This window comes from Ranitomeya imitator, chromosome 1 (assembly GCF_032444005.1).
Source record: "Ranitomeya imitator isolate aRanImi1 chromosome 1, aRanImi1.pri, whole genome shotgun sequence".
NCBI lineage: Eukaryota > Metazoa > Chordata > Amphibia > Anura > Dendrobatidae > Ranitomeya > Ranitomeya imitator.
Genome location: NC_091282.1, coordinates 887,752,538 through 888,848,267, shown reverse-complemented (window position 1 = coordinate 888,848,267; position 1,095,730 = coordinate 887,752,538). Strand labels below are relative to the sequence as shown.

At 43.9% G+C, this 1,095,730-nt stretch overlaps 11 protein-coding genes across 24 annotated transcripts; 5 read left to right on the top strand and 6 right to left on the bottom strand.

Annotated features, from left to right (window-relative positions):
- Window positions 1-150,463: 150,463 nt before the first annotated feature.
- CHRNA6 (cholinergic receptor nicotinic alpha 6 subunit) lies at window positions 150,464-202,310 on the bottom strand. The gene is made up of 6 exons (XM_069743157.1): window positions 201,965-202,310; window positions 188,178-188,317; window positions 169,180-169,224; window positions 156,661-156,770; window positions 155,599-156,577; window positions 150,464-151,906 (listed from the first exon to the last, which is right to left on the bottom strand). The coding sequence occupies exons 1-6, from the start codon at window positions 202,038-202,040 to the stop codon at window positions 151,778-151,780; spliced, it is 1,479 nt and encodes a 492-aa protein (XP_069599258.1). The 5' UTR covers window positions 202,041-202,310; the 3' UTR covers window positions 150,464-151,777.
- A 78,330-nt stretch (window positions 202,311-280,640) lies between these two features.
- Window positions 280,641-392,118, top strand: CHRNB3 (cholinergic receptor nicotinic beta 3 subunit). Of its 3 annotated transcripts, none has more exons than XM_069743156.1 (7): window positions 280,641-280,873; window positions 305,325-305,476; window positions 359,285-359,329; window positions 364,889-364,998; window positions 378,967-379,849; window positions 387,571-387,617; window positions 391,804-392,118. In XM_069743156.1, the coding sequence occupies exons 1-6, from the start codon at window positions 280,816-280,818 to the stop codon at window positions 387,586-387,588; spliced, it is 1,266 nt and encodes a 421-aa protein (XP_069599257.1). In that variant the 5' UTR covers window positions 280,641-280,815; the 3' UTR covers window positions 387,589-387,617; window positions 391,804-392,118. The 3 variants fall into 3 exon arrangements, with proteins under 3 accessions (XP_069599257.1, XP_069599255.1, XP_069599256.1); XM_069743155.1 differs by lacking the exon at window positions 387,571-387,617 and having other exon boundaries at window positions 280,654-280,672; window positions 280,736-280,873; XM_069743154.1 differs by lacking the exon at window positions 387,571-387,617.
- Window positions 392,119-402,741: 10,623 nt separating this feature from the next.
- On the bottom strand, window positions 402,742-414,571 carry LEPROTL1 (leptin receptor overlapping transcript like 1). 2 transcript variants are annotated; one of them, XM_069743153.1, is made up of 4 exons: window positions 414,440-414,571; window positions 408,990-409,065; window positions 408,441-408,627; window positions 402,742-403,382 (listed from the first exon to the last, which is right to left on the bottom strand). In XM_069743153.1, the coding sequence occupies exons 1-4, from the start codon at window positions 414,453-414,455 to the stop codon at window positions 403,266-403,268; spliced, it is 396 nt and encodes a 131-aa protein (XP_069599254.1). In that variant the 5' UTR covers window positions 414,456-414,571; the 3' UTR covers window positions 402,742-403,265. The 2 variants fall into 2 exon arrangements, with proteins under 2 accessions (XP_069599254.1, XP_069599253.1); XM_069743152.1 differs by lacking the exon at window positions 414,440-414,571 and adding an exon at window positions 409,263-409,387 and having other exon boundaries at window positions 403,129-403,382.
- SARAF (store-operated calcium entry associated regulatory factor) lies at window positions 414,430-439,349 on the top strand. 2 transcript variants are annotated; one of them, XM_069743150.1, is made up of 6 exons: window positions 414,430-414,854; window positions 415,562-415,740; window positions 420,253-420,676; window positions 421,640-421,766; window positions 430,552-430,667; window positions 436,898-439,349. In XM_069743150.1, exons 1-6 carry the CDS (start codon window positions 414,776-414,778, stop codon window positions 436,921-436,923), a joined length of 951 nt encoding a protein of 316 aa, XP_069599251.1. In that variant the 5' UTR covers window positions 414,430-414,775; the 3' UTR covers window positions 436,924-439,349. The 2 variants fall into 2 exon arrangements, with proteins under 2 accessions (XP_069599251.1, XP_069599252.1); XM_069743151.1 differs by having other exon boundaries at window positions 414,695-414,854; window positions 420,253-420,655.
- A 12,411-nt stretch (window positions 439,350-451,760) lies between these two features.
- GSR (glutathione-disulfide reductase) lies at window positions 451,761-492,411 on the top strand. Its single transcript, XM_069743149.1, has 13 exons — window positions 451,761-452,278; window positions 456,378-456,404; window positions 456,763-456,851; window positions 458,841-458,910; window positions 462,370-462,517; window positions 466,221-466,275; window positions 469,192-469,291; window positions 470,030-470,116; window positions 471,710-471,868; window positions 480,692-480,803; window positions 482,373-482,504; window positions 491,027-491,160; window positions 492,012-492,411. The coding sequence occupies exons 1-13, from the start codon at window positions 451,883-451,885 to the stop codon at window positions 492,159-492,161; spliced, it is 1,659 nt and encodes a 552-aa protein (XP_069599250.1). The 5' UTR covers window positions 451,761-451,882; the 3' UTR covers window positions 492,162-492,411.
- Window positions 492,412-492,801: 390 nt separating this feature from the next.
- On the bottom strand, window positions 492,802-607,274 carry LOC138652748 (putative nuclease HARBI1). 5 transcript variants are annotated; one of them, XM_069743145.1, is made up of 5 exons: window positions 607,173-607,274; window positions 570,854-570,925; window positions 516,228-516,937; window positions 512,425-512,793; window positions 494,358-495,474 (listed from the first exon to the last, which is right to left on the bottom strand). In XM_069743145.1, coding segments are annotated over exons 3-5 (1,074 nt in total). In that variant the 5' UTR covers window positions 516,931-516,937; window positions 570,854-570,925; window positions 607,173-607,274; the 3' UTR covers window positions 494,358-495,472. The 5 variants fall into 5 exon arrangements, with proteins under 5 accessions (XP_069599247.1, XP_069599246.1, XP_069599245.1 ...); XM_069743144.1 differs by lacking the exons at window positions 494,358-495,474; window positions 512,425-512,793; window positions 516,228-516,937; window positions 570,854-570,925 and adding exons at window positions 578,314-579,806; window positions 586,016-586,166; window positions 586,251-586,392; window positions 586,569-586,657 and having other exon boundaries at window positions 607,173-607,259; XM_069743146.1 differs by lacking the exons at window positions 570,854-570,925; window positions 607,173-607,274 and adding an exon at window positions 526,183-526,240 and having other exon boundaries at window positions 492,802-495,474.
- A 67-nt stretch (window positions 607,275-607,341) lies between these two features.
- Window positions 607,342-690,198, top strand: GTF2E2 (general transcription factor IIE subunit 2). 2 transcript variants are annotated; one of them, XM_069743138.1, is made up of 8 exons: window positions 607,342-607,473; window positions 608,295-608,452; window positions 659,984-660,075; window positions 660,612-660,719; window positions 670,493-670,675; window positions 674,009-674,102; window positions 677,889-678,004; window positions 678,119-678,664. In XM_069743138.1, exons 2-8 carry the CDS (start codon window positions 608,299-608,301, stop codon window positions 678,236-678,238), a joined length of 867 nt encoding a protein of 288 aa, XP_069599239.1. In that variant the 5' UTR covers window positions 607,342-607,473; window positions 608,295-608,298; the 3' UTR covers window positions 678,239-678,664. The 2 variants fall into 2 exon arrangements, with proteins under 2 accessions (XP_069599239.1, XP_069599240.1); XM_069743139.1 differs by lacking the exons at window positions 677,889-678,004; window positions 678,119-678,664 and adding an exon at window positions 689,687-690,198.
- On the bottom strand, window positions 646,815-657,396 carry SMIM18 (small integral membrane protein 18). 3 transcript variants are annotated; one of them, XM_069743140.1, is made up of 2 exons: window positions 657,311-657,396; window positions 646,815-647,483 (listed from the first exon to the last, which is right to left on the bottom strand). In XM_069743140.1, exon 2 carries the CDS (start codon window positions 647,455-647,457, stop codon window positions 647,167-647,169), a length of 291 nt encoding a protein of 96 aa, XP_069599241.1. In that variant the 5' UTR covers window positions 647,458-647,483; window positions 657,311-657,396; the 3' UTR covers window positions 646,815-647,166. The 3 variants fall into 3 exon arrangements, with proteins under 3 accessions (XP_069599241.1, XP_069599242.1, XP_069599243.1); XM_069743141.1 differs by lacking the exon at window positions 657,311-657,396 and adding an exon at window positions 654,150-654,194; XM_069743142.1 differs by lacking the exon at window positions 657,311-657,396 and adding an exon at window positions 654,006-654,059.
- Window positions 690,199-703,368: 13,170 nt separating the features above from the next.
- RBPMS (RNA binding protein, mRNA processing factor) lies at window positions 703,369-1,024,914 on the bottom strand. 3 transcript variants are annotated; one of them, XM_069743135.1, is made up of 9 exons: window positions 1,024,557-1,024,912; window positions 886,655-886,732; window positions 883,301-883,339; window positions 875,867-875,929; window positions 812,481-812,631; window positions 774,656-774,786; window positions 741,888-741,957; window positions 735,096-735,201; window positions 703,369-703,911 (listed from the first exon to the last, which is right to left on the bottom strand). In XM_069743135.1, exons 1-7 carry the CDS (start codon window positions 1,024,617-1,024,619, stop codon window positions 741,895-741,897), a joined length of 588 nt encoding a protein of 195 aa, XP_069599236.1. In that variant the 5' UTR covers window positions 1,024,620-1,024,912; the 3' UTR covers window positions 703,369-703,911; window positions 735,096-735,201; window positions 741,888-741,894. The 3 variants fall into 3 exon arrangements, with proteins under 3 accessions (XP_069599236.1, XP_069599237.1, XP_069599238.1); XM_069743136.1 differs by lacking the exon at window positions 1,024,557-1,024,912 and adding an exon at window positions 954,441-954,514; XM_069743137.1 differs by lacking the exon at window positions 774,656-774,786 and having other exon boundaries at window positions 1,024,557-1,024,914.
- Window positions 720,364-924,610, top strand: LOC138652634 (endogenous retrovirus group PABLB member 1 Env polyprotein-like). The gene is made up of 3 exons (XM_069743133.1): window positions 720,364-720,620; window positions 873,405-873,749; window positions 922,521-924,610. Exon 3 carries the CDS (start codon window positions 922,675-922,677, stop codon window positions 924,244-924,246), a length of 1,572 nt encoding a protein of 523 aa, XP_069599234.1. The 5' UTR covers window positions 720,364-720,620; window positions 873,405-873,749; window positions 922,521-922,674; the 3' UTR covers window positions 924,247-924,610.
- Window positions 857,399-859,278, bottom strand: LOC138652618 (uncharacterized). The gene is made up of 2 exons (XM_069743132.1): window positions 859,218-859,278; window positions 857,399-859,062 (listed from the first exon to the last, which is right to left on the bottom strand). Exon 2 carries the CDS (start codon window positions 858,765-858,767, stop codon window positions 858,177-858,179), a length of 591 nt encoding a protein of 196 aa, XP_069599233.1. The 5' UTR covers window positions 858,768-859,062; window positions 859,218-859,278; the 3' UTR covers window positions 857,399-858,176.
- Window positions 1,024,915-1,095,730: the final 70,816 nt, after the last annotated feature.

Genomic DNA, 1,095,730 nt, shown 5'->3' with positions numbered 1-1,095,730 from the left:
CACGGGGTCCTGCAGGTTTGGTGGCTTGAGAGCACAGGCGCTGACATGCCTCCATCCCTGACTGTCAGATGCTGATGTGATGGAGTGCAGAAGCATTGCCAAGTATCACATCAGCGATCTGACACTATGCAGTGATGTCCCAGGATGGGACAATGTAAAAAAGTAGAAAATATTTTTAAGTGTAAAAATATATATATTTTTTTAAATCTCCAAATAAAGAAAAATAGAAATAAATTTATTGGAAATACTTATGTAAATAAAAAAAAAAATGCACACATTTGGTGTTGCCACCTCCAGAGTGATCCACTTTATAATCTGTCCCACTAATTAAACCCTTCAGTGAATGCCGTTAAAAAAAAAAAAAGCAAAGAACAGTGCTTTCATACCGAAGAACAAAGTGCAATAAAATGTCATCAAAAAGACAGATCTAAATAAAAATGGTACCATTCAAACATCATCTTGTCCCGCAAAAAAAGAACTGTATGGTGGCTTATCAGCAGAAAAATAAGTGTTAGCTCTCGGATTAAAGCTATAAAAAAAAATATTTTTTTCCATAAAATAATTTTTATTGTGAAAAAGTGCCCAAACATAAAAGATATTAATTGGGTATCGCTGTAATCGTACTGACCTGAAGAATAAAGCTGCCTTACCAATTTTACCACATGCAGAACAGTATAAAGCAAAAACCAATTCTGAATTGCTGGTGTTTGTTCATTCGGTCTCCCAAAAATCTAAATAAAGTGATCAAAATGTCATTTCATGAGCACGTAAAAAATATTTTTAGAATAAATTTAATTTTGAATTTGCAAGTGTAATATTGTTACTCTGGAACACCACCTGGGGTTTATTCCAGAATCAAGGTCTTTTTGGGATTCCAACTACTAGAGGGAAGCGCCTCCAAAAAAGCTTTTTCCACTGTAATGGCCCGGTTTTTGGAACAAAATTGTCACATTCCTATAATCCTGAACAACTCCTTTAAAGGGAAAGCTACAATTTTGTTTTGAATTTAAATTTTATAGGTGAAAGAGAAAAAAAATTTGCACCATTTTCTTTGTCATGAGTAGTGCTGAGCAAACCTTTCAAGGCTTGGCGAGTGTCCCTGAACCCAATTGAATTCAATGGGAGGCATAACCAAAATTCACAGACAACAGGTCTTCCCAAACAGCTCAAATTAGGGGCAGACACCAGGAAAAGTGGCATTAATTGACCCAGAGTACACATAGTATAATGTGACAGGGCTTGGACCAGCATTTCTAGCTGAAACATTGATCAGTAACAGGTGGATGAGTGAAAAGTGTAGGCCTGGTGCATGGAGAGCCATGCCAACTTGAAGCTACACACATGAAAGAGACCCAATTTGGAGTCCAAACATTTCCAAAACTTAGGGGGCAAACACCAGGAGAAGTGGCATCAATTGACCTACAGTAGAAATTTGATAATGGCACAGCAGCAGTCGGCCATGAGGCATCATGGGTTTTTTTTTACCAACCACACTCAAGTGGCACAAATATCAGCTTGGTAGAGCACTAATGTTAGAAAAATCTAAGGATAGTAACATGTATGTCACGGTTCACACTGTACTGCCAACAATATGTTACGGATCCCTACAATAGGTCAGGGATCCCGGGGACTATGTCTTTATCGTCCTCACTACTCACACCAATTTGTCACGAACTGGGTTTGCTTTGGTTGCCCCTGGTTCCTTCTGACGGGGATATATCTATATCCCAGTTCCGGTTTGGAACTTACAGCTCTCTGGCGCCCCCTTTACCCTCACATCAGATTAAGTATTGCACCTAGGGTAATTGGTCGCCAGAAAGGCTGCCTGCTATGTACTGGCAATTGGGCACGCTGCAGTGAGGGCAATATAACTACTCCCACACAGGAGGGAACAATAATTATCAATGCCACCATCGCTAGAAAGATTCCCAATCGCACAGAAAAAAGTATGCTGCCACCAGCTCTGATTCTACCAAAGATTTACGGGGCAGGAGCCAGCCCAAATCAGTAGCGTAATTCACTTCAGAGGAAGCAACAGTTTGTTCATAGAGCAGGAAGAGACAGCTAGTAAATTACATATTTTACGCCATTAAAAATTAGGCAGTGTTAACAAAGTATGAGGCTGCCGTCACACTAGCAGTATTTGGTCAGTATTTTGCATCAGTATTTGTAAGCCAAAACCAGGAGTGGGTGATAGAAACATATGCACCACATCTGTATTTATTATACTTTTCCTCTAATTGTTCCACTCTTGGTTTTGGCTTACAAATACTGACCAAATACTGCTAGTGTGACGGCAGCCTAAAAGATATTACAAAGAAGACAATCGTGTACAATACAAATTACAAAATTAAAATGGAATGGAGAACACTTGCAGGTCGTTCAGATCATTGCATATCAGCATGGCAGCCGTGTGCTCAGGAGATACATCCAGGTGCATTAGAAAAGCTGTGCTGAGCTGTTAGCTCGCTTCCTGGGCCAAGACTAAAACACAACTCAGCAGGCGTAAGATATGCCCTCTTGTCGTGTCACCACTAAGTGAGCTGAACAATGATATTATATTTATTTTATTTTTTTAGAGTTCCCCAGACAAAGGCATTCCTGGAAGGAGGGAGGGGCTGCTTCACCTTAGTCTCCCATTACACTATATAGCAGGGGAGAGGGAGGGTGAGTGGCTTTACAGGATTGGTCGCCTGCAGTTTAAAAGCCACACCCTGCTCACACATTAGTATCAAGTTGCACAGGGAACTACAATACCCAGATAGATTAGCGAAATTAGGATTATTTAGTCTAGAAAAAAGACGACTGAGGGGCGATCTAATAACCATGTATAAGTATATACGGGGACAATACAAATATCTCGCTGAGGATCTGTTTATACCAAGGAAGGTGACGGGCACAAGGGGGCATTCTTTGCGTCTGGAGGATAGAAGGTTTTTCCACCAACATAGAAGAGGATTCTTTACTGTTAGGGCAGTGAGAATCTGGAATTGCTTGCCTGAGGAGGTGGTGATGGGGAACTCAGTCGAGGGGTTCAAGAGAGGCCTGGATGTCTTCCTGGAGCAGAACAATATTGTATCATACAATTATTAGGTTCTGTAGAAGGACGTAGATCTGGGGATTTATTATGAAGGAATATAGGCTGAACTGGGTGGACAAATGTCTTTTTTCGGCCTCACTAACTATGTTACTATGTATGTTACTATGTATGTTACTATGTAGGGTCTCTGCCATAGGGCCTTGTTTGTGGTATGAGCTCCTGCAGGGGGTGAGAAAAAGGGTGTCGAAGCTGCAGTGTGACATGGTACTTTCTAGAACTAATCTCACATTATGACATTTCTTACTTTCAGTCAACTACCTTGTCACGATAATGTAAGTGCGGACCTGCTTGTCTGGGAGTCCTACTGCTACAGGCAACATACAAGAAGGAGACCAAACTTGGAGTACAAACATTTCAAAAAATTGCCACACACCACTAAAGTGGCATCAATTTCCACAGAGTAGAAACCATATAATGGGCCTCTGACACCCTTTCTACAACAGGCAACCCAAAAGATGGGTTCAAAACCCACCAAGGAAAACATCTGCAAAGAGTTTTTATGTTCTCTCTGTGTTTACGTGGGTTTCCTCTGGGTACTCCAGTTTCCTCCCACATTCCAAAGACATACTGATGGGGAATTTAGATTGTGAGCCCCAACGGGGACAGCGATGATAATGTGTGCAACCTGTAAAGCGCTGCGGAATATGTTGGCGCTAAATAAAAATAAAGATTATTATGGAAACCTAACTTGAGTCTGCACAATTAAAAAAAAAAAAAAAAAATGTTTATAACATCAGTAGCAACAGCAGGCACAGAAGCCACAAAAAAGGTGTCACAGACTGCAATAACACAAGAGCAATGCATTACACTAGTCTGCCCAATGTGTGACTGTGGTGCAAAAGTCATAGGAGATGTCTCAGGATGCAGTGCTTGTGGTTGCATCACTCCGCGTCTGTGTGGCAAGCTGCAACATAACCTCCTAATCTTCCTCCACCTCCTCTGCTGAGCTACTCAGCTGCATGCCTCTGGGTTCACACCAAGTGGGATCTACAAACTCATCGTCATCCTCTGTTCTCACTGTTCTCCTCTCCCTGCCCTGACAGCACAGTACTGACCACGTGTGCCTCAGGAATGTGAGTCTCATCAGTATCCCCTCCACCCCTGGAGGTTAACGTCTAGTGGCAAAGGTTTGGATTCTGCTCAGATCCTACTTCATCTGACCCTGGATCCAACATGAAAATATTTTGGGCATCTGTGCAGATGCTTTCCTTTTCTGGATTCTATGCATCTTTGCAGCAGGAGCAGCCACTCTGCGCTGTTGCACTGAGTAAATGGCACCAGCAAAACATGTCTGCTTTTTATAATGGAGAGACATGTGACTTTGGTAGCCAATGACAGAAGCCCTTGTGTCATGACATTGTGTATGGTTTCTGCTCCCCGATTGGCTGCCGGAATGTACACGCATTATTAAAAAAAAAAATTAAAATTACACTCCACCGCTCTTCTGACCTATACACCCTTACTCCCCTTATAAAACACGTCTCCCCGCTCATCATACAAGTCCGCTATCCTAGCCAAAGCCATTAACCCCCAAGGGTGGTTTGCACGTTATTGACCGGGCCAATTTTTACAATTCTGACCACTGTCCCTTTATGAGGTTATAACTCTGGAACGCTTCAACGGATCCTGATGATTCTGACATTTTCTTGTGACATATTTAACTTCATGATAGTGGTAAAATTTCTTTGATATTACCTGCGTTTATTTGTGAAAAAAACGGAAATTTGGTGAAAATGTCGCAATTTCCCAACTTTTACATTTTATGCCCTTAAATCAGAGATGTCACACAAAATACTAAATAATTGACGTTTGGTGGAGCGGCTTAGTATACATTTTTTGCAAAAAACGTATCAACCAAATACCCTGTTTTTTACATCTTTTTACTTGCACTTGCGGATTACTGTGATTTTTTTTTAAACTGAGTGTTTTTGGTTCTACTATGCTCTTTTGTGTCTTCAAGTTTCTTGGTGGTGTGTGAGCATGTTCCTACAGACTTGTTCACTGTGCAAGTAGCCCATGTGTTCCTGTTTCCATAATTGTTCTCTTGTGTCTACAAGACTAGGGAGTTACCCACCACTCCTCTTGGGCTATCTGCACAAAAGCTGTTCCACTCAGCATGTCCACATGGACTTTTCCTCTCTGAACCCTGTTCACACAGGTAATATACAGATGATCAGGTTTTTAAATACATCAGATAGGGATTGCATACATCAGTTAGGACTGCTTTGATATGGGTATACCTTGACGTTTGGTGGAGCAGCTTAGTATACATTTTTTGCAAAAAACGTATCAACCAAATACCCTGTTTTTTTACATCTTTTTACTAGCACTTGCGGATTACTGTGATTTTTTTTTTTTAAACTGAGTGTTTTTGGTTCTACTATGCTCTTTTGTGTCTTCAAAATCTACTATATAATTGTCTAAGGGTCACTTTCGTCTGTGCTTCTGTCTTTGTCACAGTTATTCATTCGCTGATTGGTCTCGCCAGCTGCCTGTCATGGCTGCCGCGACCAATCAGCGACTGGCACAGTCCGGAAGATAATGGCCGCTCCTTACTCCCAGTCAGTGCCTGTTGCCCGCATACTCCCCTCCGGTCACCGCTAACACAGGGTTAATCCCGGCGGTAATGGACAGCATTATGCCGCGGGTAACGCACTCCGTTACCGCCGCTATTAACCCTGTGTGTCCCCAACTTTTTACTATTGACGCTGCCTATGCGGCATCAATAGTAAAAAATGTAATGTTAAAAATAATTTAAAAAACAAACCTGCTATACTCACCCTCTGTAGTCCGCTGAGCTGCTCGCGCCGGCCGCCATCTTCCGTTGCAGGTTCCGGTGGCAAAGATGGTATGGAGAAGGACCTGCCATGTGACCGCGACGTCATCACAGGCCCTGCGCTAGAAAGACCTGCCATGATGTCACAGTCATGTGACCGCAACGTCCTCACAGGTCCTGCGCTCATACAAACCCTGGGACCGGAAGCTGCCATGGGCTATAACGGGCCCTCGGAAAGGTGAGTATATGTTTTTGTTTTTTTAACCTGTGACAAATGTGGCTGGGTAATATACTACGTAGTTGGGCAATATACTATGTGACTGGCCAATATACTACGTGGCTCTGTGCTGTATACTACTTGGCTGTGCAATATACTACGTGGCTCTGTGCTGTATACTACGTCGCTGTGCAATATACTACGTAACTGGACAATATACTATGTGACTGGTCAATATACTACGTGGCTCTGTGCTGTATACTACTTCGCTGTGCAATATACTATGTGGCTCTGCAATATTCTACGTGGCTCTGTGCTGTATACTACGTCACTGGGCAATATACTACGTGGCTCTGTGCTGTGTACTACGTGGCTGCGCAATATACTATGTAACTGGGCAATATGCCATGAGGCTGCGCAATATACAACATAACTGGGCAATATACTACGTAACTAGGCAATATACTACGTGGCTGCGCAATATACTATGTAACTGGACAATATACTACGTGGCTGGGCAATATACTACGTGACTGGGCAATATACTACGTGGTTGGCCAATATACTACGTCACTGGGCAATATACTACGTGGCTGGGCAATATACTACGTGGACATGCATATTCTAGAATACTCGATGTGTTAGAATCGGGCTACCATCTAGTACTTAATAAGTAACATTTCCCACATGTCTACTTTACATCAGCACAATTTTGGAACCAACATTTTTTTTTTTGTTAGGGAGTTATAAGGGTTAAAAGTTGACCAGCAATTTCTCATTTTTACAGCACCGTTTTTTTTTTTTATGGACCACATCACATTTGAAGTCATTTTGAGGGGTCTATATGATAGAAAATAGCCAAGTGTGACACCATTCTAAAAACTGCAACCCTCAAGGTGCTCAAAATCACATTCAAGAAGTTTATTAACCCTTCAGGTGTTTCACAGGAATTTTTGGAATGTTAAAAAAAAGCGAACATTTAACTTTTTTTCACACAAAATTTACTTCAGCTCCAATTTGTATTATTTTACCAAGGGTAACAGGAGAAATTGGACCCCAAAAGTTGTTGTACAATTTGTCCTGAGTACGCCGATACCCCATATGTGGTGGTAAACCACTGTTTTGGCGCATGGCAGAGCTCGGAAGAGAAGGAGAGCAGTTTGACTTTTCAATGCAAAATTGACTGGAATTGAGATGGGACACCATGTTGCGTTTGGAGAGCCCCTGATGTGCCTAAACATTGAAACCCCCCACAAGTGACACCATTTTGAAAAGTAGACCCCTTAAAGAACTTATCTAGATGTGTGGTGAGCACTTTGACCCACCAAGTGCTTCACAGAAGTTTATAATGCAGAGCCGTGAAAATAAAAACTTTTTTTTCTTCACAAAATTATTTTTTAGCCCCCAGTTTTGTATTTTCCCAAGGGTAACAGGAGAAATTGGACCCCAAAAGTTGTCCAATTTGTCCTGAGTACGCTGATACCCCATATGTGGAGGGGAACCACCGTTTTGGCGCATGGAGCGCCGTTTGAAATGCAGATTTAGATGGAATGTTCTGCAAGCGTCACATTGCGTTTGCAGAGCCCCTAATGTACCAAAACAGTAGAAACCCCCACAAGTGACCCTATATTGGAAACTAGACCCCCCCAAGGAACTTGTCTAGATGTGTTGTGAAAACTTTGAACCCCCAAGTGTTTCACTACAGTTTATAACGCAGAGCCGTGAAAATAAAAAATAATTTTTTCCCTCAAAAATGGTTTTTTAGCCCCCCAAATCTTTATTTCCCAAGGGTAACAGGAGAAATTGGACCCCAAAAGTTGTTGTCCAATTTGTCCCGAGTACGCTGATACCCCATATGTTAGGGTAAACCCCTGTTTGGGCGCACGGGAGAGCTCGGAAGGGAAAGAACACTGTTTTACTTTTTCAACGCAGAAATGGCTAGAATTGAGATCGAACGCCATGTCGCGTTTGGAGTGCCCCTGATGTGCCTAAACAATGGAAACCCCCAATTCTAACTGAAACCCTAACCCAAACACCCCTAATCCCAACCACACCCCTAACCCCAACCCTAACCACACCCCTAACCCTTACATGCCCCTAACCCCAACACACCCCTAATCCCAACCATAATCCGAACCACACTCCTAACCCTGACACACCCCTAACCCTAATCCCAACCTTAAATGTAATCCAACCCCTAACTTAAGCCCCAACCCGAACTGTAGCCCTACACTAACCCCAGCCCCAACCCTAGCACCAACCCTAACCCTAATGGGAAAATGGAAATAAATATTTTTTTTATTTTATTGTTTTTCCCTACCTAGGAGGGTGATGAAGGGGGGTTTGATTTTACTTTTCTAGCGGGTTTTTTTTAGCGGATTTTTATGATTGGCAGCTGTCACACACTTTTATTGCAAAAAAAATTTTTTGCGTCTCCACATTTTGAGAGCTATAATTTTTCCATATTTTGGTCCACAGAGTGATGTGAGTTCTTACGTTTTGCGGGACGAGTTGACGTTTTTATTGGTAACATTTTTGGGCATGTGACATTTTTTGATCGCTTTTTATTCTGATTTTTGTGAGACAGAATGACCAAAAACCAGCTATTCATGAATTTCTTTTGGGGGGGGGGGGGCGTTTATACTGTTCTACGTTTGGTAAAATGGATAAAGCAGTTTTATTCTTCGGGATAGTACGATTACAGCGATACCTCATTTATATATTTTTTGTTTTGGCGCTTTTATAAAAATTATTTTTGCATCGCTTTAATCTGAGGACTGTAACTTTTTTATTTTTTCGCTGATGCTGTATGGCAGCTTGATTTTTGCGGGACAAGATGACGTTTTTAGCGGTACCATGGTTATTTATATCCGGTTTTTTTTATTGCGTGTTATTCTACTTTTTGTTCGGCGGTATGATAAAGCGTTGTTCTGGTTTTTTGCCTCTTTTTTTTTTTTTTTTTTTACGGTGATCACTGAAGGGGCTAACTAGTGGGAAAGTTTTATAGGTCGGGTCATTACGGACGTGGCGATACTAAATATGTGTACTTTTATTGGTTTCTTTTTTTAGATAAAGAAATGTATGGGAAATAAAATATATATAGATAGATAGATAGATAGATAGATATCATCTGTTATCGCAGTGTGTCGGGGGTTAATGTGCAGGAGCGGTCCGTGACCGCTACTGGCACATAGTGCCAGATGTAAGCTGCGATAGCTGATCCCCGGCCGCGATCGGCTGCGCTCCCTCCGCATGGAGGAGGTGTGGGGGTGCTTTGCTGGTGACACTGTGGGGGATTTATTCAAAATTGAAGGTATACTGAACCAGCATGGCTACCACAGCATCTTGCAGCGGCATGCTATTCCATCCGGTTTGCATTTAGTTGGACCATCATTTATCTTTCAATAGGACAATGACCCCAAACACACCTCCAGGCTGTGTAAGGGTTATTTGACCAAGAAGGAGAGTGATGGGGTGCTGCGCCAGATGACCTGGTCTCCACAGTCACCAGACCTGAACCCAATCGAGATGGTTTGGGGTGAGCTTGTCCGCACAGTGAAGGCAAAAGGACCAACAAGTGCTAAGCATCTCTGGGAACTCCTTCAAGATTGTTGGAAGACCATTCCCGGTGACTACCTCTTGAAGCCCATCAAGAGAATGCCAAGAGTGTGCAAATCAGTCATCAAAGCAAAAGGTGGCTACTTTGAAGCCTAGAATATAAGACATATTTTCAGTTGTTTCACACTTTTTTGTTAAGTATATAATTCCACATGTGTTAATTCATAGTTTTGATGCCTTCAGTGTGAATTTACAATTTTCATAGTCATGAAAATACGGGAAAATCTTTAAATGAGGGTGTGTCCAAACTTTGGTCTGTACTGTACATATGCAACAAAAAAAATCCTAAATAAAGAAAAATAAAAATATTGTTCCAATAAATACACTTCTTTATCTAAATAAAAAAACAATGAAAGTACACATATTTAGTACAGCCGCATCCGTAACAACCCGACCTATAAAACTGTCCCACTAGTTAACCCCTTCAGTGAACACCGTAAAAAGGCAAAAATGACGCTTTATTATCATACCGCCAAAGAAAAAGTGGAGTAACACGCGATCAAAAAGACGGAGATAAATAACCATGGTACCCCTGAAAACGTCATCTTGTCCCGCAAAAAACGAGCCGCCATGCAGCGTCATCAACGAAAAAATAAAGTTATAGTCCTCACAATAAAGCAATGCAAAAATAATTATTTTTTATATAAAATAGTTTTTATCGTATAAAAGCGCCAAAACATAAAATAATGATCTAAATGAGGTATCGCTGTAATCGTACTGACCCAGAGAACAAAATTGCTTTATCAATTTTACCAAACGTGGAACGGTATAAGCGCCCCCCAAAAGGAATTCATGAATAGCTGGTTTTTGTTCATTCTACCTCACAAAAATCGGAATAAAAAGCGATCGGAAAATTTCACGTGCCCGAAAATGGTACCAATAAAAATGTCAACTCGTCTGGCAAAAATCAAGACCTCACATGACTCTGAACCACAATATGGAAAAAATATAGCTCTCAAAAGGTGGAGACGCAAAAACAATTTTTTGCAATAAAAAGCGTCTTTTAGTGTGTGACGGCTGCCAATCATAAAAATCCGCCAAAAACGCTATAAAAGTAAATCAAACCCCCCTTCATCACCGCCTTAGTTAAGGAAAAATACTAAAATTTTAAAAATTGTAAGTATTTCCATTTTCCCATTAGGGTTAGGGTTGGGGCTATAGTTAGGTTTGGGGCTAAAGTTAGGGTTGGGGCTAAAGTTAGGGATAGGGTTGGGACTAAAGTTAGGGTTTGGATTACATTTACGGTTGGGATTAGGGTTAGGGGTGTGGTTAGGTTATGGTTGGGGTTAGGGGTGTGTTTGGGTTAGGGTTTCAGTTATAATTGGGGGGTTTCCACTGTTTAGGCACATCAGGGGCTCTCCAAACGCGACATGGCATCCAATCTCAATTCTAGCCAATTCTGCATTAAAAAAGTAAAACAGTGCTCCTTCCCTTCTGAGCTCTCCCCTGCGCCCAAACAGGGGTTTACCCCAACATATGGGGTATCAGTGTACTCAAGACTAATTGGACAGCTTTTGGGGTACAATTTCTTCTGTTACCCTTGGGAAAATACAAAACCGGGGGCTAAAAAATAATTTTTGTGGATAAAGATTTTTTATTTTAACGGCTCTGTGTTATAAACTGTAGTGAACCACTTGGGGGTTCAAAGTTCTCACAACACATCTAGATAAGTTCTTTGGGGGTGTAGTTTCCAATATGGGGTCACTTGTGGGGGGTTTCTACTGTTTAGGTACATCAGGGGCTCTGCAAATGCAATGTGATGCCTGCAGACCAATCCATCTAAGTCTGCATTATAAACGTCGTGCCTTCCCTTCCAGGCTCTGCCATGCGCCCAAACGGAGGTTCCCCCCCCCACATATGGGGTATCAGCGTACTCAAGACACATTGGACAACAACTTTTGGGGTCCAATTTCTCCTGTTACCCATGGGAAAATACAAATTTGGGGGCTTAAAGATAATTTTTGTGGAAAAAAAAGATTTTTTTATTTTCACGGCTCTGTGTTATGAACTGTAGTGAAAGACTTGGAGGTTTAAAGTTTTCACAACACCTTTAGATAAGTTCCTTAGGGGTCTACTTTCCAAAATGGTGTCACTTGTGGTTGGTTTCAATGTTTTGGCACACCAGGGGCCTCCAAACGCCACATAGTGTCCCATCTTAATTCCAGTCAATTTTCCATTGAAAAGTCAAATGGCGCTCCTTCCTTTCCGAGCTCTGCCATGCGCCCAAACGGTGGTTTACCCCCACATATGGGGTATCAGTGTACTCAGGACAAATTGGACAACTTTTGGGGTCCAGTTTCTTCTGTTACCCTTGGGAAAATAAAAAGATGGGGGTGAAAAGATCATTTTTGTGAAGAAATATGATTTTTTATTTCCACAGCTCTACATTATAAACTTTTGTGAAGCACTTGGTGGGTCAAAGTGCTCACCACACATCTAGATAAGTTCCTTAGGGGTCTACTTTCCAAAATGGTGCCACTTGTGGGGGGTTTCAATGTTTAGGCACATCAGGGGCTCTCCAAACGCGACATGGCGTTCCATCTCAATTCCAGTCAATTTTGCATTGAAAAGTCAAATGGCGCTCTTTCCCTTCCGAGCTCTGCCATGCGCCCAAACTGTGGTTTACCCCCACATATTTCTCCTGTTACCCTTGGTAAAATAAAACAAATTGGAGCTGAAGTAAATTTTTTGTGACAAAAAGTTAATGTTCATTTTTTTAAAACATTCCAAAAATTCCTATGAAAGACCTGAAGGGTTAATAAACTTCTTGAATGTGGTTTTGAGTACCTTGAGATGTGCAGTTTTTAGAATGGTGTTACACTTGGGTATTTTCTATCATATAGACCCCTTAAAGTGACTTCAAATGTGATGTGGTCCCTAAACAAAAATGGTGCTGTAAAAATGAGAAATTGCTGGTCAACTTTTAACCCTTATAACTCCCTAACAAAAAAATGTGGGTTCCAAAATTGTGCTGATGTAAAGTAGACATGTGGGAAATGTTACTTAAGTATTTTGTGTGACATATCTCTGTGATTTAATTGCATAAAAATTCAAAGTTGGAAAATTGCGAAATTTTCAAAATTTTCGGCAAATTTCCGTTTTTTTCACAAGTAAACGCAGGTAATATCAAAGAAATTTTACCACTATCATGAAGTACCATGTCACGAGAAAACAATGTCAGAATCATCAGGATAAGTTGAAGCGTTTATAACCTTATAAAGGGACAGTGGTCAGAATTGTAAAAATTGGCCCGGTCATTAATGTGCAAACCACCCTTGGGGGTAAAGGGGTTAAAGTACTGAAAATGCTCATTTATGGAATTTGTAGCATTAGGAAGTCACATTCACTGAAAAAAAAAGCTATTTAACTCCAACACATCCTAACAGGCCAAGTTACATGTTAACATAGGACCCCTTCTTTGATATCACCTTCACAATTCTTGCATCCATTGAACTTGTGAGTTTTTGGAGAGTTTCTGCTTGTATTTGTTTGCATGAAGTTAGAATAGCCTCCCAGAGCTGCTATTTTGATGTGAACTGCCTCCGACCCTCATAGATCTTTTGCTTGATGATACTCCAAAGGTTCTCTATAGGGTTGAGGTCAGGCCCATAGCAGCCAATGACTCACAGGTATTCTGAGGTACTCTATATACTTTGCAGAGGTCATTTTCACACCTTCAGGAACCTTTAAAGGGCCTGACCAGCTGTTTTTCCATGATTCCGGCCCAAAACATGACTTCACCTCCTTGCTGACGTTGCAGCCTTGATGGGACATGGTGGCCATCTACTAACCATCCACTACTCCATCCATATGAACCACCCAGGGTTGCTCGACACTGATCAGTAAACAAGACTGTTTGAAAATTAGTCGTCTTTTGGGGCGTGGCCTATCTGCCGATGGAGTAGGTCGCACAGAGCGGGAGCTCCGCGTCCGGGAACCTTAAAGCAGCTCATATCTTCCTCGCTCACCTCCACGATATCGGTACCGGTCCCCGGTGCGGTGGTGAGTGTATGTGGAAATCCAAAGCTGGCGCCCGTGATCCCTCCAGGAGAATTCCTGATTTCTATGCGGCCTCCCAACAGCCACCGCTGAAATCCAAGATGGCGCCGTCCTCCCCCAGGCCTTCCCGCTCTTCACAACGCAACGCTCAAGCGTCGCAATTAGGCGGTGCAGCATTCAGGCGGAGCAGCGTCGCATTCAGGCGGTACAGCGTCGGATTCGGCTGATGGTCCGGTGACTGCCGCTCTTCTCAAGGGCTTACTTGGAGACGTCAGGGCCTCCATTCAAGAGGATATGCGCACCATGCTGGCTGAATTAAGAAGGGAGGTGGTGGAGCTGGGTAATCGCACTGATCGCTTGGAATGCAAGATGGCGGAGCTGGTCTCTTCTCATAACGAACTCTGGGACGCTCATGAGACCCTACAAACCCTGGCCACCAAAACCCACTCTAAAGCCCTGGACCTGGAAGATAGGTCCAGGAGAAATAACGTTAAACTCAGAAGCATCGAGGAATCTATCCTGGCAGGGGATTTGAAGCTATTTTTACAGGATTTTATGGCTGCAGCTCTCCCTCAGTTTGCTCCAAAGGATATTATAATTGACCGTGTGCATAGGATCCCTAAACCGACTGGCCTGGGGCCCTCCGTCCCAAGAGACGTGCTGGCACACATACATTTCTATGAAATGAAGGAAGATTTTCTCCAGGCTCTAAGGAAGAATCCAGCTCTACCTGAAAGATTCGCACGCATCTCTGTCTTTTCAGATCTCTCCCCGGGTACTTTGGCCCTTCGGAGGGCCTTTGGCCCCTATACTGCTATCCTCAGAGAGAAGGGCATCCTGTATCGCTGGGGGTTTCCTACCAAGCTCCTCAAACGTAAAGATGGATCGATCACCACCTGCCTGACTCCGTCCCACGCAGCTACCGCTCTCTCCAAATGGGGACTCTCAACTCCTGACTCTCCGGTCTCTGTGACCCTTCCAAAGCCTGGGGCTGGCGGAGGCCTCAGGGCCCGCATTACACCGGACTGGGAGGTGGCCTGAGCCCACTGCATCTATGGTTCCTGGCTATTTTCCCGTACAGATTTACTTTGTTTTCCTTTTTCTTTTTCTCAAGCTGCGCTGGTTCCTCTTTTGAGAGTATCCGCAGCGTTTGTTTGCCCCATAGGTGAACTGTTTTTTTGATTCTCACCTTTAGGACTCAGGGTATTCCTGAATGGACCTCGGTCCACTGGTTTATTTGTTGTCTGTCTTGTTTGTTTCCTCCCCTTTTTTTTCTCCCCTTCCTCCCGGTCTCCCCCTACTTATGCTCTAGTTTACTGGCCACATGTCTTCTACTCTTTTACACAGGTTATCGGTGCTCAGAGGATTGTAAAACTGTTTACATGCCTTCTCTATGAGTATTTCATTGTATTCAATTAATGTTAATGGTCTCAACTCTCCGGGCAAGAGGTCTATTGTATGGCGTCAGTTGGGCAAATCCCGTCATGATATTTTGTGTCTTCAGGAAACACACTTGCTGGAATGTGATAATCCCAGAATGCACTCAGGGTTATACCCGCATCAATTTTTTGCCAATGGTCCGTCAAAAAAGGCGGGAGTAGCCATTTTCTTTAGTAGGGCCAATTCTTTTCAGCTGGTTCGTTCCATAGCGGATCCGCTGGGTATGTTCATTGTGGTTCTATGCCTTATTAATAATGCCCCCTACACCATTGCTTCGATCTATGCCCCTAACGTAGGGCAGCTTAAATTTCTGGAGCTGGTTTTCAAAATTCTACACGACATCCAATACGGTCACAAACTGATTGCTGGTGATTCATTAAGTTGGCGGCAACGGCAAAAAGGAAGTATAATGCAGCTCTTCAATCTGCCCTAGATGAAATAGCTCATCTCGAGTCTGCTCACAAACTATCCCCTACTCCAGCGCTTTTCTCTGATCTTTCTAGAGCTCGCATGCATGTTCGCAACTTACTCCTCCATAAAGCTGAGAAGGCCCTGAGGAAAACTAGAGCCAAATTTTATACAATGGGGGATCGAGCGGGTGCTGTTCTGGCTAGACGTGTTAGGACGAGAGAGGCTCAATCCAAGATCCCATTCCTGCTCAGGCCTGACGGTTCCCAGGTGTGTAACCCTATTCATATTGCTGAGGAGTTTGCATCTTATTATTCCTCTCTCTATGACCTTGGGTCTGACCCAGGGATTCCCCAGCCTTCGCAGGAGTCAATTTTGGCATTCTTGGAGAGGGCTAATCTCCCCTCGGTCACCCCGGAGCAGCTCTCTTATCTGAACTCTCCCATTGTCGAGTCTGAGCTCTCTCAGATTGTCAGAGAAGCCAATAAAGGTTCCTCCCCTGGGCCAGATGGCTTTTCTTTTCTTTATTATGCCCAGTTTTTTTCTGCCCTCTCCCCTTATCTTCTGCGCCTTTTTAATAATTGGTTGTCGGTAGGCAGTATTAGGGCTGAGGGGTTGGAAGCTTCCATAGCGACTCTTCCCAAACAAGGGAAACCCCCAACATCTCCGGGGAACTTTCGCCCGATAGCACTCTTAAACTGCGACGTTAAGATTTATGCAAAAATCTGGGCCAACAGATTATTCTCGGTTCTCCCTAGCCTCATTCACCCCGACCAAGTTGGGTTTGTTCCTGGCAGACAGACCAGGGATGGTACCAGGCGCCTGATAGACCTTTTGGATGTGGTGGAGAGGGGGGCCTCCCCAGTGTATTTCTGTTGCTTGATGCCGAAAAAGCGTTCGACAGGGTGCATTGGGGATATATTGAACTCACGCTGGAGAAATTTGGGCTCACTGGGCAAATCGGTAAAGCGGTTATGGCATTATATTCCAACCCCTGTGCGTCGGTTCGATCGGCGGGATTTGGGTCTCGGACATTTCCCATTCGGAATGGTACGCGTCAGGGCTGCCCCCTCTCCCCTATCATTTTTGCTCTGGTCATGGAGCCTTTGGCTGCGATAGTCAGGCAAAGTGCGGACAGAAGGGGAGTTGGGGTGGGGGGAACTGAACACAAAATTGGTCTCTATGCCAACGATGTGGTCCTGACCTGCACCTCACCTTTAGCTTCGCTGAATGCGATCACCTCCATTTTAACTGAGTTTTCTGCGGTTTCATATTACAAACTCAATTTGACTAAATCCACAATTTTTCCCCTTTTTCTCCCAACCCCCCTTCAAATCCAAATTCAATCTCAATATGCGTTCATTTGGGCTCCCCTGGGCTTTACGTACCTAGGTATCAGGATAACTAGGTTAGACAATATAGTTCGTGCAAATTGTGAGGAAACCCTTGCGGAGGTCAGGAAGGGCATGGATCACTTATCGAGTGCGTCGCTCTCATGGATGGCCCGCATACAAACTGCTAAAATGCTATTCCTACCCAAAATTATGTACCTTTTCCGGTGCCTCCCCCTTTTTATCCCCTCGAAATTTATTTTAGCTTTTCAATCGCTTATAGATCGGTTTATTTGGAACAAGAAACCTCACAGGATCAGGCGTCGGATTATGTCCCTACCGTATTCTGTGGGTGGGCTGGGCGCTCCTGCGGTGCAGTCTTACTATAGGGCGGCGATCCTTGAGCCCCTTAAAATATGGTGGGAGGGGAACTCATGTTTGCCCTGGTTTCTTATTGAATCTCACTTTGCCCCCAAAAATTCGCTTAAATTGCTCTTAGAGCTTCAGCTGCTTTGGGTTCCTCTTGTGGGCCCTTGTCTCCGTTCTATCAGGAATGCTTCTAAGCTTTGGGCGCTGCTTAGCTCCTCCCATCTGGTGTTTATGTATGATTATGTCTCTTTGCAGGCTTTGGAGTATGCTATCGGCACATTTCTCTTTCCTCCTGGAGAAGTCGCGGGGTGCTTCGGGTGGCTGACCTATTCGGCTCAGATGGCCTTCTGTCGTTTGAGGACCTCTCAGGGAGATTCTCCCTTACTAATACTGACTTTTTCCAATACCTTCAGCTCCGTATCTTCCTCAGGTCACGTCGGTCGTTCGGGGCACCCCCGCCTTTGACAGAAGACCCGGCTCATAGGTTCTTCAGACCAGCCACTATATTGCCCCATGGCATCTCCATTATCTATAAAGCCCTCATATCCTATGGTACTACTGACAAGTTTCCTTTTATGACTTCCTGGGAGTCGTCGCTGGGCTTTGAGGCCTCCCTGGAAGATTGGCAGTTTGCAATGGTACATCCCTCCAAGTTCTCCTCATGTCTTGGCCACTTGGAACAAGTGAAAAAGATTCAGCTGCATTGGTATCTTACCCCTGTCCACTTGGCGAAGTTCTCCCCGTCTTCCTCTCCTCTTTGCTGGAAGGGGTGTGGCGCCATGGGGTCCTCCTCTCATGTCTGGTGGTCGTGCCCGCAGGTTCAGGCTTTTTGGCGCTGGGTGGAGGCATTGATTGCTGATCTGACTCGTCTCCCCCTTGCGCTGAGTGGTCAGCTCGCTGTCCTGGGCATTTCCCTTATTGATCTCCCCTCCCCTCTCCGGCCCATAGTCTCTAATGTCCTAGTTTCTGCCAGACAATGTATTGCGAAGTACTGGAAGTCCTCGGATCTCCCTTCCAGAGCCGAACTGATCTCCAAGATTGATCTACACTTCTGCTATGAGGTTATTATGGCTTAGGGTTTACCAAGAAAAACTAAGGTCCTCTCATGGTGGGACCCCTGGGTGTCCTCGACCTACATCTCTCAGTCTGCTCTTACCCTCATTTAAAACGCATGTTTCTTTGACTTTTTGTTGTATCTGGCACTGTAATTGTGTATTTTGTACTGATTATGCTGTGGTCTTCAATATTATGTACTGGGTTTTTCCTTTTGTCCCCCTTCCCTCCCCTATTTCCCTTCTCTCCCTTCCTCCCCTTCCTCTTTCTGAAGTTTTCTGATGTGTTGTTTGACATGCAATATCTCAATAAAAATTTATTGGTTTAAAAAAAAATTAGTCGTCTTTTATGTCTGGGCCCACTGCAACCGTTTCTGCTTGTGAACACTGTTTAGGGGAGGCCGAATAGTAGGTTTATGCACCACAGCAAGTCTTTGAAGGATCCTACACCTTGAGGTTCGAGGGACTCCAGAGGCACCAGCAGCTTCAAATAACTGTTTGCTGCTTTGTAATGGTGTTTTGGCAGCTGGTCTATTAATCCAATGAATTTGTCTGGCTGAAACCTTCCTCATTATGCCTTTATCTGCATGAACTCTGTCTGTACTCTGTTTCAGTGACAAATCTCTTCACAGTATGATGACCACTCTTAAGTTTTTGTGAAATATCTAATGTTTTCATATCTTGTCCAAGGCATTGCACTATTTAACGCTTTTCAGCAGCAGAGAGATCCTTTTTATTTCCTATATTGCTTGAAACCTGTGCCCTTCTTAATAATGTGGAACATAATTTTTAAGTAGTTTTCCTTTAATTAGAATCACCTGGAAAACTAATTATCACATGTGTTTAAGATTGATTTCAGTGATCCGTTGAGCCCAGAGACACAATACCATCCACGAGTTTATTTGAAAAACAAAACAATTAAATATTTATGACACTTAAATCCAATTTGCATAATAATTTGAAACGCGGTGTATCTTCACCCTTCTCTGGCACTATAAAGCCAGAACTGTCAATCAAAGAGGTGGTAAAGATAGAGGAGAAAACAAGCAGATGGGAGATTGTATTTAATTGATTGGCTGCGCCTTGTAACATCGAGCACCTGTACTGGATTTAGACAGTCATTCTGTAATGACAGTGTTCCTTTAACAGATTAACAGCTGTGGACGGAGCTTCGATCCATTGCAGGTGTTAGAGGCAGATGATGGCAGAATAACAGCCACCATCTGCCGGCAGAGATGCAGAAACAGCTTCTGGCCAGTCAATTTCTCTGCTACTGAGAAATAAACATTTGGATTGATGTCCAAATGAATAACTAAAGCCAGTGTCACTCCAGCTCTAATCCCCGCCCAGTGCCGCTGCCGCCTTTTGCTTCACTGACTGCCTTTATGTTGTGTGACACCTGGCTAAGGATCCGTCAGTCAAACAGCAGAAGGAGGTGGAGGCGCTGGGCAAAGAATAATAGAGCTGGAGTGACTGAGGCTTTAGATCTACAAATAATTCTACAGCCTCATTTGCATGTCAATTCAAATGCTGATTTATCCGTAAAAGAGGAATGGACAGGCCATATAAAGGTATTGATGGACTTGTCTTTGAAAGGGCTACATGTAGATATAAATAGTTTGGGTGGGTGAAATCCTGCTTACAGATCCCCTTTAAATGTAAAAATGTATGTGCAGCAGACCATACTTAGATGTTGGCATGCATTAATGACATCCATGTGTTTGAGTTGATGTCTTGCCCTCATAACAAACATGAACGTAGCATATGCCAGTTGGTAGGGATTTCTTGTGATGTCTGGTGTGTAAAAGTATAAGAACCTGAAGACTTACTTCTTCTGACAAGCCTACAACCTGCAGTGACCACTGATCCACCAAACCGCTGCATGACCAGCTCTACCCTCACCTACTGTATGCTCACTCATCCCTTGTAGATTGTGAGCCCTCGCGGGCAGGGTCCTCTCTCCATCTGTACCAATCGTGACTTGTATTGTTTAAGATTATTGTACCTGTTCTTACTATGTGTACCCCTCCTCCCATGTAAAGCGCCATGGAATAAATAGCGCTATAATAATAAATAATAATAATAATAATTTGGGCCATGTGTACCATAAATGCTTATACATGTAGTGCTTGTTTCTCCATGTCACATGTAAGATTTCATGTGTCTGACTGCACAGCTGAACAGACAATTCGTACACCACAGTGGATTCTAATGTGGCAAGATTTGCTTATGGCAATGCACATGAATCTCTCATTTCTTCATACTTGCTGAACATGGGTTATCTGCATCTCCTGCCCTTTAGCTAAGCAGTAATGAATCTCTCCCCTTCTGCCCAAATAAATCTGACTTCAGGAAGAATAATCTTTTAATTTCATATTTTCTAGTGATGACAAAATTCATATTCTGCTCTTGTAGCTTGAAGTCAATTGTGACTGCTAACTTAAAAAAAAAAAAGAATTGATTGATGGCAATTTAAATTGTTTCAAGCGAACCATAAAACTGTCAAATAAATTAAGCTCTGTCCAGCTGCAATCGCTAAGCGTTCATGAAAGGATCTGGGCAGCCAAGAATAGTCAGAAGGATGTGGTGTAGTTAAAAGCTGGAGAGATCTGATATATCTTAGCATAGGCCAATCTCTTGTAAATGTTTCTTATATCCAAATCCACAATGCTGGTGCCTAGTGCAAAAAGCTGGTAAAAACACGGATCTCGACTTTACTCCCTTTTGTCCCTTAGGCTTAGGAGTTTTGACATTTTCGAAGCTTAAAATAGCGAAAGCAATTTGGACACAGCACTTAAGGACTGAATTATTAACAAGAGAAGCTTTTGATGTGGTGCCTTCCAAGGTCATGTTGTGGCCAACGATCTCTCAGACTAAAAATAAAAGTCAATTTCAATCTGCTGCTCCAGTAAAGTAATCTCGCATTCCTTTGAAATGACAACTGGTTTACTGTAAAGATTTCTGCCCAAATCCACCTTCCATGACTAAATCTGATTATTTTTTAAATACTAGACCGAGAACAGGGGCACCATTAGTTAAATCAGCCTTTTATTTCTGCTATGTTGTCGACGGTAAGCTCATATGTTTGAACTCCAGTCCAAATGCTTTCGCTGGAAAATGTGAAAAGCTCCGTGTAATGTTACTGATCAGAAAAACTGGGGTAGCCACTGCTGCAACTCGATACAGAAGCGTCAGGTGATGGCCATAAAATATTTAACAGTGGTTAGTGATTTGTAAATGGCTTCATTCTTTACCAACTAGCCATTTGTAAGAAATCCGAGAATGGAAGCTTGGATCGCCTTCGATCATCTGATCCAGGGTTCCCTAGTCACTAGACATCAGCCAGGAGTTAAAGGACGATCATGTGCTCTGCCGCTCCATTAAAACAACTATGGCACTGTAAGAAGATAAATGAGCTCCGCATCTTCATTAGTTCCATGGACTTTACTAATGGTCCTAATTAGGGTTGAGCGAAACGGGTCGAAATTGTTCAAAAGTCGCCGACTTTTGGCAAGGTCGGGTTTCATGAAACCCGACCCGACCCCAGTGGGGGGTCGGCCATGAAGTCGGCGATCTTTTGAATCTGGAATCGGAATTCCGATCCCGATTCCCGATATGTTTAAGATATCGGGAATTGGTATCGGAATTCAGATTAAAGTGTAAAATATAGAATTAAAATAAAAAATATTGCAATACTTACCCTCTGACGCGCCCTGGTACTAACCGGCAGCCTTCCTCCTTCGAATCCGCGCTTCTAGGACCTTGCCGTGACGTCGCGGCTTGTGATTGGCCGCGCGGCCAATCACAAGCCGCGACGTCACCCGCGACGTCACCGAAGGTCCTGGAAGGGCTGATTCTTAGGAAGGAAGGCTGTCGGAAGGAAGCAGGGCGCTTCCGAGGGTGAGTATATACCTAATAGGAATATACTCACCCTCGGAAGCGCCCTGCTTCCTTCCGACAGCCTTCCTTCCTAAGAATCAGCCCTTCCAGGACCTTTGGTGACGTCGCGGCTTGTGATTGGCCGCGCGAGCGGTCACATGGGCGGCCGCGCGGCCAATCACAAGCCGCGACGTCACCCGCGACGTCACCGAAGGTCCTGGAAGGCTGATTCTAAGGAAGGAAGGTTCCCGGTTAGTACCAGGGCGCGTCAGAGGGTAAGTATAAGGATATTTTTTATTTTAATTCTATATTTTACACTTAAATATGGATCCCAGGGCCTGAAGGAGAGTTTCCGCTCCTTCAGACCCTGGGAACCATGGAAACCCAATGCACTGCATTGGGTTTCGAGTTTCGGCCGACCCCGACCCCGACTTTTTTATAGGATCGGCCGATTTCACTCGACCCGACTTTTCCAAAAGTCGGGTTTCGTGAAACCCGACCCGATCCTATAAAAGTGAAGGTCGCTCAACCCTAGTCCTAATATAAACTACAACTTGTCCCGTAAAAAAACATGCCCTAGTACCTACCACTCACTTGAAGTTTATTGATCTCAGACAACTAGATAACATGCATGTATTTCAGACTGATTACTACAATTGAGAAGTTAATTTTCTTTATTTCCTGAGACAGTAGCACTTAAGGCCAGTGTCACACTAGAGAGGAATATGGACAAGGGAGAGGCGCAAAAACAACGCATTGCACACGGACCAATGTTTCTCTATGGGGCAGCTTCCATCAGCCGTATTTTATGGGCTGAGAAAATCGCAGCACGCTGCGTTTGTCAGTGCATTGCGCAAAAATTCCGCCAATGAAAGTCTGTGGGGCGAGAAAAATACAGATTACACACGGACCATGCGTGTGACTTGCGAGAAATACGCACCGATGTTCTATAGAAAAGCCAGTAATTCAGTGCGGTGTATAGTAAAATCACACTGACAGGTTAGAATAGATAAAATAAATGTCTACACATACATATATACAGTTAGGGCCAGAAATATTTGGACAGTGACACAAGTTTTGTTATTTTAGCTGTTTACAAAAACATGTTCAGAAATACAATTATATATATAATATGGGCTGAAAGTGCACACTCCCAGCTGCAATATGATAGTTTCCACATCCAAATCGGAGAAAGGGTTTAGGAATCATAGCTCTGTAATGCATAGCGTCCTCTTTTTCAAGGGACCAAAAGTAATTGGACAATGGACTCTAAGGGCTGCAATTAACTCTGAAGGCGTCTCCCTCGTTAACCTGTAATCAATGAAGTAGTTAAAAGGTCAGGGGTGGATTCCAGGTGTGTGGTTTTGCATTTGGAAGCTGTTGCTGTGAGCAGACAACATGCGGTCAAAGGAACTCTCAATTGAGGTGAAGCAGAACATCCTGAGGCTGAAAAAAAAGAAAAAATCCATCAGAGAGATAGCAGACATGCTTGGAGTAGCAAAATCAACAGTTGGGTACATTCTGAGAAAAAAGGAATTGACTGGTGAGCTTGGGAACTCAAAAAGGCCTGGGCGTCCACGGATGACAACAGTGGTGGATGATCGCCGCATACTTAATTTGGTGAAGAAGAACCCGTTCACAACATCAACTGAAGTCCAGAACACTCTCAGTGAAGTAGGTGTATCTGTCTCTAAGTCAACAGTAAAGAGAAGACTCCATGACAGTAAATACAAAGGGTTCACATCTAGATGCAAACCATTCATCAATACCAAAAATAGACAGGCCAGAGTTAAATTTGCAGAAAAACACCTCAAGAAGCCAGCTCAGTTCTGGAAAAGTATTCTATGGACAGATGAGACAAAGATCAACCTGTACCAGAATGATGGGAAGAAAAAAGTTTGGAGAAGAAAGGGAACGGCACATGATCCAAGGCACACCACATCCCCTGTAAAACATGGTGGAGGCAACGTGATGGCATGGGCATGCATGGTTTTCAATGGCACTGGGTCACTTGTGTTTATTGATGACATAAGAGCAGACAAGAGTAGCCGGATGAATTCTGAAGTGTACCAGGATATACTTTCAGCCCAGATTCAGCCAAATGCTGCAAAGTTGATTGGACGGCGCTTCATAGTACAGATGGACAATGACCCCAAGCATACAGCCAAAGCTACCCAGGAGTTCATGAGTGCCAAAAAGTGGAACATTCTGCAATGGCCAAGTCAATCTCCAGATCTAAACCCAATTGAGCATGCATTTCACTTGCTCAAATCCAGACTTAAGACGGAAAGACCCACAAACAAGCAAGACCTGAAGGCTGCGGCTGTAAAGGCCTGGCAAAGCATTAAGAAGGAGGAAACCCAGCGTTTGGTGATGTCCATGGGTTCCAGACTTAAGGCAGTGATTGCCTCCAAAGGATTTGCAACAAAATATTGAAAATAAAAATATTTTGTTTGGGTTATGTTTATTTGTCCAATTACTTTTGACCTCCTAAAATGTGGAGTGTTTGTAAAGAAATGTGTACAATTCCTACATTTTCTATCAGATTTTTTTGTTCAACCCTTCAAATTAAACGTTACAACCTGCACTTGAATTCTGTTGTAGAGGTTTCATTTCAAATCCAATGTGGTGGCATGCAGAGCCCAACTCGCGAAAATTGTGTCACTGTCCAAACATTTCTGGCCCTAACTGTATTTATACACCGCTCAAAAAAATAAAGGGAACACTTAAGCAACAGAATATAACTCCAAGTGAATCAAACTGCTGTGAAATCAAACTGTCCACTTAGGAAGCAACACTGATGGACAATCAATTTCACATGCTGTTGTGCAAATGGAATAGACAACAGATGTAAATTATTGGCAATTATCAAGACACCCCCTATAAAGGAGTATTTCTGCAGGTGGGGACCACAGACCACATCTCAGTACCAATGCTTTCTGGCTGATGTTTTGGTCACTTTTGAATGCTGGTTGTGCTTTCACACTCGTGGTAGCATGAGATGGACTCTACAACCCACACAAGTGGCTCAAGTAGTGCAGCTTTTCCAGGATGGCACATCAATGCGAGCTGTGGCAAGAAGGTTTGCTGTGTCTGTCAGTGTAGTGTCTAGAGGCTGGAGGTGCTACCAGGAGACAGGCCAGTACACCAGGAGACGTGTAGAGGGCCGTAGGAGGGCAACAACCAAGCAGCAGGACCACTACCTCAGCCTTTGTGCAAGAAGGAGCACTGCCAGAGCCCTGAAAAATGACCTCCAGCAGGCCACAAATGTGCATGTGTCTGCACAAACGGTTAGAAACCGACTCTATGAGGATGATCTGAGTGCCCGACATCCACAGATGGGGGTTGTGCTCACAGCCCAACACCATGCAGGATGCTTGGCATTTGCAACAGAACACCAGGATTGGCAAATTCTCCACTCGTGCCCTATGCTCTTCACAGATGAAAGCAGGTTCACACTGAGCACATATGACAGACGTCACAGAGTCTGGAGATGCCGTGGAGAGCGATGTGCTGCCTGCAACATCCTTCAGCATGACCAGTTTGGCAGTGGGTCAGTAATGGTTTAGGGTGGCATTTCTTTGGAGGGCCGCACAGCCCTCCATGTGCTCGCCAGAGGTAGCCTGACTGCCATTAGGTACTGAGATGAGATCCTCAGACCTCTTGTGAGAGCATATGCTGGTGCGAGTGGTCCTGGGTTCCTCCTAATGCAGGACAATGCCAGACCTCATGTGGCTGGAGTGTGTCAGCAGTTCCTGCAAGATGAAGGCATTGAAGCTATGGACTGGCCCACCCGCTCCCCAGACCTGAATCCGATTGAATACATCTGGGACATCATGTCTCACACCATCCACCAATGTCACATTGCACCACAGACTGTCTCAGGAGTTGGCGGATGCTTTAGTCTAGGTCTGGGAGGAGATCCCTCAGGAGACTATCCACCGCCTCATCAGGAGCATGCCCAGGCATTGTATGGAGGTCATACAGGCACGTGGAGGCCACACACACACTACTGAGAATCATTTCCTTGTTTTGAGGCATTTCCACGGAAGTTGGACCAGCCTGTAATTTGATTTTCCACTTTGATTTTGAGTATCGTTCCAAATCCAGGCCTCCATTGGTTAATAAATTTGATTTCCATTAATGATTTTTGTGTGATTTTGCTGTCAGCACATTCAACTTTGTACAGAACAAAGTATTCAATGAGAATATTTCATTCATTCAGATCTAGGATGTCTTATTTGAGTGTTCCCTTTATTTTTTTGAGCAGTGTGTGTGTGTGTGTGTATATATATATATATATATATATATATATATAATATGTCATTGACACACACACACACACACATATACATAGTAACATAGTAACATAGTTAGTAAGGCCGAAAAAAGACATTTGTCCATCCAGTTCAGCCTATATTCCATCATAATAAATCCCCAGATCTACGTCCTTCTACAGAACCTAATAATTGTATGATACAATATTGTTCTGCTCCAGGAAGACATCCAGGCCTCTCTTGAACCCCTCGACTGAGTTCGCCATCACCACCTCCTCAGGCAAGCAATTCTCGATTCTCACTGCCCTAACAGTAAAGAATCCTCTTTATTCAAGCTTGAGGAGGCTAATTTGCATATTCCAGGTGCCTTCTGGGAAAAGCGAAGTCTCCCTAAGTTAGAAGATCGTTGGGTACAGCCGGGACCAGCTGCTTGGAAAGCATCACCAAACCTGTTTTTGCCTGTAAGATATTATTGCAAGAGAGCTTGGCTGAGTAGATTACACAAGAAGGAAAACACACAGCAAGTCAGCAGGATCTAGGAGCAACATGGCAGATGTGACAACCTACATGGTGAGCTGCAGCATGTGCTACATGTTCACAGATCGACCAGAAGAAGAATCAAATTTCACCTGTCAGAAGTGTAGACTAGTGGCCCTTTTAGAAGAAAAGGTGCGGGGTCTGGAAGAAAGAATAGCAACTTTGAAACTCATCAAAGAGAATGAAGACTTTCTAGACAGAACAGAAGCATCTCTACTGGTCACAGAAGGTGAAAAAAGTGTCCGAGAACCTCCAAAAGCAGATGAGTGGAAGCATGTGACCAAAAGAAGCAAGAAGACCATGGAGAAATCACCAACCACACAACTGAAGAACCGATATCAAATCTTTGTAGAGGATGAAGAAGGCACACCTAAGGATGAAGCAATACCAGCAAGCAAAAAAGAAAAGGGCACACAGCAAAAAGTACAGCCAAGAAGCAACGAAGAGTGGTGGTGGTGGGAGACTCACTACTGAGAGGCACAGAATCAGCCATCTGCAGACCGGACATAACTGCAATAGAAGTATGCTGCCTTCCAGGTGCGATGATCAAGGATGCGACCGATAGGATACCAAAGCTCTTCAGCTCCAAGGACGTCCACCCATTTCTTCTGATACATGTTGGCACCAATGACACGGCAAGGAAGGACCTACCGACAATCTGCAAAGACTTTGAAGAGTTGGGGAAGAAAGTAAAGGAACTGGATGCACAGGTAGTTTTTTCTTCTATCCTTCCAGTAGACGGGCATGGCACCAGGAGATGGAACAGGATCCTTGATGCAAACAACTGGCTAAGACGATTGTCATGATCCCAATGGCAGGGGATCACAAAAGGACAAGCACACAAAAAACAGAACAAGCTCTAGGGTGATGGAAACTGAGCTGACCGCGATCCTGAACCTAATTCACAACACTAGCAGTAGCCGGGGAACGTGCCTACGATGATTCTAGACGTCTCGCGCCAGCCGAAGGACTAGCTTCCCCTATTAGAAGAAACAAAGACCTCTCTTGCCTCCAGAGAAACACCCCACAGAAATAGCAGCCCCCCACATGTAATGACGGTGAAATGAGAGGAAAGCACATACGTAGTAATGAAAACAGATTCAGCAAAATGAGGCCCGCTAAAACTAGATAGCAGAGGATACAAAAGTGAACTGCGCGGTCAGCGAAAAACCCTACAAAAAAACATCCTGAAATTACCTGAACTCATGTGCCAACTCATGGAACATGAGGAGTAATATCAGCCCACTAGAGCAACCAGCAACAAGGAATCACATAACTGCATGCTGGACTAAAACAAAAATAAAGCAAAACGTGGAACAGGAAAATCAAAAACTTAGCTTGTCCTGATGATTACAGAAGCGGAAAGCAGAGGTAACAAGACACACTGATTACATTGATCGCCGGCGAGGAAATGACAAGAAAGCCAGGTTAAATAGGAAACTCCCATATCCTGATAGAACAGGTGGACACCAGAGACCGCAGAGAACACAAGTCACCCAGTACCATCTGTAACCACCAGAGGGAGCCCAAAAACAGAATCCACAACAGACGATGGTGCAGACAACAAGGATTCGGATTCCTGGACCACGGTGTGAATTACTGGTACGATGGACTCCTCGCCAGAGACGGACTACACCTCAACAAACCTGGGAAACACACATTCGCCAGAAGACTCGCTACACTCATCAGGAGGGCGTTAAACTAGAAGAAGAGGGGACGGGAAGAAAAACATTAGACTTGAACAAAGAAGACCCAGGAAAACATACTCAGATGGGAGGTAAGAACATTTCTAAAACAATCCACAGCGAGGAGATTGGAACAAAACAAAATCCTCTAAACTGCATGCTCGCAAACGCCAGAAGCCTGACAAACAAGATGGAAGAACTAGAAGCAGAAATATCTACAGGTAACTTTGACATAGTGGGAATAACCGAGACATGGTTGGATGAAAGCTATGACTGGGCAGTTAACTTACAGGGTTACAGTCTGTTTAGAAAGGATCGTAAAAATTGGAGAGGAGGAGGGGTTTGTCTCTATGTAAAGTCTTGTCTAAAGTCCACTTTAAGGGAGGATATTAGCGAAGGAAATGAGGATGTCGAGTCCATATGGGTCAAAATTCATGGAGGGAAAAATGGTAACAAAATTCTCATTGGGGTCTGTTACAAACCCCCAAATATAACAGAAACCATGGAAAGTCTACTTCTAAAGCAGATAGATGAAGCTGCAACCCATAATGAGGTCCTGGTTATGGGGGACTTTAACTACCCGGATATTTACTGGGAAACAGAAACCTGTGAAACCCATAAAGGCAACAGGTTTCTGCTAATAACCAAGAAAAATTATCTTTCACAATTGGTGCAGAATCCAACCAGAGGAGCAGCACTTTTAGACCTAATGCTATCTAATAGACCTGACAGAATAACAAATCTGCAGGTGGTTGGGCATCTAGGAAATAGCGACCACAATATTGTGCAGTTTCACCTGTCTTTAACTAGGGGGACTTGTCAGGGAGTCACAAAAACACTGAACTTTAGGAAGGCAAAGTTTGACCAGCTTAGAGATGCCCTTAATCTGGTAGACTGGGACAGTATCCTCAGAAATAAGAATACAGATAATAAATGGGAAATGTTTAGGAACATCCTAAATAGGCAGTGTAAGCGGTTTATACCTGGTGGGAATAAAAGGACCAGAAATAGGAAAAACCCAATGTGGCTAAACAAAGAAGTAAGACAGGCAATTAACAGTAAAAAGAAAGCATTTGCACTACTAAAGCAGGATGGCACCATTGAAGCTCTAAAAAACTATAGGGAGAAAAATACGTTATCTAAAAAACTAATTAAAGCTGCCAAAAAGGAAACAGAGAAGCACATTGCTAAGGAGAGTAAAACTAATCCCAAACTGTTCTTCAACTATATCAATAGTAAAAGAATAAAAACTGAAAATGTAGGCCTCTTAAAAAATAGTGAGGAAAGAATGGTTGTAGATGACGAGGAAAAAGCTAACATGTTAAACACCTTCTTCTCCACGGTATTCACCGTGGAAAATGAAATGCTAGGTTAAATCCCAAGAAACAATGAAAACCCTATATTAAGGGTCACCAATCTAACCCAAGAAGAGGTGCGAAACCGGCTAAATAAGATTAAAATAGATAAATCTCCGGGTCCGGATGGCATACACCCACGAGTACTAAGAGAACTAAGTAATGTAATAGATAAACCATTATTTCTTATTTTTAGGGACTCTATAGCGACAGAGTCTGTTCCGCAGGACTGGCGCATAGCAAATGTGGTGCCAATATTCAAAAAGGGCTCTAAAAGTGAACCTGGAAATTATAGGCCAGTAAGTCTAACCTCTATTGTTGGTAAAATATTTGAAGGGTTTCTGAGGGATGTTATTCTGGATTATCTCAATGAGAATAACTGTTTAACTCCATATCAGCATGGGTTTATGAGAAATCACTCCTGTCAAACCAATCTAATCAGATTTTATGAAGAGGTAAGCTATAGGCTAGACAACGGTGAGTCATTGGACGTGGTATATCTCGATTTTTCCAAAGCGTTTGATACCGTGCCGCACAAGAGGTTGGTACACAAAATGAGAATGCTTGGTCTGGGGGAAAATGTGTGTAAATGGGTTAGTAACTGGCTTAGTGATAGAAAGCAGAGGGTGGTTATAAATGGTATAGTCTCTAACTGGGTCGCTGTGACCAGTGGGGTACCGCAGGGGTCAGTATTGGGACCTGTTCTCTTCAACATATTCATTAATGATCTGGTAGAAGGTTTACACAGTAAAATATCGATATTTGCAGATGATACAAAACTATGTAAAGCAGTTAATACAAGAGAAGATAGTATTCTGCTACAGATGGATCTGGATAAGTTGGAAACTTGGGCTGAAAGGTGGCAGATGAGGTTTAACAATGATAAATGTAAGGTTATACACATGGGAAGAAGGAATCAATATCACCATTACACACTGAATGGGAAACCACTGGGTAAATCTGACAGGGAGAAGGACTTGGGGATCCTAGTTAATGATAAACTTACCTGGAGCAGCCAGTGCCAGGCAGCAGCTGCGAAGGCAAACAGGATCATGGGGTGCATTAAAAGAGGTCTGGATACACATGATGAGAGCATTATACTGCCTCTGTACAAATCCCTAGTTAGACCGCACATGGAGTACTGTGTCCAGTTTTGGGCACCGGTGCTCAGGAAGGATATAATGGAACTAGAGAGAGTACAAAGGAGGGCAACAAAATTAATAAAGGGGATGGGAGAACTACAATACCCAGATAGATTAGCGAAATTAGGATTATTTAGTCTAGAAAAAAGACGACTGAGGGGCGATCTAATAACCATGTATAAGTATATAAGGGGACAATACAAATATCTCGCTGAGGATCTGTTTATACCAAGGAAGGTGACGGGCACAAGGGGGCATTCTTTGCGTCTGGAGGAGAGAAGGTTTTTCCACCAACATAGAAGAGGATTCTTTACTGTTAGGGCAGTGAGAATCTGGAATTGCTTGCCTGAGGAGGTGGTGATGGCGAACTCAGTCGAGGGGTTCAAGAGAGGCCTGGATGTCTTCCTGGAGCAGAACAATATTGTATCATACAATTATTAGGTTCTGTAGAAGGACGTAGATCTGGGGATTTATTATGATGGAATATAGGCTGAACTGGATGGACAAATGTCTTTTTTCGGCCTTATTAACTATGTTACTATGTTGGTGGAAAAACCTTCTCTCCTCCAGACGCAAAGAATGCCCCCTTGTGCCCATCACCTTCCTTGGTATAAACAGATCCTCAGCTAGATATTTGTATTGTCCCCTTATATACTTATACATGGTTATTAGATCGCCCCTCAGTCGTCTTTTTTCTAGACTAAATAATCCTAATTTCGCTAATCTATCTGGGTATTGTAGTTCTCCCATCCCCTTTATTAATTTTGTTGCCCTCCTTTGTACTCTCTAGTTCCATTATATCCTTCCTGAGCACCGGTGCCCAAAACTGGACTCAGTACTCCATGTGCGGTCTAACTAGGGATTTGTACAGAGGCAGTATAATTCTCTCATCATGTGTATCCAGACCTCTTTTAATGCACCCCATGATCCTGTTTGCCTTGGCAGCTGCTGCCTGGCAGTGGCTGCTCCAGGTAAGTTTATCATTAACTAGGATCCCCAAGTCCTTCTCCCTGTCAGATTTACCCAAGGGTTTCCCGTATATATATATTTATATTTAATACAGAGCTAGATTGCATAAAAGCCGGTAATTCAATTGCTGGCTTTTGCTATCTCCTTACCAAACCCGACAGGATATGAGACATGGTTTACATACAGTAAACCATTTCATATCCGTTATATTTTTACATATTCCTCATTAATACTGTTAGTAGTGTGCGTGTGTGCAAAATTTGGGAGTTCTAGGTGTTAAAATAAAGGGTTAAATCACAGAAAAAACTGCGGCATAAACTCATATGAACTCTAGCGTGAGAAAATATTCAGAAAAATTCCCACGCTACAGTTCATATGAGTTTATGCCACCATGGGGCACAGCACCGCAAGTCAACGAAGCTGCATTCCATTCATTCCCCAGTTTTTACAGCCAGGGGCGGCTGCATTAGCAGGCTCCTGGTTGTAAATTTATTTAACCCCTTCAGATGGATTTACATCATGGGACATGACTGTATGGCGGAAAGGTATGGGATATTGTTGCTTTTTTATTTTCCTTTTTTTCAGAAGACAAGGGTCATCACTTGGATTGAGAGTACAATAAAGATATTAAAACCCCATGCGTTTATTTATTTAATTACAATACTTTATTCTTAATGTGTGTGTTTTTTTAACCCTTTTTTAACATTAGATTAATAATGGATAGGTGTCTTATTGACATCTCTCCATTATTAACCTGGCTTAATGTCATCTTACATTTGGAAGGTGACATTAACCCCTTATTACCCCATATCCCATCGCTACTCGAGAGTAGGAAGACAGTGGCTAAGTGCCAGAATAGGCGCATCTTACAGTTGTGCCTTTTCTGGGGTAGCTGGGGCAGATGTTTTTAGCCAGGGGGGGCAATAACTGTGGACCCCCTCTAGACTATTATTATCTGCCCTCAGTCACTAGCTTTCCCACTCTGGTGGAAAAAATTGCGCGGGAGCCCACGCCAGTTTTTACTGTGATTTACCCCTTTATTTTAACACCTAGAGCTCCCAAATTTTGCACACACACACTACTAACATTATTAGTGAGGAATATGTAAAAATATAATGGATATGAAATGGTTTACTGTATGTAAACCATGTCGCATATCCTGTCGGGTTTGATAAGGAGATAGCAAAAGCCGGCAATTGAATAACTGAATTACCGGATTTTCTGCTATCTACCGTAGCTCTGTATGAAAAAAAAATATATATATATATATATATATATATATATATATATGTCTCACTGACATATAAACATATATATATATATATATGTTTTCACGAATATTTGAGCCCATGGATCCATTCTATGTCCATTTTGCAAGCCGGCAAGAAAATCTTGCCATACGGATGACACATGGATAATTTTTGGAGAAAAAAAATTGCATCCTTGCATTGAATACGGATCACTGTTCAGGAACTTTTCTGCGTATTTCGGCTGTAAAAAACGGACCGTATTTTGATAGGTCTGACCCCGGCCTTACAGTGAATATAAAAAGTCTTTAAAGATTTTGTCATTTAAATAATCATACCAAGAAGAATCACTTCAGAACGTTTTCCACCTATTATATCACCTGTAACCTGTACAATTCAATTGAAAAGTAACCTGAAATCTTTTCAGGTGGAAAAAGAAAAATAAAGGACTAAAATAATGTGGTTACATATACTGTATATGCACACCCTTAAACTATTACTTTGTTGAAGTACCGTATATACTCGAGTATAAGCCGACCCGAGTATAAGCCGACCCCCCTAATTTTGCCACAAAAAACTGGGAAAACTTATTGACTCGAGTATAAGCCTAGGGTGGAAATGCAGCATTTACCGGTGAATTTCAAAAATAAAAATAGGTCATTATTTCCCCATAGCTGTGCCATATAGTGCTCTGCACCATTCATTATTTCCCCATAGCTGTGCCATATAGTGCTCTGCACTGTTCATTATTTCCCCATAGCTGTGCCATATAGTGCTCTGCACCGTTCATTATTTCCCCATAGCTGTGCCATATAGTGCTCTGCACCATTCATTATTTCCCCATAGCTGTGCCATATAGTGCTCTGCACCGTTCATTATTGCCCCATAGCTGTGCCATATAGTGCTCTGCACCGTTCATTATTGCCCCATAGCTGTGCTATATAGTGCTCTGCACCGTTCATTATTTCCCCATAGCTGTGCCATATAGTGCTCTGCACCGTTCATACTGCCCCATAGCTGTACCATATACTGCTCTGCACCGTTCATACTGCCCCATAGCTGTGCCATATAGTGCTCTGCACCGTTCATTATTTCCCCATAGCTGTGCCATATAGTGCTCTGCACCGTTGTTCATACTGCCCCATAGCTGTACCATATAGTGCTCTGCACCGTTCATACTGCCCCATAGCTGTGCCATATAGTGCTCTGCAGCGTTCATACTGTCCCACAGCTGTGCCATATAGTGCTCTGCACCGTTCATACTGCCCCATAGCTGTGCCATATAGTGCTCTGCACCGTTCATATTGCCCCATAGCTGTGCCATATAGTGCTCTGCACCGTTCATACTGCCCCATAACTGTGCCATATAGTGCTCTGCACCGTTCATACTGCCCCATAGCTGTGCCATATAGTGCTCTGCACCGTTCATACTGCCCCATAGCTGTGCCATATAGTGCACTGCACCTTTCATACTGCCCCATAGCTGTGCCATATAGTGCTCTGCACCGTTCATACTGCCCCATAACTGTGCCATATAGTGCTCTGCACCGTTCATACTGCCCCATAGCTGTGCCATATAGTGCTCTGCACCGTTCATACTGCCCCATAGCTGTGCCATACTGTATATGCTCTGCACCGTTCATATTTCCCCATAGATGCTCCACATAAATCTGTGCCGCTGCTGCCGCTGCAATAAAAAATGCCATACTCACCTCTCTTGCTTGCAGCTCCCAGCATCCGGTCCCGGCGTCTCTGCGCACTGACTGATCAGGCAGAGGGCGCCACGCACACTATATGCGTCATCACGCCCTCTGACCTGAACAGTCAGAGCGGAGCGATGCCGGGAAGATTGAGCAGCGCCGGGAAGATGGAGTGGCGCCCGGCGGCTGGAACGGGGACAGGTAAATATGACATACTTACCTGGTCCCGGCGTCCCGCTCCTTCCCCCGGACAGCTGTCTTCGGCCACAGCTTCTTCCTCTATCAGCGGTCACCGGCACCGCTGATTAGAGAAATGAATAGGCGGCTCCACCCCTATGGGAGGTGGAGCCGCCTATTCATTTCTCTAATGAGCGGTCCCACATGACCGCTGAAGAGGGGAAGAGCTGCAGCACAGAAGACCGTGTGACGGGCATGGAGAGCGCCAGGATCGCCGGGACTAGGTGAGTATGCCTCAGCGCCCTCACCCGCCGACCCTGCCGCCCACCTTGACTCGAGTATAAGCCGAGAGGGGCACTTTCAGCCCAAAAATTTGGGCTGAAAATCTCGGCTTATACTCGAGTATATACGGTACCCTAATGATTTATGACAGCATTCAGTCTTTCTGGATAGAATTAATATCAATATACACATTTAAAGAACCAAATAAAGGGCATAACTCACATAGTATAACAAAGAAAAAGGAGTAGGAAAAAAACTACAAAGCCTATATACCCATAGAATAGACTTTATTAATAAAGACCCAAATAAATACAAAAACATAAATCAGAGGCTGCTAGGCACACATGCAGAGGGATACTAACTGATACAAGTAGTAATTATAGATGCATACTTGGTCAAAATTGTTGGTACCCCTCGTTTAACAACAGAAAAACCCACAATGGTCACAGAAATAACTTGAATCTGACAAAAGTAATAATAAATAAAAGATCTATTAAAATGAACAAATGAAAGCCAGACACTGCTTTTCAACCTTGCTTCCACAGAATTTAAAAAAAAAAATGAAACTCATGAAATAGGCCTGGACAGAAATGATGGTACCCTTAACTTAATATTTTGTTGCAGAACCTTTTGAGGCAATCACTGCAATCAAACGATTCCTTTAACTGTCAATGAGACTTCTGTACCTCTCGACAGGTATTTTGGCCCGCTCCTCAAGAGCAAACTGCTCCAGTTGTCTCGTGTTTGAAGGTTGCCTTTTCCAGACAGCATGTTTCAGCTCTTTCCAAATATGCTCAATAGAATTTAGGTCAGGGCTCATAGAAGGCTCTGCATTCCTTGTGTGAACATTGCCACATACAGAGTATATTTTTTTGCATTGGTGTGCCACACGGCCAATCCCTGATTGAAGGCTGGCTGTCTCATTTGGTATTATTGCACCTGTGCAGTTGCCATTTTACTTGGGTCCTCTACACCCAGTTAGTGCAATTGTATTGAGGCCCAGTTAGACAGGTAAGCATCTCTGTCTTTTTTTGTTTTTTTCTTGAATATTGGAGGATTTTTTCCTCTTTTTCTGGTTTTCATGTTAGAGTAGGACTGGCAAACGTAAGGACCCTTGACGCTTGTTGCCAGCTTACATACTATGGCCAGAATATCAACCAGTACCTTACATATATTGATATGTTTTTTGCACGTTATATTTTTTTCAGGGTGCATTTGGGCCCAAATGGTTCTGTAAACTGTGGCCTCTGTTCACACAGGATGCACTATAGTTACCAATGGGCCGCCCGCCATAGGGCATCATTAACAGGCTGAGAACCAGATGCTCTGCATTTCTTGTGTGAACATTGGCATATACAGAGTATATTTTTTTTGCATTGGTCTGCCACACGGCCAATCTCTGCTTGAAGGCTGGCTGTTCCATTTGGTATTATTGCACCTGTGCAGTTGCCGTTTTACTTGGTTCCTCTGCACCTGTTTGTATTGAGGCCCAGTTAGACAGGTAAACATCGCTGCCTGTTTTTTTGTTTTTTTTTCTTGAATATTGGAGGATTTTTTTCTCTTTTTGTTGTTTTCAACTTCAGAATAGTCCAATGTTTTCCTCTTGGCCATTCTTCGGTGTTTTTAGCTGTGTGTTTTGGGTCATTATCCTGTTGCAAGACTCATGACCTGCGACTGAGACCAAGCTTTCTGACACTGGGCAGCACATTTCTCTCTAGAATCCCTTGAATGTCTTGAAAAATATTTAGAATTGAGAGTCCTCAGTGGTTGATACCTTTTAATGGCTAACTGAAAAGATGGTAACAAATTGCAAGCTTTCGAGACTACTCAGGTCTCTTCATCAGGCATAGACTAATAGAAATTCTGAAGAATCACATATTTATACACAGCACAGAAATAATGCCATAGATAAGACAGGTGACATGAAGCAGAACTACCATTATGTGAGTGATAAACAGTTATGTCCATAAATATTGAAATAGTTCATAGATAAGGAGTGTGAATGTTTTATTGTCCTCCTTGTCTATGAACTGTTCCGATATTTAAGAACTTTACCATCACTCAGCACATTACGTGCAACACCATTGGTGTTGTATATTATGCGGTGTGCTCATGCCAAATAATTTATGTGGGTTTGACATCTAGGCCACTGAAAAATCATGCAAGAGAACCTAACAAAAACATCATGAATGCTCTGGACATAGAAGAAATTTCATCATTAAATCTGATACCAAGACACTTCAAATTAATACATGATTGTAATGCCAAATTACTAAAAGTGATGGGTATCGACAAAGTATGCATCGACAAATGGGGTGACAACTGGAGGAAAAACCTGGCACAACTGGAGGCCAAGTGGATTCTAAGAGTGTGGTCTGTCCAACTGAATGGCCTTAAGTCATTAGTTTTGCCCCTTTCCTTTAATTATTTTAACCCCTTCTGTGTGAAAGCTGACAGCCCGCAGCACCGATTATGGGCATTTCACCCATCTGATGCTGCTGTTAGTAGTGACAGCAGCATAGATGAGCATTGCGCAGGGAATGAGTTCCATGCACGCTTCCATCAGGACAAGGTGATGTGATTGCGTTGTCCTAATAATCTCCATGGAGACCACTGGCTGCAAGATGGTCGCAGGGTCCTTCAGGGTCCTGCAGGTAAAGTGGCTTGTGAGCGCCTGCTGAGAGCAGGTTCTGAGACTCTTCCTTCCCTGCCTGTCAGATGCCGATATCATAATCTGCAGTGCAGAGTATCAGATCAACTATCTGACACCATACAGTGATATCCCAGGATGGGACAATGTAAAAAAGTTTAAAAAAAATATTACAAAGTATGAATAAATATTTAAAAAAAAAATCCCCAAATAAAGAAAAAAAAGAAACCAATATGTTTCCAATAAATACATTTAGTTATGTAAATAAACAATAAAAGTACACATATTTGGTATCGCCGCATCTGTAAAGACCCACTCTATAAAACTTTCCTTCTAGTTCACCCCTTCTGTCAAAACCTTAAAAATAGTAAATAAAAAAGGAAGCAAAAAACAAAGCTTTATCATACTGCTGAGATAAAAGTGCAATCAAAAAAATGAATGTAAATAAAAATGGTACCACTGAAAATGTCATCTTGTTCCACAAAAAACAAGCCACCATTCAGCAGAAAAAAAGTTATAGATCTCAGAATAAAGCAATTCAAAAGTAATTTTTTCTATAAAATAGTTTTTATTGTGTAAAAGTGCCAGTATATTAAAAATAATATGAATCACTGTAATTGTACAGACGCAAAGAATAAAGGTGCCTTACCAATTTTACCACATGCGGAACAGTATAAAAAAAAAGCAATTCCTGAATTGCTGTTTTTTGTACATTGTATGTCCAAAAAAATCAGAATAGAAAGTGATCAAAAAATGTCATGTGCCTGAAAATGGTACCAATAAAAACGTCAGCCTGTCCTGCAAAAATCAAGTTCTCACCTGACTCTGTCAGCCAAAATATGGAAAAATTATAGCTCTCAATATGTGGAGATGCAAAAACTAGTTTTCGCAATAAAAAGCAATTTTAAGTGTGTGACAGAAGCCAAACATAAAAACCAGATATTAATCTGGTATCACCGTAATCACACCGACCCGAAGAATAAAGTCACCTAATCACTTAGTCATGGCCAAAAGTATTGACACCCCTGCAATTCTGTCAGATAATACTCATTTTCTTTCTGAAAATGATTGCAATCACAAATTATTTGGTGTTATTATCTTCATTTAATTTATCTTAAATGAAAAAACACAAAAAGAATTGTCCTAAAGCCAAATTGGATATAATTCCACGCCAAACATAAAAAAGGGGGTGGACAAAAGTATTGGCACTGTTCAAAAAGTCATGTGATGCTTCTCTAATTTGTGTAATTAACAGCACCTGTAACTTACCTGTGGCACCTAACAGGTGTTGGCAATAACTAAATCACACTTGTAGCCAGTTGACATGGATTAAAGTTGACTCAACCTCTGTCCTGTGTCATTGTGTGTACCACATTGAGCATGGAGAAAAGAAAAAAGACCAAAGAACTATCTGAGGACTTGAGAAACCAAATTGTGAGGAAGCATGAGCAATCTCAAGGCTACAAGTCCATCTCCAAAGACCTGAATGTTCCTGTGTCTACCGTGCGCAGTGTCATCAAGAAGTTTAAAGCCCATGGCACTGTGGCTGACCTCCCTAGATGTGGACGGAAAAGAAAAATTGACAAGAGATTTCAACGCAAGATCGTACGGATGTTGGATAATGAACCTCGACTAACATCCAAACAAGTTCAAGCTGCCCTGCAGTCCAAGGGTACAACAGTGTCAACCCGTACTATCCGTCGGCATCTGAATGAAAAGGGACTGTATGGTAGGAGACCCAGGAAGACCCCACTTCTTACCCTGAGACATAAAAAAGCCAGGCTGGAGTTTGCCAAAACTTACCTGAAAAAGCCTAAAACGTTTTAGAAGAATGTTCTCTGGTCAGATGAGACAAAAGTAGGGCTTTTTGGGCAAAGGCATCAACATAGAGTTTACAGGAGAAAAAAAGAGGCATTCAAAGAAAAGAACACGGTCCCTACAGTCAAACATGGCGGAGGTTCCCTGATGTTTTGGGGTTGCTTTGCTGTCTCTGGCACTGGACTGCTTGACCGTGTGCATGGCATTATGAAGTCTGAAGACTACCAACAAATTTTGCAGCATAATGTATGGCCCAGTGTGAGAAAGCTGGGTATCCCTTAGAGGTCATGGGTCTTCCAGCAGGACAATGACCCAAAACACACTTCAAAAAGCACTAGAAAATGGTTTGAGAGAAAGCACTGGAGACTTCTAAGGTGGCCAGCAATTAGTCCAGACCTGAATCCCATAGAACACCTGTGGAGAGATCTAAAACTGGCAGTTTGGAGAAGGCACACTTCAAATATCAGGGACCTGGAGCAGTTTGCCAAAGAAGAATGTTAAATAAATAAGGCAGCACACTGCAGCGCTAGAACATACAAACTTGAAATACAAAATTTGAACTGCATTACTGCACTAGAAATATGAAAAATGAGAGCATTTAGCGCATAAAAATGGCCAATTTTATGTGTACCTGGTAGCCACTTTACGGCATCTCTCTTATACCAGGTCCTACGCTTGCCTTACCTCGCTGAGAATAAACGTCTACATCTGAATGGGTACATGTGAAACCTCTTCCTAGACTAAAATTCTCTCTCTCTATGGAGGGGTATTGGACCTGCTGTAATTAAAACACCTGTGGCTAGAAGGCGGAGTGCACGATCAGAAGGCTAGAGAATACATTTCAAAAACCTGACCTGCACATCCAAACATAGACTAAGTGTGAACAGGTGCTGAACCTAGAGTCGCCAACTCGTATATAGTTAAATAAATAAGGCAGCACACTGCAGCGCTAGAACATACAAACTTGAAATACAAAATTTGAACTGCATTACTGCACTAGAAATATGAAAAATGAGAGCATTTAGCGCATAAAAATGGCCAATTTTATGTGTACCTAGTAGCCACTTTACGGCATCTCTCTTATACCAGGTCCTACGCTTGCCTTACCTCGCTGAGAATAAACGTCTACATCTGAATGGGTACATGTGAAACCTCTTCCTAGACTAAGATTCTCTCTCTCTATGGAGGGGTATTGGACCTGCTGTAATTAAAACACCTGTGGCTAGAAGGCGGAGTGCACGATCAGAAGGCTAGAGAATACATTTCAAAAACCTGACCTGCACATCCAAACATAGACTAAGTGTGAACAGGTGCTGAACCTAGAGTCGCCAACTCGTATATAGTTAAATAAATAAGGCAGCACACTGCAGCGCTAGAACATACAAACTTGAAATACAAAATTTGAACTGCATTACTGCACTAGAAATATGAAAAATGAGAGCATTTAGCGCATAAAAATGGCCAATTTTATGTGTACCTGGTAGCCACTTTACGGCATCTCTCTTATACCAGGTCCTACGCTTGCCTTACCTCGCTGAGAATAAACGTCTACATCTGAATGGGTACATGTGAAACCTCTTCCTAGACTAAAATTCTCTCTCTCTATGGAGGGGTATTGGACCTGCTGTAATTAAAACACCTGTGGCTAGAAGGCGGAGTGCACGATCAGAAGGCTAGAGAATACATTTCAAAAACCTGACCTGCACATCCAAACATAGACTAAGTGTGAACAGGTGCTGAACCTAGAGTCGCCAACTCGTATATAGTTAAATAAATAAGGCAGCACACTGCAGCGCTAGAACATACAAACTTGAAATACAAAATTTGAACTGCATTACTGCACTAGAAATATGAGAAATGAGAGCATTTAGCGCATAAAAATGGCCAATTTTATGTGTACCTGGTAGCCACTTTACGGCATCTCTCTTATACCAGGTCCTACGCTTGCCTTACCTCGCTGAGAATAAACGTCTACATCTGAATGGGTACATGTGAAACCTCTTCCTAGACTAAAATTCTCTCTCTCTATGGAGGGGTATTGGACCTGCTGTAATTAAAACACCTGTGGCTAGAAGGCGGAGTGCACGATCAGAAGGCTAGAGAATACATTTCAAAAACCTGACCTGCACATCCAAACATAGACTAAGTGTGAACAGGTGCTGAACCTAGAGTCGCCAACTCGTATATAGTTAAATAAATAAGGCAGCACACTGCAGCGCTAGAACATACAAACTTGAAATACAAAATTTGAACTGCATTACTGCACTAGAAATATGAAAAATGAGAGCATTTAGCGCATAAAAATGGCCAATTTTATGTGTACCTGGTAGCCACTTTACGGCATCTCTCTTATACCAGGTCCTACGCTTGCCTTACCTCGCTGAGAATAAACGTCTACATCTGAATGGGTACATGTGAAACCTCTTCCTAGACTAAAATTCTCTCTCTCTATGGAGGGGTATTGGACCTGCTGTAATTAAAACACCTGTGGCTAGAAGGCGGAGTGCACGATCAGAAGGCTAGAGAATACATTTCAAAAACCTGACCTGCACATCCAAACATAGACTAAGTGTGAACAGGTGCTGAACCTAGAGTCGCCAACTCGTATACAGTTAAATAAATAAGGCAGCACACTGCAGCGCTAGAACATACAAACTTGAAATACAAAATTTGAACTGCATTACTGCACTAGAAATATGAAAAATGAGAGCATTTAGCGCATAAAAATGGCCAATTTTATGTGTACCTGGTAGCCACTTTACGGCATCTCTCTTATACCAGGTCCTACGCTTGCCTTACCTCGCTGAGAATAAACGTCTACATCTGAATGGGTACATGTGAAACCTCTTCCTAGACTAAAATTCTCTCTCTCTATGGAGGGGTATTGGACCTGCTGTAATTAAAACACCTGTGGCTAGAAGGCGGAGTGCACGATCAGAAGGCTAGAGAATACATTTCAAAAACCTGACCTGCACATCCAAACATAGACTAAGTGTGAACAGGTGCTGAACCTAGAGTCGCCAACTCGTATATAGTTAAATAAATAAGGCAGCACACTGCAGCGCTAGAACATACAAACTTGAAATACAAAATTTGAACTGCATTACTGCACTAGAAATATGAAAAATGAGAGCATTTAGCGCATAAAAATGGCCAATTTTATGTGTACCTGGTAGCCACTTTACGGCATCTCTCTTATACCAGGTCCTACGCTTGCCTTACCTCGCTGAGAATAAACGTCTACATCTGAATGGGTACATGTGAAACCTCTTCCTAGACTAAAATTCTCTCTCTCTATGGAGGGGTATTGGACCTGCTGTAATTAAAACACCTGTGGCTAGAAGGCGGAGTGCACGATCAGAAGGCTAGAGAATACATTTCAAAAACCTGACCTGCACATCCAAACATAGACTAAGTGTGAACAGGTGCTGAACCTAGAGTCGCCAACTCGTATATAGTTAAATAAATAAGGCAGCACACTGCAGCGCTAGAACATACAAACTTGAAATACAAAATTTGAACTGCATTACTGCACTAGAAATATGAAAAATGAGAGCATTTAGCGCATAAAAATGGCCAATTTTATGTGTACCTGGTAGCCACTTTACGGCATCTCTCTTATACCAGGTCCTACGCTTGCCTTACCTCGCTGAGAATAAACGTCTACATCTGAATGGGTACATGTGAAACCTCTTCCTAGACTAAAATTCTCTCTCTCTATGGAGGGGTATTGGACCTGCTGTAATTAAAACACCTGTGGCTAGAAGGCGGAGTGCACGATCAGAAGGCTAGAGAATACATTTCAAAAACCTGACCTGCACATCCAAACATAGACTAAGTGTGAACAGGTGCTGAACCTAGAGTCGCCAACTCGTATATAGTTAAATAAGGCAGCACACTGCAGCGCTAGAACATACAAACTTGAAATACAAAATTTGAACTGCATTACTGCACTAGAAATATGAAAAATGAGAGCATTTAGCGCATAAAAATGGCCAATTTTATGTGTACCTGGTAGCCACTTTACGGCATCTCTCTTATACCAGGTCCTACGCTTGCCTTACCTCGCTGAGAATAAACGTCTACATCTGAATGGGTACATGTGAAACCTCTTCCTAGACTAAAATTCTCTCTCTCTATGGAGGGGTATTGGACCTGCTGTAATTAAAACACCTGTGGCTAGAAGGCGGAGTGCACGATCAGAAGGCTAGAGAATACATTTCAAAAACCTGACCTGCACATCCAAACATAGACTAAGTGTTTTAGTCTAGGAAGAGGTTTCACATGTACCCATTCAGATGTAGACGTTTATTCTCAGCGAGGTAAGGCAAGCGTAGGACCTGGTATAAGAGAGATGCCGTAAAGTGGCTACCAGGTACACATAAAATTGGCCATTTTTATGCGCTAAATGCTCTCATTTTTCATATTTCTAGTGCAGTAATGCAGTTCAAATTTTGTATTTCAAGTTTGTATGTTCTAGCGCTGCAGTGTGCTGCCTTATTTATTTAACTATATACGAGTTGGCGACTCTAGGTTCAGCACCTGTTCACACTTAGTCTATGTTTGGATGTGCAGGTCAGGTTTTTGAAATGTATTCTCTAGCCTTCTGATCGTGCACTCCGCCTTCTAGCCACAGGTGTTTTAATTACAGCAGGTCCAATACCCCTCCATAGAGAGAGAGAATTTTAGTCTAGGAAGAGGTTTCACATGTACCCATTCAGATGTAGACGTTTATTCTCAGCGAGGTAAGGCAAGCGTAGGACCTGGTATAAGTGAGATGCCGTAAAGTGGCTACCAGGTACACATAAAATTGGCCATTTTTATGCGCTAAATGCTCTCATTTTTCATATTTCTAGTGCAGTAATGCAGTTCAAATTTTGTATTTCAAGTTTGTATGTTCTAGCGCTGCAGTGTGCTGCCTTATTTATTTAACTATATACGAGTTGGCGACTCTAGGTTCAGCACCTGTTCACACTTAGTCTATGTTTGGATGTGCAGGTCAGGTTTTTGAAATGTATTCTCTAGCCTTCTGATCGTGCACTCCGCCTTCTAGCCACAGGTGTTTTAATTACAGCAGGTCTAATACCCCTCCATAGAGAGAGAGAATTTTAGTCTAGGAAGAGGTTTCACATGTACCCATTCAGATGTAGACGTTTATTCTCAGCGAGGTAAGGCAAGCGTAGGACCTGGTATAAGAGAGATGCCGTAAAGTGGCTACCAGGTACACATAAAATTAGCCATTTTTATGCGCTAAATGCTCTCATTTTTCATATTTCTAGTGCAGTAATGCAGTTCAAATTTTGTATTTCAAGTTTGTATGTTCTAGCGCTGCAGTGTGCTGCCTTATTTATTTAACTATATACGAGTTGGCGACTCTAGGTTCAGCACCTGTTCACACTTAGTCTATGTTTGGATGTGCAGGTCAGGTTTTTGAAATGTATTCTCTAGCCTTCTGATCGTGCACTCCGCCTTCTAGCCACAGGTGTTTTAATTACAGCAGGTCCAATACCCCTCCATAGAGAGAGAGAATTTTAGTCTAGGAAGAGGTTTCACATGTACCCATTCAGATGTAGACGTTTATTCTCAGCGAGGTAAGGCAAGCGTAGGACCTGGTATAAGAGAGATGCCGTAAAGTGGCTACCAGGTACACATAAAATTGGCCATTTTTATGCGCTAAATGCTCTCATTTTTCATATTTCTAGTGCAGTAATGCAGTTCAAATTTTGTATTTCAAGTTTGTATGTTCTAGCGCTGCAGTGTGCTGCCTTATTTATTTAACTATATACGAGTTGGTGACTCTAGGTTCAGCACCTGTTCACACTTAGTCTATGTTTGGATGTGCAGGTCAGGTTTTTGAAATGTATTCTCTAGCCTTCTGATCGTGCACTCCGCCTTCTAGCCACAGGTGTTTTAATTACAGCAGGTCCAATACCCCTCCATAGAGAGAGAGAATTTTAGTCTAGGAAGAGGTTTCACATGTACCCATTCAGATGTAGACGTTTATTCTCAGCGAGGTAAGGCAAGCGTAGGACCTGGTATAAGAGAGATGCCGTAAAGTGGCTACCAGGTACACATAAAATTGGCCATTTTTATGCGCTAAATGCTCTCATTTTTCATATTTCTAGTGCAGTAATGCAGTTCAAATTTTGTATTTCAAGTTTGTATGTTCTAGCGCTGCAGTGTGCTGCCTTATTTATTTAACTATATACGAGTTGGCGACTCTAGGTTCAGCACCTGTTCACACTTAGTCTATGTTTGGATGTGCAGGTCAGGTTTTTGAAATGTATTCTCTAGCCTTCTGATCGTGCACTCCGCCTTCTAGCCACAGGTGTTTTAATTACAGCAGGTCCAATACCCCTCCATAGAGAGAGAGAATTTTAGTCTAGGAAGAGGTTTCACATGTACCCATTCAGATGTAGACGTTTATTCTCAGCGAGGTAAGGCAAGCGTAGGACCTGGTATAAGAGAGATGCCGTAAAGTGGCTACCAGGTACACATAAAATTGGCCATTTTTATGCGCTAAATGCTCTCATTTTTCATATTTCTAGTGCAGTAATGCAGTTCAAATTTTGTATTTCAAGTTTGTATGTTCTAGCGCTGCAGTGTGCTGCCTTATTTATTTAACTATATACGAGTTGGCGACTCTAGGTTCAGCACCTGTTCACACTTAGTCTATGTTTGGATGTGCAGGTCAGGTTTTTGAAATGTATTCTCTAGCCTTCTGATCGTGCACTCCGCCTTCTAGCCACAGGTGTTTTAATTACAGCAGGTCTAATACCCCTCCATAGAGAGAGAGAATTTTAGTCTAGGAAGAGGTTTCACATGTACCCATTCAGATGTAGACGTTTATTCTCAGCGAGGTAAGGCAAGCGTAGGACCTGGTATAAGAGAGATGCCGTAAAGTGGCTACCAGGTACACATAAAATTGGCCATTTTTATGCGCTAAATGCTCTCATTTTTCATATTTCTAGTGCAGTAATGCAGTTCAAATTTTGTATTTCAAGTTTGTATGTTCTAGCGCTGCAGTGTGCTGCCTTATTTATTTAACTATATACGAGTTGGCGACTCTAGGTTCAGCACCTGTTCACACTTAGTCTATGTTTGGATGTGCAGGTCAGGTTTTTGAAATGTATTCTCTAGCCTTCTGATCGTGCACTCCGCCTTCTAGCCACAGGTGTTTTAATTACAGCAGGTCCAATACCCCTCCATAGAGAGAGAGAATTTTAGTCTAGGAAGAGGTTTCACATGTACCCATTCAGATGTAGACGTTTATTCTCAGCGAGGTAAGGCAAGCGTAGGACCTGGTATAAGAGAGATGCCGTAAAGTGGCTACCAGGTACACATAAAATTGGCCATTTTTATGCGCTAAATGCTCTCATTTTTCATATTTCTAGTGCAGTAATGCAGTTCAAATTTTGTATTTCAAGTTTGTATGTTCTAGCGCTGCAGTGTGCTGCCTTATTTATTTAACTATATACGAGTTGGCGACTCTAGGTTCAGCACCTGTTCACACTTAGTCTATGTTTGGATGTGCAGGTCAGGTTTTTGAAATGTATTCTCTAGCCTTCTGATCGTGCACTCCGCCTTCTAGCCACAGGTGTTTTAATTACAGCAGGTCCAATACCCCTCCATAGAGAGAGAGAATTTTAGTCTAGGAAGAGGTTTCACATGTACCCATTCAGATGTAGACGTTTATTCTCAGCGAGGTAAGGCAAGCGTAGGACCTGGTATAAGAGAGATGCCGTAAAGTGGCTACCAGGTACACATAAAATTGGCCATTTTTATGTGCTAAATGCTCTCATTTTTCATATTTCTAGTGCAGTAATGCAGTTCAAATTTTGTATTTCAAGTTTGTATGTTCTAGCGCTGCAGTGTGCTGCCTTATTTATTTAACTATATACGAGTTGGCGACTCTAGGTTCAGCACCTGTTCACACTTAGTCTATGTTTGGATGTGCAGGTCAGGTTTTTGAAATGTATTCTCTAGCCTTCTGATCGTGCACTCCGCCTTCTAGCCACAGGTGTTTTAATTACAGCAGGTCTAATACCCCTCCATAGAGAGAGAGAATTTTAGTCTAGGAAGAGGTTTCACATGTACCCATTCAGATGTAGACGTTTATTCTCAGCGAGGTAAGGCAAGCGTAGGACCTGGTATAAGAGAGATGCCGTAAAGTGGCTACCAGGTACACATAAAATTGGCCATTTTTATGCGCTAAATGCTCTCATTTTTCATATTTCTAGTGCAGTAATGCAGTTCAAATTTTGTATTTCAAGTTTGTATGTTCTAGCGCTGCAGTGTGCTGCCTTATTTATTTAACTATATACGAGTTGGCGACTCTAGGTTCAGCACCTGTTCACACTTAGTCTATGTTTGGATGTGCAGGTCAGGTTTTTGAAATGTATTCTCTAGCCTTCTGATCGTGCACTCCGCCTTCTAGCCACAGGTGTTTTAATTACAGCAGGTCCAATACCCCTCCATAGAGAGAGAGAATTTTAGTCTAGGAAGAGGTTTCACATGTACCCATTCAGATGTAGACGTTTATTCTCAGCGAGGTAAGGCAAGCGTAGGACCTGGTATAAGAGAGATGCCGTAAAGTGGCTACCAGGTACACATAAAATTGGCCATTTTTATGCGCTAAATGCTCTCATTTTTCATATTTCTAGTGCAGTAATGCAGTTCAAATTTTGTATTTCAAGTTTGTATGTTCTAGCGCTGCAGTGTGCTGCCTTATTTATTTAACTATATACGAGTTGGCGACTCTAGGTTCAGCACCTGTTCACACTTAGTCTATGTTTGGATGTGCAGGTCAGGTTTTTGAAATGTATTCTCTAGCCTTCTGATCGTGCACTCCGCCTTCTAGCCACAGGTGTTTTAATTACAGCAGGTCCAATACCCCTCCATAGAGAGAGAGAATTTTAGTCTAGGAAGAGGTTTCACATGTACCCATTCAGATGTAGACGTTTATTCTCAGCGAGGTAAGGCAAGCGTAGGACCTGGTATAAGAGAGATGCCGTAAAGTGGCTACCAGGTACACATAAAATTGGCCATTTTTATGCGCTAAATGCTCTCATTTTTCATATTTCTAGTGCAGTAATGCAGTTCAAATTTTGTATTTCAAGTTTGTATGTTCTAGTGCTGCAGTGTGCTGCCTTATTTATTTAACTATATACGAGTTGGCGACTCTAGGTTCAGCACCTGTTCACACTTAGTCTATGTTTGGATGTGCAGGTCAGGTTTTTGAAATGCCAAAGAAGAATGGTCTAAAATTCCAGCAGAGCATTGTAAGAAACTCATTGATGGTTACCGGAAGTGGTTGGTCGCAGTTATTTTGGCTAAAGGTTGTGCAACCAAATATTAGGCTGAGGGTGCCAATACTTTTGTCTGGCCCATTTTTGGAGTTTTGTGTGAAATGATCAATGTTTTGCTTTTTGCTTCATTCTCTTTTGTGTTTTTTCATTTAAGACAAATTAAATGAAGATAATAATACCAAAGAATTTGTGTTTGCAATCATTTTCAGGAAGAAAATGAGTATTATCTGACAGAATTGCAGGGGTGTCAATACTTTTGGCCATGACTGTATATGGTATCCCACAAAGTGCCCATTTCTATGGGATAATGCCATATATATATATAGTGTGTTTTCATATAAATGCTGTGAATTTTTATGTGGACTGTGCATTTTAAATACATTGTGAGACCTGCTGACAGGCAGCACAATAATTCTCCTCACAGGCTCGATCAGGTGACCCAGCTCTGTTTTTCTATGCAGAAGGTTTTGGAAAGATCCCTCAGGGCAGTCAGCCAATGACTGCAGCTGTACAGTCACATAGAAGGGGGAGGAGCCAAGTCCTGTGAGATAGTTTTTATTTTGAGGTGGCAGTTTATGGTCGGACATCTTGAGAAGAGAAAGCCATTTTGTAGGTGAAGAAATTACCTACCTTCACCCTGCCTGCTTTGCTTAAAAAGGGGACTGACACCATAAGGGGAGTTAATAGTCTTCATAAGAGGAAGACTACCATTGCACCTTTAGGAGGAAAAATTACCACAGGGCAGAAACAGAGCACAGTGCTGAAGAAGAAATACACAGACTTAATAAAACCAGAGGTTACTAAAATCTGCCTGTCTGCAGGTGTACACACAGCAATCCTCAACCCTGAGTGTAATCCTGTACCTCAGTTTCCTGCTGTTTGTAAATAATAATTTGCCCCATTACCTTCAGTAAAAAGACTTCTGTTTTAAATTCTCACGGCTGCTTCATGTCTGAGGCTCAATTGCAGGCAGGCATTTTTTAGGCCGAGTCAAACACACGCATCTGTTACACTGATCTTCTGATGGGCATGAAACACATTCTGGTAATTGGTGGTGGATAAACAAATAATCATTGTAGGCTGTATCCTGGATCTCATACCTCCCATAGCCACCGCTGTTATAAATCATGTACTTTCCCATTCCTGTCATCACTATGCCCCTTTTCCTGATCACTTCTTCCAAGGATTCGTCCGCCATTTTTTTAACAAAAAAAAGCGCCTTCCCAGCAGCAACTGTGTAGGAAACTACTTTACAGTTTTTATGCCCGTAAATCTTTTTTTTTTTTTTTAAATAACCCCTCCCTGGGTAAATGTTTGACAACCCATGCACTTAGTGTATCGGCATTACAAGTGAAGGAGACCCGCTCATTGACATTGGGCCTACTTTTTAATGAGGCCTTCCTCGACCTCTCATCATTTTCCACCACTAGATCACCAGGGTTCATGTGTTCCATGCTGCTACAGACAGTCAATTTTTGGGCAAGGGTGTCTAGGATGGCCATACTATGTTTTTAATAAATGTATCCCCCTTGGGGAAATGTTTGTCAGCCTATACACTTACTGTATGGGCATTACAAGTGTAGGAGACACAATCCTTTACATTGGGCCTAGGTAGGTTTTAATTCGTCCTTCATCAATTTCTCCTCATTCTCCACTACTAGATCACCAGGGTTCACGTGTTCTGTGCTGCTACAGACAGTCAATTTTTTGGAAATGGTGTCTATGTTCCACATAAAATATTTTGAAAAAATGTAACCCCCATGAGCAAATGCCCTACTTCTTAACTCTGTCTCCTGCAATGTGTCGTTTAACTACCACTAGATCACCAGGGTGAACGTGCTCTGTACGGTGCATTTTGGGCAAGGGGGCTGTGGTGGCACTATTTTATTTAGTATAAAAAGGACCATACATTGGGGAATTGGGCATGACATTACATTGGGGCTACTTCTTAACTCCGTCTCTGGCAATGTGTCCTTTAACTGCCACTAGATCACCAGGGTGAACGGGCTCTGTACAGTGCATTTTGGGCAAAGGAGCTGTGATGGCACTATGTTATTTAGTAAAGAAAGGACCCCACATTGGGGAATTGGGTATGACATTTCATTGGGCCTACTTCTTAACTCTGTCTCCTACAATGTGTCCTTTAACTACCACTAGGTCACCAGGGTGAACGTGCTATGTACGGTGCATTTTGGGCAAGGGGGCTGTGATGGCGCTATTTTATTTAGTAAAAAAAAGGACCTCACATTGAGGAATTGGGTATGACATTACATTGGGCCTACTTCTTAACTCTGTCTCCTACAATGTATCCTTTAACTGCCATTAGATCACCAGGGTGAACGTGCTCTGTACGGTGCATTTTGGCAAGGGGGCTGTGATGGCACTATCTTATTTAGTAAAAAAAAGGACCCCACATTGGGGAATTGGGCTTGACATTACATTGGGCCTACTTCTTAACTCTGTCCTGCAATGTGTCCTTTACTGCCACTAGATCACCAGGGTGAATGTGCTCTGTAAGGTGCATTTTGGGCAAGGGGGCTGTGATGGCACTATTTTATTTAGTAAAGAAAGGACCCCACATTGGGGAATTGGGCATGACATTACATTGGGCCTACTTCTTAACTCTGTCCTGCAATGTGTCCTTTACTGCCACTAGATAACCAGGGTGAACGTGCTCTGTACAGTGCATTTTGGGCAAGGGGGCTGTGATGGCACTATTTTATTTAGTAAAGAAAGGACCCCACATTGGGGAATTATTTGTCAGCTTATGCCCTCCATTACAAGTCTCAGACACCCACACCCCTACATTGGGCCTACTTCTTAACTCTGTTTCCTGCAATGTCTCTTCCTTATCTCCGACGACATGACCTGGTGAACGTGTTCTGTACTTTTATAGGCCCCAGAATTTTGAGCAAGGGGGGCTGTGATGGCAATAGTATATTTTTAAAAAAGGTACCCCCCATTGGTGAAACCACATCCTTGTTGGCAAAGACTTCATAACATTTTTGTCCCTTAAAGAGCTCACTTGAAAAGCTTCTTTTTGTGTTGCCTGGTTGCTCACATTGGACACAATACACTTCATATAAATTTGATAAAGCAATGCTGTTAGTTGGGCTCAGTAGTTCATTACAAATATTTCTTTGTCGACTATATTAGCTTCTCTCCTTGAGAGCCATAGCTTTGGCTGCCTCAAATGTACAAATTAAAGATTAAAATATTGTATACCGAATGCATTCAGACAATCACATAGCTGCATTTCTTGTAAAACATTTACAGATGTGACAGACAATGCTCATAGTGACACAATCTTGAGAAATGTTTATTTATTCACTTCACAAACCATTCTAAGCCTCTATATGTTTGCTGTTTGTCATTGTAAAATATTAAAGTTTACTGAAACTCTGCCTGTGGTGGTTTGATCTAAATCCTTGTGGCTTTTATATTCTAGGGGTTTATGGCCTCTTGTCCGATGATTCCATGATATCTCAGCTTCATACAACCTTGAAAGCTGGCCACTTGAAGGTCTGGGTGAAACTAGAGTTACTACATAGTGTAAATCACTATACAAGACCAGAGAAACATGACTAAGACAGATGCCAAAACTGGGGTAACTGTACATGTATAGTGTGCTGATACCTGCATAATTGGGGACGCCCATGCAGTGTAGGTAATCTCCCAGGGGTTCTCTGTCTTGATGTTGCTTCTCTGATATTCCAGATGGATGATGTTTAAAAGCCTCTTGTGGATGATGTAAGTATACTGTATGTAGTTAATCTTCATATATACGTAATCACTATATGTATTTAATCCTTATATGTACTTATTAACCTTTGTATGTTAACATATACAAAAGTGTCCAGCACTCACAGGACACAGCTACGCATCCTGGCCTTGCAAAACCCTGACCTGGACTTTAATTTAACACAATTTAAAGACATGGCCATCTGGGTGCTGCACGAACCTCAGCCCAGCCACGCAATGCCCCCTAGGCGTCCAGCCCTCACGCACCACCAGGAGGTGGCATCATATCCTCAGGTCCCCGTTGAGACCGACGCACAGATCCTGGATGATGACCCCTCCACATGACTGCGCCTCCAGGTCCAGGAACTGATTAAAAGCATAGCGGCACTCGCCAGGACAGGAAACCCCAAAGGGGAAGCTCAAGCTGGCTTCCAAACAGGAGGATGTCCCCTGGCGACGACAGAAAAGGATCCTGCCGACCAGACAAAGAGATGACGACCGCTATAATCCGGATGGACGACCCATCTGCCATCGCTGTAACCAGGCAGGACACATTGCAAGGTACTGTCATTTAAATGAGTGACCCCTGGGGAAGAGGGTCAACCCCCAGGAGTAGGAAGACCAGGCCCACAAAACTGGCGAGCCAAGTATGTCGGAGGACGACTTGTCCTCCCCATTGTGATTGACAGCATCCTGATGAACGCTTTGTTGGACACCAGCTCTCAGGTTACAACTATGCCTTACATTCTCTATAAACGTTATTGTTATTGGGCAGACACAGACATTAGCCGTGGCCCAGATAGTGATTTACAGTTACGTCTATATATATATTGGACAGAGACAACATTTTTCTAATTTTGGTTATAGACATTACCACAATGAATTAAAAAAAAGCAATTCAGATGCAGTTGAAGTTCAGACTTTCAGCTTTCATTTGAGGGTATCCACATTAAAATTGGTTGAAGGGTTTAGGAGTTTCAGCTCCTTAACATGTGCCACTCTGTTTTTAAAGGGACCAAAAGTAATTGGACAATTGACTCCAAGGCTATTTCATAGACAGGTGTGGGCAATCCCTTCGTTATGTCATTCTCAATTAAGCAGATAAAAGGCCTGGAGTTGATTTGAGGTCTGGTGCTTGCATTTGGAAGGTTTTGCTGTGAAGTAAACATGCTGTCAAAGGAGCTCTCCATGCAGGTGAAACAAGCCATCCTTAAGCTGCGAAAACAGAGAAACAACCCATCCGAGAAATTGCTACAATATTAGGAGTGGCAAAATCTACAGTTTGGTATATCTTGAAAAAGAAAGAAAGCACTGGTGAACTCATCAATGCAAAAAGACCTGAGCGCCCACGGAAGACAACAGTGGTGGATGATCGCAGAATAATCTCCATGGTGAAGAGAATCCCCTTCACAACAGTTAACCAAGTGAACAACACTCTCCAGGAGGTAGGCGTATCAATATCCAAATCTACCATAAAGAGAAGACTGCATGAAAGTAATTACAGAGGGTTCACTGCAAGGTGCAAGCCACTCATAAGCATCAAGAATAAAAAGGCTAGACTGGACTTTGCTTAAAAAAACATCTAAAAAAGCCAGCACAGTTCTGGAAGAACATTCTTTGGACAGATGAAACCAAGATCAACCTCTACCAGAATGATAGAAAGAGAAAAGTATGGCGAAGTCATGGTACAAAGTCCAGAATAAAGAGAAAAAAATGCAATCGCACAGCCGCTATACGCTAGACCCTTACTGCTCCAGGGGCAGAAAAATGCACTATTAAAGCCTTTTGTCAGAAAACAAACTAAACAAAAAAACCGCTAAAAAGATTATACCTTGGTGCTGCTTCAGAAAAACAGATCCAACATGATACATAAGAAGAGACTGAAAGCGCACTCACCGGTATATGAACAATCAAAGCGGTTTATTCACATGAGATCATGCGGTGCAAGGAGGGTATGTGAATACAAAAGAGGATGACAGCTGTTTCGTGCTAGGTGAGCACCTAGCACGAAACAGCTGTCATCCTCTTTTGTATTCACATACCCTCCTTGCACCGCATGATCTCATGTGAATAAACCGCTTTGATTGTTCATATACCGGTGAGTGCGCTTTCAGTCTCTTCTTATGTATCACGAAGTCATGGTACAGCTCATGATCCAAAGCATACCACATCATCTGTAAAACACAGAGGAGGCAGTGTGATGGCTTGGGCATGCATGGCTGCCAGTGGCACTGGGTCACCAGTGTTTATTGATGATGTGACACAGGACAGAAGCAGCTGAATGAATTCCGAGGTCTTCAGAGACATACTGTATGCTCAGATCCAGCCAAATGCAGCCAAACTGATTGGTCGTCGTTTCATACTACAGATGGACAATGACCCAAAACATAAAGCCAAGGCAACCCAGGAGTTTATTAAAGCAAAGAAGTGGAATATTCTTGAATGGCCAAGTCAGTCACCTTATCTCAACCCAATTGAGCGTGCATTTCACTTCTTAAAGACTAAACTTCAGGCAGAAAGGCCCACAAACAAACAGCAACTGAAAACCACCGCAGTGAAGGCCTAGCAGAGCATCAAAAAGGAGGAAGGACAGCGTCTGGTGATGTCCATGAGTTCAAGACTTCAGGCAGTCATTGTCAACAAAGGGTTTTCAACCAAGTACTAGAAATGAACATTTTATTCAAAATTGTTTAATCTGTCCTATTACTTTTGGTCCCTTTAACCCCTATCTGACCTCGAACGGGATAGTACGTCCGAGGTCAGATCCCCTGCTTTGATGCAGGGCTCCGCGGTGAGCCCGCATCAAAGCCGGGACATGTCAGCTGTTTTGAACAGCTGACATGTGCCCGTAATAGGCGCGGGCAGAATCGCGATCTGCCCGCACCTATTAACTAGTTAAATGCCGCTGTCAAACGCAGACAGTGGCATTTAACTACCGCTTCCAGCCGGGCGGCCGGAAATGACGTCATCGCCGACCACCGTCACATGATCGGGGGTCGGCGATGCGTCAGGATCGTAACCATAGAGGTCCCAGAGACCTCTATGGTTACTGATGACCGGTGGCTGTGAGCGCCACCCTGTGGTCGGCGCTCACAGCACACCTCCATTTCTGCTACATAGCAGCGATCAGCAGATCGCTGCTATGTAGCAGAGCCGATCGTGCTGTGCCTGCTTCTAGCCTCCCATGGAGGCTATTGAAGCATGGCAAAAGTTAAAAAAAAAGTTAAAAAAATGTGAAAAAAATATAAAAGTTTAAATCACCCCCCCTTTCGCCCCAATCAAAATAAATCAATAAAAAAAAAATCAAATCTACACATATTTGGTATCGCCGCGCTCAGAATCGCCCGATCTATCAATTAAAAAAAGTATTAACCTGATCGCTAAACGGCGTAGCGAGAAAAAAATTCGAAACGCCAGAATTACGTTTTTTAGGTCGCCGCGACATTACATTAAAATGCAATAACAGGCAATCAAAAGAACGTATCTGCACCAAAATAGTATCATTAAAAACGCCAGCTCGGCACGCAAAAAATAAGCCCTCAACCGACCCCAGATCACGAAAAATGGAGACGCTACGAGTATTGGAAAATGGCGCAATTTTTTTTTTTTTTTTTTTATAGCAAAGTTTGGAATTTTTTTTCACCACTTAGATAAAAAATAACCTAGTCATGTTAGGTGTCTATGAACTTGTACTGACCTGGAGAATCATAATGGCAGGTCAGTTTTAGCATTTAGTGAACCTAGCAAAAAAGCCAAACAAAAAACAAGTGTGGGATTGCACTTTTTTTGCATTTTCACCGCACTTGGAATTTTTTTCCCGTTTTCTAGTACACGACATGCTAAAACCAATGATGTTGTTCAAAACTACAACTCGTCCTGCAAAAAATAAGCCCTCATATGGCCAAATTGACGGAAAAATAAAAAAAGTTATGGCTCTGGGAAGGAGGGGAGTGAAAAACGAACACGGAAAAACGAAAAATCCCAAGGTCATGAAGGGGTTAAAAACAGGGTGGCACATGTTACGGAGCTGAAACTCCTAAACCCTATATCCAATTTTAATGTGGATACCCTCAAATGAAAGCTGAAAATCTGAACTTCAACTGCATCTGAATTGTTTTGTTTAAAATTCATTGTGGTAAGGTCTATAACCAAAATTAGAAAAATGTTGTCTCTGTCCAAATGTATATGGACGTAACTGTAACGATAGTAGCCAGTAATGGTCAGCCTTTGCCACAGGTGGGGTACAAGGAGGTCTCCACTAAGGTGGGGCGGGTAGAATTGAAGGCCCAAGGAATGGTGATTGTTGATATCGACCAACGTGAATGTAACCCCATGATGAACATTGGTACTAATGTCATTGAAAATTGTCTTGCAGAGGTTATTGTCTTGTTACAACAGGTGGCTGAAACTGCTGGTTCCAGTGAGCAATGTGTCCTGTAGAAAGAAATCAGAGCTCTGGTGCAGAGACAGCAGGTAGAATTATCTGGTGGAGAAATTGGCCGCGTCACAGTGAGTGATCCGATCCCCATTGCAATGCCCCCCAGGAGTGAAATGTTAATATGGTGTCGGGCAGCAATAGGCCTCAGAGGTAAAGACTACCATGCCCTAGTAGAACCTGTGTATTCACATAGCAGGCCCACAATCCTGACAGCCAGAGAGGTGGTTGAAGTCCTCAAGGGGAGGTTACCAGTTCGTGTTCTTAACTGTAGAGAGAAGGAAGTTCACCCTTGGTCCCGTCCAACCAGGCAGAGGACAATGGCTCTGCAGGACAAATGGAGGTTTGGTGTCAGAAATTACACGTGGGCACTGACTCTACCACATCACGCGAAAATCAAGGGGCTTACCGGTTGGTCCATGAGTATGAGCGGGTATTCAGCAAGCACCCACTAGATTTTGGGCAGGTAAAAGGGGTTCAACATCATATCCCCACGGGAAGTCATCCACACATTAAGGAGAGGTAACGGCCTGTACCTCCAGCTCAGTATCAGTGTGCCAAAAGTATGTTGTGAGAGATGAAGGAGGCTGGGGTATTCAGAGATAGTTGTAGCCCCTGGGCAGCTCCATTAGTCCTCGTCAGGAAAAAGGATGGCACAATGAGAATGTGTGTTGATTACAGGCAGATAAACTGCAAAACACACAAGGATGCATACCCATTGCCCAGGATCAAAGAATCCTTGGCTGCTTTAAAGTCTGCTAACTACTCTTCCACCTTGGATCTCACCAGTGGGTACTGGCAGGTTCCCGTGGCAGAGGCGGATAAGGAAAAGACAGCCTTCACAACACCGATGGGTCTCTCTGAATTCAACTACATGCCGTTTGGACTGTGCAACGCACCAGGAACATTCCAGAGGATGATGGAGTGCTGTCTCGGGCACAAGAATTTCGAAACCATCTTGTTGTACCTGGACGATGTCATTGTCTTCTCCAAGACATACGAAGACCAAATGAAACACCTAGCTGAGGTGTTTGAAGCTTTGTTCAACTTTGGCCTAAAGGTAAAACCATCTAAATGTCACCTGTTGAAATCCAAAGTACAGTACCTGGGCCATGTGGTAAGCGCCAAAGGAGTGGCACCAGACCCTGACAAGGTCACCGTGATCAGAAACTGGCCGATGCCCAGTAACATCCATGAAGTCTGACAGTTCCTTGGGTTGGTAGGCTACTACAGAAGATTTATTAAAGACTTCACCGAGATAGCTGCACCACTAGAAGACCTGTTAGTGGGCCAATCTAAGAAAACCAAGGGTAAGAAAACCCCGTTTGACTGGAACGACAGGCTGGAGGGATCCTTCACTCGGTTGAAGTTGGCTCTCACGGGAGATGAGGTACTGGCCTACCCAGAATATGACCACCCATTTGTGCTGTATACGGATGCCAGCAACGTGGGACTGGGAGCAGTGTTGTCCCCGGTGCAGAAAGGCAAAGAAAGAGTAATTGCCTACACCAGCAGGAAGCTTAGTCCCCCTGAGAGGAACCCCGAAAACTACAGTTCCTTCAAGCAGGAGTTCCTCGCCATAGTCTGGGTGGTAACAGAGCGCTTCAAACACTACCTGGCCTCAGCAAGATTCATAGTTTTCACGGATAACAATCCGCTGACACACCTGGAGACGGCAAAATTAGGTGCCTTGGAGGAGCAATGGATGGCCCGGTTGTCCAACTATGAATTCACCATCAAATACCATGCAGGGCACAAGAATGCCAATGCTGATGCGCTGTCCAGGATGCCCAACTTACCAGAGGTGGAAGAAGATCCAGAAGCACTTGAAGAGATAGAGTTACCAGCTTTCCATCGCCCCGGGGCGACTCAATATTCCCATTATGTGAGAAACAGGCGTAATGACAAACAAGAAGCTATGTTCAACCCATTTCCCCACTATGGATGGGCAGAGACGCGGGACAGTGTGACTTTTCCCAGTCCAGGAGTACTGGATTTAATGGGGGGGAATGTGGCACCCCAGGAGTTCGGGTACCACAGTAGTGCTGCCTTCCTCTCGGGGAAGGTAGTGCTATACCTGGAGACAAGAGAGATCCCTTTGGCAGGTAATCTCACACACAATGCCTTCTGAATCCAGGCCAGGAGGGGGAGCTCAAAACCCAGTTTTAGGGCAGCTTCCCTGAATAAAGATCCTGGTCTGAAGGAGGAGCTCGTTTAGTCTGGAGCAGACAGTGAAGGGAAAGGAGCACAGAGGATAGAATAGGGCTCAAGGAGGCTGCGAGTGGGCCTCTGAGGAGCCGGAGTGCAGAGACCAGGTAACGGGAGCCTGAGGCTGTGGTGAGCTGCAAGCCCCATAGCAGAACCGGAGGGCACAGAACTACATGGATATTTCCCAAATTAAGCCTGCGGTACCACAGCATTCTGTAGCCTGGAGTCACCGTGCAGAGACCCCAGAAGGAATGGCTCAAGCTGCCTACCATACAGGTACAAGTCCCAGGACAGGGGAAAGAACCAGGACCTTGTTAGGACACTTCAGGCAGCAAGTTACTTATAGCGAGCACAAAGTGGAAGGCTCCCAACCTGACTTGCCAAGGGGATTTCACTTGTTTCCGGGCTACCTGGACACCTAATGTACCTGTTGCCGGTACCCTGGACCGAGGCCTGTTACATCTTCAGTAAACCAGGTAAACCAGGTTTGTGTTGCTTACACTGGGCAACGCAATTTTTCTGGCAAAAGGTTTTAAAACATATTTTAAGTCAATTTTGGCTGCTGATTACATATATGAACTCCGTTTTTGGCTATCAAATCAGGATTTCAAGGTATTTTCAATTTTTGATGAAAATTACTCCTATCTAATGTTTTATGATAAAAACATGATTTTCGGTACTACATTTTGTATATTTTTAATCAAGGAATAACAAAGATTACAAAGTCTATGTACAGCAAATCAAATATACTTACAGAATTAAACTACAAAATATAAAAACACATATACATGCAGTGGCGTATCCGGGGGGGGGGGGGTTTAGGGGGCAGCCGGGGCATGTGCCCCGGGCGCAGCTGACAGGGGGTGATGATGCGGCGGTCCAAGGAGGCTCCTCGTCTATATGGCATTCTGCTGCCCCCACACTGAGATAGTCCCATTCTCTGAGCCGCTGGGATTCGACACGCAGCACTTTCTCTGAGCTGGCTGTCAATTTGACAGCCGGCTCAGAGAAAGTGCTGTGCGTCAAATCCCAGCGGCGTAACTACCCCACAACAGAGCCCCTCCGCTGCAGAGAGCCGCACACCACAGCTGTTGCTGCCGCTGCTCTGTGTGCACAGGACCTGTGATGAGGTCACAGGAGGGGAGGAGTCAGGAGTCACATGAACAAGGGCCTCCTTGTAGTGCAGGACTCTGCTGGTTGTCATGGTGCTGGAGGAGGGTAAGCTTATGTGTGGGGTTAGGAGTGGTTTGTGTGGATGTAGCAGAGCCGTGTGTGTATGAGGTGTACAGAGCGGAAGCCATGTGTGCAAGGTGTATGGAGCGGAGCTGGGTGTGTACGGAGCGGAGCCGTGTGTGTACTAGGTGTACAGAGCGGAACTGGGTGTGTGCAAGGTATATGGAGCAGAGCTGGGTGTGTACAGAGCGGAGCCGTGTGTGTGCGAGGTGTACAGAGCGGAGCCGTGTGTGTACGAGGTGTACAAAGCGGAGCCGTGTGCATACGGGGTGTACAGAGCGGAGCCATGTGTGTATGAGGTGTACGGAGTGGAGCTGGGTGTGCACAAGGTGTACGGAGTGGAGCCGTGTGTGCAAGGTTTATGGAGCGGAGTCGTGTGTGTCTATGAGGTGTACAACGTGTATGGAGCAGAGCCGCGTCTGTACGAGGTGTACGGAGCAGAGCCACATGTGTACAAGCTGTACGGAGTAGAGCCGCATGTGTACAAGCTGTACGGAGCAGAGCCGTGTGTGTACAAGGTGTATGGAGTGGAGCCACGTTTGTACGAGGTGTACGGAGCGGAGCCGTGTGTGCAAGGTGTTCGGAGCTCAGCTGCATGTGTAGGAGTAACTAGTTGTGGCCATTATACTGTACGCAATGTGTGTGTGTGTGCATGCATAGCGCTGCGGGTGAATGTGCAGAGACGTAAATGGTTTTGTGTGTGTGGAGAGTGCAATAATTGGGATGGAGGGGGAGGAGGAAATGATGGATGTGGTGGAATGGGCAATGATGGAGGTGGAATGGGCAATGATGGGGGTGGGGGAGGCAATGATGGAGGTGGTGGGATGGGCAATGATAGGGGTGGGGGGAGGCAATAATGGAGGTGGAAATTGGAATGGGCAATGATGGTGGTAGGGGGAGAATGCAATGATGGTGGGGAGGAGGAAATCATGGAGGTGGAGGAAAGGGCAATAATGAAGGGAGGAAGATATGATGGAGGTGGTAGAATGGACAAGGATGGTGGTGGTGGAAAGCACATTGATATTGGAGGGGGAGAAAATGATGGGGGTGGTGGAATGGGCAAGTATGGTGATGGCGGCGGAAAGGACAATGATGATGGTGGTGGAAAGGGCAATGATGGGGATGGTGGGGGAAGAGAAAATGATGGATATGGTGGAAAAGGCAATTATGGGGTGGTGGGTGAGAAAGCAATGATAGTGGTCATGGAGAAGGCAAAGATGGAGGTGGTGAAGAGGGCAATGATGGGGTGGTGTAGAGGAAAATAATGGGCATACATGAAGAAACAGTACAGGAGAATGGGGGGCATATCTGAGGAAACAGTATGGGGGATGGGTGCAGGAGGTATGAGGAGCAAACGGGGGAATGTATGTGGACACAGTATGAGTAGCGATGGGAAAAATGTATGTGGACAGAGTATGAGGAGTGAAGGTGATGGGATGTGTGCAGACACAGTATGGGGAGTCAGGTGAGCAGGCAGTATAGAAAGTGAGGGGGTAAATATATGAGGAGACAGTATGGTGAACAGGAGGGATGTGAGAGGAGACAGTATGAGGAAGGAGGGGAATAGTGTGAGGAGACAGTATGGGGGAGAAAAGTGAGTGTGCACAGAATAGAAACTGAGTAGTGGGGGCGTAGCATGGGGGACAGTGTAAAGGAAAAGCCAGGAGGGGACAGTATACCAAGGATGGGGAGTGTGATGAGAGAGTACAGTATAAATACTGGGCCCTATAGGGGGGACACAGTGTGAGAGGACAGTGTGAAGAGGGGGGCCGGTGTTGTGAATTCTGTGGCCAAGCTCCCTCCTGTGGTCGTGAGTGGTACTTCGGCTGGTTCTGTCTATGAGCTTCCTTTGGTGGATGAGAGTGGTACTGCGGCTTCTGAGTTTCTTTCCTCAGGTGATGAGGTTAAGTCGTTAGGTGCTGCTCTATTTAACTCCACCTAGTGCTTTGATCCTGGCCTCCAGTCAATGTTCTAGTATTGGTCTTGCTTTCTCCTGGATCGTTCCTGTGGCCTGTCTATCCTGCATAAGCTAAGTTTTGCTTGTGGTATTTTTGTTTGCTATTTTTTCTGTCCAGCTTGCTATATTGGTTTTTCTTGCTTGCTGGAAGCTCTGGGACGCAGAGGGAGCACCTCCGTACTGTTAGTCGGTGCGGAGGGTCTTATTGCCCCCTCTGCGTGGTTGTTTGTAGGGTTTTGTGTTGACCGCAAAGCAATCTTTTCTATTTTCGGTCTGTTCAGTAAGTTGGGCCTCACTTTGCTAAATCTATTTCATCTCTGCGTTTGTATTTTCATCTCAACTCACAGTCATTATATGTGGGGGCTGCCTTTTCCTTTGGGGCATTTCTCTGAGGCAAGGTAGGCTTATTTTTCTTTCTTAGGGCTAGTTAGTTTCTCAGGCTGTGCTCGAGGCGCATAGGACTGTCAGGAGCGCTCCACGGCTACCTTTAGTGTGGTTGGATAGGATTAGGAATTGCGGTCAGCAGAGTTCCCACGTCTCAGAGCTCGTCCTATGTTTTTGGTAATTGTCAGGTCACTTTGTGTGCTCTAAACTTCAAGGTCCATTGTGGTTCTGTTGTGAATTCTGTGGCAGAGCTCCCTCTTGTGGTCACAAGTGGTACTTCGGCTGATTCTCTCTGTGAGCTTCCGTTGGTGGAGGAAAGTGGTACTGCGGCTTCTGAGTTTCCTTCCTCAGGTGATATGGTGAAGTCGTTAGGTGCTACCTTATTTAACTCCACCTAGTGCTTTGATCCTGGCTTCCAGTCAATGTTCTAGTATTGGACCTGTTTCCTCCTGGATCGTTCCTGTGGCCTGCTGCTCTGCATAGCTAAGTTCCTCTTTGCTATTTGTTTGCTGTTTTTTTTCTGTCCAGCTTGTCTATTTGTTTTTTCTGCTTGCTGGAAGCTCTGGGACGCAGAGGGTGTACCTCCGTGCCGTTAGTTCGGTACGGAGGGTCTTTTTGCCCCCTTTGCGTGGTTTTTGTAGCGTTTTGTGTTGACCGCAAAGTTACCTTTCCTGTTGTGAATTCTGTGGCTGAATTCACTCCTGTGGTCACAAGTGGTACTGCAGCTTCTGAGCTTCCTCCCTCAGGTGTTCTGGTGAGCTCGTTAACTGCTTCATTACTTAACTCCGCCTGATGCTGCTATCCTTGCTCCTTGTCAATGTTTCAGTGTTGGATCTGAGCTTCTCCTGATTGTTCCTGTGACCTGCTGCTCTGTATAGCTAAGTGCTTTTTGCTTTTTTGTTGCTTTTTTTCTGTCCAGCTTGTCTTTTGTTTTGCTGGAAGCTCTGAGACGCAAAGGGTGTACCGCCGTGCCGTTAGTTCGGCACGGTGGGTTTTTTTTGCCCCCTTTGCGTGGTTTTGCTTTAGGGTTTTTTGTAGACTGCAAAGTTCGCTTTACTGTCCTCGCTCTGTCCTAGAATATCGGGCCCCACTTTGCTGAATCTATTTCATCCCTACGTTTTGTCTTTTCATCTTACTCACAGTCATTATATGTGGGGGTCTGCCTTTTCCTTTGGGGAATTTCTCTGGGGCAAGTCAGGCCTATTTTTCTATCTTCAGGCTAGCTAGTTTCTTAGGCTGTGCCGAGTTGCCTAGGTAGTTGTTAGGCGCAATCCACAGCCGCTTTTAGTTGTGTTTAGGATAGGATCAGGTGTGCAGTCTACAGAGTTTCCACGTCTCAGAGCTCGTTCTTGTATTTTTGGGTATTTGTCAGATCACTAAGCACACTGTGTTTCTGGATTGCCTTCATAACACCTGTCATTAGCATACATAACAGTACAAGGAGCCGGCTAATGATTCTCAATAGAGGGAAAGAAAAAGTTCTGACATCATTTTTTTTTTTTTTCTGCTCTGTGTTCACTTTTTTTTTTTCCCCTAGACATTTGGGTGATTCTGGACACAGGTGTGGACATGGATATTCAGGGTCTGTGCTCTTCAATGGATAATCTCGTTATAAATGTACAAAAAATTCAAGATACTATTGATCAGAAATCTATGTTAGAACCAAGAATTCCTATTCCTGATTTGTTTTTTGGAGATAGAACTAAGTTTCTAAGTTTCAAAAATAATTGTAAGCTATTTCTGGCCTTGAAACCTCATTCTTCTGGTAATCCTATTCAACAGGTTTTGATTATTATTTCTTTTTTGCGCGGCGACCCTCAAGACTGGGCATTTTCTCTTGCGCCAGGAGACCCTGCATTGAGTAGTGTCGATGCGTTTTTCCTGGCGCTCGGATTGCTGTACGATGAGCCTAATTCAGTGGATCAGGCTGAGAAAAATTTGCTGGCTTTGTGCCAGGGTCAGGATGATATAGAAGTATATTGTCAGAAATTTAGGAAATGGTCAGTACTCACTCAGTGGAATGAATCTGTGCTGGCAGCTTTGTTCAGAAAGGGTCTCTCTGAGGCTCTTAAGGATGTCATGGTGGGATTTCCTATGCCTGCTGGTTTGAATGAGTCTTTGTCTTTGGCCATTCAGATCGGTCGACGCTTGCGCGAGCGTAAATCTGTGCACCATTTGGCGGTACTGCCTGAGGTTAAACCTGAGCCTATGCAGTGCGATAGGACTATGACTAGAGTTGAACGGCAGGAATACAGACGTCTGAATGGTCTGTGTTTCTACTGTGGTGATTCCACTCATGCTATTTCTGATTGTCCTAAGCGCACTAAGCGGTCCGCTAGGTCTGCCGTCATTGGTACTGTACAGTCCAAATTCCTTCTGTCCATTACCTTGATATGCTCTTTGTCGTCGTTTTCTGTCATGGCGTTTGTGGATTCGGGCGCTGCCCTGAATCTGATGGATTTGGATTATGCTAAACGTTGTGGGTTTTTCTTGGAGCCTTTGCGGTGTCCTATTCCATTGAGAGGAATTGATGCTACACCTTTGGCCAAGAATAAACCTCAATACTGGGCCCAGCTGACAATGTGCATGGCTCCTGCACATCAGGAAGTTATTCGCTTTCTGGTGTTGCATAATCTGCATGATGTGGTCGTGTTGGGGTTGCCATGGCTACAAACCCATAATCCAGTATTGGATTGGAATTCCATGTCGGTATCCAGCTGGGGTTGTCAGGGGGTACATGGTGATGTTCCATTTTTGTCGATTTCGTCATCCACCCCTTCTGAGGTCCCAGAGTTCTTGTCTGATTATCAGGATGTATTTGAAGAGCCCAAGTCCGATGCTCTACCTCCGCATAGGGATTGTGATTGTGCTATCAATTTGATTCCTGGTAGTAAATTCCCTAAAGGTCGATTATTTAATTTATCCGTGCCCGAACACGCCGCTATGCGCAGTTATGTGAAGGAATCCCTGGAGAAGGGACATATTCGCCCATCGTCATCACCACTGGGAGCAGGGTTCTTCTTTGTAGCCAAGAAGGATGGTTCGCTGAGACCGTGTATTGATTACCGCCTTCTTAATAAGATCACTGTTAAATTTCAGTATCCCTTGCCATTGTTATCTGACTTGTTTGCTCGGATTAAGGGGGCTAGTTGGTTCACTAAGATAGATCTTCGTGGTGCGTATAATCTGGTGAGAATCAGGCAAGGAGATGAATGGAAAACTGCATTCAATACGCCCGAGGGTCATTTTGAGTATCAAGTGATGCCGTTCGGACTTGCCAATGCTCCATCTGTGTTTCAGTCTTTTATGCATGACATCTTCCGTGAGTATCTGGATAAATTCCTGATTATTTACTTGGATGACATTTTGATCTTCTCAGATGATTGGGAGTCTCATGTGAAGCAGGTCAGAATGGTTTTTCAGGTCCTGCGTGCTATCTCTTTGTTTGTGAAGGGATCAAAGTGTCTCTTCGGTGTGCAGAAAGTTTCATTTTTGGGGTTCATCTTTACCCCTTCTACTATCGAGATGGATCCAGTTAAGGTCCAAGCCATCCAGGATTGGATTCAGCCGACATCTCTGAAAAGTCTGCAAAAGTTCCTGGGCTTTGCTAATTTTTATCGTCGCTTCATCTGTAATTTTTCTAGCATTGCCAAACCATTGACCGATTTGACCAAGAAGGGTGCTGATTTGGTTAATTGGTCTTCTGCTTCTGTGGAAGCTTTTCAGGAGTTGAAGCGTCGTTTTTGTTCTGCCCCTGTGTTGTGTCAGCCAGATGTTTCTCTTCCGTTCCAGGTCGAGGTTGATGCTTCTGAGATTGGAGCAGGGGCGGTTTTGTCACAGAGAGGTTCTGATTGCTCAGTGATGAAACCATGTGCTTTCTTTTCCAGGAAGTTTTCGCCCGCTGAGCGTAATTATGATGTGGGCAATCGAGAGTTGCTGGCCATGAAGTGGGCATTCGAGGAGTGGCGTCATTGGCTTGAAGGAGCTAAGCATCACGTGGTGGTATTGACTGATCATAAGAACTTGACTTATCTCGAGTCTGCCAAGCGCTTGAATCCTAGACAGGCCCGTTGGTCGTTATTTTTTGCCCGCTTCGACTTTGTGATTTCGTACCTTCCGGGCTCTAAAAATGTGAAGGCGGATGCTCTGTCTAGGAGTTTTGTGCCCGACTCTCCGGGTTTATCTGAGCCAGCGGGTATCCTCAAGGAAGGAGTCATTGTGTCTGCCATCTCCCCTGATTTGCGGCGGGTGCTGCAAAAATTTCAGGCGAATAAACCTGATCGTTGTCCAGCAGAGAAACTGTTCGTCCCTGATAGGTGGACTAATAAACTTATCTCTGAACTTCATTGTTCGGTGTTGGCTGGTCATCCTGGAATCTTTGGTACCAGAGAGTTAGTGGCTAGATCCTTCTGGTGGCCATCTCTGTCACGGGATGTACGTACTTTTGTGCAGTCCTGTGGGATTTGTGCTAGGGCTAAGCCCTGCTGTTCTCGTGCCAGTGGGTTGCTTTTGCCCTTGCCGGTCCCAAAGAGGCCTTGGACACATATTTCGATGGATTTCATTTCTGACCTTCCCGTTTCTCAAAAGATGTCAGTCATTTGGGTGGTCTGTGATCGCTTTTCTAAAATGGTCCATCTGGTGCCCTTGGCTAAATTGCCTTCCTCCTCTGATTTGGTACCTTTGTTCTTTCAGCATGTGGTTCGGTTGCATGGCATTCCTGAGAATATTGTTTCTGATAGAGGTTCCCAGTTTGTTTCAAGGTTTTGGCGAGCCTTTTGTGGTAGGATGGGCATTGACCTATCCTTTTCCTCGGCTTTCCATCCTCAGACTAATGGCCAGACCGAACGAACCAATCAGACCTTGGAAACATATCTTAGATGTTTTGTTTCTGCAGACCAGGATGATTGGGTGTCCTTTTTGCCGTTGGCTGAGTTCGCCCTTAATAATCGGGCCAGCTCGGCTACCTTGGTTTCTCCATTTTTTTGCAATTCTGGGTTCCATCCTCGTTTCTCTTCAGGACAGGTTGAGTCTTCGGACTGTCCTGGTGTGGATTCTGTGGTGGATAGGTTGCAGCAGATCTGGACTCAGGTAGTGGACAATTTGATCTTGTCCCAGGAGAAAGCTCAACTTTTCGCTAATCGCAGACGCCGTGTGGGTCCCCGACTTCGTGTTGGGGATCTGGTTTGGTTATCTTCTCGTCATATTCCTATGAAGGTTTCCTCTCCTAAATTTAAACCTCGTTTTATTGGTCCGTATAGGATTTCTGAGGTTCTCAATCCTGTGTCTTTTCGTTTGACCCTCCCAGACTCCTTTTCCATACATAATGTATTCCATAGGTCGTTGTTGCGGAGATACGTGGCACCTATGGTTCCATCTGTTGAGCCTCCTGCCCCGGTTTTGGTGGAGGGGGAATTGGAGTATATTGTGGAGAAGATTTTGGATTCTCGTGTTTCTAGACGGAAACTCCAGTATCTGGTTAAATGGAAGGGTTATACTCAGGAAGATAATTCCTGGGTTTTTGCCTCTGATGTTCATGCTTCCGATCTTGTTCGTGCCTTTCATGCGGCTCATCCTGGTCGGCCTGGGGGCTCTGGTGAGGGTTCGGTGACCCCTCCTCAAGAGGGGGTACTGTTGTGAATTCTGTGGCTGAATTCACTCCTGTGGTCACAAGTGGTACTGCAGCTTCTGAGCTTCCTCCCTCAGGTGTTCTGGTGAGCTCGTTAACTGCTTCATTACTTAACTCCGCCTGATGCTGCTATCCTTGCTCCTTGTCAATGTTTCAGTGTTGGATCTGAGCTTCTCCTGATTGTTCCTGTGACCTGCTGCTCTGTATAGCTAAGTGCTTTTTGCTTTTTTGTTGCTTTTTTTCTGTCCAGCTTGTCTTTTGTTTTGCTGGAAGCCCTGAGACGCAAAGGGTGTACCGCCGTGCCGTTAGTTCGGCACGGTGGGTTTTTTTTGCCCCCTTTGCGTGGTTTTGCTTTAGGGTTTTTTGTAGACTGCAAAGTTCGCTTTACTGTCCTCGCTCTGTCCTAGAATATCGGGCCCCACTTTGCTGAATCTATTTCATCCCTACGTTTTGTCTTTTCATCTTACTCACAGTCATTATATGTGGGGGGCTGCCTTTTCCTTTGGGGAATTTCTCTGGGGCAAGTCAGGCCTATTTTTCTATCTTCAGGCTAGCTAGTTTCTTAGGCTGTGCCGAGTTGCCTAGGTAGTTGTTAGGCGCAATCCACAGCCGCTTTTAGTTGTGTTTAGGATAGGATCAGGTGTGCAGTCTACAGAGTTTCCACGTCTCAGAGCTCGTTCTTGTATTTTTGGGTATTTGTCAGATCACTGTGTGCGCTCTGATCGCTAAGCACACTGTGTTTCTGGATTGCCTTCATAACACCTGTAATTAGCATACATAACACTTTCCTATCCTCGCTCTGTTCAGAAAGTTGGGCCTCACTTTGCTAAGTCTATTTCATCTCTACGTTTGTCTTTTCATCTTTACTCACAGTGATTATATGTGGGGGCTGCCGTTTCGTTTTGGGGTATTTCTCTGAGGCAAGGTAGGCTTATTTTCTATCTTCAGGCTAGCCAGTTTCTCAGGCCGTGCCGAGTTGCATAGGTAGCGTTAGGCGCAATCCACGGCTGCCTCTTGTGTGGTTGGTTAGGATTAGGGATTGCGGTCAACAGAGTTCCCACGTCTCAGAGCTCATTCTTGTTTTTTGGGTTATTGCCAGGTCACTGTATGTGCACTGACCTCTATGTCCATTGTGGTACTGAATTACCTTTTATAACAGGTTCTGAATCACCTGTTCATAACAGTACTGGAGGCCAAAAGTACTAATGCTTCTCAATAGAGGGAAAAGAGAAGTTCTGAGACCATTTTTTTTCTTTGCACTGTGTTCTGTCTTTCTTTTCCCCTTTACATCAGGGTGGTTCAGAACACAGGTGTGGACATGGACATTCAGGGTCTGTTCTCTTTGATGGATAATCTCGCTATAAATGTCCACAACATTCAAGATTTAGTGGTTCAGAATCCTATGTTAGAACCTAAAATTCCTATTCCTGAGTTATACTCTGGAGATAGAGCTAAGTTTTTGAATTTTAAAAATAATTGTAAACTATTTCTGGCTTTGAAACCCCGCTCCTCTGGTGACCCAGTTCAACAAGTTAAGATCATTATTTCTTTATTACGTGGCGACCCTCAAGACTGGGCATTTTCCCTTGCGCCAGGAGATCCTGCATTATGTAATATTGATGCGTTTTTTCTGGCGCTCGGATTGCTGTACGATGAACCTAATTCAGTGGATCAGGCAGAGGAAAATTTGCTGGCTCTATGTCAGGGTCAGGATGAGGTAGAGATTTATTGTCAGAAGTTTAGAAAGTGGTCCGTGCTCACTCAATGGAATGAATGTGCGCTGGCAGCTATTTTCAGAAAGGGTCTCTCCGAAGCCCTTAAGGATGTCATGGTGGGATTTCCTATGCCTGCTGGTCTGAATGAGTCTATGTCTTTGGCCATTCAGATCGGTCGACGCTTAGGTGAGCGTAAATCTGTGCACCATTTGGCGGTATTATCTGAGCATAAACCTGAGCCTATGCAGTGCGATAGGACTTTGACCAGAGCTGAAAGGCAAGAACACAGACGTCAGAATGGGCTGCGTTTCTACTGTGGTGATTCCACTCATGCTATCTCCGATTGTCCTAAGCGCACTAAGCGGTTCGCTAGGTCTGCCACCATTGGTACGGTACAGTCGAAATTTCTTTTGTCCGTTACTTTGATCTGCTCTTTGTCTTCCTATTCTGTCATGGCATTTGTGGATTCAGGCGCTGCCCTGAATTTGATGGACTTGGAGTTTGCTAGGCGCTGTGGGTTTGTCTTGGAGCCCTTGCAGTGTCCTATTCCATTGAGAGGAATTGATGCTACGCCTTTGACCAAGAATAAGCCTCAGTATTGGACCCAGCTGACCATGTGCATGGCTCCTGCGCACCAGGAGGATATTCGCTTTCTGGTGTTGCATAATCTGCATGATGTGGTCGTGTTGGGGTTGCCATGGCTACAAGTCCATAACCCAGTATTAGATTGGAAATCTATGTCTGTGTCCAGCTGGGGTTGTCAGGGGGTACATGGTGATGTTCCATTTCTGTCTATCTCATCATCCACCCCTTCTGAGGTCCCAGAGTTCTTGTCTGATTACCGGGATGTATTCGATGAGCCCAAGTCCAGTGCCCTACCTCCGCATAGGGATTGTGATTGTGCTATCGATTTGATTCCTGGTAGTAAGTTTCCTAAGGGTCGACTGTTTAATTTATCTGTACCTGAGCACGCCGCTATGCGGAGTTACGTGAAGGAGTCTTTGGAGAAGGGTCATATTCGCCCGTCATCGTCGCCATTGGGAGCGGGGTTCATTTTTGTGGCCAAGAAGGATGGTTCGCTGAGACCTTGTATTGATTACCGCCTTCTAAATAAAATTACGGTCAAATTTCAGTACCCCTTGCCGCTGCTGTCTGATTTGTTTGCTCGGATTAAGGGGGCTAGTTGGTTCACCAAGATAGATCTTCGTGGTGCATATAATCTTGTGCGTATTAAACGGGGCGATGAATGGAAAACAGCATTTAATACGCCCGAAGGCCATTTTGAGTACCTGGTTATGCCATTCGGGCTTTCTAATGCTCCATCAGTGTTTCAGTCCTTTATGCATGACATCTTCCGAGAGTACCTGGATAAATTCCTGATTGTATACTTGGATGATATTTTGGTCTTCTCGGATGATTGGGAGTCTCATGTGAAGCAGGTCAGAATGGTGTTCCAGGTCCTGCGTGCTAATTCTTTGTTTGTGAAGGGGTCAAAGTGTCTCTTTGGTGTTCAGAAGGTTTCATTTTTGGGGTTCATTTTTTCTCCTTCTACTATTGAGATGGACCCTGTTAAAGTTCAGGCCATTTATGATTGGACTCAGCCAACATCTCTGAAGAGTCTGCAGAAGTTCCTGGGCTTTGCTAATTTTTATCGTCGCTTCATCAATAATTTTTCTAGTATTGCTAAACCGTTGACTGATTTAACCAAGAAGGGTGTTGATGTGGTCAATTGGTCTTCTGCTGCTGTGGAAGCTTTTCAGGAGTTGAAGCGTCGTTTTTCTTCTGCCCCTGTGTTGTGCCAACCAGATGTTTCGCTTCTGTTCCAGGTCGAGGTTGATGCTTCTGAAATTGGAGCAGGGGCTGTTTTGTCGCAGAGAAGTTCTGATTGCTCGGTGATGAAACCATGCGCCTTCTTTTCCAGGAAATTTTCGCCTGCTGAGCGAAATTATGATGTTGGCAATCGAGAGTTGCTGGCCATGAAGTGGGCATTCGAGGAGTGGCGTCATTGGCTTGAAGGAGCTAAGCATCGCGTGGTGGTCTTGACTGATCACAAGAACTTGACTTATCTCGAGTCTGCCAAACGGTTGAATCGTAGACAGGCTCGTTGGTCGCTGTTTTTCTCCCGTTTTGACTTTGTGGTTTCGTACCTTCCGGGCTCTAAAAATGTGAAGGCGGATGCCCTGTCTAGGAGTTTTGTGCCCGATTCTCCGGGTTTGCCTGAGCCGGCGGGTATTCTCAAAGAGGGGGTAATTTTATCTGACATCTCCCCTGATTTGCGGCGGGTGCTGCAAAAATTTCAGGCTAATAGACCTGACCTTTGCCCAGCGGAGAAACTGTTTGTCCCTGATAGGTGGACGAATAAAGTTATCTCTGAGGTTCATTGTTCGGTGTTGGCTGGTCATCCTGGAATCTTTGGTACCAGAGATTTGGTGGCTAGATCCTTTTGGTGGCCGTCTCTGTTGCGGGATGTGCGTTCTTTTGTGCAGTCCTGTGGGATTTGTGCTCGGGCTAAGCCCTGCTGTTCTCGTGCCAGTGGGTTGCTTTTGCCCTTGCCGGTCCCGAAGAGGCCTTGGACACATATCTCTATGGATTTTATTTCGGATCTCCCCGTCTCTCAAAGAATGTCGGTCATTTGGGTGGTTTGTGATCGCTTCTCTAAGATGGTCCATTTGGTGCCCTTGTCTAAATTGCCTTCCTCCTCTGATTTGGTGCCATTGTTTTTCCAGCATGTGGTTCGTTTACATGGCATTCCAGAGAACATCGTTTCTGACAGAGGTTCCCAGTTTGTTTCGAGGTTTTGGCGAGCCTTTTGTGCTAGGATGGGCATTGATTTGTCTTTTTCCTCGGCTTTCCATCCTCAGACAAATGGCCAAACTGAACGAACCAATCAGACCTTGGAAACATATCTGAGATGCTTTGTTTCTGCTGATCAGGATGATTGGGTGTCCTTTTTGCCTTTGGCTGAGTTCGCCCTTAATAATCGGGCCAGCTCGGCTACTTTGGTTTCGCTGTTTTTCTGCAATTCTGGGTTCCACCCTCGTTTCTCTTAAGGGCAGGTTGAGTCTTCGGACTGTCCTGGTGTGGATACTGTGGTGGATAGGTTGCAGCAGATTTGGACTCATGTAGTGGACAATTTGACTTTGTCCCAGGAGAAGGCTCAACGTTTCGCTAACCGCAGGCGCTGTGTGGGTCCCCGACTTCGTGTTGGGGATTTGGTTTGGTTGTCGTCTCGTTATATTCCTATGAAGGTTTCCTCTCCTAAGTTTAAGCCTTGTTTCATTGGTCCGTATAGGATTTCTGAGGTTCTTTAATCCTGTGTCTTTTCGTTTGACTCTTCCAGCTTCTTTTTCCATCCATAACGTGTTCCATAGGTCATTGTTGCGGAGATACGTGGCACCTGTGGTTCCATCTGTTGATCCTCCTGCTCCGGTTTTGGTTGAAGGGGAGTTGGAGTATATAGTGGAGAAGATTTTGGATTCTCGTGTTTCGAGACGGAAACTCCAGTATCTGGTTAAGTGGAAAGGTTATGGTCAGGAAGATAATTCCTGGGTCTTTGCCTCTGATTTCCATGCGGCCGATCTGGTTCGTGCCTTTCATGTGGCTCATCCTGGTCGGCCTGGGGGCTCTGATGAGGGTTCGGTGACCCCTCCTCAAGGGGGGGGTACGGTTGTGAATTCTGTGGCCAAGCTCCCTCCTGTGGTCGTGAGTGGTACTTCGGCTGGTTCTGTCTATGAGCTTCCTTTGGTGGATGAGAGTGGTACTGCGGCTTCTGAGTTTCTTTCCTCAGGTGATGAGGTTAAGTCGTTAGGTGCTGCTCTATTTAACTCCACCTAGTGCTTTGATCCTGGCCTCCAGTCAATGTTCTAGTATTGGTCTTGCTTTCTCCTGGATCGTTCCTGTGGCCTGTCTATCCTGCATAAGCTAAGTTTTGCTTGTGGTATTTTTGTTTGCTATTTTTTCTGTCCAGCTTGCTATATTGGTTTTTCTTGCTTGCTGGAAGCTCTGTGACGCAGAGGGAGCACCTCCGTACCGTTAGTCGGTGCGGAGGGTCTTTTTGCCCCCTCTGCGTGGTTGTTTGTAGGGTTTTGTGTTGACCGCAAAGTAATCTTTCCTATCTTCGGTCTGTTCATCTCTGCGTTTGTATTTTCATCTCAACTCACAGTCATTATATGTGGGGGGCTGCCTTTTCCTTTGGGGTATTTCTCTGAGGCAAGGTAGGCTTATTTTTCTTTCTTAGGGCTAGCTAGTTTCTCAGGCTGTGCTCGAGGCGCATAGGACTGTCAGGAGCGCTCCACGGCTACCTTTAGTGTGGTTGGATAGGATTAGGAATTGCGGTCAGCAGAGTTCCCACGTCTCAGAGCTCGTCCTATGTTTTTGGTAATTGTCAGGTCACTTTGTGTGCTCTGAACTTCAAGGTCCATTGTGGTTCTGAATCACCTGTTCATAAGAGGCCGGTATAGAAAGGAGAGGTCAGTGTGAAGAGCATGTACTATAAGAGGGACAGTGTGGGGGTCATATTTTGTGCAGACAATATAGTGAGGGGCAGTTTTTTATTCAGGAGCATTATATTGACACTTGTATCTTTAAGGGCATCATGTGGAGATTTTCTGCAAAAGAGCGGAGAAGATGGAAGTCTGCAGAGACAGCTGTTGATGAGAAAACTCATCATGGAGTCTGGACAAGATGAAGAAAAGGAGAACGACTCCAGAGACGACGTCATCTATAAGGTACCTGGATGTAAATGTTATTTGTGATACTGACTAACTCTCATGTTTTTATTTATGTTAGGAGCATTAAAGGGGATGTCCAGGTTTGTAATGGACATGAATGGACGTGAATAGTCTATATACCAGCATTCGACATTCTGATGGGATTGAGTCTGTCATGTCTTTTCTATCGCGTCACACAACTTTTTCTGATTTACAACTTAAATTCTGTAAAGACCTTCTCACCATGGTATTGACTCGTAATTTTTTTATCTTTGAAGACCAATTCTTTATTCAGAAGAGAGGGACTGCCATGGGGTCCAACATGGCACCCCCTTACGCGAATATTTTTATGGATCAGTTTGAGATAACATATGTTTACCCACATTCTAACTTTGTGTCGAATATAGCCTATTGGCGGCGATATATAGATGACGTTTTTCTCATTTGGACAGGGGACGTTGATTCTCTTTTACAGTTTCATACAGATCTTAACTCGAGTGTACCAGGCCTGACTTTCTCATTGTTATATGATCATAATTCCATGAATTTTTTGGATACTAGAGTCAATATTGATGATAACAGGAATATTGAAACAGATTTATATGTAAAATCCACAGACAAGAATAGTCTTTTGAAATTTGAGAGCTGTCACCCCCATCACATCAAAAGAGCCCTTCCCAAGTCCCAACACGATAGGGTCAATAGGATTGTGTCCAATCCTGAGGTCAGTCATCTCAGACATCAAGAGATGGATGCCAAATTTCGAGCTAGAGGTTACCCAGATCATGTGCTTATACCTACTAGAGAGATGTTTAGACCCGACTTACCATCTAAGGTGCCTAGGTTGGCCTTTGTGAGCACGTTTCATCCATTTAATTCTTTCATTAATAAGTGCATCCTTCAACATTGGGATATTCTAAAAAATGCTTATCCTCAGGTGAAAGAATTTAATGTTAATCCAATTATCTGTAATAAACGTTGCTCCAATATTAAAGATTACGTAGTTAGAGCAGACGTGGGACCTAGCAGTAAGGGATCTATACAGAGGGTCCTGTCTTCACCACGGAATGGTACCTTCCCATGTCTGGGTTGCCACCAATGTTCAAATATAACCAAGGGTGATTCTTTTACACATCCTCGTTCTGGTAAACGTTTTCCTATCAGAGGCCATTTCACCTGCAATTCTTCATTTGTAGTGTATTTGATAAAGTGTCCTTGCGGTCTCGGATATGTTGGGGAGACCACCCAGCATGTCCGAGACCGTATTTCTAAGCATAAATCCACTATTCGTTGTGGTAGAACTCTCTTACCCATTCCGTCCCATTTTTTGCATAATAATCATACGGTAGCTCAATTAAGGTATCAAGTTATTGACCATGTGCCTTTATCTAGGAGGGGGGGTGACAGGATCAAAAAGTTGAAAGAGCGTGAATCCTTCTGGATTTACACGTTGCAGACATTATTTCCAAATGGTTTAAATAGAGAATATGAGGTTTCGTATTAGTGGAATTAACTTGGACATAAAGTTTCTATATTCCGATTTGAATATGTGATTAATTGTAGTACTTTCACCATTCTGTATGGATTCCGTTTCTGTGCTTAATTTTCTAAAAGTTGAAGTTCCTCTGTGTTGTATAAACAGTTATATACTTTTCTATATGTAACAATGTAAACCTGGATAAAAATGTATATACATTTCATTTTATTTTACTAAGTCCTGTGATTGTTTTCTTACAGGTGCCCATATAGTATTTCTCTAATTAAGATTTTAGAGCGCTCAATTGTGTATTTATCCCCTTTCTTCTTTCTTTTTTTCTTTCAGCATACCAGCGGCATGTAGTTTCTGGGCGGGGTCTCCCCAGCGCGTGCGCACTATTTCGGCAATTTCCGGCACTACTCGGTCCCCTCGGCTTTCACCCGATCTCACGGCGCATGTCTGTGCTCGGACCTTTAAACCGGAAGTTACTACACCGGATAAGGTAAAAGCCGTTCGCACGCCGGTTCTTTCACACTCGTGCCTCTCACATAGCGGTCACGGTTCCTCGGTCATCCGCATCAGGTGTGATATTCATTGGTGACACGCTGACAAGGTAATTATCCTGGGGTTTTCCCTGTGGCGCTTCTCTCTGGCGCCCCTCCACAGATTGGATATAGGTGCCCGTTGTAGATTATCTTTTTGTTTGTTTGTTTTCTACAGTGGATTTCCCTGCCTAGTTCTGCGTATTAGCAAGTATGGTTTTTTATTTGATATTCACTTATGGTGGTGATGGATTATTAGTGGGGATGTATCTAGAATATCGGTTCACTTATACGGTCATGTGGTGATATGACGCATGTTTCGTTTTTAGAATGGGATTTAGTCTCTTTTTCTTGATCCTTTTTCGTTTTTTCATTGTTTACATATGTTGGTGGCTTTTTCTGAGCGTCCCGGTATATCCATATAAGAAGGATTTCTTATACTGAAGTCGGTAGCCTCTTCCTAATTTCCAATCGGTCGGATGACGTTTTTGTTTTTTGTTTTTTGATCTCATATATATAAGATTATGCTATACTCCATAGGATGTGTGAATGGGGTTATTTTCCTGTTTCTTTGGTAATATTATTGTTTCTGTATTGATTGATTCTTTTTTTTTATATATATGTGTGTTTCAGACGGACATCTCTTGAGAAAGGCTTGTTAGCCGAAACGTTGAAAAATTGTATATGTCCTATTCAAGTGTACAGAACGATCTTCTTTACTTTTGGAAATCCCATTTTGAATAATAAAAAATATATGAAATAGTTAAATTCTTTTTGGACTCTTAGTGTGCCGGAGTTTTTTGTATATTGAATTGTTTCTTCTCCAGAGCACCTCCTATTAGTGAGGCACCTTCCTCATCGTGATAATACAGGTTTGTAATGAGTCTGCAGTCATTCTTTGTGACTGCAGACTTCTGAGTTCTCACAGTGCGCCCTGCACACTGTCAGGATTCTCTTGTGCTGGTGATTTACATACATGCGGTCACGTGCTGACTAGATATGTGTGGCCTCACTCAATGAAATTATCTGAGAGAGTCTAGTTGGAATGTGGTCAGAAGTATACAAATCACATGCTTGTGCTGACATGACTGTCCACCGGCAAGGGAGAATCCTAAAAGTGTGCAGTCAATTAGTTGTGAGAATTCAGAAGCTGCGATGTCAGGATTCAGCTCTGCAGGTTCCAGTAGTCGTCACATGGACACTTCACTCATATGCTATTTTCACACTTATGGTCCTGTGACAATGAGCTTCTCTTCTGCTTCTCTCAGTTTTTCACTGAATATTGAGAGCATTAGGGAGAGCGGCTCGTGGGTACATGACTAAGTGTGCAAATCGCATATGTCCTGGGGGGTGGGGTGGGGCGCCAAAATGTATTCTTGCCCCGGGTGCCAGAAACCCTAGATACGCCTCTGTATACATGGCACACAGATGAACGGCAAATGGCAGTTATTTGAACTTTCTTTTCTTGGCTGATCTGTGATGTACAGCTCCTGGGTTGTCTCTCATCAAGCTCCAGCAATAGTCAGCCATCATATGTGAGTCCCACCGGCCTTGATACCGTTCTTCCATTGTTTTAATATCCTGATGAAAACACTTCCCTTGTTCCTCGCTCACATCCCCAAGGTTCTCTGGAAAAAACTCCAAATGGCTGTGTAAATAGTGAATCTTGATACTCATTCTACATCCAAGATTTCGCAGACTCATTAGTAGCTCTTCCACAATCTCTTCATAGTTGTCTGCTTTCTTATTCCCTAGAAAATTCTGCACCACATTACAAAATGCATTCCAAGCTCTTTCTTCTGTCTCATTCATTGATGTGATAAAATTTGGGTCTCTCATAAGTGTTCTTATTTGAGGTCCATCAAATATTCTAGCCTTTTTCTTCTCTTCACTAAGACGAGGAAAAGTTGAACATATATAGTTAAAGCATTCTCCACTGTGATTGAGAGCTTTGACAAACTGCTTCATCAATCCAAGTTTTATGTGTAAGGGAGGAAAGACAATGTCCTTCCTATCCACTAGAGGATTATGGATGACATTCTTATCGCCAGATGCCAAACTCTGTCGCTGAGGCCATTCAGTTTTCACCCAATGCTCTGCTGTAGCTCTACTGTCCCAGTAGCATAGAAAACAAGGGTGTTTTGTGTACCCTCCTTGCAGACCCAAAAGAAAGTTAACATTTTCAAATCAACACAAATTAACCACCCATGAACATTATATTGTAACCTCTCTAGAACAATCTTGATGTTTTTATATTCTTCTTTAAGTTTTACAGAATGACCTATTGGTACAGAGCCATACTTATTTCCATTCTGTAACAGAACACATTTTAAACGTCTTTTGGAACTATCAATAAAAAGCCTCCAATCCCTTGAATCATATGCTGGAAGTCCCATAAAGAGAAGTAGCCCTTCAAGATCAGTACAATAGACATGCTGGCCATCTGAATGGAAGTACTTGCGCAGTTCTGCTTTCCTGTTACGATAAAATGAGACACTTGTACCGGGTTTCAACATTCGATTCTCTTGTAGTCTTGAAGCCAATAGTTCAGCAGACTCTTTTGGTAGATAAAGATCTCTAACCAGATTATTCAAAGCAGACTGAGTAAACAGAATTGGTTTGTCACAATCTTCATCACATGGCTGAAAAATATCTGGACTGTCTTCTTCATCAGTATAACAATGTAAGGAGAGTTCTGTGTTAACGTTTTCTGGAAGCACAGTAAATTTTGGAACAGGTATTTCTTCACTATGGGCAACTGGTCGAATAGCTGAAGGGATACTCAGGTATTGCAAATATTGCTTGTTTTTCTTATTGAAACCTTTTACATCGACAAGGCAGAAATAGCAGTCTTCTAAATGATTGCTTGGTTCTCTCCAAACCATAGGAACTCCAAACTGAAGTTTAGCATTCTTTCCTTGAGACCATGATCTCAAGCTCTCAATACAGGTTTTGCACACTTTGTGAGGAGCCGAATGCTTGTCTTGGTCTCCAAGTTTTACTTTGAAGTACGCAAAATACACCCTCTTAACAAAGTCAGTAATTTTGCACCTCTGAGTCTTCACAGTAAAGTTTCCACAGATGTAGCAAAAAATATTTGGATCATTTGAGCACTATCTTCTGCGAGATGTAGTGGCCATTGTTAGATCAGCAAAACATCCTGCAGAGAAATACAACATAAAAGTTGTTAGCTACCTGAGTTGTTCATTGAATTTCTGTCCAAACCCCCTCCACCCCACACCTTAGGTATTGATTCACAAAAAAAAAAACAGAAAAACGGCAGGATAAAAACAATAAATATCAAAATTCATTGAAAATTTCAATAAATAAAACAGTATCTGCACACGACTGTTGTGCACGTTGAAAACTGTTTGTTTACTTTCTTATAACAAATGGGAATTATGCATGTTCAAAGAAAACAAAGATATTCTCACATTTATTGGGAGACTAAATGAAAACTAAATTTACCTTAGTGAATAAGTGTATAAACAGGCACTTTTCATACACTACTTATATTTATAATGGAATTCACGAAAATGGGCTATATACCTATAGCGCAAAAACGTGATGTGATACAAAAATGATAAGATCAGATTTGAATTCAGCACCCTCAAATTAGTCTAAAACTGTCTTAAAGTCCATGCCAGAATTTTTGTTGTTGTAGACCAGTGTTATCTCAAACTTAACAACATTACCCACAAGATGCATAACCCCTGCCCAGAATAGAAGAATCATTGACTGCCATTAAATCAGCAACCTATTTCTCCACCCTAGATCTCACCAGCGGATACTAACAAGTACCAATGGCCCCAGAGGACCAAGAGAAGACCCCCATGGGTTTGTTTGAATTTAACTGCATGCCCTTCAGCCTGTGCAATGCTCCAGGAACCTTCCAGAGACTTATGGTATGCTGCTTGGGTCACAAGAATTTTTAAACTGTGCTACTGTATTTAGATGATGTAATTGTCTATTCCAAAACCTACGAGGAACATCTCCAGCATCTTGCTGAGGTCTTTGAATTTCTAGCCGAGCATGACCTGAAAGTCAAACCGTCCAAGTGCCATCTTCTAAAATCCAAGGTCCAATATCTAGGGCATGTAGTTAGTGCAGAAGGAGTTATTCCAGATCCTGAGACGATTGCTGTGGTAAAAAAGTGGCCTATCACAACTTCCATTAAAGAGGTTTACAGATTCCTCGGATTTGCTAGCTACTACAGAAGTGCTGAAATCTCATCTCCCGAGATCTCGGTGCCAAATCTCCATCTGCGCATGCGCCGCTCCCCCAGCGGCCATTTTCTCAGAGTCCACCTCACAGAAAATCATGGGACTGCTGGGATGGGCCCCGGCAGCACCGGAGACCGCCGCAGCAGCATCAGGCAGTGCTGCCCATGCACCCGCAGCAGCAGAGACACCGGCAGAGCACCGGGCAGCAGCGCCAGACTTTCCCCGGGGAAGGGAAAGTGCGTCTTATAATCTGAAAAATATGGTATAGTATATACTGAATCAAGTGTGTAATGTCACTGGTGATCACTGTATTACCTGTATACTATATACAGAGCTCCTTTATGTAATGTCACTGGTGATCCCTGTATTGCCTGTACACTATATATAGTATATACAGAGCTTCTGTGTATATTGACATTGGTGAGTCACTGTACACTTAAGGTACCTTCACACTCAGAGACGCTGCAGCGATACCGACAACGATGTCGATCGCTGCAGCGTCGCTGTTTGGTCGCTGGAGAGCTGTCACACAGACAGCTCTCCAGCGACCAATGATGCCGGTAACCAGGGTAAACATCGGGTTACTAAGCGCAGGGCCGCGCTTAGTAACCCGATGTTTACCCTGGTTACCAGCGTAAAAGTAAAAAAAAAACACTACATACTTATCTTCCGCTGTCTGTCCCCCGGCGCTGTGCTTCCTGCACTGACTGTGAGCACAGCGGCTGGAAAGCAGAGCGGTGACGTCACCGCTGTGCTTTACGGCTGGCCGGCGCTCACAGCCAGTGCAGAGAAGCAGAGCGCCGGGGACAGACAGCGAAGGTAAGTATGTAGTGTTTGTTTTTTTTAACTTTTACGCTGGTAACCAGGGTAAACATCGGGTTACTAAGTGCGGCCCTGCGCTTAGTAACCCGATGTTTACCCTCGTTACCAGTGAAGACATCGCTGAATCGGCGTCACACACGCCGATTCAGCGATTTCTGCAGGAGGTCCAGTGACGAAATAAAGTTCTGGACTTCCTGCAGCGACCAACGACATCACAGCAGGATCCTGATCGCTGCTGCATGTCAAACTGAACGATATCGCTAGCCAGGATGCTGCAACGTAACGGATTGCTAGCGATATCGTTCAGTGTGAAGGTACCTTTACACTATACACTGTATACTATATAAGTAACTAAGAAGGCGACATGAGGCAACATGGTTTAGGACAATTGTAAAGATATAGAGGTATCGTAAATTAGTAGATAATTGCCCAAAGGAATTCCTTAGCCATGGATATCAAAAATAATGATACACTGGCTATCAAAAAATACATAACAGGGGGAGGAGAACAAACTCCAAAGGATAGCCAAAGTCCATAAAAATGCTTTATTATACAGGGCATGAAGTTGGTGTCAGGCGCTCCCTAGCAACCAAAACACAGAGTGATACAGGCTGTGTGTGCGGTGAGCGATGTACAGGAAGTGCTTAATCAATGAGCGCAGGAAGCACTCGGACGTCCCCTAGCAACCAGGCAAAGCGCCCTCCAGGCTGTGCGTGCGGGAGTCACGTGGGGCCCCACGTGATCCGCACACGACAGAGCTCCAGACGGCGCCATCAGCCAGGGCTGACAGGTGAGGGCATGCACACCAGTATAGAAACGGTACAATCCGCCATAGAGTCTAAGGGCAGCAATATAATAGAATGCCAGAAAGCAGCGCCCACAAAGACATATATAGCGCAACAAAGAAATGAATATCTGGGAGGAGGGGACACACAAAGATATATGAGAACATATGGAAACAGGGTAAAAACCCATGTATTCCAGCAATTTAAAGGAAAATAGATCCAGAATAATCAAGTGACATACCCATAATAGGTCACAAAAATATAAGTATAATACAATAATAAATACTATAGATATGCCACATGAATCTGGAAAGCATAGTAATGCATAATGAGTACACAATTGCTCAAGAATATAAATATAAATAAATCTAGAAGTATATAATAGTGCAAAGTAAATAGGTCTCACTTCCAGGGTATACATACACATATGCCTCATAAATCAAAAAATAATACAATAGTAATACAGAGTAAATAGATCTTGCTCCAGAATGTATGGTCCCAACTGGTGAATAGATTCCAGAGTTCATATTCCATGATCCACAGGCAGAGCAACACTCCATTCACACGGACAAAAAGTAGAAATATAAAAATATAAAAAAGGATTAAAACACGTCCAGCGAAAACCCGCAGCCAGAAGAGCCCCACAGCCAGACGATCACAAGAAGGGGGCAAAACTAAGGTTCTCGTTTAGTCCAAGGGGGTGTACAGTCCGCAGTGTCCAAATCCACCTTGACTCGAGACGAGCCAATTTGGAAGTCAATTTACCACCCCGTATACCTACATTCAAAGCATCGATCCCACGAAAACGGATAAGTCTCCCATTACTCCCATGGAAAGACTTGAAGTGTCTAGGGAGCGTTTTTAAAGTAGAGGGGTCCGTACATCCCTCCGCAGATTCAATTCCGAGTACGTGTTCGCGTATACGTACTTTAAATTGGCGCGTCGTAAGGCCAACATAAATAAGGCCACAAGGGCAGGTAGCGTAATAGATTACAAAGCGTGTGTTACAAGTAATCTCTTTTTTGATCTTAAAGGTCTTACTACCAGCAGAATCAGAGAACTTGTTCGTTTGCTATGATGAAACTATAGATTGGTTTTAATTCTACCAATATTAGTGAACTTGATACATTAATTGACACTGCCCAAAACGAACTATGGTCCAATTGTTCATCTGAAAAAATACAGACTTTTGACTCCAACTTCGAGAAAGTACTTGATTCTCTAGTTAAGAAGATCCATGAATCACAAACTAGTAAATTTAATAGGGACCAGAGGGATTATCAACAGTATGCAGTATATCAGTGGAGAAAGAGCAGACCGACATATCAACACCTTAAACATGCTACATCAGTGACATCTATCTCTTCCCTGAGTGGACAATCTGACATTTCTAATCTATCAATGACAACTAGATCTGGCGCAACTATCAATAGAACACGTGGCTACCATCCATATAAGAGGTGCCCTTCACGTTCACCAGACCACCCAGGGAAAGACAATAAGGTGATCAATTTAAGTAATCATGCTCTTTCTCCAGCAGATGTTTCTCTTTTGAGCAGAGGCTTGTCTTTTTCCCCTATGGCGGGTTTTGATGCCTTCTCAGCCATCAAAGATTTACATCTGTTTGCACGATCTCTACTGTTTAAACGTCATTTTTTTGACAATAGCCTCTACCAATTATTTCCTACAGAGGAAGAGCAGGATGCGCTGAGGACCCTTGAGGAGCTCTCCAGTGAAAATGTCCCTGATGAAGGTAAGATTCCACCTTCCATCAGACCACGTTCGAGAAAGTTTCCTCCCCTTTCTACCAACACAAACATTGATTTGTTTGTCCAGGTGGTTACCCAGGATATCCTTAAAATACCACAAAACTTTGGGAGGGATAACCTCATTTGTGAGGAAAGGTCGAGGCTCCAGCATTTGAAAAACATCCAAGATATCGTTCTGAAGCCAGCCGACAAAGGAGGTAATGTGGTCATTTGGCCCAAAGTAATGTACGAGAAAGAGACCTATCTGCAATTAAACAACGCCGTTTGTTACAGAAAATTGACCTTTAATCCCTTGTCGGCCTTCAGTGCTGAATTGGATGATATTCTTGATTCTGCTGTTGAGGGTGGTGTTATCACCAAGGAACTTGCCTTGGCCCTCCGTGTTACAGACCTTTTATCTCCTTCCCAAGATACATAAGGATGCCAGGGTGCCACCTGGCAGACCTATCATCTCTGGGAATGGAAACTTTCTCGAAAACGTTAATCAGTGGATAGATTTCCATCTACAACCCCTTGTTGAGGATTTACCTTCCTTTCTGAGGGACACTGGAGAGCTTCTCAAGAAGGTTGACTCTGTTCACTTGGACTGAGATGCCATCCTGACTACGGCTGATGTTGAATCACTGTACACTAACATTAGACATCAGGATGGCTTGAATGCAGTGCGTTTTTTCATCAGCATGTCCAGCCCTTCCTGTGAATTTTGTAACCTTATACTTACCTTGTTGGAGTTTGCGTTAACGCATAATTTTTTTGTTTTTAAGGGGTCCTTTTTCCTGCAGCTCCAGGAAACAGCCATGGGGGCGGCCTTTGCGCCCTCCTATGCTAATCTGTTCCTGGAGTTGTGGGAGAGGGACCTCTTCTTGTCAGATCAATGGGCGTCGATGGACCGGGTCCCTCTCTGGACCCGGTACATCGACGACTAATTCTTGATCTGGCAAGGTTCCCCGGAGGAGCTTTCCACATTCATGGCTTTTCTGAATGATAACAGCTTGAACATCCATTTAACTTTTAAGTGGGATTCTGTTAGTGTTGAATTTTTGGATGTCATGGTGAGGAAGGACTCCTCTGGTCTTATACAAACTGATCTATTCCGTAAACCTACCTCTACAAACACTCTATTACATGCATCCTCCTGCCATCCCTCCCATATTATTAGAGCAGTACCAACAGGTCAAATTCTCCGTTTACGTAAGATATGTTCATCTGAGTCAGATTTTGAACGACAGGCGAAGGAGTTACAGACACGATTTCTCAACCGTGGCTACAGTAGGCGGTCCATCAAAAAGGCCTATAATCGGGCTAGGACCACTACATGTGCATCTCTACTTTATAACCACGTAGATAATAGAAATTCAAGTCAGCAACTGCGGTTTGTCACCAACTTTAACTCCCAGTCTGCCAAAATCCGTGAGGCATTACGGAAATCCTGGCTCATCCTGAAGGTCAATAAGACCATCTCTAAAATCCTACCGGAGCGTCCCCTTATATCTTTCAGAAGGGCGAGAAATCTAAAGGATCATCTAACGCGGAGCCACTACGAGGGAATACCGAGAACTACATTCTTAGATGGCTTCCCTTCTCGTTGTGGCTCCTTTCCATGCGGCCACTGTGTGGCATGCCCCAACGTAGATCGGATAGGCACGTTCTCTGATTCTGCTGGTAGTAAGACCTTTAAGATCAAAAAAGAGATTACTTGTAACACACGCTTTGTAATCTATTACGCTACCTGCCCTTGTGGCCTTATTTATGTTGGCCTTACGACGCGCCAATTTAAAGTACGTATACGCGAACACATACTGGGAATTGAATCTGCGGCGGGATGTACGGGCCCCTCTACTTTAAAAACGCTCCCTAGACACTTCAAGTCTTTGCATGGGAGTAATGGGAGACTTATCCGTTTTCGTGGGATCGATGCTTTGAATGTAGGTATACGGGGTGGTAAATTGACTTCCAAATTGGCTCGTCTCGAGTCAAGGTGGATTTGGACACTGCGGACTGTACACCCCCTTGGACTAAACGAGAACCTTAGTTTTGCCCCCTTCTTGTGATCGTCTGGCTGTGGGGCTCTTCTGGCTGCGGGTTTTCGCTGGACGTGTTTTAATCCTTTTTTATCTTTTTAGATTTCTACTTTTTGTCCGTGTGAATGGAGTGTTGCTCTGCCTGTGGATCATGGAATATGAACTCTGGAATCTATTCACCAGTTGGGACCATACATTCTGGAGCAAGATCTATTTACTCTGTATTACTATTGTATTATTTTTTGATGTATGAGGCATATGTGTATGTATACCCTGGAAGTGAGACCTATTTACTTTGCACTATTATATACTTCTAGATTTATTTATATTTATATTCTTGAGCAATTGTGTATTCATTATGCATTACTATGCTTTCCAGATTCATGTGGCATATCTATAGTATTTATTATTGTATTATACTTATATTTTTGTGACCTATTATGGGTATGTCACTTGATTATTCTGGATCTATTTTCCTTTAAATTGCTGGAATACATGGGTTTTTACCCTGTTTCCATATGTTCTCATATATCTTTGTGTGTCCCCTCCTCCCAGATATTCATTTCTTTGTTGCGCTATATATGTCTTTGTGGGCGCTGCTTTCTGGCATTTATATTATAGCTATATATTGCTGCCCGTAGACTCTATGGTGGATTGTACCGTTTCTATACTGGTGCACATGCCCTCACCTGTCAGCCCTGGCTGATGGCGCCGTCTGGAGCTCTGTCGTGTGCGGATCACGTGGGGCCCCACGTGACTCCCGCACGCACAGCCTAGAGGGCGCTTTGCCTGGTTGCTAGGGGACGTCTGAGTGCTTGCTGCGGTCATTGATTAAGCACTTCCTGTACATCGCTCACCGCACACACAGCCTGTATCACTCTGTATTTTGGTTGCTAGGGAGTGCCTGAGTATTTCCGGCTCCCACAGCCTAAGCACTTCCGGTACGCGGCCTTTTTAAACCCCTGCCTCATTATCGTTTAGCGTGCCCCCTGACGAAGGTTTCCCGAAACGCTCCTTGGGGCGGGCGCTGGGATCCCCTACTTGCCTGCACTTGCTAACACTGCCTGGGTGATGTATTTACTATTTTTTGATGTACTGTATGTCATACTGATTGTACCTGGTTATACATCCAGCTCCTATCTAGTCGAGCTGGGATGATTTACATCTATATGCCTACCTTTCATGATATTTACCTATGTTGTATCTTATAGTAGCTGCCATGTACTCCTTTCACCCGGTAATATTTATTATGATTATGTCTTATGTGTCTTACATTTCTTAATTGCATTTGTGGGTTTCCCAGTACCCCTGCTTTTTACTCCGTCTGGTGATTTCTTGTAGCTGTCACCACCTTCATGCCCTGTATAATAAAGCATTTTTATGGACTTTGGCTATCCTTTGGAGTTTGTTCTCCTCCCCCTGTTACTGTATACTATATAAAGAGCTGTTGTGTATAATGTAATTGGTGGTAATAACGGTATTGTTAGTATTGTTGTTTTTAATTAATAATCAGCATTGTAGTACTTGGTCACTATGTTGCAATATGTGGTCCATTCGGTCACGGTGTGGCGGAGATTGTCCCTTGTCTATGGTATTATTCAGTCACAATGTGGCCTGACCATGGTGTGTTGGTATTTCTCCCTTGTAGGTGGAATTATGTGGTCACTATATGCTGGTAATATGTGGTCTGGTCATGGTGTGATGGTATTTCTCCCTTGTACAGTATGTGGTATTAGTCGGTCACCACTTCAGCCACTATATGCTGATGTGGTCTGGTCATGGTGTGATCGTATTTCTCCCTTGTATAGTTTGTGGAATTATTTAGTCACTGGTGGTAATATGTGGTCTGTTCAAGGTGTGTTGATGTTTGTCCCTTGTATATGGTATTATTTGGTCAATATGTGGTGGTAATATGTGGTATTTTTCGGACATTGTGGTTCCTTGTTGATAGTGAGGTGTGTTTGTTCCTTGTATGTGGTATTATTCAGTCACTACGTGGTCTGGTCATGGTATGGTGGTATTTCTGCCCTGTATGTGCTGTTATTCATTTTTGTATAGTGAACTATGTTGTGTATTGCGATCATTTGTTCTCTCTGATATTAAGTAGAAGATTCTTTATTTCCATTCGTGATTAAATACAAGACGCACATACAGAGGTTCTCCGGTGAAAACAAGTAATCACCTCTCCACAGAATAATTGATAACTTATTGACTGCTGGGCGTGTGACTGGTGGGCTCCGCACCGATCAGCCGATCAGTCACAATCAACTTCTTTAACGAGTCGTGCAATATGACTTAGGATAAAAGCCAAATTAGTATCTCAATTTGCAGACACGGTGTTTCGGGCTGTTGGCCCTCGTCAGTGCGAAGCATGAGAACTAATTTGGCTAGGTGAGAGGCTCTGGACTGGGGTCTAAGGGGTATTGTTTCTCCTTATGGAGAGTGACATACCATCTCTGGTTTGTCAAGGTAAGGAGGCTTATTCGCCGTGCAATGCTCCTCTGGGAAATATAATATGCAAATTGCCTCTTCTGAGACAAAGAGGACTTAAACTCTATAGCGCCACCTGTTGGAAGTAGCGATGCTACAAGTCACAATCAACAATTTAACGAGTATGCTTCGCACTGACGAGGGCCAACAGCCCGAATCACCGTGTCTGCGAATTGAGATACTAATTTGGCTTTTATCCTAAGTCATATTGCACGACTCGTTAAAGAGTTGATTGTGACTTGTAGGATCGCTACTTCCAACAGGTGGCGCTATAGAGTTTAAGTCCTCTTTTTCTCAGAAGAGGCAATTTGCATATTATATTTCCCAGAGGAGCATTGCACGGCGAATAAGCCTCCTTACCTTGACAAGCCAGAGATGGTATGTCACTCTCCACAAGGAGAAATGATACCCCTTATATGTAATGAAACACCGTGTGAATTGAGATACTGATTTGGCTTTTATCCTAAGTCATATTGCATGACTCGTTAAAGGGTTGATTGTGACTTGTAGGATCGCTACTTCCAACAGGTGGCGCTATAGAGCCCGGCGCCTGAGCACTGCAGTACTTTGCTTTGCCCTCAATAGGGCAGACAAAGTACGCCTGCCCCAGAGCCACGGCAAGAAGTAAAGAAGAGGACTTCATCGAATGAAGATAGGAGGCGCTGGACCCGGATCGCGACGCCCATCGGACCGGACCGCAGCGGGACCGCCCCTGGGTGAGTATAATATAACCTTTATTTCTCATCTTTCAGGTTACATCGGGGGCTTATCTACAGCATTACAGAATGCTGTACATAAGCCCCTGATGCCGGTGGGCTTAGCTCAGATACAATTTTTGGGGTGACAGGTTCCCTTTAATGACAAAAATATGTACATAAAAAATCATGGCTGATATATTTTTTATTTTTTTCTTCTTTCCTTTTTCTCTTTCTTTCCTTTTTTGCCCTTTTCTATCTTTTCTTTCCTTCTCTTTCCTTAGTAGAGACCTGAAGCAGATGAAGACCAAGAAATCTGATATTCATAGCAATTTAACAATACAGTTGTGCTCAAAAGTTTACATACAACGGCAGAATTTTTGCTTTCTTGGCCTTTGTTTCAGAGAATATGACTGATAACACCAAATTTTTTTTCTCCACTCATGGTTAGTGGTTGGGTGAAACCATTTATTCTCAAACTACTGTGTTTTCTCTTTTTAAATCATAACGACCCAAAACATCCAAATAACCCTGATCACAAGTTTACATACCCCGATTCTTAATACCGTGTATTGCCCCCTCCAACATCAATGACAGCTTGAATTATTTTGGGGTAGTTGTGGATGAGGTTCTTTATTTTCTCAGACGGTAAAGCTGCCCACTTTTCTTGGTAAAAAGCCTACAGTTCCTGTAAATTCCTGGGCTGTCTAGCACAGGAGTGTCAAACTGCATTCCTCGATGGCCTCAAACCATGCGTGTTTTCAAGATTTCCTTAGTATTGCACAAGGTACTGGAATCATTCTCTGCAGGTGATTAAATTATCACCTGTGCAATGCAAGGAAATCCTGAAAACATGACCTGTTTGCAGCCCTCGAGGAATGCAGTTTGACACCCCTGGTCTAGCATGAACCTCAACCCTGGAGGCCCCTTCCAACTCTAACATTCTATGATTATATGCCCCTACATTTAGACTCTCATGCACGGTACCACTCTCAATCAATCCCAAAATGTAACAGCACATATTTATTTTAGGATTTGGGGCCCCAATTTTAATTTTACCCTTCTTATGTGCATGTTTGCATCATGCTGTTAATTCTTATTTAGCCTACTTGATAAAAATAATGTTCAATACAATTACTCAGAGCAAGAATTGTAATGCTGCATATAAGTATGCATCTTATATTAAATTAATAATGATCATAACGCACTTAACATAAAAAACAATGTGCCTCTATGCAAATGTAAAAGTTAGAAAAGGCTTTCATTATATGCTAAATAATGTGAGTTTGAAACTACAGCACATTGACGCATCTGAAGGAAATTATATCTGTCCTTTATTTTGCTGACTGTGCTGGCATAGAAGTTAAAATGTAGAGAATATACATAATGCCGCATTTAATTTTACAGAATGCACTCCAAGGGAAAAAATTATTGCATTATATATCTTTTCCTTAAATACAACCAAAGCAGTCATTTTGCCATTGGCCAAAGCAGCTTAGTAAACGAGTGTCCCAGATATGTCTACATTTATTCATCACACGTTACACTTCCCTTTCTATTCTCCATTATCTCTTTGCCAGTAACTGTAATGTGGTGGGAAATATAGACCCTATATCCTCCTGACTTTACTGCCTTAATAGACAGGAAAGGCCAATTTAACAAAAAGATTTAGATGAAGTAAACATATGTTTTATGTCTTTGTTTATGAATATTAGTTGAAGTGTGATAGGTTATAACTAGTGATGAGCGAGTATACTCGTTGCTCGGGTTTTCCAGAGCACTCTCGGGTGATCTCCGAGTATTTGTTGGTGTTTTGAGATTTAGTTTTTGTTGCCGCAGCTGCATGATTTGCGGCTACTAGACAGCTTGATTACATGTGGGGGTTCCCTAGCAACCAGGCAACCCCCACATGTTCTCAGGCTGGCTAGTAGCTGTACATCATGCAGCTGAGTCAACAAAAACTAAATCTCCAAACACTCACAAATACTCGGAGACCACCCGAGAGTGCTCGGGAAAACCCGAGCAATGAGTATACTCACTCATCACTAGTTATAACATCTATGTACTAAGGCGCGAAAATGCAGTTTCCACTGTGCACTGTCCTAACCTACAGGAAAAGTTTTCTGTATTGCTATTTTACTGTACATCTGCATCCATACTTTTTTTTAGATTTAATATATATGGTATGCTGTATGTAGTTTTGCTAAATTATTGACATTAGTTTTAGTCTTTAAGGGCTTGTGCACATGTTGCAGATTTGGTGCATTTTTGGTACATTTTTGCCATGCAGATTTGTTAGCAAAACCTGAATCAATCCTGATGCCAGCAAAGTGAATGAGAAACCTGAAGTGTCATGCACACGTTGAGTATTTTTGACTTGCAGACTTGGTGCAGAAAATAATGTGCAGCATGTCAATTCTCTGTGCGTTTTTGCCAGTGTTTTTCACCATTGACCTCACATAAGTCAAAAAATACTGGGCAAAAACGCAGGGCAAAAATGCAGGTAAAAAACTCTGAAAAAAGAGTGTTTCTGCAGCTGCGTTTTTCCTGCCAAGAGATGCAGAAATGGTGCAGACATTTCTGGATCTATTTACTCAACATGTGCACATAGCCTAAGAGTTTATCTAATTTTCTTAAATAGGTAAAGTTTCATATTAAAAATCCTCTAAAAAACAGAGGAATTTTTATTTCTATTGTAGACTGCTCGTTGCCTAGTTTACTGTCCACCAGTTCAGTCTACCAGAGGTGGCCGGACTTATAGGCAGCTATCTGAACTGCTAATTATCAGGAGTTCCCTGTTCCCTGGCAGACATGAAGCCAAAAAGCAGGGAGGCAGTTCCCTCTTGCAGATAGAAGACGTGACAACCCCTTTAACCTCCTTCACCCCCCAAGTCTGTTTTCAGTTTCCTTACCAAGCCAAATTTTACAATTCTGACCAGTGTCATTTTAGGTGGTAATAACTCTGGAAGTTATAGTTTTATGTTTACCATATGTCTGCTTTACATCTGCATAATTTTTTAAACAAATTTTACAAAACCAATAATTGTAGGAACCACATGAAGTGACTTTGAGGGCCTACTGTATATGACAGAAAATAATGGAATGTGAAACCATTTTAAAAACTGCACTCCTGAAAGTGCTGAAAATCACATTCAAGAAGTTAATTAACCCTTCGGGTGCTTCACAAAAATTAAAGCAATGTGGAAAAAATAATGAAAACTTTACTTTTTCTGAAAAAATGTTGATTTCCCCGATACCCCATACAGTTAGGACCATATATATTTGGACAGAGACAGCATTTTTCTAAATTTGGTTATAGACATTACAACAATGAATTTTAAACAAAACAATTCAGATGCAGTTGAAGTTCAGACTTTCAGCTTTCATTTGAGGGTATCCACATTAAAATTGGATGAAGGGTTTAGGAGTTTCAGCTCCTTAACATGTGCCACTCTGAAATTAAAGGGACCAAAAGTAATTGTACAGATTCAATAATTTTAAATAAAATGTTCATTTTTAGTACTTGGTTGAAAACCCTTTGTTGGCATTGACTGCCTGAAGTCTTGAACTCATGGACATCACCAGACACTGTGTTTCCTCCTTTTTGACACTCTGCCAGGCCTTCACTGCAGTGGTTGCAGTTGATGTTTGTTTGTGGGCCTTTCTGACTGAAGTTTAGTCTTTAACAAGTGAAATACATGTTCAATTGGGTTGAGATCAGGTGACTGATCTCAGTGACTTTCAGCTTTCATTTGAGGGTATCCACATTAAAATTGGATTTAGGGTTTAGGAGTTTCAGCTCCTTAACATGTGCCACCCTGTTTTTAAAGGGACCGAAAGTAATTGGACAATTGACTCCAAGGCTATTTCATGGACAGGTGTGGGAAATCCCTTTGTTATGTCATTCTCAATTAAGCAGATAAAAGGCCTGGAGATGATTTGAGGTGTGGTGCTTGCATTTGGAAGGTTTTGCTGTGAAGTAAACATGTAGTCAAAGGAGCTCTCCATGCAGGTGAAACAAGCCATCCTTAAGCTGTGAAAACAGAAAAAACCCATCAGAGAAATTGCTACAACATTAGGAGTGGCAAAATTTACAGTTTAGTACATCCTGAGAAAGAAAGAAAGCACTGGTGAACTCATCAATGCAAAAATACCTGGGCGCCCACGGAAGACAACAGGGGTGGATGATCGCAGAATAATCTCCATGGTGAAGAGAAACCCCTTCACAACAGCCAACCAAGTGAGCAACACTCTCCAGGAGGTAGGCGTATCAATACCCAAATCTACCATAAAGAGAAGACTGCATGAAAGTAAATACAGAGGGTTCACTGCATGGTGCAAGCCACTCATAAGCATCACGAATAAAAAGGCTAGACTGGACTTTGCTAAAAAAAATCTAAAAAAGCCAGCACAGTTCTGGAAGAACATTCTTTGGACAGATGAAACCAAGATCAACCTCTACCAGAATGATAGAAAGAGAAAAGTATGGCGAAGGCGTGGTACAGCTCATGATCCAAAGCATACCACATCATCTGTAAAACACAGAGGAGGCAGTGTGATGGCTTGGGCATGCATGGCTGCCAGTGGCACGGGGTCACTAGTGTTTATTGATGATGTGACACAGGACAGAAGCAGCTGAATGAATTCCGAGGTCTTCAGAGACATACTGTATGCTCAGATCCAGCCAAATGCAGCCAAACTGATTGGTCGTCGTTTCATACTACAGATGGACAATGACCCAAAACATAAAGCCAAAGCAACCCAGGAGTTTATTAAAGCAAAGAAGTGGAATTATCTTGAATGGCCAAGTCAGTCACCTGATCTCAACCCAACTGAGCATACATTACACTTGTTAAAGACTAAACTTCAGACAGAAAGGCCCACAAACAAACAGCAACTGAAAACCACCGCAGTGAAGGCCTGGCAGAGCATCAAAAAGGAGGAAACACAGCGTCTGGTGATGTCCATGAGTTCATGACTTCAGGCAGTCATTGCCAACAGAGGGTTTTCAACCATGTACTAAAAATGAACATTTTATTTAAAATTATTGAATCTGCCCAATTACTTTTGGTCCCTTTAATTTCTGGGTGGCACATGTTAAGGAGCTGAAACTCCTAAACCCTTCATCCAATTTTAATGTGGATACCCTCAAATGAAAGCTGAAAGTCTGAACTTCAACTGCATCTGAATTGTTTTGTTTAAAATTCATTGTGGTAATGTCTATAACCAAAATTAGAAAAATGTTGTCTCTGTCCAAATATATATGGACCTAACTGTATGTGGTGGAAAACTACTGCTGGGACGCACTGCAGGGTTTGGAAAGGAAACTGGCACCATTTGACTTTTTGAATTTAAAATTCACTGGAATCAATGCAGAGCCCCTAATGTGTCTAATCAATGGAAACCCCGACAAATAACCCCTTTTTTTAACTACATCCCTTAAGGAACTTAGCTAGAGGTGTGATGAGCCCCTGGAACCTGCAGGTGCTTTGCAGAATTTTATAATGTCATGAAAATAAAAATCTAATTTTTTCCCACAAAAATGTTACTTTAGCCAAACATTTTTTATTTTCACAAGGGTAACAGGAGAAAATGAAGATAAAATTTGTTGTGAAATTTCTCATGAGTACACTGATACCCCATATGTTGTGGGAAACTACTGTTTGGCAAACAGCAGGTCTTAGAAGGGAAAGACCGCCAATTGAATTCTGGAGTCCAATTCTGGCTGGAATAGATTGCGGAAGCCATGTCACATTTGAAGGGCCCCTGACATGCCAAGATAGCAGAAACCCCCCAAAGTGAATCTATTTTGGAAGCTGCACTTCTTCAGGAATTCATCTAGTCATGTAGTGACCAATTTTAACGGTCAGTCGATACACAGCATTGTATAATATTAGGATGAGTAAATGGAAAATTAACATTTTTTCCCATGAAATGGTGCTTTACCCCCATGTTTTTAATTTTCAAAAAGAATAATAGGAGAAAATGAACAGTACAATTTGTTTTCCAAAAACAAACAGCAATGAATGTTGCTAAGTGAAAATTGCAAATCTGTCATTGAATTGCCTGTACATTTCAGTGCCCAGTACGTTATGCCCAGCTCGTGCTTCTGGAGACATGCACCCCGTAAATTACACAGGCTCTCATCGCTACAGAAATTCCAAAAAATGTGGTTTAGGCCAACAGGGACTCAGAAGGGAGGGGAGTGCAAAATTCACTGGATTTTTTTTGGGGGGGTGGGGAGGCGAGGAGCCATAGTGCTTTTCCAGAGCCTTTGCACTACCAGTAACATGGAAGCCCACTATATTTCCATTGAGAAATGATGGACCTGAGTAGTGACTTGTTTTTTTGTGGATTAAGTTGACTTTACTTTTTGGATCACATTTATTCTTTGCTCTATGCTCAACACTTACATTGGGGTTTCCATATAAATCTAGGAATGACATGATTCAAATGAAAACCTTGAGGGATCCAATCACTGTAATGAGGCTGCAGAGTTACTCTGGACTCCGTCTGGCCTCTGTTCAGTGGTGTCCTTCTTTTCAGAGGTGCAGAAACTTGTGGCCTACCATGCTTTTATGCATGCTTGAAAAGACATAAGACAGACAGAGTCCATAGTGTCTCCATCTGCCTAATTATAGGAAATCTTCAGCTGGGATCATGCCGGGATTTCCACCTGAATCATGTATTTCAGAGAATTACACTGAAAGCCAGGTTGAATGTGAGCCGAGCCTTATTGCAACCCAGGACCCCAGCGCTGCAAGGCTGAAGTGCTAACCACTGCGCCACCGTGCTGCCCTATTTTTCACGCTGTTCTTCACTTGGTATGAGTGTTTAGACAACTTTATTCTTTAAGTTGGTGCGATTAAAGCGATAACACACTAATTAACACCTTTTTTTCAATAACAAGTTTTTGCATCACCATAGTTTGACAGCTATAATTTTTTCATATTTCAGCTGACAGAGTCATGTGAGGGCTTGTTTTTTGGGGGACAAATTGATACTATTTTCTGGTGCATATCATTTTTAAATCCCTTTCAATTCTGATTTTTGGGAAGCAGAAGGAACAAAAACCAGCAATTCAGGATTTTTTTTATTTATTGTTTTTCACTGTGTGGTAAAAGTGATTAAGGCAGCTTAATTCTTCGGGTCAGTGCGATTACAGCAATACCACATTTACATCTTTTTTTATGTTTTGGTGCTTTTACATAATGACAACTATTTGATGGAAAAAATAATTACTTTGCATTAATTTGTTCTGAGAGCTATAACATTTTTATTTGTCCACAGACGGTGCTATAGAGTAACTTGTTTTTTTGCTGGATAAGATGACATTTTCAGCTATACCATTTTTACTTATATTCGACTTTTTGATTGTGCTTTATTCCACTTTTTTGGTGGTATGATGAAAATCTATATTTTTTTGCCATGTTTTTCACTTATTTTTTTCCGCTGTTCACGGAAGGTGTTGTTAACTAGTGTGACAGATTTATCGGTTGGATCTCTCCTCAAGCGTTGATACTCCTATGGGCGCCATACCTTTAGTGGTATTGCCACTCTCTTGTCTCTCTGTATCCTGTATATAGTTTCAGTATTGAGTCCTATATACTTCTATGGCAATCTGGATATCTGAAGAAGGTCTTAGCTGAGACCAAACGTCATATATGTTCACTGTGGATTACAAATAAATCATCTTGGTTATACATCATCTGAGTGCCAAGTTCTTCACAGATATTATACTACGTATTGGGCTCCTACTTGTACACCTGCTTTCAGGAGTGCCATGTTCTACTACTACAAGTAGAATATATTCCCAAGAACATTCCTACAGTCAGGAATTTGGTTAGTCTCATTCTCCACATCAGAATTAGCAGCATTAATAGAACCTGACTACATAGAAGAGGAGAATATATTGAGAGCCAAAGGCTGAAGCAAGGACACATGAAAGTCATTGTGGATTTTCAAAACCGAAGACAGTATCAAACTGAAAATGACCAGATGAGTTTGCTTAATAATTTGAATGGACCAATGAATTGAGGAGTCTTTTTCTTGGAGTGAGTCTTTAAATGAATATTTTTCCTGGAAAGCCAATAGTTATCACCATGTAGAAGCTTGCGAAAAAGTGCTGGTAAATCCAACAGTATGAAATGTAGAGAGGGAACGTAGAAATTCAAATGTGGTTTATATAAATGTGTAATAATAATAATAATAATAATAATATACAACGCATTTTGAAGAACACCTGCTTCTTCCTCAGGACAAACCACAGTGATCTCGGATTTACCCCCACTTTTTCTCCAACTTTTACATGATATACCATTGTGGATCTGTAGCAGTCTATACAGTAACTTTCAAAACTAACACAGGGGTTGTGACTTTCACAACCCCGCCAGGTGAACATTTCCTCTGCCTTTGATATTCTTTTTAACCCGGATAAGACTCTATTGCGCTCTTTATCCTTCCAGGTTCCTTTATAATGCCAATCCTTATCACCATGGCAGATGTCGGGAACTGGTTGATGCTGTTCATCAGCACTCTTCTTCATGTTAACCATGACTGTGGCCAAACTGGATTGCACCTCAGTCCAGATGTCAGGAATGTTCACAACATCAAGTTTACTCTTAGATACAATTGGCAGAGTAAGATTCAACCTCTTCTCTATGAACTGTGACAAATGAAGATTTCCCAGAACATTCAGAAACTTAATTGTTGTGGGAAAATTTGGACCAAGATAGCAAATACTGACAATTATCTTGAAAATCCATAGGTATTTCTCCTTGGACTAAATGAATCAGTTTCTCTCAGTTTGCCCATTACTTTGGATTTCATTGGCAGAAAAAAAATCTAAAGAATTGTACAGTCTTGCAAAGTGCCATCCATAACCTGGAAACAAATTGCACACTATAGTCAGACACTATATGAGTTGGAAGGAACCAAAAAAATTCTTTGAAGAACATATGGCCTAGCTGTGAAATAGCACCAATCCCACACACTGCTGCCTTTGTCGCAGTCTCTATACAAAACAATTTGCGATGCGAAAGTGGGATGCGGCCATACCCAGCAACTGCTAACCCTTCCTAAATACCGTGGTAAATTGGTATTAAGACAAGGAAAGACCTGTCTGTGTGACACAGCAAGGGATTCCCATGACTGGGCTGAAAAACATGAAAACACTGAAAACACCTTATCGAACACATCAAAGAATCCTTAACTGCACCTAAAATAACCTGCTTACCCTTGCCCTCCTGGTCATATTTGGGCTATCAGATCCAAAACTCTAAACCAATCGATATAACCACAACATCCCTAGTTAGGAACCCTTCTAATTTACTTTTGTTGGCGATACCACTTCTCTAAGGGTACCGTCACACAGTGGCATTTTGATCGCTACGACGGCACGATTTGTGACGTTCCTGCGATATATCCGTGACGTTCCAGCGATCTCGCTGTGTCTGACACGCTCCTGCGATCAGGGACCCTGCTGAGAATCGTATGTCGTAGCAGATCGTTTGAAACTTTCTTTCGTCGTCTAGTGTCCCACTGTGGCGGCATGATCGCATGGTGTAACAAAGGTGTGCACGATATTGTATACGATGTGCGCATAGTAACCAACGGCTTCTACATCGCACATACGTCATGAAATTATTGCTCCAGCGTCGTACATTGCAAAGTGTGACCGCAGTCTACGACGCTGGAGTGATATTGTTACGATGCTGGAGCGTCACGGATCGTGCCGTCGTAGCGATCAAAATGCCACTGTGTGACGGTACCCTAACCCTCAACGCCCCAAAGAAAGCAAGTTAAAATGCTAACCGAAAAAGACAAACTTCAAACTCCGCACTACATATTGATCCTCAAACCACCCAATCTCTCGAATACTCTGAAACAGGCCGACTACAGTCTGCACGACTATTTTCCCTCCTAAAACCCCTTACTGCCTGCTTTGCCAAAAACATTTTATTCAAATCCTGCTGACCCAGTAATTTAAAACCAAATGCTAAAGCTGCGATAATCCGTGAGACCTTCGCCGACGACCAGCCTTCCACTGCCCCACGACTTATCCATAAAAGTAACACTCCTAACTGATCCTCAACAGTTGATCGATCCACATTCACTGCCAAAAAACCCTCCCATATATACTATACTGAATGGTAGGCTGCCCAAGTGCTGGGAGCCAAAGAGGATCAAATCAAGGTTTCTGCGGCCTGGAGACTACACTCCAAAGCTCCACCGAGCACTCCATGCCCTTGTACTCCACCTCTGGGGCCAATGACCGAAAACCTTCCCACAGTAAATGACAAAGCGAATCAGCAATGGAATTCTGTAGCCCCAGCAGGAACAACTGCTGAAGTACACAAATCACTGGATGTGACGATGCAGTGAGACAATTGATTGCACACACCACCCCCATGTTGTCACAATTAAAACGCATCCTCCTGTCCTGAAACTCATGCCTCCATAAATGAACCGCCACTAAAATGGGAAAAATCTCCAACAATGCAAAATTTTTCACCAAGTCTGATAAAATCCAATCCTCTGGCCATTTTGATGCACACTACTTCCCCCTAAAGTATGCTCCAAAACCTATCCCACCTGCCGCCTGCCGTATCCGTAAACAAATCCAACATACAGTTATCCACTGTCTCCTCCATGAGACCTTAACGGCAGTTAAATTGCTCCAAAAATGTACCCCAAACCACTAAATCCTCTCTATGCTCAGCAGACAATCGAACACAGTGATGAGGAGACAGAACTCATGCTGTACCACTGGCAAGCTAACAAGAAAAGACTCCTCCCATCCGGCAAGCAAAGTTAAGCTTTCTGAAAAGCAACTGAACTTCCCGCAAGAACAATTTCTTTAAGGGCTGTGCCCTAGCCATCTCCTCTCTCAGTGCTACCACCTTCTCTTCTGGTAATCTGAATTCCCAATTAACGAAATCAATCACAATGCCCAGAAAACAAAGACACATACTTGGACCTTTTTCTCAAAGCTAATGCACCTTAAGCTCTCAGCCACCCACTCCACTGCCCTCAAAATGCTTTTGCAACAAGCTGAATCACCAGGACCAATGCATAAAAAATCATCCAAATAATGTGTCAGAGCATCAAAACCTGACACCTCACAGACATCCCATTCAAATGAACTGAAAACCTCAAAGAAAGTACGAGATAGAGCACAGCCCATTGGCAAACACCTATCAACAAAAAACTCCCCCTTCCAATAACAGCCCAAGAACCTAACACTCTCCAGATGAACTGGTAACAACCGAAACGCCGATTCAATATCCGTCCTTGCCACAAGTGCCCCCCCTTCCACAACTCTTAACCCAACGTGTCGCTTCATAAAAATGATGTGTAGACCATGGAGCAAAGCTCCGGATCAATCCTGTCATTCACGGACATGCCCCAAGGAAAAGATAGATGGTAAATGAGCTGAAACGTATTTGGCTCCTTCTTAGGCACCACCCCCAGGGGGGAAACCATCAAATTCTCAAATGGAGGGTCACTAAAAGATCCCAACATCCAACCTAAAGCAACTTCCTTACCCAACTTTTCCGAAACAACCTCCCCATATTGCCCTGCCAACCACAGATTTTTAAGGACCCGGGAGATATCAAACGGCGCGGGAATTATGAAACCGTCCGCAAAACCTGACAACAACAATTCCGCTTTGCCTCTGTCCAGATATCTATTTAGATAGGGGACCATCTCTACTAGCCTCACTGGCATCTCCCCTTGAGTATTATTGCTCCCTTATTTTGACTCGTTTTTCTGCAAACATCTGGCGGCCCCATGGGAGGAACCACTGCAATGTGAGCAGAGATGCTTGAATTTATAGTTGGCTCCAAACTTACTTGTCATTGAACTGCCAGCAGAAGCCCGGCTTTTGCATACTCGATTGACCTGATTGACCCCCAGTCCCTGCAGTAGTGGCCTGACTATTGACCTGGCCAGTACCCCGCCACCCCCGTGAAAGGAATGATCGAACGTAGTGGGAGACATAATCCATAACCAAAGGCCTATGTCTTTTTGATCCTACCAAATCACAGGACAAACCCCTTTCTTTGGACGGAACTGCTCATCATAGCGGAGCCATGCTTGTTCCCCATAAATCCTATGGGCCTCACCAATAGAATTCATGTAACACAATAGGGGAGAGCAGTTCTCAGCACCTTTTCACCTATTACACTTGCCAAAATGGTTAAAGCGTGACGCCAATTGACAAATGTTTGAGGGATCAGGCACCACCTATGCTTCTCATCATCCTCCTTCTTACAATCATCCATCTTGCTTTTATCCAAATTGAATTTTTCAAGCAGAAGCAGGGAAACAATCTCAACATATTCATCCTTCCAGAATTTTTCCCTAACTTCCTTTTTAAGATGATCCCCAATGGATCCTCAAAACACACATACACCTCCCCATATGCCCTGTCATCCAATTGAATCCTACACTCCTTCTCTTTTTCCATCTGCACCCCTACAGAAACGGAATCAGAAAACCTACCTGACATCTCTGACGCCCTACCCGCCAAACCATACCCACTAATTTGAGGGCCAACCCATGCCACTAAATGCCCAGGAGCTGCCCCTCCCCCTTCCAAATGGGTGAGCAAATCTCTTACACTTACCAGGATATCCCTAACTCCCTCACTAGCCAAATCAGACCAAACACTACGTGACTTCCACCCAACCCAGAAAACTTCAGAATCAGGGAAAATGGTCAAGTCATGGAGTTATACTCACCAGGCTGCGAGGGAGCTGTGACTCCTCCAGACAGAAATCCAGAATCTCGATATCCTGAGAAACTGCACCATGCTGGGAAGGGTTGATTTGGATACTCGTCCTGAACACCAAGCTGTGACTGCGCTGGGGACCCTGCAGCCCACAGCCCACTGTCCGATCTTGATGATGTCACTCCTCCCATGATGCCTGGCGTGCACAGGTCCTGCCCCCAACACATGCTGAGGGGGAGGTCTGCTAACTGCTGCTGAACCCAGCCTGGTAGTTGGAGTCCTCCCAGACTGGGGCCTACTGACACACTTTTAACCCGGCGCCTGGTCTGGAGGGTCCCCGGAGGGGCTCCTGTGCCTGTGCTGGGTCCAGGGAGCTGCATCCAGTGATAGCCGCTCTGCAGGCCTCACCCAACAGAGACGCCACTCGTGTGGGGGGATCCTCTGCCATTGTCTCTGCTCCCCCACCGATGATGCTGGCAACTTGCCTCTCCAACTAGCCAGGAGGCTGCGACAGCGCTGCAACCCTGAGGCTCTCTAGGACCTGCTCCACAGCTGACATGATATGGTATTTTTTGTGGGGGGGCCATATGATGCTTTTACTGATACCATTTTGGGATAGATATGGCTTTTTGAGCACTCCTTACAACATTTTTTTGCAGTATTGCAACAACCAAAAAAACTAAAATGTTGACATTTTGATTTTTTTTTCTATTCACGGTGTTTACCAATCGGGTTCATTATTTTTATACTGTGATAAATCAGACTTTTCTGGATGCAGCTATACAACATACCATATGTCTAGTTTTTCTATTTTCTTTATTTTTGTATGGGGGTGATTCAAACTTTATTTATTTTTTCATATTTTTTTAAACTTTTATTTACTGTATTTATTAACACCCAGAGGAGACTTGAATCTGCGATCATCTGATCACTTATTCTATATACAGCAATACTAGATTTCAAAGGAGCTCTGTGATGACAGGCATGCAGGTCTTGACATTTTCAGCCTGCGATCGCATCACGGGCGCCAATGAGTGCAGAGAATAATGCACCCCCATGCTGGCACACTATTAATACCACTGTCAGAGTTTGTCAGCGGCATTTAACAGGTCAACTGTCATGGGCGGAGCACCGCTCCTCCTGCAACTGTTATGGACAGGCCCTGGCTGTATGTCCCAGCCAATATCTGCTGGCAATGGGTCATGTTCACCTCATGAGCCCACTGTCCGCTTCTTACACCCACTACTTACTTGCCCTCTACCTGTGTGGCAAATGTCCGTAAGGGGTTAAAAGGAAGGTACCTCGTTTGTAGATCATTAATAAATCAGTGTAATGTAGCATAAAATGCTGTTATAACCAAGTTTTGATTGCATTTGAAACATATTTTGAGTGTTACATGAGTTTAAAGAAAGTACTGGGGGCTGACATCTTGCTTTCACAGTAGTAGCAGGCCACTTTCAGTGTCATAATACGGCACCCCATGGTCATAGGAGATAACAGATGGACACTGACCCTATCTATTGTAATAGAACTGTCACTGCTGTGAACTGGGCACACCTCTGTGGGCTGCACAATTCACAGTAGTGGGAATGTTCTGCTGCCATATTCATGGAGCTCTCAGATCTGCTAACATAAGCAATTCTGCTTCCAGCAGAACATATCTCCTAGATTGATGGCTGATGGGAGTAAAATACAGGAGAAAAATACAGGCAGAATAGCAGACATCGAGGTGGAACAGTGTAACATTAGCATTATCAGAACAGGAGCTGTCAGCTGCTCAGCAGGAGTTGTGACTCATCCCTCAGTAAAATAAGATAAGGAGATGCAGGTCTGCAGTGAATGACCAGACATTGTGGAGGGGGGTGAGAGAATCATTTAATCTGGATGAGAGAGACTCATGGGAGAGAGAGAGACAGTAACTGCTGGTCATAGCAGATCACAGGGCAGTCACTCACAAAGTGGTGCTGCCCTGTGATGCCACTCTGCATTCTGCCCCAGGGATACTAAACCACCCAAAAGGGGATGGAAATAGTGATGTCAGCATTTACTGCCTCAATTTTGCTGCTTACAGTAAAGCTGGTAAGTCTTACTATAGCTGCTTGAGGTCTAAAATTTAAAATGCTCCCCCTAGTGGAAAATATATATATATTTGTAAGAAAATATATAATATTTTTCATATAGAAATGTTTGCAAATAGTACAAACACTGCATTAATACATTTGAATTACTTTTTTAAGCTTGGTTTCACAAAAAAACAAACTACAAGAAAGCTGGTGGCACCTTCCCTTTAAACCCCGATAATCAATGCATTGTCTAAACGTCCCATCTTTCTTCTTTACGAAGAAGAAACCTGCACCCAGAGACTTAGACCTATGGATTAATCTCTACTCCAAATTCTGTCTAATGTAAGCAAACATTTCATAAGTCTCAGAAACAGATATAGGATAAAATTGTCCTCCGATTGGTTCAGTAGCAGAAAACGATATATGGCACAAACAGCTGCTGTAGCAGTATAGTGTCTTGGGCCTTCTGTTTGGAAAAGATGTCACCAAAGTCCTGATAACGAGAAGGTAAAGTACAGAGGTAATGTAAGCAGAGAAGAGTTTTGGAGAGTGGTTGAGGTAGAGCATTAACAATCAATAACCATAGCCTTAGCTACAGAAGTCCCAGGAACAATGGTGCATCAGGAAATTCCAAAGCAAAAAAAGAAATGTCCTCGACATATAGTGCTCCAAGTTGGAGAGTTACCTTTTCAGTCCGAAACTGGATACAATCACTAGGAAATGAGGAACCATTCGCTGAGATCTGCACAGCAAAAAAAGTCATTTTCCGGCTTCTGGTGGTGGAGTGAAGTCTGAAACTCAAAGTAATCCCTAATCTTTCACCTAGGATCTGAATTTTCTTTCTTCCTTGACCCCTCCTTTATACATAAGTCCACTTGTTATGTGGCTGGAGAAATGAGATCATCAAGGGAAAATATCAAATCTCTACTTGAAAGTTCATCCTTTATCCATTTAGACAGAATTGCACAGAACATTGCCAGAAGACCATCATTGTTACAGGCCAATATCGATGACAAGGGTTGAAACTGAATGGGACATTCCATAGTGTTAGTACCCTGTCTAAGCCAGTGTATAACATCAGGAAGGAAGGTAGGGAATACATCATAGCTTCATTTTGTTCCCATAAAAATTAGGGAATGCCAAAGCATTCTCTTACAAAAAAAAAGCCATTTTAGACCAGTCAGAAAAAATAGTTGGTAACAAAGTTCAATGTGTACAGTGCATTGATTAACAAAACCCCTAGGTTCTCTATCACAGCAAGCAAGTGTAGGCAAAAGTGAAGATTCCCAGGAAGAATCTCCCAGATGAGAGGGAGGTTGTGGCTCATGTTGAGGACCAGCACATGCCTGGGCCACCTACCTCTCACTCACTGATAGTTGAATAACCAGTCCAGATAAGTTCTCCCGTATCCAGCTGCAACTGTGTTAAAGCTTCTTCGCCTTTGGAAACGGTGGCCTGAGTATTCTGTTTTGCACGTATCTTGTGAGGTACATTTTCTAAGCTGTAGGTCAGGGTGAGCAGCAAAGAAAAGAGGTGATAATACAGTGGAGAAATATTTTCCACAAGGCATGTAGAACTGCGAGAACCAGTACAGCTGGCTATGCAGGATGGCAGATGTAAAAGCAACCAGGTAGCACTAGATGCAGCAAAGCCACAAGTGTGGACTGCAGTAGAACAGCATCTATAAAAGAGTTGGCAGTACTGGAATAGCTAAGATAAGTTAGGTATCAGGCCTTTGACTCAGCAGAGTTGTAGATGCAGCATGAGATTGCTTTGATGTCAGCAACCATGTGCCTGTCAGGATTTTGTGATGGCTGCAAGTATTTGACTCTGCCATAAACCATCTGTCTGCTACAAACATACTTTTGTGTCGTTAACTATCTGTCTGCTGCAAGCTTATAGCTATGCTGTTAGCCATATATCAGCCGGCAATTCAGTGCGGTGTACAGCGTGGGAAAATATTCTGAAAAGTTCCCAGGCTCGAGTTCATATGAGGACATACAGCAGAGGGCGCTTCACCGCGACTGAAGGTAAATACAGGTCATTCACCTACATTCCATTCATTCCCCGGGTGTTTTACAGGCAGGAGCACAGCTGCATTAGCAGAGCTTCTGCTTGTAAAATTAGTTAACCCCTTCAGATGGATTTACATCGTGGGATCTGACAGAACGATGGAAGGTATTGTTGTTTTTTTATTTTACCTTTTTTACAGAACGAGGGTCTTTAGGTGGATTACCAGTATAATAAAATATTACAACAATCTGTGTATTTATTTCATTAAAATACTTTGTAATAATGTGTGTGTGTTTTTTAACCATTTCATACTATTGGATTAATAATGAATAGGTGTCATAATTGACGCCTCTCCATTATTAACCTGGCTTAATGTCACCTTACAATAGCAAGGTGACATTAACCCTTCATTACCCCATATCCCACTGCTACACGGGAATGGGAAGAGAGTGGCCAAGTGCCAGAATAGGCGCATCTTCCAGATGTGCCTTTTCTGGGGTGGCTGGGGGCAGATGTTTTTAGCCAGGGAAGGGCAATAACCATGGACCCTCTCCAGGCTATTAATATCTGCCTTCAGTCACTGGCTTTACCATTCTGGCAGAGAAAATTGCGCGGGAGCCCACGCCAATTTTTTCAGCGATTTAACCCTTGCATTTAATAGCTAGAGCGCCCAAATTTTGCACATACACACTACTAACATTAGTAGTGTGGAATATGCAAAAAAACAAGGGATATGAGATGGTTTACTGTATGTAAACCATGTCTCATATCATGTCGGGTTTGAGAAGGAGATAGAAAAAGCCGGCAATTGAATTACCGGCTTTTAAGCTATCTAGCGCTGTATGATATATTAATATATATATACAGTGGGGAGGCAAAAAAGTATTTAGTCAGTCAGCAATAGTGCAAGTTCCACCACTTAAAAAGATGAGAGGCGTCTGTAATTTACATCATAGGTAGACCTCAACTATGGGAGACAAACTGAGAAAAAAAAATCCAGAAAATCACATTGTCTGTTTTTTTAACATTTTATTTGCATATTATGGTGGAAAATAAGTATTTGGTCAGAAACAAAATTTCATCTCAATACTTTGTAATATATCCTTTGTTGGCAATGACAGAGGTCAAACGTTTTCTGTAAGTCTTCACAAGGTTGCCACACACTGTTGTTGGTATGTTGGCCCATTCCTCCATGCAGATCTCCTCTAGAGCAGTGATATTTTTGGCTTTTCGCTTGGCAACACGGACTTTCAACTCCCTCCAAAGGTTTTCTATAGGGTTGAGATCTGGAGACTGGCTAGGCCACTCCAGGACCTTGAAATGCTTCTTACGAAGCCACTCCTTCGTTGCCCTGGCGGTGTGCTTTGGATCATTGTCATGTTGAAAGACCCAGCCACGTTTCATCTTCAATGCCCTTGCTGATGCAAGGAGGTTTGCACTCAAAATCTCACGATACATGGCCCCATTCATTCTTTCATGTACCCGGATCAGTCGTCCTGGCCCCTTTGCAGAGAAACAGCCCCAAAGCATGATGTTTCCACCACCATGCTTTACAGTAGGTATGGTGTTTGATGGATGCAACTCAGTATTCTTTTTCCTCCAAACACGACAAGTTGTGTTTCTACCAAACAGTTCCAGTTTGGTTTCATCAGACCATAGGACATTCTCCCAAAACTCCTCTGGATCATCCAAATGCTCTCTAGCAAACTTCAGACGGGCCCGGACATGTACTGGCTTAAGCAGTGGGACACGTCTGGCACTGCAGGATCTGAGTCCATGGTGGCGTAGTGTGTTACTTATGGTAGGCCTTGTTACATTGGCCCCAGCTCTCTGCAGTTCATTCACTAGGTCCCCCCGCGTGGTTCTGGGATTTTTGCTCACCGTTCTTGTGATCATTCTGACCCCACGGGGTGGGATTTTGCGTGGAGCCCCAGATCGAGGGAGATTATCAGTGGTCTTGTATGTCTTCCATTTTCTAATTATTGCTCCCACTGTTGATTTCTTCACTCCAAGCTGGTTGGCTATTGCAGATTCAGTCTTCCCAGCCTGGTGCAGGGCTACAATTTTGTTTCTGGTGTCCTTTGACAGCTCTTTGGTCTTCACCATAGTGGAGTTTGGAGTCAGACTGTTTGAGGGTGTGCACAGGTGTCTTTTTATACTGATAACAAGTTTAAACAGGTGCCATTACTACAGGTAATGAGTGGAGGAAAGAGGAGACTCTTAAAGAAGAAGTTACAGGTCTGTGAGAGCCAGAAATCTTGATTGTTTGTTTCTGACCAAATACTTATTTTCCACCATAATATGCAAATAAAATGTTAAAAAAACAGACAATGTGATTTTCTGGATTTTTTTTTCTCAGTTTGTCTCCCATAGTTGAGGTCTACCTATGATGTAAATTACAGACGCCTCTCATCTTTTTAAGTGGTGGAACTTGCACTATTGCTGAAAGACTAAATACTTTTTTGCCCCACTGTATATATATATATATATCTATAATATAACGCTGGGAGCGTCACTCTGTCCGAAGCCTTTATAGACTGCGTAGGCGCAAGGGCCGGCGCAGTCTGGCCACCACAGAGTGACGCTCCCAGGAGATCGCGGTATGCGTAAGCACTGAACGCATACCGCGATCTCCACCGGAGAGTCAGGGACCGTGGACGCGCCAGGAGGGAGGGTAAGTATATTCACCTGTCCTCCGTTCCAGCGCTGCGTGCGGCTCCGTCTTCCGGCTCCTCTGCTGTGACAGAGTCCAGTCACAGGCAGAGGAGCCGGAGTGTTTGTTCAAGAAAATGGCGCCAGAAAGCGCGGACTGCGCAGGCGCCGATTCCTGCTGCCGGAATCGGCGCCTGCGCAGTCCGCGCTTTCCGGCGCCATTTTCTTGAAGACACACCTGCAGTGGAGCAGGACGATAGGTGAGTATGGTATTTTTTTTTTTTTATATGGCAGCAGCATACGGGGGCATAGAATACAATAGTGGCGCAGGATGGGAGCAGCACATGACAGAAAGGGCGCAGGATGGCAGCAGCACATGACAGAATGGGCGCAGGATGGCAGCAGCGCATGACAGAACGGGCGCAGGATGGCAGCAGCGCATGACAGAACGGGCGCAGGATGGCAGCAGCACATGACAGAATGGGCGCAGGATGGCAGCAGCACATGACAAAACGGGCGCAGGATGGCAGCAGCACATGACAGAACGGGCGCAGGATGGCAGCAGCACATGACATAACGGGCGCAGGATGGCAGCAGCACATGACAGAACGGGCGCAGGATGGCAGCAGCACACGACAGAACGGGCGCAGGATGGCAGCAGCACATGACATAACGGGCGCAGGATGGCAGCAGGATGGGAGCAGCACATGACAGAACGGGCGCAGGATGGCAGCAGCACATGACAGAACGGGCGCAGGATGGCAGCAGCACATGACAGAATGGGCGCAGGATGGCAACAGGATGGGAGCAGCACATGACAGAACGGGCGCAGGATGGCAGCAGCACATGACAGAACGGGCGCAGGATGGCAGCAGCACATGACAGAACGGGCGCAGGATGGCAGCAGCACATGACAGAACGGGGGCGCAGGATGGCAGCAGCACATGACATAACGGGCGCAGGATGGCAGCAGCACATGACAGAACGGGCGCAGGATGGCAGCAGCACATGACAGAACGGGCGCAGGATGGCAGCAGCACATGGCATAACGGGCGCAGGATGGCAGCAGGATGGGAGCAGCACATGACAGAACGGGCGCAGGATGGCAGCAGCACATGACAGAACGGGCGCAGGATGGCAGCAGCGGATGACAGAACGGGCGCAGGATGGCAGCAGTGCATGACATAACGGGCGCAGGATGGGAGCAGCACATGACAGAACGGGCGCAGGATGGCAGCAGCGCATGACAGAACGGGCGCAGGATGGCAGCAGCACATGACAGAACGGGCGCAGGATGGCAGCAGCACATGACAGAACGGGCGCAGGATGGGAGCAGCACATGACAGAACGGGCGCAGGATGGCAGCAGCACATGACAGAACGGGCGCAAGATGGCAGCAGCACATGACAGAACGGGTGCAGGATGGCAGCAGCACATGACAGAACGGGCGCAGGATGGCAGCAGCGCATGACATAACGGGTGCAGGATGGCAGCAGGATAGGAGCAGCACATGACAGAACGGGCGCAGGATGGCAGCAGCGCATGACAGAACGGGCGCAGGATGGGAGCAGCACATGACAGAACGGGCGCAGGATGGCAGCAGCGCATGACAGAACGGGCGCAGGATGGCAGCAGCACATGACAGAACGGGGGCGCAGGATGGCAGCAGCACATGACAGAACGGGCGCAGGATGGCAGCAGCGCATGGCAGAACGGGGGCGCAGGATGGGAGTAGCACATGACAGAACGGGCGCAGGATGGGAGCAGCACATGACAGAACGGGCGCAGGATGGCAGCAGCGCATGACAGAACGGGCGCAGGATGGCAGCAGCACATGACAGAACGGGCGCAGGATGGCAGCAGCACATGACAGAACGGGCGCAGGATGGCAGCAGCACATGACAGAACGGGCGCAGGATGGCAGCAGCACATGATGGAGACCATATACCAATATAAATGCTCGCCACTCGGGCATAGAACGGGTTCAATAGCTAGTATATATATATATGTATCCCACAGACATATATATATATATATATATATATAGGCAGTATATATGTTTTTATGATTTTTTGAGCACATAGATCCATTGTATGTCCGTATGTCGGTTTTGCAAGCCTGCGAGAAAAATCTCGCAGTACGGATGCCATACGGATTACATACGGAAGATACCATGCGCAAAATACGCTGACACACACTGCCTACGGAGTACTTACGGATCACCATTTTTTGAATTTTGTGGCGCATTACGGCCGTAAAATACGGACCGTATTTTTATACGCTGAGTGTGAGGCCGGCCTTAGAATGGTAGATATAAGTTCATTATCAGGTGCATTGTTGCAGCAGAGTTTTAAGTGGAAGCATAGCTTGTTTTCTTGAAATTGTGTGGTAGGAGAGTGCATTACTACCTCAATATTCAGGCAGTGCATAGCTGCCTGAGCTGATGTTAAAAGGCCTTATGTGATGACATCAGTGTTGTTTGTCAGGTTACCACAGTAATCCGGCACAGACTAGCACAGAGGTAGCTGGTTATGTGATAAAAAAAAGTTCAGCACTGAAGCCAGGACAGGTAACAGAGTTAATGAAAATGATCTGTCAACCTCTTACAGAAAAGTTCTAGCATATCATGTACCTCACTGTCATGACATGATGATGCATTGTCATTAGGGATGAGTGAGCATATTCGTTAGGATTCGGTTCTCCCGTGAGTAATGCGGTACTTGCCGTACTCAAATCCTAGCGAGTATTTCACTACTCACCTTGCAATATTCGTATCTTCTGCCCTGCATTAGCCAATCACAGTAATGCTGCAGCCTTCTTGGTTGTGGGCGGCAGTACTGTGATTGGCTGGCTGCGCAGCGTCATAGATGAGTCATCATAGTAGGCTATGACTTCTCATAAGCTGTATACATGCCCTGCTGGCAGTGCTGTAGAGTCGGAGTCGTGGAGTCGGAGTTAGTTTTGGTTGGAGTCGGAGTCGGTAGAAATGTACCAACTCCGACTCCAGCTTTAAAAAAAATGTATCAATATTTCATAATTGAACTTTCATATGAATTTTATAAATATTACTCAAATACATATGTTCTATCAAACTATGAACAACAGTGATAAGCAATTCTGCTGGAGATAGAGACATTTCTTTCTTCTTGTGTGTCACTGTTCTCCACTGCCCTTATCTAATCTTATACTTGGTTAACCTCATGCTGCCCCAAACCCCCCACCTTACAATGTATGAAACTGAAAGTGAAAATGTGTTGCAAATTCTTAGTACTAAAGCTCCTCTTCTAGACTAGAATGTTTGGTGTGCGTCTTCCAAGCATCTCACAGCTGCTACTCAGAAGAGGAAGACTGTAAGAAGTATTATCCTTTCAACAAACTTTGCATCAGTTAACTGTGAGTACATGAGGAATAACAGTATTACTGACCACTATATCAGCAACATGATAATTTAGATGATCTTGTTGAAACTGTGTCAATACGTTCTTTCATTGATCACATGCGCTGTGTTGTGCATACGCTACAGCTGGCTATAAGAGACAGTCTGCAAGAAGGACATGCTGCTGCACTGATTGGCAAGGTGAGAAAATTAGCTACTGTTGCCAGAACCCCTAAAGTTGACTCAATTTTGAAGAGACGTGCTGAAAAAGGGGCAATTATTGATCAAGTCACACGATGGGGCAGTACTTAATGATTCATAGCTTGGTTGAACGGAAAACCTTTTTTGTAGACATGGCTAACCCTCAACTGACGCTAAATGAAAGTCAGTGGAATCAGGTGACTGAGCTGGAAAAATTGCTAGAGCACCCATTTACAGTGACTAAAAAATTACAAGCAGAGGACTTAACTCCAGGTATTTTCTTAAAGGAGTGGAAAAACCTGATGTTTCGCCTGTCCCAAAGAGGAGGGTTAATTGCAAGTGGCATTGCTACATCAATGAAACGGAGAGAGGAGCTACTATTACAAAATAACATTCTTTTGGCAGCTGTTTATGTAGACCCAATGCATCGGATTTTTCTAGATGATCAACAGCTAACTAAAGGAAAAGACGCTCTGTTTGAAATATCAGTAAGGATGAAAGGGTTGCAGAACAGTCAGGAGGAACAAGAAGAATTTGGTCGTCCTGCCACATCTTCACCTTCATCAACTGATGAAGAATTTAATTTCTAAAAATATTTGGATCACAAGGACCGTGCAAAGCGTTCCCGCATAGAAGAGTCAACCCCATCAAAGAACACAGCCAGTACATTTCAGCAGAATTTTTCATGTGCACTAAAAGAAATTGGGAAATTTGACCGTTCATCAAAAATAGTGCAACAAGCGATTCCTCTGTATCCTGACATTGTCAGAGATGTTGCCTGAGTGGTTACTGCTTTGCCACTAACCCAAGTTAGTGTAGAGAGGTTGTTCTCTGCTCTCAAAATAATTAGATCAGATTTGAGGGCATCCATGAAGGAGGATCTGACAGAGGAAATACTTTTTCTGAGGACAAATGTATAGATTTCTTCTTATTGACTGCATAACAGTGTTTATTGCATATTTACTTACAAGAGTTTAGAAAAGTTTATAAAAGTTATTTGCTATATTCTAATTGTATTCTAATAAATATAGTTTTTGCTCTAAGTGGTCTGATTACTTATATGATGGTGAGAAACTGAATAAGCACGATGTTAATATTTGACAACAGTAAATTTATTGTTACGAATTGGCCATTTATGATGGAGTCGGAGTCAGAGCCGGAGTCGGAGTCGGAACCTGATAAAATCCAGGAGTCTGAGTCGCAACTGTGGCTTACCGACTCCACAGCCCTGCCTGCCGACGTCATTTTCTGTGCAAAGCATCCAGAACACTGCTAGCGTAGTGAGAATGTGAGCAGCTGTTAGGGAGAGTTGTGCTTTTGGAAATCGTCCAGAAATCATCTAAAAAAAACCCAAAAGCTCTTGTAAGAGCTACTCTAGTAGGTGACTGTAGTAGTACAGGGAGACAGGCAGGAGAGTTACAGTACATTCATAGTACCTCAATATCTATGCTCTGGCTGAAAGAAGGTCAAAGTGTAGTGACAGTTTTCCCAGCTATTTTTGGGATCACATTTACCCCTGCAGGCCAATTTCTGCTCTTCCAGTGCTGTTTGCACACCAAATAGCACGCACGTTACTGCACAACTGACACGCAGCCAGCTCCATTGTCTTCTGTGGTGACTGGCGAGCAAAATATTCGGTCTTAAACTGATTTCAATTTTTTTTGCCTTTACGGTGCTGTTTGCACATCGAGTAGCACGCATGTTACTGCACAACTGACACGCAGCCAACTCCGTTGTCTTCTGTAATGGCTGGGGAGCAAAATTTTCGGCGTTAAACTCAGTTAAATAGTGATGAGCGAGCACTAAAATGCTCGGGTGCTCGTTTCTCGGGTCGAGCAAATTGGAATACTCGGGTACTCGACACGAGCAACGAGCCCAATGTAAGTCTATGGGAAACCCGAGTATTTTTACCGCTATCCCCCCGGGGGTCCTTTTAAGGTCTAATAATGTCTGAAAATGATGGAAACACTGCTCAAATAACACGGGAACATCATGGGGATCGCCCCTGGAAGCATTTCCGTCTCCCAGATCACAGCTGTAAGCAATGCTGTCAGAGTTTCTCGCCATTTTTACAGGTGCACCCAAAAACATAAAAAAAAGAAACCAAAATGCTGGGAAATATGTTAAGCTACATCCTTTCAAGGGTAATGACTTGTTTATAAGGCAAAATAAATAACTCCAGACCAAAATGTTCCTTCACCACTTGTGCTATGTTCACACGCAGCGTTTTTGATGCGTTTTTCAACTTTAACATTGCTTTCGACCAATACAAATGCATTCACTGGGAAATGTCATTGTAAAATTTAACAACCCTAGCTGGCCATGTGGTATATGACACATAAGGAGACACATCTTGTTTAATTTATGAAGGTATGGTCTCTTAAAGTCTCAAAGCCTATTTTTAGAGGGGCACCAGGCGGCATTATATTCTTAAAGGGACATTATTAAACAGTGGGTCTCCTATGCTGTTATTGCCAATAAAGTGAGTGGCTGGGCTGCCAACAATTTCAATGCACCCCAATACCCCTTTCACGAGAGGTACAGGAGGGCTTGCTGAAAAAATGTATTGAATGCAAGGCCTGCCCTGCTATCAAGTCATATGCACCCTAATAAGCCTTTGAGCCCAGGTACTGGATGGCCACAGGAGAACCCACTTCACATTTTTCAGCTGGTCTTGCCATACTGTTTTCTTATGTATTAACTGCAAGGCCTGCCCTGCTACCAAGTCATATGCACCCCAATAAGCCTTTGAACCCAGGTACTGGATGGCCACAGGAAAACCCACTTCACATTCTTCAGTTGGTCCTGCCATACTGTTTTCTTGTGTATTAAGTGCAAGGCCTGCCCTGTTACCAAGTCATATGCATGTCAATAAGCCTTTGAACCCAGGTACTGGATGGCCACAGGAAAACCCACTTCACATTATTCAGTTGGTCCTGCCATACTGTTTCCTTATGAATTGAATGCAAGGGCCGCCTTGACCCAAATTTGCACGCACCCCAATCCCCCCTTGGAAGAAACATGGAGGAGGGCCTCATAAAAAAAACCGTCCCATTACAATACATACACTAAATGTATTGGCTGACAAACATGTGAACCCTGGTGATCTAGTGGTGGAAAATGATGAAAGGTGGAGGAAGGCCTCATCAAAAACTAGGCCTAATTTAAAGGAGTAGGTCTCCTAGACTTGTAATGCCCATACACTAAGTGTATTGGCTGGCAAACATTTCCCCATGGTGGATACATTTTTAATTAATATTTAATGGGGATCACAGACACCCTTGCCAAAAAATTTACTGTAGCAGCATGGAACAAGTGAACCCTGATGATCTAGTGGTGGAAAATGATGAGAGGTGGAGGAAGGTCTCATTAAAAACTAGGCCCAATTTAAAGGAGTGGGTCTCCTAGACTTGTAATGCCCATACACTACGTGCATGGGCTGACAAACATTTTTTAAAAATATACTATGGGCATCATAGACACCCTTGCCAAAAATTGGACTGCTTGTAGCGGCACAGAAGACATTAAGCGTTGTGATCTAGTGGTAGAGAATGAGGAGACATTGCTGAAGGCCTCATGAAAAAATAGGCCCAATGAAAAGGAGTGTGTCTCCTAGACTTGTAATGCCCATACACGCAGTGCATGGTCTGACAAACATTTCCCCAAGGGGGATACATTTTTTAAAAATATACTATGGGCATCATAGACACCCTTGCCAAAAATTGGACTGCCTGTAGCGACACAGAAGATGTTAAGCCTGGTGTTCTAGTGGTGGAGAATGAGTAGACATAAAGATAAATCATACTGAAATAAAAAAAAATAAATAAAGGATGTGAATCCACCAATGAAAGTAAATAACATAAGGGTGGGGCGAACACAGGTTCATATATATGATGCCAGATTTTGTCCAACGAGATATGTTTGTCCCTAGCAACAGCTCAGAGACAGGGATATAAAAAAATATATTATAGTATTTCAATATTTTCATATTGCAGAGGTATACACTAGGTCATAGAAGGACGGTACAGAAATATTAAAACTGGAATATATAATAATAAATGGTAAAAATATATGTACGTCTCATTTTGATGACAGTTCCCCTGGGGGAGTTTATTTTGGTTTCTAATTACTAACAGGCATCAGAAAAACACCCTTGCACAAAAATTGAGTGACTTTTGCATCACAGAATACGTTCACCCTGGTGTTGTACTGGTTGTGGATGATGAGGATGAGGATAAATAAGAGGATAACACCAAACAGACAAAATCAGGAAGCGGATACCCATGTGTGGTTGGGGAGAGGTGCATGACAATACACCTCCACAAAAAAGACAATTTATTAGAGGTTATGTTTTACTGTTTTCACTTGGTGGTGTACAGAAATCTTGCCTAATCCAGCCCTTGTTCATTTTTATAAGAGTCAGCCTGTCAGCATTTTCAGTTGACAGACTGATGCACTTATCTTTTATAATTCCACCAGCGGCACTAAAAACCCGCTTTGACAGAATGTTAGCAGCAGGGCAGGCCAGAACCTCCAAGGCACAGAGAGCCAGTTCATGCCACGTGCCCAGCTTGGATACCCAATAATTAAAAGGTACAGAGGAATCACGGAGGATATTTGTATGATCTGCAAGATCCTCCCTCAGCATCTTCCCAAACATTGCACTTCTTGTGACAGCACCCCTTGCCTCTGTGCCGGCACGATGGGAGGGTCTGAGAAAACTGTCCCAGAACTTTGCCATTGTTCCCCTGCTTGAGCTGGATTGTATTTATGTCTTTTTCACTTGGACTCCTTGGTTGTACAACAAACTCTGACGTCTGCTGCCAGCGTTCTCATATGGGAATTTTCTGAGTAATTCCGCTACAAGGGCCCTCTGGTACTGAAACATTTTTGTACACCTCTCTGCCTCTGGCAGAAGAGATTAAAAGTTCTCCTTGTAGTGTGGTTCTAGAAGTGTCACCAACCAGTAATGAGTGTCAGCAAAAAATTTTATAATGCGAGGGTCACGTGAAACGCAGCGCAACATAAAGTCAGCCATGCGTGCCAGACTGCTAACAGACAAGACTTCCATGACCTCACCAACAGGACGACTGACCATGCTTTCCTCCTCCTCCTCATCCTCATACTCCTCCTCCCTGTCCTCAGGCCATCCCCACTGAACAGACAGTATGAAAGCTGTGCTTGTAGTACCAGCTATAGCGCATGAAAGTAGTTCCTGTTCTTCCTCTTCCTCCTCATTGCCTACCAATCCACGTTGGGAAGACATAAGGCTCGGCTGAGTGTAATCCCCCTGTATGGTTCCTTGCTGCATGCCCTCATGCACTTCCTGCAATGCATCCTCTTTAATTGTGAGCAGAGAGGTTTTCAGAATGCTGAGAAGTGGGATGGTGACGCTAATTATGGCGTCATCGCCGCTCACCATCTTGGTGCAGTCCTCAAAGTTTTGCAGGATGGTACATATTTCTGACATCCATGTCCACTCCTGAGGTCTTATATGTGGCGTCTGAACTGAATAGTTGTGGACAGCGCTGGTGGTGGCCTCAGAGCCACCACCAGGTTCTGGCCTTTGTCACACACGACCATGCCTGGCTGTAGATTCAACGGTGTCATCCAAATATCTGACTGCTTTTTCAGCGCTGTCCACAACTCTTCTGCATTGTGCGGTTTGTCACCTATGCAGATTAGCTTCAGCACAGCCTGTTGTCGCTTGGATGAGGCAGTGCTGCAGTGCTTCCAGCTTCTGACTGATGTGTTGATTTCAGAGATGGAGGCTGAAGAGGAGGAGGAGGTGCAGGAGCTGTAGACTGTGGGGGCAACCCTGATTAACGTAGGGCCCGCAATCCTCGGTGTGGGGAGGATGTGTTCCATCCCAAGGTATTACTGGGTCCCAGCTTCCACTATGTTCACCCAGTGTGCCATCAGTGAGATGTACCGTCCCTGCCCACAAGCACTTGTCCACGTGTCCGTGGTTAGGTGGACTTTCCCAGTGATAGCATTGTTGAGAGCATGGGTAATGTTGTGGGAAACATGCTGGTGTAATGCCGGTACAGTACATCGGGAGAAATACTGGCGACTGGGGACCGAGTACCTTGGGACGGCCACCGCCATCAGGTAGCGGAAAGCTTCTGTCTCAACGAGCGTAAAAGGCAACATTTCGACCACAAGCAGAAGAGAAATCTTAGAATTTAGAACTGTGGCCTGTGGGGCGTTGCCTGGGTATTTCCACTTGTGTTCCAATGACTGGGGTATAGAAAACTGAAGGCTGTGATGAGACAAGGATGTGGACGGGTGTAACAACTCTGCTGGCATCACGGCATGGCCTCGCATCTCTCACACAATCTTACCCACTGCTCCAGGTCATGATGTGGTTTCTGTTTCATGCCAGCTCCATGTTCTGTGTCTCTGCTCTGTGCATGCTTCATGGCTTTGTGTATAGGGGGCCGGCGCCTGAACTCTCTGGTTCTTATAGGAAACAGGTGCATCTGTCTAATCAGTTCCTGACCAATTATAAAGAGGCCTCCTGTATATAGTGCAGCTCCACCCTGTGGTCTGGGCCTGTGCAATGTGTTAGCTCAGTTAGTGTTTAGCTGCTGAGTTTGCCTGGCCTTGCTCTGAGTTACTCCCTCTCTGGAGGCTTTTCTCTGTGCTATTGCCTTGATCTTGTAGTCCGCCCTCCAGGAGGCAGAATATCCTGGTCCCTGTGTCTTTGTCCCTGTGTCTTGTTCCATTGCCTTGTCTGTACTTTGTCATACCTCTGTCTCCTTGTCTGTGGCTTCCTTCCCTGCTGTGTCTTTTCTTGTGTTCTCAGTCTGCTTACACTTCGCACTCTTGCGGCTCTGCCTGCCCTGTATCTTGGTAGCTTTACCGCTGCTCCGCACTCCTGCGGTTCTGCTCCATTCTACTCTGCTCCGCTCCCGTTGCTGCAGAAACCTCTTGCTGCAGTTCCTCTCTGCAATCCTTGCGGTTCCACTCTGCTTAGCTTCTGCAGTATCTCTTGCTGCAGCTTCTCTCCACATTCTTTGTGGCTCTGCTCAGCTTTTGTTGCTACGCTATCTCTTGCTGCTTTTCCACTCCTATCTGCAGTCTTGCACTCCTCTCCTGTGTGAACAGGTCCCAACCTGTTTCTTCATACCTCATTCCTTTCTGCTTGTTTCCTTTCCTGCACCTCCTGTGTGAACAGGTCCCTACCTGTTCCTTCATATTTCATATCTGTTTCTGCACCTCCAGTGTGAACAGGTCCCTACCTGTTCCTCCAAACTATATATCTGGACCTGCACCTCCAGTGTGAACAGGTCCCTACCTGTTCCTCCAAACTATATATCTGTACCTGCACCTCCAGTGTGAACAGGTCCCTACCTGTTCCTCCAAAATACATATCTGTACCTGCACCTCCAGTGTGAACAGGCCCCTACCTGTTCCTTCATATACCACATCAACCAGTCCTGTGTTCTCTGCCGTGCCTCCCAATCCTGTGTTCCTGACAGTCCTGCCGTTCCTGCCCGGCCTTCCAGTCCTGTGTTCCTGCTGTCCTAGCCAGTCCTGTTTCCTGCCGTGTCTCTGCCAGCCCTGTGTTCTCTGCCGTGTCTCTGCCAGCTCTGTCTCAGCCGTGCCAGCCTACTCGTCTGAGTTCCAGCCGTGCTCTTCTGCCAGTCCTGCCTAATGCCCGCACCAATCCTGGTGTTCCTGTCTCCCAAGTGGGATCAGCAGCCACAGCCAGACACCACCCTGGAGTAGCACCTGGCAGCTGCCTGCTGCACAAGCCTGACCTCACCATCAGAGGCTCCAGTGAAAACCCAGGTAGCTGTCATAGTTACGCCCCTTCCAGGGTAGTCTGGTTTGTGGCACAGTGGGGCCACAAATCCCCGAGCTCACGCCCACCAGTCAAGGCGTGAGCGTAACAACGGGCTTGATGATGGTGCTGCTTGACTGTGGGCAACAACAGGTGCAGGGCCCGAGGCATCTTCACATGCACGGTGGACTGGGGATTGGCTTGTACGCAAAACAGTGGAAGAAGCAGTGGTGTCACCTGCAGACAGTGTTCCTGGAGCCTGGGGTTTGGCCCACAAAGTCGGTTGCTTTGCTGCCATGTGCCTGATCATGCTGGGTGGTCAGGCTGGTAGTTTTGCTACCCCTGCTGATGCGGGCATGGCAGGTGCTGCAAATGGCCTTTTTGGTGTTATCGGCAGAGTCTTTAAAAAAATAGCCAGACTCGGGAAGATCTAACAGTTTGAATGGCAACTTCCCTCATGCTGGTGTTACGGGGAACGGATGCACGCCTTCTGTCTGTGACCACCACACTGCTTCTTCCTGCCTGTTGGGATGATATGCCTCCTTCCCCGTGTGTGCTGCTGTCCTTGCTCTGCATGTCCTCCTGCCAGTTTGGGTCAGTCACTATGTCATCTACCACCTCGTCTTCCACATCCGCACCCTGCACCTCCTTCTGACTTTATAGCAATTGTGTCTCATAATCGTCCACCTCTTGTGACACTTTCCCACCATCGCCTTCGTGTGACCGTGGCTGTTCAAATGTTTGGGCATCGCTACATGCGATCTCATCTGGCCCCACTTCAAGATGGCCAAGAATCCTGAATCTTGACAGGGAAAATTGAACAGCTCTTCAGAGTGTCCAAGTGTGGGATCAGTTGTCTCAGGGCACTTGGCATGGTGGGAGGAAGGAATATCAGGATGAGGAATATCCGGTCCACACTCATGGCTACTCAGACTTGACCGTGTGGAAGACATGGTGGTGAGGGTGGCGGTGGCTAAGTGACTGGAAGCATTATCCGCTATCCAACCAACAACTGTTTCTCACTGCTCTGGCTTCAATAATGGTGTGCTGTGATCCCCTAGAGACTGGGACAGGAAGGTCGAGAGAGAAGATATGGGTCTTTGTTGTCGCCCTCTTTCAGCTTGGCCACAGCCTCATCCTCTGCATGCACCATCAGCATCACGTCCACTTCCCCGTCCCTTGCCCCTTGCCTTGCCCATTTTAAATGGACTTCTGAACTATTTCAAAAGCTCACCACAAATGTATTTATTTGGAGCAAAATTATATCTGATCAGTATGCATTCAAAGCTACGGTTTTTCCACCACAGATACAACAGGCCGCAGCCACAGATAACAGACTGTATAATTTTTTTTTCTCTTATATGTGAAATTTGGTAAAAAAAAGAGTAGAACAAGGCTAGAACACAGAACTATTCTATGTATGCCTGCTAGACTGCGAATTTTCCTCCGCAGATACACCAGGCCTCATCCTGACATAACCGACTGTATAACATTTTTGGGGGGGTTTTGGTGAATTTTAGAAAAAAATAAAAAAAGAGTAGAACAAGGCTAGCACAAAGAACTATGCTACGTGTGCCTGCAAGACTATGATTTTTCCACCACAGATACACCAGGCAGCAGCCACAGATAACACGCTGTATAAAATATTTTTTGTTTTTTGATGACTTTTTAAAGAAAAAAAATTGAGAACGAGGCTAGCACACAGAACTATGATACATATGCCTGCAAAACTATAATTTTTCCACCACAGATATACCAGGCCACAGACACAGATAACAGACTGTATAATTTTTTTTCACTTGTATGTGAAATTTGCCAAAAAATTAAAAATGAGTACAACAAGGCTAGCAGACAGAACTATGCAACTTATGCCTGCAAAGCTATGATTTTTCCAACACAGATACATCAGGCCTCAAACTGACATTACAGACTGTATACATTTTTTGTTGTTTTTTTGGTGAATTTTAGAAAAAAATAAAAAAAGAGTAGAACAAGGCTAGCAGACAGAACTATGCAACTTATGCCTGCAAGGCTATGATTTTTCCAACACAGATACACCAGGCCGAAGCCTGACATAACAGACTGTATAAAAAATGTTTTTTGTTGTTTGGTGAATTAAAAAAAAAAAAAAAGTAGAACAAGGCTAGCACACAGAACTATGGTACGTATGCCTGCGAAACTACGATTTTTACACCACATTTTTACACCAGGCCGAAGCCACAGATAACAGACTAGATTTGCACGTTCTTCGATTACAATAACCTGGCTATAGTAGGCAGCGTGACCAAGCAAATAAATGTTGAAATAAGGAGGCTATGGATTGCTTTAGAATAAAAGGAGCAGGTATAACGTGAAGAAAAATAAAGCCACAGAAAACTGCAGCTAGGTATATATTACATAAGCAGCAACAGCAGACAGTAATGGAGCTTTTGGAGGTATGCATTGAGAGCTATGTACTCACATACAGTGCCTGCAGGCCTTGCACTGATGTGGATGTGCGCACATAGACTCCCCTGCCTACCTAGCGCTGCAATCTCTGGACCCCCGAATTAGCCCTAAAAAGGACTGTTGGTTTCTCAGGAGTTGTGGACTGAACAGTTGCAGACCTACACTAACTATTAAAAGGACGATTCTGACTCTATCTCGGCAGCAGCTCTCCCTACACTCGCTAAGTCCGGAGCAGAATGCGGCGAGCAGGGCGGCGCCAGGTCTCTTATACACCTGATGATGCTGTGCAGCCAGCCAATCACTGTAATACCACAACAAAGATGTCTGCGGCATTACAGTGCATGGCTGACAATCCCTGCATTGTCACTGGTGCTCTAAAGAGCACCAGAATTGCAGGGCAGAGACCCGAGCTTCCTCCGAATAATCCCGGAAATACTCGGTGCTTGCTGAGTACACAGAACATAGTGATACTCAGGCGAGTACCGAGTAGTTGCAAGCACGTTCGCTCATCACTAGTGTTGAACTCATTTCAATTTTTTTGCCTTTACGGTGCTGTTTGCACACCGAATAGCACGCACGTTAGTGCACAACTGACATGCAGCCAACTCCGTTGTCTTCTGTGATGGCTGGGAAGCAAAATTTTCGGCGTTAAACTCAGATCAATTTTTTTTAAATTGCAGACAGTCCTCCTATTTGTAAAACACAAAGCAGTACTAGGCTGTAGTGCTACCTTCCACAAAGCACGAACTGCTCCTTGTTCCCCAATATCTGGATCTGAACTTCTGCATCTATGTCACAAAAACTCCAAATTCCCAAAAATGTAGCATCTGTAAGTAAGTGCAAAGTAGCCTGTAAAATATTGTTTTCACTCTTTCGCATAATAGCACTTGATAATGCATTCATTTTATGAAGATCAATACTGTAAGTTCTTGGTCATGGGAGATAGAATATGTTTATACGGGCCGATGTGTAGCACTAAATGACCTCCTATCAGCGAAAATTTAATAGCCTGTTTACACAAGTAGACTGCACTCTCGATATATACACTTAATGATCTGCAGTATATCCAGGGCCGCCATCAGGGCATTACAACCCTTACTGCTGTATGGGGTCCGGTCAGCAGCAGTACACAGAGGGGCCCGCAGATCCGGGGCCCCACTGTTGTGCTTCTACTGATCGGGCCCCATCATGCACTAAAATACTGTGCACTGCGGCGCACACGTCGGCGCTGGGGCCCGGGAGCCTTCTTGGAGCTGTGCACGGCGTCTCACCAAGTCGGCTGCGCAGCTCCTGCTCGGCTGTAGCTAGAATGTATGGGCTCCCTGCAGGTCCTGACTACAGCCCATACATTCTAGCAGTCTCAGTACTGAATGTGCTAGAATGTAGGGGCTTCTGTCAGGTCCTCTCAGCAGCCCGTACATTCTAGCTGCTGTTTCACTGCTGACAACACTAGCCAGCCCGGGAACGACTGAGGTAAGTATAAAAAACATTTTTGTTTTTTTAAATGGGTGAGGTGGGGGGGAGTGAGACTGCAGATGATGGAGTGTGTTTGAGGGGGGTACTGCACATGATGAAATAATAGGGGGCTGCAGATGATGAAATGATAGAGGGCTGCAGATGATGAAGTGTGTTTGAGGGGGTACTGCACATGATGAAATGATAGGGGGCTGCAGATGATGAAATGATAGAGGGCTGCAGATGATGAAGTGTGTTTGAGGGGGTACTGCACATGATGAAATGATAGGGGGCTGCAGATGATGAAGTGTGTTTGAGGGGGTACTGCACATGATGAAATGATAGGGGGCTGCAGATGATGAAGTGTGTTTGAGGGGGTACTGCACATGATGAATGATAGGGGGCTGCAGATGATGAAGTGTGTTTGAGGGGGTACTGCACATGATGAAATGATAGGGGGCTGCAGATGATAAAGTGTGCTTGAGGGGGTACTGCACATGATGAAATGTTAGGGGGCTGCAAATGATGAAGTGTGTTTGAGGGGGTACTGCACATGATGAAATGATAGGGGGCTGCAGATGATGAAGTGTGTTTGAGGGGGTACTGCACATGATGAAATGATAGGGGGCTGCAGATGATGAAGTGTGTTTGAGGGGGTACTGCACATGATGAATGATAGGGGGCTGCAGATGATGAAGTGTGTTTGAGGGGGTACTGCACATGACGAAATGATAGGGGGCTGCAGATGATGAAGTGTGTTTGAGGGGGTACTGGACATGATGAAATGGTAGGGGGCTGCAGATGATATAGTGTGTTTGAGGGGGTACTGCACATGATGAAATGATAGGGGGCTGCAGATGATGAAGTGTGTTTGAGGGGGTACTGCACATGATGAATGATAGGGGGCTGCAGATGATGAAGTGTGTTTGAGGGGGTACTGCACATGATGAAATGATAGGGGGCTGCAGATGATGAAGTGTGTTTGAGGGGGTACTGCACATGATGAAATGTTAGGGGGCTGCAAATGATGAAGTGTGTTTGAGGGGGTACTGCACATGATGAAATGATAGGGGGCTGCAGATGATGAAGTGTGTTTGAGGGGGTACTGCACATGATGAATGATAGGGGGCTGCAGATGATGAAGTGTGTTTGAGGGGGTACTGCACATGATGAAATGGTAGTGGGCTGCAAATGATGAAGTAAGGGGGACTGCAGATGAAGTGAAGGTGGGCTAGGGGACTGCAAATGATGAAGTGGGGGTGATGGGGACTGCAAATGATGATGTGGGGGTGATGGGGACTGCAAATGATGATGTGGGGGTGATGGGGACTGCAAATAATGATATGGGGGTGATGGGGACGGCAAATGATGATGTGGGGGTGATGGGGATTGCAAATGATGATGTGGGGGTGATGGGGACTACAAATGATGATGTGGGGGTGATGGGGACTGCAAATGATGATGTGGGGATGATGGGGACTGCAAATGATGAAGTGGGGTGATGTCAATTGCAAATGATGATGTAGGGGTGATGGGGATTGCAAATGATGATGGGGACTGCAAATGATGAAGTGGAGGTGATGGGGACTGCAAATGATGATGTGGGGGTGATGGGGACTGCAAATGATGTGGGGGTGATGGGGACTGCAAATGATGCAGGGGTGATGGGGACTGGAAAAGAGGTGGGGGTGATGGGGATTGCAAATGATGGGGACTGCAAATGATGATGTGGGAGCGATGGAGACTGCAGATGATGAATTGTGTTTGAGGGGGTACTGCACATGATGAAATGATAGGGGGCTGCAAATGATGAAGTAAGGGGGACTGCAGATAAACTGAAGGGGGATAGGGGAATAAATGATGAAGTAAGGTGGACTGCAAATGATGAAGTGGGGGTGATGGGGACTGCACATCAAGTGAATGTGAGGGACGGGGGACGGCAATTGAATTGAAGGTGGGGGTGGGAAGAGCAAATGGTGTATTGAAGGTGGGGGAGAGCAAATAATGAATTTTGAGGGTGGGGAAGAGCAGTTTATAATGAATAGAAAGTGGGATAGAGAGAAGACATGACAATGAATTGAGGCAGAAGGGGCATGTAACTATAATGAATCGGGGTAAGGGTTAGAGCGGGAGGTACATAGTGGGGTCGTTGAGGATAAAGTGACTGGCAATAAATTGGGGGAAAGAGTACAGGTGCTAATTAATTTATATATTAAATAGGGAAAGCGTTTATGTACAGATAGTTGGGGCACAGTGGCGGATTATAATTTATATTTGGAATGGTGGGTTGCATAATAACCAATTATATATTAATGGTGGGTGAACTTCTGTATTCAGATGTGTAGGAGAAAGGGAAAAAGTGGGTAATGTGCTCTGGAAGCGGTGCTCTAGATAACTGTGTTATTTTATGCAGAGACGAGTCCTGGCTGAAAGAAGTGATGGCGGTCTGCGCTGGATTAAAAAGAAACGTAAAGATGAAGGACTTCAGCTAGAGACGTCACTGGTGAGTCAGTGTGTTACCTGTACACTGATACCATACACTGTATACTGTATACAGAGCTCCTGTGTATAATGTCACTGGTGATCACGATATTATCTGTACACTATACACTATATACAGAGCTCCTGTGTATAATGTCACTAGTGATCACTGTATTACATGTACACTGTACCCTATGCACAGAGCTCCTGTGTATAATGTCACTGGTGATTCCTGTATTACCTGTACACTGACACTATATATAGAGCTCCTGTGTATAATGGCACCTGTGACCACTGTATTACCTGTACACAGGCACTGCATACTAAGTACAGATCTCCTATGTATAATGGCACTTATGGTAATAGTATTTTTTTTTTATTAATGATCATTATTGTACTATTCAGTCACAATGTGGTATTATTATTATTATTATTTATATACTGTAGCACCATTAATTCCATGGTGCTGTACATGAGAAAGGGGTTACATACAGAGTTATAGATATCGTTTACAGTAAACAAATTTACAGTGACAGACTGGTTCAGAGGGGAGAGGACCCTGTCCTGTTGTCTAGTCATGGTGTGGCTGTATTTGTTCCTTGTATGTGTAACATAGTAACATACATAGTAACATAGTTAGTAAGGCCGAAAAAAGACATTTGTCCATCCAGTTCAGCCTATATTCCATCATAATAAATCCCCAGATTTACGTCCTTCTACAGAACCTAATAATTGTATGATACAATATTGTTCTGCTCCAGGAAGACATCCAAGCCTCTCTTGAACCCCTCGACTGAGTTCGCCATCACCACCTCCTCAGGCAAGCAATTCCAGATTCTCACTGCCCTAACAGTAAAGAATCCTCTTCTATGTTGGTGGAAAAACCTTCTCTCCTCCAGACGCAAAGAATGCCCCCTTGTGCCCGTCACCTTCCTTGGTTTAAACAAATCCTCAGCGAGATATTTGTATTGTCCCCTTATATACTTATACATGGTTATTAGATCGCCCCTCAGTCGTCTTTTTTCTAGACTAAATAATCCTAATTTCGCTAATCTATCTAGGTATTGTAGTTCTCCCATCCCCTTTATTAATTTTGTTGCCCTCCTTTGCACTCTCTCTAGTTCCATTATATCCTTCCTGAGCACCAGGGCCCAAAACTGGACACAGTACTCCATGTGCGGTCTAACTAGGGATTTGTACAGAGGCAGTATAATGCTCTCATCATGTGTATCCAGACCTCTTTTAATGCACCCCATGATCCTGTTTGCCTTAGCAGCTGCTGCCTGGCACTGGCTGCTCCAGGTAAGATTATCATTAACGAGGATCCCCAAGTCCTTCTCCCTGTCAGATTTACTCAGTGGTTTCCCGTTCAGTGTGTAATGGTGATATTGATTCCTTCTTCCCATGTGTATAACCTTACATTTATCATTGTTAAACCTCATCTGCCACCTTTCAGCCCAAGTTTCCAACCTATCCAGATCCATCTATAGCAGAATACTATCTTCTCTTGTATTAACTGCTTTACATAGTTTTGTATCATCTGCAAATGTCGATATTTTACTGTGTAAACCTTCTACCAGATCATTAATGAATATGTTGAAGAGAACAGGTCCCAATACCGACCCCTGCGGTACCCCACTGGTCACAGCGACCCAGTTAGAGACTATACCATTTATAACCACCCTCTGCTTTCTATCACTAAGCCAGTTACTAACCCATTTACACACATTTTCCCCCAGACCAAGCATTCTCATTTTGTGTACCAACCTCTTGTGCGGCACGGTATCAAATGCTTTGGAAAAATCGAGATATACCACGTCCAATGACTCACCGTTGTCCAGCCTATAGCTTACCTCTTCATAAAAACTGATTAGATTGGTTTGACAGGAGCGATTTCTCATAAACCCATGCTGATATGGAGTTAAACAGTTATTCTCATTGAGATAATCCAGAATAACATCCCTCAGAAACCCTTCAATTATTTTACCAACAATAGAGGTTAGACTTACTGGCCTATAATTTCCAGGTTCACTTTTAGAGCCCTTTTTGAATATTGGCACCACATTTGCTATGCGCCAGTCCTGCGGAACAGACCCCGTCGCTATAGAGTCCCTAAAAATAAGAAATAATGGTTTATCTATTACACTACTTAGTTCTCTTAGTACTCGTGGGTGTATGCCATCTGGACCCGGAGATTTATCTATTTTGATCTTATTTAGCCGGTTTCGCACCTCTTCTTGGGTTAGATTGGTGACCCTTAATATAGGGTTTTCATTGTTTCTTGGGATTTCACCTAGCATTTTATTTTCCGCCGTGAATACCGTGGAGAAGAAGGTGTTTAATATGTTAGCTTTTTCCTCGTCATCTACAACCATTCTTTCCTCACTATTTTTTAAGGGGCCTACATTTTCAGTTTTTATTCTTTTACTATTGATATAGTTGAAGAACAGTTTGGGATTAGTTTTACTCTCCTTAGCAATGTGCTTCTCTGTTTCCTTTTTGGCAGCTTTAATTAGTTTTTTAGATAAAGTATTTTTCTCCCTATAGTTTTTTAGAGCTTCAATGGTGCCATCCTGCTTTAGTAGTGCAAATGCTTTCTTTTTACTGTTAATTGCCTGTCTTACTTCTTTGTTTAGCCACATTGGGTTTTTCCTATTTCTAGTCCTTTTATTCCCACAAGGTATAAACCGCTTACAGTGCCTATTTAGGATGTTCTTAAACATTTTCCATTTAATATCTGTATTCTTATTTCTGAGGATATTGTCCCAGTCTACCAGATTAAGGGCATCTCTAAGCTGGTCAAACTTTGCCTTCCTAAAGTTCAGTGTTTTTGTGACTCCCTGACAAGTCCCCCTAGTGAAAGACAGGTGAAACTGTACAATATTGTGGTCGCTATTTCCTAGATGCCCCACCACCTGCAGATTTGTTATTCTGTCAGGTCTATTAGATAGTATTAGGTCTAAAAGTGCTGCTCCTCTGGTTGGATTCTGCACCAATTGTGAAAGATAATTTTTCTTGGTTATTAGCAGAAACCTGTTGCCTTTATGGGTTTCACAGGTTTCTGTTTCCCAGTTAATATCTGGGTAGTTAAAGTCCCCCATAACCAGGACCTCATTATGGGTTGCAGCTTCATCTATCTGCTTTAGAAGTAGACTTTCCATGATTTCTGTTATATTTGGGGGTTTGTAACAGACCCCAATGAGAATTTTGTTACCATTTTTCCCTCCATGAATTTCGACCCATATGGACTCGACATCCTCATTCCCTTCGCTAATATCCTCCCTTAAAGTGGACTCTAGACAAGACTTTACATAGAGACAAACCCCTCCTCCTCTCCGATTTTTACGATCCTTTCTAAACAGACTGTAACCCTGTAAGTTAACTGCCCAGTCATAGCTTTCATCTAACCATGTCTCGGTTATTCCCACTATGTCAAAGTTACCTGTAGATATTTCTGCTTCTAGTTCTTCCATCTTGTTTGTCAGGCTTCTGGCGTTTGCGAGCATGCAGTTTAGAGGATTTTGTTTTGTTCCAATCTCCTCGCTGTGGATTGTTTTAGAAATGTTCTTACCTCCCTTCTGAGAATGTTTTCCTGGGTCTTCTTTGTTCGAGTCTAATGTTTTTCTTCCCGTCCCCTCTTCTTCTAGTTTAACGCTATTATTTTGTCACTATGTGGTGGTAATATGTGGTCTGGTCTTGGTGTGGTGGTATTTGTTCCTTGTATATGCTATCATTCAATCACTGGGGTGGTAATATGTGGTCTGTACATGCTGCGGTGGTATTTGTCCCTTGTATGTGATATTTTTCAGTCATCTTGGTGGTAATATGTGGTCTGTACATGGTGTGGCTATATTTGTTCCTTCAAAATACAGATTCAAAAAGCAGAAATAGCTAATCTTAGCCAGAAGCATTCTTGTACTTGCTTCTCTATCAATAGTAACCAACCTAATACAGATTAGTGGACAAGTCCATATAGCTACCACAAGATGAGTACCAAGTACCCACAGACCACTATATCACAATACTATAAAATCAATAAAGTTTATTGACAACAACACCATGTGAGTTTTATCAAAGAGAATCAGTCAAAATTCCATGAGCAGCGGAAATACCGCATCCAGCCATGTCATGTCAAGCATTTAAGATACACTGAGATCAATATTACTCTCATTTAAATATAAGATCCCCAGAAACATCCTTTAAGGTAATTTCAACATTTATTGTTCCCGGATGATGAGAATTCAATATATAATATGAGTGGATTCATGCTTACCCATAGTCAGTGCACCGCTGCCCAGGAACGCCCCGACGCGCGTTTCGCCAGTGCTTTTTCAAGGGGAGTGTGTTCCTACCCCTACCTTACCTCATTAAATACCCCTTGAAAAATAAGGCCAGCCAGTAAGGTGTTCGCATGCCGAGACGCTGCCGCCAAATTCCCAGCTGCATAGACTCCGGTACTCATTTCCGGCGCGCGCTAGAGGAAATCCCTCTCTGACGTCATATGGCGCGCACCGGAAGTTAATTGAGGCGTCTAGGTTATCTATATGTTGACTTTTGAATTTATGTGTTTCTTTCTGGTTGGTCAAGAAAGCAGACTTTTGTTCATGTAGGCCTGTAATATTGACTTGTAAGTTGACTATTTGTTGTAACATATTGTAGTCTTATACTTGATGACTAGTGATACAGGGTCATGGAACAATGATGTTTCCTGATATGTTGATTAAACATTGTCCAGGCCAGCCAGTTTTTGACTTGCAAAATAGAGGAGGAAAAACTATGCAAATAGATTACATCATCAAACAGTGCGAGTTGGTCTTATCACCATTCTTCCCTTTAAATGTGAATACTCGATGAAGGATTTGGACCCACTGGTCACCCTGCCCATGGATACATTTGTGGGGGCCAGGAATGGGACCCGCCGGTCACCTGGCTTCATGTAGAAGTTCGGAGAAGTCAGGTTGTGACCCTCCAGTCAACTGGCCTTGTACCTCAATGGACTGTCAGCTTACTGAGCTTGTCGTTCCCTCCTCTCTGTGTATGCCACAGGTGGGGTAATCAGCCCTGGAAGCTCTGAAGTAACAGCTACTCTTATCCCGGTGAGTCAGCAGAAGGGTGATATGCACCATCTTGTGACTGTTCTATGTGTTATCCGCCTTTTTTTTGCTTCAACAAAGTACTGCCACACTGTTTTACCCTCACCCTGTGTTGTCTGAGTAGTATTATGCCCACGGTGAAAGGAGAGCGGGCATTCGATGGGATGATCCCTGATCCAGGTGGTTCCGACTAGCGGACCAGAACACCCGCTGACCCACCGTGTCTTCAGACTGTGCATCGCTGCTGTGATGGAGGTAATAAAGTGGCATCTTTACTCTGTGGCTGGCACTAAAGGAGGCATTATCACTGGGTGGAGACTGTATTACTATATGCCACAAGAAAAAGTTCTAGCAAAGTGTGCAGGATTATAGGTATGCACTATTGCTGTATGAGGCCCTCTATCTGTTTGTCCTATGGTAAGGGGCTATTATTACAGGGTATGTCACTATTTGTCTGCAACATCTAAAATTGGAGGAATGACCCATTAGATGATATGATCAATTGCATCAACAGTATCTACTAGCAGTTAGGAAGAGGGGCTTTGTCACTCAAATGGCACTCTGCAATGTGATCATGGGGTACCGATGAGCTGTCATGGCTAAAGAAGGCACCTCAGTGATGCTGTTATGTTAGTAATCCTATTAGGCTCCAGAGGCTTAATAGGGTAACTCTGACAGAACAAAACATTGCAATACAGAAGTATTGCAGTGTAATACAAAAGATGAAACAATGGCATATTCAACTCACACAATGGGTTTTAAAACAAAATAAAAACTGTTAATACAATATTAAAAAATCTCAAACATTAAAATCCTTAAAACCTTGTTCAGACTGATTGTAAGAAACTATAAACAAAAAAAAAGAATTGGTGTCTACATGAAATGACTTCTGCTTGAAATCTTTGTGGGTTTGCCTGAGTTTAAGGCCGGGGTCACACTAGACTGTAATACGGACGAGTGCAGTGCGCTAAAAAATCGCATAGCACTCGCCCCAATGTTAATCTATGGGGCAGCTCCCATCATCCGATATTTTCTCAGCCGTATTCAGGATCCGAGTGAAATCGCAGCATGCTGCGATTGTCAGCGTATCTCGGGCGAGAATCGCCAATGAAAGTCTATGGGTGCGAGAAAACATCGGATTACATACGGACCATGCGGGTGCATTGCGAGAAATACGGAAGACTTCTCCAGGTGACAGGAAATTGAATCATCCATTATCAGGAAGCTTTGGCATGCTAATTTCTGGCCCACGCTGGATTGCAAACCAGGAAGCACGCCTCCACGGAGTGTTCTGTTGTAGCAGCATGGCCAGGCATATTAATGTGGAGATGCTCATTGCTCTGGTCCATGATAGGCCCGAATTATGGGACCAACGCGACGCACATTATGCGGACCGTGCACGTAAAGACGCAGCATGGAGGGCAATATGTCGCCACATGTTCCCCGATTTTGATGAGCGACCTCAAGAGGTTCAGCAAGAAATATGTAAGTACCATTCTTCACCAAAAAATGATGTTTATTATTTGATTTTTCCTGATAAAAAAATAAGCCTGAAAGCATCATATGTGTTTTGTTTATGATGTGAGTAAATCATCCATGCTCTTGGTTGAAGATTGAAAACTGTGTCCAGTTTTGGGCACAGGTGCTCAGGAAGGATATAATGGAACTAGAGAGAGTACAAAGGAGGGCAACAAAATTAATAAAGGGGATGGGAGAACTACAATACCCAGATAGATTAGTGAAATTAGGATTATTTAGTCTAGAAAAAAGACGACTGAGGGGCGATCTAATAACCATGTATAAGTATATAAGGGGACAATACAAATATCTCGCTGAGGATCTGTTTATACCAAGGAAGGTGACGGGCACAAGGGGGCATTCTTTACGTCTGGAGGAGAGAAGGTTTTTCCACCAACATAGAAGAGGATTCTTTACTGTTAGGGCAGTGAGAATCTGGAATTGCTTGCCTGAGGAGGTGGTGATGGCGAACTCAGTCGAGGGGTTCAAGAGAGGCCTGGATGTCTTCCTGGAGCAGAACAATATTGTATCATACAATTATTAGGTTCTGTAGAAGGACGTAGATCTGGGGATTTATTATGATGGAATATAGGCTGAACTGGATGGACAAATGTCTTTTTTCGGCCTTACTAACTATGTTACTATGTTACTATGTAAGATGCAAAAACATTACCAAGAGACACAAATATGGATTTAAATTATTTTATAAATGTTAAAAAATGTTAAAAAATGAGGCAGCACTCCATAGGATCAGTATTCAACTTTGCAGGATTTAATCAACCCACTGTGCAGGGCGACGTTTCGGCTCAGACTGAGCCTTTCTCAGCTATAGTCCGTTAATATAGGGCCAAAGGAATTTTATGTCCCCCTAGCCTCCTGGGCCCATGTGTTTTTGCAAAGCCTGTAACTGTTTGTGTGTGATATTTATATCAAATATTTTGTATATTTGCAGTCAATGATGTAAATAGACGCTGGCGGAGTTGCCGGGACCAATACCGCCGTGAACGACAACTTTCTGGTCGGAGTGGTGATGCAGCCTCTGAGACAGCCCAGCTGTCATTAGGCACGCTGTCTCAGACAGAAAGCTGCCAGCGAGGAAGAGGCTGCTGGGATGTTTTGCTGCTCCGGGGAGGTGAGCTGTGCTGTGTGCCTGCATGTGTGTATGTGTGTGTGAGTGTGAGAGAGTGATGCGGTGCTGTGTGTGTGTGTTGGTTGTGGTGGGGAAGGACAATGATATTGTTGGGGGAGGCAATGATGGCGGTGGGGGAGACAATGATGGAGGTGATGGGCAATGATGAAGGTGATGGGCAATGATGGTGAGGGGAGGCAATGATGGAAGTGATGGGCAATGATGGTGAGGGGAGGCAATGATGGAAGTGATGAGCAATGATGTTGGGGAGGCAATGATGGAGGTGATAGGCAATGATGGTGGGGGAGGCAATGATGGCGGTGATAGGCAATGATGATAGGGGAGGCAATGATGGCAGTGATAGGCAATGATGGTGGGGGAGGCAATGATGGAGGTGATGGGCAATGATGGTGGGGGAGGCAATAATGGGGGTGATGGGCAATGATGGTGGGGATGCAATGATGGATGTGATTAGGCAATGATGGTGGGGGAGGTAATGATGGAAGTGATGGGCAATGATGTGGGAGAGGCAATGATGGAGGTGATGGGCAATGATGGTGAGGGGAGGCAATGATGGAGGTGATGGGCAATGATGGTGGGGGAGACAATGATGGTGGGGGAAGCAATGATGGCGGTGATAAGCAATGATGGTGGGGGGAGGCAATGATGGAGGTGATAGGCAATGATGGTGAGGAGGCAATGATGGAGGTGATGGGCAATGATGGTGGGGGAGGCAATAATGGGGGTGATGGGCAATGATGGTGGGGATGCAATGATAGATGTGATTAGGCAATGATGGTGGGGGAGGCAATGATGGAGGTGATGGGCAATGATGGTGGGGGAGGTAATAATGGGAGTGATGGGCAATGATGTGGGAGAGGCAATGATGGAGGTGATGGGCAATGATGGTGAGGGGAGGCAATGATGGAGGTGATGGGCAATGATGGTGGGGGAGACAATGATGGTGGGGGAAGCAATGATGGCGGTGATAAGCAATGATGGTGGGGGGAGGCAATGATGGAGGTGATAGGCAATGATGGTGAGGAGGCAATGATGGAGGTGATGGGCAATGATGGTGGGGGAGGCAATGATGGAGGTGATTAGGCAATGATGGTGGGGGAGGCAATGATGGAGGTGATGGGCAATGATGTGGGAGAGGCAATGATGGAGGTGATGGGCAATGATGGTGAGGGGAGGCAATGATGGAGGTGATGGGCAATGATGGTGGGGGAGACAATGATGGTGGGGGAAGCAATGATGGATGTGATTAGGCAATGATGGTGGGGGAGGTAATGATGGAAGTGATGGGCAATGATGTGGGAGAGGCAATGATGGAGGTGATGGGCAATGATGGTGAGGGGAGGCAATGATGGAGGTGATGGGCAATGATGGTGGGGGAGACAATGATGGTGGGGGAAGCAATGATGGCGGTGATAAGCAATGATGGTGGGGGGAGGCAATGATGGAGGTGATAGGCAATGATGGTGAGGAGGCAATGATGGAGGTGATGGGCAATGATGGTGGGGGAGGCAATGATGGAGGTGATTAGGCAATGATGGTGGGGGAGGCAATGATGGAGGTGATGGGCAATGATAGCAGTGGGGGAGGCAATAATGGAGGTGCTGGGCAATGGTGGTGGGGGAGGCAATGGAGGTGATGAAGTGGGCAATGATGGTGGTGGGGGAGGCAATAGTGGAGGTGATGAAATGGACAATGATGGTGGTGGGGGAGGAGGCAGTGATGGAGGAGGTGGAATGGGCAGTGATGGGGTGGTGGGGGAGAATGATGGTGGTGGAGGAGAAGGCAATGATGGAGGTGGTGATGAGGACAATGATGGGGTGGAGAGGGGCTACATTATATTTTATGAGGGGGCAACATCATATTCTGTGGGGGGACTGCATTATTCTCAGGGGACTACATTATATTCTGGGGGGCTACATCATACTATATGAGGGGGCTACATTATATTCTATGGTGGGGACTGCGTCATACCTGAGGGGGTTGCATTATATTTTGTAGGTTGCTGCATCATGTTTTATGAGAGGGGACTGCAATATATTTTATGAGGGGGGCTACAATATTCTATGATGGAGTCTACATTATATTCTATGAGGGGGCTACTCCTCTATGATTCTACCCCAATCCCTGCTATATCATTAAGACGTGTACTACTTTATATTATACCCTGATATTAGCACGTTTTACCACACAATTGGTGGCCTTGTATTTATTTCTATGTAGCTACATAGTTGGCCCCAAGAACAATTTTCTCTGGTGGGCCCAAGGTGCTCCAGTCCGACACTGAGGACATCTATTAGTTGTATGCTCCACAAATCTATCCTTTATGGAAAAGTGGCAGGAAAAAGTCTCATTTGTAGTTTTGCAAAATGTCATATAGGAGACGCAGGATGTTGAAGAAGGAGCTTTATTCATATGGGGCCAAAGTAGGGTTTTTTTTTAGGCTAAATGCAAAACACTATGAGTCTTGTGGAAAAATAACACTGAATATCTCCCTGAAAACACCATATCCATGATGAAACATGGTGGTAGCAGCATCATGTTGTGGAAAGCTTTTCTTCAACAGGGACAGTGAAGAAATGACAAAGTTGATGGGAAGATGGATGGCACTAAACACAGGGCAATCCGGGAGGAAAACCTGTTTAGAGGTTGTGGGTGTAATATGAAAAATCTTTGAAAAGTTCACATGGTATGAATACTTTTTTCAAGGCACTGTAGATGCCAGCCGAATGATTGGCCTAACCATCGTTGCTATCTTAATTGAATGGAGAGCTTAAAGGGATTTTTACATTAACATAAGTTCATTTTATGCACTTGATTTTGCTATAATAATAATTTCCGCAATTAGATGTAATTAAAACAAATGTTCCTGTGCTGAGAAAATCTTATAAATGTGTCCCTGCTGTGTACTGTGTAATGGCTGTGTCTGACAGTACAGGAACATGGTCTGATCATATCACAGCTCCAGTGCAGGGGTGGAAGCAAAAGAATATACAGACAGTGGAACAGCATGAGATCACAGCTAATTCTTTCTTGAGGTAAAACATTGCTTAAAAACAGGCAGGCAGTGAAATGTTTTACCTCAGAGAAAGAAGTAGCTGTGATCCCCTTCTTTCCTGTCTGTATACCCTCTTCAACTTCCTCCCCTGCCCAGGAGATGTGGTATGATCAGATCATGTTTCTGCACGGTGCACGGTTAATGGCTGTGTCTGACCGTGCAGAAACATGATCTGATCATACCACATCTCCTGGGCAGGGGAGGAAGTTGAAGAGGGTATACAGACAGGAAAGAAGGGGATCACAGCTACTTCTTTCTCTGAGGTAAAACTTTTCACTGCCTACCTGTTTTTAAGCAATGTTTTACCTCAAGAAAGAATTAGCTGTGATCTCATGCTGTTCCACTGTCTGTATATTCTTTTGCTTCCACCCCTGCACTGGAGCTGTGATATGATCAGACCATGTTCCTGTACTGTCAGACACAGCCATTACACAGTACATAGCAGGGACACATTTATAAGATTGTCTCAGCACAGGAACACTTTTTTAAATAATTTGCTATTGTGGACCTTTATTATACCAAGATCTAGTGAATACAATTAACTTTTGTTCTTGGGAAAACACCTTTAAGGCTGCTAGAGACAGACCCATTATTAATATTGATGTATTTCTTGATTGGAGAGGTGGCAACTAGTAGGCAACTATACATTCAGCACTTCTTTGTATTCAGACCTAGCACTTCCTTGGAGTATTTCAGTAAATATGTTTTTTTATTATGTATATATTTTACTCACTTATATAGTGCTATTAATTCCACAGCACTTTACAGACATTATTGGCACTGTCCCCATTGTGGCTCGCAACCAAAGTTACCACATTTTTCGGACTATAAGACGCACCTTTCCCCCAAAAAAATTGTGAGGAAAGTGGAGGGTGCTTCTTATAGTTCAAAGGCAAGCTTACCGGTTGGTTGCAGCAGTGGTGTGGAGTGGCGGCGGCAGAGGTGCGGTGATGCTGAGGTGCAGTGGGCAGTACAGCATGCACCTGAGCATGGTCCCTTCCTCAGGTGAGCTGACGCCATGGCCCAGTGTCCACTGAGAGTAGAGCCGGGTGAATCACGGGTTTCTCAGTTGCAGCGGCCATCTTCCTAAGGCCGTGAAGCAATGGCCTGGGAGCCACTACGGTGCAGGGAGACTACCGTACACAAGACGAAGTGTAAATAACAAAGGGTAAATTTATTGGATGAATGAAGTGGAAGAGGAAGGCGGAAACAGAGATATGCAATGGCAAAAGTTAATTTACAAGAGTTGTATTCTTTAGCTGGGCCATCAAATAGCACGGTGCTCCAACTATTACAGAATCATTATACGTCACACAAGCAAATGCAAACAATAAACAAAGAATGATGCTACTCTATGTATAGCCTCTCTGGCCTCTACTAAGCAGGCCACACGGCTGTCGTGTTCTGTCTATTGAAGCCTACACTAGGCCCTGACATGTGCACAAAACAGGAACAAGCACACGGTGATGTTGGGGAATCAGATCCAGTCCTGGGGGGCCCCCAACAGTCTAGTACAGTGGTGCGCACGACCCTCTGCCAGCTCTGTGAAATGTGGTCTTCTCCTTGCTTCTGGGTCCGGGAGGTGTTCCTGGAAACTGTAAATCCCTTTCTCATTATCTTCGTGGCTTCTCAAACTAGCACAGGACAGCCACCTTTGCTACATCTGAAGAGTCTGTCCAATTTCACGAGTCCGCTCCGTCCCAGGCTGTGGATCCTCTTTCTCAGCTACCAGTACAGACATTCCCTGCAGCAGCTTTAGCTCACACGCTCTAAATGCTCAATCCCTCCCCTCAGCACAGGGCAGTTCATTCACACAGTCTATTGCAAGGGGAGTAGAACATTCCATCACACCAGACAAGGGGGTGCTGTCTCTTAAAGTGGCAGCATGTTCCTTACTGTCCATAACAGCACCACCCCTCCTACAGCCACGCATGCGCAGATTGAGTTCTCTGCTTCCCAAGGCTTCAGGAAAATGGCCGTGGGAGGCCGCACGTGTTCAGATTGAGATCACTGTTATGATAAGGTAATTCAGTACCACAATGGACATGGAGGTCAGAGCACATACAGTGACCTGACAATAACCCAAAAACATAAAACGAGCTCTGAGACGTGGGAACTCTGCTGACCGCAATCCCTAATCCTCTCCAACCACACTAGAGGCAGCCGTGGATTGCGCCTAACGCTCCCTATGCAACTCGGCACAGCCTGAGAAACTAGCTAGCCTGAAGATAGAAAATAAGTCTGCCTTGCCTCAGAGAAATACCCCAAAGGAAAAGGCAGCCCCCACATATAATGACTGTGAGTTAAGATGAAAAGACAAACGTAGAGATGAAATAGATTTAGCAAAGTGAGGCCCGACTTTCTTAACAGAGCGAGGATAGGAAAGGTAACTTTGCAGTCAACACAAAACCCTACAAAAAACCACGCAAAGGGGGCAAAAAGACCCTCCGTACCGAACTAACGGCACGGAGGTACACCCTCTGCGTCCCAGAGCTTCCAGCAAGCAAGAAAAAACAAATTGACAAGCTGGACAGAAAAAAACAGCAAACAAAATAGCAAAGCAGAACTTAGCTATGCAGAGCAGCAGGCTACAGGAACGATCCAGGAGGAAACAGGTCCAATACTAGAACATTGACTGGAGGCCAGGATCAAAGCACTAGGTGGAGTTAAATAGAGCAGCACCTAACAACTTCACCACATCACCTGAGGAAGGAAACTCAGAAGCCGCAGTACCACTCTCCTCCACCAACGGAAGCTCACAGAGAGAATCAGCCGAAGTACCACTTGTGACCACAGGAGGGAGCTCTGCCACAGAATTCACATCAGTACCCCCCCTTGAGGAGGGGTCACCGAACCCTCACCAGAGCCCCCAGGACGACCAGGATGAGCCACATGAAAGGCACGAACATGATCGGGAGCATGGACATCAGAGGCAAAGACCCAGGAATTATCTTCCTGAGCATAACCCTTCCACTTAACCAGATACTGGAGTTTCCGTCTTGAAAGACTTGAATCCAAAATCTTCTCCACAATATTCTCCAACTCCCCCTCCACCAAAACCGGGGCAGGAGGATCAACAGATGGAACCATAGGTGCCACGTATCTCCGCAACAATGACCTATGGAATACGTTATGTATGGAAAAAGAATCTGGAAGGGTCAGACGAAAAGACACAGGATTAAGACCCTCAGAAATCCTATACGGACCAATGAAACGAGGTTTAAACTTAGGAGAGAAAACCTTCATAGGAATATGACGAGAAGATAACCAAACCAAATCCCCAACACGAAGTCGGGGACCCACACAGCGTCTGCGATTAGCGAAACGTTGAGCCTTCTCCTGGGACAAGGTCAAATTGTCCACTACATGAGTCCAAATCTGCTGCAACCTGTTCACCACAGTATCCACACCAGGACAGTCCGAAGACTCCACCTGCCCTGAAGAGAAACGAGGATGGAACCCAGAGTTGCAGAAAAACGGCGAAACCAAGGTAGCCGAGCTGGCCCGATTATTAAGGGCGAACTCAGCCAAAGGCAAAAAGGACACCCAGTCATCCTGATCAGCAGAAACAAAGCATCTCAGATATGTTTCCAAGGTCTGATTGGTTCGTTCGGTCTGGCCATTAGTCTGAGGATGGAAAGCCGAGGAAAAAGACAAATCAATGCCCATCCTACCACAAAAGGCTCGCCAAAACCTCGAAACAAACTGGGAACCTCTGTCAGAAACGATATTCTCTGGAATGCCATGTAAACGAACCACATGCTGGAAGAACAATGGCACCAAATCAGAGGAGGAAGGTAATTTAGACAAGGGTACCAAATGGACCATCTTAGAGAAGCGATCACAGACCACCCAAATGACTGACATCTTTTGAGAGACGGGAAGATCTGAAATAAAATCCATAGAGAAATGTGTCCAAGGCCTCTTCGGGACCGGCAAGGGCAAAAGCAACCCACTGGCACGAGAACAGCAGGGCTTAGCCCGAGCACAAATCCCACAGGACTGCACAAAAGAACGCACATCCCGCGACAGAGATGGCCACCAAAAGGATCTAGCCACTAACTCTCTGGTACCAAAGATTCCAGGATGACCAGCCAACACCGAACAATGAACCTCAGAGATAACTTTATTCGTCCACCTATCAGGGACAAACAGTTTCTCCGCTGGGCAACGATCAGGTTTATTAGCCTGAAATTTTTGCAGCACCCGCCGCAAATCAGGGGAGATGGCAGACACAATTAATCCCTCTTTGAGGATACCCGCCGACTCAGATAAACCTGGAGAGTCGGGCACAAAACTCCTAGACAGAGCATCCGCCTTCACATTTTTAGAGCCCGAAAGGTACGAAATCACAAAGTCAAAACGGGCAAAAAACAGCGACCAACGAGCCTGTCTAGGATTCAACCGCTTGGCAGACTCGAGATAAGTCAAGTTCTTATGATCAGTCAAGACCACCACGCGATGCTTAGCTCCTTCAAGCCAATGACGCCACTCCTCAAATGCCCACTTCATGGCCAGCAACTCTCGATTGCCCACATCATAATTTCGCTCAGCAGGCGAAAACTTCCTGGAAAAGAAGGCGCATGGTTTCATCACCGAGCAATCAGAACTTCTCTGCGACAAAACAGCCCCTGCTCCAATCTCAGAAGCATCAACCTCGACCTGGAATGGAAGCGAAACATCTGGTTGACACAACACAGGGGCAGAAGAAAAACGATGCTTCAACTCTTGAAAAGCTTCCACAGCAGCAGAAGACCAATTGACCACATCAGCACCCTTCTTGGTCAAATCGGTCAATGGTTTAGCAATACTAGAAAAATTGCAGATGAAGCGACGATAAAAATTAGAAAGCCCAGAAACTTCTGCAGACTTTTCAGAGATGTCGGCTGAGTCCAATCATGGATGGTCTGGACCTTAACAGGGTCCATCTCGATAGCAGAAGGGGAAAAGATGAACCCCAAAAATGAAACCTTCTGAACACCAAAGAGACACTTTGATCCTTTCACAAACAAAGAATTAGCATGCAGGACCTGAAACACCGCTCTGACCTGCTTCACATGAGACTCCCAATCATCCGAGAAGATCAAAATGTCATCCAAGTACACAATCAGGAATTTATCCAGGTACTCTCGGAAGATGTCATGCATAAAGGACTGAAACACTGATGGAGCATTGGCAAGTCCGAATGGCATTACTAGATGCTCAAAATGGCCCTCGGGCGTATTAAATGCAGTTTTCCATTCATCGCCTCGCTTAATACGCACAAGATTATATGCACCACGAAGATCTATCTTGGTGAACCAACTGGCCCCCTTAATCCGAGCAAACAAATCAGATAACAACGGCAAGGGGTACTGAAATTTAACCGTGATCTTATTAAGAAGGCGGTAATCTATACAAGGTCTCAGCGAACCATCCTTCTTGGCTACAAAAAAGAACCCTGCTCCTAATGGCGACGATGATGGGCGAATATGCCCCTTCTCCAAGGACTCCTTCACATAACTCCGCATAGCGGCGTGCTCAGGCACAGATAAATTAAACAGTCGACCTTTTGGGAATTTACTACCAGGAATCAAATCGGTAGCACAATCACAATCCCTATGCGGAGGTAGAGTATCGGACTTGGGCTCATCACATACATCCCGGTAATCAGACAAGAACTATGGAACCTCAGAAGGGGTGGATGACGAAATAGTCAGAAATGGGACATCACCATGTACCCCCTGACAACCCCAGCTGGACACAGACATGGATTTCCAATCTAATACTGGATTATGGACTTGTAGCCATGGCAACCCCAACACGACCACATCATGCAGATTATGCAACACCCGGAAGCGAATAACCTCCTGATGTGCAGGAGCCATGCACATGGTCAGCTGGGTCCAGTACTGAGGCTTATTCTTGGCCAAAGGCGTAGCATCAATTCCTCTCAATGGAATGGGACACTGCAAGGGCTCCAAGAAAAACCCACAACGCCTAGCATACTCCAAGTCCATCAAATTCAGGGCAGTGCCTGAATCCACAAATGCCATGACAGAATACGATGACAAAGAGCAGATCAAGGTAACGGACAAAAGAAATTTTGACTGTACCGTACCAATGGTGGCAGACCTAGCGAACCGCTTAGTGCGCTTAGGACAATCAGAGATAGCATGAGTGGAATCACCACAGTAGAAACACAGCCCATTCAGACGTCTGTGTTCTTGCCGTTCAACTCTGGTCAAAGTCCTATCGCACTGCATAGGCTCAGGTTTAAGCTCAGGTAATACCGCCAAATGGTGCACAGATTTACGCTCACGCAAGCGTCGACCGATCTGAATGGCCAAAGACATAGACTCATTCAGACCAGCAGGCATAGGAAATGCCACCATGACATCCTTAAGGGCTTCAGAGAGACCCTTTCTGAAAATAGCTGCGAGCGCACCTTCATTCCATTGAGTGAGTACGGACCACTTTCTAAATTTCTGACAATATACCTCTATCTCATCCTGACCCTGACACAGAGCCAGCAAATTCTTCTCTGCCTGATCCACTGAATTAGGTTCATCGTACAGCAATCCGAGCGCCAGGAAAAACGCATCGATATTACTTAATGCAGGATCTCCTGACGCAAGAGAAAATGCCCAGTCCTGAGGGTCGCCACGTAAAAAAGAAATAATGATCCTAACTTGTTGAACTGGGTCACCAGAGGAGCGAGGTTTCAAAGCCAGAAATAGTTTACAATTATTTTTGAAACTCAGAAATTTAGTTCTATCTCCAAAAAACAAATCAGGAATAGGAATTCTCGGTTCTAACATAGAATTCTGAACCACAAAGTCTTGAATATTTTGTACTCTTGCTGTGAGCTGATCCACACATGAAGACAGACCTTTAATGTCCATCGCTACACCTGTGTCCTGAACCACCCAAATGTCTAGGGGAAAAAAAAGGCAAAACACAGTGCAGAGAAAAAAAAATGGTCTCAGAACTTCTTTTTTCCCTCTATTGAGAGTCATTAGTACTTTTGGAGAAGGGGCCTCCAGTACTGTTATGATAAGGTAATTCAGTACCACAATGGACATAGAGGTCAGAGCACATACAGTGACCTGACAATAACCCGAAAACATAGAACGAGCTCTGAGACGTGGGAACTCTGCTGACCGCAATCCCTAATCCTCTCCAACCACACTAGAAGCAGCCGTGGATTGCGCCTAACGCTCCCTATGCAACTCGGCACAGCCTGAGAAACTAGCTAGCCTGAAGATAGAAAATAAGCCTACCTTGCCTCAGAGAAATACCCCAAAGGAAAAGGCAGCCCCCACATATAATGACTGTGAGTTAAGATGAAAAGACAAACATAGAGATGAAATAGATTTAGCAAAGTGAGGCCCGACTTTCTGAACAGAGCGAGGATAGGAAAGGTAACTTTGCGGTCAACACAAAACCCTACAAAAAAACACGCAAAGGGGGCAAAAAGACCCTCCGTACCGAACTAACGGCACGGAGGTACGCCCTCTGCGTCCCAGAGCTTCCAGCAAGCAAGAAAAAACAAATTGACAAGCTGGACAGAAAAAAACAGCAAACAAAATAGCAAAGCAGAACTTAGCTATGCAGAGCAGCAGGCCACAGGAACGATCCAGGAGGAAACAGGTCCAATACTAGAACATTGACTGGAGGCCAGGATCAAAGCACTAGGTGGAGTTAAATAGAGCAGCACCTAACGACTTCGCCACATCACCTGAGGAAGGAAACTCAGAAGCCGCAGAACCACTCTCCTCCACCAACGGAAGCTCATAGAGAGAATCAGCCGAAGTACCACTTATGACCACAGGAGGGAGCTCTGCCACAGAATTCACAACAGATCACGGCGGCCATTTTCCTGAAGCCGAGTTTGTAGATTGAGATCTCGGCTTCAGGAAAATGTCCCCCACGATCTCCATCTGTGCACGCGCTGCCTCCCGTGGCCATTTTCCTGAAGCCCCGGGAAGCAGAGTACTAAATCTCTGCTCAGAAGGTGGCCGCTGCCACCGATAAACCCGTGGTTAACCTGGCTCTGCTGCTCACCTTGGATACCGGGCCGTGGCGTCACCTCACCTGAGGAAGGGACCATGCTCAGGTGCATGCCGTACTGCTCTCTATGCCTCACTGCTGCAACCCCCTGTGGACACCAGGCCGCGGCATCGCCCACCTTAGCAGGAAGGGACCCTGCTAAGGTGCCCTCCCCACAGCTCACACCAAACTTCAGCACCACCAACACCGGACCAGACCTATCCTGAGGAAGGGACCATGCCTCCTGTGACCCTGCTGTACCACCGCCATCCCTCAGGTAAGATACCTTAAATTTGGACAATAAGACGGACCCCATCTTATAAAAATCTTTTTTTCTGCTATTTTCACCCCAAAATTTATAAATAATTGTAAACTATTATAGTAGATTACGCTGTGTTATACTATACATATTGTTATTTCCCAGTCCTAGTAATGAAATTACTTAATCTAAACTAAATGAGAACTTGCCAGAGAATCTAGGTTTTGGATTCTTTATTTTATATGTTTTATTTTATTTACGTTTTTTCCTTAAATATTATTATAGTGCTGATTTCAAAGACAAGCTACACCTAACTTAAGTAGAATGAGGGCAATGTACATGCTGGATTATCTAATATATAAAGCTGAATGTGTGTGTGTGTGTGTGTGTGTGTGTGTGTGTGTCCGGGATTGGCATCTGCACCGTCGCAGCTACAGCCACAAAATTTTGCACACTCACACGTCTGGACCCCGAAATTTTAACCCCGCGCGTTCCAATTCACCAAACAATTTTGCCCCTATCTACATAATGGGGAATAAAGTGAAAGGAAAAGTGTTGGAGGCGTCGCAGCTACAGCCACAAAATTTTGCACAGTCACACGTCTGGACCCTGAGAGCGTCATAGGCTATGTTGTGAGGCGAAATTTTAACCCCGCGCTTTCCAATTCACCAAACAATTTTGCCCCTATCTACATACTGGGGAAAAGTGAAAGGAAAAGTGTTGGAGGCAAATTGACAGCTGCCAGATGTGAACAAGGGGGACTTAAAGAGTGAGAGCGATGGCGCCAAAGAGTATATACTGTACAGTTGCTATGGTGGGGTCCCGACATGGGATACTCACCACACACGGGGATATGAACACACACACAAAATGCGCCACACACTACCACGTGCTTGAACACATATTACCCTCAGCACACATTTCACCACACATACACCAACCTCGCCACATAAAAGTCAAAACACAAAAGTCGGCGCGCAAAACTCGCCACATGCAAAAACTAGGCTCACGCAAAACTCGCCACAAGTGCAAAACTCACCTCATGGAAAACTCGCCACATGCAAAACTTGCACACGCGGAAAAATTGCCACATGCACAAAAGTTGCAACACATGCAAAAGTTGCCTCACACAAAACTTGCACATACTCAAAAGGCACCACACATAAAACTCGCTACGTGCAAAACTCGCCATGCGCAAAACTTGCTGCACACAATTTGCTACACTTACCTGTCACATGCAACTCGACACACAAAAAGTTGCTACACGCATGTCGCCACACAAAACTCATCTCACAAAAGTCGCTACATGCATGTCGCCACACGCAACTCAACACACAACTTGACAAACGAAACTAGCCCTAAAACACACAAGAGTCTGGTATTATCCTTCAGAAATAAAAATCTGATTAATAAGCATACAAACTACAAGAGCAACAAATGTACCATATAGGAAATACGGCAGCTGTCAGTCACATGACCTGTCTATTATGTGTATGTGTGAGCTAATATATACTGCCAGGGGGAGGGCTTCCTGTTGGCTGGGGATTTATCATGCTGCCAATTTAGCTTACAAATACTGAGGTAAAAATACTGAGCAAATAACGTGTGAACGAGGTCTAATACAGGAGGAGATGACACACAGGTATATACTATATACAGGGGAGATGACACACAGATATATACTATATACAGGAGAGATGACACACAGGTATATACTATATAGAGGAGGAGATGACATACAGGTACATACTATATACAGGAGGAGATGACATACAGGTATATACTATATACAGGAGGAGATGACACACAGGTATATACCATATACAGGAGCAGATGACCTACAGGTATATAGTATATACAGGAGATGACATACAGGTATATGCTATATATAGAAGATGACATACAGGTATATACTATATACAGGGGAGATGACACAGGTATATACTATATACAGGAGATGACATACAGGTATATACTATATACAGGAGATGACATGCAGGTGTATACTATATATAAGGGAGATGACAAACATGTATATACTGAGGTGAAAATGAGAGGTGTGAGGTGAAAATGAAAAGGTGTGAGTGCAAAATGAGAGGAGTGAGGGAAAATAGTGGAGTGATCAGAAAATGACAGATGTGAGGTCGAAATGACAAGTGTTAGGGGGGAATGAGAGGAGTGAGGGAGAAAATGAGAGGTGTGAGGGAGAAAATGAGAGATGTGAGGGGGAAAAAGTGAGGTGCTATAACTAACCACAGATATTTACTATGCCCAGGCAACACCGGGCTCTTCAGCTAGTCAAAATATAAAAAAGAAAGCCAATATATAGGAAAAGAGACAAAAATGTATGCAATTATGCCAACCATATCACCAATAGCTACAGGCCTACTGAATAAGTGAAATTCATCATTCTGTTGCCCACATGATTTATGACTTATTATTGTCCTCTGCCTTGGGTAGTACTGATTCATTACCTTGTATAGCTAAGGCTATATATATATATATAGATAATCAAAGTTGTACTCATTTCCAAGTCCATTACTCGCATGACACAGTAATGTGTTAAAAAATGCTGTAAAGTAAGAATGCATTCAGAAATAACAATGTTAATAAGTTTATTTTTTATCAGTTAAAATGTGAAGTGAATTGACAAAAGAAAAAATTATATGAAATCAATACTTGGTGTAACAGACCTCTGTGTTCAAGACAGCATCAAAGCATTAGTTCTTATAGGCACATTTTTATATAGGTTTTGGTAAGACTCAGCATGAGGGTTTTTTCAAACATCTTCGAGAACTAGCCACAGATCTTCTGTGAATGTAAGCTTTCATAAATGCCTATATCTCTTCATGCAATCCCAGACAAACTCACATCAGTCACTAAGAATGAAGTAGGACCTAAGGGGTAACGTTTTTCCTTGTGGAAAGTGAGGAGACTCATGCGCCATGCATGGGAAATTGACTATGCAAATTGCCTCTTCATAGAGGAAGAGGACTTGAACTTTGGTAGCAATCCTAAAAGTCAATATCGGTATTTTAATGATCTTTGCCATATGGATTTTATCCTAAGCTAAGGCTCGTTAAAGGGTCGATATTGACTTTTAGAATTGCTGCTTCCAATACGTGGCACTAGAGTTCAAGTCCACTACCTCTCTGAAGAGGCAATTTGCATAAGAATGAAGCAGACTGACAAGCCAGCAGTTCAGCATGCTATTAAAGATAGAAGGAGGCAAAATAAAGTAATGGTGTACAGACAAAGATTCTTAACTTTGAAAGGCTGATCAATAATAATTATTTTTTTTAAATATAATTAACACTTTAAATATTTAACCAAGACTGTTGTAATAAGAACACTGTGAAAAAAAAGATGTTATTAAAAATAGGTGTTATTTATTTTATTTCTTCTATTTTCATGTTTTGGCACATGCTTACAATTACAGGAAAACTTGAAACCCTAAATCCCCAAACTCACTCAAAATTATTTAAAGGGAATCTGTCACACCCCAAGACGTATATGACCTATTAATATGGGCATACAGGTAATATAAATGATACACTGGTCCTACCTGTATGCCTTATATTAATGGCCTTGTTGCTGAGAAATTTTATATTCTGTCTTCATTTTAACGATTTCTTCCAGGCTCCGGGGCGTGCAGTGCCTGGAAGAAATCCCTTTCCCCTGTCCTCATTGTTTTACTTAACCTCACTCCATCAGCTTTATGGAGACTCTTCACATTAAGTCTCCATAATGGCAAAGTGCCGTCCCCGCAAGGAATAAATATATGAAAGAGACAAAGTGCCACTAGTTGATAATATCTCTTTGAGAAAGCCTACGCGAAATGCACGTTAGGGGGTGGACTGGGGTCCCAGGCATCAAGTCACTCTGATCATGGGTAAGCAACTTTGCAACTGGTGACACTTTGTCTCTTTCATGTATTTATTCCTTGCGGGGATGGCACTTTGCCATTATGGAGACTTAATATGAAGAGTGCAGATTTGTGTGGTGCTTTACATTATGGGATTTAATTTAAGGCCTGTTACTAATACATAGGGCTGACACCATATTTAACTGCACAAATCAGTAGTGCTTTTGCATTAGTACCATGATGATATTTATGATGAATATATTTGTCTATGCCTCGGACCTATGTGTGGTTTACTAGGGTCTTTTTTCCTTGTTGCATTCTATTTATATAATTTTGAACTATTTTGTATTTTTTTCATGCACAATAAAGTATTTTTCTATTGATTTTACTATAATGTATGGAACTCCATTTTATGGCTATTTGTTAACTCTATTCAATTATGTAGCCCTTGTAAGATGCTAAAACTAGTGAAAAGTCCTATTTAAACAGTTAAACATTTTTTACACCTTTTCCAGTTAACAAATCCTAAATAGTGGTCTTCAAAGACTTAAATAGTAACCGTCTTTACATTTTTGCTTCATAAATCAATCTATTGTTCACATGAAAATAAGCAACTTTGTAATGTATATTATCAGAGAAAGTCTGCTTCTCTCTCTCACTGGACTGGTCTTTCACTCTCAATACATAGGTAAAATATGAAATAACTTTATTTGGTGAACACGGATTTTCCCATTACAGAGATAAGAGATGACAGTCAGTTCTTTTAAAATTCTTTGGAAAGTGGATGAGGAGGAAGAAGTTAGAGACAGAGAGAAAAATGTTGCTGATAGTTCTCTTGAAACAACATTTACAGTTCTCCATAGAAATATACAAGCACCAACTGCCATCTCCTATCTCAGTAATGGGAAAAAATGTCCTCATTGATTACAGAGATTACCCTTGATTGAGATTTTTGAGAATTAATGATCAGCCCAGGAGGGGAAAGAATCGGATTTTTTCTGATAAGATATACATTATTACAAAGTTTTTTATTTCCAAGTGCACCATTGATATCTGAGAATAAATGAAAACGATGCTTATGTATCTAGGTCAATGAATATGGAGATTGCATAGCTCTTTTTACGAGTTATTGCTTACTAATTATTAGCTTTTATTTCACAGGTCTTGTGCGTGTTACCTACTGAGCCGTGCACAGCTACTACTTTACATGATGTAATTTTAAATTGATGATCTACACCAGGGACTTGTGCACAGATGGTCTCACTTTTGCCATTATAATATGGTCCTTGACAATGTTGACGACCAACGTCCTTTACGATGCTTCCTTCTATTAGGTTTTTCTTGTGATGCAGGTTTACTCCAATAGAACTTGGCGTGACTGTACAAACACTACTTATGTTTTTATGGCATCCATATAAAAACTTTTATGTTTTGTTCCCATCTATCATTGGCTGCAAAAATAACCCAGTGGTTCCAAAAACGCACAGGATAATGAACACCCAGAGGAAGACTCTGTCAATGACCATAGCAACATATTTCCAGTCATCTTCTTCCTGAAACCAAGACATAGAGGAATGGTAAGTGTGTTTGCCACATAATCAAGCTGGAGGTAAAACATATTCATTTTTTTCAGAAATTATGTAAATAGTTAAGTGTAGTGTATTATATGTCACATTTTATATTATAAATTATACCAGGAGCGCAGACTTAACAAAAGATGACATGTTTGAATCTACATTCTGGAAAGGCCCCGGGAATGTTAATGAAAGCTCATAACAAGACTATGATACAGGAAAGATATATATCTTGGTACCGTGTTAGCCAGTGGATAGAAAAATATTTAGAATTGAGAGTCCTCAGTGGTTGATACCTTTTAATGGCTAACCATCTTTTCAGTTAGTCATTAGAAGGTGTCAACCACTGAGGACTCTCAATTCTAAATATTTTTCTAACAAGACTATGAAATCTATTACCGGGATAATCAAAGCAGGCTAGATAGTTCTCACTACTGACAAATGTTATTGGCCCAAGTTTTTAAAGATGGATTATCATAGATTATTATTTATTAATATGCAAAAACAAGTGTAAGAATCAATAGCTAAAATTGACCATATATTTTAGATTGTTATTTGCCACCAGTGTAGTTGTAACCAATATTAGCCAACCATTTCATGTACAGTATATGTGAACAGATGTGAGTAGAGAGAAGGGCATTGAGATAGTAACATGTCTGACCTTTTTGTGTCAGGGAGATAAGTCACTAGCAGAAGTATCTGGAAGCCCCTTACTCCTCTTTCCCCATACACAATACATATATGCCCAGACAAGCATGTGTATGTGTTACATTGGGACCGCTTTCTGTTTTGGCTGCTAGGCTGCTCTGAGTCAATAATATTTTATTCCTGAGACTTGTGCCAGTCTAGGAGCTATGGAGTTCATTCTGTTGGCTTGGGTTTCTTCCTGCTGTCGCACTGGGTGGGACTGTTCACTATATAAACCCCTGAGAGTCAGTTCCCACTGCCAGTCAGGTGAAGCTAGGTAGCACAAACATTGTGTTAACTGCATCTGTCTTTTTATCTTGATTTATCCTGTTCTCTGACTTCAGCTAGTTGACGTTTCTCTTGCCTAACTATTTGGTTCCTCCTATACCTCCTGGATTTAACCCAGCTATCTAACTATCCTTCTTACCAGCTTGCTTCACTGAACAGCAGCTAACTCTGTGGCCCAGCCCAGGGACCTCTGTGTAAGTCCAGGGTTAAAGGGTGAAGGCCAGGCCAACCTCTGGATTCTGGAAAGCAGAGAAGTTGGTGCAACGCCTGTTAATGGCAGCCATTTTGAGGCAGCTAGTAGACCATGAACAGTGCCCACATGAGTGTGGTTGTGCTGGAAGAGTAACCTGACAGATGTCTAATGTCTTAGGCCGTGGATTTAGGCATTTGGCAAAAATTAATGTCTTTAAGGAATCTAGTGAAAAAACATGATGTTATCAACAGAATTGTCTGCACTAATCAATCCCTTTGCATAACCCATGTTAGGGCAGTTGACTGTAAAGGAAGGTGGTTAATTCCTTGCTTGCTGTGAATAACATTCATTGAAACCTGAGGAATATCTATAGCCTCCTTCACCTAAGTATTCTAAAATGCTGGAAGGAGGTACTTGAAGAGGACATTTTATCAAATTCTTCATCTTAAACTTGACACAGGATGCTATATTGGCTGCAGAGCTTATAAAACTTTTTTTTTTTAATTTTGCCTCTTTATTGCGGAGATATTGGCAGTCAACATATTTGGCACCTAATTAGTTAACTTTTTAAAGTCCAAATGGTTGTTATCAGAGTTAAATTTTCATTGGGAGTGTGAACTTTTTCTCCCTGTATGATGCTGACCAATCATAACCAGGCAGCAATACTCAAAGGAACAAAGAACACGCCCCATCATAGTATAGAGAAGGTTTCTCAGTGTGTGAGATGTATGACAGACAGACTGTTCTCCTAGTCTAACCTCCTGCATGATTACAAAGCACAAATGACTAAAGGTACCATCACACATAACGATATCGTAAACGATATCGTTGCTTTTTGTGACGTAGCAACGATATCGTTAAGGAAATCGTTATGTGTGACAGCGACCAACGATCAGTCCAGCACTTTATTTCGTCGCTGGATCTCCCGCTGACATCGCTGGATCGGGGTGTGTGACGCCGATCCAGCGATGTCTTCACAGGTAACCAGGGTAAATATCGGGTTACTAAGTGCAGGGCCGCGCTTAGTAACCCGATGTTTACCCTGGTTACCAGTGTAAATGTAAAAAAAACAAACACTACATACTTACCTTCCGTGTCTGTACCCTGGTTACCAGTGAAGACATCGCTGGATCGGCGTCACACTCGCCGATTCAGCGATGTCAGCGGGTGATCAGGTACCAAAAAAAAGGTCCTGATCATTCCCAGCGACCAACGATCTCCCAGCAGGGGCCTGATCGTTGGTCGCTGTCACGCATAATGATTTCGTTAACGATATCGTTGCTATGTCACAAAAAGCAACTATATCGTTAACGAAATCGTTATGTGTGAAGGAACCTTTATGCTTCTTTCTACATTGTTGGAGCTACAGGGGAATTAAACATTTACTGCCACTTCTGCAAATTACAGCTAATTACATTACTAACTATGATCAGTTTATCATCAAGAGACCTTCTATCAAAATAGGATTGCTAAAAGGGAACACTCTGTTTAATGAGATGCGCAAAAATCATTCTAAGCATCCTGTGACAAAATGACCAACTTCTACAACACTTTGGTCTCGATTCACCATTACAACTGTCTTTTTATTAGTTTTTGCTGTTTTGTACCTTTTTTGTTATCACCAAATTCATCTTACCATTTGCATCTTTTTTTAAAGGGACACTGTCACCTGAATTTGGAGGGAACAATCTTCAGCCATGGAGGCGGGGTTTTGGGGTTTTTGATTCACCCTTTCCTTACCCGCTGGCTGCATGCTGGCTGCAATATTGGATTGAAGTTCATTCTCTGTCCTCCGTAGTACACGCCTGCACAAGGCAATCTTGCCTTGCCCAGGCGTGTACTAGGGAGGACAGAGAATGAACTTCAATCCAATATTGCAGCCAGCATGCAGCCAGCGGGTAAGGAAAGGGTGAATCAAAAACCCAAAAACCCCGCCTCCATGGCTGAAGATTGTTCCCTCCAAATTCAGGTGACAGTGTCCCTTTAAGTCTATTTTATAAGTTTTTTTTAGTTTCCACTGTAGATGGGGTTGATGGTTTCGAGATGTTTCCTCCTGATTCATCAGTTGTGACTTTTCAAACAGTCACAAACATATGTCGCAAATGTACTCCAGTACCCCTCTGGAGTGATTTTATGTACACCAGATTTTTTTTTTGCAAAACAAGCGACTTTTTGTGGTGAGAGGTTGGAAAAATATTTAAAGACCGATAAAAAGACAATTTTTTTTACTTTGCACAAAATTCAAGACTTTTGTGTGCCATTTTGGTGAATGCTTCAGTAAACATAAGATAACAAAAGTAACAAAAAAAATAAGTAATGGGCCCTATATACTATACAGCTGGTAACTACGTAACAAGAGCAGGAATTATTATATAGGCTTAAATTACTATATTAGTATCAATGTTGACTGAAAAGCCGACACTACCATGTATTGTGGATCATTTACATAACTACATATATTAATTTTCAAATAAATTGCTATTGACTAATTGATCAAAAATACCTCTTTTCTTTCATTATGATCTTTGATGTTTTCTGCCATGAATTGAATGCTCTCAACAACGCCTCTGATTTCTGCAGGAGACTGCTGAATTGCATTGCAGGATTCTTGGTGTTGTTGCCGACGGCTTCTGGCACTTTGTTCTTTTGATTTCATACAATGATAACATGTCTCATCTTCAAACACTTCTACATCTCTGCACTGGGAGTCTACAGGTTTTCCTGTCTTGCCATATGTTCTCTTCTTGGTTCTTTTAGAGCATGGTCGATCTTTTTTCTCCATAGTTTTCCTCATCATGAGTAGTTTAGGTAGACGTTTTAGAAATACATCTCTTACCCATTTGGGCATTTTGTGTGTTGTTGGGGTCCGATAATGAATGTTGAGCACAAATACTGTTACCACAATAGATAAGGTTACAAATATCATGGTAAATAAGAGGTACTCTCCAACCAGAGGGATTACAAGAGAGGTTGATGGGATTGTTTCAGTGATTACCAATAGGAATACAGTCAAGGAAAGCAATACTGAGATGCAAAGAGTGACCTTCTCCCCACAGTCTGATGGAAGATAGAAGACTAACACCGTCAAAAATGAAAGAAAGAGGCATGGCATAATGAGGTTGATGGTGTAGAACATAGGCAGCCTTCTGATGTAAAAAGAGTAGGTTATATCTGTGTAGATCTCTACACAGCAGTTATACTTTATATCATGCTTGTAGCCAGAGGCATCTACTATTTCCCATTCACTGTTCTCCCAAAAATCTTTCATGTCAACCTTTGACCCAACAATGGAAAGATCAATTTTGGCCTTATCATATGACCAGGACCCAAATTTCATTGAACAGTTCTGATGGTCAAATGGAAAAAATGTTATATCCATTGGGCATGAGCTCTTGAATATTGCTGGTGGAGACCAATTTATCAAACCATTGTATTTAAGTAAAGCCTTAGTCTTCCCTTCAACTTGAAAGTCTCCAACGGCGCTGTAGAAGGAGAAAAACAGATAAATTCATAAACTGTCACTTCACAGTGAGCAACAATCGAAAGGTTAGTACGGATTACATACTTATTGTACAAAACAATGTCAGGTTTCCAAATCTTGTCTGCAGGCACACGCATAAATTCAATCCCATCATAATCCACAGGATTCCACTTCAGCTTGTAGTCATTCCAGATCTACACAATGGATAAACATACTTTATTCATTTTTAATTAAGGGAAGGAATAAAACAGAAAATCCTATAATAATTGAAATCAGAAGTAAGCCAAAGGTTTTGTTTATTTTTGTAGACTGGATAGCAAATACATAATATGAATCAGAGATGAATGCATGTAGTTTCTTCAAAGAGGAAGAGGATAGGAAGTTTAGAACAACCTCTTGAAAGTATCAATTCTAAAACTTAATTTTGAAGAGATACTATACTGATTGCCCTGCTGTGGAGGTAATTATAGTAATAGTAGTTTGAGTTGATGACAGCTCTGATTTTTCAAAAATCACAGATGCCATCAACCCCTGGGGTTAGTAATGGAGAGGTGTCTATTAGACACTCTCATTACTAATTCGGTAATAAAAAAAATAAAACACACTGTTAGGACTGGCGGAACGCACCAAGACAGATGATATAGATGCGTTCGCAGTCCGGGGTCCACCGTGCAGGTGAAAACCTGCTGCTAGCAATTAGCAGACTATATGGCGGTACACTAAAGTATACACGCGTGGGTTAACCTCACCCAGCGTGAAAGAAGCAATCCTGTTAAGGCACAGGACCGCGGTACCGCACCTAAAGCGCGAGCAAGTAGTCAGCGAACTCAACCCCAACTAGGATTGAAGTCCGATTAGACCCTTGCTGGCACAACACTGCAACTGGGTGTGTAAGGAAACTGAAGAGCAATATTAAGGCACAAGAGTGCATGCAGTGCCGCACTGACGAACGCCACTAACCACCCAGGCTTGGGTAAGGAAAGCACAGAGGAAGTGCACGGCGTCGTACTGGCGGTCACAGCAACTGGACGCTATAATGTGTGACTAGTGCTGTAGGATAAGTCGGGCGCTAGGTAGCAGCCATACACCTTCCGCGAACAGTCATTCAATAGGGTAGGGGTATCCAAGGACGACTTGCACTCACAACATACACACATTAGCGATTGAAAGACAATACTAGCGCATGGCCGTGCGGTCATGCGCAGTTTATATAGCAGCAGCACAGGAAGTGGCCACAGCACCTTTGCCCCTCCAAGACCTGCCAAGAGGACCAATGGAATGCGCTGCAGAGCCTGAGCACATGACCCTCGATCTCCAACGGGAGATCCTACCCTGGGCATGCTCAGTACGTGCAGACAAGGACTTAGTCCCAGAGAAGTCCGCTCGCTGCTGACCAGCACTGACTTTAATGGCAGAGACTGGAGAAGCAGCAGTAACTCTCAGAACAGAGTGAGAATGAGCAAGACGCTGGGACCGACGTCCTTGCTGAGCAGACTCCACTGCGGCTGGACAAGAATGGGAGACCGCAGCGGAGGTGGCTTGAGATTCCCCCTGTGCAGAAGCGAGAACTCGACCCCTAACACACACAGAAAAAATAGTTTATTTGAAAAAACACTTTCCCACTTTCACCAATTTATTACAAAAAATGTTGACATGCAGGTCCAAAGTAATCCACTTTCCTTGATGTGTCAGGCAAATGTGAATAGCAGTAAAGTGACCACTATTCACAGGGGCCAGGTAGTGACTCACTTTACTATGTAATGCAGCGGTAGTGGAATACCTGCCAGGGCCGTGGGGTACTCAGTACCAGGTCCAGTACTTAAAAGGATGTGTCACGGTGGCAGTGACCCAGTCCGTGGCCCTGGGCGCCCAAGTTAAGGGAAAAGTCTTTAAAGGGGTTTGTAAAATAATAAATGTTCGTGACGCCACCTGTTGTATTCGGTCAGAGATGACCAACGCTGCTTAAATGGGTCCTCTGGGGTGATATTATGGCAGCAGGGATGGTATGGATTCCCACAGGTGAAGCTGGGTGTAATAGATAAAGATGGTAGGTGGTGTACAAAGAAACAGAGGACATAAGTTGCAGTCTCTTTACCGCTTTACTGTAGAGTTCAGGCAACCGCAGTCCAGGGTACCGGATCAGAGGTACTGGTGTGGTCCAGCCGGCTTGGAAGTGAAACTGAAATCCCCTAACCAGGTGGGGTTAGAAGCCTTCCTTCTAGTGCTGTGTTATAGTCCCTTGCTGCGTTAAGCCTCTCACAAGGTCCTCACATTCTCTCTGTCCTGGGACAGTTCCTGCATGGTAGGCAACGCGAGCCATTTCATTGGGGTCTCTATCCACGGTGACTCCGGGCTCTGGATGTTGTTGTACCTCAGGGTGTAATGTGGGCAAGTCACTTTCAATTTCCTGCCCTCCAGTTCTGCCGTGGGACATGTAGTTCCGCACAGCCTCGAGCTCCCGGTGCCCGGTTTCTGTGCTTCAGCTTAGAAGGAGCTCTATCACAGCTCTCCTCTAGCTCCTGACTTCTCATGTGCACCTTCACTGTTCCTTGTCTGCTACAGACTACATAACTCCTCCTCCAGACCAGAATGCATATAGGGAAGTTCCCCTGAAACCGGGTTTAGAGCTCCCCTTTCTGGCCTGGAGTCAGAACATGTTGCATGTACAGATTACCTGCCAAAGGGATCCCCCTCATTTCCAGGCATAGCATTACCCTCCCCGAGAGGAAGGCAGTACCACTGTGGTACCTGAACTCCTGGGGTGCCACATCCCTCCCCCATTAAATCCAGTACTCCCAGACTGGGAAAAGAAAACATAAACAATACAGGTTAGGAAATATGCAAACTTTTTCTTCCCTTACAGGAATTTATATAAGTATGACTGGTCTTATACCAGGATGTCCTTGTTCACCAGTTCTAAACCCCCAACGTAGGTCTTATGCGGGCTACAAGGCATAACATCCAGACCTTGTCTTCGGCCACGCCAAACGGTTTTTCTTTGGTCTGAGGAAGCAACAGGGTTCTACTCACACTACCAGGGCATGGTAAAACCATCAGATGCACCTTAAGAGGTGCCAACTATTTACAGTAAAGTTTTTAGGTAATTCACCTTTCTTTACTCTATTGTCCATCTAAGATTTTCAATAAATATGAGCAAATATTTTTAAACAGGTAACACCAATTATTGACATTTTTACATTTTTAGTCCCTGTAATGGGCTGGGATCTGACCTCTGGTACTATGGGTAGATCTATGCAGCACAGGCATTGAGGGTGATTTGACCAGATTCACTAGGCTTGCTATCACTGGTGCTATGCGCTCTCTTATGGCTACACTACTGGGGATTCTAGGTACTTCTGCTCACTGTGGGCATGACAGATTCACCGATAGCAGGGGGTGGATTCTCTTGCGCCACTGCTGGTGTGACATCTGCTGCTTGAGCCCGCTGGTGTGGAGTCTCTTCTGGTTCAGATTGATTTTGAGTCACATCTCCCTCTGGTATTTCCAACTGGGGAAAGGTCAAAACAGGCATCACTATGTCTTGATTTACTTGAGTCCATGACTGGGGAAAATCTCCAAGAATGGTATGCATTTTCTTTTCCTCTTCCTCCATGGGTTGATAAGTACCTGAGTCTTTCTCTCTGTCTCTCAGTTGGTCAGGGCATACCTTAAAATGATCTCTAGATACCGCAGTTGAGGTTTCTCCTCCATCTTTGCTTATGAGACACACTTTAGTATTTTTAAAGTTTGACTGTAAGATGGTGTATGGTTCTGCTTCCCACTGATCATCAAGTTTGTGCATTCTTCTTTTCCATTTTAGAGCTTGTTCACCTGGTGACAAGGGAATTGCAGGGGCACGCTGGTTATAGTTTCTCTCCTGCCTTTGACTTGCCTGGGACAGACTTCTTTCCACACATTCTTGTACTTGGCAGTATTTCTGCTGTCGCTCAGTATCCCAATCTGCACCTGGTGATGTTGTTTCTGGTGTTAGGACTCCCATATCAAGGTCAACAGGTAATTTGCTAGGTCTTCCTCTCATTAGGTAGGCTGGAGTGCAGTTGGTGGAATTCACCGGGATATGATTGTACAGATCTAGCAAGTCCGGCAACTTCTCTGGCCACAAGTTTCTTTCTTCCAAAGGCAAGGTTTTCAACAGGTCAATTACCACCTGGTTCATCTTCTCACACATGCCATTTGTCTGCGGATGGTACAGCGTTGTTCTAATTTTCTTGCATCCATACAGGTTTCAGAACCCTTGGAAAATTTCTGCCTGAAAGGCTGGGCCTTGGTTGGTGAGCACCTTTTCAGGGTATCTGTGTGGTCAACAAAAGTGTTGTTGGAAGGTCTTGGCTGCCGTCTTCGCTGTTTGGTCTTTGACAGGCACGACTACCAGGAATCTGGAGTAATGGTCCACTATGGTCAAAACATAGACATACTTTTAGTCGGACATACAAAGTAGCGGCAGGGAAGGATGTGGAAACAAACGAACGACGGATGTTTCGTGCACACAGCACTTCAACGGATCCTGATGAGGAGAAGAAGATCTCATTTGTGGGTATTGGCAGGTTCCCATGGCAGAGGCGGATAAAGAAAAGACTGCCATAATTGCGAAGGGAAAAGTCTTTAAAGGGGTTAGTACAATAATAAATGTTCGTGACGCCAGCTGTGGTATTCGGTCAGGGATGACCGACGCTGCTTAAAGGGGTCCTCTGGGGTGATGTTATGGCAGCAGGGATGGCATGGCTTCCCACAGGTGAAGCTGGGTCCCCAGGGCTCCTGGTGTAGTAGATAAAGATGGTAGGTGGTGTACAAAGAAACAGAGGACACATGTTGCAGTCTCTTTACCTCTTTACTGTAGAGTTCAGGCAACCGCAGTCCAGAGTGCCGGATCACAGGTACTGGTGTGGTCCAGCCAGCTTGGAAGTGAACCTGGAATCCCCCTAACCAGGTGGGGTTGGAAGCCTTCCTTCTAGTGCTGTGTTGTAGTCCCTTGCTGCCTTAAGCCTCTCACAAGGTCCTCATGTTCTCTATGTCCTGGGACAGTTCCTGCATGATACGCAAAGCGAGCCGTTTAATGTGGGGTCTCTATCCACAGTGACTCCGGGCTCTGGATGTTGCTGTACCTCAGGGTGTAATGTGGGCAAGTCACTTTCAATTTCCTGTCTTCCGGTTCTGTTCCTTGTCTGCTACAAACTACCTAACTCCTCCTCCAGACCAGAATGTATAGAGGGAAGTTCCCCTGAAATCGGGTTTAGAGCTCCCCCTTCTGGCCTGGAGTCAGAATGTGTTGCATGTACAGGTTACCTACCAAAGGGATCCTCGTTTCCAGGCATGACATTATCCTCCCCGAGAGGAAGGCAGTACCACTGTGGTACCTGAACTCCTGGAGTGCCACATTAGCATCATATGCAGTGAAGAGGCAGTAAGCCACAAAGTTCAAACACAAAAGTCTCTTTACTGTGTTACTTCACACTTAAAGGCTCATAGCATTTTACAGTACACGACATCAAAGTTAAATACACACACTTGCATCTCGTCTCAGTGCCCGTCTCATAGCACTACACATCATACGGCTTTAGATTGCAGTCACTAAACATGCCGGACCTCTCCTTGTACAGTATCCATGGGGCGACCGCATGCCATTTTACAGTCTCCAAACACAGCTTCACATGTTGCAGACTCTACACACGCCAGTCCTCCTCTGGCTAGTTCCCGTGGGTGTCCTGCATCGCTGCATCACAGACTCTTTATTCATACAGCCGTACACAGCCCAGGATATCCTTCGGATAGCAGCCGGCCATCATATCCACCTGTTTGCAATCGTTACACATGCCAGTTCTCTTTCGGGCACAGGACATCCACCTCTGGTGCACCTCCGGGCACATGACTGTCCACATTCGACTCTTTCAGGCACAGGACATCCACCTCCGGCACCTCCGGGCATAGGACTGTCCACATTCGAGACCAGTTACCATGGACAACTTGCATCGCTGTATATGCTGTGGGTGTCAGGCTTTTCAGCTGCCATAACTGCTGGCTCCACTGTCCTGTGCCTTCATGCACTCAGCCAGCGCTCTGCAGGCCTCCACTCTGCACACCAGCACACACCAGACTGACATGACGTTGCACCTGACACCTGACACACCCATACCCCTTACTGCAGGCTTTTTAACAAACAAACCTGTGGCTTTCAGCCATATGGAAAACTTGGACCAGAAATCCATGTCTGCCATGCACACCTATGGTCTTCATCCGTCTGCATGCACAACCTGAGGAGAACACACAGCGACCCCTACCTGTGACACCAGTCACTGCCTTACAACTGCTATTCAAATTTGCCTGACACATTAAGGAAATTGGATTTCTTTGGACCTGCGTGTCAACATTTTTTGTAATAAATTGGTGAAAGAGGGAAGTGTGGGGGAGTGTTTTTCAAATAAACTGTTCTCTGTGTGTGTGTTTATTCAAAATTAAGTATTTTTTCTGTGTGTGTGTTTTTTTCTCTATTTACTAACTAGGTTAGTAATGGAAGAGTCTGATAGATGCCTCTCCATTACTAACTTTTGGGGTTGGTGCCAGCTGACATTACATAGCTGACTTCAACCCAAAAAAATATTACCCCAATTGCCACCGCACCGTGGCAACCTGGAAGAGCTGGGCAAAGCACCACAATTGGCGCATCTAATGGATGAGAATGGTTGAGAAGGAGCCAATATCCATGCAACTTCCCAGCCTGATAACATCAGCCCCTAGCTGTCTGTTTTACCTGTGCTGGTTATCAAAAATAGGGAGGATTCCATGTTGTTGTTTTTTTCATTTATTTACTTAACAAATATATTTAAAAAAACAATGTGGAATCCCCCCTATTTTTGATAACCAGCCAAATTAAAGCAGACAGTTGGGGGCTGATTTTATCAGACTGGGAAGGTCCATGCATATTGGTCTTTCCCAGGCTAAAAATACCAGCCCATAGCAACCCCAGAATTGGCGCATTTGTTAGATGCACCAATTCTGACGCTTGGCCCAGCTCTTCCCGGGTTGCCCTGGTGCGGTGGCATTCAGGGTAATGTTTTTTGCAGTCAATGTCAGCTGTGTAACGTCAGCTGGAATCAATCTCAAAAGTTAGTAATGGAGAGGCACCCCCTTACTAGCCCAGTAATTACAAAGAGAAAAATACACACGCGCAGAAAAAAATACTTTATTTAAATAAAAGCGCACACACACACAATTTATTTAAAAAAAATGTTCCCACGACGCTCCTCCAACGTAATCCAAATTTCTCGCTGTCTCCTGTGTCTCTGAAGAGCAGTAAATGCTACTATTTATAAGCAATGTAGTGACGAAAGCTCTCAGCAGAGCAGCTGGCTCTCATTACGAGAAGCATTGAGCCAGCGGCACTGATGAGAGTTGTTCTCACTACCCAATGCCTGTGATTAACAGTACTTTACTGCTATTCAAAGATGCCGGGACATCAGAGGAAACAATTTAAAATAAATTAGAGAATGAGTGATAGTGTGGGGGAGTCTTTCTTAACATAAAGTGTTTTTTTTCTGTGTGTTTTTTTTCAAATAAAGAATTTTTTCTGTCTGTCTGTTTTTATTTTTAACTAGCTGAAGAGCCCGGCGTTGCCTGGGCATAGTAAATATCTGTGGTTAGTTATAGCACGTCACTTCTCTTATTTTCCCATCACGCCTCTCATTTTCCCAATCACATCTTTAATTTTCCCCCTCACATCTCTCATTTTCTCCCTCACACCTCTCATTTTCTCCCTCACTCCTCTCATTCCCCCCTAACACTTGTCATTTCGACCTCACATCTGTCATTTTCCGATCACTACACTATTTTCCCTCACTCCTCTCATTTTGCACTCACACCTTTTCATTTTCACCTCACACCTCTCATTTTCACCTCAGTATATACAGTACATGTTTGCCATCTCCCTTATATATAGTATACACCTGTATGTCATCTCCTGTATTTAGTATATACCTGTATGTCATCTCCCCTGTATATAGTATATACCTGCTGTGTGTCATCTCCCGTGTATATAGTATATACCTGTATGTCATCTCCTCCTATATATAGTATATACCTGTAAGTCATCTCCTCCTATATATAGTATATACCTGTATGTCATCTCCTCCTATATATAGTATATACCTGTATGTCATCTTCTATATATATAGTATATACGTGTGTCATCTCCCCTGTATATAGTATATATCTGTGTGTCATCTCCTCCTGTATATAGTATATACCTGTATGTCATCTTCTATATATAGCATATACCTGTATGTCATCTCCTCCTGTATATAGTATATACCTGTAGGTAATCTGCTCCTGTATATAGTATATACCTGTGTGTCTTCTCCTCCTGTATATAGTATATACCTGTATGTCATCTCCTCCTGTATATAGTATGTACCTGTATGTCATCTCCTCCTCTATATAGTATATACCTGTGTGTCATCTCTCCTGTATATAGTATATATCTGTGTGTCATCTCCCCTGTATATAGTATATACCTGTGTGTCATCTCCTCCTGTATATAGTATATACCTGTATGTCATCTCCTCCTGTATATAGTATATACCAGTGTGATCTCCTGTATTAGACCTCGTTAACACGTTATTTGCTCAGTATTTTTACCTCAGTATTTGTAAGATAAATTGGCAGCCTGATAAATCCCCAGCCAACAGGAAGCCCTCCCCCTGGCAGTATATATTAGCTCACACATACACATAATAGACAGGTCATGTGACTGACAGCTGCTGTATTTCCTATATGGTACATTTGTTGCTCTTGTAGTTTGTCTGCTTATTAATCAGATTTTTATTTTTGAAGGCTAATACCAGACTTGTGTGTGTTTTAGGGCGAGTTTCGTTTGTCAAGTTGTGTGTGTTGAGTTGTGTGTGGCGACATGCATGTAGCGACTTTTGTGAGATGAGTTTTGTGTGGCAACATGCGTGTAGCAACTTTTTGTGTGTCAAGTTGCATGTGACAGGTTAGTGTAGCAAGTTGTGTGCAGCAAGTTTTGGGCATGGCGAGTTTTGCGCGTGGTGAGTTTTATGTCTGGTGCCTTTTGAGTATGTGCAAGTTTTGTGTGAGGCAACTTTTGCATGTGTTGCAAATTTTGTGCATGTGGCAATTTTTCCGCGTGTGCAAGTTTTGCGTGTGGCGAGTTTTCCATGAGGTGAGTTTTGCACTTGTGGCGAGTTTTGCGTGAGCCTAGTTTTTGCATGTGGTGAGTTTTGCGCGTGGCGAGTTTTGAGCGGCGACTTTTGTGTTTCGACTTTTATGTGGCGAGGTTGGTGTATGTGTGGTGAAATGTGTGCTGAGGGTAATATGTGTTCAAGCACGTGGTAGTGTGTGTTGCATTTTGTGTGTGTGTTCATATCCCCATGTGTGGTGAGTATCTAATGTCGGGGCCCCACCTTAGCAACTGTACGGTATATACTCTTTTGCGCCATCGCTCTCATTCTTTAAGTCCCCCTTGTTCACATCTGGCAGCTGTCAATTTGCCTCCTACACTTTTCCTTTCACTTTTCCCCATTATGTAGATAGGGGAAAAATAGTTTGTTGAATTGGAAAGCGCGGAGTTAAAATTTCACCTCACAACATAGCCTATGACGCTCTCGGGGTCCAGACGTGTCACTGTGCAAAATTTTGTGGCTGTAGCTGCGACGCCTCCAACACTTTTCATTTCACTTTTTCCCCATTATGTAGATAGGGGCAAAATTGTTTGGTGAATTGGAAAGCGCGGGGTTAAAATTTCGCCTCACAATATAGCCTATGACGCTCTCAGGGTCCAGACGTGTGACTGTGCAAAATTTTGTTTCTGTAGCTGCGACGCCTCCAACACTTTTCCTTTCACTTTTTTCGCCATTATGTAGATAGGGGCAAAATTGTTTGGTGAATTGGAAAACGCGGGGTTAAAATTTCACCTCACAACGTAGCCTATGACGCTCTCAGGGTCCAGACGTGTGACTGTGCAAAATTTTGTTTCTGTAGCTGCGACGCTTCCAACACTTTTCCTTTCACTTTTTTCCCCATTATGTAGATAGGGGCAAAATTGTTTGGTGAATTGGAACGCGCGGGGTTAAAATTTCGCCTCACAATATAGCCTGTGACGCTCTCGGGGTCCAGACGTGTGACTGTGCAAAATTTTGTGGCTGTAGCTGCGACGGTGCAGATGCCAATCCCGGACATACACACACACACACACACACACACACACATACACACACACATACACACATTCAGCTTTATATAGTAGATTACTGGGTTAATAATGAGGCTGTCTGTTAGATACCTCTCCATTACTAACCCCAGAGATTGATGTCAGATGTGATTCTTGACAAATCCAGCTGTCATCAACCCCAATTATTACCCTGATTTCACCAGGGCAATCGGGAAGACCCAGGCAAAGCAACAGAATTGGCGAATGTAATGTGATGTGCCAATTCTGGGGCAGCTGCGGGCTTGTATTTTTAAACTGGGTCGAACGCAACAACCAGGAACCTTCCCAACCTGATAATATAAGCCTGAAGCTCGTTACCAAAAATAGATGGCACCCCACATCTTTTTAAAATTATTCTTTATGTTTAGATGCATTTTGGATGTGCAGTCATTGACTTTTTGGATTGCTTCCTCCAATATGTGTCTCTAGAGTTCCTGTCCTGTTCCTCTCTGAAGAAGTTAGTTGCATATTTAAATTTCCAGAGGAACATTGCATGGCCTATTAGGCTCCCTACTCCAACTTGGTACTCTCCACAAGGAGAAATTTTAAGACCCTGAGGGATAAATGGCAAGTCAAGAACTTATATCAAGTAAACACATGATAGCAAATATGTATACAGGAGATCATGTGCAGAGTCATTTAGTTATTTTTAATGTTATTAGGGCCTGTTAGATATGTGTTGCTTTAGCTCACGTTAATTGCTACGCAAAATTTGGAACTTATAAACTAGTGGAGAAAGTGACCCATTTCCAGTGGAATGAGAAAGAATCCAATTCACAAGATCAGGTCAGGTGCAGGTCCTAGGTCTGGGACTCGCATCAGTCAGATGTTTATGGCATACACTGGGGATATGCCGTACAATTAAGTATTGTAAAAAAATGTTTTTAAGGGTACGTTCACATTCGCGTCTTTGGACGCAGCGTCGTCGCCGCAAAACAACGCATGCGTCATGCGTCCCTATCTTTAACATTGGGGACGCATGGGCATGCGTTGTCATGCGTTTTGCGACGCATGCGTCGTTTCGACGCACCTGCCAGGGCGCGGCAAACACAACATGTTGCATTTTTTCTGCATCCCAAATTTAAAAAAAATGCATGCGTCGCACTTGCGTTGCATTTGCGTCGTCGATGCGTCAAAAACCCCATTGAAGTGTATTGGCAACGCAGAAGACGCAAGTACTTGCGTTGTTGTGCGTTGTATGACGCATGCGTTCTTGTATAGACGGTGTCTAGACACTGAAAAGACCCTATATATATAAAAAGAGGTTGAACGCATGCGTCAAAAAAGCCTGCGTTTTACATGCGTCTTTCGTGCGTCGTGCGTTGCGTCCGCGACGCTGCGTCCAATGTAAAATATCCTAGTATTAATAACAAAAAATATGATTTACTTGTGAAAAAACAAACGTCCCCACCATGGAAAAACAAAACGTATTTGTTATTGTTTATAAGGATCCATACGATAACATTATATTAGTACTTATTCCGTAATTAAAAAGATCTGAAAAAACATGCCAGAATTGCTGTTTTTGTTAATATTTGCTTGACAATAAAATTAAATAAAAAGTGTTCAAAAAGTTGCATATATCCCAAAATCATATTAATAAAACTACAGCTCATTCCACAAAATACAACAGCACCACCTTAATCATATTAACCTGCAGGAACAAAATTAACATGTTAATTATACTGTAAAGTGAACTCTATAAAAAATAAACAAAAAACTATTTTAGATGTATTGTTTTTTTTACCAATAAATTAATTAATAAATTATCAAAAACCTATAGGTACTCAAAAATGGTATCAGCACTCATACAGCTCCATTTACAGAAAATAAAATTTCAGAATACGGTCACCCTAATAATGTCGTTGTTTTTTTTTGCTGTTGTTTTTTTCTGCAAAAGTAACAAAATCTTAAAAAATCAAATACAGTATATAAACTAAATATTGTTGTGACTGTATTAATCTGCATAATAAAGATAGCATGTCAATTGTACTTAAAGAGGTTGTCAACTACTTTTACATTGATGACCTATCCTTGGGATAGGCACCCTCGCAGATCAGCTGCTATTGGTGACGGCTGTGGCTGCGGATCAGAAATACTCACTTGCCGAGCTGCTCCGTCTACTTGTTGTTAACTGCATATCTGCCTGGTGGAATATCACTATGTAATGTTGTGATTTACTGAGTACTGGTTATACGAGAAAACAGCCCCATTCATTTGAACGGGGCTGAGCTGCAGTTCAAGAATCATCAATATCAAAGTGGTGGAAAATCCCTTTAAATATGCCAGTCTATAGGGTGAACCCTCAAGATGAGTTAGTATGAGGATTTAACAGTTTCAAGCTTAACACTACTAATACTTACATGCCGAAGCCATAGGTTTGTCTCCAGAATTTGGTTAACTTCATCCTTATTTAAAAAAAAAAATAAGAAAAAGGAATTTCACATTTCGAAGTGTTAATAACCTGTTTTACAAGATAACACAAAAAAATTAAATATGTCACTATTTTCAATGCTAGAGTCCAATCTCACAATTAAGTAAATTGTGAAAATATTGTTTAAAGGGAACCTAGATTTTGCCGCTATAAGATGTGGCCACTGCCTTTCAGGGCTAATCTGCGGCATTCTATAATGCTGTAGATAAGCCCTCAGACCGACCTGCAAGTGAGCAAAAATAAGTTGTATTATACACACCCAGGGGGGCGGTCCTGTGCGGTCCGGTCCAATGAGTGTCGCAGGTCCGGGTCCGGCGCCTCTCATCTTCTTGCGATGCCACCCTCCAGCTTCTTCATTGTTCCACGGCATCAGCGCTCCTGCAAAGGCGTACTTCTCTGCCCTGTTGAGTGGAGCTGGGTTGGAATGAGGGTGGGATAGGTCATGGCAATGCCAGCTCGGCTAATTTTTTGATTACCTGTATCTTTTGCCAAAAACCTTACTAGAGTCATAGCACAGCAAGGTGCATGCAACCAATAGTATTTTGGCGGGATTAACTGAAGGTTAAGAGGCTTACTCACTCGAGCTCATTAAGACCAGCATAAACAATGCCAGTCTGGATGAAGTGGGTCCTTTCTTTTTCTTCCAGAGGGCCAAACGCTGGGAAACAGTGGACACTGCCGACTAAATAATGTCTCCGCTGACATGGAGGAAGCAGTGCACCCCTACAGTCTCTTCCGACCAACCACACCTCCCAAAAAATCAATGCTTTCTCTAACCCATCTAGCAGAAATGTCAAAAATGCGGGGAACTTTTATTCTGCCAAGGCCATTTGTAAACTTCTAACATCAGTCATGGGTCATAAAAAATTATCACCTTGGAAACGATCCTGCTGTATACAAATAATTAAGTCACCCCTAATGTGATGGCTGGAAATGCTTCTTTTTGGTGAGATGTGTGATGCTAGGTAGTATTAATTATGCTGCAATTCACAGCTGCTTTTCCATGTTTTTGTCGGTCTGGAGAGCAGTCGATTCTTTGCGATAAGTTTTGTAATGAACTGATCACAGCAGGAAGGTGTTCTGAACACTGAACTAAATTATAATGGATGTCTCCTCACAGTAGGAAATGCATATCTGCTCACTTTACATTTATAGGAACTCACGCAGTGGGACGTCTGCGGTATTTATATCACGTATGATACACTGAGACTGCCGCACACATCACATAAAAGACACTGAGCCGAAACTGATGTATGCATTACATAGGAGTCACCGGGACTGGTGTATATACCGTATATCGCATAGGAGACACTAGGTCTGGTGTATATACATCACATAGGAAACACTAGGGCTGGTGTATATACAGCACATAGGAGACACTTGGGCTGGTGTACATACAGTACAGACCAAAATTTTGGACACACCTTTTCATTTAAAGATTTTTCTGTATTTTCATGACTATGAAAATTGTACATTCACACTGAAGGCATCAAAACTATGAATTAACACATGTGGAATTATATACTTAACAAAAAAGTGTGAAACAACTGAAATTATGTCTTATATTCTAGGTTCTTCAAAATAGCCACCTTTAGCTTTGATGACTGCTTTGCACACTCTTGGCATTCTCTTGATGAGCTTCAAGAGGTAGTCACAGGAAATGGTCTTCCAACAATCTTGAAGGAGTTCCCAGAGATGCTTAGCACTTGTTGGCCCTTATGCCTTCACTCTGAGGTCCAGCTCACCCCAAACCATCTCGATTGGGTTCAGGTCTGGTGACTGTGGAGGCCAGGTCATCTGGCGTAGCACCCCATCACTCTCCTTCTTGGTCAAATAGCTCTTACACAGCCTGGAGGTGTGTTTGGGGTCATTGTCCTGTTGAAAAATAAATGATGGTCCAACTAAACGCAAACTGGATGGAATAGCATGCCGCTGCAAGATGCTGTGGTAGCCATGCTGGTTCAGCATGCCTTCAATTTGGAATAAATCCCCAACAGTGTTACCAGCAAAGCACCCCTACACATCACACCTCCTCCTCCTTGCTTCACATTGGGAACCAGGCATGTAGAGTCCATCCATTTCTGCGTCACACAAAGACACGGTGGTTGGATCCAAAGATCTCAAATTTGGACTCATCAGACCAAAGCACAGATTTCCACTGGTCTAATGTCCATTCCATGTGTTCTTTAGCCCAAACAAGTCTCTTCTGCTTGTTGCCTGTCCTTAGCAGTGGTTTCCTAGCAGCTATTTTACCATGAAGGCCTGCTGCACAAAGTCTCCTCTTAACTGTTGTTGTAGAGATGTGTCTGCTGCTAGAACTCTGTGTGGCATTGACCTGGTCTCTAATCTGAGCTGCTGTTAACCTGCGATTTCTGAGGCTGGTGACTCAGATAAACTTATCCTCAGAAGCAGAGGTGACTCTTGGTCTTCCTTTCCTGGGGCGGTCCTCATGTGAGCCAGTTTCTTTGTAGCGCTTGATGGTTTTTGCAATTGCACTTGGCGATACTTTCAAAGTTTTCCCAATTTTTCGGACTGACTGACCTTCAATTCTTAATGTAATGATGTCCACACATTTTTCTTTACTTAGAATGTGTTTTATGGCAAGAAGAAAGCAGCTAACAGTCTATTCAGTAGGACTATCAGCTGTGTATCCACCAGACTTCTGCACAACACAACTGAAGGTCCCAACCCCATTTATAAGGCAAGAAATCCCACTTATTAAACCTGACAGGGCACACCTGTGAAGTCACTATTCCCGGTGACTACCTCTTGAAGCTCATCAAGAGAATGCCAAGAGTGTGCAAAGCAGTCATCAAAGCAAAAGGTGGCTACTTTCAAGAACCTAGAATATAAGACATATTTTCGGTTGTTTCACACTTTTTTTGTTAAGTATATAATTCCACATGCATTAATTCATAGTTTTGATGCCTTCAGTGTGAATTAACAATTTTCATAGTCATGAAAATACAGAAAAGTCTTTAACCTCTTTCTGACCTCGGACGGGATAGTACGTCCGAGGTCAGATACCGCGCTTTGATGCAGGGCTCCGGCGGTGAGTTCGCTTCAAAGCCGGGACATGTCAGCTGTTTTGAACAGCTGACATGTGCCCGCAATAGTGGCGGTTGAAATCGCGATTCACCCGCCGCTATTAACTAGTTAAATGCCGCTGTCAAACATTGACAGCGGCATTTAACCGGCGCTTCCAGCCGGGCGGCCGGAAATGAACGCATCGCCGACCCGGTCACATGATCGGGGGTCAGCGATGCATCAGAATGGTAACCATAGAGGTCCTTGAGACCTCTATGGTTATTGATGCCGGCCTGCTGTGAGCGCCCCCTGTGGTCGGCACTCATAGCACACCTGCATTTCTGCTGCACAGCAGAGATCTAATGATCGCTGCTATGTAGCAGAGCCGATCGAGTGGTGCCAGCTTCTAGCCTCCCATGGAGGCTATTGAAGCATGGCAAAAGTTAAAAAAGAGTTTAAAAAAAATGTGAAAAAAATAAAAAAAATATAAAAGTTTAACCCCTTTCTGCCATTAGACGTACTATTGCGTCCATGTGGGGTGGGCTTTACTTCCCAAGGACGCAATAGTACGTCATATGCGATCGGCAGCGCTCACGGGGGGAGCGCCGCCGATCGCGGCCGGGTGTCAGCTGTTTATCGCAGCTGACATCCGGCACTATGTGCCAGGAGCGGTCACGGACCGCCCCCGGCACATTAACCCCCGGCACACCGCGATCAAAGATGATCGCGATGTGCCGGCGGTACAGGGAAGCTTCCCGCAGGGAGGGGGCTCCCTGCGGGCTTCCCTGAGCCCCCCGCAGCAACGCGATGTGATCGCGTTGCTGCGAGGGTCTCACCTCCCTCCCTGCTCCCTCCAGCCCCGGATCCAAGATGGCCACGGATCCGGGTCCTGCAGGGAGGGAGGTGGCTTCACAGAGCCTGCTCAGAGCAGGCACTGTGAAGCCTGCAGTGCTGCAAGTCAGATCAGTGATCTGACAGAGTGCTGTGCAAACTGTCAGATCACTGATCTGTGATGTCCCCCCCTGGGACAAAGTAAAAAAAAAAAATTTCAAATGTGTAAAAAAAAATAAAAAAAAATATTCCAAAATAATGAAAAAAAAAATAAAAATATTATTCCCATAAATACATTTCTTTATCTAAATAATAAAAAAAAAACAATAAAAGTACACATATTTAGTATCGCCGCGTCCGTAACGGCCCGACCTATAAAACTGGCCCACTAGTTAACCCCTTCAGTAAACACCGTAAGAAAAAAAAAAAAAAAACGAGGCAAAAAACAACGCTTTATTATCATACCGCCGAACAAAAAGTGGAATAACACGCGATCAAAAAGACAGATATAACTAACCATGGTACCGCTGAAAACGTCATCTTGTCCCGCAAAAAACGAGCCACCATACATCATCATCAGCAAAAAAATAAAAAAGTTATAGTCCTGAGAATAAAGCGATGCAAAAATAATTATTTTTTCTATAAAATAGTTTTTATCGTATAAAAGCGCCAAAACATAAAAAAATGATATAAATGAGGTGTCGCTGTAATCGTACTGACCCGAAGAATAAAACTGCTTCATCAATTTTACAAAACGCGGAACGGTATAAACGCCTCCCCCAAAAGAAATTCATGAATAGCTGGTTTTTGGTCATTCTGCCTCACAAAAATCGGAATAAAAAGCGATCAAAAAATGTCACGTGCCCGAAAATGTTATCAATAAAAACATCAACTCGTCCCGCAAAAAACAAGACCTCACATGACTCTGTGGACCAAAATATAGAAAAATTATAGCTCTCAAAATGTGGTAACGCAAAAAATATTTTTTGCAATAAAAAGCGTCTTTCAGTGTGTGACGGCTGCCAATCATAAAAATCCGCTAAAAAACCCGCTATAAAAGTAAATCAAACCCCCCTTCATCACCCCCTTAGTTAGGGAAAAATTAAAAAAATGTATTTATTTCCATTTTCCCATTAGGGCTAGGGTTAGAGTTAGGGCTAGGGTTAGGGCTAGGGTTAGGGCTAGGGTTAGGGTTAGGGTTAGGGCTAGGGTTAGGGCTAGGGTTAGGGCTAGGGTTAGGGTTAGGGCTAGGGTTAGGGTTAGGGCTAGGGTTAGGGTTAGAGTTAGGGCTAGGGTTAGGGTTAGGGCTAGGGTTAGGGCTAGGGTTAGGATTAGGGTTAGGGCTAGGGTTAGGGCTAGGGCTACAGTTTGGGTTGGGGCTAAAGTTACAGTTAGGGTTTAGATTACATTTACGGTTGGGAATAGAGTTGGGATTAGGGTTAGGGGTGTGTCAGGGTTAGAGGTGTGGTTAGGGTTACTGTTGGGATTAGGGTTAGGGGTGTGTTTGGATTAGGGTTTCAGTTATAATTGGGGGTTTCCACTGTTTAGGCACATCAGGCGCTCTCCAATCGCGACATGGCGTCCGATCTCAATTCCAGCCAATTCTGCGTTGAAAAAGTAAAACAGTGCTTCTTCCCTTCCGAGCTCTCCCGTGTGCCCAAACAGGGGTTTACCCCAACATATGGGGTATCAGCGTACTCAGGACAAATAGGACAACAACTTTTGGGGTCCAATTTCTCCTGCTACCCTTGGGAAAATACAAAACTCGGGGCTAAAACATATTTTTTGTGGGAAAAAAAAAGATTTTTTATTTTCACGGCTCTGCGTTATAAACTGTAGTGAAACACTTGGGGGTTCAAAGTTCTCACAACACATCTAGATTAGTTCCCTGGGGGGTCTAGTTTCCAATATGGGGTCACTTGTGGGGGGTTTCTACTGTTTAGGTACATTAGGGGTTCTGCAAACGCAATGTGACGTCTGCAGACCATTCCATCTAAGTCTGCATTCCAAATGGCGCTCCTTCCCTTCCGAGCTCTGCCATGCGCTCAAACGTTGGTTTCCCCCAACATACGGGGTATCAGCGTACTCAGGACAAATTGGACAACAACTTTTGGGGTCGAATTTCTCCTCTTACCCTCGGGAAAATACAAAACTGGGGGCTAAAAAATAATTTTGGGGGGAAAGATTTTTTTTTTTAATTTTCACGGCTCTGCGTTACAAACTGTAGTGAAACACTTGGGGGTTCAAAGCTATCACAACACATCTAGATGAGTTCCTTAGGGGGTCTAGTTTCCAAAATGGTGTCACATGTGGGAGGTTTCTACTGTTTAGGTACATTAGGGGCTCTGCAAATGCAATGTGACACCTGCAGACCATTCCATCTAAGTCCTCATTCCAAATGGAGCTCCTTCCCTTCCGAGCCCTCCCATGCGCCCAAACAGTGGTTCCCCCCCACATATGGGGTATCAGCGCACTCAGGACAAATTGGACAACAAATTGTGGGGTCGAATTTCTCCTGTTACCCTCGGGAAAATACAAAACTGGGGGCTAAAAAATAATTTTTGTGGGAAAAAATTTTTGTTTTATTTTTACGGCTCTCCATTATAAACTTCTGTGAAGCCCTTGGTGGGTCAAAGCGCTCAGCACACATCTAGATAAGTTCCTAAGGGGGTCTACTTTCCAAAATGGTGTCACTTGTGGGGGGTTTCTACTGTTTAGGTACATTAGGGGCTCTGCAAACGCAATGTGACACCTGCAGACCATTCCATCTAAGTCTGCATTCAAATGGCACTCCTTCCCTTCTGAGCCCTCCCATGTGCCCAAACAGTGGTTCCCCCACATATGGTGTATCATCGCACTCAGGACAAATTGGGCAACAAATTTTGGGGTCCAATTTCTCCTGTTACCCTCAGGAAAATACAAAACTGGGGGCTAAAAAAATAATTTTTGTGGGAAAAAAATTTTGTTTTATTTTTACGGCTCTGCATTATAAACTTCTGTGAAGCACTTGGTGGGTCAAAGTGCTCACCACACCTCTAGATAAGTTCCTTAGGGGGTCTACTTTCCAAAATGGTGTCATTTGTGGGGGGTTTCAATGTTTAGGCACATTAGTGGCTCTTCAAACGCAACATGGCGTCCCATCTCAATTCCTGTCAATTTTGCTTTGAAAAGTCAAACGGCGCTCCTTCCCTTCCGAGCTCTCCCATCCACCCAAACAGTGGTTTACCCCCACATATGGGCTATCAGCGTACTCAGGACAAATTGTACAACAACTTTTGGGGTCCAATTTCTTCTCTTACCCTTGGGAAAATAAAAAATTGGGGGCAAAAAGATAATTTTTGTGAAAAAATATGATTTTTTATTTTTACGGTTCTACATTATAAACTTCTGTGAAGCACTTGTTGGGTCAAAGTGCTCACCACACCTCTAGATAAGTTCCTTAGGGGGTCTACTTTCCAAAATGGTGTCACTTGTGGGGGGTTTCAATGTTTAGCCACATCAGGGGCTCTCCAAACGAAACATGGCGTCCCATCTCAATTCCAGTCAATTTTGCATTGAAAAGTCAAATGGCACTCCTTCGCTTCCGAGCTCTGCCATGCGCCCAAACAGTGGTTTACCCCCACATGTGGGGTATTGGCATACTCAGGACAAATTGTACAACAATGTTTGGGGTCCATTTTCTCCTGTTACCCTTGGTAAAATAAAACAAATTGGAGCTGAATTACATTTTTTGTGAAAAAAAGTTAAATGTTCATTTTTATTTAAACATTCAAAAAATTCCTGTGAAGCACCAGAAGGGTTAATAAACTTCTTGAATATGGTTTTGAGCACCTTGAGGGGTGTAGTTTTTAGAATGGTGTCACACTTGGGTATTTTCTATCATATAGACCCCTCAAAATGACTTCAAATGAGATGTGGTCCCTAAAATAAAATGGTGTTGTAGAAATGAGAAATTGCTGGTCAACTTTTAACCCTTATAACTCCCTAACAAAAAAAAATTTTGGTTCCAAAATTGTGCTGATGTAAAGTAGACATGTGGGAAATGTTACTTATTAAGTATTTTGTGTGACATATCTCTGTGATTTAATTGCATAAAAATTCAAAGTTGGAAAATTGCAAAATTTTCATAATTTTCGCCAAATTTCCGTTTTTTTCACAAATAAACGCAGGTACTATCAAATAATTTTTACCATTGTCATGAAGTACAATATGTCACGAGAAAACAATGTCAGAATCACCAGGATCCATTGAAGCGTTCCAGAGTTATAACCTCATAAAGGGACAGTGGTCAGAATTGTAAAAATTGGCCCGGTCATTAACGTGCAAACCACCCTTGGGGGTAAAGGGGTTAAATCACCCCCCTTTCGCCCCATTCAAAATAAATCAGTAAAAAAAAATCAAACCTACACATATTTGGTATCGCCGCATTCAGAATTGCCCGATCTATCAATAAAAAAAGGATTAACCTGATCGCTAAACGGCGTAGCAAGAAAAAAATTGAAAACGCCAAAATTACGTTTTTTGGTCACCGCGATATTGAATTAAAATGCAATAACGGGCGATCAAAAGAAGATATCTGCACCAAAATGCTATCATTAAAAACACCAGCTCGGAATGCAAAAAATAAGCCCTCAACCAACCCCAGATCATGAAAAATGGAGATGCTACGGGTATCGGAAAATGGCGCAATTTTTTTTAGCAAAGTTTGGAATTATTTTTCACCACTTAGATAAAAGAGAACCTAGACATGTTTGGTGTCTATGAACTCTTAATGACCTGGAGAATCATAATGGCTGGTCAGTTTTAGCATTTAGTGAACCTAGTAAAAAAGCCAATCAAAAAACAAGTGTTGTATTGCACTTTTTTTGCAGTTTCACCGCACTTGGAATTTTTTTCCTGTTTTCTAGTACAAGACATGCTAAAACCAATGATGTCGTTCAAAAGTACAACTCGTTTCACAAAAAATAAGCTTTCACATGGCCATATTGACGGTAAAATAAAAAAGTTATGGCTCTGGGAAAAAGGGGAGCAAAAAACAAATACGGAAAAACGGAAAATCCCAAGGTCATGAAGCGGTTAAATGAGAAGGTGTGTCCAAACTTTTGGTCTGTACTGTACATTGCATAGGAGACAGTGGGGCTGATGCACACATTACATAGGAAACAGGAAGAATTAAAGAGCAGGCATATATCAAGAGAAAATGACATTTACCGTCAAGTGGCTGGAGGTTTCCCATCCCTGCCCTATAGGGTTGAGATGAATCTAGTCCAACAAAAGCAAATCTGCATTAACCCCTTATAGTTTTCTATGCCTTACAACTATGCTATTTAGTGAGACCACAGACCACATTTTGAGATCTGTACATTTAAAAGATGTCTTTTTAATTTTGATGGTTATTATTTTTTTTGACCCACGCCAGTATTTCCTTGGAATCACTTCTGACCATACCAATGTAACTTTTTGGAAACTATTTCCACTCTTCCCTTCTCTCCTTCCACCCCAAAACTAAAAATTATGTTTTATTAACAAAATAAGTTCACCCATTTTGATTTTAAACAAGTCATTACCACCTGCACGTTACCTGCAAACTGCCTGGTGCACTCCACTTCTTTCCAGTTTCTGAAGCATCCAGATGGCCATCTATAGGCCACTCATCCTGATGTCAGCTCTTTTCTCAGGCTCAGTAAATAAAAGAATGACCAATGACAAAAACAATATTTTTAAAAGCTGAACCTGAAAGACAACTATATGCAGGATGCTAAAATGAAACTAAGAATGCGTACAACCAGCAAAACCAATGGTAAACTAGTATAATAAAACTGGAAACATTCTGATTTCATTCTACCCAGCTGAACTCTGAAGCTTTTAAACACAATTTTCTTAGCCCAGCCTTGAAAACAGCACTAAAATAATATCTAGTAAGCAGAGACTATCCTTCTAAAGCAACTTAAACATAGCCACTTTCACGAATGGCATCACATTCCCTCACTAGACAAAACCAGGGAACCTGGAATTCGATGCCCTAGCAGGCAGCCATGGTCCCCATCAAAAAAATATTTGCTTTGGATATCCTAACACAAATTTTATTTCTATGGTTTGTGCCAATAACACATCATTAGCGATCAACCCTCACTTCTTGGATTTACTAGGTGTAACCAACTCCCTATTATGTAATTCACCAAAGTAAGCAAATGAGAAAGCAGAACAAGACCACCTTCCAACAATCCCTACAAATCACTTCCAAGACAGCTAACAGCTGTCCAATCCTAAGGAAACTGGTCACTAGCTATCCATTATTATTTTTACCATACCTCCATTCCCTTCATTCCTGTATCATCTATTTAATCATGAAGAGCTTTATAATATTTGTGACCATACATAATTTCAAGAAAAATCCTATACCGAAAAGAGATTTCTGTACATATGAAGCCGATGCACTTAAGTCCCGCAAATAAAATAAGAATTGTAATCCCTTGAAGAGCAGCACCCTTTGCGCAATAAAAGCACACATATCAGGCTTTTTCTATGACAAATCCGAAATGTCTCCAACACTGAACGAAACAAGCTGACAAAGTCCTTTTTACCACAAGAATGGTGGGCAATATACTCCCTCAAAGTCTTAAAGGACTGGAGCTCTGAACGGAATGAATCTGAATCTACTCGTTCATCCCACTATCTTTTCCACAGAGAGTGAGAATGCATGCCTCAAACTTTACTATCTACTTCAAAATGTAGCTAGAAGCCTCAAGCCTCAAGCACCTTTTTGTACTACACGTTTTCCTTCCACTCAACTGTCCATTAATATGCTTGGATACAGCACTCTGTGAGCAGCCAGCTTCTTTAGCAATGAGCTTTTGTGGCTTACCTTCCTTATGGAGTATGTCAATGTCTGCGTTCTAGACATCTGTCAAGTCAGAAGTCTTCCCCATGATTGTAGAGCCTACTGAAACAGACTAAGGGACCTTTTTAACTGCTTAGGAAGCCTTTGCAGGTGTTTTTTGTTAATTATTCTAATTTACTGAGATAATGATTTTTGGGTTTTCATTGGCTGTAAGCCATAACCATCAACATTAATGAAAAAAACACTTGAAATAGATCACTCTGTTTGTAATGACTCTATATAATATATGAGTTTCACTTTTTTGTATTGAAGAACTGAAAGCAAATTAAATTTTTGATGAAATTCTAATTTTGTGAGAATCACCTATATGTCTGCTCCTTATCTTTCAATGTCAGTGCTATATAATATCAGATATTTTATGTTGAGGATTTGTTAATAACCTATATAACAAAGCAAAGAATTGCTAAATCCTTGGAAAATTAGATTTAAGCAGGAATATTTATCAAATGAGGCTGAAACACTGATCTCACAATTATATGCATACACAAGAAAGGATTAGCTTGACCTTGGGCTGAAAATCTCTGAAACAAAATAGACACGCACAGAAGCTGAATCACAGCCAACGTTATCACACACTGGACTCACATATAGTACACACACAGCTCACATATAAGGAATCTTTTCCACTTGTGAGAAAAAAAAAACGGTCCGATTTATGGACTGAAAAAACAGATGTAACGTATGCGATTGTCGTGAGAGTGTCATGCAATTTTTTTATCGCAACATCCGTATGACATCCGTATTGCTGTCCGATTTTAACGCACCGCTGTCCTTTGAAAAGCCGGTAATTCAGCGCAGTGTACAGTAAAATCACACTGACAGGTTAGATTAGAGTAGATATATACACATAGAATAGGTATATATACATATATATATGTCAGGGAGACACCTATATATATATATTTATATTTAATGCAGCGCTAGATAGCTTAAAAGCCGGTAATTCAATTGCCAGCTTTTGTTATCTCCTTCACAAACCCGACATGATATGAGACATGGTTTACATACAGTAAACCATCTCATATCCCCTTTTTTTTGCATATTCCACACTACTAATGTTAGTAGTGTGTATGTGCAAAATTTGGGCGCTCTAGCTATTATATTTAAGGGTTAAATCACGGAAAAAAATTGGCGTGGGCTCCCGCGCAATTTTCTCCGCCAGAGTGGTAAAGCCAGTGACTGAGGGCAGACATTAATAGCCTAGAGAGGGTCCATGGTTATTGGCCCCCCCTGGCTAAAAACATCTGCCCCCAGCCACCCTAGAAAAGGCACATCTGGAAGATGCGCCTATTCTGGCACTTGGCCGCTCTCTTCCCATTCCCGTGTAGCGGTGGGATATGGGGTAATGAAGGGTTAATGTCACCTTGCTATTGTAAATTGACATTAAGCCAAATTAATAATGGAGAGGCGTCAGTTATGACACCTATCCATTATTAATCCAATTGTCTGAAATGGTTAAAAAACACACACATTATTACAAAGTATTTTAATGAAATAAAGACACAGGTTTTTGTAATATTTTATTATCCTGGTAATCCACCTGAATACCCTCGTTCTGTAAAAAAGGAAAAATAAAAAATAAACAATATACCATACCTTCCGATGATCAGTCTCGTCCCACGCTGTAAATCCATCTGAAGGGGTTAACTAATTTTACACCCAGGAGCTCTGCTAATACAGCTGTGCTCGTGGCTGTAAAACCCCGGGGAATGAATGGAATGTAGGTCAATGATCTGTAGTTACCTTCAGTTGTGGTGATGCGCCCTCTGCTGGATGTCCTCCTGAAATGCTGCCTTACAGTTCACACACTAGATACAAACCGCACACACTGCTCACATATTTGATGCAAACCGTACACGCCACTCACTTATTAGATGCAAACCGTACACACACACTGTTAGGTGTGGAGTTCCCGTCACTGCACAGGGGGAATCTTGAACCATGTCCTCTGTGGTCTCCCATTCTTCCCCAGCTGCAGCGGAACCTGCTCAGCAGAGATGTCGGTGCCAGCGTCTTGCTCAAGCTGATGCTGAGCATCTGGTTACTGCTGCCGTCCCATGTCCAGCTATTGTAACCAGCATTAATCAGCGGCGAGCAGATGCTTCAGGGACCAAGTCCTGCTTTTTGTCTACTGAGCATGCCCGTGGGATGACCTATCATTGGAGGTCGCAGGCCACATGCTCATGTCCCGAAGCAGATCTGATTGGATCACTGGGAAGGTACCGGAAGGCTGCAACTATAAAAGGTTTGCATGGCCGCTCAGCCATGCTCTAGTCTAGTATAAACTAAAATTGTGTGTGTGTGTGTGTATGTGTGTTTGATATCTGGTGAAAGCTCCTAATTATCCCGCTCCCTAGCATTGTTGCATGTGGCGGGGTGTTTGAGCTGACTAGCGCCAGATTGTACCATCCAGCACTAGGCATGAGAATACTGCGTCAAATAGCAGCGTCCATTAGTGCGGTGCCATGTGCAATAAGTGCACTTTCCAGGCCCTAGTTAGGGTGGTTAGTGGCATTTGTCAGAGTGGCGCTGTGTGCACCTAGTGTGCTAAATCTATTAGTTTAGTTTCTCCCTGGCACCGCAGTTGCGGCGCCGAGCGCTAGTGGGTCTGGGGGGACTCTACCCTGTATCCTTGGGGCAGAGTCCTGTGACCTTACACTAGCGTTCACTCAGCAGTGTTGCAGTCCTGTGAAGCAACAGGGTTCGCCTCCTTACATACCGAGTGAAGTTAACCCATGCGTGTTCACATTATACCGCCATATAGTCCTCCATAACCGAGCAGTAGGTGTCACCTCTGCACAATGGACCCCAGGCTGCGAACGCACAATATACTTTCCTGTATATTATTTGGTGCGTTCCGCCAGCCCTAACACACACCGCTCACATACTGTATTAGATACATGCCGTACACACACTGCTCACATATTAGATGCAAACCGCACACACACCGTTCACAAGTTAGATGCAAACCACACACACACCGTTCACATCTTAGATGCAAACAGCACACACACCGCTCCCATGTTAGATGCAAACTGCACACACACCATTCACATGTTAGATGCAAACCGCACACACACCGTTCACATGTTAGATGCAAACCGCACACACACCGTTCACATGTTAGATGCAAACTGCACACACACCGTTCACATGTTAGATGCAAACTTCACACACACCATTCACATGTTAGATGCAAACCGCACACCCACCATTCACATGTTAGATGCAAACTGCACACACACCGTTCACATGTTAGATGCAAACTGCACACACACCGTTCACATGTTAGATGCAAACTGCACACACACCGTTCACATGTTAGATGCCAACTGCACACAGAATGCTCACATATTCATTGCAAACTGCACACACACGTTCACATGTTAGATGCAAACTGTACACATAATGCTCACATATTCGTCGCAAAACATACACACACCGCTCACATGTTAGATGCAAACCGCACATATACTGCTCACATGTTAGATGCAAACCGCACACACACCGCTCACATGTTAGATGCAAACCGCACACACACTGCTCACATGTTAGATGCAAACCGCACACACACCGCTCACATGTTAGATGCAAACCGCACACACACCGCTCCCATGTTAGATGCAAACTGCACACACACCATTCACATGTTAGATGCAAACCGCACACACACCGTTCACATGTTAGATGCAAACCGCACACACACTGTTCACATGTTAGATGCAAACTGCACACACACCGTTCACATGTTAGATGCAAACTGCACACACACCGTTCACATGTTAGATGCAAACCGCACACCCACCATTCACATGTTAGATGCAAACTGCACACACACCATTCACATGTTAGATGCAAACCGCACACCCACCATTCACATGTTAGATGCAAACTGCACACACACCGTTCACATGTTAGATGCAAACCGCACACACACCGTTCACATGTTAGATGCAAACCGCACACACACCCAGCGTCGGACTGGAGCACCTTGGGCCCACCAGAGAAAATCATTCTTGGGGCCCACTATGTAGCTACATAGAAATAGATACAAGACCAACAATTGTGCGGTAAAAAGCGCTAATATCAGGGTATAATATAAGGTACTTCACGTCTTAATAATGTAGCAAGGGTTGGGGTAGCCCCCTCACAGAATATAATGTAGCCCCCTCAAAGTATAATGCAGTCCCCTCTAATAGAATATAATGCAGCACCCCACAAAATATAATGCAACCCTCTCAGGTATGACGCAGTCCCCACCATAGAATATAATGTAGCACCCCATAGGGTATAATGCAGCCCCCCCCCATATAGTGTAATGCCACCCACCACAGAATATAATGTAGTCCACTGAGAGAATGCAGTTCCACCACAGAATATAATGCAGCCCCCCCATAGAGTATACTGTAGCCCCCTCATATAGTATGATGTAGCCCCCATAATATTATGTAGTCCCCTGAGAGAATAATGCAGCCCCACCACAGAATATAATGCAGCCCCCCATAGAGTATACTGTAACCCCTCATATAGTATGATGTAGCCCCCCATAATATAATGTAGTACCTTGAGTATAATGCAGTCCCCCCACAGAATATAATGTAGCCCCCCAGGGCCGTATTTAGAGTTTCTGCTGCCCTAGGCACTTTTAGCGCTGCCTCCCCTTTTGGTGAGTATGACACAATCGGCAGTGACTTTGGCAAGAATCGCTTATGTGAAAGTCGCCTTTTGCAGGAGATCGGGCAGTTTTTCTGCATCTGCCGCGTAACGGATCACTTATGGCAACACTGCGTTCGGCCTCATTCATTCCCTATGGGATTTGCGGCACTTGCTGTGATCTGGCAGATGCGGTACCATACCTCCCAACTTTTGAAGGGAAGGAGGTATTAAGTTTGCGGCGCGCGTAGTGCGCCGTGGCAAATTTTAGGCCACGCCTCTGACCAGACCCATTTCACAACTAGTCACACCCATATCCACGTCCCAACCGCAGCCATTTAGCACTGCTGATCACACTGTTTTATATACAATAATTATAAGCAAACAAAAATATGGCCACACATGATGCTCAATACTGTATAACGGCCACCACACATGATGTTCCATACTGTATAATGGCCACACATGATGCTGCATACTGTATAATGACCCCACATGATGCTCCATACTGTATAACGGCCACACATGATGCTCCATACTGTACAATGGCCACACATGATGCTCCATACTGTATAATGACTGCACATGATGCTCCATACTGTATAATGGCCGCACATGATGCTCCATACAGTATAATGACTGCACATGATGCTCCATACTGTATAATGGCCGCACATGATGCTCCATACTGTATAATGACTGCACATGATGCTCCATACTGTATAATGGCCGCACATGATGCTCCATACTGTATAATGACTGCACATGATGCTCCATACTGTATAATGGCCACACATGATGCTCCATACTGTATAATGACCGCACATGATGCTCCATATTGTATAATGACCCCCCTCCTGTATGCATGGCTCATCTCCCTCCTACCCCATATACATAGCTCATATTACCCCCTCCTGTATGCATGACTCATATCTCCCCATGTATGCATGGCTCATATTCCCCCCCCCTGTATGCATGGCTCATAGTCCGCCCCTGTATATTCCACCCCTGTACGCATGGCTTATATTCCCCCCCCCCCCCGTATGCATGGCTCATATCCCCCCCCTGTATGCATGGCTTATATTCCCCCCTGTATGCATGGCTTATATTCCCCCCCTGTATGCATGGCTCATATCCCCCCCCTGTATGCATGGCTCATATTCCCCCCCCCCTGTATGCATGGCTCATATCCCCCCCCCCCTGTATGCATGGCTTATATTCCCCCCTGTATGCATGGCTTATATTCCCCCCTGTATGCATGGATCATATTCCCCCCTGTATGCATGGCTCATATTCCCCCCCTGCATGGATCATATTCCCCCCTGCATGGCTCATATTCCCCCCTGCATGGCTCATATTCCCCCCTGCATGGCTCATATTCCCCCCTGCATGGCTCATATTCCCCCCTGCATGGCTCATATTCCCCCCTGCATGGCTCATATTCCCCCCTGCATGGCTCATATTCCCCCCTGCATGGCTCATATTCCCCCCTGCATGGCTTATATTCTCCCTGCATGGCTCATATTCCCCCCTGTATGCAGGCTTATCTCTCCGCTCCTGCTCCTGCTTGGCGCGCCGGCTTATGTCCTCCTTCATCCCCCCCGTCCCTCATACTCACCTGCTGTCCCACTGCACGGCCGTGCCGACATCCCTTGCGCTCTGTCCCGACACCAGGTGGCGGCGCCGGCGCAGCACCTTCTTCCTGCTTGAGCGGTCATGTGACACCGTTCATTAAGATCATGAATATGCGCATATTCATGATCTTAATGAGCGGTGTCACGTGACAGCTCGTTCAGGACGAGCTGCAGTGCAGACGCCGAGACCATCGCTGGAGCAGGCAGGGTGAGTATTCAAGGCGGGCGGGCGACAGCGGGGGAGGGGGCCCTGGAGCGGGGGGAGGCCCTGCCAGCAGGTGTCAGTGCCAGGGCCCACCAGAGGATCCTCCGGTACCCCGGTGGGCCAGTCTGAGCCTGCACACACCATTCACATATTCATTGCAAACTGCACACACACCATTCACATATTCATTGCAAACTGCACACACACCATTCACATATTCATTGCAAACTGCACACACACCATTCACATATTCATTGCAAACCGCACACACACCGCTCCCATGTTAGATGCAAACCGCACACACACCGCTCCCATGTTAGATGCAAACTGCACACACACCATTCACATGTTAGATGCAAACTGCACACACACCGTTCACATGTTAGATGCAAACCGCACACATAATGCTCACATATTCATTGCAAACTGCACACACATCGCTCACATGTTAGATGCAAACTGCACACATAATGCTCACATATTCGTCGCAAACCATACACACACCGCTCACATGTTAGATGCAAACCATACACACACCGCTCACTTGTTAGATGCAATCCGCACAGACACCGCTAGCATATTAGATGCAAACAGTGCACTCACATTAGACTCATACCACACGCATCATCATATATTACAGTACACACTCCGCTCACATACTGCATAAAACATACAGCACCCAATTTATTAAGACTGACGCTGTGCACATCAATCTTAATTCCTTAGTGAATTGGGTGCATTTTAAAACTACCAAGTGGCTTTGCCATATCCCATCCTAAACTGAACTACACCCGCATAGGTGGAACTGATCAGAATTGCGGCAAAACTGGCAAAAGTAACAAAATGTTTGTGCAACTTTAGGTTTGAACAATAAATTTTCAACATTTCAAGTTGTTTTATGCATGTATTTGGTGTCAGTATTAGGAATATTTGGTTAAGGACAGTTTCACACATCTGTGTTTCATGGTCCGAGTTCTGATCACGATATAGAAACTGACTGCAGGTCTCCTATAATAATAATAATTTATAATAATTTTTATTTATATAGCGCCAACATATTCCGCAGCGCTTTACAAATTATAGAGGGGACTTGTACAGACAATAGACATTACAGCATAACAGAAATACATTTCAAAACAGATACCAGGAGGAATGAGGGCCCTGCTCGCAAGCTTACAAACTATGAGGAAAAGGGGAGACAAAATGCAAACTCGACGGCCTCCTATATGCCTATAAAGCTGTAACGCTCACATCAGGAACGGCGGACAGTCCAAGCATTTTAGTGTCAAAGGAGTTGTCCCCTTTCAAAAACACTTTTGCCCAAATGTTGTTACCTTAAAAAAAACTACCACTGAGATCAGGGATGGGCTGCAGTGCTGTTGTGTTACATCACCACTGCAGCCAAACAACAGAAACCATAGCAGCAGTAAAGTCATAAGGAAAGACCAGGTGAGGGGAACTAGAGCTCAGTTCGCTTTTTTTAAAAGGTAACTGAGCTTATGGGCCAAAGTTTTTTTGAAAGGGAACAGCCTTGTTAAGTCCCCGATGTTCATCAGAGTGGGCCAAAACAGATAAATATAATTATGTATATTATAGAAACCTTACCATTCAAGTTTATAGCAATATATTAGGCAAATATACAAGGTGTGCAAAGAAAATATAGGGGCTTGACTTACCACATTAACAAGTTGAGTTATTGCTACTTCAAAGTGCACCATAACAGGATCAGACACATTTTCAACTGGCCTTATATACTGATTGTAATGCGAGAAGAGCTTATGGAAAAGCCTCTCTTCAATGTTGCTTTGTAAAGAACCTGCAAAAAAAGTGTGGATTTCCATATGAAAACAATGGAGCTTTATTCCTGCAGTCATCCTAGATGCACGCCACTGGCAGCAGATCGTCATTAATAAGGCTTCTTGTCCTATGTGATGGACTGAATGACTTTGTGCAGCAACTAGCGCTACTGTCAGGCTCTGGCATATCTAAAAGGATTACTGGGGAAGGTTTGAGCAGCTACTTTATACATGGTTGAAATCAGAGCCATGTGCAATAATATTATTATGTTGCGGAAAATAATTCTATACAAGTTTTATTACATCCACATTTCATAATTATTCATTACAGACAATACTGATTATCCCCTTCAGTTAATAACGTACCATTGTCACAGTGTTACTAAGCTGCAGCTCTTTGTGGTCAGTGCCTTGGGTTCTTATTGCCTAACAGCTGGCAGGATACTGTCTGTGTGATGGAGGTTAGCACTAATATCATCCATATAATTGTAGTAAGTGTGACCATTTCTGATAAGCGCTGCCTACAGTCATCACATTTCACATATGGGTCACATATAATTACTTCCTGGTACATAAAATTAACCCCTTCACCACCAAGCCTGTTTTCATCTTAATGACAAGTCCAAATTTTACAATTCTGACCATTACCACTTTATGTGGTAATAACTCTGGAACGCTTCAGTGGATCCCACCGACATATTGTACTTCATGATAGTGGTAACATTTCTTTGCTATGACTTGCTGTTATTTGTGAACAAATTGGAAATTTGGTGAAAATTTGGAAAATGTTGCAATTTTCAAACTTTTAATTTTTATGCCCGTAAATCAGAGACTTATGTCACACAAAATAGTTAATAAATAACATTTCCCACATGTCTACTTTACATCAGCACAATTTTTGAAACATAATTTTTTTTGTTAGGAAGTTAAAAGGGTTAAAAGCTGACCAGCGATTTCTCATTTTTCAAAGAAGATTTGCAAAACCAATTTTTTAGGGACCACATCACATCTGAAGTGACTTTGAGTGGCCTAAATGACAGAATATATCCAAAAATGAAGAAGCTTATTAACGCTTCAGGTGCTTCACAGGAATTTATGGAATGTGGAAAAAAATGAACATTTAGCTTTGCCACAAAAATTTTATTTTAGACCCACAATGTTTTTATTTTTTTCGCAAGGATAACAGAAAAAAATGGACCCTAAAATTGGGTGCATAATTTCTCCAGAGTACGCTGACACCACTTATGTGGGAGAAAACTACTGTTTGGAAGCATGGCTTGGAAGGGTAGGAGAGCCATTTGACTTTTTGAATGCAAAATTTGCTGAAATAATTAGCAGATGCCATGTAGTGCTTGGAGAGCCCATGTTGTGCCTAAACAGTGGAAACCACCACTACTGACACCATTTTGGAAACTAGACCCCTTAGGGAATTTATCTGGATGTGTGGTGAGCACCTTGAACCCTCTGGGTGCTTCACAGAAGTTTATAGCATTGAACCATGAAACTTAAGGCCCCTTCACATTAAGCGACGCTGCAGCGATACGGACAACGATCCGGATCGCTGCAGCGTCGCTGTTTGGTCGCTGGAGAGCTGTCACACAGACAGCTCTCCAGCGACCAACGATGCCGGTAACCAGGGTAAACATCGGGTTACTAAGCGCAGGGCCGCGCTTAGTAACCCGATGTTTACCCTGGTTACCAGCATAAAAGTAAAAAAAACAAACAGTACATACTTACCTACCGCTGTCTGTCCCCAGCGCTCTGCTTCTCTGCACTCCTCCTGTACTGGCTGTGAGCACAGCGGCCGGAAAGCAGAGCGGTGACGTCACCGCTCTGCTTTCCGGCTGACCGGCGCTCACAGCCAGTACAGGAGGAGTGCAGAGCACAGCACCGGGGACAGACAGCGGTAGGTAAGTATGTACTGTTTGTTTTTTTTACTTTTACGCTGGTAACCAGGGTAAACATCGGGTTACTAAGCACGGCCCTGCGCTTAGTAACCCGATGTTTACCCTGGTTACCAGTGAAGACATCGCTGGATCGGTGTCACACACGCCGATCCAGCGATGTCAGCTGGAGATCCAGCAACGAAATAAAGTTCTGGACTTTGTTCAGCGACAAACGATCTCCCAGCAGGGGCCTGATCATTGGTCGCTGTCACACATAACGATTTCCTTAACGATATCGTTGCTACGTCACAAAAAGCAACGATATCGTTAACGATATCGTTATGTGTGAAGGTACCTTAAAAAGTAACAACGATTTTTATCCCAAATTTTGCATTTATACAAGGGTAATAGGAGAAATTGCACCATACAATTTGTTGTGCAATTTCTCCTGAGTTTGCAGACACCCCATATGTGGGGGTAAAATACTGACTAGGCTCCCGGCATGGCTCAGAAAAATAAGAGTGATGTTTTGGAATACATACTTTGATGGAATGGTCTGCCAGTGTCATGTTTAATTTCGAGAGACCCTGATGTGCCTAAAAAGTGGAAAACTCCCACAAGTGACACCATTTTGGAAGCTAGACCCCCTCAAAGAATGTATCTGGATATGTGGTGAGCACGTTGAACCCCCAGCTGCTTCACAGAGATTAATAAAGTAGAGCAGTGAAAATAAAAAAGTCACGTTTTTCCAAGAAAAATGTTATTTTAGACCCAATTTCTTTATTTTTACAAAGATAGCAGGATAAAATAGACCCCAAAATGTATTGTGCAATTTCTGCTGAGTACGCCGATATAGCATATCTGGTCAAAAACTACTTTTGAGGCACAGTGTAAAGCTCAGAAGGGATGAAGCGCCATATTGAAGTTCACATTTTGCTGAACTGGTATGAGGGTGCCATTTGGCACAGCATCTGAAGTGCCAGAACAGCAGAACCCACCATAAGAGACCCCATTTTACAAACTACACCTATCAATTAATTCATCTAGGGGTGCAGTGATAATATTGACACCATAGATGGGTCACAGACTTTTATACTATTGGGCAATGAAGAAAAAATAATTATATTTTTACCACCAAAAAAATCTTAGTTACTTACCGGTAACGGGATTTTACAGAGCACATGACTGCACCACCTGAGAGAGGTTATCCGCCCATCAAGTACAGGAAACCTACTGAATAAAAGGGCAGTACCTTTTCTCTGCATCAGCTGGATTTCAGAGCATGAAAAGACCTCCAGACACTTAGCAACACAACCACCACCAATAAACATTCTTTCTTAAACACCCTTAAAGTGCACACCAACTAGTGATAAGAAGGGAGGGAGAAGAAGAGTGTTGTCTGTAAAATCCCTTTACTGGTAAGTAACTAAGATTTTTTTCCCCTTCTCCCATGATAGCACCACCTGAGAAATTTATATAGACCAAGGCACCTTAGGGAGGGATCACCTCTTGTAACACCTTTCTCCCAAAGGAAAGGTCATCAGAGGAAGACAGATTAAGATGGTAATGCTTATAAAAAGTCAAAGGGGAAGACCATATCACCACCTTACATATCTTGTTGATTGACACCTCCACTTTCTCTGCCCAGGAGCTTGCCATGACCCTGGTGGATGGAGCTTTCAGGTTCTCAGGAACTGGTATATTACTAGAGGAGTACGCTAAGCTAATGGCGTCCATAATCCATCTAGCTATGGTACCCCTTGTTACTTTGAGACCTTTCCCAATCCCCTGAAATGACACAAATAAGGACTCACTCCTCCATTGCTTTGACATGACTAAATATTGTACCAGGACCCTTCTTACATCTAACGTGTGAAGTTTCTGTTCCTCTGCATTTTTTTTGGCTGCTAAAAAAGGAGGGGGGGGAATGATTTCTTTGCTCCTATGAAATTTTGAGGCTACTTTAGGAACATATACTGGGTCTGGTCTCAAAATAACTCTATCTTCGGTGATCTGTATAAACGGGTGGTATTAATAGTGACCTCTCAAACTCCAGGCCTTCAAATGCAGGCCTGACCTCTGAGGATGAAACACGGCAGGGCTCTGCAGGGAAGGAGTAACTTTAGACTTTTTGAATGCAAAATTGACTGGAATTGAGAGCGGACACCATGTCGCGTTTGAAGAGCCCCTGATAGTTTGTGGGGCATCTATTGTGATTAACAGCAATTTGTTATCGCTTTTTATCAAGCACTCCTACAAGGGTTTTATAGGTCTTTATAGGCGTTGTGTTTGATTTTTTTCATCTCTTTCCTATTTATCATTACTTTCTCACCGTCATGGCAGGGTTTGGTAGGGGAGAGAGGGATAGGTTGTAACAGCGTGTCCCTCCCCCGGCCTGTGTCAGTGGACTGCAATGTAATCAGGCTTGAGTCAACAATCAGTGGGGGAAGTTTGTCTTTGTTCTCCTCAGCATAGGACTTAAGGTACCGTCACATTAACCGACGCTGCAGCGATACAGACAACGATGCCGATCGCTGCAGTGTCGCTGTTTCGTCGTTGTGTGGTCGCTGGAGAGCTGTCACACAGACAGCTCTCCAGCGACCAACGATGCCGAAGTCCCCTGGTAACGAGGGTAAATATCGGGATACTAAGCGCAGGGCCGCGCTTAGTAACCCGATGTTTACCCTGGTAACCATTGTAAATGTAAAAAAAAAAAAACACTACATACTTACATTCCGGTGTCTGTCGCGTCCCCCGCCTTCAGCTTCCCTGCATTGTGTAAGCGCCGGCCGTAAAGCAGAGCAGTGATGTCACCGCTGTGCTCTGCTTTACGGCCGGCCGGCGCTGACACAGTGCAGGGAAGCTGACGGCGAGGGACGCGACAGACACCGGAATGTAAGTATGTAGTGTTCTTTTTTTTACATTTACAATGGTAACCAGGGTAAATATCGGGTTACTAAGCGCGGCCCTGCGCTTAGTAACCCGATGTTTACACCGGTTACAAGTCAGCGATGTCAGTGGTTGATCCAGCGACGAAATAAAGTTCTGGCCTTCTATCTTCGACCAGCGATCTCACAGCAGGATCCTGATTGCTGCTGCGTGTCAAACACAACGATATCGCTATCCAGGACGCTGCAACATCACGGATCGCTATCGTTATCGTTCTAAAGTCGCTCAGTGTGAAGGGGTACCTTTAAGGTACCTTCACACATAACGATTTCGTTAACGATATCGTTGCAATGTCACGCTTTTTGTGACGTAGCAACGATCCTGCTAACGATCTCGTTATGTGTGACAGCGACCAACGATCAGGCCCCTGCTGGGAGATCGTTGGTCGCTGGGGAATGATCAGGACCTTTTTTGGTCGCTGATCACAGGGCCGCGCTTAGTAACCCGATATTTACCCTGGTTACCATTGTAAAAGTAAAAAAAAAAACAGTACATACTCACATTCCGATGTCTGTCACGTCCCCCGCCGTCAGCTTCCCTGCACTGACTGTCAGCGCCGGCCGTAAAGCAGAGCACAGCGGTGACGTCACAGTCAGTCAGACACAGTCAGTGCGGGAAGCTGACGGCGGGGGACGTGACAGACATCGGAATGTGAGTATGTACTGTTTTTTTTTTTTTTAAAAAAAAAGCTGCTGATTAAAAGCTGCTGATTAAAAGCTGCCATGTGGAATTATGTTATGTCCCTCATCGGTTGGGTCCATTGAACTTATCCCAGGATTTTTTCTGTTTGTCCCTGGCGTCGGATTACCTGGTGGCACCCCCAGAACTGTTCCCCTCTTTGTGTAGACTCATTGTGGGAACTCTTTGTGGACTACTTACTGATGCTGCAGAATTACTTTCACTTCAGTTGTCTTAGTTGCCCGTTCCAATAAATCTTGTTGGATTTTTTATTGGCCTGGTGTCTCTTCCTACTCTGTCGCATACCTCGTCACATAGACTACGCTGAGTGGGGGCACCAAAATCATGCTTTTTAGGGTGCCAACCTCCACAACAAGGCAGGTATCCAGACAGGCCTATTGCAGGGGCATGTGTTAAGGTAGACCTTAACCAGTAAAAGCATGCTACGATGGTCACATCGTGCTATAGTGGCTGAAGAGCTAAATAGAATATAGTTTGTATAATTTAGGCTAGTTTTACACTAGCGTTTGGCAAGGCTGCATACATCCGCATGGCCTGCATACCCAATGTTAAAGATAGGGTACACAGGATGCATGCAGATGTAGGCGGAGCAGAAGGAAGAGGCGCAGCAGTGGGCGGGGCTTAACGCAGGAAGAAGGATTTCATCTGCAACCCTGCCAAACGCTAGTGTGAAACTAGCCTAAGCTAATCAGTGTGGAGGTAAGCAGTGTAGAGCAGAGCTGACAGTGCCCTCAGATGAAAGTTGCAAGAGATGTTTGTAATGACACATAGTTCTGCTACGCTCTGCATAATAGATGCTGGCATTTGCATCACAGAGTAGAAAAGGGGTGTGTGTCATTGCATGTTTCACAGAAGAAAGCCTATTCTGACCTACTTTGGTGGTGTGTTATTTTTTGCTTTATACAGCCTTCTAATGGTTGGGTAATATCATGCAGGTACACCTCCAGAGAAGAATCTCTGGTAATGCCACCCTTAAAGTGAACCTGTCACCCTTAAAGTGAACCTGAGCAGTGCTCAGTAAACTACACAGTGTCAGGTCGGCGCCGTTATACTGATTATAATGATACCTTGGTTGAAGAAATCCGTCTTGTGCCATTTTGGTAGAGAAAGAAATAGTTTAGGCTTCATCACTAGTCTCATGCTTCAGGTCATGCCTGTGGGGGCATTCATCAGAACGATGCTACTGCGCAGGCACCGCCGGCATCATCTTGATGGAGCCTAATTTTTTTTCTCTACCAAAATGGTGCCAGCGGCAAGTAAAGATTAAACAACAACCAGAAGACGGATTTCATCAACCCAGGTATCATTTTAATCATGGCGCCAACCTGGCAGTGTCTGTAGTTTACTGAGCACAATCCTGCTTCCTGGTGACAGGTTCACTTTAAGAGCTTGTAAATTTCCACTACAGATTGTGACAAAGTCACTGGTAAAGTGCTGGAGGGGAGATACGCTTCATGGAGGCTATTAATTTCAGTGATTTGAAACCCAGAAGTTTTCTCCAGCACACTATGTGTTGAGAAGTGTTAATGGATCATTTTAAGGGCTGGGTTGTGGATAACCATAGAGTGGGTTGGAGGTTATCCACCTTATCTCCACCCCAGGGTGGGGTCTAGGGGTGTAAATAGTCGGTCTCCTGAGGCATTCAGTGTTCAGTATGTCTGGAGAGGCTAACTCCAGAGAAGTTTTCATAGATTTACTACAAACTTATTAAAAGGCCTCTGCCTTGTATGGCTACAGAGGGGAAAAAAGTATTTTCTCAGACACCAATTGTGTAAGTTCTCCCACTTAAAAAGATGAAAGAGGCCTATAATTGACATCATAGGTAGACCACAACAATGAGTGTCAAAATGAGAAAAGAAATCCAGAAAATCACCTTGTCTGATTTGGCAAGATTTATTTTGCAAATTATGGTGGAAAATACCTTAAGTATTTTAATATTAAAAATAATTTGCGCTCAAAACATCTTGTTGGTAAAAATGGGTTGATAGTAATCAAAATGATAATAAAAACTTGTCCCTACACCATAAAGGTTTTAGGTAAAGGTACTTGTCTAATGGTGTTGGTGCAATAAAATATTAGTACTGAGTATTAGTAAGTCTCAATTAGTCCAAACAAACATTAGTGGTTACTGATGTGAATAACAGACTGTATAATTTTTTGGGTGGGTTTTGGAGAATTTTTAAAATAACAAAAAAAGAGTGGAAAAAGGTTAGCAGACAGAACTATGAAACTTGTGCCTGGGAAACTACGATTTTTCCAACACAGATACAACAGGCCTCAGCCTGACATAATAGACAGTATAATTTTTTTTGGGGGGTGGGAGGGTTGGAGAAGCAGACAGAACTTATGCCTGCGAAGCTACGATTTTCCCACTACCAATACACCAGGCCGCAGCCACAGATAACAGACTGTCTAAATTTTTTTTCTCTTGTATGTGAAATTTGGCAAAAAATTAAAAATGAGTACAACAACGCTAGCATATAGAACTATGAAACTTATGCTTGCTAAGCTACGATTTTTCCACCACAGATACACCAGGCCTCAGCGTGACATAACAGACTGTATAATTTTTGGTGTGGGTTTTGGAGAATTTTTAAAATAAAAAAAGAGTGGAACAAGGACAGCAGACAGAACTATGAAACTTGTTTCGGCGATGCTACGATTTTTCCACCACAGATACACCAGGCCTCAGTGTGACATGACAGACTGTATAATTTTTTTTTGTTTTTTGGATAACTTTTTATTTTATTTTTTTTAAAATTGGAACAAGGCTAGCAGACAGAACTATGAAACTTATCCCAGCGAAGCTACGATTTTTCCACCACAGATACACCAGGCCTCAGTGTGACATAACAGACTGTATAATTTTTTTTTGTTTTTTTGGATAACTTTTTATTTTATTTTTTAAAAATTGGAACAAGGCTAGCAGACAGAACTATGAAACTTATCCCAGCGAAGCTACGATTTTTCCACCACAGATACACCAGGCCTCAGTGTGACATAACAGACTGTATAATTTTTTTTTGTTTTTTTGGATAACTTTTTATTTTATTTTTTTAAAATTGGAACAAGGCTAGCAGACAGAACTATGAAACTTATGCCTGCGAAGCTACGATTTTTCCACCACAGATACAACAGGCCTCAGCCTGACATAACAGACTGTATAATTTTTTTTTTTGGGGGGGTGGGTTGGAGAATTTTTAAAATAAAAAAAAGAGTGGAACAAGGCTAGCAGACAGAACTATGAAACTTGTGCCTGCGAAGCTACGATTTTTCCACCACAGATACACCAGCCGTCAGCCTCAGATAAAAGACTGATGTAAATGTGGCCTTGATTTTTTTGGGCACAACTAAATTGTGTCAAGAAGTTGGCTATGACACAAAAAAAATATATATTTTTTGGCGCACTCACATCTTGTGTCTGGGACAAAAAAAGGGTAGATTTGCACGTTCTTAGATTTCAATAACCTGGCTGTAGTAGGCAGCGTGAACAAGCAATTAAATGTTAAAATAAGGGGGCTATGGATTGCTTTAGAATAAAAGAAGCAGGTATCAGGTGAAGAAAAAAAAGCCACAGAAAACTGCAGCTAGATATATGTTGAATAAGCAGCAGCAGCAGACAGTAATGGAGCTTTTGGAGATATGCAGTGAGAGCTATGTACTCACATACAGTGCCTGCAGGCCTTGCACTGATGTGGATGTACGCACATAGACTCCCGTGCCTATCTAGCGCTGCAATCTCGGGACCCCCGAATTAGCCCTAAAAAGGACTTTTGGTTTCTCAGGAGTTGTGGACTGAACAGTTGCAGACCTATACTAACTATTAAAAGGATGATTCTGACCCTATCTCAGCAGCAGCTCTTCCTCCATTCGCTAAGTCCGGAGCAGAATGCAGCGAGCAGTGCGGCGCCAGGTCTCTTATAGACCTGATGACGTAGTGCGACCAGCCAATCACTGTAATTCCACAACAAAGATAGCTGAGGCATTACAGTGCACGGCAGACAATCCCTGCACTGTCATTGGCGCTCTAAAGAGCACCAGAATTGCAGGGCTGAGACCCAAGCTCCTGCCGAATAATCCCGGAAATACTCGGTGCTCGCCGAGTATACCGAGCATATTGATACTCGGGCGAGTTATGAGTAGTGACGAGCACGTTCGCACATCACTAGTCTTTAGTTATTTAAAGGTTTTCATGGGTGGCTTTGGACTTTTACATGCCTTGATCTTAGAGCGATTTTTGTTGCTCAACCACTCCTGGGAAGGGTAAAAATGGTCTTGAATTTCCTCGATACACTGTTTCTGTCTGATAGAGTCCAAACTTTTAAAACATGATTTTGAAATCTTTCTCAGTCAGATGAGCATCAACAACCCTTATTCTGAAGTCCTTAGCAATCTTCTTTGTTCATACATTAATGTGATATACAGTAAAGATCTGACTTTGATACATAGCTGTTGTATAAATAAAACAGGTTGACCAATCTCACCTGATTGTCATCCCATTGATTGAAATTACTAGACTCTAATTTTATCTTCAAGTTATCTACAAATCCCAAAGGTTTAAATAATTTTGCAACTCACAAACGTGATATTGGAACACTTTCCTAATTTAATAAATTAAAAAGTCTAATACTATTTACTTCCCTTTATCGACTTTTAGCACTTGTGTAAAAATCTGATGTAGTTTTATGTCAAATTTAACCAGAAATATGGGAAATTCTTTTCACAAACTTTCATGCATTACTGCTGTATAACTCTTAATTTCTTGATCCCCTTGACTGCTGCATGCTAATTACTGCCTTAGCAGAATTCTTTCTTTTATCACATTAAATCACAGAGAACCATTTTAATGTGAAAGGCTCAAGGGTTATGAGAGAAAATTACTGCATACTTTCAATTCATAGCTCAACTCAACTCATACCTTGCCAGTCCTTGGCAGTCCCGATCAGCCACGGATTCTTTCTTCCTCATCCCTTCTACTCTCCTACCACCATGTATGTCAGTATTCCTTCTGTGTGCTCTTTTGGCCTTAATCTATGTTTATTTTTTCCAAGTCATACAGCCATGCAACTTTCGACACCTCTAATGGCCAGTACTACGAATTACTTTTATCAGCTCCCCAATGGCCAAATGACCTGGGTTTTAAATGGAACCCTATCCCATTGCTCTGGACCTGAACAATAATGTCTTACATGTTCCTAATCTGTGCAGAAGTGTTCATTTTTTCAGTACCGTTTGGCATTGACGCAGTATGGTGCTAACTCACTTCTCATGGACAAGCCGTGATTTGAGATAGTCAAGGAGTCATAAACAAAGGAAAGTGACAAAAGTATAGTTAGGTAACAGTCAGAGGTCAAAATACCAGTTCAAAGCAAAATGATAAGCCAAAGACCGGTCCTAGGTCAGGCAGCGATAGATCAACAAGGAAGGCACTATGTAGCTGATGCTATGACTGGCAGGTATCTGGGATTGCCAGCCCAGTTAAATAGATGAGTAATCAAGGAAAGAGGCAGCATCTTGCAAGAGCTCAGCACGTCCCAGTCTCAGACTGAAAGACTGAGCTGTAAATCACTGGGTCCTTAGACACAACGGACTAGACTTACTAGAATTGTTTCCTGACTATGTCTCTGCTGTTAAAAATCTCTACTTTGAAATAACCCCTCCTGCACCTCTGTGTTGGTGGCCCAAACGTTAAACGGGTAAAAAACAGAATTCCATTAGACCCCCTTCATCGTTTACCAAACACCAAATCGATATCAACTCAGTGGGTCCACATCTTTTCATATTGGCCTCATGCCACAGTGTCAGCTAAGATCTATCAGGCCTTATTCAGACTTCCAATTTTTACTTACGTGTTCTACCTGTGGTCTTTAAAAATATCATGGAGACATGACCATATTTGATTAGAGTCAAGAATCAAAATTACCCATACAAGTCTATGGGTCCATTAAAAAAAATCATAGCATGCAGATGCCATGTGCTGTGTTGTGAATTCTGTGGCAGAGCTCCCTCCTGTGGTCACAAGTGGTACTTCGGCTGATTCTCTCTATGAGCTTCCGTTGGTGGAGGAGAGTGGTACTGTGGCTTCTGAGTTTCCTTCCTCAGGTGATGTGGTGAAGTCGTTAGGTGCTGCTCTATTTAACTCCACCTAGTGCTTTGATCCTGGCCTCCAGTCAATGTTCTAGTATTGGACCTGTTTCCTCCTGGATCGTTCCTGTGGCCTGCTGCTCTGCATATCTAAGTTCCGCTTTTGCTATTTGTTTGCTGTTTTTTTCTGTCCAGCTTGTTTATTTGTTTTTTCTTGTTTGCTGGAAGCTCTGGGACGCAGAGGGTGTACCTCCGTGCCGTTAGTTCGGTACGGAGGGTCTTTTTGCCCCCTTTGCGTGGTTTTTGTAGGGTTTTGTATTGACCGCAAAGTTACCTTTCCTATCCTCGCTCTGTTCAGAAAGTCGGGCCTCACTTTGCTAAATCTATTTCATCTCTACGTTTGTCTTTTCATCTTAACTCACAGTCATTATATGTGGGGGCTGCCTTTTCCTTTGGGGTATTTCTCTGAGGCAATGTAGGCTTATTTTCTATCTTCAGGCTAGCTAGTTTCTCAGGCTGTGCCGAGTTGCATAGGGAGCATTAGGCGCAATCCACGGCTGCCTCTAGTGTGGTTGGAGAGGATTAGGGATTGCGGTCAGCAGAGTTCCCACGTCTCAGAGCTCGTTATATGTTTTTGGGTTATTGTCTGGTCACTGTATGTGCTCTGACTTCTATGTCCATTGTGGTACTGAATTACCAGATCATAACAGTGCTGTCCATGATTAGCAATGCAATTATTAGGAGAAGCTTTGTAATTTTATTGTTTTTAGATGTGAAAAAACTGGTAAAACACTGATGGAAAAACCATAAAAAACTGACCAAACACTGATAAAAATGGGATCTAAAACACTGATGACACTCAGACCGTTATTTGGGTACGTAAAAAAATCATTGATGTCTGAACGAGGGCTTACGGTGACCATTTAGGCATGCGCCGATGGCCCTACATAGATACTAAGCCCTCAGGCAGTGTCTGATTTCCTGATCACTCAGTCTGTCAGGCTCATATGTATAGGTGCTACAATTAGGATTAAAGAAGCTCGACTACATTTGTCTTTACAGTGATCAAATCAACCAGAAAATTAGGTTAAAAGCCTTGTAATGTCAAGGCAAGACTTTAAAAAATTTTATTGTGCAAAAACACTGAAAGAAACCAGAAATGGGTTTCAGAAGGCATTTCTGCCAAACCCATTTAAACTTAATATGACAAGTGAAGCAGATGTTATGCAAGGTACTTGTGATTGCATCTCTCCCCGAAGTCCTCGTTTAATGCATGGCTAAACCATATTAAATTTTTATTGACTAAATTGTCTTGGTCTTTCAACCCTTTTCATGCCAGAGGGCATTTATTTCTCCAGCAATCAAAGCAACATTTAAACAGTTAACATACCCATTTAAAAAAAATTCCAAATATTAACATTTAACTTTAACATTAGCTGAAAAAAATAGATTTACAATATAAATTAAAAACAGTGTTAAAATGTCAAACTATACACCATTTCTTTAAAAAAATAGTAACATTTGCAGTAGATTAATTAATAAAAATAGATTTTAAATATATTACATTATTAGGGTGTATATTCAGATAAAGGTTGCCATAAATGTACCTAATAACCCTTGATGCTAGCAAATATCCAGTAGTAGAGATATTAATACATAATTGTGCACAAAAAAAATAGCCGTAGCAAAGCTCCATTTGTGACTTCTCTAATTTTTGGGCGCATTGTGACAATGAAGTAGATTTACCTTCACAGACATGTACATGTAGCTATATAGATAGATATATATATATATATATATATATATATATATATATATATATGTAAAACATATTTCTTTTTGTGCATATGTATATACAATTGTGTATGTATATACTGTATAAATAAATATATGTATGTACATATGGGTAGTATGCGGATGTTTGGATTTAAATGTCTAACCAAAAATATTACAATAATTACTTTGTGTAGATTTGCTATAATAAAGTAAAAAAATCTTAAATATACTCTAATAGTTCATACTTATAGTATTTATTATAAAATGTCTTACCTTTCAAGCCCGTCAAGAGAATAATTGAAAAGTAGTAGAAAAATATTTCAGTTTTCTTTATACTATGAAAAATCATTTCTTCTGCAGCAGCAACCAAATTGGGGGCGAACAAACACAAACAAGAGTGATTTCAGGAACCACACAAGAGCGTGAATCCAATAGAGAATGAAAATCAAGGTCGTCTTAAGACATCAGACGCAGGTAAAATGATAATTTTGAAATGTGTCTCAAACCAAACAGGTGAATGGAAAAAAAATCAATCTGCTCTGCTTTCACAGAGACTGCATGTGTGTTTCTTCCATGAGCAGAAGATTCAGAGGGAAAAGTACCCGTTCATGTGATACAGAGAATGCAGCCCCAGGGGATATACATGGGAAACAGTAAGAGGATAGTTCTAAAGAGATTGAGGCAGGACAATGGCGTGTAACCTGCATTCTTTACACGCCAGCCAGAATTTCCCATAGGGAGATGTCCAGATGTTTATAAGCAATCCACCTAGACCACGTATGATCGTGACTGACTGTAACTAGAAGATCTGCATTTATTGAAAATAGTCCAGCTACATTAGAACTTGCCTCCTGTCCTTGATTTACTAGAGGTAATTAGTAAGTCCACGATTATAGGCCCCTTGAGCATTTTTACTGATCTATATACTCTGTACCACAGGGTATATGAACATTTTTATGGAGCTTAAATTAAGAGTTTAATTATGAAATGTTGTTGAGTTCTCTCATGAAGACAGTTACAAAAACTGGAATACTTTCTTCCAGAAACAGCAGCACTTCAGATTGGTATTGCAGCTCCATTCACATGAATAAGACTAAGCTGCAATACCACACACAGCCTATAGATGATAGTGGCGCTTTTCTTGGGTTAAGAAAACCCAACACAACTCCTATAAAGTTTTGCTAACATACTGAACAGCACATCTGCCCAACAAGCAGAAGCGATATGGAATTTATCCATTGTTTTAGATATGATTGATCAGCTCTCCATAGAATCCCAAACTCCCAAGGCCCATTCTACAGCGATACAACATTGTGTACAGCAGTGTCACCTTCACAATGTTCTACTTATTCGTCACAGATAAGTTTCTAGTGAAGGCATCGTCAATATAGTTAAAAAGAAGATCTCAGAAGAGAGAAGCTTATAGGAAAAGTCAGAAGAAGGTTATCCCTTCAATAGGGCTTATGCTGAAACAGCTGAAATACTAAATTGCTTGTCTGACCTGTCGAATGAATGTCTTCTAAAACATGGCTCCATCAAAAGATCTAATTAAAAGGTTAAGTCTGCAATTTACAAAACTATGTCTGCAATGGTAGATTCCAGAAAATTACAGTTTTACTTGGGATGAGGCAGTTGCTCTGGTTTGTCTTAAAGAGAGCCTGTCACCAGGTTTGACCGTTATGAGATACAGGCACCACCTCTCAGGGCTAATATACAGCATTCTATAATGCTGTATATTTGCCCCCAACCCGATCTGAAAGACAAAAAAAAAAGACTTTACTATACTCACCTAAGGGGGGATCTGGTCCGATGGGTGTCGCTGGTCTTGTTCAGGAGCCTCCCTTCTTCTTGCATTGCCATCCTCCTTTTTGCTTAGTGTGGATGGCGTGTCTCTATTTCATTCAGGGCAGTCCCACACGTCCAGATAATTCCGGTACCGGAAAAAATCGGTACCAGAATTATCCGTGTCCGTGTGCCCCTGCGTTTATGTGGCACATCAGTGTGGCACACGTGTGCCGCCCATGTGCCCACTGGGTACCACACGGAGAGTGCAGGAGACAGCGCTAAAGTTTAGCGCTGTCCCCTGCATCATGCTGAAACCGCGATTCATATCTTCTGTGCAGCAGCGTTTGCTGCAGAGAAGATATGAATCATCCATTTTTTTGTGGTTTTTCGTGTATAAAATAAAGGTCCATGTCCCCACCCCCTGTGCGCCAGCACCCCCCCCCCCCCGCTGTTCTGAAAATACTCACCCGGCTCCCTCGTTGGCTGTTGCTGCTTCCTGTCCTGGCCACATCTTCTACTGTATGCGGTCACGTGGGGCCGCTCATTTACAGTAATGAATATGCGGCTCCACCCCTATGGACGGTGGAGCCGCATATTCATGACTGTAATCGGCGGCCCCACGTGACCGCATACAGTAGACGGTGCGGCCAGGAGAGGAAGCAGCGACAGCCAACGAGGGAGCTGAGTGAGTATTTTCAGAACAGCGGGGGGGCGCACAGGGGGTGGGGACATGGACCTTTATTTTATACACGAAAAACCACAAAAAAAATGGATTATTCATATCTTCTCTGCAGCAAACGCTGCTGCACAGAAGATATGAATCGCGGTTTCAGCACCATGTGGGGGGGACAGCGCTTACTGGAGCGCTGTCTCCTGCACGGCACACGGACTGCACACGGACAACGTCCGTGTGCGGTACATGTTTTACACGGACCCATTGACTTTAATGGGTCCGTGTAATACGTGCGCTCCCACGAACTCTGACATGTCTCCGTGTTTGGCACACGGAGACATGGTCCGCAAAAAATCAATGACATCTGCACAGATGCGTCTACGTGTGTCAGTGGCTCCGGTACGTGAGGAAACTGTCACCTCACGTACCGGAGCCACTGACATGTGAAACCGGCCTCACACAGTGTTTCCCAGCATCGCGCTCCTGCGCAGGCATACTTCTCTGCCCCGACTAGGGTAAAGTACTGCAGTGTGCTTGTGCCTGGGCCTCTTTGACCTTTCCCGGGTCTTGCACACTGCAGTACTAGACTCTGCCCTCAATAGGTGAGTATAATAAGAGCTCTTTTTATTGTCTTTCAGGCCAAGATGGGGGCATATATACAGCACTCTAGAATGCTGTGTATCAGGTCTGAAATGTGGCAGTCTTATATTGGTCAAACAGGTGACAAGTTCCCTTTAAAAGTGTGTTCTAATCTTCTGTCTTTGCGAGCACTCCGCTCCCATGCCTCCCGATTTTTTTTCGTCAACAAAGCCATATATTAAGGTGTGGGGGTTTTGTGGGACAAATTGTAATTTTGAATGACACAGTTCATTTTCCAATACAATGTACTGAAAAATTGAAACAAAATTCCATGTGGAATGAAATGATGAAAAACATGCAATTCCACCATTGTTCTTTCGGGTATATTATTATCGTGTTTTTTGTATGATAAAAATTACCTGGCAGCATGATTGCCTAGGTGAGTACCATTATGGTGATAATAAACTTAGATTAGGTTTTTATTTAATATGCAAATTGCCTCTTCTGAGAAAAAGAGGACTTAAACTCTATAGCGCCACCTATTGGAAGTAGCAATCCTACAAGTCACAATCAACTCTTTAACGAGTTGTGCAATATGACTTAGGATTAAAGCCAAATCAGTATCTCAATTCGCAGACACGGTGTTTCGGGCTGTTGGTCCTCGTCAGTGCGAAGCATGAGAACTGATTTGGCTAGGTGAGAGGCTCTGGACTGGGGTCTAAGGGGTATTGTTTCTCCTTGTGGAGAGTGACATCCCATCTCTGGCTTGTCAAGGTAAGGAGGCTTATTCGCCATGCAACGCTCCTCTGGGAAATTAAATATGCAAATTGCCTCTTCTGAGATGGCGAATAAGCCTCCTAAAGGTACCTTCACACTCAGCGACGCTGCAGCGATACCGACAACGATGTCGATCACTGCAGCGTCGCTGTTTGGTCGCTGGAGAGCTGTCACAGACAGCTCTCCAGCGACCAACGATCCCGAGGTCCCCGGGTAACCAGGGTAAACATCGGGTTACTAAGCGTAGGGCCGCGCTTAGTAACCCGATGTTTACCCTGGTTACCAGCGTAAAAGTAAAAAAAACAAACACTACATACTTACCTACCGCTGTCTGTCCCCGGCGCTCTGCTTCTCTGCACTCCTCCTGCACTGACTGTGACGTCACCGCTCTGCTTTCCGGCTGACCGACGCTCACAGCCAGTGCAGGAGGAGTGCAGAGAAGCAGAGCGCCGGGGACAGACAGCGGTAGGTAAGTATGTAGTGTTTGTTTTTTTTACTTTTACGCTGGTAACCAGGGTAAACATCGGGTTACTAAGCGCGACCCTGCGCTTAGTAACCCGATGTTTACCCTGGTTACCAGTGAAGACATCGCTGGATCGGTGTCACACACGCCGATCCAGCGATGTCTGCAGGGAGTCCAGCGACGAAATAAAGTTCTGGACTTTCCTCAGCGACCAACGATCTCCCAGCAGGGGCCTGACCGTTGGTCGCTGTCACACATAACGATTTCCTTAATGATATCGTTGCTACGTCACAAAAAGCAACGATATCGTTAACGATATCGTTATGTGTGAAGGTACCTTTACCTTGACAAGCCAGAGATTTTAAGTGGTTGAAAAAAAAAATTAAAAATTTTGTAAAAAACATTTTGCTTTCTATCAACGCCGGTAAGTTTTTTATTTCACCGTCTGTGTGAGAGTTTCTTTTTTTCTATGACGATATGACATTTTCATTTATATCAATTTGTGGAACATATGTGGTTATCAATACCATACTGGTTAATTAATATTATGCTTTGCTAGACCAGACTTTTACAGATGCCGCAATACCAAATATCTTTTTTTACTTCTGTATTGTTTTGGTTTATTTTTAACAAGAGATTCTTTGATCACTTGTTCTATATACTACACAATCCATAGCATTGCAGTATATGGAAAAAGTCATGGTCTCCTTATAGTCTTTGCCTGATCTTAACAGGAGGACCAAAATGGTAACGACAGGGGCCTTCTTCTTGAAAAACTCAGCTGAAAAATGTGTTGTGTGCCCATATCCCTTGGGACAAATGCTTACTATGTAACATAGTCAGCATTTACCATGTGTGCAGAGAGCTCAGCTCCTGAGCTCCTGTATGAAGGTGTATAAAAATAGTTGACAATCACTGATTAATACCGCCCACTGGACTCCATGTCCTAAGACTAAAGCAAGCAAAGATTTTGATGAACAGCATGAAAATTATGCAGAATGTTTTACAAATTAATCTTCTCAGCTCTATAACATGATAATGGCAAATTAGAATATTTGTCCAATATGATAACATTCCATCAAAGTGGATCTTTCATCAAATTCACAATACAAGCTGCATACATTAATATTTTTGATGAGGCTGGTGTGCTTCGAAAGTTCATGTCAGAATGGAGCTTGCTTGATTGACAGCTCCTCAGTGTCCCTCCTCCTTGCTAATGGAGCGCCCCCAGACACAGGGCCACAGGTTACTAGGTACCGGTCCTCTCTGTCTCAGTTCTGGGGTTTTCACGGTAGCTGGACCCGGTCCGTGACCCTGCTAAGGGGCGTCCAATGAAAGGGTTGATGATAGTTTGTCAAGGGTTCGTGACGCCACCTATGGTGTTCGGTCAGGGTGACCTACGCTGCTTAGAGGTCCGCTGGGGTGTTGGAATGGCAGCTAGATGGTATACCTTCCCACAGGCGAAGTGTGTCCCCAGGGCTTCCTGATAATGTAGATGGTGATGGTGTGAGGTGCAGTCAATAACGAGGACACGAGGTTGCAGTCTCTTTACCTCTTTACTGAAGACTTCAGGATCCTCAATCCAGAGCACGGTTAACAGGGCTGTCTGAGACCGGCCGGTCCGAAGGCACATCCAGAGTTCCCTTTGCAGGTGGACATCGTGGCCTACCACTAGCGCCTGTTTGTTGTAGTGCTTCCCTACTGAGCATTCGGGATAATCCTCACAACTTCTGTTCTCGTTCGTTCCAGTTCTTTCTAGTTCTTTCTATTCTCCTTCCCACAGGTTTGTTATGGCTAGGACGCACCCGTTTGACGGGAAGGCTCGGAGCTCTTCCGGGACCCTAGAGATGCCCCTCTCCACGCGTTGCCCCCTATGTCTGCTTAGGTGATGTAAGGTAGACAGCCAACCTATAATTAACTGTCCTGCGGTATTTGAAGTAAGGCATAAAGTCAGTTACTTCCTCGGTGTTCCGGGCACCGGCTACGTGCCTCAGTAGGATGTTGCCGTTCTCCGGGCACAACTCCTACTGGCTCTCCTTTGTATTTTGATCTCGTTTCTCACTGTCCACAATATCCTTCGCTTCGTGTCCTTTCTTTGGATGCCGCCGCAGATAGCGCAGGTGCGGCTCCGTAACGTTCTATCCTTGTCACTAGGTGCCTGCCAGGTTCCCACGCCTGACAGGGACCCCCCTGAATCTTCCCCCGCAACACCCCCTGCCACGGGATGTTGCCTGAACAAAACCCAGTCAGCTTCTGACTAACTTCCTATCCAACCCCTAGTTTTACCAGTGTGAGGAGTGGCCTAATAAATAAAACCTTTTGCTCCCCCTAGTGGCCGGAGTGTGAAGTGTAATGTGTGCTGGTGATACCTGGTCAGATGAACTCCTTTAGTGCCATCAGACGTACCATCACTCCCCTTAGCGGCAGAGCGACATTACTGCAACAACCAGGTCTCTGGGGCGCTGCACTGATATTTTTCACTGCTCAGAACAAGCTGCTGTTATCAGTCAGGCTGGGTAAGTGGGGGAGATTGAACACATTAGCTTTCATATCCTTCATCTGGACTTATGAAAAGCTCATTTTAATATAACTGATTATACAGACTTTCTGACCCAAATTCAAAAGATTTTCAAAATAAAAACACTGACCTCATCAGGTTTAATAGATCTACAGTTGAAACTAGAAGTTGCATACAACAGAATAAACTTTCCTGTTTTAGGCCAATTAGGATTACAATGATTATTAATATTTGCCAAATGCCAGAATCATGACAGAGAGTGTACCGGTATGTTTTAAGGCATTTTTATTACTTCCTATAAAGTTTACATACACTAAGATTACTATGCCTATTAACAATTCTGGACTGCCCATATGATGATGTCATATGTTTGGAAGCTTCTGGTAGTTTTTTGGTAACAGCTGAGTTAATTTGAGACACACCTGTGGATGTAGTTTAATGCACACCTGAAACACACTGCTTCTTTGTGTAGCATCATGGGAAAGTCTCAAGAAATCAGCCAAGATATCAAGAAGAGAACTGTGGACTTGCACAAGTCTGGCTCATCCTTGGTACAATTTCAGGATACCTGAAGGTGTCTCATTTATCCTTACCAACAATTATACGCAAGTACAAACAAGATGGGAATGTCCATCCATCATACCGCTCAGGAAGGAGACAGGTTCGGTGTCCCAGAGATGAACGTGCTTTGGTCCGACATGTGCATATTAACTCAAGGACAAAAGCAAAGACCTTGTGAAGATGATTTCGGAAGCTGGTAAGATTTTGTCAATATCCACAGTGAAACAAGTACGGTATCAACATGGGCTGAAAGGCCATTCTGCCAGGATGTAGTCTTTACTCCAAAAAGAAACATAAAAAAGCCAGATTAATGTTTGCAAATGCACATGTAAGGGGTATTCCGAGACTGTGCGATACTCCATTCCCTTCTTTAACCCCTTCATGACCCAGCCTATTTTGACCTTAAAGACCTTGCCGTTTTTTGCAATTCTGACCAGTGTCCCTTTATGATGTAATAACTCAGGAACGCTTCAACGGATCCTAGCGGTTCTGAGATTGTTTTTTCGTGACATATTGGGCTTCATGTTAGTGGTAAATTTAGGTCAATAAATTCTGCGTTTATTTGTGATAAAAACGGAAATTTGGCGAAAATTTTGAAAATTTCGCAATTTTCACATTTTTAATTTTTATTCTGTTAAACCAGAGATATATGTGACACAAAATAGTTAATAAATAACATTTCCCAGATGTTTACTTTACATCAGCACAATTTTGGAAACAAAATTTTTTTTTTGTTAGGAAGTTATAAGGGTTAAAATTTGACCAGCGATTTGTCATTTTTACAACGAAATTTACAAAACCATTTTTTTTAGGGACCACCTCACATTTGAAGTCAGTTTGAGGGGTCTATATGGCTGAAAATACCCAAAAGTGACACCATTCTAAAAACTGCACCCCTCAAGGTACTCAAAACCACATTCAAGAAGTTTATTAACCCTTCAGGTGCTTCACAGCAGCAGAAGCAACATGGAAGGAAAAAATGAACATTTAACTTTTTAGTCACAAAAATTATATTTTAGCAACAATTTTTTTATTTTCCCAATGGTAAAAGGAGAAACTGAACCACGAAAGTTGTTGTCCAATTTGTCCTGAGTACGCTGATACCTCATATGTGGGGGTAAACCACTGTTTGGGCGCACGGCAGGGCTTGGAAGGGAAGGAGCGCCATTTGACTTTTTGAATCAAAAATTGGCTCCACTCTTTAGCGGACACCATGTCACGTTTGGAAAGCCCCCGTGTGCCTAAAAATTGGAGCTCCCCCACAAGTGACCCCATTTTGGAAACTAGACATCCCAAGGAACTTATCTAGATGCATAGTGAGCACTTTGAACCCCCAGGTGCTTCACAAATTGATCCGTAAAAATGAAAAAGTACTTTTTTTTCACAAAAAAAATTTTTAGCCTCAATTTTTTCATTTTCACATAGGCAACAGGATAAAATGGATCCTAAAATGTGTTGGGCAATTTCTCCTGAGTACACCAATACCTCACATGTGGGGGTAAACCACTGTTTGGGCACATGGTAAGGCTCGGAAGGGAAGGAGCGCCATTTGACTTTTTGAATGAAAAATTATTTCCATCGTTAGCGGACACCATGTCGCGTTTGGATAGCTCCTGTGTGCCTAAACATTGGCGCTCCCCCACAAGTGACCCCATTTTGGAAACTAGACCCCCCAAGGAACTTATTTAGATGCCTAGTGAGCACTTTAAACCCTCAGGTGCTTCACAAATTGATCTGTAAAAATGAAAAAGTACTTTTTTTTCACAAAAAAATTATTTTCGCCTCAATTTTTTCATTTTCACATGGGCAGCAGGATAAAATGGATCATAAAATTTGTTGGGCAATTTCTCCCGAGTACGCCGATACCTCATATGTGGGGGTAAACCACTGTTTGGGCACTCGGCAGGGCTCGGAAGGGAAGGCGCGCCATTTGACTTTTTGAATGGAAAATTAGCTCCAATTGTTAGCGGACACCATGTCGCGTTTGGAGAGCCCCTGTGTGCCTAAACATTGGAGCTCCCCCACAAGTGACCCCATTTTGGAAACTAGACCCCCCAAGGAACTTATCTAGATGCATATTGAGCACTTTATACCCCCAGGTGCTTCACACAAGTTTATAACGCAGAGCCATGAAAATAAAAAATAATTTTTCTTTCCTCAAAAATCATTTTTTAGCCTGGAATTTCCTATTTTGCCAAGGATAATAGGAGAAATTGGACCCCAAATATTGTTGTCCAGTTTGTCCTGAGTATGCTGATACCCCATATGAGGGGGTAAACCACTGTTTGGGCGCACGGCAGGGCTCGGAAGGGATGGCACGCCATTTGGCTTTTTAAATGGAAAATTAGCTCCAATCATTAGCGGACACCATGTCACGTTTGGAGAGCCCCTGTGTGCCTAAACATTGGAGATCCCCCAGAAATGACACCATTTTGGAAACTAGACCCCCAAAGGAACTAATCTAGATGTGTGGTGAGGACTTTGAACCCCCAAGTGCGTCACAGAAGTTTATAACGCAGAGCCATGAAAATAAAATATAAAAATTATTTTCTCAAAAATGATCTTTTAGCCTGCAATTTTTTATTTTCCCAAGGGTAACAGGAGAAATTTGACCCCAAAAGTTGTTGTCCAGTTTCTCCTGAGTACGCTGATACCCCATATGTGGGGGTAAATCACTGTTTGGGCACATGCCGGGGCTCGGAAGTGAAGTAGTGACGTTTTGAAATGCAGACTTTGATGGAATGCTCTGTGGGCGTCACGTTGCGTTTGCAGAGCCCTTGATGTGGCTTAACAGTAGAAACCCCCCACAAGTGACCCCATTTTGGAAACTAGACCCCCAAAGGAACTTATCTAGATGTGTGGTGAGCACTTTGAACCCCCAAGTGCTTCATAGAAGTTTATAATGCAGAGCCGTGAAAATAATAAATACGTTTTCTTTCCACAAAAATAATTATTTATCCCAGAATTTTTTATTTTCCCAAGGGTTACAGAAGAAATTGGACCCCAAAAGTTGTTGTCCAGTTTCTCCTGAGTACGCTGATACCCCATATGTGGGGGTAAACCACTGTTTGGGCACATGCCGAGGCTCGGAAGTGAAGTAGTGACGTTTTGAAATGCAGACTTTGATGGAATGCTCTGTGGGCGTCACGTTGCGTTTGCAGAGCCCCTGATGTGGCTTAACAGTAGAAACCCCCCACAAGTGACCCCATTTTGGAAACTAGACCCCGAAAGGAACTTATCTAGATGTGTGGTGAGCACTTTGAACCCCCAAGCGCTTCATAGAAGTTTATAATGCAGAGCCGTGAAAATAATAAATACGTTTTCTTTCCTCAAAAATAATTATTTAGCCCAGAATTTTTTATTTTCCCAAGGGTTACAGGAGAAATTGGACCACAAAAGTTGTTGTCCAGTTTCTCCTGAATACGCTGATACCCCATGAGTGGGGGTAAACCACTGTTTGGGCACACGTCGGGGCTCAGAAGGGAAGTAGTGACTTTTGAAATGCAAACTTTGATGGAATGGTCTACGGGTGTCACGTTGCGTTTGCAGAGCCCCTGGTGTGCCTAAACAGTAGAAACCCCCACAAGTGACCCCATTTTAGAAACTAGACCCCCCAAGGAACTTATCTAGATATGTGGTGAGCACTTTGAACCCCCAAGTGCTTCACAGACGTTTACAACGCAGAGCCGTGAAAATAAAAAATCATTTTTCTTTCCTCAAAAATGATGTTTTAGCAAGCATTTTTTTAGATTCACAAGGGTAACAGGAGAAATTGGACCCCAGTAATTGTTGCGCAGTTTGTCCTGAGTATGCTGGTACCCCATATGTGGAGGTAAACCACTGTTTGGGCACACGTCGGGGCTCAGAAGTGAGGGAGCACCATTTGACTTTTTGAATACGAGATTGGCTGGAATCAATGGTGGCGCCATGTTGCGTTTGGAGACCCCTGATGTGCCTAAACAGTGGTAACCCCTCAATTCTACCTCCAACACTAACCCCCCCACACCCCTAACCCTAATCCCAACTGTAGCCATAACCCTAATCACAACCCTAACCGCAACACACCCCTAACCACAACCCTAACCCCAACACACCCCTAACCCTAACCACAACCCTAATTCCAACCCTAACCCTAAGGCTATGTACCCACGTTGCGGATTCGTGTGAGATATTTCCGCACCATTTTTGAAAAATCCGCGGGTAAAAGGCACTGCGTTTTACCTGCGGATTTTCCGCGGATTTCCAGTGTTTTTTTGTGCGGATTTCACCTGCGGATTCCTATTGAGGAACAGGTGTAAAACGCTGCGGAATCCGCACAAAGAATTGACATGCTGCGGAAAATACAACGCAGCGTTTCCGCGCGGTATTTTCCGCACCATGGGCACAGCGGATTTGGTTTTTCATATGTTTACATGGTACTGTAAACCTGATGGAACACTGCTGCGAATCCGCAGCCAAATCCGCACCGTGTGCACATAGCCTAATTCTAAAGGTATGTGCACACGCTGCGGAAAACGCTGCGGATCCGCAGCAGTTTCCCATGAGTTTACAGTTCAATGTAAACCTACGGGAAACAAAAATCGCTGTACACATGCTGCGGAAAAACTGCACGGAAACGCAGCGGTTTACATTCCGCAGCATGTCACTTCTTTTGTGCGGATTCCGCAGCGGTTTTACAACTGCTCCAATAGAAAATCGCAGTTGTAAAACCGCAGTGAAATGCGCAGAAAAAAACGCGGTAAATCCGCCATAAATCCGCAGCGGTTTAGCACTGCGGATTTATCAAATCCGCAGCGGAAAAATCCGCAGAGGACCAGAATACGTGTGCACATACCGAAACCCTAACCCTAGCCCTAACCCTAGCCCTAACCCTAGCCCTAACCCTACCCCTACCCCTAGCCCTAACCCTACCCCTAACCCTACCCCTAACCCTACCCCTAACCCTACCCCTAACCCTACCCCTAGCCCTAACCCTATTCTAACATTAGTGGAAAAAAAAAATTTCTTTATTTTTTTATTGTCCCTACCTATGGGGGTGACAAAGGGGGGGTGGGGGTCATTTATTATTTTTTTTATTTTGATCACTGAGATAGATTATATCTCAGTGATCAAAATGCACTTTGGAACGAATCTGCCGGCCGGCAGATTCGGCGGGCGCACTGCACATGCGCCCGCCATTTTGGAAGATGGCGGCGCCCAGGGAGAAGACGGACGGGACCCCGGCTGGATCGGTAAGTATGATGGGGTGGGGGGGGGACCACAGGGGGGGGGATCGGAGCACGGGGGGGGGATCTGAGCACGGGGGGGGGGAATCGGAGCGCGGGAGGGGTGGAACGGAGCACGGGGGGGCTGGAATGGAGCACGGGGGGGAGCGGAGCACTGGACGGAGGGGAGCCGGAGCAGTGTACCGGCCAGATCGGGGGGGCTGCGGGGGCGATCGGTGGGGTGGGGTGGGGGCACATTAGTATTTCCAGCCATGGCCGATGATATTTCAGCATCGGCCATGGCTGGATTGTAATATTTCACCGTTATAATAGGTGAAATATTACAAATCGCTCTGATTGGCAGTTTCACTTTCAACAGCCAATCAGAGCGATCGTAGCCACGAGGGGGTGAAGCCACCCCCCCTGGGCTAAACTACCACTCCCCCTGTCCCTGCAGATCGGGTGAAATGGGAGTTAACCCTTTCAACCGGCCTGCAGGGACGCGATCTTTCCATGACGCCGCATAGGCGTCATGGGTCGGAATGGCACCGACTTTCATGACGCCTACGTGGCGTCATGGGTCGGGAAGGGGTTAATGTTAATATTCCTCTTTGTCTATATTTGTATAAATGTACATACTTTTCTTGCTATGTATAATAGTTTTGACATAGGGAAAGTGCAGTGCCCATGTAGTTCACAAGATGGAGTGCTGACAGTCTCTAGTTAGTACATACACTGCACATAGTTCACTATAGGAGGGGTCAGCTGCAGTTAAGAGAGGGAGGACTTCCTCTAGGTCCTAGAGTCTAGGAGTTAGTCGCACCAGGGTGCCCAAACCATCTGGATGGGCTACAGAGCCCGGGATAGAAGCAGTGACCACGTAACGTTCTAAGTTGGAGCCCAGCCATCCAGTACTGTTAGGCGACCAAAACTACAACACACAAGATTAACAAAAATATAAAATAGTAAAATCAATTAATATCTATATGTATAAATGAACGCATATATGAAATGAATCAAGTGTGTAGCAGAAACAAGAAAGTGGTTAACCACTCAGTGAAAATTGAAGCCAAAACCAAGGCACAGATTAAAAGGGAGAACTACCAGACAAGAAATCAATATAATGGAAGAATTTTATTGATAAAAAAAAATTTCATATGGCAATGAGGCAAATCACAATAACAAAAGGGTTAAAACCACAATGTGCACACAGCAGGGTACATGGAAAAGATAATATTTAAAATATAAAATAAATAAGAGTCCTCTAGGTAAATTGGTATAAAATCATACAAATCTGATAAAAACAATGTTAGTGCATAAAGTGTCAGAATAGCTAATTATATAGGTACATATGTACTCAATGTGCATAAGTTGCAATAAAGTGTCAAGTGAGCAAATCAAAAAATACATCAATACTGAATATGCAAACCTCCCCCTTACGAAGGAAGTCAAACCAAAAGGCGCATCGGGGCGCGTGTGCACACGGGACTGTAACCCCTCGAGGTATTTTGTATACTACAATATATATTCTGGCACATTTCTCTGGCACTCGTTTCTCAGCACTTTTTGGATCTATGTAATTTTTTTATCACCTACGGAGACGGACAGGTGGCGCAACATTCCAGATCACAGCATGTCAATTTATCTTGCAGAGACGTTCAGTGTCTGCAAGATAAATATCACCGTCCAATGTATAGGACACAGTGATTTTGTATGGTTCAATTAACACATGTGGAATCAACTGCATTCAAAAGCCAGAAGCACTTTGGACGCAGCGGACATGTGCTGCGTCCAAAGTGCTGCCGATTACTGACGGTGGAAACATACCCTTAATGTCCCAAAAACTGAACGCATGGGAGATGTTGTAAATAAGTAATGGAGCTTTCAAGAGATAGATTGTACAGAGAAACTACAAAGGATCATAGGTGATTAGGGCCGAGATGCAATACATAGCTTGTGGGCACCAGTGGTACTGTCTCTTGAAGAAAATTGTAAAACCCATATGAGTTTATAACTTGCCCATGTTCAGACTAGTTCACAGTGGCACAGATGAATCTCCCTGTGGGGTCCTGTGCAAGAGTGGACCCCACTCACTGAAATGAGAAGTAGTTGGCACAATAAACTTTTCACTATGCACAGACAAGAGCAGCATCCTGTCATTCATTTACAAACCAAGCAGTTTACTATTATATAGAAGCATCATGAAAAAATTGTGAATGAGGGTAATGTAGTATTTAGGTGTAGCTGAACAGGGTCAAAGTCACTGGTGGGCCCTTGGCTTCCCAGTCTGACACTGAAGCTGGTGGTTTCCAGGCAGTGCTGCATTTAATAAAGAAGAGACCTACTTAAACGGAACTTGTCCCCTTGAAAAATGGGATTTATTTGTAGATATAAGGATACACAATAAATGTTGCCCAGCCACTTTACTGGAAGTGCAGCTATCAGGAGAACATGAACTTATTTAATACCTCCAGAAAGCTGCCATCTTACAGTCATAAGGACATGCACAAAACTGTTACACTCACTGCTCATGGAATCAATTACTATACTGTTAGCTGTGGCTGTAAGCACACACTTAAATGTAAACGTAGGCACTACTAGAAGAGTGCTGCTCAAGTAGGGGCCCAAGTCGTCATAAATATAGCGATAAACTTGGCACACACCAATATGTAGATGCAGTGAAAAGGGGGTTTAATGAGGTAGAGTACATACAGTAGTAGACATTTAGGTCTATGCAATAGACCTTCATCAATGTACCTCTCTCAATTTATTATATAGGGTACCCCGGGTCAAGTGGAGGACAAGGAGTTCCTGTTGTAGTCAGATAGCTCCTGCTGTAAAGAGGGAGCAGACCGCAGTGTGACCCCATTTTGGAAACTAGACATCCCAAGGAACTTATCTAGATGCATAGTGAGCACTTTGAACCCCCAGGTGCATCACAAATTGATCTGTAAAAATGAAAAAGTACTTTTTTTTCACAAAAAAATTATTTTTGCCTCAATTTTTTCATTTTCACATGGGCAGTAGGATAAAATGGATCATAAAATTTGTTGGGCAATTTCTCCCGAGTACGCCGATACCTCATATGTGGGGGTAAACCACTGTTTGGGCACTCGGCAGGGCTCGGAAGGGAAGGCGCGCCATTTGACTTTTTGAATGGAAAATTAGCTCCAATTGTTAGCGGACACCATGTCGCGTTTGGAGAGCCCCTGTGTGCCTAAACATTGGAGCTCCCCCACAAGTGACCCCATTTTGGAAACTAGACCCCCCAAGGAACTTATCTAGATGCATATTGAGCACTTTAAACCCCCAGGTGCTTCACAGAAGTTTATAACGCAGAGCCATGAAAATAAAAAATAATTTTTCTTTCCTCAAAAATGATTTTTTAGCCTGGAATTTCCTATTTTGCCAAGGATAATAGGAGAAATTGGACCCCAAATATTGTTGTCCAGTTTGTCCTGAGTATGCTGATACCCCATATGTGGGGGTAAACCACTGTTTGGGCGCACGGCAGGGCTCGGAACGGATGGCACGCCATTTGGCTTTTTAAATGGAAAATTAGCTCCAATCATTAGCGGACACCATGTCACGTTTGGAGAGCCCCTGTGTGCCTAAACATTGGAGATCCCCCAGAAATGACACCATTTTGGAAACTAGACCCCCAAAGGAACTAATCTAGATGTGTGGTGAGGACTTTGAACCCCCAAGTGCTTCACAGAAGTTTATAACGCAGAGCCATGAAAATTAAAAAAAAAAATTATTTTCTCAAAAATGATCTTTTAGCCTGCAATTTTTTATTTTCCCAAGGGTTACAGAAGAAATTGGACCCCAAAAGTTGTTGTCCAGTTTCTCCTGAGTACGCTGATACCCCATATGTGGGGGTAAACCACTGTTTGGGCACATGCCGAGGCTCGGAAGTGAAGTAGTGACGTTTTGAAATGCAGACTTTGATGGAATGCTCTGTGGGCGTCACGTTGCGTTTGCAGAGCCCCTGATGTGGCTTAACAGTAGAAACCCCCCACAAGTGACCCCATTTTGGAAACTAGACCCCGAAAGGAACTTATCTAGATGTGTGGTGAGCACTTTGAACCCCCAAGCGCTTCATAGAAGTTTATAATGCAGAGCCGTGAAAATAATAAATACGTTTTCTTTCCTCAAAAATAATTATTTAGCCCAGAATTTTTTATTTTCCCAAGGGTTACAGGAGAAATTGGACCCCAAAAGTTGTTGTCCAGTTTCTCCTGAATACGCTGATACCCCATGAGTGGGGGTAAACCACTGTTTGGGCACACGTCGGGGCTCAGAAGGGAAGTAGTGACTTTTGAAATGCAGACTTTGATGGAATGGTCTACGGGTGTCACGTTGCGTTTGCAGAGCCCCTGGTGTGCCTAAACAGTAGAAACCCCCACAAGTGACCCCATTTTAGAAACTAGACCCCCCAAGGAACTTATCTAGATATGTGGTGAGCACTTTGAACCCCCAAGTGCTTCACAGACGTTTACAACGCAGAGCCGTGAAAATAAAAAATCATTTTTCTTTCCTCAAAAATGATGTTTTAGCAAGCATTTTTTTAGATTCACAAGGGTAACAGGAGAAATTGGACCCCAGTAAGTGTTGCGCAGTTTGTCCTGAGTATGCTGGTACCCCATATGTGGGGGTAAACCACTGTTTGGGCACACGTCGGGGCTCGGAAGTGAGGGAGCACCATTTGACTTTTTGAATACGAGATTGGCTGGAATCAATGGTGGCGCCATGTTGCGTTTGGAGACCCCTGATGTGCCTAAACAGTGGTAACCCCTCAATTCTACCTCCAACACTAACCCCAACACACCCCTAACTCTAATCCCAACTGTAGCCATAACCCTAATCACACCCCTAACCACAACCCTTACCCCTACACACCCCTAACCCTAACCACAACCCTAATTCCAACCCTAACCCTAAGGCTATGTGCCCACGTTGCGGATTCGTGTGAGATATTTCCGCACCATTTTTGAAAAATCCGCGGGTAAAAGGCACTGCGTTTTACCTGCGGATTTTCCGCGGATTTCCAGTGTTTTTTTGTGCGGATTTCACCTGCGGATTCCTATTGAGGAACAGGTGTAAAACGCTGCGGAATCCGCACAAAGAATTGACATGCTGCGGAAAATACAACGCAGCGTTTCCGCGCGGTATTTTCCGCACCATGGGCACAGCGGATTTGGTTTTTCATATGTTTACATGGTACTGTAAACCTGATGGAACACTGCTGCGAATCCGCAGCCAAATCCGCACCGTGTGCACATAGCCTAATTCTAAAGGTATGTGCACACGCTGCGGAAAACGCTGCGGATCCGCAGCAGTTTCCCATGAGTTTACAGTTCAATGTAAACCTATGGGAAACAAAAATCGCTGTACACATGCTGCGGAAAAACTGCACGGAAACGCAGCGGTTTACATTCCGCAGCATGTCACTTCTTTTGTGCGGATTCCGCAGCGGTTTTACAACTGCTCCAATAGAAAATCGCAGTTGTAAAACCGCAGTGAAATGCGCAGAAAAAAACGCGGTAAATCCGCCATAAATCCGCAGCGGTTTAGCACTGCGGATTTATCAAATCCGCAGCGGAAAAATCCGCAGAGGACCAGAATACGTGTGCACATACCGAAACCCTAACCCTAGCCCTAACCCTACCCCTAACCCTAACCCTAGCCCTAACCCTAACCCTACCCCTAACCCTACCCCTAACCCTAGCCCTAACCCTAGCCCTAACCCTAGCCCTAACCCTACCCCTAACCCTACCCCTAACCCTAACCCTATTCTAACATTAGTGGGGAAAAAAAAATTTCTTTATTTTTTTATTGTCCCTACCTATGGGGGTGACAAAGGGGGGGGGTCATTTATTATTTTTTTTATTTTGATCACTGAGATAGATTATATCTCAGTGATCAAAATGCACTTTGGAACGAATCTGCCGGACGGCAGATTCGGCGGGCGCACTGCACATGCGCCCGCCATTTTGGAAGATGGCGGCGCCCAGGGAGAAGACGGATGGGACCCCGGCTGGATCGGTAAGTATGATGGGGTGGGGGGGACCACTGGGGGGGGATCGGAGCACGAGGGGGGGATCGGAGCACGGGGGGGGGATCGGAGCACGGGGGGGGATCAGAGCACGGGGGGGGGAATCGGAGCGCGGGAGGGGTGGAACGAAGCATGGGGGGGCTTTAATGGAGCACGGGGGGGCTGGAATGGAGCACGGGGGGGTGGATCGGAGTGCAGGGGGGGTGATTGGAGCACGGGGGGGTGATTGGAGCACGGGGGGAGCGGACAAGAGCACGGGGGGGGTGCGGAGCACTGGACGGAGGGGAGCCGGAGCAGTGTACCGGCCAGATCGGGGGGCTGCGGGGGCGATCGGTGGGGTGGGGTGGGGGCACATTAGTATTTCCAGCCATGGCCGATGATATTTCAGCATCGGCCATGGCTGGATTGTAATATTTCACCCGTTATAATAGGTGAAATATTACAAATCGCTCTGATTGGCAGTTTCACTTTCAATAGCCAATCAGAGCGATCGTAGCCACGAGGGGGTGAAGCCACCCCCCCTGGGCTAAACTACCACTCCCCCTGTCCCTGCAGATCGGGTGAAATGGGAGTTAACCCTTTCACCCGGCCTGCAGGGACGCGATCTTTCCATGACGCCGCATAGGCGTCATGGGTCGGAATGGCACCGACTTTCATGACGCCTACGTGGCGTCATGGGTCGGGAAGGGGTTAATTGAGAGCTCACTCTGCACAGATGGGCTGCAGAGCCAGCTGTCAATCGAGGTGCAAGGGCATGATTACAGCTGCCACTTATAATATAGTGAGCAATGCGGTGACTGTAGCTGGTCCATTCACACCCTTATGACTGAAAACTGGAGGTTCATAGGAGGAAATAAGTTAATTTTCTCCCTGTGCCCACACTTTCACTAAAACTTCATTCTCACTTGCGTATGGGGGCTTTGCGAACTTGTTGCATTCCTGTGCAGTCGGCGGGCACGTCAAAATGACGTATATCGCATATAATCCGCATGTCCTGTGTACCCAATGTTAAAGATAGGCTTTGTAACGGGAGCCAGGGTGGTAGCTGTACCAAGGGATTGCTGCTGCTTTCTCATCACACCCTGACGCTCCGCTACAGAAATATCATGTCCATTTTGTGGTGTGATGTGTGTGTCAAGTAGTTCACCCACCTGTGAGTCAGAATCATTGACAGCATACAGGGCTCCAATCCGTCGCAGACACACACAAATGTTATCAAAGTCCCGATTCATTTTCAATAAAACTTTACTTAACTCGTGCATCTTCATAACAGTTACAACCATCCATTTTCCCAATACATGAGTAATCCATCTCCTGCATTTTCCCTGGTCTGCTCCCTCAGCTTTTCTTCCTGCACCATGGCTCCCAGGCCATCAGCTTCCTGAGCCATCCAGCTAGCTGATACTGAGTGCTCCCCGTCCACTTTCTCCATCTTGGGTGAAAATTCAGGTTGCCTCCGCAATTTCTGTTCGGACCGTAAGTCCCGGACGTCACGGGAGGTAACCCAAAGACTAGCCACTGATTCTTCCAGGCTGCCTCACTCTCTTAACTCTACACTGTTGCTCTGTTCAGCTTTCTGACACAACTCCTTGTAGAACAATTCTCCTCACACAGCTTTAGCTCCTCCCACTAACTGAAAATTACCTCAGGAAGGCCCTCTCCCTGCCACTACACTGGCTCCGCCTCTTTCTCAACTGTCACTACTCTGACTGAAACCAGTTCTCAACACAATCTAATCTCCTACTCTACAGCGCCCCCTTAACACTAACCTGTAACTACACTGCCATAACCCTTACCAATGCTGACCTACCACTGCCACTGACTGTCCCTAACACAGAGATATCAGAACAGTGTCAGCCATTATCATATCAATCAGTGTCAACTATCATAAACTACACAGGGCACACAGCAAACACAAAACATACCCAGTTTCATTAGGTAGGCATGCACAGGAATGCAGGGCTCAAACCAGCCACTTGCACACCCCCTTAACCCCTTCCCGACCTTTGATGCCACGTAGGCGTCATGAAAGTCGGTGCCAATCCGACATGTGACGCCTATGTGGCGTCATGGAAAGATCGCGTCCCTGCAGATCGGGTGAAAGGGTTAACTCCCATTTCACCCGATCTGCAGGGACAGGGGGAGTGGTAGTACAGCCCAGGGGGGGTGGCTTCACCCCCCCCCCCGTGGCTACGATCGCTCTGATTGGCAGTTTCACTTTCAACAGCCAATCAGAGCGATTTGTAATATTTCACCTAAAAAACTGGTGAAATATTACAATCCAGCCATGGCCGATGCTGCAATATCATCGGCCATGGCTGGAAACACTGATGTGCCCCCACCACACCCCACCGATCGCCCCCCCAGCCCTCCGATCTGTGGTCCGCTCCCCTCCGTCCTGTGCTCCGCTCCCCTGTCCTCCTGTCCGTTCACCCCATGCTCCAATCCCACCCCCCGTGCTCCAATCCAAACCCCCTGCACTCCAATCCACCACCCCCCGCACTCCAATCCACCCCCCCGTGCTCCAATCCACCCCCCCCATGCTCTGATCCACCCCCCCGTGTTCTGATCCACCCCCCATGCTCCGATCCACCCCCCCGTGCTCCCCCCACGCCATCATACTTACCGAGCCTCCCGGGGTCCGTCCGTCTTCTTTCCTGGGTGCTGCCATCTTCCAAAATGGCGGGGGCATGCGCAGTGCACCCGCCGAATCTGCCGGCCAGCAGATTCGTTCCAGAGTGAATTTTGATCACTGTGATAAAACCTATCACAGTGGTCAAAATAAAAAAACAGTAAATGACCCCCCTCCCTTTGTCACCCCCATAGGTAGGGACAATAATAAAATAAAGAAATTTTTTTTTTCACTAAGGTTCTAGTTAGGGTTAGGGTTAGGGTACAGTATGTGCACACGTATTCTGATCCTCTGCGGATTTTTCCGCAGCGGATTGGATAAATCCGCAGTGCTAAACCGCTGTGGATTTATGGCGGATTTATCGCAGTTTTTCTGCGCATTTCACTCCGGTTTTACAACTGCGATTTTCTATTGGAGCAGTTGTAAAACCGCTGCGGAATCCGAAGAAAGAAGTGACATGCTGCGGAATGTAAACCGCTGCGTTTCCGTGCAGTTTTTCTGCAGCATGTGTGCAGCGATTTCTGTTTCCCATAGGTTTACATTGAACTGTAAACTCATGGGAAACTGCTGCGGATCCGCAGCGTTTTCCGCAGCGTGTGCACATACCTTTAAAATTAGGCTATGTGCACACGGTGCGGATTTGGCTGCGGATCCGCAGCAGTGTTCCATCAGGTTTACAGTACCATGTAAACATATGGAAAACCAAATCCGCTGTGCCCATGGTGCGGAAAATACCGCTCGGAAACGCTGCGTTGTATTTTCCGCAGCATGTCAATTCTTTGTGCGGATTCCGCAGCGTTTTATACCTGTTCCTCAATAGGAATCCGCAGGTGAAATCCGCACAAAAAACACTGGAAATCCACGGTAAATCCGCAGGTAAAACGCAGTGCATTTTACCCGCGGATTTTTCTAAAATGGTGCTGAAAAATCTCACACGAATCCGCAACATGGGCACATAGCCTTAGGGTTAGGGTTGGGTTGGAATTAGGGTTGTGGTTAGGGGTGTGTTGGGATTAGGGTTGTGGTGAGGGGTGTGTTGGGGTTAGGGTTGGGGTTAGGGGTGTGTTGGGGTTAGGGTTGTGATTAGGGTTATGGCTACAGTTGGGATAAGGGTTAGGGGTGTGTTGGGGTTAGTGTTGGAGGTAGAATTGAGGGGTTTCCACTGTTTAGGCACATCAGGGGGTCTCCAAACGCAACATGGCGCCACCATTGATTCCAGCCAATCTTGTATTCAAAAAGTCAAATGGTGCTCCCTCACTTCCGAGCCCCGACATGTGCCCAAACAGTGGTTTACCCCCACATATGGGGTACCAGCATACTCAGGACAAACTGCGTAACAATTACTGGGGTCCAATTTCTCTTGTTACCCTTGAGAAAATAAAAAATTGTTTGCTAAAACATCATTTTTGAGGAAAGAAAAATGATTTTTTATTTTCACGGCTCTGCGTTGTAAACGTCTGTGAAGCATTTGGGGGTTCAAAGTGCTCACCACATATCTAGATAAGTTCCTTGGGGGGTCTAGTTTACAAAATGGGGTCACTTGTGGGGGGTTTCTACTGTTTAGGCACACCAGGGGCTCTACAAACGCAACGTGACGTCCGCACACCATTCCATCAAAGTCTGCATTTCAAAAGTCACTACTTCCCTTCTGAGCCCCAACGTGTGCCCAAACAGTGGTTTACCCCCACACATGGGGTATCAGCGTACTCAGGAGAAACTGGACAACAACTTTTGGGGTCCAATTTCTCCTGTAACCCTTGGGAAAATAAAAAATTCTGGGCTAAAAAATTATTTTTGAGGAAAGAAAATGTATTTATTATTTTCACGGCTCTGCGTTATAAACTTCTGTGAAGCACTTGGGGGTTTAAAGTGCTCAACACATATCTAGATAAGTTCCTTTTGGGGTCTAGTTTCCAAAATGGGGTCACTTGTGGGGGGTTTCTACTGTTTAGCCACATCAGGGGCTCTGCACACGCAACGTGACGCCCGTAGAGCATTCCATCAAAGTCTGCATTTCAAAACGTCACTACTTCACTTCCGAGCCACGGCAAGTGCCCAAACAGTAGTTAACCCCCACATATGGGGTATCACCGTACTCAGGAGAAACTGGAAAACAAATATTGGGGTCAAATTTCTCCTGTTACCCTTGGGAAAATAAAAAATTGCGGGCTAAAATATCATTTTTGAGAAAAGAAATTTTTTTTTTTCATGGCTCTACGTTATAAACTTCTGTGAAGCACTTGAGGGTTCAAAGTGCTCACCACACATCTATATTAGTTCCTTTGGGAGTCTAGTTTCCAAAATGGGGTCATTTGTGGGGGATCTCCAATGTTTAGGCAAACAGGGGCTCTCCAAACGCGACATGGTGTCCGCTAATGATTGGAGCTAATTTTCCATTTAAAAAGCCAAATGGCGTGCCTTCCCTTGCAAGCCCTGCCGTGTGCCCAAACAGTGGTTTACCCCCACATATGGGGTATCCGCGTACTCAGGACAAACTGGAAAACAACATTTGTGGTCCAATTTCTCCTATTACCCTTGGCAAAATAGGAAATTCCAGGCTAAAAAATCATTTTTGAGGAAAGAAAAATTATTTTTTATTTTCATGGCTCTGCGTTATAAACTTCTGTGAAGCACCTAGGGGTTTAAAGTGCTCAATATGCATCTAGATAACTTCGTTGGGGGGTCTAGTTTCCAAAATGGGGTCACTTGTGGGGGAGCTCCAATGTTTAGGCACACAGGGTCTCTCCAAACGCGACATTTTGTCCGCTAACAATTGGAGCTAATTTTCCATTCAAAAAGTCAAAAGGTGCGCCTTCCCTTCCGAGCTCTGCCATGTGCCCAAACAGTGGTTTACCCCCACATATGAGATATCGGCGTACTCGGGAGAAATTGCCCAACAAATTGTAGGATCTATTTTATCCTATTGCCCATGTGAAAATGAAAAAATTGAGGCGAAAAAAAATTTTTTGTGAAAAAAAAAGTACTTTTTCATTTTTACGGATCAATTTGTGAAGCACCTGAGGGTTTAAAGTGCTTACTATGCATGTAGATAAGTTCCTTGGGGGGTCCAGTTTCCAAAATGGGGTCACTTGTGGGGGAGCTCCAATGATTAGGCACACAGGGTCTCTCCAAACGCGACATGGTGTCCGCTAACGATGGAGATAATTTTTCACTCAAAAAGTCAAATGGCGCTCCTTCCCTTCCGAGCCTTACCATGTGCCCAAACAGTGGTTTACCCCCACATGTGAGGTATCAGTGTACTCAGGAGAAATTGCCCAACAAATTATAGGATCCATTTTGTCCTGTTGCCCATGTGAAAATGAAAAAAATGAGGCTAAAAGAATTTTTGTGTGAAAAAAAAAGTACTTTTTCATTTTTACGGATCAATTTGTGAAGCAACTGGGGGTGTAAAGTGCTCACTATGCATCTAGATAAGTTCCTTGGGGCGTCTAGTTTCCAAAATGGGGTCACTTGTGGGGGAGCTCCAATTTATAGGCACACGGGGGCTCTCCAAACGTGACATGGTGTCTGCTAAAGAGTGCAGCCAATTTTTCATTCAAAAAGTCAAATGGCGCTCCTTCCCTTCCAAGCCCTGCCGTGTGCCCAAACAGTGGTTTACCCCCACATATGAGGTATCATCGTACTCAGGACAAATTGGACAACAACTTTTGTGGTACAGTTTCTCCTTTTACCATTGGGAAAATAAAAAAATTGTTGCTGAAAGATAATTTTTGTGACTAAAAAGTTAAATGTTCATTTTTTCCTTCCAAGTTGCTTCTGCTGCTGTGAAGCACCTGAAGGGTTAATAATCTTCTCAAATGTGGTTTTGTGCACCTCAAGGGGTGCAGTTTTTAGAATGGTGTCACTTTTGGGTATTTTCAGCCATATACACCCCTCAAATTGACTTCAAATGTGAGGTGGTCCCTAAAAAAATGGTTTTGTAAATTTCGTTGCAAAAATGAGAAATCGCTGGTCAAATTTTAACCCTTATAACTTCCTAGCAAAAAAAAATTTTGTTTCCAAAATTGTGCTGATGTAAAGTAGACGTGTGGGAAATGTTATTTAGTAACTATTTTGTGTCACATAACTCTCTGGTTTAACAGAATAAAAATTCAAAAATGTGAAAATTGCGAAATTTTCAAAATTTTCGCCAAATTTCCGTTTTTATCACAAATAAACACAGAATTTATTGACCTAAATTTACCACTAACATGAAGCCCCATATGTCACGAAAGAACGATCTCAGATCCGCTAGGATCCATTGAAGCGTTCCTGAGTTATTACCTCATAAAGGGACACTGGTCAGAATTGCAAAAAACGGCCAGGTCATTAAGGTCAAAATAGGCTGGGTCATGAAGGGGTTAAATACGTCCCTCCTAAAACCATAGTCGTCCCCGACCATACGGTACCGGTAGGATATACACATCACAATAAGTACAGTGTAATGGCATCTTATTAAAACATCAATAACTTCAACAATTATTATACATTACAACAAAAGAACTTTGCTCCAGTCCACCACGTTTGACCAATTTCTGGTCAGGACTGGTACCGGTCCCACTTGGTTGGGATCCTGGAACAAACAGTTCAGTTCTTTTCTCACCAGCTCACCATTACGTGAGCACAATCCTGACATAACCCAACACGACCCTCGAGTTATCCAGACACCAATACAGATCCATTTGATCCCAGTCTCCTCTTCCTGAGACCCGGACAGACAGACAGTTCTCCATAGGACTTTCCAGGTCCACTGACCATTCCTAAACTGACTTGAATGTCCACACTCTTTTTCATGGCCCACATGGCCAAATTACTATAGCTCCAACCATTCAGGAGCATGCAGTCCATTCTCTTCTGACCCGCCTCACTCAACAGGTCATCCTGCATATGTTTCCCCCCCTCCCCCCTATTTACAGACTATGGTCCCTTGAAAACATGTGTGCTGCTCAGTTTACCTCCTGCAAACAAAATTCAGGGTAAACAACGACATTTCACAGATCTTATCACAGTCTCCAGAGCAGCTACACACAGTTCTGCAACAGTCCATAGGGCACCGTCTCTTCATAAGGTCTGTGTCCTGCAATCCAGCAGAAGGGGCGCAACAGGCGCAACAAAACTTGGAGTGGGGAAAACAGTTCAAAACAATTCTTTAACTGTGGCCATTCTCACCGCACTGATTTCTGGGCTCCTGCCTACGGGACCCAGAACAGTCCCTCACAGCATTACAGGGCTCTTGCCCTCAGGGACGCTGAACAGTCCCACTTTTTCACATCTGGTGCAACTAGAACAACTTTCTGATCTGGGGTGCAGTTACAGTCACTTTCCCCACTTATCATCAAAGGGGGTACCGGAGGAGCGTCCACTAGCCTCTGCTCCACTTCCCCTCCAGTCCCGTACATCATCTAAAGGGCTCCATGCCCGTGCTCCAGCGGTCATCGGTGACCCCAGAGCTGCTGCTGATGGATCAACCTTCCATTCTCCAGGAATCTGCTGCTGAAGATGAGGTTTCTTTTTCCTTCGCTGCACTCACCGCGGGCGGGCACCGCTCACAGGGGGATCTACCCTGGCCTCAAACCACAGTTTCTGCACGACAGATTTTCGCGCCATTTTCAGTTTAGAATGCTCACGATGGACGGAACTATCTCCTGCTTCTGCACCATCATCCGCCATTTTAAAGTCTTTAACAGCCTCCATCTTTGCCGTTTCAGGGGTTTCTCCATTTTCCAAATGCAAGGCATCAGGATCCTGCCGACTACGCCACTTTGTAACGGGGGCCAGGGTGGTAGCCGTACCGAGGGATTGCTGCTGCTTCCTCATCATACCCTGACGCTCCACTACAGAAATATCATGCCCATTTTGTGGTGTGATGTGTGTGTCAAGTAGTTCACCCACCTGTGAGTCAGAATCATTGACAGCATACAGGGCTCCAATCCGTCGCAGACACACACAAATGTTATCAAAGTCCCAATTCATTTTCAATAAAACTTTACTTAACTCGTGCATCTTCATAACAGTTACAATTCATCCATTTTCCCAATACATGAGTAATCCATCTCCTGCGTTTTCCCTGGTCGGCTTCCTCAGCTTTTCTTCTTTCACCATGGCTCCCAGGCCATCAGCTTCCTGAGCCATCCAGCTAGCTGATACTGAGTGCTCCCTGTCCACTTTCTCCATCTTGGGTGAAAATTCAGGTTGCCTCCGCAATTCCTGTTCGGACCGTAAGTCCCGGACGTCACGGGAGGTAACCCATAGACTAGCCACTGATTCTTCCAGGCTGCCTCACTCTCTTAACTCTACACTGTTGCTCTGTTCAGCTTTCTGACACAACTCCTTGTAGAACAATTCTCCTCACACAGCTTTAGCTCCTCCCACTAACTGAAAATTACCTCAGGAAGGCCCTCTCCCTGCCACTACACTGGCTCCGCCTCTTTCTCAACTGTCACTACTCTGACTGAAACCAGTTCTCAACACAATCTAATCTCCTACTCTACAGTGTAACTACACTGCCATAACCCTTACCAATGCTGACCTACCACTGCCACTGACTGTCCCTAACACAGAGATATCAGAACAGTGTCAGCCATTATCATATCAATCAGTGTCAACTATCATAAACTACACAGGGCACACAGCAAACACAAAACATACCCAGTTTCATTAGGTAGGCATGCACAGGAATGCAGGGCTCAAACCAGCCGCTTGCACACCCCCTTACAATATGCAGGATGCATGCAGAAGTAGGTGGACCTAAAAGGAAGAAATGTGGAAATGGCCGGAGCTTCAAGGAGGAAGTACACAGCCGTCCACAAAGCCTGGTTATGCAAGTGTGAACATAGACTAGGCAGCCGAGCATAATTTTAACCCTATTTATTTGCAGATTAGCCCCCTATCTGCAAGTCAATAGTGTTTTCCATGATGACAAGTTCCCTTTACAGAGGTTGGCATGATTTTGCAGTGGAATTAAGCACTTTGATTAAAATGTAAACTAAGAATCTCATGATTATTTGAACTTTTTGCCAAATCTTCTCCCATCCTAATGATGATGCACCCATGGCCCCATTTTGTCTTTGTGTGGCACCCCTGAGGGTCCATTCACCACAGACGTACTGCACCTCAGCCAGAGGTGTGGTACTCCGCTCTCGGATAAGGAGGGGACACTACCCAGTACCCACATGCTAGCATCCAACTCTAGACCTCTATAGGCCTGGAGGGAACTAGGTAGAGGGTGTGGGTGGAGAGAGTGGAGTTGTTATGGAAACAAGAGGGAGGAGTTAGAGAGTTAGACAGTTGGAGCTGGGGACTTGAGCAGTGAGGAGCTTGTCCCAGCACCAGAGAACAGAGAGAGAGAGAACAAGGAGGATAGAGAAAAGTTCCAGAGAGTGAGAGAGGAAGAAGGGGTCATAGAGGCATGGGTAGTGAGGAATCCACACGTGGGGCCCGAATCCATGCCGACCGTAGTTGGGTGGAGGGACCAGGTCGCAGTGGGTGAACCGGCCTCCAGACTAGTGGAGAACTACAAGGCTCAGCTAGCAAGCCGAAGGTTGTGGTAACTGTTATGGACCTGGTGGTTAGGAGCACCAGGCACGACCTGATAGTTAAACTGACACAGGACAAGCTCTGGGATGTGGGAGCTCTGCTGACCGCAACCCCTAATCCTATCACACACGCTAGAAATAGCCGTGGAGCGTTCCTGACTCTCCCTAGACGCCTCTTCACAGCCTAAGAGCTAGCTAGCCCTAGAGAAAGAAAATAAAGCCTACCTTGCCTCAGAGAAATTCCCCAAAGGTAAAGGAAGTCCCCCACATATATTGACTGTGAGTTAAGAGGAAGTCACAAACACAGAAATGAAACAGACTTTAGCAAAGGGAGGCCAGACTTACTAAACAGACAGAGGATAGGAAAGGTACCTTTGCGGTCAGCACAAAAAAACTACAAAAGACCACGCAGAGTGTGCAAAAAGACCTCCGCACCGACTAACGGTGCGGAGATGCCACTCTGCATCCCAGAGCTTCCAGCTAGCACGGCAAAATCATGATATCCAGCTGGACAAGGAAACAATGAACAAATAATAACTATTAGGGACTTAGCTTCTGCTGGAGCAGACAGGTCACCAGAAAGATCCAAGAGCGAGCTGAACCAATGCAGGAACATTGACAGCTGGCATGGAGTAACGATCTGAGTGGAGTTAAATAGAGCAGCCAACCAAAGGATAAACCACGTCACCTGTGTAAGGAACCTCAGAAGCAGCAGCTCCACTCACAGCCACCAGAGGGAGTCCATAGACAGAACTCGCCGAAGTACCATTCACGACCACAGGAGGGAGTTCGACAACAGAATTCACAACAGTACCCCCCCCCCCTTGAGGAGGGGTCACTGAACCCTCACCAGAGCCCCGAGGCCGATCAGGATGAGCCAAATGAAAGGCACGAACTAGATCAACAGCATGAACATCAGAGGCAAAAACCCAGGAATTATCTTCCTGACCATAACCCTTCCACTTGACCAGGTACTGGAGTTTCCGTCTCGAAACATGAAAATCCAAAATCTGCTCCACCACATACTCCAACTCCCCCTCGACCAACACCGGGGCAGGAGGATCAACGGAGGGAACCATAGGCGCCACGTATCTCCGCAACAACGACCTATGGAACACATTATGGATGGCAAAAGAAGCTGGAAGGTCCAAACGAAATGACACAGGATTAAGAACTTCAGAAATCTTATATAGCCCAATGAAACAAGGCTTAAACTTAGGAGAGGAAACCTTCATAGGAACATGACGAGATGACAACCAAACCAAATCCCCAACACGAAGTCGGGAACCCACACAGCGCCGGTGGTTAGCGAAACGTTGAGCCTTCTCCTGGGACAATGTCAAATTGTCCACCACATGAGTCCAAATCTGCTGCAACCTGTCCACCACAGTATCCACACCAGGACAGTCCGAAGGCTCAACCTGCCCTGAAGAGAAACGAGGATGAAAACCAGAATTACAGAAAAACGGTGAAACCAAAGTAGCCGAGCTGGCCCGATTATTAAGGGCGAACTCAGCCAAAGGCAAGAAGGACACCCAATCATCCTGATCAGCAGAAACAAAGCATCTCAGATATGTTTCCAAAGTCTGATTAGTTCGTTCGGTTTGGCCATTTGTCTGAGGATGGAAAGCCGAAGAAAGACAAATCAATGCCCATCTTAGCACAAAACGACCGAAACAAACTGGGAACCTCTGTCCGAGACGATGTTCTCCGGATTGCCATGCTGGAAAAACAATGGCACCAAATCAGAGGAGGAAGGCAATTTAGACAAGGGTACCAAATGGACCATCTTAGAGAAGCGATCACTAACCACCCAAATGACCGACATCCTTTGAGAAACAGGGAGATCAGAAATAAAATCCATGGAAATATGCGTCCAGGGCCTCTTCGGGACCGGCAAGGGCAAAAGCAACCCACTGGCATGAGAACAGCAGGGCTTAGCCCGAGCACAAGTCCCACAGGACTGCACAAAAGAACGCACATCCCGTGACAAAGAAGGCCACCAAAAGGATCTAGCCACCAAATCTCTGGTACCAAAGATTCCAGGATGACCGTCCAACACCGAACAATGAACCTCAGAGATAACTCTACTAGTCCATCTATCAGGGACAAACAGTTTCTCCGTTGGACAACGGTCAGGTCTATCAGCCTGAAACTTCTGCAGCACGCGCCGCAAATCAGGGGAGATGGCAGACAAAATTACCCCCTCTTTAAGAATACCCGCCGGCTCCGAAACACCCGGAGAGTCAGGCACAAAACTCCTTGACAGGGCATCAGCCTTCACATTCTTAGATCCCGGAAGGTATGAAACCACAAAATCAAAACGGGAGAAAAAGAGCGACCATCGAGCCTGTCTAGGATTCAAGCGTTTGGCAGACTCGAGATAAGTCAAATTCTTGTGATCCGTCAAGACCACCACGCGATGTTTAGCTCCTTCAAGCCAATGTCGCCACTCCTCGAATGCCCACTTCATGGCCAACAACTCTCGATTGCCAACATCATAATTGCGCTCAGCAGGCGAGAATTTTCTAGAAAAAAAGGCACATGGTTTCATCACCGAACCATCAGAACTTCTTTGCGACAAAACAGCCCCTGCTCCAATCTCAGAAGCATCAACCTCGACCTGAAAAGGGAGCGAAACATCTGGCTGGCACAACACAGGGGCAGAAGAAAAACGACGCTTCAACTCCTGAAAAGCCTCTACAGCCGCAGAGGACCAATTGACCACATCAGCACCTTTCTTGGTCAAATCAGTCAACGGTTTAGCAATACTAGAAAAATTAGCGATGAAGCGACGGTAAAAATTAGCAAAGCCCAGGAACTTCTGCAGGCTCTTCACAGATGTCGGCTGAGTCCAATCATAAATGGCCTGAACTTTAACAGGGTCCATCTCGATAGTAGAAGGGGAAAAAATGAAACCTTCTGAACTCCAAAGAGACACTTAGACCCCTTCACAAACAAGGAATTCGCACGAAGGACCTGGAACACCATTCTGACCTGCCTCACATGAGACTCCCAATCATCCGAAAAGACCAAAATGTCATCCAAATATACAATCATGAATCTATCCAGGTACTCTCGGAAGATGTCATGCATAAAGGACTGAAACACAGATGGAGCATTAGAAAGTCCGAATGGCATAACCAGGTACTCAAAATGGCCCTTGGGCGTATTAAATGCTGTTTTCCATTCATCGCCCTGTTTAATTCGCACAAGATTATACGCCCCTCGAAGATCTATCTTGGTGAACCAACTAGCCCCCTTAATCCGAGCAAACAAATCAGACAGCAGCGGCAAAGGATACTGAAACTTGACTGTGATCTTATTAAGAAGGCGGTAATCAATACAAAGAACCCTGCTCCCAATGGTGACGACGACGGGCGAATATGACCCTTCTCCAAGGACTCCTTTATATAACTCCGCATAGCGGCGTGCTCTGGCACAGATAAATTAAACAGTCGGCCCTTAGGAAACTTACTACCAGGAATCAAATTAATAGCACAATCGCAATCCCTATGAGGAGGTAGGGCACCGGATTTGGGCTCTTCAAATACATCCCGGTAATCTGATAAAAACTCAGGGACTTCAGAAGGAGTGGAAGGTGAAATTGACAACAATGGAACATTACCATGTACCCCCTGACAACCCCAGCCGGACACAGATATAGATTTCCAATCCAACACTGGATTATGGACCTGTAGCCATGGCAACCCCAAAGCGACCACATCATGCAGATTATGCAACACCAAAAAGCGAATATCCTCCTGATGTGCAGGAGCCATGCACATGGTCAATTGAGTCCAGTACTGAGGCTTATTCTTGGCCAAAGGCGTAGCATCAATTCCTCTCAATTGAATAGGATACTGCAAGGGCTCCAAGAAAAAACCACAGCACCTGGCAAACTCCAAGTCCATCAAATTCAGGGCAGCGCCTGAATCCACAAATGCCATAAGAGAATAGGACAGTTAAGTAAATAAGGCAGCACACTGCAGCGCTAAAACATGTAAACTTGAAAACACGAAATTTGAACTGCATTACTGCACTAGAAATATGAAAAATGAGAGCTTTTAGCGCATAAAAATGGCCAATTTTATGTGTACCTGGTAGCCCCTTTACGGCATCTCTCTTATACCAGGTCCTAAACTTGCCTTACCTCGCTGAGAATAAACGTCTCCATCTGAATGGGTACATGTGAAACCTCTTCCTAGACTAAAATTCTCTCTCTCTATGGAGGGGTATTGGACCTGCTGTAATTAAAACACCTGAAGCTAGGAGGCGGAGTGCACGATCAGAAGGCTAGAGAATGGGGGGGCGTGGCCAGCAGCTAAAGGAGCAAGACGCGTTCTCCATGAGCTCCTCTGCTGGTTTTTACAATCCAGCCTAATCATCAATTTAGACGACCCATCCTTTAACCCAAAGGTCACTGATTGACAGCATATCATCCAGGGAATGCTCCCTGTTCGTTTAAAGCGAAGACTCCCGTGCTGAGCCACAGTGATCAGCGGATTTACACAGGCGGTCTTGGGGCCTATCGAGAGATTGCTCCCCCCACCGGCTGGCTGTCAGGTCTGGAGACCGGACTGAGGTGGCCTAAGGTGGCGATCTCCCCCCCCATATCGCGGGGACACCGGGGACTGTCCGGAGTGTGCTGCGATACCTGAGGAGCAGCTTTTCTCCTGTGCCCCGGCGGTCGTAAGAGGTGAGCGGGGTGAAGAGGCGCCATCTTTGATTCGCCGTGCTGTGAGGGGAGCCGCTGAGAAGAGGCGCCGCATCAAAGATATCCCTGCGGTCTGGTGAGGGAGCCGGCGGGAACGGTGGCCACTATCTTAAGACAGCAAGGGGAGGGATCCGAAGAAGCGGGGGTCAGATCAGCTTGATCCCCCACTCCATACCTGTCCTCGGCGGCCGCTGTCGGGATCCGTCTACCCGCCTGCCGGTGACTTGAAGAAATCGCGCGGCGCCGGGGAGGCGGGCCGGCGCGTCCCGGTGTGAGGCGCTAAGATAAGCCGCTGGATCGCGAGACGGCACCTGAAGAGAAGGTGCACGCTCAGCCTGGCGAGTGCAGAGACCAGCTCCAGGGGAACGCCCGCTAGCTGCGGGATTACCGGATGTTGCACCGGCGTAGTGACCCCCTTTCAGCCACCGGCGCCGTTTAGCTGGCGGCTCCTGCGCCGCGCCATTCAGAAGATTGCTGCGACCTCTGGTACCCGCTGCGGCTGCAGAGCCGACGGAGGTGAGAACGAGCAGAACATCTATAACCCTGAGGTGGGTCCTTCCACACTAGGAGGCTGGGTGCTGGGTTTTGGTTAGAGACTGTGGGCATCGCTTGGTTCTAGACTTCGGGCGAGACCAGCCACGGATAATTGTAGCTGCCGCTATTTGACACCCAGCGGTTCCGCCCAAATTAACCCCCATCTTTGGGGTCACTGAAGCTCTCTACACCCCTCCACAGTCGCTATCCGCGGATATCAGAACTGACCCCCACCCCACCACCACCACCTAACTTCCTGAAAACCCCACTGCGACACGCTTTTCTGACAACATCTAAAATATCCCTCCCCCCATCGGGACTTTACTACAATACCCTACCTTCTCCCACTCCTGCCTGTACAACGTAGGATGTAGCTATCATTAAGAGGAGTCGGAGGAGATTTGGGAGTTCCCTGTTTTTCACTGACTTGCAGCAACTTACCTACAATGGTCAAATCTACACAAAAATCAACTAGATCGAACTCTAGATCCGTTATCTCTACTCCCCAAGCAGATATGGAAAAATTCCTAAAAAAACAAAACAACCCAGCTATTACTGCCAATCCTCCCCAATCACAGGAGAGATATGGAGACTCATACAGAATCTGAATGTGAAAGCGACAGAGATACAGATGATCAAGCTGGAGGAGATCAAGTCACCAGATGATTTATCAAGAGAATCCTAAGTAAAGCCCTGGGCCCTATAGGCAAAGACCTTTCAACTATTAAACAAGATCTTAACCAACTGGGCCATAGAATAGAAGCGGTAGAAACCTCTCAAGCAGAATTAATTCATAATACTAACTCCTCCCTGAGCTGCCACGTGCAGCAAGAAGAGCATATAAATCGAATTTATAACATACTAGAGGACCACGAAAATAGGGAGAGGAGAAATGATCTCAGACTAAAAGGTGTCCCGGAATCGACCCTCTCGGAAGCACTGATTCCTACTGCCATTGAAATCTTCCACTCAATTCTCAACCCATCAGACCCTCTTGAGATTGACCTAGTAAGAGTTCATAGAGCTTTAAGACCCAAACCGAAACCTGACGAAGCTCCACGAGATGTTCTATGCCGCTTTCTCGACTATAGAACCAAAGACCTGTTGCTAAAAAGAGCCCGGGAGGCGGAGTCAATCACGCACGATGGGTCTCCAATCCAAATCTTTCAGGATCTCTCAGCCTCCACTTTATATAAAAGACGTCTCCTGAAACCCCTCACTTCTGTTCTTCAGTAGAGACACTACCCATACCGCTGGCTATTCCCCTTTGGTATTTCCATATCGGCTAAGGACCGGAAATTTGTGATCAAATCTACGGCTGATATTAAAAAGGTCTGCAAGGAACTGGAGATCCAACTTGATCAACCGCCTATCTTGGAGACTGTTCATGAAACCCATAGACTGGGGCCCCTGCCTGTACCTGCTCCCTGGCAGGATTCCTCGGCCTCAAAATCTGCACGTTCAAAACGCCGCTCCTCCAAGAATACATCACCAAGAGACAAAGACCATGACCCTGACTGAGTAAGATTAGGAGCAAAGAGTAGAAAATTCAAAAGAAAGAAGATTTTCCTGTTACCTTCTTGTTACACTACATATGTTCTCTTCTTTGAATTCATACAACTTTTGCTCTCGAGCTTATTGAGCTTACTGTTTTCTTTGCTGTTCCCCTCGGTCGGCAAAGACTTATATTCACATATTGTTCTTGCTGCATTTTTTTTGGAGTATGAAAACTCCATCATGTTGTTGTTTATATGACTCCCTTCTCTGACCTCCTTCTCCATGTCCCCTACCTAAGATATGAAAAGTTTCATATCGCCTAACGTTATCTCTTCCTATCTACCATGTTCTGACCATTTTGTTTTCTTATGTTCTCACGATTTTAACTGTTTTTCCTTTTCATCCACCCTCATCCCTAGATATTCCTTCTCTCCTCATGATCCGCGGGACGAGCCATCCCTCTGCTTGATCTGTTCTAAACTACACACATCATGGCGGTGAACCGTAAGTCCTTCCAAATTATTTCACACAACGTACACGGACTGAACTCACCAATCCCCAGGTCGCAAACTCTAAATTCCTTCAAAAAATCTAATTATGACATCCTACTCCTACAAGAGACCCATTTTACTAAAGACAAAACCCCTACATTTGAAAAATGCTTTTTTGACAGGTGGTACCACGCCACATCCCCTCAAAAGGGATCAAGGGGAGTATCTATAGCATTTGCTAGAGATGTTCCTTTCCTCCTTGTGGAATTCCTATCTGATCCTGAGGGCCGGTATATTTTTATCAAAGGCCTCATAGCTGGCAATATGGTCACTGTAGGCAACATATACGCCCCTAATAAACATCACCTAAAATGGTTGCGCAAAACCCTAACTAAATTACGGACTTTCCAAGAAGGCGCAGTAATACTAGGAGGCGACCTTAATGTAGCACTAGAACCCACTCTAGACACCTCAACCAAGAAAAGCTCCATCTCGTTAAAAGATCTAGCCCGTCTCAAATCACTATTACATTCACTTGAACTGATCGATGCATGGCGCTATTTACACCCAACAGATATTGACTACACTTTTTACTCACACCCTCACAACTCCTATCATCGCCTGGATTACATTTTAATCTCTGGACCCCTCCTCCATTCTACCATAAGCACGAATATAATTCCCGCCATCCACTCTGACCACTCTATAGTTCTAATCAATCTAGAATTCCATAAACCATACTCTAACTCTAGGACATGGAGGCTTAATGAATCACTACTACAACGTGAAGACATTAAAAAACGTATCCGTGAATCGCTTCAAGAATATTTTAAACTTAACACTACCCCTGACATTGACCCTCCACTACTGTGGGAAGCCCATAAGGCCACGATTCGTGGTGTATTCATTTCAATTGCTTCGTTCTTAAATAGACAGAAAAAAGCAGAAATCCTAGCCCTATATAATGACATTGTGGCCTTGGATGCTTGCCATAAGAAAGAACTATCAAGTGATGTACTTTCACAACTCACGAAAAAACGTCAATCTTTAAAAGATCTATTAAACACTCGCACTTCCAAATATTACCTTTCTTGGAAGAACAAAATTTTTGCCCATGGAGATAAAGCATCCAAGCTCATGATCTCGTTGATCAAAAAACGCCAAGCTCGAACCTTTATTCACAAAATTAAATCCATTGAAGGTCAAACTACGCAACAGTATAACCAGATCACCGATACATTCTTGACCTTCTTTAAAGATCTCTATCAACTCCGCAAGAGTGACTCAACAGAAGACAAAAATCAAAGGCAAACCAAAACCCGAACTTTTCTATCCTCCTTACACCTTCCCCAACTATCTGCTCTTCAACAGGAGTGCCTGCTCAGACCCTTTGACCTCTCTGAGCTTCAGTCCACCCTGTCTGGTGGGGCAAAAGGGAAGCCCCCGGGCCCGGACGGTCTCCCCAAAATATATTACAAATCCTTCTTTGACATTTTGGGCCCCCACCTAATAAATGTATGCAATGCAGTTCTGGATGGCAAATCTTTCCCCTCCCAATCGCTTGAAGCCCATATTTCCCTTCTTCATAAAGAAGGGAAAGACCCAGAAAGCTGTGGAAGCTACAGACCTATCTCCTTGCTTAATGTTGACCTAAAAATGTATGCCAGTCTTATTGCAAGGAGATTAGCGGAACTACTACCACAACTCATCTCACCCAACCAAACGGGTTTTGTGACAGGCCGGGAGGGGAGGGACAACACCTCCAGAATTCTACACCTAATACAATACGCAAAAATGCACAAGATTCCTCTTGTTCTATTGGGGACAGATGCCGAAAAGGCCTTCGACAGGGTGGATTGGACATTCTTACGTGAAACTCTCCTCACCTTTCACTTCCCCCCCCGGTTAGTAGATGCAATTTTCCAGATGTATACCACCCCCTCAGCTCGACTGAGAATTAATAACTTACTATCAGACCCCTTCTATATTCAAAATGGCACGAGGCAGGGGTGCCCTCTCTCTCCGATTCTATATGTGCTGGTCATGGAGCCTCTAATCCAAAGCATTCAACAAAACGTAGATATCAAGGGAATCCAAATTAGCGGCTTCCATCACAAGTCTGCAGCATTTGCGGATGACCTTCTGGTGATACTGTCTGATCCTGGAAGGGGCATCCCTGCCTTTGTCCATACAATAGAACGTTATGGGGAATTATCCAATTACAAAATCAACATCACAAAGTCAGAAGCGTTAAACCTTAATATTCCCAAACCCGGAATCGATAGACTGAAAAAACTTTACCCCTTCAAATGGCCCCCCAAGTTCATAACAAATCTGGGTATCAAAATTGGGAGGTCAATGGGAGAGCTCTTGGAGCTCAATATTGCACCCTTACTAAAGCAGGCTACCTCCATGGTCAACTCTTGGAAAGCCCCCTTCCTATCTTGAATGGGAAGAAAAAATCTGCTGAAAAGCATTATACTACCTAAATTCTTATATCTCTTCCAGATGCTCCCTATCTATATTCCCAAACACTACCTATCCAAAATTAACTCCTTCCTCATCAACTTTGTCTGGAATAATAAACGTCCTCGAATTAATGCCATTACACTAGCTTTACCGAGATCGGAGGGAGGCATGGGTGCACCTGATATTTTCCAATACTATAAAGCCGCTATGATCTCCAGAGTGGTTGATTGGATCAGAAAACCCACCGAAAAACTTTGGCTCCCCATTGAAGAGCACCTCGCTCCTATCCCCTTACGAACCATAACACTACTACATGATTACTCCAATTTAAATCAACCTCTTTCCAACGAATTAACTACAGCTGTACTTAAAATTTGGAGAACTGTGTTCCCCAAACTAACCCCACCTATCTCTCCAATATTGACAATACAGGACGTCATTGGACCCATCCCCCCTAAATTACCACATAAGGACCTGCCCAGACCACCGTTACCAATTGACGCCTTTTTCATTGAAGGCTCAGTAATGAATTTCTCCGAGTTTCAGACGTTTAATCCTCATTTAAACATTACTTTTCTTCACTACAAAACACTAAGGGACTATTGCTATAAAAAGAAAGACCAGCTTAATTTATTTCGCCCCATCACACCCTTTGAACAACTCTGCGCTCAACATAACCCACCAAAAAAGGTCCTATCTAAACTTTACAAAATTCTGGTTGCCGAGAAAGCCGTTGCCAAGAGAGCATTTATAGGATTCTGGGAGCGGGATCTCAACATCTCGTTCACCCAAGACCAAATCACTTCCATCTACAATAATTTACACGGACCTTCCCAATGTGTGAAGTTGCAAGAAACCTCCTATAAAGTGATATCACGATGGTATCGGTCCCCCTCCCAGATACACCTATGGCACCCATCCACTCCCGAGACATGCTGGAGATGCTGCTCCGATGTGGGCTCTTATCTACATATCTGGTGGACTTGTCCAAAAATTATGCGCTACTGGCAACTGGTAGCAGACATTATATTTTCAGTACTAGGCCAAACCCCAAACCTAGACCCCCAATCTGTACTACTCAACTTTCCCCTTTGGCCCAAAGATCCATTAATGTCCAAGCTAGCTAGTAATATCATAGCAGCTGGAAAATACCTAATCCCCACCCTGTGGAAATCTACTCTTATCCCCACAAAAAAACAAACCCTAGACAAAATAGATTTACTGTATTACACAGCTGAATTAGTAGCCAATAATGTTGAGCATTCCGATACCACAAGTATCGGGTATCGGCCGATACTTGCGGTATCGGAATTCCGATACCGAGATCCGATACTTTTGTGGTATCGGGTATCGGTATCGGATACATAGAGATGTGTAAAATAAAGAATTAAAATAAAAAATATTGATATATTTACCTCTCCGGCGGCCCCTGGACTCAGCGCGGGTAACCGGCAGGCTTCGTTGTTCAAAATCAGCGCTTTTAGGACCTGAGAATCACGTCCCGGCTTCTGATTGGTCGCGGGCCGCCCATGTGACCGCCACGCGACCAATCACAAGCCGCGACGTCACCGCAAGCTATTAACACGCTCATTTTTAAAAATGAGCGCGTTAATGGCTTTCAAAGACGTAGCGGCTTGTGATTGGTCGCGGCCACGCGACCAATCACAAGCCGCTACGTCTTTGAAAGTCATTAACGCGCTCATTTTTAAAAATGAGCGCGTTAATAGCTTGCGGTGACGTCGCGGCTTGTGATTGGTCGCGTGGCCGCGACCAATCACAAGCCGCTACGTCTTTGAAAGTCATTAACGCGCTCATTTTTAAAAATGAGCGCGTTAATAGCTTGCGGTGACGTCGCGGCTTGTGATTGGTCGCGTGGCGGTCACATGGGCGGCCCGCGACCAATCAGAAGCCGGGACGTGATTCTCAGGTCCTAAAAGCGCTGATTTTGAACAACGAAGCCTGCCGGTTACCCGCGCTGAGTTCAGGGGCCGCCGGAGAGGTAAATATATCAATATTTTTTATTTTAATTCTTTATTTTACACATCCCTATGGATCCCAGGGCCTGAAGGAGAGTTTCCTCTCCTTCAGACCCTGGGAACCATGAGAATACCTTCCGATACTTGATGTCCCATTGACTTGTATTGGTATCGGATATCGGTATCGGCGATAGCCGATATTTTTCGGGTATCGGCCGATACTATCCGATACCGATACTTTCAAGTATCGGACGGTATCGCTCAACACTAGTAGCCAATTCTCAGGAGTCTCTCACCTCCTTCCGGAATATTTGGGGACCCTGGTCCGTGTACCGCTCCAGCCCTGATTTTTTCTCAAGTACTTCTATAAACATAGGAAACTAAATGATTTCAAGCTATATCATATATGGGATGGCTCACCCTGAAGTCTCTGCCTGAATTCCCGCCTTGCCTTGGATCAACAACCCCCCCCGCCTTCTCACCCCTCTTCTCTCGCCCTCCTTTAATCCTACCCTCCCCTTTTATTTCTCCTCATCTTCTTTTCTCCTTTCATTATTCTTAAGTTGATGAAGCACTTATCAACAGTGCTATCTTGGATCACCATGTCCTACTCTTTGTTGCAAGGAGCTAGCCCACTGATTAAAGGTTAAATTTGGGCGCTTCATCTTAGTTCCATGTAAATTACGTGATTATACATGATTGTTCCTTCTTCTTTTTAAGATTTATCATATTATAATGTGTTTCGTTTCAACCTGCTCCTTTTTTTTCTTTTCCTGTAATATGTATATCTCTTTTCAATAAAAAGAAAGTTGAAAGAAAGAAAGAAAGAAAGAAGGCTAGAGAATACATTTCAAAAACCTGACCGGCACATCCAAACATAGACTGAGTGTGAACAGGTGCTGAACCTAGAGTCGCCAACTCGTACATAGTTAAGTAAATAAGGCAGCACACTGCAGCGCTAAAACATGTAAACTTGAAAACACGAAATTTGAACTGCATTACTGCACTAGAAATATGAAAAATGAGAGCTTTTAGCGCATAAAAATGGCCAATTTTATGTGTACCTGGTAGCCCCTTTACGGCATCTCTCTTATACCAGGTCCTAAACTTGCCTTACCTGGCTGAGAATAAACGTCTCCATCTGAATGGGTACATGTGAAACCTCTTCCTAGACTAAAATTCTCTCTCTCTATGGAGGGGTATTGGACCTGCTGTAATTAAAACACCTGAAGCTAGGAGGCGGAGTGCACGATCAGAAGGCTAGAGAATACATTTCAAAAACCTGACCGGCACATCCAAACATAGACTGAGTGTGAACAGGTGCTGAACCTAGAGTCGCCAACTCGTACATAGTTAAGTAAATAAGGCAGCACACTGCAGCGCTAAAACATGTAAACTTGAAAACACGAAATTTGAACTGCATTACTGCACTAGAAATATGAAAAATGAGAGCTTTTAGCATATAAAAATGGCCAATTTTATGTGTACCTGGTAGCCCCTTTTACGGCATCTCTCTTATACCAGGTCCTAAACTTGCCTTACCTCGCTGAGAATAAACGTCTCCATCTGAATGGGTACATGTGAAACCTCTTCCTAGACTAAAATTCTCTCTCTCTATGGAGGGGTATTTGACCTGCTGTAATTAAAACACCTGAAGCTAGGAGGCGGAGTGCACGATCAGAAGGCTAGAGAATACATTTCAAAAACCTGACCGGCACATCCAAACATAGACTGAGTGTGAACAGGTGCTGAACCTAGAGTCGCCAACTCGTACATAGTTAAGTAAATAAGGCAGCACACTGCAGCGCTAAAACATGTAAACTTGAAAACACGAAATTTGAACTGCATTACTGCACTAGAAATATGAAAAATGAGAGCTTTTAGCGCATAGAAATGGCCAATTTTATGTGTACCTGGTAGCCCCTTTACGGCATCTCTCTTATACCAGGTCCTAAACTTGCCTTACCTCGCTGAGAATAAATGTCTCCATCTGAATGGGTACATGTGAAACCTCTTCCTAGACTAAAATTCTCTCTCTCTATGGAGGGGTATTGGACCTGCTGTAATTAAAATAACAGAATAGGACGACAGAGAGCAAATCAGAGTAACGGACAAAAGAAATTTAGACTGTACCGTACCAATGGTGGCAGACCTAGCGAACCGCTTAGTGCGCTTAGGACAATCGGAGATAGCATGAGTGGATTCACCACAGTAAAAACACAGCCCATTCCGACGTCTGTGTTCTTGCCGTTCAGCTCTGGTCAAAGTCCTATCACACTGCTTAGGCTCAGGCCTATGCTCAGAGAATACCGCCAAATGGTGCACAGCTTTGCGCTCACGCAAGCGCCGATCGATCTGAATGGCCAAGGACATAGACTCATTCAGACCAGCAGGCGTGGGAAATCCCACCATGACATCCTTAAGGGCTTCAGAAAGACCCTTTCTGAAAATTGCCGCCAGGGCACATTCATTCCACTGAGTAAGCACAGACCACTTTCTAAACTTCTGACAGTACACCTCCGCTTCATCCTGACCCTGACAGAAAGCCAGCAAGATTTTCTCTGCCTGATCCACTGAATTTGGTTCATCATAAAGCAATCCAAGCGCCAGAAAAAACGCATCAACATCACGCAATGCAGGATCTCCTGGCGCAAGGGAAAATGCCCAGTCCTGAGGGTCACCACGCAACAAAGAAATAATGATTCTTACTTGTTGGACGGGGTCACCAGAGGAGCGGGGTTTCAAAGCTAGAAACAGTTTGCCATTATTTTTGAAATTCAAGAACCTAGATCTATCCCCAGAAAACAAATCAGGAATAGGAATTCTAGGCTCTAACATCGGATTCTGAACCACAAAATCTTGAATGTTTTGTACCCTTGCAGTGAGATGATCCACACAAGAGGACAGACCTTGAATGTCCATATCTACACCTGTGTCCTGAACCACCCAAAGGTTTAGGGGAAAAGAAAGACAAAACACAGTGCAAAGAAAAAAAAAAAGGTCTCAGAACTTCTCTTATCCCTCTATTGAGATGCATTAATACTTTGGGCCAGCTGTACTGTTATGGACCTGGTGGTTAGGAGCACCAGGCACGACCTGATAGTTAAACTGACACAGGACAAGCTCTGGGATGTGGGAGCTCTGCTGACCGCAACCCCTAATCCTATCACACACACTAGAAATAGCCGTGGAGCGTTCCTGACTCTCCCTAGACGCCTCTTCACAGCCTAAGAGCTAGCTAGCCCTAGAGAAAGAAAATAAAGCCTACCTTGCCTCAGAGAAATTCCCCAAAGGTAAAGGAAGCCCCCCACATATATTGACTGTGAGTTAAGAGGAAGTCACAAACACAGAAATGAAACAGACTTTAGCAAAGGGAGGCCAGACTTACTAAACAGACAGATGATAGGAAAGGTATCTTTGCGGTCAGCACAAAAAAACTACAAAAGACCACGCAGAGTGTGCAAAAAGACCTCCGCACCGACTAACGGTGCGGAGATGCCACTCTGCATCCCAGAGCTTCCAGCTAGCACAGCAAAATCATGATATCCAGCTGGACAAGGAAACAATGAATAAATAATAACTATCAGGGACTTAGCTTCTGCTGGAGCAGACAGGTCACCAGAAAGATCCAAGAGCGAACTGAACCAATGCAGGAACATTGACAGCTGGCATGGAGTCACAATCTGAGTGGAGTTAAATAGAGCAGCCAACCAAAGGATAAACCACGTCACCTGTGTAAGGAACCTCAGAAGCAGCAGCTCCACTCACAGCCACCAGAGGGAGTCCATAGACAGAACTCGCCGAAGTACCATTCACGACCACAGGAGGGAGTTTGACAACAGAATTCACAACAGGTAACTGTACGTGCCACAGCCACACACATTCGCCGAAAAGGCGGCCACATAGGATCAAGGGGACCAGGAGGACGTCGCCTGACAAGGTCCGGGGCTGCTGGCTTGAAACACTGTGTGTGAAGACGTAGAGTAGGAGAGGCGGGAGCCAGCACAGTGAGACTGCCAGGAAAGGAACATAAGAAGAGGGTCCTGGCAAAGGGTACTCCAAATTACTTGAGAGATGGCTGGACCACAAACACAGAGGACACAACACCCGGCTGGGGACTGCCTAAAAGAACTGTGAGTAAAGTGTGGAATCTGCACCCTGCTGTGCCCTCTGATTTACTGCTGTGCCACCTGCCCTGCACTACGACCATCACCATCACATTTAACACCATAACTGCCCTGGGGCCTAGCTCTACCCATGGAGAGCTGTACCAACTCTGCTGCGTCACCAACTGCCCCAGTGGACCTGAACCGCAGCGTCGGCCATCCATTGCCGAACACCACGGGTGGCATCATGAACAATCTCCCCATAAACTTTATTCCCCATTAATTTCATTTGACTTTTATTGGATGCCCAGGGCCACGGACCGGGTCACTGCTGCCGTGACAACCCCCTTATGAACCGTCGGACCCAGCCCGAGTACCCCATGACACTGGCAGGCACTCCATTTGCATGCCTGCAGCATTGGCACACCAGTATATGACCAATGTGGCCAATAAAATGTGCTACACCTAACGGGCCCATAGAAAAGAGTGATATGTTTTTAATACAGTATCTTATTTCATACTCACCCTTGATCAGCCTCCTTAAAGCCATATACAGTATTTCTTGAAAATAATGCATCATACATTGACAATGTCCGTGTCGGAGGGACATTACATTCAATAATCCAAGAATGGCTTTCAGAATGTTATCAATATATTATTATTATTATTTATTTATTTATATAGCACCATTAATTCCATGGTGCTGGACATTAGAAAGGGGTTACATACAGGGTTATAGATATCATTTACAGTATACAAATTTATGATGACAGACTGGTACAGAGGGGAGAGGACCCTGCCCTTGTGGACTTACATTCTACAGTATTCTGTTTATTCAGTAGGACATCAAAGTTCTGAAAGAAGCTATTATTTCCAGCAATGACAATGAATGCATATTGCTATCTTTTCCTTCCCACATGGCTGTAGATAATTACGTCTGGGTTGTGGTATTTTGAAATTCTTGATTGAGAGTAGTCCCAAGATAGACAGCATCATCTGGCTAATGAGATGTCAAGAAGGTGTTGTATCCCACCACTCAGAAAGTGTGGACTGGTTCCAGACAGATAATGGACAATGCTGATCATCAGCTCCTGTAATGTCATACTTAATCCTGGGAATTTCACACTGGTCCATTTGGCTTTGAGCTTAAAGATAGGATTCAGGTGTGTTTGAACATAAAAGGAAAGTTCTAGATCTAACAAGTCCGCTGCCCAGGAGAGAATGAAGCAGACAATGTGCAACTTTCAATTACACGGTCTGTTCAACGTATAACTTTTCCTCCTCCTTCTGTGTCTTTTCAAGCTTTATAAATTAATGCATGGCTACCTGTTCTATTTCTCCACTTTATGAAATGTTACAGATTAAGGCGGTTTCCTATCATCAAATCATTTTAGCCTACTGGTTATTGTGCATTATCCTGCAATTACATCAGCTATCCATGATTACACAAGTTAACAAGTTAACAAGTTCTATCAAATTAGAAAAAAAAGGAAGAAAAGCACTAATGTAACTATAGCTTGCCCTTTGGCTTCATTTTTCCTGAATTTTCCTTAAGTCCAACATACAGTAAAATTTCAAAAATAAAAAGTTATACATGGTTATAATTTTTTATTACATTTTTTTCATGGAACTATTTTTTTTACTTTAGCAATTGACATAAACTTAGCCTTAGTTAGGGTTCGAAGAGGCATTTCAAAACGTGTATTAATTCAACACAATAGTAAAGAGTTTTTGTCCTTTTTGTTTCCATTTTTTTTCTATACAAATCTGAGACAACTCTCCCAGCAAGTCTCTGTCTCTCCTCTAACAAAACCACAATTGAGATGACAGGTATGTAGATGCAAGAAAGCACAGTGCAGTGCCAGTGATTTAAAATAATAATAATACATAATAATAATTTTATTTATATAGCGCCAACATATTCCGCAGCACTTTACATTATAGAGGGGATTTGTACAGACAATAGACATTACAGCGTAACAAAATCACAGTTCAAAATTGATACCAAGAGGAGTGAGATTTAAAGGGACTCTGTCAGCAGGTTTTTCCTATGTAATCTGAAGACAGCAGGAGACAGAGGCTGAAACACAGAGTTCATCCATGATTAAGACCGTGTAGGTTGAAACATGTAGGATTCATTCCTTGCACTGGGATTGCTCATATCTGCATATCTGTGCTTTTTAATATGATGATACATAAACGTCAAGTTTTAAGAATCATATCTCCTGTGATCAGTGGAGACATCTTTTCTTGCACATTGGATTTCTATACTGCCGGGACCAGGGTGGCTCCGTGCGCCGATGACCAGCCAAGGAGCCTGGGCATAACGGGGTGAGCTGAACATTTTTCTTTTTATCAACACAGAATTCAGGGTTATCTCCCTTGTCAAAGTGTGTGCTGTTATTTACTAACTGTAAATGATTTATGATTTATATATTACCATTACTCTAGTCCGACAACTCCTCCTCTTCCTGTGATAGGCCCCTCACTGTCTACGGAATTTTTACATGGCAAGCCTGGTGTGGGCGGGTTTGCTTTCTCATCTCTGTTTCATTCTAAATCTAATTGGCACAAATGGACACTGGTATGTTCGACAGGGGATGCACCATATATGTACAATGGGATGATAAAGGGAGAGGAAGGCCTTAATGGAAGGGAGAGGGGGATGAGACACCTCCTGACACCATCCTGTGTCTGTCCCTAACCTCTCCTAATGCCCTTTGTGGGTCCTTCCCCTCACTGCCATCACGTGCCTAGTCCCTTGCTGTCACCTCTACTAACCCTGGCTAGTGCAGTGGCCAGTAAGGACACTAGCCTCACCACTGCATGTAATAATACACAGGAAAAGAGACAAACAAAGGACAAGCAAAGAATACAACTTACCTCAGAATCTGCAGCTATGGTTTTAATATTTCATCATTCACATTTACGGTAGATGTTTTCTTCCTTCCTTTTTGCCTGTACATAAAAGTCTTTGAATAAATGCCATGATAACACTAACTACTACTTTCAAAGATGGTCGCTCCTCTCGTCTTTCTGCCTTTAGAAACAGATTTCATGACGGTCATTAAGGTCAAAGTGAATAACAATGAATAATTGAAATCCTGTGTCTGCAATCCCTGTACCAGTGAACCTAACACTGAACCTTTTCATTATAGAAAGCTGAGTGACTGCCAGGAACCACATCAGTCAGCAGCTGGGATTCCCGGCAATAAGGATTTATTTTCTACTTTCATAGCCTGATACATAAGTGTATTTGCAGTAGAAGCAGCAATAGGGCGACCTTAAAGTTTAAAGTGGGCTTCATACTATTTGCTAACATTCAGAAAAACATATGGGTATAAATGATTCTGCCCTGCAACGCTACATGACCTGCATATTTTAACTTTTTATTCTGCATGAATGGCTCTAAATATGAACCATGGCATTATTGAGATAAAATAGAGCCATGTGCAAAAATTACATAATATTGTTTATATTTGCAAAACCTTCTAATATCTATCTAGCTAATCTATTCTCTATCTACCTATCTGCTGCAAATGGCAGGCTAATAAACAGTCCGCTATTTTTACAAGAACCTCTTGGATTGTTGATTCTGCTCTTAGATTTAAGAAAAAACTAAGACGGCTATCTGGGGTCTTGCATCCACTACATTTGCAAACTAGTGCTGCTTCAATCTATTTTATCTATCTATATATTTTATCTATCTATCCATCTATATATCAAAAAAGATGGAAGCAGCACTCCTTGTTGTGTATAAAAGTATGCTATTTGATAGCCCATGAGGTGATGTTTTGTATCAGGAAGAATCACTTCAGACATTTTTCCACATATAATGTCACATATAATCTGTGACTTTGATTTCCTTGTGAAGCCATTCATTTGCTGATTTTGTTATATGTTTAGAGTCGTTGTTGAGCAGAAAGGTTACATTTCTCTTAATCTTCAGCTTTTTAGCTTTTTTGATGCAAAATTAATTGATATTCGGTACTGTTCATAATTCCCTCTACCTTGACTAAAACCCTAGTTCCAGCTGCTGATAAACAGCTCCAAAGCATAATGCTGCTTCCACCCTACTTTACTGTGGGCATGGTGTTCTTTTGCTCAGTATTGGCTTTGTGTCAAACATACCTTTTGGAATTATGGATAGAAAATTAAATTCAGACCATAACACATTTCCCACATGCTTTTGGCAGACTTGTTATATGTTTTAGTAAAACATAGCCGATCTTGATGTTTTTCTTTGTATCAAAATTCTTTTTTCTTGCCACGCTACCCCATAGGCCACACATATGAAAAATATGAAAAATTGTTGTCACATGCAGTACACAGCCAGTACTTGCCAGAAATCCCTCATTTCATGTTGCTGTAGGCCTCTTGTCAGCCTCAAAGACCAAATTTATTCTTGTCTTTTCAGTTATAGGTAGTAATGGAAATTAGTGGTGGCACCTGTTAGATATGGATTGTAGAAGTATTAGTCTGAGTGTAACACCACTCACCTTTATAGGTGGACTGTTGCACCTTCCTCCTTTCTGATCAGTCCAGTGATCACTTTTTAGAATACACTGTATAGCTGGATGACGGAGGGATGAAGCAGTGCACTGTCCACGTCACAAGTGAACTGAATTCAAATGCCTGTATAGTTGCTAGGCATTTCTTTAGATCTTTAAGATAAAAGTTACAGAACAAACTGGTGTTCTCCTTTGGACCTGAGCCTGTGTCGGGTGAGTTTTAGGTAATTTCACTACTGTGCTAAATTTAAGCCACTTCTTCATGACAGTCTTCACAATATTCCATGGCATACCTAATGACTTGGATTTTTTAGTGGCACTTTTCTCCTGACTGATAATTTTCAACAATGAGATTCCTTTGCTGTGTTGCAAGCTGTTTATGGACCATGGCTTTTGCTGTAAAATACAACTATGAAAATGTCAGTAAAATCCTACTAGAACAGCTAAACTTGATATGGGGTTAATCAGAATCACTGTAAATGATGGCGGCTGTGTACTGACTACTGTTTGTATGAGTTTAAATCTGATTAGCAAAGGCAAATGACTTTTCGGTTTTCATTGGCTGTAAGCCATAATCATCAACATTAACAGAAATAAATACGTGAAATAGATCACTCTGTTTGTAATGACTCTGTATAATATATGAGGTTCACTTTTTATATTGAAGAATTGAAATAAATTAACTTTTTGCTGATATTCTAAATTTGTGAGAAGCACTTGTATCTACAGAAAAAAACAAAAACACAAGGATCCCTAAAATATAACTTTTAATAAATAAAGCCAAAAACTATTTGTTCCAAATTTGAAGACATTAATACACATAAATACCACAGGAATATACAAAATGTGGACTATCTGACCCTGTCAGGTGCCCTAATACTGGTCCATACGTCATACACACTGGCTGGAACGCATTTGCGTTCCAGCGATGTGCATTCTGGGTGCATGCTGGTGGGTGGAGACTGGCCCCACGTGGTATTGAATCCGGAAGGGAGGACGGTATATATTTTGTATGGGTGAGTGGGGCTCCTTTACCCTCTCATTATCTAGACGGTCCATATCCCCTGATGAACCCCCGTTATTCCCACGGGGGGAAACGCGTCAGGTATAATTAGGGATGACATCCCTACCGGAGGTCTCTTAGGTTACGTGGCTGAATGGATGCCCCCAGCGCTTGAGATGGAACATTGGGAATCAGATGAGTAAAAGCGCTTTATATATTGCACAGATTGATTGATCAAAATGGGGTGTCGCCACTTAAGCGGCTGTAAATGGAAATATACCTATTGATCTCTGTAGGATGTTTTTGTTTTTTTTCTCTTTGGGGTTACCTCTCCGTCAGTAATATCCAGGTATTAAGGGGTCATTTGACCATCTGACTGCTGGATATAGTTATCCGCAGGGCTGACGTGAATATTATGTGAGTCAGTTGGAGTGGCCCTTCATCATTGAGTATCTTGGATAAACGAGACATTGATATTTTTTGCCCAATGATTTGCTGTATACTTATATTAATGCCCTATTAAAGGTTTTTTCTGGGGCAAAAAAACAAATTTATTTTTTTTTGCTGTGTTTTGTTTTTTTGATTTTTTCTTCTTTAATTTTTTCATTTTGTTGATTTTTTATCTTTTTTTCATTTTTTTGGGTAATGAATATATTGGGACACTATTTTTTAGTGATCACAGGGAGTGTATAGGGCTATCAGGGCTAGCCACCGTGGAGCGGGGGCGCCTATCGCTGAAACTTAGGGTGCCAACCTCCGCAGTCAGGTAGGGACCAGTATGTAATAAGATTATGCTAATGTTCTATGGAGACCGATGACGTGAGTCAGAATGACGACAAACACGGTATATCACAGTTCAAGATATATATACATATTGTAGGAAGATGAACTTCAGATAACTGATGCAAACTGCAGCTTTACAGATAAGCAAGTAATAAACAGTCTCAAGAATATGTAGATGTTAGTAGTACAGACCGAGGGTGCGAGTCCAAGTCCAGCAATGCAGAATCCAGAGGTCAGCGCCCGTGCTGGTTCCTAGTAGGGGGCAGACTGTAGCAAAGGTGGGTGCAGTGTTGTGAATTCTGTGGCTGAATTCACTCCTGTGGTTACAAGTGGTATTGCAGCCTCTGGGCTTCCTCCCTCAGGTGTTTTGGTGAGCTCGTTGGCTGCCTTGCTATTTAACTCCACCTGAGTCTGTCTTCCTTGCTCCTTGTCAATGTTCCAGTGTTGGATCTGAGCTACTGCATCTTTCCTGTGGCCTGCTGCTCTGCTAGATAAGTGTTACTTTGTTTTTGTTTCCGTTTTTTCTGTCCAGCTGTGCTATTCTCTTTTGCTGGAAGCTCTGAGACGCAAAGGGTGCACCGCCGTGCCGTTAGTTCGGCACGGTGGGTCTTTTTGCTCCCCTTTGTGTGGTTCTGCTTTAGGGTTTTTTGTAGACTGCATAGTTCTTTTTGCTATCCTCGCTCTGTCTAGAATATCGGGCCTCACTTTGCTGAATCTATTTCATTCCTACGTTTTGTCTTTTCATCTTGCTAACAGTCATTATATGTGGGGGGCTGCCTATTCCTTTGGGGTATTTCTCTGAGGCAAGTCAGGCTTGTATTTCTATCTTCAGGCTAGTCAGCTCCTCAGGCAGTGCCGAGTTGCATAGGTAGTGTTAGGCGCAATCCACTGCTGCTTTTAGTTGTGTGAGGATAGGTTCAGGTATTGCAGTCTGCAGAGATTCCACGTCTCAGAGCTTGTTCTATTGTTTTTTGGGTTATTGCCATATCACTGTATGTGCGCTGATTACTGCACACTGTGTTGCCTGATAGCACAGCATAACAGTGCAGAGCATGTGTAGAGTAACAGAGTCTTTCCGGTGGTACGTAGATCCTGAAGCTTGCGGGGTATCCCGAGGAATAGAAGAAACAAGCAGGTTGCAAGTCCTTGAGCTTGGTAGCAAGTGAGGTACAAGATACACAAGCAAGGTATAGTGTGCAGAGTTCCTTTATATATACAGCTGACAGGAAACAAGGAGTATCAGACAGGAAACAAGATGGCCCCCATGAAGCCAGCCACTCCATTTTGGGTAAGGGCAGAATCCAACAGAACTAAGGGCAAGAACAAACAAAAACAGGTATGCAGTCTCAGTCCTTACACAGTATTAGGGCACCTGACAGGGTCAGATAATCCACATTTTTTATATTCCTGTGGTATTTATGTGTATTAATGTCTTCAAATTTGGAACAAATAGTTTTTAGCTTTACTTATTAAAAGTTATATTTTAGGGATGCTTGTGTTTTTGTTTTTTTCTGTGGTCTAGGATTCCGTTCTGTACTTGCTTTGGCGGTTTAAGCACTTGTATCTACCATTCTATCTATCCTTGTATTTCACCCACTACCTGGATCATTTTTTATTGCTTTCTTTTCCTGATATCACATTTCCCCATCGTTCCTTAATTCCTTACATAAATGCAGCTGCAGTTATTTAGTGTACTCCATGACAGACAGTTTTCATTATTATCTATTATCATGCAGAAATGCCTCCTGAGGACATGTTCTGATGTTGGGAAGATTTTCATCATAGAGGATTCACATAGAAAAGAATCTAGTACAATGCAAAGAAATAAGGTCTTACTAACGCACTTTCTTATGGCATGTGCTGGGTTTTCCTATACCTACATGCCTACAGTGATTTCATATAGCTTTCATCATTAAAGAGGGCCTGTCATCACTGCAAAAAAATGGCTATTTTTGACTTTCATTTTATTACTGTTGCTAAACTACTATTGTTTTTTTTATTGTTTGTTTGTTTTTGAAATCTGCCATGCAGCTTCAGATATATGGTCTTTTTTACTTTGTGCTAATTATTGTTCTTTGCGAAGGGGGCGTGGCTCACATAATTCTCTGGGGCGTGTCTCTAGGTTGCTCTGCATAATAACTCTGTGATCAATTCCCCCTTGGTAAAGACATATAAATTTTAACGAAATAAAAAAGCCCATATCTCGTTAAGGGTGTACGCACACAATATCTTTGTTCTAAAGGCACAGCCGCTGAGTTTTTGTTGGTGAAGGTGCTTCAGGCAGTCGCTTTCCTGATGTGTCTTCACTGGCGGCTTTGCTGTCGTTTATGTTTTTTCTCTGCATTTTACACAATAGTGACTAGCGGCTTCCTGGATGAAGAATAGGCATGTTACTTCTTATAACCACTTCATGGTTTCCGAAACCTGGAGCAACTGAAATAAGTAACAAAAGACAACATGTGCACAGCAATGTCGTTTCTACATTACTGTGCATTAAGTTCTTTTTATGTGGTGGTTCTTTGGCACTTTTTCTTGGCGGATTACAGGTAGAATAGACACATATCCTAACCATACAGCAGATTTAAAAAAAAAACAATTGAGCTTCTCAAGAGGAAGAAAACTGTTCACTTTTCACCTGAGGGCAGGTCCTTTATAGGGCTTAAAATTTTCAGCAATTATCTGGGGCAAAAATATATAATAATACAATGGGGAAAATAAGTATCAACTCCACTTGCTGAGTTAGTAGGAAGGAGAAGGATGAGTACAACCCCAAGAACACTATCCCAACCATGATGCATGTTGTGGGAAACATCATACTGTAATGTATATACTGCAACACTGTCACAAAATACTGGGTATCTTATATATTAATCAAAACCACATCATCACCATAGCCATGGCCCTATGTAGAAATACCCAGATCTTCAAATAGTATATATCAAATACAAAACGTCATATCTCACCCAAATATGTCCATGCATTGGTCAAACTATGCAGCCCCAACGCGCGTTTTGCATGGGCTTCCTCAGGGGGCCATGCATAAACTCGTGTGTCATGATTCTTATATATACCCCACACACCTGCTCCCACATGTACTTATGCTGGCTAACAGATGTAAATCATTCAGCTGCGGGGCTAAAAACTAAAACTCCGAGCACTAAAAAATACTCGGAGGACCCCCGAGCATGCTCAGGAAATTTCGAGTAATGAGTATATTTGCTCATCACTACTAAATAATTATTTAAAAATTATACCATGTGATTTTCTGTTTTTTTTTTTATTTTTAGATTATGTCTCTCACAGTGGAAGTGTACAGTACCTACGATAAAAAATTACAGACCTCTCCATTCTTTGTAGGTGGGAAAACTTGCAAAAGCGGAAGTGCATCAAATACTTATTTCCTCTGCTGTATAGGCGTGCTGCATATTTGAATTTTTTTTGATGATAGTTTTGCAATCCATGGTTTCTATATATAACACATTCACTCACAATTATACTAACATTATTGTCACCTAAAATCTGCAATAATTCCACCCTATCTGACTGTGGCTGAAGAACTGCAGTGTAACTGCCCTAATAACAATGTCTCATGTCTTTTCTTTTATTTATGTAGCGGTAGGTGAAAAAATATGCATTTAGTGCACACACACACATATGCTCCATGGGTCAAATTATCTGCAGTGTCCAGTTGTTCTCTTAATAAATTACCCAGCTGGAAGGCTAATTTAATTCAATGCCAAGGCTGTCTCTGGTAACAGGTCCTGGGCTACAAACACTGTACTGATACATGTTTTACGTTAGATAATGGAAGAATTGAAAAGAAATGCACCAAGCATGTGAACATTGAGCTCTTTATAGATACACAACCCTTTATCTATTAGAACATCTGCTGTAACAGAGGTTTGCCAATTGTGAGGATGGGAATAATACTTACATTTACTAAGTCTCTACATCATTTTGCTTTCTCAATGTAATGGGTTGGGGCGCTCAGACAACCAGCTGTGGCAGGGACTTGGTCTTATCATCTAAGCCTGATGAAGTCAAACAACCGGTACATCAGGAAAATGGAATTGTTGGTGGGTGGCATAAAATGTTATGCACCAATGTGATTATTAAGGTATTAATCATGATCCCTTCTATTTTTGCAGATCACTAGCCAAACTAGATATGCCTACTACTAATATCATTTATTTCTTTTCATATATACATGTTTTCAATATCTTTCTAATCCTAAAAGATAATTCTTCATTTTAACAATAATGCAGCAAAATGGATAGAAAATATTACGCATAAAGCACAACATACACTGATCAATCATATCATTAAAACCACTGATAACAGAAAGGCACCTTTAATTTTCAGTATGACTACATGGTCTGGCTGCTGCATACAGTCTAAGGGCAGTCCCACACGTCCAGATAATTCCGGTACTGGAAAAAATCGGTACCGGAATTATCCGTGTCCGTATGCCCCTGCGTTTCTGTGGCACATCAGTGTGGCATACGTGCGGCACACGTGTGCCGCCCGTGTGCCCACTGGGTACCACATGGAGCGTGCAGGAGACAGCGCTAAAGTTTAGCGCTGTCCCCTGCATCGTGCTGAAACCGCGATTCATATCTTCTGTGCAGCAGCGTTTGCTGCAGAGAAGATATGAATAATCCATTTTTTTGTGGTTTTTCGTGTATAAAATAAAGGTCCATGTCCCCACCCCCTGTGCGCCCCCCACCCCCCGCTGTTCTGAAAATACTCACCCAGCACCCTCGTTGGCTGTCACTGCTTCCTCTCCTGGCCGCACCTTCTACTGTATGCGGTCACGTGGGGACGCTCATTTACAGTAATGAATATGCGGCTCCACCCCTATGGGAGGTGGAGCCGCATATTCATGACTGTAATCGGCGGCCCCACGTGACCGCATACAGTAGAAGGTGCGGCCAGGAGAGGAAGCAGTGTCAGCCAACGAGGGAGCTGGGTGAGTATTTTCAGAACAGCGGGCGGGGGGCGCACAGGGGGTGGGGACATGGACCTTTATTTTTTACGGCTCTGAGAAATAAGGAAAAAGTGCCCCCGGGAAAGGTCAGAGTGGCCCAGTGCCTCTCAACTGCAGTACTTTGCTGTGCCCTCAACAGGGCAGAGAAGTAAGCCTGCGCAGGAGCATGATGACAGGGAGCCACGAAGCAAGCAGGAGGGCGGTATCGCAAGAAGATGGAAGGCACTGGGCCAGAACCTGTGACACGCATCGGACCAGACCGCCCCACAGGTTGGATCGGTAGCTTATCTACAGCATTATGGAATGCTGTAGATAAGCCCTGAAAGGTGATGCCTGTGTCTTATCTCATCCAAACCTGGTGACAGGTTCGCTTTAAGGGCACAAAAATTAAAACTTTGAAAATTGCTAAATTTTCAAAATTTTTGCCAAATTTCCATTTTTTCATAAATAAACGCAAGTCATATTAAAGAAATTTTACCACTAACATGAAGTACAGTATGTCACGAAAAAGCAGAATCAGTGGAATCCATTGAAGTCTTCCAGAGCTATAAACTCATAAAGTGACAGTGGTCAGAATTGTAAAAATTGGCTTTGCCATTAAAGGGATCCCTTTGTTGACCCGGGATCCCTATTGTTTTACGTTTTTTCTTTTGCACAAGTTCATCAGTGTTTCAAGAGACTGCCGAATCATGGATGGTGAATGATTCACAAACTGGCTTTGTAAATAGTTTGCACCTTCTTAAAGGTGCTTCCTACTGGTTTTACAAGGAAAGAAGACTTTGCGAAGAAACTGTTCCTGATGACGACGTGAAAGTTTCTCTTGTCTTTAAGTTTATTAGTGACTTGTTGATTGATTGCACTTCCTCAGAAAAGACTGATTTTTCCTCTTAAAGGGAATGTTTACTTGTTGCACTTTGATAATGTTGCCTTAAGTAGTAAGATAGCAATAATGTTTACATAGTAGATAACATGTAGCTAGAGAGCTAGTAAGTGAACCTGTAGGGGTTAGTGAGTCCTCTTGAAAACCATAGAGAGATGGTTGCTGTGAACCTAGAAGAAGAGATGCAGTAGGCCCAGACAAGTAGCTAGGCGGTCCTGCATATGTGAAGTCGAAGAAGTAAAGAAAATGTTAACTTTGTACCATAGTGTTTTATAGTAAGCCTTTAGTGGGTTCAGCCTATATGCCCTTAAATGAAAAGTTAAATTATTGTTCAAAGATTTGCACTTAGTAGAATACCCGGCTGGGTAAAGGAAATTATTTATAGTCAGTAAGTTAGAATGTTATTTAAACTGTTTCAATATGTTTCTGTTTGTAACGTTCAAGCGACCTCACCTCCCATAAAGGGTAGCATTGTTATATTTACCTATTCATAGCATTTCAAAATTTTGTATGTCTTTTTCTAACATGTATTGTTGTTCTTCCTTTCCCAGTCCGGCAGTACTGGATTTAACCGGGGAGGGGGGGAGGGGGGGGGGGTCGTTGCAGTAATGTCGCTCTGCCACTAAGGGGAGTGATGTTATGTCTGATTGCACTAAAGGAGTTCACCTGACCAGGTATCACAGTCACACATTACACTTCATTTCAAAAAAATGCATGTTTTGGCGCTGCAGTGTGCTGCCCTATTTACTTAAATATATACGAGTTGGCGACTCTGGGTTCAGCACCTGTTCACACTGTGTCTATGTTTGGATGTGCAGATCAGGTTTTTTGAAATGTATTCTCTAGCCTTCTGATCGTGCACTCCCCGCCTCCTAGCTTCAGGTGTTTTAATTATAATAGGTCCAATACCCCTCCACAGTGAGAGAGAATTTGAGTCCAAGGAGAGGTTTCACATGTACCCATTCAGATGGAGACGTTTATTCTCAGAGAGGTAGGTCAAGCGTAGGGCCTCGTATAAGAGAGATGCCTTATCGTGGCTACGAGGTACACATAAAATTGGCCATTTTTATGCGCTAAAAGCTCTCATTTTTCATATTTTCAGTGCAGTAATGCAGTTCAAATTTTGTGTTTTCAAGTTTGCATGTTTTGGCGCTGCAGTGTGCTGCCCTATTTACTTAAATATATACGAGTTGGCGACTCTGGGTTCAGCACCTGTTCACACTGTGTCTATGTTTGGATGTGCAGATCAGGTTTTTTGAAATGTATTCTCTAGCCTTCTGATCGTGCACTCCCCGCCTCCTAGCTTCAGGTGTTTTAATTATAATAGGTCCAATACCCCTCCACAGTGAGAGAGAATTTGAGTCCAAGGAGAGGTTTCACATGTACCCATTCAGATGGAGACGTTTATTCTCAGAGAGGTAGGTCAAGCGTAGGGCCTCGTATAAGAGAGATGCCTTATCGTGGCTACGAGGTACACATAAAATTGGCCATTTTTATGCGCTAAAAGCTCTCATTTTTCATATTTTCAGTGCAGTAATGCAGTTCAAATTTTGTGTTTTCAAGTTTGCATGTTTTGGCGCTGCAGTGTGCTGCCCTATTTACTTACACATTACACTTCACACTCCGGCCACCAGGGGGAGCAAAAGGCTCTATGTATTAGGCCACTCCTCACACTCTGGTAAAACTGGGGGTTGGATAGGAAGCTAGAGAGAACGCAGCCTGGGAGAGCTCCAGGGAGGACCTGTCAGGGGTGGGTTCCTGGCAGGTACCTAGCAGAAAGGACAAAACATTACGGAGCCGCGCCTGCACTAGCTTGCAGCGACATCCTAAGGAAGGACACGAAGCGAAGGATATTGTGGAGAAGTGAGAAACGAAATCACAGCACAAGGAGATAAACCAGTAGGAGTCGTGCCCCGAGATCGGCAACATCCTACTGAGGCGCGTAGCCGGTGGCCAGAATGCAGAGGAAGTAACGGACTTCAAGCATTACTTCAAACAGCGGCAGGACAGTTGATTATAGGTTGGCTGTCTTCCTTACATCACCTAAGCAGACATAGGGGGCTCCACATGCGCCGCACCCCATCTTTCGTCTAACGTCCGGCCACAAAACCCACCTGGTCTGGTGAAATTATAGTTGGGATTATAAACTTTAGTCTGGACGCTATAATTTTAGTGAATATTTTGACATCCGAATTGAGCAGAGCGATGGGTCTAAAGTCACCAGGGTGTGTGAGGGGTTTCCCAGGCCTGGGTATGGTAGATATGGTAGCTTCCAAACCAGGAGCCGTCACAGTACCCGAGTCCCTCCAGACCGAGAATAATCTCTGCAAATATGGAGTCAGCAACAGATAAAAGGATTTATAATAGTCATTCGTCAGCTCGTCTGGGCCTGGGGCCTTATGAGATTTAGTTTGTTTAATCGTCGAGTTAATTTCAACATCTGTGAAGGGAGAATTAAGGTAGTTTAGCTGCTCAGATGTAATATGGGGTAATTTTATAGAATCTAGATATTTATAAATAGATTGGTGATTCGTTTGGGGAGTAGAAGGGTCATCTTTTAAATTATACAAGCCGGCATAATATTCTACAAAAACTTGGACCATGTCCTGAGGGTTCCTGAGGGCCCTCCCATTTTTATCTAAGATATGGTCCACTCTTGATTTAGATTCCCCCTTACGTACTCTGTGCGCCAGGAGTGCACCTGCCCTATCACCTGCGGCATATAGATTAGTCTTGAATTTCTTCATGTTATGTGCATATCTGGCCAGAAGATTTTCTCTCAATTTAAACCTAGTCTGATAGATCTCCTCGGAGATAGAAGGCGTGGGAGCATTTGATATTGTCTAAATATTGCAGGTGGGAAAGTAAAGCTTCTCTGCCACTCTCCCTCTTCCTTTTCAGGTATGAAGCTTGTTGAAGAAGCACACCTCTAATCACTATGCACCAACCATAAGGACTCATCAGAAACCTTTCCATTATCGTTTATCTGAAAGTAATGTTTCAACTCTGAAGAGACTCTATCTAACACCTCCCCATTCAGCAGCAATGCGTCATTTAATCGCCATCTAAAGGCTGGGTTAGCTTGGTGTGCTAAAGTAAGAGTTAGTGTGATGGGAGCGTGATCAGACCACGTTATTAAGCCTATAGTTGCAGATCTACATCTGGACAAGGTTGCACTGTCTGTTAGAAAATAATCAATACGGGAGTATGTGGAATGCCTGGGAGAGTAAAAGGTGTAATCCCTTTCAGATGCATGTGAATATCTCCAATAATCATGCAGGTGAAATTCGCCTGTGAGAAGAGTCAAGTCCCCTCTAGGTCGCCTGCTACCAGAAGAGCAATCAAGGTTCACCAGCATGGGGAGATTAAAGTCACCACATATTATATTGCTACCCTTCACATTCGCAAAGACTTCGTGAAGAGTTGTTCTCAGGAATTTGTGTTGTCCCTCATTGGGAGCATAAAGATTTGTCAACGTGTGTAGTTCACCATTCAATAGGCACGTGATAGTTAAGCACCTACCCGTGGGGGTCATTATTTTGCGCTATCAATTTAAAAGCGATTGTATTTTTCATCATGATGCACACACCAGCCTTTTTGGTTGGGCCATTAGCAAATAGAATGTGTTGGAAGAGGGGATGACGGAGCCTAAAATTATCCTCGACCAACAAATGAGTCTCCTGCAAGCAGACAATATCTGCCCTCGACCGCTTCACCTCCCTCCACATCATAGATCTCTTCTCAGGGGAGTTTAGACCCCCGACATTCAAAGAAAGAATTTGTAAACGCATGGTACCGTTATACTAAAATCTATACTGCTGGTATTACCCAGTGACCCCACTGGCGGTGTACCGAAACTTATATACAAATAACTGCCAGTTCCATAATAACAACAATCAAACCTCAATATAAACAGAGAATGCCCGGGGATTTGGAGAGAAAAAACCTGGGGGGAAGAAAGGGGAAGGGCAAGTATGTAGTAAAAATAACCAAAAAATAAAAAAAGAAGTAAAAACAAAAGAAAAAACAGAAAAAGACCAAAACATAGGTCACTATTCGAGGAATCCTCATAAGAACGTCTGGAACAGTCCAGACAGTCCGCAGAACAAAATCTGCGTAAAGGGGTGGAAGTGAGAGGTTCACAGTCCAAAGGGCCACTGAAGGGTGCAGTAGGAGAGCTCAGCAATCCAGACACCGTCCGTGTGGCACTGTCAATCCATAGACCAGTCTGAGGCTATTTTCCTTCCTGTATCCGCAGGTCTGGGAGCAAAGGGTATTTTCCAGGCCGTAAGCCTCTCCTCTGCCTGTTTAGGCGAGGAGCAGGCAACTGTGCGTCCTTCATAAGTGATAATCAAACGCACAGGATTAAACCCCCATCGGTAACGTATATTGATGTCCCTCAATGCTTTACAGACATGGGCGTATTCTCTCCTTTTGGCAGCTGACAAATCCGGGAAGACCTGGAGATCCCGGAATTCAGGGGGTAGGTCAGGGGGGCTCCTTATCTGCCGCAGGAATGTCTCTTTAGTAGTGTACAGATGAATCCATGCAAGGACGTCTCTAGGAAGAGATGGATCTAGATGCTTGGGCTTGGGTGTTCTATGAACCCTGTCCGCCAGTAGATCTCTCGAGGAAAGTGAGGGCAGAACCGCCTGCATAAATTTCTGGAGGAAAGCAGCTAAATCTTTATCTGCAACATTCTCAGGGATTCCTCTCACACGAATATTGTTCCTCCTGGATCTGTCCTCTAAGTCGTGCAATTTATTAAACGCCCCTGCTAACTTGCTTTTTATAACTTGGTTTTCATTCACCAGAGCGTTAATTACAGAGACATATTCGGACATTTTGTTTTCCAAATGATCCGTGCGGGCCCCTAAGGAGTTAATATCACCTCTTATCTCCTTCAACATGTCCTGCATATCCTCTTTTAATGAGGCATGTATAGATGTGAGGAATTCTTTCATATCCCCCCTGGTCATACGTGCAGAGCTGCTATATTGTGCTCTCGCTGAGGTCTCACCTCTTTCTGAAATCTCGGGAGCCGCGGGAGGAGTGTGATGATCTGGAGGGAGAAGCCGCCGCCATTTTCCCTACGGCATGGGCAGTTTGAGACCGCGGAAAGAAGTCAGGCAGGCGAGGAGGAGAGGCCTTCTTATGAGATCTGCCTCGGGTCATCATGTGCCCAGTCGTGCTGCGGTGCTAGCGGTAAGCAGGGCCGGACTGGCCATTTGACAATTCTGGCAAATGCCAGAAGGGCTGGTCTGGTTGTGGGCTGCCTTGTGTGCTACGTTGTTAACAGAATCAATGTTCTCAAGACACTCATACTGTTAACAGTTGTGACCGAGCACAAAGCTGGTCACTCCATCACGTACCCCAGCAGGCCATGGGTATAATTAGAAATATTGGTGTTGTAGTAAAACTTCCTTTCCTCCATCCAGGGTAATAGTATTAATATATTTCCATCTGGTACTTGGGGACGGGGACAACATGGGCCTGTGTGATTTCAAATGCCAGGGCTGAATTTCATCCCCAGTCCGTACCTGGCGGTAAGCGCCTCAGCGGTCAGAAGAGTCAGTGAAAGCCGGTATGAGCCGCGTTATGTCTGGTGGTGCCAATGCTCGTCACCTCATTTTAGGTCCAGCTTGACAAGGTTAGGTGTGGGACAAGCCCAGGACAGTGTACTTGAGGATACAACTCAGTGAAGGATTAAGGAAACCTCTGGAAAATGATAAAAGCGCTGGTGCTTCTGTTGTTAGATGTTTGGGAAGTGAGAGGTGCAGAGAGCAAATCACAGGCCCTCCTCCACAGGGGAAGCACAGGCCCGTTACACTCACCAGGCCTCGAGGCTCAGGCTCCAGAGATTCCTTCACAGTCTGTAAAAGCTATTTTCTTGTGGTCCACCAGGTGCAGCACACTCTCATGGAGGCTTAGATGGTAAGATGAGATGATTTACAGCAGCAGTGTGGCCGATGGATGTTGATTTCCAGGCTGGAGATCAGGAGTTCCTGGAAGAAGCTTCCTCTCTTGATGGTGCCTAAGCCCCCCTCACCCCTACCCCCCGGCTCCAGGTTTTTGAGGGCCCCGGGTGAAAGAGTCTCAGTGGGTCCCCCCTTTAACACACACCACGATTCATGATCGCATATAACACAGCCACGTAGTATATAGAACAGTCCACGTAGCATATAACAGCCCATATAGTATATAGCACAGCCACATATTATATAACACAGCCCACTTAGTATATAGAACAGCCATGTAGTATATAGCACAGCTCATGTAGCATATAACAGCCCATATAGTATATAGCACAGCCACATATTATATAACACAGCCCACGTAGTATATAGCACAGCAATGTAGTATATAGCACAGCCCATGTAGCATATAACAGCCCATATAGTATATAGCACAGCCACATAGTATATAACACGGCCCACGTAGTTTACAGAACAGCCATGTAGTATATAGCACAACCCACGTAGCATATAACAGCCCATATAGTATATAGCACAGCCACATATTACATAACACAGCCCACGTAGTATATAGAACAGCCATGTAGTATATAGCACAGCCCACGTAGCTTATAACAGCCCATGTAGTATATAACACGGCCCACGTAGTATATAGCACAGCCATGTAGTATATAGAACAGCTATATAGTATATAGAACAGCCATGTAGTATATAGCACAAACATGTAGTATACAGCACAGCCCCCCTCCCCCCAAGAATGGCTCCATAGTCCAGTACTCACTGTTATAGTTTAAAAAAAAAACACTCCTCACCTCTCAACGTTCCCGCGCCGTACTGCTCCCTCCCTGCTCCGGTCTTGGTGGCTGCCGCTGCACTTCCTGACACACAGCGAGTGTGCGATGACATCATCACGCACCCGCAGAGGCAGTGTCAGAGTGGGGAATGATGGGAGAGGGAGTGTCAGGTGACGCTCTCTCCTCCATCATTTGCTTTGAACTTTACCGGAAGACGCCGGTAAAGTTCAAAGCGGCGGCAGGGGAGTTGGGTCTTGCGACAGGCGGGCCCCCCTGCCTCACAGGGGCCCCATAGCAGCTGCGTGATGTGACGCTAGCTGAAGGCCCCTGGGGGAGCGGGGGCCCTAGGCACTGGCAGCTGCCTTCCCCTAACGCCGGCCCTGAATGGGCCCCCCTGTCTTGCCAGGGCCCCGGCACTTGCCCGGGTACGCAGGGTGCTGACGCCGGCCCTGGTCGTCATGACAACACCTGGGTCACCAGAACTAGGAAAGTTGCTTAATCATGCAGTGCATGATCAGCCACTATCTCTATCAGTGCAGAGCTGACAGTTTGCATAGCATAGGGATGCTGCTGCTTCCCCATGCTATACAAGTGATTAGCCTGCAAAATGTGATAGTCCCATGGTCCAACAAAGTAAAAAAGTGAAAAAAAGTAAAAACATTTTTTTTAAATCATTTTAAAAATATTTTTTAAAAATAATAATAATAATTGAAAAAATCAAAATATACTGTATCCATAAATAAATATTTGTATGAAAAAAATAACGCCGCTTCCTATAAAATTGTCCATCTTGTTCCGCAAAAAACAAAAAAACATACAGCTCCATCAGAATAAAGCAATTCAAAAATAATTATTGTTTCTATAAAATATTTTTTATTGTGTAAAAGTGCCAAAACATAAAAAACTATATTAATGTGGTATCGCTGCAATCGTAATGACCTGAAGAGCAAAACTGCTTTATCAATTTTACTACACACAAAATGACAAAACCCCCCCCCCCCAAATATATTCCTGAATTTTTGTTCAGTCTGCCTGTAGGGAGGCTAATGGCTGCATAATCAATGGGAGGTATGTGTCGCAGGGATGGCTGCTCCCTGTGATGTAACCAGGAGTATTTCTCTTTAGTGGACGTACGCACTAAGATGTCGTTTGTTGCACCTGGGTCCGGGTTGCGGGTAGCTGTGAGAGATGGGCGGGTCTGGCTACCCACATACCTTACCTGTGGGTGTGGTTACAGCCTACATAGTGGAAGTCATTGTTTGGCACATGGTCTGTGTCTTGGGAGGTAGAAGGCCTTCTGTGTGTGTGGCTCCAGACTGAGCCTGTGTGCTGGACATTGCCCGAGGGAGCAGAGAGCCTCGGCTAAGGACATTGATTGTTGTTTTGCCTGCTCCGAAGGCGGTTTACTTTTTGTTGTTGCAGCTGGGTTATGAAGCAAATAAACCCACACAGACTTCCTTAAAGAGACATGCCTCCTGTCTTCCTCCTGCCGCACGTGAGTGAGTACGATCTCTACAATTGGTGCTAGACTGTGGGCATCTGTCCAGGAGGTAACTGGAAGAGTACAGCAAGTGATTGCTGTGGATCGGCGGGTCCACGAACTCTGGACGGATTCCTGTGGATCGGCGAGTCCATGAACTCCGGGCGGCTTGCTATGGATCGGTGGGTCACAAAATCTGCAGAATGGAGCCTTGCGGAGCCGTGTAGAGCCGTGCAGAGTGGTGCGGAGCCATGCAGAGCCTTGCGGACCATGCAGAGCCTGGCAGAGTAGTGTGCAGAGCCTTGTGGAGCCGGACAGAGACTTGCAGAGCAGTGCGGAGCCTCACTGTGAGGAACTGAAAGGGGGGATAGACTGCCATGCACAGGCGATGAGGGGCCTGAGAGGACATGGGGGGTCCACAGCGTGGACCCCAAGAAGGGATGGTTGCCCGAACGGGGGTGGAGTCCCAAAAGGGGCAGTGAACCAAACAGGGATGGTTGCCCAGAAAGGGGTGGAATCCCAAAGGGGGGTGGTTACCCAAATAGGGGTGGTGGCCCAAAATGGGGTAGCGGCAAAAGCGCCGAGGAACTGTTGCCATGATCAGTGTTCGAACAGCGCATGTCCGGGATTATGTAGTTACTTTCTATCTGACAAGATGTCACAGAGCTGTTCTGTAGAAGTAAATGGAGAGTGCGTGACTGGACTTATAGACTCAGGGAGCCCGGTAACCCTGGTGAGCACCACACTCCCTGTCTGTCTGATCCCCGGAAAGAAGATGGACGTCCACTGCATCAATGATGTCCCTAAGGGATTATCCGCTGTCCAGGATAATCATTGAGACACCCACTATTATTAGCAGCCATGACGTCCCTGTAGTCCTCGACTTGCCTTACCCAATTGTAATAGACCTGGACTTTAAATGGTTTTGGGTCTTGTTGGAGGAAAGTCGAGTGTCTAATTGCTCAGAGGGGAACCAGGATGGCCCTAAGGGAGCCCCACCCGCAGTAGGCGGCTGTAGGGGTTCCTGGTGGTGTGATGCATAAAGAGGAGGTAGCGCCCCCTAAGGTCGATAACCCAGAGTTATGGGTGAGCTGGGAACTCGGAGACTTAACAGAGGTAACCAACAGTGTGACCGTCAAAAACAGGGTAGCTCCAGGAAAGGGGTCCAACACCTGTTAAAGTGGGGATTGTTGTTCCAGGGTGACAGGGTGAGGAGCAGTGACTCCCATTCAGACTGTGATGCAAGGGAAAAAGAGTGCGGTAAGGTGGACCCGAGTACAGATGGCAAGTCTTCCTCTTGTTGCCGGGGACACAGAAAGGTAGGACAGGCTACACCCTCTGAGAAGAGGGGTGAAGAAAAGACAGGGTGAGGGGCAAACAAGGTTAATCTCCTTGATAAGGAGGTCACTTTACCACTGATAAACCTCAGCACAGAGATAGTCGATTAGGTGGGGAAAATAAAACTGACCCAGGGTGGTGGTAGGGATCGAACAGCTAAAATCACAGTTGGAGAAGAACTCAGAGAAAAACAGAGAACCTACAGGAGAAGCTGTCCAAATCGACCGCTGCCACCCGACAACAAGAGTATCAACTTGACAAACTGACCAAGGAAATGTGCACATGGAAAGAGCGAGCCGACAGCTCCCGCAATATGGAAGTGCATGTCCAAAGCTTGGAAAAAGAGCACAACGAGGTCAGTCAGCAGCTGGCGAACGAGAGGTTGAAGATGTTGGGTATCGAAGCCGCCAACTCCGCGCAACAGGATCAGGTGTCTCACCTGGAGTCCGAGCTCTTGACAGCCAAGGCTCAGCTCGGAGAGAAGGAAGCACAGGAGCAGAAGCTGCTTTATACCATCTGCTATACCGAGGAGAAGCTGCGATCTACTCCCACAGCTCCCGCCATGTGGAAGCGCACGTCCAAAGCTTGGAAAAAGAGCATGAAGAGATCTGTCAGCAGCTGGCGAACGAGAGGTTGAAGATGTTGGGTATGGAAGATGCCAACTCCGCACAGCATGATCAAGTGCCTCACCTGAAGTCTGAGCTCTCGGCAGCCAAGGCTCAGCTTGGAGAGAAGGAAGCGCAGAAGCTGCTTTATACCATCTGCTATACCAAGGAGCAGCTGCGATCTACTCGGCAGGAGGACGCAGAACACGTTTCTCAGCTGGGAATGACCTGCTGCATCAAAGTGTAGGAGTTTCAGGACCTTGCCAAAGAGTTTTTTCGTGAGAAGCAAAAAGTGGCAGATTTACAGGCTGAATTAAAGAATCTGAAAGAACAGAAATCGGAGAAAATCGCGGCCTTGGAGTAAGAAATAAGGTCAATGTGAAATTTAGGACACAAAGTGAACAAGCCCTCTAGGTACTGTCCGCAGACTTCGAGGAGAAGAACGCATGCATCAGAGAGGCCCATGAGAATCATCAGCAGGAGCTTCTCCGGAGAGAGGATGAGCTTTGCTGCCTGGCAGGGGAGAATGATAAAGTTCTTTGAGAGCTCAAGATAAGGCCCAGCTCCAGAAACACATGGACGATCAAAAAAACGATTTCCCCGCTATACAGAGAAAACTGTCACGCTTTCTCGATCTGATCGCAAAGAAGGAGAGTGAGCTGGAGAGACTGACCAAAGAAGTGGCTTCCAGGAAGGAAGAAATCCAGAATGGGAAGGGCCATGCAGATAGCCTCACAAGGGAGGTCAACTTCTTGAAAAATCGCTTTGACTCTCAGGACGAGGAAGTCAAACATGATGTCCAAGAAGGTGAGACTTCACTTTTCCAGTGCATGGTAGAGGTACCTGAGGATGTGCAAGAAGCTTGTGCCAGTGAGGCTGTGCATGAGGAATTTTGAAAGGCGGTGGAAGCGTATAGTGTAAACTGTGCGCAAGACTCTAAGCAGTTTGTTATACTGTCGACTAGGGAAGTCACAGTAAAGTGGGTGGCTATCCTAAGTGACATGCACCTATGCTGTTTTCGCACAAAACAGATGTTCCTATTAAGGAATAAGGAAGCCGCTCGACGTCTGGAGCATGCAAGGAAGACTCAAAGTCGGCCGGGGTGGGTGGAAGACATCTTTCAAGTGCCCAGAAATCTAGTGAGGAAACTCATTGGGAGACTGGGAAAAGTGATGCAGGAAATTGTGAATAAGTCTGGTGTGGTGAGTGTGAGGGCTCCAGCTGATGCTGAAGCCCAGATAGCTGGTGAAGGTGGGATGGTTCCATTCTTCGTGGTCAGATCAAGGGAGAGCCAAAAAATTTTTCAAATACTCCTGGAATATCGCGTGGCGTACCTAAGGGAGGTAGAACAGCCAAGACTTGAGAGGGTGCAGATCAATAAACAGCTGCAGGAAATGCAAAGAAGTGGATGGCCACTTTCAACCTGAGGTCTGGAGAGACTAAGGGGTCCCCTAAAGGTTGGAAGAGTTAGAAATAGTGACTCTTGTGCTAGCTCACTGCTGAGTGGCCTAGGTGGGAGACCCTGCAGCAGATGTGGTGACAGAGAGTAAGACCAAACAGAAGGTATGGGGCCTAGGAAATCACAGAACCGCCGGAGATGGGGGTGGTCTGACAAAGGGGTCAGAGTAAGTGACGGAGTCAGATAACATACTGTTCCAAAAGGGCTCAGTGACAGGGCCTGATTTTCACAGACGGGTTTATTTCCAAAGGCGACTGAGAAGATGTCTGGTCGGGTAAGAGATGCTGCCAAGCCCAATGGCTTTAGGCAGAGGGGAAAGGTATGTAAGGAGGCTAATGGCCACATAATCAATGGGAGGTATGTGTCCCATTGGGAGCAGAGAGCCTCAGCTAAGGACATTGTGTGTTGTTTTTCCTGCTCCGAAGGACATTTACTTTTTGTTCTTGCTGCTGGGTTATGAAGCAAGTAAACCCGCACGGACTTCCTTAAAGAAGCATGCCTCCTCTCTTCCTCCTGCCGCACCTGAGTGAGCGATCAAAAAATATCATGTGTCTGAAAATGGTACCAATAAAAATGTCAACTCGTCCATCAAAAAACAAACCATCACATGACTCTGTGGGCCAAAATATGGAAAAATTATAGCTCTCAAAATATGGCGATACAAAAACTATGTTTTCAATAAAAAAAAGCGTCTTTTAGTGTGTGACAGCTGCCAAACATAAAAACCCAATATAAATCTGGTATCGCTGTAATGGTACCGACCCAAAGAATAAAGTCAGCTAATCAATTATACCGCACGATGAACAGAGTAAAAAAAATAAGTAAAATCAATTCTTCACCTGCTGTTGATTTTTTCATTCTGCCTCCCAAAGATCACAATAAGGCTTGGCAACATTTATTCTGCGCTATGCTCTGAGTGCTTGCACCAGGGTTTCCGTGTAAATCTTTGAAATACGTGATTCAGATAGAACCTCTGGCAGAAGATTCCCTATAATAAAGCAGATGGAGGCACTGTGGATGCCGTCTGACCTGTAATCTGGCAGTGTCCGTCTTTTTAGGATTGCACAAAAGTGCCATCAGCCAAAGATTTGAGCATTTCTAAAAAGAAGGACAACGCTGAACAGAGGCCAGACTATAATGTTCCAGAGTAACATTATAGTGAATGGATCCCTCGGGAGTTTCATCTGAATCATGTCATTTAGAGATTTAGATTGAAACTCCAAAGTAAGTGCTCAGCGTAGAGCACCGGATAAATGTGATCCCAAAAGTTAAGTAAAATGTTCCCAATAAAAGCTTCAAATTAATCCACAAAAAAGCAAGTGCCTACTCAGGTCTGTCATCTATTGGAAATATAAAGGGCTTCCACATTACTGGTAGTACAAAAGCTCTGGAAAAGCAAAATGGCTCCTCACCCGCCAAAAGAAATTCAGCAATTTCTCCACTCCCAAATCCATGTCCCCTCCCTTCTGAGCCCCACAGTGTACCTACCCCACATAGTGTGTCCACATGTTTTGCATTTTTGAAGCGATGAGAGCCTGCCTAACTTACGGGTCCATGTCTCTAGAAGCACGGGCTGGGCTTATTATACTGGTGATTGCAACGTACTGGTCACTACAACGGCAGTTTGCAATTTTCACTCGGCAACATTCATTGCTGCTTGTTTCTGGAAAATACCCACAAAGTCAAAATCGTCACTATACCTGTAGATAAATTCCCAAAGGGGTATAATTTCCAAAGTGCAGTCACTTGTGGGGGATTTTGCTCGTCTAGCAATTAGCGGCTCTGTATATGGAGTCTGCAAACTGTTCTAGGAGAATCTGTGCTCCAAGAGGCAAATAGCGCTCCGTTCCTCTCAAATCTCTCCGTATGGCTAAATGGTACTGTACAGCCACATACGGGGTATTGCCACATTCAGTAGAAATTGTGGGGCAACTTATGGTGCTATTTTTACCCACTTCTTGTGTGAAAATGTAATATCTGGGGCTAAAACAACATTTTGGTGGTAAAAATGTAGCTATTTTTTCTTCACTGCCCAATGGTAAAAAAAACTCTGTGACACACCCATGGTGTTAATATGATCACTGCACCCCTAGATGAATTCATTGAAAGGTGTAGTTTGTAAAATGGGGTCACTTATGGGGGGTTATGCTGTTCTGGCACCTCATGAGCTCTCCCAGCGAGTCATGGCATCAGCAAATCATAAAAGTAAAATCTGGCGCTCCTTGCCTTCTGAGCTTTACACTGTGCCTGAAAAATATTTCCCGATTACATGTAGGGTATTGGCGTACTCGGGGTAAAAATGGACCTCCGTTGTAAAAAAAAATCCTATTATCCCTTAAAAAAAATTAAAAACTTGGAGCTAAAACAACATTTTAGTGGTAAAAATGTAATTTATTCTTTCTTCACCGCTCAATGGTATAAAATTTTGTGAGGCACTGGTCGTGTCAATATAATCACTGCACCCCAAGATGAATTCATTGGGAAGTGTAGTTTGTAAAATGAGGTCACATATAGGGGGTTTCTGTAGTTTTGGCACCTCAAGGGCTCTGTCAATGTGACATAGTACCCTCAAACCATTCCAGCAAAATCTGAACTCCAATATGGCACCTCTTCTCTTCTTAGCTGTGCACTGTGCCTCGAAAGTAGTATTCCCACACTCAGGAAAAATTGTACAGCAAATAGTATGGTGCAATTTCTCCTGTTACCATTAAGAAAATGTAAAATTTGGGGCCAAAATAACATTTTCCTGGGGAAAATGTGATTTTATTATTTTCACGGCTCAACATTATAAACTTCTGTGCTCACCCCTCATCTAAATACTTTTCTTGAGTGGTCTAGTTTCCAAAATGGGGTCACTTGTGGGGGGTTCTTACTGCTTAGGTACATGAGGGGTTCTCCAAATGGGACATGATGTCCGCTAATGATTCCAGGAAATTTTACATTTAAAAAGTCAAATGACACTCCTTCACTTCCGAGCCGTGCCGTGCACTCAAACAGTAGTTTTCTCCCTCATATGGGGTAGAAACTGCACAAGAAATTGTATGGTGCAATTTTTCCTGTTACCCTTATGAAATTGCAAAATTTGGGGCTAAAATAACATTTTTGTTGGGAAAATGTGATTTTTTTTTTTTTTTTCATGGCTCAATGTTATAAACTTCTGTGAAGCACCTGAGGGTTCAATGTGCTCACCACACACCTAGATAAGTTCCCTAAATGGTCTAGTTTCCAGAATGTTGTCAGTTGTTAGGGATTTTCACTGTTTAGGCACATCAGAGGCTCTGCAAATGCAACATGGTGTCCGCCAATTGTTCCAGCAAATTTTTCATTCAAATAGTCAAATGGCGTTCCTTCCCTTCTGTGCACTGCTGTGTGCCCAAACAGTGATTTTCTCCCTTATATGGGGTATTTACATGCTCTGGAGAAATTACACAACAAATTTTGGGGTCCATTTTTCCCTCAAAATTTAAAAAAATTGGATCTGAAGTAAACTTTTTGTGAAAAAAAGTGAAATGTTATTTTTTTTTCCACATTTCAAAAATTTCTGTGAAGCACCTGAAGGGTTTAGAAACTTCTTTAATGTGGTTTTGAGCACCTTGAGGGGTGCAGTTTTTAGAATGGTGTCACTTTTGGGAATTTTTTATTATATAGACCCCTCAAAGTGACTTCAAATATGATGTGGCCCCTAAAAAAATTGTTTTGAAAATTTTGTTGGCAAAATTAAAAATCGCTTGTCAACTTTTAACCCTTAGAACTTCCCAACAAAAAAAAATTTGTTCCAAAATTTTGCTGATGTAAAGTAGACATGCTGGAAATGTTATTTATTAACTACACTGTGTGCAGAATTATTAGACAAGTTGTATTTTAGAGGATTCTTTTTATTATTGATCAACAACTATGTTCTCAATCAACCCAAAAGAGTCATAAATATCAAAGCTTAATATTTTTGGAAGTTGGAGGTTTTTTTTTTTTAGATTTGGCTATCTTAGGAGGATATCTGTTTGTGCAGGTAACTATTACTGTGCTGAATTATTAGGCAACTTAATAAAAACCAAATATATTCCCATCTCACTTGTTTATTTTCACCAGGTAAACCAATATCACTGCACAAAATTTAGAAATAAACATTTCTGACAATCAAAAACAAAACCCCAAAAAATTAGTGACCAATATAGCCACCTTTCTTTATGATGACACTCAACAGCCTTCCATCCATAGATTCCGTCAGTTGCTTGATCTGTTTACGATCAACATTGCGTGCAGCAGCCACCACAGCCTCCCAGACACTGTTCCGAGAGGTGTACTGTTTTCCCTCCCTGTAGATCTCACATTTTATGAGGGACAACAGTTTCTCGGGTAGCCGAGACCCCAGAGAACATGATTCGGGGGGGTTTTAACCCACCCCGCATTTGCGATTGCCGGTAATTAACCGTTTACCGGCGATCGCAAAAAAAAAAACAAAAAAACGCGATCTCTTTTTAATTTCTCTGTCCTCCGATGTGATCGCACATCGGAGGACAGAGAAAAGGGGTCCCAGGTGGCCCCCCAATACTCACCTAGCTCCCCCGATGCTCCTCGTGTCTCCCGGTGGGCGCCACCATCTACCGGCACCGGGAGAATCTTTGGGGTCTCGGCTGCCGGGGGTAGCCGAGACCCCAAAGAGCATGATCGGGGTCGGTTTTACCGACCCCTGTTTTGCGATCGCCGGTAATTAACTGTTTACCGGCGACCGCAAAAAAAAAAAAAAAAGTAAAGTGTAATTCTCTGTCCTCTGATGTGATCGCACATCAGAGGACAGAGAAATAGGGGGATTCGGGGACCCTACAATACTCACCTGTGTCCCTGGATCCTCTTGCTGCTCCTCCTGGCCGCCGGCAGAAGAAAATGGCGGGCGCATGCCCAGTGCGCCCGCCATCTGTCTCCATCTGCCGGCCGGCAGGAGAACAGCAGTTGGGGCTAAAATTAGGGTTAGGGGTAGGGTTAGGGGTAGGGGTTGGGTTAGGGGTAGGGTTAGGGTTAGGGGTAGGGTTAGGGGTAGGGTTAGGGGTAGGGTTAGGGGTAGGGTTAGGTTAGGGGTAGGGTTAGGGCTAGGGTTAGGGTTAGGGCTAGGGTTGGGGCTAAATTTAGGGTTAGGGTTGGGGCTAAATTTAGGGTTAGGGTTGGGGCTAAATTTAGGGTTAGGCTTCTTTCACACTTACGTCGGTACGGGGCCGTCGCAATGCGTCGGCCCGACATACCGACGCACGTTGTGAAAATTGTGCACAACGTGGGCAGCAGCTGTAGTTTTTCAACGCATCCGCTGCCCAATCTATGTCCTGGGGAGGAGGGGGCGGAGTTACGGCCACGCATGCGCGGTCAGAAATGGCGGATGCGACGTACAAAAAAACGTTTCATTGAACTTTTTTTGTGCCGACGCTCTGCCAAAACACAACTGATCCAGTGCACGACGGACGCGACGTGTGGCCATCCGTCACGATCCGTCGGCAATACAAGTCTATGGGCAAAAAACGCATCCTGCGGGCACATTTGCAGGATCCGTTTCTTGTCCAAAACGACGGATTGCGACGGAATGCCAAACGACGCAAGTGTGAAAGTAGCCTTAGGGCTAGGGTTAGGGTTGGGGCTAAAGTTAGGGCTAGGGTTGGGGCTAAAGTTAGGGTTAGAGCTGGGATTAGGGTTAGGGTTTGAATTAGGGTTGGTATTAGGGTTAGGGTTGGCATTAGGGTTACGCTTGGGATTAGGGTTAGGTTTGGGATTAGGGTTAAGGTTAGGGTTGTGATTAGGGGTGTATTGGGATTAGGGTTAGGTTTGAGGTTAGGGTTGAGATTAGGATTAGGGGTGTGTTGGATTTAGGGTTTTGATTAGGGTTATGGTTAGGGTTGACATTAGGGTTGTTTTGGGGTAAGGGTTGTGATTATGGTTAGGGTTAGTGATTAGGATTATGGATCAGGTTGTGATTAGGGTTAGGGGTGTGTTGGGGTTAGGGTTGGAGCTAGAATTGGGGGGTTTCCACTGTTTAGGTACATCAGGGGGTCTCCAAACACGACAGCCAATTTTGCGCTCAAAAAGTCAAATGGTGCTCCCTCCCTTCTGAGCTCTGCCGTGCGCCCAAACAGTGGGTTACCCCCACATATGGGGCATCAGCGTACTCGGAATAAATTGGACAACAACTTCTGGGGTCCAATTTCTCTTGTTACCCTTGTGAAAATAAAAACTTGGGGGCTACAATATCTTTTTTGTGAAAAAAAAAATATTTTTTATTTTCACGACTCTGCATTCTAAACTTCTGTGAAGCACTTGGGCATTCAAAGTTCTCACCACACATCTAGATAAGTTCCTTGGGGGGTCTAGTTTCCAAAATGGGGTCACTTGTGGGGGATTACTACAGTTTAGGTATATCAGGGGCTCTGCAATCGCAACATAATGCCCACAGACCATTCTATCAAAGTCTGCATTCCAAAAAGGCGCTCCTTCCCTTCCGAGCTCTGCCGTGCGCCCAAACAGTGGTTTACCCCCACATATGGCGCATCAGCATACTCGGGATAAATTGGACAACAACTATTGCAGTCCAATTTCTCCTGTTACCCTTGTGAAAATAAAAACTTGTGGGCTACAATATCTTTTTTGTGGAAAAAAAAGTAAAATTTTATTTTCACGACTCTGCATTCTAAACTTCTGTGAAGCACTTGGGCATTCAAAGTTCTCACCACACATCTAGATAAGTTCCTTGGGGGGTCTATTTTCCAAAATGGGGTCACTTGTGGGGGGTTACTACAGTTTAGGTACATCAGGGGCTCTGCAATCGCAACATAATGCCCACAGACCATTCTATCAAAGTCTGCATTCCAAAAAGGCGCTCCTTCCCTTCCGAGCTCTGCCGTGCGCCCAAACAGTGGTTTACCCCCACATATGGCGCATCACCGTACTCGGGATAAATTGGACAACAACTATTGCAGTCCAATATCTCCTGTTACCCTTGTGAAAATAAAAACTTGTGGGCTACAATGTCTTTTTTGTGGAAAAAAAAAATATTTTTTATTTTCACGACTCTGCATTCTAAACTTCTGTGAAGCACTTGGGCATTCAAAGTTCTCACCACACATCTAGATAAGTTCCTTGGGGGGTCTAGTTTCCAAAATGGGGTCACTTGTGGGGGGTTACTACAGTTTAGGTACATCAGGGGCTCTGCAATCGCAACATAATGCCCACAGACCATTCTATCAAAGTCTGCATTCCAAAAAGGCGCTCCTTCCCTTCCGAGCTCTGCCGTGCGCCCAAACAGTGGTTTACCCCCACATATGGCGCATCAGCGTACTCGGGATAAATTGGACAACAACTATTGCAGTCCAATTTCTCCTGTTACCCTTGTGAAAATAAAAACTTGGGGGCTACAATATCTTTTTTGTGGAAAAAAAAAATATTTTTTATTTTCACGGCTCTGCATTATAAACTTCTGTGAAGCACTTGGGCATTCAAGTTTCTCACCACACATCTAGATAAGTTCCATGGGGGGTCTAGTTTCCAAAATGGGGTCACTTGTGGGGGATTTCTACTGTTTAGGCACATCATGGGCTCTCCAAACGCGACATGGCGTCCGATCTCAATTCCAGCCAATTCTACATTGAAAAAGTAAAACGGCACTCTTTCTCTTCCAAGCTCTGCGGTGCGCCCAAACAGTGGTTTACCCCCACATATTGGGTATCGACGTACTCAGGAGAAATTGCACAACAACTTTTGTGGTCTAATTTCTCCTGTTACCCTTGTGAAAATAAAAATTTGTGGGCAAAAAGATCATTTTTGTAGAAAAAATGCAATTTTTTTTTTTCACGGCTCTACGTTATAAACTTCTGTGAAGCACATGGGGGTTCAAAGTGCTCGAAACACATCTAGATAAGTTCCTTAAGGGGTCTAGTTTCCAAAATGGTGTCACTTGTGGGGGGTTTCCACTGTTTAGGCACATCAGGGGCTCTCCAAACGCGACATGGCGTCCAATCTCAATTCCAGCCAATTCTACATTGAAAAAGTAAAATGGCACTCTTTCTCTTCCAAGCTCTGCGGTGCGCCCAAACAGTGGTTTACCCCCACATATTGGGTATCAACGTACTCAGGAGAAATTGCACAACAACTTTTGTGGTCTAATTTCTCCTGTTACCCTTGTGAAAATAAGAATTTGTGGGCAAAAAGATCATTTTTGTAGAAAAAATGCAATTTTTTTTTTCACGGCTCTACGTTATAAACTTCTGTGAAGCACATGGGGGTTCAAAGTGCTCGCCACACATCTAGATAAGTTCCTTAAGGGGTCTAGTTTCCAAAATGGTGTCACTTGTGGGGGGTTTCCACTGTTTAGGCACATCAGGGGCTCTCCAAACGCGACATGGCGTCCAATCTCAATTCCAGCCAAATCTACATTGAAAAAGTAAAACGGCACTCCTTCTCTTCCAAGCTCTGCGGTGCGCCCTAACAGTGGTTTACCCCCACATATTGGGTATCAGCGTACTCAGGAGAAATTGCAAAACAACTTTTGTGGTCTAATTTCTCCTGTTACCCTTGTGAAAATAAAAATTTGTGGGCAAAAAGATAATTTTTGTAGAAAAAATGTGATTTTTTTTTTTCACGGCTCTACATTATAAACTTCTGTGAAGCACATGGGGGTTCAAAGTGCTCACCACACATCTAGATATGTTCCTTAAGGGGTCTAGTTTCCAAAATGGGGTCACTTGTGGGGGTTTCCACTGTTTAGGCACATCAGAGGCTCTCCAAATGCGACATGGCATCCAATCTCAATTCCAGCCAATTCTACATTGAAAAAGTAAAACGGCGCTCCTTCACTTCCAAGCTCTGCGGTGCGCCCAAACAGTGGTTTACCCTCACATATGGGGTATCGACGTATTCAGGAGAAATCGCACAACAACTTTTGTGGTCTAATTTCTCCTGTTACCCTTGTGAAAATAAGAATTTGTGGGCGAAAAGATCATTTTTGTGTAAACAAAAGCGATTTTTTATTTTCACGGCTCTACGTTATAAACTTCTGTGAAGCACATGGGGGTTGAAAGTGCTCGCCACACATCTAGATAAGTTCCTTAAGGGGTCTAGTTTCCAAAATGGTGTCACTTGTGGGGAGTTTCCACTGTTTAGGCACATCAGGGGCTCTCTAAACGTGACATGGTGTCCGATATCAATTCCAGCCAATTCTGCATTGAAAAAGTCAAACGGCGCTCCTTCACTTCTAAGTTCTGCGGTGCGCCCAAAAAGTGGTTTACCCCCACATATGGGGTATTGGCGTATTCAGGAGAAATTGCATAACAAAATTTATGGTTACATTTCTGTTTTTACACTTGTGAAAATAAAAAAAATGGTTCTGAATTAAGATGTTTGCAAAAAAAAGTTAAATGTTCATTTTTTCCTTCCACATTGTTTCAGTTCCTGTGAAGCACATACAGGGTTAATAAACTTCTTGAATGTGGTTTTGAGAACCTTGAGGGGTGTAGTTTTCAGAATGGTGTCACACTTCATTATTTTCTATCATATAGACCCCTCAAAATGACTTCAAATGTGATGTGGTCCCTAAAAAAAAAATGGTGTTGTAAAAATGAGAAATTGCTAGTCAACTTTTAACCCTTATAACTCCCTAACAAAAAAAAATTTTGTTTCCAAAATTGTGCTGATGTAAAGTAGACATGTGGGAAATGTTATTTATTAACTATTTTTCATGACATATCTCTCTGATTTAAGGGCATAAAAATACAAAGTTTGAAAATTGCAAAATTGTAAAAATTTTCGCCATATTTCTGTTTTTTTCATAAATAATCGCAAGTAATATCCAAGAAATGTTACAACTATCATGAAGTACAATATGTCACGAAAAAACAATCTCAGAATCAGCGGGATCCGTTGAAGCGTTCCAGAGTTATAACCTCATAAAGTGACGGTGGTCAGAATTGCAAAAATTGGCCTGGTCATTAAGTACCAAATTGGCTCTGTCACTAAGGGGTTAAAGGGAACCTATCAGGCCCAAACTATGGACAGGAATTGCTGCCTGGACGCATGCGTGCAGCCATGTATATTATTGTCTGAACAATCAGGGGTTTCAGAGAGAATTTACTTTGATGAAACGGCCAGGTCTTCCATGTGCCCCTGCAGGCGATTGACATAAGCAGAGACCTGTCAATCACCTGTAGTGGGGCTCAGTAGAGCTAGCCAGGTGCGCTGACGGCCTGGGCGTCTGCTTGGCTATGGTCCTGAATCTTCAAAGTATATTTTCTGGAATTGTATATAACCTTAGTAGTGGTTAATTATTCATTTTTTCTGCTAAATATTGAACGGTTTCTTGTGTTACCAATGTGCAGTTTAATTTCTAACAATAAAAAGGTTAAGTAATTTCCAATTAAATATAAGTATATATTCCAGTATATTAGTGATCAGTTTTCTATATGTGCCAAGCTCTCGGCTGCATAGAAGCCTCCTGAATTCATACTTTTGCTGTGATATTATAATATCTCAAAAGGCAGTAGGCATTGGTGAGGTTAAATGAGGCAGGGCTTAGGATCTGGGGATAGGATCCGAGCACAGACAAGGAGGCAGCTGAAACAGTAAAGTACGCTCTGATGATTTCTCATGCTGATGGAACTGCATTAAACCCTTCCTCTATCTTTTCCAGGATTAATTTGTGGTGTCACATAAATCCGCTCTATGACAGCACATCACTGGGACTGGCTCTGAAAGGGACTCTTGGTGAATATGATCCTGCGGGCTCATTGCCTTGTTCTACTCATTACGGTGTCTTCTCTCAACTCTGGTGAGTGATCTGTCATTGTTACACTTGTTTCTTGTATTGTACTGTCAATATGGCTTTTATCGGGCAGTCATGAGCATTTAACAGAAACTTTAATACAGCACAGGCACAATTACAATCTCATTATCTACATGGGCAACGGTGAGAACAAAGCTGGTAGAATTGCCCATAATTTGACCAGCCTTCCTTATGTTTTTAGGAAGCTTTTCATTAAAGAAACATACATTTATGAGATTCCCCCTATAATGGGATTACTATTACAAATTGTAAATTCTCAGCTTTTTGGCTTGCTGCTTCTTTTATGGCACTCCCATATTCAGTAGCACTGTACGCAAGTACATCCATCCCCAGTTTCATAGTCTCCTATGTCTGATGCACCCCCCAAAAATTAAACACATTTCATTCCAATAACAACCTTTAATCATTTCATTATCATCAACACTGATATTTTTACTGATGATTGTCTTTATGGTTACATGGTTAAAAATATATTACTACTACACCATGGAAGTGTCTCAGGTAATGTGTCAAAGGATAATTGAAATATTGATGTCGAAATTCCCTTGACATACCAAGGTATAATTACATTTCCCTACTTTGTGTACTGCGTATAAATGAAACTAATGCACAATTACTGGAGGATGGCAGTCCATACGGAGGATGGCTACAGGACACATTCATCAGACTCCAACGCCTGACTAATTCCTTCTAAAGGAAAATAACATCTGTGCCATCCAACTAGCACAACTTCTATTCTGTCATATTATATCGGAGAGTTACAGTACAAAGTGGGATCCACATAGATCTCTTTGTCTATCGTAACATTGCCCTGGGATGCCAAACGTTGTGCTTCACAACAAATGCATTGCTTTTCACACCAGTTGTGAACGTAAAACTTTCATCGTTACATTTGTTAAAAATATTATTTTATTTAGAGTCTTTCCACATCGTACAGAAGCAATATAAGCTTCTAAGCTGTTAACCTATAACACGATTGTGTATTTGTGTATCATGGGTAAGGAGTGAGATTACAGTGACCATTGATGTCCCTGAACTACATACGAGGAAGAGTTTAGACATCAAGGGGAAATTCCTTGATTGAAAACTTGGATGTGATTTACAGTCAAAGGGACAGAAAGCAGCTCAAGATAGAGAATGGATGGAGTAATTTTTAGGCATTGTCCCCATAGAGGGATGTCCCCAGAAAAAAAAAAAATAATAATCTTGATGTGAATCTAGGTTTTCCTACACCCAAGGCAAAAACTCAGTTTGGCACCCCCTACTATACACAGCCTAAGTAGTTTCAGTAGTCGTCATTTGACCGCTCATATGCGTTTTGCATACTTACAGTCACGTGCCAAGTAGCTGCTCTTCTTAATTCTCTTAATGTTCAGTGAAATACTACAGATCCTGCTTCCTGAGAAAAGCAGGCAGAGAAGCTAGCCGGTACGTGATCACAAGTATGAAAATCGCATGAGTGGTCATGTGATCAGGTTATCTGACAAGTTATGGATTGCTACATGTGTACAGGTTTAAAACCAAAAACAGTATATGAATACATCACCAGAACCACCAACAGTACAGACGTACATCACTAGAACCACTATCAGTACAGGAATACATATACAAAACCACCATCAGTGCAGAAATACATGACCAGAACACAGAATAACCAACAGTACAGGAGCACATTACCAGATCCACCATCTTACAGACGTACAGTATCACAACTACCCTCAAAACAAAAATGCAGCATCACAACCACCATCAGTACATAAATGCATAACCAGAACCACCATCAGTCCATAAAAATATGATCAGAACCACCATCAGTACAAGAATAAATCACCAGAACCATCATCAGTACATGAATATAGCACCAAGCTTAGCATAGCAATCAATTCCAGTGTCAGGTCAGCACCATATACAATTTGTATCACATGAACCTACTGTACAATTCCAAGCATGTCCTTAACAATGGTAAGGTGATACTGGAAGTTGTTGACAGGCAGAGCTGCCACCAAGAATTTCAGGACCCCATACAGACAAAATTTTCAGAACCCCATGAGACTCTGCCCAGGCTCCACCCCAACTCCGCCTCCATCCATCAAACCTTCTACCGTCCCACCGACCACTCTAGGAAAAACTCCCCTTCTGCACCACGTAAATGACCAGTAATATTACATACAAGGAACAAATACCATCACACCATTTATTTATTATGCTTTGCTTATATAGCGCTATCATATTCTGCAGCACTTTAAACACATTGTCATCGCTGTCCCTAATGGGGCTCACAATCTAAATTCCCTATCAGTATGTCTTTGGAATTTGAGAGGAAACCGGAGCAACCGGCGGAAACCCATGCACACATGGGGAGAACACACAATCTCCTTATAGTGCTAACCACTAAGCCACCATTCTGCCGATGACCAGATCCCAGATTACCACAACATAGTGACCAATAATACCAAATACAAGGAACAAATACAGCCACATCATGACCAGACCACATACTACTACAACATAGTGATTGAATAATACCACCTACAAGGAACAAATACCATCACACCATGACCAGATCACATATTACCCCCACATAGAGACCGAATAATACCACATACAAAAAACAAATACCATCACACCATTGCCAGACTAAATATTACCACCACATAGTGACTGAATAATACCACATACAAGGAAGAAATACCATTACACCATTTATTTATTTCTTTATATGCTTTGCTTATATAGCGCTATCATATTCTACAGCGCTTTACATACATTGTCATTGCTGTTCCCAATGGGGCTCACAATCTAAATTCCCTATCATTAAGTCTTTGGAATGTGGGATGAAACCGGAGTACGCGGAGGAAACCTACGCACATACGAGGAGAACATACAGGTCCTTCTCAAAAAATTAGCATATAGTGTTAAATTTCATTATTTACCATAATGTAATGATTACAATTAAACTTTCATATATTATAGATTCATTATCCACCAACTGAAATTTGTCAGGTCTTTTATTGTTTTAATACTGATGATTTTGGCATACAACTCCTGATAACCCAAAAAACCTGTCTCAATAAATTAGCATATTTCACCCATCCAATCAAATAAAAGTGTTTTTTAATAACAAACAAAAAAACCAACAAATAATAATGTTCAGTTATGCACTCAATACTTGGTCGGGAATCCTTTGGCAGAAATGACTGCTTCAATGCGGCGTGGCATGGAGGCAATCAGCCTGTGACACTGCTGAGATGTTATGGAGGCCCAGGATGCTTCAATAGCGGCCTTAAGCTCATCCAGAGTGTTGGGTCTTGCGTCTCTCAACTTTCTCTTCACAATATCCCACAGATTCTCTATGGGGTTCAGGTCAGGAGAGTTGGCAGGCCAATTGAGCACAGTAATACCATGGTCAGTAAACCATTTACCAGTGGTTTTGGCACTGTGAGCAGGTACCAGGTCGTGCTGAAAAATGAAATCTTCATCTCCATAAAGCATTTCAGCCGATGGAAGCATGAAGTGCTCCAAAATCTCCTGATAGCTAGCTGCATTGACCCTGCCCTTGATGAAACACAGTGGACCAACACCAGCAGCTGACATGGCACCCCACACCATCACTGACTGTGGGTACTTGACACTGGACTTCAGGCATTTTGGCATTTCCTTCTCCCCAGTCTTCCTCCAGACTCTGGCACCTTGATTTCCGAATGACATGCAAAATTTGCTTTCATCAGAAAAAAGTACTTGGGACCACTTAGCAACAGTCCAGTGCTGCTTCTCAGTAGCTCAAAAGTGGCTTTACCTGGGGAATGCGGCACCTGTAGCCCATTTCCTGCACACGCCTGTGCACGGTGGCTCTGGATGTTTCCACACCAGACTCAGTCCACTGCTTCCTCAGGTTCCCCAAGGTCTGGAATCGGTCCTTCTCCACAATCTTCCTCAGGGTCCGGTCTCCTCTTCTCGTTGTACAGCGTTTTCTGCCACATTGTTTCCTTCCAACAGACTTACCATTGAGGTGCCTTGATACAGCACTCTGGGAACAGCCTATTTGTTGAGAAATTTCTTTCTGGGTCTTACCCTCTTGCTTGAGGGTGTCAATGATGGCCTTCTTGACATCTGTCAGGTCGCTAGTCTTACCCATGATGGGGGTTTTGAGTAATGAACCAGGCAGGGAGTTTATAAAAGCCTCAGGTATCTTTTGCATGTGTTTAGAGTTAATTAGTTGATTCAGAAGATCAGGGTAATAGGTCGTTTAGAGAACCTTTTCTTGATATGCTAATTTATTGAGACAGGTTTTTTGGGTTATCAGGAGTTGTATGCCAAAATCATCAGTATTAAAACAATAAAAGACCTGACAAATTTCAGTTGGTGGACAATGAATCTATAATATATGAAAGTTTAATTGTAATCATTACATTATGGTAAATAATGAAATTTAACACTATATGCTATTTTTTTGAGAAGGACCTGTACAATCTTCTTGTGGCTGATATTAATAGGTTGGGAAGGTCCATTGATATTGGACCCTTCCCAACATAATAATGCCAGCTCACAGCTGTCTGCTTTACCTTGGCTAGTTATTAAAAAAAGGGGGGACCCCATGTCATTTTTTTCATTAGTTTATTTATTAACAAGTACAGTAAAGTACACATGCAAAGGAACTACTCCACTCCTCCACATGGACCTCCGCCTCAAGATTATTATCTTTTATATTTTTTTATTCTATGCTATTTTAAGTAATTTCCCTATCCACATTTGTTTGCAAGGCAATTGTCTTTTGCACCAAAGTTCGGGTCACCATCGGCGTCTATGAGATGCGGGTTTGGGTCAAATTCGGGTCAAGTTCTGGCACCCGAACCGAACTTTTGACTGAAATTCGGCCAAACTCGACAAACCCGGACATCCATGGGTCAGCTCATCGATACAGGTGCTTCTCACAAAATTAGAATATCACCAAAAGTTAATCTATTTCAGTTCTTCAATACAAAAAGTGAAACTCATATATTATATAGAGTCAATACAAACAGAGTGATCTATTTCAAGTGATTATTTCTGTTAATGTTGAAGATTATGGCTTATAGCCAAAGAAAACCCAAAAGTCATTATCTCAGTAAATTAGAGACAAGTTATACTTTTGAACAACACCATTGGTTTTACTATATTGAGTACTCAAAGATGGGAAAATATTCCATGTTTGGTGAAATTGCCAAAAAAGTGCAATTCCACAACTGTTTTTTTTTTTTTTTACCATGTTTACCAAATGCTAAAACTGACCTGCCATTATGATTCTCCAGATCATTACGAGTTCTTAGACACCAGAGATGTATAGGTTCCTTTTTATTTAAGTGTTGAAAAAAAATCCAAAGTTTGTTGAAGAAAGAAAATTGGGAAATTTTCCGATACCCATAGCGACTCCATTTTTCGTGATCTTGGGTTGGGTGAGGGCTTATTTTTTGTGTGACCACTGACGTTTTTAATTATACCATTCTGGTGCAGATATGATCTTTTGATCGCCCGTTATTGCATTTTAATGCAATGTTGCCGCCACCAAAAAAAGGAATTCTGGCGTTTTGATTTTTTTTCTCGTTACACCGTTTAGCAATCAGGTTAATTCTTTTTTTATATTTTTTATATTGATATATCAGGCGATTCTGAATGCGGCGATATCAAATATGTGTGTGTTTTTTAATTGTTTTATTTTGAATGGGGCGAAAGGGGGGTGATTTGAACTTTCATATTTTTCATTTTTTAAACATTTTTAAAAACATTATTTTTTACTTTTGGCATGCTTCAATAGTGTCCATGGGAGACTAGAAGCCGCCGCAACCTAATCGGCTCTGCTATATACAGGCGATGATCAGACAGTGATGATCATGGCAGTGACACACATAGAGGTCTGCTGGAGACCTCTGGTTGTCATGCCGACCCATCGGTGATCCGCGATCACGTGACTGGGTCTCCGATGTGCAGGATTTCTGGCGTGATTGCCGTAAGCACGCGTTAAATTCCGCTATCAGAGTTTGACAGCGGCATTTAACGGGTTAACAGCCATGAGTGGATCGCAATTCCACCCACGGCTGTTCCAGGCACATGTCAGCTGTTCAAAACCACCTAACAGTAACTATAGGGGTTGCTCAGGCACTTCCCTTTTGGTAAGGGTGCCTTTTAAACTAGATGCCACCCAGCTATTGGCTGGGAATCATCAAGCAGATTTACACATTAACTAAATGCCTCCCAGCTGTCAGCTGGGGGTATTTTACCATGTGTGTGCACTGCCACTTTAAAAGTAGGGGACTGCACACACAGACCAGGAAGCAGGAGCACGCTGAGGACCATGCCGGGGCCGTGGCTGTGAGTAAGACATTGTCCCTGCATAGAGAGAGAAGGGGATACCATACAGGGGTGCAGGCAGCAGCTCTACAATAAGCCATGTCCGAAAGTGGTCCTTCCATAGAGAACATAGGAGCGCTCTTGTGTATGGGAGAGATGGTTGAGAAAGGTGCCAGCCAAACGATCATCTGAACCATTGTTTGGCTAACAGCTATCTTGGAGGGGCAAATAGTAGGCACAGAGGTTCTCAATCTAGTTTTGCCAAAGCACCTGTCCAGGTTTGCCTGGCATTACAGACAGCCATAATATGCTTCCATTGTACTCTTCAAAATGACTGAGGGATCACTGAGTATGAATGGAGTAGCGTTTTTTAGCCTCTTGATGGACTATTGGACAACATCACTTTGGTGGCATCTCTATGGAGGATGTACATTCAAAACAAATAGACAATGTACTTCCGATAACTAAAAAACACATAGACGAGTTATGAAAAATAGCTACCAATTGTTAAACGATTGTCCAGGAGTAATTTGTGCATTACTGCTTAAAGGATCCCTTTTTTCAGTTTGTTTGGTATGTTTTTTTGGCAAGGCTCAAGTAGTAGACAGTTTGATTTATCACATTGTTTTTTGAGGACTTATACATAATATAACACATCCTACAACAACAGGTCTGGGATATTTCCTTGCACTTGGGCACGAATCACAATTAAATACGGTACTTGTGTTCTCTGTCCGATAATGTGGTTGCTGCACTGTTTAGCATGCTCCAGTAATTCAATTACATTTTGGAGCAGGAAAGACTTAGTATGACAGCACTCAATGTTCATTCAGTTTTCATCTGTTGCTAAATACCATGAATAAATAATGCTACTTTCAGCAGTGTTCAAGTGTCTTATCCCTACAGAAGGGAAGCAATTTGCTGTCTGCGGATTTTGCTAGAGGTATTACATAAACAGTAGACATGCACAGAATCAAACATATATAGGTCAAGTGTTCTAAAAATAGATATTTACATCCGAATTTTTTTTTACAGATCTTTAATACATTTTTATGTTGTTGAGAAACAAAGTCCTACCTTGTGTATAATTAAGTAATTGTAAAATATGAAAGTACAAGCGGCAATCTATATTATTAGGGGAGTGAATTATGTGCAGATCTCTAAAGGCCCCTTCACATTAAGCGACGCTGCAGCGATACCGACAATGATCCGGATCGCTGCAGCGTCGCTGTTTGGTCGCTGGAGAGCTGTCACACAGACAGCTCTCCAGCGACCAATGATGCCGGTAACCAGGGTAAACATCGGGTTACTAAGCGCAGGGCCGCGCTTAGTAACCGGATGTTTACCCTGGTTACCAGCGTAAAAGTAAAAAAAAACAAACACTACATACTTACCTACCGCTGTCTGTCCCCGGCACTCTGCTTCTCTGCACTCCTCCTGTACTGGCTGTGAGCACAGCGGCCGGAAAGCAGAGCGGTGATGTCACTGCTCTGCTTTCCGGCTGACCGACGCTCACAGCCAGTACAGGAGGAGAGCAGAGCACAGCGCCGGGGACAGACAGCGGTAGGTAAGTATGTAGTGTTTGTTTTTTTTTACTTTTACGCTGGTAACCAGGGTAAACATCGGGTTACTAAGCGCGGCCCTGCGCTTAGTAACCCGATGTTTACCCTGGTTACCAGTGAAGACATCGCTGGATCGATGTCACACACGCCGATCCAGCGATGTCCACGGGAGATCCAGCGACGAAATAAAGTTCTGGACTTTGTTCAGCGACCAACGATCTCCCAGCAGGGGCCTGATCGTTGGTTGCTGTCACACATAACGATTTCCTTAACGATATCGTTGCTACGTCACAAAAAGCAACAATATCGTTAACGATATCGTTATGTGTGAAGGTACCTTTAATACAATCTCATTAACCTAATTAAATGGCTTTCTAATAGCAACACTTTTAAAGCTCTGTTGTACTTTGTTAGTTAAAATAACACTCAGCTCTGCAGAGTGATCAAGAGATCAGTCTTTCAGTCATTACATGTCTAACGCCTCCTCAATTCAAAGAAGGTCTGGAGGCAGATTCTTGGCAAGATCTGTGTCCTGCCCAGATATCTTAACAGCTCATTTATATGTTAAGAAAAATGTGGATTTTGCTGGAATAAGACATTTAAATAACGCTTGTTATGACCTGCATTACCATATAGAAAAACACTGACCAGCACATCCCTACTAGTGTGAATAGGTGCCAGCTACCATAACAATTCTAAGAAAATATAAAGCTGCACATTGGATTGTTTAGAATGGTACATCTAGAAACTTGGAACTGCATTACTGCATAGAACATTGGTTAAGTGCTATATTAAGTACATGTGAAATTTTGAAAAATTGGAAATGCAAAATTTGCTGTAGTAAAATTAACAGTAAAAAGAAGGTACTTAGCACATAGATTGGCCAATGTATATGAGCAAATTTTGCATTTCCAATTTTTTAAAATTTGTACGTAATATAGCACTTAACCAGTGTTCTATGGCAGTAATGCAGTTTCAATTCTCTAGATGTACCATTCTATCAAAGAAAACTGGGCTTCTATAACACCTCAGCTGTGCCACACTCTGATCGCCTCCATGCCACTCTGCATTGATGCAGTAATTGATGCAAGAAGAGCCCCAACCAAGCATTGAGTGCATTTACTGAACATACATTTCAGTAGGCCAACATTTCAGATTTTAAAATCATTTTTCAAGCTGGTGTTATAAAGTATTCTAATTTACTGAGATAATGACTTTTGGATTTTCATTGGTTGTAAGCCATAATCATCAACAATAACAGAAATAAACACTTGAAATAGATCACTCTGTTTGCAATGACTCTATATAATATATGAGTTTCACTTTTTGTATTGAAGAACTGAAATAAACTTTTTGATAATATTCTAATTTAGTGAGAAGCGCTTGAATAGTTACACAGATTCTAGCCATTTTCTTCCTGTGCATTTTATCCATGTCCACTCAGTTGAGTGACATCTAAGGATCTGTGCATACAAAGTTTTTTGATGAGAATTTAGGAGTATATCTGATCAAAAAGAATGGCTGAAATATCTCTTAAAAAATGCTTTTGTAAAATTACTTTCTTGTTCATATGTTCAGTGTTTAGAGCATTTTGTTGCATTTGAGGTTTTGAAAAATGCTTGAAAAAAAATTAAGTCACTGTTCAAGTCACTTTATTAATGTGGCTCAGAATGGTATCCACTACAAACAATTTGCTGTCAAATCAAAACACTGCAAAAACTTTTTAGGAATATTCTTCAAAAATGCTTAAAAAATACTTTAGGAAAAACTCTTACACAATGCTTCAAAAACTCAATAAGGGTATGTTCACACGTTCAGGATTTCCATCCTTTTTTTTTCCTGACTGTTTTTTAAAAAACTGCAGCTCTTGGCAGAAAACGCAGGTCCTTTTTTTGGTCCTTTTTTGGTCCGTTTTTGATGCGTTTTTTTGATGCAGTTTTCTAGCCAGAGTCTGTGTGTTTTCTAGGAATTTTTTTAGGGTTAAAATGGCTGAAAATACCCTAACCCTACCCCTAACCCTACCCCTAACCCTACCCCTACCCCTACCCCTAACCCTAACCCTACCCCTAACCCTAACCCTACCCCTAACCCTACCCCTAACCCTAACCCTACCCCTAACCCTACCCCTAACCCTAACCCTAACCCTACCCCTAACCCTACCCCTACCACTATTCTAACCTTAGTGAAAAAAAAAAAAAAAAATTCTTTATTTTTTTTATTGTCCCTACCTATGGGGGTGACAAAGGGGGGGGGGGTGTCATTTACTATTTTTTTATTTTGATCACTGAGATAGGTTATATCTCAGTGATCAAAATGCACTTTGGAACGAATCTGCCGGCCGGCAGATTCGGCGGGCGCACTGCGCATGCGCCCGCCATTTTGCAAGATGGCGGCGCCCAGGGAGAAGACGGCCGGACGGACTCCGGGACGCCGGGTGAGTATAAGGGGGGGAGATTAGGGCACGGGGGGGGGCATCAGAGCACTGGGGGGGGGCATCGGAGCACTGGGGGGGGCATCGGAGCACGGGGGGGCGGGATCGGAACACGGGGGGGGCAGCCACACTCCGCCCACGCACTTCCGCCCGCTCCCCGCACTTCCTGCTGCAGCGGTTCTGCACATCAAACCGCAGTAAGACCCGCAGATATATTTTTGATCTGCGGGTTTTACTGCGGTTTGGATCTCACAATGGAGGTCTATGGGTGCAGAACCGCTGCGGCTCCGGAAAAAGAATTGACATGCTCCTTCTTTTTTCCGGGAGCTATTCAGCGCGTCTTTTTTTTTACAATTTCCGGACCATGTGCACAGTGTGTCCTGTTTTCCATAGGGTACAGTGTACTGTACCCTGCATGGAAAACAGCTGCGGAACCGCAGCGGCAAAACCGCCGCGGTTCCGCGGTAAAAAACGCACTGTGTGAACATGGCCTAAAAGCTTCAGGCAAAAAAAATCCAGCGTGAACATACTGCAAAAAAACTTGGCTTTGACCACTTCAAAAAAGTATTTGAGTATGAAAAAAAAATAAAATATGTTTTCAAGCAGAAACCACTTCAAAAAATGTTCCTTTTGTTGTAGTTTTTGGAGGAGTTTTTTCTTTTCCTGAACTGCATGCTGAACTCCACAAAGCAGAAACCACTCCATGAAGTTATGCTTTCTGGATGAAACTTTGGAGAAGGTTATCATTTCTTGAGGTGTTTGCTGAAGTGGTTTTGAAGACTTTTGGAATGGTTCTTTTCCTACAGCATTATTCTCATCCTTATTGTTTTTTTTTTTACTTTTTCCTGAAGGGATTGTGAAAAACACATGATGGAAAAAAAAAAGTGCATGTCACTTCTTTGTAATGGATCCTGATGAAAATGTAACACCCCAGGTTCCTGGTTGTTACAGTGGTAAATGGGAGTGATGCCATGCTTGGAAGCGAGGGAGGATCCCTTTAGCAGATATTCACATATATGCAACATGTTCTGACTCCAGGCCAGAAAGGGGAGCTCTGAACCTGGTTTCAGGGGAGCTTCCCTAGATAATATATATTCTGGCTTGGAGGAGGAGTTTGAGTAGTCTGTCGGAGGGAGACAGAGAGGAGTCTGTCAGAGGAAAAGAACAGAGTGGAGGCAGACAGAAAGAGAAGTAAGAAAGAGTGGGGCCGTGCAGTCATGTGAGGTGCTGCAGCTCCTGAAAAGAAAGAAAAAACAGAACAGTTGTAGAGAGAGTGAAGGAGCAAGAGGAGCACAGGAGAAGTAAGGAGTTGGAGGAGCGCTGCGACTGGGCTCCCTCCACGTTGAAGCGCAGGAACCGGTGGCCAGAAGACCGAGGCTGTTTGGGACTTTATGCCCCACAACAGAAACTGGCAGACAACCGATTGCAAGTCGCCTGTCCACCATTAACACCCGAAGGCACAGTAACAGATAGAGCCCGGCGTCATCTGAGAGACCCTGTAAAAAGGTTTGCATTACCTGTCATGCGGGTGGTGTCCTACCAACAAAGGGGACAAAGAGAACGTGAGTCCTATGGCAGCAAGGGACTACAATACAGTGCGTAGTGGAAGGCTTCCAATCCCACCTGGCTAGGGGGAATCCTGAGTTGCTTCCAAGCTGGCCAGCCCATACCAGTACTTGTCATCCGGTACCCTGGACTGTGGCTGCCTTACACCAGTAAAGTGGTAAAGAGACTGCAACCCTGTGTCCTCTGTTTCTTTCTACACCATCCCTATCTACTACTCCGGGAGCCCTGGGGACCCAGCTTACCTGTGGGAAGCCATACCATCCCTGCTGCCATATCATCACCCCAGTGGACCCCTTTAAGCAGCATCGGTCATCCCTGACCGAATACCACAGGTGGCATCACGAGCAACCTTTATTCTTTATTCAACAATCCCTTAAAAGACTTTCCCTTTTACTTGGACACTCAGGGCCATGGAACGGGTCACTGCCACCGTGACATATCCCTTTAAGTACCGGCCCGGTACCGAGTACCCCACGGCCCTGGCGGGTGCTCCAAACTCCACTCCAACTGGGCATTGTACAATAACTATGTGCACACAAAGGTTTACAAGACGTTTTAGGAGCAGAAACTCCAATTTTTTCCACTCCAAAAAGACTGACTGTTTCCATCTTTGTTTATATGGCACTGTTTTTATTTATTTTTTGTTTTTCTGGCATTTTAAGGATGGTTTTTGATTTCCATTAAACAACAAAAGTGGAAATGTTAAAAAATCCATGAAAAATAGCCACACATGTTCCACAAGTCTTACTGGTGTTTCCATTGACTTACGTGGTAAGTATTAAGCATCTTCATAGCGCAAAATGCTGGAAAAATGTACATGTCTTGTCTTTACATGTCTTGTAAACGCTTGGCATCTTCTGAAAGCCTCAGTGTTTAAAAGAAGTTAAAAAAGCCTGAACATATAAGATATTATGAACAGCAACACGTTTTACATAGAAATTAATATGTTCATTCTTTAGTGTTTTTTTTAGCCAATACTTACTGTACAAGTCGCATTGAAGGATGCACTAAAATGCTAGTCTTTTCTTCATTGCTTATTAGAGCTCACAAAACTTCTGGAAAAAGCCCCAAAATGCTAGCTTTAAAAAAAAAAAAGAATATGATGAAAAAACGCTTACGAAAAAAAAAATAAGCTAACAAAATTTGCTTCAGTATAACCAAATGCAAGATGAAAGAAGAGTTTCCTAAAGAGTGTTCTGATTGAAAAACAATCGATTTTAAATGGCAGAAAAAGACTCTGTTTGAACACAGTCTTAGGCCTGTCCCACACGTCCAGATAATTCCGGTACCGGAAAAATCGGTACCGGAATTATCCGTGTCCGTGTGTCCATCTGCTTACCGTGAACATCAGTGTGGCACATGTGCGGCAGCCGTGTGCTGCCCGTGTGCCAACTGGGTACCACACGGACCGTGCAGGAGACAGCGCTACAAGTAAGCGCTGTCCCCTGCATCTGGTGCTGAAGCCGCCATTCATATCTTCTTTCCAGCAGCGTTCACTGGAGAGAAGATATGAAAAATCCTTTTTTTTTTTTCGTGTTTAAAATTAAGATCCCTGTCCCCACCCCCCTCCCACCCCCTGTGCGCCAGGCCGCTGATACTAAAATACTCACCTGGCTCCCTCGAAGCGTCCTCTCCGCACCGCACCTTCTCCTGTATGAGCGGTCACATGGTGCCGCCCATTACAGTCATGAATATGCGGCTCCACCCCTATGGGGGGTGGAGCCGCATATTCATGACTGTAATCGGCGGCACCACGTGACCGCTCATACAGGAGAAGCTGGCGCTGAGAGGACGGTGAGAGAGAGCCGGGAGAGTATTTTATTAACAGCGGACAGGGGGTGGGAGGGGACAGGGATCTTTATTTTAAACAAAAAAAAAAAAAGGATTTTTCATATCTTCTCTCCAGCGAATGCTGCTGGAAAGAAGATATGAATGGCGGCTTCAGCACCACGCTGGGGGGACAGAGCTTACTGTAGCGCTGTCTCCTGCACGGCACACGGACTGCACACGGACAGCGTCCGTGTGCGGTACGTGTTTTACACGGACCCATTGACTTTAATGGGTCCGTGTAATCCGTGCGCTCCCACGAATACTGACATGTCTCCGTGTTTTGCACACACACACAATCCGTGAACACACGCTGACATGTGCAGAGACACATTGATTTCAATGTGTCTACGTGAGTCAGTGTCTCCGGTACGTGAGGAAACTGTCACCTCACGTACCAGAGCCACTGACATGTGAAACCGGCCTTATGTTACTTTCAACAAGCCATTGAGTTAGTGATTCTGAGGCATTTTAGATGCCATTGGCATTGGATATAATGGTTTTCAGAATTCTCTAATATGTAGTCAATATAGGATATTTTGTTCAACCCCTTTAATTAAACCTGAAAGTCTACACTTCAAATGCATCTCTGTTGTTTCATTTTAAATAATATTGTACAGAGCCTAAATCACGAGGATACGGTCACTGTCCAAATATTTCTGGACCTAACTTTAAGAGTAAACAACTAAGGGCATGTTTCCACGTTCAGGAAACGCTGCGTGTTTGACGCTGCGTTGAGCCGCAGCGTCAAAAATGCAGCGTCCAGATGTTACAGCATAGTGGAGGGGATTTCATGAAATCCCATCTCCACTATGCATTAAAATACGCATGCGGCATACCTGTGGAAACGCACACGCGGCGCGTCTTTTAAGAACGCAGCATGTCCTTACATTGCAGAAACAACGCAAGAACAACGCAGGTGACCTGCCAGTGACCTCAGGTGCAGATTTGGTCAGGATTTTACCTGCATAAAATCCTGACCAAATCCTGATGCAATCCTGAACGTGGACACATACCCTAAAGGTACACACAGGGGAAAACATATGCTCACCTAGAAGAAATACACCCAACGCATGTTTCGCAATTAGCTTCATCAGGGAATGATTTTGATTTAGACATCGTTGTATATTGCAAATAAATGCACATGTATACCAGCATATATGCTCATCGCACCATGCCAAGGATGGAATAAAATAGCATATGCAGTCAAACATTGCCACATGGGCTGCCTGGTGGCTCAGTGGTTAGCACTGTTGCATTGCAGCTCTGAGTACCTTTGTTCAAATCCCACCAAGGACAACATCTGCAAAGGATTTTGTATGTTCCCCTTATTTTTGCATGGGTTTCCTCTATGTACTCCAGTTTCCTGCCACACTCCAAAGATATACTAATAGGGAATTCAGTTTGGGAGCCCCAATGGGGAGGGTAATAAAAATGTCTATAAAGTGCTGCGGAATTAATGGCGCAATATAATTAAGCATAATAATAACAGAAAATAATGACAATAATAATATTGAAAGCAATTATACTAGGAGAGAAAGTACTGAGGAAAGGTGAGAAGAAATATATAAAATTATAAAAGCAGCAGCAATTAATCTACTATATAATTGTCTAAGAGTCACTTCCGTCTTTCTGTCTTTCTGTCACGGATATTCATTGGTCGCGGCCTCTGTCTGTCAAGGAAATCCAAGTCGCTGATTGGTCGCGGCAAAACAGCCACGACCAATCAGCGACAGACACAATCCGGAAGAAAATGGCAGCTCCTTACTCCCCGCAGGCACAGCCCGGCACCCGCATACTCCCCTCCAGCCACCGCTAACACAGGGTTAATGCCGGCGGTAACGGACCGCGTTATGCCTATGCGGCATCAATAGTAAAAAAATGTAATGTTAAAAATACAAAAAACCTGCTATACTCACCCTCCGTTGTCCGCCGAGCCACTCGCGCCTGCCGCCATCTTCCGTTCCCAGCGATGCATTGCGAAATTACCCAGAAGACTTAGCGGTCTCGCGAGACCGCTAAGTCATCTGGGTAATTTCGCAATGCATCCTGGGAACGGAAGATGGTGGCAGCCACGCGTGTATCGCCGGAGCTTCGCTGGATCCCATGGGTGAGTATATAACTATTTTTTATTTTAATTCTTTTTTTAACAGGGATATGGTGCCCACACTGCTATATACTACATGGGCTGTGTTAGATACCGCGTGGCTCTGTGCTGTGTACTACATAGGCAGTGTTATATACTATGTGGGCTGTGTGATATACTCCGTGGGCTGTGCTAGATATTACGTGGCCACTGTTATATACTGTGTGGGCAATGTTATATGCTACGTGACTGGACAATATACTACGTGACTGGGCAATATACTACGTGGCTCTGTGCTGTATACTACGTGGCTCTGTGCTGCAAATTACATGGCTCTGTGCTGTATACTATGTCGCTGGGCAATATACTACGTGACTGGGCAATATACTACGTGACTGGGCAATATACTATGTACCTGGGCAATATATGCTATGTGGCTGGGCAATATACTACGTGTGTGTGCTGTATACTACGTGGCTCTGTGCTGTATACTACGTCGCTGTGCAATATACTACATAGCTGGGCAATATACTACATGACTGGGCAATATACTACGTGGCTGGGCAATATACTACGTGACTGGGCAATATACTACGTGGCTGGGCAATATACTATGTAGCTGGGCAATATACTACCTGGCTGGGCAATATACTACGTAGCTGGGCAATATACTACGTGGCTGGGCAATATACTACGTGGCTGGGCAATATACTATGTGGCTGGGCAATATACTACGTGACTGGGCAATATACTACGTGACTGGGCAATATACTACGTGGCTGGGCAATATACTACGTGGCTGGGCAATATACTACGTGACTGGGCAATATACTACGTGACTGGGCAATATACTACGTGGCTGGGCAATATACTGCGTGGCTGGGCAATATACTACGTAGCTGGGCAATATACTACGTGACTGGGCAATATACTACATCACTGGGCAATATACTACGTGACTGGGCAATATACTATGTGGCTGGACAATATACTATGTAGCTGGGCAATATACTACGTGACTGGGCAATATACTACGTGGACATGCATATTTTAGAATACCCGATGCGTTAGAATCGGGCCACCATCTAGTATAGATATATATTTATAAATATAATATCACATAAAAGTGCATTTAATTGTACAACAATAATTTTGAAAGAAAAATGACATAGATGTATGAAAAACAAACATGAAGACCACAAGTGAATGAAAGATAAGTGAGTAAAGTACATGCAAGTGCATAGAAATGCACACCCTAAAACTAATACTAAGTTGTATTAACCTTTAATCCAAATACCCCTAAGCCTGTTTTCACCTTCCTGACCAGGCCAAATTTTACACTTCTGACCAGTGTCACTTTATGTGGTTGTAAGCAGGTAAACGGATGCAGTAATGCGGAGATACAGAGCAAGGTTTAACAAGAGTGCGGTTTAATTTACAGTAATAAACTCCTCTCAGGGAGATAACAGGAAGATAACAGAGAGATAACAGGGAGCGGGAAAGCAGGTGAACACAGTGTAATTGCGATACAACGCAACAGTCTTGATATCAAATTTAACTTATCGTGATGCCGTTGTCCTTTAGTCGCTTGCGGTCTGATGGATGATGGAATGCCGGCGGAGGCCGACACTGAGTCTTCGGGCTTCCCTGCCCAACACACGGTCCCACTTCTGGTGGCAACAGGCGCCCGTTGATCCCCATGTCCAATAAACTGCAGAACCGAAGCGTGGAGCTCTGCATAAGTATCTGCTCAGCCTGTGCTCCGCTGAGCACCCACTGATAGCTGGATACACACCTCAAGGTATTTATCCTGGTGCTCGTTACTCATTGCACCCGCGGATACCTGGACGCCGGCACAACGGTGCTTCTTTTGGGGCTCGCCTCTCTGCACGTTCACTGGTACCCGGGAGCCCTCACTGAACATTGGATGCAGACTCGGCAGTTCTGGACTCGATATTGCACAGGTACCCACAGCCCTGTCTTCCTCCTTACACCCCCGTTCTCCTTTAATTCATCATTCTACGGGAGAGAGCTCCTTCACCAGGCGTTCACATTCTTCCTCTCCCTGAATGATTCATTGCCAGATCGATTGATCTTGTTCATAACAGGTGGGAGGTGCCCCAGCTTTCATCCGCTCCAATCGGCATAATCCAGGTTGACTGATGAAGGCGAGGGAATATTTTGGTTTGATGAGTCTGCCGTTTCTGTTGCTTCAGGCATTGGCTCTCTTCCCTGGGGGTGGTAGACAGTGAATTATTAAGGTCTGGGGGCGAGACTGGCATCTCTTCTTCGTCACAGTCGAGATCTGTTGAAGTAGGTGCAATAGTGATGGTTGGCATTTCTAACCCTTCTTCAGGTCCTTCGGACAGGCAGTGCCGCAACATGCTTTGGTGAACTATCGGGTAGGTGCCCCTTCCACTCGTTCGGGCTGAACCTCATATACTGGCCCATCAGAATCGACTCAAAGCTTCACTCGATGCTGGGTCTTCTCCCATCTGTGTTCTAGTTTTTCCCAGGGCTATTTGTTCCGGATCAACACCCGATCTCCTGCTCTCAGAGCTGTTCCTCGAGTAGGCGTCTGTAGTCAATGTTGGTGTTCCCGAACCCAGGAAGACACCCCCATCCTTGGGTAGTCTTCTTCTGGGTCCAACTCCAGAACAGAACTTTCGCCCGAACAGCAAGGTATATGGGGTGTATCCTGTTGTACTGTGCACTCGGTTGTACACCCACACCAGTTCAGCCATGAACTCAGGCCACCGTATCTTCCTCCAATGTTCGGTGAATCTGGATCAACGTTCAATTGAAGCGCTCACAAGCTCCATTTCCCTGAGGATGATAGGGCATAGTCCTTAACTTCTCAATATGGTACAAATGATGTAACCCCTCCATCACTCAACATTGGTAGCCACAAAAACCTCACTGACATATTCCCGTCAGTAGAGAGGGCACAAAATAGCCCAAAAAGCACCAAGAGTATACCCACTCAAAGTCACATACTCAAACAGGAGAAAGATACGAGCTCTACTGGGTATATATATAAAATATAACAAAGTTTATTTGGAAATACACAAAATATACATATAATAATGTAGGAAGAGCATATAAAAACAACACATGTGCAAAGGATAACACACCAGGGTCAACAGGACTGGAAAAAGCCTCACACTTTTTCCACACACCAAGCCCAGGACCCGTCCACCCCAGCCAGCGGTAAGCATCTGCCAACCCCCTGACATCATTACTACCCCATTATGGGGATTTACCTATAGTTTCTTTGGGGAGGGTTGCTCCATACTTTACCCGGCAGGTATACTTACTAGTGTCCCATTATCCTTTTGCACATGCACCTTAGGAGCTGATTACTGTGGGGCACATATGGACTAGGGTTTTGACGGGTCCTGTTGACCCTGGTGTGTTATCCTTTGCACATGTGTTGTTTTTATATGCTCTTCCTACATTATTATATGTATATTTTGTGTATTTCCAAATAAACTTTGTTATATTTTATATATATACCCAGTAGAGCTCGTATCACTTGACATTGGAAGCAAGCGCCTTGGTGAGAATGGATCCTCTTCGGGCAACCGTACACCCGGATTAAGTCTCGGCAAATGGCCTGTGCAGCTGAATCAGCAGTCTGGGCCCGGGTCAGTGAAGTGGTCAGTCATCACAAAACAATGTTCAAACCCGAGATGTGCCGGGCCTACAGCTCAGTAGTCAATCATTAATAGCTCTAAGGGGACAGAAGTCACGATGGTCTGCGTCAGAGTTCTCTGTTCTGGAGGTTTAGCTATTTCACAGCTCCGACATCGTTGACAGGCCTCCTCTACTGCAGTCCTCAATCAGGGGGTGATACACCAGCTTCTGTAACCACTGGAACATTTTCTCCGGACCGAAGGGAGCCCCTCTCTCATGGGCCTCCGTAGCCACCACACGGATCAACTTTTCTGGGACCACTACTTGCCAAGTGACTGCCCCAACTCCCGTACTAGCTGTACTCTTCTGTATAGCAATCCATCTTCCAACTGGAGCCTCTCCCACTGTCTCAGAATCTGCAGAGCCCCTGGGGATAGAGCGTCTCTGTCTTGCCGGCTGGAAAGTTGCTTACACAGTAATAACTGGAATGCTTGAAAGGATCGTAATGATTCCGAGATTATTTTCTCGTGACATATTGTACATCATGATAGTGGTAAAAAATGTTGATATGACTTCCATTTATTTGCGAAAATATCAGGCATTTGGTGAAAATTTGGAAAATGTAGCAATTTTCAAACTTTTAATTTTTATGCCCTTTAACCAGAGTTATGTCACACAAAACAGTTAATAAAGTGACCTCATTTTAGAAACTAGACTCCTCAAGGAACTTATCTAGATGTGTGGTGACCACCTTGAACCGCCAGGTGCTTCGCAGAATTTTATTATGTTGAGTCGTAAAAATAAAAAATCACGTTTCCCACAAAAATGTTCTTTGAGCCCCAATTTTTTTATTTTCACAAGGGTAACAGGAGAAAATGCACCATACAATTTGTTATGCAATTTCTCCAGAGTACGCAGATACCTCATATGTGGAGGAATATGTGGGGACTTGTCGCTTTCGGACAGCTCTTGATGTGCCTAAAGAGTGAAAACCATCATAAATGACCACATTTTAGAAACTAGACCCCCTCAAGAAACTTATCTAGATGTGTGGTGAGTACCTTGAACCCCCCAGGAACTGCATAGAAGTTTACAACTTTGAGTGGTAAAAATAAAAGAAAAATCACATTTTCTTCACAAAAATGTTTTTTAACCTCAATTTTTTTTTCACAAAGATAACAAGAGAGCGTGGACCGCAAACTTTGTTGCAAAACTTCTCCTGAGTACGCTGACAATCCATATGTTAGGGGAAACTACTGTTTGGGCACGCGGCAGGGCTCAGGAAGGATGGTGTGACGTTTTGGAAAGCAGATCTTGATGGAATATTCTGCGGAAGTCATGTTGTGTTTGGTGAGCCCCTGATGTGCCTAAACAGTGGAAACTCCCACAAGTGACCCCATTTTGGAAACTAGACCCCTCAAGAAATGTATCTAGATGTGTGGTGAGCACCTTGAACACCCAGGTGCTTCATAGAAGTTTATAATGTTGAGCCATGAAGATAACAAAATTATAATGCACTCCTCATAGGCCTCCATACAGTACAATGCACTCCCCATAGGCAGACTCTATAAAAAATAATGCACTCTCTATAAGCAGACTCTATATTGTATAATGCACTTCCTATAGGCAGGCTCTATCGTAAAATGCACTCCCCCATAGGCAGACTATATATAGTATAATGCATTCCCCATAGGCCTTTTTACAGTATAATGCACACTCCATAGGCAGACTCAATATAGTATAATGCACCCCATAGGCCTCTATAGTATAAAGTACTCCCATAGGCAGACTCCAAATAGTGTAATGCACCCCCATAGTCAGACTCTATATAGTAAAATGCACTCTTCTTAAAAAATAAATACAATACACACCTGTCCTCCTTGTTTTCCCGCTTCTCCGAGCACCCGCTCATCTCAGGACAGCAGGCGCCAAGTAATGATGTCATCGCACCCTCTGTCAGTGTCTGTGTCAGGGATGTCAGACGCTGAGAGGGGGAATGATGGGAGAGGGAGCGTGACACTTCCCTTCTCATCAGTGCTTTCAACTGTATCAGCCTCCAGCCAATACAGTTGAACTTGCAATGATGGGCAGAGGGCACAGGATCAGGGTCGTAGCCACCACGGTCACAGCGGTCAACACTGTGACCGGGCCCGGTGGGTCAGGGGCCTGGCGGGTCAGAGGCACGCCAACGTCAGCAAAAGCTTCAGCTGTATGTGCTTCCGCAGGTGAGCACTTCACAATACATGCTGCTGGCCAGCTCTGGGCAACTTACTCCTCCCCCTCCCAACTGTACCAGCTACAACTGGTATAGAAGTCCTCCAAAATCCATGAGGGTCTTTGTTCTAATATGATAAGATTCTGGGCTACCAACTTGGGCTAGGAAAATAATAAATATATATTGCTAACGTCCATCGGCGGGTCTGTCAGCCCCTGTAAGCATGAGCCTCTAACTCCATCAGGTAAAAAGAACAGATTTCTCCAGAACCGGGCATCACAACGAGCCTGAAGTTGGTACTAATAGAAAGCCAATGGTAAAAGAAAATGAATGAGGGAGTGCTGGGATTCTGACATGTTCGGGAGCGGAGATATGTGCCTTATACAAATTTGTGTTAAATTTGGTAAGGGTGAGGAGAGAGGAGGGTCTGAGTAAACCAGCCCTGTTGGTGATGTCATGGGCTGTGGTTTATAAGTTTCTGCCAGGCCCCCAGCAGTTAGTTTTACCTGAGGAGCCCTGACTGCTAGCCCTGATGAACTGGGACATATGGGAGCTCCGCCCACTAGCCTGGTTTTGCCTGCAATGTCCTGAACACATGTAAGTGTTAAATCCTCATTTAACCCCTGTTATTTTTATAATTACCTTGTACATATTTTTTCAATTGTCTCATATTGTAACATCTTTATATGCCTTTTAAAAACACTGCCTTCTTTCGGAGTAAAATATATAAATTACTAGTCTTCGTTCCTCCTGCTCTAAAATGTACCCTAAGCCTTCTGAAGGGAATTACGCTACTGTTTTGGGTTAGCTTCGGACCCGTTTAATCGAAGCTGGTGGCAGCATACCTTTGGGAGTCGTTGTAGCGACTGCGGCGTTAATAATTATTGTTCCTGCTTGAGTGGGAGTAGTTATATCGCCTCGCTACAGCGTGCCTGATAGCCAGTACATAGCAGGCAGCCTTTCTGACGACTAATTACCCTAGGTGAAGTACCTAATCTGACCTGAGAGTAAGGGGGGTGCCAGAGAGCTGCAAGTTTCAAGTGGAACTGCAAGCGGGATATAAATAAATCCCTGCAGTTTGTGGTATATTGAAGAGCAGTGGGATACCTAAAATAAGCCCCTGCTGTAAACTAAGAGGTCAATAGCCTTGTGTGTGTTTTTCATCACATTGTGGAGTGAAGGGATAACTAAGATAAGCCCCCCTGCACACGTGATAGCCGTCTGTTGGCCTAAAGTCACCCCGATCCGTGACTTGGGGGTGACGGTCACAGTGTGAATCGTGACAATGGGCTGTGCATTATACTTTATGGATGACTATGGAGGCATTTGTGTACATTTTTGTACCCTTCTCCTGAATAATAACTATTAACAATAAGATCCTTTTGCTGCGTTGCAAGCTGTTTACGGAGCTTGTTTTTTTTTAATGCCACTAAGAAAATGTCTAGTGATGAGCGAATATACTCGTTACTCAACATTTCTTGAGCATGCTCGGGTGTCCTCCGAGCATTTTTTAGTGCTCGGAGTTTTAGTTTTTCTTGCCGCAGCTGAATAATTTACATCTGTTAGCCAGCATAAGTACATGTGGGGGTTGCCTGGTTGCTAGGGAATCCCCACATGTACGTATGCTGGCTAAATCATTCGGCTGTGGCAAGAAAAACTAAATCTCCGAGCACTAAAAAATACTCGGAGGACCCCCTGAGCATGCTCAAGAAATCTCGAGTAACGAGTATATTCGCTCATCATCACTAAAAATTTCAGGAAAATCCTACTAGAAGTAACATGAGTTTAAATGTGATTGGCTAATTCTGAACACACCCACATCCCCAATTAGAAGAGGGTGTTCATATTTATGCAAACACAATATTTTAGTTTTGCTATTATTTTCCCTCTCAAAATTATTTCAGTTTGTTTCTTATTGGATTTGTGCAGATCATGGTGAGGATACAGAAGAGGTTTTCTACTGATGACTCTTCCATGAAGACCATATTTGTGCAGGTGTCTCTGAACAGTAGACCAATGTACCACAACTCCAGAGTCTGCTAAGTCATTCTGAAGGTCTTTTGCAGTCAAGCGGGGGTTCTGATTTGCCTCTCCAGCAATTCTACGAGCAGCTCTCACTGAAATGTTGCTTAGTCTTCCAGACCTTATCTTGACTTCCTCTGTCCCTGTTAACTGCCATTTCTTAGTTATATTAGTTATATTTTGAACTGGGGTAAGGGCAAGTTGAAAACTCTTTACTATCTTCTTACAGCCTTCCCCTGCTTTGTGGGCCTCCACCATTTTCATTTTCAAAGTGCTAGGCAGCTGCTTAGAAGAACCTATGGCTGTTGTTTTTTGGCACGAGTTTAGAGGAGGCTGGGTTTTTATAAAGCTGGGAAATTTGCATCACATGGCATTTCCTAACGATGATAGACAACAAGCCATATCCCTAACAGGCTAATTAAGGTCTAAAACCTTGGCAAAGTTATCTGAACACACAAATCGCCAAGGGTGCTAAAACATTTGAATCTGCTCATTTTCCTTTGTCATTTTTAAAATGTAAAAAATGATTTTTTTTTGTGCCTAAAATGCAAAGGAAATGTGTCATTTTTCACTTTACACCTTTTAGAGATCATTTCACCTTCAATGTGCTTAACTGTTCACAATAGCAGTCATTTTGACCAGGGGTGCCCAAACTTTTACATACCACTTTATATGCAAAAAAAATGTAGTCATATGGCCATATAACCATAAGAACATCTGTTAAAAACAACTATTTATTGACTTTATGTGTTCTTCCTTGTGTTTAGTATTTTGCAGCATCCATCCTCAGGCAGAAATAGAAGATGCTCTCCTGCGAAATCTTTTCTTGGGTTACCAAAAATGGGTGAGGCCTGTACAGAACCCTAATAAAACAATAAAAGTAAATTTTGGCCTGAAAATATCACAGCTCGTGGATGTGGTAAGACAGCATTATATAAAGTTCTGTTTTGTGATAAAGTATATTTTATTAGTGCCTTATTATTTTAAAGGCGTTTCCACTACTTGGGTGGCTGTTAACTAGTTAAATGCATTTAACTCGCACTTACAGGAAGTGCATCACTAATCCTGCCCATTGGTATCCCCGTCACATGATCGCGGGTCACCGATGTGTCATCATGACAACCAGAGGTCTGCAGCAGACCTCTGTGGTTGTCATTGCCAGATTGCAATGAGTGCCGCCCGGTGATCAGCGCTCATAGCAAGGGAGCATTTCTGCTACACACAGGCGATCTGATCATCACCTGTGTGTAGCAGAGGCGATCAAAGTACTGCTTCTAGTCTCCCATAGAGACTATTGAAGCATTGAAAAAGTAAAAATGTTTTTATAAATATTAAAAAAATAAAAAAATTAAAGTTCAAATCACTCGCCTTATTCAAAATAAAACAATAAAAAAAATCTAATATACAAATATTTAGTATCACCGTGTTCAGAATTGCCCGCTTTATCAATATAAAAAATAATTAACCCGATTGCTGAACAGAGTAACAAGAAAAAAATTTGAAACACCAGAATTAGGTTTTTTTGGTCGCTGCTACATTGCAATGTAATGCAATAACAGGCGATCAAAACATAGTACCTGCATCAAAATTGTATGAATAAAAACGTCAGCTCGGCGCACAAAAAAGAAGCCCTTAATATTAGAGGTTATTATTATTATTATAGCGCCATTTATTCCATGGCGCTTTACATGTGAGGAGGGGTATACATAATAAACAAGTACAATAATCTTGAACAATACAAGTCACAACTGGTACAGGAGGAGAGAGGACCCTGCCCGCGAGGGCTCACAATCTACAAGGGATGGGTGAGGATACAGTAGGTGAGGGTAGAGCTGGCCGTGCAGCCGTGCAGAGGTTAAGGATTGACGCTGGTGGGATGGCTTTTACACTTTTTTGCTTAAAAACGGTGTGTACTATAAGGCTCTGCAGTGGCAGATGTATCTACTAAGAGGTTATTTGGCAGCTGAGGTGTCATGTTTGAGGTTCTGCAGCAGCTGAGGTGAGTACTGAAAGGTTTTGAAGCAGCTGAGATGTCTATTATTCTGTTCTGCAGCAGCTGAGATGTATATGATGTTCTGCAGCAGCTGAGGTGTGTAGTATGGTATAAGGTTCTGCAGCAGCTGAGGTTTGTATTATGAGGTTCTGCAACTGCTGAGGATTGTATAATGAGGTTCTTCAGAAGTTGAGTTGTATTATGAAGTTAAGCAGAAACTGAGTTGTGTATTAATTACTGAAAAAGAAATCAAGGAAAGGGAAAGGGGAGAAGGTTATGTCAGCTCACCAAATGTAGAAATTGCCTCAATATGGGTGCGGTGCACGGAGACTCCAGACCAGCTTCTGGGCAACAACAGCAATAGAGATCGAACATGTGGCTTGACGTATTAAAACATGACTTGTATTGCAAAATTAAAACAAGGGACAATTGCAAAATCACATAGAACAAAAAAAGTGGTGTGTGAGGGGGAGACCGGGAGTACAGGTCTATGCGATTCGAGCTGTGTATTGGAGCACATACCCTTATACAGGGCCACCATCAGGGCATTACTGCCCTGACTGTTGTATGGGACCCGATGAGCAGAGGGGGCCCGCATCGGGCCCCAGCGGCAGGCTTCTGCCGGTGCAGTAACTGAACCTACGTCCGAGTCGCAGGTTTAGTTAAACTCCATTGCCGTGCAGGCCCGCACGGCAATAGTTAAAAGCCACCAGCCAAACGGAGGCTGACAGCTGACGTCAGCGCGCACATCGCCAGCGTTTGATGTCATTGCCATTCGCCGGTGAGTACGTGCTTGAAATGCCTGGGGTGGATGTTGGAGCTGGAGCATCGTCAAGTAAGGAGAAAGGGTTTTTTATTATTTTTATTGAAAGCGGTAAGCCGCAATATGTTTCAACGGCAGGATGGAGACACATGGACCATGTGTCTCCATTCTGCCAGGGGCAGAATGGAGACACAGGGGGCTTGATGGAGACGCAGGGGGCTTGATGGAGACGCAGGGGGCTTGATGGAGACGCAGGGGGCTTGATGGAGACACAGGGGGCTTGATGGAGACACAGGGGGCTTGATGGAGACACAGGGGGCTTGATGGACACGCAGGGGGCTTGATGGAGACACAGGGGGCTTGATGGAGACACAGGGGGCTTGATGGAGACACAGGGGGCTTGATGGAGACACAGGGGGCTTGATGGAGACACAGGGGGCTTGATGGAGACACAGGGGGCAGGGTGGAAACACAGAGGGCAGGATGGAAACACAGGGGGGCAGGATGGAAACACAGGGGGGCAGGATGGAAATAAAGGGGGCAGGATGGAGACAGATGGGGCAGGATGGAGATACATGGTGCAGGATCATGGGGCAGGATGGAGGCATGGGCATGATGGAGACACATGGTGCAGGATCATGGGGCAGGATGGATACGATGGAGACAGATGGGGCAGGATCATAGGACAGATGGGGCAGGATCATGGGACAGATGGAGCAAGATTGAACATCATGTGGGGGCAGAATGGATATCATGAGTGCAGGATGGGAGAACATATGGCTGGAGCCAGGAATGAGACACATGGGAGCCAGGATGGGAGATATTATTATCATAGGTGCTAATTAAGGGATATTATTACAGCAGTGATGTATGACAGATAATTAAATCCCATAATGAACAACACTAGTTCCCCTATATTAGGTCGTCTCCATGTGGAGAAACCCCATATATAGGGACCATAAGAATTTACATAGGACACTCCACTATCAAGATACCATAAACCCCGGAGGAAACAGAGTACACGTCCCAAATTAAATAAAGGTAAAAGTCAATTTTATTTAACATATATAAATTTGTTATTTACAAAATATTGCCACAAATGTAAAACATGCTCAGCAAAAGAAACATTTGGCACCAGACCTGTGATCGCACACTCTGTTTCCTCCGGGGTTTATGGTATAGTGATGTATGACACTATATACAGAGCTGCTGTGTATAATGTCATTGATCACTGTATAACTTGTGCATTGATACTGTATACAGAGCTACTGTGTATAATGTCACTGGTGATCACTGTATTAGGCTACGTTCACACTAGCGTTCGGCTAGTGTGCGTCGCGCAACGCAGCGGCGACGCACGTGTCATGCGCCCCTATGTTTAACATGGGGGACGCATGCGTTTTTGCTTGTTGCGTTTTCCGACACGTGCGTCTTTTTTGACACTAGCGTCGGACCAAGAAAACGCAACAAGTTGCATTTTTCTTGCGTCCGATTTTCGTCAAAAAACGACGCACGCGTCGAAAAACGCAGCGTTTTTGCGTGCATTTGCACGCGTTTTTCGGTGCGTTGCGTCGCCGATGCAGCGGCGCACAACGCTAGTGTGAACGTAGCCTTACCTGTACCAGGACACTGCATACAAAGTACAGATCTCCTGTGTATAATGTCACTTATGGTGATATTAGTAATGTGTTTTTTTTATTAATGATCAATTTTGTAGTATTCAATCACTATATGGTGGTAATGTTCTCTGGCCATGGTGTGGCGGTATTTGTTCCTTGTATGTGCTGTTAATTGGTCACTATGTGGTGGTAATATGTTGTCGGGTCATGGTGTGGCGGTATGTTATAAACTTAGTGCTAAGTGCAGTGGAGATCAGTATCACGGGTCAGAAAAGAGGCCGAGAGACAACAGGTAAGAGTTCAATAATATTTATGATGGTATGCAGGTAAACAGCTATGACACAGCAAGTTAGTAGCAGACAGAGCTGGATAAGCAGTAAGCACGTGTACAGACCGTGGAAGTCCAAATATGTCAGATCCAGAGACCTGGAGACCAGGCCAGGCCTCCTAGCAGGGAACAGTCCAGCAGCAGAGATCAGTGCAGAGCAGATCCAGGGAAACAAGTCTTACGATGAAGAGATGTAGATCTGGAGACAGATGGGGTATCCCAAGGTAACGAAGAAACCAGCAAGATAGCAGTTCTTCCAGCTTGATCACAAGTCCAGGAACAAGATACTCAAGCAATGAGTAATATACAGAGCTCCCTTATATACACCACAGACAGGAACAAGGAAAGTCTGACAGGAAGCAAGATGGCCCCCGTGAGGCCAGTGACTCCATCTTAGATAAGGGCAAAAGTAACCGAACTGAGGGCAACAGCAGACAGGAACAGATGTACAGTCCAAATCCTTACATTACTCCCTTCTTAAAAGACGTCCTCTGGACGATCTTAAGTCTGGCTTATTGGGGTATCTGCTGTGAAACAGTCTGATCAGATGGGGAGCATGGATGTTCTCCAGAGGTTCCCAGGAATTTTCTTCAGAGTATCCCTGCCATTTCACCAGATACTGAAGACGTCCCCTATGAATACGTGAATCCAAGATTTTCTCCACGACGAATTCCTCTTGCCCATCAATGTGGACTGGATCAGGAAGAGCAGAGGTGCGTCCGGGAAAAGAATTAGGCACTGCTGGTTTAAGCAGGGAAACATGGAAAACAGGATGAATTTTTAAAGAGTTAGGCAACTTAAGTCGACAGGCTACAGGACTCACAATACCGCTGATCTTATATGGGCCAACATATTTTTGCCCCAGCTTGGAAGTTGGAATTCTGAGTTTTAAGATTTTTGTTGAGAGCCAGACCATGTCTCCTACCTTGTACGTTGGTGCTGGCTTACGGAATCTGTCTGCTGCCTTCTTGAATGTTTCCTGTGCTGAAACTAAGGTGTTTTTTAGAACGTCCAAATTTTGCTGTAAAGATGCAATGCGGTCAGCAACCGCAGGCACAGACATGTCTATGGGGAGTCGAGGGAGAATACTGGGATGATATCCCTTGTTAGCAAAGAGCGGAGATAATTTGGTGGAAGCATTCTGAGAGTTGTTATACGTGAACTCAGCCAACGGCAGTAGACTCACCCAATCGTCTTGCAGATGACACACGTAGCAACGCAGATACTGCTCCAAGGTTTGATTGGTTCGCTCTGTTTGGCCGTTAGACTGTGGATGAAAAGCAGATGATAATTTTACTTTGATGTCCAGAGCAGCACAGAAGCTTTGCCAGAACCGTGAGGTGAATTGAACTCCACGATCAGATATGACTTCATCCGGAGCTCCGTGTAAACGAAAAACATTTTGCACAACAAGATCCGCTGTTTGCTTAGCTGTTGGGACACCAGCACAGGGAATAAAATGAGCAGCTTTAGTCAACCGGTCAACTACTACAAGAATCGTGGTTTTTCCCTGTGACAAAGGCAACTCCACAATAAAATCCATTGAAATAGACCCCCAGGGACGAGATGGAACAGGCAGAGGTTGCAACAGTCCGGTAGGTGAAGAACGAGGGACTTTTGACCTGGCACATACCTCACACGATGACACGTACCGAAGAACATCTTTCCGAAAAGTCGGCCACCAGAAAAAACGAGACAGAAATTCCTGAGTCTTCTGAACTCCCCTATGACCGGCAAACTTGGAGTCATGCATTAATTTCAACACACTCAGTTTTACTGTTTCTGGGATATACAGACGCTGTCCTTGAAACCAAAGTCCATTCTTGAAAGTCAGATTTACCCGAGTGGGTGGTTGACTCAAAAGTGAATCCGCAGCATAAGCCTCCTTAATCTCAGTTAGAAGATCCTGATTATGCAAGACGCTTACAAAGTTTTTCTCAGATAGAATGGTCCTTGAAGACGAAGCCGAAGTTGCTTCATCTGAATGAATCCTGGATAGTGCATCAGCCTTCTTATTACGAGAGCCCGGCCTATAGGAAATGACAAAATCAAATTGATTAAGAATAGGATTCCATCGAGCCTGTCTAGGTTTCAGACATCTTGCCGACCTCATAAATTCGAGATTCCGATGATCTGTGAGTATAACAATCTGTTGGGATGCTCCTTGTAACAGATGTCTCCATTCCTTAAATGCAGTTATGATGGCTAACAGTTCCTTGTTGCCAACGTCGTAATTCCTTTCTGCAGGTGACAATTTTTGCGAGAGAAAGGCACATGGATGCAAGAGATCTTTCTCACCTGTTCTTTGCGAGAGTATGGCCCCTACAGCACAGTCCGAGGCATCCACTTCCACTATGAAGGCTTTGTCTGGATCAGGGTGGATAAGAATGGGAGCTGTCGTCAATTTAGATTTCAATGTAGAAAATGCTGTTTGAGCTTGGGGAGACCAGACAAATGGCGTCTTCTTCTGGGTTAACTGAGTGATGGGTGCAACGATCGCTGAAAAATTTTTAATAAAGCGTCTGTAAAAATTGGCGAATCCGATGAATCGCTGTACTTCCTTCACTGACTTGGGAGTCGGCCACTCCTGAATGGCTTGTGTCTTGCTTGCGTCCATGCTGAGACCCTGGGGAGAAATAACATATCCCAAGAATTGAATTTCTGTTTTGTGAAACTCACATTTCTCCAGTTTGATGTATAACTGATTCTGCCGTAGACGATCCAAAACTATTTTTACGTGTCGCTGATGGTCCTCGATATTGCTGGAAAAAAATCAAGATATCATCCAAATAAATCACAACAAAAATATCGAGTATATCCCGGAAAACATCATTCGCCAAGTGCTGGAATGTAGCCGGTGCGTTACGGAGACCGAAAGACATAACGAGGTACTCGAAATGTCCATAACGTGACCGAAAAGCCGTTTTCCCACTCATCGCCAGGACGAATCCGTACTAAATTGTACGCTCCACGAAGATCCAATTTTGTGAAGATTTTGGCGTGTCGCACTCTCTCAAGTAATTCGGGAATTAGTGGGAGTGGATAAGAGTTCCTGATTGTGACTTTGTTGAGCTCCCGGTAGTCAATGCATGGTCGGAGTGAGCCATCTTTTTATTTGACAAAAAAGATTGGAGCACCTGCTGGGGAGGAAGATGGTCGTATAAACCCCTTAGCTAGGTTTTCATCTATGTACTCCTTGAGAGCTTTTAATTCTGGCCCAGACAATGGATAAATACTCCCGAAAGGAATCGCGGCACCAGGCAATAATGCCACGGGACAGTCATATGGCCGATGTGGCGGTAATTTATTCGCATTTTTTTTGTCACACACATCACTGAAGTCCCGATACTCTACCGGCAATGTCGAGTCGACCGTGACTGCTGTCTTCACTGGAGCCAGCTCTCCGGACAACGCTGATTCATTTGGAAACTGTAATTCCTTCGGTCCAATTGATAGTCGGATTTCGCAGCCGCAACCAGGGCAAACCTAAAATAATAGGAAAATTAGGAGAAGAAATCAACAAAAAGGACATATTTTCAGAATGATCCGCGCCCATACGGATCTTTAATGGGACTGTTTCGAGTTTCACAGGCCCAGATATTAGTGGAGACCCGTCCACGGTCTCCATAAACACCGGAGACTCTCTTTTTCGTGAGCGTATGCCATGTTTTTCAGCATAGGAGATGTCCATGAGATTGCTGCAAGCTCCAGAGTCTATCATGGCGGAGCAGGTGATCCAGCAGGAACGCACCCAAATTTTGATGGAAACGCAGCAGAGCGAATCCCTCCTCGCCGTGGTAGAACTTACGGAAAGTAAGGCTATGTCCACAGGTGATGATGTTAATGATGAATCATCAGGAAAATCAAAGTTTTCAGCGGATATTTCCTGTCTGTGCGGAAGAGAACACACTGAAGATACATCCGAAAAGTCAAGTCCAGTTACTGCAGCTGCGGACTTGCGATTTTTCCCAGGGCACTCTGAAATATAGTGACCCGATTTACCGCAGTAAAAACATAGATTCTCCTTGAAACGATATTCCTTACGTGCATCGATGGGTTTTCTCCGTACTGCGTCAACCTGCATAGGTTCCAGCTCTGTCTGAGATAAAGTCTTAGTCAGCGCCTCCTTGGTGGGGGATGGAAAAGGCAGAAAGTTATTACTATTAGCATCAGCCCATTTTTCTTGACGACGTTCGGTGAGACGAATATCAATCCGAATACAATGATGTATAAAGTCAGCCAAGTTAGTAGGTGATTCACCTCGAGCTAGTTCATCTTTGATGGAAGTAGATAAGCCTCTCCTGAACACTGCATATTTTGCTGAATCGCACCATGTAGAATCCAGCACCCATTTCCGAAACTCCATTGCGTATTCCACAACAGGACGCTTCCCTTGACGTAGTGTCAGTAGTGCGGTTTCAGCTGTGATACTCCGATTAGGGTCATCAAACATTTGACACATTGCTGCAGTAAAGTCTTTCAGGGAATTCAAGCACACATCATTAGTCTCAATCAGAGGATTAGCCCAGGCTAACGCTTTGTTTGTTAGCAACATAATTATAGTCAACACTTTATCCCGATCAGTTGCAAACTGGGCCGCACGTGCAGAGAAATACAGCTGACATTGATTCAAAAAACCCCGAAATTTCTCTCTTTCACCACCAAACCTGAATGGTGGGAGTTTAGGAAAAGCCGGACCAGGAGCCGGGATTGGAGCAGATACCATGTTTGCAGCTGTAGTCTCCACATTTGAAAGTCGAGATGCTAAGGCCTGAATAGACGTATCGGCCACATTCGCATTATGATTAGTTTGCGATTCTAATGTCCCCAGTTTTGTTTTTATAGCCTGCAGCTCCCCATGAAGTCCAGAGACAAAAGAGCAAAGTTTTTTCATTCGCACCTCCATAGAATCTGACCCAGAGATCTCCATTTTTTTGGGCTTGAGTATTCTGTTATAAACTTAGTGCTAAGTGCAGTGGAGATCAGTATCACGGGTCAGAAAAGAGGCCGAGAGACAACAGGTAAGAGTTCAATAATATTTATGATGGTATGCAGGTAAACAGCTATGACACAGCAAGTTAGTAGCAGACAGAGTTGGATAAGCAGTAAGCACGTGTACAGACCGTGGAAGTCCAAATATGTCAGATCCAGAGACCTGGAGACCAGGCCAGGCCTCCTAGCAGGGAACAGTCCAGCAGCAGAGATCAGTGCAGAGCAGATCCAGGGAAACAAGTCTTACGATGAAGAGATGTAGATCCGGAGACAGATGGGGTATCCCAAGGTAACGAAGAAACCAGCAAGATAGCAGTTCTTCCAGCTTGATCACAAGTCCAGGAACAAGATACTCAAGCAATGAGTAATATACAGAGCTCCCTTATATACACCACAGACAGGAACAAGGAAAGTCTGACAGGAAGCAAGATGGCCCCCGTGAGGCCAGTGACTCCATCTTAGGTAAGGGCAAAAGTAACCGAACTGAGGGCAACAGCAGACAGGAACAGATGTACAGTCCAAATCCTTACATGGTATTTCTTCCTTGTATTTGCTGTTATTATGTCACTATGTGGTGGTAATATGTGATCTGGTCATGGTGTGGTGGTATTTGTTCCTTGTATGTGGTATTATTGGTCACCATGTGGTGGTAATATGTGGTCTGGACATGGTGCAGTGGTATTTGTCCCTTGTATGTGATATTATCCGGTCACTGTGGTGGTGATATGTGATCTGGTCATGGTGCGATGGTATTTGTCCCTTGTATGTGATATTATTGGTCATTTTAAAAATTGAAAAATAAATAAAAATATAACTAAATTGTATTGCATATTTTAACAAATGTTTAATAGGTTAGAGTAGATTAGGGCCCAGCCAAAAGAGTCTACCTTGTTGTGGTGGCGGCTAAAAAAATCTTTTGGCCAAAACAAAAGCTGCTGGCTATGTATGTGATCTGGTGATGGGAACTGTTAATGTGTGATTGGTGAGGATGTGGTGCAGATGTGGAGTTTCTCTATGAGTGGGCGGTGTGACTGTGGAAATTTCAAAGGGTGGAGCCTGGGCAGAGTCTCAAGGGGGCCCCCAAAATTTTGCCAGTATTGGGCCCCGAAATTCCTAGTGGTAGCCCTGGATCATTGTATGGTGAGTTGAGCACCACTGTGTGAGGGTATTATGTTGGCAGTGGATGTACATGTTACATTTCAGTGCTTGGCAGATGCTTTCCTGGCTAAAAAAGTAGGAAATGTAGCTAACCTCTGAAAACCATACGCTATCAAAGTCCATAAGATAGAGGTCCCACATGCAGATAGGGATTTGAACATAACACACAATTGTATTATTCTCAATTCTCATAATTGCTTTGTGGTTGTGGATGGTAGCACTTTCTTCTGGATGAAGCCTGGCTCTGGTCCTGCTTTCCTTCAGACAATCATACATCCTTTAGCCTTGACAGGGAGGTTCTGGGTTCACCTGTTGGCTCACCAGATTGATGTCTTTGTTGAATGGAGGGTCTCTTGTTGAACTGTTGCTTTCTGTGACCTGTAGTACAAGTAGGCATGTAGTTGTAGACCGTGTACCGAGATAGCTCTCAAAGATCTCTAGGGCACAATGGTGCATTCACACCCAACACCTCACTTTCTTTCCTTCAAAATCAGCTTCTAGCACCGGACTGCGTGAATACAAATCGTGTTCTCCCTATTGTGGGCTTTGTAAATCAGTTACTGCAGTAGCTGGTAGTTTAAAGCTGTGCCATTACCTCAAGGTGAATCCCTGCATCGGTATCCCTGGCAAGGTGTCCAAATTGTGGACAATTCCCGCAGAAGGGCCTCCTGAGCCTCTGAGCACCAGATGCGTTTCCTCCATTTCACCTCCGCATCTGAGTCAGGACAGATGAAGTAGCTCGGTGAGTCAGAGCTGTCTCCTTCGCATCTGGGACATTCCCAGTTGAAGATATTTTAGTTGTCCTCGCAGAGCCTGAACCACATCCTTCAAAGTCTCACGGTCTTTGGACTCCGCCCAGCTTCCCGTCACCTGAGCGCTACTCATTACTTCCTCAACCGCAGGCATGGAATCCTCCTTCCTGTTTTCATACACCCGCCTGCATACCAGTTCCTACCAGAGTATCAGCCCTGTCCATCTGACCTTCCAGAGTGCCAGCCGTGCCCGCCTGCCTGCATCTCCGTCAAGCTCGTCTGCCCGTCAGGGCCTCTGCCATACCCGTCCGCCAGCCAGTGTCACAGCCGTGCCTGCCTGTGTCCTGTCCCCCCGGTGGGATCAGCATGCACAGCCAGACACCACCCTGGATTGGTACCCGGTAAATACCTGCCGCACAAGTCTGACCTCACCATCAGAGGCTCCAGCGAACACCTAGGAAGCTATTTAGTTATGCCCCTTCCAGGGTAGTCTGGTCGGTGGTCCAGTGGGCCCACACCCCCGGACGCCCAGGCCAACCAGTCTGGATGCGAGTGTTACAAATAGAGCTCCAACCAAAAGGTACTCTGCTGGTACCGAGACAGTGTCAGGCGGGTCTGGCACCTGAACAGGGGCTACTGGCAATAAGGGATCATTCCCTTCCATGGCAATCACTGTATCCTGTGGACGAAGTTAAGTTGTAGACCGTGTACTGGGGTGGCCCCCAAAGATACAGCGGGCTATGGACAAAGAAGACAAGATGACTTGTGAAGGAACTATTATTTACTGCAAATGGAGACTGAATTCCTCAAACAACACAAAGGCAAACACAGTAGTTTCACACACCCAGTCAAAGTCGACTAGGACCCCTGTGCTGCACAATCTATAAGCCCAGATTGCTGTACCAAATACACTAAAATCTGCCTGACCTGCGCCTCATGCGGGAGCTGAGGAGTTAACCCAGGATAACAATGAAATTGGATGAGTGTACAGAGCCAACCAAGCAGTAGTGCAGCACAATGGTTCACAAACTTAAAGCGACTCTGTCACCCCCTCCAGCCGTTAGAAACTAAAAGAGCCACCTTGTGCAGCAGTAATGCTGCATTCTGACAAGGTGGCTCTTTTAGTTATTGGTGCAGTCAAAGCAGAAATAAAGTGTTTTATAATTTTGCAAAAATAGCTGTCTTTAGTCCTGGAGGCAGGCCTTAACCCCCCTGCTGCACACGCCACACTGCCGTCACTCAAGGCTTCTTCGGCGCCGGGCGCCGCCCCCTCCGCGCTGTTTTTAAGTCAAATCCGGCGCCTGCGCCGTTTTGTTCTGCCTGGGGCAGGCGCAGTGAGCGCTGCCCATCTGACCTCAGATGCAGTCTCGCAGACTGCGCCTGTGTGGCCACCCACCTTGTGAATCCCAGCCCCGCACTGTGCATGATGCATAACACACTGCGGGGCTGGGATTCACAAGGTGGGTGGCCGCACAGGCGCAGTCTGTGAGACTGCATCTGAGGTCAGATGGGCAGCGCTCACAGCGCCTGCCCCAGGGAGAACAAAACAGCGCAGGCACCGGATTTGACTTGAAAACAGCACGGAGGGGGCGGCGCCCGGCGCCGAAGAAGCCTTGAGTGACGGCAGTGTGGCGTGTGCCGCAGGGGGCTTAAGACCTGCCTCCGCGACTAAAGACAGGTATTTTTGTGAAATTATAAAACGCTTTATTTATGCTTTGACTGCACCAATAACTAAAAGAGCCACCTTGTCAGAATGCAGCATTACTGCTGCACAAGGTGGCTCTTTTAGTTTCTAACGGCTGGAGGGGGTGACAGAGTCGCTTTAACAATTTTGTAAACTCATCCTTTTCTCCCACCCACAGGTGATTCTCTGCTAGGAAGGTTTTGTCTAAAGCATGTATATATGAGTCTCTCTAACACTGTGAGCAATCAGCTTGAGTTCATACAGTTCTGCTAGCAAACAATCTCTCTACCTGAGAATCTATGTTTGGCACCAAACTCTCACTCAAGGTCTGCGTGCATGCTCCCACTGTGTTCCCAGTGGTGAAGCCGAAGTTCAGGACTTACCAACCTTAACATGGTCGTGAAGGAGTGTTACGCACTCCATTAACGCTGCTATTAACCCTGTGTGACCAAGTTTTTACTATTGATGCTGCCTATGCAGCATCAATAGTAAAAAGATCTAATGTTAAAAATAATTTAAAAAAAATAAAAAATCGTTATATACTCACCGTCCGTCGGCCCCTCGGATCCACAACAGGCCTTTCCCGCTCCTCGCGACCTGCTGGTGACTGCTCCATGCATTGCGATCTTGCGAGATGATGACGTTCAGACTCGTGAGACCGCTACGTCATCATCTCGCGTGACTGCAATGCATTCTTGAGACTGGAGCGCGCGAGGAGCGTCGGTAAACGCTTCCTGGATCCGGGGGCCAACGGAAGGTGAGTATATAACTATTTTTTATTTTAATTCTTTTTTTAACAGGGATATGATGCCCACATTGCTATATACTATGTGGGCTGTGCAATATACTACTTGGCTGTGCAATGTACTACGCGGGATGTGCAATGTACTACGCGGGCTGTGCAATGTACTACATGGGCTGTGCAATGTACTACGCGGGCTGGGCAATATACTACGTGGGCTGTGCAATATACTCCGCGCGCTGGGCAATATACTACGCGGGCTGTGCAATGTACTACGCGGACTGTGCAATGTACTACGCGGGCTGTGCCATATACTACGTGGGATGTGCAATATACTGCGTGGGCTGTGCAATATACTGCGTGGGCTGTGCAATATACTGCATGGGCTGTGCAATATACTGCATGGGCTGTGCAATATACTGCGTGGGCTGTGCTATATACTACATGGCTGTGCAACATACTGCGTGGGCTGTGCAATATACTGCGTGGGCTGTGCAATGTACTACGTGGGCTGTGCAATATGCTACGCGAGCTGTGCAATATGCTACGTGGGCTGTGCTATACACTACGTGGCCTGTGCTATACACTATGTGGCCTGTGCTATACACTACGTAGTCTGTGTTAAACACTATGTGGCCTATGTTATACACTACATGGCCTGTGTTATACACTACGTGGCCTGTGTTATCCACTATGTGCATGGGCTGTTATATACTACGTGAGCTGTGTTATATGCTATGTGGGCTGTTATACACTCCGTGGGCTGTGCTCTATACTACGTGGCTGTGTTATATACTCTGTGGGCTGTGTTATATACTACGTGGCTGTGCAATATACTACATGGCTCTGCTATATACTCTGTGGGCTGTGCAATATACTGCGTGGGCTGTGCAATATACTGTGTGGGCTGTGCAATATACTACGCGGGCTGTGCAATATACTGTGTGGGCTGTGCAATATACTGCGTGGGCTGTGCAATATACTACGTGGGCTGTGCAATATACTGCGTGGGCTGTGCAATATACTGCGTGGGCTGCGCGATATACTGCGTGGGCTGTGCAATATACTACGCGGGCTGTGCAATATACTGTGTGGGCTGTGCAATATACTATGTGGGCTGTGCAATATACTGCGTGGGCTGTGCAATATACTACGCGGGCAGTGCAATATACTGCGTGGGCTGTGCAATATACTGCGTGGGCTGTGTTATATACTGCGTGGGCTGTGCAATATACTATGTGGGCTGTGCGGTATACTGCGTGGGCTGTGCAATATACTGCGTGGGCTGTGCAATATACTGCGTGGGCTGTGCAATATACACTACGTGGCCTATGTTATAAACTACATGGCCTGTGTTATACACTACGTGGCCTGTGTTATACACTACGTGCGTGGGCTGTTATATACTACGTGAGCTGTGTTATATGCTATGTGGGCTGTTATACACTCCATGGGCTGTGCTCTATACTACGTGGCTGTGTTATATACTCCGTGGGCTGTGTTATATACTACGTAGCTGTGCTATATACTAGGTTGCACTGCTATAAACTCTGTGGGCTAGGCTATATACTACGTGGGCTGTGCTATATACTACATGGCTGTGCTATTTACTACGTGGGCTGTTATATACTACGTGGCTGTGCTATATACTACATGGCCGGCCACGAACAATCAGCGACAGGCGTAGTCCGCCCGCGAACTGGCACGGGAGTTGCACCACGCTTCGCTAATTGGTCGCGGCCAGCCAAATCCTGTGTATTCAATGTATTATTCTAAAATCTTCATAAATTAACTACATACATATTCTAGAACAGGGGTCCCCAACTCCAGTCCTCAAGGCCCACCAACATGTCATGTTTTCAGGATTTCCTTAGTCTTGCCCAGGTAATAATTGCATCACCTGTGCAATGCAAAGGAAATCCTGAAAACATGACCTGTTGGTGGGCCTTGAGGACTGGAGTTGGGGACCCCTGTTCTAGAATACCCGATGCATTAGAATCGGGCTACCATCTAGTGTATAATAAATAGAAAAGAAAAAAAAAGCTCAAAAAGGAAGTGGCCTCCAATGTGCAGGACCATAAAATAAGTGTAGAGTGATATTAGACTAGTTAACAAGACAATAGTAAAGCTATCATTTATAGGTCCTGGACCAGGGAGCACACTCCTAAGAGCCAAAAAATATACAAACGTATCAAAACAGCTTCATCAGGGGCAGCGACACGCGTTGGGCAAAGCAGGCAGACCTAGGGCATGTTGATTTAGTAAGTATGACATGACACAATACTAGCACAGTCCACATTTACTACTCTTTGATAATGGTGCGGTTTTTCATGGCCTATTCTTGCATGTGATTAGATTTAGCCTATTTTTGCCTTGCTATTCTGTGATACACATAATTGATATGTTTACCTGCATGTTTTATATTTATAAGTGCCATTCTTGTAACTGCATATGTATATTGGTATTAACTTCGTACATGGCATTTTTTTGATTAGTAATTTATATATTTGTATATTTTTTGGCTCTTAGGAGTGTGCTCCCTGGTCCAGGACCTATAAATGATAGCTTTACTATTGTCTTATTTACTAGTCTAATATCACTCTACACTTATTTTATGGTCCTGCACATTGGAGGCCACTTCCTTTTTGAGCTTTTTTTTTCTATTTATTATACATATTGTTTCTGCCATGTATGTAGTATGTGGACTGTCTCTGTGAACATTCAATATTTTTTGTATTGTTTGCACATTTCTTACTCACCTGCCCTGCATTGTCTTGCATGTCGCTCCATCACAATTTTAAATGTTTTTAATTGTATTTTGCTGTCTAACTTGGCATTGTTGTTAATAAAGCCGCTTTTTGATATATCATTGCCTTGTGTGCACTATACTTTGCGCTCTTTCTCATCTTTTTATGTTGTAGAAGAAAACATGCATGGCCGATTTTAAGGCAAAGTGATTAACTTGTACAAAGACTATACAAATCGCTTGTGACTCGTTTACTGAACTGTTGACACAGTCTGACAACAAAGATGTGGACAGAAGGATGGCTAATATGGTAGTCTTGTCCCCATACTGCTTCATATTAACAGCAGCACATCACTGGTTTACAAAGGATGATGTGCAGACGAAATCGTATACTTTTATGCTGGCATAATTAAGGCAATTACCTGAAAAACGAGAATTTTTTTTAACATAGATTGGATATTGCAACACAATCTATGCTATATGTAATCTATAATGTACACATAGGCCCCAATTCACCAAGCAATTTTCACCAGTTTTCTGGTCTACAACTGTTTGTAATGTCGCCAAATTTTTGGAGCAATTCATAACTATGCAGACGTTTTGCGAGTTTTAGCATTCTTTTTTACCAGTGTTGGCCAGCACCTCTGAGTTTTGGAACAAAGGGCAGAGCTTAGTGGGGAAGAGCCATGGCTGTGCGTAACCGACAAATTAATTATAATTTAATTATGTCTTTGTGGTGATGCATATCAGCTAAAAGATGTGCCAAATTTACGTCTCTTAAAGGTTTTGGCGCCTCTTACAACAGTACACTCTCCATCAAGAGTGGCGTACAAAATGCCAGTCTTGATTACCGGTAGTCAGGCTCACAGTTTATATATAATTCAGTATTGATACACAATATAGGCTATATGCACAGTCTATAATATAATGTATATATACACAATCTATGATCTATGCTATACGCATATGCACATGTCATATATTATTTTATAGATACTCTGGTGGGCCCAGGCACTGACATCTGCTGGCATACAGGGCCGCCAGCTGCCTAGGGCTCCCACTGCTCCAGGGGACCCTAGTCAGTGGCCTGTTGCTAATAGCGGCACACCACGCAGCTGCTATAGGGCCCGTGAGTTAGGATGGCCTGGCTGGCGCTGGCGAAGCAGCAGGTCACAGGAGGCAGAAAACAGCAAAAGCCTGTGCCCGCTGCTAAAGAGATGAATATTCACAGTGAATATTAATTTCACCTTAATAGCGGGCAGCAGGGCCAGCGTCAGCACCCGGGCCAGTGCTGGGGCCCTGAGCAGTCGGGAACACAGGCACACTATGGTTCTCCCCTTCCCCGCTTGCCCAGGCCACCGTTACGGTATTTGCCGCGTCTTCTGAATGTGACGTTCAGGTCAGAGTCACGTCACGTCTGTGCGCCCTCTGCCTGAACAGTCACAGTGCAGAGAGCCGGAAGACACTGACAATGAGAAATCTGGAGCAGAGCAGCGGCCAGCGACGAGAGGTGAGTATTTAATTTTTTTATGTTCGGACCATCATATATGGGGCCCATTATACACTGGAACATGATATATGGGCCCAGTATACACTGGAGCATCATATATGGGGCCCATTATACATGCAGCACCATATGTGGGCCCATCATACACTAGAGCATCATATGAGGCCCATTATACACTGGAGCATCATATACGGGGCCCATTATACACTGGAGTATCATATATAGACCCATCATACACTGGAGGGAGCATCATAAATAGGCCGATCATACACTGGAACATGATATATGCGCCCATTATACACTGGAGCATCATATATAGACCCATCATACACTGGAGGGAGCATCATATATAGGCCAATCATACACTGACACATGATATATGGGCCCATTATAAACTGGAACATCATATGTGGGGCCCATTATACACTGGAACATGATATACGGACCCATTATACCCCGGAGCATCATATATGGGGCCCATTATACATGCAGCATCATATATGGGTCCATCCAGAGGCGTAGCTAGAGCTTTTGCCGCCCGGGGCTGTTCCCGAGTTTGGCGCCCCCCCCCCCCCCCCCCGGCTCAATACACACAAAGGTTACCAAAAACGGTTTTCCTGTTTTGTAGAACTTAAACTGGGCCTAATGGTGTCACCCCCACATGCCACACCTGTGACTTAATACCACCACACCATGACCAGGCCACATAGTGACCGAATAATACTACATACAAGGGACAAATACCACAACACCATTTCCAGACCACATATTACCACCACATAGTGACTGAATACTACAATACTGATCAGTAATAAAAAAAAACCACAATACTATCACCATAAGTGCCAGTATTCACAGGAGATCTGTACTTAGTATGCAGTGTCTGTGTAGAGGTAATACAGAGATCACTGGTGACATTATACACAGGACCTCTATATAGTATACAGTGTATAGTGTCAGTGTATAGGTAACACACTGACTCACCAGTGACGTCTCTAGGTGAAGTCCTTCATCTTTCATCCAGCACAGACTGCCATCATTCCTTCCAGCCAGGACTCGTTTCTGCAGGAAATAACACAGTTATCTCGAGCTCCGCTTGCAGAACACATTACTTAATTTTTCACAACTTCTACATTACATCACATGAAGAAAAAAAGGTGATATAGTGTCACTCTGCACAGTAACAGGACCGCCCCCCCCATTTAAAACAGTATACTCAAAAAATAAAATAAATACATCACTGCAGTAATAATATCCCTTAATTAGCCCCTATGGTAATAATATTCCCCACCCTGGCCCCGTTTCTCATTCCTGGCTCCAGCCATATGTTCTCGCATCCTGCCCTCATGAGTATCCATTCTACCCCATATGATCTCCACATCCTGCCCCACCAGCCTCCATCGTATCCGTCCTGCCCCATGATCCAATCCTGCCCCGTGTCTCCAATCATGTCCCGTATCTACATTCTGCCCATGCCTCAAGTCCTGCCCCCAGTGTGTCCAGCATATTACCCCCATGTTGTCCAGCAATCTGCCCCAGTGTGTCCAGCATATTACCCCCATGTTGTCCAGCAATCTGCCCCAGTGTGTCCAGCATATTACCCCCAGTGTGTCCAGCAATCTGCCCCAGTATGTCCAGCACTGCCCCCAGTGTGTCCAGCAATCTGCCCCAGTGTCCAGCCTTTCCCCAGTGTGTCCAGCAGTCTGCCCCAGTGTGTCCAGCATATTACCCCCAGTGTCCAGCATTGCCCCAGTGTGTCCAGCATATTACCCCCAGTGTGTCCAGCAATCTGCTCCAGTGTCCAGCATTGCCCCAGTGTGTCCAGAAGTCTGCCCCAGGGTCTCCAGCATTGCCTCAGTGTCCAGAAATCTGCCCCAGGGTCTCCAGTATTGCCCCAGTGTGTCCAGCAATCTGCCCCATGGTCTCCTGTATTGCCCCAGTGTGTCCAGCATTCTGCCCCATGGTCTCCAGTATTGCCCCGTTGTATCCAGCAATCTGCCCCATGGTCTCCTGTATTGCCCCAGTGTGTCCAGCATTCTGCCCCATGGTCTCCAGTATTGCCCCGGTGTGTCCAGCAATCTGCCCCATGGTCTCCAGTATTGCCCCAGTATGTCCAGAAGTCTACCCAGGGTCTCCAGCATTGCCTCAATGTGTCCTGAAATCTGCCCCATGGTCTCCAGTATTCAGTGTGTCCAGCAATCTGCCCCATAGTCTCCTGTATTGCCCCAGTGTGTCCAGCATTCTGCCCCATGGTCTCCAGTATTTCCCCAGTGTGTCCAGCATTCTGCCCCATGGTCTCCAGTATTGCCCCAGTGTGTCCAGCAATCTGCCCCATGGTCTCCTGTATTGCCCCAGTGTGTCCAGCATTCTGCCACATGGTCTCCTGTATTGCCCCAGTGTGTCCAGCATTCTGCCCCATGGTCTCCAGTATTGCCCCAGTGTGTCCAGCAATCTGCCCCATGGTCTCCTGTATTGCCCCAGTGTGTCCAGCAATCTGCCCCATGGTCTCCTGTATTGCCCCAGTGTGTCCAGCATTCTGCCCCATGGTCTCCTGTATTGCCCCAGTGTGTCCAGCAATCTGCCCCATGGTCTCCTGTATTGCCCCAGTGTGTCCAGCATTCTGCCACATGGTCTCCTGTATTGCCCCAGTGTGTCCAGCATTCTACCCCATGGTCTCCAGTATTGCCCCATTGTGTCCAGCAATCTGCCCCATGGTCTCCTGTATTGCCCCAGTGTGTCCAGCAATCTGCCCCATGGTCTCCTGTATTGCCCCAGTGTGTCCAGCATTCTGCCACATGGTCTCCTGTATTGCCCCAGTGTGTCCAGCAATCTGCCCCATGGTCTCCAGTATTGCCCCAGTGTGTCCAGCAATCTGCCCCATAGTCTCCTGTATTGCCCCAGTGTGTCCAGCAATCTGCCCCATGGTCTCATGTATTGCCCCAGTGTGTCCAGCAATCTGCCCCATGGTCTCATGTATTGCCCCAGTGTGTCCAGCAATCTGCCCCATGGTCTCCAGTATTGCCCCAGTGTGTCCAGCATTGCCCCAGCCCCAGACAGTCAGACATAAAGAAAAAAAAAAAAAAGTAAAATCCTCACCTCTCCCGTTCCTAGCGCAGGTCCGGTGCAGTCAGCGTCTCTCCGGCTCTGCGACGCTCAGGACAGAGAGGCAGAGCGGCGCGCACAGTAGTGACGTCATCGCGCCCTCTGCTCTGAGACGTCGCAGAGTCAGAGGACACTGCAGCTGCCGGCGCCGCAGGAACCAGGAGAGGTGAGTATAGAGCGGGGGGCGGGGTCCGGTGGTGGGGGGAGCTGGCCCTGGTCGTGGCGGCGGACGGCGCTGCCCGAAGATTTAAAGGGGCGTCTTTTTTTTTTTTTTTCTTCTCCTGCAGCGCCGGCCGCCCCCCGCATTGTGCCGCCCGGGGCGGACCGCCCCCCCCGCACCCCTCTTCCTACGCCACTGGGTCCATCATACACTAGAGCATCATATATTAGGCCCATTAAACACTGGTGCATCATATATAACGCCCTTTATATACTGGATCATCATATATGGGTCCCATTATACACTGGTGCATCATATATAGACCCATCATACACTGGAGGGAGCATCATAAATAGGCCGATCATACACTGGAACATGATATATGGGCCCATTATAAACTGGAGCATCATATACGTATATATATATATGTATATATATATATATATATATATATATATATATAGTACAGACCAAAAGTTTGGACACACCTTCTCATTCAAAGATTTTTCTGTAGTTTCATGACTAAGAAAATTGTACATTCACACTGAAGGCATCAAAACTATGAAATAACACATGTGGAATTATATACTTAACAAAAAAGTGTGAAACAACTGAAAATATGTCTTATATTCTAGGTTCTTCAAAGTAGCCACCTTTAGCTTTGATGACTGCTTTGCATACTCTTGGCATTCTCTTGATGAGCTTAAAGAGGTATAAAAAGAAAAAAGAGCAGCGTCCATACCAGGTGAAGTCGTGTCCAAAGAGGTCTTTATTCAGCCATACAAAGAGATACAACGTTTCGGCCGGGTTGGCCTTTGTCAAGTATACAAAACATCCACAGTGGCCATCTTAAATAGTGTGGAACCAATGAAGGAACCAATCACTATCAAGGGGCGGCCTTTATTAAATCCCAATAAAATCGCATATGAGACATGCATATTATATATAACATTATAAAATCAAGCAGTTAATAACCAATCACCGCCTTATCATATAGAAATCTATAATAATTCTAGAAGGAACACACAGGGAACATAATAACAAATCGAACGTCCAATCCTGGCTGTAGCTATTTCGTTGTCATGACGATGGTTCACCCAATCGCACGGTCCCATATAAGTCCATATGTCGATCATCAAATCACCATCTGTTAAACAAAAGGGGCACAGGTGCTGCTCACCAATAGTCGACACCTACCCATGTAAAGGTATCCATCCACCGTCGGACGCCGGCGCCTGCGCAGAGCGCACACCAGGAGAGCGGTCATGTGATCGCAACCTGGTGTGACACACAACGCCTGCGCCCAGCGCCGCAGGAGGAACGTCATCACCCAGACCATCAGGCGGAGGGCGCAACCACATGATCGGCAGGGAGGAGCAAGGCGCATCAGCGCCAACACCCCCCGCACGCCCATATGCCGCACCACATCAGCACTGATAGGGATGATATACACTTAGCCAAATCCATGGCAACCGTCTTATACTCACATAGGATGCCTTGTTAGTAAGGTGATTTGGCAGACAAGGATCAAAAGGAGGAGAAACTGAAAATCAGCCAGAATAAAGACAAGGGAAAAGAAGAAAAAAAAAAAAAAGAAAAAAAACCCTAATGTCCTCCGTATGTTCCTTGGATATCAAATCCTAAATATAAAAAGACAAAAAAGAAAAAAAGGGGGGAAGAAAAGAAAAAAACACTTAAAAGCATGTACAACACAAAATTAAAAATACACGGGGGATGCCACATGAGGATTAAGGTACATGATATACATCTTGATACTTTTAATAATATGGACCATCCAGTCCTCACATATAGTAGCTATATTAAACCATACATATTTGTAGATTATAATCTACATTTAGCCCTCTTGGCTGTAATGTCTCTAGTATTGAGATCCACCTTAGCTCCTTTTGTTTAAGTTTCAATGTCCTATCACCACCTCTCCTCAAGGCCGGAACCCCATCAATAACCCTAAAACGCAGCTGGTTAATAGAATGTCTACACTCACTAAAGTGTTTGGGAATAGGTAACTCATGTAAATTAGTTCTTATTGTGCTCTTATGTTTACTTATTCGTGCTTTGACTTCCATCGTTGTCTCACCAACGTACATGAGTCCACATGGACATACTATTAGGTAGATGACAAATTTCGAAGAACATGTGTACCGATCTCTAATCATAAATTTTTTACCAGTTCGAGGGTGATAGAAGCTATCGCCCTTAAGCATATTGCCGCAGCAGGCACAATTGAGACAGGGAAAACTGCCCATCCGAGGAGGACATAAAGTCTTCTGGATGGCAATCTTGCCTGTCCCCACATCTGACTTAACCAATTGATCCTTTAGATTACGTCCCCGTCTATAGGAGAGGATAGGGCGAGAACAAAAATCCTGAATATGAGGCAAACCCTTCTGTAATAGCCCCCAATGTCTATTCAAAATATTAGAAATACCATTACTTGCTGGACAATAGGTGGAAACAAATGGTATGCGTTTTTGTTTAATTTTTGTTCTATTGGTATGTAAATCATCCTCAGATAGTCTAATTAACCTATCCTTGTGCCCCAGTACTCTCTCCTTCGGATACCCTCTCCGCATAAATTTCTCACACATTTCGTCCAATCTTTTATCACAAACCTCATTGTCCGTGACTATCCTCCGTACACGGACTAACTGACTCCAAGGTAGTGAATCCATCATTCTTTTCGGATGGTAACTGTCATAATTTAAGAGGCTGTTCCTATCTGTTGCCTTTATGGACAAATCAGTCCACAGGGTATCACCTTGCTTATAAACCATGGTATCTAAAAATTGTGTCTTATCAAGTGAGTATGTCATGGTAAATTTCAACTCTGGGTGTATACCATTAATTTCGGCCAGAAAATCAAAAAGGTCCTCCTGGGTCCCTTCCCACACACAAAAGATGTCATCAATGTAGCGCCACCAGGCCCGGACATGACGCCAGAAGATGGATCTGTACACGTGTTGGTCCTCGAGTACCGCCATGTAGATGTTAGCATAAGTAGGGGCCACATTGGACCCCATGGCGGTACCCCTCAGCTGCTGGTAGTAGTCATCCCCGAAGAGGAAAAAATTCCTCCCGAGGATGAACTCCAGCAGCGTGAGGACCAACCGTGCACAATCCGGGGCCACGTCCGAGCCTGATAGCGCCACATCGACCGCATCCAAACCCCTAGCATGCTCAATCGAAGTGTACAACGACACTACATCAAAGGATACCAAAATAGTAGAAGCATTCACAGAAATGGTACTTAATTTTTCTAAGAAATCGTTCGTATTTCTAACATAGGACTGAGCAGAGGTAGCAAAACCACGCAAGATCTTATCCAAAAAAATAGCCACCTTGTTACACATAGATCCCCTCCCCGACACAATGGGGCGCCCGGGGGGGTTTGACAAATCTTTATGTATTTTTGGCAATGTATATAGGACTGGAGTAATTGGTGTCGTGACAAATAAAAATTCAGACAGCTTCTGATCAATGAGTCCACTAGACAGGGAATCACTGATCAGAAGCTGCAGCTCCCTCTGAAACATGGCAGTAGGATCACATTTCAATTTCTTATATACCGCACCATCAGACAATTGTCCCATAATTTCGGCCCTGTATTTTACTGTATCCATAATTACCACTGCTCCGCCTTTGTCGGCCGGTTTTATTGTAAGTTCAGTATTGTTAGACAAACGATCAAGGGCCTGTCTCTCAACACTGGACAAATTGTTATAACCAACACTGCGGAACCCCTCTTTAAAATGTTCAGTTTTGTAATAAATTTGAATCCATCACTAACAAATTTTCATTTGACCTGATGCTCCTGAACATTGAGTTTCTCCGAAAGGAGATTGAGCAGGTGAAATTATCAGTGGTGGACTTGGAGCAACAGCTGACTGTCTTAATGACAACACAGGATCTAGAGTCCTACAAGGTCAAACTGAGCGAAAACCTTGCTAAATTTCGTGCTGACATTGAAAAAACCAAGAGATCTAAGTGGTTCCGTGATATGGAGGACTACAGGTCGGGCCGTGTGTTTTCATGGCATCCTGGCACACAAGGATCATTCCAAAACAGGAGATCCAAGACCTTTCAACAGAGGAAACGGAGGAGACCACAGGAGAGAGATCTACATAGATTTGGCTTCACTACAGCAGAGTCTGATTCCACCGATGATTCGAATTTGGGAGCCTCCTCTTCTTCTTCTAATTTTTTAGGAGCCAAGCAACCGGACTTAACCGCGTCAAAAGGAGGAATCGCAGAGGTGGTAGGAAACACAAAAGGAGGCGGTATGAACAGGGAGAGGAGGAAGAACTACAAATCTCCCATGAGGACACGGAACATGGACGACCGTCGGAAAGGGAATTAAACTGCAATGAATTGGTGGTAAATATATCATCAGTACAACTATCAGATATTGAATGTACTATTTTGTCCAAGGGACTTTCCTTTTGCCCTAAAAACTCCCCTGACTGGTTTCAAATCGAGTGTGATCTATTTGCCTTCTTTAGGAGGCTGCGGTTAACCTCTTATTTTTCAGAGACTGACTTGATAATGAATGAACCAACTGATGAGAGAACAAGGGGATTTACGCTTAAAGGAGCTGGCTTGTTTAACAAGAGCTCTTTTCAACCCCAGGTGAAAAATCATTTTGTCGAGTCATACATTGCATTGGTTGAGAAAGATATGAAAAAATTTAAAGAGGGGTTCCGCAGTGTTGGTTATAACAATTTGTCCAGTGTTGAGAGACAGGCCCTTGATCGTTTGTCTAACAATACTGAACTTACAATAAAACCGGCCGACAAAGGCGGAGCAGTGGTAATTATGGATACAGTAAAATACAGGGCCGAAATTATGGGACAATTGTCTGATGGTGCGGTATATAAGAAATTGAAATGTGATCCTACTGCCATGTTTCAGAGGGAGCTGCAGCTTCTGATCAGTGATTCCCAGTCTAGTGGACTCATTGATCAGAAGCTGTCTGAATTTTTATTTGTCACGACACCAATTACTCCAGTCCTATATACATTGCCAAAAATACATAAAGATTTGTCAAACCCCCCCGGGCGCCCCATTGTGTCGGGGAGGGGATCTATGTGTAACAAGGTGGCTATTTTTTTGGATAAGATCTTGCGTGGTTTTGCTACCTCTGCTCAGTCCTATGTTAGAGATACGAACGATTTCTTAGAAAAATTAAGTACCATTTCTGTGAATGCTTCTACTATTTTGGTATCCTTTGATGTAGTGTCGTTGTACACTTCGATTGAGCATGCTAGGGGTTTGGATGCGGTCGATGTGGCGCTATCAGGCTCGGACGTGGCCCCGGATTGTGCACGGTTGGTCCTCACGCTGCTGGAGTTCATCCTCGGGAGGAATTTTTTCCTCTTCGGGGATGACTACTACCAGCAGCTGAGGGGTACCGCCATGGGGTCCAATGTGGCCCCTACTTATGCTAACATCTACATGGCGGTACTCGAGGACCAACACGTGTACAGATCCATCTTCTGGCGTCATGTCCGGGCCTGGTGGCGCTACATTGATGACATCTTTTGTGTGTGGGAAGGGACCCAGGAGGACCTTTTTGATTTTCTGTCCGAAATTAATGGTATACACCCAGAGTTGAAATTTACCATGACATACTCACTTGATAAGACACAATTTTTAGATACCATGGTTTATAAGCAAGGTGATACCCTGTGGACTGATTTGTCCATAAAGGCAACAGATAGGAACAGCCTCTTAAATTATGACAGTTACCATCCGAAAAGAATGATGGATTCACTACCTTGGAGTCAGTTAGTCCGTGTACGGAGGATAGTCACGGACAATGAGGTTTGTGATAAAAGATTGGACGAAATGTGTGAGAAATTTATGCGGAGAGGGTATCCGAAGGAGAGAGTACTGGGGCACAAGGATAGGTTAATTAGACTATCTGAGGATGATTTACATACCAATAGAACAAAAATTAAACAAAAACGCATACCATTTGTTTCCACCTATTGTCCAGCAAGTAATGGTATTTCTAATATTTTGAATAGACATTGGGGGCTATTACAGAAGGGTTTGCCTCATATTCAGGATTTTTGTTCTCGCCCTATCCTCTCCTATAGACGGGGACGTAATCTAAAGGATCAATTGGTTAAGTCAGATGTGGGGACAGGCAAGATTGCCATCCAGAAGACTTTATGTCCTCCTCGGATGGGCAGTTTTCCCTGTCTCAATTGTGCCTGCTGCGGCAATATGCTTAAGGGCGATAGCTTCTATCACCCTCGAACTGGTAAAAAATTTATGATTAGAGATCGGTACACATGTTCTTCGAAATTTGTCATCTACCTAATAGTATGTCCATGTGGACTCATGTACGTTGGTGAGACAACGATGAAAGTCAAAGCACGAATAAGTAAACATAAGAGCACAATAAGAACTAATTTACATGAGTTACCTATTCCCAAACACTTTAGTGAGTGTAGACATTCTATTAACCAGCTGCGTTTTAGGGTTATTGATGGGGTTCCGGCCTTGAGGAGAGGTTGTGATAGGACATTGAAACTTAAACAAAAGGAGCTAAGGTGGATCTCAATACTAGAGACATTACAGCCAAGAGGGCTAAATGTAGATTATAATCTACAAATATGTATGGTTTAATATAGCTACTATATGTGAGGACTGGATGGTCCATATTATTAAAAGTATCAAGATGTATATCATGTACCTTAATCCTCATGTGGCATCCCCCGTGTATTTTTAATTTTGTGTTGTACATGCTTTTAAGTGTTTTTTTCTTTTCTTCCCCCCTTTTTTTCTTTTTTGTCTTTTTATATTTAGGATTTGATATCCAAGGAACATACGGAGGACATTAGGGTTTTTTTTCTTTTTTTTTTTTCTTCTTTTCCCTTGTCTTTATTCTGGCTGATTTTCAGTTTCTCCTCCTTTTGATCCTTGTCTGCCAAATCACCTTACTAACAAGGCATCCTATGTGAGTATAAGACGGTTGCCATGGATTTGGCTAAGTGTATATCATCCCTATCAGTGCTGATGTGGTGCGGCATATGGGCGTGCGGGGGGTGTTGGCGCTGATGCGCCTTGCTCCTCCCTGCCGATCATGTGGTTGTGCCCTCCGCCTGATGGTCTGGGTGATGACGTTCCTCCTGCGGCGCTGGGCGCAGGCGCTGTGTGTCACACCAGGTTGCGATCACATGACCGCTCTCCTGGTGTGCGCTCTGCGCAGGCGCCGGCGTCCGACGGTGGATGGATACCTTTACATGGGTAGGTGTCGACTATTGGTGAGCAGCACCTGTGCCCCTTTTGTTTAACAGATGGTGATTTGATGATCGACATATGGACTTATATGGGACCGTGCGATTGGGTGAACCATCGTCATGACAACGAAATAGCTACAGCCAGGATTGGACGTTCGATTTGTTATTATGTTCCCTGTGTGTTCCTTCTAGAATTATTATAGATTTCTATATGATAAGGCGGTGATTGGTTATTAACTGCTTGATTTTATAATGTTATATATAATATGCATGTCTCATTTGCGATTTTATTGGGATTTAATAAAGGCTGCCCCTTGATAGTGATTGGTTCCTTCATTGGTTCCACACTATTTAAGATGGCCACTGTGGATGTTTTGTATACTTGACAAAGGCCAACCCGGCCGAAACGTTGTATCTCTTTGTATGGCTGAATAAAGACCTCTTTGGACACGACTTCACCTGGTATGGACGCTGCTCTTTTTTCTTTTTATGCTATTATGGGTCTGATTGGATCCTCGGACTCTTGAGCGTGCATCCTTTTTCTGAGTGCTGGTGGTGAACTTTCTATAGAGCTTAAAGAGGTAGTCACCGGAAATGGTCTTCCAACAGTCTTGAAGGAGTTCCCAGAGATGCTTGGCACTTGTTGGCCCTTTTGCCTTCACTCTGCGGTCCAGCTCACTCCAAACCATCTCGATTGGGTTCAGGTCTGGTGAATGCACCCCATCACTCTCCTTCTTGGTCAAATAGCCCTTACACCGCCTGGAGGTGTGTTTGGGGTCATTGTCCTGTTGAAAAATAAATGATGGTCCAACTAAATGCAAACCGGATGGAATAGCATGCTGCTGTAAGATGCTGTGGTATCCAAACTGGTTCAGCATGCCTTCAATTTTGAATAAATCCCCAACAGTGTCACCAGCCAAGCACCCCCACACCATCACACCTCCTCCTCCATGCTTCACAGTGGGAACCAGGCATGTAGAGTCCATCCGTTCACCTTTTCTGCGTCGCACAAAGACACGGTGGTTGGAACCAAAGATCTCAAATTTGGACTCATCAGACCAAAGCACAGATTTCCACTGGTCTGTATTATATTATAGGTTCTTTAAAGTAGCCACCTTTTGCTTTGATGACTGCTTTGCATACTCTTGGCTTTCTCTTGATGAGCTTCAAGAGGTAGTCACCGGAAATGGTCTTCCAACAATCTTGAAGGAGTCCCAGAGATGCTTAGCACTTGTTGGCCCTTTTGCATTCACTATGCGGTCCAGCTCACCCCAAACCATCTCGATTTGGATCAGGTCTGGTGAGTGTGGAGGCCATCTCATCTGGCATAGCAACCCATCACTCTCCTTCGTGGTCAAATAGCCCTTACACAGCCTGGAGGTGTGTTTGGGGTCATTGTCCTGTTGAAAAATAAATGATGGTCCGACTAAACGCAAACAGGATGGAATAGCATGCCGCTGCAAGATGCTGTGGTAGCCATGCTGGTTCAGTATGCCTTTGAATAAATCGTCAACAGTGTCACCTGCAAAGCACCCCCACACCATCCCACCTCCTCCTCCGTGTTTCACGGTGGGAACCAGGCATGTAGAGTCCATCCGTTCACCTTTTCTGTGTCACACAAAGACACGGTGGTTGGAACCAAAGATCTCATATTTGGACTCATCAGACCAAAGCACAGATTTCCGCTGGTCTTATGTCCTTTCCTTGTGTTCTTTAGCCCAAACAAGTCTCTTCTGCTTGTTGCCTGTCCTTAGCAGTGGTTTCCTAGCAGCTATTTTACCATGAAGGCCTGCTGCACAAAGTCTCCTCTTAACAGTTGTTGTAGAGATGTGTGTGCTGCTAGAACTCTGTGTGGCATTGGCCTGGTCTCTAATCTGAGCTGCTGTTAACCTGCGATTTCTGAGGCTCGTGACTCAGATAAACTTATCCTCAGAAGCAGAGGTGACTCTTGGTCTTCCTTTCCTGGGGCGGTCCTCATGTGAGCCAGTTTCTTTGTTGCGCTTGATGGTTTTTGCAACTGCACTTGGGGACACTTTTAAAGTTTTCCCAATTTTTCAGACTGACTGACCTTCATTTCTTAAAGTAATGATGGCCGGCCACTCGTTTTTCTTTATTTAGCTGCTTTTTTCTTGCCATAATACAAATTCTAACAGTCTATTCAGTAGGACTATCAGCTGTGTATCCACCAGACTTCTGCTCAACATAACTGATGGTCCCAACCCATCTATAAGGCAAGAAATCCCACTTATTAAACCTGACAGGGCACACCTGTGAAGTGAAAACCATTTCCGGTGACTACCTCTTGTGTTGTGAATTCTGTGGCCAAGCTCCCTCCTGTGGTCGTGAGTGGTACTTCGGCTGGTTCTGTCTATGAGCTTCCTTTGGTGGATGAGAGTGGTACTGTGGCTTCTGAGTTTCCTTCCTCAGGTGATGAGGTTAAGTCGTTAGGTGCTGCTCTATTTAACTCCACCTGGTGCTTTGATCCTGGCCTCCAGTCAATGTTCTAGTATTGGTCTTGCTTCCTCCTGGATCGTTCCTGTGGCCTGTCTATCCTGCATAAGCTAAGTTCTGCTTGTGTTACTTTTGTTGCTATTTTTTCTGTCCAGCTTGCTATATTGGTTTTTCTTGCTTGCTGGAAGCTCTGAGACGCAGAGGGAGCACCTCCGTACCGTTAGTCGGTGCGGAGGGTCTTTTTGCCCCTCTGCGTGGTTGTTTGTAGGTTTTTGTGTTGACCGCAAAGCTATCTTTCCTATCCTCGGTCTATTCAGTAAGTCGGGCCTCACTTTGCTAAATCTATTTCATCTCTGTGTTTGTATTTTCATCTTTACTCACAGTCATTATATGTGGGGGGCTGCCTTTTCCTTTGGGGAATTTCTCTGAGGCAAGGTAGGCTTATTTTTCTATCTTCAGGGCTAGTTAGTTTCTCAGACTGTGCCGAGTTGCATAGGGAGCGTTAGGCGCAATCCACGGCTGCCTCTAGTGTGGTGTGATAGGATTAGGGATTGCGGTCAGCAGAGTTCCCATGTCTCAGAGCTCGTCCTATGTTTTTGGTAATTGTCAGGTCACTTTGTGTGCTCTGAACTTCAAGGTCCATTGTGGTTCTGAATTACCTGTTCATAACAGTACTGGAGGCCCAAAGTACTAATGCTTCTCAATAGAGGGAAAAGAGAAGTTCTGAGACCATTTTTTTTTCTTTGCACTGTGTTCTGTCTTTCTTTTCCCCTTTACATCAGGGTGGTTCAGAACACAGGTGTGGACATGGACATTCAGGGTCTGTCCTCTTTGATGGATAATCTTACTATAAGAGTACAGAACATTCAAGATTTAGTGGTTCAGAATCCTATGTTAGAACCTAAAATTCCTATTCCTGAGTTATTTTCTGGAGATAGAGCTAAGTTTTTGAATTTTAAAAATAATTGTAAACTATTTCTGGCTTTGAAACCCCGCTCCTCTGGTGACCCAGTTCAACAAGTTAAGATCATTATTTCTTTATTACGTGGCGACCCTCAAGACTGGGCATTTTCCCTTGCGCCAGGAGATCCTGCATTATGTAATATTTATGCGTTTTTTCTGGCGCTCGGATTGCTGTACGACAAACCTAATTCAGTGGATCAGGCAGAGAAAAATTTGCTGGCTCTGTGTCAGGGTCAGGATGAAATAGAGATTTATTGTCAGAAGTTTAGAAAGTGGTCCGTGCTCACTCAATGGAATGAATGTGCGCTGGCAGCTATTTTCAGAAAGGGTCTCTCTGAAGCCCTTAAGGATGTCATGGTGGGATTTCCTATGCCTGCTGGTCTGAATGAGTCTATGTCTTTGGCCATTCAGATCGGTCGACGCTTGCATGAGCGTAAATCTGTGCACCATTTGGCGGTATTGTCTGAGCATAAACCTGAGCCTATGCAGTGCGATAGGACTTTGACCAGAGCTGAAAGGCAAGAACACAGACGTCAGAATGGGCTGTGTTTCTACTATGGTGATTCCACTCATGCTATCTCCGATTGTCCTAAGCGCACTAAGCAGTTCGCTAGGTCCGCCACCATTGGTACGGTACAGTCGAAATTTCTTTTGTCCGTTACTTTGATCTGCTCTTTGTCTTCCTATTCTGTCATGGCATTTGTGGATTCAGGCGCTGCCCTGAATTTGATGGACTTGGAGTTTGCTAGGCGCTGTGGGTTTGTCTTGGAGCCCTTGCAGTGTCTTATTCCATTGAGAGGAATTGATGCTACGCCTTTGGCCAAGAATAAGCCTCAGTATTGGACCCAGCTGACCATGTGCATGGCTCCTGCGCACCAGGAGGATATTCGCTTTCTGGTGTTGCATAATCTGCATGATGTGGTCGTGTTGGGGTTGCCATGGCTACAAGTCCATAACCCAGTATTAGATTGGAAATCAATGTCTGTGTCCAGCTGGAGTTGTCAGGGGGTACATGGTGATGTTCCATTTCTGTCTATCTCATCATCCACCCCTTCTGAGGTCCCAGAGTTCTTGTCTGATTACCGGGATGTATTCGATGAGCCCAAGTCCAATGCCCTACCTCCGCATAGGGATTGTGATTGTGCTATCGATTTGATTCCTGGTAGTAAGTTTCCTAAGGGTCGACTGTTTAATTTATCTGTACCTGAGCACGCCACTATGCAGAGTTACGTGAAGGAGTCTTTGGAGAAGGGTCATATTCGCCCGTCATCGTCACCATTGGGAGCGGGGTTCTTTTTTGTGGCCAAGAAGGATGGTTCGCTGAGACCTTGTATTGATTACCGCCTTCTAAATAAAATTACGGTCAAATTTCAGCACCCCTTGCCGCTGCTGTCTGATTTGTTTGCTCGGATTAAGGGGGCTAGTTGGTTCACCAAGATAGATCTTCGTGGTGCGTATAATCTTGTGCGTATTAAACGGGGCGATGAATGGAAAACAGCATTTAATATGCCCGAAGGCCATTTTGAGTACCTGGTTATGCCATTCGGGCTTTCTAATGCTCCATCAGTGTTTCAGTCCTTTATGCATGACATCTTCCGAGAGTACCTGGATAAATTCCTGATTGTATACTTGGATGATATTTTGGTCTTCTCGGATGATTGGGAGTCTCATGTGAAGCAGGTCAGAATGGTGTTCCAGGTCCTACGTGCTAATTCTTTGTTTGTGAAGGGGTCAAAGTGTCTCTTTGGTGTTCAGAAGGTTTCATTTTTGGGGTTCATTTTTTCTCCTTCTACTATCGAGATGGACCCTGTTAAAGTTCAGGCCATTTATGATTGGACTCAGCCGACATCCCTGAAGAGTCTGCAGAAGTTCCTGGGCTTTGCTAATTTTTATCGTCGCTTCATCAATAATTCTTCTAGTATTGCTAAACTGTTGACTGATTTAACCAAGAAGGGTGCTGATGTGGTCAATTGGTCTTCTGCTGCTGTGGAAGCTTTTCAGGAGTTGAAGCGTCGTTTTTCTTCTGCCCCTGTGTTGTGCCAACCAGATGTTTCGCTTCCGTTCCAGGTAGAGGTTGATGCTTCTGAAATTGGAGCAGGGGCTGTTTTGTCGCAGAGAAGTTCTGATTGCTCGGTGATGAAACCATGCGCCTTCTTTTCCAGGAAATTTTCGCCTGCTGAGCGAAATTATGATGTTGGCAATCGAGAGTTGCTAGCCATGAAGTGGGCTTTCGAGGAGTGGCGTCATTGGCTTGAAGGAGCTAAGCATCGCGTGGTGGTCTTGACTGATCACAAGAACTTGACTTATCTCGAGTCTGCCAAACGGTTGAATCCTAGACAGGCTCGTTGGTCGCTGTTTTTCTCCCGTTTTGACTTTGTGGTTTCGCACCTTCCGGGCTCTAAAAATGTGAAGGCGGATGCCCTGTCTAGGAGTTTTGTGCCCGATTCTCCGGGTTCACCTGAGCCGGCGGGTATTCTCAAAGAGGGGGTAATTTTGTCTGCCAACTCCCCTGATTTGCGGTGGGTGCTGCAAAAATTTCAGGCTAATAGACCTGACCGTTGCCCATTGGAGAAACTGTTTGTCCCTGATAGGTGGACGAATAAAGTTATCTCTGAGGTTCATGGTTCAGTGTTGGCTGGTCATCCTGGAATCTTTGGTACCAGAGATTTGGTGGCTAGATCCTTTTGGTGGCCGTCTCTGTCGCGGGATGTGCGTTCTTTTGTGCAGTCCTGTGGGATTTGTGCTCGGGCTAAGCCCTGCTGTTCTCGTGCCAGTGGGTTGCTTTTGCCCTTGCCGGTCTCAAAGAGGCCTTGGACATATATCTCCATGGATTTTATTTCGGATCTCCCCGTCTCTCAAAGAATGTCGGTCATTTGGGTGGTTTGTGATCGCTTCTCTAAGATGGTCCATTTGGTGCCCTTGTCTAAATTGCCTTCCTCCTCTGATTTGGTGCCATTGTTTTTCCAGCATGTGGTTCGTTTACATGGCGTTCCAGAGAACATCGTTTCTGACAGAGGTTCCCAGTTTGTTTCGAGGTTTTGGCGAGCCTTTTGTGCTAGGATGGGCATTGATTTGTCTTTTTCCTCGGCTTTCCATCCTCAGACAAATGGCCAGACTGAACGAACCAATCAGACCTTGGAAACATATCTGAGATGTTTTGTTTCTGTTGATCAGGATGATTGGGTGTCCTTTTTGCCTTTGGCTGAGTTCGCCCTTAATAATCGGGCCAGCTCGGCTACTTTGGTTTCGCCGTTTTTCTGCAATTCTGGGTTCCACACTCGTTTCTCTTCAGGGCAGGTTGAGTCTTCGGACTGTCCTGGTGTGGATACTGTGGTGGATAGGTTGCAGCAGATTTGGACTCATGTAGTGGACAATTTGACTTTGTCCCAGGAGAAGGCTCAACGTTTCTCTAACCGCAGGCGCTGTGTGGGTCCCCGACTTCGTGTTGGGGATTTGGTTTGGTTGTCATCTCGTTATATTCCTATGAAGGTTTCCTCTCCTAAATTTAAGCCTCGTTTCATTGGTCCATATAGGATTTCTGAGGTTCTTAATCCTGTGTCTTTTCGTTTGACTCTTCCTGCTTCTTTTTCCATCCATAACGTGTTCCATAGGTCATTGTTGCGGAGATACGTGGCACCTGTGGTTCCATCTATTGATCCTCCTGCTCCGGTTTTGGTTGAAGGGGAATTGGAGTATATAGTGGAGAAGATTTTGGATTCTCGTGTTTCGAGACGGAAACTCCAGTATCTGGTTAAGTGGAAAGGTTATGGTCAGGAAGATAATTCCTGGGTCTTTGCCTCTGATGTCCATGCTGCCGATCTGGTTCGTGCCTTTCATGTGGCTCATCCTGGTCGGCCTGGGGGCTCTGGTGAGGGTTCGGTGACCCCTCCTCAAGGTGGGGGTACTGTTGTGAATTCTGTGGCCAAGCTCCCTCCTGTGGTCGTGAGTGGTACTTCGGCTGGTTCTGTCTATGAGCTTCCTTTGGTGGATGAGAGTGGTACTGTGGCTTCTGAGTTTCCTTCCTCAGGTGATGAGGTTAAGTCGTTAGGTGCTGCTCTATTTAACTCCACCTGGTGCTTTGATCCTGGCCTCCAGTCAATGTTCTAGTATTGGTCTTGCTTCCTCCTGGATCGTTCCTGTGGCCTGTCTATCCTGCATAAGCTAAGTTCTGCTTGTGTTACTTTTGTTGCTATTTTTTCTGTCCAGCTTGCTATATTGGTTTTTCTTGCTTGCTGGAAGCTCTGAGACGCAGAGGGAGCACCTCCGTACCGTTAGTCGGTGCGGAGGGTCTTTTTGCCCCTCTGCGTGGTTGTAGGTTTTTGTGTTGACCGCAAAGCTATCTTTCCTATCCTCGGTCTATTCAGTAAGTCGGGCCTCACTTTGCTAAATCTATTTCATCTCTGTGTTTGTATTTTCATCTTTACTCACAGTCATTATATGTGGGGGGCTGCCTTTTCCTTTGGGGAATTTCTCTGAGGCAAGGTAGGCTTATTTTTCTATCTTCAGGGCTAGTTAGTTTCTCAGGCTGTGCCGAGTTGCATAGGGAGCGTTAGGCGCAATCCACGGCTGCCTCTAGTGTGGTGTGATAGGATTAGGGATTGCGGTCAGCAGAGTTCCCACATCTCAGAGCTCGTCCTATGTTTTTGGTAATTGTCAGGTCACTTTGTGTGCTCTGAACTTCAAGGTCCATTGTGGTTCTGAATTACCTGTTGATAACACTCTTGAAGCTCATCAAGAGAATGCCAAGAGTGTGCAAAGCAGTCATCAAAGCAAAAGGTGGCTACTTTAAAGAACCTAGAATATAAGACATACAGTAATTTCAGTTGCTTCACACTTTTTTGTTACGTAACGTATATACTCGAGTATAAGCCGACCCGAGTATAAGCCGACCCCCCTAATTTTGCCACAAAAAACTGGGAAAACTTATTGACTCGAGTATAAGCCTAGGGTGGAAAATGGAGCAGCTACTGGTTAATGTAAAAAATAAAAATAGATACCAATAAAAGACAAATCAGCGACGGGCACAGTCCGATTAGTCCCTCCCCTGCTCCCCTGCACTCACTGCCCGGCGCCCGCTCCGTAATCCCCTCCACTCACCGCTCACACAGGGTTAATGGCAGCGGTAACGGCCCGCGGTGTAACACACTCCGTTACCGCTGCTATTAACCCTGTGTGTCCCCAACTATTTACTATTGATGTTGCCTATGCAGCATCAATAGTAAAAATATGTCATGTTAAAAATAATTTAAAAAAAACAAAAAACCTGCTATACTCACCCTCCGCTGCCTTTGCCGCTCCTCGCCACGCTCCCGGGACCGCTCCATTGCAAGCGGCAGCTTCTGCTCCCAGGGCTGGTGTGCGACAAGGACCTGCCGTGACGTCACGGTCATGTGACCGCAACGTCATCATAGGTCCTGCTCACACCAGCCCTGGGACCACTGGAAGCTGCCGCTTGCAATGGAGTGGTCCCGGGAGCGTGGCGAGGAGCGGCAAAGGTGGCGGATGGTGAGTATAGCAGGACTTCCAACAGGCCTTCGGAAGGTGAGTATATGTTTATTTATTTTTTAAGTCTCTATACTACGTGGCTCTGTGCTGGGCAATATACTACGTGCCTGGGAAATATACTACGTGGCTCTGCTATATACTATGTGGCTGGCCAATATACTACGTGACTGGGCAACATACTACGTGACTGGGCAATATACTACGTGACTGGGCAATATACTACGTCGCTGGGCAATATACTACGTCGCTGGGCAATATACTACGTTACTGAGCAATATACTACGTGACTGGGCAATATACTACGTGGCTGGGCAATATACTACGTGGCTGGGCAATATACTACGTGGCTGGGCAATATACTACGTCGCTGGGCAATATACTACGTCGCTGGGCAATATACTACGTGACTGAGCAATATACTACGTGACTGGGTAATATACTACGTGGCTGGGCAATATACTATGTGGACATGCATATTCTAGAATACCCAATGCGTTAGAATCGGGCCAACATCTAGTATATATATATATATATATATATATATATATATATATATATATATATATATATATATATATATATATATATATATATATATATATATATATATATATATATTAGGAATTTTTTTTTAAATTTTTTTACACATGTGAATATTTTTTTTTTACACTATAACATTGCCCCAGGGGGGCATCATGTTATAGTGTAAGATCACTGATCTGACACTTTGCTGTGCACTGTGTCAGATCAGCGATCTGACGTGCACTCCTTCAGGCTTACCAGCGCGTGCTCTGAGCAGGCGCTAGTAAGCCACCTCCCTGCAGGACCCGGATGCAGCCCCGCAGCCATTTTGGATCCGGACCTGCTGCAGGGAGGAGCTAAGAGACCCTTGTAGCAACGGGATCACATCGCGTTACTCCAGGGGTCTCAGGGAAGCACGCAGGGAGCCCCCTCCCTGCGCGATGCTTCCCTATACCGCCGGAACACTGCGATCATGTTTGATCGCAGTGTGCCAGGGGTTAATATGCCGGGGCGGTCCGTGACCACTCCTGGCACATAGTGCCGGATGTCAGCTGTGATAGTCAGTTGACACCCGGCCGCGATCGGCTGCGCTCCCCCTGTGAGCGTGGCCGATCGCATATGACGTACTATCCCGTCGGTGGGCATACGGGCCCACCCCACCTCAACGGGATAGTACGTCTAATGTCAGAAAGGGGTTAACAAAAGTTCATCTCAATATTTTGTTATATATCCTTTTTTGGCAATGACAGAGGTCAAACGTTTTCTGTAAGTCTTCACAAGGTTGGCACACACTGTTAGTGGTATGTTGGCCCATTCCTCCATGCAGAGCTCCTCTAGAGCAGTGATGTTTTGGGCCTGTCGCTGGGCAACACAGAGTTTCAACTCCCTCCAAAGGTTTCCTGGAGACTGGCTAGGCCACTCTAGGACCTTCATATGCTTCTTACGAAGCCACTCCTTCGTTGCCCTGGTGGTGTGCTTAGGATCATTATCATGCTGAAAGACCCATCCACGTTTCATCTTCAATGCCCTTGCTGATGGAAGGAGGTTTGCGCTCAAAATCTCACGATACATGGCCCCATTCATTCTTTCATGTGCAGAGATCAGTCGTCCTGGTCCCTTTACAGAGAAACAACCCCAAAGCATGATGTTTCCACCCCCATGCTTCACAGTAGGTATGGTGTTCTTTGGATGCAACTCAGCATTCTGTCTCTTCAAGAGCCGACGAGTTTTGTTTCTACCAAACAGTTCTACTTTGGTTTCATCAGACCATATGACATTCTCCCAATACTCTTCTGGATAATCCAAATGCTCTCTAGCAAACTTCAGATGGCCCCGGACATGTACTGGCTTAAGCATGGGGACACGTCTGGCACTGCAGGATTTGATTCCCTGGTGGCATAGTGTATTACTGATGGTAGCCTTTGTTACGGTGGTCCCAGCTCTATGCAGGTCATTCACTAGGTTTCTCAGTGGTTCTGGGATTTTTGCTCACCGTTCTTGTGATCATTTTGACCCCACAGGGTGAGATCTTGTGTGGAGTCCCAGATCAAGTTAGATTATCAGTGGACTTGTATGTCTTCAATTTTCTTATTACTGCTCCCACAGTTGATTTCATCACACCAAGCTGCTTGCCTATTGCAGATTCAGTCTTCCCAGCCTGGTGAAGGGCTACAATTTTGTTTCTGGTGTCCTTCGACAGCTCTTTGGTCTTCACCATAGTGGAGTTTGGCGTGTGACTGTTTGAGGTTGTGGACAGGTGTCTTTTATACTAATAACAAGTTCAAACAGGTGCCATTACTACAGGTAATGAGCGGAGGACAGAGGAGCCTCTTAAAGAAGAAGTTACAGGTCTGTGAGAGCCAGAAATCTTGCATGTTTTTAGGTGACCAAATACTTATTTTCCACCATAATTTGCAAAATAAATCTTGCCAAATCAGAAAAGGTGATTTTCTGAATTGGTCTTCTCATTTTTGACTCTCATAGTTGTGATCTACCTATGATGTCAATTACAGGCATCTCTCATTTTTTAAGTGGGAGAACTTGCACAATTGGTGGCTGACTAAATACCTTTTTTCCCACTGCATATAATTAATGTGATTGCAGGTATTGACTTAGACAATTGGGTAACTTAGATAATACTATGTATGTATCTACCAGATAGTGAATTTTGTATGTAGGGTTGTGGTGCCACCTAGTGGTTTCCCACTTCTTTTACTTGTTTTTATTCAGTTTTCTTAATTTTTTTTATCTATAAAAATGTTGACATCATTATTTACAAATGTGGTTGTCTTGTACATTCTTTCTTTACATTATCTATGTTTCTCTATGCATTGAACCTTCTAGTTTGTACATGCAAAATGTCTATTCTGACATACCCATTGGGGGTGTTTGTGCTTTTGCGATGTGACTGTGGACACATTTCCTAAAAGGACAATATGCAAGCAGCTGGTGAAAAGAAATGGAGAGGTCTGTACTTTTTATTGCAGACACACTTCAACTGTGAGAGACAGAATCTTAAAAAAAATCTTAATCTTAACACCTTTATCCCCCAAGGCTATTTTCACCTTCATGACAAGGCCAAATATTACAATTCTCACCACTGTCACTTTATGAGATAATATTTCTGGATTGCTTCAACGGATCCCACCTATTCTGATTTTAGCGACATATTGTACTTCATGATAGTGGTAAAATTTCTGCGATATGACTTGTGTTTATTTGTGAAAAAAATGGAAATTTATGGAAAATTTTGAAAATGTAGCAATTTTTAAACTTTGAATTCTTATGCCCTTAAATCAGTCATATCACATAAAATAGTTAATAAATAACATATTCCACATGTCTACTTTACATCAGCACAATTTTTGAAACCCAATTTTTTGTTAGGACGTTATAAGGGTTAAAAGTTAACCAGATATTTCTCATTTTTCCCCAAACATTTACAAAACCATTTTTTTAGGGTCCACATCACATTGGAAGTGACTTTGAGATATCTATATGACAGAAAATACCCAAAGTGACACCATTGTAAAAACTGAACCCCTTAAGCATATTCAAGAATTTCATATTCAGGTGCTTCACAGGAATTAATGGAATGTGGAAGGAAAAAAATTACATTTAACTTTTTCACAAAATGTTTACATTAGGCCCAAAGTTTTATATTTCACAAAGGTACCAAGAAAGAATGGACTTCAAAATATGTAGTGAAATTTCTGTTTGGGTGCGCGGCAGGGATTGGAAGTGAAAGAGCGCCTTTTCACTTTTTGAATGCAAAATTTCTTGGAATCATTAGCGGACACCATGTCGCGTTTGGAGAGCCCCTGATGTGCCTCAACAGTAGAAACCCCCCCATAAGTGACCCAATTTTGGAAACTAGACCCCTCAAGGAACCTATCAAGATGTGTGGTGAGCACTTTGAACCCACAAGTGCTTTACAAAAGTTTATAACGCAAAGCCGTGGAAATAAAAAAATCTTTAAAAATCTAATTTTTTTCACAAAAATTATCTTTTAACCCCAAATTTTTTATTTTTTTCCAAGGGTATCAGGAGACTTGGACCAAAAAGTTGTTGCACAATTTCTTCTGAGTACGATGACACTCCATATGTAACACCCCAGGTTCCTGGTTGTTACAGTGGCATTGCTTTCCTCACGGGGAGAGTGATATCATGCGTGGAAGTGATGAAGGATTCCTTTTATCAGGTATTCACAAACATGCAACATGTTCTTACTCCAGGCCAGAAAGGGGAGCTCTTATCCAGCTTGTGGGTGGCACCCATATATATATATATTGGTCTGGAGGGGAAGTTAGTTAGTGAGTGAGAGGAGTTTGTGAGTGCCAGACAGCAGACTGGAGCAGTCTGAGGCAGAGAGTTTGAGAGAGCAAGAGAGGGTTGTGCAGCCACAAGAGGTGCTGCAGCTCCTGGAAAGAGATAAAGGAAAGCAGAACAGATTGTAGAGAGCATGAAGGGGAAGTGAAGTGCAGGAGAGTAAGGAGCTGGAGAGAGAAGCTGCGACTGGCCTTCCTCCATGCTGAGCACAGATACCGGTAGCCGGAAGACCGAGGTTGTGCAGTACTGTATGTCTCACGGCAGAAACCGGTAGGACAGCAGATTGCAAATTACCTGTCCACTATTTATACCTGAGGACACAGTGGCAGATAGAGCCCAGGTCGTGATAGAGATCCTGTAAAAAGGCTCGAGCTATCTGTCGTACGGGTAGTGTCCTACCTGCAAGGGGGACCGAGAAAAAAAGTGAGGACCCTGTGAGAGGCCTAAGGCAGCAAGGGACTACACCACAGCGCTAGAAGGAAGGCTTCCAACCCCACCTGGTAAGGGGGATTCCAGATTCGTTTTCAAGCCGGCCAGACCATACTAGTACCTGTACTCCAGTACCATGGACTGTGGATGCCTGAACCCTTCAGGAAAGAGGTAAAGAGACTGCAACCCCGTGTCCTGTTTCTTTCTACACCACCTACCGCCTGTCCCTACTACACCGGGAGCCCTGGGGACCCAGCTTCACCTGTGGGAACCATTCCATCCCAGCTGCCATAACATCACCCCAGTGGACCCCTTTAAGCAGCATCCCTGACTGAATACCAGTTAGCGTCATGAAAAAACTTTATTCAAATACCCCTTTAAAGACCTTTCCCTTTTACATGGGTGCTCAGGGCCACGGACCGGGTCGCCGCTGTGACACATCCCTTTAAGTACCGGACCCGATACTGAATACCCCATAGCCCTGGCGGGCATTCCACATATGTGGGGGAACCCACTGTTTGCGCATACGGAAGGGCTCAGAAGGGAATGGTCACCATTTGACTTTTAGAACGAAAAAGTGGCTGTAATTGAGAGCAGATACTATTTTGCATTTGTAGAGCCCCTGATGTGCCTAAACAGTGGAAACACCCCACTAGTGACCCTATGTTGGAATTGATCTAGTGTTTTCCTGGTACGTGAATTTTATAATGTGGTGGCATATACGTAAATTTTATAGAGTGGATCAGGTTGGCATATGTGAGTTGTTCAGTGTACGTCAGGTTGAAATACATGAGTTGTGCAAGTCAGAAATGAATGTAATAGTCCATGGATGTGTGGTACAGTCGGAAGCATTCTTTTATACACAGACCAGTTTTGTCGGGGCAGGTGCCGCATTGCCAATTAGTGTCCTTGCGCATTCCCCTTTTGTGACATTTTTGTGACCTTCCTTTCTTTGTGGTTTAAGGGACCTCACCAATGAACTGTTGGCCTGGTACAATATGAGCATTTTGAGTTCTGGAAGTACTTGGACCTGTTTTTTCCTGATTGCCAAATATCAGGGCCTTAATCACTACCTCTTGGAACCGAAGGTACAATGTACTGATCTGGCCTGCACATTGTGATAGCACGAAAGCGTTGTACATTGCCATCTGTACGATGTGCACAGTCATCTTCTTGTACTACAGCTTGGCCTTTCTCATGGCACTGAATGGCTAAAGGACGTGATTAGAGAGATCAAACCCCCCATGTTCTTGTTGCACCCCAGTACAGTGTGGTTTGTGGACCTATGTAGCGGTACCTCGTACAGTGGTGGGGGTGCTGTCATCATCATGTATGGTGGTCAAGAAAAGGACATACCGCTTGTCCTTGTACTTGATCAGCAGCATGCTGTCACTATATTGGGCTCTGCTCTTGTCCTTCCCGAGCAGCTACCCAATTAGCGTCTTAGAGAGGCCTTTCTGATTTTTGCAGACAGGAGCGCAGGCTACAATACCTCACGCAGAGAGGGACTTGAACAGTTGGATGCTGGTATAAAAGTTATCTACGTAGAGGTGATAACCTTGATCCAGCAGTGGGTGCACCAAATCCCACACAATTTTTCAACTCACTCAAAGGACAAGGAGATATTCAGGGAGTTCAATCCAGGTGTCCTTCACTTCAAAAACCCTAAACTTGTGGGTGTACCCTCGATGGCAATAGGACGCACGCATGGATGTGGTGCAAAAAGGGGGTAAAAAAAAAGACAGGAAAAAAAGTCCTTGCCAAAAATGAGCACGGGTGCTAATCAGTGAGTGGTGCAAAGGATGGGGAAATGTTAAGGGAAAAAAAAAGGCGAGCACGTGTGCACATCAGTGAATCACTGAACAACGCTTGGCAGTTGCAGGACACAGGCACGGGGGTGGTGCAAAAGAGAGGGGGATAAAAAATAGGCAGGGAAAAAATGTCCTAGAAAACAGCGAGCACAAGTGCAGATCAGTAATTTGCATCACTGATCAAGAGCTTGGTGGCTGGAGGATGCACGAAAAAGAAAAAATCTGCCATAAAATGAGCGATCAAGTACCGATCAGCGATCAAGTACTGATCAGCGCTCGGTGGCAGCAGGGGGGAGAATGTAAAGAGAGGGGAAGAGGGGGGCAAAGGAGGGAGGAAGAAGGGGATTGGGGTGGATTAGGAAATATCAGGTGGGATCAGGAACTCTTATTTCTTCTTTCTTCAGAAGCAGCAGGAGCATGAACAGCAGTGATGCATAGGCATCTAAAAGTCGGTGACACCACAAGGCCAAGCACAGCATGACAGATCAGCACAGTGACTGCTCTCCAACATCCCCAAGCTGGAATCAGGAAGTTCAGAGCGGTCACTGTGGGGTCAGATCACATCTGTGCTCTCTGATTGGTGCGATCAACATCTTCGTTGATTGCACCGATCAGAGCTGGCCCTGGTGACTCCGTGCTTGTTAGGCTACAGTCTATGATTGGTGCTCTTACAGCAACAATTGTAGGCTGGACTTCAGTATTTCCAAAAATCTCATTGCCAGAAACACTGAAAACCCTACGATTGGCTGTTCAGAATTGAACAGCCAATCACAGCGATCGTAGTTGTGGAGTGGCAGCGACACCCCCCCAGGGCAATGATGCCATGTGCCCTGCTTCAAGATGGCGCAGGCACAGGGAAGCAATCACTGCACCAGCAGTAGCGGTAACGAATTTTATCCATAACGTACCCAGTGCATTTAAGGTCGGTAAGTACCTGCCAACCAAGGCGTATTGGCTACGTCTAAGGTTGCGAAGAGGTTAAAAAAATCCAGCAAATCACATTGTATGATTTTTACATAATTAAATTGCATTTTGTTGCATTAAATTGTTTTGTTTTTCTATTGGACCAAATACTTATTTCAAGTTAATTGTAAAAATCGTACAATGTGATTTTCTGGATTTTTTTTACGATTAAGATTCTGTCTCCCAAAGTTGAAGTGTACATACGTTAAAAATTACAGACCTCTCAATTCCTTCTCACCAAGCTGCTTGCCTATTGTCCTGCAGCCCATTCCAGACTTTTGCTTTTCTCCAATTTTGTCCCTGATGTCTTTAGACAGTTCTTTGGTCTTGACCATGGTGGATAAGTTGGAGGGTGATTGATTGTGTGTTTTATACAGGTAACAAGGTCAAACAGGTGCAATTAATACAGGTAATAAGTGCAGAGTAGGAGGGCTTCATAAAGAAAAACTAACAGATCTGTGAAAGTGACAAAGTCACTGGTAAAGTACTGGAGGGGAGCTGTGTCACTATGCTTAATGGCATCAGTGATGTGAATATTTTCCTCCAGCACACTAAGTGCCATGAGGGGTTAAGCTAATTTTCATAATGGGCTGGCTTTCATGTGGTTAGTCTGTGTTCAGCAAGGCTGGAGAGAGGATCTCTAGTGGTTTTTTGTCTTTTGGAGGAAAGACTGAACCTATGTTTTGAACAGCTGACATGTGCCCATAATAGGCGCGGGCAGAATCGCGATCTGCCCGCACCTATTAACTAGTTAAATGCCGCTGTCAAACGCAGACAGCGGCATTTAACTATCGCTTCTGGCCGGTAGGCCGGAAATGACGGCATCGCCGACCTCCGTCACATGATCGGAGGTGGGCGATGCTTGTACCTTGTAACTATAGAGGTCCTTGAGACCTCTATGGTTACTGATCGCCGGTAGCTGTGAGTGCCACCCTGTGGTCGGCGCTCACAGCACACCTGATATTCTGCTACATAGCCGCGAACAGCAGATCGCTGCTATGTAGCAGAGGTGATCATGCTGTGCCTGCTTCTAGCCTCCCATGGAGGCTATTGAAGCATGGCAGAAGTGAAAAAAAAAAAGTTACAAAAAATGTGAAAAAAATAAAAAAAATATAAAAGTTTAAATCACCCCCTTTCGCCCCAATCGAAATAAATCAATAAAAAAAAAATCAAATGTACACATATTTGGTATTGCCGCTTTCAGAATCGTCCGATCTATCAATTAAAAAAAAGCATTAACCTGATCACTAAACGGCGTAGCGATAAAAAAATTAGAAATGCCAGAATTAAGTTTTTTTGGTCGCCACGACATTGCATTAAAATGCAATAACGGGCGATCAAAATAACGTATCTGCACCAAAATGCTATCATTAAAAACGTCATCTCGGCACGCAAAAAATAAGCCCTCAACCGACCCCAGATCATGAAAAATGGAGACGCTACGAGTATCGGAATATGGCGCCATTTTTTTTTTTTTTTTTTTAGCAAAGTTTGGAACTTTTTTTCACCACTTAGGTAAAAAATAACCTAGTCATGTTAGGTGTCTATGAACTCGTACTGACCTGGAGAATCATAATGGCAGGTCAGTTTTAGCATTTAGTGAACCTAGCAAAAAGGCCAAACAAAAAACAAGTGTGGGACTGCACTTTTTTTGCAATTTCACCGCAATTGGATTTTTTTCCCCGTTTTCTAGTACACGACATGCTAAAACCAATGATGTTGTTCAAAAGTACAACTCATCCCGCAAAAATAAGCCCTCATATGGCCAAATTGACGGAAAAATAAAAAAGTTATGGCTCTGGGAAGGAGGGGAGTGAAAAACGAACACGGAAAAACAAAAAATCCCAAGGTCATTAAAAAGGTTAAGACCTCACAGTCGAAACGCATTGCTCGTTATTTTCTCCTGATTCCTCAGTGAGCATTTGATATACCCTTTTAATGAGTTATAAATAAATGTGAAGTTTTACTTTTACCTTTCTGGATAAATCTTTTTCTATAATGTTATACTATGGGTCAGTGCAGATCTGTGATGTACAGTTGCTTCTCACAAAATTAGAATATCATCAAAAAGTTAATTTATTTCAGTTCTTCAACACAAAACGTGAAACTCGTATATTATATAGTCATTACAAACAGTGATCTATTTCAAGTGTTTATTTCTGTTAATGTTCATGATTATGGCTTACAGCCAATGAAAACCCAAAATTCATTATCTCAGTAAGTTAGAATAATTATCAAAAAACACCTGCAAAGGCTTCCTAATAGCTTAAAAAGGTCCCGTAGTCTGTCTCAGTAGGTTTCACAATCATGGGGAAGGCTGCTGACTTGACAGATGTCCAGAAGGCAGTGACTGACACACTCCACAAGGAGGGTAAGCCACAAAAGGTTATTGCTAAAGAAGCTGTCTGTTCACAGAGTGCTGTATCCAAGCATATTAACCCCTTTCTGACATGGGACGTACTATCCCGTCGAGGTGGGGTGGGCCCCCATGACCATGGACGGGATAGTACATCCAGTGCGATCGGCGGCGCTCGCGGGGGGAGCGCCGCCGATCGCGGCCGGGTGTCAGCTGCCTATCGCAGCTGACATCCGGCACTATGTGCCAGGAGCGGTCACGGACCGCCCCCGGCACATTAACCCCCGGCTTCCCTGAGCCCCCCGCAGCAACGCGATGTGATCGCGTTGCTGCGAGGGTCTTACCTCCCTCCCTGCCTGCTCGAGCCCCGGATCCAAGATGGCCGCGGATCCGGGTCCTGCAGGGAGGGAGGTGGCTTCACAGAGCCTGCTCAGAGCAGGCACTGTGAAGCAGCCTGCACTGCTCTCAGATCGGTGATCTGACAGAGTGCTGTGCAAACTGTCAGATCATCGATCTGTGATGTCCCCCCCCCCTGGGACAAAGTAAAAAAGTAAAAAAAAAAAATTTCAAATGTGTAAAAAAAAATAAAAAAAAATATTCCAAAATAATGAAAAAAAAAAAAATATTATTCCCATAAATACATTTCTTTATCTAAATAAAAAAAACAAAACAATAAAAGTACATATATTTAGTATAGCCGCGTCCGTAACGGCCCGACCTATAAAACTAGCCCACTAGTTAACCCCTTCAGTAAACACCGTAAGAAAAAAAAAAAACGAGGCAAAAAACAACGCTTTATTATCATACCGCCGAACAAAAAGTGGAATAACACGCGATCAAAAAGACAGATATAAATAACCATGGTACCGCTGAAAACGTCATCTTGTCCCGCAAAAAACGAGCCACCATACAGCATCATCAGCAAAAAAAAAAAAAGTTATAGTCCTGAGAATAAAGCGATGCAAAAATAATTATTTTTTCTATAAAATAGTTTTTATCGTATAAAAGCGCCAAAACATAAAAAAATGATATAAATGAGGTATCGCTGTATTCGTACTGACCCGAAGAATAAAACTGCTTTATCAATTTTACCAAACGCGGAACGGTATAAACGCCTCCCCCAAAAGAAATTCATGAATAGCTGGTTTTTGGTCATTCTGCCTCACAAAAATCGGAATAAAAAGCGATCAAAAAATGTCACGTGCCCGAAAATGTTACCAATAAAAACGTCAACTCGTCCCACAAAAAACAAGACCTCATATGACTCTGTGGACCAAAATATGGAAAAAGTATAGCTCTCAAAATGTGGTAACGCAAAAAATATTTTTTGCAATAAAAAGCGTCTTTCAGTGTGTGGCGGCTGCCAATCATAAAAATCCGCTAAATAACCCGCTATAAAAGTAAATAAACCCCCCTTCATCACCCCCTTAGTTAGGATAAAATTAAAAAATGTATTTATTTCCATTTTCCCATTAGGGTTAGGGCTAGGGTTAGGGCTAGGGTTAGGGCTAGGGTTAAGGTTAGGGCTAGGGTTAGGGTTAGGGCTAGGGTTAGGGCTAGGGTTAGGGCTAGGGTTAGGGTTAGGGTTAGGGCTAGGGTTAGGGTTAGGGTTAGGGCTAGGGTTAGGGTTAGGGTTAGGGCTAGGGTTAGGGTTAGGGCTACAGTTAGGGTTCGGGTTGGGGCTAAAGTTACAGTTAGGGTTTAGATTACATTTACAGTTGTGAATAGGGTTGGGATTAGGGTTAGGGGTGTGTCAGGGTTAGAGGTGTGGTTAGGGTTACTGTTGGGATTAGGGTTAGGGGTGTGTTTGGATTAGGGTTTCAGTTATAATTGTGGGGTTTCCACTGTTTAGGCACATCAGGGGCTCTCCAAACGCGACATGGCGTCCGATCTCAATTCCAGCCAATTCTGCGTTGAAAAAGTAAAACAGTGCTTCTTCCCTTCCGAGCTCTCCCGTGTGCCCAAACAGGGGTTTACCCCAACATATGGGGTATCAGCGTACTCAGGACAAATTGGGCAACAAATTTTAGGGTCCAATTTCTCCTGTTACCCTCGGGAAAATACAAAACTGGGGGCTAAAAAAATAATTTTTGTGGGAAAAAAATTTTGTTTTATTTTTACGGCTCTGCATTATAAAATTCTGTGAAGCACTTGGTGGGTCAAAGTGCTCACCACACCTCTAGATAAGTTCCTTAGGGGGTCTACTTTCCAAAATGGTGTCACTTGTGGGGGGTTTCAATGTTTAGGCACATCAGTGGCTCTTCAAACGCAACATGGCGTCCCATCTCAATTCCTGTCAATTTTGCATTGAAAAGTCAAACGGCGCTCCTTCCCTTCCGAGCTCTCCCATCCGCCCAAACAGTGGTTTACCCCCACATATGGGCTATCAGCGTACTCAGGACAAATTTTACAACAACTTTTGGGGTCCAATTTCTTCTCTTACCCTTGGGAAAATAAAAAATTGGGGGCGAAAAGATAATTTTTGTGAAAAAATATGATTTTTTTATTTTTACGGTTCTACATTATAAACTTCTGTGAAGCACTTGGTGGGTCAAAGTGCTCACCACACCTCTAGATAAGTTCCTTAGGGGGTCTACTTTCCAAAATGGTGTCACTTGTGGGGGGTTTCAATGTTTAGGCACATCAGGGGCTCTCCAAACGAAACATGGCGTCCCATCTCAATTCTAGTCAATTTTGCATTGAAAAGTCAAATGGCGCTCCTTCGCTTCCGAGCTCTGCCATGCGCCCAAACAGTGGTTTACCCCCATATGTGGGGTATTGGCGTACTCAGGACAAATTGTACAACAATGCTTGGGGTCCATTTTCTCCTGTTACCCTTGGTAAAATAAAACAAATTGGAGCTGAATTAAATTTTTTGTGAAAAAAAGTTAAATGTTCATTTTTATTTAAACATTCAAAAAATTCCTGTGAAGCACCAGAAGGGTTAATAAACTTCTTGAATATGGTTTTGAGCACCTTGAGGGGTGTAGTTTTTAGAATGGTGTCACACTTGGGTATTTTCTATCATATAGACCCCTCAAAATGACTTCAAATGAGATGTGGTCCCTAAAAAAAAATGGTGTTGTAGAAATGAGAAATTGCTGGTCAACTTTTAACCCTTATAACTCACTAAAAAAAAAAAATTTTGGTTCCAAAATTGTGCTGATGTAAAGTAGACATGTGGGAAATGTTACTTATTAAGTATTTTGTGTGACATATCTCTGTGATTTAATTGCATAAAAATTCAAAGTTGGAAAATTGCGAAATTTTCATACTTTTTGCCAAATTTCCGTTTTTTTCACAAATAAACGCAGGTTCTATCAAAGAATTTTTACCATTGTCATGAAGTACAATATGTCACGAGAAAACAATGTCAGAATCACTGGGATCCGTTGAAGCGTTCCAGAGTTATAACCTCATAAAGGGACAGTGGTCAGAATTGTAAAAATTGGCCCGGTCATTAACGTGCAAACCACCCTTGGGGGTAAAGGGGTTAATGGACAGTTGAGTGGAAGGAAAAAAAAGTGTGGGAGAAAAAGGTGCACAAGCAACATGTTTTCTTGCAAATCCATGGGCAAATCTGCAACAGAGTTTAGAAAAAAAAACAGTTTTAAACACTGGTCACAAGGACAGCAACCACAGGTTATTACTTTATGTTCTCTGTAGATCAATTGTCAGTTTTTTTATTCTTCTTGGTATTAGGCTTTGAGGCCGGAGTCACACTAAACATATGAAAAATCAGTCCCACGGCGCTCGCGCTGATGTCAGAAAGGTGAAGTGAGTTCATTGGCCGTGAACTCGCAGGATTGTCAGGCAGCAACGCAAGCAGGAGAACTTTTTCACGCTTGCGGTGCCGTCAGATAGGTAATAGGAGTTCTAAGAGAGACACTGAGTACACGGTGCTCAGTTTCTCGGCTGCATGACAGGCAGCATTGTCGCATCATGTAGTCTGACATCTAGATGTAGCAGAGCTGGACCTGTTGTTGGACAAATGTGAGGAAAATTGGTGTTTGTTTTTTAAATCTTTTGCAGATGATGTGGGTGAGGTCGTAAATATGGTTTAATTAAGATTATTAAAGGAGTCTGTGTCATTCTATCAAAGGACTTTTTTCTGGGTGTCTGTGTTTTTTCCTTACAATGTGACTATGGGGTTAATAATGGGGGCATCTTTTTGATGCCTCTTCATTACTAACCTACAGGGCAAGTAGGAAGAGCGAGGCTACTTGCCAGAATTAAAGTTGCGCCTTTTCTGGGGTGGCTGAAAGCAGATGTTTTTAGCCAGTATCCATGGCCCTTTCCTAGGCTATTAATATCAGCCCACAGCTGTCTGCAAAGCCTTTGCTGATTATTAATTATAGGGGACCACACGTAATCTTTTTTTAGTGTTCCCCCACTTTAATAGCTAGTAAATGCTAAGTCTACAGTTGTGAGCTAATATTAATAGCCTGGTATGCTTCATGGGTATTACCCCCTTCCCAGGCTATAAACATGGCCCTCAGCCGACAGCTTTCCCTCTGCTGGTTCCAAAAAATTGTGTGGGAGCCCACGCCATTTTTTCCGAAAATTAACCTTTCATTAATGACATGTACAGTAAGCAGCACACACATTGTACTAATTGTATTTGTCACAGACATCTACATAAGTATCTATTCTATATGTATTTACTGTATGTAATCTATCTCTTCTATCCTGTCGGCTCCTTAAGTGATTTTACAGTACAGGGTACATGAATTGCCGGCTTTTCTTCTATCTATCTATGCAATATAAATACATATATATATGTGTGTTACTGACATCTATATATACTGTATTTTCCGGACCATAAAATGCACCTTTTTCCCCCAAAATTTTTGGGGAAAATGGGGGTGCATCTTTTGGTGGAATATGCTTACAAATCCACACTGTTTCTCGTTATCAGGCTGTGCTGCTTTCTGTTTCTTCGATGCTTACAAATCCTGTGGCAGTGGCGGTCCCGATGCAGTCTCCCATCCCAGGCTGGTGGCGGGGCTCTGTGGTAGTGGGGGGGCTCCGCTCCACCGGCATTTTGTGAAAGTCTGAAAGCCCCCACAGCTCCGTTGCTTCGATGCGGTGTGGTGGTCTCCGGCAAAATGGCCGCCTGGGATGGTGCATGCTCAGATTCAGATCTCGGCAACGAGATCAGAATCTGAGCATGCACTGCCCACGGCGGCCATTTTCCTGGAGCCACCGCATCGCAGCAGCGTAGCTGTGAGGGCTTCTGGGCTTTGATGAAATGCCAGTGGAGCGGAGCCCCGCCACTACCACAGAGCCTAATCACCACCACACCACCACGGAGCGCTGCCACCCCGCAGACCGCTTCCGCCCCGCCACCCCACAGAGCCCAGGCAACTCACAGAGCCCAGGCACCCCACAGAGCCCCGTCACCACACCACCACAGAGCGCTGTCACCCTGCCATTCTACAGAGCCCAACCACCACACAGAGCCCAGGCACCCCACAGAGCCCAGGCACCCCACAGAGCCAAGGCACCCCACAGAGCCCAGGCACCCCACAGAGCCCCGTCACCACCACACCACCACAGAGCGCTGCCGCCCTGCCATTCTACAGAGCCCAGGCACCCCACAGAGCCCAGCCACCCAACAGAGCCCAGCCACCCCACAAAGCACCGCCACCACAAAGATCACTGCCGCAACACAGAGCACTGTCACCGCACCAGCCTGGGATGGGATTTCCTGGAGGCCACTGCACCAGCCTGGACCACCGAACGACCCCTGTGACCACTTCACCACCTGTTCCAATCCCTTCCCTGGTAAGCTGAATTCGGACTGTAAGACGGACCCCCATTTGACACATTATTTTTTTTTTACCTATTTTCCTACTAAAAATTTGGGGGGGTGTTTTATGGTCCTGTGCGTCTTATAGTCTGAAAAATACGGTATATGTATTCTATGTGTAAATATCTATTCTGTCTATTCTATTCTAACCTGGCACGCTGTGATTTCACTGTATGCGGCACATGAATTGCCAGCTTTTCAAAGGACATCGGTGCGTAAAGATCGGACAGCACTCGCATGGTCCGAGTGCTGTGCGATTTTTTTTCTCGCACTCATAGGCTTGCATTGGCGAGTCTTGGCCGAGTCTTGGTGACAATCGCAGCATGCTGCGATTTTACACGCAGCCTGAATACGCCCGAGAAAATAAATGTTGATTTAAGCTGCCCCACAGATTAACACTGGTCCAAGTTCTATGCGATATTTTGTCGCATAGCACTCGCTCATATTTTACAGTAGTGTGACGCCAGCCTAACAAAACTTTACTAAAAGTCATGTGTGGATTACACGTGCTTTTAGTGCTTTTCCGCATATGCATTTTTTTCCTTCGGAATTTCCACCTCTGATGCAAATCTATTGGGAAAATCTGCACATAAATTTCAGTGTACCCGCAAGAGAGATTGACATTATAATATTATTTATATTATATAGCACCATTGATCCCATGGTGCTGTACATGAAAAGGGGTTACATACAAAATACAGATATCACTTACAGTAAGCAAACTAACAATTACAGACTGATACAGAGGGTCGAGGACTCTGCCCTTGCGGGGTTACATTCTACAGGATAGTGGGGAAGGAGACAGTAGGTTGAGGGTTGTAGGAGCTCCGGTGTTGGTGAGGTGGTAGCTTCGGTAGTGATGAGGAGGCAGCGGGGTCAGTGCAGGCTGTAGGCTTTCCTGAAGAGATGGGTTTTCAGGTTCCGTCTGAAGGATCCGAATGTGGTTGATAGTCGGACGTGTTGCGGCAGAGAATTCCAGAGGATGGGGGATATTCGGGAGAAGTCTGTTACATGTTACATGTTACGGATTTCGTCACGCACGTCAGGTGAGTTTACGGAGCATAAAGAAGCTCAGTAAGCATGAAATTTACCGTAAATCCCATCTACTTTGCTGTAACTGTAAGACGCTGCAAAAATACACAGCGTAAAAATCTCACCAAAAAATCATTGTCGGATTTTAAACTTAGTGTATAGGACATGCCATACAGTTAATAGCAAACACTGTGCACCTTTTTGGTCCAATAACACTGATTTTCATTCATGTTTCTGGCAGGATGAAAAAAAGCAACTGATGACTACAAATGTGTGGCTGAGACAGGTAATGGAAATAATTCCTTATATACAGAGTTTAGCCAAACTTACTGAAAATATCTGAGGGAAAATGGGGTGCAATTTTTGTCACACCTGCTCATATTTTATGGCACTGAGACCCACACCACTACCCCATTAAAGAGAAGTCACAGAAATCACATGGTAATTCATGACGTTTATGTTGTGATTTCATGAGATGGACACTTGGATGATAGACTGACATACCTCATTTAAAAGGAATCTGTCAGCAGGTTTTTGCTACCTCATCTGAGAGTGTCATAATGTAGGAAAAGAGATCCTGATTCGCTGTGTATGGGTGGAGAGGATGATGTTGCAGCCCTCTGGAAACCCCTGTTATTTTAAACATATGAAAATGTACTGTATTGTATGTGTTATCCTCCTGGAGGCTGCAGTTCCTCCTAGTCAGGTGTGACAATGACAGAGTTAACTGTAGGGCCGGCCCAGGGTTGGGTAGGAGTACTAGTGGCCAGTTTAGCATTTCCTGTTTGAGTCGTAAGTGACAGCGTAGAAGGAGAAAGGACACCCTGAGAGGATGGTTATCATCACCGGGCATGTGTGTGAAGAAATCAGGAAGATGGTGACAGAGCAAGAGAATTCCAGTGGTGGCAGAGTTCTTCTTAAAGCTTCTAGGAAGGTCTTTAAGGGACTTTTGGGAACGTCTTAAGGTACCTTCACACATAACGATATCGTTAACGATATCGTTGCTTTTTGTGACGTAGCAACGATATCGTTAAGGAAATCGTTCTGTGTGACAGCGACCAACGATCAGGCCCCTGCTGTGATGTCGTTGGTCACTGAGGAAAGTCCAGAACTTTATTTCGTCGCTGGATCTCCTGCTGACATCGCTGGATCGGCGTGTGTGACGCCGATCCAGCGATGTCTTCACTGGTAACCAGGGTAAACATCGGGTTACTAAGCACAGGGCCGCGCTTAGTAAACGTTAAAAAAACAAACAGTACATACTTACCTTCAGCTGTCTGTCCCCGGTGCTGTGCTTCTCTGCACTCCTCCTGCATCCTGTGTCAGCGCCGGCCAGCCGGAAAGCACAGCCGTGACGTCACCGCTCTGCTTTCCGGCTGACCGGCGCTGACAGTGCAGAGGAAAGCAGAGCGCCGGAGGACAGACACCGGAATGTAAGTATGTAGTGTTTGTGTTTTTAACGTTTACGCTGGTAACCATGGTAAACATCGGGTTACTAAGCGCGGCCCTGCGCTTAGTAACCCGATGTTTACCCTGGTTACCGGGGACCTCGGGATCATTGGTCGCTGGAGAGCTGTCTGTGTGACAGCTCTCCAGCGACCAAACAGCGACGCTGCAGCGATCGACATCATTGTCGGTATCGCTGCAGCATTGCTTAGTGTGACGGTACCCTAAGTGTTGGCCAGATCTTGGAAGCTGAGAGACAGAGTCAGCAAGGCTGGGGTATGTTTAGTAAGGTGACAGCCAGAGCTGCGTCCTAATAATGTGGTTCTAAAGAAGTGTAGTTGAAGTGTAGTGGTCACAGCGAAAAGCATTGCTTTAGGTGATGCTATACTAGGAAAGGATGGAGATCCTCAACTTAATCTGCAATTCTACAGTAATCTCTATTTCACCAACTGTGACACTGTCCATAACCACCGGGAATGCACCTGTCTGTACTGTACAGTAAAACCCAGCTAGCTCAATTCCTGCTACTGTCTGTACATAAGTTTGGTTGTCAGTAAAAAGGACTTTGTTTTTACAAACCGGTATGGTCTCCGTACCGTGGGGTCAAAGGGGACTGGCGCCGTGCAAAGCGTGCTAGAGCCAAACTAGGAGGTGTCCACAACAGAAACATGACTGCACACACATCGACAGGATCCCATTTTTCTGTAGCTTACCGGGGTGTAGAAGATGAGTACCTCACCCATGGCTACCACTCTATGCTATGTTACAGATGTATCACTTAGTTTACTGGGTGCAGCACTTGTGACAGAATCAGAGTTTTCTCTGCTATAGATTAGCAGAGATGAGAAAGGTGACCCTGCCCACACCACAGCTTTCTATGTACATTGTCTATTGACAATGAGCTGCTTATCAGTGCTGGGGGCGGGATTAGACTAGGAGGTACACGGACTGCTAGTACAGCAGTGATAATCTCCTGCTGATAAAGCAATGATCGGAACAACAGCACACGGCCTAATAAGTGACCCATCACTGAAATCAATGTCTCAGACTTTACCTCATACTGTCCTCAGATTACATAGCAAAAACCTGCTGACAGATTCCCTTTAATACTACAGGCCCTGTCTATTGCATGATGGAACCAGCACAGTTTTAAAGATGGGGAGAAAAAAATACATTTCTTCTATTTATACAGCCTATATCCTGCTTTACACTGATCTCAGGCTCCTCACTAGCCCTGTGGACAAACCCCAGACCATAACCCATCTGAAAACAGAAAAACTGCAAACTTTAAAGTGAACCTAACCTTATATAACTTATTGCCTTCAGTAAATGATATGACCATTTTAAAACTGTATTTTAGATTTAGACCATGCTCACATGTTTAGTATTTGGTCAATATGTTACATCAGTATTTGTAAGCCAAAACTTAGCGTGGGTGAAAAATGATATAAAATACTGACCAAACACTGAACGTGTGAATATGGTCTTACCCAAATTGTTGTTCTCTTGTATCGATTGGTTTGATACCTAGAACTATAAACGTGGCAAATATTTAAAAAGGGAATAAATAAAGGGACACTTTTTTTTTTACAGAATACTACTTGTTGGCATTTTATAAGCAACAATAATTACAACGCCTTGTACTTCACAACAATATTCTTTTAGCGGTGACTTGATTTAGAATTGCAGCGTTGTTAAATTTACTTGAAGAGGATCAGATCCTTGCAGATTTTAAAGGGATTTTCAACTTTTGAAAAATGGACCCCAGCCCTTCATATAACAGAAACAAAGAGCGAGTAGGCGAATTTGGACAATAAAACGATACCATGCTGGGCTGATGTAATGAAGAATGCACAGGACCAAGATGAGTTAAATGTTTTTTATTTCCATTTATACGTTTCAAAGGTGATCTAGTGTCTTTTTCAACTGAAAAAAACAAGCGTCTTTTTCAAGTGATGTCACTTTAGCCCCTTAATGACCAAGCTACTTTGTAGGTTAACGACCAGATTTTGATGATTTTGAAATCTGACCACTGTCTCTTTAAAGGGACACTGTCACCTGAATTTGGAGGGAACAATCTTCAGCCATGGAGGCGGGGTTTTTGGGTGTTTGATTCACCCTTTCCTTACCCGCTGGCTGCATGCTGGCTGCAATATTGGATTGAAGTTCATTCTCTGTCCTCCGTAGTACATGCTTGCACAAGGTGCAATCATGCCTTGCGCAGGCGTGTACTATGGAGGACAGAGAATGAACTTCAATCCAATATTGCAGCCAGCATGCAGCCAGCGGGTAAGGAAAGGGTGAATCAAACACCCAAAAACCCCGCCTCCATGGCTGAAGATTGTTCCCTCCAAATTCAGGTGACAGTGTCCCTTTAAGTGGTTATAACTCTGGAACGCTTCAACGGATTCCACTGATTCTGAGATTATTTTTTCGTGACATATTGTACTTTATGATCACTTTTTTTCCCACACATAGTGTGCCAATACCCCATGTGTGGGTGAAAACTACTTTTGAGGCACAGTGCAAAGCTCAATAGGGAAGGAGTGCCACATTATAGTGCAGATTTTGCTATTATGGTTTGAGGGTGCCATGACCCACTGGGAGAGCAACCTGAGGTGCCAGAACAGCAGGACTCCACATAAGTGACCCTATTTTACAAAATACACCTCTGGATAAATAATTCTAGTTGCAGTGATCATTTTGACCCCATAGTTGGGACACAGAATTTTATACCATTCGGCAGTGAGGAAAAAATAACTACATTTTAACTACAAAAATGTTGTTTTAGCCCCAGATTTTACATTTTCACACAAGAAGTGGTTAAAATTGGCACCAGAATTTGTCCCACAATTTCTGCTGAATATAGAAATACCCCATATGTGGCTGTACAGTACTGCTTAGCCATATGGAGATACTTGGTATGTACAGAACGCTATTTGCCTCCTGGAGCGCAGGTTTTCCTAGAACAGTTTGTGGACTCCATATACAGAGCCCCTAGGTGCTAGAGAGCACAATCCCCCTTCAAGCGATCCCATTTTGGCAATTATAACCCTGCCAAATGTGAACGCTAAATGTGGATTAGGCACACTGGGGCTCAGAAGGGAGGGGGCATTTGAATTTGGAAGCACAGAATTTGCTGAATTTTCCTTTAGGGGGCAAGGAGCCATTTTGCTTTTCAAGAGCCTTTGTGCTACCAGTAACGTGGAAGCCCACTATATTTCCATTAATAGATGACAGACCTGAGTGGGGACTTGCTTTTTTGTGGATTGAGTTGAAGCTTTCATTAGGTACATTTTTCATAACATTTGGGATCACATTTATCCAGCGCTCTATGCTGAGCACTTACTTTGGGGTTTCAATCTAAGGCTGGTTTCACGCTTGCGTTGTGCAGAGCATGGTCTTAGAAGCTTTCTGTAGCTTGGTGGCGCAGGGGTTGTCATGACAAGCCCAGGTCACCATGGCAACTATTGGGCCCCCGTGATGACATCATGGGGACGCCGATCTGAAGGCAGAGGGAGTTCCCGTCCCTCTGCCTCACTCCTGAATGCTGCAATTGCACTCGATCGCAGTATTTAGGAGGCTAACAGCCAGGGGTTGCGCTGACTCCGCTCCTGGAGGTTAGGGCAGACGCTTGGCCACTCGCAGTGCTGAGCTGCTGCACTCATCGGGCAGGAAGTGCTGATATTTCATGCTGTGATCGGTCTGTCAGATTGACCGATCACAGCAATCTGGGTGCAGGGACCGACGGCATGGGTCCCTGCACCTTTTTCTGTGCCTCAGCTGTCACAGACAGCTGTTGGTACTGAAGTGTCACTGTGTGTTTACATATAGTGACAGTTTAAATGCATGACGGGCATAGCCCGTCCTGGTGCAGGAAATGACACCAGGCCATGACGGGCTATGCCCATCATTGGACGTTAAGGGGATAAGCTCAGTGACTGGCTGCAGAGGTGATGTGGACTGTAGTTGTGACATCACCGCTGCAGCCAAAACAGACACAGGAATGGTAGTGAGGAGCTGGCACTGGAACAGGGCAGGATGAATACGATATCCATTTTTTACTACTATCTGGTCATATTGGGTTTTGTCTTCTAAAAGTGGAAAACCCCTTTAAGGATATGGCATGAATTTTTGATAACTGGATTAACCCTTTAAAGACCAAAAAAAAATAAAACTACATAAACATGGAACTGATACAAACTACTGGATCTACCAAGCAGTCTCTGGATATCAGATACCCTCTGCAGATTACGTTAAGGAGGCAACTAGTGATTTTAGTTTTAGTTTACATACATGTCATTAGAAGCATATTCTGCTCATTTAGAAGTTGTATCAAAGATGACATTACTATTTTGCATTGTGTTGCCCACGATTATTACTTTTGTCTTTGCCATAGGAATGGATGGATTTAAAATTGCAATGGAATCCTAGAGACTATGGGGGGATTAATTACATCCGAGTACCTTCGGAATCGTTGTGGCTTCCTGATATTGTCCTGTTTGAAAAGTAAGAAGAATATACATCAAATCATGTGTCATATTCAGTGTACCAAGGGTAAATGAAGCAAGAGAAATGGCTCAATATCTCGTGATTTTATTAATGTCATGCATTTCCAACTAAGAATCTTTGCCTCTCTCATCGTAGCAGAGCTGGTAATTACTAGGAAGTACAGGGATATAATGTATACTTATGAGATATACCTATGGGGACAGTGAAAAGGATCAGTATGCGCATTGGCGTAACTAGAGTCTGAGGGGCCCCGGTGCAAGATTTAGACCGGCCCCCCCATCCTGGTATTTATATATGTCCTGCATCCTGGCATGTATGGCATGTATGTCCATTATCCTGGCCCCATCCTGGTATATACAGGGTGGAGCGCGGTAATTTGCTTTTTTGCACTGCATGCTGTGGCGGCACTGTCGGTCGAAGAGAGGGGAGAGTGGGTGTGGCTTACAGTGGCTGATGGGAGATTTGTATTCCTCTGCCTTTCAGTTGCCATCATGCAGTGGACACGTGAGGAGAGGTCATTTTGTGTTGAAGCGTATTTTTCAAATGCCCACTCGATCATTGCAGTGCAGCGTGCTTTTCGTTTACAATTCGCTGTTCCTCCACGCGGACGTGTTCCTGGACGGCAATCAATTGTAAATTGGGTGAATGCATTCAGAACAGCAGGGAATGTGTCATGTGTACGAAGGGGACCTGAGAGAAGGATTACAACACCACAAAACATTGAGAGAGTTAGAGCAGCAGTACTGCAATCTCCGAAACGCTCTGCTCGGAAGCAATCATTTGCTCTTGGCATTTCAAGACGTTCTCTCCACCGGATTCTTCATGATGAACTGAATTTTCACCCGTATAAAATGTGCGTGGTCCAACATTTGTCAGCATGGGACTATTTGACACGGCGGACCTCTTGTGAAGACATGTTAGCAACGATACCCCGTGACGCAATTGTGTTTTTTTCTGATGAGGCACATTTTCACCTCAGTGGGTGTGTAAACAAACAAAATATGCGTTACTGGAGTGAAACAAACCCCAGAGAAGTTCACGAGAGACCTCTGCATTCGGACCGCGTCACTGTGTGGTGCGCCATATCACGAGTAGGCATTATTGGTCCTTACTTTTTTCAGGATAATGGTCGTGCCATAACTGTGAACTCCGAACGGTACTTGTCTATGATACAGGATTATTTTCAGCCGGCTCTTGAGGCAATGGAACTAGAGGATACATGGTTCCAACAGGATGGTGCCACTGCACACACAGCGAGGGTTACCATGAATTGTTTGAGGCAAATGTTTCCTGGACGGCTTATCTCTTTGAGGGGAGATGTGAACTGGCCAGCACGCTCACCAGATTTAGCCCCATGCGATTTTTTCCTTTGGGGTTACCTGAAGTCTAAGGTGTATATCAACCGTCCCAACACCTTGGAAGACCTAAGGAACAATATTGAAGCTGAAATTGGCAGAATACCAGTGGACATGCTTGTTAGAGTTCATGAAAACTTCAGAAAACGTATGCAGCAGTGTGTGGATAGCGAAGGTCGACATTTGCCAGATACACTATTTAAAACCATGCAAATTACCGCGCTCCACCCTGTATATAGAGCAATAGTGTTGGCACCCTTGAAATTATTCCCGAAAATGAAGTATTTCTCCCAGAAAATTATTGCAATTACACGTTTTGTTGTGCACATGATTATTTCCTTTGTGAGTATTGGAACAATACAAAAACAGAGAAAAAAAATCTAATTGCACATAATTTCACACAAAACCCCATAAATGAGCCAGACAAAATTGTTAGCAGCTTTCCAAAAAAAAAAAAACTTTGCTTCAAACATGTGCTTCTCATTCAAACTCATCTGTGGCAAGTAACAGGTGGGATAATATGAAAATCACACCTGAGATCAGATAGAAAGGGGAGAAGTTGCCACAGTAAACATGGAGAACAGAAAGAGAAGAGAACAGTCTGAGGACTTGAGAACCAAAATTTTTGAAAAATATCGCCAATCTTAAGATTACAAGTCAATCTACAGAGATCTTGATGTTCCGTTGTCCCGATGCACAACATAATCACGAAGTTTACAACCGATGGCACTGTAGCTAATCTCCCTGGACATGGACATCAGAGAAAAATTGATGAAAGGCTGCAATGTAGGAAAGTCTGAATGGTGGATAAGCAGCCCCAGTAAAGTTACAAAGACGCAAAGATATAAAAAAGCTAAACCGCAGTTTGCCAAAATGTATGTTAGTAAGCCAAACTCCTTCTGTGAAAGCATCTTGTGGATAGATGAAACCAAGATAGAGATGTTTAGTAAAGCACATCATTCTACTGTTTACCGAAAACAGAATGAGGCCTATAAAGAAAAGAACACAGTACCTACAGTCAAACATGGTGTACGTTAAAATATGTTTTAGGGTGGTTTTGCTGCCTCTGGCACTGGATGCCTTCACTGTGTGCAAGGCATCATAAAATCTAGATTACCAAAGTATTTTGGGCTGCAATGTAGTGCCCAGAGTCAGAAAGCTGGGTTTGTGTCCTACGTCATGGGTTTTCGAGGAGGACATTCACCCCAAACATACTTTAACAAGCACCCAGAAATGGATGTGGAAACATAATTCTGGAGAGTTCTGAAGTGGCCAGCAATGAGTCTGGATCTAAATCCAATTAAACATCTGTCGACAGATCTTAAAATTGCTGTTGGGTGTAGGTACCCTTCAAATATGAGAGACCTGGAGCAGTTTACAAAAGAAGAATGACCCAAAATTACAGTTGAGACTTATAAGAAGTTTGTTGATGGTTATAGGAACCAATTGGTTGCAGTTATTTATTCCAAAGGGTGTGCAACTAAATATTAAGTTAAGGGTGCCAAAAATTTTGTCCCGACCATTTTGGGGGTTTTGTGTGAAATTATGTCCAATTTGTCTTTTTTTCTCATTTTTTAGTGTTTTTCCCATACACACAAATGAGATAAATAGGTGCATAACAAATCATGTGTAATTGCAATAATTTCTGGGAGAAATACTTCATTTTCTGGAACAAGTTCAAGGGTGCCAACACTTTTGGTCATGACTGTGTCTTTCATCCTGGTATATATGTTCCTAATCCTGGTCCCACCCTGGTATAAATGTATATATGTCCTCCATCCTGGTATATTGTATATGTTCCCCTTCCTGGCCACATCCTGGTATATACAGGTGCTTCTCACTAAATTAGAATATCATCAAAAAGTTAATGTATTTCAGTTCTTCAATACAAAAAGTGAAACTCATATATTATGTAGAGTCATTACAAACAGAGTGATCTATTTCAAGTGTTTATTTCTGTTAATGTTGATGATTATGACTTACAGCCAATGAAAAATTGTGGTAGAAAAAGGTGCACAAGCAACCGGGATAACCGCAACCTTGAAAGGATTGTTAAGAAAGGGCCATTAAAATTTTGGGGGAGATTCTCAAGGAGTGGAGTGCTGATGGAGTCATTGCTTCAAGAGCCACCACACACAGATGTATCAAGGACATGGACTTCAATAACACCTCAGCAGTGCCACACTCTGATCACCTCCTTGCCACGCCGCATTCATGCAGTAATTGATGCAAAAGGAGCCCCGACCAAGTATTGAGTGCATTCACTGAAGATACATTTCACTAGGCCAACATTTCGGATTTTAAAATAATTTTTCAAGCTGGTGTTATAAAGTATTCTAATTTACTGCGATAATGACTTTTGGGTTTTCATTGGCTGTAAGCCATAATCATCAACATTAACAGAAATAAACACTTGAAATAAATCACTCTGTAATGACTGAAATAAATTAACTTTTTGATGATATTCTAGTTTTGTGAGAAGCACCTGTATATGTCCCTTATCCTGGGCTCCGTCTTGGTATTTATATCCCCATCCTGATATATATCCCCCATCCTAGTATAGATATATCTATACAAGGATGAGGAATAAATGGTGTTATGTCCACCATTCTGCCACTATTCTTTAATGCATAGAAAAAAATCTTTATCACAAAAAAATCATTGTGTTAAAAAAACCTCATGAGGAAACCACTTCAATATTTATGTACTATAACCAAGCCCCGAGCAGGTGTTGCCCAGTATCATCAGAGAAGTGAATATACAAATCCATACTAAAAAATATATTTCATTAAGTAATTTAAACAAATAATTAAAAACTCAAAAAAGGTGCTGAAAATTGAGGGATGTCAGATTGTAGTGATGGGGTGAATTAGCACTTCATCTCTCCAAACCAAAGAAGCTGGGTGAAACGCACTTCGGGGCGGAGGGACACAGTGCTAATTCACCCCATCACTACAATCTGACATCCGGTGGCAGGTAAATGTTAAATCTTTGCTATCACAAATTGATTACAGTATAACGCATGTGGATCATACTGTATCTATTAGGTTTATTTGCAGGATTTATAGGTTAGCATGACTAGATGCACTTTTCTCACACTGAAGCATCATGGCTGCATGTCTCCCATTATATGAATTGTCCTGATATTGTAATACTGAAGTCCAAAAAAAGAGGGCACCACCCTTTTAAATAGCCAAGGGATATACAAGTCACAGAAAATATAAAAAGAGAAGGGCAGTATTAAAAAGACAGTGACCTTGTCTCCTTCATTTCCGGTGCGCACTAACCGGATCATCCAAACTTCTCGACAAATTCTTTATGCATCTGCGCATACCATGGCAACCACATCCAGAACTCAGGTTGCGTTCCACAGGGTTTCCGCTTCCTCTGTTTTCGGTGAGCGGCTGAACACTGCTCTGTGGTGTCCTTGATCCCCACGGCATGCCTGCGTATGGCTGTCACCAATTCCGGTAATTGCTACATCTACAGTTAGGGCCAGAAATATTTGGACAGCGACACAATTTTCGCGAGTTGGGCTCTGCATGCCACCACATTGGATTTGAAATGAAACCTCTACAACAGAATTCAAGTGCAGATTGTAACGTTTAATTTGAAGGGTTGAACAAAAATATCTGATAGAAAATGTAGGAATTGTACACATTTCTTTACAAACACTCCACATTTTAGGAGGTCAAAAGTAATTGGACAAATAAACATAACCCAAACAAAATATTTTTATTTTCAATATTTTGTTGCAAATCCTTTGGAGGGAATCACTGCCTTAAGTCTGGAACCCATGGACATCAGCAAACGCTGGGTTTCCTCCTTCTTAATGCTTTGCCAGGCCTTTACAGCCGCAGCCTTCAGGTCTTGCTTGTTTGTGGGTCTTTCCGTCTTAAGTCTGGATTTGAGCAAGTGAAATGCATGCTCAATTGGGTTTAGATCTGGAGATTGACTTGGCCATTGCAGAATGTTCCACTTTTTGGCACTCATGAACTCCTGGGTCGCTTTGGCTGTATGCTTGGGGTCATTGTCCATCTGTACTATGAAGCGCCGTCCAATCAACTTTGCAGCATTTGGCTGAATCTGGGCTGAAAGTATATCCCGGTACACTTCAGAATTCATCCGGCTACTCTTGTCTGCTCTTATGTCATCAATAAACACAAGTGACCCAGTGCCATTGAAAGCCATGCATGCCCATGCCATCACGTTGCCTCCACCATGTTTTACAGAGGATGTGGTGTGCCTTGGATCATGTGCCGTTCCCTTTCTTCTCCAAACTTTTTTCTTCCCATCATTCTGGTACAGGTTGATCTTTCTCTCATCTGTCCATAGAATACTTTTCCAGAACTGAGCTGGCTTCTTGAGGTGTTTTTCTGCAAATTTAACTCTGGCCTGTCTATTTTTGGTATTGATGAATGGTTTGCATCTAGATGTGAACCCTTTGTATTTACTGTCATGGAGTCTTCTCTTTACTGTTGACTTAGAGACAGATACACCTACTTCACTGAGAGTGTTCTGGACTTCAGTTGATGTTGTGAACGGGTTCTTCTTCACCAAATTAAGTATGCGGCGATCATCCACCACTGTTGTCATCCGTGGACGCCCAGGCCTTTTTGAGTTCCCAAGCTCACCAGTCAATTCCTTTTTTCTCAGAATGTACCCAACTGTTGATTTTGTTACTCCAAGCATGTCTGCTATCTCTCTGATGGATTTTTCTTTTTTTTCAGCCTCAGGATGTTCTGCTTCACCTCAATTGAGAGTTCCTTTGACCGCATGTTGTCTGCTCACAGCAACAGCTTCCAAATGCAAAACCACACACCTGGAATCCACCCCTGACCTTTTAACTACTTCATTGATTACAGGTTAACGAGGGAGACGCCTTCAGAGTTAATTGCAGCCCTTAGAGTCCATTGTCCAATTACTTTTGGTCCCTTGAAAAAGAGGACGCTATGGATTACAGAGCTATGATTCCTAAACCCTTTCTCCGATTTGGATGTGGAAACTATCATATTGCAGCTGGGAGTGTGCACTTTCAGCCCATATTATATATAATTGTATTTCTGAACATGTTTTTGTAAACAGCTAAAATAACAAAACTTGTGTCACTGTCCAAATATTTCTGGCCCTAACTGTGTATATATATATATATATATATATATATATATATACTAGCTATTGAACCCGTTCTACGCCCGGGTGGCGAGCATTTATATTGGTATATGGTCTCCATCATGTGCTGCTGCCATCCTGCGCCCGTTCTGTCATGTGCTGCTGCCATCCTGCGCCCGTTCTGTTATGTGCTGCTGCCATCCTGCTCCCGTTCAGTCATGTGCTGCTCCCATCCTGCTGCCATCCTGCGCCCGTTATGTCATGCGCTGCTGCCATCCTTCCCCCGTTCTGTCATGTGCTGCTGCCATCCTGCGCCCGTTCTGTCATGGGCTGCTGCCATCCTGCGCCCGTTCTGTCATGGGCTGCTGCCATCCTGCGCCCGTTCTGTCATGCGCTGCTACCATCCTGCGCCCATTCTGTCATGTGCTGCTGCCATCCTGTGCCCGTTCTGTCATGTGCTACTCCCATCCTGCGCCCCCGTTCTGTCATGCGCTGCTGCCATCCTGCGCCCGTTCTGTCATGTGCTGCTCCCATCCTGCTGCCATCCTGCGCCCGTTCTGTCATGCGCTGCTGCCATCCTGCGCCCGTTCTGTCATGTGCTGCTGCCATCCTGCGCCCGTTCTGTCATGGGCTGCTGCCATCCTGTGCCCGTTCTGTCATGCGCTGCTGCCATCCTGCGCCCGTTCTGTCATGTGCTGCTGCCATCCTGCGCCCGTTCTGTCATGCGATGCTCCCATCCTGCGCCCGTTCTGTCATGCGCTGCTGCCATCCTGCGCCCGTTCTGTCATGTGCTGCTCCCATCCTGCTGCCATCCTGTGCCCGTTATGTCATGCGCTGCTGCCATCCTGCGCCCGTTCTGTCATGCGCTGCTGCCATCCTGCGCCCGTTCTGTCATGCGCTGCTGCCATCCTGCGCCCGTTCTGTCATGTGCTGCTGCCATCCTGCGCCCGTTCTGTCATGTGCTGCTGCCATCCTGCGCCTGTTGTCATGCGCTGCTGCCATCCTGCGCCCGTTCTGTCATGTGCTGCTGCCATCCTGCGACCATTCTGTCATGTGCTGCTCCCATCCTGTGCCACTATTGTATTATATGCCCCCGTATGCTGCTGCCATATAAAAAAAAAAATACCATACTCACCTATCGTCCGGCTCCACTGCAGGTGTGTCTTCAAGAAAATGGCGCCGGAAAGCGCGGACTGCGCAGGCGCCGATTCCGGCAGCAGGAATCAGCGCCTGCGCAGTCCGCGCTCTCCGGCGTCATTTTCTTGAAGACACACCTGCAGTGGAGCCGGAGTGTGTCTTCAAGAAAATGGCGCCGGAAAGCGCGGACTGCGCAGGCGCCGATTCCGGCAGCAGGAATTGGCGCCTGCGCAGTCCGCGCTTTCCGGCGCCATTTTCTTGAACACACACTCCGGCTCCTCTGCCTGTGACTGGACTCTGTCACAGCAGAGGAGCCGGGAGACGGAGCCGCACGCAGCGCTGGAACGGAGGACTGGTGAATATACTTACCCTCCCTCCTGGCGCGTCCACGGTCCCCGACTCTCCGGTGGAGATCGCGGTATGCGTTCAGTGCTTACGCATACCGCGATCTGCTGGGAGCGTCACTCTGTGGGGGCCAGACTGCGCCGGCGCTTGCGCCTGCGCAGTCTATAAAGGCTTCGGACAGAGTGACGCTCCCAGCGTTATATTATAGATTATATATATATATATATATATATATATATATATACACAGTACAGACCAAAAGTTTGGACACACCTTCTCATTTAAAGATTTTTCTGTCTTTTCATGACTATGAAAATTGTACATTCACACTGAAGGCATCAAAACTATGAATTGACACATGTGGAATTATATAGTTAACCCTAACCTATTGTATTCTCACCCATCCCTTGTAGATTGTGAGCCTTCGCGGGCAGGGTCCTCATTCCTCCTGTACCAGTTATGACTTGTATTGTTTAAGATTATTGTACTTGTTTTCATTATGTATACCCCTCCTCACATGTAAAGCGCCATGGAATAAATGGCGCTATAACAATAAATAATAATAATAATAATAATAATAATAATACTTAACAAAAAAGTGTGAAACAACTGAAAATATGTCTTATATTCTAGGTTCTTCAAAGTAGCCACCTTTTGCTTTGATGACTGCTTTGCACACTCTTGGCATTCTCTTGATGAGCTTCAAGAGGTAGTCACCAGAAATGGTCTTCCAACAATCTTGAAGGCTTTTCCAGAGATGCTTAGCACTCTTTGGCCCTTTTGCCTTCACTCTGCGGTCCAGCTCACCCCAAACCATCTTGATTGGGTTCAGGTCTGGTGACTGTGGAGGCCAGGTCATCTGGCGTAGCACCCCATTACTCTCCTTCTTGGTCAAATAGCCCTTACACAGCCTGGAGGTGTGTTAGGGGTCATTGTGCAGGGCCTCAGGGTCCTGGTCATTGCAGCAATGTCATTTCCCTTTAGGGGGGAGTGATGTTACGTTTGGAGGCAATGAAGGAGATCTCTTTACCAGGTAACACAAGCATACAACACATTTCACACTCCAGTCCACCAGGGGGAGCTATGCTCCTATTAGGGCACTCTTCACAATTAGGTAAAACTGGTGGCCTGGATAGGAAGTGAGGCAGAAACTAGCTGGGCTTTGGCTCAGGCAGTTGCTAGCTGAGCTCCACTCAGGTAGTCGGTCCCTGACAGGGGTGGGATCCTGTCAGAGGCCTAGACAGAAGGACAAGGAGCTGCGCCTGCCCCACGTGCGGCAGTTCCTAAGAAAGAACTCGAACAGAGAACTGTACTGTAGAGAGTGAGAAGAAGTCATAGCAAAAGGAGTGGAAACCAGAAGGAGTTCTGCCCTGCAAAGGCTGCCTCCTTCTGAGGCGCAGGATCCGGTAGCCGGAATACTGAGTCCTTTATGCCTTGCTCCAGAGACTGGCAGGACAGCTAATTGCAAGATACTGATCCGCCCTATACCCAGGAGGCACGGTGGCAACTCTCGGAGGCTGGGGCGTGCTAGAGTCCCTGTAAAAAGCCTCAAGCCACCAGTCATACGGGTTTGTCCTATCCATCTGGGGGACAGAGAGAGACATAACATCTAGAACATCTACAACAGTTGTGAGGACCTTATGAGAGGCTCAGCAATAAGGTACTACAACACCCAGGTGCTAGAGGAAGGCTACTGATTTCCACCTGGATAAGGGGACTCTTGATTTACCTCCAAACCGGCCGGACTCTGCCTGCCCTGTGATCTGGTGCTCTGGACTGTGGATGCTGAAGCCTTCAGTAAAGGTAAAGAGACTGCAACCTTGTGTCCTCGTTCTTCACTGCGCCTCACACCATCCACCATCTTACACACTGGGAAGCTCTGGGGACACAGGTATACCATCTATCTGCCATAACATCACCCCAGCGGACCCCTGAGCAGCGTCGGTCACCCTGACCGAATACCACAGGTGGCGTTACGAACATTTCCCCTTTAAAGACCTTTCCCCCTTTTACACTGGACCTCCCAAGGGCCACGGACCGGGTCAGCCACCATGACATCCCCCTTGAGAACCGAAGGACCCGGCACCGAGTACCCCACGGCCCACGGGGGCGCTCCAATTGTCCTGTTGAAAAATAAATGATGGTCCAACTAAACGCAAACCGGATGGTATAGCATGGTGTTGCAAGATACTGTGGTAGCCATGCTGGTTCAGTATGCCTTCAATTTTGAATATATCCCCAACAGTGTCACCAGCAAAGCACCCCCACACCATCACACCTCCTCCTCCAGGCATGTAGAGTACATCCGTTCACCTTTTTTGTGTCGCACAAAGACACGGTGGTTGGAACCAAAGATCTCAAATTTGGACTCATCAAACCAAAGCACAGATTTATGTAATGCTAGTGCCCAGACTGAATGGCGCGGGTATGCGAGGGTGTGGCCCCACTGGAAAACAGACCAGACTTCCCTGGAAGGGGTGTAACTAAGTAGCTTCCTAGGTGTTCGCTGGAGCCTCTGATGGTGAGGTCAGACTTGTGCAATAGGTAGCTACCAGGTACCACTCCGGGGTGGAGTCTGACTGTGGATGCTGATCCCACCGGGGGACAAGACACAGGCAGGCAGGCACGGCTGTGACACCGGCTGACGGATGGGTACGGCAGAGGCCCTGACGGGCAGACTGACTTGATGGAGATGCAGGCAGGGAGACGGGCACAGCTGGCACTCTGGCAGACAGGTAAGATCATGTTCAGACTAGAGGGTATATGGAAACTGGTAGGGACCTGTTCAGACTGGTGAATATAAAGAGACAAGTAAAGACCTGTACTGCAAGTTGCAGAACAGAGATAGAGCAAGGCCGCAAGAGCGGATGGTAAGCAGAACCACAGGAGTTGGAGTTAGGAGCAGGAGGCGGAGCCAAGAACAGAAACACAGGAAAGAGCAGAGAAGGAGAAGACTGAGCTAAGAGAAGAGAAGAGGAAGGCAGAGCTAAAAGTAAAGAGGGAAAAGGCAGAGAAGGAGAGGGAGGAGCTAAGGATGGAGATGCTAAAGGCAGAGCCAAAAGCGGGAAGCCACAGAGCCACAGGTAGTGGTGAGCAAAGCAAAGAGGCACAGAGCCACAGATAGTGGCGAGCAAAGCAGAGAAGCACATAACTGCAGACAGTGGCAAGCAGAGCAGAGAGGTAGCGCAGAGATACACACAGCAGAGTGGGAATGGCAACAACCAAAGCAGGAACAGGAACAGACATAAACCAGAGTACAGACAGGAATGGACATAGACCAGAGTTCAGACACAGAAGTAACAGAACACAGATTCAGACCAGGGTTTGACGCTCCACTGGGTGGCGAACACAGACCAGGGTACTATTCCCCACTGGATGGCGGACACAGAAACAGGACCAGACACCTCAGCAGCAAAGTACTGACTAAGGAAGTAAGTTTGCTCCAGCATCCTCCAATGGGTGAGGACGCCTTAAGAATCAGCGGCCTCTAGGCTATTGGCCAGAGACACCTTAGGGATGTGCACACAGACTGAATAAGAAACAGGAGTTGCTGGTGCCACCCCCCTATGCACACAGACAGAAAGTGTACACAGAGCAAGCAGCCATGAAGCACAAGGCATGGAGCCGGCAGTAGACAGATCTCACAGCATGGCACTGGGTGAGTGAGTTGATGTAACAGGCAAGTGGGGTATGGAAGGCCATGCAGTGATGCTGGCAGGGTTGTTACAATTTCCACTGGTCTAATGTCCATTCCTTGTGTTCTTTAGCCCAAACAAGTCCCTTCTGCTTGTTGCCTGTCCTTAGCAGTGGTTCCTAGCAGCTATTTTACCATGAAGGCCTGCTGCACAAAGTCTCCTCTTAACAGTTGTTGTAGAGATGTGTCTGCTGCTAGAACTGAGCTGCTGTTAAACTGCGATTTCTGAGGCTGGTGACTCGGATATACTTATCCTCAGAAGCAGAGGTGACTCTTGGTCTTCCTTTCCTGGGGCGGTCCTCATGTGAGCCAGTTTCTTTGTAGCGCTTGATGGTTTTTGCAACTGCACTTGGGGACACTTTCAAAGTTTTCCCAATTTTTCGGACTGACTAACTTTAATTTCTAAAAGTTATGATGGTGGTCACTCGTTTTTTTTTATTTAGCTGCTTTTTTCTTGCCATAATACAAATTCTAACAGTCTATTCAGTAGGACTATCAGCTGTGTATCCACCAGACTTCTGCACAACACAACTGATGGTTCCAACCCCATTTATAAGGCAAGAAATCACATTTATTAAACCTGACAGGGCACACCTGTGAAGTGAAAACCATTTCTGTGACTACCTCTTGAAGCTCATCAGGAGAATGCCAAGAGTGTGCAAAGCAGTCATCAAAGCAAAAGGTGGCTACTTTGAAGAACCTAGTATATAAGACATATTTTCAGTTGTCTCTCTCTCTCTCATTCATTCATTCATTCATTCACAGCACCCCTGATGAAGCTGCCTCCGTGAGGGGATTGCCACATCCTTATCTGTTCATTGGTATGGATCATTTTTAATCCTTGTGTCCTTTCTTGTCCTCTCCACTATGGTGCCAGCAGCATAGGTCAAGACAGGGAGGTTATATCACAGATTATTATTAGATATACTGTATATCATATTGTATGCATTTGAATTTTTTCCACATGCACTGTATTTGTTATTATGCTAATTGTATTTAGCCTGTGTCTTACACGGCTGTACATTTTTGATGCATCCTCTTTTTATTGCATTTCATTTGCATCCTGTATGTTTAATATACAATATATTTTTCCTGTGCTTGCATACATGTTTTAAGCCGATTTTGGCCTACATCTCTAGGACGTAAAAGTGCTTTTTTAGGCCGTAAAGTATTTTGTCTATCTTATGCACATGCAGCTCTATGGAATTATTGTTTCCCGACTCATTATCTTACAGATTTAGGATTTGGCCTAAAATATTACAATGTTGGGGTCCTGTATATTGGCATAGCTCATTATGCCTTTTAATTGTTTTTAATACTTTCTTGTTTGGTTTGTGTAGTCAATAAATTATTTTTCTTTATTTGGTGATCACTATCTTTTTCTTATTGCTTTTCTCTTTTTGTATTTTCGGTCCTCTAATACCAGAAATTGATGTTATTATTTACAGTATACAACATTATTTTCTGTGTTCCTCCATTTTCAGCACCATTTCCGAGTTTTTAATTATTTGTTTTTAATATTTTCAGCACCTTTTACTTAATAAAATGTATATTTTTATAATGGACATGTATGCACTTCTCTTCTGTTCCATAGAAAAAAATAAACAATTATACTCACCTTCCGTCAACTCCCCCTCTGTGTCCTCTTCTGAAGCTGGCAGCTGAATTCAGTGCGCCCCCAGTCACGTGCACGTTGACGTCAGCTGCTGACCTCTGAGTAGTCGTAAGTGTGTACTGCCGCTCAAGTTCCCCTACCTGACGGGTCTCTGCCCTGGAATACACTTCAGCTGAATGTGCGTCAGAGAACACACATCCAGTTGAAGTTTGTTGGAGTGGGTGGGCCCCCCATCCGCATGGGTCCGGTTGCTATTACGACCACAAACGTCTCCCCTGAGTATGAGGGCTCAATTCTAAAGTCACCACTATGAGACCATAAGAGATGGAGCCTACATAGGGAAAAAGTGATGAAAATTGCAGGTTTCAAATCATATAATAGACAGAAATTTTATTATTTCTCATGTGCAAACATATGACAGCAAGGTGAAAAAGTGCCTGGAGTGATAGGTATGAAATAAAAGCAGCTGTCTCAGTTTGCAGCTATGCTGCTGGTCTGAACTGTCAATCCTCAGGAGCGTCCCGACCCCAATGAAGCAGGAAGCCTGGAGGCAGAGAGCGGTGAGCTCCTGAGGCTACACCTTGCGGCAACCTCTTTTATGTCAGAATCTCATTTGTACTTGATTCTATAGTACAGTATTTTGTACTTTATCTCTTTGGAGTCCTCTGCATTACACCATATATGGTTTACTGTTTTGACTCTTTCAGTGCAGATGGACGTTTTGAGGGCTCTCTGATGACAAAAGCAATAATAAAATATGATGGGACAGTAACATGGACTCCACCTGCAAGCTATAAAAGTTCCTGCACCATGGATGTCACTTTTTTCCCATTTGATCGCCAGAACTGCTCAATGAAATTTGGATCGTGGACCTATGATGGGAACATGGTCGATCTTATTCTTCTAGATGCAAATGTGGACAGAAAGGACTTCTTTGATAATGGAGAGTGGGATATTTTAAATGCTACTGGTCTAAAAGGGATGAGGAAAGACGGGCTGTACTCGTATCCGTACATCACATATTCTTTCGTATTGAGGCGATTGCCACTATTTTATACATTGTTCCTTATCGTCCCTTGTTTGGGGCTGTCTTTCCTAACTGTCCTTGTGTTCTACCTTCCTTCCGATGAAGGAGAAAAATTGTCCCTTTCCACCTCTGTCCTAGTGTCACTTACAGTTTTTCTTCTTGTTATTGAAGAGATAATTCCTTCCTCCTCTAAGGTCATTCCCTTGATAGGAGAATATCTCTTATTTATCATGATCTTTGTAACATTGTCTATAATTGTAACTGTCTTTGTTATTAATGTCCACCACCGGTCCTCTGCGACCTATCATCCAATGGCCCCATGGGTAAAAGGACTGTTCTTGCAGAAGCTTCCAAGACTGTTATGTATGAAGGGGCATGTTGATCGTTTCTCCTTTTTGGAATCAGAAAGTACTGCCCCAGCTGCCAAAGCTAAAATATCCGGGAAAAGAAAACACATCCAAGCAAGTGATGGAGAAAGGATCCTAATTGCTTTCCTGGAAAAGGCATCCGATTCTATTAAATATATTTCAACTCATGTCAAAAAGGAACATTTCATTAGACAGGTAAGTGTACAGTGAGGTGGACTTTAATTCGTGTAAAAAAAAAAAACACGGTGTGAGACTGACTTGGACCTTAACCCCTTCAGGACATGGCCATTTTCTGTTATGATTTTTCCTCCCCGCAGCTGTATAGGGCTTGTTATTCTGTGGGACGAGATGTACTTTTGAATATCACCATTCATTCTACCATATAGTGTACTGGAAAACAGGAAAAATACAATTGGGTTGAAATTCCAAAAGAAGTGCAATTTCATAATTTTTTTTTTTTATTTACCATATTCACTATATAGAAAAATTGTTCGCGATATGGTAAAACTGACCTGGAAATATAATTCTCCAGGTGAGTACAAGTACGCAGATACCAAACATATTAGTTGTTTTTTTTAATTTGGAAACTTGCTTTAAAATTTTTGTTTGCTTTTGTCATTTTGTTCAGACCCATAACATTTTCTTTTTTAAGGATATGGGGCTGGGTGAGGGCTCATTTTTATGCCCTGAGCTGACTTTGTTATTGATGTCATTTTGGGTTAGATACAATGTTTTGATTGCCTCTTATAATACAATGCTCAAAAAAATAAAGGGAACACTTGAACAACAGAATATAACTCCAAGTAAATCAAACTTTTGTGAAATCAAACTGTCCACTTAGGAAGAAACACTGTTTGACAATCAATTTCACATGCTGTTGTGCAAATGGAATAGACAACAGATGGAAATTATTGGCAATTATCAAGACACACTCAATAAAGGAGTGGTTCTGTTGGTGAGGACCACAGACCACATCTCAGTACCAATGCTTTCTGGCTGATGTTTTGGTCACTTTTGAATGTTGGTTGTGCTTTCACATGCATGGTAGCATGAGACGGACCCGTGGCTCAGGTAGTGCAGCTAATCCAGGATGGCACATCAATGCGAGCTGTGGCAAAAAGGTTTGCTGTGTCTGTTAGTGCAGTGTCCAGAGGCTAGAGGCACTACCAGGAGACAGGCCAGTACACCAGGTGGGCAACAACCCAGCAACAGGACCGCTACCTCAGCCTTTGCGTAAGAAGGAACAGGAGCACTGCCAGAACCCTGTAAAATAACCTCCAGCAGGCCACAAATGTGCATGTGTCTGCACAAACGGTTAGAAACCGACTCCATGAGGATGGTCTGATTGCCCGACGTCCACAGATGGGGGTTGTGCTCACAGCCCAACACCATGCAGGACGCTGGGCATTTGCCACAGTCCACCAGGATTGGCAAATTCGCCACTGGTGCCCTGTGCTCTTCACAGATTAAAACAGGTTCACACTGAGCACATGTGACAGACGTAACAGAGTCTGGAGATGCCATGGGTAAGTAATGGTGTAGGGTGGCATTTCTTTGGAGGGCCGCACATGGAGCGCTTGCCAGGGCAGCTGGGTACCGGATCTGGTCTTAAAGGGATGTCACGGTGGCTGCAACCCGGTCCGTGGCCCTGGGCGCCCAATTAAAGGGAAAGGTCTTTAAAGGGAATTGTAATGTCTATTATTCGTGACGCCACCTGTGGTGTTCGGTCGGTGGGGACCGACGCTGCTTAAAGGGGTCCTCTGGGGTGATGGTATACAGCAAGATGGTGATGCTTCCCACAGGTGAAGCGGGGTCCCCAGGGCTTCCCAAGTGTAGGGCACTGATGGTGTGGTGGATGGCATAGCAAAGTACGAGGACACAGGTTTGCAGTCTTTACCTGGTTTACTGATGATAATAGTAGTCCTCAGTCCAGGGTACCAAGTAGCTGTGGCCCGGCCGGCTTGGAGGCAATAGGAGATCCCTCTCCCAGGTGAGGTCCGTAAGCCTTTCCTACTTGTGCTATTTAGTTGATTAGGTCCCTGCCACTTGAAGCTGAGTGCAAGTCCCCTCTCCAGTGGCGTAGGAAAGGGGGGGGGCGGGGGGGAGGACCGCCCCGGGCGGCACAATGCGGGGGGCGCCGCGTATCGTAGTCCAAAGCTGTGACGCTCTGACTCCATCACCACTAGTGCTCGTTTCTGCATTGAGAAGTTGCAGATGAAAAGGGGCGGAGTGTGGTGTCTTTAAAGAGTGGAAAGACTTGTGGGGGTGGCCACAGCGTGCATGCTCAACACGCACACATCTCCATAGCATAGCCCAGGACACTGTAACACCCTCCCCCCGTCAGGATGGACTGAGCCAAAGGACGTTTCCTGACTCATACCTGTGATCAGTCACGTGTGTGGGAGGAGTCACTGTCTGTAGGCTGTGCTGTGTGTGCTCAGTGTGCTCGCTGTGCTATGTACTTTACTGTGCTGTGCTGTACGAGGAGGGTTATGTAGTGCGCAATATGTACCGATGTATCAGTGTACATGAGAATGTTCTGGTAAGAAGATCGGCTAGGTGTTTGTTATAGGGGAACCTCGCTCTGTGCCGTCAGTCGTATACGCGGGGCTCTGCACCTTCTGCCGTATACACTGGGCTCTGCACCTTCTGCCGTATACACTGGGCTCTGCACCTTCTGCCGTATACACTGGGCTCTGCACCTTCTGCCGTATACACTGGGCTCTGCACCTTCTGCCGTATACACTGGGCTCTGCGCCTTCTGCCGTATACACGGGGCTCTGCGCCGTCTGCCGTATACACTGGGCTCTGCACCTTCTGCCGTATACACTGGGCTCTGCACCTTCTGCCGTATACACTGGGCTCTGCGCCGTCTGCCGTATACACTGGGCTCTGCACCTTCTGCCGTATACACGGGGCTCTGCACCGTCTTCCGTATACGCGGGGCTCTGCGCCTTCTGCCGTATACACGGGGCTGTGCTGCTTTTAATCTATAACACTGTTGTTTCTGAGCTGAGCCCTCGCCAAGTGGCAGTCAGCCAAGGCCTTCTCATACCTGTCAAAGAGTTCATAGCATGTAATCCAAGCACAGACCAAAATCAAGTACTGAGTCACAGATCAAATCAGCAGCGTGCAGCAGGAGGGGCATCGGTATAATTATATATCATACCCAGTGGCGTAGGAAGGGGGGGGGGCGGGGGGCGCGGGCCGCCCCGGGCGGCACAATGCGGCATTTCCCCCCCGGTGCCAGCGCTAATACTCACCTCTCCTGGTTTCTGCGGCTGCGCGGTAGCTGCAGCGTCTTCAGCGCTCTCTGACTCTGCGACGTCTCGGGGCAGAGGGTGCGATGACGTCATCACTGCGCGCTCAGCCTCTCTGTCCTGAGCGTTGCAGAGCCGGAGAGACGCTGACTGCACCGGACCTGCGCTGGGAACGGGAGAGGTGAGGATTTAACTTTTTTTTTTCTTTATGTCTGACTCTGTCTGTCTGGGGGCAATGCTGGACACACTGGGGCAATGCTGGAGACCCTGGGGCAGATTTCTGGACACACTGGGGCAGATTTCTGGACACACTGGGGCAGATTTCTGGACACTGGGGCAGATTTCTGGACACACTGGGGCAAGGCTGGAGACCCTGGGGCAGATTTCTGGACACTGGGGCAATGCTGGACACACTGGGGGCAATGCTGGATACACTGGGGGCAATGCTGGACACACTGGGGGCAATGCTGGACACACTGGGGCAATGCTGTAGACCCTGGGGCAGATTGCTGGACACACTGGGGCAATGCTGGACACTGGGGCAGATTGCTGGACACTGGGGCAATATGCTGGACATACTGCGGCAGGTTGCTGGACACACTGGGGGTAATATGCTGGATACACTAGGGGTAATATGCTGGACACACTGGGGCAGATTGCTGGACACACTGGGGGCAGGACTTGAGGCATGGGCAGAATGTAGACACGGGGCATGATTGGAGACACGGGGCAGAATGAAATACATGGGGCAGGATTGGATCATGGGGCAGGATGGATACGATTGAGACTGATGGGGCAGGATGGGGAGATCATATGGGGTAGAATGGATACTCATGAGGGCAGGATGGGAGAACATATGGCTGGAGCTAGGAATGAGATAAACGGGGCCAGGGTGGGGAATATTATTACCATAGGGGCTAATTAAGGGATATTATTACTGCAGTGATGTATTTATTTTATTTTTTGAGTATACTGTTTTAAATGGGGGGCGGTCCTGTTACTGTGTAGAGTGATACTATGTCGCCTTCTTCATGTGGTGTAACGTAGAAGTTGTTAAAAATTAAGTAATGTGTTCTGCAAGCGAAGCTCGAGATAACTGTGTTATTTCCTGCAGAAACGAGTCCTGGCTGGAAGAAATGATGGCGGTCTGTGCTGGATGAAAGATGAAGGACTTCATCTAGAAACGTCACTGGTGAGTCAGTGTTACCTATACACTGACACTATACACTATATACTATATACAGCGGTCCTGTGTACAATGTCACCAGTGATCACTGTATTACCTATACATTATATACAGAGCTCCTGTGTATAATACCACCAGTGATCTTTGTATTACCTCTACACAGACACTGCATACTAAGTACAGATCTCCTGTGAATACTGGCACTTATGGTGATAGTATTGTGGTTTTTTTTTTATTACTGATCAGTATTGTAGTATTCAGTCACTATGTGGTGGTAATATGTGATCTGGTCATGGTGTGGCGGTATTTGTCCCTTGTATATAGTATTATTCGGTCACTATGTGGTCTGGTCATGGTGTGGTGGTGTTTCTTCCTGTATGTGATATTATTGGTCTTGGTATAGTGGATTGTGTTGTGTATGGTGGTCATTTGTTCTCTCTGATATTAATTAATTAAAAGTCACAGGTTTGGCATGTGGGGGTGACACCATTAGGCCCAGTTTACATTCTACAGAACAGGAAAACTATTTTTGGTAACCTTTGTGTGTATTGAGCCGGGGGGGGGGGGGCGCCAAACTCGGGAACAGCCCCGGGCGGCAAAAGCTCTAGCTACGCCTCTGCCCCTCTCTCCTGTCTTAAGACAGATGTTTGTACGATAGGCAGTTCGAGCCTGTTTATAGGGACTCTATCATGCCCCGGGCTCTAAAGTTACTGCTTCACCTCAGTCTTGATGCAGGAAATTGACATACAGTCCTATGCCCTCTGGTTCTGCTAAGTGTCCTAGAGTCCCATTATAGCCTCAGGCTCCCGGTACCCCGTTCTGCGCTCTGGCTCCCAGGGTGTCCTCCCGCTGTTCCCCTGCTGAGCCTCTTCCTCCTCTGTACTTCTTCCCTCTAAGCTCCTCCACAATTCAACACTCCTTCTGCTTCTCACTCTTTCCAGGGGTAGCAGCTCCCTCGTGGCTGCTTTGACCCTACGTCTGCTCCAGCCGTCCTTCTACTCTCCTCCTGGAGACCAACTGTTTCCACTCAGACTGTCTAAGACTGACTGGCTCCTCCTTCAGACCAGGATACATAAAGTGTAAGGAAGCTCCCCTGAATCCAGGTCCTGAGCTCCCCCTCCTGGCCTAGATTCAGATGTGTTGAATGCGAGTGCCTTACCTGATAGAGAGAATCTCCCTTGCCTCCAAGCGTTACATCACCCTCCCCAAAAGGAAGGCAACATCACTGCAAGAACCAGTTACCTGGGGTGTTGAACACAGCCCTCCATGTGCTCACCAGAGGTAGCCGGACTGCCATTAGGTACCGAGATGAGATCCTCAGACCCCTTGTGAGACCATATGCTGGTGCGGTTGGCCCTGGGTTCCTCCTAATGCAGGACAATGCCAGACCTCATGTAGCTGGAGTGTGTCAGCAGTTCCTGCCAGATGAAGGCATTGAAGCTATGGACTGGCCGGCCCATTCCCCAGACCTGAATCTGATTGAACACATCTGGGACATCATGTCTCGCACCATCCACCAATGTCACGTTGCACCACAGACTGTCCAGGAGTTGGCGGATGCTTTAGTCCAGGTCTGGGAGGAGATCCATCAGGAGACCATCCGCCGCCTCATCAGGCGCATGCCCAGGCGTTGTACACGTGGAGGTCACACACTACTGAGCATCATTTCCTTGTCTTGAGGCATTTCCACTGAAGTTGGATCAGCCTGTAACTTCTATTTCCACTTTGATTTTGAGCATCATTCCAACTCCAGACCACCTTGGGATAGTAGTTGTGATTTACATTGATCATTTTTAGGTTTTAGTGTTCTCAACACATTCCACTATGTAATTAATAAAGATTTATAACTGGAATATTTCATTCAGTGATATCTAGGATGTGGGATTTTAGTGTTCCATTTATTTTTTTGAGCAGTGTATATTTTATTGCAATGTTGCGATGGCCAAAAGAAAGGGATTTTTTTTCTTTTTTCTCTTTACGCCGTTTACAGATCGGATTAATTTACTTTATATATTGATGAATCTAACTTTTATGAACACAGCGATACCAAATATGTGTAATTTTCTTTTTATTTTTTAATTCAGCAAAAGGGGGGTGATTTGAAGTTTCGTAGAGGTTTTTTAAATTTTTTTTCAGATTTTGATAACATTTACGTCATCATATTGAATATGTCGTCATTAGTGTTGAGTGCAAGTTCTCGCTACTCTAGTTTGCATTGGGTGCTCAGGTATATATAGGAATATTGTGGTTGGTCAAGTGACATGCTCGAGTCCCTGCCCCTCATGTTCTGCGGCTGTTAGACACCCACAAAAAGCCATGCGGGGGGATCCATCCATGCGGGGCGATCCATGAAACTCTGTGCAAACTCGAGTAGTGAGACAAAGGGGGATTTAATTTACAATTTTTTTTATTTTGACCATTGTGATTTGGTCTATCACAGTGATCAAAAGGAACCAATAGGAAAAATTCCCTTATTAATAGTGTCAGAGCTCACTCATCTAAGAATCAAAGCACCTGTGACTTCTGATGGACGACAGAATATTTCCTGTTAATGGCAGCAAGCAGATGTCTTGAAAATTAGAATGTTTAAGCTTCGATTATAAAAAGAAAAAAAAAAAAAAAGGCACTTGATTTAGATGATGTTCACACAGTCAGTATTTGGTCAGTATTTTACCTCAGTATTTTTGCGCAACTCGACAATTCTGCAAAACTACTGGGACTTCTTGCAGTTACACGCCAGTCTTGGCCAGCTATGGCAATATGGGGTAGGAGGCCCGGAATGGGGCGTGGTAACACCTGCCTGGCAAAATCATCATAAGTTACCCCACTCAAGTGGCATAACTTACTCCAAAAATGAACGCCAGCTCCCAGCACTTGATATCAGACGCACCTGGTTCATTAAAGGGGTTGTCCGGTCTAAAACAAAAAATTTGCTTTCACTGTGTGACTGCAGACTTCACAATCCTAAATCTGGACAACCCCTTTAAAGGTCTATGAGAATCACATCTTTTTTTCTCTCTATTAAAAGCTTTGGAGTACATGGTGAATTCAGAGACAATTAGGAGTGTGTATATATATATATATATATATATATATATATATATATATATATATATATATATATCATGAAAAGAAAGTTTGCTTATAGCTCACCTGGTAAGAAAGCCCATTTATTTATTAAAAAAGAAAAACCAAATAAATCCAAAAACCATGTGTGCCCCCTTCTGGTAGAACATGTCAAAATGCTTTACTATCCTATCAGTGCAAGCTATATGAAAAGATGTGTGCACAGGTTATACAGAATAAGTACGGTAAATAAGATAGATGAAGGGCCCGATTCATTATTGCATTTGTGGCTTTTTGTCTAGTTTTTGTTTTCTCAGTCTTTTTTTCATTTGCGCTTTATTCTTGTTTTAATTTGAACCTTTATTTTTTTAAAATCTATTTTAAATGTGTTTGTTCCTTTTTAGGTAGACCTTCCTTTGTAAGAGGGGTTCGGGGTTTCCAGAATTTTGAGGTGATTTATTAATTAGGACTTTTAAAAAAAGTCTCAACATTTTTCACAAATACACTCCAGTCTTACACCTGGAGAAAATGTACGTATGCCCCAAATTTTTACGGAAATTTTGCAACATTTCTGTGGAACGTGCCACTTTTTGCGCTAAAAAGGTCCAGGCAAAAATAAATAGCATCTTTTAATTTTGTGCAAATTTTCTGAACCATGCACACCATTTTGAAAAATCTGGCACAAAAAGTAGTCAACGAATGCCACAAGACGACAAAAAAAAAAAAAAAAAAGTGACTTGAAAAAAAAAAAAGAAAAAAAGATGAATACGGGCCAAAATTTAAGAAAATGGTTTTCTGACTCAAAGTAATAGCACATCGCTAGGATATGCCATGACTTTATGATTTGTGGTGGTCCGACCTCTGCTATTTACATGGCCGATTCATTATTAGGCTGGGGTCACACTAGAGAAAAAAAACAGACGTATGAGGCGCAAAAACAACGCATTGCACTCGGACCAATGTTTCTCTATGGGGCAGCTTCCATCAGCTGTATATTTCTCGGCCGTATTTTACTGGCTGAGAAAATCGCAGCATGCTGCGTTTGTCAGCGTATTGTGCAAAAATCCGCCAATGAAAGTCTATGAGAGCCTCTCCATTATTAACCAGGCTTAATGTCACCTTACATTAACAAGGTGACATTAACCCCTTATTACCCCATATCCCACCGCTACTCGGGAGTGGGAAGAGAGAGGCTAAGTGCCAGAATAGGCGCATCTTCCAGATGTGCCTTTTCTGGGGTGGCTGGGGGCAGATGTTTTTAGCCAGGGGGGAAGGGGGGGGGGGCAATAACCATGGTCCTTCTCCAGGGTATTAATATCTGCCCTCAGTCACTGGCTTTCCCACTCTGGCGGAGAAAATTGTGCGGGAGCCCACACTATTTTTTTCCGTGATTTAACCCTTTATTTTAACACCTAGAGCTCCCAAATTTTACACACGGACACTTCTAACATTAGTAATGATGAATATTTAAAAATATGAGATGGTTTACTGTATGTAAACCATGTCTCATATCCTGTCGGGTTTGACAAGGAGATAGCAAAAGCCGGCAATTGAATTACCGGCTTTTCTGCTATCTAGCGCTGTATGAAATATACATATCAGTATAAAAAAGACAGAAGACGGCACCGCCAAAGCCGTTAAGTTGCTAAGCTATTTATTATCAGGTGTATCTTTTAACCTTACGGTTGCATGCTATACTTCATGATCTCTGGTGCTCTTCGAAAAATAACATATTAGTCCACTTGTGTAAATGAGAAGAAAAAGGAAGGCACTCACCGATCTGTTAAAAATTCCTTACTTTATTAGATCTTCATTTAAAAATCCATGGCCGGGAGAGTGAATAACAGAGCTTGTGTGAGCAGGTGTAGAAAACGGCCTTTCGTGCTGTATAAGCACTTCTACGGTACTGACCTGTAGATACGCAGCCACACCTTGCCACCGGATGACATACGGATCACTGTTCAGGGAACATTTTTGCGTATTTGGTCCGTAAAAAACTAACCGTATTTTTATACGTTGTGTGTGACTCCAGCCTCACACTTGCTCCTTTTTTGTATTTAGTTTTTGGTGTTTTTAGCTTGTTTTTTTATTTACATTATTATTTTTATTTAAAATGTTAATTTTTAAGTTATTTTATACGTGTGAACAACGGTGATTAAATCTGTGAACCATGAATCACCATTTTGAATAATTTGCAAAAACGTCAGTGACTACCACAAGTCAATGATCGAAAAGTGAGTAAAAAAACCTGCAGATGTTGAATCGGCACCACAGTCTTCCATCCCAAACAACATCCCTGCCATCTACTGTGCAGGGGAACTGCTTATTGAAGAGAATAGTTCCGGCTACAGTTAGTTGCACAGTCTCATGGCTGAAAACACCACAGTACAGGGAAAGAGAGTAAAGGGTTCACATTGCTGAATCAGCTTCAGCTCTCTTCATTGTCAATTGTCAGGATCGTTGAAGGTTCTAGAGACCGGAGCGTCCCTGATCATAAGTTAGAGTCAGGTCAATGGTGGGCAACTAGACTTCTACTTGTCATAGAAGGCCTCTCATATGAGGAGAGGTCAGAAAACTTGGGCTTGTTTAGCTTAGAAAAAAAGACTCCTCAGAGATCTCATTTACAAAGGGCTGGTGCATGACTTATTCCTTCCAAGCACTGTACTGAGGACCATGGGGCACTCATTACAGGTGGAAGAAAGGCGATTCCGGCTTCTAAACAGGAAAGGATTCTTTATAGTTAGAGCAGTCAGACTGTGGAATCCCCTACCACAAGAGCTAGTAATGGCAGACACTATATCAGCGTTTAAAAAGGGCTGGATGATTTCTCACAAGAAATGATATGTGGGTTATAAATCTAGCGATAGAAAATGAATAATTGGTGGAGAAAGGATGACCTATGTCTTTTTTCAACATATATAACTGTATAAAGTGATGGCTTACTCTGTTGATATAGCACCAGTTTATGGGATGGGAATAGCCCTTTCATGGTAAGGGTTAACATACGTTAGATATTTCACAGAATCCAGACAGATTACATAATGCATTTCGTGTCTGGTTTTCCTGTGTTGCCATCTTGCTCATACATCATTTATACTGCCTGTGATAATCGGGGAATCTCAACCCATCTCAGAAAAAGATCTACCGGTAATTAAAGTCTATGTTCTCATTACAACTATTTTTTATTTACTTTTTTTGTCTACAGCTTTGCTATGTGTCACCATGGTAACAGACCACCAAAACGATAGTCTAGTGTTGCTTTTATTAATCCTCAGCTCCTTTCTATCAAAAATATGGTACAATAGCAGGAAATGGGGACATGACTTCCTGATCACACTACGCAATGTTTGTTTACGGTCTGCTATCATGGAAACACATAGCTCTGCATAGTAGCTGTAGACGAAAAAAGGTAAAACATTTATAATGAAGACTATTCAAAGTGATACTAAAGATCCTTTGGAGTGATGAAAATGGTTGTGAGGATGTTCATAGACTTCAAAGCTTTTTACAAATGAAAACCCAAACAGCTGAGCTGGAATATAAGTTGATATGCATGCAACGTGCAGGCGCATGTTCACACTGGTCGCTAAACAGAGAAAACCTAGGATAAAAACAGAATGAGCAAATACCCCGCAGTCTAATATATAATTGCCTAGAATACTACTTCCTGCAATTTGTGCCAACTTCCGTGGCTTTGTCCGGAGCTAATGTCCGGAGATTAATTGCCTAGAATACTACTTCCTGCAATTTGTGCCAACTTCCGTGGCTTTGTCCGGAGCTAATGTCCGGAGATAAGTGACGTCAACAGTGTCCAGTGTCTGATTGGTTGCCGCCTGCTGCGAGCGACCAATCAGAAACGTGCCGTACTGTGACACACTCCGCCCGCCATTTTGGTGTGATTTTTGAATTTTTACCTCACAGCAAGTTTCTACTGCGTGGAGGCGGGCCCAGTGACGTTGCTCTTCAAGCTCCTGCCGAATTTCGTCAAAAAAATGATAATACCATTTACCAAAACTATATATATTTAGTTGTGAAGTGGTTCAGTGACATTTTCACACCAATTTTGAACTTTTGTTTGGTGTTTTCTCCATATACTGCCTATTATTTTTGTTCTTTCTTACTATTATTTATTAATTGTATTATTCTTACATTTGAATAAATAAAGTATATATGGATTCTAGACTCCCGATTCTTTAGAATCGGGCTGCCATCTAGTAAATATATAAATATATAGAAATAGTGCATAAAAACAACATAGGGTACTAAGATAACGTGATTTTGATATAGAAAAATGTAAAAGCCATCACACCGCGTCAAGGTGACCCTATTCCGGACAGTCACAGCTTCTGGTATTAAAAAAACCTTACCATATGTCAAATGAAGTGAATAAGGGTCAAGCAGAACAGAGACTCCGACAAATGGACACCCAGCAGTAGGGAGCTATATAAACGACTGGGGTCACCTTGGAGCAGTGGGATGGCCTTTACATTTTTTTTTTATCAAAATCATGTTATCTATGTAGACTGCTATTTTCATGCACTTTTGCTATTTATTTACTGCAAGGTATTTGCTCATTCTGCTTTTGTCTTCTTACAATTGATCAGAGATCTTATTAATTTACATTTCCTTTCTCTTAGGTTGTACAGGACTGGAAGTTTGTGGCTCAGGTTCTTGATCGAATCTTTCTCTGGCTCTTCCTCTCTGTGTCCATCACAGGCTCTGTTTTAATTTTCACCCCTGCACTACAGATGTGGCTGAATAGCTACAAGGTCTAGTCTTCTCACATCGTCTCGTATACGTCAGACTATTCCAGGCCGATCACTGCTGACAGCTGTAGCCTTGTCACGTCAGCCTCACTTTGTAGCAATCAACATGTTATGTTATACTCCGCCAGTTCTATTTTCTTCAGATATCCACTGTCAAATAAATGTATGTCTCAGTGTTATGAACTACAGGCAGGCTCTCCTAACCTCATCTATCTGGGCATTTAATGGTTGTTTTCAAGCGTTTTCTACATTTATTATATAGGAAAATGGTAAAATATACGTGTGTAGATAGAAAGACACATACACTCCTCAACGTTGCAATTATAACTCCAAGAAGGACAAGATGTAAGGTTATACAAACTGAGAAAGTAGCAGGGTTGGCTAAGATCTGCAAATGATCACATTTTCAATCACCTAGTTCCAATTTGTGGCATTTTGGAGGGTCATAAATGTCAGATTGTAAGTTATTTTTTTTTAGCTACACAAAACCATAAATTATGTTTGATGCCTCCTGTTTGTTGACGTCCCAGTTATCGCCAAAGTGAGAGGGACAGAATCCTTGAAATGAGAGACTTTGGTTTATCACTCCAGTAGATCTCTACGTGCATAGCAAAGTCTACAGTGTTTCTCAAGTCCAGTCCTCAAGACCCACCAACAGGCCATGTTTTCAGGATTTCCATAGGTGATGGAGTTAATGCTGGAGCAGATGATGAAATTATCCCCTGTGCAATACTAAGATCCTGAAAACTTGACCTGTTGGTGGGTCTTGAGGACCGCAGTTGAGAAACACTGGGCTAAGATGTCAGCACTGTTCAACAGCAGTGTTCCAGTGGTTGGTCGCATTTCAACCCAGACAATCAAATGGCAAAAGGTTCAACTGCATCGGAGTTTTTGTGACCAGCTTGATCCGGTAGCTGCACCCTTGGGGTAGCAATGACATAGCAAACTACGGTTGTACGACAGGAGTTACAGTAGAAGTCGCTGTGTAGTCCTAATCTTAAAGTGAACCTGTCAGCAGGATTGTGCACAGTAACCTACAGACAGTGTCAGGTCTGCACCATTATACTGATTAAAATGATACCTGGGTTGATGAAATCTGTCTTGTGGTTGTTTAATCTTTATTTTCAGTTTTGAGTTAATGATATGCTCGTGCTCTGGGCGGATTTTATCAACCCAGGTATCATTTTAATCAGTATAACGGCGGTGACCTGACACTGTCTACAGGTTACTGTGCACAATCCTGCAGACAGGTTGCCTTTAAGTATACATTTCTTTCCACAACAGAGCAGAAGAAGTAAAACGCAGCTCTTGAAACAAATTTTATTTTTTCCAAAAATTATTTCTAGAAGACAAGCATATTTCAGTGCATATTACAGGAAAACTTAGTGGATATCCAAGTACCGTGCACAGCAGTATCAGAACTAGAATACACATTGTTTTAGGGCACAACTACATTTTTCGTAGTTCTAATTAAAAGGACTTGCCAGATGATTATTAAATAATAGTGCGCAGAACACAAAAAATAAACTGTTGAACAGGAATATTTAAAAAAAACAAAACAAAAAAAAACAACGACCTGGAGTCTCAATATTACCATTACATCACTAGTGTTTTACAGCAAAATCATTTTTGCCATTGTGCAGGTCAAACAAAGCTGGTTGTTTCCATGTGACAACCATCGAGTTGTTCGGACGACCTCTCTCTCCGGGTTCTCCCATACACATTCGGCTCGGCCAAACAGTCATTGCTTTAAATGGACAGCGAGGAGAGAGTTGCTGACAGGCACCCCATCTAATGCGTATGGGGGCCCGTAGAAGCAGATTCTCACCAGCAGATGTTCTCAGTGGGTGGGCATTGTTACGTAACAGTAATAACTACACACAGGAAAAAAAAAAAGTTCATACAAACATTGCTTGACCCATCAAAGAAAACAGAAAAGGTTTAAATCATGAGACAACCCTTTTATTCCCGACTGTTTAGTAGTACTACTACTAAACATAGAAGACAATTACTTTCCTTTCTCCAATTTTTAAGGCGTCTCCAAAAAACTAGACAAAACAGCCATATCTGTCCAGAGATTGTGTATAGTACTCTAGCAAATATCCGTTTTCTTAATGCGCCTGGGCTACAGAAGAGAGCAGCAGGGTTTATGACCCCACTGAGTAAATGCTTTTGTAACACACCCACTGGCTACATCTATAGTTTTCCAACAATGATCTTACTAAATGTTGATGCCCTGGTAATCATCAGTCTAGGCCAATAATCATTGAATCAGGAGCCAATAATTCAGAACAAATCGGTGATGAGCAGCTGGGTATCAGTAAACAAGCCAAGCTGTACATACAGAAAAGTTATGAAAGACCAAATCTATGAAAGATATGCATTAGGCAACTTAGACAATAATGGCAAAACACTAAAATAGCCACAAGCTTAAAGGGGATATCTGGGAATCTGTGAAAAACAAAAAAAAAAAATGTGCTACCTACTGGCCTGTTGTGCCCGGCGCCGTTCATCACCGATAGAGCGGTCAAAGACCACTCCTGCCAGGAAGTTAACTGCCTCTGCTGACGTCACATCGAAAGGGCAGTGGCTTCTATTCCGCCCTGCTCCATTGACGGCGCATGGCTTCTGACATCATTCTGATTGACAGTCGGCTCCCCAAGTTAGGCAGCCGAAATCTGGCTGTCCAATCAGACACTGAAGTCCCGCCCCAAATAGAAGCGGCCGTTCTGTAAACATGACGTTAACACAGGCAGCAGACTCGCCGGCAGGAGCAGTCAGTGACAGCAATGACCAACGCTGGGCACAACCGGCAGGTAGCAAACAAGGAGAATAAGGGAGTACGGTATATAGGTATAGAAAAAAAAAAAAAAAAAAAAGGGGTTCTCTTTTATTATGTTAACAATACATTAAAATACAAAAAAGGTACAAAATCAATAACGTGCACAAGGATGGAATAAGGAGGACTTCCCCCGGTGTTAGTGGCCGGCTTAATCAGTACATATAAAGGCAGAGAGCTGCTCAATGGGATATTTGCGCCAATCGCTTGAAAAAGCAAGTACTATAAGAAGCGAAACACGCGTTGGGGACTATTTGGGATCCAACCCGCTGTCTGCCGCCTGCTAGTTACTGGTAAGCGCTGCTCTTTATGCCTATTTGGCTTCTGCGGTGACATTTATTTATTCGATTGGCGCAAATCTCCCACTGAGCAGCTCTCTGCCTTTATATGTACTGATTAAGCCGGCCACTCACACCGGGGGGTATCCTCCTTATTCCATCCTTGTTCACTTTATTGATTTTGTACCTTTTGTATTTTACTGTTTAATGTATTGTTAACATAACAAAAGAGAACTTTTTTTTTTTTTATACCTATATACTTCCCTATGTGCTCCTTCTTTCGTATTCAATATGGAGTTGGTGTTTCTTTCTGGTTTTTGGGGTCTTTTGCACTATTTAGTGCTAATTTCCCTATCTTGGCCAACATGATACCTGGCTTCGTTGCTACAAAAGGCAGGTAGGTAGCAATTACCGTACCTTCCTGTTAGCGTTAAGGCACTTTTTTTGTTTTTCAAAGTCCCAGATAGCTCCCTAATCTAAACTAGGGAATTATAGGGGCTAAATGATAAAACTAAATGTCTATAGGATAAATACATCTTGACCGAGAGATGAAGAGACAGGATATAGCAAGCTATAGGCAGTAATAATTAAAAAAAAAACACAACATGCGAGCCATTAGAAACTGCATCATATAATCAGCTGCTGTGCTTCCAATGCATGGCTCGATTGCTTGTCACACAATATGCGCTGCATGAAAGCCAAGAGCCATTCTGCGTAGCCCTGAGAACGTGTCTGAACATCGCTTTCAGCATGAAAGACTAGAGAACTTTGGATACAAAGTTGTGCTGTGCAAACTTACTAAGCGCGTCAGTGTAAAAACTACAACCACAGGATATATCAGAAGTATACGGGACAAACATAAATGAGTATCACTAATGCTGGAAAGATCCTCAGTGACCCCTATATAGCCGCTACAGTCATCGAGAGAACTGTATGTTAATTCTGTAAATGCAGACGCAAAATCATTGTTTTCAGATGGACGGCGGCACATTATAGGCATTTTTACATGAAAGCAGTCTGCACTATGTAACATTGGAAGGGCGTAGTCTAAAAACCCCAACATGGACTCAAACGTCAGTGTCCGCTCTGGGGTGTGAAAGCTTGACTATGGGAATCCACTTAGACTAAGTGCTCCAGGACTACTTTCCCCCACCACCCCAAAGAAGCATTGCCTAAATCAGCTTGGCATGCTCGAGGAGAAACTTTACCCCCTAGAAAATACTTTTAAATTGGGTTCCAATGTAGCCTTCTTCCAAGAGAAAGATGCCCTGTAGAATCACAGATTGGAGACAGCTACTCTATAGGTCAACGCCAACCTTCTAAACGGCTTTCCTACACGACTGAGGATACTCACACAAACCAGTCTTCCCCTAAATTAAACCACCTCCATGTGTGGACAGCCGTTTCAGGGGTTTGTACCCATCATCAGTTCAGAGGAGGATGCTGGTTGACTGGGTGTGAGAATTCCTTCTTTAGCTTGGGATGACTTTCCCCAAGTTAGGATCATTGCAGGGTTTACAGTGACCTATACTAACCATCTCCAATGGGTGGCGCTGGAGAGTAATCTTCTTGGCAGAATAATAATAATAATATGCAACCCCCTTTAAACGGATGGGACACAAGACATTCACTTTATAGAGCAAGATAACTGCTCACCGTTTAGGAAGACACATTACAAGTAATAAAAGCAGCTCTTATACATTTAGGACAAACTAGATTTTTCGCTCAGTTTGCATGTGGACACAGGGATTTGCGAGTGCTTTATCCAAGAACAGAACATTCAGTCATGACAACAATACCAGCTTATGCGTCTATGGACCACCATGCTTGACATGGCTACATACATGGAAACAGGAACACATTGGCTACTTGCACAGTGAACAAGTCTGTATGATCATGTTCACACACCACCAAGAAACCTGAAGACACAAAAGAGAATAGTAAAACCAAAAACACTCAGTTTGAAAAAATGTTGCAGTAATCCGCAAGTGCTAGTAAAAGATGTAAAAAACAGGGTGTTTGGTTGATACGTTTTTTGCAAAAAATGTATACTAAGCTACATACTGGCTACATACATGTAAAGATGTAACGGAACATAAAAGCCAGTGAAACACACAACCTGTATCACTCTATACATCTATATCTCCATTTATAAGAGAACTTTACCAATAATGTCCCAGGTAAGTGGTGTACACTCAGATGGAAACAATACGGCAGCAGGTACCTAGTGCCCTTTGCAATATATCTGTGGTTATATGACCACCATGTGATTGCATCTTTAGCCAAGCTCTGCTGGTTAGTGGGGGCATTATTAATAGTTACTACTTCAGTCATTTGCAGCTTATCATACCTTCACATTAACTGATGAAAAGCCATCTTAAGGGGGTTAATTCACAACAGACTTTTATGGCACATCAAAAGGATGCGCCACAAATTGTTTAATAGATGCAGGTCCTAGTAGTAGCACCTGTCTAATTTACAAGGGTACCTGACCGCAGTTACACATACCAGCTCCCTCCATTCACTGCTATGGGAGTTAGCTTAGCTGTACTGAGAACTCCCATAGCAGTGAATGGAGCTGGTGCATGCTCGTCTACTTTCTCACAGCAATCGGGTATCAATCAGAAGTGAGGATCAGGGGGGGTACCCCAGTTTTGGAGATGGGTCCCTGTAAGAACTTCTATATTTACTTACATTACCCTAACAAAACACTCTATAGGTAGTTAATAGTCACTTTATTAAGACCGTGCTTTATAGGTGGCAATACATGTTACATGAAAGTTTGCCAATCCAGTCAATTGTCACCACCTAATATACACAGCGAGTCAAATAAAGTATTGAACACGTTACTAATTTTCTAAGTAAATACATTTTTAAAAAGGTGCTATTGACATGAACTTTCCCCAGATTTCGGTAACAACCCATCCAATCCACACAGGCAAAAGAAATCAAAACATGGATGTCCATAAATTAAGCTGTGTAATAATAGGAGATTACACAGGGAAAAAAAAAATTAAACAAAAAGAAAGAGGTGCAAAAAGCCATGAAAAGACACCAGCAGAAATCCATCAGCAATTCGGAAGCAATCCTGCCACTTAGTAAAAATAATATCAGCTGGTTAATGGCCTATAAAAAGGTGTCTCATTACTAAGGTGCTACACAAGAAACATCTCATGATGGGTAAAACCAATGAACTGTCTCAACACCTTTGCTACCTTATTGTTGCAAAACATACTGATCGCATTGGTTACAGAAGAATTTTTTTTTTCTTTTTTTTTTTTTTTACTACAGAAGGTTCCAGTGAGCACTGTTGGAGCCATAATTCGAAGTGGAAAAAAGCAGATATAGTTTTCTTTTAAAATAATGGTGAGTAATGCACGCTCACCACGCAAGACTGCATTGCTGAACAAAAATCATGTTCAAGGGCATTTAAAGTTTGTTCAACAACATTTAGACAAGCCTGTGATATACTAGGAGAATATGGTCTGCTCAGATGAGACCAAAATTGAACTCTTTGGATGCCATAATAAACACCATGTTTGGAGGCCAAAAGGCACTGCCCATCACCCCAAAAACACTATACCAACATTGAAGTTTGGAGGTGGGGCTGTTTTTCAGGATTTGGCACTGGCACACTTCATATTGAAGAAAATCAACAAGGGTCTGATAAATACAGAGATAATAGTATACCGTATATACTCGAGTATAAGCCGACCCCAGTATAAGCCGACCCCCTAATTTTGCCACAAAAAACTGGGAAAACTTATTGACTCGAGTATAAGCCTAGGGTAGAAAATGCAGCAGCTACCGGTGAATTTCAAAAATAAAAATAGATGCTCCATACCGTTCATTATTGCCCCATAGATGCTCCATATACAACTGTGCTATATAGAATGCTCTGCACCGTTGATTATGGCCCCATAGATGCTCCTTATAATGCTGTGCCATATATAATGCTCTGCACCTTTGATTATGGCCCCATAGGTGTTCCTTATAATGCTGTGCCATATATGCTCTGCACCTTTGATTATGGCCCCATACGTGCTCCTTATAATGCTGTGCCATATATGCTCTGCACCTTTGATTATGGCCCCATAGGTGTTCCTTATAATGCTGTGCCATATATTCTCTGCACCTTTGATTATGGCCCCATAGGTGCTCCTTAGAATGCTGTGCCATATATGCTCTGCACCTTTGATTATGGCCCCATAGGTGCTCCTTAGAATGCTGTGCCCCATATATGCTCTGCACCTTTGATTATGGCCCCATAGGTGCTCCTTAGAATGCTGCTGGTGCTGCCATAAAAAAAAAAAAAAAAAAAATCACATACTCACCTCTCTTCTCAGGACGCCGGCGCTTTCAATAATTACCTGCTCCTCGTGCGGCTCCGTCTCCAGCACTGACGCTCAGCAACCTGACCTGAGCGTCACTGCTAGAGGACGCTGCAGACGGAGCCGCACCGGAGCGAGGAGCAGGTAATTATAGCGCTGCGCTCCCCTTACCTGCTGCGGCGCGGTCCCTGCAGTCCCTGGCTTCTCCGGCGCTGCAGCTTCTTCCTGTAATTGAGCGGTCACATGGCACCGATCATTTACAGCAATGAATATGCGGCTCCTCCCCTATGGGAGGTGGAGCCGCCTATTCATTTCTGTAATGAGCGGTGCCATGTGACCGCTCAGTACAGGAAGAATCTGCAGCGCCGGAGAAGCCAGGGACTGCAGGGACCGCGCCGCAGCAGGTAAGTATGATTACACAGCCCCCGCTCCCCCTCCCCTGCTGACACCCGGGTATATGACTCGAGTATAAGCCGAGAGGGGGACTTTCAGCCCCCAAAAAATGGGCTGAAAATCTCGGCTTATACTCGAGTATATACGGTAATTAAAAGGCCCTAGAATAAAAACAAAACATGCAAAGACCACCTTAATATCTACTATATAATTGTCCAAGGGTCACTTCCGTCTGTCACGGATATTGATTGCTCGCGGCCTCTGTCTGTCATGGAAATCCAGTCGCTGATTGGTCGTGGCAAAACAGCCACGACCAATCAGCGACGGGCACAGTCCGGGAGAAAATGGCCGCTCCTTCCTCCCCGCAGTCAGTGCCCAGCGCCCGCATACTCCCCTCCGGTCAGTGCTCACACAGGGTTAATGGCAGCGTTGACCGCGGTGTAACGCACTCCATTAACGCTGCTATTAACCCTGTGTGACCAACTTTTTACTATTGACGCTGCCTATGCAGCATCAATAGAAAAAAGATCTAATGTTAAAAATAATAAAGAAAATAAAAAAATCGTTATATACTCACCGTCCGTCGGCCCCTCGGATCCACAACAGGCCTTGCCCGCTCCTCGCGACGCTCCGGTAACCGGTCCATGCTGCGATCTCGCGAGATGATGACGTAGCGGTCTGCACAATACACTATGCATATATATTCTAGAATACCCTTCGGGCTACCATCTAGTAATATTATAAAGTGGAAGTGCTCAAAAAAAAACACTGCTCGTACAAAAAAAGATTTGATCTCACCAATGTGCCACGATATGAAAACTGTTGAAGGAAAGAGCGCAAATAGTGTCTTATCTGAGAAGGTCAAGCCATAAGATTGCACTCACCAGATGTAGCAGAGTTGAACCATTGAAAGGATTCGCTGCAGCAGATCCACGAGTCTATGAAGGACTAGCCCTTAGATACAGATTGGGATAATTGTGGTAAATTTCTGCGCTGCTCAATCACTAGAATTCCAGAATTAGTACATGTGGCTTTATTATTCTACGCGGTTCAGAGGTCAAGACTCCATAAGGAAACACCACAGTCCTGGCACATTGGTGAGATCGAATCTTTTTATCTTATACAAGCAGTGGTTTTTTGAGGACTTTCACTTTATTATAGTAAGGTGGTCTTTGCGTGTTTGCTTTTATTCTAGGCCCTTTTAATTATACTTTAGTTATATTTTATTCTATTTATAAAACTGTCTCTCCTTGATGGTATTAGATCAAACTTCATATTGAAGAAAGTATGAATGAATAAATGTACTGAGACATCCTTGATAAAAATCTGCTGCCATCTACCAGGATGATGATGAAACAAGGATGGATATTTCCACAAGACAATGATTCCAAATACACAGCCAAGAAAACTGTATTGGATCATCAGTGAAAGAAAATAAAGCTTCCAAATGTATGGAAAAATCTAAAGCTCAGAATTCATAGAATGAGCCCACAGAACCTTCAGGATTTGAAGAGTGAGTTTGTGGAAAAAATGGGCCAAAAACACCTGAGCAACGCATGCGACTAGTTTCTCCACACAGAAGGTGTCTGAAAGCTGTCATCACTAACGAAGACTTCTGTACAAAGTATTAAATAAATTTCAGTAAGCATGTTCAATAATTTTTCCCAGTGTCACATCTCATTATTACACAATTTATGAACATCTATGGCTTATGATTTCTTTGCCTTTGTGCACTGGATGACTGTTACCAACATCTGGTGAGAATTCCATGTCAAGAGCACCTTTAGAGAAATATTTAGTTAGAAAATTGATGACGTGTTCAATACATACTTCACTCGCTGTATGCCCACATTGTTCCCGGGCACAGTGGATTTAACAAGCCTGTCCTTCTGTTTTCAAGGGAAAAATCCACTGCCATACTCTTGTCAATGGCTTATTTCCCTCTACTCACATATTGTGCAGGAAAAAGAGGTCGACATCTGGAAGGACTGTATTCATCCAAATAGCACAAGGACTTGTGATATGCATGGATGATTTGTTCATTAACTAATGTATTATATAGATAGTAAGTAGTGATGAGCGAAGTGATGAGTGAGTGTACTCGTTGCTTGGGTTTTCTCGAGTACGCTCGGGTGACCTCCGAGTATTTATGACTGCTCGGAGATTTCGTTTTCATCGCGGCAGCTGAATGATTTATGGGTACTAGCCAGCCTGAGTACATGTGGGGGTTGCCTGGTTGCTAAGGAATCCCCACATGTATTCAAGCTGTCTAGTAGCTGTAAATCATTCAGCTGCAGCGATGAAAACTAAATCTCAGAGCACTAAAAAAAATACTCGGAGGTCACCCGAGCGTGCTGAGGAAAACCCGAGCAACGAGTATATTCGCTCATCACTAATAGTAAGGGCTGTTTAACCCAAATCACAAGAGGAAATGGAACAAAAAAAAACTGTAAGATGTGCATCCTGACTATTATGAGACACCGAGGAACATCTGTATGCAAATGTCATCCCTCTAATATAAAAGGTATGCATCAGGTGACTAACATCAGGACCAAGATTCAGGGCGTTTTATTTCAACCCCTCACATGCTGCTTTTACATGACCACATTAGTATGGGCACAAACCTGAACCCTTGCAGTTCTAATTAACTGCAATCATAGAAATGTATAATAAAACTGCTCCGGTTCTACTGAACCAGACTGGGGTCAAGGTTTACATTTCTAATATGGATCATAATTTTTAATCATACTTTGGCTATGAGAAACCAGCCCTATTGTCAATGAACAGCCTAGACTAGAACAGATCTGTGCCCCCTTCTACAGATTTGGGTAGCTTTCGCCCAGACTATTATTCAGCATGTACCACCACCCATCCCTCCAACCAACCCAGAAGAAGTCTTTTTTTGCTGTCCTTATGAAATGTACTTAGCAGCTGCAAAAACTACTTCTGCCATTTTTTTTCTTTATTTAAGCTAACGGAAAAGGGAATTCGAAATTTACTTTAGAAGTATCTAAAACAAAAAAAACTAGGGCACGAATTCATATCGAAATCCTTCTTAAAATAAATAAAAACAAAAATACAGTGCTCATTTCATTCATAAGCATGGCTATGATAGCTTAACACACTTATATTAACACCCTAAATGAAAAGTGCATTTCTATGGCATTTTTCTCTGACAGCTACTTAATACATAGAGACGGACCATGAAAATGGAATGGCAAAACAAAAAAAAAAAAAACCCACAGTTATATTTATAAAAAATAAATATTTAAACCTACAGAAGAGGTATGAACACTGAACAGAACACATCAAGGAAGCGGGTTTCGATCTCTGCAAGTAGATTCCTGGTAAGCCATTCTACATGTTCATGGCAAAAGCATGATTAAACAATGGCGGGACTCCACATGCTGATGCCAGTTATAGCTGTGCTTAGTCCTTTCCCTGGAGTCAGGAACATGGTCGTTTTGTAGAGTTCAGTTCTGGCATTGTACTTCACCACTGCTGCCAACTGAAGTCATCATTGTTGCCAAACACTAGAAAGAAGCCTAAAATGGTAGAAAAGATGACTGTGTTTCCGGTCAGGACAAGCGCACAAGCTCCCCAGCGAATCTGTGGACAAGAGATCAGTGGCACAAATAAATAAGTAATCTTCATTACATTCTACACAAAACCTGTCACCCTAAGGCTGAGAACATGGGGCTGGTGGCAGAAGAGGAAAAAGTATACGAGGTTGGTGACATGTGGCAAAAAAAAAAAAAAAAAAAAAGTTTTTTTTCCATTTTAACCACAAGGCTCTTCACAATTGTGTTTTAGTGTATGGTCCATTTTAATCAAACTGACATTTCGTGTAAGGCATTTTGTTGCCAACTTTATTCTTAGGCTTCACAACAGAACTTGAAGACTGCATGAACAAAAATGTCACAAAATAAAAAGCTTGTAAAAAACAAAATGCTATAATGACGCCAATCTTATTTACATGAGTTTTCAACATATCAAAACCCTTGCGCTCCTAATAAAATGAACTTAGATTACAATGTTAATAGAACACGCCAAGTTGAGAATCTAATGACATCTTGGATAGTAAGGACTATTGGGAGAATAGAGGCATATTTCTGTTGCTACATAATAGAGAGGTCAGAAAGCTAAGGGCCCTTTCACGCAGCATTTTTGCCCACGTACGTAGGACCCGACAGGGCTTACATGCAGGCTCCACCTAACCTCCGCACAAAAATAGAATTATTCTTACCGTTAATTCGGTTTCTAGTAACCCACCACGACAGCACACCTGGAGGATGTTACCCCTTTCCCAATAGGGACAGGAAATGACAAGAGGTTAGATAACCCCTCCCTCATCCTCCCCCTCAGTGTTATTATAAAGGACCACAGGAGAATGAATGCTTCAAATTATATTTATTCTTTTCAGAACGTATATTAAGCAAAAGGGAGGGATTACTCCTGCTGTCGTGGTGGGTTACTAGAAACCGAATTAACGGTAAGAATAATTCTATTTTCTCTAGTAACCCCCCACGACAGCACACCTGGAGCAGTACCCAAGAGTAATTTTTTTAGGGAGGGACTACAGCACTAAGGACTTTTTCTCCGAAAGCCAAGTCTTCTTTTGACATCAGGTCAAGCCTGTAATGTTTGGAGAACGTATGGACCGAGGACCACGTAGCCGCTCTGCATATTTGCTCGATGGAAGCACTGGCTTTCTCGGCCCAGGAGACAGCTGTTGCTCTAGTAGAATGGGCTGTGAGCTTTTCTGGTGGTGGAAGGCCTTGAATTTGATAAGCCTCCAGGATTGCTCTTTTGATCCAATTTGCAATTGTGGATCTGGAAGTCTTCTTCCCCTTATTCTGGCCGAGAAGATGAATAAACAGATTCTGATCTTTTCTAATCTTCTCTGATGCATGAAGATAATAGAGTACCATTCTTCGAACATCCAAAGTATGGAAATGTTCCTCTTCCTCATTCTTTGGTTCTTGATAGAACGACGGAAGAATTATCTCCTGCGATTTGTGGAAATCAGAGACGACCTTTGGGAGAAAGGATGGGTCTAATCGCAGGATAAGCCTGTCCTGAAGAATCTTCATGTAGGGCTCATTGATTGACAGGGCTTGTAGTTCACCAACTCTTCTGGCTTTGTTATGGCTACCATGAAGGTGGTCTTCTAGGCGAGTTTATCCATACTTATGGATGACAAGGGCTCAAACGGTGGCAGTGTAAGTCCTTTCAGGACTATATTCAAGTCCCAGGATGGAACTATATTTATGGGTCTTGGAGATATGCGGGATGCTGCAGTCATGAATCTTCTCACCCATCTATGGTCAGCTAAAGACTGGTCAAATAAGAGCTTAAGGCTGCCACTTGTACCTTGAGGGTGCTGGGTCTGAGACCCTTTTCCAGCCCATCTTGTAGGAAATCCAGGATCCTGGCTAGGTTCGGTCTGTCTGGGTTAGGTTGTTCAGGAGCACACCATGTGATAAAAGTCTTCAAGATTTTTTGGTAGATAGAATTAGTGACTGTTTTACGGCTTTTTTGTAGTGTTTTAATTACTCTCTTTGATAGCCCTCTGGTCCTCAGAATTGAGAATTCAGAAGCCAGGCATTTAGGTGTAACCTCTCGGGATCTGGATGGAGTATTGGCCCCTGATAGAGAAGGTCTTTGACTGGTGGAAGTGCTATTGGCCCATCTATTTTTAGGCTGATGAGGGCCCCGAACCAACTTCTTTTGGGCCAAAGTGGAGCCACTAAGATCACATTGAGTTTTTCTGCCCTTATCTTCTGCAGGACTCTTGGTAGGACTGGCAATAGCGGGAAAGCATATGCTAGTGAGAATGTCCATGGCTGGACCAATGCGTCCACAGCTAACCCCGGATTCATCGGATCTAGCGAGAAGAACTGGTCTACCTTTGCGTTCTGACTGTTCGCGAACAAGTCCACTTCTGGTTGTCCCCATCTTTTGACCAGTATCTGAAAGACTTCTGGGTTTAGGCTTTATTCTCCTGGATGGACCTCTGTTCTGCTCAGGAAGTCGGCTTGTACGTTTATCTCTCCTTTTATATGTAGGGCGGATATGGAGAGAACATGTTCTTCGGCCCACGAAAATATTCTCGCTGATATTCTTTTTAGATCCTCGTGTCTTGTACTTCCCTGATGGCGAAGGTGGGCAACTGTTGTCATGTTGTCTGAGTATATTTTTATATGGGAATTTTGTACAAGAGTTACTGCCGCTTTGAGAACTTCTACTGCTTTTAGCTCTTTGAAATTTGAGGATTGCTGTGCTATTTCGGTTGACCAGAATCCCTGGAATATGTGCTGGTCTACCGTAGCTCCCCAACCTTTCCCGCTGGCATCTACTGTTATGGTCACTGCTGGGACCTGCAACCAGGGAACTCCTCTTATTAAGTTCTCTTTTTGTAGCCACCATGTCAATGAGGACCTTACATGCGGTGGTATCCGGATCTTTTTGTGTAGAGAACCTGGGGATCCGTCCCAGCTTGATAGAATATGGGTCTGAAGTATCCTGGTGTGGGCTTGTGCCCATGTCACCATCTGGATGCAAGATGTCATGGTTCCTAGAACCGACATGGCCCATCTTAGAGATACTTTCTTCTTGTCCCGCAACATTCTTATCTTTGATGTAAGCAGGGAACGCTTTTGTTCGGGCAAGAAAGAGGTTTGGTTGTGGGAGTCTAATAAGACCCCTAAAAAGATCTTCGTTGTGGACGGAACCATATCCGATTTTTGGGGGGTTTACCACCCATCCCAGGGATGACAGGATCTGGACTGTTGTTTGAAGATGTTCCTGTAGAATTGGAACCGTGGGAGCCACTACCAAGAGGTCGTCGAGGTATGGGATTATGCATATCTGCCGACTTCTGATGTAGGCCATTACCTCGGACATGACCTTTGTGAAGATCCTTGGAGCTGACGATAGTCCGAATGGGAGGACATTGAACTGGAAGTGGTCTATAACCTCTCCTCTGGTGACCGCAAACCTTAGAAATTTTCGATAGGTTGGATGGACTGGGACGTGATAATATGCGTCCTGTAAGTCGATGGTTGCCATGACGAAGTCTTGCCCTATTAAGGGTACTGTCGATCTCACGGACTCCATTCTGAATCTTCTGTAGGTTACATATTGATTCAGAGGTTTTAAATTGATTATCATCCGATGGGTTCCATTTGGTTTCCTTATCAGAAATAGGCTGGAATAATGACCTTTGCTGTTCCTCCCTGATAATTTTGTCTGTGCATTCTTTGCACAATGATTTCTTGTATGAAGAGGACAGCTTCTTCATACAAACTGCGCATTTGCGGGTAGTTTTTGTTTTGCTTCCTGATGTGGGTTCCTTGTCCCCCTAAAAAGGAAGGGGAGAAGGAATCATAAGACTACAACCCACATCAGGGAATGGACACCCAGGGCCAGACTACTCACTGGGGCCGGGATGGTGCTGTGATCTGCAGAGCGCGAGGAAGCAGACATCTCCATAGTCTTCACCACACAGTGGTCCTACCTGCGATGTCTTCCTGTCCAGGGCCTGAATATATAGGCGACCGGACCGCAGCACCTGTCCTCCTGGATGAGGACCTCCTCCTCCGGAAGTACGTGGGGGGAGAACGCCGACGTCTTCCACGCTGTTTGCCTAGCGTTCCAGCTGGAACGCACAAGGAACTTCCTGTTCAGTGAAGCCAGTCGGCGTCTAACGTCATATCCGGCCGCCGGCTTCAGACCGGAAGTACTCACACACGCGAGCGCGGAGGAGGAGAAGGGCTGGAGAGCTCAGAGAGGCCTCCAGCCGAAGAACGCCCCAGACCTTACCCGCAGGTGCGGAATGGTGGCGAAGGAGTCCCGAGTCGGAGGAGACGGGAGCAGCGACGGGGAATGGACGTAAGTCTGATCCCAGCTGCCCGGCCAGATTATCTCTATTCCTCCCGGTGACCGCTGCCGACACAGTGCACCTGGGATGACCTCTTCATCCCTAGTAGGGACAGGAAAGAACACTGAGGGGAGGATGAGGGAGGGGTTATTTAACCTCTTGACATTTCCTGTCCCTATTAGGAAAGGGGTAACATCCTCCAGGTGTGCTGTCGTGGGGGGTTACTAGAGAAATTTAGGATTTGGACGCATGAGCTACGGGGCCATAGACTATAATAGTGCCGACAGTCACCTTGTGCTCTGACATGCATCATTTTTGGGTGTATATGTCTACTGGAGGTGGACGCCCAGACGCAGTCAACTACATCTGAGAGTCCACCTAACCACCCAAAAATTGATGCACATCAAAGCACATATTGACTGTCGGCGCCATCATAGTCTATGGCCCCATTACACATACGCCCAAATTCGGTTTTGCGGGGAAGGGGATGGGGGGGGGGTGGGCGGGTGTATGTAAGGATGCAAGCACAGATGGGCCCAACGTACATGTGCAAGAATGCTGCGTGAAAGGGCCATGGAGTCACATTTGAAAGAGGAAAGTCAAACTAATTCAGGATCGTCAGCACACAGGAACCCAGTAAAGGTGCACTGAAAAGTAACAAACCAAATGTATAAAAGAATATCAAGCTAGAAGGAAACTGCTCTAGTTTCCAGCACATGGAACCATATTACACATTATACGTATAGAAGACCTAAGCCACTTTGCAAAACACGTTCAGTATTTACCAAGTTTGCTCTTGCAAAGACAATAGGGAGTCCAAACGCAGAGACCACGATGCCAGTTGTGAGGAAGATGGCCAGCTCCTTGCATGCATTACTTGCAGCATCTGTGTCATCTACCACTCGTTTTGCTATGCAGTATGGAATCGGTGCCAACACGTAAAAAAACAGGACAAACAGCGGAAGATACTGACTGCAGAAGATGGAAGGGGAAAAAAGTGACACGAGAAAATCTGAGTGACATCATAACAAGGCTGAAAGAGCTAAACAACGTCTCACAATTCATGCCTCCACATACAAAGGCACCGCTATGTAGAGATGTACATGAACATTACTTATAGGTGGATTTCCAGTTTATAATCATAGATAGGAGTTTCAATCATTTTCAGAAATTTTCCCCAAGACCTAGGTTACAGGGCAGTACTAGTACACGCCTTGTTCCCATCCTAATTAGTCCTTTCTTCCACGGGTAATATATAGAGGTTACATTCTAGAATATGTAACAGTATTTACTAACTGCCACCAGAAATGACAATAAGGATCAAAGCCACTTACCTATACTGAGGCAGCGCACACCCCAGCATCAGAAACATCAATCCAATGGCTCCGCCAAATGAGAGGCTGATCAGAGCTAAAATAGACAATTCCCGGAAATTAATCTCAACATCATTCACTGAGGAAAAAAGCAAGTCTCAGACGCAGGTCATAATTATGCAGGAATATAGTGAATATAAATAAATCTTATCCTGTCTCCCTGTCAGGAGGAGAAAAAGGACAGCAAGTTAGTCTCTTGTAGGAAAGAGTCCAGTTTACTGCTGTGATTCCTACCGCAGTTCTCCTGTCTAGTACCATCCATAGCTGGAAAGACACAAATAGGACTGGTCACACTGGGACTTATTGGTGTCCAAACAACAGCTAAGACTGGAGGATGTGAACTTCAGGCGATGAGCCGGGTGAGCAGTCAGGAGACAGTCATCTGACCATCTAATCCCTCCAGGGACTTCCTTCAAGAAAGCTCAATGTGGCAGATTTCTGGAGGTTTCTGCCCTCCCTGTAAAAAGGTGCACGATCCGAATCTTGTGAACACTTCTCTGCTTAATTGTGGGGTATACAGCCACTTACTTGTAACCCACGTGCAATGTTCTAGATCAGTTGTGAATGCATTTCCTTGGAATGAAGCACATTGCAGTGACTTATAAGTAGCGCTGAGCGAAATCCTTCGGGTCCCTGCTTATTTGACAAGCTATAGCGCTTGCCGAATAAGCTGCAAAAAGAATCCGGATACATGGAGCGTGCTGGCTGATCGGTTCCGCTGCTGCATGTGTCGCGGCTGTGTGACAGTGACAATGTGTTGTGCTCTCCATGCATTGTACTGTGACAGCGACACAGCCGCGACACCTGAGCACCGATCTGCCGGCGCGCTCCATGTTTCCGGGTTCCCTCTGCAGCTTATTCGGCAAGCGCTATAGCTTTTCAAATAACCGGGGACCTGAAGAAATTCACTCAGCTCTTCATATAAGCAGGGCACATTTTATTACATACTATTGTGTGCCAGGTTCGGGGAGGTTGGCCAGAGAACTGAAGTCTGTAGTAGAAATGCTCCAACATCACTTACAAGGAACCTGTCAACACATTTTTACATAAGGAAGCAGCAGTAAGGCTGCATAGGTGCTGGTCCCCCAATAAAAATTACGGTATAACTTCTTCCAAGACATCCAATGTCACAGTCATAAGAAATCAAATATTAAAGCCATATGCACCTGCACTGGGGTTTTTAGCCAAAAATAAATAAATATAATTTTTTTTTTCTGTTAAAATAGCCATATATGCAGCATGTTTTTCTATTTGATGAGCTGTACTTTTGAATGACACCATTCATTTCAACATATAGTGTACTGGAAAACAGGGGAAAAAAAAATCCAAATGTGGTAAAATGGTAAGGCCATGTGCACACAATGCGGATTTAGTGCGGATCCGCAGCGTTTTTTTTCCGCGCAGAAACGCTGCAGATCTGCAAAGTGATTTACAGTACAATGTAAATCAATAGGGAAAGAAAAAAAATGCTGTGCTAATGGTGCGGAAACTTCCACATGAAAAACGCTGCGGATCAAAAGAAGGAGCATGTCACTTCCTTTGTGCGGATCTGCAGCGTTTCTGCACCCTTCTATTATAGAAATCCACAGTGGTAAAAAACAAAACAAAAAAAAACCGCATGAAATCTGCACAAAAAAAAAGAATCAAATCTGCACCTGCGTTTTCTGACAGGAGATGCGGATTTTGTGCAGAAAATTCTGCACCCCAATCCGCAACGTGTGCACATAGCCTAAAATTGCAAAAAAAAACAAACAAAAAAAAACCTTCAATTTCACAATTGCAATTTTTTTATTATTATTATTACTGTGTTCACTATACAGCCAAATTGACCTGCCATTATGATTTTCCAGGTCAGTACGCAGAAAAAAAATAAATAATCATCTTTATTTTTATATAGCGCCAACATATTCTGCAGCGCTTTACAGACATTATCATGGCTGTCCCCAATGGGGGTCACAGTCTAAAATCCCTATCAGTATGTCTTTGAAAAAAAAAAAAAAAGTTTTCATTATTTGTATTATTTAAGTGATGGGAAAAAAAAAGCTTTTATTTTTCTTTCTTTTCTTGCCATTTTCCAACACCAATAGCGTTTTCATTTTTTCAGAATCTGGGGCTGGGTGAGGGCTTATTTGTGCGCTAAGCTGTCATTTTTAGGGATACCATTTTGGGGGAAGATACAATGTTTTGATTGCTTCTTACTGCAATGTTTTGAGGCCAAAACCATGCTATTCTGGCAGTTTGATTTTTATTTTTCTGCTAAGTCATTTAACGATCCGATTAATTTACTTTATATTTCGATATATTGTTTTTTTTTGTGAGTGCAGAAATACAAAACGTGCATTTTTTTTTCTGTTAATGGTTTTATTTTTAATGGGGCAAAGAGTGGGGTGAACTAAACTTGTGTGTTTTTTTCAACTTTTTTTTTAAACTTTCTACGGCAGCATCTACACTAAGAGGAGAGGAAGGGGGGATGCAATCAGAAAAATATGTTAGAAGGGGCCCATTTCTCTCAGTTAATGCCTTGCTGGCTCTATGATGCAGAAGCCCCCGGGATTCCTGGAGAAGCCCCCGGGATTCCTGGAGAAGCCCCCGGGATTCCTGGAGAAGCCCCCGGGATTCCTGGAGAAGCCCCCGGGATTCCTGGAGAAGCCCCCGGGATTCCTGGAGAAGCCCCCGGGATTCCTGGAGAAGCCCCCGGGATTCCTGGAGAAGCCCCCGGGATTCCTGGAGAAGCCCCCGGGATTCCTGGAGAAGCCCCCGGGATTCCTGGAGAAGCCCCCGGGATTCCTGGAGAAGCCCCCGGGATTCCTGGAGAAGCCCCCGGGATTCCTGGAGAAGCCCCCGGGATTCCTGGAGAAGCCCCCGGGATTCCTGGAGAAGCCCCCGGGATTCCTGGAGAAGCCCCCGGGATTCCTGGAGAAGCCCCCGGGATTCCTGGAGAAGCCCCCGGGATTCCTGGAGAAGCCCCCGGGATTCCTGGAGAAGCCCCCGGGATTCCTGGAGAAGCCCCCGGGATTCCTGGAGAAGCCCCCGGATTCTCAGCGTTCAGGCACAGGCAGGATGACAGGCTTTGTAAGTAGGGCTGATCTCAGCCAACCCAGGCTGTGTAAGGATGTCAGGGACAAAATCATAGACCTGCACAAAGCTGGAATGGGCCATAAGCAAGACACTGGGTGAGAAGGAGACAACTGTTGGTGCAATAGTAAGGAAATGGAAGAAATGCAAAATGACTCAATTGACATCAAAAAGAACATTAACCCTTTACTCACTCCATTTGATGTGGGTTCTGGCGGTGAGCCCACATCTTTCAAGGGACATGTCAGCTGTTTTGAACAGCTGTGCTTGCAATGGCTGCGGGTGGAATCGCGATCCACCCGCGGCTATTAACCAGTTAAATGCCGTTGTCAAACTGACGGCGGCCTTTAAAGTCGCTCTTCCAGCCATCGGGCTGGAAATACGCACACCAGTGACCCCCGTCACATGATCGCGAGTCACCGTTGTGTTGGCATGACAACCTGAGGTCTCCTGGATACCTCTTTGGTGCCAACTTGCTGGGAGCAATTAAAAAAATATAAAAGTTCAAATCACCCCCCTTTCAAAATAAAACACTAAAATCAATCATACACATATTTGGCATCGCCGCGTTCAGAATCACCCGATCTATCAATAACAAAAAAGGATTAACCTGATTGCAAAACGGTAAAGGGAGGGGAAAAAAAAAGTCAAAACACCAACATTACGTTTTTTTTCATCGCCGTGACATTGCATTAAAATGCAATAACGGGAGATCAAAAGATCTTATCTGCACCAAAATGATATCATTAAAAAACGTCAGCTTGGCGCTCAAAAAAATAAGCCCTCACCCAACCCGAGATCACGAAAAATGGAGAAACTAAATCTCGGAAAATGGCGCAAATTTTTTTTAGCAAACTTTGGAATTTTTTTTTTTTTTCACCACTTAAAAAAAAGAACCTAGACTTGTTTGGTGTCTATGAACTCGTAATAATCTGGAGAATCATAATGGCAGGTCAATTTTAGCATTTAGTGAACCTAGTAAAAAAGCCAATCAAAAAACAAGTGTGGGACTGCACTTTTTTTTGCAATTTCACTGCACTTGGATTTTTTTTTTTTGCGTTTTCCAGTACACGACGTGGTAAAATCAATGTGTGTCCACATTGGACATTTCCTCTCTGAACCATGTTATTGTACAGATGATCAGGTTTTTTAATACCTCAGATAGGGATTGCATACATCAGTTAGGACTGCTCTGATATGGGTATACCTTGACGATTGGTGGAGCAGCTTAGTATACATTGTTTTGTAAAAAAACGTATCAACCAAATACCGTTTTTTCCATCTTTTTACTAGCACTTGCTGTCCACTGTGATTTTTTTGCAACAGAGTGTTTTTGCTTTTACTGTGCTTTTTTGTGTTTTCAATTCAGGATTTTTATCAGTAAACTAGTGCTGTAAATCCTAATGTGGTTGCAGTAAAAAGGATGCATAAAATGTGTTTTTACAATGTTTTTTAAATGCTTTTTTGTTGCATATTTTTCCCCACTCAATAGTATGGTTGTGTGCTGTTCAAGAAAAAAAAAATATTGGGCAGCATAGACATCACATGGATACAGGAATGTAGCCTTATTATGTATGGCGCCATCCCCTAGTATATAATGTGCTTTCTTGTTATTTATAGGGCCATCCCTTTGTATAGATTACGTTTTTGTTATACAATTAGCCATCCTTAATTACAGCCCCCTCTTATTATATATAATGCCATCCCTTATTACACAACATCCTTTCTATTTATGTATGGTGCCATCCTTTATCATGTAGAATCCTGTTATGCGGAGCACCATCCATTATTACACAGTAACATGTCGTCATCTACAGCACTGTCCCTTACATGGAGTATTCTCATTATTTTTGTTATTGACAGCGCCCTCTGTATTACATAGAGTCCCCTCTTGTTAACTGTAAAATGACAGCTGAGGGAGCAGCCAGTGACCAGAAGACCAGTCCATCATCCGCATCCATCACAAAAGATGCTTTCCCATGCTCCATCAGCCATCATTTCAATTTAGATCTAACAAGAGCGGACAGTATGTAATAAAGAAGAGGGAGCTGTAAATAATGAGAATCCAGTATGTAAGGGACGGTGCTGTACATAACAAGAGGGAACTATATAATACAGGAAGGCACTATACATAAAGAGAGGGCATTGTGTGTATATATAATGAGGGTAGACTGTAAAAAATGATACATATAACTCTGCAGCCATAGAAAAGGGAGACTCAGACATTTCTTGCACTGTGTCCGCCCCTGGTGAGAGCAGAGGCGTCCCCAGGGTCCATGCACTATACAGAGCCGTGCTGAGCACAGCGCTCCCATACACATCCCTCAGGACATTACCTTTAATCCCAGCCATAGCCGCAGCGGAATGGCGCCCTGTGACCTCCCAGCTCCACACTGCCCGCTCCACACTGCGGCCACTCACAGCTGCTACTCGGCAATCTCGGCTAGTCTGTACACAGAGGAGACCGCACCGCTTCCGCCGGAAGTAGCGCACTTCTCAGCCCGCATTGTTTATCCTCTTGTACAACTTTATTAGTAAACAGACAAACGTCTAGAAAACCACGCCCCTCCGGCTGCTCGACCAATAGAGATCTGACAAGCTGCAGGTAGAGGAAACTGATGAAACTCCGTGTAATGCGACATTTGTGAGTCTGCCTGGCCTGTGTGAGCACGATGGCGCCTGCGGGACTGCTGCTCCTCCCGGTCCTGGCTGCAGTGCACCTGCCGGGGGTCGCAGGATGGAATGAGCACGGTAAGAGGAGGCCAGGCCCGGGGTGAGCCCCAGCACTGTCCCATGCCTTCCCACCCATCACCTGGAGGTACTGTGTGATGGCGGTGCTCCCCCATGTGAGTGGAGCAGCTGCGCATGCGGGACCTCCTCTGCACCCCTGACTCTAGGGCTGGTGGTCACACATGTGCGGTGTCACTGCGTTCTCCTGGACATGCAGCCCCGCTGCGATCTAGTGTGGGTGCGATAGATCCTTAGGCTACTTTCACACTAGCGTTAACTGCAATCCGTCACAATGCGTCGTTTTGCAGAAAAAACGCATCCTGCAAAAGTGTTTGCAGGATGCGTTTTTTCTCCATTGACTAACATTACGCGACGCATTGCCACACGTCGCAACCGTCGCGCCGTGTTTCGGCCGACCGTCGGCCGCAAAAAACGTTCCATGTAACATTTTTTGCAGCCGACGGACCGTCTTTTCCGACCCGCACCTCACAATGGGGCAGCGGATGCGCTGAAAAGCAGCATCCGCTGCACCCGTTGTGTGGAGGCAACGCTAGCGTCGGTAACCTCGGCCCGACGCTAGTGTGAAAGAAGCCTTACTAGAGACTCACCAGCTATATCCCCACTGATGGTGGCATGCAGCGTCACATGCGGTATGGGTTACACTGAGCATATTCTACTGATCTGATGGCTTACAAATGGAGAATAACCCATGATTTGATTTCTTTCAGAGCGGGTATTGCTCAGGGAGATCCAGGCTATCACGTTATATGCCGACAGATACACCAATGGGCGCCGGGCAGCCCCTGTCCCACAGCTGAAATGTGTTGGAGGCAGTGCTGGCTGTGGGGCCGCGGTACCGCCGGTGGTGCAGTGCCACAACAGAGGATGGGATGGCATCGATGTCCAGGTGAATTGTCCTCTGTGGAAAGCATGGGACATGGTTTTGTTTTTAACCTCTTAACAACATCCGTTGTGGGTGTATTGATGTGGGTGTATGTATAGATATTTGTGTAGATATGTGTGTGTATAGATATGTGTATAGTTGTGTAGATGTGTGTGTGTCTATAGGTATGTGTATAGTTGTGTAGGTGAGTGTGTATGTATATGTATGTATATATATATATATATATATATATATATATATTTGTGTAGATGTGTATAGATATGTGTATAGTTGTGTAGATGTGTGTGTGTGTATAGATATGTGTATAGTTGTGTAGATATGTGTGTGTGTGTGTGTCTATAGGTATGTGTATAGTTGTGTAGATATGTGTGTGTGTGTATAGTTGTGTAGATATGTGTGTGTGTGTGTGTGTGTGTGTGTCTATAGGTATGTGTATAGTTATGTAGGTGTATGTATAGATATTTGTGTAGATGTGTATGTGTGAGTGTGCAGATGTGTGTGTGTGTGTGTGTGTATAGACATATCATGGGACATATTTTTGTGTGTATAGATGTGTATATATGTGTACCACAGTACTGCGGACGGGTGGTAAAACTGCACTATGGGTAAGCTTTACCAAATATTCTTGACTTTGTGGTTTGTCTTAATGGTCATTACGGTTTATACCATATGCACTTTGTTACCATTTTGACATCCCGGGTTTCGTTAGGACCCATTCACTCCACTGCTATTTCTCTACCCGCAGCCTGATGCTATTCCGCTCTACCACTCATTCTTGTTTGAGTTCTTTCCTCTTTTTTTGATCCCTCCATGTCTCATGTTTACACTCTTGATTCACATCTTTTTTGTAACATGTATTAAAGGGAACCTGTCACCCCGTTTTTTGAGATTGAGCTATAAATACTGTTAAATAGGGCCTGCGCTGTGTGTTCCTATAGTGTATGTAGTGTACCCCGATTCCCCATGTATGCTGAGAAATAACTTACCAAAGTCGCCGTTTTCGCCTGTCAATCAGGCTGGTCAGGTCGGGAGGGCGTGGTGACATCGCTGGTTCTTCCTCAGCTTTACGTTGGTGGCGTAGTGGCGAAGACACAGCGCGCGATCTGCGCTGTCATCCCTTTCGTCGGTGGGGGCGGCCATCTTCCTGGGGCCGCGCGTGCGCAGATCGAGTGCTCTGCTGCACGGGGCTTCAGGAAAATGGCCGCGGGATGCCGCGCGTGCGCATTAGAGATCGCGGCGGCCATTTTCCCAAAGCCGAGATGCAAACTCGGCTTTGGGAAAATGGCCGCCGCGATCTCTAATGCGCACGCGCGGCATCCCGCGGCCATTTTCCTGAAGCCCCGTGCAGCAGAGCACTCGATCTGCGCACGCGCGGCCCCAGGAAGATGGCCGCCCCCACCGACGAAAGGGATGACAGCGCAGATCGCGCGCTGTGTCTTCACCACTACGCCACTACGCCACCAACGTAAAGCTGAGGAAGAACCAGCGATGTCACCACGCCCTCCCGACCTGACCAGCCTGATTGACAGGCGAAAACGGCGACTTTGGTAAGTTATTTCTCAGCATACATGGGGAATCGGGGTACACTACATACACTATAGGAACACACAGCGCAGGCCCTATTTAACAGTATTTATAGCTCAATCTCAAAAAACGGGGTGACAGGTTCCCTTTAATTTTTGAATAAAATTTCCATTATTTTTATATACCTCCTTTGAGTGTTGTTTTGGATACTTTGTATCCGCTCTTTAGGCTGTACCTATAAAGGTGTTGTCTGAGAACTAAAGGGGTTGTCCACTACTCAGACAGCCCATTGTCAATGTCTGTTTCCTCCTTATAAAATGATAACACTTTAAACTCCTCTCCAGTGTCGGCACTGGTTCTGCTGGGAATTGCGTGAAATTGTTCACTGCTGCTCTCTAACTTCATCTGGATATACAGGTGCTTCTCACTAAATTAGAATATCATGAAAACGTTAATTTATTTCAGTTCTTCAATACAAAAAGTGAAACTCATATAGAGTCATTACACACAGAGGGATATATTTCAAGAGTTTATTTCTGTTAATGTTGATGATTATGGCTTACAACCAATGAAAACCCAAACGTCATTATCTCAGTAAATTAGAATAATGAACAAAAAACACCTGCAAAGGCTTCCTTGTGTTTAAAAAAAGGTCCCTTAGTCTGTTTCAGTAGGCTCCACAATCATGGGGAAGACTGCTGACTTGACTGATGTCCAGAAGGCAGTCATTGACACACTCCACAAGGAGGGTAAGCACTTGTATGTGTTTCATTTGAAGAAGAGAAGGGTGAATGGCCTCTGATTGGCCACAGAGATTGCGTGACATAACAATGTCACACTATCCCCGAGAACCAGTGGCGACATAGCTGGAACAGCACTGACACCGGAGGTGAGAAGTGTTATTTTACTGGGGGAAAACATAGGGATTGAGAAGGGGTTGTCTGATTTAAAAAAAAAAAAAAATGATTGAGCTATTAAAAATCAAGCAAATCGAAAATGACATACCCTACCCAGATTTTCTCCTGGCCCCTGCTGTTTGGATGCAGCGTAATATGCTGCGGGGAGATTGGACTGTCTTCACTGTGACAGGTTCCCTTTCACAACTGCTTATTCAGAAAGATGAAGCCATTCCACAGTCTCTATAGATTAGAAGCTTTGTTAAACTTTATAAATTCATTCAACTTCTTACAGCGTACATGTTATCTGCCCATACACTTTTATTAGTTAATAGTTTGCCTAGTGTTGTTTGGTTAGTATCTAATGGGGTTGTCCAGTGAATACATAACTTATTGATAATTTGTGTCCCGACTGTTGGGACGGTCACTGATCTGCAGAGCAGGACACTTCTATCATTAGATGGCATATGTGCGACCTGTTCTCCGGTCAGTCCCTTTGCAGTTGAGCAGCTCTGTTTTTGGCTTTTTCCGGCAGCCCCATAGAGATTAATTGAGTGGCGGTCAGACATCCCACCTGCCGCTCCATTTTAGAATGAAGCTAAAAGTTCCCCTTTGGGGATAAAAATTTCTGTTGTTCGATTCAAACTGTACAGTAAGTTAATACCTGATATGTGATAGCATGTTTTCCACAGAAAGTCCCTATAAAGGGAAACGGTGTCATTGCTTGGTTTCGGTGACCTCTTGCTACGTGGTGTTTTCCAACCTGTTGAGCCACAGCCCAATTTGTCTCTGTCCAAATACTCTGTCCTTGCTTTCCTTTTCTTAGTTTGCTTCACTAAAGGTGTTTCCCATTTTCTCTTTTGTTCTATCCTACCACATTTTGGGATGGGCTTTCTATAAATCACCTGTCACTGGCTTTCTTTGCTAGCTATATTTCTATGTAAATGGTGATAGGACTTCCAGCTCCTCAAAGAGGTTGTCCACTACTTTTACAATGATGGGCTATCCTCCCCTGAATGACCTTCGATTGGGGCTGGTCAATGGGATGCGTCTAGGTCCCCAAAAATTATGACATCCTCGACTTTCAGGATATCTCCCCACTTTGGGGTCCCAGGTGGGAGATAATAATGCCATATTTCCTCTCATGATTTTAGCTTTGCATAGGTAGGAACCTGGCACATATATCTTTACCCATCTGTCTGATATTAATTTGAAGCTGATTCCCAGGCCGCCTGATTTTGGTAAATGTGTTACAACACTGAAAATGTTTCTCCTATAACTGTAGGATCTACACCGTTCACACACAAAAAAATAAAAACAATATTCATGACTATTTGTTTCATTTCATAATTCATAAATCCACCCCCCAACATAAAAGAGAATTCTTTACTGTTAGGGCAGTGAGAATCTGGAATTGCTTGCCTGAGGAGGTGGTGATGGCCAACTCTGTCGAGGGGTTCAAGAGAAGCCTGGATGTCTTCCTGGAGCAGAACAATATTGTATCTTACAGTTATTAGGTTCTTTAGAAGGACGTAGATCTGGGGATTTATTCTGACGGAATATAGGCTGAACCGGATGGACAAATGTCTTTTTTCGGCCTTGCTCACTAACTGGACTTCGGTGCCCCAGTGTTTGATACTCTTGGCCAAATGTGGTTTTGAAAAGAGGAAACTTATTTCTCCAGGCAAGAATTGGCAGACCCCCAGCCCCTTGTATACACTGAGCCCTAGGCTTCTTGTCTGCTCTTCACCAGATAACCCACATCAATTACTTGTTCCTTTTCCATGTTCTAATTTAGCCATGCTTCAGTGTTAAATATAAGGGTGACATATGGCAACAATAATTTTCATTGATGCACTTAATATATCTGTCCCTTGAGTGAATATTAGTAACAATTGGTATTCTTTTGCCTCATCTATATTGAATAAGTAAAGTATAGCCCTCAAAATACACAGTTTTTTCCAATGTAAGTCGGTAGCAGATACTTGGAACTGTATTTATTTTGACAATTCCCACTAGATATCATTAGCAAACCTAAAAATAGTCTATTAAGGATTGTGCAGTGATTATGTGATATCTCTGTTTGAAATTCCAGTGGGAATGCAAGGTTGACATGGACAATGCTTACAGATTTGGGAAGGTAGAAGTGAACTGTGAGGGCTTTGAGTACCCTGAAGACCCATACATCCTGCGTGGCTCTTGTGGGCTGGAGTACACTCTTGAGCTCACCGAGGAAGGACGAAAGCGATCTCAAAGTGGCTACAGTTCTACAGGATTTGGCTCTGGATTTTACCAAGACAAATCAAGTGGCTGGAACACGCAGCATTCCTCCGATGGCACCAGTGGAGTCATCGTCTTTGTGGTCATCCTGGGGCTGGCTTATGGCGTGTACAAGTTGTTTCTGAACGGGCCTTCTAGCCAGCAACATCATCCTGACACAGATCACTATGGACAAGAGCACCAAAGCTACAGCCAAGCCAGTGCACCTCCGCCTCCAGGTTTCAAATCCGACTTCACTAGTAAAAACCTTCATTTATTTTAATTTTTCTGTTCTTGAAAATTTGAAAACAAATTAGGAAAGGAACCCTTTAGATTTGACTATACGTTTCAGATGTACATTCACCTTACCTGGTGCCTTCCTTTATGTTGCCTATGGTTCCCCCAGGCGGAGGAAGGGCAGGGAGGTTCAGACTTCTCCCAACACTTTCCATGTTACTGTAATGGGCATTTTTGACAAAAAGAGAAGTGACAGCATAATGGAGAAACAGATGCAGTGGCAGCATAAATGAGGGATCCAAGTATAGTGACACACCAGAAATGCATAGTCAAATGTAATATCAGGGGTGGAGTATCCCCTTAACTAAAAACTTGTAAAAGCTAAGTAAAGCTAATTACAAAGTTAATCAACATTTTATGTAGTTTCTTTAAAGGATTGTCCACTACTAGGACAACCCCTTCTTAAACTAAATGTTCGGCCCCAATAAAATAATAAAGCCTATACCCACCTCCCATGCCGGCTCCGTTCCAGCGGTGTCTGCACTCGCTCTCCCCGGGCCTGTGATGCGGTGCGGTGACACGTGATTCCATGGCGCCCAATCAGTGCTGGCTTGACGATTCCCGCTTTCGTACAAACTGAACATGGAGAGGAAGTCCAGGATGAGCTGCAGCCGACTCCTACTCCCTCTTCATGTTCAGTTTGTACGAAGGTGGGGACAGTGACTCCAGCGCCGGTTGGGCGCCATGGAATCACGTGTCACAACACCGCATCACAGGCCCGGGGAGAGCGAGTGCCGACACCGTGAGAACACCGCCGGCACAGAGGTGAGTATAGGCTTTATTATTTTATTGGGGCCGAATATTTAGTTTAAGAAGGGGTTATCCTAGCAGTGGACAACCTGTTTAAGAGGGTTTTCCTTTTGATATTGATGACGTTCTTCAGAGCAGGCTGTCTGTATAATTCTAACAGAGTTTATCTTGTTCAGGTGCTTCATCTGGATTTGGTAACTTTGGAGGTGCATCTTCCTTTGGCAGACAAGCCGGTCAAGGACCTGGGTTTTGGACTGGTTTAGGAACTGGTGGTGTACTTGGCTACCTGTTTGGCAATCAGAGGTCAGTATTGGTTAACTTATGTCTATATAAAATAGAGCAATTCACCCCAAAACTGGAAAGTTAAAGGGAACTTGCCATGTCTGATAACACCATTGATCAGCAGATATAGGATTAATCTGCAAATTAACACCATGAAAGTGCCTGGCTACAGTGCTGAAAGTGTGACACCTGGGAGGAAATGAACTTTATTTCTCCCGGGAGCCACTAGAGTACTTAGTCACCCCTCACAGCATGGTGAGTGGCAGGTGTAACCCACCCCAGCACTGACTGACAGCCAGCTCTGTACTGATGCACTGCAGAGTGAACTGTCAGTCAAGGTTGGTGCATGCTGACTGTCGCTGCTGTCTGCACGCCTACATGACTGATGGCCAGTGGCTCCCAGGAAAAGTAAATTTTTTCCCAAGTGCCGCAATTTCAGTACTGCGGCCCTGGCATTTTTATAATGCTATAAACCTGCAGATTACCACTATATCTGCAGGTCAATAATGTTGTTGGACCTGACAAGTTCCCTTTAATTGATAATCTAACAATTGTCTCACAAATGAATAATAACTGAATAGCTAAAATAGTAAGGCTTACATCGGATCATGTGGATAAGAAAACCTGTGTTGTCACTGAGTCTCTTGAACCATTTAATTAATGACTAAAATCACATACAGAATAAACTACTAAAATCATATAGCAGCCAATGATTAAGGCTATGTGCACACGATGCGTTTTTGCATTCCTTTACGCAAGTAAATGCTCCAAAAACGCAATGGAATATTAAAGCAAGGTAATGCAATGATAATCCTGAAGTGCTGTGCACATGATCTGTAAATTTCCGACCATATTTGCAGCATTTTATTTTCTGCAGCATGTCAATTTTTTTTTTGCGTTTCTGCAGCGTGTTTGACTCATTGACTTCAATTGAGTCAATCAAATCTGCAGCAGAAACGCAGGTGTAAAAAGGTTTGCGTATTTTCTGCAGATTTGCTGCCAAAAACACTGCAAATTGTCAAAGAGAAATGTCAGAAGGAGGAAGTGTGTGTGTGTGTAGAATACGTGTGTGTGTGTGTGTGCACCCATACGACAAACAGCCTATAGTGATTGGACTTAGGCGTCATCTCATGGAACTATTACTCTCATCAGGCTACGTCTTTTGTCTCATATAACAGCATGAGTCGATGATGGGAGAATAGTCTCTTCATCCTGCGCCTGTGTTCAATTGTAAATGAAAAGATTTACATAATTACATACATATTCATATACTCACCGAACACCTAATCCCTGATGCCCGTGTCTCCTGCAAACAAGCAAAAATAATAAACCAACATAAACTCACCTCCATAGTCCATTTAATACCTAGTGTCCCAGGTCTATCTCACCCGACCCCGATGTTACTGTTCGACACGTGAGATCGCCGTTGGACATTCGATATTAAATGGACTACATCGGATAGGATAGTATATGTTGGTTTGTTTTATTTTTGTTGTAGGAGATGAGGGTGTCTGGGATTAGGCGTTCAGTAATTATGGTAACTTTAGATTCAATAAAGGAGTGTGTGATTATTTCAAATAAAGGACTTTATTCTGACTGTCTCTTTATTTACCATGTAACTATAGGATTAGTAATGGATAGGTGTCTGACAATACAAAGGTGACATCAACCCAACAAATATGAACCCCACTTGCCACCGCTACAGGGCAAGTGGGAAGAGTGAGGCTAAGTGGCAGAATTGGCACATCTATAAGATGCGCCATTTCTGGGGCGGCTGAGAGCTGATGTTTTTAGCCTGGGTGGCTATTGGCTCCTTCCCAAAATATTAATATCCGCCATCTGCTTTCCCTTTGCTGGTTATGAAAATTATACGCGAGCCCACACAACAGTTGCAGTTTTGTTACAACATATGTAGGTTAATTATGTTAATGCTCTTACATAGACTGGTGACTGTGTGTGTTTATTTAATATTAATGAGGGTATCTGGCTGAAGAATTTGAACAAGGAAATTACATCACACTTTTTTTTTTTTAATAATATATCTTTATTTAGCTCTATGGATTTACAAAAACACATGAAAAATCACATTAAAAAGCCTGTATTTTCAGCTGCGTTTTTCTGCCAAGAGATGTAGAAACTTTGCAGAAATTTCTGCAAGCAAATACGCAACATGCGCACATAGCCAGAACACCATCCTTTGGCAGACATGCCGCATTCATCTCATAGCCGCAGCAGCTCTCATCAATGGGGTTGTCTTTACTGACACTGTTTTCCTTGATTTACACCAAAAATGTTTAAAGATTTCAGTAGGATCACCTCTTCTAAGCCGTCAATATATGGGCCTGCAGGTCATAGAAAGTTGAATAAAGCTGATGTCTGCAATTCAATACTTTATTCCAGAGAAATTCATATTTTTCTTAATATGCAAATAAGCTGCCCACAGACCTTCTGCAGATGTAGGTTTGTGCAAATCCTTCTGTCTCCATGTAATTCCAGACAGACTTGATGATGTTGAGATCAGTTGTCTGCAGAAGCCATATCATCACTTTTAGGACTCCTTGTTCTTCTTCACACTGAAAATAGTTCTTATTGATATTGGCCATATTTTGGGGATTGTTGTCCTGCTGTAGAATAAATTTGGAGCTAGACGCCTCCATGATGGTACAGTACCTTGAAAAAGTATTCATCCCCCCTGAATTTTTCCACATTTTGTTCACATTACACCCACGAACGTACATGTATTTTATTTGGATTTTGTGATCTACCAACACAAATTGGCAAGTATTTGTAAAGAGTAAAGGAAATGATACATGGTTTTCTAAATATTCTAAAAGTATAAATCTGAAAATTGTGCCTTGCATTTAGCCCCCCTGAGTCAATACTTTGTAGGACCACCTTTTGCAAACTAGCTCTACCTCGGTGAGATTGGATGGAGAGCGTCTGTGAACAGAAATGTCCAAGTCTTATTACAGATTCTCAATGGGATTTAGGTCTGGACTTTGACTGGGCCATTCAAACACAAGAATATCCTTTGATTTAAACAATTCCACTGTCGCCTTAGCAGTATGTTTTAGGGTGGTTGTCCTCCAACAGGTTTTCCCCTGGATGGCCCTGTATTTAAGTTCAACCATCTTCCCATTAACTCTGACAAGCTTCCCTGTCACTGCTGAAGAAAAGCATCTCCACAGCATGATCTTGCCCCCACCATGTTTGATGATGGTGATGGTGTTTTTAAGGTAATGTGCAGTTTTAGCTTTCCACTACACATAGCGTTTTGCCTTTATCCCAAAAAGTTCAACTTTGGTCTCGTCTGACCAAAGCACCCTCTTCCACATGCTCGCTGTGTCCCCTATATGGCAAACAGGACTTCTTATGGCTTCCTTTCAAAAAGGTCTTTCTTCTTCACACTGTTCCATAAAGGCCAGATTTGTGGAGTATATGACTAATAGCCGTCTGGGGGACAGAATCTCCCACTTGAACTGTGGATCTCTGCAGCTCCTCCAGAGTGACCATGGGGCTCTTGGCTGCTTCTCTAATTAGTACAATCCTCACCTGGGATGTCAATTTAAATGGATGTCCATGTGTTGTTACATTTGCAGTTGGGCCATACTTTTTTCATGATATGATTGAACAGTGTTCTCTGAGAAGTTCAGAGCTTGAGCTATTTTTTTATAACCTAACCCTGCTTTATTCTACTCCACAACTTTATACCAGATCTATCTCAAGGGTTTTTTGGTTTTCACGATGCTGCTTAATAATCTACAGCTAAATCTAATGTTCACTACTCCATGCTAATTCTCTTGGATCTCTCCGCAGCATTCGACACTGGATCATCAGCTCCTCCTCACTATGCTCCGCTCCATCGGCCTCAAGGACATCGTTCTCTCCTGGTTCTCCTCCTATCTCTGACCACTCCTTCACTGTATCTTTTGCTTGTTCCTCCTCCTCTCACCTTCCCCTTACTGTTGGGGTTCCTCAAGGATCAGTCCTAGGCCTTCTCCTCTTCTCTTTGTATATTGCCCCTATTGGACAAACAATCAGTAGATTTGGTTTCCAGTACCATCTCTATGCTGATTATACACTTCTTCTCCTGATATCACGCCTGCCTTTTTAGAAAACAGCAGTTATTATCTTACCGCTATCTCTAACATCATGTCCTCCGTTTGTGGTTCCACCATTACTCCCAAGCAACATGCCCGCTGCTTTGGGGTCATACTTCATTCCGAGCTTTCATTCACCCCCCACATCCGATCACTGGCTCGCTCTTCTCATCTGCATCTCAAAAACATTTCTAGAATTCGCTCTTTTCTTACTTTCGACTCTGCAAAAACTCTTACTGTTTCACTCATTCATTCTCGTCTGGACTATTGTAACTCTCTACTAATCGGCCTCCCTCTTACCAAACTCTCCCCGTTCCAATCTGTCCTGAATGCTGCAGCCAGGATCATATTCCTCACCAACCGTTACACCGATGCCTCTACCTTGTACTAGTCATTACACTGGTTACCCATCCACTCCAGAATCCAGTACAAAACTATTACCCTCGTCCACAAAGCACTCCATGGCTCAGCACCACCCTACATCTCCTCCTTGGTCTCAGCTTACCACCCTCCCCGTGCTCTGCGTTCTGCTAATGACCTGAGGTTGGCATGCTCAATAATCAGAACCTCCCACTCCCGTCTCCAAGACTTTACACGTGCTGCGCCAATTCTTTGGAATGCACTTCCCAGGTTAATACGATTAGTCCCCAATCCCCATAGTTTTAAGAGTGCCCTAAAATGCATTTGTTCAGACTGGCCTACCGCCTCAACACATTATCCTAACTATCCCTGTGTGGCCCATTCAATACACTTCAACCATAATCAGGCTCCTCGCATCATGTTCTCAAACACTTTATACAGTTAATAGCCCTCTATGTCTGTACTGTATATTTATGCTGTTAACTGGTTCATGCAGCTTTACATGAACACCCGATTCTTACACTATGGCTGGTCCGAACAACGAAAGCAATTGTTACCATCCACCAAGCTTGCGAGGAGGGCCCTCATTCCTCTTGGTATCTGTTTTGAACTGTGATTAGTGTTATGCTGTAATGTCTATTGTCTGTACAAATCCCCTCTAATTTGTAAAGCGCTGCGGAATATGTTGGCGCTATATAAATACAATCATTATTGTTATTATTAATCCCTAATATTCTCAATCAAACCTGAGGCCTTTGCAGAACAGCTGTAGTTATACTGAGAAAAAAATTACATGCTGGTCAACTCAGTTTATTAACCCCTTATACCCCGAGGGTGGTTTTCACGTTAATGACCGGGCCAATTTTTACATTTCTGACCACTGTCCCTTTATGAGGTTATAACTCTGAAACGTTTCAACAGATCCAGGTGATTCTGACATTGTTTTCTTGAGACATATTGTACTTCATGATAGTGGTAAAATTTCTTTGATATTACCTGCGTTTATATGTGAAAAAAACGGAAATTTGGCGAAAATTTCGCAATTTTCTAGCTTTGAATTTTTATGCCCTTAAAACACAGAAATGTCACACAAAATACTAAATAAGTAAAATTTCCCACATGTCTACTTTACATCAGCACAATTTTCGAAACAAAATTTTTTTTTTTGTTAGGGGGTTATAAGGGTTAAAAGTTGACCAGCAATTTCTCATTTTTACAACACCATTCTTTTTTTTTTTTTAGGGACCACATCACATTTGAAGTCATTTTGAGGGGTCTATATGATAAAGTGTGACACCATTCTAAAAACTGCATCCCTCAAGGTGCTCAAAACCACATTCAAGCAGTTTATTAACCCTTCTGGTGCTTCACAGGAATTTTTGGAATGTTTAAAAAAAAAATGAACATTTAATTTTTTTTCACAAAAAATTTACTTCAGCTCCAATTTGTTTTATTTTACCAAGGGTAACAGGAAAAAATGGACCCCAAAAGTTCTTGTACAATTTGTCCTGAGTACCCGGATACCCTATATGTGGGGGTAAACCACTGTTTGGGCGCATGGCAGAGCTCGGAAGGGAAGGAGCGCCATTTGACTTTTCAATGCAAAATTGACAGGAATTGAGATGGGACGCCATGTTGCTTTTGGAGAGCCACTAATGTGCCTAAACATTGAAACCCCCCACAAATGACACCATTTTGGAAAGTAGACACCCTAAGGCAGAGGTCCCCAACTCCAGTCCTCAAGGCCCACCAACAGGTCATGTTTTCAGGATTTCCTTTGCATTGCACAGGTGATGCAATTATTACCTGGGCAAGACTAAGGAAATCCTGAAAACATGACATGTTGGTGGGCCTTGAGGACTGGAGTTGGGGACCTCTGCCCTAAGGAACTTATCTAGATGTGTTGTGAGAGCTTTGAACCCCCAAGTGTTTCACTACAGTTTATGACAGAGCCGTGAAAATAAAAATTATTTTTTTTTCCACAAAAATTATTTTTTAGCCCCCAGTTTTGTATTTTCCCAAGGGTAACAGGAGAAATTGGACCCCAAAAGTTGTTGATCAATTTGTCCTGAGTACGCTGATACCCCATATGTGGGGGGGAACCACCGTTTGGGCGCATGGCATAGCTTGGAAGGGAAGGAGCACCATTTGGAATGCAGACTTAGATGGATTGTTCTGCAGGCGTCACATTGCATTTGCAGAGCCCCTGATGTACCTAAACAGTAGAAACCCCCCACAATTGACCCCATATTGGAACCTAGACCCCCCAAGGAACTTATCTAGATGTGTTGTGAGAACTTTGAACGCCCAAGTATTTCACTGCAGTTTATAACTTAGAGCCATGAAAATAAAAAATCATTTTTTTCCTACAAAAATGGTTTTTAGCCCGCCAAATTTTTATTTTCCCAAGGTTAACATGAGAAATTGTACCTTAAAAGTTGTTGTCCAATTTGTCCTGAGTACGCTGATACCCCATATGTTGGGGTAAACCCGTTTGGGCGCACGGCAGATCTTGGAAGGGAAGGAGCACTGTTTTACTTTTTCAATGCAGAATTGGCTGGAATTGAGATCGGACGCCATGTCGCGTTTGGAGACCCCCTGATGTGCCTAAACAGTGGAAACCCCCAATTCTAACTGAAACCCTAACACAAACACACCCCTAACCCTAATCCAAACACACCCCTAACCCTAATCCCAACCATAACCCTAACCCTGACACACCCCTAACCCTAATCCCAACCGTAAATGTAATCCTAACCCTAGCCCTAATGGGAAAATGGAAATAAATACATTTTCTTAATTTTTTTTTATTTTTCCCTAACTAAGGGGATGATGAAGGGGGGTTTGATTTACTTTTATAGCGGTTTTTTTAGCGGAGTTTTAGGATTGGCAGCCGTCACACACTAAAAGACTCTTTTATTGCAAAAAATATTTTTAGCATTACCACATTTTGAGAGTTAGAATTTTTCCATATTTTGGTCCACAGTCATGTGAGGTCTTGTTCTTTGCGGGGCGAGTTGACTTTTTATTGGTACCATTTTCAGGCACGTGACATTTTTGATCGCTTTTTATTCCGATTTTTGTGAGGCAGAATGACAAAAAACCAGCTATTCATGAATTTCTTTTGGGGGGGGGCGTTTATACCATTCTGCGTTTGGTAAAATGGATAAAGCCGTTCTATTCTTCGGGTCAGTACGATTACAGCGACACCTCATTTATATAATTTTTTTTATGTTTTGGCGCTTTTATACGATAAAAACTATTTTATAGAAAAAATAATTATTTTTGCATCGCTTTATTCTGAGGACTATAACTTTTTTATTTTTTCGCTGATGATGCTGTATGGCGGCTCGTTTTTTACGGGACAAGATGACGTTTTCATCGGTACCATGGTTATTTATATCCGTTTTTTTGATGGCGTGCTATTCCACTTTTTGTTCGGCGGTATGATAATAAAGCGTTGTTTTTTGCCTCGTTTTTTTTTTTAAGGTGTTCACCAAAGGGGTTAACTAGTGGGACAGTTTTATAGGTTGGGTCGTTACGGATGCGGCGATACTAAATATGTGTACTTTTATTGTATGTTTTTTTTTTTTTTTTTTTTTTTTTTTAAATTTAGATAAAGGAATGTATTTATTGGAACAATATATTTATTTTTTTTTTGTGAAGCCACCTCCCTGCAGGACCCGGATGCAGCCCCGCGGCCATTGTGGATCTGGGGCCTGCAGGGAGAGGAAGGTAGGAGACCCTCGGAGCTACCGAGGGTCTCAGGGAAGCCCGCAGGGAGCCCCCTCCCTGCGCGATGCTTCCCTATACCGCCGGAACACTGCAATCATGTTTGATCGCAGTGTGTCGGGGGGGGGGCGGTCCGTGACCGCTCCTGGCACATAGTGCCAGATGTTAGCTGCGATAGTCAGCTGACACCCGGTCGTGATCGGCCGCGCTCCCCCCGTGAGCGCAGCTTATCGCGCTGGACGTACTATCCCGTCACTGGGAATTAAGTCCCAGGTCACCTTGACGGGATAGTACGTCCAATGGGATTAAGGGGTTAATTATGTGACTTCAGGAGACAGTTGGTCACTCAGGATTTTATTTTGGGGTGTCAGACTACAGGGGCCTGAATACAAATGCATGTCACAATTTTCAGATTTATATTTTTAGAATAATTAGAAACCGTGTATGATGTACTTTACACTTCACAAGTACTTGCTACTTTAATCCCAATAAAGTAATGCATGTAATGTCCACCAAGCTTCACTGGTGCTTGCAGACATTTATTATTGTAGCAACTTTTGTACTACACTGTGTTTGTATATAATATATTTATATAATGTTTTTTTCTCACCTAGAGCTAGAACACACCATTCACCAAGTTCGCCATATTACAACACATGGAGTGGACCTTCTTATTCTGGACCTGTTCATGGTGACTCTCGGCCAAGTTCTGGTGCCAGAACAGCATCAGGTAAGATGATTTGTACAGAATGGGATTCTCATGGGCTGTGACTCATTCCCCTCCCCCCAATTCCCACCAGGGAGTTGCTGCAAAATACTATTGGGTTTCAAAACCCTCCTCTGTGTATGACCATTCTTAAAAAGTACTGAACGACCCCTCAACTCTGGGGTATGAATACTTTTTTTTTTTTTTTTTTAAATTAGTGTTCACTCTGTACTGCCCGATAACAATTAACCTCTTACTTCCTCTTTAAAATGTCAAGTACATGTGCGTCATGTCTGGTCCAAGTGTATAGAGTGGGCTCAAGAGCTGAATTGGCTTCACACAGGGCAGGTGTAGGCCACAGATCACAACTTGCTACAATCACCGCTTTTTAACCATTGAAATGCTGCTGTCCATCTCTGGCATGGCATTTAAATGGTGCATCTGCAAAGCACAATCATTCCACTGCTTGTCAGCCATGACGTAACTGTGGAAAGCCTGTAGGTTGCCAAGGCAGCCAGGAGCCTATATACTACAGTGTAGGCAAATCCAGGTTTGTGTCCCCAAGGGTGCTAACAAATTAGGTAAAGTTTATTTGAAAAAAAAACAAAACAAAAAAAAAAATATTTATAAATTAAAAAATTACTAAAGTTTAAACCACCCTCCTCCCAACGTAAAAACAGTGTTTAGATCATTTGGAAAAGCACGATCTATTAAAAATTAATGCATACAGTAAATTCTATATAACGTAGTAAGAAAGGCCAGAATTGCAGTTTTTGTTGCTGCATTTACTCTAAGGCTGGTTTCACATTTGCGTTTTTTGCCGCTGCGTTTTACCGCAAAAAACGCATGCTTTTTTTTCCTATATTTAACATTAAAAACGCATGCGGTTTTTTTTTTTTGTATGCGTTTTGCCGCGTTTGACGACGCATGCGTCGTTTCTATGCTTGCGTTTTGTTGCGGAAATGCAACATGTAGTAATTTCTAGAGGCTTTTTTTGCCGCAAAAAAAGCATGCGTTTTTTGCGGCAAAAAATGTATTGCTGTCTATGTAAACGCATGCGTTTTTAAGCACATGCGTTTGGTTGCGTTTAACGCATGCGTTTTCATAGAGAAAAACAAGTCTACACACTGTTAAGGCACCGCCCACCATCAAGGTGATAAAGGGATCCTAACGATAGGGATCAAAACCCTAACCCTAGGGATCCAAACCCTAACCCTAGGGATCCAAACCCTAACCCTAGGGATCCAAACCCTAACCCTAGGGATCCAAACCCTAACCATTTCTATTTATAGTGGGTTTTCTAGTTGATTTTTATGATTGACAGCTGTCACACACTAAAGGCACTTTTTATTCCAAAAAAAAAATTTTTTCTCATCATGCGTACCAAAAACGCAAACGCAGAAAAAACGCATGTAAACGCGTAAAAAGGGTTAGGAGGTTCCTTTTTTTTTTTTTTTTTCCCTTCACGTAATGTGATTTTTTTCGGTGCTGATGGGTTACCATTGCAGCCAGAGGGCATAACAATGGTCCCTAGGTCTGTGATCTTGGGCCTGGTCAGAGATTAAAAGACAAAAATAAAAAATATGCACTGTATGTGTGAGGCCGGATGTGACACGATCGTTTGCCGGCGGCGCACCGCGCGTGTGCCACAACAGCATTTGATGATCGGGATCCCTATTTAAAGACGGGACATTGCACTTTGGCACGGCCCCCGACGCAGAACGTGTGTTGGGGCTGCATACACTGTGTCCCCAAATGGAGATTATGGGTGAGAGCAGCTTTTAGCATGGTTCAGGGTGATTTTGTTCCCTTAAAGTGATACACACGTTTATTTTCCTTTGTTTACATGACTCTCTTGTGGTGAGTTTCCTTCTCATTTTGTGCTGCACCTTTATTTGATCTACTATTCTTTCTATTACTTTTTGGTGGGAAGCATGAGATGGTGTGTGTCTGTCTCCATTGAGCTGCATAGCTATATGGAAACAATTATTGATTATACGCACTTGCACTTTGAATCATTCTGTTGCTACTTCCTGCTCTTTCCTACCACTATAATATAGGTGGACTCTGTGTGTTACATCTGTGATATCATTTATCCAACTTTTGTCTTTGATTTAATTACTATGTTCTTGTGCTTTACGTTTTTTAAAATATATTTTGATACTATTTTATTTTGGGATATATATATATATATATATATATATATATATATATATATATATATATATATATATATATATATATATATATATATATATATATAGTTTTGTTATGGAAGTGTCCCGAGCTATTACAGCCCCCATCACCACTTTGTATTGGGTGTGGCTGACAAAAAATATGGTTTCTGTTCTGAAAATATTGTTCATAACAGACATCTGTGGTAGCAGCTTATTACCAGAACTAAAGGATCCGACTCCCCGGCTCCTTATCTCCCCCAACAATCTTCTGTCGGGTGCACACATACATTACATGTCTGGCTAAACCCATCGATTGTTAGTCTAATGTTTCAGGGGGCCTTACAATCCTAGGTGCCTGGTGAGAGGGAAACCCCAGCAAGATCCCTTTAAAATTTAAAGCTAGGTTCACACTTTTTGATGCTCTTTTTATACTAGTTTTCAGCTGAATTTGACACTACCAGCTATGTCTGAGACTTCAGAAATCTCATGCACACAAATTATATTTTTGTTCATCAGGATTTTGTGCTTTGCTTGTTTTTTTTGGGATATAGAGTATTTCACTTTTCAGCATTTTTCACCCATTGAATGCAATGGAAAAAAATCCACCACAGCTGCTTTTCTGCCAAGCACTCAGGTTTTGCTGCAGAAAGAAATGCTGCAAAAATGCCCAGTGTGAACTTAGCCTTAAGGAGCACCTTGATAGGCCCAAGTCAGAAATGAGGCGCTGAGTCCAGCTACAGGGCCACACGGGCGTAGTTACCATGTGACATAAAGAGGTGACTGTTCTCCCAAGTTCTTATTTCTATGTAATATTCTGGGCATATTTTCTATATCCGTAGCTATTACACAGACCTGCAGGTGACTGGGCACTGAATTTGTAGAAAGTACTTGTTGGTGACTAACAGTCCACTGCTGCTCTCTGCAGTGAAGATAATGGTATTTTAGCTGCATGAGCATTTCTAGAGAGGCGGCTACACGGCACATGTCATTACAGGTCACTGCACCCATCAGCTGGCCAACAACCAAAGTCGGCCTGTCCCTGCTGTTTGAACAGCTTGGAGAAAACAAATAAGAGAACCCTGCCATAGAAAAAAATCTAGGGCACCTTAAGAAATAGGCTCAGCTTTGAGCACCACTGCAAATATGGGAGTGTTGGCTGTTGTAGGCTCTCCCTGGAGATTGGCGTAATGCATTCTAGTCCTGGCCAAGAAGTAGCTACACCCAGAAGGCAATGTACTACTGAAAAGAAGGTATTGGTAGAGATATGGTGCCTGATCGTTCAGGAACATCTTTTAGGCTTCTTTCACACTTCCGTCTTTGAGCTCCTGTCGAAATCCGTCGATTTTTGAAAAAACAGGATCCAGCAAATTTTTCTGCTGGATCATGTTTTTTCCCATAGACTTGAATTAGCGACAGATTGTGATGGATGGCCATCAGTTTAATCCGTCCTGCACTGGATCCGTCGGAAAATTGATGTCCATCGGGCGGGGACAACGCACAGAGGAACTTTTTTCTGTACGTCGGAAAATCGCTCATAGACTGATCCTGCGCTGCCCGTCGTTGGCTATAATGGAAGCCTATGGACGCAGGATCCGTCGCTGACTGTCAAAAGCATGAATCCAGCGACGGGTTCCGTCTTTTGAAACTGAGCATGCGAGGAAGAATTTCCAGTCAGGAAAATTCTCGCTCGCTCTCTCTTTTTTACTATTGATGCTACCTACACAGCAACGCAAGGCATTACTTGGAACGCCAGCTGCCGGGAGCATCACAAGCATCGGTAACGCTGTGCGGGACGCCGGAAGGTAAGAATATTGCGATTTTATTTTTTTTATTATTTTTAACTTGTGTTGTGTATGCGTTTTCGCAGCAGAAAACCGCAGCGAAGACACATACACGACAGGTGCACATAGCCTCGACCGGTCCATCAGGAAAAACTGGCCCAGTGCACCTGTTTTTTACAGTCTGCATGTCATGTCATTTCAACATTTTGACGGATCCTGTGCAGACTGTAAAAGCGGAAGTGTGAAAGAAGCCTGGAATCAGAGTCTCAGCCACTACATCATGCTGCTCTCAGGTTAAATAGCAAAAACTTCCCTTAAAATAAAAGCACACACCTACTGGACACTCAGGTCACCTCCTCATTTGGTCACAGATGACAGTAGACTGGTACTGAGTGTCAGGGGACCACTGACTAATGTGCTGCAGTGGTCTCATTGTGTCTGAGACAGAAGAAAGAGCTAGGAGACCACCAGCTTACAAGGAACATATCCACTGCTGCCAATCAGCGGCTGCCTTGGCAACCTGATGCCTCTATCCCCTCCCAGCCAGAAGAATCGAGCATAAAGGAGAAGTGGGGGTCTGGGAGACGTGTAGCTTTGTTTTTTTTCCTCTTTATTGTAGGACGATCATAGACCCATTTTTAAACTAATAAAAAGTGGTGGAGAAAAACTTTTATAAACACTTTTCAATCCTTAAAGGGAACCTGTCACCCCCGAAAATCGCGGGTGAGGTAATCCCACCGGCATCAGGGGCTTATCTGCAGCATTCTGTAATGCTGTAGATAAGCCCCCGATGTTACCTGAAAAAGGAGAAAAAGACGTTAGATTATACTTACCCAGGGGCGGTCCCGCTGCTGGTCAGGTCGGATGGGTGTCTCCGGTCCGCTGCGGCGCCTCCCATCTTCTTTCCATGACGTCCTCTTCTGATCTACGGCTCCGGCGCAGGCGTACTTTGCTCTGCCCTCTTGAGGGCAGAGGATAGTACTGCAGTGCGCAGGCGCCGGAAACGTCAGAGGCCCGGCGCCTGCGCACTGCAGTACTTTGTCTGCCCTCAACAGGGCAGAGCAAAGTACGCCTGCGCCGACGTCATGGAAAGAAGATGGGAGGCGCCGCAGCGGACCGGAGACGCCCATCCGACCTGACCAGCAGCGGGACCGCCCCTGGGTGAGTATAATATAACGTCTTTTTCTCCTTTTTCAGGTAACATCGGGGGCTTATCTACAGCATTACAGAATGCTGCAGATAAGCCCCTGATGCCGGTGGGCTTACCTCACCCGCGATTTTCGGGGTGACAGGTTCCCTTTAATCTGCCAGGACAATTTTGACCAATTTGAAAAATGCAAAACTTTAATTGTTTCAAATAAAGAAAACATTGACTCCGCCCTCCCCCATATTTTTCTGAAAGCAACCTGACAAATAGTGTAATGTATAAATCTAGATGGAAATCAAATCGTCAGAACTAAATACACTCAACATAGAAACTGCAGCAAGAAGGAGTGGAATTATGGAAATCACAGGATCAATAGACGTGATAAGTATTTTTTCATCATTTCCATATCATTATCAAAACCTCTTTATTTAAACAATATTGAGTATAAATGTTATGGGCAGAAATACACACACAGGCATGCGAAGAATGAGGATGTTGTCTAAGGAATGTTCTGCCATGCTGAATGCAGTTGGGTGCCCAAATTACCAAGATCCACTGCTGGCAGCTGCTTTTGCAATTCCCGACCAATGACGTCCCAGGTGTGCTTGATGGGAGACAAGTCCAGAGACTTCAAAGGCCATAGTAGTACGTTTAGGCCTTGCTGGCTGCACACAGTAGCACAAGCAACATGCGGCTTGACATTATCTTATTGAAAAATGGCTTTTGGGAAAACTTGAAATGGCCGTACCACTGGTTCACGATCAAATCAATGTAACACAGAGTTGTTGAGTTGTGTGCCCACAATGAGGTTTCGACGCAGTGTATTTTCTATCGTTAAAATGTTCTTAAAGTTTAAGCAAAGTGGAGGACCCTTCTGTCTTGAAAGCAATGATAGCCAGAGTAGTCTGGAGACACGCACACCCATTATAATCTATGGGGCTGCGCACATGTCCCATGACCCAGGTCCGGTTTTTATTGTGACCGTCTTGTTCCCCTAACTGAACAGTAATGTGATGTTCTATATGTCATTAAAATAGTATCACACACCCATTACCCGTCTACTGGAAACACTAGGAGGATGCCATCTGTTATCCATCCTTATTAGTGGTAGTAATCATTTTTGTCTTTGTTTTTTTTTTTTGCTTTAAGGTTTCGGTGGCACAAAAAGAAGATAAGAAGATAAATGAGTGAGGAATCTTTGACGTGTGAAGAAGAGTGGGATCAGAACTATTAAATATGTGTATTGGAGCGGGTGTTTGTAGGATTTTCTTGGCGTCTTTTTTTGTACTGTGAAATAGATTAATATATTTTCATGAAGCTTTATGTAAAACCATACTGCTGGCCGCATACATACTGTAAGCTTTTGCCAATTGCTGTGTTTGAAGGTAAAAGAAGTTTTAACACTTAAAGAATCATCTGTAGATTTGCTTCATATATTACATTTGCTCTAGTTACTTTAGTTCAGCCATTTGTGACAAACATGAGGTACAGAGTTTATTATTTCCTACACTCCCATTTTTTTAGCATGAAGGTCACAATGTTGTGACTTTTTGTGCCCAGTACCTTTTCTACAAAACAGGGCTAAGTAAAAACGGGATGGGACCAGTCGCTCCCTGACAAATTTACTATGAAAACTGATAAATTATACCAGAAATATTCTCCAACTCACAGCTGGCATAGATTTCATGCTCTGTTGCACTGACAGCCCAAAGATGCCCAAATTTATTAAAGAAAGGTCCTGCCCCTAATCACTTTTTAGTTTTAAAGTTGACTGCATTAGCCTGTATTGTTATGTTTGAGTAATAACTTAAATGGGTATTTCCATCTCCAAGTTCCTATCCCAATATGTATTGATGTAATATTGGCAAATACCTCCAATTAGAAATGTAGTACAGTTCTTCTGATTAGCTATGTCACTTACCCCATGTGCAGGGCATTGCAGTAGCTTGGGTATCCTTGGTTACAACCACTCATATAGTGAGTTAGTTGATAGTGATCGTAACCATAAATACTTAAAGAAGTTGTCCACTACTTGGACAACTCCTTCTCATACCCCACGCATGGCCCTGAGTAAAATAAAAAAGCCTATACTCTCCTCCCGTGCCGGAGCTGTTCCCACGGTGTGAACACTGGCTCTCCTTGGGCTCTCATGTGATTGTGACACTTGACCCCGGCGCCCAGCAAGTGCTGGCGTCACTGTCCCCGTCTCATCTCCAATCTAATATATAAAGCTGTGTGTGTGTGTGTGTATGTCCGGGATTGGCATCTGAACCGTCGCAGCTACAGCCACAAAATTTTGCACAGTCACACGTCTGGACCCCGAGAGCGTCATAGGCTATGTTGTGAGGCGAAATTTTAACCCCGCGCTTTCCAATTCACCAAACCATTTTGCCCCTATCTACATAATGGGGAAAAAGTGAAAGGAAAAGTATTGGAGACGTCGCAGCTACAGCCACAAAATTTTGCACAGTCACACGTCTGGACCCCGAGAGCGTCATAGGCTATGTTGTGAGGTGAAATTTTAACCCCGCGCTTTCCAATTCAAATAATTTTTCCCCTATCTACATAATGAGGAAAAAGTGAAATGAAAAGTTTTGGAGGCAAATTGACAGCTGCCAGATGTGAACAAGGGGTATATACCGTACAGTTGCTAAGGTGGGGCCCCGACATGGGATACAGGGCTGTAATGCCCTGCACATGGGGTAAGCGACATAACTTATCAGAAGAACTATTCAGCATTTCTAATTAGAGGTATTTGCTAATATTACTACATATTGGGATATGATCTTGGAGATGGGAATACCTATTTAAAGGGATTTTCTGAGAGTAATATTACATTTTTAGAAAGCATTCACCAAATCCAACATTGCAGTACTCATTTTTATCTTTGAAAGCTATTGTTCACTACTTACAACCCCAGCTTAATCGATTTGGGACCCTAATTTAAACTGAGAACAGTGGATGCTCACCTCTGGCAGCGATGCCGTTCCTGCATCATCGGGGCCTCTGTTTCCGGACATTAACTACTGTAGTTGTGTCATGCGCTTCTGCCCTGACGGAGTATGGATAAGCTTCTGCCAAACCGTGGCCCTGATTGACTGCAGCCTGCATGCGGCCAAAGTTACTGGCCATGAACAGCGGCACCAACATTACTGTAATGGCGCCACTACAGGTAGCACATACACATTGTATTTATCTTAATTGGAGTCCTAAACTGATTAATCTGGAGGTTGTCGGTAGTGGACAAGCCCTTTAAGGGATAATTGAGACAACTATTGATAGCAGCGATTTCCATGCCAGTTCCATCAAAACTGACATCAAAACCATAAGCAAGAAATACACACACATAGGGTCTGTCCTATACGTTTCCCCGACACAGATGTATAGAGAATAGCTCTTACCTGGTGTGTGGCTAGTGACTACTATAGCATGTGGTCACATTCTGATGCTATATATGTGGAATGCGATAACAGGTCAGGTTTAGACCTTTTTAGTTCTGAATTTACTGTAATGCAGAATAAGTGACAATAATTTCTTATGTTCTGCCTAAAAGATTAAAGTTGTAATTGATAAGAAATAAATCTGGTGTTCTGACGTGAAAGTGTGCGCATTACTGTGTGACAAAGTGAACATGTAGGTCATGCTTGGCCTGCATTGGTAAATCAGAGTGGGCCCTGTGGAGATCCCCTTGTAGCGCCTGTCAGTAAGAAGGGGTTTCTCAGCGTCCCATCTGTAAGCCAGGGTAGCTGTAATGTGTATGGGCGGCTCCCTCCATTTTCCATTTTTTGGGTGGGGTAGAAAAACTGCAGCAACTCTCATCCACATACTGTGGGGAAGGTCAAGGTAGAAATTGAGATATAGTGCAGACTTTAAAACCTCACCATGTCACGTTCTGTTGCAGATCAGTAGCAAATTTACTCTAAGAAGTTCTTTGGTGAAGGCAGAAGGCCCGGTTCATCAAGGCAGACATTGTTCACACAGTTCTAGGCGAGGAGTCATGCTAGTCATGAAGAAGCGCGCACCCTTCACGAATCGGGAGTGTCAGACGAGTGGCACACTTTGCCATAAATTCTACTCCCGACACAGCTCTTCATAAATTTGACAAGCTGCAGTCACAACACCCCTGTTCTGCCCCAGCTCCTTCCATTTTGTCAAAGCTGGGCGAAAATGACGCAAGAATGCCAAATTTTAGGGCATCCTTGAGTTGCACCAAAATGATGTGATTTCTCAAAGCTTTCTATGCCAGAATACTGCTGTAAAAGCTTTGATGAATTTGGCCTAAAGTCTGCAACGAATCACATTTACTGTGGATTATCCACAGGCACTATTGTGGCTGGTTCTCCGCACAGTATCCTGCACATGACTTCTCGTCCCACTGCGATGGTCACATAGAATGAGAATCGCTGGACGCAGGTTGTACCGCCACTGCCCATGGACCAGACATGGACTGAAGTACATGGACAGCACAATGATCCATATAATATTTGAAGCTATTCACACATCCAATTAATCACGCAGATCTGTGGTAGGTATGGAAAAAAACGTCAGATGTTCCATACCTAGTCTGACTTCGGATTCATGTGATAAGGTCCTCAATAACACCGAACAGCACACGGATGCCGCCCATGTGCCCTCTGTTGTGCACAAACTGGTTTTAGGAGACATTTCTTAAACTCCCTTTTTTCGTTTTCTTATGGAAAAACAAAAAAGGATGTAAAAATTGGGTCTGAGATTGGTCCAAGAAAACGACTGACAGCACAGGAATGCCATCCGGGTGCAGTTTTTCTTAGTGCTTTAACTTCAGGGCGCTTGACAAACCTCGGCACAGCAGTCTGGCTTCCTATTTTCTCAGTGGCAACTCCCAAAATTTCTGTTAGGTCAGTTTCACACGTCTATTAAAGAATAGTGATGAGCAAATATACTCGTTATTCGAGATTTCTCGAGCATGCTCAGGTGTCCTCCGAGTATTTTGTAGTGCTTGGAGATTTAGTTTTTTCCATCATACATGACGGCACCACGAGAGAGGGGATCCGCCCATCAAGGACAGGAAACCTTCAAGATAAAAGGGGCGGCTCCTCTCTCCACATAAGTTGGTTTCCTGTCCTTGACGGGGAACCCTCAAGATGGAAGACATCTGATGAAGATTGAAGAGGATGCCGGGATCTGGGTCGGGTGGATTTGGGCAGGCGATGTCTGCTGCACCCGTCACCAGGTACCCGTAGTCGCCTCGGGGGTCAATGTATACCATGCCCCCCTGAGCGAAGCATGGCCACAGCCCGCGAGGCGAATGCCCGGGTGAAGTTGGAGCCTCGGAGGCCTTCCCTTTTACCAAAAAAAAAAAAAATCCACCTGCCAATTGTCCTCGGAGGTCACAAAGGTGCTCCCTCCCTGTTGACTATGGTGGCCATGCAGCCTGTGAGACACATCGGTGCCCAGGCTAGGTAAGGCTCCTTGGAGGTTTTATGCCATCCCTGTTGAGCACTCCAGATGGTCCCCCAGCCCACCCCCTCCCCTTCCCCCCTCTCCTTCCTTCCTGGATCGGTACCTGAGACAAGCGGAGAGGTGTGGAGCGGTATCTGACAGCATGGATCTGGAGGTGAGCGTGGCGTGTCGGATGGAGGGGACACTGCAGAGTTTCCTGCCTGGCCGGCGCCATGATTCCAGGAGGCGGCCGCGCGTGCGCACATCGCTGGGCAGCAGCGCTCGGAACGTTTGTGCAGGGCACTGGGGCAGGAGGACAGGAATCTTCGGCGTGCACCGGAAGTAAGGGCCGGATGCGCGCCTGGAAGGTGAGTGCATGGACGCTGGAGGGCGACAGAGCAGCGCGCACAGGAAGTAAGTGCAGGGTGCACGCGCAGAACCCAGCGGTGGCACTTGGGTCAGAGGCAGGATCAACCAGGTGAATGATTAAGAGCGCGCCCCGGAAGTGGTGCCAGGGGCACGCTTTGTTTATACAGCAATGGGGTCAGAGGCAGGATCAACCAGGTGAATGATTAAGAGCGCGCCCCGGAAGTGGTGCCAGGGGCACGCTTTGTTTATACAGCAGCATTGCGCTAGCGGTGGCAGATGCAGGATCAACCAGGTGTTTGATTGATTACATGCACGGAGGTGGTGCAGGCACGATCAGCCAGGTAGTTAATTGGATTAAATACACCTGGTGCTGAGCAGCCAATAAAGGCAGGATCAACCAGGTGATTCATTAAAAAAAAAAAAAAGTGAATCTATTTAAACGAGCTAGAAGTGCTGCCCTGCGTCACTAAAACCAGGTCAGGTTGAAGGTGACTACTCTTGTTGTGTGCTGGTGTGTATAATGGAGAGTTTCTCGCCAGAGCTGAGGAAGATCAGGGAAGACAAGGCCAGAGTGATCGTGATAGCGCCCTTCTGGCCGAAAAGACCGTGGTTCTACTGGCTGAGAGTGATGTCAGTGACGGACCCGTGGGTTCTCCCGGAAGACCAGGACCTTCTAACTCTGGGTCCCTTCAACCACCCGCAGAACTCCAGGCTTCATTTCACAGCCTGGCATTTGAGCGGTCGTTACTAGAGAAAGAAGGGTTCTCAGCTGGGTTAATATCCACCTTGCTCAGCAGCAGAAAACCAGTAACGACCAAGATCTATGGGAGGATATGGAAGAAATTCCTGTCCAGCTCAGGGCCAATACGGGAAGGGGAGGTCCCGATAGTGGCAATACTGGAGTTCCTGCAGAAGGGCTTAGATCTGGGGTTAGCTGTTAGTACCCTCAAAGTACACATTTCAGCCTTAGCAGCCCTATTCAACTGTGACCTGGCAAGTAATAGGTGGGTGGTGAGGTTTATCCGAGCCTGTAGTAGAGCTGACTCTGTCCCATCTCCTACTCCTCCACCATGGGATCTAAATCTAGTGTTAACTGCCCTGACGGAAAGCCCCTTTGAGCCGTTAAATACAACTTCTGATAAAATACTAACATTAAAAACAGCTTTGTTAGTGGCACTTACGTCGGCCCGTAGGGTGGGGGATTTACACGCGTTGTCAGCTGACCCCCCTTACACACAAATTATGGACGATAGGGTTGTATTAAAATTAGATCCGGCATATCTCCCCAAAGTGGTATCGAGATTCCATAGAGCTCAGGATATAACCCTACCCTCTTTCTGTCCCAATCCCAGTAACAAAAAAGAGGAGAGACTCCATTGCCTAGACGTTAGGAGATGTATCCTACAGTATCTAGAGGTGACTAAATCCTGGAGGAAACAGAGGGCTTTATTTGTGTCATTCCAGGGGTCAAGGAAGGGCCTTAAAGCCTCAAAACAGACTATAGCTAGATGGGTGAGAGAGGCCATTATTCTAGCATATAGTAGTGCAGGCAGGGTTGTTCCACAGGGTCTGAAAGCCCACTCCACGAGGGCCATGGCAACGTCGTGGGCGGAGAGAGCAGATGCTACCATCGACCAAATCTGTAAGGCGGCCACTTGGTCCTCTCCGTCTACATTTTTTAAACATTATAGACTAGACCTATCTGCTACCTCTGATCTCACCTTTGGGAGAAGAGTGTTACAAGCAATGATCCCTCCCTAGAAGAGAATACAAATCTCTGTAACTCTCTCGTGGTGCCGTCATGTATGATGGAAAAACACGGGTATTACATACCTGGTAATGTGTTTTTTCATGAGACATGACGGCACCCTTATATTCCCACCCTTTTGATCACGTCATTAGTTGGGTGCATTATTAGCATTATTTGTATTATACACTCCCTGGGGTATTGGTGAATAGAACCGTATAGGATGTATTATTTATGTGTACACTAACCAGCGGAGTTCCTCTCGTACTCTGTAAAACAACTGATGTGGAGAGAGGAGCCGCCCCTTTTATCTTGAAGGTTTCCTGTCCTTGATGGGCGGATCCCCTCTCTCGTGGTGCCGTCATGTCTCATGAAAAAACACATTACCAGGTATGTAATACCCGTGTTTTCTTGCCGCAGCTGAATGATTTACATCTGTTATCCAGCATAAGTACATGTGGGGGTTGCCTGGTTGCTAGGGAATCCCCCACATGTACTTATGCTGGCTAATAGCTGTAAATCATTCAGCTGCGGCAAGAAAAACTAAATCTCCGAGCACTAAAAAATACACGGAGGACACCCGAGCATGCTCGAGAAATCTCGAGTAACGAGTATATTTGCTCATCGCTATTAAAGAAATGTCCAAGTATGGACCATGATGCACAGACTGGCCGCTGTTCTCCTGACCCAAACTCAGCAGCCTCATGTATGCCAAGGAGAATTGTAGGTTCGGGTCAGGAGACCCACGGCCATTCAGTACCTGGATGTGTGAAATGGCCTCTTCTAAGCGACAGTGGTCTATATAGTGGTCTCCCCTCTCTCCATCTGCTTCTCACCTTTTATCTCTATCCTCCTCTTTTGGCCTCTCGCAGCATACTAACTCTCCAACACATGAAGATGGAAACTCCCTTGACTTGGTCTTCTCCCGACTTTGCTCAGTGGATGATTTCACAAACTCCCCTCTCCCGCTCTCTGACCACAACCTTCTTTCATTCTCTATCAAGAACTGCCATCCCGCTCAGGTCACCCCCACTTTCCACACCTATAGAAACATACAGGCCATTAACACCCAGAAACTTATGAAGAACTTGCAGTCCTCATTGGCCCCTATTTCCTCCATCTCATGTCCTGATTCTGCATTGAAGCATTACAATGAAACCCTGCAAAGTGCTCTGGATGAAGCTGCTCCTCCTATACATAAAACAACTCGGCACAGACGGCAACAACCGTGGCACACGCTGCAAACACGTTTCCTGCAGCGGTGCTCCAGGTGCGCAGAACGTCTGTGGAGAAAATCTAATCTACCCGAAGATTTCATCCATTATAAGTTCATGCTAAAGACATACAATTCTGCCCTTCACCTCTCCAAACAAACCTACTTCAACACCCTCATCACCTCCCTGTCCAATAACCCTAAACGTCTCTTTGACACGTTCCAGTCCCTACTCAACCCAAGAGAGCAGGCCCCAACCACGGATCTCCGTGCTGACGATCTGGCCAATTACTTCAAAGAAAAAATTGACCACATTCGACAGGAAATCATCTCCCAATCTCTTCATACCATGCACTGTTCTCCCTCCCCCACTGCATCTAGTTCACTCTCTGACTTTGAAGCAGTTACAGAAGAAGAAGTAAGCAGGCTCCTTGCATCTTCTCGCCCGACCACTTGCACCAGTGACCCCATTCCGTCACATCTCCTCCAGTCCCTTTCCCCGGCTGTCACCTCTCACCTAACAAAAATATTCAACCTTTCCCTCACTTCCGGTATTTTTCCCTCCTCATTTAAGCATGCCATCATACATCCATTACTTAAAAAACCATCCCTCGATCAAAACTGTGCCGCTAATTATAGACCTGTCTCTAATCTTCCCTTCATCTCTAAACTCCTCGAACGCCTGGTCCACTCCCGTCTTACCCGCTATCTCTCAGATAACTCTCTTCTCGACCCTCTTCAATCTGGCTTCCGCTCTTTACACTCTACTGAAACTGCCCTCATTAAAGTCTCTAGTGACCTACTAACAGCTAAATCTAATGGTCACTACTCCATGCTAATTCTCTTGGATCTCTCTGCAGCATTCGACACTGTGGATCATCAGCTCCTCCTCACTATGCTCCGCTCCATCGGCCTCAAGGACACCGTTCTCTCCTGGTTCTCCTCCTATCTCTCTGACCGATCCTTCACTGTATGTTTTGCTGGTTCCTCCTCCTCTCACCTTCCCCTTACTGTTGGGGTTCCTCAAGGATCAGTCCTAGGCCCCCTACTCTTCTCGTTGTATACTGCCCCTATTGGACAAACAATCAGTAGATTTGGTTTCCAGTACCATCTCTATGCTGACGACACCCAATTATACACTTCTGCTCCCGATATCACACCGACCTTTTTAGAAAACACCAGTGATTGTCTTACCGCTGTCTCTAACATCATGTCCTCCCTTTATCTGAAACTAAACCTGTCAAAAACTGAACTCCTCGTGTTCTCTCCCTCTACTAACCTACCTTTGCCTGACATTGCCATCTCCGTGTGCTGTTCCACCATTACTCCAAAGCAACATGCCCGCTGCCTTGGGGTCATCCTTGATTCTGACCTTTCATTCACCCCCTACATCCGATCACTGGCTCGCTCTTCTTACCTGCATCTCAAAAACATTTCTAGAATTCGCCCTTTTCTTACTTTCGACTCTGCAAAAACTCTGTTTCACTTATTCATTCTCGTCTGGACTATTGTAACTCTCTACTAATCGGTCTCCCTCTTGCAAAACTCTCCCCGCTCCAATCTGTCCTGAATGCTGCAGCCAGGATCATATTCCTCACCAACCGTTACACCGATGCCTCTACCCTGTGCCAGTCATTACACTGGCTACCCATCCACTCCAGAATCCAGTACAAAACTACTACCCTCATCCACAAAGCACTCCATGGCTCAGCACCACCCTACATCTCCTCCCTGGTATCAGTCTACCACCCTACCCGTGCCCTCCGCTCCGCTAATGACCTCAGGTTAGCATCCTCAATAATCAGAACCTCCCACTCCCGTCTCCAAGACTTTACACGTGCTGCGCCGATTCTTTGGAATGCACTACCTAGGTTAATACGATTAATCCCCAATCCCCACAGTTTTAAGCGTGCCCTAAAAACTCATTTGTTCAGACTGGCCTACCGCCTCAATGCATTAACCTAACGATCCCTGTGTGGCCTATTTATAATAAAAAAAAAAAAAAAAGGTTCCTCGCATCATGTTCTCATACACTTTATGCAGTATTAGCCCTCTGTGTCTGTACTGCTACATACTTAGGCAGGTAACTGGTTCATGCAGCTTTACATGAACACCTGAGCCTTACACTATAGCTGGTCCGAATAACTAAAGCAATTGTTACCATCCACCTCTCGTGTCTCCCCTTTTCCCCATAGTTTGTAAGCTTGCGAGCAGGGCCCTCACTCCTCCTGGTATCTGTTTTGAACTGTATTTCTGTTATGCTGTAATGTCTATTGTCTGTACAAGTCCCCTCTATAATTTGTAAAGCGCTGCGGAATATGTTGGCGCTATATAAATAAAAATTATTATTATTATTATTATATAGCCCTTTCTCCGTTACTAACCACCCTGTTGGCACAACCGCCATAATCATCTGGTAGCAGCTACACACAGACACTGGACTTGGTCAGGCATGCATCGGTTCTGTATGGGGGGAGTGGAGAGAAGCCATTGCTATCAATGTATGGCATTCGCTTATCTCCAGGGTGAATAAAATGAACAGACATTTCCATCTAACCGCACAATCTTTATCTTTCACAACGTCATCGGTCAGGGAGGCCCTCGTAGATGGTCCACCAGTCTTGTTAACAGAAAAGGGAACCTGTTACCCCCAAAATCGAAGGTGAGCTAACCCCACCGGCATCAGGGGCTTATCTACAGCATTCTTTAATGCTATAGATAAGCCCCCGATGTATCCTAAAAGATGAGAAAAAGAGGTTAGATTATACTGACCCAGGGGCGGGCAGTCTGATCCGATGGGCGTCGCGGTCCGGTCCAGCGCCTCCCATCTTCTTACGATAACGTCCTCTTCTTGTCTTCACGCTGCGGCTCTGGCGCCTCTCTGACCTTTCCCGGTGCCTGCGCACTGCAGTACTTTGCTCTGTCCTCAACAGGGCAGACAAAGTACGCCTGCGCCGGAGCCGCGGGGTGAATACAAGAGGACGTCATCGTAAGATGGGAGGCACTGTACCGGACCGTGATGCCCATCGGACCAGACCGCCCCTGGGTGAGTATAATCTAACCTCTTTTTCTCATCTTTCAGGATACATCGGGGGCTTATCTACAGCATTACAGAATGCTGTAGATAAGCCCCTGATACTGGTGGGCTTAGCTCACCCTCGATTTTGGGGGCAACAGGTTCCCTTTAATGTGCATGGAGCTCTTTAAAGAGTATGTCTCCCCTTCTATCTTCAGGAGCGCACCGCTGTTCTGCCTCTCCGCTTCCTGTTTGGGATCTGTTGCATGGTCAGGCCACTGCTCCAAATGGTGGTCTCCCCCTTGCTGGGAATTGGGAAATTGCAATCTTGCTTGTGTTTGCCACAACTTTATTCCTCCTCCTCCAAACTTTCCAAATATCCATAAAGCAGGAGTGCATGGCCAGCGGTTGGTTTTATACACCCGTTACAATGGGACAGAGGGAAACACCTGAATTTGAAGCTTGAGGTTTGTCCCATTACGTGGCCATACAGTGCGTGTCTACTGACCCCATATATATGCAGCCAGGCGAGGAGAAGAGGACAGCTCCTCATACACAGTAGTCACCTGAACCCGCCAATGGGCCGGCTGGCCACCTAATGTGCATACACCTCTTCCTCCCCATGACACCTTACCAGGATATGCAAATTACCGTGCCTCTTCAGAGATGAGGAGGACTTGGCCTCTAGTGCCACCTAGTCAAGTCCTATTCCTCTCTGAAGAGGTAATTTGCATGTTTAATTTCTCAGTGGAGCATTGCAAGGCTTCGGGCTCGTTCACACTGGCATATAGCTCACGGCCCAATGTTATACTGCGGGGCAGTGCAGATCTGCAACACACGGCCCAATGTTATACTGCGGGGCAGTGCAGGTCTGCGACTGTTTCACCATTCAGCATAAGAAAACAATCAGCATGCTGAGAGTGGCTCCGCTATTCAGATCACACGCACCCATACAAGTTTATGTGCGCATGTGAAACATCTAACTGCACTCTGATGTCATCTGAGTGCAGTCCGATATATGCTCTCAGAGACAATGGAGAAGATGAAGAAATTTAGTTCTCCATCTTCTCACCTGTGATGTCATTCTCTCATGCGAGAAAATCGGATCACACTCAGATGAAACTGACATAGTTTAAGCCGAGTGTCATGAGCATAATTGGCCCGATTCTCTCAGCCCTTATAAGCCTCCTCACACTGACATGCCAGTCTCAAAGAGAAATATTACCACTTACTGTCACTGGACTTAGATGTCTGAGGAGATAAGGATCCGCAGTTTGCCTTCAAATGGCCAATTCCTCTGATCCCTCCGCTCCTATAGAGAACATATCATTTTATTTCTATAGCGCCAACATATTCCGCAGCACTTTTTAGAAGCTATATGGGAGTCGGAGTACTAGCCGCTAGCACCTCGCGGTAATGTCTGCATTTGGCCGCCATGAGATGTGTGTCCCACAGATATGACGGAGATGGCTCTCACAGTTGGGATGTTGGCAAACCCAGGAGTCCCGTTTGGTGACCGCTTTGAGCCCATATTCCGCCCGCAGTGCTTCTGGCCCGGGAATATGGGAGTTATGCTTCGTTAGATCTGTACGTGCGTTATGGGCTGCATTCACACTGCTTCTTGGGCTGAACCCTGTAAAATGGGATTCGCACACATGGGGCCCACTCGCTATAATGGCACAGACCCACTCGCTTTGAGCTCTATTACGGTAATGTCCGCCTTTTTGAGGTCGGCTGCGGCTTTTTTCTTTATGCCCGACGTGGCGGAAACAGAGGCCACACGGTACAGTGACCACGTCGGCTTCAGTCCATCACCACTGTGGCGGATGCGCCCGATTCCTGTCTCCCAGCTGGAGGCCCTGGTGAAGCCAATAATGTGCGGCAAAGACTCAATGTGAACACGGTCTTATTCTGCTGAAGTATGGGAATGTACGCGGCTCCGTTAATACGAAAGCCATTGGCGGTTGGCAGGTAATAACTGTGCCCTTGGTTGGTTAGGTGTCCTCTGGCACAGACCGTAACCAGGAATGGCAGCTCTAGTCATTATGTGTCAGGGCGCACACATGGGAGACAGAGCCAGGAGTGTAATCCCGGGAGTGCCACCCCGGCCAGCAGCAGCCAGTCACTGTGACTATTATGTGTCAGGGCGCACACATGGGAGACAGAGCCAGGAGTGTAATCCCGGGAGTGCCACCCCGGCCAGCAGCAGCCAGTCACTGTGACTATTATGTGTCAGGGCGCACACATGGGAGACAGAGCCAGGAGTGTAATCCCGGGAGTGCCACCCGGCCAGCAGCAGCCAGTCACTGTGACTATTATGTGTCAGGGCGCACACATGGGAGACAGAGCCAGGAGTGTAATCCCGGGAGTGCCACCCGGCCAGCAGCAGCCAGTCACGGTGACTATTATGTGTCAGGGCGCACACATGGGAGACAGAGCCAGGAGTGTAATCCCGGGAGTGCCACCCCGGCCAGCAGCAGCCAGTCACTGTGACTATTATGTGTCAGGGCGCACACATGGGAGACAGAGCCAGGAGTGTAATCCCGGGAGTGCCACCCGGCCAGCAGCAGCCAGTCCCTGTGACTATTATGTGTCAGGGCGCACACATGGGAGACAGAGCCAGGAGTGTAATCCCGGGAGTGCCACCCGGCCAGCAGCAGCCAGTCACGGTGACTATTATGTGTCAGGGCGCACACATGGGAGACAGAGCCAGGAGTGTAATCCCGGGAGTGCCACCCCGGCCAGCAGCAGCCAGTCACTGTGACTATTATGTGTCAGGGCGCACACATGGGAGACAGAGCCAGGAGTGTAATCCCGGGAGTGCCACCCCGGCCAGCAGCAGCCAGTCACTGTGACTATTATGTGTCAGGGCGCACACATGGGAGACAGAGCCAGGAGTGTAATCCCGGGAGTGCCACCCGGCCAGCAGCAGCCAGTCACTGTGACTATTATGTGTCAGGGCGCACACATGGGAGACAGAGCCAGGAGTGTAATCCCGGGAGTGCCACCCGGCCAGCAGCAGCCAGTCACGGTGACTATTATGTGTCAGGGCGCACACATGGGAGACAGAGCCAGGAGTGTAATCCCGGGAGTGCCACCCCGGCCAGCAGCAGCCAGTCACTGTGACTATTATGTGTCAGGGCGCACACATGGGAGACAGAGCCAGGAGTGTAATCCCGGGAGTGCCACCCGGCCAGCAGCAGCCAGTCCCTGTGACTATTATGTGTCAGGGCGCACACATGGGAGACAGAGCCAGGAGTGTAATCCCGGGAGTGCCACCCGGCCAGCAGCAGCCAGTCACGGTGACTATTATGTGTCAGGGCGCACACATGGGAGACAGAGCCAGGAGTGTAATCCCGGGAGTGCCACCCCGGCCAGCAGCAGCCAGTCACTGTGACTATTATGTGTCAGGGCGCACACATGGGAGACAGAGCCAGGAGTGTAATCCCGGGAGTGCCACCCGGCCAGCAGCAGCCAGTCCCTGTGACTATTATGTGTCAGGGCGCACACATGGGAGACAGAGCCAGGAGTGTAATCCCGGGAGTGCCACCCGGCCAGCAGCAGCCAGTCACGGTGACTATTATGTGTCAGGGCGCACACATGGGAGACAGAGCCAGGAGTGTAATCCCGGGAGTGCCACCCCGGCCAGCAGCAGCCAGTCACTGTGACTATTATGTGTCAGGGTGCCCACATGGGAGACAGAGCCAGGAGTGTAATCCCGGGAGTGCCACCCGGCCAGCAGCAGCCAGTCACTGTGACTATTATGTGTCAGGGCGCACACATGGGAGACAGAGCCAGGAGTGTAATCCCGGGAGTGCCACCCCGGCCAGCAGCAGCCAGTCCCTGTGACTATTATGTGTCAGGGCGCACACATGGGAGACAGAGCCAGGAGTGTAATCCCGGGAGTGCCACCCCGGCCAGCAGCAGCCAGTCACTGTGACTATTATGTGTCAGGGTGCCCACATGGGAGACAGAGCCAGGAGTGTAATCCCGGGAGTGCCACCCCGGCCAGCAGCAGCCAGTCACTGTGACTATTATGTGTCAGGGTGCCCACATGGGAGACAGAGCCAGGAGTGTAATCCCGGGAGTGCCACCCCGGCCAGCAGCAGCCAGTCACTGTGACTATTATGTGTCAGGGCGCACACATGGGAGACAGAGCCAGGAGTGTAATCCCGGGAGTGCCACCCCGGCCAGCAGCAGCCAGTCACTGTGACTATTATGTGTCAGGGTGCCCACATGGGAGACAGAGCCAGGAGTGTAATCCCGGGAGTGCCACCCGGCCAGCAGCAGCCAGTCACGGTGACTAAGCAGAGCTCGGCGTCACCTCCCCCGCCAGCAGCCGCTACATGTGCGCGGGACTTCCGCGTTATGGCATTAGTGCTCCGCAGCACCGTCCTGCTGTGCACACGGTCCCGGGGAAGCAGCCGCTCTGTGCCCGCTCACATCAGCCCCCGGACCCGCGGCTTCATCCCCAGCAGAAGCCTGCAGGCCGCCGCCGTCCTGTCAGCGCACCCCCGCCGCACTGCCTCCCCGCACAGCCGTGCCGGCTTCACCATGTCCCAGCCCTGCAGCACTCCCGAAGGCCCGGTGGGCGCCCAGGACGCGGGGGTTGTGAGCGGAAGTCACCCGAAACGGCGTCCGCACTGCTCGTTCGACTACCTGGTGATCGGAGGAGGCTCGGGAGGGCTGGCCAGTGCCCGCAGGGCTGCAGAGCTGGGCGCCAGGGCCGCCGTGGTGGAGAGCAACAAGCTGGGGGGCACCTGTGTGAGTATGGCCAGAAACCCACCGGCACCCATTAACCCCTTACCCCCGAGGGTGGTTTGCACGTTAATGACCGGGCCAATTATTACAATTCTGACCACTGTTCCTTTCTGAGGTTCTAACTCTGGAACGCTTCAATGGATCCCGCTGATTCTGTCACTGTTTTCTCGTGACATATTGTACTTCATGATAAAATGGTAACATTTCCTTGACATTACTTAAATTTATTTGCGAAAAAAACGAAAATTTGGTGAAAATTTCACAATTTTCCAACTTTGAATTTTCATGCCCTTAAATCACAGAGATATGTCACACAAAATACTTAATAAGTAATTTTGGAACCAACATTTTTTTTGTCAGGGAGTTAAGGGTTAAAAGTTGACCAGCAATTTCTCATTTTTACAACACCATTTTTTTAGGGACCACCTCACATTTGAAGTCACTTTGAGGGGTCTATATGATAGAAAATACCCAAGTGTGACACCATTCTAAAAACTGCACCCCTCAAGGTGCTCAAAACCACATTCAAGAAGTTTATTAACCCTTTACGTGCTTCACAGGAATTTTTGGAATGTTTAAATAAAAATGAACATTTTACTTTTTTTTTCACAAAAAATTTACTTCAGCTCCAATTTGTTTTATTTTCCCAAGGGTAACAGGAGAAAATGGACCCCAAACCTTGTTGTCCAATTTGTCCTGAGTACGCCGATACCCCATAAGTGGGGGAAAACCCTAGTTTTTGCATCACCACATTTTGAGAGCTATAATTTTTCCATATTTTGGTCCACAGAGTCATGTGAGGTCTTGTTTTTTGCGGGACGAGTTGACGTTTTTATTGGTAACATTTTCGGGCACGTGACAGTTTTTGATCGCTTTTTATTCCGATTTTTGTGAGGCAGAATGACCAAGAACCAGCTATTCATGAATTTCTTTTGGGGGAGGCGTTTATACCGTTCCGCGTTTGATAAAATTGATAAAGCAGTTTTATTCTTCGGGTCGGTAAGATTCCTTCCTCGTCCACATCCCTCCCTGCTGTCTTCTGTATATGTCCTAATAAAGTGGTGACTTTTTTACCTAGGTAAGTGCGCTCCATTCCTTTTTTGCTTTTTCTATGAACATTGTGCTCTTTTTTTTCTGGATGCAGCCCCCTATTGGTTTCAAAGGGATATCTTTATGGCAATAATATACAAGGTTGGACACTTTCAGGGGCCAGCTGATCGCAGCGGTGCGGAGGTGCATCTTTATTGTTTATACGCTAGTACTATTTGTTTCCTGCAGCAATAACATGATTGGTGGACAGTTTGTAACCGATCGGCTGTTAGCAGGTCCCGCAGCCACTGCAAGTACACATTGTTGGAGTCGGAAAAGCGTTGCTAGATAAATGAACTGTACCCTGACTGTCCTTGAATATTAACTTCTGGGTGTCAGACCCTCTGGTATCTAAGGATAAGTCATCAGTACCCCGGTTCTGGACATCCTCTTTAAGGCTATGTTCACATGCAGTGTTTTATTCTGCAGAAAGAAGCTGCATTTTACAGTATTTTCAAAAGCGATGTCAGAAATCTCATGCACGAGTTGTGTAGAGAGCTGCGGCGTTTCTTTAATCTGCAGCACTTCTCTTCTTTCAGCATTTTCCCCAACTAGAAAGCAATAGGAAAGAGCAAAATAATTTTTTACAGTTTTCGTTGCTGCATTTTTGCTGAATAGGGGTAAGTTCACACTGGGCGTTTTTGCTGCATTTTTTAATTTGCTAATTTTCAGCTGCTTTTTACAGTACCAGCAAAACCTATGAGAGTTCAGAAATCTCATGCACACACATTGGTTTTTGTGTGATCAGTATTTTGTGCTTTGCTGCGTTTTTTTTAACATAGAGCATGTCACTTCTTTCAGTGTTTTTTCAGCATTTTCCACCCATTGACTTGAATGGATGGTGAAGAAACGCTGCAAATACGCAGGTTGACTTCCCTTGCAGCGTATTTGCTGCAGAAAAGTCAAGGACAGCCAGATGTGACCTCACACTCAGCTCTACTGCATGGCAGGCTGCATGATGCGTCTATACAGCCTGTCATCCAGCAGAGCGGACCAGATCCCCATTCACTTGAATGGGGGGTCCGACATTACAGTGTGTGACACGCTGTCATGTGCATGATAGCGCGGCAAACACTGCTTCTGATTGGCAGGGAAATCCTCCCCTCCAGTCAGAGAACCGCACTTCCCACGCTGTCAGAAGACAGCGGGAGTGCTCAGCTGTGATCGGAGGTGTAAACTTCACCTCCGATCACTGGTGTCAGCTGATGGGACTACTGCTCCCATCATCTGACACCTACAGCCGCTAATTACAGTGACAGCAGGAGCGGCGGATGGGAGTTTTCATTTGCCTCTCCTGTGCTATAAAAAAAATAATTTATCTTTCCGTCAATATCGCCATATGAGGGCTTGTTTTTTGCAGGACAAGTTGTACTTTTGAACGACACCATTGGTTTTAGCATGTCGTGTACTATAAATGGGGGAAAAAAATTCCAAGTGCGGTGAAATTGCAAAAAAAAGTACAATCCCATGCGTGTTTTTTGTTTGGCTTTCTTGCTAGGTTCACTAAATGCTAAAACTGACCTGCCATTATGATTCTCCAGGTCATTACGAGTTCACAGACACCAAACACGTCTAGGTTACGCTTTATCTAAGTGCTTTAAAAAAAAAAACTGCGCAATTTTCCAATACCCGTAGCGTCTTCATTTTTTGTGATCTGGGGAGGGCTTATTTTTTGCGTGCCGAGCTGACGTTTTTAATTATACCAATTTTGGTGCAGATACTTTCTTTTGATCGCCCGATAATGCATTTTAGTGCAATGTCGCGGTGACCCAAAAAACAATTCTGGCATTTCAATTTTTTTTTTCTCGCTACGCTGTTTAGTGATCAGGTTATTGCTTTTTTTTTTTTTTTAATTGGGCGATTCTGAACGTGGCGATACCAAATATGTGTAGGTTTTTTTCTTTTGTTGTTTTTTTTATTTTGAATGGAGCGAAGAGGGGTGATTTGAACTTTTATATAATTTTTTTAGATCATTAGATCGCTCCTATGTAGTTGAATTACAGGCTTGCTATTAAATACCGCTGTCAGCGTTTGACTGCGGCATTTAACTAGTTAATAGCGGCGAGTGGATCACGATTCCAGCTGTTCAAAACGGGGTACCGACCTCCACAGTATTAGTACGGCGGAGGTCGGTAAGACGTTAATGAAATAAAACATCACACAGTTTTGCCATTTTATTATTCTGCCATTTCAAGCGAAGCCATCGGTCTTCTGTAATAAAAATAAAATAAAAAAGCAAAAGTATACACCCTTGTCCGTCGTAGTCCGATATAACGAGTGTCCCACGCAGTAACTGGGGGAGATAAAGCTTACACCCGGGAACGCTGCTAATGCGACCTCTCCCGGCTGTGAGCGACTGGGGAATGAATGAGACGGAGCCGGCGCAGGCTCAGTAACTAGCGGTGACGTCACCAAGCCTGCGCTCCCTCACTGCCTGACCCGAAGTAACCTCTGCACCGTGGGAAAATGCCAGGGAAGGGGTTACCACAGGTAATGTATCTATTCTGTCTTTTCTATCAATCTATCTATTCATTCCATCTGTCTACAGGAAGTTGTTTTTTGTTTCTCTATGCACTCTACTTTATTGGCATGCACAACAAAACGAGCAAAAAAAGCACCAAAAAGGCACCTAAACCTGCGTTTTTGGCGCAGCTTCTTTCCTGCCAAGATAATCAGGTTTTGCTGTAGGAAAAAAACGCAGCAAAAACGCCCTGTGTGAACTTACACTAACTTTATTAAACGTGTTCTAGAGAAATCACCCAAGTAATCGCACTAATACACCCAGCACAACCTGCATTTTGAACGCAGTGTTTGGCTGCAGATAAAACCGCTGCATGTGAACATAGTCTTTAAGCGCTGCGGAATATGTTGGCGTAATATAAATAAAAATTATTATTATTATATAGTCTAATGCTTTGTTCATTCACGCTGTCCTATATACCGGTCCTATGTGAAAGTATACCTGCATGTGTTGCTTCATTTTACTTCTTTTTTTTCTTTGTTCTCTCCCCAGGTTAATGTTGGTTGTGTCCCAAAAAAGGTAAGTGTGATTAGTTCAGTCCTAATGGTGCCAATGGGTAAAAGGGAGTAAGTTTCTGGCAGGGAGTACAGGGCGAGTGTTCACATACAGCGTGGCTAGTACCCCGGGGGCCCGGCTTGTTCATGTATTACATGGCCGGCTGCTGCGGGCGACATGTATGGCGCTTTGCAGACTACACAGGAGTTTCCTGAATCTTGTCATATGGTGATTCGTGGATGACTCTCTCCTCCTCAATTTATGGAAGGGGTTGTCCTCTGCTGGGACTGTGTGGTGGACCTTCAAGTCCATCTGTGCTATGATTTGTATTATTTTTCTGATACTCCTTTCTGAAATAGTGATATTCTTACATTCTCACCAGATTATGTGGAATGCAGCAATTCATTCGGAATACATACATGATCATGAAGATTATGGATTCCAAACGTCAGATGTAAAGTTTACCTGGAAGTAAGTGAAGCATGTTCCAGATAGACAAATTCCATTAGTCTGAAAAATGTGAAGGCTACTGTACATGGAAGCGGGTGAGTTTATATATACACACCAGTGCTATTAGCCGTATGCTCGTACTGTATGAAGAGAGGGGAGAAAACTACTGTACATGGAAACAGGTGAGTTTATATATACACACCAGTGCTATTAGCCGTATACTAGGGCTGTATGGAGAGAGGGGAGGAAGCTACTGTACATGGAAACAGGTGAGTTTATATATACACACCAGTGCTATTAGCCGTATACTAGGGCTGTATGGAGAGAGGGGAGGAAGCTACTGTACATGGAAGCGGGTGAGTTTATATATGCACACCAGTGCGATTAGCCATATGCTAGGGCTGTATGGAGAGAGGGGAGAAAGCTATTGTACATGGAAGCGGGTGAGTTTATATATGCACACCAGTGCTATTAGCCGTATGCTCGTACTGTGTGGAGAGAGGGGAGAAAGCTAGTGTACATGGAAGCGGGTGAGTTTATATATGCACACCAGTGCTATTAGCTGTATGCTCATACTGTATGGAGAGAGGGGAGAAAGCTACTGTACATGGAAGCTGGTGAGTTTATTCAGCTCTGGCAAAAAGTAAGAGACCACTGCAAAATGTTCAGTTTGTCTGATTTTTCTCTTTATAGGTATATTTTTGAGTAAAATGTAAATTGTTCTTTTAGTCTAAACTTCTGACAACATGTCTCTGAATTTCCAAGCAATAAATTTTGTATGGTCAAAATTAAAAAAACAAACAAAAAAAAGTGCTTTCAGACTTCGAATAATGCAAAGAAAATAAGTTCATAATCACTTAGAAACAGCAATACTAATGTTTTAACTCAGGAAGAGTTCAGAAATCAATATTTTGTGGAATAACCATGATTTTTAATCACAGCTTTCATGTGTCTTGGCATGCTTTCCACCAGTCTTTCAGACTGCTTCTGGCGCCAAAATGTAAGCAGTTCTTCTTTGTTTGATGGCTTGTGACTATCCATCATCCTCTTGATTATATTCCAGAGGTATTCAATGGGGTTGAGGTCTGGAGATTGGGCTGCCCATGACAGGGTTTTGATGTGGTGGTCTCTTTATTTTTGCCAGAGCTGTATATACACCCCAGTGCTGTTACCTGTATGCTATTACTGTATAGTGAGAGGGGAGAAAGCTGCTGTACATCAAAATGTGGGTGAGTTTGTATATGCACACCAGTGTTGTTAGATGTATGCTCGTACTCTGTGTAGAGAAGGGAGAAAGCTGCTGTACATGGAAGTGGGTGAGTTTATACATGCACACCAGTGCTATTAGCCATATGCTTATACTCTATGGAGAGAGGGGAGAAAGCTACTGTACATGTAAGTGGGTGAGTTTCTATATGCACACCAGTGCTATTAGCTGTATTCTCATACTGTATGGAGAGAAGGGAGAAAGCTACTGTACATGGAAGTGGGTGAGTTTATACATGCACACCAGTGCTGTTAGCCATATGCTTATACTCTATGGAGAGAGGGGAGAAAGCTGCTGTACATGTAAGTGGGTGAGTTTCTATATGCACACCAGTGCTATTAGCTATATTCTCATACTGTTTGGAGAGAGGTGAGAAAGCTACTTTCAGGCTGTCCTACTTATTAGAACTCCTGCTGATCTTTCACGCACATATGCATGCCTGCCGTCAGGGACCCTCTACCCACTCATGTGGACTTGAGTGGAGCTGGACAAGCCTTCTGACTTGTGTTTCTGATTCCATTGCTGGGTTCCTGGACTGTTGGTGACATATTATTAGTAATCCCCATAAATGAATGGTGACAATGCCTTTCACACTGTCTGACAGCCAGCATTGTCTAGAATTCCCTTTATTTGTAATAATTGATAACATTGCAATCTAGAGAATATATTTGCTTCATTTTAGCACAAGGGCTTAGTTCTTGCCTTGTCTTACATAAGCACATTGTGTTTTCTGATTTTCTCAGGGTTATAAAAGACAAAAGAGATGCATACGTGAGTCGCCTCAATGACATCTATCAAAATAACCTTAATAAGGTATATATGTTACATATTATTACAGTCCAGTATTAAGGCCTGATTCCGATATGCATGAAGCAAAATGTTAACAGTTCAGAAAATAGTATATGAAATTAACCCTCTTTTTCAGGATTCTTTACTTGAAATATGTTGAATATGCAGTACCAGCCAAAAGTCATCATTGTGATCAATTCGTGTATGTGTTACACGTCCAACAATCATATTGACCAAAGCATTTTTCTAGTTGATACTTAAGTTCCCCACGGATCCAATGACATTTTGTTTGAATCTGCCAGCATGCATTGGGGGTCTCAAATGGAACATTATCACTGAGTGTCCCTCAGTCGCCTGTTCTTCCTTTTAAACTGATTGTCATTAGTGATGGGACTAGTCTGTTCTGCTCTCTTGACTGTTCTAGTGCTCAGCGTTCTGACAGCGTGCTCTGCTCTAAAGCATCCCTAAACGCTTGCGAGGAGAATGCATTGAAATTGACCAAATATACTCAGTTTGTTCTCTTCCCTTGCCGCCATTCAGAGAGGCTTTGGAGAAAGGCACATTGCTAGGAAGAAGAGAGGACACACTTAGGGTATGTGCACACGTCCAGATTTTTAGCGTTTTTTTTTTGCGGAATTTCACCATAAAAACGCTATAAATCCGCTAAAAAACGCTAACATTATGCATCCTATCATTTAGAATGCATTTCGCATTTTTTGCGCAGATGTTAGCATTTTTTTCCGCAAAAAAAAACGCATACCTCAAAAAATCCGGACATGCTCTATCTTTTTGCGGATTTTTTGCGGATTTCCTATCAAAAAGGACATTCCGGAAAATAAAAAAAAAAAGGCAAAAAACGCGCAAATTCCGTGAGGAATCCGCGCAAATTCCGTGAGAAATCCGCACAAAAAAAGCACGCGGATTTCTGGCAGAATTCTCAGGATTTTGTCAGGAAAAAATCCTGACGTGTGCACATACCCTTAATAGTAGAGCAGTCAGGAGAGTAGAACAGACCAGGCCCGGGTCTCAGACTGTATCAGCGAGGCACACGAGCACTGCAGTGCCTGACACCAATGATCAAAGTAAAAATTATACATGTCCTACAGTGGAACTAAGGCCTCTGTCACACTTGCGTCGTGTGACGTACATCGCAATCCGTCGTTTTGGAAAAAAAACGGATCCTGCAAATGTGCCCGCAGGACTTGTATTGCTGACGGATCGCGACGTATGGCCATACGTCACGTCCGTTGTGCACTGGATTCATCGTGTTTTGGCGGACCGTCGGCACGAAAAAAACGTTCAATGTAATGTTTTTTCGTACATCGCCTCCGCCATTTTCTACCACGCATGCGTGGCCGGAAGTCCGCCCCCTCCTCCCCGGGACTTTAGAATGGGCAGCGGATGCGTCGAAAAACTGCATCCGCTGCCCACGTCGTGCATAATTTTCACAACGTGCGTCGGTACGTTACGCCGACGCTTACCGACGGACCCGTACCGACGCAAGTGTGAAAGAAGCCTAAGTGTGTGTGGGGGAAAAAAAAAGCGCACACAGATCTTGAAAATAAAGTTTTGCCACTAAAAATGTATCGTTTGCGTTTAAAACAAAAAAAAAATACACATAATTGGTATCGCGGCATAAACTGGCACGTTCTTTATTCCATATGGTGAACACCATGAAAAAAATAAAAAACACAACAAAAATGTTGCTTTTCCATCATACTGACACACAAAATGTAATATAAAGCGATCAAAAAGATATATGTAACAAAAAATGGTATAAATGAAAACGCCAAACTGTTCCGCAAAAAACAAGCCCTAATATGGCTCATTCAGCCAAAAAATACAAAAGTTCATCTGTCAGAATATGACAATACAAAAACAAATCAATTTTTGTAAAATATTGTTTTAAGGGTAAGTTCACACAAAGCGTTTTTGCTGCGATTTTTTTTTTTTTTTTTTTTTTCTTTTTTTTTTTCTGCATTTTTTTTATGCTTATTTTCAGCTGCTTTTTACAAAAATACCAGCAAGACCTATGAGATTTCAGAAATCTCATGCACACCCATTGGTTTTTTATGTAACCAGTTTTTTGTGCTTCGCTGCATTTTTTGGACATAGAGCATGTCACTTCTTTCAGCGTTTTTGCTGCGTTTTTTCACCCATTGACTTAAATGGGTGTTGAAAAAAACGCAGCAAAAACGCAGGTATCATTATTTGCTGCGTTTTTGCTGCTGAAAATTCAAGGACATTAGCATGGACAAAGAGAGAAAAAACACACCAAAAAACGCAACAAATACGCAACAATAAGGCACCTAAACCTGCGTTTTTGACGCAGCTTCTTTCCTGCCAAGAAGATCAGGTTTTGATGCAGAAAAAAAGCAGCAAAAACGCCCTGTGTGAACGTACCCTATGTCTGTAAAGTTAACAAACATAAAAAAAGCTATATAAATCTGGTATCCCTGTAATCGTACCGACCCGATGAACAAATTGGTCTGATCACTTCAACCACACGGTGAACGGCGCAAAAAAATAAAAACAATAATTGATGTGCTGGTTTTTGTTCATTCTGCATCTAAAAAGTGATGAACAAATGTGGCCCAAAATGGTACCAAAATATCTCCAACTCGTCATACAAAAAATAAGCCCTCACTTTATCCCCCGAAATGCTGCGATCGGACATGATCGGAGCATTTCGGGTGCTGGCAGAGGGCTGATAGCCCCTCTGCCTTTGGATCAGAGACCCCGTGTTACACGGGGGTCCCGATCGCTGTCATGGTGACCGGATGTTGTCAAAATGACATCCGACTCACCAGAGCTAGGAAACATGCTGATCATGCGTAGTGCATGATGAGCAAGTTTGTCAGTGCAGAGCTGACAGTTTGTATAACATGAAGATGCTGCTGCATGACTGTCCCATAGTGGGACAAAGTAAAAAAAAAAAAAGAAAATATATATATATATATATATATATATATATATATATATATATATATATATATATATATATATATATATATATATATATATATATATATATATATTCTTTTTTTTTTTTTTAGATAATTGTAAAAATATTTAATAATAATAAAGTCGAAAGATATTGTATCTACAAATAAATATTTTAACAAAAAAATCTAAACAATAAAAGTACACATATTTGATATCGCAACGTCCACAACTACCCGACCTATGAAACTGTCGCACTAATTAACCCCTTTAGTGAACACCATAAAAAAAGGGGAAAAAAAACAATGCTTTGTCATCACACCGCCGAACAAAAAGTGGAATAACACACGATCAAAAAGCTGGATATAAATAAACATGGTACCGCTGACAACGTCATCTCGTCCCGCAAAAAAACTAATGGTCTTCAGAAATTGCCAACAGGCACCGATACAAGATGAAATGTGATGACAATTTCTTGTCCTGCGTAAGGAAAGGAAACCTGCATAGAGCCAAATGCTAAATGTTGTTTGTTTGACACAGGCCCAAATAGAAATTATCAGAGGTCATGCAACTTTTACATCTGATCCAGAACCAACAATAGAAGTGAATGGTCAAAAATACACCTCCCCACATATTCTCATTGCCACCGGGGGCAAACCCACTATACCATCAGACACGGAGGTGCCAGGTAAGCAGCTACATATTTAACGGATATGTATGATATTGCAACCATTGTTTTCTCTCCCATACATAGAGATTTTTTTTCTTTAAGGCATGGATTAATAATAATAATAATAATATTTTGATTTATATAGTGCCAACATATTCCGCAGCACTTTACAAATTATAGAGGGGATTTGTACAGACAATAGACATTACAGCATAACAATAAACACAGATGAAAACAGATACCAGGAGGAGTGAGGGCCCTGCTCGCAAGCTTACAATCTATGAGGAAAAAGGGGAGACACGAGAGGTGGATGGTAACAATTGCTTTAGTTATTCGGACCAGCCATAGTGTAAGAATCGGGTGTTCATGTAAAGCTGCATGAACCAGTTGCAGGACAGACACAGAGGGCTATTAAATGTATAAAGTGTATGAGAACATGATGCGAGGACCCTGATTATGGTTGAAGTGTATTGAATGGGCCACACAGGGATAGTTAGGTTAATGCGTTGAGGCGGTAGGCCAGTCTGAACAAATGTGTTTTTAGGGCACGCTTAAAACTGTGGGGATTGGGGATTAATCGTATTAACCTAGGTAGTGCATTCCAAAGAATTGGCGCGGCACGTGTAAAGTCTTGGAGACGGGAGTGGGAGGTTCTGATTATTGAGGATGCTAACCTGAGGTCATTAGCAGAACAGAGAGCACGGGTAGGGTTGTAGACTGAGACCAAGGAGGAGATGTAGGGTGGTGCTGAGCCATAGAGTGCTTTGTGGATGAGGGTAATAGTTTTGTACTGGATTCTGGAGTGGATGGGTAACCAGTGTAATGACTGGCACAGGGTAGAGGCATCGGTGTAACGGTTGGTGAGGAATATAATCCTGGCTGCAGCATTCAGGACAGATTGGAGCGGGGAGAGTTTGGTAAGAGGGAGGCCAATTAGTAGAGAGTTACAATAGTCCAGACGAGAATGAATAAGAGAAACAAAGAGTTTTTGATGAGTCGAAAGTAAGAAAAGGTCGAATTCTAGAAATGTTTTTGAGGTGCAGATAACAAGAGTGAGTCAGTGATGGATTGACTAAAAAAAATAAGCATAGGCATACTTCCATTCCAGCGTCCCCCGCAAATTCATTACAGGCCACTCCGGAAGTCTGTTCTTTCTCTGAAAGCGGCATCTTCATCTGCTATTGACGGGGTGAAAACCTAGAACTTGGAGTATAATAACCACATAAGAGTAATAAATTAAAATCTATATAATCTTTAATCCCAAAACAAGTATATAAACACTATTAGAAGCATATACCACAAACAATTAACGTATATACTCGAGTATAAGCCGACCTGAGTATAATCCGAGACCCCTAATTTTGCCACACAAAAACTGGGAAAACTTAATGACTCGAGTATAAGCCTAGGGTGGGAAAAGCAGCAGCTACCGGTAAATGTCAAAAATAAAAATAGGTACCAATAAAAGTAAAATTAATTGAGAAATCAGCAGGTTAAGTGTTTTTGAATATCCATATTGAATCAGAAGCCCCATATAATGCTCCATACAGTTTATGATGGGCCCCATAAGATGCTCCATATTAAAATATGCCCAATATAAAATATAATGCTGCACAAATGTTGATTATGACTCCATAAGATGCTCCATACAGACTTTTGCCCCATATAATGCTGCACAAATGCTGATTATGGTCCCATAAGATGCTCCATACCGATATTTGCCCCATATAATGCTGATTATGGCCCCATAAGATGCTCCATAAACACATTTGCTGCGTATAATGCTCCACAAATGCTGATTATGGCCCCATAAGATGCTCCATCGACTATTATGCCCCATATGCTGTTGCTGCGATAAATAAAAAAAAGACATACTCCCCTCTCGTCACTCAGGCCCCCGGCACTTGCTATAGTCACCTTTCCCCGTTCCACCTCCAGGCGCTGCTGTGTCTTCCCCGTCCTCCGCACTGACGCTCACGTCATCGCGCCCTCTGACCTGAGCGTCACAGCCAGATGACGCGGAAGACAGAGCTCGGCGGTGGAACGAGGAGAGGTGAATATCTCCGTGCTCCCCCTTCCTCCCCATCATACTCACCTGCTCCCGGCGCGGTCCCTGGCAGCTTCTCTGATGGACTCTCCGGGCGCAGGAGCTCTTCCAGCTTTGAGCGGTCACGGTACCGCTCATTACAGTAATGAATATGCGGCTCCACCCCTATGGGAGTGGATTCGCGTCCATATTCATTACTGTAATGAGCGGTACCATGTGACCGCTCAAAGCTGGAAGAGTTGCTGGCGCCCGGAGACCATCGGAGATGCAGGGACCGTGCCAAGAGCAAGTCAGTATGTCACAGCCGCCGCGCCCCCGCCGACCTCCCAGGGACAGTGACTCGAGTATAAGCCGAGAGGGGCACTTTCAGACTAAAAAAATGGGCTGAAAATCTCAGCTTATACTCTAGGATATACGGTATCTGTACAGAGATGTTTATATCCGGTCAAAAAAGGGTGCATCAAGATCTGGTGTCATCCCACACACAAAGATATAGGATGAGAAATAGAACCAAAATATTCAAATATAATATCAATATAAAAAGACAGTGCAAGTAACAAATCATTTAAAGGGAACCTGTCGCCCCCAAAATCGAAGGTGAGCTAAGCCCACCGGCATCAGGGGCTTATCTACAGCATTCTGTAATGCTGTAGATAAGCCCCCGATGTATCCTGAAAGATGAGAAAAAGAGGTTAGATTATACTTACCCAGGGGCGTTCCCGCTGCGGTCTGGTCCGATGGTGGTCGCGGTCCAGTCCGGGGCCTCCTATCTTCATAGGATGACGTCCTCTTCCAGCCATTCTCTGAATCATCATGGCTGTGGTTCAGGTAGCATGAATCAGGTGATAGGTTTCCTTTTAAAGGAAATCTGTCTGCAGGATTTCACTATCCTAACTATTTATATGTGCTTGTAGCACTTTCAAATACCTTTTACATGGTCAGTTCGTTACTGAGAAATCAGTTTTAATTGATATGCAAATGAGGCTGAAGGACTATACTAGATCTGAAGCCTCTGTCACACCAGCTCTTTTCCCTGCCCAGTGCCACCTACTCCTGCTTGACTCATGGCTCCTTTGCCTAAAGTCAAACAGCATATACGATGTCAGTCAAGCAGGAATAGGTGGCAATGGGTGACAAATAGAGCTGGAGTGACAGAGGCTTCCGATCTACACATTTTTATATCAACTAAAATACTGATATTTCAGTAACAGTAGAATGGACTGACCATGTAACCGTATTTCTGGACTTGTCATTGAAAGAGCTACATCCACATATAAATAGTTTGGGGTGTGAAATCCTGCTGACTGTTTCCCATTAATTTCAAGTCTCTGAATCATGTAAGTGTCAGTTTTTAACTGTTTTAAATAATGACCTTATATTATAGTCAGATGCCCATTATTTGTATTAGGCTGGAGTCACACTGCCGTATTTTTCCTGCGAGAATCGCATCCTAAAACTTGTACTGGTTGACCGCTCTCCTCACCTGAGCTTGACAGCTGCATAGTAATCCATCACGCTGCCATGCTCAGGTCAGGAGAGGTGTCGGCCAGTCTGTGCAGTGCGAAAGATGGCAGTGCGACCCCAGCCTTAGAGTGCACTCTTTTCAGATTACAAGCCAAATCTACTCGTAGCTTAATTAACTGATTTTTTTTGTTGTTTTGTTTTTGTTTTAAGGAGCCAGTTTGGGAATAACAAGTGATGGATTTTTTGAGTTGGAAGAGTTACCCAAGTATACATTATTACTTAATCCTGAAACCATTAATGACATATGGACAACAATGATACTGCAACGCTCAAAGACTGCTAATAAAAAGTTCCAAGTAGTACATGATAACAGATAGAGAAATAGATACAGAAAAGAAATGTCTAAACATATGTAAATAATGTACAAAATATCATTAATTAGCCAATTACACTAATTTATCTAGGTTGTTAATTACGGTAGTACATTGAAATGACAACCATATTGTTAATTTGATGGAAATGTGTACAAGAATGTTAATATTCCTGTGAGCTTCACTGCTGTGACCTGGAGCTAGCAGACATCAGTCGCTTAGCTTTCTGTCAGGGTGGACAGCAGTGTGAGCAGCTTCTTCTTACCTAAGTACTCCTGATATGTTTCAGTATTGTATCAGAATGACATAATTGTGAGCAGTCTTTTCTTACATTAACGCTTCTGGCCTCTCCAGCATTAGATCAGAAAGACAATGTGGTCAGCAATGTGAGCAGCCTCTTTATACCTCCTCATATTTCCATTATTATATCAAAAAGACATGGTGTACAACAGTGTAAAGGGCCTCTTTTTATCTCTGCACCATTGGCAATTCCAGGATTAATTCAAATAGACATAGTAGACTGCAGTGTGAGCAGCATCTTCTTTTTTCAGCTCTCTTGGAATCTCCAGTATTAGATCAGGTGGACAGCAGTGTGAGCAGTCTCTTCTTACCACTGCATCCATTATATCACCGGTATTATATCATAAAGATAGAGTGGTAAACAGAGAGAGCAGCCTCTTCTTACCTCAGCATCCATGGTTACTCTAGTATCAAATCAGAGCGGATAGACAGCAGTGTGAGCAGTCTCTTCTTACCACTGCATCCATTATATCACTGGTATTTTATCAGAAAGATAGGGTGGTAAACAGAGAGAGCAGCCTCTTCTTACCTCAGCATCCATGGTAACTCTAGTATCAGATCAGATAGGATAGACAGCAGAGTGAGCAGTCTTTTCTTACCTCAGCATATCTAGTATGTCTCGTATTAGATCAGATAGACAGAGTGTGAGCAGCCTTTTCATACCTCAGTATCCCTGATATTTCCGGTCTTAGATCAGAAAGATAGGGTGGTCAACAGTGAGAGCAGCTTATCAAGAGTGCTGACTAAGGAGATTTCCTGTTCACCCTGTCTATCTTATCTAATACTGAAGTATGGGCCGCTCTTCTCTCATCTCAGCAGTCTTGGTATCTCCAGTGTTATATTAGAAAGGCAGGGAGGACAGCAATATGACTGGCCTATCTTACCTTTGCACCCCTGGTATTTCCAGTATTAAATCAAATCAATACAGTGGACAGCAGTGTGACCAACCTATTTTACTGTTGTCTTGGTCACTGGAAAAAATAATTAAAAACGGTCTTAAATGATATGTAACATTGCATTTTGATGACGTTTGCTGTTGTTTTAGGCTATGTTCACATGTTGCGTTTTTGCTGCTTTTTTTTCTGCTTCTTTTTTTTTTCTGCATGCATAATCTGCTCTCTTGGCAGTAAAGAAGCTGCTTAGAAAAAACAGGTTTTACTATTTTTTTTTTTTTTCTGCGTTTTTCAGGATCCCAGGGTTCAGCTTTGCTTCCACCAAAAAAGCATGAACACAGGTCACCAATGCAAGACATATGTGAAACCATTTTTGGAAAAAGGGCAATTTGTTCAAATTATTTAGTCACATTGAGGTCAAAAATACTCTGTTGTAAAAAAAAATCACAGTAATAAGCAAGTGCTAGTCAAAAGATGGGAAAAAAACAGGGTATTTAGTTGATACGTTTTTTTGCAAAAAAAATGTATACTAAGCTGCTCCACCAATCGTCAAGGTATACCCATATAGAGCAGTCCTAAATAATGTATATAATCCCTATCTGATGTATTTAAAAACCTGATCATCTGTATAGTACCTGTATAAGCCGGGTTCAGTGAGGGAATATCCATGTGGACATGCTGGATGGAACAGCTTAAGTGCAAATAACCCACAAAGGAGTGGTGGTTTTTAAATACATCAGATAGGGATTATATACATTAGTTAGGACTGCTCTATATGGGTATACCTTGACGATTGGTGGAGCAGCTTAGTATACATTTTTTTGCAAAAAAACGTATCAACTAAATACCCTGTTTTTTTCCATCTTTTGACTAGCACTTGCTTATTACTGTGATTTTTTTTTTTTTTTTTTTTTTTTTTTTTTTTTACAACAGAGTATTTTTGACCTCACTGTGCTCTTTTGGGTCTTCAAGTTTCTTGGTGGTGTGTGAACATGTTCTTACAGACTTGTTCAATGTGCAAGTAGCCCATGTGCTTCTGGTTCTACAATTACAAATGTAACAGCAGGGGTAGGTGGATAGTTTATCTTAGACATTGGCGGAGCATTGAGTTTGTAGGACACGGTTTACTTTCACACCTTGGTCAGCCAATGTTTACTTTGTACACATCTCTATTTTAATTAAACTGTACTCATCCCTTCTGCCATGAACGCCAAGACATGGTTTAAACTTGAGAAAATCACAAAAATAATAAATGGGTTTCACATCCTGCTTTACATGCTTTTTTTTCACTAAAAATGCAGCAAATCCTGATACCTGCATTTTTTTTTACTGCATTTTTATTGCGTTTTTACACTTACTCATTGCTTTCTATGGGTGAAAAAAAAAAATGCTGAAAGAAGTGACATGCAGCAAATTTCAAAATCAGTCGGTGAAAAAAAACCAATGTGTGTGAATGCGATTTCTGCACACACATTTCAGCTTAAAATTTACATTAAAAAATGCAACTTGTGAACATATCCTTATGGTTATTTTGTGATCAGCATCTAATTTGAAGCTTATCTTGTGTATCCACGCTTAGTATTTCTAATCTCGCTGTTCATCTTATTCCTTTTCCAGACGGAGTGTTATTGTCGGTGCTGGTTACATTGCAGTTGAAATAGCCGGGATACTTTCAGCTTTAGGTTCAAAAGCTGCATTGCTGATTCGTCAAGATAAGGTATACCATCTTTTCCATTTTTTTTTTCTGTCTCTTCAAATCACAAGAGGCGAATAGGCAGCACATTTTTGGCTGCGGATTTGCTTGTGGAACATATCCCGTGCTGTACAGAAGCAGTGTTGAGAAAGAAATTTGAAAAAAGTCTTATTCATATGTGGTGGAGAAAAATGTTGTTGTTCTTGTTCTGTTGTTCTTTATCAAGCTTGACAAAGAACAACCGTGTTCAAAATGCGTCCCTTGCTCCTGTTCCTGTCCACCATATTTTTTCATTATTCTTTGATGGCACAAAGATTACGGTACTCTGAAAATTTACCAGAAGCTGGAACATTTTTTTTTTTTTTTTTTGCAATTGCTACACAAGTGGTCGGCTCATGGTTCCGTTCACGCTGGACTTCTATAAATTTCAACGGTGAGCTGGCATTATCCATTTGTTTTCTATATGTGCGGGTCCCAGCACCCCTTCTAGGTCCCTTGCATATACAAATGAAAGGCACAGGAGCCCATGATTGAAGTCCGAGCCTTTCTGTAGTAGCAACGTTTCGGTTCCTTCTCAGAACCTTCATCAAGCGGTAACACGTGACTATGCAGATTTCAGGACTCTAAGTGCTTTGGGACTGTATATACTAAATAATATAGTTTGTCTGATAAATAGATTCTATAAATTTGTTGTATTATGAGGCCACAATTTAAATCCTGGAATGGCTGCTATTAAGGTGGTGTATTCTGTTATATGTGCAGGTGCTGAGGACATTTGATTCTATGATAAGTGCAAACTGCACAGAAGAGCTTGAAAATGCCGGAGTTGATGTCTGGAAATATGCCGAGGTAATGTAAAAGATGCTATTACACTGAAGGGAGCTACATTATGGAAATTAGAGGGGTTGTATGAGATTTGGGGAACCACACCAATCTTTCCTGAAAGCTTTGTCTGGTACTGGCGCTCATTCCCACTCAATACTCAATAGGAGCTGAGTTGCAGCTTCCAGGATCTGCTGTTCGGCTCCATTCACTGCTTACATCTGATTGCTGCTTTCTGTGGATACTAGATGTCGGACCCCCACCAATCTGATGTTAATGACCTACTTAAAGGATAGATAATCAATATCTTTAGCCTGCAAAACCGCTTTAACAGCGACTGTGAAAACACTGAAGAGCAGTGGTTGAGTCGTTCAAATAAGCCCTAAACAGAAATCTAAAGATGTGCTCTGTTAACATAGTCGAATGGATGTTGTTAATTGGAAAATGTTTGTTACAGAAACCTTCTAATTACATGGGAAACTTTTCATTGTCTCTTTATGTCAAATGCCCTTTTAAACCCTTTGTGACCACTTCACATGGTCACAGAAGGTGTATGGAGCGGGTTCAAGAACTGAGCTCACATCATACCCAGTACCGTAAATGCCAGCTCACAGACAGCATCTGAGTGTAGCAGAGTTCGCTCCGGCACCTGCTAACAGCATTTAAATGGTTAAGTTGCCAGTACATGCATGTTTTGGCACCCATCCGCCCTCTCACAATGCGAATATGAGGTGCTGATGGGTTACCATGGGTCTGCTGACATCTTACCTCATTGGTCTTCATACGAAATCCAGCCACAGAATCATAATTTTACCCCTGTACATGAAGTACTGGTACCCCATATGCCGGCTCCATCACTTTGATGCCAGAATGCGAGCCACTCCGGCATCTTTCCTGGCAAATGATGGCTGAATTATTTAGCCATCATCTACCTCTTGACAGCCGCAGGTGAAGGGAATCTCCCCCTATTAAAAATAAATGCGTATATTTGGTATTGCTGCATTTACAAAAGTCCGGTCTGTCAAAATATAAAATAAATTAATTCAGTCAGTAAACGGCGTAACGAGAAATTTTTTTTTTATTTTTTGGGCTGCTGCAATATTGCAATAAGAGGCTATTAAAACATCATATCTACCCCAAAATGGTTAGCTCATGACTCAGAAAATAAGCCCTCACCCTGCCCCAGATTCTGAAAATTGAAAATGTTACAGGTCTCGGAAAATGGTGACAAAAGCAAACTTTTTATTTTTTACAGTTTTAAATTATTTTAATCACTTAAAAACTATACACATGCGGTATCTGCTTAATTGTTCTGACATGAAGAATCATATTTGTAGATCAATTTTACAGTATAGTGAACATCATGAAGGGGGTTAACTATGATTTTTTGGGGGAGGGGACTATATATCGCACCTTACTATAACACGTACCTGAGGTTTAGACAATTGAAAATAGGAAAAACGGATTTCCTACTAATTAAAACGTCCCTGCCAATGTAAGGGTGTAGGGGTCAATATCATTAATTTTAACTCACTAGGGTACTATAGGGAAGTAAGACCATAGATTTATTGTTCTAGCTATTACACTTCCATTTTATCTGATGGTTCGGTGAACCTACAGGTTAAGTCTGTTAAGAAGACGAGCTCGGGTCTAGACATCAATGTACAATGCTCCGTGCCAGGGCGGAAACCAACCATGCGAACTATCCAAGACGTTGACTGTCTGCTGTGGGCTATTGGACGGGACCCCAACACAGAAGAGCTGAACCTGGAGAAACTGGTAAAATTGTCCTCTGACTGTTGTGCCTATAACATAATTTTGTTTCTTTTTTTATATGTAATTTTTTTAGTATTGAAAAGGTTTTGGAATATTATGAATATAGACAAATCCTATTACATCCCCTTTATGTAAATCTACATAAGTATAACCAAATGGTTGGGGGGGGGGGGGGAATAATCGGCAGTGAATAAGAGAGTAGAAGGATATGTACAGAAGATGACTATTTGTGTATGACTAGGGTTTTCATAGTTTATTTTTTTTTTAATTTTATCTCATTATTTTAATAACTTTAGCGCAAAATATGCCGGCACGTCTCCCCCCACGATTTTCATGTGGCGACAGTGATATACAGCAAATGATCCCTTAGATCTCTTCAGTGGTGCCCAGTCTTAAACCTCCCTTTATATAGGAAAATTGACTGAACTGCACTCACCCAATAGAAGTATATAAATCATATTTCTTTATCGCCTCTCATTGGGGGACACAGGAACCATGGGGTGTATGCTGCTGCCATTAGGAGGCTGACACTATGCAAATAAAAAAGTTAGCTCCTCCTCTGCAGTGTACACCCCACCGACTGGCATTGTACTCTTCAGTTTAGCTTAGTGTCAGTAGGAGGTGGACACGGGTCTTTCATTAGACCCTTATCTACCCCAATGTGCGTCGTTTCTTTACAGGTTTTCCAGAAGGGATACAGGGTGAACAGTCACACCTGTATTCCCACAAGCGGACTATGAGTACGGCGTGTACTGCCACCCCGTATCCTCATAGATCCCCCTCCAGGACCAAGAGCCTAGCACACAAACGTGCTCAGAAGTCCGGTCCTGGCCCCTTCCCCCACCCACTCGCCCACCAGAGCCTGTCGGTTGGAGGAGACGAGGACGTCCATCAGCAGCTCCTATGGACGTCTGATACCTTCCCAAGGTTAGTAGCAGACGGCGTGGGATTTTACTAGGTGAGTATTCCTAAAGGGGTTCCCAGGACTCAGCGCGGGGTCATCGCTGCATTTGCATCACTTTCCCCGTTCCCTGCGCGGTGGCTCTTTCTGACACGGCGGTTTTTTTCTGCCAGCCGCGCTACCTTTCCTTGCCCCACCGTGTTCCTCCAGCGGTCGCCGTTCTTCCTTCAGGCCCCGGCTTCCCGGGGCCTGCTTGCGGCACACTCCTGCCTGCAGCCTTTCCCTCGGCGGTCGCCGGCACCTAATTTAGGCCTCGGCCTTTCCCAGGGCCTACTTGTGGCGTACCACCTGCCCTCAGCGTTCCCCCCCCCCCCTTCTATGCGGCGGCCTCACAGGCTGCCGCGTCGCTCACCTCCACAGCCAGCCAGCACCGTTGCTTCCGGCGGTCGCCGGCTCCTAATTTAGGCCCCGGCTTTTCCGGGGCCTACTCTGGCGACACTTCACCGGCGGCAACACTCTCTCTCTTTCATGCGGCGGCTGCTGCACCGCTCTAGCCGGGCAGCGTCTGCGCCGTGGGGGTTCTTTCTCGGCGGTCACCGGCTTCTAATTTAGGCCCCGGCTTTTCCCGGGGCCTACTTCCGATGCCGCGCTCCGCCCACTTCCTTTTTCATCGAGCGGGCTTTCTCCTGCCCGACAATCTGTGCCCTGCTGTTCCCCACCCACCGGCGCCATCTCGGCTGGCTCCACCCCTTCCTCCACACCGCTGCCGGACACTCAGGGCACAAGTTTTCTCCATCGTGCCACGCACCTGCGCCAGAGAACTCCGCAGAGCGATCTTTTCTGGGGGCACAGCACACCATCTGCCCCGGAGATCCACAGCATCTTCCTCCAGGCCTGCAGCATCCTGGTATCCGTGCTTTTCATCTGCCGTGAGTAGCTCTGCACTGCAGACTGACACCCCCCTCTGCCCCACTGTCCACTAACCCGCTGGCATTTTTTTCAGGGACCTCTTCAAAATGTCTAACTCTAAGGGGGGCCGCTCTCGTCCTCCTACTTCTTCCTCTTCTGCCTTAGTCAAGTACTTTGCATGTTCATCCTGTAACAGCAAACTTCCCTCAGGTCAATCCTCTCCGCTCTGTCAGGCCTGCAGCAACCCGATTGTTCCCACTGCCCAGGATCCCCCGGCCGATCCACCCGACAGTGATACCCCCATCCCAGGCTGGGCTTCCTCTCTGTCCCAATCGGTGGCCGATCTAACTCGGGTGTCTCAAATTTTGGTGTCCGTTCTGGATCGGTTTCCCCTGCAGACCCCCGCAGTAGCCAGCGGGTCGCAGGAAGCTCCGTCCGAGCCCTCCATTGCTAGCCGCAAAAGGTCCAAACAGGAACGCCGGTCTGAGTCCTCTTCTCGCTCCATCTCGCCACTCGGTCCTCCTCTGCGGTCGGCGTCCTCCCGATCCTCCTCCCCTGAGTCATTATCAGGTGCAAAACAAACCCATTTACTCAACATAAAAGTAGTAACTTTGATATACACAAATTTCAATGTGCATGAGAAGCACACTTACATTTGTAAGAAAATCTGCCTTATTTATATGAAATATCCACAAACCTTTCTCTATCCATTCATAAAACAAGCTAAATAAACAATAGTAATGACTAAAAACATTACATACCAACCTTATAAACTGTGATGTGTTCGGGACCAATGAGCCTGAGAAGCCAGCACAGCTATATCTTCCTTCCTGAAGCTCTGCAGACCACCTGTGGTATCAGGTTTCACACAGCAGCTAGAGCCAGGAGACTATCTAGAGGGAGGGGGTTTCCTGAAAATCTGGTGAGAAGGGAGAAACGAAAGTAGAAGTGCTGTGCCTGTCAGATCCATTGTTCCTGACGGAGGGTTAAGGACGCTACTGGGGGCACAAGCTCCCTTCTTCCCCAGGCCAAGCCTCGTCGCCCCTCCTCCTAGACGTCAATTTCGGCCTTTTCGTCGCTTCGCGGCATCAAACTCCTTCCAGCAGCAACAAAGGCCACAGGCACGTCAAGAGAAGAAGGCGGTATCCTTTAGGCCAGGGGTCCCCAACTCCAGTCCTCAAGGCCCACCAACATGTCATGTTTTCAGGATTTCCTTAGTCTTGCCCAGGTAATAATTGCATCACCTGTACAATGCAAAGGAAATCCTGAAAACATGACCTGTTGGTGGGCCTTGAGGACTGGAGTTGGGGACCCCTGCTTTAGGCCCACTCCTTCCTGGCATTCTCGCTACTCCCAAGGTAGGTCCTCCAGGTCCAGGACTGGAAGAACCACCTCGGCCTGACTCTCGGCTAGTCGACAACCCACCTCCCTGGCTGGGTGGCCGTCTCCTCTTCTTCAGGGACATCTGGATCTCCTCAATAGAGGACGCATGGGTCAGGGAAGTTGTATCCTCGGGATACAAGATAGTTTGTTTCACGACCCTGGGATCGTTTTTTCGAATCCCGACCTCCAAGAGATCCCGCTCTAGTTCCGGGTTTCTTCGCAGCCATCGCTTCTCTTCTCAAAGCCGGGGTAATTGTTCCTGTCCCAGAAAAAGAGCGGTTCACAGGTTTCTATTCCAACCTTTGTGGTACCGAAAAAAGACGGCAGGGTGCGTCCCATTCTGGACCTCAAATTGCTGAACAGGAGAGTTCGTCTGAAGCCCTTCAGGATGGAATCCCTTCGTTCAGTAATTGCTTCCATGGAGGCTCAGGAATTTCTGTGTTCCATAGATATTCAGGACGCCTACCTCCATGTTCCGATATTCCCGGGACATCACTGATACCTGCGCTTTGCAGTGCTTCAGGATCATTTTCAGCTCGTCGCCCTGCCGTTCGGTCTTGCAACCGCCCCAAGAGTTTTCACGAAGATCATGGCGGCGCTGATGGCCATCTTGAGGGTCAGAGGCCTGGTTCTGTTTCCATACCTCGACGACATCCTCATCAAGCCTTTTCTCAGGCCCACGAAAGCCTATCTGTCCTGTCCAAAGAAAGCATTTCGAGAATTAAAGGAAGTAGGTAGTGAGGAGGCATTAAATAAATACAAAAAATTAAATTCTGTAAAAAGCAAATCAAGGCAGCAAATATTGAGACAGAGAGACTCATTGCCAGAGAGAGTAAAAATAATCCTAAAATATTCTTTAACTACATAAATAGTAAGAAACTAAAAAATGATAGTGTTGGCCCCCTTAAAAATAGTCTGGGTGAAATGGTGGATGAGGATGAGGAAAAAGCCAATATGCTAAATGACTTTTTTTCATCAGTATTTACACAAGAAAATCCCATGGCAGACAAAATGACTAGTGATAAAAATTCCCAATTAAATGTCACCGGCTTAACCCAGCAGGAAGTGCGGCGGCGTCTAAAAATCACTAAAATTGACAAATCTCCAGGCCCGGATGGGATACACCCTCGAGTACTGCAGGAAGTAAGTACAGTTATTGATAGACCATTATTTTTAATCTTTAGAGACTCCATAATAACAGGGTCTGTACCACAGGACTGGCGTATAGCAAATGTGGTGCCAATATTCAAAAAGGGGACAAAAACTGAACTCGGAAATTATCGGCCAGTAAGCTTAACCTCTACTGTGGGTAAAATCCTGGAGGGCATTCTAAGGGATGCTATACTGGAGTATCTGAAGAGGAATAACCTCATGACCCAGTATCAGCACGGGTTTACTAGGGACCGTTCATGTCAGACTAATCAGTTTCTATGAAGAGGTAAGTTTCGGATTGGACCAAGGGAACCCAGTGGATGTAGTGTATATGGACTTTTCAAAAGCTTTTGATACGGTGCCACACAAAAGGTTGATACATAAAATTAGAATAATAGGGATAGGGGAAAATATGTGTAAGTGGGTTGAGAGCTGGCTCAGGGATAGGAAACAAAGGGTGGTTATTAATGGAGCACACTCGGACTGGGTCGCGGTTAGCAGTGGGGTACCACAAGGGTCAGTATTGGGCCCTCTTCTTTTTAACATATTTATTAATGACCTTGTAGGGGGCATTCAAAGTAGAATTTCAATATTTGCAGATGACACTAAACTATGCAGGGTAATTAATACAGAGGAGGACAATTTTATATTACAGGATGATTTATGTAAACTAGAAGCTTGGGCTGATAAATGGCAAATGAGCTTTAATGGGGATAAATGTAAGGTCATGCACTTGGGTAGAAGTAATAAGATGTATAATTATGTGCTTAATTCTAAAACTCTGGGCAAAACCGTCAATGAAAAAGACCTGGGTGTATGGGTGGATGACAAACTCATATTCAATGGCCAGTGTCAGGCAGCTGCTACAAAGGCAAATAAAATAATGGGATGCATTAAGAGGCATAGATGCTCATGAGGAGAACCTAATTTTACCTCTATACAAGTCACTAGTTCGACCACACTTAGAATACTGTGCACAGTTCTGGTCTCCGGTGTATAAGAAAGACATAGCTGAACTAAAGCGGGTGCAGAGAAGAGCGACCAAGGTTATTAGAGGACTGGGGGGTCTGCAATACCAAGATAGGTTATTACACTTGGGGCTATTTAGTTTGGAAAAACGAAGACTAAGGGGTGATCTTATTTTAATGTATAAATATATGAGGTGACAGTACAAAGACCTTTCTGATGATCTTTTTAATCATAGACCTGAAACAGGGACAAGGGGGCATCCTCTGCGTTTGGAGGAAAAAAGGTTTAAGCATAATAACAGACGTGGATTCTTTACTGTAAGAGCAGTGAGACTATGGAACTCTCTGCCGTATGATGTTGTAATGAGTGATTCATTACTTAAATTTAAGAGGGGACTGGATACCTTTCTGGAAAAGTATAATGTTACAGGGTATATACACTAGATTCCTTGATAGGGCGTTGATCCAGGGAACTAGTCTGATTGCCGTATGTGGAGTCGGGAAGGAATTTTTTTCCCCAATGTGGAGCTTACTCTTTGCCACATGGGGTTTTTTTTGCCTTCCTCTGGATCAACATGTTAGGGCATGTTAGATTAGGCTATGGGTTGAACTAGATGGACTTAGTCTTCCTTCGACCTTAATAACTATGTAACTATGTTCTCGACACCCTAGCCCGTTTCGGGTGGCTGGTCAACCGGAAGAAGTCCTGCCTTATTCCTTCTCAGCGCATCATCTTCCTTGGCATGCTCTTCGACACTCGTCAGACGAAGGTCTTTCTTCTCCAAGACAAGAGATCCATCCTTCGTCGGGACATACGCGTGCTCCAGGGCCCTCGGTCTCCCTCCTTCCGATCGGCCATGAAGGTTCTGGGGAGGATGGTAGCAACATTGGAAGCGATTCCCTTCGCCCAATTTCACTCGCGACCTCTTCAGCAAGTCATCCTGTCTTAGTGGAACAGGTCTGTCTTCTCCTTGGACTGCCCGATCCGACTCTCTCCCCGGGTCAAACGGTCTCTCAACTGGTGGCTCACGTCACCTCTCGTATCCCAGAGCAGGTCCTTCCTTCCAGTCCACTGGCAGGTGGTGACGACGGACGCCAGCCTGCTCGGCTGGGGTGCGGTGTTTCGCCACCTGACTGTACAGGGCCGCTGGTCAGCACAGGAGGCAACCTTGCCGATCAATGTCCTCGAGATCCGGGCCATTTTTCTGTCCCTTCGTCACTGGGAAAGGTTTCTCAGGGGTCTTCCAATCCGAATCCAGACGGTCAATGCCACGGCGGTGGCATATGTCAACCATCAAGGGGGGACTCGGAGCGCCTTGGCCGAGGTATCCAAGATCCTCCTCTGGGCAGAGGCAATGGTTCCGGTGATATCCGCGGTGCATATCCCCGGTGTGGACAATTGGGCCGCCGACTTCCTCAGCCGCGATGGCCTTGTGGCAGGGGAATGGTCCTTGCATCCGGAGGTCTTCCATCAGATTTGTCTTCGATGGGGGACTCCGGACGTGGATCTCACAGCGTCTCGAATGAACAGGAAGGTTCCGCAGTTCATCTCCAGGTCTCGCGATCCTGTCGCAGTGGGCGTCGACGTTCTGGCCATTCCTTGGTCACAGTTCGTGCTGCCCTACCTGTTCCCACCCCTTCCATTACTTCCCAAACTGTTGAAGAAGATAAAAGTGGAAGGGGTGCCAGTCATTCTGATCGCCCCGGATTGGCCCAGGAGAGCTTGGTTCACGGAGCTCATCAATCTTCTCGCAGACGCTCCCTGGTGTCTTCCAGACAGGCCCGATCTACTGTCTCAGGGGCCGATCTGCCACCTGAATTCTCCTTCGCTCAGTTTAACGGCGTGGCTGTTGAGACCGCAGTTCTAAGAGCATCTGGCCTTTCGGACCGGGTGATTCACACCATGATTCAGGCTCGAAAGCCTTCGTCTTCCAGGCTCTACTATCGTACCTGGAAGGCTTACTTCCGTTGGTGCGAGTCCAACCGTGTTTCATCTATGTCCTTTTCCCTGCCTTCCATTTTGGCCTTCCTTCAGGCAGGACTGGATTCGGGCCTGGCTCTTAGTTCCCTGAAGGGCCAGGTCTCTGCGCTTTCCATCCTTTTTCAGAAGACTTTAGCTTCCCGACCACAGGTTAAGACCTTTCTTCAAGGAGTGGCCCACGCTGTTCCTCCGTAAAGGGCCCCTGTGGATTCATTGGATTTAAACCTGGTACTGGACGTTCTGAGGGTTTCCCCCTTTGAGCCCCTCAGGGAGATTCCCCTGTCAGTCCTATCTTGGAAGGTGGCCTTTCTTGTGGCCATTACTTCTATCCGCCGTGTTTCCGAGTTGGCGGCTCTTTCTTGCCGTCCTCCGTTCTTGGTCATCCACCAGGACAAGGTGGTCCTCAGGCCTTCGCCTTCCTTTCTTCCTAAGGTGATTTCCACCTTCCACCTCAACGAGGACATCGTTCTACCTTCCTTTTGTCCAGCTACGACTCATCCTTTGGAGCGATCGTTGAACAAGCTGGACCTCGTCAGGGCAGTGAGGATCTACCTGGATAGAACGTCCACTTTCCGGAAGACGGATTCTCTTTTCGTCATTCCTGATGGCCCGTGCAGAGGCCAACCGGCTTCTAAGGCAACTATTGCTCGCTGGATCAGAACGGCAATTCTGGAGGCTTACCGGGTTAAGAACAAAGTGCCCCCTCCTGGGATTAAGGCTCACTCTACCCGGGTAGTCGGCGCCTCCTGGGCGGTGCACCACAGGGCTTCCACCCTACAACTTTGCAAAGCAGCAACTTGGTCTTCCATCCACACGTTCGCCAAATTTTTCAAGGTCCATACCTACGCTTCGGCGGACGCCAGCCTAGGCAGAAGGATCTTGCAGGCGGCAGTGGTGAGTCCTCTGACCAGATGGAAGTCTGTTTTTCCCGGCCTTGGGACTGCTTTGGGACGTCCCATGGTTCCTGTGCCTCCAATGAGAGGCGATAAAGAAAACAGGATTTTTGGTTGCTTACCGTAAAATCTGTTTCTTGGAGCCTCCATTGGGGGACACGGCTCCCTCCCAATGTTTCTCCGTTTCTGTTCTATGACTGTTCTCACGTTTACAGTTCTCAAGTTTGTGGTTATGGTTTTTCAACCTTGTTATTTATCTCCTACTGCTTTCTCACTAACTGAAGAGTATAATGCCAATCAGTGGGGTGTACACTGCAGAGGAGGAGCTAACTTTTTTATTTGCATAGTGTCAGCCTCCTAGTGGCAGCAGCATACACCCCATGGTTCCGGTGTCCCCCAATGGAGGCTCCAAGAAACAGATTTTACGGTAAGCAACCAAAAATCCTGTTATGACCTTGTGCAGATCATTTGGACTCCCTGCCATCTATGTGCTTCAGATAAAGATTTATATACTCCTATTTAGTCAGTGGCACAAATGAATTTTCCTATATGAAGATACTTCATTTTCTTTGGTAAAGATTTTATGAACTCCCCCCTCCCCCACCACCACAAATCCTTGTCAACGCTGACTTTTTTCAGGGTCTTGAGTTAGATGAGAAAGCCCATATTGTGGTGGATGAGTTCCAGAACACCAGCCGGAAAGGAATTTATGCTGTCGGTGATGTGTGTGGTAGAGCACTTTTGACACCAGGTAAAAAAAAAAAGTGAAATAAAACCATTATTGACCTAATTTGTATTAACTGAACAACCCCTTTATCAGCTTTCTGTGTATATATCCCAGTGTAATACAGTAAAATGATTGCTTTATTTTGACGCATTTCAAGGTACAAGTTTAATACTTCTTCAGGAAAACCACATATATCGAAATGCGTCGAAGTAAACCAATGATTTTTTATTACACTGGGATATATGTCTTAAATCCTGTCGGCAGCGCAGAGACTATCCACAAATCCACAAACCTGCAGCTGATATTGCACTATATGCTGTTTTTTCGGATTAAACAGAGTTTAATCTGATCATAAAGCTCACTATATTTCTCGGATAACACCCTATTTTGCACTGATCTCTCCTACAGTTTTACTTGGATAAAATAAAAATGTAAGCACACTCAGTTTAGCATGGCTGTCGACAGGCACGCTCAGTTTAGCATGGCCGTCGACAGGCACGCTCAGTTTAGCATGGCCGTCGACAGGCACGCTCATTTTAGCAAGGCCTTCGACAGGCACACTCAGTTTAGCATGGCCGTCGACAGGGACGCTCAGTTTAGCATGGCCGTCGACAGGCACGCTTAGTTTAGCATGGCCGTCGACAGGCACGCTTAGTTTAGCATGGCCGTCGACAGGCGCCCTCAGTTTAGCATGGCCGTCGACAGGCGCCCTCAGTTTAGCATGGCCGTCGACAGGCGTCCTCAGTTTAGCATGGCCGTCGACAGGCGCCCTCAGTTTAGCATGGCCGTCGACAGGCGCCCTCAGTTTAGCATGGCCGTCGACAGGCGCCCTCAGTTTAGCATGGCCGTCAACTGAAACTAAAATAAAATTGTAATTAACATGATTGGTAAACACCATAAAGAGATAAAAATTAAAAACACTAGTATTGCTTTTTTTGGCTGCTTTAATGCTGAATAAAATACATTAAGAAAGTGATCAAAACATTGTAACTTCCCTAAAAAGGTATCTGCTTACCCCCAAAAAAACAAGCCCTCACATAGCTCCACTGACATAACTTAAAAAAAAAGTTTCAAACCGTGGCCACACAAAATACTTATTTATTTATTTTTTTTATGACTAGAATAATAATATAATCACCGTACAAATCGTACTGACCCGATGAATCATGTTACCACGTCATTTATTACCACATAATGATTCCCATAAAAACAATTCCGGAATTGCAATGGATTTTTTTTCCACAATTTCATTGCATTTTGATTTTTTTCCCCCATTTTTCAGTAGACAATACAGTAAAGAGAATGGTGCCATTCAAAACTACAACAGTCCGACAGAAAAACAAGCCCTCTACGGCTGTATGGATGGAAAAATACAAAAGTTTGGAATAAAGGAAGAGAAAAATGAAAACGCAAGAATGAAAATAGTCTGTGGTGGGAAGGGGTTAATACTTGCACTAAGCACATTAATAACTATGGCTAATGGTGTAATCACAAATCCCTGGAGTGCAGCTTAGTGTGGTTACTGCAGTATGGTTTTATATTTGTATTTAACGAAGCGCCAAATGACTTAGCGTCTTCTATTCTGTGCTGTAGTCGCCATCGCAGCAGGAAGAAGACTGGCCCTCCGATTGTTTGAAGGCCAGGAGGATTCCAAGCTTGACTATGACAACATTCCCACAGTGGTCTTCAGCCATCCCCCTATAGGAACTGTGGGCCTTACAGAAGGTAAGAAGTGTTAAGACCCTGGAGGGGGTGGGTTTTTTCGATGCTTGATGCTCTCTCTATGCACATTTGTTAAATCAAAGTAAGATTCAAATATGAAGAACAAAAAGGAAATATGTTGAAATATGTTGTGTTCTCCCCCTTCATAACAATTATTTATATATGTATTGACCAGGTCAATTATCGTCCGAGTGTGTGGGGATACAAACCGTGATTCAGACTATCGGAGGCTTTTTTATTTTTTACATTTTGTTTTATATAATTATTTTTCTCATTTTCTCTTTCACTATTTTTGATTAAAAATTTGAACTATAAAAATATATATATATATATATATATATATATATATATATATATATATATATATATATATATATATATATATATATATATATATATATATATACACACATACACTAGCTGAAGAGCCCGGCGTTGCCTGGGCATAGTAAATATCTGTGGTTAGTTATAGCACCTCACTTCTCTTATTTTCCCATCATGCCTCTCATTTTCCCAATCACATCTCTCATTTTCTGCCTCACACCTCTCATTCCCCCCTAACACTTGTCATTTCGACCTCACATCTGTCATTTTCCGATCACTCCACTATTTTCCCTCACTCCTCTCATTTTGCAATCACACCTTTTCATTTTCACCTCACACCTCTCATTTTCACCTCAGTATATACATGTTTGTCATCTCCCTTATATATAGTATACACCTGTGTCATCTCCTGAATATAGTATATACCTGTTTGTCATCTCCCCTGTATATAGTATATACCTGCTGTGTCATCTCCCCTGTATATAGTATATACCTGTATGTCTTCTCCTTCTATATATAGTATATACCTGTATGTCATCCCCTCCTGTATATAGTATATATCTGTGTCATCTCCTCCTGTATATAGTATATACCTGTATGTCATCTTCTATATAGCATATACCTGTATGTAATCTCCTCCTGTATATAGTATATACCTGTAGGTCATCTGCTCCTGTATATAGTATATACCTGTGTGTCATCTCCTCCTGTATATAGTATATACAGTGCCTACAAGTAGTATTCAACCCCCTGCAGATTTAGCAGGTTTACACATTTGGAATTAACTTGGCATTGTGACATTTGGACTGTAGATCAGCCTGGAAGTGTGAAATGCACTGCAGCAAAAAAGAATGTTATTTCTTTGTTTATTTTTTTTTTAAATTGTGAAAAGTCTTTTCAGAGGGTCATTTATTATTCAACCCCTCAACCCACCAGAATTCTGTTTGGTTCCCCTAAAGTATTAAAAAGTAGTTCAGGCACAAAGAACAATGAGCTTCACATGTTTGGATTAATTATCTCTTTTTCCAGCCTTTTCTGACTATTTAAGACCCTCCCCAAACTTGTGAACAACACTCATACATGGTCAACATGGGAAAGACAAAGGAGCATTCCAAGGCCATCAGAGACAAGATCATGGAGAGTCACAAGGCTGGCAAGGGGTACAAAACCCTTTCCAAGGAGTTGGGCCTACCTGTCTCCACTGTTGGGGGCATCATCCGGAAGTGGAAGGCTTATGGAACTACTGTTAGCCTTCCACGGCCTGGACAACCTTTGAAAGTTTCCTCCCGTGCCGAAGCCAGGCTTGTCCGAAGAGTCAAGGCTAACCCAAGGACAACAAGGAAAGAGCTCCGGGAAGATCTCATGGCAGTGGGGACATTGGTTTCAGTCAATACCATAAGTAACGTACTCCACCGCAATGGTCTCCGTTCCAGACGAGCCCGTAAGGTAACTTTACTTTCAAAGCGTCATGTCAAGGCTCGTCTACAGTTTGCTCATGATCACTTGGAGGACTCTGAGACTGACTGGTTCAAGGTTCTCTGGTCTGATGAGACCAAGATCAAGATCTTTGGTGCCAACCACACACGTGACGTTTGGAGACTGGATGGCACTGCATACGACTCCAAGAATACCATCCCTACAGTCAAGCATGGTGGTGGCAGCATCATGCTGTGGGGCTGTTTCTCAGCCAAGGGGCCTGGCCATCTGGTCCGCATCCATGGGAAGATGGATAGCACGGCCTACCTGGAGATTTTGGCCAAGAACCTCCGCTCCTCCATCAAGGATCTTAAGATGGGTCGTCATTTCATCTTCCAACAAGACAACGACCCAAAGCACACAGCCAAGAAAACCAAGGCCTGGTTCAAGAGGCAAAAAATCAAGGTGTTGCAGTGGCCTAGTCAGTCTCCTGACCTTAACCCAATTGAAAACTTGTGGAAGGAGCTCAAGATTAAAGTCCACATGAGACACCCAAAGAACCTAGATAACTTGGAGAAGATCTGCATGAAGGAGTGGGCCAAGATCACTCCAGAGACCTGTGCCGGCCTGATCAGGTCTTATAAAAGACGATTATTAGCTGTAATTGCAAACAAAGGTTATTCCACAAAATATTAAACCTAGGGGTTGAATAATAATTGACCCACACTTTTGTTTAAAATTTATAAAAATTTAACTGAGCAACAAAACTTTTTGGTTTGTAAGATTTATGCATCTGTTAATAAATCCTGCTCTTGTTTGAAGTTTGAAGGCTCTAACTTATTTGCATCTTATTAAACCTGCTAAATCTGCAGGGGGTTGAATACTACTTGTAGGCACTGTACCTGTAGGTCATCTGCTCCTGCATATAGTATATACCTGTATGTCATCTCCCCTGTATATAGTATATATCTGTGTGTCATCTCCTCCTGTATATAGTATATATCTGTGTGTCATCTCCTGTATATATCTGTGTCATCTCCTCCTGTATATAGTATATACCTGTGTGCCATCTCTCCTGTATATAGTATATACCTGTGTGTCATCTCCTCCTGTATTAGACCGCATTCACAAGTTATTTGGTCAGTATTTTTACCTCAGTATTTGTAAGCTAAATTGGCAGCCTGATAAATCCCCAGCCAACAGGAAGCCCTCCCCCTGGCAGTATATATTAGCTCACACATACACATAATAGACAGGTCATGTGACTGACAGCTGCCGTATTTCCTATATGGAACATTTGTTGCTCTTGTAGTTTGTCTGCATATTAATCAGATTTTTATTTTTGAAGGATAATACCAGACTTGTGTGTGTTTTAGGGCGAGTTTCGTTTGTCAAGTTGTGTGTGTTGAGTTGCGTGTGGCGACATGCATGTAGCGACTTTTGTGAGATGAGTTTTGTGTGGCAACATGCGTGTAGCAACTTTTTGTGTGTCGAGTTGCATGTGACAGGTTAGTGTAGCAAGTTGTGTGCAGCAAGTTTTGCGCATGGCGAGTTTTGCGCATGGTGAGTTTTATGTGTAGTACCTTTTTGAGTATGTGCAAGTTTTGTGTGAGGCAACTTTTGCATGTGTTGCAACTTTTGTGCATGTGGCAATTTTTCCGCGTGTGCAAGTTTTGCGTGTGGCGAGTTTTCCATGAGGTGAGTTTTGCACTTGTGGCGAGTTTTGCGTGAGCCTAGTTTTTGCATGTGGCGAGTTTTGCGCGTGGCGAGTTTTGAGCGGCGACTTTTGTGTTTCGACTTTTATGTGGCGAGGTTGGTGTATGTGTGGTGAAATGTGTGCTGAGGGTGATATGCGTTCAAGCACATTTTGTGTGTGTGTTCATATCCCCGTGTGTGATGAGTATCCCATGTCGGGGCCCCACCTTAGCAACTGTACGGTATATACTCTTTGACGCCATCGCTCTCATTCTTTAAGCCCCCCTTGTTCACATCTGGCAGCTGTCAATTTGCCTCCAACACTTTTCCTTTCACTTTTCCCCATTATGTAGATAGGGGCAAAATTGTTTGGTGAATTGGAAAGCGCGGGGTTAAAATTTCACCTCACAACATAGCCTATGACGCTCTCGGGGTCCAGACTTGTGACTGTGCAAAATTTTGTAGCTGTAGCTGCGACGGTGCAGATGCCAATCCCGGACATAGCTTTTTTGTTGATCCATACACACATCTGTTTAAAAAAAAAAAAAAAAAACATCCGTGTGTGTGATCTCTGAGCCTCATCCATTTTGCCAATCAGACTCCGCTATTAAAGGCTTTGGGGATTTGTATAAAGTGGATGAAACATAACTTAACCCCTTCAAGACCTTGCCCTTTTTCGTTTTTGGCTCCCCTCCTTCCCAGAGCCATAACTTTTTTTATTTTTCCGTCAATATGGCCATGTGAGGGCTTATTTTTTGCAGAACAAGTTGTACTTTTGAACGACATCATTGGTTTTAGCATGTCGTGTACTAGAAACTGGGAAAACAATTCCAAGTGCGATGAAATTGCAAAAAAGGTGCAATCCCACACTTGTTTTTTGTTTGGCTTTTTTGCTAGGTTCGCTAAATGCTAAAACTGACCTGATATTATGATTCTCCAGGTCATTATGAGTTCATAGACACCAAAAATATCTAGGTTATTGTTTATCTAAGTGGTAAAATAAAAAAACAAATTGTGCAATTTTCCAATCCCCGCAGTGTCTCCATTTTCATGGTCTGGGGTCAGATGAGGGCTTATTTTTTGCGTGCCGAGCTGACGTTTTTGAAAAAGGGTGCCGGCGCACAACCAATCTATAACTAGCAAATGAGGGGTGCGGAGAGATGGTAAAGTAACAACCACTGGAAGAAGAAGAAAGCACCACTCTATATAGTACCGCACACCACTCTTAGGTATATATATATATGTGTATATATATATATATATATATATATAATATATATATAAAAAAGGTAAACTTTATTGATGCAATAACATTAAAAACATTAAAACATCCCCACAAAAACCCGAGAGATCCTGCCGAAAATATTCACTAGTCAAAACATTCATAACATAAACATCTAAATTTATGTATAGTATATAAGACATAACATGATGCCAAAATAACATGTACATATGACCATAATTATAATATTCATACAACTAAGTTCTCCCCCCCGGGTAGCCCATCACAACAACAATTGACCCTCATACAATGTGTAATAGCTAGCTACACTAACCAATGCCTGGGGGTAAAAAATGCACCTGTATGCCAAAAAGATCAATAGCGGTATAATACGCACCGGGTTCCCTGTATGGGAAATATAGTGACTAGGCAAAAAATGATGAGGGTCAGACAGACCTATGGTCAAGCATAGATAGAAGACCAAATAGCAGAAGAGTGGACTGCTCACATGGCCCTGGAGAAAGATAGGCACCAATAGGACTATGCCAGATGAAGAGATCCAGGCCACAAATAGGCACACACCCGGGGAAAGAGGAAAGGACGGCAAGGATCAGCGTGGGGGTAAACCCTACGCGTGTCGCCGTTACCAGGACGGCTTCATCAGGGGAAAGTGTCATAAAAGCAATCAAAAAAGAGTTTATATACTTTTTGGAGTCTGGAGAACGGCGCGCGTGATAAGTGAGAGACCGGAACCGGAAGTGATGTCATAAGGGCTGAAGCGAAAGGGCAGGCGTCCCTGCCAGCAGTACAGAATGCGCACGCGCTGAAAAATATCCAGCGCTGCGCATAATGAAAGCAGGATAGATCCTACAACTGTGCACAACAATACAAGAAGACACTGGCCAGACATGGACACGGAAGGTAGCAATACATAGGAATAGATAAGACACATGTATAGAGCGCTGCGCTTGTGTAAACATGAAGCAGAGGGAAAACCTGACACACAGAGGAAATAATGATATGAGGGTTGGCAAGCAAAAAAGAAAAAAAAAGGGAAAACAAGAATCACTATATAATAAACATAACAAATAAACAAAAGAAAATAATACCCAATAAATAAATAAACATAAAACCAAACAAAACAAAACAAAAATAATAAACAACGAATAAATGAAACCCTCCACAATACTGTATCCCATTTTTATTAGCGAAACTACAGTCAGTAGGCCGTACACTAAAGATAGGAAATAACTAAGTAAAACCTATATGGAAAAAGAACCTATATGATAGAAGCTAGACCCCACCAGGCATTGATGTACAAAGACTGAATAAAAATAAGAATGTGCCGTCATGACATACAGGTGAAAAGGAGGGAGAAAAAAAAAAAAATATGGATAAATGATGCCAATAATTCATAAGGTCAAATGCCGCCCAAAAGAAAAACCTGGGAGGCTGCCAAGACCCCATATTCCCACCAAACAGACCGAGGCCAACAATATACTCCAATACTCAATAGCAGGATCGTCCAGTCAATCAAAAAGAATACAGGAGACTGTCCATATATATATCCCTGCCAGTCCGACTATCTTCCAAGAGGCGAGCCGGCCTTGATATTATAGTCCAAATGTCCGGAAAGAGGGCCATCTTGACAGTCCAGAATTGTAAGATATCCTCCATCTTTGTGTTCCTTCCAAGAAGAATCTCCTCCGTCAGAAAGAATATAGACGTAGGACAACACGTATCACCCAGACATCCTGTAGGGCACAAAAATGATACAAAAAAATATATATATATATATATTGTTACCCAAGAAAGCCTGTAAATAAAAGATCTTCATTGATGCCAAATGGAGCCGTTGAGCGTAATGAAAAAATCCACCGGGCCTCCGTTTGCAACAATTTACTCTCCAAGGAGCCACCCCTGCCAGAGCCTTTCACCTGTTGTAAGCCTACAACCCTAGTGCCTGAACATTGGCCCGCATGTTTCACCAAATAATGAGATGCCACCGTGGTCAAATCCTTCCCCCTATGGGAGTCCATCACCGCAGTACCAATGGTGGATAGATGTTTTTGAATCCGCCGACGAAGTTGTTGGGATATCTGCCCCACATAAACAAGTGGACATGGGCAGATGATAGCATAAATTACATTGCTTGATTTGCAATTAATATAGGTATTTAAATGATGTTCTGTCTGGTCCACAGGATTGCAAAATTTATCCCTAACTGGGTGCATATATTGACACACGTTGCAATCACCACAAGGGAATGAACCCTTGAGTGTAATGCCCCGGTTCAAACGTGTTGTAGGCCTGGTGTAATGGCTGTTCGTGAGGATGTCCCTCAAATTGGGTGCTCTCCTTGCCGTCATAAGTGGATGTTCGCTAACGATCCGTGATGTTGTTGCATCCGTAGTAAGAATCCCCCAATGTTTTTGTAAGACATGTCTTACCTGAGACCAGTGGGTGTTGAATCTATTTTGGTGCAGATACGTTCTTTTGATCGCCCGTTATTACATTTTAATGATAGGTCATGGCGACCAAAAAAACGGAATTCTGGCGTTTCAAATTTTTTTCTCACTATGCCGTTTAACGATCAGGTTAATCCTTTTTTTTATTGATAGATTGGGTGATTTTAAAAGCAGCAATACCAAATATGTGTAGGTTTGATTTTTTTTTTTTTTTTTTTTTTTTTATCTTGAATGGGGGGAATAGGGGGTGATTTCAACTTTTTTTTATTTTTTTTTCATATTTTTAAAACATATTTTTTTAACTTTTGCCATGCTTCAATGGCCTCCATGGGAGGCTAGAAGCTGGCACCACTGGATCGGCTCAGCTACATAGCAGCGATCATCAGTTTGGCCCTATGTAGTAGATTTACTGCATTGCTATGAACGCCGACCACAGGGTGGCACTCGTAGCAATCCGGCATCAACAACTATAGAGGTCTCAGGGAGACCACAGGTTGTCATGCCGACGCATTGCTGACCCCTGATCATGTGATGGGGTCGGCGATGCTCTCATTTCCGGTCCGATGGCCGGAAGCGGTAGTTAAATGGCGCTGTCACCATTTGACAGCGGCATTTAACTAGTTAATAGCGGTGGGTGAATCGCGATTTCACCCGCCGCTATTGCGGGCACATGTCATCTGTTTTGAACAGCCGGAGCCCACATCAAAGCAGGGGATCTGACCTCCGCTGTACTAGTACGGCGGAGGTCCTGAAGGGGTTAATATTTCTGCATTCCATCTGTGTTTCGTCCATTGTATCACTGATCCTTTTTTAAGCGTTAATGTAAAAATAAAACGTTCAGACAGCCTGGTAACTTCAATTTTTAAAAACTGATGCTAAAAAATGAATGCAACACAAAAGCAATAGAGAGACACATGAGAGAAAAGCTGTCCATTTTAAACAAATAGACATGGATGTGTGAATACATTTATTATTGATGATTTCCTCTGTAACTGGGGCTGCAATATTAGTCTGTCAGGCTGGGGCCATACCACTGTGTTATCTCTCATCTGAGAGAGAAATCTGTTCGATTATGTAAATCAGAGTTTGATCAGAGCGTGATTATAGTGTGACCCGATGTTCTTAGATGAGGAGACATTGAAAAACAATATCATCCGAGTGCAGTCCGATTTACACAGACAATGGAGAAATGAAGTTCTGACTTTTCCGCACCTGTAATACATTTCTCATGTGAGAATCGGATCACCGTAAATGGACAGTGGGATCAGAGTGTCCTTGCCATAATTGAGCCGATTCTCTCTGATGAAAACTGCGATCCATGAATCATGTTTAATATGCAAAGTGCATTGATCACATCATCTCTCAAGATTATTATGGATTATTTCTTTTTTTTTTTATAGAGGAAGCCGTTAAAGCCAAGGGTAGGGAAAATGTAAAGATATATACAACTTCTTTTTCACCAATGTATCACGCCGTAACCAGAAGGAAAACCAAATGTGTCATGAAGCTGGTCTGCGTGGACAAAGAGGAAAAGGTGAGCCGGGGATTTAACTTCTTGATTGATGATTTTGGATTTTCTGAAGTAGGCGGGAAAGTCCTTCTAAGGCCGGAGTCACACATGCGAGAAACACGTCCGTGTCTCGCATGTGAAAAGCAAGCTCTGGCGCCGGCACTTGGGAGCGGAGCGTGCGGTTTCATGTGTTGCTATGCGGCCGCACGCTCCGAAGTGCCGGCGCCAGAGCTTGCTTTTCACATGCGAGACACGGACGTGTTTCTCGCATGTGTGATTCCGGCCTACCTGGTTGATCCTGCCAGTAGCATATGCTTGTCTCAAAGATTAAGCCATGCACGTGTAAGTACACACGGACGGTACAGTGAAACTGCGAATGGCTCATTAAATCATTATCATACCATCATACACGATGGTATAAAAAATCATCTTAGTTTCATCCAGAAAGAAAAATACATGATTTTCATCTCAATTGTTATGAGGCAATTATTAAAATTTGCGAAACCATGTACAGTTTCTTATCATAGAATTGCAATGTATCTGTAAAAATCGGATGCTCTATGGTTGATCCGTAAGGGATCTGATTTTGTTTTCACACCCATTGACTTGAATGGGTGAGTCGCCTCAGATATACCGAAGGAACTCCATTATTTATTTATTTTTTAATGTTCTGTGAAAGAAATCGCTCACCGGCCCTCGTGACGTAATTTTATTCACAGACCGTAAGTGTGGACATGGGCTGAGGGACATTACTTGTGTTCCAGCTGACATGGCAGACGGCGCTCCCATGCTGACTGTCAGGACCAGCATTGATCGATCACAAAGCCATTCTCTGCCTTCCATACAAGCTGTTACATTTGCTTCTTGTCGTTCAGGTGGTAGGGCTTCACATGCAAGGACTGGGATGTGATGAGATGTTGCAAGGATTTGCAGTCGCTATCAAAATGGGAGCCACCAAACAAGACTTTGATAACACAGTCGCCATTCACCCAACTTCTTCAGAGGAACTGGTCACACTGCGCTGAAGTTATGTGCCTTGACCAGGAGGAGTGATTTCGAGAGCATTATTTTGGCTACGGGAGCCAAATTTTCCACATGCACTCCATCCCTATTTCTAAGCCTGTTTCTTGCTTCTGTCATAGTCTTAGGCCGATCACAAATCTAAACTACATTTTAAAGATGCCTTTTGTTATACTCTTACAGTATTGGGGTATTTGATTAGAGCAAAATCAACCATGTTAATGCTGTAAGCAATAAATTTTGCTCCTGTTGGTAGTTGATGTTTTATTTCTGCATTTTGTACGTCTGGGGCATATATAATATAGGAGAATATAATGAGATATTTTCTGATTAAGGGTATTGTCACATTAGCTATTTGTGGTGGGGATGGCTCTGTATCGGATCCACCAGGGCCAATACTAATAAACCATATACAAGGGAGCTAAGGAAGAGATCCAGATTATGTGCGTGGGAAACGAGAGCAAGAATGATATTACTCAAGATGGTAGTTGCTCATCCTGCAAGTTTAGATCAATAATAGTTGTGAGACTGAACAGATGCCACTATATGACTGCCGGATCTGACTACGCAGAATTTGTTTGTAGTCTGTAACCATGGAGACATAACAGGTCTGTGTAGGAAATGAATCACAAAATGGTAGCTTTTATATAAAGTTGCTTCATATATTTAGATGCATTGCAACAATAAAACAGATATAGCAAATGTGCCAAGAAATACATATAGTGACAAGCTCAAACAGTGAAGCAGTGCCAGTTTTGGTGACATTTCCCCTTCTGTTATATGCAGTGTCGACAGAATGACATGACATGTTCCCTGTGCGGTAAGTCATGCTACAACCTCTGTCACCGTCTAGTTGCCTTAGTCTACATTCCTGCGTATCCATCAGACATTTCGGAGATTAACTGCTTGCACCCTTAAGAGTTGTTTCCCATCTATTGTGCTTCCTTGGGGCTTTTTCTCATTCATTCCCACAGATCTTCCTATGCAAGGAATGAAAGAAGAAGAATGTAGAAACTTCATGGCAGAGAAGCAGATGCAAATCCAACCTGGGTGTGGGATGCATGTAGTTCCCAAGTGTTCGGTGCATAAACCACCTGTTATGTGACCTCCACTCCTAAAGTAGATCACATAATAGGCTGTCTATGCTGGCGTCGGCCTCATCCATCCAATTGTAATGGCCCCTGAGGTCGTAGCCCAGCCTCAGATCTAGTGCCGTAATCCTGTATGTGAGTGTGACTTGGCCTGTAGTTGGCCAATAGGTTGTAGTTGTAATGTGGACAGTAAGCTGAGGTTACAATATGGCCGTAAAGGGACTCTGATGAATCCACGCACAGGCGGTCGATGCTTCACAGCACTGCCAAACACCTTCCTACCTGCTTGGTTTCCTCTATCTCCGCCATTCTCTGGCCCTATGAAGAGAGCTGTCAATCAAAGAAGGGGGGAGTGGTAGAGATGGTGGGAAAATAAGCAGATGGGAAGGGGGTACATAAATGTTTGGCCCCGCCTTGAAGCACCGAGCAGCGGTTTGAATAGTCATTCTCTGCTGACAGTCCCTTTACGTGTGTTGTTTCACCGTGAAAACCACAGTGCAAGAAACCGTAAAATATATATGCAGATTCTCATGGCTGATAGGCTCAGTCCAGACCAGCATCATTTTGCACAACAGTCTGCCCAAGTGCCAATTTAGCATGCAGTCTCATCTGTTTTGTGGATGAGCGAGGGCCAGTTTCAATTTTGTAGAGCGACGCACACCCGGATGAAATTTGCAGGTGTGACTGACCCAAGAATTGCTGCGGTTTATGAACTTGGCCTAAGGAGGGGTTCAGGTGACTGTTTCTGGTCGACGGACTGCACAGGAGCCAATGTTTTGTGATTCTGGATGGAATCGAAGTGTGCAGTAGCTGGATATGGCAGGATGCTCTTGCACAACCAACCCGAGGCGGCATGAAGTTTCTCGCAGGGGTCCCCAACTCCAGTCCTCAAGGCCCACCAACAGGTCATGTTTTCAGGATTTCCTTTGCATTGCACAGGTGATGCAATTATTACCTGGGCAAGACTAAGGAAATCCTGAAAACATGACATGTTGGTGGGCCTTGAGGACTGGAGTTGGGGACCCCTGCAATAATGCCATCATAGGAGAAAAAAAAATGTTTTTCACATTTAAAAAAAATAAATAAATTGCATCCTTTTAGCCATGTATTAAAAAGAAGAGGCAAGTTTTCATTTTATTTTTTTGACAAAACTTTATGTACAAGTGTTGACTACCTCTATTAGGTCTAGACTAAATCATACATACAGAGGTGTACAGGACTAGAACATGAACTCACTACATTACTACAAGTGAGGCTAGGAGTGACAGACACCGTCTTGTAACAAGCCTGTGCATTGGTGTACAGAAGATCAGCAATGTGCAGAGGAGATCGGGAACATCTATGTAACAGATATCGGGCCACTAATACTATCCACCTCTCCATTCAGGCTCTACAATGCCCGGGAAGAAATCTCATCGGCCAAGCTTCAGGAAGACAAGTGCTTTAGTTCTCAGCTGTAGAAATCTATGAACCAACTTGATATCTGGACTAGGAATGGTGACCTGCTAAATCATTTAATTAAAATCTTTTTGTTTTTCCTAAGTCCCTAAGATACTAAATAAATAACAATTTAGCCAAGATTGAGTTTTGCGCGACAGCTATTTGGGTAAATGTTAAAGGAAATCTGTCATCAGGTTTGTGCTATGTAATATGAGAGCTGCATGATGATGAGGCTGAGACCCTGATTCCAGCAATGTGTCACTTTCTGGCCTGCCTGCTGTAGTATTTATGAAGTCACTGTTTTCTCTGCTGTAGATCTACCAGTTCTCTGAATGCTGAGCTCTGTATGACCCCGCCCACACCACTGTGTACACTGTGCATAGGCAGAAAGCAGCTAATCAGTGATGGGGTGTGGATTCACAGAGCAGGAGGACTAAATGACATAAGACAACTAACACTCTAGTAAATTCCTGCTGTTCAAACACTGATTTTATTGAAACAACAAGCAGACCAGTAAGTGATACATTGCTGGAATTAGGGTCTCTGCCGCTACCATATGATGTTCTCGGATAATATAACAAAAATCTGCTGACTGATTCCCTTTAAGAGGGGGTAAGTGAGTGGTGCTGCCATTTTCCATAGATCTAAACTAATATATTGTTGGATGTACAGATTTATGTAGGGCAAAGTCAAACACGAGACGCTGAAGGTCCATGGACTGCAGGTGGAGAGTGTAGACAACCATAATTTTAATAGGGAATACTGGAGAGCCCCACCTCCACATTTCCTGAAAAAAAAAAAACGAACATTAGTGAAATTATTTATTGCAATATTTGACATCATTTTTATTACATTTATTTCACAAGAGATCATTTAGTTTAAAGGGAACCTGTTACCATGGCAATGCAGTCCAATCTGCAAGCAGCATGTTAGGCCTCTTTCACATGTCAGTTTGTCCGATACGTGTGGTGACACTTACACACGTAGACCCATTCAAGTGAATGGGTCTGTGCACATGTCCGTGTGTTTCCATGGACTGTGCACAAAGTATGCTGACATGTCAGTTATTTAACAGCAGCAGGGGCAGTAAAACATCTTGCACACATGCTCATTGATGACATCCGTGTGTCATCAGTATCATACATACCAGCACCTGGGAAGCAGCAGTACAGTTAGCGCTGTTCCCTGGCATCGGATGCAGAAGACCACTTGCATCATTCCCCTCTGCTCTGCCGGCGATCAGGAGACAATGTTGAGTTGTATTCAACTAATAACCGTGAGAGCAGGCGGCGGCTGATGGGAGTATTACTCCCATCAGCGTACATCTGCTGTCGCTAATAAAAGTGCGAGCAGCCGCCTGCACTATAAATAAATAAAAAAAACGGCATATTTTTGATAACCAGCCAGGCAAAACTGACAGCTGCTGGCTGCAGCTGTCAGCTTCAATAAGGCTGGTTATCAAGAATAGAGGGGTCGCCATGCTGTTTTTTTTGTTTGTTTTTTTTTTTTTTTAACCCCTTCATGACCCAGCCTATTTTGACCTTAAAGACCTTGCCGTTTTTTTGCAATTCTGACCAGTGTCCCTTTATGAGGTAATAACTCAGGAATGCTTCAACGGATCCTAGCGGTTCTGAGATTGTTTTTTCGTGACATATTGGGCTTCATGTTAGTGGTAAATTTAGGTCAATAAATTCTGCGTTTATTTGTGATAAAAACGGAAATTTGGCGAAAATTTTGAAAATTTCGCAATTTTCACATTTTTAATTTTTATTCTGTTAAACCAGAGAGTTATGTGACACAAAATAGTTAATAAATAACATTTCCCACACGTCTACTTTACATCAGCACAATTTTGGAAACAAAATTTTTTTTTGCTAGGAAGTTATAAGGGTTAAAATTTGACCAGCGATTTCTCATTTTTACAACACCATTTTTTTAGGGACCACCTCACATTTGAAGTCAGTTTGAGGGGTCTATATGGCTGAAAATACCCAAAAGTGACACCATTCTAAAAACTGCACCCCTCAAGGTGCTCAAAACCACATTCCAGAAGTTTATTAACCCTTCAGGTGCTTCACAGCAGCAGAAGCAACATGGAAGGAAAAAATGAACATTTAACTTTTTAGTCACAAAAATTATCTTTTAGCAACAATTTTTTTATTTTCCCAATGGTAAAAGGAGAAACTGAACCACGAAAGTTGTTGTCCAATTTGTCCTGAGTACGCTGATACCTCATATGTGGGGGTAAACCAGTGTTTGGGCGCACGGCAGGGCTTGGAAGGGAAGGAGCGCCATTTGACTTTTTGAATGAAAAATTGGCTCCACTCTTTAGCGGACACCATGTCACGTTTGGAGAGCCCCCGTGTGCCTAAAAATTGGAACTTATCTAGATGCATAGTGAGCACTTTCAACCCCCAGGTGCTTCACAAATTGATCCGTAAAAATGAAAAAGTACTTTTTTTTCACAAAAAAATTCTTTTTAGCCTAAATTTTTTCATTTTGACATGGGCAACAGGATAAAATGGATCCTAAAATTTGTTGGGCAATTTCTCCTGAGTACACCAATACCTCACATGTGGGGGTAAACCACTGTTTGGGCACATGGTAAGGCTCGGAAGGGAAGGAGCGCCATTTGACTTTTTGAATGAAAAATTATCTCCATCGTTAGCGGACACCATGTCGCGTTTGGAGAGCCCCTGTGTGCCTAAACATTGGAGCTCCCCCACAAGTGACCCCATTTTGGAAACTAGACCCCCCAAGGAACTTATCTAGATGCCTAGTGAGCACTTTAAACCCTCAGGTGCTTCACAAATTGATCTGTAAAAATGAAAAAGTACTTTTTTTTCACAAAAAAATTCTTTTTGCCTCAATTTTTTCATTTTCACATGGGCAATAGGATAAACATTGGAGCTCCCCCACAAGTGACCCCATTTTGGAAACTAGACCCCCCCAAGGAACTTATCTAGATGCCTAGTGAGCACTTTAAACCCTCAGGTGCTTCACAAATTGATCTGTAAAAATGAAAAAGTACTTTTTTTTCACAAAAAAATTCTTTTTGCCTCAATTTTTTCATTTTCACATGGGCAATAGGATAAAATGGATCCTAAAATTTGTTGGGCAATTTCTCCCGAGTACGCCGATACCTCATATGTGGGGGTACACCACTGTTTCGGCACTCGGCAGGGCTCGGAAGGGAAGGTGCGCCATTTGACTTTTTGAATGGAAAATTAGCTCCAATTGTTAGGGGACACCATGTCGCGTTTGGAGAGCTCCTGTGTTCCTAAACATTGGAGCTCCCCCACAAGTGACCCCATTTTGGAAACTAGACCCCCAATGAACTTATCTAGATGCATATTGAGCACTTTAAACCCCCAGGTGCTTCACAGAAGTTTATAACGCAGAGCCATGAAAATAAAAAATAATTTTTCTTTCCTCAAAAATGATTTTTTTAGCCTGGAATTTCCTATTTTGCCAAGGGTAATAGGAGAAATTGGACCCCAAATGTTGTTGTCCAGTTTGTCCTGAGTACGCTGATACCCCATATGTGGGGGTAAACCACTGTTTGGGCGCACTGCAGGGCTCAGAAGGGAAGGCACGCCATTTGGCTTTTTAAATGGAAATCATTAGCGGACACCATGTCACGTTTGGAGAGCCCCTGTGTGCCTAAACATTGGAGATCCCCCAGAAATGACTCCATTTTGGAAACTAGACCCCCAAAGGAACTAATCTAGATGTGTGGTGAGGACTTTGAACCCCCAAGTGCTTCACAGAAGTTTATAACGCAGAGCCATGAAAATAAAAAAAAAAAAATTATTTTCTCAAAAATGATCTTTTAGCCTGCAATTTTTTATTTTCCCAAGGGTAACAGGAGAAATTTGACCCCAAAAGTTGTTGTACAGTTTCTCCTGAGTACGCTGATACCCCATATGTGGGGGTAAACCACATGCCGGGACTCGGAAGTGAAGTAGTGACATTTTGAAATGCAGACTTTGATGGAATGCTCTGTGGGCGTCACGTTGCGTTTGCAGAGCCCCTGATGTGGCTTAACAGTAGAAACCCCCCACAAGTGACCCCATTTTGGAAACTAGACCCCGAAAGGAACTTATCTAGATGTGTGGTGAGCACTTTGAACCCCCAAGTGCTTCATAGAAGTTTATAATGCAGAGCCGTGAAAATAAAAAATCATTTTTCTTTCCTCAAAAATGATGTTTTAGCAAGCATTTTTTTATTTTTACAAGGGTAACAGGAGAAATTGGACCCCAGTAATTGTTGCGCAGTTTATCCTGAGTATGCTGGTACCCCATATGTGGGGGTAAACCACTATTTGGGCACACGTCGGGGCTCGGAATTGAGGGAGCACCATTTGACTTTTTGAATACAAGATTGGCTGGAATCAATGGTGGCGCCATGTTGCGTTTGGAGACCCCTGATGTAAACAGTGGAAACCCCTCAATTCTACCTCCAACACTAACCCCAACACACCCCTAACCCTAATCCCAACTGTAGCCATAACCCTAATCACAACCCTAACCACAAGCCTAATTCCAACCCTAACCCTAAGGCTATGTGCCCACGTTGCTGATTCGTGTGAGATTTTTCAGCACCATTTTTGAAAAATCCGCGGGTAAAAGGCACTGCGTTTTACCTGCGGATTTACCGTGGATTTCCAGTGTTTTTTGTGCGGATTTCACCTGCGGATTCCTATTGAGGAACAGGTGTAAAACGCTGCGGAATCCGCACAAAGAATTGATATGCTGCGGAAAATACAATGCAGCGTTTCCGCGCGGTATTTTCCGCACCATGGGCACAGCGGATTTGGTTTTCCATAGGTTTACATGGTACTGTAAACCTGATGGAACACTGCTGCGAATCCGCAGCGGCCAATCCGCACCGTGTGCACATAGCCTAATTCTAAAGGTATGTGCACACGCTGCGGAAAACGCTGCGGATCCGCAGCAGTTTCCCATGAGTTTACAGTTCAATGTAAACCTATGGGAAACAAAAATCGCTGTACACATGCTGCGGAAAAACTGCACGGAAACGCAGCGGTTTACATTCCGCTGCATGTCACTTCTTTGTGCGGATTCCGCAGCGGTTTTACAACTGCTCAAATAGAAAATCGCAGTTGTAAAACCGCAGTGAAATGCGCAGAAAAAACGCGATAAATCCGCAGCGGTTTGGCACTGCGGATTTATCAAATCCGCAGCGGAAAAATCTGCAGAGGACCAGAATACGTGTGCACATACCGAAGCCCTACCCCAACCCTACCCCTAGCCCTAAGCCTAACCCTAACCCTAGCCCTAACCCTATTCTAACATTAGTGGAAAAAAAAAATTCTTTATTTTTTTATTGTCCCTACCTATGGGGGTGACAAAGGGGGGGGGGGTCATTTATTATTTTTTTTATTTTGATTACTGAGATATAATCTATCTCAGTGATCAAAATGCACTTTGGAACGAATCTGCCGGCCGGCAGATTCGGCGGGCTCACTGCGCATGCGCCCGCCATTTTGGAAGATGGCGGCACCCAGGGAGAAGACGGACGGACTCCAGCAGGATCAGTAAGTATGATGGGGTGGGGGGGAGCACGGGGGGGGGGATCGGAGCGCGGGAGGGGTGGAACGGAGCACGGGGGGGTGGAACGGAGCACGGGGGGGGGTGGAACGGAGCACGGGGGGTGGGTGGAACGGAGCACGGGGGGGTGGATCGGAGTGCAGGGGGGTGATTGGAGCACGGGGAGGGTGATTGGAGCACGGGGGGAGCGGAGCACAGGACGGAGGGGAGCCGGAGAAGTGTACCGGACAGATCGGTGGCTTGGGGGGGCGATCGATGGGGTGGGGTGGGGGCACATTAGTGTTTCCAGCCATGGCCGATGATATTGCAGCATCGGCCATGGCTGGATTGTAATATTTCACCAGTTATAATAGGTGAAATATTACAAATCGCTCTGATTGGCAGTTTCACTTTCAACAGCCAATCGGAGCGATCGGAGCCACGGGGGGTGAAGCCACCCCCCCGGGCTAAACTACCACTCCCCCTGTCCCTGCAGATCGGGTGAAATGGGAGTTAACCCTTTCACCCGATCTGCAGGGACGCGATCTTTCCATGACGCCACATAGGCGTCATGGGTCGGATTGGCACCGACTTTCATGACGCCTACGTGGCGTCATGGGTCGGAAAGGGGTTAATTAAATAATTTTTAAAAATAGCATGGGGTCCCCCCCCTATTTTTGACAACCAGCCTTGCTAAAGCAGACAGCTGGGGGCTGGTAAGGGGCCATGGATACTGTTTCCCCCCAGCCTAACAATAGCAGGCCTCAACTGCCCAGAATAGACACATCTATTAGATGCACCAATTTTGGCACTTTGCCTGGATCTTCCCACTTGCCTTGTAGCGGTGGCAAATAGGGTAACATTTGTGGGGTTGATATCACCTTTGTATTTATTTAAATAATTTAAAAAACTGCATGGGGACCCCTCTATTCTTGATAACCAGCCTTCCTGAAGCTGACAGCTGAGGGTTGCAGCCTTCAGCTGTCAGTTTTACCTGGCTGGTTATCAAAAACGGGAACCCACGCCTTTTTTTTAACTTATTTATAGCGCAGGCGGCAGCTGATGAACACTTCATCAGCTGCCACCTGCTCTCACTGTTATCAGCAGCAGCAGGCGTCGGCTGATGGCAGTAATAGTCCCTCATTTTTGGGGGGTCCCCCATTTTAATAGCCATTAACCCCTTCCCGACCTTTGACGCATACGCTGCGTCATGAAAGTCGGTGCCATTCCGACCCATGACGCAGCATATGCGTCATGGAAAGATCGCGTCCCTGCAGGCCGGGTGAAAGGGTTAACTCCCATTTCACCCGGCCTGCAGGGACAGGGGGAGTGGTAGTTTAGCCCAGGGGGGGTGGCTTCACCCCCTCGTGGCTACGATCGCTCTGATTGGCTGTTGAAAGTGAAACTGCCAATCAGAGCGATTTGTAATATTTCACCTAAAAAACTGGTGAAATATTACAATCCAGCCATGGCCGATGCTGCAATATCATCGGCCATGGCTGGAAACACTTATGTGCACCCACCCCACCCCTCCGATCGCCCCCCCAGCCCCCCGATCTGTGGTCCGCTCCCCTCCGTCCTGTGCTCCGCTCCCCCGTCCTCCTGTCCGCTTCCCCCGTGCACCAATCACACCCCCCGCGCTCCAATCAAACCCCCCCGCACTCCGATCCCCCCCCGCACACAGCGACCCCCCCCCCGTGCTCCGATCCACCCCCCCCGCACAGCGATCCCGCACCCCGTGCTCCAATCCTCCCCCGTGCTCCAATCCTCCCTCCCGTGTTCCGATCCACCCCCCCCCATGCTCCGATCCACCCCCCCGTGCTCCGACGCCCCCCCCCGTGCCCTGATCTCCCCCCCTTATACTTACCTAGCCGCCCGAGGTCCGTCCGTCTTCTTTCCTGGGCGCCGCCATCTTCCAAAATGGCGGGCGCATGTGCAGTGCGCCCGCCGAATCTGCCGGCCGGCAGATTCGTTCCAGAGTGAATTTTGATCACTGAGATATAACCTATCTCAGTGATCAAAATAAAAAAAATAGTAAATGACCCCCCCCTTTGTCACCCCCATAGATAGGGACAATAAAAAAATAAAGAATTTTTTTTTTTTTCACTAAGGTTGGGGTAAGAACTAGGGGTAGGGTTAGGGGTAGGGTTAGGGTTAGGGGTAGGGTTAGGGCTAGGGTTAGGGCTAGGGTTAGGGGTAGGGGTAGGGTTAGGGCTAGGGTTAGGGCTAGGGTTAGGGTTTCGGTATGTGCACACGTATTCTGGTCCTATGCGGATTTTTCCGCAGAGGATTTGAAAAATCCACAGTGCTAAACCGCTGCCGATTTATCGTGGATTTACCGCGGTTTTTCTGCGCATTTCACTGTGGTTTTACAACTGCGATTTTCTATTGGAGCAGTTGTAAAACCGCTGCGGAATCCGCAGAAAGAAGTGACATGCTGCGGAATGTAAACCGCTGCGTTTCCGTGCAGTTTTTCCGCAGCATGTGTACAGCGATTTTTGGTTCCCATAGGTTCACATTGAACTGTAAACTCATGGGAAACTGCTGCGGATCCGCAGCGTTTTCCGCAGCGTGTGCACATACCTTTAGAATTAGGCTATGTGCACACGGTGCGGATTTGGCTGAGGATCCGCAGCAGTGTTCCATCAGGTTTACAGTACCATGTAAACATATGGAAAACCAAATCCGCTGTGCCCATGGTGCGGAAAATACCACGCGGAAACGCTGCGTTGTATTTTCCGCAGCATGCCAATTCTTTGTGCGGATTCCGCAGCGTTTTACACCTGTTCCTCAATAGGAATCCACAGGTGAAATCCGCACAAAAAACACTGGAAATCCATGGTAAATCCACAGGTAAAACGCAGTGCCTTTTACCCGCGGATTTTTCAAAAATGGTGCTGAAAAATCTCATACGAATCCGCAACGTTGGCACATAGCCTTAGGGTTGGGTTGGAATTAGGGTTGTGGTTAGGGTTAGGGGTGTGTTGGGGTTAGGGTTGTGGTTAGGGGTGTGTTGGGGTTAGGGTTGTGATTAGGGTTACGGCTACAGTTGGGATACGGGTTAGGGCTGTGTTGGAGGTAGAATTGAGAGGTTTCCACTGTTTAGGCACTTCAGGGGGTCTCCAAACGCAACATGGCGCCACCATTGATTCCAGCCAATCTTGTATTCAAAAATTCAAATGGTGCTCTCTCACTTCCGAACCCCGACGTGTGCCCAAACAGTGGTTTACCCCCACATATGGGGTACCAGCATACTCAGGACAAACTGCGCAACAATTACTGGGGTCCAATTTCTCCTGTTACCCTTGAGAAAATAAAAAATTGCTTGCTAAAACATCATTTTTGAGGAAAGAAAAATGATTTTTTATTTTCACGGCTCTGCGTTGTAAACGTCTGTGAAGCACTTGGGGGTTCAAAGTGCTCACCACATATCTAGATAAGTTCCTTGGGGGGTCTAGTTTCCAAAATGGGGTCACTTGTGGGGGGTTTCTACTGTTTAGGCACACCAGGGGCTCTGCAAACGCAACGTGACGCCCGCAGACCATTCCATCAAAGTCTGCATTTCAAAAGTCACTACTTCCCTTCTGAGCCCCCACGTGTGCCCAAACAGTGGTTTACCCCCACACATGGGGCATCAGCGTACTCAGGAGAAACTGGACAACAACTTTTGTGGTCCAATTTCTCCTGTAACCCTTGGGAAAATAAAAAATTCTGGGCTAAAAAATTATTTTTGAGGAAAGAAAACGTATTTATTATTTTCACGGCTCTGCGTTATAAACTTCTGTAAAGCACTTGGGGGTTGAAAGTGCTCACCACACATCTAGATAAGTTCCTTTGGGGGTCTAGTTTCCAAAATGGGGTCACTTGTGGGGGGTTTCTACTGTTTAGGCACACCAGGGGCTCTGCAAACGCAACGTGACGCCCACAGAGCATTCCATCAAAGTCTGCATTTCAAAACGTCACTACTTCACTTCCGAGCCCCAGCATGTGCCTAAACAGTGGTTTACCCCCACATATGGGGTATCAGCGTACTCAGGAGAAACTGGACAACAACTTTTGGGGTCAAATTTCTCCTGTTACCCTTGGGAAAATAAAAAATTGCGGGCTAAAATTCATTTTTGAGAAAATAATTTTTTTTTTTTATTTTCATGGCTCTGCGTTATAAACTTCTGTGAAGCACTTGAGGGTTCAAAGTCCTCACTACACATCTAGATTAGTTCCTTTGGGGGTCTAGTTTCCAAAATGGGGTAATTTGTGGGGGATCTCCAATGTTTAGGCACACAGGGGCTCTCCAAACGCGACATGGTGTCCGCTAATGATTGGAGATAATTTTCCATTTAAAAAGCCAAATGGCGTGCCTTCCCTTCTGAGCCCTGCCGTGCGCCCAAACAGTGGTTTACCCCCACATATGGGGTATCTGCATACTCAGGACAAACTGGACAACAACATTTGTGGTCCAATTTCTCCTATTACCATTGGCAAAATAGGAAATTCCAGGCTAAAAATTCATTTTTGAGAAAAGAAAAATTATTTTTTATTTTCATGGCTCTGCATTATAAACTTCTGTGAAGCACCTGGGGGTTTAAAGTGCTCAGTATGCATCTAGATAAGTTCCTTGGGGGGTCTAGTTTCCAAAATGGGGTCACTTGTGGGGGAGCTCCATTGCATAGGCACACAGGGGCTCTCCAAATGCGACATGGTGTCCGCTAACAATTGGAGCTAATTTTCCATTCAAAAAGTCAAATGGCGCGCCTTCCCTTCCGAGCCCTGCCGTGTGCCCAAACAGTGGTTTACCCCCACATATGAGGTATCGGCGTACTCGGGAGAAATTGCTCAACAAATTTTAGGATCCATTTTATCCTATTGCCCATGTGAAAATGAAAAAATTGAGGCGAAAATAAATTTTTTGTGAAAAAAAAGTACTTTTTCATTTTTACGGATCAATTTGTGAAGCACCTGAGGGTTTAAAGTGCTCACTAGGCATCTAGATAAGTTCCTTGGGGGGTCCAGTTTCCAAAATGGGGTCACTTGTGGGGGAGCTCCAATGTTTAAGCACACAGGGTCTCTCCAAACGCGACATGGTGTCCGCTAACGATGGAGATAATTTTTCATTCAAAAAGTCAAATGGCGCTCCTTCCCTTCCGAGCCTTACCATGTGCCCAAACAGTGGTTTACCCCCACATGTGAAGTATCGGTGTACTCAGGAGAAATTGCCAAACAAATTTGAGGATCCATTTTATCCTGTTGTCCATGTGAAAATGAAAAAATTGAGGCTAAAAGAATTTTTTTGTGAAAAAAAAGTACTTTTTCATTTTTACGGATCAATTTGTGAAGCACCTGGGGGTTTAAAGGGCTCACTATGCATCTAGATAAGTTCCTTGGGGCGTCTAGTTTCCAAAATGGGGTCACTTGTGGGGGAGCTCCAATTTTTAGGCACACGGGGGCTCTCCAAATGTGACATGGTGTCCGCTAAAGAGTGCAGCCAATTTTTCATTCAAAAAGTCAAATGGCGCTCCTTCCCTTCCAAGCCCTGCCGTGCGCCCAAACAGTGGTTTACCCCCACATATGAGGTATCAGCGTACTCAGGAAAAATTGGACAACAACTTACGTGGTTCAGTTTCTCCTTTTACCATTGGGAAAATAAAAAAATTGTTGCTGAAAAATCATTTTTGTGACTAAAAAGTTAAATGTTCATTTTTTCCTTCCATGTTGCTTCTGCTGCTGTGAAGCACCTGAAGGGTTAATAAACTTCTTGAATGTGGTTTTGTGCACCTTGAGGGGTGCAGTTTTTAGAATGGTGTCACTTTTGGGTATTTTCAGCCATATAGACCCCTCAAACTGACTTCAAATGTGAGGTGGTCCCTAAAAAAAATGGTTTTGTAAATTTCGTTGTAAAAATGAGAAATCGCTGGTCAAATTTTAACCCTTATAACTTCCTAGCAAAAAAAAATTTTGTTTCCAAAATTGTGCTGATGTAAAGTAGACGTGTGGGAAATGTTATTTATTAACTATTTTGTGTCACATAACTCTCTGGTTTAACAGAATAAAAATTAAAAATGTGAAAATTGCGAAATTTTCAAAATTTTCGCCAAATTTCCGTTTTTATCACAAATAAACACAGAATTTATTGACCTAAATTTACCACTAACATGAAGCCCAATATGTCACGAAAAAACAATCTCAGAACCGCTAGGATCCATTGAAGCGTTCCTGAGTTATTACCTCATGAAGGGACACTGGTCAGAATTGCAAAAAACGGCAAGGTCTTTAAGGTCAAAATAGGCTGGGTCATGAAGGGGTTAAAGGCTAAGTATACAGTTGTGAGCTGATATTAATAGGCTGGGAAGCTCCATGGGTATTAGCCCCTTCCCAGGCTATAAACATCTGCCCCCAGCCGTCTGCTTTCCCTCTGCTGGTTACGAAAATTACGCGGGAGCCCACGCCATTTTTTCAGAAAAATTATTTTCTATTAATACATGTACAGTGAGCTGTACACATACTGTACTAATTGTATTTGCCACTGACATCTGTATATCTACCTATTCAATGTGCGTTACTGTATGTAATCCATCTCTTCTATCCGGTCGGCTCCTGCTGTGATTTTACAGTATGCTGCTGCTGAATTGCCGGCAATTCTTCTATCTACCGTATGTAATATATATACATACAGTTATATGAAAAAGTTTGGGCACCCCTATTAATCTTAAGCTTAATGTTTTATAAAAATTGGATTTTTTTTTGCAACAGCTATTTCAGTTTCATATATCTAATAACTGTTGGACACAGTAATGTTTCTGCCTTGAAATGAAGTTTATTGTACTAACAGAAAATGTGCAATCAACAGTTATTAGCTATATGAAACTGAAATGGCTGCTGCAAAAAAAAACAATTTTTATAAAATATTAAGCTTAAGATTAATATGGGTGCCCAAACTTTTTCATATAACTGTATATACAGTGGGGGAAATAAGAATTTGATCTGGCTCCTACAGATTAGTTAGAGGCTCCTAATCAACTCGTTACCCGCATTAAAGACAGCTGTCTTACATAGTCACCTTTAGGCCGGGGTCACACTTGCGAGTGTGATGTGAGAAACTCGCATGAGTCTCTCGCATCAATACCCGGCACTGCCGCTGGCACTCGGGACCGGAGTGTGCGGCTGCTTGTATTTCTGGTCCCGAGTGCTGGCGGCAGCACCAGGTATTGATGCGAGAGACTCGTGCGAGTTTCTCACATCACACTCGCACGTGTGACCCCGGCCTTACGAAAAGGCTCCTGTCCACAGACTCAATACTGAATCTTTCCTCACAAAACTATATATCAATATACTCGGCTCTTACTGCTCTGTAACATGAGGCCTGCAGATTAGTTTACATTATCATGGCGACAGGGTCCTTTTAAAAACACAAAACAAAGGTAGTCTTGTATTAAATGAGCAGATGTTCCCTTGTTCACTTGTGTAAAAATGTATGAACTACTGCCTAGGACTCGCTATTTCTTGTCTATGATACATATGGACATATCTACTGTATGATCGGAGCATTACCTGCATTGTTCATACGTAGGCCCCGATGTGTTACTACATTTGTGCCGTTTTTTACTAGTTTTTGGTGTTTTTCATTTGCTCCTTACTCTTCTTTTAATTTGCACCTTTTTAAAGTCTATTTAAGGCTATGTGCACACGTTGCGGATTAGGCCTAGGAATTTCTGGTGTGGATTCTGCCTCTCCTGGCAGAAAACGCACCTGCGGATTTGTCGCGTTTTTTGTGCGTTTTTGCTGCAGTTTTCTTGCGGATTTTGTGCGGTTCCGCAGCGTTTTTGCTGCCGTTTTGTTGCGGATTTGCTGTGTTTTTTACCCCTGCGGTTTTCTATAATGGAATGGGTACAAAAACGCTGCAGATCCGCAAAAAAGTAGTGACATCCTACTTCTTTTAATCCGCAGTGGATTTTCCACAACGTGTGCACAGCTTTTTTTTTATCATTGATTTACATTGTACTGTAAATCAATTGCGGATCTGCAGCGTTTCTGCACCTCAAAAAACAGTGCGGATCCACAGAGAATCCGCAACGTGTGCACATACCCTTGTTCGCCTGTTTTGTTTTTTTTGGTTTTCTATTGTTGGTAGAATTTGGGGTTTCCAGATGTTTTCAGCTAATTCATCTTCTACTACTTTTTAAAGGTTGGCTACATTTTTATGCATGCATACGTACTCCCCTAAAGTGATTTTTTTTTTTTTTATGCCAGAAACGTTTGCACAAATTTTGCAGTGTTGCAAAGGTTAAAGGGGTGACCGGAAATTTTAGTCTCAAGTAGCAGAAGTGAATATGACGGCATATTACCACATCATGGAAAACTCTTCTTTATAATGGCTCGCTCATACTGTCGTACAACATGGCTGGGTGCTATGTGATGTTTTATCGGATAGCACTCAGCCCATTGTTATACTATGGGATAGAGCAGATCTGGGATTGGTGTCTCATGACAAATCAGCATGAGAAAATAATCGAAGCATGCTGCGTGTGGCTCCAATATTCGGATCACAAGTATCAGATCACACATAGATGATACTCCGACATTAGTATAATCGGCATGAGAGAATATACGCCAGTGTGAGCGAACTCTTATTTACTAAGCAAGCAATAAAAATTAGATGAGAATACAAGCAAATAGCAGGCTACAGCATTTTTGTGTCTACTGACACTTCTGTCATCAATATCTGATTAATGGAGGTGCGAGACTCTGCATCCCTGCCGATCAGCTATTCCAGGGGTCGACAACCTGAAGTGCTCAGTTATGGACCTGCACAGCATAGGGCCATCAATGGTATAGTGGCCATGGCTGGGTACTGCACATCCACAGACTTAGCGGGTGGATGTGCAGTAGCTGGCCCTGGCCACTATACAGTTGTGCTGTGCAGCGCTGCAACAAATTTACCAAAATGTGAAATGCTGCAGATTGTCTGTGGGGATTTACAGAAAGAAGATCTGCAGGATTTTACAGTAGTAGCTAAGTAGATGAAATTTCAAAAAACAATCCTGCGGGGGAAAAAAAGCCTCAAGGCTATGTGCACTTGGTGTCTTGTTGCAGAGATTTCAGTGCGGAAACTCAGTTTTCAAAGCGTATTGAAATTTGGAGGAGATTTAGGTGATTTTTGTATGTTTTGTTCGTGAACCCTCTCTGGCAGCTGTTTTGCGATCGTTTTCTCGCAGCTGGCTATCTTCTATTATAGAGAGCGAGAGGTTTCCAAACTCTGCCGCCCTTACAATGACCATGTCACCCCTTATAACCACTCCAAGATTTCCAAACCCGACATAAATGACATAAGTCGGAACATGTGCACAGCAATATGGTTTTGACGCTGTTGTGAAGTGGGTTTGCTGTGCTTTTCCCAGGCAGTTACTTGGTGTAAGATAATCTGTGGATCAGCAGAAAAATTTGTAAGTCTTTTAAAAACTTTCCACAAAGTGCAAAAAAAAGCACTGTAAACTTCTTTTCCTTGGTGCTTTTGTGGCTGCAGTGGCTGACAGTCTCTATAACCTAACCACCTGCAATGATGTCTCACTCCATGTGACTGCTGCAGTCAATCGCAGACTGCAGCAATTACATGTGACAAGACATCAAAGCAAGGTGAGCGGGTTGTACGGGACCGGGACAGTGAGCCGCAGAAGCTCTGAAGGCAGGACATTTTCAATTGTTGGTGCTTATTTTCAGCAGATAAATTGCACAAGTAAATCAATAATTCCTAATACCGGCCACCTCACTGCTCGATGCCCACCATTCGGTCCTCTTGTTTCTGTGATTGGGCGCACCGTATCTACACTGTGTGCAGAATTATTAGGCAAGTTGTATTTTGATCACATTAAACTTTTTATACATATTGTCCTACTCCAAGCTGTACAGGCTTGAGAGCCAGCTACCAATTAAGTAAATCAGGTGATGTGTATCTCTGTAATGACAACAAAACCCTATATAAGGTGTGCTTAATTATTAGGCAACTTCCTTTCCTTTGGCAAAATGGGTCAGAAGAGAGATTTGACGGGCTCTGAAAAGTCCAAAATTGTGAGATGTCTTGCAGAGAGATACAGCAGTCTTGAAATTGTCAAACTTTTGAAGCGTGATCACCGAACAATCAAGCGTTTCATGGCATATAGCCAACAGCGTCGCAAGAAGCGTGTTGAGCAAAAAAGGCGCAAAATTACTGTCCATGAATTGAGGAAAATCAAGCGTGAAGCTGCCAAGATGCCATTTGCCACCAGTTTTGCCATATTTCAGAGCTGCAACAATACTGGAGTAACAAAAAGCACAAGGTGTGCGATACTGAGGGACAAGGCCAAGGTATGGAGGGCTGAAAAACGACCACCTTTGAACAAGAAACATAAGATAAAATGTCAAGACTGGGCCAAGAAATATCTTAAGACTGCCTTTTCAAAGGTTTTATGGACTGATGAAATGAGAGTGACTCTTGATGGGCCAGATGGACGGGCCAGAGGCTGGAACGGTAAAGGCCAGTGAGCTCCACTCCGAATCAGACGCCAGCAAGATGGAGGTGGGGTACTGGTATGGGCTGGAATCATCAAAGATGAACTTGTGGAACCTTTTTGGGTTGAGGATGGAGTGAAGCTCAACTCCCAGACCTACTGGCAGTTTCTGTAAGACAACTTCTTTAAGCAGTGGTACAGGAAGAAGTCTGTGTCGTTCAAGAAAAACATGATTTTCATGCAGGACAATGCTCCATCACATGCCTCCAACTACTCCACAGCATGGCTGGCCAGTAAAGGTCTAAAAGAAGAAAAAATAATGACATGGCCCCCTTGTTCACCTGATCTGAACCCCATAGAGAACCTGTGGTCCCTCATAAAATGTGAGATCTACAGGGAGGGAAAACAGTCCACCTCTCGGAACAGTGTCTGGGAGGCTGTGGTGGCTGCTGCACGCAATGTTACGACAGTAATAGTTAAGGTACCGTCACACTAAGCGACGCTGCAGCGATACCGACAACGATGTCGATCGCTGCAGCGTCGCTGTTTGGTCGCTGGAGAGCTGTCACACAGACAGCTCTCCAGCGACCAACTATCCCGAAGTCCCCGGGTAACCAGGGTAAACATCGGGTTACTAAGCGCAGGGCCGCGCTTAGTAACCCGATGTTTACCCTGGTTACTGTTGTAAATGTAAAAAAAAAAAACACTACATACTTACATTCCCGGTGTCTGGTCACGTCCATCTCCTTCAGCTTCCCGCACTGACTGAGAGCCGGCCGTAAAGTACAGCGGTGACGTCACCGCTGTGCTGTACTTTACGGCTGGCCGGCGCTCACCAGTCAGTGCGGGAAGCTGAAGGCGAGGGACATGACCAGACACCGGGAATGTGAGTATGTAGTGTTTTTTTTTTTACATTTACAACGGTAACCAGGGTAAACATCGGGTTACTAAGCACGGCCCTGCGCTTAGTAACCCGATGTTTACCCTGGTTACCAGTGAAGACATCGCTGAATCGGCGTCACACACGCCGATTCAGCTATGTCAGCGGGAGATCCAGTGACAAAATAAAGTTCTGGACTTTCCCCAGTGACCAACGATCTCCCAGCAGGGGCCTGATCATTGGTTGCTGTCACACATAACGATTTCGTTAACTATATCGTTGCTACGTCACAAAAAGCAACGATATCGTTAACGATATTGTTATGTGCGACGGTACCTTTACCCTCACAAACAGATATCTTCCTAAGATAGCCAAATCTAAAAAAAAAAAAAAAAACACTCCAACTTCCAAAAATATTAAGCTTTGATATTTGAGTCTTTTGGGTTGATTGAGAACATAGTTGTTGATCAATAATAAAAATAATCCTCTAAAATACAACTTGCCTAATAATTCTGCACACAGTGTATGGCCTCTTCACTATGGATCAGTACTTTTGGTCATGTCCAGGCATTACTTCCAGTCACAAGGTTGCCATGTCAAAGTCTGGGTGCAACTAGAAGATTCAGTGCATGATGGCGGAAAGAAGGGGACCGGACGGTGAGCAGGAGAGCTATTAATTTTGTTTTTTAACTAATACCGCACTGTCTGGTCTTTTTTCCCATAAGTAAATGTACATGCTAAAATACATAAAGTGTTACAATTTGCATGCTGCCCTGTGTACAAGGCCCAGTCTGCACATACAATCCGTACATATGACGTAATCTTACATGTGAAGTATCTGTTAATGACTTTAGTTCTGGTCAGTTTTCCGGCTTGTGTGTTTTCATCTTTTGACACGGGCGGCACAGGAGGCGGCGTTTCCAGATCATCCACGATATCAACATCTAGTTTCCGAATGACAGCCAAGTTATGCAGAATGCAGCACGCCAGGATAATCTGCGCTCCTTTTTCTGGAGAATACTGGAGAACACCCCCAGATCGATCAAGACATCGGAAGCGACTTTTTAGTGACCCAAAAGTGCGTCCGATGACTGAGTAAGCGGCCTTGTGGGCAGTGTTGTACTGTTTTTCTACTTTGGTTTTAGGGTCTTTAATTGGTGTCAACAGCCACTCGGTCAATGGATACGCATCATCGCCTGTGAAATAAACATTATTTGTAAAATGTTGGCAGTCATTGTAAAAAATATCAGCATGGTAAAGTATGAAATGGTATGAAATCGCTTTGTCATAGCAACTCTACATGCAGGGCACGTGCCCAACTTTGATTTTACATTGTTCAGGGTCAGGCGAGCAAATGAAAAATTATCCAATTTCCATCCAGAAACCTCAGATGTTTTTCATCCGCATTGTCATCCTTATTCCATCAGTGTATTTGGTTCTTACTTTAGTATTTATACATCAACACTTGAGTAAATACAGTGCCCTACATTAATATTGGCAATGTATCTGTAAAAATCAGAAGCTGTCGGACTGGGGAGCCAAGGGCCCACCAGTAACCAACTCCAGGACCCCACTTTTCACCTACATGAAACGTGACATTATCCTCAATCACAAAGTTCTATAACAATGAACTGGGTAGATTGGTAAATGAATAAGATGCCGCCTCTGTCTGGAAGTCTGTGATGAGCTTCATCCTCCCCTCCTCTCATATAAGAAAGTGGTGGCCCACCGGAGGATTCTCCTGTTCTCCTGTGGGCCAGTCCAAGCCTGGCTATAGGAATGATCCGTACAGGATTTTATACTTGGCTTCTATAGTCGAGTCTTATCAAATATATGGAAGAGAATAGTGCACACTTCGATTTTTTTTTTTCACATAGACATTCAGTCCATGTGAAAATACGGTCACTTGAACAGTCCTGTTCAAAAGCATTGGTCCTTGTCTGAATGAACCCTACCGTGCGTTTATATTCTATTGTATATAGGTTGGATAAAATCAAAAGAATCCAGATCCAGCATGAAAAATGATATATATTTTTTATTCATCCATTAATATTGTAAACAAATGAAACCATTTTATGCACATATCGTCCTATAGAACAAGTCCCACGAGAAACATACAGATTCCAGGATGATAGCCGTGCCTTACTGGCTGGTTCACACTGGCTTACACAAACTGCATGGGGTCAGAATGCTCATTAGGCTTAGTTCATATTTATACAAAACTGCATTCAACGTACATGGCAGTGCACCCGTACTGTAAAATGGGCAAGACCTAGAAAAACAATAAAAAAGGCTCTTTTGACCTTTTTTCTGTTCAGCGGTACATTATATTATTATTATTTTATTTTTTTTTATGAACAGAAAAAAATAGTTGGCCATATTTTTTCATTCCACCTGTCCCAAAATTTTTTAGACCTATTCTTCTTTCTAATGTACACATTTTTAAAGAATTTGGCAGGAACAATTAACTTCTATAGACACAAGCACTGTACCTCCCTACAAAGTTGGCAATGAAGATCAAAGGGGTAGGTCTGTCTAAACCAGTAAACAAGGTTTAAAAAAAAAAACCTCCAAAAAACGTATAGATATAGACGGACGTATTGCATATGAAAAACGTATGTACAGAAATTTAGGCAGACATAGATTGATGTACGGCACACATTAGCATATATTTTTAAAATATGCATCCGAAGCAAACGGACGTGAACGTGGCCTTAAAGGGAACCTGTCACCTGAATTTGGCAGGACAGGTTTTCGGTCATATGGGTGGAGTTTTCAGGTGCTTGTTTCACCCTTTCCTTACCCGCTGGCTGCATGCTGGCCGCAATATTGGATTGAAGTTCATGCTGTGTCCTCCGTAGTACACGCCTGCGCAAGGCAATCTTTAAGGAAAGGGTGAATCAAACACCCGAAAACCCCGCCCATATGACCAAAAACCGGTCCCGCCAAATTCAGGTGACAGGTTCCCTTTAAGGCAATCATCCTTTCCCAATAATAGCATGCATGTGCTGACCGAGTCCATTTAATGGACATCTCCATTAGACATTTCCAAATTCAAGCAGATCTCAGGGGATTTTTGACCTGGCCAGCCCATGATTACCTGTAATCTGCAAAGGAAATATGGTACAGCACGCTAAATTAGTGAGCTCCCTTAAAAAAACTAATAGGGAAGATGACAGACAAAACTTTTTAAAACATTTTCTTTGAAATGTATAATTTTTTTATTCAATTCGAAAGTGGATCTGTTACCGGATTTCACAATACAAACTACGTAAGTTAATTATTAGGTCTCTTGGACATGATAAGGATCCATTCTGCACTTATTTTCAGAATCCACGTCAGAATGTCCCTATAATCCTTTATGAAAGTTTCACTCAATCTCCACCCACCCATCCAGCCTGATTGACAGCTCCTCCTCACACTGCTCAGTACAGGTTGCAGCTGTCAGTCCGGCTGGGTATGTCTACACTGAATACACTTGGAGTGAGCGATTTTATTTTATTATTATTTTATTATATTCATGTCAATATTAAGTTTGTAGAGCCATTTGATGTGGATTTTCATAGGAAGTATCCATCTCATCAGATCGAAGATAGTTTGGTCATTTTTCCCCTGTTCCTGACCAGGCACATTTTTTTAGTTTTTCCTGTACATGTGGCTTCTCGTTCAGATATTCAAATGATTTCTGGCACTTTGTTGTTATTTTTCAAAACAATGATGTTATATATCAGACATGTTTTTATTTATGAGAATGGAGCTAGTAACAGTAATTTATTTCACACATTGTGCCCTGTATAAGGTCATAAAATACCTTTTGAGGTGCATTTCAACATTTAAATATTAATTTTTATCTGATTTCCCCTGTAACTGTGGCTATTACATTAGCCCGAGTTACAGGGTTAATTCAGGCTTCTGCCTGCACTGCAGAGCCTGCTCTCTCAAAACCCAGTGACCACACGATCACCGTGTCCATAGGAGGAAGGGCTGTCAGTCCTTCCCATCCTCAATACATGGTGCTTGCTTGTATTTACAGTGATTGGGAAGTCAGAGAAGGTAATAAAACATCTTTGCCTTCCCTGGGGGAGTCTGGCTGTGCCTGACAGCCAGCTCTCCGCTACCGCAGCTTTATGATCTCGTGCAGCTGCTCTTCGATGCAGTAACGTTTTAGAACATCACTGCAGTGTAGAATGCGGACCACCCAGAAGTCTATGGGTGATCTGCAAGTAGATAACAATGTCTGCAATTTGCATTGTGATACTGAGAGATCCTGGCAGATCTCTTTTAATATTCATCCTTGTTAAAAGTGACCATGGTAGCTACAATTTCAGCTACTTTAGAATTTCATTAGACAATTATACTACACAAATCATTGCTTTCTGTAAGCATGGAGTATAAGTGGGGAGACAACTAATTGTCTCAAAGTGTTAAGAGGAACAGGATTCGTCCACCCTCTATCACAGTGGGACAAATTTATTACAAAGATCATGTCTCTTTTCAGCTCAGGAGGTTTGGCTTCATATGTGGGTACCAGACCTGATACAGATAATACAATAATTTTGCCTCTACAAAATGTTCGACTATATCTTTCAATATTGTTTTAAGGTGAACTTTGAAAATTAAGTCTACTCACCCAAAATCCAACCCTCGGGAAGGTTTCCGGAAGCCAAAATTGTATGCAAACTGGAATGTTTTAGGATATAGGAATCATGGGTGGATCCAGGGTATCCTGCTACCAAATTAAGAATCCTCATCTCAGAGTCACATACCATCTGGACATTTAGGGAGTGGAAATTCTTACTGTTTCTGTAAATATCTTCTGTTGGAGGTGACAGAGCAACATGTGTACAGTCAATGATTCCCATGACTTTAGGAAAAGATGACATTTTATAAAAGCCATCCTTCACTGTTTGTATAGCTGCTTTATCTGACGGGAAAACAATATAATGTGGCGTTAACTTGTTTATGGCCTTCAGGACCTGTGTTAAATGGCGGCTGAAACTAGGCTGGGATATGCCGGAGAGAGCGGAAACTGTGCCCTGAAACGATGCAGACGAAAAGTAATGTAGAGCACTAAGCAGTTTCACCATTCCTGGTACGGCATGATTTCTTTCACAGTTTGGCTCTATATCTTGCTGAATCTGTTCGTATAACTCAAGGATAACCTCAGTACTAAAGCGATACCTAGACCTAACTTCTTCTTCATTTAATCCAAAAAGGGATATCCGTGGTCTAAAAATGCGTTCTCTGTGCTTCTGGTTGGGATTGGATTCTGGCTGTAATAGTTTTTGCTGTGCACTCTTTTCATGTATGTGAAACATGGCATGGAGATCCATAACAGACCTAAAAAGGATAAAGAAGAAAAGCAAAGGTCACAATCATCCCACAAAATGCATAGGCACAACGACTTATATTTATTATACATTTCTTAATGTTCTCAAGGTGCGGACAGTATGCCATAAATTCTAATTTACCCAAAATTCATCTCAAGAAAATGTTCTCCTTCTATAGAGAGATAGACATGATGATCAAATTAAGTTAATCTGCAATGATACAATTTTCCAGACTAACTACTTTTAGAGAAATCCGATTATAGCTGCTGATAATGATTTCACCTTTCTCTCCTGTCTGAACTAAAAAGCTAAGAATCCGTTTGCATGGACAAACCGCCGGTACGAAACGACCATCAATCAGTAAACATTTTCTGATCGGCAATAGCCAAGTGATCTGACATAGATTGCTCAGTGTGCATAGACCGCCACGGTTCTCGGCAGTGCGAGTCCTATTGGCACAAAAGATCATTTAGTCTGATGAACGAGAGTTTTGCTCGCTAATCGGCGGCCTATTTACACTGCAACATAATCTTGAAACCAGTGTTTTTACATTATCTTTCGGCTATGAACATGTATTACAGTGTTGTAGGCATGAAAACCGGTCTTTTCAATGAGGTTGTCAGATAACACGTCTTTAACTACTCAGGTCTTCTGAAGGAAGGATTGCCACTGTCCAACTTGGAAAAAAAAGAAGGAAAGGAGGCTTTGTCAGTCATAAGACGAGTGTACAACACGGATGTGTGCAGTCCGTGTAAGAATGTCTCAGATATGTGAAAAAATGAATGCGCTATTCTTTTGTGTATTTAGCATGAAACTCATTTGTACAAGTCTATGGATGCGCAAAAAAAAAATCTGATCTCATATGGAACATTCGTATTGCATCCAATTTTTATGGCTACATTGCCTTCATTAACCTAGGAAACTGCATTTGCTCGTTTTAAACTGGTGATGCATAAATACGGATGCCACATGGATGTTGCACAGATGTAAAAAAGGACACAGGGATGGCACATTAAAAAAAAACATGGATGTCAATATGGATAAAAATCGTTCGAGTTTTCTGAATAAAAATCAGATTATCTTTTTCTACTCTCGTCTGAACCTGGCCTTAAAATGAAACGGTCCACGTTTATAGGCAATGGTGTGAAAATGTTATTGCCAACATTAATTTCACCATTTCACATACCATAATTATAAATATACAGGCCCCAATAAACATTCCCCCACCGACCTTCCCTCAAAGTCATATGCTGTGAGGAAAATAAGTATTTCATACACTGACGATTTTGCAAGTTTTCTTTCCTACAAAGGGTGGAGAGGTCTGTAATTTTTATCATATGTACACTTCAAAGGCAAGAGACAGATTCTTAAAAAGAAGTCCGGATAATCACATTGACTTTGACTTTTACATAATTAATTTGCATTTTATTGCATGAAATAAGTATTTGATATAATAGAAAAACAGAACTTAATATTTGGTACACAAACCATTGTTTGCAATTACAGAGCTCAGACTTTCCTTTAGTTATTGACCAAGTTTTCACACACTCAGGGATTTTGGCCCACTTCTCCATACAGATCTTTCTGGTTTCGGGGGCGGTCGCTGGGCAACATTGAGTTTCAGCTCCCTCCAAAGATTTCCTATTGGGTTCACATCTGGAGTTTGGCTAGGCGACTCCAGAACCTTGAAATGCTTCCTACAGAACCATTCCTTAAATGCCCTGACTGTTTGTTTCTGGTCATTGTCATAATGGAAGACCCAGGTACGACCCATCTCCAATGCTCTTACAGAGGGAAGGAGTTTTTTGGCCAAAATCTCGCAATACATGACACCATCCATCCTTTAATATGGTGCAGTCGTCCTGTCCCCATTGCAGAAAAGCAGAATCTGTCACCTGAATTTGGCGGGACCAGTTTTTGGTCATATGGGCGGAGTTTTCGGGTGTTTGATTCACCCTTTCCTTACCCGCTGGCTGCATGCTGGCCGCAATATTGGATTGAAGTTCATTCTATGTCCTCCGTAGTACACGCATGCACAAGGCAAGATTGCAAGATATAGCAACTCGCCATTGATTGCAAAGTATGGGAACCTTGTGTCGGCCCCCAGCTCTTGGGCAACCCCATCTATCACAGTCATATTTTCCAGTACACTTTTCAAGGTCAAGTCCTGCATTTTGGCAGTCACAAAATTCCCCCCAGAAACCCCCAGTTCAGGAATTTCAGTCTCACTGGTCACCATCTCGTCCTCATCACTAGCCAGGACACGCAAGGGGAACTCATCCATCTCTGACTGTGATGGGGTTTCAACAGGGTTGAGCTGGCACCTGTCTGCATCCTTTGATATCTCCGCTTCTCCCCACAAGTCCCCGAAAAGGCTGAAGTCCCTCCTGATTATCACAGGGTGCAGCAAACCTTCAACCACCCCAACCTCATGGGACTCCGTACCCTGGCATGTTTTAACCAACACTCTGGTGACAGGATAGTCTTTGGCGTCCCCAGGGATACAATGTACACCCACGTGTTTCCCCAGGATCAGCTGATGGGGATGTGTGACCCTTATCAGGGTCACCAAACTCCCTGAGTCTAAGAGTCATGTCACCAGAAACCCATTTATTGACATGGGACATACCTGCGACCCCTCACCGGGCTGATAGTCCACACTGCAGGTGGGGTAGGCGTAGTAGGAGCAGCGCCTCCCTAGGCTACAGTACATCTCTTTGGACGACAAGGGACAATATGAGGCTATATGTTCAGAACCACAACATCTCCAGCAAAGCAAGTCTTTATCTGTGGCCTTTGACAACTCTTCAATGACCCCTTTTGATCTAGGACTCCCCCCAGTGGTGGATTTACTACCCCTCTTTTGGGGCTCTGGTTCTCGCTGGGTACCCTAATAAAAGGATGCACCAACATTTAGCTTTCTTAGGGACCTCTCAACCACCTGGAACCGTTCCACTAGGCTCATCAGTTTGTCTGCATTTCTGGGATCTCCTTGGGCAACCCAGGTTTATACCGGCTTAGGAAGGTGCACGAACCTGTCCATGACATTGCGCTCGACCATCTGGGCTGGAGTGGAGGATTCCGGCTGCAGCCATTTTTGCACCATGCAGTAAGTCAAACTTTTGGGACTAGGCCCTCTGGGGCTCACCAGTCAAATAGGGGTTTAACCGGGACACTGTCTCTAAGAAAATGCTTGGTCTATTGTAGACAGCATAAACCAAGCTTGGGAAAGTAAACATGGCCCTCTAGGCAATACAGCAAAACAAAGAAACAAAAAGAAACACAGTCCTTTTCCTAGCAGGGATAAGCTCGCTCACAGGCAGCAATGTCCATGGTTCAGAGTTAGCACTCATTTCCCTGGAGTGATCCCTCTCCAGGCACACACTGAACACTGAAAGCTTTGGCAGTCAGTCATTTAAGCCCAGACCATGTGACTCCTCCATCATGTGATTGATCACATGATCTCAACATCACTCAGGTGAGACCTGCTCACAGGCCGCCCTGAAGCACAAACAGTCTGTCTCTATGATGACGAACATGTTTGTGCTTTGGAGCGGCCTGTGGGAAGGTTTTTCCTTGGTTTCTCTGGCTTAGATTAGGAAGATATGACTCTGCCTACACTCCTGTCCCGAAGCACAGGCATATCATTAGCCAAAAATTTCTAACACTGATTACACAAGAACCACAAGACTGATTTCTTCAAGCCAGTGATCATTTTAATCAGTATAACAGCGGCAACCTGACAGTGTATATAGTTTACAGAACAAAATCTTGCTGACATGTTCGCTGTAAGTGTACCTACTATAAAAATTACAGACCTATCCATTCTTTGTAGGTGGGAAAACTTGCAAAATCGGCAGTGTATCAAATACCTATTTTCCCCACTGTAGTAGGGACAAGAGGAGCTACCAAAAGATTATAAGTCCTCTTATAAGTCCAGCACCGACTCACCCGCAAGCGGTGACTCCTCCCACCAGGGCCGACTGCCCTCCACCTAAGACCCCGGTACAGTTTAATGCAATGATGGAGGAGAGAGCATCAGCTGATGCTTCTTCTCCCATCATTCCCCTCTTCTTCTGACACTGCGGGTGCGCGATGACGTCACATCATCGCGTACCTGCTGTGTGCCGGGCAGACTGCAGCTGCTGAGACCGGAGCAGAGCCGGGAGCAAACGGGACACGATGAGAGGTGAGGATTGTGAGTTTTTTTTAATATATGAATGAGTGAGTACTGGACTGTGGGGCCATTCTCGGGGGAGCTACATTATATTCTATGGGGAGGGCTGTATTATATTCTCTGGGGCTACATTATATTCTATAGAGGGGATGTATTATATTCTATGAGGGAGGGCTGTATTAGATTCTATGGGGGCCTACATTATATTCTATGGGGGGCTGTGTTAGATTCTATGGGGCCTACATTATATTCTATGGGGGCTGTATTAGATTCTATGGGGGGCTGTATTATATTCTATGAGGTAGGGCTGTATTATATTCTATGTGAGGGCTGTATTATATTCTATGTGGAGGCTGTATTATATTCTATGGGGGACTGTATTATATTCTATGGGGGCCTACATTATATTCTATGGGGCCTGTATTATAGTCTATGGGGGCCTATGTATTAAATTTATTTTATGTATTAAATTTATTATATTTTATGAGGGATGATTGCATCATACTCTATGAGGAGGCTACATTGTATTCTATGGGGGGCTACATAATATTCTATGATGGGCTGAATTATATCCTATGGGGCTGCATTATACTCTATGAGGGGGCTACCATATATTCTATGGAGGGGCTGCATTATACTGTGTGAGTGGGCTGGATTATATTCTATGGGGGGGTTACATTATATTGTGTGGCGAGGATGCATTATACTCAGGGGGCTACATTATATTCTGTGGGGTGGCTTCATTATACTCTGTGGGGTGGCTGCATTATACTATATGTGGGCTGTATTATACTGTATTGAGGACTATGGGGAATACATTATACTATATGAAGAACTATGGGGTGCATTATACTATGGGAAGTGAATTGTACTACATGGATGACTATGGCAGTGCTTATACTACACGGAGCACTATGAGGAGTGTATTATACTATATGGAGGATTGAGCAGTGTATTTTAATATATGGAGGACTATGAAGAGTATTATACTATATGGAAGACTGAGGAGGGTATTGTACTATATGGAGGACTGAGCAGTGTATTTTAATATATGGAGGACTATGAGGAGTGTATTATACTATATAGAGGACTGAGGAGTGTATTATTCTATATGGAAGACTGAGTAGTGCATTATACTATATGGAGGACTGAGCAATGTATTCTAATATATGGAGGACTATGAGGAGTGTATTATACTATATGGAGGACTATGTGTAGTGTATAATACTATATGGAGGACTGAGGAGTGTATTTTAATATATGGAGGACTATAGGAAGTGTATTACTATATTGAGTACTATGAGGAGTGTATTATACTATATGGAGGACTATGGGGAGTGTATCATACTATATGGAGGACTGAGTAGTGTATTATACTATATGGAGGACTGAGTGTATTTTAATATATGAGGACTATGAGGAGTGTATAATACTATATGGAGGACTGAGGAGTGTATTTTAATATATGGAGGACTATGAGGAGTGTATTATACTATATAGAGGACTATGGGTAGTGTATAATACTATATGGAGGACTGAGGAGTGTATTTTAATATATGAGGACTATAGGAAGTGTATTTTACTATATTGAGTACTATGGGGAGTGTATTATACTATATGGAGGACTATAGGGAGTGTATTATACTATATGGAGGACTATGGGGCACATTATATTATATGGGAGACTATGGGGTTTGCATTTTACAATATGGAGGACTGTGGTGCACGTTATACTATGTGGAGGACTACGGGGTGTATTATACTAAAGCAAAATGCTGCATATTCATCAAGTGATTGTTTATGCTGGAACAAAAATCATTGTTCTCAGCAGCACATCGCCGGAGTAAACTGTAGATATGCTGCTGATAACATGATACTGTATGGGGACAGATTGATCTAATAGTGATTGTTCTGTTTCCATCATTCTTTCTCAGTTGGTGTAAAGATGCCATGAAACAAGCGAATGACTTCATTATTGTCGATCACACTCGTTTAGCGGCCTGAACTCAGCGCACGTAAATACAACAGAAATGCTTCTGTGTGATGTGCAATATGTTAGCATTTGGGGCCCCATTTTACACTTTTGCCTAGGGCCCCACTTTGCCTAAAACTGGCCCTGGGCATGCATAAACATGAATCATCCATAACCTGAAATTCACCTGCCTAATATTGTGCAACTAATCTCACCTCTGAACCTGATAGGCATGGACTCCACAAACCCTCTTAAAGGGACACTGTCACCTGAATTTGGAGGGAACAATCTTCAGCCATGGAGGCGGGGTTTTTGGGTGTTTGATTCACCCTTTCCTTACCCGCTGGCTGCATGCTAGCTGCAATATTGGATTGAAGTTCATTCTCTGTCCTCCGTAGTACATGCCTGCACAAAGCAATCTTGCCTTGCGCAGGCGTGTACTATGGAGGACAGAGAATGAACTTCAATCCAATATTGCAGCCAGCATGCAGCCAGCGGGTAAGGAAAGGGTGAATCAAACACCCAAAAACCCCGCCTTCATGGCTGAAGATTGTTCCCTCCAAATTCAGGTGACAGTGTCCCTTTAAGCTGTCTGTGTCTGACACCAAGACATTAGCAGTAGATGCATTAAAGGGGCCGTCCAAAACTAATATTGATTTTCATCCTAAATGTTTATTGTAATAATCAAATCGCTTTTCTATATAGAAGAGGACAAGGATGTGAAGTGGTACAACCAAGGAGTGAATTAAAAACTTCTATATTCTAGTAACGTTAAAAAAATATGGATCCATACAAGATGTGACAAAAAACCTGACATGTTTCTGGAGCGAGGTGCCCTTAATCGTACAATCCTATACAGTATGATTAAGAGCACCTAGCCCCAGAGACGCATCAGTTTTTTATCACATCTTGTATGGATCCATATTTTTAAAGGTTATGGAATAAAGAAGTTTTTCATTCACCGGTTGGTCGTGCAGCTTCAAATCCTCATCTTCTTTTACGGTTTGCTGTGCTTCACCAGCAGGATTTACCACCCACCAGTTTGAGGAATCCAAGGAAGGACAATTCTCAGAGAATTGTCCTGCCTCATAAGCATGTGCAACCCTGTAAAATAAAAGTTCATTGTTAGCGATCACATAAAAAACCTGATCAGATGGAAGAAATCTGCAATCATACAACTATAATAGTGGTTACGGACGGTCAGAAAACATGTTCAAAATACTGTTGTTTTGACGGGGTGTAGTCTGTCTGCATAAATGTTACGATAAGTAATATATGTCAGGGTGTCATTCACATGCTTGTCAGATCCCAAGGTTTCCCAGCAGAGAATTGCCGGACATACGGTTAATGCCCCCATGTTTTTTGGCTGTCTAGCAGATGCAAAACTTGCCAGGTGGGGACTTCATCATGTCGCTCGAGCACCGAGAGACTCGGTGAGTATCCGAGCACCCGAGTAGAGAGCACTTTCCCTCATCACTAACAGTGGGATCACCCCAAGACACCTGCATTGTAAATATACTCAGACCTAGTGGTTTAGTCATCACAATTTGGCCCTTGTCAAAAGTTGATCAGATGATCCTTACAATTTCCCAATTTTCCTACTTCTATTTCAAATGTATTAATTACATTTTAAAATTAAAAAGGGGTTAAATAAAGAGTATGAAGGGTTACATGTGAAGGGGAGGGAAACTGGGTGGGTAAGGGGAAGGTAATAAAATTGATTTTCCTGCTTCTAACACATCAACTTCACGAACTGCTGCCTAATATATCCCACCCAGTCAGTGGTGTTAATGTTATGGCTGACTGGTATATGAAACCAATATTTAAAATGATGGTAAATATAAATAATTACCCCAGGTTTCCGTGACAGCTGTACAGTTAGGAACCAAAGACATACTGATTACTATTAAAGATCCTTTGTTTTAATTTTTTTTCATAAATCAATAGTCCTCATGGAAATACAATACATTTTATCAGAGAAATCTGCTTCTTTCTCCCCGCTGGACTGATCTTTCACTCTCAAGTTCATGGATACAATCTGTAAAATCAGTGAAGGCAGATTTTATCATCACTGTCATAGGAGATGACAATTGGTGCTTTGAAAATTCTATGGAGAAAGGAGGAGCCACAGTCATCCGGCTGCATCTTCTAAATGGCCATCTGTGAAAAGTCACAGAAGACAGCTGCTACCCATGAAGTGGGAATTTTGAGAGTGAATGATCAGTCCAGGACGAGAAAGAAGCAGATTTCTCTGATAAGATATATGACAAACTTTCTTATTTTCATGTGTACTATTGATTTCTGAAATAAAAAACAATAGTTACTTTTTAAGTTATAATTCCTTTATCTGAACCCAGATCGTACATAGTGATTGTGAACATACTAGTCTGGTGATTCGAACAACATTACGTGAAATGAGCAGATAGTAATATGCAGAAAATAACATACGCTCACTAGGCAGCTGCAAGAAAAATATTTAGAATTGAGAGTCCTCAGTGGTTGATACCTGTTAATGGCTAACTGAAAAGATGGTAACAAATTGCAAGCTTTCAAGACTGAGCTTTCGAAAGCTTGCAATTTGTTACCATCTTTTCAGTTAGCCATTAACAGGTATCAACCACTGAGGACTCTCAGCAATTTGTTACCATCTTTTCAGTTAGCCATTAAAAGGTATCAACCACTGAGGACTCTCAATTCTAAATATTTTTCTATCCACTGGCTAACACGGTACCAAGATATATATCTTTCCTGTAGGCAGCTGCAAGTAATTTGCTTTCTCGTCCTCTCCCTGGTACATGCATGCAGCACAGAATAAATCATGCTCGTGTTCCCAGCCCAGTGCATCATACATAGATGACCTAATTCTCGCACGGAAAAACAGAACGTTTTTACTGTAAAACTATTTAGAGAAGCGGTGACAAAGCCGGCATGAAGTTATTTTGTCCTGGCCTTCTGCGTGCCACAGCTACTGCTGCTGCGAGGACAAAGGAATGATTGTCCCAGTCGGTAATCCATGCAGGCTGCTCCCCGCCGCCCATGTACAAGCCTACGAGCATGCATGCCTGACACAAACAATACAAACGTGTGTAGACTGTTGTGTTACCACCTGCTCAGATCCAGGAACACTGAAATGTTTCACTTCCTCTCATCTCATTTCCCCTCCGTTAATCCCACCCTCTAATACAGCCTTCTTCGGATTTAACCCTGCACTTTCTTTGGCCCATCGAAAATTTGCCAGAAATATTTCCCAACCTTTTAAATTATCATTAGATGATTGTTATCTAAACTGCGTATAAAAATAACCTAAAAACGAACACACATTAAAATCATAAAACCAAGAAAGAATATCCTGCCTCATTAGTCTATTAATCTAACAACAACAAAAAAGCAATTTCACACTTTTTGTTTAAGAAAAGGGATGATCATATTTATCGTTACAAATCACAATAATACATTTTCTCAAAATATTGGTGCGGGTGAGTACACTACTACTGGGCATGATTGGCTTTAGTACATTTTCCAGGTTAGTAGTAAAACACTAACTCACAGTTGATATTTATAAAGAGTTTAAAAAAAATTCCAAATAAAAACATAGAGCAGCATGGTAAAGAATTTTCTTTTTTTAGGAAGCCATCGCAGCGTGTAGTAAACCAGAGCTGACGTGAATGATCCAGCCCCACGTGCATTGAAAACTGATATTTGGTGACTGTCTCCTCTGAAGGCCATAAGTGAGAGGTGAGAAGGCAAAGTAGCCACTCTCCACTGAAACGCACAGCCCGGTACTACTGTGATACTATTAATAAAGGACGGGTATATTACTTTATGCATTTTTTTCTGTGCTCTGCCATCTTTGCATTATCCCCGTACTGTTACATCATGACTTTCTTATAACTCCATCATTATGCTCTTCTTTCTGCCGCTCACCTTAACCATGTGATGACATTTTGTTTGCAACATGTCTATTTTAAGATATGATTTCATATCATGGTGTAAGATGTAACGTTTACCCATAAAGAAGTTGTACCAAGTTTGAAATAGGGATTTTTGGTTACTCACCGTAAAATCCTTTTCTCCAAGACGCTCATTGGGGGACACAGGACTGTGGGTGTATGCTTCTGCCGCCAGGAGGCTGACACTAAGTAAACTTAAAAAAAAAAAATTAGCTCCTCCTCCATCGTATACACCCTGACACTGGCTACCAGAGACTCCGGTTTGGTGCAAAAAGCAGTAGGAGAACAAAAGAAAACACAAAAAAATAATATAACAGCATAAATACAGAAACTTTATGTCTAGAAAAGATCCTACAGACTAATGTAATCAGATATAACCAAAGCAGCCATAAGGCTACCAGGGAGGGAGCTGTGTCCCCCAATGAGCGTCTTGGAGAAAAGGATTTTACGGTGAGTAACCAAAAATCCCTATTTCTCCTTCGCCTCATTGGGGGACACAGGACTGTGGGATGTCATAAAGCAGTCCCTGGGTGGGAAAAATCACTCACCAGAAAAAGACATCCAGATAATGTTTGTCTATAAATGCGCCACTGCCGCTTGAAGAATTCTTCTACCCAGACTTGCATCTGCAGAGGTCTGGGAATGGACATTATAATGTTTGACAAATGTATGCAGACTAGACCAGGTCGCAGCCTTGCAAACTTGTTCTGCTGAGGCCTGGTGCTGAACGGCCCAGGAAGCCCCCACTGCTCTAGTCGAATGAGCCTTGATTCCGGCCGGAACCGTCATGCCCATGGAGCGATAAGCCTCCTGAATGGTCGCCCTTATCCATCTGGCCAGGGTAGATTTTGAAGCCGCGCATCCCTTCCTGCGACCCTGCGGAAGGACAAACAGAGCATCCGTCTGGCGAAAGGGGGCCATACGGGAAACGTACCTCCTCAGAGCCCTCACCAGATCCAACGTATAGAGAGCCTCTTCTACACGGTGTGTAGGTGCCGGACAAAAAGAGGGCAGAACAATATCTTCATTAATGTGAAATGATGAAACAACCTTCGGCAAAAAGGATGGAGCTGGTCTGAGCACCACCTTGTCCTGATGAAATCGCAAAAAAGGAGGACGACAAGAAAGAGCTGCCAGCTCCGATACCCGTCTTATGGACGTTATGGCCACTAAAAATACAACTTTCCAAGAGAGAAACATCAAAGAAACCTCTTGAAGAGGCTCAAAAGGAGCGTCCTGTAAAGCCCTTAAGACCAGATTAAGGAGGGACCTTATGAGCGACTCCTTGGAAAAAAGTCCTGACTTGACGATTAGGAGCAATCCTGCGTTGGAAAAGTACTGATAAAGCCGAAACCTGCCTTTTAAGGGTACTCGGAGCCAGCCCAGAATCCAGACCTGCTTGAAGGAAGGCTAGAATGTTAGGAACGGAGAAACGCAGAGGGGGCAGCCCGCGTTTTCTACACCAGGAAAGAAACACCTTCCAAGTGTGATAATAAATCCTGGCCGAAACGGACTTACGTGCACTGATCATGGTATCAGCCACTTCCTGAGAAAAACCAGCCTGAGTTAAAACCCAAGATTCAACGGCCAGGCCGTCAAACGTAGGACCTCTGAATTCTGGTGGTAGATCGGCCCTTGAGATAGAAGATCTGGCCGATCGGGGAGCCGCCAAGGAACCCCGGCTAGAAGTTGTACCAGGTCTGCATACCAGGTCCGTCGTGGCCAATCCGGAGCGATCAGGATGGCCGGCACTCTCTCTGATTTGATCTTCTTGATTACTCTTGGGAGCAGTGCCAGAGGAGGGAACAGATAAGAGAGATGAAATTGGTTCCAAGACAGTACCAGCGCAACCACGGCGATAGCCTGGGGATCTCGGTACCGAGAGACAAAACTGGGCACCTTGGCATTCATCTTGGACGCCATTAGATCCACGTCTGGAGTTCCCCAAAGATGGCATATCTGCAAAAATACCTCGGGGTGGAGAGACCATTCCCCGGAGGCTAGACCCTGACGGCTTAGGAAATCTGCCGCCCAGTTTTCTTCGCCCGGAATGTGGACCGCTGAGATCACAGAGTGATTTCTCTCCGCCCAGAGTAGAATCAGTTTTACCTCCTGCATGGCTGCCTTGCTGCGGGTGCCCCCCTGGTGATTTATGTAGGCTACTGCTGTAGCGTTGTCCGACTGAATCCGGACAGGGCAACCCGCCAGAAGATGGTGAAAACGTAACAAGGCTAGCCGGACCGCTCGAATCTCTAAGATATTGATGGGGAGTTCTGATTCCCGAGGAGACCAGCGTCCCTGAGCTGTGTGATTGAAGAACACTGCTCCCCAACCCAGGAGACTGGCATCTGTTGTGACCACTAGCCAATTGGTTGGAGGAAAGGGCTTCCCCCCGAGAAGAGATGAGCTGTTTAGCCACCAAGCGAGAGCCCATTTGGTCTGGAAAGACAACCGAAATTTGCGGTTGAGAGAGAGAGGATTTTTGTTCCATGCTGACAGGATTGCACGTTGGAGGGGTCGAAGATGAAACTGTGCAAACGGAACCGCCTCTATGGTTGCAACCATCTTTCCTAACACCCTCATCCCGGACCAAATCGAATGAGGGTATGGTTGTAGAAGGTTCCTCACTTCCCGCCGAAGGGCTAGGACCTTGTCCTGGGGAAGGATAGTTAAGGCTTGAGAGGTGTCGAAGGTCATGCCTAAGAAAGAGATTTTTCGAGACGGCCGTAGAGATGACTTCCTTAAATTTACCAACCAACCTAGACGGGAAAGGGTGTCCAGAGTGATGTCGACATTTTCCTTGCAAGACTGAAATGTCGGTCCCTTGATCAGCAGATCGTCTAGGTATGGCAAGACAACTATACCTCGGGAGTGCAGAATGGACACCACAGTCGACATGACTTTTGTGAACACCCTGGGAGCGGAAGCCAGTCCGAAAGGTAATGCCATGAACTGGAAGTGTAGATTGTTTACGGCAAACCGGAGAAATCTTTGATGGAGCGGAAAGATAGGAATATGAAGATAAGCATCCTGAATGTCTACTGAGGCCAAAAATTCTCCCTTTTCCAGAGAGGCGATGACCGACCGCAGAGACTTCATCCGAAAGTGTCGAACGCGGACAAACTTGTTTAAGAGTTTGAGATCTAGAATAGGCCTCACTGCTCCATCCTTTTTGGGCACTACAAAAAGATTGGAATAAAAGCCCTGGAATCTTTCTTCCTTTGGAACAGGAGAAATGACACCGCTGATACGGAGAGACTCTATGGAATTGAACAAGCTTTGACGAAGAGATTTGCACTTGGGAAGACGGGATGGGAAGAACCGGGGAGGAGGAAGGCAGACCAGCTCTATTTTGTAACCTGAAGATATGAGCTCTGCCACCCACTTGTCGTGGATTACCTGAAGCCAGACCTGGCGAAATGAAAGTAGACGTCCGCCTACCCTTTTGGAGATGCCCGGAAGAGGCCTCCAGTCACTTGGCCGAAAATCTTTGCGTCCTAGATCCTCTAGATCTAGAAGACTGGGGACGCATTCTTCCCCCGTGACTGGCCGAATAAGGGGTCCGACCGTCTCGGTCCTGATTGGGCCGACCCTGCGCAGGAGAACCTGATGCTGGGGCCCATCTGACATAGCGAAAGGTTCTAAAGCGAGCCTGAAAATGGCGCCGAAAAGGCTGTCTGGCCCTCTGCTGAGGAAGGAATTTACTTTTCCCTCCTGTGGAGTCAGAAATGAGCTGATCCAGCTTTTCTCCGAACAAACGATCCACTCTGATACGGCAGGGATGTAAGAGATTTCTTAGAGGTAGAATCAGCCCGCCAGGACCTTAACCAAAGGGCCCTTCTGATGGCAATAGCATTAGAAGCAGCCGAGGAAGCACAATCTGCCGCATCCAGAGATGCGTTAATCAGATAGCTACCGGCCATAGCTACCTGAGAAGACATTTCAGCCAATTCTGCTGACACATTACCTTCCTGGAGAGCCCTAGATAACGAGTCAGACCAAGATATCATAGCCCTGGCAACCCAGGTTGCCGCAAAAGAAGGAAAAAGTGCTGAGCTTGAGGCCTCAAAGACAGAACGAGCCAAGCTCTCTATAAGACAATCCGTAGGATCCTTAATCGATGAGCCATTAGGGAGAGATAGTAACGTGTTAGAGGCTAAACGGGACACTGGAGGATCTACAGAAGGATTTTCTGCCCAATCACTACAAAGTTCCGAAGCAAAAGGATACCTAGCCTTCAGAGCTCTTTGCCCTGAAAAGCGTTTGTCCGGGTGCTCCCTATTGCGTCGAATGAGGTCCTCGAACTCAGGATGAGAAGAAAAAACCCTATGGGCCCGTTTAGACCGCTTAAATGAGACCTTATGATCAGAGGAAGAGACGAGCTCGTCTTCTATCCCCAAAGACTGATTGACAGCTTCAATTAGGCTGTCTACTGACTCCTGAAACCCAGGTTTAACAAAATTAAGAGACCCTTCTGACTCGTAGTCAGTCTCAACTTCACCGCTTTCTGCAGGGGAAGGAGAGCGAGATACGGAACTCCAGGATGCGGAAGCACCTGAGTGCCTGGGAGACGCTTTGCGAATCCGCTTTCCATGCGTCTGTCGAGTGAGAGCGCGCCCCCTGCAGGCCGCAGACTCCTGAGACCCCGAGGCCCTCTCTGAGACAGGCGGATTACCGGTCCCGACCGCCGGAGTCTGCAGTGATTTGATTGCTTCAGTAAGGGACGCCATGGATTGTGACAAGGACGTGACCCATTCCGGAGGAGCTACCACAGCATCTGGCTGAGGGACCGGAGCTGGAGAGACTACTGGAGGACTGGCAGGGGGGGCTCCTGGACATGTTCAGGGTCACAGGCCTCACTGAGGCGATTACTTTGGGCGTGTGGAAAAAGGGCACTACAAGATACACAACTGGTAAAAAGAACCGTGTGAGTCTTAACCCTTCTAGACATAATGATCCGTAATGCTATACCCAGGGCCAGAGACTGGGAAAAAAAGGAATGCTTCAGCCAGATGGAGGGAGAAGCACTTACCCCAGTCCTGTGTCCCCACGAGTACCGAGATGGATCCTCAAAGCATGATGCTGAGCCCAAAAGCGCTGTCTTATATGCATAGCAGGCCTTAGGGGGGAGGGACCGCCAAACGATGCTGCGGCCTGGAGCAGGCCCGAAGCCGGGGCCTCAATTTTTCCCCCTTAGAGCGAGGAGAGCCGGAACCGGAAATGACGCACCGGAAGGGGCGGATCCTCACAGCGCGGTCCGATGGCCGGAAGTCCCGGCTCCAGGAAGCTGCTCCATGCCCGAAGCGGCTAGGCAGGGCCGATGCCTCAGGGGGGACAGCGGCGCTGACCGCGCGCCGCCGGACCACGCTGCAGCGTAGCTGCGCCACAGCGTCGCCCGACATAACGCCACAGCGCCGGACAACGCTGCAGCGCCACCGATCCAACGCCCCAGCGCCGGATCACGCCGCAGCGCAGCAGTCCCAACGCAGCAGCGCTGGACCACGCCGCAGCGCCGCCATACCAAGACGCCGGCCTCAGCAGCGCTGAAAAAAAAAAAGGCACCGCACTCCCGGAGGACACAGCCGCAGGTAATGCCAGGAGCCCCCCCATCATACCGCACTATCGAGGGGTAGAACCAATGACGGTGCAGGAACCCTATCTCCATTATCCCCAGGATAAGGAGAGGGACCGACCACCACCCCAGCTAACACCGCAGGGGTGTAGAATTCAGGGGGGAACACACGGACATCTTATGGGCACCTGTACAGCCTGGAGTCTAGGTACCTCAGGGTGGTCAGGGCTAAGTCCGGTGAAGAATCCCACGTCGCGGGGAAGGATACGTGGAGAAACATCGCACGTACTTGCCCGTTGATGGTTTGGGGAGATCGGACCCTCAAAAAGGTCCGTCGCCCCTTCAATCCAAAGATGTTGAAAAATCGGGTCCATCGATCCAGGACCCAGAGATTTGTCCTGTGTCCCCCAATGAGGCGAAGGAGAAAGTTATCCCTTTTCCACAGGATAGAGGTCTACTTCTTGATCACTGGGGGTTCGACCATTGGGACCCACCACTGATCCTGAGAACCGGGGCCCATGTAAATCCATCATTTTCACCTTCATTCCGTTCATTATTAATGAGAATGTTGATGACGAGCCAAACACTGAGCTTGGCGATCTTCTACGATCCTGTTAAGAATAAATGTAAAGACACAAAAGAGCATAGTAGAACGGAAAACACTCAGTTTCAAAAAAATCACAGTAATCCGCAAGTGCTACTATAAAGATGTAAAAAACAGGGTATTTGGTTGATACGTTTTTTGCAAAAAAAATATACTAAGCTGCTCCACCAAACGTCACGGTATTCCCATATCAGAGCAGTCCTAACTGATGTATGCAATCCCTATCTGATGTATTTAAAAACCTGATTATCTGTATATTACCTGTGTGAACAGGGTTCAGAGAGGAAAAGTCCATGTGGACATGCTGAGTGTAACAGCTTTTGTGCAGATAGCCCAAGAGGAGTGGTGGGTAACTCCCCAGTCTTGTAGACACAAGAGAACAATTATGGAAACAGGAACACATGTTCCTGTTCCTAAGAATAAATGTAGTAGAGTTGCACATGATCAACTGCAACTCCATTAACACGGGACTCTTCATAGCCCAATTTTTAGGAATGTTCAGGATCTCGGGGGTCGTAGCAATTGGGACATTATTATTATTGACTAGATGGTGGCCCGATTCTGACGCATCAGGTATTCTAGAATATGTATGTAGTTTATTTATGAAGATTTTCTGGGTAAAATATATTTATTATTATTAAATTTTATTGCTCATAGAACTTAATACAATTGAATGAAATTACGAAACAGATCATCAAAATACATAAGCCATTACATGAATATCTAACTGTATTTAAATAAATCATCGAACAAAATAAGTACATCAACACTAATATATTTGTTAACAATATCAACCCAAAATATTTTTGTACACCAGATTTTTTTGTGAATACCTTTTGACTACCTATAAGCAACTTTCCTTGTAACGGGGTAAGAAGAACTTGCACTTTGACGTTGGATCTCATTTTAACTCTTGGAAATGCAATGTAGAGTTGTCCATGACCAAAAACAGACTCCGGTAGATATATGCCAACACGGTGTAGAGTTTGACCTTGTGACTTGTTTATTGTCATGGCAAAAGCTGGTTTAACTGGAAACTGTTGATGCCGAAGCCTAAATGGATGACCGGTGTCTGAAGGACATAAATCAATGTGTGGAATTAACACTTCATCTCCTTTTCCTGATCCAATGATCACTCTTGCTTGAATGACGTTAGAATGGAGTCCAGTAACAATAAGGCGCATTCCATTACATAGACCATTTTTTGTATTTAGATTCTGCAGCAACATTAAGATTGTTCCAACTTGAGTTGCAGTCTGTGGGATGGCATTCCTGATGGCGTAAGACTATTTAAAAATTCAACTGGATAATTCTCTCGTTCATCTTCATTATCTACATCCACTGAATCATCACTTTTATACAACTTATACTCACCAGGCATTCTATGCATCACACGGGAATTTAGCAGAGCCACGTCATCGTTCTTGGGACAGAGAATTGCATGAGAAGAGGCCCTCTCAACACTGCTTTGGCCGTTCACATCAATTTCAATGCATTGTCTAAAAATATCACTTACGATGCAGTCAGTGCAGAACATGTATTCTGGTATTTCAATAATATAAAACAAAAAAACGGAGAATATAGATCCCAATACACATATTTAAAAATATACGTTTTTTATTAATCAACAATATTCTGAAAACATTACATCAGTAAATACATATATAGCACAGGATAAAGTGAGGAGGAAACAGATGGTAGCGGCGAAACAGAAAGAAAAGTATATATCACATCCCTGGGGCTGCTAGTACAAGATCACTAGTATAAGGATTTCATGTGACAAATGCCACAATCTCCCATAGTTAAATTATTAGTTAAAGTGCCACAGTGCAAAGATATTACCATTCATAAGTACCAAGCAGCTTACCCATCGTGTATGGATGTCTTTCCAAGTTCCACACACAGCCCCCCTGACGCACGTTTCGCGGTCTGCTTTTTCAAAAAGGGGTCTGTTTGTTAACCGCTCTCACAGGAGTTAAAATAGGGCACATACAGGAAGTGTAATCAGGCATAACGGCGCGCACACACCCAGGATCAAGCTCCATTGTAACCGGCGGTTGTCAGGGCAACACACACATGGGGCGGAAACCCGCCAGGTGACGTCACAAATTATGTGTGTGTAGCTCCTATTGATAACCGCCCAGGAAGTCAAGAGCAAAAGATAGAGGGCGCGTGCGCGTCTGCCTAAAACCCTCCCACCGAAGACCATAGGGGCCGCCATTTTGTAAGTGATACTGGATAAGTGAAAAGGGGGGCCGCTGTATATAGCGGCAACAGGCGCACTATCTATATGCCCATAGCCCACCCATCGAGGGCCACGGGAACTGCCACACCCCAGGTAATATTATACAAATCACTTATATGTTACAAAGGCGAGTACACCACATATGCAGCTAAGGACCTCCCACCGGAGACCATGGGGGCCGCCATTTTGTAGGTGACATTAACCAAAAAATAAATTAAAAAAAAAAAAAAAAGGAAAGCGCTGTGTGTTAAAACAATAACATGTACTAGTCGTATACCCGCGGTCCTCCCACCAAAGGCCACGGTGAATACCATATTGTGAGTGATAATATGTGGGCTGCTTCCTATTACAGCAGCAATTACACCACATATATTAACTAAGCCCCTCCCACCAGAGACCATGGGAGACGCTATTATATAAGTGATAATGAATCAGTACACAAAACTGTGTACTAGTGTCGAGTGCACATTCTACGTGCCCCACTCAACAAGGATCGTGAGAGTCATCGTATTAGTGAATAAAATCAGGAACGCAATAAAAAATCCTAGTAGCACAAAAATGCGTACCTTACGAACACAGTGTAAACATATAATAAATCTCTGAGGTGAGCACGTGCAAAAGTGGATGAACATATCAGATCACATGTTAATGTCACACACAGACAATATAAAAACTAGCGGCTGAAGAAGAGTCCTTTTCATCCATATGTGGTGGTAAGTTCAAGGCGAATGCGGTAGATGGTCACATAGTGGGCCAGGTTACGATAATGTCCCATATAATTAAAATAACTAAAGACAGAGAACAAACAAAAATTAGAATCAAGATTTTAAAAACATAGAGGGGAGTCACATGAGGAAAGGATATACTCTAATAACCACTAGGGTTATATCCATAAAAATATTCATATAAAATCAAAGAACTCAAAGGAGGGCGAAGGAGCGGCGGAACACAAAGGCCTGTACCCAAGTTGGGGGAATGTCTCATAGGAAAGGAACAAAACTAAGTTGTTCATTCAATCATTTGGGGGACATAGTATCAAGGGTGACAATCCACCTGCATTCGCATTGTGCAAGGTTGCCACCCCTGATGCCCGCATGAATCCTATCAATCCCCCATACCTTCAAACCGCCGGGATCGGACCCATGATGTGTACGGAAGTGCCTCGGCAGAGTTTTTAATGCCGATATATCCCTTGTTTCTCTTGCAGCCACAATGTCACGGACATGCTCGCGCGTCCTAACTTTCAATTCCCTAGACGTGAGAGCTACATAAATCAGGGAGCAGGGACACGTAGCATAATACACTACGTAGGTGGTATTACAAGAAATATATTCACGGATTTTATATTCCCTGCTCCCATCAGATGACTTAAAGGGACACTGTCACCTGAATTTGGAGGGAACAATCTTCAGCCATGGAGGCGGAGTTTTCGGGTGTTTGATGCACCCTTTCCTTACCCGCTGGCTGCATGCTGGCTGCAATATTGGATTGAAATTCATTTTCTGTCCTCCGTAGTACATGCTGCATGCTGGCTGCAATATTGGATTGAAGTTCATTTTCTGTCCTCCGTAGTACATGCCTGCGCAAGGCAAGATTGCCTTGTGCAGGCATGTACTACGGAGGACAGAGAATGAACTTCAATCCAATATTGCAGCCAGCATGCAGCCAGTGGGTAAGGAAAGGGTGTATCAAACACCCGAAAACCCCACCTCCATGGCTGAAGATTGTTCCCTCCAAATTCAGGTGACAGTGTCCCTTTAAATGTCCCACATCTAAGGATATTAGGACACGCGACACATGACCCGCAGGGGAAGCACCCGAGTCTGGGATTTATCTTAGCCAAAAAGGTATCATGTTTTGCCACGTAATGGCTTTTTACAAGACTATCTTTAAGGTTCCTTCCCCTGCGTTGTACCATACATAGGGCTGGAGACAAGTGTTTAGCCATGTCTTCTCCAAGGTTGTATTCGTGGCTAAGTTCACCGTTACCAAGTTTAAGAAGCCAGTTGCTATACTCTGGGTCGGAAGATCGCATGTTGTTAATTAGTTGGAGTTTATTAAGCTGTTTCCAAAGGTCAGCCATTTTTAACCCCTTAATGACCGCCAATACGTCTTTTAACTGACCTGAGATATAAGAGAATAGTATCCCCATACAGATGACAATCTAGCATCTGTCGGTTGTACACTATAGCTGACAACTTTCTGTATCAGCCAGGATCAGTATTTGCACCATCTAAATCTGTTTAACCCCTTAGATGCTGCTGTCAATAGTGACTACATCATTATAAATGGTTAACAGAGTGTGGGGGCTTCTTCTTTGTCCCAATTGGTGCCCTCAGATCATGATTTTGCTGTCCTGATGTTTGCCATGGCGATTCATGACCAAATAGTGGCCTTAGAGTCTGATGGATGTAGTAATCTGTTTAGAAGTTAGCAACATTTAGGTGGTAAAAATACACATTTTCATTTCTGTCATACCACTTTGCATTAATTCCTGTAAAGCACATGAAGGGTTAATAAACTACCTGACAGCAGTTTTCAATATGTTTAGGGGTGCTGTTTTTAAAATGGTTTCACGTTTGTGGGTTTCCCAATATATGGGACCCCTAAAGTCACTTCAAACATAGATAAGTCCCTAAAAAAATAAATTTTGTAAATTTCTTTGAAAAAATGAAAAATTGCTGCTACATTTTTAAACCTCCTAAAATGCTAACAAAATAAAATAACATTTTACAAATGGTCCTGATGTAAAGCCAACATGTGGGAAATGTTATTTATTAATGGTTTGCTGTTGTATGATTATCTGGATTAAAGGGATAATCAGTCAAATTTAGAAAATTGCTAATTTTTTAACATTTTTCTCAAATTTTTGATATTTTTTATAAATAAACACAAAAAATGTTAAACTAAATTTACCATTATCATAAAGTATAATGTGTCACGAAAAAACAATCTCAAAATCACTGGGATCTGTTGAAGCGTTGCAGAGTTATTACCACATAAAGTGACACTGGTCAGATTTCAAAAATTTGGCTCGGTCACTAAGGGGTTAAGCTGGACTCGATAACATCTCTTCTTGTTCCATTTGGTATGACTGGAAGGCATTGCCTAAAATCTCCGCCAACGACAAAAACTTTACTCCAAACGGAATTTCATTTTTTTCAGCAACATTTGTAGTCATTACTTCACGCAGAAGTCTGACAATTAAGCTCAAAGCGTATTTGGGTGCCATGGTGCACTCGTCAAGTATGAAAAGATTTGCGTTCCTTAACAGTCTTCCTGCAAATGTGTCTTGTTTTATTCTGGAAACAGAGATTTCGTTGACTGGAACTGGTATCCCAAAGAGTGACTGGATAGTGCGACCTCCTCGTAAAAGGTTTGCTGCAATCCCTGTTGTAGCCGATGGCAATACGACTTTTCCCAACCCTCTAACGTGATGCATTAAAACTTCATAGAGGTATGTTTTACCGCTCCCTCCTGGACCGTCAATAAAGAAACATTTTGGCCTTGCATCTGCTTGGTTTTCTATAGCGCTCACAAAAGTGTCATATGCAATCCGTTATTGTTCATTTAAGGAGTTTCTTTTCTCTGTTGCCAACAATAATTCGTAAGCTTCGTCATACTCTGGAACTTGTGGAACTTGAATTGCAGGCTGTGGCAAATTAAAGTCTGAAAACGTTTTTCCATGCAGTAGTAAGACATTTTGGACATCTTGCATGGCATAAGATTCGCAATTTTGACAATTTCCACTTCTGTTGTGAAAATGTAAGCAGTAATCCTCGATTAGATCTTCTTTAATTTGCCCAAAGTTGAGCCGGATTTGTAGGTGGTCCAAATACACAGATGTAGGCAAACAATTCACGAAGTTGCTTAGGCATATGTAGGGTAACTGCGTCTTCTAAAGTAAGTCTCCACACAGTATCATCCAATAGAAGTCCTAAAGCCAAAGCTGCAGCTTTAAATGTATCCTGCAATACTCCGTTAACTGTTTTCAAATCGTCATAACTTGTAGCTCCTTTGACATGCAGTAGTAACAGCCGAAGGCAATATCTTTCTTGATCCTTGACACTAACAGTATACATGCGTCCAATTATTCTGCTAACTCCTCGTTGTCTTGGATTCCAAGTTTTATTCCAAACGTAATGCCCTGGAATCTCTCGGTACAAATACTGCCTTGCATTTTCATCACGTTGGTTCAGCAAAAACCATTCCATTAATGTTGACATCGTGCTTAAAGTTTTTGAGACATCTTTTACTTCAGCATCGTCAAAGAAATAAAGGTGCTGTTGATTTGGTAAATGAATAGCTAAACGTATAATGGCATGGGACTGTGAATGCATTGGAAACGCAAATATCCTCCAAGCAGCTTCTGGAGCACTGACGTATCTTGAGTCAACAAAAGTTGATGATTCATCGTGATTGACTGTTTTCTGTTGTATTTCGATGTTAGCTTTGTCATACCCCTTGTAGATGTACTTGAAAAGATATTTTACACTTTTTATTGAAGCACAGATTTCTACGTTGATGTGACAGTTGTAGCGTTTTGATAACGGGTTGTATGGGACTATCCATTAGTTATTTATAATTTTTTTGTTGCAAACAATGTTATCAATGTGTTGTCGCCGGTAGGATGGGGAGCCATCCCAGTCTTTAATAGTGTGCTGTTTCAACTCCTTTGGAAACCCTTTTGTACACTTTCCGTTTTCCATGCATGGACTTTTTGGATTTGCTACACCACATGGGCCATGAACCATATGAGAGACTACAATATTATACAGTTCAGGATACTTTTCTTGGTTAGGAATTTCAGCCCACACTATGTTGTCAATTTCTTCCTCCGTACGAAACTTGGAATCTGCGTATAAGATAATTAGTATATGCGTATGTGGGAGACCTCATTTCTGAAACTCTATGACGTCTACCATTGCTACGACTGTTCCAAAAAGTCCATTTTTGATGTTTTTCTAAAGGCTGCTGAGTTTCAGTCGAAATACGTGTGCAACTAAGTCCGGTCTGTGTTCAACTTTTTGCCAGGGTTCAAGATTTTCGGTAATTTCCGGCCATTTAGGATTACAGGTCATTGTCACAAAAATGTCAGATCTTCCATAATTTGTTACTATTGCCATTGCATCTTGATAACGCTGTTGCATGTTGCGGGGGCTACTACCCCTAATATCCCAATCATCCCATCAGCCAGAGCCACCGGAATACTACCCCTAATATCCCAATGATTCCATCAGTCAGAGCCACCAGACTACTACCCCTAATATCCCACATCATTCCATCACAGCCACCGGATTCGTACCTCTAATATCCCACATCATCCCATCAGCCAAAGCCACTGGACTACTACCCCTAATATCTCACTTCATTCCATCACAGCCACCGGATTCCTACCTCTAATATCCCACATCATCCCGTCAGCCAGAGTTACCGGACTACTACCCCTAATATCCCACATCATTCCATCAGAGCCACCAGATTACTACCCCTAATATCCCACATAATCCCGTCAGCAAGAGCCACCGGATTACTACCCCTAATATCCCACCTCATCCTGTCAGCCAGAGCCACCAGACTACTACCCCTAATATCCCACATCATCCCATCAGAGCCACCGGATTACTACCACTAATATCCCACATCATCCCGTCAGCCAGAGCCACCGGACTACCCCTAATATCCCACATCATCCCATTAAAGCCACCAGATTACTACTCCTAATATCCCACATCATCCTGTCAGCCAGAGCCACCAGATTACTACCCCTAATATCCCACATCATCCCATCAGAGCCACCGGATTACTACCCCTATTATCCCACATCATCCTGTCAGCCAGAGCCACCAGATTACTACCCCTAATATCCCACATCATCCCATCAGAGCCACCGGATTACTACCCCTATTATCCCACATCATCCTGTCAGCCAGAGCCACCGGACTACTACCACTAATAACCCACATCATGCCGTCAGAGCCACTGGATTACTACCCCTAATATTCTACATCATCCTGTAAGCCAGAGCCACCAAGCTACTACCCCTAATATCCCAATCATCCCATTAGCCAGAGCCACCGGACTACTACCCCCAATATCCCACATCAGCCCGTCAGAGCTACCGGTCTACTACCCCTAATATCCCACATCATCCCGTCAGCCAGATCCACCGCTGTACTACTCCTAATATCCCACATCATCTCGTCAGCCAGAGTCACCGGACTACAACCCATAATATTCCACATCATCCCTTCAGCCAGAGCTTCAGGACTACTAACACTAACATCCCACATCATCCTGTTAGAGCCAACACTGTCAGGTTGGCGCTGTTACACAGATTAAAAAGATACCTGGGCTGGAGAAATTCATCTTGTGTTTCTTTTTTTAATCTGTGTTTGAAGTTTTAAGTTAATGAAATGCTTCATGCCAAAGAGAAGTTCCTGATTCTGGGCTCCCAATGCAGTTTTGTATCACAGTGGTCTGTGTCGGCACGGTAATAAATTGTGTTATTTCCAGCTGTACAGAAGGACGAAAACACCATAGAAATGATAAGAATAATATGCCTCAGTTACCACAACTGTCTACAGGGGTGTCAAACTGCATTCCTCGAGTGCCAAACAGGTCATGTTTTCAGGATTTCCTTGTACTGCACAGGTGATAATTTAATCACCTGCACAGAATGATTGCATCACCTTGTGTAATGCAAAGGAAATCTTGAAAACACGCATGGTCTGCGGCCCTCAAGGAATGCAGTTTGACACCCCTGGTCTATAAGGAAAACTGTTGCTCATAGCAACCAATCACAGCTCAGCTTCTTTTAAACAGCTCTGGTGAAATGAAAGATGCTTAGTGATTGGTTGGGGCTATGTGGAGTGGGCGTGGCTTACACACACACACACACACACATGCTTAGTGATTGGTTGGGGCTAAGTGGAGTGGGCTTGGCTGATACACATACACTGAACTTTATATATTAGATATACATTATTGTCACGGCTCCCGGGTATTAATGCTGCGGGGAGAGCTGTAAACAGCAGCAAAGGAGCTGAGCTAAACGCCGGGTTGCAAACCTGGTAACCAACAGGACCTTAGACATGCGACAGAGTGGGAGGAGGTCAGGGGGTGGAGCCAGACTCCGGGGAACGGAGAAGCGATAAACACTAGAGAGTTATCAAACAAGCAAAGATCGGAGCCAGGAGATCACGAGGTACCAAAAGGGAGAGACAGGGGATAGTCAGAAGCAAAGCCAGAGTTCAGTAATCCAGAAGAACAAACAGAGTAATGCACGGAGAGTAAGATAAACACAATGCAAACCGGGCACACACTCCAGGGGTCAAGCACAGACTAAAGCAGAACATATAGCTGACAGAGAAACCCAGCTAGGAGAGAGTATAAATACCCCTCCCAGCTTGAAAGAGAGGCCAACAACATTAACCCTGAGAGAACAGGACATTAACCATGTCCTAACCGTGATAGTACCCCCCTTAATGGGGGGGCCACTGGACCCCCAGGCTTCTCAGGGTATCTGGCATGAAAAGCCCACACCAGTCGATCAGCATGCACAGAACTGGCTGGAACCCATGACCGATCCTCAAAAGAATACCCTTTCCAATGTATTAAGTACTGAAGCCTTCGACGCAGCCACCATAAATCAATGATGCACCCTACCTCGTACTCCAGCTGACCCTCTACCAATACCGGCGGAACATTGGATGAGGATTCTTCTCTAACTGTCTCCACAGGTTTAATAGGGACCTGTAGAAGACAGTAGATATTTTGAAGGAGGTGGGCAACTGTAATCTATAGGCCACCGTGTTGATCACCTCTATAATCTTGTATGGACCTATAAACCTGGGTCCCAACTTCATAGAGGGTATCTGAAGTTTGAGGTTACGAGTAGACAACCACACCTTCTCCCCCACAGTCAGTGTAGGAGCTGACCCCCTCCTCCTGTCCACAAAATGTTTGTACCTCTTCTGGGCTTTGGAGATGTTCCCCTGAACCTCCCTCCAAAGGGTTCTTAACTGTTGCACCAAACCCTCCAGGGCACCAGGGCAACCAGAATCCATGCGGGAAAATTCTCCAAACTGTGACCAAACCCATAATTGACCTGAAAGGGAGATTTGCCAGTAAACTGATTAATACGACAATTGAACGCAAATTCTGCCATAGGTAATACCTCACACCAGTCCTCCTTTCTGGAAGAGGTTAGACATCTCAAAATTTGTTCCAAATTCCAGTCTGTTCATTAGATTCCGGGTGATAAGCAGAGGAGAATGACAACGTAACCCCCAACTTCTTACAAAAAGCGCTCCAAAACTTGGCCACAAAGTGCACACCCCTGTCAGATACCACATTCACAGGGACCCGATGCAACCGAATTATATGCTGAATAAACAAGTGAGCTAAGGTTTCAGCAGAAGGTAACGCAGGTAACGGCACAAAATGGGCTTGCTTTGAAAACCTATCAACCACTACCCAAACTACTGAGCTGCCCTTGGAAGATGGAAGATTAGTGCTAAAATCCATGGACAGGTGTGTCCAAGGTTTATCTGGAATTGGCAAAGGTACCAATTCCCCGGCCGGCTGGACCAGAGAGCTCTTAGAACGAGCACACACCCCACAAGTATTCACAAACTTTTTGATATCAGTACCCATAGAGGGCCACCAAAAATTCCTAGATACTGCCCCAGGGTAACTACAATCCCAGAGTGTGCACTCAACACAGAATCATGAAATTCTTGCAGAAGTGTGAGATGGAAATGATCGGGTACAAACAATTTACCTAGGGGTTTATTCCTAGGAGCTTGTGCTTGTGCTTCCAAAACCTCTCTCTGTAACTCAGATGAGACTTCTGCCACAACCACTCCTGGTTGAAGAATGGAGGAATGAGATTCTGGAGGGGACACAGAATCAAAACTTCGGGATAAAGCATCCACCCTTACATTTTTAGACCCTTGTCGGAACATAATGGTAAAGTGAAACCGGAAAAAAAAGTGCCCACCGAGCCTGTATGGGGGTCAATCTCTTAGCGGACTCAATATAGGCCAAATTTTCATGATCAATGATGACCGTAATAGGATCAAAAGCCCCCTCCAGAAAATGCCTCCATTCTTCAAACGCCAATTTAACCGCCAACAATTCCCGGTTGCCGACATCATAATTTCTCTCGGCCGAAGATAATTTTTTAGAGAAAAAGGCACAGGGTTTAAGGTTAGTAAGGGTGGACGGGCCCTGAGACAACACTGCACCCACCCCCACCTCCAAAGCATCAACCCCACGATAAAAGGTCTCGACGGATCGGGTTGCATCAACACGGGGGCTGAAGTGAAACATTTCTTCAATTTCTGGAAGGAATTTTTTGCGGCCACTGACCAATTTTTTACATCCGCCCCTTTGAGTGTGAGGTCCTTTAAGAGTTTCACCACCTGCAAAAACCCTTTAATAAACCTCCTATAATAATTAGTGAAGCCCAGAAATCGCTGCAACCCCTTCAGGTCATAAGGTTGCACCCAATCAGAAATGGCCTGAACCTTCCCCGAATCCATGTGGAATCCCTCCCCAGATACAATTAAACCCAGAAAAGACAGTTCTTGCATAAAGAATGAACACTTCACCAGCTTAGCGTATAAATGGTTCTCCCTGAGTCTCACAAGAACCATATGTAGATGGTGTAAGTGTGACCGGCTGTCCTCTGAGTATATCAAGATGTCATCCAGGTAAATGACAACATAGCGTCCAATCAGGTCAGAAAAAACAACATTAATGAAATTCTGGAAAACAGCAGGGGCCAACATTTTCAAATAAACCCTTGGTCGTCAGAAATGCTGTTTTCCATTCATCCCCCTCTTGGATCCTTATAAGGTTATAAGCCCCTTATAAGTCAAGTTTAGAAAACCACTTGGTCCAGTGAGTTGATTACATAAATCAGAGGAAGAAGATACATGTTTTTTACAGTAATTTTATTCAGTTCCCGAAAGTTGAGGCACGGTCGCAAACCACCATTTTCTTCACAAAGAAAAACTCCGCTGCCAAGGTTGAGACAGAAGGCAGAATATGCCCCTTGCAGAGACTCTCTGTGATGTATTAACATAGTAACATAGTAACATAGTTAGTAAGGCCGAAAAAAGACATTTGTCCATCCAGTTCAGCCTATATTCCATCATAATAAATCCCCAGATCTACGTCCTTCTACAGAACCTAATAATTGTATGATACAATATTGTTCTGCTCCAGGAAGACATCCAGGCCTCTCTTGAACCCCTCGACTGAGTTCGCCATCACCACCTCCTCAGGCAAGCAATTCCAGATTCTCACTGCCCTAACAGTAAAGAATCCTCTTCTATGTTGGTGGAAAAACCTTCTCTCCTCCAGACGCAAAGAATGCCCCCTTGTGCCCGTCACCTTCCTTGGTATAAACAGATCCTCAGCGAGATATTTGTATTGTCCCCTTATATACTTATACATGGTTATTAGATCGCCCCTCAGTCGTCTTTTTTCTAGACTAAATAATCCTAATTTCGCTAATCTATCTGGGTATTGTAGTTCTCCCATCCCCTTTATTAATTTTGTTGCCCTCCTTTGTACTCTCTCTAGTTCCATTATATCCTTCCTGAGCACCGGTGCCCAAAACTGGACACAGTACTCCATGTGCGGTCTAACTAGGGATTTGTACAGAGGCAGTATAATGCTCTCATCATGTGTATCCAGACCTCTTTTAATGCACCCCATGATCCTGTTTGCCTTGGCAGCTGCTGCCTGGCACTGGCTGCTCCAGGTAAGTTTATCATTAACTAGGATCCCCAAGTCCTTCTCCCTGTCAGATTTACCCAGTGGTTTCCCGTTCAGTGTGTAATGGTGATATTGATTCCCTCTTCCCATGTGTATAACCTTACATTTATCATTGTTAAACCTCATCTGCCACCTTTCAGCCCAAGTTTCCAACTTATCCAGATCCATCTGTAGCAGAATACTATCTTCTCTTGTATTAACTGCTTTACATAGTTTAGTATCATCTGCAAATATCGATATTTTACTGTGTAAACCTTCTACCAGATCATTAATGAATATGTTGAAGAGAACAGGTCCCAATACTGACCCCTGCGGTACCCCACTGGTCACAGCGACCCAGTTAGAGACTATACCATTTATAACCACCCTCTGCTTTCTATCACTAAGCCAGTTACTAACCCATTTACACACATTTTCCCCCAGACCAAGCATTCTCATTTTGTGTACCAACCTCTTGTGCGGCACGGTATCAAACGCTTTGGAAAAATCGAGATATACCACGTCCAATGACTCACCGTGGTCCAGTCTATAGCTTACCTCTTCATAAAAACTGATTAGATTGGTTTGACAGGAGCGATTTCTCATAAACCCATGCTGATATGGAGTTAAACAGTTATTCTCATTGAGATAATCCAGAATAACATCCCTCAGAAACCCTTCAAATATTTTACCAACAATAGAGGTTAGACTTACTGGCCTATAATTTCCAGGTTCACTTTTAGAGCCCTTTTTGAATATTGGCACCACATTTGCTATGCGCCAGTCCTGCGGAACAGACCCTGTCGCTATAGAGTCCCTAAAAATAAGAAATAATGGTTTATCTATTACATTACTTAGTTCTCTTAGTACTCGTGGGTGTATGCCATCCGGACCCGGAGATTTATCTATTTTAATCTTATTTAGCCGGTTTCGCACCTCTTCTTGGGTTAGATTGGTGACCCTTAATATAGGGTTTTCATTGTTTCTTGGGATTTCACCTAGCATTTCATTTTCCACCGTGAATACCGTGGAGAAGAAGGTGTTTAATATGTTAGCTTTTTCCTCGTCATCTACAACCATTCTTTCCTCACTATTTTTTAAGGGGCCTACATTTTCAGTTTTTATTCTTTTACTATTGATATAGTTGAAGAACAGTTTGGGATTAGTTTTACTCTCCTTAGCAATGTGCTTCTCTGTTTCCTTTTTGGCAGCTTTAATTAGTTTTTTAGATAAAGTATTTTTCTCCCTATAGTTTTTTAGAGCTTCAATGGTGCCATCCTGCTTTAGTAGTGCAAATGCTTTCATGGCTTGGTGCTCAGGCCCAGACAAATTGTACAGAAGAGCCTTGGGTAATTTGGCTCTTGGGACTAAGCCTCGCTATCGGAAAACATGTCTTCGAAGTCTTTCAGGTACTCCGGAATACCCTCCAGACCGACAGACGACACAGGTACAGACTTTACTGGGTTAACGAAAGGTCCCAGGTTACAACACAGACCATTACCCTTACATCTAAATTGAGAAATCTCCCCTGCCACCCAATCAATGACAGGATTGTGGCTTTGTAGCCAGGGCATTCCCAGTACCAGTCCTGCAGGTAGATTATTCATCACAAAACAACTTAATTTTTCCGAGTGAGTGGAACCCACTTTCAGAGAAAAGACATCAGTCCTGAAACAAATTCCATCCCCGGTAAGAGGGGACGAATCAACAACCACAATTTTTACAGGGTCTTTCAGCCTGACTCCCTATCTTATTATGAGTCACAACTTAGGCATAAATCAAATTAATGGAAGAACCACAGTCAACAAAGGCGGTGGCCACCACAGGACTGCCAGCAAGTTCCAATTCCACTTGGAGCACAATTTTTGCAAGCGAGAAAAAATGTACCTGGGAGTCTGGACAACCTCCTCGATTGTTGCCCTTTACTCAGTAGTTTCTCAGATGGTTTCACAGAAGAAGGGCAGGAGGGGCAGTTCCTTTTCCAATGTCCAGAGGCTCTACAGTAAAAGCACAGTTGGTTGACTCTGCGGTGCTTTCTCTCTTTCTCCATAACCAAGACCGACCCAATCTCCATGGGCTCAGATACAGGTGCAGCGTCACACAATTTGGAGTACAAGGAAGTCTCTTGTTGCATCACTCCTCTAGCACGGAGTCTCCAATCCATTCGAACAGCCTGTGTCATGGCATCCTTCAGGGTATCAGAAAGAGGATGAAGTGCCAGAGCGTCCTTCAGACGGTCAGACAGATGCTTGCGGAATAACCCCCTCAGGGCTGCGTCTTTCCAGGAAACTTCAGCTGTCCAATGCCTAAACTCTGAGCAGAACCATTCAGCGGAGTGGCTCCCCTCTGTCACACTCATCACCATATCCTCCGCCAGATGTACTCCATCAGGCTCATCATAAATGTGTCCTAGAGCCACAAAAAACACGTAGTATATTGCCCAGCCACGTAGTATATTGCCCAGTCACGTACTATATTGCACAGCCACGTAGTATATTGCCCAGTCACGTAATATATTGCCCAGTCACGTAGTATATTGCCCAGCCACGTAGTATACAGCACAGAGCCACATAGTATACAGCACAGACACGTAGTATACTGCCCAGTCACGTAGTATATTGGCCAGTCACGTAGTATATTGCCCAGCCACGTATGTAACAGGTTAAGAAAGACTTAAAATAAAAAAACATACTCACCTTCTGAAGGGCTCTTGTAGTCCTGGCGCATGTGTGCGGAGCACGTGGCAGCTTCCGGTCCCATGGTTGGTATGAGCGCAGGGCCTGTGATGACGTCGCGGTCACAGGACCGTGACATCATGGCAGGTCCTTCTCGCATTGCATCCTTAGCACCGGAACCTGCCGCTTGCACTGCCGAGGACAGCACCACGTCGGAGGGTGAGAATAGCATTTTTTTTTGGTAACATTAGATCTTTTTACTATTGATGCTGCATACGCAGAGTGCAGTACCCGCGGCCCGTTACCGCTTGCATTAACCCTGTGTGAGCGGTGAGTGGAGGGGAGTATGCAGGCGCCGGGCATTGACTGCAGGGGAGTAGGGGGGGACTAATCGGACTGTGTCCGTCGCTGATTGGTCACGGCAGCCATGACAGGCAGCTGGCGAGACCAATCAGCGACGCGGGATTTCCGTGACGGAAGTTGCCGACAGACAAAAAGACAGACAGACGGAAGTACCCCTTAGACAATTATATATATATATATATATATATATATATATATATATATATATATATATATATATATATATATAATCTCACCCCGATTTATTGTGAAAAACATAGCGCACTCTTTTTAGGCCCATGTGGCAGCATTTCTGTTTCATAACAGAACATTTCTCTGACATGGAAGTGAAATGTTGCCACGTGGGCCAATAAAGAGTATGAAAAAATCGGTTACATTTTCATCCAGAAAAGTGGTATGATTTTCTTCTCACTTGCTGTCCTTGTGCAGTCGTTTTGTTTCTCAACAGTTGTTTCAGTCCGATACACTGCGAGTCAGACCATTGAGATGGAGAAATACATTTCTCTGCCTCCTCCGCACCTGTGCTGTGATTCTCTGTTGCAAGAGCATCGGAGCACTGACACTCGGATCATGATCGCAGCAGAGCAAGAGCTGAGGGTCATTAGCCTATCACATCCGATGCCATATGCTAATGTGATTCCAGCCGAATTCTGGGTACCTGTATTAAGCCCACGGTCAGTATTTGGTCAGTACTTTAACCCCTTCATGACCCAGCCTATTTTGACCTTAAAGACCTGGCCGTTTTTTGCTATTCTGACCAGTGTCCCTTTATGAGGTAATAACTCAGGAACGCTTCAATGGATCCTAGCGGTTCTGAGACTGTTTTTTCGTGACATATTGGGCTTCATGTTAGTGGTAAATTTAGGTCAATAATTTCTGTGTTTATTTGTGATAAAAACGGAAATTTGGCGAAAATTTTGAAAATTTCGCAATTTTCACATTTTTAATTTTTATTCTATTAAACCAGAGAGTTATGTGACACAAAATAGTTAATAAATAACATTTCCCACATGTGTACTTTACATCAGCACAATTTTGGAAACAAAAATTTTTTTTGCTAGGAAGTTATAAGGGTTAAAATTTGACCCGCGATTTCTCATTTTTACAACGAAATTTACAAAACCATTTTTTTTAGGGACCACCTCACATTTGAAGTCAGTTTGAGGGGTCTATATGGCTAAAAATACCCAAAAGTGACACCATTCTAAAAACTGCACCCCTCAAGGTGCACATAACCACATTCAAGAAGTTTATTAACCCTTCAGGTGCTTCACAACAGCAGAAGCAACATGGAAGGAAAAAATGAACATTTAACTTTTTAGTCACAAAAATGATCTTTTAGCAACAATTTTTTTATTTTCCCAATGGTAAAAGGAGAAACTGAACCACGAAAGTTGTTGTCCAATTTGTCCCGAGTGCGCTGATTTCTCATATGTGGGGGTAAACCACTGTTTGGGCGCACGGCAGGGCTTGGAAGGGAAGGAGCGACATTTGACTTTTTGAATGAAAAATTGGCTGCACTCTTTAGCGGACACCATGTCGCGTTTGGAGAGCCCCCGTGTGCCTAAAAATTGGAGCTCCCCCACATGTGACCCCATTTTGGAAACTCAACGCCCCAACGACCTTATCTAGATGCATAGTGAGCACTTTAAACCCCCAGGTGCTTCACAAACTGATCCGTAAAAATGAAAAAGTACTTTTTTTCACCAAAAAATTCTTTTAGCCTCAATTTTCTCATTTTCACATGGGCAACAGGATAAAATGGATCCTAAAATTTGTTGGGCAATTTCTCCTGAGTACACTGATACCTCACATGTGGGGGTAAACCACTGTTTGGGCACATGGTAAGGCTCGGAAGGGAAGGAGCGCCATTTGACTTTTTGAATGAAAAATTATCTCCATCGTTAGCGGACACCATGTCGCGTTTGGAGAGAGCCTGTGTGCCTAAACATTGGAGCTCCCCCACATGTGACCCCATTTTGGAAACTAGACCCCCCAAGGAACTTATCTAGATGCCTAGTGAGCACTTTAAACCCTCAGGTGCTTCACAAATTGATCCGTAAAAATGAAAAAGTACTTTTTTTTCACAAAAAATTTCTTTTCGCCTCAATTTTTTCATTTTCACATGGGCAATAGGATGAAATGGATCCTAAAATTTGTTGGGCAATTTCTCCCGAGTACGTCGATGCCTCACATGTGGGGGTAAACCACTTTTTGGGCACACGGCAGGGCTCGGAAGGGAAGGCGCGCCTTTTGACTTTTTGAATGGAAAATTAGCTCCAATTGTTAGCGGACTGTTATGTAGGCAATCCAGTGACACAGTGTGCCAGCAATCAGAGCACATACAGTGATCTGACAATAACCCAAAAAACAATAGAACGAGCTCTGAGACGTGGAATCTCTGTAGACCGCAATACCTGAACCTATCCTAAACACAACTAAAGGCAGCTGTGGATTGCGCCTGACACTACCTATGCAACTCGGCACAGCTTGAGGAGCTGACTAGCCTGAAGATAGAAAAACAAGCCTGACTTGCCTCAGAGAAATACCCCAAAGGAAAAGGCAGCCCCCCACATATAATGACTGTTAGCAAGATGAAAAGACAAACGTAGGGATGAAATAGATTCAGCAAAGTGAGGCCCGATATTCTAGATAGAGCGAGGATAGCAAAGAGAACTTTGCAGTCTACAAAAAACCCTAAAGCAAAAAACCACGCAAAGGGGGCAAAAAGACCCACCGTGCCGAACTAACGGCACGGCGGTACACCCTTTGCGTCTCAGAGCTTCCAGCAAAACGAATTAACAAGCTGGACAGAAAAAGTAGCAACAAAAGCAAAGAAGCACTTATCTAAGCAGAGCAGCAGGCCACAGGAAAGATCCAGAAGCTCAGATCCAACACTGGAACATTGACAAGGAGCAAGGAAGACAGAATCAGGTGGAGTTAAATAACAAAGCAGCCAACGAGCTCACCAGAACACCTGAGGGAGGAAGCTCAGAAGCTGCAGTACCACTTGTGACCACAGGAGTGAATTCAGCGACAGAATTCACAACAGTACCCCCCCCTTGAGGAGGGGTCACCGAACCCTCACCAGAGCCCCCAGGCCGACCAGGATGAGCCACATGAAAGGCACGAACAAGATCTGGAGCATGGACATCAGAGGCAAAAACCCAGGAATTATCTTCCTGAGCATAACCCTTCCATTTAACCAGATACTGGAGTTTCCGTCTAGAAACACGAGAATCCAAAATTTTCTCCACAATATACTCCAATTCCCCCTCCACCAAAACCGGGGCAGGAGGCTCAACAGATGGAACCATAGGTGCCACGTATCTCCGCAACAACGACCTATGGAATACATTATGTATGGAAAAGGAGTCTGGGAGGGTCAGACGAAAAGACACAGGATTGAGAATCTCAGAAATCCTATACGGACCAATAAAACGAGGTTTAAATTTAGGAGAGGAAACCTTCATAGGAATATGACGAGAAGATAACCAAACCAGATCCCCAACACGAAGTCGGGGACCCACACAGCGTCTGCGATTAGCGAAAAGTTGAGCCTTCTCCTGGGACAAGGTCAAATTGTCCACTACCTGAGTCCAGATCTGCTGCAACCTGTCCACCACAGAATCCACACCAGGACAGTCCGAAGACTCAACCTGTCCTGAAGAGAAACGAGGATGGAACCCAGAATTGCAGAAAAATGGAGAGACCAAGGTAGCCGAGCTGGCCCGATTATTAAGGGCGAACTCAGCCAACGGCAAAAAGGACACCCAATCATCCTGGTCTGCAGAAACAAAACATCTCAGATATGTTTCCAAGGTCTGATTGGTTCGTTCGGTCTGGCCATTAGTCTGAGGATGGAAAGCCGAGGAAAAAGACAAGTCAATGCCCATCCTACCACAAAAGGCTCGCCAAAACCTTGAAACAAACTGGGAACCTCTGTCAGAAACAATATTCTCAGGAATGCCATGCAAACGAACCACATGCTGGAAGAACAAAGGCACCAAATCAGAGGAGGAAGGCAATTTAACCAAGGGCACCAGATGGACCATTTTAGAAAAGCGATCACAGACCACCCAAATTTCTGACATCTTTTGAGAAACGGGAAGGTCAGAAATGAAATCCATCAAAATATGTGTCCAAGGCCTCTTTGGGACCGGCAAGGGCAAAAGCAACCCACTGGCACGTGAACAGCAGGGCTTAGCCCTAGCACAAATCCCACAGGACTGCACAAAAGTACGTACATCCCGTGACAGAGATGGCCACCAGAAGGATCTAGCCTCTAACTCTCTGGTACCAAAGATTCCAGGATGACCAGCCAACACCGAACAATGAAGTTCAGAGATAACTTTACTAGTCCACCTATCAGGGACGAACAGTTTCTCCGCCGGACAACGATCAGGTTTATTCGCCTGAAATTTTTGCAACACTCGCCGCAAATCAGGGGAGATGGCAGACACAATGACTCCTTCCTTGAGGATACTCGCCGGCTCAGATGAACCCGGAGAGTCGGGCACAAAACTCCTAGACAGAGCATCCGCCTTCACATTTTTAGAGCCCGGAAGGTACGAAATCACAAAATCGAAGCGGGCAAAAAATAACGACCAACGGGCCTGTCTAGGATTCAAGCGCTTGGCAGACTCGAGATAAGTAAGGTTCTTATGATCAGTCAATACCACCACGAGATGCTTAGCTCCTTCAAGCCAATGACGCCATTCCTCGAATGCCCACTTCATGGCCAGCAACTCTCGGTTGCCCACATCATAATTACGCTCAGCAGCCGAAAACTTCCTGGAAAAGAAAGCACATGGTTTCAACACTGAGCAACCAGAACCTCTCTGTGACAAAACCGCCCCTGCTCCAATCTCAGAAGCATCAACCTCGACCTGGAACGGAAGAGAAACATCTGGTTGACACAACACAGGGGCAGAACAAAAACGACGCTTCAACTCCTGAAAAGCTTCCACAGCAGCAGAAGACCAATTAACCAAATCAGCACCCTTCTTGGTCAAATCGGTCAATGGTTTGGCAATGCTAGAAAAATTACAGATGAAGCGACGATAAAAATTAGCAAAGCCCAGGAACTTTTGCAGACTTTTCAGAGATGTCGGCTGAGTCCAATCCTGGATGGCTTGGACCTTAACCGGATCCATCTCGATAGTAGAAGGGGAAAAGATGAACCCCAAAAATGAAACTTTCTGCACACCGAAGAGACACTTTGATCCCTTCACAAACAAAGAATTAGCACGCAGGACCTGGAAAACCATTCTGACCTGCTTCACATGAGAGTCCCAATCATCTGAGAAGATCAAAATGTCATCCAAGTAAACAATCAGGAATTTATCCAGATACTCACGGAAGATGTCATGCATAAAAGACTGAAACACAGATGGAGCATTGGCAAGTCCGAACGGCATCACTAGATACTCAAAATGACCCTCGGGCGTATTAAATGCAGTTTTCCATTCATCTCCTTGCCTGATTCTCACCAGATTATACGCACCACGAAGATCTATCTTAGTGAACCAACTAGCCCCCTTAATCCGAGCAAACAAGTCAGATAACAATGGCAAGGGATGCTGAAATTTAACAGTGATTTTATTAAGAAGGCGGTAATCAATACACGGTCTCAGCGAACCATCCTTCTTGGCTACAAAAAAGAACCCTGCTCCCAGTGGTGATGACGATGGGCGAATATGTCCCTTCTCCAGGGATTCCTTCACATAACTGCGCATAGCGGCGTGTTCAGGCACGGATAAATTAAATAATCGACCTTTTGGGATTTTACTACCAGGAATCAAATTGATAGCACAATCACAATCCCTATGCGGAGGTAGGGCATCGGACTTGGGCTCTTCAAATACATCCTGATAATCAAACAAGAACTCTGGGACCTCAGAAGGAGTGGATGACGAAATAGACAAAAATGGAACATCACCATGTACCCCCTGACAACCCCAGCTGGATACCGACATAGAGTTCCAATCCAATACTGGATTATGGGTTTGCAGCCATGGCAACCCCAACACGACCACATCATGCAGATTATGTAGCACCAGAAAGCGAATAAATTCCTGATGTGCAGGAGCCATGCACATGGTCAGCTGGGTCCAGTACTGAGGTTTATTCTTGGCCAAAGGTGTAGCATCAATTCCTCTCAACGGAATAGGACACCGCAAAGGCTCCAAGAAAAACCCACAACGTTTAGCATAATCCAAATCCATCAGATTCAGGGCAGCGCCTGAATCCACAAACGCCATGACAGAATACGATGACAAAGAGCATATCAAGGTAATGGACAGAAGGAATTTGGATTGTACAGTACCAATGACGGCAGACCTATCGAACCGCTTAGTGCGCTTAGGACAATCAGAAATAGCATGAGTGGAATCACCACAGTAGAAACACAGACCATTCAGACGTCTGTGTTCTTGCCGTTCAACTCTGGTCATAGTCCTATCGCACTGCATAGGCTCAGGTTTAATCTTAGACAATACCGCCAAATGGTGCACAGATTTACGCTCGCGCAAGCGTCGACCGATCTGAATGGCCAAAGACATAGACTCATTCAAACCAGTAGGCATAGGAAAACCCACCATGACATCCTTAAGAGCCTCAGAGAGACCCTTTCTGAACAAAGCTGCCAGCGCAGATTCATTCCACAGAGTGAGTACTGACCACTTCCTAAATTTCTGACAATATACTTCTATATCATCCTGGCCCTGGCACAAAGCCAGCAAATTTTTCTCAGCCTGATCCACTGAATTAGGCTCATCGTAAAGTAATCCGAGCGCCAGGAAAACGCATTGACATTACTCAATGCAGGGTCTCCTGGCGCAAGAGAAAATGCCCAGTCCTGAGGGTCGCCGCGCAAAAAAGAAATAATAATCAAAACCTGTTGAATAGGATTACCAGAAGAATGAGGTTTCAAGGCCAGAAATAGCTTACAATTATTTTTGAAATTAAGAAACTTAGTTCTATCACCAAAAAACAAATCAGGAATAGGAATTCTTGGTTCTAACATAGATTTCTGATCAATAGTATCTTGAATCCTTTGTACATTTGTAACGAGATTATCCATTGAAGAGCACAGACCCTGAATATCCATGTCCACACCTGTGTCCTGAAACACCCAAATGTCTAGGGGAAAAAAAAGACTGAACAGAGAGCTGAGAAAAAAAAATGATGTCAGAACTTCTTTTTTCCCTCTATTGAGAATCATTAGGTCGGCTCCTTGTACTGTTATGTAGGCAATCCAGTGACACAGTGTGCCAGCAATCAGAGCACATACAGTGATCTGACAATAACCCAAAAAACAATAGAACGAGCTCTGAGACGTGGAATCTCTGTAACATAGTAACATAGTAACATAGTTAGTAAGGCCGAAAAAAGACATTTGTCCATCCAGTTCAGCCTATATTCCATCATAATAAATCCCCAGATCTACGTCCTTCTACAGAACCTAATTGTATGATACAATATTGTTCTGCTCCAGGAAGACATCCAGGCCTCTCTTGAACCCCTCGACTGAGTTCGCCATCACCACCTCCTCAGGCAAGCAATTCCAGATTCTCACTGCCCTAACAGTAAAGAATCCTCTTCTATGTTGGTGGAAAAACCTTCTCTCCTCCAGACGCAAAGAATGCCCCCTTGTGCCCGTCACCTTCCTTGGTATAAACAGATCCTCAGCGAGATATTTGTATTGTCTCCTTATATACTTATACATGGTTATTAGATCGCCCCTCAGTCGTCTTTTTTCTAGACTAAATAATCCTAATTTCGCTAATCTATCTGGGTATTGTAGTTCTCCCATCCCCTTTATTAATTTTGTTGCCCTCCTTTGTACTCTCTCTAGTTCCATTATATCCTTCCTGAGCACCGGTGCCCAAAACTGGACACAGTACTCCATGTGCGGTCTAACTAGGGATTTGTACAGAGGCAGTATAATGCTCTCATCATGTGTATCCAGACCTCTTTTAATGCACCCCATGATCCTGTTTGCCTTGGCAGCTGCTGCCTGGCACTGGCTGCTCCAGGTAAGTTTATCATTAACTAGGATCCCCAAGTCCTTCTCCCTGTCAGATTTACCCAGTGGTTTCCCATTCAGTGTGTAATGGTGACATTGATTCCTTCTTCCCATGTGTATAACCTTACATTTATCATTGTTAAACCTCATCTGCCACCTTTCAGCCCAAGTTTCCAACTTATCCAGATCCATCTGTAGCAGAATACTATCTTCTCTTGTATTAACTGCTTTACATAGTTTTGTATCATCTGCAAATATCGATATTTTACTGTGTAAACCTTCTACCAGATCATTAATGAATATGTTGAAGAGAGCAGGTCCCAATACTGACCCCTGCGGTACCCCACTGGTCACAGCGACCCAGTTAGACTATACCATTTATAACCACCCTCTGCTTTCTATCACTAAGCCAGTTAATAACCCATTTACACACAATTTCCCCCAGACCAAGCATTCTCATTTTGTGTACCAACCTCTTGTGCGGCACGGTATCAAACGCTTTGGAAAAATCGAGATATACCACGTCCAATGACTCACCGTGGTCCAGCCTATAGCTTACCTCTTCATAAAAACTGATTAGATTGGTTTGACAGGAGCGATTTCTCATAAACCCATGCTGATATGGAGTTAAACAGTTATTCTCATTGAGATAATCCAGAATAACATCCCTCAGAAACCCTTCAAATATTTTACCAACAATAGAGGTTAGACTTACTGGCCTATAATTTCCAGGTTCACTTTTAGAGCCCTTTTTGAATATTGGCACCACATTTGCTATGCGCCAATCCTGCGGAACAGACCCTGTCGCTATAGAGTCCCTAAAAATAAGAAATAATGGTTTATCTATTACATTACTTAGTTCTCTTAGTACTCGTGGGTGTATGCCATCCGGACCCGGAGATTTATCTATTTTAATCTTATTTAGCCGGTTTCGCACCTCTTCTTGGGTTAGATTGGTGACCCTTAATATAGGGTTTTCATTGTTTCTTGGGATTTCACCTAGCATTTCATTTTCCACCGTGAATACCGTGGAGAAGAAGGTGTTTAATATGTTCGCTTTTTCCTAGTCATCTACAACCATTCTTTCCTCACTATTTTTTAAGGGGCCTACATTTTCAGTTTTTATTCTTTTACTATTGATATAGTTGAAGAACAGTTTGGGATTAGTTTTACTCTCCTTAGCAATGTGCTTCTCTGTTTCCTTTTTGGCAGCTTTAATTAGTTTTTTAGATAAAGTATTTTTCTCCCTATAGTTTTTTAGAGCTTCAATGGTGCCATCCTGCTTTAGTAGTGCAAATGCTTTCTTTTTACTGTTAATTGCCTGTCTTACTTCTTTGTTTAGCCACATTGGGTTTTTCCTATTTCTAGTCCTTTTATTCCCACAAGGTATAAACCGCCTACACTGCCTATTTAGGATGTTCTTAAACATTTCCCATTTATTATCTGTATTCTTATTTCTGAGGATATTGTCCCAGTCTACCAGATTAAGGGCATCTCTAAGCTGGTCAAACTTTGCCTTCCTAAAGTTCAGTGTTTTTGTGACTCCCTGACAAGTCCCCCTAGTGAAAGACAGGTGAAACTGTACAATATTGTGGTCGCTATTTCCTAGATGCCCGACCACCTGCAGATTTGTTATTCTGTCAGGTCTATTAGATAGTATTAGGTCTAAAAGTGCTGCTCCTCTGGTTGGATTCTGCACCAATTGTGAAAGATAATTTTTCTTGGTTATTAGCAAAAACCTGTTGCCTTTATGGGTTTCACAGGTTTCTGTTTCCCAGTTAATATCCGGGTAGTTAAAGTCCCCCATAACCAGGACCTCATTATGGGTTGCAGCTTCATCTATCTGCTTTAGAAGTAGACTTTCCATGGTTTCTGTTATATTTGGGGGTTTGTAACAGACCCCAATGAGAATTTTGTTACCATTTTTCCCTCCATGAATTTCGACCCATATGGACTCGACATCCTCATTTCCTTCGCTAATATCCTCCCTTAAAGTGGACTTTAGACAAGACTTTACATAGAGACAAACCCCTCCTCCTCTCCGATTTTTACGATCCTTTCTAAACAGACTGTAACCCTGTAAGTTAACTGCCCAGTCATAGCTTTCATCTAACCATGTCTCGGTTATTCCCACTATGTCAAAGTTACCTGTAGATATTTCTGCTTCTAGTTCTTCCATCTTGTTTGTCAGGCTTCTGGCGTTTGCAAGCATGCAGTTTAGAGGATTTTGTTTTGTTCCAATCTCCTCGCTGTGGATTGTTTTAGAAATGTTCTTACCTCCCTTCTGAGTATGTTTTCCTGGATCTTCTTTGTTCAAGTCTAATGTTTTTCTTCCCGTCCCCTCTTCTTCTAGTTTAACGCCCTCCTGATGAGTGTAGCGAGTCTTCTGGCGAATGTGTGTTTCCCAGGTTTGTTGAGGTGTAGTCCGTCTCTGGCGAGGAGTCCATCGTACAAGTAATTCACACCGTGGTCCAGGAATCCGAATCCTTGTTGTCTGCACCATCGTCTTAGCCAGTTGTTTGCATCAAGGATCCTGTTCCATCTCATGGTGCCATGCCCGTCTACTGGAAGGATAGAAGAAAAAACTACCTGTGCATCCAGTTCCTTTACTTTCTTCCCCAACTCTTCAAAGTCTTTGCAGATTGTCGGTAGGTCCTTCCTTGCCGTGTCATTGGTGCCAACATGTATCAGAAGAAATGGGTGGACGTCCTTGGAGTTGAAGAGCTTTGGTATCCTATCGGTCACATCCTTGATCATCGCACCTGGAAGGCAGCATACTTCTCTTGCAGTTATGTCCGGTCTGCAGATGGCTGCTTCTGTGCCTCTCAGTAGTGAGTCTCCCACCACCACCACTCTTCGTTGCTTCTTGGCTGTACTTTTTGCTGTCACTTGTTGCTGTGTGCCGTTTTCTTTTTTGCTTGCTGGTATTGCTTCATCCTTAGGTGTGCCATCTTCATCCTCTACAAAGATTTGATATCGGTTCTTCAGTTGTGTGGTTGGTGATTTCTCCATGGTCTTCTTGCTTCTTTTGGTCACATGCTTCCACTCATCTGCTTTTTGAGGTTCTTTGACACTTTTTTCACCTTCTGTGACCAGTAGAGATGCTTCTGTTCTGTCTAGAAAGTCTTCATTCTCTTTGATGAGTTTCAAAGTTGCTATTCTTTCTTCCAGACCCCGCACCTTTTCTTCTAAAAGGGCCACTAGTCTACACTTCTGACAGGTGAAATTTAATTCTTCTTCTGGTCGATCTGTGAACATGTAGGACATGCTGCAGCTCACCATGTAGGTTGTTACATCTGCCATGTTGATCCTAGATCCTGCTGACTTGCTGTGTGTTTTCCTTCTTGTGTAATCTACTCAGCCAAGCTCTCTTGCAATAATGTCCATTGAATAATCACCTAATCAATGGTGATTCTTTCCAAGCAGCTGGTCCCGGCTGTACCCAACGATCTTCTAGCTTAGGGAGACTCTTCACTTTCCCAGAAGGCACCTGGAATATGCAAATTAGCCTCCTCAAGCTTGAATCCCTGGTTTGGTGATTCTTTCCAAGCAGCTGGTCCCGGCAAGACCCTGTAGACCGCAATACCTGAACCTATCCTAAACACAACTAAAGGCAGCTGTGGATTGCGCCTGACACTACCTATGCAACTCGGCACAGCTTGAGGAGCTGACTAGCCTGAAGATAGAAAAACAAGCCTGACTTGCCTCAGAGAAATACCCCAAAGGAAAAGGCAGCCCCCCACATATAATGACTGTTAGCAAGATGAAAAGACAAACGTAGGGATGAAATAGATTCAGCAAAGTGAGGCCCGATATTCTAGATAGAGCGAGGATAGCAAAGAGAACTTTGCAGTCTACAAAAAACCCTAAAGCAAAAAACCACGCAAAGGGGGCAAAAAGACCCACCGTGCCGAACTAACGGCACGGCGGTACACCCTTTGCGTCTCAGAGCTTCCAGCAAAACGAATTAACAAGCTGGACAGAAAAAGTAGCAACAAAAGCAAAGAAGCACTTATCTAAGCAGAGCAGCAGGCCACAGGAAAGATCCAGAAGCTCAGATCCAACACTGGAACATTGACAAGGAGCAAGGAAGACAGAATCAGGTGGAGTTAAATAACAAAGCAGCCAACGAGCTCACCAGAACACCTGAGGGAGGAAGCTCAGAAGCTGCAGTACCACTTGTGACCACAGGAGTGAATTCAGCCACAGAATTCACAACAGCGGACACCATGTCACGTTTGGAGAGCCCCTGTGTGCCTAAGCATTGGAGCTCCCCCACAAGTGACCCCATTTTGGAAATTAGACCCCCCATGGAACTTATCTAGATGCATACTGAGCACTTTAAACCCCCAGGTGCTTCACAGAAGTTTCTAACGCAGAGCCATGAAAATAAAAAATAATTTTTCTTTCTTCAAAAATGATTTTTTAGCCTGGAATTTCCTATTTTGCCAAGGGTAATAGGACAAACTGGACAACAACATTTGGGGTCCAATTTCTCCTGAGTACGCTGATACCCCATATGTGGGGGTAAACCACTGTTTGGGCGCACGGCAGGGCTCGGAAGGGAAGGCACGCCATTTGGCTTTTTAAATGGAAAATTAGCTCCAATCATTAGCGGACACCATGTCGCGTTTGGAGAGCCCCTGTGTGCATAAACATTGCAGATCCCCCATAAATGACCCCATTTTGAATACTAGACCCCCAAAGGAACTAATCTAGATGTGTGGTGAGCACTTAGAACCCTCAAGTGCTTCACAGAAGTTTATAACGCAGAGCCATGAAAATAAAACAAAAATTTTCTTTTCTCAAAAATGATTTTTTAGCCCGCAATTTTTTATTTTCCCAAGGGTAACAGGAGAAATTTGACCCCAAAAGTTGTTGTCCAGTTTCTCCTGAGTACGCTGATACCCCATATGTGGGGGCAAACCACTGTTTGGGCACATGCCGGGGCTCGGAAGTGAAGTAGTGACGTTTTGAAATGCAGACTTTGATGGAATGGTCTGCGGGCATCACGTTGCGTTTGCAGAGCCCCTGAACAGTAGAAACCCCCCACAAGTGACCCCATTTTGGAAACTAGACCCCGAAAGGAACTTATCTAGATATGTTGTGAGCACTTTGAACCCCCAAATGTGCTTCACAGAAGTTTATAACGCAGAGCCGTGAAAATAATAAATACGTTTTCTTTCCTCAAAAATAATTATTTAGCCCAGAATATTTTATTTTCCCAAGGGTTACAGGAGAAATTGGACCCCAAAAGTTGTTGTCCAGTTTCTCCTGAGTACGCTGATACCCCATGTCTAGGGGTAAACCACTGTTTGGGCACACGGGGTTCAGAAGGGAAGTAGTGACTTTTGAAATGCAGACTTTGATGGAATGGTCTGCGGACGCCACATTGCGTTTGCAGAGCCCCTGGTGTGCCTAAACAGTAGAAACCCCTCAAAAGTGACCCCATTTTGTAAACTAGACCCCCCAAGGAACTTATCTAGATATGTGGTGAGCACTTTGAACCCCCAAATGTGCTTCACAGACGTTTACAACGCAGAGCCGTGAAAATAAAAAATCATTTTTCTTTCCTCAAAAATGATGTTTTAGCAAGCAATTTTTTATTTTCTCAAGGGTAACAGGAGAAATTGGACCCCAATAATTGTTGCGCAGTTTGTCCTGAGTATGCTGGTACCCCATATGTGGGGGTAAACCACTGTTTGGGCACACGTCGGGGCTCGGAAGTGAGGGAGCACCATTTGACTTTTTGAATACAAGATTGGCTGGAATCAATAGTGGCGCCATGTTGCGTTTGGAGACCCCTGATGTGCCTAAACAGTGGAAACCCCTCAATTCTACCTCCAACTAACCCCAACACACCCCTATCCCTAATCCTAGCTGTAGCCATAACCCTAATCACAACCCTAACCACAACCCTAATTCCAACCCTAACCCTAAGGCTATGTGCCCACGTTGCGGATTCGTGTGAGATTTTTCAGCACCATTTTTGAAAAATCCGCGGGGAAAAGGCACTGCGTTTTACCTGCGGATTTACTGCAGATAGCCAGTGTTCTTGTGCGGATTTCACCTGCGGATTCCTATTGAGGAACAGGTGTAAAACGCTGCGGAATCCGCACAAAGAATTGACATGCTGCGAAAAATACAACGCAGCGTTTCCGCACGGTATTTTCCGCACCATGGGCACAGCGGATTTGGTTTTCCATATGTTTACATGGTACTGTAAACCTGATGGAACACTGCTGCGAATCCGCAGCCAAATCCGCACCGTGTGCACATAGCCTAATTCTAAAGGTATGAGCACACGCTGCGGAAAATGCTGCGAATCCCCAGCAGTTTCCCATGAGTTTACAGTTCAATGTAAACCTATGGGAAACAAAAATCGCTGTACACATGCTGCAGAAAAACTGCACAGAAACGCAGCGGTTTACATTCCGCAGCATGTCACTTCTTTCTGCGGATTCCGCAGTGGTTTTACAACTGCCCCAATAGAAAATCGCAGTTGTAAAACCACAGTGAAATGCGCAGAAAAACCGCGGTAAATCCGCGATAAATCCACAGCGGTTTAGCACTGCGGATTTATCAAAATCCGCTGCGGAAAAATCCGCAGAGGATCAGAATACGTGTGCACATACCGAAACCCTAACCCTAGTTCTAACTGCAACCTTAGTGGAAAAAAAAAAATTCTTTATTTTATTATTGTCCCTACCTATGGGGGTGACAAAGGGGGGGTCATTTACTGTTTTTTTTATTTTGATCACTGTGAGGTTTTATCACAGTGATCAAAATTCACATTGGAACGAATCTGCTGGCCAGCATATTCGGCGGGCGCACTGCGCATGCGCCCGCCATTTTGGAAGATGGCGGCGCCCAGGAAAGAAGACGGACGGACCCTGGGAGGCTCGGTAAGTATGATGGTGTGGGGGGGGAGCACGGCGGGGGTGGATCAGAGCATGGGGGGGTGGATCAGAACACAGGGGGGTGGATCGGAATACGGGGGGGTGGATCGGAGCACGGGGGTGTGGATCGCAGTGCGGGGGTGGGGTGGATCGCAGTGCAGGGGGGTTGGATTGGAGCACGGGGGCTGGGATTGGAGCACGGGGGGAGCAGACAGGAGGACGGGGGTGCAGAGCACAGGACGGAGGGGAGCTGTGACAGATCGGAAGGCTGGGGGGGCGATCGGTGGGGTGGGGGCACATCAGTGTTTCCAGCCATGGCCGATGATATTGCAGCATCGGCCATGGCTGGATTGTAATATTTCACCAGTTTTTTAGGTGAAATATTACAAATCGCTCTGATTGGCAGTTTCACTTTCAACAGCCAATCAGAGCGATCGTAGCCACCGGGGGGGGGGGGGGGGGATGGGGTGAAGCCACCCCCCTGGGCTAAAGTACAACTCCTCCTGTCTCTGCAGGCCAGGTGAAATTACAGTTAACCCTTTCACCCGGCCTGCAGGAGCCCAATCCGGCCATGACGCATATGCTGCGTCACAGGTCGGAATGGCACAGGTTTTCATGACGCATACGGTGCGTTAAAGGTCGGGAAGGGGTTAATCAGTATTTGTAAGAGTACCACTTCTCCTGTATGTATACACTGCACAGTGCCACTTCTCCTGTCCTGTATGTATACACTGCACAGCACTTCTCCTGTGGCAACCGTATACCACCCATGTGCTGTATCAGTACCAGTCGGATGGCCGCCAAGGAAATAGCACTACAGTAAGAGCTGTTCCCCGATGTCTGGTGCTAAACTGAGCTTTTATCCATTGTCCCCAGCTCTGCCGGAGAGCAGTGCGAGCAGGGGAGAATTAATGAAAAACCCGATGTGGGGTCCCCCTGTTTTTAAACCAACCCAGCAAAACTCACAGGTGCAGGCTGCCATTCTCAGGCTGGTTAGGGGCCATGGATATGGGCCCCCAGCCTAAAAACAGCAGTCCACAGCTGCCCAGAAAAGGTGCATCTATTAGATGCGCCAATTCTGGAGCTTTGCCCGGTTCTTCTCACTTGCCCTGTAGTGGTGGCAAGGGGGGTAATGAGGGGTTAATGTCACCTTCCTATTGTAAGGTGACATTAAGCTGGCTTAGTAATGGAGAGGTGTCATTAAGACACTTATCCATTACTAATCCTATAGTTGATAAAAGGTTAATTAAACACACCACACAGTAAGAATAAAGTCTTTTAATGAAATCATACACCACAAACATTCCTATCTTTATTAGGGCTCATGCCCACTTGCGATGAAATCAGACAAATTGAATCCAATAAAAAATCGTATTGAATTCGGACCAATGTTAATCTATGATTGTACTAGCTGATTTTCCCACGCTGAAGAATTCATTTGAGTTCAGGCCGGCAGGAAGCACAGCTTCAGTGATGTCACCGCTAGTCACTGAAGCTCCGCTCCCAGCATTTCATTTATTCCCCAGTAGTCTACAACCGGGATGGTCCCAATAGCACCACTCCCGGTTGTAAACTGTACATACCCCAGATATGGATTACGGCGTGGGACTGACTGTATGCCGGACAGGTATGGGTATATTTTTTTATTTTACATTTTTTACAGAAGATCAAGGGCTTCGCATGGTTTAACAGTAACAATAAAATGGTCAAACTGTGTTAAGTGTTTTATTTCACTAAAATACTTTTTTCTGGCCGTGTCTTTTTTAACCCTTTACAAACTTTAGGATTAGTAATGGAGAGATGTCTTACTGACACCTCTCCATTACTAAGCTGGCTTAATGTCACCTTACAATACAAAGGTGACATTAACCCCTTATTACCCCCATATGCCACAGCTACAGAGCAGTGGGAAGAGAGAAGCTAAGTGCCAGAATTGGTGCATCTTAGAGATGCACCATTTCTGGGGCGGCTGAGTGCTGGTGTTTGTAGCTGGGGGGGGGTGCAATAACCATGGCTCCTTCCTAGGCTATGAATCTCAGCCCGCAGCTGTCTGCATAGTCTTTTCTGGCTATCAATTATAGGAGACCCCACATCATTTTTTTGTGGGTCCCCCTATTGTAATAGCCAGTAAAGGCTAAATCAGTGTTTCCCAAGCTCCTGTACTCCCGGACCCCAACAGGTCATGTTTTCAGGATTTACTTAATATTGCACAAGTGATGGAAGTATCAGGAGTTCTCCAACTTGTGGAGCACTATGGAAATCCTGAAAGCATTACATGTTGGGAGCCATGAGGACTGGAATTTGGGAAATACAGCTGCGAGCTGAGATTCATAGCCTGGGAAGCTCCACGGGTATTAACCCCTTCCTAGGCTACAAACATGAGTCTCCCAGTCGATGGCTTTCCCTCTCTGGCACAGAAAATTGCGCGGGAGCCAATGCCATTTTTTCCCTGAAAAGATTATTTTATTAAATACATACAAGTCCCCTAATTTGCACACACTATACAAATACTATCGATCCGAGAATAAAGCAAAGCTGCACAGCCGCTGTATACACCAGCTGCAATAACCTCGTGGTGGAATAGGAGAGCCTGATCCTCACAGCAGCGGTGCTCGCATGAAGACAAGTAAAAGTCCATACCATATAGAAGAAAGAATGCGGCAGCACTCACCGAAGATGCATGGTCCAAATCCTTTATTGAGAACACTTACAGTGCAGATAACATGCTGACGGCACGGGGGAGCAGGAAAGACGAGGAGGTGAGCAGGGAAAGACCTTTCCCTGCTCACCTCCTCGTCTTTCCTGCTCCCCCGTGCCGGCAGCATGTTATCTGCACTGTAAGTGTTCTCAATAAAGGATTTGGACCACGCATCTTCGGTGAGTGCTATACTAATACTATACTAACATCTATATACCTAACTATTCTGCATGAATTGTCATACTTTTGAAGCGTGACCACCGAACAATCAAGCGTTTCATGGCAAATAGCCAACAGGGTCGCAAGAAGCGTGTTGGGCAAAAAAGACGCAAAATAACTGCCCATGAATTGAAGAAAATCAAGCGTGAAGCTGCCAAGATGCCATTTGCCACCAGTTTTGCCATATTTCAGAGCTGCAACATTACTGGAGTAACAAAAAGCACAAGGTGTGCGATACTCAGGGACACGGCCAAGGTAAGGAAGGCTGAAAAACAACCACCTTTGAACAAGAAACATAAGATAAAACGTCAAGACTGGGCCAAGAAATATCTTAAGACTGAGTTTTCAAAGGTTTTATGGACTGATGAAATAAGAGTGACTCTTGATGGGCCAGATGGATGGGCCAGAGGCTGGATCAGTAAAGGGCGGAGAGCTCCACTCCGACTCAGATGCCAGCAAGGTGGAGCTGGGGTACTGGTATGGGCTGGTATCATCAAAGATGAACTTGTGGGACCTTTTCGGGTTGAGGATGGAGTGAATCTCAACTCCCAGACCTACTGCCAGTTTCTGGAAGACAACTTCTTCAAGCAGTGGTACAGGAAGAAGTTGGTATTGTTCAAGAAAAACATGATTTTCATGCAGGACAATGCTCCATCACATGCCTCCAACTACTCCACAGCGTGGCTGGCCAGTAAAGGTCTCAAAGAAGAAAAAATAATGACATGGCCCCCTTGTTCACCTGATCTGAACCCCATAGAGAACCTGGGGTCCCTCATAAAATGTGAGATCTACAGGGAGGGAAAACACCTCTCGGAACAGAGTTTGGGAGGTTGTGGTGGCTGCTGCACGCAATGTTGATTGTAAACAGATCAAGCAATTGACAATCTATGGATGGAAGGCTGTTGAGTGTCATCACAAAGAAAGGTGGCTATATTGGTCACTAATTTTTGGGGTTTTGTTTTTGCATGTCAAAAATGTTTATTTCTACATTTTGTGCAGTTATATTGTTTTACCTGGTGAAAATAAACAAGTGAGATGGGAATATATTTGGTTTTTATTAAGTTGCCTAATAATTCTGCACAGTAATAGTTACCTGCAAAAACATATATCCTCTTAAGATAGCCAAATCTAATAAAAGCACACCATCTTCCAAAAACATTAAGCTTTGATATTTATGAGTCTTTTGGGTTGATTGAGAACATAGTTGTTGATCAATAATAAAAATAATCCTCTAAAATACGACTTGCCTAATAATTCTGCACACAGTGTATACTGTACGCGGCAGATCATTTGCCAGTTTTTAATCTATTATACACTGCTAAAAAAAAATAAAGGGAACACTAAAATCCCACATCCTAGATATCACTGAATGAAATAGTCCAGTTGTAAATCTTTATTCATTACATAGTGGAATGTGTTGAGAACAATAAAACCTAAAAATGATCAACGTAAATCACAACTAATATCCCACGGAGGTCTGGAGTTGGAATGATGCTCAAAATCAAAGTGGAAAATGAAGGGACAATGGTTATTTCCCCATGCTGATGGATCACCCATCTGCAGGTTTTTGGATCTCTTACGGGGTTCTTTCGGTGGGGGATTTATATGATCAAGGGGTCTTTATGTCTTTCGAACAGCTGCAAGCTAAATATGCCTTTCCAAGATCTCAATTTTTCCGTTATTTACAACTTAGAACAGCTATTCAGTCATATACCAGAAATGTGGGAGCAAACCGCAACATCTCATCTTTGCCACTGATAGGCATTCTTAAATCACAGGGACCTCAGGGTCTTATTTCATCCTTATACACATATCTGTTGTCAATGGGAGCGAACTCGGCTATAGACTTGGTTAGGGGCAGGTGGGAGGGACTTATCCCTGATATGCAGAGTGAGGCGTGGGAGGACGTTCTTGACTCTCCTCTTAAAGTATCCCCGTCAATTAATAACAAGATGACCCAATTATATATAATCCATCAGTCATATTTGACCCCAGTGAGACTTTTTCGGATGGGTCGATACTCGACGTCGGAGTGCCTGCGTTGCCACTCATCGGATGCTGACTTCATACACATGATATGGCAGTGCCCAATTATTTTTCAATATTGGAGAGAGGTGACGTCGTTATTGACCTCACTTTTGTCAGTCCCGGTCCCTCTTGAGCCCCTGGTCTGTCTGTTTGGAGTTTGGGATGCGGAGGTTTGGGAACATTATGTTGGAATTTTTTTACGGGAGGTACTATTTTTGGCACGAAAAATGTTGGCGTTACGATGGATGGGAAGGTCACCCCCTACACTTAGGTCCTGGGTTGAGCTGGTGAACACAACTGTCTCATATGAACGCACACTCTACCAGAATAGGGGTTGCCCGGGCAAATTCAATAAAATCTGGGACGGGTGGAATGCCTCCCATCTTACTTTGTGAATTAACTGATTGATAAAGATACAGTCTACATGATCTCTTGTTCTGCAGATGTTGCGCAATGGAAGTGTAATGTTACTGCTAAAAGGCGGCGTAGTAATAGCTTTGAAGGCTTAGTTTAGTCTAGTTTAGTTTAGTTTGGTTTGATTATAGTTTAGGAACTCTGCATACTGACAGTTCCATGATTTCACGTATATGTCTTATTCCATATAAATACAAATGATTAATACATATGTATGCTCTAATGTCTTTTTTCTATCTTGCGAATGTAATCGTGCAAGTCAATCACAAAGACAAACGTTTATACTGTATTTTATTGTGATTAATAAACGAATTTAAAAAAAAAAAAGTGGAAAATGAAGTTACAGGCTGATCCAACTTCAGTGGAAATGCCTCATCTCAGACCCCTTGTGAGACCATATCCTGGTGTGGTTGGCCCTGGGTTCCTCCTAATGCAGGGCAATGCCAGACTTCAGGTAGCTGGAGTGTGTCAGTAGTTCCTGCAAGCTGAAGGCATTGAAGCTATGGACTGGCCTGCCCGTTCCCCAGACCTGAATCTGATTGAATACATCTGGGACATCATGTCTCGCACCATCCACCAACGTCACACTGCACCTCAGACTGTCCAGGAGTTGGCGGATGCTTTAGTTCAGGTCTGGGAGGAGATCCCTCAGGAGACCATCTGCCGCCTCATCAGGAGCATGCCCGCACATTGTAGGGAGGTCATATAGGCACATGGAGGCCACTCACACATTATTGAGCATCATTTCCTTGTCTTGAGGCATTTCCATTGAAGATGGATCAGCCTGTAATTAGATTGTCCACTTTGATTTTGAGTGGGATTCTAAATCCAGGCCTCCATTGGCTAATAAATTTGATTTCCATTGATGATTTTTGTGTGATTTTGTTGTCAGCACATTCCACTTTGTACAGAACAAAGTATTCATGAGAATATTTCATTCATTCAGATCTAGGATGCGTTATTTGAGTGTTCCCTTTATTTTTTTGAGCAGTGTATATATATATATATATATAAAAATCCGATAAGAAAAATTGTACACAAGAACCAAAAATATAAAAAATAAAAATTTTATTGAGAAAGAAAAAAAAAAACAAAACAAACATAATGGACATTAAAAAGTGGGAAACCAAAATTTGGCAAAGGAACCCACCATACTATCAAAAGAGGTACCATAAAAAACTGAACAAACTAATGTAATGCACATGATTAAACGTCAAGCACCAAAATATATAAATATAGTGTAAAATTAGTTTATCTTTAGACTTAAAAGTACTCATCAAAGAGTTCCAATAGTAATGTGCAAATAGTTACCTCTGGTGGGTGCCAACGCCTGCCCCTACACACGTTTCGGCGAACAGCCTTCTTCTGGGGGTGGCATCACACCTGTAAGAGCAAGATTATATAGTTTAAAAATGACCAATCACAGAGGACATAACAAATTAACAATGAACAAACAACCTAACAATCCCTCTCTATGGCTGAGAGGTTGCCGGAACTTGATACTACATCCATTAGAGATCACCAAGGGGGGTGTGAGATAACACCTGTATACACCCAATCATAGATCTAGACTGCAACACAAAATGTGTCACACTTGGTGCCCACCCATCTAATTTACATATAGGTATATACCACACTACAGGAGTGGGTTGCACCCTATATAACTAGTGGCCAATCAAATAGTAAAGGTGTGTCCCAAAGTCAAAATCATACAAAAGGGACGCCCCCCAAGAATATAGTACCTATCACGCTATGGATCTGGCGCTGTTTATAGTGTGCAGATGTGCGCACGCGCTACCGCCGTTGTGGTTTGGGAGCATCGCGGGGCGTGTCATTTGACTCCGCGCTCCGGCCATGTGACCTGACCTTTGCCCACGTGGTGGGCGGGGCCTGGTTCGTGGCCGGATCGCTGACTCTGGCGTGCTCCCCGATGTCTCTCTCCTCATCGAGCGGAGCGGTGTGCGCCGGGAGTATCTGCAACACCATTATATTCTTCTCATCTCCATTGGATGTCTCTCCATAGCGTGATAGGTACTATATTCTTGTGGGGGGCGTCCTTTTTGTATGATTTTGACTTTGGGACACACCTTTACTATTTGATTGGCCACTAGTTATATAGGGTGCAACCCACTACTGTAGGGTGGTATATACCTATATGTAAATTAGATGGGTGGGCAGCAAGTGTGACGCTGAGCGCCGCGGTGATCGCGTGCGGGTGTCAGCTGTATGTGACAGCTGACACGCCGCAGCAACGCCCACGATCAGTGCTAGCACTGATCGCGGGCATTTAACCCATCTGATGCCGCTGTCAGTACTGCCAGCGGCAGAGGACAATCGTGCTGGGATGGGGACTTCCTGCACTCTCCCACCGGAACAACGCGATTATCGTGTTGTTTTGGTGGTCTCCATGGAGACCCCCGGCTCTAAGATGGCCGCGGGGCTCCTTCCGGGTCCTGGAGTGAGGTGGCTTGCGAGCGCCTGCTGAGAGCAGGCACCGGCAAGCCTCCTACACTGCCTGTCAGATCGCTGATCTGACACAGTGCTATGCAAAGTGTTAGATCAGCGATCTGACTTTATATAGTGATGGGACAATGCAATAAAGTAAAAAAAAATATGAAGTGTAAAATTTTTTTTTATTAAATCCCCAAATAAATTAAAAAAATAAATATTTTACCAATAAATCCATTTATTTATGTAAATAAAAAAACAATAAAAGTACACATATTTGGTATCGTCGTGTCAGTAACGACCCGACCTATAAAACTGTCCCACTAGTTAACCCCTTTAGTGAACACCATTAAAAAAAAGGCAAAAAAAAATGCTTTATCATCATACCGCCGAATAAAAAGTGGAATAACACGCGATCAAAAAGACAGACATAAATAAACATGGTACCGCTGAAAACGTCATCTTGTCCCACAGCATCATCAGCAAAAATAAAAAAGTTATAGCTCTCAGAATAAAGCGATACAAAAATAATATTTTTTTCTATAAAATAGTTTTTGTTGTATAAAAGAGCCAAAACATTAAAAAAAATGATACAAATGAGGTATCGCTGTAATCGAACTGACCCGAAGAATAAAACTGCTTTATCAATTTTACCAAAAGCGGAACGGTATAAACGCCCCTGCCCCCAAAAAGAAATTCATGAATTGCTGGTTTTTGTTCATTCTGCCTCACAAAAATCGGAATAAAAGGTTATCAAAAAATGTCATGTACCCGAAAAGAATACCAATAAAAACGTCAACTCGTCCCGCAAAAAACAAGACTTCACATGACTCTGTGGGCCAAAATATAGAAAAATTATAGCTCTCAAAATGTGGTGGTGCAAAAGCTATTTTTTGAAATAAAGAGTCTTTTAGTGAGTGACAGCTGCCAAACATAAAAACACGCTATAAAAACCCGCTATAAATAGTAAATCAAATTCCCCTTTATCAACCTCTTAGTTAGGGAAAAATAATATAATAAAATAAAATGTATTTATTTCAATTTTCCCATTAGGGTTAGGGCTAAAGTTAGGGTTGGGGCTATAGTTATTGTTAGGGTTGGGGCTAAAGTTACTGTTAGGGTTGGGGCTAAAGTTAGGGATAGGGTTGGGGCTGAAGTTAGGGTTGAGGATAAAGTTGGGGTGAGGGTTGGGGTTAGGGTTTGGATTATATTTACGGTTGGGATTAGGTTAGGGGTGTGCCAGGGTTAGGCATGTGGTTAGGATTATGGTTAGGGTTGGGATTAGGGGTGTGTTGGGGTTAGGGGTGTGTTGGGGTTAGGGTTGTGTTTAAGGTTGGGATTAAGGGTGTGTTCGGGTTAGGGGTGTGGTTAGGGTTATGGCTAGGGTTGGGACTAGGGTTAGGGGTGTGTTGGGGTTAGAGTTAGAATTGGGGGGTTTCCACTGTTTAGGCACATCAGGGGGTCTCCAAACGTGACATGGCGTCCGATCTCAATTCCAGCCAATTCTGCGTTGAAAAAGTAAAACGGTGCTCCTTCCCTTCTGAGCTCTGCAATGTGCCCAAACGATGGTTTACCCCCACATATGGGGTATCATCGTACTCGGGACAAATTGGAGAACAAGTTTTGCAGTCCAATTTCTCCTGATACCCTTGGGAAAATAAAAAATTGGGAGCTAAACAAATCATTTTTGTGGGAAAAAAAATTATTTTTATTTTCACGGCTCTACATTATAAACTTCTGTGGAGCCCTTGGGGGTTCAAAGTGCTCAAAACACATCTAGATGAGTTCATTAGGGGGTCTACTTTCTAAAATAGTATCACTTGTGGGGGGTTTCCACTGTTTAGGCATCAGGGGCTCTCCAAACGTGACATGGCGTCTGATCTAAATTCTAGCCAATTCTGCGTTGAAAAAGTCAAATGGTGCTCCTTCCCTTCCGAGCTCTGCCATGCGCCCAGTGGTTTACCCCCACATATTGGGTATCAGTGTACTCAGGACAAATTGCACAACAACTTTTGGGGTCCAATTTCTCCTGTTACCCTTGTTAAGATAAAACTAATTGGATCTGAAGTAAATTTTTTGTGAAAAAAAGTTAAAAGTTCATTTTTTTTTAAACATTCCAAAAATTCCTGTGAAGCACCTGAAGGGTAAAAATACTTATTGAATGTGGTTTTGTGCACCTTGAGGGGTGCATTTTTTAGAATGGTGTCACTTTTGTGTATTTTCTATCATTTAGACCCCTCAAAGTGACTTCAAATGTGATGTGTTCCCTAAAAAAATGGTTTTGTAAAATTTGTTGAATAAATGAGAAATCACTGGTCAACTTTTCACCCTTATAACTTCCTAACAAAAAAAAAGTGGTTCCAAAATTGTGCTGATGTAAAGTAGACATGTAGGAAATGTTATTTATTAACTATTTTCTGCGATATAACTCTCTTAAGGGCATACAAATTAAAAGTTGGAAAATTGCGAAACTTTCGCCAAATTACCGTTTTTTTCACAAAAAACACAAGTCATATCGAGGATATTTTACTGCTATCATAAAGTACAATTTGTCCCGAGAAATTGTTAAAATTGGCAGGGTCAGAAAGGTGAAACAGGCTGGGTCTTGAAAAGGGGTTAAATCGCTAGTGTGTCTCGAGCCTTAGTCTGCTAATCCAAGCAAAGCCCTCAATCTCCATTAAAAAAATAAAAAAACAACAATATACCCATACCTGTCCGGTGTTCAGTCAGTCCCATGCCGTAATCCATATCTGGGGAATGTACAGTTTACAACCAGGAGCGGTGCTAATGCAACCGGCCCGGCTGTAAACTACTGGGGAATGAATGAAATGCTGCGGGCACAGGCTCAGTAACTAACTGTGACGTCATTGAGTCTGTGTACGCTGCCGGCATGAACTCCTGTTATCTCAGGACCGTGGGAGAATGCAAGTGATGAGGCAGTTCAAGATCTGTCATAGTGATCTCATCACTTGCATTCTCCCACGGTCCTGTCAAACCAATCTAATCAGTTTTTATGAAGAGGTAAGCTATAGGCTGGACCACGGTGAGTCATTGGACGTGGTATATCTCGATTTTTCCAAAGCGTTTGATACCGTGCCGCACAAGAGGTTGGTACACAAAATGAGAATGCTTGGTCTGGGGGAAAATGTGTGTAAATGGGTTAGTAACTGGCTTAGTGATAGAAAGCAGAGGGTGGTTATAAATGGTATAGTCTCTAACTGGGTCGCTGTGACCAGTGGGGTACCGCAGGGGTCAGTATTGGGACCTGTTCTCTTCAACATATTCATTAATGATCTGGTAGAAGGTTTACACAGTAAAATATCGATATTTGCAGATGATACAAAACTATGTAAAGCAGTTAATACAAGAGAAGATAGTATTCTGCTACAGATGGATCTGGATAAGTTGGAAACTTGGGCTGAAAGGTGGCAGATGAGGTTTAACAATGATAAATGTAAGGTTATACACATGGGAAGAAGGAATCAATGTCACCATTACACACTGAATGGGAAACCACTGGGTAAATCTGACAGGGAGAAGGACTTGGGGATCCTAGTTAATGATAAACTTACCTGGAGCAGCCAGTGCCAGGCAGCAGCTGCCAAGGCAAACAGGATCATGGGGTGCATTAAAAGAGGTCTGGATACACATGATGAGAGCATTATACTGCCTCTGTACAAATCCCTAGTTAGACCGCACATGGAGTACTGTGTCCAGTTTTGGGCACCGGTGCTCAGGAAGGATATAATGGAACTAGTGAGAGTACAAAGGAGGGCAACAAAATTAATAAAGGGGATGGGAGAACTACAATACCCAGATAGATTAGCGAAATTAGGATTATTTAGTCTAGAAAAAAGACGACTGAGGGGCGATCTAATAACCATGTATAAGTATATAAGGGGACAATACAAATATCTCGCTGAGGATCTGTTTATACCAAGGAAGGTGACGGGCACAAGGGGGCATTCTTTGCGTCTGGAGGAGAGAAGGTTTTTCCACCAACATAGAAGAGGATTCTTTACTGTTAGGGCAGTGAGAATCTGGAATTGCTTGCCTGAGGAGGTGGTGATGGCGAACTCAGTCGAGGGGTTCAAGAGAGGCCTGGATGTCTTCCTGGAGCAGAACAATATTGTATCATACAATTAGGTTCTGTAGAAGGACGTAGATCTGGGGATTTATTATGATGGAATATAGGCTGAACTGGATGGACAAATGTCTTTTTTCGGCCTTACTAACTATGTTACTATGTTACTATGCCGGCAGCGAGCATAGACTCAATGATGTCACAGCTAGTTACTGAGCCTGTGACAGCAGCATTTCAATCATTCCCCAGTAGTTTACAGCCGGGCCGGTCACATTAGCGCCGCTCCAGGTTGTAAACAGTACATTCCCCAGATATGGATTACAGTGTGGGATTGACTTCTGATTATTTTATTAGTTCCAAAGGTGCCGTGGCAATACTCCTGTGTTGGTGGTGCATAGCTTGTAGGGAAAGCATCCACTTTACAGTAGACATAAAGGATATAAATCTTCTGGACCCAAATTAATAATGTTCAAATTTTTTTGTTATATTTATACAGTATACTGTTTATGTAATGTTACTAGATGGTGGCCCAATTCTAACGCATTGGGTATTCTAGAATATGCATAGTGGTATATAGCACAGCCTACGCAGTAACACAGCCCACGCAGTATGTAACACAGCCCATGTAGTATATAACACAGCCCACATAGTATATAAAACAGCCCACGTAGTATATAACACAGCCACGTAGTATACAATACAGCCCACATAGTATATAGCACAGCCACGTAGTATATTGCCCAGCCACATAGTATATAGCACAGAGACGTAGTATATAACACAGGCCACGCAGTATATAACACAACCCACGCAGTATATAACACAGCCCACGTAGTATATAGCACAGCCACGTAGTATATTGCACAGCCACGTAGTATATTGGACAGCCCACATAGTATATAGCACAGAGACGTAGTATATAACACAGGCCATGCAGTATATAACACAGCCCATGCAGTATATAACACAGTCCACGTAGTATATAGTAATGTGGGCACCATATCCCTGTTAAAAAAAGAATTAAAATAAAAAATAGTTATGTACTCACCTTCCGGCGGCCCCCGGATCCAGCCCAGGCATTTAGCAATGCTCCTCGCGACGCTCCAGTCCCAAGAATGCATTGCGGCACTAACATGTGATGATGTAGCGGTCTCGCAAGACACCTACGTCATCATCTCGCGAGACCGCTACGTCATCTCTGGTCATTGCCACAATGGATTCTTGGGACCGGAGCGTCGCGAGGAGCGGGAAAGGCGCCGGAAGGTGAGACTATAATGATTTTTTATTTTTTTTAATTATTTTTAACATTAGATCTTTTTACTATTGATGCTGCATAGGCAGCATCAATAGTAAAAGTTGGTCACACAGGGTTAATAGCAGCGTTAATGGACTGCGTTACACCGCGTTATGCCGCAGTGTAACGCAGTCCGTTTAACAGACTGCTAAACCGCTATGGGGGCACTAACTGGAGGGCAGTAGGGAGGGGGCACTGACTGGAGGGGAGTAGGGAGGGGCCAATTCGCAGCCGGACTATGCCCATCGCTGATTGGTCGCGGCCGGCCGGCTGCGACCAATCAGCGACGCGGGATTTCCGTGACAAACAGATGGAAGTGACCCTTAGATGATTATATAGATGTAAAAATACATTTTTGAAACAGTAAATGTGTTTTTAATATCATTTAAAAAAGAAAAAAAAACTTCACATGACTATGAAAATATAAATATATATATGTCTCTTCTGTTTTTCAGTGGAGTGGGTGGTAGCAGACATATGTGTCATATATATAATAAATAAATACCCCTTTTTTTTATAAAAATTAAATATAAACCAAGATCTATAATGTTACATATATGTATAGCATACAAAAACATGTAGGAACCAAACCATGAAGCAAATAGTACTTGAGCTTTGGCCAAGGTTGTCTCCTTTGAACATTTTGCCATCATATTGAATGTTAGTTTTGTACCCAGTATGCATGTGCCCCCATAGACTACATGTTGGTGTTGTTGATGGTTAAAATATTTTCCAAAAAAATTGTAACTAAATTTTGAACACCGGCATAGCAATCTCCCAGCACTATACTTCTGATGAACATCTGACTAGCCTAACCGTAGTAGGTTTTAACTCATGGAATGCACCTCTGAGGCCAATTTTTATCCATTTGAGCAGTTCGGAAGTCGCCTATGCTACTATTTTGTTCCATAATCTATTTTGTGTAAAAATACAAGGTGAAACAAATTATCAAAATTTTTTCTAGGAAAAATTAAATATATATTTTGCCAAAAATAACAATAAACTTGCCTCTTTGTAACAAACAAAAAAGATTAAAAAATGCTATTATATTAGAACGCTTAACATACGTATATTGGTGAGTGGATCAAACATGTGTTTTATGTATAGCATAACCTGGTAACATTAATTTTGGGAAAATAATGCTGAGACTATGTTATCATTGTTAATTACTTAAGAACTTAATGGGTGATGGTGCTTGTTTGGTAATTTTTTCATTTTTGGGTCAGACAGGTTTATCCGACAGTTAGGGTGGGCACCACAATGCTTCCTCATAGGGTGGCAACTTCCGCTGCCAGGTATTGAAATAAAGTATCAGCATTATGTTTCCATAGACTATTTCAACAAATAAATTTTACATGGTTATGATATACATAATAGCCATGTTTGATACACTGACCTATATAGACATGTTGTTAACACTTTTTTACAGGTATAAAATAATAGAAATTGTTTAGGTCTGCTTCTGTTTGTTACATATATTGGATATCAGACCAAAATTTTAGACTATTCTTTTGCTCCTTTTAACAAATTGTTACCATGAAGCAAACTACAAATAACAAAAAGATAAACATAACCAACAATGTTAAAATTTTTTAAAACTTCAGTTTAAGGTATGGAGCGTGGGTTCAGGAAGGTTATCAGTAGGGGTCACGGATGTGGCAGAATCAGAAGGACTAGAAATGTTGGGCACAAAGTCAGGTTGGGAACTTGAGGCAGTGGACAAGGGGGAGTGAAGTGAAGACAAAGTTGAAGTTTGGAGAAAAGAATTTGGAGTTGAGGAAGAATGGGTAGCTGGAAAAGAAAAATGGGGACCTGGCAAAGAGGAAGCATGGGGAGCAGGGAAAGAGGAAGAATGGGGAGCAGGGAAAGAGGAAGCATGGGGAGCAGTGAAAGCAGTCAAATTTGGATCTGGATAATTGAAATTGGTTTGTTGTTGACCTGAGTTTATTTGTGATTGTAATTGTCTTTCTGCGATCTCTTTTATGCCAGTGGCAATTTCACAGGAGTTTATTGTATGCCTGTACTTTTGGAAAAGATTCACCACGGTGCACATAACAGAGGCACATGCCCACTGGTTTTCAGCTGGCACTTTCCGAAAACCATCTGCAATGGAAGCACAAAAGTAGTCCCAGTTATCATTTGAGTCCATGCGATGTAGAAATTGCATAGCCTTCTGAGTTACCGCAGTGGCTTCTGCAGTTTGTCGCAAAGTTTTAGTGCGTTGTTGACATCTGCGAACTGCTTGCCTACGAATTGCCCTCACATTGCTGCCTCGTCTATCTTGGGTTTGGGAGAATATGTTTGGTGTACAGTCCACTGCGGCTTGGCTGACACTTGATGCAGGACCTTTTATGTCTTTGCAAGAGGAAATTATTGAAGTTGACTCTTCTGTCATTGACCCCTGTCCTTGGCTGTCTTCTACATGATTTCCTTTTGTTCTGCATGGAAAAAAAAGTTGAAACATCAGTATATCGACATTAAACAGACAATATGACAAACATTTTTGTCACTAAAAACTTGTACACAAATATGTCTTGCAACAAACTTTAACCCCTTCATGACCCAGCCTATTTTGACCTTAATGACCTGGCCGTTTTTTGCAATTCTGACCAGTGTCCCTTTATGAGGTAATAACTCAGGAACGCTTCAACGGATCCTAGCGGTTCTGAGATTGTTTTTTCGTGACATATTGGGCTTTATGTTAGTGGTAAATTTAGGTCAATAAATTCTGCGTTTATTTGTGATAAAAACGGAAATTTGGCGAAAATTTTGAAAATTTCGCAATTTTCACATTTTGAATTTTTATTCTGTTAAACCAGAGAGTTATGTGACACAAAATAGTTAATAAATAACATTTCCCACATGTCTACTTTACACCAGCACAATTTTGGAAACAAAATTTTTTTTTGCTAGGAAGTTATAAGAGTTAAAATTTGACCAGCGATTTCTCATTTTTACAACGAAATTTACAAAACCATTTTTTTTAGGGACCACCTCACATTTGAAGTCAGTTTGAGGGGTCTATATGGCTGAAAATACCCAAAAGTGACACCATTCTAAAAAATGCACCCCTCAAGGTGCTCAAAACCACATTCAAGAAGTTTTTTAACCCTTCAGGTGCTTCACAGCAGCAGAAGCAACATGGAAGGAAAAAATGAACATTTAACTTTTTAGTCACAAAAATTATCTTTTAGCAACATTTTTTTTATTTTCCCAATGGTACAAGGAGAAACTGAACCACGAAAGTTGTTGTCCAATTTGTCCTGAGTACGCTGATACCTCATATGTGGGGGTAAACCACTGTTTGGGCGCACGGCAGGGCTTGGAAGGGAAGGAGCGCCATTTGACTTTTTAGCGGACACCATGTCACGTTTGGAGAGCCCCCGTGTGCCTAAAAATTGGAGCTCCCCCACACGTGACCCCATTTTGGAAACTAGACGCCCCAAGGAACTTATCTAGATGCATAGTGAGAACTTTGAACCCCCGGGGGCTTCACAAATTGATCCGTAAAAATGAAAAAGTACTTTTTTTTCACAAAAAAATTCTTTTAGCCTCAATTTTTTTCATTTTCACATGGGTAACAGGATAAAATGGATCCTAAAATGTGTTGGGCAATTTCTCCTGAGTACACCGATACCTCACATGTGGGGGTAAACCACTGTTTGGGCACATGGTAAGGTTCGGAAGGGAAGGAGCGCCATTTGACTTTTTGAATGAAAAATTATCTCCATCGTTAGCGGACACCATGTCGTGTTTGGAGAGCCCCCGTGTGCCTAAACATTGGAGCTCCCCCACAAATGACCCCATTTTGGAAACTAGACCCCCCAAGGAACTTATCTAGATGCATATTGAGCACTTTAAACCCTCAGGTGCTTCACAAATTGATCTGTAAAAATGAAAAAGTACTTTTTTTTTCACAAAAAAATTCTTTTCGCCTCAGTTTTTCATTTTCACATGGGCAATAGGATAAAATGAATCCTAAAATTTGTTGGGCAATTTCTCCCGAGTACGCCGATACCTCATATGTGGGGGTAAACCACTGTTTGGGCACACGGCAGGGCTCGGAAGGGAAGGCGCGCCATTTGACTTTTTGAATGGAAAATTAGCTCCAATTGTTAGCGGACACCATGTCGCGTTTAGAGAGCTCCTGTGTGCCTATGCATTGGAGCTCCCCCACAAGTGACCCCATTTTGGAAACTAGACCCCCCAAGGAACTTATCTAGATGCATATTGAGCACTTTAAACCCCCAGGTGCTTCACAGAAGTTTATAATGCAGAGCCATGAAAATAAAAAATAATTTTTCTTTCCTCAAAAATGATTTTTAGCCTGGAATTTCCTATTTTGCCAAGGGTAATAGGAGAAATTGGACCGCAAATGTTGTTGTCCAGTTTGTCCTGAGTACGCTGATACCCCATATGTGGGGGTAAACCACTGTTTGGGCGCACGGCAGGGCTCGGAAGGGAAGGCACGCCAATTGGCTTTTTAAATGGAAAATTAGCTCCAATCATTAGCGGACACCATGTCACGTTTGGAGAGCCCCTGTGTGCCTAAACATTGGAGATCCCCCACATATGACCCCATTTTGGAAACTAGACCCCCAAAGGAACTAATCTAGATGTGTGGTGAGGACTTTGAACTTCCAAGTGCTTCACAGAAGTTTATAACGCAGAGCCATGAAAATAAAATAAAAATTTTATTTTCTCTAAAATGATTTTTTAGCCTGCAATTTATTATTTTCCCAAGGGTAAAAGGAGAAATTTGACCCCAAAAGTTGTTGTACAGTTTCTCCTGAGTACGCTGATACCCCATATGTGGGGGTAAACCACAGTTTGGGCACATGTCGGGGCTCGGAAGTCAAGTAGTGACATTTTGAAATGCAGACTTTGATGGAATGCTCTGCGGGCGTTACGTTGCGTTTGCAGAGCCCCTGATGTGGCTAAACAGTAGAAACCCCCCACAAGTGACCCCATTTTAGAAACGAGACCCCGAAAGGAACTTATCTAGATGTGAGGTGAGCACTTTGAACCCCCAAGTGCTTCACAGAAGTTTATAACACAGAGCAGTGAAAATAATAAATACGTTTTCTTTCCTCAAAAATAATTTTTTAGCCCAGAATTTTTTATTTTCCCAAGGGTTACAGGAGAAATTGGACCCCAAAAGTTGTTGTCCAGTTTCTCCTGAGTACGCTGATACCCCATATGTGGGGGTAAACCACTGTTTGGGCACACGTCGGGGCTCAGAAGGGAAGTAGTGACTTTTGAAATGCAGACTTTGATGGAATGGTCTGCGGGCGTCACGTTGCGTTTGCAGAGCCCCTGGTGTGCCTAAACAGTAGAAACCCCCCACAAGTGACCCCATTTTGGAAACTAGACCCCCCAAGGAACTTATCTAGATATGTGGTGAGCACTTTGAACCCCCAAGTGCTTCACAGACGTTTACAACGCAGAGCCGTGAAAATAAAAAATCATTTTTCTTTCCTCAAAAATGATGTTTTAGCAAGCAATTTTTTATTTTCTCAAGGGTAACAGGAGAAATTGGACCCCAGTAATTGTTGCCCAGTTTGTCCTGAGTACGCTGATACCCCATATGTGGGGGTAAACCACTGTTTGGGCACATGTCGGGGCTCGGAAGTCAAGTAGTGACGTTTTGAAATGCAGACTTTGATGGAATGGTCTGCGGGCGTCACGTTGCGTTTGCAGAGCCCCTGGTGTGCCTAAACAGTAGAAACCCCCCACAAGTGACCCCATTTTGGAAACTAGACCCCCCAAGGAACTTATCTAGATATGTGGTGAGCACTTTGAACCCCCAAGTGCTTCACAGACGTTTACAACGCAGAGCCGTGAAAATAAAAAATCATTTTTCTTTCCTCAAAAATGATGTTTTAGCAAGCAATTTTTTATTTTCTCAAGGGTAACAGGAGAAATTGGACCCCAGTAATTGTTGCCCAGTTTGTCCTGAGTACGCTGATACCCCATATGTGGGGGTAAACCACTGTTTGGGCACATGTCGGGGCTCGGAAGTCAAGTAGTGACGTTTTGAAATGCAGACTTTGATGGAATGGTCTGCGGGCGTCACGTTGCGTTTGCAGAGCCCCTGGTGTGCCTAAACAGTAGAAACCCCCCACAAGTGACCCCATTTTGGAAACTAGACCCCCCAAGGAACTTATCTAGATATGTGGTGAGCACTTTGAACCCCCAAGTGCTTCACAGACGTTTACAACGCAGAGCCGTGAAAATAAAAAATCATTTTACTTTCCTCAAAAATGATGTTTTAGCAAGCAATTTTTTATTTTCTCAAGGGTAACAGGAGAAATTGGACCCCAGTAATTGTTGCCCAGTTTGTCCTGAGTACACTGATACCCCATATGTGGGGGTAAACCACTGTTTGGGCACACGTCGGGGCTCGGAAGGGAAGGAGCACCATTTGACTTTTTGAATAAAAGATTGGCTGGAATCAATGGTGGCGCCATGTTGCGTTTGGAGACCCCCTGATGTGCCTAAACAGTGGAAACCCCTCAATTCTAACGCCAACACACCCCTAACCCTTATCCCAACTGTAGCCGTAACCCTAACCACAACCCTAACCACAACACACCCCTAACCACAACCCTAACCCCAACACACCCCTAACCCTAACCACAACCCTAATTCCAACCCAACCCTAACCCTAAGGCTATGTACCCACGTTGCGGATTCGTGTGAGATTTTTCCGCACCATTTTTGAAAAATCCGCGGGTAAAAGGCACTGCGTTTTACCTGCGGATTTACTGCGGATTTCACCTGCGGATTCCTATTGAGGACTAGGTGTAAAACGCTGCGGAATCCGCACAAAGAATTGACATGCTGCGGAAAATACAACGCAGCGTTTCCGTGCGGTATTTTCCGCACCATGGGCACAGCGGATTTGGTTTTCCATAGGTTTACATGGTACTGTAAACCTGACGGAACACTGCTGCGGATCCGCAGCGGCCAATCCGCTGCAGATCCGCAGCCAAATCCGCACCGTGTGCACATAGCCTAATTCTAAAGGTATGTGCACACGCTTCGGAAAACGCTGCGGATCCGCAGCAGTTTCCCATGAGTTTACATTTCAATGTAAACCTATGGGAAACAAAAATCGCTGTACACATGCTGCGGAAAAACTGCACGGAAACGCAGCGGTTTACATTCCGCAGCATGTCACTTCTTTCTGCGGATTCCACAGCGGTTTTACAACTGCTCCAATAGAAAATCGCAGTTGTAAAACCGCAGTGAAATGCGCAGAAAAACCGCGGTAAATCTGCCATAAATCCGCAGCGGTTTAGCACTGCGGATTTATCAAATCCGCTGCGGAAAAATCCGCAGAGGACCAGAATACGTGTGCACATACCGAAACCCTAACCCTAACCCTACCCCTACCCCTAACCCTACCCCTACCCCTAACCCTACCCCTAGCCCTAACCCTACCCCTAACCCTACCCCTAGCCCTACCCCTAACCCTACCCCTACCCCTAACCCTACCCCTAACCCTACCCCTACCCCTAGTTCTAACTCCAACCTTAGTGAAAAAAAAAAAAAATTCTTTATTTTATTATTGTCCCTATCTATGGGGGACAAATGGGGGGGGTCATTTACTGTTTTTTTATTTTGACCACTGTGATAGATTATATCACAGTGATCAAAATTCACATTGGAACGAATCTGCCGGCCGGCAGATTCGGCGGGCGCACTGCGCATGCGCCCGCCATTTTGGAACATGGCGGCGCTCGGGGAAGAAGACGGACGGGACCCCGCCAGGATCGGTAAGTATAAGGGGGGGAGATCAGGGCACAGGGGGGGGGAGATCAGGGCACGGGGGGGCGTCGGAGCACGGGGGGGGAGGGATCGGAGCATGGGGGAGAGTGATCGGTGTGCGGGCGGGTGGATCGGTGTGCAGGGGGGGTGGATCGGTGTGCAGGGGGGGTGGTTCGGAGCACGGGGGGGGATCGGAGTGCGGGGGGGTTTGATTAGAGTGCGGGGGGTGTGACTGGAGCACGGGGGGAGCGGGCAGGAGGACGGGGGAGCGGAGCACAGGACGGAGGGGAGCGGGCCACAGATCGGAGGGCTGGGGGGGCGATCGGTGGGGTGGGGTGGGTGCACATTAGTATTTCCAGCCATGGCCGATGATATTGCAGCATCGGCCATGGCTGGATTGTAATATTTCACCATTTTTTTAGGTGAAATATTACAAATCGCTCTGATTGGCAGTTTCACTTTCAACAGCCAATCAGAGCGATCGTAGCCACGAGGGGGTGAAGCCACCCCCCCTGGGCTAAACTACCACTCCCCCTGTCCCTGCAGATCGGGTGAAATGGGAGTTAACCCTTTCACCCGGCCTGCAGGGACGCGATCTTTCTGTGACACAGCATATGCGTCACAGGTCGGATTGGCACCGACTTTCATGACGCATACGCTGTGTCACAGGTCGGGAAGGGGTTAAGATTATACTACCATAAAAAAAAAATAATATCAAATGATTAACGCTCTCTCATGTAAGGTTACATATTATCAAGTTCCAAAAAAATGTTTCAGCATCAGTGTGGCTTTATATTTTTTTTGTTAATTTTTTTTTAGGTTACAACTAAAACAAAAAAAAAAATGACGTAAATGAATTTTTTAACAAACTTACTCTTGTAGTTCACGTATGCTTAATAAAAATTGGAGATTATCATAGTGTGGGCATTTTTTTACTTTGGGAGCAGAGCCACTTCTTTCCTGTTCTTGGACATTTTTTTTAAACCGATCCCTCACTGACCGCCACCTTGTTCTAATATCTTTCACTAAAATGTTATAAAACAAAAAAAAAATAATAATTTTGGTTCATTTACATGTTTTACTTTGTTTATGAATCAAAATTTGCTTACATATTTCCTTCTTTCTTTCCGGGACCATTCCAAGACATTCTGGGTACAATTCTGCTACTACTTTGTCCCAGGCATCATCACGTTTGACTCGGTTGGAATAATCATCACAGGTTGGATCCCATAATATGGGACTGTTATGAACCTAGAGTCATATAAATGAAATTGTTTTTTCACCATTGTATTATTAAAAATACAATTTATATGTAGTTTATAAATTATCATACAAATAGTAAAAATTTAACAAACATGTTGAGAAAAATATATACCGTAATATTTTAAAAACATGAAATATACTGTATGTCCATGAAGTAACATTACCAGCAATATCAATCGGTGAACATTAATGGTCATCCTGTCATATGACGCCATCCTTTGTTTGGGTACCAAATTTTTTTTGGATATTTTCCCTGTACAAAAATAAATGAACACATAAAATTTATTGTCACGTGTTTTTTTAAAAAGACTTACCATATATACTCGAGTATAAGCCGAGATTTCCAGCCCAAATTTTTGGGCTGAAAGTGCCCCTCTTGGCTTATACTCGAGTCAAGGTGGGTGGCAGGGTCGGCGGGTGAGGGGGCGCTGAGGCATACTCACCTAGTCCCAGCGATCCTGGCGCTCCCCCTGCCGTCCCACGGTCTTCGGTGCTGCAGTTCTTCCTCTATCAGCGGTCACGTGGGACCGCTCATTAGAAAAATGAATACGCGGCTCCACCTCCCATAGGGGTGGAGCCGCCTATTCATTTCTCTAATCAGCAGTAACGGTGACCGCTGATAGAGAAAGAAGCTGCAGCACAGAAGACCGTGGGACAGGCAGAGGGAGCCGGACGTCGGGACCAGGTAAGTATGTCATATTTACCTGTCCCCGTTCCAGCCGCCGGGCGCCGCTCCGTCTTCCCGGCGTCGCTCCGCTCCGCTCTGACTGCTCAGGTCAGAGGGCGCGATGACGCATATAGTGTGCGCGGCGCCCTCTGCCTGATCAGTCAGAGCAGAGAGACGCCGGGACCGGACGCCGGAACGAGACGCTGGGAGCTGCAATCAAGAGAGGTGAGCATGGCTTTTTTTTTTTTTTTTTTTATTGCAGCAGCAGCGGCACAGATTTATGTGGAGCATCTATGGGGGCAGTATGAACGGTGCAGAGCATCTATGGGGGCAGTATGAACGGTGCAGAGCATCTATGGGGGCAGTATGAACGGTGCAGAGCATCTATGGGGGCAGTATGAACGGTGCAGAGCATCTATGGGGGCAGTATGAACGGTGCAGAGCATATATGGGGCAGTATGAACGGTGCAGAGCATATATGGGGCAGTATGAACGGTGCAGAGCACTGTATGGGACACAGATATGGGGGCAGTATGAATGGTGCAGAGCATCTATGGGGGCAGTATGAACGGTGCAGAGCATATACGGGGCAGTATGAACGGTGCAGAGCATATATGTGGCACAGATATGGGGGCAGTATGAACGGTGCAGAGCATACAGGGCACAGATATGGGGCAATATGAACGGTGCAGAGCACTATATGGCAGAGCTATGGGGAAATATGAACGGTGCAGAGCACTATATGGCACAGCTATGGGGAAATAATGAACGGTGCAGAGCACTATATGGCAGAGCTATGGGGAAATATGAACGGTGCAGAGCACTATATGGGGCACAGCTATGGGGAAATAATGAACGGTGCAGAGCACTATATGGCACAGCTATGGGGAAATAATGATCTATTTTTATTTTTGAAATTCACCGGTAAATGCTGCATTTCCACCCTAGGCTTATACTTGAGTCAATAGGTTTTCCCAGTTTTTTGTGGCAAAATTAGGGGGGTCGGCTTATACTCGGGTCGGCTTATACTCGAGTATATACGGTAAGTGTTATGTGATACAGTCAGTTGCAAAAGCATCACACCAAAGTGTCATATTTTCTTACAATTTTTTTAAGTTCAATTGTGAAAAAAAAAGTTAAAAAATTGTGTTATATACTTTTGGTTACAAAAAAATAAATAAAATCAAAGTGTTAATTTAACATAACTGCAAAAAATGCAAAGGGATGTTTAAAATATTTTTATATTCAAAATTGGTTGATACCCCCAAATGGGGTACTCATATTTTGTTTAAACTGCGCAGACTACTGGGACTGTTATTCCAGGATGGTAAGGATCCAATATCCATGAAACTTACCAGCCTGATAATACCAGGCTACAGCAGTATGCTTAACTTGGATGGGTAGCCAAAATAGTGGGATCCTCTCCAAAAAAAATGAGTGGGGTCCCCCCTATTTTTGTTAACCAGCCAGAGTAAAGCAGACTACTGGGACTGTTATTTCAGGCTGGTGATAATCCAATATCCATGAACCAGTAGCATAGCTACTGGGGGGCCAGGGGGTGCGGGCGCCCCGGGCCTCAGAAGGCTATAAACATAAGGATGAATGACCTCGGGGAGATCAAAACATCCAACACCGCGGATACACCATCACGTGTTTCTCAACGCAGTGATCCAGAACACTGCCCCCATCCCTTATGGGAAATATGCAAATGCATGTAGAAAAGCCACGGAGACACCATCACATGTTTCTCAACTCAATGTTTTGGCATAGGTGGTTTTCCTTTTTGGATGCTGCCCTTCCCGTGGTTGTTCCTTCCCGGTGAAAGACCTGGCTATTTATTGCTTGCGTTGAGAAACACGCGGTGTTGGATGTTTTGATCTCCCCGAGGTCATTCATCCTTATGTTTATAGTCCTTTTACTAGGCACTGCTCCTAATAGCCAGTTTCCTACTCCACACTGATGAGGGGCAAATACCCCGAAACAGCTGTCTGTGGATGGATACCATGTTTTGGCATAGGTGGTTTTCCTTTTTGGATGCTGCCCTTCCCGTGGTTGTTCCTTCCCGATGAAAGACCTGGCTATTTATTGCTTGCATTGAGAAACACGTGATGGTGTCTCCATAGCTTTTCTACATGCGGTCCTCAGAGGGGGCACACCCGGAGCTACGCTACTGTCACTGTATCGGTGTGCACAGCGCGCCGATACAGTTACATCCTGCGGCAGAGCAGGGAGACACGATCTCCCTGCTCTGCCACTGGCCGCCATGGGGCCCCAGACCAGGCGGGGTGGCCCGGTGCCAGCAGTGGGCCCCCCCGCCGTCATCGCAGGGACAGCTGTATCGGCTTTTAGCCTGTCGCTGACACTGACAGGGGGCGCGATGACGTCACTGCCCGCGGTCCGGAGGTGAGTATTCATTGTTTTTCTTTTATGGTGGTGCTGCCTTATACTACAGAGTCTCCGATGCTGCCTTACAGAGTCTGCCTGTGGGCAGTGGGGCTGCCTTATACTACAGTCTGTCTGGGGGGGTGCTGCCTTACAGAGTCTGCCTGTGGGGAGTGGGGGTGGCCTTATACTATAGTCTGCCTGTCGCTGACACTGACAGGGGGCGCGATGACGTCACTGCCCGGCGCCCGCGGTCCGGAGGTCAGCGGGAGCAGCGCAGGAACCAGGAAGAAGAGAAGTGAGTGTTCATTGTTTTTCTTTTATGGTGGTGCTGCCTTATACTACAGAATCTCCCGGAGGGGTGCTGCCTTACAGAGTCTGCTTGTGGGGAGTGGGGGCTGCCTTATACTAGAGTCTGCCTGTGGGGAGGGGGGGCTGCCTTACAGAGTCTGCCTGTGGGGAGGGGGGCTGACTTATACTAGAGTCTGCCTGAGAGTAAGGGGGCTGCCTTATACTACAGAGTCTGCCTGTGGGGGGGTGCCTGCTTAGCATCTGCCTGTGAGGAGGGGGGCTGCCTTATACTACAGAGTCTGCCTGTAGGGAGGGGGGCTGCCTTACAGAGTCTGCCTGTGGGGAGTGAGGCTGCCTTATACTACAGAGCCTGCCTGTGGGGAGGGGGGCTGCCTTATACTACAGTCTGCCTGTGGGGGGTGCCTGCTTACAGAGTTTGCCTGTAGGGAGTGTGGGCTGCCTGTGGGGAGCGAGGCTGCCTTGCAGAGTCTGCCTGTGGGGAGGGGGGCTGCCTTATACTAGAGTCTGCCTGTGGGGAGGGGGGCTGCCTTATACTAGTGTCTGCCTGTGGGGATGGGGGGCTGCCTTACAGAGTCTGCTTGTGGGGAGCGGGCTGCCTTATACTATAGTCTGCCTGTGGGGAGGGGGCTGCCTTATACTAGAGTCTGCCTGTGGGGGGTGCTGCCTCACAAAGTCTGCCTGTGGGGAGTGGGGCTGCCTTATACTGGTCTGCCTGGGGGGGTGCTGCCTTACAGAGTCTGCCTGTGGGGAGTGGAAGTTGCCTTAGAGTCTGCCTGTCGGGAGGGGGGCTGCCTTACAGAGTCTGCCTGTGGGGAGTGGAAGTTGCCTTAGAGTCTGCCTGTCGGGAGGGGGGCTGCCTTACAGAGTCTGCCTGTGGGGAGGGGGGCTGCCAAATACTACAGTCTGTCTGTGTGGGGGGTGCTTCCTTATACTACAGAGTCTGCCTGTGGGGGGTGCTGCCTCATACTACAGAGTCTGGCTGTGGGGAGGGGGCTGCCTTATACTACAGAGTCTGCCTGGGGAAGGGGGTGCTGCCTTATACCAGAGTCTGAATGGGGAAGGGGGGTGCTGCCTTATACCACAGAGTCTGACTGGGGAGGTGCTGCCTTATACTACAGAGTCTGCCTGTGGGGGTTGCTGCCTTATACTACAGAGTCTGCCTGTGGGCGGTGCTGCCTTATACCACAGTCTGCCTTTGGGGGGTGCTGCCTTATACTACAGAGTCGTCCTGTGGGGTGCTGCCTTATACTAGAGGGTCTGCCTATGGGGTGCTGTCTTATATTACAGAGTCTGCCCATGGGAGCAGCCTTATGCTATAGAGTCTGCCTATGGGGTGCATTATACAATATAGAGTAGGCCTATAGGGAGTGTATTATACTATATGGAGTCCTATGGGGAGTGCATTATACTATATTGAGGACTATCTGGTGCATTATACTATATGGAGGCCATCTAGGGGGCCATCATACAGTGTGGGGGTCATCTTACAGTGTTGGAGCCATCAAACAGTTTGGGGGCTACTAAGGGGCCAGTATACTGTGTGGGTGGTACTATACAGTGAGGGGGCATTATACTGTGTATAAAAGAGCATCATACTGTGTATAGGGGAGCTGTAAGGGGGGGACTCGGGACATTATTAAGTGTAAAGTGGGCACTTATTATTAAACGGGAACTCAGGTTTCTGTGACTGTCAAAGGTGCACACAGGGCATTATTACTTTCTAGGGGGCAAAATATGGGCACTGTTTTTAAGGGCATTTGCACCCGGTATTACTGTATTATAAAGGGGTGCTTTAGAATTTAGAGGGCACAGAGAACCACACAGCAGGTGCAGTAATAGGGACACATACGGCAGCAGCGGCTCAGTATTGGGGTGTCAGGTGCAGTAATAGGGTCACATAAGGCAGCAGTGGCTCAGTATTGGGGTATCAGGTGCAGTAACAGGGACACATGGCAGCAGCGGCTCAGTATTCGGGTATCAGGTGCAGTAATAGGGACACATACGGCAGCAGCAGCTCAGTATTGGGGTATCAGGGGCAGTAATAGGGTCACATAGGGCAGCAGCGGCTCAGTATTGGGGTATCAGGTGCAGTAATAGGGACATATGGCAGCAGCAGCTCAGTATTGGGGTATCAGGTGCAGTAACAGGGTCACATAGGGCAGCAGCGGCTGAGTATTGGGGTATCAGGGTCAGTAATAGGGACACATACGGCAGCAGTGGCTCAGTATTGGGGTATCAGGTGCAGTAATAGGGACACATACGGCAGCAGCGGCTCAGTATTGAGGTATCAGGTGCAGTAATAGGCTCCCATAGGGCAGCAGCGGCTCAGTATTGGGGTATCAGGGGCAGTAATAGGGACACATACGGCAGCAGCGGCTCAGTATTGGGGTGTCAGGTGCAGTAAACGGGTCACATAAGGCAGCAGTGGCTCAGTATTGGGGTATCAGGTGCAGTAACAGGGACACATGGCAGCAGCGGCTCAGTATTCGGGTATCAGGTGCAGTAATAGGGACACATACGGCAGCAGCAGCTCAGTATTGGGGTATGAGGGGCAGTAATAGGGACACATGGCAGCAGCGGCTCAGTATTGGGGTATCAGGTGCAGTAATAGGGTCACATAGGGCAGCAGCGGCTCAGTATTGGGGTATCAGGGGCAGTAATAGGGACACATACGGCAGCAGCGGCTCAGTATTGGGGTATCAGGTGCAGTAATAGGGACACATACGGCAGCAGCGGCTCAGTATTGAGGTATCAGGTGCAGTAATAGGGACACATACGGCAGCAGCGGCTCAGTATTGAGGTATCAGGTGCAGTAATAGGCTTCCATAGGGCAGCAGTGGCTCAGTATTGGGGTATCAGGGGCAGTAATAGGGACACATACGGTAGTAGCGGCTCAGTATTGGGGTATCAGTAGGATGAGGAGTTTGTGCAGGTTGGGAATAGATGGTGATGGCTGGAATATGAGAAGTGAAACGTGTCTTTGTTGTATTCTCATATAACGTTCTGGATTAAAAATAGACCTTTATTTTAACCCCTTAATGACCGCCAATACGTCTTTTAACTGACCTGAGATATAAGAGAATAGCCTCCCCATACAGATGACAATCCAGCATCTATCGGTTGTACACTATAGCTAACAACTTGCTGTACCAGCCACGATCAGTATTTGCACCATCTAAATCTGTTTAACCCCTTAGATGCTGCTGTCAATAGTGACTACATCATTATAAATGGTTAACAGAGTGTGGGGGCTTCTTCTTTGTCACAATTGGTGCCCTCAGATCATGATTTTGTGGCCCTGATGTTTGCCATGGCAATTCATGACCAAATAGTGGCCTTAGAGTCTGACGGCTGTAGTAACCTGTTTAGAAGTTAGCAACATTTAGGTGGTAAAAATACACATTTTCATTTCTGTCATACCACTTTGCATTAATTCCTGTAAAGCATCTGAAGGGTTAATAAACTACCTGACAGCAGTTTTCAATATGTTTAGGGGTGCTGTTTTTAAAATGGTATCACGTTTGTGGGTTTCCCAATATATGGGACCCCTAAAGTCACTTCAAACATGGATAAGTCCCTAAAAAAATAAATTTTGTAAATTTCTTTGAAAAAATGAAAAATTGCTGCTACATTTTTAAACCTCCTAAAATGCTAACAAAATAAAATAACATTTTACAAATAGTGCTGATGTAAAGCAGACATGTGGGAAATGTTATTTATTAATGGTTTGCTGTTGTATGACTATCTGGATTAAAGGGATAATCATTCAAATTTAGAAAATTGCTAATTTTTTTACATTTTTCTCAAATTTTTGATATTTTTTTATAAATAAACACAAAAAATGTTGAACAAAATTTACCATTATCATAAAGTATAATGTGTCACGAAAAAACAATCTCAAAATCACTGGGATTTGTTGAAGCGTTGCAGAGTTATTACCACATAAAGTGACACTGGTCAGATTTCAAAAATTTGGCTCGGTCACTAAGGGGTTAAACCTTTTTTAAAATGGTAAACACGAAAACACACAAATACAAAAAGTGCAAGGTGCATAAGACAGGAGACACTTAAAGTCTATGCGGGGTACACACTATAACAATGGGGTAGTTTAATCCCCAATAAAATGTTCCTGAAGTCTACAGCCCCTTCTTGCCGGTTAGCACAGAGACTCACTCGTATGGGGTATAAGAAATTACTTCATGGAACAGGATAATAAGGGACTGTCCATCCAGGGTCATGCCCCTTCAGTGCAACCTCCACATATTGAGGTAGTTAAACTTCTGTACTCAATACATCAATACTCAAAAAACATGAGTCCGCAGTATACTTGTACTCCAACAGGAGTGACTTCCATTTATGCAAGGGCCCTATAATCACATTTGGGTCCGAATATCATCCACAAATAAGACCTTCATCAACCATATATTGTCCCTTAGGAACGATATATAATTTACTAGCATTTTTGGATTCCACTATATGCTGCACTTGTTTGTTGTATTCTCTGCAGACGATTCCTGGCTGGAAGAAGTTGTCATGTCGGTCTGGGCCAGATGGAAAAGACGTGAAAAGTGAAGACTCATTCAGAAAGAACATCAGCGGTAAGTCATTATCTGTAACTGTGCTGTAATCTCTTATATGTTCTGTAGGGCTGGTATTTACTGCCCTACAAAAAAAGACAAGGCCAGAAATAAGTCCTTTAATTGAAATAATGACACGGACTCCTTTAATATTATCAATTAAACCATATTGCATCACCTAATCCAAGCAAAGCCCTCAATCTCCTGAAATAAAAAGAAAAGAAAAAAGCAACACTATACCATACTATAGAACCAGAAACACATGGGCTACTTGCACATTGAACAAGTCTGTAAGAAACTGTTCACACCACCAAAAAACTTGAAGACACAAAAAGAGCACAGAGAGGTCAAAAATACTCTGCTGTAAAAAAAAAATCACAGTAATAAGCAAGTGCTTGTCAAAAGATGAAAAAACAGGGTATTTAGCTGATACTTTTTTTGCAAAAAAATGTATACTAAGCTGCTCCACCAATCGTCAAGGTATACCCATGTAGAGCAGTCCTAACTAATGTATATAATCCCTATCTGATGTATTTAAAAACCTGATCATCTGTATAGTACCTGTATAAGCAGGGTTCAGAGAGGGAATATCCATGTGGACATGCTGGATGGAACAGCTTTAGTGCAATTGACCCACGAGGAGTGGTGGACTCCCCACTTTTGTAGAAACAAGAGAACAATTATGGAACCAGAAACACATGGGCTACTTGCACATTGAACAAGTCTGTAAGAACCTGTTCACACACCACCCAAAAACTTGAAGACACAAAAAGAGCACAATGAGGTCAAAAATACTCTGCTGTAAAAAAAAAAATCACAGTAATAAGCAAGTGCTTGTCAAAAGATGAAAAAACAGGGTATTTAGTTGATACTTTTTTTGCAAAAAAAATGTATACTAAGCTGCTCCACCAATCGTCAAGGTATACCCTTATAGAGCAGAACCATACCATACTAGTCCGCTGAGAAGATATACATCCTGTCCCATGACGAATCCAGCTCTGCTAAATCTGGATGCCTTTGGCTGAACAGTGGCATGATGCACCATCCAGCTTGACATCCAGAACAGCAGAGCTTGCAGCTGATCACCGTAGGACATAACCCCGTCCCCGGAAGTCATATGCACTTCAGTTCTCACGATCAGCTGTTCCAGAAAACTGCAGTGAACGTGACTGTCGGGGACGGGGTTATCTCCATTCACTATGCAAGTTCTCACGGTCAGCTGACCGTGAGATCTCGAGTGCACGTGATCGCCGGTGACCGAGTTATCGCCGGTCATCAGCGGTCGGAAAGCTCTGCCACCTGGAAGGTGGCATCATGCCACTGTTCAGCCAAAGGCATCCAGATGTAGCAGCGCTGGACTCGTCATGGGACAGGATGTGTATCTTCTCGGCAGACAGATATGGTATATTGTTGTTTTTTATCTTATTTTTATTACAGGTGATCGAGGGCTTCACTTGGATTAGGCAATGCAGTAAATATGGCTTACCGTACTTTAGAATATTAAAGGAGTCTGTGTGATTATTTCAATTAAAGGACTTTATTCTGGCTGTCTTTATTTACCATTTAACTATGGGATTAGTAATTGATAGGTGTCTTATTGATGCTTCTCCATTACTAAGCCGTGAGCTTGATGTCACCGGACAATACAAAGGTGACATCAACCCCACAAATATTACCCCACTTGCTACCACTACAGGGCAAGTGGGAAGAGCCGGGTAAAGTGCCGCAATTTGCGCATCTTTGGATGTACCAATTTTGGGGTGGCTGCGGGCTGGTATTTTTAGGCTGGTGAGGGCCAAAATCCATGGGCCTCGTCAGCCTGAGAATATCAGGCCGCAGCCGTCTGCTTTTTCCTTGGTTATTTTTGCTAACCATCCAAGGTATGCAGATTGCTGCAGCCTGGTATTCTCAGGCTGGTAACGTTCGAGGATATTGGATTCTTACCAGCCTGAAATACCAGTCCCCAATAGCCTACTTCACTATGGCTGGTTAACAAATAAAGGGGGACCCCACGTAATTTTTGTAAAAGTATTTTTTTATTACAAGAAAGGATGAAAGGACATTAAAACTGACCTCTCTCGGTGCTTTCAGCCACTTCCTCTGTAATATACTTTCGGTTGGTCACAAGATTCACCATATGTAAATTAGCACACATGCGCAGTAAGCTGCGTTCCCGCAGTTAATACACCTGTGTTTATGAACATAATGGGGTTTTACCGCATGGAATGATAGTCTATGGGAATTTTATGCTGTGGAAACGGAGGGTCTCCGCAACAGAAATGGACATGCTGTGGTCAGGAAAGACGCGCCGCATGTCCTTTTACGCAGGTGAGCCAAGGGTGTCTTTTAACGCATAGTGGAGATGGGATTTCATGAAATCCCTTCCACTATGCTGTATCTTGCCGCTGCGGGTTGGATGCTGCAGATGTATGCAGCGTTCAACCCGCAGCATTTACTGACCGTGGGAACATACCTAAAGAAATCACGAAGGGGCAAAAAGATTTTCAGACAACTGTATATCATAAGACATTAGAAGACTCTGTTTATTTCCTTGAGAGACTTTTCTATACATGTTTTCATGTTCGGTGCAATGCAGATGGCATTGTGCAGGAAGGGGGAAGAGGTGAGTTGTGACACTACCTACTGGGAATGGTGGATTCTGTTCTACTTCTGGAACTCCACACTGATCACAAGAACGGGGCCCCCATAAGTCTCATTGCCCCCAGAAATGAGTGGAGCAGCTAATTGTGCATGCGTGCAGCTGCTCGATTGTAAGGGCCAGCTCACACGGCAGGTTTTCAAACAGAATTTTACTGCGGACAGGTACGCTGCAGTTAAAACCCGCTGTCCCGCAATCCTCATCGCTGTCTCCTACAGAGATGAATGGGAGGCATGTAGGAAGCGTCCACCGTGGATATTCAGCAGAATGTTGGCGTGGCTGTCCATGCCAAAATTATGCTTGAAGATCTGCCATTTGAAATGACCCTAATAATTATCCTATATGTTGTGTATAGGAGATAAGTATTAGGTTACTAGAATATCCCCTTTAAGACAGGCAACTGTACCTTATTTAATGCAGGCAGCAGTCACTAGGGTTGAATTAGCAGTACTTAGTAGTTTGCTGGCAGTAGACAAAGACGGCCTCTGACTTCACGCTGCACAAGCAGAGAGGGGGCATAAAAGTAGTGGGTGGATGGGCCAGCGGGTGGGAGACTGGGATGTCGGATGGGGAAATGGCAGGTCAGATGGGTGAGTGGGCACATACACCTAATCCCTTTCTGGCAGTCCTGAATATAATGTGCCACAAGGACCCGGGCACGCCAGCAGCGTAGAGACAGAGGGTGGGCCGGAAGCACCTGACGTTACCGATATACAATACAATGTAGGTAGCTGCAGCTGTTAGTGACTGGGGCCCCGGTGCTTAATAAAGCAAAGTCATTATCACGGGTCCCAGCATTCCATGCAGTCTGCCAGGCCGCTTATACAGTGGCTCAGCTGTGCTACCTTAGTGTAGGCTGTGCAGCGTATCTCACCCAGTCCAGGCTTACCCCCTTTGCTTCTGTTCACTGGGCTCCATACACCAGTAATGGCAGTAATGCCCTGATAGTGGCTCGGACTAACAAATGTGTGCATTGTCCCTGTACTGAGACATCAAAGTCCTATTTATCCTACTATTGTGATATCATCTTATGCATTTCTTTGTATTATTACAAAAAACAGAAAGGAAGTGGAGGGCACCGCACTTAAACATAAAGCCTGAGGGCTCACCGTGGGCTTAAAAATACATATAGCAACCAGGAAGAAAAAAGATCATGCCCACACAAATGGGAGCTCCTCAACACATATCTAAGAAGATTATTTAAATTTTTATTGGTAAGTATCAAAAAGAATTTACACAATGTATAAATCACAGACAATAGCCACACACAAGATTAAAAACACTTAAAAAATACAACACAGACCTATACACAAATCATACCCTGATATAGGAGCTGTGATATCCCACATCCAAAATTCCCAAAAATAGACAATCATGTAATATAATACAATACAGCAAAATATGGCACCTATCATCAATATAATGGCATTATATGCCCATGTCAAATCAATGCAGCAGCAAATATATAACCACCACAGTATCACAGTACCATATGAGTCCTTAAGGCTATGTGCACACGATGCGGATTTGCTGCGGATCCGCAGCGGATTTTTCCACGCAGAAACGCTGCAGAGCCGTACTGTGATGTACAGTACAATGTGAATCAAAGGGGTAAAAAAAATAGCTGTGCAGATGGTGCGGAAAAATCAGTGCGGAATTGCTGCGGATTTCAAAGAAGTGCATGTATTAAATGGACTACGGTGGACAGGAAGTATGTGTCGGTTTATTATTTTTGATTGGTTGCAGGGAGACGCGGGCATCGGGGATTAGGTGTTCGGTGAGTATGTATATTGTATGTGAATATGTATGTAATTATGTAAATGTTTTGATTTTTTTTTACAATTGTACACAGGCGCCGGATGATGAGACTACTCATCGGCTCATACTGTCTCTGTTATATGTGACAGCAGACATAGCTAGATGGGAGTAGTAGTCCCATCAGATGACGCCTAAGTACAATCACTATGGGCTGTTCCTCGCATGGGTACACACATGCAGACGCGGACAGACATGCACATATTCTCCGCTCACACATTCTCCGCCCACACACACTTCCTCTGTCTGACGTCATTTCCCTTTGATAATTCTGCAGCGTTTCTGCTGCGGATTTGACTGACTCCATGGAAGACAATGGGTGTAGAAAAGCTGCAGATCCGCAAAAAGGATTGACATGCTGCGGAAAATAAAAGCTGTGAATAAGGACGGAAATTTCCAGATCATGTGCACAACAATTCAGGAATGTCATTGATTAACATTGCTTTAATAATCCATTGCAGATTTATAGCATTTCTGCACGGAAAAAACGCCGCGGAAACGCAACAAATCTGCAACGTGAGCACATAGCCTTACTCTTCATATTTTTCAGTATTTGCCTTTGCGGACAGCATTAAATTTGAAGGGGTTTTCTTTGTTAAAGAATGCCATTTTATAGTCAACTGTCGACGGACACCTACTTAATGAATAGTTAGACTTACCTGCGGTTGAATTCTTGATCATTACAATTTTACAGTGTAAACTTTAGCTTTGTGCCTAGGACTTTCATTGGGGTGTACTCACATTTGCAACATGGTCATGAATGATTTTGCTAGGAAAATTACATTTTTGGGTTCGCAAAATAAAAAAATCTTGTCTGCAATCAATGGTCCACATTTGTTTAATTAAGTACTTTGTAGTATGGTATAGTAGAAAATGTGGATTCTGAAAGGAAACTAAAGGATTTCTAACAAATCTGTTGGTGTGCACTCATTTATGTTGTGCACTGTATGTGTTAATTGGTAATAATCTTAATCTCACTGGCGGTTTAGTAATGTATAGTAATCATTTTGCCTGTGGTGTAATGGAAATCAAACCCCATTTCCTGGTAAGCCATTTCATGGTGGTACAGATTTTCTCTGGATTTGCTACAATTTTAATGATTCTGAAATAAAGTATTGAAGATTTTTTTATATATGCCTGCTGAGCCAGACTAACTTTTCTTTTTGTACCATTTGATGTGATACCAGAAGAGTGGCATGGTCTTGGACCCCGTATACATCTTACAATTATCTAGTGAGCTGGCAGTCTCTGATTTTAGTGTTAGCGCTCATTCAGATGTCAGTTTTTTAAAGGACAGCACTAGTATCTGAAGGTTACTTCAAATGTCCGATTTTTTCCTTTGACCCAGTGGTAGTGGTGGCACCCTAAATAATCAAGTATGGCTGTTCTACTCTTCCTTGTCTAACCCTATACAACACCTACTCTGAGCAAACTGAAAGACACGTGTAAAGCCCCCTTAAAAAGATGCATATTTACACCACGTCTCAGAAAACAAATTTGATTACAGGCTGTATGCTAAATGACCATAAGAGAGCAAAGTCGCATAGAAATATAATCATTTATCTGATCTTACATAAAGAAATTTCTGCTACAAAATCTAAAATTAAGCTCTTGTCTTGACTTCTTGACTTCAAATTCCTGTTGTGACTCTTCAGAAGCTTGTGCGCCTCACTTCAGTTAAAGGGGTTTTCGTAAAATTTCAAGTTATCTTTCATTGGGTATTTCGTTCTGACCATGGGGGCTCCGAAACAGGGCTCTGAAACCCCAAAAACTACAGAGTTCCATCTTGAATGGGGAAGAGATGAGCATGCTGGGCCTCTGTTCCTTTGATTATGAATGTGACTTCCGGAGAAATACAAACGCTATACTTGGCCATGCTTGTGCATCCGTCTCACTAAAGAAAGGGCTATACAGTGCCCAATTCTCGAGAATGTTGGGGGTCAGAGTGGTTGGGCCCCATACTGGAAGCAAGTTATCCCGTATCCTGTAGACAGCAGATTACTTCTGATTTTGGGAAAACCTATTAGACTCACTGGGTAAGGTGGACTCTCTAAGCTCAAGGTCTGGGTTGGCAGGCAGATGAAACAGATAGTAGAGGTGGTTGGTGCAGCATGCAGGTAAGGCACACAGGAAACAGGTAGCAGAGGTAACTGGAACTGAAAAAAACACAAATAGGTAGCAGAGGTCCTACAATCTGCAGGCGGTCAGGAGACACTCTGGTAGCTGAAGGCGGACACGTAGCAGAGTCCTGGAAAACCAGGAACAGGTAGATGAAGCCGCAAACTGGAGAAATCCGGGACACTGCTGACAGGTAGCAGAGTGCCTGGAAGACCGGGAACAGATAGCAAAGGTACTGGAAGCTGCAAACAGACTGGAGACATCCCAGAGCCAGAAGACAGGTGGCAAAGGTCCTGAAAGACCGGGAACAGGCAGCAGAGGTACTGGAAATCACAGGCAGACCGGAGATGTTTGGGAGACTGCAGATAGGTACTGGAAGCTGCAGGCAGAAAGGAGACTTCTTTGAGACCGCAGACAGGTAGCAGAGGTCTTGAAATCCTGTGAACAGGTAGCAGAGGTACTGGAATCTGCAAGCAGACTGGAAATGTCTGGTTGACTGCAGACAGGTAGCAGAGGTGCTAGAAGCCGCAGACAGACACGAGACATACTGCATACCGCAAACAGGTAGCAGAGGTACTGTAAGCCACCTGCAGCCAGGAGATGTCCAGTAGACCGCAGACAAGAAGCAGAGGTACTGAATGCCGCAGGTGATGTCCTTGAGACCTTAAACGCAACTTGTTGCGTCCCCGTGCCGTCGGCGGGCGCATCAAAATTACGCATCCACATGTCCTGTGTACCCAATGTTAAAGATAGGTACGCAGGATGCATGCAGAAGTAGGTGGACCTAAATGGAATAAGTGCGGAAGTGGGCGGAGCTTCAGGAAGGAAGTACGCAGCCGTCCACAAAGCCCCGCTATGCAAGTGTGAACGTAGCCTAAGGGAACACATCACATTTGAAATGACTTTGGGGGGCCTATATGACAGAATATAACCAAAAATGGCACCATTGTAAAAACAGCACCCCTGAAAGTACTCAAAACCACATTCAAGAAGTTTATTAACCCTCCAGGAGCACCGTTTAACTTTTTGAATACAAAAATGGCTGGAATCGAGAGCGGATGCAATGTCACGTTTGGAGAGCCCCTGTTGGGCCTAGGCAGTGGTAACCGCCACAAGTGACACCATTTTCGAAAATAGACCCCTCGAGGAATGTATCTGGATGCGTGGTGAGCACCTTCAACCCCCACGTGGGTCACAGAAGTTTATAATCTAGAGCTGTGAAAGTGTAAAAAAAATAAATAAATTAAAAAAAAAAAAAAAATCACATTTTATCCACAAAAATGTACTTTTAGACCCAATTTTTATTTTCACAAGGGTAACAGAAGAAAGAGACCTCAAAATTTGTTGTGCAATTTCTCCTGAGTACGCCGATACCCCATATGTGGAGGAAAACTTCTCTTGGGCACATGGCAGGGCTCGGAAAGGAAGGGGTGAAGTTTTGGAACGCAGACTTTGATGGAATGGTCTGCGGGCGTCATGTCGTGTTTGGATGTGCTTAAACAGTGAAAAAAATACACAACTTAGCCCATTTTGGAAACTACACCCTCAAGGATTTTATCTAGGAGTATAATGAGCATTTTGTACCCACAGGTACTGCACAAAATTTTATAACATTAGGTTGTCATCATGTTTTCACAAAAATGTTGTTTTAGCCCCAAATTTGTAATTTTCACAATGGATGGTAGGAGAAAACGGACCCTATATTTTGTTGCACATTTTGTTCCGAATACGACGATACCCTATATGTGGCCAAATACTTCTGCTTGGGCACATGGCAGGGCTATTTGCCTGGGATAGATTATGAATGCTATGTCGCATTTTAAGAGCCCCTGATATGTGAAAACAGCAGAAACCTCCACAAGTGACCCCATTTTGGAAACTAGACCCCTCAAAAAATCAATCTAGGGATGTAGTGAGTATTTTGAATCCATAGGTGCCACACAGAATGTTATAATATTGAGATGTGGAAATGTGACATTTTAGTGGTAAAAATGACATTTTTGCATGTGCTGCAAATTTGTCAGATACACAAGGGTTAATAGTGAAACTAGATCCCATAATTTATTGAGCACTTTCTTCCGAACGTGGTGTTGCTCCAAATGTTGTCAAAAATTACTGTTGGGTCACACGTCAAGGCTGAGAAGGAAGGAGCGCTATTTGGCTTTTGGAGCACATATTTTGCTAGAATAGTTTGCGAAGCCCCGAAGCTACCAGAACGGCAGAAAAAAAACGAAACGTGACCCTATTGTAGAAACTACTCCTCTCAATGAATTCATCTACGGCTGCAGTGACTATTTCTTAACATCCATGTCAGGCTTTTTTTTTTAAGAACTGCAAATCTGCCAGATTAGTACCCATACATTATGTCCCCATACAGTGTAGAGTCCCCATAAATTGTGCCCAGCTTGTGCTTCTGGAGATACACACCTGTAAATGAAATGCCTTCTCCGCACTACAATAATGCCAATCATGTGGCCGCTTACTGTAGTTTATGCACAGTGTGGCTCAGAAGGAAGGGGGCATTTGGATTTGGGAGCACAGAATTCACTGGATTTTCCAGAATTTTTGTTCTACCAGTATAGGGAACCCCCTATAGTTCCAGTGACAGACCTAGGTGGAGGCTGCTTTTGTGCAGGATAAATTAGGGTTTTTATTGGTAATATTTTGGCATACATTATATTTTTCAATCGCTTCCAGAATAAGGCCGGGTTTACATTCTTGTGTTCTACGCTGAGCACTTATGTTGGGGTTTCCGTGTAAATCCCACAAAAATGTGATTCAGACGAAACCCAAAATGGAATCATCTCCCATAACGAGGCAGATGGAGACACTTGGAACTCCGTTTGGCATCACAGATCTGTGATCGTCCACACTTGTGTGATAAAAAGATGCATAAGACACCACCAGAACACAGTCCAAAGTGACTTGATCTGCCTCATAAGTGAGTGGTTAAGTATGGGGTTTTTGGAGGTAGAATGAACAGACAGCAGTACAAGAATAGTTGTTCCTTTTACTTTTGCACGGCTTACCGTTTATGTGATAAAGCGGATTCATTCTTCGGGTCGGTGTGATTACAGCGATACCATATTTATAGTTTTTATTTTAGGTTTTGTTGCTATCACACAGTAAAAATGCTTTTTATAAAAAGGTTAATGTCCTTTATTCCATGTGGTGGGACAATTCTTTAACATGCAGAGAGAGCGGGGAAGTGATGGAGGATAACAGCCGTTTCCCGCCTATCCCAGCGCTTCTGCGGGTCCAAACATGTTAAAGGATTGTGCCGCCACATGGAATAAAGGTAATTAACCCTTTTTAAGAAGCAATGGCAAGTGCGGTTTCTTTTTTCAATACTTAATGCACTTGGTCTTCAACACATTTTTCATGTCCTTACTGTACAAGTGCTGCAATTTTGTTGAATGTAATTTTTTTTTACCCCACAATGATAAGCATTAGTAAAATAGGGGGCAGGGGTCTGAAGGATCAGTGACGTGTCATGAGCCCATAAGGATGAATAAGAGAACAAAGCACCATATAAAGCCCCGCCAACACAGGCCCGCCCTGAATCACGAGCATATAATTAACTGAAAACTGTAAATACAGACTAAACATCAACCACAAGACGGATTTCATCAACCAAAGGTATCATTTAAATCAGTATAACGGCGGCGACCTGACACTGTGTAGGTTACTGTGCACAATCCTGCTGGCAGGATCCCTTTAAGCTCCTAGCTCATCAGTAATTTTTTTAAAGGCTTATAAAAATATCAGTGCAATGTTTTCCCTAATTAAGAATAGTGTACTGTATATGAAATAAGCTGCCTCATAAACTGGACCTTCTTTTCCGACATTCCATTCTAGCGTGCAGACTAGATTGGAGCAGTTAGAATGAGGTCCAACTTCTGGACTCAGTAATCCAGACTGCTGTGGCATTATTAAAACTTTAGGCTACACTCATACAATGAGTTTTTCATGTTGCAGATTTTCTGAACCATTCTTCATCTATTAAGTAAATTAGATTACTTGAATGTTTTTCTGCTCATGCTGAACACAGCTGAGAAATAAATATGGAGATCTGCACTGCCTCATAGAATATTGGTCCGAGTGCAATCCGATTTTTTTTCGGATTGCCCTTGTACGTTTTATACACAAGTGTGAGAGAGTCCTTATGCTCACCTCTAGTGCCGGTGCCGTTCTACTGTGGCTCACGTTTCATTATGTCACGCGAGCCCTGCACCCAATCAGCGCTGGCTTCACTCTCCTCGCCTTCAGATGTATCAGACATCAAGGAAGTGAGTGGCCAAGCCGCAGCTCTGACTTCCTCTTGATGTATGATATGTTCAAAGGCAGAGAGGGAAGCCAATGTCACATGAGCCCTGGGAGCGCTAGTGCCGGCACCAGAGGTGAATAGAAGGCCACATTCAGTATTTGGTGAGTTTTCTACCTCAGTATCTGTAAGCCATAACCAGGAGTGGGTGATAAATACAGAAGTGGTGCATATGTTTCTATTATACTTTTCCTCTGATCGTTCCACTCCTGGTTTTGGCTTACAGATACTGGCTTACTGACCTAATACTCAACATGTGAACACGCACTAATACTCAACATGTGAACACGCACTAATACTCAACAAGTGAACACGCACTAATACTCAACAAGTGAACACGCACTAATACTCAACAAGTGAACACGCACTAATACTCAACATGTGAACACGCACTAATACTCAACATGTGAACACGCACTAATACTCAACAAGTGAACACGCACTAATACTCAACAAGTGAACACGCACTAATACTCAACATGTGAACACGCACTAATACTCAACAAGTGAACACGCACTAATACTCAACAAGTGAACACGCACTAATACTCAACAAGTGAACACGCACTAATACTCAACAAGTGAACACGCACTAATACTCAACATGTGAACACGCACTAATACTCAACAAGTGAACACGCACTAATACTCAACAAGTGAACACGCACTAATACTCAACATGTGAACACACACTAATACTCAACATGTGAACACGCACTAATACTCAACATGTGAACACGCACTAATACTCAACAAGTGAACACGCACTAATACTCAACATGTGAACACGCACTAATACTCAACAAGTGAACACGCACTAATACTCAACAAGTGAACACGCACTAATACTCAACAAGTGAACACGCACTAATACTCAACAAGTGAACACGCACTAATACTCAACATGTGAACACACACTTAGTGAGGTTATTTTTCTGGGCCTACCGTGGTCATTGAGAAGGGGTTAGCAGAGTAGTGCACACAAAAAGCGCCAACTAAATGCGTAAAAAAGTGAATATATGCATTTCTATGTAAAAACAACTTTGAGATCATTAGTTTACTCTTTTGGGTTATTTTAAAGGGAAGCGGTCAGCAGATTTGGCAGATGAGTTACGGCCACTGCCTTTCAGGGCTGATAAGCAGCATTCTATAATGCTGTAGATAAGCCCCCGGTCCAACCTGCAAGATAGGAAAAATAAGCTTTATTATACTCACCTGGGAGGGGGGGGGTTCCAGTCAGATGGATGATGCAGGTCCAGCGCCTCCCATCTTGCTTCATCGCTCCCAGGCATCACACTCCTGCACAGGCGTACTTATCTGCACTGTTGAGGGCAGAGCAAAGTACTGCACTGTGCAGGCTCTGGGCCCCTCTGACCTTTCCCGGCGCCTGCGCACTGCAGTACTTTGCCCTCAACAGTGCAGATAAGTACACCTGCGTTGGAGCGCGATGCTGGGGAGCGATGAAGCAACAGGAGGGCAGCGTCACAAGAAGATGGGAGGCGCCGGACCAGGACCTGCGACACCCATCGGACCGGACCGCCCCCGGGTGAGTATAACTTATTTTTCTTCACTTGCAGGTCAGATCGGGGGCATTATAGAATGCTGTAGATAAGCCCTGAAAGGCAGTGGTCGCACCTTATATCGGCCAAAACTGCTGACAGGTTCCCTTTAAGTATGAGATTTGAGTGAAGCGGCCACAACTAGTCGGCAAGTGCAGGTCACAAGATGTCCGCTGTAGCCGGCAGAGCTGAATCCTAACAGTTTGCACATGCCACACCATTAGCATTCGGTCAGCTACTTTTCTAAACGTTTATTATAATCTCCATACAACACTCTGTACTAGAAAGAAATAGCATTAACCCAATAAATCAGCTAAGAACTAGGAGCAGCTCCCTGTAAGGACGCCATACTGGCCTGCTCTGCGGTCTGCACGGAACATTCTGCCTCCAGGACACCACTAATCACTCCATTCTAGTCACAACTGCCTGTGACGTCATCAGTGCTGCGACCGCTACTGCCGTGACGTGCCAAAGCGCGACACAGGTTGTGTTTCTTTTTTTTTTTTTTGTAAAACTTTATTGACAAAGAATAATGACAATGTTAAATCTGACCGGCGAGCGTGGGACTGGTGGGAACTGACGTCGCGGAGGCTGCGGGCTGATTGGCCGCTCCGAGTGCGGTACTTTGCAGCGAGTTTCGGGTCACGCGTGGAACTGTGAGTGAGATTCCTCGTCGAACAATATGGTGAAGCATTGGAGATGGTCTGGGTGCCAGTATGGTGGCTGGGGCTCCCGGGGTGGGCACAGCTCAGCAGTGTTATGCCAGTCTCCTCCATGTCTGTGCCCGAGCTGCTGCAGGGCGAGTGTAGTCTCATCTCCCCCAAGATGTTGGCACCCACACCGCCTGCAGTCCTGGGCAGCTGGCCGGGCAGGTGGCGGCTGAGTGCCTGCCACTGGCCACTTTGCTCCTTTTTGTTGCCTCCTTTCCTTGTTCAAATACATTTGTTTTATTTTTTTATTAGAAGTTGTGCATTTTTTAAATTAATGTGTATAAATTATTAAGGGAAGAAGTCTGAAGTATCTGACTCAGGAGCTGCGCTCATGTCCTGCTCAGCAGTATTACACATAATTTATGGGTTGATTTCTTTGCCTTAGTGGATTGGATGGGTTCTTACCCACGCCGGGTGAGAATCTCACGTCAATAGCACTTTTAGAAAATTTGTGATGTGTTCCATACTCCTGTCACCCGCTATACATGCCAATGATGCTGTTAGTTTGGGTCCAAGACCTACACATTTACCTGGATTTGGCCCTAAATAAGGCCGTGTAAATTGGTGTAATCAGTCCAGGTAGTAGTTAGTAGACGTATTGATTGACTATACTAGTGCAGCTAATGTTACTTGTATATAATGATGGACATTATCCTGGAAGCGCACATTTTGTCCTTTCAGTCTGTGGCTGAAGATATGAAGCTATCTATTGTGTATTGGAGATAATTCTAGTGCAGCATTTTAAACAAATTTTGTCTTCTTCCCAGCACCATGGATCCTGCACTGTTGAGAGATCGGGAGCTCTTTAAGAAGAGAGCTTTGAACACTCCCGCAGTAGAAAAACGCTCTTCTGCCTCAGAGTCATCGAAGAAGAAAAAAGCCAAGGTTGAAATTAGTGGGACATCCAGCTCAAAGCAGGGCTCAGGTTAGCGCATCTAAAAAATCTTTGGTAGCAAGTAATAATGGTACGTATCTATTCACAGGGCCCAGTCTAGCGGCTGCGTCAGTAATTTGTGGCGGGAGCCCTGCAAACTTCCTCCTGCTTGTCTTCATCCTCGGTTCCTCTATTAAGTAGCCTGAAATCATCTTTGCAAGTTGACAAAGATGTGACATGTTCCAGCCTTCCAAAGCTGCAGTTTCTGGGAGGTAGGAAACCGCCACAGATCCCTGACCTGGCTGCTGGACCAGGAGTGGCAAAACGATTCACACCAACCATAGCCGTGATCACATGCATATTTATACAGAACTAGATGGTGGCCCGATTCTAACACATCGGGTATTCTAGAATATGTATTTATGTATGTATATAGCAGCCACGTAGTATATAGGAGCCATATAGTATATAGCAGACAAATACTACGTGGCCTGTGCTATATACTATGTGGCTGCTATATACATACATATTGTAGAATACCCGATGCGTTAATACAGGCCACGCAATATATAACACTGGCCACGTAATATATAGCACAGCCCACGTAGTATATAGCAGCCACGTAGTATATAACACTGCCCACGCAGTATATAACAGTGGCCACGTAATATATAGCACAGCCCACGCAGTATATAGCAGCCACGTAGTATATAGCAGCCATGTAGTATATAACACTGCCCACGCAGTATATAACAGTGGCCACGTAATATATAGCACAGCCCATGCAGTATATAGCAGCCACGTAGTATATAGCAGCCATGTAGTATATAACTGCCCACGCAGTATATAACAGTGGCCACGTAATATATAGCACAGCCCACGCAGTATATAGCAGCCACGTAGTATATAGCAGCCATGTAGTATATAACACTGCCCACGCAGTATATAACAGTGGCCACGTAATATATAGCACAGCCCACGCAGTATATAACACTGTCTCTATGTAGTACATAGCAGCCACGCGGTATCTAACACAGCCCACGTAGTATACAACAGTGTGGACACCATATCCCTGTTAAATAAATAATTAAAATAAAAAATAGTTATATACTCACCCCTGGGATCCATGGGTTCAAGAACTAACAGGCAGGTAGTTGCTACCTGCCTGTTCTGTTCGGCGCCGATCTCTACCTTCACAGATCGCTGAATCGCTGGCAGGAGCGGCTTCCTCTGACGTCACATTAACAGTCACAGCTTCTCTTCCTCTCCACTCTGTTGACGGGGAGTGACTGCCGACATCTTGCTAATTTGGCCATTCATTATTTATTATTTTTTGTTATATTTGATTTTTTGTATATTATGTATTAGCATCATATATATTCGTGATTGATATACATGGTATTATTTTTTTTCTTTTTTATTATTTGTCTTTGGGGCTTGACTCATGTGGTAGTTTTAGTGAGCTGCTTGTCTCTTTATAAGCATACATTGTAATATAGCAGCAGGACATTACACTTACATATATGGTCATGGCCTCATTTATCAATGAATTGCGGTAACAGTTTTGTAATTATCCTCTCCCTCTGTCCCCTTATCCCCAAATGTACCTTACTGAATCCAGTTCATCTATTTTCCCACACTGCGCCCCTGGCTGTGCGCGTGCGTGGTCTGTGTCCTGGGGTTCCGGTTCCCCGCGTCCATGTTTTCGTGGTTACGCTGGGTACTCCGTTCCCATGTGGCCGGTCATGTGACGCGGGGACCGGAAGTCCTGGACCTCCCGACTGCGCACGCGCCGGATATACCCGGGCCGCAGCGCTCGGATTAAGACGCTATATAAAGCGTCTCAGCGCACACTATAGCCACCCCTGACGAAGGAAAGAAGAATCGTTCCGAAACGCGCGTCGAGTGAGCGCGCACACTGGCTTAACCACCGCAGGTACATATTGATTAGATTCATGGCACCAACTTGTTAAAACTCTTGATTCATGGGTACCATTTAGGCTGATTATTTGCACTTGTGCACTTTATCTAAACCGTTACCGATAGTCACTGTGTATGTGAAGCCTTTTTCCATTTATATTAATTCCCTTTATGGTTTAGTCCCTGGAGTGGACATGGATACATAATAGCAGGATAGGGTATATATCTATTTATCTCTCATTTTGTCCCCTCTCTCTCCCCTTTTATGTTTTGCACTTTGTCACTTTTATTGGCACATTTGCACATTGGATTTTGTGGCATATGTAGTGGATTGTCTCTCTAATCAATTTTTATTAACTTAATTACACCATTGTTTACCTACACATTTTATTATTTTATTATCTGGGTGATACAACAGAGAGATTGATATAAGTCAGGAAATGTATTTCCCTCCTACTGCCTCCCCCCCTTTTTTTGCAGTGGTCACTTTAATTTAGCACAGTATAATTCAGTGGTATATATTAAACAGCTTTTTTCACAATATTTTGAAACAATATATAAAATTGTTTATATTTATATTTATTTTTAGCAATTTTTTTTATATTTTTCTATTTTTTTACTTTTTGGTGCAGTCATATTATTATACATAGATATAGACTACATCCTGTTGGTTGGTTTTTGCTATATATATATATATATATATATATATATATATATATATATATTATAGCTTTTTTTATACATATTGTCAGAGTGCGCAAGCTTTTATTGATTTATATTTATTTTGTTTGAGTCTTTTACATAATTAACATATTAAATTTGATTTATATGTAATCATAGGCATTCTATCAATAAAGCCATATTTTCCCTTATCCCAGCCTTGGTTGAATCTTTTTGGACTTTGTCCCATGTTGCTTTACGTTGGTGTTAGTTCTCCTTCACAGTGGGTTTTCACTGTACTCCTGCACAGCGCACCCTATATATTTTGGATATTCTTTTACTTTAGACTATATTATTTTATATTTATTTTTATGTTTATAATCCTGGGTGTACTGTGTTATATATTTAATTAATTTGGCCACGGGAAGTTAGATGTCAATCAGCATGACGTTGGCAGTCACACCCCGTCCACAGAGCAGCCTGGAAAAGAAGAACTGATCCCTTGATGTGTAACAGCTAAATCGCCAGTAGGAGCGGTCCGTGACTGCTCTGAGCTGGTGCCATCTAAAGCAGGCCGTTAGCATGGTGGCTTAGTGGTTAGCAGTGTTGCTTTGCAGCCCTGGGGTCCCACCAAAGACAACATCTGCAAGGAGTTTGTATGTTCTTCCCGTGTTTGCATTGGTTTCCTCTGGGTTCTCTGGTTTCCTCTCCTGCTCCAAAGACATACTGATAGGGAATTTCTATTGTGAGCTCCAATGGGGACAGTGTTGATAATGTCTATAAAGCGCTGTGGAATTAATGACACTATGTGAGTAAAATATATAAATTGTTGCCTCTGTTAGCAGCTACCTGCATGTTAATTTTTATGATCATTATAATCCTGGACCACTCTGATAATAACCTGAAAAATTAATTCAACAGGTTATTTAGAGTAAATTTGGACAGCATAAAAAGTAAACCAAACATGTCAGTGTTGCATCTTTTTCTATATTTTTCTCTAGTAACCACCACGACAGCACACCTGGAGGATGTTACCCCTTTCCTAATAGGGACAGGAAATGACAAGAGGTTAAATAACCCCTCCCTCATCCTCCCCCTCAGTGTTTTTTCCTGTCCCTACTAGGGATGAAGAGGTCATCCCAGGTGTGCTGTGCCGGCAGCGGTCACCAGGGGGAAAAGAGATTCTATGCCGGGCAGCTGGGGAACAGACTTGCCTCTCTTCCCCGAGCGCTGCTCCCGTCTCTCCGGACTCGGGACTTCCGCCACCAGTCCGCACCGACAAGGCAAGGTCTGGGCGGCATTCTTCGGCTGGAGGCCTCCCTGAGCTCTCCAGCCCCTCTCCTCCTCCAGCGCTGTGCGCGCGATGAGGGCTTCCGGTCTGAAGCCGGCGGCAGGAAGTGACGTCAGACGCCGGCCGGCTTCAGTACTCAGGAAGCTCCTTTGCGTTCCACGCTGGAACGCATGTCAGTTAGCGTGGATATCGGCGGTCTTTCTCCCCCCACATCTGGACATTGGAAGAGGTCCTCTCACAGGAGGACAGGTGCTGTGTCCGGTCGCCTATTTAAGAGCCCCGGACAAGAAGACGTCTCAGGTAAGACCACAGTGTGGTGAAAATCATGGAGACGTCTGCCTCGCGCTCTGCTCTTGCAGATCCCAGCACCATCCCTGCCCCAGTAAGTAATCTGGCCCAGGGTGTCCACTTCCTGATGCGGGTTGCAATCTTATGATTCCTTCTCCCCTTTATTTCAGGGGGACAAGGAACCCGCATCAGGAGGCAGATCCAAAGCTGCACGTAAATGTGCTGTCTGTGCAAAAAAACTGTCCTCTTCATATAAGAAGACATTGTGCAAAGAGTGCACAGAAAAAATTGTCAGAGAAGAGCAGTCATCTCTAATGGAAGAGATTAAAGGCTTGATCCAGCACGAGATCAGAAGCTCTCTGGCCACACTCTCCCAGCCCACACCCTCCCCCAGTACTCCTCTGGAAGCTAAGAAAAGGAAGCTTAATCCAGAGGAGGAAAGGCATGAGGAATCTCAGGAGGAGATGTCGGATGAACATCCAGAGGAAGGTGAAATATCTTTAGACTCAGAGGCTTCTCAGCAAGAGAGATACTACTTCTCCTCCAGTGACATAGAAGAACTCACAGCAGTGAGGAAGACTATGGAGATTGAAGAAGAGAAAACGGCTCAGTCAGTACAAGATGAGATGTTCGGGGGTCTTCGTTCTAAGGAGAAACAAGTATTTCCCATTCACAAGAACATCCGTGATTTAGTTCTAGAAGAATGGGAGACTCCGAAAAAGAGGTTGACCACCCCAGCAGAAATAAAGGATCGGTTTCCGGTAGATGACCAAACTGCTTCATGCTGGTCGGAGATTCCTAAGGTGGATATCCAGATCGCTAGGGTAGCTAAGAAAACCACGCTACCATTTGAAGATGCCTCCCAGTTGAAGGACCCTCTGGAGCGTAAAATGGATGGGCTGCTAAGAAAGTCTTGGGAGACGTCTGCATCTTTACTTAACATCAATTCAGTGTCTACCTGTGTGGCTAGATCAATGCACCGCTGGCTGGGTCAATTAGAGGAACACCTGTCTTCAGGCACTCCCAGGGAGGAGATCCTGGCCTCTCTACCTATCTTCCAGAAAGCGACAGGATTTCTAGCGGATGCCTCAGCTGAGTCCGTGAGGGTGGCAGCAAGGTCATCAGGATTGTCAAATTCTGTAAGACGAGCACTCTGGCTGAAATCATGGTCTGGGGACATGACCTCGAAGATGAGGCTCTGTTCGATTCCCTTTAAAGGGAATTATATGTTTGGGCCGGCCCTGGATGATCTACTGGAGAAGGCTTCAGATAAAAAGAAAACATTGCCAGAACCTAGAAACCCTAGGAAAAGACCCTTTCGCTCTCAACAAGAGCATACTCCTCAATACAGAGGCAAGGGTAAGACAGGGCGTTGGAGTTACCCAAAAGGAGGGAGAGACAGAAATCTTTCTTTCCCAGCCCCAAAACCAGAGAAAACAATGACGCCACCAGGGTAGGGGGTCGTATTTCAAACTTCCTCCCATACTGGCAAGCAATCTGCTCAGACCAATGGACGTTAACATCAGTCAGAGACGGAATAAAAATAGAGTTGATATCATATCCTCAAAAGATGTCAAGAACAACATCTTTAGCTACACCAAAGCTACAGTCCATATTGATAGCGGGAGTACAAGATCTTTTAGACAACAAAGTGATCTCCTCAGTCCCGGAGAACGAGAAGAACAGAGGACATTATTCAAATTTGTTTCTAATAAAGAAACCAAACGGGTCCCATCGAATAATAATCAACCTAAAACCTCTGAATCAACATGTCGCCTACAGAAGGTTCAAGATGGAATCAGTAAGGTCCACAGTACCCCTCATAGGACAAGATTTCGTCATGGCGACGATAGATCTACAGGACGCGTATTACCACGTCCCAATCCATCCAACTTATCGAAAATTCCTAAGATTTGCAGTCGCCAGGGGAAAAGACATAGACCATTTTCAGTTCAATGTCCTCCCCTTTGGGCTATCCTCAGCCCCAAGGATCTTCACGAAGATCATGTCCGAAGTAATGGCCTACATCAGAGGTCAACAAATATGCATAATTCTATACCTCGACGACCTACTGATAGTGGCCCCCTCAGTTCCCATTCTTCAAGAACACCTTCAGAGGGTAGTCCAGATCCTATCGTCCCTAGGCTGGATAGTGAACCACAAGAAATTGGAGATGGTTCCATCAACAACAAAGGTCTTTTTAGGGGTCCTACTAGATTCTCGCAGCCAAACATCTTTTTTACCAGAACAAAAACGGACCTTGCTTACAGCAAAGATCAGAACATTGAGGGACAAGAAGATAACTTCTCTAAGATGGGCCATGTCGGTTCTCGGGACCATGACGTCGTGCATCCAGATGGTGTCATGGGCACAAGCCCACACCAGAGTACTCCAGACTCATATTCTGTCAAATTGGGACGGATCCCCAGATTCTCTGGACAGAAAGATCAGAATACCACTGCACGTAAAGTCATCTTTGACGTGGTGGCTACAAAAGGGAAATCTACTCAGAGGAGTTTCCTGGTCGCAGGACCCAGCAATCTCTATAACAGTAGATGCCAGCGAAAGAGGTTGGGGAGCTACGGTAGCCCAACACATATTTCAAGGGAACTGGCCAAGCGAGATAAGTCAACGATCCTCGAACTTCAGAGAATTAAAAGCTGTAGAGGAAGTCCTCAAAGCAGCGGTAACTCTCGTTCAGAATTCCCATATCAAGATCTACTCGGACAACATGACAACAGTTGCCCATCTTCGTCATCAGGGAAGTACAAGACACGAGGATCTAAAGGCCATATCAGCCAGAATATTTTCCTGGGCCGAAGAACATGTTCTCTCTTTCTGCCCTGCACATAAGAGGGGAAATAAATGTACAGGCCGACTTCCTGAGCAGAGAAAAGATCCATCCCGGAGAATGGGGTCTAGACCCAGAGACTTTTCAGATTTTGGTCAGAAAATGGGGACAGCCGGAAGTGGACCTGTTCGCGAGCGCCCAGAACACAAAAGTGGATCAATTTTTTTCACTAGATCCAACCAATCCGGGGCTAGGAGTAGACGCATTGGCCCAACCATGGACATTCTCACTGGCCTACGCGTTTCCTCCATTACCAATTCTACCAAGGGTCCTACAGAAGATAAGGACAGAAAGAGTCAGTGTAATCTTAGTAGCTCCATTTTGGCCCAAAAGAAGTTGGTTTGGGTCCCTCATCAGCCTAAACGTAGATGGACCAATGGCACTACCTCCGATCAAGAACCTCCTCTATCAGGGGCCAATACTTCATCCAGAACCCGAGAGATTACACCTGAATGCCTGGCTTCTGAATTCTCAATTCTGAGGACCAGAGGGCTATCAAAGAAGGTCATTAGTACGCTACAGAAAAGCCGGAAGACCGTTACCAATTCCATTTATCAGAAAATATGGAAGACCTATATCACATGGAGTGCTCCTGAATGGCCCAACCCAGATAGGCCGAACCTAGCCAGAATCCTGGATTTTTTACAAGCTGGATTAGAAAAAGGTCTCAAACCCAGCACCCTCAAGGTACAGGTGGCGGCACTGAGCTCGTATTTTGACCAACCTCTAGCCGAACACAGATGGATAAGAAGGTTTATGACGGCAGCATCCCGCATATCTCCAAGATCCATTAATATAGTCCCGTCTTGGGACATCAATATAGTCCTGAAGGGACTTACACTTCCACCTTTTGAACCTTTGTCATCAATAGCAATGGATAGACTCGCTTGGAAGACCACCTTCCTAATGGCCATAACTACAGCCAGGAGAGTAGGTGAACTAAAGGCCCTGTCGATCAATGAACCCTACATGAGGATTCTACAAGATAGGCTTATTCTGCGATTGGATCCATCATTTCTTCCAAAAGTCGTCTCTGACTTTCATAAGTCACAGGAGATAATTCTCCCTTCCTTTTATCAAGAACCAAAAAATGAAGAAGAACAACAGTTCCATACTTTAGACGTTCGAAGAACGGTACTTTATTACCTTCAAATTTCAGATAAAATTAGGAAGGATCAGAATTTATTTATCCATCTTCATGGGCAGAATAAGGGAAAGAAGACTTCCAAATCTACAATTGCCAATTGGATCAAGAGAGCAATCTTGGAGGCCTATCAGATCCAAGGCCTTCCACCGCCAGAAAAATTCACAGCTCATTCTACCAGAGCAACAGCTGTCTCCTGGGCCGAGAAAGCCAGTGCTTCCATTGAGCAAATGTGCAGAGCGGCTACGTGGTACTCGGTCCATACATTTTCTAAACATTACAGGCTAGACCTGATGTCAAAGGAGGACTTGGCCTTCGGAGAAAAAGTCCTTGGGGCTATAGTCCCTCCCTAATAGATTACTCTTGGGTACTGTTCCAGGTGTGCTGTCGTGGTGGTTACTAGAGAAAATAGAATTATTCTTACCGTTACTAGAAAACGAATTAACTCACCACGACAGCAGGAGTAATCCCTCCCTATGCTTGATATACGTTCTGAAAAGAATAAATATAATTTGAAGCATTCCTTCTCCTGTGGTCCTTTATAATAACCCCTCCCTCATCCTCCCTCTCAGTGTTATTTAACCTCTTGTCATTTCCTGTCCCTATTAGGAAAGGGGTAACATCCTCCAGGTGTGCTGTCGTGGTGAGTTACTAGAAACCGAATTAACGGTAAGAATAATTCTATTTTTTTAAATAAAACTTATATCACCAAAGCAGTAACTTTTATATTGACCCCTAAACTGCACTGAAAAATTAAAAATCTCCAGCATGAAACAAGCCTCATCACGTCAGTGACAAAATAGAAAAGTTATGGCCACTAAAATTTAGAGAGGAAGAAATATGGCTGGTAGTTAAAAAGGACGGTTTATCAGTTTGAGCATGTTGCTCTGGCCACATCATGGAATAGTGGCTGCAGAACTAAGTAAAACAATTTTTACTTTCTCCTCATCGTTAGAGATATTGGCTTCTAAAGTATTAGATGTAACTTTGTTATTGTTCAAGAGAGATTTGTCTCTGATGGTGTGTACTTCTTCCCCTGCATGATGCTGACCAATCATAAGCAGGGCTGACGATCTATACATCTCATAGTAGAAGAAATATCTGAGTTTCTTGGGAAAGTTACCTTATGTACTCGAGTGTAAGCTGACCCGAGTATAATCCAAGACCCCTAATTTTGACACAAAAACTGGGAAAACTTAATGACTCGAGTATAAGCCTATGGTGGGAATGCAGCAGCTACTGGTAAATTTCAAAAATAAAAATGGATACCAATAAAAGTAAAATTAATTGAGACATCAGTAGGTTACGTGTTTTTGAATATCCATATTGAATCAGGAGCCCCATATAATGCTCCATACAGTTCATGATGGCCCCATAAAATGCTCCATAAAGTTTATGATGGGCCCCATAAGATGCTCCATAGATAATGTGCCCCATGCAATGCTGCATAGATTGATTATGGCCCCATAAGGTGCTCCATAGAAACATTTGCCCCATACACTGCTGCATAGATTGATTATGGCCCCATAAGATGCTCCATAGAAACATTTGCCCCATAGCTGGCTGCTGCGATAAAAGAAAAAAATAAATAAATGTCCTGAGCAGGCCCCTGACACTTGCAATATTCTTAGTCTTCCGTGTCCTCTGCACTGACTGTTCAGGCAGAGGGCGGCGCACACTAATCGCGTCATTGCGCCCTCTGACCTGAACAGTGCAGAGGATGGAAGACAGAGCGGGACGCAGAGGTGGAACGAGTAAGGTGACTATCGCGCAATGCTCACCTCCCCCGATATACTCACCTGCTCCCGGCGCGGTCCCTGGCAGCTTCTCACTGACGGGTGATCTTCGGTGCCCGCAGCTTCTTCCTGTGTTCAGCGGTCACATCGTACCACTCATTTAAAATAATGAATATGCGTCCATATTCATTACTTTAATGAGCGGTACCACATGACCGCTGAACACAGGAAGAAGCTGTGGGCGCCGGAGAAGCAGGAACGTGCAGAGACGTGCCGGGAGCAGGTAAGTATGATTTGACAGCTACCACTTCCCCTCCCCCGCCCATAATGACCCAAGCATAAGCCGAGAGCGGCACTTCAGCCCCCCAAAAATGGGCTGAAAATCTCGGCTTATCCTCGAGTATATACCGTAGTTTTTTCACAACATGTGGCCCCCTGCTTATGAGTGGTCAGCTGTAAGCAGGGCAGAAAATCATCTGTCTGTCTTTGTCTGTTTTGTGCAGCATTGTTATATGGACCTTTCCTTTGTGCAGGCAGTGTGAGGTCCAGGGTGGTGGCTGTAAAAGAAGAGCTTTGTGCCCTTGCTCTGCATCTAGGGAGTCTTCAATGTGCTATGTTCCTTACTAGACTGCTGCTACTTTCCCTAGTACTTACACTGGGCTGGAAACATTTCCGTACAGAGATAGAGTTGGCAAAATGTGTTTACTAGAAAGTTTCTCTTTGCACCAATTCCAGTTGCTACGACTCCTTTTTGTTTTGCACAACCCTCAGGAACAAGTACAACAACCTCCTCATCAATTTGTAGTTGATGCCCATTTTGTATTGACGATGGCAGCTGGAGTTGCCTGTATGGTGACATCTACTGTAGTCGCCTCTCTGTGGATTTAGGACAGTTAGGTCCCATCTTGTTTCATTGAATATATAGAAATGACTGCTGTTTAACTTAAGGTGCAGTCATCACAGAAGAGCATCTGTCGTCACAAAATGATTGTTTAAACCAGGCAGTGTTACCTAGACACGGAGGGGCCGTGCATTTCAGGTCACCGTCTCACTTACTTATTTTTGATCCATCTCTGCCCTTCAGTGGCTTTGATGGCGCCAAAAGCTGTCAGTCAAAAGAGAGGAGGGTGAAGACGGATGAGAGCCAAGTAGGAGGAAAAGTGCACTGAACTGCTCTGCAATGCTGAGTGTGCAGCCAGCACCTGTCCTTGGTTGAATAGTGTTTGGCTGCTGACTCCCTTTTGGAGGTGTTATCAGATTTTTTTCCATCGCTCTTCTACTCCCCACCCCTTTTCCCCACACTGTGATTTTAGGGTGTTGACGGATTACCATGGCCTGTCTCTGCCATCTTAGTACTTCTATGAAGCCTGGCCTGTAGCAGGGCTAGGGCTTCATAAGTAAATAGTACATTTACTGTACGCTGCAATACTAAGGTATTGCAGTGTATTGTACAAGCAATGAGCCAATCACAAGTTAGTGACCTAAGGTATTTTGGGAGCTTTTGCTGTTGCAGATTATCTGCAACATTTCTTCACCCGTTAGTTTAATTTAAAATGAAGAAGCATCCAGCTCCCACGATCCAATAAAATGTGAGATAGTTTTATTAAGTATTCTACAAGACAATGGTGTAGAAATGCAATGCGTTTTGGGTCACTTGTGATCCTTCTTCATAGCAGGAAACCTACACAGACAACGGCGTTAAAGTACACTGTGTGCAGAATTATTAGGCAAGTTGTTTTTTGGATCACATGATACTTTTTATACATGTTGTCCTCCTCCAAGCTGTTCAGGCTTGAGAGCCAACTACCAATTAAGTAAATCAGGTGATGTGCATCTCTGTAATGAGGACGGGTGTTTTCTAATGACATCAAAACCTTATATAAGGTGTGCTTCATTATTAGGCAACTTCCTTTCCTTTGGCAAAATGGGTCAGAAGAGAGATTTGACGGGTTCTGAAAAGTCCAAAATTGTGAGATGTCTTGCAGAGGGATACAGCAGTCTTGAAATTGCCAAACTTTTGAAGCGTGATCACCGAACAATCAAGCGTTTCATGGCAAATAGCCAACAGGGTCGCAAGAAGCGTGTTGGGCAAAAAAGGCGCAAAATAACTGCCTATAAATTGAGGAAAATCAAGCGTCATGATGCCATTTGCCACCAGTAACAAAAAGCACAAGGTGTGCGATACTCAGGGACATGGCCAAGGTAAGGAAGGCTGAAAAACGACCACCTTTGAACAAGAAACATAAGATAAAACGTCAAGACTGGGCCAAGAAATATCTTAAGACTGCCTTTTCAAAGGTTTTATGGACTGATGAATGAGAGTGATTCTTGATGGGCCAGAGGCTGGATCAGTAAAGGGCAGAGAGCTCCACTCCGACTCAGACACCAGCAAGGTGGAGGTGGGGTACTGGTATGGGCTGGTATTATCAAAGATGAACTTGTGGGACCTTTTCGGGTTGAGGATGGAGTGAAGCTCAACTCCCAGACCTACTGCCAGTTTCTGGAAGACAATGTCTTCAAGCAGTCGTACAGGAAGAAGTCGGTATCGTTCAAGAAAAATATGATTTTCATGCAGGACAATGCTTTATTACATGCCTCCAACTACTCCACAGCGTGGCTGGCCAGTAAAGGTCTCAAAGAAGTAATGACATGGCCCCCTTGTTCACCTGATCTGAACCTCATAGAGAACCTGTGGTCCCTTAAAAAATGTGAGATCTGCAGGGAGGGAAAACAGTACACCTCTCGGAACAGTGTCTGGGAGGCTGTGGTGGCTGCTGCACGCAATGTTGATTGTAAATAGATCAATCAACTGACAGAATCTATGGATGGAAGGCTGCTGAGTGTCATCATAAAGAAAGGTGGCTATATTGGTCACTAATATTTTGGGGTTTTGTTTTTGCATGTCAGAAATGTTTATTTCTAAATTTTGCGCAGTGATATTGGTTTACCTGGTGAAAATAAACAAGTGAGATGGGAATATATTTGGTTTTCATTAAGTTGCCTAATCTGCACAGTAATAGTTACCTGCACAAACCGATATCCTCCTAAGATAGCCAAATCTAAAAAAAACACTCCAACTTCCAAAAATATTAAGCTTTGATATTTGAGTCTTTTGGGTTGATTGAGAACATAGTTGTTGATCAATAATAAAAATAATCCTCTAAAATACAACTTGTCTAATAATTCTGCACACAGTGTATAAACCACCCAGCGTGTTCACTGGACGTCAACACCATATAGGACAATTCAGGTGTGGATTTAATGAACAATTCCATTACAGTGATGACAAATATTTAAAATGTATAAGTACATAAATGTTTAAATGCCGTTGCCTATGTATGTTTCATGCTATAAAGAAGGATTACAAGCGATCTAAAATGCGTTACATTTCTATACCTGTGTCTTGTTCATATTTTTGTGAAATAATTAGTAAATCTATATCACATTTTCTTGGAGCAAGGGAGCTGGATGTTTCTTCATTTTTTTTTTTGTTTTTCGTGTGATCCGTGCACTTGGTGATGAGTGAGCTGGATTTTAAGTTGCTTGCGGCTTTTTTACATGTGTTTTCATCCTCTTTTTGATGCTGCATTTTTTTGTCTCTTCTTGGTATGGCATGTTTTAAATAAGTTGCTTTGTTTTTTATACTTTCTGGCATTTGTCTTTCAAAAAACTTTGGCATGGTCATGTGCAGTTTTTTCTGTAGTGATAACACAATAAAAGTGCATATGCATCGATATAGGCCTACACAATCCTGACATACAGCTGACATTAGTGAGCTATCAAGAACCAGATGAGCTCTTTTTGTCCAGTCTCGTACTCTTGGTACCTGAGGTTTAGCATCATATCTGCTGGATGGACAATAATTCATTTATTTGTATTCTCTTCTCTCCTTCTGAACCCGTCACTAGAATTGTTTTCCATAGAACATTAGTATCGTATTCCTCCAACACATATGTACAGATCGTATATAGGACCAGCTCTCCAACCTACCATACAGCGAAGGAAATAAGTATTTGATCCCTTGCTGATTTTGTAAGTTTGCCCACTGACAAAGATATGAGCAGTCTATAATTTTAAGGGTAGGTTAAATTTAACATTAAGAGATAGAATATCAAAAATAAAATCCAGAAAATGACATTGTATAAATTCTTTAGCCCCTTAGTGACGGAGCCAAATTTTTGAAATCTGACCAGTGTCACTTTACGTGGTAATAACTCTGGAACGCTTCAACAAATCCCAGTGATTTTGAGACTGGTTTTTTCAGGACACATTATACTTTATGATAATGGTAAATTTAGATCGATATGTTTTGTGTTTATCTATAAAAAATATCAGAAATTTGAGAAAAATGTTAAAAAATAGCAATTTTTAAACTTTGGATGATTATCCCTTTAATCTAGATAGTCATACCACAGCAAAATATTAATAAATAAAATTTCCCACATGTCTGCTTTACATCAGCATCATTTGTAAAATCTTATTTTATTTTGTTAGCATTTTAGGAGGTTTAAAATTGTAGCAGTAATTTTTCATTTTTTCAAGAAAATGTACAACATTAATTTTTTTAGGGACTTATCCATATTTGAAGTGCCTTTAGGGTTTCCATATATTGGGAAACCCCCAAACGTGATACCATTTTAAAAACAGCACCCCCTGACATACTGAAAACTGCAGTCAGGTAGTTTATTAACCCTTCAGGTGCTTTTCAGGAATTAATGCAAAGTGGCATGCCAGAAATGAAAATGTGCATTTTTACCACTTAAATGCCTCTAACTTCTGAACAGGTTACAACAGCCGTCAGACTGTAAGGCCACTATTTGGTCATGAATAGCCATGGCAATCATCAGGACCACACAATCATGATCCGAGAGCACCAATTGGGATAAAGAGGAAGCCCCCACACTATGTTAACCATATATAATGATGTAGTCACTATTCACAGCAGCATCTAAGGGGTTAAACAGATTTGGATGGTGCAAACACTGATCGTGGCTGATGCAGCAAGTTGACAGCTATAGTGTACAGCTGACAGCTGCGGGATTGTTACCTGTATGGGGAGGCTATTCTCTTATATCTCAGGTCAGTTAAAAGACGTATTGGCTGTCATTAAGGAGTTACATGTATTTGCAGTAAGAAATAAGTATTTGATCCCTCTGGCAAAGAAGACTTAATACTTGGTGGCAAAACCCTTGTTGGCAAGCACAGCAGTCAGATGTTTTTTGTCGTTGATGATGAGGTTTGCGCACATGACAGGAGGAATTTAGGCCCACTCCTCTTTGCAGATCATCTCTAAGGCCGGCTTCACACTCAGCGTATGAAAATACGGTCCGTATATTACGGCCGTAATACGCTGAAAAGTCCCAAAAATAGTGGTCCGTAGCTCCTCCGTAGGCAGGGTGTGTCAGCGTTTTTTGCGCATGGCATCCTCCGTATGCAATCCGTATGGCATCCGTACTGCGTGGTTTTCTCACAGGCTTGCAAAACCAACATACCGCTATAGAAGTGATCCATGTGTCCCAAAAAGAAAAAAAAGAATAGTGTGTATATATATATATATATATATATATATATATATATATATATATATATATATATATATATATATATATATATATATATATATATATATATATATATATATATATATCTCTCTCTCGAAAGCCTGGGAGCTTTCTAGGTAAGTTCCCACGATCTATGAACATCCAGCAGAGGGCGCCTCACCGCAAATGAAGCTAAATATACAATCATTGATCTATATTTAGCCTCATTCCCCGGGGTTTTGCAGCAAGGAGCAGCCTGCATTAGCGGAACTCCTTGCTGCAAAATGTTTTAACCCCTTCAGAAGGATTTACATCGTTGGACGTTACAGATCTGCGGAAGGTAAGTATATTGTTGGTTTATTATGTTTTTTTACTTACAGAACGAGGGTCTTCAGTGAGTGGATTGGGCGTAGAATAAAATACTCCAACAACCATTGTTTTTATTTCATTAAAATAATTTTAAATAATGTGTTTGTGTTTTATTTAACCCTTTACTACAATTGGATTAATAATAGATAGGTGTCATAATTGACGCCTCTCCATTATTAATTAGGCTTAATGTCACCTTACAATAGCAAGGTGGCATTAACCCTTCATTACCCCATATCCCACCGCTACACGGGAATGGGAAGAGAGTGGCCAAGTGCCAGAATAGGCGCATCTTACAGATGTGCCTTTTCTGGGGTGGCTGGGGGCAGATGTTTTTAGCCGGGGGGGGGGGGGGGGGCCAATAACCATGGACCCTCTCCAGGCTATTAATATCTGCCCTCAGTCACTGGCTTTACTACTCTGGCGGAGAAAATTGCGCGGGAGCCCACGCCAATTTTTTCCGCCATTTAACCCTTTATTTTAAGAGCTAGAACGGCCAAATTTTGCAGATACACACTACTGACATTAGTAGTGTGGAATCTGCAAAAAAAATGGAGAGAAGACATGGTTTACTGTATGTAAACCATGTCTCAAATCATGTCGGGTTTAGGAAGGAGAAAGAAAAAGCCGGTAATTGAATTACCGGCTTTCAAGCTGTATAGCGCTGGAAAAAATATTAATATATATACATATGTGTCTACTGACATATATATATATACCTATTCTATGTGTACACATTTATTCTACCTATTGGACTGTAAGCTGTCAGTGTGATTTTACTGTACACCGCACTGAATTACCGGCTTTTCTCTCTAACAGCGCTGCGTATTTCTCGCAAGTCACACTGCTTGTCCGTGTGTAATCCGTATTTTTCACGCTTCCATAGACTTTCATTGGCGTATTTCTTGCGCAGTACGGTGACAAACGCAGCATGCTGCGATTTTGTATGGCCGTAGAAAGCCGTATAATACTGATCAGTAAAATACGGCAGATAGGAGCAGGGGCATAGAGAATAATTGTGCCGTATTTTTTGCGAGTTTTACGGACGTAGTTTCTGCGCTCTTACGTCCGTAAAACTCGCAAGTGTGAAACCGGCCTAAATCATTAAGATTTTGAGGCTGTCACTTGGCAACTTGGAGCTTCCATTTCCTCTATAAGTTTTCTATGGGATTAAGGTCTGGAGACTGGCTAGGCCACTGCATGACCTAAATGTGCTTTTTATTTGAGCCACTCCCTTGTTGCCCTGGTTGTATGAGGGAAGGAGGTTGTCACTCAGGATTATACGGTACATGGCTCCATCCATTCTCCCATTGATGCAATGAAGTAGTCCTGTGACCTTAGCAGAGAAATACCCCCAAAACATAATGTTTCCACCTCTATGCATGACAGTGGGGACGGTGTTTTTTGGGTCATAGGCAGCATTTCTCTTCCTTCAAACACGGCGAGTTGAGTTAATGCCAAAAATCTCAATTTACTCGGACTCCCATGACAGCACGACAGAGAGAGAGGGGATCCGCCCATTAGGAACAGGAAACCTACAGATACAAAAGGGCGGTACCTCTCCCTTGTCTCAGTTTGGTTTCCTGTTCCTGAGGGGACGGGTTCCTACAGAGAATGGAAGCCCAGGCCGGCCGGCCGATTACGGTAGCGGGGGGGTCTCCTACCTCGGCCAGTGCGGAGATCCCTGGAGACGCCACGGTGGTCCTGGATGGATTGCACGCGGTGGCGTTCGCAGCAGGGAGCGGAGTCCGGAGGATTTCCTGCATCCAGGAGAGTCAGCGCAGGTAAGTATTCCCATTGGTGGCGCAGCGGTGCGGCATGGCTGCGGGTACCGGGCTCGGATGCGTGGTCGAGCTCCGGAGCGCTGCCGGTCCGTCCCCAGTGTCCTGCACCGCTCTCAGCGTGTGCTGGAGTGTTTCCGGGTGCGGTGACGTCTGGGGGCGGAGTTTGGTTGTCGCTTCCGGGTCGCCGGGCGTCTGCGCATGCGCGGGCGTTCCAAGATGGCGGCGCCCATTGCATCTGAATGCCGGTTCACCCAGATAGCCCTCTGCCCTCCTTGCGGTGTCCAGGGCCAATAGGGTTAGCGCTGACCTATCTGCTGACCGGATCCAAGGGGGATATAATCAGGTCACATGGTCAGTACCTTGCTTTTGGTTGTATTCCGTCATGGAGAGTGGTGGTGAGCAGCAGCAGCAGCTGTCAGACGAGATGCGTCAGAAGCCCAAGAAGGATAGAGGTGACCAACCCAGTCGAAAGAGCTCATCCGAACAAGGATCCAGAGCTTCGACTAGAAAAGAACCCCCTCGAATTTCGGTACTTGATTGGGCGCACGGGTAAGTGATCTACGTGAAAGTTCACTCTGTGACGCGGGGCCCTTATACTTTATCTTTCTAGGGGAAGAAAAGTACGGAGAAATCCAAACATAAGGAGTGTGCCCTCTGTGGAGTCCCCTTACCCGACTCCTGTACTAAAAAGTTATGTGCCCCCTGTATACAACAGACGGTGAGGTCTACAGGAGTGGTTGGGTGGAAGTGACCTTAGGTCAGATAGTGGTTATCACCTATATTGTCCTCCCCCAGGTAGCAGAAGAGTCCGTGAGTACGGCAAATTTAAAAGAAATGATACGGCTGGAAGTAAGGGAGTCGTTACGATCCCTATCCCAAGCGGAAGGCCCGAAACATGGGAACCCTCTGGACGCTAATTCGTCAAAAGAGGAAAGAGAAGAAGATACTTATCTCTCTAGTCCTTTCTCCTCTTCATCAGACGAGGAATCTGGACGATTTTGTCTACCCCTAGATAAGGTTGATAAGGTGGTCAAGTCAGTTAGAGGCACGATGGGTATAGAGGAACCCAAATCACAGCCTTCTAAACAGGAGTTAATGTTTAGTGGGTTAGATCGTGAGAAACATAGATCTTTCCCAGTAAATGAGAAGATCAAAGAGTTGATACTCCGAGAATGGAAAAAGCCTGAAAAAAAGGGGGCCTTACCGCCAGCTTTAAAGCGCAGATATCCCTTTGATGATCCAGTGGTGGAGACATGGGATAATGCTCCAAGGTTGGACGCGGCTGTAGCAAAGGCGTCAAAGAAAGCCTCATTACCCTTTGAGGATATGGGGACCCTCAAAGATCCCCTAGACAGAAAAGCAGATATCTTTCTAAAAAGTACCTGGGAGATGGCGGCTGGATCCCTCAGACCAGCAGTGGCCACGACATGCACAGCCAGGTCATTAATGGTCTGGCTAGACCAGTTAGAGTCTCAGCTGAAGGATGGGGCATCCAGAGATTCTATTCTCAAAGCGCTTCCGACAATTCAGAACGCTGCAGCCTTCCTATCGGATGCTTCTGTGGACTCTGTCAGGATGGCGGCCAGAGCGGCAGGTCTGTCTAACGCAGCTCGCAGGGCCTTATGGTTAAAATGCTGGTCAGGTGACATCCAGTCCAGAACGAAGCTCTGCACCATTCCATGTGAAGGACAGTATCTCTTTGGTCCAACACTGGACGAGTTGCTGGAAAAGGCAGGCGATGATAAAAAGAAATTTCCCAGCCTGTATTCAGCATCCTACCGCAGACCCTTCAGTCGAAGAAGATTTGGTCGTGGAAAGAAAAGAGGGTCCTCTCCCACTAGAGAGAGTTTCAGATGGGAAGATAGACGCGGTAGAGGTACGGGATATATGTTTCGTCGTTCCTCAAAGGATCAGAAAAAACCAGATCAATGACTAGCAGTCCCTGTGGGGGGCAGACTGTCAGCATTCTCCGCAGCATGGCTTGACATTTCAAACAGTAGATGGGTCATTGACATTGTTACTAAAGGTCTAAAGTTGGACTTTAATCATTGGCCTCGGGATAAATTCAAATTAACCCCTTATCGTTCCTCCCCCCTGGAGCAAGCAGCCCTAGAGGCTGAAGTCATAAACTTATGCACCAAGAATGTATTGGTGGAGGTTCCAGTTTCAGAAAAAGGAAGGGGATTTTATTCTCCTCTTTTTCTGATCAAAAAACCAGATGGATCGTTTAGAACGATCATTAATCTAAAGTGTCTTAATAAATTCCTGGTTAATGAGTCCTTCAAAATGGAAACAATTCCGCAATAAAGATTTTGTTTGATCACTGCTTTATGGTAGTCGTAGATCTTAAAGATGCATACTATCATGTTCCAATACATGAGGATTTCCAGAAATTCTTGAGAGTAGCAGTGTTAATGGAGGGTAACATTCGCCATTTCCAGTTTAGGGCTCTTCCCTTTGGCTTATCAGCGGCTCCTAGGGTATTCACGAAACTAGTGGCTGAGGTCATGGCACACTTGCGAGAGTCCGACATCCTGATCATTCCTTACTTGGATGACTTCCTTATAGTAGGGAGCTCAGCAGATCATTGCTTGTCCCAGCTAGAGTCGGCCACATCCAGACTGGAGCGTCTGGGGTGGATCATAAATTATGAGAAATCTCGCTTACAGCCTCAAAAGATACAGAGATTCTTAGGTTTGTCATTAAACTCAGAGTTACAACAGTGTTGTCTGCCACCCGACAAAACAGTGCACATCCAGCAACAAGTATCTAAGGCGATTGACAAACCATCCATGACCCTTAGACGGGCTATGTCTCTATTGGGTTCCTTAACTTCTTGCATTCCCGCTGTCCGTTGGGCCCAATTTCACACCAGACCATTACAATCCGAGGTCCTGGTTAATGATAAGAGGTTACAGGGGTCCCTGCAGAGTCAGGTTACTTTAGGTCCAAAAGCGCTCACTTCCCTTAGGTGGTGGCTGGACAGTGAGAATTTATCAGCAGGGGTTCCCTGGGTGTCTCACGTAACACGTGTGGTAACAACTGATGCTAGCCCAGCAGGGTGGGGAGCACACATAGATGACATGACGGTTCAGGGGCTGTGGCCCCCTTCCCTAACATCAACCTCCTCCAACCAGAAAGAGTTAATGGCAGTAGAGTTTTCAGTAAATAAATTCCTCTCATATCTGCAGGGTCATCATGTCAAGATCCTATCGGACAACCAGGTGGCGGTCGCATACATAAATCATCAGGGTGGAACTCATTCCGAGTCACTGATGAGAGTGGCAGCTCGTCTGTTCCAGACAGCAGAGAGTCACTTTTTATCCCTATCTGCTACACATAAGAGGGAAGGAAAACGCCAAGGCGGACTTTCTAAGCCGCAACACCTTGAGGCAAGGGGAATGGTCCCTAAACAATGGCGTATTCGATCAGATTGTCCGCAAATGGGGACATCCAGAGGTAGATCTATTTGCTACCAGGGACAACCGGAAGACAACAAAATTCTGTTCCCTAAATCCCAGGGAGAATCCTCTGGCAGTAGATGCCCTTCTGATCAATTGGGATTTTCAGCTGGCTTACGCATTCCCTCCACTAGGCCTATTACCCTTAGTAGTCAGGAAAATAAGAGAAGATCGAGCCAGGATTATATTGATCGCCCCATTCTGGCCCAGAAGGGCCTGGTTCACTTGGCTCAGGATCATGTCAGTGGAGGATCCCTGGGTGCTTCCGGAGATTCCGGATTTACTCTACCAGGGGCCGATCAGTCATCCGCAAGATAAAGAACCTGCATTTAACGGCATGGAGTTTGAAAGGGCGTTACTGAAAGACAAAGGGTTCTCCCCGAGTTTGATTGAAACCCTTATGAAAAGTAGGAAACAAATAACTACAACGATCTACGCTAGGACCTGGCGAAAGTTTCTGGCCTCTTCTGAGTTCAATTTAGAGGAAGGAATTCCTGTAAATCAGATATTAGAATTCCTGCAAAAAGGCTTAGAACTAGGTCTATCTACTAGTACTTTAAAGGTACAGGTCTCGGCCCTAGGGGCTCTATTCTCCTGTAACATCGCCAATAATTATTGGATTTCAAGGTTCATTAAGGCATCCAGTAGATCTAGACCCATTCAGAAAGATAGGTCTATGCCTTGGGATCTCAACTTAGTTCTATCAGCCCTGACTAAAGAACCATTTGAACCTTTACGATCAGCTTCAATTAAGGCCCTTTCTCTTAAAACAGCGTTTCTGGTAGCTATTACATCTGCCCGTAGAGTAGGAGACATACAAGCTCTCTCCAGGGTATCCCCTTATACAGAGTTTCTACCAGACAGAGTAATCCTCAGACCGGACCCAGCCTATTTGCCCAAAGTGTCATCACGGTTTCACAGGTCACAAGAGATAATTTTACCATCCTTCCTCCCTAATCCTGCTAACCCTAAGGAAGAGATACTCCATACATTAGACGTTAGGAGATGCCTGCTAGAATACATCTCTGTTACCGACACATGGAGGAAAGATGATGCATTATTTTTATCCTTCCAAAATCCTAGAAAAGGACTCAGGGTATCTAAATACACACTAGCAAAGTGGATTAGGGAGGCTATCTCTCTGGCTTATACTGCAGGTGGGGGTCCAGCTCCGCAGAATCTGAGGGCGCATTCCACCAGGGCCATGTCTACATCCTGGGCGGAAAAATCTGGAGTATCAATCGACCAGATATGTAAGGCGGCCACATGGTCATCCCCGTCCACCTTCTTTAAGCACTATAGGTTGGATTTGGGAGCTTCCTCTGATCTCACATTCGGGTTAAGGGTGCTACAGGCCATAGTCCCTCCCTAAGGTACCTTACATCTCTGTAATTCTCTCTGTCGTGCTGTCATGGGAGTCTGAGTAAAGCATTAAGCTACTTACTGGTAGCGGCGTTTCTCGGAGGCCCATGACAGCACCCTTAGTTCCCTCCCTATTCACGTGGGGGTTGCACTTCCTATAGATATATATATCTCACACATGATACCAGTTCCAAATATATAGTTGGTAATCTGTATATCATTTTGTATATAGTGTATATTTTTTGTGCCACTAACCGCGGTAGTCCTCTCAAGACTCTGAAATACAAACTGAGACAAGGGAGAGGTACCGCCCTTTTGTATCTGTAGGTTTCCTGTTCCTAATGGGCGGATCCCCTCTCTCTCTGTCGTGCTGTCATGGGCCTCCGAGAAACGCCGCTACCAGTAAGTAGCTTAATGCTTTTTGTCTCATCTGACCACAGGACCGTCTCCCAGTCACTCACAGAATCATCCAGGTGTTCATTGACAAACTTCAGATGGGCCTGCACATGTGCCTTCTTGAGCAGGTGGACCTTGCGAGCACTGAAGGATTTTAAACCTTTACGGCATAATGTGTTACCAATGGTTTTCTTGGTTACTGTGGTCCCAGCTGCCTTGAGATCATTAACAAGTTCCCCCCATGTAATTTTAAGCTGATCTCTCACCTTCCTCATGATCAAGGACACCCCACGAGGTGAGATTTTGCATGGTGCCCCAGATCGATGTCGATTGACAGTTATTTTGTATTTCTTCCATTTTCTTAATATTGCACCAACAGTTGTCTCCTTCTCACCCAGCGTCTTACTTATGGTATTGTAGCCCATTCCAGCTTTATGCAGGTCTATGATCTTGTCCCTGACATCCTTATAAAGCTCTTTGGTCTTGCCCACGTTGTAGAGGTTAGAGTCTCCCTGATTAATTGAGTCTGTGGACAGGAGTCTTTTAGAAAGGTGACTACGTAAGACAGCTGCCTCTAGTGCAGGTAACAAGTTGATTAGGAGCCTCTAACTGGTCTGTAGGAGCCAGAACTCTTAATGGTTGGTAGGGGATCAAATACTTGTTTCTCACTGCAAAATGCAAATTAATTTATATAATTTATACAGTGTGATTTTTCTGGATTTTATTTTTGATATTCTATCTCCCAATGTTAAAATTAACCTACCCTTAAAATTATAGACTGTTCATGTCTTTGTCAGTGGGCAAACTTACAAAATCAGCAAGGGATCAAATACTTATTTCCTTCACTGCATCTCTGTAGTAGTGTCTTCCTGCCAGCTGTGCTCAAGGGAATTTTTGTAAACTATGTTAATTTCTCAAAGGAGCTATAAGGGTTCCCAAGATGAGCATTTGGTGAATTTTTTTGATGTTACGGGTTAATTTTAGGATTTCTGGACCCATTAAGTAAATTTGGTAACTTGTATTTTTTTCATTACACTTTTGAGTGCATTTCTTTACGTGTTTATCGTGTTTTTGTTGCGGTTTTTGTGTCTTATTGGTATGTCATGTTTTAATAAATCTGATTTGATTTTTATATTTCCTGGCATCTGGCTTGGACAAACCCTTATTGACAGCTATTTGCGGGTTACATACTGAATTGCTACATTTCTGCAGCGGAAACCCACTAAAACACATACGTATGTAGTTTTTCACCTGCCTCTATAGCAATTCTTTAGGGAAAATATGCATATAGATCACAGCGTTGCAGATCAATTTATGCCATGTAAAAATAATTAAATGTACAGTGGGCACGAGATTCCTATAAACCCCACCCATTTTGCTGGAGCTGTAAAATTTTGCATATTTTGCTCTGGGAAGTTATGAAGCATCAAAAACTTATGACGGAAACTTAAAAACTCTGCCAGTACAGAATGACTGATCAAACCCAGTACAGGCGCTCGGTGCTTCCTGGCGGGGCAGTGATTTGTATACACCTTCTTACCTGCTTGGTTTCCATCTATCTCTGCCCTTCTCTGGTCCTGTCACGCCTGAGCTGTCAATCAAAGAAGGGAGGTGTATATAAATGATTGCTCCTACCATGAAGCGCCGAGCTTTGGGCCTATTTTGAACAGTCATTCTGTGCTGACAGTTCTTTTATCATTAAAGGGTCTAAAATATAAAATTAAAAGTGCAAAAAATTTAAATAAACCAAAATTTGAGATCAACCACTTTTTTCTAATAAAAAATTAAGCATATTAGGTATAGCGCACTTGCATGCTTAGTTCACCCATGTACGCAGGTTTTGCATGGGGGGAGGAGTGCATGCATGCAACACTAAAAAAGGCCCACCTACTATATATATATACAAAATTTGAATGAAAAAATAACAAGGAGGGGCTTATTCTCAGGGTCAGTAAATAGCATTGACTTACCCTGGCATTAACCCCCTCCTTTTTATTATTATTTTTGCATGAAACTTTTGCATTTATAGTAGATTGGTCTTTTTTTTTTTTTTTAGTGTTTGGGGGTGTAGATTTCTATTTGAATTGTGTTTTCTCTGGGGAGGAGGGCATTATATTGTCACACAGCTCTAGCATTTACTTTTTGTCCCCAGAGAATAAAAAAAGATTGAACGTTTAAATTCAACATGCCCAGTCTTTCTTCCCCGACATCATCTTTTGGGTGACCCCATGCATATTGGATTTTTGGTCAGTGGATACTGAAGACTTTACTCTGTTGTCTGGTGTTCCTAAAGTTTTTATTCTGGACAATTAGATATTTTGCCAAAGACTCTTAACATGCTGAATCCTAACAGTGTGTTACATGCTCACCGTTGGCAGTGTGAAAACACAGAATCCTGACACTCTTCATGCGACTGCTTAGAGTGCAATTGACATACTTGCAATCAATGGAAGAGTTAGCAGCCGGCATGTGATCACAAGTATGCCAATCACATATGGAGCGGTTTCTTGACAGTGTAATAATTGTGTCCATAACACATCTGTTAGGGGTCAGCATGTTAGAGCTCTTGATAAAACATACAAATGTCCTGGAAACTCCTCTAAATCAAAAGGCCGGAGGAGGATCCTTCTTCCCTCTGCTTTGTAGTGGGGCAAACAGATTTAAAAGAATGTAAGGAATTATGTGACCTCCGCTTCTGTGTGGTGTTGCTGTACAGCTCTTTTCATGGCAACCCATCATCAGACAACAAAGACATACTGATGGAGCCCCAATGGGGACAGTGATGATTTCTGTAAAGCAAAACATATAAAGCATAGAACTGGCTGACACACAGCGGGGCAAGATTAAATCTAGAAGTGAAGAACAAGATAACCATTCTCGGAATGACTGACAGCAGGATTCCAGGCTCGCTGCATGGTACTGTACGCCTTAGGGGTCATTCAGATGTCCAGATCAAAATCACTCATACACTGTGTGACTGCAGGCTTGTGAATCCTGACAGTGCGCACACTGCAAGCTGTAAGGTTTCTCCAGTGTCAGCAGAGGAGACGGCGGTCATGTGACCAGAATGTTCTGACTATACGGTTTCCTTTTTTTTTTTGCTCAATGCAAATGGATTGCGTAAGGTTGGAATCCGTGTGGCCGGTAGGATGCGTATCGTTCCCGACGCTTGAAACCAGAGAATCCTCACAGCTTGCAGTGCACACGTTGCGAGGATTCACAAGTCTGCAGTAACATAGAGCGAATGCAGACTTGCAGCTTAAGACCAGATAATCCCTTTAAAAATTGCAATGGATAGGAGAAACTTTGCCATTTATTTAGTTTTCTGCACATCAAACTCACTGATGAAACGCTGACGGTAAAACTTGACACAATGACCAAACACTGCTGAAACTCTGCTGCAAAATACTGATGGAGCTCAGACATTTGAGTGCTTATGGTTCATGTGAACGAGTGTTGGTTATAGCGCTCATTCCGGATTATGGTCCCGTGTAAACATTCCTGCTGTCACCTGAGCAGAACACTAAGGTGATGGGGTTCTTTATGCTGGCACAAAATCCTCATTATCCATAATACACTGGAACGTGTATGTACTGCGGATAACACGATGCTGGACAGGGCGATCATATTAACCATAAAGGGGTTCTCCAAGAATGAGAAAAATTGGCGTCCCTTCTATAATTCAATCTGCAACCCATCCTAGTCACATGTCTGGGTGGGCTGCAGGTTCACGTATACCCCACAGCCCTGCATGCTCTGAGGTATGTGACCACAAGTATGTTATCAGAAAATGACGTTCCTATTGTTTAAATCAGGTTTTTGTGCTAAATATATTTTTTAGCAATTTTTTTTTACCCTATATTACAATCTGTATTACAATTGGGAATCTTTCCAATTCCACACTGGCCAGTGATGAAACACATGTACTGTACTTACACACAATGCTGGGACTCCAACCGTATGTTTTGTATTGAAGTGTCTAATGAGCGTGTGCAATGGTCATTGTGAATTGAGAAGGAGCTGGATCAGCGTGATATTTTTCCTTTATTTTGCAGGATGCGGCCAGGCCCCTTTAGTGTTGGTTGGGTGAATTGGGGCATCTGTCCTGTGGGTTGCTCTTATATAGTGCTGGACAGCCTCCTGATCTAAAAGTCATCAATAGGCTGTAAGCCAGAAACTGCACTACACGTACCTGTGTGACTGGGGCCCTATGCGAGCCTCATCTGTGTGCCTTTTTAACCCCTTCCCGACCTGTGACACAGCGTATGCGTCATGAAAGTCGGTGCCAATCCGACCTGTGACGCATATGCTGTGTCACAGAAAGATCGCGTCCCTGCAGATCGGGTGAAAGGGTTAACTCCCATTTCACCCGATCTGCAGGGACAGGGGGAGTGGTAGTTTAGCCCAGGGGGGGTGGCTTCACCCCCTCGTGGCTACGATCGCTCTGATTGGCTGTTGAAAGTGAAACTGCCAATCAGAGCGATTTGTAATATTTCACCTAAAAAAATGGTGAAATATTACAATCCAGCCATGGCCGATGCTGCAATATCATCGGCCATGGCTGGAAATACTAATGTGCCCCCACCCCAACCCTCCGATCGCCCCCCCAGCCCCCCGATCTGTGGCCCGCTCCCCTCCGTCCTGTGCTCCGCTCCCCCGTCCTCCTGTCCGCTCCCCCCGTGCTCCAATCACACCCCCCGTGCTCCAATCAAACCCCCCCGCACTCCGATCCCCCCCCCGTGCTCCGATCCACCCCCCCTGCACACCGATCCACCCCCCCTGCACACCGATCCACCCGCCCGCACACCGATCACTCTCCCCCATGCTCCGATCCCTCCCCCCCCGTGCTCCGACGCCCCCCCGTGCCCTGATCTCCCCCCCCTGTGCCCTGATCTCCCCCCCCTAATACTTACCGATCCTGGCGGGGTCCGTCCGTCTTCTTCCCCGAGCGCCGCAATGTTCCAAAATGGCGGGCGCATGCGCAGTGCGCCCGCCGAATCTGCCGGCCGGCAGATTCGTTCCAATGTGAATTTTGATCACTGTGATATAATCTATCACAGTGGTCAAAATAAAAAAACAGTAAATGACCCCCCCCATTTGTCCCCCATAGATAGGGACAATAATAAAATAAAGAATTTTTTTTTTTTTCCACTAAGGTTGGAGTTAGAACTAGGGTTAGGGTTAGGGTTAGGGGTAGGGTTAGGGTTAGGGGTAGGGTTAGGGGTAGGGGTAGGGTTAGGGTTAGGGGTAGGGTTAGGGGTAGGGGTAGGGTTAGGGTTTCGATATGTGCACACGTATTCTGGTCCTCTGCGGATTTTTCCGCAGCGGATTTGATAAATCCGCAGTGCTAAACCGCTGCGGATTTATGGCAGATTTACCGCGGTTTTTCTGCGCATTTCACTGCGGTTTTACAACTGCGATTTTCTATTGGAGCAGTTGTAAAACCGCTGTGGAATCCGCAGAAAGAAGTGACATGCTGCGGAATGTAAACCGCTGCGGAATGTAAACCGCTGCGTTTCCGTGCAGTTTTTCCGCAGCATGTGTACAGCGATTTTTGTTTCCCATAGGTTTACATTGAAATGTAAACTCATGGGAAACTGCTGCGGATCCGCAGCGTTTTCCGCAGCGTGTGCACATACCTTTAGAATTAGGCTATGTGCACACGGTGCGGATTTGGCTGCGGATCCGCAGCGGATTGGCCGCTGCGGATCCGCAGCAGTGTTCCATCAGGTTTACAGTACCATGTAAACCTATGGAAAACCAAATCCGCTGTGCCCATGGTGCGGAAAATACCGCACGAAAACGCTGCGTTGTATTTTCCGCAGCATGTCAATTCTTTGTGCGGATTCCGCAGCGTTTTACACCTATTCCTCAATAGGAATCCGCAGGTGAAATCCGCAGTAAATCCGCAGGTAAAACGCAGTGCCTTTTACCCGCGGATTTTTCAAAAATGGTGCGGAAAAATCTCACACGAATCCGCAACGTGGGTACATAGCCTTAGGGTTAGGGTTGGGTTGGAATTAGGGTTGTGGTTAGGGTTAGGGGTGTGTTGGGGTTAGGGTTGTGGTTAGGGTTACGGCTACAGTTGGGATAAGGGTTAGGGGTGTGTTGGCGTTAGAATTGAGGGGTTTCCACTGTTTAGGCACATCAGGGGGTCTCCAAACGCAACATGGCGCCACCATTGATTCCAGCCAATCTTTTATTCAAAAAGTCAAATGGTGCTCCTTCCCTTCCGAGCCCCGACGTGTGCCCAAACAGTGGTTTACCCCCACATATGGGGTATCAGTGTACTCAGGACAAACTGGGCAACAATTACTGGGGTCCAATTTCTCCTGTTACCCTTGAGAAAATAAAAAATTGCTTGCTAAAACATCATTTTTGAGGAAAGAAAAATGATTTTTTATTTTCACGGCTCTGCGTTGTAAACGTCTGTGAAGCACTTGGGGGTTCAAAGTGCTCACCACATATCTAGATAAGTTCCTTTCGGGGTCTAGTTTCCAAAATGGGGTCACTTGTGGGGGGTTTCTACTGTTTAGGCACACCAGGGGCTCTGCAAACGCAACGTGACGCCCGCAGACCATTCCATCAAAGTCTGCATTTCAAAAGTCACTACTTCCCTTCTGAGCCCCGACGTGTGCCCAAACAGTGGTTTACCCCCACATATGGGGTATCAGCGTACTCAGGAGAAACTGGACAACAACTTTTGGGGTCCAATTTCTCCTGTAACCCTTGGGAAAATAAAAAATTCTGGGCTAAAAAATTATTTTTGAGGAAAGAAAACGTATTTATTATTTTCACTGCTCTGTGTTATAAACTTCTGTGAAGCACTTGGGGGTTCAAAGTGCTCACCTCACATCTAGATAAGTTCCTTTCGGGGTCTAGTTTCCAAAATGGGGTCACTTGTGGGGGGTTTCTACTGTTTAGGCACACCAGGGGCTCTGCAAACGCAACGTGACGCCCGCAGACCATTCCATCAAAGTCTGCATTTCAAAAGTCACTACTTCCCTTCTGAGCCCCGACATGTGCCCAAACTGTGGTTTACCCCCACATATGGGGTATCAGCGTACTCAGGAGAAACTGTACAACAACTTTTGGGGTCAAATTTCTCCTGTTACCCTTGGGAAAATAATAAATTGCAGGCTAAAAAATCATTTTAGAGAAAATAAAATTTTTATTTTATTTTCATGGCTCTGCGTTATAAACTTCTGTGAAGCACTTGGAAGTTCAAAGTCCTCACCACACATCTAGATTAGTTCCTTTGGGGGTCTAGTTTCCAAAATGGGGTCATATGTGGGGGATCTCCAATGTTTAGGCACACAGGGGCTCTCCAAACGTGACATGGTGTCCGCTAATGATTGGAGCTAATTTTCCATTTAAAAAGCCAATTGGCGTGCCTTCCCTTCCGAGCCCTGCCGTGCGCCCAAACAGTGGTTTACCCCCACATATGGGGTATCAGCGTACTCAGGACAAACTGGACAACAACATTTGCGGTCCAATTTCTCCTATTACCCTTGGCAAAATAGGAAATTCCAGGCTAAAAATCATTTTTGAGGAAAGAAAAATTATTTTTTATTTTCATGGCTCTGCATTATAAACTTCTGTGAAGCACCTGGGGGTTTAAAGTGCTCAATATGCATCTAGATAAGTTCCTTGGGGGGTCTAGTTTCCAAAATGGGGTCACTTGTGGGGGAGCTCCAATGCATAGGCACACAGGGGCTCTCCAAACGCGACATGGTGTCCGCTAACAATTGGAGCTAATTTTCCATTCAAAAAGTCAAATGGCGCGCCTTCCCTTCCGAGCCCTGCCGTGTGCCCAAACAGTGGTTTACCCCCACATATGAGGTATCGGCGTACTCGGGAGAAATTGCCCAACAAATTTTAGCATTCATTTTATCCTATTGCCCATGTGAAAATGAAAAACTGAGGCGAAAATAATTTTTTTGTGAAAAAAAAAAGTACTTTTTCATTTTTACAGATCAATTTGTGAAGCACCTGAGGGTTTAAAGTGCTCAATATGCATCTAGATAAGTTCCTTGGGGGGTCTAGTTTCCAAAATGGGGTCATTTGTGGGGGAGCTCCAATGTTTAGGCACACGGGGGCTCTCCAAACACGACATGGTGTCCGCTAACGATGGAGATAATTTTTCATTCAAAAAGTCAAATGGCGCTCCTTCCCTTCCGAACCTTACCATGTGCCCAAACAGTGGTTTACCCCCACATGTGAGGTATCGGTGTACTCATGAGAAATTGCCCAACAAATTTTAGGATCCATTTTATCCTGTTGCCCATGTGAAAATGAAAAAAATTGAGGCTAAAAGAATTTTTTTGTGAAAAAAAAAGTACTTTTTCATTTTTACGGATCAATTTGTGAAGCCCCCGGGGGTTCAAAGTTCTCACTATGCATCTAGATAAGTTCCTTGGGGCGTCTAGTTTCCAAAATGGGGTCACGTGTGGGGGAGCTCCAATTTTTAGGCACACGGGGGCTCTCCAAACGTGACATGGTGTCCGCTAAAGAGTGGAGCCAATTTTTCATTCAAAAAGTCAAATGGCGCTCCTTCCCTTCCAAGCCCTGCCGTGCGCCCAAACAGTGGTTTACCCCCACATATGAGGTATCAGCGTACTCAGGACAAATTGGACAACAACTTTCGTGGTTCAGTTTCTCCTTGTACCATTGGGAAAATAAAAAAAATGTTGCTAAAAGATAATTTTTGTGACTAAAAAGTTAAATGTTCATTTTTTCCTTCCATGTTGCTTCTGCTGCTGTGAAGCACCTGAAGGGTTAAAAAACTTCTTGAATGTGGTTTTGAGCACCTTGAGGGGTGCATTTTTTAGAATGGTGTCACTTTTGGGTATTTTCAGCCATATAGACCCCTCAAACTGACTTCAAATGTGAGGTGGTCCCTAAAAAAAATGGTTTTGTAAATTTCGTTGTAAAAATGAGAAATCGCTGGTCAAATTTTAACTCTTATAACTTCCTAGCAAAAAAAAATTTTGTTTCCAAAATTGTGCTGGTGTAAAGTAGACATGTGGGAAATGTTATTTATTAACTATTTTGTGTCACATAACTCTCTGGTTTAACAGAATAAAAATTCAAAATGTGAAAATTGCGAAATTTTCGCCAAATTTCCGTTTTTATCACAAATAAACGCAGAATTTATTGACCTAAATTTACCACTAACATGAAGCCCAATATGTCACGAAAAAACAATCTCAGAACCGCTAGGATCCGTTGAAGCGTTCCTGAGTTATTACCTCATAAAGGGACACTGGTCAGAATTGCAAAAAACGGCCAGGTCATTAAGGTCAAAATAGGCTGGGTCATGAAGGGGTTAATGCTAGTCAGCCACCCCTCCGTGAATTGGTAGGCTTGTGAGAGGATAGTGCAAAATGTAACCACTCACAAACCTACCAATTCATGGAGGGGGTGGAGTCCTAGTATTAAAAATACCCACAGATGAGTCTTGCTGCTCCTGCCTTTATCATGGGGGTCCCCTGCATCCTGCTTGTGCCTTGGTAATCAGACCTGGAGTTGGTAAGGCTATGTTCACACTTTGCAGATTCCACTGCGGATTTTTCCGCAGCAGAATTCCAAAATCCGCAGTGAAAACCGCAGCGCGTTTTCACTGCGGATTTATCGCGGTTTTTACTGCGTTTTCTTCTGCGGATTTTCAACTGCAGTTTTCTATTGGAGCAGCTGAAAATCCGCAGAAAAGAAGTGACATGCTGCGGAATGTAATCCGCAGCGTTTCCGCGCGGATTTTTCTGCAGCATGTGCACAGCGTTTTTTGTTTCCCATAGGTTTACATTGAAATGTAAACTCATGGGAAACTGCTGCGGATCCGCAGCAAAATCCGCAAAGTGTGAATATAGCCTAAGGCTATTTCTTCTGTGATTTTTTTTTCAGCTTTATTAGCTGTGCATAGAGGTGTTATTTGGCATTGTGCCTCTGCTACTAAGGAACACAGGAAGCAGGAGTGTAGGAAAGTTCACATAAAGGGAAAATATAAGCATGTTTGGTATTACCGTGCACGTAAAAGTCTGTTCTATTAAAATCTGGAATTAATTAGCCCGATTAGTAAACACCATAAAGCAAAAAATAAAAATCAGGATGTCAGAATTGTTGGGATAATTATTACCTCAATAAGCAGCCAAAGCATTGTGGGTGCACAAAATTGTTATCAATAAAAATATCATCTCACTCTACAAAAAATAAGCCCTGACCCATCCCCATCAACCGAAAAATTAATCTATTACAGGTCTCCGAAAATGGTGACATACAGCAATCAGTCTTATTCCAGAGAAATCCACATTTTTCTTATATGTAAATTAGCTGTTCAGCACTATGGGTCGGACACTGAGCTGCATAAGAATCTGCCTCCAGAGATTATTTTACAAGGGGGCATTATCCGTGTGAGACATGTAATAACTGACAGTCTACTCTCCTGATCTCACTGCAGAGTTGTGTGTGATTATACCACATCTGCAGGTTCCTCTCAGCTTCCATCTCACTGACAGACAGGGTCACAATAGTGTCGCAGTACATGGAGCTGTGACAACTGCTGCAAATGTGTTTGTAAGGAGACAAAGTTCATATCTCCTGTTCTGTGTTAGTTACATGACTCACACTGGTAACTTCCCCTTTCATTTAAAATAAACCCCTGGAGGCAGATTCATATACAGATCTGTATCCGGCACAGCTGATGTACATACTAAGAAAAACGTGGATTTCTCTGGTATAACACATCGGATCACAGATATCAAGGAATTATTTTTTTCAACCTCCTATGTCCCACATGCCCATATAGACGGCTTAAGAGGATTGATCCTACTGATATATTCCTTTTAGGCTGTGTGCACACGTTCAGAATTTTTCGCGTTTTTTTCGGCATTTTTCTACTATAAAAACGTGATGAAACAGCTTAAAAAACGCTTACATTAAGCATCCTATTATTAGAATGCATTCCACATTTTTTGTACACATGCTGCGTTTTTTTCCGGAGTGGAAACGCATTCCAGAAAAAAAACGCAGCATGTTCATTAATTTTGCGGAATCGCGGGGATTTCGCACATATAGGAGTGTTTTGATCCGCTTACTTTCCGCCATGCGGGAAGTAAGCAGATCATGTGCATTTGGTACCCAGGGTGGAGGAGAGGAGACTCTTCCACGGACTGAGCACCATATCCCTGTTTAAAAAAAAAATTGAAAATTAAAAAATAGTGATATACTTGCCTTCCGATGGCCCCCGGAGTCCTCCCTCCTCTCAGCGGTGCACGCGGCGGCTTCCGTTCCCAAGGATGCATTGCGTGAAGGACCTGGGACGACATTGCGGTCATGCGACCGTGATGTCACAAAGGTCCTTCGCGCAAAGCATCCCTGGGAATGGAAGCCGCCGCGTGCACCGCTGAGATCGGGGGCCGTCAGAAGGTGAGAATAACCATTTTTTAAAATTTTTATTTAAAATTAGATATTTTTACTATTGATGCTGCATAGGCAGCATCTATAGTAAAAAGTTGGTCACACTTGTCAAACGCTATGCTTGACAAGTGTGACCAACCTGTCAATCAGATTTCCATGCGATGCTACAGATCACTTGGAAAACGCTAGCATTCAGCAAGCTAAAAACGCTTTCAAAACGCTAGTGTTTAGTGGGAATATGCATGCCAATTCCGCATGCGTATTTCCCGCGGCAGGGAGTTCAGGAATTGCCGCAGAAATTTCTGCGGCAATTCCGGACGTGCGCACATAGCCTTAAGGTGATAAATTACAAAGCATCTGATTTACTTTTTACAATAAGAGTTTACATAGACAGTAGGGGTAATTCAGCAAAGCGTTTACGCCAATAATCTGGCATATACAACTATTTTACCAATTGCCATACCATATATTAATTTTACAAACATGTTGCCACTTTACACTGTCTCTACATAGTAGTTGGGGCTTAGCAGAAAGGGATTGTAGCTTTTACCGTATAGTGTCATACAGCAGCCTCAGAAGACACAGCAAATTCATTAAGGGGAAAGAGCATCTTAATAGATAGGACGTGCCAGTCTTGGCGAATTGACCACATAATGTTGTATTTACTATTGAGTCGTTCAGGTTTTCTAAGGAACCTTCTGTGTGAGTGGACTAATTTTGGTTGTGGAGGACAGGCTGGTCCTCCTTGAATTCATCACCTTATCCCCCCCTCATTTTGCAAGAAAAGCTGTCAGTCAGTCCTTAGTGCAGAAATGCCATCATTATTCAGTAGGAGAAGCATTTCTGGTGTCCTGGAGGCAGAGACATCGGAAGAAATAGTTCTAAACCATGGCACTGAAGAGAACATTTACTTATGGCTGCCTGTCACATTTCTGCTGTCTTTTCGGTGTGATCCATCTACCCCAATGTGTCCTAGGGTATTCTTTAATTGATTGAAGTCACCAAAGATGGGATTTAACTGTCTCCCTATTTTTTTCCTGTGCTGTAAATAACTCCAGAAAAATGTTATTGCCCCTAAAATGTTGGCTTTTTTTTCTTCTTTCATTGGACATAGGGCTGGGTTGCAAAAAAAAATATACACACATTTGTACAAAAAGAAATTGCTTGCACCAAAATTTGTAATACTTAGTGTTGGATTCTGTGCTATAGCAGCAACATCTGCAGTGACATGGCACACTAGCATTGCCTATATTTATACCCATCACATGGGCTAGAATCTGCCCAGTGCGCATAGTCAGAGGAGAGAGCAGGTCACAGAATATCATATACCACATACAGTATAGTATCCTATACCGCATACAGTATCCTATAATGCATATACAGTATAGTATCCTATACCGCATATATAGTATAGGACTGGAATATGATTTACTCACTACAGACATAAGATGTTATACTGTATACAGGATATATTCTATTATGACTACCACTTATTATGCTGTATATCATCTGATGTCTGTGTGCATTGTGTATACCACACACAAGATATCGCATGTTACGGGATAATATGTGGTTACAGAAAGTAATCAGACCCCTTTTAAGTTTTTCACTCTGTTTCATTGCAGCCATTTGGTAAATTCAAAAAAGTTCATTTTTTTCTCATTAATGTACACTCTGCACCCCATCTTGACTGAAAAAAAACAGAAATGTAGTAATGTTTGCAAATTTATTAAAAAAGAATAACTGAAATATAACATGCTCTTAAGTATTCAGACTCTTTGCTCAGTATTGAGTAGAAGCACCCTTTTGAGCTAGGACAGCCATGAGTCTTCTTGGGAATGATGCAACAAGTTTTTCACACCTGGATTTGGGGATCCTCTGCCATTCTTCCTTGCAGATCCTCTCCAGTTCCATCAGGTTGGATGGTGAACATTGGTGGACAGCCATTTTCATGTCTATCCAGAGATGCTCAATTGGGTTTTGGTCAGAGCTCTGGCTGGGCCAGTCAAGAATGGTCACAGAGCTGTTCTGAAGCCACTCCTTTGTTATTTTAGCTGTGTGCTTGAGTCATTGTCTTGTTGGAAGGTGAACTTTTGGCCAAGTCTTAGGTCCAGAGCACTCTGGAAGAGGTTTTCATCCAGGATATCTCTGTACTTGGCCGCATTCATGTTTCCTTCAATGAAAACCAGTCGTCCTGTCCCTGCAGCTGGAAAACATCCCCATAGCATGATGCTGCCACCACCATGTTTCACTGTTGGGATTGTATTGGGCAGGTGATGAGCAGTGCCTAGTTTTCTCCACACATAACGCTTAGAATTATCACCAAAAAGGTCTATCTTTGTCTCATCAGACCAGAGAATCTTATTTCTCAGTCTGGGAGTCCTTCATGTGTTTGTTTTTAGCAAACTCTATGCAGGTTTTCATATGTCTTGCACTGAGGAGAGGCTTCCGTCGGGCCACTCTGCCATAAACGCCCGTCTGTTGGAGGACTGCAGTGACAGTTGACTTTGTGGAACTTTCTCCCATCTCCTTACTGCATCTCTGGCGCTCAGCCACAGTGATCTTGGGGTTCTTCTTTACCTCTCACCAAGGCTCTTCTCCCATGATTGCTCAGTTTGGCTGGACAGCCAGGTCTAGGAAGACTTCTGGTGGTCCCAAACTTCTTCCATTTAAGGATTATGGAGGCCACTGTGCTCTTGGGAACCTTGAGTACTGCAGAAATTCTATTGTAACCTTGGCCAGATCTGTTCCTTGCCACAATTCTGTCTCTGAGCTCCTTGGCCAGTTCATTTGACCTCATGATTCTCATTTGGTCTGACATGCACTGTGAGCTGTGAGGTCTTATATAGACAGGTGTGTGCCCTTCCAAATCAAGTCCTATCAGTTTAATTAAACACAGCTGGACTCCAGTGAAGTCAGAACCATCTCAAGGAGAATCACAAGGAAAAGGACAGAATGTGACTTAGATATGAATGCCTGAGCAAAGGGTCTGAATACTCATGACCATGTGATATTTCTGTTTTCCTTTGTTAATAAATTTGCAAAAATTTCTACATTTCTGTTCATTTTTTTCACATTAATGTACATTCCGCACCCCATCTTGACTGAAAAAAGAACTTTTTTTGAATTTTACCAAATGGCTGCAATGACACAGAGTGAACATTTTTAAAGGGGTCTGAATACTTTCCGTACCCACTATATATGACTGGTACATAGTATAGTAATTATTTTCGTAGTATAACATATACCAGTCCCACATATATTATAAGTTATGCACTTATCAGCCCTGTGTACAATCTTGTGTTGTAGTGTCTGCGGTCGCTCTGCTGAGGCTCCCTGTGGGTCTTAGCTGCGGCTTGGACCTTCCTTACAAATCTGGTGACACTGGAGACGATGAGCTAACACTAAAGTGTGATCTGATCCATGTGAAGATTAGAAGTCTTATAGAGCCTCTTCTGAGCCACTGCGGATGCTAAAATACAGAATCGTGCTCAGGACTGACCTGGACAGGAGTTATTGCGTCTTGCCTCTCATTAAGGTGCTGTGCTGATAAAAATTGTCATTTTGCTGCTTGTCTTTGCTGTGTGTTCCTCCTTGGTTGATATTTGGGTTAAAAGGAATCTTTCAGCAGGCTTTGCTATGTAATCTGGCAGCAGCATGAAGTAGGTGTGAGCGCCTGATTTCAGCGATGTATTGGGTGCAGCAGTTGTGATACAAGCACTGTTTCTCTGCTGCTGATCTTGCAGTGCTCTGAATGCTGAGCTCTGTATAACCCCGCCCACATCACTGATTGGCCGCATTCTCTGTACACTGTACATTGACAGAAAGCTGCTAATCAGTGGTGGGGGCGAATTACACAGAACAGTGGACTAGGAGGCATGAGACATCTAGTCCTCTAGTAATAATCTCCTGTTGATAAAACACTGATTTGAAACAACAACACAAGGCTTAGTAAGTGAAACATCGCTGGAATCTAGGTCTATAGCTCTACATTATGCTGTTCTCAGACTACATAGCAATAATCTGGTGACAGATTTCCATAAATGCTTGATGCCAGCGTAAAATGACTACAGCAGTACTGCAATGATAAACTTCAAAATATTACTTTGAGTTACCGTTCAGCCATAACGCCATACTTCTTAATATCGCCCATATCCTGTATGTAGCACTTCAGGTAGGACAATTAGTCTTGTAAGGACATTGTGTTACAGCTGCATTGTCTTTATTATGGTGCTAGGATTAATACTGTGACAAATCATGTAAACAATTTTCATGTCCGTACATTTTCGGAACCAGTCTCAAAAATGAGCTACAGTGTTTTGTATCAGAAAGGATGCCTCATGTTCCACTATGACTGTGCAACCTGCAACACATCTAGGAAGTCTATGGTAAGACATTTAGTAAGGGTACCTAAACAATTCACATGACAGAGGCAACGATTGTGGGTGGCCCAAGTGTGTGCTGTCATAAGCAGATGAAAGGATTGACGTCTGCTCACAGATTGTCCTCTGAACCAGATAGCGGGCCACCCTCTGGCACGTGCCGGTGCTACACAACTTCGGTTTTTCGCTTCTTCATGCCGCTCATTAGGGCTCTGACTGGGTTTGGTTCATTCTCCAGATCTTTGACTGTCTTGTGTTTGGCACAACAGCAGCAGTCCAGCATTTCATAAAGGAATGCCAGCAGGACAAGGGACAGTACAGTCAGGATGAACAGCACCAGGATTACAAAACACGCCGTGTTCCAGCCATCGTGGAATGGGTAGATCTTCTGAACCTGGAACCCAACTTGCTGCTGGGTCAGACTTGTCTCGTTTTTCCAGGAGCCAAGAGATGACATCTTGTTAGGCACTCTTCAGAGAATCACTGCAAAAAAATGGTAATACCAGTCATTTACTATCGAGCAAGTATAGTGACAGTTTTTCAGAACATCTTACTGTAGACCAGACTTTTCTTTTTTGTGACATTTTCCTATCCCTTACGTCCTACGTTTACTCCATTGCGAGCTAATGAATCCATAACTGCTGCTCGGACAAGGGAGTCCGTGTTGAAATCTGAGAAGTACAAACCCAAGAACACAAGGGTAGTCTGGCATTCAACTTCAAAATTGGGTTCAAAATAAAAAATAAAAATCTAAATTCAATCCATAATGTGTTAAAAACAACCATGCTTTTAAAAACCAGACATCCTGAAGAAAAATTGCTGACTAAGCCTATGTGTTTCAACCAATGTGTCTGAACCGTTCCTAGTCATGGCATAAAGGTTTTGCTGTTTAACCCAGTCTTGGAGTTGTGCCAAACTACCTACCCTTGCCTTCTTGGGTACAAACTTTTGGACTAATTTTCACTAATGTTTGGGTGGCTTACTATGCTTGTCTTTGCTTCATTTTGTAATACTAATGTTCCCAATACACAGACTAATGACAGCTGGCACCGCGTATATATTGTTGGAATTGGCCAACAGCCTATTGATTAAGAGATAATTTGCCACCAGAGATGTCTGGCAGACAATCTGTCATGGAGAGCACAAAAGTGCTTTGCAGAATGAACACTCCTGTGTATGGGAGTTGGGCAAGATAGCTGCCGGCCAAACCATCATATGGCCACCAGCTAACTTGACTGTATGCGTGGTCTTTAGTCATTGAAAGACCTTTCTGCCAAATGGGTGTGCATTTTTCTACATCCGTAACACAATGAAAACCACTGTGTCTGTTTTTTCTGCTTTGGTCTCAGAATTAGAGGATACATTTTGACCAAAGCTGTTCTAAAAATATGTATTTTTAGGATGTTTTTTTTTTTTCTTATTGACAAATTATTTGGGTTTTCCTCTAGATAAAATGGAACTTGATCAGCTTAGCTCAAAATGTATTTTCTTGGCTCATAGTCTGAATTATGCTGAAATGTATTCCTAGTATTTAGATGATGGGTGACGTGGGATTTGAAATGCTTCTTGCATCCATGATTGCATCTTCTTAGTAGCTATGGGGGTCCCAGTGTTCAAACCACAGTGGAATCACAAGTTAATGCCTATCCTGTGGCTTCTTTGCAGTCATTCAGATTTGAGTCTGTCCCATTTATATTATTGTAGTCCAGTAGGCGTATACGGTGTCTGTCTTATGACAGGTTTGACTATGCAGCGTGGTTTATGCAGGAAAATAACAGTGTGAACAGCGCTTTGGTCATTTGTCGAGTAACGAAAAAGGAATAATGTGTGCAAAAAATACGTGCTAATCTACCATCTTCATTTTCTAAATCGGTGATGATCTTATCTGCCAGATCCTAGCTACTCCCAAAAATGCTAGAACGGTACAATGCACAGCAATGGTGTTTTGTAACACATAGAATCCCATTTTGATACTTGGACATGAGGTTATACAAAAAAGAGCAGGCTCCACAGTGGTATTTCCACTGCTTGGGAACTCTCCTTTAATTCCAATGTTTTCAGATGGCCGTACTGAGGGAACATTTTGGCGTCCACAAGGCCAAGCATGATAGCCAGACTACTCACCCTAATGAATGACATTATAGATTCCTTTGATACTATTAGTTCTGGTCATAAAACCCACGGTCAGACCAGAACTTGTGGCTGCAATACTAATGCTAAAATGCGCCCTTGTTTCAGTAATGTGTATGAGGCCCAAGGCTGTATTATCGCCATGCATTGTAATAGTCCTAATAAGCCACCCAGAAGGCTGTATTAATGGGAACCTGTCACAAGAGTCATGCTGCCCAAACTGTGGACAGGATGAATCAGATCACGTTTCTCTCTGAAATGTTGTGATGTTTCAGAGAAAATACTGATCCGTCCAGGAACCATAGTCTGAGATGAAACAAGTCCAGCGCTGCCCTGGCTGGCACCGCAGTAAATAAATGACAAGTCTCTCGGCCGGTTCTTTAGACTATGCTTCCTCTGTAGCGTTGCAGCATCGGGCTCGGATTCATTTTGCCAGCAGTTTGGACAACATGACTCAGTTGACGGGTTTCTTTTACAGCCGTTAGTGTATGACTGACATTGCTTGTGCTCAAATCTGTCCTTGAACCTACAGCAAAATTTTGCAAGCCAGTGGGCCGTAAGTCAAGCAGAGTAAGGTGGAGCCATGCAGGTAATAGAGCCAGGGAGGCTGAGGCTTGGGAAGTGCTTTGACACTCTCTGGCACTTAAGCCTTATTTGCATACAAATTAAAACAGCAATTTTATTTTTTTTTTCTTTTCATTTGAAGGAGCAAAAGATTACTGTATATTAGCAAAATTATAGGTGACCTTATCTTTCAGAGAGGAGCATGAATATATAAATAGTTTCTGGCATGCCAGGGCTGTGGAGTCTGTAAGCCAAACCACTGACTCCGATTTCCTCAATTTCCCTGACTCCGGATCCACAGCACTGGTCACTACTGAGCATGTGCATAAAGTGCAGCACAGATTCATCTCCACTAATAGCCGGGAGCCTCAGATCAGGAACAGAGCAGATATTTCATAACACTGACTCCGACTCCACAGCACTGGTCACTACTGAGCATGTACATAAAGTGCAGCACAGATTCATCTCCGCTAAGAGCCGGGAGCCTCAGATCAGGAACAGAGCAGACATTTATAGGACATTTCATAACACTGGCACCGACTCCACAGCACTGGTCACTACTGAGCATGTACATAAAGTGCAGCACAGATTCATCTCCGCTAATAGCCGGGAGCCTCAGATCAGGAACAGAGCAGACATTTATAGGACATTTCATAACACTGGCTCCGACTCCACAGCACTGGTCACTACTGAGCATGTACATAAAGTGCAGCACAGATTCATCTCCGCTAATAGCCGGGAGCCTCAGATCAGGAACAGAGCAGACATTTATAGGACATTTCATAACACTGGCTCCGACTCCACAGCACTGGTCACTACTGAGCATGTACATAAAGTGCAGCACAGATTCATCTCCGCTAAAAGCCGAGATCCTTAGATCAGGAACTGAACGAAGATTTATAGGACATTTCATAACTTTCCCAAATTATTCTAGAAATATTTACAGCACGTCCTGCATTGTACTACTGTACCCAATTTACTATATACTGTATTTTAGGAGTCGCTCAATTTTATACCAACTCCACCAAACTGGACACTGACTTCACAGCCCTGTGGGGTGCATTGTTTCCCTTTTAACCAGGACCTTTCACAAATTTTTCATGTTAAAACAGACATACCATGTAATATTAAATTGAAGAGCTGATGCACCAGCCAACGACCTGCAACGCTTATAAAATGATTTCCCTTTTCTGAGTTTTTGCAGCATTAAAGAAGATAGTGGTGCGGGCTCAAAAGTATAACATGGCAGTCACTGATAGAAATAGAAAGGGCAGCACTCGCCAGTCCTTTAAAATGGACAGTCCTTATTAGTCAATTCGTCGGGACATCCATAGGGTACGCATTAGAATGCAGGGTGCAGGAGACATTGTGGACTACGGCTGTTTTGTGCCCGTCTGGCCCTCCAACAGGTCGCCAGTTTGGACCCGTAGAAGCGCTAGATGGGCGTGAAACGTCCGTAGTCCACAATCTCTCCTGACCGTTGCATTCTCCTGCGTACCCTATGGATGTCCCGACGAATTGACTAATAAAGGACTGTCCATTTTACAGGATTGGTGAGTGCTTTTTCTGTTTCCATCAGTGAATATCATGTAATTGTGGCTACAGAATGGAATAAAAAGGTGTTTGTTTTTTGTTATGTTTTTTTTTTTTCACCTCTGTTGCAGAAATATTATCAAATGTTTGGCACCTAATGAATTAACTTTAGTCAAATCCAAGTGGGTATTAATATTTTTCGCTGGGGGTGTATACTTCTGCCTCCAGCAACATAGAAGTGCAGAGGAACATGTGATGATGTCATCAGGGTCTCATGACCCGAGTCCATAGGTCCTGCCTGCCGGAGTGTGAAGCCTGAATGTGCACTGAGGATATATTACATAGCTCAGAAGTGTGGGGCTATTAACTCCAGACAACCTCACAGGTGCTTCTGCCCTTCTATGCTAGTGTCTGTTTGCGATTGGTCTGCATCATACAGGAGGCAGAAGTACACGCCCACCCCTCCCCCCAGTGACAGCTAATCTAATATCACTCACATGGATTTAACTAAAGTTAACATTAGGTCCCAAATATTTGATTGCTAATATCTCTGAGCCAAAATATTTTATTCCATTATGCAGCCACTATTACATTGTGTGTCCAGTTCATCATGAAAAAAAGGACCGCTTTAAAATGTACCCATCAACATTTTATTGTTTAGTTAGCGTCTAGTCCTTTGTTAGCATGTGCTGCTGATTGGTAGAAGTCCAGTTCCTGAGAGTGGTCTCAGAGACAGAGCCCAGACCCTCATTGATTGGCAGGAAATGGTAGTAACAATATATTTATCTTTAACAATTTTGAAAAAATAAAAGTGCGCTCAGTTGGAGTTCTGTCATTTTCCCTTTATCTTTTCCTCTCATTGCTTGGCAGGGCGATAAATACTTTCCTAATTTAGCAATACCCAATATTTCTGCATTTGGATGGGACTAAGATACAATTGTAAGAATAATATTCAGATATAGTGATTGGGACTGAGATATTCATGTGCACAATTGGGGCTATTTTTGGCCTGTATGATGTTTAATTATAATTAATTGTGCCTTGATGAGTTTTACAAAGCCCAGACAATGTGCTTTTCAAGCTTGCTCTCATAAATGGAGTTTTCTCTCATTAATTGTGGCCGTTTCCACATGCCGTGGATTTGCAAGTCATTTTCGGGAGTACAGCAGCGTATCATTTATTTATGCTAATAAACGCCTTTGTTCTAAACAGCAACTGCCAAGTAAGGAAAGTGTGTTAAAGTGTAACCTTATCCTCTGAGAGGCCCGCCAGACGTCAATAATTCATCAGTAAAGCCCATCTCACCATAGCTAAGGCAGCAACTCTTTATTTTCTCCATCGCATATTGTTGGGGGCTTGGAACCATAGTCTGCTTTTGTGTCACAGTTAGATTTTGCATTTTGGCTTTATGCGCTGATGATTATTATTATGACGCTGTCATGTATCTTTTTTTTTTTTAAACTGTGTGGCCTTAGCTTCAAGTCAGTGAACCATCCCCTTTTTTTTTTCTAAGGTCCCAGAAGTCAGACAACCATCAGTCCTAAAGTGACGGCTTATCCTAGTGATAAGATATTACTGTGAGATAGGACTACCCCCTTTAAGGAAGAATTATACATATATATGTAAAGCCCCCCCATAAACATTAGACTAATATTTGACGAACCCTCTGATGACGGCGGGTTTGGCCCACAGTCTATTGTGTATGGCCCAAACTGATGATTGTCGAGGAAGATAAGAATCTACCGTGTCCGTTTTCAGACTGCAGATCCTTTTGTTCACTAGAGATAAGCTGCCGCCAGAGAATTTTGGCAGCGGCTTTCTCCTAGAAAATACTCTGCAGAGTGCTCCTGTACATGGAGGAGTTAGGCAAATAGAAGGCAGCCAAAGCATCGGTCATCCGTCTACTATGTATGGGGGACTTAAGTATTTTCGGGGGTTTCTCGACTGTAGCAAGCCTTTGTAGTTGTTTGACAAAGATGTGATTTCAGCCCCTTTGTGTAACCAGGCAGAAATCTTGGGGGTGATAGTGCAGACTAACCTGTGCGTGTACCAATCTTCGTTTTGTGACGGTAACGAGGATGAGCCTGTTTAGCTGTAAATCTCCCCGTGCTGTTTTACCCCGGATTATGTGGTATGATCACTTCCTCAGACGCTCCCATGTCACTCCATCAGACAGCTATAATGCACGGTGCCTCCCGGGGATAAAGCCGTTATGTTGGATTTTATCATTGTGCTTAACAAGCGTTCTGTGCAATCCCCTATTGTCGGAGCCCCCTCAGACATAAAGGGGCTCTTCACATACAGCACTTTTAAGGACTGCGTTTATGGCAAAGTAAAACCTTAACAAATGGAGGACAAATGCTGTCAGTTTATAGGGAAAGTGAAATGCAACTGCATGTTTGTGTCTTTTTTTTTTCCCCACCATTTTTGATGTTTGTTTTTTCAAAACATAGCATCTTTCTTTTATATGGCCTTTTTCTACATTTTTCTATAGTAAAAACATATGACAAGAAAGAAATCATGTCAACTTCTGTAGAAGTAGGTTCTGTAGAAGGACGTAGATCTGGGGATTTATTATGATGGAATATAGGCTGAACTGGATGGACAAATGTCTTTTTTCGGCCTTACTAACTATGTTACTATGTTACTATGTAACTTAAGAAATATATATTAAAAAAAACATGAAAATCATGGCTTTTGCAGGCTACAAAAAAAAGAAAAAGCATATCACAAATCTTTGAAAAAAGCCTGAGATAGTGGAGGTTTTCACTTTCCTACCTTGGACCTCTTAGTGCCAGTGGTAATAAAAAGGCGACATCTCACAAGCGAATGCGCAGCAGATTTGTAATATGGAAGGGTAGCCTTGCTGTATATAAGGGGGAGGCTATGTAATGGCTATGCACACAGATAAGACAAACACACCCCCTGGTCTCTGGAGAGACTTCTCCGTAAATTGCCTTCCATTCATTCCAGCTGCCATACGCCATCCTGCCGTAACACTAGCTATATAGGAAGGAAGTACAAAAGGCTTTTAGAAATAAAACCTGCTGCGTACAATGATCGTTTTTAGAGACACAATCGGCCAATAGTTTTCTATTTTTGACGACTGATTAACACTGTTTACACGATGCGACGATAACTGTGAACAATTGTTCCACAGCCTTTAGGCTCAGAATCCCTCTTTCACATTCAGGAAATGTGATTATTTACCATCCTCATTAAGTGGAATCAATCACCAGGTTTGGTAGCCCATCTGAGGGCAGAGACCTTGATTCCAGTGTTTTCACTTACTGGCTGCTTTCTGCAGTTTACAAAAAATACAGTTGTTTTTATTTGTTGTTGTTGCATATATAACAGTTCTTAGAATGGTGACCTCTGTATAACCCTGCCCACACCACTGATTGGCAGCTTCCTGTGTACACTGTGCATAGGCAGAAAGCTACCAATCATTGGTGTGGGTGTGGTCGGACTATGCTAGCAGCAGGTTTGCCATTCCTCTTCTGATATTCTCCTGCTGATAAAACAGTGACTGTCAAGACCACATTAAGCAGCTGCAGGTTGCTGGGGCAAAATAATCAAATTTATTCAATAGTAACATAAGTCTACCCCAAGTATAATACAACTACATGGCGGCTTTATATTTTCTAAGTGATCTGTGAAATGATTTGGATTTAAATTCCTCTTTAAGCCATGAAGCTACTAGATAATATATCATGTACTGGTAATATTACAGTATTTACAGAGGACTTGTCACCAGGGTGAACATGGCTAGTTTATTCCTCTTAGATTATGTTCACACGTTGCGTTTTTGCTGTGGTTTTTTTTTTCTGCAGGCAAAACCTGATCTCTTGGCACGAAATAAGCTGATTGCAAGAAACAGGTGTTGCTGCGTTTTTCAGGATGCCAAAGTTCTTCCACTACAGAAGCATGAACAATACAAAGTGTTAGGTAACTAATGCAAGATATGTAAAACCATTTTGCAAAAAAGGGCAATTTAATCAAGCTATTTAGTTAAAAAAAAAGATTTTTCTGTCAGGAAAAAATAGGGACTATTCTGAACAAATAAGTTCCTTTTAGGGGAGGGGGACTCCCAGGATCCTCTAGGGGGGAAGCGGGACTCCCAGGATCCTCTGGGGGGAGAGCGGGACTCCTAGAATCCTCTGGGGGGGGGGGGGGAGCGGAACTCCTAGAACCCTCTGGGGGGGGGGGGGGGAGCGGGACTCCTAGAATCCTCTGGGGGAGAGCGGGACTCCTAGAATCCTCTGGGGGGGGGGGGAGCGGGACTCCTAGAATCCTCTGGGGGGGGGGAGCGGGACTCCTAGAATCCTCTGGGGGGGGGGAGCGGGACTCCTAGAATCCTCTGGGAGGGGGGGGAGCGGGACTCCTAGAATCCTCTGGGGGGGGGGGGGAGCGGGACTCCTAGAATCCTCTGGGGCGGGGGGGGAGCGGGACTCCTAGAATCCTCTGGGGGGGGGGAGCGGGACTCCTAGAATCCTCTGGGGGGGGAGCGGGACTCCTAGAATCCTCTGGGGGGGGGAGCGGGACTCCTAGAATCCTCTGGGGGGGGGAGCGGAACTCCTAGAATCCTCTGGGCGGGGGAGCGGAACTCCTAGAATCCTCTGGGCGGGGAGCGGGACTCCTAGAATCCTCTGGTGGAGAGTGGGACTCCTAAAATCCTCCGCGTGGGCGGGGGGGATGGAGGGACTCCTAGAATCCTCCGGGGTGGGAGGAGTGGGACTCCTAGAATCCTCTGGGGGGAGAGCGGGACTCCTAGAATCCTCTGGGGAGAGCGGGACTCCTAGAATCCTCTGGGGAGAGCGGGACTCCTAGAATCATCTGGGGAGAGCGGGACTCCTAGAATCCTCCGGGGTGGGAGGAGTGGGACTCCTAGAATCCTCTGGGGGGAGAGCGGGACTCCTAGAATCCTCTGGGGGGAGAGCGGGACTCCTAGAATCCTCTGGGGAGAGCGGGACTCCTAGAATCATCTGGGGAGAGCGGGACTCCTAGAATCCTCTGGGGGGAGAGCGGGACTCCTAGAATCATCTGGGGGGAGCGGGACTCCTAGAATCCTCTCTTAACTCCTAGAATCCTCTGGGGGGAGCGGAACTCCTAGAATCCTCTGGGGGGAGCGGAACTCCTAGAATCATCTGGGGAGAGCGGGACTCCTAGAATCCTCTGGGGGGAGAGCGGGACTCCTAGAATCATCTGGGGAGAGCGGGACTCCTAGAATCCTCTGGGGGGAGAGCGGGACTCCTAGAATCATCTGGGGGGGAGCGAGACTCCTAGAATCATCTGGGGGCATGTGTGCAGGTTGCTCTGCATAATTACCCTGTAAGCCATGTCCTCTTGTAAAGACCATGCAAATTGCCACTAAATAAAAAGGCCTGTGTCTTTTTGGAACCATATTACAGATTTTAGTAAAAACAAAAGCTGAATAACTTAGGGCAGCAGCAAGAAGAAAATAAGAGAAAAGCAATGTACACGTTTGATCTGATGACAGGGCTTCTCTAAGGCCGTAATGTTGTGATGCAATTTCATGATTCTAATCCATTGCACTCTGTGCTTTCTGTTTTGAAGCTGTCACCACTGCCATTGTGGACAGTTAGGGAGTGGCGCTGTCATTCAGTTTTTTAGTGAAACATCACCAACCGTGCTAAAAAAAAAGGTTAGAGGTCATAGAGGAAGCATATGCTAGGCAAGCAAAGCAGAACAGTATGTCATGTTTCGAGCCCGGTCACAATGCATCTTTCTGTTAGATATGTGCTTGCTGACTCTGATGAACTGTGGAAGAAATCATCTTGAATTCAAGCCACAAATGAAGTCTATAGAATACAAAGCTGTGATAATGGATGTGTGCTGCTGAGCCATCCATGTTGTATGATCGCTCCCAGAGCCTGCATATGGGTAGCTGGGGACTGGCTGATAGAGCAGGCTGCGAGCCATGTTCAGGAAGACTGGTCCACAATCCGCCAGCATGTCCCCATGTGAGCACAGCACATCTGCTCTGCAGCCAGATCCTGTCATCCCCATTCTGTTCTATTACAATACATGGTGAAGATGTGTTTTTCTTCCTGTGCACCTACCTTCCTGTATGAGAGGCTGCCGGGCTCTGCTGCGCTGCTCGGTCTAGATTGCTCAGCACAGTGGAGATGACACAGAGCTTGGCTGCCATTGGACAGAGCAGAATGCAGGCAGCAGACTGTACCCTGCTTCATTAGCATCCCAGCCCTCCACCCAAAGCACAGGGACGCCTGCCTGCCTTCCTGGATTTTGTTCTATATTCCCTCTTGCCAGCAGACTCCCTCTTAAACCTTATTGACAAGATCACATCTCATCACTTGCACGCTTGACCCGCTCCCATCCCACCTTATCCCTAACCTTGCCACAGTCTTCATCCCAATACTAACACACCTCTTCAACCTCTCACTCACAACTGGTGTCTTCCCCTCATCCTTCAAGCATGCCTCAATCACAGCCCTCCCTGGACCCATCCTCTGTGTCTAGTTATCGGCCGATATCTCTTCTCCCTTATGCCTCAAAACTACTGGAACAGCATGTCCATCTTGAACTGTCCTCCAACCTCTCCTCCTGCTCCCTCTTTGACCGGTTACAATTTGGTTTTCGACCCCATCACTCAACTGAAACTGCCCTAAATAAAGTGACCAATGACCTACTAACCGCCAAGAGCAAGCAACGCTACTCTGTCCTCCTTGTCCTGGACCTGTTTTCTGCCTTTGACACTGTGGACCACTCCCTCCTGCTACAGATTCTCTCATCTCTTGGCATCACAGACTTGGCCCTATCCTGGATCTCGTCATATCTAACAGACCGAACATTCAGTGTCTCCCTCTCCCACACCACCTCCTCACCTCGCCTCTTGTCTGCCGGTGTTCCTCAAGGCTCAGTTCTAGGACCCCTACTTTTCTCCATCTACACCTTCGGCCTGGGATAGCTCATAGAATCCCACGGTTTGCAGTATCATCTCTACGCCTATGACACGCAGATCTACCTATCCGGACCTGACCTCACCTCCTTACTCACCAAAATCCCACAATGTCTGTCTGCTATCTCAACCTTCTTTTCTGCTCGATTTCTAAAACTGAACATGGACAAAACAGAATTCATCATCTTTCCCCCATCTCACTGTACCCCTCCACCAGACCTATCCATCAATGTCAGTGGCTGCTCACTTTCCCCAGTTCCACAGGCTCGGTGCCTCGGGGTGATCCTCAACTCTGCCCTCTCTTCAAGCCACATATCCAAGCCATTGCCTCCTCCTGCCGTCTCAAACGCAAAAATATTTCCCGTATCCGCCCATTCCTTGACCATGAAACCACAAAACCACTAGTGCATGCCCTTATCTCCCGCCTTGACTACTGCAACCTCCTACTCTCTGGCCTCCCCTCTAACACTCTGGCACCCCTCCAATCCATCCTACACTCTGCTGCCTGACTAATCTACCTGTCTCCCCGCTATTCCCCAGCCTCTCCCCTATGCCAAGCCCTTCACTGGCTTCCTATCGTCCAGAGACTCCAGTTCAAAATCCGTACTATGACATACAAAGCCATGCACACCCTGTTTCCTCCATACATCTGTGACATGGTCTCCCGGGATTACCTACACGCAACCTTCGTTTCTCACAAGATACCCTTCTCTACTCCCCGCTTATCTCTTCTTCCAACACCTGCATCCAAGACTTCTCCCGTGCTTCCCCCATACTCTGGACTCTCACCTACCACGGAAACCTTCAAAAAGAACCTGAAGACCCACCTCTTCCGACAAGCCTACAGCCTGCAGTGATCCTCAACCTACTGAACCACCGCACAACCAGCTCTACCCTCTCCTAGTGTATCCTCACCCATCCCCTGTAGACTGTGAGCCCTTATATTGCTCATGTTTATTGTGATGGTCTATATTTACCCTTTTTCACATGTAAAGCGCCATGGAATAAATGGTGCTATAAAAAATGTATAATAATATGTATTCTCCTTAAATCCATGTATATATGGAGGTCGCATCATCTTACTTTTTTATCACCAGAAGCAGCACCTGTGTTGCCATCGTTCACACTGAGGACCTATCACTTGACATAAGTAACTTTTCCCCTTGGTGTAATTGCTGCAGTTCTCCTGAATCGGGCTTTGGTTTGCTTTTTGTTCATGAGTCTCTCTGTTCTGAGCTCTTGCCCCCACTTTCCTGTATATAAATCCAGTCTTGATAGCAAACGGGACGTGATCCTCAACCAGCCCTCATATGGCTATGTCATTGGTGTAATAAAAAAGTTCTGGCTCTGGGAAGATTGGGAGGGGAATAAATGAAGGGGCAAAATATGGAAAATCACCTGGTTGGGAAAGCGTAAATAGAAGCAAAGGTCCTCTGTAAATACTTATTTTGCTGTGAATGCTGTACAACACCTTCTATGTGGACCTCAATGTCTATTCCGTTCTTAGCTGGGCTGGTTTTCAAACATCCATATTTTCACGGACCCTTGGGTACGGACTGGGCACAATTCTCCTGACCGGAACTGTCCAAGTAGGGACCACGAGTATCGAGACAAGACAACTTTGTAACTTTTTGTATAATTCCCAAGAATGCCTCAGTAATACAGTATAAGGTTTGATGAAGGAACATTTCTGTAAAATGAAGCACTTATAAGCTGCATATCTATAAACAATTACAGGTTATAGTTCATCTTCTGGAGGATGCTTCTCCCAGATTGTATTTCATGTGACTAATCTTAAGGCTTCTTTTGACAGATGGAAGTAATGGATCATTTAACCTCAAGAGCCTTTCCGGGTCTTCAAACTATAAGTTTGGCGTTCTTGCCAAAATTGTCAACTATATGAAGGTACTTGTACTAGTTTATATGATGCATATTAGTATACACTATCTCTAAAAGTTTATTTCTGAGCGATTAAGGAAGCAAACAGATTGTCTTCTCACCGTGTACTCTTTACACTGCCATTAGGTATTGCCTCTAATGCTGGGTGACTACATTGGTCTCCACTGGAGTATGGAGAAATGGAGCGGTCACTAGCCGCACGAGAATTTGTTTTTAAGGATTGGTCCAAAAGTTTTGTTTTTCTAGTAAATGTGGTACATGGAATTATTCACTTTACTCTTCAGGGTTATTGGTCTCTTTTTAAGAACTCATTTGGTGCCTCCAGCTGCAGTCATGTTGTCTTCTTCTGAAAGTAGGTTTCCTGACCATAAAAGCTTCCCTCATCCATGTAGGAACTGACTAGCAATGGCATTACTTTTAAGATTGTGAAATAAAGATGTGTGCAGCTGTGTCCAGTTTTGGTGTCTCACTGTCCTCATCATATTGCTAATTGTGATGGTTGCTTCCTTTTTTACGTATGAATGTCCATTTCCTCTGTGCAGACGAGACATCAGCGTGGTGACACACATCCACTGACTTTGGAGGAAATCCTGGATGAAACGCAGCACCTTGACATTGGGATGAAGCAAAAGCAATGGCTTATATCAGAGGTAAGGAAAAGCTACTGGCTTTTGTCCAGTTCTGCTCTATGGTAAGAAATCGTACAAAGCATGATTGAGACAGCTGAATGGAGGACAACAGTAGCCCACCGGCCACACAATGCCCTCGTATTCCACCGCCTGTCCTCAAGATGCAGCGATGAATACATTGGTGGAGGACAGAGACTCTGGCTCCTTCCACCAATCAGTGTGTGAGACAGCAGACGCGTTGGAAGTCTCTTCACCCCTTTGTGTCCTCCCCTGCCCACAAGATGTGGTATGATCAGACCATATCCCGGTACAGTCAGACACGACCATTACACATAAGATTATCTCTGCACAGGAACTTTTTTTTTTTTTTTTTTTTTTTTAGACACATCCACTTGTGGAACTTATTCTTATTCCTAGATCTCTTGATTCAAATGAACATTGTTTGTGGGGAAAACCCCTTTAAATGGAAACTTTGTTCTCTTCACTTTAGTGACAGTGTATGCAATAAAGTGTAGACATATTTGGCATTGCCTACATTTCTAAAACTCAACATTTTGCTCTGGACAACAAGGTCCAAGGCATCAAGAATTGATTAAGCTCTTTTTGTATACCTGTTTGTATGTGTTATCTACATATAGGTGCAGAACAATTGTGACGGAATGATGGTTGTAGGTTCATTAGCATATATAAATTCCCTTCAATATTTTTCTAAACACCGTATATACTTGCGTTAAAGTTGAGTTTTTCAGCACTTTTTTGTGCTAAATACGTCCCCCCTCGCCTTATACTCAAGTGAGAGTCCCACAAGATCGAGGGGGTGTGGCAGAGCAGCGCGTTACAGGAGGCAGGAGCCGGCTGCTGCGGCTAAAGCCTGTGCCTGCTGCTAAAAAGAAATGAACATTCACTGTGCTGGCAGTGAATATTCATTCCTCATTAATAGTGGGCACAGTAGTCGCAGCCGCCGGCTTCCTGCAGCGGCCAGGCGATCACGTGTGCCCACTACACGTGTAGCATCTACACATGACCGCTCGAGTGCCCGCTATCGAAGAGCAATGAATATTTACTGCTCTCCACGCACATAGTCCCGGCGTCACATAGTCACATAGTCCCGGCGTGGAGAGCAGTAAGTATTCCAGTAGCTGTGCCTTGCTTGTAAGCAGCACATGACGTCACACGAACAGAACAGGACACTGCGAGGGAGAGCAGGAAGGTAAGTAGGATGGTTTATTTTTTTAATGTTTATCTGATGGGGTGGGGCGTGCATACCAGGTTAGGGATAAGGAGCCATGCATACCAGGATAAGGATGAGGAGACAATGTATACCAGACTTATACTCGCGTCAATAAGTTTTCCCAGTTTTTTGTGGTAGAACTAGGTGCCTCAACTTGTTTTCTGGTCGACTAATACTCGAGTACATACAGTAGTTTTTGTTTTCTATTTATTTATTGACTTTATTTAGCTTTTTGTTCATTGGGACCCAAAGTGAGGCCAGTTTATATGGGCATATTACGGGGACATTTGTGCACCTGCATTACTGATGCCAGTCATGGCCTAACTGAGGACTTGCAAGTAGCACAACAGAAAACATCGGTGTTCCCTGGGTTTGTGGCGGGATAAAGCTAATGCTAAAGGCTATAGAAGGGGAAGAAGAGTGAATTCAGGCCATCTGCTTTGTGTATTATCCTTAGTGAAATGTGTGCTAATTAAAAGAACAGCATTAGGCTTTATTCACATGTGCATGTCAGCCTAAATGTTTCTTCAATGTTGGTGGCCTCTTGGCTTGGCTGCTATCATTTATTTTCTTTACTGATAATGCACAGCAGGACATCTTGGCACAGAAAGCTTGGTTAGCTTGATCTTTCCCGTTCTGTTTCTAGAAATCGGTCCGTAAAAAGACAACACGACAAAGACTACAATGGCTCTGTGAACGGTCTGTTCAATACAATGACTGCACACTGACAAGTGAATTAAGCCTTACTGCCCAAGTAATATTTTCTTGGTAACCTCTTCCTAACAGAGGACATACAGTGGGGCAAAAAAGTATTTAGTCAGTCAGCAATAGTGCAAGTTCCACCACTTAAAAAGATGAGTCGTCTGTAATTTACATCATAGGTAGACCTCAACTATGGGAGACAAACTGAGAAAAAAAAATCCAGAAAATCACATTGTCTGTTTTTTTATCATTTTATTTGCATATTATGGTGGAAAATAAGTATTTGGTCAGAAACAAACAATCAAGATTTATGGCTCTCACAGACCTGTAACTTCTTCTTTAAGAGTCTCCTCTTTCCTCCACTCATTACCTGTAGTAATGGCACCTGTTTAAACTTGTTGTCAGTATAAAAAGACACCTGTGCACACCCTCAAACAGTCTGACTCCAAACTCCACTATGGTGAAGACCAAAGAGCTGTCAAAGGACACCAGAAACAAAATTGTAGCCCTGCACCAGGCTGGGAAGACTGAATCTGCAATAGCCAACCAGCTTGGAGTGAAGAAATCAACAGTGGGAGCAATAATTAGAAAATGGAAGACATACAAGACCACTGATAATCTCCCTCGATCTGGGGCTCCACGCAAAATCCCACCCCGTGGGGTCAGAATGATCACAAGAACGGTGAGCAAAAATCCCAGAACCACGCGGGGGGACCTAGTGAATGAACTGCAGAGAGCTGGGACCAATGTAACAAGGCCTACCATAAGTAACACACTACGCCACCATGGACTCAGATCCTGCAGTGCCAGACGTGTCCCACTGCTTAAGCCAGTACATGTCCGGGCCCGTCTGAAGTTTGCTAGAGAGCATTTGGATGATCCAGAGGAGTTTTGGGAGAATGTCCTATGGTCTGATGAAACCAAACTGGAACTGTTTGGTAGAAACACAACTTGTTGTGTTTGGAGGAAAAAGAATACTGAGTTGCATCCATCAAACACCATACCTACTGTAAAGCATGGTGGTAGAAACATCATGCTTTGGGGCTGTTTCTCTGCAAAGGGGCCAGGACGACTGATCCGGGTACATGAAAGAATGAATGGGGCCATGCATCGTGAGATTTTGAGTGCAAACCTCCTTCCATCAGCAAGGGCATTGAAGATGAAACGTGGCTGGGTCTTTCAACATGACAATGATCCAAAGCACACCGCCAGGGCAACGAAGGAGTGGCTTCGTAAGAAGCATTTCAAGGTCCTGGAGTGGCCTAGCCAGTCTCCAGATCTCAACCCTATAGAAAACCTTTGGAGGGAGTTGAAAGTCCGTGTTGCCAAGCGAAAAGCCAAAAACATCACTGCTCTAGAGGAGATCTGCATGGAGGAATGGGCCAACATACCAACAACAGTGTGTGGCAACCTTGTGAAGACTTACAGAAAACGTTTGACCTCTGTCATTGCCAACAAAGGATATATTACAAAGTATTGAGATGAAATTTTGTTTCTGACCAAATACTTATTTTCCACCATAATATGCAAATAAAATGTTAAAAAAACAGACAATGTGATTTTCTGGATTTTTTTTTCTCAGTTTGTCTCCCATAGTTGAGGTCTACCTATGATGTAAATTACAGACGCCTCTCATCTTTTTAAGTGGTGGAACTTGCACTATTGCTGACTGACTAAATACTTTTTTGCCCCACTGTACATGTATGTCTGATGTCAGAGTATGACTTGTGAACTGATCCCATTCCATTCATGGTGGGTGCCAGCTGCATTATGCCGCTAGCGGCAACCACATCTTTGCTTTTTGACAGTGCCATCTAAGTTGTTAATCTTTGACAATGGCATTTCAATGGTTCTTTTGCACGTGCCCCCGTTAATTTGGCTTTAGACCCTCCATAATGTGGTTGTAGGGTGCCGGTGGGTTAACATGACAGCCTGCTAAAGGCTGCTGTCACTGCCATTTTTGTATTCCCATGAAGCCCGCGGGTTTTTTTTTTTTTTTTTGTTGCAGTATACAGCAATACTGAAATAACAGTATATAGTACAATCAACTGCAGTTTTCAAGTACCCTAAGGAAACTAAAAAATATTAAAATAGATATTTAAAAATTTTAAACAGCAAAGAAAATGAAATTGAAAAAATAGTTGGTATCACTGAATCTGCCAAAGTTCAATAGTTAAAAATGTAAAACTAAACTGTACAATAATTGGCGCAAAGAAAAAAGTCAAAATTCCTGAGTTGGTGTTTTTCTAACATCCCAAGTAAATGACATACAGTTAGGTCCATATATATTTGGACAGAGACAACATTTTTCTAATTTTGGTTATAGACATCACCACAATGAATTTTAAATAAAACAATTCAGATGCAGTTGAAGTTCAGACTTTCAGTTTTCATTTGAGGGTATCCACATTATAATTGGATGAAGGGTTTAGGAGTTTCAGCTCCTTAACATGTGCCACCCTGTTTTTAAAGGGACCAAAAGTAATTGGACAATTGACTCCAAGGCTATTTCTTGGACAGGTGTGGGCAATCCCTTCGTTATGTCATTCTCAATTAAGCAGGTAAAAGGTCTGGAGTTGATTTGAGGTGTGGTGCTTGCATTTGGAAGGTTTTGCTGTGAAGTAAACATGCTGTCAAAGGAGCTCTCCATGCAGGTGAAACAAGCCATCCTTAAGCTGCGAAAACAGAAAAAACCCATCCGAGAAATTGCTACAACATTAGGAGTGGAAAATCTACAGTTTGGTACATCCTGAGAAAGAAAGAAAGCACTGGTGAACTCATCAATGCTAAAAGACCTGGGTGCCCACGGAAGACAACAGTGGTGGATGATCGCAGAATAATCTCCATGGTGAAGAGAAACCCCTTCACAACAGCCAACCAAGTCAACAACACTCTCCAGGAGGTAGGCGTATCAATATCCAAATCTACCATAAAGAGAAGACTGCATGAAAGTAAATACAGAGGGTTCACTGCACGATGCAAGCCACTCATAAGCATCAAGAATAAAAAGGCTAGACTGGACTTTGCCAAAAACATCTAAAAAAGCCAGCACAGTTCTGGAAGAACATTCTTTGGACAGATGAAACCAAGATCAACCTCTACCAGAATGATGGAAAGAGAAAAGTATGGCGAAGGCATGGTACAGCTCATGATCCAAAGCATACCACATCAACTGTAAAACACGGCGGAGGCAGTGTGATGGCCTGGGCATGCATGGCTGCCAGTGGCACTGGATCACTAGTTTTTATTGATGATGTGACACAGGACAGAAGTAGCCAAATGAATTCTGAGGTATTCAGAGCCATACTGTGTGCTCAGATCCAGCCAAATGCAGCCAAACTGATTGGTCATCGTTTCATACTACAGATGGACAATGACCCAGGAGTTTATTCAAGCAAAGAAGTGGAATATTCTTGAATGGCCAAGTCAGTCACCTGATCTCAACCCAATTGAGCATGCATTTCACTTGTTAAAGACTAAACATCAGACAGAAAGGCCCACAAACAAACAGCAACTGAAAACCACCACAGTGAAGGCCTGGCAGAGCATCAAAAAGGAGGAAACACAGCGTCTGGTGATGTCCATGAGTTCAAGGCTTCAGGCTGTCATTGCCAACAAAGGGTTTTCAACCAAGTACTAAAAATGAACATTTTATTTAAAATTATTGAATCTGTCCAATTACTTTTGGTCCCTTTAGAAACAGGGTGTCACATGTTAAGGAGCTGAAACTCCTAAACCCTTCATCCAATTTTAATGTGGATGCCCTCAAATGAAAGCTGAAAGTCTGAACTTCAACTGCATCTGAATTGTTTTGTTTAAAATTCATTGTGGTAATGTCTATAACCAAAATTAGAAAAATGTTGTCTGTCCAAATATATATGGACCTAACTGTATAAAACAATAAAAGTATCATATGTGCCCCAAATTGGTAAAATTGAGTAACACATAACCACACAAAAAACAAGCCCTCAAACAGCTTCACCAGCGTAAAAGTAAAAAATATTGCCTGTCTCAAACAATGCCCCACACAAGCCAATTATTATTATTTTTTATATATATACAAAGTTCAGAATTTTTTTGACCACTAAAGTAATTAATAAAAAAATAAAAGTTAGTATTGCCTAATTGCATTGACCTGCAGTCATATTACCAGGCCATTTGTGCCTGGAAGAAATGCATTATTTTTTTCACCATTTCATCCCACTTGGATTTTTTTGTTTTTGATTTTCCATTACAATGGTATTTCATTACAGCTCTCGCTTCCTTTAAATGTATGTGATTTGTCCGAAGGTGGGGAGAGGGAAGCCAGTGCCGATTAGCGCAGGGAGCGCATGACGTAATAATGTCACACAATCGCCGGTAGAGCCAGTGCTGACGCCACTGGAACACTGCCGGCATTGGAGGAGGGTATATACAGGTGCTTCTCAGAAAATTAGAATATAATCAAAAAGTTAATTTGTCAGTTCTTCAATACAAAAAGTGAACCTCATATATTATGTAGAGTCATTACAAACAGAGTGATCTATTCAAAGAGTTTATTTCTGTTTATGTTGATGATTATGGCTTACAGCCAATGAAAACCCAAACGTCATTATCTCAGTAAATTAGAATACTATCACCAGCTTGAAAAACGATTATAAAATCTGAAATGTTGGCCTACTGAAATGTATGTTCAGTAAATGCACTCAATACTTGGTTGGGGCCCCTTTGGCATCAATTACTTCATCAATGGCATGAAGGCGATCAGTCTGTGGCACTGCTGAGGTGTTATGGAAGCCCAGGTTGCTTTGATAGCAGCGTTCAGCTTGTCTGCATTGTTGGGTCTGGTGTCTCATCTTCCTCCTGACAATATCCCACAGAATCTCTATGGGGTTAAGGTCAGGAGAGTTTGCTGGCCAATCAAGCACAGTGGTACTGTTGTTTTTAAACCAGGTATTGGTACTTTTGGCAGTTTGGACAGGTGCCAAGTCCTGCTGGAGAATTAAATTTACATCTCCAAAAAGCTTTTCAGAAGAGGGAAGCATGAAGTGCTCTAAAATTTCCTAGTAGATGGCTGCGCTGACTTTGGTCTTGATAAAATACAGTGGGCCTACACCAGCAAATGGCATGGTTCCCCAAACCATCACGGATTGTGGGAACTTCACACTACACCTCAAGCAGCTTGGATTGTGGCCTCTCCAGAAAACACCTAAGCACAATAATGCGGAATCCCAGAAAAAAGTATATCAACCACAACAAGAAAACAGAGATCCCTAAAAAATAACTTTTAATAATGAATTTAAAAAGACTATATTTACCCACAAAATAAATAAAACAGTATTAAATGTACCTAGTGGACCCTAAATTGAACTACAATGAGTTCTACCTGGCAGTGGAGGTTGGCACCCTACTTTACTGCGGTTGGCGCCCCCACTCCTCGACGGCTCGCCCTTACAAGCCCTAAAAGGCCCTATACCATAGGAAAGGCTGAGTAGACACTACTCTCAATACCTAAAATGATAACCTGCCTATCAGTGGAGGTTGGCACCCTAATTTACTGCGGTAGGCGCCCCCACTCAACGACGGCTTACCCTAGGGTCCCTAATAATCCCTATAATACGGGATAGACAAAGAAAATTTTGTCCCACAAACACCACCGATACCCGTAGAAGAGAAAAAACAAAACAAAAAAACAAAACAGAAAAAAAGCAGCATCTCATCATTCAGTAACCACGCTACCCAGTGTATTATTATATAGAGATGTAGGTAAATCAGTGAATGAGGGCAGTGTAATATTTGTATGCAGGTGAATAGTGGGCCCCCAAAGTCAATGTTACTGGTGGGCTCTTGTCACCCCAGGCCGACACTGGTCTCTACCCTACTGCATTCACTTGAGAAGCTGTTATGGGAGTTGTACCATGAAGTACAACACATAGTTGATGCCAGTCTGCTCCAGAGCACGGTTATCTGCAAACACACGGGCACATATATTACATCGCTCCTGCACAGGTACTAACATGTGAATCTAAGACTTGTGGTTATGATGTGAACTTTTTTTTTTTTTTTTTTTTAAATCAAATGCCTGTAGAAGAAACCTGATCTTGTTAGCCGTGCTCTCATTCTAAGCCCCACTGTCTGTGGACAAATGGGTCATCCTGTATGTAACATGCGCCCATCGCTGCCCTTTACCAAGTGATTATTAAATATCAGCCTTCACATTTCCATCAAGCAAAATAAATGGGGCTCCTTTCAGATAACTGCCGGCTGGTTCTAGGAAGCCTTTTTGTGTAACTGTAGCCTGGGGAAATAAATGTGCCCGTTCACTTATTTGTAGTGCAATTTTAATTAAAAAAGAACCGTAAGAAAACCTGTTCTATCTGACTGTGACATCCCACATGACGTATGTGTATGCAGATGGGGGTACTTGCTTCTCTTCCTGCAGCCTGAACATCAGGATGTAGTCTCTTGTCCATTTGCCTGAGAACCACATTATCGATCTGTAGAAATCAATAGAGCTGCGAGATGTGGAGAAAAGCCTGCTCTGCTGTTAGCTGCTGCTGTCCGGCTGTGTGCTTCTACATATACAATACACCACGAATAGCATAACTAATCTCTTTATGTTAGAATGACTGGCATTTAAAGGGTCCAATCACATGTGCTCAGTGGTTAGCATTGATTCTTTGCAGTGTTAGCGTATGTGCACACGATGCAGATTTAGTGCAGAACTGCAGCAGATTTTTCTGCGGCAGAAACGCTGCAGATCTGCACTGTGATTTACAGTACAATGTAAATCAATGTGAAAAAAAAAGCTGTGCACATGGTGCAGAAAAATCTGCGCAGAAACGCTGCAGCTTTCAAAGAAGTGCATGTCACTACTTTTGTGCAGTTCTGCAGCGTTTCTGCACCCCTCCATTAATAGAAATCTGCAGTGGTAAAATCTGCACAAAATCCGCATCAATTCCGCACAAAAAACGCACTAAAACCGCATAAAAAACGCACCTGCGGATTCTGCCAGGAGATGCAGATTTAGTGCAGAAAATTCTGCACCACATTTCCTACGTGTGCACATAGCCTTAGAGTCCTGAGGTCAAATCCCACCAAAGACAGCATCTGCAAGGAGTTCTTTATGTTCCCATGTTTGCATGGGTTTCCTCTGGGTTTTCCGGTTTCTTCCCACTGATAGGGAGTTTGTGAGCCCCAGTGGCGACTGATTATAATATATGTAAACTGTATAGATAAGCAGAATATATAAAAACCTCTTCTGTTGAAAGGCAGTCTGTCACCATGTTTTTGCTGCATCCTCATGAGAGCTGGGTCCCTGATTCTAGCGATGTGTCACTTACTGGGTTACTTACTGTCATTTTGATAAAATCACTGTTTTCTACTGTAGATCTACCAATTCTCTAAATGTTGAGCGCTTTGTAACCCAGCCCACACCACTGATAGCTACCAATCCATGGTGGGGGCGGGGCTATGCAGAGCAGGAAGGCTACATGGCACAAAACAACTCGACCTCTAGTGCTAATAAAACGGTGATTTTATCAAAACTACAGCAAGCAGCCAAGTAAGTGACACATCGCAGGAATCGGGGTATTGGTCTCTACTTTATACTGCTCTCAGATTAGGTAGTAAAAATCTGTTGACTTATTACTTTTAATCAGCTCCCTAAAATTGGGGTTTCAGATGAACCTTTTTGTTTCTATCGGCTGGTTCTTATGACTGGTGTCTGTACAGCGCAGATGTAATGGTATGCAGCCACTACTGTGTAACACCTCACATCTGGATGGTGACAAATCGGGGAACCTTCAGTACATATACTCATTATATATTTTCAATTATGGTACAAAATGTGTTTTTTGTTTTGTTTTTTTCTTTCTTTTAGGCTCTGGTGAGCAATCCTAAAATTGATATTGTAGATGGTAAATATGCATTCAAGCCCAAGTACAACTTGAAGGACAAAAAGGCGCTATTGAGGCTCCTGGACAAGCATGATCAGAGAGGACTGGGTGGGATCTTACTAGAAGACATAGAAGAAGGACTTCCTAATGCTCAGAAAGCAATTAAGGTATCTGCTTCATATTAGTAGCTTTGTCCTCCAGCCCCTTAGACTTGGAATGGAGCGATAGCACGTGTGTTTGGCCACTGCTCCATTCAGACTAAGGTTATGTGGTGAGAAAAGATAAGGGACTGGTAATTTCTTTCTTCTGTGCTCAGTTAGTGGCTATTATAGGCCTGAGAATGCACTACTGCCAGAATCTGATCCGAGGCTCAGTTGGGACTTCTAGAAGGTACAGTGTTGCTATGAAATACTCCACATCCGCGTCCATAGCTAACCTGGCTTGCATGCTAGGAGACGTGTACATGTGGAGGTATTCATGTGCAGACTTCCCCCAGGGGCTCTATGATCACACTGTACTTACCTGAAGTCCGGAGAGAAAGTGATCAGCACTCAGCAGTGGTTAACGTCAGTCCATCGTGGAGATGGTTGAGTCCAGTTCTAGTGATAGATGCCGGGCCCAGCTGTTGGGACTCCCTGGAGTGCCACATTTACCACATAATTTGTGGATGAGTAAGAGGTTATCGGAGGGAAAACACATTTCTGAAATGAATGCTTGTCATCCTACTTGGTGTGAAACGGAAGATAATTATGCAGCTTTTACAAATCGTTTTTTTTTTTTCATTTTCAAAACCTGCACTGAGAATATGAAAGTTTGTCTGGCTGCTATGGGAAATGCTACCGGCTATGGGAAATGCTACCGTTTTTGTCTGCTCTAAACAAAGGTTGATCTACAGGTGCTACTCACTAAATTAGAACGTCATCAAAAAGATAATTTCAGTTCTTCAATACAAAACCCATATATTATAGAGTCATTACAGAATGATTTATTTCTGTTAATGTTGATGATTATGGCTTACAGCCAATGAAAACCCAAAAGTCATTATCTCAGTAAATTAGAATACTTTATAACACCAGCATGAAAAAGGATTTTAAAATCTGATATGTTGGCCTACTGAAATGTATGTTCAGTAAATGCACTCAATGCTTGGTCAGGCTCCTTTTGCATCAATTACTGCATCATTGTGGCATGGCATGGAGGTGATCAGCCTGTGGCACTGCTGAGGTGTTGTGGAAGCCCAGGTTGCTTTGATAGCAGCCCTCAGCTCATCTGCATTGTTGGGTCTGGTATCTCTCATCTTCCTCCTGACAATACCCCACAGATACTCTATGGGGTTAAGGTCAGGTGAGTTTGCTGGCCAATCAAGCACAGTGATACTGCTGTTTCTAAACCAGGTATTGGTACATTTGGCAGTGGAGAATTAAATTTCCATGTCCAAAAAGCTTGTCGACAGAGGGAAGCATTAACTGCTCTAAAATTTCCTGGTAGACGCCTGCCCTGACTTTGGTCTTGATAAAAACACAGTGGACCTACACCAGCAGATGACATGGCTCCCCAAACCATCACTGATTGTGGAAACTTCACACTAGACCTCAAACAGCTTGGATTATGTGCCTCTCCACTCTTCCTCCAGACTCTGGAACCTTGATTTCCAAATGAAATGCAAAATTTACTTTCATCTGAAAACAACACCTTGGAACACTGAGCAACAGTCCAGTTATCTTTCTCCTTGGCCCAGGTAAGACTCTTCTGCCATTGTCTATTGGTCATGAGTGGTTTGACACAAGGAATGTGACACTTGTTGCCCATGTCCTGGATACATCTGTGTGTGGTGGCTCTTGAAGCAATGACTCCAGCAGCAGTCCACTCCTTGTGAATCTCCCCCAAATTTTTGAATGGCCTTTTTTTAACAATCCTTTCAAGGCTGCGGTTATCCCGGTTGCTTGTGCACCTTTTTCTACCACACTTCTTACTTCCACTCAACTTTCCAGTAATATGCTTGGATACAGCACTCTGTGAAGAGCCAGATTCTTTAGCAATGACCTGTTGTGGCTTATTCTCCTTATGGAGTGTGTCAATGACTGCTTTCTGGACATCTGTCAAGTCAACAGTCTTCCCCATGATTGTGGAGCCTACTGAAACAGACTGATGGACCTTTTTAAATGCTTAGGAAGCCTTTGCAAGTGCTTTTTGTTAATTATTCTAATTTACTGAGATAATGACTTTAGGGTTTTCATTAGCTGTAAGCCATAATCATCAATATTAATACAAATAAACACTTGGAATAGATCACTCTGTTTGTAATGACTCTACATAATGAGTTCACTTTTTGTATTGAAGAACTGAAATAAATTTAACATCCACCAGCACTCCTGCACCTCTGATTTCCTGGCCTTTGTTGATTTTGTTTGCAGTACTGCATGACCGTACATTGACATGACTGCTGCAGCTAATAACTAGCCGTAGCATTTATACTAATATGTATGACGTGACCGCTGAGTCCAGTGATTGACTGCAGCAGTTGGATGGATGTAAATCATGTCTCTGCTATTTGTAAAATAAGGAAAAACCAACACGGACCAATGAGTCATTGGTGTTAGAGTGGTGAGAGATCTATTCCTCTTTTTTTTTTTCTTTTTTTTTGTATTTGTTTTAATACATTTTATCATGTGTATGTGTGTGTGTGTGTGTGTATGTATATATGTGTATGTATTTAGAGGAATAGATCTTTCACCACTCAAACACCAATGACTTATTGGTCCGTGTTGGTTTTTCTTGATTTCCCAATAGCAGAGACATAATGTACATCCATCCAACTGCTGCAGTCAATCACTGTAGTCAGCGGTCACGTCATACATATTAGTATAAATGCTACGGCTAGTTATCAGTTTCTTGTCCCTGTTCATGTGTAGACATTGCAGGACCATTAGGTATCCATGGCTACGACCACTAGCAACTAGCTTTCACCTTATCAGTGGATGTAACCATGGATACCTTAGGTCCTGCAATGCCTGCACATGAGGAAAGAGACACAGCGAATCAGAAGAACTATACTGCATATCTAAATTCTATTATTCTTATGACAATTACTACATATTGGGATAGTATCTTGGAGATGGGAATACCCTTTAACATAACTGGTCCATTATAAGAATTGGATGTGTGAATAGTTTTATTAAATTCTAAGGCTCCATATGCCGTCTGCTCTGAAAATGAGAAGTCCTTGTGTGTGAATGTGCTCTGGAGAAGGGTCCTGTAGTGTCATTGTATAAGGAGACATTAGTGTGACCTTTTCCGTGGCCACTAATAAATGTGCTGTGGGTCCATGACTCCAGGAAGGCTACGGCTACATCTAGATATTCTATAACGCTTTTGGGCATTTGACATTATGTGGCTGAAACGCACAAACTCTAAAATAGGCTTCGTGTGTGTGTGTGTGTGTGTGTGTGTGTGTGAGAGCGAGAGAGGCCATGGTACAACTTTCTACTTCTTTCCTCTAGGCTTTGGGAGACCAAATTATCTTTGTGACCAGACCAGACAAGAAGAAAATCCTTTTCTACAACGACAAAAGCTGCCAGTTCACTGTAGATGAAGGTAAGAGCCCAGTGCCCTAATATCTGCCGGCTGCGCTCTAGTACATGATGCTGCTTTTTGTTTTTTAATAAATTTAAAGCAAGCAGTGATTGACCTTGTCTGGCTGGATTAAAGGGGTTGTCCAGGCTTGGGACAAAGTCTGCAGTCAGTCCACAGCCTGCAGATTGCTGAATTGTGGCCCCATTTGCTGTCCCAATTTCCAGTATTTCCGGTGCCAGTGGGCGATCTGTTTTCCTTTATGCTGGCTGGACCCATCTGGCTTCTCTCTTTTTCACTACTGTTGAGAGAAGAAAAATGTGTACAGTCAGCATGTGACCACAAGTATTCCAGATGGATACCCCTGCTCGTGCCTGGTATATCGGGGAATTGTGACAGCCTGCGCACCGCGGATTCCTGGGGTGGTCCATGATACCTTCCCTGGCATGTTGACCCCATATCTGCAGGTTAGTAGGTTCCCTTCTAAGTGAGCTTTGTTGAACAGGCCATTCTTGCACCAAGGTTTGTAAAGGCAGACTACAGTGCTCGCTGCCATACCAATATGATAAGAGACCCGGCGCCAACATCCTGGAGTGGTGCCGGTGTGGGGGTTAGTATGTGTTGTTTGTATTTTGCCTGTATCCTTTAGCGTGTCTTCCCACCATGAGTTTTTGACGCTGCGTATTTTCACAAAATGGCTGGGATTTATAGAAATATCTCATACCCTCTGTGCTTTTTCGGCAATTGCTCTTGGTATGTTGAGTTTTAAGTGTGGATTTTCCCCATAGAATTGCATTAGATGTGAAAAATCCACAGGTAAAAAAAAGCCCATTAATTTTTAGTGGATGTAATCCGCAGACGACTGTAACAGTACAGTTTTTTCAAAACTAAATGTTTGGAAGTATGGAAACCAAAGTGCTTTATTTACAGAATGACATACCAAAACGAGGCAAAACCCGCAGCATCAAAAAGGCAGCAAAACCGCGTGAGAAAAATGCAAGTAACTTATTATTTCACCTAATAGGTCCAAAAATGGGGCAGAACATCTGCATCATCAAAACCCTCCAACTAATGGACATGGGAACATAGCCTTAATGGGGTTTGTGAGTCAGGATTCGGCATCTTGCAGGTGTCCAATATGCACACTGTTAGGATTCTGCTCTGATTCCTGGTTCAAGTGCTCGTCATGTGACTTCTGCAGGTTGCCATTAAAATGGAAAAATCTTACCTGCCTCTGGACCCAAAGCCAGAAAAATAATTTGACGTATGTAGGGCCAGCTGAACAATAGGATCAAATAGTGTTTTTTTTTGTTTTTGTTTTTTTTGTTTAAGGTAACCGGTCAGGTCCCCTGACACTTTTAATCTACCTTTGTCCTTTTAGCCGCTTATTCGGCTATTCCAGTAAGCCGTGTATTGCTTTATTGAAGTGCATTTATTTGAGTGAAATGAACTAGTGTGCAGTAACCTGCTGTACGCTAATAACCCAGCATTCGTCTGCTGAGACATTTACTCACTGACCCTCATCCCTCTCCAGTACTTGCAGTGTGGCCCCTGGACATGGCTCACAGTCCCTGCACTCCTTCCATTATCGCTCTTCCCCTGAACTCGGACTAGCCTCCGTGAGTAAATGCCGCCCAGTCCTTGTTCATTAGCGTTACCGAGCTGCTCTGTATAAATTCTTTTCTGCTGAAAGGGACCCTGACATGTCAAAATGGTACCTGATCTGCAGGCAGGAGGAGCTGATCAGATTAATAGACATTTTTTATGGTAAGCCTTGTATTTTATTCATTGAAATCTTGTGTATGTATGTAGAGGAGTCCGGTGGGCGGTCCTACTAGTGATTGACAGTCTTCACTGTGACTGTACGTGCAGAGATAGCTGTCAATCACTAGTAGGACCTCCCATGGATTCCAATGAATAAAATACAAGCTATACTGAATCATCGTTGTTACCTTTATTGATACTCCGGACTGTACTGTGGTTAATGGGGAGTTATAGAGCCGACCTGTGTGAGCGGAGTCTGGCTTATTGCTGCAGTCCCTTTTCTGCCCGCTAGATGGCGGTCATCTGATGTGGTTACTTGTCACTGGTGTGTTGGTGACGCTGCTTTATGCTGGCATGCACGTTTGTGTTAATATTTAGGTGATGTAAAATTCTTCAAGTGCAGAACTGTTGTATGAGCTGTTATTTTTTTATTTCCTTAGCATGTATGATCCTGTTCTTTTTTTTTTTTTCTTATGTAGATGAATAAGTTATATATATATTTCAGTTGTGTCCACTGGGTGTCAGCAGATAACACTGGGCCTCTGCAGTATAGTGCAATCAGCCAGGAATGTAAGGGTCGGCTCTGAATAAGGCTGATCCAGAGGCCAGGTGTACATGGCTGCTATGTGCAGGAACACTGCGCTGTGCAACTTTCTGGAGTTCTCCTAGTTTCCCAATGTCTGCTTCATGTCTCCGTATGAGAACATGCTTGGTTGCAGTAAATGGCTGATTCACAGAATGCATAACTAATACTTTACTCAATGATTTCCTACAACTGTATCCACAGCAGCCATTCTGTCCAATAATAGCCTAAGCTTGTGGCACATGCGCTCACGTTGGGTATTTGTGGATTTTTCTGCAGGAAAGATGCTGCTTGAACTCTGCACGCTTTTGTGTGTGTTTTTGATGCATCTTACGTTTTCTTTTTCCCATTCATTAAATTGGGTGACAAATGCTGGAACAGTTTTCCTGCTGCAGATTGGGAAAAAGGCTTTGAATGAAATCTGCGATGAAAAAACCCCGCAGTGTATGTGTGAGATTTCAGAAATTGCATTCACTTTGCTGGTACTGTAAACGCTACTTGTTTTCTGTAAGATAAAAATGCAGAAAAACCAGCGTGTGAACAAGCGCTGATCGGTGTAGATAAATCTGGATATAATTGAAGCTAATCCTCCGACGAGTCCATGTTGTCTTGTGGCCCCTTTACACAGATCGACTGACGGCATTAAACACTCATCAGTGGGTAAATATTTACCCATCGGTGGTCATTTATCAGCCTGTTTCTATAGGTGGTCTTCTGTAACTGCTGCCCACTTGATGGTCTCTAATCGAGCGCTCAGTGCACACCGGCGGCCATTGTTCTCTGCAGCACACCTCCTGTTTACACAGGACGTAAATGGTGTAGCACAAAATATCAACTCGCCCCATAAAGGAGCGTTTGATCCTTCATTGGGTGATCAGCAGCCTGTTTACGCCACTGAAAGGGTACCGTGTTCTTAAGGCTTGTTTTACCATAATCTTTTAGTGTAAATCACGATTTTAATTAATGGCACGAGTTTTCATTCGGTTTACCGTGACCTACAATGACCAGTCAGGCCTGTCTGCAGTAAGTGGTCCTCGTGCTGTGTTCTGCAGGCTGTGCTTGGCGGTCTGGGGCAGAATGAATGGTTTTTGCTGATAAATGAAAGCAGCTTTTTGATTCCTATTGCTCATCTCCTAACCACGGTTATGAATACCAGGAATACCAAATCCAAGCCGCGTCTGGCACTGTTCACTCTCCCTTTATTTCTGGACTGCAGCGTAACATTCACACTGTCAGCACTCATCGCCCACAATTCATGCAGTGCCATCTGTCTCGCCACCATACATTACAGCAGATACCAGATTATCCACAGCTCGGATCTAAGCCACCGCACGGTCATCAGTGATGGATTGTGGTGTTGTAGAACTATGTACATTATATGGAGCGTGAATATGCCGCCAACCACAGGCGATTCCTTTACCAGCATGGACTCGCGTGTGACATGGTGCTTTCTGTTTTCTTAGAATTTCAGAAGCTATGGAGAAGTGTCCCAGTAGACTCTATGGATGAGGAGAAGATCGAGGAGTACCTAAAGAGACAAGGCATCTCCTCTATGCAGGAATCCGGACCAAAGAAAGTTGTAAGTATTCACTTGTGGGGTGAGCGAGCCTTAATATGAATGTAGGTGTCGTTTACATGATATGCAGTTACCTACGTACTGTGACCGAATAATGACGTTCCCATTTGTGTTCAGATTCCAGTACAGAAGAGGAAAAAGGCAAATTCACAGACGAGGCGGAGATTTAAGACTCACAATGACCACTTGGCGGGCGTCCTGAAGGACTACACAGATGTTACCCCCAGCAAACAATAGGGATGTCGCGAGCATGGGGAGTAAGGATGTTGACAGAGGAGTGCGAGATTTCCTTGGCTCTTATTGCCTCCCGATCATTCAGACCTTGCAGCCAAGTGCTCCCTTCCCCCAGCTATTGGAGATCTGTCTTTTAGGATCTTGTTCCTTAGGACGGAGCTGTCATCAGTCCTTTAATATGAGGCAGGATGAAACTGACCCGGAGCGCTTTTGCTGTGATATTCGTGTAGATACAGCGACAGTCTGGACTCTGAAGTTCTCTTTACTGTACATAGATTTTTGGAAATGTTTTTTGTTTGTTTTCTGTCTCGACTTATTGCTTAACATCCGCATTCTAGACAACATTTTATATGAAGTATGCAATGTCTACTTGTCTTTTTGTGTTGTTTAAATAAAATTCATTTCATTTTTGGAGTGAAAATGCAACAATGCGTAACCTTATTCCATAAGAATAGTAGTTATATACGTGTGGAAGATGTAGGCTACATTTTAGATGCAGAAAATATGGTGGATTCTGTGTGAAAGAGATTGTCCTCAGAATTTGACGAGTTAGATGGCTTTAATCTTCTGAAACAATGGTGACCACCATTAGATTAGATCCTAACTCATGTGGCAAGGCTGGTTAATGGGGGAGTTGACTTTTAGGATTGCTTCCCACCAATAGGTGGCACTAGCGTTTGTCCTCTTCCTCTGTGAAGAGGCTACTTGCATATTTAAATTCCCAGAGGAACGTTGGATGGCCTATGTTTCCCTATGCCAACTCTGCACTCTCCGCTAGAAGAAACGTTATCATTTAGACCAGAGGCCTTTCTCTCAACCATCCAGTTCTCCTGCTTTGCACTGATGAGGGGCAAATGCCCTGAAACTGTCTGCAAATGAATGTTCTGGTTCAGCTATATATCCTAAAGGTACCGTCACATTAAGCAACGTACCAACGAGAACGACAACGATCCATGACGTTGCAGCGACCTGGATAGCGATCTCGTTGTGTTTGACACGCAGCAGCGATCAGGATCCCGCTGTGACATCGCTGGTCGTCGCTGAAAGTCCGGAACTTTATTTGGTCGTTAGTTCGGCGTGATTCGTCATGTTTGACAGCAAAAGCAACGACACCAGCAACGTTTTTCCATGGAGCGAACAACCAGCGAGAACGAGAAGTACGTCACTGGATCGCTCCTGCATCGTTCTGCTGTTAGTGTTTGACGTCTCCTAGCGACCTAAACAGCGACACTGTTGCGATGATCGGCATCGTTGTCTATATCGCTGCAGCGTCGCTTAATGTGACAGTACCTTAAGTCGTGTGCCAAGGATCTTGCGAAGAGTTGATATTGACTTTTAGGATTAATACTTAGATCAGGTGGTACTAGACTCCCTGCTGTTTAACATGGCACTGTTGTTGCTTTTTATCCCTCTATATCACAGTCCATACTAAAATTAAGAAACTAGAAATCTTACAATTTTCGCACTGGCCACTGGGGCTTAGACTCCTGCTTCGTTCACATATACATTAGCAGAAATATATAGACTCATTGGTAATGTTTTTTTTTCCCATATCATAATCATAATCTGTTTTGAAAATAGAAATCTTGCAAATATCACACTGGCCTCTGGGGAAACAACACCTGTACATAGGGTGTGGTTATGTTTTGTATTGACACCTCTAATAAGCAGTGCAAAGGTCAATATGAAGGGAAGTGGAGAAGGGGGAGCTATGACATCACTTGTTGTGAATGGTGGACCCTGTGTTATCAGCCGTGAATAGATGTGTTATCTGTCAGAAATCCTGCCTCTGATGATAAAGAAACTGCTGAAAACTCTTCTTGAAAGGACTAGACATAGGATTCTAAGGCCACCTTCACACATTCAGTATTTGGTCAGAACTTTACCTCAGTATTTGTGAGCCAAAACCAGGAGTGGAACAATCAGAGGAAAAGTATAATAGAGACACATCACCACTTCTGCATGTATCACCCACTCCTGGCTTTGGCTTACAGATACTGAGGTAAAATACTGACCAAATACTGACCGTGATCTTAGGGCTCATTCAGATGTCCGTTCAAATCTGTCCAATCTCTGACTGCAATGAATGGACCACGGCTCTCTCCAAGAGTCACAGCTTTATAGATTTCCTTGGGGCTGCCATGCTCGTGTCGGCAGACCTGCTGCTAGTGGAACTTCTTTTTTCCTCAAGTACTTGGAAAACAAAAACTTTATTTAAACAGTAGGTGATTCTCTGCTGACACATTAGTGTCAGGCGGCACATCGCTCAGCGGGCTGGCGGTCTAGATCGGAGTCATCAGATGTATCTGCAGCTGTACCTAGACCTGTGTGTAATGCATTATAGTGTAACATGCCGTGGCCTACATCCGAACATTCCTGGCATTAGTGATCAGTCCATGTTTTCCTCATGGGAACACCTTGCTATGTTGAAATACAAGCATCTGCTTATGTTTTCCCCCACGTGAAGAAAAATCCTAAAAATGCATCTTTGTGATGAAACCCTCAGTTGTCTGCATTTTAGTTTACCTCTCTGTATGTCTTCTATGTCATGCAGTGACTCCTTTGGAGTGTAAACCAACTTCCCCCATGTCCTTAATTATATTTTTAAGCCATTACAGCCCTGCCTGTTTATTATTGTCTTTACTGTAGGATTGAAGCAGGAGACAATGTGAACGGCTCTCTAAATTTCCTTTTCAGAGAGTAAGAGTTCTTGAACTCTAGTGCCACCAATTCGATGTAGCAATCTTAAAACTCAATATCAACCCTTACACCATGACTTGACTGATTTGGCTATACGAGAAGCTTATGACTGGGATCTAAGGGGTAACATTTCTCCTTGTGGAGCGTGACATGCCAGGGTAAAGAGACTTGTAGACCGTGCAATGATAATTTGTATATTTAATTTCCCAAAGGACCATTGCATGGCTTTTCAGTCTCTTTACCCTGATGTCACTCTGCACAAGAAGAATTTTACCCTTTAGACCCCAGTCGGAGGCCTGTCATACAGCCAGATCACATCTCATGCTTTGCACTGAGGAGTGGCAACACCCCGAAACACGTGTCTGTAAATTAAAATTCTGGTTTGGCTTTTATCCATGAACTAGATGGTAGCCCGATTCTAACGCATCGGGTATTCTAGAATATGTATGCGTAGTGTGTAACAGCCCACGTAATGTATAGCACAGCCCACGTAGTGTATAGCACAGCCCACGCAGTACATTGCACAGCCCACGCAGTACATTGCACAGCCCACGTAGTACATTGCACAGCCCACGTAGTATATAGCAATGTGGGCATCATATCCCTGTAAAAAAAAAAAAAAAAAATTAAAATAAAAAAAGTTATACACTCACTCTCCGTTGGCCCCTGGATCCAGGAAGCGGTTACTGGCGCTCCTCGTGCGCTCCGGTCTCAAGAGTGCATTGCAGTCTCGCGAGATGATGATATAGCGGTCACCGGAGCGTCGCGAGGAGGGGCCGACGGCGGCGAGTATATAACGATTTTTTTATTTTTTTTTTTATTTTAACATTAGATCTTTTTACTATTGATGCCGCATACGCAGCATCAATAGTAAAAAGTTGGTCACACAGGGTTAATAGCAGCGGTTACGGAGTGCGTTACCCGCGGCATAACGCGATCCGTTACCACCGGCATTAACCCTGTGTGAGCGGTGAGTGGACGGGAGTATGCGGGCGCCGGACACTGACTGCGGGGAGTAAGGAGCGGCCATTTTCTTCTGGACTGCCCGTCGCTGATTAGTCGCGGCAAAACAGCCACGACCAATCAGCGACTTGGATGTCCATGACCGACAGAGGCCGCGACCAATGAATATCCGTGACAGACAGAAGGACAGAAAGACGGAAGTGACCCCTAGACAATTATATAGTAAATAAGTCATGTGGCAAGGTTCAATAAAGGGTTGATATTGACTTTTAGGATTGCTACTTCCAATAGGTGGCGGTAGAGTTCAAGTACTGTTCCTCTCTGAACAGACAATTTGCATATGCTAAGATAGACACAGAGACTTCAAAAATGGTATATGATAATAAATGTGGTAAAGACATCCCATAGTCCATATAGATCTAAGAGGAGTTCAAAAGAGTAAAGTTCCAACATGAGAGCCATACAACAGACAATAAATACTAACAGGAACACATGGGCTACTTGCACAGTGAACAAGTCTGTAGGAACATGTTCACACACCACCAAGAAACCTGAAGACACAAAAGAGAATAGTAAAACCAAAAACACTCAGTTTGAAAAAAATCACAGTAATCCGCAAGTGCTAGTAAAAGATGTAAAAAACAGGGTATTTGGTTGATACGTTTTTTGCAAAAAATGTATACTAAGCTGCTCTACCAAACTTCACGGTATACCCATATCAGAGCAGTCCTAACTAATGTATGCAATCCCTATCTGATGTATTTAAAAACCTGATCATCTGTATATTACCTGTGTGAACAGGGTTCAGAGAGGAAAAATCCATGTGTGCATACAGAGTAGAACAGCTTTTGTGCAGATAGCCCAAGAGGAGTGGTGGGTAGCTCCCCAGTCTTGTAGACACAAGAGAACAATTATGGAAACCGGAACACATGGGCTACTTGCACAGTGAACAAGTCTGTAGGAACATGTTCACAAACCACCAAGAAACCTGAAGACACAAAAGAGAATAGTAAAACCAAAAACACTCAGCTTGAAAAAAATCACAGTAATCCGCAAGTGCTAGTAAAAGATGTAAAAAACAGGGTATTTGGTTGATACGTTTTTTGCAAAAAATGTATACTAAGCTGCTCTACCAAACTTCACGGTATACCCATATCAGAGCAGTCCTAACTACTCTGTATGCACACATGGATTTTTCCTCTCTGAACCCTGTTCACACAGGTAATATACAGATGATCAGGTTTTTAAATACATCAGATAGGGATTGCATACATTAGTTAGGACTGCTCTGATATGGGTATACCGTGACGTTTGGTAGAGCAGCTTAGTATACATTTTTTGCAAAAAATGTATCAACCAAATACCCTGTTTTTTACATCTTTTACTAGCACTTGCGGATTACTGTGATTTTTTTCAAACAGTGCTTTTGGTTTTACTATTCTCTTTTGTGTCTTCAGACAATAAATACAATATGTAATTTTAACATCTGTTCTGGTTTCTGCTTACGGTACTTCCCTTCAAAATCAAAAGATGTCCAGCAGCGCCATCAGCTCAGAATTGCAACCAGTGGGAGCCAGGTAGACACATCCACTGCTCATAGAAGTCCAGCCAGAAGTAATGATTAGGCTTGAGCGAAACGGATCGGACAAATTCAAAAGTCGCCGACTTTTGGCAAAGTCGGGTTTCATGAAACCCAACCCGATCCTAAAAAAGTAAAAGTCGCTCAACCCTAGTAATGATCATAGAAAAATTGTGGCCAAAAAGTCTAAACATCAACATGAAAACAATGTCAAGTAACTCAACGCTGCATGAAAACATAACTGAGAGGCAGAAAAATGACAGCAGGTGCTCTCGACTAATGGGTCAAAACTGGGAATATTGTGCTCTAGCAGCAGGGAGTTTGTCTGCCTAAGGCAGGGGTGGGGAACCTTTTTCCAGCCGGGGGCCGTTTGGAAATTTCTACCATCATCCGGGGGCCACATAAAAATGATCACCTTGAAAATTACCCAGGTATATTTAGTCAAACAATTAATTACGGTAACTCACCCTTAATGTGATGGCTCGAGCTGCTTCTCTTTGGTGCAGCTGTGATGTTAGGTAATGCTGATCATGTTGCTTCTCACAGTTGCTTTTCCAGGGGTGGCACGAAGATCACAGGGGGGCACAAAGATCAAAGGAGGGCTCATAGCTGAGGAGCATGGAGATCACAGAGGGGCACATAGCTGGAAGGGACAGATAACGGGGCACAGATCACATGGGAGCACAAATATTGCAGGGGCGGCAAGGGGTTCACAGTGGGGCACAAAGCTGGGAGCCACAGATCACAGGGATGCACATAGCTGGGGGGCAGAGATCACAGGGGGGCATATAGCTGGAGGGCACAGAAATCACAGGGCGAACAGAGATCACAGGGGGGTACATAGCTGGGGGCACAGATCACGGGGCATATAGCTGGAGGGCACAGAAATCACAGGGCGAACAGAGATCACAGGGGGGTACATAGCTGAGGGCACAGATCACAGGGGGCATATAGCTGGAGGGCACAGAAATGACAGGGCGAATAGAGATCACAGGGGCGTACATAGCTGGGGGCACAGATCACAGGGGGCCTATAGCTAGAGGGGCAGAGAGATCACGGGGAACAGAGATGACATGGGGGCACAGAGATCACAGAGGGCTTATAGTTGGGGGAGCAAAGAGATCATATTGGGGCACAGAGATCACAGGGGGCACATAGCTGAGGGGCACAGAGATCACAGGGGGCTTATAGTTGGGGGAGCAAAAAGATCATATTGGGGCACAGAGGTCACAGGGGGCTTATAATTGGGGGAGCAAAGAGATCATATTGGGGCACATAGCAGAGGGGGCACATAGATCACAATGGGCACATAAATTAGCTGAGGGACAGAGATCACCTGCAGAGCTGCCAGCACAGAGATCGCCCTAGATTCTCTGGCTGCAGCAGCTCCACTCCTGGGACAGTAGGATGGGAGAGCATTTGGTGCAGGCAACATGACACCATACATATGCAGGGCAGGCAGCATTCTGTGATGATCGCTGCGTGCTGTGCACTTGGACTTAACGGGCCGGCAGGATGCGGCTGCTGCCCGGACATTGCGGACTTCGGGGATATTCCCGCTGGGTGCATGAAAAGCCACCGTGAGCTGGAGGTACCCCACCCCTGTCCTAAGGGCTGGAAAGTGGTAGAATAATGAGTGTCTGCAGGCAACAGTGAAGCATGGAGGAGGTTTCCTGCAAGTGTTTTGGGCTGCATTTCTCACCATCAAGTCTGTGGGATTGCATGAAGGAACAAAAGGATTTACACAAGCCTATATCCACAGATGTGCGGCTAGTTCTCCAAGATGTTTAGATCAACCTCCCTGCCGAGTTCTTTGAAAAAAAAAATGTGTGCAAGTGTATCTAGAAGAATTGATGTTGTTTTGATGGCAAACGGAGGTCACATCAAATACTGATTTTTTTTTTTACTTTTCTCTATTGTTCATTCACTTTCAATCTTATTTATAAACTACCGTATTAACACTTCTATTTCAGAAAGCATTCTTATTTTGCAGCATTTCTTCCACACCTCCCTAAAGCTTTTTCCTGACACAGAGTATTTATAATGTATATAAGAGTAGAGTAAAAAAAAGATTCACAGGACCCCGATCCAGTGGCCACTTCTGTCGTCCTTGGCCACTGGATGAACAGCATGGCCTAATAATCAGAATAGGTGCCTTAGATATACCTACTGTAGAATTGTTTGTCTTATACAAATGTAATTATGTGGCGGGAGCTAAAGTTGGATAATCAGAATATTTATGAAGGATGCCTCAGTGGGATGATCCCCTAAGATTTAGCAATATCTAATGGTTGCCAACTTTGATGCAATTTTCTAGAATTCCTCCCTGTGCTGTTACTTAGAAACCCTAAAATGACACAGCCTATGAGGCATGTACTTATTCAGTGGGAGAGAAAGTGCCTGATGGCTGAAAGAAAAGTTTCCTATAATGCATGCTTAATATTTCTTATATATTTTATTCAGTTTGGTCTCCACCAGGACAGCTCTAGTTATCTGCTTTATCACTATAGTCAGTCATTGAACATCCAAAAACTTTTTTTTATCGTGTAACCCTTATATCATCAGTTAAAGGAATTGTTCCATGACCAAGGTCCATTTTAATAAATAAATATTGGAATAAGTAGTTCCATAATTGAGTAAAAAAAATGTTCCTGTACTGAGATAATGTTATAAATGAGCTCCTGTTATATACTATTGATTTGCTACTGTGGACCATGCAGCACTGCTCCAGTTCATGGTCGGCACCTACCACAGCTTCTGGTCAGGAGTAGGCATCATTGAATTATAAGTGACTAAACAGCAGGGGCTCACAGCTGCTGCTTTCTGAGGTAACACCTTTCACTGTTTTATCACAGGGGCGAGCGTTTCTGTCACATCTCCACCCCTCTCAGCTCATCAGAAATCAAGTCAGTGAGATATATAAGCTCAGCGGCTGCTGAAACTCCTACCACTAACTTGATTTATCATGATCCCAGGGGGTTGAGAAAAGGCAGAAACACTCGCTCCTGTGATAAAACAGAACAGGGAAATGTGTTACCTCAGAAAGCAGCAACTGTGAGTCCCTGCTGTTTCGTCTGTATACTTACTTATCATAGGTGACTTATGCTTTCTTCCTTGGCCAGGAGCTGTCTGCAGGTTTGCATGGTTGGACACAGCCTTTACACAGTGCATACCAGTGCAGGGGCGGATTATCAGAGGGTCAATATGGGCGGTAGCCCAGGGCCCAGTGGTCTGGGGGGGCCCTGGGCTACCGCACTGTTGACCCTCTGATCATCTGTTATTCGAATGCCGCTGCCGGCGGCCGCCGCCGGCATTTATGTGCCCGCCCCCGGCCCCCTGCCGTAGCCGGTGGGCAGAGAGAGGGGGCCCGCATCGGGCCCCTTCTCATCTGCTCACCGGGCCCCTTCCGGCGCTGCCTGCGGCGGTTTCCTATTGACGTGCGGGCACGCGCCCGCACGTCAATAGTTAACACCAGCCGCCAGCCAATTGGAGGCTGGCGGCTGATGTCGGCCGCAGGCGCACACGTCGCCGGCATCTGACGTCATTGTCAGTCGCCGGCGAGTGTGCTCTGTTGGAGGGAGCTCACCGCGGCGCTGGAGCGAGGACAGGTGAGGAGACTTTGTTTTTTTTTTTTACAACGGTGGACTGGACACACTGAGGGCAATGCTGGAGGACACTGGGGCAGATGGCTGGAGGACACTGGGGCAGATGGCTGGAGGACACTGGGGCAGATGACAGGAGGACACTGGGGCAATGCTGGAGGACACTGGGGCAATGCTGGAGGACACTGGGGCAGATGGCTGGAGGACACTGGGGCAGATGGCAGGAGGACACTGGGGCAATGCTGGAGGACACTGGGGCAGATGGCTGGAGGACACTGGGGCAATGCTGGAGGACACTGGGGCAATGCTGGAGGACACTGGGGCAGATGGCTGGAGGACACTGGGGCAATGCTGGAGGACACTGGGGCAATGCTGGAGGATACTGGGGCAGATGGCTGGAGGACACTGGGGCAATGCTGGAGGACACTGGGGCAGATGGCTGGAGGACACTGGGGCAGATGGCTGGAGGACACTGGGGCAGATGGCAGGAGGACACTGGGGCAGATGGCAGGAGGACACTGGGGCAGATGGCTGGAGGACACTGGGGCAGATGGCTGGAGGACACTGGGGCAATGCTGGAGGACACTGGGGCAATGCTGGAGGACACTGGGGCAGATGGCTGGAGGACACTGGGGCAGATGGCTGGAAGACACTGGGGCAGATTGTTGGAGGACACTGGGGCAATGCTGGAAGACACTGGGGCAATGCTGGAGGACACGGGCAGATGGCTGGATGACACTGGGGCAGATGGCTGGATGACACTGGGACAGATTGCTGGAGGACACTGGGGCAGATTGCTGGAGGACACTGGGGCAATGCTGGAGGACACTGGGGCAATGCTGGAGGACATTGGGGCAGATTGCTGGAGCTGGAGGACACTGGGGCAATGCTGGAGACACTGGGGGAAATGCTGGACTTACTGGGGCAGATTTCTGGACACACTGGTGGTAATATTCTGGACACACTGTCTGGGGGCAATGCTGGACGCACTGGGGCAGATTGCTGGACACACTGTGTGGGGGCAATGCTGGACACACTGGGGGCAATATGCTGGAGACACTGGGGCAGATTGCTGGACACTGGGGCAATATGCTGGACATGCTGGGGCAGATTGCTGGACACAATGGGGGCAGGACTGGAGGCATGGGCAGAATGTAGACACGGGGCATGATTGGAGACACGGGGCAGAATTAAAGACATGGGGCAGGATTGGATCATGTGGCAGGATGGATACGATGGAGACATATGGGGCAGGATGTGGAGATCATATGGGGTAGAATGGATACTCATGAGGGCAGGATGCGAGAACATATGGCTGGAGCCAGGAATGAGACACACGGGGCCAGGATGTGGAATATTATTACCATAGGGGCTAATTTAGGGATATTATTACTGCAGTGATGTATTTATTTTATTTTTTGAGTATACTGTTTTAAATAGGGGGCGGTCCTGTTACTGTGCAGAGTGACACTATATCACCTTTTTTTCTTCATGTGGTGTAATGTAGAAGTTGTGAAAATTAAGTAATGTGTTCTGCAAGCGGAGCTCGAGATAACTGTGTTATTTCCTGCAGAAACGAGTCCTGGCTGGAAGAAATGATGGCAGTCTGTGCTGGCTGAAAGATGAAGGACTTCACCTAGAGACGTCACTGGTGAGTCAGTGTTACCTATACACTGACACTATACAATGTATACTATATTGAGCTCCTGTGTATAATACCACCAGTGATCTCTGTATTACCTCTACACAGACACTGCATACTAAGTACAGATCTCCTGTGAATACTGGCACTTATGGTGATAGTATTGTGTTGTTGTTTTTTACTGATCAGTATTGTAGTATTCAGTCACTATGTGGTGGTAATATGTGGTCTGGAAATGGTGTTGTGGTATTTGTCCCTTGTATGTGATATTATTCGATCACTGTGGTTGTAATTTGTGGTCTGGTCATGGCGCGGTGGTATTTGATCCTTGTATGTGATATTATTCGATCACTGTGGTTGTAATTTGTGGTCTGGTCATGGCGCGGTGGTATTTGATCCTTGTATGTGATATTATTCGATCACTGTGGTTGTAATTTGTGGTCTGGTCACGGTGCGGTGGTATTTGTTCCTTGTATGTGATATTATTGGTCAAAATATACCTAAATTGTATTGCAGATTCTAACAAATATTTAATAGGTTACAGTAGAGTAGGGCCCGGCCATTTTTCTGGAATAATCTGGTTCGGGTATATCATGACCCCCGTCACATGACCCCCGTCACATGACCCCCGTCACATGACCCCCGTCACATGACCCCCGTCACATGACCGGGGGGGGCCCACAGTGTCTGAACAGCCCGGGGCCCTGGCTACCCTTAATCCACCCCTGCAGTGGCACATTTATAAGATTATCTCAGCACAGGAACAATGTTTTTTAAACATCCAATTGTGGAGTTTATTTTTATTCCAAGATATATTAATTAAAATGTACTTTGTTGATGAGACAATCCTTTACACATATCAGTGAGCTGAAGGTTGGATATAGACCTTTACCCTGGAGCTAATGCTATGTTGTAACTTCTATACCAAAATACTAAACGTCTTTAATACATTTTTCTATTCTTAGATTACTGGATGTTTTTCAGCAGCAGCTGGGATTAAATCACTGACACACCATGTAATAAGGAGAAAATAAAAAATAAAGAAAAAGCCATGACATTACATGGGAAAATGTCCTAGTATGAAACCTCATCTTCAGAATGTGGGAATGATGTAGTGGGTGAAACTTGATCTCACTTTGGGAATCAATATACCGTATAGTATTTTACAAATGGATTTATGAATTTGTACTTTTAGGAACATGTCTCTGGGCAATAGTGTGCGATTAAAAGAAAAAACCTTGTTTTTTTGTACATTTTACTAGGATTTTTGTTGAGATCTGCTTATAATAAATATGCGATGAATATGTAAGGTAATTCAGAAAGCCTCATATTGTGAGACATAATTTCAATATTTTTTCTCTAATGGCATCTTTTCGTATTACATTTGTCCTGTACTTGCTTACAGAACTTCTCCCATGATCTATTTTTCCACTTAAGCCTGTGTATATACTGTAGTGTCAGTGTGTCAATAAACTTACCTACCTACTTACCTTCCGCGGTCTTCTGTGGTGTCCAACTCTGATCAATTTGTCCTCTGAGTGAAAGCAATTCGGACTATCCAGAATCTTTGTATGAGCCGGAAATATCTTTTTGTTCTGAGACTCCATGGGCTTACATTGTAAAAGCCACTTCCGGGTCACGCAGAGAGTAGCGTGATCACGAGAGAGTCTGAAGAGCGGTAACGCCAACAGCATTGTTATTCCCTGGTGGCCGAGCCCTGTCATAGCAGGATAATGTGACCTGCCCCACTGCAAAAATTTCTTTACAGGAATGGTATAAAGGAGATGTATAACTTTTTTTTTAATATGAATGATTTCTAAAAATTGGATCATGTATAATTATAACAGCAATATAAAAAAGCAATATTTTTTTGTTACGGCAGGCACAGGCCATTAGAAAGTATTTTTGGTCTCCAATCCTATCCCCTATACTTTGCATTAGCTGTGAACTGTGCACACACCGGTCTTGCGCAGTTCACAACTGTAGGTTGAGCCAGGTGTCATTTATTTGTAGCCCAGTGCTATGAAACCTCCCATCCAGTCACCACTCACTGCTGGAAGAAGTCACTGCCGCTGCCCTTGTGCCCAAAAAATGCTGTCAATGCTCACTGGCTGCTGCACTCTGCACACCGACTGAGGTTTGTTTTGACCGTGTGAGGGTGCAGTCAGTCGGCCAATTTGCACAGATGATGATCACATGGCAATGCATGGGCAGCACGGTGGCGCAGTGGTTAGCACAGCAGCCTTGCAGTGCTGGAGTCGTGGATTTAAACCCCACCAAGGACAACATCTGCAAAGAGTTTGTATGTTCTCTCCGTGTTTGCGTGGGTTTCCCCCGGGTACTCCGGTTTCCTCCCACATTCCAAAGACATACTGATGGGGCTCACAATTTAAATTCCCTAACGGGGACATCGATGATAATGTGTGCAACCTGTAAAGCGCTGCGTAATATGTTAGCGCTATATAAAAATAAAGATTATTATTATTAATGCTCGGACTGGCCGGCGGCTCTCCTGACAGCTGTATAGAAATAGATGTTGTCAAGCTCAGGCCAGGAAAGTCACTGGCCAGTCCCGATAGTTGTCCATGTTATGCGGCCGTCTGACTGTGCCTTAACTGTTGCCCCTGCACTGGCTACTACCCTCTGTACATTGAAGTTGAACTTGCAGAGAGCAGCAGCCTTCGACAAATCAAAATTTACTCAGGTTTGGTATTGCCGCAATCGTACTGACCTGGAGAATCATGTCACTAAGAGTACGGCGTGTCTTCTAAAAAGTCGCTTACCAGCCTGCCTTTTCAAGGTTCACGTCTCTTTGGTTCTAAGCTGGACCAAATCATTATGGACGCCATCGGGGGCACAAGCTCTCTTCTTCACCAGGCCAAACCTCGTCGCCCTCCTCCTAGACAGCAATTTCTGTCCTTTTGGCCCTTTCTTCGCTTCTCGGCGTCAAACTCCCCAGCAGCAACAGAGGCCACAGGCACGTCAAGAGAAGAGGACAGCATCCTTTAGACCCACTCCTTCCTGGCGTCCTCGATACTCCAAGGGTAGATCCTCCAGGTCCAGGACTGGAAGATCCACCTCTGGATCTCAAATTGCTGGACAAGAGAGTTCATCTGAGACACTTCAGGATGGAATCCCTTTGTTCAGTACTTGCTTCCATGGAGGCTCAGGAATTTCTGTGTTCCATAGATATTCAGGACGCCTACTTCCATGTCCCGATATTCCCGGGACATCACCGATTCCTGCGCTTTGCGGTGCTCCAGGACCATTTTCAGTTCGTTCGGTCTTGCAACCGTTCCCAGGGTTTTCACGAAGATTATGGCGGCGCTGAAAGCCATCTTGAGGGTCAGAGGCCTGGTTCTGCTTCCGTACCTCGACAACATCTTCATCAAGGCTCCGTCTTTTTCTCAAGCTCACGAAAGTCTGTCCATTGTCCTCGACACCCTAGCCCGCTTTGGGTGGATGGTCAACCGGAAAAAGTCCTGCCTTATTCCTTCTCTGTGCATCGTTTTTCTGAGCATGCTCTTTGACACTCGTCAGACCAAAGTCTTCCTTCCCGAAAACAAGAGATCCACACTTCGTCGGGACGTTTGCTTGCTCCAGGGTCCTCGGTTTCCCTCCTTCCGATCGGCCATGAAGGTTCTGGGGAGGATGGTAGCAACATTGGAAGTGATTCCCTTCACCCAATTTCACTCGTGACCTCTTCAGCAAGCCATCCTGTCTCAGTGGGACAGGTCTGTCTTTTCCCTAGCTCGAAGGAAGGACCTGCCATGGGAGATGAGAGGGGACATCAGCCACCAGTTGAGAGACCGTTTGACCCGGGGAGAGAGTCCAACTGCGTTTCACCTATGTCTTTTTCCCTGCCTTCCATTTTGGCCTTCCTTCAGGCAGGACTGGATTCGGTCTTGCTAGCTGCATTGCTATCTTGCTCTTAGTTCCCTGAAGGGCCAGGTTTCTGCGCTCTCCATCCTTTTTCAGAAGACTTTCTCTTCTCGGCCACAGGTTAAGACCTTCCTTCAAGGAGTGTCCCATGCTGTCCCTCAGGGCCCCTGTGGATTCATGGGATTTAAATCTGGTACTGGACATTCTGAGAGTTTCCCCCTTTGAGCCTCTCAGGGAGGTTCCCCTATCAGTTCTATATTGGAAAGTGGCCTTTCTTGTGGCCATCACTTCTATCCGCCGCGTTTCCGAGATCGCGGCCCTCTCTTGCCGACCTCCTTTCTTGGTCATCCACCAGGACCAGGACATTGTTCTACCTTCCTTTTGTCCAGCTCCGACTCATCCTCTGGAGCGATCGTTGAACAAGCTGTACCTCGTCAGGGCAGTGAGGATCTACCTGGATAGAACGTCCGCTTTCCGGAAGACGGATTCTATTTTCGTCATTCCTGATGGCACGCGCAGAGGCCTGCCGGCTTCCAAGGCGACTATTGCTCGCTGGATCAGAACGGCAATTTTGGAGGCTTACCGGGTCAAGAACAGAGTGCCCCCTCCTGGGATAAAGGCTCACTCTACCCGGGCAGTTGGCGCTTCCTGGGTTGGACACCACAGGGCTTCCGCCCTACAGCTTTGCAAAGAGGCAACCTGGTCTTCCATCCACATGTTCGCCAAATTTACAAGGTCCATACCTACGCTTCGGCAGATGCCAGCCTAGGCAGAAGGATCTTGCAGGCAGCAGTGGTGAGTCCTCTGACCTGATGGAAGTCTGTTTTTCCCACCCCAGGGACTGCTTTTGGACATCCCATGGTTCCTGTGTCCCCCAATGAGAGGTGATAGAGAAAACAGGATTTTTGGTTGCTTACCGTAAAATCTGTTTCTCGGAGCCTCCATTGGGGGACACAACACCCTCCCATGTTGTTCAATTTCTGTTGTTCTATGTTCTATGACTGTTCTCACGTTTACAGTTCTAATGTTTGTGATTGTTATTTCAATCTTATTGTTTTCTCCTACTGCTTTCTCACTAATTGAAGTTCTTAATGCCAGTCGGTGTGGTGTACACTGCAGAAGAGGAGCTAATTTTTTTTGTGCATAGTGTCAGCCTCCTAGTGGCAGCAGCATACACCCATGGTTCCTGTGTCCCCCAATGGAGGCTCTGAGAAACAGATTTTACGGTAAGCAACCAAACATCCTGTTTTTACCATAAAATGAACGCTGCTCAAAAAAAAATGGAGGAATATCATTTAGCCATTATGGATCCAAGGTGTAACGTTTCTTCTTACATGTGACATGTCAAGCATGCCGAGATGAGGAAACTTTTAGGCTGCAATGCTCCTCATCTCGGCATGCTTGACATGTTGCTTTCCGTAAAGAGAACGTTACACCTTGGTTCCTGGTCAGGCGCCTCTCACCTAGCCAAATCAGATCTCACACTTTGCACTGATGAGTGTCAGCACCCTGAAACACAGTGTCTGCAAATTGAGATTCTGGTTTTGGCTTTTATGCTAAGTTATGTGACAAGGCTCGTTAGAGGGTCTATATAGAGTTTTAGGATTGCTGCTTCCTATAGGAGGCACTAGAGTTCTAGTTCTCTTCCTCTCTGAAGAGACAATTTGCATTTATTCACTACATGTTTAATTCCATTATAGGGAAGGGCACCATTTTAATTTTTGGCTCAGGCACCAGAAAAGCAGTCCTAGATGTCACTGTCCACAGGATCAGTCAGTATCACATTGCAGCCACCGACAAAGTGACTCTGCACTGTGTTCCTAAACTTTATCCTCCAAATTCCCCAGATCTCAAAACGATCAATTATCTAGGAGATGTCCAGGATAAACAGATCCAATCCACAGGAGGTCCTACCTTAGAACTTAAAGCTACAGGTACGATTCATCATTTGTGATTCCTTTGTCACTTTTTTGTCTTGTATTTGATTACGTTTTTTTGTGCCCAAATTCTTCAAACTAATACACGTAGTTCATGAATTTTTGCACAAAAACAAAAAAAATGGTTTGGTAAAAGTTGCATTTCATGAATCGTTCTAAAGCATCTGGATCAGGGACTGAAGGAAAATTTGTGGTGTAAGGTACGTGACAGCTCGTGTAATGAAGTTGCCCCAGCTCTGCCCAAAACTAGAAGAAACTGACGTGAAAATGAAAAAGGTCGCTAATTTTTTGCACGACTTTGAGTAAAAAAAAAAAATTGCAATTCAAAGTGTTTTATGTCAGTTTCTGGCCAAAAAAAAGACACTTTGAGTAATCGGAACCATAAAGAATAAGTTGCAAATATTATAGACACTAAAAAGATGCAAATCACTCCAGAGAACGGGAGAAACTGGAGAGACAAGAATGGCGAGTCAGGGCCTGAGCGCCAGATACCACAGGTCACCTTCACAAGTCTTTTCAAATCTTTGATTCAACAGGACTCAAGACTATTATAGTGGCTCAAGGGGCCATTGGCTTTGTGTCCGCTTTATCGATCAGTGCACAGATAATATATACTGTAGGATATTAGCACAACAATAAAGAAAAGAAGACACGCAAACCATACAATAATAGATTTTATTTAAAAATAACAATAGAAAAGTACCTTTATGCAACTCTAAAGCTTCAGATACCATTTTATGATGGTGTACACACTGGAAATAAAATTTGGCTATACATTGCAACAAAATCCCTTGTTTGTCTATTAAGCGAACAGTAATCAATTTTTTTTTAAATAAACCATTTACAAAGGACACAAGAAAACACACACTAAGCTCAGTTCTGGAGCATTTGTAAAATACTATAACAAATAAAACGCTAAATCAGAATACCAGGAATGCACCTAAGTGAGGATGATGGATAGAAGTCGCATAAAAATGTATATCAAGTTCTATCTGCATAGGAGACTGATGGCCACGTGTCAAGCCCTAGAATACACTAAACTCTCCAGTCTTTCTACTAAGGCCTCAAATGAATGGCTATATTTATTGATACTATTAGGATGCGATACTGCAGGTATAGGACATAGGCCGAATAACTATAGCCTAAAAGGTGCCTTTGCCCCTCCATCTTCCCAGTTGCCCGTTCCTAGCACTATCCCTGTGGGTCAAGTATAATGCTTCACCTCTAGTGATGAGCGAGTATACTCGTTGCTCGGGATTTCCTGAGCATGCTCGTGGGGTCTCCGAGCATTTGTAAGTGCTCGGAGATTTAGTTTTTGTTGACGTAGCTGCATGATTTACATCTAATAGAACATGTGGGGGTTGCCTGGTTGCTAGGGAATCCCCACATGTAATCAAGCTGGCTAATAGCTGTAAATCATTCAGCTGCGGCGATGAAAACTAAATCTTTGAGCACTAAAAACACTCGGAGGACCCCCGAGCGTGCTCGAGAAATCTTGAGCAACGAGTATACTCGCTCATCACTAGAGGTGAAGCATTATACTTGACCCACAGGGATAGTGCTAGGAAGAAAGAGCTGCATCAACCACGAGGAGAGGAGAATCGGACAATGAGATGGCGGGCCTAACTCTCTGGCCTCCTAGCTCCCTATTTGTACATCATTTGTTCATATAGAAAATACATTTTGTAAGCCTAATAGTTTGTAGCCCTTGGTTATTTGCCCCCACATGTTCACCCTCCAAAAAATCCCATTACGATAGAACTTATTGCAATCAGCTGGTCTTTAAATTAGAGTGTAATGTCTTACATTATATGGACTGATTAGTGTGTGTATATATATACATATATACACATACATATATTAGAGCAACTAGATTAATAGTTAGGTCACTATCGAGCAAAAAAGATCATAATGGGTTACAACAGTATCTGGACTAATTAGTAGGCCAGCTGATCTAGAACGTGTGTGTGTATATATAAAATGATAAAAAACAGACAATGTGATTTTCTGGATTTTTTTTTTCTCAGTTTGTCTCCCATAGTTGAGGTCTACCTATGATGTAAATTACAGACGCCTCTCATCTTTTTAAGTGGTGGAACTTGCACTATTGCTGACTGACTAAATACATTTTTGCCCCACTGTATATATATATATATATATATATATATATATATATATATATATATATATATATATATATATATATATATATATATATATATATATATATATATATATATATATATATACATACTGCTTTTACTCAATAATGACCAAAGTGTTACTGTGATCTGGTTGGTTTCTATGAACACTCAAGTAGCTGGTGATTGTTAGCCTGACCTATAAACACGCACACACAACACAGCCAACTGCATAAAACACACTATAACACATCGACACGTGACTGTAAAGCTATGGCATTCATAAGCAGCTAGAATTCAGCCATTACGTATTATATTATATTATATATAGCAAATAAAACCACTAGCACATACATCACAGGTAAAGAAGGCCAACGTTACTTTCTCACTGGTTCACACAATCTTGAAATTGGTAGGGTACGTGCACTCTTTGCGGATTGGCCTGTGGGATTTTCCGCACAGAATCTGCATCTCTTGGCAGAAAACGCAGGCCAAAATGGTTGCAGATTTATTGCGGAATTGATGCGGATTTCTTGCGGATTTGTTGTGGATTGTCTTGCGTTTTTTGATGTGCAGATTTGCCTGATTCAATGTATAGGCCAAATCCGCTGCACATCCGCAACGTGTGCACATACGCTTAGTATGGCATTTACTGGCTACTTATCCAACAACCTCATAGAAGACTCATAATACAACCACACTAAAAATGTCTGTATTACCTTCCTATGTCACAGTTCAGAAGACATCAAGATCAGAGCAAAGATTAAACTAAGTTTTAGAGAAAATATACTTTAAAGATCCGGCCGGGGAGCACAGAGAGAGTCGGCCCCATACAACTCCTCCCAGCGCTGCTAGAGGCGATTGTCAGGTCTCTGCTCCGTATGTGTATATATGGAGAAGCATCTTAATCACCTGCAGCGGTGCTGGAAAGAGCCGGCCAAGGGTAGCACCTGACTAGTCTAGTTTACGCCAGTGTGTTTCAGAGGAAAATGTATCTAGCTGCAATCGTCCAGCCAGACTCTGAATCATGCTGACCGCAGTTTGGGCAGTATGACTCAGATGACAAGTTCCCTTTAATGTAGAATTTAGCATTTTATAAAATTGTGATTTTTTTTTTTTTAATAGCTGGTCATCCAAGTTAGATTTTGTACAGAATGTGCATGGGAATAAGCAGTTGTGATAACACTTATGCTGCATGGCTGTTTTATTAAAACTGCAGCTACTGAGAGAAAATGAAAGTATTTCTTCCCAGGAGCTGCCGGCTTTCAGTCATTTAGGCCCACATGTATACTATACTGCGAGCAGCGGCTGCAAGCACATCCCGGCACGTTGATTGATAACTCGGGATGTATTGCATCTTTCAATTAAAAGTGCAGGGGTGGGCTTACAGCCGGGAGGGAGTAGGGTCATTTTATCCCAGTAGCCGCACTTTCAGGACAGCGGCCGGGCAGTTCTGTAATGCCATTTACCTGGGAATTAATCCTATATCTGCAGGTTAATACCATTTTTCTGAGGTCACAGGTTCCCTTTGAGTAAATGAATAATGCACCCTGAGCTGAACATTCTGGTATTCACCTCAAGGCTAGTGGCACATCACAGTTTTTTCCCTCATCCGAAAAAAATGAGTACACTTATGCTAATCACACTCTTGAACGAGGAGAAGATGGGAAAAAAATGTCCCCATCTTCTCCAGTCTGTCAGTCGTGAAAATCAGACTATAATGGAATGTCATCCAAGTATGGTCCTTTTTTTTTTTAAGCGGACCCATTGACTTGCACGGCCGAATATCGGATGTAAATCGGTCATGCTGCCATTTTTCTCTCATGCAGACTTAATCCAAGGAAAAAAAATTGTACATGTGCACCGCCCCATAGACTAATATTGGAACGAGTGCGATTCGATGTTTTATAGGATCGCACCCGAACTAACTGCATGAGCCCTAATGCCAACAAAATGAATGCACCCATAGACCAACCCATTTCTTAAGGGTTACTGATAATAATGAGGGACATGGACATCCTATCTGAGTACTGAGGGCATATCCCGTAGATATGCCAAAAAAGTCAGACACGCTTCAGAAACTAAAAAAGTCAAATATCACACCATCGGGATAATTACACACAACTGCGGCTCCATTCCCAACACTCCCAGCAGCAACAATTTCTCCTAATTGAGTATAATTAATATCCGTAACCAAGGAAACAAACACTAATGAACACAAAATGGTGAATCATGGCTTGGCATTTCCCATATGAATGAACACTGGGCAAGAAAGTGAATCCAATGATAAAGTTTCATTCCACTTTTCTCAATTATTAGGTTTCTCTATAAGGACTGTTTCATTTGATAGAATTTCTATATTACTGGTCTTGCATCATATCCCAGACAGACATCTAAAGGGAATCTGTCACCAGGTTGTTGCCACCTAATCTGAGAGCAGCATGATGTAGAGAAGAGACCCTGATTCCAGGGATGTGTCACTTACTGGGCTACTTGCTGCAGTTTTTTATAAAATTTCCATTTTATCAGCAGGTTTGTAGTGAGATCGGTCTCCCTTAGGAGAATACTGGCCGTGTTACCTCAGCCTATCGGTCCGATTATCCTAATCATGCTCTGATCAGAGTATTAGAATGTAATCAGATTTTCTCAGAGATGGAGAAAATAAAAAGTTTATCTCTTCTCTATATTGACAGTCGGTGAAAATTGGTCCGAAGGAGGAAAAAAAATAAATCGAACAGGTGCCCGGCCCTATAGAATAACATGGGGGCAAGTGGGATTCATCAAAATGACGGCTTGCACTGGTCCGATTTTTACAGTCGCGTGCACGAGCACGACTGGGGAATAAATGTATATAAGGCCGGGTTCACACAAGGATATCACACGGTTCATGGAGGAATAGCAATGCCCAGACTGACCGCAGGTTCCCGACCCGAACCTATAACCTACACATGTGGGGCTGTAAGATCAGGTTGTGAGGCCCACCGCCGGGCATTGAATCCGTACACGGACCATGACATACACTAGAGCAAACCCATCCATGCAAATCTGCAGTATTCAAGCTGTGCAGTCCTATGTAAACCAGGGCACAATCCTTACAAGGCACGCCTAGAGGCCGATAATTGCATTTTTTATGTTAACATTTGCATAGAAATATTTCTTAAACAAGTACCATAAACCGCATATAACTAAGTACAATACAAACAGAGCGAAGGACGCAGACATCCGCGCCATATACATCTCTATAGCAGGACGTTGTCCGGACTTGGACGGATACATTTGACCTAGTCTTATTTCACAGACTGAAACACACACATCCGGTTTTGTGTCCACGTATTGAAACCATTGTATTTAGCCTAAATATTTATTGCATTTATTAAAAAAAACTAAAATACAGACTATATAAATAGCTAGAAGGCACTGTAGAGAGACAGGAACAGGCATTATGGGGGGAGACTATGGACTAAAGGGAACAATTGGTCACCCAGACAGACCCTCTGAGAAATGTCTGAGTGTAAAACAAAATATATATATAAAAAGCATCCTGGGGCTGTGTCCAGTATTGCATCTGTCGTGTTCACTTCAATGGGACAATGCTGCAAAATCCGACACAGCTTACAGAGGCAAAAAAAAAGATTTTTTTTTTCTAATTTACTTTTTCATTTTTTCCATTCTTAACAACCCCTTTAAGGGCATTTACTTTCTGTAAAGACGTTGTCGAGGACTTAAATATAAATGACCTAGCTACATGATGGTTAATCAATATAAGATCATTGGGTGGGCACACCAAGCTAGCCCCCGACGATCAGCTGAACACAATAGGCCCATGAAAGGCCGCTGCCAAGTAATGCACGCTCTCTTTCAGTCACTCAACTAATTGATGGGGGTGCTGCGTGTCGGACCCCAACCGATCTCAAATTGAAGATCATGCAAACGAAAAGGTCATCATCAGATCAGTCCTTGACAACTGATTTAATGCTGCTTTACCTTCAGTAAAAGCTCTCTGCCATGACCTACAATGAATGTGAGAGAACGAATTAATTTTGTTCCCTTACACAGAGGCATAACTATAGTAGGTGCATTGGTTGCAATCATACATGAGCCCTGGAACCTAGAGGGGCCCTAAAGGTCTCTTTGACCCATATGAGAAGACCAATATCATAAACTTGGGCTAGTTGGGGAACCTGATGAAGCTTGTGGGCTCCAATGCAAATTCGATAAATTATGCCACTGCCCATAACTTCACTGACTGTGTTTCATTTACCTAACAGGCTATCTGATAAGTTTCCTATATGACCCAAATAGACTTTTGACCATAGTCAACACACGGGCCTACAATGGAGATCATCCAAGTCTTTGCAGGTCAAAGGCCTGAAGCAGCAATGAAGATCATCCAATGCTACTTGCATTTGCTACATGGAATGAACAATCAGAAAGCGGTTTGGCGGCTGTCATGACTTGGGCAGGAATTCTGGGATCCAGCTGTGGACACCCAATAGAATGTAAAGATCTTGTACCCACATTCCCCTTTTGTACATCCCTGAATATTACTCGGTTAACCACTGGTAAGGTTTGTTTGCTCAGATGTGATAAGAACATTAATAGGGACATCAATAGGAAAAAGTGGCCACCACTTAAAAATGTAGATGCCCCCAAACATAAAGGCACTTGTTGATGGTTTATAAGTATAGTTTGCAATTGAGAAAAATGATGCAGTAGACATTGTATAGGTCCAGGCCTTGACACCTGCTGAATTCTTGCAGTGGAGGGAGTAAGACCCAGAAGCGCCAAGGTTCCCCACTGTGGGTTCTATAGCAACCGCTTAGTATAGCTACGTTACCTAGAGAGCAGAAGAAGGAATAATTGACCAAAACCTTTAGAAATCCAGCATTGAAGCTGGAGGAAACAAAAGGTCAACAGTGAACCACATTTTTCAATCTATTCATACTGCAGTCTCATGGACCATCTCCTGGACCATCTCCTGGACCATCTCCTGGACCATTTCCAGGACCATCTCCTGGACCATTTCCAGGACCATCTCCTGGACCATCTCCTGGACCATTTCCAGGACCATCTCCTGGACCATTTCCAGGACCATCTCCTGGACCATTTCCAGGACCATCTCCTGGACCATCTCCTGGACCATTTCCAGGACCATCTCCTGGACCATTTCCAGGACCATCTCCTGGACCATTTCCAGGACCATCTCCTGGACCATCTCCTGGACCATCTCCTGGCCACTTGTTAAATATTGAGTGGCTGAAGACCATGTAACTTCTTGAAAACAAATCATGAAACCTAGAAACACACATCCTTAATGTGCTTGTTTGGTCCACCACACTGGCTATCAACTAAAAGAAATCGCCAACAACATAAATTGTGCCTTTATAGAGTTTCCTTTAGGCTACATTAACACTAGCGTTCGGCTAGTATGCGTCGCGCTAGCGTCGGGCGACGCAGCGGCGACGCACGCGTCATGCGCCCCTATGTTTAACATGGGGGATGCATGCGTTTTTGCTTGTTGCGTTTTCCGACACGTGCGTCTTTTTTGACGCTAGCGTCGGACCGAGAAAACGCAACAAGTTGCATTTTTCTTGCGTCCGATTTTCGTCAAAAAACGACGCACGCGTCGAAAAACGCAGCGTTTTTGCGTGCGTTTGCACGCGTTTTTCGGTGCGTTGTGCATCGCGTCGCCGACGCAGCGGCGCACAACGCTAGTGTGAACGTAGCCTTACTGTGTGTCAATACACACCTGTACTCATTCTCATCCCATGGCCAGGAAAATCTGATGAAACCTCACATTGAGAGTTGGGGTATTGCTGACACACTGCGAGTTGGTGGGATTTATGATATCTGCTCCATTCCACACTGCTAAAAACACAATTCCTCAGGACAGGGAAGATGTGCAAAGGTTCTCATGAACTAGTGTGAAAGGGGATGACTAATTTTGAAGCTGCAAGGTCTGTGCTGATACTACTATATATAATCGATAGCCATAAAACTATGGAGAATTTGTTAATTAAAACAAATTATTAACATTGGAGATTAATTATAGGTATGAAACACAAAGGGAGTATGCTAGCATATTTTTACTATGTAATCTGATAACAGCATGATGTAGTGGCTAGGAGCCTGATTCCAGTGATGTGTCACTTACTGGGATGTTTGCTGTAGGTACAATAAAATCAGTGTTTTATCAGCAGGAGATTATTACAAGTGGACAACCAACTTCGTGTCTCCTAGTCCAGCCACGGCATCATCACTGATTAGCAGCTCTCAGTGCACAATGTACACAGAAAGCTGCCGATCAGTGGTGTGTGGAGCTCAGCATTCAGAGCACTGCTAGATCTGATTATTTTATCACAACTGCTGCACCCAGTAAACTAAGTAATACATCACTGGAATCAGGATCTCTGTCCCTACCTCATGCTGCTGTCACATTACAGGTAAAGGAGGACTACACATATAATATGAATCTGTGATATACATTCAGTAATGTGTATGTTACAGTATATGGATCTGGGGATAAAGTAGTCATTATAGAGGCAGGGATTTATCGCCAGGAATGTGCCAGCCGACTGCAGGGTGCCGCACCAGGGACTGGCTGGCCAGTAAAGGAAATCAATTAACTGCACTTTCCACAGGTTTCCAACACAACATATTTCACAAATAATAGACTAACAGAGAATCTTTTCTTATTAAATATACCACTTTATAATATTAAGTACAACTCTGATTGACTCCCTCTACTGTTACACGGGTACAAATAATACTGGGGTCAGGCCGATCTAGTGTATCAAATATGTACAACTCGCACAAACAATCTCCATGTTGTAAAAATACAGTTCTTTAGTTTTCGGGTTTTCTTTTCTTTAAACAAGATATTTTAATATTCAGAAACATGCAGCTTAAATTTAAAAAAAAAAATTGAAGATTTTCTTTAATTACAAGTATTGAAAAATATCAATAATTAACCTAGAGTCTCTGAACGCAGCAGATTTCTTGGGACGGAGACTGCGAGTTACTTTATCCCTGCTGGTTCTCTTAGGGTTGAAAGCGCGGACTAGACCGCAATGAATGGCAAGCCGAGCTTTCGTATAAGGCACTTGCAGTTCTTACAGTGTACAAGGAGTGGGGGTATTCACTTGGAAAGGCAGATGTGTGATGGAGGCTTGGTCGGATCTTGGAGGAATCATGATGTAATATCGATGGGTGGTCTTCGGTTGTTGTAGCCTGTATTTGAGAAAAGTGAGAGCAATGTTAGCAAACAATGGTGCAACTGAGTATGTGCAAATGGAAAAGGATATCCAAAAATGTATTATATATACATATGCACTGGTCAGCCATAACAGCAAAACCACTAAGATCTGAAGATAAGAACATTTACCCTTTCACTACTGCGATGTTGTGTTTTTAACAGCGACAACTGAGCAGACTTTTTCAGAAGTGCAGCCGTAAAACGCCGATATATCAAAAGTAGATTGCAGCATTATATGGCATACAGTCACAGTGTCGGCCTTTGGTTGTAAACCCCTTAGTTGCAGCAGTAATATACAACCAAAGCATCTACGTTGTTTCACAGAAGTCTGTGTATATGTATATAAGTAATGTTCAATCACCGCACACTCTTGATAGATGCTTGTGAAGACTTTATTATACAGGTGTGGATGCAGGCATAACACAATTCATGAAGAAGGAATTGGTGCAGGCCACAAGAACATAACGTTTCGACCTCATATACATATAGTCGCTGTTGGCAAAGTTCACTGAACGGTGTAGGATATCCTGCTTGCAAAATGACACCTGGGTCCTGGGTCGGCCCGACGCACCTGCGCCTTGGATTGTAGGCTGCAATGTAGGCTCGCATTTAACTCGCAAGTGTGACCCCGGCCTAAATTGAGAAGTATCATGACAACTTCCTAACGAGAAGCCATATTTTTGAAACAGACCCTGAATAAGAGTTTATGGGCAGAGTTCCAGCAGGGTCCCAATATGTTAGAACCTGGGTTTAATGAAGCACCCTATGTACATTATCATATACTATACTTTATATATATATATATATATATATATATATATATATATATATATATATATATATATATATATATATATATATATAATATATCGCTGGGAGCGTCACTCTGTCCAAAGCCTTTATAGACTGCGCAAGCGCCGGCGCAGTCTGGCCCCCACAGAGTGACGCTCCCAGGAGATCGCGGTATGCGTAGACACTGAACGCACACCGCGATCTCCACCGGAGAGGCAGGGACCGTGGACGTGCCAGGAGGGTGAGTATATTCACCTGTCCCCCGTTCCAGCGCTGCGTGCGGCTCCGTCTCCCGGGTCCTCTGCAGTTCAGAGGGCACAATGACGTGCTTAATGCATGCCGGCGCCGCCCTCTGACTGACCAGCGCTGGAACGGGGGACAGGTGAATATAGCAAGTGCTGGGGGGCCTGAGCTAGCGGCGATACCGGCACCTGACCCCCACAGCGCGCCGGTGTCCCCGCCTGCTCAGGTCCCCCAGCACTCGGCGCCCAGCAACGATAGGTGAGTATGGTATTTTTTTTTTATATATCGCAGCAGAATACGGGCCATATACAATGGAGCATCTTATGGGGGCCATCAACCATAATGGAGCAGTGTACGGGGGGGCATACACACTGGAGCGTCTTTTGGGGGCCATAAACCTTTATGGAGCAGTGTACGGGGGCATACACACTGGAGCATCCTATAGGGGCCATAAACCTTTATGGAGCAGTGTATGGGGGCATACACACTGGAGCGTCTTATAAGGGTCATAAACCTTTATGTCGCAGTGTACGGGGGCATACACACTGGAGCGTCTTATGGGGGCCATAAACCTTTATGGAGCAGTGTACGGGGCATATAATATGAAGCATCTTATGGGGCCATCAACCATAATGGAGCAGTGTACGAGGGCATATACTATGGAGGATCTTATGGGGCCATAAACCTTTATGGAGCAGTGTACGGGGCATATAATATGAAGCATCTTATGGGGCCATCAACCATAATGGAGCAGTGTACGAGGGCATATACTATGGAGGATCTTATGGGGCCATAAACCTTTATGGAGCAGTGTACGGGGCATATACTATGGAGCATCTTATGGGGGCCATAAACCTTTATGGAGCAGTGTACGGGGCATACACACTGGAGCGTCTTATGGGGGCCATAAACCTTTATGGAGCAGTGTACGGGGGCATACACACTGGAGCGTCTTATAGGGGCCATACGCCTTTATGGAGCAGTGTACGGGGGCATACACTATGGAGCATCTTATGGGGGCCATAAACCTTTATGGAGCAGTGTACGGGGGGCATACACTATGGAGGATCTTATGGGGGCCATAAACCATAATGGAGCAGTGTACGGGGGCATATACTATGGAGCATCTTATGGGGGCCATCAACCATAATGGAGCAGCGTATGGGGCATATGGATGGGAGAAGCAAATTAAAGAATGGTGGCGCAGGATGGGAGCAGCACATGACAGAACGGGGGCGCAGGATGGGAGCAGCACATGACAGAGTAGGGCAGCACATGACAGAACGGGGGTGCAGGATGGAAGCAGCACATGACAGAATGGGGGCGCAGGATGGGAGCAGCACATGACAGAACAGGGCACAGGATGGGAGCAGCACATGACAGGATGGGGACGCAGGATGGGAGCAGCAAATGACAGAATGGAGGCGCAGGATGGGTGCAGAACATGTCAGAATGGGGGTGCAGGATGGGAGCAGCACATGTCACAATGGGGGCGCAGGATGGGAGCAGCACATGACAGAATGGGGGCGCAGGATGGGTGCAACACATGACAGAATGGGGGCGCAAGATGGGTGCAACACATGGCAGGATGGGGGCGCAAGATGGGTGCAGCACATGTCAGAATGGAGGCGCAGGATGGGAGCAGCACATGACAGGATGGGGACGCAGGATGGAGCAGCACATGTCAAAATGGGGGTGCAGGATGGGAGCAGCACATGTCAGAATGGGGGCGCAGGATGGAGCAGCACATGTCAGAATGGGGGTGCAGGATGGGTGCAGCACATGTCAGAATGAAGGCGCAGGATGGAGCAGCACATGTCAGAATGGGGGTGCAGGATGGGAGCAGCACATGACAGAATGGGGGTGCAGGATGGGTGCAGCACATGACAGGATGGGGGTGCAGGATGGGAGCAGCACATGTCAGAATGGGGGTGCAGGATGGAAGCAGCACATGTCAGAATGGGGGTGCAGGATGGGAGCAGCACATGTCAGAATGGGGGTGCAGGATGGGTGCAGCACATGTCAGAATGGGGGTGCAGGATGGGAGCAGCACATGACAGAATGGGGGTGCAGGATGGGTGCAGCACATGACAGGATGGGGGCGCAGGATGGAGCAGCTCATGACAGGATGGGGACACAGGATGGAGCAGCACATACCAGGATGGAGACCATATACCAATATAAATGCTCGCCACCCGGGCGTAGAACGGGTTCAGTAGCTAGTATATATATATATATATATATATATATATATATATATATATATATATATAAAGTGGGGCAAAAAAGTATTTAGTCAGTCAGCAATAGTGCAAGTTCCACCACTTAAAAAGATGAGAGGCGTCTGTAATTTACATCATAGGTAAACCTCAACTATGGGAGACAAACTGAGAAAAAAAAATCCAGAAAATCACATTGTCTGTTTTTTTATCATTTTATTTGCATATTATGGTGGAAAATAAGTATTTGGTCAGAAACAAAATTTCATCTCAATACTTTGTAATATATCCTTTGTTGGCAATGACAGAGGTCAAACGTTTTCTGTAAGTCTTCACAAGGTTGGCACACACTGTTGTTGGTATGTTGGCCCATTCCTCCATGCAGATCTCCTCTAGAGCAGTGATGTTTTTGGCTTTTCGCTTGGCAACACGGACTTTCAACTCCCTCCAAAGGTTTTCTATAGGGTTGAGATCTGGAGACTGGCTAGGCCACTCCAGGACCTTGAAATGCTTCTTACGAAGCCACTCCTTCGTTGCCCTGGTGGTGTGCTTTGGATCATTGTCATGTTGAAAGACCCAGCCACGTTTCATCTTCAATGCCCTTGCTGATGGAAGGAGGTTTGCACTCAAAATCTCACGATACATGGCCCCATTCATTCTTTCATGTACCCGGATCAGTCGTCCTGGCCCCTTTGCAGATGTTTCCACCACCATGCTTTACAGTAGGTATGGTGTTTGATGGATGCAACTCAGTATTCTTTTTCCTCCAAACACGACAAGTTGTGTTTCTACCAAACAGTTCCAGTTTGGTTTCATCAGACCATAGGACATTCTCCCAAAACTCCTCTGGATCATCCAAATGCTCTCTAGCAAACTTCAGACGGGCCCGGACATGTACTGGCTTAAGCAGTGGGGCACGTCTGGCACTGCAGGATCTGAGTCCATGGTGGCGTAGTGTGTTACTTATGGTAGGCCTTGTTACATTGGTCCCAGCTCTCTGCAGTTCATTCACTAGGTCCCCCCGCGTGGTTCTGGGATTTTTGCTCACCGTTCTTGTGATCATTCTGACCCCACGGGGTGGGATTTTGCGTGGAGCCCCAGATCGAGGGAGATTATCAGTGGTCTTGTATGTCTTCCATTTTCTAATTATTGCTCCCACTGTTGATTTCTTCACTCCAAGCTGGTTGGCTATTGCAGATTCAGTCTTCCCAGCCTGGTGCAGGGCTACAATTTTGTTTCTGGTGTCCTTTGACAGCTCTTTGGTCTTCACCATAGTGGAGTTTGGAGTCAGACTGTTTGAGGGTGTGCACAGGTGTCTTTTTATACTGATAACAAGTTTAAACAGGTGCCATTACTACAGGTAATGAGTGGAGGAAAGAGGAGACTCTTAAGAAGTTACAGGTCTGTGAGAGCCAGAAATCTTGATTGTTTGTTTCTGACCAAATACTTATTTTCCACCATAATATGCAAATAAAATGTTAAAAAAAACAGACAATGTGATTTTCTGGATTTTTTTTCTCAGTTTGTCTCCCATAGTTGAGGTCTACCTATGATGTAAATTACAGACGACTCTCATCTTTTTAACCCCTTCATGACCCAGCCTATTTTGACCTTAAAGACTTTGCCGTTTTTTGCAATTCTGACCAGTGTCCCTTTATGAGGTAATAACTCAGGAACGCTTCAACGGATCCTAGCGGTTCTGAGATTGTTTTTTCGTGACATATTGGGCTTCATGTTAGTGGTAAATTTAGGTCAATAAATTATGCGTTTATTTGTGATAAAAACGGAAATTTGGCGAAAATTTTGAAAATTTCGCAATTTTCACATTTTGAATTTTTATTCTGTTAAACCAGAGAGTTATGTGACACAAAATAGTTAAAAAATAACATTTCCCACATGTTTACTTTACATCAGCACAATTTTGGAAACAAAATTTTTTTTTGCTAGGAAGTTATAAGGGTTAAAATTTGACCAGCGATTTCTCATTTTTACAACGAAATTTACAAAACCATTTTTTTAGGGACCACCTCACATTTGAAGTCAGTTTGAGGGGTGTATATGGCTGAAAATACCCAAAAGTGACACCATTCTAAAAACTGCACCCCTCAAGGTACTCAAAACCACATTCCAGAAGTTTATTAACCCTTCAGGTGCTTCACAGCAGCAGAAGCAACATGGAAGGAAAAAATGAACATTTAACTTTTTAGTCACAAAAATTATTTTTAGCAACAATTTTTTTATTTTCCCAATGGTAAAAGGAGAAACTGAACCACGTAAGTTGTTGTCCAATTTGTCCTGAGTACGCTGATACCTCATATGTGGGGGTAAACCACTGTTTGGGCGCACGGCAGGGCTTGGAAGGGAAGGAGCGCCATTTGACTTTTTGAATCAAAAATTGGCTCCACTCTTTAGCGGACACCATGTCACGTTTGGAGAGCCCCCGTGTGCCTAAAAATTGGAACTCCCCCACAAGTGACCCCATTTTGGAAACTAGACGCCCCAGGGAACTTATCTAGATGCATAGTGAGCACTTTGAACCCCCAGGTGCTTCACAAATTGATCCGTAAAAATGAAAAAGTACTTTTTTTTCACAAAAAAATTTTTTAGCCTCAATTTTTTCATTTTCACATGGGCAACAGGATAAAATGGATCCTAAAATTTGTTGGGCAATTTCTCCTGAGTACACTGATACCTCATATGTGGGGGTAAACCACTGTTTGGGCACATGGTAAGGCTCGGAAGGGAAGGAGCGCCATTTGACTTTTTGAATGAAAAATTATCTCCATCGTTAGCGGACACCATGTCGCGTTTGGAAAGCTCCTGTGTGCCTAAACATTGGCGCTCCCCCACAAGTGACCCCATTTTGGAAACTAGACCCCCCAAGGAACTTACTTAGATGCCTAGTGAGCACTTTAAACCCTCAGGTGCTTCACAAATTGATCTGTAAAAATGAAAAAGTACTTTTTTTTCACAAAATTCTTTTCGCCTCAATTTTTTCATTATCACATGGGCAATAGGATAAAATGGATCATAAAATTTGTTGGGCAATTTCTCCCGAGTACGCCGATACCTCATATGTGGGGGTAAACCACTGTTTGGGCACACGGCAGGGCTCGGAAGGGAAGGCGCGCCATTTGACTTTTTGAATGGAAAATTAGCTCCAATTGTAGCGGACACCATGTCGCGTTTGGAGAGCCCCTGTGTGCCTAAACATTGGAGCTCCCCCACAAGTGACCCCATTTTGGAAACTAGACCCCCCAAGGAACTTATCTAGATGCATATTGAGCACTTTAAACCCCCAGGTGCTTCACAGAAGTTTATAACGCAGAGCCATGAAAATAAAAAATAATTTTTCTTTCCTCAAAAATGATTTTTTAGCCTGGAATTTCCTATTTTGCCAAGGGTAATAGGAGAAATTGGACCACAAATGTTGTTGTCCAGTTTGTCCTGAGTACGCTGATTGTCATGATCCCAATGGCAGGGGATCACAAAAGGACAAGCACAAAAACAAAACAAGCTCTTGGGTGATGGAACCTGAGCTGACTGCGATCCTGAACCTAAACACACAACTAGCAGTAGCCGGGGAACGTGCCTACGATGATTCCTAGACGTCTCGCGCCAGCCGCAGGATTAACTTCCCCTATTAGAAGAAACACAGACCTCACTTGCCTCCAGAGAAACACCCCACAGAAATAGCAGCCCCCCACATGTAATAACGGTGAAATAAGAGGAAAGCACATACGTAGTTATGAAAATAGAATCAGCAAAAATGAGGCCCGCTAAAGCTAGATAGCAGAGGATACAAAAGTGAACTGCGCGGTCAGCGAAAAACCCTTCAAAAAACCATCCTGAAATTACTTGAACTCATGTGCCAACTCATGGAACATGAGGAGTAATTTCAGCCCACTAGAGCAACCAGCAGCAAGGAATCACATATCTGCAAGCTGGACTAAGACAAAAATTAAGCAAAACGTGGAACAGGAAAATCAAAACTTAGCTTGTCCTGAAGATAACAGACGCAGGGAGCAGAGGTAAAAAGACACGCTGATACATTGATAGCCGGCGAGGAAATGACAAAATAGCCAGGTTAAATAGGAAACTCCCATAACCTGATGGAACAGGTGGACACCAGAGACCGCAGAGAACACAAGTCACCCAGTACCATCAGTAACCACCAGAGGGAGCCCAAAAACAGAACTCACAACAGTACCCCCCCTTGAGGAGGGGTCACCGAACCCTCACGAGAACCACCAGGGCGACCAGGATGAGCCCTATGAAAAGCACGGACCAAATCGGCAGCATGAACATCAGAGGCAATCACCCAAGAATTATCCTCCTGACCATAACCCTTCCACTTGACCAAATACTGGAGTTTCCGTCTGGAAACACGAGAATCCAAGATCTTCTCCACAACATACTCCAATTCACCCTCCACCAGCACCGGAGCAGGAGGCTCAAGCGAAGGAACAACAGGTACCTCATACTTCCGCAACAACGACCGATGGAACACATTATGAATAGCAAATGATGCCGGGAGATCCAAACGAAACGACACAGGGTTAAGAATTTCCAAGATCCTATAGGGACCGATGAACCGAGGCTTGAACTTAGGAGAAGAGACCCTCATAGGAACAAAACGAGAAGACAACCACACCAAGTCCCCAACAAGAAGTCGAGGACCCACGCGGCGACGGCGATTAGCAAACTGCTGAGCCCTCTCCTGGGACAACTTCAAATTGTCCACCACATGACTCCAAATCTGATGCAACCTATCCACCACCATGTCCACTCCAGGACAATCAGAAGGCTCCACCTGACCAGAGGAAAAACAAGGATGAAACCCCGAATTACAAAAGAAAGGAGAAACCAAGGTAGCAGAACTAGCCCGATTATTAAGGGCAAACTCGGCAAGCGGCAAAAAGGAAACCCAGTCATCTTGATCAGCAGAAACAAAACACCTTAAATAAGTTTCTAAAGTCTGATTAGTTCGTTCCGTCTGGCCATTCGTCTGGGGATGGAATGCAGACGAAAAGGACAAATCAATGCCCATCTTAGCACAGAACGTCCGCCAAAATCTAGACACAAACTGGGATCCCCTGTCAGAAACGATGTTCTCCGGAATGCCATGCAAACGGACCACGTTTTGAAAAAACAGAGGGACCAACTCAGAGGAGGAAGGTAACTTAGGCAAGGGTACCAGATGAACCATCTTAGAAAAGCGGTCACACACAACCCATATGACGGACATTTTTTGAGAGACAGGGAGATCCGAAATAAAGTCCATGGAAATGTGCGTCCAAGGCCTCTTCGGGATAGGCAAAGGTGACAACAATCCACTGGCCCGAGAACAGCAAGGCTTAGCCCGAGCGCAAACTCCACAAGACTGCACGAAAGAACGCACATCCCTCGACAAGGAAGGCCACCAAAAAGACCTGGCCACCAAGTCTCTAGTACCAAATATTCCAGGATGACCTGCCAACACAGAAGAATGGACCTCGGAGATGACTCTACTGGTCCAATTATCCGGAACAAACAGTCTTTCCGGCGGACAACGATCAGGTTTATCCGCCTGAAACTCCTGCAAAGCACGTCGCAAGTCTGGGGAGACAGCCGACAAAATCACCCCATCCCTAAGGATACCAGTGGACTCAGAATTTCCAGGGGAGTCAGGCACAAAACTCCTAGAAAGAGCATCCGCCTTCACATTCTTTGAACCTGGCAGGTATGAAACCACAAAATTGAAACGGGAGAAAAACAGTGACCAACGAGCCTGTCTAGGATTCAGACGCTTGGCAGACTCAAGGTACATCAGATTTTTGTGATCAGTCAAGACCACCACACGATGTCTAGCACCCTCAAGCCAATGACGCCACTCCTCAAATGCCCACATCATGGCCAAAAGCTCCCGATTACCAACATCATAATTCCGTTCGGCGGGCGAAAATTTTCTAGAAAAGAACGCACATGGCTTCATCACCGAGCCATCGGAGCTTCTCTGTGACAAAACCGCCCCCGCTCCGATCTCGGAAGCATCAACCTCAACCTGAAAAGGAAGCGACGTATCTGGCTGACGCAACACAGGAGCAGAAGAACACGCGCTTAAGTTCCTGAAAGGCCTCCACAGCCGCAGGAGACCAATCAGTAACATCAGCACCCTTCTTAGTCAAATCCGTCAAAGGCTTAACAACACTAGAAAAATTTGTTATGAAGCAACGATAAAAATTAGCAAAGCCCAAGAACTTCTGTAGACTCTTAAGAGATGTAGGCTGCGTCCAGTCACAAATAGCCTGAACCTTGACGGGATCCATCTCAATAGTAGAAGGGGAAAAAATATACCCCAAAAAAGTAATCTTCTGGACTCCAAAGAGACATTTAGAACCCTTTACAAACAAAGAATTGGCCCGCAGGACCTGAAACACCTTCCTGACCTGCTGAACATGAGACTCCCAGTCATCAGAAAAAACCAAAACATCATCCAAATACACGATAATAAATTTATCCAGATATTCACGGAAAATATCATGCATAAAAGACTGGAAGACAGAAGGAGCATTAGAAAGTCCAAAAGGCATCACCAAATACTCGAAATGGCCCTCAGGCGTATTAAATGCGGTTTTCCACTCATCACCCTGCCTTATCCGCACAAGATTATACGCACCCCGAAGATCAATCTTAGTGAACCATTTAGCCCCCTTAATGCGAGCGAACAAATCAGTCAACAATGGCAAAGGATACTGATATTTGACTGTAATCTTATTCAAAAGACGATAATCTATGCAAGGCCTCAAGGAACCATCTTTTTTGGCCACAAAAAAAAACCTGCTCCCAAAGGGGACGAAGATGGACGGATATGTCCCTTTTCCAAGGACTCCTTAACATAATTCCGCATAGCAGAATGCTCTGGCACTGACAGATTGAACAAACGACCTTTAGGGAATTTACTGCCAGGAATCAAATCTATAGCACAATCGCAATCCCTGTGAGGAGGAAGCGAACTGAGCTTAGGCTCCTCAAAAACCTCACGATAATCAGACAAAAATACTGGAACCTCAGAAGGAGTAGATGAAGCGATAGAAATCGGAGATGCATCATCATGAACCCCCTGACATCCCCAGCTTAACACAGACATTGTTTTCCAGTCCAGGACTGGGTTATGAGTTTGTAACCATGGCAGACCAAGCACTAAGACATCATGTAAATTATACAGTACCAGGAAGCGAATCACCTCCTGATGAACGGGAGTCATACGCATGGTCACTTGTGTCCAGTACTGAGGTTTATTCATAGCCAAAGGTGTAGAGTCAATTCCTTTCAAAGGAATAGGAACTTCCAGAGGTTCCAGACTAAACCCACAGCGATTGGCAAATGACCAATCCATAAGACTCAGGGCAGCGCCTGAATCCACATAGGCATCGACGGAAATGGATGATAATGAACAAATCAGAGTCACAGACAGAATGAACTTAGACTGTAAAGTACCAATGGCAACAGACTTATCAACCTTTTTTGTGCGTTTAGAGCATGCTGATATAACATGAGCTGAATCACCACAATAAAAACACAATCCATTTTTCCGCCTATAATTTTGCCGTTCACTTCTGGACTGAATTCTATCACATTGCATTATCTCAGGTGCCTGTTCAGAAGACACCGCCAAATGGTGCACAGGTTTGCGCTCCCGTAAACGCCGAACAATCTGAATAGCCATAGTCATGGACTCATTCAGACCTGTAGGCGCCGGGAACCCCACCATAACATCTTTAATGGCCTCAGAAAGGCCATCTCTGAATTTTGCAGCCAGAGCGCACTCATTCCACTGAGTAAGCACCGACCATTTCCGAAATTTCTGACAATATATTTCTGCTTCATCTTGCCCCTGAGAGAGAGCCAATAAAGCTTTTTCAGCCTGAATCTCTAGGTTAGGTTCCTCATAGAGCAAACCCAATGCCAGAAAAAACGCATCCACATTGAGCAACGCAGGATCCTCTGGTGCCAATGCAAATGCCCAATTCTGAGGGTCACCCCGCAGGAAAGATATAACAATCTTGACCTGCTGAGCAGGGTCTCCAGAGGAGCGAGATTTCAAGGAAAGAAACAACTTGCAATTGTTCCTAAAATTCAGAAAACTAGATCTATCTCCAGAAAAAAAACTCTGGGATAGGAATTCTAGGTTCAGACATAGGCGTATGTACAACAAAATCTTGTATATTTTGAACCTTAGCAGCAAGATTATTCAGGCTGGAAGCCAAACTCTGGATATCCATGATAAACAGCTGAGGTCAGAGCCATTCAAGGATTAAGAGGAGGAAAGAAGCAGCAAACACTGAGGAGGGGAGAAAAAAAAAAAAACTTCCTCAGACTACTTTTCCTCCTACTTCAGCCAAAAAGATGACCAATTTTTTCTGGCCGGCTATACTGTCATGATCCCAATGGCAGGGGATCACAAAAGGACACGCACAAAAACAAAACAAGCTCTAGGGTGATGGAACCTGAGCTGACCGCGATCCTGAACCTAAACACACAACTAGCAGTAGCCGGGGAACGTGCCTACGATGATTCCTAGACGTCTCGCGCCAGCCGAAGGATTAACTTCCCCTATTAGAAGAAACACAGACCTCACTTGCCTCCAGAGAAACACCCCACAGAAATAGCAGCCCCCCACATGTAATAACGGTGAAATAAGAGGAAAGCACATACGTAGTTATGAAAATAGAATCAGCAAAAATGAGGCCCGCTAAAGCTAGATAGCAGAGGATACAAAAGTGAACTGTGCGGTCAGCGAAAAACCCTTCAAAAAACCATCCTGAAATTACTTGAACTCATGTGCCAACTCATGGAACATGAGGAGTAATTTCAGCCCACTAGAGCAACCAGCAGCAAGGAATCACATATCTGCAAGCTGGACTAAGACAAAAATTAAGCAAAACGTGGAACAGGAAAATCAAAACTTAGCTTGTCCTGAAGATAACAGACGCAGGGAGCAGAGGTAAAAAGACACGCTGATACATTGATAGCCGGCGAGGAAATGACAAAAAAGCCAGGTTAAATAGGAAACTCCCATAACCTGATGGAACAGGTGGACACCAGAGACCGCAGAGAACACAAGTCACCCAGTACCATCAGTAACCACCAGAGGGAGCCCAAAAACAGAACTCACAACAGCTGATACCCCATATGTGGGGGTAAACCACTGTTTGGGCGCACGGCAGGGCTCGGAAGGGAAGGCACGCCATTTGGCTTTTTAAATGGAAAATTAGCTCCAATCATTAGCGGACACCATGTCACGTTTGGAGAGCCCCTGTGTGCCTAAACATTGGAGATCCCCCAGGAATGACCCCATTTTGGAAACTAGTCCACCAAAGAACTAATCTAGATGTGTGGTGAGGACTTTGAACCCCCAAGTGCTTCACAGAAGTTTATAACGCAGAGCCATGAAAATAAAATAAAAAATTATTTTCTCAAAAATGATCTTTTAGCCTGCAATTTTTTATTTTCCCAAGGGTATCAGGAGAAATTTGACCCCAAAAGTTGTTGTCCAGTTTCTCCTGAGTACGCTGATACCCCATATGTGGGGGTAAACCACTGTTTGGGCACATGCCGGGGCTCGGAAGTGAAGTAGTGACGTTTTGAAATGCAGACTTTGATGGAATGCTCTGTGGGCGTCACGTTGCGTTTGCAGAGCCCCTGATGTGGCTTAACAGTAGAAACCCCCCACAAGTGACCACATTTTGGAAACTAGACCCCGAAAGGAACTTATCTAGATGTGTGGTGAGCACTTTGAACCCCCAAGTGCTTCACAGAAGTTTATAATGCAGAGCCGTGAAAATAATAAATACGTTTTCTTTCCTCAAAAGTAATTATTTAGCCCAGAATTTTTTAATTTTCCCAAGGGTAACAGGAGAAATTTGACCCCAATATTTGTTGTCCAGTTTCTCCTGAGTACGGTAATACCCCATATGTGGGGGTAAACTACTGTTTGGGCACATGCCGGGGCTCGGAATTGAAGTAGTGACGTTTTGAAATGCAGACTTTGATGGAATGCTCTGCGGGCGTCACGTTGCGTTTGCAGAGCCCCTGATGTGGCTAAACAGTAGAAAACCCCCACAAGTGACCCCATTTTGGAAACTAGACCCCGAAAGAAACTTATCTAGATGTGTGGTGAGCACTTTGAACCCCCAAATGCTTCATAGAAGTATATAATGCAGAGCCGTGAAAATAATAAATACGTTTTCTTTCCTCAAAAATAATTATTTAGCCCAGAATTTTTTATTTTCCCAAGGGTTACAGGAGAAATTGGACCCCAAAAGTTGTTGTTCAGTTTCTCCTGAGTACGCTGATACCCCATGTGTGGGGGTAAACCACTGTTTGGGCACACGTCGGGGCTCAGAAGGGAAGTAGTGACTTTTGAAATGCAGACTTTGATGGAATGGTCTGCAGGCGTCACGTTGCGTTTGCAGAGCCCCTGGTGGGCCTAAACAGTAGAAACCCCCCACAAGTGACCCAATTTTAGAAAATAGACCCCCCAAGGAACTTATCTAGATATGTGGTGAGCACTTTGAACCCCCAAGTGCTTCACAGACGTTTACAACGTAGAGCCGTGAAAATAATAAATCATTTTTCTTTCCTCAAAAATGATGTTTTAGCAAGCATTTTTTTATTTTCACAAGGGTAACAGGAGAAATTGGACCCCAGTAATTGTTGCGCAGTTTATCCTGAGTATGCTGGTACCCCATATGTGGGGGTAAACCACTGTTTGGGCACACATCAGGGCTCGGAATTGAGGGAGCACCATTTGACTTTTTGAATACGAGATTGGCTGGAATCAATGGTGGCGCCATGTTGTGTTTGGAGACCCCTGATGTGCCTAAACAGTGGTAACCCCTCAATTCTACCTCCAACACTAACCCCAACACACCCCTAACCCTAATCCCAACTGTAGCCATAACCCTAATCACAACCCTAACCCCAACACACCCCTAACCACAACCCTAACCCCAACACACCCCTAACCCTAACCACAACCCTAATTCCAACTGTAGCCATAACCCTAATCACAGCCCTAACCCTAACCCCAACACACCCCTAACCCTAATCCCAACTGTAGCCATAACCCTAATCACAACCCTAACCACAACACACCCCTAACCACAACCCTAATTCCAACCCTAACCCTAAGGTTATGTGCCCACGTTGTGGATTCGTGTGAGATTTTTCAGCATCATTTTTGAAAAATCCGCGGGTAAAAGGCACTGCGTTTTACCTGCGGATTTTCCGCGGATTTGCAGTGTTTTTTGTGCGGATTTCACCTGCGGATTCCTATTGAGGAACAGGTGTAAAACGCTGCGGAATCCGCACAAAGAATTGACATGCTGCGGAAAATACAACGCAGCGTTTCCGCGCGGTATTTTCCGCACCATGGGCACAGCGGATTTGGTTTCCATATGTTTACATGGTACTGTACACCTGATGGAACACTGCTGCGAATCCGCAGCGGCCAATCCACTGCGGATCCGCAGCCAAATCCGCACCGTGTGCACATGGCCTAATTCTAAAGGTATGTGCACACGCTGCGGAAAACGCTGCGGATCCGCAGCAGTTTCCCATGAGTTTACAGTTCAATGTAAACCTATGGGAAACAAAAATCGCTGTACACACGCTGCGGAAAAACTGCATGGAAACGCAGTGGTTTACATTCCGAAGCATGTCACTTCTTTGTGCGGATTCCGCAGCGGTTTTACAACTGCTCAAATAGAAAATCGCAGTTGTAAAACCGCAGTGAAATGCGCAGAAAAAACGCGGTAAATCCGCCATAAATCCGCAGCGGTTTAGCACTGCGGATTTATCAAATCCGCAGCGGAAAAATCCGCAGAGGACCAGAATACGTGTGCACATACCGAAACCCTAACCCTACCCCTAACCCTACCCCTAACCCTAGCCCTAACCCTAACCCTAACCCTACCCCTAACCCTACCTCTAGCCCTAGCCCTAACCCTACCCCTAACCCTAGCCCTAACCCTACCCCTAACCCTACCCCTAACCCTACCCCTAACCCTAACCCTACTCCTAACCCTAACCCTATTCTAACATTAGTGGAAAAAAAAAATTCTTTATTTTTTTTATTGTCCCTACCTATGGGGGTGACAAAGGGGGGGGGTCATTTATTATTTTTTTTATTTTGATCACAGATAGATATCTCAGTGATCAAAATGCACTTTGGAACGAATCTGCCGGCCGGCAGATTCGGCGGGCGCACTGCGCATGCGCCCGCCATTTTGGAAGATGGCGGCGCCCGGGGAGAAGACGGACGGACACCGGCAGGATCGGTAAGTATGATAGGGTGGGGGGGGAGCACGGGGGGGGGATCGGAGCATGGGGGGGTGAATCGGAGCGCGGGAGGGGTGGAACGGAGCACGGGGGGGTAGAACGGAGCACGGGGGGGGTGGAACGGAGCACGGGGGGGTGGAACGGAGCACGGAGGTGGGTGGATCGGAGTGCAGGGGGGGTGATCGGAGCACGGGGGGGTGATTGAAGCATGGGGGGAGCGGACAAGAGCATGGGGGGGAGCGGAGCACAGGACAGAAGGGAGCTGGAGCAGTGTACCGGACAGATCGGGGGGCTGGGGGGGCGATCGGTGGGGTGGGGTGGGGGCACATTAGTATTTCCAGCCATGGCCGATGATATTGCAGCATCGGCCATGGCTGGATTGTAATATTTCACCCGTTATAATAGGTGAAATATTACAAATCGCTCTGATTGGCAGTTTCACTTTCAACAGCCAATCAGAGCGATCGTAGCCACGAGGGGGTGAAGCCACCCCCCCCCCCCCCCGGGCTAAACTACCACTCCCCCTGTCCCTGCAGATCGGGTGAAATGGGAGTTAACCCTTTCACCCGATCTGCAGGGACGCGATCTTTCCATGACGCCACATAGGCGTCATGGGTCGGATTGGCACCGACTTTCATGACGCCTACGTGGCGTCAAAGGTCGGGAAGGGGTTAAGTGGTGGAACTTGCACTATTGCTGACTGACTAAATACTTTTTTGCCCCACTGTATATATATATATATATAGTAATCGATAATTCTATGCAGACATTTTTATTCTTCTTCTGGTTAGTGCTCCAGAAGTTAGGAAGACCTTATGTTTCAGGTAGGCCTCCTTGTTCTGCCCTTTGTCATTTTCAGTGAATGCTATCAGCTCCAGGAATGTTATTTACTGATGACACTATGTGTAACCCAGAAACATAAAGTTGTAGGTTAATCAATGCTGGAAATACTCTTTGCTGAAATAATGAGCTGAGCCTTTAAACTGGGATCTGTTCTAACCCGTAGCTCTTTGGCACCCAATATCTTTGACTAAATGGAGTGAATCATTGAGTAAACAGTGTAAAACTGGAGAAACTCGGAGTATCTCTGTAATCGTGAGTATGAGGTAAGTTCTCGGAGCACTTAAGAGCATCTTGCTTCACTTTGTCAGGCTTTTTAAATCATATTCTGTTTTATAACAAAATATAAATCTGTCATCCTTTTCTGGCGCTGACATTACTGACAAATGCTCGGCTGATTAACCCCTTCCAGACAGGTTGCACAGTGCTGACGTCTTAACAATAACTGAAGAGTGGAAAAGGAACAGAGTGTACCAAACTCGTATCTGTCATTTATAGAATATGTTACATCTGGGGCGAACATTTGAGGTATGCTCAAAAAGATTGTCAAAACACAACCCTCAAAAAAATAGTCTGAACAATACATGGTACATAAACTTTTTCCAGTTTTCATTCTGGTTAACACCAGATATACAGTGTGAATATACAGTATACCACAGACTTTTTCAGAAGCTGTGGACAAGTAGAAGTGTTAAGTTTATTTTTGGCAACTGACCAAGTGACTGAATAAAAGTCAAATCAATATTTGGTGTGACCTTTGTCTTAAAAAAAACCCATCAAACCATCAATTCTTCTAGCTGAACATTTTTTCTAGCACCAATTTTGAAGGAACTCAAGGAGGTTGTTCCAGACATCTTGGAGAACTATCCACAGATCTTCTATAGATGTAGGCTTGAGCAAATCCTTCTGTCTTTTCATATCATCACACGGTAATCAAAACCCGACTCATTTGCCGCACTAAGCTTCGTTGGCCCACCGCGGAATCAACGCTGCCCACTTCTTGTTGTACTGAAAAATACAGGCAGATACTTATCCATCATGGGGTACAATCAGGGAAGCTTTTGATTGGCTCCAAATGTATTCTGCAGCAAGACAACGATCCCAAACATACTGCCAATGTCATTAAGAGTTATCTTCAGCATAAAGAAGCACAAGGAGCTCCGAACAAAGCCCTGATCTCCACAACATCGAGTCTGTGTGATATTACATGGAGACACAGAAAAATGTATGCAAGCCTACATTCACAGAAGATCTGTGGTTAGTTCTCCAAGATGTTTGGAACCACCTCCCTGTAGAGTTCCTTCCAAAACTTCATTGCCATATTTTTCTTTTGTCCATTCACTTTGTATTTTATTACATGATAAAAATAAACTATTTACACTTCTGATTCTGAAAGCATTCTTACTTTCCAGCATTTTTACCACATCTGACTACAACTTTGGCACAGGTATACAGTATATTGTGTTTGGTTTGTGTTCTAGGCTAGAGCTACGGAATGTCAGTAGTTAATTGGCACAATGATGTCTCAATAAAGAGTTGAGATATGGGATTCACAGGTGCTGTGCCCAATAAAGACATGCAAGCCTGGTTACTGACAAATCTTCTCAACCCGTCTACAACTGGGGAACAATTCTGGTCTGGTGCCCTAGGAGTGGGCATACTGTTAAGATAACTCCAAGAGCACAAATGGCAAACGTGAGAAAGGTGAAAAAGTGGTGGAAGGAAAGAGGCAGAGCATGATGTAAGCAGAATCATCGTCAGTCATTACTTTGTTCCAGCATGTGGTGGATTTTAATTTTAACAGGGTCCTACCTACCCATAAATTCGGGCTTTAAAGAGAGGCATGCACATCGACCCAGGCAGGGCCAGACGGGGACTAAAATTCAGCCCTGGCATTTGAAGTTACACAGGCCCACTTGTCACATGGTGACTGTATATCTTTGTACACTTGTAGGCAGGGCCGGATTTAGGCGAAGTGGGGCCCTAGGCAAAGTTTAAAATGGGGCCCCAAATGCTAACATATTGCACATCACAAAAAAGCATTTCAGTTGTATTTACACGCGCTGAGTTCAGGCCGCTAAATGAGTTTGATCGAAAGAACGATCACTAATAGATCACTAACAGATACAGTATCAGGTTTACACCAGAGATGTGCTACTGAGAACAATGATTTTTGTTCCGGCAAAAACAATCTGAATATGCAGCATTTTACTTGTTTAGTAAAATACACCACATAGTACTCCATATATTATAATGTGCACCACAGTCCTCCATACAGTATAATACACTCCCTATAGTCCTCCATATATTAAAATACACTGCTCAGTCCTCCACATAGTATAATACACTCCTCATAGTGCTCCATATAGTATAATGCACCGCCATAGTCATCTATGTAGTATAATTCACTTCCCATAGTATAATGCACCCCATAGTTCTTCAGATAGTATAACGTATTCCCCATAGTCCTCAATACAGTATAATGCAGCCCACATATAGTATAATGCAGCCACCTCAGAGTATAATGCAGCTGGAGCGCCCCCAGACACAGGGCCACGAGTTCTCGGTACCGGGCCTCTCTGGTTCGGTTCTGAGGCTGTCACGGTGGCTAGACCCGGTCCGCGACCCTGCTAAGAGGCGTCCAATAAAGGTGGTGCAGTCTGTCAGGGGTGTTGTGAATTCTGTTATCGAACTCCCTCCTGTGGTCATGAACGGTACTTCGGCGAGTTCTGTCCATGGACTCCCTCTGGTGGCTGTGAGTGGAGCTGCTGGTTCCGAGGTTCCTTACACAGGTGACCTAGTTTAGTCTTGGCTGGCTGATATATTTAACTCCACTCTGATCGTTACTCCATGCCAGCTGTCAATGTTCTTGTACTGGTTCAGTTCGCTCTTGGATCTTTCTGGTGACCTGTCTACTCCAGCAGAAGCAAAATCCCTGCTAGTTATTATTTTGTTCATTGTTTCCTTGTCCAGCTTGCTATCATGATTTTGCCCTGCTAGCTGGAAGCTCTGGGATGCAGAATGGCACCTCCGCACCGTGAGTCAGTGCGGAGGTCTTTTTGCACACTCTGCGTGGTCTTTTTGTAGTTTTTTGTGCTGACCGCAAAGATACCTTTCCTATCCTCAGTCTGTTTAGTAAGTCTGGCCTCCCTTTGCTGAAACCTGTTTCATTTCTGTGTTTGTGGCTTTCATCTTTACTCACAGTCAATATATGTGGGGGCTGCCTTTTCCTTTGGGGAATTTCTCTGAGGCAAGGTAGGCTTTATTTTCTTTCTCTAGGGCTAGTTAGCTCTTAGGCTGTGAAGAGGCGTCTAGGTAGAGTTAGGTACGCTCCACGGCTATTTCTAGTTGTGTGATAGGATTAGGGGTTGCGGTCAGCAGAGTTCCCACTTCCCAGAGCTTGTCCTGTATGAGTTTACCCATCAGGTCGTTCCCGGTGCTCCTAACCACCAGGTCCATAACACAGGGGTTCGTGATGCCACCTGTGGTGTTCGGTCAGGGTGACCGACGCTGCTGTGGGGTCCGCTGGGGTGATGGAATGGCAGCTGGATGGTATATCTTCCCACAGGTGAAGTATGTCCCCTGGGCTTCCCAGTAAGGTAGATGGTAATGGTGTAGGGTGCAGTCAATAACGAGGACACAAGGTTGCAGTCTCTTTACCTCTTTACTGAAGACTTCAGGATCCTCAATCCAGAGCACGCTTAACAGGGCTATCTGAGACCGGCCGGTCCGATGGGCACATCCAGAGTTTCCTACGCAGATGGAAATCGTTGCCTACCACTAGCGCCTGTGTGTTGTAGTCCTACCCTGCTGAGCATTCGGAATAGTCCTCGCAACTGCTGTTCTCGTTCGTTCGTTCTCTACAGCTCTCTCTCTCTTTAGTTCCAGATGTTACTAGTTCAACGTCCCCCAGGTATGTTATGGCTAGGACGCACCCGTATGACAGGAAGGCCTGGAGGTCTTCCGGGACCCTAGAGACGCCCCTCTCCCACTGTTGCCCCCTATGTCTTCGCAGGTGTTTAGGTGAGACAGCCAACCTATAATTAACTGTCCTGCGGAGTTCGAAGTAAGGCCTAGAGTCAGTTACTTCCGCGGTGTTCCGGCCACCGGCTACGCGCCTCAGTAGGATGTTGCCTCGGTCTCACGGCACGACTCCTACTGGTACTCCTTTGTGCTTGATCTCGTTTACACTGTTCCACAATATCCTTCCCTTCGTGTCTCTCTCTTGGATACCGCCGCAGGGTGAGCAGGCGCGGTTCCGTTACGTTCTGCTCTGTTCGCTAGGCACCTGCCAGGTTCCCACGCCTGACAGGGACCTCCCTGTGTCTTCTCCCTGCAACACCCCCTGCCACTGGATGTTGCCTGAATCCAACCCAGTCAGCTTCTAACTAACTTCCTCCCCAACCCCTAGTTTTACCAGTGTGAGGAGTCGCCCAATAAATAAAGCCTTTTGCTCCCCCTAGTGGCCGGAGTGTGAAGTGTAATGTGTTCTGGTGATACCTGGTCAGGAGAACTCTTTTAGTGCCACCAGGCGTACCATCACTCCCCTTAGTAGCAGAGCGTCATACTGCAACGACCAGGTCTCTGGGGCGCTGCGCAGCCACCCCACAGGGTATAATGCAGCCACCCCACAGAGTATACTGCAGCCACCCCACAAAGTATAATGCAGGCACTCCACAGAGTATACTGCAGCCACCCCACAGAGTATACTGCAGCCACCCCACAGAGTATAATGCAGGCACCCCACAGAGTATACTGCAGCCACCCCACAGAGTATAATGCAGGCACCCCACAGAGTATAATGCAGCCACCCCAGCGTATAATGTAACCCCCCATAGAATATAATACAGCCCACCTCCCTAAAATTCAGCCCTGGCATTTGATGTTAAACAGGCCCACTTGTCACATGGTGACTGTATAATATCTTTGTACACTTGTAGGCAGGGCCGGATTTAGGCGCAGTGGGGCCCTAGGCAAAATTTAAAATGGGGCCCCAAATGCTAACATATCACACATCACACAAAAGCATTTTAGTTGTATTTACACGCGCTGAGTTCAGGCCGCTAAATGAGTTTGATCGACAGAACGATCACTAATAGATCACGAACAGATCACCATACAGTATCATGTTATCAGCAGCACATCTACAGTTTACACCAGCGATGTGCTGCTGAGAACAATGATTTTTGTTCCGGCAAAAACAATCTGAATATGCAGCATTTTACTTGTTTAGTAAGATACACCACATAGTCCTCCATATATTATAATGTGCACCACAGTCTTCCATGTAGTATAATACACTCCCTATAGTCCTCCATATATTAAAATACACTGCTCAGTCCTCCACATAGTATAATACACCCCCATAGTCCTCCAAATAGTATAATACACTCCTCATAGTGCTCCATATAGTATAATGCACCGCCATAGTCATCCATGTAGTACAATTCACTTCCCATAGTATAATGCACCCCATAGTTCTTTATATAGTATAACGTATTCCCCATAGTCCTTGATACAGTATAATGCAGCCCACATATAGTATAATGCAGCCACCTCAGAGTATAATGCAGCCACCCCACAAAGTATAATGCAGCCACCCCACAGGGTATACTGCAGCCACCCCACAGAGTATAATGCAGGCACCCTACAGAGTATACTGCAACCACCCAACAGAGTATATTGCAGCCACCCCACAGAGTATAATGCAGGCACCCCACAGAGTATAATGCAGCCACCCCAGCGTATAATGTAACCCCCCATAGAATATAATACAGCCCACCTCCCCATAATATATAATGTAGCCCCCCATAGACTATAATGCAGCCCCCATAGTATATAACACAGCCTCCCCCATAGAATATAATATACCCCCACAATAGTATATAACACAGCCACATAGTACGTAACATTGCCTCCCCCATAAAATATAATATACTCCCCATAGTACATAGCAAAGCCCGCATAGTATATAGTACAACCCGCATAGTATATAGCACAGCCTGCATAATATAGCACAGCCCGCGTAGTAGATAACACAGCCAACACAGCAGTATACAGCACAGCCCACACAGCAGTATATACAGTACAGCCCACAGAGTACTATATAGAGCACAGCCCAGAGTACTATATACAGCACAGCCCACAGAGTACTATATACAGCACAGCCCACAGAGTATTATATACAGTACAGCCCACAGAGTACTATATACAGCACAGCCCACAGAGTACTATATACAGCACAGCCCAGAGTACTATATACAGCACAGCCCACATAGTACTATATACAGCACAGCCCACAGAGTATTATATACAGTACAGCCCACAGAGTACTATATACAGCACAGCCCACAGAGTACTATATACAGCACAGCCCAGAGTACTATATACAGCACAGCCCACAGAGTACTATATACAGCACAGCCCACAGAGTACTATATACAGCACAGCCCACAGAGTACTATATACAGCACAGCCCAAAGAGTACTGTATACAGCACAGCCCACAGAGTACTATATACAGCACAGCCCACACAGTACTATATACAGATCAGCCCACACAGTACTATATACAGCACAGCCCACACAGTACTATATACAGCACAGCCCACACAGTACTATATACAGCACAGCCCACAGAGTACTATATACAGCACAGCCCACACAGTACTATATACAGCACAGCTCACACAGTACTATATACAGCACAGCCCACACAGTACTATATACAGCACAGCCCACACAGTACTGTATACAGCACAGCACACAGAGTACTATATACAGCACAGCACACAGAGTACTATATACAGCACAGCACACAGAGTACTATATACAGCACAGCCCACAGAGTACTATATACAGCACAGCCCACACAGTACTGTATACAGCACAGCACACACAGTACTATATACAGCACAGCACACAGAGTACTATATACAGCACACAGAGTACTATATACAGCACAGCCCACAGAGTACTATATACAGCACAGCCCACAAAGTACTATATACAGCACAGCCCACACAGTATTGTATACAGCACAGCACACACAGTACTATATACAGCACAGCACACAGAGTACTATATACAGCACAGCCCACAGAGTACTATATACAGCACAGCCCACACAGTACTGTATACAGCACAGCACACACAGTACTATATACAGCACAGCACACAGAGTACTATATACAGCACAGCACACAGAGTACTATATAAAGCACAGCACACAGAGTACTATATACAGCACAGCCCACAGAGTACTATATACAGCACAGCCCACACCGTACTATATACAGCACAGCCCACACAGTACTATATACAGCACAGCCCACACAGTACTTTATACAGCACAGCCCACAGAGTACTATATACAGCACAGCCCACACAGTAGTATATACAGCACAGCCCACAGAATACTATATACAGCACAGCCCACACACTACTATATACAGATAAGCCCATAGAGTACTATATACTGCACAGCCCACACAGTACTTTATACAGCACAGCCCACACAGTAGTATATACAGCACAGCCCACAGAATACTATATACAGCACAGCCCACAAAGTACTATATAGCACACAGCCCACACAGTACTATATACAGCACAGCCCACACACTACTATATACAGATAAGCCCATAGAGTACTATATACTGCACAGCCCACACAGTAGTATACAGCACAGCCCGCATCTCTTCTCCTCCCCCCCCCAGAGAATGGCCCCACAGTCCAGTGAAAAAAAAAAAAACACACTCCTCACCTCTCCTCGTGCCCTACGTTGCTTCCTGCTCCTGTCTCAGCGGCTGCAGTCTGCCCGGGACACAGCAGGTGCGCGATGATATGACGTCATTGCGCACCCGCAGTTGCAGAGGCAGAGCGGGGAATGATGGGAGAGGGAGTGTCTGTAGATGCCGGTATAGTTGAATGCGACGGCGGGGGGTGAGTCGGCAGCGGCGGGGGAGGCGGAACGAGCGGCCCACTACTGGCACCGGCCCTTCTGGCATTTGCCAGAAGTGCCCGATGGCCAGTCCGGCCCTGTACCCAGGAATTCAGGCTTCAGTCTTAGGGAGGTAGGAGGTAGTCACACTAGACACGTTAGGACCCAGCAGTTCTGAAAGCGCCTTGTCGTTGGCTGCTGGGCATGCATGAGTTGGACACTTATGTTTAAAGCGTCTCATTTTTTCCTAGTATTCAGAAGCAGTATTGCTATTCATATTTCATACTGACATGCTCTAGCATGATAGAGTGCAACTTTTTGTATATTGTGTATGGAGGTAGCTGCCCCTAGTATTCACCTGTTCACACTAGCTTGGAAGTGCCAGTCAGTCGGAAGTGCCAGTCAGTCTTTTGTCATTTGTTATTACTTTGAAGCCACAGGGTCTTGATGTCTTGCATTTTTTTGACCAAAAAGGGATGAACAGCGCTCCAGCCGGGTGTCGTGGTAACAAAAAGGTCTTTATTAATCCATGTAAAAGCGACGTTTCGACCAGTATCCTGGTCTTTTTCAAGCATGTAACACAGTACAAGGTGTCGGCTTAAATGGTGTGGATACCACACAGGGCACCAATCACCAGTTAGCCACTAATTACATAAATACATACAACAAATAACATCAATCAAATAATATCCCACCCATTAAAATGGATATATACAATATCAGCGGCATGAAAAGCCCAGAAAAGAAGAAAAAATCAAAGCAAAAGAGCTTATATCATATAACATTGCTGCAGTGTTTACATATCCTCCAACCAATTAGGCTCCGGCATGCCCGTAACCAGGGCTACAAATGTCCAATAGCTATCCCAATCCTCACATCCAATCCAGGTCCTCTCTATGTTTGGCGCCAAAATTCAGCCAGCCTATCCGAGTTCATCACGCTTCCAGAGAGCCCTAAATAACAAATCAGGCAGCCACTTACAACTTACATAGTAGTTACATCACAATCCCGCGTCCTATCCCGGCAAGCCACAGGACTGCAGCAGGCTTAGAAGCGCCCGGATGGCTGTAGCTGCGCGCCATGGCAACAGCCCGCCCATCTCACATGACCGCAGAGCACGGCCCGCCCCGCCGCGACGCAAAAACTCCCTCCCCCAGTAAAGGAGAAGCCGCGGGCGCGCGCAGGCGCGATATCGCTGAAGACCGCAGCACCGCTATACTCGATGCAAACCGGCCCAGCGGCACCGCGCATGCCACACCCCCAACTCCCCCCACCCAGGGAGGACGCCAATGCGCCACAGCCAGAACGCCCCAAACCCGACGTCACGGAGCCGGCAAGCTAGATGTCAATGCGCAGGCGCCCACATCATCACAGGATCTAGGTAGCCATGGCCACAGTGGGTTGTCACGGTAACCTAAAAAACAGAAATAGATTGGGTAAACCAGCTCAAGGCAGTACAGCTCAAATACATAATACAAACAAGCATCCCTACTGGTTATATAGAGTACCACTAATGGGGGACAGCAAAAACGACATTGTATATTCAATCCTAAAGAATAAAAAACATTAAAAAGTGAAAACACCTTAAAAACAAAATACTGATAAAGAAGCCATAATTGGGAGAAGAGAGAACTATTTAGGAATACAAACCTGTAAATTGAAATCTAAATTAAGACCTCCAGGTTGTAAAGTCCCCAAAGAGTAAATCCATCTCATTTCCTTTTTCCTGAGCAATGATAGTCTATCCCCTCCTCTCCTCAAAGCCGGCACACTGTCTATTACTCTAAAGCGTAATTGATTGACCGAATGCTTATTATCCAAAAAGTGTTTGGGGACAGGCAAATCTGTAAGTCCTGTGCGTATCGTGCTTTTATGCTTACTGATTCGCGTCCGAACCTCCATCGTGGTCTCCCCCACGTAGGCTAACCCACACGGACACGTAATCATGTAAATAACAAAGCTCGAAGAGCAAGTATAGCGTTCTTTTAAATAAATTTTCTTCCCCGTATGGGGGTGATAGAAAAACTCTCCTTTAAGCATGTTGTTACAGCTTGCACAACCCAGGCATGGAAAATTTCCAAGTCTGGGTGTGCTCAGAGTCGTTTGAATTGAGGAACTCTTAAAGGACCCAATATCAGATCTTACTAGACTATCACCCAGATTGCGTCCCCTTCTGTAAGACATCATTGGATAATTGTTAAACGCCGGTATTGATGGTAAACCGCGTTGTAGGCCCAACCAATGTTTTCTCCTTCTTGGGATAACCCCTGTTAGAGAATTTAAGACACATCTCATCCAGCCTCCGATCAACCACAGTGTCATCCGACACAATTCTCCGCACCCTCAGGAGTTGGCTCCATGGTAAGGAGTTAACCATTCTCCGAGGATGGTTGCTATCGAAAAGCAACAGGCCATTCCTGTCAGTCTCTTTCACAAAGATGTCTGTCTTTAGTCTATCCCCCTCTTTATACACAAGGGTATCCAAGAACTGGAGCTGAGAAGTGGAGAATGTCAAGGTAAATTGTAATTCCACGTATACTCCATTAAGATATTGATGGAATTCATTAAGCTCTGTCTCATTGCCATCCCATATTAGAAAAATATCGTCAATGTAACGCCACCAAGCTCTGACGTGGCGCCAGAGGGTAGAACAGTACACGAACCTGTCCTCGAATACCGCCATGTAGATGTTGGCATAAGTGGGGGCCACATTGGATTCTCTAACAGGGGTTATCCCAAGAAGGAGCTGAGCAGATTTAATCATAAGGTCCGTAACTTACCACGGGAATCTACTCGTGAGTCAGGTTTTTCTAAGCAGACTGGGGAACGTATCCCTTTTGTATCTACGTACACTTCAGCTAGTGGTCAAATTGACAGGATTTTGAGAAAACATTGGTTGGGCCTACAACGCGGTTTACCATCAATACCGGCGTTTAACAATTATCCAATGATGTCTTACAGAAGGGGACGCAATCTGGGTGATAGTCTAGTAAGATCTGATATTGGGTCCTTTAAGAGTTCCTCAATTCAAACGACTCTGAGCACACCCAGACTTGGAAATTTTCCATGCCTGGGTTGTGCAAGCTGTAACAACATGCTTAAAGGAGAGTTTTTCTATCACCCCCATACGGGGAAGAAAATTTATTTAAAAGAACGCTATACTTGCTCTTCGAGCTTTGTTATTTACATGATTACGTGTCCGTGTGGGTTAGCCTACGTGGGGGAGACCACGATGGAGGTTCGGACGCGAATCAGTAAGCATAAAAGCACGATACGCACAGGACTTACAGATTTGCCTGTCCCCAAACACTTTTTGGATAATAAGCATTCGGTCAATCAATTACGCTTTAGAGTAATAGACAGTGTGCCGGCTTTGAGGAGAGGAGGGGATAGACTATCATTGCTCAGGAAAAAGGAAATGAGATGGATTTACTCTTTGGGGACTTTACAACCTGGAGGTCTTAATTTAGATTTCAATTTACAGGTTTGTATTCCTAAATAGTTCTCTCTTCTCCCAATTATGGCTTCTTTATCAGTATTTTGTTTTTAAGGTGTTTTCACTTTTTAATGTTTTTTATTCTTTAGGATTGAATATACAATGTCGTTTTTGCTGTCCCCCATTAGTGGTACTCTATAGATTCGTATAACCAGTAGGGATGCTTGTTTGTATTATGTATTTGAGCTGTACTGCCTTGAGCTGGTTTACACAATCTATTTCTGTTTTTTAGGTTACCGTGACAACCCACTGTGGCCATGGCTACCTAGATCCTGTGATGATGTGGGCGCCTGCGCATTGACATCTAGCTTGCCGGCTCCGTGACGTCGGGTTTGGGGCGTTCTGGCTGTGGCGCATTGGCGTCCTCCCTGGGTGGGGGGAGTCGGGGGTGTGGCATGCGCGGTGCCGCTGGGCCGGTTTGCATCGAGTATAGCGGTGCTGCGGTCTTCAGCGATATCGCGCCTGCGCGCGCCCGCGGCTTCTCCTTTACTGGGGGAGGGAGTTTTTGCGTCGCGGCGGGGCGGGCCGTGCTCTGCGGTCATGTGAGATGGGCGGGCTGTTGCCATGGCGCGCAGCTACAGCCATCCGGGCGCTTCTAAGCCTGCTGCGGTCCTGTGGCTTGCCGGGATAGGACGCGGGATTGTGATGTAACTACTATGTAAGTTGTAAGTGGCTGCCTGATTTGTTATTTAGGGCTCTCTGGAAGCGTGATGAACTCGGATAGGCTGGCTGAATTTTGGCGCCAAACATAGAGAGGACCTGGATTGGATATGAGGATTGGGATAGCTATTGGACATTTGTAGCCCTGGTTACGGGCATGCCGGAGCCTAATTGGTTGGAGGATATGTAAACACTGCAGCAATGTTATATGATATAAGCTCTTTTGCTTTGATTTTTTCTTCTTTTCTGGGCTTTTCATGCCGCTGATATTGTATATATCCATTTTAATGGGTGGGATATTATTTGATTGATGTTATTTGTTGTATGTATTTATGTAATTAGTGGCTAACTGGTGATTGGTGCCCTGTGTGGTATCCACACCATTTAAGCCGACACCTTGTACTGTGTTACATGCTTGAAAAAGACCAGGATACTGGTCGAAACGTCGCTTTTACATGGATTAATAAAGACCTTTTTGTTACCACGACACCCGGCTGGAGCGCTGTTCATCCCTTTTTGGACTATTTGACATATCCAGGTTGGTTCCCTGGACAAGGAACGAGCGCCCGTTTGTGTGAGTGCTGTCAGTCCCTCTCTTTTTCTTTACTTGCATTTTTTTGAGGGAACGGTGAATTTAAAGGTATGTCAAAAGCATCTTATAGATTTATGTATGGAGACAATGACCTCAAGATGATGCAACACAAGACACAGCAAAACAACAACCCAAAGCACAAAAGTAAAAACATTAATGACTGGTTAAAAAAGTATGCAAATTGCCTCTTCAGAGAAAAAGAGGACTTGAACTCTATAGCGCCACCTGTTGGAAGTAGCGAATTGAGATACCGATTTGGCGTTTATCCTAAGTCATATTGCAAGACTCGTTAAAGAGTTGATTGTGACTTGTAGGATCGCTACTTCCAACAGGTGGCGCTATAGAGTTCAAATCCTCTTTTTCTCTGAAGAGGCAATTTGCATATTAAATTTCCCAGAGGAGCATTGCACGGCGAATAAGCCTCCTTACCTTGACAAGCCAGAGCTGGTATGTCACTCTCCACAAGGAGAAGCCTTACTGGTTAAAAAGAAAAACTTGTACCCTGCAACGGCGAAATCAGAGTCCTGACCTTAAGGCGCTATTTGAAAGTTATCCTCACTGGGACCCCAACCTTCAAAAGAACCAGGGCTCCGAAGAGTCACATGTAAATGGAGCAGTGGTCAATCATGCACACTCCTGCTCCATTCATTCTCAGGAGACTGCCGCAGCTCACAGCTATCTCTGTTAGGCCCATTAATAATGAAGGACGACCTGACCCCCAGTGATTGGGAAGTTATCCTCTATCCCAGGAATACGGGATAACTTTCAATCTTGAGAATACCCTTTTAATCAAGAGACTGCAGCATAACTTGAAGAGGGTGGTGTGGACAAGGCATTTCAGAAATATTAATCACCTGAAACATATTTGCAGGGAGGAACGTTTCAAAATTCCTCCTAACATCATGCAAATCCCATTGCTGATTGCTGCTACGGGGGATCTAAAGGTTAGAACATTCCAGGGTTTACTTACATGTTCTCTCTTCACAGAGGATGTTTGCCCAAGGTGCTTCATAAAGAAATACACATTACAACTGTCTGTGCTTTATTAATGCAATTAAAGTGCTCTGATAACTAGAACTGTGAATGAGAAAACAATCCCACCGTATTTGTTAGTAATCAGTGCAGAAATTTACATCATTTCAATGGATCCCTTACTTTTCTATAGTACACCAGTATTTCTAGATGATAGCTATGCAGTGTAGAGCGCTCCGTCTGAAACCACCGCACTTTCATCGACCATATCAGCAAATCAATACCCAGTACGGAGAACTACACGCACGTCCCACAGAGCCTACCTAGCATCACAGGTTGGCGTCCAGTAACCTATGTATATTGATGTTTTTAAGGTGTATTTGGTGCATATCATTGGTATCCACTCATTAGGCTGTGTTCTGTAGTTTCAATACAATCACTGTTTTATCAGCAGGAGATTATCACTACAGGACTAGGTATCTTGTGCAAGCCAGACGGGCTAATCTGTGTAAACCAGCCTCACCACTGATTGTCAGCTTGCTGCCTATGCACAGTACACGCAGGAAGCTGCCAATCAGGGGTGTGAGCAGGGTTATAAAGGGCTCCGCATTCTCACTTCTGCTACATCTACAGCAGAGAAAACAGGGATTGTATCAAAACTACAGCAAGCAGTGTAGTAATCGATACATTGTTGGAATCAGGGTCTCAGCCCCTACATTATGATGCTCTCAGATTACATAGCAAAAACCTGGTGACAGATTCCCTTTTACTAGGAATAGTAACAAGTCTTTCTTTTCAGTGAACCTCCTGAGAGGTGGCATATTCAGGACAATGGTTATGTCTACTAAACTCCATGAAGGATATGAGGGGAGTGTTAGGGGGTCATTTCCTTTTCACCTGTCATGTAGTGAATGTATAGGCACACCATGCTCTTGGCATCACAATGCCTTTCTTCAGTACACTGTTTAAAGTCAGAATTCACAGGTGAAATAACATATATAAACGTATTACAATGGAGGAAGCCATGACTCATATCCAGTATACATTGCCGGAGTGTTCCCATGGGACCCGTCACTTACCAGCTCACTGTGTGATGAACAGCCTGAGACTCCAGTGGCCAACAATGAATAATCCATACATCAATACCCGCAAGAGAAACTATAGCCGCCATCACACACCTGATACCTGGAAGAAAATGGAGTCATTAGAAAACCTGTGAAGGCAATAATCCATTCTACTATAATAAACATCAGAAACTTGGCCGACACAAGAAGATAAATCCGAAATTCCCACATCCCGGGCCTTATCCGGAAGAGTTAATTAACCCTCTGACGAGACACTCGACGCAGTCACCGAAATGTATCAACTGTCACATCTTCTTCCTGCTCTAATTACTTATTAATCAGGATATTGGCGAGGAGTCTATTTATTAAATATTCGGCTGTTGTATGTGTCAATATTTTTATAAGAAAATATTCTTTTCCAGCCATTGCCAGGCGCACAATGTGTTCTGCATATAAGTAGGTTCTTAATTAACCTTTCCTAGAAAATATCTGAGCAGGAAGAATTCGGATTTTCTCGTTAAACTGCACGAACGACTCGAGCAAAAAAAAATGACTGTTCAAACCAAGCACGGGTGCACATTGCGCTGCTGGTGAGAAGTTCGGCGGACCACGTTACATAATTGTTTTCCTTTTATCTCTTTCCATCGCTTCCTTGATTGACAGCTCTGGCTTTTTAGAGTCAGAGATACAGCAAGGTGCACTAAACTGCTTGGTTTGAGCAGTCATTTTGTGCTAACAGACTCCCTGCACTTGGCATAACACATCGAGGGAATTTATCAAGACCACTCCCAAAAGAAAGTCCATTGTAGTAAAATGCGCCATGCTCCTTATTGTATTATCAGGGGTGTCAAACTGCTTTCCTCGAGGGCTGCAAACAGGTCATGTTTTCAGGATTTCCTTGTACTGCACAGGTGATAATTTAATCACCTGCACAAATAATGAGTTGGTGATTAAATTATCACCTGTGCAGTACAAGGAAATCCTGAAAACATGACCTGTTTGCAGCCATCGAGGAATGCAGTTTGACACCCCTGGTATTATGATACTGAGCAGCACACTCATCATGATTAGTAGTTCATGTATGTGGTTAATTCATTCTCATGTTGGCTAATGGCAATCTGATGTCTGTGGTCCCCAACTCTTGTGCGCCTTCATTCTAACGGCAGAATACTACTTGAGATCCAACCCTGGTGAGAACATGTCACAATTATCATCTTAACTGATCGGCATTAACTTGTCAGCGGGTAAGGAGGATTTTATGTTCTCTTTTTGTCTTTTATTTTAGAGCTTACAAGTCGTGACTTGTTCGTCCATGATCTGCCAATCAGGTCATGTGGTGTAAAACAAAATGCTTTTCATAATGTAAACCTCAGAAATTAGGGTAGTTTATTGTAACCTCTTATTTTTGGCTTACAGTAAATTATACCTATCTGGACCACTGACACTAATGGAAATGTCCCATAGGGAGAAAGCATAGGAGATGTCGAGTATGCATTCAATTAAACCCGTACCCTGCTCTGTGTGCACACTCAGAGAAGATTGCAGCACTCCTGTTACAGGTTTGGTAGGTGTAATAATAATAATATTAGCAAATATCTCCAATTAGAAATGTAGTATAGTTCTTCTGATTTGCTGTGTTGCTTACCTGATGTGCAGGGCATTGCAGTAGGTTAAGTGTCCAAGGTGACAATCACTAACTGTCACTATATAAGAGGTAGTTACCATGGCTACCTAAGCTACTGCAATGTCCTGCACGTGGGGTAAGCGACATAGCGAATCAGAAGAACTATACTACATTTTTAATTGGAGTTATTTGCTATTATTATTACGCTTACTACATATTGGGATAGGATCTTGGAGATGTGGTAATTTGTTCATGTGGTGTGCACGTTCAACAGTCTAAGATCCCAAGGAAGGAAGGAAGAGCCCTTGTATCATGGTAACGTAAATGACCTAAGAGTGGAAAGTATGTGACCCCGCTCATTTCATACCAGTGACATCATATGAATGGATCACTTCCGTGCTGCCTATCCTCTTCTGGAATGTATTAAAGGATTAAGTCAAATCGAAAAGTGACAAAACAAACAAACAAACATGAAATTAACCATTTCATTGCTCGCTGTTTAATTGAATTACATTTAGTCTTTTCTTGGAATAGGTTTAACCCCTTAATGACCGCCAATACGTCTTTTAACTGACCTGAGATATAAGAGAATAGCCTCCCCATACAGGTGACAATCCGGCTGCTGTCGGCTGTACACTATAGCTGACAACTTGCTGTACCAGCCACGATCAGTGTTTGCACCGTCCAACTCTGTTTAACCCCTTAGATGCTGCTGTCAATAGTGACTACATCTTTATAAAGGGTTAAGAGAGTGTGGGGGCTTCCTCTTTATCCCAATTGGTGCCCTTAGATCATGATTGTGTGGTCCTGATGTTTGCGATGGCAATTCACGACCAAATAGCGGCCTTAGAGTCTGACGGCTGTTGTAACCTGTTCAGAAGTTAGCGGCATTTATGTGGTAAACATACACTTTTTCATTTCTGTCATGCCACTTTGCATTATTTCCTGAAAATCACCTGAAGGGTTAATAAACTACCTGACTGCAGTTTTCAGTATATCAGGGGGTGCTGTTTTTAAAATGGTATCACGTTTGGGGGTTTCCCAATATATGAGACCCCTAAAGTCACTTCAAACCTGGATAGTTCCCTAAAAAAATAAATGATGTAAATTTCCTTGAAAAAATGGAAAATTGCTGCTACATTTTTAAACCTCCTAAAATGCTAACAAAATAAAATAACATTTTACAAATGGTGCTGATGTAAAGCCGACATGTAGGAAATGTTATTTATTAATGGTTTGCGGTGGTATGACTATCTGGATTAAAGGGATAATCATTCAAATATTGAAAATTGCTAATTTTTTAACATTTTTCTCAAATTTTTGATATTTTTTATAAATAAACACAAAACCTATTGAACTAAATTTACCATTATCATAAAGTATAATGTGTCACGAAAAAACAATCTCAAAATCACTGGGATTTGTTGAAGTGTTGCAGAGTTATTACCACATAAAGTAACACTGGGCAGATTTCAAAAATTTGGCTCCGTCACTAAGGGGTTAAAAAACTATATTACAGTACAAAGTGATAATCTAATGGGACACAAAGATAAAACTTGTAACGGGAGGGTGGAAAGGAGAGCAAAGGTTGTGACTGGTTACAGCTCAGTGGTGGAATTGATCATCTGGATAAGTCAAAGATAGCTCGGAGAAGATATCAGTTAAGTCTTTTTCTTGGAAAACATCACGGCTCTGTAGTGCAGCTCCCTTTAGATGATCATTGACATTAGATAAAAGTCAGCTAAAACCTATCAATTTCAGTGGGACTGGAATACTAGTGATTGCGGATCCCCTGATTTTCAATGGCACATGTCGGGGTAAAGAAGGATTGGGCATGTTGGATTTCAACATGTCCTATATGTTTTTTTATTATTATTATTTGCTTGGAAAAAAGCTTGCATATTGAGCGGTAGCAAAGTTATTTAAATGTTGATTCGAGCTCTTCAGTTCTTATAATCAGTGATGGTCCAAGGTCACAGACTACACCTTATGCATCCATCACATTTTGACAAGACTTACCAGAGCGATACGCTGCGATTTTATTTATTTATTTATTTTGCTCCCACATCTTAGCCATGCAATAATTGTGTTCGGAAACATCAATTGAATCGGACAGTCAACCATTAAAGGGGATTGTCTGACTTTAAAAAATGTGCAGAAAAACGTGATCGATAAATATATGCTAATTCATTTTAACCTCTGCGGCTCCAGCACAAGTCACTTTGGTGGTCTCTGGTGAGGATGGACACTTTGCTCTTTGGTCACCTCACTGCTGGGGATTGGGAATTGGCTGCAGCCTGTTTCAGTCACCTTACCGCTGCAGACAATCACAGATCAAAGTGGTGAAGTGGCTATAAGAATGAGACACCGTTGCTTCCTGTTCCGCCAGAGAACACTAGAGATGCCTGGGCTGGACCCACAGGTATTACAGTGGGTTGAGAATATATATATATTTTTTCATGCTTTTCTTTTATACATTATTTCAATTACGACAACTCCTTGACTCCTATCCAGATGACTTTTCCAAGCACATACACTGTGCATAAGGACAAGATGTGGGAGGAAAGATCAAGTCTAGGATGCCATTCAGGTCCTTTCCAGGCAGGACATTTACCATTATGTATTTGTATTATGATGCCTATGTATTTGCCACAAAGTAGAAGTGACTCAATGGAAGACACGCGCATATTGCGGAGTTGTAGAAACACATTTTTGTTCCATAGACAATTTAAATGTCATGGGAGAATGGGGAGAGATGAGGAATGTAGGAAGAACGTGCCTCGCGGATAATAACAGATTGAAATTAATGTAAATATTTATTGGTCTACCACCGGCGGAGGGGTGTTTTATCTTTGTAGTCAACCACCTGTCAAATATGTTTTGGGTTATACAGGGGTCTCGAATTCCTCAGCCTATACTTTGCCATTAATTAGTAGCTTAGTGCAAAGACAGCTTGGATATGTTACTCGCCTAATGAATGCAGTTAATGGCTTTGCAAACAGGCAGGCGCAGATTATACTTTTAACACATCTTTTTGCTGTGCTCTGTTATGTGACATGTCTGACAATTCCATTTATTAGGGAAGAGAGTTTAAAGAAAATGAGCACGCAGGCTTTTATTGAGATTATCCGGTATTTCGCAGAAAATAAATTCTGTTTCTAGGAAAGAGAGTCTGGATGATTGTTCATTATTGCCAACAAATTTGCACAAGTTGTGTCATAACTCCAAAGTATCTGACTATGACCAGCCATTCTCTACTTCTCACCCCAATTCCTCTCCCTCTCTCTACCAGTAACACTCACCCATCCTGCACTTGGCATTACACTGATAATACATTTCTAAATCTAGCCAATGTTTTTGAAAGGGTGATAATAAATGAAACTTGGATTTGAGATAGCAACAATTCAACACTATGCCATGTAATGTCCTCAGCATTGTGTGATCATCAACAACCAAAGAGGAGCGTTGCCTTGCAGTAACCATCGCACATTTCGTGCACCCTCAGTTTCTACAAGATAATCACTTTTTGGGCAATGGCTGATTGCCTAGATCCAAGTCTTTCAAATGCCTTTCTACATTTCATTTTCTAATCCTGAATATTGCGTTTTTCCAGTAATTTATTCCGTTGTTGCATTTAGTTAAGGATTATGGTTTTGCAGTGTGCCTTTTATACAACCGATACATTCATTGCATATCTTTAATTTACTGCAATGGATACTTACTAAATCTATATGGACAGAGCATTGTATTCCTTGGGTAGGTGCATAAGGACAAAGGGAAAAACTGGTCATCCCACCAGCATCCTTCAGGTTTTAATTCTTACACTTAAGGTAGGTTACATTACCTCATTTTTCAGCACTAAACAACTGTCTGTCGATCTCTACAAAGAACGAGGTCTCTTTGCACAGCCCCGATCCTGGTCAGGGCTCTCTGGCTATGGGCAGGAGCTGTGTGAATCTCCTTAGCTTCTGAATTTCTGGTGAGGCATTTGAGTCACCGGCCTAATGTGACGCCATAAGTATGGCGCACAGGTGATATATTGCCAGCTCGGTAAATCGTAGGCCTGGGATCCGGGATGGTAAGGAAATTTGTGCCACACACGTCCAAGGCCAGAGGGCATTGACTCGGACTACAGCTGGGCTTGTGTGAAGCGATCCGCTCATCTCTAATGAAAACCAAAAGATCATGACTGAGCGCTTTGCTCATTCATTGTGTGTTTAGACTACAAGATCATCATCAACCAAGAGTTCCTATGAATGTCCGGTCAAAGTAATCTTGCAGTGCACCTTTAAAATAGGTCACCAATATCAGATTGGTGGTGGCCCAACACCCGGCACTCCAATTGATCAACTGTCGTGGTCTCTGATGGCCAGAGCTAGATGTTGAAGAAAGCTGCACTGCATAGCTCCATTCGATATGTAGCTACCACTGGTGGGTACTGCAGATCAGCTGCTATTATTCTGGTCAGTAGGAGCTAATGTACAGTACCCAACAGCGGGTGCTACACATTGAACGGAGACATACAGCACAGCTCCATTCTATGCTATCTGGAGCTAATAACAGATGATTATTGGGTGTCCACTGCTTTGACATTGATTGCCTATTCTAAGGATAGTTCTTTAATATTATCTGACTAAATAGCTCCTTTAAGTGACTATACAAATGGGAGGAGCACAGACCTGGGTAAGGTTAATAGAAAGTCTTAGCATACTGACCCTGTCTTTGCTCTCAACCTTTTGTTGCCTGATGTTTGCAGCTACGAGAGACCTCATGCCCAATGTCGAGCATGTACAAGCCGCTGCCAAATGTTATTAAGATGGTGCCAGAACCTGAATGAAAGTGCTCAAAGCACAAGGTCAAGTGCACCAATTATACAATGTAAAAGATCTCAGGACCATAATCTGTCATTTCTGCTCATATACATGTTGTTAGAGAATATAAAGTTACATTAGTCCTGCAGTATGTTTATGTAGAAGATAAGAGGCGAGAAGATTAGGTCATACATGAATGATGTCACCTCATGTAATAACAGACATCAAACCTGAAGCAGATTCTGAGGTCAATAAAAAAGATCTACACTTTTGCAATTCTGTAAAAATCACAAATCCGAGTTAGTGTCCTAATAACATAACTAGTTCCTTATATTAGAACTTTCCGATATATAAATATGTATAAGTACTTACACATTACTCAACAGAACTGGCGGGATTTCCAGCCCTGAGAAGTAGCATCTGAAGGAGGGAGCCAACGGACCTGAGAAGAGAAAACAGAATGGAGGAATGCATAACGTGGTCTAAAAAACATTAACTTACCATAATGAATTCTTGTTAACTAACTTTTTTAGTTATTGAATTGAGCTTGACACCAATGTGGTCCCTTCTTCTGGTATACACATTTTAAACCTCTCACCATGGGTACCTTCCACTGGCCTCCAAATCACACACTCCCTCATTCGGCTGTGAACCAAAGCAATATCTGCAAATCCCCTAATTTTAAGACAGGGAGAGGACCAGCCTTGAAACCACACGTGCCATAGTAGTATCATGGATTACCTCAGGAATAGCATCAATGTTGCCCTACAACCAGTATCAAACAATAGTCATGTGGAATCTTTTGCTTTGGATCTGTTGCCATTTCATATAGACACATACAAAGATGTCATTGTTGCTGAACCAAAGAGACCCCAACTCTAAAAAATGAAGAGAGTTGGGGTCTGTAGACTCTTCTGAGCACTGAACCTTTTCTTCATTTAGCTTTGCGCTCTTCAGATGGAAATACATAGATAAATAGGGAGGGTCAGTAATTATTTTGTGCTAAATAAAAAAGTGACCACAATGACTGTGTATGGTCTGAAAAAAATGTAAAAATGTTTGTTTTTCATAAATGATAAAAAAGACACTATATAATTCTATCTGCCACAGTGTACATACATGTACACTGAAAAATATTGTTTTTTTTCTGTAAATGACCTCTATACACGTTCACATATGATCGCTACTATTGCTTTGCAGCAACCAGGAATTCTATTATTTCTGCACATTTTGACTATGACTCTAATTCTTTGGAAAATACTTGAACCTGTTTTAACCACTGGCTCCTCCATTTTGTCAGCATGACAAAAGTGTCTGGTTTTGGCTCTTATTTTATTGTTGCAGTTCCTTTCACTATTGTGTTTCTTATAAATTTCCCATACGGTTCCAGAGATATGAAACTTTTTATCTGGTGCCACTTTTTATGGCTTTTTCAAGGGGACATTGTTCACAGAGTAATACTGCAGAACAGCCTAAAGACACGGACCCAGAGAATTCTGCAAGCACTGCCCCCTGGCAAAATCCATGAAAATTAGCAGTAAAGAGTGCTGAAGGATGTTGCAGGCAGCAGATCGCTCTCCACGGCATCTCCAGACTGTCACGTCTGTCACATGTGCTCAGTGTGAACCTGCTTTCATCTGTGAAGAGCACAGGGCACCAGTGGCGAATTTGCCAATCCTGGTGTTCTGTGGCAAATGCCAAGCGTCCTGCACAATGTTGGGCTGTGAGCACAACCCCATCTGTGGACGTCAGGCACTCAGATAATCCTCATGGAGTCGGTTTCTAACCGTTTGTGCAGACACATGCACATTTGTGGCCTGTTGGAGGTCATTTTGCAGGGCTCTGGCAGTGGTCCTTCTGTTCCTCCTTGCACAAAGGCTGAGGTATGAGTCCTGCTGCTGGGTTGGTGCCCTACTACGGCCCCCTCCACGTCTCCTGGTGTACTGGCCTGTCTCCTGGTAGCACCTCCATCCTCTGGACACTATGCTGACAGGCGCAGAAAACCTTCTTGCCACTGCTCACATTGATGTGCCATCCTGGATGAGCTGCACTACCTGAGCCACTTGTGTGGGTTATAGAGTCCGTCTCATACTACCATGAGTGTGAAAGCACAACCAACATTCAAATTGACCAAAACATCAGCCAGAAAGCATTGGTACTGAGATGTGGTCTGTGGTCCCCATCTGCAGAACCACTCCTTTATTGAGTGTGTCTTGATAAATGCCAATAATTTCCATCTGTTGTCTATTCCATTTGCACAACAGCATGTGAAATTGATTGTCAAACAGTGTTGCTTCCTAAGTGGACAGTTTCACAGAAGCTTGATTTACCTGGAGTTATATTCTGTTGTTTAGGTGTTCCCTTTATTTTTTTGAGCAGTGTATGTATATATATATATATATATATATAATATAAAGTTAAGTGTATGTATGTATTAAGCCACGCCCACTCCACATAGCAGGCAGAGGCCACATCTAGCTCCGTCGTGTCTAGAATAGAGTTGCTTCTGTGAGGCATGACGTCAAGGGGAAGGGAGGAGCCTCATGGATAGAGATGTGAGGGGCAAAATGATAGATGTCAGGGGGAAAATGAGAGAAGTGAGGTGCTGCTGCGGTATGAGGCTGTGTACAGAAAAGAGTGAAGCACTGCAGGTGGAGGCTGTGTATAAGGCCACATTCACATGTTCAATATTTGGTCAGTATTTTACCTCAGTATTTATAAGCCAAAATCATGAGTGGGAGAAAAATACAGAAGTGGTGACATGTTTCTAATAAACAATTCCTGTGATTGTTTTACTCCAAGTTTTAGCTTACAAATACTGAGGGAAAAATACTGACCAAATAACGTGTGAACGAGGTCTAATACATGAGATGACACACAGGTATATACTATATACAGGAGGAGATGACATACAGGTATATACTGTATACAGGAGGAGATGACACACAGGTAGAGTACATACTATACACAGGAGGAGATGACATACAGGTATATACTATATACAGGAGGAGATGACATACAGGTATATACTGTATACAGGAGGAGATGACACACAGGTAGAGTACATACTATACACAGGAGGAGATGACATACAGGTATATACTATATACAGGAGGAGATGACATACAGGTATATACTATGTACAGGAAGAGATGACATACAGGTATATACTCTATACAGCAGCAGATGACATACAAAAATATGCTATATACAGGAGGAGATGATATACAGGTATAAAATATACTAGATGGTGGCCGGATTCTAATGCATTGGGTATTCTAGAATATGTATGTAGTATACAGCACAGCCCTCGTAGTATATAACACAGCCCACGCAGTATATAACACAGCCCACGTAGTATATAACAGACCTCACGTAGTCTATAGCACAGCAACGTAGTATATAACACAGCCCACGCAGTATATAACACAGCCCACGCAGTATATAACACAGCCCACGTAGTATATTGCACAGCCAAGCAGTATATAACACAGCCCACGTAGTATATTGCACAGCCACACACTATATACCACAGCCCACGTAGTATATAGCACAGCGAAGTAGTATATAACACAACCCACGCAGTATATAACACAGCCCACGCAGTATATAACACAGCCCACGTAGTATATAGCAGTGTGGGCACCATATCCCGGTTAAAAAAACAATTAAAATTAAAAATAGGTATATGCTCACCATTCGACAGTCCCGGGATCCAGCCCAGGTCTTAAGCGATGCTCCTCGCGACGCTCCATTCCCAGTAATGCTTTGCGGCAATAACCCATGATCATGTAGCGGTCTCGCGAGACCGCTACGTTATTATCTCGCGAGACCACTACGGGATATCGACTCATTGCCGCAATGCATTCTTGGGACTGGAGCGTCGCGAGGAGCGAGAAAGGGGGCCGCGGACGCCGGAAGGTGAGAATATAATGGCTTTTTTAAATTATTATTTTTAACATTATATGCATAGGCAGCATCAATAGTAAAAAGTGAAGCGGTGTTTAAATCCCACGCCCAATATCGCTGATTGGTCGCAGCCGGCCGGCCGCGACGAATCAGCGACCCGGGATTTCCGTTACGCAAGTTACAGACAAATAGACGGAAGTACCTCTTAGACAATTATATATATATAGATACAGAAGAGATGACATACAGATATATACTATAAACAGAGGAGATGACATACAGGTATATACTGAGGGGAAAATGACAGGTGTGAGGTCAAAATGACAGGTGTTAGGGGGAAAATGAGAGGAGTGAGGGGGAAAATGAGAGGAGTGAGTGGGAAAATGAGAGATGTGAAGGGGGAAAATGAGAGATGTGAGGGGGAAAATGAGAGATGTCAGGGGGAAAATGAGAGGCTTGATGGGAAAATGAGTAGAGTGATGTGCTATAACTAACCACAGTTAGTTGCTATACCCAGGCAATGCCGGCCTCTTCAGCTAGTATATACTGTATAACCACAGTTAGTTACTATACCCAGGCAATGCCGGCCTCTTCAGCTAGTGTATACTGTATGTATGTATATATATATATATATATATATATATATATATATATATATATACACATTCACAGTATGTACAGTACAGACCAAAAGTTTGGACACACCCTCTCATTTAAAGATTTTTCTGTATTTTCATGACTATGAAAATTGTACATTCACACTGAAGGCATCAAAACTATGAATTAACACATGTGGAATTATATACTTTACAAAAAAGTGTGAAACAACTGAAAATATGTCTTATATTTTAGGTTCTTCAAAGTAGCCACCATTTGCTTTGATGACTTCTTTGCACATTCTTGGCATTCTCTTGATGAGCTTCAAGAGGTAGTCACTGGAAATGGTGTTCACTTCACAGGTGTGCCCTGTCAGGTTTAATAAGTGGGATTTCTTGCCTTAAAAATGGGGTTGGGACCATCAGTTGTGTTGTGCAGAAGTCTGGTGGATACACAGCTGATAGTCCTACTGAATAGACTGTTAGAATTTGTATTATGGCAAGAAAAAAGCAGCTAAGTAAAGAAAAACGAGTGGCCATCATTACTTTAAGAATTGAAGGTCAGTCAGTCCAAAAAATTGGGAAAACTTTGAAAGTGTCCCCAAGTGCAGTGGCAAAAACCATCAAGCGCTACAAAGAATCTGGCTCACATGAGGACCGCCACAGGAAAAGAAGACCAAGAGTCACCTCTGCTTCTGAGGATAAGTTTATCCGAGTCACCAGCCTCAGAAATGACTGGTTAACAGCAGCTCAGATTAGAGACCAGGTCAATGCCACACAGAGTTCTAGCAGCAGACACATCTCTACAACAACTGTTAAGAGGAGACTTTGTGCAGCAGGCCTTCATGGTAAAATAGCTGCTAGGAAACCACTGCTAAGGACAGGCAACAAGCAGAAGAGACTTGTGTAAAGAACACAAGGAATGGACATTAGACCATTGGAAATCTGTGCTTTGGTCTGAGGAGTCCAATTTTGAGATCTTTGGTTCTAACCACCGTGTCTTTGTGCGATGCAGAAAAGGTGAACAGATGGACTCTACATGCCTGGTTCCCACCTTGAAGCATGGAATAGGAGGTGTGATGGTGTGGGGGTGCTTTGCTGGTGACACTGTTGGGGATTTATTCAAAATTGAAGGCATACTGAACTAGCATGGCTACCACAGCATCTTGCAGCGGCATGCTATTCCATTCAGTTTGTGTTTAGTTGGACCATCACACCTCCAGGCTGTGTAAGGGCTATTTGACCAAGAAGGAGAGTGATGGGGTGCTACGCCTGATGACCTGGCCTCCACAGTCACCAGACCTGAACCCAATCGAGATGGTTTGGGGGTGAGCTGGACCGCAGAGTGAAGGAAAAAGGGCCAACAAGTACTAAGCATCTCTGGGAACTCCTTCAAGATTGTTGGAAGACCATTCCCGGTGACTACCTCTTAAAGCTCAAGAAAATGCCAAGAGTGTGCAAAGCAGTCTTTAAAGCAAAAGGTGGCTACTTTGAAGAACCTAGAATATAAGACATAATTTCAGTTGTTTCACACTTTTTTGTTAAGTATATAATTCCACATGTGTTAATTCATAGTTTTGATGCCTTCAATGTGAATGTACAATTTTCATAGTTATGAAAATACAGAAAAATCTTTAAATGAGAAGGTGTGTCCAAACTTTTGGTCTGTACTGTATATAAGATAGGTGAATTGAAATTCAATAAGCAGGGAGAAAAGCAATACATATGACAATGTGCACACTTAAAAACATATATTTTATTAAACAAATTAATTGTTGAACATTCCATGTCCTTGGGCCAGTACCATTTGTGATCCACATTGACTTAGGGTTTGCTGACACCAAGTTAGAGCCTTCTAGTGGCGGTATACTGAAGGAGTCTTTAGTGGCATACACTTGAGAAGAAAGGCTTGAAGTATGCAACTGTATAGTCATACATTAATATAATAGAGAAATCTCTATAGTCATACATTGGCATATGTTGGTCATAAAGGCCCCATAAAGAAAAATGCCCCACACTGCTTTTTTTTTTCTTTTCCTTTTTTTCAATATGAAGAACACTGTTAATATCCTTTGGGAATGTGGGGACTCTATACGTTCATTCAGCAAATGGAAATTTCCCAGCATAAGCTCCAAATGCAGTGTTGTAATGCTATATGCATAGAAAAATAGCTGCTTTTCTCTATAAACAGTGCCGCTCCTGTCCACAGGTTATGTGGGGTATTGTAATATATGCAAATATATTGTAATATATGTGAATCAGATAATTTTCAGATTTTACAGTACACTTTTTAGTACTATATTGTGAGAAGCCTTGATCCATTCTTTATTCAACCTCCAGGCCCTGTATCTTCAGCATATAGATTTTTTTTTCCAAAGTTTAAGGTCTGCTTTTTAGGTGTATATTAAGTATGGCCATTGCATGTTTCCAAAGCACTCATTAACCCTAATAATAATGATATTGTATCCTGGGGACAATATCAGTTATTTGGTTACATATCGGTGAAATCTGTTCTTTTGTGTACGGCTTTCAGGTCAAAAAGTAAATTTGTCTCCATTTTAGCAGTGATAAACCATATAGCATTGTGAGGCTTTGCATTTATTTTTAGAAAAACGTGGCCCTATGACCTGCCCCATGTACTCACAGAGCTTCATACTTTATGCTGTTTATTATTCTTAGCTATTGTCTCCTGACAGTGACTGCTGACACCAGTTCTGGTTATCTTGCATCACGGTCATTTTTGTTAATTGTAAATGTCAATTTCGTCTTTTGTTAGAAGAGCAAATACAGCCACGGATCACATGTACACAAAGACTCTGTATATGTATAAAGTTACAGTAAGACATTCCCACCTGACAGGTGCAATATGGTACAACACCCTCTACATAAACATTATAAAACAAATTAAAGTGGTTTGCGAAAGTATTCACCCCTTTGGTTTTTTACCTATTTTGCTACATTACAACCAGTGTTTACATATTTTTGTAATCTGATTTGACTGTGACACATCAACATTAAATAATCTGAGTTGGTGAAGTGAGAAAAATATAGGCATACATTAAATGTATGGGATCAAATGACTAAAAATTGGCATGTGCATTTGTTATTATCACTCCTTTTGTGATGATAAATCGCATGATTAGTGAAAGGAAGTCTACCTGTGTGCAATCTAAGTGTCACATGGTCTGTCAGTATATATACACCTTTTCTGAAGGGCCACAGAGGCTGTAACACCATTAAGGAAGAGGCAACACTAACCAAACACCATGATGACCATGGAGATCTCCAAACAAGTCAGGTACAAAGTTGTTGACAAGTACAATTCAGGTTTGGGTTATGGTTTATAAAAAAAAATACCAATCTCTGATTATCCTACAGAGCACCATCAAATCCATTATCATTAAATGGAAAGAACATGGTAACACAAGGAGGACATTAATCAGCACAGAGACCAAATGTAACCCTTAAGGAGCTGCAGAGTTCCCAAGCAGAGACTGGAGTATCTGTCCATATGACCACAATAAGTCGTACACTACATAGAGGTAGCCTCAAAAGAGTGGGCAGAAAAAAGTGTTTACTTTTTTTGAGTTTGCCAAAAGACATGTGGGATACTCCCCAAATGTATGGAGGAAGGTGTTGTGGTCAGATGAGACCAAAATTGAATTTTTTGGCCACCAAGGTACACGCTATGTCTTGCACCAAAACAAAAGGGCTCATCATCCCAAGAACACCATCCCCACAGTGAAACAAGGTGGTGGCAGTATCAGGCCGTGTGGCCATGTGGATGTTTTTCGGCAACAGGGACAGGGAAAATGGTCCGAGTTGAGAGGAAGATGGATGGTGCGAAATACAGGGATATTCTTGAGAAAAACCAGTTTCAGACTGTCCAGGGCAGTATTTAGTATTTAGAGTTTATGCTGCCCTAGGGACTTTTAGTGCAGCCTCCCCCATTGGTGAGTATGACACTATCGGCAGTGACTTTGATCATAACAGTCCCAGAGATAAAGAGGGAGGAAAATCCCAAACAGGCTAAAGAAAAAAAAATGGCTCAAAAGCTTCCCTCCCTTCTTCTGAGATGCAATTAACTCATTGTTGGCCAGTTGTACTGTTATGATCTGGTGGCCTAGGAGCAGCATGAGACGGACTCTGGAGAAGGTGGTCCCTGTACTGACCGCAGACCCTGAACCTAGCAGCGCAACTAGAAGTAGCCGTGGGGGGTACCTAACACTCCCTAGACCCCTCGACACAGCCTAAGATCTAACTACCCCTAAAGACAGAAACAGGAAACCTATCTTGCCTCAGAGAAAATCCCCAAAGGATAGATAGCCCCCCACAAATATTGACTGTGAGAGGAGAGGGAAATAACATACGCAGATATGAAATCAGATTTTAGCATAGGAGGCCATACTAGCTAAAAAGAAAGAATAGAACAGAGTACTATGCAGTCAGTATAAAAACACTAGAAAATATCCACCACAGAAGATACGAATCACCATATCTGACTAAAGACATGGGGGGTATATCTGCATCTCCAGAGAAATAGCTAGGCTGCAAAAAATCCTTCACAGACAAAACTGGACAAGACAAAAACATGAATATGCACAGAACTATAAGGTCCACAGCAGATGGACAGCAAAAACAAAGCCAGGACTTATCTTTGTAGAAAAGCACAGCAAACTGGAGAGACCAGCAGGGAAGAGAATCCTGCAAGAACAATGAACAACTGGCACTGACTAAAGAGTCCTGCAAAGCTATATACCCCAGTCAGTTTGGCAATTAGTAGATACACATGTCCACTCCTGCAGTCCAGGCACAACTGCATTACCCTCTACAACCACCGGAGGGAGCCCAAAAGCTGAATTCACAACAATATGCCCCCCATTTCCCCATACTGTTTCCTCATACATGCCCCCTATTCCCCAGTACTGTTTCCTCATGCATGCCCTCACGCCCCCATACTGTTGTCTCGTACATGCCCCCATTCCCCAGTGTTGTTTCCTCATACATGCCCTCATTCCCCCATGTTTCCTTGTACATGCCCCCATTCCCCTGTACTGTTTCCTCATATCTGGCCTCCATATCCCCCTTTGCTCTTCATTTTGTGTTCTCAAATCTCCCCCACACATTAAATCCCCCCATCCCCACACACAATAAATAACCCCATCCCCAATCCAATTCTCCCCACACATTAAAAAACCCCATCCCCACTCCAATTCTCCCCACACATAATAAATCCCCCATCCCCACTCAAATTCTCCCCACACACAATAAATCCCTCCATCCCCACTCAAATTCTCCCCACACATAAATAAATCCCTCTATCCTCACTCAAATTGTCCCCACACATAATAAATCCCCCTATCCCCACACAAATTCTCCCCCACACATAATAAATCCCCCCATCCCCACTAAAATTGTCCCCCCGTGCACTTAAAGGAAATCTGTCACCCCAAAAATTGTATCTGAGCTAAGCCCACTGGCATCAGGGGCTTATCTACAGCATTCTGTAATGCCGTAGATAAGCCCCCGATGTAACCCGAAAGATGAGAAAAAGAGGCTAGATTATACTCACCCAGGGACGGTCCCGCTGCGGTCCGGTCCGATGGGTGTTGCAATCCGGGTCCAGTGCCTCCTATCATCATTTGATGACATCCTCTTCTTGTCTTCTTGCAGCGGCTCCAGTGCAGGCGTACTTTTCTCTGCTCTGTTGAGGGCAGAGCGAAGTACTGCAGTGCGCAGGCGCCGGAAAAGGTCAGAGAGCCATTCAAAATACTGGTGCATTATAGCAGAGGTTTTTTTTTTTTTTTTTTTGCAAGATTAGGGCCCTAGTGTGAATGCTACCTTTTCATACCCCCTATGACCCCACCAAAATAGATGTTTGCACCTATTGCATTTGTCACATTGACATTTGTCAAGTCAGTAGTCTTCCCCATGATTGTGGAGCCTACTGAAACAGACCAAGGGACCTTTACAAATGCTTAGGAAGCCTTTGCAGGTGTTTTTGTTAATTATTCTAATTTACTGAGATAATGACTTTTGGGTTTTCATTGGCTGTAAGCCATAATCATCAACATTAAAAGAAATAAACACTTGAAATCGATCACTCTGATTGTAATAACTCTATATAATATATGAGTTTCACTTTTTGTATTGAAGAACTGAAATAAATGTATTTTTTGATGACATTCTAATTTTGTGAGAAGCACCTGTAGTTCTCGATGCAGCACTGGTTGGTGGCCTTGGTCACTATGGTTCTATTATGGTCCATGCAACAAATGGATAATTTTTCCCTTGTGCTCAGGTCTTACACCCTACTTAAATCAGGAATGAAAATGTTTTTTTGCTCCTGATGAGTACAGATTATAAGATCAGATACAAAACAACATAATTCTATGCAGTATGTGTATGTTATATACAATATTAGGTGAGTATTTGTGCATAAATTTGCTATTTCAATATATAGAACGAGATGTAATATCATTAAATCCATTAATATTTAACCAAAGTTTCCTAGGAAAGGCCACAGGTAGGTCAGAGCACCATGGATCAGTGGTCACATAACTTCAGCTTTCTCACAATAGACTATTGTTCAGCCTTTCCTTCTGTCAGGAACTTCTAGTCTTAAGACAGACATGAATCTAGCGAGTGGAGACTGAAGCTTTGTCAGGAGGTTCTTAGGGAGTGTGCATTATCATTTCTTTTTTTTTATATAAAGCAAAATGACCTGGTATCTGTGTTTTAGTCATCGTCCTTTTATCCCGTTCACTGAACTATATAATATTTATGAGGAATGCTGATACAAACGTCTCAGGCCTCTATGATCATGTCTATGATCAACATTAGTACACATCTACTGCTAAAAATGGAATGTACATGGATATCAGATGGAAAACACGAGGGCTGCACGGAAGAATACTGGATATAAGATAAATCATAATAAAACGGAATTGATATAGGCAGGATTTACAAGAAATCTTTAGCCAACCTGTCATGACAACGATTCTACAGGTTTTTGCTACCTCATTTGAGAGCAGCGCGATGTAGAGACAGAGACCCTGACTCAATCAATATGTTACTTACTTTACTGGGTGCTGCAATTTTTATTTTAAACAGTTTTATCTTTTGCAGATTTAAGAGTTCTCTGAATGCTGAGCTCTGTGTAACCCCGGCCACACCACTGACAGCTTTCTGTATACACTGTGCATAGGCAGAAAGCGGTCAATCAGTGGTGGGGGTGTGGTTGGACTAACTGGGAGCAGACCAAGTAGTCCTCTAGGACTAATAGAACACTGATATTATATAAACTAAACTAATTAATTGGAGACAGGCTTTATTATTAGAGATTTTTGTTTCACTCTAAATAAAAAACATGCTTTTAACAGGTTGCCGAGTATGGCTTGACTAAGTGTAGTAGTCATGGGGTGCATTATTACTAATTATCAACTCCAGTAATCTGCATATGAGACAGTAAGCTCAGGCCCCGATATCCAGCAGCTCGGCTGAGAATCCCTATAAGAGCACGGTCAGTGTCCACAGACATATGAAAACAGATTAATGTTAAAATCTGGGGGGCAAGGAGTCAATACGTTAATTACCCCTTATGCATTTCATTACTAGTCTCCTTTGGCCTTTTTAGTGTACCACTTGCTGCACTTTCACTGCCTCATTTGTCTAATGTTGCATTGTGAACAGTGGCGTAACTACAAAGTTATGGGCCCCGGTGCGAACTTCCAAATGGGGCCCCCCCCCCTTCCCTTAGATACGCCTCGGACTGTTGCCGTGCAGGAGGAATCTCCTGCACTGCAACATGGTGTTGGGTGCCAGCACAGCCCGCACAGTGGTATATCCAGCACAGCCCGCACAGTGGTATATCCAGCATAGCCCTCACAGTGGTATATCCAGCACAGCCCGCACAGTGGTATATCCAGCACAGCCCGCACAGTGGTATATCCAGCACAGCCCGCACAGTGGTATATCCAGCACAGCCCGCACAGTGGTATATCCAGCACAGCCCGCACAGTGGTATATCCAGCACAGCCCGCACAGTGGTATATCCAGCACAGCCCGCACAGTGGTATATCCAGCACAGCCCGCACAGTGGTATATCCAGCACAGCCCGCACAGTGGTATATCCAGCACAGCCCGCACAGTGGTATATCCAGCACAGCCCGCACAGTGGTATATCCAGCACAGCCCGCACAGTGGTATATCCAGCACAGCCCGCACAGTGGTATATCCAGCACAGCCCGCACAGTGGTATATCCAGCACAGCCCGCACAGTGGTATATCCAGCACAGCCCGCACAGTGGTATATCCAGCACAGCCCGCACAGTGGTATATCCAGCACAGCCCGCACAGTGGTATATCCAGCATAGCCCTCACAGTGGTATATCCAGCACAGCCCGCACAGTGGTATATCCAGCACAGCCCGCACAGTGGTATATCCAGCACAGCCCGCACAGTGGTATATCCAGCACAGCCCGCACAGTGGTATATCCAGCACAGCCCGCACAGTGGTATATCCAGCATAGCCCTCACAGTGGTATATCCAGCACAGCCCGCACAGTGGTATATCCAGCATAGCCCTCACAGTGGTATATCCAGCACAGCCCGCACAGTGGTATATCCAGCATAACCCTCACAGTGGTATATCCAGCACAGCCCACACAGGGATATATAGAGCACAGCCATCACAGGGATATATAGAGCACAGCCCACACAGGGATATATAGAGCACAGGTGTGACCACACAGGGGGTACACCTACAGGTCCAGGGTACTACATTACAGTGGGCACAGACCTGAGCCATTACACACAGTGCTGGGCATAGTGCAGGGCACTGATCACTCAGGAGTCGCACTAATGATGTGACCACACAGGGGGTACACCCACAGGTCCAGGGTACTACATTACAGTGGGCACAGACCTGAGCCATTACACTCTGTGCTGGGCATAGTACAGGGCATTGATCACTCAGGAGTCACCAGTATGAAGACCCCTAGTGATCACTGTGTCACATCAATTCCAGGACACCAGCCTTCTCATGTCACCCATTAGCAGCTCACCCTGGCCCCCACACTGTGGAGGTGGCAGAGCAGTGAGCGGGCAGGTGACGGGATATACAGTGTGTGCCACCCAGCTCCGGTCACTGCCCGGCTGTGGACCACCTCCCCCCACTACAACCCGAACTTTTCCCCAGCACTCACTCAGCTGGAACAGGACGCGGTCTCGACTGCTCCCTCCGTAACACTCCGGGACTCCTGGCACTGCACTACCCTAGCCGGACATCCCCGCTCCTCACACAGTCTTCCGGTCCACCCGCCTCACTGCTGGGGGCCAACTTCCGCATCGCACAGGGACAACGGCCCCACCCAGACGTCACCAGCCACGCCCACTGCCAAGGTAACGGCTCCTCCGATTGGCCCACTACTGGCACCGGCTCTTCTGCCGATGGACAGTCCGACCTGCCGGCTCCGGGCCCCTGACCTGCTGGGCCCGGTCGCAATGGCGACCGCTGCGACCACGGTAGTTACACCCCTGATTGTGAACATGTGCTTTTGTTGTCGCGTGACTGACTGGTATTAAATACGGATCTTTTATCACATTGCCTTCTTGTACTCGTCTTTAGCTTATTAGTGTTCGGCAGATTTCCTTTAATTATTTTTATTATTATTATACATTTTTATAGCGCCATTTATTCCATGGCGCTTTACATGGGAATACGGGGCAAATATAGACAAATACATTAAACATGAGCAGATAACAAGGCACACGAGTACATAAGCTGCTTTAATGGCTTTAAGGGCTCCTTTTGTAGCTCTGTTCATATCAACTTTGGGCCTTTTGCGTTTTCAATTCATACATTATTATTATTATTTATTATTATAGCGCCATTTATTCCATGGCACTTTACATGGGAGTAGGGGTATACATAACAAAAACAAGTAGCATAATTTTAAACAATACAAGTCACGACAGTTACAGTAGGAGAGAGGACCCTGCCCGCAAGGGCTCACAATCTACAAATACATAACCCAAAACACCAAAATTTGGAGCATATAACCACAAACAATGTATAATAAAAATTATATATTTATTAGTACAATCAATTATGACACAATATTACAAGACAAATGTTTAAAACAGAGCAATCAACTACAGTTAAGGGTGCACCAAAACTCAGTAGTACCCCAGGAACAGATACCTGGATATGAGACTATCTCTTATGACCCATACATGGTCATATATTCCATATATAATATAAAGTGACAGTGCATTCAATTTTATCCAAAAAGTTAAAGTCTCCAAAATAAAATAAAAAAGTCACTCTGCCCTCTGAGGAAGCTGTTGTGAAACGCGCATAGGGGCGCGTGGTCACCCCCATGGACACAGGTATGGGTATGATTTAGAGGGTGGTCTCATGTCTCTCCCCTCACTTGGGATATAATATGTATATGGTCACTGACTAATTGAATTTAACCCTGTAATGGGAGTCTAATCTAGAGACAAAATGTGATTTACCCTATTTTGGAGACTTTAACTTTCATCACTTTTGCCATGTAACTGGGCGACATGCTCTATGATGCTCAGGTGTGGCTTGACCTTAGCTTCCCAGGTTTCCTTGACGATGTCCAGGAGCTCTCGCGGATGTCGACCATACAGGAGCACGAACGGCGAGAAGCCAGTAGGGGCTTGTGGAACTTCTCTGAGAAGAGCAGAAATGGAAGCAGATAGTCCCAGTCTTGAACATCTTACTCAATGACCTTCTTGAGCATCGCCTTCAAGGTCTTATTGAAGCGCTCTACTAGGCCGTCTGTCTGTGGATGGTAGATTGAGTTTCACAGCTTGGCAATCTGAAAGACCTTACATAACAACCTCATTACCTTTCTCATGAAAGGGGTTCCCTGGTCTGTTAGAATCTCCTTCGGCAGACCCGTCCGTGCAAAAATATGAACAAGTTCCCATGCGATAATCTTGGCTGAGGAGTTTCTTAGTGGCACTGCTTCAGGGTACCGGGTCGCATAGTCCATGACCACTAAGATGTATTGGTGCCCTCATGCAGATTCAACTAGAGGACCCACTATATCCATGGCAATCCTCTCAAATGGGACCTCTTTCACAGGTAATGGAACTAGGGGACTTCAGAAGTGAGTAGAGGAAGCGGTTATCTGGCAGGTAGGGCAGGACCTATAATAAATCTCCTGGTAACACCCCGGGCATAGAACCTCTGCATTATTCTCTCCTGTGTTTTCTCTACCCCCAGATTTCCCCTCAAAACATGTGAATGGACCATGTCTAAAACCTTCTGCCGATAGGGACTTGGAACCAAGAGCTGCTCCACTATTTCCCCTCCCCTCAGTGTGGTCACCTGATACAGTAACTTGCCACTCGCCATTATCGGAAAAATATAGGAACCTGGTGTCAGCCCCCGGCTCTTGAGCAACCCTGTTTATCACAGACACATTTTCGAATGCAACTTTTAGGGTAAGATCCCACATTTGAGCAGAGACAAAATTTCCCCCAGACACCCCCATATCAGGAACCTCGTCCTCACTGACCACCGTCTCGTTCTAGTCACCCACCAAGACACACAAGGGGAACTTCTCCACCTTTGGTTGTGACGGGGATTGATCAGGGTTGAGTTGGCTTCTGTCTGAGTCACTTAGCAACCCCTCCTTCCCCTGTTGTGAATTCTGTGGCAGAGTTCACTCCTGTGGTCACAAGTGGTACTTCGGCTGATTCTCTCTGGGAGCTTCCGTTTGTGGAGGAAAGTGGTACTGCAGCTTCTGAGTTTCCTCCCTCAGGTGATCTGGTGAGGTCGTTAGCTGCTTCTCTACTTAACTCCACCTAATGCTTTGATTCATGCTTCCTGTCAATGTTCCAGTGTTGGACTTGTGTTTCTCTGGATCATTCCTGTGGCCTGCTGCTCTGCATAGCTAAGTGCTTCTTTGCTATTTGTTGCTATTTTTTCTGTCCAGCTTGTCTATTTGTTTTGCTGGAAGCTCTGGGACGCAAGGGGTGTACCTCCGTGCCGTTAGTTTGGTACGGAGGGTCTTTTTGCCCCCTTTGCGTGGTTTTCTTTAGGGTTTTGTGTAGACCGCAAAGTTATCTTTCCTATCCTCGTTCTGTCTAGAATATCGGGCCTCACTTTGCTGAATCTATTTCATCCCTACGTTTGTCTTTTCATCTTACTCACAGTCATTATATGTGGGGGGCTGCCTTTTCCTTTGGGGTATTTCTCTGAGGCAAGGTAGGCTTATTTTTCTATCTTCAGGCTAGTTAGTTTCTCAGGCTGTGCCGAGTTGCATAGGGAGCGTTAGGCGCAATCCACAGCTGCCTCTAGTTGTGTTTTGAGAGGATTAGGAATTGCGGTCTACAGAGTTCCCACGTCTCAGAGCTCGTTCTGTTATTTTGGGTTGTTGTTAGATCACTGTGTGTGCTCTGATCGCTATGTACATTGTGTTCCTGAATTGCCTATCATAACAGTACAGGAAGCCAAAAGTACTAATGTTTCTCAATAGAGGGAAAAAAGAAGTTCTGAGACCATTTTTTTTCCTTTGCACTGTGTTTTGTCTTTTTTTTCCCCTAGACATTTGAGTGGTTCAGGACACAGGTGTGGACATGGATATTCAGGGTCTGTGCTCTTCAATGGATAATCTCGTTATAAATGTACAAAAGATTCAAGACTTGGTGGTTCAGAAGGCTATGTTAGAACCAAAAATTCCTATTCCTGATTTGTTTTTTGGTGATAGATTCAAGTTTATGAATTTCAAAAATAATTGCAAGCTGTTTTTGGCCTTGAAACCTCACTCCTCTGGTGACCCAGCTCAACAAGTGAGAATTATTATTTCTTTTTTGCGTGGGGACCCTCAAGACTGGGCATTTTCCCTTGCGCCGGGAGATCCTGCATTGGGTAATATTGATGTGTTTTTCCTGGCGCTCGGATTGCTGTACGATGAGCCTAATTCAGTGGATCAGGCAGAGAAAAATTTGCTGGCTTTGTGTCAGGGTCAGGATGAGATAGAGGTATACTGTCAGAAATTTAGAAAGTGGTCTGTACTCACTCAATGGAATGAAGCTGCGCTCGCAGCGATTTTCAGAAAGGGTCTCTCTGAAGCCCTTAAAGATGTCATGGTGGGATTTCCTATGCCTGATGGTCTGAATAAATTTATGTCTTTGGCCATTCAGATCGGTCGACGCTTGCGTGAGCGTAAAGCTGTGCACCATTTGGCGGTATTACCTGAGATTAAACCTAAGCCTATGCAGTGCGATAGGACTTTGTCCAGAGTTGAACGGCATGAACACAGATGTCTGAATGGTCTGTGTTTCTACTGTGGTGATTCCACTCATGCCATTTCTGATTGTCCTAAGCGCTCTAAGCGGTTCGCTAGGTTTGCCACCATTGGTACAGTACAGTCAAAATTTCTTCTGTCCGTTACCTTGATATGCTCTTTGTCATCATATTCTGTCATGGCGTTTGTGGATTCGGGCGCTGCCCTGAATTTGATGGACTTGGATTATGCTAAGCGTTGTGGGTTTTTCTTGGAGCCCTTGCAGTGTCCTATTCCATTAAGAGGAATTGATGCTACAACTTTGGCCAAGAATAAGCCTCAGTACTGGACCCAGCTGACCATGTGCATGGCTCCTGCACATCAGGAGGATATTCGCTTTCTGGTGTTGCATAATCTGCATGATGTGGTCGTGTTGGGGTTGCCATGGCTACAAGTCCATAATCCAGTATTAGATTGGAAATCCATGTCGGTGTCCAGCTGGGGTTGTCAGGGGGTACATGGTGATGTTCCATTTCTGTCAATTTCGTCATCCACCCCTTCTGAGGTCCCAGAGTTCTTGTCTGATTACCGGGATGTATTTGATGAGCCCAGGTCCGATACCCTACCTCCGCATAGGGATTGTGATTGTGCTATCAATTTGATTCCTGGTAGTAAATTCCCAAAAGGTCGATTGTTTAATTTATCCGTACCTGAGCACACCGCTATGCGCAGTTATGTGAAGGAATCCCTGGAGAAGGGGCATATTCGCCCGTCATCGTCGCCATTAGGAGCAGGGTTCTTTTTTGTAGCCAAGAAGGATGGTTCGCTGAGACCTTGTATAGATTACCGCCTTCTTAATAAGATCACGGTTAAATTTCAGTACCCCTTGCCATTGTTATCTGACCTGTTTGCTCGGATTAAGGGGGCTAGTTGGTTCACTAAGATAGATCTTCGTGGTGCGTATAATCTGGTGCGAATTAAGCAAGGCGATGAATGGAAAACTGCATTTATTACGCCCAAGGGTCATTTTGAGTATCTAGTGATGCCGTTCGGACTTGCCAATGCTCCATCAGTGTTTCAGTCCTTTATGCATGACATCTTCCGAGAGTACCTGGATAAATTCCTGATTGTGTACTTGGATGACATTTTGATCTTCTCGGATGATTGGGAGTCTCATGTGAAGCAGGTCAGAATGGTTTTTCAGGTCCTGCGTGCTAATTCTTTGTTTGTGAAGGGATCAAAGTGTCTCTTTGGTGTACAGAAGGTTTCATTTTTGGGGTTCATCTTTTCTCCTTCTACTATCGAGATGGATCCTGTTAAGGTCCAGGCCATCCATGATTGGACTCAGCCGACATCTCTGAAAAGTCTGCAAAAGTTCCTGGGCTTTGCTAATTTTTATCGTCGCTTCATCTGCAATTTCTCTACTATTGCTAAACCATTGACCGATTTGACCAAGAAGGGTGCTGATTTGGTCAATTGGTCTTCTGCTGCTGTGGAAGCTTTTCAAGAGTTGAAGCGTCGTTTTTCTTCTGCCCCTGTGTTGTGTCAACCAGATGTTTCTCTTCCGTTCCAGGTCGAGGTTGATGCTTCTGAGATTGGAGCAGGGGCTGTTTTGTCGCAGAGAGGTTCTGATTGCTCAGTGATGAAACCATGCGCTTTCTTTTCCAGGAAGTTTTCGCCTGCTGAGCGAAATTATGATGTGGGCAACCGAGAGTTGCTGGCCATGAAATGGGCATTCGAGGAGTGGCGTCATTGGCTTGAAGGAGCTAAGCATCGCGTGGTGGTATTGACTGATCATAAGAACTTGACTTATCTCGAGTCTGCCAAGCGCTTGAATCCTAGACAAGCTCGTTGGTCGTTGTTTTTTGCCCGTTTTGACTTTGTGATTTCGTACCTTCCGGGCTCTAAAAATGTGAAGGCGGATGCTCTGTCTAGGAGTTTTGTGCCCGACTCTCCGGGTTTATCTGAGCCAGCGGGTATCCTCAAGGAAGGAGTAATTGTGTCTGCCATCTCCCCTGATTTGCGGCGGGTGCTGCAAAAATTTCAGGCTAATAAACCTGATCGTTGCCCAGCGGAGAAACTGTTTGTCCCTGATAGGTGGACGAATAGAGTTATCTCTGAACTTCATTGTTCGGTGTTGGCTGGTCATCCTGGAATCTTTGGTACCAGAGAGTTAGTGGCTAGATCTTTTTGGTGGCCGTCTCTGTCGCGGGATGTGCGTAATTTTGTGCAGTCCTGTGGGATTTGTGCTCGGGCTAAGCCCTGCTGTTCTCGTGCCAGTGGGTTGCTTTTGCCCTTGCCGGTCCCGAAGAGGCCTTGGACACATATCTCTATGGATTTTATTTCTGACCTTCCCGTTTCTCAAAAGATGTCAGTCATTTGGGTGGTCTGTGATCGCTTTTCTAAGATGGTCCATCTGGTACCCTTGTCTAAATTGCCTTCCTCCTCTGATTTGGTGCCTTTGTTCTTCCAGCATGTGGTTCGTTTGCATGGCATTCCAGAGAATATTGTTTCTGACAGAGGTTCCCAGTTTGTTTCGAGGTTTTGGCGAGCCTTTTGTGGTAGGATGGGCATTGACTTGTCTTTTTCCTCGGCTTTCCATCCTCAGACTAATGGCCAGACCGAACGAACCAATCAGACCTTGGAAACATATCTGAGATGCTTTGTTTCTGCTGATCAGGATGACTGGGTGTCCTTTTTGCCTTTGGCTGAGTTCGCCCTTAATAATCGGGCCAGCTCGGCTACCCTGGTTTCACCGTTTTTCTGCAATTCTGGGTTCCATCCTTGTTTCTCTTCAGGACAGGTTGAGTCTTCGGACTGTCCTGGTGTGGATACTGTGGTGGACAGGTTGCAGCAGATTTGGACTCAGGTAGTGGACAATTTGACCTTGTCCCAGGAGAAGGCTCAACGTTTCGCTAATCGCAGACGCCGTGTGGGTCCCCGACTTCGTGTTGGGGATCTGGTTTGGTTATCTTCTCGTCATATTCCTATGAAGGTTTCCTCTCCTAAGTTTAAACCTCGTTTTATTGGTCCGTATAGGATTTCTGAGGTTCTTAATCCTGTGTCTTTTCGTCTGACCCTCCCAGATTCTTTTTCCATACATAACGTATTTCATAGGTCATTGTTGCGGAGATACGTGGCACCTATGGTTCCATCTGTTGACCCTCCTGCCCCGGTTTTGGTGGAGGGGGAATTGGAGTATATTGTGGAGAAGATTTTGGATTCTCGTGTTTCAAGACGGAAACTCCAGTATCTGGTTAAATGGAAGGGTTATGCTCAGGAAGATAATTCCTAGGTTTTTGCCTCTGATGTCCATGCTCCCGATCTTGTTCGTGCCTTTCATGTGGCTCATCCTGGTCGGCCTGGGGGCTCTGGTGAGGGTTCGGTGACCCCTCCTCAAGGGGGGGGTACTGTTGTGAATTCTGTGGCAGAGTTCACTCCTGTGGTCACAAGTGGTACTTCGGCTGATTCTCTCTGGGAGCTTCCGTTTGTGGAGGAAAGTGGCACTGCAGCTTCTGAGTTTCCTCCCTCAGGTGATCTGGTGAGGTCGTTAGCTGCTTCTCTACTTAACTCCACCTAATGCTTTGATTCATGCTTCCTGTCAATGTTCCAGTGTTGGACTTGTGTTTCTCTGGATCATTCCTGTGGCCTGCTGCTCTGCATAGCTAAGTGCTTCTTTGCTATTTGTTGCTATTTTTTCTGTCCAGCTTGTCTATTTGTTTTGCTGGAAGCTCTGGGACGCAAGGGGTGTACCTCCGTGCCGTTAGTTCGGTACGGAGGGTCTTTTTGCCCCCTTTGCGTGGTTTTCTTTAGGGTTTTGTGTAGACCGCAAAGTTATCTTTCCTATCCTCGTCCTGTCTAGAATATCGGGCCTCACTTTGCTGAATCTATTTCATCCCTACGTTTGTCTTTTCATCTTACTCACAGTCATTATATGTGGGGGGCTGCCTTTTCCTTTGGGGTATTTCTCTGAGGCAAGGTAGGCTTATTTTTCTATCTTCAGGCTAGTTAGTTTCTCAGGCTGTGCCGAGTTGCATAGGGAGCGTTAGGCGCAATCCACAGCTGCCTCTAGTTGTGTTTGGAGAGGATTAGGAATTGCGGTCTACAGAGTTCCCACGTCTCAGAGCTCGTTCTGTTATTTTGGGTTGTTGTCAGATCACTGTGTGTGCTCTGATCGCTATGTACATTGTGTTCCTGAATTGCCTATCATAACATTCCCCCACAAGTCCCAAAACAAACTGAACTCCCGCCCGATTATCACGTGGTGATCTCCCACGAACCGAATCGGCAAGCAACTCGATCTGCTGCTGCTGTTGTTGAAACTGGTCCTGTTGGTGCTTCTGTTGCTCTAGCATCTGCTGGATGAGCAGCTTACTTCATCTACCAGCTGTTGCTGCTGCTGCGCGTTCACCAAATGCTTAATCAGGTCCTCCATCTTGTCTGTCATCTCCTGAATTATGGCCGTATTTACCCAGGACATGCGATTTGTCCACCACAATACTTGTGTTCCCGGAACATTGCCCGCATTCAAAACACCACTTGTGGTAAGTCAACTCACTTGGCGGTACATGGAGGTAGAAAAAATAGGAACACTGTCTCCTTAAGTCTTCAGTTGGTTTATTATAAGGCAGCATAAACCGACTAGTCGTGGGAAGCAAACACAGCCCTTCGGGCAAAAATCGAAAAACAATAAAGAAAACAAAATGCTGTAACAGAGTTCATGCGTTGTGGGCAACATCCCACTTTGGAGTAACATGAGTTCAGTCTTTCCTTCACAAAACCACTGGAGAATCCTCTCTCCAGTCTTGCTGAACAAAGACTGCCTCTAGAGCTCAGTTATTTAAACCCGAGACCATGTGATTATTTCCATGATGTCACTAACCATATGATTATTACCTCACACAGGTCCAATCAGCTCTGCATGTGGAGATATGGTGGACCTCCTCTCTACCGCTCTATGAAGGTGCACTAAAATCTGTCCATTTTTCAACTTTAACTTAACCCTCACAACACGTAGTGTGCTGTAGGAAAACACCCTGGTTTCATATCACTGACGCCATTAAGTGCACTGACACATATCTCCCCTCTATTACTTTACCAGTTACTTTGTCACAGTGTATTCAAATATCACATCTGCATTGGAAAAATCTTCATGTATGGCAAGATTCTGAAACACTATATTAGTATTTTAATGGTCTTGTTGCAACCATTCTTATTAGAAGTAGGAGATCTCTCATCTCCTCCTGCATAATTGAACCTAAATAGATTTTTGTGTTCATATACTATACATACATGCAAACATACAACAAAATTATTAAAAGGGGCTTTCTCAACATGAATCTTCAGGAGCGCACTGCTCCTGGACCCTGAATTCCTACTTCATCCGGAGCAGTGCACTCCTGAAGATTGACAGTTCAGAACAGCGGCATGGCCATGTGCCACTCCCATGCCACCAGCAGATGTAGATTTGCCCCTGTAGCTCAGGAGGACTGAAGCAGGTCAGATCCAGAAATTCTGCCACCTTCAGAACAGAACGAGCTGCTTGTAAAGCTTACAGCCTGCTCGGGCAGCGTGCTCCAAGCCCATGTAACCGGCCAGGCTGGGACTGCTGGGTGCCTAGTAGTTTGGGTAAAGATCTATACACTATCTAATATATAATTGCCTAGAATACTACTTCCTGCAATTTGTGCCAACTTCCGTGGCTTTGTCCGGAGCTAATGTCCGGAGCTAATGTCCGGAGCTAATGTCCGGAGATAAGTGACGTCAACAGTGTCCAGTGTCTGATTGGTCGCTCGCAGCAGGCGGCAACCAATCAGAAACGTGCCGTACTGTGACACACTCCGCCCGCCATTTTGGTGTGATTTTTGAATTTTTACCTCACAGCAAGTTTCTACTGCGTGGAGGCGGGCCCAGTGACGTTGCTCTTCAAGCTCCTGCCGAATTTCGTCAAAAAAATGATAATACCATTTACCAAAACTATATATATTTAGTTGTGAAGTGGTTCAGTGACATTTTCACACCAATTTTGAACTTTTGTTTGGTGTTTTCTCCATATACTGCCTATTATTTTTGTTCTTTCTTACTATTATTTATTAATTGTATTATTCTTACATTTGAATAAATAAAGTATATATGGATTCTAGACTCCCGATTCTTTAGAATCGGGCTGCCATCTAGTATACCGTATATACTTGAGTATAAGCCGAGATTTTCAGCCCAAAATTTTGGGCTGAAAGTGCCCCTCTCGGCTCATACTCGAGTCAAGGTGGGTGGCAGGGTCGGCGGGTGAGGGGGTGAGGGCGCTGAGGCATGCTTACCTAGTCCCAGCGATCCTCGCGCTGTCCCACGGTCTTCTGTGCTGCAGCTTCTTCCCCTCTTCAGCAGTCACGTGGGACCGCTCATTACAGAAATGAATAAGCGGCTCCACCTCCCATAGGGGTGGAGCCGCCTATTCATTCCTCTAATCAGCGGTGCCGGTGACCGCTGATAGAGAAAGAAGCTGCGGCACCGAAGACCAGGCAGAGGGACAGCGCGAGGATCGCCAGGACTAGGTAAGTATAGCATATTCACCCGTCCTCGTTCCAGCCGCCGAGCGTCGCTCCATCTTCCCGGCCGGAGCCTCCATCTTCCCGGCGTCTGCGCTCTGACTGTTCAGGCAGAGGGCGCGATGAATCATATAGTGTGCGCGGCGCCCTCTGCCTGATCAGTCAGAGCAGAGACGCCGGGAAGATGGAGGCGCCGGAACGAGACGCCGGGAGCTGCAATCAAGGGAGGTGAGTGTTGTTTTTTTTTATTGCAGCAGCAGCAGCGGCGGCGGCAGAGATTTATGTGGAGCATCTATGGGGCACAGTGAACGGTGCAGAGCACCGTATATGGCACAGCTATGGGGCACAATGAACGGTGCAGAGCACCGTATATGGCACATCTATGGGGCACAGTGAACGGTGCGGAGCACCGTATATGGCACATCTATGGGGCAAAATGAACGGTGCAGAGCACTGTATATGGCACATCTATGGGGCACAGTGAACGGTGCAGGGCACCGTATATGGCACATCTATGGGGCACAGTGAACGGTGCAGAGCACCGTATATGGCACATCTATGGGGCACAGTGAACGGTGCAGAGCACCGTATATGGCACATCTATGGGGCACAGTGAACGGTGCAGGGCACCGTATATGGCACATCTATGGGGCACAGTGAACGGTGCAGAGCACCGTATATGGCACATCTATGGGGCACAGTGAACGGTGCAGAGCACCGTATATGGCACATCTATGGGGCACAATGAACGGTGCAGAGCACCGTATATGGCACAGCTATGGGGAAATATGAACGGTGCAGAGCACTATATGGCACAGCTATGGGGAAATAATGATCTATTTTTATTTTTGAAATTCACCGGTAAATGCTGCATTTCCACCCTAGGCTTATACTCGAGTCAATAAGTTTTCCCAGTTTTTTGTGGCAAAATTAGGTGGGTCGGCTTATACTCGGGTCGGCTTATACTCGAGTATATACGGTAATTATAAAATGCTTCCAATCTTGAAAACGGAGAGTATTTAAAGTATGGCTTAAATTGCTTGTTTTTACAAGCACTTTTCAATTTTACTAAATTCTGAACTTTAGACAACCATTTTCAGACTGACAATGACCTAAAAATACAACGGTGGGCATTTAATATTAAAAGAGCCCATTCTTATTTTTGCCACGGGGTGCTATCATTTTGGCATATGTCCCTGTCTAATACTGTCTAAATCTTGTATATATAATATATATATATATATATATATATATATATATACACATATATACACAGTATATACTAATATATATATCTACTATATAATTGTCTAAGGGTCACTTCCGTCTTTCTGTCTGTCCTTCTGCCACGGTTATTAATTCGCTGATTGGTCTCTCCAGCTGCCTGTCATGGCTGCCGCGACCAATCAGCGATGGGCACAGTCCGGAAGAAAATGGCCGCTCCTTACTCCCCGCAGTCAGTGCCTGTCGCCCGCATACTCCCCTTCCGATCACCGCTAACACAGGGTTAATGCCGGCGGAAACGGACCGTGTTATGCTGCGGGTAACGCACTCCGTTACCGCTGCTATTAACCCCGTGTGTCCCCAACTTTTTACTATTGACACTGCCTATGCGGCATCAATAGTAAAAAATGTAATGTTAAAAATAATTTAAAAGAAAAAAACCTGCTATACTCACCCTCCATAGTTGCTCGCGCCGGCCGCCATCTCAGTTACAGGTTCCGGTGGCAAAGATGGTATGGGAGAAGGACCTGCCATGACGTCACGGTTATGTGACCGCGACGTCATCACAGGCCCTGCGCGCCTGCGCTAGAAAGACCTGCCATGACGTCACGGTCATGTGACCGCGACGTCATCACAGGTTCTGCACTCATACCAACCCTGGGACCGGAAGGGGCCCTCGGAAAGGTGAGTATATGTTTATTTTTTATTTTTTAACTTGTGACAAACCTGGCTGGGCAATATACTACGTAGCTGGGCAATATACTACATGACTGGCCAATATACTACATGGCTCTGTGCTGTATACTACTTCGCTGTGCAATATACTACGTGGCTCTGTGCTGTATACTACTTCGCTGTGCAATATACTACGTGGCTCTGTGCTGTATACTACGTTACTGGGCAATATACTACGTGACTGGCCAATATACTACGTGGCTCTGTGCTGTATACTACATCGCTGTGCAATGTACTACGTGGCTCTGTGCTGTATACTATGTTACTGGGCAATATACTACGTCACTGGCAATATACTACGTAACTGGGCAATATACTACGTAACTGGGCAATATACTACGTAACTGGGCAATATGCTACGTGGGTGCGCAATATAATACGTCACTAGGCAATATACTACGTAATTGGGCAATATACTACGTGGCTGCGCAATATACTACGTCACTGGGCAATATACTACAAGGCTGGGCAATATACTACTTCGCTGTGCAATATACTACGTGGCTCTGTGCTGTACACTACGTTACTGGGCAATATACTACGTCACTGGGCAATATACTACATGACTGGCCAATATACTACGTGACTGGCCAATATACTACGTGGCTCTGTGCTGTATACTACATCGCTGTGCAATGTACTACGTGGCTCTGTGCTGTATACTACGTTACTGGGCAATATACTATGTCACTGGGCAATATACTACGTAACTGGGCAATATACTACGTGGCTGGGCAATATACTACGTGGGTGCGCAATATAATACGTCACTAGGCAATATACTATGTAATTGGGCAATATACTACGTGGCTGCGCAATATACTACGTCACTGAGCAATATACTACAAGGCTGGGCAATATACTACGTGACTGGGCAATATACTACGTGACTGGGCAATATACTACGTCACTGGGCAATATACTACGTGACTGGGCAATATACTACGTGGCTGGGCAATATACTACGTGGACATGCATATTCTGGAATACCCGATGCGTTAGAATCGGGCCACCATCTAGTGTATATATATATATATATATATATATATATATATATATATATCCTGTACTTTGAATGTACATAATTATTTCTCTGAGTACTATCCACCCCCCCCTCCGTAATTAGGAAATAAGTGGTCTATATATTTTTAGTTTTAAGGGTGTGTTCACTTGTGTCGCAATAGCATATTACGGATTACGTGATCTGGATTTCTTACTATGGATTTGCAATAAATGTATCACAGGTTTTTAGTACACCCACACAAGGGTTAACCACATTATTACATTGTTGCATGTAAATTTTCATTAGCATGTGAACTGGTTTGTGGAACTCGATTTGCATGCATGGGATGCAGATTGTTTATCAATTGCATTTAGATTTAGTCATGTAAAGCACCACAAAAGTCACAAAAATTCAAGAAAACTTGTAAACAGGGCGTAACAGTACCTAAAGAGAACCGTTGAGTATATTTTTACTTATGGAAGTAGTGGTCTGGCTTTTCTGTACACTTTCGATATGCCATTCATGAGAAATCTAGTGTTAGAGTCATGTGCCCATGAGGCTAGAAGAGCACGAAGCTAAGCAGAAGGAACACATCCAGCTCTGTCAAAAATTAACCACTGCAAAATGTTCAGTTTGTCTGATTTTTCTCTTTATAGGTATATTTTTGAGTAAATTGTTCATTTATTCTATAAACTTCTGACAACATGACTCCGAATTTCCAAGGAATACATTTTTTATTTTTTTTCTGAAAAGGAAATATGGTCAAAATGTAAAAAAAAAACAGCGCTTTCAGACCTCAAATAATGCAAAGAAAACAAGTTCATAATCATTTAGAAACAACAATACTAATGTTTTAACTCAGGAAGAGTTCAGAAATCAATATTTTGTGGAATAACCATGATTTTTAATCACAGCTTTCATGCGTCTTGGCATGCTTTCCACCAGTCTTTCACACTGATCCTGGTGCAAAAATGTAAGCAGTTCTTCTTTGTTTGATGGCTTGTGACTATCCATCATCCTCTTGATTACATTCCAGAGGTTTTCAATAGGGTTCAGGTCTGGAGATTGGGCTGCCCATGACAGGGTTTTGATGCGGTGGTCTCATAATTTTTGCCAGAACTGTATGTATTTACTCTACTGCTACAGTTAGCGGCATACAGTTGAAGAGGACAGCATGTTAGTTAGCACGGTTGCCTTGGAGTGTTGGGGTCCTGGGTTCAAATTCCACCATGGACAACAAGGAGTTTATATGTTCTTCTTTAAATTCCCTATCAGTATGTCTTTGGAGTAGATTGTGAGCCGCAATGGGACAGTGATAAAGATGCACTGTGGATGTAAAATGCTGTGGATAGTAATGGCGCCATACAGGCAACAAAAATAAATCATAAGTTGAGGACACTGCAGTATGCAAATCAGAAATGTTTAAAGCACCACTCCAGCGTTTTTCTTTTGTTGCATCGCTGGCGAGGTGCTTCTAATCTAAATTCTCTGTCCCTACTCTCATACTTACCAGCCGCCGTCTTCACCTTCTATTGCCCTCGCTTCCGTCAGTCTCTAGCAGTTTGTGACCTCCCTGATCGCCCCAGTGTTTGCTGGAGTAAGCTGGAGGTAACTTTATAAGTCTATAAGAGCCTCGTTCTGGCAGTCATAGACTTACCTTGGGCAAGTATGACCGTTACATTTGACATCCGGTGAGTCAGAAGTTGCGGTCACAAGATGGGACCAGAGAGGCTCCGATAGAAGGTGAAGATGTGGTGGAATGGTGCTATAAAATATTTTCTAGTTATTCTAAGAATTACTTTACATGTACTGTATTGCAGAACAAGAATGATTTCCCATATTGACTAAAAACAAACACGACCAGGAATAGCAAATGCACATTCTACCATGCCTAGATTGCTCCAGGAAAGACACGATGTAATCTAATGGCTGACTGCCAACCACTACAATAACACTATATGTTATGCAGTCGAGGGTTGGACAGTTGAGGGGATACTGAAAATCCCGGTGAAATGCCTCCCTCTCTGTATTAAATAATTCCCTCTTGTCTGGGGGAGCTGCTATTAGCTTATGAGTTATATATTTCACCGAATACATGACTAGGCAGCTCAGGCTTATATATATCTGACCATATCGTTAAACTAAGTATAGCAGTTAAGGTTACAAAATTGGCTGTGCTCATAAGATGAAATCATTTTCTATGTCTTGAGCTAAGCCAACAGGGATCTGCAATCATCTTGTTTCCATTCTGAGATATTCAATTACATTTAAACAAGATGACACACCCCGGAGAAGACGGACTACGCATTTATAAATCGGCCCAAATGTAGATTACATTTATACAATATCTCATACTTCATAATGAACCTTTGACAGCATGACATTGTATAGGTTAAGATTAAACGTTCTTTAATGTCAATTAAGTAGAGTTTACTGAATGTTAGGCATTTTTTGGATTTTGGCCCAGCTTTGCATCATTGATTCGTATTTCTAAAAGTCTACATTTTTTGACCTTGGGTGAAAGATTGACTTGGACTGATCTTGATTTCATGATATCAATTACCAGGATAAGCCTCAATCTGTCATGGTCTGTCGAAAGTTGTACATTAAAGGATGTGTCAATGATTACCTATTCCATTTAACTATGGAACTATACAGATGTAGGGATGTGGACTGTCTTACCCTCTACCTGCCCTTGAAGACAACAGGCACAGTATGTGACTACTGTTGTGAAGCTTTATATGTGAAGAAACGTGTGTATAATGTAATGTGATATAATGTATTATGGTAATGTACAGTATGTAAAGTGTTAGAGCATAATGTGAGTATAGCATAGGATAAGCTTAGGACAGCATAGGATATAGAACAGATTAGCATGTAGACAGGAAATGGTTAAGGTTAGTATTAGCAGAGGTGGGGAGGTTTGCTAGGGACAGCATGGGCCAAACGTTTAGGGCTGTGGGAGGCCAAGTGGGGATTCTTGATGAACATTCCAATAGCATCTGGAGCCTAAGGCTTAGGCCAGATAACATGGAGCGGGCCTGGTCTTATCATGTCAAAAGATCAATGGACATGGAGTTACATGGTGGGCAGGTGGCTGGTCCTGGGTGCACTGCCGGAGCGGGCAATGAATCCTAGAGTGTAGTCCAGAATAAATGAGTGGAAGAACAGAAGGAGTTGTACCAAGTACCAAGCAGGAAGGAAGTTTGAATTGTGGTGCCCTATCCTACTTGTATCCAGCTGTTGAACTTGGACTATTTAGTAAAAGTTTGACTGTTGCAAAGAACCTGGTGTCCCATGCATTGTGTGTGGCGGCTCTTGAAAACGGAAGCCTAGAGGCAGTGGAGGCCTGCGGCCTACAAGTGAGTGTGATGCACCCCCCACTGACACTGGGACACCCCTTATCTGTAAAGTGCCAGAGCGCAATTGGACAGGAGTACAGTCTTGACTGCAGCACAATACACAAAAGCAAAAGAACATGATTTATATTGGTCACAACAAAAGCTGATCCACATAGGGTATACAGTATATGTAGCTGAATCTTTAAATATTCTTTTTGACATGGATAAAAAAAATTAGACAAAGATTAGATAGTACTGTCCATTACCTGCTATTTTTCTTGGAGTTGTATAGCAGCTTTACAAGATGGCAACAACATAGAAGTTAAAGGGACTCTTCACCCCCTCCAGCCGTTAGAAACTAAAAGAGCCACCTTGTGCAGCAGAAATGCTGCATTCTGACAAGGTGGCTCTTTTAGTTATTGGTGCAGTTAAAGCCAAAATAAAGCGTTTTATAATTTCGCCAAAATACCTCTCTTTAGTCCTGGAGGCAGATCTTAACCCCCCCTGCTGCACACGCCACACTTCAGTCACTCAAAGCTTCTTCGGCGCCGGGCGCCGCCCCCCTCCGCGCTGTTTTCCAATCAAATCCAGTGCCTACGCTGTTTAGTACTGGCTGGGGCAGGCGCAGTGAGCTCTGGCCGTCTGACCTCAGATGCAGTCTTGCAGACTGTGCCTGTGCGGCCACCCTGCTTGTGAATCCCAGCCCCGCACTGTGCATAATGCATAACACACTATGACAGGGATTTTATATTAGTGCCACCACTCCAGTACTGAAATTAAAAAAAAAAAAACGCTGGAGTTGTACTTTAAATTAGTTAGACCTTTTTTTTCTTCCTTGAGGGTTTTTTTGACAGTAGGATTGAAGGTTTTTTTGGTGTTATAGACCTTAACAACACTTAAAGGACCATAAAAAAATAAAAATTGTTATATGCTCCCATGAGGAATTAGTCCTTTCCCATTTCTTCTCTTTCCCATTAGCAAAGTTGTTTGGGCTTAAAACCACCATACACATTAGGGTACCGTTACACTATACGATTTACCAACGATCACGACCAGCGATACGACCTGGCCGTGATCGTTGGTAAGTCATTGTGTGGTCGCTGGGGAGCTGTCACACAGACAGCTCTCCAGCGACCAACGATGCCGAGGTCCCCGGGTAACCAGGGTAAACATCGGGTTACTAAGCGCAGGGCCGCGCTTAGTAACCCGATGTTTACCCTGGTTACCAGCGTAAAAAAAACAAACACTACATACTTACATTCCGGTGTCCGTCAGGTCCCTTGCCGTCTGCTTCCCGCACTGACTGACTGCCGGCCGTAAAGTGAAAGCAGAGCACAGCGCGCTGTGCTCTGCTTTCACTTTACAGCCGGCAGTCAGTCAGTGCGGGAAGCAGAGCGCTGAGGGACCTGACGGACACCGGAATGTAAGTATGTAGTGTTTATTTTTTTTACGCTGGTAACCAGGGTAAACATCGGGTTACTAAGCGCGGCCCTGCGCTTAGTAACCCGATGTTTACCCTGGTTACAAGCGAACGCATCGCTGGATCGGTGTCACACACACCGATCCAGCGATGACAGCGGGAGATCCAGCGACGAAAGAAAGTTCCAAACGATCTGCTACGACGTATGATTCTCAGCAGTGTCCCTGATCGCTGATGCGTGCCAGACACAGCGATATCGTATGGATATCGCTGGAACATCACGGATCGTACCGTCGTAGCGACAAAAGTGCCACTGTGAGACGGTACCCTAACTCATCTGGACCTACCAATATTAGTGGGATTAGCTCCGGACTCCTTCCTAGTGTAATCTGATAAGCGTAGGGCAGTTTGTTCTTCGTGAGAAAAGCCACAAGCAGAGCTGTCTGGCAGCATCTCTCTCCATTTTCCACTTTGAAATCACATGTACGTAATGACTGAGCTAAACAGTCATGTATACGAAGGGGTCGGAAGAGATGCTGTTGGCCAAACAAGTGTTTGACCAACAGTCCTTGCAGTTTCAGGATTACTATACACAGTGAAAATAGAAATTTTCAACTATAACAAAAACTAATTGGGTGATATTTCAGAACGAATGCTCATTTTAGCGGACTTATGACGCACCACGATTGTTTGGAATTATGTTGACTGTGTTTGAATTCTTCACCCAATATTTGGACAAAAGATCTTTTATTGTACGAACGATCTTCTGTCCAAGAATGATTTGATGTTAGATTTCAACTGAACAAATGACCACACAATTATGGATAAGTTCTGTGTTAATCTGTAAGGAAAACCTCAGATCAGTTAAGTCAGAAGTACGATATGGTATTAATTCTTGATTTACAAATCAGAGATGTAGGGATCCCGCCACATGAAGACAGTCTGAGGATGAGTGAGGACAAGTGAGGCATTGTTGGCCTCCATGTAGTGAGCCAGTTAGCTGGTAGAACAGTGGTTAGTGTGTGGAGTGCACCGTGGTACCAGGAGAGGGCAGGTGGGATACAGAGTGCAGATGTGGCTGATTGGTATCAATTACCTGGGCATGCAGTGAAGCGGGATAGGTAAAAGCAGGAGGAGGTAGAGCAGGTGCTAGTTCCGCTGGGTAGAGGGGATACGGCGCCCACACTTCAGGGCTACCCGGGTAAAGTGCAGGCACTGTGAGTTCATCTGTAAGAAAAGAATAAGGACACCAGGTTAGTAATAACAATATTGTAGGACCATAGTGACAACTGCTGGTGAGGATTTCTGGAGGTTTTAGGCTTTTCTTTACTTTATAAACATATAAGGCATAGGGATTTAGAAACATAGTAAATATAGGCACAGTTATTGAGGATAAATATGGATTTATATATAGTATTTTACTTGTTCATTTAGGTATTTTTAGAATATGTGAACATCTCACTCTTAGAGATTAACCCTACTTATGAGATTAGCATGAAGTAATTTTAGGATAAAACTGAACATATTACCTACAAACATATATGTCTATTTATTGTAGAATATGACCAAATGTTTCATGATTAGGTCATAAGAGCCCTGCGGTGCTTGTAGTGTAATGAGCCGGTGTAGGTAATTGAAACATTGATAAAACCAAGTAAGGAACGTTATGTGAAGTTATAAACCTGTGTAGGTCACTGTGCCAATTCCATCTTCCAATTTATCATTATGGAGGGCTTCCACTTGGGATGAGAATGCTGCAGATCCTCACTTGAATACAGCACAAGGCACGTGGATGAGATTTGAACAAATCCAATCTACATGCATATGGATTTTTTCTGCACAGAAATTGGCCTTGTAATTGCCCCCAGCAAAATCCATTTCTTAGTTATTCAAAATATGACTTGAAAGGAGACCCATGTTCATTTTTTCAACACAGGTGTGAAATGCTGAATTAGATTTTCAGCGTGGCACATTAAAAAGGATATTTCAACATTTATTACATTTTATTATATTTAAACACTTATTATGAATTTGCTTTGCTTCTTTGTATCCTGGTATCAGATGCTGGCTGAAAAGTAGACAAAGGAATTAAATTTGCACTGCCCTAGCTAGGGGCTGATCAATTGTCTCACTTGTTCTCCGTGCCTGGAAACATGGATGATACTTACTAGGCTATGTGTGCATGGGATTTTTTGAGGTGGTCAAAAACTACAAATTTTCAAGTGGAACAGCTTGTGGAAAATTCCTTTTTTTAAGGAGTTTTCTGAACTGTTTCAAGAAATGAAAAAGTTTTTCTTCCAACCATTTGGACAGTATCTCTTTGGAGAGGTTTGCATCAAGATCCACTTAAGAGTTCACGTGAATTCTTTTTTTTCCCCAACAAGCATTTTTGAAAACCCCAAGTGGAAAAATAAAACAAAAACATTCAAAAGACCAAACATATGAACATCAATGGTTTTTCAATCAAAATGAAAAAGAAGAGTCGTTTATGCATTTTGTAAGGAAATTTTTCAGGCCTTTTAAGTCTAGTTAATGTAAATTCAAAAATTATTTAAATATAAAACTTTAAAAGATGACTAGAATAACCACAGATCGGCAAGTGACCCATTATTCCCAGTTCCCTCTTAATTTCTGTAAATGACTATAAGTCCCTATTAGTCTAACAATGGCCAAACCAGTCAGTATCAGCCGGCTTAGCAGGCAGTCTAATGTGTATGGTGGCCTCTTAAGTCTACCCACAGAAGATCTCAGGGTAAATAAGAATTTGGTATTTTTTTGTTTCAAAATGCCAATCGTTTTGCTGCTAGTGAGATGAGCAGGCGCTAAAGGAGTCTGGCAGTGGCTCTCTTGTAGAGAACAGAGTAGCGCTCGGGAGAGAGTGTGCTCCTGAGTATGGAGGAGTTGGGAGAGATAGCTGCCGGCCAAACCATTGTTCAGCAGAAAACTATCTATTGTGTATGGAGCACCCTAAACTTCTCTATGTATAGGGTTCTATGGTAGTCGGAGGCTATCCAAGAACAGGGAAGAGTATCCTGGGCTGGACCATGCACACTTAGTCTGAGCAGCTGGCATGAACTTTACAGAATATTTTAAATATGTACTATATTATCCATTTATTGCAAGATGGAAGGCTGTCAAATGCAATATTGAAATAGCCATTTCTAAATGCTGGGTGTACGTGTTAGCTTCAATTGGCGTTTGATTGCATGGGCCAATGGACACTTATGAGAACAGAGCCATTGTTGATGCAATAGTTTTGTTACCATACAGACTCATCTGGTAGGCCGTGCATGTAGGCGGTGCAAAGTACTGCCAATAAGAATGACTTTTATGATGGCATAAACAATCAGATTAACCCAAGAATAAGCTATCTATTTTTGACAAGTGACTCTAGCCATGTGTTAACATGATATGATCATTGGGAAGGACACTCATTTGGCCTACACAATCCTGACATACAGCTGACATTAGTGAGCTATCAAGAACCAGATGAGCTCTTTTTGTCCAGTCTCGCACTCTTGGTACCTGAGGTTTAGCATCATATCTGCTGGATGGACAATTCATTTATTTGTATTCTCTTCTCTCCTTCTGAACCCGTCACTAGAATTATTCTCCATAGAGCATTAGTATCGTATTCCTCTAACCCTTACACATATGTACAGATTGTATGTAGGACCAGCTCTCCAACCTACCATATATCCGTAGTAGTTATCTTTTATCCTATGTCATGGCTCGTTAAAGGGTCGATATTTACTAGTCCTCTTCCTCTATGAAGAGGTAATTAGCATATGTAAACTATGTAGTCTTTTTTCAATATGAGCTATAAGGTTACATTTGCAAGGTGAGTTTTTGATGTTTCAGATTTTCTGTAGCATTTCTGCACCTATTAGGTAAATTAGGTTACTTACATTATTTTCATTGCATTTTTAAGTGTATTTTTTACACATGTTTTTCACAACATTTTTGATGCTGCAGTTTTTGTCTTATTGGTGTACGTATTAAATAAAGCGGATTTGATTTTGATACATCCTAGTATTTGGCTTTGACAAAACTTTATTGGTACAGTTATGTGCCGATTACATACCAATTTAGTGCATTTCTGCAGCGGAAACACACTAAAAATGCATATGCATTTCTGCACTTAAAAGGGGCATTCCCTTCTCCAGCATCGTATCCCAATATTTAGTAGGTGTAATAATAATAATATTAGTAAATATCTCCAATCAGAAATGTAGTATAGTTTTTCTGATTCGCCATGTCTCTTTCCTGTTGTGCAGGCATTGTAAGGGTATGTTCACACGTTCCTGATTTCCATCCTTTTTTTTTCAGGACTGAAACCGCAGCTCTTGGCAGAAAATGCAGGTCCTTTTTTGGTCCTTTTTTTGTGCTTTTTTGGTGCGTTTTTTGATGCGTTTTTTGATCCTTTTTTTATGCAGTTTTCTATGCAGAGTCTGTGTTTTCTAGGAAGTTTTTTTAGGGTTAAAATGGCTGAAAATACCCTAACCCTAACCCTAACCCTACCCCTAACCCTACCCCTAACCCTAACCCTACCCCTAACCCTAACCCTACCCCTACCCCTAACCCTAACCCTAAACCTACCCCTAACCCTACCCCTAACCCTACCCCTAACCCTAACCCTAACCCTATTCTAACCTTAGTGGGGAAAGAAAAAAAAAATTCTTAATTTTTTTTATTGTCCCTACCTATGGGGGTGACAAAGGGGGGGGGGGTGTCATTTACTATTTTTTTATTTTGATCACTGAGATAGGTTATATCTCAGTGATCAAAATGCACTTTGGAACGAATCTGCCAGCCGGCAGATTCGGCGGGCGCACTGCGCATGCGCCCGCCATTTTGCAAGATGGCGGCGCCCAGGGAGAAGACGGCCGGACGGACACCAGGAGACCGGGTAAGTATAAGGGGGGGAGATTAGGGCACGGGGGGGCATCGGAGCACGGGGGGGCATCGGAGCACGGGGGAGGGCATCGGAGCACGGGGGGGGGGCATCGGAGCATGGGGGGATGGGATCGGGGCAGCCACACTCCGCCCACGCACTTCCGCCCGCTTCCCCGCACTTCCTGCTGCAGCGGTTCGGCACCACAAACCGCAATAAAACCCACAGATATATTTTTGATCTGCGGGTTTTACTGCGGGTTTGACCTCACAATGGAGGTCTATGGGTGCAGAACCGCTGCGGCTCCGAAAAACGAAGTGACATGGTACTTCTTTTTTACCGCGGCTATTCAGCGCGGCTTTTTTTCCCGATTCCCGCATCATGTGCACAGTGGTTCCTGTTTTCCATAGGGTACATTGTACTGTACCCTGCATGGAAAACAGCTGCGGAACCGTATCGGCAAAAACGCTGCGGTTCCGCAGAAAAAAACGCACTGTGTGAACATGGCCTAAGACCTTAGGTATCCATGGTTACGACCACTAGCAACTAGCTAACTGTCATTATATCAGTGGTCGTAACCATGGATATGTAAAGTCCTGCAATGCCTGCCTAAAAACATTATCCAGGGACCACAAATTCTAAAAATAAACCAAAATACTTCTATATACCCTATGTCTTGTATACAATTCATACTTGTTGCAAAAAGATACAGGTTTTTCTAACTTATTACATCCTGTTACAAGGAAGGCTCCTTATACTGTATTTTAGAACTCAAAAATGAGAAGAGCGCAAAGTATAGTGCACACAAGACGACGATATGTCAAAAAGCGGCTTTATTAACAACAATGCCAAGTTAGACAGCAAAATACAATTAAAAACATTTAAAACCCCTGATGAAGCTGTTTTGAGGCAGCGACACGCGTTGGGTAGAGCAGGCAGACCCAGGGCATGTTGATTTAGTAAGTATGACATGACACAATACTAGCACAGTCCACATTTACTACTCTTTGATAATGGTGTGGTTTTTCATGGCCTATTCTTGCATGTGATTAGATTTGGCCTATTTTTGCCTTGCTATTCTGTGATACACATAATTGATATGTTTACCTGCATGTTTTATATTTATAAGTGCCATTCTTGTAACTGCATATGTATATTGGTATTATCTTCGTACCTGGCATTTTTTTGATTAGTAATTTATGTATTTGTATATTTTTTGGCTCTTAGGAGTGTGCTCCCTGGTCCAGGACCTATAAATGATAGCTTTACTCTCGTCTTATTTACTAGTCTAATATCACTCTACACTTATTTTATGGTCCTGCACATTGGATGCCACTTCCTTTTTGAGCTTGTCTTTTTTTTTTTCTACTTATTATACATATTGTTTCTGCCATGTATGTGGTATGTGGACTGTCTCTGTGAACATTCAATATTTTTTGTATTGTTTGCACATTTCTTACTCACCTGCCCTGCATTGTCTTGCATGTCGCTCCATCACAATTTTAAATGTTTTTAATTGTATTTTGCTTTCTAACTTGGCATTGTTGTTACAGTAATAAAGCCGCTTTTTGATATATCATCGCCTTGTGTGCACTATACTTTGCGCTCTTTCTTCTCATCTTTTTACGTTTTGGTCGCGCATTGAGTAGCACCTGGCTAATTTGATTAATTTCATTGGATTAAGTGGTGCCCACTTTTTTCTTTCTATTTTCGCATTTTAGAACTCAGCAACAAGTTCGAGCTTGCCCTATTTTCAGCTATCGCAGTACCTTCCAATGTTTCTTTCTAACTGTCCCTGAAGTGCTTCAATGTTAGGTTGTTAAATCGGTGCTTTTTAATTTTTAGTCCCTGGATGACCCCTTTAAGTACATATTTTTAAAAGATTTTTTTTCATATGAACAAGTTCCTACTGGTTAAGTGTCAGCACGCCTCATGCAGTTATACAGCTGTGTTTTATCACGTTTTACTGCTAGTTAGCCAATGTCACAATCACTGGAGATGTGTCATTCTCACAGACCGTCTTCTTGCCTGGCACAGAGCGCAGAATTTCTCAGGCCTATTTTTCCACGATCTGAGAAGGGAAACATATGGACACATGTGCACCCACAGGCCATTTCTGCCGTTCCCACATTTTTATTGCGAGTATGTTCCCAGAACACCCTGGGGACCATATTCCCAAGTCAATACGAGGAGGTGAAAGGGAAAAATAAACTGACTACTTCCTGGAAATGTGGTTTCCTGTGGCTAGCAACATTTGTACATATTAAGGCATTTCAATTACATAGGACTCTAGGCACAAAACATTATCTACCTAATGAAGAACACATTTGTCTACTGAAGGATGCATTATATTATATAGCACAGATATTACTGTGGATGATTACATGTAACAAAATCGCCATCCATAAACTTCAATAAGAAAAGACAAAATGTCCTGCAAAAGCCACTAATAGTAATATGAAAACTAAGGCTCGGTTCACATTGCATTATGGCAGTCCGTTAGACGGACTGCGTTACACCACGGCATAACACAGTGTAGCGCAGTCCGTTAACGCTAGCATTAACCCCTATTATCGGGCGCATCACCAACGGATGCCATAATGGGCATGCGCAAGCGATGTGCCGTCTTTCTGTGACGGACCTTCGGACGCGGTCTGCAGCGTTTCGGGGTCCGATCTTTTTCGGCACTTGGGTTAACACAGTCCGTTTAACGCATGCGTTGAAAGGACTGCACTAACGCAATGTGAACCTAGCCTAATCTTGACATCACATTTCTAATTCCTAGCAAAAGACTACTGCACTTGTTAACCAGTATTCTGTTTGTGTCCCAGAGTTGGGATTTCCTAAATCAGACTGTGGCCCCTTTCAGAAGTCTATGAATCACATTTTTCATAGATAGAACATGTAGCCATTACAATCTATGGAGCTTTTCACATATTCATATTTTTCTCTGGACTTTGTTTCTGCAAAAAAACATCAACACGATAACATGCGTTTTCGATCCAAGTCATGGACCAAAATCTCCCACAAAAGTCTATGGCTCAGTAAAGAATCACGGACCGCACGTATCGACATCTGGTTAAGCCTATGCTTTGTGGATCTGATTTGTAAAGTGCTGCGGAATATGTTGGATTAACATAATGATTATTATTATTAATAAAATGCCTCCCTCCCTGTATGACCATGACCACCGATATAGATCTTTGCACACTTTGGCAATTCTACCTGGATTAGTTATGATGACCCATTAAAATTTGCACCCAAAACATAATGTAGAATGCAGCCCACAAGGGCAGGGTCCTCACCCCTCTGTATCAGTCTGTCATTGTTAGTTTGCTTACTGTAAGTGATATCTGTATTTTGTATGTAACCTCTTCTCATTTACAGCACCATGGACTCAATGGTGCTATATAAATAAATAGTAATAATAATAATAATAATACTGGCATGATTCATGAAACAATTACTAAACTTTGGCTCCTACTCAATCTTCTGATTTTGGCTGAATTCATTTATCCATGATTTTTCTCATATTCACAAATCAGGCTGTCTGCCATCAGTGTGCTGGATCAACAAGGACAAGAGAAAAGACGTCACACTATATGTAACGCGTTGGGCTTTAGCCCCTTGGACTGATGTAGGGATAGGTATCCTGGTCATGTTTTATTTGCGGTATCATTTCTATCTTTCAGTGTGGGGGTATTGTGCTTAGCACAGTCGGGAGGGCTCTCCCTATTATTGCCAGACTCCTTCAGCTTCAAATACTGACATGAACCCGACTCTGGGGGGCGGTACACACACTTGCTGTGCTTTGTTATATCTTTGGGATATGCAGGGAACATCATTTGTTCCTAGAGCTATTTATGTTCTAGAGGTTGTCTTCATTACTTGTTCTCCCTTAAGATTTAGTTTAATATTTTGAGCGTTTAATTCTGTGCATGCTATTTCAATTTGTCTTTATTGCTGGAGGCTGATCACCTTCAGCGCAATATTACATCTTCTGACAACTTGGGGGACTTAATTTGAATAAGCTGATGTGACATTTGTATATATTGTATTTATTTTGTGTATTATTTTTTGTTATTGTTATCATCATTACACTGCTTGTACAACCCTAGTTCTGCTCCTATTAATGTATGTGTGCACATACATTTGGGATAATTTTTTTTCCCCTCTAGTACTGCGAGCTGGGCCAGAGATAAACTGGATTTTTTGGATTATCCATGTCATGATAGGCCAGTTAAATTATATTTGACCCTTCACCTGTGTATCATTACATCTTTGGTAACTATAGCAATGGCAATAATTCAGGATACCTATTAATCCTCTGCATGTCCAAGGGGGGGTTCCTTATTAGGAAATCTTTGATGTCTTACTTGGTTTTTAAATGTTTTTAAGTGTTGTGTGCTGTTTTGTGTTTTTGGCCGACAAAATAAAGAATTTGAAAGTGATTTATATACTATTGGTCTGGTGATCCCCATTACATATAGTGTGACGTCTTTTCTCTTGTCCTTGTTGAAATTTTTATAGGTTACACTTTGGGTTGATCCCTTTACTACTGCTATTTGGCTGGATGGTGCCCTCCACCCTTCCATTATTCAGTGTGCTGGATCAGATATCCCTCAATGTTTGGTCAGTGTCATCAGTTTCGTCAATTTTTCTTACATGTGGGAAAAACAAATAAAATAAATCCAAAACATACTGTAGGGGTTTCCCAAGCTTCTCCAACCATCCAGAGAAAATCTGACACACGGAAACAGCTCAAATGCCATCTATTTACCACTCCTTGTTTTTGTCGAGCCACACACTTTAGTAAAGGAGTTTGATCTGTGACTTGGATCCAATGGGACCGGTACATGTGAAGAGAGCCATAAAGGGTGATTCATCAAAGAGTTTTAGCAAGAAAACTGGTGTAAAACACCTTGAAAAGTTGCACAGATTTTGCACGATGTGGAGTTGCAAGAAAAAATGTTGTGACCTTAAGGCTGCCGTCACACTAGCAGTATTCGGTCAGTATTTTACATCAGTATGTGTAAGCCAAAACCAGGAGTGGAACAATTAGAGGAAAAGTATAACAGAAACATATGCACCACTTCTGCATTTATCACCCACTCCTGGTTTTGGCTTACAAATACTGAGGTAAAATACTGACCAAATACTGCTAGTGTAATGGCAGCCTTAGAAGTTTGAAGCAACTCCGCCAAGATGCTGGGGAGGGGGATAGGGCATGCTTACACCCACTTGTCAAATTCAGCAAGAAAGTGTCGGCGTTTTGTATACCCAAGATGCTTCTGCAGTCTGACTGGTGTAGCATTTATGGCGAATGGAGGTGCACACCACTGAGAATATGCACCAATTTCATTGAGTGGCATGCACCTCCTAATTAATTTGTCACACCGTACTCCAGCAAACCCTTCATAAGACTGGCATGCACAACACGAGTCTTGTGAATGGGTTTCATGGACTGTAATGTATCTTTTGTGCTCTAAAAAAAAGATGTTTGAAATAGACCTTACAATTACTAAAGAGTAGTGTTGAGCGATACCGTCCGATACTTGAAAGTATCGGTATCGGATAGTATCGGCCGATACCCGAAAAATATCGGATATCGCCGGTACCGATATCCGATACCAATACAAGTCAATGGGACACCAAGTATCGGAAGGTATTCTGATGGTTCCCAGGGTCTGAAGGAGAGGAAACTCTCCTTCAGGCCCTGGGATCCATAGGAATGTGTAAAATAAAGAATTAAAATAAAAAATATTGATATATTCACCTCTCCGGCGGCCCCTGGACATCACGCTGGTAACCGGCAGGCTTCTTTGTTTAAAATGAGCACCTTTAGGACCTGCGAATGACGTCGCGACTTCTGATTGGTCGCGTGCCGCTCATGTGACCGCCACGCGACCAATCAGAAGCCGCGACGTCATTCGCAGGTCCTTAATTCCTAGAATTAGGAGATTAGTGAATGAGAATGACGTCGCGGCTTCTGATTGGTCGCGTGGCGGTCACATGAGCGGCACGCGACCAATCAGAAGCCGCGACGTCATTCGCAGGTCCTAAAAGGCGCTGATTTTAAACAAAGAAGCCTTCCGGTTACCAGCGTGATGTCCAGGGGCCGCCGGAGAGGTGAATATATCAATATTTTTTATTTTAATTCTTTATTTTACACATCCCTATGGAACCGATACCGATATCCGATACCACAAAAGTATTGGATCTCGGTATCGGAATTCCGATACCGCAAGTATCGGCCGATATCCGATACTTGCGGTATCGGAATGCTCAACACTACTGAAGAGTCAAAATTTACTGTTTAACCCCTTCGCCCCGAAGCCTGTTTTCACCTTCCTGACCAGGCCAATTTTTACAATTCTGACCACTGTCACTTTATGAGGTAATAACTCTGGAACGCTTCATCGGATCCCGGTGATTCTGAGATTGTTTTTTTCATGACATATTGTACTTCATGGTAGTGGTAAAATATATTTGATAGGACTTGTGTTTGTTTGTGAAAAAAATGGAAATTTGGTGAAGATTATGAAAATTTTGCAAATTTCAAACTTTTAATTTGTAGGCCTTTAAATCAGAGAGTCATATCGCACAAAATAGTTAATAAATAACATTTCCCACATGTCTACTTTACATCAGCACAATTTTGGAAACATTTTTTGTTACGAAGTTATAAGAGTTAATAGTTGACCAGCGATTTCTCGTTTTTACAACAAAATTTGCAATACCATTTTTTTAGGGACCACCTCACATTTGAAGTGACTTTGAGGGGCCTATGTAACAGAAAAAATCCGAAAGCTACACCATTCTATAAACTGCACCCCTCAAGGTACTCAAAACCACATTTATGAAGTTTATTAACCCTTCAGGTGCTAAACAGGAATTTTTGGAATGTGGTAGGAAAAAATAAACATTTACTTTTCTTTCTCAAAAATTTTCCTTTATTTTTTTTTATTTTTGCAAGGGTAACAGGAGAAAATGGACCACACAATTTGTTGTCCAATTTATTCTGAGCATGCCGATATCCCATATGAGGCACAGTGCAAAGCTCAGAAGGGATGTAGCGCCACATTGCAGTGCAGATTTTGCTGCACTGGTTTGAGAGTGCCATGTCATATTGGCAGAGCCCCTGAAGTGCCAGAACAGCAGTGACCTATAAGTGACCCAATTTTACAAACTAAACCTCTCAGTGAATTAATCTGGGGATGCAGTGATTATATTCACACCACCGGTGTGTCACAGAATTTTATTCCATTGGGCAGGGAAGAAAGAATAATTTACATTTTTACCACTAAATGTGCTAGCCCCAAATTTAACATTTTCATAGTGGGAAAACGGTAACAATGGCACCAAAATTTGTTCCACAATTTCTGCTGAATGAAGAAATACCCCATATGTGGTACAGTACGGCTTAGCCACACGGAGAAACTCGGAATGGATGGAGCGCTGTTTGCCTCCTGGAGCGCAGATTTTTCTTGAACAGTTTGCAGACTCCATATACAGCGCCCCTAAGTGCTAGAAAAGCACTATCCCCCCTCAAGTAAACCCATTTTGGAAATTATACCCCTTTGGGAATTTATCTACAGGTGTAGTGACAATTTTGACTCCATGGACATTTTCCAGAAACAAGCAGCAGTGGATGTTGCAGAGTGAAAATTGCAAACTTCCGTTGTAGTGACCAGTACGCTGTAGTGACCAGTACATTATGCCCAGCTCATGCTTCTGGAGACACACACTTGAAAATTAGGCTGGCTCTCATCACTACAGAAATTCCAAACAGGTGGGTGCTAAATGTGGTTTAGGCACACTGGGGCTTAGAAGGGAGGGAGGGGACATTTGGATTTGGGAGCGGAGAATTTGCTGAATTTCTTTTGGGGGGTGAGGAGCCATTTCACTCTTCCAGAGCCTTTGTACTACCAGTAACGTGGAAGCCTCCTATATTTCCGTTAACAGATGACAGACCTGAGTGGGGACTTACTTTTTTGTGAATCGAGTTGAAGCTTTTATTGGGAACATTTTACATAACATTTATGATCACATTTATCCGGCACTCTACGCTGAGCACTCACATTGGGGTTTACATCTAAATCTCTGAGTGACATGACAGATGAAACCCCCAATGGATTCATTCACTATAATGAGGCAACAGAGTTACTTTTGACTTCATTTGCCCTCTGTTCAGCGATGTCCTTCTTTTCAGAAGTGCACAAAACTGTGGCCGACGGCATTTTTATGCAGTCCTGAAAAGACGGACACCACCGGATCACAGGTCAGACGGCGTCCACAGTGCCTCCATCTGCCTCATTGTAGGGAATCTTCCAGGGGTTCTGTCTGAATCACGTATTTCAGGGATTTAGACGGGAACCCCGGGGTAAGTGCTCAGTGCAGAGAGCAGGATAAATGTGCCTTACTGCGATCTTTGGGAGGCAGAATGAAAACTTCAACAGCAGGCGATGAATTGGTTTTATTTATTTTTACGCCGTTCCTCATGCGGTATAAGTGATTTTTTTTACGGGACGAGCTGCCTTTTTTATTGGTACCATTTTCAGGCACATAACTTTTTTTATTGCTTTCTATTCCGATTTGTGGGAGATAGAATGAACAAAAACCAGCAATACAGGAATTGCTTTTTGTTTTTTGTTCCGTGTACCCATCATTCTTTCTCAGTTGGTGTAAAGAGGCCAGGAAACAAGCATCGTACGACTTCAATATTGTCAATCGCACTCGTTTAACGGCCGGAACTCAGCGCATGTAAATACAACAGAAATATTTCTGTGTGACGGTGCAATATGTGAGCATTTGGGGCCCCACTTTAAACTTTTGCCCAGGGCCCCACTTTGTCTAAAATCGGCCCTGAGAATAGGTTTCCTTAGAGTACTACTCCAGTGTTTATTGGTATTTCCCATCCATTAGCTTTCAATAATATAGGTTCATTGTATGTGCGATTAAATAATTATGGGTTGACGTCTTCTGCCGTTTCCAGCCCTGCTTCAGTCCCCCTCCTGCATCATTTGATGTGATGAGCCAGCTCACAGTCACCTTCTGAGCGTTCTGGGAGTCACTTTCTCATTTTAAGTCTTGGAGACTCAGAAAGAACCTCTTAGGCCTACGTTCACATTTGCGTTGTGCGGTGCTGCGTCGGCGACGCAACGCACAACGCAAACCAAAACGCATGCAAAACGCATTGTTTTGTGACGCATGCGTCCTTTTTTGGCATGATTTTGGACGCAAAAAAAATGCAACTTGCTGCGTCCTCTGTGCCCAGACGCTTGCGCTAAAAAAGACGTATTTGTCACAAAACGCAAGACAACGCATGTCCATGCACCCCCATGTTAAATATAGGGGCGCATGACGCATGCGTCGCCGCGGCTGCGCCCGACGCAGCCCCGCAAAACGCTAATGTGAACGTAGCCTTAAAGATTTACATAAAAACAGGGAGTAACAGTCCGGAGTGTGAGTAGTCATTTGATGAAAGAGATGGAATGGTGCAGTGCTAGAAAAGGCAGAAGATAGTGACTATGATAAGGTACATACTGTACATATACTACTGATAGCTAACAAATGGGCAAATGAGAAAAATAAATAATAAAAACACACACGCTGGAGTGGAACTTTAAAATACCCGAGTTTCATGTTTTTGAAAAATCTAATTACAACTGAGATTAAAATTGAAGACTTTATATATCACTGGGACAGTATGAAAAACGTATTGTTCTAATTACTCATGGGAAAGGAAGATGAATGATATCAAAGTCAACCATCATTTTCTGCCTTTACTTGACAATTTATGGCTCTCATGGCTTTTAAAAGCATTACACATACCAAAGTGTATTTAAGGTTCATTTGCAGTTTAGTTTAAACAGATGCTTTTGCGCTGAGTCATTAGTTACATCTTAGAGAACAGAAAAGACAAGATCACGCTTATCTGAAGAACATAAAATCTTAAAGGAAGCATGAAAAGGAAATGAAACACTAGAAAATAAACTTCCAAATAAGTAGTGATTGGTTCCTAGGATGATCATAAATAATGAATCAGAATGACTTGAGTCATGTGTGAATGACGGCGATTTTACCAAAGACAAATCTATTACAACGATATTATTGTGCTGTAAGGACAAGTTGGGTAGGCTTGAAGCTAAGGCTCTAGTAGAGGTCACAAGGAAGTTCTTAACTAGCCCAAATAAACTAGTGCCACGTTTCTCAAGATGAATATGGTAAGATCAACTGATGCAATAATATGTACCATATCTGGAAGGGGTATTTGTGGTAGTTGTTGGGTGATGGGGTGCCCCCTCAAATGTAATATAGCATACAGGAGGCCCCAGGGGTGTAACAGTGGGTTCACCACTTAAGAAAGCATGTCGAGGTGAGGAGACTTAGCCAGATGTCCACTTTGCACTGATGAGGGGCAGTACCCCGAAACACAGTGTCTGCAAATTGAGATTCTGGTTTGGCTTTTATCCTAACTCATGTGACAAGGCTCGTTAAAGGGTCGACATTGACTGTTAGGATTGCTACTTCCAATAGGTGGCACTAGAGTTCTAGTCCTCTTCCTCTCTGAAGAGACAATTTCCACTTAAGAAAGACACAGTGCAGACAAAAACAGGAGACAGTTTAGGATATTTATCCTGCTTGACTCGTCGGTTTATGTACTGGTTTTATATCTCTGACATGTATATATGATGTTGTTTAATAAATATAATTGAACCATAAAAAAAACAAATTTTTTCCAAAAATGTAAACTGACCGAGTAACTGCTGATGACGACTTGTATTCCTGTCTATCCTGTAATATAAACTTTTCCTTTTGTGTAAACTTGCTATTGTTTCTGGCTAAAATGAAAAGACGTTCCAAGGTAACAACTATATAAATCTTTTACAACGCTCAGTGGGGGACTGTAAAATAAGCAGCTTACCATACTTCCCGTATTCCAATACTACAGACTGCGTGTCTCAAAATCACAGACAACAAACATTTTTCTAAAAACATATTAAAAATCCATAATGATTTAATCTGATACTAAAATCAACACCCTCAAGCTGCATCTATGAACGTTGAAAAGTAAATCCTGTGATAGCAAATATAAAGTTATCTGTTGCTGCATTCCCGAGTAATTAGCATTTTAGTGAATATGCAATGAGGCATTAAGTGCTGTGGGGGGTGTGACAGAACATTTTTATAGTTTCTAGCTCCGGGTGGTTATTGCCCAGCCCAGTATAAGCCTCTTTAGTTTGATTGATAGCTCACTGTCTGTGTGATGTCAAGTGCCAGGCAAAGAAATAAGACGGAGAGTCATCATGAGACCTGGGCTGGGCGGAGAAAGAAGTTCTGGAGACAGAGGCTTGGAAGGTGCTCTGTGACACTAAGAATACTTAATGCATCATTTGCAGATGAATAAAAATTATAATTACTTTGGAATGCAGCAACAGATAGAAGATATAAAAGGTAACAATGGATTTAAGCAGCAATGGAAAACAAAATCTGTATCGGAACTGCTTCTTCCTGGGGATACTCATGTTACCAATGGTTCTTGTAAACAGGGTTATTGTAAAGAATAGCTAATGCACAAAACAATATTCATGACATTCTTGTTCAAGGAGCAGAACGGGTACTCACCATATCTTAAAAACCTTTGTTTATTTCATCTTCAATAAAAAAAACAAGATCATTAGTAGTGTTTTCAAGAGAGGGAACTGTAGTTCAACGTTTAAGGCCATTTCGCATTATAGACGCTAAGAGAGGCAGGTTGGCATGTATGTAACGCAAAATGGTCATTGCCTCTAAGCCTGAGTTCTATCCTCTGCGAGCACCACTATTGATGTTCTTTTTAATAAAGATGGAATACAGAAAACTGTTTAAGATATGATGAGGGCACTGTCTACTGTCAGTACAATAATTTGTCGATGTATTTACCGTACATTTGCAAAGACATCCGGGCCCATTTATGTGGACTGGTAAAATTCGTCTTACTGACAGACTTCATTTGAAGGGATTTTCCCACGAGCAAAGTACATTTTAATAATTTAGAATGAAAATATTTTCCACAATTGGATGTATTTAGTGACCGAGCCAATTTTAGGCTAAGTGCACACGTTGCAGAATTGCCGCGGAAATTTGGCATGCGGAATTGGCATGAGTATTCCCACTAAACACTAGCGTTTTACAAGTGTAATTAGCTGGCAGAATGCTAGCATTTTCCAAGTGATCTGTAGCATCGCTTGGAAAACTGATTGACAGGTTGGCCATACTTGACAAGCATAGTGTTTGACAAGTGTGACCAACTTTTTACTATTGATGCTGCCTATGCACGGGAGCATCGCGAGGAGCGGGAAGATTGCCGGGGACGCTGGAAGGTGAGAATATCATGATTTTTTACTTTAATTCTTTTTTTTAACAATTAGGTTCCCAGGGCCTGGAGGAGAGTCTCCCCTCCTCCACCCTGGGTACCAACGGCACATGAGCCGCTTACTTCCTGCATGGTGGGCATAGCCCCATGTGGAAAGTAAGTGGATCAATGCATTCCTATGTGTGCAGAATCCCCGCGATTCCGCACAAAGAATGAACATGCTGCATTTTTTTCCGGAATGCGATTCCGCCGCAGAAAAAAACGCAACATGTGCACAAAAATTGCGGATTGCATTCTAGTAATAAGATGCTTAATGTATGCGGTTGTGCGGATCTGGAGCATTTCTGCACCCTTCCATTACAGAAATCCGCAGGGGTAAAAAACGCATGAAATCCGCAGAAAATCCGCAACAAAAACGCACAAAATCTGCAAGAAAAACGCATCAAATCTACACCTGCGTTTTCTGACAGGAGATGCAGTTTTGTGCAGAAAATTCTGCACCCAAATCTGCAATGTGTGCACATAGCCTTATGTGGTAATAACTCTGAAATGCTTCAATGTATCCCAGTGATTCTGAGATTGTTTTGACACATTGTACTTTATGTTAGTGATAAATTTAGGTAAGTATGTTTTGCATTTATTTGTGAAAATATCAGAATTTTGGCGAAAATTTTGAAAAATGTGCAATTTTCAAACTTTCAACCTTTATATTCTTAAACCAGTTAGTTATGATGTATAAAAATAATTAGTAAACAACAGTTTCCATATGTCTACTTTACATCTATATCATTTTCAAATGTCATTTTATTTTGTTAGATTGTTAGATGGGTTAAAAGTTTAGTAGCAATTTCTAATTTTTTCAAGAAATGTACAAAACCTGTTTCTTTAGGGACTTTCATATTTAAATGGACTTTGCGGAGCCTACATATTGGAAAGTCCTCAAAAGTGATATTATTTTAAAAACTGCAGTTCTCAAATAATTCTTTAAACCTTCAAAGTCGAATTTAAAAAAAATAATTTTTACTCTAAGATGTTGCTTTAGTTTAATTTTTTTCACGTTTAGAAAAAGATGGACCCCACTATTTGTTACCTAGTTTCTTCTGAGCAGTGTCGGACTTGGGTGCCAAGTGCCCACCAGTAACATTGACTGTGGGGGGGGGGCCCACTTTTCACCTGCATACGAATATTACACTGCTCTCTTTCACAAATTTACCTATATCTCTATATAATAAATTGGGTAGTTTGGCTAATAAATGATGAGATGCAGCTTTTTTCTGTGCAGAGTGAATACAGTGAAGTATGCCAAGTACTGTAGGGGTGGGGCCCAGATCTGTACAGGGACCCCCGGGGGATTCCCCTGTTACCCTATGGGCCAGTCCGAGCCTGCTTCTGAGCGTGTTGATACCCCACATGTGGTCAGAAATCTGTTTGGATAAATGGCAGGGCTCGGAATGGAAAGAGCACCGTTTAAATTTTGGAACACAAATTTGGCTGAAATAGATTGCGTGTAGCATATCACATTTTCACGGCCCCTAAGGCACCCAAACAGCAGAAAACATCCACAATTGAGCCCATGTTGGAAACTACACCCCTCAAGGATTTCATCCAGGGGTATAGTGCAGGGGTGTCAAACTGCATTCCTTGAGGGCTGCAAACAGGTCATGTTTTCAGGATTTCCTTGTACTGCACAGGTGATAATTTAATCACCTACACACATAATGATTACAGCACCTTGTGCAATGCTAAGGAAATCTTGAAAACAAGCATGGTTTGCGGCCCTCGAGGAATGCAGTTTGACACCCCTGGTATAGTGAACATTTTGAACTCACAGGTACTAAACAGAATTTGATAACATTAGGTCATCCTATTGCAAAGTTTCATTTTTCAAAAAAAATGTTGCTTTAGCCCCAAATGTTTCACTTTTGCAAGAGGTAGCATGAAAAAGTGGACCACAAAGTTTGTTACCCACTTTTTTCGTAGTGTAGAGATATACCCCATATGTAGTCAAAAAATTCTGTTTGGACAAACAGCAGGGTTCGGAAGGGAAAAAGCACCATTTCAATTTTGTAACACAAATTTGACTGAAATATATTGCGTGCATCAAGTTGCATTTTCATGGCCCATAAGGCACCCAAACAGCAGAAAACTCCCTGTCACCAGGTTTGGCCGATATGAGTTACGGCCACCATTTTTCAGGGCTGATACACAGCATTCTATAATGCTGTATATAAGCCCGCAACCAGACCTGTAAGAGAAGACAAATATTTTTTATTATACTCACCTGGGGGAGGGTTGGGTCCGAGGGGTGTTGCTGTTCTTGGTCAAATGTCGTCTTCCAGGTTGGTTCGAGTGGATGACTCTTCCCTACGTCATCCACAGAAGTCTCCTTGAAATCGCGCTCAAGGGCCAGTGTACTTCTCTCCCCTGTTGAAGGAAGAGCAAAGTACTGCAGTGCGCAGGTACCGGGTAAGGTCTGAGATCCCCGGCGCACTGCAGTACTTTACTCTTCCCTCAACTGGGCAGATAAGTATGGCTGCGTAGGACCAGATCACCCTGCAGGTGAGTATATTAAAAGTAATTTTTCTTCTCTTACAGGTCGGGTTGAGGGCAGATATACAGCATTATAGAATGCTTTATATAAGGCCTGAAAGGTGGTGACCGTACCTCATATCGGCCAAACCTTGTGACGGGTTCCTTTGAAAGAATTTATCTAGCAGTGTATTGAGTATTTTAAATGCACAGGTGCCTCACAAAATTTTATAACATTGGGATGTGGAAATAGAATATTTTAGTGGTAAAAATCAAATTTTTTTATTTCTTGCAAATTTGTCACTTATACAAGGGTAAATAGGTGAAACTGGACCCCACAATTTATTGAGCAATTTCTCCCAAACATGATGATGCCCCATATGTCATCAGAAACTACTGTTTGGCTGTTCAGGGCTGAGAAGGAAGGAGAGCTATTTGGCTTATGAAGTGTTAGAATAGTTTGTGGACGACGTTTGCAGAGCTCTCTCCACTACAATAATGCCAGATGTGGCCCCTTACTGCAGTTTAGGCACAGTGGGGCTCAGAAGGCGGAGGGATTTGGGAGAGCAGATTTCACTGGATTATATTTGCGGGGGAGGGAGCAATGTTGATTTTCTGGAGTCCTTTTGTTTTATTTGTTCTACCATTAACATAGGAACCCCATATATTTCCAGTGAGAGATGATGGACCTGAGTGGGGTCTGGGTCTGTGCGGCATAACTTAGGGTTTACGGTTAACATTTTTGGAGTATATAACATTTTTTGATTGCTTTCACTATAAGACTGGGATTACAATGTGGTGTCCTACACTTCACACTTATGTTGGGATTTCCGTGTAAATTCCACAAAAATGCGATTTGGATGAAACCCCTGACAGAATTACTCGCTATAATGAGGCAGATGGAGACGCTTTGGACTCTGTTTGCCATCTGATGGTGTTCATCTTTTTAGGCATTCACAGAATGATGGGACACGACCGACACAGAAACCAGATGGAGTCCAAAGTGATTCCATCTGCCTCATTATAGTGAGTGGTTCCGTCTGGATTTTTGTCTGAATCGTGGTTTTTGGGATTTCCATTGAAATCCCAACTCAGCGGAGAGCGTGGGATAAATGTGACCAGAGTTTTATTCCAATTTTTGGGAGGCAGAGTGAACAAATAAGACAGCAGTGCAAGACTAGTTCTTATGCTGGGGTCAAACTAGCATATATGTGAGCAGGAGCCGAGTGTCATGCTACTGTGCTCCGTTCCTCTCGCATGAGTAATTTTGCCCATCTCCTCTGCTGCTGGAGTCTGCGGGAATTGCACTGCACTCAGTTGATATCCGAATGCAGTGTAATTTTTCACTTGAACCCATAGACGTATGTGGGTGCAAGTGAACTAACTCTTGCAGGTCTGAGCTGCCCCATAGTATAACATTGGGCCGAGTGCTATGTGATGTTTTATCACATAACTCTCAGCCATGTTATACGGTAGTTGACACTTATTTTTAATTTTGCGTGGTTCACCGTGCGGTATAAGTGATTAGATGACTTTATTCTTCAGTTAATTTTTTGCGGGATGTTTGGCGTTTTCATTTATACCTTTTTTTTTACATGTGTCTTTTTGGTTGCTTCTTGTTCAATTCTTTTGTCAGCATGATGAAAAAGCGACAATTTTGGTGTGTTTTCTTATTTATGTTTGCAAATTGCCTCTTCAGAGAGGAAGAGGACTTGAACTCTGGTGGCAATCCTTATCCAATCCAATAGGTGGCACTAGAGTTCAAGCCCTCTTCCTTTCTGAAGATGCAATCTGCATATTTAATTTCCCTCAGGATTCATGGCGAACAAGTCTCATCACTCTGACATGCCAGGCCAGTCTTGTCATTCTCCACAAGGAGAAACGTTACCCCTTAGATCCTCATTTATTTTTTTTATGATGCTTGCCATATGGAATATATACCGTGCTAGTTTAATTGATTGGGTCGTTCCAGAAGCGACAATACCAATTATGTTAAAAATATTTAGAAATGAGAGTCCTCAGTGGTTGATACCTTTTAATGGCTAACTGAAAAAATGGTAACAAATTGCAAGCTTTCGAGACTACACAGGTCTCTTCAATTTGTTACCATCTTTTCAGTTAGCCATTAAACGGTATCAACCACTGAGGACTCTCAATTCTAAATATTTTTCTATTTACTGGCTAACACGGTACCAAGATATATATCTTTCCTGTACCAATTATGTGTACATTTTTGTTTATTTTTCCCCTTTTAGCCACTTAGATACCGCTGTTGAGATTGACTGATCCGTTCCAAAACTGCCTGTGACCAATACCACAACATGGGATAGCAGCTGATTCTTTCACTGAGGTAAAAAAAATATTTAATCAGGCAGGGAAATATTTTACCTCACAGAAAGCATCAGCTGCAATCCCATGTTGTGGTATCGGCCACAGCCAGTTTTGGAACCAATCGGTCATGCTGTGGTATGATCAGATTGTGTCCCCGTATGGTCAGACATGATGTTAGGGCTGGCGGAACGCACCAAATAGTATTAAAGAGGATATAAGGTGCGTTGCAGCTTGGGGTCCTCCGTGTAGAGATGACACCTGCTGCTTAGTAATGACGGATAGTATATGGCGGTATAACATAAACACGCGGGTTAACTTCACCCGGTATGTAGGAGGCAAACCCTGTTGCGTCACAGGGCCGCAATACCACAGAGTGAACGCTAGTGTTTTGGTTACAGAACTCTGCCCCAAGGACACAGGGTTAGAGTCCCTCTAGACTAGGGGTCTCAAACTGCATTCATCGAGAGCCTCAAACCATGCGTGTTTTCAAGATTTCCTTCGCATTGCACAAGGTGCAGGTGATTAAATTATCACCTGTGCAATACAATGAAATCCTAAAAACATGACCTGTTTGCGGCCCTCGAGGAATGCAGTTCGAGACCTATGCTCTAGACCCACTAGCGTTCGGCGCCGCAACTGCGGTGCCAGGGAAAACCAACTAAAGATTTACCGCACTATGTGGAACGCCCCGTCAGGGCTGTGGGACATTCGGTACCGGGTCCTGCGGTTCACAGGGGGATGTCATGGTGCCTGACCCGGTCCATGGCCCTGGGACGTCCGTGTAAAAGGGAAAGATCTTTAAAGGGATAAAGTTTATGTTCGTGATGCCACCTGTGGTATTCGGTCAGGGTGACCAACGCTGCTTTAAGGGGTCCGCTGGGGTGATGTTATGGCAGCTAGATGGTATACCTTCCCACAGGTGAAGTATATCCCCATGGCTTCCCAGTCTGTAGATGGTGAATGGCACAGTGAAGAACGAGGACACAAGGTTGCAGTCTCTTTACCTTTACTGAAGACTTCAGCATCCACAGTCCAGGGTACCAGATCACAGGGCAGGCAGAGTCCGGCCGGTTCACAGGCAAGTCCAGAGTCCCCTTGTCCAGGTGGAAATCAATAGCCTTCCCTTGCGCTGTAATGGTGTAGTCCCTTACTGCATAAGCTTCAAATAAGGTCCTCACAGATGTAGTGTCTCTCTCTCTGTCCCCCGTATAGGATAGGAAAAAACCCGTATGACTGGTGACTTAAGCCTGTTTATAGGGTCTCTTAGATAACCTGGCTCTGTGGGGTGTCACCGTGCCTCCTGGGTGTAGGTGCGGACAGGTAACTTGCAATTAACTGTCCTGCTGGTCTCTGAAGTAAGGCATAGAGGTCCTTACTACCTCGGTGTCCCAGCTACCGGTCTTCCGCGCCTCAGAAGGAGTCAGCCTGTTCGGGGCTGGTCCCCTTCTGGTATCCTCTCCTTTGCTTTGCCTTCCTTCACGCTCGCTGCAATACAGTTCTGCCTTCAAAATGTCTCTTTCTGGGAGCTGCAGCTCTGAGGGCATGCACAGCTCCGTGGACCCTCTGTCCTCCTCAGACTGATGTCTGGAACTAACTAACTTTCCCTACAGACTACCAGTTATATATATATATGGGGAGTCACCTAATAGGAACAAAAGCTCCACCAGGTGACCTGGAGTATGAAATGTGTTGCAGGTTTGTGATACCTGGATGCAGTTATCCTTTCTTGCCTCTGAACATAGCATCGCTCTCCCCGAGAGGAAAGCAATACCACTGTGATGACCAGGATCCTGGGTCACCACATATGTGTGTACAGCACAGCTCTGGCAGACGCCACTAACTACCCTAAGCTAGTGCCAGGAAAGCGCACTATTTGCGCATGGCACCGCTCTGACGGATGCTGAGGTAGACGCAGTACAGTTGTGCCTTGTGCTGGATGGCACAATCTGGCACTAGTTAGCTGCAATCACCCACACTCAGTCAACAACGCTAGGGAAGGGGATAACTTAGGAGCTTTCATCAGATTGCAAACACACATGCCCGATTCTGGATTTATACTAGCGCATGGCCGAGCGGTCCTTCAGAGGTTTGCAGCTGTGCGTAAGCCATCCTGTCGACCACCTCTATCCACTGCACACAAGCAGAAACGGCTCCAGTGGGCCAAACGATACATGAAGACTGACTTCCAAACTGTTTTGTTCACCGATGAGTGCCGTGCAACGCTCGATGGTCCAGATGGATGGAGTGGAGGATGGCTGGTTGATGGACACCCCATGAAAACACGGCTAAGGCGCCAACAAGGAGGAGGTGGAGTAATGTTTTGGGCTGGAATCATGGGGAGAGAGATTGTCAGCCCTTTTATGATCCCTGAAGGGGTAAAGATGAACTCCATAATCTATGTGGAGTTTCTAAAACAACACTTCCTGCCATGGTTCAAGAGGAAGAACCATGCTTTCAGCAGCAAGATCATTTTCATGCATGATAATGCACTGTCTCATGTTGCAAAAAATACATCTGCATCTCTGGCTGCTATGGGCATAAAAGAGGACAAACTTATGGTGTGGCCACCATCTTCCCCTGACCTCAACCCCATTGAGAACCTCTGGAGCATCATCAAAAGGAGTGTCTATGATGGCGGGAGGCAGTTCACATCTAAGCAACAGATCTGGGAGGGTATTCTGTCCACATGCAAAACAACTGAAGCAGAAACCATCCAAAAACTGACAAATTCAATGGACGAGAGAGTTCAGAAGCTTCTTTCGAACAAGGGGTCCTATGTGCAAATGTAACATCACCTAGAATAAAGTTTTCACTTGAAAACTGTTTGATTTCATTTTGTAATAAGCTGATAATGCTTATAACTTCACAATTGACCATTTTTTTGTTCAAAATTAAATAAAAAAGGTTGAAAACTCTGCTGTGCATAATAATTTGGAACATGCATTGTGTGTGTTTATTTTTTTTTTTTAAATACTATTTTCATAGGCAGTTTGTTCCAAAACATTGCAATTATACTAGAATAGTAGATGACTGGAAAATAACAATGACTGCAATTCAGATAGGTAATTTAGAGAAAATATGAGGAAATAGTATTTGCATAATAATTTGGAACACAGTGTAAATGGGTGCGTCTCATCCGATTTACTGAAGAAACTAGGGCACGGTGAGATTTTTTTTTACATGCAGCTTTAGTAAGAAAAAAGGCTCATCGTCACTGCCCCATTGAGCAACATTGATCAGTGTGCGATCCTTTTTTTTTTCCACGGACATAGATACGGATGCGGTCATGTGCACAAGCCCCAAGAAAGATATGGGATACATGTCTATAGCTCAATATACTGGTATGAGCCAACATTTAACATTTTCTGTAAATGATAACTACAATGACATTTTCAAGTACCACCAACTTTAAAAACATAAAATACCGTAAACATAATTATATTTTTTCTCATGAACACTGGACAACTGTCCATGAATTTCGGGATGACTGATAACCCTGCTTCCTACACTGCTTCATCCTGTGTATTTATATACATTTCTGCTCACTGTGTAGGTTTAATTGGCAAAAAAAATTATGCTAAATGACTCTTATCCTGAAATAAAAATTCTAGACACCATTGTTAAAATTCAGAATAATATAACAGAGAATATGTAACTAGAAGTCAACTGAATGCCCAAAATACTTGTAATGGGACTGTTACTATTATATATGCATAATAAAAAAAAACCTCCACTGTCTACTGTCATTAGATACAAGCACATGTTACCATCAGTGGAAGAAAAATTTGCTAGAGCCACAAAAATGCCAGAAAGAAAGACTTTAGCATATGATACAAGGAAACCATCATCGGGTACGTCTGGTAGTCACCGGCAATTCACAGCTGCTAAAGAGCCAAAGAAACTTCTTGTCATTTTTATCATGTTTCAAACCTTCAGGGAACAACTATGGACCAGATCTCGGAGGACAGTCAAACTATCACATCTATAAACTGTTGCAATGACTATTGCTACTTTTTTATTTTCACTTATATTGATGACTCTATATCACTTCTCTCCTTTCATCGCTTCATTTTTTCTTATATTAGTATCCTTTTTCTGGAAACAAAGGCAACTGTTTTGTCTGCCAAAATAACAGAATTTCCTACACAATTTCTCTGTCAGTATCTGAGGTCATCTTTGTAAAGGAACATCACCGGTAGAACACGGGTAGAAATAAAATCATACTTACAAGGAGCTCACATTGCTTATGATCAACCCTTGGCTAAAGAAATGATTGACGTCATAGATTGAGGAAGTTAAGCAGGTATTCCAGGAATATCTCTTCCCTTTCCATTAGATTTTGCTAGGTTACAATAATAACCTCAGGTGTTATAGACCTTTCCCAGATGCAATACTTTGTTTCAGACGCTGCTGCTGCCTTGGTTTTCGTTGACTGGCTGCAGTGGTGACAATTACAGCTCATGTAACACCACTAGCCAATCACCGTCTTCAGGAGCTTTGCTGATGTAAATGCCACAATCCACTAAGTACAGTGATTGGCAGCAGCGGTTATGTGTGCTGTAGACAAGAATTCGTTGCTGCATGGTGTAATCAAAAGGTCCCAGATTTTGCTGCAGAAATTTCTAGTACTGAAAAAGAGTTCTACGTATTTAAATCTGGGTTGTAGAGTACGCTACATTTTGGAGAAGAAAAAGTCACTGACTCAAAATTCCACCAAAACACCACAAACAATGCACAGTATGCAAGACCTGTTTTGCACAATAGACCAAAAAAAATCAATCTAAAAGGTCAAGTAACCTGATAAATGGCATCACTTCCATAAAAGAAGTCATCTCACCCTGGACTTGTAACTCATAATTGGCTCAGCAACACATTCTTGTCAAGCTCACTGAGATTACAAAATGGGATCACATTTCCTAATTATCACAGCGCAGTGTGGGGGATGTGCCCTTGCCAGCTGTCATGGCATTGTCTTTCAGCCTTGCAAATAGGAGGCACAACTGTAAATTGCTTATTGTTTATGTCATCACTTGCCCATCTTCCCCATGATAAGCTGAAGGCATTTTACAAGTGCGTGGTTGGAGAGTGACTTACATTAGCTAAATGTTTGTGCGCAGTCCATCTGCTTGCTTGTTTTCTTTCTTTTCTCTGAATGATCCAATGTTGTCCTAAATGCCTTATGATGATAAATATAATCCACAAGTGTGTAATCAAGTCTCCATATAAATGCACCTGCTCTGTGATAGTCTCAGGGTTCTGTTTGAAGCACAGAGAGCATCATGAAGACCAAGGAACACAACAGGCAGGTCTGTGATACTGTTGTAGAGACGTTTAAAGCTGGATTTGGATACAAAATGATTTCCAAAACGTTAAACATCCCAAGGAGCACTGTGCAAGCGATCATATTGAAATGGAAGAAGTATCATACCACTGCAAATCTACCAAGACCCGGCCGTCCCCCTAAACTTTCATCTCAAACAAGGAGAAGACTGATCAGAGATGCAGCCAAGAGGCCCATGATCATGGATGAACTGCAGAGATCTACAGCTGAGGTGGGATAGTCTGTCCATAGGACAACAATCAGTCGTATACTGCACAAATCTGGCCTTTATGGAACAGTGGCAAGAAGAAAGTCATTTATCCATAAAAAGAGTTGTTTAAAGTTTGCAACAAGCCACCTGGGAGACACACCAAACATGAGGAAGAAGGTGCTCAGGTCAGATGAAACCAAAATCAAACTTTTTGGTAACAATGCCAAATGATAGGTTTGATGTAAAGGCAACACAGCTCATCACCCTGAACACATCATCCCCACTGTCAAACATGGTGGTGGCTGTATCATGGTTTGGGCCTGCTTTTCTTCAGCAGGGACAGGGAAGATGGTTAAAATTGATGGGAAGATGGATGGAGCCAAATACAGGATAATTCTTGAAGAAAACCTGTTTGTCTGAAAAAGACCTGAGACTGAAGGAGATTTGTCTTCCAACAAGACAATGATCCCAAACATAAAGCAAAATCTACAATGGAATGGTTCACAAATAAACGTATCCAGGTGTTAGAATGGCCAAGTAAAAGTCCAGACCTCAATCCAATCGAGAATCTGTGGAAAGAGCTGAAAACTGCTGTTCACAAACGATCTACATCAAACCTCACTGAGCTCGAGCTGTTTGCCAAGGAAGAATGGGCAAAAATGTCAGTCTCTCGATGTAGAAAACTGATAGAGACATACCCCAGGCAACTGCAGCTGTAATCGCAGCAAAAGGTGGCACAACAAAGTATTAAGTTAAAGGGCTGAATAATATTGCACGCCCCACTTTTCAGTTTTTGAATTTCCAAAAAAATTTAAAATAACCAATACATTTAGTTCAACTTCACAATTGTGTTCCACTTGTTGCTGATTCCTTACCAAAAATTTACATTTGGTATCTTTATGTTTGAAGCATGATATGTGGGAAAAGGTTGAAAAGTTCCAGGGAGCCGAATACTTTCGCAAGGCACTGTATATACCAGGAAGGGGTACAGGATGGGGGACATATATACCAGGAAGAGGCCATGCATGGGGGGACATATATACTTGGAAGAGGGACATGTATACTAGGCTGGAGGACATGTGTGCCAGGATGTGAACATGTATACCAGAAAGGGGCACAGGATGGGAGACTTATACCAGTATGGGTGAAATATATACCAAGGATGGAGGATATACAGTGGGGGAAATAAATATTTGATCCCTTGCTGATTTTGCAAGTTTGCCCACTGAGGAAGACATGAACAGTCTATAATTTTAAGGGTAGGTTAATTTTAACATTGAGAGATACAATATCATAGTAACATAGTAACATAGTTAGTAAGGCCGAAAAAAGACATTTGTCCATCCAGTTCAGCCTATATTCCATCATAATAAATCCCCAGATCTACGTCCTTCTACAGAACCTAATTGTATGATACAATATTGTTCTGCTCCAGGAAGACATCCAGGCCTCTCTTGAACCCCTCGACTGAGTTCGCCATCACCACCTCCTCAGGCAAGCAATTCCAGATTCTCACTGCCCTAACAGTAAAGAATCCTCTTCTATGTTGGTGGAAAAACCTTCTCTCCTCCAGACGCAAAGAATGCCCCCTTGTGCCCGTCACCTTCCTTGGTATAAACAGATCCTCAGCGAGATATTTGTATTGTCCCCTTATATACTTATACATGGTTATTAGATCGCCCCTCAGTCGTCTTTTTTCTAGACTAAATAATCCTAATTTCGCTAATCTATCTGGGTATTGTAGTTCTCCCATCCCCTTTATTAATTTTGTTGCCCTCCTTTGTACTCTCTCTAGTTCCATTATATCCTTCCTGAGCACCGGTGCCCAAAACTGGACACAGTACTCCATGTGCGGTCTAACTAGGGATTTGTACAGAGGCAGTATAATGCTCTCATCATGTGTATCCAGACCTCTTTTAATGCACCCCATGATCCTGTTTGCCTTGGCAGCTGCTGCCTGGCACTGGCTGCTCCAGGTAAGTTTATCATTAACTAGGATCCCCAAGTCCTTCTCCCTGTCATATTTACCCAGTGGTTTCCCGTTCAGTGTGTAATGGTGACATTGATTCCTTCTTCCCATGTGTATAACCTTACATTTATCATTGTTAAACCTCATCTGCCACCTTTCAGCCCAAGTTTCCAACTTATCCAGATCCATCTGTAGCAGAATACTATCTTCTCTTGTATTAACTGCTTTACATAGTTTTGTATCATCTGCAAATATCGATATTTTACTGTGTAAACCTTCTACCAGATCATTAATGAATATGTTGAAGAGAACAGGTCCCAATACTGACCCCTGCGGTACCCCACTGGTCACAGCGACCCAGTTAGAGACTATACCATTTATAACCACCCTCTGCTTTCTATCACTAAGCCAGTTACTAACCCATTTACACACAATTTCCCCCAGACCAAGCATTCTCATTTTGTGTACCAACCTCTTGTGCGGCACGGTATCAAACGCTTTGGAAAAATCGAGATATACCACGTCCAATGACTCACCGTGGTCCAGCCTATAGCTTACCTCTTCATAAAAACTGATTAGATTGGTTTGACAGGAGCGATTTCTCATAAACCCATGCTGATATGGAGTTAAACAGTTATTCTCATTGAGATAATCCAGAATAACATCCCTCAGAAACCCTTCAAATATTTTACCAACAATAGAGGTTAGACTTACTGGCCTATAATTTCCAGGTTCACTTTTAGAGCCCTTTTTGAATATTGGCACCACATTTGCTATGCGCCAATCCTGCGGAACAGACCCTGTCGCTATAGAGTCCCTAAAAATAAGAAATAATGGTTTATCTATTACATTACTTAGTTCTCTTAGTACTCGTGGGTGTATGCCATCCGGACCCGGAGATTTATCTATTTTAATCTTATTTAGCCGGTTTCGCACCTCTTCTTGGGTTAGATTGGTGACCCTTAATATAGGGTTTTCATTGTTTCTTGGGATTTCACCTAGCATTTCATTTTCCACCGTGAATACCGTGGAGAAGAAGGTGTTTAATATGTTAGCTTTTTCCTCGTCATCTACAACCATTCTTTCCTCACTATTTTTTAAGGGGCCTACATTTTCAGTTTTTATTCTTTTACTATTGATATAGTTGAAGAACAGTTTGGGATTAGTTTTACTCTCCTTAGCAATGTGCTTCTCTGTTTCCTTTTTGGCAGCTTTAATTAGTTTTTTAGATAAAGTATTTTTCTCCCTATAGTTTTTTAGAGCTTCAATGGTGCCATCCTGCTTTAGTAGTGCAAATGCTTTCTTTTTACTGTTAATTATCAAAATATCAAAAATAAAATCCAGAAAATCACACTGTCTAAATTATATTTAGAATTGAGAGTCCTCCGTGGTTGATACCTTTTAATGGCTAACTGAAAAGATGGTAAAAATTGCAAGCTTTCGAGACTACTCAGGTCTCTTCATCAGGCATAGACTAATAGAAATTCTGAAGAATCACATATTTATGCACAACACAGCACAGAAAAATGCCATAGATAAGACAGGTGACGTGAACTAGAATTACCATTATGTGAGTGATAAACAGTTATGTCCATGAATATTGGGACAGTTCATAGATAAGGAGTGTGAATGTTTTATTGTCCTCTGATCCAGTTAGATGCTCCTTATCAACTCGTTACCTGCATTAAAGACTCCTGTCCACAGACTCAATTAATCAGTCAGACTCTAACTTCTACAACATGGGCAAGACCAAAGAGCTTTATAAGGATGTCAGGGACAACATCATAGACCTGCACAAAGCTGGAATGGGCTACAAAACCATAAGTAAGACGTTGGGTGAGAAGGAGACAACTGTTGGTGCAATAGAAAGAAAATGGAAGAAATGCAAAATAACTGTCAATCGACATTGATCTGAGGCACCATGTAAAATCTCGCCTCGTGGGGTATCCTTGATCATGATGAAGGTGAGAGATCAGCCTAAAGGTACCATCTACTGTGACGTAGCAACGATATCGTTAACGAAATTGTTATGTGTGACAGCGACCAACGATCAGGCCCCTGCTGGGAGATCGTTGGTCGCTGGGAATGATCAGGAACTTTTTTTTGGTCGCTGATCACCCGCTGTCATCGCTGAATCAGCGTGTGTGACGCCGATCCAGCGATGTGTTCACTGGTAACCAGGGTAAATATCGGGTTACTAAGCGCAGGGCCGCGCTTAGTAACCCCATATTTACCCTGGTTACCATTGTAAATGTAAAAAAAAAAAAAAGTACATACTCACATTCCGGTGTCTGTCACGTCCCCTGCCTTCAGCTTCCCGCACTGACTGTGAGCGCCGGCCGTAAAGCACAGCGGTGACGTCACTGCTGTGCTTTACGGCCGGCTCTCACAGTCAGCCCTGCGCTTAGTAACCCGATGTTTTTCCCTGGTTACCCGGGGACTTCGGCATCGTTGGTCGCTGGAGAGCTGTCTGTGTGACAGCTCTCCAGCGACCACACAACGACTTACCAACGATCACGGCCAGGTCGTATCGCTGGTCGTGATCGTTGGTAAATCGTTAAGTGTAACGGTACCTTAAAACTACATGGGGGGAACACGGGGGGAACTTGTTAACAATCTCAAGGCAGCTGGGACCACAGTCACCAAGAAAATCATTGGTAGCACATTACCTCGTAAAGGTTTAAAATGCTGCAGTGCCCGCAAGGTCCCCCTGCTCAAGAAGGCACATGTGCAAGACCATCTGAAGTTTGGCAATGAACCTGGATGATTCTGCAAGTGATTGGTAGAAGGTGCTGTGGTCAGATGAGAAAAAAATTGAAGTCTTTGGCATTAACTCAACTCGCCATGTTTGGAAGACGAGAAATGCTGCCTATGACCCAAAGAATGTACAAGTTGAGGTAGTAAAACACGGCACTCATATAATAAAGGATTGGTAGTGCTCAAGTAGGGCGTCCAGCCAAAATATCCAAAAATAGAAAAGAACTTGGCACTCAAATGATAATGTGGCTAGCAAAGAAAAATTATTTATTATGCATCCATAAAGCAAAAAGTTGAACATTTTCGGTCCAGATCCGGACCTTCATCAGAACAAATTTACTGGTATAGTAGATATTATCAAAATCCTGCCGTAAGTCACTCGATGATACAGGAAAGATATATATCTTGGTACCGTGTTAGCCAGTGGATAGAAAAATATTTAGGAAAGATGAGGGCACTCACCGGTCTTCATGAAATTCAAACTTTTATTGGCAACAAATCCAGATAAAATTCCACCACCAGATCCCTCCCACAATATTAAAATACACGTACTAAAAAAAGTAAGGGATCTGGTGGTGGAGGGAGGTGTCATGGCCGGCACTATATTTCCGCTGTCTTGCCCTTGCACAAACTGACCCTTAGAAGCGCAAGCACAGCACGAAACGGCCGTCGTCCCTGTTCTCCCCTGCTCACACGAGCTTCGGCTCCGTCGTTCCCAGCCATGAATTTTATCTGGATTTGTTGCCAATAAAAGTTTGAATTTCATGAAGACCGGTGAGTGCCCTAATCTTTTCTTATATATGGATTGTACAGCTGGTCTTTCTCCTTTTTTCTGAGGAGCACCCGAGGTCGGAAATTCTATGGCTGTTTAAACCGGTGCTGAGCACCTAGTTGTTAGGTAGCTGTCTGGAGATAACCTCTGTGCAAGAGACTGTGCCGCCCTGCTTGCATTTTCTTGTTGGAGAAAAATATTTAGAATTGAGAGTCATTAAAAGGTGTCAACCACTGAGGACTCTGAATTCTAAATATTTTTCGATAGACATGTTAATGATATGCAAATGAGGCAAGGAACCAGTTGTCAATCAGTGTGACATCGGCAGTAACGCCCAGTAAACAGTGTAGACCAGAAGAGAAGGTGTTGCTTTGTTGATGTTAGGTCAAAAGATGTAGAAGAATCGCTGCCTGAGCCGGTAGAGATCTTTGCAGGGCAGAATAGGCAGGTGGTTAGGAGCTACCTGCACGTACGTTCTTAGCCCCATAGGAAAAAAACGTAAAGTGCCTGGTAACCCCTTTAAGTTTATTCGATATGCCTTAAAAGGTACACCGGGTAGTACACAATGTTCGAGAAACACCTCGTTTCTAAAGTGAGCTCATTGTGTCCTCTAATTATAAGTGGTGTGTAATAATGAAAATCCAGTCCAATCTGCAGGCAGCATCTTCTGGAGGGACTGAGCAGATTGATAGATTTTATGCTCAAAGTATTAGGACACATCACTGAATCAATGAATTCTTTTTTTTTTCCGTCCCATTGCCAATGGCATATAAAATCCATATTATAGCCATGCGATCTGCAAAGAGCCATTATTTCACAAATGTATATAAAGAGCTGACTGATACTACTATATAATTGTCTAAGGGTCACTAGCGGATTTCTGTCTGTCTGTCTGTCACGGAAATAACAAGTCGCTGATTGGTCGTGGCAAAATGGCTACGACTAATCAGCGACGGGCACAGTCCGGCAGCAAAATGGCAGCTCCCTACTCCCCTGCCGCCAGTGCCCGCTCCATACTCCCCTCCAGTTAGCGCTCACACAGGTTTAATAGCAGCGTTAACGGACCGCGTTATGCCGCAGTGTAATGCACTCCGTTAACGTTGCTATTAACCCTGTGTGACCAACTTTTTACTATTGATGCTGCCTATGCAGCATCAATAGTAAAAAAAGATCTAATGTTAAAAATAATTAAAAAAAAATAAAAAAATCATTATATACTCACCTTCCGGTGGCTTTCCCGCTCCTAGCGACACTCCAGTGACCAGTCCATGCATTGCGGTCTCGCGAGATGATGACGTGCGGTCTCGGGACTCTTGGGACCGGAGTGTCGCGAGGAGCATTGGTAAATGCCTGGGCTGGTTCCGGGGGGCCAACGGAGGGGGAGTATATAACTATTTTTTATTTTAATTATTTTTTTAACAGGGATATGGTGCCCACATTGCTATATACTATGTGGGCTGTGTTATATACTACATCTCTGTGCTATATTCTATGTGGGCTGTGCTATATACTACGTGGCTGTGGTATATATTGCGTGGCTGAGCAATATTCTGCATTGCTTTGCTCTACACTACGTGGCCTGGGTTATATACTGCATGGGCAGTGTTATATACTACTTCTCTGTGCTATATACTATGTGGCTGTGCTATATACTACGTGTCTGTGCAATATATTATGTGGCTGTGCAATATACTATGTGTCTGTGCAATATACTACGTGTCTGTGCTATATACTACGTGACTGGGCAATATACTACATGGCTGGGCAATATACTACGTGGCTGAGCAATATACTAAGTGGATGAGCAATATACTATGTGGCTGGGCAATATACTACGTGCCTGGGCAATATACTACGTGTCTGGGCAATATACTACGTGGCTGGGTAATATACTACATGTCTGCTATTTACTATGTGGGCTGTGCTATATACTATGTGGCTGGGCAATATGCTATGTGGCTGTGTTATATACTACATGACTGTGCTATATACTACGTGGCTGTGCTATATAATACGTGGGCTGTCTTATATACTACGTGGGCTGTGTTATACGCTACTTGGCTGTGCTATATTTCTCTGCTGTAACTGTGCATCATGAATCGTGGCATGTGTTAAAGAGGCGGGCCCACTGAGACTCTTTCGCCTAGGGCCCTCAAAAACCTGGGCTGTTCTATATACTACGAGGCTGGGCAATATACTACGTGGCTGTGCTATATACTGCGTGGCTGTGCTATATTCTACGTGGCTGTGTTATATACTAGATGGGCTGTGTTATATGCTACGTGGCTGTGCTATATTTCTCTGCTGTATCTGTGCATCATGAATCGTGGTATGTGTTAAAGAGGAGGGCCCACTGAGACTCTTTCGCCTGGGGCCCTCAAAAACCTGGAGCCGGCCCTGGCTTCACTGATTGTTCGTGGTCGGGCGTGATTAGTCAGCGACAGGTGCAGTCTGCCCGCAAATGGGCGCGGAATTTGAACCACACTTCGCTAATTGGTCGCGGCCGACTGAATCCTGTGTATTAATTGCATTATTCTGAAAACTTTATAAATAAACTACCGTACATACATATTCTAGAATACCCGATGCGTTAGAATCGGGCCACCATCTATTTTAAACATAACCTCGTAGTAGTATGCCAACATTGTAATAAGCCACCATTGTAGTATGCCACCATTGCAAATTTATTTTTTCCACTAATGCTCTGCTAAGTCAATAACTGCAGAGTTACAAACGTTCTCTGGCATTAAGATCAGCATGAAAACTGTGTCCAGTTCAAGATATGAGTTTTAAAGGCCAAACAGCTGCATGCCAGTCTTACATCACCAAGCACAGTGCGAAGTGTGGAATGGATGGGTGTAAATCACACTCCAACTGGACTCTGGAGCTGTGGAAACATTTTCTATGGAGTTATAAATCAGTTAATGAGAAGAGGTTTAAATAATTAGTTCACAAATTATATTGAATCTTTCCCACAAGTTTATAAATAAAAATCTGTTGAACTCCTCTTGTACTAATCCATCTTGCCTGCAGATTGGACTGCATTTTCAGTGCAGTGACTGGTCCCTCCTACATCCTAAAAATACAAAGGCCTCAATTCATCAAAGCTTTTCCACCCAAAAAGTTTTGCTAAAGTCACTGAAGTTTGTTGCAACTTGGAGCTGCACAAAAATGTTGAGACATTTAGGGTATGTTCACACGTTCCTGATTTCCATCCTTTTTTTTTCAGGACTGTTTTTTAAAAAACTGCAGCTCTTGGCAGAAAACGCAGGTCCTTTTTTTGGTCCTTTTTTTGTCCTTTTTTGATGCGTTTTTTGATCCTTTTTTTGATCCTTTTTTTGATCCTTTTTTTATGCAGTTTTCTATGCAGTTAAAATGGCTGAAAATACCCTAACCCTACCCCTAACCCTAACCCTACCCCTACCCCTAACCCTAACCCTACCCCTAACCCTAACCCTACCCCTAACCCTATTCTAACCTTAGTGGAAAAAAAAAATTCTTAATTTTTTTTAATTGTCCCTACCTATGGGGGTGACAAAGGGGGGGGGGGGGTGTCATTTACTATTTTTTTTTTATTTTGATCACTGAGATAGGTTATATCTCAGTGATCAAAATGCACTTTGGAACGAATCTGCCGGCCGGCAGATTCGGCAGGTGCACTGCGCATGCGCCCGCCATTTTGCAAGATGGCTGCGCCCAGGGAGAAGACGGCCGGACGGACACCGGGACGCCGGGTAAGTATAAGGGGGGGAGATTAGGGCACGGGGGGGGGGGCATCGGAGCACTGGGGGGGCATCGGAGCACGGGGCGGTGGGATTGGAGCACGGGGGAACGGGATCGGAGCACGGGGGGGCAGCCACACTCCGCCCACGCACTTCCGCCCGCTTCCTCGCACTTCCTGCTGCAGCGGTTCGGCACCACAAACCGCAGTAAAACCCGCAGATATTTTTTTCATCTGCGGGTTTTACTGCGGGTTTGACCTCACAATGGAGGTCAATGGGTGCAGAACCGCTGCGGCTCCGAAAAAAGAAGTGACATGGTACTTCTTTTTTCCCGCAGCTATTCAGCGCGGTTTTTTTTTTTATTTTCCGCATTGTGGGCACAGCAGTTCCTGTTTTCCATAGGGTACAATGTAATGTACCCTGCATGGAAAACAGCTGCGGACCCGCAGCGGGAAAATCGCGGCAATTTCGCATGAAAAAAAGGATCGTGTGAACATGGCCTTAGCGTTTTCAAGACAATTTCTCCCTGCTCTCTCTAAATGATCACAGCTGGGATGGGGACATGAAGCCACAGGTCTTCTAATTCATGACGAGCAGTGGCGTTGCGTATGCCAGAATTGCACCTATTTATGAATCAGGAACATCTGACTCTACCATGCTCCATCATCAAGACTGGCGAATAAATCGCTGGTCCTGCCTCTTACCTGCTGACATCTGTGGCTCTTCTTTTGGTTTTGCTGGTGGACTAATGTGTTTGGGGGGCCTAACAGATGATTTGTGGGGGAGATAAGGATGGAGCATGTCTGATTCCGTACTGCTGATCCTTTTGCTCTCTAGAGATGAGCTTCTCAGAGATCTAATATTTTATCCTTCCCTTTATTTTTTGAAAAACAATTGATAATGGTCACTACAATAGACAATACTTATTCTGAAGAGATTCTCATTTTTTATTACTTGATATCAGGTAGGAATAAAAAATATTGCATGCAGCAATTTCTAGTGAAGTGCAAACAGTGCTTGGTGCCTGAACCCTTATCTTTTCCATTTTCATGATACTAAAGTTCGTAAGATGGATTTTAAGGGACTAACATTATAGTCTTTGGGCCCCAAATGGGAATAAAAGATGTCTAAAAATCAAGAGCACTTATGCGCCATTTCACTGGCATTGCACATGCCAGCCTTAATGGAGTACAATGCAGTTAACTCATTAAGTGGTGCATGCGTGATGAACTGGGAGGATCTGTTAACTGGCACTGCCTCTGCCTGAAATGTACTGTCAGGGCCTGACTAACAGGTTTTACCGGATTAGAAAAATATGACTTGTCCATAAACCCTGTATATGAAGAGATGCAATCACTGGACTGTATCCACTGCACATTGTACCACTGGGTCCCTCCTGTGGACAGTAATCATTTCCACACACTCTCTTGGAATCCTTATACAGCCCAGGGATTCCATCCCTTCATATACTGGTACAAGTGGACATTCTGCATTTTTCTCATGCAAGAAAGACATTCCACACATATTCTATTCCAGCCTGACGAAGGGTACATTACCTGAAACGTTGCTATACTCCACTTTGCGAGGTAATAACTTTTTGGGATATGAGGGTAAAAAATTAAAAGCATTCAAAAACATTCAGTTTTTTGCCTATTTTTGATGTGCTGGTCCCTTATACAATATTAATTTTCCGACGACTTGTCATACTGGAATAAGCACCTATTTTTTTCCTTGCACAACAAATTGGAGGTTGATCAACCCATCTTTTGTCTACACTGTAATAGTGACACTAAATATTTTCAACATGAATATTCCAGCTAGAATTTCATTCCGAAATCACCACAGAGGACCTACACTGGACAATGTGATCTGTCCTACAGACAGTTTGTAAGTATAAAAGAAGACTATCAAAGGAAGCTAGAAGATGACCAATGTTACTGTAATGTATCTTATATCTAATTCACATAAAGACCACATTTCCTGATTAAATAGCTTAGGTCTGATCCAAAAACACATTTTTATTTAACTATGAATACAATAGAGAAACTCAATACTTACACTGATCCCTGGAGATAAACTGAGGTACATTGTTCAGTTGAGGTGTGCTGGGATTTGGGGTTCCGACAAGTTTGCTTTTGGCCATTTTTGTATTTGCTTTTGCAAACTCCAATCGTAACGTCTGAGGAATTTCTGGATCAAAACGTATTCCCTGAAACCATTAAATGAGAAACATTTATTCCATGATGCCATTAGCATTTAAGAAAATCTATACAGTAATGGATAGTGAGATGTATGTAATAGCATGATGAATGAGGGTGATAAAGCAGTCTAGCCTAGACACCCAGGCTAGGCTACGGCCATATTTTCAGCCTGAGTGTAATCCGACAAAACATAGGATCACATGTTAATCTATGGGGCCGTGTACATGTCAGATTTTTTCCTTGGACCAAGAGAATTCGAGGAAAATAGAAAAATCACTGCATGCCTGAGTTTGATCCAATTATCAGATTTCACTTGCCCATGCATGATTTCCACGGACTGATAGAATGGAGAATTTTTTTCTTCTCATTCAAGAGAATCGGATCACACTATGATCTCACTCTGATCGCATAAGAGAATACATGGTTGTCTGCACCCGCCCATAATCTAGACATATTGTGTCGCCATTAGCCACTGCTCTGCTGATAAGTACAGCTCTGTTACTAGCTACTGACCACACAAACTGTGCCCAGCATGTAAAAAACAATATCAACCTTTTCAAACATACAACGCCGTACTATAATTCTCGCATGTAGGTTCTACCTTTAAGTAGATGTTCCAAAATAATAAAAAACAGCCCTAGATATAATGGAATATATATCATATAGTAAATGAAACCGCATGTTAATACTAATTTTTTTAGGTTTTTTATTTTCTGATGGTAGATTTCTTATTTTGTTTTCTCTACACATATGTGCAAGGTTGCCAACTTGTTACCAGTTTCATTAAGTAGGTCCAGCTTCTCACACATCTTCCAGGATTCAGGGAACTACAGTACTTAATTAAGTGGCTTGCTAATTGTTAGATGTTAAAATATTTCAAAGAAATCTTAATAATCGCAATGCTTTCAGTGCTGTATTTCAGCCAGTCATTGTTGGCATAAATGTAACAGAGCAAAACTAACAAAAAAGCTAAAAAAAAACAAACAATCACTTGATAAATTTCTGCAACAATTAAAACAAAAAAAAACAAAACACAAAACACCAAGCAATGGCATTATGAGGATTAATGCGAAGATATTTTTTGGTCAGGGTATCTATTGTGGCTAGAAAATTTGTTAAAAAAGGGGACCTTTCACTGTTTTTTTTAGTTTTTTTTATTGAAACAGAGTACCTCTTCTAATCGGTGACTCTCCACTGATTCTGAAACAGTTTTTTTCTTTTTCTTCTGTGCCCCTCTGTTCTAGTGCTATGCTTTCTGGTAATATTGGTGCACATTTTGTCTTGAACCACTTCTCTGTTGATTTTTGCTCTTTGTCCTCTGATGCTGGTCAATAAAAATACGGCTGTGCCCTCAAAAGTTCTGTGGTATACGCTTTGAGTCAGTGGAATCCTATGTGAGAGCCGTTATGTATCCTCAGAATGTGTTAGAAGCAAACTGAGCCGTTGGAGATCATTGTAATCACAATCATGGCTATGGTTACCAAGTGTGGTCTGAGTCAAGTTATTTGACCAAGTCAGTTTAGGAAAACCTGTCTTGGGCTTTTATTTTTGGAGAGATCTGTAGGATGGTAGTGGGACGGATCTCTCCCTACAGTCAGGGTCCTACAATTGACCCATGGCCAAGGTTTCCATTTAAAACTGCAGTAAATGTTTCAGTTTGTGTTTGGATTGCACATATAGCAAAGTGTGAAGCTAACACAAACCAGAGCCATGAAGCACCAGTGAATCTTACGGGGTGCCAACGGCACTGGACTTTATTTAAAGGGAATCTGTCACCCCAAAAATCGTATATAAGCTAAGGCCACTGGCATCAGGAGCTTATCTACAGCATTCTGTAATGCTGTAGATAAGCCCCCAATGTAACTTGAAATGTAAGAAAAACAGGTTATATTATACTCACTCAGGGGCGGTCCCGGTTCGTTTCAGGTCCGATGGGCGTCGCAGTCCTGAGGGCAGAGCAAAGTACGGCAGTTCGCAGGCGCCAGGAAGGGTCATAGAGGCCCGGCCCCTGCGCACTGCAGTACTTTGCTCTGCCCTCAACAGGGCATACAAAGTACACCTGCGCCGGAGCCGTGGCAGGAAGACAAGAAGAGGACGTCATCGCATGAAGATAGGAGGCGCCGGACCGGACCGCGACACCCATCGGACCCAAAACGAACTGGGACCACCCCTGGGTGAATATAATATAACCTGTTTTTCTTACCTTTCAGGTTACATCGGGGGCTTATCTACAGCATTACAGAATGCTGTAGATAAGCCCCTGATGCCGGAGGCCTTAGCTCATATATGATTTTTGGGGTAACAGATTCCCATTAAGTATTTCTGGCTGCGATCCGGAGGTGAGGAATTTCTTGTGTGCAGTATTTGGACAATAAAAGATGTTGTACTAAACTTGCCTGGGTCACTGTCTCACAAAATTAACAGGTGGGAATGCCGCTGCCTCACAATGCCCAATTGGTTGAAGAGAAAATCTGCACTGTTGTTACAAACATCATAACTTTGGAGCGGAAAGGCTAAGAAGAAAAAGAAAAACTGTCCCAGAATTAGTAGACCTATAATGAGAATAAAACAGCAGGGCACTCCATAGTGCAGAAATCCTTAATAAAATGGAAAGTGGAGAGCTGACAGAAAGGGCATATTGTACTATGCTCACCTTGGAGGGATGTGCATATACCAGTCACAACCTATAACCCTGTTACAAATCCAGAGATGGAAGAATTCACCTGCAGCAGGTGATGGTCCAGTCCAGGAGACAACATTTGTAAAAAATGTTTATTTTAAATAAAAAAAGAGTGATAAACGGCTGCTGAGTGTGACAGACAAGCAGGTAAAATAGTCATAACAATACACGTTTCAACATCGAACAGATGTCTTCTTCAGGCCAGACATCTACAGTATGTTAACAGACAGTAGGCAGGGTTTAAATGGACAAAAAAAAACATATTTGGTATTGACAGGGGTGTAACTACAACTGGTGCAGGGGTTGCAATCGCACCCGGGCCCTGGAGCCTAGGGGCCCCTATAAGTACCTTTGGTTTATAGAAAAAGACTATTGCTATTTAAGATCTAAAATATTTGGGGGCCCCGTTGAACCTTTCGCATCGGGGCCCATGAGTTTCAAGTTACACCACTGGGTATCGCCATGTCCAGAATGATCTGACCTATAAACCTACCCCATTAATTAACTCCTTCAGTGAACACCGTAAGATAAAAAAAACAAAAAAGTGGCAAAAACTATGCTTTTTCATCATACCGCTAATCAAACAGTGGAATGCAGTATACAATAGCTCTCAGAATACAGAGATGCAAAAACAATTCTTTGCCAAAACATTTAAAAATATTTAAATGTGGTATCACTGTAACTGTATTGATCTGAAGAATAAAGCTGCCTTATCATTTTTACCACATGGTGAACGATATATAAAAAAAAAATCTTGAATTGCTGGTTTTTATTCATTCTGCCTTCCAAAAATCAGAATAGAAAGTGATCAAAGAATGTTATGCGCCCCAAAAATAGTATCAATAAAAATGGCTACTTGTCCCACAAAAAACAAACCTTCACACGACTGTCAACAGAAATATAGAAAAATTATACCGCTCAGAATATGGCAATACAAAAATTTTATTTAGCAAAAAAAGCATTTTTTTAGTGTGTGATAGCAGCTGTAAATAAAAATGTATATAAATTTGATATTGTTGTAATGTCCTCTAATCATTTATGCCGCATGAGGAATGGTGTAAAAAATAAATCAAACCAATTCTTAATCTGCTGTTGATTTGTTCCTTCTGCCTCACAAAGATCACAGTAAGGTTCGGCTCATATTTATCCTGCACTCTACGCTGAGGGCTTACAATGGGGTAAATCTCTGAAATACGTGATTCAGATGCAACCCCCGGCAGAAGATTCCCTATAACGAGGCAGGTGGAGACACTGTAGACGACGTCTGGCCCATGACCTGGCAGAGTACGTCATCTTAAACATGCATAAAAGTGCGGTCAACCACAGTTTTGTGCACCTCTGAAAAGAAGGACACAGCTGAGCAGAGATCAGATGGAGTACAGATTAACTCTTTTATAGTGATCACTTGGGGGTTTCATTTGAAATCACATCACTCGAAGATTCAGATGGAAACCTTGATGTAAGTGCTCAGCGTAGAGTACATGGTAAATCTGAGCCAAAATGTTATGTAAAAATTTTTCAATAGAAGCTTCAACTCAATCCACAAAAAATTCTGCTCTTCTAGCACTTAGGGGCTCTATATGTGGAGACTGCAAACTATTCTATTATGATCTCTGCTCAAATAATGCTCTTTCCCTCCCAGTTATCACAGCGTGGCTAAGATGTACTGCAGACACATTTGGGGTATTGCCACTTTCAGCAGAAATTGTGTGACAAATTTTGGTGCCATTTTTATCTATTTGCCCTTCTGACAATGTAAAATCTGGTACTAAAACAACATTTTTGTGGCAAAAATGTAATTATTTTTTCTATACTGCTTAATGGTATAAAATTCTGTGACCCACCCGTGGTGTCAGTATGATCACTGCACTCTTATATTGAATATATTGAGAGGTGTAGTTTGTAAAATGGGGTCTCTTACGGGGGAATTCTGCTGTTCTGACACCTCAGGGTCTCTGCCAACATGACATGGCACCCTCAAACCATTTCATCAAAATGTGCACCACAATATGGCGCTCCTTCCCTTTTGAGCTTTGCATTTTACCTCAAAATAGGTTTCGGGATAGGTGGTAACTCACCAATTTCATGAGGTACTTTTATGATTAAGTGTACGCAGAGTATGGAGGTTAATGTTTTGGTTTATGTTGGGGTGGGGGGGATAAGGGATACAATATCATATTGTCACATTATCACATTACTGTATTATCAACTTTGGAAATGTATATTTTGTATGTTTTGTATTATATTGAAAATTCTAATAAACAGATTTTCAAAAAAAATAAATAGGTTTCAATCACATAATGGGTATTGGCGTACTCAGGAGAAATTGCGTAACATATTTTGTGGTCAATTTTCTCCTGTTACCCAGCTCAACATTATAACATTTATTTTGGGAAAAATTAAACTGTTAATTTTTTCCTTCCACATTGCTTTAATTCCTGTGAAGCACCGAAAGGGTCAATAATCTTCTTAAATGTGGTTTTAAGCAGCTTGAGGGGTGTAGGTTTAAGAATGGTGTCGCTCTTGGGTATTTTCTGTCATATAAGCCCCTCCAAGTCACTTCAAATATGATGTGGTCCCTTAAAAAATGGTTTTGTAAATCTCGTTGGAAAATTAAGAAATTCCTGAGAAAATTTGTAACTTATCTAACTTCTTAACAGATAAAAATTATGTTTAAACAATGATGCTGATGCAAAGTAGACGACATGTGGGAAGTATTATTTATAAATTATTTTGAACAGCATGGCTAACTGGTTTAGGGATATAAAAATTGAAAGTTTTAAAATTGCGAAATTAGCTAAATTTTCTTTAAATTTCCAATATTTTCACAAATAAACGCAAAAAATCTCCTAAATTTACCACTGAAAAAGTCCAATGTGCAATGAAAAAACAGAATCAGTGGTCAGAATTGGGAAATTGGGAAATTTCGCCTGGTTATGAAGGAGAAATCGGACTTTGAGGTGTAGGGGTTAAGTCATTCACCACAAGCAACATGGTACATGTTGTAGCTTTCAAAGTTACGGTATTCCTCTTCAAATAGCGGTATTTTTCTATTTTATTATTTCTTTTCTCTGAAAAGCAAAAGAGATAATCTTATTATACTCTAAATGAGTACACTAAGAAAAACTTCCTAGAACACTCTATAATGAATTGCAAACTGCATTCTCTAGTGTTACTTTACTATAGGCAAATTGCACATCGTCCACACCATAATGAACACAATGAACACTACAGTTTCTGTTTTCTTGGAAATCTTAACATCTAACAATTAACAAACCACTTATATAAGTAGTTCCTTGACTCATGGAGGATGTGTGGGAACAACTTAATGAAGTCAGTAACAAGGAAATTGTGTAACGGCTTTAAAGGCTTCAGGCATTAGTTACTATAGAAGCCCTTATACGGGATGATTTAAAGGCAAGTTCATGGTAGACTCTCTGTACATACTATATAAGTACTGACAAAAGTCAAATCATTCCCAAGTTACGCATTTATTTCCCAGATGCATTTTTCTAAAAGAATAACATGTTCCACAGTGCTTTACAGATTGCAATCATTTACGTCAGTCTCTAGCCACTATGCAGTCCCACTTCATTACATTTCATACTCAATAGACATAGAGGTCTAGCTTACTCTTAGGTTTCTTCAGGTACATTAGTTTCCATTTACACTCCAAAAAAACATTTAGTACCTATGTGAACAGTGAACACACAATTTAAAAAAAATAAATATTGAACCTGGTCAGATTGAAAACAAGGACCTTAGTGGTGCAAGGCACCAATGCCAACCTTGAACCAACATGTTCCCATTTATGATAACACAACCATCAACTCAGACTAAGTAAACCTAAAGCTGAGTGCTGAAGAGATCCTTAAAAATAATATTTATTAAAACAAACATATATATATATATATATAAAAAAAAAAAAGCAAAATGTCCAACAGGGGACGCCAGTGTAGCCAAGAAAGCACTTGGTATGGTGGACGAGATAACCCTGGAATGGTGCATCCCCAGAAGAAGCTGGGGCCGAAACACGCGCTGGGGTTAGGGGACGGCAGCGGCAGCCCTTCCCATTCCAGGGTTATCATCTCGTCCAGCATATACAGGTACCTTATTGTGATGAAATAACTTAATATGAATGGATGTTTTATGGGTCTAGATATGGTGGAGTTTTACCTTTTTTGTCTATATCTCTGTTACCATATGTAACCTTTACAAACTATAGGACCATCTTTTGGATAAATGTTGATTATATATCCCACTGTGTTGGTTGTTCATTTACATTATTCTTAGATCTATTGAACATTTTGTTTTAGGTACTCTGTTCTATGCTTATATAAATGATACCCCCTGTTTATAATATGTTTTTGTAAGAGAAGGGGGGTCATGGTAGTTGAATTCTTTAAATACTTCTTCCACACATTTGCACATCATTTACCATTTGATTTGTATATATTAAGTGCTTTCTTTGCTATACTAGTGTCCCCTGTTGTATATTTTGCTTTTGTATATATATTTTTGCTTCAATAAATATTATTCTATGGATCTCGTCAGCACTCAGCCTTTATGTTTACTTAGTTTGATTTGATGGTTGTATTATCTAGTATGGGAAATGCCACTCAATTACAGATGGATATTTGTGAGTAATGTTCCTATATATGATCAATACTGGTGTTTCCTACTATCAAACCTCTAAGATTGGTTTCAAACATCCAACATTCACCGTCTAAGTGCAGACCACAATAACTGGCCCACAATGTGGAGTTTGGCTCAGGAGACCAATGGCTGGTCTAGACATTCTGGTTCAACTCACACCGTAAATGTCAGAGATGTAAAACCTACCCAAGAAAAGAAAAAAAAATAGCCAACTAACTAACCTATACCAATTTGTGGTGGAGCAGAAAAGGTATGTTGCTTTATGTGATAATCCAAATCAGTTACATATCCAGTACACTGGGCTCGCATACTAAGTATCAGATTGTCCAATAGTCCTAATCCCATTATAAGCTATTGAAGTTACCAAATCAATTCTGTCATTGCCGCCACCAGCCAGAGGAGGATCACATTTTACGCAAAAAAGCCAGAGGAGGATCACAAACTTGTCAGAGCTTCCTCATAACGCATTGCAGGAGTCACAAAGTGTAACAGCTAATCATGACGGACCATCATAACCTGAATAAAAGCAAAAGCAGGAAATGGATCTGCCATTCTGTGGCGAATCTACCATGTTTTTCGGACTATAAAACGCATCGAACCATAAGATGCACCCAAAATTTTCAGATGGAAAATAGGGGGAAAAAAATAATGTGTCAAATGGGGGTCCATCTTACAGTCCGAATTCAGCTTACCAGGGAAGGGATCGGCACAGGTGGAGGAGTAGTCAAAGGGGTCATTCGGTGGTCCAGGCTGGTGCAGTGGCCTCCGGGAAATCCCATCTCAAGCTGGTGCAGTGGCGATGGCTCTGTGCTGGGGCAGCGGCTGTGTGCTGGGGCAAGAGCTCTGTGCTGGGGCAGGGGCTTTGTGCTGGGGCAGAGGGGCTGTGCTCCGGGGCAGGGGCAGTGTTCTGGGGCATGGGCAGCGGCTCTCTGTGCTCCGTGGGGAGCTCCGCTGGCATTTCGCCAAAGCCCGGAGGCCCACGCACATCCGTTGCTGCCATGTTGCGGTGGCCTCCAGGAACATGCCATCCGGGAAGATGGCCGGGGGCAGTGCATGCTCAGATTCAAATCTCGGCAACGAGATCTCATCCCAAGATGTTGTCTCCTGAGATCTTGGGACGAGATCTGAATCTGAGCATGAGCCGCCCCTCCTGGCGGCCATCTTCCCGGAGGCCATGCTCTCGGAGGCCACCGCAACATGGCAGCAACGGATGTGCTTGGGCCTCCGTGCTTTGACAAAATGCCGGTGGAGCCCCCACGGAGCACAGAGAGCCTCTGCCACTGCCCCGGAGCACAGCCCACCACCACACCACAGAGCCCCGCCGTACCGCCACAGCCGCAGGATTTGTAAGCATATTGCGACCATAAGATGCACCCCCATTTCCCCAAAAAAATTTTTGGGGAAAAAATGCATCATTTGGGCCAAAAAATACGGTAGTTAGCGACAGTATACTACAACTCTCAGTTTAGGGCTATAATATGCAAATTGCCACTTCTGAGAAAAAGAGGACTTAAACTCTATAGCGCCACCTGTTGGAAGTAGCGATCCTACAAGTCACAATCAACCCTTTAACGAGTCGTGCAATATGACTTGGGATAAAAGCCAAATCAGTATCTCAATTCGCAGACATGGTGTTTCGGGCTGTTGGCCCTCGTCAGTGCGAAGCATGAGAACTGATTTGGCTAGGTGAGACGCTCTGGACTGGGGTCTATGTGGTATCATTTCTCCTTATGGAGAGTGACATACCAACTCTGTTTAGGGATAGAAACTCATAAAACACTGAAGAAACAGTACAGGAAGTGTTTTGACAGCACAGAAGTGAAGACTAGTGTTTGTGGAAAAGAGAATTGTTGTATCTGTGTTTTTCAGGATATTTGGAATACTTTAGATTTGCAAATCAAATTTACTGGCCCATCGAGGCTTGGATTCCATAAGACTTTGCAGATTAGTAACCACTGTGTATCCCACATAACGTAAATGTATTTTTCTCGCTACATTTTTTGTGTGCGGTGAATGTGCTGTGTTTGGGTATGTGCCCACATTAAGTATTTGGTGCAAAAATTTCTGCATCTCTTGGCAGCAAAAACACAGGGCCAAAAATGCGCATTTCTGATGCATTTTTGGTGCAAATTTTGCGCTTTTGGTGCCTTTTTGGTGCAGATTTTTTCCCACTCCTTAGTATGAGTGAAACATGCACCAAAAACTCTGAAAGAACTGACATGTTGCAGATTAATATCTACAAGTCACAAATAAGCAATAGTGCACGAGACATCAGGAATCTCCTTCACTTTGCTAGAATCCGGAAACCCTTCAGGTTTTGTGACAAATCTGTACAGAAAAAAACCCTGACAAATCTGCAAAGTGTGCGCAAATCCAAGTACGGTAAATTGGATGTGATTTCATGAAAACTCCTGCCAGACCAGGGTTAAGGCTATGTGCACATGTTGCAGAATTGCCGCGGAAATTGGCATGCGTATTCCTGCTAAACACTAGCGTTTTGCAATTGTGATTAGCTTGCAGAATGCTAGCGTTTTCCAAGCGATCTGTAGCATCGCTTGGAAAACTGATTGAGAGGTTGGTCACAATTGTCAAACAGTGTTTGACAAGTGTGATCAACTTTTTACTATTGATGCTGCCTATGCAGAATCAATAGTAAAATATAGAATGTTAAAAATAATAAAAAAAAATTAAAAATCGTGATATTCTCACCTTCCGGTGGCCCCCGCAGCCTTCCCGCTCCTCGCGATGCTCCCGGCAGCGCCCGTTCTCAGTAATGCCTCACAGCAATGACCCCAGATGACGTAGCATTATGCGAGACCGCTACGTCATCACAGGTCATTGTCACAAGGCATTACTTGGAACGTTAGCAATGCGAGAAGCGGGAAGGCTGTGGGGGCCGTCGGAAGATGAGAATATCACAATTTTTTATTTTAATTCTTTTTTTTTTACAGATATATGGTTCACGGGGCCTGGAGGAGAGTCTCCTCTCCTCCACCCTGGGTACCAACCGCACATGATCTGCTTACTTCCCACATGGTGGGCATAGCCCCATGTGGGAAGTAAGCGGATCACTGCATTCCTGTGTGTGCGGAATCCCTGCGATTACACACTAGCGTATGGTGGCTAATATAAATTTGCAAGTGCACAACCACTGTGAGTTACTGGTCACCGTATATTACATCAATCAATGCAATCACAATGTATAAAGCCAACAACCAGTACAACCATATTAAAGGCAAATAGAGTTATCATTAGTAGGTAAAAGTCCCCAACACCCACACTGGATGTATCAGCAAGCGCTGCAAGATAATGAAGGTAGTACCAACCTAGATACCGGACACGGGAGAGGCCCCGACGCGCGTTTTGCTATCAATGCTTCTAGCAATCAGAATTTAGCGCTTGTCAAGACACTCAGATTTGATTATTATTCCTGTTTTCAATACACGAGTTAATCAGAAAACATATAAAAAGAGTGCAAAATATATCTTTAGATTTGCTTGCAGTCTAACAGCAAAATGAGCTCTTTTTTTACATAGCAACTTTTTGGAGTTAACTTGCATTTCTAAAAATGCTGAAGAAAAATGAAGGCCGAGGTGTTATTGGTTGCTATGGGCAACGAGGCCTATTTTCTGTTATTTATTAAAATGCCTACCTCCAGACTTGTAATGAAATCGGTGTGTTCCTTGAGATTTGCTACCTGTACAAAGCCATACTAATGTGGAAAGTGAAGTGAACAGCATATTGTATTCATTTTCCATCGTTTTTAATAAATGCATGCTTTTAGTGACAGGAGACACAGGATGGCTACCTTTCTAAGCTACTCTGACCATTGGCTGCGCAAAATAATAATGAAAAGCAGAAGGGAATATGATCCGTAAAGCTGGGGATATCAGGACAGCGCTTACCCAGATGGCCGCCTCGGAGCAGGCCATGAAGGGGGCCGTTGTGGAGAAGTAAAGTATTATTGCGCTAACATCTTTAAAAGCTCAAGTCAAATGAGCTCATTTGTTTGGCAGAGTTCACCATAGCTATCAGGCAAAAGCAACATTCTTCTATCATCTTTACACAGCGCAGCTCCATATTTGGAGGGCTATATCCTACTTCATCTCCTCTTATCCTCTGGCGTTCTAACAAAGTAGTATTTCAAAATAGGTCCAGAGGAGAAGACTGCCTAAGGTTCAACCCAAACTTCTAATTGATGTGATCTCTTTCTGGGCATTGCGACTCCATTCAAAATGTTACCATGATTAGATTTAGAGTGAACTGGCGACTTATTCTTAGTTTGTATCTCAGGAGCACCTTACTATAAGCACTGTTCTGGCAAAACATGAGAAATACTTTGTGCGCTGTAGGTTCAATTTTTAGATTAGTTTTGGTATCTTACACATTCAGTCCCAGTTCTGCAGAGTATATTGTATGTTGTATCTTACAAGAAAGCAATTGTTCTGAAAGCCATCATGCTTTATGTCTAATAGTCAAAGGCCCCCCTCCCAATCCCATTTTAACCAATTAAAAATAAAACATTACCTTGAGTTGTTAAATTAAAAATATGAGTAAGTAGTGCAAATCATATGCTAAGGTGCACATTAAAATTACACCCTATTCCTTATTCGCCCTATTTAAATGTATGCAAGTCGAGTCATTGAACTGCAATATATATATGGATAACTCTACCGTTATGTAGCACCAATGACCTCAAATTGTTTACCTAGCATAAAACAAAAGGACTTCCTTCAATTATCTATCCATAAAGGATTGCACCCCATTTTTTAATGTCTAATGCCCAGAGAAACAAAATATAAAAAGTGTCTCTCCAACATGTTTCACCCTGATAGGCTTCATCAGGGTACTGAGGCAAATGCACACCAAAATGGCCAAACAAACCATTTCTAACCTGCACATCTGACATCACATTTACTTCATCATTATGATTCCTAATCTTTTATGTTTTACTTTACACTGATGGTGTAATCAAATGGCTGATAAGTAGGAATCATAATGATGAGGTAGGTCTAGTGTCAGATTTTTTTGGCCTTTTGGCTAACTGTCTTATTACCCATGAAACATCAGATGAATATAATTAAAGCGAACTGGCAGGTGTCACCCATGTGTGTACATAGGGAGAGACCTTTTAGGAACCTGACAATCATCTGGAACGGTGTGGCGAATAGTCAGCTATTCAAACTGTTTTCTCTGAAAGGCTACAGTGCTTCAGAGTAAAACATGCCTGGCTGAAAACGTACTGTTGGGCCACATTCACATATTCAGTATTTGGTCAGTATTTTACCTCAGTATTTGTAGCCAAAACCAGGAGTGGGTGATAAATGCAGAAGTGGTGCATATGTTTCCATTATACTTTTCCTCTGATACACTCCTAATTTTTGCTTACAAATACGGAGGTAAAATACTGACCATGTGAACGTGGCTTAAGGCTGATTCATGCTGCCCATAATTTGGGCAGCATTAATATAGTGATATGTTATTATAAAGGGAATTTACCGTAACTATTCTAAACAGAAAATAGTGATAAAAACTGCCCCATTGGTGTCTCTAGTGACTGTGGAAGAAAACTAGGGGTTTTAGAGTGGGAACTGGAAAACGGCAAAAAAAAAAAACACCATTCTCCTACAATACCAATTGTGGATGCTCTTTAATCAGTGGGGGAAATTTATCATTGTAAATGCTACTGAATTTTGAAGTAACTTGCACATTTTTATCATGACTTGCACCATATTTATTATATGCTTTATACACTTTCTTTGTCCTGTTCAACAAGGGTACAAGGTCTTGCTGAAAAGGATATGTGGCTTACCATGCAACACCATGCGAAAAAAATATGATGCACATTTTTGGTACACAGTATGCCAACTACTGAGTGGTGCAAAATTAGACTAGAAAGCTTTGGCAGATTTATGAAACAGAAGAAAACACTATGATAAGTCTGAAGTCTTTTAAGACTGTGTAGTCTGCACTAAGACAGTATTCTAAAAAAACAGGTTTCACATACCTTAGGGTACCGTCACACAGTGGCATTTTGATCGCTACGACGGCACAATTTGTGACGTTCCAGCGATATATCCGTGACGTTCCAGCGATCTCGCTGTGTCTGACACGCTCCTGCGATCAGGGACCCCGCTGAGAATCGTACGTTGTAGCAGATCGTTTGAAACTTTCTTTCGTCGTCTAGTGTCCTGCTGTGGCGGCATGATCGCATGGTGTAACAAAGGTGTGCACGATATTGTATACGATGTGTGCATAGTAACCAACGGCTTCTACATCGCACATACGTCATGAAATTATCGCTCCAGCGTCGTACATTGCAAAGTGTGACAGCAGTCTACGACGCTGGAGCGATATTGTTACGATGCTGGAGCGTCACGAATCGTGCCATCGTAGCGATCAAAATGCCACTGTGTGACGATACCCTAACTGATGTACCCCATGTGCTTCTACAGGAAACCCGAACCCATCAGCTGATTAATGTTGTCTAAACCAGGCGCAGCATGAACAAAAGATCAAGTCAGTTATTGCAGGCATGAATGTTTAATTCTAAAATGCTGCGGTGTTTTAAAGAGAACATCTTAATATATACTTACCTTGTAAAGTCTTCACATCCTGTTCCATTCAGATGTGTCCGGATCCCAGAATTTCAAGCAGCGGAAGTTCACCGACCTCCATATTGGGACACCCAAGTGATGGGTGTCTCAATATGTAAACTGCTGATGGTACCAGCTTCTTGCGCGGTACCACCAGCGTAACATCATCACACCACACACACACAGTATACACCGTAAGCAACACACACACATACTGTATACACCACATGCACCACACACACAAACACACACTGTATATGCTGTACGCACCCCACACACTCTCACACACACTGTATACGCCGTATGCAGCCTCTTGCGCAGTATCACCTGCTGAACACCGTCGATAACACGCCACCGCCGGGATCAGCCGAACGATTCACTGACCGCCACCATCTTTGTACAGGAGGAGTGCATGTGCAGTTTTAATGTGACCGTCGCTATCTGTCTGCACAAAGATGGCGGCGGTCTGATTTACTGCGCCTGCGCGAATTCCGCACAGGCACAGTGAATCATTCAGCACGACGTGTCTCCAGACAGAGGATGCCGGTCACATTAAAGGGGTTTTCCCATGAACGAAAGCTCATTTTAAAAATTGTCTGTGTCTGACCGTGTACGGAGCATACCACTTCTCCTCGGCAGGGGAGGAAGAAAAAGACAATACTGACTTTACAGGAGTGGATCACAGAGGATTTTTTTTGTCAGGTTAAATATTTCACTGACTGTTTTTAACCCCTTTACCCCCAAGGGTGGTTTGCACGTTATGGACCGGGCCAATTTTTACAATTCTGACCACTGTCCCTTTATGAGGTTATAACTCTGGAACGCTTCAACGGATCCCGGTGATTCTGACATTGTTTTCTCATGACATATTGTACTTCATGATAGTGGTAAAATTTCTTTGATATTACCTGCGTTTATTTGTGAAAAAAACGGAAATTTGGCGAAAATTTTGAAAATTTCGCAATTTTCCAACTTTGAATTTTTATGCAATTAAATCACAGAGATATGTCACACAAAATACTTAATAAGTAACATTTCCCACATGTCTACTTTACATCAGCACAATTTTGGAACCAAAATTTTTTTTTGTTAGGGAGTTATAAGGGTTAAAAGTTGACCAGCAATTTCTTATTTTTACAACACCATTTTATTTTAGGGACCACATCTGATTTGAAGTCATTTTGAGGGGTCTATATGATAGAAAATACCCAAGTGTGACACCATTCTAAAAACTGCACCCCTCAAGGTTCTCAAAACCACATTCAAGAAGTTTATTAACCCTTCAGGTGTTTCACAGGAATTTTTGGAATGTTTAAATAAAAATTAACATTTAACTTTTTTTCACAAAAAATTTACTTCAGCTCCAATTTGTGTTATTTTACCAAGGGTTACAGGAGAAAATGGACCCCAAAAGTTGTTGTACAATTTGTCCTGAGTACTCTGATACCCCATATGTGGGGGTAAACCATTGTTTGGGCGCATGGGAGAGCTCGGAAGGGAAGGAGTGCCGTTTGACCTTTTCAATGCAAAATTGACAGGAATTGAGATCGGACGCCATGTTGCGTTTGGAGAGCCACTGATGTGCCTAAACATTGAAACCCCCCACAAGTGACACCATTTTGGAAAGTAGACCCCCTAAGGAACTTATCCAGAGGTGTGGTGAGCACTTTGACCCACCAAGTGCTTCACAGAAGTTTATAATGCAGTACCGTAAAAATAAAAAATCATTTTTTTTCACAAAAATTATCTTTTTGCCCCCAATTTTTTATTTTCCCAATGGTAAGAGAAGAAATTGGACCACAAAAGTTGTGGCACAATTTGTCCTGAGTACTCTGATACCCCATATGTGGGGGTAAACCATTGTTTGGGCGCATGGGAGAGCTCGGAAGGGAAGAAGCGCCGTTTGACCTTTCAATGCAAAATTGACAGGAATTGAGATGGGACGCCATGTTGCGTTTGGAGAGCCACTGATGTACCTAAACATTGAAACCCCCCACAAGTGACACCATTTTGAAAAGTAGACACCCTAAGGAACTTATCTAGATGTGTGGGGAGCACTTTGACCCAATAAGAGCTTCACAGAAGTTTATAATGCAGAGCCGTAAAAATAAAACAAAATTTTTTTTTCCACAAAAATAATTTTTTTGCCCCCAGTTTTGTATTTTCCTGAGGGTAACAGGAGAAATTGGACCCCAAAAGTTGTTGTGCAATTTGTCCAGAGTGCGCTGATACCCTATATGTGGGGGAGAACCAGCGTTTGGGCGCATGGGAGGGCTCGGAAGGGAAGGAGCGCCATTTGGAATACAGACTTAGATGGAATGGTCTGCAGGCGTCACATTGTGTTTGCAGAGCACCTAATGTACCTAAACAGTAGAAACCCCCCACAAGTGACACCATATTGGAAACTAGACCCCCCAAGGAACTTATCTAGATGTGTTGTGAGAACTTTGAGCCCCCAACTATTTCACTACAGTTTATAACGCAGAGCCGTGAAAATAAAAAAAAAATTTCCCCTCAAAATTATTTTTTAGCCCCCAGTTTTGTATTTTCTCGAGGGTAAAAGGAGAAATTGGACCCCAAAAGTTGTTGTCCAATTTGTCCTGAGTGCGCTGATGCCCTATATGTGGGGGGAACCAGCGTTTGGGCGCATGGGAGGGCTCGGAAGGGAAGGAGCACCATTTGGAATGCAGACTTAGATGGAATGGTCTGCAGGTGTCACATTGCGTTTGCAGAGCCCCTAATATACCTAAACAGTAGAAACCCCCACAAGTGACCCCATATTGGAAACTAGACCCCCCCCACGAACTTATCTAGATGTGTTGTGAGAACTTTGAGCCCCCAAATGTTTCACTACAGTTTATAACGCAGAGCCGTGAAAATAAAAAATCTCTTTTTTTCCAACAAAAATTATTTTTTAGCCCCCAGTTTTGTATTTTCCCAAGGGTAACAGGAGAAATTGGACCCCAAAAGTTGTTGTCCAATTTGTCCTGAGTACGCTGATACCCCATATGTTGGGGTAAACTCCTGTTTGGGCACACGGGAGAGCTCGGAAGGGAAGGAGCACTGTTTTACTTTTTCAATGCAGAATTGGATGGAATTGAGATCGGTCGCCATGTCGCGTTTGGAGATCCCCCTGATGTGCCTAAACAGTGGAAACCCCCCCATTATAACTGAAACCCTAATCCAAACACACCCCTAACCCTAATCCCAACGGTAACCCTAACCACACCTCTAACCCAGACACACCCCTAATCCTAATCCCAATCGCAAATGTAATCCAAACCCTAACCCTAACTTTAGCCCCAACCCTAACTGTAGCCTTAACCCTAACCCTAGCCCTAACCCTAGCCCCAACCCTAACCCTAGCCCTAACCCTAGCCCTAACCCTAGTCCTAAACCTAGCCCTAACCCTAGCCCTAACCCTAACCCTAGCCCTAATCCTAACCCTAGCCCTAACCCTAGCCCTAACCCTAGCCCTAACCCTAACCCTAGCCCTAACTCTAGCCCTAACCCTAGCCCTAACCCTAGCCCTAACCCTAATGGGAAAATGGAAATAAATACATTTTTTTCATTTACTTTTATAGCGGGGTTTTTAGCGGATTTTTATGATTGGCAGCCGTCACACACTGAAAGACGCTTTTTATTGCAAAAAATATTTTTTGCGTTACCACATTTTGAGAGCTATAATTTTTCCATATTTGAGTCCACAGAGTCATGTGAGGTCTTGTTTTTTGCGGGACGAGTTGACGTTTTTATTGGTAACATTTTCGGGCACATGACATTTTTTGATCGCTTTTTATTCCGATTTTTGTGAGGCAGAATGACCAAAAACCAGCTATTCATGAATTTCTTTTGGGGGAGGCGTTTATACCGTTCCGCGTTTGGTAACATTGATAAAGCAGTTTTATTCTTCGGTTCAGTACGATTACAGCGACACCTCATTTATATCATTTTTTTATGTTTTGGCGCTTTTATACGATAAAAACTATTTTATAGAAAAAAATAATTATTTTTGCATCGCTTTATTCTCAGGACTATAACTTTTTTATTTTTTGCTGATGTTGCTGTATGGCAGCTCATTTTTTGCGGGACAAGATGACGCTTTCAGCGGTACCATGGTTATTTATATCCGTCTTTTTGATCGCGTGTTATTCCACTTTTTGTTTGGCGGTATGATAATAAAGCGTTGTTTTTTGCCTCGTTTTTTTTTTTTTTCTTACGGTGTTTACTGAAGGGGTTAACTAGTGGGCCAGTTTTATAGGTCGGGTCGTTACGGACGCGGCGATATTAAATATGTGTACTTTTATTGTTTTGTTTTTTTTATTTAGATAAAGAAATGTATTTATGGGAATAATATATCTATTTTTTTTTCATTATTTAGGATTTTTTTTTTTTTTTTTTTTCACACTTGGAAATTTTTTTTTTAACTTTTTTACTTTGTCCCAGGGGGGGACAATACAGATCGGTGATCTGCCAATTTGCACAGCACTCTGACAGATCACCGATCTGTCTGAGAGCAGTGCAGCGTTACCAAGTGCCTGCTCTGAGCAGGCACTTGGTAAGCCACCTCCCTCCCTGCAGGACTCGAATCCGCGGCCATTTTGGATCCGGGACTTACTGCAGGGAGGGAGGTAGGAGACCCCCGGAGCAACGCGATCACATCGTGTTGCTGCGGGGGTCTCAGGGAAGCACGCAGGGAGCCCCCTCCCTGCGCGATGCTTCCCTGCACCGCCGGCACATCACGATCATCTTTGATCGCGGTGTGCCGGGGGTTAATGTGCCGGGGGCGGTCCGTGACCGCTCCTGGCACATAGTGCCGGATGTCAGCTGCGATAAGCAGCTGACACCCGGCCGCGATCGGCGGCGCTCCCCCCGTGAGCGCGGCCGATCGCGCTGGACGTAATATTCCGTCCTTGGGAATTAAGGCCCACCCCACATGGACAGAATATTACGTCCAATGGCAGAAAGGGGTTAAACAATATTTTACCTCACAAAATGTATCCTCTGCGATCTCCTGCTGTAATGCCAGTATTGTCTTTGAGGGGAGAAAGACAGCAGACAAGGGGGATAGCACATGGGGTAGACAAGTCAAAGAAGAGAGCACAAATGGGAGAAGTCAGCACATGGTGAAAGAGAGAGTGGATAGGTGGGAGAGCACATGGGGGGAGAGATTCTCAACCCTGCAAAGCCTGCCCCATCGTGACATTACCGACCTCCCAATGTGATAGCATCGGCCCTCCATCTAGTACTTTATAAAAGGTCACTTGGACTAGGAAGACTAGTCATGAGGCAGGCCCCTGCTGCGTTCTTCTTTCCCTGCTCACCGAGATTGATAGGTCTCTCATTTTGTATTTATTTTGAGAGAAACCTGTTATCTCAGTGAGCATGGGTATAGCATTTCAGAATATAACATAAATGTCTAAAAAAAACAGACTTTAGCTCTAAAGTGGGCCATGTTTACACATTCAGCATTTGGTCAGTAGTTTACCTCAGTATTTGTAAACCAAAACCATGACATACGTGGCTCAGGCGAGCTTCTACATTGTTCCCCCATTTATCACTTCACTAACAGTACCTCCCAAAAAATGTGATCCTGTTATACAAACCCCAATAAACATACCAGACACAAATTTGTATTCAAATGGCCACAGCAGCCGTTTATTAACATTGAATAGAAAAAAACATATGAAACAATAACCTCCCGAAAAGGGGTGGTCCTCAAAGCCACAACAATGTAAGCCGCAAATATCCAAATTTCACATTGGCCCCAGGTTAAGTCTTACCCCAAGCCACTATGCACCAGCTCAGGGGCAGATGATAGCTAAACTGGCCAAAACAAAAACCCATCCACGGGTCCCTTGGTTATCACTTCTGCGGGATTACCCCATCCAATTAATTTCCCCCAGGGAAATTAATCACTCCAGGACCTCTTGAGATCCCCACCATCACCAATCCGCCATTTCCACATTCTACCAACGTCGACCACCATCAACATAAATGTTTTGACACCTTAAACATTTATGTCCCTCCATACCTTTAAAATTGTTTCTATGCCTTCATGAATAGCCAGACACCACATATCCGTGCCAACCGCGTTCAAGTGAACTTCATCCATTCTCCAAAATTCTCCTTCCCCGACTCCAAATCCACATGCCATACTACCACTGCTTCATTCTGAGCTATGAAACAAGATACAGCCCTGTTCACCTTAATCCTTGCCCTATTTTCCCCATTCTCAGACCGAGCACCCCTCCAAACCTTCCGGGGAATAATATCTGACCAGACCACCAAAACCTTTGGAAACATGGTCCATAGCCTCAACATTTCAAACTTGATGTCCTTTATCAACTCTCTGCAAGGCCGTTATCCCAAATCATTCCCCCAGGCTCCCAATCCAAGCGAACAAAATGATGAAATTCGGGGAACCATTGCTTCCAGACCATCCCTCTTTTACCGATCCAACATAGAGTTACTGACTCCCAAGGAAAGCCTAGTTGCCGCCCATCCAGAGGCACCGCTGCCCTCATCACAGCCCAGAACACAAACGAGGTCCCCATTATCCAAACAAGCTTTCGACCATTCACTGAAAAAAAAGGAAAAAAACTAAACAAATGACACTTATTTTAAAACCACAAATAATAAAAGCCATTAACATCACACCAAGTCAGGACCAACATTCGACCTGAACCTTGCCGATTCTCAACGTCCAATCATCTTCACCATCTCATCTCCCAGACCTCTTCTGGCCGCTTCTGTCGCTGCACCAATCCGGAAGGAATGCCCATTATAATCTTTTGCCGAAATGCCGCTTGCCTTCAAACATCATCTGAAAACCTTGACAAACTGAAATCGAGACATTTAGGAACTATCCGCATGTACTAACAATGGTTCATTCAATACACCGCCCTTGTTCATGAAAGTCTTAACGCAAGCCACCAGATATAATGGAGAGCCATCAACCCCAAATACCACTTTGCAACCCTTCCCAAACACATCCGTCTTAGAGGAACGAAGGAATACCACCACACTATAATCATAAACATCCACATCCTCTTTCAACAAACCGCCCATTTTACACTTAGAAGTGCTAATCAATTCACCCCCCCTTGTAGCTGCCCACCAATAATCAATAAGACCTCATAAGAAACAGATTGCCTACCGTCCACTGCCTTCCATCCCTTTTTCCAACCCCTTACTAGTTGGCGTACCAAAAAAGATTTTGACTAATCTCTGAGACCTCTGACCTTGAAACCAAAGGACAGGCCCATTAAAAACGTATTCACCTTCGCAACCGACCAACCTAACTCCCAATAATGGCCTATCACCAACAATATTCTATACTCTTCCTCCATCCCTTCCCCTAAAGTTGCCCTCCACTGTTCCCACAAGCTCCAAGCCTAACCATATTGCATCCATGATCTGTCAAACAGAGACCTGGAGAACAAATCCCTTACAGCCCGCAGGGCAGGTTTCACAACTCCGTTAGACATTCCAAGCCTGATGACTCTGCTCGTGGTGCCAACTCCCGAAGCCACTCCCACTGTAATCGAGAAAGAGGGTCAGCAAAAGGATCAAACAAAGGCGGCCTAACCTCAGACACAATCCATAAATTAAACTGCAAACCTAAGAAGACCAAGTGCTGTAGCACTTTCAACACTGCTGTAGTTGCTGCCGATAACGTGTTTATGGTTGTCACCACCCCTTTGTGCTCACAGTGAAAACAAATCTTTTATTTTTAACCTCACCCCATATTGACAACGCCACAGCCGTAGGGAATAAGTGAAGCAAAATCTGATTCGCTACTAAACCCTGTTCAAACCGAGCTCTAGGCCATTCTGCCACCAACCAGCTTCCTTGAAAAAACAAAACAAAACTGCGTTTTTCATCAACACAATGAAACCCAAGGTTTCCACTTCCACTACCGTTGAATCCACAGAGATCTGCCATTGTACTCATCGAGAAAATTCGCCCACACCTTTAAATCCTTGTGCAATTCTTTTTTTATTCTGATAAAATACACTGGGGACTTCACCCCCACTGTTGCCAAGGATAACCACCTACAAAAAGCTTGCCCCATCAGCATGATCCTTGTTATGTTTGCTAATGACAGGTGTTATGAAGGCAATCCAGAAACACAGTGTGCTTAGCGATCAGAGCGCACACAGTGATCTGACAAATACCCAAAAATACAAGAACGAGCTCTGAGACGTGGAAACTCTGTAGAGTGCACACCTAATCCTATCCTAAACACAACTAAAAGCGGCTGTGGATTGCGCCTAACAACTACCTAGGCAACTCGGCACAGCCTAAGAAACTAGCTAGCCTGAAGATAGAAAAATAGGCCTGACTTGCCCCAGAGAAATTCCCCAAAGGAAAAGGCAGCCCCCCACATATAATGACTGTGAGTAAGATGAAAAGACAAAACGTAGGGATGAAATAGATTCAGCAAAGTGGGGCCCGATATTCTAGGACAGAGCGAGGACAGTAAAGCGAACTTTGCAGTCTACAAAAAACCCTAAAGCAAAACCACGCAAAGGGGGCAAAAAAAAACCACCGTGCCGAACTAACGGCACGGCGGTACACCCTTTGCGTCTCAGAGCTTCCAGCAAAACAAAAGACAAGCTGGACAGAAAAAAAGCAACAAAAAACAAAAAGCACTTAGCTATACAGAGCAGCAGGTCACAGGAACAATCAGGAGAAGCTCAGATCCAACACTGAAACATTGACAAGGAGCAAGGATAGCAGCATCAGGCGGAGTTAAGTAATGAAGCAGTTAACGAGCTCACCAGAACACCTGAGGGAGGAAGCTCAGAAGCTGCAGTACCACTTGTGACCACAGGAGTGAATTCAGCCACAGAATTCACAACAGATCCTGCATGCAAAATTCAGCTTACCCAACAACTATTGTAAATCACGTTTTTCGTGAACTGCCCGCCCTCATAACCTCCTCCCGCAAAGCAATTACCTTATCCTCAGGTAATCTACACTCCATCGCCACGTTGTCAATTTCAGTTCCCAAAAAACTTAACGAAGTTTCTGGCCCCACCGTCTTTTCTGCCGCCAATGAGATGCTGAATCTCTTAGCCAGATTCTCCATCGTGTGCAATAACACTGAACAATCAGCAGCCCAAGCCGGACTGATAAACAAAAAATCATCGAGGTAATGGATACAAGAGCTCAAACTCGACACGCCCTTAATGACCCATTCCAAAAATGTGCTAAACTTTTCAAAATAAGCACACGAAAGCAAGCAACCCATAGGTAAATAATGATCAACAAAGAATGCCCCATCCCAAAAACAGCCCAACAGGTGCATGCTCTCAGTGTGCACCGTTAATAAACGAAAAGTCAATTCTGTTCATTTTTGTTAGCCACGCCTCTCTTCCACACTACCATACCCACTCCATAGCCACATCAAACGACATGTAAGACACCGACACAATTGTGAATCAATCCCATCGTTCACCAATGCCCCCTTCGGAAAGATAAATGATGGATCAACCTGAATAGGGCTCTTTCTTTGGCACCACCCCAAGTGGCGATATCCTTAAATTAATTAGGGGAGCTGTTGCAAATGGGCCTGCAATTCTACCCAAAGCAACTTCCTTCTGTACCTTATCCGAGACCACCCTTGGAAAATGCAATGCCGATTTTAAATTTTTTGGGGATAAATGAACTTTTTGTTTAACAAAAGGGATTTTAAAACCCTCCCTAAAACCATCTCTCAATAAGGCGGCTGCTGCTACATCTGGGTATTTATTTAGAAATCCCTCCATCACATCCAGCCGAGCCGGTGTCTATCCTTTTTTCAGTTGCGTCCCCCCCTATTGGTCCACCTCCTATGAAGCATTTTGCTGCTCCATGCGTGCCCCCACAGGCTGAACATTAGTGTTTAAACTTACATTTGCTCACAAATTTGCACATCCCTTCATTAAAGGAAAAACACAGTCCTCTCTGTATTGACACCAAGTGTCCTGACTGTCCCGAACCCCCGGTGCCGCCCTGTAAAGGCTAACTATTTTGACCTAACCTAGATGGAACCATCACCCTCATCTACAAGGCTATATCCTTGTGATCCCATCAGATACTGGGACGGATTGCCTTCCACTGATGAAACTGTTCGTCATATCTTAACCAGACCTGAGCGCCATGTAGCCGATACGCTTCACCTATTGCATCCAAATAACAAAAAAGACCAAAACAATTCTCAGAGGCCTTCTCCCCAATAACAATGGCCAATAGGGTTGAGCGAAACGGGTCGAACATTTTCAAAAGTCGCCGACTTTTGGCGAAGTCGAGTTTCATGAAACCCGATCCGACCCCTGTGCGTGGTCGGCCATGCGGTACGCGACTTTCGCGCCAAAGTCGCGTTTCAATGACGCGAAAAGCGCCATTTCTCAGCCAATGAAGGTAAACGCAGAGTGTGGGCAGCGTGATGACATAGGTCCTGGTCCCCACCATCTTAGAGAAGGGCATTGCAGTGATTGGCTTGCTGTCTGCGGCGTCACAGGGGCTATAAAGGGGAGTTCCCGCCGACCGCCATGTTACTGCTGCTGATCTGAGCTTAGGGAGAGGTTGCTGCTGCTTCGTCAGAAGCAGGGATAGCGTTAGGCAGGGTCCATTAACCACAAAACCGCTTGTGCTGTAACGATTTCCACTGCCCAACACCACCTTCGGTGTGCAGGGACAGTGGAAGCTCCTTTTTTTTTTTTTTTTTCCTCAGCGCTGTAGCTCATTGGGCTGCCCTAGAAGGCTCCCTGATAGCTGCATTGCTGTGTGTACGCCGCTGTGCAAAGCAACTGCTTTTTTCAAAGCACAAATCCTCTTGTTCCTTCCTTTCTGCACAGCTATCTTGTTTGTTTGTCCACACTTTTTATTTAATTTGTGCATCAGTCCACTCCTTATTGCTGCCTGCCATACCTGGCTGAGATTACTGCAGGGAGATAGTAATTGAAGGACAGTTCCTTTTTTTTTTTTTTTTGTGGGAGATTAAGATTGACATTTCTGCTAGAGTGCCATCTCTGTCTGTGTCATCTCTCACTCAGTGGGCCATAGAAAGCCTATTTATTTTTTTGCTTGATTTGGGTTCCAAAATCTACCAGAAAAAATCACAACATCAATCAGTGGGAGAAAAATATTGGCCTCAGGGCTTGTGTGCCACTCCTTACTCCTGTGTGTGCCATCTCTCACTCAGTGGGCCATAGAAAGCCTATTAATTTTTTTGCTTGATTTGGGTTCTAAATTCTACCTGAAAAAAATCAATAAATCAATCAGTGGGAGATTAATATTGGCCTTTGGGCTTGTGTGCCAGTCCTAAGCGTGCCATCTCTCTCTCTCTCAGATAGTGGGCCATAGAAAGCCTATTTTTTTATTATTTTATTGGGTTTATAAATTTTCCCTGGAAAAAAAAAAAAAGTGGGAGATTAATATTGGCCTCTGGGCTTGTGTGCCAGTCCTGAGCGTGCCATCTCTCTCACAAATAGTGGGCCATAGAAAGCCTATTTATTTTTTGGGTTGATTTGGGTTCCTAATTCTACCTGAAAAAATCAATCAATCAATCAGTGGGAGAAAAATATTGGCCTCAGGGCTTGTGTGCCACTCCTTACTCCTGTGTGTGCCATCTCTCACTCAGTGGGCCATAGAAAGCCTATTAATTTTTTTGCTTGATTTGGGTTCCAAAATCTACCTGAAAAAAATCACTAAATCAAATCAGTGGGAGATTAATATTGGCCTCTGGGCTTGTGTGCCACTCCTGACTCCTGTGTGCGTCATCTGTCACTCAGTGGGCCCTAGAAAGCCTATTTTTTGTTTTATTTGTTTTCTAAATTCTCCCTGAAACAATCATTTTATTTTCTTTGGTTTCTAAATTATTCCTGAAAAAAATCATTTTTTTTGTATTTTTTTTTCTCTCAAGTCTCCCTGAAAAAAAAAAAAAATCTGTGGGAGATTCATATTGCCCCTTCTGCTTGTGTGCCAGTCTTGACTCCTGGGTGTGCCATCTCTCTCTCTCTCCCCAATTGTGGGCCATAGAAAGCCTATTAATTTTTTTGCTTGATTTGGGATCCAAAATCTACCAAAAAAAATAACTAAATCAATCGGTGGGAGATTAATATTGGCCTCTGGGCTTGTGTGCCACTCCTGACTCCTGTGTGCGTCCTCTCTCACTCAGTGGGCCCTACAAAGCCTTTTTTTTTTTTTCCTAAATTCTCCCTGAAACAATCATTTCATTTTATTTGTTTTATAAATTCTTCTGTAAAAAATAATTTTTTTTTAATTTTTTTTTTTCTGAAGTCTCCCTTTTAAAAAAAACAAACACAAATCAGTGGGAGATAAATATTTACATTTGCGCTTCAGTGACAGTCCTGCGTGTGTGCCATCTAATTTGTTGCCAACAACAACAGAGTGTGTAACATTGTGGCTGATTTTCGTTGTGGTCTCACCCACCTGTAAAGGGGTAGCTAAATCATACTGAAGTTATAGCTCACCGTGTAAGTTGTGTGACAGCAACAAATACCGTTCGTTTGGTAACGTTTTTAAAACAATGAGGAAGTCTGGTGGAAGAGGTCGTGGCCGGGGGCGTTCATTGTCAGCTGGTAATGAGGGTAGTGGTAGTGGTGGAGCATCAGCTGGTCGTGGGAAAAAAAATATTGCACCTAAGTCTGGAGCTGTGGAGCCAGGTTCGTCGTCTGGCTACACAAGGCCTCGAACGCTCCCTTTTCTGGGAGTAGGAAAACCGCTTTTAAAGCCGGAGCAGCAAGAGCAAGTTTTGGCTTATCTTGCTGACTCAGCCTCTAGCTCTTTTGCCTCCTCTCGTGAAACTGGTAAATGTCAAAGCAGCGCGTCGTTAGTGGATGTTCACGGTCAGGGACAAGTCGCTTCCTTGTCCTCTTCAGCAAAAACAACAACAGAGAAGAATGCAGCAGGCGACACAACGGGTTACTCCATGGAGCTCTTTACACATACCGTCCCTGGCTTAGAAAGTGAAGGAGTTAACAGTCCATGCCCATTACAAGTTGAATCTGACATGGAGTGCACTGATGCACAGCCACAGCCAGACTACTATCCTGGTCCTTTGACTCAGACCACAACATTGCCATCGCAGGGTACTGATCAAGAATCAGACCCTGATGAGACTATGTTGCCCCATCACGAACGCTATACCACCGACCGACACGGTGACACAGACGAAGTTGCACACGAGCTACAAGAAGAGGTAATAGATGACCCAGTTCTTGACCCCGATTGGCAGCCATTGGGGGAACAGGGTGCAGGCGGCAGCAGTTCTGAAGCGGAGGAGGAGGGGCCGCAGCAGGCATCAACATCGCAACAGGTTCCATCTGCCGGGCCCGTATCTTGCCCAAAACGCGTGGCAAAGCTAAAACCTGTTGGAGGACAGCGTGGCCATCCGGTTAAAGCTCAGTCTGCAATGCCTGAAAAGGTATCTGATGCTAGAAAGAGTGCAGTCTGGCATTTTTTTAAACAACATCCAATTGATCAGCGCAAAGTCATCTGTCAAAAATGTTCAACTACCTTAAGCAGAGGACAGAATCTGAAAAGTCTCAATACAAGTTGCATGCATAGACATTTAACCACCATGCATTTGCAAGCCTGGACTAACTACCAAATGTCCCTTAAGGTTGTAGCACCCTCGGCCAATGAAGCTAGTCAGCAACGCAACATCCCTTCCGGCAGTGTAGGGCCACCATTTTCCGCACCACCTGCAGTATCTGTGCAGGTTTCTTTGCCAGGCCAAAGCCGTCAGGGTCAGGGAATCACCAGTTTCGTAGTAGGAAACACTGCATCTAGGGCACCGGTGGCAACAATACCATCTCCCACCGTCTCTCAGTCTGCCATGTCCACCGGCACCCCCGCTAGTTCCACGATCTCCAGCTCTCCAGTCCAGCTCACCCTACATGAGACTATGGTTAGAAAAAGGAAGTACTTAGCCTCGCATGCGCGTACACAGGGTTTGAACGCACACATAGCTAGACTAATCTCGTTAGAGATGATGCCCTACCGGTTAGTTGAAAGCGAAGCTTTCAAAGCCCTGATGGACTACGCTGTACCACGCTACGAGCTACCCAGTCGACACTTTTTTTCCAGAAAAGCCATCCCAGCCCTCCACCAGCATGTTAAAGAGCGCATCGTCCATGCACTCAGGCAATCTGTGAGCACAAAGGTGCACCTGACAACAGATGCATGGACCAGTAGGCATGGCCAGGGACATTACGTGTCCATCACGGCACACTGGTTAAATGTGGTGGATGCAGGGTCCACAGGGGACAGCAAGTTTGGGACAGTTCTGCCTAGCCCACGGTCTAGGAAACAATTGGCTGTAGCCGTTCGCACCCCCTCCTCCTCCTCTTCGTCCTCCTGCAGAAGCGAGAGCTCGTCCACAGACCGCAGTCGCACAACCACTCCATCCGCAGCTGCCACTGTTGCACACCAGGTCTCCCATTATGGGGCAGCTACTGGCAAACGTCAGCAGGCTGTATTGGCTATGAAGTGTTTGGGCGACAACAGACACACCGCGGAAGTTCTGTCCGAGTTCTTGCAGAAAGAAACGCAGTCGTGGCTGGGCACTGTAGATCTTGAGGCAGGCAAGGTAGTGAGTGATAACGGAAGGAATTTCATGGCTGCCATCTCCCTTTCCCAACTGAAACACATTCCTTGCCTGGCTCACACCTTAAACCTGGTGGTGCAGTGCTTCCTGAAAAGTTATCCGGGGTTATCCGACCTGCTCCTCAAAGTGCGTGGACTTTGCTCACATATCCGCCGTTCGCCCGTACACTCCAGCCGTATGCAGACCTATCAGCGTTCTTTGAACCTTCCCCAGCATCGCCTAATCATAGACGTTGCAACAAGGTGGAACTCAACACTGCACATGCTTCAGAGACTGTGTGAACAGAGGCGGGCTGTTATGTTTTTGTGGGAGGATACACATACACGGGCAGGCAGTAGGATGGCAGACATGGAGTTGTCAGGTGTGCAGTGGTCGAAGATTCAAGACATGTGTCAAGTCCTTCAGTGTTTTGAGGAATGCACACGGCTGGTTAGTGCAGACAACGCCATAATAAGCATGAGCATCCCCCTAATGCGTCTGCTGATGCAAAGTTTGACGCACATAAAGGATCAGGCCTCTGCAGCTGAGGAAGAGGAAAGCCTTGATGACAGTCAGCCATTGTCTGGCCAGGGCAGTGTACAGGACGAGGTAGCGGGCGAAGAGGAGGAGGAGGACGAGGAGGATGATGGGGATGATTATATTTTTAATGAGGAAGCTTTTCCGGGGCCACTGGAAATTGGTGGCGCGGCAAGGCCGGGTTCTGGTTTTTTGAGGGACACAAGTGACGTGGATTTGCCTGAAACTGCCCCTCAACCAAGCACAACCGCAGATTTGAGAACTGGAACTTTGGCCCACATGGCGGATTATGCCTTACGTATCCTCAAAAGGGACACACGCATAACTAAAATGATGAATGATGACGATTACTGGTTGGCCTGCCTCCTTGATCCTCGCTATAAAGGCAAATTGCAAAATATAATGCCACATGAGAACTTGGAACTAATATTAGCAACCAAACAATCAACTCTTGTTGACCGTTTGCTTCTGGCATTCCCTGCACACAGCGCCCGTGATCGTTCTCACACGAGCTGCAGGGGCCAGCAGACCAGAGGAGTTAGAGGGGCAGAAATCAGAAGTGGCGTTGGCCAGAGGGGTTTTCTGACCAGGTTGTGGAGTGATTTTGCTATGACCGCAGACAGGACAGGTACTGCAGCATCAATTCAAAGTGACAGGAGACAACATTTGTCCAGTATGGTTACAAACTATTTTTCATCCCTTATCAATGTTCTCCCTCAACCGTCATTCCCATTTGATTACTGGGCATCAAAATTAGACACCTGGCCAGAATTGGCAGAATATGCATTGCAGGAGCTTGCTTGCCCGGCAGCTAGTGTCCTATCTGAAAGAGTATTCAGTGCTGCAGGTTCAATACTAACAGAAAAAAGGACTCGTCTGGCTACCCAAAATGTAGATGATCTAACCTTCATTAAAATGAACCACAACTGGATTTCGAAATCTTTTGCCCCACCTTGCCCGGCTGACACCTAGCTTTCCTATGAAAAGGTCTTGCCTGTGGACTATTCTGAATGCCTTTTCCAATCTCGTAATTTTCAGCACCTGATTGTCCAGCATACGACATGTTTACACCTCACTAAATGGCCAAACTCCCCACACGGGGCCGTGGTATCGACACTTGGCGACAGCACCCGTGAGAGTGCAGTTTGTCTGAAGAGGTGGGTGAGCCCGCTTTTGGTCGACGGCACTGCCACTGGGTCCCTCCTAGTACAATAAAGTGTCTCTGGCGGTGGTGGTGCGCACCCAACGTCAGACACACCGTTGTAATATGAGGGGCCCTGGGCCTGTACCGCCGGCCACAAGACAGTTTCCCCCCACCCCAGCTCAAACAGTGCTCTACCACTTGCAAAATTATCTCACAGCTCCACCAATGTTTAGTCTGTGCGCTGACATCCTTCAATGCCTGCCACTGACAATACCATTGTATTGACATTTTTGTTATGTTAGGCCTTCGATGCCTGTCTGTGGTCACTCCTTCCACTAGGCCTCCACTGACCACACCACTGCTGCCCGTGTACCCCTGGAACCAATTTAAAATTGCCTACAGCCATGTGTTATTATTTTAGGCCTTCGATGCCTGTCTGCGGTCCATTCTTTCAACTACTACTACACTGACCAGGTCACTGCTGCCCGTGTACCCCTGGAACCAATTTAAAATTGCCTACAGCCATGTGTTATTATTTTAGGCCTTCGATGCCTGTCTGCGGTCACTCCTTCCACTAGGCCTCCACTGACCACACCACTGCTGCCCGTGTACCCCTGGAACCAATTTAAAATTGCCTACAGCCAGCCCAATTTTTTTATTTTAGGCCTTCGATGCCTGTCTGCAGTCCATTCTTTCAACTACTACTACACTGACCAGGTCACTGCTGCCCGTGTACCCCTGGAACCAATTTAAAATTGCCTACAGCCATGTGTTATTATTTTAGGCCTTCGATGCCTGTCTGCGGTCACTCCTTCCACTAGGCCTCCACTGACCACACCACTGCTGCCCGTGTACCCCTGGAACCAATTTAAAATTGCCTACAGCCAGCCCAATTTTTTTATTTTAGGCCTTCGATGCCTGTCTGCGGTCCATTCTTTCAACTACTACTACACTGACCAGGTCACTGCTGCCCGTGTACCCCTGGAACCAATTTAAAATTGCCTACAGCCATGTGTTATTATTTTAGGCCTTCGATGCCTGTCTGCGGTCACTCCTTCCACTAGGCCTCCACTGACCACACCACTGCTGCCCGTGTACCCCTGGAACCAATTTAAAATTGCCTACAGCCATGTGTTATTATTTTAGGCCTTCGATGCCTGTCTGCGGTCACTCCTTCCACTAGGCCTCCACTGACCACACCACTGCTGCCCGTGTACCCCTGGAACCAATTTAAAATTGCCTACAGCCATGTGTTATTATTTTAGGCCTTCGATGCCTGTCTGCGGTCCATTCTTTCAACTACTACTACACTGACCAGGTCACTGCTGCCCGTGTACCCCTGGAACCAATTTAAAATTGCCTACAGCCATGTGTTATTATTTTAGGCCTTCGATGCCTGTCTGCGGTCACTCCTTCCACTAGGCCTCCACTGACCACACCACTGCTGCCCGTGTACCCCTGGAACCAATTTAAAATTGCCTACAGCCATGTGTTATTATTTTAGGCCTTCGATGCCTGTCTGCGGTCACTCCTTCCACTAGGCCTCCACTGACCACACCACTGCTGCCCGTGTACCCCTGGAACCAATTTAAAATTGCCTACAGCCATGTGTTATTATTTTAGGCCTTCGATGCCTGTCTGCGGTCCATTCTTTCAACTACTACTACACTGACCAGGTCACTGCTGCCCGTGTACCCCTGGAACCAATTTAAAATTGCCTACAGCCATGTGTTATTATTTTAGGCCTTCGATGCCTGTCTGCGGTCACTCCTTCCACTAGGCCTCCACTGACCACACCACTGCTGCCCGTGTACCCCTGGAACCAATTTAAAATTGCCTACAGCCAGCCCAATTTTTTTATTTTAGGCCTTTGATGCCTGTCTGCGGTCCATTCTTTCAACTACTACTACACTGACCAGGGCACTGCTGCCCGTGTACCCCTGGAACCAACATCAGAAAATATAAAAATAAGTTTTTTGCTTACAAAAAAGAAAATACTGGAGAGATATCAAATGCAGACATTTTAACATTAAAAACAAACACACAACTAAAATCTGGTACAGTACTAAAAATGGCCACCAGCTACAATTACTTTCTCCTGCAAGTAGTTAACTGAAAGGTTTTTTCAATTGAAAACACACATATGGCATCCACCGAGTGTTGTCCTGTCGTGTCTTCTTTATATTATTGCCGAGAAGATGCAAAACAATGAAAAATAATAAAATCATTAATTACCAAAATAATAGAGAAAGTCAACACCACATTGCAAATAAACATTCATTCCAAATAAAGAAGCAGGGCGCGTCCGAGGGTGAGTATATACCTAATAAGAATATAATCACCCTCGGACGCGCAATGCTTATTTCCAACAGCCTTCCTTCCTAAGAATCAGCCCTTCCGTGGTGTAGAGAGACGTTGTGTTACACTCCAAGGTGTTCCCCAGGTTGCCTTTCCTGAGCTTCGATCTTCCGGCTCTCGTTTAGTAGTTGTTGGAAACTACGCTGCATTAGGCCTTCAAATTGGGTATGGGGTGTAGAGAGATGGTGTGTTCCACTCCAAGGTGTTCCCCAGGTTGCCTTTCCTGAGCTTCGATCTTCCGGCTCTCGTTTAGTAGTTCTTGGAAACTACACTGCATTAGGCCTTCAAATTGGGTATGGGGTGTAGAGAGAGGGTGTGTTACACTCCAAGGTGTTCCCCAGGTTGCCTTTCCTGAGCTTCGATCTTCATGCTCTCGTTTAGTAGTTGTCGGAAACTACGCTGCATTAGGCCTACAAATTGGGTATGGGGTGGAGAGAGAGGGTTTGTTACACTCCAAGGTGTTCCCCAGGTTGCCTTTCCTGAGCTTCGATCTTCCGGCTCTCGTTTAGTAGTTGTTGGAAACTACGCTGCATTAGGCCTTCAAATTGGGTATGGGGTGTAGAGAGAGGGTGTGTTACACTCCAAGGTGTTCCCCAGGTTGCCTTTCCTGAGCTTCGATCTTCCGGCTCTCGTTTAGTAGTTCTTGGAAACTACACTGCATTAGGCCTTCAAATTGGGTATGGGGTGTAGAGAGAGGGTGTGTTACACTCCAAGGTGTTCCCCAGGTTGCCTTTCCTGAGCTTCGATATTCCGGCTCTCGTTTAGTAGTTGTTGGAAACTACACTGCATTAGGCCTACAAATTTGGTATGGGGGAAACATTGGCGCATCTGCGGTCCCTCCTTCCTCTAGGCCTCCACTGACCTGTCTACTGCTGCCCGTGTTCCCCTGGAACCAATTTTAAATTGCCTACAGGCAGCCCAATTTATTATTTTAGGGCTTCGAAGCCTGTCTGCGGTCCCTCCTTCCACTAGGCCTCCACTGACCTGTCTACTGCTGCCCGTGTACCCCTTGAACCAACATCATAAAATAAAAAAAAAAGTATTTTGCTTATAAAAAAGAAAATACTGGTGAGATATCAAATGCAGACATTTTAACATTAAAAACAAACACACAACTAAAATCTGGTACAGTACTAAAAATGGCCACCAGCTACAATTACTTTCTCCTGCAAGTAGTTAACTGAAAGGTTTTTTAAATTGAAAACACACATATGGCATCCACCGAGTGTTGTCCTGTCGCGTCTTCTTTATATTATTGCCGAGAAGATGCAAAACAATGAAAATAATAAAATCATTAATTACCAAAATAATAGAGAAAGTCAACACCACATTGCAAATAAACATTCATTCCAAATAAAGAAGCAGGGCGCGTCCGAGGGTCAGTATATACCTAATAAGAATATAATCACCCTCGGACGCGCAATGCTTATTTCCAACAGCCTTCCTTCCTAAGAATCAGCCCTTCCGTGGTGTAGAGAGACGTTGTGTTACACTCCAAGGTGTTCCCCAGGTTGCCTTTCCTGAGCTTCGATCTTCCGGCTCTCGTTTAGTAGTTGTTGGAAACTACGCTGCATTAGGCCTTCAAATTGGGTATGGGGTGTAGAGAGATGGTGTGTTCCACTCCAAGGTGTTCCCCAGGTTGTCTTTCCTGAGCTTCGATCTTCCGGCTCTCGTTTAGTAGTTCTTGGAAACTACACTGCATTAGGCCTACAAATTGGGTATGGGGTGTAGAGAGAGGGTTTGTTACACTCCAAGGTGTTCCCCAGGTTGCCTTTCCTGAGCTTCGATCTTCCGGCTCTCGTTTAGTAGTTGTTGGAAAATACGCTGCATTAGGCCTTCAAATTGGGTATGGGGTGTAGCGAGAGGGTGTGTTACACTCCAAGGTGTTCCCCAGGTTGCCTTTCCTGAGCTTCGATCTTCCGGCTCTCGTTTAGTAGTTGTTGGAAACTACGCTGCATTAGGCCTTCAAATTGGGTATGGGGTGTAGCGAGAGGGTGTGTTACACTCCAAGGTGTTCCCCAGGTTGCCTTTCCTGAGCTTCGATCTTCCGGCTCTCGTTTAGTAGTTCTTGGAAACTACACTGCATTAGGCCTTCAAATTGGGTATGGGGTGTAGAGAGAGGGTGTGTTACACTCCAAGGTGTTCCCCAGGTTGCCTTTCCTGAGCTTCGATCTTCCGGCTCTCGTTTAGTAGTTCTTGGAAACTACACTGCATTAGGCCTACAAATTGGGTATGGGGTGGAGAGAGATGGTGTGTTACACTCCAAGGTGTTCCCCAGGTTTCCTTGCCATTGCTTCGGTCTTCCGACTCTCGTTTAGTAGTTGTAGAAAAGTACACTGCATTAGGCCTACAAAATGGGTATGGGGTGGAGAGAGAGGGTGTGTTACACTCCAAGGTGTTCCCCAGGTTGCCTTTCCTGAGCTTCTATCTTCAGGCTCTCATTAAATTGTGGTTAAATGGAACAACTGCATTTGGCGTACTAGTTGGTTTGGGGCCTACTATCGGTGTCTGCCACTCCTTGCTGTTCTCCTGGTTTCCTGTCCTGAAATTCCATTTTCAGGCTCTCGTTAAGTAGTTGTTAATGTTAGACTGCATTTGGCCTACTAGTTGGGTTGGGGCCTACTATCGGTGTCTGCCACTCCTTGCTGTTCTCCTCCACTGAACAAAGCTGTGCCGCCTGTTTACTACGGTTGCCAATTTTGAACTGCATTTCGACTACTTACTGATTTGGCCCTACTCTCTGTGTCAGCCTCTCATTCCAGTTGTCCTCCACTGCAATGCCCCCTGGTTATTCCTGTGTTACCAATTTTGAACTGCATTTAGCCCACTTTATTCTTTGGGCCTATATCTGTGTTTCCACTTCATCGTGCCCATTGCCCAGCCAGTGATAGATGAGTCTGCTGGTACATTGACCCATAACGCAACATTCCCCGTGCATGCTACACAACAACATTGTGACCCTGCTGAAAGTCAGGTTGCTCTTCCCGCATACCATACCACCTTACACGGGGACAAAGAGGAAGGTGCAGATGAAAGTGCAGGTTCCTTCATCAGGTGGGGGGAGGAATACTAGTTGGCGACGTCACTGGCACAGGGCCTCTCATAGTACGCAAAAGTGTTGCTGCCGGTGGGAGGCGCCCCCGCCGTGCAAACACACCGCTGTACTTTGAGGGGCCCTGTGCCAGTGCCAATGCCAACAAGTGGGCCCCCCCTGCTTGCTCAGGATCACAGCACTTGCAAAGTTGAAATACTTACCTCTCCCTGCTCCACTGCCGTGACGTGGTCCAGATTTCCTGGGCCCACTAATTACTTGAACCAGCCCTACCCCACACAACATTAGCCAAATGACCCCCAATTTCAAATGCCTTCCAATTATTATAAGGTAAATTACGCTTGACAAGCTTCATTAAGAAGAATGGATGGTTTTGACATTAAAATGGGCACTCTAGGTGTTTTCCTGGCCCCCACTCACTGCCGACTATGCTGCCCCATTGACTTGCATTGGGTTTCGTGTTTCGGTCGATCCCGACTTTACGTCATAATCGGCCGATTTCACTCGACCCGACTTTTGAGATAGTCGGGTTTCGCGAAACCCGGCTCGACTCTAAAAAGGTCAAGGTCGCTCAACTCTAATGGCCAAGATGGCGAACACTTGTAACCAATTTGAGAAAGTTCTGGGAATTAACTGGTACCTCCTCTTCTCCTCATCCTCCCTCTTAGAATCCTCTCTCCTCACTCTAAATTAAAACATTCTAGTGGCAACAAAGAAAATATATCCACATATACACCCTTCCATACCTTTTCCCTCATTTCCTGCTTCACATGGGCCCCCAACTGTCCCTTAAAACACACATACACCTCTCCTCTAGCCGGATCATCTAGATGTATCATGTCATCCTTTTCTTTTTCCCTACCTACATCTGCAATTTGTCCCACATTCCCTAATTCGTCTGCTGGCGTGTTAGCCCTGGATGCCCCGATGCTGCCCACTGAAGAAGCTGCAACGCCGACCCCAACCCCCGAACTGTCGCAGACTCCAAAAACTTCTGGTGGGCTCCCAGACCTTACAACCATCCTAAGATTCCCTAACCACGCAGACGACGGTGATGCCACTCTTTGCAGCCCCGACCCGATAAGGTAGCTAAATCCCGCAGGCCATTCAAAATTAACCCTATACCCCCGCTAACTCCCCTGGAAATTGCATCCTGGTTCCTAAACTCAGGAGAAGCTAAGCCAGGCTTAAAATGAAAAAGATTGTCACTCTCACCTAGCTGCCTGTGTGCTGTGAACCCAGCAGCTGAAGATCCGGTATCCTGTTGAACTGACCGGGCTCCATCCTGGACCTATCTGACCACGAATCCGGAGCTCCTAGGTCTCCATGTCTCACAGACCTCCTTCTGATGCCAAGGTGACAGTCTGTGCAGGGACCCTTGGAACCGTTGCTGTTAGTGCACTGGGAGCAGGGCCAGCCTCCCGCTGCCCGTAAGAGGCTGCTCCACCAGACTCTTGATAACTCTCCTCCGGTCTGAAGACTGAGGCAGCTGGCTGCTACCTGTATCCCTGCAATGGGACTTGTGCTGCTCTCACTCCTTCACCACACTGACCAGTGGCGCCGTGTGCTGCATCTGGCAACGTGCTGCTGTCAGGGGCTGGCCGACTGTCACCCACGATGTTCTTGACGCTGAGGGGCCACCAGGTACAGCCCCATCTCCTCGACTCCCATTGTCTCTTGCGCTGAGCGGGCCCATCCTCCGTGCCTGCACTTGCTGCTCCCGCTCCCGGCCTCCTACACTTTTCTGATCTGGATGAGGGGGAGGCCGACTCCTCTCCCTGCTGTAGGCCCTGCCGCTCTGAAGGATTCCTCCTGGCAGTGTGACGCGAGGCCATCTGCCTAAGACCTGCGTCGCTTACTGGAGGGTCCCCGGAGGGGCTCCTGTTTTGGTGCGGACCCGGGGGGGTGACGTCGGTACTCAAGCGCGCTAGAGGCCTAGACCTCCATGGCCGACGCCCATCAAGAGGAGCCTGAGACGCTCCGGCAACTGACCCCTGCAGCAGGCTGCTGATTGATTCTGTGCCCTGCAAGGCCTGCCGCGTCCGTCAAGCGTTGTAGCAAAGCCTCAACCTCCATCCCAGAAATACCCTCCAGCTTCTTGTAGTCACAGGTGGAACTCAAAATGGTTGCCCTAATAAGATGGCTGCCCCCTTTTACAGGGATTCTCCTATAACTCCATCTCCACCCCCTCCACCTCCCATAACCTAATCAATCCCCCTGCCATCATGTACCATTAACCCCCATTAAGCAACACCAAATCCCTGTCAGCTCCCTATCTTCCCACGTTACCCGATCATGTTGGCCTCCCCTCAGGGCCGGGGGCCCAGTACAGGCTTTCTGGAGTGGGTGAGAAATACAGAAGTGGTGATGTGTTTCTATTATACTTTTCCTCTGATTGTTCCACTCCTGGTTTTGGCTTACAAATACTGATGTAAAATTCTGACCAAACACAATGTGTGAACATGCTAACCCTGGTTTGAATTAATCAGCTGCTGGGTTCTTGTTAAAGTGGTTTTCCAGACTTATCAAAATGATAAGCACAATTTGATTGACTTAAGTATTGATCATCACTATGATAATCTGATTACCATATATACTCGAGTATAAGCCAAGTTTTCCAGCACATTTTTTGTGCTGAAAAAGCCCCCCTCGACTTATACTTGAGAGAGGGATACAGAAGATGTAGGAGGAGTGGCAGCAGCGGAGCAGCAAGTTCTTTATTCAATACATTATTCATATTGTTTTAATGTGCCTGTATATCATCTCAAACATCTATATACATAATTGTCTTAGGGGTACTTCCGTCTGTCTGTCTCTCCTTCTGTCAAGGTTATTCGTTCGCTGATTGGTCTCGGCAGCTGCCTGTCATGGCTGCCGCGACCAATCAGTGATGGCCACAGTCCAATTAGTCCCTCCCCTACTCCCCTGCACTCACTGCCTGGCACCCGCTCCGTAATCCCCTCCACTCTCCGCTCACACAGGGTTAATGGCAGCGGTAACGGCCCGCGGTGTAACGCACTCCGTTACCGCTCCTATTAACCCTGTGTGTCCCCAACTATTTACTATTGATGCTGCCAATGCGGCATCAATAGTAAAAATATTTTGTGTTAAAAATAATAAAAAAAAACAAAAAACCTGCTATACTCACCCTCCGCCGCCTTTCTCGCTCCTCTCCACGCTCCCGGGACCGCTCCATTGCAAGCAGCAGCTTCCGCTCCCGTCCCAGGGCTGGTGTGGGACAAGGACCTGCCGTGACGTCACGGTCGGTCATGTGACCGCGACGTCATCATAGGTCCTGCTCACACCAGCCCTGGGACGGGACCGCAAGCTGCCGCTTGCAATGGAGCGATCCCGGGAGCGTGGAGAGGAGCGAGAAAGGCGGCGGAGGGTGAGTATAGCAGGACTTCAACGGGCTATAGGTGAGTATATGTTTTTTTTGTTTTTTTTTTAAGTCTCTATACTACGTGGCTCTGTGCTGGCCAACATACTACGTGACTGGGCAATATACTACGTGGCTCTGCTATATACTATGTGGCTGGGCAATATACTACGTGGCTCTGTTATATACTATGTGGCTGGGCAATATACTACATGACTGGGCAATATACTACATGGCTCTGCTATATACTATGTGGCTGGGCAATATACCATACTACGTGGGCTGTGCTATTTACTATGTGGCTGGGCAATACGTGACTGGGCAATATACTACGTCGCTGGGCAATATACTACGTAGCTGGGCAATATACTACGTGGCTGAGCAATATACTACGTAGCTGGGCAATACACTACGTGACTGGGTAATATACTACTTCACTGGGCAATATACTACGTAGCAGGGCAATATACTACGTGGCTGGGCATTATACTACGTGGCTGGCCAATACATGCATATTCTAGAATACCCGATGCGTTAGAATCGGGCCACCATCTAGTTATTCATATTTACCCCATGGATTTATGTTGATATTTACTGGGGCTGTTTTTCACTGAAGCTATTTTCTGCATCAAGCACTTAACCCTGCTGTTGTCTTCGGTCTGGGGAGACCGATTTTGAACTGTGGTATTTTTTGGGGTGTTCAAGATGCGATTCTGAAACTTGTGGTTGATTGACTTAAATGAGGATGGGTCAGTCGGCCATGGGTTTCAGAGCCGCATCTTGAATATTTTAAAGAATATTGAAGTTCAAGGTCGGTCGTTTTTGACCGAAGACAACAGCAGGGTTAATATTTATCCTATGCAACTCCCTTCATGTGCTTTATTACTCTGTGGTTGATTTTAACTTTTTAGTTATCATTTATTTTCATCAATATCATGATTGGCACTTTGTAAATTGGTCGTATTACATCTTACTGTTTATGTCCAATTTCTCCTGGCTGGGTGTGTGCCCTTATTTTTAACTTTTTGCATACATTTATTTGCTTTTCCTATTATTACCTGTATATTATAGTTATTAATAAAAATGTTTGATTTTTTCACCATACTATGATTGGTCTTATGGTCGGCTTTCTCTTCTGTTTTTTTCTCCGGTGACTTTCCTACTGTCCTCATGTAGTTATACAAGTATACGAGTATAAGCCAAGTTTTTCCGCACATTTTTTGTGCTGAAAAAGTCCCCCTCGGCTTCTACTTGAGTAAGGGTCCCAGAAGATGGAGGGGGAGCAGCGGGTCACAGGAGGCAGGAGCCTGCTGTTGCGGCTAAAGCCTGTGCCCACTGCTAAGAGAAATAAATATTCACTGTGATCCCAGTGAATATTAATTTCTCTTTAATTGTGGGCACAGTAGTTCCAGCCACCGGCTTCCTGAAGCCACCGGGAGATCACGTATGCCAGCTACTAAAGGGAATGAATATTCACCGTTTTCCATGCCCGTGGGCGTAGAGTGCAGTGAATATTCATTCCTTTTAGTAGCGGGTACACATGATCTCCACACCGCTGCAGGAAGCTCGGAGCTGCGGCTAACACTGTGCTCACTATTAAAGAGCTATGAATATTCACTGCTGTCTACACACATAGTCCCGGCGTGGAGAGCAGTGAGTATTCCAGGACCAGTCCTCGGCTTGTAAGCAGCGCATGACGTCACTGCCATGCATTGCTTACAAGCATAAATCAGCTGCTGACATAGGAACAAGATGCTGCAGGATGGTAAGAAGGATGGTTTATTTTTTTTTAAAGTTTTTCTGATGATGGCCTTGTATATCAGGATAGGGATGAGGATCCATGAATACAAGGATAGGGATGAGGAGCCATGCATACAAGGATAGGGATGAGGGGCCATGCATACAAGGATAGCAATGAGGGGGCCATGCATACAAGGATAGAGATGAGGGGCCATGCATACAAGGATAGGGATGAGGAGCCATGCATACAAGGATAGGGATGAGGGGCCATGCATACAAGGATAGGGATGAGGAGGCCATGCATACAAGGATAGGGATGAGGAGCCATGCATACAAGAATAGGGATGAGGGGCCATGCATACAAGGATAGGGATGAGGGGCCATGCATACAAGGAGAGCGATAAGGGGGCCATGCATACAAGGATAGAGATGAGGGGCCATGCATACAAGGATAGGGATGAGGAGCCATGCATACAAGGATAGAGATGAGGGGCCATGCATACAAGGATGGGGATGAGGGTGCCATGCATACAAGGATAGGGATGAGGAGCCATGCATACAAGGATAGGGATGAGGGGCCATGCATACAAGGATGGGGATGAGGGTGCCATGCATACAAGGATAGGGATGAGGATCCATGAATACAAGGATAGCGATGAGGGGGCCATGCAAACAATGATGGAGATGATAGGGCTATGCATACAAGGATAGGGATGAGGAGACCGTGCATACCAGCATGGGGATGAGGGGGCCGTGAATACCAGGATAGGGATGAGGGAACAATGTATACCAGGCTTATACTTGAGCCAATAAGTTTTCTCAGTTTTTTTGCGGTAAAATGAGGTGCCTCAGCTTATACTCGGGTCGGCTTGTAATCGCGTATATACAAACAGATTTCGGCAACAATGCACAGTGTTGAACAAGTGTGAACATCTGTGCCCATTCAGGGAATTAATTCTGGAAAATCGAGTGCAAAAATATCAATAACCCATTTAGAGAAAAAAATTGGGGTCGTGGCACTGCAGCCTCCACAAAAAATTCTTTGGTGATACTCACTCACTTTACTTTATTTTACAATGGCATAACATGATAATGCATATGATTGTTGGTTGGTGCAGGTAATTGGATTTAATATTTATGTCCTTACCTGTGACCTGTGGTTCCACCATTAGTAGTCTTCATTGTCTTAGAATCCCGAATTACTGTTATAGTTATAAGCTTTTAATGCTAAGGTGACTAATAAAATTCTTTTACGATATTTTTTTTGATCCTCTATGTGCAATTTTTTTTCTCTATATGGGTCACGTGTATACAGTATATTGTTAATAAAATTGTGGATACATTTACAAGAGGGTAAGGTTTTTCAGAAAGGCAATGTTCATATCCATCATGTACATATCAGTTATTATCCTGAATAGATTTAGTTTTTAATAATTCTGTATTTTACCATTTGCCATTTAAAGAGAACATCATTCCCCAATGCCATTACATCTTAACATAGGAAATTGATTCCAATGTAGACAACTGGGGTGGAAAATGAGGAGTGCTAAACATGCAAACATTTTTTCGTGACATTACTCTATACATATCATAGAAGGTTTATGATAACAATCACTCATCTGAGTGTCATGACCTTCGCATCACTGAACTTAGGTACCAAAGTTAGATCTGTGTGACTAGCAGTTGACACCAGGCACGTGGTTAGAAATCAATAGGAACAAGGTACCAATCCCGAACTAAAAATTGCACCACTATATCAAATCGTCCATGTGTTTTTTTCTCCTTCTTTCGGTTGGTTACTAGTGGTTAAGAATGATTAAATTGAGCATATTTTATTTCTAGTTTAATAGATATTTAACAATATTTAGTTAGCTTGATAACCACTAGACTTCATGTCTGCTTGCTCCTGATTATAGAACAAGTCCAAGATGTTCTGAAACTTTTCTCCTTGCTAAATATTTTTGTTCCTTGACATTTCCTTGAGCTTCATTCAAACATCTGAGATTTTCTCATATGCAACAAACAGCCCAAGTTTCCCCAGTATTTTTTTTTTATCAGAGTTTTGACGAAACTCTGATGGTAAAATCTGGAAGTGCATTTGAACAGCAAGGTGGATTGCTGTATAGGGGAGCTAGAGAAAAAAAAAATCTATAAATCTTCAGCATAGCGAGTGTGAGCGAGTGTGACCAGAGCGTAAGTGTGGACGGCGGTAAGTGTGACTTGTGATTCAGTGACTTTGGAGTCAGGGAGTTTCCAAGGGAGGAATTACTGAATTGCTGTCTGTTTTGTATTAATACTTTGTATTTATTTTTTTATTTTTTTTATTATTTAACTTTTCTGTCTGGTGCAATCCCCATTAGGAAATGTGCTCCATGATTGTAAGGCTACGTTCACATTAGCGTCATGCGACGCTGCGTCGCCGACGCACGGCAACGCATGCGTCATGCGCCCCTATCTTTTACATTGGGGACGCATGCGTTGCGTTGTCGTGCGTTTTCGGTAAAACGCACGACGCATGCGTCGTTTCACCGCACCTGGGTGGCGTCGGAGACGCGACAATGTTGCATTTTTCGAGCGTCTAAAAAACGCATGCGTCGCACTTGCGTCGCTCGTGCGTCGACATTGCGTTAAAATCTCCATTGAAACACATTGACAACGCACTTGCGTCGCATGTGTGCGTCGTGCGTGCGTTGTACGACGCATGCGTCGTTACATAAAATTGAACAAAAAGGTGTCTAGACAGTGTCTAGACAGTGCAAACAGTAGATAAACATCCCCCCTATATAAAGAAAATGTTTGGATTGTTTGTCACTTCTACTGCAGCATCTTGAGGCAAGAAATCCATCACCAGAACACTTCTACACATCCCAGAACACTTCTACTTATCCGCTGTCCAGAGATGTAAGTATACAATGATTCTGTGCATTTTCTACATGTGGTTTAAAATTATTTTTGCAAGTTGTGTTTTATATTCTGCACTGTGGTTAAAGATATTGTTGTATTTTTAGTCTGGTTGTGATGTATGGCGTTGTATAGGATGGCGTTTCATTGTGTCTGCGGCCTTGATGATTGTTCTTTTCAGGATAGAATTTTATTTTCAATTATTTGGTTTGGTGGTGTTTTTGGTATTCAGTTGTGATGTTTAAAAATTGCGTTATATGATGGCGTTTAATAGTCTCCGGCCCTGACGGTTTTATTGTAAAGTATGGTAGTGCATAGAATGATTATGCGCCCTTTTACATGTAATAATTTTTTTATTGCAAGTTGTGTAGTTCTGCACTGTGGTTGTGTAAAGACATTGTTGTATGTTTCTGGCTGTGATGTATGGCGTTGTATGCCCTTCTATTGTCTCCGGCCCTGTCGGTTTTATTGTAAAGTATGGTGTTTTTAAATATTTACATTTTTTTCCTTTCAAAAATCTATTGTGTTTTTGGGGTTTCTTGCTCCGTGGATTACTGTACTTTAAAAAAAAAAAAAACTTTTGGTATTACAACATGGGGTCTGTTGTAGATCTTATCTTTAGGCTTTAGTTTAATCTGGCATTGGGTTGTCTCAGCCATTGTTTCTTTAATTTAATCAATGTGGCAGTGTTGTTTGCTCAGCGTTAGGTTGGAGTGCAATGTTGTTTGTGGTTTAAATGCCTTTTTTTTTTTTTTTTTTTTTTTATATTGCTGGATTGTGCATAGGAGCATAGGAACAATTATTTTGTTCTTTATTTCAGAATTGAATTAATAGTCATGGCCAGCGGCAGTGATTCCAGCACCCCACCGCTGAGGAGTGAGGTGAGTACATGATCTACTATTACTATATTCGCTTTCATTTGTAGATGGGTCACTCAACTTTTTGGTAAACTATTTTGCAGGCTTCTTCAAGTGAGGAGGAGAGCCAGGAGGAAGAGAGGGAGCAGGAGCAGAGACCGGAGCAGGAGCAGAGACCACGGGGCCAAGCTGTGGTTGCAGGACGGAGAGTAAGTTTTTTTTAAAATTTTTTTTTTTTTTTTTTTTTTTGGGCGGGTATGGGGGGTGGCGGCCATGCGCTTCATAACATTTCCCAGATTACACGGGACTTGCTCTTTTTGGGTTGCTGGAGAGCTGGCTGTGTGACAGCTCTCCATCAACCACACGACCAATAAACAACGATCACGGTCCGGTGGTATCACTGGTAGTTATCGTTGTAGAATAGTTTTATTAATGTACCTTAAAGGGAACCTGTCACCTGAATTTGGTGGGACTGTTTTTGGCTCATATGGGCAGAGTTTTGGGGTGTTCCAGTCCCACAAAATACAGGTGACTGGTTCCCTTTAAAATATTGGTCAGGTGAGGTGGAAGCAATGTTCACAGTGTCGCCACTATTTGACTCTGGACAAATTCTACCATCCTGAGTACAATAGTGTTAACTCTGTAGAGTTTTGCAAACATGATAGTTTCCCTCCTTGTCAAGCCAGGTTCCATATGAAAATAGTCTTCAGTATTAATTATGGTTAACAAGGTGGGAGCCGATGAAGTTTTATACGTCAAAACTATGGTACTCACGGCTGCAAATTTTATTGTTTTGTCACAGTCCATTTGGGTACTGGTGCTCACATAAATTTTGTGGGACAATCATTACTTTCAATAAAATAGGATTTTTTACAATTACTATGGAAAAACGGATGGGAGATTTGTTTTGTGAAAACGGAAAGGCGGAAAGGCACAATAAACTTTATTAACAAACACAACGCATTAGACAATCGGGTGACATTAATAACCAAACATATGATGGTTACATGGGCTCCTCAGTGTTTACATAACATCATAACAACACGTTGAATTACACCATTTGATCTTGCCAAGAAACACGGCCAACATCGGAAACAAAATATGCAGCAAATTGGTCCCTCATATGAGCAATCTCCAAAGTTGTCCGCAGAGGATGAGCTTGATAATCAGGCAATGGATTTTGTATGGGTTCATCGAGTTCAACGTTGACTCTCTCTTTATCAATAATAAAATTGTGTAGAACCACACACGCCTTCACCACCTCATCCACTGTCTCAATTTTCAAATTTATTGCGGATCCTAAGATACGCCATTTGGACACCAGAATGCCAAAGGCGCACTCCACAGTTCTTCGGGCCCTGGACAGTCTATAATTAAAAATACTTTTTGTGCGGTCCAACCCCCGACTAGAGTACGGTTTAAGTAGGTTGCCACACATTTGAAAAGCCTCATCCCCAACCACAACAAATGGCAGGGCCGGGCCTTCGGTGTTAGGAAGAGGTCGTGGATGGGGGAAATTAAAATTGTTCTCGTATAATCTTCGGCCCATGTCAGACTCCTTAAATGTCCGTGAATCATTTGCACGACCAAACGCTCCAATGTCCACAGCGAGAAACCTGCAGTCCGCACCTGCAATTGCCATCAGCACGGTGGAAAAGTATTTTTTATAATTATAAAAAAGAGATCCACTTCTTGAAGGCTTGGTAATCCTAATGTGCTTGATATCCACGGCTCCGATACAGTTAGGGAAATCACAAACTTTTTCAAATTTTTGGGCGTTGGCATGCCATAATTCTCTTGTAGGGATGGGTAAAAATTCCTCCCTGAGGTTGTCCCACAATGCGCGGCATGTGTCTGCAATAATACCCGACAGTGTTGAGACTCCAATCCGAAACTGGAAATGCAGTGATCTCAATGTCTCTCCGGTAGCCAGGAAACTGACAAGAAGAAAAATAAATAAATAAATATAATTAATTTAATTGTTATGAAAGAATTTTTCATTTTTAATTACAATCCCCCACCCCAAAAAACAAAAACACGTTAATTTAAAAAGTGGCAAGAACATATAAATCCTTCACATTCCATTACGTACCGTAGAGTCACCAGCAGACGTTCCTCAGGGGAAATCGATTTACGGAGCTGCGTGTCCTGCCTGGAAAATGGCTCCTTCCACCAGACGCAGCAGATATCGGAAGCTGTCTTTTGACATCCTGGTGTACTCAAAATATTTGTCCTGGTTCTCATTTAATTCGCCAAAAAGACAATGGTACACTCCACGACTCTCTCGGACTTCCACTATAGGGTGTAGCCAAAAACGCCGACGACTCCTTCTCCGTTGTTTGTCTCTTTTCCTCTGTTCTTGACAGGCAAAAGCATAAGCTATAGCAAGGGCTAATTCCAGCTGAAAAGTGAGGTAGATACTCTCCATGGAACGATCCATCTTGATGCTCTATGGTTGGAAATAATGTATGCCGGGGTATATATACCACTATTACATTAATACCCACCCCCATCTACCCATTGGTGGCATTATCGATTGTCTAGACACTAGACCCACCCTCTTCTATTCATTGGTGGTGTTATCTAGTGTCTAGACACTAAATTGTGTGTAAAGATCTAATCAGTGTTTGACAACGCATGCGTCGTAAAACGCTGCGTTTTTGTAAAAACGCACCAAAAACGCACCAAAAACGCTGCGTTTTACGACGCATGCATCCGACGCTTGCGTCACAAAAGTTGCGTTTTTGCGTGCGTTTCCGATGCGTCGTGCGTTGCGTCGGCGACGCAGCGTCGCATGACGCTAATGTGAACGTAGCCTTAATGCCATCCAGTGCACATCTTGCCACATATATGCAGTCCTTGAGCAGCCAATCGAGGGTGCATACTGCTGTGCAAGATGTGAGCACGTTGTGCATTTGGAAACCCAGATTCTGACTCTAAATGTGCAGCTGGCAACACTGAGATCCATTGACAATATGGAGAGGAGTCTTCTGCTCACGGAGCAGACGCTCAATGGGACAGATGAGGGGGGATGGTAGGATGGAGCTGCAGGACGGTGAAGTAGCAAGCTGGGTGACAGTTAGGAAGCGGGGTAGAGGGAAGAGTGCCAGGGAGGCTAGTCCTGATCTGGAACACCCCAATAAGTTTGCTAAGTTGGCAGATGAGGGGGGTGCCAGTACAGGGGTAGCACTGCTGTAGCCAGGCATGTCCTCTGAAAGCCGGGGGAGTGACTGCTCCAGTAAGGAGGGAAATAGGAGAGCAGGGCAGGCCAGACAGGTGCTGGTAGTGGGGGACTCAATTATTAGGGGAACAGATAGGGCAATCTGTCACAAAGACAGGGATCGTCGAACGGTGTGCTGCCTACCTGGCGCTCGAGTCCGACACATCGCTGATCGGGTGGACAGATTACAGGGAGGGGCTGGTGAGGACCCAGCGGTCATGGTGCACATTGGCACAAATGACAAAGTTAGAGGTAGGTGGAAGGTCCTTAAAGATGATTTCAGGGAATTAGGCTGCAAGCTGAAAGCAAGGACCTCCAACGTGGTATTCTCCGAAATACTGCCTGTACCACGTGCCACGCCAGAGAGGCAACGGGAGATTAGGGAGGTTAATAAGTGGCTCAAGAATTGGTGTAGGAAGGAGAGGTTTGGGTTCCTGCAGAACTGGGCCGACTTCTCAGTTGGCTACAGGCTCTACGCTAGGGATGGACTGCACCTCAATGGGGAAGGTGCAGCTGTGCTGGGGGAGAAAATGGCTAGAAGGTTGGAGGAGTGTTTAAACTAGGGATTGGGGGGGAGGGTATTCATTTTATAGGCGGGGAAGATAGTGCAGACAGAGACCTGGGCACAAATAAGGAAGTTGGGGGTGGCGGTGGCATGGGGGGTGGGGTTAGAACAGTTAATAATTTAAGAAAGAGTAGAGGTACAGAGAGGAACATCAAGTGCATGTATACTAATGCCAGAAGCCTCGCCAACAAAATGGACGAATTAGAACTAATGTTGTTGGAGCATAATTATGACATGGTGGGGATATCTGAAACGTGGCTGGATGAGAGCCATGACTGGGCTGTTAACTTGCAGGGCTATAGCCTGTTCAGAAATGACCGTACAGATAAGCGAGGGGGTGGGGTGTGTCTATATGTAAAATCGTCCTTAAAACCCATCCGGCGTGATAATATAGGTGAATTTAATGAAAATGTAGAATCCCTGTGGGTGGAGATAAGGGGAGGGGGAAAAATAATAAATTACTGATAGGGGTTTGTTATAAATCTCCAAAAATAATGGAAGCAATGGAGAATATCCTCGTAAAGCAAATAGATGAAGCTGCGACTCAAGGAGAAGTCATTATTATGGGGGACTTCAACTACCCTGAAATAGATTGGGGAACAGAAACCTGCAGTTCCAGCAAAGGTAATCGGTTTTTGACAACTATGAGAGACAATTACCTTTCACAACTGGTTCAGGACCCAACAAGAAGGGGGGCACTGCTAGACCTAATATTAACCAACAGGCCAGACCGCATAGCAAATATAAGGGTTGGGGGTTACTTGGGAAATAGCGATCACAAAATAATAAGTTTTCATGTATCCTTTAATAAGATGTGTAGTAGAGGGGTTACAAGGACACTAAACTTCAGGAGGGCAAATTTCCAACGGATGAGAGAGGATCTTGGTGCAATTAAATGGGACGATATCCTGAGACACAAAAATACACAAAGAAAATGGGAGACGTTTATTAACATCCTGGATAGAACCTGTGCACAGTATATACCGTATGGGAATAAACATACTAGGAATAGGAGGAAACCAATATGGCTAAATAGAGCTGTAAGGGGCGCAATAAGTGACAAAAAGAAAGCATTTAGAGAATTAAAGGAAGTAGGTAGTGAGGAGGCATTAAATAAATACAAAAAATTAAATAAATTCTGTAAAAAGCAAATCAAGGCAGCAAAGATTGAGACAGAGAGACTAATTGCCAGAGAGAGTAAAAATAATCCCAAAATATTCTTTAACTACATAAATAGTAAGAAACTAAAAAATGATAGTGTTGGCCCCCTTAAAAATAGTCTGGGTGAAATGGTGGATGAGGATGAGGAAAAAGCCAATATGCTAAATGACTTTTTTTCATCAGTATTTACACAAGAAAATTCCATGGCAGACAAAATGACTAGTGATAAAAATTCCCCATTAAATGTCACCTGCTTAACCCAGCAGGAAGTGCGGCGGCGTCTAAAAATCACTAAAATTGACAAATCTCCGGGACCGGATGGGATACACCCTCGAGTACTGCAGAAATTAAGTACAGTCATTGATAGACCATTATTTTTAATCTTTAAAGACTCCATAATAACAGGGTCTGTACCACAGGACTGGCGTATAGCAAATGTGGTGCCAATTTTCAAAAAGGGGACAAAAACTGAACTCGGAAATTATAGGCCAGTAAGCTTAACCTCTACTGTGGGTAAAATCCTGGAGGGCATTCTAAGGGATGCTACACTGGAGTATCTGAAGAGGAATAACCTCATGACCCAGTATCAGCACGGGTTTACTAGGGACCGTTCATGTCAGACTAATTTGATCAGTTTCTATGAAGAGGTAAGTTCCTGACTGGACCAAAGGAACCCAGTAGATGTAGTGTATATGGACTTTTCAAAAGCTTTTGATACGGTGCCACACAAAAGGTTGATACATAAAATGAGAATAATGGGGATAGGGGAAAATATGTGTAAGTGGGTTGAGAGCTGGCTCAGGGATAGGAAACAAAGGGTGGTTATTAATGGAGCACACTCGGACTGGGTAGCGGTTAGCAGTGGGGTACCACAGGGGTCAGTATTGGGCCCTCTTCTTTTTAACATATTTATTAATGACCTTGTAGGGGGCATTCAGAGTAGAATTTCAATATTTGCAGATGACACTAAACTCTGCAGGGTAATCAATACAGAGGAGGACAATTTTATATTACAGGATGATTTATGTAAACTAGAAGCTTGGGCTGATAAATGGCAAATGAGCTTTAATGGGGATAAATGTAAGGTCATGCACTTGGGTAGAAGTAATAAGATGTATAATTATGTGCTTAATTCTAAAACTCTGGGCAAAACCGTCAATGAAAAAGACCTGGGTGTATGGGTGGATGACAAACTCATATTCAGTGGCCAGTGTCAGGCAGCTGCTACAAAGGCAAATAAAATAATGGGATTCATTAAAAGAGGCATAGATGCTCATGAGGAGAATATAATTTTACCTCTATACAAGTCACTAGTTCGACCACACTTAGAATACTGTGCACAGTTCTGGTCTCCGGTGTATAAGAAAGACATAGCTGAACTAGAGCGGGTGCAGAGAAGAGCGACCAAGGTTATTAGAGGACTGGGGGGTCTGCAATACCAAGATAGGTTATTACACTTGGGGCTATTTAGTTTGGAAAAACGAAGGCTAAGGGGTGATCTTATTTTAATGTATAAATATATGAGGGGACAGTACAAAGACCTTTTTGATGATCTTTTTAATCATAGACCTGAAACAGGGACAAGGGGGCATCCTCTACGTTTGGAGGAAAAAAGGTTTAAGCATAATAACAGGCGCGGATTCTTTACTGTAAGAGCAGTGAGACTATGGAACTCTCTGCCGTATGATGTTGTAATGAGTGATTCATTACTTAAATTTAAGAGGGGACTGGATACATTTCTGGAAAAGTATAATGTTACAGGTTATATACACTAGATTCCTTGATAGGGCATTGATCCAGGGAACTAGTCTGATTGCCGTATGTGGAGTCGGGAAGGAATTTTTTTCCCTAATGTGGAGCTTACTCTTTGCCGCATGGGTTTTTTTTGCCTTCCTCTGGATCTACATGTTAGGGCAAGTTAGGTTAGGCTATGGGTTGAACTAGATGGACTTAAAGTCTTCCTTCAACCTTAATAACTATGTAACTATGTAACTCTAATTAAAGAATCAATTTTTTCTGAGTTGAAAAAAAAAAGTTACTTACCCTTTGCATAACAAATTGTCTATTAAAAAATGGGCAGCACTCTGAAGGCATCCAAGTACTATCTAATTTTTTTCATGGAGACAGATTTTTCATTGGTGATTTTGATCCGAAAATTGCAGGAATACATGGACATTGATAGCGCTCTGTAGACTAGAATACTGAAAAATAGGAACTTTGAACTTGTAAAAAACAGGCGTTTAAACGAGGCCTTAAAATTAGGTGAAAATGAATAGTGATGAGCGCAAGTGCTCATTACTCGAGTTTGCCCTAGGTGCTCGGGTATGCACTGAGTATCCCAGAAGCACGAGTCCCCGCGGCCGAATGTTTTTGCTGCTGTTAGACAGTATTGTGGCCAGGGGCGTAACTACCACGGTCGCAGCAGTCGCCATTGCGACCGGGCCCGGGGTAGTCAGGGGCCCCGGCAGATCAGATGCACGCCGACACCAGCAAAAAGTTAAAAACTGTTGCCGTGCAGGTGATTCGTCCCGCACGGCAACAGACAGACCTGCCCTCCACCTGACCTGCCGGGCGCACACATCAGATCAGCAGCCGAAGCCTGGTCTGAAAGGAAGAGCTGAAGATCCTGTGGTGACGTCATCACTATCATAGGTCTTTCACCATTTATCAGCTCCGCCTCCTGATCACATGACGATGACATCACCACAGGTCCTTCAGCTCTCAGCAGCTCAGTCCTGGTTGTGTGCAGCGCGTGTTCTCTGGTATCAACCAGCAGCAGATTTCCGGTTCCTGCTGTTCTGGTGAGATATGGAGACGGGCAGAATGTGGAGATGGATGGGGCAGAATGCGGAGACGGATGGGGCAGAATGCGGAGACGGATGGGGCAGAATGCGGAGACGGATGGGGCAGAATGCGGAGACAGATGGGGCAGAATGCGGAGACGGATGGGGCAGAATGTGGAGGTAGATGGGGCAGGATGTGGATTTGGGTGGAAAATGTTTTGGTGGGGGGGCCCCATTTGAAAGTTAGCACCGGGGCCCATAACTTTGTAGTTACGCCACTGATTGTGGCTGTCTAATAACCGCGACACGTGGCTACGGTACGGGGACACGAACATGTCACTCGAGCACCCGCGATACTCCGTGCATACCTAGCACCTAGGCCAAACTCTAGTAACGAGCACTTGCGCTCATCATCACTAATGATGAACAATAAATATTGTAGCATTCAGATTAAAAAGAAAATAAAACATTTCAGATGATGTTTAATACCTGGCAGCACTAAATTTGATAAGCTGATCAGGCAGATATGTGCAAGGTAGACATATTTAGTTACAATTAAATCCCTCATTTTCTCTGTGGATTATTTGACCTAATCAAGTGCAGCCCTCAATGGATATTAATTTCACAATGTGGCTACATTATTGTAGAAGTACTGACCTACATGTCAGTACTTTACCTGCAGGAAATTTATAAAGGATTCAGCTTTCTTGGCTTTATATTTGTAGCCAATTTCATATTTTTACAAGATTAAGGTTTCTTACTACTTGCTCATTTTAAATATTTTTGCGTCATTCAGTGGCATATCTAATAGAACCAATCACTAGCAAACAAAATAACGTGTCACATTCAATAAGGTCACTTGATTAAGGGCTGACATACATAGAAATATGCTGAAAATAACTATTCGAGGATTATGACTTAGGCCGGCTTCACACTTGTGAGTTTTACGGACATAAGAGCGCAGAAACTACGTCCGTAAAAATCGCAAAACATACGGCACAATTATTCTCTATGCCCCTGCTCCTATCTGCCGTATTTTACTGATCAGTATTATACGGCTTTCTACGGCCGTACAAAATCGCAGCATGCTGCGTTTGTCACCGTACTGCGCAAGAAATACGCCAATGAAAGTCTATGGAAGCGTGAAAAATACGGATTACACACAGACGAGCAGTGTGACTTGCGAGAAATACGCAGCGCTGTTAGAGAGAAAAGCCGGTAATTCAGTGCGGTGTACAGTAAAATCACACTGACAGCTTACAGTCCAATAGGTAGAATAAATGTGTACACATAGAATAGGTATATATATATATATATATATATATATATATATATATATATGTCAGTGAGACACATATATGTATATATATTAATATTTATTCCAGCGCTATACAGCTTGAAAGCCGGTAATTCAATTACCGGCTTTTTCTTTCTCCTTCCTAAACCCGACATGATTTGAGACATGATTTGAGAGCAGAGGCGCCCTCTGCTGGATGTTCATAGATCATGGGAACTTACCTAGAAAGCTCCCAGGCTCCCAGCTCCCAGGCTTTCGAGGAAAGTTCCCACGATCTATGAACATCCAGCAGAGGGCGCCTCACCGCAAATAAAGCTAAATATAGATCATTGATCTATATTTAGCCTCATTCCCCGGGGTTTTGCAGCAAGGAGCAGCCTGCATTAGCGGAACTCCTTGCTGCAAAATGTTTTAACCCCTTCAGAAGGATTTACATCGTTGGACGTTACAGATCTGCGGAGGGTAAGTATATTGTTGGTTTATTATGTTTTTTCTTTCACAGAACGAGGGTCTTCAGTGACTGGATTGGGCGTAGAATAAAATACTCCAACAACCATTGTTTTTATTTCATTAAAATAATTTCAAATAATGTGTTTGTGTTTTTTTAACCCTTTACTAGTATAGGATTAATAATGGATAGGTGTCATAATTGACGCCTCTCCATTATTAATTAGGCTTAATGTCACCTTACAATAGCAAGGTGGCATTAACCCTTCATTACCCCATATCCCACCGCTACACGGGAATGGGAAGAGAGTGGCCAAGTGCCAGAATAGGCGCATCTTCCAGATGTGCCTTTTCTGGGGTGGCTGGGGGCAGGTGTTTTTAGCCAGCCAGTTTTTCCGCCATTTAACCCTTTATTTTAAGAGCTAGAACGGCCAAATTTTGCAGATACACACTACTGACATTAGTAGTGTGGAATCTGCAAAAAAAATGAAGAGAAGACATGGTTTACTGTATGTAAACCATGTCTCAAATCATGTCGGGTTTTAGGAAGGAGAAAGAAAAAGCCGGTAATTGAATTACCGGCTTTCAAGCTCTATAGCGCTGGAAAAAATATTAATATATCTACATATATGTGTCTACTGACATATATATATATATATATATATATATATATATATATATATATATATATATATATATATATATATATATATATATATATATATAGACAGTATATATATATATTTTTTTCTTTTTGGGACACATGGATCACTTCTATAGCGGTATGTTGGTTTTGCAAGCCTGCGAGAAAACCACGCAGTACGGATGCCATACGGATTACATACGGAGGATGCCATGCGCAAAAAACGCTGACACACCCTGCCTACAGAGGAGCTACGGACCACTATTTTCGGGACATTTCAGCGTATTACGGCCGTAATATACGGACCGTATTTTCATATGCTGAGTGTGAAGCCGGCCTTAGACAAACATACTCTAAAAATCTAAAAGCCTTGATTGTAGTGATTTTAGGCCTCACAGCTAGTTTTTCAGCACAAAAGCATCTTAGAGTGTGTGTAAATCAACAGGAGCATGTGCCATAGATGAAATTGGTAGCATACTTCAGATCGCCCATCACTCGGCAAGCACACGGAAGAAGTACTAAGGTTGTGTCTTTCATTGATCCTGTGTGCAAGTGTAGGTTTGCTCGCAGGCTTTTTCTAGAAACAATCATACATAATTAGATAGGAAACTCAGCTATGCGGTACATTTAATTGTAGCAGTGACAGATACATTTGGGATGTGTACCAACACATCAACAATTTGGAAGGTGTCATTGATAGAATGATGACTTTATAAAATAAAGCTGTGAAAATATTTGGTGTATGTAGAAGACCTCTGGCAAATCTCCTACACAGCAATACAGTGATGTGAACCAAAATCTTGCACACAGTGATATGCTTTAAAGGGGTGGTCTGAAGGCAAAGTAATTTTGCTGATAACTCCCTAACTATTTGATGCTATAATCTAAGCTACTTTCTAATATACTTGCTTTAAGCATTCCCTACAATTCCCTAACTACACTGTAACAGCTTTTGTATGTTTTTCCTTACTTCCAGTGTGATGTCGATTTATTTGAGTATTCCAGTGCATGCTGGGATACTGAAACAAAGCATCATCAGAGGGCAGAGACCAGTGATGTCACTTGCATGGGCGGAGCTAGTCTTCTGCACTGTCGGGTATAATGACACCACTCTGTTCCCGACTTATTACTATTCATCTAAACAGGGGAGACAGCGCACTGCGCACATTGCATGGGGAGGACAGCAGGGATGGCACCGCCCCTGAAAGGAGTGTCAATGATGGCGCTTTGTTTCAGCGAGGGGGCAGGGGCAGTGACAGTGACTGCAGGCTCTGTCCTTTGCTCTGATGAACCTTCATTTGAGTATCTCAGCATGCACCGGCAGGCTTGGACTGGCCCATAGGTAACACGGGAAACCCCCGGCGTGCAGATCTGGGCCCCCACCCCACTGTATTGGCAGTACTTGGCATAATTCACTTGATTCACTCTACAGAAAAAAGCAGCATTTCATCATTCATTAAACAAACTACCCAGTTTATTATTATATAGAGATATAGGTAAATGTGTGAGGGCAGTGTAATATTTGTATGCAGGTGAAAAGTGGGCCCCCAAAGTCAATGTTACTGGTGGACCCTTGTCTCCCCAGTCTGACACTGTGCACCGGGATACTCAAACGAGTCATCATCACAATACAATACAATAGCTAGTGTAGTTAGGGAACAGTAGAACATTTTTAAAGAAAGTATATAAGAAAACAGATTAGATTATAGCATCAAATAGATAGGGAGTTAGGAGCAAAATTACTTTGCCTTCTGACCACCTCTTTAAGTTATCTTTCTCTTTATTCTAAGAGACGTCCAAATTTTTAAATAACAGCTGCAAAGCAAAAGCAAACTATAACCAAGAATCAAGAGCATTCTGTGAGTATGTACAGAGAGGCCATACTGGGCCCCTGGCCATAAAGGAAGGCCGACATGATGAGGTTAATGCGGGTCACATGTAAAGCGCCATGGAATAAATGGCGCTATAACAATAAATAATAATAATAATAATAGTATAAAGGGAGCTTGGTAGTTTACTGGGAAAATTATGGTTAATAAAGAGCAGAGGTGGAGCTGGGTTAAAGCAAGGGCGAGGAGGGGTCAGAGGTGTATATAAGGGATATCCATTTTACTAGGGGCAACCATTTTATGCACCCAGCAGTAGTGGAAAAACCTCCCACCTTCCCTTCCTTATTTATATATTATGTATCATGGATACAATTTTTCAGGTTTTTGGTAAAGATGGGGTTATTGTAAGTTTGTATTTGTTTATTATTTCAGGTATTATAATATGCAAAATATCATAGCAGTACAGCATGGGAGGGAGGGCCTTGAAGATGGTGGAGTTGGTTAATGGTGCATCGGTTTGGGGGATTTCAGGAGGTTGTGGACCTCCCAAGGTGGATTTAAGTGGACAGGTGTTTAAATAGTCCCAGAGAAGGGGTTAAAGGAACGGTTAGTGGTTATGGACATTGGCCAGGTTAGTTAACAGGTGGTGTATAGCATATTGTGAACGGTTAAGCAAATTGAAGATTAAATAATCTCTAAAAGGCCTAAAGGTAAAGATTACATGTTTCCTTTGTATTTTAGGCAAAAAAAATATATATTGACATTTTTTACATTTTAAAAAAGGCAAAATGGAAAATGGTCCGATGCAGAAATGTAGTCAACCTTCGGAAATTTGTGTGCTCAGATAACTGTTAGGGTTATGGCTTGTTCAGTATCATCGTTCGGAAAGGCCAGGTACTGCAAATTTCCAAGCTTTATGAAAAAACAATAAACCTACAAAAAGGGCACCGGAGATAAATGCTCCGCCATAATACATATGATAGACAAGGGGCTCCTCTCTCCACACACGGCTGCAGGTTGGTACTCCCTGTACGTACCTTCTCATCAGTGGTATGCAGGCATATTTTAGGTTTCACCTATTTAACTATATGGGATTTTCCATTTGTGATTGATCTATGCCCAAGGTCTTGGTAAGCATGAGCCATATAGTATACCCTGCTACATCAAGCTTACACTAGGCACTTTACTGGTACCTCTCAGTATATATATTATTGCACTAGGCACTTTATGTGATAATCTCCTGCATGCCTTGTACCTCCCTGCATTAGCACTTTACCTGTGAGCATTTATTATTATATTTATTGCTTTTGGTTACCACTTGTTCGGCCATTCATTTATAATACATCAGTATGGTTCCCATTGTCTGCACTACGCATTATGTATTACCCTATTGACTGATGTATGTTACTTGTGTGCATACTTACACTCGTGGTATCAGTACAATTGACTATTTTTGCTCTTTAGTGTAACATCACGTCCGTGTGTGGCACTAGTGTCGCCTTTTCATTTTTTTCATTGCATCTTCTTACTTGGTTTCTATTCGTATTTTTTGTACTTTTTATATGGTTCTTTAATAAAATTGTTAAATTTTAAGCTCTAGTGTCCATTCCTCTTTCGGTTGTCTATTTATAAAAAAACAGCCTCCTCTAACCTTGTACCTAAAAACAGCATCCATGGGTTCTTCTAAGCAGCTGTCGATCACTCAGGAGAAGCTTAAAAGATGATAGCAAATTGTTTATAAGTTGCCCTTTCCTCGGCTCAAAATGTAATTAAGAAATGGCAGCTAATAGGAATAGTGGAGGTCAAGATAAGGTCTGGAAGACCAAGGAAAATTTCAGGGATAGCTGCTCATAGGATTGCTAGAGAAGCAAATCAGAATCCCTGCTTGACTTTAAAAGACCTGTTTCCAAGGTTTCCAGCACAAATTACAACTAGCTGTTGTACCAGATAAGAATAAAAATGAGTGGTTTTATCCTGTCAGGTCCCCATGCCTTCAACCCAGCAGCATTCACTTATGTATGAGTAAATTCTTTGCCTAGCCATTCCTGTATAAAGTTTTTTTTTGTAAAAATTAGGTGTAAAAAAAACATTAATATTGTCCCCATTTCCTATGCTAATTAGGGTTTTGACTAGTATATGGGGCGTTAGTTTTCCAAGACTAGTCAGCCCTCTTTCCATGTTATCACACCACAGTGGGCATGATAACATAATTTGCAGGAGCTGGCGTCATCAACAGCTTGTGCAAATCTCGCACACTCGCTCCGCACATTTCAGCAGCGTCACTGCGCCTTTTTAGCCGTTGTATTCTTCCAGACTTCAGAGGCGCAGTGCGCATGACCAGAAGTTCAGAAGATGCTGCTAGGTAGGAGGGCATGGGGGACCTCACAGTTTCCCTTCAAATGATTAATATTCTATAATCCCAACCAGTGTAATTTATTTAGTCCAAATGTTAACAAGTCCATCCAACACATTTCATCAGCTTGTAAATAGAGAAAAAAAGACCATTTGTTATAGACTATTTCACTTTCTAGCATTGTGAAACATGTGAGAATGTGCTGAACCCAAGGAAAACACCTGTAATCAATTGTGGGTTAAATACAAGTGAGCCAAACCACAATTGCCTTTATGGAAAATAAGTGGGTATTTGTAGAGTCAGATTTGAGAAGAAACTAAATCCCTAAGTAGAAATTATTGTAGAAAACACACTAGTATCAGGGGAGCTTTTTTTATTACCATAAAATTAATTTTATACAGATAAAATACAAATTACAATAAAAATAAAGTATTCATAAAGACTACTTGCTGCCTCTGTGTAGCATCAAATTATTTTTAGAAGCAATGTTAATAGGAGAGAAAACTTCCAAAAATTAGCATTCAATGAAGTATAAAATGGGAAATACATAAACAGACAATCCTTTCCATGCAGCACTACTATCCAAAAACACCAATTTTAAACCTTATAGGCCTCGAGTCATCAAGACCTGTCTGATGAGGGGGCGACTGTCTCTTAGGCTACATTCATACTAGCATACCGGGCTTTGCGGATGGCTGCGTACTTCCTCCCAGAAGCTCCGCCCACTTCCGCACTTCTTCCATTTAGGTCCACCTACTTCTACATGCGTCCTGTGTACCTATCTTTAACATTGACTGCGCAGGACAGTTGCACTCCTTAGCGGTCGGCGCGTTCGTGAAAACTACGCATCCGCATACATCTGCATGTCCTGAGTACCCAATGTTAAAGAAAAGTACATTCATGCAGAAGTAGGCGGACGTAAACAGAAGAAGTGCAGAAGTGGGCGGAGCTTCAGGGAGGAAGTCCACAGACGTCCACAAAGCCCCGATATGCAAGTGTGAACGTAGCCTTAATGAATCAGAAGCATCTGAGAAGTGGCGTGTCCCTTGCCACAAATCTTACTCCAGTGAGATATCTGGCATAAAGTATGCCACTTCTCATCACGAGTTAGATGGGATTTGGTGTAATTTTGAGAGGAGCTAGGGGAAACTGTAGTGAATACGGCCAAAGTGGCAACATTTTTGCGCAATTCTGCATTGAGCAAATATTTGTGACATTTAATAAAATTGTTTAACATCGACTGAGAACTTGTACTATTTTTTTGAATTTTGAAACCTCATCAGCAACTTGATTTATGTGACTAACACAAGAGATTCCGAATATAACATGATGTAAATGGGGAATTAATGGCGCTATATAAGCAAGTAAAATAATAATAATCGTCAAGGAAAACAGCCGGGAAGAGGGGTCACACAGATCCCACTGCTGCCAATTGTCAAGGGAATGCAACTCTGCTGCCTCCAAACATCAGGACAATTACTCAAGTGGTTGCTTCAACAACTAGGCCGGGTATTGGGAAGCTCACAGTGAGTTTATGGTGTATCCACCACCAATTCAAAATCATGGAATATACCCTGATACAATCACTGTCACCTTCACAGTAACAAAAGGAACTACTAGCTGCCACCACTAATAGTTTATGCAGGCCGAATGGACACCTGTCACACGGGAGTGTGGTTTACAGAGCAAGAGGAACAGAGCTATTCAATTTTACATATTTAATCCAGAAAGGTAGGCAGTGTTTATAAAGAAAATACATATATATATATACAATTACATACTTCTTACAAAATTATATGAAGTATATATTACAGTTGTGCTCAAAAGTTTACATACCCCAGCAGAATTTTTGCTGTTTTGTCCTTTTTTCAGAGAATATGAGTGATATCACCAAAACTTTTTCTCTACTCATGGTTAGTGGTTGGGTGAAGCCATTTATTGTCAAACTACTATGTTTTCTCTTTTTAAATCAAAATGACAGGTGACAGTTGCCAAGTACTGCTGGAGAATGAAATTTCCATCTCCAAAAAGATGGTCGGCAGAGGGAAGCATGAAATGCTCTAAAATTTCCTGGTAGATGACTATGCTGACTCTGGTCTTGATAAAACACAGTGGACCTGCACCAGCAGATAACATGGCTCCCCAAACCATCACTGATTGTGGAAACTTCACACTAGACCTCAAGCAGCTTGGATTGTGTGCCTCTCCACTCGTCCTCCAAACTATGGGACCTTGATTTCCAAATGAAATGCAAACTTTACTTTCATCTGAAAACAACACCTTGAACCATTGAGCAACAGTACAGTTCTTTCCCTCCCTGGTCCAGGTAAGACGCTTCTGACGTTGTCTATTGGTCATGAGTGGCTTGACAGAAGGAATGCGACATTTGTAGCCCATGTCCTGGATACATCATTGTGTGGTGGTTCTTGAAGCAATGACTCCAGCAGCTGTCCACTGCTTGTGAATCTCCCCCAAATTTTTGAATGGCCTTTTCTTAACAGTCCTTTGAAGGCTGTCGTTATCCCTGTTGCTTGTACACCTTTTTCTACCACACTTTTTCTTTCCACTCAACTTTCCATTAATATGCTTGGGTACAGCACTCTGAACAGCCAGCTTCTTTAGCAATGACCTTTTGTGACTTTCCCTACGTGTGGAGTGTGCTAATGACTGCCTTCTGGACATCTGTCAAGTCAGCAGCCTTCCCCATTGTGGATTGCAGAGCCTACTGAAACAGACTAAGGGACTTTTTTAAAATGCTTAGGAAGCCTTTGCAGGTGTTGTTTGGTAATTATTCTAATTTATTGAGATAATGACTTTTGGGTTTTCATTGGCAGTAAGTCATAATCATCAATATTCACAGAAATAAACACTTGAAATAGATCACTTTGTAATAATTTGTATATATGAGTTTCACCAGTGGCGTAACTTGAAACTCAAGATTTAAAATATATAGGGGCCCCGTTGGAGCTTTCGCATCGGGGCCCCTATATATTTTAAATCTTTAATAACAATAGTCTTTTTCTGTAGGCCAAAGGGACTTTTAGGGCCCTCTAGGCTCCAGGGCCTGGGTGCGATTGCAACCCCTGCACCTGTTGTAGTTATACCCCCGAGTTTCACGTTTTGTATTGAAGAACTGAAATAAATTAACTTTTTGATGATATTCTAATTTTGTGAGAAGCAGCTGTACATATAGCTTATACATTCAAGGAGAGATAGTTTCTCTCTCTGTCACTTCACCGAGAGTCTTTTTATCGTTACTATTCATTACACCAGTCAATACCAGAGAGCATATGGGACAGTATATAGGACAGTCAGGCCAATATTGCGAGTCCTAACACTACTGAACCAAGCAAGCGTAAGGACCTTTGACGCGGGTTGGGAGCTTGCATATCTTGGAAAAATATCAACTAATACCTCACATATTTTTATATGTATTTTCTGTACTTTATTTTTTAGGGTGCAGCTGGGCTCATTTGCTCTTGTAAACTGTGGTGTCTGTTCACATGGGATGCATTTGGATATCGATGGGCAGCCCGCCTGATGAAATAGTATGGGTGTCACAAATAGGCTGTTCCCCTCGATGCTGTGCATCACCTGTATGTGAACAGCACCCCATACAAGCCTCTAGTGTGCATCAATATAACAAGCAACCACCCCGTCCATGGATTGGCAGGTCGAGACTGGTTGTCTCATTGGTAATTTTGCACCTGTGCTTCTGCCAGCATAACTACATGGGTCCACTGCATCCTGATAGTGCATTTGTTTGGAGGCCTGGGCAGGTAAACATCACTGCCTTTTTTCTGCTTTTTTTGAAAGAAGCTACTATGTCTGATGAAATAATATAATACTATCCTGCATATTTTATTGTGATGTCTGTCGCTTTATAACCTCAATAAGTCTTGTAAGTATTTTGCATGTTGAACTGGATGTAATATTGTTTCTTGTTTTCATTTTACATTTTGCCCCTCCGATATTAGCAATCACATATTTGGCACCTGATGAGTTAACTTTAGGTTGGTGGGTGTTATCAGAGAGTTTTCACTGGAGGCGGGCACTTCTATTCCCTGTATGAGTTACTGACTGATCACACCCACTTGGCCTTAAATAAAGTTAATATATTATGCACCAAATACATTGATTGCTAATATTTTCACAAAGGAGTGGAAAAATGAAAAAATAACAAAAATGTTGTATTCCTCTCTGCAGCCACTATTACATCTTGTGTCCAGTTCATCATGAAACATTTGGAGAAAGATCCTCTTTAAAATGAAGACCAGCATTTATTGAAAGCTACCTTTTGATGTATTTTAAAATTATAAACCAAAATTGCGCAATTTCTTTTTTTTTTATAGGGACTATTCAGCATATATTCCATTATTATATTATTTTGAAAGTAAGGAGAATAGGTAACATGTGGAGATAAGAGTAAAGAGTAATACTCACATTTAAAGCATTCTTGGCAGCTTCTGCTTCTGATCTGCTATCAAAGCTTACAAAACCAACAGGCTGTCGGAAAAAAAGAACTTGGCATTAAATGTGTATTGAAGTATAACATGAAAAAATGGTACTTTAATTTGCTCAGTATGTGACAACTATTTATGCATCCAGTTTATTGAAGGAGTAGAAGTTATTCCCAAAAAAGATGTCTAAACCTAGAATTAAGCTTTCTTCACAAGCAGTGCTCATCTTGTCCATGGCTTGTGTGTCATTCAACCTTTTTACAATAAAAATGTAGATTTGTGAATGAAATTCGCGCTGCTGAATAAGATGTAAGACCAGATATATTCGAAATGAAAGAGTGGTTTTATTCAACGTGACACACATGTGGTTGTGTCCTGAGGAAGAAGTCATCTGAACTTCGAAACGCGTTGAATAAAACCACTATCTTTCACTTCGATTATATCTGGTCCTACAACTTATTCAGCAGCGCGGATTTCATTCACAAATCTCCATTTTTATTGTATCTGATACAGTCAGTAGCTGACCCATGGATCTGCTGCAGCTGACATCTCTATTAAGATCTATTCGCCTTGTTAATAGATCTATCAGGTTAGTATACACCATGTTCCAAATTATTATGCAAATTATATTTTTCTCGGATTTTCCTAAATGGTCGGTGCAAATGACAGTCAGTCTAATAAAAGTCATCAACCGTTAGAGTATACATCGGATTTTATTGAAGAAAGCTCCCAATGATAACAGTATAATCTCCAAAATGAATAAAAACTCAAAATGCACTGTTCGAAATTATTAGGCACAGTAGAATTTCTAAACATTTGATATGTTTAAAAGAATTTGCAGCATTAGGAGGTCACATTCACTGAACAAAAAAGCTATTTAACTCCAAAGCATCCTAACAGACCAAGTTACGTGTTAACATAGGAACCCTTCTTTGATATCACCTTCACAATTCTTGGATCCATTGAACTTGTGAGTTTTTGGAGAGTTTCTGCTTGTATTTGTTTGCATGAAGTCCGAATAGCCTCCCAGAGCTGCTGTTTTGATGTGAACTGCCTCCCACCCTCATAGATCTTTTGCTTGATGATAATTCAAAGGTTCTTTATAGGGTTGAGGTCAGGGGAAGATGGTGGCCACACCATGAGTTTATCTCCTTTTATACCCATAGCAGCCAATGACTCAGAGGTATTCTTTGCAGCATGAGATGGTGCACTGTCATGCATGAAGATGATTTTGCTCCTGAAGGCACGTTTCTGCTTTTTGTACCATGGAAGAAAGTTGTCAGTCAGAAACTCTATATACTTTGCAGAGGTCATTTTCATACCTTCAGGAACCTTAAAGGGCCCTACCAGCTGTTTCCCAATAATTCCGGCCCAAAACATGACTCCTCCACCTCCTTGCTGATGTCGCAGCCTTGTTGGGACATGGTGGCCATCCACCAACCATCCACTACTCCATCCATCTGGACCATCCACCGTTGCTCGACACTCATCAGTAAACAAGACTGTTTGAAAATTAGTCTTCATGTATGTCTGGGCCCACTGCAACCGTTTCTGCTTGTGAACACTGTTTAGGGGTGACCGAATAGTAGGTTTATGCACCACAGCAAGCCTTTGAAGGATGCTAAACCTTGAGGTTCGAGGGACTCCAGAGGCACCAGCAGCTTCAAATATCTGTTTGCTGGTTTGTAATGGCTTTTTAGCAGCTGCTCTCTTAATCCGATGACCTTGTCTGGCAGAAACTTTCCTCATTCTGCCTTTATCAGCAGGAACACGTCTGTGCTCAGAATCAGCCACAAATCTCTTAACAGTACGATGATCCCGCTTAAGTTTTCGGGAAATATCTAATGTTTTCATCCCTTGACCAAGCCATTGCACTATTTGATGCTTTTCGGCAGCAGAGAGATCCTTTTTCTTTCCCATGTTACTTGAAAACTGTGGCCTGCTTAATAATGTGGAACATCATTTTTAAGTGGTTTTCCTTTAATTAGAATCACCTGGAAAACTAATTATTATGTGTTTAAGTTTGATTTCAGTGATCCATTAAGCCCTGAGACACAATACCATCCATGAGTTTATTTGAAGAACAAAACAAATAAATCTTTATGACACTTAAATCCAATTTGCATAATAATTTGGAACACAGTGTTATCTGAATGCATCAATTTATTACCCATTGGACAGTGGCGTAACTACAAAGTGAGGGGCCCCGATGCGAACTTTGAAATGGGGCCCCCCCCGCGCCAAAATATTTCCCACCGAAATTCACATTTTCCCTATTCATTTCGCACACTATAGTCGTGTTGCAATGTTGTGTAGTCTGACCTAATACTGCCCTGTACTCGCTGAGAAAAATGATTTTATAACTAACATGTCCCTATAGTAATATGTCCTCCCTCGCTCTAATTCCAAGCGCACTCCTGGCGTTTGAACTCTGTGTGCTGTTTCTTCCTGGTATGACGCTGCAGTGCGTCATTTCCAGACCTGTGCAGTGTGGGGGTGTATTGGGTGTACTGGTCGGCTCCGGAGCATGCGCACTGCACATTCTGACACTGGCAAGTACACGCAATACTCCCCCACAGTGCACATGCTGGGCTCTGCCCACAGCCCGTACACACACGGCTTCGCTCCGAGAACTCGTACACACACGGCTCTGCTCTGTACACCTTGAACACACGGCTTCGCTCCGAGAACTCCGTACACCTTGTACACACGCGGCTCCGCTCCCTACACCTTGTACACACGCGGCTCCGCTCCCTACACCTTGTACACACGCGGCTCCGCTCCCTACACCTTGTACACACGCGGCTCCGCTCCCTACACCTTGTACACACGCGGCTCCGCTCCCTACACCTTGTACACACGCGGCTCCGCTCCCTACACCTTGTACACACGCGGCTCCGCTCCCTACACCTTGTACACACGCGGCTCCGCTCCCTACACCTTGTACACACGCGGCTCCGCTCCCTACACCTTGTACACACGCGGCTCCGCTCCCTACACCTTGTACACACGCGGCTCCGCTCCCTACACCTTGTACACACGCGGCTCCGCTCCATACACTTTGTACACACGCGGCTCCGCTCCATACACCTTGTACACACGCGGCTCCGCTCCATACACCTTGTACACACGCGGCTCCGCTCCATACACCTCTTACACACGCGGCTCCGCTCCATACACCTCTTAAACACGCAGCACCACTCCATACACCCCATACATACACGAATCCGCTCACCTCTTTCACCCACGGCTCAGCTTTGTACACCTCGTACACACCTGACTCCGCTCCGTACACCTTGCTCCACTACACACATACACGGCTCCGCTCTCTACACCTTGTACACACACGGCTCTGTTACATAAACATCCCCTCATTCAGCACCATGACAATCAAGCACAGCAGAGTCCTGCATACACTGAGGCCACTGATCATGTGACCCCTGACTCCTCCCCTCCTGTGACCTCATCACAGGTCCTGTGCGCATAGAACAGGTGTGTGTGTGTGTGTGTGTGTGTGTGTGTGTGTGTGTGTGTGTGTGTGTGTGTGTGTCAGGTGTAAGCAGCACATCACTCACCAGCTAATGCCTGCCATCTCTCCAGCTTCAGTCAGTGACACGCACAGCCCTTCTGCTAGGTCACATGTCCTTCACGGACACGCCCACTCGCCGCACACTGCTGAAAGTCTGGGGAAGCTGTGGGCGTGGCCAGCAGGATGCGTGCGTGTCTTGTCTCCTTCCCCTGCTACTTGTTTGCTGGACTGGGCGGGCCCTGAAAACACTGTGGGCCCCGTCGCAGTCGCGACCCCTGCGACCGCAGTTGTTACGCCCCTGCCATTGGATAAGACCCTATGTGCGCTGATCTCTCCTTCTTCCTTGGATATACAACCCTTTCAAACAATTAAAGCCATCACTAAACAAACTGTGCATTTTATTAAATACATCTTAAACATGATGAGACTAGCGTACTTACTTTGAAAATCCATGTCATAATGACTCTACAACCCTGATATTAAGATGAGCACCCACCCAGCCGTTGACTGACAGCTGCAGTTTATACAGAACAGTGTGAGAACGTAACAGGGAGGAGAAACAGTGCGGAGAGATGCAGATTAACATTGAGTCATTTGGTTATGGATTGTTAAAGTACAGTAAATACTGCCTTCTTATTCTTGTTCAAAATCTATGTAATATTGTAGTATTGTAGTTTCTATTGTGATAGTCAATAATCACAATAGCTTCTTGAATTATCACTTTGAAAACACCTATCAATTATTTTCTATACTGAAATTGCAACCTAGCGCCAAAGCGTTGATGTACCTCACAGATCGGAAACTTGGCAACAGCTACATCTAGACAACCTTGATCCATGCAGGTCTGATTCCTATTTTAGGGAAATTTTCCCCTGAGAGTTTCTGATTATATGATATAACTGGATCGTAATTTAAATGAAGATGCAATTGTTCAGCATATGCTTTTTTGATCAATTTAAGAATGAATTTTATTAAGGCCTATAATTGAGCAGTGAAATTGAATATCATCTGAACAGTCTGTGCAGGCCAAGAACATTATTAGGAAATCTTTCAGTACGAAGTATATCTTTCCGTTATCTGATAGGAATAATGGATTTCTCTGAGTGAGCTGACTTAAGGTACAAAAGCTATCTAGGGACAAGGATGTATTCAATATTAAACCCTAGCAACATATGTGGCTGGAGTATGAGACGTTTCTCTTTCGCATATGTGTTTTATCTAGAGATGATGCAAATAGATTATCAGGACCTAGTCCAGCGGCTGGGTCAGTAATCTGTGGCCGGCAGATGGGAGCCCTGAGAACCCTCACTTATCTAACAGCAACCCATGCTCCATTTTTGATTAGCATGTGACATCATGCCAGGCCAGCTAATCAAAAGAAGAACAACGGATGACAGGAGTCAGTGCTCACACTATTCTAACAAACCCTAGTGATGGAGCAGTAGTGCACATGATCGATCTCTGCTCCTTGGACCCCCGATTGTTTGGATTGGTGGGGGCCACGGCAGTCAGAGATCATCATCCCAGCAACCATAATGTTATCCCGTGGATAAGGGATAGCTTTTAAACTTGAGAAAGCCCATTTGAGCCATTTGATGCCTTCCTTAGCTGTAAATATTAGGAGAAATTGAAAACGGAAATAGCTTTTTAATCGCTGTAGGCATAGAAAATGGTTTAAAGAGAGTCTCCTTTCACAGAAAGCGATGGCATATCATTAACATCTCCCATTACTTTCTAATCTTGAGGATAAAGAGCCTGCAGTGCTGCTATAATGCGGCGGTCCCTTCACAGTTTTTCCCTGCACAGTGGCCCTCTGATCACTTTTGCAGAGAATTGCAACACAACTTCATTCAAGTGGTTCGGTTCCCAGATCAGTTCCCTTCAAGCTCATGATGGTTGGGGTCCTGACTATTGAACAGCAATATTCCATAACCTTTTGCGATGCAATTATTAAATTATGTTACACATAGTTGCCCCAGGTACAGATTTTCATTTCTTAGATGCTGACGAAATACTTGACAAAAACACATAAGAAAAGGAGTCCAGATGATCGTCAATAAAGTAACAGGTTCCCTTTTTAGGTCTCATTCAGAAGTCTCTTCAAGTACATTATCTATCCATGTTTTTAACAGATAGAACATGCACTTATTATAATCTGTTCTCAAATCCGTGTTTTTTGTGGACAGTGTAAGCAAAAAAAAAGAAAAATCACAGGGTCATGTATTTGTAATTTAATTCCGTGACTTTGATAAAAAACAAACAAGTCCATGGGTTCAGTGTACAATCCATGTACTGTACGTGATCAGCATTGCAATGTACAGTGGCATGTAAAAGTTTGGGCACCCCTGGTGAAAATTACTGGTACTGTGACCAGTTAAGCCCATTGAAGATAGCCGAATTTTTACATGCCACTGTATAGGAGAAGATTTGCATTTAAAATTTAGTTTTTCATATGAGAAAATAACTGATGAAAACATGACACACTGACCAAACACTCAGTGATTTCTCTTGCATGCAAAAAAATAGTCCAAATTCTGAATAAAGCCTAAAGCTTGCCATATGCAGAGTTTCGGCTTGGTTGTTTGACTGGCTCTCCAAAATAGTCCAAATTCTGAATAAAGCCTAAAGCTTGCCATATGCAGAGTTTCGGCTTGGTTGTTTGACTGGCTCTCCAAAATAGTCCAAATTCTGAATAAAGCCTAAAGCTTGCCATATGCAGAGTTTTGGCTGGTCATTTGACTGGCTCTCCTATCAGAAGAGCTTGTTTGCCAAAGCATTCCCGTGAGCTCCATTTACTACATCAAGCGCCATCGCCAGTCACATCTTATCTCCACAAGAACAAAATGATCAGTAGTCCAATAGACATGCCACTTTTCTTTGCTGACAATAAGTTGTCCGGGGCTCCCATACAGATTAGACTAAGGCCGAATATGTTGATTTTGGCGGGTTCGGTCATTAGTCTAATTTGTGTGTATGTAGGAGGGTATAAGGTTCTTGTTTAGTTGGAGAGACTGGCAAAATAGCTTCTACGACAAGTGGAAAAAGCCATACAGAGCTTGCTCTATACAAATCGCTATTAAAGATTATGAATGAAAAAGAGTTGATCAACAGATCCCATTGGAGTCTAGTGTCTTGTTTCACTTTTTTACTGTGTTTTTATGCACGATGCCAAACATTTTGTTTTTTTCTTAGTTAATTGTACCTATAACCAGGCATAGCTAGCGGGATAAACAAGAAATCCAAAATCAGAAAAATTTGGCAGCTTTCTTCCTAGAACCGCAACACCCTAATAATATTGCTAGAGATGAGTGAAATCCCAAAATTTGTGTTTGAAGATTCACTCACCTTAACCAGCAGATTCGATTTGGCCAGAATAAGAAGCCGCCAAGGACTCGCTTTTCTGACTAGTTTCATGTGCAGCTTAGTCCTCCGTGACTTTTAAAGTATGGTTTTCTCCGACACACCGAAGTGTTTCTGAGTCAAATATACCTGTCTGAAATCATAGAGCCAGCATCCAATACATGCTGCCCGTGGTTCACTTGAACCCTCTGCCGGTCCTCAAAAGAAGAGAGAAAAAAGTGGCCTGCTGGCTGCCATTTTGTTGGATTGGTGCAAATCAAATCCCCAAAATTCGGGATTCATCTGAATGTAATGTATTTGGAAAATTTGTAATGAATTCGTTTAATTAGGAATCGATTCACTCATCTCTAGATATTACAGCTCAGTCTGATTCATTTCAAAGCAGCAGAACTGCAATACCAGCAGGCATGTTATTATAATCTTGCACAAGCATTATAAAATGAGTTTTACTTTGTACTCGCATTGCCCGCAATATACCTGCTTCATTATGTATACATGCATATTCATGACATGATTGCCTTTTCTTACCTGCTTTGATGTAAGTTTTATTAAAGAGCCTTCATAACCCTGCAAAAAAACAAAAGTTGGTGCATTTGAGCCCCATTCATGAAGTAGCCGTAAGGATTTAAAACAGAAGTCTTTTTACTGAAGGTAATGGGGCAAATAATTATTTACAAACAGCAGGAAACTGAGGTACAGGATTACACTCACGGTTGAGGATTGTTGTGTGTACACCTGCAGACAGGCAGATTTACTTAACCTCTGGTTATAATAAGTCTGAATATTTCTTCTTCAGCACTGTGCTCTGTTTCTGCCCTGAGGTATTTTTACCTTCCTCCTAGAGATGCAATGGCATAACTCCCAACCATCCTGGATCCAGCGGGACAGTCCCAATTTTGAGACTCTGTCACGCTGTCACGGCCGGGATCTTACTTTTCCAGCATCGCCTCAGACCAAATGTTCCTTCGCTTTAAACTGCTAGCATGATCACTTTCTGTGTCGGATCGGAGCAGATATTGCTCCTCTCTCCGAGGAGTGGCGTGCCGGAGTTGCAGCGATGTGAGAGGTCAGCGGCGCAGCGCAGCTGGATGACATCATTCAGTGCTGCGGGAGAGGAAGCTGCCAGTTGCTGTGAGGGAGCGTGGTGTGCGGTGAGACAGATGTGTGTGTGGGTGTGTGTGGCGATGGGGAAGGAAATGATGGGGGTGGGGAGAAGGCAATGATGGGGGTGTGAGGGCAATGATGAGGGTGGGGTAATTATGTGTGTCCATTATACTGTACACAGCATCATGTGGGGCTATTATACTGTACCCAGCATCATGTAGGGCCATTATACTGTACGAAGCATCATGTGGGGCCATTAATCTGTATGCAGCATCATGTGGGGCCATTATACTGCACGGCCAGCTCTACCCTCACCTACTGTATCCTCACCCATCCCTTGTAGATTGTGAGCCCTCGCGGGAAGGGTCCTCTCTCCTCCTGTACCAGTTGTGACTTGTATTGTTCAAGATTATTGTACTTGTTTTATTATGTATACCCCTCCTCACATGTAAAGTGCCATGGAATAAATGGCGCTATAATAATAAATAATAATAATAATAATACAGTGAGCAGCATCATGTGGGGCCATTATACTGTATGAAGCATCATATGAGGCCACTATACAGTATGCAACATCATGTGGGCCCATTATACTGTATGGAGCATCATGTTAGGCCATTATACTGTACTCAGCATCATGTGGCACCATTATACTGTACGCAGCTTCAAGTGGGGCCTGTTGTGAATTCTGTGGCTGAATTCACTTCTGTGGTCACAAGTGGTATTGCAGTCTCTGGGCTTCCTCCCTCAGGTGTTTTGGTGAGCTCGTTGGCTGCCTTGCTATTTAGCTCCACCTGAGTCTGTCTTCCTTGCTCCTTGTCAATGTTCCAGTGTTGGATCTGAGCTACTGCATCTTTCCTTGGGCCTGCTGCTCTGCTAGATAAGTGCTTCTAGTTTGTTTTCTGTTTTTTCTGTCCAGCTTGCTATTAACTTTTGCTGGAAGCTCTGAGAAGCAAAGGGGTGCACCGCCGTGCTGTTAGTTCGGCACGGTGGGTCTTTTTGCCCCTTTGCGTGGTTTTCGTTTTAGGGTTTTTTGTAGACTGCATAGTTCTCTTTGCTATCCTCGCTCTGTCTAGAATATCGGGCCTCACTTTGCTGAATCTATTTCATTCCTACGTTTGTCTTTTCATCTTGCTAACAGTCATTATATGTGGGGGGCTGCCTATTCCTTTGGGGTATTTCTCTGAGGTAAGTCAGGCTTGTATTTCTATCTTCAGGCTAGTCAGCTCCTCAGGCAGTGCCGAGTTGCATAGGTAGTGATAGGCACAATCCACTGCTGCTTATAGTTGTGTGAGGATAGATCAGGTACTGCAGTCTACAGAGATTCCACGTCTCAGAGCTCGTCCTATTGTTTTTGGTTATTGCCAGATCTCTGTATGTGCGCTGATTACTGCACGCTGTGTTGCCTGATTGCCAGCCATAACAGGGGCCATTATACAGTACCCAGCAAAATGTGGGGCCATTGTACTATACAAAGCATCATGTGAAGCCATTATACAGTATGCAGAATCATGTGGGGCCATTATACAGTATGGAGCAACATTCGTGGCCATTATACAGTATGGAGCATCATGTGTGGCCATTATACGGTAAGCAACATCATGTGGGGTCATTACACAATATGGAGCACTGTGTGGCCATTATACAGTTTTGAGAATCATGTGCGACCATTATACAGTATGGAGCACTGTGTGGCCATTTTTTCTGTATATAATTATTGTTTATGAAAGTGTGATCAGCAGTGCTAATTGGGTGTGGTTGGGGCGTGGATATGGGTGTGACTAGTTGTGAAGTGGGTGTGGTCAGGGGGCATGACCTAAAATTTGCAACGGTGCACTGTGTGCGCCACAAACTTTGTCCCTCTTTGCCTTCTTCAAAAGTTGGGAGGTATGCGACGGTAGTCTTCCTCATATGAAGACTATTAACTCCCCTTATGGTGTCAGTCCCCTTTTTAAGCAAAGCAGGCTACAAAATGGCTTCCTCGTCTCAAGATGTCCAACCACCAACTGCCACTTCAAATTAAAACTATCTCACAGGACTTGGCTCCTCCCCCTTCTATGTGACTGTAGAGCTGCAGTCATTGGCTGACTGCCCTGAGGTGTTTTTCCAGAACCTTCTACATATTAATACAGAGCTGGGTCACCTGATTGAGCCTGTGAGGAGAAGATTAACCCTTTTTGTGCTGCCTGTCAGCAGGTCTCACAATGTATTTAAAATGCACAGTCCACATAAAAATTCACAGCATTTATATGAAAACACACTATATATATATCTGGTATCCCATAGAAATGGGCACTTTGTGGGATACCCGAATATCACCAACTAGTCTCTGCCAGACAGGAATGAAGAGGCAGCGGCTCACCAGACTTAAGAGTAATACTAAGGACACAAGGCAGAATGCTGACAGGGAATATATTACAAATGCTCGACATTTTGCATCCTAGATACACACACAGATTATACAGAAAGCCCGGACAACCCATTTAACATTGGTATTTTTCAGTCCAGCTTTAGATGTGTATTTCTTAGCATTTTTTTGCAATAAAAAATGCTATGTCCAGATGTTAGCTGGCAATAAATTGGGAAAAATGTAATGCACAGAAAAGAATACATTAGTTTGTGCTTTTTTTTAAATTGCTTGATTAAAAAAATAAAAAACCCTAAAAATAAACCCGTCGAAAACTTGAAAATCATAAGATTTTTACAATCTTAAAAATATTGCCAAAAATAAGTTGCAGCATGGTGCAATTAACCCAGTGTTGTAAAGGTAACAATTACCTTAAATGGCCTGAATAATAAGTACAGCTCCCGTGGCTTTATGTCTAATGGCAATCCACTAACAAACAGCGTCCTGACCTATAAAAGACAAAAACAAGAAAAGGAAAAAAACATTAGTGATATTACCACTGGAGAAGATTTCATGCTTTTATTAGTGTGGGAATAGAAAAAAGAAAGAAATGAATTCAAGAGCCCAGAATAAGTGGAAGGAATATAACTTTATTGATATAATAAGATAAAATAAACATTAAAATGAGGTAGGGGTAGGAAATAACCAGCGGAGAAGCGGACACAACACACAAGGGACAAGAAAAATATTAATAAATATGTATGGACAATGGCAGCAGAGATAATATTATAACTGTGAAATCATTTAGAAAGTGCAAATGTGCAAAATTGCAGACAAATTGCCTGATAATATCAGTATATCAGTATATCATATACATAGTAATTATTACTGCAAAACCAGATATAATCATAAGGAACAAGCATATACAGGCATATACAATAAAAAAAACAATATAAACAATGAGAAGCGGGAAGGTGTCTGAAGTGCATGTGCAAATAATGCCTAGAAATGGAGAGCAGCAGGCAATATGGAATGAATCAGAGGACGGTGACACAAAATGTAATAATGCCCAACATATTTCTTATACAAATAGTCTGCTGCTATAGAGCTGGGCAAAGTGCAGCCTGCGGGCCACATCCGGCCCTCTGGCTATCTCTGTCCGGCCCGCGGATGGAGACAGCCGTGGGGCCGGAAATCAGAGGTCCACGGGCTGCACAATGCCCACCTGCTCGCTGTTTCCATCTGTGGCTCTGCACTGCGCCGCTGACTCCTTTGGTGGAGGAGGGGCCTCCGGCCACTTCCTCCACCAATCAGTGTGTGAAACAGCTGATACGATGATGTCATTTCATCGCGTCATATGTGTACTCTGGAGAGTCCATGCACTGGAGGCAAGGAGAGAAGCAGAGCGCCCTGGAATGGGACTGAGGTGAGTATGTGGTGTGTTATTTTTTTCTCATGTGTATGGGCTGTTTGGGTTGGACATGGGGAGGCTAAGAGGGTGACATGGTGCTGAACATGGGTCGTGTGACATGGTGCTGCACATGGGGGGTGACATGGTGCTGCACATGGGGTAAGTTGGTGCTGCACATGGGGGTGACATGCTGCTGAACATGTAGATGACATGGTGCACATGCTTCTGCATATGAGGGTGACATGCTGCACATGGTGCTTCCTATGAGGGTGACATGCTGCACATGGTGCTTCATATGGTGGTGACATGGTGCACATGCTGCTGCATATGAGGGTGACATGCTGCACATGGTGCTTCATATGGGGGTGACATGCTGCACATGGTGCTTCATATGGGGGTGACATGCTGCACATGCTGCTGCATATGAGGGTGACATGCTGAACATGGTGCTTCATATGAGGGTGACATGCTGCACATGGTGCTTCCTATGAGGGTGACATGCTGCACATGGTGCTTCATATGGCGGTGACATGCTGCACATGGTGCTTCATATGGGAGTGACATGCTGCACATGCTGCTGCATATGAGGGTGACATGCTGAACATGGTGCTTCATATGAGGGTGACATGCTGCAAATGGTGCTTCATATGGGGGTGACATGCTGCACATGGTGTTTCATATGGGGGTGACATGCTGCACATGGTGCTTCATATGGGGGTGACATGCTGCACATGGTGTTTCATATGGGATTGACATGCTGAACATGGTGCTTCATATGAGGGCGACATGCTGCACATGGTGCTTAATATGGGGGTGACATGCTGCACATGGTGCTTCATATGGGGGTGACGTGCTGCACTTGGTTCTGCATACGGGGGCGACATGTTGCACATGGTGCTGCATATGGGGGCGACATGCTGCACATGGTGCTTCATATGGGGGTGACATGCTGCACATGGTGCTTCATATGGGGGTGACATGCTGCACATGGTGTTTCATATGGGAGTGACATGCTGCACTTGATTCTGCATACGGGGGCGACATGTTGCACATGGTGCTGCATATGGGGCCGACATGCTGCACATGGTGCTGCATATGGGGGCGGCATGCTGCACATGGTGCTGCATATGGGAGCGACATGCTGCACATGGCGCTGCATATGGGGGCGACATGCTGCACATGGTGCTTCCTATGAGGGTGACATGCTCCACATGGTGCTTCATATGGGGGTGACATGCTGCACATGGTGCTTCATATGAGGGTGACATGCTGCACTTGGTGTTTCATATGGGAGTGACATGCTGAACATGGTGCTTCATATGAGGGTGACATGCTGCACTTGGTTCTGCATACGGGGGCGACATGTTGCACATGGTGCTGCATTTGAGACCGACATGCTGCACATGGTGCTGCATATGGGGGCGACATGCTGCACATGGTGCTGCATATGGGGGCGACATGCTGCACATGGTGCTTCCTATGAGGGTGACATGCTCCACATGGTGCTTCATATGGGGGTGACATGCTGCACATGGTGCTTCATATGGGGGCGACATGCTGCACATGGTGCTTCCTATGAGGGTGACATGCTCCACATGGTGCTTCATATGGGGGTGACATGCTGCACATGGTGCTTCATATGGGGGTGACATGCTGCACATGGTGTTTCATATGGGAGTGACATGCTGAACATGGTGCTTCATATGAGGGTGACATGCTGCACTTGGTTCTGCATACGGGGGCGACATGTTGCACATGGTGCTGCATATGGGGCCGACATGCTGCACATGGTGCTGCATATCGGGGTGGCATGCTGCACATGGTGCTGCATATGGGGGCGACATGCTGCACATGGTGCTACATATGGGGGCGACATGCTGCACATGGTGCTGCATATGGGGGCGACATGCTGCACATGGTGCTTCCTATGAGGGTGACATGGTGCACATGCTGCTGCATATGGGTTTGACATGCTGCACATGGTGCTTCATATGAGGGTGACATGCTGCACTTGGTTCTGCATACGGGGGTGACATGTTGCACATGGTGCTGCATATGGGGGCGACATGCTGCACATGAGGGAGGCTCTGTGGGGCTCATGCAGTGTATATAGGGGAGGCTGTATGGCACTCATGCGGCATATAAGGGGCTGTTGGGGGGCTCATATGATATACAGAAGGGTCTGTACTCGGGTTCAAACGATATATAGAGGGATGTCAGCATACTTAATTCTACTCAATATTAAGTGATACAATTAATATTAGTAAAATTATCAAGAATATGATAATAATATATCAATATTAATATTGAGCAGAATTAAATTCAGGCTATTGGTTTGGCCCTCCACAACAGTAACGGTCTTTCATGTGGCCCCTTGGGAAATTTAATTGTTCACCCCTGTTATAGAGGATTAATACCTGGCGTTAGTGGAATTGTCCCTTGGATGCGTCCACTCTGGGGCGCATTTCAGCATCTGCCATCTTCAAGGGGTCATATGCTTATTAGTGTGGCATAGTGATAGAATGATAATATAATTGATTTCTTCTATAAGGCTGCACACATATTACACCCATTTGGAGGTGTTTATTCTATATATCACATTACCGATGGCATAATTAACAATCGCTATGTGTACAGTGGTATAACATAGGGCCACATACTACAGGGTCTCACTAGTTTTGATGAATATAGTCCTATGTGTCCTTCTATGGGTTTACATAGCATTCACTGCAGAGTTGAAGCTGAAGGTAGTTACCTATCCTGCTAATATTTAATAATTCTAATTTTGTTTTGACAAAACCGTTGGCACATAAAACAAATACAAAAGAGTCTCCTGCTGGTCATTTTTTAACTAAATATAGTATGCTTAGATTTATTTGCCTCTGTACAAATCCCTAGTTAGGCCGCACATGGAGTACTGTGTCCAGTTTTGGGCACCGGTGCTCAGGAAGGATATAATGGAACTAGAGAGAGTACAAAGGAGGGCAACAAAATTAATAAAAGGGATGGGAGAACTACAATACCCAGATAGATTAGCAAAATTAGGATTATTTAGTCTAGAAAAAAGACGACTGAGGGGCGATCTAATAACCATGTATAAGTATATAAGGGGACAATACAAATATCTCGCTGAGGATCTGTTTATACCAAGGAAGGTGACGGGCACAAGAGGGCATTCTTTGCGTCTGGAGGAGAGAAGGTTTTTCCACCAACATAGAAGAGGATTCTTTACTGTTAGGGCAGTGACTGAGAATCTGGAATTGCTTGCCTGAGGAGGTGGTGATGGCGAACTCAGTCGAGGGTTTCAAGAGAGGCCTGGATGTCTTCCTGGAGCAGAACAATATTGTATCATACAATTATTAGGTTCTGTAGAAGGACGTAGATCTGGGGATTTATTATGATGGAATATAGGCTGAACTGGATGGGCAAATGCCTTTTTTCGGCCTTACTAACTATGTTACTATGTTACTATGAGGTCCTGATACTGTCTTGGAGGGAGGACATTAAAGTTAAAGCAACCCTAAAATCCAGATATTAAATGCGGCTATACATTTCTAATGTACATTTCTAATGTACAGTCACCATGAAGGTCTTCCATTCTACAGCTTTCATCTGTCAGATCCATGCCCAGTTATCTCAAAATGGGTACCGCAGAGTCATTGGGAATATTATGGAAAGTTGGACCCACCACTCATCCGCCCTTCTATTTGTGTAGAATTACCAGTGTAATTTTTCTAATTTTTGCAAATACCTCAAAGGCGGGATGACTACCATATATGTCAATGTCTGACCCTAAAGATTGTAACCAACCCAGGTTTGTTTTGTTCGTTCTATGGAAGATTTAATTTTCTCCCATGGAGCACTGTCAGTAAGGCTCCTTACAGAACTGGTCACTTTAAAAGTGAACCATTTCTTCCTCCAGATTACTTCATGGGCATCACACATCCAGACTCTGCTCTTTCCTGATGAGTGGCACACACCCCAAAACAGCCATTTGTAGCAAAGATTCAGGCTTGGCATTTATCCCTGGTCATATTGTAAGGCTTGTGAACAGTGAATCTCCAGTGTGGCACTTGCATAACACTTTGTGAAAGAGCAAAGAAAGAGCCTTTCTCCAATGGAGCACTGCCTGTAAGACTTCATATTGGTCTCTGCTGGACGCCAACTAAAGAGGTTTCCTGTGCGAGAACGTTATTTGAGCACTTTACACTGTAATAGCTCATCATAATGTACAATTTCACCTGCTTTGGAAGTGGAAATGGGCCCTCCTATCGCTTGGGCCCCTGAACGGCTGCACAGGATGTACCAATGGTATGTCCACCCCTGGACTTATGGTAGTAGACGGTACAAAGAATTAGAAGAACTTTTCTTCTAACATTCCACTAATAAAATTGCATGGGCAGCAAACTTCTCTACCAGATAAGAATCCATTCAAACCCTATGTGAGAAATAAATTGTCCTGATACACAAGAAGAAAAAACACAGACTCTTCTATATGCTTAGCCTGGGAGGTCATGCACGGGTTTCAATAGCTCTACATGGTCAGGTGCATTCTTATCTTCCATCTCCTCCCCCTAAAAAACTAACAAAACCCTTGAGCTATGAATGGCTTTTTTTTTTAAGAATAAAAACACAACATTCATCTTGAGGAATGTTTCTAAATCTTTAAATCCTACTATGTAATGATTAACTTTTATGGCGGTGACTCCTAATTTGAAGATGAAAAGAATAGAGTACGGAGCACGAAGAGATCGAGTGATTTTGGCAGAAAATCAAACTGTCAGCAATTTGGTACAGCCAAACAACCTTTTGCCTCCTAAACTTTAAAAGTTTAGAACAGACATAAATTAATAGCTGGACAACTAACCAAATAAAAGTTATATATATAAAAATGTGCACACACACAAACACACACAATTATACAAAACTTAAGGCAGGTGAGGAACATTACTGAAAAGTAAGAATGCTTTAAAAAAAATAGTGTTAATAGTTTATTTTGAATCATTTAACAAAATGTAATGTGCGTGAACAAAAAAGAAATCTAAATCAAAATTTGGTGTGATCATGCTATGACTTCAAAGCAGCATCAACTCTTATATGTAAACTTGTACATGGAACTTGGCAGGGAGCTTGCTCCGGGCATCTTGGAAAACTAAAAACACAGATATTCATTTTTATAATCACTTTTTTTTCTCACTTGCACAGCACAGTTAATTTCTACAGCACTTTACAGACATTATCATCACTGTCCCAATTAATACTCACAATATACATTCCCTATCAGTATGAATTTGGAGTGTGGGAGGAAACTGGAGAACCCGGAGGAAACCCGCACGAACATGAGAACATACAAACTCCTTGCAGATGTTGTACTTGGGTGGATTTGAACCCAGGACTCCAGCGCTGCAGTGCTAACCACTGAGCCACCGTGCATTTCTAAGACTCCTTGTTCTTTACGCTGAACAAAGTTCCTACAGTATCAAAAAGGATAAACAGTACAAGCATAAAACAAGTAGCTCACTTGGATACTAAAGTGTCTCTTTGGTGATGGTGTGTTCGCATGCTTTAAAGTTTTATAATATATTTTTTATTTTATATGAATTATAAGCTATATTTTATTATTGTTACATTGTACAGAGTCCTACAGTAAACATAGTTCCTAATGACATTGGCTGAATATTTGGGATCATTGTCCTGTTTCAGAATATAACTATTCCCTGAAGATTACACGATGGATAAGTATTTGTATTTGTTTCTCAGCATTGAGGATGCCATTAATCTTGACCAAATCCCCAACTCCACTTACTGAAATGCAACCTGAAACTAGTAAGGCTGGGTTCATATTGCGTTACTGCAATCCGTTCAACACATGCGTTGAGCGGGCTGCGTTAACGCAAGTGCTGAAAAAGATCACATTATGCGATCGTGCTAGCGCAGATGCTCTATCAGTGCTAGCGGTGACAGACCCTGAAACGCTGCAGCCCGCCACAGAATGACGGCACATCGCTAGTGCATGCCCATTATGGCATGCGTTGGCGATGCGCCCGATAATAGGGGTTAATGGCAGCATTAACGGACTGCGTTACACCGCGTTATGCCGCATATTTACAGTATATATATATATATATATGTCATTAACACACATATATATATATATATTTATATTTAATACAGAGCTAGATAGCTTAAAAGCCGGTAATTCAAATGCCGGCTTTTGATATCTCCTTCTCAAACCCAACAGGATATGAGACATGGTTTACATATAGTAAACCATTTCATATCCGTTATATTTTTAGATATTCCTCACTAATATGTTAGAAGTGTCTGTGTGTAAAATTTGGGAGCTCTAGGTGTTAAAATAAAGGGTTAAATCACGGAAAAAACTGGCGTGGGCTCACGCACAATTTTCTCCGCCAGAGTGGAAAAGCCAGTGACTGAGGGCAGATATTAATAGCCTAGAGAGGGATCATAGTTATTGCCCCTCCTTGGCTGAAAACATCTGCCCCCAGCCACCCCAGAAAAGACACATCTGTAAGATGCACCTATTCTGGCACTTAGCCTCTCTCTTCCCACTCCCGAGTAGCGGTGAGATATGGGGTAATAACGGGTTAATGTCACCTTGCTAATGTAAGGTGACATTAAGCCAGGTTAATAATGGAGAGATAACAATAAGACACCTATCCATTATTATTCCAATAGTAATAAAGGGTTAAATAAACACACACATTATGAATAAAGTATTTTAAGGAAGTAAATACACATGGGGTTTTAATATTTTTATTGTACTCTTCAATCCAACTGATGACCCTCGATCTTCTGAAAAAAAATGGAAAAATAAAAAAACACCAATATCCCATACTAGTCCGCCGTACAGTCATGTCCCACGATGTAAATCCATCTGAAGGGGTTAAATAATTTTACAACCAGGAGCCTGCTAATGCAGCTGCCCCTGGCTGTAGAAACTGGGGAATGAATGGAATGCAGCTTTGTTGACTTGCGGTTCTGCGGCCCCTGTTGGCATAAACTCATATGAACTCTAGCGTGAGAAAATATTCAGAAAAATTCCCATGGGTGTAATTTCCAAACTGGGTCACTTGTGCGGGTTTTCCACTGTTAAGGCACATCAGCGGCTCTGCAAACATGACATGGCATTCAGTATCTATTCCACACAATTTGCTCTCCAAAAGTCAAATGGTTCTTCTTCCATTTCAAGCCCTGCCATGCGCCCAAACAAGTGTTCCACCAAATATGGGGTATCAATGTACTCAAGAGAAATTCAACAACAAATTTTGGGGTCCACTTTCTCTGGTTACCCTTGTGAAAATGAAAAATTTTAGTTCAAAGCAACATTTGTAGGGGAAAAATTAAAATTTCCAGTTTTTCCTTCCATATTGCTTTAATTCATGTGAAGCACTTAACGGGTTAATAAACTTCTTTAAGGTGGTTTTGTGCACTTTGAGGGGTGCAGTTTTTAAAATGGTGTAACTTCTGTGTATTTTCTGTCACATAGGCCCCTCAAAGTCACTTCAAATGTGATCCCTAAAAAAACTGGTTTTCTAAATTTTGTTGGAAAAATTAAAAATTGCTGATAAACTTCTAACAAATAAAATTATGATTATGTAAAGTAGACATCTGGTAAATATTATTTATTAACCAATTTGTGAGGTTTAACTATCTTGTTTAAGGCCATAAAAGTTCAAAGTATTAAAATTGCTACCTTTTCAAAATTTGTCAAATTTTAGATGTTTTTGTTAATTAAACACAAATTATCTCTACCTAAATTAATCACTAACGGGAAGTACAATGTATCACAAAGAAAAACAATCTCAGAATCACTAGGGTATGTTGAAGCATTCCAGAGTTATTACCACAAAGTGACACTGGTCAAAATTGTTACATTTTGCATGATTAAAGAAGGTGTAAGCAGGCTTTGGGGTAAAGGGACTAAATTAAAAAATCATTTAAAGTGATCCTCAGGTATACACACCACCCTATCTTCAAAGTTGTACACAAGAGGACAAGATTGTTGGTACCCTTCTGTTAAAGTAAGAAAACCCACAATAGTCACCAAAATTACTTTTGTCAGTTTCAACTTGTTTTAATTTTAAATGTATTGAATAACAACTAATGAAAATCAGACATTGCTTTTGAATTGTTATTCATATTCACCAGAAAAATTGAAAAAAAAAAAACTAATGAAAATGGACTGGAGAAATATGATGGTACCCTTAACCTAATATATTTTTGTGCAACCTTTTGAGAGAATAACTACAAACAAATGATTTTTGTTCTCAATGAGACGTCTGCACATGTGCAAAAGTATTCTGTCCGAGTCCTCATAAGCAACCTGCTCGTTCTTGGTTGTAAAGAGTGACTTTTCCAGACGTCATGTTTCAGCTCCTTACACAGATGTTCAATAGGATTTAAAAGGTCACTTCAGAATAGTCCAATGCTTTGCTCTTATTATTATTATTTATTATTATAGCGCCATTTTTTCCATGGCGCTTTACATGTGAGGAGGGGTGTACATAATAAAAACAAGTACAATAATCTTGAACAATACAAGTCACAACTGGTACAGGAGGAGAGAGGACCCTGCCTGCGAGGGCTCACAATCTACAAGGGATGGGTGAGGATACAGTAGGTGAGGGTAGAGCTGGTCGTGCAGCGGTTTGGTCAATCGGTGGTTACTGCAGGTTGTAGGTTTGTTGGAAGAGGTGGGTCTTCAGGTTCTTTTTGAAGGTTTCGATGGTAGGCGAGAGTCTGATATGTTGTGGTAGAGAGTTCCAGAGTAGGGGGGATGCACGAGAGAAATCTTGTATGCGATTGTGGGAAGAGGAGATAAGAGGGGAGTAGAGAAGGAGATCTTGTGAGGATCGGAGGTTGCGTGCAGCAAAGTACCGGGAGACGAGGTCACAGATGTATGGAGGAGACAGGTTGTGGATGGCTTTGTATGTCATGGTTAGGCTTTTGTACTGGAGTCTCTGGGTGATGGGGAGTCAGTGCAGTGCTCTTAGCTATTCTTCGATGCTTAGCTGTGTTTTGCATCATTATTTTGCTGGAGGACCCATGACTTGCGACTCAGACCAAGCTTTCTGACACTGGGCAGCAAATTTCACTCCGGGAGGCCTTGATAGTCTTCAGATTTCATTGCATCTGGCTTAGAACCAAGACACTCTGTGTCAGATGCAGCAAAGCAGCCCCAAAACATAACAGACTGTTCTCCATATTACATAGATACAGTATTCTTTTCTTTCTAAGCTTCATTTTTGCATCTGTGAACATAGACCTGATATGACTTGCTAAAAAGCTCCTGTTTTGTCTCATTTATTCAAAGGACATTTTCCCTGAAGCTTTGTGGCTTGTCAATGTGCATATTGGCAAATTCCAGTATCTCTTTCTCATGATTTGCTTTCAACAGTCGCATTCTCCTCGCTCGTCTTCCATGAAGTTCACTTTGGGCAAAACAGCGGCAGATGGTGCAATCTAACACTGATGTACCTTGACCTTGGGGTTCACCTCTAATCTCTTTGGAAACTGTTCTGGGCTTTTTGGTTACCATTTGTATTATCCGGCTCTACAATTTGTCATCAATTTTCCTCTTGTGGACATGTCCAGAAAGGTTAGCTAAAGTTCCATAGACATTAAACTTCTGAATAATATGTGCAACTCTAGTAACAGGAACATCAAGATGTGTGGAAATGGTCTTATAGTCTTTACCTATAACATGTTTGTCTATAATTTTCTGTCTATCCTATGTAAACAACGCTCTCCTTCGCTTTCTTTAGTCCATGTTCAGTGTGGCATACACAATTATCCCAAACAGCACAGTGACTACTTTTCACCCTTCAAATAGGCAGCCTGACTGACTGCAAGTTTGTAGACACCTGTGATGTTATTTAATGGACACTCCTCAGTTTTAACATTCCTATGGCCAATTTTTTTTTCAATCTTTTCTAGGGGAAGAATTATTTTTGTCCAGACCAAGTTTCAAGTTATTGCAGTGACCACTGTCTCTCACACTAGCGTATAAGACGGCCGAGTGCTATCCGATGTTTTATCAGATAGCTCTCAGCCCAATGTTATACTATGCGGCAGTACATAACAGCAATTTTTTTCTCATGCCAACTCTGCATGAGAAAACCATAAGAGCATTCAGTGTGAGTCATGAGTGCCTCTGATAAACAGATCACCCACACCTATACAACTGTATGGGTGCGTGTGAATCATCGGACTGCAATTGGATGTGTTCTGAGTGTAGTTCGACATACATGCACAGAGACATTGGAGAAGATGGAGAAAGTAAGTTCTCCATCTTCTCTGCACCTGTGCTGTGACTCTTTCATGCGACAGAAGCGGATCACAATCAGATGACACTTAGCCCTGATTGAGTTTGAGCCAAGTTTCATTAGCATAATCGGCATGATTCTTTCACATGAGGGAATATAAAGGCAGTGCAAGTAAACCCTAAGAACCCCACAAGTGTACGTACTTCATCTACAGTTATATGAAAAAGTCTGGGCACCCCTATTAATCTTAAGCTTAATGTTTTATAAAAATAGTTTTTTTTTTGCAACAGCTATTTCAGTTTCATATATCTAATAACTGTTGGAAACAGTCTATTGTAACTCTCTACTAATCGGCCTCCCTCTTGCAAAACTCTCCCCGCTCCAATCTGTCCTGAATGCTGCAGCCAGGATCATATTCCTCACCAACCGTTACACCGATGCCTCTACCCTGTGCCAGTCATTACACTGGCTACCCATCCATTCCAGAATCCAGTACAAAACTACTACCCTCATCCACAAAGCACTCCATGGCTCAGCACCACCCTACATCTCCTCCCTGGTATCAGTCTACCACCCTACCCGTGCCCTCCGCTCTGCTAATGACCTCAGGTTAGCATCCTCAATAATCAGAACCTCCCACTCCCGTCTCCAAGACTTTACACGTGCTGCGCCGATTCTTTGGAATGCACTACCTAGGTTAATACGATTAATCCCCAATCCCCACAGTTTTAAGCGTACCCTAAAAACTCATTTGTTCAGACTGGCCTACCGCCTCAATGCATTAACCTAACGATCCCTGTGTGGCCTATTTATAATAAAAAAAAAAAAAAAAAGGTTCCTCGCATCATGTTCTCATACACTTTATGCAGTATTAGCCCTCTGTGTCTGTACTGCTACATACTGGTTCATGCAGCTTTACATGAACACCTGAGCCTTACACTATAGCTGGTCCGAATAACTAAAGCAATTGTTACCATCCACCTCTCGTGTCTCCCCTTTTCCCCATAGTTTTTAAGCTTGCGAGCAGGGCCCTCACTCCTCCTGGTATCTGTTTTGAACTGTATTTCTGTTATGCTGTAATGTCTATTGTCTGTACAAGTCCCCTCTATAATTTGTAAAGCGCTGCGGAATATGTTGGCGCTATATAAATAAAAATTATTATTATTATTATTATTATTATTATTATTATTATTATTATATATTATTATGTTTCTGCCTTGAAATGAGGTTTATTGTACTAACAGAAAATGTGCAATCTGCATTCAAACAAAATTTGACAGGTGTATAAGTATGGGCACCCTTATCATTTTCTTGTTTTAAATACTCCTACCTACTTTTTACTGACTTACTAAAGCACTTTTTTTGGTTTTCTAACCTCATTGAGCTTTGAACTTCATAGCCAGGTGTATGCAATCATGAGAAAAGCTACTTAAAGTGGCCACTTGCAAGTTGTTCTCCTGTTTGAATCTCCTCTGAAGAGTGGCATCATGGGCTCCTCAAAACAACTGTCTAATGATCTGAAAACAAAGATTATTCAACATAGTTGTTCTGGGGAAGGGTACAAAAAGCTGTCTCAGAGATTTAACCTGTCAATTTCCACTGTGAGGAACATAGTAAGGAAATGGAAGAACACAGGTACAGTTCTTGTTAAGGCCAGAAGTGGTAGGCCAAGAAAAACATCAGAAAGGCAGAGAAGAAGAATGGTAAGATCAGTCAAGGACAATCCTCAGACCACCTCCAGAGAGCTGCAGCATCAACCTGCTGCAGATGGTGTCACTGTGCATCGGTCAACTATACAACGCACTTTGCATAAGGAGAAGCTGTATGGGAGAGTGATGCGAAAGATGCTGTTTCTGCAAGCACGCCGCAACCAGAGTCGGCTGAGGTATGCAAAAGCACATTTGGAGAAGCCAATTTCTTTTTGGAAGAAGGTCCTGTGGACTGATGAAACCAAGACTGAGTTGTTTGGTCATACAAAAAGGCGTTATGCATGGCGGCCAAAAAACACAGCATTCCAAGAAAAACACTTGCTACCCACAGTAAAATTTGTTGGAGGTTCCATCATGCTTTGGGGCTGTGTGGCCAATGCCGGCATCGGGAATCTTGTTAAAGTTGAGGGACGCATGGATTCCTCCCAGTATCAGCAGATTCTTGAAAATAATGTTCATGAATCAATGACAAAGTTGAAGTTACGCAGGGGATGGATCTTTCAGCAAGACAATGATCCAAAATACCGCTCCAAATCTACTCAGGCATTCATGCAGAGGAACAATTACACTGTTCTGGAATGGCCATCCCAGTCCCCAGAGCTGAATATCATTGAACATCTGTGGGATCATTTGAAGAGGGCTGTCCATGCTCGGCGACCATCAAACTTAACTGAACTGGAATTGTTTTGTAAAGAGGAATGGTCAAAAATACCTTCATCCAGGATCCAGGAACTCATTAAAAGCTACAGGAAGCGACTAGAGGCTGTTATTTTTGCAAAAGGAGGATCTACTAAATATTAATGTCACTTTTCTGGTGGGGTGCCAATACTTATGCACCTGTCAAATTTTGTTTGAATGCAGATTGCACATTTCACCTCATTTCAAGGCAGAAACATTACTGTGTCCAACAGTTATTAGATATATGAAACTGAAATAGCTGTTGCAAAAAAAAAACAATTTTTATAAAACATTAAGCTTAAGATTAATAGGGGTGCCCAAACTTTTTCATATAACTGTATGCTGACCCAGATATACACAGGCCTCCTTCAGCAGTCTTGGAAACGGTTCTCATGATCCATCCAAGTCACAAAGTAAAATTTTCCATAATAGAGTAGCCGGTTATACAATTCAAATTGTAAAATCATAGTTGCAAAATTCATTTACATTAACTGTTGGGTAGATAAAGTGTTAAAGGCCCTTCGTATAAAGATTAAGGTGATGCATTTATAAATAGTTTTTCATGAAGAAGAAAAACTTAAGCCTAAAAGATGAAGTGGTTGATAGGAAGATAACATTGATTACATATCCATCCAGTTGAAGAAAAAAAGGCTCTCTTATCCGAAGAAGAAAAATACTTTCTTTGACAGCCTTATTTCACAGAATCCAATAAAACTGAATGCATAATGGAAATATTAACCTGGAGGATTCGGGTTGCAAGTGTTCCAAACATATTGCGAAATCTAAGACTAAAGACTTCTACAGCTAGGATATTCACAGTCAAAATCCCCATAAAACTCTTGATACTTATGAAGAACCCCTTTCCTAAAAATGCGCCATGAGAAAAGAATTGAAAAGGACATATAGCATACTGACTGCCCAGCACAATAAAAAGTAAAATTCATGAAATAAATCAGAATATACTCTGCTTATCAAGCCTATTCCCTGCATAGTATTCATCACTAAAAATAACGATCAACACAATTTATCAAAGAGCTGGTGTCATCCAATTTAGTGTCAAGTAATATCTGATGTACCGTAATTTTATGCCCCTGCTGTAGTCTAGTCTTATATATAACTTGATCAATAAGCTGCTGGTCACTGAGGGCGGTCATCAGTAATGTGTCACAGGGGGCAGTTAGTTTCGTAATAGGGATTTGTGTGTGGGCAATTCACACTTTTTTCCTATATCCGATAAAAGCAAATTGTGGGTTTCTTCCTGGGACCTACTGTCTGAGGCAATATCTTAGGAGATGACTTAGTAGCATAGAACTAGTCAGAGCACAGAACTCATGAGGCATGGTAAAAAAAAAAACTGAAAAAAAATGTAAAAAAACAACAAGTCAATTCAAAAAGATGATATATCAGTTTTTGAGGCATTTCTGCTTGAAAAAATGATCTAAAAGTTGATCATATATATATATCTCATTATACTCAAAAAATGAAAAAAAAAAACAACAAAAAACTTAGTTTTTTGAAGTACGTAAAAAACCCCAAAGTGAACTATTAAAATCTTCTAAAAGGCATATACGTCGTACACGCCTCCATATTGAAATTGTGACACCAAGAAGGAAAAGTGGTGGAATTATGGAAATCACAAAACTCTTGCACTGATTCACTATCAATGCTCCAGTCTCGGTTTTAACTACAGTGGTGATGTCTTGACTACAGGACTTCTGTGCCAATCACTGTTGCAGCCACAATGCAGACTGGAGATGTGTCAGTGAAATCTGGGCAGGAGCGGGGAAGGGGAGTTATATTTATGTTTGCTATTTTACATCAAAGTAATCATTTCGCATCCACTTTTCTAAAGGTGGAACACCTCTTTACACGGCAAATGTAATGCAGGTGACTGGATGCAATGCACAGCGAACAAAAGGCAGGAACGATATAATTCTGTTTAAATACAATAGTAATTTACATTTACAGTAATTCTAAAGGTACCTTCACACTCGGCAACTTTACAACGAGAACGACAACGATCCGTGACGTTGCAGCGTCCTGGATAGCGATCTCGTTGTGTTTGACACGCAGCAGCGATCTGGATCCCGCTGTGCCATCGCTGGTCGGAGCTAGAAGTACAGAACTTTATTTCGTCGTCAGGTCGGCGTGTATCGTCATGTTTGACATCAAAAGCAACAACGCCAGCAACGTTTTACATGGAGCTAACAACCAGCGAGAACGATAAGTGAGTCGCCGTTACGTCACTGGATCGCTCCTGCATCGTTCTGGAGTTGCTGTGTTTGACATCTCTACAGCGACCTAAACAGCGACGCTCCAGCAATCGGCTCGTTGTCTATATCGCTGCAGCGTCGCTGAGTGTGATGGTACCTTAAACAGTTGGTGATAACAACAAGGCAAATCAACAATAGCCCAAATAACAATACGAGTGAAACAGCAACAAAAGTTCTTCACTATATAATACTAATGTTCTCTTTTCCAAGGTGGTACGTCCATTCACGGGAGTTACCATGTAGGTTCTTCCTTTAACTCTGGCCCTAGATGGGGTCACCGGGTTTTACCGCTAAGTTGCAAGTCTTTCTGACGAAGTCTATTAAAGCGCGTTGAGCCTCCCACACACCAACCGGCCCCCTCACAACCTGCTGACCTGCCCCGATACCAACAAAGTGACTGCAGACTTGTTGCCTATGTATGGACAACCCCTTTAATAGACAGTTGTCAGTGAAACCACTGATACTCATATGACTAATTGACTTACATGCTACGTACAGTCCTGTTTAGGAAATATAAGTTTACAAGCACATACATTCATCTCATAACTAAAAGCATGAAACAGTATTTCATCGTCTTGGAAGAACACAATATGGAAACAATCCACCTTTTTTTTCGGGTTGCCCTGGTTATCGCTTCATAAAGCAAACCTTTCAAGTTTATTTTAATTATGCTTTACTTGGTCTAGTTCATTGAACTGATTGAACTGGTGATTTTGCTAGGCCCCCTATACTGCAATTAGCTTCTGTCAGCAGATTTCAATAAGCTGGCAGCAGTTCCAGGAAGAACAGTGCAGTAGGGGAGCACCGGAAATTTAACTCCTGAAGAGCTGCCGTACATGAGAACTTTATTCTTGTATATTACAATAACAGGCTTTCCTTTTCAGAATTAAAGTGAAGAGACTCTGGCTTCCTCGCCATTGTTTCCCTCATGTATAAAGTGCAATCACTCTGTAACAAACTGTAGCTTGACAGTAAATAACTTTGTAGTCACCGCCATTAGTTGCCATAGTACGAGCTATAGCGCTATAATATTATACCAGAAGGAAACTTGAGAAGTTGATAAGATTTGGGCATCAAATAATGTTTTTGAGGTCTTGAATCAGGGTTGATTGCAGGAAGTACTGCATGAAGAACATTCTCATAATATGCTGCTTTTGTCAGAAAACCCTGGATAATATATAACATCAAGGATTAAAAATGTCAGAATATAATGTCAGGGAATTGCTATTCGCAATTTGTATGTAGAAAGCCTGTACATGGGGCGCCTGAAGCTCTGTAATATGGAAATGTGACTATTCTGTGTGCTTGTGTGCTACCATATGGTGCTGATTTCCGAGTATATTATGGAAATATGTTCCCTGAGAAGCAATATTTCTAGGGAAAGATATACCTGTAATTCAGTTTTGATCAGAAGTTTCAGCTAGGTGAAATAGCCGAGCATATGCCACTCTACCTTCACTAGGATTTCGATACAGGGCTAGGGTAGCAAACTAAGCATTAGGCTCCCCATGCACATTACAGTAAAGTAGGCCAAACCTGGCAGTAACAACAGGTTCGCCTGACAGTGAAGTATATATGGGAGCCCTGGACAATGGATTGTCTGGGGAGTTAAGGACGTATACCTGTGTCCATATCCGATCCTTTTGTTTTGTCTGAGATAACCCGCTATACATGTCTGGCAGAAGTTCTCTCATAGAGAACACGGGCCGAGCGAGTCCCCCTGTTAATGGGAGTGACAGCTGAGATGGCTGCCAGCCCAACAATAGGTTAAACAGTCGTTCAGTCAACAGCCATCGAATATGTATGGGGAAGCTTGGAGGCTTTAGACAAGCTTTGACTTCTCATTCAGTGGAACACGGTACGATCTCTGTTAGACTCACACTCTATAAGATTAGAATATATAGACTTGTATTGGTGCCATATTAGAACCCGGGCAGAGGTAGTATGGAGCCATAATGTGGTCACGCATGCAAGCCCTTATAGTCACAATCTGAAGGAAATTTCTGTCTGAAAGGACCAAATTTCATTTACTGTCTCGCACCAGTGCTGCATTTCTGCTAGTTGCAGAACCCCCACTGCTACACTAATCATATTGGAGAGTTCATAAAAAAAGTATCGAAACTCTAAATTAAATCCTGGATGCATTCCATGTGTGTCTAGACCTCGAGTTACAGCGTTTGCCAATAGTGCCATCTCATATTTCCTTAAACTAAATCCCTACACTTTTTAATATGCTTTATACTAACTTCAGTTGCAGATACTTATTGTGACTCGATATGAGGAATACTGTTTGTGTTTGCAATATTGTTTGCATTTGTCAACCGTACGTGTTCAGATCAGTTGGCTATGTTGGCATTATTAATATTGGTTGTCTGGATGTGGCTGGTTGCCATATTTAATCATACATCTATCAAAATCCATAATCTGGACTGGAGTTTTTGGTAATCTCGCTGGATAGTACGTAGGACAATTTGGTATACACATAAGAAGCTGTGGGGAAAAGTGGAGGGGATGGCAAGAATTAATCTCCCTTAAGCACTAGAGTGACTGGACATAATTGCTAACTCTGCCACTACTATTCAACACCACTGTCTCTTTCTCCATTGGCCACATTAGACACGGCAACACAATTCTCCAAAAATTATCTTTACTAAAACTTGTACAAGCAACTTTGATAACCAAGGACTATGGCTGAAAAAACAAAGCCTATCTGCACAAACTTATAACTCAAGACATGAGGAATAAGCAAGAAATCTGGTGCTTGAGATCACCAAGTACATAGACTAACTGTATTAACACAGTTTGCTTGTGGATTACTCTTGATGCAAAATTTAAAGAGGTTGTTCGGACTCACGGTACAAGTCTGAAGTCACTGTATGTGACTGTAGACTTGTGAATCCTCACATCACATGCACTACGAGGATTCTCCGATGCCAGCAGCGGGTGGTCATCTGACTGCAAGTATGCGATTTGCCACATTCCATCTAGACTGTTTCCGGCATCGCTCAATACCCTTGCATTGAGCAAGGCCGCACTCATCTAGTCGTCACGTGACTACAGTGCACACTATGTGATGATTCACAAGTCTGCAGTCACATAAAGTGACTGCAGACTTGTAGCTTAAGACCGGACAACCCTTTTAAAGAAAATCAGTCATGTAAAAAATGGTATCTGTTCTGCAGGCAGGATGTTATAGAGCAGGAGGAACTTATCAGATTGATACATGTTTATGGAAAAAGTTTCTTCAGTATGACTTGTATTTTATTCATTGATATCCTTATAATAATAATAATTTTTATTTTTATATAGCGCTAACATATTCCGCAGCGCTTTACATTTTGCACACATTATCATCACTGTCCCCAATGGGGCTCACAATCTAAGTTCCCTATCAGTATGTCTTTGGAATGTGGGAGGAAACTGGAAAACCCGGAGGAAACCCACGCAAACACGGAGAGAACATACAAACTCTTTGCAGATGTTGTCCTTGGTGGGGTTTGAACCCAAGACTCCAGCGCGGCAAGGCTGCTGTGCTAACCACTGCGCCACCGTGCCGCCCCATCCTTGGTGTTTGTATGCATACGAGTCAAAGCTGCTAAGCATTCCCACAAACTGGGTGGATAGCAGTGTGAGCAGCCTCTTAGCTTACTATAGTAGGCTACAGTACTTAAAGGGAACTTGTCACATTAAATACAGTCTGATTTGTGGACAGCATGGTATAAAGAAGTAGACGTATTCCCTGTATGACTGTGCAAGTAGAGATAGCTGTCAGTCACTGAGTAGGACTGCCCACTGGACTCAAACAGGGACTTTATCTAAACAAGTACAAGGTATACTAAATCTTTGTCCATAAACCAGTATATAATTCTGCTCAGTTTCTCCTTCACTATGCCATGCTGTCCACAGATCAGACTGCATGTACAACGTGACATGTTACTTTTAAATACTGTAGTAAGCTAACAAGAGGCTGCTCACACTGCTATCAACCCAGTTTTGGGGAATGTGCAGTGGCTTCTATGACCAAAAAATAACCTATATTATACAATTTAGGTCAATTTAGGTCACAGCAGCTCTTCAGCATTCAGAAAGACTTCCAATCCTTAGTGTCGCTGGTATCTCCATATTAGATCTGAATATCCACTTGGAGCCCACTTTCCGGCAGGCGATGGGAGATATCTTTATGCCGTTATGATTGGCTGATGTGTGGTGGCCCAGCGTAACTATCAGGTTGCCATAGTGATAGCGCGACACTTCCGGGCAGGTAGGTATTGGTTCCGGCTTCCTATTTAAACCCGCACCATAAGTTTCTAGCCATGCCCCCTGACGAAAGCTCTGCCGAAACGCGCGTCGGGGTGACGTGGACTGTGCTGACGGCTCTTCCATCCATTACTTAGGTGGTCTCCTGTTCATTTATTTAGGTATGTGAAAGCTCTAAATATTTGCTTTATTTTTGTTTATAGCTTTGTATCTGAGGTAAATACTATATAGCTTCCGTATTATCACCGGTGGTCCCTCATGACTTTATGAGCTATCTTTATATTCTCGTTAATTTACTTATACTATTCAGGAGTACCTTACCTGTGTTATTCTGTGGGTGGTTATAACTGTGATATTAGTCTCTTATTATATAATTATTGTATTCTTTGCCGCTGGCCTCTCCATGTCCCGCGTTTCTATTTAGATTGCACATATTCCCCGTGGGAGTACCCACTGTTTTGCCTGTTATATATATTTATAATAAAGTTTTTTCTATTTTTACTATACTCTTGGCCTGTTTGATCGTTTTCTCTTTGTGTTTTTGGTCTATAAATTTTTGCGATTTGGCCTATTATTTGTCCAGTTTTTTCTGCAGCTATTATAATGAACTATCATATTTTCATACCAGGGTCCTATTGGTTTATTATTATTTTTGAAATGCTGCTAAAGTGTACATTGGGATATTTCCTTCACTCATTAGATTGTAGAGGTCTACCATCTTATCTGTATGGGGTGTTGCGACTCCTCCGATGGCAGATGGTTACGGAAGGATTGACATTCTACATGGCAGATCCATTGCTTGAGTGTGACATTAGACTCATCTGGCAGTGTCTTATATGCCATCGTCACTAAAAACACAAGTGTCCTTAACCAACCCGAGTGTGCATGTCTATGGGGAAAATAATTTTGCTTGTGTCACCATTTTCCAAGACCTGTAATGCTTTCAATTTTTAGCATATGGGGCTATGTGAGTGCTTATTTTTTTCCACCCTGATGTGCTGTTTTTTTGCAGATACCATTTTTGGGTAGATATGATGTTTTGATTGCCTCTTATTACATTGTTGCAGTAGCCAAAAAAAACCTTATTCTAAAGTATAGATTTTTTTTCTTGTTATGCCATATGCCGATTGGATTTATTTAGTTTATATTTTGATAGATCAGACTTTTACGAACACAGCAGTACCAATGTGTATTTGTGTAATGGTTTTATTTGTAATGGGGCAAAAGGGGGGTGATTTAAATTTTTGTAGTTTAACATTTTTTCATATTTTTAAAAATATTTCTTTTCTCATTTAACTGCATTTGTTAATCCCCTTAGGGGACTTGAACCTGTGATCGTTTGATCGCTTGTACTATACATAGTGAAAAATCACAATCTCCTATGAACAACAGCTAAATGCTGGCTTTCATATGAGGACCATTATGACACGCATGGAGATCTTTATCAGACCTCTGGCTATCATGGCAAATCTGATGGAGCATATTAAATGCCGATGTCATAGACTGAGAGCGGAGTTTAACATGTAAACAGCCATGGGCGGCGCTCCTCTCCACCCGTGGATGTTAGGGGCAGATTATGGCTGAATTATTCATCATCAGTTGGGAAAGGTGCGGACTCAGCATGTGTTCCCGCATCAAAGTCAGGGACGTAATATATGATGGAAATGAATGTCATATGATGTGGAGGGGTTAAATGCTCCATTTCATCAGCTTATAAAAATAAGTTACAAGAAGTGCAGGTGATGCTACTTTCTAAGCAATCACGGAACAATGCATTTGAAGGTCTCATAGCTTTTCAGTCTGTATTTGGATATGTGCACACACTTTTGTTTAGGAGATTTTAAAGCGGAAATTCTCTAAATCCTTCTCAAAAACCTGGAGGTTCTGCTCAGTTTTTGCTTTGAAAATTGCTCAAAAACTCTGTGTGCACCCTGTAAAAGTATTGCCGGACTTGACTCTGAAAGAGCTACATGCTGCTAGATTTCCCTCACATTCTGCTTCCCTTATGTGTTATGATCTGGTGGCCTTGGAGCAGCATGAGACGTACTCTGGAGAAGGTGGTCCCTGTACTGACCGCAAACCCTGAACCTAGCAGCGCAACTAGAAGTAGCCGTGGGGGGTACCTAACACTCCCTAGACCCCTCGGCACAGCCAAAGATCTAACTACCCCTAAAGACAGAAACAGGAAACCTATCTTGCCTCAGAGAAAATCCCCAAAGGATAGATAGCCCCCCACAAATATTGACTGTGAGAGGAGAGGGAAATAACATACGCAGATATGAAATCAGATTTTAGCATAGGAGGCCATACTAGCTAAATAGAAAGAATAGAACAGAGTACTATGCGGTCAGTATAAAAACACTAGAAAATATCCACCACAGAATATACGAATCACCACATCTGACTAAAGACATGGGGGGGGGTATATCTGCATCTCCAGAGACAAAGCAAGGCTGCAAAAAATCCTTCACAGACAGAGCTGGACAAGACAAAAACATGAAAATGCACAGAACTATATAAGGTCCACTGCAGGTGGACAGCAAAAACAAAGCCAGGACTTATCTTTGTAGAAAAACAAAGCAAACTGGAGAGACCAGCAGGGAAGTGAATCCTTCAAGAACAATGGACAACTGGCACTGACTAAAGGATCCAGCAAAGCTATATATCCCAGTCAGTTTTGCAATTAGTAGATACACCTGTCCACTCCTGCAGTCCAGGCACAACTGCATTACCCTCTACAACCACCGGAGGGAGCCCAAAAGCTGAATTCACAACACTTATGGTACTGTGATTGTTCATAATACAGTAATCTGTCAATGATAACCTGCCACAAAGTATCCATATAAATACGTCTTGTACATTATACTGCGTATATTAAAAAGTGCAATATGAGGACAGTGGTACGGTACCTGTTGTGATAGGCAATTCAGTATCACAATGGACATAGCGGTCAGAGCACATACAGTGATCTGACAATAACCCAAAATAATAGAACGAGCTCTGAGACGTGGGAACTCTGCAGACCGCAATCCCTAATCCTCTCCAAACAACACTAGAGGCAGCCGTGGATTGCGCCTAACTCTGCCTATGCAACTCGGCACAGCCTGAGAAACTAACTAGCCTGAAGATAGAAAATAAGCCTACCTTGCCTCAGAGAAATACCCCAAAGGAAAAGGCAGCCCCCCACATATAATGACTGTGAGTTAAGATGAAAAGACAAACATAGGGATGAAATAGATTCAGCAAAGTGAGGCCCGACTTTCTTAACAGAGCGAGGATAGGAAAGATAACTTTGCGGTCTACACAAAACCCTAAAGAAAACCACGCAAAGGGGGCAAAAAGACCCTCCGTACCGAACTAACGGCACGGAGGTACACCCTTTGCGTCCCAGAGCTTCCAGCAAAACAATTAGACAAGCTGGACAGAAAAAATAGCAAACAAATAGCAAAGAAGAACTTAGCTATGCAGAGCAGCAGGCCACAGGAATGATCCAGGGAAAATCAAGTCCAACACTGGAACATTGACAGGAAGCATGGATCAAAGCATTAGGTGGAGTTAAGTAGAGAAGCACCTAACGACCTCACCAGATCACCTGAGGGAGGAAACTCAGAAGCAGCAGTACCACTTTCCTCCACAAATGGAAGCTCCCAAAGAGAATCAGCCGAAGTACCACTTGTGACCACAGGAGGGAGCTCTGCCACAGAATTCACAACAGTACCCCCCCTTGAGGAGGGGTCACCGAACCCTCACCAGAGCCCCCAGGCCGACCAGGATGAGCCACATGAAAGGCACGAACAAGATCGGGAGCATGGACATCAGAGGCAAAAACCCAGGAATTATCTTCCTGAGCATAACCCTTCCATTTAACCAGATACTGGAGTTTCCGTCTTGAAACACGAGAATCCAAAATCTTCTCCACAATATACTCCAATTCCCCCTCCACCAAAACCGCGGCAGGAGGGTCAACAGATGGAACCATAGGTGCCACGTATCTCCGCAACAATGACCTATGGAATACGTTATGTATGGAAAAAGAATCTGGGAGGGTCAGACGAAAAGACACAGGATTAAGAACCTCAGAAATCCTATACGGACCAATGAAACGAGGTTTAAACTTAGGAGAGGAAACCTTCATAGGAATATGACGAGAAGATAACCAAACCAGATCCCCAACACGAAGTCGGGGACCCACACGGCGTCTGCGATTAGCGAAACGTTGAGCCTTCTCCTGGGACAAGGTCAAATTGTCCACTACATGAGTCCAAATCTGCTGCAACCTGTCCACCACAGTATCCACATCAGGACAGTCCGAAGACTCAACCTGTCCTGAAGAGAAACGAGGATGGAACCCAGAATTGCAGAAAAATGGCGAAACCAAGGTAGCCGAGCTGGCCCGATTATTAAGGGCGAACTCAGCCAAAGGCAAAAAGGACACCCAGTCATCCTGATCGGCAAAAACAAAGCATCTCAGATAGGTTTCCAAGGTCTGATTGGTTCGTTCGGTCTGGCCATTAGTCTGAGGATGGAAAGCCGAGAAAAAAGACAAGTCAATGCCCATCCTACCACAAAAGGCTCGCCAAAACCTCGAAACAAACTGGGAACCTCTGTCAGAAACAATATTCTCTGGAATGCCATGCAAACGAACCACATGCTGGAAGAACAATGGCACCAAATCAGAGGAGGAAGGCAATTTAGACAAGGGTACCAGATGGACCATCTTAGAAAAGCGATCACAGACCACCCAAATGACTGACATCTTTTGAGAAACGGGAAGATCTGAAATAAAATCCATAGAGATATGTGTCCAAGGCCTCTTCGGGACCGGCAAGGGCAAAAGCAACCCACTGGCACGAGAACAGCAGGGCTTAGCCCGAGCACAAATCCCACAGGACTGCACAAAAGTACGCACATCCCGCGACAGAGATGGCCACCAAAAGGATCTAGCCACTAACTCTCTGGTACCAAAGATTCCAGGATGACCAGCCAACACCGAACAATGAACCTCAGAGATAACTTTATTCGTCCACCTATCCGGGACAAACAGTTTCTCCGCTGGACAACGATCAGGTTTATTAGCCTGAAATTTTTGCAGCACCCGTCGCAAATCAGGGGAGATGGCAGACACAATTACTCCTTCCTTGAGGATACCCGCCGGCTCAGATAAACCTGGAGAGTCGGGCACAAAACTCCTAGACAGAGCATCCGCCTTCACATTTTTAGAGCCCGGAAGGTACGAAATCACAAAGTCAAAACGGGCAAAAAACAGCGACCAACGAGCATGTCTAGGATTCAAACGCTTAGCAGACTCGAGATAAGTCAAGTTCTTATGATCAGTCAATACCACCACGCGATGCTTAGCGCCTTCAAGCCAATGACGCCACTCCTCAAATGCCCACTTCATGGCCAGCAACTCTCGGTTGCCCACATCATAATTTCGCTCAGCAGGCGAAAACTTCCTGGAAAAAAAAGTGCATGGTTTCATCACTGAGCAATCAGAACCTCTCTGCGACAAAACAGCCCCTGCTCCAATCTCAGAAGCATCAACCTCGACCTGGAACGGAAGAGAAACATCTGGTTGACACAACACAGGGGCAGAAGAAAAACGACGCTTCAACTCTTGAAAAGCTTCCACAGCAGCAGAAGACCAATTGACCAAATCAGCACCCTTCTTGGTCAAATCGGTCAATGGTTTGGCAATACTAGAAAAATTGCAGATGAAGCGACGATAAAAATTAGCAAAGCCCAGGAACTTTTGCAGACTTTTCAGAGATGTCGGCTGAGTCCAATCATGGATGGCTTGGACCTTCACAGGATCCATCTCGATAGTAGAAGGGGAAAAGATGAACCCCCAAAATGAAACCTTCTGCACACCAAAGAGACACTTTGATCCCTTCACAAAAAAAGAATTAGCACGCAGGACCTGAAAAACCATTCTGACCTGCTTCACATGAGACTCCCAATCATCCGAGAAGATCAAAATGTCATCCAAGTACACAATCAGGAATTTATCCAGGTACTCTCGGAAGATGTCATGCATAAAGGACTGAAACACTGATGGAGCATTGGCAAGTCCGAATGGCATCACTAGATACTCAAAATGACCCTCGGGCGTATTAAATGCAGTTTTCCATTCATCGCCTCGCCTGATTCGCACCAGATTATACGCACCACGAAGATCTATCTTGGTGAACCAACTAGCCCCCTTAATCCGAGCAAACAAATCAGATAACAATGGCAAGGGGTACTGAAATTTAACAGTGATCTTATTAAGAAGGCGGTAATCTATACAAGGTCTCAGCGAACCATCCTTCTTGGCTACAAAAAAGAACCCTGCTCCTAATGGCGATGATGACGGGCGAATATGCCCCTTCTCCAGGGATTCCTTCACATAACTGCGCATAGCGGTGTGCTCAGGCACGGATAAATTAAACAGTCGACCTTTTGGGAATTTACTACCAGGAATCAAATTGATAGCACAATCACAATCCCTATGCGGAGGTAGGGCATCGGACTTGGGCTCATCAAATACATCCCGGTAATCAGACAAGAACTCTGGAACCTCAGAAGGGGTGGATGACGAAATTGACAGAAATGGAACATCACCATGTACCCCCTGACAACCCCAGCTGGACACCGACATGGATTTCCAATCCAATACTGGATTATGGGCTTGTAGCCATGGCAACCCCAACACGACCACATCATGCAGATTATGCAACACCAGAAAGCGAATAACCTCCTGATGTGCAGGAGCCATGCACATGGTCAGCTGGGTCCAGTATTGAGGCTTATTCTTGGCCAAAGGCGTAGCATCAATTCCTCTCAATGGAATAGGACACTGCAAGGGCTCCAAGAAAAACCCACAACGCTTAGCATATTCCAAGTCCATCAAATTCAGGGCAGCGCCTGAATCCACAAACGCCATGACAGAATACGATGACAAAGAGCAGATCAAGGTAACGGACAGAAGAAATTTTGACTGTACTGTACCAATGGTGGCAGACCTAGCGAACCGCTTAGTGCGCTTAGGACAATCAGAGATAGCATGAGTGGAATCACCACAGTAGAAACACAGCCCATTCAGACGTCTGTGTTCTTGCCGTTCAACTCTGGTCATAGTCCTATCGCACTGCATAGGTTCAGGTTTAATCTCAGGTAATACCGCCAAATGGTGCACAGTTTTACGCTCACGCAAGCGTCGACTGATCTGAATGGCCAAAGACATAGACTCATTCAAACCAGCAGGCATAGGAAACCCCACCATGACATCCTTAAGGGCTTCAGAGAGACCCTTTCTGAATATAGCTGCCAGCGCAGATTCATTCCATTGAGTGAGCACGGACCACTTTCTAAATTTCTGGCAATATACCTCTATCTCATCCTGAGCCTGACAAAGAGCCAGCAAATTCTTTTCTGCCTGATCCACTGAATTAGGCTCATCGTACAGCAATCCAAGCGCCAGGAAAAACGCATCGATATTACTTAATGCAGGATCTCCTGACGCAAGAGAAAATGCCCAGTCCTGAGGGTCGCCACGCAAAAAAAGAAATGACAATCCTAACCTGTTGAACTGGGTCACCAGAGGAGCGAGGTTTCAAAGCCAGAAATAGTTTACAATTATTTTTGAAACTCAGAAATTTAGTTCTATCTCCAAAAAACAAATCTGGAATAGGAATTCTCGGTTCTAACAAAGAATTCTGAACCACAAAATCTTGAATATTTTGAACTCTTGCCGTGAGCTGATCCACACATGAAGACAGACCTTTAATGTCCATTGCTACACCTGTGTCCTGAACCACCCAAATGTCTAGGGGAAAAAAAAGGCAAAACACAGTGCAAAGAAAAAAAAATGGTCTCAGAACTTCTTTTTTCCCTCTATTGAGAATCATTAGCACTTGGGGCTTCCTGTACTGTTGTGATAGGCAATTCACTATCACAATGGACATAGCGGTCAGAGCACATACAGTGATCTGACAATAACCCAAAATAATAGAACGAGCTCTGAGACGTGGGAACTCTGCAGACCGCAATCCCTAATCCTCTCCAAACAACACTAGAGGCAGCCGTGGATTGCGCCTAACTCTGCCTATGCAACTCGGCACAGCCTGAGAAACTAACTAGCCTGAAGATAGAAAATAAGCCTACCTTGCCTCAGAGAAATACCCCAAAGGAAAAGGCAGCCCCCCACATATAATGACTGTGAGTTAAGATGAAAAGACAAACGTAGGGATGAAATAGATTCAGCAAAGGGAGGCCCGACTTTCTTAACAGAGCGAGCATAGGAAAGATAACTTTGCGGTCTACACAAAACCCTAAAGAAAACCACGCAAAGGGGGCAAAAAGACCCTCCGTACCGAACTAATGGCACGGAGGTACACCCTTTGCGTCCCAGAGCTTCCAGCAAAACAATTAGACAAGCTGGACAGAAAAAATAGCAAACAAATAGCAAAGAAGAACTTAGCTATGCAGAGCAGCAGGCCACAGGAATGATCCAGGGAAAAACAAGTCCAACACTGGAACATTGACAGGAAGCATGGATCAAAGCATTAGGTGGAGTTAAGTAGAGAAGCACCTAACGACCTCACCAGATCACCTGAGGGAGGAAACTCAGAAGCAGCAGTACCACTTTCCTCCACAAATGGAAGCTCCCAAAGAGAATCAGCCGAAGTACCACTTGTGACCACAGGAGGGAGCTCTGCCACAGAATTCACAACAGGTACCCATTAGAGAAATGGAGTACACCCCAAAACGTACAAGTATGAGAGGTAAGAGGTTGATTGCCACCCTAAGCTACAGGTCTAGCTCATGTTATGTGCTTGAGTACCAGGTACTTCTGTCTGATCTCCTGGAATATAAGAACAAAAAGAGACAACAGAAAATGTTAGGATTTTTTTTGTACTTTTTAAATCTGTTGTGCCAATTTTAGACCCCACAACATGCCTAAATGATTTACCATGCTGCATACAAATGTAAAACATTATACGGTTTCCAAGGCACTGATATGTAAAAAAAAAAATTAGTAATCACATACAAATCTTACAAATGATGAACTGACATCTGTGCCGGGTCAGACTGCCTTTAGTATTTGTTCAGTGCAAAAGACTTGTAAAATTACCAAAGATATGCTGCAATAAGACAACGTTCTTCCAAGGTCATGGTGCCCTCAGCTGAGAGGATACATTAAAGACCTCGGTAGGACACATCGTACAAATGCCACATAAAGTACAAACTTTTAGATTTTAAAATATATAGTGAAGAATATACGTAAAATAAGTGTCCCAACATGATAAGAACCTGAAGAAACTTTTACTATTTACTGGTTTGAAAAGTCCACACATTTCATAACCTGTCCGGAACGCCATCCTATAATTTCTTTATAGTGTACAGTATCTAACTTAGTTCTTCGTGAATGCTTGACTCCTGTAATTACTGCAGGAACATTCTACACTGATGGCAGATAAGGAAGAAGATTGGCCTCGCTGAAGCACAAAGAACAAGGTCGTCTTTTATGCTGTTCCATGCATTATCTCATAATGCACGTTCTTTATTGCAAATCCAAAATGTCCAATGAAACATATCGGTTAACGAGCTAAAGATTAAGATGACCACTGGATATAACAATAGCCAGCAATGTTCACATCGTCCTTGTTCATTTTTACTTAGCCTTCTTGGGGAAGCTAAAACACGACTCCGCAACCTTTTTTTCTTTATTTTACCACTGGAGTGGTGCTTCTAATTGTGAAGAGCAGAACAAAAATGATTACCTCAATGAACAAAAAAAAAAAAAAAAAGAATTTGTGATAAATATTGACCTGTCCATTCAAGGACATTTTAGCTATAGTATGAAATCCTGTTTTTCTTGTCTGTGGAATTGCCTTTGTACTGTTTGTTGTGAAACTGCCGCCCACGAAACTGTTTTCTTTTCTTTTCTTTCTTTCCTGTTTTGTCTCTTTGTTTAAACATGCAAAACTTGTATTACCACTAAACCTACTGAAACAGCTATATAAAGAAGGGATAGCACATTGAAGGCAGGCGTGCTTCAGAGACTTCCCAGTGATACACTATACAAGACGTGTCTTGTGTATTATTTCTGGTGATTCACCACTTCCAAAGGCTGCTCTGACTGAGTGTGATCCCGACATTTCCTGGCGCCTGAACAGGGACCCGAGGTCTGTGTATTCCTTCAAGAACACCGGCAGAATACGAACGAAAAGAGAATCTGGGATAATGGACGGCAGATGAACAAAAACCTGGCCAGGTAAGAGATACTGTTAGATCTCTTATATCTGCCCTGCACTGTCCGTAAGATTTTCTGTGTCGTGTTCTTTAGCGGGTAGTTCTAGTAGAGGAGGATACCTATAGCTCGGGTTCTTGAACTATTTAGGAATTGATCACCTCACGGAGTACGGCATTGAATGAGAGTGAATGTGAATAGAAGGTGTGTGGAAGTTGGGAATAGCCCTATAAGCCGCCCAGGGGGTTGAAACAGAAGAAGTGACTGTCCCACTGGGCAACGTGGTTGCGTCCTTTCGGGGAGACCTCCGCGCCTATGTTCAATCTCTGATCCTGTCTTTGACAAAAACCTGGTGACGGATAAATGTATGATAGTATGAGCCCAGGACAGATAAATTAGCCTGGGACAAGAATACGTTGTATGTGATAGTATAAGCCCAGGACAGATAAATTAGCCTGGGACAAGATACGTTGTATGTTCTTTTTCTGTCTGGTTGCATTTGTGTTGTTTGCTATAGGTGTAGGAATCAGGATTTTCTTACATCAACACAGTTTAAACATCCTAGCTCCTTAGGAAGAAGGTAACGAGGTATTCTCATACCCAAACGCCACCTAGGGCAAGAAAAAGACATCCTAGCTCCTTAGGAAGAAGGTAACGAGGTATTCTCATACCCAAACGCCACCTAGGGCAAGAAAGCTCAGGATAAGAAAATGGGGAATAAGCAAACAAAGTCGGAACCAGAAGAATTAGATATCTATACTATCATAAAGGAGAGAAGTGGTGAAGATGCCACTAAGGGGCTGAAAAAGATTTTTAGTAAGTTTGGAGTTACTAGGGCAGAAGCTTTTAGTAGAAAACTATGGGAAGGAATTCAGGAAAGGAAAAAAGGCATAATCAGAGACAAGAAATGGATAGATCAGATCCAAGCATTGATTGATGTCTCTAGGGTAGCAGAAAATGAGGGATGGACATATAATCAACAGAGTAAAAAGTGGTGTATTAGACCCACAGGCTGTGGAGAAAAACAAAATGTGGAATCTAAAAATACCCCACCCCCATACCTTAACCCACATGCCCCATCTTTTCTCCAAACACCACCTCAAAGTTTAGCCGGACCAGGAGGATGGGTATGTCCGCACTGTGGACAACAAAATCCAGACTGGAGAAATGATTGCCTAGCCTGTGGTACACCTAGACATGGCGCTGTACTTGCCCCTGTTAGGGTAGTACCAAGACCCTTTAGGGAACCTGGTGCTGACGGAGTAATGGGAACTAGATATCACCAAACTCGACAATATTTCCCTTGGTCCCCTGCTGAAGGCATGTCTCTCTTGCATAACGCACCAGATCCCACCCAGTGTCCAGTTAGATTTGCACAATATATACAGCAAATTATGCAGACTCACGCTGGAGTTTGGGCAGATGGAGAAGAATTATGTAGAATGAAAATGACTCCTGGACTCTTCCAGGAGCTATTAGCAAATCTACAGGTACATAGGCCCCAAGCAGGAGATGGTGCCTTACAAACGATAGAATCAGGTACACAATTTGTAGATCACTTAATGGTTTTCATGAGGGAGAGACAGAGGCAGAGAGGAACAACGGGAGTGGTGGCTCAGAAATCTGGACAATCAGTAGACGAATATTATCTAAGTGTAGAAAATAATTTCAGAGATGAAGGCATGGATCTAACCGCTCCAGGAATGATGAAGTTAGTTACAAAAACCTTTATAGATGGATTGTCTCCAAAAGTGAAGGAAAAGCTTAAGGCCGCAACCCCTGATTGGAGAACCTTGGAAGACCCACACCTGGCTAGACAGAAAGCTGTAGGGATAGAAATGGACTTAAGAGAAAATTCTAAGCCAGTAAGAATTGCACAGGCTAATACTGGCTCTGCTAATCAAAAGTTTACTTGTCATTACTGTAAGAAGCCAGGACATTTCCAAAGGGAATGTAGGAAGAGAAAAGCAGATATAGATTCAGGAACCTTTGTACCCAAAAATAGGATAAATAACCCAGTGCCTGATCAAACAGACAGCTCAGAATGACTGAAAGTTATGCAGGTCTCTCTTCCTTCTAGAAGACCAATAATACAAGTTGAAGTTGAGGGTAAAAATGTACCTTTTCTGATAGATACGGGAGCAACATCCTCCATTTTAAATCAGGACTTTTTACCATATCCTGACAATATATCCTCAAAGGTTACATATGCAGAAGGGTATGATGGTAAAATTCAGGCGTTGCCCTTTACAAAACCTTTAAATGTGAGCTTTGGCCCTAAAACTTTTGTATCCAAATTTTTATTTGCTAAAGGTGCACCTACCTGCTTGTTGGGTACTGATGTCTTAAGTAAAATGCATGCAAACATCCATTTTAGAGAAGATGGCACAGTTATGCTGACCATCCCTGAAGATGCAGAAACTCTGGAACCATATGTTAGAATACAGGCAATGGAGGATTTTCCCGAAATTTACACTCAACAAGAAAAAATTGACTTGTCTCGGGTTCCTGACAGCCTATGGGCAAAAGGAGACACTGATGTAGGATTTTTATCAGTAGCTCCTATACTGTTAGAAACTGCCCCGGGAACCATATTACCTCAGCTTAGGCAATACCCCATCAGCGCCCAGCAAGAACAGGCGATTTCTCAACAAATTCAGGATTATGTGTTACAAGGTGTTTTGGTAGAAATCAGGTCACCCACCAATACACCCTTATATCCTGTTAAAAAGAAAGTGTCCTCCAAAGAAACTATGGTGAAATATCGCATGGTGCACGACTTACGGGAAATCAATAAGGTTTTGGCACCGGTCACCCCTGTGGTACCGAATCCTCATACCTTACTGTCTCAAATTCCCAGCACTGCTGCATATTTTACGGTAATTGACTTATCAAACGCATTTTTTTCTGTGCCACTACATAAGAACTGTTGGCATTTGTTTGCCTTTACATTCAAGGGTAAACAATTAGCATGGACAAGATTGCCACAAGGTATGGTACACTCACCAACTTTGTACTCTGAAGCAATGCAGACCGTGCTAAAAAATTTCATCAAATTTCATCCCAGAACCAGGAGTAGTCATTCTACAGTATGTAGATGACTTACTTATTTGTTGCCCTGATGAACAGACGGCAGTTACCTCAACTGTTAATTTCTTAATTTTCCTAGCGCAAGAAGGCTGTAAAGTAAATAGACAGAAACTCCAGGCTTGTCAACAAACAGTCGTGTTTTTAGGTCACTGCATATCACAGGGCATCAGACACCTCACACCTCAACGTACGGAAGCCATACGTAACATGCTTGAACCCAGGAATCACAAACAGCTGCGTGCTTTCCTAGGTATTGTTTCACACTGTAGACAGTGGATCATACATGCAAGTCAACTCATGCAGCCTTTATATGACTGTATTGCCAACACACCATATTCACTCAGTGAAGAGGCTAAACAGTCATTTTCCTCTTTGAAAACAGCACTGGTATCAGCTCCGGCTTTGGGACTCCCAGACTACACTAAACCTTTTCAATTGATGGCAGCTGAGATATCCTCACATGCTACAGGGGTGCTCACACAAAAACATGGAAACAAACAGAGACCTGTGGCATACATATCAGCTCATCTGGACCCTGTAGCTAGAGCCGCACCTTCTTGTGTAAGAGTAGTAGCCGCAATTTCACTGTTATTAGATAAAGCTTCTGAGATTGTTCTTGATCACCCACTTCTAGTTCAGACCACTCATGATGTACATGGCATTCTTAACCACGTCCAACCTAAACATATTTCAATGGCCAGACACCTCCGTCTCCAATGTTCCCTACTACTGCCGCCCAACATTTCCTTTGCCAGGATTCAGACTCTTAATCTCGCGTCTTTGCTCCCTTTAGAGTCTGAGGGGGGTACCATACCTGAGGAAACTGCACTCTCCAACTCCTTTGAAACTGCACTCTCCAACTCCTTTGACCCATCAAAGTCAATGCATGATTGTGTACAATTAATGGAACAAGAGACTCAGGGCTTATGTAATGTACGTAACAAGCCACTCTGTAATGCTACATTTGAACTTTTCATAGATGGCAGTAGATATGCAGATATGAATGGACAATTTCATACAGGTTATGCGGTAGTAACTCAGCATGAAGTGCTGAAAGCAGAACCTCTCCCTGCTAATCAGTCTGCACAAGAAGCAGAACTTACGGCATTAGTTGAAGCTCTAAAAATAGCCAAAGATCAGACAGCAAACATATACACTGATTCTAGATATGCACATGGCATTATTTTCGATTTTGGCGTAATATGGAGAGCCAGAGGTTATATGACTGCTTCAGGCCAACCTGTTAAACATGCCTCCCTCATTAGACAGATTCTGGAGGCAGCACAAGAAACTAAAGAAATAGCGGTGATAAAGGTAGCTGCACATGTGAGACTCGACACCGAGGAAGCCAGGGGTAACGATAAAGCCGATAAGGCAGCAAAACAGGCAGCACGTAAACCCTTACATCATGCCCACACACTAGATAGCTCTGAAGATGATGAGGAAAGATTGAAGGAAGCTCAGAAACAGGTAGACGACGAAGAACGAGGGCAGTGGCAGAAAAAAGGGGCAGAAGATCAGCAAGGATTATGGAAAAAAGGAACTTTGTTGTGTTTACCCAGAGCCTGGTACCCCGCAGTGGCAAGTGACCTCCACCTACCCACGCATGTGTCGGCAAATGGTATGACGCTCAAGGTAAAAGAAAGGTGGTTGGCTCCAGGCTTTGGTAATTTTGCTCGGAACATGTGTGCTGCATGCGCTATATGCCTGGCACACAATCCAGGTCAGGCCATTAAAACCCCAACCAAGCATCATGTAAGACCACTGTATCCCTTTCAAAGACTCCAGATCGACTACATCCAACTTCCTAGGTACAATGGATACGAATATGTGCTTGTGTGTGTGGACATGTTCTCAGGGTGGCCAGAGGCTTATCCAGTTCGTAAAGCCTCAGCAAAAACTACTGCCATTAAAATAGCACATGAACTGATACCCCGTTACGGCATGCCTGAGGTGATCGAGTCAGATAGAGGTACCCATTTTACTGGGGAAATATTCCAGAATGTTATGAAAATGTTGGGAGTAGAAAACCAGTTTCACACTCCATATTATCCACAGAGTTCAGGTAAAGTGGAAAGATTAAATGGGACAATAAAATTAAAAATCCAGAAGGCCATGGCAGAAACAGGAAAGCCTTGGACCGAGTGTCTACCACTTGCCCTGTATTCCATCCGAAACACCCCAAGGGGGAAGGCTAAGCTGTCACCACATGAGATTCTTTTTGGTAGAGCAGCAAATTTGGGTTGTTATTTTCCACAACATCTGATGTTGAATACTGAGACTTTAACTGCTTATGTACAAGAATTACAAAAACGTTTAACTAAAGTGCATTCGCAAGTTTTTGCTTCCCTTCCAGATCCAGAAAATCTCGAAGGAGGCCACAAGTTGGAACCTGGTGATCAAGTCTACGTGAAAAGACACACCAGAAAGACTCTGGAACCGAGATTTGACGGACCTTTCCAAGTCCTGTTAACAACTCCAACAGCAGTCAAGCTTGAAGGAAAGGCATCATGGATACATGCAAGCCATTGCAAAAAAGCAGTATAAGACTCATGATATTGATGTTAATAATGTTAACCTCAACGGAGGCATGGGAAAGACTGAATTCTCTAGCCCCTTTGAACAATAGATTCGTACAACATCATAGAAAATTAGTGCATGACTTGTTAAATAATACGCAACCCCTGGCAGATTGTTGGATCTGTACCCATTCACCAGTATCAGCCACAAGTATGCCTTTTCTAGCAGTTCCCGTGTCAGCTGAAGAAATATTCGCTTGGCCTAATTGTTCAGACAACCCGGCCAACAACCAACCTGGCAATACTAGACTATGGAATACTTCAATCGCCATACCAATTGTGGGATGGGTAGAATTTCCTTGGTGGCAGGGCAATCTTACAGGAAAAATAGACAACTTACAATATTTAGCATTCAAGGGAGGAAAATGGGTACCTAGGAATAAGACTGGATTAACTGATTTAGGACAGGTCCCCACTGAAAATCTACAGCTCAGTTTCAGTACAACCACCCCTTCCTCTGATGCGTTCAAACCTACAGTATTGGAAAGATACATACATAATAGAAAATGGGAACATTCTGAGTTGTTCCCCCAAGGTGATGCAGACAGTTGTACAAGTAAGCCGGGGAACCTGGTTTGTAATGAATCCAATGAGTATGTCAACGGAATGCATGTATGTGGGAATCCCGCAGCCGGGTACTGTAGCCCCTTGGGACAAAAACCCTCTTGGTGTATGCTTCAGAATGTATCTAGTTTTGTGGATTTGGCTCACAGATTGGTATTGCAGCACTCAGCTTTGTGGGATCTGCCTGAGGGTACATTTTGGATATGCGGAGAAGGAGCATATAAATGGCTTCCCGTAGGTATAAAGGGTACTTGTACATTAGGACGCCTAACCCCGGCTACTTTCATAATTTCAAATAAACAAGTGAATATGCAAGCCGTGCCCAAGCACACACTGTATAAAAGAGCAGCAGATAACTCACCACGTCCCTCGGGGAGGCCGCATATAGTACAAATGGGAATTCCCAACAAAATTGCTAGTACCATTTTTATTTATCCTATGCTAACACAAATGTGGGATAAATTAGTTAGAGCCACGGATTATCTAGATGATCAGATTTGGGATATATTGGACATATTAAATACTAGTATAGCTGTACAGAATCAGCTTATAATAGTCACTAACCAACATACCCTGGTATTGGATTACCTAACTGCCTCACAAGGGGGTATGTGTCAAATCATCGGACCCACCTGCTGTCATTATATAGACCCGAATAGTACTATGAGTATGAGATTTAAATTAAAAGACGTACAACGACTCAGGGATCAGTATGACAAAGACAATGACCAAAATAAGGATAGCTGGTGGTCAGATACCTTTTCTTTTCTTAACCCGGCCAATTGGTTCAGAGGGATCGGTGGGTGGGTTACCGGGATTATGCAAAGCCTAATACATACAGTTATGGTTATTGTAATTATATATGTATTGTTCAAGGTTGTTCTCAAGGGTATCTCGGTATGCACAAATAAATTTTGTGTAATGGATGCGAGAATATAAAGTTTTTTTTGTAATATCACAAAAAGAATGACTAAAATGATCGACAAGGTTTTGAATGGAATATGTCAAAGGGGGGATTGTGAAGAGCAGAACAAAAATGATTACCTCAATGAACAAAAATAAAAAAAAAAGAATTTGTGATAAATATTGACCTGTCCATTCAAGGACATTTTAGCTATAGTATGAAATCCTGTTTTTCTTGTCTGTGGAATTGCCTTTGTACTGTTTGTTGTGAAACTGCCGCCCACGAAACTGTTTTCTTTTCTTTTCTTTCTTTCCTGTTTTGTCTCTTTGTTTAAACATGCAAAACTTGTATAACCACTAAACCTACTGAAACAGCTATATAAAGAAGGGATAGCACATTGAAGGCAGGCGTGCTTCAGAGACTTCCCAGTGATACACTATACAAGACGTGTCTTGTGTATTATTTCTGGTGATTCACCACTTCCAAAGGCTGCTCTGACTGAGTGTGATCCCGACATAATCTAAGGTCCCTGTCCCTACTCTCATACATACCCACTGCCATCTTCAGCTGTTCCTGATGGTAACCTGTATTTTGTGACCTGCCAGATCGCTTCAGTGTTTCAGCGAGCCAGAGGTCACTTTTCAATGCATTATCTATGAGACCCTGGTTCTTGCATTAAGGGCTTGTGACCTGACTTCCAGCCAGTCAGAAGTTGTGGTCATAATATGGCGCAGTGCATCGGAGCGGTGCCGATAAAAGGTGAAGACGTCGGCAGGTAAATATAAGACTATGGGCAGAGACCTTAGATTAGAAGCACCAATCCAGTACTAAAATAAAAAAAATAAAAAACAGTGGAGTGGTGCTTCAATAGTGGAAGGTTTCTTGTTTCTGAGTACCTGTCCCAAGAAAGGCTTCAGTTGAAGCTGAAATATTGCTTGAAGTAAGACTTATGGCTGAAAAAAAGGAATCTATCAGCGTGCTGATGTCTATAAACTTCTTCCTCGATATAGTCACATACTGTGTATTTGCTATTGACTCATATTGTAAAAATCATACACACTGCTATACACTATGTTCTGATGCCAAATGCCTTCATGAATAGGTTGGCTTATCCAGAATCAAATTATCCACCGATGCCCTATGCGACACAGTCAGAGTACATTATCTATATAGTAGAAAGCAGAAAGACTTTGCTAATACACTTTCCCTTTTCAATACTCTGTCTGCTCGATATTTTAGCCTATTTGCTTGCTCACTTTTAAAAAGTGTAACTGAACAGCTGGGACAAGTTGGTTTTTCTGTTTCTTTACAGGGATTATTGTTATGAATAGGTAATTCAGAACCACAATGGACCTTGAAGTTCAGAGCACACAAGTGACCTGACAAAAACCACAAAACATAGGACGAGCTCTGAGACGTGGAAACTCTGCTGACCGCAATCCCTAAACCTATCAAACCACACTAGAGGTAGCCGTGGATTGCGCCTAACGCTCCCTATGCAACTCGGCACAGCCTGAGAAACTAGCTAGTCCTGAAGATAGAAAAATAAGCCTACCTTGCCTCAGAGAAATTCCCCAAAGGAAAAGGCAGCCCCCCACATATAATGACTGAGTGAAGATGAAAATACAAACACAGAGATGAAATAGATTTAGCAAAGTGAGGCCCGACTTACTGAATAGACCGAGGATAGGAAAGATAGCTTTGCGGTCAACACAAAAACCTACAAACAACCACGCAGAGGGGCAAAAAGACCCTCCGCACCGACTAACGGTACGGAGGTGCTCCCTCTGCGTCTCAGAGCTTCCAGCAAGCAAGCAAAACCAAAAAAAGCAAGCTGGACAGAAAATATAGCAACAAAAGTAACACAAGCTGAACTTAGCTTATGCTGAGCAGACAGGCCACAGGAACGATCCAGGAGGAAGCAAGACCAATACTAGAACATTGACTGGAGGCCAGGATCAAAGCACTAGGTGGAGTTAAATAGAGCAGCACCTAACGACTTAACCTCATCACCTGAGGAAGGAAACTCAGAAGCCGCAGTACTACTCGTGACCACAGGAGGGAGCTTGATCACAGAATTCACAACAGTACCCCCCCTTGAGGAGGGGTCACCGAACCCTCACCAGAGCCCCCAGGCCGACCAGGATGAGCCATATGAAAGGCACGAACAAGATCGGCAGCATGGACATCAGAGGCAAAGACCCAGGAATTATCTTCCTGACCATAACCCTTCCACTTAAGTTAGATACTGGAGTTTCCGTCTCGAAACACGAGAATCCAAAATCTTCTCCACTATATACTCCAACTCCCCCTCCACCAAAACCGGGCAGGAGGATCAACAGATGGAACCACAGGCGCCACGTATCTCGGCAACAATGACCTATGGAATACGTTATGGATGGAAAAAGAATCTGGAAGGGTCAAACGAAAAGACACAGGATTAAGAACCTCAGAAATCCTATACGGACCAATGAAACGAGGCTTAAACTTAGGAGAGGAAACCTTCATAGGAATATAACGAGATGACAACCAAACCAAATCCCCAACACGCAGTCGGGGAGCCACACAGCATCTGCGATTAGCAAAACGTTGAGCCTTCTCCTGGGACAAGGCCAAATTGTCCACTACATGAGTCCAAATCCGCTGCAACCTGTCCACCACAGTACCCACACCAGGACAGTCCGAAGACTCAACCTGCCCTGAAGAGAAATGAGGATGGAACCCAGAATTGCAGAAAAACGGTGAAACCAATGTAACCGAGCTGGCCCGATTATTAAGAGCGAACTCAGCCAACGGCAAAAAGGACACCCAATCATCCTGATCAGCAGAAACAAAACATCTCAGATATGTTTCCAAGGTCTGATTGGTTCGTTCAGTCTGGCCATTTGTCTGAGGATGGAAAGCCGAGGAAAAAGACAAATCAATGCCCATCCTAGCACAAAAGGCTCGCCAAAACCTCGAAACAAACTGGGAACCTCTGTCAGAAACGATGTTCTCTGGAATGCCATGTAAACGAACCACATGCTGGAAGAACAATGGCACCAAATCAGAGGAGGAAGGTAATTTAGACAAGGGTACCAAATGGATCATCTTAGAGAAGCGATCACAAACTACCCAAATGACCGACATTTTTTGAGAGACGGGAGATCCGAAATAAAATCCATAGAGATATGTGTCCAAGGCCTCTTCGGGATCGGCAAGGGCAAAAGCAACCCACTGGCACGAGAACAGCAGGGCTTAGCCCGAGCACAAATCCCACAGGACTGCACAAAAGAACGCACATCCCGCGACAGAGATGGCCACCAAAAGGATCTAGCCACCAAATCTCTGGTACCAAAGATTCCAGGATGACCAGCCAACACCGAACAATGAACCTCAGAGAACTTTATTCGTCCACCTATCAGGGACAAACAGTTTCTCTGCTGGGCAACGATCAGGTTTATTAGCCTGAAATTTTTGCAGCACCCGCCGCAAATCAGGGGAGATGGCAGACACAATTACTCCCTCTTTGAGAATACCCGCCGGCTCAGGCAAACCCGGAGAGTCGGGCACAAAACTCCTAGACAGGGCATCCGCCTTCACATTTTTAGAGCCCGGAAGGTACGAAACCACAAAGTCAAAACGGGAGAAAAACAACGACCAGCGAGCCTGTCTAGGATTCAACCATTTGGCAGACTCGAGATAAGTCAAGTTCTTGTGATCAGTCAAGACCACCACGCGATGCTTAGCTCCTTCAAGCCAATGACGCCACTCCTTGAATGCCCACTTCATGGCCAGCAACTGCCGATTGCCAACATCATAATTTCGCTCAGCAGGCGAAAACTTCCTGGAAAAGAAAGCGCATGGCTTCATCACCGAGCAATCAGCACCTCTTTGCGACAAAACAGCCCCCGCTCCAATTTCAGAAGCATCAACCTCAACCTGGAACGGAAGCGAAACATCTGGTTGACACAACACAGGGGCAGAAGAAAAACGACGCTTTAACTCTTGAAAAGCTTCCACAGCAGCAGAAGACCAATTGACCACATCAGCACCCTTCTTGGTCAAATCGGTCAATGTTTTAGCAATACTAGAAAAATTACAGATGAAGCGACGATAAAAATTAGCAATGCCAAGGAACTTTTGCAGACTCTTCAGAGATGTCGGCTGAGTCCAATCATAAATGGCCTGGACCTTAACAGGGTCCATCTCGATGGTAGAAGGGGAAAAAATGAACCCCAAAAATGAAACCTTCTGAACACCAAAGAGACACTTTGATCCCTTCACAAACAAAGAATTAGCACGTAGGACCTGGAACACCATTCTGACCTGCTTCACATGAGACTCCCAATCATCCGAGAAGACCAAAATATCATCCAAGTATACAATCAGGAATTTATCCAGGTACTCTCGGAAGATGTCATGCATAAAGAACTGAAATACTGATGGAGCATTGGCAAGTCCGAATGGCATAACTAGGTACTCAAAATGGCCCTCGGGTGTATTAAATGTAGTTTTCCATTCATCGCCCCGTTTAATACTCACAAGATTATATGCACCACGAAGATCTATCTTGGTGAACCAACTAGCCCCCTTAATCAGAGCAAACAAATCAGATAGCAGCGGCAAGGGGTACTGAAATTTGACCGTGATTTTATTTAGAAGGCGGTAATCAATACAAGGTCTCAGCGAACCATCCTTCTTGGCCACAAAAAAAAACCCTGCTCCCAATGGCGATGACGACGGCCGAATATCACCCTTCTCCAAGGATTCTTTTACGTAACTCCGCATAGCGGCGTGCTCAGGTACAGATAAATTAAACAGTCGACCCTTAGGAAACTTACTACCAGGAATCAACTCGATAGCACAATCACAATCCCTATGCGGAGGTAGGGCATTGGACTTGGGCTCATCGAATACATCCCGGTAATCAGACAAGAACTCTGGGACCTCAGAAGGGATGGATGAGGAGATAGACAGAAATGGAACATCACCATGTACCCCCTGACAACCCCAGCTAGACACAGACATTGATTTCCAATCTAATACTGGGTTATGGACTTCTAGCCATGGCAACCCCAACACGACCACATCATGCAGATTTTGCAACACCAGAAAGCGAATATCCTCCTGGTGCGCAGGAGCCATGCACATGGTCAGCTGGGTCCAATACTGAGACTTATTCTTGGCCAAAGGCGTAGCATCAATTCCTCTCAATGGAATAAGACACTGCAAGGGCACCAAGACAAACCCACAGCGCCTAGCAAACTCCAAGTCCATCAAATTCAGGGCAGCGCCTGAATCCACAAATGCCATGACAGAATAGGAAGACAAAGAGCAGATCAAAGTAACGGACAAAAGAAATTTCGACTGTACCGTACTAATGGTGGCAGACTTAGCGAACCGCTTAGTGCGCTTAGGACAATCGGAGATAGCATGAGTGGAATCACCACAGTAGAAACACAGCCCATTCTGACGTCTGTGTTCTTGCCTTTCAGCTCTGGTCAAAGTCCTATCGCACTGCATAGGCTCAGGTTTATGCTCAGATAATACCGCCAAATGGTGCACAGATTTACGCTCACGCAAGCGTCGACCGATCTGAATGGCCAAAGACATAGACTCATTCAGACCAGCAGGCATAGGAAATCCCACCATGACATCCTTAAGGGCTTCAGAGAGACCCTTTCTGAAGATTGCTGCCAAAGCACATTCATTCCATTGAGTGAGCACAGACCACTTTCTAAACTTCTGACAATAAATCTCTATCCCATCCTGACCCTGACACAGAGCCAGCAAATTTTTCTCTGCCTGATCCACTGAATTAGGTTCATCGTACAGTAATCCGAGCGCCAGAAAAAACGCATCAATATTACATAATGCAGGATCTCCTGGCGCAAGGGAAAATGCCCAGTCTTGAGGGTCGCCACGTAATAAAGAAATAATAATCTTAACTTGTTGAACTGGGTCACCCGAGGAGCGAGGTTTCAACGCCAGAGACAGTTTGCAATTATTTTTGAAACTCAGAAATTTAGCTCTATCTCCAGAAAACAAATCAGGAATAGGAATTCTTGGTTCTAACATAGAATTCTGAGCCACAAAGTCTTGAATATTTTGTACTCTTGCAGTGAGAAGATCCACACATGAAGACAGACCTTTAATGTCCATCACCACACCTGTGTCCTGAACCACCCAAATGTCTAGGGGAAAAAAAAGGCAAAACACAGTGCAAAGGAAAAAAAAATGGTCTCAGAACTTCTTTTTTCCCTCTATTGAGTAGCATTGTACTTTGGGCCTCCAGTACTGTTATGAATAGGTAATTCAGAACCACAATGGACCTTGAAGTTCAGAGCACACAAGTGACCTGACAAAAACCACAAAACATAGGACGAGCTCTGAGACGTGGAAACTCTGCTGACCGCAATCCCTAAACCTATCAAACCACACTAGAGGTAGCCGTGGATTGTGCCTAACGCTCCCTATGCAACTCGGCACAGCCTGAGAAACTAGCTAGTCCTGAAGATAGAAAAATAAGCCTACCTTGCCTCAGAGAAATTCCCCAAAGGAAAAGGCAGCCCCCCACATATAATGACTGTGAGTGAAGATGAAAATACAAACACAGAGATGAAATAGATTTAGCAAAGTGAGGCCCGACTTACTGAATAGACCGAGGATAGGAAAGATAGCTTTGCGGTCAACACAAAAACCTACAAACAACCACGCAGAGGGGCAAAAAGACCCTCCGCACCGACTATTGGTACGGAGGTGCTCCCTCTGCGTCTCAGAGCTTCCAGCAAGCAAGCAAAACCAAAAAAGCAAGCTGGACAGAAAATATAGCAACAAAAGTAACACAAGCAGAACTTAGCTTATGCTGAGCAGACAGGCCACAGGAACGATTCAGGAGGAAGCAAGACCAATACTAGAACATTGACTGGAGGCCAGGATCAAAGCACTAGGTGGAGTTAAATAGAGCAGCACCTAACGACTTAACCTCATCACCTGAGGAAGGAAGCTCAGAAGCCGCAGTACCACTCGTGACCACAGGAGGGAGCTTGATCACAGAATTCACAACAGATTATCTAGGACTTTGTTGTATTCTTGCCATATGGGGCTAAAAAATTACAGACAGGAACTGTATTTGCTAACTACTTACCTCTTCTGATCAGTGCACATCTCTGCCAGTTCAGAGCGGTAACAGACCACTCTTGCCGGTGTTTCTGTGATTTACCATGTGACACTTCGTCGACAGAGCAGCTTTTTCTCTTCCTCTCTGTTGATAGGGTTTTACTGCTGATGTTATGCTGATTGACAGCTGGCTCCCCTCTGCCTAACTGCGGGGAGCCCAATATAGAAAAATCAGCCGCACTCTTATGGTATATCTTTGCAAAAATGTGATATATTTATTCACATGTGTTGAGACAAAAATTATATATATATATATATATATATATATATATATATATATATATATATATATACACCTGTCAGTAACGCTCCATCAACAGAGCAAATCAGAAGAGGAAGAGCCGCTCTTTTGATGTGAGGTCTAGTGGTATAGCAGCAGGAGCAGTCCGTGATGGATTGGGGCCAGCAGAAATCAGGGCCAGGCAGAACAGACAGGTAGTTAACAACTACCTGCTTGTAAGTTCCTAACTCCATTAAAAAATAATACAAAAGTCCTGGATAATCACTTTCATTATCTGCAGATCAGTCCCCCACCGAGACGCCAGCTGATCACTCAAAAGACCCCTGAGAAGTGCAGAAGTTAGGAGACTGGATCACATAACTCCTGTTGAGTGTGCACTGAATCATTAGACAATCTATGCTTTCATTAAATCCAAAGTACTCACAAGCTGCATGCTTCTTGGGGGTCTTTTAAATAATTGGTTGGGATGTCAGGACCTGGACCCCAAAGGCCCTGCAATTAAAAGGAACACAAAAAAAGAGCATTTTGTCCCAAACATTTAGCTACTCTTTGAGTAGTTGTCGCTTGTAAGAAAAATTCAGATAAAAATTGCCAAGTCAACCCATGACAATATTTGACCAACGTGTCGAATTGTGCTACCAATCTTAAGAAATATTTTGTGTAATAAATCAACAAATTATTATGGAATTAATGCTCTTATCTCTAGTTAATTTTTTATCTAGGTATATACAGAATACAGCCCAGTACAATGCTTTTATCCTAAATTCCAATCTTCCCTTTCAAATGACAAAAAGCAAAGATAAAAAGACTTAGCAGATGTTTGAGAACAAACTGATCTTTAAACAGGGAAAATATTAAGTAATTTTCTTAATGGAAGACTGTCACTCCCAAATGATAGTATAAACTAATCACATAGCCTTATAAAAAGGACATAACCCCTATAATATACGGTATATTATACATTTGTGTGAAAGTGTTTGCCCCCCTCCCTATTTTCTATTCTTTTGCATGTTTGTCACACTTAAATATTTCAGATCACCAAACAAATTTAAATATTAGATAAAGATAACTAAAAAACATAAAATGCAGTTTTTAAATTAAGGTCTTTATTATTAAGAGAAAAAGAAATCCAAACCTACAGGGCCCTGTGTGAAAAAGTGATTGCCCCCTAAACCTAATAACTGGTTGGGACCCCCTTAGCAGCAACAACTGCAATCAAGTGTTTGTGATAACTGGTAACAAGTCTTTTATAACACTCTGGAGGAATTTTGGCCCACTCATCTTTGCAGAAATGTCAGCCACACTGCACCATTTCACCCTCTAGTTTTGCATGTCTCACCTTCATCACTGGTGATTGACAATGCTGGCTGGTCTGAGCTTTTCTGACAGATTCCCTTTAAGAGTGCTTTCACACTGCATTCTGGCACCCGCTCATTTGCCCCATTGGGGCTTGCATCCGAATCACCTTCAAAACGGGATTCAGGCGTATGTGCTGACGGAGCCATAGGCTATAATGGTGCTGACAAAGTGAATGTGTGCTCTGTCGTGCATCATTTTTGGGAGTGTACATCTACTGGAGAAAGACACCCAGACACATACTGTACTAAGGCGTAAAGGTACCTTCACACTAAATGATATCGCTAGCGATCCGTGATGTTGCAGCGTCCTGGCTAGCGATATCGTTCAGTGTGACACGCAGCAGCGATCAGAATCCTGCTGTGATGTCGTTGGTCGGGGCTACAGGGCCAGCACTTTCTTTGGTCGCTGGCTCTCCCGCTGACATCGCTGAATCGGCGTGTGTGACACCGATTCAGCGATGTCTTCGCTGGTAACCAGGGTAAACATCGGGTTACTAAGCGCAGGGCCGCGCTTAGTAACCCGATGTTTACCCTGGATACCATCCTAAAAGTAAAAAAACAAACACTACATACTTACCTTCCGCTGTCTGTCCCTCGGCGCTGTGCTTTCCTGCACTCACTGTGAGCACAGCGGCCGGAAAGCAGAGCGGTGACGTCACCGCTCTGCTTTCCGGCCGCTGTGCTCACAGCCAGTACAGGGAAGCAGAGCGCCGGGGACAGACAGCCGAAGGTAAGTATGAAGCGTTTGTTTTTTTTACTTTTAGGATGGTATCCAGGGTAAACATCGGGTTACTAAGCGCGGCCCTGCGCTTAGTAACCCGATGTTTACCCTGGTTACCGGCATCGTTGGTCGCTGGAGAGCTGTCTGTGTGACAGCTCTCCAGCGACCAAACAGCGACGCTGCAGCGATCCGGATCGTTGTCTGGATCGCTGCAGCATCGTTTAGTGTGAAGGTACCTTAAGTTGGTGCCACACACCTCTATTCATGGCTCATCTACCTTGAAAATAAAAAGGGTATGGGCATATCTAAAACCAACAGTCCTGAAATAGTAACAAGAACAAGTGTAAAGAGGCAAATGCCACTGATAATATGCACTGAATTTAAAGTGGACTGTGCCTTTTAATGAATACATCACATCTTATTCTTGCACACCCCAGTCTTAAATAGTCCAGGCCATAGTTTGGGCTAACAGACTCCTTTTAACCCCTGACTGACATGTGATATACTGTAAGTACATCACACTCAGGTGTGTGGAATGGATGGAGGAGCTGATACTGCCCCATACCGGTGTTGAACAGTCACTTGTATGTAAATGCAACAATCGGAGCAGAGCTCTGATCACTGCTGTTAACCCCTTGCTTGCCAAAGTCAATTTTTGACACTGGAGTTTTAGTTGTGCAGTCACTGGGGAACGCCATTCCGGTGTGTCCCTCAACCTCCCACCTTCCCTGCGATGCATTCACAAGGTGCCAAGGGTTGCCATCAAAGTTGCCATCTCCTGTGAAGGCACTCTAGTGAAGCCCAACCTGATTTTACCTACATATTGTAAGATAGAAAAAAAATCACACAGTTGCAGGTTCAAGTCTTTTAAGTTAACTTAAAATAATGATAATAGTGAGTTTAAATTAAAAGTCCAGTTTAGTAAAACATAAAAGAATGAAAATAAATTCCATAAGTCCAAAGTTGTATTTAGGTTCAAAATGAAAGAAAACATACCTCAAAATAATATCAATAAAAACATCAGCTCATCACTCCAAAAAAAAAAAAAAACAATTCTCATACAACTCCATCAACGAGAAAAATAAAAGTTACAGGTTTCATAATATGACAAGTTTCAGGTCCTTTACATTTTTTTCAGAAAAAAAATCCTAAAAGCTTTTACAAAGTTTAATCAATGGATTGAGATTGAAAGCAAGAATATCCATCTAAAGATGATCATTCCCAATGATTATAGTTATACCATGCATTCTAGGTTCATGATATACATGTTCATGCTCCCAATGCACCATATTGGAAATATTGCTAGCCTTGGCAGTAAAGAAATTCCACATCCGTACCCTAACGTAAGCCTAATGTATTCAAGTAATTCCAAAAGATTTATCTCTAGACAAATCATAAAGACAATAACCATAACATGACTGAAGGTGCGATTTATCTACTTCTAGGAGAAGGTCTTCATGGGCTTCATTCCAGCAGCTTCTACTTGTTCCATCATCTGTTTGCCATTTCTACATTGTCAGCCTAGTATAAATATAGGGCAAATGTGGACTATTTTAAAGACAAAACATATACAGTTCACAGGGTAATTCAGAACGAAAAGAGGAGTAGGACAATACTGTGTAAGACGGAGACAAACAGTTTAGCACGCAACAAAATTTATTGCGCAAAATGCAAAAAATTCAGGAGACAGATATGCAATTTCCTGAGCAGAACAGCCAAGACACAAAATCCAGACCTGGTGCTGTCCTGCAGATATGATCTGGATTGTGTTAAATCTGAAATTAAAGTAAACAAAAGAGTACAGAAAAGAACCTGTGAGCAGCAAACCAGACAGGTCCTGTATGAGCATGGAACCGTCAAATAACAGAAGAGATCAGATGGTCAAAGAGACACTACTTAGGGCCTCATTCACACTTCCGGGTTTAAACATGTATGTGGAAACATGGTACCGGTGTCATCAGTGCCTTTCATCAGGGTGCCATCTGTGTGTCCGTTTTTACCATCAGTGTGCAATTCGTGTGTTTCTTTTTACCATCAGTGTGTTAGCGTGCCCATTTTTTACCATCAGTGTGCCATCTATGTGTCCATTTTTACCATCAGTGTGCCACTAAGCTTCTCCTATGCTCTGGAAAGTCAAACACGTACAATACACTGATACCATCCTTGTGCTGTATGTGTTCTTAATGGACTTGTAATATCATGAAAAAAATTACGTCTATGTAAATTTTGACTGTGAAAAGACCCATGTAATATATATATATATATATATATATATATATATATATATATATATATAACCTAAAAAGTTGGATACCCCTTATCCAAACTCACCACTCAAAAGAGATTATATTAAGAAGTAATAATTTTATTGAAAACAATTAATTCAGTACAAAAATTCATTTTAAAATTGACATCAATAGACAATTATATATGTGGAAAAGAGTTTACTCAAGTAGCACACAAGTGGTAAAGTGGAAGTAGTAACAGGCTATGGGTTAGTGCAAAAAGAAGTGTCACATAGACCTATCCTGGAATATAGCAGCCACTGAGCGAGTGCTTAGTATATCAAATTATAAGGTGCTAAAGAAGAGTGCAAGACAGGTATAAACCACACAGGAAGTCTATGTACTGTATGTGTTTTTAATGGACTTGTAATATGAAAAAAAAATGATGCCTATGTAAATTTTGACTGTGAAAAGACCCATTTATGCAAATGACGTCTCTTTTCCTGTCGGATGAACTTGCCACATTTTTCAAGCAGAAGACACAGTGAAGGAAATACGTATTTGATCCCTTGTTGATTTTGTAAGTTTGCCCACTGACAAGGACATGAACAGTCTATAATTTTAAGTGTAGGTTAATTTTTACATTGAGAGATAGAATATCAAAGATAAAATCCAGAACATCACATTTGTACAAATTATATAAATCTATTTGCATTCTGCAGTGAGAAATAAGTTTTTGATCCCTCTGGCAAACAAGACTTAATACTTGGTGGCAAAACCCTTGTTGGCAAGCACAGCAGTCAAACTTTTTTGTAGTTAATGATGAGGTTTGCGCACATGTCAGGTGGAATTTAGGTCCACTCCTCTTTGCAGATCATCTCTAAATCATTAAGGTTTTGAGGCTGTCACTTGGCAAATTGGAACTTCAACTCCCTCCATAAGTTGTCTATGGGATTAAGGTCTGGAGACTGGCTAGGCCACTCCAGGACCTTAATGTGCTTCTATTTGAGCCACTCCTTTGTTGCCTTGGCTGCATGTTTTGGGTCACTACCTTGCTGCAAGACCCAGCCACGACCCTATTTTAATACCCTGGCAGAGGGAAGGAGGTTGTCACTCAGGATTTATCGGTACATGGCTCCAGAAAAGAATACATCTTTTTTTTTTTAAGCCAACTGGGGCAAATTATAAGGAGTTGACATTGGTGAGCGGGAGAGCTGGGGAAGAGAGTCATACGTTCTTCTAATGTGTGAACGCTATAGTGCAATCAACATCCAGTTTGAGTACAGCACTGAGAATGTACCCGTATTATTTACAGTATGTTTTCAGGAAAATTCATGGTGGATTAAAAGCAACAACGAATGTGAAAAGACCTGGTCTTTATTATTTCCATTAATAATGCAAAAATATTAGTTCATGGGTTAAAAACAAAGTATTCCGGGTTAATTTTTAATACACTTTTCAGAATGTCCTGTGGGTACACTGGTTGTTATGGTCTAATGAACTGGAATCGTTGTTTGAAGTCATACAGAATAACTTGGCATTTTTCCATTTTCTCCCAGTATACATCTTTCACTCACTAGAGCGCAGAGAATTATTCATTTTCTGGTGCTACTTGAGACGTGGCAAAGAGAAAGGGCATGGTGAATCAAACAATGAGCCATCTTTTGGGGTGACAAAACCTGTCACCTTCACTGAAGCACTTTGTTTTTTTAAATACCTTTTATTTTTAGGAATGGAAAGTGCAATCATTTTACTAAATGATCATCATCACTAATCTTATTTCCTGAATTTCTGACAGCGGCAATGCAATTTCTATACAGTAAAATTTCTCCAAAGACAACTTATTTTACACAACCATTACCTCATCCAAGCCAGATTTATGGTGCAAGATTTTTTAGCTCCACCATATTCTAAATACTGGCAACCCTCTCAAAAAAGACCACGCTCTAGAACTTAGCTTCTCATGATGAGGCAGAGACAAGCCAGAGCAGCCTGAGCATCCACGTATCTAAAATTAGAGTCCTTGACAAGCACCCATTGCTAACACCCTAAGGCTCCTTTCACACTAGCGTCGGAATCTCCCCGTCGCAATGCGTCGGGGAGAGATTCCGACACTAGCGTTTGCTGCATTGCACAATGGAGGCAGCGGATGCATTTTTCCGGCGCATCCGCTGCCCCATTGTAAGGTGCGGGGAGGTGGGGGCGGAGTTCTGGCCGCGCATGCGCGGTCAGAAAAAGCGGTCCGTCAGGAGAAAAAAATGTTACATGTAGCGTTTTTTTCTCCCGACGATCCGCAAAAGCACGACGCATCCGTCGCTCGACGGATGCGACGTGTGGCAATCCGTCGCAAATGCGTCGTCAATGCAAGTCTATGGACTAAGCACTTTTGCAGGATGCGTTTTTTCTACAAAACGACGCATTGTGACGGATTGCAGAAAACGCTAGTGTGAAAGTAGCCTAAGCTATAGTGGTGTCACCACGGTATAATCATTCAACCATCAGAAACTGAGAAGCAGAGTGGCTCAGTGGTTGTTGCTTTGCAGCACTGGGGTCCCGAGATCAGAGACCATGGTCATCATCTGCATGGAGTTTGTATGCTCTCCATGTGTAAGACATACTGATAGGGAGTTTATGTTGTGAACCCTGATGGAGTTCTTGATCATGTCCAGGTTTGGACTTGCCTGGCAGGGGATCAGGGAACTCCCCGGTGGGTCCTTGCTGTGGACCAAAGAGACAGAGGGGGAAGAAGAAGAAAAAAAAAAAGTCTGCTGTTTTTAGGGGAAAGGGCCCTTTCAAAGCGCAGGCAGAGTATATCCAGGGGTGCGTGCACTGAACTCCCACATTGAACACTGATGAGTTTGTGTCTGACGTCGCCGGCGTATGACATCAGTGTCATGCGCTGCATGCGGCTTGTGCACTCACGTCAGCCGCTGGCTTCTGCTAGGTCGGCGGCCATTTTAACATGAGCGCACCGGATCTGTACAGGAGACATGTGCAATATCTTATAGGAAGTGTTTGGCTCCAAATTTATTCTGCAGTAAACATACAGCAATGTCATTAATTATCTTTAGTGTAAAGGAGTACATGGAGTCTCTAAGTGCAAGAAAAGGAAAGAAGGTTTAATCCATCTTAGAAGGGGATATTTACTGTAAGAGCAATGAGACTATGGAACTCTCTGCCACATGATATTGCTCTGGGTGATTGACTACAAAAGTACAAGTAGGGCTTGGATGCCTTTTTTGTAAGATATAATATGGCAGGTTATGCGTACTAAATTCTGTGGTGGGACGTTGATCCAGGGAACTAGTCTGATTGCCGCATGTGGAGTCAGGAAGAATTTTTCCCTTTATTTATGGCAATTAGCATCTGCCTCATTGGGTTTTTTCTTTCCTTTGGATCAACAAGTCATGCTATAGGTTGAACTCGATGTACTACTGTCTGCCTTCAACCTTAAAGGCCATGAAATTCTTGATCTCAACATCATCAAGCCTCTCTGGGATTACAGGAAGAGACAGAAGGATTTGCACAAGCCTACATCCAAAAAAGATCAATGGTTAGTTCTCCAAGAAGTCTGAAACAACCTCCCTGCTGATTTCCTTTATAAACTGTGTGTCTGTGAACGTAGAAGAATTGATGCTTGATCATGTTATTCATAGAATAGCCACAGAAATATACATTTCTTGAACGTGAAGAAGAAAAATATACAGTGCATCTTTTGTATTGTGTTAGTTAGCCAGTAGATAGAAAAATATTACAATTTGAGAGTCCTCAGTGTCCAAGCATACAAAACTACTCAGCTCTCTTCATCAGGCATAGAATAACAAAAAATCTGAAGAGTCACATATTTATGCACAACAGGACACAGGAATAAGGCAATAGATAAGACAAGTGACGTGAAGCAGAACTATCGGCATGGGAGAGGGATAAACAGTTGTGGCTGTAAATATTGGAACAGTTCACAGATCAGGAGTGTGGAAGCTTTATTGTCCTCTGATTAAAGTCTGGTGTACAGTCCTGATGCCCCCAAATGATCTGAGGAGCACATTCCTTAATTGATGTAGAAAGACATAAATCCATGCAACACATTAATTCCTGCTCTGAGTGTGTCAAAGGTTGCCATACGTTTGAACTCCCAAATTTTTGTGTCTCTCTGAGATTTGAAGTTACCGTTTAATACAAACCCTATACACTGTGTCTGCGAAGTGAAATACTGATTTGGCTCTTATCCTAAGTCATATTGCAAGACTCGTTAAAGAGCTAAAGGGTTGATTGTGACTTGTAGAATTGCTACTTCTAACAGGTGGTGCTATAGAGTTCAAGTCCTCTTTTTCTCTGAAGAGGCAATTTGCATATTAAATTTTCCAGAGGAGCGTTGCACAGCGAATAAGCCTCCTTACCTTGACAAGCCAGAGTATGTCACTCTCCAAAAGGACAAACCTTGCCCCTTAGACCTCAGTCCAGAGCCTCTCACCCAGCCAAATCAGTTCTCATGCTTGGCACTGACGAGAGCCAACTGCCCGAAACACCGTGTCTGCGAATTGAGATTCTGATTTGGCTCTTATCCTAAGTCATATTGCACGACTTTTTAAAGGGTTGAATGTGACTTGTAGGATCGCTACTTCCAATAGGTGGCGCTATAGAGTACAAGTCCACTTTTTCTCTGAAGAGGCAATTTGCACGTTTAATACAAGTAATTTCATGTCTATTGTGCTGTGATCAGGGCTACAAACATGTTTGGCCACAGATAGATCAATCCTTTTTTCTTTTATTATGTGGCAATGAGAAATCATCTTTGTTCTAAGTTTTTGCCCTGTCTCCCCTACATACAGACCCTCCAGTTGGACATTTGGTACATATAATTAAGTACACCACATTAGTAGTGGTGTAGCTGATAGTACCTGGGATCTTGTAGTCCTGATGTGAGTTGGGGATCTTTATCTTGTCCGTGGTCATTATAATTGGACAGGTTTTGCATTTTTTCTGGTTGCAGAGAAAGGTTCGTGTAGCTGTTGGAGAGGACGGGGAGCTTCTGATGCATTTTCCTACCATCTTTAGCTATTAAAAAGGTATCGATAACTGAGGACTCTAAAATTTTATTATTTTTAAACTTGAACAATAATAACCGTTATGTCACGCTATTTTTGTAACATTACCGTTACAATTTGGTATTAGGATGTTTCTTACTACTATATTGTATGAATGCTTTGCACCATGTTTGCAATATTCTACCTTAGTGATCCGTTATTAGATAGAGAAGAATTTGTCTACATTCTTTGATTCAAGCAATGAGTCTATTTTACGAAAGCTTTAAGAAGTTTCCTAAATTAGGCCTCAGAAAGACAAATAAGGGGAAGGCGTGCTCTTACAATGACTTGTTTACTTTTCAAAGTTGAAGTGCGGGTCAGCCAACTTTTTAACAGAAATAAGGTTGCATTGTTCAGCAAGTGCAGGGAGTGATGAGGAAGGAACACACAGGCCAGGCAAGGCTAGAACTGCAAGGTGGGAGTAGGACTTGAAAGATTTCTTATCTTCCTGCTGGAAAACAGTTCACCAAACACCGGCTGATACAAGCTGAAGAGGTAATAAGACAGATGGCTTACTACCAACATAGTGGAAACAGCAGTCACAATTGGGTTATTAGCAAGTGTAGAAGGAAAGATGCCTATAACTTTTACTTAAAGGGAATTTGTCACCAGATTTTGCCACCTAATCCCCTTATAGAGGTAAATCCCATCTATAATTGTAAAGCGCTGCAGAATATGTTGGCGCTATATAAATAAAATTATTATTATTACCTAATCATAATGTAGGAGCAGAGACACTGATTCCAATGATGTATCACTTACTGTGTTGCTTGCCAATCAGTGGTGTAGGCAGGGTTATACAGAGCTCACACATTCAGAAAACTGGTATATCTGCAGCAGATAAAACAGTAATATGTGATGCTAGTCACTACTGATGGACAAGCTGTGCGGCTGGGTAGTCAAAAGGTCTGTGGTCAAAAGCCAGGAGGGTACGTCATAGGAAAGAGGAAACACATGGATGAAGCCCCGACACACCTTGGTCCTAATTGGACAGCTAAACTGTTACTCAAGACACTGTTCATCACCATACTGACTGCACACCCCTGTCCTAGACTGGACAGTAGAAATGTCTTTCACTGCGTCCAAACACATTGATAGGAGGAATCGAAACAGATATTATACAAAATATAGCATGAAGCACAGTAAGTGACATCACTGGAATTAGGGTTTCTCTCAGATGAAGGTTGCAATAACCTGATGACAGATTCCCTTTACAAGTTTTCCAGACCATAAGGCATCCACAGGTCCTTAATTTATCACAGTAACCAGTACCGATGCATCATTTGTGTTTTATGTTTTTTGTTCACTCTTGTTATGTGGTATTCAATGCCGCTTTATTCACTAAATTCTTCAAAATTGTAAAAATATTTCTTGAATTCTGTGCAATGTAAAAAAAATTGTATTTTATTGTGTCTTTAACCAAATTTAGAAAACTTTTTAGCACAAAAAGTTCCTCAAACGTTGCAAAAATAAGAGTAAGCAATTTCTGCCATACATAAACATCACTCGGGAAGGACTGGAGTACGTGTGCAACAAATTTTGAGACTTTAAAAAAAACAAACTAAAAAAAAACAACAAATGAATGAGGGGAAAAAGGGAACCTTTGCCCACAGTTGCAAAATAACAAAATAAGAAATACACTGCTCAAAAAAATAAAGGGAACACCAAAATCTCACATCCTAGATATCACTGAATGAAATATTCCAGTTGTAAATCTTTATTCATTACACAGTGGAATATGTTGAGAACAATAAAACCTAAAAATGATCAACGTAAATCACAACTAATATCCCACGGAGGTCTGGAATTGGAATGATGCTCAAAATCAAAGAGGAAAATGAAGTTACAGGCTGATCCAACTTCAGTGGAAATGCCTCAAGACAAGAAAATGATGCTCAGTAGTGTGTGTGGCCTCCACGTATGACCTCCCTACAACACCTGGGCATGCTCCTGATGAGGCGGCGGATGGTCTCCTGAGGGATCTCCTCCCAGACCTGGACTAAACCATCCGCCAACTCCTGGACAGTCTGTGGTGCAACGTAACATTGGTGGATGGTGCGAGACATAATGTCCCAGATGAGTTCAATCGGATTCAGGTCTGGGGAATGGGTGGGCCAGGAACTGCTGACAGGCAAGGCGCCAGGAACGCTAATGAAGGAAGAGTAGGCGGTGCCCGGTGTGCACAGGCCCAAAGTGACGGCTGTGCTGCGTCTTATTAGGGGGGAAATACTCACCCCCGGGATGATTTCACGGTATGAGGGGGCACATTTTATAAGCGTTTATTTCAGCGTGTGCAGGGAGCATAACTAAAAGAGCCACCTTGTCAGAATGCAGCATTAGTGCTGCACAAGGTGGCTCTTTTAGTTACAAACGCCTGAGGGGGTGACAGATTCCCTTTAAATTGTATGCACTATGCTACTATTATAATATTATGAGATACACACTAATGAGAAATTTTAAGACAAAGAACAACAGAAAACTTTCGGCCCAATTCATCAGTTTGTTCCTGACAACTGGCATAAAACTGCTGCAAATCTCGCAAAAGTTTTGTACAACACGTGGCTGCACAAAAATCTTACTACTTTAGAAAATAAGTTGCCGGACGGGCTGTGGTCTTGCGTGGCCCTAAAAGCTCATTACGATTTATTATTTTTATTATTAATTTTTAGAGCCTCATTGATTCCATGGTGCTGTACATGAGGCTCAGTGGTTAGCACAGCAGCCTTGCAGTGCTGGAGTCCTGGGTTCAAATCCCACCAAGGTCAACATCTGCAAGGAGTTTGTATGTTCTCCCCGTGTTTGCGTGGGTTTCCTCTGGGTACTCCGGTTTCCTCCCACATTCCAAAGACATACTGATAGGGAATTTAGATTTCATCACTGTCCCATTGGGGACAGTGATGATGTATGTAAAGCGTTGTGGAGTTAATGGTGCTAATGGAATTTAGATTGTGAGCCCCAATTGGGAGAGTGATGATAATGTAAGTAAAGCACTGCGGAATATGATGGGGCTATGTAAGTAAAGCATAATAAAATAATAGTGACAGACAAATACAAAGGGGAGAAGAACAATTTATACCACAAAAGCAGGTACGGACTGGGGCTGAAATTCAGTCCTGGCATTTGAAATCACACAGGCCCATGCTGTCCCCATCCCCAAGCACCAGATGGAATATGTTACTAATATTACCCTGGATGGAGGAAAACAAGATTTACTACCAGACCAATATTTCTAATGATTCACGTGGCCTGCTGGGGTAAGTGACGGAGTCGGCGACTTTGTCCTCCATCACAACTCTTAATAATATGGATATCTTGAGAACACTGATTCTGTTAACAACATAGCAGACAAGGCGGCCATTACCAGACAGGCCCTTCTGGCATTTGCCATAATTGCCAGATGGCCAGTCCGGCTCTGCACAAAAGTGAAAAACTCACCAAAAACTCAATTTGGGAACGTAGTATCTTCCCAACCCCACCCTAAAAAAAAAAAGTTGTTCTGCGGCTATCGGCAAGTTATTCCCTATCTTCACTGTTTGGTTTTGTTTGCCCTGGGTTCAAATCCCACCAAGGACAACATCTACAAGAAGTTTGTATGTTCTCCCCATACTACAAAGACATACTGATGAGCAATTTAGATTGTGAGCCCCAATGGGGACAGTGATGATGAGGTGTATTAACCGCTGAGGAATGTTGTGGTGCTAGCATAAATAACTCCATTGGATAGGAGATCTTTTTTGCAGGGGATAGGATTGACTTTGCATCAAGGTTGGCAAACAAATAATTTTTTTTTTGTAAAAACATAAATGCTCTGAGTGAAACTTCCCTAGAAAACTGTTACTACAAGCAACAATGCCACATTTCCTGTGAGACCATTTTGATAAATGAAGCCAATGTTGTGTAAATTCATAGTAAACGGGAGGGAAGTATAAAATGACTACACATCTACAGTTCAGGAAAATCAACAACATTCTGTAACTGGTAAACAATGTATCCTGGCCAGAGTTCTACAGCTTTGTGTAGACAACATCCATAACAATAGTAAATCCTGGTGTAATCAGAACATAGCCCAATATATCATGACTGGGATGCTCGCCCAGCTATACACTGGGAAACTAAAAAGATTCCTGTCATCACCCAGTGGAACAAAGTGCCATGCAGAATGGAGCATGTAAACATAAACGTACATGTACAGGCACCAAGACATGTCATTAAATTAACCTGTTTGCTGACCTTTCTATAGAAGACTAAGAGTATTTATAGTTACTGCTGAGCTTGAAGATCATTTTCTCCTAATATATTAATACCTGTTTATGTAAACCTTTGAGTGGTTTTACTAAGTTTATAAACATTTTATGTGACCTTTTAATCTTATCCATTTCTTGGAAATCTGGATGACTACTAATACTCCTGCCATTATAGCTCATATAAAAAAAGCCCCAAATTGTGGTTGAAGCTCTTAGTTTCTGAAAACCCACATTATTAGCCGTGAGGGAAATGCGTAATAGATTTCTAAACTAAATCTTTCACCATTATTTGGCTAACCTATCTGAGAGAAGCATAAAGTGAGAGACAGCTCAGCCACCATATAGGATCAAGGGCGTGCTGAGCTGTCAGTAGAGTGAGTGACAATCCAGCTGTCCAATCTGGCCTGGCATGTGCAGTTTCCATCACGTCACCCGTTGATGGTGGCTACCTAGTTATTTAGCTGGCTTGCAATGATCAGACCATTGCCTTGCTCAGTGGTGTATTTGCTCAGTATTCTAATTTTCTGACCTTTGTTGCCGGACCTGGGATTTGCCTTTTGACTACTCGTTTGTATTACCCGTTTTGCCTTTGATGCACTTTGACCTTAGTTACCTGACCATGGACTTTGCCTCCGAGTATCAGCTTGTCTTATCCCTTTGTCCTTGATGTACCCTCCTGGCTTTTGACCTTGAACTCCTTGACTTCCCTGCCTCATGGCTTGCCCATGAGAAGTGACTCAGCGTTACACAAATCACTGGAATCAGGGCAGGGCTGGACTGGGACTAAAATTCAGCCCTGGCATTTGAAGTTACACAGGCCCACTTGTCACATGGTGACTGTATAAATATCTTTGTACACTTGCAGGCAGGGTTGGTTTTAGGCAAAGTGGGGCCCTAGGCAAAGTTTAACCCCTTCATGACCCAGCCTATTTTGACCTTAAAGACCTTGCCGTTTTTTGCAATTCTGACCAGTGTCCCTTCATGAGGTAATAACTCAGGAACGCTTCAATGGATCCTAGCGGTTCTGAGATTGTTTTTTCGTGACATATTGGGCTTCATGTTAGTGGTAAATTTAGGTCAATAAATTCTGTGTTTATTTGTGATAAAAACGGAAATTTGGCGAAAATTTTGAAAATTTCGCAATTTTCACATTTTGAATTTTTATTCTGTTAAACCAGAGAGTTATGTGACACAAAATAGTTAATAAATAACATTTCCCACACGTCTACTTTACATCAGCACAATTTTGGAAACAAAATTTTTTTTTGCTAGGAAGTTATAAGGGTTAAAATTTGACCAGCGATTTCTCATTTTTACAACGAAATTTACAAAACCATTTTTTTTAGGGACCACCTCACATTTGAAGTCAGTTTGAGGGGTCTATATGGCTGAAAATACCCAAAAGTGACACCATTCTAAAAACTGCACCCCTCAAGGTGCACAAAACCACATTCAAGAAGTTTATTAACCCTTCAGGTGCTTCACAGCAGCAGAAGCAACATGGAAGGAAAAAATGAACATTTAACTTTTTAGTCACAAAAATGATTTTTCAGCAACAATTTTTTTATTTTCCCAATGGTAAAAGGAGAAACTGAACCACGTACGTTGTTGTCCAATTTGTCCTGAGTACGCTGATACCTCATATGTGGGGGTAAACCACTGTTTGGGCGCACGGCAGGGCTTGGAAGGGAAGGAGCGCCATTTGACTTTTTGAATGAAAAATTGGCTGCACTCTTTAGCGGACACCATGTCACATTTGGAGAGCCCCCGTGTGCCTAAAAATTGGAGCTCCCCCACAAGTGACCCCATTTTGGAAACTAGACGCCCCAAGGAACTTATCTAGATGCATAGTGAGCCCTTTAAACCCCCAGGTGCTTCACAAATTGATCCGTAAAAATGAAAAAGTACTTTTTTTTCACAAAAAAATTATTTTAGCCTCAATTTTTTCATTTTCACATGGACAACAGGATAAAATGGATCCTAAAATTTGTTTGGCAATTTCTCCTGAGTACACCGATACTTCACATGTGGGGGGAAACCACTGTTTGGGCACATGGTAAGGCTCGGAAGGGAAGGAGCGCCATTTGACTTTTTGAATGAAAAATTATCTCCATCGATAGCGGACACCATGTCGCGTTTGGAGAGACCCTGTGTGCTTAAACATTGGAGCTCCCCCACATGTGACCCCATTTTGGAAACTGGACCCCCCAAGGAACTTATCTAGATGCCTAGTGAGCACTTTAAACCCTCAGGTGCTTCACAAATTGATCCGTAAAAATGAAAAAGTACTTTTTTTTTCACAAAAAATTTATTTTCGCCTCAATTTTTTCATTTTCACATGGGCAATAGGATAAAATGGATCCTAAAATTTGTTGAGCAATTTCTCCCGAGTACGCCGATACCTCATATGTGGGGGTAAACCACTGTTTGGGCACACGGCAGGGCTCGGAAGGGAAGGCGCGCCTTTTAACTTTTTGAATGGAAAATTAGCTCCAATTGTTAGCGGACACCATGTCGCATTTGGAGAGCCCCTGTGTGCCTATGCAATGGAGCTCCCCCACAAGTGACCCCATTTTGGAAACTAGACCCCCCAAGGAACTTATCTAGATGCATACTGAGCACTTTAAACCCCCAGGTGCTTCACAGAAGTTTATAATGCAGAGCCATGAAAATAAAAAATAATTTTTCTTTTCTCAAAAATGATTTTTTAGCCTGGAATTTCCTATTTTGCCAATGGTAATAGGAGAAATTGGACCACAAATGTTGTTGTCCAGTTTGTCCTGAGTATGCAGATACCCCATATGTGGGGGTAAACCACTGTTTGGGCGCACGGCAGGGCTCAGAAGGGAAGGCACGCCATTTGGCTTTTTAAATGGAAAATTATCTCCAATCATTAGCGGACACCATGTCGCGTTTGGAGAGCCCCTGTGTGCCTAAACATTGGAGATCCCCCACAAATTACCCCATTTTGGAAACTAGACCCCCAAAGGAACTAATCTAGATGTGTAGTGAGCACTTTGAACCCTCAAGTGCTTCACAGAAGTTTATAACGCAGAGCCATGAAAATAAAAAAAAAAAATTATTTTCTCAAAAATGAATTTTAGCCCGCAATTTTTTATTTTCCCAAGGGTAACAGGAGAAATTTGACCCCAAAAGTTGTTGTCCAGTTTCTCCTGAGTACGCTGATACCCCATATGTGGGGGTAAACCACTGTTTAGGCACATGCTGGGGCTCGGAAGTGAAGTAGTGACGTCTTGAAATGCAGACTTTGATGGAATGCTCTGCGGGCGTCACGTTGCGTTTGCAGAGCCCCTGATGTGGCTAAACAGTAGAAACCCCCCACAAGTGACCCCATTTTGGAAACTAGACCTCGAAAGGAACTTATCTAGATGTGAGGTGAGCACTTTGAACCCCCAAGTGCTTCACAGAAGTTCATAACACAGAGCAGTGAAAATAATAAATACGTTTTCTTTCCTCAAAAATAATTTTTTAGCCCAGAATTTTTTATTTTCCCAAGGGTTACAGGAGAAATTGGACCACAAAAGTTGTTGTCCAGTTTCTCCTGAGTACGCTGATACCCCATGTGTGGGGGTAAACCACTGTTTGGGCACACGTGGGGGCTCAGAAGGGAAGTAGTGACTTTTGAAATGCAGACTTTGATGGAATGGTCTGCGGGCGTCACATTGCGTTTGCAGAGCCCCTGGTGTGCCTAAACAGTAGAAACCCCCCACAAGTGACCCCATTTTGGAAACTAGACCCCCAAAGGAACTTATCTAGATGTGTGGTGAGCACTTTCAACCCCCAAGTGCTTTACAGAAGTTTATAACGCAGAGCCGTGAAAATAATAAATACGTTTTCTTTCCTCAAAAATAATTTTTTAGCCCAGAATTTTTTATTTTCCCAAGGGTTACAGGAGAAATTGGACCACAAAAGTTGTTGTCCAGTTTCTCCTGAGTACGCTGATGCCCCATGTGTGGGGGTAAACCACTGTTTGGGCACACGTGGGGGCTCAGAAGGGAAGTAGTGACTTTTGAAATGCAGACTTTGATGGAATGGTCTGCGGGCGTCACGTTGCGTTTGCAGAGCCCCTGGTGTGCCTAAACAGTAGAAACCCCCCACAAGTGACCCCATTTTGGAAACTAGACCCCCCAAGGAACTTATCTAGATATGTGGTGAGCACTTTGAACCCCCAAGTGCTTCACAGACGTTTACAACGCAGAGCCGTGAAAATAAAAAATCATTTTTCTTTCCTCAAAAATGATGTTTTAGCAAGCAATTTTTTATTTTCTCAAGGGTAACAGGAGAAATTGGACCCCAGTAATTGTTGCGCAGTTTGTCCTGAGTATGCTGGTACCCCATATGTGGGGGTAAACCACTGTTTGGGCACACGTCGGGGTTCGGAAGTGAGGGAGCACCATTTGAATTTTTGAATACAAGATTGGCTGGAATCAATGGTGGCGCCATGTTGCGTTTGGAGACCCCCTGAAGTGCCTAAACAGTGGAAACCCCTCAATTCTACCTCCAACACACCCCTAACCCTTATCCCAACTGTAGCCGTAACCCTAATCACAACCCTAACCCCAACACACCCCTAACCACAACCCTAACCCCAACACACCCCTAACCCTAACCACAACCCTAATTCCAACCCAACTCTAAGGCTATGTGCCAACGTTGCGGATTCGTATGAGATTTTTCAGCATCATTTTTGAAAAATCCGCGGGTAAAAGGCACTGCATTTTACCTGTGGATTTACCGTGGATTTCCAGTGTTTTTTGTGCGGATTTCACCTGTGGATTCCTATTGAGGAACAGGTGTAAAACGCTGCGGAATCCGCACAAAGAATTGGCATGCTGCGGAAAATACAACGCAGCGTTCCCGCGCGGTATTTTCTGCACCATGGGCACAGCGGATTTGGTTTTCCATATGTTTACATGGTACTGTAAACCCGATGGAACACTGCTGCGGATCCGCAGCGGCCAATCCGCACCGTGTGCACATAGCCTAATTCTAAAGGTATGTGCACACGCTGCGGAAAACGCTGCGGATCCGCAGCAGTTTCCCATGAGTTTACAGTTCAATGTGAACCTATGGGAACCAAAAATCGCTGTACACATGCTGCGGAAAAACTGCACGGAAACGCAGCGGTTTACATTCCGCAGCATGTCACTTCTTTCTGCGGATTCCGCAGCGGTTTTAGAACTGCTCCAATAGAAAATCGCAGTTGTAAAACCGCAGTGAAATGCGCAGAAAAACCGCGGTAAATCCACGATAAATCGGCAGCGGTTTAGCACTGTGGATTTTTCAAATCCGCTGCGGAAAAATCCGCATAGGACCAGAATATGTGTGCACATACCGAAACCCTAACCCTAGCCCTAACCCTACCCCTAACCCTACCCCTACCCCTAACCCTACCCCTACCCCTAACCCTACCCCTACCCCTAACCCTACCCCTAACCCTACCCCTAACCCTAACCCTACCCCTAACCCTAACCCTACCCCTAGTTCTTACCCCAACCTTAGTGAAAAAAAAAAAAATTCTTTATTTTTTTTATTGTCCCTATCTATGGGGGTGACAAAGGGGGGGGTCATTTACTATTTTTTTTATTTTGATCACTGAGATAGGATATATCTCAGTGATCAAAATTCACTCTGGAACGAATCTGCCGGCCGGCAGATTCGGCGGGCGCACTGCACATGCGCCCGCCATTTTGGAAGATGGCGGCGCCCAGGAAAGAAGACGGACGGACCTCGGGCGGCCAGGTAAGTATAAGGGGGGGGAGATCAGGGCACGGGGGGGGCGTCGGAGCACGGGGGGGTGGATCGGATCATGGGGGGGGTGGATCGGAACACGGGAGGGAGGATTGGAGCACGGGGGAGGATTGGAGCACGGGGTGAGGGATCGCTGTGCGGGGGGGGGTGGATCGGAGCACGGGGGGGGGGTCGCTGTGTGCGGGGGGGGGATCGGAGTGCGGGGGGGTTTGATTGCAGCACAGGGGGTGTGATTGGTGCACGGGGAAGCGGACAGGAGGACGGGGGAGCGGAGCACAGGACGGAGGGGAGCGGACTACAGATCGGGGGGCTGGGGGGGCGATCGGAGGGGTGGGGTGGGTGCACATAAGTGTTTCCAGCCATGGCCGATGATATTGCAGCATCGGCCATGGCTGGATTGTAATATTTCACCAGTTTTTTAGGTGAAATATTACAAATCGCTCTGATTGGCAGTTTCACTTTCAACAGCCAATCAGAGCGATCGTAGCCACGAGGGGGTGAAGCCACCCCCCCTGGGCTAAACTACCACTCCCCCTGTCCCTGCAGATCGGGTGAAATGGGAGTTAACCCTTTCACCCGGCCTGCAGGGACGCGATCTTTCCATGACGCATATGCTGCGTCATGGGTCGGAATGGCACCGACTTTCATGACGCAGCGTATGCGTCAAAGGTCGGGAAGGGGTTAAAATGGGGCCCCAAATGCTAACATATTGCACATCACACAAAAGCATTTTGGTTGTAATTACATGCTCTGAGTTCAGGCCGCTAAATGAGTTTGATCGACAATACTGAAGTTATTCAACACTTGTTTCCCGGCCTCTTTCCACCAGCTGAGGAATAATGATGGGACAGAACGATCACTAACAGATCCCCATACGGTATCATGTTATCAGCAGCACATCTACAGTTTACAGCGGCGATGTGCTGCTGAGAACAATGATTTTTGTTCCAGCAAAAACAATCTGAATATGCAGCATTTTACTTGTTTAGTAAAATACACCCCACAGTCCTCCATATAGTATAATACACTCCCTATAGTCCTCCATATATTAAAATACACTGCTCAGTCCTCCACATAGTATAATACACTCCTCATAGTCCTCCATATAGCATAATACACTCCTCATAGTGCTCCATATAGTATAATGCACCACCATAGTCATCCATGTAGTACAATTCACTTCCCATAGTATAATGCACCCCATAGTTCTTCATATAATATAATGTATTCCCCATAGTCCTCGATACAGTATAATGCAGCCCACATATAGTATAATGTAGCCACCACCCTACAGAATATAATGCGGCAACCACAGAGTATAATGCAGCCGCCCCACAGAGTATAATGCAGCCACCCCACAGAGTATAATGTAACCCCATAGAATATAATACAGCCCACCTCCCCATAATATAGTATATAACCTAACCTCCCCCATAGAATATAATATACTCCCACAACAGTATATACCACAGCCACATAGTACATAACATGGCCTTCCCATAGAAGATAATATACTCCCCATAGTATATAGCACAGCCCGCATAGTAGATAACACAGCCCACACAGCAGTATACAGCACAGCCCACACAGTAGTATATACAGCACAGCCCAAACAGTAGTATATACAGCACAGCCCAAACAGTAGTATATACAGCACAGCCCACACAGTAGTATATACAGCACAGCCCACACAGTAGTATATACAGCACAGCCCGCACAGTAGTATATCCAGCACAGCCCGAACAGTGGTATATCCAGCACAGCCCACACAGTGGTATATCCAGCACAGCCCACACAGTGGTATATCCAGCACAGCCCGCACAGTGGTATATCCAGCTCAGCCCGCACAGTGGTATATCCAGCACAGCCCGCACAGTGGTATATCCAGCACAGCCCGCACAGTGGTATATCCAGCACAGCCCGCACAGTGGTATATCCAGCACAGCCCGCACAGTGGTATATCCAGCACAGCCCGCACAGTGGTATATACAGCACAGCCCACACAGTGGTATATACAGCACAGCCCGCACAGTGGTATATCCAGCACAGCCCGCACAGTGGTATATCCAGCACAGCCCGCACAGTGGTATATCCAGCACAGCCCGCACAGTGGTATATCCAGCACAGCCCACACAGTAGTATATACAGCACAGCCCACACAGTGGAATATCCAGCACAGCCCGCACAGTGGTATATCCAGCACAGCCATCACAGTGGTATATCCAGCACAGCCATCACAGTGGTATATCCAGCACAGCCCGCACAGTGGTATATCCAGCACAGCCCGCACAGTGGTATATCCAGCACAGCCCGCACAGTGGTATATCCAGCACAGCCCGCACAGTGGTATATCCAGCACAGCCCGCACAGTGGTATATCCAGCACAACCCGCACAGTGGTATATCCAGCACAGCCCGCACAGTGGTATATCCAGCACAGCCCACATCTCTCCTCCTCCCCCCGAGAATGTCCCCACAGTCCAGCAAAAAACAAAGCAAAAACACTCTCCTCACCTTTCCTCGTGCCCCGCGTTGCTTCCTGCTCCTGTCTCAGCAGCTGCAGTCTGCCAGGGACACAGCAGGTGCGCGATGATATGACGTCATCGCGCACCCGCAGTGTCAGAGGCAGAGCGGGGAATGATGGGAGAGGGAGTGTCTGTAGACGCTCTCTCCTCCATCATTGCATTCAACTGTACTGGCGTCATAGATGCCGGAATAGTTGAATGCGACGGCAGGGGGGTGAGTCGGCAGCGGCGGGGGGAGGCGGATCAAGCGGCCCACGACTGGCACCGGCAGGGGTGGATTAAGGGTAGCCAGGGCCCCGGGCTGTTCAGACACTGTGGGCCCCCCGGTCATGTGACGGGGTCATATGATGGGGGTCATGTGACAGGGTCATGTGATGGGGGTCATGTTATACCTGAACCAGATTATTCCAGAAAAATGGTCGGGCCCTACTCTACTGTAACCTATTAAATATTTGTTAAAATATGCAATACAATTTAGGTATATTTTGACCAATAATATCACATACAAGGAACAAATACCACCGCACCATGTCAAGACCACATATTACCACCAGTTGGTGACCAAATAGCACATACAAGGGACAAATACCACAGCACCATTTCCAGACCACGTATTACCACCACATAGTGGCTGAATACTACACTACTGATCAGTAATAAAAAATAAAAAAAAACAAAAAAACACAATACTATCACCATAAGTGCCAGTATCCACAGGAGATCTGTACTTAGTATGCAGTGTCTGTGTAGAGGTAATACAGTGATCACTGGTGGTATTATACACAGGAGCTCTGTATATAATGTATAGGTAATACAGTGATCACTGGTGACATTGTACACAGGACCTCTGTATATAGTATACAGTGTATAGTGTCAGTGTCTAGGTAACACTGACTCACCAGTGATGTCTCTAGGTGAAGTCCTTCATCTTTCATCCAGCACAGACCGCCATCATTTCTTCCAGCCAGGACTCGTTTCTGCAACAAATAACACAGTTATCTCGAGCTCCGCTTGCAGAACACATTACAAAATTTTTCACAACTTCTACATTACACCACATTAAGAAAAAAAGGCGATATAGTGTCACTCTGCACACTAACAGGACCGCCCCCATTTAAAACAGTATACTCAAAAAATAAAATAAATACATCACTGCAGTAATAATATCCCTTAATTAGCCCCTATGGTAATAATATTCCCCATCCTCGCCCCGTTTATCTCATTCCTGGCTCCAGCCATATGTTCTCGCATCCTGCCCTCATGAGTATCCATTCTACCCCATATGATCTCTCCATCCTGCCCCATCTGCTTCCATCGTATCCATCCTGCCCCATGATCCAATCCTGCCCCATGTCTTTCATTCTGCCCCGTGTCTCCAATCATGCCCCGTATCTACATTCTGCCCATGCCTCCAGTCCTGCCCCCAGTGTGTCCAGCAATCTGCCCCAGTGTGTCCAGCATATTACCCCTAGTGTGTCCAGCATATTACCCCCAGTGTGTTCAGCAATCTGCCCCAGTATGTCCAGCATATTGCCCCAGTGTCCAGCAATCTGCCCGTGTGTTCAGCATTGCCCTCAGACAGTGTGTCCAGCAATCTGCCCCAGTGTCTGACTCCAGCATATTGCCCCCAGTGTGTCCAGCAATCTGCCCGTGTGTCCAGCATTGCCCCCAGACAGTGTGTCCAGCAATCTTCCCCAGTATGTCCAGCATATTGCCCCAGTGTGTCCAGATTTGCCCCCAGACAGTGTGTTCAACAATCTGCCCCAGTATGTCCAGCATATTGCCCCAGTGTGTCCAGCATTGCCTCTAGTGTGTCCAGCAATCTGCCCCAGTATGTCGAGCATATTGCCCCAGTGTGTCCAGCATTGCCCCCGGTGTGTCCAGCATTGCCCCCGGGGTGTCCAGCATTGCCCCCGGTGTGTCCAGCAATCTGCCCCAGTATGTCCAGCATATTGCCCCAGTGTGTCCAGCAATCTGCCCCAGTATGTCCAGTGTATTGCCCCAGAGTGTCCAGCATTGCCCCCAGTGTGTCCTGCAATCTGCCCCAGTGTGTCCAGCAATCTGCCCCAGTGTGTCCAGCATATTACCCCCAGTGTGTCCAGCATATTACCCCCAGTGTGTCCAGCAATCTGCCCCAGTATGTCCAATTGTCCAGCACTGCCCACAGTGTGTCCAGCAATCTGCCCCAGTGTGTCCAGCATATTACCCCCAGTGTGTCCAGCAATCTGCCCCAGTATGTCCAGCATTGCCCCAGTGTCTCCAGCAATCATCTGCCTCAGTGTGTCCTCCAGCATTGCCCCCAGTGTGTCCAGCAGTCATCTGCCCCAGTGTGTCCTCCAGCATTGCCCCCAGTGTCCAGCAATCATCTGCCCCAGTGCCCCAGTGTGTCCTCCAGCATTGCCCCCAGTGTATCCAGCAATCTGCCCCAGTGTCTCCAGCATTGCCCCAGTGTCTCCAGCAATCATCTGCCCCAGTGTGTCCTCCAGCATTGCCCCCAGTGTGTCCAGCAATCTGCCCCAGTGTCTCCAGCATTGCCTCAGTGTGTCCAGCAATCTGCCCCAGTGTGTCCTCCAGCATTGCCCCCAGTGTGTCCAGCAATCTTCCCCAGTGTCTCCAGCATTTCCCCAGTGTCTCCAGCAATCTTCTGCCCCAGTGTGTACTCCAGCATCGCCCCCAGTGTGTCCAGCAATCTGCCCCAGTGTCTCCAGCTTTGCCCCAGTGTGTCCAGCAATCTGTCCCAGTGTCTCCAGCATTGCCCCAGTGTCTCCAGCAATCATCTGCCCCAGTGTGTCCTCCAGCATTGCCCCCAGTGTCCAGCAATCATCTGCCCCAGTGTGTCCTCCAGCATTGCCCCCGGTGTGTCCAGCAATCTGCCCCAGTGTCTCCAGCAATCTGCCCCAGTGTCTCCAGCAATTTGCCCCAGTGTGTCCTCCAGCATCGCCCCCAGTGTGTCCAGCAATCTGCCCCAGTGTCTCCAGCTTTGCCCCAGTGTGTCCAGCAATCTGCCCCAGTGTCTCCAGCATTGCTCCAGTGTCTCCAGCAATCATCTGCCCCAGTGTGTCCTCCAGCATTGCCCCCAGTGTGTCCAGCAATCATCTGCCCCAGTGTGTCCTCCAGCATTGCCCCCAGTGTGTCCAGCAATCTGCCCCAGTGTCTCCAGCATTGCCCCAGTGTCTCCAGCAATCATCTGCCCCAGTGTGTCCTCCAGCATTGCCCCCAGTGTGTCCAGCAATCTGCCCCAGTGTCTCCAGCATTGCCCCAGTGTGTCCAGCAATCTGCCCAGTGTGTCCTCCAGCATTGCCCCCAGTGTGTCCAGCAATCTGCCCCAGTGTCTCCAGCAATCATCTGCCCCAGTGTGTCCTCCAGCATCGCCCCCAGTGTCCAGCAATCTGCCCCAGTGTCTCCAGCTTTGCCCCAGTGTGTCCAGCAATCTGCCTCAGTGTGTCCAGCATTGCCCCCAGTGTCTCCAGCAATCTGCCCCAGTGTCTCCAGCATTGCCCCAGTGTCTCCAGCATTGCCCCAGTGTCTCCAGCATTGCCCCAGTGTCTCCAGCATTGCCCCAGTGTGTCCAGCAATCATCTGCCCCAGTGTGTCCTCCAGCATTGCCCCAGTGTATCCAGCATTGCCCCAGTGTCTCCAGCATTGCCCCAGTGTCTCCAGCATTGCCCCAGTGTCTCCAGCAGTCATCTACCCCAGTGTGTCCTCCAGCATTGCCCCCAGTGTGTCCACCGTTATCAAAAAACAAAACAAAACAAAAAAAGAAACCGAGTCTCCTCACCTGACCTGTGCGCTCCAGCGGCGAGCTCCCTCCAGCAGCGCGCACTCGCCAGCGACTGACAATGACGTCAGATGCCGGCGACGTGTGCGCTGCACCTGCTACGGCCGACTTCAGCTGCCAGCCTCCAATTGGCTGTAGCTGTTAACTATTGACGTGCGGGCCCGGTGCAGCGCCGCAGCGCCGGAAGGGGCCCGGTGAGCAGATGAGACGGGGCCCAAAGTGGGCCCCCTCTCTCTGCCCACCGAGTCTGGGGGCCCATAAATGCCAGTGGGCAATCTGTGCGGTAGCCCAGGGCCCCCCCACACCACTGGGCCCTGCGCTACCGCCCATATTGACCCTCTTATAATCCGCCCCTGGGCACCGGCCCTTCTGGCATTTGCCAGAAGTGCCCGATGGCCAGTCCGGCCCTGAATCAGGGGCTTCTCTGCATCACGGCACTCTTAGATAAGATGGCAAAAAACCTGGCATTAGATTCCTATTAACAACTTACCTTTCTGTCAAGAATTGTCCACTCAATTTCAAAATATTTTTCTATAACAAAGTTAAGGAGGTTGGCTTGGACTAACATTGATAACCTATTCAGCAAATAGATAATCAATCTGATAACTAATGGGGTCCAACCACTGACACCCTCACAAATCAGCTGATATCTGCTACAGCAATGGCTTGATGTAAGCAACATCTGGAGCACAATACAGCATGCCTATAAATTTCTTAGTGGCTGCTGCTGAGTACTGCAGCTTGTCTCCCCTTTGGAGTGGTGCTTCTATCCATATATTGCTTACCGTCTGCCACTGCAGAAGCAGATATCAGCTGATCAATAATGGTGCTAAGTGTCAAACCCCCGCCAATCTCATATTAATGACCTAGGTCCTGGTACCTTAGTACTTAGCCCTTCAATATAAGGAAAGGGATGCTCTGTTTAGGATCCTTATAGCTTGACCAGAGTATAGAGTAGTCAACAAGTGTCTCTCACTCTGAAGGGCATGTTCTGTCTTACAATACAATAACTCGAATGGCCACTAGGCTAGGTTTCCCCACAGATTGAAGCTGATGACTGATAATCTAAGTAGAGGATACTTTGTAACCAACTTAATCTCAAAAGACCTATCAAACACGTTTGGTTAATCCAAAGTGGTTGACCACTTTAAGCAAACAGTGCTTACCAATTCTAACTTAAGTCAAATGTGGTGAAATATTCCCTTTTAAACTATCTAAACTATTAGTATTGGCATGCAGGTTATAGAAAGTCGAAAAAGTCCTACCTGTGAGTCTCATCAGATGCCTTGTTGCTGATAAATCATCTTTTATCATTTTGTATAAATGACCTCCTCCCTGGAACATAATTCTCCCCGAAATATATAAAAGAAGCTCTGGAGCCAGTTACTAGTATGATGTGTAATGGCCGCGCTCTGCTCTCCTGATGTCACTGCAGATCTGTGTGTGATTATACCTGACACATCAGCAGCTTCAGCTTCCACCTCACAGGCAGACAGGGTTGCAATATTGTTACATTACATAAGAGCTCAGAAAGAAGCAAAAAATGTGTTTGTAAGTAGTCAAAGTTCATTTCTCCTATTCTGTGTTAGTTACTTGACTCACACTGGTAACTCCTCCTTCATGTAACATAAGCTCTGGAGGCAGAGTTATCTTCCAGCAACATAGCCTGGAAGCGGTGATTTATACAGTTTAGATAGGTCAAATGTGGTGACAGACTTCCTTTAAGGACTCCCTCTTTGAGCTCACCATTATAAAATTCAAATAACTGATTTTGATGTTCTGTTGCATAAAAGGAAATAAGGGATCACCAACTGCTGCTTGTTTCTATTCTTTTTTAAAAATGTTCACTCTTCGAGCCATGAATCTTTCAGTCTACACTTTAGACCTATTAACACTGAAGCACACTAATGACTGTCCCTCTTACAATATTTTGTCAGGCTTCCAATAACACATCTTTAGAGGTCTTCTACAGAACCTTTTCATCCAGAATTTAGTGGTATACTGACATTACAGACTTCCCCGATGTCATCTTCCCACACAAATGAAGGGGTTGTCCATTATTCGGACATCCCCTTCCAATTCACTATATTCCCCTGATGTAAAATAACAGCCTATACTCCTCTCCAGTATGGGTGTCATTCCAGTGATGCCAGCACTTACTGTCCTGAGTCTCACATGACTTTGGCTACAGGGCTCCCATGACATTATGTCATGGGAGCCCTGGGAGAGCAGACACCAACATCGCTGGAAAAGTGCCGATACTGGAGGAGAGTATATGTGTTATTATTTTACATAGGTGAAATATATTGATTGAGAAGGCGTTATCTGAGTAGTGGACAACCCCTTTCAGGTAAAATTAGAAGTTTATTTTAACTCTGTATCTTCCCAGAATACTTGGTGGCAGTGACAAAAATGGCCTCCGTCCTCTTATGGTCAGGCCAGCATGCTCACATTACAATCAAAACCAAGTCCATTCTTTAACAAATATTTTTAGAAATATTTTTTCTTAGTTTCTACCCAAAATTATTTTCATTCCCCCCCAAAATAGAAAGTGTTCCTAAAACATCCCACCATTACAAACAAACCAATCTTCAGTTTTTATAGAAGCAAGTTCTTCAAACAGATTTGACAGCAGCTAATAATAAACAGCTTTACCGTACTTGTAAAATTCCTGTTTCCAAATCAAGCGTAACTGTAATTGTCAAGCGTAACTGTTTTTTTTCATGGAGGGCTAAAGAATAGCTTAAATATGCTCCACACAGATAACATCACATGTGATAAGCAGCACAGATGTTGAGCGAGATCAGTAAATCTGTGAGCGGCTTCTTAAGTTACGGTATGCCTGAATGGAAGGAGACCTTTAGATGTAATCTTCGGTTTAATGCAGTGTAATATTACTTTCAGTTGTGTAGGAGTTAATGGTAATAAAACTATTTCACATACATTTTTCATTATATCTGGAATCAAAGGTTTAATGCAGGGATGTTGTATATAGTGAAGAAATAGGCCACCTTTCAGGTCATTATTGCAATGGGCAACACACGGTGATCATTTTTATTTATTTGGGCCAATATGCACCATTAAACTATGTTAGCAGGCATTAATAGTATGCCATTGTCTTAGATGTAACATCTGCTGGAACATAATTACTTTATACCACAATAGACATATTTTAGGGAAGGGGTCCGCTAGTCAAACCATAGGTAATTCTTTTATTATAATTACTGGATCACAACATGCATGAATAATAATAAAGCTTATGGTTTCGCACAACTGTGCACCAGTTGGCCGCTCTTCACTAAGGCTGCGTGCCCAAGATCAGGAGTAGCAGCATTTTGGGCGCAGCATATTTGCGCTGCTTTTTACAGTACAAGCACAGTGGATAGACATCCCATGCCCACTGTGCTTCCATGTACCACTGCATAATCTCACTCGTGGTGTAGGTTTACGAGCCGCAGTATGTTAATTATCTGCAGTGGAGATAACCATTCATTAGATGAGTTAAATCTTGAAGATTGATTTTATTCAAAGAAGCTCTTTTCTTGTCCTTCACCTTTTTAAAGCAAAAACTCATATGATTCTTTAAAATATTGCAAGTCAGTCTTCAACTAAGCAAAAATAAAATTACACCGATTTTGAACTACGTTTATGAGTACTGGATCACAGTTGCTCAAAAATTGTGTGACATTTGAATAGTTACAATCATGATTTAAGATTAAACATCTACAGTGGGTATGGAAAGTATTCAGACCCTGTTAGGGCTAGCGGAATGCACCAAGTAATAGAGAGATTGATACGAGGTGCGTTCGCAGCCCGGGGTCCACTGTGCAGAGATACCTGCTGCAAAGTAATGCCGGAAGGACACTGAGCTCACACGTGGGTTAAACTTCACCCTGTGTGAAATGAAAGCGAGCTCTGTTGCCTCACAGAGTCGCGCTGTACACAGAGATTAATACCCTAACTAGGGTTCTGCTTGCTCTGGAAGTCTTCTGTGCTAACCGCACACATGAAGGAACCACATGCTAAGCCAAGGCTAATTGCCCCCACTGACGCTAGCTGCCTGCCTGAGTGTACAGCCCCAAGGCTAAACAGGCTCACACCACATATAAACTGAGTGGTATCGTATCCACTGGCAACTGCCAAGCACAAATTGTTAGGGTTGGCGGAACGCACCGAATATATTTATTAGATGGGATAGGTGCGTTCGCAACCCGGGATCCACCGTGCAGGAAAGAACCTGCTGCTAAGTAAGGCGGAAAAGCAAATTAGAACAAACTCTGTTACTTCACAGAGCCCATAGAAAAGAGAACGCTGTGCCCTGTTTAGCTCACAGGGAACACAGCTACTGTGTAGAGCCGACAGTGGTCATGCAGTCCAACCAACACGCAGCTCCTCTCCGGTGGAGCTGGAATTCTATTGGCTGTTAGCCAGCCCTGAATTCACACATAAACTCCTCGCCGGAGGTGCCAGCATTCTAGGGGCTTATTTCAGCCGGGTTCCTGACCACACACACGACCACACTGGCACTGAGCTCGTACATATTTGACACTAGCGCATGGCCGTGCGGTCATGAGAACCTTTTATAGCTGTAGCACCTTCAGGACATTCCAAGAAGAACCAATGGAAGGCTGCCACAGAACTTGATCGGGTACAGGACCTTCCTGGAGGACCAATGGAAGTTGCTGCAGTACCTGAGCATGTGACCCTTGATCTCCACTGAGAGATCTTACCCTGGGCATGCTCAGTGTGTGCAAAGCAGGACTTAGTCCCAGAAAAGCCTGCTCGCCGCACATCAGTGCAGGGTACAATAGCAGTGCCTGGAGAGGCAGCAGTAACCCTTTGCATAGTATCAGATTCAGTGAGACGCTGGAACCGACGTCTCCGCTGAGCAGGCTCCACTGCGGCCGATGCAGAATGGGAGACCACAGCAGACATGGCTCGAATTCCCCCTGTGCAGCGGCAGGAACTCGACTCCTAACAAAAATGATACTAGTGCATGGCCGTGCAGCCATGCAAACCTTTTATAGTTGTAGCTCTCTAGGACCTTCCTAGTGGACCAATAGGAGCTGCTACAGGACCTGAGCATGTGAACCCTGACCTCCAATGAGAGGTCTTCCCTTGGGAATGCTCAGAAGGAGAAAAGCAAGACTTAGTCCCAGGAGCGCCTGCTCGCCGTACTGGTTATAATGGCTGAACCTGGAGGGGCAGCAGTAACCAAACGTGCATTATCTGTCTGAGCCAGGCGCTGGGACCGACGTCTCCGCTGAGCAGGCTCCACTGCGGCTGGAGAAGAATGGGAAACCGCAGCGGACATGGTTCGAAATTCCTCCTGTGCAGCGGCAGGAACTCGACACCTAACATTACCCCCCCTCTAGGGCCCCCCTCCCTGGGCCTCGCTACGTTCAAAGGCTGCAATAAGCAGCGGAGCCCGAATGTGGTCCACAGGTTCCCAGGTTCTGTCCTCTGGACCGTGAAACTGGCTGAAATGAAATAGAGTGAAAAATTTAAAAGGGTCTGAATACTTTCTGTACCCACTGTATATAGGGGCAACCATGACAATAATGGCTTTTTTTAAACACCAAAGACAATAGAAAGTAAAAAAGAAAGAAAATGGGCTCAAATTGGGTAAGAAACGTAACAATTAGAACTATTTACTCATGAAGACAATAATGAACATGCGTCTATAATTATCAGAAGAAGCTGAAACATTGTTTTTCTTTAAAGCGGTTTCCAGATGAAAACAAGTTATCACCTATCCTAGGGATAGGTGGTATCTTATTGATTGGCGGAGGCCCGAATGGCAGAATGAGGAAACTTTTGTCTTTGTTAGAATTGTACTGGGATCCAAGAAGTATCGTTTCTCCTTGCGGAGAGTGACATGTTAAGCATGTCGAGGTGAGGAGACTTAAAGCTGCAATGCTCCTCTGGGAAATATGCAAATTGTCTCTTCAGAGAGGTAGAGGACTAGAACTCTAGTACCACCTATTGGAAGCAGCAATTCTAACAGTCAATGTCGACCCTTTAACGACCCTTGTCACATGACTTAGGATAATAGCCAAACCAGAATCTCAATTTGCAGACACTGTGTTTTGGGGGTACTGCCCCTCGTCAGTGCAAAGTGGAGATCTGGTTTGGCTGATTGATAGGCATCTGACCGGGATCCAAGAAGTATTGTTTCTCCTTGTGAAGAGTGACATGATAAGTATGTTGAGGTGAGGAGACTTAAAGCCACAATGCTCCTCTGGGAAATATGCAAATTGTCTCTTCAGAGCGGAAGAGGACTAGAACTCTAGCGCCACCTATTGGAAAGAGCAATCCTAATTAATTTTGTAATGGTAATAATCAAAGTAAATACTTTTATGCCCAATGATGACAAAAGTATTTTTGGAGTGATATCTTTATTGGCTAAAAAGAAAATAATATATGGTTGCAAGTTTTCAGAGCACAGAGGCTCCTTCTTCAGGCAGGATTACAAATGAATTAAAATGACAAAAGACATTTAAGAGATATTACAGCAGGACATTGTCTCATAAGGTGGGAGGGGTGAAAAGGTAAGCCAAGGAAATCAAATTAGGCATTTTCTTACAAATGGAGAGGCAGTGGGAATGTTCTTCTTAGTTATCTGCAGTCCCTCTGGTGGAGGTGTGAGTTTTATCCATGTAGTGAGTCATAAATCCAGGTGTTAAATTGCATCCAAGTGTCAAAGAATTGAACATTTTTATCATTTTCATATCCCAAATTTTTCTCTCTGTCATACTTAAAATGACCTTTTAGTATTTAGACCTTTAAATCTGTTATGCAGTGTCCAGGTCGAGAGAAATGTTTCCCCACAGGCGTGTTCAATTCATTCCTGATTGTGTTTCTGTGTAGATTCATCCTAGTTTGTAGTTTTTGCATGGTTTCCCCAATATAGATCCCTCCAGAGGACCTTGTACATTGTATCATGTACAAACTCATAAGTCCAGAATACAGAATAAGCGTTAGGCACTTCGAAACAACTTTATATGAAACACTAAAGACAAGTGATAATTGTATTCACTAGTCAAGAAGAGATTCCCAACATTTAAAGATAAAATAATATATTTTTATTGATGCACAATTTTAAAATGATTTAAAATGGGGGAAAGAAAGGGGAAGGTGACCTCCAAAAAATGAGGGAAACTACCATTAGCCAATACAAGCCTGATAATGGAGGGACTGAGAAATCAAAGAAAAAGAGGGGGGGGGGGGTGGATTATAAGCTGGTGTTGGCAGGTAGCAGGCAGTCTAGTATGCTGGTTGTATGCCAAGCACTCCTTTGTAAGGCTCTGCTGCATATACACCAACCAGATATACATAATCCCCAAAAGCACCCATGCATCAACTGTATGTACCGTCCTTACCCTTACTGATGAGTGGCAAAAATGTGTAGATATGAAATTTAAGCATTATTACCTCCACCCGGTTGTAGTGCTAGTCAGGATGCGGTGTTTCCCTCACACCCGATGGGTGCCGTTTCGCTATTGCTTCTTCCAGGGTGGAGGTAATAATGCTTTAATTTCATATTACACATTTTTGCCACTCATCGGTAAGGGTAGGGACGGTACATACAGTTGATGCATAGGTGCTTTTTGTGATTATGCTGGTGTATATTCAGCAGAGCCTTTCAAAGGAGAGCTTGGCAAACAACCAGCATACTAGACTGCCTGCTACCTACCAACAACAGCTCTTTTTCTTTGATTTCTCAGTCCCTCCATTATCAGGATTGTATTGGCTAATGGTAGTTTCACTCATTTTTTGGAGGTCACCTTCCCCTTTCTTTCCCCCCTGTTTTAAATGATTTTAACCCCTTTACCCCCAAGGGTGGTTTGCACGTTATGGACTGGGCCAATTTTTACAATTCTGACCACTGTCCTTTTATGAGGTTATAACTCTGGAACGCTTCAACAGATCCCGGTGATTCTGACATTGTTTTCTCGTGACATATTGTACTTCATGATAGTGGTAAAATTTCTTTGATATTACCTGCGTTTATTTGTGAAAAAAACGGAAATTTGGCGAAAATTTTGAAAATTTCGCAATTTTCCAACTTTGAATTTTATGCAATTAAATCACAGAGATATGTCACACAAAATACTTAATAAGTAACATTTCCCACATGTCTACTTTACATCAGCACAATTTTGGAACCAAAATTTTTTTTTGTTAGGGAGTTTTAAGGGTTAAAAGTTGACCAGCAATTTCTCATTTTTACAACACCATTTTATTTTAGGGACCACATCTCATTTGAAGTCATTTTGAGGGGTCTATATGATAGAAAATACCCAAGTGTGACACCATTCTAAAAGCTGCACCCCTCAAGGTTCTCAAAACCACATTCAAGAAGTTTATTAACCCTTCAGGTGCTTCACAGGAATTTTTGGAATGTTTAAATAAAAATTAACATTTAACTTTTTTTCACAAAAAATTTACTTCAGCTCCAATTTGTTTTATTTTACCAAGGGTAACAGGAGAAAATGGACCCCAAAAGTTGTTGTCCAATTTGTCCTGAGTACGCTGATACCCCATATGTTGGGGTAAACTCCTGTTTGGGCACACGGGAGAGCTCGGAAGGGAAGGAGCACTGTTTTACTTTTTCAATGCAGAATTGGATGGAATTGAGATCGGTCGCCATGTCGCGTTTGGAGATCCCCCTGATGTGCCTAAACAGTGGAAACCCCCCAATTATAACTGAAACCCTAATCCAAACACACCCCTAACCCTAATCCCAACGGTAACCCTAACCACTCCTCTAACCCAGACACACCCCTAATCCCAATCGCAAATGTAATCCAAACCCTAACCCTAACTTTAGCCCCAACCCTAACCCTAGCCCTTACCCTAACCCTAGCCCCAACCCTAACCCTAGTCCCAACCCTAGCCCTAAACCTAGCCCTAAACCTAGCCCTTACCCTAGCCCTAACCCTAGCCCCAACCCTAACCCTAGTCCCAACCCTAGCCCTAACCCTAGCCCTAAACCTAGCCCTAACCCTAGCCCTAACCCTAGCCCCAACCCTAACCCTAGCCCTAACCCTAACCCTAGTCCCAACCCTAGCCCTAACCCTAGCCCTAAACCTAACCCTAACCCTAGCCCTAATCCTAGCCCTAATCCTAGCCCTAACCCTAGCCCTAACCCTAATGGGAAAATGGAAATAAATACATTTTTTTCATTTACTTTTATAGCGGGTTTTTTAGCGGATTTTTATGATTGGCAGCTGTCACACACTGAAAGACGCTTTTTATTGCAAAAAATATTTTTTGCGTTACCATATTTTGAGAGCTATAATTTTTCCATATTTGAGTCCACAGAGTCATGTGAGGTCTTGGTTTTTGCGGGACGAGTTGACGTTTTTATTGGTAACATTTTCGGGCACGTGACATTTTTTGATCGCTTTTTATTCCGATTTTTGTGAGGCAGAATGACCAAAAACCAGCTATACATGAATTTCTTTTGGGGGAGGCGTTTATACCGTTCCGCGTTTGGTAAAATTGATAAAGCAGTTTTAATCTTCGGTTCAGTACGATTACAGCGACACCTCATTTATATCATTTTTTTTATGTTTTGGCGCTTTTATATGATAAAAACTATTTTATAGAAAAAAATAATTATTTTTGCATTGCTTTATTCTGAGGACTATAACTTTTTTATTTTTTTGCTGTTGTCGCTGTATGGTGGCTCGTTTTTTGCGGGACAAGATGACGCTTTCAGCGGTACCATGGTTATTTATATCCGTCTTTTTGATCGCGTGTTATTCCACTTTTTGTTTGGCGGTATGATAATAAAGCGTTGTTTTTTGCCTCGTTTTTTTTTTTTTTTTCTTACGATGTTTACTGAAGGGGTTAACTAGTGGGCCAGTTTTATAGGTCGGGTCGTTACGGACGTGGCGATACTAAATATGTGTACTTTTATTGTTTTGTTTTTTTTTATTTAGATAAAGAAATGTATTTATGGGAATAATATATTTTTTTTTTTTTCATTATTTAGGATTTTTTTTTTTTTTTTTTTTACACACTTGGAATTTTTTTTTTTTACTTTTTTACTTTGTCCCAGGGGGGGACAATACAGATCGGTGATCTGCCAGTTTGGACAGCACTCTGACAGATCACCGATCTGTCTGAGAGCAGTGCAGCGTTACCAAGTGCCTGCTCTGAGCAGGCACTTGGTAAGCCACCTCCCTCCCTGCAGGACCCGGATCCGCGGCCATTTTGGATCCGGGACTTACTGCAGGGAGGGAGGTAGGAGACCCCCGGAGCAACGCGATCACATTGCGTTGCTGCGGGGGTCTCAGGGAAGCCCCCAGGGAGCCCCCTCCCTGCGCGATGCTTCCCTGCACCGCCGGCACATCGCGATCATCTTTGATCGCGGTGTGCCGGGGGTTAATGTGCCGGGGGCGGTCCGTGACCGCTCCTGGCACATAGTGCCGGATGTCAGCTGCGATAAGCAGCTGACACCCGGCCGCGATCGGCGGCGCTCCCCCCGTGAGCGCGGCCGATCGCGCTGGACGTAATATTCCGTCCTTGGGAATTAAGGCCCACCCCACATGGACGGAATATTACGTCCAATGGCAGAAAGGGGTTAAAATTGTGTATCAATAAAAATATATTTCATCTTTAAATGTTGAGAATCTCTTCTTCTCTTGTCTTTATTGTATCATGTACAGTACACCACATTGGAGGTTGTACGTGAACAGAAATCCATGACCTTATATTCCTGATTCGTGTTTGGCATGTGGACTGTATTTGTTGGTAATATGTGGGTAGACACTTTGCATTTTTTATTGTTACATGGGAATGTGGCCATCACTCATGGTGATGAGAAGACACTTCTGACAAGGAGATTCCTTAAATTAGGGGGCTGTTTGTAGGAGAGAAGTGGTAGTTCTGGGAATATATATTTTAATTTATGGTCTCTGTGGAATACGGGTTGGGGATTAACACCAGTTTTCCTTAGGGTGCTCATGTGGGGGTTGTATGTGACAACAAGAGGCAACGTGTTGTTGTTCTCCCTCAGTCTGTAATCCAGGAGGCTGCTTCTTGGGATCCTTGTAGCCCTGTGGATCTGTTCATCTATCACCAGTGGATGGTATCCTTGTAGGAATGTATTCATCAGTGATCGCAGGAGTAGTTTTCTGTCTTTGCTGTCTGAACAGATCCGAATATACCTCAGTGCTTGACTGTAGATGATGGATTTTTTATGTGTCTTGGATGAAAGCTGTTCCATCTAAGATATGCTGGACATCCTGTGGGCTTATGGTAAATTGACGTTTCTATGGTGTTGTCCTTGATGTGGCCAGAAAATGTATTTGGGACTTTACATATATGCTAGCCACCTTAGGGAGAGACCCAAGTTGGGACTTTAAGAATTTGAGAGTGAGCTTGATGGTTGGGTGGGACTTGTTGAAGTTATTGTGGAAGGTAAGCAGATAATCTATGGGGCCTGTCCAGATTAGCAGATCATCAATGTAATGGAGGTATGCTAGAGCTTTAATAGAGCAAGAAGACAAAGTCCTCCTCTAGTTTAACCATAAATAGGTTAGCATATTGTAGGGACATTTTACTTCCCATGGCGGTGCCCATACACTGTTGGTATAAATTGATTCCCAAAGGAAAAATAGTTGTGATGAAGCACAAAACTGATAAACTGCAGTGTTCTGTGGAACACGGCAAGATTGTTTTTTTGAAGAAAACATTTGCATGCCACAATCCCATCCTCATGAGGAATGTTGGAATAGAGAGACTCTACCTCCATGGTGTCTAGTATGCCTAATTTCATTTCCTTGGCTTAACTTTAGGAGGCATCACCCCTCCCATTTCATGAAACAAATGTCCTGCTGTAATATCTCTTAAAAGTTGTGCCTTTTGTCTTATAAATTATAAAAGTATTTACATTGATTTTTTTGGCTATCATGGTACCACAATATAATTATTGTACATCATAATGGTGATTAAAACTTCCTGTTCAGTGAGGGTCCTAATGGTCAAACCTCCACCTGTCAACCAGTTATCCGTGGACAACTCCTTGAATATTTTTAAATATATGTCTATTTTTTCTGAGACACTGACCCAAAGTCAGATGAGATTGAGCTCCAGGGTTTAGATTACAATTTGAGAAGATATATGAAATATGCAGACAAATATATCCTTTGTCATTTCTTTCACATGCAGTATTCTTAAAGGAACTTTGGAATTAAAAAAACATCTACACCCATATACAGTACAGAATACACATACATAGCAGCGACTATGCATTCCAGTTGTGTAGATATTGCATTTGGTGATTTTAATCCATACAAGTTCTCTATAACACTGGATCTATCAGAATTCAGAAGTGAACAACCTCTACTTCAAAGCCATGATTATTTGCTAATGCAACTAGTGTTGCATAATTTACCACATTCAATTTATTTTTAACTGATTTTGCAGATATTTGAGAAATAGTCAATAATATTTTACTTTGCTGGTATTTTTTGGATATAGAACACATACAGTGCTAAGAAATCTTTTCACTTTTGATATGTTGCCACTTACTGACAAGGCACAGACTGGTGGTAAGCCAGGTTGGCAGAAGTACACACAGATCCTCTCAACACTCTGATCCAAACTCATCTATAAATCACACAAAATAGGGATAGAAAACACAAAGTTCTTAGAGAAGCTAACCTTGATAGGTCATTGTGGCACTATAAAGTAAGGACTCTGAAACTAGTAGATGACTTCAATAGGCATTAAATCAAGAAAACAATGTAGAGACTGAGGTTATGTGGCATCTTTCTAAATGGTTGAACAATTTTTAAAGGAGTTTCTGACCTTTGTGACATGATTGTATAAATTAGCTCTTCTGTAAAATGAATAAAACTGTTTATAGTGCCACCCATGGGTCAACATTCCATTGATGCAATGTGTGCAGCTGTACAGGGGTCCAAGAGGTAAGGAGGCCCCATTCCACCTTGATAATATCCATTAGAAAGGCTTAACACGTGGCTAGGAATTAAGAGTTGAGAAAAAAGATTCACACATTCCTGGTCCAACAACCACATTTGTAGACTGTGGCCACTATTCTGGATCACTGTGAACCTGGCACCACTTCTGATTCACAGGCCCAGTGAGGTCTCCATATTGTAGCACATCACATTCATAATGTGATGGGGACCTACTAATCAAGAGTCGCTGGGGAAGCTATAAGTAGAAGGTTCCTTGGACTCCCAACACAACTGCTGCACAAGGGCCCTGAAAATCGTTTTGCTCAACTCAATTATGATTATTAGCCAAATCGAAGAAGCTTATATATAGACAGCACTTTTCAGAAAGCTTATGCCTCATAAGTACAGAGTAGGGTTCTGATCTTACTAGTGTAGGAACTCTAACATGCAATATTTCCTGGGAAAAAGTATTCACATTTGCTGTTCTCTGTTGTTCTAGTGCGAACCAGGGAGCATTGTCTGCAAGACACCTTACAACACCTGGATATCTGCAAGTAGTAGATTCAAAGCATTTAAAGAGCACTGTCAGAGATCTGAACCAGCTAACCTGATGAGGAGCAAAAACTCTGAAATAGTCCTGATTATAGATGGGTGTTCCTGATTTGCATGATATCTCTAAGGTTTCAAGGCTTTATAATGTGTGGGGCAGTGACTTACATGATAGTCTCTCTAATACAACCTCTAGGTAGCTGTTTTCCCTCTATTCAAGAAGAGTTAATAGAATATCATTTTCCTTGCAGGGAGTAATAATAATAATAATAATAATAATAATAATAATCTTTATTTATATAGTGCCAACATATTCCGCAGCGCTTTACAGTTGAACAGTTTCAAACACAACAGTCATAAGTAACAACGTTAGCAATACAATAATTAAAGCAAAATAAGATGACCCTGCTCGTGAGAGCTTACAATCTACAATGAGGTGGGGAAATACAAAGTACAGGTGTGTATTTACAATGATGTATTTACAATGATGGTCCAGCCATCTTCAGGGGGTGGGTGATAGATGGGGATAGTGAATGGGCTACACACACACACACAAACATAAAATGACTTTGATTAGGGAATGTGATAGGCCACTCTGAACAAATGTGTTTTGAGAGAGTGCCTAAAACTATGTAAATTGTGGATGGTCCTAATATGTAAATTGTGGATGGTCCTAATATCTTGGGGTAGAGCGTTCCAGAGGATTGGCGCAGCGCGGGAGAAGTCTTGTAGTCGGGAGTGGGAGGTACGGAGTAGAGCAGAGGTAAATCGAAAGTCATTTGCAGAGCACAGAGGTCGGTTAGGCCGATAGACCGAAATGAGGGAGGAGATGTAAGGGGGTGCCGCACTGTGGAGAGCTTTGTGGGTAAGAACAAGTACTTTGAATTGTATAATGTAATGAATAGGCAGCCAGTGTAATGACTGGCGAAGAGCGGATGCATCTGAGTAACGATTAGCCAGATGGACAACCCTGGCTGCCGCATTAAGGATAAACTGGAGAGGGGAAAGTCGAGTAAGGGGGAGGCCAATTAGTAGACCATTGCAGTAGTCCAAGTGGGTGTGGATCAAGGCGACAGTGAGGGTTTTGTTGTTTCCATGGTGAGAAAAGGATGAATTCTAGAGATGTTCTTTAGGTGTAAGCAGCACAAGCGGGCAAGAGATTGTATATGGGATGTGAAGGAGAGATTGGAGTCAAACATAACACCCAGACAGCGCGCCTGCTGCCGGGGTGTTATTATGGTGCCACCTACGGAGAGGGAAATGTCAGATTTAGGGAGGTTAGTAGATGGCGGGAGCAGAAGAAGTTCAGTTTTGGAGAGGTTGAGTTTCAGATAGAGAGCGGACATGATGTTGGAGACTGCGGACAGACAGTCACTGGAATTCTGTAGTACAGCGGGAGTAAGGTCAGGGGATGACGTATATAGTTGTGTGTCTTCAGCATAAAGATGGTACTGAAGGCCAAATCTGCTGATGGTCTGTCCCAAATCTGCTGATGGTCTATCCAATTGGGGCCATGTAGATGGAGAAGAGAAGGGGGCCAAGGACTGAGCCCTGAGGTACCTCGACAGTGAGAGGAAGAGGAGATGAAGTGGAGCCAGAGAACAGAACACTGAAGGAGTGGTCAGAAAGATAAGAGGAGAACCAGGAGAAAGCAGGGTCCTTAATGCCTAGTGACTGGAGCCTAGAGAGTAGGAGAGGGTGGTCAACAGTGTCGAAAGCTGCAGAAAGGTCGAGAAGAATGAGCAGAGAGTGGTCACCATTACATTTTGCTGTCAGAAGGTCATTGGTCACCTTGATGAGTGCCGTTTCTGTCGAATGTAGGGGGTGGAAACCGGATTGTGAAGGGTCTAGGAGAGAATGTGTGGAGAGGTAACGGGTAAGGCGGAAGTAGACCAGGCGCTCCAAGAGTTTAGAGATGAAGGGAAGATTGGAAACTAGTCTGTAGTTGTTTGTGCAGGATGGATAGAGAGCGGGTTTCTTTAGTAATGGAGTAATGATAGAGTGTTTGAAGGAGGAGGGGAAAATGCCAGAGGAGAGGGAGAGATTAAAGATTGTAGTTAGGTGAGTTATGATGACTGGAGAGAGAGACTGGAGGAGATGTGAGGGAATGGGGTCGGTAGTGCATGTAGTCGAATGAGAAGAAGAGAGGAGCCTGGAGACTTCTTCTTGATGGGATTGAATGTGGAGAGAGAGCCAGGGAAAATGCAGGGAGGGATGGGAGTTACTGCGCTTGGTGTCTGGGAGCGTATTTTCTGACGGATGTTATCTATATTCTCTATAAAGTGGGAGGCCAGGTCATCAGCACAAGTGTCTGTGATAGGGGCTTGTGCTTTTGGCCTGAGGAGGGAGTGAAAGGTGTCAAAAAGTTTCTTGGGGTTGTTGGATAGTGAGGAGATCAGAGTGGTGAAGTAGGTCTGTTTGGTGAGGTGAAGGGCAGAATTATAGGTTTTTAACAAAAATTTGAAGTGTATGAAGTCTTCTGGTGTGCAAGTTTTCATCCATAAGCAATCAGCACTACTAGAGCATCGCTGGAGAAATCAGGTTTGCGATGTGAGCCAGGGCTGTTTTACACTGTGCTTGGAGGTTCTGAGGGTGAGGGGCGCTACTTGGTCCAGGGTTCTTCTAAGGCTACGTTCACATTTGCGTTGTTGGACACAGCATCGGCGACACAACCAACAACGCATGTGCACAACGCTGCGTTTTGCGACGCATACGTTGTCATAAGATTGCACAGAGCAGGAATTTCGGTGCAGGGAAAACGCTACAAGTAGCGTCCTCTGCGCCCTGTCTGTGCGTCTATATGATGCATGTGTCATAAAACGCAGTACAACGCATACCGGCGCATGGCCATGCGCCCCCACATGTTAAAGATAGGGGCGCATGACGCATGTGTCGGTATGCGTTGACGACGCTGCGCCCAACAACGCAAATGCGAACGTACCCTAAGAGTGTCATTGTAGTGATGTACAGCCAGATCAGGAAAAAGAGGAGATTGGGGACAATGATGAGTGTAGGGAGTCTGAAAGTGTGTGAGGGTTGATAGCGTGTAGATTTCTGAATGTGTGGTAGGTAGGAGGGTGCTGGGGTGGGCGAGGAATTGTGAGTGTGAAGGAGAGAATGTCTGTCCCCGTCCCTGTTCCTGAGAGCATTGTCTGTCAGACTACATACACCATTTGGATTTCTGCAAGCAGAATCAATACCTTAATCTCAGATAAGTGATACTTATTAATTCACATGTGCAATATCGTTATCTACATACAGTTAAAGGTATTCAAATGTAATATTAATGCCATCATGATATGTCTTATGGATTACTAGGATTTGCTGTTAGAAATGTGAACTAGACACTAGAATATCCCCTAAATGAACAGTAAGGCTAAGCACATTCTCTTAATGTTCTCTTAACAGTCCTGAATACTTTCAGAAAGATGTAACAGGAATATTCCCCTTGGAACAGTTTCAGTAACTGTTTGAAGAGGGTACCAAAGTAATGGTGGAAGAACATTGATCTTGGAGCAAGATCCACCATCAACTGTGTGTGTGGAGCCATTTATTATTGGAACCAAGAGATCTCACTGTTGCCTTGTATTGGAACCAAGAGTGTGTAGCAAGGCAGTATAACACAAAAGCCAAGCTCCACTAGACACCCATTTTGCCTTTGGAGAAGCCTGCCATAATCATAGCACAAAGACTATTTTCAGAAAGCACATTACCTTTGATGTCAATTTTTCAGGAAATAAACAGGGAAGTTGGGAAATTTGGCTAAATGGCTGCATTAACAAAACATGACCTGAGAATTGCCATCCTTTAGGCATTTATTAATGAAATATTAAACACAACTATATTTCAGCTAGTAGCAACACATCCACTGGAAAATTCCAGGAACCTGTTTCCTTACGCATACTACTCAATGCGTAACATCAAAAATTCTACTAAACAAACTGGTAAATTTAACCTTCATGTCCTTATATAAATGAGTGCCTTATCTCTTCATCTCGTTTAGATAAAATCAGATCCTTTTGGCCACAATCCCCCCTTGTTCTTTTGAGTATGGCTATTGTACAACCTGTAATTCCAGTTTGCCCGGCAGCACGTATGTTACTAACATTTTGTTTTAAAGTGCAAACAAACTAGACCGCACTATGCCAGTACAGGGTAACGGTGGATGTGGAATTTTATGAAGGGCCACACACATTATTTAAAGACTACAGTTGGGCATATCCTGAGATAAAAAAATAAAAAGACTAAAATATTAATATCTATAGTCAACTTAACTCTCAGCAAAGTGCCAACTGATGGGATTGTGCTGCAGTAAGTTTTCTTGTACGCGCCAACAGCGGCAGTTAAATCACTTCCAATAGGCAGCCGTTTAGTGGCCTTTTTATATAGGCAATTCGATGAAGGACCTATGCACATAGACCATTTATAAGATCGTTCTGTGTACATGAAACATCATTTTATCTGTTTACTTAAAAAAGGATGTTGCATGCAAGGTTAAAAATGACTTATAGGAAGCACAAGTCATCGTGCTCGACAAACGAGTGTTTTGCTCACTCACCGAGTGATTGCTAATCTGTTTAGATGGGTTGATTATAATTATCGACTAGTCTATACTGGCCTTAAAACAAACCTGTCAGCAGGATTTTGCTAACTACAGGCACTGCCAGGTTGGCAGTGTTAACCTGATTAAAATGATACCTGGGAGTGAAGAAATCTGTCTTGTGGTTCTTGTGTAATCAGCGATAGACATTTTCAGTTAATGATATGCCCGTGCTCCGGGGTGGGACTGTCTTATCTTCCTGCTCTGCGCCAGAGAAACCAAGGGAAGACCTGCCCAAAGGCTGCCCTGAAGCACAAACAGTCTGTATCTTTCTCTATAATGAGGAACATGTTTGTGCTTCGGGGCTGCCTGTGGGCTAAACCATAGATTCAGGTCTAACCTCTATGTTAAGAATACGAGTACCAGTCAGAACCATTTTACCCCAATGACAACCATTTTAATGTATTGATAAATTAACAAATTATATTTCCCAAAATATAATTCTTGCTAGAATTTTTATAAGCAGGACTTATTGGCTAGCGAGATGAAAGGAATTCAAGTATCCCCAGTATTAAGGTAAGCTGACTTGTATATCCAAGCTGGTGTGTGCTGCTCCATTATTAGGACACTAGCTTCAGAAAATGTGGGGAATTTGAATTCTTTCTTACAAATCCAAAAATAGGTGTAAAACAACACTGCATTGAGGAATGGCTTTTTTGCCAATATTTATGTAACTGCTGGATTGAGATTGTGAAGTGCAATATTTCATGTATTGACAGCTCTACCTGTAAATCTGTCTCCAATTCTTAAATAAAAGAAAGGCTAATCCTGGTATAAAAATAATTGTGAACAGTACAAGCTCTTAGACGTCCTAATAAAATAGGGTGAGGCAGCATGGGGCACCTCAGGTCAGGAGTAAGTGAAGAATAGAAACACTAGACTGTGCAGACAAGCAGCTCTCCTAAGGCTGTTTTGAAATGGGTATAGTCCAATTCCAAACTGTCCAATGGGACAGTGATGAAATCTAAATTCCCTATCAGTATTTCTTTGGAGTGTGGGAAGAAACCAGAGCACCCGGAGGAAACCCACGCAAACACGGGGAGAGCATACAATATCCTTTCAGATGTCCTAGGTGGGATTTGAACCCAGGACCCCAGCACTGCACGGCTGCAATAATAACCACTGAGCCATATCCTTCATTGTGACTACAGTACTATTCAGATTTATGACCTGGACTATAGGTTGGAGTATATCTGGAAATCAGAATACTGGAAAATGAAATAATACAAAGATTCAATGTTTTGGAACCTCCAAACCAGAGCTAAACATTAACTGACTTCATAGTTATGTTATACATTATCAGACATTTCAGGGTGGGGAGAAGTTGCCTGTGTTGTGTTCCTGTTTGGGGTTTATCTGTTTTTTAATGATGTGCAAACTATTTTAAAGGGAACCTGTCAGGTGACACATGCTGCCCAAACTGTGGGCAGCATATATCAGCCACTGGTTGTACAATATCAGTCATACCTGCCTGAAGTCGTACAGTCCGTGACAGATACTTACAGCCTATACTTTGGGCATCATGTGTCAGGTTCTCTTGAATAAGAAAAACACATCAAAAGTGCACAAAATAAACTTTTTTTTAATTAAGTCCTCCCCCAGCCTCCCTTCAAAAAGAAAATAAATACTTTTGCTAAAACTGGTAGGCCAATAATTAAGTAATTATGGCTATGAGAAATTAATTATATGGACATATGGTTGATAGATTTGGAGATTTAGCAATTAATGGAACAGCTGACTATGGAGAAAGAATCTGATCCCAGATGCCTATAGAGGTTTGTATGTCTGCCACTGACTCTAAAATTACATACGTAGATATATATATATATATATATATATATATATATATATATATACACACACATATATATATATATATATATATATATATACACACATATATATATATATATATATATATATATATATATACAGTGGGGCAAAAAAGTATTTAGTCAGTCAGCAATAGTGCAAGTTCCACCACTTAAAAAGATGAGAGGCGTCTGTAATTTACATCATAGGTAGACCTCAACTACGGGAGACAAACTGAGAAAAAAAAATCCAGAAAATCACATTGTCTGTTTTTTTAACATTTTATTTGCATATTATGGTGGAAAATAAGTATTTGGTCAGAAACAAAATTTCATCTCAATACTTTGTAATATATCCTTTGTTGGCAATGACAGAGGTCAAACGTTTTCTGTAAGTCTTCACAAGGTTGCCACACACTGTTGTTGGTATAATGGCCCATTCCTCCATGCAGATCTCCTCTAGAGCAGTGATGTTTTTGGCTTTTCGCTTGGCAACACGGACTTTCAACTCCCTCCAAAGGTTTTCTATAGGGTTGAGATCTGGAGACTGGCTAGGCCACTCCAGGACCTTGAAATGCTTCTTACGAAGCCACTCCTTCGTTGCCCTGGCGGTGTGCTTTGGAACATTGTCATGTTGAAAGACCCATCCACGTTTCATCTTCAATGCCCTTGCTGATGGAAGGAGGTTTGCACTCAAAATCTCATGATACATGGCCCCATTCATTCTTTCATGTACCCGGATCAGTCGTCCTGGCCCCTTTGCAGAGAAACAGCCCCAAAGCATGATGTTTCCACCACCATGCTTTACAGTAGGTATGGTGTTTGATGGATGCAACTCAGTATTCTTTTTCCTCCAAACACAACAAGTTGTGTTTCTACCAAACAGTTCCAGTTTGGTTTCATCAGACCATAGGACATTCTCCCAAAACTCCTCTGGATCATCCAAATGCTCTCTAGCAAACTTCAGACGGGCCCGGACATGTACTGGCTTAAGCAGTAGGACACGTCTGGCACTGCAGGATCTGAGTCCATGGTGGCATAGTGTGTTACTTATGGTAGGCCTTGTTACATTGGTCCCAGCTCTCTGCAGTTCATTCACTAGGTCCCCCCGCGTGGTTCTGGGATTTTTGCTCACCGTTCTTGTGATCATTCTGACCCCACGGGGTGGGATTTTGCGTGGAGCCCCAGATCGAGGGAGATTATCAGTGGTCTTGTATGTCCTCAATTTTCTAATTATTGCTCTCACTGTTGATTTCTTCACTCCAAGCTGGTTGGCTATTGCAGATTCAGTCTTCCTAGCCTGGTGCAGGGCTACAATTTTGTTTCTGGTGTCCTTTGACAGCTCTTTGGTCTTCACCATAGTGTAGTTTGGAGTCAGACTGTTTGAGGGTGTGCACAGGTGTCTTTTTATACTGATAACAAGTTTAAACAGGTGCCATTACTACAGGTAATGAGTGGAGGAAAGAGGAGACTCTTAAAGAAGAAGTTACAGGTCTGTGAGAGCCAGAAATCTTGATTGTTTGTTTCTGACCAAATACTTATTTTCCACCATAATATGCAAATAAAATGATAAAAAAACAGACAATGTGATTTTCTGGATTTTTTTTTCTCAGTTTGTCTCCCATAGTTGAGGTCTACCTATGATGTAAATTACAGACGCCTCTCATCTTTTTAAGTGGTGGAACTTGCACTATTGCTGACTGACTAAATACTTTTTTGCCACACTGTATATATATACACACACACATATATATATATATATATATACACACATATACATATATATATATATATATATATATATATATATATATATATATATATATATATATATATATATATATATATATATATATATATATATATATATACATACACGCACACACAGTACAGACCAAAAGTTTGGACACCTTCTCATTTAAAGAGTACATTCACACTGAAGGCATCAAAGCTGTGAATTAACACATGTGGAATTATATGCTTAACAAAAAAGTGTGAAACAACTGAAAATATGTCTTATATTCTAGGTTCTTCAAAGTAGCCACCTTTTGCTTTGATGACTGCTTTGCACACTCTTGGCATTCTCTTGATGAGCTTCAAGAGGTAGTCACCGGGAATGGTCTTCCAACAATCTTGAATTAGTTCCCAGAGATGCTTAGCACTTGTTGGCCCTTTTGCCTTCACTCTGCGGTCCAGCTCACCCCAAACCATCTCGTTTGGGTTCAGGTCTGGTGACTGTGGAGGCCAGGTCATCTGGCATAGCACCCCATCACTCTCCTTCTTGGTCAAATAGCCCTTACACAGCCTGGAGGTTTGTTTGGGGTCATTGTCCTGTTGAAAAATAAATGATGGTCCAACTAAACGCAAACCGGATGGAATAGCATGCCGCTGCAAGATGCTGTGGTAGCCATGCTGGTTCAATATGCCTTCAATTTTGAATAAATCCCCAATAGTGTCACCAGCAAAGCACCTCACACACCATCACACCTCCTCCTCCATGCTTCACGGTGGGAACCAGGCATGTAGAGTCCATCCATTCACCTTTTCTGCGTCGCACAAAGACACGGTGGTTGGAACCAAAGATCTCAAATTTGGACTCATCAGACCAAAGCACAGATTTCCACTGGTCTAATGTCCATTCCTTGTGTTTTTTAGCCCAAACAAGTCTCTTCTGCTTGTTGCCTGTCCTTAGTAGTGGTTTCCTAGCAGCTATTTTCCATGAAGGCCTGCTGCACAAAGTCTCCTCTTAACAGTTGTTGTAGAGATGTGTCTGCTGCTAGAACTCTGCGTGGCATTGACCTGGTCTCTAATCTGAGCTGCTGTTAACCTGCGATTTCTGAGGCTGGTGACTCGGATAAACTTATCCTCAGAAGCAGAGGTGACTCTTGGTCTTCCTTTCCTGGGGCGGTCCTCATGTGAGCCAGTTTCTTTATAGCGCTTGATGGTTTTTGCCCCTGCACTTGGGGACACTTTCAAAGTTTTCCCAATTTTTCGGACCGACTGACCTTCATTTCTTAGAGTAATGATGGCCACTCTTTTTTCTTTACTTTTTCTTGCCATAATACAAATTCTAACAGTCTGTTCAGTAGCACTATCAGCTGTGTATCCACCAGACTTCTGCACAACACAACTGATGGTCCCAACACCATTTATAAGGCAAGAAATCCCAATTATTATACCTGACAGGGCACACCTGTGAAGTGAAAACCAGTCCCGGTGACTACCTCTTGAAGCTCATCAAGAGAATGTCAAGAGCGTGCAAAGCAGTCATCAAAGCAAAAGGTGGCTACTTTGAAGAACCTAGAATATAAGACATAATTTCAGTTGTTCCACACTTTTTTGTTAAGAATATAATTCCACATGTGTTAATTCATAGTTCTGATGCCTTCAGTGTGAATGAACAATTTTCATAGTAATGAAAATACAGAAAAATCTTGAAATGAAAAGGTGTGTCCAAACTTTTGGTCTGTACTGTATATATATACATTTTATTAATCAATACATATCGTGAAACTAAATACAGAACACCAATGACAAAGCAATCACTGAAAGGGGGTCCAAGTAACAAAATATACTAACAGAGCTCACATATGTGAGTAAATAGTTGACTGTGTTTTAAGATATAGAGGCAATAAATAGCTGCACTGTATGAAAAAATAAAATAATGATGCCCACTAAAACACCAAGAACATTTCCACCTATCACTCCATTGTCCTGATAAGAGGAAATTTACCTCATATGAGGGAGCAGATATCAATGCTAAAGTGTAAGTGGCGGCGGCAGGCCGGGGGATTTGGTCTTGAATTTGACTTGTAAGTACCAGCTCTCTATATGCACTTTATTTCATAGCAATATCTATGCACGTGATGCACTTTATGTATCATATCTTACTAGTTTTTGCCACTTACACTTTAGCTTTGATATCTTTTCTTATTGCTTAAGAGTACAAAATCATTTTGACGCAATCCTAAGAAAACAATGGCTTTCATAGAAGCAGGCACACGATCCAAATATTACAAAGTAATCTATTCTTCTAAAGCAGCTTGCTTTAACATAGGAAATGTACCAGCAGCAGTAAGATATTCATCTTAGGTCATTTATGCACAAATGTGTGACGGCTATGTAACAGCAGAATTCACATCACTATAAAAGGAAATGTTCTTCACTAAAAATCATATTAAACCACCAACATACAATGAATACAATTATATGCTTACAAATTCCACAGCATCCAGAACCCAAGCCAAATCCCACTTATATCCTTCACCACAATCCGCAACACTTCAGTTATCCTTCAAGCAATAAAGGTATAATGAAATTACTATTAAATTCATAACTGCTTGAGCAGTGAACAGGCACATTATTGGCAGCACACACTATATGCGGACGAGTCCCTTACACTTCAAACAAATACAACCATCAACTTTCGGTGACCATCGATAAAGCCACACTCCTTCGGCAGAGCATTCCTGTATGCTCTATGAGAACTGATGATAGACATGTCCAGCAATAGCTTATCTGCTTATCTCCAATTGACAATATGACCAGCAGTCCGAAATCGAACATTTGAATTATTTCCTCTGACATTCATTTGTCCGGTGCTACTATACAAACTAGACTGTTGGCCAAAACCCGTCGATATCGGCTGACATTAGTCTAAGGAGGTGGGATTGTTTTTTTGATAGATTAGTTTTAGATTTTACAGTATATGTGTGGCACCCCTAGGGGTATTTGCCACAAAAACAGTTACTGACACTAAACACAAATATTAAGATAGCAAAACTGCACTACCACCTCCGGCCAGAAGGGGGAGCTCCAGAGACTCCCCTTAATCCATTCTGGTCTGAGAGAAGAAATGGCAGTTGGGCTAAGGAGCTGATAGTGAGAGGTCATACAGCTGAATTTCTAACAGCCCTATGACGGTTTCCAGGCCCAAATCACCGGCCTGAGGAGAAGAGGGACAGAGAAAAGGGACATTGTGAGAACCGGGTAGCATTAATCACTACCCAGAACAGGCGCAAAGACGGATACCGGATCCGTGGCTGTATTCATTATATATAATACAGCAACCGGAAAAACGTGAGGTGATATCAGCTTCACTAGGGCCGGACGCAGCAACAGACACAGAGTTCAGCGGTACTCCCGAAGGGGGTAAGCCGATAAAAGGACTCGGGTTGCCTGTCGAACCAGGACCCAGAGGGGACAGATTGGGCCGGCAGCCAGTTCACATACAGCAGCAGGGCCACACAGAAACTGCGTACAATAAGAGGCGAAGACCCCGGCAGGGTCAAAGTAACTCAGAGTTCCCATACAGACTCCGGTGACAGGACTGGTTGTAAATCCTTTTATGTTAAAGTAAACTGGTTAAACGTTTCAGTGCCTCAGTCTTTCATTTGGACAATAGCCATCTATCCAGGATCGGGATCGTCACCGCTGGGAGAACCTGCTGCTGATCAAGTAAGTGCCTGTCCCCTCACGATACCCCTTACACTGTGCATTGCCTGAGGCCACAGCACCGGGTCAAGCCACCTGTGACATCCCCCTCAAGAGACAGACCCCATTGGTCCGGTGCTGGGTATCCCGGTCTCCTGGGCGTCACATATGCCTCTCTATGAAATCATAATTACAGTCAGTGTTGGACTGGGGTGCCAAGGGCCCAAGATTAACCAACTCCAGGGCCCCATTTTTCATCTACATGCAAATGTGACATTATCCTCCATGACAAATTTCTATGACAATGAACTGGGTAGATTGGTAAATGAATAAGATGACGCCTCTGTCTGTACATAGTGATTCAAGTATATTGTGCCAAGTACTGCTCATAAGAAGGTAATGGCCCACTCTTGCACAGAGGCTCACCAGTGTTTTCCTCAGTACCAGAACAAGCCTGATTACAGTAGTGCCCCATAGGCTTCTTTGGTTGCCATCTAACAGCCATGTACATCCTGACAGTTGCATTTTGTTTAATTACTGAAGTAGTTCCCAGAAAAAAAAATAATTCAGACTGAGAAGGTCTACTGCTTGTCATTCTCTATGAACTCTCGGCCCCTGAAAAACTCTCGAGAACAACAACTAAAGAAAAGTGGAAGGGAATTATAATTTTTCAGCACCAAGACATACTCCATTGTTTGAATCATATTTATATATTGCCTAAAAATGACTTGACTTTGCATGAAGTAAATAACATGAAGTTGCCACATATATAGTTATAGGAAAACTTAGTACACCCTTTGAATTATAAGATTTTCAAATTGGGGTAAAAATAGTCTGTCATCAAATGTAGTGAATCATAAGAAACGTCACATTTTATTAGATATACGCTAAAACAAAAAATGGACTACTAAAGAACATACAAAATTCCCAATTAGAGAGTAAATGTCCTGATATCTAAGATGATTCTGTTACTGACACACCCACCAGGGCCGTGGGGTACTCGGAACCGTGACCCAACTCCGTGGCCCTGGCTGTGCCGTAAAATGGGGAATATGTATATGTGATTTAACGTGACGCTGCCTGTGGTGTTTGGCAACAGATGGCCGATGCTGCTAAAGGAGACTGCTGGGTTGATAGTGAAGCAGCTGAGATGATTTTGCTTCCCACAGGTGGAGCAGGGCCCCAGAGCTTCCGGTTCCATTTAGGTCAGGCTTCGTGTACCTTGTGATGCAGGACGCAGGGTTCAAGAGATCACTGAATGACACAAGGGCTGTAGTTTTCTTTTTGTTTACTTGATGGTTGATAGTACAGACCAGGCTACTGGTAACAGATCGCAACGGAGAGCCAGGCAGCATGGAAGCAATTTTTGGATACACCTGGCCAGGTAGGTACAGAGGCCTTCCTTCTGCACTGACCTCCTTTTTTCCTTGCTGCCTAACAGCTCACCCCGCCCTCCCCCCCCCCCCCCTGCTGCTAACTGTCCCTTTCTGTTTTTAAAAACTAACCGTTGCCTGCATGGCAGGCAGCTCGAGCCTATCACAGGTACCACTCCTTTTGTCAGCTCCAGGCTCTGGTATGCTGTTGTGCTGCCGGGTATTAGATCGGGCCAGGAGACCTGCAGTCCCCTGCCCTTCAGATTTAGCTGCTGAGACTTCAGTACCCACACAACCATGGACTCCGGTATCCGGTTCCTAGCGCTCAGCTCTGGGGCGAGTTCAATCACAGCTCGACTCTCCAGGTTCTGCTCTACTTCTCTCCTACTGACAACTGTTAAGGGGACCCCTCCTTGCTTCCAGCAATGACATTACTCCCTGTGAGGGAGGCAATGCCACTGTGGCAACCGGACTCCTGGGGTGCCACATTACACCTTAAACTGATGGTAGCATTTCTTTGTATACCCTAAATGAGCAACTATGTTGATGTATCTATAAATCACTTTATTTTTTGCATATCATTCTGCTTATATAGGGCATACCATCGAGGATCGGGGGCGCCATTGATCGCAGACTTTAGGGTGCCAACCTCGGCGCCAAGGCAAAAAAAAAATCTGGTCCTTAGAAGGTCTTAAAATTAGGTAAATCTAACCTCAGATGAGCAACAACAAATGGGGGAGTAACATATAGCAAGAATTAGGTCAAATTGCAGAAGCAGTGCATGAAAAATTAAGTACACCCATGCAACTGCCATAAGTATTCCTTTGTCATGTGCTGTAGTTTATCTGAGGTTAGAATTACATGATTTTAAAGGGATTCTTACAGCTAATACATGTATCAGACACTGGCTGTATGAATTCAACCATGTAGCCGGAGACCGAGCTGCACAGGAAAGTAGTCGGACAAGCGGATCCCCACTGGCTCCTCCTTAACCACTCTTAAAATCACTGACAGGTCTCTCACTATACATGTACGCAGCGAGACACGTGTCACTATATGGGGCGAAAATAAGCAGTTAGGGAACAGTCTATCTGACTAGTCTTCAGTGTGGCTCAGTCCCCGGCGACTTTTAGGACAAGTTTTTCTCTGAAATGCTGAAGTGTTTCAGAGTCGAACATTCCGCGCTGCAATCATGCAGCCAGTGCCTGATACATGCTGCCTGTGGTCTCTGCTGTCAGCTTCCCTTGAAGATTTTTTAAGGACCAGATTTATTATAGGTGCATCAGGGGCATACACAGAAATCATGAAGCCCCATACCAGAAGCTCTAATTGGCACCCCCCCCCCCCAAAAAAAAACATATATATTTTATGGGGTCACAAAAGAGCACTACTCATAGTTTGCAGCATTTTAAAAAGTAATTTTACTCCTGCTGAAGTTCTAGATTTTTCCTCCATTGCCCCCATAAAGCACAATGTAACAAAAATGCCACACAAATACAGTATGATACCCCCATGGTGATTTCCTCCACATTAGCCTCGTGATGCACAGTATAATGACCCTATTGCACCCCACCTCAACTACCAAGCAAAGTATGGAGACACCAAAACAGTATGATCCCCCAACTCTGAATCCCACACAGCCTTCCATGTAGTATAATGGCCCCACACCTCTCCACACTGTATAATGGTCTGCACTAGCCCTCCATACAATATAATGGCCCACACACAGCATGATGGACCCCACATTGTATAATTGCTAGCATACAGTATAATGGCCCCTACATAGCCCCTATGTCATCCATCCAGTATACAGCACTCACTATCGTCCTCCATATAGTAAAATGCACTTCCTATGGTCCTCCTTATAGTATAATGCTCTCCCCATGGTCATCCATAGAATATAATGCTATCCCCATGGTCCTTCAAAGAATATAATGCTCTCCTCATGGTTTTCCATAGAATATAAAGCATTTTCCGTGGTCCATACTTTATTATGGCCACGAATCACTGATTTAAAAGCAAAAACAACAAAACACAGTACTCGACCCTCCTCGTTCCACCCGGTATCCTGGCGTGAAGCGTTGCACATCTCAATACAGTTGGCATGCGGTAATGACGTCATTGCGCCTGCTGCACTGAGACGTCAGACGCTGAGGAAGAATGATGGGGAAGAAAGCGTCAGCTGATGCTCCCTCCTCCATCATCATTGCTCAAGTTGATGGACGAAGGGGAGGCCCGATGCGGCGCTGGCACTGGGCCCCCCTGGCTCACGGGCACCATAGCAGTCACATGTCCTGCCGCCTTTGGCGGTACACCAATGAGGTGTATGTAGTTTCTCATCACTGTATTCATAAAGTTCATCAATACTTAGAAGCAACATACAGTATAAACAGCTTGACAAGGAACTATTATGCCTCTATTTTCTACCCAGATACCTTCCATATAAATGACCAGCACTAGACTACTAATTGTCACATGAAGTTATGCACCTGACTGATGTAGTATGTTGAAACTGTGTAAATGACAAATACTATTTTCATGGTCTGTGGATGAGGCACTGTGCTAAAGTAAACACCTAAAAGAAGCATTCCCATCAAAGAGCAAACTGAGCAACTTTAAGAGCACACTGCCATATTATATGGTGATTGCAATATATTAAGGCTATGTTCACACTTTGCGGATTTTTGCTGCGGATCCGCAGCGGATTTGACCGCTGCGGATCCGCAGTAGTTTCCCATGAGTTTACAGTACAATGTAAACCTATGGGAAACAAAAAACGCTGTGCACATGCTGCGGAAAAAAACACGCTGAAAACGCAGCGGATTACATTCCGCAGCATGTCACTTCTTTTCTGTGGATTTTCACCTGCTCCAATAGGAAACTGCTGATGAAAATCCGCAGAAGAAACCGCCGTAAAAACCACGATAAATCCGCAGTAAAAACCGCGACGGGTTTTCACTGCGGATTTTGGAATTCTGCTGCGGAAAAATCCGCAGTGGAATCCGCAAAGTGTGAACATAGCCTAAGAGGACAATGTAAGAGTATGTGCACACGTCTTTTTCAAGCGAGTCTGCTATGAAATCTGTCTGAAAAGTGCCCATAAAATGATCAAAATAATAAACATTAATTTCTGTGTGAAAATGACTTACTGTTCATATGTTCAGTCTTTTGTGTGACTTGGCATTGGTATTGTCGACCACCGTGAATAAGTGTCTTCCAAAGGGTCTCCGACCCCTTTCCTTCCCAGCATCCGAATAATGACATGAGTCTCAAGTTGGATATAATTGGCCACAGCGGCCTTTATTATAAACAAACAAAACATTTAACCGTAACATGATCTGGGAAGGGGTCCTTGAAGCTAAAAGTCTGGTGTTAACCACAGTATAAACAAGTGGACAAGAGACCAACCGTAGATTACTCTCAGCCGTTACCCCACAGGCTCGAGAGCACCAAAATACCCCGAAGGGTTACCCTTGTCCACTTCCAACTTAGGAATCTGGCCCACCGTTACCAAGATTCCCCCAAATCACCAGACCCGCAACCAAAACTTATACCAACTGGAGAATCCGTATCCCGACGGACCCCCCAGGCCAATTTAGCACGAACTCCAAGGACCGCTCCCCCGCCTACATCCACTATGACCCGAAAACAAAAATCCAACTAAAATTATTGAATACACAAACATAAAGGGCGGGTGGGCGGGACTGCTCACAGGTCCTCAGAGCGGGAAGTGACCGGCTCATCACCCCCACTCACCCCATACCCTCTCCAGGCCAGCATTAACCCTCCCCTAAGAGCTAAACTCCACGCCCCCTTTTTCCCTGCTCCAAACCCCTTGTCATGTCGGCTTTCATGTACGCCGCCCGGGGTGGGGGTGGGGCGGCTCGCTCCAGCCTGGTCTTTCACACACTTCAGGTTCCCAAAGACACAAAGTAGTTAAAATAAATGAGCTGACCATATTTCAGGTATTTTTTGCTTTAACGAAGCTGTACACTTTACAACACAAGTCCACGAGAAGGCTTAAAAGATGCCCAGAAGATGTCTGGGCATCTGCTTGATTTTCATATGCATTTTTGCTTGAAAATTGCTAGCGATTTAAGTTAAAATAAAGAGACGTCTCGAAGATGGCTGTAGAAGAAAAAATACTGCTGTAATTTCTATAGACATACAGTGAAGGAAATAATTATTTAATCCCTTGCTGATTTTGTAAGTTTGCCCACTGACAAACACATGAACAGTCTATTATTTTAAGGGTAGGTTAGCTTTAACATGGAGAGATAGAATATCAAAAATAAAATCCAGAAAAATCACATTATATAAATTATATACATTTATTTGCATTTTGCAGTGAGAAATAAGCATTTGATCCCCTGCCAACCATTAAGAGCTCTGGCTCCTACAGACCAGTTAGATGCTTCTTACCTGCATTAAAGACAGCTGTTTTACATTTTCATCTTTATAAAAGACTCCTGTCCACAGACTAAGTCAGTCAGACTCTAACTTCTACAACATAGGCAAGACCAAAGAACTTTCTAAGGATGTCAGGGACAAGATCATAGACCTGCACAAAGCTGAAATGGGCTGCAAAGTCATACATAAGACACTGGGCGAGAAGGAGACAACTGTTGGTGCAATAGTAAGAAAATGGAAGAAATACAAAATGACTGTCAATCGACATCTGTCTGGGGCACCATGTAAAATCTCACCTCGTGGGGTGTCCTTGATCATGAGGAAGGTTAGAGATCAGCTTAAAATTACATGGGGGGAACTTGTTAATGATCTCAAGGCAGCTGGGACCACAGTCACCAAGAAAACCATTGGTAACACATTTCGCGGTAAAGGTTTAAAATCCAGCAGTGCCCGCAAGATCCCCCTGCTCAAGAACACACATGTGCAGACCTGTCTTACGCTTGCCAATGAACACCTGAATGATTCTGTGAGTGATTGGGAGACGGTGCTGTGGTCAGATGAAACAAAAATAGAGGTCTTTGGCATTAACTCAACTCGCTGTGTTTGGAGGAAGAGAAATGCTGCCTATGACCCAAAGAACACCGTCCCCACTGTCAAGCATGGAGATGGAAACATTATGTTTTGTGGGGGTGTTTCTCTGCTAAGGGTACAGAACTACTTCACCGCATCAATGGGAGAATGGATGGAACCATGTACCGTAAAATCCAGAGTGACAACCTACTTCCCTCCGCCAGGACATTAAAACTGGATCGTGGCTGGGTCTTAAAGCAAGACAATGACCCAAAACACACAGCCAAGGTAACAAAGGAGTGGCTCCAAAAGAAGCACATTAAGGTCATGGAGTGGCCTAGCCAGTGTGCAAGTCTCCAGACCTTAATCCCATAGAAAACTTATGGAGGGAGTTGAAGCTCCAAGTTGCCAAGCGACAGCCTCAAAATCTTATTGATTTAGAGATGATCTGCAAAGAGGAGTCGACCAAAATTCCTCCTGACATGTGCGCAAACCTCATCATCAACTACAAAAAAACGTTTGACTGCTGTGCTGGCCAATAAGGGTTTTGCCACCAAACATTAAGTCTTGTTTGCCAGAGGGATCAAATACTTATTTCTCACAACAAAAAGCAAATACATTTATATAATTTATACAATGTGATTTTCTGGATTTTATTTTTGATATTCTATCTCTCAATGTTGATGTACAATAACAAATTGTATTGTGGTACCGTGTTAGCCAGAAAAATCGATGTGAATACTTTTCTGCCCAATGATGACAGAAGTATTCTGGGAGTGATACCTTTATTGGCAAACCAGAAAATAATATGTTTGCAAGCATATATATATATATATATATATATATATATATATATATATATATATATATATATATATATATATATATATATATATATATGTCCTGGTCTGGAGGAGGAGTTAGCCAGTCTGAGAGAGACACTGAAGGAGAAGGAAGTCTGAGAAAGCAGACAGAGAGGCCTGGCAGCCACGAGAGAGCTGCAGCCTCTGAAAGGACAAATAACCTCAGGGGTTGTATGTGGTGGAGCTTCAGAGGAAAGGAGCAAAGGAAACGAACAGGGCTCAGAGGGGAACTGTGACCGGGCACCCTCAGAGCCGAAGCGCAGTACTGGACATCAGGAGCCCGAGGCCTTAGCGGAACTGTAGGAAACTTGGCAGAACTGGAGGGCTGAAAACTTTATGGGATTGGCCCACACCACACCTGAGACGCAGCAGCACCTGAGGAGCCCAGGGCATGATAGAGTCTCTATAAAAAGGCACAAGCTGCCCATCATGCAGTCACCTGTCTCAGGACAGGAGGAATAGAGGACTCTGCAGAAAGCTTCAGGCAGCAGGGACTTCATATACAGCAGGTGCTAGTTGGAAAGGCTCACGGACCTCAACAGGAAAAAGGGAATCTTCCATTCCCTCTGAGCCGGCAGGGCCATGCCATCACCCATGCCTGGTACCCTGGACTGTGGCCTGCTAACTACAGTAAACCAGGTAAAGACTTACAACTTGTGTCCTTTGCTCATTTTTACCGGCCTACACCATCATCGCCATACACTTCAGGACCTCTGGGGACCCTGATTCACCTGTGGGAAGCGTTACCATCATTGCTGCAACAACATCTCCCAGAGGACCCCATTATTGCAGCATCAGCCCCACAACTGACCGAACACTACAGGTGGCGTCACGACAGACTCATTTACAATTTCCCCTTTAAAGACCTTTCCCTTTTATTGGAGTCCCAGGGCCACAGACGGGGGTCGCAGACGCCGTTACATCCCCTTTAAGAGAGACTGGACCCGGTGCCGAGAACCCCACGGCCCACGCGGGGCGCTCCACATATCCTAGGGATATGACATAGTAACATAGTAACATAGTTAGTAAGGCCGAAAAAAGACATTTGTCCATCCAGTTCAGCCTATATTCCATCATAATAAATCCCCAGATCTACGTCCTTCTACAGAACCTAATAATTGTATGATACAATATTGTTCTGCTCCAGGAAGACATCCAGGCCTCTCTTGAACCCCTCGACTGAGTTCGCCATCACCACCTCCTCAGGCAAGCAATTCCAGATTCTCACTGCCCTAACAGTAAAGAATCCTCTTCTATGTTGGTGGAAAAACCTTCTCTCCTCCAGACGCAAAGAATGCCCCCTTGTGCCCGTCACCTTCCTTGGTATAAACAGATCCTCAGCGAGATATTTGTATTGTCCCCTTATATACTTATACATGGTTATTAGATCGCCCCTCAGTCGTCTTTTTTCTAGACTAAATAATCCTAATTTCGCTAATCTATCTGGGTATTGTAGTTCTCCCATCCCCTTTATTAATTTTGTTGCCCTCCTTTGTACTCTCTCTAGTTCCATTATATCCTTCCTGAGCACCGGTGCCCAAAACTGGACACAGTACTCCATGTGCGGTCTAACTAGGGATTTGTACAGAGGCAGTATAATGCTCTCATCATGTGTATCCAGACCTCTTTTAATGCACCCCATGATCCTGTTTGCCTTGGCAGCTGCTGCCTGGCACTGGCTGCTCCAGGTAAGTTTATCATTAACTAGGATCCCCAAGTCCTTCTCCCTGTCAGATTTACCCAGTGGTTTCCCATTCAGTGTGTAATGGTGATATTGATTCCTTCTTCCCATGTGTATAACCTTACATTTATCATTGTTAAACCTCATCTGCCACCTTTCAGCCCAAGTTTCCAACTTATCCAGATCCATCTGTAGCAGAATACTATCTTCTCTTGTATTAACTGCTTTACATAGTTTTGTATCATCTGCAAATATCGATATTTTACTGTGTAAACCTTCTACCAGATCATTAATGAATATGTTGAAGAGAACAGGTCCCAATACTGACCCCTGCGGTACCCCACTGGTCACAGCGACCCAGTTAGAGACTATACCATTTATAACCACCCTCTGCTTTCTATCACTTAGCCAGTTACTAACCCATTTACACACATTTTCCCCCAGACCAAGCATTCTCATTTTGTGTACCAACCTCTTGTGCGGCACGGTATCAAACGCTTTGGAAAAATCTAGATATACCACGTCCAATGACTCACCGTGGTCCAGCCTATAGCTTACCTCTTCATAAAAACTGATTAGATTGGTTTGACAGGAGCGATTTCTCATAAACCCATGCTGATATGGAGTTAAACAGTTATTCTCATTGAGATAATCCAGAATAACATCCCTCAGAAACCCTTCAAATATTTTACCAACAATAGAGGTTAGACTTACTGGCCTATAATTTCCAGGTTCACTTTTAGAGCCCTTTTTGAATATTGGCACCACATTTGCTATGCGCCAGTCCTGCGGAACAGACCCTGTCACTATAGAGTCCCTAAAAATAAGAAATAATGGTTTATCTATTACATTACTTAGTTCACTTAGTACTCGTGGGTGTATGCCATCCGGACCCGGAGATTTATCTATTTTAATCTTATTTAGCCGGTTTCGCACCTCTTCTTGGGTAAGATTGGTGACCCTTAATATAGGGTTTTCATTGTTTCTTGGGATTTCACCTAGCATTTCATTTTCCACCGTGAATACCGTGGAGAAGAAGGTGTTTAATATGTTAGCTTTTTCCTCGTCATCTACAACCATTCTTTCCTCACTATTTTTTAAGGGGCCTACATTTTCAGTTTTTATTCTTTTACTATTGATATAGTTGAAGAACAGTTTGGGATTAGTTTTACTCTCCTTAGCAATGTGCTTCTCTGTTTCCTTTTTGGCAGCTTTAATTAGTTTTTTAGATAAAGTATTTTTCTCCCTATAGTTTTATTTATAATAAAAAAAAAAAAAAAAAAAAGGTTCCTCGCATCATGTTCTCATACACTTTATGCAGTATTAGCCCTCTGTGTCTGTACTGCTACATACTTAGGCAGTTAACTGGTTCATGCAGCTTTACATGAACACCTGAGCCTTACATTATGGCTGGTCCGAATAACTAAAGCAATTGTTACCATCCACCTCTCGTGTCTCCCCTTTTCCCCATAGTTTGTAAGCTTGCGAGCAGGGCCCTCATTCCTCCTGGTATCTGTTTTGAACTGTATTTCTGTTATGCTGTAATGTCTATTGTCTGTACAAGTCCCCTCTATAATTTGTAAAGCGCTGCGGAATATGTTGGCGCTATATAAATAAAAATTATTATTATTATTATTATTATTAGAGCTTCAATGGTGCCATCCTGCTTTAGTAGTGCAAATGCTTTCTTTTTACTGTTAATTGCCTGTCTTACTTCTTTGTTTAGCCACATTGGGTTTTTCCTATTTCTAGTCCTTTTATTCCCACAAGGTATAAACCGCTTACACTGCCTATTTAGGATGTTCTTAAACATTTCCCATTTATTATCTGTATTCTTATTTCTGAGGATATTGTCCCAGTCTACCAGATTAAGGGCATCTCTAAGCTGGTCAAACTTTGCCTTCCTAAAGTTCAGTGTTTTTGTGACTCCCTGACAAGTCCCCCTAGTGAAAGACAGGTGAAACTGTACAATATTGTGGTCGCTATTTCCTAGATGCCCAACCACCTGCAGATTTGTTATTCTGTCAGGTCTATTAGATAGCATTAGGTCTAAAAGTGCTCCTCCTCTGGTGGGATTCTGCACCAATTGTGAAAGATAATTTTTCTTGGTTATTAGCAGAAACCTGTTGCCTTTATGGGTTTCACAGGTTTCTGTTTCCCAGTTAATATCCGGGTAGTTAAAGTCCCCCATAACCAGGACTTCATTATGGGTTGCAGCTTCATCTATCTGCTTTAGAAGTAGACTTTCCATGGTTTCTGTTATATTTGGGGTTTGTAACAGGCCCCAATGAGAATTTTGTTACCATTTTTCCCTCCATGAATTTCGACCCATATGGACTCGACATCCTCATTTCCTTCGCTAATATCCTCCCTTAAAGTGGACTTTAGACAAGACTTTACATAGAGACAAACCCCTCCTCCTCTCCGATTTTTACGATCCTTTCTAAACAGACTGTAACCCTGTAAGTTAACTGCCCAGTCATAGCTTTCATCTAACCATGTCTCGGTTATTCCCACTATGTCAAAGTTACCTGTAGATATTTCTGCTTCTAGTTCTTCCATCTTGTTTGTCAGGCTTCTGGCGTTTGCGAGCATGCAGTTTAGAGGATTTTGTTTTGTTCCAATCTCCTCGCTGTGGATTGTTTTAGAAATGTTCTTACCTCCCTTCTGAGTATGTTTTCCTGGGTCTTCTTTGTTCAAGTCTAATGTTTTTCTTCCCGTCCCCTCTTCTTCTAGTTTAACGCCCTCCTGATGAGTGTAGCGAGTCTTCTGGCGAATGTGTGTTTCCCAGGTTTGTTGAGGTGTAGTCCGTCTCTGGCGAGGAGTCCATCGTACAAGTAATTCACACCGTGGTCCAGGAATCCGAATCCTTGTTGTCTGCACCATCGTCTTAGCCAGTTGTTTGCATCAAGGATCCTGTTCCATCTCCTGGTGCCATGCCCGTCTACTGGAAGGATAGAAGAAAAAACTACCTGTGCATCCAGTTCCTTTACTTTCTTCCCCAACTCTTCAAAGTCCTTGCAGATTGTCGGTAGGTCCTTCCTTGCTGTGTCATTGGTGCCAACATGTATCAGAAGAAATGGGTGGACGTCCTTGGAGCTGAAGAGCTTTGGTATCCTATCGGTCACATCCTTGATCATCGCACCTGGAAGGCAGCATACTTCTCTTGCAGTTATGTCCGGTCTGCAGATGGCTGCTTCTGTGCCTCTCCGTAGTGAGTCTCCCACCACCACCACTCTTCGTTGCTTCTTGGCTGTACTTTTTGCTGTCACTTGTTGATGTGTGCCCTTTTCTTTTTTGCTTGCTGGTATTGCTTCATCCTTAGGTGTGCCATCTTCATCCTCTACAAAGATTTGATATCGGTTCTTCAGTTGTGTGGTTGGTGATTTCTCCATGGTCTTCTTGCTTCTTTTGGTCACATGCTTCCACTCATCTGCTTTTGGAGGTTCTCTGAAACTTTTTTCACCTTCCGTGACCAGTAGAGATGCTTCTGTTCTGTCTAGAAAGTCTTCATTCTCTTTGATGAGTTTCAAAGTTGCTATTCTTTCTTCCAGACCCCGCACCTTTTCTTCTAAAAGGGCCACTAGTCTACACTTCTGACAGGTGAAATTTGATTCTTCTTCTGGTCGATCTGTGAACATGTAGCACATGCTGCAGCTCACCATGTAGGTTGTCACATCTGCCATGTTGCTCCTAGATCCTGCTGACTTGCTGTGTGTTTTCCTTCTTGTGTACATGAACATGTCTATTGAGATAGCCCATTTAATGAAGTTTACAAGACCCAGAGAACTAGTCAGATTTTCCTTTTTTTTATTAACTTTCCTCATGATGACGTTTTTGTCTTATGGTTGTTTATGTCTTTGCACAGGAAGAGTAAAATATATACACATATATGGCATGCTAAAATATACATTGCTCTAAAGCTAGATGAATGGCCATAGTTGCAAAGATTGCTTTTATGTTTATGTATTATTTAAAGAATGTAAGGAAAGCGTAGTGGATGCTTTCCTGAAATGGAAAGTACTTGCAAGCAGCATAATACAAAGAATAGCAGGTTTACCCAGAATCCTTTGCAGTAGACGGAGCTATGCAAATCATCTCTTTCCACCCCAGTCTAATCCACAGCGCTTGGAACCGCCAAGCGTGCAATGCTGCGGATTAGTTTCTAAATTTACACAGCCAACCAATTCCTACCTGTGGACACGTGTTTCGGGCTTTAGGCCCTCATCAGCACAGGGCTGGAATTGGTTGGCTGTATGGAGTGGAGCTCGGTGAGCAAGCGATACACACATGCTAGCCACCTTAGGGAGAGACCCAAGTTGGGCTAAATGTAGCGGGACGAAAGAGACCGAAAAGCCCTCTACTTAAAGGAAATACATAGTGGATGCTTTCCTGAAACGGAAAGTACTTGCAAGCAGCATAATACAAAGAATAGCAGGTTTACCCAGAATCCTTTGCAGTAGGCGGAGCTATGCAAATCATCTCTTTCCACCCCAAGCGCTGTGGATTAGACTGGGGTGGAAAGATGATTTGCATAGCTCCGCCTACTGCAAAGGATTCTGGGTAAACCTGCTATTCTTTGTATTATGCTGCTTGCAAGTACTTTCCGTTTCAGGAAAGCATCCACTATGTATTTCCTTTAAGTAGAGGGCTTTTCGGTCTCTTTCGTCCCGCTACATTTAGCCCAACTTGGGTCTCTCCCTAAGGTGGCTAGCATGTGTGTAGGAAAGCATAGTAACATAGTAACATAGTAAGGCCGAAAAAAGACATTTGTCCATCCAGTTCAGCCTATATTCCATCATAATAAATCCACAGATCTACGTCCTTCTACAGAACCTAATAATTGTATGATGCAATATTGTTCTGCTCCAGGAAGACATCCAGGCCTCTCTTGAACCCCTCGACTGAGTTCGCCATCACCACCTCCTCAGGCAAGCAATTCCAGATTCTCACTGCCCTAACAGTAAAGAATCCTCTTCTATGTTGGTGGAAAAACCTTCTCTCCTCCAGACGCAAAGAACGCCCCCTTGTGCCCGTCACCTTCCTTGGTATAAACAGATCCTCAGCGAGTTATTTGTATTGTCCCCTTATATACTTATACATGGTTATTAGATCGCCCCTCAGTCATCTTTTTTCTAGACTAAATAATCCTAATTTTGCTAATCTATCTGGGTATTGTAGTTCTCCCATCCCCTTTATTAATTTTGTTGCCCTCCTTTGTACTCTCTCTAGTTCCATTATATCCTTCCTGAGCACCGGTGCCCAAAACTGGACACAGTACTCCATGTGCGTCCTAACTAGGGATTTGTACAGAGGCAGTATAATGCTCTCATCATGTGTATCCAGACCTCTTTTAATGCACCCCATGATCCTGTTTGCCTTGGCAGCTGCTGCCTGGCACTGGCTGCTCCAGGTAAGTTTATCATTAACTAGGATCCCCAAGTCCTTCTCCCTGTCAGATTTACCCAGTGGTTTCCCGTTCAGTGTGTAATGGTGATATTGATTCCTTCTTCCCATGTGTATAACCTTACATTTATCATTGTTAAACCTCATCTGCCACCTTTCAGCCCAAGTTTCGAACTTATCCAGATCCATCTGTAGCAGAATACTATCTTCTCTTGTATTAACTGCTTTAAAAAGTTTTGTATCATCTGCAAATATCGATATTTTACTGTGTAAACCTTCTACCAGATTATTAATGAATATGTTGAAGAGAACAGGTCCCAATACCGACCCCTGCGGTACCCCACTGGTCACAGCGACCCAGTTAGAGACTATACCATTTATAACCACCCTCTGCTTTCTATCACTAAGCCAGTTACTAACCCATTTACACACATTTTCCCCCAGACCAAGCATTCTCATTTTGTGTACCAACCTCTTGTGCGGCACGGTATCAAACGCTTTGGAAAAATCGAGATATACCACGCAATATGAGTTCTATAGAAAACTCGTGTATAGAGAGCTCACCACATGAGGTCAGCTTCAAATATTATATTGTACTAGCTATTGAACCCGTTCTATGCCTGGGTGGCGAGCATTTATATTGGTATATGGTCTCCATCCTGTCATGTACTGCTCCATCCTGCGCCCCCATCCTGTCATGTCCTGCTCCATCCTGCGTCACCATCCTGTCATGTGCTGCTCCATCCTGCGTCCCCATCCTGTCATGTGCTGCTCCGTCCTGCGTCCCCATCCTGTCATGTGCTGCTCCGTCCTGCGTCCCCATCCTGTCATGTGCTGCTCCGTCCTGCGTCCCCATCCTGTCATGTGCTGCTCCATCCTGCGTCCCCATCCTGTCATGTGCTGCTCCGTCCTGCGTCCCCATCCTGTCATGTGCTGCTCCATCCTGCGTCCCCATCCTGTCATGTGCTGCTCCATCCTGCGTCCCCATCCTGTCATGTGCTGCTCCATCCTGCGCCCCCATTCTGACATGTGCTGCTCCCATCCTGCGCCCCCATTCTCACATGTGCTGCACCCATCCTGCGCCCCCATTCTCACATGTGCTGCACCCATCCTGCGCCTCCATTCTGACATGTGCTGCACCCATCCTGCGCCCCCATCCTGTCATGTGCTGCTCCCATCCTGTGCCCCCGTTCTGTCATGTGCTGCTGCCATCCTGCACTCCCGTTCTGTCATGTGCTGCCCCCGTTCTGTCATGTACTGCTCCCATCCTGCGCCCCCGTTCTGTCATGTGCTGCTCCATCCTGCGTCCCCATCCTGTCATGTGCTGCTCCGTCCTGCGTCCCCATCCTGTCATGTGCTGCTCCGTCCTGCGTCCCCATCCTGTCATGTGCTGCTCCATCCTGCGTCCCCATCCTGTCATGTGCTGCTCCATCCTGCGTCCCCATCCTGTCATGTGCTGCTCCATCCTGCGTCCCCATCCTGTCATGTGCTGCTCCATCCTGCGTCCCCATCCTGTCATGTGCTGCTCCCATCCTGCGCCCCCGTTCTGTCATGTGCTGCTGCCATCCTGCACTCCCGTTCTGTCATGTGCTGCCCCCGTTCTGTCATGTACTGCTCCCATCCTGCGCCCCCGTTCTGTCATGTGCTGCTCCCATCCTGCGCCCCCGTTCTGTAATGGGCTGCTCCCATCCTGCGCCCCCGTTCTGTCATGTGCTGCTCCCATCCTGTGCCCCCGTTCTGTCATGTGCTGCTCCCATCCTGACATGCCCCCGTTCTGTCATGTGCTGCTCCCATCCTGCGCCCCCGTTCTGTCATGTGCTGCTCCCATCCTGCGCCACTGTTCTGTAATTTGCTGCTCCCATCCATATGCCCCGTACACTGCTCCATAAAGGTTTATGGCCCCCATAAGATGCTCCATACTATATGCCCCGTACACTGCTCCATAAAGGCTTATGGCCCCCATAAGATGCTCCATATTATATGCCCCGTACACTGCTCAATAAAGGTTTATGGCCCCCATAAGATGCTCCATAGTATATGCCCCGTACACTGCTCCATTATGGTTTATGGCCCCCATAAGATGCTCCATAGTATATGCCCCCGAACACTGCTCCATTATGGTTTATGGCCCCATAAGATGCTCCATAGTGTATGCCCCGTACGCTGTTCCATAAAGGTTTATGGCCCCCATAACATGCTCCATAGTATTATATGCCACCGTACACTGCTCCATTATGGTTTTTGGCCCCATAAGATGCTCCATAGTGTATGCCCTGTATGCTGCTGCGCTATATAAAAAAAAAAATACCATACTCACCTATCATCGCTGGGCGCCGAGTGCCAGGGGCCTGAGCAGGCGGGGACACCGGCGCGCTGTGGGGGTCAGGTGCCGGAGTCGCCGCTAGCTCAGGCCCCCGACACTTGCTATATTCACCTGGCCCTGATCCAGCGCTGCGTGCCGCTCCGTGTTCCGGGTCCTCTGGCTGTGACTGTTCAGTCAGAGGGCGGCGCGCATTAAGCACGTCATCGCGCCCTCTGAACTGTGAACGTCACAGGCAGAGGAACCGGAACATGGAGCTGCACGCAGCGCTGGAAAGGGACAGGTGAATATAGCTGATACTTACCCTCCTGGCACGTTCCTGCTGCTCCGTTGGAGATCGCGGTGTGCGTTCAGTGCTTACGCATAACGCGATCTCCAGGGAGCGTCACTCTGTGCTGTCCAGACTGCGCCGGCACTTGCGCTTGCGCACTCTATAAAGGCTTCGGACAGAGTGACGCTCCCAGCATTATATTATAGATATTCAGACTGCAATGACATGTTACAGCTGTGTAAGGGCTTGTGCACACGTTGCAGATTTGGTGCGTTTTATCGTTTTAGATTTTCAAGCAAAACCTGAAGCAATCCTGATGCCAGCAAAGTGAATGAGAGACCTGAAGAGTCAGGCACACGCTTAGTATTTTTGACTTGCAGAAAATGATATGTAGCATGTCAATTCTCTGTGCATTTTTGCCCTGCATTTTTGAATATTCACTTCACTTAAATCAGCAAAAATGCATGTTTTTTGCAGCTGACTTTTTCCTGCCAAGAGCTACCGAAACTTTACTCAACGTGTGCACATACCATAAGGCTATGTTCCCACAATGAGTATTTGCTCTATTTTTGATGTTGCAAATTTTTTACTTTTCCTTCTGCAGTTTTTGTCTTTTTGGTATGTTTTAAATAAAGCTGTTTTGTTTTGGATACTTCCTGATACTTTGCTTCAATAAAAAAAACTTTATTGATAAAGCCATATGCAGGATTACATGCGTTTTTAGTGCATTTCCTCTGCGGAAGCGCATTAGAAAATACATAAGCATTTTTTTAAAGTGTGGATTTTCCTAATTTTATTCAAGTCTATGAGGAAAATCTCCTTATAAAATGCATATTTACCACAAGAAAAATTAACGCGTTGTGAATTTTGCACAGTGAAAATACCCTGTGTCAAAAACGCACCAAACACTAATCATGAGAACAGAGATCACAGATGGCTGTGTAAACTGAACTTAAATCAGAACGCAGTGCATGGACTGGCTGGCGGCTTTCCGACCTGAGCGTGACAGCTGCACTGCATAGAAATACATCAACCTGTCACTCGGGTCAGGAGAACCGCCAGCCAGTCCGTCCATTTTGTTCCAATCTTGGTCCGAATTATACATCTGTCTGCTTGCTCTCTTAGCCTAATAGAGGATTTGTCTTAGGGAATGTGCACACGTTGCAGATTTTGCTGCGGATTTGCAGCGGATTTGACGCTGCGGATCTGCAGCTGTTTTCCATGTGTTGTACAGTACCATGTAAATGTATGGAAAACAAAATCCACAGTGCACATGATGCGGAAAAAACGTGCGGAAACGCATGAATTCATAAGAGCCAATGACCTGATACCAGAAAGTCCAAGAATAGGGACATTCTACATGCTTTCCAAAATCCACAAATCTGGAAATCCAGGAAGACCAATTATTTCATGTGTGGGCACCCTTAATGAGCAGGTATCTGGATGGGTAGAGGGTATTCTTAAACCCCTGGTAAAGGATACACCCAGCTTCATTCAGGACACAAGTGACCTATTGAATTAACTATCAGCAATAGGTCCTCTACCAGAAGGAACCATCCTGGCCACCATGGATGTGGAATCTTTGTACTCCAATATCCCACACCAGGATGGATTAAATGCCTGCAAATTCTTCCTGGAAAGCGCAGGGACTGATGCAAATTCTGTGGTGAAACTTATAAAATTCATCCTCACCCACAATTACTTTGAATTTGACAAGAAGATCTATCTACAGGAGACAGCAATGGCAAGTAAAATGGCCCCACAGTATGCAAATCTTTTCATGGCCAAGCTTGAAAGTGACTTTATGTCCTCATGTCCCATCAGGCCTCTGGCCTACTACCACTACATTGATGACATTTTAATCATCTGGACGGAGTCTGTTATGATCTGGTGGCCTTGGAGCAGCATGAGACGTACTCTGGAGAAGGTGGTCCCTGTACTGACCGCAAACCCTGAACCTAGCAGCGCAACTAAAAGCAGCCGTGGGGGGTACGTAACACTCCCTAGACCCCTCGGCACAGCCTAAGATCTAACTACCCCTAAAGACAGAAACAGGAAACCTATCTTGCCTCAGAGAAAATCCCCAAAGGATAGATAGCCCCCCCACAAATTTTGACTGTGAGAGGAGAGGGAAATAACATACGCAGATATGAAATCAGATTTTAGCATAGGAGGCCATACTAGCTAAAAAGAAAGGATAGAACAGAGTACTATGCGGTCAGTATAAAAACACTAGAAAATATCCACCGCAGAAAATACGGATCACCACATCTGACTAAAGACATGGGGGGTATATCTGCATCTCCAGAGAAATAGCTAGGCTGCAAAAAATCCTTAACAGACCAAGCTGGACAAGACAAAAACATGAAAATGCACAGAACTATAAGGTCCACTGTAGGTGGACAGCAAAAACAAAGCCAGGACTTATGTTTGTAGAAAAACACAGCAAACTGGAAAGACCAGCAGGGAAGTGAATCCTTCAAGAACAATGGACAACTGGCACTGACTAAAGGATCCTGCAAAGCTATATACCCCAGTCAGTCCCGCAATTAGTAGATACACATGTCCACTCCTGCAATCCAGGCACAACTGCATTACCCTCTACAACCACCGGAGGGAGCCCAAAAGCTGAATTCACAACAGGAGTCTGAGCCACAGCTAAAGATGTTCCATGAACAGTTTAATCAATTTTATCCTACCATCAACTTGACACTCAACTACTCCTGCACTGAAATCAACTTTTTGGACAACATCATTAAGCTGCATAACAATAAAATAGAGACATCCCTGTATCAGAAGCCAATCGACCGTCCAACATACCTTAAATGGGACAGTTTCCATCCAAAACACATAAAAAACTCTATTGTCTACAGCCAAGCCATCAGATACAATCATATATGTTCCAACCCCATGGATAGGGATGAACACCTTGGTCGCCTCAGAAAGACCTTTTTGAATCAGGGCTACCATCCAAGAACAATTGAAAACCAGATTACAAGAGCCACCAGAATATTGAGGAATCACCTGCTACATTACAAAGCTAAAGAAGAAAATAACCGGGTGCCTCTAGTAGTTACCTACAATCCAAATCTGGAGGTGCTAAGAGGAGCTGCATGGAAATTACAACCTTTACTACAAAAAGATGCCCGTTTACAATCCATTTTTCCAGACCCCCCACTACTGTGTTTTAGGCAGCCCCCAAATCTAAGAAGCATCTTTGTCAAGAGCTCCCTGTCCTCTCCAACAGCTGTAGGTACCTTTTCTTGCAATCAGAAAAAATGTAAAACTGTCAATTTATAATGACCACGGACAAGATAAAGATCCCCAATTCACATCAGGACTACAAGATACCAGGTACTTTCATCTGCATAACTTCTAATGTGGTGTACCTAATTATTTGTACTAAATGTCCAACTGGGGGTCTGTATGTGGGGGAGACAGGGCAAAAGCTTAGAACAAGAATGAATTCTCACCGCCACACAATTAGAGAAAAAAGAATGGATCCACCTGTGGCAATACATTTTTGTCTCCCAAATCATAACATTATGGACATGAAATTACTTGTGTTAAAAGGTAGCTTCAAATCTCAGAGAGGCAGAAGAGTCTGGGAATATAAACTGATGACGACCTTTGACACTCTCACTGCAGGAATGAATGTGTCGCACGGATTTATGTCTTTTTACATGAACTAAGGAATTTGCCCCTCAGACTATGAGGGGTCATCACAACAGAGACCCTAATCAGAGGACAATAAAACAATCCTTATCTAAGAGCTGGCCCAATATTTATGGACATAACTGTTTATCACTCATGGTAATTCTGCTTCATGTCACCTTTCTTATCCATGGTTTACCCCTTTTTTTTTCTCTGTGCTATGTTGTGCATAAGTATGTGATTCTTCAGAATTTCTTTTAGTCTTTTTCTGATGAAGAGACCTGTGTAGTTTCGAAAGCTTGCAATTTGTTACCATCTTTTCAGTTAGCCATTAAAAGGTATCAACCACTGAGGACTCTCAATTCTAAATATTTTTCTATCTTCTGGCTAACACGGTACCAAGATATATATCTTTCCTGCATCTTTGAACACAATTTCATAACGTACATGTAAACTTAAACCTACATAAAAATATTGAGCAATTTAGTAAATTTGTTGCGTATATTGCATAAATCCTGCATTGCAGCATATACTGTAGCCCACTTTTATACTACAATAAGTAATGTGTAAATGCTGGGCGATATTTTAGTAATTTTTTTTCTTGGCAAAACAGTCAGATTCCTTAGGATTACAAAAGATTTTCTAATGTGTTTTCATTTGTTATATTTAGATTTTTCCCAAAAAAGGGCACAGTTCATGCATGATCATGTTATTTTTGGTTGTAACTAATTTCTAGAACGGAAACTTTCACATACAAGAAGAGTTAGTTACAGAGGTTCAGTAAATGATGTACAGTACAATGGGTTATTCACCAAACAAGGGATGCAAATAGGGTATGAGGAAAACACTCCAAGTTGGAGGAAAGGATGACAAATGCAATCAAACTGGAACTTAAAGGGAACCTGTCACCCCGTTTTTTCAGATTGAGCTATAAGTACTGTTAAATAGGGCCTGCGCTGTGCGTTACTATAGTGTATGTAGTGTACCCTGATTCCCCATGTATGCTGAGAAATACATTACCAAAGTCGCCGTTTTTGGTCTGGTCAGGTGGGCGTGTTCACAGCGCTCTTTTCTTCTCCAGCTTTCCGTTGGTGGCGTAGTGGTGTGCGCATGTCCAAGGTCCGAATTCCCTGCGCCCACGTGAAGACACAGCGCGCGATCTGCGCTGTTATCCCTTGCATCGGTGGGGGCGGCCATCTTCCTGGGGCCGCGTGTGCGCAGATGGAGTGCTCTGCTGGGCTTCAGGAAAATGGCCGCGGGATGCCGCGCGTGCGCATTAGAGATCGCGGCGGCCATTTTCCCAAAGCCGAGTTTGCATCTCGGCTTTGGGAAAATGGCCGCCGCGATCTCTAATGCGCACGCGCGGCATCCCGCGGCCATTTTCCTGAAGCCCCATGCAGCAGAGCACTCCATCTGCGCACGCGCGGCCCCAGGAAGATGGCCGCCCCCACCGATGCAAGGGATTACAGCGCAGATCGCGCGCTGTGTCTTCACGTGGGCGCAGGGAATTCGGACCTTGGACATGCGCACACCACTACGCCACCAACGGAAAGCTGGGGAAGAAAAGAGCGCTGTGAACACGCCCACCTGACCAGACCAGCCTGATTGACAGGCGAAAACGGCGACTTTGGTAATGTATTTCTCAGCATACATGGGGAATCAGGGTACACTACATACACTATAGTAACGCACAGCGCAGGCCCTATTTAACAGTATTTATAGCTCAATCTGAAAAAACGGGGTGACAGGTTCCCTTTAAAAATAGCCATATAATAATTAGGGTATGTGCACACATCAGGTTTTTTTCCTGACAAAATCCGGAGATTTCTGGCAGAAATTCGCGTTTTTTTCCGCGTGGATTTTTTGCGGTTTTTGCGCGTTTTTTGCGGAATTTTTGCGTTTTTTTTTTCCTGAAAGTCATTTTGGCTTAGAAATCCGCAAAAAATCCGCAAAAAGAATGAGCATGTCCATTTTTTTTGCGGAATGCGTTTTTTTTGCGGAAAAAAACGCATCCATCTGAACAAAAAATCCGGAATGCATTCTAAATTATAGGATGCATATTTTTAGCATTTTTGATGTGGAATTATAGCGTTTTTATAGCGAAATTCCGCAAAAAAAACGCTAAAAATCCGGACGTGTGCACATACCCTTAGTTTGCTTTTTTACCCCCTTGTAATTCTAGAAAGAAAAATAATACCACTGCCAATGTGCTCTCTGCATGCTGGTTATCCTGTTTGCTTCTAGCCAGGACCAGACCCATGTGGCTGCCAAGCCACCGACTTTATTTAACCTACCCCCTGCAATAGGGAATGGTAGGCTCAAAACTGTGAGTACTTCCACACTTTAATGTGTTTTCACAGAGTGCAAATCTGCGGAGGTCCCTCCATCAGTGTAATATTTCTTGGACTGCGCATAGCACTTCCTCTAATAGCAAGTGAAGAGACCTCTGCTCCAGGCGCCCTGAGAGGCCATAACCTAGCTTGTTGAGGAGAGAATCATTTCTTCATATGCACAATATACTGTGGACTTTGCCTTTAAGAGAGGGAGACTGTACCCTGTTACCTTTTTCAGTAAAATTGTTATGTTTACAAGTTCACCTGTGTGTCTGGCTGCTTGAGATTGCACAAACACCACAGGTGCTCAAAAGCCTACATCCAGAAACCACCACTACTGGGGGTCCTATACCATCCTCAAGTGCCACCTCCCGCTATTGACAATTGTTGTGGACACGAGAGAAGTGTTGAGGGGTCCAGCAACCCACTCCAGCTACCATGACATCATTATCTGCTGCCAGTGGGACTGCAGATCCCAGCTGGCCCTTCTGCAACGTCTGACGCCTTCCCTGTGGCCCACCACATAGACAGCATTCCAGCAATGTCCTGGGGTTCATGTGATATTGTTATGTCATGTGATCCCTGCACTGTCTCCTCATTTGGACAAATCAGACCTCCAGAGGAAGTAAGACAGCAGCCACAGCTCTGACTTCCTCTGGATGTCAATTACACCCCAAAGAGGGGTCATTGAAGAGACCTCTGACTGGCAGCAAGGATCACATGACATAATGTCACGAGAGCCGCAAGGAAGCAGGAACTGTCATTGCTGGACCAGTGCTTACACTGGAGGAAGGTATACATAGTAACATAGTAACATAGTTAGTAAGGCCGAAAAAAGACATTTGTCCATCCAGTTCAGCCTATATTCCATCATAATAAATACCCAGATCTACGTCCTTCTACAGAACCTAATAATTGTATGATACAATATTGTTCTGCTCCAGGAAGACATCCAGGCCTCTCTTGAACCCCTCGACTGAGTTCGCCATCACCACCTCCTCAGGCAAGCAATTCCAGATTCTCACTGCCCTAACAGTAAAGAATCCTCTTCTATGTTGGTGGAAAAACCTTCTCTCCTCCAGACGCAAAGAATGCCCCCTTGTGCCCGTCACCTTCCTTGGTATAAACAGATCCTCAGCGAGATATTTGTATTGTCCCCTTATATACTTATACATGGTTATTAGATCGCCCCTCAGTCGTCTTTTTTCTAGACTAAATAATCCTAATTTCGCTAATCTATCTGGGTATTGTAGTTCTCCCATCCCCTTTATTAATTTTGTTGCCCTCCTTTGTACTCTCTCTAGTTCCATTATATCCTTCCTGAGCACCGGTGCCCAAAACTGGACACAGTACTCCATGTGCGGTCTAACTAGGGATTTGTACAGAGGCAGTATAATGCTCTCATCATGTGTATCCAGACCTCTTTTAATGCACCCCATGATCCTGTTTGCCTTGGCAGCTGCTGCCTGGCACTGGCTGCTCCAGGTAAGTTTATCATTAACTAGGATCCCCAAGTCCTTCTCCCTGTCAGATTTACCCAGTGGTTTCCCGTTCAGTGTGTAATGGTGATATTGATTCCCTCTTCCCATGTGTATAACCTTACATTTATCATTGTTAAACCTCATCTGCCACCTTTCAGCCCAAGTTTCCAACTTATCCAGATCCATCTGTAGCAGAATACTATATATAGCTCTTAATAATTATTGTTAGGTGTCGAGTTCCTACCACTGCACAGGGGAAATCTCGAACCATGTCCACTGCGGTCTCCCATTCTACTTCAGCTGCAGTGGAACCTGCTCAGCAGAGACGTCGATCCCAGCATCTGGCTCAAGCAGATACTGTGCGTTTGGTAACAGCTGCCATTCCAGGCTCAGCCTTTGTAACCAGCATTGATCAGCGGTGAGCAGACGTTCCAGAGACTAAGTCCTGCTGTTCTTCTATTGTGCATGCCCACGGGACGACCTCTCATTGGTGGTCGGGGGTCACATGCTCATTTCCTGTAGCAGCTCCGATTGGAGCACTAGGAAAGTCCTGGAAGGCTACAGATATACAAGGTTTGCATGGCCGCTCAGCCATGCGCTAGTATAAAACTGAAATTGTCTGTGTGGATGTATGACTGAATCTGGTGAAAGCTCCTTAATCATTCCCATGCCAAGTGTTGTTGAAAGTACTTGGGTGATTGAGCTACCTAGCACCAGACTGTGCCATCCAACACTAGGCACAAGCTACAGCGTCTATGAGCAGCGACCGCCATTGCGGCGCCGTGTGCAATCAGTGCTTATTCCTGACAACTGGTCAGTGTAGGGTGGGAATTCCTGCTTGGACTCAGCATCTGAATTAGGGCATCCTCAGGCGCGGGCTCAAAAGCCACCGAGGGTCAGAGCGAGTCCATTTACCAGTTTAGTGGGGGTGATTCATCCCACTAGCATCTTTCAGCTGCACCCTGTGACTGCTATATTTGGCGACCCTGTGAAGCAACAGAGTTCGCTTCCATTCACCACTGGGTGAGGTCTAAACCCATGTGTGAGCAAGCAGCCATCCGACATTACTCAGCAGCAGGTTCCATCTCTGCACAGTGGACCCCGGGCTGCGTACGCACCTCTTATCTACCTTTATATTATTTGGTGCATTCCACTAGCCCTAACAATTATACTCTGAAGGTGCTGCATTATACTCCGAGGGGGCTACACTATACTGGTGTGTGTGGGGGGGTGCATTATACTCTGAGGGGGCAGCATTATACTCTGAGGGGGGTACATTATATTCTGTGTTGGCTGCGTTATACTCTGAGAAGGACTAAATTATACTATATGTGGGGGCTGCAGTATACTCTGGGGGGTTGCATTATACTCAGGGGTGCTGCATTATACTCTATGAGGGGGCTGCATTATCTGCATTATACTATGAGTGTGGCTGCATTACACTGTATCAAGGACCATGGGGAGTGCACTTTACTATATGTACTATATGGGACCTGCATTACACTGTATCGAGGACTATCTGTACCAATTATTCTTTCACAGCTGGAGTAAGTGTAGGTGTACATATGGTCAGTAAATGATGCGGGTTGCATGCTGCATACTTGTGCAGCATCCAGACATTACAGCACAGTGGATGGGAGTTTAAGAAATCCCATGCCCACTATGCATGCAGAGACGCCCATAGTTCACCTTTGGAGACGGACATGTGGCGCATCTCTCCAGACCACAGCACGTCTATTTATCTTGTGGAGATGCGAGTCTTCGCAAGATAAGTTTAATCTATGCAAATGTATTGGACACGGTGAATCCAATACATGTGGCGAATCAGCTCGAGGAGGTATATTATACAGGGACATGGTAATCCAGCCCTATTGAAGGCTGCTGAATACCTCTAGGAATTAGGCAGGGAATATGATTTATGATTGGAGGTTGCTGCAGCAAAATCTATTGGTGATACAATTAGTTTCTGTGGGTAGGGGGTTGGATCTGCCAGTCTTGATAGGGATGCTGGTTTGGCCGCTAGCAAACTTGCCAATATGATATCTCATTGCTTATCAGTATTAGGCTATGTGCACACGTTGCGGAATTGTCACAGAAATTTCCACGGCAATTCCGCAACTCCCTGCCGTGGGAAATACGTATGCGGAATTGGCATGCGTATTCCCGCTAAACACTAGCGTTTTGCAAGCGTAATTAGCTTGCAGAATGCTAGCATTTTCCAAGCGATCTGTAGCATCGCTTGGAAAAATGATTGGCAGGTTGGTCACACTTGTCAAACATAGTGTTTGACAAGTGTGACCAACTTTTTACTATTGATGCTGCCTATTCAGCATCAATATTAAAAAGATATAATGTTAAAAATAATAATAAAAAAAAATTGTGATATTCTCACCTTCCGGCGGCCCCCGCAGCCTTCCGATCCTCGCGATGCTCCCGGCAGCTCCCATTCCCAGTAATGCTTTGCGACAATGACCCCAGATAACGTAGCATCACACGAGATGGCTACGTCATCACAGGACATTGTCGCAAAGCATCACTGGGAACGGAAGCTGCCGGGAGCATTGCTAAGGCCTGGGCTAGATCCTGGGGCCGCCAGAAGGTGAGTATATAACTATTTTTTATTTTAATTCTTTTTTAAGGGCCTGGAGGAAAGTCTCCTCTCCACCGCGGAAAAACATGCAGCATTAGCACAGCATTGCGGAATCCCATTGAATTCAATGGGTTGTGTTGTGCATGCATTTTCACAGAATTTTTTGAGGCGAAGAAACACGGCAAAAACGCATACAATCCTCAATGTGTGCACATAGCCTTAGGGCCCCTTTCCACTTGTGAGAAAAACGGACGAGTGCAATCCGATAAAAAATCGGATTGCACTCGGACCAATGTTTTTCAATAGGTGACATTCCATTTGCGATTTTTTTCCCAGCCGAAATCGGACTGAGAAAAATCTGTGTCGGCTGAGAAAAAAATCGCAGCATGCTGCGTATTGCTGAGATTCTCGGACGAGACTCGCCAATGCAAGTCTATGGGTGCGAGAAAAAAAACGCATGGAATACGGACCATCCGTATTCCATCCATTTTTTACGGATACTTTACCATTCTGTGGCACAGAACACTGTAAATAGTCCTGTAAATGACTGTATAAAAATAGTTGCAGAGAAAAAAACGGATTGCATACGGATGTAAAAACGGATGATGCGATTAAAAAATCGCATTACACTCGCATGACACTCGCATGACAATCGCACACGTTACATCTGTTTTTTCGGTCCGTAAATTGGACCTTTTTTTCTCACACAAGTGGAAAGGGGCCCTTATAGTGACACACTGCCAGCCCATGATAAATTAAGGCAGTAATCTATGTTTGATGAAATGCGTAGAGCTATCTCTACAGTCTTAGGGCCCCTTTCCACTTGTGTGAGAAAAAAACGGTCCGATTTACGGACCGAAAAAACAGATGTAACGTGTGCGATTGTCATGCGAGTGTCATGCGAGTGTAATGCGATTTTTTAATCCGTATGCAATCCGTTTTTTTTCTCTGCAACTATTTTTATACAGTCATTTACAGGACTATTTACAGTGTTCTGTGCCACAGAATGGTAAGGTATCCGTAAAAAACGGATGGAATACGGATGGTCCGTATTCCATGCGTTTTTTTTCTCGCACCCATTGACTTGCATTGGCGAGTCTCGTCCGAGAATCTCAGCAATACGCAGCATGCTGCGATTTTTTTCTCAGCCGACACAGATTTTTCTCAGTCCGATTTCGGCTGGGAAAAAAAAAAAAATCGCAAATGGAATGTCACCTATTGAAAAACATTGGTCCGAGTGCAATCCGATTTTTTATCGGATTGCACTCGTCCGTTTTTCTCACAAGTGGAAAGGGGCCCTTAAGGTACCTTCACACATAACGATATTGTTAACGATATCGTTGCTATTTGTGACGTAGCAACGATATCGTTAATGAAATCGTTATGTGTGACAGCGACCAACGATCAGGCCCCTGCTGGGAGATCGTTGGTCGCTGAATAAAGTCCAGAACTTTATTTCGTCGCTGGACTCCCTGGAGACATCGCTGGATCGGCGTGTGTGACACCGATCCAGCGATGTCTTCACTGGTAACCAGGGTAAACATCGGGTAACTAAGCGCAGGGCCGCGCTTAGTAACCCGATGTTTACCCTGGTTACCATGCTAAAAGTAAAAAAAAACAAACACTACATACTTACCTACAGCCGTCCGTCCTCCAGCGCTGTGCTCTGCACTCCTCCTGTACTGGCTGTGAGCCGGAAAGCAGAGCGGTGACGTCACCGCTCTGCTTTCCGGCTCCCAGACAGTACAGGAGGAGAGCAGAGAAGCAGAGCGCAGCGCTGGAGGACAGACAGCGGTAGGTAAGTATGTACTGTTTGTTTTTTTTTACTTTTAGCATGGTAACCAGGGTAAACATCGGGTTACTAAGCGCGGCCCTGCGCTTAGTTACCCGATGTTTACCCTGGTTACCGGCATCGTTGGTCGCTGGAGAGCGGTCTGTGTGACAGCTCTCCAGCGACCAAACAGCGACGCTGCAGCGATTCGGATCGTTGTCGGTATCGCTGCAGCGTCGCTAAATGTGAAGGGGCCTTTAGGGTTATGATCCTGAGAAAGTGATTAGTGCTCAGTGGGCACTTTTGTATATCAAAACAGCAATGGTTGCTGCTATTTTTTAAACAATTAGTTGGGCAACCAATGGTTTAGTTATTGATCTAGATAGTGGTGTTTATAGTGAACAGTTACGGTTCAATACATCTGATATCAAAATTAAGGATAGTATATTCTAGTTTGTTGATTGGATATTTAGGGCGTCCATAATGTGACTAAGTGGTTATGTTTGATCAGAGTTATTGAGATCAGAATATTAATATAATAACCATTTAATACACTTAGACCTAAATAATACCTTGCTACAGCAATAGGATCATTCATAGTCTATGCACTGTGAGAAATCCTGTACTTTTGTATATTCGTATTGATGTTGTAATGCGTGTTTATCCATTTTAAAATTAAATATTAAAAGTTAGTATTTATAATCCTACATTTTACTCCAATTGGATTAGACAGTGAATTTTTGGGATGGCTGGTCCCTTTTATCCCATGTCTTGTCTCATGTGAGTGGCTCCTGCTGTACCAAGGGCAGTACCCCAGTATTTTACTAATAGTAGTAAACCCCAAAATCCTTACGCGTTTGCATAGGCCTCATCAGATGAGAGTATAATCAGGGGTGAATATATAAAGAAACTGAGTAGTGCACGTTGGCATTAAAAACTCAAAGGGGTATACGGGTTTCGCCTAAACGAATGCCTGGGAGCAGATATATTAAAAACGGCAACATTCATTTTGCTACTGTTGGCTTGTATGTGAACTTGCAGAGGGGAAAACCATGATTAATACATGTGGTATTAAATATGAGATGATTTCACCCCATAGTGTGAATAATCTAAAGCTGCAGAAATGATGCCTTAAATGTGTTCAAAATGGCCACCCAAGTACTATGCCTGTGTCACTACAGAAACTCGGGTCGGCCATTAGAATTTAGTGTTTTCTTACGGAGGAGTGTTTACAGCCCGAACCGCCACAGTTTATTTCAATTTGGTAGCATAAATATTGACTTGAAACATAAACAATGACTTTATGTAATGGAGTGAGCCCTGACACAATGATTTCATATTTATCCAGTTAACTAAATATTTGTATTCATCACTGAAGAGGGACACAAAGAGATGGCTCCTCTCGGGGAAATGGCTCTCATGCAAGTCTATGCACAGTCTGACGCTGAAGCTGGCCACTCCGTTCTATTACATGAAACTTTCCGAGGCTTTTATTATTATTATATTATTATTATTTATTGTTATAGCGCCATTTATTCCATGGCGCTTTTTACCTTTTTTTTGTTGCTGCGATTTATGCAACAGTGTAAACATTATTCAAGTTTGCAATGATCATAAAAAAAATTATAGGAAAAAAAAATGATTATGTAAATATACAGCCAGGATATTCTAGAAAAAATAAAAATAAATGAAAATCGGTATTATCGTATAAACCTAGAAAGTAACTAGTAACTTTACTCAAATTAGTTCCCCCTAACATTTTGTGAACATAGTAATTTGTATAATAAAGTCATCATAAACTCGCATTGTATCTTTTAGAGCTTTCTGATAATGGTAATGTCTGTAAATGTTATTATAATTGTAACTTATAGGTTGTTGGAACCAATATTTTTTACACTTCAAGGCGGGGCCGGCGTCAGCACCCGGCGTACCCGGGAAAATGCCGCTCCCCCAGGGGCCCTCAGCTAATGGCACATCACGCAGCTGATATGGAGCCTCTGTGAGGTAGGGGGGCCCGCCTGTCGCCAGTGCCAACTCCCCCGCCGCCGCATTGAGCTATACCGGCGTCCGACGGTAAAGTTCAAAGCAAATGATGGAGGAGAGAACGTCAGCTGACGCTCCCTCTCCCATCATTCCCCACTCTGCCTCTGACACTGCCGCTGCAGGTGCACGATGACGTCATCACGCACTCGCTGTGTGTCAGGCAGTGCAGCGGCAGCCGCCGAGACCCGAGCAAGGAGCAGCGCGGGCACGTTGAGAGGTGAGGAGTGGTTTTTTTTTGTAACTATAACATTGAGTACTGGACTATGGGGCCATTCTTGGGGGGAGGGGGGCTGTGCTGTATACTACATGTCTGTGCTATATACTACATGGCTGTGTTATATACTACGTGGGCTGTGCTATATACTATATGGGCTGTTCTATATACTACGTGGGCCATGTTATATACTATGTGGCTGTGCTATATACTATATGGGCTGTTATATGCTGCGTGGGCTGTGCTATATACTACATGGCTGTTCTATATACTACGTGGGCTGTGTTATATAATATGTGGCTGTGCTATATACTATATGGGCTGTTATATGCTACGTTGGCCGTGTTATATACTACGTGGGCTGTTATATGCTACGTGGGCTGTGCTATTTACTACATGGCTGTTCTATACACTATGTGGGCCAGGTTATATACTACATGGGCTGTGTTATATAATATGTGGCTGTGCTATATACTATATGGGCTGTTATATACTACATGGCTGTGTTATAGGCTACCTGGCTGTGTTATATACTATGCGGGCTGTGTTATATACTACATGGCTGTGTTATATGTGATCATGAATCGTGGTATGTGTTCAAGGGGGGGCCCACTGAGACTCTTTCGCCCAGGGCCCTCAAAAACCTGGAGCCGGCCCTACTTCAAGGTACTTTTATGCAAAAACAGATTGATAACCTGATGTTATGGATCTGATCTCTACTTATCAACAATTTAAGTAACCAGCCCCTTTAATGTTTGCCCCGGCACAGTGGCTTGGCTTATATATGCCTGGTACTGAAGTTCAGCCATATTGTGCTTTTTATATAATTTAGTGGAAAGATTTTCTCCTGCACTGTATACAGATTGTAATTACTCATTACTCAGTCCCTGACCTCACTTGCTATTCTAGTTTTCCTTATTAATTTATACACGCACACTTCAGCAAACTGCATTGGAAGTCAATGAACCCATCAGCATGTTTTTTGGGCGTGGGAGGAAACTGGAGAACCTGGAGGAAGCCCACACAAACACAGGGAGAACATACAAACATTTAGTGAATGGAACCAAGGCCCTCAGTGCTGCAAATCTGGTGTTTATAAATAGCTGCAATAGCATACATTGCTTGTAAGGCTAGGTTCACATTGCATTAGTGCAGTCCGTTCAACGCATACGTTAAATGGACTGCGCTGATGCAAGTGCTGACTTTGCACTGCGCTAGCGCAGATGGAGCATCTGCTAGCTCTATCTGCGCTAGCGGTGACGGACCCGGAAACGCTGCAGCCCACGTCTCAGGTCCGTCAGTCAATGTCGGACGCATCGCTAGTGCGCTAGCGATGTGTCCGACATTGCATTCAATGGCGCCGTTAACGGACTACGTTACACCGCGTTATGCCGCGGTGTAACGTAGTCCGTTAAATGGAGACACTGAACGCAATGTGAACCTAGCCTAAGTCTTCTTTACGCTCTTCGAAGAACTTGGGAGTATTTTGGATACTGCAATTGTGATAACATAGTAACATAGTTAGTAAGGCCGAAAAAAGACATTTGTCCATCCAGTTCAGCCTATATTCCATCATAATAAATCCCCAGATCTACGTCCTTCTACAGAACCTAATAATTGTATGATACAATATTGTTCTGCTCCAGGAAGACATCCAGGCCTCTCTTGAACCCCTCGACTGAGTTCGCATGTTACAGTGCTCCCATATTACAGCCATCGGAAAGTGGCCACAGCCCAGGGCCAAACATCATTGGTGCAACCTGTGCAGAAGCCTCTAAAGGTAAGGAGGCCACATCTACCTCCAAAGCAGGTGGCGTTGTGCATTATGATGAGTTACTGGGCTACAAAGGTCCCATATATTGTTCTTGCACAGGGGCCCTCTTCTGTGTGTCCAACCATGAGTAATAGAATTAAACACAGCCATGCAAAAATATTTGAGAACAATTTCACTCTTTCAAAAGGACATTTTACCAGGTCAAAAAGTGAACAGTTCTAAATGGGCAGCACGGTGGCACAGTGATTAGTACAGCAGCCTTGCAGAGCTGGAGTCCTGGGTTCAAACCCCACCAAGGACAACATCTGCAAAGAGATTGTATGTTCTCTCCGTGTTCTCTGTGGGTTTCCTCCGGGTTCTCCAGTTTCCTCCCACATTCCAAAGACATACTGATAGGGAATTTAGATTGTGAGCCATAACGGGAACAGCGATGATAATGTGTGCAACCTGTAAAGTGCTGCGGAATATGTAAGCGCTAAATAAAGATTATTATTATTTTAATTCTTATTTTATTTCCGCTGCTCATAGGATTCCCTGGGGAAATGTTCTTAGGACGCTCTGCACAATTACCTTGTAAGCAACATCCCGTTGGTAAAAAGCATATAAATTAGCACTAAAAAAGGCCCATGGAACCCTATACTAGATTTAAAAGAAAAGAGTCACTTAAGGGAGCAGCATAAAAAAGGAGGAAAAAACAGCCACTTTTGAGCCATTGACAATTCCTCTTTAAAAGGGAACGTATGTTGAAAATAGTACCTGACTTGCAGGCAGGATGTTATAGAGCAGGGGGAGCTGATCAGATTAATAGACACTTTTTTATGGTATACCTTGCATTTTATTCATTGAAATCTCTGGTGTTTGAATGTATAGGAGTCCGGTGGGTGGTCTACTAGTGATGGTCAGTCTTCACTATGGCTGTACATGCAGCCAGGGGTGTAAGTACAACAGGTGCAGGGGTTGCAATTGCACCCGGACCCTGGAGCCTAAGGGGCCCTAAAAGTCCCTTTGGCCTATAGAAAAAGACTATTGCTATTTAAGATTTAAAATATTCAGGGGCCCCGTTGGAGCTTTCGCATTGGGGTCCTTGAGTTTCAAGTTACACCACTGCATGCAGCACTAACTGTTAATCACTAGTAGGACCCCCCTGGACTCGCATGCATGCAAATCCCATGGATTTCAATAAATAAAATACAAGTTATGCTGAATCACTTCCAACAAACCTATGCACAGTATCATTCTGCTCAGCTTCTCTATACCATGACATCCACAGGTCAGACTACATGTTCATGACAGGTTCCCTTTAAACAACACACGCATTTCAATAATGCAATGTGAAAGGCACTGAACTAGAAAGTACAGATTTTACTATTTTTATTTTAGAGGCTATACCCAACTTTTTGACCAGGAGTGGCTCACCATCTGAAGTGTATGGGGTTCTCCGTTGTCTCTTCCAAGATGTCAGAGGAGGTAAGGAGGATCGCCACTTGGAACTGCCCAATCCTTTTGAACTTAGCCTGCAAAGTTGCTACCAAACAAGTCAAGAAGTGGCTGACTCCCCTCTTATGGACCTCACAAACACTGAAGACTGGTGCCAGTTTAACCATGGCTTTAGCTTTTCCACTCCTTTACTAATAGAAAGATTGATGATGGAGAGTTGATCGGACCACCACCACTAGCTCCGCATTTTGTTTTAATTGCAGAAGTAATCCTCTAGTCTTTGGCAATAAACTCTCCCCATTAGTGGTTTCTGTTGAATAAACACAGAGCTGCTCTGAAGCCACAAATAATGAGGATCCCTTTACATCTGCTCCATCTGCCTAGTGCAAATGTTTCACTATAAAACAGAAGCATTAGGAATTGTTTACGTGAACGACATTGGGTCCTGTTTTCAGAATGGCAGAAACATTCCGTTCGGCTTATGTCAACAGATCTATGAACCACAATAATTTACCGATATATATAGATGGTGATGTGACGTAAAACAGCAACTGACATCTGTTAATTCTGTAACGTATCATTGGACTTGTCTCCCGTGGTGAAAGCTGGACCGTCCATCACACTATACATGGAATGCACGTGTTTACAACTGAGACCAGGCAAAGTCTGTTCCTTGAAGAGATGGCTCAGGAGATAGATCTATACAGTGCCTTGATAAGGCAACAGTTGTTTTCATATTACTGCATATCAGTTTTTCACCAAAGGAAATCAATCAGCAGGATTTCACCCCCAAACTATTTATTACATAGAGCTCTTTCAAAGTCAAGTCCAGCAATACCTTTATATGGCCAGTCCGTTCTTCTGTTACTGAGAAATCAGTGTTTTAGTTGATATGAAAATGTGTAGATCTGAAGCCTCTGTCACTCCAGCTCTATTCTCAGCCTAGCGCCGCTGCCTCCTCCTGCTTTGACTGACAGCTTCTATACTGTATGGCTTCATACAAAGGAGTTGTCAGTCAAAGCAAGAGGAGGCGGAATTGGCTGCAAAGTAGAGATGTAGTGACAGAGGCTTCAGATCTACAGCCTTGTTTGCATATCAGTACAAATGCTGATTTCTCCATAAATGGGAAAGAGTCTGGCCATGAAAAGCTTTGCTGGACTTGCACATATAAATAGTTTGGGAGAGAGTGGTGAAATCCAGTTAACCCATTCCCTTAATAATAATAATAATCTTTATTTTTATATAGCGCTAACATATTCCGCAGCGCTTTACATTTTGCACACATTATCATCACTGTCCCCGATTGGGGCTCACAATCTAAATTCCCTACCAGTATGTCTTTGGAATGTGGGAGGAAACCCACAAACACGGAGAGAACATACAAACTCTTTGCAGATGTTGTCCTTGATGGGGTTTGATACAAAGGGAACATATGTAACTGACGGTCCTGACCCCTACCCCTTCTGTAGATTTGTGTGTCTCCAATTTTGTAAAGCAATAGGGTTTTTTTTACTTGCAGCTTGGTTTAATGAAAATTTCCCAAGAGTTTTAGCATGTAAACCTCCAGAGTTGAAGAAAAGTTTTTATGTTTTTTATAATTCTCAGCTATATTGCAGAGATATTATCTAGTAAAGTTTAGAATCTAATTTCCCCTTCAACCAAGGGGGGAGCTAGCAGAGATTGGCCTGTGAGGGTGTTTACTAACCCCCCTATATGACATTGACCAATTATCAGCAGGAGATGTCATGCAGGAGAAAAAGAAATCAAGCAAAATGATTGGCCATCTAATATATAATTGCCTAGAATACTACTTCCTGCAATTTGTGCCAACTTCCGTGGCTTTGTCCGGAGCTAATGTCCGGAGCTAATGTCCGGAGCTAATGTCCGGAGCTAATGTCCGGAGATTAATTGCCTAGAATACTACTTCCTGCAATTTGTGCCAACTTCCGTGGCTTTGTCCGGAGCTAATGTCCGGAGCTAATATCCGGAGCTAATGTCCGGAGCTAATGTCCGGAGCTAAGTGACGTCAACAGTGTCCAGTGTCTGATTGGTTGCCGCCTGCTGCGAGCGACCAATCAGAAACGTGCCGTACTGTGACACACTCCGCCCGCCATTTTGGTGTGATTTTTGAATTTTTACCTCACAGCAAGTTTCTACTGCATGGAGGCGGGCCCAGTGACGTTGCTCTTCAAGCTCCTGCCGAATTTCGTCAAAAAAATGATAATACCATTTACCAAAACTATATATATTTAGTTGTGAAGTGGTTCAGTGACATTTTCACACCAATTTTGAACTTTTGTTTGGTGTTTTCTCCATATACTGCATATTATTTTTGTTCTTTCTTACTATTATTTATTAATTGTATTATTCTTACATTTGAATAAATAAAGTATATATGGATTCTAGACTCCCGATTCTTTAGAATCGGGCTGCCATCTAGTTAAAATATAAAAGACTACATTCTGGTGTCTCCTGAAATCATCTTCAGGCCACGTTCACATGTTCAGTATTTGGTCAGTATTTTATATCAGTATGTGTAAGCCAAAGCTAGCAGTGCGTGATAAATACAGAAGTGGTGGTGACGTGTTACTATTATGCTTTTCCTCTGATTGTTCCACTCCTGGTTTTGGCTTTCAAATACTAATGTAAAATACTAACCAAAAACTGAACATGTGATCATGACCTTAGGGAAAGAAATTGGGGGGCCCCCATAAGGACATAGTTGGAGAATCCCTACCAAAATCCGCATATCCAGTAACATTTTATCTAATGTGCATGTGGACCTTTATTATGCAGATATTGCTGATGTCAAATACTATGAAATATAAAAAGTGAAAGTATTCAGCATTACATAATTTCACAAACTGTATGTAGGAAAACTGTGTGTGCCCAGTTCACTAGAGAAAACATGAGTAAAAATGCTTCACTTGTAAGAGATGAGCAATACTTAACGTTTCAGGGGGTTAAATAAGTCAAAAGCAAGGACTGAAGTCAACTCTTGCAGCTACTATTACTAATGCTGTATATCATTGATTTACCACACCTGATGGAGGTAGTGGAGCGGTGGATAAGACATGGCATAATGTGATATTGGAAGACATCGGGCTTAAACAAGACATTTCTACATAGCATCAGACAGAATTATTGGCACTTTGAATAGCGTAAACCAGTGGTCCCCAACTCCAGGCCTCGAGGGCCACCAACAGTGCAGGTTTTCAGGATTTCCTTAGTATTGCACAGGGGTTGGAATCATCACCTGTGCAGATGATCACATTACCACCGATGCAATACTAAAGAAATCCTGGAAACCTGCACTGTTGACGACCCTCGAGGCCTGGAGTTGGGGACCCCTGGCGTAAACTAACATCTACAAACAATGAAGGAACATATGGTTAAGCAAAATATCTTACTCATCATGATGTCTAATAAGAGGGTCTAAGAGGTCAAGTGAAGAAACAGGAGCTATGAGGTTATTCTTCCCAAGCAGTGAATACTCAAGTAGTCCGCACCCAGTGTTTCTGATTGGATAGAGGAGCGTCAAACAGAAAGTGGAGTCAGTACAGAAGGCTAAGGTGCTGTCAAAAGTCCGTATAGAATTATGGAGGTATATAAAGCCACAGTAGCTTGCCAATATATGAAGGTGAAATGTTCTGTACATACTGAAGGGGTGGGGGATGGGAGAAATTGTAAGAACTAATTCTCCAAGGTCACCACACTGTCATCTGAGTCTTTATTGCTACTGCTAATAAGACTTTTTCCTTACATTGTAATGCATAATTCTTGGGAGTGTCATAGGTTCTCATAGCACATGTAATACAACAATACACAGAATGCATATATACGGTAGTTGCCTGATGTTCTGGGTATTCTCTGCATTATTCCAGTTATTCCTCTGTATTATACTACTATTCCTGTGTATTTCTGTGTGGGTCATGCAATCCATTGTTGACCTGCAAGTCCTACTTTCTGTCTGTTATATCTGATCCGTCCCTCATTTGGGCACAGGATTTGGATGGAATGAGAAGTGCACCTTACTCTGCTCCTGATGTAGTTGGAGCTGCCTTTCAGTGATTGACAGGGTGTATGAGCATGCAAGCTCAGATCAGTCTTCACAGATCTTGCCAAAGCTTTCGAGCGCTGGCACCTTCAATTGACAAGCATTGAGATGTGCTTGTCATTAGAAAGCACATAGTAACACCTGCCAATTGACAGGCTCGACACCTGAGCTCCAAGGCAATGGCAGAGTAAGTCTGCATCAGCCATCAGTAACTCACGTGATAGACTACTTTAATTGACAAGCACAGCATTTGTCTTTATAATGACAAGCACATCTCAGAGCTTGTCAATTGAAGGGGCAGGCACCGAAGCAGGAGCAGTGAAATCTGTCATTTAAGCTTGTGTGGTCAGACACCCCCTGCCAATCATTTAAAGGCAGCTCCACACCCCTCAACAGTAGAGTCAGGGTTTTTTTTTCCATTCTTTCCAAAACTTGTGCTCAGATGAGAGTCGAATCGGATGTAACAGGCAGGAAGTAGTGCCTGTATGTTGATGGAGGATATTTAACCTACATCGAGATGCGCTGATAGAAATAGTGCAAATCATGAAAGTAGATTAGAAAAGCGATTGTTTAGACGAGTTAGCACAAATGAAAGGTGGTCAAATAATGGTGTAAAAGCCCTGTAAGGTCCATGTGTACATAAGATATCCATTGACTGACAGTCGGTTGCTATTTCTTGTGGCTCCCCCATGTAGCTGAGCATATAGTTTTCTCAATACGGCGCGGAGAGAAGCCAATGTTAGCCTGAAGCCTAAAGGGGTAGCTTTTCTCCTTGTTGAACAAAAGGGTCAGTTAAATTAAAAATGCTCGATACTGCTGTTTCCTGACATCATCTGTTGGGGGAAAGTTAAAAGGCCCACATACCCAGATTCTGCTAACTTTAAATTATAAGGGGTTGACATATGCATTCATAATGTCATTATATAACATCCATACAATCACAGACATGTGACAAGAATAAACACCAGGGGTCTCCAACCTGTGGCTCATGGGCCCATGATGTGTGGCTGGCGACTGCCAGCCAGCTTGGTGCATTAGCTCCAGGTATAGCAAACTATGAAGAGCGGGTCTGCAGATGGTGAATTTTGTGAGTTGCCCTGCACAAAATAGCAGATCTGAATGTGAATATTCTGGCCTTGGAGATAATTTAAGTATAGTAAGCTGTAGACCAGATGATGCTACCTGTCAGAGGAGGTACTTGAACCTTGATTCAACAGTGTCGTGGGAGTGATTGATGTAAGAATACTGAATGGATGTATTGTGGGAACCTATGGATCTTGGCATACTGTCTTGGTGTGATTTTTGTGGATTGTGGGAACCTATGGATCTTGGCATACTGTCTTGGTGTGATTTTTGTGGAAATGCTTTGGTTGTCATTATACCAGTAATGGAGGCTCTGTGGGTCACTACTGTGAGGAGGGCAGGAGCTGGATGTGGTTCATGACCCTCTCTCTAAGCTGAATGTGGCTCTCAAGGTCAGAAGGTTTGGAGACCACAGCTATAGACAAAAATATAAATTTATATGTAGTACATAGCTTGAGATTTTAACTCAAAGATTCAGTTGGCAATGGATGGTGAATTACAGAGTTTAGACAAATACCATGCAGTGAAATACAAGGTTTTATTGGACTAATCATAAACTGTCCAATACAAAATATGAGCAATCAACATGCATCACCCAATAATTCCATACAAGCAACGGCAATCTATATCCTGTCTTATAACATCACTTTGTTCTTATACTGTGAAATCATGGCTTTTTCTTTCGCAATCCAACAAAGAAAAATTGGCATAAGGTCACTTGCAGATTAACCATGATGCTTTCAATGCATTACTAATCCATGAATGTGAAGTGTAAAGTACAGTCGGTGTCTATTCATAAAGGCATAACATTTGACTTGACGGGCATCAAAGCCACACTACTGAAGCCATCAACTTACTAACCCAGAACAACCAGTGGTAGCAACCATGATACTAAATATACAGTTTATGATGGCAAGGCTGCAGGGAAAGTACAATGTAATAGTTAAAGCTCTACTTTCTTCTGTATCTTCATAACATAACATATATTTTTCATTTTGAGATGCCATGTCATCCTCCTCCAGAACTAGTTGCTGGGATGTCTTTATTAATTGGGTTAAGGTACATTTGCACCTAAAGTTTTTTAATTATCTAACCAAATAAAGAGTTCATCCTGCTCAATTCTTTGTATAAATGAAGAAATAGATCAGAAAAGAGTTAAACAAGCTAATAAGTGTAAAGGACAGATAGATATACTTTCTACTGCAGATTAAAATGGGAAGTGCTGTAGGTACTAGTACTTGTATGAGGAAATGCAGGCTTTATACTAATAGGATAAAGAAACTTTCCAGTCAATCCTTGCACAAACGCCAGAATTTTCCTCTAAGCACTAGTATGATATGTTTCAGATCCGGATTAATTACTGTCCCAGACCACAAACACAAAAAGCAGAAAGTAATTGGTGTTCTGTAATATGTTGGATGCGCGCTGCAATGCATGTGGATTCTGGCCGGAACATCTGATTAGAAATGCGTAAAGTATTTCTGTGAGTTAGCTGCTCACTAGTGCAATGACATATATAGTCAACATTTCAGCTGAGAGCACGGAGGAGCCAAAAGAAAAAAAAAGGGTATAACGTGTTTAAGAAAAAGTTACGCAATTGTAAAAAAAATGACTATGGCAGAACTCCAAGGACTGCTTGTATCTGACTGGAAACAACTGCATGGATTGGGGATTGGAAAGCTACAAATAATAATTGTACACTGTCCTAATATGTAGTGTGTGCGCAATATACACAGAATAAATTACAAAGTGTATGTATAAAGTATACATATATAAAGAGAGGACGTAGATATAACAATGAATATATATATATATATATATATATATATATATATATATATATATATATATATATATATATATATATACACACACACATGTACGCATAGTGATTATGGTATATTGAGTGTATCCGCTTTACTTTGTATACCAATTTTTCATACTGACCCATATGATATATATATATATATATATATATATATATATATATATATTTGTGTGCAATTATTTGACAATCCATATAGTCATTATCATTAAAGTATTACGTATGGGTGTAAAATAGACATGCACACCAATATACATGCCACAAACTATATGTGTGTTCGTAATTGGGTGCTAATCTGTATACCAATTATCAAAAAATTACACCCATATCACGTGTATATATATATATATATATATATATATATATATATATATATATATATATAACAAATACACACAAATGTCATATAGGTGTAATTTTGTGATAATTGGTATACACATGTATTTTATATATGCATACATACACACTCATCATATAAGTGTAATAATTGGCATTTAATTCTGCAAGAACGAGAAGAACAACAAATACAATCTCTGTACTAACAATATCAATAGCATAAAACAAGAACGGGACTTACTAAAAAGAATGAAGAACAGGAATGAATAAAAGGAATGAACACAATCTCCTTATAGGTCAGTATGATCATTCAGAGAGCACGCTTCTCTTACTGAGAGGGCATCCTCACACAAGACAAGTCCTAGAATGCCACAAGTGGGCACCCACAGGGGCAGTTGTGGAAAGGACACCTACCTCCTCCTCTGGAAGGCTGACCTCATCAGGACAGCTGTCCTTCTCTGCTAGGTTGTTGTTCATTGTGATCTCCTGAGTAGTGTGCAGCACAGCCGGGAATCCTGCTCACTTCTGCCAGGAATCAGGGAACTCTACCAAGGTTACTAATGAGATCAGGGGGAATGAATGTCCTTCAGGTCCACTGGTAAAACAAATGAAATGTAAAAAGAGGAACCAGTGAAGTGTCTATGGCTTGTAATAGAGATAAGGAGGAAAGCATGAGAGAGCAGGGGAAAGGGAGGAAAGGGGAAATGTTCTTGACTGTTGGAGATTAGGGTTAGATCCAGCCTTTGGTTTCTAAAACTCTCAGGAGGGGAGGGACTGAAGGCAACTTCACAGCTAGGAACTAACTCCCAGTATTCTGGCTGGGAGGTGCCCTGTTTATAGAGGAGATGGAAGGAGGGGGAGACAATCAGTATCACTTCCAATTAGTTAAGAAAAAAATTCTCCAGTTCTTGAAAACATGGAAAAAAATGACAGTGTGCAGGGCGGGTCAAAAGGTGACATGCAGAGAGATAGCAGGGGTAGATATAAATCACAGGAATTAAGCTCAGTGTAGATGCTATGAAGGAAATGGCTAAATATCATATATGCTTTATGATCCATGTTCACTGTGCCTCACCGCGATACGTCATTAGGGACCTCATACAAGTGACCAGAATGAAAGAAACTTATTAAAAAAATGTGAAATCATTTTGCCTTTCTTTGATCGATCATGATAGCTAGGCTACATTCACACATCCATGTGACACGTCGTATGCGGTCCTTTTTTTTAATTTTTAATTTTTATTTTTTAGACTTGAGTAGGCGAATCTCATTTGAAAATCGGGAAAGACAAGTGCACGATGCAATTTTTTTTCACATGGACCTGTTATCTGAACAGCCCAATTCAATAACGCTGTTTGTGCTGTCTCTATGACATACCGTAGCTTTTTTTTCCACAGACCGCCGAAAATATGGTTGTGTGAATGTAGCCATATAAAAATAGACAGGAATGTCTGAATGTAGACTAGTAGTTATTGCTGACAATTAACGTATATTGCCAAATTATAAGAAAATATCAAATTAGGGCATCTATGCTCGAGTTTAGGCTAGCCAACCTGTCCATGTACTATCTCTTTATCTATCTGTCTATGCCTGTGTGTCCATCTAGGACTGTTATGACTGAGCCCTAACATGGAGGTGAACAAACCAGGGTAGATGTTAACCTGTACACCAAAAGTTAATATACAGATTAAGCAATCCCTACCCTGACCCTGATTTGTCCCTGCCTGACTATGGAGGTTGGCACCCTGAAATTACGCAATGGCACCCCCACTCAACGTTGGCTGAACCTCAATGTACTTAACTGCACCCTCAACTATATCTACTATATAAAGCTGAATGTGTGTATGTGTGTGTGTGTGTATGTGTGTGTGTATGTCCGGGATTGGCATCTGCACCGTCGCAGCTACAGCCACAAAATTTTGCACAGTCACACGTCTGGACCCCGAGAGCGTCATAGGCTATATTGTGAGGCGAAATTTTAACCCCGCGCGTTCCAATTCACCAAACAATTTTGCCCCTATCTACATAATGGGGAAAAAAGTGAAAGGAAAAGTGTTGGAAGCGTCGCAGCTATGGCAACAAAATTTTGCACAGTCACACGTCTGGACCCTGAGAGCGTCATAGGCTATATTGTGAGGCGAAATTTTAACCCCGCGCTTTCCAATTCACCAAACAATTTTGCCCCTATCTACATAATGGGGAAAAAGTGAAAGGAAAAGTGTTGGAGGCAAATTGACAGCTGCCAGATGTGAACAAGGGGGACTTAAAGAGTGAGAGCGATGGCGCCAAAGAGTACACACATACACCAACCTCGCCACATAAAAGTCGAAACACAAAAGTCGCCACTCAAAACTCACCACGCGCAAAACTCGTCACATGCAAAAAATAGGCTCACGCAAAACTCGCCACAAGTGCAAAACTCACCTCATGGAAAACTCGCCACACGCAAAACTTGCACATGCGGAAAAATTGCAACATGCACAAAATTTGCAACACATGCAAAAGTTGCCTCACACAAAACTTGCACATACTCAAAAGGCACCACACATAAAACTCACCACGCGCAAACTCGCCATGCGCAAAACTTGCTGCACACAACTTGCTACACTAACCTGTCCCATGCAACTCGACACACAAAAAGTTGCTACACACATGTTGCCACACAAAACTCATCTCACAAAAGTCGCTACATGCATGTCGCCACACACAACTCAACACACACAACTTGACAAACGAAACTCGCCCTAAAACACACACAAGTCTGGTATTAGTCTTCAAAAATAAAAATCTGATTAATAAGCAGACAAACTACAAGAGCAACAAATGTACCATATAGGAAATACGGCAGCTGTCAGTCACATGACCTGTCTATTATGTGTATGTGTGAGCTAATATATACTGCCAGGGGGAGGTGTTATGATAAGGTAATTCAGTACCACAATGGACATAGAGGTCAGAGCACATACAGTGACCTGACAATAACCCAAGAACATAGAACGAGCTCTGAGACGTGGGAACTCTGCTGACCGCAATCCCTAATCCTCTCCAACCACACTAGAGGCAGCTGTGGATTGCGCCTAACGCTCCCTATGCAACTCGGCACAGCCTGAGAAACTAGCTAGCCTGAAGATAGAAAATAAGCCTACCTTGCCTCAGAGAAATAACCCAAATGAAAAGGCAGCCCCCACATATAATGACTGTGAGTTAGCACATGGAGTACTGTGTCCAGTTTTGGTCACCGGTGCTCAGGAAGGATATAATGGAACTAGAGAGAGTACAAAGGAGGGCAACAAAATTAATAAAGGGGATGGGAGAACTACAATACCCAGATAGATTAGCGAAATTAGGATTATTTAGTCTAGAAAAAAGACGACTGAGGGGCGATCTAATAACCATGTATAAGTATATAAGGGGACAATACAAATATCTCGCTGAGGATCTGTTTATACCAAGGAAGGTGACGGGCACAAGGGGGCATTCTTTGCGTCTGGAGGAGAGAAGGTTTTTCCACCAACATAGAAGAGGATTCTTTACTGTTAGGGCAGTGAGAATCTGGAATTGCTTGCCTGAGGAGGTGGTGATGGCGAACTCAGTCGAGGGGTTCAAGAGAGGCCTGGATGTCTTCCTGGAGCAGAACAATATTGTATCATACAATTATTAGGTTCTGTAGAAGGACGTAGATCTGGGGATTTATTATGATGGAATATAGGCTGAACTGGATGGACAAATGTCTTTTTTCGGCCTTACTAACTATGTTACTATGTTACTATGTTACTATGTTAGATGAAAAGACAAATGTAGAGATGAAATAGATTTAGCAAAGTGAGGCCCGACTTTCTGAACAGAGCGAGGATAGGAAAGGCAACTTTGCTGTCAACACAAAACCCTACAAAAACCACGCAAAGGGGGCAAAAAGACCCTCCGTACCGAACTAACGGCATGGAGGTACACCCTCTGCGTCTCAGAGCTTCCAGGAAGCAGGGAAAAACAAATAGACAAGTTGGAAAGAAAAAAACAGCAAACAAAATAGCAAAGCAGAACTTAGCTATGCAGAGCAGCAGGCCACAGGAACGATCCAGGAGGAAACAGGTCCAATACTAGAACATTGACTGGAGGCCAGGATCAAAGCACTAGGTGGAGTTAAATAGAGCAGCACCTAACGACTTCACCACATCACCTGAGGAAGGAAACTCAGAAGCAGCAGTACCACTTTCCTCCACCAACGGAAGCTCACAGAGAGAATCAGCCGAAGTACCACTTGTGACCACAGGAGGGAGCTCTGCCACAGAATTCACAACAGTACCCCCCCTTGAGGAGGGGTCACCGAACCCTCACCAGAGCCCCCAGGACGACCAGGATGAGCCATATGAAAGGCACGAACAAGATCGGGAGCATGGACATCAGAGGCAAAGACCCAGGAATTATCTTCCTGAGCATAACCCTTCCACTTAACCAGATACTGGAGTTTCCGTCTTGAAACACGAGAATCCAAAATCTTCTCCACAATATACTCCAACTCCCCCTCCACCAAAACCGGGGCAGGAGGATCAACAGACGGAACCATAGGCGCCACGTATCTCCGCAACAACGACCTATGGAATACGTTATGTATAGAAAAAGAATCTGGAAGGGTCAGACGAAAAGACACAGGATTAAGAACCTCAGAAATCCTATACGGACCAATGAAACGAGGTTTAAACTTAGGAGAGGAAACCTTCATAGGAATATGACGAGAAGATAACCAAACCAAATCCCCAACACGAAGTCGGGGACCCACACAGCGTCTGCGATTAGCAAAACGTTGAGCCTTCTCCTGGGACAAGGTCAAATTGTCCACTACATGAGTCCAAATCTGCTGCAACCTGTCCACCACAGTATCCACACCAGGACAGTCCGAAGACTCAACCTGCCCTGAAGAGAAACGAGGATGGAACCCAGAGTTGCAGAAAAACGGCGAAACCAAGGTAGCCGAGCTGGCCCGATTATTAAGGGCGAACTCAGCCAAAGGTAAAAAGGACACCCAGTCATCCTGATCAGCAGAAACAAAGCATCTCAGATATGTTTCCAAGGTCTGATTGGTTCGTTCGGTCTGGCCATTAGTCTGAGGATGGAAAGCCGAGGAAAAAGACAAGTCAATGCCCATCCTACCACAAAAGGCTCGCCAAAACCTCGAAACAACCTGGGAACCTCTGTCAGAAACAATATTCTCTGGAATGCCATGTAAACGAACCACATGCTGGAAGAACAATGGCACCAAATCAGAGGAGGAAGGTAATTTAGACAAGGGTACCAAATGGACCATCTTAGAGAAGCGATCACAGACCACCCAAATGACTGACATCTTTTGAGAGACGGGAAGATCTGAAATAAAATCCATAGAGATATGTGTCCAAGGCCTCTTCGGGACCGGCAAGGGCAAAAGCAACCCACTGGCACGAGAACAGCAGGGCTTAGCCCGAGCACAAATCCCACAGGACTGCACAAAAGAACGCACATCCCGCGACAGAGATGGCCACCAAAAGTATCTAGCCACTAACTCTCTGGTACCAAAGATTCCAGGATGACCAGCCAACACCGAACAATGAACCTCAGAGATAACTTTATTCGTCCACCTATCAGGGACAAACAGTTTCTCCGCTGGGCAACGATCAGGTTTATTAGCCTGAAATTTTTGCAGCACCCACCGCAAATCAGGGGAGATGGCAGACACAATTACTCCCTCTTTGAGGATACCCGCCGGCACAGATAAACCCGGAGAGTCGGGCACAAAACTCCTAGACAGAGCATCCGCCTTCACATTTTTAGAGCCCGAAAGGTACGAAATCACAAAGTCAAAACGGGCAAAAAACAGTGACCAACGAGCCTGTCTAGGATTCAACCGCTTGGCAGACTCGAGATAAGTCAAGTTCTTATGATCAGTCAAGACCACCACGCGATGCTTAGCTCCTTCAAGCCAATGACGCCACTCCTCGAATGCCCACTTCATGGCCAGCAACTCTCGATTACCCACATCATAATTTTGCTCAGCAGGCGAAAACGTCCTGGAAAAGAAGGCGCATGGTTTCATTACCGAGCAATCAGAACTTCTCTGCGACAAAACAGCCCCTGCTCCAATCTCAGAAGCATCAACCTCGACCTGGAATGGAAGCGAAACATCTGGTTGACACAACACAGGGGCAGAAGAAAAACGACGCTTCAACTCTTGTAAAGCTTCCACAGCAGCAGAAGACCAATTGACCACATCAGCACCCTTCTTGGTCAAATCGGTCAATGGTTTAGCAATACTAGAAAAATTGCAGATGAAGCGACGATAAAAATTAGCAAAGCCCAGGAACTTTTGCAGACTTTTCAGAGATGTCGGCTGAGTCCAATCATGGATGGCTTGGACCTTAACAGGGTCCATCTCGATAGCAGAAGGGGAAAAGATGAACCCCAAAAATGAAACCTTCTGAACACCAAAGAGACACTTTGATCCCTTCACAAACAAAGAATTAGCACGCAGGACCTGAAACACCATTCTGACCTGCTTCACATGAGACTCCCAATCATCCGAGAAGATCAAAATGTCATCCAAGTACACAATCAGGAATTTATCCAGGTACTCTCGGAAGATGTCATGCATAAAGGACTGAAACACTGATGGAGCATTGGCAAGTCCGAATGGCATTACTAGATACTCAAAATGGCCCTCGGGCGTATTAAATGCAGTTTTCCATTCATCGCCCCGTTTAATACGCACAAGATTATACGCACCACGAAGATCTGTCTTGGTGAACCAACTAGCCCCTTTAATCCAAGCAAACAAATCAGATAACAACGGCAAGGGGTACTGAAATTTAACCGTGATCTTATTTAGAAGGCGGTAATCTATACAAGGTCTCAGCGAACCATCCTTCTTAGCTACAAAAAAGAACCCTGCTCCTAATGGCGACGACGACGGGCGAATATCCACCTTCTCCAAGGACTCCTTCACATAACTCCGCATAGCGACGTGCTCAGGCACAGATAAATTAAACAGTCGACCTTTTGGGAATTTACTACCAGGAATCAAATCGATAGCACAATCACAATCCCTATGCGGAGGTAGGGTATCGGACTTGGGCTCATCAAATACATCCCGGTAATCAGACAAGAACTCTGGAACCTCAGAAGGGGTGGATGACGAAATAGTCAGAAATGGGACATCACCATGTACCCCCTGACAACCCCAGCTGGACACAGACATGGATTTCCAATCTAATACTGGATTATGGACCTGTAGCCATGGTAACCCCAACACGACCACATCATGCAGATTATGCAACACCAGAAAGCGAATAACCTCCTGATGTGCAGGAGCCATGCACATGGTCAGCTGGGTCCAGTACTGAGGCTTATTCTTGGCCAAAGGCGTAGCATCAATTCCTCTCAATGGAATAGGACACTGCAAGGGCTCCAAGAAAACCCACAACGCCTAGCATACTCCAAGTCCATCAAATTCAGGGCAGCGCCTGAATCCACAAATGCCATGACAGAATAGTGCAGGGAAACTCTCGGCAGCAGCGCGTGCATTAGCAGTGCTCCTGCTGAAAGCAGTTTTAACCCTGTGGACGCCGGCGGGGGACGTGACAGACATCAGAATGTGAGTATGTAGTGTTTTTTTTTTTAACTTTTACAATTGTGGTTCACACGTTATTTGCTCAGTATTTTTACCTCAGTATTTGTAAGCTAAATTGGCAGCCTGATAAATCCCCAGCCAACAGGAAGCCCTCCCCCTGGCAGTATATATTAGCTCACACATACACATAATAGACAGGTCATGTGACTGACAGCTGCCGTATTTCCTATATGGTACATTTGTTGCTCTTGTAGTTTGTCTGCTTATTAATCAGATTTTTATTTTTGAAGGATAATACCAGACTTGTGTGTGTTTTAGGGCGAGTTTCGTTTGTCAAGTTGTGTGTGTTGAGTTGCGTATGGCGACATGCATGTAGCGACGTTTGTGAGATGAGTTTTGTGTGGCAACATACGTGTAGCAACTTTTTGTGTGTCGAGTTGCATGTGACAGGTTAGTGTAGCAAGTTGCGTGCAGCAAGATTTGCGCATGGCGAATTTTGCGCATGGCGAGTTTTATGTGTGGTGCCTTTTGAGTATGTGCAAGTTTTGTGTGAGGCAACTTTTGCATGTGTTGCAACTTTTGTGCATGTGGCAATTTTTCCGCGTGTGCAAGTTTTGCGTGTGGCGAGTTTTCCATGAGGTGAGTTTTCCATGAGGTGAGTTTTGCACTTGTGGCGAGTTTTGCAAGAGCCTAGTTTTTGCATGTGGCGAGTTCTGCGCGTGGCGAGTTTTGAGTGGCGACTTTTGTGTTTCGACTTTTATGTGGCGAGGTTGGTGTATTTGTGGTGAAATGTGTGCTGAGGGTAATATGTGTTCAAGCACGAGGTAGTGTGTGGTGCATTTTGTGTGTATGTTCATATCCCCGTGTGTGGTGAGTATCCCATGTCGGGGCCCCACCTTAGCAACTGTACGGTATATACTCTTTGGCGCCATCGCTCTCATTCTTTAAGTCCCCCTTGTTCACATCTGGCCGCTGTCAATTTGCCTCCTACACTTTTCCTTTCATTTTTTCCCATTATGTAGATAGGGGCAAAATTGTTTGGTGAATTGGAAAGTGCGGGGTTAAAATTTCACCTCACAACATAGCCTATGACGCTCTCGGGGTTCAGAGGTGTGACTGTGCAAAATTTTGTGGCTGTAGCTGTGACGCCTCCAACACTTTTCCTTTCACTTTTTCCCCATTATGTAGATAGGGGCAAAATTGTTTGGTGAATTGGAAAGCACGAGGTTAAAATTTCACCTCACAACATAGCCTATGATGCTCTCAGGGTCCAGACGTGTGACTGTGCAAAATTTTGTGGCTAAAGACATAGACTCATTCAGACCAGCAGGCATAGGAAATCCCACCATGACATCTTTAAGGGCTTCAGAGAGACCCTTTCTGAAAATAGCTGCGAGCGCACCTTCATTCCATTGAGTGAGTACGGACCACTTTCTAAATTTCTGACAATATACCTCTATCTCATCCTGACCCTGACACAGAGCCAGCAAATTTTTCTCTGCCTGATCCACTGAATTAGGCTCATCGTACAGCAATCCGAGCGCCAGGAAAAACGCATCAATATTACTTAATGCAGGATCTCCTGGCGCAATGGAAAATGCCCAGTCTTGAGGGTCGCTACGCAAAAAAGAAATAATAATTCTCACTTGTTGAACTGGGTCACCAGAGGAGTGAGGTTTCAAGGCCAGAAACAGTTTGCAATTATTTTTGAAATTCACAAACTTAGCTCTATCACCATAAAACAAATCAGGAATCGGAATTCTTGGTTCTAACATAGGCTTCTGAACCACCAAATCTTGAATCTTTTGTACATTTATAACGAGATTATCCATTGGATACTCACTCAATGGAATGAAGGTGGGCTCGCAGCTATTTTCAGAAAGGGTCTCTCTGAAGCCCTTAAAGATGTCATGGTGGGATTTCCTATGCCTGCTGGTCTGAATGAGTCTATGTCTTTGGCCATTCAGATCGGTCGACGCTTGCGTGAGCGTAAATCTGTGCACCATTTGGCGGTATTACCTGAGCTTAAACCTGAGCCTATGCAGTTCGATAGGGCTTTGACCAGAGTTGAACGGCAAGAACACAGACGTCTGAATGGGCTGTGTTTCTACTGTGGTGATTCCACTCATGCTATCTCTGATTGTCCTAAGCGCACTAAGCGGTTCGCTAGGTCTGCCACCATTGGTACGGTACAGTCAAAATTTCTTCTGTCCGTTACTTTGATCTGCTCTTTGTCATCGTATTCTGTCATGGCATTTGTGGATTCAGGCGCTGCCCTGAATTTGATGGACTTGGAGTATGCTAGGCGTTGTGGGTTTTTCTTGGAGCCCTTGCAGTGTCCTATTCCATTGAGAGGAATTGATGCTACGCCTTTGGCCAAGAATAAGCCTCAGTACTGGACCCAGCTGACCATGTGCATGGCTCCTGCACATCAGGAGGTTATTCGCTTTCTGGTGTTGCATAATCTGCATGATGTGGTCGTGTTGGGGTTACCATGGCTACAAGTCCATAATCCAGTATTAGATTGGAAATCCATGTCTGTGTCCAGCTGGGGTTGTCAGGGGGTACATGGTGATGTCCCATTTCTGACTATTTCGTCATCCACCCCTTCTGAGGTTCCAGAGTTCTTGTCTGATTACCGGGATGTATTTGATGAGCCCAAGTCCGATACCCTACCTCCGCATAGGGATTGTGATTGTGCTATCGATTTGATTCCTGGTAGTAAATTCCCAAAAGGTCGACTGTTTAATTTATCTGTGCCTGAGCACGTCGCTATGCGGAGTTATGTGAAGGAGTCCTTGGAGAAGGGGCATATTCGCCCGTCGTCGTCGCCATTAGGAGCAGGGTTCTTTTTTGTAGCTAAGAAGGATGGTTCGCTGAGACCTTGTATAGATTACCGCCTTCTAAATAAGATCACGGTTAAATTTCAGTACCCCTTGCCGTTGTTATCTGATTTGTTTGCTTGGATTAAGGGGGCTAGTTGGTTCACCAAGATAGATCTTTGTGGTGCGTATAATCTTGTGCGTATTAAACGGGGCGATGAATGGAAAACTGCATTTAATACGCCCGAGGGCCATTTTGAGTATCTAGTAATGCCATTCGGACTTGCCAATGCTCCATCAGTGTTTCAGTCCTTTATGCATGACATCTTCCGAGAGTACCTGGATAAATTCCTGATTGTGTACTTGGATGACATTTTGATCTTCTCGGATGATTGGGAGTCTCATGTGAAGCAGGTCAGAACGGTGTTTCAGGTCCTGCGTGCTAATTCTTTGTTTGTGAAGGGATCAAAGTGTCTCTTTGGTGTTCAGAAGGTTTCATTTTTGGGGTTCATCTTTTCCCCTTCTGCTATCGAGATGGACCCTGTTAAGGTCCAAGCCATCCATGATTGGACTCAGCCGACATCTCTGAAAAGTCTGCAAAAGTTCCTGGGCTTTGCTAATTTTTATCGTCGCTTCATCTGCAATTTTTCTAGTATTGCTAAACCATTGACCGATTTGACCAAGAAGGGTGCTGATGTGGTCAATTGGTCTTCTGCTGCTGTGGAAGCTTTTCAAGAGTTGAAGCGTCGTTTTTCTTCTGCCCCTGTGTTGTGTCAACCAGATGTTTCGCTTCCATTCCAGGTCGAGGTTGATGCTTCTGAGATTGGAGCAGGGGCTGTTTTGTCGCAGAGAAGTTCTGATTGCTCGGTAATGAAACCATGCGCCTTCTTTTCCAGGACGTTTTCGCCTGCTGAGCAAAATTATGATGTGGGTAATCGAGAGTTGCTGGCCATGAAGTGGGCATTCGAGGATTGGCGTCATTGGCTTGAAGGAGCTAAGCATCGCGTGGTGGTCTTGACTGATCATAAGAACTTGACTTATCTCGAGTCTGCCAAGCGGTTGAATCCTAGACAGGCTCGTTGGTCACTGTTTTTTGCCCATTTTGACTTTGTGATTTCGTACCTTTCGGGCTCTAAATATGTGAAGACGTATGCTCTGTCTAGGAGTTTTGTGCCCGACTTTCCGGGTTTATCTGAGCCGGCGGGTATCCTCAAAGAGGGAGTAATTGTGTCTGCCATCTCCCCTGATTTGCGGTGGGTGCTGCAAAAATTTCAGGCTAATAAACCTGATTGTTGCCCAGCGGAGAAACTGTTTGTCCCTGATAGGTGGACGAATAAAGTTATCTCTGAGGTTCATTGTTCGGTGTTGGCTGGTCATCCTGGAATCTTTGGTACCAGAGAGTTAGTGGCTAGATACTTTTGGTGGCCATCTCTGTCGCGGGATGTGCGTTCTTTTGTGCAGTCCTGTGGGATTTGTGCTCGGGCTAAGCCCTGCTGTTCTCGTGCCAGTGGGTTGCTTTTGCCCTTGCCGGTCCCGAAGAGGCCTTGGACACATATCTCTATGGATTTTATTTCAGATCTTCCCGTCTCTCAAAAGATGTCAGTCATTTGGGTGGTCTGTGATCGCTTCTCTAAGATGGTCCATTTGGTACCCTTGTCTAAATTACCTTCCTCCTCTGATTTGGTGCCATTGTTCTTCCAGCATGTGGTTCGTTTACATGGCATTCCAGAGAATATTGTTTCTGACAGAGGTTCCCAGTTTGTTTCGAGGTTTTGGCGAGCCTTTTGTGGTAGGATGGGCATTGACTTGTCTTTTTCCTCGGCTTTCCATCCTCAGACTAATGGCCAGACCGAATGAACCAATCAGACCTTGGAAACATATCTGAGATGCTTTGTTTCTGCTGATCAGGATGACTGGGTGTCCTTTTTGCCTTTGGCTGAGTTCGCCCTTAATAATCGGGCCAGCTCGGCTACCTTGGTTTCGCCATTTTTCTGCAACTCTGGGTTCCATCCTCGTTTCTCTTCAGGGCAGGTTGAGTCTTCGGACTGTCCTGGTGTGGATACTGTGGTGGACAGGTTGCAGCAGATTTGGACTCATGTAGTGGACAATTTGACCTTGTCCCAGGAGAAGGCTCAACGTTTTGCTAATCGCAGACGCTGTGTGGGTCCCCGACTTCGTGTTGGGGATTTGGTTTGGTTATCTTCTCGTCATATTCCTATGAAGGTTTCCTCTCCTAAGTTTAAACCTCGTTTCATTGGTCCGTATAGGATTTCTGAGGTTCTTAATCCTGTGTCTTTTCGTCTGACCCTTCCAGATTCTTTTTCTATACATAACGTATTCCATAGGTCGTTGTTGCGGAGATACGTGGCGCCTATGGTTCCGTCTGTTGATCCTCCTGCCCCGCTTTTGGTGGAGGGGGAGTTGGAGTATATTGTGGAGAAGATTTTGGATTCTCGTGTTTCAAGACGGAAACTCCAGTATCTGGTTAAGTGGAAGGGTTATGCTCAGGAAGATAATTCCTGGGTCTTTGCCTCTGATGTCCATGCTCCCGATCTTGTTCGTGCCTTTCATATGGCTCATCCTGGTCGTCCTGGGGGCTCTGGTGAGGGTTCGGTGACCCCTCCTCAAGGGGGGGTACTGTTGTGAATTCTGTGGCAGAGCTCCTTCCTGTGGTCACAAGTGGTACTTCGGCTGATTCTCTCTGTGAGCTTCCGTTGGTGGAGGAAAGTGGTACTGCTGCTTCTGAGTTTCCTTCCTCAGGTGATGTGGTGAAGTCGTTAGGTGCTGCTCTATTTAACTCCACCTAGTGCTTTGATCCTGGCCTCCAGTCAATGTTTTAGTATTGGACCTGTTTCCTCCTGGATCGTTCCTGTGGCCTGCTGCTCTGCATAGCTAAGTTCTGCTTTGCTATTTTGTTTGCTGTTTTTTTCTTTCCAGCTTGTCTATTTGTTTTTCCCTGCTTCCTGGAAGCTCTGAGACGCAGAGGGTGTACCTCCATGCCGTTAGTTCGGTACGGAGGGTCTTTTTACCAGGGTAAATATCGGGTTACTAAGCATGGCCCTGCGCTTAGTATCCCAATATTTACCCTGGTTACAAGTGAACATAGAGCGCCCCCAGACACAGGGCCACAGGTTTCTCAGTACCGTCCTCTCTGTCTCAGTTCTGGGGTTGTCACGGTGGCTGGACCCAGTCCGTGACCCTGCTAAGGGGCGTCCAATAAAAGGGGTGATGGTAGTTTGTCAAGGTTTCGTGACGCCACCTGTGGTATTCGGTCAGGGTGACCGACGCTGCTTGGGGACCACTGGGGTGATGTGATGGCAGCTAGATGGTATACCTTCCCACAGGTGAAGTATGTCCCCAGTAATGTAGATGGCGATGGTGTGAGGTGCAGTCAATAAAGAGGACACAAGGTTGCAGTCTCTTTACCTCTTTACTGAAGACTTCAGGATCCTCAATCCAGAGCCCTGTTAACAGGGCTGTCTGAGACCGGCCGGTCCGAAGGCACATCCAGAGTTCACTTTGCAGGCGGAAATCGTGGCCTACCACTAGCGCCTGTGTGTTGTAGTGTTCCCTGCTGAGCATTCGGGATAGTCCTCACAACTTCTGTTCTCGTTCGTTCCAGTTCTTTCTAGTTCCTTCTATTCTCCGTCCCCCAGGTTTGTTATGGTTAGTACTCACCCATTTGACGAGAAGGCTCGGAGCTCTTCCGGGACCCTAAAGATGCCCCTCTCCACGCGTTGCCCCCTATGTCTGCTTAGGTGATGTAAGGTAGACAGCCAACCAATAATTAACTGTCCTGTGGTATTTGAAGTAAGGCAAAAAGTCAGTTACTTCCTCGGTGTTCCGGGCACCGGCTACGCGCCTCAGTAGGATGTTGCCGTTCTTCGGGCACAACTCCTACTGGCTCTCCTTTGTGCTTTGATCTCGTTTCTCACTGTCCACAATATCCTTCACTTCGTGTCTCTTTCTTAGGATACTGCCGCGGGTGGTGCCGTAACGTTCTGTTCTAGTCGCTAGGTACCTGCCAGGTTCCCATACCTGACAGGGACCCCCCTGAATCTTCCCCCACATCACCCCCTGCCACAGGATGTTGCCTGAACAAAACCCAGTCAGCTTCTGACTAACTTCCTATCCAACCCCTAGTTTTACCAGTGAGAGGAGTGGCCTAATAAATAAAACCTTTTGCTCCCCTGTTGTGAATTCTGTGGCAGAGCTCCCTCCTGTGGTCACAAGTGGTACTACGGCTGATTCTCTCTGGGAGCTTCCGTTTGTGGAGGAAAGTGGTACTGCGGCTTCCGAGTTTCCTCCCTCAGGTGATCTGGTGAGGTCGTTAGGTGCTTCTCTACTTAACTCCACCTAATGCTTTGATCCTGGCTTCCTGTCAATGTTCCAGTGTTGGACTTGTTTTTCCCTGGATCATTCCTGTGGCCTGCTGCTTTGCATAGCTAAGTTCTTCTTTGCTATTTGTTTGCTATTTTTTCTGTCCAGCTTGTGTATTTTGTTGCTGGAAGCTCTGGGACGCAAAGGGTGATCCTCCGTGCCGTTAGTTCGGTACGGAGGGTCTTTTTGCCCCCTTTGCATGGTTTTCTTTAGGGTTTTGTGTAGACCGCAAAGTTATCTTTCCTATCCTCGCTCTGTTAAGAAAGTCGGGCCTCACTTTGCTGAATCTATTTCATCTCTACGTTTGTCTTTTCATCTTAACTCACAGTCATTATATGTGGGGGGCTGCCTTTTCCTTTGGGGTATTTCTCTGAGGCAAGGTAGGCTTATTTTCTATCTTCAGGCTAGTTAGTTTCTCAGGCTGTGCCGAGTTGCATAGGCAGAGTTAGGCGCAATCCACGGCTGCCTCTAGTGTTGTTTGGAGAGGATTAGGGATTGCGGTCTGCAGAGTTCCCACGTCTCAGAGCTCGTTCTATGATTTTGGGTTATTGTCAGATCACTGTATGTGCTCTGACCGCTATGTCCATTGTGGTACTGAATTGCCTCTCATAACAGTACAGGAAGCCAAAAGTACTAATGATTCTCAATAGAGGGAAAAAAGAAGTTCTGAGACCATTTTTTTTTCTTTGCACTGTGTTTTGCCTTTTTTTCCCCCTAGACATTTGGGTGGTTCAGTACACAGGTGTAGCGATGGACATTAGAAGTCTGTCTTCATTTGTGGATCAGCTCTCGGCAAGAGTTCAAAATATTCAAGACACTATTGATCAGAAATCTATGTTAGAACCAAGAATTCCTATTCCTGATTTGATTTTTGGAGATAGAACTAAGTTTCTGAGTTTCAAAAATAATTGTAAGCTATTTCTGGCCTTGAAACCTCGCTCCTCTGGTGATCCAGTTCAACAGGTTTTGATTATTATTTCTTTTTTGCGCGGCGTCCCTCAGGACTGGGCATTTTCTCTTGCGCCAGGAGATCCTGCATTAAGTAATATCGATGCGTTTTTCCTGGCGCTCGGATTGCTGTACGATGAGCCTAATTCAGTGGATCAGGCAGAAAAGAATTTGCTGGCTCTTTGTCAGGGTCAGGATGAGATAGAGGTATATTGTCAGAAATTTAGAAAGTGGTCAGTGCTCACTCAATGGAATGAATCTGCGCTGGCAGCTATGTTCAGAAAGGGTCTCTCTGAAGCCCTTAAGGATGTCATGGTGGGATTTCCTATGCCTGCTGGTTTGAATGAGTCTATGTCTTTGGCCATTCAGATCGGTCGACGCTTGCGTGAGCGTAAATCTGTGCACCATTTGGCGGCATTACCTGAGCTTAAACCTGAGCCTATGCAGTGCGATAGGACTTTGACCAGAGTTAAACGGCAAGAACACAGACGTCTGAATGGGCTGTGTTTCTACTGTGGTGATTCCACTCATGCTATCTCTGATTGTCCTAAGCGCACTAAGCGGTTCGCTATGTCTGCCACCATTGGTACGGTACAGTCAAAATTTCTTCTGTCCGTTACCTTGATCTGCTCTTTGTCATCGTATTCTGTCATGGCATTTGTGGATTCAGGCGCTGCCCTGAATTTGATGGACTTGGAGTATGCTAAACGTTGTGGGTTTCTCTTGGAGCCCTTGCAGTGTCCTATTCCATTGAGAGGAATTGATGCCACGCCTTTGGCTAAGAATAAGCCTCAATACTGGACCCAGCTGACCATGTGCATGGCTCCTGTACATCAGGAGGTTATTCGCTTTCTGGTGTTGCATAATCTGCATGATGTGGTCGTGTTGGGGTTGCCATGGCTACAAGCCCATAATCCAGTATTAGATTGGAAATCCATGTCAGTGTCCAGCTGGGGTTGTCAGGGGGTACATGGTGATGTTCCATTTCTGTCAATTTCGTCATCCACCCCTTCTGAGGTTCCAGAGTTCTTGTCTGATTACCGGAATGTATTTGATGAGCCCAAGTCCGATACCCTACCTCCGCATAGGGATTGTGATGGTGCTATCAATTTGATTCCTGGTAGTAAATTCCCAAAAGGTCGACTGTTTAATTTATCCGTTCCTGAGCACGCCGCTATGCGCAGTTATGTGAAGGAATCCCTGGAGAAGGGGCATATTCGCCCGTCATCGTCGCCATTAGGAGCAGGGTTCTTTTTTGTAGCCAAGAAGGATGGTTCGCTGAGACCTTGTATAGATTACCGCCTTCTAAATAAGATCACGGTTAAATTTCAGTACCCCTTGCCATTGTTATCTGATTTGTTTGCTCGGATTAAGGGGGCTAGTTGGTTCACCAAGATAGATCTTCGTGGTGCGTATAATCTTGTGCGAATCAGGCGAGGCGATGAATGGAAAACTGCATTTAATACGCCCGAGGGTCATTTTGAGTATCTAGTGATGCCATTCGGACTTGCCAATGCTCCATCAGTGTTTCAGTCCTTTATGCATGACATCTTCCGAGAGTACCTGGATAAATTCCTGATTGTGTACTTGGATGACATTTTGATCTTCTCGGATGATTGGGAGTCTCATGTGAAGCAGGTCAGAACGGTTTTTCAGGTCCTGCGTGCTAATTCTTTGTTTGTGAAGGGATCAAAGTGTCTCTTTGGTGTGCAGAAGGTTTCATTTTTGGGGTTCATCTTTTCCCCTTCTACTATCGAGATGGATCCTGTTAAGGTCCAAGCCATCCATGATTGGACTCAGCCGACATCTCTGAAAAGTCTGCAAAAGTTCCTGGGCTTTGCTAATTTTTATCGTCGCTTCATCTGCAATTTTTCTAGTATTGCCAAACCATTGACCGATTTGACCAAGAAGGGTGCTGATGTGGTCAATTGGTCTTCTCCTGCTGTGGAAGCTTTTCAAGAGTTGAAACGTCGTTTTTCTTCTGCCCCTGTGTTGTGTCAACCAGATGTTTCTCTTCCGTTCCAGGTCGAGGTTGATGCTTCTGAGATTGGAGCAGGGGCTGTTTTGTCGCAGAGAGGTTCTGATTGCTCAGTGACGAAACCATGCGCTTTTTTTTCCAGGAAGTTTTCGCCTGCTGAGCGAAATTATGATGTGGGCAACTGAGAGTTGCTGGCCATGAAGTGGGCATTCGAGGAGTGGCGTCATTGGCTTGAAGGAGCTAAGCATCGCGTGGTGGTATTGACTGATCATAAGAACTTGACTTATCTCGAGTCTGCTAAGCGGTTGAATCCTAGACAGGCTCGTTGGTCGCTGTTTTTTGCCCGTTTTGACTTTGTGATTTCGTACCTTCCGGGCTCTAAAAATGTGAAGGCGGATGCTCTGTCTAGGAGTTTTGTGCCCGACTCTCCGGGTTTGTCTGAGCCGGCGGGTATCCTCAAGGAAGGAGTAATTGTGTCTGCCATCTCCCCTGATTTGCTGCGGGTGCTGCAAAAATTTCAGGCTAATAAACCTGATCGTTGTCCAGCGGAGAGACTGTTTGTCCCTGATAGGTGGACCAATAAAGTTATCTCTGAGGTTCATTGTTCGGTGTTGGCTGGTCATCCTGGAATCTTTGGTACCAGAGAGTTAGTGGCTAGATCCTTTTGGTGGCCATCTCTGTCGTGGGATGTGCGTTCTTTTGTGCAGTCCTGTGGGATTTGTGCTCGGGCTAAGCCCTGCTGTTCTCGTGCCAGTGGGTTGCTTTTGCCCTTGCCGGTCCCGAAGAGGCCTTGGACACATATCTCTATGGATTTTATTTTAGATCTTCCCGTTTCTCAAAAGATGTCAGTCATTTGGGTGGTCTGTGATCGCTTTTCTAAGATGGTCCATCTGGTACCCTTGTCTAAATTGCCTTCCTCCTCTGATTTGGTGCCATTGTTCTTCCAGCATGTGGTTCGTTTACATGGCATTCCAGAGAATATCGTTTCTGACAGAGGTTCCCAGTTTGTTTCGAGGTTTTGGCGAGCCTTTTGTAGTAGGATGGGCATTGACTTGTCTTTTTCCTCGGCTTTCCATCCTCAGACTAATGGCCAGACCAAACGAACCAATCAGACCTTGGAAACATATCTGAGATGCTTTGTTTCTGCCGATCAGGATGACTGGGTGTCCTTTTTGCCTTTGGCTGAGTTCGCCCTTAATAATCGGGCCAGCTCGGCTACCTTGGTTTCGCCATTTTTCTGCAATTCTGGGTTCCATCCTCGTTTCTCTTCAGGACAGGTTGAGTCTTCGGACTGTCCTGGTGTGGATACTGTGGTGGACAGGTTGCAGCAGATTTGGACTCATGTAGTGGACAATTTGACCTTGTCCCAGGAGAAGGCTCAACGTTTCGCTAATCGCAGACGCCGTGTGGGTCCCCGACTTTGTGTTGGGGATCTGGTTTGGTTATCTTCTCGTCATATTCCTATGAAGGTTTCCTCTCCTAAGTTTAAACCTCTTTTCATTGGTCCGTATAGGATTTCTGAGGTTCTTAATCCTGTGTCTTTTCGTCTGACCCTCCCAGATTCTTTTTCCATACATAACGTATTCCATAGGTCATTGTTGCTGAGATACGTGGCACCTATGGTTCCATCTGTTGACCCTCCTGCCCCGGTTTTGGTGGAGGGGGAATTGGAGTATATTGTGGAGAAGATTTTGGATTCTCGTGTTTCAAGACAGAAACTCCAGTATCTGGTTAAATGGAAGGGTTATGCTCAGGAAGATAATTCCTGGGTTTTTGCCTCTGATGTCCATGCTCCCGATCTTGTTCGTGCCTTTCATGTGGCTCATCCTGGTCGGCCTGGGGGCTCTGGTGAGGGTTCGGTGACCCCTCCTCAAGGGGGGGGTACTGTTGTGAATTCTGTGGCAGAGCTCCCTCCTGTGGTCACAAGTGGTACTTCGGCTGATTCTCTCTGGGAGCTTCCGTTTGTGGAGGAAAGTGGTACTGCGGCTTCCGAGTTTCCTCCCTCAGGTGATCTGGTGAGGTCGTTAGGTGCTTCTCTACTTAACTCCACCTAATGCTTTGATCCTGGCTTCCTGTCAATGTTCCAGTGTTGGACTTGTTTTTCCCTGGATCATTCCTGTGGCCTGCTGCTTTGCATAGCTAAGTTCTTCTTTGCTATTTGTTTGCTATTTTTTCTGTCCAGCTTGTGTATTTTGTTGCTGGAAGCTCTGAGACGCAAAGGGTGTACCTCCGTGCCGTTAGTTCGGTACAGAGGGTCTTTTTGCCCCCTTTGCGTGGTTTTCTTTAGGGTTTTGTGTAGACCGCAAAGTTATCTTTCCTATCCTCGCTCTGTTAAGAAAGTCGGGCCTCACTTTGCTGAATCTATTTCATCTCTACGTTTGTCTTTTCATCTTAACTCACAGTCATTATATGTGGGGGGCTGCCTTTTCCTTTGGGGTATTTCTCTGAGGCAAGGTAGGCTTATTTTCTATCTTCAGGCTAGTTAGTTTCTCAGGCTGTGCCGAGTTGCATAGGCAGAGTTAGGCGCAATCCACGGCTACCTCTAGTGTTGTTTGGAGAGGATTAGGGATTGCGGTCTGCAGAGTTCCCACGTCTCAGAGCTCGTTCTATGATTTTGGGTTATTGTCAGATCACTGTATGTGCTCTGACCGCTATGTCCATTGTGGTACTGAATTGCCTCTCATTACACTCCCCCTAGTGGCCGGAGTGTGAAGTATAATGTGTGCTGGTGATACCTGGTCAGATGAACTCCTTTAGTGCTAGACGTACCATCATTCCCCTTAGTGGCAGAGCGATACTACTGCAACGACCAGGTCTCTGGGGCGCTGCAAACACATCGCTGGATTGGTGTCACACACGCCGATCCAGCGATGACAGCGGGTGATCAGCGACCAAAAAATGGTCCTGATCATTCCCCAATGACCAACGATCTCCCAGCAGGGGCATGATCATTTTCGCTGTCACACATAACGAGATCGTTAGCGGGATCGTTGCTACGTCACCAAAAGCGTGACGTTGCAACGATATAGATCCAATTAAAACTGGTGGCACATATAGTAAGCGATCCCACAACCATGTCCATCAGAGTAGAGATGTTCTCCAGATTCTGTGATAGAGGATACCCATGGGAATTACAGCAATTTCAACCTTCACGCGTGCATGACAATACCCGAACACATCTTACAAATAGGGATCGTATCCTGTTTATTTATTCATATCATCCTTTCATGACAAAAATTCACAATCTGTTACGCAAACATTGGGCCCTACTAGACAGAACATATCCAAACATAGAAGAGTTCCCACCACCAATACTGAAGTGCTACAAACGCCCCAAGAATATCTGCAATATGCTTGTAAGAGTCAATATTGGTTCATTTAAACTTTCTCTCAGACAGACTACACTCACATCAGCACAGAATAGTACCTTTCCTTGTCTAGATTTTGGACAATCTAATGTTCCAATGTACTGAGCTTTGACTGTATTTTTCACCCTCAAGACATGTCTTCCATGCCATTTGTTTACATGTGAATTCTCTTTTGTCATCTATGGTCTCGTATATGTTGGGAAAACTACCCAGCATATAAGAACCATATTTCTCAACATAAATCCACCATTAGTTGATAAATGGTTGAGTTTCCAATTCCTCAACATTTTATTAATCATCATGACCATTGCATCAGCCAAACATGTTTTCAGGTGTTGGAACAGGTGCACACAAGAAGACGTGGGGGCAATAGAGTCACAATATGAAAAATGCGTGACTCATTCTGTATTCACCGATTACAGACCTTGGCACCTTTAGGTCTCAATAGAGAGTTGGACTTATTACTATAAATATTTATTATGTCCTGATGTTTATCTTGACCTTTCTATTTACTCCCATCAAAATTTTTATCCTCTTAACCCCTTCACAACATCCACCATACACTGCCCACAATTAGTACTAGCAACGAATGCTGGAGTTTAACCCCTCTGATGCTGCTGTCAATAGTGACTGTGACATCAATTGTCATAGCAGAGGGAGGGAGCTCCCTCTCTGCTCTGATTGGTACAACTCAGCTGCGATTGCGTTGTGCCGATTGTCAAAAAAAGGGTAAAAAATGGCTGAAGGGTTACCCAAGTACAGTGGCCTCTAAGTTCCTGTTCAGAGCAGGATCTGGCACACCTCTTCCCTGTGTGAGATGCACTGATCTAATAACTTGCAATGCAAAAGCCGATAAACCTGGGTCCCTGTTTCCAAGATGGAACCTTCAGGTTAATGTTACATAGTAACATAGTTAGCAAGGCCAAAAAAAGACATTTGACCATCCAGTTCAGCCTATATTCCATCAGAATAAATCCCCAGATCTGCATCCTTCTAAAGAACCTAATAACTGTAAAATACAATATTGTTACGCTCCAGGAAGACATCCAGGCCTCTTATGAACCCCTCGACTGAGTTGGCCATCACCACCTCCTCAGGCAAGGAATTCCAGATTCTCAGTGCCCTAACAGTAAAGAATCCTCTTCTATGTTGGTGGAAAAACCTTCTCTCCAACAGACGCAGAGAATGCCCCCTTGTGACTGTCGCCTTCCTTGGTATAAAGAGATCCTCGGAGAGATATTTGTATTGTCCCCTTATATACTTATACAAGGTTATTAGATCGCCCCTCAATCGTCTTTTTTCTAGACTAAATAATCCTACTTTTGCTAATCTCTTTGGGTATTGTAGTTCCCCCATCTCCTTTATTAATTTTGTTGCCCTCATTTGTACTTGCTCTAGTTCCATTATATCCTTCCTGAGCACTGGTGCCCAAAACTGTACACAGTACTCCATGTGCGGTCTAACCAGGGATTTGTACAGAGGCTGTATAATGCTCTCATCATGTGTATCCAGACCTCTTTTAATGTACCCCATGATCCTGTTTGCCTTGGCAGCCACTGCCTGGCACTGGCTGCTCCAGGTAAGTTTATCATTAACTAGAATCACCAAGTCTTTCTCCATGTCAGATTTACCCAGTGGTTTCCTGTTCAGTGTGTAATAGTGATATTGATTCCTTCTTCCCATGTGTATAACCTTACATTTATCATTGTTAAACCGCATCTTCAACCTTTCTGCCCAAGTTATCCAGATCCATCTGTAGCAGAATGTTATCTTCTCTTGTATTGACTGCGTTAAATAGTTTTGTATCATCTGCAAATATCGTTTTTTTACTGTGTAAACCTTCTACCAGATCATTAATGAATATGTTGAAGAGAATAGGTCCCAACACCAACCCCTGTGGTACCCCACTGGTCACATTTACACACATTTTCCCCTAGACCCAGCATTCTCATTTTGTGTACCAACCTCTTGTGTGGCACGGTATCAAGCGCTTTGGAAAAATCAAGATACACCACATCCAATGACTCACCTTGGTTCAGTCTATAACTTACCTCCTCATAAAAACTGATTAGATTGGTTTGACATGAGCGATTCCTCATAAACCCATGCTGATATGGAGTTAAACAGTTATTCTCATTAAGATAATCCAGAATAACATCTCTCAGAAACCCTTCAAATATTTTACCAACAATAGTGGTTAGACTTACTGGCCTATAATTTCCAGGTTCACTTTTAGAGCACTTTTTGAATATTGTTACCACATTTGCTATGCGCTAGTCCTGTGGAACAGACCCCATCGCTATAAAGGCCCTAAATATAAGAAATAATGGTTTGTCTATTACATTACTTAGTTGTCTTAGTACTCGTGGGTGTGTGCCATCCAGACCCAGAGATTTATCTATTTTAATCTTATTTAGCCGATTTGAATCTCTTATTGGGTTAGATTGGTGACCCTTAATATAGGGTTTTCTTTGTCTCTTGGCATTTCACCTAGCATTTTATTTTCCACTGTGAATACTGTGGAGAAGAAGGTGTTTAATACAGTATATTAGCTTTTTCCTCTTCATCTACAACCATTCTTTCCTCACAATGTTTTAAGGAGCCTACACTTTCACTTTTGATTCTTTTACTATTGATATACTGTAGTTGAAGAACAGTTTGGGATTAGTTTTACTCTCCTTAGCAATGTGCCTCTCTGTTTCCTTTTTGGCAGCTTTAATTAGTTTTTTAGATAAAGTATTTTTCTCCCTATAGTTTTTAGAGCTTCAGTGGTGCCATCCTGCTTTAGTAGTTTAAATGCTTTCTTTTTACTGTTAATTGCCTGTCTTACTTCTTTATTTAGCCACTTTGGGTTTTTCCTATTTCTTGACCTTTTTTTCCCACAAGGTATAAACCGATTACAGTGCCTATTTAGGATGTTCTCAAATTATTATCTTAAATTTATTATCTGCATTCTTATTTCTGAGGACACTGTCCCAGTCAACCAGATTAAGGGCATCTTTAAGAGGTGCCCTTAATCTAGTTCCTAGAGGACAGCTGCACCAAGTCAACAACAACCAAGAACCAACCCACGAAACGTCTCCGATCAGCCACACTCTTATATTTGGATCACATCTTCCCTAAATTATTCGTAGCCCCTGCCATATGGTAGCAATAGAAGATGAAAATCGTTCTTCTTCTGGTAATCCAGAAGGGCGATTACTATTAAATGAACTAAACTGAGGATGGAACCCATATGCCCCAAAAAATGGATACTTACTAGTCAATTCCTGACAACTTATATTTACAGCGAAATTGGCTAACAGTAAATAGGTAACCAGGTGCTCTTGATTTTGAGATACAAAACACCTGAGGTACATCTATAGATTCTGTTTAACTTGTCCATCTGCCCATTGGACTGCGGGTGAAAAGTGGAAGAAAAAGACAAATGAATCCCCAGACAGGTGCAAAATGCCCTCCAAAAATTGGAGACAAACTGCACCTCCAGAAACAATATGGATCGGGATCCCATGCAATCTAATTATTTCCATGATGAAACTTGCGCCAAGGATTTGGTGTTCGGTAAAGCTGGTAAAGCGATAAAATGAGACATTTTACTGAATTTATCTACCACCACCAGTATTACAGTATTCCCTTCCGACACGGAAAGATCCGTGATAACATTGACTGACAAGTGAGTCCAAGGTCTACTGGGAATCTCCAACAGTTGGAGAGCTCCCGATGGGTGAGTATGAGAGGTCTTAGAACGCACACAGACACTGTAGGTGTCTACATACTCCCGAACATCCTGATGAACACCTGGCCAAAAAAAAGCAGAGTAAGCAGATCAGAGGTGGCTTTATTACTAGGGTGTCCGGCCAACACTGAATCGTGATTTTCTCTAAGGACTTGAAGACGGAGATTAACAGGAACAAACAGTTTACCAAGTGGACAGGCAGCAGGGGCATCCCCCTGAGCATCAACAGCCTCTCTTTCCATATCGGGGCATATAGACGCCATAACCACCCCTTTTTGAAAAATAGGTACCAGTTCACACTTATCTCCTCCCCCAGGAAAGCAACGGGATATGGCATCTGCCTTAATGTTTTTGTTCCCTGGACTATATGTGACAAAAAAAAGTTAAACCTGGTAAAAAATAATGTCCATCTTGCCTGATGAGGCATTAGACGAATCGCCGATTCCAAATATACCAGATTCTTATGATCCATGATTACCATAACTGGGTGAACCACTCCCTCCAAAAAATGACACCACTCTTCAAAAGCCCATTTGACTGCTGAGAGTTCCCTGTTATCAATGTCATAATTTTTCTCAGAAGGTGACAGTTTTTTTTTAGAAAAATAAGCACATGGTTGCCATTTACCATGAGATGAACCCTGCAACAATACAGCCCCCACTCCAACTTCAGACACATCGACCTCAACGATAAAGGCCTGGGAGATGTCAGGCTGTATAAGGATTGGCACAGAAGAAAAACACCTCTTCAACGTATCAAATGCCTCCCTGGCAAGACTGAATCACCTGAAAAAGTCCGTCCCCTTCCTGGTCATATCCATAAGAGGTTTGGCTACTACCGAAAAGTTCTTTATGAATTTACGGTAGTAGTTGTCACAAACTAAAAACCTTTGTAACGCCTTCAAATCCTCAGGACGATCCCAATCCAATACAACCTGGACTTTCGCAAGATCTATGAGAAAACCAGTGAAAGACAACACATATCCTAATAAAGGTATCTCCTCAACCGAGAACATACACTTCTTGGGTTTGAGATATAATTTTTTCTCTCAGAGTATACGTAAGACCTGCCTGACATATACCTGGTGTGACTCAAGGTCCAGTGAATAAATTAATACATCATCCAGATAGATTACCATGACTCTGCCTACCAAGTGACAAAGATGTAATTTATAGAGCGCTGAAAGACAACAGGAGCGTTCGTCAACCCAAAAGGCATCACCAGATTCTCATAGTATCCCTTGGGCGTACTAAATGCTGTTTTCCACTCAACCCCCTTTAATGCGGATGAGATTATACACCCTTCTGAGGTCCATCTTAGAGAACCATTTTGCCCATACAATTTGATTAAAGAGGTCTGGAATGAGAAGAAGCGGATAAGGATCACGAACAGTGATCATATTGAGTTCATGGAAATCCAGGCAAGGACGTAACACCCCATTTTTTTTTTACAAAAAAAACAGCACGCAATGCGGGATGAGGATGGTCTGATATAAGCCTTAGCCAGGCTTTATATGATGTAGCCTTTCATAGCCTGTCTCTCTGGACCAGAGATATTATAGAGTCTGCTCTTGTGAGCTTGGCATCAGGAATAAGATTAATGGTGCAATCATAAGGATGATGGGGAGGGCATTCTTGGCACCCCTGCCCCGAGAACACATACCCAAAATCTGACAAGTAACTAGGCACAGACTGGGTATTCACCCTAGCAAACAGGGTACCCAAGCAGTGTCCTTGACAATACCCACTCCATTTTACTACTTCCTGAGTCTGCCAATCTACTACAGGATTGTGCAGAGCAAGCCAAGAAAGTCCCAGTACCACAGGCGAGGGCAGAGCCTCTAGCACATAACAGTCTAACACCTCAGTGTTCATGGCCCCCACCTGAAGCTGTAAGTCTCAGACCACTTGAGTAAAATGCCCCTGTCTCAAGAGGGCGGAGTCAATGGTGATTATGAGTATGGGTTTGGATAGAGTATGTGGGATGAAGTCTTGGACCTGGACGAACCTAGCGTTGATCAAATTAAAAACCCAGCCCCACTCTCCAGAAATACAGGCACATCCACCTTAAACCCACCCAGGTGGACTACAGCTGGTAAGAAAAATTGTGTTCTACCCACTGAGGTGATAAGGACACCAGGGTTGCTAACCTCCCCGCAATATGGGCCACCTAGCTTTCCTAGCAGTTGTTTACCATGTGATCAGGAGGGACATGTGCGCACAAAATGGCCCTTTTTACCACAATTGAAACACACATGCCCCTTACGCTAGACAAAACGTAGTTTAACCAAGTGAGGTTCCTCCCCCACCTGCATGGGTTTCACAGTAGGCTCAGTGCTGACCTCCCCTGACTCCCTATGTCTCTGGCGATGACACCGATTAACCTGGATCACAAGAGACATGGCTGCCTCAAGGGAGTCAGGAGTCTCATACAGAGCTAAGGCATCCTTCACCCTTACTGTGAGCCCCTCACAGAACTGACTATTGTTTTGCGGGATCATTCCACTCGGTGTCTGTGGTCCACCTCTGGAACTCAGAACAATATTCCTCCACCGGTCGGTCTCTTTGACGAAGTTGGCACAGTGTGGACTCAGCTAAGGAGATGCGATCAGGGTCATCATATATAAGGCCCAGTGCCAGAAAAAAATCCCTTCACTATCTGAAGCAACTGAGAGCCAGACAGGAGAGAAAATGCCCAGCCTTGGGGATCCACCTGGAGGAGCGAGACTACTATCCCCACACGTTGCTCCTCTGTACCCGAGGAAACCGGACGTAACCTGAAGTACAGTTTACAGGCCTCCCAGAAAACAGCAAATTTGTCACGCTCTCCAGGGAACCTACCAGGCAAAGCAATCTATCAGGGTGCTGCAAAACCACCATGTGTAAATCCGCCACCTCCAGACTGAGGTTCCGCAGTTGCCCTGTCAGAGCAGTGATTGGATCCATAATGGCTCAGCAGAAATAGCGTCAGAGCAAATGTCACGACACAGCTGTCAGGTGACCCAGGGACCAGGGGCTCCTTTCCTATCCCTAACACTAATGTGTGCCATAGCTTGCCCTGCTCCCCGGGATAATTCAGATAGCGCAGATGCTGGGGCCTTCGCCCTTGCCTTATCTCCTGCGTTAGCCCTCCATCTGTTCTCTTCTCCCACCCAGGGAAGAGGGGGCACCACTGTGCACTGTTGTACACCAACCCAACAAACAAGGCAACACAAACAAGGGTTAACAGAAAACTCCAGGCATACAAAATATTCACTCACATATAACAGAGGAATGCATAGGGGTGTTAAGTTAGGGGAATAAACCAAAATAGAGAAGGATAGGGAATTACCACACATACAAACCAAACAACAGTCACAGATAACTCCTACAACTTTCCTACTCATATGAACTCCTCTCCCTCCGTTAGCCAAGCAGCTTGCTCTGACAAGGATTTGTAACAGAGCCCTGATTATAAAGAGGGAGTGGCTAACCGAGTTCAGCTATGAACAGAGATTTCCAACATGGCCGATTAACCCTTGTTCTGCCAGAAGAAATAAACACATTTAAAATGAAAGAGAAATGCTTCTTCTCAATGCCAGAGTAGGAGCAATCAGACGCTGCAGTCTTCTGGCTCCACACTGTTGCAGGAACCCCGTGACACCAGGAAGATGAAGATAAAACAAGGGTGGACATTTCAGCAAAATAATGATCCCAAATACACAGGCACAAAGACTCTAAATTGCTTTCAGAGAAAAAAAATAAAGCTGCTATAATGGGCCAGCTAATCACCTGACCTGAATCCAATAAGAAAATGTACGAAAGGAACCAAAGTTCAGAGTTCATAGAAGGTGGTCATACAGTGTTTGGGTAAAAGATTTGACTAAAATCACAACTGAGCAATGCATGCAACTAGTTTCTCCATACAGGAAGCATCTTCAAGCTAGCAAAGGCTTTTGGAAAAATTATTAATTACATTTCAGTAAGCATGTTCAATATTTTTTCCCTGTGTCATTTCTCAGTATTACACATAACTTAATTATGGATATCTATGGTTTGATTTCTTTACCTCTGTGGAATGGATGGGTTGTTACCGACTTCTGGTTAGAAGTTAGAACTTCATGTCAAAAGCACCTTTAGAAATATATTTCAATAATTATTTCACGCGCTGTATTTTGTATCACTCTAGTCATAAACGTCTGGTTTATCAAATTATAAAAATATAAAATTACTTAACTGCTACGGTAAAGAGAAACAAAATTGAAATGCCAATATGGAATATTTTTTCACCTCACCTCCCTAATAAAGTGTAATAAAAAGTTGGTATGTGCCCCAAATTACTTAGAATAAAAATGTCAGCCTACCATATAAGAAATAAACATTCACACAGCTCCAAGGACAGAAACATAAAAATGAAATGAGTCTCCAGAAAGGGTGACACACCAAACTGTTTTTTTGTTTACAAAAAATGTATATAAGGCTACTTTCACTCTAGCATTTTTTTCAATACGTCGCAATGCGTCGTTTAGGGGAAATAACTCATCCTGCAAAGTTGTCTGCAGGATGCGTTTTTGCCCCATAGACTAACATTAGCGACGCATTGCGACGCATTGACACATGTCGCAATGGTTGTGGCGTGCTGTGTTGTGGCGGTCCGTCGGGGGCAAAAAACGGTCCGCCCCCACCTCCCCGCACCTCACAATGGGGCAGCGGATGTGCTGGAAAAATGCATCCGCTTCCCCCGTTGTGCGGCGCTTTTGCTGCTTGCGTCGGTGCCCCACAACGTCGTATAGCGACGTGCGGTGCATGGCGCAAGTGTGAAAGTAGCCTAAGTTTGCTATTGCCTTAATTACTTTAACCTGGATCTTGAGAATCTTGTTCACAGGTCATTTTTACCATGCAATGAGGACCCTTAAAGCAAATCCCAAAAATGAATGATGGAATCGAGCTCCTGAGCAGGCGTACTTCTCTGCCCTGTTGAGTGCACAGCAAAGCACCACAATGCACAGGCACCAGAGCTCTCTGACCTTTCCCGTGCCTGCGCACTGCAGTACTTTGATCTGCCCTCAACTGGGCAGAGAAGTATGCCTGCCTAGGAACTTGTGAAGACTCATCTTTACTGAAGGTACAGAACTGTGGATGGTAAGCATATGCACCAACAAATGGCGACTTACCAGTGGACTCACTACAATGATTGTTTAACGCAAACTCAGAGAGTGATAGAAAAGAAGACCAATCCTCCTGGTTATCTGACACAAAACATCTGAGGTAAGTTTCCAAACTTCGTTTGTTCAATCTGGCCATTAGTTTGAGGATGGTACGACGAAGAAAAGGATTGATGCATCCCTAAATGAGCCCAAAATGACCTCCAAAATTTAGATACAAATCGGGTCCCCTGCTCTGACACCACATCAAAGGGAACCCTGTGAGCTTCTTAGTGAGTAATCACTTGAGCCTGTGTCTTGGCGTTAGGGGTACTTCACACTGAGTGAGGTCGCTAGCGAGATCGCTGCTGAGTCACAAGTTTTGTGACGCAACAGCGACCTCAGTATCGATCTCGCTATGTTTGACATGTAGCAGCGACCAGGCCCCTGCAGTGAGATCGCTGGTCGTGTCGGAATGGCCTGGACCTTTTTTGATCGTTGAGGTCCCGCTGGGTAGCACACATCGCTGTGTTGGACACCGTACCAACGACCTCGTTGACGACTCAGACACCGACACATAGGTGTGCATTTGCGTTGCCTTTTCCGCACCCCTCCGCTCCGATTGGTGGTCGCTACTGCGTTCTGATTGGCGGTCATGCCTTCAACAGAAGGCGACATAGTAGCACTTCCATCCTTTGTTCCTGACCGCATGGTGGTTTGCAGATCGTTGTAGAGTTCTCTGGCCTGCGACTCCTCTTCGATTTATCTATTCTTCAACGGTTCTTCTGACACCTATATTTTGTGCACGGTAGGTATCGTTTGGGGTCTCAAATGCGTTTTCATTTTCCTTAATTTATAGGGCACCTACTAATTATCAGGTCAGGTCAGGAACAAAGGACGGAAGGGCTATTGTGTCGCCTCATAAGGCAAGGCCGCCACCAATCAGAATGCAGTAGCGACCACCAATCGGAACTGAATGGGCGCGGAAAAGGCAACGCAAATGCACGCCTGTGTGACTACAACGTCACACAGGACGTCCCTCATCGAGGTCTGAATCGTCATAATAGCTGCCATGTGACAGGGTCACAACGACCAACGACATCGTTGTACAGGTCGCTACAGGTCGCCGCATCGCTGCTGCGTCATTGGGAAGATCTCACTGTTTGACATCTCACCAGCGACCACATAGCGATGCAGCAACGATCCCTGACAGGTCGTATCGTTGTCGGGATCGCTTTAGCGTCGCTAAGTGTGACGGGGCCTTTAGGGAGAACAGGTAAAGCAATAAAGTGCACCATTTTACTAAACCTATTCACCACAACTAAGTTGTTGCATACTGGTTGACTCACTTGAGTATGTATACAGTTTTTTCCTCAATTCTTCCCACAACTGTTTGATTGGGTTAAGATCTGGGGACTGTGGGATTCCAGCACCTTTACTTCATTGTTATTAAACCATTTATTTGCCAATCTCAACATATGCTTCGTGTTGTTGTCCTGTTGGAACACTATGATGTCCTTTTCATACCCATAGTACTTAAATATACAAAGTAACTCATCTTGTAGGATACTCACCATGGAGACCACCATCAATCCTGGTCAAGTAACTCCATATCATCAGGCTTCCTTCAAGTTCTCAGTCTCTCAGCCCCTTTTTACCTTGTTTCATTCAGACCCATTTGCCCCTATCAGAGCCTAGTCGATTGACTTTTATGTAATCGGTCCAAATCACCCGTTTCAAGTCTTTAAATGTCCACTTTTTATACTTGTTTGCAAACTCAAACTAATGTTTCTTATGACAATGCACTAAAAAAGGAGCATGAACGGCACCTCCAAAAATCACACATTGATCTAAAGCCGCTAGACAAAAATATATATAACTGAACGTGAGGTTCTTAGTTTAACATTTTGATCAGACTGTATGAAACCCACTGCCACTTCACGGCAAACCTCGTAGTGGATCCTACCGCCCTAACGGAGCGGAGCTGTGCATCGACCACCGCCACAGCGGCAATACACCAGCAGGGCAGACAGCCTGGTGCCCCACAGCGCCCATGCTGCAAGACTCAGTCCCCATGACTCCAGATCATGCAACCCCGCCAGCACAAAACCACAGCAACAATGGCCACCACACAGCACCCACACCAAATGAAAGGAGTAATGAAACTCACCTTCCTTCAGCTTTTCAGTGAGAGCAAAAATGGGCTAGACCCCTTACTTTGCAGTCTCCTGCTAAATAAAATCACCTGTGCCAAATATGAGGAGTGCTGGTCCAAGAAAGGGAAAAGAACATGCTTTGCACAAAAAAGGAGCATGAACCGCACCTCCAAAAATCATATGTTGATCTAAAGCCGCTAGGCAAAAATATATATCACTAAACATGAGGTTCTTAGTTTAACATTCTGATCAGACTGTATGAAGCCCACTGCCATGTCACGGCAAACCTCGTAGTGGGTCCTACCGCCCTAAAGCAGCGGAGCTGTGCGCCGACCACCGCCACAGCGGCAATGCACCAGCAGGGCAGCCGGTCTGGTGCCCCACAGCACCCATGCTGCAAGACTGAGTCCCCATGACTCCAGACCGTGCCGCCCCACCAGCACAAAACCACAGCAACAATGGCCACCACACAGCACCCACTCATATGACAATATTAAGTTGAAGCTTCTTCACCTTTTTTCGGGCCACCATTCCAGACTTGTGTAATGTGTGTCGCATGGTGCTTGCATCGATGTCTGCGATCTCGCTATTATGAAGCATGCGATCCACCTCCACTGCTGTGCTTGTCGCGCCAGAACTGATAGACCTTGGTGTGAGCCAATTTGTTGACTCCGATGTTTTGCCTGGATGTCCACTTTTAGGCTTTTGAATGGACAGATTTCATTTTGCATTCTTCCAACTGTCATGGCACTCATATGATGCAGTTTGGTAATTTTCTTGTCCAAGAGGCAGCTATCGATGAGGGGGATGATGCTGCTTCTCTTTTCTTGGGAAATAGTCTTCATGGTTCCTCCTCAATTTGAACCAATGACCTTTCACTTGGGAATCAACCTAATACTACACTGAGCTACTAGGAAATGTGAGAACAGGTTGTATTTTGTAGTATTCAGAAAAAAAAATATTTTTCCACCACCGGAAGCAAAACAGTAACAAAGCAGTAACATGACAAGAATCTGCATAACTAATCATATGCTAAATAGTCAAATTTATGTATGAGATAGCCAAGATGATTGTCAGTAAAATGGTAGTAGTCTCACGATCAAAGCAGCGTGTGGATGGTCAGATACGGAGCCTGAAAGTCAAAAATTCAAAACATTGTTACTATTTTGCTCTTCACTGTATTACAAAGTTGATAATTTTCATGTGTTATTTTGAATTATGAAATAAAAGTTGAAATAACGGTTACATTTTAAGTTTTTAGTGAAACATTATATTAAGACAAGCAATGGTAAAAGTATTGTGAATGTACATACACGAAAAGGCGCGTTTGACGTTGTGACTCAAGTATCACACTAACCAGTTATGTTGGCTGTCCAATTACTTGTTTAGTAGTCTTACTTTCACAAAATGACCATGCCGAGTGAGCAGCAAAATACATCAATTTATGTTTATTTTAAGACACGTGGGTTTTAATAAATGAAAAATCAATAGGCATGCCTAATTGACACATTATTCAGAGGTTTGCTATTCTACAACTTGCCCATTTCTGCGAACATTTTCCATTTTCAATAAGGACAAGCTGAGTTCATATTCATGTTTACCAGAAAGTGTCTACATTTAGCCAAATTTAATTATTATGTTGGGATCACTGGCTGAGGTTATGGTTAGGTATGAGTGAACCCAATCTGTAAAGTTTCGGGTTTGTACTGGATGCTTAGTGTCCGCTACTGAACCCCGAACTTCTTAACTGTACGTCCGGTTTACACCTCGGGATTGGCAGGCTAATTAAGTTTGTTGAAAACCTGCAGCGCAGCCAATCATCAAGCTTTCCGGTGTGGTCTCTCCCTATTTTTCATAAAAAGCGCATGTAAAGCAGAGAGTTTCAAGCTGCAGCCATCAGCTGTCTGCATTATCTTGGCTGGTTGTCAAAAATAGATGGGCCCAACGCCATTTTTTGTATTATTTAAATAAATAATTAAAAAAACAGCATGGGGTCCCCCCATTTTTGATAACCAGCCAAGGTAAAGCAGAGAGCTGGGGGCTGGTATGTCCGCCATCAGTCGCAACAGAAAAAGTGCATCCAACGTTCAGTGGACAGTTTTCTAAAGTGTTGTCTGGCTGACATTCTGTATATGGCCTTGGCCAGAAGGATGTATTTTTAGTCTTTGTGTTATCCATGTATAATGGACAGCAAACTGACCTAATAATGATCTATTGTCAAGTCTGATTGCTACAGGATCAGAACCACCATCAGCACATGAATACATAACCAAGTTCAGTACAGGGATCAATTGCGGTTTCACATCAGCCCCATATACAATTGTACTGCATAAACCTAAAACTCCCAGTATGTCCTTAACAATGGTAAGGAAATACTGGGAGTTGATATTACCAGCCATTATCACACTGCAAGCCATACAAGAACCACAGCACGGATTTGACTCAGGAATTAGCACTACTAAAAATTTAAATGGAACCTGACATTAGGATTTACCCATTTTAACTAATTACAGTGCTGCATTCGTCACCATTATCACACATAGCCTTTGCTCAGTCTCGGCATGGATAGCTGTCCACAAATGTTGATCTGTATGACTGCGATCTCCAAGGCATATTATTGTAAACACTGCCTGATTACCGTGAGCCCTGGCTGCGCAGTACGGAAGTGGGGGAGGTATTCTCTCTGCAGTGTTGGAGCGTATGTTTAATTAAGGCAGAGGTTGAGGGCGCAGGTGGAGACCCTAGAGGAGGCAGAGGAGGCAGAAGCATTGCAGGAACTGTTACATACAGAGGTTTGTTCCGCAAGCCCTGAGGATTCCAAGACTTGGTGTCTAGTGACACATTGGAACTGCTTTAGTTCTCCATCACCTGGTGTGCACTAGTTTATTTCTCCAATCCAAGCTATTTAGTAGTTTAGTTGTCCAATCCCTGTTGTCTATTAGTTTAATTCTCCATATTCTGGTGTTAATTTGTTTAGTTCTGCAATCATAGCAGTTTAGTAGTTTAGTTCTCCAACCCCTGTTGTCGAGTAGTTTAGTTATCCATCTTATGGTGTGTAGTGGTTTATTTCTCCATCCCCAAGCGCCCTGCAAGCCTTGGGAATTGCAAGACTTGTGGTGCAGTCCCTTCACCGACTGCCCCTACAGCCACCAGAATCACCCAGTGCCCAGTCATCTAGATTTAATTCCCCTGTCCATGCTTGCTCGTCCAGGTGTCATTGTTGAAATACAGTGGGGCAAAAAAGTATTTAGTCAGTCAGCAATAGTGCAAGTTCCACCACTTAAAAAGATGAGAGGCGTCTGTAATTTACATCATAGGTAGACCTCAACTATGGGAGACAAACTGGGAAAAAAAAATCCAGAAAATCACATTGTCTGTTTTTTTAATATTTTATTTGCATATTATGGTGGAAAATAAGTATTTGGTCAGAAACAAACAATCAAGATTTCTGGCTCTCACAGACCTGTAACTTCTTCTTTAAGAGTCTCCTCTTTCCTCCACTCATTACCTGTAGTAATGGCACCTGTTTAAACTTGTTATCAGTATAAAAAGACACCTGTGCACACCCTCAAACAGTCTGACTCCAAACTCCACTAAGGTGAAGACCAAAGAGCTGTCAAAGGACACCAGAAACAAAATTGTAGCCCTGCACCAGGCTGGGAAGACTGAATCTGCAATAGCCAACCAGCTTGGAGTGAAGAAATCAACAGTGGGAGCAATAATTAGAAAATGGAAGACATACAAGACCACTGATAATCTCCCTCGATCTGGGGCTCCACGCAAAATCCCACCCCGTGGGGTCAGAATGATCGAAAGAACGGTGAGCAAAAATCCCAGAACCACGCGGGGGGACCTAGTGAATGAACTGCAGAGAGCTGGGACCAATGTAACAAGGCCTACCATAAGTAACACATTACGCCACCATGGACTCAGATCCTGCAGTGCCAGACGTGTCCCACTGCTTAAGCCAGTACATGTCCGGGCCCGTATGAAGTTTGCTAGAGAGCATTTGGATGATCCAGAGGAGTTTTGGGAGAATGTCCTATGGTCTGATGAAACCAAACTGGAACTGTTTGGTAGAAACACAACTTGTCGTGTTTGGAGGAAAAAGAATACTGAGTTGCATCCATCAAACACCATACCTACTGTAAAGCATGGTGGTGGAAACATCATGCTTTGGGGCTGTTTCTCTGCAAAGGGGCCAGGACGACTGATCCGGGTACATGAAAGAATGAATGGGGCCATGTATCGTGAGATTTTGAGTGCAAACCTCCTTCCATCAGCAAGGGCATTGAAGATGAAACGTGGCTGGGTCTTTCAACATGACAATGATCCAAAGCACACCGCCAGGGCAACGAAGCAGTGGCTTCGTAAGAAGCATTTCAAGGTCCTGGATTGGCCTAGCCAGTCTCCAGATCTCAACCCTATAGAAAACCTTTGGAGGGAGTTGAAAGTCCGTGTTGCCAAGCGAAAAGCCAAAAACATCACTGCTCTAGAGGAGATCTGCATGGAGGAATGGGCCAACATACCAACAACAGTGTGTGGCAACCTTGTGAAGACTTACAGAAAACGTTTGACCTCTGTCATTGCCAACAAAGGATATATTACAAAGCATTGAGATGAAATTTTGTTTCTGACCAAATACTTATTTTCCACCATAATATGCAAATAAAATGTTAAAAAAACAGACAATGTGATTTTCTGGATTTTTTTTTCTCAGTTTGTCTCCCATAGTTGAGGTCTACCTATGATGTAAATTACAGACGCCTCTCATCTTTTTAAGTGGCGGAACTTGCACTATTGCTGACTGACTAAATACTTTTTTGCCCCACTGTACATCCTGGTAGACATAGAATTTATCAGGGAAAGGGTGATGTTGTCTGTAACATTTTGCTGTAGCGCAGGCACATCTTTCTTAGAGAAGTAATGGTGACTGGGCAAATAGTACTGAGGGGACTGTGACGGCTTTCTGTTCGGGAAACCATCTGTATTCATAAGGCAGAAAGGCTGCAGTTCTGTGGCCAACAGATTGGAGTGGCTATGCAATAATCCCAGTTATCACACGTCATAAGTCACACAGAAACAACCATAGTGATCTTTGTAGCGAATAGCTCTCAGATGGCCCCTATCGTCTAGACAATGACTCGATTAGGCGAGAAATCATCTGAGGAGGCCACAGGCTGTTCACAATAATTAGTTCTCAGAAAAGTAATAGTGAACATACAGCTTATCCACACCTAGATTAGAACACATGGAATATGTGTATATCCCACCGTGCAATCACTGCTAACTCCACGATAACCTTACGCTCCTCGCTGCCAACAACAATCCTGTTTTTAACCCAATAAATAAATATAGGCCAGTCTTCTTTTGAGGTTCACACCATCAGGGTGTTCCATCCCCTCTCCCTCAGAGTAGCAGTCATATACTGGCCCCCAGGCTCAGCCACCCACCTCCTTTACCACTTTTATGCGTTGCTGCCACACTTCATGTCCTCACCCACCCACTTCCTTGACCAATTTTATGAGTTGCTGCCACACTTCATGTCCTCAGAATTGACGACCCTTATCTTGGGAGACTTCAACAGCTCCATGTAATGATGCTGCAGTGCAGTATAGCTCAACCTCCACTAGGGGATGCTGGTGAGGGAAGATAGATTGCACATACAGCATAACACCACTGAGCAGCAGCACAATCGCCACCAAGTGGCGAAAGAGTGGTCAGACGAGCCAAGTCAGAAACCATCAGGACAAGAAATACCAGAGGTCACAGCAATTCATGTGGTCAAATACAAGCCAAAAGTCAGAGCCAGACAGGAGCAGATATAACCGAGATGAGAGACAGTAAAACAGGTCAGAGACAAGCCGGGTCACATACCAATAGGTCCAAGAACAGGGAGGGAACACTGAAACAAAGCCGGGGGGCAGAAAAGGAAAGTCACACGAACAGAGTACATGGGCAGAGGACAACACACGTTATCAAGGGGTCAGTGTTATGGACCTGGTGGTTAGGAGCACCCGGAACGACCTGATAGTTAAACTCACACAGGACAAGCTCTGGGAAGTGGGAGCTCTGCTGACCGCAACCCCTAATCCTATCACAACAACTAGAAATAGCCGTGGAGCGTACCTGACTCTGCCTAGATGCCGCTTCACAGCCTAAGAGCTAACTAGCCTTAAAGATAGAAAATAAAGCCTACCTTGCCTCAGAGAAATTCCCCAAAGGAAAAGGCAGCCCCCCACATATATTGACTGTGAGTTAAGATGAAAGTCACAAACGCAGAAATGAAACAGGTTTCAGCAAAGGGAGGCCAGACTTACTAAACAGACTGAGGATAGGAAAGGTATCTTTGCGGTCAGCACAAAAAACTACAAAAAGACCACGCAGAGTGTGCAAAAAGACCTCCGCACCGACTCACGGTGCAGAGGTGCCACTCTGCATCCCAGAGCTTCCACCTAGCAAGGCAAAATCATGATAGCAAGCTGGACAAGGAAACAATGAACAAATAATAAACTAGCAGGGACTTAGCTTCTGCTGGAGTAGACAGGTCACCAGAAATATCCAAGAGCGAACTGAACCAGTACAAGAACATTGACAGCTGGCATGGAGTAACAATCTGAGTGGAGTTAAATAGAGCAGCCAGCCAAAGAACAAACTACGTCACCTGTGGAAGGAACCTCAGAAGCAGCAGCTCCACTCACAGACACCAGAGGGAGTCCATGGACAGAACTCGCCGAAGTACCATTCATGACCACAGGAGGGAGTTCGATAACAGAATTCACAACAGGTCAGCTGTTCTAGCCTGGGAGCATGAACTATCACTCACATTGGTCTGCAGGCCACAGCAGGCTGAAATAGCCACACAGAACCCAAAACGAGGCAGAGGTTGACCCCCGCATAACCAGACCAGGGAGAAACAAGAAACAAATCCCGGCCTGGATGATGACGCTTCACTTCCCCAACTGCATCCCAGCTTTTATCTCTAGCCAATTCTCATGGTCTGTCACAACTTTCAAACTCTGAGACACACAAAGATGGTAACACCCCTGATCTGGACTTGTCCGGCTCAGTTCAATCTCCTACCTAAATGCTCACCTCTTACCCTTTGTCCCCCATAAACACATCTGTTTAGGGCGGCCTATCACGTTCCCTAATAAAAGTCCTTTTTTTACATATATAGAGCTTATTCTCTGCTTCTCTAAACATAATTTGCCATCTAACTCAACTGTACCCAAAAGGCTCATGCAGCCTTTATCTATCCCCCATTTCCTCAACATTTTTGCACCATCATTGTAAGTAAGCACCTGTAATTTGTGTCACCCCCATCTCATTGTAGATTGCATGCTCTGAAGAGCAGGGTCGTCATTATTTTTGCTTTAATTGTTTGATTATCTTAAACTTGGTAACTTTTGACTGTATTATATGAACTGCTGACTCGTAAAGCTATGCGAAATGCGTTTGCAATATAAAAATAATGATTATTATTATTAGTAGATTGAAGATGGTGAAATTCAAGCTGTTAACTTTGCCATGTGTAGGAGTAAACAATCTTTTACGTGAGCACAACTGCACAAACGAGGGTTTGCTTCTGTGCTGACACAGGGTAGAGTAGGGTGAACACAGCAAGCTGCTGGACTGTGAGAGAGGTGCAGGTGGAGGTTGCATTGGATTGAGAAATATGGGTTATGCTTGGTATGTGAGATCAGGTCAAAAACAGCAGGCATGTCCAATTCCGTATAAGCTGACAGGCTCTCAGTCACCCCAATTGTAGGGGGTAAACAAGTGGAGGTTCTTCGGCCGGAGACCTGTGTGACAACACTTGCCACGGTGAGGGAGGAGGAAGAATCAAAAGATGCTGTTGATCTGGTGGACGATGGTTGGCGAGACCCGCTAGTCTGCATTTTAGCACAGTGACATTCTCAGATTAACGCATGTTGATCGCGCATGTGCCAGGTCATGCATGTAGTGCTGTAGGCTTCCACACTTTCTCTTCTGTGACACCCCCACCCTTATCATGGGTGATTTCAACATCCCCATTGCTTCTCCCCTCTCCCCATCTGCTTCTCATCTTTTATCTCTAACCTCCACTTTTGGCCTCTCGCAGCATACTAACTCTCCAAAACATGAAGATGGAAACTCCCTTGACTTGGTCTTCTCCCGCCTTTGCTCAGTGGATGATTTCACAAACTCCCCTCTCCCGCTCTCTGACCATAACCTTCTTTCATTCTCTATCAAGAACTGCCATCCCGCTCAGGTCACCCCCACTTTCCACACTTATAGAAACATACAGGCCATTAACACCCAGAAACTTATGAAGAACTTGCAGTCATCATTGGCCCCAATCTCCTCCATCTCATGTCCTGATAATGCTCTGAAGCATTACAATGAAACCCTGCAAAGTGCCCAGGATGAAGCTGCACCTCCTATACATAGAACAACTCAGCACAGACGGCGACAACCGTGGCACACGCTGCTAACACGTTTCCTGCAGCGGTGCTCCAGGTGCGCCGAACGTCTGTGGAGAAAATCTAATCTACCCGAAGATTTCATCCATTATAAATTCATGCTAAAAACATACAACTCTGCCCTTCACCTCTCCGAACAAACCTATTTCAACACCCTCATCACCTCACTATCAAATAAACCTAAACGTCTCTTTAACACTTTCCAGTCCCTACTCAACCCAAGAGTGCAGGCCCCAACCACAGATCTTGACCACATTCGACAGGAAATCATCTCCCAATCTCTTCATACCATGCACTGTCCTCCCTCCCCCACTGCATCTAGTTCACTCTCTGACTTTGAACCAGTTACAGAAGAAGAAGTAATCAGGCTCCTTGCATCTTCTCGCCCAACCACTTGCACCAGTGACCCCATTCTGTCACATCTCCTCCAGTCCCTTTCCCCGGCTGTCACCTCTCACCTAACAAAAATATTCAACCTTTCTCTCACTTCCGGTATTTTTCCCTCCTCATTTAAGCATGCCATCATACATCCATTACTTAAAAAACCATCCCTTGACCAAAACTGTGCCGCTAACTATAGACCTGTCTCTAATCTTCCCTTCATCTCTAAACTCCTCGAACGCCTGGTCCACTCTCGTCTTACCCGCTATCTCTCAGATAACTCTCTTCTAGACCCTCTTCAATCTGGTTTCCTCTCTTTACACTCTACTGAAACTGCCCTCACTAAAGTCTCTAATGACCTACTAACAGCTAAATCTAATGGTCACTACTCCATGCTAATTCTCTTGGATCTCTCCGCAGCATTCGATACTGTGGATCATCAGCTCCTCCTCAATATGCTCCGCTCCATCGGCCTCAAGGACACCGTTCTCTCCTGGTTCTCCTCCTATCTCTCTGACCAATCCTTCACTGTATGTTTTGCTGGTTCCTCCTCCTCTCACCTTCCCATTACTGTTGGGATTCCTCAAGGATCAGTCCTAGGCCCCCTCCTCTTCTCTTTGTATACTGCCCCTATTGGACAAACAATCAGTAGATTTGGTTTCCAGTACCATCTCTATGCTGACGACACCCAATTATTCACCTCTTCTCCTGTTATCACGCCGACCTTTTTAGAAAACACCAGTGATTGTCTTACCGCTGTCTCAAACATCATGTCCTCCCTCTATCTGAAACTGAACCTGTCAAAAACTGAACTCCTCGTGTTTTCTCCCTCTACTAACCTAGCTTTGCCTGACATTGCCATCTCCGTGTGCGGTTCCACCATTACTCCAAAGCAACATGCTCGCTGCCTTGGGGTCATAGTTGATTCCGAGCTTTCATTCACCCCCCACATCCGATCACTGGCTCACTCTTCTTATCTGCATCTCAAAAACATTTCTAGAATTCGCCCTTTCCTTACTTTCGACTCTGCAAAAACTCTTACTGTTTCACTTATTCATTCTCGTCTGGACTATTGTAATTCTCTACTAATCGGCCTCCCTCTTACCAAACTCTCCCCGCTCCAATCTGTCCTGAATGCTGCAGCCAGGATCATATTCCTCACCAACCGTTACACCGATGCCTCAGCCTTGTGCCAATCATTACACTGGCTACCCATCGACTCCAGAATCCAGTACAAAACTACTACCTTCATCCACAAAGCACTCCATGGCTCAGCACCATCCTACATCTCCTCTCTGGTCTCAGTCTACCACCCTACCCGTGCCCTCCGCTCCGCTGATGACCTCAGGTTAGCATCCTCAATAATCAGAACCTCCCATTCCCGTCTCCAAGATTTTACACGTGCTGCGCCGATTCTTTGGAATGCACTACCTAGGTTAATACGATTAATCCCCAATCCACACAGTTTTAAGCGTGCCCTAAAAACTCATTTGTTCAGATTGGCCTACCGCCTCAACACATTAAGGCTACGTTCAGACTAGCGTTGCGCGCCGCTGCGTCGGCGACGCAACGCACGACGCACACAAAAACGCGGCAAAACGCACGCAAAAACGCTGCGTTTTGCGACGCATGTGTCGTTTTTTGCCGAAAATCGGACGCAAGAAAAATGCAACTTGCTGCGTTTTCTTGGTCCGACGCTAGCGGCAAAAAAGACGCAAGTGTTGCAAAACGCAACACACAAAAACGCATGCGTCCCCCATGTTAAACATAGGGGCGCATGACGCGTGCGTCGCCGCTGCGTCGCCCGACGCTAAGGCGACGCACACTAGCAGAACGCTAGTGTGAACGTAGCCTAACCTAACGATCCCTGTGTGGCCTATCATAAAAAAAATAAATAAAAAAAATTCCTCGTATCATGTTCTCATACACTTTATGCAGTTAATAGCCCTCTGTGTCTGTACTGTTACATACTTAGGCAGTTAACTGGTTCATGCAGCTTTACATGAACACCCGAGCCTTACACTATGGCTGGTCCGAATAACTAAAGCAATTGTTACCATCCACCTCTCGTGTCTCCCCTTTTCCTCATAGTTTGTAAGCTTGCGAGCAGGGCCCTCATTCCTCTTGGTATCTATTTTGAACTGTGATTTCTGTTATGCTGTAATGTCTATTGTCTGTACAAGTCCCCTCTATAATTTGTAAAGCGTTGCGGAATATGTTGGCGCTATATAAATAAAATTATTATTATTATTATTATTATTACTGAAATTATTTCATTTTTTTTACTCTACCAGGTTGTTTTTAAAAAACTTGACATGTAACATGATTTTTTAGATTTTTGCCAGTCTGAAAAAAACCCCAAGAAAGGCAACTGCAGAACCGCAAACGCTGCTGTCCACTGCCAGAGTTGGGCCTCAGAATGCAATGGTTGTCGTGGTTGCATAACTCTGTGTCTACGTAACCTCCTCATCTTCCTCCTCCTCCTCTGCTGAGCTACTTGCCTCTGGTTTTACAACAAGTGTGATGTGCTACCTCATCATATTTCTCTCTGTTCTCCCACTCCTCCTCCTGAGAGTCACCCTCCTTCTATTCCTGCCTTGACAGCACAGTACAGTCTGCAGGTGCCTCAAGTATCTGAGTCTCTTCACAAATGGATCAAGTTCACCCAACAGCGTTAACGTCTGTTGTCAAGAGTTTGGTTTATGCTCAGACCAAACTTTGCCTGGCCACGGATCAAAGTGAGGAAAATATTGGACATTGGTGCAGATCATTTCCTCCTCTTGACTCTGTGAAGCTTTAGAGTACACTTCCTATGCCCATAGCATACAGTTTGTGAAGAGATCTGCAGACTCAGTCATCTGTGGTTCTCAACAGTCAGTTGGGCACTCGGAGAGTTGTGATGGGGGGGAAAAAAGGGTAATTGGGGTGCCACCACTGAGGACTGTACTGTGTGTGATAAGGTGGAGGTAGAGGAGCAGGGCCACTTGATGCAGCGCTTGCCATCTACTGGAGCACATGTTCTTTCTGGCTACAAAGTGTACTGTTGTACGGCTGCAAAAGAAAGGGAGCAGAGTTGCCCATCCAGTAACTGAAGTTGTAAAAATGCTGCGCAAATTCTGACTACAGCAAAACAAACCGACTTCTCATCCCTCATATCATACCTGTCGCACAACCCTAAACACCTATTCAGTACTTTCAATTCTTTCCTGAGTCCACTCAGCTGAATACTTTGCCTCACCACCTGTGAACTTGACACAATAATGTCCCACCTCATTTCAAACTTTACCACAGTCTTCACCACAAGCCTAACCCACCTCTTCAACCTGCAACTAACAACTGGTATCTTCCATCCTGATTGAAACATACCTCGATCACACCCATCCTCAAAAAGCCCACCCTTGACTCCTCCTCTGTGTCTACCTATCGCCCCATATCATTTCTCCCCTATTCCTCCAAACTAGTGGAACAACATGTCCATTTTGAACTGTCCTCCCACCTCTCCTCTTACTCCCTCTTTGACCACTTACAATTTGGATTCAGACCGCACCATTCCACTGAAACTGCCCTGCCTAAAGTCACCAATGACCTTCTAACCACCAAATGTAAGCGACGCAAGTTTGTCCTCTCCTGGACCTGGCATCTGTATTTGGCACAATTGCCCAATCCCTCTTACTACAGACTTTCTGATCAGTTGACATTACAGACTTGGCCCTTTGTTGGATCTCCTCATACCTTACAGACAGGAATTTCAGTGTCTATTCTTACCCCTTATAGAGAAAGTTATGGATCATTATTTGAACTTTGGCATTTTGCGGTACTTGTAAACATATATATACCGCTTTATATGCACTAAGCACTCTCCTTATTTATATATTGATTCATTGGTATCTGGATTTATTATATACTGTATAGCACTTTATTAGTTATGAGCTTATGACATTTGTCTTTTCCTACTATAGATCATGCTTGTATTGTATGTGATGCCCTGCTCCCCTTGTTTTTAATTTTATGTTATATGTTTTTATCATGTCTAAGTGTATTTCTTATTGGTGTCCTTAATAAAATTGTGCTTATTATGAATTTGATTTTTGGTATCATATTTTTATGATTGATTTTCAAGTAGTTTTTTTTGTTAACAGGTTTAGCTGTCTTCTTGAACTGAATTTGCATACTTATTAGGTTATTTACTCCTATTTTTTTTGGTTTAAAGGAATTTCAGTGTCTCCTACTCACACATCACCTCCTCATCTCACCCCCTATGCGTCAGTGTCCACCAAGGTTCAGTTGTAGGACTGGGAACTATTCTTAGATAGCGCATGCTCCTGCTCCCTCCCTCTTAAAAGGGCCGCCTGCATCGACCTAAGGTATTCCCAACCTATAGCTGGGCGACACGTTCTATTTAGGGATTCTCCTCCAATATGGAGGTGCCTGAGCTATGTTGTTAGTTTGCCTTGCATGCTTGCTAGTTGTCAGGTTATCCAGGTCCGCCTGTCTGCTTTTCTACCCTGTATCCATCTGCCATTACCTGTCTGTGCCCATCTACTCATACCTGTCTGTGCTCTTCTGTCCATCAGCTGGTCCAGATCACACCTGCCATGACCCATCTGTCTAACACCCGTTCCAGCCCGCACCTGCCAGAGCTTTTCTGTTCCTCAGCCGGTCCTATCTGTACTCATGGTTCCAGAGTCCCTACAGTGCCTGCCTACATTTTTCATTCCTCCTTTGGGCCGAAGCAGCTTACCCGCTGTAGGGGGACAGCTGCCACCTTCTGTAGTTCAGCCTAGTGCCACCTCTTTGTCCCTCCTTGAGTCAAAGTTTTCAGCTGCTGCCACTTGTCTGAGTAGGGATTTGGTAGGCCACCTAGTTACGCCCACTTCCAGGCTTTCAGAGGGATACGTAACAGTGATTCTACCACCTTGCCCGTTACAGTCTCCATCTGCTGGGTTGCTGTAGTGGAAGAGGTGTCGGTCCCTGCTATACTAGTTCTACTCTATTGCAATTGATGCCACTTTGTTGGTATTTGCCACTAATTTTTGTAAATGTGTAGGCTCCTGGTTGGGTCTCCTTTTATGCGTGCTGCCTGTAGCAGTAAGTGTCCAAGACCTTCAGGCCTCCACTTCCTTGGAGTCAACTACCCGTGTTACTAAAAACTGATATTTGTGCCACTTGAGTGTGGCTCAGCATGAAGGCAGGTAGAGGTGTTGCAAGTGGTATCAGGGCTCCCAGCAAAGGAAACCTACACCAATCCCTCACACACCTTGGCTTACTGTGACGTTCAATTGAAAGCTGTAAATGCTGTCCCAGACCCCGATGCCTCATGCCTGGCTGATTGCTGCAGTGCCATGCTACAATTTGTACTGTGGGTGAATTGAGGCCACTTTCCTGGTTTCTGTGTCTCATTTTATGTGTTTTGGCAGCATTTGGGGCCATTTTAAGGTGCTGTGCATGTGTTTGTTTTTGACTCCAATTAGGCTGAATGGCGTTCGATTATGTTCAGCGAATATTCAACGAATTAATCGGTGAATATTGCAAATTCGGCAATCCTAATTCGAACCGAACACTGAAATATTCACTCATCTCTAGTAAAGGGGACTGCAAATGATGAAGTGAGGGGGGTAAAGAGGGACTGTACATGATGAAGTGGGGGGTAAGGGTGACTGTACATGATGATGTGTGAAGGAAGGGGGACTGCAAATGATGAAGTGAGGGAGTTAAGGGGAACTGCACATGACGAACTGGAGGTAAAGGGGACTGCACATGATGAAGTGGGGGTAAAGGGGACTGCACATGATGAAGTGGGGGAATAAAGGGGACTGCACATGAGGAAGTGGGGGAGTGGGGCTGCACCGAGCCTCCCGCGGTCCATCCGTCTTCTCCATGGGTGCCGCCATCTTCCAAAAGTGATCAAAATAAAAAAAATAGTAAATGACCCCCCCCCCCTTTGTCACCCCCATAGGTAGGGACAATAATAAAATAAAGATTTTTTTTTTCTTTTTCCACTAAGGTTGGGGTAAGAACTAGGGTTAGGGTTAGAGTATGTGCACAAGTATTCTGGTCCTCTGCGGATTTTTGCGCAGCGGATTTCATAAATCCGCAGTGCTAAACCGCTGCGGATTTATCGCGGATTTACCGCAGTTTTTCTGCGCATTTCACTGCGGTTTTACAACTGCGATTTTCTATTGGAGCAGTTGTAAAACCGCTGTGGAATCCGCAGAAAGAAGTGACTTGCTGCGGAATGTAAACCGCTGCGTTTCCGTGCAGTTTTTCTGCAGAATGTGTACAGCGATTTTTGTTTCCCATAGGTTTACATTGAAATGTAAACTCATGGGAAACTGCTGCGGATCCGCAGCGTTTTCCGCAGCGTGTGCACATACCTTTAGAATTAGGCTATGTGCACACGGTGCGGATTTGGCAGCGGTCCGCAGTGGATTGGCCGCTGCGGATTCGCAGCAGTGTTCCATCAGGTTTACAGTACCATGTAAACCTATGGAAAACCAAATCCGCTGTGCCCATGGTGCGGAAAATACCGCGCGGAAACGCTGCGTTGTATTTTCCGCAGCATGTCAATTCTTTGTGCGGATTCCGCAGCGCTTCACACCTGTTCCTCAATAGGAATCCGCAGGTGAAATCCGCACAAAAAACACTGGAAATCGGCGGTAAATCTGCAGGTAAAACGCAGTGCCTTTTACCCGCGGATTTTTCAAAAATGGTGCTGAAAAATCTCACACGAATCCGCAATGTGGGCACATAGCCTTAGGGTTAGGGTTGGAATTAGGGTTGTGGTTAGGGGTGTGATTAAGGTTACGGGTGTGTTGGGGTTAGGGCTGTGATTAGGGTTATGGCTACAGTTGGGATTAGGGTTGGGGTGTGTTGGGGTTAGTGTTGGAGGTAGAATTGAGGGGTTTCCACTGTTTAGGCACATCAGGGGTTCTCCAAACGCAACATGGCGCCACCATTGATTCCAGCCAATCTTGTATTCAAAAAGTCAAATGGTGCTCCCTCACTTCCGAGCCCCGACGTGTTCCCAAACAGTGGTTTACCCCCACATATGGGGTACCAGCATACTCAGGACAAACTGCGCAACAATAACTGGGGTCCAATTTCTCCTGTTACCCTTGTGAAAATAAAAAATTGCTTGCTAAAACATCATTTTTGAAGAAAGAAAAATGATTTTTTATTTTCACGGCTCTGCGTTTTAAACGTCTGTGAAGCACTTGGGGATTCAAAGTGCTCACCACATATCTAGATAAGTTCCTTGTGGGGTCTAGTTTCCAAAATGAGGTCACTTGCGGGGGGTTGCTACTGTTTAGGCACACCAGGGGCTCTGCAAACGCAACGTGACGCCCGCAGACCAATCCATCTAAGTCTGCATTTCAAAAGTCACTACTTCCCTTCTGAGCCCCGACGTGCGCCCAAACAGTGGTTTACCCCCACTCAGTATCAGTGGGTTTACCCCCATCAGTGGGGGTTTACCCCCACTCAGTATCAGCGTACTCAGGAGAAACTGGACAACAACTTTTGGGGTCTAATTTTTCCTGCAACCCTTGGGAAAATAAAAAATTCTGGGCTAAAAAATTATTTTTGGGGAAAGAAAACGTATTTATTATTTTCACGGTTCTGCGTTATAAACTTCTGTGAAGCACTTGGGGGTTCAAAGTGCTCACCACACATCTAGATAAGTTCCTTTCGGGGTCTAGTTTCCACAATAGGGTCACTTGTGGGGGGTTTCTACTGTTTAGCCACATCAGGGGCTCTGCAAACGCAACGTGACGCCCGCAGAGCATTCCATCAAAGTCTGCATTTCAAAACGTCACTACTTCACTTCCGAGCCCCACCATGTACCCAAACAGTGGTATACCCCCACATGTGGGGTATCAGCGTACTCAGGAGGAACTGGACAACAACTTTTGGGGTCAAATTTCTCCTGTTACCCTTGGAAAAATAAAAAATTGCGGGCTAAAAAATCATTTTTGAGAAAAAAAAATTTTTTATTTTCATGGCTCTGCGTTATAAACTTCTGTGAAACACTTGGGGGTTCAAAGTGCTCACCACACATCTAGATTAGTTGCTTTGGGGGTCTAGTTTCCAAAATGAGGTCATTTGTGTGGGATCTCCAATGTTTAGGCACACAGGGGCTCTCCAAACGCGACATGGTGTCCGCTAATGATTAGAGCTAATTTTCCATTTAAAAAGCCAAATGGCATGCCTTCCCTTCAGAGCCCTGCCGTGCGCCCAAACAGTGGTTTACCCCCACATATGGGGTGTCCGCGTACTCAAGACAAACTGGACAACAACATTTGTGGTCCAATTTCTCCTATAACCCTTGGCAAAATAGGAAATTCCAGGCTAAAAAATCATTTTTGAGGAAAGAAAAATTATTTTTTATTTTCATGGCTCTGCGTTATAAACTTCTGTGAAGCACCTGGGGGTTTAAAGTGCTCAATATGCATCTAGATAAGTTCCTTGCGGGGTCTAATGTCCAAAATAGGGTCACTTGTGGGGGAGCTCTAATGTTTAGGCACACAGAGGCTCTCCAAACGCGACATGGTGTCTGCTAACAATTGGAGCTAATTTTCCATTCAAAAAGTCAAATGGCGCGCCTTCCCTTCCGAGCCCTGCCGTGTGCCCAAACAGTGGTTTACCCCCACATGTGAGGTATCGGTGTACTCGGGAGAAATTGCCCAACAAATTTTAGGATCCATTTTATCCTATTGCCCATGTGAAAATGAAAAAATTGAGGCCAAAATAAATTTTTTGTTAAAAAAAGTACTTTTTAATTTTTACGGATCAATTTGTGAAGCACCTGAGGGTTTGAAGTGCTCACTAGGCATCTAGATAAGTTCCTTGGGGGGTCCAGTTTCAAAAATGGGGTCACTTGTGGGGGAGCTCCAATGTTTAGGCACACAGGGTCTCTCCAAACGCGACATGGTGTCCGCTAACAATGGAGATAATTTTTCATTCAAAAAGTCAAATGGCGCTCCTTCCCTTCCAAGCCTTACTATGTGCCCAAACAGTGGCTTACCCCCACATGTGAGGTATCGGTGTACTCAGGAGAAATTGCCCAACAAATTTTAGGATCCAGTTTATCCTGTTGCCCATGTGAAAATGAAAAAATTGAGGCTAAAAATTTTTTTTGTGAAAAAAAAGTACTTTTTCATTTTTACGGATCAATTTGTGAAGCACCTGGGGGTTTAAAGTGCTCACTATGCATCTAGATAAGTTCCTTGGGGCATCTAGTTTCCAAAATGGGGTCACTTGTGGGGGAGCTCCAATTTTTAGGCACACGGGGGCTCTCCAAACGTGACATGGTGTCTGCTAAAGAGTGGAGCCAATTTTTCATTCAAAAAGTCAAATGGGGCTCCTTCCCTTCCAAGCCCTGCCGTGCGCCCTAACAGTGGTTTACCCCCACATATGAGGTATCAGCGTACTCAGGACAAATTGGACAACAACTTTCGTGGTTCAGTTTCTCCTTTTACCATTGGGAAAATAAAAAAATTGTTGCTAAAAATCATTTTTGTGACTAAAAAGTTAAATGTTCATTTTTTCCTTCCATGTTGCTTCTGCTGCTGTGAAGCACCTGAAGAGTTAATAAACTTCTTGAATGTGGTTTTGTGCACCTTGAGGGGTGCAGTTTTTAGAATGGTGTCACTTTTGGGTATTTTCAGCCATATAGACCCCTCAAACTGACTTCAAATGTGAGGTGGTCCCTAAAAAAAATGGTTTTGTAAATTTCGTTGTAAAAATGAGAAATCGCTGGTCAAATTTTAACCCTTATAACTTCCTAGCAAAAAAAATTTTGTTTCCAAAATTGTGCTGATGTAAAGTAGACGTGTGGGAAATGTTATTTATTAACTATTTTGTGTCACATAAGTCTCTGGTTTAACAGAATAAAAATTCAAAATGTGAAAATTGTGAAATTTTCAAAATTTTCGCCAAATTTCCATTTTTATCACAAATAAACGCAGAATTTATTGACCTAAATTTACCACTAGCATGAAGCCCAATATGTCACGAAAAAACTCTCTCAGAAATGCTAGGATTCGTTGAAGCGTTCCTGAGTTATTACCTCATAAAGGGACACTGGTCAGAATTGCAAAAAACGGCCAGGTCATTAAGGTCAAAATAGGCTGGGTCATGAAGGGGTTAATTGAGTGTGAGGGACTGGGACAGCAATTGAATTGAACGTGGGGGTGGGGATAGCAAATTATGAATTGAAGGTGGGGAAATCAAACGATCATCTAGGGGAGAGCAAATAATTATGAATTTTGAGGGTGGGGGAGTAAATGATGTAATGAATGTGGGATAGAGCATTTGATAATGAATAGAGGGTGGGAGAGAAAGACATGACAATGAATTGGGGCAGAAGGAGCATGTAAATATAATGAATCAGGGTTAGGGTTAGAGCGGGAGGTACATAGTGGGGGCATTGAGGATGAAGTGACTGTTAATGAATTGGGGGAAAGAGTACAGGTGCTAATTAATTTATATATTAAATGAGGAAAGTGGCTATGTATAGTTAGTGGAGGCACAATGGAAGATTATAATCTATATTTGGAATGGTGGGTTGCATAATAACCAATTATATATTGATGGTGGGTGCACAGCTGTATTCAGATGTGTAGTGTAGAAGAAAGGGAAAAAGGTGGGGAATGTGTTCTGGAAGCCGTGCTATAGGTAACTGTGTTATTTTATCTAGAGACTAGTCCTGACTGGCAGAAGTGATGGCAGTCTGTGCTGGATGAAAAAGAATAGCAAAGATGAAAGACTTCAGCAAGAGACGTCACTGGTGAGTCAGTGTGTTACTGTTACGGATCTGCAACACAGGGCTAAGGTAGAAGGGGAAAAACTGACCCTGCACTATGACTAGGCTGAAACCCTACGATGGAGTGGGTGACCCATTCCTTGAGAATACAGTTAGGTCCATATATATTTGGACATAGACGACATTTTTCTAATTTTGGTTATAAACATTACCACAATGAATTTAAAAAAAAACAATTCAGATGCAGTTGAAGTTCAGACTTTCAGCTTTCATTTGAGGGTATCCACATTAAAACTGGATGAAGGGTTTGGGAGTTTCAGCTCCTTAACATGTGCCACCCTGTTTTTAAGGGGACCAAAAGTAATTGGACAATTGACTCCAAGGCTATTTCATGGACAGGTGTGGGCAATCCCTTCGGTATGTCATTCTCAATTAAGCAGATAAAAGGCCTGGAGTTGATTTGAGGTGTGGTGCTTGCATTTGGAAGGTTTTGCTGTGAAGTAAACATGCGGTCAAAGGAGCTCTCCATGCAGGTGAATCAAGCCATCCTTAAGCTGCGAAAACAGAAAAAAAAACATCCAAGAAATTGCTACAATATTAGGTGTGGCAAAATCTACAGTTTGGTACATCCTGAGAAAGAAAGAAAGCACTGGTGAACTCATCAATGCAAAAAGACCTGGGCTCCCACGGAAGACAACAGTGGTGGATGATCGCAGAATAATCTCCATGGTGAAGAGAAACCCCTTCACAACAGCCAACCAAGTGAACAACACTCTCCAGGAGGTAGGTGTATCAATATCCAAATCTACCATAAAGAGAAGACTGCATGAAAGTAAATACAGAGGGTTCACTGCACGGTGCAAGCCACTCATAAGCATCAAGAATAAAAAGGCTAGATTGGACTTTGCTAAAAACATCTAAAAAAGCCAGCACAGTTCTGGAATAACATTCTTTGGACAGATGAAACCAAGATCAACCTCTACCAGAATGATGGAAAGAGAAAAGTATGGAGAAGGCATGGTACAGCTCATGATCCAAAGCATACCACATCATCTGTAAAACACGGCGGAGGCAGTGTGATGGCTTGGGCATGCATGGCTGCCAGTGGCACTGGGTCACTAGTGTTTATTGATGATGTGACACAAGACAGAAGCAGCCCAATGAATTCTGAGGTATTCAGAGCCATACTGTGTGCTCAGATCCAGCCAAATGCAGCAAAACTGATTGGTCGTCGTTTCATACTACAGATGGACAATGACCCAAAACATAAGGCCAAAGCAACCCAGAAGTTTATTAAAGCAAAGAAGTGGAATATTCTTGAGTGGCCAAGTCAGTCACCTGATCTCAACCCAATTGAGCATGCATTTCACTTGTTAAAGACTAAACTTCAGACACTAAGACCCACAAACATACAGCAACTGAAAACCACGGCAGTGAAGGCCTGGCAGTGCATCAAAAAGGAGTAAACACAGCGTCTGGTGATGTCCATGAGTTCAAGACTTCAGGCAGTCATTGCCAACAAAGGGTTTTCAACCAAGTGCTAGAAATGAACATTTTTTTAAAAATTGTAGAATCTGTCCAATTACTTTTGGTCCCTTTAAAAACAGGGTGGCACATGTTAAGGAGCTGAAACTCCTAAACCCTTTATCCAATTTTAATGTGGATACCCTCAAATGAAAGCTGAAAGTCTGTACTTCAACTGCATCTGAAATGCTTTGTTTAAAATTTATTGTGGTAATGTCTATAACCAAAATTAGAAAAATGTTGTCTCTGTCCAAATATATATGGACCTAACTGTAGACCCACCGACGATCCTAGGTTAATCTCAAGCAAAAACCTATAGATAAGGGGACGGGGTTCCCTAAAAGATATAAGGATTGGGTACAAAAATGGGTCACCTCCTAATAGAAAACACAGAGAAGGCTGCAGAAACCAATAGAAAACAGAAACTAAGGCTAGCGGAACCAGAGGTACCAGCACTGCACAAATACCACACACCGAACACAAAGCAAAGCACCAAGCTAGAGCTCAAGCAGATTAACACTGTTGTCCTGCAAGGACTATGAGGCAGGTGCTGGTTAATAAAGAGTGATACAAACACCTGACCTAAGACAAACCCAGCTCCAGAGGAAAAATACCAGCAGCCAGAACTCCACAAGAAAATGGCGGATAGTCACAAACTAAACAGATTCTAACAGTTACCTGTACACTGACACTATACACTGTATACTATATACAGAGGTCATGTGTATAATGTCACTAGTGATCACTTTATTATGTGTACACTGACACTGTATACAGAGGTCCTGTGTATAATGTCACTGGTGATCCCTGTATTACCTGTACACTGACACTCTATACAGAGCTCCTGTATATAATGTCACCAGTGATCACTGTATTACCTGCACACTGACAGTATACACAGAGCTCCTGTGTATAATGTCTCTGGTGATCACTGTATTACCTGTACACTGACAATAAATACAGAGTTCCTGTGTATAATGGCACTTAGAATTGTGTTTTTGTTTTTTTTAATTAATGATCAGTATTGTAGTATTCAGTCACTATGTGGTGGTTACGGTATATGTGGTCTGGTCATGGTGTGACGGTAATTGTCCCTTGTATGTAGTATTAATGGTCATTTTAAAAAAATGTAAATGATTCATTCACTTGAGTAGGGCCAGGCTAAAAGAGTCTACTGTGTCATGGTGGCGGCTTTAAAAATTTTTTGGCCAGAACAAAAGCTGCTGGTTATGAATGTGATCTGGTGTTTTATGGGAACTGTTAATAACTGATTGGTGAGGATGTGTGATGGTGGAGGGGGAGTTTTGATGGCGCCTGGGCGGAGTCTTAAGGGGGCCCCAAAATTTTGCCAGTATGGGGCACCAAAATTCCTAGTGTCAGTTCTACTCCCACAAGTCACCTTTTAAAAGGTCATTGAAATGGTTATCAGTGATACCGGAGGTCCACTTAACTGCTACAGGGAGATAGCACTGACACAGCAAATGGAAATAAACTTGAGTTTGAGTCTGCCAAATTCTTTGTGTCCAGACAATCTGATATGTATTTGGGTTGTCCCAATTATCTCTTAATGGCATTTTGCTGAAAGCTATCTCAGCATTATTGCTGTAGCTTTCCTAAATAATGTATATGTATTTTATGTACAATGTGTAAAGGTCCACCTGCGCTAGCTGATTATTATTAACGATCATACCAAGTAAAGCTTGTTTCCCAATAATCTGCCATTGTAAACAGGCAGCATATCACCCATTGAGAGAGACATTTTTAATGGAGTTTTCCGAGACTATTGATTTTTTTTTTTTACTATGAGCCTAAGAACTAACAGGCAGGTAGTTGCTACCTGCCTGCGTGTTGAGCCCAGTGCAGATCTCTGCTAGTACAGAACAGTTATGGACCACTTTTGCTGGCGATTCTGTGGCCTCTGTTGATGTCAAGTCAACAGAGCAGCTTCTTCTTTTCTGCTCTGCTCTGCTGATGGGTTGTGACTGCTGATGGCATTCTGATGTACAGCCGATTCCCCACTGACTAACTGCAGGGAGCCGGCTGTCAATCAGCATGATATTGGCAGATACGCCCCATCGACAGAGCAGCACTGAAAAGAAAGAGCTGCTCTGTTGACATGGAACAGCTGAATCGTCAGCAGCAGTGGTCCGTGACTGCTCTGAGCCAGCACCAGGTAGAACAGGCAGCAAGTTAGGCTACGTTCACACTAGCGTTGTGCGCCGCTGTGTCGGCGACGCAACGCACAACGCACGCAAAAACGCAGCAAAACGCACGCAAAAACGCTGCGTTTTGCGACGCATGCGTCGTTTTTTTGCCGAAAATCGGACGCAAGAAAAATGCAACTTGTTGCGTTTTCTTGGTCCGACGCTTGCGGCAAAAAAGACGCATGCGTCGCACAACGCAACAAACAAAAACGCATGCATCCCCCATGTTAAATATAGGGGCGCATGACGCGTGCGTCGCCGCTGCGTCGCCCAACGCTAACCCGACGCAAACTAGCATAACGCTAGTGTGAACGTAGCCTTAGCAACTACAGTACCTTCCTGTTTCTTCTCAAGCTCATAAAAAACAAAAATAAATAACTAGTCCCGGATAATCCCTTTAAGCTTGCCAGGACATGTACTGCTGAGAACAATGACAGTCTAAGTTCACAGAAAAATCTTTTACTGATTGTTCTGTGCACATCAGAAGCATGGTAGGTCAGTCTAAACGGGCTATGAAATGACGTTTCATGATCAGCTTCTGTGATTGAGCCCTTACAGTAACGTAAATGTTCTGTTCTTTTGTGGTCTCTAAGGTTCGAAAGCTTGGAAATGTAACTTTTTCGGGGAGCCAATATAGGTAACCTCCTTGTACACTTTTTATACAGAACTATAACATCACACTTTTCTGGCTAACATGCTAGAACACTAGTTTTGCTGTACAGTGTAGGTACTTTTAGCAGCCATGCCAATGAATGGTGTCAGATTTCTATTGCTTTGCTCTAAGGTGCCATTAATGTGATCCTGCATGCACATTAATGTGTAGTTTATAAATGTCAACTGAACAAAGAGGGCAAGGAAAAAAAAAGAAAGATAAGCTGACAGGCTTAGCTGCACACAATGATGAATATGGAGGTCAGTGTAATGTGTAACTTAAACTACTGATTTACAACATTAGGTGCTGAAAGCAATATAGAGTTCATACTTCATGACTTTAGGTGTCTGCATTCAAAAAATAACCCAGGTGGATTTCTTATGCATATTGTGAAATTCGTTTTACCTAAACATATTGCTGTAAATTCCTTAAACTGATTTTTAATACCAATTAAACATAGATTTTTTTTTGTTTCTTGTTTGGCAGAAATTGGATCAGCTTTATATGATATGCCTTCACTTCTGATACTTAAAATTTACAATCAGAAAATTAAATCATTTTAAAATGAAGTGAAGCTGAAATTTTATCCTTCTTTTAAACTTTCCCTTGCATATGATAGGAATTTTAAACTAGCTACTGAGGACTCACGTTAGGCTAACAAGTTCCTATTTTGTTCCATTTAGGGCTCCTTCTCACTTGCGTGAAATACACCCGAGTCTCGCAGGTTAAAACCCTGGAGTGCCGGCGGCAGAGCCGGGTTTCAACTTGCGATACTCGGCCGTATTTCACGCAAGTGAGAAGGAGCCCTTACTCTGCAGCTGGTGCTGTATGGAGGCTGAGAAGTCATGTTACTATGAAAAGGCAGGATTACTACTTAAGTAATGACAATGGACATATTTGTCTCTACAAGAAAACCTCTTCTGTGAAAAAGCCACAGTGGTGATCAAGTGTTTGCTTCAACATTAGCGCCTAGAAAAAATCTAGGCAATCATATTTTATCACTGGAGGTGGATACTAGGCAAAGTGGCCACCAGCAGCACTTTTCACATTTCTTAGAAGTATCGTTTCTCCTTGCGGAGATTGACATGCTAAGCATGCCAAGATGAGAAAACTTAAAGCCGCAATGCTCCTCTGGGAAATATGCAAATTGTCTCTTCAGAGAGGAAGAGAACTAGAACTCAAGTGCCACCTATTGGAAGTAGCAATCCTAAAAGTCAATTAACGAGCCTTGTCACATGACTTAGCATGTCACTTTCCGCAAGGAGAAATGATACTTCTTGGATATCGGTCAGATGCCTCTCACTCAGCCAAACCAGATCTTCACTTTGCCCTGATAAGAACCCCGAAACACAGTGTCTGCAAATTGAGATTCTGGTTTGGCTTTTATCCTAAGTCATGTGACAAGGCTCATTAAAGAGTAAACATTGACTTTTAGGATTGCTACTTCCAATAGGTGGCACTAGAATTCTAGTTCTCTTCCTCTCTGAAGAGACAATTTGAATATTTCCCAGAGGAGCATTGCGCCTTTAAGTCTCTTCATCTCTGCATGCCTAGCATATCAATCTTCGCAAGGAGAAACGATATTTAATGGATATCAGTCAGACTCCTCTCACTCAGCCAAACCAGATCTCCACTTACCACTGACGAGGGGCAACACCCCAAAACACAGTGTCTGCTAATTGAGATTCTGGTTTGGCGTTTAGCCTAAGTCATGTGACAAGGCTCGTTAAAGGGTCGACATTGACTTTTAGGATTGCTACTTCCAATAGGTGGCACTAGAGTTCTAGTTCTCTTCCCTTTGAAGAGACAATTTTCACATTTCTTTGAAACTCTCGGCTTAAGTTTACAGAGCAGAGGACAATCCCCTGAGGCGTCCATATAGCTCATGTAAATTGAGAACTACTGTTAATGGGGTATGATATAAACACAAAATAAAGTCCCCTTATAAGATTTTGTACACACGGTGTCTTTTTGAAGCTGGCATACCCATATAACTTTTTATGCAGAATATGCTTCAGAAAAACGCTGGCGGTGTTTTCCCTAAAGTGTCTTTTCTAACGTCTTCACGGATGGACAGATTTGTTATTAACCACAGATTTGTTATCTGGAAAGGAGAGGACCTTTCACCAGAGTGGAATACAAGTTTTTTGTTTATTTTATTATTTTAATTTCACCTCACTGTGGCGGAAGTGTCAACAATTATAGTATTTGGACCTAATGAGTTAATTTTCATTAAGTTCTAGAGGATGTTTTCAGACAGTTTTCACTCAGGGAGTGTACTTCTCCTTGTATGATGCTGGCCAATCATAAGCAGGTAGCAACACTCCAAGGAAAGAAGAACAACCCCAATCATAGCTCAGTGCAGGTTCCTCAGTGTGTGAGATGTAAGAATTCAGCTCTGATCTCCTGGTCTAACCTCCTGCATGACTCAGAATGGAGGATGGGCAGTGTAGCAGTGTCACATAACAAACTGTTCCTCTGTTGCACTGCCCCTCCTGCCACACTGCCTGACATGAGTCCCTATCACTTTTATGTCTGCTGTGCTCAGGCAATTTGATCCTTGTGCTGTGAGATCATGGCTGTCATTATGTGTCAAATAGGAGTAAGCTGCCTGTTCTGGGCTACTTCTGTATGATAATTTGTGTCTGTATATAGGCTGCAGAATGCTGACAGTTTGTAATTTACTCCCTGTAAGCATTCTGCTCCTTTGCCTAGATACAAACGTGTCATGTGACCAGCCTCACTCCTGATTCTGGAGGAGCTGGTGAAAACTGGACTAGAGTTTTCCTGTCTGGAGTCTGGTCAGTGATGTTAAAAAAAACACCACACCGAGTCTCCAGGAGGTCCACCTCAGTCCACTCCCTCCATCTATGTGAGCTGCTGATTGGGTTACAGCAGGGGTCCCCAACTTGTAGCTCAGGAGCCACATGTCCTCGTGAGCCCGAGATGTGTGGCTCACAACTGCCTGCCAGCTTGTTGCATTAGCACCAGGTGTAAATAACTATTAAGAGCATATCTCTAAATTGTGACTTGTGTGTAGCCCTGTACAGAAGAGCAGATCTGATTGGGGTGAGATAGGAAACCATGGAACTTGAAATACTGCCGTGGTGTGATTTCAGTGGAAAAGCTTTGGTTGTCAGTATACCGGTAATGGAGTCTCTCGGTGTCACTACAGTGAGTGGGGAAGGAGGTGGTTGTGGCTCGCGACCCTCTCTCAGAGCTGAATGTGGCTCATGACCCTCTTTCATAGCCGGATGAAGCTCTCGAAGTCAGAAAGGTTGGGGACCTCTGGGTTACAGCTTTCCAAGCAGCTCTAAGGAGGAGGGACTTCCAAGCTACTCAGCTCTGTGACTATACAGAGAACAGCTGATTGAACAGCTCAGTCCAATTGGCCGTGTCAGCGTTATATGGTTGGATCATCTCTCCCACATCTCTCCCACACTGTGAGAGCACTGACATCTTTCACAGGGAACCAGCGCTATGACAATTGTCTGAACATCCCTCTGTCACTGTGACAGCACTGACAACCCCTTCACAGGGAGTTGACAACCTTTTCATTGCTCTTCAGAGCTAGCGCTATGACAATGCACAAGAGGTGAACTGGAATATAAGTTGGTGTGCATGCAGCGTGTAGGCGGATGTTCACACTAGCCACTATACAGATACATTTCAATAGCACATGAAAATAATATAGGGTGCTTAGTTAAGATAATTTTGATCAAAATATCATAAAAGCTTTCCTACCACATCAAGGTGACCCTATTCGAGATGGTGCTAACCTCTAGTATTAAAACCTTACCATATGGCAAGTGACGTAATGTGAATAAAGGGCTGAGAAGGACTGAGACTCGGCTAAGTATGAATGTAATGTCCAGCTCAAGGAAAAAGAAAAGGGAGGGCACACATTTGCACAAAACACAAAAAAACCTGAAGCAATAACCTGAAGATATGAACTGGAATATAAGTTGGTGTGTATGCAGCATGTAGGAGCATGTTCACACTGACCCCTAAACAGACAAAACCAAAGACAAAAACAAATTAAGCAAACACCCTGCAGTAAATAACTAAATAAATAGCAATAGTGCATGAAAATAATATAATAATATTTAGAATTGAGAGTCCTCAGTAGATGATACCTTTTAATGGCTAACTGAAAAGATGGTAACAAATTGCAAGCTTTCGAGACTATACAGGTCCCTTCGTCAGGCATAGACTAAAAGAAATTCTGGAGCATCACATATTTATGCACAACAAATCATAGAAAAAAAAACACAGAATAAAAAAACATGGATAAGACAGGTGACATGAAGCAGAATTACCATGAGTGATAAACAGTTATGACCATAAATATTGGACTAGTTCTTAGATAAGGAGTGTTTTATTTTCCTCTGATTGGGGTCTGGTTCTGTTGTGATGACCCCAAATGGTCTGAGGAGCAAATTCCTTAGTTCTTTAGTTGATGTGAAAACACATAAATCCATGCGATACATTCATGAAAATAATATAGGGTGCTTAGTTAACATAATTTTGATTAAAAAAAATGTAAACGCCATCCCACCACATCAAGGTGACCCTATTCAGGACGGTCCTAACCTCTAGTGATGTGGCTTTTACATTTTTTTATCTTATTTTGATATTGTGTTGGGTTGGGTTTTGTCTGTTTAGTGGCCAGTGTGAACATTCGCCTACATGCTGCATGCACATCAACTTATATTCCAGGTCATCTTTTTAGGTTTTTGTTTCAGTGTTTTTGTTCTCTGTGCGATTAAGGGTGTGATCTCATTTTTTTCATGAGCTGGACATTACATTCATTTAGTTTCCCATGGCTTGGTGGCAATTAGCCAAGTCCTCAGTCCTTCTGAGCCCTTATTCACATTACGTCACTTGACATATGGTAAGGTTTTAATACTAGAAGAGAGGACCACCTTGATGTGGTTAGATGGCTTTTTACTTTTTCCTAATCAAAATTATGTTAAGTAAGCATAAGTACCCTATATTATTTTCATGCACTATTGCTGTTTTGTTTATTTACTGTAGAGTGTTTGCTTATTTTGTTTTTGTCTTGGGGTTTGTATAATTAGACAATATGAAGTGCTTTAGGCAACTTTAAGACTTATAATGGCAGCCTTATAAAAGAAACCAGATAAAGAATCTATCACAATTTACACTACTTGCATCTAGTCAGATAATGAATTTTTGTATTCCTATTGAAAGTGGAGTGGATTTTAAAACATGTGACTTTCATATATTACATTACAAATTTACACCATGTCTGGCACTTCCTTTTTATTACATAAAGGACCCATTTATATAATGACATGAAAAGACAAAGAATATACAGTATATCACGAAAGTGAGTACACCCTTCACATTTTTGTAAATATTTTAATATATCTTTTCACGGGAAAACACTGAAGATGTGACACTTTGAGACAATGTAAAGTAGTCAGTGTACAGCTTGTGTAAGGCCGGGGTCACACTTGGGAGTGCAATGCGAGAAACTTGTATCAATATCCGGCACTGCCACCGGCACTCAGGACTGCATGTATTTCTATTTCAGGAATACAGGCTGCATGTATTTCTATCCCCTTCATGACCTTGGGATTTTCCATTTTTCCGTGTTCGTTTTTCGCTCCCCTCCTTCCCAGAGCCATAACTTTTTGATTTTTCTGTCAATTTGGCCATGTGAGGGCTTATTTTTTGCGGGACGAGTTGTACTTTTGAACGACATCATTGGTTTTACCATGTCGTGTACTAGAAAACGGGAAAAAAATTCCAAGTGCAGTGAAATTGCAAAAAAAGTGCAGTCCCACACTTGTTTTTTGTTTGGCTTTTTTGCTAGGTTCACTAAATGCTAAAACTGACCTGCCATTATGATTCTCCAGGTCACTACGAGTTCATAGACACCTAACATGTCTAGGTTATTTTTTACCTAAGTGGTGAAAAAAAATTCCAAACTTTGCTAAAAAAAAAAAAAAAAAATTGCGCCATTTACCGATACTCGTAGCGTCTCCATTTTTCATGATCTGGGGTCGGTTGAGGGCTTATTTTTTGCGTGCCGAGCTGGCGTTTTTAATGATTCCAATTCGGTGCAGATACGTTCATTTGATCGCCCGTTATTGCATTTTAATGCAATGTCGCGGCGACCAAAAAAACGTAATTCTGGTGTTTCGATTTTTTTTCTTATTGCGCCATTTAGCGATCAGATAATGCTTTTTTTTATTGATAGATCGGGCGATTCTGAACGCGGCGATACCAAATATGTGTAGGTTTGATTTTTTTGTTATTGATTTATTTTGATTGGGGCGAAAGGGGGGTGATTTAAACTTTTATATTTTTTTTATTTTTTTCACATTTTTTAAAACTTTTTTTTGTAACTTTTGCCATGCTTCAATAGCCTCCATGGGAGGCTAGAAGCAGGCACAACCCGATCGCCTCTGCTACATAGCAGCGATCTTATGTTCGCTGCTATGTAGCAGAAAATCAGGTGTGCTGTGAGCGCCGACCACAGGGTGGCGCTCACAGCTACCGGCGATCAGTAACCATAGAGGTCTCAAGGACCTCTATGGTTACAATGGAGAAGCATCGCCGACCCCCGATCATGTGACGGGGGTCGGCGATGCGCTCATATCCGGCCGCCCGGCCGGATGCGGTAGTTAAATGCCGCTGTCTGCATTTGACAGCGGCATTTAACTAGTTAATAGCGGCGGGTGAATCGCGATTTCACCCGCCGCTATTGCGGGCACATGTCAGCTGTTCAAAACAGCTGACATGTCCCAACTTTGATGCGGGCTCACCGCTGAGCCCTGCATCAAAGCAGGGGAGCTGACCTCGGACGTACTATCCCGTCCGAGGTCAGTAAGGGGCTATACAGAACACTGAACACTCCGGTCCCAAGTGCCGGTGGCAGCGCCGAGTATTGATGAGAGAGACTCGTGCGAGTTTCTCGCATTGCACTCGCAAGTGTGACCCCGGCCTAACAGTGTAAATTTTGTGTGCCCTCTAAATACTGTAACTCAACACACAGCCATTAATGTCTACACCGCTGGCCACAAAAGTGAGTACACCTCTAAGGGAAAATGGCCAAATTGTGCCCAATTAGCCATTTTCCCTTCCCAGTGTCATGTGACTCATTAGTTTTACAACGTCTCAGATGAGAATGGGGAGCAGGTGTGTTAAATTTGGTGTTATCGCTTTCATACTGGTAACTGGAAGATCAACATGGCACCTTATGGCAAAGAACTCTCTGAGGATATTAAAAAAAATAATTGTTGCTCTACATTTAGATGGCCTAGTCTATAAGAATATTGCCAACACCCTGAAACTGAGCTGCATCACGGGAGCCATGACCATACAGCGATTTACCAAGACCGGTTCCACTCAGAACAGGCCTCGCCATGGTCAACCAAAGAAGATGCATGCACACATGCTCAGTGTCATATCCAGAGGTTGTCTTTTCAAAATAAATGTGATTTCTGCCAGCATTACTGCAGACATTAAAAAGATGGGTGGTCAGACTTTCAGTGCTTAGACCATATGCCGAACACTGTATCAAATTGGTCTGCATGGCTGTCATCCCAGAAGGAAGCCTCTTCTAAGGCCGGCGTCACACTCAGCGTAAGACAATACGGTCCGTATATTACGGCCGTAATACGCTGAAAAGTCCCCAAAATAGTGGTCCGTATCTCCTCCGTAGGCAGGGTGTTTCAGCGTTTTTTGCGCATGGCATTCTCCGTATGTAATCCGTATGGCATCCGTACTGCGTGTTTTTCTCGCAGGCTTGCAAAACTGACATACGGCTATACAAGGGATCCATGTGTTTTTTTAAAAAAAAACATATATACTATATATATATATATATATATATAAAAATATATATGTCAGTAGACACATATATGTATATATATTATTACTTCATACAGCGCTAGATAGCTTTAAAGCCGGTAATTCAATTGCCGGCGTTTGCTTTCTCCTTCCTAAACCCGACATGATATGAGACATGGTTTACATACAGTAAACCATCTCATATCACCTTTTTTTTTTTTGCATATTCCACACTACTAATGTTAGTAGTGTGTATATGCAAAATTTGGCCGTTCTAGCTATTAAAATAAAGGGTTAAATGGCGGAAAAAATTGGCGTGGGCTCCCGCGCAATTTTCTCCGCCAGAGTAGTAAAGCCAGTGACTGAGGGCAGATATTAATAGCCCGGAGAGGGTCCATGGTTATTGCCCCCCCCCCCTGGCTAAAAACATCTGCCCCCAGCCACCCCAGAAAAGGCACATCTGGAAGATGCGCTTATTCTGGCACTTGGCCACTCTCTTCCCATTCCCGTGTAGCGGTGGGATATGGGGTAATGGAGGGTTAATGCCACCTTGCTATTGTAAGGTGACATTAAGCCAAATTAATAATGGAGAGGCGTCAATTATGACACCTATCCATTATTAATCCAATACTGGTAAAGGGTTAAAAAAACACAAACACATTATTAAAAATTATTTTAATGAAATAAAAACAAAGGTTGTTGTAATAATTTATTCTACGCTCAATCCATCTGAAGACCCTCGCTCTGTAACAAAGTAAAAATAATAAACCAACAATATACATACCTTCCGAAGATCTGTAAGGTCCCACGATGTAAATCCATCTGAAGGGGTTAAAATATTTTGCAGCCAGGAGCTTTGCTAATGCAGCGCTGCTCCTGGCTGCAAAACCCCGGGGAATGAAGGTAAAGTAGGTCAATGACCTATATTTACCTTCATTTGCGGTGAGGCGCCCTCTGCTGGCAGTTCCTGGAGCGTGGGAACTTTCCTAGAAAGCTCCCAGGCTCGTGTTCATATGAGGACAACCAGCAGAGGGCGCCCTCATATGAACTCGAGCCTGGGAGCTTTCTAGGAATATGCAAATAAAAATGGGGATATGAGGTGGTTTACTGTATGTAAACCATGTCTCATATCATGTCGGGTTTAGGAAGGAGATAGCAAAAGCCAGCAATTGAATTACCGGCTTTAAAGCTATCTAGCGCTGTATTAAATATTAATATACCGTATATACTCGAGTATAAGCCGACCCGAGTATAAGCCGACCCCCCTAATTTTGCCACAAAAAACTGGGAAAACTTATTGACTCGAGTATAAGCCTAGGGTGGAAATGCAGCATTTACCGGTGAATTTCAAAAATAAAAATAGATCATTATTTCCCCATAGCTGTGCCATATAGTGCTCTGCACCGTTCATATTTCCCCATAGGTGTGAACCATATAGTGCTCTGCACCGTTCATTGTGCCCCCTAGCTGTGCCATATACGGTGCTCTGCACCGTTCATTGTGCCCCATAGATGTGCCATATACGGTGCTCTGCACCGTTCACTGTGCCCCATAGCTGTGCCATATACGGTGCTCTGCACCGTTCACTGTGCCCCATAGCTGTGCCATATACGGTGCTCTGCACCGTTCACTGTGCCCCATAGCTGTGCCATATACGGTGCTCTGCACCGTTCACTGTGCCCCATAGCTGTGCCATATACGGTGCTCTGCACCGTTCACTGTGCCCCATAGCTGTGCCATATACGGTGCTCTGCACCGTTCATTGTGCCCCCTAGCTGTGCTGTGCCATATACGGTGCTCTGCACCGTTCACTGTGCCCCATAGCTGTGCTGTGCCATATACGGTGCTCTGCACCGTTCACTGTGCCCCATAGCTGTGCTGTGCCATATACGGTGCTCTGCACCGTTCACTGTGCCCCATAGCTGTGCTGTGCCATATACGGTGCTCTGCACCGTTCACTGTGCCCCATAGATGTGCCATATACGGTGCTCTGCACCGTTCACTGTGCCCCATAGCTGTGCCATATATACGGTGCTCTGCACCGTTCACTGTGCCCCATAGCTGTGCTGTGCCATATACGGTGCTCTGCACCGTTCACTGTGCCCCATAGCTGTGCTGTGCCATATACGGTGCTCTGCACCGTTCACTGTGCCCCATAGCTGTGCTGTGCCATATACGGTGCTCTGCACCGTTCACTGTGCCCCATAGATGTTCCACATAAATTTGTGCCGCCGCTGCCGCAATAAAGAAAAAAAAACATACTCACCTCCCTTGATTGCAGCTCCCGGCGTCTCGTTCCGGCGCCTCCATCTTCCCGGCGTCTCTGCTCTGACTGATCAGGCAGAGGACGCCGCGCACACTATATGCGTCATCGCGCCCTCTGCCTGAACAGTCAGAGAGCAGAGACGCCGGGAAGATGGATCGGCGCCCGGCGGCTGGAACGAGGACAGGTGAATATGCTATACTCACCTAGTCCTGGCGATCCTCGCGCTGTCCCCTCCTGTCTTCGGTGCCGCAGCTTCTTTCTCTATCAGCGGTCACCGGCACCGCTGATTAGAGAAATGAATAAGCGGCTCCGCCCCTATGGGAGGTGGAGCCGCTTATTCATTTCTGTAATGAGCGGTCCCACGTGACCGCTGAAGAGAGGAAGAAGCTGCAGCGCCGAAGCCCGTGGGACGGCAGGGACAGCGCGAGGATCGCTGGGACTAGGTAAGTATACCCCAGCGCCCTCAGCCCCTCACCTGCCGACCCCACCGCTACCGTGACTCGAGTATAAGCCGAGGGGGGCACTTTCAGCCCAAAAATTTGGGCTGAAAATCTCGGCTTATACTCGAGTATATACGGTATATACATATATGTGTCTCACTGACATATACAGGTCCTTCTCAAAAAATTAGCATATAGTCTTAAATTTCATTATTTACCATAATGTAATGATTACAATTAAACTTTCATATATTATAGATTCATTATCCACCAACTGAAATTTGTCAGGTCTTTTATTGTTTTAATACTGATGATTTTGGCATACAACTCCTGATAACCCAAAAAACCTTTCTCAATAAATTAGCATATCAAGAAAAGGTTCTCTAAACGACCTATTACCCTAATCTTCTGAATCAACTAATTAAAGGGAACCTGTCACCTGAATTTGGCGGGACAGGTTTTGGGTCATATGGGCGGAGTTTTCGGGTGTTTGATTCACCCTTTCCTTACCCGCTGGCTGCATGCTGGCTGTAATATTGGATTGAAGTTCATTCTGTGTCCTCCATAGTACACACCTGCACAAGGCAAGATTGCTTTGCGCAGGCGTGTACTATGGAGGACAGAGAATGAACTTCAATCCAATATTGCAGCCAGCATGCAGCCAGCGGGTAAGGAAAGGGTGAATCAAACACCCGAAAACTCCGCCCATATGACCCAAAACCAGTCCCGCCAAATTCAGGTGACAGAGTCCCTTTAACTCTAAACACATGCAAAAGATACCTGAGGCTTTTATAAACTCCCTGCCTGGTTCATTACTCAAAACCCCCATCATGGGTAAGACTAGCGACCTGACAGATGTCAAGAAGGCCATCATTGACACCCTCAAGCAAGAGGGTAAGACCCAGAAAGAAATTTCTCAACAAATGGGCTGTTCCCAGAGTGCTGTATCAAGGCACCTCAATGGTAAGTCTGTTGGAAGGAAACAATGTGGCAGAAAACGCTGTACAACGAGAAGAGGAGACCGGACCCTGAGGAAGATTTTTGAGAAGGACCTATTCCAGACCTTGGGGAACCTGAGGAAGCAGTGGACTGAGTCTGGTGTGGAAACATCCAGAGCCACCGTGCACAGGCGTGTGCAGGAAATGGGCTACAGGTGCCGCATTCCCCAGGTAAAGCCACTTTTGAACCATAAACAGCGGCAGAGGCGCCTGACCTGGGCTACAGAGAAGCAGCACTGGACTGTTGCTAAGTGGTCCCAAGTACTTTTTTCTGATGAAAGCAAATTTTGCATGTCATTCGGAAATCAAGGTGCCAGAGTCTGGAGGAAGACTGGGGAGAAGGAAATGCCAAAATGCCTGAAGTCCAGTGTCAAGTACCCACAGTCAGTGATGGTGTGGGGTGCCATGTCAGCTGCTGGTGTTGGTCCACTGTGTTTCATCAAGGGCAGGGTCAATGCAGCTAGCTATCAGGAGATTTTGGAGCACTTCATGCTTCCATCGGCTGAAATGCTTTATGGAGATGAAGATTTCATTTTTCAGCATGACCTGGCACCTGCTCACAGTGCCAAAATCACTGGTAAATGGTTTACTGACCATGGTATTACTGTGCTCAATTGGCCTGCCAACTCTCCTGACCTGAACCCCATAGAGAATCTGTGGGATATTGTGAAGAGAAAGTTGAGAGACGCAAGACCCAACACTCTGGATGAGCTTAAGGCCGCTATTGAAGCATCCTGGGCCTCCATAACATCTCAGCAGTGTCACAGGCTGATTGCCTCCATGCCACGCCGCATTGAAGCAGTCATTTCTGCCAAAGGATTCCCGACCAAGTATTGAGTGCATAACTGAACATTATTATTTGATGGTTTTTTTGTTTGTTATTAAAATTTTATTTGATTGGATGGGTGAAATATGCTAATTTATTGAGACAGGTTTTTTGGGTTATCAGGAGTTGTATGCCAAAATCATCAGTATTAAAACAATAAAAGACCTGACAAATTTCAGTTGGTGGATAATGAATCTATAATATATGAAAGTTTAATTGTAATCATTACATTATGGTAAATAATGAAATTTAACACTATATGCTAATTTTTTGAGAAGGACCTGTATATATATACCTATTCTATGTGTACACATTTATTATACCTATTCTACTGTAAGCTGTCAGTGTGATTTTACTGTACACCGCACTGAATTGCCGGCTTTTCTCTCTAACAGCGCTGCGTATTTCTCGCAAGTCACACTGCTGGTCCGTGTGTAATCCGTATTTTTGGGGCTTCCATAGACTTTCATTGGTGTTTTTTTTGCGCAATACGGTGACAAACGCAGCATGCTGCGATTTTCTACGGCCGTATAAAGCCGTATAATACTGATCAGTAAAATACGGCAGATAGGAGCAGGGGCATAGAGAATAATTGGGACGTTTGTTAGGCGTGTTTTACGGACGTATTTTATGCGCTCTTACGTCCGTAAAACTCGCTAGTGTGATGCCAGCCTCAAGATGATGAGCAAGAAAGCCTGCAAACAGTTTGCTGAAGACAAGCAGAGTAAAGGTACCGTCACACTTTAGCGACGCTGCAGCGATACCGACAACGATCCGGATCGCTGCAGCGTCGCTGTTTGGTCGCTGGAGAGCTGTCACACAGACAGCTCTCCAGCGACCAACGATCAGGGGAAAGACTTCGGCATCGTTGAAACTGTCTTCAATGATGCCGAAGTCCCCGGGTAACCAGGGTAAACATCGGGTTACTAAGCGCAGGGCCGCGCTTAGTAACCCGATGTTTACCCTGGTTACCATCGTTAAAGTAAAAAAAACAAACGTTACATACTTACCTACCGCTGTCTGTCCCCGGCACTGGGCTTCTCTGCTCCACCCTTATGTAGTAATAATATCTGGTATGATGGCGGAATGCCATTGACTCTTTTAACATGGTGCCTTAAATTATGTTTCTTTGGCCATTTCATTACTGATAACACTATCTGTTCGGACAATAGTAAATTGGCTACCTCCAGTAGACTCCACAAAGATAGTGCCCATATGCTCACCACACTCAGTGGCCCTGTATCTGTAAAGGCCGCTTTCAACTACTGGCGTGTGTCTCTGACGTCATGGAGGCATTTCCTCTTGACACATGATGAGTTCCGGAATGTGATGCACCTCGGACTTGGGGATTATGCTGGAATGCGCTGCTGTGATTGGCCCACATGTGAGTAACCTTATAAAAAAGGGTGATAGGAGAGCGTACTTGACATACTCCCCTTGAGAAAGCAATAGTGCGAAATGCACTTAGTTAGGTCATGACCAGCACTTACAGTCTGCTGAATTATCATGGGTAAGCAATGAATTTAATTTTGCCTAAATGGACGAGTCGGTTTTAATTAAATCTATCTAAATTATATATTTACTAGATGGTGGCCCGATTCTAACGCATCGGGTATTCTAGAATATGCATGTGTAGTGTATAGCACACCCCACTCAGTACATTGCGCAGCCTACACAGTACATTGCGCAACCCACGCAGTACATTGCGCAGCCCATGCAGTGCATTGCGCAGCCCACACATTACATTGCGCAGCCCATGCAGTACACGTTGTATATTGCGCAGCCCACGTTGTATATTGCACAGCCCACATAGTATATTGCGCAGTCCACGTAGTATATTGCCCAGCCCACGTAGTACATTGCGCAGCCCACGTAGTATATTGCGCAGCCCACATAGTATATTGCGCAGCCCACGTTGTATATTGCACAGCCCACGTTGTATATTGTGCAGCCCATGTTGAATATTGCACAGCCCACATAGTATATTGTACAGTCCACGTAGTATATTGCACAGCTCACACAGTCTATAGCAATGTGGGCACCATATCCCTGTTAAAAAAAAGAATTAAAATAAAAAAGAGTTATATACTCACCCTCCGGTGGCCCCCCGGATTGAAGCGGTTACCGACGCTCCTCGTGCGCTCCGGTCTGAAGAGTGCATTTTGGTCTCGCGAGATGATGACATAGTGGTCTCGCGAGACCGCACGTCATCATCTCGCGAGACCGTAATGCATAGCGCGGTCACTGGGGCATCTCGAGGAGCATCGGTAACCGTTTAGATCCGGGGGGCCACCGGAGGGTGAGTATATAACTATTTTTTATTTTTTTTAATTATTTTTAACATTAGATCTTTTTACTATTCATGCTGCATAGGCAGCATGAATAGTAAAAAGTTGGTCACACAGGGTTAATAGCAGCGTTAACCGAGTGTGTTACACCGCAGTCAATGCTGCCATTAACCCTGTGTGAGCGCTGACCGGAGGGGATTATGCGGGCGCCGGGCACTGATTGCGGGGAGGAAGAAGCGGACATTTTCTTCCGGACTGTGCCTGTCGCTGATTGGTCGTGGCTGTTTTGCCACGACCAATCAGCGACTTGGATTTCCATGACAGACAGAGGGCGTGACCAATGAATATCCGTGACAGACAAACAGACAGATGGAAGTGACCCTTAGACAATTATATATTAGATTGGTAGTCTGTCCAGTATTATCTGTTTGACATTGCATAAACAACTATTAATATACCGGTGACCAGACCTGACTCACCATCTCCTTTAGCTACACTTGATCTATCTTCTTTTTTGAATCCTCATACATGCATCATTTATTGTATGGTTCATGTTTTTAAATATTTTTTGGGCTAATAAAAAACTTTTAATTGTATATTTGTGGTTTTCATGAAGACTTTGTATTCATATGTTGGTTTATTATGTATTAATCTACGTTCTATAAACTGAATTTTAATGATGATATGTCTCTAGCCACATTAACTATAATGATATGTCTTTTGAATATTTTTATGAATATCACTTTTGTGATATACTGTATGTGTACATCATCCCTTATTGATAACATGGCATTATCCTATGATACAATAAAAGTTGAAGAGCATTGTCCCAGGATAACTCAATGACAGCA

Excerpts from the sequence above, each read along its gene's own strand:
- CHRNA6 (XM_069743157.1), bottom strand. The coding sequence starts at position 202,040 with ATGATTTTTCATAGTATAAAGAAAACTGAAATATTTTTCTACTACTTT. Across the intron at positions 156,771-169,179 it reads CAAACCTATGGCTTCGGCAT|ATCTGGAATGACTACAAGCT; the intron begins GTAAGTATTAGT and ends TCCATTGTGTAG. Across the intron at positions 156,578-156,660 it reads GACATTGTTTTGTACAATAA|CGCCGTTGGAGACTTTCAAG; the intron begins GTATGTAATCCG and ends CTCCTTCTACAG.
- CHRNB3 (XM_069743154.1), top strand. The coding sequence starts at position 280,816 with ATGATCCTGCGGGCTCATTGCCTTGTTCTACTCATTACGGTGTCTTCT. Across the intron at positions 280,874-305,324 it reads GGTGTCTTCTCTCAACTCTG|TATTTTGCAGCATCCATCCT; the intron begins GTGAGTGATCTG and ends CCTTGTGTTTAG. Across the intron at positions 359,330-364,888 it reads CAAATGTGTGGCTGAGACAG|GAATGGATGGATTTAAAATT; the intron begins GTAATGGAAATA and ends TCTTTGCCATAG.
- LEPROTL1 (XM_069743152.1), bottom strand. The coding sequence starts at position 409,290 with ATGGATGGTACTAGACAGGAGAACTGCG. Across the intron at positions 409,066-409,262 it reads TACTAGACAGGAGAACTGCG|CTCTGATCAGCCTCTCATTT; the intron begins GTAGGAATCACA and ends TGTCTATTTTAG. Across the intron at positions 408,628-408,989 it reads TGTGCGCTGCCTCAGTATAG|TCAGTATCTTCCGCTGTTTG; the intron begins GTAAGTGGCTTT and ends CATCTTCTGCAG.
- SARAF (XM_069743150.1), top strand. The coding sequence starts at position 414,776 with ATGGCGCCTGCGGGACTGCTGCTCCTCCCGGTCCTGGCTGCAGTGCAC. Across the intron at positions 421,767-430,551 it reads TACCTGTTTGGCAATCAGAG|AGCTAGAACACACCATTCAC; the intron begins GTCAGTATTGGT and ends TTTCTCACCTAG. Across the intron at positions 430,668-436,897 it reads TGGTGCCAGAACAGCATCAG|GTTTCGGTGGCACAAAAAGA; the intron begins GTAAGATGATTT and ends TTTTGCTTTAAG.
- GSR (XM_069743149.1), top strand. The coding sequence starts at position 451,883 with ATGGCATTAGTGCTCCGCAGCACCGTCCTGCTGTGCACACGGTCCCGG. Across the intron at positions 456,852-458,840 it reads GATGTAAAGTTTACCTGGAA|GGTTATAAAAGACAAAAGAG; the intron begins GTAAGTGAAGCA and ends TGATTTTCTCAG. Across the intron at positions 491,161-492,011 it reads GCGTGGACAAAGAGGAAAAG|GTGGTAGGGCTTCACATGCA; the intron begins GTGAGCCGGGGA and ends CTTGTCGTTCAG.
- LOC138652748 (XM_069743143.1), bottom strand. The coding sequence starts at position 586,721 with ATGGTAAGTCTTTTTAAAAAAACACGTGACAATAAATTTTATGTGTTC. Across the intron at positions 586,393-586,568 it reads TTCACCGATTGATATTGCTG|GTTCATAACAGTCCCATATT; the intron begins GTAATGTTACTT and ends ATATGACTCTAG. Across the intron at positions 586,167-586,250 it reads GGAAAGAAAGAAGGAAATAT|TGAAAGATATTAGAACAAGG; the intron begins GTAAGCAAATTT and ends ATAACATTTTAG.
- GTF2E2 (XM_069743138.1), top strand. The coding sequence starts at position 608,299 with ATGGATCCTGCACTGTTGAGAGATCGGGAGCTCTTTAAGAAGAGAGCT. Across the intron at positions 660,720-670,492 it reads AGCAATGGCTTATATCAGAG|GCTCTGGTGAGCAATCCTAA; the intron begins GTAAGGAAAAGC and ends TCTTTCTTTTAG. Across the intron at positions 674,103-677,888 it reads CCAGTTCACTGTAGATGAAG|AATTTCAGAAGCTATGGAGA; the intron begins GTAAGAGCCCAG and ends CTGTTTTCTTAG.
- SMIM18 (XM_069743140.1), bottom strand. The coding sequence starts at position 647,457 with ATGTCATCTCTTGGCTCCTGGAAAAACGAGACAAGTCTGACCCAGCAG.
- LOC138652618 (XM_069743132.1), bottom strand. The coding sequence starts at position 858,767 with ATGGCAATTGCAGGTGCGGACTGCAGGTTTCTCGCTGTGGACATTGGA.
- LOC138652634 (XM_069743133.1), top strand. The coding sequence starts at position 922,675 with ATGGATACATGCAAGCCATTGCAAAAAAGCAGTATAAGACTCATGATA.
- RBPMS (XM_069743135.1), bottom strand. The coding sequence starts at position 1,024,619 with ATGAACAACAACCTAGCAGAGAAGGACAGCTGTCCTGATGAGGTCAGC. Across the intron at positions 886,733-1,024,556 it reads TCAGCCTTCCAGAGGAGGAG|GTCAGGACGCTGTTTGTTAG; the intron begins GTAGGTGTCCTT and ends TGTCTTTTATAG. Across the intron at positions 774,787-812,480 it reads GTTTATCTCCAGGGATCAGT|ATGAACTCACAGTGCCTGCA; the intron begins GTAAGTATTGAG and ends CTTTTCTTACAG.